Source organism: Meleagris gallopavo, chromosome 13, assembly GCF_905368555.1.
Source record: "Meleagris gallopavo chromosome 13, MGAL_WU_HG_1.1, whole genome shotgun sequence".
Classification (NCBI taxonomy): Eukaryota; Metazoa; Chordata; class Aves; order Galliformes; family Phasianidae; genus Meleagris; species Meleagris gallopavo.
In genome coordinates, this window is record NC_139416.1 from 1,381,046 (window position 1) to 2,461,294 (window position 1,080,249).

The 1,080,249-nt window shown below is 50.4% G+C and overlaps 77 protein-coding genes, 9 long non-coding RNA genes and 4 other non-coding genes across 238 annotated transcripts in view; 43 read left to right on the forward strand and 47 right to left on the reverse strand.

The window, feature by feature from the left end:
* Window positions 1-9,309, forward strand: part of SLC9A5 (solute carrier family 9 member A5) — a 10,711-nt gene extending 1,402 nt beyond the window's left edge. The window contains exons 2-16 of one of the 2 annotated variants that reach the window (XM_085234547.1): window positions 1,982-2,284; window positions 2,721-2,887; window positions 3,572-3,650; window positions 3,842-4,019; window positions 4,095-4,315; window positions 4,450-4,652; window positions 4,915-5,004; window positions 5,089-5,159; window positions 5,788-5,917; window positions 5,998-6,086; window positions 6,323-6,449; window positions 6,543-6,713; window positions 6,856-6,925; window positions 7,109-7,240; window positions 7,469-9,309. In XM_085234547.1, the coding sequence (XP_085090673.1) occupies window positions 1,982-2,284; window positions 2,721-2,887; window positions 3,572-3,650; window positions 3,842-4,019; window positions 4,095-4,315; window positions 4,450-4,652; window positions 4,915-5,004; window positions 5,089-5,159; window positions 5,788-5,917; window positions 5,998-6,086; window positions 6,323-6,449; window positions 6,543-6,713; window positions 6,856-6,925; window positions 7,109-7,240; window positions 7,469-7,935 (2,498 nt within the window). In that variant the 3' untranslated portion in view covers window positions 7,936-9,309. The remainder of the gene's footprint in view (window positions 1-1,981; window positions 2,285-2,720; window positions 2,888-3,571; window positions 3,651-3,841; window positions 4,020-4,094; window positions 4,316-4,449; window positions 4,653-4,914; window positions 5,005-5,088; window positions 5,160-5,787; window positions 5,918-5,997; window positions 6,087-6,322; window positions 6,450-6,542; window positions 6,714-6,855; window positions 6,926-7,108; window positions 7,241-7,468) is intronic. The other variant, XM_010718037.3, reaches the window with a different exon arrangement.
* A 2,291-nt stretch (window positions 9,310-11,600) lies between these two features.
* On the forward strand, window positions 11,601-96,019 carry PLEKHG4 (pleckstrin homology and RhoGEF domain containing G4). 12 transcript variants are annotated; one of them, XM_085234541.1, is made up of 24 exons: window positions 30,928-31,275; window positions 31,475-31,672; window positions 38,352-40,512; window positions 44,924-45,139; window positions 48,571-48,694; window positions 49,315-49,408; window positions 54,482-54,568; window positions 56,320-56,436; window positions 59,018-59,116; window positions 59,726-59,874; window positions 70,914-71,052; window positions 73,470-73,592; window positions 74,040-74,231; window positions 86,402-87,288; window positions 89,139-89,388; window positions 89,749-89,838; window positions 90,150-90,374; window positions 90,999-91,169; window positions 91,348-91,561; window positions 92,142-92,258; window positions 92,343-92,606; window positions 92,959-93,155; window positions 93,684-93,767; window positions 94,762-96,019. In XM_085234541.1, exons 1-23 carry the CDS (start codon window positions 30,943-30,945, stop codon window positions 93,723-93,725), a joined length of 6,489 nt encoding a protein of 2,162 aa, XP_085090667.1. In that variant the 5' UTR covers window positions 30,928-30,942; the 3' UTR covers window positions 93,726-93,767; window positions 94,762-96,019. The 12 variants fall into 12 exon arrangements, 10 of the variants coding, with proteins under 10 accessions (XP_085090670.1, XP_085090671.1, XP_085090672.1 ...); XM_085234542.1 differs by having other exon boundaries at window positions 93,684-93,764; XR_014886024.1 differs by having other exon boundaries at window positions 92,959-93,767.
* A 197-nt stretch (window positions 96,020-96,216) lies between these two features.
* KCTD19 (potassium channel tetramerization domain containing 19) lies at window positions 96,217-110,795 on the reverse strand. 2 transcript variants are annotated; one of them, XM_085235360.1, is made up of 17 exons: window positions 110,204-110,795; window positions 108,981-109,277; window positions 107,886-108,030; window positions 107,344-107,535; window positions 106,592-106,714; window positions 103,802-103,994; window positions 102,665-102,825; window positions 102,409-102,512; window positions 101,989-102,131; window positions 100,202-100,285; window positions 99,018-99,114; window positions 98,114-98,744; window positions 97,918-97,980; window positions 97,314-97,421; window positions 96,884-97,038; window positions 96,641-96,742; window positions 96,217-96,350 (listed from the first exon to the last, which is right to left on the reverse strand). In XM_085235360.1, exons 1-17 carry the CDS (start codon window positions 110,747-110,749, stop codon window positions 96,252-96,254), a joined length of 3,243 nt encoding a protein of 1,080 aa, XP_085091486.1. In that variant the 5' UTR covers window positions 110,750-110,795; the 3' UTR covers window positions 96,217-96,251. The 2 variants fall into 2 exon arrangements, with proteins under 2 accessions (XP_085091486.1, XP_085091485.1); XM_085235359.1 differs by having other exon boundaries at window positions 97,314-97,505.
* A 705-nt stretch (window positions 110,796-111,500) lies between these two features.
* Window positions 111,501-117,563, forward strand: LOC104912985 (uncharacterized). 2 transcript variants are annotated; one of them, XR_014886245.1, is made up of 4 exons: window positions 111,501-111,998; window positions 112,119-112,984; window positions 114,154-114,312; window positions 116,267-117,563. It is a non-coding gene; the product is annotated as an uncharacterized LOC104912985 (long non-coding RNA). The 2 variants fall into 2 exon arrangements; XR_014886244.1 differs by having other exon boundaries at window positions 111,501-112,984.
* A 1,799-nt stretch (window positions 117,564-119,362) lies between these two features.
* Window positions 119,363-121,721, reverse strand: TPPP3 (tubulin polymerization promoting protein family member 3). Its single transcript, XM_085235371.1, is given in 5 exon segments — window positions 119,363-119,965; window positions 119,968-120,022; window positions 120,165-120,318; window positions 121,017-121,289; window positions 121,586-121,721. Coding segments are annotated over 4 exon segments (528 nt in total). The 5' UTR covers window positions 121,205-121,289; window positions 121,586-121,721; the 3' UTR covers window positions 119,363-119,834.
* A 2,231-nt stretch (window positions 121,722-123,952) lies between these two features.
* On the reverse strand, window positions 123,953-142,006 carry ZDHHC1 (zDHHC palmitoyltransferase 1). 6 transcript variants are annotated; one of them, XM_010717881.4, is made up of 11 exons: window positions 141,778-142,006; window positions 139,794-140,006; window positions 137,754-137,929; window positions 137,035-137,136; window positions 136,165-136,289; window positions 135,695-135,853; window positions 132,669-132,781; window positions 129,062-129,147; window positions 127,702-127,795; window positions 126,975-127,083; window positions 123,953-126,332 (listed from the first exon to the last, which is right to left on the reverse strand). In XM_010717881.4, the coding sequence occupies exons 2-11, from the start codon at window positions 140,004-140,006 to the stop codon at window positions 125,818-125,820; spliced, it is 1,692 nt and encodes a 563-aa protein (XP_010716183.2). In that variant the 5' UTR covers window positions 141,778-142,006; the 3' UTR covers window positions 123,953-125,817. The 6 variants fall into 6 exon arrangements, with proteins under 6 accessions (XP_010716183.2, XP_085091490.1, XP_085091489.1 ...); XM_085235364.1 differs by lacking the exon at window positions 141,778-142,006 and adding an exon at window positions 141,647-141,665; XM_085235363.1 differs by lacking the exon at window positions 141,778-142,006 and adding an exon at window positions 141,620-141,637 and having other exon boundaries at window positions 132,684-132,781.
* Window positions 142,007-142,497: 491 nt separating this feature from the next.
* LOC100547860 (fibulin-7-like) lies at window positions 142,498-149,237 on the reverse strand. Of its 3 annotated transcripts, none has more exons than XM_085235368.1 (9): window positions 148,346-149,237; window positions 146,023-146,102; window positions 145,560-145,716; window positions 145,304-145,474; window positions 145,027-145,152; window positions 144,748-144,870; window positions 144,539-144,676; window positions 144,314-144,452; window positions 142,498-143,190 (listed from the first exon to the last, which is right to left on the reverse strand). In XM_085235368.1, exons 2-9 carry the CDS (start codon window positions 146,086-146,088, stop codon window positions 142,830-142,832), a joined length of 1,281 nt encoding a protein of 426 aa, XP_085091494.1. In that variant the 5' UTR covers window positions 146,089-146,102; window positions 148,346-149,237; the 3' UTR covers window positions 142,498-142,829. The 3 variants fall into 3 exon arrangements, with proteins under 3 accessions (XP_085091494.1, XP_085091493.1, XP_019475318.2); XM_085235367.1 differs by lacking the exon at window positions 148,346-149,237 and adding an exon at window positions 146,309-147,546; XM_019619773.3 differs by lacking the exon at window positions 148,346-149,237 and having other exon boundaries at window positions 146,023-147,546.
* Window positions 147,372-152,467, forward strand: LOC100547089 (C-type lectin domain family 18 member A-like). 2 transcript variants are annotated; one of them, XM_031555446.2, is made up of 12 exons: window positions 147,372-147,690; window positions 148,154-148,245; window positions 149,232-149,456; window positions 149,529-149,626; window positions 149,899-150,020; window positions 150,102-150,209; window positions 150,735-150,827; window positions 150,899-151,005; window positions 151,120-151,249; window positions 151,622-151,718; window positions 151,792-151,883; window positions 151,967-152,147. In XM_031555446.2, exons 1-12 carry the CDS (start codon window positions 147,582-147,584, stop codon window positions 152,002-152,004), a joined length of 1,311 nt encoding a protein of 436 aa, XP_031411306.2. In that variant the 5' UTR covers window positions 147,372-147,581; the 3' UTR covers window positions 152,005-152,147. The 2 variants fall into 2 exon arrangements, with proteins under 2 accessions (XP_031411306.2, XP_085091492.1); XM_085235366.1 differs by lacking the exon at window positions 147,372-147,690 and having other exon boundaries at window positions 148,060-148,245; window positions 151,792-152,467.
* Window positions 152,468-152,484: 17 nt separating this feature from the next.
* On the forward strand, window positions 152,485-156,303 carry LOC104912984 (RNA-binding Raly-like protein). Of its 2 annotated transcripts, none has more exons than XM_010717876.4 (7): window positions 152,485-152,620; window positions 153,714-153,792; window positions 154,733-154,783; window positions 154,890-155,038; window positions 155,121-155,234; window positions 155,347-155,492; window positions 155,578-156,303. In XM_010717876.4, exons 1-7 carry the CDS (start codon window positions 152,587-152,589, stop codon window positions 155,614-155,616), a joined length of 612 nt encoding a protein of 203 aa, XP_010716178.1. In that variant the 5' UTR covers window positions 152,485-152,586; the 3' UTR covers window positions 155,617-156,303. The 2 variants fall into 2 exon arrangements, with proteins under 2 accessions (XP_010716178.1, XP_085091496.1); XM_085235370.1 differs by lacking the exon at window positions 153,714-153,792 and adding an exon at window positions 153,589-153,663 and having other exon boundaries at window positions 152,572-152,618.
* A 136-nt stretch (window positions 156,304-156,439) lies between these two features.
* On the reverse strand, window positions 156,440-158,106 carry EXOSC6 (exosome component 6). Its single transcript, XM_085235369.1, has one exon. The coding sequence runs from the start codon at window positions 158,037-158,039 to the stop codon at window positions 157,206-157,208; it is 834 nt and encodes a 277-aa protein (XP_085091495.1). The 5' UTR covers window positions 158,040-158,106; the 3' UTR covers window positions 156,440-157,205.
* A 125-nt stretch (window positions 158,107-158,231) lies between these two features.
* On the reverse strand, window positions 158,232-170,863 carry AARS1 (alanyl-tRNA synthetase 1). The gene is made up of 21 exons (XM_085235361.1): window positions 170,733-170,863; window positions 170,301-170,489; window positions 169,137-169,325; window positions 168,316-168,461; window positions 167,340-167,531; window positions 166,986-167,130; window positions 166,149-166,294; window positions 165,418-165,526; window positions 165,180-165,330; window positions 164,706-164,830; window positions 164,310-164,454; window positions 163,790-163,968; window positions 163,230-163,343; window positions 162,360-162,566; window positions 161,384-161,568; window positions 160,937-161,045; window positions 160,595-160,708; window positions 160,137-160,256; window positions 159,625-159,711; window positions 158,728-158,841; window positions 158,232-158,501 (listed from the first exon to the last, which is right to left on the reverse strand). Exons 2-21 carry the CDS (start codon window positions 170,442-170,444, stop codon window positions 158,316-158,318), a joined length of 2,907 nt encoding a protein of 968 aa, XP_085091487.1. The 5' UTR covers window positions 170,445-170,489; window positions 170,733-170,863; the 3' UTR covers window positions 158,232-158,315.
* Window positions 170,864-176,822: 5,959 nt separating this feature from the next.
* LOC104912979 (uncharacterized) lies at window positions 176,823-180,041 on the reverse strand. 3 transcript variants are annotated; one of them, XM_085234607.1, is made up of 6 exons: window positions 179,153-180,041; window positions 178,422-178,473; window positions 178,075-178,262; window positions 177,600-177,758; window positions 177,359-177,478; window positions 176,823-177,035 (listed from the first exon to the last, which is right to left on the reverse strand). In XM_085234607.1, the coding sequence occupies exons 1-6, from the start codon at window positions 179,291-179,293 to the stop codon at window positions 176,922-176,924; spliced, it is 774 nt and encodes a 257-aa protein (XP_085090733.1). In that variant the 5' UTR covers window positions 179,294-180,041; the 3' UTR covers window positions 176,823-176,921. The 3 variants fall into 3 exon arrangements, with proteins under 3 accessions (XP_085090733.1, XP_085090734.1, XP_085090732.1); XM_085234608.1 differs by having other exon boundaries at window positions 179,335-180,040; XM_085234606.1 differs by having other exon boundaries at window positions 178,754-180,030.
* Window positions 180,042-180,045: 4 nt separating this feature from the next.
* ACD (ACD shelterin complex subunit and telomerase recruitment factor) lies at window positions 180,046-188,148 on the forward strand. Its single transcript, XM_085234593.1, has 14 exons — window positions 180,046-180,178; window positions 180,271-180,397; window positions 181,863-181,987; window positions 182,470-182,560; window positions 183,148-183,227; window positions 183,511-183,555; window positions 183,816-183,850; window positions 184,023-184,186; window positions 184,432-184,519; window positions 184,864-184,944; window positions 185,612-185,710; window positions 185,992-186,815; window positions 187,275-187,351; window positions 187,586-188,148. Exons 1-14 carry the CDS (start codon window positions 180,120-180,122, stop codon window positions 187,647-187,649), a joined length of 1,959 nt encoding a protein of 652 aa, XP_085090719.1. The 5' UTR covers window positions 180,046-180,119; the 3' UTR covers window positions 187,650-188,148.
* Window positions 188,115-207,140, reverse strand: CARMIL2 (capping protein regulator and myosin 1 linker 2). 2 transcript variants are annotated; one of them, XM_085234577.1, is made up of 41 exons: window positions 207,026-207,140; window positions 205,681-206,944; window positions 204,633-204,724; window positions 204,407-204,457; window positions 204,212-204,271; window positions 203,129-203,250; window positions 202,765-202,862; window positions 202,455-202,525; window positions 201,913-201,986; window positions 201,442-201,517; window positions 201,285-201,373; window positions 200,884-200,978; window positions 200,472-200,558; window positions 200,252-200,361; window positions 200,057-200,134; window positions 199,841-199,917; window positions 199,661-199,765; window positions 199,439-199,508; window positions 199,229-199,310; window positions 198,921-199,017; window positions 198,532-198,589; window positions 197,835-198,007; window positions 197,295-197,363; window positions 196,944-197,037; window positions 196,779-196,874; window positions 196,535-196,663; window positions 195,903-196,016; window positions 195,561-195,736; window positions 195,267-195,354; window positions 194,789-194,908; window positions 193,744-193,810; window positions 192,747-192,952; window positions 191,383-191,486; window positions 190,606-190,999; window positions 190,227-190,346; window positions 189,921-189,957; window positions 189,737-189,805; window positions 189,373-189,618; window positions 189,195-189,296; window positions 189,019-189,111; window positions 188,115-188,940 (listed from the first exon to the last, which is right to left on the reverse strand). In XM_085234577.1, the coding sequence occupies exons 2-41, from the start codon at window positions 205,718-205,720 to the stop codon at window positions 188,765-188,767; spliced, it is 4,305 nt and encodes a 1,434-aa protein (XP_085090703.1). In that variant the 5' UTR covers window positions 205,721-206,944; window positions 207,026-207,140; the 3' UTR covers window positions 188,115-188,764. The 2 variants fall into 2 exon arrangements, with proteins under 2 accessions (XP_085090703.1, XP_085090702.1); XM_085234576.1 differs by having other exon boundaries at window positions 190,606-191,002.
* A 498-nt stretch (window positions 207,141-207,638) lies between these two features.
* CTCF (CCCTC-binding factor) lies at window positions 207,639-237,831 on the reverse strand. Of its 3 annotated transcripts, none has more exons than XM_085234590.1 (11): window positions 237,690-237,831; window positions 220,009-220,801; window positions 219,181-219,351; window positions 218,216-218,349; window positions 216,959-217,079; window positions 216,007-216,156; window positions 214,272-214,432; window positions 213,672-213,854; window positions 213,100-213,235; window positions 210,411-210,578; window positions 207,639-209,216 (listed from the first exon to the last, which is right to left on the reverse strand). In XM_085234590.1, the coding sequence occupies exons 2-11, from the start codon at window positions 220,787-220,789 to the stop codon at window positions 209,035-209,037; spliced, it is 2,187 nt and encodes a 728-aa protein (XP_085090716.1). In that variant the 5' UTR covers window positions 220,790-220,801; window positions 237,690-237,831; the 3' UTR covers window positions 207,639-209,034. The 3 variants fall into 3 exon arrangements, with proteins under 3 accessions (XP_085090716.1, XP_085090717.1, XP_085090715.1); XM_085234591.1 differs by having other exon boundaries at window positions 220,009-220,798; window positions 237,690-237,830; XM_085234589.1 differs by lacking the exon at window positions 237,690-237,831 and adding an exon at window positions 233,090-233,223.
* LOC146543456 (uncharacterized) lies at window positions 236,964-243,188 on the forward strand. Its single transcript, XR_014886030.1, has 2 exons — window positions 236,964-237,243; window positions 238,840-243,188. It is a non-coding gene; the product is annotated as an uncharacterized LOC146543456 (long non-coding RNA).
* RIPOR1 (RHO family interacting cell polarization regulator 1) lies at window positions 243,017-261,380 on the reverse strand. Of its 11 annotated transcripts, XM_085234580.1 has the most exons (24): window positions 254,806-255,542; window positions 254,564-254,690; window positions 252,530-252,682; window positions 252,341-252,419; window positions 252,082-252,105; window positions 251,785-251,838; window positions 251,422-251,574; window positions 251,282-251,345; window positions 251,164-251,207; window positions 250,684-250,809; window positions 250,284-250,432; window positions 249,931-250,060; window positions 249,617-249,757; window positions 248,179-248,991; window positions 247,212-247,351; window positions 246,907-247,081; window positions 246,624-246,759; window positions 246,388-246,549; window positions 246,151-246,309; window positions 245,677-245,873; window positions 245,512-245,595; window positions 245,012-245,102; window positions 244,741-244,804; window positions 243,017-243,963 (listed from the first exon to the last, which is right to left on the reverse strand). In XM_085234580.1, the coding sequence occupies exons 1-23, from the start codon at window positions 255,338-255,340 to the stop codon at window positions 244,782-244,784; spliced, it is 3,759 nt and encodes a 1,252-aa protein (XP_085090706.1). In that variant the 5' UTR covers window positions 255,341-255,542; the 3' UTR covers window positions 243,017-243,963; window positions 244,741-244,781. The 11 variants fall into 11 exon arrangements, with proteins under 11 accessions (XP_085090706.1, XP_085090707.1, XP_085090710.1 ...); XM_085234581.1 differs by lacking the exons at window positions 244,741-244,804; window positions 254,806-255,542 and adding an exon at window positions 261,171-261,380; XM_085234584.1 differs by lacking the exons at window positions 244,741-244,804; window positions 254,806-255,542 and adding an exon at window positions 258,573-258,677 and having other exon boundaries at window positions 252,530-252,679.
* Window positions 261,381-267,794: 6,414 nt separating this feature from the next.
* Window positions 267,795-271,160, reverse strand: LOC104912983 (uncharacterized). Of its 2 annotated transcripts, none has more exons than XM_085234598.1 (6): window positions 270,958-271,160; window positions 270,123-270,174; window positions 269,362-269,549; window positions 268,997-269,155; window positions 268,602-268,712; window positions 267,795-268,069 (listed from the first exon to the last, which is right to left on the reverse strand). In XM_085234598.1, exons 1-6 carry the CDS (start codon window positions 271,102-271,104, stop codon window positions 267,956-267,958), a joined length of 771 nt encoding a protein of 256 aa, XP_085090724.1. In that variant the 5' UTR covers window positions 271,105-271,160; the 3' UTR covers window positions 267,795-267,955. The 2 variants fall into 2 exon arrangements, with proteins under 2 accessions (XP_085090724.1, XP_019475198.1); XM_019619653.3 differs by lacking the exon at window positions 270,958-271,160 and adding an exon at window positions 270,570-270,681.
* Window positions 271,161-276,989: 5,829 nt separating this feature from the next.
* Window positions 276,990-279,222, forward strand: LOC146543457 (uncharacterized). The gene is made up of 6 exons (XM_085234605.1): window positions 276,990-277,199; window positions 277,468-277,519; window positions 277,679-277,866; window positions 278,232-278,390; window positions 278,575-278,694; window positions 279,019-279,222. The coding sequence occupies exons 1-6, from the start codon at window positions 277,053-277,055 to the stop codon at window positions 279,130-279,132; spliced, it is 780 nt and encodes a 259-aa protein (XP_085090731.1). The 5' UTR covers window positions 276,990-277,052; the 3' UTR covers window positions 279,133-279,222.
* Window positions 279,223-283,908: 4,686 nt separating this feature from the next.
* LOC146543458 (uncharacterized) lies at window positions 283,909-286,425 on the forward strand. Its single transcript, XM_085234603.1, has 6 exons — window positions 283,909-284,107; window positions 284,387-284,438; window positions 284,598-284,785; window positions 285,435-285,593; window positions 285,776-285,895; window positions 286,217-286,425. Exons 1-6 carry the CDS (start codon window positions 283,961-283,963, stop codon window positions 286,328-286,330), a joined length of 780 nt encoding a protein of 259 aa, XP_085090729.1. The 5' UTR covers window positions 283,909-283,960; the 3' UTR covers window positions 286,331-286,425.
* Window positions 286,426-291,050: 4,625 nt separating this feature from the next.
* On the forward strand, window positions 291,051-293,567 carry LOC146543459 (uncharacterized). Its single transcript, XM_085234601.1, has 6 exons — window positions 291,051-291,259; window positions 291,540-291,591; window positions 291,751-291,938; window positions 292,579-292,737; window positions 292,919-293,038; window positions 293,360-293,567. The coding sequence occupies exons 1-6, from the start codon at window positions 291,113-291,115 to the stop codon at window positions 293,471-293,473; spliced, it is 780 nt and encodes a 259-aa protein (XP_085090727.1). The 5' UTR covers window positions 291,051-291,112; the 3' UTR covers window positions 293,474-293,567.
* Window positions 293,568-293,707: 140 nt separating this feature from the next.
* On the forward strand, window positions 293,708-296,613 carry LOC104916633 (uncharacterized). The gene is made up of 6 exons (XM_085234604.1): window positions 293,708-294,308; window positions 294,589-294,640; window positions 294,800-294,987; window positions 295,629-295,787; window positions 295,958-296,077; window positions 296,401-296,613. Exons 1-6 carry the CDS (start codon window positions 294,162-294,164, stop codon window positions 296,512-296,514), a joined length of 780 nt encoding a protein of 259 aa, XP_085090730.1. The 5' UTR covers window positions 293,708-294,161; the 3' UTR covers window positions 296,515-296,613.
* Window positions 296,614-299,244: 2,631 nt separating this feature from the next.
* Window positions 299,245-302,060, forward strand: LOC100540290 (uncharacterized). The gene is made up of 6 exons (XM_085234599.1): window positions 299,245-299,459; window positions 299,739-299,790; window positions 299,950-300,137; window positions 301,103-301,261; window positions 301,406-301,525; window positions 301,847-302,060. The coding sequence occupies exons 1-6, from the start codon at window positions 299,313-299,315 to the stop codon at window positions 301,958-301,960; spliced, it is 780 nt and encodes a 259-aa protein (XP_085090725.1). The 5' UTR covers window positions 299,245-299,312; the 3' UTR covers window positions 301,961-302,060.
* Window positions 302,061-303,380: 1,320 nt separating this feature from the next.
* On the forward strand, window positions 303,381-305,981 carry LOC109369696 (uncharacterized). Its single transcript, XM_085234600.1, has 6 exons — window positions 303,381-303,584; window positions 303,865-303,916; window positions 304,076-304,263; window positions 304,907-305,065; window positions 305,336-305,455; window positions 305,779-305,981. Exons 1-6 carry the CDS (start codon window positions 303,438-303,440, stop codon window positions 305,890-305,892), a joined length of 780 nt encoding a protein of 259 aa, XP_085090726.1. The 5' UTR covers window positions 303,381-303,437; the 3' UTR covers window positions 305,893-305,981.
* A 2,195-nt stretch (window positions 305,982-308,176) lies between these two features.
* LOC100538901 (uncharacterized) lies at window positions 308,177-311,190 on the forward strand. 2 transcript variants are annotated; one of them, XM_085234596.1, is made up of 7 exons: window positions 308,177-308,378; window positions 308,659-308,710; window positions 308,870-309,057; window positions 309,967-310,125; window positions 310,307-310,426; window positions 310,560-310,669; window positions 311,078-311,190. In XM_085234596.1, the coding sequence occupies exons 1-7, from the start codon at window positions 308,232-308,234 to the stop codon at window positions 311,157-311,159; spliced, it is 858 nt and encodes a 285-aa protein (XP_085090722.1). In that variant the 5' UTR covers window positions 308,177-308,231; the 3' UTR covers window positions 311,160-311,190. The 2 variants fall into 2 exon arrangements, with proteins under 2 accessions (XP_085090722.1, XP_085090723.1); XM_085234597.1 differs by lacking the exon at window positions 311,078-311,190 and having other exon boundaries at window positions 310,560-310,840.
* Window positions 311,191-313,464: 2,274 nt separating this feature from the next.
* On the reverse strand, window positions 313,465-313,537 carry TRNAK-UUU (transfer RNA lysine (anticodon UUU)). Its single transcript has one exon. It is a non-coding gene; the product is annotated as a tRNA-Lys (tRNA).
* A 515-nt stretch (window positions 313,538-314,052) lies between these two features.
* LCAT (lecithin-cholesterol acyltransferase) lies at window positions 314,053-320,019 on the forward strand. 2 transcript variants are annotated; one of them, XM_085234594.1, is made up of 6 exons: window positions 314,053-314,259; window positions 316,387-316,543; window positions 316,810-316,925; window positions 317,268-317,363; window positions 317,634-317,858; window positions 318,832-320,019. In XM_085234594.1, exons 1-6 carry the CDS (start codon window positions 314,109-314,111, stop codon window positions 319,464-319,466), a joined length of 1,380 nt encoding a protein of 459 aa, XP_085090720.1. In that variant the 5' UTR covers window positions 314,053-314,108; the 3' UTR covers window positions 319,467-320,019. The 2 variants fall into 2 exon arrangements, with proteins under 2 accessions (XP_085090720.1, XP_010716166.1); XM_010717864.4 differs by having other exon boundaries at window positions 314,148-314,259; window positions 316,365-316,543.
* Window positions 320,020-320,757: 738 nt separating this feature from the next.
* On the forward strand, window positions 320,758-337,755 carry MATCAP1 (microtubule associated tyrosine carboxypeptidase 1). Of its 2 annotated transcripts, XM_010718031.3 has the most exons (7): window positions 320,758-321,294; window positions 326,289-326,432; window positions 334,909-335,041; window positions 335,214-335,519; window positions 336,126-336,223; window positions 336,954-337,114; window positions 337,600-337,755. In XM_010718031.3, exons 1-7 carry the CDS (start codon window positions 320,857-320,859, stop codon window positions 337,700-337,702), a joined length of 1,383 nt encoding a protein of 460 aa, XP_010716333.2. In that variant the 5' UTR covers window positions 320,758-320,856; the 3' UTR covers window positions 337,703-337,755. The 2 variants fall into 2 exon arrangements, 1 of the variants encoding a protein (XP_010716333.2); XR_014886029.1 differs by lacking the exon at window positions 337,600-337,755 and having other exon boundaries at window positions 335,673-336,223; window positions 336,954-337,001.
* Window positions 321,910-332,726, reverse strand: LOC146543460 (uncharacterized). Its single transcript, XR_014886031.1, has 2 exons — window positions 331,502-332,726; window positions 321,910-330,692 (listed from the first exon to the last, which is right to left on the reverse strand). It is a non-coding gene; the product is annotated as an uncharacterized LOC146543460 (long non-coding RNA).
* On the forward strand, window positions 328,028-333,455 carry LOC109369698 (uncharacterized). The gene is made up of 3 exons (XR_002119115.3): window positions 328,028-329,666; window positions 329,767-329,862; window positions 332,642-333,455. It is a non-coding gene; the product is annotated as an uncharacterized LOC109369698 (long non-coding RNA).
* Window positions 337,756-338,405: 650 nt separating the features above from the next.
* On the reverse strand, window positions 338,406-343,809 carry TMEM208 (transmembrane protein 208). Its single transcript, XM_019619657.3, has 6 exons — window positions 343,735-343,809; window positions 343,542-343,637; window positions 343,399-343,458; window positions 343,189-343,325; window positions 339,930-340,014; window positions 338,406-338,857 (listed from the first exon to the last, which is right to left on the reverse strand). The coding sequence occupies exons 1-6, from the start codon at window positions 343,738-343,740 to the stop codon at window positions 338,720-338,722; spliced, it is 522 nt and encodes a 173-aa protein (XP_019475202.2). The 5' UTR covers window positions 343,741-343,809; the 3' UTR covers window positions 338,406-338,719.
* Window positions 343,810-345,203: 1,394 nt separating this feature from the next.
* ELMO3 (engulfment and cell motility 3) lies at window positions 345,204-354,280 on the reverse strand. Its single transcript, XM_085234592.1, has 20 exons — window positions 354,122-354,280; window positions 354,002-354,042; window positions 352,802-352,874; window positions 352,677-352,727; window positions 352,057-352,226; window positions 351,366-351,465; window positions 351,133-351,284; window positions 350,792-350,870; window positions 350,540-350,590; window positions 350,237-350,359; window positions 349,851-349,982; window positions 349,630-349,734; window positions 348,981-349,089; window positions 348,677-348,813; window positions 348,436-348,599; window positions 348,219-348,331; window positions 347,994-348,098; window positions 347,627-347,709; window positions 347,083-347,163; window positions 345,204-346,606 (listed from the first exon to the last, which is right to left on the reverse strand). Exons 1-20 carry the CDS (start codon window positions 354,197-354,199, stop codon window positions 346,394-346,396), a joined length of 2,160 nt encoding a protein of 719 aa, XP_085090718.1. The 5' UTR covers window positions 354,200-354,280; the 3' UTR covers window positions 345,204-346,393.
* Window positions 354,281-354,969: 689 nt separating this feature from the next.
* E2F4 (E2F transcription factor 4) lies at window positions 354,970-366,487 on the reverse strand. The gene is made up of 10 exons (XM_085234595.1): window positions 366,258-366,487; window positions 364,898-365,007; window positions 364,316-364,477; window positions 363,999-364,042; window positions 361,693-361,754; window positions 361,064-361,349; window positions 360,678-360,869; window positions 359,512-359,559; window positions 357,289-357,333; window positions 354,970-356,982 (listed from the first exon to the last, which is right to left on the reverse strand). Exons 1-10 carry the CDS (start codon window positions 366,432-366,434, stop codon window positions 356,867-356,869), a joined length of 1,242 nt encoding a protein of 413 aa, XP_085090721.1. The 5' UTR covers window positions 366,435-366,487; the 3' UTR covers window positions 354,970-356,866.
* A 61-nt stretch (window positions 366,488-366,548) lies between these two features.
* EXOC3L1 (exocyst complex component 3 like 1) lies at window positions 366,549-375,333 on the forward strand. 3 transcript variants are annotated; one of them, XM_085234587.1, is made up of 13 exons: window positions 366,549-367,227; window positions 368,066-368,226; window positions 369,095-369,314; window positions 369,585-370,245; window positions 370,332-370,449; window positions 370,642-370,767; window positions 370,993-371,093; window positions 371,428-371,538; window positions 371,696-371,786; window positions 372,794-372,916; window positions 373,186-373,341; window positions 373,581-373,705; window positions 374,177-375,333. In XM_085234587.1, the coding sequence occupies exons 1-13, from the start codon at window positions 367,185-367,187 to the stop codon at window positions 374,361-374,363; spliced, it is 2,223 nt and encodes a 740-aa protein (XP_085090713.1). In that variant the 5' UTR covers window positions 366,549-367,184; the 3' UTR covers window positions 374,364-375,333. The 3 variants fall into 3 exon arrangements, with proteins under 3 accessions (XP_085090713.1, XP_085090714.1, XP_003209755.3); XM_003209707.5 differs by having other exon boundaries at window positions 366,551-367,227; window positions 371,657-371,786; XM_085234588.1 differs by lacking the exon at window positions 371,428-371,538 and having other exon boundaries at window positions 371,657-371,786.
* Window positions 375,334-376,108: 775 nt separating this feature from the next.
* Window positions 376,109-377,648, forward strand: CTRL (chymotrypsin like). Its single transcript, XM_010717862.3, has 7 exons — window positions 376,109-376,160; window positions 376,278-376,381; window positions 376,468-376,547; window positions 376,693-376,774; window positions 376,855-377,035; window positions 377,171-377,304; window positions 377,484-377,648. Exons 1-7 carry the CDS (start codon window positions 376,109-376,111, stop codon window positions 377,643-377,645), a joined length of 795 nt encoding a protein of 264 aa, XP_010716164.2. The 3' UTR covers window positions 377,646-377,648.
* Window positions 377,649-378,525: 877 nt separating this feature from the next.
* Window positions 378,526-405,657, reverse strand: PSKH1 (protein serine kinase H1). 4 transcript variants are annotated; one of them, XM_085234856.1, is made up of 5 exons: window positions 405,582-405,631; window positions 404,191-404,303; window positions 403,937-404,045; window positions 401,893-402,924; window positions 378,526-383,768 (listed from the first exon to the last, which is right to left on the reverse strand). In XM_085234856.1, exons 4-5 carry the CDS (start codon window positions 402,835-402,837, stop codon window positions 383,451-383,453), a joined length of 1,263 nt encoding a protein of 420 aa, XP_085090982.1. In that variant the 5' UTR covers window positions 402,838-402,924; window positions 403,937-404,045; window positions 404,191-404,303; window positions 405,582-405,631; the 3' UTR covers window positions 378,526-383,450. The 4 variants fall into 4 exon arrangements, with proteins under 4 accessions (XP_085090982.1, XP_085090981.1, XP_085090980.1 ...); XM_085234855.1 differs by having other exon boundaries at window positions 403,937-404,086; XM_085234854.1 differs by lacking the exon at window positions 404,191-404,303 and having other exon boundaries at window positions 405,582-405,657.
* Window positions 405,658-408,838: 3,181 nt separating this feature from the next.
* Window positions 408,839-411,130, reverse strand: NRN1L (neuritin 1 like). Of its 3 annotated transcripts, none has more exons than XM_085234658.1 (3): window positions 410,500-411,130; window positions 409,356-409,527; window positions 408,839-409,285 (listed from the first exon to the last, which is right to left on the reverse strand). In XM_085234658.1, the coding sequence occupies exons 1-3, from the start codon at window positions 410,567-410,569 to the stop codon at window positions 409,012-409,014; spliced, it is 516 nt and encodes a 171-aa protein (XP_085090784.1). In that variant the 5' UTR covers window positions 410,570-411,130; the 3' UTR covers window positions 408,839-409,011. The 3 variants fall into 3 exon arrangements, with proteins under 3 accessions (XP_085090784.1, XP_085090783.1, XP_010716330.2); XM_085234657.1 differs by lacking the exon at window positions 410,500-411,130 and adding an exon at window positions 409,739-410,489; XM_010718028.4 differs by lacking the exon at window positions 410,500-411,130 and having other exon boundaries at window positions 409,356-410,490.
* Window positions 411,131-411,352: 222 nt separating this feature from the next.
* Window positions 411,353-441,736, reverse strand: EDC4 (enhancer of mRNA decapping 4). Its single transcript, XM_085234656.1, has 29 exons — window positions 441,579-441,736; window positions 438,247-438,403; window positions 437,049-437,160; window positions 436,131-436,230; window positions 434,503-434,692; window positions 433,663-433,810; window positions 433,078-433,182; window positions 432,124-432,233; window positions 431,468-431,551; window positions 430,837-430,932; window positions 429,892-429,994; window positions 429,251-429,431; window positions 427,417-427,489; window positions 426,904-426,995; window positions 426,090-426,286; window positions 424,478-424,566; window positions 423,535-423,688; window positions 422,585-423,048; window positions 421,460-421,561; window positions 420,347-420,499; window positions 419,086-419,122; window positions 418,100-418,280; window positions 416,927-417,082; window positions 416,421-416,536; window positions 415,589-415,754; window positions 414,859-415,045; window positions 413,526-413,745; window positions 412,654-412,817; window positions 411,353-411,643 (listed from the first exon to the last, which is right to left on the reverse strand). Exons 1-29 carry the CDS (start codon window positions 441,655-441,657, stop codon window positions 411,451-411,453), a joined length of 4,209 nt encoding a protein of 1,402 aa, XP_085090782.1. The 5' UTR covers window positions 441,658-441,736; the 3' UTR covers window positions 411,353-411,450.
* A 1,787-nt stretch (window positions 441,737-443,523) lies between these two features.
* Window positions 443,524-465,108, reverse strand: NUTF2 (nuclear transport factor 2). Of its 3 annotated transcripts, none has more exons than XM_085234659.1 (5): window positions 464,965-465,108; window positions 456,190-456,314; window positions 455,013-455,084; window positions 451,362-451,460; window positions 443,524-444,050 (listed from the first exon to the last, which is right to left on the reverse strand). In XM_085234659.1, exons 2-5 carry the CDS (start codon window positions 456,286-456,288, stop codon window positions 443,937-443,939), a joined length of 384 nt encoding a protein of 127 aa, XP_085090785.1. In that variant the 5' UTR covers window positions 456,289-456,314; window positions 464,965-465,108; the 3' UTR covers window positions 443,524-443,936. The 3 variants fall into 3 exon arrangements, with proteins under 3 accessions (XP_085090785.1, XP_085090786.1, XP_010716162.1); XM_085234660.1 differs by lacking the exon at window positions 464,965-465,108 and adding an exon at window positions 464,878-464,955; XM_010717860.4 differs by lacking the exon at window positions 464,965-465,108 and adding an exon at window positions 464,599-464,757.
* Window positions 465,109-468,521: 3,413 nt separating this feature from the next.
* Window positions 468,522-471,417, reverse strand: THAP11 (THAP domain containing 11). Its single transcript, XM_031555445.2, has one exon. It carries the CDS (start codon window positions 471,270-471,272, stop codon window positions 470,547-470,549), a length of 726 nt encoding a protein of 241 aa, XP_031411305.2. The 5' UTR covers window positions 471,273-471,417; the 3' UTR covers window positions 468,522-470,546.
* A 28-nt stretch (window positions 471,418-471,445) lies between these two features.
* On the forward strand, window positions 471,446-488,783 carry CENPT (centromere protein T). 2 transcript variants are annotated; one of them, XM_085235103.1, is made up of 13 exons: window positions 471,446-471,721; window positions 472,017-472,143; window positions 473,242-473,335; window positions 474,704-474,837; window positions 475,768-475,798; window positions 476,933-477,075; window positions 477,547-477,954; window positions 481,990-482,163; window positions 482,897-483,106; window positions 484,743-484,839; window positions 485,678-485,842; window positions 486,654-486,758; window positions 488,389-488,783. In XM_085235103.1, exons 1-13 carry the CDS (start codon window positions 471,599-471,601, stop codon window positions 488,510-488,512), a joined length of 1,935 nt encoding a protein of 644 aa, XP_085091229.1. In that variant the 5' UTR covers window positions 471,446-471,598; the 3' UTR covers window positions 488,513-488,783. The 2 variants fall into 2 exon arrangements, with proteins under 2 accessions (XP_085091229.1, XP_085091230.1); XM_085235104.1 differs by having other exon boundaries at window positions 471,446-471,688.
* TSNAXIP1 (translin associated factor X interacting protein 1) lies at window positions 487,982-507,540 on the reverse strand. The gene is made up of 16 exons (XM_085235102.1): window positions 507,348-507,540; window positions 505,351-505,441; window positions 504,786-504,895; window positions 504,454-504,577; window positions 503,028-503,121; window positions 500,900-501,096; window positions 499,652-499,787; window positions 499,245-499,414; window positions 497,893-498,052; window positions 497,612-497,742; window positions 496,893-497,021; window positions 495,673-495,834; window positions 494,953-495,062; window positions 494,080-494,203; window positions 493,680-493,786; window positions 487,982-492,139 (listed from the first exon to the last, which is right to left on the reverse strand). Exons 1-16 carry the CDS (start codon window positions 507,380-507,382, stop codon window positions 491,893-491,895), a joined length of 2,127 nt encoding a protein of 708 aa, XP_085091228.1. The 5' UTR covers window positions 507,383-507,540; the 3' UTR covers window positions 487,982-491,892.
* Window positions 496,032-501,466, forward strand: LOC146543461 (uncharacterized). The gene is made up of 2 exons (XR_014886165.1): window positions 496,032-497,170; window positions 501,008-501,466. It is a non-coding gene; the product is annotated as an uncharacterized LOC146543461 (long non-coding RNA).
* A 227-nt stretch (window positions 507,541-507,767) lies between the features above and the next one.
* RANBP10 (RAN binding protein 10) lies at window positions 507,768-561,326 on the forward strand. Of its 3 annotated transcripts, none has more exons than XM_085235106.1 (14): window positions 507,768-508,030; window positions 508,560-508,671; window positions 525,950-526,002; window positions 540,494-540,661; window positions 546,778-546,800; window positions 550,539-550,723; window positions 551,914-552,026; window positions 554,500-554,608; window positions 555,440-555,588; window positions 556,294-556,489; window positions 556,887-557,011; window positions 557,853-557,995; window positions 558,474-558,585; window positions 560,642-561,326. In XM_085235106.1, the coding sequence occupies exons 1-14, from the start codon at window positions 507,826-507,828 to the stop codon at window positions 560,770-560,772; spliced, it is 1,824 nt and encodes a 607-aa protein (XP_085091232.1). In that variant the 5' UTR covers window positions 507,768-507,825; the 3' UTR covers window positions 560,773-561,326. The 3 variants fall into 3 exon arrangements, with proteins under 3 accessions (XP_085091232.1, XP_085091231.1, XP_085091233.1); XM_085235105.1 differs by having other exon boundaries at window positions 507,770-508,030; window positions 557,850-557,995; XM_085235107.1 differs by lacking the exon at window positions 507,768-508,030 and adding an exon at window positions 508,444-508,483 and having other exon boundaries at window positions 557,850-557,995.
* A 4,511-nt stretch (window positions 561,327-565,837) lies between these two features.
* TRNAH-GUG (transfer RNA histidin (anticodon GUG)) lies at window positions 565,838-565,909 on the reverse strand. The gene has a single exon. It is a non-coding gene; the product is annotated as a tRNA-His (tRNA).
* A 6,982-nt stretch (window positions 565,910-572,891) lies between these two features.
* On the reverse strand, window positions 572,892-574,243 carry CCL17 (C-C motif chemokine ligand 17). Its single transcript, XM_010717858.4, has 3 exons — window positions 573,989-574,243; window positions 573,577-573,688; window positions 572,892-573,199 (listed from the first exon to the last, which is right to left on the reverse strand). The coding sequence occupies exons 1-3, from the start codon at window positions 574,053-574,055 to the stop codon at window positions 573,094-573,096; spliced, it is 285 nt and encodes a 94-aa protein (XP_010716160.2). The 5' UTR covers window positions 574,056-574,243; the 3' UTR covers window positions 572,892-573,093.
* Window positions 574,244-578,137: 3,894 nt separating this feature from the next.
* CX3CL1 (C-X3-C motif chemokine ligand 1) lies at window positions 578,138-584,441 on the reverse strand. 4 transcript variants are annotated; one of them, XM_003209683.5, is made up of 3 exons: window positions 583,860-584,441; window positions 581,439-581,559; window positions 578,138-581,087 (listed from the first exon to the last, which is right to left on the reverse strand). In XM_003209683.5, the coding sequence occupies exons 1-3, from the start codon at window positions 583,915-583,917 to the stop codon at window positions 579,953-579,955; spliced, it is 1,314 nt and encodes a 437-aa protein (XP_003209731.1). In that variant the 5' UTR covers window positions 583,918-584,441; the 3' UTR covers window positions 578,138-579,952. The 4 variants fall into 4 exon arrangements, with proteins under 4 accessions (XP_003209731.1, XP_085091508.1, XP_085091509.1 ...); XM_085235382.1 differs by lacking the exon at window positions 583,860-584,441 and adding an exon at window positions 583,229-583,833; XM_085235383.1 differs by lacking the exon at window positions 583,860-584,441 and adding an exon at window positions 582,996-583,195.
* A 5,021-nt stretch (window positions 584,442-589,462) lies between these two features.
* PLLP (plasmolipin) lies at window positions 589,463-593,017 on the forward strand. Of its 2 annotated transcripts, none has more exons than XM_085235385.1 (4): window positions 589,463-590,080; window positions 591,525-591,698; window positions 592,303-592,422; window positions 592,497-593,017. In XM_085235385.1, the coding sequence occupies exons 1-4, from the start codon at window positions 589,604-589,606 to the stop codon at window positions 592,608-592,610; spliced, it is 885 nt and encodes a 294-aa protein (XP_085091511.1). In that variant the 5' UTR covers window positions 589,463-589,603; the 3' UTR covers window positions 592,611-593,017. The 2 variants fall into 2 exon arrangements, with proteins under 2 accessions (XP_085091511.1, XP_003209732.2); XM_003209684.5 differs by lacking the exon at window positions 589,463-590,080 and adding an exon at window positions 590,411-590,712.
* Window positions 590,140-590,222, forward strand: TRNAL-CAG (transfer RNA leucine (anticodon CAG)). The gene has a single exon. It is a non-coding gene; the product is annotated as a tRNA-Leu (tRNA).
* TRNAL-CAG (transfer RNA leucine (anticodon CAG)) lies at window positions 590,349-590,431 on the reverse strand. Its single transcript has one exon. It is a non-coding gene; the product is annotated as a tRNA-Leu (tRNA).
* A 654-nt stretch (window positions 593,018-593,671) lies between the features above and the next one.
* On the reverse strand, window positions 593,672-601,082 carry ARL2BP (ARF like GTPase 2 binding protein). Of its 2 annotated transcripts, none has more exons than XM_003209685.5 (6): window positions 600,831-601,076; window positions 598,923-598,984; window positions 598,132-598,238; window positions 597,617-597,702; window positions 596,648-596,744; window positions 593,672-596,014 (listed from the first exon to the last, which is right to left on the reverse strand). In XM_003209685.5, exons 1-6 carry the CDS (start codon window positions 600,866-600,868, stop codon window positions 595,934-595,936), a joined length of 471 nt encoding a protein of 156 aa, XP_003209733.1. In that variant the 5' UTR covers window positions 600,869-601,076; the 3' UTR covers window positions 593,672-595,933. The 2 variants fall into 2 exon arrangements, with proteins under 2 accessions (XP_003209733.1, XP_085091512.1); XM_085235386.1 differs by lacking the exon at window positions 593,672-596,014 and adding an exon at window positions 596,033-596,532 and having other exon boundaries at window positions 600,831-601,082.
* Window positions 601,083-601,280: 198 nt separating this feature from the next.
* Window positions 601,281-633,777, reverse strand: RSPRY1 (ring finger and SPRY domain containing 1). 4 transcript variants are annotated; one of them, XM_085235377.1, is made up of 16 exons: window positions 633,630-633,777; window positions 626,915-627,108; window positions 624,323-624,817; window positions 621,035-621,087; window positions 619,579-619,691; window positions 617,132-617,258; window positions 615,827-615,885; window positions 614,886-614,952; window positions 614,005-614,136; window positions 613,132-613,247; window positions 612,432-612,575; window positions 609,344-609,455; window positions 608,650-608,752; window positions 607,211-607,363; window positions 604,811-604,915; window positions 601,281-603,804 (listed from the first exon to the last, which is right to left on the reverse strand). In XM_085235377.1, exons 3-16 carry the CDS (start codon window positions 624,667-624,669, stop codon window positions 603,708-603,710), a joined length of 1,728 nt encoding a protein of 575 aa, XP_085091503.1. In that variant the 5' UTR covers window positions 624,670-624,817; window positions 626,915-627,108; window positions 633,630-633,777; the 3' UTR covers window positions 601,281-603,707. The 4 variants fall into 4 exon arrangements, with proteins under 4 accessions (XP_085091503.1, XP_085091504.1, XP_085091505.1 ...); XM_085235378.1 differs by having other exon boundaries at window positions 633,667-633,770; XM_085235379.1 differs by lacking the exon at window positions 633,630-633,777 and adding an exon at window positions 628,177-628,397.
* A 167-nt stretch (window positions 633,778-633,944) lies between these two features.
* Window positions 633,945-643,947, forward strand: PSME3IP1 (proteasome activator subunit 3 interacting protein 1). Of its 2 annotated transcripts, none has more exons than XM_085234727.1 (7): window positions 633,945-634,069; window positions 635,991-636,132; window positions 636,313-636,411; window positions 637,791-637,917; window positions 640,154-640,282; window positions 642,024-642,088; window positions 643,188-643,947. In XM_085234727.1, the coding sequence occupies exons 2-7, from the start codon at window positions 636,003-636,005 to the stop codon at window positions 643,403-643,405; spliced, it is 768 nt and encodes a 255-aa protein (XP_085090853.1). In that variant the 5' UTR covers window positions 633,945-634,069; window positions 635,991-636,002; the 3' UTR covers window positions 643,406-643,947. The 2 variants fall into 2 exon arrangements, with proteins under 2 accessions (XP_085090853.1, XP_085090852.1); XM_085234726.1 differs by having other exon boundaries at window positions 633,952-634,280.
* A 1,436-nt stretch (window positions 643,948-645,383) lies between these two features.
* On the reverse strand, window positions 645,384-684,985 carry CPNE2 (copine 2). Of its 11 annotated transcripts, none has more exons than XM_085234719.1 (19): window positions 684,839-684,983; window positions 684,305-684,374; window positions 681,766-681,872; window positions 678,458-678,654; window positions 672,072-672,251; window positions 669,399-669,473; window positions 667,302-667,379; window positions 666,171-666,242; window positions 662,495-662,578; window positions 660,820-660,909; window positions 660,361-660,459; window positions 658,525-658,611; window positions 657,885-657,944; window positions 655,844-655,977; window positions 655,411-655,465; window positions 651,589-651,640; window positions 650,122-650,255; window positions 646,633-646,869; window positions 645,384-645,972 (listed from the first exon to the last, which is right to left on the reverse strand). In XM_085234719.1, exons 4-19 carry the CDS (start codon window positions 678,623-678,625, stop codon window positions 645,865-645,867), a joined length of 1,713 nt encoding a protein of 570 aa, XP_085090845.1. In that variant the 5' UTR covers window positions 678,626-678,654; window positions 681,766-681,872; window positions 684,305-684,374; window positions 684,839-684,983; the 3' UTR covers window positions 645,384-645,864. The 11 variants fall into 11 exon arrangements, with proteins under 11 accessions (XP_085090845.1, XP_085090841.1, XP_085090842.1 ...); XM_085234715.1 differs by lacking the exon at window positions 681,766-681,872 and adding an exon at window positions 682,562-682,715; XM_085234716.1 differs by lacking the exon at window positions 681,766-681,872 and adding an exon at window positions 682,981-683,064.
* Window positions 684,986-685,775: 790 nt separating this feature from the next.
* NLRC5 (NLR family CARD domain containing 5) lies at window positions 685,776-723,579 on the reverse strand. Of its 3 annotated transcripts, XM_085234849.1 has the most exons (49): window positions 723,063-723,148; window positions 721,575-721,694; window positions 719,211-719,401; window positions 718,426-718,726; window positions 715,973-716,035; window positions 713,338-713,403; window positions 710,953-712,708; window positions 709,868-709,951; window positions 709,476-709,559; window positions 709,312-709,395; window positions 708,386-708,475; window positions 707,590-707,640; window positions 707,087-707,152; window positions 706,780-706,863; window positions 706,125-706,208; window positions 705,623-705,712; window positions 704,925-704,990; window positions 704,325-704,405; window positions 703,854-703,937; window positions 703,370-703,453; window positions 702,684-702,773; window positions 702,512-702,559; window positions 702,016-702,090; window positions 700,873-700,956; window positions 700,267-700,350; window positions 699,687-699,776; window positions 699,516-699,578; window positions 699,247-699,330; window positions 698,703-698,786; window positions 698,204-698,293; window positions 697,373-697,438; window positions 697,195-697,278; window positions 697,028-697,111; window positions 696,397-696,483; window positions 695,925-696,005; window positions 695,565-695,648; window positions 694,977-695,057; window positions 694,292-694,375; window positions 693,878-693,961; window positions 693,713-693,796; window positions 692,964-693,047; window positions 691,965-692,048; window positions 691,290-691,373; window positions 690,203-690,286; window positions 689,921-690,004; window positions 689,708-689,791; window positions 689,501-689,584; window positions 688,472-688,555; window positions 685,776-688,017 (listed from the first exon to the last, which is right to left on the reverse strand). In XM_085234849.1, exons 3-49 carry the CDS (start codon window positions 719,214-719,216, stop codon window positions 687,936-687,938), a joined length of 5,589 nt encoding a protein of 1,862 aa, XP_085090975.1. In that variant the 5' UTR covers window positions 719,217-719,401; window positions 721,575-721,694; window positions 723,063-723,148; the 3' UTR covers window positions 685,776-687,935. The 3 variants fall into 3 exon arrangements, 2 of the variants coding, with proteins under 2 accessions (XP_085090975.1, XP_085090973.1); XM_085234847.1 differs by lacking the exon at window positions 721,575-721,694 and having other exon boundaries at window positions 723,063-723,346; XR_014886097.1 differs by lacking the exons at window positions 685,776-688,017; window positions 688,472-688,555; window positions 689,501-689,584; ... (2 more) ...; window positions 690,203-690,286; window positions 721,575-721,694 and having other exon boundaries at window positions 692,964-693,042; window positions 723,063-723,579.
* On the forward strand, window positions 721,462-723,123 carry LOC104912971 (uncharacterized). Its single transcript, XR_795057.3, has 3 exons — window positions 721,462-721,895; window positions 722,150-722,286; window positions 722,568-723,123. It is a non-coding gene; the product is annotated as an uncharacterized LOC104912971 (long non-coding RNA).
* Window positions 723,580-723,779: 200 nt separating the features above from the next.
* On the reverse strand, window positions 723,780-729,111 carry CETP (cholesteryl ester transfer protein). Its single transcript, XM_003209716.5, has 16 exons — window positions 728,952-729,111; window positions 728,048-728,162; window positions 727,639-727,773; window positions 727,477-727,547; window positions 727,233-727,320; window positions 727,071-727,140; window positions 726,910-726,970; window positions 726,514-726,605; window positions 726,167-726,346; window positions 725,827-725,877; window positions 725,394-725,561; window positions 725,155-725,222; window positions 724,995-725,037; window positions 724,840-724,909; window positions 724,397-724,482; window positions 723,780-724,289 (listed from the first exon to the last, which is right to left on the reverse strand). The coding sequence occupies exons 1-16, from the start codon at window positions 729,094-729,096 to the stop codon at window positions 724,215-724,217; spliced, it is 1,518 nt and encodes a 505-aa protein (XP_003209764.1). The 5' UTR covers window positions 729,097-729,111; the 3' UTR covers window positions 723,780-724,214.
* Window positions 729,112-731,308: 2,197 nt separating this feature from the next.
* Window positions 731,309-736,586, reverse strand: HERPUD1 (homocysteine inducible ER protein with ubiquitin like domain 1). 3 transcript variants are annotated; one of them, XM_085234743.1, is made up of 8 exons: window positions 736,415-736,586; window positions 736,167-736,244; window positions 736,015-736,086; window positions 734,931-735,052; window positions 734,498-734,620; window positions 733,669-734,007; window positions 732,748-732,853; window positions 731,309-732,254 (listed from the first exon to the last, which is right to left on the reverse strand). In XM_085234743.1, the coding sequence occupies exons 1-8, from the start codon at window positions 736,550-736,552 to the stop codon at window positions 732,084-732,086; spliced, it is 1,149 nt and encodes a 382-aa protein (XP_085090869.1). In that variant the 5' UTR covers window positions 736,553-736,586; the 3' UTR covers window positions 731,309-732,083. The 3 variants fall into 3 exon arrangements, with proteins under 3 accessions (XP_085090869.1, XP_085090868.1, XP_085090867.1); XM_085234742.1 differs by having other exon boundaries at window positions 731,309-732,251; window positions 736,015-736,089; window positions 736,415-736,585; XM_085234741.1 differs by having other exon boundaries at window positions 736,015-736,089; window positions 736,415-736,585.
* Window positions 736,587-736,696: 110 nt separating this feature from the next.
* PARD6A (partitioning defective 6 homolog beta) lies at window positions 736,697-742,103 on the forward strand. 4 transcript variants are annotated; one of them, XM_085234746.1, is made up of 3 exons: window positions 736,697-737,208; window positions 738,966-739,188; window positions 741,117-742,103. In XM_085234746.1, exons 2-3 carry the CDS (start codon window positions 738,993-738,995, stop codon window positions 741,902-741,904), a joined length of 984 nt encoding a protein of 327 aa, XP_085090872.1. In that variant the 5' UTR covers window positions 736,697-737,208; window positions 738,966-738,992; the 3' UTR covers window positions 741,905-742,103. The 4 variants fall into 4 exon arrangements, with proteins under 4 accessions (XP_085090872.1, XP_085090870.1, XP_085090871.1 ...); XM_085234744.1 differs by lacking the exon at window positions 736,697-737,208 and adding an exon at window positions 737,215-738,147; XM_085234745.1 differs by lacking the exon at window positions 736,697-737,208 and adding an exon at window positions 737,215-738,147 and having other exon boundaries at window positions 741,120-742,103.
* Window positions 742,104-743,112: 1,009 nt separating this feature from the next.
* Window positions 743,113-750,369, reverse strand: ENKD1 (enkurin domain containing 1). Of its 4 annotated transcripts, XM_085234736.1 has the most exons (10): window positions 749,949-750,223; window positions 749,753-749,785; window positions 749,089-749,158; window positions 748,072-748,172; window positions 747,685-747,909; window positions 747,166-747,338; window positions 745,437-745,598; window positions 744,943-745,112; window positions 744,404-744,540; window positions 743,113-743,898 (listed from the first exon to the last, which is right to left on the reverse strand). In XM_085234736.1, the coding sequence occupies exons 4-10, from the start codon at window positions 748,154-748,156 to the stop codon at window positions 743,738-743,740; spliced, it is 1,113 nt and encodes a 370-aa protein (XP_085090862.1). In that variant the 5' UTR covers window positions 748,157-748,172; window positions 749,089-749,158; window positions 749,753-749,785; window positions 749,949-750,223; the 3' UTR covers window positions 743,113-743,737. The 4 variants fall into 4 exon arrangements, with proteins under 4 accessions (XP_085090862.1, XP_003209767.1, XP_085090865.1 ...); XM_003209719.5 differs by lacking the exons at window positions 749,089-749,158; window positions 749,753-749,785 and adding an exon at window positions 750,267-750,369 and having other exon boundaries at window positions 749,949-750,043; XM_085234739.1 differs by lacking the exon at window positions 749,753-749,785 and having other exon boundaries at window positions 749,077-749,158.
* On the forward strand, window positions 750,364-755,308 carry LOC146543463 (uncharacterized). Its single transcript, XR_014886063.1, has 4 exons — window positions 750,364-750,554; window positions 750,668-750,822; window positions 751,226-751,324; window positions 751,913-755,308. It is a non-coding gene; the product is annotated as an uncharacterized LOC146543463 (long non-coding RNA).
* Window positions 752,445-757,939, reverse strand: GFOD2 (Gfo/Idh/MocA-like oxidoreductase domain containing 2). Its single transcript, XM_085234740.1, has 3 exons — window positions 757,753-757,939; window positions 757,230-757,567; window positions 752,445-754,625 (listed from the first exon to the last, which is right to left on the reverse strand). Exons 2-3 carry the CDS (start codon window positions 757,483-757,485, stop codon window positions 753,727-753,729), a joined length of 1,155 nt encoding a protein of 384 aa, XP_085090866.1. The 5' UTR covers window positions 757,486-757,567; window positions 757,753-757,939; the 3' UTR covers window positions 752,445-753,726.
* A 1,202-nt stretch (window positions 757,940-759,141) lies between these two features.
* Window positions 759,142-763,998, reverse strand: LOC104913023 (uncharacterized). 2 transcript variants are annotated; one of them, XM_085235208.1, is made up of 7 exons: window positions 761,865-763,998; window positions 761,147-761,437; window positions 760,717-760,968; window positions 760,597-760,644; window positions 760,392-760,505; window positions 760,178-760,224; window positions 759,142-759,969 (listed from the first exon to the last, which is right to left on the reverse strand). In XM_085235208.1, the coding sequence occupies exons 1-7, from the start codon at window positions 761,941-761,943 to the stop codon at window positions 759,847-759,849; spliced, it is 954 nt and encodes a 317-aa protein (XP_085091334.1). In that variant the 5' UTR covers window positions 761,944-763,998; the 3' UTR covers window positions 759,142-759,846. The 2 variants fall into 2 exon arrangements, with proteins under 2 accessions (XP_085091334.1, XP_085091335.1); XM_085235209.1 differs by lacking the exon at window positions 761,865-763,998 and adding an exon at window positions 761,488-761,839 and having other exon boundaries at window positions 761,147-761,395.
* A 1,668-nt stretch (window positions 763,999-765,666) lies between these two features.
* Window positions 765,667-771,156, reverse strand: CIAPIN1 (cytokine induced apoptosis inhibitor 1). Its single transcript, XM_085235210.1, has 8 exons — window positions 771,000-771,156; window positions 770,082-770,234; window positions 769,257-769,333; window positions 768,711-768,879; window positions 768,448-768,521; window positions 768,022-768,137; window positions 767,428-767,497; window positions 765,667-766,850 (listed from the first exon to the last, which is right to left on the reverse strand). Exons 1-8 carry the CDS (start codon window positions 771,154-771,156, stop codon window positions 766,740-766,742), a joined length of 927 nt encoding a protein of 308 aa, XP_085091336.1. The 3' UTR covers window positions 765,667-766,739.
* A 119-nt stretch (window positions 771,157-771,275) lies between these two features.
* On the forward strand, window positions 771,276-778,472 carry COQ9 (coenzyme Q9). Of its 2 annotated transcripts, XM_085235207.1 has the most exons (9): window positions 771,276-771,419; window positions 772,615-772,786; window positions 773,325-773,460; window positions 773,798-773,940; window positions 774,171-774,255; window positions 775,412-775,516; window positions 777,237-777,392; window positions 777,758-777,811; window positions 778,341-778,472. In XM_085235207.1, exons 1-9 carry the CDS (start codon window positions 771,356-771,358, stop codon window positions 778,374-778,376), a joined length of 951 nt encoding a protein of 316 aa, XP_085091333.1. In that variant the 5' UTR covers window positions 771,276-771,355; the 3' UTR covers window positions 778,377-778,472. The 2 variants fall into 2 exon arrangements, with proteins under 2 accessions (XP_085091333.1, XP_085091332.1); XM_085235206.1 differs by lacking the exon at window positions 778,341-778,472 and having other exon boundaries at window positions 777,758-778,314.
* A 48-nt stretch (window positions 778,473-778,520) lies between these two features.
* On the forward strand, window positions 778,521-786,075 carry POLR2C (RNA polymerase II subunit C). 2 transcript variants are annotated; one of them, XR_014886190.1, is made up of 10 exons: window positions 778,521-778,680; window positions 778,862-778,911; window positions 779,533-779,601; window positions 779,718-779,770; window positions 779,879-780,007; window positions 781,041-781,092; window positions 781,549-781,717; window positions 784,806-784,880; window positions 785,242-785,338; window positions 785,583-785,663. XR_014886190.1 is itself a non-coding variant. In XM_085235211.1 (9 exons), exons 1-9 carry the CDS (start codon window positions 778,595-778,597, stop codon window positions 785,725-785,727), a joined length of 828 nt encoding a protein of 275 aa, XP_085091337.1. In that variant the 5' UTR covers window positions 778,522-778,594; the 3' UTR covers window positions 785,728-786,075. The 2 variants fall into 2 exon arrangements, 1 of the variants encoding a protein (XP_085091337.1); XM_085235211.1 differs by lacking the exon at window positions 785,242-785,338 and having other exon boundaries at window positions 778,522-778,680; window positions 785,583-786,075.
* Window positions 786,076-786,830: 755 nt separating this feature from the next.
* Window positions 786,831-791,162, reverse strand: DOK4 (docking protein 4). 3 transcript variants are annotated; one of them, XM_085235205.1, is made up of 8 exons: window positions 790,479-791,162; window positions 789,590-789,697; window positions 789,392-789,506; window positions 789,199-789,318; window positions 788,889-789,078; window positions 788,335-788,473; window positions 788,123-788,246; window positions 786,831-788,052 (listed from the first exon to the last, which is right to left on the reverse strand). In XM_085235205.1, the coding sequence occupies exons 1-8, from the start codon at window positions 790,542-790,544 to the stop codon at window positions 787,928-787,930; spliced, it is 987 nt and encodes a 328-aa protein (XP_085091331.1). In that variant the 5' UTR covers window positions 790,545-791,162; the 3' UTR covers window positions 786,831-787,927. The 3 variants fall into 3 exon arrangements, with proteins under 3 accessions (XP_085091331.1, XP_019475194.2, XP_019475193.2); XM_019619649.3 differs by lacking the exon at window positions 790,479-791,162 and adding an exon at window positions 790,105-790,251 and having other exon boundaries at window positions 786,831-788,000; XM_019619648.3 differs by lacking the exon at window positions 790,479-791,162 and adding an exon at window positions 790,105-790,247.
* A 1,282-nt stretch (window positions 791,163-792,444) lies between these two features.
* Window positions 792,445-798,817, reverse strand: CCDC102A (coiled-coil domain containing 102A). Of its 4 annotated transcripts, none has more exons than XM_085235203.1 (9): window positions 798,800-798,817; window positions 796,523-797,155; window positions 795,628-795,845; window positions 795,404-795,512; window positions 795,061-795,177; window positions 794,759-794,968; window positions 794,139-794,309; window positions 793,954-794,057; window positions 792,445-793,213 (listed from the first exon to the last, which is right to left on the reverse strand). In XM_085235203.1, the coding sequence occupies exons 2-9, from the start codon at window positions 797,084-797,086 to the stop codon at window positions 793,087-793,089; spliced, it is 1,620 nt and encodes a 539-aa protein (XP_085091329.1). In that variant the 5' UTR covers window positions 797,087-797,155; window positions 798,800-798,817; the 3' UTR covers window positions 792,445-793,086. The 4 variants fall into 4 exon arrangements, with proteins under 4 accessions (XP_085091329.1, XP_085091327.1, XP_085091328.1 ...); XM_085235201.1 differs by lacking the exon at window positions 798,800-798,817 and adding an exon at window positions 798,270-798,406; XM_085235202.1 differs by lacking the exon at window positions 798,800-798,817 and adding an exon at window positions 798,033-798,163.
* Window positions 798,818-799,452: 635 nt separating this feature from the next.
* LOC104912970 (adhesion G-protein coupled receptor G5) lies at window positions 799,453-803,392 on the forward strand. 5 transcript variants are annotated; one of them, XM_010717849.4, is made up of 12 exons: window positions 799,453-799,587; window positions 799,954-800,027; window positions 800,155-800,233; window positions 800,299-800,440; window positions 800,740-800,877; window positions 800,996-801,112; window positions 801,209-801,355; window positions 801,433-801,551; window positions 801,770-802,035; window positions 802,109-802,208; window positions 802,783-803,045; window positions 803,144-803,392. In XM_010717849.4, the coding sequence occupies exons 2-12, from the start codon at window positions 799,964-799,966 to the stop codon at window positions 803,215-803,217; spliced, it is 1,509 nt and encodes a 502-aa protein (XP_010716151.2). In that variant the 5' UTR covers window positions 799,453-799,587; window positions 799,954-799,963; the 3' UTR covers window positions 803,218-803,392. The 5 variants fall into 5 exon arrangements, with proteins under 5 accessions (XP_010716151.2, XP_085091326.1, XP_019475185.2 ...); XM_085235200.1 differs by lacking the exon at window positions 800,155-800,233 and having other exon boundaries at window positions 799,528-799,587; window positions 800,302-800,440; XM_019619640.3 differs by lacking the exon at window positions 799,453-799,587 and having other exon boundaries at window positions 799,609-800,027.
* Window positions 803,393-805,851: 2,459 nt separating this feature from the next.
* On the forward strand, window positions 805,852-814,724 carry LOC100542287 (adhesion G-protein coupled receptor G1). 3 transcript variants are annotated; one of them, XM_085235199.1, is made up of 14 exons: window positions 805,852-806,001; window positions 809,307-809,394; window positions 809,659-810,066; window positions 810,465-810,582; window positions 810,673-810,820; window positions 810,937-811,068; window positions 811,230-811,346; window positions 811,730-811,775; window positions 811,981-812,081; window positions 812,159-812,274; window positions 812,558-812,832; window positions 813,298-813,409; window positions 813,629-813,897; window positions 814,089-814,724. In XM_085235199.1, exons 2-14 carry the CDS (start codon window positions 809,355-809,357, stop codon window positions 814,208-814,210), a joined length of 2,004 nt encoding a protein of 667 aa, XP_085091325.1. In that variant the 5' UTR covers window positions 805,852-806,001; window positions 809,307-809,354; the 3' UTR covers window positions 814,211-814,724. The 3 variants fall into 3 exon arrangements, with proteins under 3 accessions (XP_085091325.1, XP_085091324.1, XP_085091323.1); XM_085235198.1 differs by having other exon boundaries at window positions 805,876-806,015; XM_085235197.1 differs by having other exon boundaries at window positions 805,902-806,038.
* Window positions 814,725-814,750: 26 nt separating this feature from the next.
* Window positions 814,751-819,649, forward strand: ADGRG3 (adhesion G protein-coupled receptor G3). 2 transcript variants are annotated; one of them, XM_019619638.2, is made up of 13 exons: window positions 814,751-815,152; window positions 815,295-815,324; window positions 815,397-815,559; window positions 816,245-816,353; window positions 816,454-816,594; window positions 816,671-816,793; window positions 816,863-816,902; window positions 817,068-817,168; window positions 817,615-817,727; window positions 817,904-818,196; window positions 818,331-818,424; window positions 818,536-818,822; window positions 819,041-819,649. In XM_019619638.2, exons 1-13 carry the CDS (start codon window positions 815,104-815,106, stop codon window positions 819,154-819,156), a joined length of 1,659 nt encoding a protein of 552 aa, XP_019475183.2. In that variant the 5' UTR covers window positions 814,751-815,103; the 3' UTR covers window positions 819,157-819,649. The 2 variants fall into 2 exon arrangements, with proteins under 2 accessions (XP_019475183.2, XP_085091322.1); XM_085235196.1 differs by lacking the exons at window positions 814,751-815,152; window positions 815,295-815,324 and having other exon boundaries at window positions 815,425-816,353.
* Window positions 819,650-820,617: 968 nt separating this feature from the next.
* LOC100542440 (pancreatic secretory granule membrane major glycoprotein GP2-like) lies at window positions 820,618-824,773 on the reverse strand. The gene is made up of 9 exons (XM_010717847.4): window positions 824,570-824,773; window positions 823,560-823,626; window positions 823,226-823,393; window positions 822,581-822,786; window positions 822,048-822,208; window positions 821,441-821,686; window positions 821,194-821,353; window positions 820,833-820,977; window positions 820,618-820,753 (listed from the first exon to the last, which is right to left on the reverse strand). Exons 1-9 carry the CDS (start codon window positions 824,756-824,758, stop codon window positions 820,653-820,655), a joined length of 1,443 nt encoding a protein of 480 aa, XP_010716149.2. The 5' UTR covers window positions 824,759-824,773; the 3' UTR covers window positions 820,618-820,652.
* Window positions 824,774-825,691: 918 nt separating this feature from the next.
* On the forward strand, window positions 825,692-838,889 carry DRC7 (dynein regulatory complex subunit 7). The gene is made up of 18 exons (XM_010717848.4): window positions 825,692-825,805; window positions 826,319-826,462; window positions 826,903-827,077; window positions 827,552-827,677; window positions 828,498-828,692; window positions 828,991-829,137; window positions 829,480-829,698; window positions 830,375-830,503; window positions 831,180-831,264; window positions 831,558-831,686; window positions 831,936-832,064; window positions 832,686-832,912; window positions 833,763-833,975; window positions 834,899-835,009; window positions 835,984-836,094; window positions 837,095-837,289; window positions 837,774-837,913; window positions 838,066-838,889. The coding sequence occupies exons 2-18, from the start codon at window positions 826,329-826,331 to the stop codon at window positions 838,154-838,156; spliced, it is 2,556 nt and encodes an 851-aa protein (XP_010716150.2). The 5' UTR covers window positions 825,692-825,805; window positions 826,319-826,328; the 3' UTR covers window positions 838,157-838,889.
* Window positions 834,568-839,837, reverse strand: LOC146543464 (uncharacterized). Its single transcript, XR_014886062.1, has 2 exons — window positions 838,868-839,837; window positions 834,568-835,321 (listed from the first exon to the last, which is right to left on the reverse strand). It is a non-coding gene; the product is annotated as an uncharacterized LOC146543464 (long non-coding RNA).
* A 203-nt stretch (window positions 839,838-840,040) lies between these two features.
* On the forward strand, window positions 840,041-857,395 carry KATNB1 (katanin regulatory subunit B1). 3 transcript variants are annotated; one of them, XR_014886061.1, is made up of 19 exons: window positions 840,041-840,366; window positions 842,034-842,164; window positions 843,769-843,886; window positions 846,727-846,827; window positions 847,391-847,432; window positions 849,045-849,128; window positions 849,533-849,648; window positions 850,123-850,194; window positions 850,431-850,581; window positions 850,994-851,181; window positions 851,308-851,441; window positions 852,234-852,284; window positions 852,460-852,536; window positions 853,155-853,274; window positions 853,854-854,003; window positions 854,301-854,377; window positions 854,782-854,856; window positions 855,314-855,490; window positions 855,594-855,710. XR_014886061.1 is itself a non-coding variant. In XM_010717844.4 (19 exons), exons 1-19 carry the CDS (start codon window positions 840,327-840,329, stop codon window positions 856,433-856,435), a joined length of 1,974 nt encoding a protein of 657 aa, XP_010716146.2. In that variant the 5' UTR covers window positions 840,042-840,326; the 3' UTR covers window positions 856,436-857,395. The 3 variants fall into 3 exon arrangements, 2 of the variants coding, with proteins under 2 accessions (XP_010716146.2, XP_010716145.2); XM_010717844.4 differs by lacking the exon at window positions 855,314-855,490 and adding an exon at window positions 856,303-857,395 and having other exon boundaries at window positions 840,042-840,366; window positions 851,311-851,441; XM_010717843.4 differs by lacking the exon at window positions 855,314-855,490 and adding an exon at window positions 856,303-857,395 and having other exon boundaries at window positions 840,043-840,366.
* A 364-nt stretch (window positions 857,396-857,759) lies between these two features.
* Window positions 857,760-869,445, reverse strand: KIFC3 (kinesin family member C3). Of its 5 annotated transcripts, none has more exons than XM_085234731.1 (19): window positions 869,296-869,445; window positions 865,824-865,950; window positions 864,527-864,723; window positions 863,239-863,304; window positions 863,020-863,160; window positions 862,702-862,941; window positions 862,397-862,570; window positions 862,158-862,305; window positions 861,930-862,060; window positions 861,743-861,854; window positions 861,488-861,669; window positions 861,293-861,397; window positions 860,966-861,096; window positions 860,431-860,554; window positions 860,118-860,247; window positions 859,818-860,047; window positions 859,472-859,606; window positions 859,286-859,385; window positions 857,760-858,766 (listed from the first exon to the last, which is right to left on the reverse strand). In XM_085234731.1, the coding sequence occupies exons 1-19, from the start codon at window positions 869,428-869,430 to the stop codon at window positions 858,741-858,743; spliced, it is 2,634 nt and encodes an 877-aa protein (XP_085090857.1). In that variant the 5' UTR covers window positions 869,431-869,445; the 3' UTR covers window positions 857,760-858,740. The 5 variants fall into 5 exon arrangements, with proteins under 5 accessions (XP_085090857.1, XP_085090858.1, XP_085090859.1 ...); XM_085234732.1 differs by lacking the exon at window positions 869,296-869,445 and adding an exon at window positions 866,938-867,066; XM_085234733.1 differs by lacking the exon at window positions 869,296-869,445 and adding an exon at window positions 866,717-866,922.
* Window positions 869,446-872,973: 3,528 nt separating this feature from the next.
* CNGB1 (cyclic nucleotide gated channel subunit beta 1) lies at window positions 872,974-888,441 on the reverse strand. Of its 4 annotated transcripts, XM_085235136.1 has the most exons (34): window positions 888,318-888,441; window positions 888,121-888,233; window positions 887,213-887,372; window positions 887,060-887,108; window positions 886,910-886,991; window positions 886,712-886,841; window positions 886,502-886,544; window positions 886,339-886,420; window positions 885,723-885,804; window positions 885,478-885,517; window positions 885,255-885,390; window positions 885,104-885,179; window positions 884,857-884,893; window positions 883,779-883,953; window positions 883,404-883,508; window positions 882,486-882,615; window positions 882,328-882,376; window positions 881,456-881,591; window positions 880,580-880,645; window positions 880,323-880,480; window positions 879,705-879,881; window positions 879,252-879,460; window positions 878,702-878,752; window positions 878,504-878,590; window positions 878,127-878,191; window positions 877,788-877,910; window positions 876,952-877,093; window positions 876,546-876,705; window positions 876,129-876,226; window positions 875,962-876,045; window positions 875,773-875,891; window positions 875,143-875,289; window positions 874,849-875,044; window positions 872,974-874,252 (listed from the first exon to the last, which is right to left on the reverse strand). In XM_085235136.1, exons 3-34 carry the CDS (start codon window positions 887,297-887,299, stop codon window positions 874,016-874,018), a joined length of 3,558 nt encoding a protein of 1,185 aa, XP_085091262.1. In that variant the 5' UTR covers window positions 887,300-887,372; window positions 888,121-888,233; window positions 888,318-888,441; the 3' UTR covers window positions 872,974-874,015. The 4 variants fall into 4 exon arrangements, with proteins under 4 accessions (XP_085091262.1, XP_085091263.1, XP_019475204.2 ...); XM_085235137.1 differs by lacking the exon at window positions 888,318-888,441 and having other exon boundaries at window positions 872,974-874,107; window positions 888,121-888,263; XM_019619659.3 differs by lacking the exon at window positions 888,318-888,441 and having other exon boundaries at window positions 888,121-888,263.
* ZNF319 (zinc finger protein 319) lies at window positions 888,421-894,236 on the reverse strand. Of its 2 annotated transcripts, none has more exons than XM_085235141.1 (2): window positions 894,098-894,236; window positions 888,421-892,443 (listed from the first exon to the last, which is right to left on the reverse strand). In XM_085235141.1, the coding sequence occupies exon 2, from the start codon at window positions 892,034-892,036 to the stop codon at window positions 890,372-890,374; it is 1,665 nt and encodes a 554-aa protein (XP_085091267.1). In that variant the 5' UTR covers window positions 892,037-892,443; window positions 894,098-894,236; the 3' UTR covers window positions 888,421-890,371. The 2 variants fall into 2 exon arrangements, with proteins under 2 accessions (XP_085091267.1, XP_085091268.1); XM_085235142.1 differs by having other exon boundaries at window positions 888,421-892,297; window positions 894,098-894,235.
* Window positions 894,237-894,406: 170 nt separating this feature from the next.
* USB1 (U6 snRNA biogenesis phosphodiesterase 1) lies at window positions 894,407-898,968 on the forward strand. 5 transcript variants are annotated; one of them, XM_085235150.1, is made up of 7 exons: window positions 894,407-894,584; window positions 894,717-894,865; window positions 895,108-895,291; window positions 895,943-895,996; window positions 896,954-897,059; window positions 897,543-897,626; window positions 897,880-898,968. In XM_085235150.1, exons 1-7 carry the CDS (start codon window positions 894,565-894,567, stop codon window positions 897,982-897,984), a joined length of 702 nt encoding a protein of 233 aa, XP_085091276.1. In that variant the 5' UTR covers window positions 894,407-894,564; the 3' UTR covers window positions 897,985-898,968. The 5 variants fall into 5 exon arrangements, with proteins under 5 accessions (XP_085091276.1, XP_085091274.1, XP_085091275.1 ...); XM_085235148.1 differs by having other exon boundaries at window positions 894,502-894,635; XM_085235149.1 differs by having other exon boundaries at window positions 894,565-894,865; window positions 897,880-897,893; window positions 897,985-898,968.
* A 422-nt stretch (window positions 898,969-899,390) lies between these two features.
* MMP15 (matrix metallopeptidase 15) lies at window positions 899,391-903,903 on the forward strand. Its single transcript, XM_085235138.1, has 10 exons — window positions 899,391-899,746; window positions 899,864-900,012; window positions 900,253-900,375; window positions 900,464-900,771; window positions 901,017-901,178; window positions 901,330-901,553; window positions 901,704-901,842; window positions 901,966-902,116; window positions 902,291-902,406; window positions 902,628-903,903. The coding sequence occupies exons 1-10, from the start codon at window positions 899,633-899,635 to the stop codon at window positions 903,077-903,079; spliced, it is 1,938 nt and encodes a 645-aa protein (XP_085091264.1). The 5' UTR covers window positions 899,391-899,632; the 3' UTR covers window positions 903,080-903,903.
* A 6,088-nt stretch (window positions 903,904-909,991) lies between these two features.
* CFAP20 (cilia and flagella associated protein 20) lies at window positions 909,992-916,496 on the reverse strand. 2 transcript variants are annotated; one of them, XM_085235153.1, is made up of 6 exons: window positions 916,282-916,496; window positions 913,387-913,466; window positions 912,455-912,566; window positions 912,174-912,362; window positions 911,119-911,229; window positions 909,992-910,456 (listed from the first exon to the last, which is right to left on the reverse strand). In XM_085235153.1, exons 1-6 carry the CDS (start codon window positions 916,363-916,365, stop codon window positions 910,451-910,453), a joined length of 582 nt encoding a protein of 193 aa, XP_085091279.1. In that variant the 5' UTR covers window positions 916,366-916,496; the 3' UTR covers window positions 909,992-910,450. The 2 variants fall into 2 exon arrangements, with proteins under 2 accessions (XP_085091279.1, XP_085091278.1); XM_085235152.1 differs by lacking the exon at window positions 916,282-916,496 and adding an exon at window positions 915,143-915,169.
* Window positions 916,497-919,796: 3,300 nt separating this feature from the next.
* On the reverse strand, window positions 919,797-940,371 carry CSNK2A2 (casein kinase 2 alpha 2). Of its 2 annotated transcripts, XM_085235139.1 has the most exons (11): window positions 940,039-940,371; window positions 939,725-939,836; window positions 930,289-930,390; window positions 929,676-929,726; window positions 925,718-925,777; window positions 924,363-924,446; window positions 923,123-923,233; window positions 922,806-922,907; window positions 922,297-922,397; window positions 921,510-921,658; window positions 919,797-921,320 (listed from the first exon to the last, which is right to left on the reverse strand). In XM_085235139.1, exons 1-11 carry the CDS (start codon window positions 940,140-940,142, stop codon window positions 921,244-921,246), a joined length of 1,053 nt encoding a protein of 350 aa, XP_085091265.1. In that variant the 5' UTR covers window positions 940,143-940,371; the 3' UTR covers window positions 919,797-921,243. The 2 variants fall into 2 exon arrangements, with proteins under 2 accessions (XP_085091265.1, XP_085091266.1); XM_085235140.1 differs by lacking the exon at window positions 923,123-923,233.
* Window positions 939,534-947,346, forward strand: CFAP263 (cilia and flagella associated protein 263). Of its 9 annotated transcripts, none has more exons than XR_014886173.1 (11): window positions 941,052-941,116; window positions 941,667-941,787; window positions 942,143-942,307; window positions 942,392-942,547; window positions 942,801-942,881; window positions 943,075-943,227; window positions 943,403-943,510; window positions 943,898-944,053; window positions 944,154-944,394; window positions 944,496-944,567; window positions 944,671-944,879. XR_014886173.1 is itself a non-coding variant. In XM_085235146.1 (10 exons), the coding sequence occupies exons 2-10, from the start codon at window positions 941,725-941,727 to the stop codon at window positions 947,243-947,245; spliced, it is 1,074 nt and encodes a 357-aa protein (XP_085091272.1). In that variant the 5' UTR covers window positions 939,534-939,673; window positions 941,667-941,724; the 3' UTR covers window positions 947,246-947,346. The 9 variants fall into 9 exon arrangements, 3 of the variants coding, with proteins under 3 accessions (XP_085091272.1, XP_085091271.1, XP_085091269.1); XR_014886172.1 differs by having other exon boundaries at window positions 944,154-944,253; window positions 944,400-944,567; XM_085235146.1 differs by lacking the exons at window positions 941,052-941,116; window positions 944,154-944,394; window positions 944,496-944,567 and adding exons at window positions 939,534-939,673; window positions 947,194-947,346 and having other exon boundaries at window positions 944,671-944,810.
* A 15,426-nt stretch (window positions 947,347-962,772) lies between these two features.
* On the forward strand, window positions 962,773-967,355 carry GINS3 (GINS complex subunit 3). Its single transcript, XM_085235050.1, has 3 exons — window positions 962,773-963,041; window positions 963,660-963,893; window positions 965,760-967,355. Exons 1-3 carry the CDS (start codon window positions 962,802-962,804, stop codon window positions 965,988-965,990), a joined length of 705 nt encoding a protein of 234 aa, XP_085091176.1. The 5' UTR covers window positions 962,773-962,801; the 3' UTR covers window positions 965,991-967,355.
* A 10,396-nt stretch (window positions 967,356-977,751) lies between these two features.
* On the forward strand, window positions 977,752-993,385 carry NDRG4 (NDRG family member 4). 6 transcript variants are annotated; one of them, XM_085235046.1, is made up of 17 exons: window positions 977,756-977,920; window positions 980,966-981,057; window positions 981,166-981,207; window positions 987,177-987,282; window positions 987,669-987,789; window positions 987,960-988,022; window positions 988,189-988,249; window positions 988,510-988,596; window positions 988,716-988,772; window positions 989,037-989,140; window positions 989,357-989,413; window positions 989,492-989,543; window positions 989,690-989,737; window positions 989,958-989,993; window positions 990,153-990,204; window positions 990,592-990,630; window positions 991,209-993,385. In XM_085235046.1, the coding sequence occupies exons 1-17, from the start codon at window positions 977,884-977,886 to the stop codon at window positions 991,361-991,363; spliced, it is 1,209 nt and encodes a 402-aa protein (XP_085091172.1). In that variant the 5' UTR covers window positions 977,756-977,883; the 3' UTR covers window positions 991,364-993,385. The 6 variants fall into 6 exon arrangements, with proteins under 6 accessions (XP_085091173.1, XP_085091174.1, XP_085091172.1 ...); XM_085235045.1 differs by having other exon boundaries at window positions 977,757-977,920; window positions 981,163-981,207; XM_085235047.1 differs by lacking the exon at window positions 990,592-990,630 and having other exon boundaries at window positions 977,752-977,920; window positions 981,163-981,207.
* A 118-nt stretch (window positions 993,386-993,503) lies between these two features.
* LOC100550045 (uncharacterized) lies at window positions 993,504-1,007,281 on the reverse strand. The gene is given in 4 exon segments (XM_085235036.1): window positions 993,504-997,377; window positions 997,380-998,815; window positions 999,224-999,272; window positions 1,007,160-1,007,281. Coding segments are annotated over 3 exon segments (2,919 nt in total). The 5' UTR covers window positions 999,253-999,272; window positions 1,007,160-1,007,281; the 3' UTR covers window positions 993,504-995,923.
* LOC104912968 (uncharacterized) lies at window positions 1,001,058-1,018,978 on the forward strand. 16 transcript variants are annotated; one of them, XR_014886153.1, is made up of 11 exons: window positions 1,001,067-1,001,228; window positions 1,002,179-1,002,335; window positions 1,002,465-1,002,584; window positions 1,003,985-1,004,034; window positions 1,004,940-1,005,305; window positions 1,006,486-1,006,652; window positions 1,007,195-1,007,340; window positions 1,008,003-1,008,526; window positions 1,008,858-1,008,943; window positions 1,011,698-1,012,545; window positions 1,017,358-1,018,978. It is a non-coding gene; the product is annotated as an uncharacterized LOC104912968 (long non-coding RNA). The 16 variants fall into 16 exon arrangements; XR_795050.4 differs by adding an exon at window positions 1,002,913-1,002,985 and having other exon boundaries at window positions 1,001,059-1,001,228; window positions 1,008,003-1,012,545; XR_014886146.1 differs by adding an exon at window positions 1,002,913-1,002,985 and having other exon boundaries at window positions 1,001,059-1,001,228; window positions 1,002,179-1,002,331; window positions 1,008,003-1,012,545.
* Window positions 1,018,979-1,020,159: 1,181 nt separating this feature from the next.
* On the forward strand, window positions 1,020,160-1,048,987 carry SLC7A6 (solute carrier family 7 member 6). 6 transcript variants are annotated; one of them, XM_085235042.1, is made up of 12 exons: window positions 1,020,388-1,020,528; window positions 1,021,285-1,021,338; window positions 1,023,707-1,023,830; window positions 1,025,346-1,025,918; window positions 1,030,317-1,030,442; window positions 1,032,079-1,032,223; window positions 1,034,490-1,034,613; window positions 1,043,874-1,043,977; window positions 1,045,010-1,045,106; window positions 1,046,144-1,046,293; window positions 1,046,910-1,047,093; window positions 1,048,125-1,048,987. In XM_085235042.1, exons 4-12 carry the CDS (start codon window positions 1,025,387-1,025,389, stop codon window positions 1,048,217-1,048,219), a joined length of 1,557 nt encoding a protein of 518 aa, XP_085091168.1. In that variant the 5' UTR covers window positions 1,020,388-1,020,528; window positions 1,021,285-1,021,338; window positions 1,023,707-1,023,830; window positions 1,025,346-1,025,386; the 3' UTR covers window positions 1,048,220-1,048,987. The 6 variants fall into 6 exon arrangements, with proteins under 6 accessions (XP_085091167.1, XP_085091168.1, XP_085091169.1 ...); XM_085235041.1 differs by lacking the exons at window positions 1,020,388-1,020,528; window positions 1,023,707-1,023,830 and adding an exon at window positions 1,020,160-1,020,179; XM_085235043.1 differs by lacking the exon at window positions 1,023,707-1,023,830 and having other exon boundaries at window positions 1,025,328-1,025,918.
* A 146-nt stretch (window positions 1,048,988-1,049,133) lies between these two features.
* Window positions 1,049,134-1,072,713, forward strand: PRMT7 (protein arginine methyltransferase 7). Of its 2 annotated transcripts, none has more exons than XM_085235038.1 (18): window positions 1,049,134-1,049,540; window positions 1,056,748-1,056,883; window positions 1,057,783-1,057,819; window positions 1,058,596-1,058,745; window positions 1,059,977-1,060,085; window positions 1,060,413-1,060,525; window positions 1,061,216-1,061,457; window positions 1,061,573-1,061,750; window positions 1,062,805-1,062,932; window positions 1,063,181-1,063,322; window positions 1,063,896-1,063,979; window positions 1,065,370-1,065,417; window positions 1,065,729-1,065,818; window positions 1,066,428-1,066,589; window positions 1,069,967-1,070,041; window positions 1,070,589-1,070,749; window positions 1,071,809-1,071,905; window positions 1,072,502-1,072,713. In XM_085235038.1, the coding sequence occupies exons 2-18, from the start codon at window positions 1,056,789-1,056,791 to the stop codon at window positions 1,072,658-1,072,660; spliced, it is 2,070 nt and encodes a 689-aa protein (XP_085091164.1). In that variant the 5' UTR covers window positions 1,049,134-1,049,540; window positions 1,056,748-1,056,788; the 3' UTR covers window positions 1,072,661-1,072,713. The 2 variants fall into 2 exon arrangements, with proteins under 2 accessions (XP_085091164.1, XP_085091163.1); XM_085235037.1 differs by lacking the exon at window positions 1,049,134-1,049,540 and adding an exon at window positions 1,056,352-1,056,501.
* On the reverse strand, window positions 1,051,009-1,056,375 carry SLC7A6OS (solute carrier family 7 member 6 opposite strand). The gene is made up of 5 exons (XM_010718010.4): window positions 1,056,217-1,056,375; window positions 1,055,067-1,055,444; window positions 1,053,246-1,053,446; window positions 1,052,683-1,052,809; window positions 1,051,009-1,051,898 (listed from the first exon to the last, which is right to left on the reverse strand). The coding sequence occupies exons 1-5, from the start codon at window positions 1,056,373-1,056,375 to the stop codon at window positions 1,051,777-1,051,779; spliced, it is 987 nt and encodes a 328-aa protein (XP_010716312.2). The 3' UTR covers window positions 1,051,009-1,051,776.
* Window positions 1,072,714-1,080,249: the final 7,536 nt, after the last annotated feature.

Genomic DNA, 1,080,249 nt, shown 5'->3' on the forward strand with positions numbered 1-1,080,249 from the left:
CCTGCTCTGTTTGCTGTGGGGAAGAGGGAAAGGAGAAGTGATAAGCATTGCCCCACAGCCGTCCCTCACCACACAAAGGGCTGCAGGGAGGGGACTGTGGGTCCCAACCTTCTCCCTTTGCATCCAACCCCGCTGCTCCCAGCACCAATTGGTTTTGGTGTCTCTGATCCTGCTGGGGCACAATTAGTGGGCATGGTGCTGATGGGTCAGTGGTTGGACTTGGTGATCTTAGCTTTCTTTTCCAACCTTAATGATTCCATGATTGACCCTGAGCCCCGTGGGGGGGGGGGAGCAGGGTTTGTCCTCAAGTCCTCCCGATGGCGCATCCCGTGCTGGGGATGTCTGGAGCGGGGATGATGCCTCTGAAGTTAATTCACATGTGGCTGAGTTACTGTTGCTGTGGGAACGTTAATGCTGAAATTCTTGCCTAGCGGGTGTAAAATTAGAGCTCTTGCCACCCGTCCCTGCTGCAGAGCAGCTCGTGTGCTGGGATTTGCTGTGAGGGCGGCAATGTGCAGAGCAACAAAGCCAGCAGCGTTCCCATGCCCTGGCTGTGCTTGCAGGGCTTCTCCCATCGATGCTGTGAACTTCTTTGATCAGTGCAGCCATCCTTCTGGTGGGGTGGGTGGACAAGCAACAGGCTCCTCTCACCCAGAACATTCAGGACTGAAATGTGGGGTGGTGGCAGGGCCACCTCCTGATGTGATGGTCTGGAGGCTGTGATGTCCCTTTACTTGAGGATGAGGTGCCTGCTGGTTCCTGGTAATGGCTTTAAGTTGCACCAGGAGAGGTTCAGGTTGGATGTTAAGAATAATTTATTCTCCCAAAGAGCAGTGATGTGGTGGCACAGCTCCCAGGGAGGTGAGGAAGTCACCATCCCTGGAGGTGTCCCAGAGCTGTGAGGATGTGGCACTGAGGGATGTGGGCAGTGGGCACGGTGGGGTTGGGGATCTGAGAGCTCTTTTCCAACCTTAATGATCCTACAGTGCCTTCAGCTGATGGCCAAGTTGTGTCACAGCCCTGGGATGTCACCAGTGATGACTGCAAGACCTCCGTGGTGGGAGGCAGGAGAAATACAAAGGAATCTGTGGGTTGCCCTGCTGATTTTGCCAAGAGGCTGCAATGATTTGGGTTTACACGGGGACAAGGCTGCCACAGAGAGCATGTCCCCACTGCTGGCTGGCATGATGTGGCCTTGTGCCATCAGGCTGCTTGCCACAGGGCTAATATATGAATATGAGGGTGTGATCAGCTTGCTCCATTAAATACATCCTCTTTCATGGCTTGCTGGAATAAGCTGATTATTGCAAGCATCCCTTCATCTGCAGCTCTCGCATACTTTCTGTTTGCATGCAGGTAGGTCAGCCAGCACTCTGGCCGACGCGCTCGTGCTGCAGTGTTTGCATGCTGCTCCACCTGCATGCTCAGACAGCTGCAAACAAGGTCACCCATCACCAGGGCTGTGTGGGGTATATTGTGTTCCTGTGACCAGGATGCCTCACTTGAACAGCAGCCAGCACTGCTTGCAGCGCTAAAAAAGCAAAATGCCCAACTGCTTGGCTTATATGGCAGCGATCTGGGAGGTGGAGGACCTGAAATCCTGATCTGGGACAGGCTCAGAGCAGACAGACACGTGCAGTAGAAACATGGAAGCCAGTTCCTGAGCTTCTCTCAAGGTTTACACCATTGGTGAAAAGACCCTGGGCTGGGTAGAGCTGCAGTCCATCCATGGAGTTCCCGGGGAGGGAAGGAGCCCGATGTCCTCAGGCTGATGTCAGACCGCAGCACAGCCTTCCTCCTGGGGGGGTGATTGGCACAAGCACCTCATTTAGAGCTTTAGGGACTGGGCTTTGTGATGGTAGCAGGGCAGCCAAGTGAGCCAACTAGCCGGGAGGTCTTCTGCTCACATGCGGTCGGCGGACCCAGGGTGCTCTGTCCCTGTGCCAAGCCGGCTGATGCTCACATTCTTCCTTCCCTTCAGTGTTCCACCTGTCCAGAAAGGTGACATCCGTCGTGCCGGAGAGCTGCCTCCTCATCCTGCTGGGGCTGGGCCTGGGCGGCATCGTGTTGGCCGTGGCCAAGAAACCCAAATACCAGCTGGAGCCCAACATGTTCTTCCTCTTCCTCCTGCCCCCCATCGTCCTGGACTCGGGCTACTTCATGCCCAGCCGCTTGTTCTTCGACAACATCGGCGCCATCCTCACCTACGCAGTTGTGGGCACGCTCTGGAACTCCTTCACCACCGGCACCGCGCTGTGGGGCCTGCACCAGGCAGGGCTGATGGGTGGGTGCTGGGGGAGCCCACATCACCAAAAGGGGCGGGAAGATGCAAAACACTCCCAAATTTAGAGCCCTGGCGTGGATCCCATAGCTTTCAGGAGCTGGGAATGATGTTCTGGCAGGACCAGCAAGTGTGGAGGACAGAGGGGACCTTCTCGGCATCGGGCTGACTCATGTCTTTGCTATTTTTGTCGCCGACCTTGGCTAGCTCTGCTGGCTCGCTGCCGTGTTCCCTGTCCTCGGCTGGAGCTGCTGGCCCTGCTTGGCCTGGGCCTTCTTCTGAGCTCCTCTGAGCCCGGAGGAACCTCTTGGTGCCTGGTCCAAGCTCTTCTCATGTGCCAAACCCCATGCCACCCCACCGTAGGGAGACCTCAGATGGACAGGCTTGTTTCACCTTCACGGGGAGAATGACTCGCCTCACCTCTATCCTTCTGTCCCAGCAGATCCAGGTGTGGAAGCTGGGCTGATGGATTTCCTGCTCTTCGGCAGCCTCATCTCGGCTGTGGACCCTGTGGCGGTGTTGGCAGTTTTTGAAGAGGTCCACGTAAACGAGACCCTCTTCATCATTGTGTTTGGCGAGTCCCTCCTGAATGATGCTGTCACAGTGGTGAGTTGGAGCCAGGGGGGCCCTGCAGTCCTAATGACAATGAGGGTGGTAAGGCACTGCAGCAGGTTGTCTGGAGAAACTTTGGGTGCCCCATCCCTGGAGGTGTTCAGCATCAGGTTGACAAAGTTTGGGCAACTTTATGTAGTGAAAGATAGATGAGAGGTAATGGCCTTAAGTTGCACTAGGGAAGGTTCAGAGTGGATGTTAGGAAAAATTTGCTCTCAGAAGGAGTGGTGAGGCATTGGAACAGGCTGCCCTGGGAGGTGGGGGAGTCCCCATCCCTGGAGGTGGTCAAAAACAGTGGAGATGGGCAGTGGGCATGGTGAGGGTGAGCTGGAGTTGGACTTTGTTATCTTAGTAATCTTTTCCAACCTGAATAACTCTATTGATTCTGTGTCCTGCCATGCTATGGGATTGGGCTGGATGACCCATAAGAGTCCCTTCCAACCCAAATCAGTCTGCGCTCCTATGAAAGTGAGCCCAATATGGGCCAGGCACTGGAATCCCCCAGAATGGGCAGAGGGTGCAGGTGACATCCCCAGACTGGGGGCAACCCCGTGCCATTGGGTCCTTCCACTGTGCTGGCCTCAGGGGAATGCTTGGGTCCATCCTGCCCACCTGTGCTAACCCTCCCATGATAGGGAGTTTCTCTGCCATTCCCAAAGGACTTTGCATTGCCTGCAGGTGCTGTACAAGGTCTTCAACTCTTTTGTGGAGCTTGGCCCAGCACACATCCATGCCACGGACTATGTGAAGGGGGTAGGTGAGTATGTGCCCCACCAGCTCTTCCTATAGCATAGAGAACAAGGGAGGAGCATGGGTGCTGTCGTGCTGTGGGCAATCACTAAGCCCATCTCAGCCATCACCACTGGATGCTTTGGTGGGGAGTCAGGTGGGAGCACGGGGCTTGGCAAGGGGTCTCACCAAAGATGCAACCCAACCTCTTCCCCTCAGCCTCCTTCTTTCTGGTGAGTCTGGGGGGCACGGCCGTGGGGCTGCTCTTCGCCTTCCTTCTGGCCCTCATCACACGGTTCACCAAACGTGTGCGCATCATCGAGCCGCTCTTCGTCTTCCTCCTGGCCTATGTTGCCTACCTGGCTGCCGAGATGGTCTCGCTCTCCGCCATCCTGGCGTGAGTACCGGGGAGCCCCAGGAAATCAGGGGTGCTCACCACAGGGTCACGCCAGCTCCTTCTGCCCCTCTGCAGAGTCACCTTCTGTGGGATCTGCTGCAAGAAGTACGTGGAAGCCAACATCTCCCAGAAATCCCGCACCACGGTCAAGTACACCATGAAGACGCTGGCCAGCAGCTCAGAGACCATCATCTTCATGTTTCTGGGCATGTCAGCTGTGGACACTTCCAAGTGGACATGGGACACCGCGCTGGTGCTGGGCACCCTGTTCTTTATCCTGCTCTTCAGAGCTGTGGGTCAGTCTGTCCTGCTGTCCCAGCTATTTTCTTGCCAAAAAGCAGCAGTCTCCAAGAGCGGCTCCTGACTTTGGCTTTGCCTCATCTATGGGGCTCCGGTGGCATCCCAGACTCTCGTCCTCGTTCTTCTCCAGGTGTTGTCCTCCAGACTTATGTCCTCAACCGCTTCCGCCTCATCCCCCTGGACAGGATTGACCAGGTGGTCATGTCATACGGTGGCCTCCGTGGAGCCGTCGCCTTCGCCCTGGTCATCCTGCTGGACAAGGCAAAGGTGAAAGCCAAGGACTACTTTGTGGCAACGACCATCGTGGTGGTGTTCTTCACTGTCATCGTGCAGGTGAGAATGGGCACTTTGCCCTTGGGGAGCAGCACCATGGGCAGATGCCAGCCTTGGGGTCTGGAGGAGCACGACCTGGTCATAGGTACCAGGTGTCAGATCCCCATAATGCCATCACACGGATCCAAAGCACAGTGGGAGCATTGTACGTGGCTGTCACTATCAATGCCCCTGGTCACTTTGTGCTCCTTTTGCTCTTAAGCCCTATCCACGCACCCTCTTGCCCTCCCAATCTTTCCCATGCCCTCTCCTGCCACTCCAGGGCCTCACCATCAAACCACTGGTGACGTGGCTGAAGGTGAAACGCAGCGACCACCACAAACCCACACTGAACGAGGAGCTACACGAGCATGTAGGTGTTCCCTGCAGCGCCAGGATGAGGTATGCTTAGCCTGAGTCACTCTCCACCACTCTCACCCTTTTCTCCTCACTCCAGGCCTTTGACCACATCCTGGCAGCAGTGGAGGACATCGTGGGACACCACGGCTACCACTACTGGCGGGACAAGTGAGTGTCTTGTCTGCTGGCATTCAGCTGGACGGGGTGGTATGGCAGGCATGGGGACATCCCAAGGTGGATAGTCCTGCTGTGGGCAAGGCAGCAGGACCAGGAAGGGGTATGTCTGTCCATCTGCATGGTACAATGCAAACCACTGCTCCAGAAGTGTCCTAACGAGAGGTTGGGCAGAGGTGACTTAGGGCACAAGGTGGCATTGTCCATGCTGGAGCTGCTGCAGGACTGTGGTGGCCGTGATGTCATTGTGCCTCCCCAGATAGAGATGCACTGGATATTGAGGAAGGAACTGTTAAAATTTTGAGAGTGTTTGTCTGCAGAATCACAACAGGAAAAGTGTGCAGAGAGCCTGCTTCCTGGAGGGAAGCTCTGTCTGGGCAGCTCCACCAGCTCCAGCCCTGCATCCGTCACTGGGTCTCCAGTTTCCCCTTGGCTGGGGGACAACGTGGCAGCATGTCCTGTCCCCTCCTATTGTCCTGTGCCAGGGTGTTCCCAGGCACAGCCTTCTCTCTCCATGCTTTGGGCACTTTGGGCTTTGCATGGGAAAACGTCCAATGACCACTGTATCCATCCATCCATCCCCTGTAGGACTTCAGCCACCCACATGTCCATCTTGCTACAGGTGGGAGCAGTTTGACAAAAAGTACCTGAGCCAGCTCCTGATGAGGAAATCTGCCTACAAGCTGCGGGATGAGATCTGGGATGTCTACTACAAGCTGAACATCCGTGATGCCATCAGCTTTGTGGACCAGGTAGGGGTGTGTGGTGGGAGCTGGGTCCCACTGGATGAGGTGGTGGGAACCCCTCCAGACCATCTCTGTCACTCCCCCAGGGTGGCCACGTGCTGTCAGCTGCCAAGCTGGCACTGCCCTCCATGCCCAGCCGCACATCCATGTCAGAGTCGTCGGTTACAAACCTGCTGTGAGTGCAAGCATCCCTCTACATCCCAGCCTCTGGGCAGCACTCCCTGGCTGCATCATTCCTGGGATGGGCTGGGCCCATTGGGATTGGGTGGATCCATTGGGATGGGTCGGATCCATTGGGTTGGGCACGATCCGTTGTATTGGTTGGGTCCATTGGGATGGATTGGATGTGCACCAGGATGTGCACGATCCATTGGGATGAGCCAGATCCATTGGGATGCTCCAATTCCCCAGGAGGGAGAGCGGGAGTGGTGCATGCCTGGACCTGCAGGTGATCGACACGGTGCGGAGCCGGCGGGACAAGGAGGATGCAGCCATGCACCACGTGCTGCGTGGGAGCCTCTACAAGCCCCGGCGGCGGGTGAGCGCTGCCGCCTGCAGCAGGAGCAGGGATGGAGGGTGCTGCGCGGAGCTGGCTGCTCACCCTGTGTCTCTTTGCCTCTCCCTCGGCCAGTACAAGGCCAGCTACAGCCGTCACTTCATCTCTCCAGATAAACAAGAACGCCAAGATAAAGAAATCTTCCGGCAGAACATGAAGAGGCGCCTGGAGACCTTCAAGTCCACCAAGCACAATGTCTGCTCCTCCAAGACCAAAGCCAGGCTGAAGGAAAAGGGCAGGAAGAAGGCAAGCAATTCCCAAATTCCTGCTCCCCTACTAGATATGGGGTAGTGAGGTCCTGCGGGGTCCATGGTGTGCTGCAGGCCTTTGGCATCTGCAGAGCCTGGGGACGGGGTTGGGTCCCATTCAGATCCCTCTCCCTCTACAGAAAAACATCTCTCTGCCCAGCGATGCACCCAATGGGAGGACGCACAGAAACGTCCCCTGGCAGGAGGCGGGTAAGGAGGTGGCAGGATTGGTCCTCAGAACCTGCAAGGGGACTCACTGGGGGGGCATGGCAGCAGCATGCTGTCCATGCTTGGTGGCACTGGGGTTATGCTGGCACCAGATCGTTCTCCCATGGGTGCAGGGGGGCAGCTCTTAGGGTAACCATCCTCCATACACCCCCTGTGTGGCTGCAGCTCCTGTGCTGGTGACGGTCAGCTCTGATGAGGAGGAGAGCGATAGCTCAGAGACAGAGAGAGAGGATGATGAAGGGATTGTGTTCATCGCTCGTGCCACCGATGAGGTCCTGCAGGGAAAGGCAACCCCAGGTAGGCATGTTAGTCCTTCCACTGCCTATGGAGCAAGGTTGGCTTGGGCTGGGCAAGAACAAAGTGAATGGAGCGCGAATGGGAGAGCTGCTCTTCTCTGTGGCCATGGAGGCACAGCAGAGCCTCCAAAATGGGCCAGATCAGAAGGATCTCCATCGGTAGTGGGGTCTGAAAGAGCAGGAGCCACGCATTATTCCCCTCTGTCCTTCCTTCCTTCTGCACCCCCAGGCAGCTTGGATGTCTGTCCCAGCCCCTGCATCATCCCACCATCACCCACCTTGGCAGAGAAGGAGCTGCCATGGAAAGGAGACCAGGCTGACCTGGCTGTTTACGTCTCCTCGGAGACCACCAAAATCGTGCCGGTGGATATGCAGAAAGCATGGAACCAAAGCATCTCCTCCCTGGAGAGCATCGCCTCTCCTCCAGGCATCGAGACAGGAGCACAGCACAGGAGGTTCACCCGCCCCATGCTGGAGAAGCAGCCACAGTCAGCAAGCCAGGCGACGCCGGAGCAGGTCTCACGTTTCCAGTTCCCCAGCCATATATCCAAGAGCAGCAGGTCGAAGAGCGACAGCAGCCCCGAGGGTGTGGAGCAGCAGGAGCTGCAGCCCCTGATGGGCACAGAGGAGCAGGGCAGGGGGCTGCCCCCCGCTGAGCACCGGCGGCTTGCATTCAGCAGAGCCAGCCACATCTGAAACACAGCGTGTGGGGCAGACTGCCACCCACCAGCTGCTCCATCGTTGTGCTTCGTGAAGCTTCTGCGTGTCTCCTCCAACTCCAGGAGCAGCCGGAGAGCTTTGGGGCTTTGCTCATGCTGGTGCAAGGCTGGTAGATCGATAGACGTGATGCTGCGAGAGCAGGCACCAGTCCCATCCAACCAGGGGGCACAGACCCCACATCTGGCTCTCTTGTTCTTTGGTCTTTGTCTCCTGTATCACAGCACTGGGAGGCCAGAGGTGTTCCTCCCAGAGGTGGTCTTGATGCCACTGTGGCTGTGCCAGCATGAGGTTTGGGGTTCTGGCTGATGGGCTCCTCCAGCTGACCCTCCAGCCTCTGCAGGAGGCTGCTGAACAACAGCCATCCCCACCCAGCCTCTGGCTTCCAGGACCTGGGTTGCTCAGAGCGCGCTGGGAGAGCAGAGATCGGCCCCTTTCCATGGCAGCTTCGTCCCCTGGGTTCTGGAGGCACTGCAGAAGCAAAGCCATGACCTTCTCAGGACTGAGGTTTGGCTCCACCAGGAGCCAGGCTGCATACGCACAGGGACACTTCTGGCACTCGTTTGGCTGTGCCAGCCCCACACTGCTCATCCAGGTATGCTCCCCATGGCTGAAGCATTCTGTTTTCTGGCTTTACTAGGAGACAGCAGCCCTGCATGGCACCCTTCATTCTGCCTGCATCCCAGTCCCTCTAGTTGCCTGGGGCTCGTCAGCTGGGAGGGCACCAAGGGGAGCAGCGGGGCTGAATGTAAAGCAGGAGCAGAGGAGGTGGGTGAGAGCAGATGGGTCTGGTGGGAGCTGAGTGCATCTGCAAAGCTCTGCCCCTGGCGCCTGTCCCCCAGCCACCCCAGGGCCCACCCAAGAGGGACCCCAGGATCTTGTTCCCCAAGATCTGCTCAGAGCTCAGTGTAGTTGGAGTGGGGATGCTCCAATTTGGGCTGCTAACACCTAACAGCAAGCACATGGCTGCCCATTGCAGCTCCCTGGGGTGCTGGGTCTGCAGGTGTCGGGGTGTTTCAATGCACTGGGTGAACGAGCCCAGCATGGGTCAGGCAAAGCAGCGGCACCTGGTACTGCTAGCAAGGCCGTTCTGCTCTGTACCTGCCCTGCCAACTGGAGCATGAGGTTTTTAAAAGGTTTTTATATAGTTTTGCATTTCTTGTATGCCTTATTCCAGTTTTGATTTCTGAGATTGGGCCATATTAAATCTCTAGCTGGGTCAGTGTTTTCTGTAGCCATGGGCACCACGAACAACTCCAGACTTAGTATCTTATTTGCAAGAATATTGTTTTAATGTGAAACTATATGCAGAGTATTTTGTAATGTTCAATAAATCAGAGTTGGAGCAGGTGGCACGGTCTGGACTCGGGGCTTGCTGGGGACCTCTGCGTGCTTTGCTTCCTCCGGGTTGGGTTTGCGGCCCCTCCTGCACCCGTGGCGTTTTGTCAGTGCTTATTCTCCTCCTCCAATCTCTGTCTTTCCCTTTCCTGCCTGCACAGAGCTGTTCCTTCCAGCACAGCACAGTTCCATCTCTTTCAGCCTAAAAATACCAAAGAGCCTCAGTGGAAAAACACAAAAACCGGGCCAAACCACGAGCACATGTGCCCAAACCTCTGCTTCTCCAGGACGGAGCAGGGCTCAACAAATTAGCTGCTTGTCAGGCTGTAACCCAGAACATACAGCCCTCCGACTGTTATTATAAGCAATCCCATCCTGGAGCTGTCTGACTGCTGCAGACCATTCTGCACACAGGCTTCTCCCAGCACTGCCATTAGATCTGCACATTTTTTCCACAATGATTTACTTTCTCCGATGCTTGGCTTCTCCAGTTTCCCCTTTTTCCCAGAACTTGTGAAGTCAGCAGAGGGTGCGAGGCAGTGCCAGCAATGGGGCATCAGCAGGATGCAAGAGCCAAGCTGCGGGTGAGGGTTGGTGTTGGCCATCTCCCAGGTCAGCACTGCACAGCATCTCAAAATCATAGCCTTCCCATTGCACGATGAGTACTGGGCTCTTAGGTAAGCTTCAGAAATAGAACAAATCTGTATCTTGTTCTGAGGAGCCCCAAACTGGAGCTGGAATGCAGCTAGGCATCAAACCAAGGGGAATAATCCTTTTCTTGAACTGCCAGCTTCATGTTTTCTGTTGTAGCAAGGGTGTTGTTGACTCAAGGACACCTCGCACTCTTCTTCATTCTGCTCCATCTCTGGAGCACTTCTGATTCTCTCACGTGATGTTTGCAGAATGACCTACACAGACATAAGTGGTGGGAAGCTGCTGAATGGGCATCCAGCTTCTCACCTCCCACTCCTCCCCAGGTTTTTCAGCAAGCACAAATCACAGCAGAGCCTTTGGCCATACACGTGAGAACAGTGGGAAGGCAAACATGAATTCAGGCAGGGTGTTCAGGCTGACCATGTGTGGGTGGACACATTTTCGGGACCTCAGTCCATTCACTGTTACATTCTGCTCCTGACTGCTCATGTGGGCACTCAGCTCCCACCCTCCTGTAACTCATTTCCTGGGGCCAAGAGAAGCCATGGGGAGCCATGATCAGCTGCTTCTGGTCAGCATTATGGGATGCTGATGGAGAGGATGGGAAGGGTTTTTACTAGGTGGTGGGACATGCAATTTGCAACACAGGATCCTCCACTGGATTGCTAATGTCACCAGGTGGTATCCTGAATGCTCTTGCAGATGGGAAGGAGCTGGCTTCCCCTCTGGCCTGTTTGGATGAGGTATCTGCATGTTCCATTCTGTATCCACCTTCTGTCCATGGAGTTGCACAGCCACAACTTCACATCACCTATTTTCAGGCTAAGCAGCAGGTCTGTTGCAACCCAACCAAACCCCACTTCTTGGAGGCAGCTTCGGGAGGCTCAAAGGGTGTGAAGGAGAAGCTCCGTGAAGACCCCATCCCAATCCACCCAGTCCACACAGGGACCTACCTACCCCAGCCATGTTTCAGTGCTAGATCTATCACTGCGTAGCTCTACCAAGCTCTTGGTGCCCAAACCTGCCAATGATCTGACAGAGGATGGCACAGTGGTAACTCACCATCACTCTGTGGCCACCAGCCACCACCTGGGATAAGACCCAGGGTACCCCCTGCCCCAGTGCCCACCGCATCCCTTCTCTCCTGCAGCCACCCTGCCCCATGCCTTCACCAAAAGCCTATCGCGGAGGTGACGACTCACTGTCACTCCTGAATTACCTTGGAGGGATGGACGCCAGCCCCAATCTGCCCCCAAAAAGTTGCCTGTCTGATGGATGTGAGCCATCCTAGGCCACAAAGCACGTCGTCGGTGACTGAGCCGGCATCAATCAGCAGCCGGGGAGGATAATGAGGAACAGATTTGCACTGGGCAGTGGTTCCCATGCTGCGTTCCAGGGCAGAGCAGCCAGGACGGCAGAGCTGCTGCCTTTATGCTTCGTGCTGCACCCCTCTGCCGCGTGTCAAGCCAGTTCCTTGGCTCACCCGTGCCTTCTCACAGTGAGCTTCCCTCTCCTTGCATCCCAGTGTGCAGGGGAGTGAGCTGCAGCGTGGATGGGCTGAGGACAGAAGGATTGGAGGGATCTGCAGGCCAGTAGGAGCTGGGTGGGGTGATCCACACCCCTCTGCGTGGTTCGGATTTCTCTGCTTTTGCCTGGAGGAGCAGACACAGCAGTAGGACTCCCTGCTCTGGAGGACTGCGTGGCCAGGCTGCTGCCACTGGGGACTCTTAAAAAGCAGCCAGGATGGATGCTGACGTGTGGAGGCTTTGATTTCATGAATGTCCCGGATCCTAAAGTCGTGATCTTCTCTACGGCCACAAGGAAGGCGAAGATCCCTGAAGAAGCCATCGAAGTTCCTCTCACCTCACCTTCTGGCATTCCATGCCACACATCCCAGATGCAGGTGAACAGGACCTGACACAGGTGAGCTGGAGTGGGTGGGAGCTGAGGATGCTGTGGGGAGGTGGTACCCATGGAGGTGGTGGGACCGGTAGTCCCAAGATCATGAGCATGTCCTAGGGCCATGGAGAAGGGCCAAAAAAGGGCAAGGTGCCTCTTCTTCTTGCCATGGGGTCCCACTGGAGCTCTGCTGTGTTCGGATGGTCAATGCACATGCATGGGCCTCCTCCTCCTGCAGCCCCACTAAGCCCTACTGTTGATGGAGAGCCTGATAGAGCTTTGCTTTTCCAGAGACCCCCAGCTCCTAAGCCAGGATATTCTGTCTCATCTACCACATACACGCACACATATAGAAATATTTTCTGTGGCTTTCTTTACCTTCTCCTGCTAGCAAAAGCTTTGGGAAGGTAATCCAAAAAGAAAACAATGAAAGCAAATACCTAGGCCCAGAACGTGCTGTGTTTCTTCATGCTGAGATGTGGGGGCTGACTCCTGGGAGCTGACCACTCTAGGAACACGAGCTTTTATTTTCCTGGGCTGAAAGCACCGGCTGAGTAAGCAGATTAGCTGGCCTGCTGCAGGAGGGCTGCATTGTCTGGGGAAAGCGCGTTGGCTAAATAGCAGAATTAGCTGGTGACCTCTGAGAGGCTCGCTCTGATCTTTGTTTTCTCCTGCTAAGGAACAGGCAGAATTGTTATAAATGTTTGATTTCTTTTCTCTCCTTTGCAAGAATAGCTTTTGAAGCAAACAGGAAATTACAATGTGCAATAAAGAGCAAAGAAAGTCAACCAGCTACCTCACTGTGCTTGGATTTGTCTACAAATCCACCTCCACGCGGGGCTTCACTTACCCAAACGCGACTAAGCCGCCCCAAACCTTTACAAGGGCTGAAAGCCTCCACACACGTGCTGCCCCCTGAGGTGCTGCTGTGCTTGGCCAGAAATGGGGCAGCTGTGGGGTGCCAAGTATTGACTGGGAGGCAGGATGGGAGTGGGCTAGCTGCCCACAGACCTGATTATTTGCACTTTGTGGTAGGAAGAGGCAGAAAGTTCATGTGCAAAGTGGCAACCTGTAGCTTGGACAGGTGTGTTCTTCATTGGGTAAAAATTTGGCTGGAGGGTTGGGACCAGAGAGTGGTGGGAATGGAATTACATCCAGCCAGCGGCCAGTCATGAGTGGTGTTCCCCAGAGATCAGGACTGGGGCCTTTCCTGTTTGATATCTTTATTGATGATCTGGACAAGGAGACTAAGTGCACCCTCAGTATGTTTGTAGATGACACCACGTTAGGAGAAAGCGATCATCTGCCCGAGGGTATGAAAGCCCTGCAGAGGAATACAGATGTGCTGGATCAGTGGGCTGAGGCCAACTGCATAAGCTCCAACAGGACCGAGTGGGGGGTCCTGCACTTCTGTCACAATACCCTCATGCATCACTATAGGGTTGGGACGCAGAGGGGGGAGTGGGTCAGTCTCTGCTTCCAGGTGACAGTGATGAGAGTGATGGCCTTGATTTGCACCAGGGGAGGGTCAGGTTGGGTACTGGGAGCAATTCCTTCTCTGACAGAGAGAGTGCTGGCACAGCTGCTCAGGGAGGTGGGGAAGTCCCCATCCCTGCAGGTGTCCCAGAGTTGCAGGGATGTGGCATTGAAGGAAATGGTTTTAAGTTGAGGGAAGGAAGATTTAGGTTGGATGTCGGGGGAAGTTCTATACAGAGAGAGTGGTGAGGTGCTGGAACAGCTGCCCAGAGAGGTTGTGGATGCCCCGTCCATCCCTGGAGGTGTTCAAGGCCAGGCTGGATGGGGCCCTGGGCAGCCTGGGCTGGTATTAAATGGGGAAGTTGGTGGCCCTGCCTGTGGCAGGAGGGTTGAAGATTCATGATCCTTGAGGTCCCTTCCAATCCTGGCCATTCTGTGATTCTGTGATGTGGGCAGTGGGCATAGTGGGGGTGGGCTGGGGTTGCGCTTCAGGATCGTATTGGTCTTTTCCACCCTTAATGATTCTATGATTCCAGTCTATGAGGTGCAGGCAGGAGGGACCATGCACAAGGTCAGCGGCTAATAAACTAATTACCATTCCTCATTTAATTATAGACAGCCCCCCCGCTGCGCTGCTTGACAAGAGACTGCCCTGCACACAGCCCTAGGTCAGCCTGGCTGCCTCCGTCTGTGCTGCTGACCTGTGATTCTAATTAACACCCACCAGCCTAATTGCATGGGGCCTCTGTGTTGAGGCGGGTGGGTGGGCGGCCAGAATCAATGCGGCCCTGCAGGGCAGAGGGGTGGGAGAAGAGAGGCTGGTTCCCTTCGGGGGGCTGTGTGGGAAGGAGGGGCCGGTTTAGGGCACAGCCCTCAGCCCCGAGCAGGCCCCGGCCGAAGCCCCGGCACGGCCGGCAGGTGTCGCCCCGGACCGCGGCCTCGTCCCGGGCTGCTGCCTCCACGCGAGGTCGGGGATGCGGCCTGCCCGAAACGGGGCAAGATGGCGGCTGGGCCTCTACTGATGGGGGGATGTGTGGATATCTACATGTAGTCTTATGTGGGTTGTGAGCAGAGGGTTGGGAAATGGTGCCCCGGGGGCATCACGGGCTCCTGTGTGATTGCAGAAGGTATGGGGGCCAGCCATCCTGCCAGTGCTGTGCGTTGGGCTGATGCTTGCTCTGCTCCTTGGACTTGGCATGGAGGAGGTGCGTAGGACAGACCAGGGATAGATGGAGCATCAGTCTCACAGCCACCTGTAACCCGGCTTTCCTGGAGGCCCCCAGTATAATGTGACTGATCTCTGCCACATCTGAGCCTCCTGGTCCTTTCCCGTGCTGGCTGTACTGTGCTCCCATCAGAGAATCATCACAGAATCCTTGGCATTGGACCTTAAACGCCCTCTGCTCCCACTCCCTGCACTGAGCAGGAACACCCATAGCTCTGTCAGTGCGCAGAGCCCCATTCCCTGTCTGCAGGGATGGGGCAGCACCAGCTCTCCGTGCAGCCTGTGCCACTGCCTAAAGTAAAGAACTTCTTCCTTAGTTCCAATCTAAAATGATGTGGGAGCAGAGATCCACAAGCAGAGCGGGTCTGATGGAGAAGAGACGAGAGGAAAGGGGGAGAGACCAGTGACAAGGCAGGGAGGGGCACGAGTCCCCTTCCTTCACCTATCTCGAGCTGTATTTACTAACTTGGTAGTGCTCTTTAGCTCTGGTGCCAAGGAAGTGCTTTCGTGGAGAGCAAAGGTCTTCTGGTGTAGCACCCACAACCTCTTCCAGGAGCCCACCATGCCCCATGTCCCTCTGCTGTGGCTCCCTGCCATGTGTCCTGCTGCAGGCATTCCCCAGGGTTCTCTCCTCTAATTGCCAGCTATCTACAACCCAGAGCAGACGGGTGCCCAGGGAGCCTTCCCATCCCCTTCTGGGCTCTGGAGATGTAGTCAGCACAGGGGGCTACAGACTCCCTTGGGGAGAAGACCCTGACACCCCAGCAACTGCTGTACGCCTGCTGCTAAGTTGTTTCAACCTCAGCCTGGAGCCTCGTGGAGCTCCTCAGTTGAGGCTGAGATGGAGGAACTAGATCTCTGACTTCAGCATAAGCTGGTAAGCCTGGAGGAAGGCAAAGCCCACACCTGCACTGGGGAGGTCAGCTCTGGGCAGGTTGTTGTTCCCCTGTTAGGAATAACAGCAGGATTAAGAGTGCTGTAGGAAGCACCTGGAGGACCAGTGGCGGGGCTGGCATGTGTTAAGCAGGCAGTGCTGAGCCCAGGCAAAGTTAGAGCTGGTCTCAGGGAACGCCCATGCAGCTCTGTAAAGCACTGATTACATGCCCACAGCTGGAGCTGCACCTTGGGGCGATTGCTTTGCCTCAGTGAGTGCAGATCTAACCCAGCTGCTTCTCCCTCTGCTCTGGAGGAGCAGACTGCAGGGAGGTGAAAGCTTTCCTTCTCTGCCATGGGAGAATGGTTTGCAGGATCTGCTGGGATCTGCTGGGTGCAGGCTGCTCTACAAGTGCTGGATGTAAGTGAGGGGTTTGTGAGGGGGGCTGGGGCAGGATGCTCATCCTTTAGGGATGGTAATCTGCGGGGTCAGAGTTCCTGGAGCAGGTTGATGGAAGTGTTGTGGTCTGGTGCTCTTTGGGTACTGGGGAGCCGCTGGTGCTGACCCCAATGAGTGCCCAAGCTGTGGTGGGCACAAGCAGTGGTTGTTGGTGGATCCCTCCTTCTCAGAAGCAAGGTGTTACAGCTGGAACCCTTCCCTCCTAGCTGGGTATAACTCATTTTGAATCACTTTTGGGATGCCCAGATGTGTGTGTCTCAGTGCTTGCCTACTTCTCTTGTTGCTCAGCGCCCACTGGGTGCCTTGGTAAGGGCTCTGTCTGCTTCTTGTGTTGAAGCTGGACACAGGGCAGTGACATAAGAGCCGGTGGTTCAGAAGCATGGGGTGGAGGGCATCCATTCTTCCAACCTGTGCTCTGTCACACAAACCTGGAAAGAGGAGTGGGCCCTGGCAGCAGTGACCAAGGACCCTGTTTGAAGAAGCTGAGAACCCCTGTGCTCCATGTGTGGGGGACACAGCCCTGCCAGGCTGGGCCAGGAAAGGTGAGGTGCCCATGGGCACGTCTAGGTTTGAGCTGAGCAGTCTGAGAGTAGAGTAAACATGCACTGCTGGGATTGAATATCACACAGCACCGCTGCCAGCAGGGCTGGTTAGCGTGGGTAGGTAAACAGATGACTGTTCCATGCTACTAAGCTTGTGAGATCTGGAGAGAGATGGGTCACTTTCAGACTGCTCTTCAGAGAAAGCCAGTCTGCCCTTATCTAACCAGAGATAGTGGTGGGGTCTGAAGCAGCCAAGAAATAGAAATCATCTCCTGTAAAGCTTCCTGGTGGTTGCCTGCATGCCAGGTTTGTGTGTGGCACTGAATGGCTTCTTGAAGTGTAAACTGGAGACCTGGTAATTGAGTGGCTCTTGTGTCTTGAGGTTGTGAGTGTGACCAGCTGTTGTTATGTTGTCTCTTATCCACTCCTTCTGGGAAATCACACAGTGATTATATTTCTGGCTTAAGACACTTTTTTCCTGATCAGGCTGGGCCTCACAAAGAGGTTGCCACTTAGAGGTAATTACTTGCTTTCAAGGCTGAATGTCTCTTGAGGATTCCAAATAGAGGATTATCAAATTAATTAGTTAAACCAAGAGGTACTCTTGTGAAACCAAGGCCTTCTTGTGATCTGAAATAAAGGTTTAAATATTATTAAGCCGCATTTCACTCTCTCGTGTTCCTAACGGGGAGAGGACTCGCTCAGTCCTGCAGTGTTGTTGGTGCTGAGGGCTGCTTGCAGCACTTGTTGTTTCCTTTGACTAAACCTATTTCAAGTAAACATCCATCACCGGACTTAAGGCACCTGCTTGTACTGAGCAGGATCTGATGCTGCTTCTTGGTGGCTTCCCATGTCCCTGCATGCTGATGGGGTTCACAGTGGGTGGCTTGCTGTGATCGTAACATGATGAAGCTGTATTTTGAGAGCACAGCTTAATCCATGGGACATCTGCACAGCCATGTGTGTGGACGTGGGAGGTGGCGGAGAGCCTCGGTGCAGCAGATGCATGGAAGTGGATTTGGAGTCATCTGGTTTGCCACCACCTGCTCCTGGGCTCTCCTTGCCCCTGGAGGTGCCCATCAACACGGGAGACTCCTTGTGCTGAGCATAACACTGCTGTTCATGCTGAGTTAATGTGGAGTGCATGGGGTGTTTTGCTGCGAGCTGCTGGCTGCTGTAGGGAGACTGTCTAGCTTTCATTGCACAACTTCCCCTAGGTCAGAAGATGTCCTTATCTGGCATCCAAAACGTCTGTGTCTCCTCCAGAACAGCTGAGTCCTGTTGGTAACAGTACTGAGCTCTCCCTGCTTTGCACAGCTGAGAAGTAGACCTCTAATAGCAGGGGCTCAAAGCAGAGCGACTGCCTGTGCTCTCTTCCTGTCTGCCTGGGGCCTCAGCGGGCACTTTGATAGCAGTGCAGCTCCAGAACCCAGCTCCAGAAAAGGGGAAGCGTCCAGCAGGACCCCACCACCGCATGCCAGAGTGGTTCCCTCGATGTAAAACTGCCTGTGGGTCTGTGCAAAGGACCTGGATCTGTGTGCTTGGCCCAGCCAACGCTTTGGGCAGGCTGTTTGGTGCCAGGGGCTCCTGGCCACTTCCTTGCCCCTTCCTGGCTTACAGCAGACTTCTGCACTGGCATCAGCAATTAATATTCAACATGAGAAAACCACAGGGCTCGTGTAAGAGTGAGGAGCTGCTCTGCAAGGAGACAGTACGAGCCTGTGTTGGGGAACAAGCGTGGCATTGTTGTGCACCACACTCGAGGGGCTGTTCAACACCCACTGGAGTGCTGGCTGCAGCTGGCTGCCATGTGCTGGTGGAAGAAACAGATCTCTGATGCAGCAGACGAGGGAGAGGCCGCTTTGCAGTAAAAAAAAAAAAAAAAAAAAAAAAAATTATCTATATTAGGATCCAGCCAAGAGTAAACAGCACCATGATGTTCCCTGCTGCTCTGCAGCAGGGCACAGGAAATCATATCACTGCCATTGGCTGCGATGGGCGAGCGGAGCCTGGGATGGGGGAAGATGCTGAGCTGCTCTCCTGTTAGACAGCCCCTTCCCTCACTGCTTTTGCACATACAACCATTGAATTTCATGTGGTGTTGGCCTGGGAACTTGCAGAGAGCTCTCTGTTGTTATATCTGTGGCTAAGACATCTGCTGCATTTCAAAAATCATGTGCTAATGACTGCATAGTATGAGTAGCACTGGGGTAGCAAGTGCTGGCTGATGGTCTGGATAGCACCTGGCTCTGTACCTGATCATAGAGGTGGAAAATGTGATGGAAACTGGATTTGAGGGGTGTGTGTGTGTGTGCACTTACATTGTGCCCTCCTTGTCTGTGCTTAAGGGGATGCTGCAGACTCCTACACAGCCCTCAGAGCTGCCCCCCTTCTCTGCCTGGCTCTCAAAGAGCTGCAGTTAGGTGTTTGATAATCCTTAATCCTGCTGCTGACTGGGGCTGCAGGAGAAGCCAACTTTGTGCTCCCAGGGTTGAGAAGAGCTGATAGCTGCTCTCCTGGAGCTGTTAGTAGAACAGCTCAGCATCTCTGCTAGCACTTGTCACAGCCAGCTGGATGCCACGTGTCTTGCACAGACATCACTCTCTGCTGCCTTTCTCAGTGTGGGGACGGCCCATGGGACGCTTCCAGCACCTGCTGGAGCTATGGTCGTGAGCTGAGAGATGTTCTTTGGGGAATAAATGAAGGGCAAAGCTGGCTCGCAAACGTAGCCTTGTGCGGGCACTGAAGTCTGCACTCAGAGGCTCTGCTAGGGAAGTTTCCTCATCCTTCTGCTGTGAATTTGACAAGGAGGGAAAGGCTTTCTGCACACAGAGGCAGGATTATAGATTCCTTTTAAGGATGCTGGGGATGGTAACAACTGGGTGGTTGGTTGTGATCCTCTCTGCATCTTGGGGATGCTGTCCTTCACCCAGCCTGACCACGCTTGGTGTGGGCAGGAGCTCCATGGGGAACTTGCAGTGGGGAACTGCAAGGAGGAGGCGAGCAGCCGCTGATGGCTGTGGGAAAGGCTGTGCCAGCAAGGACTTCAGAAGATAAGTGCTAAACAGTGATGCAGCTGCTCCGCTGTTGCATCCCATCTAGGAGGGCCTCTCTTTCTGCTTAAGGAAAGCAAGCTGAACTCCTGCAGGGACAGTCATCCATCCCTGCTGCCCTTGGCTGGAGCAGCAGAGGGCTTTGGCAGCAGCTGCCGCCACCCAGCTTGCTGAGCCTGTCCCTGCAGGGACCGCGGTCCCTCTTGCTGTAGGTCTCTGAATCTCCCTTCCCCTTGGCATGCACCGCTTTGTCTCGCCGTCACCAGCAGCAGGGTGCCAGCACCCTGGCCTCCAGACTTGGAGGTCCATCCCTAACGAGGTCCACGCCACCCCAAATCCTGCAGCCCAGCCCCACGCCCCATCCCCAGAGCTTCTCCTGGGGGTCGCTTCCCGCTGTGCCCCAACAGGCCTGGGGTGCCGGCACCTGCCTCCCCCTCCCCGCCGGCTCTGCCCTTTCCCGTTATTGCTTCTGGAGGCTGTTGTCTGCCTGCTCGGTGACCTTCCCCGCTCTCAGGGGCAGTATTTTGGCCCCCGGCCATCTTAAACAATTAATGGAGGGGTGGAGAAACTTGCCATGTTAAATTACTTCCTCCTTTGGGAGGGGGCGAGGTCTCTGCTTCTCGCCTGATCCCAGTGCAGTTTGTTGCCGCTGCCTGAAGCGGTCACTGCCTCTCTCGTTTGCCTTCCAGAAGTTAGAAAAAACAGCTTTTTCTCAGTGCTCTTTGCTTATTTCTCGGTGTTTTTGCCCAACCCTCAGCATTTCCTCGGCATCTTGCAGAGCGGAGAATCCTCCCTGAACTTACAAAGCCAAGAGGAGTGCGGGGGAGAAAACTTTTGCTGGAAAGCTCCCTGAGAAGCTGGCCACCTCCGTGGGATGTCTGCGGTGGACTTGCTTTCCTCCAGCAGCTCTTCGGATCTTCCCAGGCGATAGCAGCTCTGTGGCACGGAGCATCGCTGCTGAGCAGGCAAACGACGCGCGGGGAGCAGCGATGCCATAGGGACTGGTCGGTGGGGCTGGGGGAGGCAGCACCCCGCGCCATGTCCCTCCACCGCCGAGCACTGGGGTTGGCTGTCAGAGAAACCTTGGAGGTCCCCTGCTCCGTAGTGTCATGAGTTAGATTAGTTGGAGCTGTGCTGGGGGCGGCGAGGGCTTGGATTACAGTCCGGGACTCAAAGTGCTTCAGCGGTTCACGTCGGAGGGGAGAGGAGACGCCCCGTCGCACACATGGAGGAAAAAGAGAAAAAAAGCCACTTTTGGAAGTGAGGGGGGGGAGAAGGAGGCCGGGAACATGGTAAGGAAATCGCCGCGGAGGGCTTTGGAGCAGGGCTGTGCGGGATGGAGCTGTGATGGGGTGATGCTGGAGGTGGGAAGCGGTGCTCCTGTGCTTCCCGTTATTTGGGTGCCAGCCCTGGGGTGGCTGCGGGGACTCGGAGCTCTTGTTGGCACCGATCCCCCGTGGGGTGCTGCTCAGGGCCCTGCAGCAACGGGCTGGGATGGAGCAGAGCAGGCACACCGCTTGGATGCGGGGCTGGAGTCGGTGTCCTGCTGTGGGCACTGCCCCTTTGCAGAGCCTGGGGAAGGGCAGGGCTCCTTTTCCCCTGCCCAAAGCTGGCACTGGACGTTTAGAGAGTGTGCTGAGAAACCAGCCGGGCAGCAGAGCACCCCACCTCCCTGGGAGTGGCTGTGGGACAGCCTTGTGCCTGGCCATGGCATGCACCTATAGGGGTCAGGGATCACGGACCAGGCTGCCTCCTGGTGCTTTGTTTGCTTGAGTTGCTGCTTGGCCACTTCAGTCCAGCTTCTGGGCTTGGAGCACGTTGGCTCTCATCAAAAAATGAGTTGCCCAACTCCTGGTTTCTGCAGCCAGCTAAACTGACAGGCCTGCATCTCTTCCCTTGGCCTGCATCTTTGCTTCCTGCATCTTCTCTGCCAAGGACCCCACGGCTCCTGTCCTTTCCTGCAGCCACAAGCTGTTCCACTGGACTTGAGCTTCTGGTGTACTGGTGAACCAACCAAACCCTGTAGGCAAAAGATTTGGATCTCAGTGGATGTGAGTTGGCCTGTGGGACTCTTGGAGGCTCGGCTCCTGCTGGGGGCTGCCCAGCTGTGTGAGGCAGGTGACTCTTTGTATCAATGTGAAGGATGCTCCACTCTCCATACGTGGTAGGTAGTGTTGCTATAGCTGATGAGTGCCTAAAGCATCAAATGGGCAAGATACCTTTAGGCAGAGGTGCCCGCTTCCCCCAGAACTGGCTTTTACAACTGTGAAACCTCATCACATCGTGGCTTTCACAGCTGGAGATCTGCTCACGCTCTCCAGTAACAATCACTCTTCCATGGGAGAGGGACTGGACTTCACCCTGCCCGCTGGCTGGGGCACAGGAGCTGGTCAGAGCCCATGGCTGAGCCACAGTGCCCCAGCTTTGCTTCTCCTGAGGAGCAGCTGCCACCCAAGCAAGTGCAAAACTCCACTCCTGAGGAGGTTGGCTAAAGGCAAAGTGAGCAATAGCCCGTGGTGGGCACAGCCCTGCTCTCCAGGCTGAGGGACAGCTTCATCCCTGGGAAGCTGCTCGGGCTGCTTCTTCTGCCCTCGATAGGATGATTGCTGCTTTCCAGTGGTTGCTGGGTATATCCCAACTTATGCAAATGTTGGTGTCTTCCTGCAGATGAGTTCAGGCGGCACCTCTGTGCTGACAAGAGAGGAGATTTCAGTAGAAAGGATGGTCTTTGTGTCATCCTGCCTTTATGTCTTCTGGAGTGGGAAGGAAATGAGTCTGGGAATCGCAAAGAACTTTAAGTGTTTGGGATTTTCTTTCTTTATTTCTGTGCCAAAGCAATGAGCTAGATTTTCTGGAACACAGACAGAGCCCAGAGGCGTAATCCTGAGCACTGGAAGTGGTCTGAAGGCCGTCCTCTCTGGGTGACTATCTGTGCTGGGAAGGTGACCGTGCTCCCTTGCTGCAGTGCAAAAAGATTCCTTGCAGCAATGAAAATAATGAATCTGCAGGTGCCAGCCAGCTGCACCCACACATCTCTGCCCAGCAATCACATAACCTGCTCTTCTAACGGGGGGATGCAAGCATCGAGCGTTTCTGGTGAGATGCTGCAGGTTTCCACAGGGAGACGTACCCTGAGTGTCAGCACTTATTTTCTGAGAATTGTCTGTGGCCCTGTTGGGAACAGGGTCCAGCTTCAGGCAGGAGGTTAATCTGGCTCCATGTGGGCATTGAGGAGGGAAAGCTCTCCTGGCTGCTCTTTGAGCTGTCGCTGGCAGTCTGTGAGCTGTCAGGAGGGCAGGGCTGCCTTGTGGTCGCAGGCTCTGCATGCTGAAGGTGCTGGCTTTCCAAATACGCCATGGGAGAGGCACGCTGAGAGCCACGTGCGAGTGAATAGCACTGCCTTTGTGGCTGCTACACCGGCTGAGGTTCTATAAGGAAAGGCCGTTGCTAGAGCAGACCTCCTCCTGGTGCTCAGAAGACATGGTGGCATAAAAGGGGATGCCCTGCTTGTACGATGGGATGCTCAGGGCTGTGCATTTCACCATGCGTGACACCTGCCTAGCAGCTCTGGGTCACGAATGTGCCCATATCCCTGTTGGCTGGTTTGGTCTTTCAGTAAAACACAAAAAGAACAAAAGATTGAGCATTTCCTAGGCTAAGTGCTCCTGCTGGGTTTCGTGCACATCCTGTTTTCTTGCACCACTGGATGCCAAGCTGAAATATCAAGTCAAAGTAGCACGGAAAAATCCTGAAAATCCTCCTGTCTGCTCAGATTGAACATCTTGCTGTCGGTCTGGGATGTCCAGGGTGATGCCTTGGCTCAGGCCACAGCCATTGGTTGTGGTGGAACCAGAGGGCTCAGGTGGAGAGGAATGGGACCAGCTGAGGACAGACATGTGCTCTTGGATGCGGGGAGATGTGATGGAAAGGGACCTCCGTGGGGCCTTGGTAGGACAAGATGCTGTGGCCAGGTAGTGGCTTGCCTGGCATGGAAAGGAGAAGCTGGAGAAGCCTGAGCCTCAGATATGGTGAAAGGATGTGGGTTATTTGCTGCCTGTTGTCATCTTTCAGAATACATTTACCTTTTGAACAAGGTCCTTCTCATCCGCTCGGCAGGCTGGTATGCAGACCCGTTAATGGATCAAGGGGAAAAATGCCTGTGGATGTATTCCCCTTTGTGTTTGGGCTTATAACCACCCACATTTTGGCATACATCCCTTCTGTGCACAAAGATGTCTTTTAGAAATCGCTAGTTAAATCTCCACCCTTCTTTGATATGTATGGAAATAATGGGACACGTGAGACTTTTCTATTTAAAAAAAAAAAAAAAAAAGCCATAAAGGGAGTAGCTTTAAAAGCCCTGTGTTTACCCCTGTCTGACTCGGGCGTTTAGCAAAAGCAATGCACTGCATTTATGACTGATGTACTTAGCTCTCCAGGAGGCACTCGTTTAGGGCTTTATCTGAATACAGGGGAAATGTTTCCATCCAGCTCTAAGCCCCAGGCTTGGCTGCTCAGGGGCGGGAGGGCTTCAATGTACAACATGCATTGCCTCTATTTCCCAGCCAGCTCTGAGAGCCTTGGAGCAAATGTAGCTCGCTGGAGCAGGTACATTTATCCAGGCAGGGTTTGTGGTGTCCCTGGGCTGCCTGCCCTGACCTTCTGTCCCTCCTTGGAGGTAAGGTGCACGCTGGCACCTGATCTGCCACTGCTTCTCACGTCGAGGGCGTGCAGGGATTTGCTCCTCCAAGGGAGAGCCCCTGCACACTTGGTTTTCTCCTAGGAACAGCCAACCCTGCTGGAATTGCTGCTCTGGCTTCAGAATGCTTTTTTTCCCCCCTCCTTGATGTAGCAGGACTTGTGTCTCACAAGAATGTGGTGAGACGGGGTGTTTGAGACCAGAAGGAGCCGTGGCTCATCTGTTCCGGGATGCTGAGACCATGGAGTGTTATCTGGCTCCTGCATTAAGTCTGGGAACTCATTTAACTCATGTTCTTTTCTTAGAGGCATCCACCCTCACTTATGCAGGTTGAAAAATCTGCCCTTGGGAGCCTGTCCCAGCAGCTCGTGCACCTTGCAGGGGAAGGGTGGGAACTGGATAACGGGATCTGGCTGCAGCCTTACACCTGGTGCTGAAGCAATAACCTAAATGGTGACCCTGAGAAGATCATTCCTGGTACTCGTCAGCTGTCCTCCTGTAGGATTATCATTTTCTCTTGGAGCACAGGAGGCTGCCCATCTGTTGGGAGGTGCTCACAGATGGGGGTCTGAGCATGATATGTGGGTTAGGGTCTGATGCTCCTGGCTGAAGGATGATGGAGGCAGCTGACGTGTGGCTGAGAACTGCCTCCGTGTGCTTTGCAGCTGGCAGGTGTAAATGAAACCTTGACTTCAGGTTGGATATTAGGAATGATTTCTTCTCAAAAAGAGCAGTGGTGCAGTGGCACAGCTGCCCAGGGAGGTGAGGGAGTCCCTGTCCCTGGAGGTGTCCCAGGGCCGTGGGGATGTGGCACTGAGGGACGTGGGCACGGTGGGGTGGGGTTGGGGATCTGAGAGCTCTTTTCCAACCTTAACAGTTCTGTGATTTTTGTTGAGAGCACCCCAGTATATGGCAGAGGTAAAGAAGATGGGGTGTTGCTGTTAGGTCGGTTGGGTCAAACCAATGCTGGTGCCTGAAGTTGGGAGAGGAGCAAGTGCTGTAACTAATAAGACAAACAAGCTCAAGCAATTGCTTCCAATTGGTAGTGAACAGAGTGATTTTTTTTTATTTTTATTTTTTTAAGTCACTTACTGGAAGAGACTGGTAAGAAAGGGCACTTTCTTACACTGTAAGGTGCCAGTGTTTGGCCTGTAGAAGTGGAAGTTCCTGGCTCGGGTGGCACTTTAAATGCTGTGAGCCCTGGCTGGAGCACAAGCACGTGGTGCTGGCTGCTCAACAAGCCTGGGGAGCTTGTGCAGCTCTGTCCTGGGGCCTCAGGGAGGTGACAGGCAAATGCAGGCGCAGCCAGCACCAGTCCATTGCTGGGAAGGGTGTTACCAAAGTGCCCAGGGCTTTGTATCGCGCTGATTACAGCTCTTTACTGATTTTACTCTGATTACAGGTAATTAATTGCACGGTTAGAGCTATGCCAATGATATTTAAAAAAAAAAATAAAATCTGTGCTTAGACAGTTATTTCAGATTAAGGACCTAATCCCTTGATTGAACTAAACCAAGGTAAGCTGGTTCCCAGCTGTATGGTGGTGGTGCTCACACAGCTCTTCTCACCCGCAGGCCCCTGTGTCAGCTGGAGCACCTCTGCTCCAGGCCAGGGCTCGGGTCTGCTTTCTCAGATGCTCTTTAAACACCTGTCTGACCCCCTGAGCTGTAGCTAATAGAGGGCAGCCTGCGAGGAGGAGTTTATCTCCAGTTGGCTAGGAGAGGTCTCGCTCGGGCTGTGGGTCTGTGTGACCACCCTCATCTGCTGTGCAGTTGTCAGCAGCTCTTCTGATGCGCTGGGTGTTGCACGGACAGGTGGGAGCTGCAGGCAGTGTTGCGTAGTGCTGGGGAAACCTAAAGGAAAGGGTAGAGAAGAGGGAATGCGGGGCTCTGAGGAAGAGGTGCTGAGTGCTGTGTCTCTGGGAGGCTTGCGCTGCTCCAGAGCTGCCCAGGATGTCCCCACAGTGCAAACCAATGCAGGCTGCGGGGCTGCCCTGCCTTTCACTCCCAGCCCTCCCGCATGCGCAGAAGCGGGACCTCGGAGCTGAAAAGCAAATACATCATTTTTTCCCCTTTGTTTAATTAAACAAGAGATCATGAGTTAATCGCTTCCAAGCGCTTGTTTTCCTGCAGCGCCTGGAATGCTAATCCTGCGCGGCTGCCCAGTAGGAGCTGCTTTGGCGGCCCAGGGAAGGGCTGGGGAGCAGGGAGGCATCTGGAAATGATTCCCAGAGCACCACTCCCTGCGAGGCCGGAGGGGCCGGTGGAGGCACAGCCTGTGCACGAAGCCGGCTTGTGAGAGCCTTCTGCTGGAGCACGGCTCGCTGCTGGGCTGCTTCTCCCTGAAAAACCCTCAGCCACAGAGCAGGTGGAGCCATTCGTGGGCATCTCGCAGGACAGCGGTGTGAATGCCAGCCTCGCAGCTGCAGCGCTCAGTGAGCAGAGTGCTCTACAGCCCAACCACCCCAAAGCAGCGGTGCTCTGCTCCCAGCCTCCCCCAGAGCCTCACAGCCGGGGGAGCTGGCACTTGTGCTGGGAAGATTTTCCTCTCTTGAACTCGTTGCTGCTGCGATTAGAGCTGCTCAGGAAATGGGGATGGGAGGGTTCTCCTCCCTGCAGAAAAGGAGTGGGAAATCTCAGATTTTGTCAGAAAAACAAGCCTTGCTTTTAGCTGGAGACCTTTTTGAACACAGAAATATCTCTTTTCTTTTTTTTTTTTCCCCCCCAAAGGAAAAGCTTGCTGTCAGAAAGTGGAAAGGGTTCGTGGAAAGCCCAGAGGTCTGTTTTTACTGGAAATGAGGTTTCTCACGTCAACTGAGAGCCCAGCAGCCCCAGCCAAGCGGCGCAGCACGGCAGCCTGTATTGGCAGAGTGACCCGGCCCTGCACAGCCTGCCTGGGGCTCCCTTCCCCCAGTCCCCAAACCTGGCCGGGGGCCACACGCAGGCGACGTTTGGAGGCTGGGTGCTCACCCTGCCAAAGCTGCAGATCCTCAGTTCCTGCTGCCAGATGTATGCCTCAGCATGTGGCATGGGCCGGTCCAGCCTGCCAGAAAGGAGTGTTGTCTGCCATGAGTCCTGGGCTTGCTGGGAACTTTTAGGAGCCTTCAGACAGCATCTGGGCTGTCAGCAGGGAAGATTTGTGCCTCTTCTTCGTGTTGTCCTTGTTCAGGACTTTTTGTAGGCGAGTGTTCTTGAGCACAATGCTGGCTTCCATCCAAGGTGGTCAAGTGAATTATAGGGAATGGTGGCTCCGGGTGGCTAGAGCAGTGCAGGTCCGTGCAGGGAAGGGATGCAGCACTGTCCTGCACCACCTGAGCTTCCATCCTAGGCACTTTCCTGATGTGTACCTTTGGGATTCATCTCTCTTATCCCTGGTGGGCTGACTTCTTTTCCAAACCTGAAGGAGGTCTTGTACTCAGCCCTGACTGGTGAGCAGCAGGTCCCAAAGAGGAAGAACTTGAGTCAGAAGGAAATCATAGAGTCATTAAGGTTGGAAAAGACTTCTCACATCCCCAACCCCACCCCACCATGCCCACTGTCCACGTCCCTCAGTGCCACATCCCCACAGCTCTGGGGACAGGGACTCCCCCACCTCCCTGGGCAGCTGTGCCACTGCATCACTGCTCTTCCAGAGAGGAGATCTTTCCTGATGTCCAACTTGAATTGCAGCATGGCAGGAGCTCCCAGTAGCTATAGTCCTCTTCCTGACCACAAAGGCACCCAGAAAGGGCTGAGGAGCTCCTGCTCGCTCCAGATGCCTCCTTGCAGGCTCCTCACATGCTGCAGCAGCTGCTTGCATGAGGAGAGGTAGATGGGTCCCTGGAGCAGGGCTGTGACATCAACCAGCTCCCAGCTGCGGTGTGGTGAAAGCTGCCGTGGCCGGACGTGACCTTAACCTGGGCTTTATTTAGAGCCTTGATTTATGGAGCAGTTATTTTTAAAGCCTGGTTCTCTTTTGGGAGGTGTGGCGGCAGCGTGCAGGAGTTCATGGGCCTCCTGTGCTATTTACAAAGAAACATTTGAGTCCCAAGACTTGTTTTTTTTTATTTTGCTCAGGGAGATGCTCTCTGGCTTGGTTGGAAAGCAGTCCTGTTTGTGTTTGGAAAGAAGCATGTGTTCAGGCCTTTTCCATTAGCAGGATGTGGCAATGCTGCTGGAGACCGGCTGGCCTGAGATCTGCAGTGCACAGAGGGGGCTGCTTTCTCCAGGAGAGCCCTGCGTGGGGCTTTGCCAGCTTTCTGGGGCTGCTGTGCAAGCAGGTGTGGGCAGGAGCGCATCCTTTCCTTGGATCCTTACTGGGTTTGGCTCGCGCTCCTTCTCCTGGGACACTGATCCTTATCCTGGCTCCCTGTGCCTCCTGGTGGGGGTTGCATCCCTGAGTGGCACAGGGAATGTGGCTTGTGGATAGGATGGGTTGCGGGCTTCTGTTGGCATCTGGAGTGGAGGATGCTGCCCCCTTCTCTTGGTGTTCTGTTTGAGTTCCCTGTGCTTCCAAACCGTGGTTCCTTCAGGGCCACTGCTCTTGCCAAGGCAGTTCCTTCTCTCTCCTGAGAAGCTTATTTGTCCCAGAACCAGACAAATAAGCAGCCCCATCCCATCTCCAGGACTGTGAATTGATTTCCCAAGTCTATGCTCAGAGTTCAGTCTGCTCCAAGCTCTGCCACGCTGTGTTCTGAGGAGGTTCTGCCATCAGGTGGATCCCAATGGGATGCATGCGTTTGCAACCACATTTGGGGCTTTTCCAGTGGAGTTAGCAGAGAACCTAATGAAATGATCCAAAGGTGGGGCTTGAAAGCAGCTCTCCGTCCTTCAAGCCTGAACAGGTATCATGGCTTTATGGTACAGTGAACCAGAGAGAGGGGAAGCATCTGTTAGCACTGAACTTTACAATGGCTACAGGCTATGGTTATCCTGTATTTTACTAAAGGTAGAATAATATACAGCTTGGTTTATTTTAACCATATAAAGGCTTTTTGATTCGGTGCCAGTGTTAATAATTATCTTGTGAAGCCTTTGCTCAGGCAGCAGGAATGGTGTGAGAACCTGAGAGCAATGCACCGGCTCATGTGCAAATATTTTTACTTCTTTGTTTTATTTGCAACAGTAAACGAAATTCACTGTGGAAGGGGGATTAATATCTGCAAGAATTGTGCAAGAGGTATGGGGGCAGAGGGCAGAACAGAACCCCACAGCTGCCACGGGCCAAGGTTTTGAATCTGGGGGCTGTAGAGGATCAGGTTGAAATCATTTCCAGATGCTGCCAGCTGTAATACCAGTGGGAGCCCACAGCTGGGCTCTTTGGTGCTAGGGGGAAGAGCAGCAGGTGAAGGCCTCCTGTTCCCCTGGAGGCACGGGGCAGCCCTGAAGCTGGTGGCACAGCCTTACCAGAGCTGTGCTTGCCTTCAGCTGGCTGTGTTTGGACTCAAAAGCACAGTTCTGTATGTTATGTCAGGTCCAGCTGAAAGAGGTTTTTCATTTTGGTTAATAGAATCAAAGCTGGGGGTTGATACTGCTTTTACGTTCTGGGTGGATAGAAACTTGTTTAAACTTAAAAGGGAGGGGATTTAGACCTAAACACTGAGTCTAGCATCCAGCATTTGTCAGTGTGCACAAATTACTCCTGCTTTTTGAGTCCTTGGGTTAAGAATATGAAAAATAGTTCCTAAACCTCTGTTTAGCTGGTTACAATGACCTTGAGGGCTATGGCAGGAGGCAGCTGGGTAGGTGCTTACTTGCTGCCATTCAGCCTTGCTTGTTGCTGACATCAGGAGAAACAGCATCAAAAAAGCTGAAGCAGTGCCACAGACAGATCGTGGCTTGCTGTCATCCACACTGGTGCAGGGAGGGATTGTGCAGGCACTGCCTGGCTGTGCCCATCTCTCCTGTGCAATCCTGTATGCTTTCCTACAGGAAGGCTTGCACCACTGAGCAATACATTGTGCCTACATGCTTTCAAAAATGAGGAATGGAAGGATGGTGGAGCTGGGCAGCTGCAAAGGATGGAGGGTTTGAGTGAGGAGCATTACGGCTGCTGGTCACTTTAGGCTTGCTCTGTGGCTGAGGCACTTCCTCAAGTTGATGTCTGGAGCAAAGGACCCTTTCCTACAATGGAAGAAGTGAACATTTCCTTCCTCCCGATCCCTCCTCCTGCTGGTCCTGGCTGGCAACGTGAGCTTTGTTTAACTTTCTCTCCAGATTCGTGCTGTGGAACTGAGGTGTGTTTTCAGGCATGTCCATGCAGCTGTTCCTGTTCTGCAGGAGGCTGAAGGCTTCTGAGCCAGAGGCTCAAATGCTTTCGCTGTCTCTAGTGAAAGGAGGTGGATGTATATCAGAGGAGGATCTGGCCAGACACCTGAGTAAACTTTCACTTGGTTCTGTCGCAAAGCTCACTCCCATTGGCTTTGGGTTAGCCAGAAGGGTCCCCCGTAAAACAAAAAGACAGGGAAGGCTCTCGATCCTCTCTGCAGATGTCTGCAGATTGCTTTATTTTGTTTTAGTTTTTGGCAAGCTCTCGCGACTTGCACCCATGCAGCAGATCAGAATTTGGCCTCCAGCGTTGGAATGGGTTCTGACAATGCGGGCAGGCCGTGGCTGGCTCTGAGCAGCAGCAGCAGGGGAAGTTGCGAGCCATCGCCTGAGCAGGAAACGGGCACTGAGGCGCGTGCTCGAGCACAGGGGCAGTCCTGTCGGTGCAGGCTGTGATCCTGTGCGAGGCATCTCTCACTGCAGAAGACTCCTGGCTCCCCAAAAGAGCTTGCCGTGAGAACAATGAAGAATTACACCAGTGAGCGGCTTCCTCTGCTACCAACCAGCTCCGGCAGCACTGTGGGTTGCAGCGTGCTGAGGAACATCGGCACGAGCGTTCCCCCGCATCTCCCCTTGGCCTGCAAAGGATCCCGGCAGTGGTGCCCAGGCGGCAGGGCTGTGCTCCATCCACCCCATGACACTCTCGCTCACTCGCACGCACTCACGTGCTGCGGTAATGGTTTAATAGCAGCCCCACCCAGCTCAGCAAGACGGACTTGCAGCGTAAGCAAAAGCTGGGGAATCTCGCCGCTGTGCGCAGTGCTCTGTGAGCGCTTCGCTCGCCTTTTGAGAGAGGTGGTTTTTTAATTTTTTTTTAATTTTTTTTTTTTTTTTATTCCACCTGAAGTCACTGGTGCCAAAAGAAAGGAGGAAGGACGGCAGTTTGCTGCTTTGATCCTCTCCCCTCCTGCACTGGGAGGTGGCTGCACTCCCAGCACAGAGCTGGCTGGGGCGTCCCACGCTGCCGCACCGCTCACGCTTTCTCTCTTGGCAGGACTCGGAGTCGCTGGACGGCTGCATTCAGAGCACGTTATCAGCTCTCTACCCTCCGTTCGAGGCTACGGCCGCCACCGTGCTGTGCCAAGTTTTTGATGTGGTGGAGAAGACGTACCGTGGGGATGGACTGCGCTACCTCATAGACTTCCTGATTCCAGCCAAGCACATCCTGCAGTGCATTCAGCAGGATGCCTGTGTAAGTATATCACGCTCTCTGTGGCCTGTTAGGGCTTTGCTGGTGAACCTTCTTTCTGCTGGGGGATGTAAAGTGCCTGGCAGAAAGCGTGCGCTCGTCAGCCTAGGTGGGAGGGCAAGGCGGACAACTAGGAAACAGTTGAGGAATTGTTACTGAAAGCAAACCTTGCTGAGATCAGATGTGGAGCAGTGCCCTCACCTTCCAGAATTGGAATACTGAGTGAAAGGCTTTGGGGCTTGGTGGGGAGGGTTAGCATGGCCTTTGCGAGCTGATCGTAGAATCATAGAATGGCCTGGGTTGAAAAGGACCACAATGACCATCTAATTTCAATCCCTTTGCTACGTGCAGGGTCGCCAACCACCAGACCAGGCTGCCCAGAGTCACATCCAGCCAATGATGGCTGAGTTGAGGGGCTCTCCAGCCGTGGGGGTGAAGCTGTTGGGTTGGGGTGAAGCGTTGCCCCCCGCTGTGTGTCCCAGCAGCCTGGCTCCCTTTGGTGGTTGCTGGAACCATTGCAAGGCTCCGTAGCCTCAAGGAGTCACATTACTGCCAGAGCGAGACCAAGATTAATGGGCTTTACTGTTGGGAGGCTGAAATGTTAGAAACGATGAGTCAAATGCCTCCATTGCAAACTTGGCTCCAAAAGAAACCACCACCCTATAAGTAGGGTTTGCCCTGGCTGCTTTGGCTTTGGCCATAGAGGCTGTACACAGCCGGGTTTTCAGTACGCTTCCTCATGGTCAAGGAGGGAAAATCACACAAGTGGAACTGCTCAGATATGGCTGAGGTGAAGCTGAGCCCCACAAGGTGTGGGGATTTCCACAGCGTTCTGTGTGCGCCATGATGCTGAGGCGGCTCATGGCTTCCCCCCTTAGCAGGAGGGGGGCAGAAATCCCTCCTCAGGCTTTCAGCGCCCACCGCGGGAAGCCGCCTGGCTTTCCAGCAGATCTCGCTGCGGCACCGAGCCCACGACAGAGGGTCCCATAGCCCCGTGTGAGTGTTTGTGGGCGGCAATATGGCGCCGTGCCTCTCCTGCTGCGGGCGATGCGGACGGAGCCACGAAGCCTCGCTCGCCGCAACCGATGGCCGCGCTCAGAGTAGGGCGTGAGGGGGCGGGCCTCGCGCAGCCTAACGGCCAATAGGAGGGCGGTTGAAGCTGCGGGAGCCAATAGGAGGGCGAGCGCGGCTTGATGGGCATGAAGAGAGCTGAGAGAGGCGGGAGCGCCGCCCTGAGGCGTTGGTGGCGCTCTGAGGGCCCGTGAGGCGGAGAGGTGAGGGCGGCGGGGTGTGTGGGGGATGAGAGACGCCGAAATGGGAAAAGTGGGGGTTGAGGAACGCTGAGGTGGGAGAGGTGAGGGCGCTGGGCTCTGATGTGTGGGCAGCGGGGCCCTGCCAGGGCTCGGGGTGCAGCCAGCCCCCCCAGGCTGCAGGCCGTAGCGGTGGCTGTAAGCGCAACACGGTGCTGCCCCTCCGCACCTCCAGCCGTGCCACAGCAGGGCAGAGCGCCTTCCCGCCTTCCCGCCTGGCTCACGAGCCCTTCTGGCCCTGAATCGTGAGCTTGTTGGCCTCGCACTGCCAGCTCCGGGCGTACAAGGGAACCTCGAGCCTTGTACTTTCTTTATGGGAAGCCCAGGCTGTGCCGTATTTCGCTTAGAAGTCTGCTTGTTTGAATTCTTATTGCTCAAAATTGCTTCTTGTTTATTGTTGGCTCCATCTCTTCACCGTTGTCCCTCCTCGCTGTCTAAAATTACAGGACTAATTCTCATTACTTGTTCCCTAAAAACTTTGCCTGCCTTCTTGAGAGCGTAAACAAAAGCAGTGTTTCCTCCTGTGTTTTCATTAAGCTTTTCCTAAGAGCTCTGAAGTGCAAAAAACTGACTGCTCTCTGGATGGCAACCATGGGAACTTTTGAGAGAGCAAGATCTCAGCTTCTGCGGTGGTTTCGTGAAGTCATAGAATCACAGAATGGCCTGGGTTGGAAAAGACCACAATGCTCATCTGCTTCCAGCCCCCTGCTGTGTGCAGGTCGCCAACCAGCAGCCCAGGCTGCCCAGAGCCACATCCAGCCTGGCCTTGAATGCCTCCAGGGATGGGGCATCCACAGCCTCCTTGGGCAAGCTGTTCCACTGCCTCATCAACCTCTGTGTGAAAAACTTCCTCGTAATATCTAACCTAAGCCTCCCCTGTCTCAGTTTAAAACCATTCTTCCTTCTCCTCTCACTGTCCACCCTTGTAAACAGCTGTTCCCCCTCCTGTTCATATGCTCCCTTCAAGTACTGGAAGGCCACAATGAAGTGTTAGGTGAGTTCATGGGCCTCAGCTGGATGTAACAGAACCAACAGTCTGTGATCTCCAGGTGTGCGTGGAGGGTCTCTGTCTGCTTAGAAACCAGGTTTTGTTACAAGTCTTCAAATCCTGGGCTAACTGGACTGCTTGGTTTGTTCCAGCCTAGCAGTCCTCAGGGCCCTGGGACCTTTGTGATACCTTTCTCATTGGTCATCAGCTCTTTCCTGTAAGGCAGCGTTCTTGGCTGCAGCTGCTGGGCACAGAGCCCGGCGCTCCCCAACCAGCCTGGGTTGGTTCTGGCAGTGACTGAACATGAGAAGAGCAGAAATGCTTGAGCCTCAGATTGAAATGTTAAAACAACTGAAATAAGCCTCTTCACGTAATCTCTTTGAAGGTGCTTTTTGGAGCAGCACAGGGGTGCTCTGCTTCTAAAGTTCTAAGCCTCTGAAACATTTGGGCTCTGGAAGGACTTGCGTTCCTGCTTGCTGGATGTTCATCTAGCTCTTGCTGCAGTTCAGATGGCAGCTTTGCAGGTTCATCAGGAAGTTCTGAGAGCTCTGTCTTTTGGGTTTGGTGATTTTATTGCTGAGGCTTCTTCCACTTGTTGTGTGTCTGTAGGCACACAGGTCATCTCAGCAGTGAGGTTGGATGTCGGACTTCTTAATGCACAAAAGCCCCCAAACCTGCATCCAGGTTTTAACAGAAATTCTTTAGGTCAGGTAGGTGCAGATGGAGCTTTGTGTTCGTGCTGCTACTAGCGGTGTTTTTCACTTCTCTCTTACATAAACTGTTTGTAGTCCTTGAGAACTGATCCTTTTTGTCAGCCCACCCTCCCCCGATGGCCTCAACATACTTATTAAGAAATACTCTGGTGACAGAAGAAATCTATGAGTTATGCGGGGCCTGAGAATGGCTGAAGCAACTTCTGCAAACTGCGTGTTGTAGGAGGAGGTCTTGATCTGCTAAGTTTAGCCATGCTGTGCAGGAAAAGACTATAGAAGACACTTTGGTCTTGGAGATCAGAAAGCATGAGGGTTGAGGGCTGCAAAGCTCTGATCCACTGACATTTGAGGGAAGTACAAGCCGCGTGTCGGGTTATATAGGGTTTGTTTTTAAAGTCAGTTTAATGGAAGGAGAAAAGAAAGGGAGGCAGATTTCTAAGCTCAAAGTTAGGATATAAAGATAATAAGATCCTCTGAGTCTTATCTTAGCTTTTTCTTCCTGGTAGTAATGCAGCATGTGGGTATGGCAGTGGATGGTTGGTTGTGCAGAGAACAGGATTGAAGTGGGAGCAGAAATGACTGGGTTGGAACAGAAAGGACCAGCTGATCTCCTCCTGGAATATGGAAGAAGTTACCACATAATGCTGATAACAGGGATTTGTATTGAATCTATTAAGTCAGGGCTAGCAACAAAACACAGAGAACAAGCTGAGCGTACAACAACAGCAGTCACTGAGTGTGGAAGGAATTAAATGAGCCTTAAAGCATTTGTGAATGTTTTGTCACGTGGTTTGCTCCATGGCAGGTAGTGTTAAGAACAGCCTTTCCCATAGAACAGGTGGTTTAATCTCTTCCTTGCAGGATTTATTATGGGTCAGATGGAAAGTTAACGACTGTGTCAAAGGGATGGAGGTTTATGCAAGCATGACAAGATGGGCAAAAAAACTGGTGAAAGGAAGGCTGTGTGTACTGCAGTGAAAGCTGGGTTGGGAACGGGAGTCACGGGACACATTGCTTCTCATCTGCGAGCTTGGCATAAAAAGTAAGAGTGTGCTGATGACCAGTTTGTGATGAAACGAGGCTGGGAGACATAAGCAATAGCAGGAAGAGGTGGGTAAATGTGTTACACACGATGAACTGTGAAACTTTGTGCTGAAGCTTGTGTGATGGAAGAGTCAGAGTGTGAGCACGTGCCGTGATAAAGTGGTGGGCAGAGTTTGTGTTTTGGGTTCAGCAGTTTGGGGAGCAGAGCTAGCTGGTGGCTGTGTTACTGTAGGAGTGTGGCTGGAAGGGTGAGGGTGATCGTAGCTCTAAGGAGCAAAATGCTTCTAGCCCACTTGGGAAATGTTGGTGCTGTTACATCTGGTGTTCTGCAAGGCTTCACACAGTAACAAGTGGAGCTGTGTTAAAAAGGCATCACTGAGGAGGTGCTTCAGGCAGGCCTAGGAGATGGTGGGGGAGGTGCATTAAGGGGATGTGACATACATGGGGGGAATTACCAACCTGGAGAGTGAGCAGTGCAGCGAGGGGAAAAACCCAGCTGGCTTAAGGTACAGATTTGGGAACATGGAGACTACATAGCTTGATACCAGCACCTGTCGTTTCAGTGTGTGTGAGGGTACAGGAGGTTGCTTCCAGTCTCGTGGCCTCTCTGCTGTATGACAAGTTCTTTGAATTGAAATATTTTTCTTCCATCTGTCTGGCCTGCAGAATACAGCACTTTTATAAATAGCAATCTTTGTCAGGACTTCCATGTGACCACGCGAGAGGAACGAGATAAAAAGCCTGAAGTCACTGCTGCCAATCCTAACACGCCTGGGTTTCTAGATGACAGCTTTCCAATTTAAGTATTGTATCCAGTACGGGGGAATCCCTTCTGAGACCTTGTCTTGACAGAGAAAGTGAAGTTAATCATCAAACTGAGAATGAATTATTACTTGTGGCTTGATTTAGACCTCATTTTACCCCAACAAAATCGAGTTCAAAGCAGCGATTTTTACTTTTTGATGTTGTGATAAAGCTGTAAATAATTGAGTCAAGTCGATTCAGCCATGAACTTTTACTTAATTGGGAGCTATCTTCAGACTTGTCTTGTTTGATGCCTGGGGTCACTGCTTTTTTGTTTTTTTTTCTTTTTAAATATAGGAGAAAGGCACATGGGGAGGTACGGGGGGAGTCCTGAGTGCTGCTGTGTTTGGAGACGAGGGTGGATTTCTAGGGAGCTGGAAGGCTCACGCACTGAGCCCATGTTGCAGGTGTAGGGAATTCCTGTTATGTCTGTAACAGGACTTCTAAATGCAAACGTGGAGGAAATGCTAAAATGAAACATTCAGAACATGACCGTAAGTTGGAAAACTGGGCAGATCTGTGCCTAGCGGGCATCTCCAGGAGCTGCTTCTCAGCACTTCAGTATGTTTTGCTATCAACCCGAACCAAAAGAGTGGTTAATTCCGGATATCTGAAGATGACTCAGACTCTGGTGGGAATTCTTAAAAGTGAAAAATGTGGCTGACATGAACCAACATCTGGCTGACTACGAAGTCTGAGTGCAAAACATTTTAAGTGGGCTTGTATGAAGAAGACATGGTGTAGCTGAGAGTCTCAGGGCTCAGCAGGTCAGGGGCTGCACAGCTTGGTTGTGCAGGTCCCGCTCTGCTGCCTCCTTTCTCCTGCTTTGTTTCACCAATCTCTTTCCACTCACTGGTGGATTTACAGTGATCCCTTGCTGCTGACTCCTCCTAACTTGTCTCCACCTGTTTTTGCATAGGCTCTCAGTTGCTCCAACTGTGTGATGCCTTTTACCTGGCTTCCTGCTCTTCTATTAGACTCAACCAAAGTCAGGTGAAACACACTGTGCACCTCAACAGCGCGTGTTCAGGAGAACTGAGTACCTTCATTCTGCTTTCCCTCCCCCACAGCACATCTTAGCCTAAGGGCCCTTCACCAGACAGGCAGTGTCTTGCAGCACTAGGCTGGGTAGAGGCATTCTGTGCAGTAATGTTTCTACATCTGTAGTCTCCTCCTGGTTAGTTTCAAGTAAACTTGGTACAACCTAGAGTGTGCTGTATAAGCTCTGGATATCATAGAATGGCCTGAGTTGCAAAGGCCCACAATGCTCATCCAGTTCCAACCCCCTGCTGTATGCAGGGTCACCAACCAGCAGACCAGGCTGCCAGAGCCACATCCAGCCTGGCCTTGAATGCTTCCAAGGATGGTGCATATTGATGATGTCTGGTTAGGCTGTGGGTGATGTTTAGTTGAGGACAGAGGTTTTTGTGCATTTGCAGCACTAAGGTAAAGAAGAGCTCTTCTGCTTGACCACTGGGAAGTGGGAACTCTGACATCAGCACCCCAGGGTTCTGGGCTCAGCCCTCTGCCTGTCTGTGCTGACCCAGCTTTAAGTAGGGCTGATGCTTGTGGCAGATGGCTGGTATGTATTCAGCTCTTGAGACGCTGATGATTTGTGTTGGTAACTTGTCCTTTTTGTGTTGGTTTCCTTTTAAAGAGACTATCTCAGTATGGGAAACTCCCCTACGCTGACTGCCAAAGACCCCAAATTCAGCTACGCTATCGCTGCAGCTGCTCTGTAAAAGACGTGGGGTCTCTCCCATCCAGAAGCTTGAGCTGAGCTGTGTTCCTGCTGCTGAACATGCTTTCTGTTTTCTCTCTAGGTTCAGTACTGTGGCTTGCTGTTTCGCCACGAGGGCTGGCCCCTGTGCATTCACGAGAAGATTGTAGTCCAGCTGGCTTCCATTGACTGGCGAATCTTGAAGCCTGGTGACTTCTACCTGCAGGTGGTTCCCTATCTGAAGAAGTCTCCACGGATCGTATTGAAGTGTTTAGCAAAAGACAAGCATAATGTAGAAGAAGTTGTGATTCCAGAAGTTTCCTATACCTCTATTTTTACTCTGGAATGGTTGAGTACTATCAATGGAGAGCGGATGGGTATAGCACTGGAAAATTGTTTACTGACCACTGATGATAAAATATTTCGTGTTCCCTGGGATAACGTGGTTAATCCGGAATTTATAAATAAACCAAAAATAATTGAAAATAATATTACTACTCCAGAGACAACAGGGAAACCTTCACTCTTGTGTCTCCCCATGGACCATGCTGAGCGCAGTTTGCCAGACCTAGAATCACAGTGTGTACAGGAACAAAATCCAAATTGCAACAACCTGGTTGTTAACAGCCCAGCTCCACAGTTAGGTGAAACCCTTGTCAATGGTGTGTGTTCCAGTCCTGTTCCTGAAGAGGATTTGCAAAGTGACCTTGAAGGAGAGTACGTTGAGCTTGCCCAAGTTTCACTGCCCCGGTTTGGATCACAGACAGGCTCGTTAACCCAGTCACTGGCTTTAAGTTATCTGACTCAGCCTAGGACAAGAGTGGATGCATCTAAAGGCAAGCACAGATTTATTGTCATTCAAGATAGCACCTACTCCAAGAACTTAGTTCACTCAGCACTTATGCAAAAGGAGCACTGTCAGATGGACACTCTGAGCACTTCTCCAGGAGTTCTCAACAATGTAATTCCTTTGGAAAGCAACAAAACGACGGCATGTGAAGAGCTGTCTCCAGAAGGTCAGCTGCTGTCAGGTGCTCCTGGGAGCATGGGAAACAGTTTTCCTGCAACTGCAGCTCCTTCTTGCAGTGCAGAAGATGCCTGTGCTGCAGAGCAGGAGGCCTGCAGTGAGTGCTCTGTGGATTGGCAGTGTGCGCTGTGCGGCAACGGTGACGTGTGTGCTGGAGATGGTGTCAGCTGCAAAGCACAAATGACTGGTTCTACTGGAAACATGGAATTAGAAAGCGATGGTTCTAGCATAAATCCTGGTGTTGAAATGCTGGAGCAGAGCCCAGAAACAAATCCAGATGCTTCTGCTGAAGAGGAGGTTATGGAAGAACGTGGAGAACTGCTGACAGAGCATCAACGTGAGGTGACACAGGTGGATCCTTCTCTCGGGTCTGTCCTGGGGCCTTTGGGACCATGCTGCACACTGAAGGAAGGTCCCAATGCTTCTTGCCAGAGTGCTGGTGAAAGTACTGCGCCAGCCCAGGCCACTGCATTGCCTGCCACACCTGAGAGTTCAGCTGTGGGTGTGGAGAGAGGCTCTCCTTCAGGGAACTTGGCAGATGCAGCAGCAGTCCAAGCTTGTTGCGCTGATCTGGAAACAAATTGTAGCTCTCCAGTAAATCCTCCAGAACAGCTGAACCGAGGAGAAGTAGATGAAATAGAGGTGGGAAGAAGAGAGAGCCCCGAGGATGTCAAAGAGATTGAACAAGTGCAGGCTGTGAAGGAGCATCAGAGTTGCTGTAGTTGCTGTAATACCAACGCTCCTGTGGATGGAGTGCTTTCAGATGGTGAAGAGCAAGAGGTCCCTGCTTGTCAGCACAAGGGAGCTGAAGATGCCATGCTGCCCCAAACTGCACTGCCAGCAGAGAGCGAGCAGGTGGCAGAACAGTCAGGTAGCAGTGGATCTTTGCTGGGTCTTGACCCTCAAGCAGAAGACTCGAGTCAGTTTGGAAGCCTCAAATCTGGAGAGAGGTGTGGGGATCCACGAGGGTGGACAGAAAATCATGGCCATGGAAGTGGAGTGAACTCTATGCTGAACTCAGAGTGTGTTTCAGCCCAGAACTTGCAGGGAGGGGAGGAGAACAAAGACAGTTTTTCTGATGTGGACAGGTCAAAGGCAGTAGCCTTAAAAACACTGGAATCCATAAAAGAGGAGCTGGAGGTTGGACCACTGTCCTCAGGACCTGCTGAGGGGAACATAGAGCCCACTGCTCTGCACTCCCACCCAGAGGCAGTTCCAGAAGCATCATCTCCTAAAGGTACAGGATCTGGGTGTCTGTGTGTTTATCTGACTGATAACATAGGCAGAAAGCAAAGTGCTTGGAGAGCTACTGCTGGCAAGTATCAGGAGGCTTTGGGGTAATAGCACAAACCACAGGAAAGCGATTAGGTTTTCTTTTTTTGTGGCTTGAAGTTAACTTTCTTTTCAAAGCTGGATTTATTGCAGTATTTTGTTCCACAGCCTTTGCAAATTTATGTTGTTACGGGGCAAAGTTGGGGTGATGGCTGGTAACCACCATCTTTGCACTCACTGTATGTGCATTATGGGTGCACGCAGTAGGTGTGCATGAGAGCAGAGTGGCTGACTTTTTGGAGTAGAGTGGCTGTGGGAGGATGACTGACAAGAAGCAGCAGCGGATGGCACAGTCAGATACTGGCTATGGAACATGGCTGAAGATCACCAAATGTGTGTGTGTGTGTGTGTGTGTGTGCTGCCAGCTGCTGCAAGAGGCAAGCTGCAGAGTTGAGGGATTCCCCTCAGTCTCACTCCCTCTCTCTCTTTAACAACATGTCTAAGCAGGTGTTGCCCAGGGTTCTTAATGCCTCGTTGCTGTGCTGGAACTGTTCCCTTTGAGAAGAATCAACGCTGGCAGTCCAGGTCTTTGCCTCTTGTAGCAGACAGTGTGTAGTCCCACAGACACGATTTTGGCTTTGCTTAGCTTTGCTGAGTCTGGAAAGCTGGAGTTAGATCTGTGCATCACAGTGAGATGTGGCGGGGGCGGGGGAAGCATGCCATTCCAGTTCAGCAGCTCGCATTCCCTGAGACCCCTGGCTAGGAAAATTATCTGGCTTGAAATGTGAGGATGCTTGAAAGGGTTGGAGGTGCAGATGCACGTTGTTGGAGCATGTCTGGGGAGCAGAGCTGGCAGAGATGCGTGGCCGGTATCTGCTTGGATGCAGCACTTTGGCTGCAGGCACAGTTGTTACTTTCTGGAGTGTCCAGAAGTCACGTTTCGCCTCAGACCTCAGTGTGACCTCTCCTAATGGAGAATCTCCATTCATGAATGGGAAATTTCTGCTTCCAACTGCACTAAAGAGTTTAATTCAGTAATTGGGCAGGCCCACTGTTGCTGGGCATCTCTGATACTTTTGAACGAGAGATGGGCATCTATCTTCTGAGAAATGAAGAGGTCAGCTCTGATGTTTCTGAAAAGCATCCAAAACCACAAGCAGCAGAAAGAGGTCACGCTGCCCATCCATGGCTGCTTGGGAGATGTGTGCCCAGTCATCAGAAAAGGGGTGGCTGGGGGGTTAAGGCAGAGGGAGCTCACTATTCCTTAACACTGGGGTATTTCTTAAATTCTGCAGCGATAAGAAGTTTAGTCTGTTACATTTGACTGCTTGGAGATCTAAACAAGTTATTCGCTCCCTTTAACTCTCAGAAATGTTGTAATAGGGAAATTATTCAGTGAGAAATCAGACAGTGAAGCAAAGGTCCCAGGCTCAGTCCTACAGTGCTTTCCTCCCCAGCTGCTCAGTCTGTAGGTGAGCTGAGCTCTTGGTGCCTGGCTCTTGTTGGGGCCGTTTTGCTGCTGGGCTGCTCGCTGGGGTTATCCTGCCCAAACTACACCTAGCCACACCCCCGAGCTTCCCGTGTCTGGTTCAGATCTGCAGTGCCCACCTGGGGAGCAATGAGCAGGCACACGTTCTGCTCTCTGTGAGGCATTTGTGGGCTCCTATTAAAGCAGGTGCTGCAGGTCGGATCAAAACTCCCTTTCAATCTGCTGCATCTGAGTTTGCTGTATCCACAGATTTTTCCTCATCTTTCAATTCTCTCCCCTCGCTCCCACTCCCATTCACAAACTGAGCTTATTTTATGTGTAAATATGACCTAGCTTGGAAAGATGTTGAATAAAATGTGACCTCTTTCGGGTTGGTTGTCTTAAAATTTACATTGGTTCCATTTACAGAAAACCTACTTTATGTCTTTTTCCTTCCCTAGTGGCTGACTTTAAGTGAATTTTGAAACTTTGCAGCTCTTCCTGGAGGAGAATTCCTGTATTTTGGGAGTGGAAAATAACCTGATAGTCAGGAAGTTTGCTGAGGAGCCACCCAGGGGTGGATTCAGCAGCACCTGCTGGGGCGTTCAGCTGCCGCTCAGTGTTCCTGCGGGGTGTAAGCATGGATGATGCTAATGCCGGGCAGTTTGCAGGAGAAATGCTAATGTCTCTTTGAAATGCACACAAGCAAATCCTCCTCTCCCTCTTCCTTAACCTCGGGGAAAGGTGGAACCTGCAAACATGGCAGATTCAGCTGTCCCGGTTCTCAATTTGCTTTTTGATGTAATCCTCTGCATTCTACAGTTTCCGCTTCGGTGAGTGCCTCCACCTCAGACTGCAAATAGCAAACAGTGTGCTTGGGCCTGCTGGGGAGAGCTGGGGTCTGCACGCCTCCACGGGGCCTCTGTTAGGGCAGGGTGGCTTTGGTCAGGGCCTGTGTGCTCCAGAGGCTGCACGGCTTTTCTGAGGTGTCCTTGGCACCACAGCCATGCCTGGTGGGCTGAATGAAACCCTTCTCTCTCCCGGGGTTGAGAAGCTGTTGCCTGTTCCTAAGAAAGCTCCAGTGCAGGGCTGCCTTTATTTGCTCAGTGTGGTTCCTTCAATGTAGCCATGCTCCCTTTCTCATCCTCTTTGAATGCCACCTTTAGGTCTTCTTCAGAGGCTTCCTTCATGTGATGCAAATTCCCGTACTACAAATAGCATCTGTGCTTGTTGCCAGCCTTACAGCCTCCTGAGAACGTGTTTTCCCACGGAATCTACCAGCCTTTAATGTAAAACATTTGGGCTGTGATTTCTTTGGCCCAGTGGTTCCTGATCCACGGGAGGTCTGTGCCCCTCTGAGAATCCCACCTCAGGAAGATATGGTAGCACTGCCCAAAGTCGTGACCTCTTTTAATGGAAGACAGGCTGAACTGTAGTGCTGGGAACAGAACTGAGCCCTGCTGTGTCCCAGAGTGGTGCAGAGGCCTCAAACCATCACCTCAACAAATGCCATGTGAGGTCCCAGGTCCCTGAGAGGGGATGTTAGCAGGGTGCTGGGCTGCACTCAGTCGCTGCTTTGGGGCACAGCCCTGCAGCCCCTCCTGGACTCTCCCCTGTTGGGTATTTCTGCATGCTGAGCCCTGCTCCTTAGGGCACTTCTCTTACCCACCTGAGCAATTCTGAAAGCAGTTTGGGCTGAGCCTCAACCTGCAAATCTCCTTCGCTGCTAAAACTTGTATTGAAAGCCACTTCAAGGACTGCTTTGTTCCCATCCTGCTCTTTAATGAAGTATTGGAATCTGTTGGTAAATAAACTGAGTCAAGTGTCAGCATTGTTGATGCAGCAGGAAGGTAGGATGATTTAAGTCAATTTTAAATAGCAATTAAAGTATGTGACTTCACAGCAAGCAAATAATGCTGCCCTCTTTTATTTTCTCTGAAGGGAGGTTGATTTCTATTGGTAGATACTGAAGTTCCATGATTTGCAGAGAAGTACAGCCTTTTTTCTGCAGCATGTGCCTCTGCCCAGCAGTGAGATCGCCTGGCTGTGTGCTTGGGATCCTGAAGACACACGCCTGCCTTTTAATTCTCACCATGCTGGGAAATGGGGAGTAACATTTCTCCCATAGCGGGGAGAATTCTTCTTCTCTCCAGCTACCTTTACATGAAAATTGAAACTCTAAGTGGGGAGAAAACTGGCGTTAATTTGTGTGCAGTAACAGCTAATTAATTTTGGAATCAGATGAGTCCAATCACTTGTTCTTTAGAGCTGAAGCGTCGGGGATATGAAGTGTTTTTTCCAGTTCCCAAAGTGGAGCTGATTGGTCTCGTCCTTCTGTTCTTCAGGGTTTTAAAATAGATTTCTGCCATTCAGGCTAACTGTTAATTAAAAAAGTCTGGACGAGCAGAACGAGGTCTCTTTGCTGGCTAATTCCCAGCTGATTTGTCAGCCTCCGGTCGGCTTTGCATTTTCAAGAAGCAATCTGCAAGTGGTGTCGGGGGAGTAATTCTGCTCGGCTGGAGCAGCTCTCCCTGTCAGAAGCTGCTTTATCACTTTGCAGTGCTCGTGTTGCTGGAGCTCTGCCAAGGATTTGTGCTGCTCCGGACTTGGGGCTGCCAGCAGACACGTCCTGCTCCATGCATTACCTTCAGCAGTGTCCTGGAGTGCAGTAATCCTGCTCTGAAGTGAGCTGTTAGAGTTTGAAAACTTCATGATCGACTGTTGTTTTTTCAATTGCTGCAGCATTCGTGTTATGACAGGTTTATAGCATGTGTGATTCGTGCTGCTGGCACAAGGACTGGGAGCTGCAGGGTGCTGGGGGCACGTTGTCCCTCCCCGATGTGGGATTTCCTTGGGACCTTCCTGGGTGGAGCTGGGCTCCAGCTTCTGACTGCTGCTTGTCTTACAGGCATGGTATCGGACGGGGCAGAGGTGGTAAAGGAAGCAACTGGAACAGATGTGTTGAAGCCAGCAGATAAAGCCTGTGCCCTGGAGGAAACCTCAACACCTGTTAGTCCCCCCAGATCCCCAGCTCCTGGGGCTGCTTGGGGCGGCCGGTCTGCACCTTCCATAGTCAAGGATGTCAACCCTGAAGTGCTCAGGAGTGGAGTTGCCTGCCTGCCTGGTGAGTAGCTGAGCCTGAACATATCTGGGGAGTGGGGCTGCTGGGGGGGCAGAGGAGATACGCCAGGTTTTCAGTGCTGCTGTCTCTGCCAGTCTCATTCCTTTCATTCCAAACCTCTCCTGAAGTAACAGTTTAGAATTGTCTTACAGTTTCTGAATGGGAAGGGCAGGAAGTAGAATTTCCCTCCCATGAAAGTCATGTTTGCTTGCTCCCTAGAGTCTTAAAACGTTAACAAAGCACGTATGAGTCAGAAATGCCAAATCTGTAGGCTCATACCATTAGTTCAAAAAGAAGAGCGAGTATCCAGCTAATGATATGGTGGGCCTGACATTAGACCTGGTCAAAACAATAGGAACTTGATTCACTTGGTAGATAATTAAAGGATGAGAGCATGGAAGAGGCCATTTGACAGCGCTCTTGTAAAACCAGTTTTCTTCTTGGTAATTAGAAGTTTGGTTGATTAAATGTAGCTCCTTGGGTAGAAAAGATTTCTCTGACGAGTTTGATTTCATTACTCAGAGAGTTGAAAGGAACATCCCAATGCAGTGTGGATGAGCAACGTGCGGGATGAACGATAGCGTGGCTGAATAGCATCTGACAAAAGTAGCTGTGATGGGAGGACTTCCCAGAATTGTTCTGCCGGGATCGGCTGTAGGTCAAACCTTATTCAGTGTTTGTATCTGATACAGCAGCAAGTATTGAGTTGCCGCAGTTAGAACTTCTGGATGGGACGAGTTTTGGCAGTTGGTAAACAAAGCTGAGGCTGTTGGACAGAGCAGCCAGGATCATTTGGAGTGCAGGGCCCAGACAAGAAGTCTTTGTGTTTAACCAGATATTTACTTAAACAGAGGAAGTGAGGACTACCTCTCCGGTGCTGCTCCAGTGAGAAACAGCAGCTGCTCACCCCAAGGGTCTGCTTCCCTGCTGTCCAGTGTGGGTGAGGAAGGTGCAGCATTCAGTGAGCTCAGGAGCTTCTTTCATTTTGGGAATTGCCTGAAGAGCAGAGAGGAGTGGTTTGGATGTTCTGATACCTGCAGGAGGGGCAGAAGAGGGAGACAGCCTATCTGGTACTTGCAGGGTTGTCTTGTGGTGGGAGGCTGGCAGCGTTGTTAACCTCCTAAGGTGACTGAGATTTAAAAAACAGCCTTGTATGGGGAAGGAGAAAAGGGAAACAGGACTACTTCAGTCTTCTGGAAAAAGGTGAGATGAAAAACCAGGTGCAGGGCAGACTTACGGTACCTGCAAGTACATAAATTAGCATTGGTAGGTAAATGGGTCTGCTAACCAGCATGGGCAGTTTTATGATGTGTGTCAGCCAGAAAATGAAGCGTTTTACAGAGAAACCTGCAGGCCTTGCTGTAGAAGAAGCCTAACTATGGGAATTGCTGCTCATATTTGTCACAGATTTCTACCACACAGTACAAAGAAAAAGTCAAAAGTATTCAAATACGGGTTGGAGGGGTGTGTGTTGGGAGTGAGTTTTGAAGGAGTTTTGGGCTTGATGTGTCCAGGGGAGCTTTGGTCTGAAAAGGCAGTGATGTGGGATTGATTGTTGTTTCTTCTCTCCTGTGAGGATTGCCCACTGACATCCAAAAGGAGATGCCTGAGGAAACATGTGCACCACTCAGTTAAATGCCAAATGTTAGATATTGGTAATGAAACACTGATTGCATTAGAGAGGATGACAAGTGGAGAATAAAAAGTAGTTAATAGACTAGTGGGTGATGGAATTAGAAACTTTCCTTTCAGGAGTGTTCCATTCCTGTGTTCTGTTCTTGAATCAGCTGGTTGTGTCACTGTTGCAGACCTAGACCTGGTGGCTGTTGCTGCTTTTTTGACCTAGTCAGGTAATTTCTTAGGCTCACATGTGCTAATTGAAGGTTTAATCAAGTTCTGGTGGTGCCTAGCCTCCCTAATGGACAAAAGATGATGCTTCAGAGCAAGGAGGGTTTTAATGAGACTAGTTATCATACCCTTATGCTGAGAGTAACTGAGAACTTTCCTTTTTAAATCTTCTGATGAGCCCCTTAGCTTATGAAATGGGATAGAGCTCTCCAGCTCCTTGATAATACGGCGTCCAGAATTCAGTATTCCTCCTGAAGCGTGGAGGCAATCAAAGCCTCTGACCCTGGGAGGCAAAAAGCCCTGATTTTAAATGGTGCCCATCTGTGTGTGTGGCTCTGATTCAAGTCACATCCTTATAACAGGTTGAGATCACACCAGGGCAGTTTTCTGTGCTCGGGGCTGTCCATCTGTACCTGGTTTACCTCCCAGCTCGCTCACTCCTCCCTTAGATGGGGAGAGAGGTGGTCCAGGGCTGTTATCTCTTGGGGTAGAGGAAGGCTTTCCCTACACCTCTGCTTTTGTATTGTGCTTGGGACTCTTCCCCTCTCTCACACAATTTGTATGGCAGGAAATGCCTTCTGTTTTTGTGAATTACTTTTCACACAATAGAGGTGCAGTCCCTGCAGTTCTGTGGATCATTTACCTTCCTGACTCACAGCGGCGGTCGCTCAGCCAGGCTCCCTGCACGGGCCTTGCCTGGTTTGAATGACACAGGCAGCTCTGGGCCTCCATAGCGGTGTGTTCTCCTCTTGTTACCTCTCTTTACATCTGGAGAGGAGACTGGATGTAATTCCAGTCCTTTTCTTTGTGGCTCTCAAGGCGTGCCATGGCTGAAGTTCAAAGCTGGAATCACTTAGTCACTTAGTTTTGGGAGCTCCTAGAGCAGGCTGCGTCCTGTGATAAGCTGTCTTTGGACTTCTGAGAGGCAAGACTCAGGTAGCAGTTGTGGCTAGTTGAAGCGGAGGGGCTTCTCCTTCCTCAGCATATCCCGGTTCAGCTGTGTTGCCCATAATGTGCCTTAACTGTTCCTTAGGCAGAACTGATAGCAGCATCGTGGTGGCTGGGCCTCATTTGTTCCTGAGGAGCCTGCAGAGGTTTTATGGCTCTTTCCCAGGGAGGGAGGGCAGGGCAGAAATGGGCAGTGGGCAGAGTAGGTGGCCATGATGAGCAGTCTGGGACTATATGTGATATTGTAACACAAGTGGGTGTCAGGTTATTTATCTTGAGATTCTTGCATTTCTCAAAAGGTTGTGTTATCGTTAGCCAACTTCTGCCAAATTTGGTGAGGATTTTGTGTTTGGGTGGAAGAGAACAGTCCAAGCTGAACGCTGCCCTGGGAGAAGGACAAGCAGAGCTCAGCTACTCGAGCAGTGCTCAGCTATTTCATTCTTGGGCAGCATTTACATACTTTGGAAGTGTGTTTGTAGCCCTTGCTGGTGTGTAACACAGACTGTGTCTGGTTCTGCAGAGCATTTCTAAGGAGGTGATGAGGATGACAGCAGGGAAATCTGAAACATACACACCTGGAAGCAGGCTCTGTTAGTCTGATGTCCTTGCATGACTTCTTGTTTCTCCCTCTTTTACAGGTACCAGAGATAAATCAGGACGTGCAGTGGCAATCATAACAACAAGGAACACAGCCTGGTTAAACCCTCACTGCAACACCACCGAGCTGGTTCGCCTCCTCCTGTACCTGCACAGCATCCCGAGGTTTGTGATACTCCTGGGCTGTCAGGGGAAAGAAAATGTGCTCTACAAATGTGGGCTCTACCAAGACTTTTTCACTTTGAGATAGCTTTAATTCTTATTAGTTTATCTGACTTTGTCAGTGACTTGGTAGGCTTTCAGCCGTTGATGAACGGAGCAGGCTTAACACCTGAGAATGCTTCTGCCTCTCATGCTTTTTCTTATGCTCTTCTCTTCGTTCCTGATTCTGGGAAAGATGGATTTTTGGGTCTGATCCAGAAGGGATGTTCCTGTGAAGCAATGTGAGTAAGGCCGAGCTTGGCTCAGAACACCTTGAGGAAGGACAGTTTTTCCTGTGTGGGTCCCTCAGAGGGGGGATCAGCACCTCTGCCATTGGTGAGAGGTGTCCTAGGAATTGGAGAAATTGAAAGTTCACATGAAAACAGCGGTAAAACCTGAGCTGTCTGGGTGGTGGTTTCCACTGTATGTGTTGGTTAAGGGAAGGAAGAGTGGCTAGATAATTAGCTTTCCTTACACAGAGCCATAACATGCCTTCTTTACCCCGTTATATCTGAGGGTTTGACTTTCATGGACTTGCTGATTGTCACTGCTGGCTAACATTACCTCTTTCTCTGTCCTTGCAGACCCGAGTGTCAGGCTTTGGGTCTGACTGTTCTTGTGGATGCTCGTCGCTGTTCGCCGGTTCCTGCTCTCTTCAAGGCATTCAGCATTTTGCAGGTGATCCTTGAGCTCAGACAAAGGAACGCTTCTTGGCTCGCTGTCTTGGTTGAAGGTTATATCTCCATCTGCTGCTTATGTCTCCATCTGCCTCCTGGCTTTGGGAGATGGAGTTATGCACCTGACCCTGTTTGAAGAACTTGCCAGACTGCAGACAAAGCAAAAAAACCTAAGCAAGTCTGAGTTAGGGAACACTCCTCCCCACCCCTTCAGATTTCTTTGTCTCTGCACTGAGAACAGCCCCGTATCTGAGTGTAAATGCTGTCACAAATTACAGTGTGGTGATGCTGCCTGTTGCACTGGGACTAGGTGAAACACAGGGAAACACACAGCCCACCACAGAGAAGGGAGGAGGAGAGGCCTCTGCCTGCTGCAGCAGGAGGGAAGGGCACTGTGTGCTGTACCAGGTGGAAGAGCACATGCAGCTGTTCGTGTGGCTGGTGGTGAAGGATGGGAAACGGACATGCTGTAACTCTATATTGCTTCAGGTCAAAGGCTTTTGTATCAATCACTTGGAAAGCAAGTGGGCTGTGCTGCCCCTGGTCCCAGATTGCTTCTGTCTGTTGTTATTAGAAAGCCAGAGGAGATTCTGGGTTGTAACTATGACTAATCTTGTTTAAGCAGGTGTTCCTTTTAAATCAGAGCGTAGGTCTCGCAGGGCTCAAGCTCTGCAGACTGGAATGGGGCAGTGTTTTAATGAGGCTGGTGTCCCTGCGGTTTATGTGCTTCAGTGCCACATCTGAGTGTGGGGGCTGAGTCAGAGTCCTCCTGCTTCCTGGGCTGGGTGGAGGTGTGAGCACTACCAGTGCTCATTCTGTGCTGAAGGAGTAATCTGGTGCCCCGCTCAGTTCTGCAGAGGTAACAGGCAAATACCTTCTCTTTTTGTTATGTTCACGTGGCAGTGGGCTTGCTAAAACTTTTCAGTGCTTCCATGTAGGTTGCGTGGCTGTATTTTAGTGGGGTAATTTGGAAAACAGCAGCATGTTGAGAGACAGTGTGCTTTTGGGCCACTAGTAGGTCATTGCTCTCACAGAACACAGCGGGAATGAAGCCCTCCTCACTCTATGCTTCATATCCTTTGAAATGGGGAGGGAAAAAAAAAACAAACTACCTGTGTAATATCCTGCTGTGATGTCAGTCTAGCTCTAAGTAGAGGGTAGAACAACATTAGCTAGCAGGGATTAGTGTGCTGCAAGAGAGGTTGCTGGAGCTGAGTGTGTGCTCCAGGTAACTGTAACTGACAGGCTCTGCCTGTGGTCTGTTGGTCCTTACCTTGCCTCCTGTGCAGACTCTGTAAACAAGACCTGCTCAGCTGGCTCACTGTCTGGTCTTGGCACAAGAATAATCCCCTGGCTCTACTGAGCCTCTTGGGGATGCCAAGCATTTACTTCTGGTTTACCTCTGTGATCCCACAACATTGTTCCCATCTACTCCAAAATAAGGACAACAAAGTTTTGAAAACTAACTACAGTGAGGCAAGTCAAGCATTCTAGAGCATGGCAGGGTTTGCTGGACAGTGGATGCAGGAGCAATCAGTAAGTTGGGCTTGTAAGGTCACGTAACAGGTGATCTCCTTGCAGTCCTCTCTGAAATCCCTGCTACACATCCCAGTTTCTCTTATATCTGGCACACTGTGTCTAGAGAGCTCATCTCTCTGTTCTGTTCTCTGCTCAGCAGGACTTTATTTACACTGCTTTTGTGAAGCCCGCTATGAAAAGGTGGGTGGGATCTGTGAAGTTCTGAGGTCCAGTGTTGCTTGTTCAGTTTGGAAGGGACATCTTCCTCTTGGCTCAGAGGTGAGAAGCACTGCTTCACAGCGGATGAGCACAGCAAAGATGACCTCATGCAAAGTCTCTTCCTGTTGCAGTGCTCAAATCTGTTAACCCTATAGAACCTCCCTGGGGAGAGAAGAAGAATTTCATCCCAGATATTTCTGGGTCAAGATTTGTCAAGCTGAGGAATTAGCTCTTCCATTTTCCATCTTTCCACAGTGAATGTGTGAACAGAATTACTAAGTGCTAACAGACAGGTAGCTTTCCCTGACTCATTTGCTGTCCAGAGCTACCTTGTGAGCCCTTCTCACACTCTTTGCCTTCAGCTGTGTTCTGCAAGACTTTATTCTCCATCCTCTGAAGGATGAGGGTGCATGAAGACTACTGGAAGTCTTTCTGTCCCAGACAGCACTGGGAGCAGAGGCAGTATAAAGTGCTGCAGCAGAGCTAACTTGAGAAGGAGAGGGACAAACTCTGTATAGAGGAGGAGAGGGGAAGCGTGCAGTGTTGATGTGCTGCAAAATGGATCGTGCTTTGTTCCCAGGGGAAGCTGTATAATAATGCTTTGGAGCAGGCTTTGTGCAGAGCTGCTCTGATGCTTGGTCACAGCTTGGCACCAGCTAGCTCTGGCTGTGGGAGCTTGTTGCTTTGAGCTTTGCTGTGCCTCAGTGAGCAAGGCAGTGTGTGCTGGACTTCAGAGAACAAACAGCTGTGGGATTTTCCTCTGCCTGAGTTCTTAGAATGAGATACTTCTGAGTACTGCATGTCAGTGCAAATGTTTAATCCCTAATCTGCTGGATCTGCATTAGACTGGGAGGGGAGAAGTCTGTTTATGAAGACAGACACAGAGTAGTAGTTTAAATTTGTGTAATCCTTTTGCTGTCCAAGGGTTGTATTTACATGCCCTGTTAGTGCAGTAGTGTGGAGGACCTCGTCTGATGTTACAGACCAGGAATCTCATACAGCTCTACGAGTAGTGCTCACTTAAAGACTGAGCATGGGGGTGTCCCATAAGCACAGGCTGCCCAAACTGCCACTGCTTCAAGTTGCTACCAGCACAAAGGTTGGCCGTGGGCTTGAGTCAGGAAGCCAGAAGCTGATTTGAAGCTTTTGCCTGAAGAAAATATATAGTGCTTTCATTTAAAAAGCAACAAGGGTCGGTGTTTGCCCTGCTGCTTTCTGAGCTGCTGTTAATACTGCCCTGTTCCTTTAACGTCCACATTGTACCTGTGATGGGGAATGTGGTGGTCCCTTGGAAGTGTGGGCTGTGGTTTTGCTTCCACACAGCTGGACCTGTTAGCAAAGGTAGGAGATGATATGAAAACCTGTAAGGAAGCTTCTGCAGGCAGCACCCCACTGCTTCCAGCTCTGCTTGCCTCCCAGAGCTCTCCTGTGAACTGCTGTAGTCCACTTGGATGGATACCTCAGGGCTGGATGAGACTGACTTTTCTTCAGCTGTTTGGAAAAAAAATATGGCAAAACATACTTAATTTCTTTTGGAAGTATTTCTTTCTCTTGAAACTTTTCCCCTGCCAGCTTAACCTGCAAATGGTTTTTCAGCTGCTGTTTTCAGCACAACGCACAAGCAAACGAGAGTTTGGCTCTTATAACCCTATGTTACACCACCCCTACCTTTATCCTGTCAGAATCACAGAACGGCCAGGGTTGGAAGGGACCCCAAGGATCATGAATCTCCAACCCCCTGCCACATGCAGGGCCACCAACCTCCACATTTCATAGCAGCCCAGGCTGCCCAGGGCCCCATCCAATCTGCCCTTGAACACCTCTAGGGATGGACGGGGATCCACAGCCTCTCTGGGCAGCTGTTCCAGCACCTCACCACTCTCATAGTACAGAACTTCCCCCTGACATCCAACCTCAAGCTTCCCTCCCTCAACTTCAAACCATTTCCAGATTGTACGTCTTATGACTGCTGGAGTAAAGGAGGGATTGTGAAATAATACATTTATCTAATTCATAGCTCTGTGACCTATCTTAGCACTGTGGATGTTCTCATCCTTTATTACCTCCTAGCAGACAAACTCAGAGCTACTGGTGCAGCTTCAGTGTCTTCTCTTCAGATGAGCTTTAGTATTTACCCATTTCAGCCTAATTCTACTGTAAGTTCTTTTTGGCCTTTTGATCAGTGTTGAGATAACAGTGAAAGTATGAATAATTTGCTTTGAAGAAAGGGATTTGAGAAGACAGGAACCTCTTGCTGCCCTGGGAGGTATTTCAGCTGGGCTATTTTCCTGACTGTTGCAAAGGATCCTCTTTTAGCATCACAGAGAAATGTCTTTTCCTTTGTTCTGTGATCCCTGCTGCTGCCTGCACTTGCAGAGTTGGGTTGTGCTGGCATTCTGTCTAAACTGCAGCGCTGGGCACAGCGTCAGGTTGGGCAGCACAGTCTCTGGTGGGAGCCTCTGTCTGCCTCTGTGTGCTGGCCCTGCTGCTCCTGTTGGATATTTTACTTTAAGCAGTGCTGGGACATTTTCTTAAGCAGGATTGCTGTGACCTCCTGTATGGCAGGCTCCTTGCAGCCTGAGCACTACCGAAAAGGATTTGTTGCTTGACAGTTTTCAAGGTCTTTGCAGATGCAGTGGACACGTACACGACACTTAGATGGAATGGCTTCTATCTAACCATGAGGAATGACAGCTTTTCCTTTCCCAGTATCATTTAATTGGTCCCGTCTCTGTGATCTGAATATTTCTGCTACGTTTCCCTGTCCTTGCTGTCATTCTGTCTGTTTCTCAGTTTCCTGTAGAGTGCTTCTGTAGTTGGAAAGCTGATCCTGGGTCACAGATTGAGCTGCATCTGCCAGGCATCCCTCAGTATGTCCAAATAGGAATTTCTCTTGGTTTAACTCTAGCAACAGGATGCAAGTCCTTGATTGTGAGTTGGCAGTAACTGAAGAGAAGATGATATTTTTGGCACTGTGGGGAAAAAACCTTCCTTTCAGTGAGGAAAAATGACCTTGACATGGACATTGAATGTAGTTCTTAATTTTTTCCTTCGCTGATTCTTTTCCATATGTATAAGGCAGCTTTTTTTTTTTTTTAGATTAGCCAAGACCTGACCTCTTTCACTGCTTCCTTAAATACTGCAAGATTAGTTGATGTGAAGTGAGCTACCTTAAGGCCTTGGTGCTCTGCAGAACAGCCTTCCCTGTTCCTAGTGTCTGCCTGCCAGGCTTCCAAGTACCTTTGAAATTGCAATCTCTTGTGCAAAGCTGGTACAGTAATTCTCCATAGCATCCTGGGTGGACAGGTGATGGGATTTCCCCTCTATTCTTTTGCAGGACATGGATCCTCATTGCATTCATGGAGTACTGCTTCTGGTTGAAAGAGATCTGACTTTTCGGATGGAGAAGCCAGCAGCAGGACAGGTAATAAAACCATTTGTGCAGGGGTTGCTGGGGTGCTCTTGTTATCCTGTGTTTAACTCTCCAAGCAGAGGTTCTGAGCTCATTAATGTACGCTCATTCTCACGTGAAATCTCTTTAGTTCTCTATATTTTATGGTTGTAGTCTCTTACGGGTGTGGTATTTATGGGGTTGTAAAATTTCCTGTGAGCTGAGCCTATCTCTGTCTTGCTGTGTTTATTGTCAAGTCCATCGCTGACGTGTCTGCCATAATTATGTCAGTCTGCTGGGGCCCTTGAGATGCAGGGGGTTTGCTGGGGACGTGGAGAGATGTATGGAGGAGCCTGTTAATTAACAGTAACAAATAGGCTTTTCTTGCTCTCCTCTGAACAACGAAGGAAACCCTTGGTCAAGAAGAGCTCTCGTTTTTCTCAATTCTGGACTCCATCCCACTTGTTGCTTCACAGACTGTTGCATATCTCATGTTTCCTCCCCTTGTAGCCGCTGCTGTCAGCGGCTGAGAGTCTTCTGCAGGAGGAGAAGGAGGAGATGTGTAAGCATGCGAGGTTCTCCTGCAGCTGAGATATCTGGGAAGGGTAACAGAAGGTGCTAACAGAGGAGGGAAGATCATCACAGCATCACCATGCGCCCCCACTAGAAGTAAATGTGCCTTGGTATTCCACAGCTGTGTATGAAATACAGGCTTTTTAGCCTCTCTGATTGTCTGTGGTGAGTGAACAGAGCATCAGACTGCATCTTACTCATCTCCCTCTGCACCAAGGCTGTTACATGCTGCAGAGGTAGACTAATATCCTGTGCCCACCACAAAAATCCTCTCGGTTTCAAAGTAGACCCAGTCCTCCCTTTTGGCCCTGGAGGACAGCGCTGTGTTTGCTGTGTGTGTGGCAGGCTGCCCTGAAAGCCTAACAAACAGCAAATGCTGTTAGTCCATTTTTGTGTTTGCAGGTGTGTGCGTGCAGGGAGAGCTCCAGAAGGCATTACTTAAAAGCACTGAGCACATCCAAAGTGTGTAGGAGGGAACAGAACAAAGCTTAATAAAGACATGGGCATGCTGGAGGAATTGGAAACATCCTCACTGTTTCACATGGAAGTGAAAACTTTGCAGTGCATGTATTGGGTTGACTCTCTGCACCTGCACTCTTGGTGTCTGGGCTGGGTTCCACCTACCTTCAGGAGCACTTGTTTGTCCCTCCAGAGTTCTCTGCTGAGGTTCTGCAGACTCAGAGAAAGCAAATTATCAGTGCTGAAATCTAGGAAACACTTGGAGCAAATAGCTGCTGTGTTGAGTGGAGAGTTGAGGGGAGGGCAGGGACTGCTCTGAGAGAGGCTCAGATTTTCCAGGAAGTGAGCTGGGGAAGCTGGGGGCTGGATTTAGACTCTCAGGCTCCCCAAACAAATGCAAATTACAACCCGGTGTGAGAGCATATGAAGGAGCTGAGTTGCTCTGCTTGTACTTGGAAGTTTTGGATGTAGCTAGAAAAGGCTGGCTGCTGCCAGACTTCCATCACAGATGTTCTGCTTGGTGAAACGACGTGTTTTGGCCTGCATTCCCTCGGGGTTCACCCACTAAGCTGTACAGCAAACTGCTCCAAGATGGGAACTGATTTTTTTCTTCATACTGCAGATACACAGCGTGCCTTGTTTTTGTGCAAGATAAACGAAGAAATGCTGTCTCTTGTTACCTTCCCCTCCTCTTTGCCAGTACTCACTGTCCTGTAACGCAAACGTGCTTTTGTTTCTCTATTTCAATGCAGTTTGAAATTCTCACCTCCATGAAATCCCTCCATAAGCACATAGACAGCTCACAGCTGCCTCTGGAACTGGAAGGAACCTTCCCATACTGCCACCGGGACTGGTTAAGTTTCCGTATGGTAAGTGGGTGTCTGGTGTTCCTTGTACCTGGGACAAGGGAATGGCATGCTAGAGGAGTTGAAGCAAGAGAGCAGAGCCTGAGAGCAACTGAGCCTACAAGCAGAGAAAGGCAATGTGTCCTGTAACAGCTGTGCATGCAAATGACCATCTCTGTTGCCAAAGGAGTACTGACATTGTCTTTATGACATGGAGGTTATCCTGTGGCCTGTCAGCATAGCTGACAGGAGGAACTTTAGCTTTTAGCTCATCTGCTTGAACTGTATTAATTCAGGTTTGACCATATTTTGAAGGAAAAGAAGAAACAGAATTGTGATGTGCAGTGACACTTAAGGCTTAAGGACAGACACTTCTTGTGCTAATCTCAGGAGAGGATATTAGTGCCTGATTATCAAGGACTCAAAAATTGATCAAAAATTAGATGTTTTGGGGCTTGGGACAAACTCCCTGGACAAAGCCAGAGGTGCTGCTTAGTGAAAGCTGTGGTCCTGGAAGGAGTCAGGCTTGGGAGTTCCTGATAATTGTTTCAGATCCTTACAGGAACATGTATTTGCTGCTTTATTCACTTACTTAGCAAAGTTGTCATCTAATTTGAATGCTTTAGAAAACATTGAAACCAAAAATACAGGGAAGGGCTAAAAAAAAAAAAAATCAGTCTAGGGATGTTTTCTTCCTTTTTGAGAACTGTTTGCATGAGGTTAGGAGGCTGCCCTGTGTGGATTCTGTTCAGTGTGCCTTGGGAGCAATGTAACAGTAGGAGGCAGTACCAGCAACCTATTCCTTCTCCCTGCTTTGGATGTTCCTCAGTGCCATGATCTTGTTTGACCACTCTGAAAGTGTTTGAGCTGACTCATGTTAAGCCTCAGGGATGGAGGGGCTGCAACTGCAGCAACCGGGTGCAGTTCATATGGGAGGGAGCCCTGGCAAAGAGTGCTGCAGCCATATGCTGGTGATATCTGGCAGGACTGCAGGTCTTGCTGGCCATGCAGGACTGCCAGAAGTCTCTACAAGTAGCATTTGTGGCCCTAATAATTATCTCCTTGTATACCCTCGTTGTGGAGGGAGCATAAGTCCTGTGGATCAGGATCATGTGCTTGTTGAGCGTGTGAAAGCTGGATTGAGACATGATCTGGCACACTGAGATGAGACAGGATTAGATCTCTGTAAAGCTGCACACAAACTGGCTGTGTCTGCGTTGCAGTTGACTGGCTCACCCTGTCTCCTGCACTCCCAAAAGATTTGGTGGTCTCCCAGCTCTGATCTGTACCCAGAGTGCTGCATGGCACACTGGGATTTGAAGCAGGTTATGATATTATTGATAATATTATCATATTGCTGGTGGCAAGCTTCAGCAGTTTAGCTTAGCACTTGCCAGGTGTTAGCTTTCCCAGTTTACTTTTGGACCATTTTTGTTTTTAAGCTCTCATCTAAAAGTACACTGAACCCATGCTGATGCAGTAGAAATGCTGAAGCCCAGTCTTGGTGCCTAGGATAGAATCTGAGAACTTGAGATTGGTTTGGCAGCGGGGAAGCAGACAGGCTTTGCAAGAGGACGTGGATTAGTTTTCTGGACAGAGTTAAGAAAAGCTGAGGTGCAGAAGGATAATTCCTGCAGAAAGGAGCTTGGTATCAGAATACCTCTTGTCCCATGTCTCACAACATGCAGAATGTTACCAAAGGGAGTTGTGTCGGAATCGGTCTGTATAGACAGGGTTGCCTGTTTATGTAATGCACTGGATGTGCTAATGACCCTTTTAGGTCTGCAGCTGTGTGGCAAACAGTGTTTATTTCCTGCCTCGGTGATCTCACCTGCATCCTGCCTGCTAATCTGTCCCCTCTGGGGCTGTTCAGCACTCCAGAGAGGCAATTGAATTCAATTGAACTCAAACAGCAGCTTTCACCATTTGCCTTTTCCTTTTTTTTTTTTTTGTTTTTTTCTCTTCTTTCTGAATAACTTCTCCTCTCTTCCCTGACTTCAGTGGCTGGAGAGTGGCATCTGTGAGCCTTTATTTAGGCTTATAACAGTGACTTTCTAGAAAAGTACTGTCTCCTCTCACCTATGTGTGAAATGGTTCTTTTGGTCGTTCTTTTTTCCCAGAAGAGAGAATAGCCTTCAGATTTGCTGGTAGCTTAAGGTGCTTTAATTGTGGAAGCTTTCCAGTTTCCTAACCTTTAATTTACACTACTTTTAGCAAGAAGAGGGATAATTTAAAGTATAGAGATTCCAAGTACTGCTTCTAAGTTCTGTTCTTCCAAAAATGCATGTGCAGTGATTCATCTTAGTGGGAAGTTAGAAGAAATGCTAATTGTAGAAGAAGGTGGGACATAATTGCACTGATTTTCTTTTCTCTAAAGCGTGGTCCAGGCATGCCATGAGTTTGTAAGGTCCCTACAGAGTGATGCATCTGAAGCCTGTGGTGGCTCATGGGCCTCTTTCTACTCATCCAGCCTTTCCAAATGGTGTAATTGAACCCTTGGGTTCATGTATTTGATCCTTTTGTTTTTCTTTTCCTTTTAACCTTTTGCATACTGAAAAAATAGCTTTCTCATCAGCTGTGAGACATTAATCTCTGCCTCTTACAGAAACTGGAACACTTGCTACAAGGATGCCAGGGGGCTTGTGCCTTCCTCCAGGGAGCCATTCATAAAGTGGAATCTGGAAAATTACCAGAAAGAGCTGAGGTAAGCATGTCCCTCACCCCACACCAGAGGTGAGCTTGGGGCAGCAGAGAGCAGGAAGCTGAAGAGCTGCAGAAAGGCCCTGACTTGGAATGTGAAAGGTGTAGTGGCAGGTGATTCTGAGAGCTGTTGTTGTAAGCATTATCCCCTCTTCTTGAGAAGCTTCCTAGCCACTGGTATGGTGGGAGATTGCTGCCTGCTCTGCATTGCGTCCCAGCAGCACAATATTGGGAGATAATTGCAGGAGCCTCTCTAGGTCTCCCTGCACACCAGTGCATCTTTCAGCAGGCCCAGGCTGTGAGAACAGCAGGAGTTAGCTGTCAGAGGAAAATGAGGGTGAAAAAATGATTCTGTGCCCAGCAAGTGGAGCACAATAGGAACTGGTTTTGGTTTTAGTCAGGTGGGGTGGAGTATCAAGAGCATAAGGGAACGCTGTTTATCACTTTGGACTTGGCATACTTGAGAGAAACTGCCCTGGGAACCAAACTCCCTCCTTCCTAGGGTGGGACAAGGTGAGATGTGATTTAGTTTGGGTTGGCCTTTGGTTTTTGCTGGTTCCTTCATCACCTGTATGTTACTGCAACAGCTCATCTCACTCTTGCAATCCCTCAGGAGGCTGCTGTGCTGCTGAGGAACTACAGGCAGCTGATGAAGAATGTTCTGGAGGATGCACGGCTGGTCAGGCTGCAGCTGGAGGGTGGAGCACTGCTGGCCAGGCTGAGGAAGGAGGAGTCTTGTGTCACCCTCACCCAGGACTACAGGTGAGCCCCAGAGAGGGAGAAAAGAGGAGCTGGAGATGAGCACAAAGCGGGCGGTGGCATTCTTGGAGATGACCCTTTGGTGCAATCTAGTGAGCAGTCTTTTGGGTAGCAAGGGCTTCTGTTGAAAACAAAGGTGAAAAGCATAACAGCTGTACTCTTATCCTGGCTGCTTCTTCCCTAGTCCAAAAACTTAGTGAGCAGATTCATCTAGACGGTTATTTAAGTTCCTTTTCCAAGCCAAATCCCACACCTTGGGTAGTGAGGAAAGGGTAGGATATTTTTTGTGCCTCTAAAGCAAAAATTTTAATTGACGGTGCCTGCGACGGATGTTTGAGGCCAAAGTTGTGTGATTTGCCAAGGCACTCCTTATGCAAGGGGATTTCCAAGGACCTTAACTGAGAGGAATGCTTTCTGGCTATAGCAGGCTCTGATCTCTTCTCACATTGGTGTGGTTTGCACAGCAAATATTCACTGCCCACTTGCAGAATCGCTATGAGAAGCGGGGGAATGAGAGAGGCCAGCTGTTTGAAATCCCCGGGGCATTGCACAACTCCTGTTTGTACTGTCAAACACCTGAAGCCTATCAGCGTGTGAAGTCCTCTGTGCTATGTGCTGTGCAAACAGCAAGGCATTCCCTCACAGCCCAGAGCTCCCAGCCGGGGTGTGAGATAAGTTCTGGTGCGTGGGTACGGCCGGGGCACAGCGGGTAGTGGGGGTGAGGAACGGCCCTGCATCTGCAGCCTTCCCTAATTAAGCTCTCTGTTGCCATCACAGGCAAAGAGGTTTTAGAAGAGGGAACGGAGTGAAGATAAGAAAATAGCTTGCAGGGAGTCTCACCTAAGTGCAAGGGAAAGAATGTTTCTCACTGACGAGCTGGTGGCTGCGGGAGTTTCTGCCCAGCGCTGGAAAGGCAGGGTGGGCATTTTGGGGACAAGCACTGTAACCATTTCTGCTCCATGCTGTGATTCCTGCAGCAGCTCTGGCAAGCCACGAGGGCACTCTTCCCTTGCTGATCTGCTAAAATACACCTGGCGCAGTTTTGGGCTGAATTAGAGCCTGTTTGTTCTAACATAACGTGAGAAGCGAAAATAATGCGGGTGGCTGTGTTTTGTGTGGCTTTATTTTATTCTGTTTTTAAGCAACACACGGCTTAAGCAACTTCACAGGCTTAAGAGAATGAGGGAACATGTATGTTTTTTATGGTTTGTTTTGGTTTTGAGCTAAACATGTGTTCGTGTGCAGGGAAATTATCAACTTTGAAACTTGACCTGACAGAGCCTCAAAGGATAATTTACTGCTTTGATTACCTTAGTGAGGAGAGGGGTGGAACACACACACACAGTGCTTTGATTGCGTGGTGTTTGTGAGCACATGCCGAGGCTGTGTAGCGTGTTCTGTTTAATTCAGGTCATATTCTCTGCCTGCCAATATGTATGGGGAGTGTGTGCTGTGGGGCTCTCTCCAGCCTGAGGAGGATAAATGAAAGCAGATGGAAAAAGTTATTTTTTTTTCTTCTTTTTAGCTTGTGGATCAGTTGCAGAAACTAAAATCCGTGTGGTATTTTCAAATAAGGAAATGCCTGCTTGTCATGCAGCTCAGGGCAGAGGGCTCTTCGCTGTTCCAGGATCCTTTCAGATGAGGGTAAAACCTCCCATCACATGGCCACAGAGCCCTGTGTAGGGCACTGCTCCTTTTAGATCCTCTATGGCTCTGCACTTGCTCACATAGCTCCTTCTGTCCAAGCTGCTGTTCAGATAGGAGAGGTTCTGGGTTCTGTTAACCTTGCAAAGGCTCCTGTCATCATGGGTTTTTAAGGGCTGCCTTAACAAATTGGATCAAAGCAGAGTTGTACCAAAATACTGTGGCTGGCCTGCTAAAGTTGGCACGGAGTGGCTGTTGATGTATGTGAGTCCAATGCTGAACTTTTGAAACGTGAAAAATGAATGGTGCCGTTGTGTCTGGGCTCAGCAGAACCCGCTCTATTGCTTTTTTGATCCACTGAATTGTTAAATGTAGATCAGTGCTGAAGTCTTCGCTTTCCCCCATCCTAACATCCAAAATCAAATGGTTTCTGCCTTCTACGTCTTCTTTTGGCTCCTGTTAATCACTGTCACACTGTGTGGTGCAAAAGGCTGATCCTGTAGACTCATGACATCCCAGAATTCCTAATCTGAAGTTGTGAGGCCAGCTGTGAACAGAGAACTGTCAAAATGTGCAGGAATTTCATATGCATAGAGGCTGAAATTTCAAGAGCAGGAGTTTTCTGCACTCTTATCTCCAAACAGATAAAATATGCCAACCAGAAGTATTGGGCTGAAGATAAAAACTCATCTTTCTGAAGAGGTATGAAGGGGAAGGAGAGACCCAAGTGCACCATCACTGTGGGATTACAGAAGCAAGAGGCCTGCCCACTTCTGCAGGAGATGTATTCTGCTAGCTGTGAAGGCCTGTAGCTTCATGCAGCAAAAAGAAAATTATGTAACTAAAGCTTGATTGCAGTTTAGAGATAGTAACCTAAAATAGGCAAGGAAGAAGGCTTGTGCTCTGTGCAGTTGCATGCTATCTGCCAAATACCATCCAGAAACGCATAGCAAACAAGCCCTGCTCTACTCATTCAGTAGTAATGAAGCTTCCCTGGGGGCTGGTTTTGGCACCTTTCCCTGCTGTGTCCTTCCAGGGAGCCAAAATGCCCATCAGTGTTTGTTGACACAGAGCAGGGGGACCTCACTGCTGCTCAAATCTGACCTGGGCTCTGGGAGGAGCCCCTAAGTGTGGTCCTACCCTGACGGATGCTGTAGCACCACAGCTGTGGCTCCCACTGGTAACTCTTCCCTCTCTGGTCCCAGCACGAGCTGACCTGGAGAACTACATACCCACCAAGTAGTGCTGTAAAAGATAGCTGAACCCATCTAACTGCTCGTCTGAAGAGGGAAAGGAAGACCTGGAGGTGCAGGTGAGCTGCTGAAGCCAGCTTTGCTGCTTATTTATTGTTAGTGGAGTTGGCAGGGTTTAAACCCAGCACATCTGCATCACACCAACTCCTGCACTGAGCGCTCAGTGCTTCCCCAGCTCTGTTAGCACAGCAGTTGAAAGCTTTCCAGGTTTTGCTGTCCCAGCCTTTCTGGGCATTGAAATGCTGCCTGTTGGCCTATTTGAAGCTTTTGTCACTAAACGTGGACAAATGCCATGCAGACATCCACCACTTCAATGCTACTAAAAATACTTTTTGCACTTCTGGACAGGAGTTGTTTTATGAAAAAGGCTCGTTCATCAGTTACGTGGGGTTGGCTAGCAGGTGTGTCTGGCTTTGGGATATCTCCTGTATCAATCAACCAACCTGTGCCTTGGAGGCAGCTCGCTCAGCCAGGTGCAGGAGGTGTGCAAACAGGCTGCTCACCTTGTGGTGGGTTTTGAAGATCCCACTTCCATCGTAAGCCTTGGGAAGCTGCCAGAAGGCAGGCAGCAGCAGTGGGAGCTCTTACTAAATTGAGACGTGAGTGTGGAGACCGGGCAGCAAGGCACAGGGACTTTTAACCTCATCTTCCACCAGACATTTTCCACTGTTGTTCTCATTAGCACTGCTCTTCTGGCACGGCCAAGAGCTGGGATCGCTTGCCAACAGGAGGTGTCCAGTGATGCCTTTCGTCCTCTCTGCTATGAGTCAGAAGTGGAAGAAAGAAAACACAAATATTTTTTTATTAAAGGTGTTTTATACTAGTCAAACCAGAACACACCCCATGCGTGGTTCTAGCAGCAAAACTGTGTTCTCAGTGTGGTGCAGGAGTGGAATCTCATCGTGTTCTACGTGCTGGCAGGTATGGTAGCCACGAGATTAGATGAGAGAGCTGGAAGAAAGGGAGGAAAAGTTCAGATGGTGAAAGCATGATCAGATTGGATGCTGGGCTCTGTGCAACATGGAACCAGAAAAATCATTATCCCTTCCCCAAACTCCTCATCTGAAAAGAATTTGTGCTTGCAAGCTGTGAATAAACAGCTTAAAAATAGATGGAGGAGTGAAGTCTCCTTTTGTTTGCAAAGGCAGTGTAGCTAGCCTCTGTGCTTTGAGGGGGGAGTGGTGGCAGCCAAGAGCTGGTTTTGTGAGCTGGCTATTTTTAGTGTGATGTGGAGATCTGGATGGGAGCCCTGGGTAGGGACACACGCTAGCAGAGGGAATGGGCAGCGAGGAGCAGCCTTCCTGAGCATCAGCTGCCGGGTTCCTGATGCTAAAACCAACTCGATTCCAGCAATAGAGGGATCCTGGGCTGCCCTGTGCAGCTCCCCTGGGCCTGGCTGTCCCTCTGTGGTCCAGGCACCCGGCTGTCTCAACACCCTGCTTTACTCATCCGTTGGTCACAACAGGGAAGTTCCAGTTAAGTGGTGATAGAGCCAGATCTGCATTGCCTGGGCTGTGGAGAAGCCATGCAGTCATTCCTGTCACCCAACCTGATTTTGCAGAGGTTGGTGAATAGAAACTTTGAAACTTATGCAGATTCAGAGAAGATTTTTCTTTCAGGTTTGGCAAAACGTAAGTACCAGCTGGAACAGCTCACCAGTGATGTGATCAGGTCTTTGCTTCACTTGTGTCCCCTGAAATTAAGATTTAGATGTTATTACGCACTCTGTATCAGAGCACAACCACAATTTGTGCTGCAGATAAGATCATTCTGCTCCTCTGCGCTGGTCTTCCCATCCCAGATGTCTCAGTGCTGGCTCCAAGGTGAGGCAGAGTTTCCTAGGTAGCCCAGAGGCCACCTGCTTCATGTGTAGCACCGACACCTCTCTCCCTTTACTTTCACATGCAGCAGGAAGCACAAAGCCTGCTTGAAGCTGTGGTCGAAGCTGTGGTAGCTTAGAGCTGTGTGGTATTTTGCACGTTCCTCATCCTAAGACCTTCATCTTTAGGTTCAGATAAACCCTCCGTGTTCCTTGAAGCGAGATGAAAACCCGTGCTGAAATACCAGCCTCAAAGTTGAGCAGCTTTGCCATGAGACGCCTCTGCGCTGCTGCTGATGGCACAGAAGATGCTGACAGACACAGAACCCTTTGCCCCCAGCAGTGCACGGGTGGCAGTGCTCTTCCATGATCCTATTTGTTTGTGTCAGGTAGGGGGAGGAGCACGCAGGGACATTTCTATCCAAACACACCGTGCTGCTTGGTATTCATTTTCTTGACAGTCCAACCAGTTCCCTGTGTTGCTGTGGTGGTTTTAGGCTGGCCAAAAGCACTTAGGCTCACATTAAACAAACCCTGTTGCTCTGCACATAAAGAAGTGAGGAGTCTTTGTCGTTCCAAGCGAGTGAAACGTGGTGCGGAGCCGCTGGTGGCACTGGCAGGGAGGGAAGAGCTCACAGAGCTGCTCTTTGGTAAGTCTTCATTGCTCTCTGAGGGTTTTCAGGACACAGTCTCCTTCTGTTTGTTTTCTGCTGCTTACCCTGGATTCAGTGGGGCTTTACCCAGAAGGCTCCTGCTTTGCTTGTTCTTGTTTGCGGCCTTCGTCATGCCAACGGGGCATTAGGTAACGAGCGTCATGCTGAGTTGTTTTTATCTGTTCAAAAATATCCTGGAAAAAATGGCAAAAAATTTCCAATATAGGATGTTAGCTGGGCTGCCTGGAGTTCCTGGCTCAGCCCGCAGCATCCCACAGGCACCGTGTTTGGTCCTGCTGAGTTGGGGTGGATGTTTCTGCTGCTGGGGCAGTTCATATCACAATCGCTGCTGTTAGGCGTATTGTGAAGAATGGGATGGTGTAAAAGGAGGAAGTATTGGGGAAAGTCTGGTTTGCTGTGGTGGTGGGTATATATACGTACGAGCAGAATGTCTTGAAAGCCTTGTGCCCTAACTCCAGGGGCACAGCTGTCCCACTAGTGCGGCCAACCCAAAAATGTGTGTAAACATCAGTAGAGTAACATTTGGAGACGGGGGGGTTTGAAAGCTAGGAGGAAACCAGAAGTTGGTGGTCCTAAGTAAATAGGTGCTGTCTGGGGCTCTGCTGTGGGCTGAGCTGAACCCTGTGAGTGGGTGATTTGATGGGCTGGGGGTTTCTGATGGATCTGGGTGGGGTAACTGAGTGCAAGTGAGGCTGGGGAAAGAATGTAGGGTAGCAGTTTGTGACCACACCTGGATACCTGTATGCTTCAGTGCCATTGCTTTTAAAAGGACCGTGGAGCGTATTTCTGCTAAAAGCACATCGGAGTGAACTGTGCTGCAGAAGAGGCTTCTCTTGGCAGTTCTGGTCTGCGGTGTGTAGCGTTAATTGTCCTCTTCCCAGCACGTTTGCTGTGCTCAGGGCTCAGTTTGGGCTGTGGTCTCAGCCAGTCCCGCTGTTGGGTGTCCCACAGGCAGCCCCACGCTTGGTTTTGGACGCTGCACCTTTCTGAGGACACTTTGGGGTTCCGAGCACTGTGCCAGCTGCCCGAGTGCCATTGTTAGGGAACTAAAACCACTGTGGCCACGTAGGTGCTGCAGAGAATAATTACCGTTTATTTCGTGGTGCCTGCCTTAGCTTTACCTTAAGAAATTCAAATTGTAACCTTGGCAGCATGCAAACTTCGCAGCTTGATGAGCAGGCATGTGCCTTTGAGGCTGCCTCCTTCATGGGATCATTACAGCTCTGGCTGTCACTGCTACCAAAAGGCAGTATGGCTGGGGAAGTCTCTAATGCATTTCTGTTGCTGCAGAACAGCCCTTGGGCTCGTGACACTTTCTCTGTGAAGCCGGAAGGGTTTCCTCCTGAAGCATTAAGTGACTTGTCAACCAGGTATCAACACAGAGGATCTGGGAGATGTCAAAGCTGTCCCTAGTTGCCAGATTCGATTCCTGTTCTTCCAAAGCCCCTAGAGACTTGCACTCGGAAAGCTGCGCACCAGGAGTGGAAGAGCAGGTGATGCTAATGTTGGAACATTGGCTGTGTTTCTTCTGAATTGCACAAGAATCAGAGCAGTTGTCCTAGGAGCAGACAGAGGCAGAGATGATCTTGCTGCTTCCCTCCTAGGGCACTCGCAGGCATCGGGCAAGCATGGCTCTTGCAGCACCTGCAGACCTGCTGGATGCCTCTGTGGCCGTGTATTTCTGTAAAATCAGGTATTTTTGCTTAGAAAGCTGGAGTGTGACTCTCCCAGGCTACCTTTTTTTTTTTTTTTTTTGAAGGACAGATTCAGGCAGAAATGGCCTTTCTATAAATTACAGGTTTAAAATTACCCTGCTATTATCCGACCGTTTGGCACTTCTCCAGAAGAACTGGAGATGTTTGGAACCTTTTCCACTGAAACGATAATTGCCCAATGAAAACAGGATTTGGGGAAACATAAACTGACATCAAGCTACTCCTTTTTGCTATAAATTATATTGACTCTGCACTATTGCAAAATTACTTTGGATGATTTGAGCATGGAAGAATGCAGTGAAAGACTTTATTACCACACTCACATGTATGGGGAAATTGCAGTGCATCCAAACAAACCCAGGCTTAGACAAGACTTTCCACTGACTTCAAACAACTCTGTTTTTCTTCTTTGGATTCGCTCGGGCTGCTATTAAAAGATCTGTAAGGTGCTGAAGGTCTTTTTGTTTCCCTTTGTGTAGGAAGAACCAAACTTTCAGTATGTTTTGTTTCCTTTAGGCCGCCTTGGAAGGAGGGAAGGGCAGGGATGGAAAACTCTGAAGTCTCTCTCTGAAAAAGAAATAGCTGTGTGTGTGAGATGTAACTTTCATAGGAAACTCCTCGTTGCAGGTCGCTGTTGTGTTTATTTTATGCTAGAAATTATTTAGGAAGGAAGTTAACAAGTGTATAGGTGAGTGGAAATGAGTGTGTGGGTAAAGAGATGTGCAAAGGTTTGGGATAACGTGCCTAATGCCTACATGATACTTTGTGAGAGCTGGAATTGCTTAAGAGAATCCAAAACTTTGCTGTGAGCTGAGAGTGATTCCTTTGTTTGATTTGGTTTGCCTACCTGCTGCGGGGTGGGAAGGGCTGTGGTCCTCTGTGTAGGAGTGTACAAGATGGATGTTAGTTTCAGGGCCTGCCAGGCTGCTGAGATGAACTGTCAGGAGCTGACAGTGTATGAATGGAGTTACCTAGGAGATGCAGTGGAAGACCAACAACTGCATGTTGAGGTTTTAATGGACACTTGCCAAGCAAGACAATGCATGAAAACAGGGCAGCCGGACCTGGAAACATGGGCTGAAGGTGCTGGGATGCTGGGGGAGCCCAGCTGAGCGGGAGGAGGATCGTGTAGGGTTGAACCTGAAGCCCTCCCTGGGTCTGAGCCTGGATGTGGGTGTCTTTGGGAGTGTTTGTGGGATGGCTTGTGTGTGCTCAGAGGCAGCACCAAGGGAAGGGGCAGCTCGGGGCATTGCGTTGTGCTCTGATAACTTTATCAGTAACCTGCTGCAGGAATTCCCAGAAAACAAGATGATTTTAAATAACAAGAGTAAGAATTTTAGATAATGATACATACACCAAACAGCCCCATTTACTGTACAAAGGAAAACAAGAGTTCATTTAAGGCCCTCTTAACCTGAGATGAATTCTCTGTCGAGTTCCTTATTACGGTGCAAACCCCTAAATGCTGATCCTGATTCCTGGATCCTGACTCGATGCGAGTTTGAGACATCTGTGGGTCAGTAAAGCAAAAGTTCCATGTGTGGTAACAATGCCATTTCAGTCCTGTTGAATCTGCTGAGATGAAGGGAGGTTGGCTGAGTACCTGCAGCTGTGTAGCCATGTGGTCACACTGCCAGGGCGTGGGTTGCATTGGTGGCTCAGAGGGCTGAGTGCTTGTTTCTCATCTGGAAGCTTCAGCTTGGCTCTTTCCTACAGCTTTCTGCAAACACAGGGCAGGCTGGGCCTCAGTGAGGTCTATGCAGAGCCTGGCTCTATGTTTTCCACCAGGAGTGGGAAGGAGTGGTATTGGGGCTCCCTCTCCCTCTGTCAGGTAATGACCAGTGCTCGAGGCTGGGCAGTGCAAGAGCTGAAACTTGTTTGAAGTGCTGTATGATAAGATGGCCACTACTTTGTCATGGGATGATGCACCCCCTTACAGAAAAGCCCAGCAAACCAGTCTGGCTTGCTGATGAGTGTGATCAAAGGAGGAACATCAGGACCAAGGCATCCTCTCTGGAAGCTCAGAGCAGGTTGGAAAAACATTTGCCATCACAAGAGAACAGTCACGATACTTGCAGTTAGCAGCCTGTAGTGCCTGAAGTTACAGATGTCCGCTGGTCTGTGCCAGCAGGACGAGCATTTGGGATGTGAGTCTGCTTTCCTTCTGCCAGCAGGGGCTTCAGACCCATGGGAGTAAGATTGAAGGGTGTCTGCCTGTCTGTCAGTCAATATTGTGTTGTGCTGGAGCCTTATCCAGCAACCAGGCATTAAAGCAGTTGCCAAATACAACTTCATCGCTCTCCCAAACTGTTTCTCATTAGCTCTCCTCGCTGTCGCTGCTGCTGATGGCTGCCTTCAGAACCTGCTCTGTAAACAAACTTCCAAAAGCTCAGTTTGGACAGTGGTAACACACATCTCCTGGGTTGGATCTGGGTCTGTCCCAAGGAAAAGGTTGTGAAACAGAAGGCAAATATGGTCATTGTTTGTTGATGGGTGGGTTGGGGAAACACAGGAGCAGCCGTACAGCTCGGATCTTTCCGTGGAGGCTTGCAGACGCTCTGTAGAGAACCTGTCTCCTTTGCACTGCAGTAGCACTGATCTTAGTCCAGAAACAATTTGTTATTCTGGCTGCACTTTGGAGAAATTCATTCAGACTAACGGCATTTTGAAGAGGGGGGAAAAAAAAGAAGTGTCTAAGAGCCTGAGGTTTGCAGAGTTGGCCGTAGCACGTTGGGTGGAATTCTGAATGGAAAAATCCTGTGGGTTTCTGCTATGCAGGGAGAGTTGTCCAGACTCTTGCACCACCTCATGACAAGTAGTATCTAAAAGCTGTCGGGTTCTTGTGACTAAGTGCTTCCATTTGGTTGCATTTCATAGGTTCAAGGCTTATAACATGAGACAGAAGTAAACGTGAAGGCTGAATTGCATGTATTAATTTCCATTAGCATTTCCATTAGCAAAGCCTCCGATTTTATTAGCTGCCTGTCTGTTTCATGAGTCTTTCAAAAAATTTTAATAATATGATTTAAAAAAAAAAAGCCAATGCAACCATGCTGTCACACCCCAGGCAGCTGTAAACTGTTGTTAATGTAGAAGCTGCTTTGGGATAAGTGCAGGAGGCACTCAGGAGAGGCTTGCAGCACTTTCAGTCTGTGCTTGTAAAAAGAAGGGAGATGTAGAAGCAGAAGAAATAGGAGTTCAGGGATGCAAGTGATAACTCAAATGCCCACCTATCTCGTGCATCTCAGCTGTAATTCACCCAGACCTGTGCCACAGAGGAGCTCCTGGCCTTTGGAAGGAATGTGCTGACATGGATGGACTCCCCAGGATGCAGGGCTGTGTTCAATTCCTGAGTCTCTCCATCCCTGCCTGCACGCAGTGCTGCTGCCTGGCCTGGCTGCTGCCTTCTGGGCTGCACAGCTGCCTGGGGAGCTCAGTCCTTGAATCTTTGAACAAGGTTGTAAAATACGACTTCTCTTAGTGCTGGGGTGCTGCACGCTTGGCATTTTTGTCTGGCTGGTGGAAATTTTTGAGGGTGAGGGCATCAGGTGTTTGTGCATTACATTTAAATGACGGTTTTAGAAACTGAAACTGCCTGAGCTGGTGTTTTGTAAAAGCCATCGCTGCAAGAATCCGTGTTTGTGAAGATCTGAGTATCCTTTCTGAAAGCATGACAGGTATGGCGAGGTGTTTGATGGAGGCTGCCTGGGAGGGAGATGCCTTGAGCCTTCCTGCCAGGTCACCCGCAGTGGGATCTCAGAGTGGTGAATCACGGGCAGGGAGCAGTGCTGTTTTCCTTCTGCTCTCCATATGGATTTGGCCATTTCTTTTCCCACGAGGAAGATGTCTGTATTGCTGCTGTCAGCCGCGTTTGCATGAAGTGCTGGGGGAAAAGACCTCATGCAAAACCCCTGACCAGTTGTGTGTCCCCTTCCAGGGACGCGCTTGATGCTGCTGGTGTGCTTTATAATCGAGTTGATGAGGGCGTTCACCGGCTGGTGATGGCGTCAAATAAACGCATCCAGGAACTGGAGCTGGTGATGGAGTTTGAGAAAGTGGAAGAATGTTTTAAGGAGGTAAGTAATGCCTGTTAGTCCATTCTTGTGACTGCCTGCTGCCACCCTCTGACTGTGAGTACCGCAGCAGGTACGTGTTGGTCTGTCCTGTGGAGATAGGGAAGGATGTCTGCAGACCCTCCTGAAGAACAGCTCTACATAAGACTTTGGGGTAGATTTTTACGTGTGCTGAGAACCAAGTTGCTGTTCTCGTGGTGCCTTCTGATGGCAGGTGAAAGTTTCCTGGCTGCTGTCAAAGTGTGGATGCATGAAATCCCATAAACATCCGTGAGCTTTTGCTTGACTTGAAGACTACTGTAGTAGCTCTTTGGTAGACCCCACCTGGAGGTGGGGTATCTTGTCACACTGCTCACTAAAAGTACCCTCCCAGCATGACTGTTGAGGAGCCATTCCTCATATTCCACCTTGGCAAGCACCAGAGCAATGGCAGCAAGCTGGAGATGAGCTCACGTGTCCCTCAGGGCTGTAGATCCTGCAGAGTTTGCTTTCATCCCCCTGCTGAACGAGCCACACATCACATACTCTGTGCCAGCTGCCTTTCCCTGCTGTACTGGTGTTGACCCTGTGCAGTGCCCAGGTCCCTGCTGTTGGATAAGACCCAGGCACACTCCTTTTGCCTCTGGGTGCAGCCCCTATACACAGTCTTCAGGTGTATGAATGTACCTGTCCTTAGCCCAAGAGCTGTGCTTAACCCTGCCAGCCCCTGCAGGTCTGTGGGAGCTTCAGCTTTCCTTCTTGTGGTGTTCCCTAAAGCCCTTTAGCTGGGGGATAACTGAAGCAAACAGGCAGTGATTTTTCAGAAAGACCTTTGAAACATCAAACCATGTAGATAAAGAACCTTGAAAAGCTGTAAAAATAATAATAATAGCAATAATAATAATAATAATAATAAAGTATAAAATAATAAAAATAAAAATTCAGGCTTTCTGAGTGTCCTTCAGGATCTTATCAGATCATTCAGCCTTGCAGGTCTCGATGTGCTCCCCAAGGCTGAACTCTGCCTGTAGGTTATGGAGTCTCATAGTGTCCTTTGCTGTAACTCATCAACAGTGAGATGTTTCATGCATCTCTTCTTACAGCTTGTACGTGTGTGTATGAAGACTTGTGTACACACTCATGCACACATACATGCATGTGTTTGAAGGACGGTGTGCTGCTTGGAGCTCACCTTAGGAACTTAAAGATCAGGGCTAGGGCCAGTTTCTCCATTTCTCTTCCCGCATTTCCCCATCGTTCTTCTGGGCTCTTGTCTGGACAGAACTGGTTTGCAGAGGAATCTGTAGCCTGCCTGTCTTTTTCACAGGCCAAGGTGGATCCTTTAATGACTTTCCCATTTGGAGGTAGACGCTCGGGCGCCATGCCCTCTGCGTTCAGGACAAGAAGTGTGATGTAAGAACCTAGTAAAGTCTCCCTTAAAGTTAAATGCACAGGTTCTTAATCGAAACACAAAAAAAAAAAAAGGAGACAAAAGCAAGTTCCCAGCCTGTCTCTGCTTTCAAGTGTGCCCCTGAACAGGAGGCAGCAGCACGGTGTGCCCCTGTGTGGTGCATGTCATGACCTGGGAAGCCACTCCACCTCTTCCTCGTGCAGATGGCTTTGCCCCATGGGCATAGGTCCTTTCTCAATCCAGAATAGTAGGAGTTCACCTTTGAACGTGGGTTGAGTTAGATGGATGAGGAAAACAGAACTAGTCTGTCCTTCTAGGTGCAGCTGTTTCTGAAGCATCGCAGACAAACTTGCCAGCCGTCTTTAAAATGTTTGTTTAGTGGTGATGGTGTTATCCTGCCTGGCCTCCTGTGTCTGCTTTGCTTTTAGGATACAGTTGTTCATTGTTCACCTGTGTTTGAGGTTACGGTGGCGGTGGTGACAGAGTTCTGTCAAGGAACCTGTAGTGACTGCACAGCAGTAGCAAGCTGCCTTCAGAAAACCCATATCTGAGAGTCCCAGAGATCTCTGAAAGATTGCTGGTGAGAATTCATCAGTGTGTTTGCACTGACATCATTTATGTGCTGCCAGTCAGAAAAGGGAAGTGGTACAGGAAGCCTGACAGTGGGGAGATCTAATCCCACTTCGGGGTAACAGTAATAGCAGTATCAGGCTAGCCTGTAGGATGCAGAGCTTGCTCTGGACCATGGGTCACCTGAAACAGAACCCAGGCAGCCACATGCCCTGTTTATGCCTAAGGCTATGTGAGCAACAGCAGAACTTTGCAATTACTTGGTAACCTGAAGTGGAAAAACTCAATGCAGGAGGCTCACGCTGAAATGCCAGGATGGGGAAAAAGTGTACATGCGCATTTTTTCCAGTAATGAAATGACCAGTGTTACGAGAGCAATTCCCTGTTCTTTCCACATAAAGGCCTGCCTTGGTGAGTAGCACAGAGTGACTAATAGTGGAGCTTTTCCCTTTTCTCCTAGGTCAGCAGTTGGATTGAGAATGTTGGCAGAAAAAAGCTGAAGGAGATGATCAACCTGGACGATTCTTTGGAGATGCTGCTTCAAGCACAGAAGCAGTTCAGGGAGTTTGATCTTGTTGCCAGTGTAAGTCTTGTCTGATTGGAAAAACGTGTTCTCCTGAGTCTGAGTTGGCAGCATGCGTGCATGCTCAGCCAAAGCCATGATGCTGTGACAGCGTTGGTAGAGGGTTCATCACCAAGGTGTTGGTGTCACTCCTTTATGCTGCTTAGCTTCCCTGCTCTCCTCTTGTAGACAGAACCACCAGCTCTACCCCTCAGGAAAGAGGAAACATCATCTTTTTTGATTCTAGTTGACTTCTTGGTCTTCCTGGGTAGACCTTTACAAGCTGCCAGGTGGCTAATGTAAATCATAACAGATGTCAGGACTCTGCAAAATTCTGCTGTAAACAAGTACACCTCTGCTCATTTGAATCAAACCTAAACTCTGCCCTAATTAGTCCCAGCTTAATGACTTTGATCTACTATCGGCGTCAGGTCTCTGTCCTCATATGCAAATGCATTTTGCTTTCAGGAGTATTGCAGAAGGGGACAGGAAGCACTTAAGAAGATGGATCGTTGGGAAGACTTTTCCTCTGTGGATGTACATTCTTACAGAGTGAAGCTGCAGACCTACAGAGATCAACTGGAAGAATTCTGCACTCAACTGGATGAAAGCAGGCATCGAGTCTGTGAGACAGTCAGGCTGTATGAATTCTTTGACAAGGTGAGACAAGGCAACTGCTGCATGGAGGAGGGTGTAAAAACCTGCTCAGACTCAGTCCGAGCGTGGTGGTTTATGAAAGACACAAAATTTAGTGTGCACGCCAACAGGGAGCTGACAAATCATAATTTGCATTGATTTTTTTTCAAGTCTGTATGTGGAAGAAAGGATTGGTCTGTGTTTAAGACAGCATCTATGTCTATTAAGAATAGAGTTCTTCTGTCTGAGCTCTAACTTGTAGGCCCTCTTTGTGGCAGCAGGGGATAGAAGTGTGGCAGTGCTGGGTTAGGCCACCACGCCAAGGTAGGTTGCCCACATTTTGTTGGTGCTGTATCTTTACATGCTGGTAAACTGAGCCTGTTGGCACATCCTGAGTAGCACCCCACTATTCAATCCTTAATTTAGTCCAGTTCTTCTCTTTTGGAGACATGCAGAAGGATGTGGAGTGCCAGAGCAGGGTGCTGGGGAGTGTGGCCAAGGGACACGAACACTGACTGGGCCTTGGTATCTGCAAAGCCAGGAGGAGAGGGTGCTTGTGGTGGCTGCAGTGAGCGTGTGACCTTTTCACCTGTTTGGTTGAATGCAAATGTGCCTTTCAGGAGGAATGCAGTTGCATTTGGTGTGATTTAATTTCTAAAGTTGCATATGAATAAACAGTAGGATTTTGTATGTGCACTTGAAAGTACAGCTCTGGCAGGCACAGAGGACCAGGGAGTCCGTGCTCCACTTACTCCACACTTGTACAAACATTGGGTTTTAAGTTCTCAAATTCCAGAAAGAATAGACATTGAAAGTTAAGCTGTACCAGATGTAGGTGCCACTTAGTTGCTGTCTCTGAACTGCCTTGGCAGCCAGAAGTGCTCAGAGAAGGGGGTGGAAACTCAGCTAAACATGAAAAACATTCAGAAGCATCCTGTGTGAGGGAGGAAAGTGAAGAAGGCACTGCAGAGCCTTGCTGTCGTGCCATGTGAGGGCTGCTTGTTTGCTGATGCTCAGCAGGTCTGCTCTAGCTCATCTCTGCAGCTTGCTGTGCAGGTGGGAGATCCTTTTTCTGTGGCAGTGTGTCGTTCCTTTCTCAGTGAAGTCCTGGTAAAGAAGGCTGTTGCTGTATTGCTCACAAACTGAGGCACGCAGAGGTGCCACACCTTGTGCAAAACCTTGGCAAGTCTCTGGCCAAGTCAAACATCAGTCCTGTGCGACCCAACCCAGCTGAAGTTGGGGATCTCTGGAGCGCGGCCGTGAGCTGCAGCACCTGGTGGCCGCTGTCTCCTCTGTTCAGGTGTGGGTACTACAGCCCATGGTAGCTCCTGGGCTGCCAGGGTGGTCAGCCAAGGCTTTGAAGCTGTGTAGGAACACTCGTCAGAGCTAAGCCTTATTTGGACCATTCCTGGGGCACAGACGGTGCACGGCCCCCAGAGATGGGCCGTTTCTTTTCTTAGCACGCTGTTTATTCAACTTCTTTTTGATAGATGATGATTGAATGCAGTCCCTGGTGGCAGCAGCACCCCTTTAGTTCCATGCTGCACACTGTAGTGCAGGCTGATGGCAGTGGCACGGCATGTTTGCTTGCTGCTTTGGTGCAGAGGGGAGGTATCCTGTGTAGTGAGGGAGCAGGATTTTGGTCTTACCAGTTTCAACAGAACTATGAACAGTGTTAGTGTTGTAAATAAAGCATATGGGTATTGTGAACCAGTGGCCAACTGAAACCAGGGGTGTGGAGGGGATGCGTCCTGCAGCTGTAGGATGAGTGCAGAAACTGCTGTGCAGCGTTTATGTTCTTTGTGCCCGTTATTTTAATCTTGATCTCCAGCTTTCTGTCTTCCGAAAGCAAAGCCAGAGGTGCTGTCTGGGAGGTGGGGGAGAAGCAGAAGATCTTATCTAAACTGATTTCGCTCTTCTGTGATGCTGAGCTGCTTTGGCCTTACTGCTGTGATCTTGTAAGTGCCTGCCTAAGCCCCTTCTCTCTTCTCTAATATCTGAAGGGATCAACAGCAGGAGTCTAAACAGAGTAATGTCCTTTATTTCCTTCTTGTAAAGAGCTTGCAGCATGCCAGACCCCAGGATTCGGGGAAAAGCCTGGAGATGCGTAAGCAATGTACACTATGGTAATGAGCTGGCAGGCTCAGATGTCTCCAAACGTCTCAACGTGTGCCAAGGGAGCAGAGCACCCACCACAGGGATCGTGGTGTTTGTACCCTCATACCACGCAGTCTGCTAGGGGTGGGAGCGTTCTGCTGGCCTCCTGTCTGCACGTGGTGAACACACGGTGCGTAGGGTGCAGAATGTGGCTGCCAGACAGGCTGTGGAGGGGGTCAGGAGCACCTCATACGGCTCCTCACGCTGCTGTGCTGTGTTTTTTCACTGTTTGGCAGCCCCAGTGGCCCATCAGAGCTGAGCAAGCTGGGCAGGGCCAGACCACATGGAGCTCACACACGGGCTGGCAGGATTCCCTCCCCAAAGCCACAACCTGTGCCAGGCTGGATGTTTCCATTAGTCCCTGCTTCCTTTCTTGGTGCCTGGAAAGGGCTGTGGGTGGCTGGGCTGAGGCAGGAGTGGTGCAGGAAGCTGCTGTCCATCTCCGACTGCGGGCAGAGCATTGTTTTAGTACCACAGACTCAGCACAGGCATACAGTGGGACGTGCCATCTTCCTGTGGCTTTGAGCCTGGTTTGGCCTCTGTCCCTTGTTTACTCAGTTCCACAGCTGTGATGGGATCTGGCAGTGCCTTGGGGGAGAAGTGGGAAGCTGAGCAAGCAAGGGTGTGTGTGTTGTACCAAAAGCCCCACTGTTGGCTTCTTCTGAGGTTCCTGGAGGGGGGACCCTTAGCATCCCTCACTCACTGCCTATCCTGGCTTCACACTGGCACTGCAACAAGCACCCTGTCATTACCAGGAGCTAGAGCAAGTCTCCTTCTCTGTGCTTACCTTGTTAGCCTTCAGACTTCTCCCACTCTCAAGCTTTCTTTAGGCAAAGTTATTTCCCAGCTCATTCTTACTGTCTCTGCATGCTCATGACTTTGTGGTGAGCAAAGTGCCTTCTGCCTGTGATCCCAGCTTGAAGATCTCCCCCACCCACTAGGAGCCGTGTGCCTTTTCTGCAGCTAACTAATGTGGCATATCTGATGAGCCAGAGCCCACAGCTCAGCCTTTGCCAGCACTGAGATGTCAGGCAGTCCTGCAGGAGGTCAGTAGTGAAGACTTACAATGCTTTTGGCAAAACATCCCTGCTGGAAGAAAGCACTGACCCAACTGGATAGGGCAGAGCAGCATCTCACTGGCTCAGCACCTGCATACCCTGCAGCTGTGACGCAGCTGGTATCAGAGCCCTTAGAGCTGAACTGCCCACATCATTACAGGAGGGCCGGGAGCAGCCTCAGCCCCAGAGGCTCTATTCTGGCTTGTCAGGGTGTTGTGCAAGAGGTCTGTTTTGGTGGGAGCCTTGGAACCTTGCCTTGCGCCTGCTTTCTGAGGAAAGCCGTTCAGAGGCTCCGTGTTCGGGATTGTTGGTGTGAGGTTACTTAACAAATGATAGCATTTCCCTTGTTGGGATTTCTTTGGACTGTGTTCTGGAGCCTTTTCTTCAGCAGCATTTCTCTGAGCCTTGGATCCCATCAAAGGAGCCCAGCCCGTGCAGGTCCTAAGGGAGCAGGGAACTCCAGCCAGGACCTGCTGCTTCTGAGCCCTGCTCAGCACGTGCCAAGCGTGGCCCAGCCTCTCTCCATCTGCACTGGCATTTGTGAACAGACTGCGTGCGCTCACGTGCGGCTCTGCTTGCACGGTGGATGGCTCTTCTCTCACTCACCCCGGCACCACTTTGTTCTTTGTGGCTTAGAAAACAAAGCCTTTGGCAAGTGAAGGAGGTGCCTACCCTTCCTGGGGGAGGGCCAGCTGGCCTGCATTTGATTATGGCAGCGCCTCCTCATCCCTCCCCATTGTCCTTGCTGCTGCAGGCATGCCAGCGTTCTTGCGCTCCATCCTGTGAACAAGTGCTGCTGCCTATGGGGCCCAAAGAGGGGCTGGGGCCCTTCCTCCCCACAGCCCAGCCCTGCCCTGTGGATCTCTATGCACTCTCCCTTTGAGCTAAACTCACCCCGTCCGACTGCGGCCGCAGACAGACACAGCAAACGCTCCTGTAAGTACCAAGTGTCCAGCGGGACCGGCTGACGTGTTGGTTGCATTGAGATTTGTTTGGAAACAGTGTAAAGGAGGCTTGTGTGTGTCCAGCATGAATCAGAGTGCTCTGTGTGTGTCTTTTGTGTGCGCAGAGCTCTGTGTGTCTTTCCATGGTCCCTCTGAACTCCAGGGCTGCGCTCTCTGTAATGCAACAGCGTCTGTCCCTGTTCTTCTTTCTTAGAGGATGTTTCTTGTTCTTCCTAGCAGGTAGAGTTTAACTGCATCTAAAAGTCGCTGGTGGGACCGGACCGCATGCCCCAAGCCACCTGACTGCGCACACAGGGCAGATGTTTTGGTCCCCCCGGGCTGCTGTCGGGTTGTGGGCAGCACAGTGGAGTTGGTGCAGGCTTTGGGCTGCTGAGACTCACTGCTGCCGTGTTCCCAGGGACAGAGCCGACCTCTGTGTGACAGCTAAAATCAGAGCGTGAGAATTGGCTGCGTTCAGCAGACACCTGGCAGCTCTCCCCAAAAGTCACAGCAGCTACCTGCTGAGACTTCTGCTTTTCTGCCTGAATTCTGCTGCCGTACCAGATGTAGCATCCCAGGCCGTGATTTAAAGGGTCAGTCCCCTTCAAGCAGCAAGTTACTGATGTGCCTTTCTGCTCAGCCTTTGGTGAGGGAAGCAAGGTTGTGAATGTTGGTCTGCGGGAAGCTGGAGAGGAGCCGGGTAACTGCTGGGACCTTGAAGTGTGGTGGTTCTATCGCAGGCTGTTTGGCACAGGCAGAGAGTTAATTGTGCTTAGAGGGCATTGTGATTCCCTGCTCTGGGAATGGGCTTGGAAAGGAACTGTGGAGTGTAAGCTTACACCAAAGCATAAAAAGAGACGCCTGATGTGTCGCTGTTACAGATACTTATTCCAGGCAGGCACACAGGTCGTTGTGCCCCTGTGTTTGTCTGTTCATAGCAGACCTGTGCAGGTCAGAACACAATTCTGCCCCCAGCACTGCTGGGAGAGTGGGGCCTTCACCATGGCTTACAGCACAGTCTCTTTAATAACAGGTGCTGTTCTCCCTCTGCCTTGGCACAGAGATCGACTTGACTTTTCTGGGGAAAGGCTGCATGAAATTTCTAATTAACAGCTTTCATTTGCTTCCTGCTAGAAGTACTGAAGATGATGAAGGAAGGTCTGAGTAGCACAACACTGTGCCTTCCTGACGCTGTGAAGCTGCTCTAGGGGAAGCCCTTGGTGTCTGACAGCAGCTGGCTCATCTCTCCCTCTGTCTTCTCTCTCCTTCCTCAGCTACTCTGTCAAAATGGTGCCCTAGACAGACATCTCTCCTGATTTGCTCTCTCATTTCAGGGGTGTCCATTTTCATACGCACGTGGGGGATTGAGCCTAGAGGTTGGAAAGCCGATCCTCTTGTTGAGTTCACGCAAGGTTAATGCATGAAACCTTCTCCTTCCTGCCAGGTTTTTGCTGGAGAAGCCTTCCTGCAATGTTAGTAAGTCCACCAAAGGGTGTTCTTTTATCAGAAAGTTTCTGAACTTTGAAGTTTACCTCTTGCATAAACAAGAAGCCCTGACAACATAAATCCAGTCTGTGTTAGCTTTCCCAAATTACTGCCTTTCAAAATTAGTTGCTTGGAAAACATTTTATGGATTCTCCGGTAATTTGCTTGCTAGATCTACTGTCATCTAGGTTATTTTCTCTTTTTTTTTCATCAACATCTTCATTGCCGAGTTGGTGTCACAGCAGTGTTTGTAGCACCCAGCAAGCTCTGTGACTACAGAAGGCTGAGTGGTGGAAGCTCCAGCATTCAGTGCTCCTTTCTGGGTGCACGGCAGAGGTGTGTAAGGCAGAGGAACTCGTGTAAGAGTTGCCTCATCAGAGGCAACAGTGGATTAGTTGGGGTTTTTCCACGTGCCACATCCAAGCACAGTTCAAGGTTGAAGGTGTGAGTTCTTGGGGTGAGATGTTTTCCAGCACCTGCCACGGTTCTTCAGCCTCTGCTTGTGTGACCTGGCAGTTGGGGTCCTTGCTTCTTCTCCCTATTTCAGTGTTGGCAGGGGGGCTGGAGGGCCCCAGCACTTAGCTTCTGGGACGTTGGCTGCCTGCCCCTCAGCTGCCATGCTGATCCCAGGAATGCCAACGTATTTGGACCTCAGTGTGCTGCAGAAACTTTGGTCACTGTGCTCTTTAACAGTTTCTTGGTGGGCATAATCTGACAGTTATCCAAAAGCGTGGGGTTTGCTCCCCTTTGGTGCAGCAGTGAAAGCAGATCTCTTCCAGGATCAGGACCCTGGTAGGCAGTCCCTGTTGGCAGGGAAGCAATGTTTCCTATCAGCAGACGTAGGGATTTCCTAGCTTAGGTTCCAGCTGAACTGCAGCAGGAATGCATTGCACTTGAGGTGCAAGATGCGATGCTAGCAGAGGTCTTCCCTCAGCTGGCCCCCAGCCTTGGGCAGGCGAGCAGGATGTCGGGTTTGGATGCTTTTTTTTGCTTGGATCTTGGGACAGGAGCTGTGCAGGACGGCAGGCTTTGTGAATGCTCGTGTGCTGGCATCCATCTGGATACTTGGATCCTCCTGGAGTCTGGAATTCCCTTTAGTCACGGGAGTTAAATAGATCTGTTAGGGCAATCTGGCCATGGAGCTGCCCTCGGCTTACAGATGGAGCTGTGGCTCACAATGGCTCCGATCTGCATATCAAAGCCCTGCCATATGGACAGGGTTCTCCCAAGAGCCACTGGCTCTGCCCAGGCTCCTCTGGTTGCTCTAGGGGGGCTCAGAGCCTTTCAGAGCATCTCAGCGTGTTCCTTAAACCAGGGGCTGAGGAAGGGAGGCCTGACAGACGTGCTGGTGCTGGGTTTGGTTGCAGCCCCACATCTCCTGAAGCAGAGCCTTTCTCCTAGCTCAGCTGCAGTGGAAGGAGCTGTGCCGTGGGACAGCGATGCGCAGGTTGGTGTGCTCTCTCCTCTGGTCCCCACGGATTGTTTTTTGGGCTGGAAAAAGGCAGTTTGGGCAGACTGCCCTTCCCTTCAGCCAACCAAATGGCAGCACATCGTTTAGAACAAAGCAGTTTGACTCAGCGTGTCACAGGGGAAAGGATGGGAATTGAAGAGTATGGTGAAAGCACCAGTGCTTCCCAGCCAGGCCCCAGGGTATGCTGGAGGTTTCACGGTCCCCAGCTGAGTGTGGAGGGTATCATTAACCAGGAGCCAGCATAAGGCTATTACAGGGGGCATTTGCTCAGTGTGGGGATGAGGCTGTTGAGAGAAGTGTAGAGCAACACATGCAAAAAACCTCTTGAGATGACATCAGTCTCAGAGTGGAGATGGATTTGCTGCTGCTGTGCAAGACACCAGCTTCAGTGAGTCACCAGTTTTGCAGTGGTTTGGTCTTGAATTTGCTGGCAGCATGAGGCCTGCAGCTCTCACCAAAAAGATTGCTACCCTTTGCTAAAAAAAAGCATGAAATCTCTGCCCTTTTCCTCCTCCTTCTTCTCCAGGCAGTGGCTGCACATTCACAAACACATGCTTACTCCTTCATGCCTCTGTTTTTTCAGCCATCAGTAAAAATTCAACATGTGCAACTTCGTTCAGATCAGCCTGGAGGTATTTTCATGGCTGCAGTGCCCGGTTGGCCAGGTGCAGGACCTGTCCCTGGGTCCCAGCTGTTGGTGGCAGCAGATCTCAGCGTGCAGTTATGCTTCACAAGTTCTCTGTGCTCCTTTAGCACAGCACTGCTGTGCATTTTGCTGTGTGTCTTGCTGCGTGCCCCTAAGTGCAGCTGTGCTGCTGGCAGTGCCCAAGGGTGAGGCTGGGCTGGTACACACTGAGTAACTGGTGAGACATCAGGAAGGAGGGAGGATGATATGAAGGCAGTGAGGCTGCATCTGCTCTTTAGTAAGAAGGGATGGTAAGCAGAGTTTTACTGACAGAAAAGCTTTGCGGTGAGAGTTCATGAGGAGATGAGCAGTGCTTCAAACACAGAGGCTGGTTTGTAGCAAGCACAAATGTTAAAGTTTCTGATTGTGCTGGGAGCAATCTTCATTCCCAGTCCTCTGGGCTCCAGAGGTTTTTAGATGTTGAGTCAGCCCTGCTGGTGAGACAAAAATAAGCAGTGCAGAATCTACTCAAAGGCACGGAGCAAAAAGGGGAGAGTGGGGGGAAACTGCACCTAGTGTGCTGCTGGGAGGTTCTCTGCAGCTGCAGAGAGAGCAAACCTCAGATGTTCACTGCCCAGCTTCCTAGGGAGTCATTTAGTGCATGTAAATATATAAATACACTCATCCATGTGTGTCCAGCACAGGTTGCTCTGTGGAAGCTCTGAGTCGCAGCTAAGCGAGGGTTATTGTGACTTGTTGTGATTCATTAGTTGAGTCAGCCTGCTCCTAATGAGCCACGCTAGGTGTTGCTTGGCAGTTGCAGCAGTAAAAAGAAGCACAAGCACTTGCCAACTGCAGAGCAACCAGCCACAAGTGCCCTTCAGGTTGTCGTGTTGCTGTCAAGAGAGGAGAAATTGTGCACAATCCCATTTCATCCAATTATCTTCTCCTGTAATTTAGCCTCTCCTGGTCTTGTCAAGGCTTAGCTGCCCAAGGGCAAAGGAAGGGAGTTTCGAGCTCTGTTCACGTTCTCCCGGAGTGCTGCTGCAGTTTCTAACCATGTTGCCCTAATGAGTTTCCCCTGTCCTTGTTCTGCAGTTGAGGCTGTCTGTGGATCCATCCCTCTCTGATGCCCGCGTGGTCCGTTGTATTCCCTGCTGACTGCTGCCTCTTTCCCATGCCTTGTCCTTCCCTGCCCAGCTGTGGGCATCTGCCTGTTCTCTTATTCTTACACCCAGGGGATTTAGTCTGCGCCTGCCTGTCACCCTTTGTCCCCTCGTGGTGTTTGTACAGCACTGAGCTCTTGGTAACAGGCAGCAATGTAAATACTGGACTGAAAGTGTTCTTTGCTAGTGTAGGCAAACTGGTGATGTTAGTGGTCTCTCCTTTGGAGAGAGGGGGGAGACATCAGGGACACAGCAACTCTGGAGTCATTTAGCTTTGTATTTCAGGAGGATGCTTAAAGCTGAGCTGCAGCCCTGCAGGACGTGGTTCTGGTTAGTCTGCTTTCTGCTGCTAATGGATCCCAGGCAAGACTTCGCGTGCAGTGTGGAACAGACAAATGCAACAGGGTGGGGGACAGGGTAACAGCAAACCTCTGCACAGAGAGTGTGCTTGTGACTGGTGGCTTTGCTTAAAGGCTGCCATCTGAAATTGCCTGCTTTCTTACACCTCTAAGGGCAGCTGCTTGCTTATACAGCCCCAAATCCTGCTAGAAGTGAGCAGGGGCCTTAGTGTTGAGACATGGGAAAAGCATTGCAACACCCAGAAGAGACTGCCCTGTTTTCTCCACAGCTCTCCTGTGTTGGATGGCAACTTGCTTTGCATCTTGCTTGCATTTGGGGTTAGCGGGGCTGTTTTCTCTCCGTTTCTGCACTGTGAAAGAAAGGGGACCTGGCCTGCTCCCAGGCAGGCCGTCGTCCTCACACTTCAGTAGTTCTCATGTGAGCACAGACCCTTCCCCCCCGCCTGCTCTCTGGTTTCCAGGGCTCCTCGATCTGGTATTTAGGCTAGCAGCATTTGCTTGTGAATAACTGAGCCCAGCCGTGGGCTGCGGAGGTGGCCTTGCACCAGTCGGCTGCAGGAGGTGGTGATGCACAGTGAGACATGGACCCACTCCATCCCACTGGGCAGGTAGGAGAGAGTATTTTCCTAATTAACCACCCTGCCCTCTGCAGGTCCCGCAGCCTTGCTCTTTCACTGTCAGTGCTGAGGAGGGGAGGCTGAGCAAAGTGTGAGTGGAGCTGAGGACCTTCTCCAGGCTCACAGAGCAGCAGGCTTGTTGCTGCCTGCAGACTGATAGCTCTTTCAGGAAGGTTTCAGTCTGGATAACTTTGCTTTTATTCACTGTAAAACAGCTTTTTAACTGGGGTTGGTCTGAACTGCTGGCACACAGGGCAGTCGGCAGCCACGAGTCCCTGTTTACATTGTGCATAAGGGACCCCTTGGTGTCTGGGACCCTGAGGCTGGGAGGAACGTGGTGGCTTTGTGTTAGGTTCAGTCTGGAACCGATGATAGCAAACCTTGGCTCAGGTGGGATCTGGGACTGCTGGGCCTTGGCCTCTGTGTGCAGATGGCACTTGTGCAGTGCCAGCAGAGACGGGCATGGGGAGCTTCTGCCTTCGATGTGCTGCCAGCCTTGCTGTGGTGAACCAAGCAGGGACAAGTGTGGTCAGCGGTGCCTTCGGCTGTTCTGTGGCCCAGCAGGTCCCCAGGAGCCCAGCCCTCCCTCCACACCCAGCAGGACAGCCTGCTGCTGCTCCTTTTGCTGCCTCTGCATGGCCAGCCCTCTGCAGGCAGGAGGCACGCTTCTCTTCACCCTCTAATTGAGAGCTGCAGTAACGACTTGTCTATAGGGTGAAGATTGAAAGCCGAGGTACAGGCTTCCTCCTGCCTGCTTCCACACCTCAGTGGGAACATTGAGCCCCGCTGCACTTAGAGCTGGGTGGAAAAGCCATCATGGTCCTGCTTGCTCCCCCAGTCTCCATGTCTTCAGTGCCCATCGTGGTGTGGCTGGGTCAGCCACGTGGCTTGTAATGTTCTGGGACAGAGGTGTCAGCAATGCTCTTACCTGTGTGGTGATGCTTCCACCTGTGTGGTGATGCTTCCACCTGTGTGCTGGGGCACACTGTGCCCGTGGACAGGACTGCTGTTTCATGTGCTGAATGGAACAGTTGGAGCAGATGACGTGGCTGGAAAAAGCCTTGGTGGCCACTTAGCATGTTAGCAGGCAAGCTGTGGGGTGTGGAGGGCCACTGCCATTGTGCAGGGAACAAAGCTGAGCTATTCACTAGCCTGTGACAGGCACTGGGGAGGGTAGAAATGCTGTGAGATTGAGTTCTGTGCTGCCTCACAGTCCTTGCCAGGAGCAGACAGATAGCATATGAAGATGCGGGCTGGTAGGGCTGTATCTCTGTGTGGGTTGCAGCCCTGGTTCCTCCTTACCGAGGTTGTGGGCTGATCTGTAGATGAGAATAAAAGCAGTCTCTAAACTGCTCCTCTCTCCCGTTTGAGAATGGAAGTGAGGTTCCCAGTCTAGGGGAAGTCCTGCATGGGATGTCTGCCCTCCTGGTGGCAGCAAAAGCCAGGCTGTCTTCCAGGGAATACAGAAGTCTCCAGATCTTGGATAAATCAGACCCACTGGGGTCTGGCATTTCATCTGCCCACCGCAAGGCCCTCTGACCCCAGCAGCACAATGCCTGAACTGAGTGAGCGGCAGGTCCCAGGCCTGTGCTGATGATGGGGGATGAGGGGCTGCTGCTGTGTGGGGCTGCTTGAGAGGCGTTTTCCCTTTGCAGCTGCTGGCTTCTGAAGCAGCTCCTTGCTCTGTATGAGTAATGGAGCTGGCTGCACACACAGCATGCAGCTGCAGCTTCAAAGTGCCTGTCCTCGGAGCAAGGCAAGTCCCTGTGTTCAGCAGTCCTTCGTTCTGGGACTGAGCACAGTGTATGTGGCAGACAGGCACTCTTCTTTAGTTTTGTAACTAAGCTGGTAGTGTGGTGGCATTTCATCCCACTTCTGTTGGACTGACGGGGCAGAGCTGTACCTGCAAGGCCTGTGTCTGCTCCACAAGAGCTGAGCCTTGTGAAACTGCTCCCAGCATTCCTACAGCAATAGAAATAACCTGCAGAGCCACACACTGAGGTGTGCAAATTCCTGCCAGCAGCTTCCCTGGGATCCCCCCAGGGAAGGCACACATCCCCAGCAGTGTGGCTGCTGGTGTGGCAGTGAGGCTGTGGCTGAGCAGCCAGCACAGCTGAAACCCTCCACATAAGGAGCTGTTTGTTCTGCTGAATTGTTAAGCCCCATTGACAATAGCAGCCCCCCCTTCACTCACACTTGAGGAACTGCGTTGGCCACACACTGATCCTTTCTCTTGTCTGGCCCTTTGGGCACCGAGTTGGGGTTATTCTTCCCTGAGTGCCTCTGACTGGTTGCTGCCTTTTGTTCCGCAGGCGTACGAGTGGGCCTTGGAAGGGATGCGACACCTCGCCTGCATCAGCATGGAGGAGTGCAGCTCCGCCGAGCACTGCGCCGGGGTCATCAAGTGCCTGGAGAGCTACAAGGAGCAGCACCCAGACATCAGCGATGCCCGCTTCCAGGAGATGAAGGAGCTGGCCTGCGAGCTGAAGAGCGACAAGGGACTCAAGCAGTGGAAATTCGCGTGGTCCAAATGCCAGGAGACCAAGCTGGTTTTTGAAAAGAAGCTGGAAGCGGCTTTGAGAACCAGGAGGGCACTGCTGTTGGAGCAGCCACAGGTGGGCAGTGAGGCTGGCAGCGTGTCTCACCGCAGGCATTCGGAGGGGGCTGCCCCCGGTCCGCAGTGGGACAGAACTCCTGGCACGTCCCACGGCCGGCCCAGTCGCTCCACGGGCTGGACTAAAGAGAAAGCTCCCTTGCCCTCCCTGAGCTGTCCTGGTGATTTTGGTGCTGGGGAAGAATTTGCCTCCCAAGCTGCTCTCGTGGCCGGGCCTCATGTTGGCAGAGTTTCTTTTGGAAGCGGGGCCTGCAAGTCACCAAAACTGCCCGAGGAGAAGTCAAACCTGGAGAGCATCTTAGAAACGCTGGAGATGAAGCCATCCTGTGCCTCCACTCCCACTTCTGGGAAGCTGCCTCCCAAGAGGATGCTCCGTAAGGCCCAAAGCTTCGACCTGCCCTGCGGCGAGAGCCTGTGGTCGGGCTGCCAGAGGACGCTGAGCGAGCCGGCCAGGTACGGCAACACCGGTGTCTTCATCAAGGGGCTGGAGGTGAGCAGCACGGAGCTGGTGGACAGGACATTTGCACTGCGGCAGCTGGAGGGACAGCGGGGCTGTGGCTCTGCAGAGGCCAGGAGCTGGGGCAGGTGAGTGACTGTAGGGGAAAAGGGAAAGGTGGGCAGTTGTTCTCCCTTTGTGGCTTCTGTAGCATTGTTCCTCTAAAAGCAGGAAGAGAGCACTACTGGTATCAAGTGATGAGGGCCCACAGAAGTGTGGCACTCAGGGTCATACAAAGCCCGTGCCAATGTGCTGCAGCAGAGCAGAAGCAGCGTGCCATGCCATCACACTCCTTTGGGGCTGTACCTGGACTGACAGGGAGGCCCTTCAAGCACTCTGTGGCAGCTACTTCAGAGGTATGGTAGTGTTTGTAGTTACCCTTTAGGGCTGAAATCTCTGTTGCAGTGACCAACAGCTGGCTTTTGTTCTGTTCTTTCCCTTCTCTGTCTTTGAGGAACTTTTTTTTTTTTTTTTTTTTTTTTTAGTACTGCAATGCATGCAGGGTAAGGAGAGTCCAGGGATCTGAGGTGTTCTTGAAAGGGAGTCACCAGACAGGTCTTTGAACTGCTCTCATAGAAGAAAGAAAAAAAAAAAAAAATAATTAAGAGGTCACTTGCAGATCTCAGAGAATTTGGAATGGTTAAAGACATCCTGGTAGGGCAGTCAGGAAGGGTTTTTGTGCCTCCACCAAGGGGCTGAATCCAGGCAGGAGTGGTTGAAAGGTCTCCCTCCAGCAATGGGAGCTGCTGGGCTCCTGTCCTCCTTCCCTTCCTCTTCCTTCCCAAGTAGAAAAGCAGAGGGAGATCAGCAGGTGGGTGCAGCTCTGCAGGACCCAGTTTGCTGCTGGTGTGAGAGGTGAGAACCCAAGGCTGGATGCAGGGACCACGGAGCTCCTCTGCTGCTGCTGCTCTGCAGAAGCTCTGCTTCCTTCTCTGGATGGAGCCCAGCACGTGTCAATAAGGCTCACAGCAGGGGATGAGCATCAGAGACAGAAGGCTGACCCTGTGCTTCTCAAGGAAGCAGCAGAACGCAGCGGTTTGGACTTCTGAACAGCCTGAGGAGCTGGGGAAAGCTGAGATCAGGGAAGACAGGTCCGTGGTGCAGGTGGTTGTCTGGTGCTGCACTGCCTCACAGTGGAAACCTCCAGTACTGAGGAGCAATCCAGTCCCTTCAGAGGAGCACGGAGCGACCCGTGCTAGGAAGTGCTGTATTCTGATGCCTGATGGGAAGGCTGTTTCCCACTGATGGTTACTGGGACGAGCCCTGGGAAGGATGGCTGGACTGCCAGGCTGGGATTGATGCAAGAATGGGGCACCCACTTTAGAGGGGCCGAGGCTCTCTCCCTCTTGCTAAGCAGAGTGCATACATGCTCCAGTGGTAGCCAGCAAGCTCCTGGCTTGGAGGAGAATCAGAGCAGCTCCCTCCTTCCCAGCTGGAGCACTTACAGAACCTCCAGCTGGGTCACTCCTTCTGGTCCTACTGCTCCAGGCTGCAGCCTCCTTGTTTGGGCAGCCCTTCTTCTTCCAGCTCAACAGCATGTGCATCCAGAGTATCCCATTCCCCAGTGTTAACACTGCTTCTCACATTCACCAGGCTGACTCTTTTTTGCTGGCATTTCTGCTGTCTTTTTTTTTTTTTTTTTTTTTTTGAAACACACTGATTTATGGGAGCAGCCTGTTGTGTCCAGGAGCAGGACTGGACCCTGCTGAGGATGGTTTAGGACCGCAGCCAGCTCAGGGCCTCCCTTCATGATCTGAAAAGCTGTGGCGTCTCTTGGGTTATTTGCCAGCTTTTTGAGGGAGGGGCAGCTCTCACAGGAGGCTGTGGATCTGGGTTGAGGTGGTACTAAGGGATCATCCCCACATTGTGTCCTGGGGAGGGCTCTAGGGGGCAACTCTGTGCTTCAGGGTCCCTTCAGGCCAGCTGTTCCCTCCTGCAGCAAGCTGCGGCACATCATCGACGAGATGGTGACCACAGAGCGGGAGTACGTCAGGTCGCTGTGCTACATCATTGAAAGCTACTTCCCTGAGATGGAGCGCCTGGATCTGCCCCAGGACCTGCGGGGGAAGCGCAGCGTCATTTTTGGGAACCTAGAGAAGCTCTATGACTTCCACAGTCAGTACTTCCTGCGAGAGCTCGAGAGCTGCTGCAACCACCCGCTGCGCGTCAGCCACTGCTTCCTGCGGCACGTAAGGCGTCACACCTCCCGGGGTCGAGCTCCTCCACACTTGATTTCTGTGCACCTATTAGCCTAGCTGCTCAGCTGTGCCTTGATGGGCTGTGGCTCTTACTGGGATGGTATACATATGTTTATTGGGGTACATAATGAGTGAGGGGCAATGGGAAAATGGATGGAAAAACTCCTAGCTACTGTGAGAGTAGGAAGGTGAGAACATTCCCCCGCTCTTGCTGAACTTAAAGTCTGTCGTGATGGACAGGAGGCTCTGGCGTAGCCTGGGAGAGGCAGAAGTGCTGTAGTAACCAACCCAGGGCATGGCTGTTGCAGGTCCTGGGCCTGCCCAGGCCTCACACACAGACCTCTTTTGCAGAAAGACCAGTTTGGGATGTACGCCTTATACAGCAAGAACAAGCCAAAGTCAGACTCGCTGCTGGCCAGCCATGGGAACACCTTCTTCAAGGTAAATGCTACTGCTCACATTCATGGTTTCTCATGGCGTTTGAGTCACTGCCCTGTTTTGCTCAGCAGCCTCTGCCTTCTGGCATGGCTCTCTGCACAAGTGTACGTGGGGCCAGGAGTGTGCAGTGAGTGCTTTGGGAAGGTGCCCAGCACATAGCCGCATCGATCCCTTTCCCCTGTATTTCCCTGTAGAGTGAGCAGAGTAGCTTTGTTGGGAAGCTGAGGCCCTGGGCAGCTGGGGGTGCGTTGGTGCCTGCGTGGGGCCCTGGGGCTGCCCTTACTGAGCTGTTGCTGTCACTGCTGTGTTCTCAGTTCAAGCAGGTGCAGCTGGGGGATAAGATGGATCTAGCCTCCTACCTGCTGAAACCCATACAGCGCATGAGCAAATATGCCCTGCTCCTGAAGGACCTGATCAAGGAGTGCAGCGAGGCACAGGAGCAGGAGCTGGGCTACCTCCGGGCAGCAGAGGAGATGGTGAAGTTCCAGCTACGGCATGGGAATGACTTGCTGGCCATGGATGCCATCCGTGACTGCGATGTACGTGTCATTGTCCTCTCCTGCCTGGGAGCCAAGCTGCATTCCCCCCTGCACCCCTTGGGCTTAGGGTCTGGGTTGTGTGGCACACCCCTGTAGTGGTCAGGGTGCTGACTCCTGAAGCGCAGGGCAAGGGTGCAGTGGGACTTGGCAGTCTCCTGATCTGCTGCAGGCTCAGGTTGGAGGAAGATGGATTTGGAGCAGGCAGAACTGAGGTGCTTGCCTTGTGACCTGGGTGTGCCTGGGTGGCGGCTAGGTAGGCGTCCTTTCCTTGGCAGCTCACTTCATCCTCCAAGAGAAGGCCAGGCTGGTGCCTCCAGCTGCCAGCCCAGAGGTTTGTCACAGATCTGTGTGGGGTGAAGGTTGTCAGTGGCCTGTGCTTAGGGAGGAGCTGCAGCTCTCACCTTAGCTCTGAGCCAGTTGTTCTGGCCAGATGTGGCCACTAGCATTGCCATAGAGCCCAAGGGGACGTGGTCCTCTTACCTCTTCAAGAAAACAGGCAGTGGCCACTTCTTCCCCTGTGGGCCGTGTGTGGAACCTGTGCTCTGTGTCTGGGTCTGCCCAGCCATGGGCTCCCTGCTGCTGGGAGAAGTTCTGGGTCCTTACCAGGCTGTTCCCTGTGGCCAGGTGAACCTGAAGGAGCAGGGGCAGCTGGTGCGGCAGGACGAGTTTGCCATCTGGCTGGGCCGCAGGAAGTGCCAGCGCCACGTCTTCCTCTTTGAGGACCTGATCCTGTTCAGCAAGCCCAAGAGGATCGAGGGTGGCTTTGATGTGTATATCTACAAGCGCTCCTTCAAGGTAAGGGCAGATGTGCAGATTGCTCTCGTGCAGGAGGTGACTCTGGACTTCTCCCTGAAGGTTTTGTGTCCTCTTTCATTGGGTCATCTTTCTCCCCTGCTCTGCCTGCCACTAAGTTCCCCTTTCCTTTTCCTGGTGCAGCCCCAGCTGATGCTTTGCTCTTCCTTCTTTCTGGCAGACTGCAGACATCGGTCTGACGGAAAACTCTGGGGACAGTGGGCTGCGTTTTGAGATCTGGTTCCGAAGGCGGAAGTCCAGTGACACTTACATCCTCCAGGCCAGCTCAGCTGAGACCAAGCAGGCCTGGACCAGTGACATTGCCAAGATCCTGTGGCAACAGGCAGCCCGCAATAAAGGTGTGATTCCTTCCCAGGGCGTCTGTGCCGCAAAAGGTGCGGGAGCCCCGTTCAGCTCGTGCTGTTCTGAGTAGGTTTGGAGCCTATCACCAGACAGCTTTGTGCAGCAAGCAGCCGTGTCCCTGCATGCAGCCTCAAGAGCATGTGCTGGAGTTGGCTGAGTGCTGTCCCTTCCCTGCCCTTTGTCCCCAAAGACCCTGATGTCAGTCTACACTCCGTGTGGCTGTGTGACCTGAGAGAAATGGGAGATGTCAGTATGGGTTTCCTGTCCCATGAGAGTGGCACCGCTTGTGAAAAGCTCACTGTTTTCCCCACAGCCTTGCTATCGGAGTGGCAGCTGCCTGGCTCAGGCTGGCTGACTCCCTCTCCTCCACCTCAAGCTTCCTGCTTGGCAGGACACTCACAGCTGGCATGGCACTGGACCCTGAGACCAGAGCAAAGCATGACTGCTTGTTTGTGAAAACTCCTCAGGACTGGGGAACGGTGGGAGAACAGATGGAATGGGAGTATCTCAGGAGCAGTCTGCCCCTGGGCAGCAGGATGCCTGCAGAGGGGGCTGGGGCAGCCTGACAGGCAGCTGTGGGTTGCTGTTGAACACTTTGCTCTTCCCCTGCAGAAATCCGCATGCAGGAGATGGTCTCCATGGGTGTGGGCAACAAACCATTCCTGGATATCAAACCCAGTGAGGCTGCTATCAATGACCGTGCTATTGACTACATCATGAAAGGCAGAGGTGGGTGCCAGCCTTGCCTGTCTCCTGCTCCAGTTGAGCCCAGCAGGCTGACACTCATGGCTTTTTCACTGTGTTTTGTGGCAGCTGCCAGGACCAGAGCATCAATCGCAGTGTCTCTCTTCGACCATTCCAACCCCTACAAGAGGACGCAGGCGCAGCTCTCTGCTGGCAGCACCCCTGCTGCATATGGCCCGTCCTCCTCCTCACTGCTGGGGCCCCTCAACCTGCACATGTACCTGGACCAGGCGCTGCTGCCCAGTGTCCTGGCCCCCCGGCGCCCCTTTGATGTCAGCCCCTGCATTGAGGAAGATGAGCTGGAGCATGAGACGAGCAGCCAGCCGTCACTGAGTACGTATGGGCCTCCTGTGCTGCTGCACACCGGGGTCTGCCCTTGGTGTCCCTGTGCTGTGCACTCGTCCCCGCTGCACGGTCACACCAGGCTCAGTGAAGTCACAGCAGAGCCTGCCCTGCGTGCTGGCCCCGAGCTAAGCTGTCTCCTGCTCAATCTCCACCATTGTTTATTACAGTTCCTTAGAATGTTTTGTTTCCTGTGGCTTTAAAGTGGCCCAGATAGCTGTGAGACTACCTGTGGGCTTGTGTGACCGTGCCTCTGCAGGAGGGTTTGTTACTGAGTGCATGTGGCACAGATGGTGTAGGCCAAATTCACGGTCCTCAGAATGACTTTCCTGTTCTTCTCCAGCCACAGAGAGCTCCGAGTCATCGCACTGCATGTCAGGCAGCGGCTCCAGCGGCTCCGACAGCGGCTGTGTCTCCAGCATCCCTCAAGAAAGCTTCTGTGAAGACGTGGGTTCACCCCCTTACGTGCCCCTGGGCTCACAACACAGCTCTGCGATGGAGGGCAAACCTCGGTTCACGAACAGCCAGTACATTTCTGCAGTAAGTGCAAGCAGCCAAAGCTCTCTCTTCACTCTGCCCGTTCCCACCACTGCCTCCCCGGTTCAAGGCACTGCCTCTCACGTGGGGACTGAAGATGCTGCTTTTGGGCTGGGAGTCGCTGTGGGGAAGTGACGCTTCCTCCTGCAGAGACTCGCCTCTTCTGGGGCGGGCGAGAGCCCCCGTGTTGTGAGAGCCTCACCTTCGGTGACCGAGATCCCTGAGGAGGTGCACTGGAAAGGATCTGCAGTGCTGGAGGCTGCATCAGGAGGGGACACTGCACATCCTGGGGGTGAACAGATGGAGCTGTGTCGCAGATGCTGCTGAGCTCCTTACCTGGGAGGTGTGGGCCTTCGGTGGGGAGCGATGAGACGGAGCGGTGGGGAAGAACGGCAGCCTGTTGCTCTGTGATGTAACTGCTTCTCCTCTTAGTTCCTGAGGGTTTTCTCAGCCACCTCCATTCCCACTAGCTTGTGTCCTGACGCTGTTGTCCTCTAACTCCATACTAATGCTGGCTTCTCTCCTCTGCAGAAAGCAGGCCAGGCTACCATAAGTCCCTCGACAATAGTGTGATCCCCTCTGCACACGTATACGGCCTAAGGAAGTGGAGTTGTTGTAAGTAGCCCCTAAAGGGGATTTTCCAGCTGCTCCAAGTGCTGGTCAGATTTGTTAGGAGTTCTGAGACAGGAGAGCCTCACCCTCTACTTCACCTGAGAAGCTTTCCATGCACAGTCCTGACCAGTCTCTGAGGCTCTCATTGATCTGGTTAGAGTTGACCAACTCCCACAGCCAGAGCCATCACTTTAAATAACAGGTCTGATGCCTCTCTGGTTTGAAGGAGCAGAAACAAAACCAGCATAACCACGTTCAGGTGGCAGAGGTTGAGCACCACCTCGTTCATGCGTCGGTGCTCAAATGAGCTTCTCTGCTCTCGATGCTGTCCAGCTGTCTAACCACTAACCTGTTTCTTGTGGCTGTTTGCCAAGATCCTGCTCTTCCTTTTGTCCCACTGAGCTGCCTTGAGGGGGAGTCCATGGTGTTCTCCTCAAGCTGGATTTATCCCAGTTTCCTTTGAACCTCCCAAGGAAACCGTAGGCAGCACCAGTCACAGGATCCTGCTAGGTCATGGGCAGAAAGTCCTGAGGGAACCACCAGATGTTGTTCCCCAGGATCAGGGCTCGAATGGGCAAGGCACAGGGTGACGGATGGTGGAGCCCACGCCTTGTGTTTTGCAGGCTGGGGTGTTGTACTGCCCTAAACAGCGCCAGCTGCCGAGGTTAAAGCTGGGGATCCCAACCCCTTTTGGGGCAGGTGGCAGGCAGGACCTTCTGAAGCAGTCACAGCTGCAGTGGGGTTTGTTGGCCCGCTGCAGTGACAGCAGCACGTGGCCTTGAGTGAGTCCTGAGGCACAAGGGCAGCTCTCAGCCTAGGGAACAGAGCCTCCTCCAGCAAAACGCTTTTTCTGCACCAAAACGCAGCTCTGACAAACCGTGGCTTTAAAGTATTTTGCAAGCTCACAGCTGGCCAGACTGGGGAGCTGCAGGCTGCGGATCCTGCCGCCTCATAGGAGTGCAGCCAGTCTAACCCATTGCACGGTGCTGTGTTCCAGGTTTGATTGCCATTTCAAACTCACTGAAGACCCCAGGCCTCTGACCAGCAGAAGGAGACAGTCTTCATCTGTGAAGATGTTTTTACACTTAAGCGGGCTCTGTCAGACAGCACAAAAGCTGACCTCTGGCAGGGGGAAGCCCAGGAAGGTTTCTGCCAGCTACGCTTATAGCTCTGGTGTTGGATGGGACCTCGGGCATCTGAAACTTGTTAGCCCTATATTTATAAGTAATAAGTAACATAGCTGTTTGAAAAAAAATGTATTATTTTTAAAGCTATGTGCTGTACAGATTTTTGTTACAAGTGACCCTGTTACTATTTGTTCCGTAAGCTGCACATTTTATAAAGTTTTTGGAAGGGCAAGAAGAGAAACCAAGGTATTTAAGAAAAGTAGAGTAACTTTCCGTTTCAGGGTTATATTGACCTGGAGCTCGAGCTTAATGTCCTTCCTTATGTTCTAAATATGTCTATCATAGCAATAATTTATTTTCTTGGCTTAACACTCCTGTTTTAATAAAAGCGAGTTTCATTGTTACAGTGAATTGTTTTCTTCAGACCATTCTTCCAGTGCCTCGGTGCTGAGCTTCTCTGTCTTAACCCCCTGCTCTCCTGCACTAACCCACCAGCTCGCTGTGCCCAGTAGGAGTGCCTTCCCCCAGGTGAGGTGGGGGCAGGGGAGGGGGCTGCGTGCTGGGGGCTGAGCTGTGCCCCCAGCTCCTCTGTGCAGCTGCTGGGCCAGTTCTCAATGGGCAGCAGCAACCTCAGGCTGCTGCAGGGCCAGCTGCAGGGGCTGTGAGCAGCCAGACTCAGACCACGCGTTATCCTAAACTTGTTCCTCTGACTCTGGAAATTCCTGTACTGTACGTAAAACACCTGTTTATTTTTAATAAGGTGAATGTGTTTCGTTTTTTTTTTTTTAAAAAAAAACTTTTGTAGACAGCAACTAGAAAAGTTGACACCTTTGTATATGAAATTGTGTGGGGAACGGTTGCACTGGGACGCAGTTAGAAGTTACTGTTTTAAAATCTTTGCTAAGTTAATGCAAGGTTTGGGGCTGTCAAGACAGCAATAGCTCATGTCACCAGAGAGAAAGAGTTTACCAATGCAAAAATACTTCCTGAATGTCTCAGTTTCAAAGATTTCTGCAGTGCTGGAAAAAAAAAACAAAAACAACCCATAAACAAAAACCTTAATGTTTACCTGATGCTGTTTTTTTCAGGGTTGGATTTGTCTAATAAAGGTTATTTTCTTTATATGAATCTTGTTGGTGTGTGGTATGGTGATTTCAGTCTGCGAGGGAGCAGCCGCGCCGTGGGGAGAACAGCTGTCCCTTGGGCACCCAGGCGAGGGCTGAGGGAGACTGGAACACTGTTTTTCTTAGCAGGGTGGTGGATGGGGGGGGTGGAAATACAGCTCAGATGAGATGTGTGCCCTCTCACTTGCTGCAAAAGAAGCGCACGCTTCAAGAATTTTTATTAACGTTCTGTAAACTTACATTCCCAAGGTAAAGGAGGAGACGGAGCGAGCAAACCCCCTCTGTGTCAGCAACTGGAGGCAGCGGCTGTATTTCCATGCCAAGGGCAGCGTGAACTGGAAAAGCACAGACGGAAGTGGTGTTAGGTGCCTTGCTGGCTGCAGATCCACCTTTGCCCCACGTTACCCACCCCAGGAGCCATCCGCCTTCTCTTTTTGTGGACAGTCTCATGAATTAGCAGCACGCTCTTCAACTGTTATGAAGGCTCGGTGTGACAGGAGCCAATCTGTGCTGTAAAGCCCTTGCCTTATTTAATTAAATAGCAAACGGCTGGGAAGAGTCGATCAGTTCAAGCCAATAGTATTAAGAAGCCCTACAGCATCGCCTGGTGGCGAGTGCTACTTACTTCCACCCACTTCAGAAGCTGCTCACGAACGTTTCTGTCCCCTTTGAAGTGTTCTGTGCTCAGTAGATCGTCAACAAACACCTTGGGTGTGACCTGCTGGGTCTAAAATGGAACGCAGCATTATCACAACAATAGGCAAGTAGGGAAGAGCTCCGTCTCTCCTTGAAGTTTCTAAGCCCTGGCACCCCAGTGGTGCCTGGGGAGATCGGGAAGGCACTCTGCTCTCTGAGCACTCAGACCTACCCACAGCCTGTTCACAAGGGTCATGACTTTGGCCGTGATTTCCTTGGGATCCTTCTGCCTGATGGAGTCCAGGATGACATCGGTCAGGAAGAAGTGGCACCTCCTGGCATAGAACATCTCCTCGTGGGAGAGAGCGAAGCGAAGGAAAATGGTGTCTGCAAGAAACACGTCAACAAAACCATCAGGAAAAAAGGATGCGGTTGCAGCATTCCACATTTCAGTCATCAACTGTTGGCTTCTTTAATGCCTGTCCTTCCCAGGGAGTCCTGCAATCAGTTTTCAAATCTGAGCTCAGTGTCAGCATTTGCCTGAACACAGATGTCAGGTCATTGATCTTGGGCTTTGTTTCTGTCCTTTTGATTTTCCCCTGTTACGAAGGTAACGCTAGCAGCTCTGCAGCAGCACCCCACAGCTATTTGCATCTCCTTACCTTCGGGTAGCCCCTGAGGCTTTGACTTCTCCAGCTGGATGCCGCCCAGCAGAGTGCTATAAACGATGCTCTCTTCGTGCCACGTGTGACAGCCATCACTGCCTATAACTGGAGGATGTTCAACTTTCAGAATCACTCCCACGTTTCTGTGAGCTTCCTGGAGAGCTTTGGTACATTGGCTGTCCCTCGGTTCTGTGAATTGGTACAGTTTGGGTTCTGTAGCAAAGCCCATGCAGCAGTAGTGGATAAACACTTGTTCTCTTGTGTGACCACAAAATGGATCCTATTGAAGTTCTGCCCTTTTTTGGTCTTTGTGAGGAAAAGCGTAACAGTAATGGACAGAAAATGGCAAACTGAACATCAAATCATTGACAGCCTTTAGCACAACATTGCAGCTCTTCTCTACTTCCCTCTTCCACAGGGAAAAGGAGCCATTACACACAGCGTAACAAAACCCGAGCACCATTTAGGCCAGGATTCTTTCAAGGGTTGTGAAAGAGGATTTTGTATAGGAAAACGAATAATCTGCCTTGTACTGCTATGGAAACAAAACCAGATCATTATGAATACATCTCGCTTGGCCAGCAGTTCTGTGCAAACTTACCGCCTGCTCTAGGGATGGGCTCCATCTGCCAGCTCCTGTCTTTTCCTTCACCAGGAAAACTTCCTATGAGCAGAACAAGGAAAGCAGTGAGACCACTGGTCAAAGTCAGCAGCAGGATCTGAGTATCTCATGTATCGTGATTCAGTTAATTACTCTCCTTGTTTTTGCAAACAACAGTCAGAGAGCAATCATTTACCTTCTGCTGGTTCCCTGTTGACATTACTGATGCCTTTTCCTGTTGGGAGAGTTTTGATGGTGTTGAACTGATGCGTTCCAGCGCTTGGAGTAACTGGCAAACTCTCTTTGGACACGTCTTGCTCTAGCTGCTTTCCTTCAGCCCCACATTTGGGCTCATTTTCTTGAATTGCAGAACTCATTTTCCCAGCAGAACAAGCAATAGAAGCTTTGACACCTCTGTCCTGCTTAGGAGTGCCGTGTGGAGGCACAGTGCCTGCGACACAACCATCAGGTACTTTCATATGCTGAGAATCCCATCTCTTGGAGTTCAGCGTGCCCCATTCCTTTACCAGGGAAAGTAATTTCAGGATGTCAATGGCCGAGTCTTTATTTTCTGCTTGTTTCCTTAAGCTGCTTCTCATTCCTCTCTTTCTTGGAGGGCTTTCCAACTGTAAGCTGGATTTCGCCGTGCTGGGTGAGGATTCATCTTGTCCTCCAGCAGCGTTCTTTCGCTTCGTGCCCCCACTCTGTGGCACCATTTTGGGAGGCTTTGCCTTCCCCCCACTGCTGTCTCGCTTCCCCTTCAGATCTTTTATGTTGCTCCGTGTATCGATGTGTTTAGTGGAATCCACAGCTGCACATGAATACACCTGAAGCAGAGCAAAGCACCGTTTTGCACGGAAGGAAGAACAGATCTTGCCTTTCCTAACAAAAGTTATCTTTGATTCATCCTAATACGAGCCTTTAAGAACCGAGTTCTTTGTCTCTGGAAATGCTTCCTTGCTCCTATGCCTGCTGCTGTGCCTTAGTCCTGCCCTGGCAATCCAGCACTGGTGCTGCACTGTCTGGAATCACCTCTGTTTGCACCACTGAATGCTCATCAAAGGTTTCTATGGCAGTGCCTTCTGAAAGCCCAATCTTACCTCTCTGGGGTCTTTGCTGAACTCAGACTCCTTGTTCCAAGGCACTCTACATGGAAAAGAATCCTCATTCCTCAGTTCCTTGTTTTGGATCCATAACCTAAATAATAGATATCTATGATTATGATAGAATTCCTCCCCTGCAATAGGGGCTTCCACTCACGAGGGGTTCCGTGTGGATCCCTTTCATTTTTATCACAAATAACTTTTAAGCTACTGGGGAAGGAAAGGAACTCACAATCATCACTGGTGCATAATGTGAAGACAGCAAAGGCCCAAGAGCCTTCACTGCTCACCTGGGCTGAGAATTTCTGAACTATGATGCTGCAGATAAAAATGATCTTTATTTCTGTTCCAGCACCCACAGAACGCTGACCAGTGGATTTATGTGAGCCTTGCTGATAGATCAGACTTGGGGTTTGTTTTTCTCTCTCTTTGGTGAAGATGCACTACACTCTTCTGAGGAGAAAGCTATTCAGATCCAGGCCAATCATCTACATGGCATGGAATCAAAATTGAACTTTAAGCCTTCTTAAGAAAGCGAGCTCCTGGTGGTGACTGCCTGAGCTGCACGTGAGCTTTTGAAAAGGTGAAACAACTCTGGAAGCACAGAGTAGCTGCTGCTCTCAGCTTCCCAGTGAGCTGCCCATAGATTCAAATTGGAGAAGGTTGCCCATTGGGCTGGCCAGTGATCTAGCAAGGAGCTGCAGGAACTCACCTGGCTCCCTAGAGAACTCAGGAAATGAAGCATACACAAACGGGTTTTGCAGAGTCACGGATTTTATAAGGCCAGTACAAATCCTCCAGGGGGTCTCCAGAAACCAGCAGGGGTTTGGCAAAGCCAGGTCTGAGCCCAAGCTACTGAGTAAGAACATCTCCATTCAGTCCAGTGTCTTCATACAGTGGTTTCCTGAAGGAAATGCAATATTTTCCCTATCTGGAATCAGGGGAAGATCTCAGTTGCCTATTTTCTTAGTTCTTGGAGAGCTGAAGGCTCTTCTGCCTCTGTATCATGTAACTAATGGGGAAAAAGCATGGCCCAAAAGAGAATGGAACTGCTCATCCTGCAGGGGCTGTATCTCAGAAGGCAGTGACAAAGCTGTGCTCCTTTGAGAAAGACAACTACTGCTAGGTCAGATGAAAGCATGTTATACTAGAGAAAAGCAAAAGAAAAGTATTTTACCTACCTGTACGCATCGCAGTGATAAAGTGCCTCCGAAAGGGAAGGGATCCGGTACTCCTCTGCTTCTTGACAGAATAGAGGCCATTCTCTGTGGGGTGTAAATTAACAGTGAGATCACTGAATAAACAGTCTTAACAACCTTTTCCAATTATGCATCAATTCTGGAAGCTGAAGCAGCCAGTGCACAAAAGATGCGCTCACAGCAGTGATTTCCCTTACAATGTTGTGGACAAAAAGGCTATCATTTTGAGTACCTGAAAAGTGCCCAAACCAACCTTTTGGCATTGCGTGTTTCAGACCTAACATCTCAACAACGAGCAAAAAAAAATCTCATTCTATTGAAAGCAGTAGGAATCTTAGATTAACTACCACTGACTTCTGTGCTATCGCTCCTCTACTGGTTAGGTGAAAATGTCTGTTCTCATCTTTCCTCTTTTCATTAACCATGGTATGAAAGACAAAGACCTGATTTTGAGAAGTCCTGCTCTGTGATGTGCATGGCGCTCTCTTCGTGTTGAAAGTTCATCCAAGCATTTTCCATAGGGAATCCCATAATTCACAGATATGAAGAAATCCCTCACTCTCAGAAATACTCTTAGCCCTAGGATGTGATTCCCTCCACTACCAACCCATTGGCGTTGCAGTCGGTCCTGTCCCATGTGCTGCCCTTCCAACAATTCCCAGGCATGGTTTGGCCAACCAGGAGAGTTTGCAGAGGACAGAGGAGGGAAAACAGCCCCTCTGGGAGGTGAAGGTAGGTCACCAGCAGAAATTCCGTGACCAGAAATGTTCCCAGACATATTTAGTTTGCTGGCATAGATATGACAGTGGTGCCTGACATTCAGTTTCCTGTGTGCCTTTGATGTCAGCCATGAAAGTAAACAGGGATTAATGCACCAAAGCAGCCACCAGTGTAATGTTTCTGTTGACTCTGAGGAAAAGAATGAAAATATATACAACAGCTAACTGAGCTAAAATTGACCACGTCAGCTTGTGGCCTAAAAGGCCTTGATCTGAACTGAAGAGAGCCCGCCAACTGGAGCTGAATAGAGGCTTCAGAGACTGAAGAAAGCAGAAGATCTCCTGACGTCACGCAGACTTCCACTGCTGAAGGCAAGAATTCGTAATGGGCAGTGGCAGGAGAAGCACCAGTCCCCTGCAAGGAGCCAAGCACCAAGCGTGCTGTAGGAACATCCTTAGGAGATAGATGTTGAAGCCATCACAATTTCTGATGTTTCATAAACGTTTGAGAACTCACAGACTGGCATGCCTACAGAGGAAGAGCATTCCCTCCTGCTTAGGACCCCAGTATTCCTGCTTTCCTGTAGTACTGTGGTTTTGGAAGAGATTTTTCAGCATTAAAACAGAAATACCAGTAGGGGGTGCAGATGAAATATTTTTCAGTTGATCCGATTCAGACTTTGCTGTCCCTAACATCTCTACATAGATATATAAGAACCAACCAGCCAAAAAAACCCACGACTGAAGAATGATGCAATGGTTTCTGTCAATAAAAAAACATTTTTCTTTTTGCTAACAGTGCACAGCGCACACATCTGTGGTCTTCACCACAGGACAAGGGTCTGCTACACCTCTCATTAAAATAAATAAATAAAACGGATGCCACAATTATCTCTAAATTCCAACAATTTATTTTTGGACAGAACAGGGCCGAAAATAGATTTCTTCCTTTTTTTTGGATAGTATTTCTATGAAAATTAGAGACCAGATGCCCATGCTTGTTTCCCATCAACCATCTGATATAACAGAAACCCATGAATTCACTCTTACTTAAATTCCGCAGGCAAAAACAATTTCCCAAGTCTTAGAAAGTTGAGAACATGTCGGAACATCTGCCCGTCCCCATGGATTAGAAGACTTTGACCATATGTGATCCAACAGACTTTCTTGTCATTTGACAGCAGCTCTGGGTACTACAGAAACAAAAAAGATGTCAAGGTAGCAGGAAGAACACTGAACCAACTCCATCAAGTCTGCTGATCTAATTAGCCCAATGCCTTATGAGCTCAGAAAGTATTTTCTTAGTAAGTCCAAGATTTATTTGCCTCAGGTACCTGAACACACTCTATTTAATAGAGTACTCAGGGCAAAACAATTCTAGTAATTCCTGTTATTAGAAATTTAGCTTAGTTGCTGTAGAATTATAGATTCTGACTTAGGAGGAGTCACAGCTCAACCAGTTATCCATACCTTCAGTAAAGTCTGTAAGTAAGTTTCATACCAGTTACTTCCTACATAAACCTTCACAATCTGATGCAGTGTACATACTGACACTTCTGCTGACCAGTCTGCGTCTGGAAACGGAGTAAGAAATGGAAAGGGGGCAATTAGGATCCTACAAGCTGAAGCATGAGCCAGGAGAAAAAGATCGTTCATTAACTGCATTCAGGCAAAACTGCTCGTTATAAATTTAAAACAGAAGAGTTTTGGAAAAAATGTGACTTACTGCAATCTCCGCTCCCTGATGGCATCTGTTGCTTCAAATAGCATTTTAAAGCCTCTTTCATTGGCTCATAGGTGATGTCCCCTTTGTCCAAGTAAGCACAGAGCTCTTGGATTTCGGAAATATTCTCAGTCAGGGGAAGTCGGCAAGTTCCCAACCAATTCCTGTCCAAAAGGAGAAGTCATATTTTTTTTAATCTTTACGTTTCTGCTTTAGATATACTGCTTATTTTTTAATGGCAGTAAATATAAATTCACCCTTAAAAAAAAGCTTTTTTTTTTTTTTTTTTTTTTTTTGTGCCTACTGAGCTTTACTTGGAAATTTCCATACCTTTAGCCATTTATTATCACTTTTTACATCAGAAACCTTGAACAATTCTGCATCCACAAATACAGCTATTGCATTAGACCCATCAAATAATGGTTGGCAATTGAAACTTTTAGTATCTCTCCCACACTACATCATTCCCTGGTGACAACAGGTAGAGCAGACAAAATGCTGGGGGCAGAGAGGAGGTGGTTACGTGTTTCACCACGCTGCTGTCTATCCATAACCCTTTACAGATGGGGCAGTATGCGTTTGTGCTACATTTGATGTTGGTCAAAAGGTGCAAGGGGAGTAGAGAGGGAAGTGCTCATCTCTCTGGTGACTGGTGAGAGGGCATGAGAGAATGGCTTAAATCATCAGGAGAATTTCAGATTGAATATTGGGGAGAAGTTCTTCAATAGAGAGTGGTTGGGCTTCGGCACAGGCTCCCCAGAGTGTTGCTCGTGGCCCCACAGCCGCCAGCATTCAAGAAACTTTTGGACAGTGCTCTCAGATGTATAGTTTAACACTTAGGTTCCCCTTTGCAGAGGTGGGAGTTGGATTCAATGGCCCTCATGGGTCCCTTTCGACTCACGATACACGATTCTATTACTTAAGGTACTTCAGAGAGAATACATTCAGCACGAAAAATCCCTACGTGACATCAAGTTTATCCCACAAGGTGCCATTCGATGTCCACGGCGTTCCATTCGGATGAGGCAGACGAGCACAAAAAGCTATCCAGAAGCCATCCCGCGGGGGATCACCAATCCCAGAACCTTCCCGATGGGTTCCCGGCCCCGGGGACACCCACACATCCCAGTCCCCACGTACGTGGCGTGCCGGAATAGGACCCCGCTGCCGCACACGTGGAGGCGGCGCCGTGCCGGATCGCTGCCCACCAGGAGCTGTCCGAGTGCTGAATCGGGGTAGTGCTGCAGCAGCCCCAGCGCCATCGCGTACCGCGCCGCCCGCCGCCCCGCTCCGCTCCGCCGCCCGCGGGCCCCGCGCCGCGCCGCGCCGCCGCCTGCAAGCGACGGGACGAGGGGTTCGTTACCGAGAGTTGCTGCTAATTGCTAATTGCAGGCACCGGGGAGACCCGAGTGAGGCCTTTGAGTACTTAGAAATGGAAGAACTAGGCACTGGTGAGGCCTCACCTTGAGTACTGTGTTTTGGGCACCTCGGTACAGAAGGGACATGGAGGTGCTGGAGCAGGTGCAAAGAAGGGCAACAAGGCTGGGGAAGGGCTTGGAGAATATGGCCTATGAGGAGAGAATGAAGGAACTGGGGCTGTTCAGTCTGGGGACAAGGAGGCTGGGCGGACACCTTACTGCTTGCTTCCAATATCTGAAAGGTGATTGCAGCAGAGCGGGGCTGGTCTCTTCTCACTGATGACAGGATGAGGGGAAATGGCCTCAAGTTGCGCCAGGGTAAGTTCAGGTTGGATATCAGGAAAAACTTCTTTACAGAAAGGGCTGTTAAGCACTGGAATGGGCTGCCCAGGGAGGTGGTTGAGTCACCATCCCTGGATGTGCTTAAAAACCATCTGGATGTGGTACTCAGGGACACAATTTAGCAGAGGGATGTTAGAGTTAGGGTAATATGGTTAGGTTGTGGTTGGACTCGATGATCTTTAAGGTCTTTTCCAACCTGAGTGATTCTATGATCCTATGATTCTAAGAAGTGGATCAACTCTTCAGCAGGGGCTGTTGTGTTATGACAAGGGGAAACAGGTTCTAGCTAAGAGAGGGAAGATTCAGACTGGAGGTAAGGAAGATGGTTTTTTTATACTAAGGGTGGTGAGACACAGGCTCAGGTCCAGAGAGGTGGTGGTGTCCCGTCCCTGCAGATAGCCAAGGTCAGGGAATGGGGGCTCAGAGATTCTGGTGGAGCTGTGGATGTCCCTGCTCATTGCAAGGAGAGGGAGCAGGCAGCCTTTAAGGTCCCTTGCAACTCACAGAATCACACAGAATCACAGAACGGCCCGGGTTGGAAGGGACCTCAAGGGTCACGAAGCTCCAACCCCCCACCACACGCGGGCCACCAACCTCCACATTTCATAGCAGCCCAGGCTGCCCAGGGCCCCATCCAACCTGGCCTTGAACACCTCCAGGGATGGACGGGGCATCCACAGCCTCTCTGGGCAGCTGTTCCAGCACCTCACCACTCTCTGAGTACAGAACTTCCCCTGACATCCAACCTCAAGCTTCCCTCCCTCAACTTATAAACCATTTCCCCTTGTCCTGCTGTTATCTACCATTTCAAAGAGTTGATTCCCCTCCTCTTTGTAGGCTCCCTTTAGGTACTGAAAGGCTGCAATGAAGAAACCCCCAAATCTTTCCACAACCCTTCTTTTCTCCAGGCTGAACAAGCCCAGCTCCCTCAGCCTGTCTTTGTAGTGGAGGTGCTGCAGCCCCCTGATCATCTTTGTGGCTCCTCTGGACCCTCTCTGTCTTTCTTGTACTGGGGGCTCCAGACCTGGACACAGCACTGCAGATGGGGCCTCACAAGAGCAGAGCAGAGGAGGACAATCACCTCCCTGCCCTGCTGGCCACCCCTCTTCTGATTGGAGCCCAGGATCCCATTTGCTTTCCAAACTGCAGGAGCACACTGCTGGCTCATGTTAAGCTTTTCATTCATCAGGACCACCAGGTCCTTTTCTGCAGGGCTACTCAACCATTTCATGATTCTATGACTTCCCAGCAGATCAAATGTCCATGCAAATGAGTTGATCTGTGGGACTAGAGGGAATGGCCTCAAATTTGACCAGAAACTCAGTCTGGATATTAGCAAATGCTACTTCTCCAAAACAGTGTTCAGGCACTGGAATGGGCCATCCAGGGAGGTGGTGGAGTCACTGACCCTGGAGGTGTTCAAGGAACGTTTAGACATTGTGTTGAGGGACATGGTTTAGTGAGAACTATTGGTGATAGGCAGACAGTTGGACTGGATGATCTTGTGGGTCTTTTCCAACCTTGGTGATTCTATATCTGTGATAAGACTGTTTAGTTCACAGTTGACTGTATTAATACCATTCCTGTTTCAAATAGTTTATTTCACAAATGAATATTAAACGCAGTGCTCGTAAGAAAATATGTAGTGGTGACAGAATGACAGATTGAGCTTGGAGGGGAACCTCTGGAGGTCACCCAATCCAGCAGGGCCAACCCAAGCAGCGTGCCCAGGACCAAATCCAAACAACTTCTGAATATTTTCAAGAAGGGAGGCTCCATAGCCCCTCCGTGCTCTGCCAACGTACATGAAGTTCATAAAATCACAGAATGGTTTGGGTTGGAAGGAACCTTAAAGGCCATCTGCTCCCACTCACTGCAATGACCACCCACAGCTCCATCACTGCTCAGAGCCCCGTGCAGCCTGACCTTGGCTGTCTGCAGGGATGAATCACCACCACCTCTCTGGGCAGCCTGTTCCCATGCCTTGCTGCCCTTATCCTAGAACATTTCCTGTATATTCTGTCTAAATCTCCCCTCTTACAGTTTGAAAACATTTCCCCCTGTTCTACCACCACAGACCCTGCTAACGATTCTGTCCCCATCTTTCCTATAGCTCCCTTTTACATACTGAAAGGCCACCATCAAGTTCCCTCTATGTACACTGTATTACCTCTATAGATCCTCACAGCCTCTGTAAGTTCAGGGATTCCCAAAGTTAAAGCTTCCTCCTCCAAGGCATCAATGTTGGAGAAATCATCAGGCAACAGCATCTTCTTGGAGCGGAGAAAGTTAACTTGAAAATAAACACAAAACATAGAAAGTGTGCGTTGGCACCCTGCGCCCAGTGCTCAGGCCTAGCAAAAAGAGCTCCTTATGACCTCCTGCAGCACTACCATTCCTACATACACATACACAGCAGATAATATGCAGCATGCCGTGACACAATGCCTTTGAATGGGATAGCCTGCAAATGAGGCTTGTGCTGGAGGAGGCTAAACAGAGCGTGGGTAATCAGGTAAGCACAGAATTAGGTTAGTTCTGTTTATCATTGCATCCTAAGAAATTCAAGATAGAGGTTTGGCTGATTCTTTGTCCTGTACATACTTCCATCCCAATGTGCCCTTAAATGTGTATTTTCCCACATGCCAACAGTAGCTCCAGTTCCTGATGCCATAATGCATTTTAGTTTAGCAGGCTAATGACAGATAAATAAGTAGGACCGTAAGTGGGTAATTTTAGGTATGAGACTCCAGCAGGCACCTGGTGCACGTTTTGCTTCTTAACGCACTGAAACTGGCAGACAGCAAAACCACACCAGTAAATATTAAAAGATTCCAGCCTTTAAAGAAGTATTACTGGAGATAGGAAGGAATGGGTTAATTAAGGATGATTTAGACGTGTCATAATAATAAAAATAGTTACCTATGAAGCGGAATTCACTGTAATCACATTCTATCAGGGCAGCATTCTCAAGCAGCCACAGCAAGTTGTCATCATTGACTAGCACTGGATATTTTTGCACTAAATCTAATGGCAAAAAGCAGTAATTCACTTCCTCTTCTGTATCAAGTAAAGGTGTATCCACTAGTCCTAGGGGAGTCCTTTCACATAGCCCTAAGTGAAGAAAAGCAGAGAAGAAACAGTTAGATAAAGACAGAACTTCCTGGCTTGCAGTAATCCAAGTCAGCATTCCTAAGGATGCAAAAGAATTCTGGAGTCCCTTCCATAGAATTTCCTACATGCAGAGTGAAAAGCCGAAGACAGGAATACCCAACCAAGAGTTACATGTACGTCCTTCTATGTTCCCGTGATGAGACATCTGGGAAAAAGACGTGCAAAAACAGAGCAAACAACTCAAATCCTTTCAGCTTTGCAGTAACTCAGAGCTGTGAGCTGGGCTCAGTCCAGGTTACTCAGCAAAGGAACCTCACTGAGTGAACCTGGGAGGGGTCTGGGACGCCTACCTGCAAACACTGGGCTTTTAGGAGGGATCTCTGATGGCTTGTTGGCACATTTCTGTGTTTTCCAGTTATTCAGAGGCACTCTTTCAGCTACTGGTGTATCTGCAGGTTGGACACGTGAACTGTCCTCCTTCAAATTGCCTAAAAGCTGTTCAAATACATAAAGTTTTTCTACGTAGTACTTCAAAAAATAAAAAATAGCCACGGGAAGGAGTCCAACCCCCAACCCATGCCACGCTGCAGCTCACATCTGCTACAGCATGCCATGGAATATTGTGCGCAGACAAGAACAAACACATTTTACCTTCCTAACATTTTGATACCCAAAGTTAGCCGGAAAAAAAAACACCAAAATGAATGGAGAATATCTTAGGAATGTGGAATAAAATGAGAGCCATTTATATATTCCAGAAGAAGCCAACTGTTTTTACAGCACTTGAGTTCTGATGGCACTGGTTTCTATTCTAGCTCTGGAATTCAAAAGTCCTAGAGGTTGGAAGGGAGCTCTGGGGAACACGGCGTCCAACTGCCCTACAAGAGGTTCCCTACAAGAGGTTGGCACGTGTAGAAGTGTACAGCAACAGAGAAAGCCAAGGAAGGCAACAGGAAGCTCCTTCTAGTGATATTTTTACCCCATACATTGGAGGAATTCATTGATTAGAAACGGGAATTGACGTTTGGCTCAGTTATAGTCATTAATAATAGTCTCTATACTTCCTAATCTTTTATAGGATGATAAACAAATTCCTTTAAAGCTGGAACAAATGGTTGCACACCGTTGCAGGATATTAAGTACAAAGTAAATATAGGAGCCATGGTTATGACTTCCAGTGCACACACAATAAATACCTCTGTGAATTAATAGGGTGGCATTGACAGCCACTTAAAAGCCAGAATCAGCAAAGATTCTGCTTTGGAAGTGTGTTCTGGGGTGGCTGTTTCTCTTTATTTGCTTGGATATACATCACAAGCACTGATAAAGTCACACATGCATTCCTTGACGTCCTCGTACAGATGGTACTATCTAAGGAATAAATATATATCATCTTCTTAACAGTAGTTATGTATGTATAGGATACTCGGAACACCCCATTTTACCTGTACTAAAGGCGTCAGCTGCAAAACTAATGCTTGCTCGTACAATAAATTCAATTCAGTGCAGCTGAGAGAAGACAATTTTGAAGTCTGCATGTAATAATGAAGGTGCCTGAATACGAAACCATCTTGGTCAATAAATAACCTCAGATTTTCAGACCAGTCTTGTACAGAAGCCTCCTTCCACAACAGAGAGTCAGGAAACTGAGCGACTTTACTTCTGGGGAGTGAGAAATACCATCCGCCAACATTAAAGTTAATTGACTCTTCTTCTGCCGGTTCAATAGCGCTCTCCGGTTCCTTCAAAAAGAAGAGGAAAACGCATCAAAAGGAAAAATGAACCCGTAAGTTCTGAAGCTACGTGCCATTTTATTTTAAAATTCCATTGGGCTTTGCGTTTCCCATCGGTTTTTCCCACCGTAAAGATTCCATCAGCTGCCCCAGGTGGGATATTGGGAACAATTTATTCTCAGCAAGAGTGGTGAGGTGTTGGCACAGCTGCCCAGGGAAGGGAGTGGGGGTCTCTGTCCTGGGGGTGGTCAAGAGAAGAGTGGATGTGGCACTGGGGACGTGGCCTGGAGCCGGCACAGGTGGGCTGGTGGTTGGGCTGATGGCCTTGGTGGCCTTCCCGACTTCAAGGATCCTATGATTTCATTTTCTGTTCTGAGGTAGCATCCGTACGACAGGTTTTGAAGCAGCTTGTTAAAAAACAAAGCACGGGGCAAATGGCCTAGAGCATCACATCCCTGTTCCCGTTCCTTAGTACGTGCCTATGGTCACCAGCTGTGAAAAGTCAGGGTTTGATCCAACCCAGTGCTTTTGTTATGACAAGACTGGAACAAAATGCAAACAAACACCTGCATGCCCTCCCACTCAGCTCCGAGTAGCAGGGAAAGAATCGTAGCATCATTAAGGTGGGGAAGCCCACCAAGACCATCCAGTCCAACCATCAACCCATGCATGTGGCCACTCTAGGCCACGTCCCTCAGTGCCACGTCCCCACGGCTCTGGACACCTCCAGGTGACTCCACACCTCCCTGGGCAGCTGTGCCAGCACCTCGCTGCTCTCTGGGAGCACAGATGGTTCCCAATATCCCACCTGACCCTCCTCAGGCCATCACCCCTCTCCCTATCACCACCACCTGGGCGCAGAGGCCTGCCCCAGCCCTCCCATGGTGCTTTTAAGGCCCACAGGCAGTCGTCTCTTGTTGTTGCATGACACCCACGTGTGGGTTTGGCTGTGGTTTAGCACGGCATGCACAAGTGCTAAGGGAAGACTGGCTGCAGCCCCGGCCTCCTGTGCCACTGCCACCGAGGGGGTGGCTTTGTGTTGGAGATGGAGAACGCGGCTCCTGCGGCAGGAAGAAGAAAACATGAGAAACTGTGCTGCCTTTTCCCCTCCTGGAAAGGCTGCAGGAAGGGAGCGAGAAGGAAATCGAGAAGAGGAAGGGGAACAAATGGCAGTGAAGGAAAGCGAGAGCTGAGCCAGGCTGGATGGGGCCCCGGGCTGCTATGAAATGTGGAGGCTGGTGGCCCTGCGTGTGGCGGGGGGTTGGAGCTCCGTGATGCCTGAGGTCCCTTCCAACCCGGGCCGTTCTGCGATTCTGCGGCTCACACAGCTGCACAGCCGCAGCCCTCAGTGCTGCTCGGCCCCAGCACCGCCTGCAGCTGAGCGGCTGCTCCCCCACCAAAACACCGCGAAACGGGGCAGCCCGGCACGGCCCTGAGAAGGGAGGAGGGCTGGGACCCACAGTGCGGCTCTGCCCCTCCATGGCGGCCGGCCCAGCAACGGCAGCAACGGGCGGCGACGGAGAGGGAGGGGGGCGGGGGGTTGGGGGGCAAATCCGATGTTCTTAGCTGGGAAAACAGCTGGCACCTCGCTGCGAGGGGGGGAATGCGGCTGGAACGGACCCTGCTTAGCAAAGGGGGGGGGAAGAGGCTGTAAATGGAGGAAAAGCTGCAAGGGATAGGGGGGAAGGGGTTGTAAGGGGGGGAGGGGGGGAAGGGGTTGTAAGGGGGGGAGGGGGGGAAGGGGTTGCGAGGGGGGGAAGGGGTTGTAAGGGGGGGAGGGGGGGAAGGGGTTGCGAGGGGGGGAAGGGGTTGCGAGGGGGGGAAGGGGTTGCGAGGGGGGGAAGGGGTTGCGAGGGGGGGAAGGGGTTGCGAGGGGGGGGGAAGGGGTTGCGAGGGGGGGGGAAGGGGTTGCAAGGAGGGGGGGGAAGAGGCTGCAAGGAGGGGGGGGAAGAGGCTGCAAGGAGGGGGGGGAAGAGGCTGCAAGGAGGGGGGGGGAAGAGGCTGCAAGGGGGGGGGGAAGAGGCTGCAAGGGGGGGGGGAAGAGGCTGCAAGGGGGGGGGAGAAAGAGGCTGCAAGGGGGGGGGAGAAAGAGGCTGCAAGGGGGGGGGAGAAAGAGGCTGCAAGGGGGGGGGAGAAAGAGGCTGCAAGGGGGGGGGAGAAAGAGGCTGCAAGGGGGGGGGAGAAAGAGGCTGCAAGGGGGGGGGAGAAAGAGGCTGCAAGGGGGGGAGGGAAGAGGCTGCAAGGGGGGGGGAGGGGGGAGGGAGATGCTCGTGTTGCCCTTGCAGCAGTAGGTCGTAGCCATGTGGTGAGGAAGCAACAAATGGCTGTCGTTGTTTATTTTCCTGACACTGAAAGTGGGTTGTGCTTAAATTAATGGCAATTGCTACATCATTAATGCTGGTGTATAATTAGAAGTGGGGAGCAGCGTCTGTGTTGCTGTATGGCACCGATGGGCTTGTGCCTCTGACATCAGATGTGCACCTTATCACTGGGACGTGCATGGAGGCAGCCTGCTGCTTTCATGCCAAATTGGGGTTTATCCATTGCAGAACATGGGAGGGGTTCCAGCCCAGCCTGGCTCCCTTTGCTCCCTGCAGTTCTAACCAGCCATCCTCCATCTGAGAGGATAGAGTGAAAAGGAGAGGTTTTGTTTTGAGTAGCAGCAGCTCTTGTGATCTTTGGAGCTGTGTGAGCATCCTGCGTGCTGCATGCCTTCAGTTGTGCTCTCAGGTGCAGTGGTGCAGTGTGGAATTAAAGCATCCAGCTGTGCTATGCAGCTTCTGCTGCCCTCACTCTCCTCTGCACCTGCTCCACTCCCTCTAAACCAGCTTTATGCTGCTGATATTCCAGCCAAGGCCGCGCTGTGCTGGAGGAGGCTGGATGGTCACTGTTGTCCTCAGCAGTTTGGACAGCTTGGATCCACTCTTGGTCTAAAAGCTTTGCTGTCAAAGAGATTCGGTGCCTGGGGAATGCCTATGGACAGTGCTATGAAGCAGGCTGGTGGGATTCTGGTTTCTTGCTCCTATCTCAGGTTGGAAGGAGAGACTAATTTATACACAGCATTCTTTTAATCACCAAGTCAGGTGAAATAAATACATATACAGCGCCTGTGGGAGCCTTTAATTCCTAATGACAGACTGTTACAATGCTGCTGGCATACATTTTATTCCTAAAGTCTGTGGTCGCTCTTGTAAATGAAGCACACACCTCTATGGAGCAGATTGATGGAGGCACTGTGCTGTCCTGGCTGTTCTGAGCCTTCCTCACTCGCCTTAGGATACAGCTGAAGGCGTGAGCTGAGAAATGAAAGAGCTCCGCATGCTTCTCACGCCAGCAGAACAGTACCATGAAGGCTGGTTTAGTGGCATCGTAAGTTAATGACCAGCCAGAAATCTTAGATTTCAAGCCCTATAAAATGTAGTTTAAACTACCTGTGGAGGTCACTGGGAACTCCTCACCGGTTTTTGCTTCCAGGACATGCTGTTACTGATAGTAACTTCATAGGAAAAGCTCACATTAAATGATACCCGATAGGATTGTTGGGTTGGAATTTTCATTTTCTTTTTGTATCTCTGTAGTGCCAGCCCAGAACTTGCTTTTCCATCTGGTGGATGCTCACCTGACAGCTGCACAAAGCTCCCCATCCTCTGCCAGAAATGCCCCAAAGGACTCGGCCTCAATCCGCTGAACAACTTGATAGAATGGATGTTGCTCCGGTGGGTGCTTTTAGCTCTCTTTCTTTGAGAGCGTGCAAATGGAAATTCAATAAGAAAATAACCTTATTGTGAAGTTTTTAATCAGCACAGCTTCCTTGTAATAATGAAATTGAGAAGGGATTAATCACCTGATTTAATTACCGAGAGAAAAAATGTCTTCCAATGGGATTTCCATCTAATGTGTTCTGGACAGTCCTTGTGCATGGAATCAGCCTCACTTACACCAAGGCATTGGTTCCCTCAGGTTTTCTGCTCTCCTCCACCTTTGGAAGTTAGTTGAGAGTCTCCTGTTTGGTTTGCAAGTACCTCCAGTTTAGTGAGTGGTGTCTCCTGGCACGGCTCTTGTTTGGAAATCTCTGCAGCTGGGGCTTTGGGATTGCTCTTGTTTTTGTGAGGTGGTGGTGAAGCCCTGCCAAGTTTCTCGTAGAATCACAGAATGGCCTGCGTTGAAAAGGACCACAGCGCTCATCCAGTTCCAACCCCCTGCTGTGTGCAGGTCACCAACCAGCAGCCCAGGCTGCCCAGAGCCACATCCAGCCTGGCCTTGAATGCCTGCAGGGATGGGGCATCCACAGCCTCCAACCTTTTCTCCTTTGGGTCTGGGCAGAACAGGGCTCCAAGCACACATCAACCCTCCTGTCCTTAGCAGAGCATTTCAGAAGCCTTTTGTTTTTTTCCCCCCCTCAAAGATACTGGAGCCAACCAGCACCTCCTTGTTCATCCTGTTTGCCGTTACCTTGCCAGCAGCATCCCACAGGATCCTTTCCAGATCCTCACCTATTCCCAGCACTGTTTATTTATCAGTATCTGTGCTGGCCACGGAGAGGAGCTGTTTGGCTGCACTCTGCCTGCTTCTACTTCCCAGGAAAGCAGACAAACAAACACCCATCATTCTGCCTCTGCAGCCTTCTTCCTGCTGGCTTTTGTCTCACGTCCAGCCCTGAAATGCTGTATGTCTATCTGCTCCACAGCTGGCTTTCAAGCAGCAGTTCTCCCTGATCATCCTCCGTGCATGGCCAAGTTGCAGGAATTGCTGCATTTCCCAATGCTGCACATGCACCTCAGCTGTGGTTTTGTGTTTTATTTGATGTACTCTTCCTGCAGGCTCTCACAGACGGGGGCAGGACTGAGCCTCTGCTCTCTAACAGTGTTCTCACTCCCTTCCTCAGGCTGTGGGATGCACCAGCTCCAATGTACTGTTTCTACATGGTCCACCTGCAGAAGGAAGCCAGCTCGGCCAGCTGTGATGTTCACCCATGCAGAGCTCCTCAAAGCTCTGCCTCAAGAAAGCAAGTAAAGCTGGATTTACGAAGGATGGAGCTCAGCAGGTGGAACCTTCTCTTTAGTTTGTAGTTCACCTGGCTAAAAATCCCAGGGCAATCAGGGCTGCATGACCTTCCCAAGGCCACCAGCTGAATCTGCAGCAATAACATGGGGCAGGAGCACGGCTTCACCCCACATTGATCTGCAGCCTCGTGCTCCTGCTTCTTAAGTCTAAAATGCATAGTGCAGGTTGGGCAGCAGCGCAGATGCTGCGAAGAAATGTTTAAATCCAAAGCTCAAATTTGTTCCCAATTAGTCCAAAGAAGAAAAAAAAAAAAAAACCCAGCCACCACCACCACCCATAATAACAAATATCCATAGTAACATCTCTGTTTAGGTTTGTTTTCTGACATCACCTCGGCTCCCTGCCAGGGTGCCTGAATATCTCTTTGTGCCTCGTCTGCTATTGTTTGCTTAGGTTGGTTCTGCACACGTATGCATGAATGCTTGGGAAATGGCTTTGTTTTTTTTTCTTTAGGAATGTGTTCCAAACAAATCTCCAAAGCAGTGGCACAGAGGTTTGCTTACATCTGTGCTGCGTTACTCTCGGTGTCACATCACTCTTCAGATGGCTCACCCAGCATTGGAAAGGCTCCTAGGAGCCTGCCAGGCACTGACACAGCTATAGAGGAGTGTTTCATTCCTCTGTTTCTGCAGCTCTTGGTGATGCTGGTTGGTTTTGTCTCATCACAAGTATAAAGAGTGGCAAATTCATTCACTGAGGCTGCAGACTTGAAAGCCAAGATAGAAATGTGCCAGTTCAGTGGGTGGAGAGTCAGGAATATCCTGGCTACGAAGGATTTGCTTCTTTAGGAAAAGAATCTCAGGTCAAAATTGAGAGACTTTTGCAATGGAAGTCCTCTCTGGGCTCCCAGCTGTTTTAGCAGGCAGGTGAACACAGCTTGAATGGGTGCAGTTATTGATCGCTGTATGACAGCAATGCGTGCCATCTTAAAATGAGTCATCTTGTAGCTGTCTAGAAATACAGAGGTTGGGTACAGGCTTCCTCAGTATCTACATATTCTAACGTGAATTTGAATAGATGGAAGTCAGTGTGTCCCTTTTGAGCAGACTTTCTCATCATAGTGTGTTTACACTGCTGAATGCCTGTCTGCCCTGCGAGTCTTTTCTGTATCGATCTCACCCAGCTCTTTTAAACACAAACAGCTTTGTGCTGCAGCAGCCCCACAAAGGGAGCACTCACACTGCTCACAGAGCAGCTCCTCCTCCCCAGAAATGCACCGTTCTTCAGCCATCAGCCCACTGTGAAGAGCAGCATGGCTGTGATCAGCATGCAGCTCTGCTGGGCGCTTTGCTTTGCAGCAATTGAGCCATTGTCCTCTGTAAGGAGAGCAGAACAGACATGAAACGTGGGCTGCGTTTGTTTTTAGCTCCCACGTGGTGTCCTGCTGGAGAATCTGATCTTCGCCCTGGTCCGTTTCTCAGCATCCTCTGCCCCTATCCTCCATCTCCTGCCTCCTCCTGCCCGCTTATTGGGTTAACAAGACATGGGGATGGCTCCCATCTAATAACATTTCAGCTGAGATCGTGCTGTGCTGGGAAGAAAGTCATTAAGTTGATTCGATTTGCTCTACAATGGTACTGCATCAATATCAGTGCGTGCCTGGCAGTGAAGCGTTGCTTGTAAGATCTGTATTCAAACCAGATCTTTGGGCTGCCCAAAGCACACATCCCAGACTAAAATGACCCCTCAAAGAGCCCAGCCCATCATCCCAGGCACACGGGTTGCTGTCAAAGCACGAAGCCCTTCCTTTAATTCTTTTAGCCCTTCCTTTTAGATTTCAGATCAGCCTGGAAGCTCCCAAGGGGAGCAGAGAAATGGCTCATATAGTGGAAATTTAAGGTCATCTTTTGGTAGCATCCCACCTGGATAGCATCACTCCTTCCATCAGTGTGGGGCTGTAGCTTCAACTTTAACTCTTTTTCTTTCTGCACCAGCTCCATTCAAACGGGGTGGATTCGAAACGCACGGAGCTGTTTTCGTGCTGCAGAGCCTCACTACGTCTGCTTTGCAGTTCATCAGAGCAGCTCACAAAGTTTCCAGGATGGAGCTGGCGTTCCCACAGGGCTTCACCCATGCCAAGAGCCCGGAATTGTGCAGAGGGAGCAGTGCACTCTGTGCTGCCAGACACTGATTGCTTCTCTTGGCCTCGGTTTCTGATTTATTTATATGAACTTAATGACACCCGAGCAAGGAGCTCAGGAAGGCATCAGATCAAACACAGGCTGACTTCATTGGGCTAAAAACGTCTCAAGCTTCCCATCATCAGCCACGTTACCCATTGGATCTGTGCTTACCGAGGGGACCTGCTGAATCCTGCAGTAAAGGAGTTCACTCCCGTGCACCCATCAAGGCCAAAAATGTGTGTCTTTGTAAAAGATGCTCCGTTTCAGTGGCCACAAGGAAGAGGTTTTGTTGCTTCCCTTGGAAGCGGTCGAAGTTAGCATCCGATGATCGAAGTTAGCTGGTCTGTTTGCCTTCAGAGAGGACGACCTCATCTTTCCTGATCTTTCAGGGAGGTGCTGGAGAACCTGGAGGTGCTCGGGAACCGTGGGGATGTGGCACTGAGGGATGGATCAGTGGGCATGGCGGGGGTGGGTCAATGGTTGGACTGGATGATCTTAGAGGTCTTTCCAACCAGAACGGTTCTGTGTTTCAGGCTTTGAGTTATATCTGAGTTTGTCTGGAACCTCAGTTTTTCATGGTCTTTTTTTTAATCTCCATTGCGGGGGGGAAGGCTCTTGTCCCCACCCTACTGAGGCCCTTTTCCCTATGGAAGCTCATAGCCCAGGGACCTGCCTTCTGCTCAGGAGAGCCTTGGATCTGCTTGAGCACGGAAGGGAAGGTGCCAACAATGAGCTTGCAGAAAGAGAAGGTAAATGAATGAGGACCAAGATTGCTGGTGCCAGCAGGTACAGAACTGCTCGTACCAGTGAGCAAGAATTGGAGGACTCCATGATCCTGATGAGTCTCTTCCAACTCGGGATATTCTGTGGTTCTGTGTCTGCATGTATTCATCATGTTCCTGCTGCCCCGAAGACTTTGTTCTCTTTGTTTCCTTCCTCCACCACCAGCCAGTCCTCCTGGTTCCCTTGGGATGACAGTGACACATTGTGGATTTGCTCTTGCCATCCCATATTCTCTCCCAAGCCAAGGGAAAGGGACATGTGGAAAGGGAAAAAAAATGGGCTGCAAGCTTGGTGCTGGGACCTCAATAAATGCAAGTGACATAAATGCTGGCTGAGACACCTTCTGCCTGCTGGCTCCTCTGCTGCTAGGGAGTTATGCTGGCTGTGAAGTGGCTTTCTGGAACCAACCTTGGAGCAAATGCTTGGCCAGAGCCAATTCATTAGCAAAGGGAAGCGGCTGCAAGCCCCCCATTTAGGCTGTGTCGCTTCACATGCCTGAAGGCAGCCCTGCTGATGTTTCAAGCCCTCTGCTGCCCCAGCAGCCCATGGCACCACTTCAGGCTTCACTGGTCAGCCTGAACCTGGTGGCCTGACCGGATTTCCACCCACCCGGCCATCCTGTTCTTTGTGTCTCCTGGGGCAAACCATGCTAAAGCCACACTAGTGTCTAGATAGGGTAGAGTCATAGAATCATTGAGGTGGGAAAAGACCACTAAGATAATCATCTCATCCGACCATCGACCCTACCCCTGTTCTCCCCTCGGCTACCCACCACTTTGCAGTAGAAGGCCGTGGGGTTGCTCAGGTGTGCCGTGCCCTTGTAGGTCCTTGGTGGCCATTCCCTGTCATCTGTGTGTCCTCCACCTGCCCAGAATTACCTCCCAGGAGCATTTGCCCCACCACCTTCCCGGGGACTGAAAGGCTGCTCTCCAGATCCTCCTCCTTACCCTGTCTAAAGTGAGAAATGACGTTTGCCTCTTTATATCAGCTATCCTTGTGCTGACCAGGACCTTCCCCGACTTAAGGTGGGAGTATCAATGTTGGCCAGCCCCTCCTTGCCATGTTGAACACCCCACTGACAAAAAGTTGGCCCTGCTGAGTCTTTGCCAGCGCTGCTTGCCTTAGGGCTGGCTTGGTAGGAGTGGGTTGTTAGTGCTGCCCAGCCCAGCAGAGAGGTCCGGCCACGTGCCCATTGCATCCTCACCACTTGTAGGCCATGTGGTTGGGTCTTGATTCCCCAAAAACACATCAGATCCTTGGGCCAGTGACAGAGCTTTTAGGCTTTGGGGCAAACACAGCACTTTTGCCCTTTGGGGAGAGGTTGTGATCAGATCAACACATTAAAGAGCTTTTCAGTACCGCAGGGACACCTCCCCAGTATCCCCATTGTGCCCAGGGATCCCACAGCCCCTCACAGAGCTGCCCTGATGTGGGCATCCCCATTGCTCCTGTCCTTGGTCAGCCCCACAGGCCTGGCTGCTCACCTCATTGCAAAATGTCCTGCCTCATCACATCCTCCACTTGCAGAAGGACAGGGACGGGTAGCAGTAGTGCTGACCCTCAGGAACTGTGGTTCAGCCCAGACCTGGGCATTTCATGCCTCCTTTTGCAGTCAGACAATGGGAACCAGCGAAGGGGCAAGGACCCTGGACAAGGGGCACAGCCAGCCCCACAACCCTCGTATGACCTGCTCAAAGTGGGGCTGACACCCCCAGCCCATGGCCGTGCCAGGGAGCGATGCCAGCCCCAGCCCAGGGTCAACCCAACAGCCTCCTGCCTTTACAAAGGGAGGTGCAGAGGGATGTGAGCTGGCAGGCAGCCGAGCCATGAGCAGCTCCGGCAGCGCTGTGAGCACCAGCCCTGTGCTCGGGCAGTGCTGACACTGCGGGCGTTGGGGTGGCAGCGCCCAGCCCAAGCATCACCCAGCCCAAGCGCGGCTGCTTCCAGGGATGGTTACCAGGAGCCGGCGGTGTGTTTGGTTGCAAACAGAGCGGGGGCCGGAGCCAGGCGCTGTGTTTGTGCCTGCGGTTGCTCAGGCAACTCGGGGCCAGCCAGGAAGCGAGCCCTGGGGCTGGCCAAGACGGACAGAGGGATGGACAGACGGACAGAACCAGAGGCGGGGCGTCAGTGCGGAGGGGGCTTTATTGCGGGGTGACAGCGCGGGGCTGCGGCATCCTTTGGTTCAGGCTCCTTGGGGGCAGTGGGAGCCCACGTGGGTGCAGAGCTGGGGCTCAGGGACTTTTGGTGGTGGTCGGGACCCCATTCTGGGAGCTGTGCTGGGCGATGGGACCCATGGCAAGCGGCATCCCAATGGGGCGATGGGAAGGCTGCGACGCCAGGGGTGGGGAGGGTGGGCTGCGGTCCCGCAGGGCTTGAGGTAGGGAGGGCAGAGGTGCCGGCGGGGCACCCATGGAGCAGCGCTGCAGGCAGGGGGTGATGCACGAAGGACGGACGCGGCGCTGAGACGGAGCCCGGCCGCTCGCCCGTCGCATCCGACATCCCGCCAGCATGGGGCCGGCCCCATGCAGCCTCCCAGGCCCTGCGGCCGTGTCCCGAGGCCGACGTGACCGAAGGCGGTGGGCGCGTGGGGCAGTCCCTACTTTTTCACTTTGGCATCGTAGGTGCCCGCGTTCTTGTAGGCGCTGACGTAGCCGCTGTTGTCCACGATGTTCTCCCGCCCGCTCTTCCCCTTGCCTTTGCCCGTCTCATCGAAGCGCTCCTTGTGTGACCCGTGTACTTGGAGGTGTCTGTCAGCCGCTCCACGGCGCCCACATTCTTGGCTTTCTGCACGGGGATGTGGACACAGAGGGTCAGCCAGCATCCCGACCCCGTGCCGGTTTCTGATGCCCACCGGGAACCCAAACCCGTGGCCATAGGGCTCCCACAAAGCAGAGCCCCATCCTCACCCCGTGCCCCCGGCTCTCACCGTGACGCCCACATTAATGGGCTCCTTCCCAGCCACCAGCTGGCAGATGGCCTCGTATGCCTCCTCCTTGCCCTTGTCCTTAAAGCGTTTCGAGGCCAGCTCCTCCAGGGCCTTCTTGAACTCCTCATAGTTGATGACACGGGCTGTCTTCCCTCTGCAAGCAACAAACATGTGCTGTGAGCACCACCTTGTGCTGGTCAGAACCACATTGTGAGGACCCCAGAATGCTCTTCCCCCAACCTGGGGTTCCTCAGCCACCTCCAAAATGCAGTAGGGCTGCAATGGTCAGGCCAGATGGGCTCTAGGAGCTTTCAGCCCCGTGGTGTTACAGCCCTCTGTGCCTAAACCTCACTGGGGATTTGGGCGCTGGTGATGGGAGGGTATGTGCATCTGTCATCACTGCTCCTGACCTCCCCTCATTGCCCAGTTTGGCACAGAGCTGCTGTGCTTTGTTCTTCCCCATTGGCATCACCTCAGTGCCCAAAGTCACTTCGTTCCAGCTGGGAACGAGAGAACCCAGACAGCAGTGAAGAGGGAGCAACATCCCCGTCCATTGTCACTTTTGCACCCTGGTGCAACATTGGCTGTCACCACATTCACAGTGACCACAAAAGAATCCCCAGGTCCCGAGCTCAGAGCCCTCCCTGAGCTCAAAGCCGTGCCACACCCCGTTGTACAGCCCTGAGCATCCGCCTGTTGCAGGATGAGAAGTTGGTTCCCATCTCATCTGTGCACGACATCAAAATCTGAGCTTCAAAATCTGAGCTTCCCATTCTGCAGATTTGCAGTTATTTACAATCAACACCCATTGCACCACGGAGACGCACAGGAGACCCCAACCCAATCACTTACTTCACCTTGGAGAACACAATGTCCACGTCGGTGCCGGTGACGCTTTTGCCGTCAATGACTTTGCAGTCCTTGCACAGCTTGGCCCAGTTCTTCCCATTCATCTCCTGCCCCGTGGCCTTGGTGTCACCATAGATGGCGAACTTGCGGAAGCTCTCCTCCAGCGACGCCATCTCAGCGCTCCCCGCCATGGTGCCGCAGGACGGGGTCGGGGCGGAGCGGCCCCTCACCACCGGGATGCTGCCGACAGCTGAGAGATGCCTTCGGGGACCGCGGCTTCGGATGCGAGAGCATCAGCCCACCCCCATCCTGGCCACCACCCACCCTCATCCCTCAGTCGGCTCCCAGACCCGTGCCCGTCGCCGGCGCGGCATCCCCCGCTCTCCCCCTCCCGTTGCCTGGCGACCGTCGCTAAGGGCAGGGCTGCGTTGCCTAGCGACCGTCGCTAGGGCTGGAAGGCGCGGCCCCGGGGGATGAGGACCCCTAGGGAGGGTTCGGGTCCCTCGGAGCGGTCCCGACGCCGCGGCGCCCCCCCGCCCCCCGCTGGCTCCCGGTGCCGGTCCCGCTCTCACCTCCCGGTGCCGCTCTCTGGGCGCGGCCGCCGCCGCCGCCGCTGTTTAAGGCCCCGCGCTGGCGCCGCGCCGGCCCACGGCTGCGGGAGGGGCTGCGGGACGGAACGCGGGGCCGCCCCCTCCCGCCCTGCCCGGACCGACACACGGCCGGAGGTGTCCGCCCGCAGCGGTTGTGCGGGGGGAGCAGGGAGGGAATGGGAGCGGGGGACCCGGCTCTGCTGTCACACGCGGAGCCCCTCCTGGCTCTACGAGAAGGGATCGGCGGCTCCATCCCCGCGTCCTCCCTCTGCCGTCCCCGTCCTTCCTCCCTCATCCTCCTCGCTCCTCCATCATCAAAATACCACGAAGGTTGGAAAAAAGCTCTCAGATCCCCAACCCCACCGTGCCCACTGCCCGCGTCCCTTAGAGCCACATCCCCACGGTTCTGGGACACCTCCGTGGATGGTGAATCCCCCCCAACCTTGGGCAGCTGTGCCACTGCCTCATTGCTCTTTGGGAGCAGAACTGTCCCTAACACCCGAGCTCCTGGATGGGGGTCCATGGAGCCATGCAGAGAGGCAATAAGAAGCTCTCGCAGAGTGGCAGCCAGGAGGAAGTTGGATTTTTCTTGCTATTTTCTGGATATTTTTTTTATCTCCTTGGAGACTAAGAGAAAAGCAGAAATGCTGCTATTGCAAAGCACCCACCGAGCCCTCCTCCTCTGCCTGCCTCGTACTGCTTTCACAGGCTGGAGGTCATCGGCTCCAAAGGAGCTGCCCAGAGCAGGATGCTCTCGAGCACGTCTGCAAATGGACTGCTGAACGTCTGCTGGGATGGAGCTCGGAAGAGTCTGGGTGGCCAAAGGGTGGCACATCTTGGCAGCCGAGGGGTGACACATCCGGATCACCAACGGGCAGCACAGCTGGGTGAACAAGGGCTGGCACATCTGGGCAGCCAAGAGAGAAGGGCCCGGAGCCGAGCCGGGCGTGCTGCCCCACTGCCGTCCCACGGGTCGAGCAGGTCAGGTTTCGGTTTCTAAGGGCTGGGGTTTGTTGTGCATTTGTTGTCACCATGACAGCCCTGTTGGGACAGAGCGTGTCAAAACCAGGTCCTGGGTTGGCTCCTGCAGCTCCTCACGCAGCCTGGAAAAGGAAGGCCAGGAGGAGGCTGGGCTCAGGCTGGAGCCAAGCAGGAGGTCCCACGGGCCGAGCACGGCCGTGGCTCAGTGCCCAGACCCCGGGGACTTTCCCCTTCTGATGATTTCCAGAAAGGATCGGGGTGTTCCCAGCACCCGAGGAGCAGTGCTGGTCCGATGCTCATCCCGGTCTGTGCCGGGCGTGCATCCCACACTGGGGTCACCCGCAGGATGCCGAGCTCAGAGCGCACCCCCAGCAGGGACACGCACCCCCTGCACCCCATCCTCCTCTGTGGGCACTGCCAGTTATCTCGGCCCACCAGGGAGCAGCGGGGTGGGATGAGGTTACGTGGGAACGCCGCTCCTATAGAGCAAGTTGCTACAAAACAGAGGGAAGTGTTTCAGAGGTTGTGCAATATGTATATGGTAACCCTGGAGACAGCTCGTCCAGAAGGCATTAGCGGGGCTTAGCTGTGTCTGACAGCACATGGGGTGTGCAGGCGTGCCCAGCCCCACTGCTCTGCCCCACGGTGTGAGGTTTGGGGCAGAGGGGTCACAGCTCTGTCCTCCCCTCTCACTCGGGGTCCTCCCAGCACGGTCACATCAAAGGCATTTCCCAAAGGAAGGTCACCCTGACTTCAAAGAGAAGACAGCGCATGATGAAAGCAAAGGGGTGGACGGGGCCATGATTTACAACCCGGCGCTGGGAAGGGCTTCAGAAAGCTGTCAGCATCCTGAGAATGCGCCGCTCATTCCTTCTAAAAAGCTGCAGTGTCTCCTGCTGGAGCTGGGCAGCCTGGGGCACCGCGTCCTGCTGCTGGGACAGCCTGCTGTGGGAGGCAGCTCAGATGCTGAGCGGCGCTTCTGGAGGTTCTCCTGGGGCACAGCAGCTCTCCTGGGAGCTGGGGACATCCCAGCATCACCATTTCCACTCTTGGATGCAGTGTGCATCCTTAATGCCCAACACACCCAAATCAGACACCAGTCATGCACACAAAGTCCTGCTGTGTGCAGAGCAGAGCCCATACACAGCACTGGAAGCCCGTCCTGCTGGCACATGGCTATCCCCACAGATTGCAGCATTGGGCTCCCAAAAAACCCCACGGGCTTCCCAAAGGCAGCCCCTCTGAACATCCACAGAGCCATCCACACCCAAAGGGCAAAGCATGGTGGGGCACAGTGCTGGATGGCAGAGCTGGGCATCACCAACAGGGCGGCTAAAGGAATGGCTGCCAGAAGAAATAAAGAGGAAATTATTTAGCAAAGGGCATAGAAAACTTTATTGTGGACAGAGCTAATAAAGAGCTCCATACATAACTTTGGGGCTGGTTCTGCATGGGCAAAGGGTAAGAGAACACAGAGCTACTCAGGGGCACCTGCTGGAGATGAACGTCCGATGCTTTGTAAGGGGACAGCTAGCCTTGAAAGCCCGGCGACTGCAGGCTGCAGCTCTCTTGGATGGCAGCAAGCAGGGAGAAACAGCAGGGAGAGATGCCCATGCAAGCACACAGGACACTTCTCAGAGGCCATTCTCCATCCCACGGAGATGTTTAGCAGGACAGCTCAGCTCTCTGTCCCTTTAGTACAATAAACTCCTGGTCAGAGCGCCCAGAGATGGCCCTGGAACAAGACGTGCTCTACAGAAAGCAGCTGGATGCTCAGACATCGCCTGTGCCTTCCCTTCCTGAGGGAACTGGGCCAGCTGCTGGCACTCAGGGCATGCAGCCCTCCTCATCGTAGCCAGGCAGGGGCTGTTAGACATGGTGCAAGCAGCCAAGGTGGCAACCGCAGCTCCGGGTGGTGGCCACAGAGGCCGTGCAGCTGTCAGGTGAGGAATGATGCCAGGCACACAGTGCTGCTGGTGAGGTCCAGCAGACAGCTCCGCTGCTATCCTGGGCTCTGAGGGAGCTGGCTGCTAGGCAGATCTGGGCTTCCTGGCAGCCCAGGCCGCAGTGCTCAGTCAGGAATGCAAAGCAAGGCATGCTGCCCACAGAGCAGCACAGGCTTTGCAGCCCACATCACCCTCTACTCTCACCACCACCACAGACTGGCTCTCGAGCCTGGTGTCAGGTGTGGGATTTTTTTTGCAATACAGAACAACCGCGCTTGGGCTGTGGATTAATACTGAGTTGGCAAGCCCAGGAAATGAAAAGCTTTTGGGACCTGCTGCATCCTCAGAAGTTTCTGATGAGAAAGCTGCACTGCAGGGCACTCCAGGCTGCTGGAAAGATGCAGCTGAGCAGTCAAACCACACTGCTTTAGAGTACATGCTGGTGGACTTGGCTTGAAGGCGCACAGTGAAAAGTGGTACAGGGACAGAACAATCCTCAAGTCACTCCCTGACTACCAGCTGAGATGCCCTGGCATGATCCAAAGCCCGGGTGGGGGCAAGTGGAAAATTGAGTTTTCAGGGTATTAACAGAGAGTGGAGATGCAGCCTTGTTTTATCCTACAGCATTAAACTTTCTGCAGCGTTGGTCTGCAGAGCGTCAGGAGCGCACAGCCCTTTCTATGGAGAATGCTCTATTTTAGTTCCCTCTGGCAACAGGTCAAAGCACCCAACCTCAGACAGCCCTGGGCACTTCTCTAGCTGCAAAACCCGCTCGCCTTGACAAGGAGAGTGGAACTAGGCTTGGGGCAATCCTAGCTCAGAAGGCAGCAGCCATAATCATAGAAGTGCTCAGGTTGGAAAGACCTTAAAGATCATTGAATCCAACCACGACCAAACCAAACTGCCCTAACAACCCTCCTCTAAGTCGTGTCCCTGAGCACCACATCCAAATGGTTTTTAACCACCTCCCTGGGCAGCCTATTTCAGTGCTTAACAGCCCTTTTTGTAAAAAAGTTTTTCCTGATATCCAATCTAAACTTACCCTGGCACAACTTGAGGCCATTTCCCCTCGTCCTGAGAGACAAGGGAAACGCAGAAGAATATGATGCAGCTGGGCTTCTGCTGCCTCTCAGCTAAGAGTGCTGAAAGTTGGACAGCATCACACACAGGGATGCTGCTGTCGCCAGAGAATGAACTGCTGGAGCGAAAACCTTTGAACAGAAACACGCAAATAGGAAAAAAAAACATCTTGCTTCACCCCCAAAGGCTGTGGCTTTGGAAGGACAGTCACTCGGGCACTGTGGTGTTTGTCCTTATGTCCTTTAGGCATGGATCAGGCCTGTCCAGATGCTGTTTGCTGGTGCATTTTCTGTGCTGTGGTTCAGATGTGTTCCCACCAGGCCGGGGCTGAGAGACATGAAGTTCTCCACTGCTCTTACTTACAAACACAGCAGGAGTCTTAGAAAAAAGTTCCAGATCTCGTTCCATGCGTCTGTCTCGCTGGCAGCTTTTCCTTTTCACCTTGTGCCCAGAATACAGACTCTTCCCCTTGCAATGTTTGGGATCAGGTGTGGACACGGGACAGCGCCCAGCACTGCTTGAGCTGTTCTTACAAGGGCTGTGAAGGGCTGTGCTGCCGAGGTGAGTCTGAGCCACAGGAATCTCATCCATGGACTCAGCAGATTCGGAGTGATAGTCAGCTGGGGGTGCTGCTGCCTGCACTGCAGTAGGCAGGGGAACGGTGGGCACCAGGAGGAGAGGGCTGTGGGAGGAGGAGGTGGCAGCAGTTGTGGCTGGAAACTCTGGAGATGGAACGAGAGACACAAGGAAGGTCAAGGAGAGAGAGAGATCCGTCAGCCCTACAGATGTCAGCTCTGACATGGCCGATCCATCAGCTGGGAACCACTGCCCTCAGTGCTGCTGACACAGTTGCTTAAGCAGCCTAACCTTGTTTATGAAGATCTACGTTTCCCTCTTGCTCATCTGACCAATTTCTCCTTTAAAAACGAAAGCGGTCCATGGTACAGCTGCCACCACAATGGGTTTTGCTGTGCCTTCTTCCTCAGGAAAACAGAACTGAAATGAGCACTACTTCTGTTTAATTGTGCTGCTGCAATAACACCTTGAGTAGGATGACTGGGAGCAAGAAGAGCCCTTCTTTTCAGCTACCTTAGAACTAACAGTTCCAAGAAATAGCATGTTTAAAGCCGTAATCCTAATAGAGCAAGGAAAAGCTGGCATCACAACCCCATTAAATCTGCACAACACAGACGCTTCCAAATAAAGTTTATATCTCCTCTTCTCCAGGAAGTTTCCATTCTTTGCTTTTTTATTTTATTTTTTTTCTTGTCGCTACTTTCTAAAAGCAAGTTTGTATTAATTCCTTCACACTTCAGTGAACTGGTAGAGTTACAAAGCAAAGAAGCTGAGTGATGCACACTCACCTGACTGGGGACCTGGAAAAGAAGCCCAAGTTCCAGCATGCGGTTTAGATCTGCTCTCCATCACTGAGGAAGAAGACCTTAACATCTTCCTCCTCCTTTTTTTCTGTCTCTGTGAAAGCAAAGGCAGAAAGTCACACAGCACATGACATATCAAGAAAGAGATAGCCCTTGTCCAACATACAAGTATAGTAGAGAAGGATTTTTTCTTATCATCTGGATGACAAAATTGATTAATGAGCTTAGGGGAAAAGAGAGCACCACTATCAGTCACCAGAGGAAGTGGGGAAAGCATCTGGATGCAGGTAAATGAATTTTAAAAAGCAGAAAACATCCCTTTGGGCAGCTATTTCATGCACTAAAGCTTCACACCCACACACACCTTATTCCCCTGGGCAAATGCTTTATTTATTTATTCAAACATGGAGATATTTGAATGCTTAAGCTGTTGGAATTTGCTCTACAGAAGCACACGCAGGTGCGTGCAGTCACTGAACAGCACTAGAACAGAGAGAGATTGTGCAGGCTCCACGTGTTACAGCTCAGCTGCAAGTCTGCGAAGCAAGAGCAGAATGCACCTGCTCACACGTGGGAGCTGAGGCAGGAGAGCACTGTCTGCATGCAGCGACCACAGGCATCCCTGCACACACACCGAGGACACGACGAGGTAAGCACAGTTTGCATCAGAGCAAGTTTGTCCACCAGAGCACACAGCAGAACTCCTGCTTACCTGCAAAGGGGCCGCAAAGTGAAGAGATGGGAGGTCAGGAGAGGAGCTGCGTTCAGGATCAGCTTCATTGGCGTGGACATAGAGCTTTGAAAAGCTAAATACAGATATGTCAGATGCTTCCCTCAGACACTGCTTAACTGTGACCTCCACCTTTCTTGCACAGAGCCAGCTTCAATCAGGCTGAGGCAGCCCCTGCTTTGCACTGCACACCCTGCACGACTGCAGGGTCGCTGTTCTTGCAGCTTTGGTGCACAACACACCAAGAGTTTCCTCTCCCTTCCCTAAGGACATGAGTTAATAGGCAAGGCTTAATTAAGAGACAAGGACACTGTTTTCCAGTGACTGCTCACCTCATCTCATAAACTACACTGATTCATATTGTGATTCACATCTCCTGACAGCCTGAAGTCTTATAATGATAATGAGCTCAATACAGGAACTGTGGGACAAAACCAGAAGTTTAAGCTGGCAACAGAAGAAACCCTTTTTTGTGATATGGTGGCTCTTAGCAGTGGATATTATCAGTACTCTGCGCCATCACTTGGCTTCCACATAGAGCTGAAACTTGATTTTGAGAGAAAAACCTTATGGCTTGAGAAGAGAGATTCAAATGTGGGGGTACTAAATGAACACAAACACAACCTGAAGTGTTTTTTTCAGCCTGATTCCTTTTAATTTACTTGAGAAAAAAACCTCTAGGGAGTCTGGAAATGGGCTAAGGCTGGATTTTTTGACACAAAAGCAGGCTAGGACATAATGCTGAGCAGGTCACTCGACCAGCTGATGATCTGAGATGGCAGCAAAAATGCACGGGGTCAGAGTACATTTCAGTGGAATCCCTTTCTACCTTACAGACTTCATCCTTCAGTTAGCCCTCCTGCTAAGAGCCTCAGCCTTGTTAAGGATGTGAGCATACACAAGGTACAATGAGCTACTACGTACAATCAGCTCTCAAAGCCCCAGTAGCAGAGCATTCAGTTTAATTCCAAGACAACCTCAGATACTCACTCAGAATGACTTGCTACTCCAGAGCTCTCTAAGCCTAAATCACAAAGTTAGCAGGCTTTCTCATTTCAGTTGCTCACAAAGCAGACCACCTCCTTCAGTCATACTGTAGCAAGCTTAAGTGGAGCTCCCAGATCTATTTCAGGCAGCTTTAAAGTAATTTTTATTGTAAAACTCTAAAACTTTCCAGGAAAGTTATTGTCCCAGAGGAAGGGAGGTAAGTACTCCTGCACGTATTTGCCCTCCTGAAACTCAGTGAATTCAGCATATCTTGGTTGAAACACTGGTGCTCCTTCTGCTCTTTAGACTTTAGAGATGGTTTCCCATTCAGCACACACATCTCTGGGAGACTCACCATTTTTCTGAATTGGCTGCTGAGAAGTCCTCTACCCCAACACCAGGGTTTGTATGGCCAGGGTTAGCTGAAAGTAAGTCTGCTTCCTGAAACGACCAGACAGAAAGAATTCACATTTTCAGAACAAGAGGGACACACAGGGGAGAAGGATTTTCACTACAGAGGTGTTTTCTGCCTCCCATACGCCAAGCATTTTGTCATTAGAGCTACCACAGCTGAAACTCAGCAGAGGATGCGGCACTATTTTCAGCTTGCATACTCTTATAAGCATAAAGGAAGGCTTAACAAAGAAACCCCCTCAATTCAAGTATCCAAATTACAGAAAAGGGCTCCCGGTTCTCCCCCAGAAGCACTCAGTTGGGGTTGCTGGAAGACCAAGTGATGGATCTGTGATGATGCTGCCTCATGTAAGGCAGTAAATATGAAAGCCAACTGCAAAGAGCTGCAGAAGACTCCTATAATCTTGAGTTATAGGCTGATACAACAGCATGTGAAAACCCTCAATGCTACATGGATTCCAGAAGAAATTACAAGATATGAAGGGAGTACAAAGCCTCTGACAAACACATTGCCAATGCTGCCAGAGGGCACTGGGGACAACATCCCCAGCAACACAGCCAGCACACTGCACTGCTCATCCTTGGTCACTCTTCTTCCTGTGCCAGCAGAGAGACTGCCCAAATTACTAGTTGCTCTCAAAAACCTTGGCATGGAGATCTGGAGTCCCTGTACTCATGTAATTGTAGATAAGAGAGCTGCCAAGCTGGAAAGAGTTCAGGCTTGTTGCATTTTGTAAAGTGCTCTTACTTTAATTGGTTTTGCAAATGCAGAAAGAAATTTGCAATTGTTTTATAGGTGCTGGCATCAAATTGAAGGGAATTGGTTTAGCAACCTTAAACATTAGAATTTTGGGATCTGAGAATTATACTGTTGGAGGCTCACTAAGAAAAGCAGAGTTCATCTGCAGATATTTCACAATGAATTTATAACTCAGCTCATCAGTTGTCATTGCCTGAGCACCAGGTGTACATGAGTTGTTCCTCAGAGCTCCCTGGAGACCAAATTCCTAACGCTGACACACCAACCTCATGCACCTGAGTCACAAATGAAGGAGATCAGCCACAGCCTCGTGTCACTGTAAGCAGGGGGAGATGCAGGTATTCCCTGTACAGCGTGCTGAAATAGTAGCAGGAGATATTCTTGTGAGACTGTGCACAGCAAGGGGAAATCATCAGGATTTGATATCCACAGCGAGCAAGCAGGACTGCAGGCTTGGTATTTCAAAGGAGGTTAACAAAATGCACCTTGAGGATACCACAAGCAATGCTTTCCAAGTAGGCAAGAGAAGAGCCTTTTAAAAATCCATTTTGTACATTTTGGCCTTTTAAATTATGTATAACCAAAGCAGCTGCACAGAGAACACAGCCCATCAGAGCTGACAAGCAGGAACAAATGGAAGAAGACTCGATGAGTAGAAAATGCAGCATTCTCTCTGCATGATGAAAGCACAGCACAGAGCCCCAGCATCCCTCAGCTCCCACACAACTGGGCAGCTGCCAGCCTGATGGAGCTGCCTCTCCCCATCAGCTCACTCGGGTTCAGCTCTCAGTCCTGCTGCAAACAGACTGCTAGCCCCACTGAAATCCCAGCTCCCAAAGCTCACTGCCACCTCACGACTGCTGGCCACGCTCAGGTCTCCTGTAATCCTTTAGCCTGAACATAGCCAAAGGCTGAACCAGCACACAGGCTTAAAGAAGGCTTCAGTAGAGTGGGAAACGCATCTCTTCTTACTCTCTGTAGTTAATGAACAGTTAAGACAAAGGTGGGAAGAACACAATTTCTATTTGATGCTTGCAAGATCTTGGATCGGTTACAAAGGGCCTCTGTGTTCAAGCTGAAGGCTGTAGTCAATGCAGCTTACAAAAGGCGAGTCACTTGGTGTACTCCTACTCCGTGTATTTGTTTGTGTTTATCTCTGGTTGCTATGTGAGGAACAAGGAAAGTCTGGGGGGTTAACAGTGTTCTTAACAATGTTACTGGGCATCTTCCAGTCCCCACTGCTCCCCAAGGTACTGACTGCAGCAGGGAAACAGAGCTCCTTTTCACCCCACTGCTGCAAGCCTCAAATGAACCACACTCACACACTTCCAGACAAGCAGCCGTGCAGACAGGAGAACACAGCTGAACAGCTTCATCCCAAACTTAGGCACACACAGCTCACCTTTCTCAGGTATATTTTCAGTAGAGATTAAAATCTGGTAACCAGGAAATCATTAGTGCTGTTGTTTCATTATTGCTTTAATGGTCATGGTAGGCAAAGCTGTATGAGACAAAGTGCCAAACATCCTTGCTGTTATGGAAACCCTCCTTCAAACTGAAAGTTCAGATTTCCCAACAGAGAACAAAAAATGTATACGAAAAGCTGAGGTCTCCACATTGCACAGAAAGGGAATTAGCTCACTTTCCCTCTTCCTTTGATAGGGAAAAGCCATTAATGAGTCCAGGGAGACCCCAGGACCAATTCACAGAAGATGTGGACTAAGCTTGGATTTAATTAGCTTCTTATGAAATATAAAACTAGTTATATAGAAGGCAACTCACTCAACTCAAAGCTAGATAGAGTTACATGGGCTTGCAGAATCCCAGAATAATTTAGACTAGGAGGAACTGGAAGTTTCTAGTCAACTCCCCCATCCAAACCAATACAAACGTTGTTCAGTCAAATTTTGAGCAACCCAGGGGCAAAGCTGTCTTGCAGCAAAATAAGTTACACCAAACCTTTCTGTGAGAGTGTCAGTTTTGTGTATTCCCCTGCACAGTGCAGCAGGACTGAGGAGTCCTTTGCAGCAATACAGATCAGCATGATGGTAATCACAAGGACCTCAGCACTGTGTAGACTCATCTCAAAGGAGAACAAAGCTCACAGGGTCATTTCTGAACAGGATTGGTGCTCTTTTCCTTTTCCAGATAGTCAAGCTAGTCCATGCTGGCTGCCTGATGATTATCCTCAGTTTCTCCTGCCTTGGAATCTGTCTCATTTTCAGTCCTGACCTACAACACCATGCACACAGACCAGCAAAATGCACACTGCCACCAAAACAGATGGTCCTGTCCTTTCCAGAGACAGGACCTTCCCACTCTTCAGTCATCCTCTTTCATGCTGACACAAGCAGTTATGTGACTGCTTGGTGAACCAAATGGGAGGGAGCTGGCCCAGTTAAATGCTACCTCAACTATTTTTTTTTTTTAATAAAGTTTCTTCTTACCCAGATGAGTTCCCCCACCCTGTTCACTGCATGACTGTAACAAACAGCTGCGTTGGCAAAGGAGAACAGAAAGTCCAGGGCCCAGAACAAATGGTGGAAGAAGAGAGTGGGTGGGATTGATTTGTTTGAAAGCAGTACTTGCTAATGCCTGAAGTGCTCATCAAGTTACAGACCGTAGGCTCTCTCAATCCTACTCACATCTCTGCTCCTCAGAGGTGCCTCCAAAGTTCTATCTGGAGCAGCTGCCTCTAAAATTTGAAGCATACAAAACTGAAGCAAGCTCTATGCAGCCGATGAGTGAGGTTGTTCTATGGGAAATGGATTGCAAGTGCAGAGAGTACCTGACTGGGTACCACCTGGGAGGGACAAGGATCCGGCTGCTTGTCTGCTTCTTTGGCCTCTTGCTGGGCACGCTGCTGCAGGATGTACTCATATGTAGTCAGTCTGTTCCACACTGGGAGGAAAGAAAGAGAACAGCTGTCAGTGTGTGAAAGGCCACTCTTGACAGCACTGACAGCTCACAAACAGCCTGAAAAACTCCTCGTTTCAATGGCAACTATAAACAGGAGAAAACTGATACTCCAAGCCAAAAGCACCTTTGCACTGCTTATCTTACTGTACCCTTTGTTGTTATCATCACAGCACTTTCTCATCGTCACAGTGCTCAGTTAAGTGTCTCACATACACGTGGTGCTGCCTTTTGTGTGGCAGAAATTCATTCAGCTCATTTCAGAGCAGATCCATTATTCATATGTGATACTTGAAAGATCTGCGTTGCATAACGAGGAGACAAAAAATACGTCACACTAAATGAAGAAAAGAAAGCCAGCAGGTTGGTGCAGCCCAGAAGACTGAGATAATTAATGTCCAAAACATCCAGCATGGGATGCCCATTCATCTTGTGCCAAACAGACGTGCTCAAAGTTTATATGTGCCTGAGTTTATGTGCTCTTAACGTCCTGCAGACACAGACACATCTGCTTCCATGAATGAGCAAAAGCATCTGACATTTCTGAGCAGCTTGTTTTCCTCAAGAGACTCCAAACATTACAGGGATTCAAAACTAAGGCGTTCCTCTCCTCATGATGTCCTAGTATTTTTAGAACACAGAAGCCAGAAATGGATGCTGTAGTTTCTGACTGCGGTCTGGAAGCATTATTCCTGTTTACAGTAGCATGTAGTTAAATCAGACACTCAGGATGTGGGACATCTAGACTAAAATCTCTGTTGTGTCTGAATTAATTTGTTCCACTAGTATCTTATCCCTCAGAACCATGCTCTAGACGCACAGCTACACTGCAGGGAAGTGGGGGAGAGCAGAGGCAAGCAATGGCCTTAGGAAGAAAAAAGAATCCAAGATGCATTTGGCCAGGAAGTCAGACCATAAAAACAAATGCAAGTCTGCAGCCAGGTGATCAGAGAATGTATTTAATGAGGAAGGTGCAGAGTGCTGGCAAATGCTAGTAGAATTGTATCTGTGTGCATTACTTAAGAAACAGAACGTGGTTACAAACCATTCTTGGGTTAGAATTCATTGGTTTCTACATACTTAGCAGAGCAACTTTTGCAATATTTTTAAATGGTTATTTAGTCAAAAGCACTGCAGCACATAATTAAAAAGAAAACCAAACACCTCTCTCCAAACTTCCGATGTGCCATGCCTCACTGAGTGCCTCTGCAACTGCATCTCAATCAAGATGTAACTGTGATCACACGGATCAGCTGCTTTGAGAATAACCTACTGTGACAGCAGCAAGTAATTAAAGCCAGGACAGTCATTCTGAAAAGATCACATTAAATTGGGTCAAAACTAAAAGTTAATTTGCCTTCAAATTGGTTCTGAAGGAGGACGAATAATTCACATCTAGACAGCAATAAAAAACACCAGAGCAGAACTGGGTTCTACACACAGAACTGGGCTTTGGTCACACAGAACATTTCTGTTTGACAAAAGAAAGAGCATCGTTATCCCAAGGAAGGAGCACCCTCTTGTGGAAGCTGTATGGGTAGACAAGGTAACGTGCTGTTCAGTGCTGCACAGAGTAACGCTGTCTTTTTCAGCCAAAGGAAACGTTCCTGAAGTTTCACCAGCGCTCTGATGCTTTTTAATCTTTCTGTAGCGGTAGATCAACCTTTAAAATCTCCAGGCATCACCATTAACCAGATAAAAGTCAACTTGTAATTACAACAAGAAAGCAAACTCAAGGACTGCGACCCATCTGGAACTGCACTGGTTTGTGCTGACCTTGTTTGTGTTGGCTTCTGTCTCACTGTTACAGGCAACCTAACAATCCACCTCTCTTCCAGCACATCCCTCCTTCCCTAGTTTTGACCCCACTGACTACTGCAAGTGCAAAATCTTTTCTCATCACGACTTACAGAATGCAAATAGCACAGGCTCCACTCCAGACAGTGACTGGAAAAAAGGTATTTGATGACCATTTGCACTTCCAGACAAAAACTGTCCCTCTTGATACAGCACCAAGTAGGAGACCTAATGAGGAGCCTTTCTGAAAGCTTCTCCCTCTGAGTCCCACAAGTCATTCTGTGTCAACACAGTACAACTTCCATAATGGGATCTGATCTGGGAGTTGGGTTTCTCACCAGAAAATGAGACCAGAGAAACAGGATCTCTTGTATCACAGAGATCTACTTCATTATCTACTGGTTGTAGAGAATGGCACTGCACATGAGTGCACCTTGCTCACATCATGCTGTGTCTCAGCTGGTAAGTCCTACAGCACCAAACTGACATCACACAGAACCAGCTGGGATGTTCTATCAACCTATAACCACAGGAAACGGGACCCAGATATGCTTCCTATGGACTATATAAAATGATATGCACTTTTAGATAAAGCCTCTCACTATTATACTAGCTAAGAACAGTTTAGTTACAATTCCTCTTTTATTTCTTCCATTTAAGATGCCATTATTTAACCTTCAAGACTTGCAACTGTCCAAACACCACCCAAGCCATTCTGGAAATGGCTACTGATGTAGTTCAACAAGTGAACTCTGGATTCTAAACAAGTTTATCTGGATTCTAAAGTTTTGTATACTTTCTAAGATTCAGTTCTGAATGAAGGAAATCGTATTGATGGATGGTGGCCTTACTAGAAATTTCCAAGATAATGATTTAAAAATGCTTCTGAGGAGTCTGACTCAGGTTGGAAAAAGCTTTTCACTGGCTCCAATCCACCCTTTGCAAAGACACAAAACGTATAAGGTTAAACCCCCTACTTTCTATCTCTTCAGTGATAATCTTGTAAGTTTGTAACATGGATGAACACACAAGGAATGCAGAACAAGCAGTAGCTAAAGAAAAACGAAATAGAGATGCAGGTGACAGGAACATAATACTTACTAAGATAGATGTGAAAGGTCAAGAGGTGGCCTAGCAGGCTCACAGTCACCAGGCTCAAAAGAATGAAAGTCCCAGCTGAGAACAAAATGGCAGGTGCCCGAGTCTCAACAGGAACAGCAGGCAGAAACACAAACCAGACATCCGTGTGGTTCTTCAGACCTGTAAAACAAAAGCAGCTGGAGGTCTGTAAACTGTCCATGCAGTGTTTCTAACTCAGCTTTACAACTGGAAATATTTGTAACTCAAAATGGGCTGCAGGCCCATTATGCACGTGAGGCTTAAGAAACTTTGTGCCCGCAAAGCTTTTAGGAAGAGCAGTTTAGTGGGTGCAAGAAAGAAACGTTCCATCAGCTGAGCAGACACTTGTAGAACTGAAGGAATAAGGAATGAGAGAAGAATGTGGAAGAATCCAATCTCACACACTGGTCCTCGAGACGTGCTGGCTGACTCCCAGGATGCACTGCCCTTACCTTCATAGTGATGGTCAGAACGAAGCATCGTGGGGTTAAGGAAGAACTCAACAAAGACGTAGAAAGCAACGAGCAGCAGAAGCCCAAGGCCCAGGATGGCAGACACCACGCTGTTCAAGAAGAACCTGCCAAAGAAGTGGGAACTCTGAGTGGCTTTGGTAACATCACAGACACAGTTCAAGGGACAGATATACGTAGCTATCCCACATTACTGTGGCACTTTCATAAATGCCAGACAAGAGCCTTGTTTCATAGCCTAACAGTAACTGTGACCCTTGAAACAATTGCAGTTAGAAAGCAGTCAAAAATGTGCGTGACAGAAAAAGAGCTCTCTGCACAAAATCAAGGCAGCATATCGTGGCACTGAGCAGTGACAACTCTTTGCTCCACACATGGCCCCAGTGCAGAGAAGCAATAATCAGCGTGAGCCTCTTTATTCCTTACCTTAAACCTGGCACAGATTAGATCTGCATGTGTGCTGCTGCCAATTGACAAATCTTGGAGGGAAAGCAGGCAGTTTGGATTCAGAGAAGGGAACAACAGCATGATCATGGACCTATTCCCACTCCAGTTATCACAAGCATTACAGACACCCACTTACCATCCCATCATGTTTTCCTAATACCAAGTAGAACAATCAAGTTTTCTGTTCTCATCTGTAGACATTTGACTACTAAGCATAGTGATTTTATCCCTGGTTATGTGGATGTCATAGCAGGGCTTGCATTTTACACCTAGTTTTCTCATGATTGATTTTACTCAGCTAAGATCTAAAAGAAAAGTGGCTTTGTGTAGCTGAGAGCAGATCAGACTTCTCTGGGGATATTATTTAGGCAGCGATGTGTTCCTGCCACAGTACCAAGCTCTTACCAGTAATTCCTCTCTCCCACACAGTTGTTGAGCCATTTGCAGTGGTGATCAAAGCCACGCACACACTTGTTGCAAGATCCACAGTGCTTTGATTTGGCACTCCTGCCAAAGAAAAGGTGGTGTTAGAGTGGCATGCCTTTACCAGGGACACAAGTACAGGGGGGTAGAGCAGCAGAGAGCCTGGGAACCAACCATATCTACAACAAGAACAATTAAATTCCCCAACATATTGGCTGTATTCACTATTGCTGGGCCACGGTCCCAAAGCAAAGCTTGCTTTTTTAATGCACTGTGTGATTTCTAATTTGGAGGTCATTGCTTTCTTGTTTTAAAACCTTAAGCAATTCTACAAACCTTCACCTTACAACCTTCCCTCCAGGCATTTCTCCTACCACATTAGGATCCAGCCAAACACAAGCACACACATCCAAGTTACACGCTGTTCTCAGATCAAACACCAACATCCAGATAACGAATAACAGCAGAATCCTCTCCACAAGACATGAGAGCAATAAAGTAACACACAGGACCATGCTCACATTTGACAGTAGACGCCTACCCAGCTCACTGAGCTGGGAATGAGGATTCACAGGCACTGCAGAGATAAAAGCTTCAAGAACTCGACTTCAATCTTACAGTCTAACAGTAAAGAAGCGTCCAGTGGCAAAGTGCAATGGTGAAGAAGAAAGATTAGTAGAAAGAGAAGAGAAGATACTTACACATTTACATCACAGACATGGCAATGATGGTTTTCAATGACATGTGCATGCTGATTACGATTGAAGGTGGCCAGAGGCCCTAGATAGTTTTTTTCTCGCACTTTTGCATCCGCAGGATCAATGGAGACTGCAGTAAGATGAACAACTAAATGGTAGATAAAACACACTCCTGGACACTGAAGCACACAGTTAAGGATTGTAGGAGTGATTTATACTTGGGTATATATATTATTCTTAATACACAAAGCCCACAGAGACAAGGAATATACAGATTATAAATTACCATAAAACTGATTACAGCACATTAATCTGAGCTTTATTAACAGAGAAGTTCACCTGCCTCACTGTAACTAACATCAATGATAATTAAACACACTCCTCATAAAGTACTATTCTGCCTCATGGAAATATCCTCCCTTGCACAAGAGTCTTTAAAGTTTACCTTTACTTACCAGAATCTGACCCTATGTGCAGGCTGATGGCGTAGGTTCATGCTTCTTAGTCCATACAGAATCTTTGGAAAGTAACAGGCAGTTAAGGCCGTGCACATGCCCCTTCAATAGACCAAACTTCCAAAAAAGAGAGAAAAAAAGTCACATCAAGGAACTAGCACTGAACACCTTGCTTTCCTCTTCCTTCAGAATCCCAAGGAACAGGATCACCCCTATCAACTACAGTCCTACAGGATTTACTGACAGGACATGTCATTTATATCTCAAAACATCACCTGCTTGAATTCTTATTTACAAAACACAGTCACAAGGCAGAGCAAATAAGCTTTAGAAGTATTTTTGATCAAACCTCAAGTGACTGCCAATATTTGGAAAGAAAGCAGAAATGTTATGTGGATGCCTCATCCCTGGAGGCACTCAAGGCCAGGCTGGATGTGGCTCTGGGCAGCCTGGGCTGCTGGTTGGTGACCTGCACACAGCAGGGGGGTTAAAACCAGATGATCATTGTGGTCCTTTTCAACCCAGGCCATTCTGTGATTCTATGATTATCTGTCTAGTAAACCACTGCACACTAGAGCTTGCTTCTCAATACACTGAAATACATGGGCATGCATGCAACAATTAATCTTCCTGCTTATTTGCTACACAACCAGATATGCACATCATTGATCCTATTAAAGTCTATGGAAAACACAGTAGCGTGGTAAGGAAAGAAAAAAAAAAAAAGGCATTAGTACTAACAGTACTAGCAGTAAAGCTTTGAGTTATGTTGATCAATTAGAATGACTTTAGATTGAGTTATGATGATATGTGGCAGACAAATTTACAAAGTTCGAGGCATGATGGTACCAAAGATTTCAGTAAGAATTCAGGTAGATGAAAAATAACTGCAAGCTGATAATGTTATGGATGACTGAATCATGCAAGTTTAATTAAAACTATCAGCAAAAGCATCAGAATCCCAATAATATCAAAGGCTCTATGGACATATGAATTCCAGATGTACAAATGCTGATAATGGCATTCCTAGGAAGATCTCTTCAGAACTCTTCCCAACATTCTGTCTATATAACATTTCTTGATTACCTGGTTCTGCTAAGGAAGCTTTAAATATGAATGGCAAAACAGGCTTCTGCTGAAGGATTTCCTTCTTTCCAGTTACAGAACTGTGTTAAATTTTCTCCTTGGTTTGCACTACAGTAAGACTGACAGTAATCCTGGAGACACACAACCCCACACTCTGCAAGCAGCAGTTCCCAAGTTTTCCTATGCCCTCCCTCAAACCCTGCAGCACACTTGTAGAACAACATACAGAGACACACAAGCAGATGTAGATAGAAGAGCTTGGGAGGCAAAGCCTTAAAAGGGAGTAATGACAGAGACAAGTAGAATGTTAATGATCTTCCTTGGTGGAGGAATGGAGATAGTTCCAAAATAAGTGTTTCTTAGAGACAGGAGAAAATCAACTTCATGGCTATAGTTCAGAAAGATTCTGGCTAAGCTGTTTTCTCCTATGCTCACTACTTGTTTAAAAATGTTCCACTGGTAATTCATTACAGCTCCTGTTCTGCTCTTGACCAAAGGATACGATATAGCCAGCGGGCAGCCAGTGGAGGGGCAGAAGAGGAACCAGAATTCCAAAGCCAACCAGTGCAAAGAAGAGGTACAGCAGCCAGGTAATGATCTGGAAAGGGTGCAGAGGCCAGCTCCAGCCATTTCTTCGAGCACGTTGGACCTTAGGACCAGCTTCACCCAAGTTCTCTGGAGCTGTCTTATTAGGAGGTTTGTTGCAGATGTTCATCTGTAGAAATAAAAAGAAAAAAGAAAATATGAGAAAATAAAAGAATTCTGACTGAGCCCTGGTCCTGGATATATGCTCCAGAAAAATTAGAGACCAGGACAAGCATTTGAGGGAAGACTTCTCCCTGCAAAGAGGATCTATAGAAACAAAAGGGCAAAAACAATTACATATTCTAAAAGCAAGTGTTGATATCTGCATGAAACAACAACAAGCCAAACTTTCAGCTAAGTTGAACTTAACTGACTTAGTTAACTTGTGAAGGTTTTGACAGTGTTTGAATGGATCAAGGCCAAAATCAAGTAAAAAGAGTATTCCCCCAACTCAGAGACAGAGCATGATATGCTCTGTTTTGGGAACACGTTCATTTCAGAAAGCTGTTCCAGGTGATGGCAGAACAAATCACAGACTGGCCTGGGTTGAGAAGGACACAATGCTCATCCAGTTCCAACCCCCTGCTATGTGCAGGTCGCCAACCAGCAGTCCAGGCTGCCCAGAGCCACATCCAGCCTGGCCTTGAATGCCTCCAGGGATGGAGCATCCACAGCCTCCTTGGGTGATCTGTTCCAGTGCCTCACCACCCTCTGTGTGAAAAGCTTCCTCCTAATATCTAACTTAATCCTCCTCTGTCTCAGTTTAAAAACATTTCCCCTTGTCCTATCACTACCCACTATCCCCTCCCTCCTGTTTATATGCTCCCTCCTAAATGCTGCCACCTGACTCAGCTATGCCATGTTTCCTTCCAGCTGGTGAGGAGAAGTGAAGTGAAAGCAGGTTGCCCTCCTGGAGTATGTGGGATGGAATCACAGCTTCAGCGCTACACAGAAACAGAGGCGCCTTTGTCAGCAACAAAGTGGAAAGACTAGAAGCTGAACAAAAAGTGAGCAAAAAGAGGAAAAAGGAATTGCACACAACACCACTGTATGGCCAACTGTTGCTAGAAGAACAAAACAGAGTGACATATGCAGGGCACCCACACAGCAAGCTGCCAGATTACTGAGCTGTCCTACAACACCAGGGCTGCCAGCATGAGAAAGCAAGATTTAATTGCAAAGACAAGTCGTGAACCATAACCTGGGAAGTTCTTGATGTCTGAGTGTTTGCACAACAGCTATGACAAACAGATGCTATTTCAGTTTGTGTTGAACTGTTAGCTGCAGCTCTCTGCTTGCCACTGAGCCGGGCTGTGCTTCAAACAGAACCTGCCTTGTTAAAGAAATGCATCTGTTCTGCATTCTGTGGGGCTACAGGGCTGGACTTCTCCAGGTCCCTGGGCACAGGAGCATGCTGAGAGGCAAGGAGCAGAGGTCTCTGGCTCGTTATTGTCTCATTTTGACATTGTCTCGTGTCATTGCTGTCATTTTGATAACGGTTCAAGTGCCAGAAAAACCCAAAGGGCACTGACTGCAACCATCAGAGCAAGCAGGGCGGTTCAGATACAAGATCTGCTTGCATCAGTGCAAGCAAAGGGCTGGAAATTACTGCTACCGAACCAGAGAACATCCCGAATGGAAAGGACCCCGGTGGCCACCTAGCCCATCTCCTGCCCACACAGCAGCCAGGCGCTGCCCCACGGCCTCAGCCCTGCCGTGCACAGCCATTAACCCCTCGTTAACCTTCGGCAGCGCTCCCGTTAAACGCACTGATCTGCCCGTATCTCTCTGCATGGCCTCTCAGCGCTCTGCTCCCAGCTGAGTCCCGTCAGCAAACCCGGCACGTTTCTCGCTCAGGAAAGCACGGCGCGCACCGCGCTGCCGAACGGCTCCGGGCTTACTCAGTCAGCGCTGCTCGGAGGCCGCAGGTCTCCCCGTGCAGTCCGCACGCAGCGAGGCCCGAGACCGGGGGAGGCGGCGGGATGGAGCCGGGCGCCCCGCGTGCCCCGTGCGGCCGGGACGGGGACGGGCCCGGCTCCGCAGCTTCTCGCACGGAGAAGCGAGAGCGGCGGGTCAGGCCGCTGGGCCCGTCGCCATGGCAACGGGCGGGCTACGGCGCGCCGCGAGGGACAAAAAGCATCGGGCGCGTTTCGCCGCAGCGCTCCGTTTCCCGCCTTTCTCCACCGCTTCGCTTCCCGCCTCAGCGCGGCTCGCCGCTGCCGTGCGCCATGGGAAGTTGCTGGGCGGCCGTCCGCACAGCCGCTGTGTGAGGCGGTTTCCCCCCACTGCCGGGCCCTCAGGTGCTGGCGAGCAGTGCCCGCAGCACAAGGAGGGCTTTATGGGCCACGCACAGCAGCCGCTTTGTGCAGGGGCAGCCTCAGGAGCCTGTCCACAGCGGCTCTCCTCGCTCTTTGCCCTGCGTGGGTCTCAGGGCCTTTCCCTTCCCCGTGGCCTGCCCTGTGTTGGTGGGTTGAGGGGATAGAAAGCCACTGGCACCGGTCCAGGTGGAGCCCCACTGCTCTCACCATGCCTCTGGTGTTCCTGCAGCCTGTCCATGGGGCTGAGTGTGAGCCAGGCCCTGCAAAAGGTCTTTGTCACGGAGCAAGGACACCCTCCTTACGGGCAGTTTTCTTTTATTGGATGGGTACGAGGCATGAGGAGGCACAGCAGGCTAGCACAGATGGGTCCCCTCCTGCTGTAACCCTCAGCACAGCTTCTTGATTCCTCCTGGCAGCATCAGCAATGAGTGGGGGTTCTTCTGTTATGCTCTAACAGCCATAAGCAAGCAGGAGGAATCCTAGGATATCATAGCATCTCCCGAGTTGGAAGGACCCACTGAGGCCAACTCCAAGAACGGGAGTCCTCTAATGATACGAGGGCTGAGGTCACCACACTGATCCCACTCCATCACTCCCCAGGACAAAGCCACATCTGCCTCCAGCAGAGCCGCATCTCAGAACTCATACTGGGACACGAAGGCCGTGACCTTGAAGATGTGTTTGCCCAGCAGCACCTTGCGGGAGAACTCGCTCATCTCCAGCTCCACCTCCAGTGTGGCTGGCCCCACCACCGGGCTGCTGAGCACCAGCTCTCCCGTCTGCCGGTCGGAGCGCCGCACGGCAAAGACGTCCTGGCCCCGGCCACCTATGATGGTGAAGCGCAGGCTGTCGCCCACGAAGCGGGTGGTGGACATCTTGAAGAGGACGCGGGGCACGGTGCGGTTGGCCTGGAGTGGTAGGTAGTGGAAGGAGATGGAGGTGGCGGCCATGCGGCAGGCTCGGCTGTCTGTGGGGCAGGGGTTCCTCTCACACTGGCTGCCAGGAGACAAGGGAAACCAGCACTCATAGAATCATAGAATTTTTTGAGTTGGAAAGGACCTTAAAGGCCATCTGGTCCCACTCCCTGCAATGAGCAGGGACACCCACAGCTCCATCAGTGCTCGGAGCCCCATCCAGCCTGACCTTGGCAGTCTGCAGAGATGGGGCACCACTGCCTCTCTGGGCAGCCTAGCACAGAGCAGAGGGGTAGATCCCCTCCCTGACCTGCTGGCTGTGCTGCTTTGGATGCAGTTCAGGGCTGTGAGGGTACATTGCTGCCTCATGTACAACTGCCACCCACCAGTATCCCTATGGTCTATCCTCTTGACCTCTAGCTTGTACCGATAGTGAAGGTTACCACAACCCAAGTACAAGACCTTGCACATAGCTTTGTTGAATCTCATGAGGTTCTCCTGGGCCCACTATGTTACTTGACTCTTGGGGAACAGACTGCCTGCTTGCAAACAAGCTTATGGAGACCACCAACCACGCTCAGCATCTCCAGGCTCACGTTCTGTGATGGAGCAGCCCAAGGAGCTACATCCAAGCATGCCCAGGCTTGGAGAGCTGTCCCTGGGCTGGGTGCAGGATATGGATGCAGATCTGCAGCTCAGAGCTGGGATGCTGCTCTGCTTGAGTTGCTGCAAGAGCTGTGTGAGGACAGGGGGAACGAGCCAGCGGTGCACAAAGCAGTTCAGTCTCACAAGCAGCACTGGGGGGCGGGTTGCATGTTGAATTGTAGCCAAAGGCACCACATATATGTACAGAGGAGGGGAAATGGCGCCGTTCCCCCCCAGGTCCTGGGCATCAGCACTGTTGACATTTGATTAAAGCTCTAGCAAAGCCAGCCTGGAGCATGGCTCCCGGATAGAGGTGCTTTGCTCTGGCTGCAGCCCTGAGCACTATGCAGCGCCTGCATAAAGCCCCCTTGTATTTGGGTGCTCCCGCCCGCTCCCGTAGCCACCAGCGTCCCAAAGCCTTTGGCAAGGGGCATCCTGCAGCACGCCAAGCACGCTACGTGTGACAATTTGCTGCCAACAGTCTCCTTGCTGCCCTCGGATGCTGTGATATAGCACATGTAGGGCCCGTCTCCTCCCTGAGGTGATGGCATGATACTCACAAGCTGGAGGTCTTGACATAGCTGGTGTTGTGGCGTGGTGGGGGGCACTTGGGGCGCACGCAGCGGTGGCCCCCGAAGGTGTTGATGCAGAGCTCACCATGGGTGCAGTTGTGCTGGCTCCCAGTGCACTCATCCACATCTGCAGTGGCAAAAAGGGGGTGAGTGGGGCTGTCCGTCCTCTCAGCCATGTAGCATACGTGGGGTGCTCGGCATCCCTCCTCTTACCCTCACAGGTGTTGCGGTCGGCATGAAGCACGTACCCCGGTGGGCAGAGGCAGCGGTAGGAGCCGGGGAGGTTGAGGCAGTCGTGGAGGCAGATCCGGGTCTGGGGGTTAGGCTGGAAAAGCTGGCACTCGTCCACATCTGTGGGTGGGGATGAATGGAGGCTGAGGTGCTCCATCCTATCATGCCTCATCCCTCCTCACACCTCGTACCTTGGCAAACACCTCCTGCTCGCAACTGGAAGCCGGCATCACAGCTGCAGTGCCGCGAGCCCAGGCGGCCCTCAGCGCAGCGGGGCTGACGGCTAAAGGACGAGTTGCTCAGTGTCACCCAGTCTGCAGGAAGGATGTGGTGTCACCAGTGGGGAAGGATGAGATGGTCGCAGCGTGGCCCTGCAAGCACTCCATCCTCCTCCACTCCAGGGATGCATAAGGCACCCCAGCCCAAATCTGAGCCTCTGCTGAGCTGGGGGTGGCTTTGAGGGCACCTACAGGCATAGACAGGGCTCTGGCAGCTGGCTCCTGACCAGCCCCGTGGGCACAGGCATGTATAGCTCTGGTTGCCATCCACGCAGATCCCACTGTTGGCGCACGGGTTGCTGGAACATTCATCGATATCTGGGGAGAAAGAGCTCATAAATACCATGAGACCAGGGGCAGGGAAAGCCAATTCCTGCCTCTCCCAGCCCTGCTGTGATGCACTCCTGCTGCAGGGGATGCAAGATTGCTCCCTGTGCAATCCCACGACCCCGAGCCCATGGCACTTCACTTCTGCAGAAGGGCTGGGTGCCGCTCCAGGTGCGGTCCCTCCGGCAGGTGCGCGACTCCGAGCCCACCAGCTGAAATCCAGCATTGCAGATGAAGTGAACGTCGTGGCCCACCCGTGTGCTCCGGCCCAGCTTCCGCCCGTTCAAGGGCACCGCCAGCTGCGGACAGGTGTCTGTGGATGGACAGATGGACACGGCTGAGGATGGGGTTTGAGCCCAGGAGAGCCGAGCTGGTGCGATGGGGATGCCGAGCGTTACCGTTACGTTTGCCAGCGAGCCTCTGGATGCGGCTGTGCAGCACTGAGAGCTGCTTCTTGAGGCTGCGCATACCCTGGAGGTGGGCAGCCTCCTGTGCCGACAGCAGCTTCTGCATCTGCCGCACGGTGCTGAGCACCTGCTGGTGGCTCAGGCACTCCTGGGGGAACACAGGGCCCTCCCCATCACCCGCTGGGCTGGGCTGTGTCCCCTCCCATGCCAGCTGGGGACAGCTGGGCTGCTCTGGGCTCATCCTCTGTATCCCACTGCAGGGTTTGCCTTTGCTTCTGCATCTGCGCCAACTTCAGCCCCTCTGCCTGCTCCTATATCAGCAATTGTGGTGCCTGAACCCCTCCAGGTGGCTCTAGCACCCTCCCTGATAACGAAAAGCCCCCAGACCACCTTTTGTCTATGGGCAGCCCTACAGGTGACCCACCCATGCCCACCTTGGGTGCAGGGTCCTTACCTGGGTTCTGCCGAGGGCTAGCTGCAGGATGCACAGGGCCACCCAGCCTGGCAGCGGGATGAGCATCGTGGCACGGCTGGCTGCAAGGACGAGACACCAATATTCCATCCTGCCCCACACCACAGCTCCATCAGGGCACAATCAAGGTGGTGTTCCCTTCCTCACCTCGAACTCTTGCAGCCACATCACCCAGAGACCCCCACCACTGTCCCACAGCCCTCCATGCGGTGACATAGCACTGTGACCACCATGTGGCATCACCCTACAGCCACCCTTACCCACAGACCTGCTGGATTTCAGGGGCTCCGGGATGTTCCCCAAACTCCCAGCTGAGCTCAGCCTCCTTCAGCCACTCGCTTGCAGCCTGCTCCTCCGCTCACCGGATTTAATCTCTGTGTGTGCCTGCATGCCTGAGTGTTTGTTGTTTTTTCCCCTGCCCAAGCCATAGGAAAGTTTCCCCTTGGCACCAGCAGCGGCCTCTCCCTTCCCTCTCCACAGATCAGAAGGTTTGGGGCCTTTTATGTCACACGGGCAGCAGATGCTGGCTTTCCCTGCGGCTGTGGTGTGCTGCTGCTCACATGGGATGGCTGGGACCAGGCGGTGGCTGTCACCATGCTCATAGCCTCACCGGTGCTCAGTGCACGTGGCACAATGAGTGTGTGGTATGGGGCTGATCCGGAGCATCCACCAAGCATGGGGAGGGCTCCTGGGACCAGAGGTGGCTTTGGGGTCTGCACTGGGTGGGGGGTAGCTGGGCTGCATTGCAGCCTGGGGTTGGGTTAGACTCAGGATCAGCATCAATGTTAGGGTGAGGGATAACATTAGGGTTAGGGATAGTATTAAGGTTAGTGTTAGGGTGAGGGAGGCTCCCGGATTGCCTTGCATGGGAGGCTCCAGCGTTGCCCCTCATTGCAGGAAGGCATACAGAAGGGACATGGGCTGCTCTCTGGGCTGGGCTGCTGGGGGGGCTTGGATCCCTCCCCATCCCAAATGGCACAGCTGGTGGGGATGCCGGAGGCTCTGCAGGAAACCCATGGGCTACACTAACCTTTCGTTTTGGGGACACGCACGTTGCCCTGTGCCAAGGGACCCCTGAGCTGGGACAGAGCACTCAATCAGAGGGGGTTCTGGCCCCCCTGCCCAACCCGGAGCATCCCTCCCACCATCGCCCACCCGTTGCCCAGCTCACTGGAGCGGGAATTTGGCCTTGTGCCCACAGCTCCCTCCCCAGCAGTGTGCATTACCTCCCCAGCATGTTTAATTCATGGAGCAGGAGGAAAGCAGGCGGTGGGGCTGGGGGGCGATGCCCAGTGCCTGCGATCCCGACCCCGTTGCAGTAGCGGGGCTGGGACCGAGGGGCCCCCCGAGCTGTCTCCGCTGCCTGGGACTGTTTTGACAGAGCTATTACTCACCCGTCAACCTTTTGTTCAAGCTGACCAGCAGCGCCTGTCTGAAGTCCTGAATAGGATCAAATCTTGGAAGCAGACACGCAGGCACGCAGGACTGGCTCGTCCCTCCCCAAATCCTCCCTTCCCTCCCCAGTCCTCCCTTTGGTGAGCATGGAGGACAGCAGGGGTCTGGCTGGCCTGCTGCTGGTGCTGCTGGCCTGCCTGGCCTGGAGGGTGGGTGAGTCGGAGAAGCTGTCCCCACTGGCTCCGGGACCCCGAGGTAATGGAAAGAGGGGGTGGGGGGGCTTTCTGCTCACATCGGGGCAAAGAGCAGCTCGGGAGCCCCAAGCATTGTTCCCAAAGGGATGGGGTGGATGTTCCCCTGCCCCGTACCTAAACAGGCAGGGGGCTGGGGTGGGAATGAGGTTGTGGGGCTGGAGATAGGGATGTGGGGCTGGTGATGGGGATGTGGGGCTGGGGATGGGCTCTGGGCTGGTGACAAGTGCAGCATGATGAAGGCAGCGCTGTGCCGGATCTCCCCCCCCCACCCCGAGGATCGGGTGCATTCCTGGCAGTCTCTGCTACCCCCCAGCCCCTGTCCCCTTTGTGCTCCTGTCCCAAAGTGCTTCCTTCACTTCCCTCTGGTCTCCATGGAGATCCGGGTGCCTTCCCATAACCCAGGCTGCCGCATGGGACCGGCAACCCTTTCGGCCCCATCCCCAGCTGCCCCTTGCCCTCTGCAGCTCTCAGTGAGAAGGAGACATTCCTGGTACTCTCGCTGCACAACAAGCTGAGGAGCAAAGTGCATCCGCCTGCAGCCAACATGCAGAAGTTGGTGAGTGCCCCAGCCCTGCCTCTGCCAGACCCAGCATGCACCAAGGACTGATTCTCTGAGATCCCCAACATCTCGTGGTGGCCGATACCCCGATGCTTACCCTATATCTGTTGATGGTCCCCAGTCATCTCCTAGTAGTCCCCAACCATCTCCTCATGGTCCCCAACCATTCGCTGTTGGTCCCCAGTCATGTCCCAGTTCTTTCCAGTCATCTCCTGATGGTTTTCCAACATCCTCCCTGGTGGTCCTCAGTCTTCTCTTGGTGGTTCCCCTTAATTCTCTGGTGGTTAATCATACAACCATAGAATCATAGAATGGCCTGTGTTGAACAGGACCTCAAAGATCACCTAGTTTCAACCCCCTTCCACGGGCAGGGTCACCAGCCACTAGACCAGGATGTCCTAGTCATGTCCTTGTGGTCCCCTGTCAACTTTCAATTGTCCCCAGTCATCTTCTTGTGGTCCCCATTTGTCCCCTGATGGTCAGACGTCCTTGTGGCCCACAGTTATCTCCTGATGACTGCCCAACGTCCTTCCTGGTGGTCCCCAATCATCTCCTTGTGGTCCCCAGTCATTCCCTGGTAGTTCCCACTCATCCTCTAGTGGTCAGTCATGTCACAGTGGTCCTCAGTCAACTCTCAGTTGTCCCAAATCATCTTCTTGTGGTCTCCTGGTGGTCAACCGTGTCCTGACAGTCCCCAAACATCTCCTGATGGTTCTCAATCATCTCCTTGTGATCCCCAGTCATCCCCTGGTCTCCAGATACATCCGAGTGTACCCCAGCCATCTGCTAATGACTCTGGTGGTCACCCAACATTCCCTGCTTGTCTATTACATCCAAGTAGTCCCTGGTGGTTCCCAAACATCTCCTAGTCGCCCAACATCCCCTGGTGGCCCCCACTCAATTCCTGGAATCTCCAGGCTTCCCTTGGGTGCCTCCACGATCTCCCATTGCCCACCAGTGCCCCCAGCCTGGTGTCCCAGCAGGAGTGGAGTGAGGAGCTGGCACAGCTGGCGGTAGAGCGGGTGGCAGGCTGCCTGGAGGGCCCCGCTCCTCCACCAGCCCCACAGCTGGGCTGGAACGAGGCCTTGCTGCCGGTGGGTGCCGGGGGCTTCGTCGAGCTGCTGGAGCGCTGGTTCGCCGAGGGCCAACGCTATGACTATGGAGCGGCACGCTGTGCTGGTAATGCCACCTGCCGCCATTACACCCAGGTGGGATGGGGACCGAGGGGAGCAGGTGGGGGGCAGGAGGTGGCGGAGGGTGACAGTGTGCCTGTCCCGTAGCTGGTGTGGGCCACAGCAGGGCGGCTGGGCTGCGGCAGGCAGCTGTGTGCCGGGAGCCGGGGCCGCAGCCAGGCTTTTGCCTGCGCCTACTCACCTGGGTAAGGGGGTGTGGCCGACTGGAGGGGGCGGGGCTTCGTGCTATGAGTGGGCGGGGCTCAGCCAATGGACGTGGCTTTGTGCGATGAGCGCATGGGTTCAACCAATGGGCGTGGCTTTGTGCCATGAGTGGGCGGGGCTCTGCTGGGTGGGCGGGGCTCAGCAGAAAGGGCGGGGTCTCTTCCCCAGAAGGGGCGGGGCTTATGCTGAGCAGGTGTGCCCTCCCACTATGGGCACTGAGCTGGGACTGCCTCCCATCTCCATCCCTGGGCAGGGGGAACTGGGAACTGGCCGGAGCCCCCATCGTTCCCTACCAGCGTGGGCCCTGGTGCTCGCTGTGCACTGCCGGCCTCTCAGGCTGCTTCAAGTCCTGGGACCATGGTGGTGGGCTCTGCGGTGAGTCCCTGAAACCCTCAACCCCTTGGCCCAGCCCAACAGTCCCCTGATTGCCGCGTGCCCCCCCATGTGTTTGCCCAGAAGTCCCCAGGAACCCGTGCCGCATGAGCTGCAGGAACGGTGCACACCTCAACGTCAGCAGCTGCCAGTGCTCCTGTGCCCCGGGCTATACTGGGCGCTTCTGCCAAGGTGAGCGGTGCCCATGGTGCCCATGGAGGACAAAGAACAACCTGGATGCAGGCAGCACAGGGCCTGAGTGGCCACACAAGCCAGATCACTGTGTGTGTGGGGTGAGTGCAGTCCATAGGAGTGAGTGCTGCATGTCTGTGCATGATCGATGCTGTCCATCCATGCACGGTGTGGAGCATCCATGTGCAGGCTCAATGCAGAGCATGCATGCTTGGTGCAGCCCATGCATGTGCAAAGTCAGTGCAGTGCATGCCCATGAGTGGTTGCTGCTGTGCATGCATGAGCAGAGTTGGTGCTGTGTGAGATTGGTTACTGTAGTGCATGCATGTGTGTGGCTGGTGCTATGCATTTGTGAGCAATATTGGTCAGTGTGTGCATGGTCAGTGCAGCGCATGCATTTGCCTGGTTCGTGCAGTGCCTACCGCCTGCTCTGTGCATGGTGCATGATGCATGTGGTGTTGTGGGAAGGAGCACATATTCAGGACTGGCTGCCCTGCACAGCCTAATTCCCTGCTTCTTTGGCAGTGCGGTGCAGCATGCGGTGCCTCCACGGGAAGTTCCGGCAGGAGGAGTGCTCCTGCCTCTGTGATGCTGGCTACGGCGGTGCTGAGTGTGGCAGTGAGTGGGGGCTGTGCCTGCTGGGGGGTCCCTTTGCCCCAGCACCCACCTGTGCCCACCTGTGCCCGCAGACAAGGTCCCATTCCCTTTCCATGCCTGCGATGTGAGGATCGACGGCGACTGCTTCACCGTTTCCCCCGAGGCTGACACGTACTATGGGGCCAAAGCCAAGTGCCAGGTGAGCTGGGCCCTCCCAGAACACCTGAAACCCCATAGCTCAGTCCAGGGGCTTCAGCACTGTAGAGCAGAGGACAGATTTGAGCTGCTTGCTGGCTCCTTGGCTTCCCTCCAGGAGAAAGGGGCTATGCTAGCCCAGATCAGGAACCAGAAGGTGCAGGATATCCTGGCCTTCTACCTCAGCCGCCTGGAGAGCAGCAACAGGGTGATGGACAACGACTTTGACACCTGTAACTTCTGGATTGGTGAGTCCTGTGTGCTGCTGAGGGGTGGTGCAGTGTCAGGGTGCTGGTGGACATCCCACACCTTGAATGGAAATTACACTGCCCTAGAGGACATCCCATCTCTCTAATGAACATTTCACTCTTCTCTTGGTCATCTCAACCTCCTGGTGGACATCCCACCCCCCATGATGAATATCCAACCCTTCTGATCCCCACACATCACTAATGGATATCCAAACTTCCTGATGGATATCTCATCCCCTGATACACATCCCACCCCACTAATGGCCATCCCACCCCACTAATGGCCATCCCACCCCACTAATGGCCATCCCACCTCACTAATGGCCATCCCACCTCACTAATGGACACCTCACCCCTCTGGCTCTCCAGGTCTCACTTACAAGACATCCAAGGCTTCGTTCCGCTGGGACACAGGAGAGCCTTCTGCCTTCACCAGCTTTGCTTTTGGGCAGCCAGACAACCAGGGGTAGGTGCCCAGCTCCCATGGGAGACGTGATGACGTCTGTGGCACCGCCCTGTCCCCCTCCTCTCCCACACAGATTTGGGAACTGCGTGGAGATGCAGGCAGCAGCTGCTTTCAACTGGAACGACCAACGCTGCAAGACCCGAAACCGCTACATCTGCCAGTTCGGTGAGCACGTGGCCACAGCCCTCGGGTCCCCCATGTGCACAGCATGCAGGCCCAGGAGTACCCTGTCTCCACTTGCCGTGCAGCCCAGGAGCACATCTCCCGATGGCAGCGGGAGCCCTGAGCAGGTATCTGCAGGCTGTGGGACAGATGTGGCACTGGGACCAGCAGAGAAGGGCGTGCGCTGTGCGTCAGCATCCCAAAGCTGCTCCTCGCCTTCCTCTGTCACCACCTGTGACAGCTGTCGGGGCAGGGAGATGCCCAGACAGGGGTTTCCAGGTGAGCTGCCAAGGGGACTTCTGGGTGACACAGACCTCGGCATGGCTCGAGGTGAGGGCTTGGCACTGAACTTCCTCGTCGCCGGGATAATAAAGCCTTCTCTCCGTTTGGAAGAGCCACTCGTCCTCTTTTCTCCCACCTGGGTCCTTCACCACCTGGATCCTGAGACCTGCAGCTCCAGTAGATGAATTCAGGAGGATTTTTCCCCCCCAGATCCGGACACTGACCTTTCCCTGCTTGGGAAACCGAGGCACGGGGCTGTTCCTGCGCACCCCGAACGCACGCATCGCTGGGGCCGCTCGCTCCCCCCGGCGGCGCGGTGGTTCGGGCCGTTCCCCCTGTCGGATCGGCGGCCGCGTGGTACGGCCCGGGGAGGTGCGCTCGGGTCGGGGCCGCTCGGGCCGGGACCGGGGCTGAGGACGGAGCCATGAGCGCTCTGAGCGGTCGGGACGGGTGGAGGTGTGAGTACGGGGATGGGGGTGTGGGTACCGGGATGGGGATGTGGGAAGTGGGCATCCACAGCTGGGCTGTCCTCCGGTACCGGGATGCTCCTGTGTTGTCCTCCGCAGGGCAGGGCACCGGGATGTCCCCACCAACCCCCAAACCAGAGATGTCCTCCCCTATGGAGGTGCTTCCCTGCTATCTGTTCCTCCCCGGCAGACAGATTTCCTCCAGGGTCGGGATGTCCATTCATCCCAGTGCCCAGATGCTTTCTATGTCCTGCTCCCCACCTCCCGTCCCTCCCCTGGATGGGGATGCTCTCCAGCACTGGGATGTCCCCACACCATCAACCCCAGGACAGGGATGTCCTCCAGCTCTGCGATGCTCCCCTGTATCCATTGCTCTCCAAAACAGGGAAATCCTCTGCTACCGGGACATCACCACTGTCACCCAGTGCAGGGACACCCTCCCAGTAGCAAGATGCTCCCAGGACATGGATGTCCCCTCCAGTACTGAGATACCTGGTTCAGGGCAGGAGCCCCAGCACAGGACTGGTGTCCTAGGGGTGGTGGAGCCCAGCTGACCCTGGTCTTCTGCCCCCAACGATGGTCCCACTGCTGTGTCACATAGAGCAAGTGTCTACTAGCTCTCTTTGTGATGCTCTCGTGTGGCTTCATGACAGGCATTGAACTGCTGGGGGATCTGGGGACATGGGGCAGGTGGGGGCACACTTGAAAGCAAGCAGTGCAGCAAGCCCTATGGGAGCCATCTGCAATCAGAAGGAATCATCTATGGGACATCCAGGCATGGTGATGATGGTTGGGACACCTGTGGAAAACTGGACATGGTGATGATAGTTGGGACACCCATAGGACAGGCAGGCATGGTAAGGTTGGTTGGGATGAGCCATGGGACCCATGGGCACGGTGATGATGATGGGAAGAAAGCAGTGGGCAATTTGTAGAAATAACCCCATTTCTGGGAGCAGCGAAGCACATCTGGAGCATCTCTGGGCTGGAGCTCCTTCAGCAAAGACAGGAGCCATCCGCTGGGGTTCCTGGTGGTGAGTTTGGGTTTTTCCATCACTCATGGCCCTGCTCTTTCTCCCTGCAGATCTGGACATGGCCAGGGAGGCAAAGCCGAGCCGGGTCAGGTTGGGCCAAAAGAGGCCACACAGCAGCAGCCTGTACCCGTGAGTGCCAGTGCATGGGCTCCTTGTGCATCTGTGGGTCCCCATGAGCAGCTCCTGGGGGGTCCCGACTGAGCCCCAAACCCATCTCACTGAAGGGTTTGGAGGCTTATTCTATGATTCCATGATTCTTCTACCTGTAAGAAGAGCTCCATGGTTTTTACAATGAGATACCTTAGTGGACAGCCTGAGGGCACAGCACCCCTACCCACAAAGGGATGGGGCCACCGCCAGCAGCAGGATGGGTCCCCATCCCTGGAGCAGGTCCCACCCCTGGGGCAGCTCCCCATCCCTGGCTCTTGGGGGTCCCCTGTTCATGCTGGGTGCTGCACATATGGCTCATGACCAAGAGGTGATGACCTCAAGTTGTGCCAGGGGAGAAGTGGGGTATTGGGAACAATTCCTTCTTGGAATGAACACTGGCAGAGCTGCCCAGGGAGGTGGGGGAGTCCCCATTCCTGGGGGTATCCCAGAGCTGTGGGGATGTGGCAGTGAGGGACGTGGACAGTGGGCATGGTGGGAGCGGGCTGGGGTCGACCCTGGGGATTTTGGTGGTCTTCTCCAACCTTCATGATTGTGTGATTCTATGACCCAGAGTCAGCACCGGGCTCCGTCTCGTTAGAGAGCTTCTAGATGGAATTAATTGCTCTGCCCGTTGCCATGGCACTGGGGCCGCGCAGGGATGCGGTGCTGGCAGGGCAGGGACCGTGGTCCCAGTGGCCCCCAGAGTGCAGCAGCCATTGCCCATCCCATGGGATGCTCTGTGGAGCAGCTCTGGGTCATGCTGCCAAGCAGCACCAACACATGGCGAGGCAGTGACCGTGCTCCAAACACAAACCCTCATCTCAGAGCCTTCTGCAGGGATGGGGACTTGCAGCAGGAAGGTGTCTCTGCCCTGCAGTGCTGCAAGTGCTGACTAGTTGTCCTCCATCCCCTCCTGCAGCAGTACCTGCGACCTGGACTACAACCTCTACAGGGATGACTTCCCATACCGGTGAGTGCAAGGCCATGACACGGGGGTCCTGGTATCCCCGTCCCCCACTTCTGCCCCAGGGGAGCACCCTTAGAGGGAGTTTTTGTGCCGTTTTGTGCCCCCTCAGGGTGTATGAGTACCAGAAGATCCCACCCCTCATTAACCGCATCCCCGTCAAGGCCAGGAGAACGCATGCAAGAGCAGGAGGCACAAGCAGCCCCAGCCCCCAGCACGGGGCGCGGAGCAGCGCCAGCTCCACGGGGACACGGATGAAACGTGAGTGGGACATGGTGGCCTCGGGTACCCGCAGGGTGCTGGGTGCTGATCCCATGGGATGCTGAGGGCTCCGCTCCCACAGTGAGAGCCGAGGAGCTGCATTCCATTAAGGGGGAGCTGAGCCAGATCAAGGAGCGGGTGGACAGCCTGCTGGAGAGCCTGGAGCGCATGGACCAGCGCAGGGAGCGGCTCTCGGGTGAGGGATGCTGCCATGCACATCACGTCCAGACCCCATGGAGACATTTCCCATTCCCTCATCCACTTTGGGTGTTCTGCATGGGCACCCTGAGCTCCCACTGTCCCTGCAGTGTGCAAGGAGAGTGAGAAGAAGAAGGCAGAGGTGGGCTCAGCATCACCAGCCCCACTGGGAGCGGGCTCACGAGGCAAGCAGGGGAGCGGAGGGGATGGGCGCAACATGGACAGCACCGAGGAGAGCACAGACACGGAGGAGATGGTAAGGTGATGGCCAGCTGCTGCCAATACTTTGCATCCAGGCTCTGGGTGCAGCCCAGGAACCCGCTCTGCATTTCCCTTTGCAGATGAAGGCCCACACCTCGGACCAGGAGGGGAGCCAGTAGTGGGGATGCTGGAGCCCCGCAGCTCCTGCCCCGTCTCTGCATCCCTTTGGAGGCTCCCGGCAGATGCCAGGCCCAGTTCTTCCTGCACTCATATTCCCACCACCAGTGCCAGCAGCCCGGTGCCCTGCATTGGCCAGCCGTGGTGAGAGAAGTCTTTGTGTTTGAGTGCGCATTGTTTTTTCTATCCCTCTTGTCTTGCTATGTGAGTACGTGGGGAGGGTGGGAGGGCAGAAGCTCCACACCCCGAGGATCATTAGCCCAGAGCTGAGATCTGTGGTGTCCCTGATCCTCTCCTCCCCAGTGGACACCCAAGCCCTCCATCCCATGAGCACAACACAGGCCGGATGCGTTCCCCATGCAGAACAAAGCCACAGCACTGTCCCTCCTGGGCAGTGGACACAGATGGCCACACCTGATACCACCAGCACGGGGCACCCAGTGGTGTAGCATGGAGCCCAGCCCCCCCTCACCAGTGGGTTTCTCTTAATGGTGTCCCTAAGGACTCCATTCTTTGCCACCATAGCGGGGATCCCCTTGGCCACCTCTGCCCAGGGAAGTTGTGCCTCCATCCCTTTCCCTACATGTCTGTGTCGTCCTCCTCTTGCTGGTAGGAAATTGTTCTGTATTTCTAATTTGCTCCGGCAAAAGAGTGTATTGTGCTGGAAAGGTAAAAAACAATCATTTGTATTTCTTTACTCTGGTTATTTGGCTTCAAGTACCCCCACTGCTGATGTTTGAATGGGGGCACAGCAGGGTCAGCCCCCAGCTCCACCCCGGAGCTCTGTGGGGATCTCAGCAGCCCCAAGCAGGCAGAAGTCACCAGGAAAAACAAAACAAAACATTTTATTGTACAAATCCAAAACAACACAAGACAACCTGTCCTTCTGCCGCCCTGGAGTGCCATAGGCAGCAGTCAGTGAGGCACGAGGTGCCGGGATGTGGTGGTGGGGGGGATGTTGTGGTGTCTCTGGCAGCACCAGGCTGGGTCTGGGCTCTCTGCTGGTACTGGGGCTGGTTTGAGGAGGCCCCGAGGGTCTCTGCTGGCACCAGGGGCAGCTCTGGGGGTCTCTGGTGCATTGGAAGCAGTCCAGGGGGGTCTCTGTCGGTCTCAGGTAAGCCTTGGGGGTCTCAGATGGCAACGGGGGCAGCTTGGTGGGTCTCGACGTCAGTCGTGGGGGGCTCCGATGGTGTGAGGGGTGGCTCAGGAAAGGCCTTGGGGGTCTCCGGCAACACCAAGAGCAGCTCCAGAGATCACTGATGGCGGCTCCATGGGCCCACCAGCGATGGCACCAGCAGCTCTGGGGGACTCTGGCTGCATCAGGGGGGGCTCGAGGTCATTGACGGCACCAAGAGCAGCTCCGGGGGTCCCTGCTGGCGCTCCCGGGGTCCGTCAGCGTGAGGGGCGGCTCAGACATCCCGCCGGGCTCAGAGGCAGCGCCGGGAGCTGTTCCAGGGGTCTCCGGCGGCACCAAGGGCGGCTCCTGCGGGACTCCGGCACCACCGCGTGCGGCTCCGGCCGCCCCCGGCCGCGTTTCGGAGCTCCCCGAGGCCGAAGCCGAGGCCGAGCCCGGCCCCGCCCGCCCCGCAGCTCAGGCCCCGTCTCGGCGCCGCGCGGCGCGCAGCAGGCAGTGCCGCAGCACGGGGTAAAGGCGCTGGCAGCCCTCCACGCCCAGCCGCAGCGCCGCCGCCCAGCCCTCGGGCTCCCCCCCGCGGCCGCCGCCCAGCACCGCCGACACCTGGTTGAGGGCGGGCAACAGCGCCACCGTCAGGCGGGCGGCGGAACCGCGCTCCTCGGCCTCCCCGGGCTGCAGCAGCCACGGCCCCGCGGCGGAACCGTCGCGGTCGCCGGGCGGCGGGCGGCACAGCGCGCAGCCCACGGCCAAATCGTACATCTCCACCCCCGCGTCGGCCAACGCGAGGGACGCGGCGCTGACGGCGGCGGCCAGGGCCGAGCCGCCGTCCTGCAGCAGCAGCGCGCTGACGACCAACCTCGCCCTGGGGTACCGGGACAGCCGCACCGCCGGCTCCAACGCCTCCCGCAGCGCCGCCGCCGCCTCCCGCTCCGCCTCCCGCTCCGCCGCTCCCCCGGGTCTGGGCCGGGCCCCGCGGGCGCAGAAAGGAGCCCGGCGGAAATCGCACAGCAGCCTTCCCGCTCCCACCGCCCCCCCCGGCTCGGCCGCCTCCCGCGGTCCCCAGGCGGCGCACAGCACCTTCGTGCCGCCGCTCAGTTCCACGTACGCGGAGCCTTCGGCCTGGCTCAGCAGCCCCGCGCGGGCGAACAGCGGCCGCAGCGCGTAGGGATCCCGCGGCGCCGCTCCGCTCTCCTCGTCCTCCTCTCCTCCTCCGTCGCGGGGCTGCGCCGCCCAAAGGTCCGGCGGCCGCGAGTCCTCCGGGCCGCGCAGGCGGCGGTGATCCAGCGGCATGGCGGGGGAAGCGGATGCGGAGGGAGGAGGAGCCCCGGCCGCTCCGCTCCGCCCTCGGCCGGCCCCGCCGGGCAGCTCCGCAGCGCCTGCGTTCGTAGAGCGGCTGAGGGGGGGGAAGAGCGGCCGGGGGGGCACAGCTGCCCCGGGGAGATAACGCAGTGCTGACGGTCAGACCGGAGGAGCTTAGCGCCCTTTCGGACCTGACTGATTCTATGATTTATTGGATGCGGGGCTCATACAGCAAAGCAGGGGAAAGGGAGAGCGCGTGGGGTTCCCTCAGTTTTTCAGCTCCCCCAGGTGCAGCCTGGCAAAGTCCGTAGCCAGGCGGAGAGCCTCCTGCAGGCAGCCCACGTTCTTTCCTGTGGCTTGTGCTGAGATGTCCTTCCCTCCCCCTTTGCCATCCATCAGGGCAGAGACCTCCTGCACCCACTGGTTGGCCTTCAGGCCCTTCTGCGCTGTCTCCTGGGCAGGAAAAGAAGGGAAAAAAGGAGCTCGACCTCCAGCCCGATGGCAGTGAGGGATGCTTTCATCCACAGCTCCCAAGCCCCAGTTCTCCCCTCCTGCTCCATCCCCCTGGCGGCACCACGGTGACACAAAGCTGTGGCTCTCATCCACCACAGCGACTTGGTCGCATCGTATGAGATTAGTTTTCTGCCACTGACAGAGGCACAGCAGCACACAGACTGACCTGGGGCACCTGGCACAGGCAGGTGATCCTGCCCGCTTCGTTATCCACAGCAAAGAGCATGGTGGCAGTCTGGGGGGAATGAGTCTTGAAGAGCTTCAGCGATTCATTCAGGGCCTGCAGGAGGAACAAGGCACAGTGGCTCACCTTCCCCTGGGCTTGTCACCCAGCCCAGCCCAGCCGAGAGCATCACAGAGATGGGGACAGCCATGGAGGAGTATGAAACAGCACCAGATCAGGCTCTCAAAGTGGAAATTTAAATAGAGCATTATAGCTTGGCTGTTCCAACATTTAAGCCTGCACTTTATTGTCATGACTCCTTTGAGATGAGTCTCATCTGGAATCCAACACGATTTCCAGAGGAAATTCTCACTACACAGAATGGCCAGGGTTGGAAGGATCACGAAGCTCCAACCCCCTGCCGCATGCAGGGCCACCAACCTCCCCATCTCACAGCAGCCCAGGCTGCCCAGGGCCCCATCCAACCTGGCCTTGAACACCTCCAGGGATGGACGGGGCATCCACAGCCTCTCTGGGCAGCTGTTCCAGCACCTCACCGCTCTCACAGTACAGAACTTCCCCTGACATCCAACCTCAAGCTTCCCTCCCTCAACTTCAAACCATTTCCCCTTGCCCTGCTGTTATCTGCCCTTTCCAAGAGTTGACCAGGTTTGGAAGCTCAGGGAATGGTTCACAGCCACCCATCCCTGCAAAGCCATTTGTTACTCCAGGAGCTGGGACACAAGGCACACTACAGACATGTTCTCTCTCTTCCTCAGCCCCTCCTCAGAGCTGGCAGCTGGCCTAATGCCTCTGTAACACAGCACTGTCTCCAAGAGCAAACAGAGCCCACCCAACTGCCCCTCAGGCACAAAGAGGAGCAATCAGACCTTCCCATACCTTTGCTGAGGCCCCATTTTCCATTTCCATGATGACTAGTGGCTGGTTAGGGTGACTCTCAATGACTTGCTTTGTCTTTTCCAGTACCTGAGGACAAACAGCACTGTTCAGGTGTCTGCACAATGCACACAGACACAAGAACCACCCAGACCAGAGTTCCCTGCAGACAGAGGCCCCTGAGGTGTCCCAGTACACCCACAGCCCAGCCTCAGGCAGTCCCACACTGCAGTGCTAGGAAAAAAAACCCACACACTCGGAGGAGGTTATGCATTCTGCAAGGCAGCAGCAGTGATGTGCGTGGTTCCTCTTCCAGAAAAATCCAATGGGATCCAAAGGAAGACCCAGGCTCCAGCCTTACCCTGCACCCAGCTTCAGAAGCATCCCATCTTGCAAGGAACAAGCACAGAAGGAGGCACAGCTCAGCTCCCTTCTGCAGTGTGCACAAGTGGAGCTCCCAGGACGGCCCCCAGCAGCCCCTCCCATGCTGTCTTTTACCCCCAGCCAGAGCTCACTCGTTTCTGGATGTCAGCTTTGCTTGCACGGTCCAGGTCATCCATAACCTTCTTCAGTGCTTTAACAGCTTCTCTCAGCTCATCTTTCTGCCACTGTGGGATAACAGCAGTGGCCAGCATCTGCAAAACAGGACAAGGGAGGGTTAAAGGTACATGTGGCCATGGCAGAAGGCACTGCATTCGTGAACTTCAAAGTGGCCTGAGCTCCCCTGTCCCACCATCCAACAAGCTCAGGTGTGAGCTGCAGCACCCAAAGAACACAGGGCTGAGACCTCTGTTGAGCTTGTGTCCTACAAGAGCGTTGGCACAAGACTTAAATTCACCAGTAATTAACCCCACGAGGGTAATCAAGACAAAGAGGCCCCAGAGGAGGATACAGAGATGCAGGAAACAGCTTGGGCTTCATTAATAACACCCAGTGCCAGCAAATAAGGTCCCAGCACTGCTGCCACCCTCACCTCACTGAGGTCTGTGATCTCCTTCTGCACATCCTTGTTGGGAGCCGTCTGGACCTTCACCTTGGCATCCAGGGCTGACAGCAATTTCTTGAGGCTCTCTACCTTCCTGAGGGCCTGGCAGAACACAATTTGAGTCACGTCACGCAGGGGGAGCTACCAGGCCATCCCCAAAAGAAGTGTCAGGAAGGCAGCAGCACGAGGCATAGAGTTCAGTAACCCCCAGGAAAGCAGCAGAGCCAATGCAGGCAGCGCGTGCCCAGAGCCAGACTCTGGCTGGAGCCCCCCTTGCCAGAAGGGCTGCCAAGATCCACCCAGAAGAGAACAACTCCTTCCTCCCCTTACCTTCCGAGCTTCAGCCCCGGTGACTGCCACTATCCTCCGGATGCCTTTAGCAATGGCTTCTTCTGAAACAATCACAAAGGGCCCAGCATGGCCAGAGTTCTGCAAGTGCCTTAGGAAAGAACCCAGAAAGAGACCCACGACAAGAGAGAGTTAACAGACCAGTTCACTTCTCATCTCAGCAGGATTCAGCATGGAAACCAGGAAACCACCCTGCCAGAGAGAAGTAGCAAGGGATAGACAGAAAACCCAACCTAGCCACGAAAAGCCTAAGAGTGAGGGAAGGGTGGCAAGCACCAGTGCTGTCAGACGCCGTGTGGGGGCAGGGACAGCACACAGGAGGTTTCCTCGCCCAGCACACAACCACATTACAGCCCTCAGCAGCTCAGGCTTCACAGGGACTGCTTTTCCCCCACCCTGCCGCCTTCCCCGGTCTCTCCAGATACTCACGTCCCTCCGCAGAACTCGATGGAAGTGATGGAGCCTGCAGGGCCGGAGGGGTCAGCCAGCAGCTCCTCCACAGGGATGCCAATAGAGACCACACGGACAGGATCGGGGTAGGTCTCGTCAAAAACTGCCCGCAGCCCTTGGATAGCTTTGGCTGCTGCAAGAGGGCAGTCCCTGGCATACACAGTCTGCAGAGCAAAGGAAAAGGATGCAGGTGAGAGCTGGTCCTGTTAGATGCGACCGAGGGCTTGCATTTCCAAGGTATCCTGACTTCCTCTGAAAGATCCTAAAAGGGATCTAAAAGCTCCACCTGACCTGGGGTTGGTTGAGCTGCAGGGATCCCAGTGTAACTGACAGATTTTCTGAACTGCTCTGCTAAACTTCTTGGCATTTGCAGACAGTGTGACACTGGAGCAGGCAAGGAACCATTCCAAGCTGGAGAGGGCTTGGAACAAAGGAACAGATCAATGTACATGGAATTTTCCCCACTCAAAACCCCCTGAAGCAATGCAAACCTGCACAGTGCAGCACCAGCAGCTCAGAAGTACTGGGCCACACTTCCAGCATCCCAGGCCATCCAAAAACTTCACTTACGGTATCTTTTTCATAAGCATACATATACCAGCCAAACCCAAGGATTAAAGAGACAGGGAGATGGTCCCTACATGAAAGGTTGGTCATCACCTTTTCCCACCAAGGCATGAGTTTTCCTCTCTGTTCTCACACAGTGGGGAAATGGCAACATAACAAGCTCTTATCCACATTACACCTCGCACACAGCTCAACTCCAAGGAGGGGTGTGCAGTTTAAGAATGGGATTCAAGCCAGACTCCTTCTGAAAGCTGGTGCCTGAGCTGTCCACCAAGGCCAGTTCAGACACTGCAGCAAGCCAGTGCACAGATCCAGCAGGAAAAGGGCAGGATTCTTCCTGGAGGATGGGGGCGGAAAACTGGCTAACCCCTCAAGCTGACCAACCCACCTTTGCCTCCTCGATCATCTGGTTGGCGATGCCTTCAACCTTCTTGATTTCCTGTGTGGACAAGGCTCCCTTGGCTGTGAAGTCAAACCTCAGCCTGTCTGGTGCCACCAGCGACCCTCTCTGGTCTGCTTCTCCCAGCACTGAGCGCAGGGCAAAGTTGAGGATGTGGGTGGCTGTGTGGTTGCTCATGACCGGTCTCCTCCTGGTCTGATGGAGAAAGGCCTCGTTAGATGTGGTCCCACACTGCACAGCCAGGATCACCTCCAGCTGTGGAGGTAGAGGCTAATGTGCTGCTTCACCAGAAACAACTTGCTGCCTTGGAGCCTCAGCTATAGGAGCAGGACATTCCCCTCTACGTTTGTACACAGCTTTTCCCTGCCTGTCCCCTTGCTGGGCTTTTCTGGAGAGAAGCCAAGGATAGAGCAGTATGCCTGTCCCTGCATCGTGCCTTCTCTCTTGCTCCAGAGGTGCCTCTAAAGGGAAGGGAAACACATTTTGCAGACTGGGCTCCATTCAGCAGGCTCAGCCTGCTGAAGCAACGTCTGGAGAAGGGCAGACAGCCCAGGCTCTCCACTGTCATCAGCAACACAGTGGTGCTGCACATGCATTCCACCCCCCTGCTCAGGGCTGAAGATGTGGTCCTGCTCAGGTCAGCAAAGCCCAGAGTGTGGCTGAGCCAGCAGTGTTATCTGCCTCATGGAAGAGGGAAGCCAGATCCCAGAAGGAGAGACCCTGACTCAGCTTGCCTGAACCATGTGCTGCAGGGAGAGCAGGACCCAATCTCCTTGCCTCCAAAGCAGCAGCCATGCTGCTCCAAAGGAAGGAGACAGGGCCAAGAGACAAACCACGTTACACCATGCCTTAACTCACCTCATCGATTGACAGGTGGACCTGGTCTCCCACTTTCAAGCTTCCATACAGAGTCCCTATGTGAAGCACATAACCCCCTCGGACCTGCACATTCTTCACAGTGAACTCAGTTTTCTGTACAAAGAGGGAAACATATCCAGTAAGGGGAGTGACAGGTCAAGGGAGATGCCCTGTCCTGCCAGAGCCACGAGCTGCAGCTGGAAAGGTGTAAGTGAGAGCTGGATCGGTGTGTGGGATATGGGAAAGCAAGATGTCCCCATGCAGAGCAGAGCTGAAAGAGGTCCCCACCTCAGCTTAAAAGCACTGTCCTTCAGCACAGCCACCCCAGCACCACGGCACAGCACCAGCCTGATGCTGCAGCAGAGTTCAGCGTGACCTCCCAAGCAAGGAGAACCAACTCCAGCACATCTGTGCCATCCTGCACCCCCCAAAAAAGGAAACCTGTGCAGGTCCTGACCCAAGACAGGAAATCACTGGAGCTTACTTGGCCCCTCCTCCTCTGCACCCAGCTGCCTAGGCTGCAGGAGAGGTTGAGACTAAAGGCTCTCAGGCAGACTCACATCCTCCCTGCTGTCGTCGTCCTTGACCATGTAGCCCTGGTCATAGATCTGCCCACCCTGCTCAGCGTAGAAGCAGGTCCGGTCAAGCACTATCCCACATTCCTGGCCAGTGGACACCTCCTCCACAAACTTCTTCTCCCTGCGGATGGCTTTCACTGTGGCCACAAGGCTCCCAAAATCTGTCACCAAAGACAATAGGCAACGTCAGTGAAACAAGACACTATATGGGAACAGAACTTCATTCATAGCAACAGCTCCCAGCCAATGCAGGAGCTGTAATTCCAGGGGGTAAGGAGGAAGAACTATAGCAGTAGCTGGATAAGAAGATTTTCTTCAGTGTTCTGTCCCTTCCTTGCACAACTATTCCCCTGCACACATTTCCACTCCCACCCAGGAAAGATGAACCCAGAGGGGACCTCGTTAAGTCAGATGCCCCAGGAAGACAAAGCAGTCCTCCCAGGGAGATGTGGTAGGAAAGGACTGGGCAGCAGAGGGTGATTCCGAGAGGGCTTTGTCATACCGTAGGTACCGCTGGGATCTGAGGTATAACCATATTTTGGTGAGTCATCTGTCACCTCCAGCCCTCGTGCCCTTAGTTCTTCGATGGCATAGATGTCCAGCATGAGCAGGTCCTCCCCTCCGGCACCCTTGCCCTGGGATTTGAGCTGCCAACGACAAGAAGCAAAGCTTAAGAAAACCCACCCTGGCACTGCTGGATGACAGCTCCGCTCTTGTGCCCTGGTCTTTCCCAAAGGGCTCTTAGGAAAGCTTCCCAAAGGGCTCCAGGGCCCCTGGAGTCTCCCAAGGGTGGAGAGCATGCTGTAAGAAAGGAGCAGGAACTCACAGCCACAGATTAAAACAAAGGGAACCCTCCCTGCCCACTCTCAGATCAGCCACCCCTGGTGCTGTTATCCACCTGCGCGTTCTTCCGCTCCTCCTCAAAGCCCTCCATGTCCACAACAAGGCCTTTCTCCTCTGCTATCAGTCCAGTGAGATCCACAGGGAAACCGTAAGTGTCATACAGCAGCCAGGCAGTATCACCTGCATGGCAAAAGCACAGAGTTCAGCACTCCTGCTCCATAGACGCTGCTCCTCAACGAGCTTTGCATTATAGCAGGACAATGAACAGGCCTGGCTGACACAAGCACCTAGGAGTCTCCTCACTAACAGTCTCCTGGGCACAGAGATCACACTGCCACGTCATGTCTGTGCAGCTCACAGACCTGAGCAAGCGAGCACAGGACAGAGAAGAGAGCAGTGGTCTGCTGACTCCAGCTCTGCCCTCTACACTTTCCACCAACACCCAATTCCCAGCCCAACTCGGCCGTCGGTCCCATTTATTCCACGATAAATGACTTTTGGTGCCTCCAAACTGAAGCCACGGCCTCACCAGGAATGGTTTTACTGTCGCCCATGCTCTGGATCTTCCTGTCCAGGATGCGACGTCCTCTGCTGAGCGTTTTCAGGAACTGATCCTCTTCTTCATTGATAATGTCCTTCACCATATCTGGGTCCTTTTTCAGCTCAGGAAAGGCATCTCCCTGCACACCCAAGAGGATTCAGCACGGAGATCTGCACACCTCAGCAGACGACACCATCAGATACAGTGGAGCGGGGAAAGAACTTACCAGTGACTGCACCACAACGTCCACCAGCGTAGCAAAGAAGCCCTTGGGGGCATTGAGCTTCTCATGGGAGTAACGCACAGCTCGGCGGAGAATCCGCCTCAGCACATACCTAGGAAATACAACCACAGAACAGTTCGGGTTGGAACGGACCTTAAAGATCATCTAGTTTCAATCCCTCTGCCATAAGCAGGGTTGCCAACCCCTGTATCAGGCTGTGCAGGGCCCCATCTAACCTGGCCTTGAGGTTAGGGATGGGGCATCCACACCATCCGTGGGCAGCCTGTGTCAGGGTCTCACTGCCCTCTGAGTGAAAAAACAGCAGAGCTCCTCAATGCAAGTGTGACACCTCTGATTTGTTCTCAGAGGGTGCACCAGGGATCCCGCCCAGTCCTCAGCCCCACGGCTCAGGTTTGCTGTGTGCTTAAGAGTCAGTCCTGAGTCCAGCAGCACCTGCAGCACATCCCCTCAGCCCAAATTCCATTGCTTTTCTGACAGCAGCACTGCACCAAACAAGCTTTTATGCCTATCAGTCCACAGCAGTCCTCTCTGTAGCAGTGACAAGAATGCTCAGACCTGCGTGTCCTGGTTTTTCAGGTGTCCACCTTGCCATAAGGACTCAAATACACTGAACTAATGCTTTGCTACCCACTGAATTCAGACCTCCCAGAGACGCACCAGATCCTGCACTGAGCAGAACGGACACGGCAGCCCTGCAGCAGCTCCCTCCTTACCCTCTGCCAGTGTTGTCAGGTCTGCCACCATCAGAGAGGGCCAGTGTGATGGTCCGTGCGTGGTCTGCCAGCACACGGTACGCCATGTCTATGCCATCAGCATCCTCAGCACCAACCTGCCCCATGTATGGCCTGGCACCCGTGCCCTGCGTGGGGAGCAGAACGCAGGGATCAGCAGCAGGGCAGAACAACAGGGAAGCACCTCAGAAGCCAAAATCATCCCACAGAGATGGCACACTCCTCTGGGAAGGAGCTGAGAGGGGGAAGACAGAGAGCTCTGCACAGTGCCTGCGTTCTCAGGGCTGAAGGACACCAAGGAGCAGAGGGAGGTAAAGGCAGCTTAATCCACCACTGAGCCCAGGACAGAAGAGGGAGGGAGAGAGACACATCGTAATGGGAATCGAGAGGGAAAACATCTGTTTTGCACACTGGCTCATAGACTCTGGCCTGACATAACTTGCCCAGCCAAGAAACCTTCAAAATTCTGCCAGGTGGGAAGGGGGTCCCAGCTTCCCTGCTTCAAGGTGTTTCTATCTGTACCCCAGAGAAGAGCACTACTGTAACAAAGCAGTGCCTGCACGCGGTTTGCTAGAAACACCTGGGAAAGCTGCACTGCTCCTGTCCCCTGTTTTCCTTGGGAAATATCCCCCAAGGCAGTAATTATTGGGCCAGCCAGAGCTCCTACCCTCAGAGAAGTACAAATCCACGGGGCTGGCAGTAACTGGGAAAACAGAGACCTTCAGATACAACCATTCCAACCTGACCTGCCCCACACATCTCCCCAGGGGTCCAGGCAATGGATGCAGTGAGATCAGGCCCAGACTCCCCAATTTGTACCTTCTGTATGGCTTCAAAGTAAGGAAGGAAAAGGTCGGTGTCATAGTTGGACATCTTGTTCTGCAGCACAGAAACCAGTCGTTCCAAACCCATCCCAGTGTCAATACTTTTCTTGGGAAGAGGTTTCAGACTCCCATCAGCTTCCCTGCCCAGACACAAAGAAAGACAAGCTGTCACAGATGAAGGCAGGGGAGCAATACCAGAATTCAGCTTGCTACAGCATCCAAATTGCTGAAGATCTTTGCAGGTATGGGAAGAAGGCCCCAGCAAACAGCAAAGCAGTACAGAGGCACCTGTTAGAGCACTCGGAATGCAGCCAAGCAGCTGCTGCATTGGGGAGCAGCTCTCACTCACCTGTTGAACTGTATGAACACCAGATTCCAGATCTCCAGGACGTTGGGGTCATCCTGATTGACCAGGTGCGAAGCATCTCTGTCCCCAATTCGGTCATAGTGGATCTCGCTGCAAGGGCCACAGGGCCCCGTGTCACCCATCTCCCAGAAGTTATCCTTCATATTGCCAGGCAGAATCCTGCCCTCATCTAGCCTGTAACAAGAAGCTCCTACTGAACAAGAGACTTACAGCGAGGCAGGAGGCCCCCCAACTGTGAGGGAGTCTCAACAGAGAACTCTCAGCCCACTCGTTCTCCGGATCAGTCTGCCTCTGACAATTCAAGAATCTAACTTTTAAGATTTTACCACCCCTCTGAGGAGTGCCAGCTGGAAGGCAGAGATGGACACAACACCCCACCAAAGCTGCCACTGAGAACACAGGCATCTCTGACATCAGTACAAGCAAGAGTAGGACTGGAGAGGACAAGACTGAGTGGGAAACTGAGGGTTAGAGAAATCTAATAGGCTCAAAACAGAATCAGATTGAGGCTGAAGGAGCACATCCCCAAGCAGAGACTAAGGGGAAGGGATGAATGACCTGCTAACATACCCGATCCGCTGACTGCGAATACTGGGAGGAGAAGAAGAGTGTACAGATCACAGCCAGGTTTGCCTGCTTTCCCTGAACAGCATCTTAAATGCTGTCAGACAGACAGATCATCCATCCGACACAGCAGGGCACTTCTTATGCTCTTAAGCTTAGAAAGGAGACTTTGCAAAGAAAACTCTAAGGCTTGACCTGATCTCAGCCTCTTCTATCTAGTGCTTCCTTGTGGTTTTGCAGCTCCACCTCCCTGCAAACATTATTGGTGATGCTTCCATTTTTTAAAACCTCCTGCTGTAAGTGCTCTGCCTCAGCACATGGCATCTTTCTCTGAAGAAAGGCAGACGGCAGCTGTTCATCAAAACACGAAGCTTTCTCAGTTAAAGGCCCTCACCCCAAATCCAGCCAGATCTGCTTGCACTCCAGGTCTGGCTGCAGTCCTGCAGCCTCATTTCCACCAAAGTAAGTGACGTAGAGTCTTTCTGCAGGGATGCCAAACTCCTTGGTGAGAAGGTCCAGTGCCAGTTTACAAGCAAGTTCCTGCAGAAGGAAAGAGGAGCTGAGTATGTGAGTGCAAACAAACCTTCTCTTCAACATGCAGTACCTGCTCAGTTAGAGTACTGGCTGATTAGGATCTACTCAGAGTATCATTCAAACATGCAGAAACCTTCCACACAAAGTCTCTCCTGAGGTCCTCCTGTACTACCAGCCCTAACTGGACCAGGACAGCTATCTAAGAAGCAATCCAGAGCTTTCAGACCTTTGGCATAAGAGATAAGAAAACTAGTATATGTAGCAAACAGGGCACACAACACACCTTACGTAGCTTTGCAGGTGAAATCGAGTTAAAGCCTATAATCCTCAGCAAAAAATAAAAAAGCCTTTCAAATCTGCTGATAATGCTGTATTCTTCATAATCCCTGCGTAATATGAATCTCACACAAGCAAGAAGCTTGGGAATATTGTTATTTTATGACCACAGCTCCAGGACAGCCACTAAAACTCCTACCTGAAGACTTCAAACTGCCAGTGTTAATGCAATATAATCAGTTTTGTAAATCTTCAGTAATTTATCACAAAATATTCTGCAGAGCTGGGGGAGCCAAGCGTACCTTAAGGAGCCCCTCTGTGCCAAAACAGTCTCCTTCTTGGCAAACACTGCTGAGCTCACAGAGATGTGATTTTGTGCTAGAGTTTCAGATCAGCCTATTTTACCTTGAAATAATCCCCAAAGGACCAGGAGCCCAACATCTCGAAGAAAGTGTGGTGGTAGACATCCTTTCCCACATCGTCCAGGTCGTTGTGCTTGCCCCCAGCTCGGATGCACTTCTGAGTGTTGGTGGCTCTGCTCAGCTTAGCAAGCGGGTGCGAGGGGTCGATAGTGTTGAGGAAGATGGGTTTGAACTGAGGGGAAAGAAAAAAGAGGAATTAAGGAAAGCACTAAGAGCCTGGTTTTAGATGTTAAAAGCAACAGCAAGGCATTGAGTATCTTCTATATCATGGCACTGCTGGCCTGGATGTCCCAGAGACAGCCTTCAGTCTGCTGCATGCGAGGAGGATGCAGGACCCAGCACACATGGCTGGAGCACAGCGAAGCCCAGAACTTCCAAAGGGGCTGAAAACAGCCAGATTTCCAATTGCCAAAAAGACAAGGAAAACTCCAGAAAAACCATTCCAGCAGCCTAGCACCAACTGCTCCCCAGAGATGCTGGTGGTCATTTGTGCCAGCACTCTCCCTGCAACTATTTGCAGTGCTAGCTGTGGTCCAAAGGGTCAAGGAGGGCAGACTGGCAGCGCTCCCATCTCTGCACTGTCAGCCCTGGAAGCACAGAAACCTCTCTTGCCAACTCTGCAATTGCACTCCTGCAGATGCAACAGCCACCTCTTTGTGACCAGAGATGGAGAACAAAACGCTAATTTTCCACACAATCAGCAGAAGATTCTGGTAGTTACTTGGTGTTTGGGAACACTTCAGGATGCAAGCAGCCAAATACAAACCTCATTTCAGTGAAACCAGAGCAATGGGAAACCAGCTGTGCTCGGGGAGCAGGCACTGATGGGTGAAGGGAGAACTGAACCTCCTGCAAGGTGAACTCAAGCACAGCTGGAAAGAAGTCAGCTAAGAAAAGATGGGTAAATGCACCGAGGTTTTAAACTCTGCTTCACAGTGCCACAGTTTGAATTGGAAGAGGCCACTAAAGGCCATCTAGTCCAACCCCACTGCAACGAATGGGGACACCTGCAGCTCACCACGTTGCTCATCTGTTGTTTTACAAACAATTGGTGAGCTCTGTTGTTTATTAGGAAGGAACGGGCAACTCCAAAGGCTCTGCAAACAGCCTCCTGGTGCAGCTGCAAGGACCAGAGCTGGGATCCTACCTGGTTCATGCCAGCATTAGCAAACAGCAGCGTGGGGTCATCCAGAGGGATGGTGGAAGAGGAGTGCACGTAGGTGTGCCGGTTCTCCTTGAAGAAGTCAATGAATCGCTGCCGGATCTGGCTCGCCGTCAGCGCGGACTCCATCCCGAGGCTGCGGCTCCGAAGCAGGCAGGACGGAACGGGGCAGGGCTGCAGCAGTGCGAGGGGACGGGGGCAGAGCGAGACTCTCAGACCGCACCGCCTTCATCACCCCCACGATACCGGCCCAACCCCAGCATCCTCGAGCCGCCTTCAGGCACCTTTTCCCCTGGCTCAGCCCCAGCAGGCCGCCAGAGCCAGGCTCCGGGCTCTGGTGCTTCCCTCGGCCCCCGCGGCGCTGCCCTGCCCGGCCCCGCGCCCGCGCCCGCCGCCCCCCGCCCGATCCCGGCCTACCTCGCCGGGCACCGCCGCCCCACGCTGCGCACACCCGGCCCGGCCGCCGCAGCACCCGCAAAGCAGGGCGCCGGCCGCCGATTGGCTGCGTGAGCCGTCGCTCAGCGGGAGCCCCGCCCACCAGAGGTCTCCCGCCCGAGGGGAGGGACGCGCTCTGGCTGATGCAATGGTGGGACGCGACGGTCACGTGACGCAGGCTGGGTGAAGCCGGGTGGGGAGCCGCCATTTTAAGGGTGCCGCGCTGGGCTGAATGGAGGGGTTGGGTTTTGGCAGCGCTTGGCCGCCCAGGTCCACCCAGGCGGGGCGCTCAAACTGTTGAGCTTCCCAATAAGCAGCACAGCAGCGACCTGACCTGAGACGACCTTGGCACCCAATAACTCCACACCACACAGCACGTTTCCCATCCTGAGTCACCATCACAGCATGAGCCCAAGTCATTGATCAGACGAGCTCAGTGCGCGTGTCACGGACATTCAGCGGATGTTTCACATGGGTGGCCATAGCATAGCAGTGAACTAGAATCTGGGAGGGAACAAGTGGCCCCAGCTGAGCAGAGGGCTGTTCTATATCGTATGGCATCACGGTCAGCAATAAAATGTGGGGGAAAGAAGGGGGACAACGTTCGGATTTTTTGGACTTATCTGGATTAGTTTCATCTCTTCCCCTCAACATCTCCTCTGGGCACATTAGAGATCGTCTGGCCCCAGGCTTTGTATTTCCAAGCCATGAGCATGCCTGCACTGCCATCAGCCACTTCCAAAGCTTGCTCGCTGCTTGCCTTCCCCAGCTGGCCTGCAGCCATTCCCGGTCCTTTGGCCTTTTGCTGGTGTCAGCTGTCCTCCAGGAATCTGGAAGGAAAAGAGGAAACTCCAGTCTTGTTGGTTTGTAATGACAGCTCTACTCCAGCTGCTGCTTTGCAAAACAGCAGCAGGAGCAGACAAGTTCTGTGCAGTGCAATTGCTTGCATGGGTGATGACACCCTCCATAATGCCTTTTATAGCTGCTCTGAGTCTAACGCCAACCAAACCCACACCCAGAATGTTTATTTCTCTCTTAGTGGCCACAGTCTTCCCACCAAAAGAAGGAGCCATCACTGCTTATCCCTCTCTGTGCTCTCTGTCACCTGAAAGCAAACCTTCCAAGCTTACAGGCACTCCACCATCTCCCAGCCGCTGACCCAAGTATTTCTTTAATAAATGCCAGACTTAGAGCTGTCCACATATGGATGAAATAGCCAGTTCTGTCCCCTCTGGTTGAGGCTGAGCATTGTGTGCATTTGGCCACATCCAGATGCATCAGACTCACCCCAGAGTACATTCCTGTCCAAAATTTCCTCTCCCACTTTAATTCACTTTGCCCTTGTTCTTCAGCTCATCACTTTTTACATGGCGGTTCTTTGTTTCTTTTAGCACATTACTCACTTCTGCCTCCTAAAAATTCGTGTCCTCAGGCTGACTTGGGCTGCAGGAGCTTTTGCTTTGTTGCACCGGCATCCAGCACTGTCCTCCCCTGGATGATGGGTGGTAGAGTGAGGATGGGGAGAAGGGTGAAGGCTGTGGGCTTGGTGCCCAGTGGATGAGGCTGTGGGCAGCTGGGGGTCTTCTCTGCTGGCTCCTGGGGGAAAGCAGGCATAAAGAGTGAGCTTGCTGCAACCCCACTGTTACAAGCAGGACCTGCTTGTGTCCCTTCCATTTCTTGGTTGTGTTTCCAAGCACGCTTCCAAGCTCTGAATGGATGTGATCCTTCTCCTGTGGTTGCATGGACTTGGGATCTGGGCCTTTGGAAAAGAAGTCAAGTCTTGGAGAGTGGGCAATGCAAGGAGAACCATCACCCCATGACATGTGCCCACCCTGATCCCAGGGCAGCCAAGGCACCAGGGCTGCTGCTGGCACCATCACTGTCCCCATGGGTGCCCAAAGCCACTCCCTGGGCTGTGCCTTTTCTCCCGTTCACGCCAAGCAGGCGGCAGTTCCACTGGGAGCAGCCTGTTTGTCACCAGTGTGACTGTCTCACCCCCTTGGAGATGGCCACGCTGGCTCGGAGCGTTCTGGTGACGGGGTCCAACCGGGGCATTGGGCTGGAGCTGGTGAGACAGCTCGCCGCCAGCCCCCAGCCCCCACAGCACATCTTTGCCACCTGCCGTGATGCCACTGGTCCGAGAGGGAAGGTCAGTGCGTGGGGATGTCTACCAGCCAGGGGAGTGAGGGGCATCGTGGCCCCTCCTGGGTGTCTGCCGGGAGCAGGCTTGGTTGGGTGCTCTGAGGATGAGGGGGAGGTGGGCTGTGCCCATGTGGTGCCCATGACCTTGGTGCTCACTCTGAGCCAACCATCCCCGTCTCCCTGCTGGGGACAGCACCGAGCCCAGCAGCACCCCTTCACCTGACAGCTTCCCCAGCAAGAGCAAAGCCACGCAGTCTGCTCCTTGGGGACAAGGATGGGATGGGTGGGAAGACCAGCAGTGCTTCTGATGGCTTCTAACCCCCTGCTCCATGCCCTTGTCTCCAGACCCTGCAAGAATTAGCCGCCCGGCACCCCAACATCAAGCTGATCCAGCTAGGTATGGTGCAACCTCCCTCCTTCATAAGGCACTGCTCCTGGCTCTCCTCTCTCCTGTGCCCTCCACTCGCCTGGGGGCACAACTACGGATGGCTTTGCTAGACCTTGGTGGTGGCAGCCATGTGGCCTCAGCTTGGTGAGCTGGGTTGTCTGCAAGGTGGAGTGACAGGCAGGAGAGGAGAGGACAAGGGTATGGGGGATAAAAGGGAGAGCAGCAGAGAATGGCACTTTGCATTGCCAAAGTTGGGGTGTTCATCTACAGGGAGTTCTGCTCCAGGCTGTCTTCCTCCATGCAAGGGAATGGTTTACTTCAAACCAATAATAGGAACACACGTTTCAGAAATGAAAGAAATTAACTCTAAAATGCCCACTGTATCCTTTCATTCTCCATTTCTTTCTTTCCCTTTCTAACCCCGTTTTCTTCCATCTGAAAGCTGAGGATCTGGGCGTGCATTTTGCTTTGTAGGCACCATTTCAGACATTGTGGAGAGGAGAGAAGAAATTGCCTTCAGCTAATTAGGCTGGTGTAGCAATAGAGACGTGCTTGTCACACATGCCTGGCCCCATTCTCCCTTGGAGCAATGACTCAGCCAGTCCAAACACAGACATTAATCATTCACCCAAGCCAGTGAATGACACCTGGAGTAATGGAGCTTGGAGCTCTGCTTGTTCATCATCCAAAAAGAAGTCATCAGAAAGCTTGTTGTGAAATATCCTTCATGAGACCAAAGAATCATGAAATCACTTGAGTTGGAAGAGACCCTAAAAGGTCATCTAGTCCAACTCCCCTGCAATGGAAGCAATGAGATGTCCCAAATATCCTCTTGAATCCCACGGCTGCATCCCCATCAGCTCCCCAATGCAATGGGGAAAGGCTTTCAGTACCACCAGCAACAGCCCCAAGCTGAGCAGCATCTGAACAAACTTAGGCTCTTGCTCCAAGGGATTCACAAGCCTCAGCACAGAGATCAAAACCCAAAATCAGAAATAACTCCAAATTCAAGCTGGGCGTCAGAAAAAAAGATGCTGCTTTCGTAAGGTAACACTCATCTTTCAAAAATCTATGCTGCCCCATGGATACTTAACTCCCAGGTCACTCAAATGTTTTACAAGATGACTTGAGGCTTGCTTGCCACCACCATAAACTCACCAGACTACTTCAAAATGCCCCAGAAAAGGGTCGTTCTGGAGCTCATCAGTTTTGAGGGAAGAACGAGTTGTCTTCAGCTCTTTGCTAATTCAGTCTTGTGCAAGCTTGAGAACACAAGTCAAGTGGGGGCAGAATGTTGCAATAAGAGCCTGGCTCCCAGATTCTCCCTGCAGCAGGCTCTGCAGAGCGTGTGTGCACTGGGACTTATCCTCAGCAGCACCCACAAATGTGAATATTCATAGACCTTGAGGACTTGTGTAATTGTGACATAAAAATGTATTGCCAATGTTAACGGTTGGTCTAACCAGGCTTGTTTCAGATCGAGGTGTTCAGATGTCTCCTTTTAAACAAATGAGGGACATTTCTTCGGGGCAAGCATCCATCATGTGATACAGATCTTGACAAGCAAACCTTAAACAAGAAAACACAGACTTCAAACATACCACTCCTATGTAGTGTAGGGGGACTGGAGCATCTGTAGATAAGAGGATGGGAATCAAAGTCTGCAAGCAAAGGTTTCATGTTGTATCCTGGAAAGTGGTGGAAGATGAATTTTAGCATGTTGAGAAATGAAAAGGTCACTCTAAATGACCCATCAGACTGGGTATCAACCAGGAAAGATCAGAATGTAAGTCAATAATATAATGAGTATTTCCCCAATACACCAGCAAGCCCTATAGCTCTTGGAGAAAGTCTCCATGAATGTAGCTATAGCATTTCTCCAGGCAGCACTTACAAAATAACCCCTGAAATGCAGACACGTTCTTCTTTTTGCCCTGCAGACACGGTGGACTTGTCCAGCATCCGTGGAGCCGTGCAGGCTGTGGAGACTCATCTAGAGGGCCAGGGCTTGAACCTGCTCATCAACAACGCTGGCGTCGGCTCGCAGGCCACGCTGCAGTCTGTGGATGCACAGGAGATGCTCGCCACGTTTGCAGTCAACGTGGTGGGGCCCCTGCAGGTTGCCAAGGTGTGTGTGGGCTAGGGCTGCTCCTCCGCGGCCTGTAATCATGGTGTGAGGACTTCCAGGGCAGGGCTGAAACCCAGGGTCTGTACTAACAGAGCTCTAATGCATGTCTTCCTGCCAGGAATTCCTACCACTCTTGGAGAAGGCGGCGAAGGATGCAGGGACAGAGGGGCTGAGCTGCAGCAGGGCTGCCATCATCAATGTGTCTTCCAAAGTGGGCTCCATCGGGCTGTGTCTTGGGGTGCTGGAGGCCCCCATGTACCCATACCGTGCCAGCAAGGTGAGGAGGCTGGGGGGGATTTGGGGATAGTCCCTCATGGAGCCCATGGACCTGCTCCAGGCAACCCTTGCCTGGTCCTACAAGCATGAGCACTCAGAGCACCAGCCTGAGCCGTGCCCATGCTATCTGACTCTTCCAGGCTGCCCAGAACATGGTGACCAGGTGCCTGGCTGCAGAGCTCAGGGACAAGGGGATCTTGTGTGCAGCGATCCATCCTGGATGGGTGAAGACCGACATGGGGACGGAGCAGGTATGCTGCTGTGCAGGAAACACAAGGAATGGGTGCTATGTCCCTGCTGCTCGGTGAAGCTGGAGCCTTGGGAATGCTCTGAGGTCTGCAGCTCTGTGTGTGGAGGTGGAGGCTCTGCAGCCACTTGGGGCAGGCAGGGGACACTGGCTGCCAACCCTGTCCCTCACACAGAGAGCCGAGGGCTGGCAAGAAGGAAGAATATGTCTATGGCAGCCAGCCCCATTCAAGTTGGGACAAAAGGGCACAGCAGCTTCCGTGCACCCTCCAGCCTGGTCAGACCCTGCAGCTCTTCCTGCCCATCACAGGCTGTGGCAGTGATCCTTTCCTTGTCCTCTTCCACAGGCACCTATGACAGTGGAGCGCAGCATGCAGGGCATTCTGGAGGTGCTGGGCATTCTTTCACAGGAGACCTGTGGGGCCTTCCTGGACTGGGAAGGGAACCACCTGCCCTGGTGATGCCAGCTCAGCACAACTATGTTACTCTTCCCCACTCATGGACACGGGCAGAAGCTTCTCCCCATTCCCCACCTCACGTGCAGCCATTCGGTGCCCTGCATCCTAAATTTGAATCACCCTATGCCCCCTCCTCCCCCCACCTCAGCCCTCATAGGGAACCCTTTCTAGACAGATCCTATGCCCTCACCTTGCCTGTGCTGCTCCCAGCCCCAGGCAGCCCACCTCCTCAAAGGCAGGTATTGGCCCAATCCTGTCCTTTCTGGAGGGGATGTTTCCAGCAGTGACATCTGTCACTTGAGGGGACACCTGGCAGTGGTAGGGAGCAGTGGGTGCTGATGCACACAGATGAGGGGTGAGGCCCCCTGGGAAGGAGCCTCCCTCCATGGTGTTCCACAGAGCCTGTTGTGCTCACAGAAATGGAGCCAAGAGCATTGCTGTTCTCAGACATGGGTTTATTGTGTATGTAGCAGAGGTCGGGCAGCAGCAGAGGGGCCAGTGCCAGGATCCAGGCAGGAGGCCGGGCCAGCACCTCACCAGGCCACCACGTTCCCTTCCCAGTCCAGGAAGGTCCCGCTGTCCTTCTCGGAGAGCTTGGAGAGCACCTTCAGCATCCCTCCTACGCTCGCGTCCACCGTCAGCGGGGGCTGCAGGGCAGAGGGAGAAACACGGGCGTGTGTGCCCAAGGGCTGCCCAGGCTGTGCCCTGGAGCCCGGCTGCGGGAAGGCAGCGGCTGGGCCGAGGGGGAAGCAGAGCCCTGGCAGGAGGGTGAGAGCTGGGAAGGCGGGCGGTGGGGCTGCCGGGAGCCAGGGCTGGCGCTGCGCAGGGGTCCCAGGGCAGGGAGAGCTGCCATGGTGCTGAGGGAGCGGCCCCCTGAGGGGGTCTTGGGGCAGGGCTCCGGGAGACAGCAGCCTCCCATGGGAAACCAGCACAGGCTGTGGATGCACCCAGCGGTAGGGGAAGCTCCTACCGGGAGTCCGGCTGCGCTCCCCATGTCCGTTTGCACCCATCCAGGATGGAAAGTGACGCAGAGGATGCCGTGTTCCCGGTACCCCATGGACTGGCACCTGGTGAGCATGTTCAGAGCAGCCTGTGGGAGAGAGCACAGGGATCAGGTGGGGATGAAAAGGTGCAGCATGGGGACACATGCAGATCCCATGGCTTGGCATGGGAGAGGAAGGATATTTTCCCTCCACAGTGTTTGGCCATACCTTGCTGCAGCGGTATGAGACAATTTCCATTATATCCCAACCAGTGAGAGAAGAAATGGATCCCCCAATGCTGGAAATGTTGATGATGGCTGCCTTGCTGCAGCTCATCCCTGAGCCCAGGCTCCCCTGGGCTGCCTTCTTCAGCAGGGGCAGGAACGCCTGTGGGGAGGGGAGAATCAGAGTTCCACAAACAGGGGACAGGACCAACTCCTTCCACGGCAGCAGTGCTGGCACCAGCACCATTGGCAGCCATCTTCCTCTTTCCTCATCCCCATACCCCCTCCCCTGCCCCAGATTCCAGCTCCTCAGCACCAACCCCTGTCCCACAGCTTCTCAGAGCAGCTCAGGCGCACCAGGCCTGACATCAGCACAAGAGCATAGCAGGGCTCTGTCCCACCGGCCCCATCCTTCTGCCATAGAGGATCCCAGGGCCTCAGGACAGGGACGTTCCTGGAGCTGTGGGTGAGCACGTTACCTGGCTGAGCAGCAGGGGTGCAATGGTGTTGGTGGTGTACAACTCGGCCATGTCCTTCAGTGTCTCGGTGTCAAGTGAGTTCATCTTCAGAACAGCAGCATTGTTGATGAGGAGGTTCAGCCCCGAGCCCTTGAGGCGCTCCCCGACGCTGGCTGCGGCCGCCTTGATGCTGGCGGGATCGGTGACTTCTGCAGAGGCGAGGTGGGGAGGTGAGAGCCCGCTGCCCTTGGTGTCTGCCAGCAGGCACGGTGCTGGGACAGAGCCCTGCACCAGGGATGTGGGAGGACGCAGTGCTGGCAGAGCGGGGAGCCCAGGGAGGCACCTTGTGCTACAGCTGTGTCACCTACCGAGCGGGACGATGACCAGGTTGGGGTGCTTGGAGGCCAATTTCTGCAGCTCCTGTAGAAGACAGCGGGTGTGAGCTCCACTTATCCACTCTGATCTGCTCAGCCAACAGCAGCCCTTTGCCTCCAGCCCTGGGGCACACGGTGCCAGGCAGTGGCAGCAGCTCCCTTCTGGACCCCAGGGAGCCCTGGGCACCCCATTGCTTGCATCCCGCCCCAGTTCTCCTGTGCCCGAGGTCCAGGGCTGCAGCTCCCTGGCGGAGCCCTTCACACATCCCCACTCCTGCAGCAGCCCTGCTGTCCCCCACCTCAGCTCCAGCCCAGCCCAGCCTCACCTGTGCTCGCTGTCCCTTGGGGTCCCGACAAGTTGCAAAGACCCACTCAGGTGGGTTTGGCAATGCCAGCAGGTGCCGGACAAACCCCAGGCCGATTCCCCGGTTGGCCCCAGTCACCAGAGTGGAGTGGAAGCAAACTCCAGCCATACTGCTCCGTCTGCCTCTGTGCTGACACCGCACTGCCTGCAGGTGCCTTTTAGTGCTCAGTTATCTCACATTTTCCCGTGAGGGCTTGCATCTGCTCTTTGCTCCACAAAACCCTCTGCAGTATGCCAGCCTCTTGGCTTTACTCCATACCCTGGATCCACCTTTCCTGGTGGCTGAGTGACAGAAGGGGATCCCAGCATCCTGCTTGGGCAGGGAATGCCCTGGCTGGGAGGTCTGACAGCCGATGCTCACCTGGTGGTGATGCACGCTGTCCTGAGCCCCATGAAAAGCCACCTCTGCTCCCAAAGCTGACACAGTGCAAGCACCAGCTTGCCCGTGCAGGCGCTTGGCTACAGTTTGGTTGCCGCTCTTCATACCTCCCTCTTCTCTCATCTACCAAAACGTGAGCCTCGTGGTTTCGGCACCACAACTACCTCTGTTCCTGCACGGAGGTGCCTCCTCCCACCTTCCTTCTTGGGCCTCTGTCCCTCGGGGCTGGATTGGCAAAGCCGGATCGTGTGCAGCACCATTTATGTGCACAACAGCCAGGAGAGGCGAGAGCCCTTCTGTCACCGTAACAGGCTGGAAAACCTGGGAACCTTCCAGAACTTCTTGGAAAGCCACCAGAGGGGACCTCTTCCCAAAGCTCAGCCCTCATAGAAGTCATGAGCTTCGGCTGGAAGCGCAGTGGAAGGCCAGCATCCCCACCCAGCACACCACAGCCGCCCCAGCTCAAGGTGATCCCAGCGATCCTCGCTTCGTTTCTGTGCTGGTGCGGCCACGAGGCCGACTGGGATGGACCCAAATCCCAGCCGTCCTCCAGAGAAAACAGCACGACAGAACGGGGGCAGGCGCGACCTCCCCAGGAGCTCCCATCGGAGGTCCCGTTCGCGTCTGCCTGAGCGCGTCCCCGTGGGCTGCCAGCAGCTGGCAGGGAGCAACGTGACGGAACGGAGCACGGAGCCACCCGAGCTCGGGCACGAAGGAACGGTTCGTTTCAGCGGTGCGAGCCGGAGGAGCTCCGGGGATCTGCTGCTAACGGAGACTCGGAGAGCATCGAGTGCGCTGCTTCCAATAAACTCGGCTGCGTTCCAACACCGCCGTCCTCTCCCCATCCCCAGCCCTGCAAACCGCCAGGCGGTTCCAGACTCACGGAACCCCGCCCCGCCCCGGATGCTGCCGCCCGGCTGCGCTTCCTCTTCCCGGGCCGCGGGCGGCCATGGCGGCGGTCTGCAGTGCCGGCGGGGCGGGAACGGCGGAGCGGGCGGCCGAGGGCGGGTGAGGCGGCGGCGGCGGCGGCGGCGGGGGGAGCCGGGCTGCCCTGCCGGGCTTCGGCTGTCGAAACGCGGCCCTTCCTCTCGCCCCGCCAGGTTGCTGTACGGCAATAGGAATCTCTCCGCTCCAGGCCTCTACGTCCTGCAGCCGTGGATCGTCGGCTTGCTGGTGAACCACGAGCAGCCCGACGGGAAGAAGTGGCTGACGGGGCAGGTGCTGCGGGTGGGTATCTGTGTGGGGGAGCGGCCCTGCCGTGAGGGCGGGGGGTTCTGGTGGCCGGCAGTGTGCCTTCACAGCGCTGAGAGCCTGCTGTGCCATGGGCTGCATCCAGAAGCGGCCTTCAGTACCCAAAGGGGCTGGAAGAGGAGAGGGGACAGGTTTTTTAGTAGGGTGAACAAGGAGAAATGGGTTCAAGCTGAAGGAGAGGAGGTTTAGAGTGGGTGTAATGAGGCATGGGCTGCCCAGAAGGGTGGTGGATGCCCATTGCCTGCAGGCACCCAGAGTCAGGCTGCGTGGGGCTCTGGGCTCGTGATCCAGTGTAGCTGTCTGTTCACAGAATCACAGAACGGCCCGGGTTGGAAGGGACCTCAAGGATCACGAAGCTCCAACCCCCTGCCGCATGCAGGGCCACCAACCTCCACATTTCATAGCAGTCCAGGCTGCCCAGGGCCCCGTCCAACCTGGCCTTGAACACCTCCAGGGATGGACGGGGCATCCACAGCCTCTCTGGGCAGCTGTTCCAGCACCTCCCCACTCTCTGAGTACAGAACTTCCCCTGACATCCAACCTCAAGCTTCCCTCCCTCAACTTCAAACCATTTCCCCTTGCCTTGCTGTTATCTGCCCTTTCCAAGAGTTCTTCATTGCAGTGGAGCCAGAAGGGATCTTTAAATGTCATCCAGTCCAGCTCAAACAATTTTATGATGGGCAGCCTGAAGGGAGAAAGAGGAAATCAGCTGGGCTGAGTCCATACTCCTGGCTCCTTTCATGCTCTCTGCTAGCCCTGGTGTCCCCTTACTACCCAGCAGCAGCTTGGTTTGGCTGGGAAGGAAGGGTGAGAGCTGGCTGTGAGTGCTGCTTATGGATGGTTCCTCCTCTCTGCTTCAGAGCCAGCATTGTGGAGAACTGTGGGCTAAACTGTCGTTAGCTGTGCGCTAAGGGCTCAGATTGTCACATAACTATGAGTTATACAAGTGAATAATTCAGTTATGTTAAAACATAGCTGGGTTTCTACTTGGTACCCTCCGGTGCATCACAGACCCTCATGTGGTGTGGCTGGTGTGATTTGGAGACAGAGAATAAAGAAGGTATGAGATGCTCACTGAGTGTGAGATCTGCAGGCAGGGCACTCGGTCATGATAATCACAGAATGGCCTGGATTGAAAAGGACCACAACGATCATCTCGTTTCAACCCCCCTGTTGTGTGCAGGGTCGCCAACCACCAGACCAGGCTGCCCAGAGCCACATTATGCACATTATGTTGGAGGGATGCCTCCTTACAGGAGCAGGGTGCCAAAAGGTGGCTGCTGGGCCACTTTTTGGCCCCACTCCATGCTGGGAGATCTCTTCAGGCTGAGATGGTGACTGAGCGGATCCTGAGGGCTCCCCAGGTGTGCTCTGCTGCCTTTGATCACTGTCTGTTCTCTGAGTGATGTTCATTCTGCTTTTTTCATTCCCTGCTCTGTAGGTTTTGAGTGGCTCAAGTACTCCTGGCCAAGGTGAAGTGCAGCAAGATGCTGTCTTGCAAGTCTCAGACGGCTCCCACTACATCCGAGTGGTCATTACAGCAGAAGCTCTGCAGACAGAAGAAAAGTGGGTTCCATCGTGGCTCGGCCGTGGCTGGGACTGCAGCTCTGCAAAGCTGCTAGTGGGGCTCCCGCCTGGCCTTGTTTCAGGTTGTGTTAAGCTAAATCAATAACAGGGTGGGAAGTCGGTGTGAAGGAGGTGCTGCTGCTAGGCTGGAACACGGGCACTGGTGCTGCAGTTGTGGCTGGCTGGGATGTGCAGGGGCTGATGGAAACACCTTAACTGTGGTTCCTTGGGCTCAGTGCTAGCAGCCTGTCTTGGTTTCCCAATTTGGATATGAGCCCTCTGTTTTCCAGCAGGAGAAATTGCTGGTATCAGAGGGAGGATATAAAGCAGCTCTCAGCAGCTCAGTCCCTGATGCTCATGCTGAGAAGTGTTCCGTTGTGCCCTTGTGTTGTGTAGCTGTAAGGGGAGCCCCATGGTTGGTGTGGGCGGTCTGACTTCATTCTTCATCTCTCCCAGATGGTCCTGCTCTGTTCTTTTTCTAGTGCCCACATGCAGTTCATGCTTTCCAGCCTGATCTGTAGACTGATCACCTTGCAGAAGTACACACTGTGTTTCCGGGAGGAGGCCAAGCTGGTAATACTTAGATGCATGGAAGTAACTTGTTCCCTAACCTTGCCTTGCTCCCTGCGTGCTTTGAGCTGCTCCCAGAGCTGCATGATGGAGCTGGGGGTGGGTGGAGGCTGGCCTTTCTTTTCCATGGCCCTTCAGTGCTCAGGTCCTGGCAAGCTGTGTGGTGACAGTGAAGAAGACTTGATGGCCTGAGCCCTCCCTGGGGACGTGGTGCATCTCCCCTAGGATCTGCAGCAGCCTCAGCCGCCCGACTGCTTCCTCTTGCTGTTCTGGAGCTGCCAGCTCTGTGCCTGCAGGAGGCCTGCATGGACCTCAGCCCGTGGCAGGGAGCTCCCTGCCCTCCCCTTGCTCAGATTCAGGCACTTCCCCATGGCCTCAGGTTGGCTCAGCCTTGCTTATAGCACATAAAGAGGCTGCTGCAAAAACTAACAGCTGATGCAGAAGGTGCAAAACCCGCTGCAGGGGAGTTCAGGCTGCCCTTTGTTGAGGTTGTTAGCTATGCTGGGGGGTGTGCTCACCAGTCCTGAAGTGGGAGGGAGCAGAGCTGTGACTGCTTGCCCATCCCACATGGACTCTGTTTGCTTCAACAGGAGGACTGCGAGTTTTATCTCACTGCCCAGCGCTTCGTTGTGCTGCCCATGGAGAGGCAGAGGATGGATTCATCAAATGTGTATGTGCCAGGGTGCAGGCTGGGGTTGGGGGTGCTGGTCTGTGGGGCTTGAGCATTGCCCTGGAGCTGAGAAGACAGTGTTTGCCACGTAGCATTGAAGCCAGGAGCCCTTGGCACAGCAGCGTGCACTGCCAGTAATGAGCTAAGAGATGTGTTGCTGTGACCTGGTTGTGTTAGAGATCATTGTACTCACTGAATGAGAGATATTTGTGTTACAAACTCTGAAGGAATGTGTGCATGGGAGGGAACGCCCCATCAGTAACTGGCTTCTCTGTTGTTCTAGGAACCAGGAGCCCTCTGTGCTACAGAAGATAAAGGAGCTCTGGATGTAAGTATGGGGCTGGTGATTGCCAGGGAATACATGCAGACACCACGGTGCGAGGGTGCAGGCACTGAATGTTTTTCACATGAGCTGGCAGGGGCTGGTATGTGTTTGATAGTAGTTCCTTGTGAATCTGTGGGACTCTCTGCCCTGGGATGTGACAGAGCTGGGCAGAGAGTGCACAGCAGGTCACTTCCATGGGTGTGATCCCGCTGACACAGGAGCCCACCCAGCTCTGACACTGGCTTTCTCCTTGGACATTGCAGGAGGAATCTCTCTGTGGGGACCACTCCTAGCTCAGGTAAGGGTCATGAAGACCTGTGTGCTGGGGAAAGAAAGGAAAAAGAGTTTCTGGTTGCAGAGGAAATGCAGCTTTGCATCTTTCTACAAGTTTCTGTCATGCAACAGAAAGTAAAAGCATTTGCCTGAGCTGAGGTATCTTCTCCACTAACATAGATGTGTTCTTGCTCCAGAGCCGTCCCTCTCTCAGCTGTTAGAAGTGATAGCACAGGACCAGCTTGAGGTCTTGAAGGAAAACGCTGAGGAGTGCTTGGATTTGCAGGTGCCCAAAGAGGCACCCTCAGCAGAGGCAGACAAGCTTCCTGTGACCCGATGGGAGGCAGAGCTCCAGAAAGAGGTCAGTCCAAATGTTGAGCAGTGCCTGGTGCAGAGCCATCCCTGTGTGACCATCTGGGGCAGGGCTGTGACAGCTTGTGGTGGGGGCCCTTCTTGGAGGCCTTGGAGGAGGAAAGGGAAGAGCAGGGGGCAGAAGCAGAGGTTTGTTGGGAAGTGAAGCTGTGCTCACCTATGAGTGAGCTCTTGCAGCTTGAGAGGGACCACACAGCGAAAAAAAAAAAAAACAAGTAATGTTTCTCATTTCAGCCACATGAAGACATCTTCATAGTCCCAGCCAACATCCTGGTGATCCCTGCTGAGGAAGCAGTGGTTGACCGCGATGCTTCCCAGGCAGGTCAGTGCTGGGGCATCGTTTGGTGGGTATGCAGGTCAGCAGTTCAGTGCCCAAGCATGTTGAAATAAGAGACTTTTTCCTGGTTATGGTCTGAGCACAGCCCACAAACACCTAGAAGGTGAAATTTTGAAAGCTGCAGTCCCTAGACTACAGAGCATCCTAAGAGCTTTGTAGGTCACACAGCCTGGTTGGCACATTCCTTCTCTTGATGTCTCAATCCCCACACTGCTGAGATGCCAGAAGTCCTGTCAGCTGCCTGGGATCTCTCTAGAAAGTGGAGAAGGCTTCCTTTGAAGACTGAGCAGTGTGCTGGGGTGTGACCAGCAGTGCCCTTTTTGTTTCAGCTACGTATGGAGCATCTCCTGAGAAGAGTGGCTACGAAATGACAATGCTGGGCGATCAGAGTGTCATAGCCCAGGCCAGGTGTAAGTAGTGAGACATACACATCCCATGCAACCTCTTAGTATTTTCATCTGAAGTCTACTCAACCTGTCTTCTCTTTGCATTAAGTCAAGGACAAACCAGCACAGCCAGGTCTCTAGGAGTGAGTACTTCTGGCATTGAGTGAGCAGGGGGCAATTTCACACTTTCAGCTTGTCCTGGGCAGTGCAGGTTGTGCTCCAGACACCAGGAGACAGCACACACCTGCGAGTCCCTCATGGGGACCACATTATCAGGTCACAGTCTGTGAAGAGCTTCTGTGAGGTTTCTCACTCTCAGCACGTAGGGTGCAGGAGGTGGCAGCTGCTGTTTACGTGCCCCAGTGTGTCTGACTGTGTCTGCTTCAGCAGTAAGAGGCCAGGCCCTCTGCTAGCCTTGCATGAGAAAGGAAAAGGGTGCAGAGGAAGGCCTTCCTCCTGCCTGCCTGCTCTCTGGGTGCTCAAGATATCTCCACTGCCCGAATGAGGTCTTAGAAAGAATCTGGCTGAGCCATCACTCCAGATTTTTCTCCTAAAAAGGTTTCAGAGCTCCCCCCCGAGTGCTGTCTGTGCAGTTCACCACCCTTCTTAGCTGTTGCAGGGCTGGGAATAGACAGCAGCATTCTTGGTCCTGCAGTTCAACCCAATCACATCCTGCTCATGGTTGTTGCAGCTGCAGAGTCAACAGTATTGTCAGAGGACTCAGAGGCATCGCTGGACAACCCTTGGAACAGGCTGCCCCCTGTGTCCTTGACCCTGTCCTCTTCAGAAGGTGAGTCTCCATGCTGTGTGGAACACACATGTTTTGCTGGGAGCAGACAGCTCCACTCCTCTCTGCGTGGACATGCAGCTCCTCCTTGATGCTGACTGACTTGCCCTGGTCAAAAAGTAGTGCTGTGCTAATCTGATGTCCCCAGGGTGCCATTTCCCCGTGCCTGCTCTGATGCTCAGCTGCCTTGTCTCACATACCAGCACAGCTCCTGCTCCCACGTGTTACCACCTGCAGAGTGCCCCTTGCTCAATGTGACTCTGCTTTTTTTCCTCTTTCACCAGAGAAGTCCCATCTGTGTAGCTCTCCACGCGTTCAAGAGGCCCAGCAGGAGGTGGCTGCCGACAGCAACACCCCTGACTTGTTGGAACCTTGTAGCCAGGATTCTCCCCAGGCCTTGCTGCAGGATGACTCAGTGCAGACTTCATCTCCCTCGCTGCTCACCTCATATTGCAGTATCAGCCCTGTGAAGGCTGACATGACCCAGGCAACGTCAACTGCAGAGGCAGCCTGCTCTGCCCCTTGTGCTGCTCGAGTCCCCCTCGGGCCAGAGGATTCTCAGGCCAACGTGTCATCAGTCTCTCCAGTTTTACCTGTCCTGCCCAGCAGTCACTTGGCATCCCGTGCTGAAAGGGCATCTCACCAGGAGCAGGCGGACTCCAGCGGCACAGCTTTCCCTCTGTATGTGCAGAAGCATCACCTGGGTGATGCCAGAGCCAAGGGAGGAAAATCCCCAAGGAAGACCAAAAGGGCTGCGGGTGCCAAGAGGAAGCTATTGGTGGGAGATGGTCAGGCTCTGCCTCACCCATGTCGGTCCCTCAGTGGACTGCAGCGCAGAAAGCCTCCCCAGCACCTCTCTACGGGGAAAGAAGTGGGCAGGAAGCTGGAGTTCATGAGCCCACAGAGAGCAAAGAAGAGCAGAAGGGAGATAGGGCCACAGTGTGAAGAAGAATCCCTTGAGGAGGAGCTGGACAAAGAGGAGGAGTTGGAACTGGATGAAGAGGAGCTGGAGCTAGATGAGGAGGAGGAGCTGGATGAGGAAGAGAAGCAGGCATCCTCAGTGAAAAGTCCCAGCTACCACCTGGAGCAGCACAGAGATCTGCAGCCGGTAAAGATGAAGCAACTGGTGGGATCCTGTGGGACTCATGTGGCACCCATTGAGGGTTTCTGTGTCCCCACACCCCTCGTGTGCCTCCTGCAGGCCTTTCTGCATGTCTGTAAGGCTCTGCTGGGGACGGGCGGTGGAAAGCAGGCATGCTGAGCCAGGCCTTCCTGGCTCCTAGGGAGGCAGAGCAGAGCTGCTGTATGCGGGGTACAGGGAGGACTTGTGACTCTGGGTGAAGGTGCAGCTGTGCCCAGCAGGGAGCTGGGTGGGAAGCAGCCCTTGCTGAAGGCTTTTCCGGGTCTCCAGGAGAAATGAAATGGGGAGGGCAGGAAAGGAGGGAGGGAGGTAAGAGGTGCTGCAGATGTATTGAGGTCTTGGGATATGTCATGGGATTGTGGTCTTGTTTTGTGGCCGGCCAGCTGTGCTCCAGCACCACACTCACTGTCTCCTTCACTTCCACAGTATGTGAATGAGAATCCACCCCGCTACAAATACGAGCCCCCCAGCCCAGAGCTCTGCAAGCAAATACAATCCATCAGGTCAGTGCAGTGATGGACTCGATGTGCCCTGCCCTCTCCCTCTGTTCTCTGGGTATAGCCATCTGCTCTGGCACCCTTTGCAGCCCAGCTGCAGTGGGTCCCTCTGTCCCTGCCAGGTCCTGAGCTCTGCTTCCTCCCTCTTGGAGGAGCAGTCCCACTGTGGGCCTACCTGGGCACCTTTGCATCCTTCCTTTGGGTTCATGTCTCATTGCAGCTCGCATTTTGGTTTTGCAGGCTCTCCAAGGCGATGATGATGTGGGCGAGCTGGATTGTCACGGAAAGGGATATGGACTTTTGAGATGAGACCACGTGGAGCTTGAGCGTGCTCATCTCTTTTCTTCAACCTGTTCAGCAACCTTCCTTTAGAACTGCATGTCCCTCAGGGGCTGCTGGGTGGTGGCTGGCCAGGCATCGGGGACCCTGGCAGCAACAGTGTTGGGGCCATGACCTGGTGGAGACCAGATCCTCGGTTTTAAGAGGGAAAACACCACCTGTTTGGGGATGCTGCAGTGCATGAGCTGGGCTTGTTCTCACCTCAGTGCTATGCTGCACCCGTGGTCTTTCCATGGCAGCCTGGAGCAAACAGCCTGCAAGAAGAGGGAACCTGTTCCCCCTGTAGCATGGGCAGCAGCGATGGCAGATGCAGGCACCAGGCCCTGGAACCTGATCTCTTTCCTGAAGCCAGTGCAGCATTTGGACATTTATTGACTCAGTTTCGTTGAGTTCCACACTCTTTCTTACAAAATATCCAGCAAGGTATGTGTTGTTAAAATTAAAAGTCATATATTTTTTAAATACCCAGCTCTCGTATTAAAAAAAAAAAAGGCGGGGGACGGGGGAGGGGAACAAACAAAAAAAAAACCAACCAAGCATCTTGCTTCTGTGTCGTAAACATCGGTGCAGGGAATGCATTTGATCCAGAGGTGGAAGGGAGATGATCTGCTTGCGGTTGCCACGGGAGAAAGCCAAAGTGGGCTTTGGGGTAATGCTGGTGGTGGCTGGGAGCGGCAGGGCAGTGGTTGGAAAGGTGATGGTTGGAGATCATGCTGCGAGATCCATGGGCCTCGGGGTGCTGGAGGGGCAGGTGTCCTAACCGTGCCAGCATTCCCTGCCAACATCTGCAGCACAGCAGCCTGCGCCCATGCTCCAGAGATGGGGATGGTGCTCTGTGCTCCTCCGCCCTTCGTGGAGGCTCTGGGGCTGCAGCTCTGTGCCCCGCTGGAGTCCAGCCCGACAGCCCCAGTCCTTCTGCGCCAATGCCCTTGGGCTGCTTCCTTCTGGAGGAGATGGTGAGGCTGCCCAGATGCGGGGAGCAGGGCGCGGAGCGGCCCTACATCCCCATTGCTAATCACCCCATCACCGTGCGCTCGCTTGCAGGGTTTTATTGGGAACAGTGCGGCGGCATGCAGGGGCTCACTGTCCCAGGGCCGGCTCCCCGAGGCCCTGCACGGGGCTTCTTTGGTCTACGGCTGAGTCGTGTGCACACACAACAGTCTGTGCTGCGGCTGGCGGCCGCTCCCCGTGCAACACACTGGTTGCCATCCGTGTCTCATCCGGCGCAGCCTGCAGCCGGTCCTGCGCTGCGGTGCCTGCAAAACCACAAAGGCTGGGCTGAGCGCAGCCTTGGCTCAGCACGGGGAGCTCTCAGTGCCTGCCCCGTTCCTCACCTCCTGCCTCCGCCGCCGGCCTCGGCTCACCACTCGCCTCTGGTCTCCGTTTCAGCACAGGCGACCGCCGCAGACGGAGGGGAATTGTGGCAGCTGGGGGGAACACAAGTGGGCGGCACGTTAAAGCGCGGGGACAACGGGAGGTGCGAGGCACGAAGGCCGTGTTTCCCACTCACTTCCCAGCTCCGCCAGGCACTCTGGCTCCCTGAGCTGCTCCTCGTGGACCGAGACAGCCCGGCGGGCCCCGAGCACAGCCAGCCGCGGCGTCAGGCGGTTGTCTGCAACGAGAGACGGCGTCAGAGGGCAAAGCAGGGGCCGATGGTGGTCACCGAGGCTCGGTGGTGCTTTGGGTACCTTCAGCAGCAGAGCAGGGCGACGTGGGCAGCGCGGTGCCGGCGGCTGGCTCCCCAACGGGGCTCCTGCCCGGCCGTGGCAGGCTGCTGCTCCAGGCCTCGCGGCACGCCGGCTGCCCGCTCTGCTCGGGGCCAGCTGAGCAACGCCGGAGCTGCTCACGGCCCAGACCTGTCAGCTCGGCGTTCAGCTGCCGCCCCAACGCCTTCCAGGCCGGGCTGGGCTCCGACGGACCCCGCAGGGATGCATCTGTGGGGCAGAGCGTGGGTGCGCAGCCCTGTGACCTCGATGGATGGATCCACCGCGGGGTGACGGCTCTTGGGTTGGCCATCCTCAGCTTGCCCTTTCCCACTGCTGCCCCACGTACCTGTGGACACGGAGTGCGTGCGAGCCTTCAGGGACGGTGGGGAGTCCGCAGAGCTGTCCACGATGTCCCCTGCAAATACAGGCCAGTGGCTTCAGGGTGTGGAGGTCATCACCCTGTAGTCAACCCAGGGCACACGTGTGAGGATTCTCAGGGTGGCTCCCGGGGATGGAAGAAGGCCCCTCACCATCAGAACCAGCCTTCTTGATCTCGCTGTCTTTGCTCTGCAATGAAAAAGAAAGACGGTGATAGAGGGTAAGGAAGGGATGCACAGACAGACACAGTGCATAGGAACCCAAGAGGTGGTCCTCGTTTTAAGGGTCAAGTGACAGGACAGTGGCTGCAAGCAGTGACAGCACTGCTCTGTGCCATCTGCCCCAGGACAGTGGCTGCAAGCAGTGACAGCACTGCTCTGTGCCATCTGCCCCATGGGGCCACCACCTCCACCACCCGTGTGGGTGCAGGCTCTGCCCACAAGAAGCTCCAGCCTCACCTGCTGCTTCTTGCTCTCGGTGACCAGGCCCTTGGTGACACCCATGCGGTGCAGCATGATGTGGACACGCTGCTCGAAGGAGTTGGGCAGCTCCCCATCGCTCTTCTCCAGGTGTCTCTTCTGTAGGGCAGCAGGATGTTGGCAGGACAAGGGGTGCACGGGTCTATTGGGGGTGCCAGGGGCACCAGGTACTGCTCAAGGGTCCTCAAGCCCCCACCCTATCCCACCACCACCATCACCACCACCCTTGGTGGGAACAGCACCAGGTGCAATGAAAGGGTCATTCAATGTCCCACCACCACCACTCATGATGAGCACCTGGCCCAGTGACATCCAAGAGGACATTTTGGGACCGGCTGGAGTGATGCTTAATGCTTACCTTGTCCTGCCTGGATCCCAGTGCCTCCTCATCCTCCCCAGGCAGTAGGATGAGGGACTGGGATTTGCCCTCCCTTGAGTACTTGGGCCTGATCCTGCGGGCAGCCTCAGGGGTCTGGCTGTGCTCGGGCTCGGTGCTGAGTGCCCCCTCCTCAGATTTGCTCAGAGCCTTGCCCGGCTCTCCTGCCTTGCTGGGAGCCCGTAAAATGTCACTGAGCATCGACCGCCTGCTCCTGGGGGCCGCCGCACCGCCCTCGGGCTCCTTCTCACACCGTGAGCTCCGGCTGGATTTGGGCTTCTTGAAAGCAAAAAAATTCCCAATTTTCTTCTTGAGGGTGCGAGAGCTGGAGGACGCCAGAGGGGCTGAGCCTGGGCCGCTCTCCAGCACTGTGGGGCTGCTGGAAGAAGCATAAGGAAGGTCAGCACAGGACTGTGTTTTCCCTAATGCCCCCCAGATCATGGATCCTTGCTCTGGCCGTTCTCACCAGGTGCCACCACCACCACCAGGAGCCACGGCCACCAAGTGCCACCACCATCACAGATGCCACCACCACAGCCCTTTCCCAACCCCTCTGCCCATGGAAACACCCCCATGGGGACACGAGCTCTGCCCCACTGGGTGCCAGGAGCACGATGTGCCATTTCCCCAGCACCTCTTCAGCACTCAGCCAGCACAGCAGGTGAAGACGGCCCAGAGCATGGCCTGCAGGGGCACCATGCGCAGGGATGGATGTGTGCTGGGACCCAGCTGAGGGCTGCAGCCACCCCCACGGCTTACGGCAGCTCCTCGGTGATGAGCCTCTTGGTGAAGAAGTCCTCCAGGCCCTCATCCACGCGGGTGATGCTCCTGTCCTCACTGTTCTCATGGGCCACAGGCTGCACCTGTAGGCAAGCGCTGCCTTCAGCCACATGTGGGGTCTTTGAGCCCTGACATCAGCCAAAAACCCCAATGCACCAAGATCATAGAACCACTAAGGCTAAGACTATCAAGTCCAACCTCAACCCATCCCTCTACAACCCTCAGTGCCACATCTACCCCCTGTGGAGCCACCAGCTCCCAAGGAGGCTCACTGGGCGCTGGAGCAGGATAGGTGCTGGCACCCACTATCAGAAAGCCCCAACATGCTGTGACCAGGCTGCATCCCAGTTCCAAGCTCTCCCAAAGCCTGGCCAGGCCTCTGACCCCAGTCCCACAGAGAGGAAGCAGGGGTGTATGTCCCAAGAAAGGGACATCCCTGTCCCCAGCAGGCAATGGAGCTGGTGCTGGGGGAGACCCTGGAGATGAGGTCACCATCTCCATGCCAGGGCAACAAATTGGTCCGTGGAGGAAGGTCTGCCCCCAGCACGTGGCACAGCACTGGTGGCATTTCTTGACCAAAGAAGGCACTTCTCCATCAGTGTCCTCAATCCCCAGCACCTTCTCGTTGTGGCTGGATTCGTGCCTCCCCTTCCTCCTCTGACACCAGTGGCTGTGGCCAGGCTGTTTCTGGTGGGTGGCCAGACACTGCCGCATCTCAGTGCTGAGGGCACAAGCTGGTGCCATTGGAGTCCAGTCCTGCTTCCACCCACTGCCTTGTCGTTTTGGGTGCCCCCAAAATCCCTTCCCTGTTCCTCTTGGGTGACGAAACACCCACCAGAGGGTGACAGAGCTGCTGGGGCAGCACCCGGCTGGCTGACAGCCTCCCCCCCAGAGCACCCGAAAGTTGCGTTTTGCTTCAAGCCCAGCTGGAGCAGAAGGGGACTGCTGCAGGCAGCATCTCCCCAGCACATCCCAGCCTTTTGGGGTTGGCAGAGCCGAGCCCCAGCACCAGCCCCGCATAGGGCTGCATTTTGCTGCTCATTCCTGAGACACAAGAGAACGTTCAGAGGAGAAGGATGGAGGGAGACGCAGCCCCTGGCTTTTTCCCTGCCTCTCCCCCACCTCCCGCAGTTCTGCATCGCTGATTCATAAACAAGGGGTGAGTGCCCGAGCCCCCGACCCGTCCTCTGAGCTCCAGCACACGACGCACAGAATAATCAAGCAGATGCATCCCACCTCCCTTCATCAGCACGATGAGAGAAAATAATCACAATAAAACAACCCGGCACGCATCCACCTCCCCCCCCCAGCGCTCAGGAATAAGACACGGCGGCGACGCTTACGGTGGGCTTGCTGGGCGGCTGCTTGTGCCGGCGGTTGGGCCTGGGCCTGGCTTTGGTGCAGTGCTCCAGCCTCTCCCCGGCGGTCGGCAGGTCCATGAGGGCTTGGGCGGGCGGCGTGCCGGGATGCGCGCCGGCGGAGGGCTCAGCATCCTTTGTGGGAGCGGGACGAGCCTTCCCGGCTGCCGGCAGCTCCAGCTCCGAGAGACCTGGCGAAGGGCGAGAAGCCCACCGGTGGGGAGGGGGGAACGCGCGGCCGCGGCGCTGCTGACGGCGGGGAGAGATTGCGCGTCAGCTGTGCAGCGCAGCTGGGATGGATCCTGCTGCCACGCCGACGGCGCTGCGCGGTCCCCCAGGGATGCAGGGGGAGGGAGGGATGCTCGGGGGCCCTTGCAGCGATGCCCACAGAGCAGGCGGCGGCGGCTGCCAGATCCCGATGTTCTCCCCTAATGCCTGGTTAGGGTTTGGGGGAGACGGCTGGGTTGCAGCCGGTAGGCTTGCTTTGGGTCTGCCTCCCTTCCATGTGCCGTCCCAGTGCTCTCTGGTTATGCTCAATATGGGTTATTTGGAATGCTGGGGGTCCACATGCGTGCAAGGCTTTGAGGAGCTCCAGCAGGCAACACGGCCCCCAGCACCCAACGTCACCCAAAGGCCGTGTGCCTTCTCCAGCACCCCTCATCCAAGGTCCCACCCTGCTCCAGCTGCCCCCAGCCAGCCCACACGTGGCAGCTGGTTGTACCCCACAAAATATGCCAGCACAGCTCAGCACCCTGCAGCACCCACCCGTGGGCGTTCTCCCCTTCCAAGCAAAGCCCCCTGGATGCAATCGCTGTGACCCAAATGGAGACATGGACACCTCCTAAGATGTCCTCAAACCTCCCACCCCTGCCAGCATCCCTGAAAGGGAGCTCGGGGCATCCTCCCACACTGAGTCAGCCAGGCATTGCAGCACCATGGCACCCCAAATTAATGGTGTGAGCCCTCTGCACTGTGCCCTTACTTCTCACAGTCAGCGTGGGCCGAATGCTCCTGAAGTGTTTGTTTTTCCTCCGCAGAGCCATCTTGTACTGCAAGGAGACAAGGGAGGAGGGAGCCTGTAGTGGTTTGCAGTCACCAGTGGTGTGGGGACAGCCAGGAGGCCATGGGGGACATGTGGTTTGGGGAGATGGCTGTGTTCCATCGCTACTGTGTTCATCATAGAATCAGTCATCAAATGTCTGAGGTTGGAAGGAACCTTTAAAGCCCATTGAGCTCCAACTCCCTGCTGGGGAGGGCTGGCTGCCCCCTGCCCCCCAGCTCGGGCTGCCCAGAGCCCGTCCATGTCCTGGGGCACCTCCAAGGATAGGCACACACAGCTCTGGGCAGCAGTGCCAGTGCTTCACTGCCCTCTGAGTGAAGGATTTCCTCCTGACGTGTAACCTGCATCTCCCCTCTGTTAGTTTAAAGCCATCTTCCCTTGTTCTATCACTATCAGGCCCTGTAGAAGATTGGATCCCTTCCTGCTTGTAAGCTCCCCTCAAGTACAGGAGGGCTGCAGTGAGGTCTCCCCAGAGCCTTCTCTACTCCAAGCTAAACAAGCCCAACCCCTCACACTTTCTTCATAGGAGAGGTGCTCCAGCCCTCTGAGCATCATCACAGATCATCCATCGCTCATGGATCATCCATCACCACCACGGCCCATCATTCATGGGTCATCCATCATCACGGATCATCCAGCACCCTGCTGGGATGACGGGTCTCGACCACCTCTGCCCCATAATCACCCCTCTACCCCCAAGGCTGCACCCTTCGCACTGGCCCAGCTCATCCCTGGAACCCAAATAACCCACCCACGTGGTCAAGGTGCCAGACCCCACGTCACCTACGTGCTATGGGTGCCAGGAGGGATGGGAGCAGCACGGGGCACGGCTGGGATGTGCCCCAGGTATCACAGGCTGCCCGAGCCTGCAGAGGCAGCGACTCTAAGCCTAGCATCATCCCATAAGGCGGATAAAAGCCCGTGGGCACTGTCATGCAGCAGCGGGGTCACTGGGACGGAGCCCTACCTCCTCTGTTGTGAAGCCTCTCTCGGTGAGCTCCGAGGAGTTCCTGCCCCGTGCCGGCACAGCAGCATCGTCCTCAGCAGGCTCCAGGAGATCTGGCCCATGCGTGGGGAGGCTCTCTGCCTAAAACCATTAGGAAGCGCTTAAATTATCCCTCTGGCTGAAGTGCTGCTCTGCTCCCTGCCTGCGGCTGGGATTTGCGGGGGATTTAGGGCTGATTAGCTGGCTGCAGAGCTCGGGTGCTCCTGGCCCAGGTGCCGGGTCCATGCTAGCACCCAGCACGCTTCTCCATGGGGTGTGGAGGAGCCATGAAACCTTAACTCTGCTGCAGTCATGCTGGGAGAAGATGACCCTGGAGGATCGGCAGCCTGGTGGGGATCATCTTGCTTTGCGGATAGCAAATCAATGCTCATCGTGCCGGGTGGTGCCTGCTCAGAGCCCCCCGTGCCACATCTCCCCATGGGGACACATGGACACTCACCAGCTTGCACTGGGCAGCCATCAGATCTCCCAGTACGGCATCCACGATGCAGTCGGCCACGGCAGCGGTGACAGACAGCTTGATCTCACTGGGAGCAGGGAGAGATGTGTCAGGGATGCCACGGGGCGCCGTGCAGCAAGGTGAGATGGAGCCCACAGCCCTCCCACCGTGATGCTCCAGCAGGAACATCACCCGTGGCCAAACTCCCAAACTGGATCCAAGAATGGAGCATCACGTTGTTGGAGTTTCTCCAATCCCCATCCCCAGTGTGCCAACCAAAGGCACAGCACCCACTTCAGCTTGCTGAAGACATCGGTGACCATCTGGTCCAGGATGGCGCTGAGGTTGAGGTGCTCCTGGAGGTGGATGCGCTCCGACATGGCGTTGACCAGCTGGTCCCTCGCCCCGCTCTTCTGCACTATGGGTGGGCACAGGTTATGCGCCGCGTCCAGCACCGCCTGCATGATGGCCTGGGGAGGAAAGGGGCGTTTGGGGCATCTCAACAGGAGCTGTGTTCTCCTGCTTATTTCAGGAGATGCTGTGGATGTGGTGGAGGTGGTAAAAAGGGACATATCCTTGGACCTTTGCACTGGGTGGATGAGCATCCCAGCCCAGCAGCTCCCCACGTGTTCCTACCTGGATTTCCCGGCCACAGGTCTGCGATGCTTCCTCCACCAGGCACTCCAGCTTGTGCTGCAGCTTGCCGCTCTGGTGTGGGGCATTCCCTGCTTCATACAACATGGGCAAGATCTGTGGTGAGGAGAGAGAACCCATGAGTCATCCATCCCATGGCATCCTTGCTCTGCTTGGCCTTGGGAAGCGTACACCCAAGGAAAAGTGTTGGCTGGGGACACCCAGAGACCTGTTGGGGTTTCCATTGGTGCTGTCCTGCTTTGTCTCCCTACAGCCCCAGAAGCAAGGACAGGAGATGCATTGGATGGATCTCTTGGTAGCTCAATCTAGTGGCTGGCAACTCTGCCTAAGGCAGCAGGTTGGAACTGGATGATCTTCAAGGTCCCTTCCAACCTAAAGCATCTTATCATTCTACGCAGGTGAGGGTTGGGGACTTGTTACAGAGGGAAGTTCCAAATTTTGTAGCTCTTCCTGAACATTTTGCAAGCACTCGCTCACACACAGCTGTCATGCTGACGATAGCAATATGCACTGGCTGCCAGTTAATTATGCCATCAATAAATCAATAAACCACTTTGATATGAATGTAAATCCCACAGGCCAAGCATTTTGTCATTGTCCCCATGCAGACTCACACTGACGGCCAGGTTGGCATTCCTGATGGCTTCCTCAGCATGGAGGATGTCTGCCTCCATCTCCCTGCCCGGGCAGGAGCTCAGGATGTCAACGTGTTTCTGCACACTCAAGCAGATCTCATTCACCATCTGCAGCGCAGAGGAGCCGTATCACCAGCCAGTCCCCATTGCCTCCCAGAGGAGTATGTGGTGGAGACGTTGAGGGTTATTGGTGATGGAGGATGATGGATGGGGCAACGCTCACCTGTTCAGAGGAGGAGGTCAGGATGCCCTGCTGCAGCCGGAAGGTCTGTGTGGGCAGGGCGCGCCGTGTCTGGTTCCTCGCCAAGCAGGACTGGAGCTGTGGAGTGTAGGTGGTCATGAGCAGCCAAATCCAAGCCCTGGTCCCCACCCCAACCCTCTGTCCCACCTTGTGCACCGCCTCCTCTGTCCTCTCAGGGTTGCTCCGGTATGCCTGTGCCACGTCGCTCATTGGCAAGGGCATGGATTTGAGGGTGTAGTTCCTGCCAGACAGTGGTGGGGTGAGCGGAGGGCACTGCCCCGGGGGCACGGACCCCAGCAGGGCAGCCCTCTGGGACACATCCCCTGCAGGTCCTAGAAAGCTGGATCCCAACCAGCCCCAGAGCCCTGGATGCTACCATCTCTGCACACAACCCACTGTTACTTCATGTGATGCTTTTGGGGACAAGAGCCCCCGGGGACAGTGACATCCTGGTGCATGTGGCAGCTGGCTGGGAGGACCACGCTGCTCCATCCTTACCTTTCCAAAGCCTGAGCCACCTCCAAGAGTCCAAGGGCAGTGGTGTTGTTCCTGTCCCACACCACAGTCCTGAGAAGAGAACAGGAATGAGCCACGTATGCCTAGCAAGCAAGACATCAGCCTTGCATGTGACCTCTCACTTGCAGCTGCTGTCCCTCTGCATGCAGAATTTAGTCCAGAAGTGGCATTTTAGGAACTGGATGACAGAGCAGAGTGGGACAGTAACTGCATGAGTCCAGCTGCAGCCTGCTGGTCTGTGCAGAAGCAAACAACTGGCACACGACAGTGCAGGGTCACTATGTAGGGACTGCTATTCAGCTGCTCTTTTGCCCTTTGTGTGTCACCATATTTGTCACCAGCACCACCAGCTGGCTGGTACAAAACAAAGATCTGGCTACAGCTCTTGATCACCGGCCAGGAACTGTGCAGGGCCAGGTCTGTGGTCACAAGGAGCATCCTCCGGTGGCTTTGGCATCCCAACCACAGCCACCACCGTGCAAAGCAGTCCAAGGGAGGAGGTATGCAAAGCCCTGCTGCTACCTGAGCTTCGTATTGATCTGCAGAGCCTTGGCCAACATCTTGGCACCGGTGTCCCCCATGGCGTTGCCGCTGATGTCCAGTGTGGTCAGGCTGGTGTTGCTGCCCAGGGCGCTCAGCAGGACGTTGGTGCCCAGCTTGAGGCGTGACTCGGCCACAGACAGGGACTGGAGGGGCTGAGTGGGGGAACAGGAAGGGAAATGTGGCTGTCACAGTCACGGCACACCTGGGTGATCGTCCCTGCCGTGTGGTGGGGACGTGCAGGCTGGTGGCTGCCATAGCAGCCCACGTTACACCAGCATCCAAAAAGCACACGCCAACACCCAAAGGCAATGAGTGCTCAGGAAGCACTGAGGATTGAGCTCAAGTGCCTGGCAGGGAGGAGGAAAGAGGTGGTTGTGGGAAGCTGGATGACAGCCAGGTCACCATGCATTTCCTCCGCGCCTTCAGACAGGCACGGGCTCTCCTGCTTCCAAACTCTCCCACTTTCCAAACAGAAGCTTTCACTTCCCCATCTGAGCATCTGCTTTGGATGGAGGAAGAGAAAAGCTACGTGCTCAGACGGTGGTGGAGGAGAGGGATCAACGCTCCCACCCCATGCTGGATGGAGCCCGGCCGACATGCTGGGTGCACCTGGGATGGATGTTGCTTGGAAGCTGAGGACAGGACACGAGGGGTGCTTGGGACACGTTGTACTCACACAGTCATCCTCCTGGGTTAGCTGGACGATGCGGTGCAGGACGTCAACCAGCCCATCCCTGTGGGGGAGGCAGGAGGTAATGCATGCACCCATGGGTGCTGGGTCGGTCAGCAGAGCCAGCCCTTCTCCTCCTGCCCACACTGGTTGAAGATGTGGTCCTACAGGGATCGGGCTTCCCGTTGTGTTTCCAAGGGATGGGTAGGGGATGACTGACATTCCCCACTAAGGGATGGGTAGGGGATGACTGACATTCCCCACTAAGGGATGGGTAGGGGATGACTGACATTCCCCACCAACCCAGGGCTCGGATGGGGATGGAGACCTGAGATGGGCGCGTGATGACAGAGGGGATCTCAGCCTGGGGACAAAGCGCTGCAGGTTGCACTCACTTGGATTTGATGTTAAAGTTTTTTCCCAAAGCGACGTGCCGGATGGACTTGCTTCTGCCAATGGACAGCACCAGTGTCACCATATCAGAGTCAAAGCCTGTGGGCACAGACAGCCAGAGGGATACATGGCTTCAGAGCCCATAAATACATTTTGGCAAAGGTTAGCTGGAGAGTTTGTGAGGGCAACAAGCCTTTGGAAATACGAGTGCAGCTATGGGGGTGAGGTGCCTGCTGGGACCCTACCCATCTTCTACAAGCTGAGGAGCAGCCCAAGGCAGGACAACTTGGGTGAGGAAAGGGCAACCCACCGTTGTCTGACAGATCCAGGTCGCTGATGGCAGTGGCATCGGGAATGAGGTCCTGGATGACCTGAGCTCCTGCCGACCTCAGCTTGGAACAAACAGCAAGACATCAGTACAAGGGGAGCCCTGCGAATGAGAGGCTGCCGTCGGGACGGTCACTTGGCCACACAGTGGGCAGGGCATGGACCTGTGGCACCCGTGGGTGCTTGCCCTCACCTCGCAGCTGCTAAGATCCAGGTGCAGGTCACTGATGTGGCTGTTGTACGCCAGTCCTTGCAGCATAGCCCTGGAAAAGTCACCAACGCCACCCATCGATATGAGCAACACAGGCTCTGCCCCTCACAGCCTCATCCAACATCCCTGAAGAACTCCAAGTGTGACCACCAGGACCAACATCCACCCCCCGCAACAAATCCCAATTCCAATCCCATCCCATACCTGACAGCATCTGGAGGCAGCTTGGTCCCCGCCATGGAGATGTGCCTGAGTGCAAAGGCCTGACTGAAGAACTGCTTGACACTGGGAGAGATGGTTTTCACCCTTCTGGAAAGGAAGGGCACAGAATGGCATCATCTGCCATCACTGGCTGCCCATTCTGCCCCACAGCCTGGGGCTCACCGGTGTGAGTACACGTTTTTGGAGAGATCCAGATGGACCAGGCTGGCACAGCATCCATGGCCCAGTGCCCCAAAGAGCTGCAGAATGGCATCAAGGAGAAGTCAGCCAGAGTGCAACACCAAAATGGACCAGAAAGGGAAGAGTAGTGATGAACCCCCGTGGAGACAACCAGCTCCAAGCTTCTCCATGAAGCCACAGCATGGGATTTGGACTCACGGTGTCCAGAGAGCAGTCAGTGGCAGCCAGGCTGAGATGTGTGAGCGAGCTGCACCGGCCAAGGAGGCTCTGCAAGCTCTGGAAGAGAGAGGGTCAGCATCCCACCCAGGACCACGCTTCCCACCCCAACAACACCAGCACTGATGGTCCCACGTGCTTCCTTGCTCCTGGTGGCATCTCCCATCCCATGCTCACACTGGTGTCCTCCATGGCCAGGCTGCCAGGGTTTCCTGAGAGGTCCAGGTGCCTGAGAGAGGAGCTGGTGGCTTCGTTGGCTGCGAGTGCCTGGCACAGCGCGCTCATCCCTGCTTGGGTGGAGGGAGAGATGGATTTGGGCAGGAGGACATCGCATCCCACATCATCACATCCTCACAAGGGTCCCCACAGCCTCTCCAGGAGTTCTGCTTGGCTGTACCTTTAGCAGTAAGCATTGTCCTGGCCAAGTTGAGGCTCTGCAGGCCCCTGGGTCTCTCCTCAAAGAGCCGGCTGAAGGCAATTATCCCTGGGGAGAACAGAACGAGCCCTCAGTGTCTGCCAGCACAAGCAAGCATCCGCATCATGTGGAAGTTGGGCAGTGTGGGCACCACCATGGGCAAAGGGACCATAGGGTGCCCAGAGAGGCGGTGCCGCCCCATCCCTGCAGACAGCCAAGGTCAGGCTGCACGGCTCTGGGCACTGATAGAGCTGTGGGTGACCCCACTCAGTGCAGGGAGTTGGACCAGCTGGCTTTTAAGGTCCCTTCCAACTCAAACCACTCTGTGACGGGTGAAGGACTGGGAGGTGGGATCAAACCACAGCTGGGTGGGCTTGGATTCACCCCATGGTACCTCTGTCTTCCAGCTGGTTGCCAGCGAGGTTGATGGTATGCAGGACAGACTCAGGATGTCTGCTGAGTGCCTGGGCCATCCTTTGAGCAAAGTCACTGTGGAGAGGAGGACACCCACCCCATAGAATTACCAATCAATAACGGAGCCTTCTGAGGGCAGCTGCAGGGGATGGGGCATCCAATCTGTGTATACAATCCTGTGCAGGGCTGTAGGTCACCAAGAGACCTCCCCTCATCTTCCTCTGCTCTGTGCCAAACAGACCCAGAGCCCTCAGCTCTCCTCACACACAGTGCCCTCAGACCCCTCCCCATCTCACAGCCCTCCTTTAGATGCTCTCTAACAACTATATTTCTTTGTACCGAGCTGCCCAGGCTGCACTGCAGAGGTGAGGATTTCCTTACCCCCTCAGCCCACTGTTCTCCAGCACCAGCTCCTCCAGCATCACCGACTTGCTCAGCATGTAGAGCAGCTGCTCGGCGATCTCCTGGTTCTGCAGGGGCACAAAGCTGCTCAGCTCCCAGCCCTGAGGGCAGATCAGCCCCCCGTGTGGACACTCACCAGCCTGAAGTCCTTGCAGGAGAGCTTCGTGAACCACAGGTTGAAGGACAAGGCGGCCACGCTGAGCGCCACGTCCCTGTGGGGTGACAGAGTGCTGCAGCCCCCACGTTCATCCCCAAGCACGTGGCTCCAACCCACGTGAGAGCAGAAACAGGGGCAGGTGGCAGGGCTCATGCAGAGCTTCACATCTGTGAGCAGAGCTGGCTGCTTTGCATAGGGAAACGCTTGACTGGTGCGAGCCTTCAGCTCACACCTCAGCACAGGGCTGCCAGGCTCGTGTAAGGGCTCGAAGTGAAGGCTGCCCAGCCTCGTGCCCCATGGGACAGGGCTGCTGGCTGCGTGGGCTCAGAGGAAGCAAGCAGAGGTTGCAGATGCGTTCTTTTTGAAGCACAAAGCTTTGAGGTGTGACACCAGCAAGCCCTGCCATGGGTGCTGGGGATGGGGACGAGGCGGTGCTGCAGAGGGACTCACCGGCTCTCCAGGTGGCTGAAGTCCAGCAGGTTGAACTCCCTGCAGTCTTGGCCGTGGTAGATGTTGTCCACATCCTGCCCAGGGGACAGATGTACAAACAGGGCTCAGTGCCACCTCCTGCACCTTCAGTGCCCCAGAGACACAGATATCCCCTGAGCCTCAAGGCACGTGTCCCAAATGGATGGGAACCTTCACCACTGCTTGGTGGCTCCCTGGTCCTGGATACTGGCCAGAAGCCAGAGGGAAATAGGAACTACTGTGATAGAAATGGGGACTTGGAGTGGTCACTGTGCACCAGGATGAGGGGACAGCCTGACCATGGGTCAGACCTCAGCTGTCTCCAAGGATGGGGCATCCATCTTGTGGTGTATGGGCATTCTATTGACCTGCATGGGTCCCTGCACAGCTGTCCCATGGATTGCCCTCCATGGGGATGCTGGGATGTCCCCAGCCCCACAAGGAACCCAGGAGCATCCCATCTCATCCCATTCCCCGCCCTCCCAGCGACACGTTGGGATGCTCTGTGGTGTGAGGAGGCTCACCCACTGGATCTCCTCACGGAAGGCAAAGCCATTGTAATCACATAACGCAGCGTAGGTCTCCGAAAAGCCACCTGCAAAGAGAAGGCAGCATTGCAAGCAGTGCTTCCCAAGGAAACATACAGAGGACCCCTGAGATGGGCAGAAAGCAGGAGAAGGAAGGCAGGGCTCTCCTGTCCCTCTTCAATGGGATCAGAGCATCCTGCCTGGTCCATAGCTGTGTTGATGGGGAAGGTGGCACCCTGGCTGTCCATCCTTGCGTGTCCTGTCCCTTTTTTGGAGAGCTGCCCCATGGGATGGGCTGTGTGCTTACCACAGGGCCCCTGGTTGCTCTGCAGCATCTCTTCCAGCGAGTCCGTGACCATCCGGATCCTCTCGTACAGGTTGGGGGGTGAGTTCTTGAGCAGCGTCCTGGGGAAGGGCAGGAGGGCATGCTGAGGGGCTGGCAGGGCATCCCCACCAGCTATGAGCCCTGTGCCAAGCTCAGATGGTGACCAGAAACGTTCATCCCAATGTGACTGAGTGATAGGATGGAACAGGACACTCGTTTGGCCTCCATCGGTGTGGCTTTCTCCTAGTGCAAGGACCCAGCCTACATTTTGGGTCTTTCTGAGCAAATAGGCGACACGACCCCCCGGATGCCTACATGACAACCCTGAGGAGCAGAGGAGCCTTACCCAGGGGATGAGTCTGGAAAGACCTTCTTAAGTGACATGGTGACATGGACAACGACTTGCTCCAAGTCATCGAAGGACATGAGCCGGAAGGCGTACGAGGATGCATCTGTTTCTATGACAACCTGCAGAGTGTCCAAAGGATGGGAGATGCCTGGGAATGCTGGCAGTGTCCCTGAGCCCGCAGGCAGAGCAGTGACAGCAGCCAGGCACTCGCCTTTGCTCATCATCCCCTCCGCCTGCACCGGGTAGGGCTGAGAGCACTGGGTAGATGGGATGAACTGTGTTAACGATGATGTGATGTGCCAGAATAAGGCATCAGTCCCCCCAGGTTCAGTGTAAAAGCAGCCCCAAAAGGGAGGGAAGAGTGCTTAACCTGCAGCAGCTGCAGGATGATGCTGGGTTAGTGCCCACGGTCCCACAGCCATTCATCTGCAAGAAAACCCCCTGCCCTCTTGCTACACCAAGCAGCCCCCGATGAAGGTTTCCTCCCTGAATTTCTCTAATTGGGTTTCGAGGCCTTTTTTTAGCTTTCGGCTCCTCCCAGATCCCATGGCAACGCTCTCCCTGATTTAATTACAGGCTGGCTGAGCCGCAGGAGGAAGACACAGCGATCTGCTGGGACCGCCTGCGGGCTGCTCGGTGCTCCCGAGCCAAGCACAGGTGCTGGGGTTTCTGCTCCCCCCCCCAGCTCAGATCTGCAGCCCGCTGCTAGGGCCCAGGCAGGAGCCCCACTTAGAGCTGGAACAACGCTTTAATGAGCAACGCTTCTTTCTGAAAACATTTTAAAGAGCAAAATGAAGATTAGATGCCAACGGGGACCACAGCCTCGCGTTTGGCTGAGATGTCCATGGAGGGCATCCCACTCCTCTCCATGCTCCATCCCCGCTGCTCTGCCGCCCGGCCCTAAGAGGATTAGTGGGGTTTAACACACTCTCTGGCTAAATTTGGCCTCGCCTGGGTTAAGCCAGCCACACTTTATCACCTTGTCCCCACCGAGCAGGAGCAGCCACCAGGGCCGGGGCTGCAGCCATGCTTGTCCCCAGCCCTGTGTGCCCCATGGGGTCCCCCTGCGGTGCCACTCACCACGCTGGGCTCTCGCACGGTGATGTCCCTCACCTCCAGGAAGCTGAAGCTGCTGTGCACCTGCGGGAGGGGAGCGCTGGAGCAGCACAGCGTGGATGGATGGGACCCATCCTCTGCCCCATGCCAGCCCCCCAATTCCCCCATCCCACCCCACACTGCAGCCCGGGGGCTCTCCTGAGTGAGCCCAGAACTCACCCTGACCGGCAGCACGGCCAGCAGCACGTAGGCTCTCCAGGGCGTCAGCACCTGGATAGGGGGAAACCAGTGTGATGGGAGTGGGCTGAACACTGAATGCAAACGATGCAGACTGCAGTAGGGCCAGGGCAGAGAGTGGGGTGCTGTGCTGGGGTCCCCCCACATAGATTTTGGGCCCTGTTTCAGGCTAAGGGCAAAGGGACACCGCACAGGACTCTGCACCTACCAAAATGAAGTCGTCATACTTGGATTTCACCTGCAGCTGCACACTCTTGAGCAGGAGGATCTGCTTTGCCCCCAGGGAGGCGGCGATGCCCTCTGTAAGGATCGTTGTTGGGGTTACTCTTGTATGGCTGCCCTGCATGCCCACAGCAATCCTCTCCCCCCATGCCAGGAGGCAGCATCATGGGCACACGTACCATTGGCATCCAGATCCCCTGACCCACAGCAGCAGCACCATTGCATCCTTCCAGATGGGCCATAACCCCACCAAACCATCCCTGATCACCAGTGGGATGCAGAACCACACTGTCCTACACTGATCCTGTCTGGCTGAGCCCTGCCCTCCCTGTGGGACATGCAGGATTGAGTTCTGCCCACACAGTTTCCTTGGGAAACCCCCCCTTGGTCACAACGTGCATCAGTCACCACATGTGCTGACCCTGTTGTGTTTGCAATCTTTGTCTCCGTTGCTCAGAGAACGGCAGCACCGCAAGCACAGTTGCTCATCCCCATGCAAAACAGCCAGAGCTGCGGTGGTGACACTGAGCCCTGCTGCTGGCAGAGCTCCTGCACCCAGAGCTCCTCTGTCAAAGCTCTCGCTTGGATTTCCGCATCCCTGCACTGCATGGTTTCACCCAGCCCCATCTCTGCACACCCATCCCATCGGGGTGCGTTTCTATTTGTGCCCACGGGGACTCTGCTGTCTTGGTTAGCACCCAAGGAGGGCAAAAGCAGAGCATACAGGTCCCCATTGCATCATCCCTTCTGCAGCCCTCCCTGCCCGCCTGGGAACCCCACCACCAGCAAACCCCGACGGCCAGTGGGAGCTGCACAGAAGCACATCCTTGAGATTCCAGCCTGGCTTTTTGGGGACGCTTTTGGCCTCAGCAGCATCCTTGACAAGCAGCGTTGGCAAGCAGGAGCGAACCTGCTCAGAACTCCCTAAGACGTGGCTGTGGGCCACGAGGAGCTCAAAGCAGCTCCGCCAGCCCCAGTGCAGCCACGGGCTCGACCTACACCAACAGTCACCCACACAGCACAGCATCGCTTACCTTGCAGCTCGGCGGGGACCCCCCCGGGGGACACGGCCATGGCGGGGCGAGCAGCGGGGTCAGGGCAGCATCCTCCAGCACAGCCCTTGCTCGGTGCCGGGAGGAAGCACTGAGGTTACCAACTGGCAGCACCTCCTCCCCCTCGCTGCACTCGGTGCCTCTTCCTGCCCCGTCAGGCAAGATTTACCCAGCCAGCAAGAGATGAGAGATGAGAGCGACGGAGCCTGCAGCCCACGCAGCACCCGCGAGACCCTGAGAGCATCTTTGAGCTTACAGGGGGGCCACGAACAGCGTCTTCAAGCTCGGAGGCTCGCTGGCGTCCTCTTGCCCTACAGAGGGACTGGTTTTGGGAACGTATCTCTGCTTCGGTGGATGGAGGTGAGTGGTGAGTGAGAGAAGAGCTGCTTCCAACATGGGGAAGTCATCCTGCTCGTGTTGAGCACCTGGAGGGACTGCTGATGTAGACGGGCGCTGGTGTTCATCGCACTACGGTGCCCCCTGGCCAGCCACGGCTGGTGCCCCAAAAAGCAGGATTGCCTGTTTGGAGCAATGCAGCAGGCACTCTGCTTTCCCAGGGAAGGCTCCAGACAGACTCCACCACAGAAGCACTCCTGGATGGAGCGAAGCTGCAGAACTTCAGACCCAGTGTTTGCCAGCGTTGGCTCAGCAGCCACCACGAGTGGTGCTGTGGACACCTGAGGTTACAGGGTTTTTGAAACAAATCTTCAGCATAAAAGTGGAGGCAGGAAGCAATGCCCCCGCAGGGATGGCTGTCTCCAGAGCCCAACCACAACACATTTTACCAGAAGCCTTCTTGGGGGCCTCGTCAGCTCAGGAAAAGGAAGAGCAGCAGCCATGCCCAGCCCAGGGTGGCCCTGTCTGGATCTATGGCTTTTCCAGGAACACAGGACAGCAGGCTTACTGGCCCTCAGGAACAAAACTGAGTGTGATCTGACTATAGTTCCCTAAATCTTCCTTCTTACCCTTCCTGAAGGCAGGCAGGATCTTCTTCCAGGTATCACAGACCTCCTCAGGTCAACCAGAGTATTTCAAAGCTGATGGACCATGGCCTCACAATGGTTTCCTCAGCACCCTCAGATGCGTCCTTCAGGCTGCCATTAGGTTTGGGCTCCAGGAGATCACCAAGCAGCAAGATAAGAGCATCACTGAATACCCTGATCTCTCTTCCATGTTTTCCATGTCCTGCTCTGTTAAATAGCAGCCCGGCCTTCTCCTTAGCTGCAGCTCTTCCTGTTCCAGAAGCCTTGTGAGGACAAGAGTAGAAGAGGTCGTTAGTTTTTCCCCCACAGAAGCAAAAGAGAAAGCCATGGTTGATACTTCTTACACCTCAGTCTGACACCCTCAGCTGTAGCACGGGAGGAATCAGTCCCTCTGAGCGTGGAAGCTCCCAGCAGTTTGGGATCAGGTGCCCAAGCCAGAAGACCCAGCTCAAACTGAATGCAAAACCAAGGCACGGTTAGTGAGCACACACACAGAAACCAAGGCACGGTTAGTGAGCACACACACAGAAACCGGGTCAGCCAGCTTGGCACGAGGTGACAGATGGGTGAAGGAGGATGCTCACAGGTACTGCTCCCATCCACACCCTCAGCTGGGCTGCTGTAAGGTCACCCCAGAGCCACTGGATCAGTGAGCAGCCAGTCCAGCACCTTTCAAGTTTCCTGGCTGCCCTCTCTCCTGGAGCACAGCAGGGCTGTAAGGTACGCGAGCACACTGCCCACACAGCCACCACTTATCTGCACGCTACCACTTACAGCTGGCAGCACATCATGATTTAATTCCACCACCCTGCACTCAGGGCTCGGTGGGGGGAGGAACACCCACAATGAGAGCAGAACCAGCAGCACAGCAACAGCTGCTCCCTGCTCCCTCTGTCCTGCAGCACCCTTCCAGGAGGGGCTGTGCAGCCCAAAGAAAGCAGCCAGCGAGCACACGCCTTAATCCATTATTATTTATTAGCTGTACAGCAGTATATTCTCCTTCCCAGCTTTCAAACCCCATTACATATTTTATAACAGTATTTTTTTTTTTTCCATGTTGGCTTCCTAAAATAATGAAAAATATCACACAGTACAGCTAAGTACAAAAATGCATCAACCTAGAGTCTGATAGCTAAACTGATAGCTCTCTTAAAAGCGATACATAGAAGAAAAATTTGTTTGAAATCAGCAAGACTGAGGCTCTATAAAAAGCTTACATATTTTAACATGTGACAGTTTCATATACAGGCATCATTTGTATTTCACATTATTCCTTTTGTCTTTATTAGAGATCCAAAATTGTGTAATTACTGACCTATTAAAATTTCCTGGCCCAGGTTTTTGAGGGCTGCAGTGACCCACTTAAAACTCACCACTTCTGTCTTAACAAAGGATTCATAAACACAAAATACAACTACAAGATAGAGCAAAGAAAACGTAGTCGTGAGGTTATAACTCAAAAAGGAGGTTCCTTACATGTTTCCAACGCTGGTTTTGTGTGCTTTAAAACCAGCTTTCACCTGTGGGTTTCTGCTGTTCCACAAGCAATAGCATTGGGTACACATCTCCTCTATGTGATCAGTTATCAACAGCTTTTCCAACATTTACACTATTGATCCTCTTATCACTTAGTTCAAAAGGAATTAAAATACCAGGGGTTTATTTCAACTGTATTTTTGCATACCTCTTAATTAATGGAAAAAGATTAAAATGTAAAAAAAAAAAAAAAAAGTTATTTACAAGCTTGACCATTACAGAAATGCTTTGCAGAAAGCAAAGCATATTAAGGACAGAAACCAGTTGGAGCATGCCAAAACTACCGTGTGCAGCCGACTTGGAGAACCAGAGCTAGTCAGTTGGGGGTAAGCAAAAAACATTTAAAAAGTCTAGAACCCTCCCAAGTCTGCATTTACAGTTAAAAACACTACTGAGAGAAGGAGGCTCAAGGACTCTGGGAACTGGAAGGGCAAAGTCCGGAGTGGTTTACCACATACTCTAGTCAAGGCTTCCACTTCTGTATCATAAAACTCGTTGCACGTAAAGCTGGCCGTCCGAGGACCCTGTTTACAATGCAGTTCAGAACAAAACTAATCAAGCACCTCACGGGAAACCCTCATGGACTCCGAAGCATTTCCTAATGTTCCATGATCCTGTAATGCTAACATAAAACAGCAAGTTCTAGTTAAATCACATTCTAACATCATTTTGAAGTTTTATTTCCCAGTATGTTTGGTAAAATGGTCTAAAATGATGCATTTCCCAAAGCCAAGAAAAAAAGGTAAAAGGAAAAATAGATTTGAGCCGCTTAAACACAGCCCAGGCCAGTTCAGTCATCCGGCGTGGTCCTCCTCCATCACCGGTCCATCATGCTGAGAATCATCTCAGGAGTGAGGTCTCCATTTGGAGCTTCCACTACAGCAGGCTGAGCTTCCTCCTCTTCCTCTACTGTTTCTGCATCAGGTTCTTTCTTTACTTCAACTATAATGTTTTCGATTTCACCAGTGTTCTGGTCTTCAACCTGAATGATTGCTGCAGCTGGAGGGGCAGAAAACAAAGGGGGGAGAGAAGAAAACAACAGCTTTTTAGCCAGTTCCAGAGCTGTTCTCATCAGATGACTTCTCAGTACGTACTTAGGACTTTTGTATGGAAAAAGAAGGTGAGACCCACAACGAAGGCATTCCCACTTCAGGGGAGAGTGACTCGAGCCTCTTCACTCATCTACAAACCCTCCATTTCACACAATCACAGAATGGTTTGGGTTGGAAGGGACCTCAAGGATCACGAAGCTCCAACCCTCCACCACACGCAGGGCCACCAACCTCCACATTTCATAGCAGCCCAGGCTGCCCAGGGCCCCATCCAACCTGGCCTTGAACACCTGGATGGACGGGGATCCACAGCCTCTCTGGGCAGCTGTTCCAGCACCTCCCCACTCTCACAGTACAGAACCTCCTCACTCCTGCACGAAGATGTGCTAACAGTACAAACGTAGGAACGCTGCAACTTTAAGACCATATTCAAACAATGCATCTTGCACAGCAGCCAACCAATGAGACAAGAGATGTGCATGGGAGCAGATCAGACCAGCTCCTCTTCACTCATGGTGAAGAGCAAAGCTTCAAAGTGAGGGAAGTCCAGTCACACCTGTGACTACGTCGGCATGAGAAGTTTCTGCAGGCTGTCATGCAGGAAGGCCACCTGTAGCACTGAGCAGACAGCCCGGCCCCAGGGAGCTATCACCCTCTGCAGGAAAGGATTTGCCCTTTCTGCTTTGTTCCAGTATTTTTAACTCCGGCTTTGCACAGTTATTGATTTCTCTTCTTAAGAAGAGAACTCCAGAGAGCTGAGGCTACATCTGCACGCTCAGAAATGCAACCCTGAAGGACGCTCATCTGTGCTAAGAATGCCACAGTGATTGTACAAAGTTACGTAAACAGTAACTGCACAATAACACAAAGAAATGTGCAGTTTGCACATCTGGGAGTTGGATTAATACTGAAGAAAAAACATCCTCTCCTTTTTTGCATAGTCTGAAGCAACCCTGCTTCCTCATGACCAGAAAACACTCGCAATTCATTTCAAGCCAATGGTGCAGCCTTTGCAAAGCACAGACAAGTGCAATTTTTTCAATTTTTTTTTTTTAAATAAGCTTCATTGAGAGAAGTTCTCTTATAAGAATGGTCCAATCAAAGAACAAAAGCAGTTCAAGCAGCTTAACAAGTGACTTACGCTGGGATTGTTTTGTTTGGGTGGCAGCTTTGCCTGGTGGCCTCCCTCTCCTCTTCTTACTGGGAGGTGGTGCAGGAGCCTCTGGCTCAACTTCTGGTTCAGCCTCAATTTCTACTGCTGTCTCCTCCTCATCTTCATTATCATCCAAATCTGGCTCAGCATTTTCCTCTAGAAGAAGCATTGGATCAAGTCAGACTTCAGTTCAAACAAGACTGAAATACCCACTTACAGAGGAGAACCACCAAATCCTCAGCCATAAGGAGTCAAGTCAGAACAAAATGCAAATTTTCTCTGCCAAGAAGCTGGTGGCGTGGATGTCAGTCTGTCACCTCACCTTAGAGGCAAGGAATTGCCATTCAGTCAAGTTTTTTTTTATTTCTATGTTAGGCTATGCAATAAAAGCTCCTCTGAATGAGCTGAGAGAGACAGTGGCAGGATGGGAAGACCATATAACGGGCTGCAGGGCAATTCCATGCTCATTAGGAACAATTAGATCCCAGAAGTCCCACCTGGATATATTTTTCAACAGACTTCACCTGGCAGCAGGTACCTCAGTGTCTCTATGACACATTCTAGAACTCGAGAGTGATCAAAAGCAAGTCCCAGCCCTCAAGAAACAACAGTGCCGTATCTGTCTTTTTTTGTTGTTGTTGCTAAATGAGTAGGAAACCAGCACTGCAGCTCCCTAAATGGAACTTATGTCCAGGAACTGAAAATCTTAAGTTGAATGTGACAGGACCACACAGAACTGGGGGCTTCTTAAGCACTAGAGGTGAACACAGTTCTGTAGATGACACATTGTGCTTTCCAATGCCACTGACAAACAGCAACGTACCAACCAGTGAACAAAAGGATCTTCCCCAGAACCTCTTCCCCAAGGCACTGCAGTATATTTTAAAGCCATGCAGCTCCCATCCAGCACTGCATCTTATTGCATTTTGGGACTGATTCCACTCCAACAGCCTCACAGCAAGCTGTATCTTCTTGCAGCTTTTATACTGTTAACTGAGCTAATCACTCCAAACCTTACACCTCCAAGCACTCCGTAAAGTTACCATGGTTAGCACCATCAACGTGCTCAGGACGCCCTGCATGTGAGCAAGGTGACTCATCACAAGGGCCTGTTTTGTCACAGCTTTGCTCACCATTTTCTAGAAAATGTGGAAGTTGTAGAAACTCATGAAGCTGCAGATCAAGAGATAAGAACACCAAATGCTAAAGCTGAACGTAGTTAGAACTGCTTTCTTACTGCTATTCAGCTCATTCTGGTGAATTGCTTTGCCATCAGGTGACTCCTGAGGAAGTCAGCCCAAATTTGGCAGCTCATCTAAGGCTGCAGGAGCTGTGTCAGCCAGGGAGTCTGAGCCACAAGATCCATCAGCTCACCTACCAAGCATGACTTGTGACCAGCCTCCCCACAAACTGCTTTGCAGCCCACACCCACCGTATCAACTAAAGTTCACTAGAAGCCTACAAACCAAACGTTAAAAGCAGACACTCCCAGAATCACTTGGTTTTAATTAGTTTCTATCAAGATGGTTATTTTACTTTGTCCCCTAAATACTGCCATGTTTTACATGAACTCTTAGTTACCCACGCTTGATGCAGTGGACTACACCACGCTGCTCCCAAATATCTGTACAAACATGACTTTAAGAAATGACTTCTTGTTAGAGTTTTGCTGTCAGGGTTTGCACAACCACCAGTTTGACCACATTTGTCCAAGTTCCTGTAAAACCTGTCTGTCACTTAAGATTTTCAGATACGTTCCCTACCTACATCCCTTCATTAATTACAAAATGAACTTCAGATGAAAGACTGCTTCGCAATACTACTTTAGGAGAATCATCTTTGATCTGGTTGGTCTTTACACCCCATCTGGATTTTCTTGCTGAAGATATGATGGTTTTTCTTCCAGCAGGAAGAACGACTATGAGCTTTTCCTTCATCAAGAATACCTCAGTGAAGGCAAGGAGTCTATCTGCAGAAACAGTTTGCCTCCCTGCTCTGGAGAAGCCTGTAGACAGCAGTCACTCTATTTTGAATTGCACTTAATTCACCTTTTGGCACTTGACTTGGCAAGCCAGGTGCCCCTCAACAGCCATCTTCCCAACATCAGTGCACGTGCAAAGACATGTCAGGTGGAAGGCACCAACAGCCCCCTGAACCCTGTAATTGCTCAGGACTTTCACAACAGCCCATGAATTTACCAGCACTCTCTCTATCATTCTCTTGGATGCCCCCATCCTTTCCTAACAGAAGCAGCCAAGCCTTTCAACACTGGGGCTGGTTGTTCAGACATGCCACATGCTTTCCTGCAGCAGAGAAGAGGAGCACATGACATTTCACAGCAGAGAAACACACTGCTTCTTTCGGGATGCTGAAAACACACACAAAAGCAGGAAGAACAGGGACTGTGCAGGCAAGGCAAGGGGCTACAGAAGTGTTTGTGTTTCCCCCCTCCCAACTACTTAGCCTTTAGAAGAGGACAGGATGGCAGAAACTGTGCTGTCCCCTACAGGCAGTCATCTCTGTACTTGATCATATACTGTTATTTTGTTGTTGTTGTTGTTGTTTTTTAAAGCTTACCAACCATATAAACACCTTTCAGTTACCAGTTACCTACAAAACGGACAAACAAACAGCTAACAGAGTGAATCCCAGGTGTATGTACTGCTCTGTTCCTTACCACTATCAGAGGAATCCTCTTTCTTAGAGCGCATCTTCCTCTTTCGGCCACGTTTGCCCTTCTTTGTCTCTCCTCCATTCTCTCCTTCTCCACCATCTAGGCCAGAACAGTTATCAGCATGTCTGGCCATTGTGTTCTACTCCATGGAAGAAAGGGAACAACAACAACAAAAAAAAAACACAAAAAAAAAACAAAGCATGCATTGAAATTGAGATCAAGCACTCTGGCCCTATATTTATAAACATATTTTTGATAACCTACTTGTTGTGTTTTTTGTTTTGTGTGCGTTTGTGGGTTTTTTCTTAATAAAGGAAGAATAATTAGCGAAAATGGCTCATTTCAATAACTTTTATGAATGAAGTTGAATTTTCACACTGCTTTTGATCTCAATACGTAACAGTATTAGTTCTGAATTATCTCAGGTGTCCTCCCAGAAAGAAGCAAGTGCTGCATTTAAAATGTCAGTACAGTCCCTGTACCTCAACCACCCTTCCCTCTGTTCCCCCTCCCCACCAGCCTTCATTCCACTCCAAAACAAAACAATGTTAATTCAGAACAGTGTATTCCCTTACCCTGCGAGTGAATGTTTTACCACACTTGGAACAGACAAAGGCAGCAGGGACAAAGTTGGGATCGTGGTATCGTTTGAAGTGCATATCAAGGAGCTGTTTCTGACGGAAGGTTTTATCACAATGGCTACAGGCATAAGGCTTTTCTCCAGTATGGGTCCGTTTATGCATGACCATGTGCCGCTCCTGAGGGACAAGCAAGACGAGAAAAGTAACCTGGGAACTCAGACACAGAAGAGCTGATTTTTGGCCAGGAAGAGCCCAAAACTTTGGGTTAAGAGTAGCAGCAGAAAAAGGTGATTCTGCAGGAATGGGTGTACATCCTGACTGACAGGACATTCAATCCTAGCTATTCCCATTCCGTAGACTCCTACCAACTCTTTATCAACAGATACATCAGCACTGTGCCTTACCCCCTTTCCAGGGGCTCCCTATAGGCGAGCACCACACCAAGAGGCAAGGCCCCCGAACCCTCCTTCACCCACTCCCTTCAGAAAGGGAGAGCTGATTTCATCTTGACAGCCAGACCGACTTCACAGCTGCGACTCCTCCCTGACGTTTTGTGAGTTGCAGCTCCCGAGGGGAGCCAGCAGCACATCTTACCTGTCTGCACGCATAATCACACTGGTCACACTTGAAGCGCTTCTCGTTCTTGTGAGACTTTTGATGCTGTATGAGGGCGTAGCGCTCGTGGAACACGGCGTCGCAGTAGCGACACTTCTTGCCCTGTTCGATGTAGGAATGCTGCTTTCGCAAATGAACACCTAGGAGCAAAGAATCAGAGGCTTTCATCACCGTGGCTTTCCGTGGAAAATCCAGCCCACGGTCCCTTGGCACTACTCTCCTCCACGCACTCTTGGGTTCAAGTCGGGAGAGTGAACCATTAATTCAGAATTCTGCCAAAGAAATAAGACTCACAAATAAAAGCAACCAGAACGATTTATAGGCAGAAATCTCTCTGCCAAGCTTTGCCACAAGATTCTAGATTTAGTAGTTGGTAGCAATCTGTTGGCACAGTGCATTTCCAAGTGATAAAGGGTTTGATGTTATGCTACGTAATTTAAGTTAACAAATTATATGCAAACGAAGCAGCACTTTAAATGGATTTTTCAAACAATGTACGTTAGCCTCAAAACAGAGCAGACAACAGGGACACCAGGTCTGCTTCTGTCAGCATACATCCACAAGGACTCTCCTGGAGGACAGCAGAACACGAATTTTTGCCAGCAATGCTTATGCAACACACAAAGATTATAGAAGTGAAACAGTCCACAAGCCACTTAAGACCACTCTACTGTGAATTGCCTGAATTCAGTCAGAAGCCAGGTAATAACATTCAGAAACAGGATTTTCTGCAGGATTAGAAGTCAGAGTGACAGGGCTAGAAGGCAATAGGGATACCAGCAGATAATCCCCAACAGAGGTTTTAGTCATTTCTTCAAAACACTCCAACTGAGAGCACACCACAGCTGCACAAAGCAGCCCTTTGTAGACTGAAGCGCTATTAGAAGAGAAATTCTTCACTGCTAACATCAGGTTTTTTTTTTCTGTTGTAAATCAGTTCCGATTGCTCTGGTAGACACCTGACAGCAGTTGGCTGCCACCCCTCATTGTAGCACTCCTCATTCGTTTTAATTGGAAGGCAGCCTGCCTTTCCATTACGTGGTTGGTATTTTGCTTACAGACTGAAAGTTCTGCCAAATGGTGGCTTCTTCCTTCTCAGCTGCTCTGGGCTGACATTATTTTTCACCTTCTTGTACATCAGAGAGCTTGCCTGCTGGAATCACTGGGTACTGCTCACTAGATAACACTCTCTACTGCAAGGACTCAGGGCTTTTGTGGCAATTGTGTCTCTCCTATTCTGTCTGTAGCACACAGCTCCACTTCCTGGAAAATGAAAGTATTTGTTCACATTCAAGCCCATTAGCTGGGTGAAGATGCATGTGGATAAATGTAACGGCCTCCAATATGCAGGAGGTCAAGCCAACTGACCTTTGGTTTCTCAGACCTAATCCACATGCTAGCCTGAATAAATGCCTCATGTCTAAGAGGTGTTTTCAGTCCACACCTATGGGCCTGCAAATAACTTGCCTTGTATGCTTGGAATGCATCCTACACTTTCAAATGGTTAAAAGAAACAGAAAAACCTCAGTCTGCAGCAATTATGGGAAGCTAAGCATGTATTACAAACCCCACATCTAAGCCTGCGCTTCGTTTGGTACAGCTACCAGAACTGTTAGGTTAAAAAGCAGACAGCAGTTGGGTCAAATGAACTCTAATTCAGGGAAAAGGTTTCTGCAGCACTTCCAACAGAGGAGCACATTTCTGAGGTACGTACCCAAGTCACTCTTTCTCGCTATAACAGTATCACAGTGAGGACAGTGAAATTTGGCCACGTTCTCCGTGTGCTTCTGCAGAATGTGCATCTTCATGGTACCACTTTGAGTGAAGCGAGCATGGCAGATGTAACATTCATATGGCTTCTCTCCTACAGTAGCAGAAGGAAAAGAAATAGCACAAGTGCTTTTACTGAAATAAAATCTAACCAAGCAGCCTCAAGCTCTCAGAAAGTTGCAATAGACAGAAGGCAGAAATAGTAACTCTGTCTCTTTCTCTAGAATTTTTTGTTCTTGTACGCATCTTTCTACAAAGAAACTCAAGTCTACTCTTTAAGCACAGCAGTTAAATTAATATCCTTACTTGGAGGAAGTGCAGAGAGGACCTACCTGCAGGCTGCCAGAAAACAGCAAGCAGAAGCAGATTTTCTGAGGGATAGAGCTTCTGAAAAACTCAAATCACAAGTGCAGTTCTCCCCCCCGCTTCAATTTTAGCCATATAATCAACCTGGCATTCCAGCCAACACTCCGTGCTAAACACAACTGCTATTTCCATCAAAGAAAAAATTGAGGATCTTTATGCCCTACACGCATGAGATGCTTTTGCAAACATGCTGAGCATGAAACTGAAAATGGCTCATCTTCAACTGGAGCACTAATAAGGGAAGAAATTTCTTCTCTGCTTACTACAAGTGGCTGTATTTTATTACCTCACAATGAAATTAGAATCCTCCAAGCTCACTTCTCAGAGTAGTAATTCCTGCTGGCTTATGTATTTACTGGTGCTTATAAATTAGTGTGTATTTTTCAGCTACAAACCATGATAAAGATTTTACGTGAAATAAAATAAACGTTTACTTTGCCAATTAAGAGTGTCAGCATATATCACCCAGTTTCAGCACTCTGACACCAAAACACAGAAGCCACCAAAATTAAAAAACATGTCAACAATACCAGAGTGGGTCCTCATGTGCCTCTTCAGTTTGTAGGTATCCCTGCTGGCATAGCTGCACAAGCTGCACTGGAACGGACGCTCCCCAGTGTGAGAACGGATGTGGCGTTTCAATTTGCTAACCTGAAGGAACAAAAGGCATTTGAGCAGGTCTGATTTCTGAAAGCACAACAAGGCAGTTGAGAATTTAAGGTGACTGATTTTCGTTTTATCTTGCCAATAAAGCAAACACAGGCAAGCACATTTCAATTCTATTCTCATGCTGCACATAACCTCCCCCTCCCGCTGTACTTCCCAATGATGCTCCTAGCCTTGCTTGATGCTTGTTCCCACATTCAATGCACACTCATACACAGCCTCATTCTCACCTCACTGATGTAAATTTGAGGAGATGCTAAAATGTGAAGTTATCTCGGAGAGACACAGGAAAGTGTTCTGGGAGAGCAAGCACCTAAGGAATTCTGGAGGTGGGGACAAAGGGTAGCATAGTGTCCTCCTCACCATTTATTTCTCCCCAGAGGGTGCTTTCTCCTAAGTTACTTTGAGTGAGATGATCAACTTGGTAAAAACAATCCTAGATCTACAATCAACAAGGTGAAAACTTCTCTCCTGCTTTTATCCAGAAGACATGAACCAAGTCATTTTCTACTCAAGTATGAGCATGCTGCATACATCGAGAACTGCTGTCTGCACAAGGGAGCACAAGCTCACGTTAAAACAAATTTGGTCTGAATTCATACCAGGAGTATCACTGCAAGTTTGACATTCAAACCACAGCACTGAACTCACAGCACGGAGATAAAGACTGACCTCCCTACTCAACATTACCCACTGACCTTCCATTGCACACATTGCATTTTTTAAATCACATCTCTCACCTAGCTCAGATTTCTTTTCCCTACCATGCTCTGTAATTTCTGTTACAATATAAAGGCTGTCCTGAAGCACAAGTAACAGTCCTGCACAGGATAGAGCGAACAAGCAGAACTGCATGTTCTGGAGTAAATTAGGCAATTGTCTGATATAAGCAAAGCTGTTTTTGCTTCAGGACTGAAGCAAAGGCTTGTAATTTCGGCTGCAGACACCCCAACATGTCAAATGCACAGCCCTAGAACTGCAGGACACCTGTGCTCTAAATGCATGGCCTACATAGGAGAGGGCTGCCTCCTTCAACACGGAGCATGCTACAATTCCTTTCATCTTCTTCAAGACCGATTTATTTAGTGAAACACCACCTCAGCACCAGTTAGCTGACATACCTCCACACTGGCATAGTCACACATGGAGCACTTGAAGGGCTTCTCGTGGGTGTGTTTGTAACGGCGGTGCCGAACCAACTCCCCGCTGGTCACAAAGGCCATGTCACAGTCTGGGCACTTGTGAGGGCGAGTACCTGAGCACGGGCAGCAAAAAAGGAAGGAGGCATTCAGGTGGAGTAACAGAAGAAAATACGGCACCGTCTTTTGCATGGTACAAAAGATTAGAGAGCTGAATGGAACATAAATATGACCTTCGTATAAATACTGAACTGAAGATCTTCTTAGGGACTGAATATCCCTTCCACAAGGAACCAAACTCCCTTATTCTCACATCACTCAGTAACTCACAAACCTCAGACTGCTCAGCTAGACACAATGTGGGCACAGCAGGCAGAGCAAACGAGGGATATGAACTATTGCTTTTTCTACTCTCCTGCAGAAGTGTCACAAGAGGATCATTTAAATTTCATCACTGCTTAATTGCCTTTGTACACTAGAACTGAAGTAAGAGCAATAGAAGTATTCTACAGATCATACCAGTAAGTTATACTGATGTACTTTATAACCCTTTTATTCCTCTCTCTCCCTCCCTTCTGCTTTCAATTCTCTCATTCTTAGCTCCAGCTTCTTTCTTCATCTTACTTTTCTGCAGGAAGCAATGGCCACACAATGCTTAGGATACAACTACCAACATCCAACACAACTGGATTTTATTATTATTTTTTTTTCTAAGTTTAAGCTCATTGCAGGATCCAGGGCTGGCTTTTTAAAATCTGTGTATAGAACAGATGAGGTTTGCACGTGACCTGGCCAGGCAGAGAACACCTGCATTCATGAGAAAGGAACAGCAGCACTGCACAGATTCTTCCTTAGCTTGTTTTGTAACTGGAACCAGAAAGATCACTTTGTTTTTGTTCTAAAGGCAGAGCAAATCCCACAAACAAAGCAGGCAAAAGCAGGAGTACCTGTGTGAGTGTTGAGGTGGTTCCTCAGTAACGTGACTGTCCGAAATGCCCTGCCACAGAGATGGCACTTGTGTGGTCTTTCATCAGTGTGGCTTTTCATGTGGCGGTCCAAGTTGGAACGGCGTGGACAAGTGTAACTGCACAGTTCACACTGGAATGTCTTCTTTACACCTAGCCATGAAGGAAATCATCTTTACTTAGGAGTACTGTGGTCTACTGCATAACATAATAATAGGTCAGCAGGGAAAAGGAAACACTGTGGAGGTTTAGCTAATGTGAGAAACAATCTTGTACCATTACATCCAGTTGTACATCCTTAGGAACACAGGCAGTGACTAGTTTGGCTTGAATTTTCCATTCGTATGCCAGCACTCAATGTTCCTGCTCCACACTGAAAAGGGTTCCTTAATTTACAGGTTTAAATTTCCCAAAAGGAAAGTACATACTGCTGTATTTTACATCATTTACCCTATCCAGCACTTTGTTTAGGGAAAAAAAAAAAAAAAAAAAAAAAAAATCACAAAGCTAATTGCACTGTTGGTTCCTAATGTAAAACATGTACGCAAAGTCTTAAATATGTATTAGAGCAGAAAACAGAATCTTTTCAACTGTAGTTATATGGGGATACTAATATCACAGCATCACACTGAAGCAAATGAACTCCTTTGCAGCCTACGTGCCTGAGAAATAGCAGAACTGAGTGCTATTAAATGAGGCAGCAAGGGACACTGGCATGTCTGCTTTATTCCTGCATCTACTGAGTCACTGCGACCATACTGCAAGGTTCCCCCCCAACAAACGCATTTTCAAAATGGACTCGCAGCTTACCTTTCTTTTTAATTTTTGTTGGTTTAGGTGGCTTCATGTTGCCCACCACCTTCTCTGCATTGACCTCAGACAATAAACCCTCCTGCTGCTCCTCCTCAAAGTCGTACACAGAGACATCCACATCCTTGCCTTCCTCGGTGTAGCGAAGCTTACTCTTTTTGTTTTTCTTTGTTTTTTTGGCTGGTGGCTGATAGTCTGGATCTTTTTGCCAATTGGGATCTTCTTGTGGCTGAAGTTCCCCTTGTTCCAGTGTCTCCACCTCACCGTTAGCACCCACCTTCACGACCTGGAAGCCTTCTGGTAAAGGCAGGGTGTGACAGATCATGGGCTCTCCCTCCTGCAGGCCTCCTTTGGAAACCTCATTTTCATAAGCTCCCTGAAGTTCTTCCACAGATGTGGTGGCAACGGGTACAGTCACTGGAACGGGTACTTGGACCAGCTGAAGCTCTCCAAGGTTTATAGGCTGCTCTTCCATATTAACAACCTGAAGCGTTATGATCTGCGTGTCATCCACCGTAGCCTCCGTTTCCTGAGGCACGGCACCTTCCATTACTTCAGTCTTCATTTGAAGAAGAGTTGGATCCAGCTGCTCCATCATCACCATCTGCACACCGCTGTTGACATCCTGCACCACCTCCCCTCCGTCTGCCTGGTTGGGTGCTATATGGCAAGCCTCGTCCTCCTGCCCTCCCTCGCGGCGTCTCTGATAGGTTTTTCGCTCTTTCCCCTTAATAAAAGTTTCAGATTCCTCCACAATGGCTTCGACTGCTTCACCTTCCATTTCACCTCCCTGCTGGAAAAAACAAAAGAATGAGTGCTGGGAATCATCCCGTGTCTTTTAGCAGCTGCACAAACCCTCCTGAAAGGCAAACGGCCTAACCGAGGCGCTGCAGTGCCCTTACATCCAGCAGACCAACTGAGAACCGAAAGGATTTCTCCTTACCAGCCTCCTGCCACCATAAACCAAGGCAACCACAGGATGCTGTCTGCAGTGAGACACCCCCACCAGTTATTTGGAAAGCAAGGAGAAGTATTAAGTGAGATGCAGTCTCAATTCTTAAGAACTGCAAATCCCACAGGCAAGATCTACTGTAATTTCACTCTCTACTGAGCCTCCTTAGGATTTCACTTCATTTAGATTAGTAGAATCAGAATCTGTCTTTGGCTATACATGTTAAAGACACAAAAGTAACACACTGTCCCAGGCAAAGAGCTGACATGAAGCATTAAGCTTGAGAACTGCAAAGCTTTTTCAGGAGGAAAAAGGACTAAGAATGAAGACTTCAGTTCTTACGTTTAGAAATTTCTCCAATTATATTCTTACTTGTTTTCTATATGCTTAAGTTTCTCCTACCACGCCTGCAAAGGAAGTAAAAAGGATCCAGGCAGCGAGGCCTGTTTCCTGAGAGCAATGCAGGGCTCCCATCCTTGAATGAGAGCACAGTGCCCTCATCAGGCAGGACGAGCACAGCATGCCCAGCTCTAACTTCAGTGTGAGGGATGGTGGTTCGGTTCAGAGGTGCCAGAACAATGCTGTTCCCACTGGGGACACCCACATCCTCGTGGTCTCACTGTTTATACTGCTTCCCAGGAGGCATCAGCCACCCACAGATGCTGCCGTATGGCCCCAATGTGCCTCCCTGTAGGGATGCTGCCCTCTTCCTTCACCACCCATCAGCATTCGGCCCATCCAGACACACGGCTGAAGCACACAAGATGATGTGAGAGCTGAACGCCAGGCAGCAGCCACAGGAACAGAGCTTTGCTCCCTGCCCTCTGGTAAGGGTGAAACCATCCGAGCAAATGGTCTTTCAGTGATCTCAAGTGTGAGGAGAAACCTTTTCAGGCTTCACCTTTTCCATCCTCCCAAAGGAAGGGAGGACAGAGCTAAAGAAAAGAATGTGATAAATTGGGTGGGAGGTAACAAGACTGCAGATGAGGGAAAAATGGCACAAGCCCATCTGCAGAACCAGCAGTTCCACTTGATGGAACAAAGCAGAGGTCAGCAGCTCTGACACCAGCACAGCCAGTTCCCAGCAGTCCAGGTGGGGCTCTCCTAAGGCTCTCTTTAATAACTGCATCATTCAAGTTGGAAATAAACCTGTAAAGGCACCTAGGAGTGAGCTCCCAGATGCTGCACAGCAGGAGCTCCACGGGTGGGAGGGAGCAGCACCCCTTGGTCACACACCAGGATGTCCCTGTGTCCCCAGGAAGCGGGTTATCAGCATCCAAAGATTTCAGCATGCTGCTTACGGTGTCAGGAAGGTTACCAGGAAGGCAGGCTGCTGCTTTGGTGAGCAAGACTTCAGCCAAAGGACACAGGAGTGTGCTGTCATTCACCTGAGCCATCCCTGCTCTGTCTCCCACCCTACAGATGGGCATCTCTCACCACAGAGCTCTTGACACACGTGCCCTCAACAGACTCTAAATGAGACACAGCACCACAAACCGGTGAGCTGTGCTGCCATAACCCAACTCACTGGATGAAAAACTGGGATGCCTGCAGAACAGACCCTGTTTTAATAACTAAATGAGTTGCCTACCTAAAAAAATTGAAACAAGCAGAAATAAGTCAAGGTGTGCATTTGATAAAAGTTGGCAGCTTATTCCAAAGAAAGAAATCAAAAGGTTGCTCGAGAGAAATGTACTCCCACCCAGCCCAAGTGCATTAAACACAGGCTATCCCAGCACTGCTTCTATTAAGATGCTACAGCTGGCCAGCATTTACTGCTTCTTCACTACTGCTTATCTTTAGTTTGCACCATGGTGCCATAGTCACTAAGATTCCTAAGTTTGTCAACAGAAAGACACAGGCAGCAAATCCAGAATACGAACTGGGTGCAGGTGCTACCTCCTCCCAAAGCCTCACGCTCTCAGTTTCTGTGTATGCCAATCCCTGTTCTCCACAGTGTGGCACTAGAACCCAAGAAATCCTCTCACAACAAGGAAAGCGGTACAAAGAGCTGAGAGTTCAACCAGAGCTCAGATTATATGCACAAAGACTGAAATCTCATAGGAGGCTCTCATCCATTTGTTGCTAACTGCTCAGAGAAATATAAAAGATGAATAGGGGCAGATTTGCTTAAGCATTCAATCATAAATAAAACCCACGCAAAGGCTTAAAGCTGTGTTGGATTAAGAATCGGTGAATCTTCTCCTCCTGAAGACAGGCCTATCAAACTTCATGCTACTTGATGAGAACAGCTCGAGGCAGGCTGTTTTCACAGTGCTGTCACACCTGCTGATGGTAGCAAATCTGGCATGCCTGAGAAACTGGGAATTTTGGTTTATCAAGGAATTCTCTCATGCTGGAAACAGAGCTTTTGTTTGCCTGCTGCATTAAATCCCGTATCCACTGGTTATGAGTGCTACAACCATTTTCAGCTGCTCTCATTTCCTTCCTGCCATCCAGAACACTGGCACTGAAAACATTAAAAGAAAATAAAATCAAACCTACTACTTGATAAACATCTATTACAGCTTTAATTATCTTTTTCAAAGGCACTCCCATTGATTCACTATTAAGCAACTACTTTGAGAAATATTTGTATCATTTCATAGAGAATAAGCACGAATCTTTATAGAATCATAGAATGGCTTGGGTTGGAAGGGACCTCAAGGATCATGAAGCTCCAACCTCCCTGCCACCACATTTCATAGCAGACCAGGCTGCCCAGGGCCCCATCCAACCTGGCCAAACTATGCTTATGGCTTTTCTCTGTATAAAAAACAGCCTTTCAACATGAGAAAGCCACGAAATGCATAAGGAGCCACAGCTGAAGTAAAGAGCCATCAGTGTAAAGGTATGGAAGGATGGTTTCCTTAAGTACTGACCCACAAAGGGACTGGGTGTGGGCAGACAGCTCTGATGGTGCCTGCAGTCCTATGGGCTGCTACCCAGCCAAGCTGTCTGTGCTGAAGGCTGGCCTCCCTAACAGGGCAGGGAGAAGAGCACATTCTTCCAGGGAACGACTCAAAGCATGTAAGTGGGTGCCTATGCCAAATTACCATCCAGAGGAAACCACCCTTTCTGCCATTAACCAGACAGGAGACAAGATTCTAAACTTGCACAATTGTTTCACAATCACTTCAAGAAGGAAAACACCGTACTGCTGCTGAATAAGCTGCTCTCACCTCTTCCTCTGCCATTCCCTTCCTTTGCATTGACAGAGTAATTCACCCACCTGCACAATGAACACGATCAATAACTCACTCCAGCTGAAAACCAAGAGAGGAAGAAATGGTTAATTAGGATAGAACACACAATTCCTGATGTGATCCCCCACAGGAATGCTTGGGCAGACACAGAGGTAGGTTAACAGTGCCAGCCCCACGTCAAGCAGCAGGAGCTCTGTGTCCCTGAAGCCAGGTGGCTGCACTGAGCTGTGGCCCTGCATTTGTGCCATCCTGCCATCCACTGAGCGAGCCTAAGAGTGAAACTGCTTCCTCTCAGCCATCATGCAATCCCACAGGTCGCAGCCAGTTTGTGGGCACCTTCCTCTCTGAGATCAACAGCATTCAGCTGTGATCAAAACCACACACTATTTCACACAGCTAGTTGCCAACTGTGAACCAAAGTTATCTGCTTATGTGAAGGCAGCATGTTTTCATCCAGATGTTACCCAGATTTTTACCTTTTTGCCCTATTAAATCCTCCATAGCAAAGTCAGTCCATCTCCCTGGATGCAGCGCTGTGGGCAATGACTTAGGCTTACAGTGCATCCCAAGCACCATCCTACAGCTAACTCAAACCCTCTACAGACAACATCTCCAAACGTCCTGAACACATGAAAGTAATCTTCCCAGCTGCTGTTCCTGCCCAGGGATTTTACCAGAGCTCTTCTGAACACTCACTGTGCCCCAGGAGATGATGATGCAAAGCGAGGAGAACTTCTGGCCACCACCACCACTTGTTGAGTAGCACACACCACTGATTCACAGACCTTCCAGAACCCACTCTGATGACTATGCCTTAATAAACATGGCCTATCAGACAGAGGAAAGTGTAAGAGAATGAAGTGAATTGTTGAAATCGTGGAAACTGCTGAAGTTATGACAATAACTCCCACGTGCAGTCAAGTCTCCTGGGCTGCAACTAACTTCCTTCAGCTTCACACGGTGAGCCTTCATGAAGAAAGTAGGCTGCATCGAGAAGAAGGTAGCTGGGACAACTTTATTATATTTTCTTGTTCTCAGTCAGGCCTTGTTCCATTCTTCCTTAATTTCTCCTTCCATTGTTGGCTAACAACTGGTTTTATTTTTTCTTATTTCTTCTAATAACTGCTACTATAGCCTCGCAAGTTGACATCAGGTCTTCTGCCATACAGACAACTCTAGTGAGAGAAGGAAAACATGATTTTTTTTTTTTTTTTTTTGAGATGTTTCCCTTTTTGATACATTAAGAAAGGTATTCTGTTCTACTAATCTGACAGCTCAAGTCATAAAGGCAAACATGCAATTTTATCCAATGTAAATTATGGAAAGATTTACAATTTAAAAGTAACAGCCACAGAAGAACTCATTGTTTGGCTCATTTATGGTTCTTCATAACGTAAAAGCAATGAAGGGGTTCACAAAAAGATCACTGGGACAACTAAAATACTCTGCCATTGCTCTCAATGTATTATTATATTACCTTCAGATCCAAACAGCCTGTGGAGTCCAGTGGCACAAAAGGGAAAGCCTAACTCTGCAGCAGACTTTGAAAGAGGTTAATGATTTTAATCAGCAAGCACTTGTGGTCATTTTGCCCTTCACACACTGACTGAGGCTTTCATTCAGGATACTAACAAACTGCAAAAAGCAAATAAAGGTGTTTTTTTAAAAAGCAATGACCAGAACAGTGTGCTTCAGCCACGTGATGCTGTGTTGCATGACATCAGAACAGCAACTCCAGGTACTGCTCCACCAGGAAGAGAGCAGTGCAACAAGTTTCAGGGCAGCCTGGAGCCTTCATAACCAGGTACAGTGTTTGGATTTTGTTTTCCTCCAGGGCTTTATCTTGATGAAGTACCACCCACGAACAAGCTTTTGGGCATCAGCTCTTGCTTGCTTTCATCTCTGCACAAACACTAAGTAGTGATGCCTTGCCCAATTTGGGTTTCAAACCACAGCAGGCAGTGCTCATCCCTGGGATGGTACCATGCTTCCTGCCCCATCAACAGCTCTGCATGCTCTAACTGTTAATCACCTCACAAATTACACCCCGATGCATTAAGGAAAAGCAAGGTCAGTGCCAGCTGGTTTAATGTTAGGCTGTCCGCTGGAAAAGTGTAGTTTACCATCCTTCCAGCAGAGACAGGAAATTCCAGGAGTTCTGGGAACACCTATGGCACAAGGGCGGTGGACGAGACAAATGCCTGTAGCCCAAATTAAGTCATCCTTACTCCTGAATCACAGATCTCAGGAAAGTTACTCTGCATTAGTAAGTGTTGGAACAGACACAAACAGAACCAAACCAATATCAACCCTAGGCAATGGCCCTCATGATGGAGTTTTAAGCTGTTTAATCCACCTGGACTCAAGCTCAAAGCATTCTGAAAGACCAAGCCCTAGGAGTATCATTACAATCGGATTTCGAAGCAGATGAAAATTCCATCAAGGCACTCAACTTTGGAGGGGAAAATAAAAGCAAAACAAAACACCAACAAACTTTTCCACCAGGATAAAGCCTCATTTTCCAAGCACTTGGGCTCATGCTGCCAAAGCCTTTAACTGCCCACTCATTCCCACCCACATCACCTCAACTACTCCTTGTGCTAGCACAAGGATTTCCAAGACTGCAGCTTGGTCAGGAAATGAGGCCAGAGCTCATGTAGCCAAAAAAAAAACAACACAAACCAACAAGCAACTTATTTCCATGCAGACCAGGTCTCCGGTGTGACCAAACACCAGCAAACCAAAAGAGAAGCACAGCTAGAGGGATTCTTCCTAACAGTGCTACCTTGGAGTGCTCAGGAAGCCAGTGCCTCAGCATGGAACGCAGAGCACACACCGAGACCCCTTAATTCACATTTATGCTCTTGATGCTTCTGCACTTCTGCCTGGATTGATTTGTTCTCTTCATACTGGCTATTCTTCATGCAGCCTGATGTCAGAATACTTTCTGGAACAGAATAAATGAGTAGGAACAGCACAACCACACAGAAGAGAAAGGGAGGAGAGTGGGGAAAAAAAGCACTATTTGAATGTTTAATGCTTTTTAAATGGGAAACATGTAGTTCCCTACCACTAAGAACAGCATTGTGACTGCTTGAGGACTCCTTCACTTTTCCAACAAGCCTTAAACAAAACCCACAGAGCACTTCCATCAGTTTTTGTGTTCTTACCAGGAAGAATGACCTCCTTTTACACACTCCTTTCTCTTCCTCTTCTCAAACTCTTCAACATTTTAAGTCCTTACAACCGAAAACTGCAGACCTAGCATCAAGCTAAGAGTGCTGTAAGACATTTTGGAGCTGGTCATGTCTACTTCAGGTGTCTGTGTCATCCTGCACTGCACAATACCAAATCACACCACAAAAATAATTGTTATTGTCACTGGGATGTAAATTCCACCAAGTATAACCCGTTACACAGTCAACGTAGCAAGTAACACTGTTAATAAAGCAACAGAGCCAGCTTTAACACACTTCTAACCTCATTATTCTGCAGAACAGCCTCAGCTAGTTGGAGAGCTGTGAGCTCCAGCACCCTCATCAATTAAGAGCTTAAGTACTCACTTTTACAGAACTGAAACACCTACAGGCCAGCACATCACTCTTTATCAGTAATCCTGTTCAGTCCTTAGTGTGCATCCATGCTAACATCCCTGGAAACAGTAAGCAGCCCCCAGAAAGCATTCTAAATCCAGGCATGTGCTATTAGCCCGTGCCCAAGCAGTGCTAAGTTTCATAGTGGTTCTCTGCCCTTCCAATTTCAGTATTTTTTCTTCCCCTGGCTCTCCTGTTTATTATTTAGTACAAAGCTCTGGCTTCTGGCTGCAGTTTTTCCTTGACGAGTCTATTTTTAATTATCAGTTTCAAAGCCCACTGCTGATAAAGCTTGGGAGAGCTGTGAATGTTTGGTGACAGCGAAGTATTCAAAATTGATCTCCTTTTAGTCAACACTCAATAAAAATCTCCTAAACTGGAGACACTGACCAGAAAAAGGGATGCTCAGAGGGGCCATGGGGAAAGATGGATATCTCCTGAAGCTGAACAACTTGTAAGTTAATACAAAATAAACTGAAGAGTGAAGCATTGGACGACAGATGGTGCACAGCAACCATCTCCTGCATGGAACTGCATCACCTCACCCATCCTGGGACTGGGCACAACACAGTGGGCAGCAGAGCCCACTGAACTGAACAGAAGCACCCCTTTTATTTACCTCTAACCTTTTATTTCAAATCTCACAGAAAGCAAAGCTGAATTGAGAAATAACAATGGTTGGTAAAAGGAAGGACGATCATGGCCCTTCTCCTTCCAAAAGGCACAGGCTCTTCTTAAGGAAAGAGGCTATAGGAGTTTTCAAAGAGGTTTTATGATAGGCAGCTCAGACACCACTTCCTAACACACAGCCCAAGGAGCGAGGTGTTCCAGCAACACAAGTGCACACGTTATAAAAAGGAAGGCATACTTGTTCAGATCCACTCCACGGTGATGTCAGAGGGCAGAAAAGCCACTCCTGCACTTGTTTACTGGAAAAGGAATCAGCATGCTTTCTGACATAAAACACCTTGCATGCATTTACCTTCCAATCAGATATCTGGCATGTAGGTAAGGCACGGTAAGCTTGAAGGAAAACAGGATAAGCTGGAAACATTGCTGCTTCACAGGCCCATTTTTGAGCTCCCTTAGCCCTGCAGAGGAGCACTGGAACAGTCTGGAGGCAGGATGCTGTGTGCAAGCCAATGCAGCTGTGGGAAGGCAAAGGAGAGTTGTACTGCTGCCTCCTTAACAGAGGGCAGGGAGACAAAACCACACGCTTGGAGGCCAAACACTGGAACAGGCTGCTCAGAGATACAGAAGACTTATCTTCTGGAAACTGAAAATATTTGTTAGATACAACCTTAAACATCCTCATTTAATTTGATAGTTTGCCCTGTTTTGAACCAGGCGTTGTACCTCAAGAGATCTCTTCCAACATAAACTGTTTTGTCACTTTCCAGCACGAGAATATGTAAGATTAAGTCAAATCTAATGAGTTCCTCTTCATGCACGCCGTTACAACTATACTGCACTGCTCTGAGGACGGATTTGTTGGCCTCAGCACTGCTTTCCATGCACATCCTAGGGGGGCAGGAATACATGTGCAAGATCTCAAACATCAACCAGTTTTTAGTGTACTTTTAACGTGGAGAAGCACTGCCACTCTGAGCAATTTGCTAGCGACCTGCACCTTCTGAGGGAAGAATATGTGAAACCTCTCAGTTTTAATTTAAGAAAACAGCACTGCCGGAGCACAGATTCACTGTATCGACATTTAGGAGATAAAAAGAACCATGTGTGATACCAAGTCAAAGAAGGGCTGCACAAACACCAACATCAGACAGAAAAGGCGGAAACAGCACTGCCGATTTGCCAGAGAAAACCCAAGGCTGTGATGAGTAAATCCAAACGAATAAAGAAAAAAGAAGAGACTCGGAAGAAACGAGGGCTGCCACATGCACTCCTCTGCAGAACCGTAACAAGTTTCTATCTCCAGCGGTGGGGGAGGTCGTGAGAGCCCATCTGAAGAGGCAGCTCTGGGACACGAACATTAATGGGCACCACCACTCCATGCTGACCAACTGGGACAGACGAGCCAGTGGGAGCAGACTGTGAACAGAGCAGGACAAACACCCACCTCCTTGCTTAGAGCTGCTTCAGGAGGACAAAACTATTTCCATACACACAACTAAGCATCAACTACTGTGGGCTCACACAGCATCCAGCAGCCACAAGGGCTGGTAGGAGCCAACAACAGCCACCGCTGAGCAGGAAGGAGTACATTAACATGGAAGCCAGGCAAGGATCAAGTAACCAGCGTGTACCTTCTGTGCATTCAACAGAAGCACAAGAATCAATAAATCTCTCCTTAAAGGTGAGAAATTGCACTAAGTTATATACTCAGCAGGCATCCCCAATGCAAACAGCCCAACACATAAAAGAAAGCCGCCATTTTAAAATACATCATTTCTAAGACAAGTAGGTACAACCCAATTTAGGGGCAATTTTACCATTTCCTTTTTTCTTTTCCATTTTAAATCCCTGATTGGAATTGGTTAGGTGACAGCTTTGCAAACCAAACACAAGTAGATGGAGAAGCTATACAAGAAGATGAAGAAACTTGCCAAAAATTGCTGTTGGTGGCAGTGGAAAGCTCCCCTAGGATCCAGTCCAGAGCAGTGATGTTTGTTTCTTTATAAACAGGAGAATTTGATTCCTTTCACAGTGATATTAAACATACAGTAACATTTACTGCTCTATTTCAGCAGAGTAAAAAATGCTTATAAATATCCAAATGCTCTGATCAGTACTTGCCATCTAAATGACCTTTTCAGAAAGCCACTGTTTTTTCCCCCCAAGATTTATTGAGGCACTTCAGTTCCACAAAAGCTGTTCTACTTCCACCTACCTGCTCCCCACCTGCTTTTGGGATGTGTGTAAGTAGCAGCGTGCAAACCAACTGATTGTCTGGCAATGCACACAAGCAGAGGGTCGTAGTGGAAAAGAATTTGCCAGGAAAACCAGTGTTCCTACTTCCCCAAATTCTTTGGTGTTATTCCCACCACAGCAAGAGCTGTAAGCTCACTTGCAGGGAATTTTTCAACCTTCTGATGAAAGTTTTCTGCAAGAGGAGCAGTGCTCTACAGGGTAGGATCAATGCCCATCTAATCCACTAGTCTGTTCTCCCAAAGCTCAAGCAGGAAACAGCACACAGAGAGAGCAATCAGAGCTAGTGCTGCCTGCAGCTGTACCGTCAGCCTTGTCTGGAAGCAGGGATCTCAGCCTCTGGACCTGCAGATGCCTTTATGACCCACTTTCTCCACAGCACCCTGCAAAATCTGCATCAGCTGGGGTATATTTTCTCTGTTTCTTTCTCCTCCCAGCTGCAGGCTCACCACAGGACTCACTGTGTCCACCTAAAAAGCTGGCCAGGAGCTAGAAGCCACACAGCAGAACAGCTATCACTGCACACAGACTGGATTCTGAAAAAACAAAACAAAACAAAACAACACAAAACAACCACACCAACAAACCACAAAACTGAAAACCACTTGTTTTCTTGAATTACCCTACTTGGCCTCCTACAAACAGCCAGGAGAAACTCGGACTGCCAAACTCAAGCTTCAGAAGCATTGAAACTACCAGCCAGAAGACCACAGGGGTTATTTTCAACTTTGCTCTGCAGCTGATTGAAGCTAACTTTTGCCCATTCCCATCTTCTTAACGTAAGATAGGGAAAGCACTTTGAGATGAGAGCCATCTCCATGTGGAGATGCTCAGCCTGCTGTCAGGTGCTAACCATAACACAGGAGAGCTCAGAAAGTCAAATACTCAAACCTCTAGACATGCCCCATCATCATAACATGAAATTATTACCTGTTGTTTACTCTTCCTTTCTGTACTGAAATGATTTCCAGTATTTTTTTTCCATGATCCTGATGCAAAGACATTAAGAAATGGAGAAATGCACCACTGTTCTTCCTACCACGTGACCCAAAGGTTCATCACCTCCTCTGTGAAAACAACTTACATCTTTTGCACTGAATTTATCTGCCTACAAATTCTTGTCGAGTGTGTCAGCAAGATCAAAGCAGCTCGCTGATCTCCCTGGCAAGACAATAGCAGGGATATCAGAGGACCGATCAAGCCACCTCTGGGCTTTGCTCAGAAGCAGCACAGTGAAGCACCATTTCACTGCACAGTGCTATTTCCTACCTCCTGGGAGTTTATTTCCCCTTGCAATTCAGTACTTTTTTCCTTATTTTTGCTTTAAGTGCTGACAGCAGAGCTATACTCTGTGCCTTGGTAATGACTTCACCTCACAGGTAAGAACGCTAGCTCTGCTCGCTCCATTAAGGCATCTGACAACTCCATTAGCTTCTCTGCCACAGCATCACCCTGGAAATTCACATTTAAGCTGTTTATCCACTGAACTCCCAAAACACAGCTGTGTTCTAGGATCCCATTTGTCTCCATCCAAACTGACCGCACCGCCGTGCTCCCAGGCATGCACTTTTACACGCTGCAGCCCTGACACACACTTGGAATGTTTCTGCTCTGCCTCGCAGCCACGACCGCCGCCTTATCGCTCTCTGCCACGCCATCAATCACCATTTTATCACACGTAAGTTTCAAACTGGACATTTTGTACTAACAAGAATCAGTAATGGAAAACTGTGACAAGGATTAGCTTTTGCTGAACCTCCCTGGAAACTCTTCCATCCCACCAGCCCTGGGCTATTCCTCAACTATCCCAAATTGGACAGCTGATTTTTTTTCCACTGATTCTATGCACCAGTTTTCCTTTTGTAAGGTTCTCAAGACATGTTTACTAAAGTCAAACTGTAAACTTACCAAGCTTTGGTTTCCTTGAAGTCTTGTTTACAGGGATGGATTGCATGTTTCTCTTATTAACACAAGGGAGAGTTGGCATTCATCTGAACTATTATGTGCACGTAATCACCGAGCAAAGCTGGTCAAAAAGGAAGGTGGTTCCTGTGCCTCCACTCTGCACTGCACCACTGGGCACCACGCTCACCCACTCCACCTCCTTTCATACCAACACATCAGCATTTCTCCAGTTTCCTGCCATTTCTCTGCTAACCCAAAGCGCTTCACCTATCCAGCACTCCTCCCATTGCTACAGCCAGGGATGCTCCAGTGATCCAAGTGGGAAGAAACGTGCTGGCCAAGACAAGCACCTCTTCCCCATCCCAACATACTTCTGAAATCCCTCTGCTTTTTAAAATAGAAGCTTTCAGAACAGCAACCTATTTCCAAATACCTCTAGAGGGAATAAGCATAGCTATGACTTCCCAATTAAGGTAAAGTAACTTGGTCCAATTACATAACATGTTATTTCTCCTCCAGCTCACAGAGAGCTGCTTTACCTGCTGATGTTTCAGAGACATACAAGCTTCTAATCTTCATGCATATTAATACAGACAAAGGTATATTTCATGCTGTGCTTTGGCTTCCATTTTGTTAGAATTTGACGCATTCAACGAAGTCAACATAAATTTTTAGATTCTGGGAAGAAAGGAAGAGAGGTAAAATAAGACTTTAAGTATTAACTGAACTCTTTATGCAGCCTTTACACTTGAGTGGCTTTAGAAACTTCAGGGGTTTGTTTATGCAGCAGGGAATGAAGGGGATGGGGACAGCTCAGTGACAGAACAGCACGTATGTGGGCAGCCCAGCAGGGTGCAAGGACAGCACCCAGCAGCACAGCAGTCCCTGCCTGCGCTCCCAAGGCAGCAGACATACCCTAAAGGAGCAAAACCTGGGAGGGGCCATGAAATCAGACCTGTATGTAAGGAGTGCAGCTAAACATAGCCAAGATGCTGCGTTATCTGCACGCTCATTGGGAGGGACAGCTGAATAACAGATCTTCAAGATCCTGTTCTATCACACGTCTCCTGAGTGATGGATGCATGCTAATGGCACACTTCTTGAGAACAGCCTCTGTGCTATTTCTGTATTTTCACCCGTTAACAACCACATTGGAAAGACAAAGATTTGATCTCTCCCAAGATTTATAGTAGAGTAAGACTTCTGTTTGTATCAGACATCAAGACTGGGTTGTTCAGTGCACCTGAACATTCACACGAGGTGAAAAATACTCCCCACCCACCTTGTGTGTACTCTACTCTCCTTTTCAAGGTTATTTTTGTTAACGAAAAAAATACTGAGATCACTGAGCCCAGCAGCTATTTGGTTTACTTATTAAGCATACCTAGAATAAGCACACGCCATACAATTGCTGAAGAGTGACAGATTATTGGAGAGGAGTGGGAGGAGCAGCAGAACAGTGCTTTACCTGAAACCAAAGCATCCTTCGGTACAAAAAGAAAGCAACATCTTGAATTACAGTCCACACAGGAAGGGTTCTAAGTTTCAGCAAAAAAAAAAAAATCCCACAAGAACTGTGTTCTGAACATGTATATGAGCAGTAAATATAATTTGAGCAATAAAAAAAGGGAAATTCATAAATCTATGTTCAGAGGTCATGCAGCATTGCAGAGCAGTGGAGGTGGAAGCTGTACTCAAGTGCCAAGGGTTGGTCCAACAGGCTGTGCAAGGCATCCAAACCTGCCAAAGCAACCAACAGGACTTGTGGCTGAGCACAGGTCAGTACATTAACACAACTACAACAGGCACCAAGCCCAAGCTGTGCTTTCTTCCAGCTCCACAGCAGAAGCAGAAGCTCAGCAGCTGAGACACCATGTGCATAAGTAGCAGTCGTGGCTGCTCCTCATGGTTAAGGATTTACAGAGCACACAGTGATCCCAATGCTCTGCTGCTCTCTCAAGCATTCAATCTCTGCTAAGACTGGGTAAGAGAAGCAAAAGTAGCCAGAAGGTAGAATCAGTCACTGCGCAAAGCTTTGAGGAATATAATCGAAGGACAGGAGAAAGCAGCCCTGAACCTCACTGCATGGCTTGCTGGTGGGCTCTTGGCTGCACCACAGCCAGATCCAAGGCCAGGAAACAGCTCTCCCTGCAGTCACAGACAGGAGAAAACGGCAGCATGGAAGGAATTTGCTATTTGGTTTTCCTTCCTCTGTGCAATGGGACAGGGCTGACATCTCCAGTATTTGTGATGCCCCACGTTCATTTGCACAGTAACAGTAACTTTGGCCTTGTTCTCTCCATGCCTAAATTACAGGTTATGGCTTTTGGCTTTTTCCTCAGAAATAACCAACATACCAAAAACTGGCAGGAAGAGCTGACCGCAGCTCGCTGCCATGAGGAATGATGAATCTGCCCAGGTACAGAGCATAAGGGCAAGGATATAAAAGCATAAGGGCATGCTGGCTCTTCTCAGAGAGCAATCAGCCCAGCAATGCTCCACACCCCCCTGCCAAAAACATTAGTAGAAAAGCAGGATATTAAGCACTATGGGCAAGAGAAGAAATTCTTAAGTGACTAATCGTACACAAATTAATTAGATAAATATTAAATAAGCCCCAAAACAACACAGGTCAGCATCTGGCCTTTTCAGACAGAAGTATCAGGCAGCTACTGACCTGCAGTCACAAAGCCTGGTAGCAACACACACATTAGTTCACAGCCAAGACACAGCCTGCCAGCACCAGGAGCAGTGCCTGGATTAGCTCTTTCCCTTGCTGACGGCGTGGGCAGGAGCTGCAGCAGGCTCAGCACTGTAGTGACAGCTCAGCGAACTCCCTGAGCCATGTTAGTTCAGCTGTAGGGCCACTAGGGAGTACAGCAAGTGCAATTCTGCACCTTTTAACTCTGACGTTGTGCCTCAAAAATATCCTGCAAGGAGTTTCATGAGTGTTAAGGAAATCATTCTGGGCATCTTCCTTATAAATACAGAAGATATTAATACCTTATTAGAATCATAGAATCATTAAGGTTGGAAAAAACGTCCAAGATCACCACGTCCAACCTCAATCCACCCACACTGACCACGTCACATCCCTTGGTGCCACGTCCCCATGGTTCTGGAACACCTTCAGAGTCGGGGACTCCCCAAGGGGAAATGGCTTTAAGTTGAAGGAGGGAAGATTTAGGCAGGATGTCAGGGGAAGTTCTTTACTATGAGAGTGGTGAGGTGCTGGAACAGCTGCCCAGAGAGGCTGTGGATGCCCCATCCACCCCTGGAGGTGTTCAAGGCCAGGTTGGATGGGGCCCTGGGCAGCCTGGGCTGCTATGAAATGTGGAGGTTGGTGGCCCTGCGTGTGACAGAGGCTTGGAGCTTCGTGATCCTTGAGGTCCCTTCCAACCCGGGCTGTTCTGTGATTCTGTGTGATTCTGTGGACAGCTGTGCCACTGCCTCATTGCTCTGAGAATAATTTTATCCAAATATCCAACCTGTGCTGATGCCACTGCACCTGCCTAGGACAGCAAGGGCATGTAGAGACTGTGTCCTCATTACAGTCTGCAGTTTGATAGTTTGGAGATGTTACCATACCTGCCACTGGGGTGACAGCCCCTGTCCAAAGCCACTTTTGGATGCAAAAAGAGCTCCCCAAAACAGGACTGCAGCCCTCAAAGGACTTGCAAAATGCAGTCCAAACAGAAAAGCAAAATGGAAGGAAGAAAATCAATCATCCTATGGAAAAAAAGAAAGCATTACTTGGTTCATATGCTCAAGACCTTCTTCGGTCTTGACTTCTGCACTAACATAGAAGGTGAGATGGGGCTGAAGGAGGAACTGGAGCTCAGAGCCACTCCTTATGACCAAAAGACAGCCACCAGTTCAACAGGCTCAGCACGAGCAAACTGTGGGACCCGAGAAAACACTGACACACTTCCTGCACTGAAACAAATCTCAAAGCCGTACACACAGAGCAGCTCAACAACACCTCTGGGGTTCGTTACCAACTGGCAGCAGGCAGGGAGCTGGGTTGGGGGGGGGGGGGGGAGCAGAAGACCGGGTAAAAAATAGGAAGTCAGCAACAGGAAAGCGGGTGTGATCACAGCAGCAGCATTGAGTGCTGGGGACGGGTACAAGGAACAAAACGCTGCGTCGAAGCCGCCCGATAAAGGCAGAGCAGCGTGACTGACGGCACCTACAGCTCTGAGCATCTCAGTTGAGATCAAGTTGATGCAGGGCACAAAACCGTGTGCGATCTCCCCTTCCGCACGATTAAAAGCAGCAATACCCACGGGAAGATGGGGGGGTGGTGCATTTTGCAGCGCGTTTTCTAGCTCGGAGCTGAGCCCAGGATGGAGGCCTGGGATCGAAGGGAAGGGAAGGAAGGTGTGTGTGTGTGGGGGGGGGGGGGGTGTGCGGGAGGGCAACGCGGCGAGAGCGGGCGCCCCCCAGCCGTGCCAGGGCCGGCGCTGCATGGCGCTGCTCAGCCTGCCTTGCAGAGGGAGCTCGAGTCCCGCTCTGCGCCTCGCAGCGCCTATCCCTCCGCAGCGCACACGGCGGCAGCGCAGCGAGGCGGCGGCGAGGCAGGGCTGCGGGACGGAGCGGGCCGAGAAAAAAAAAAAACGCCCAAACCGCTTCCGTCGAATTCCGAAACCACCCCGAGGAGGTGGAGGAGAGAGAACGGAGAGAGCTGAAGGAGGTGGGAGATGATAAATGGGGGGGGGGGGGGGGGGAAACGGAGAGCGGCCGAACGGGGGGGAGCGGGCCGGGCGCGGAGCGGGGAGGGAGGGGAGGAGGAAGGGGAAGGGAAGGAGAAAGGAGGGGGGCGGGGGGGGGGGGGGGGGAGGGCGGCGGTTCGCGTGGCGGGGAGGGGGCGGCAGCCGGGCCCCGGCGGGGCGGCGGGGAGACAAAGGGAGGAAAATGGAGGCGGCCGCGAGGGCCGGGCGGGCCGCGGCCCAGCGCCGCGCTGTGGGGAACGGCGGCGGTGGCAGCGGGCAGGCGCGGGCCGCGCTGGGGACGATAGAGGGAGACAAAGCCCCCTGCTTCCCCGGCGGCGGCCGCTGCGGGGCCCCAGCCGGCGCGGAGCCCCATCGTGACACCTAGAGGCCGGAGAAAGCGACTGCAAACCCCCCGCTCACCGCTTACCTGCGCCCGCGCCCCGCCGGGCTCGCTCCCGGCGCCGAGGCCCCGCCGCACGCCGCCCCGCAGCCGCCCCGGGCCCCGCGGAGCCGCCGCTCCCCTCGCGCCCCGCCGCGGCCGCCGCTAGCGCCCAGCACCAGCTCGCGGTTTAATCGCTCCACAGTCGCTTCGGACACAAAATGGCGGCGGGCGGGGCGGAGTGCGCCTGCGCGAGCGCGGCTGCCGCGGACCGCCGGCCGGAGCGGGGAGGGGAGGGAGGGGGGGAGGGGACGGCGCGCGCGGGGAAGCGGCCGCGCGCAGGGCATGCTGGGAGGGCGGGGCGGGGGAGGGGGGGCGCGGGGCGCGCGCCAACTTCAAACACCGGGCTGGGGCGGCGGCGTCACTTCGTGTGCGTGCGTGCGTCACGTGGTAGGGAGGGCGGGGCGGCGGCGCGTTGAGGGGAGGCTGTGCCACGCCCCGCCCGGCCCTGAGGGGAGCGGGGCGTTGTACTCGGTGCCCCGAGTTTTGTGTCCGTTCCGCATCCGCCTTGGGGCGGGAAGCCGCCTCAGCTATAGGAACGGGGAAGGCGTGGCACGAGTCCAGCGTGGAGACGGTGCCGAGGGGGCTGAGGGATCGATGGGTGCTGTGAGTTGGGTGAGGAGCTGACAGGCTGCCTTGAATTCGAGGGAAACCTCCGGGTGATTTTATAAATACCGACGAGTTGGCGCTTGAGTGGAACGTGCTGAGATTTACCTCAGCGCCCAGATTTACCTCAGCGCTGGCAGAGGCGAGCTGAGGGCGCTTCCTCTGAGCTCGTGCTGTGTCCTGTTTTTATTTTCCTACCATTAAAGCATGCAAAGTGAAGCTGGGTTAAAATTTGAATGGTTGAAGGTGCGTTGGAAAGAAGTTATTTCTTCCTACTTTGACACACCCAACAGACAGGGAGCTCAGAGAGAAAGCAAAGAGACCGAAACACCGCCAGGCTGGGCAGTTCTGGGGTTGCTGCAGTTGAGGCTGATAATAAATTCCTGCTCAGATTTTTCCCTTGTGAGGTGTCATAGAGGAGCAAAAGCTGTTTGGCAGCCCAGCCTTCACTCCAACCTGCTTGGCAAGTGACAAAACTATCAGACAGACACAGCATACATTAACATGTGTAAATTGTGCCCTTAAATCCCAGCCTGAACATCACTCGTGCTGTGGAGCTGTCATAGGGATGGGAAGAGCTTGCCAGGATGCTGTGGAGGAGGTGAGCTCTGTGCCTCTGCTTTCAGGGTTTATTTCACCTTATGCCCTCCTAGCCTTTATGTTGGTAGGAGGGGTGTGACTCCAATGGCTCTTTTAGGGCTGTTGGTTCATTTTGGAGGGTGATGGCACGAGCCCGAGTCCATTTCTTCATTCCAGGAGGGAAAACATAGCATGGCAGGCAGCTGCAGGGGGTGTGCTGTGACTGGGGTGTGGCTCTGATTGTTTAACCTCATCCGTAGGAGGAAAAAACTAGTGACAAAGTGATGTCACAGATTGACAGTTACAGGAGGTGAGAGGGTGTAGCCCCCTGCCATAACATCCGGGGATCTTAATTGCTTCTGTGGAGTGAATTTGATTACATTTGTTTTATTGTAAGCCATCAAACAATCAGTTCTTACTTTGAGGAGAGTAACATACGTTTCATGTGTGGCCACAAATCCTGCTTTAAGCTCAAAAACTTAGGTCAGCGTTACTTAATGTGAAGAGGAACACTATCTGTACGTAAGATGATGTTTTACTTTCCTTTAAATACTCACACCAGGCCAGCAGTAACTGGCTTCTAATGTTCCGTCTGCCTTTTCTTGGTAGCTGTCCAGTGGCAAATGTTGCACGTCCTTTGTGTGAGAAGCAGAAAGTATTCTCAGATACTTTCTCTTGGCCTTTTTCTTGGCAAAGATGCCTGAAATCATCTACCAGTGCGTGCTGGGGGTACAGCCGATCTCTTGGCCTTGGATCCCTCCATCAGAGGTGCTTTTGAGCTGATTTGCAGAGGATTCAAGCCTTTGCAGTGCATCCCACTGCCCTACTTTCAGCCTCCTGAAAATCACCCTCCTAGCATCTCCAGATTAGACACCCAGAGGCAGATGTTGCTTGGAAATTATCTGAAGTATCTGAAGTTATTTGTTCTGGAGCCACCTTGCCCATGAGCAGAAATGGGCAAGGAATGGAAAAGAAGTGGGAGCTAGAGCCAGTGAGTCCCTGGCTGCCTTGATGAGCTCCCAGCTCAGCTTTAACCCCTCATTTCCTGCTGTTTCTAAGTCTGTTCTCTGATCACCCTCAGACTGTACGAGGCTGCGGGAATCGCCCTCTTCTTTAAGAAGGAGAGCAAACGTTAATGTTAGTTTTGGACACTGCCTGGAGCACACTTTGGTCTCTGTATGAAGTGAAGCCCTAGCTGGTCACCTCAGAGGCGGTCCCTGGAGAACAAGCCCGTGCTGTGTGTATCAGTCCTGTGCTGAACAGTCAGTGACCCTGAGGACGCTGTTGTTTTGCTACAGCTAAATGCAGACCACTTTGCCTTCTGAATCTTCTATAAGTGCCCTAAAACGTGTGTGTAGTGAATGCTTTGGAAACACAGTTTCATACAAGCCTTGGCTAAGGTGAGAGGTCCAAATCTGAGCCTGCTCAAGCAAGAGAATCTCCAACTACTGTGACCTCCTAGATGTGACTGGGCATCAAAATTTGGGTTATTTCTTAGACAGGAAGGACGATCAGAGCTTGTGATGCCCCAAAGAGGCAGTGTCTCCTTGGGGTTGTTCTGCTCGGTGCTCTTGGGGTCACTGAATCTGATGTGCTGAGCAGCTGCACCAGCTCCGATTCTCTCCAAGGGGAGGATGCGTTGGCTGGTTGTTTATTGCTGGTCTAGAAAAAGGCTGTGTGCTCCTTTATTTACAAGGAAAACAGCAGTAAATGGGGTAAAGGAAAATCTTCCCAGAGCACGTGGGTAATGTAACCATGACATAGACATCTTCCCACGGACTGCAGCTCCTGCAAAAAAGCAAGTGGCTGCAACAGTCATTGGTGCTGCTGAGCACACGCACATCCGTGAGAGGGAGAGATGTTTGAAGTGCTGACACAGATTGGGCTGACAAACGCGGTGCTGGAGCACTGTCTCCTTTGAAACAGCAAACATGCTGCTGCACAGTGCGCTCTGTGGTGCAGCATCCATCCCTGTGTGCAAAGAGTGGCACCCAGCAAGCTGATCCATGCAGCTGCACAATTCCTGCACGAGGGCTGGAGCACACGTGAAGTCCTGGAGGGAAAAGTTCAGTCCTCTCTTTCCCATCACCAATGGATCCTTGGTGATGCTATTGCAAACTCATTCAGAACGAGGGGCTAGGCAATACATTCCTAAATTGACTCATATATATATATATATATTTTTTTTTTTTCTAGATGATGTTAAAGCCGCACAAATGAGATTATTCCTAGGATTTACAGGAGCAGAGTCATTTTGTACTGACTTGCAGCACCCTGCCTGCCCTGACAGAAGGCTGTTTTCCTGCTCCAATCTCTGCAGCCAAGGTACAGCTTATCCTGGAAGATGGTATTCTGCTGCAGGGATGGGGCCAGGCTTTGGCAGAGCAAGGAGAACACCCACATAGGCTGCTGGAGCACTGAACTATTCGTATTTCTAGGGGTTAGTTGGGGGAAAAAGAAACGACACCGAACATAGAAGTCTGGGCCACTTAATACCTTCAGGGTGTTTCTGTCCACAGGCTATTACCCAACTGCAGCATGTGCCAGCCAAGACCCCTATCCTCACTCCTGCTGCCTGCAGCTGAGCATGATTCAGAGCTTTGGGAGGAATACTGTGCTTTTGGTCTGAGGCTTGTCCAACCCCCAAGTAGGTGGAATAATGCTAAGCTAGCACTGATGGAGCAAAGCATCTCCTGCTTGTACCTTTCCTGCAATCCTGTCTGCAGATAAAGCCACATCCAAAGTGGTTGCTCTGAAGGCAGCACCCTGACAGATGTCAGGCTCGTTGACGTGGTGCTGTGTCTGCTTGATGCTACTGTGTCCCAGATACCCAGCACAGACCTGGGTGGCAGAGAGCTGACCAGAGCTGCCCTGAGCCTCCTCCTGGCCTTGCAGGCTTATGGCACTAAAGCACACCCCAGTATGAGAGATGCCTGGTTTCCCTTGCTGCTGACATGGTGCTTCCCAACCACTTACAGGAAGCACGTGTCTCATTTGGGACACACTGTGCAATGCACCATGGCGTGCTGTCATCCCTTTTGCAGGCTCTTACAAAGCACTTCCACTAGCAGCTCACTACCAAAACAGAACAACCCAAGAGCCTGAGCTCCCTGGGACATCTGGGTCCCCTGCAAGAGCAGAGCGGGCAGGCAGAGCCAGCAGGATAAGAACACGGAGTCTGAGGCAGCCTGACAAAGGACTGTTATTAAGGATAGAGGTCCTGCAGGTTGCGAGCTGCTGGGCTTTGTTGAGAAACCCAGCGAGATGCTGCTGGAGCTGACCCCGGGGGTCTTTGCCACTGCTGGCTGTTGCGTTTTGCTGCTTTAACCTACTCCCCCCTCAGAACTGTGGGGGCTGCTAAGATGATTAAGAGATCGGAGCATCTGCCATATAAAAAAAGAGCCTGGAAGAATGAAGGCTTGGAGTGGTTCTTATCCATGTCTCTCAACACTTAGTGGTAGGTAAAGAAGACAGGCAGATTCTCCTCAGTGTTGCCCAGTGACAGAATGAAAGCCATACTGATCACAAAACACAGGAATTCCATTTAAACTAAAGAAATGCTTTTTGTGCGAGGGTGGCTGAATACTGGAACAGGTGGCACAGAAGTGTTCTGGCATCTCCATCCTCAGAAACGGTCCAAACCTGGCATGGTCCTGAGCAGCCTGCTCAAACTAACTCCACGTTGAGTAGGGAGGAATGGAAGGCCACGTTCACATGTCCCTTCCCAACTCAGTTCCATAATTCCTTGATCTGTTGTGGCTTGTTATCACTGTGATGAGATGTACGTGGTTCCACCATTCTGACTTCCAGCTCTTGCCTCCCTTCTCTGGGGCAGGTCAGGGCTTCCCTGTTCTGAGCACAGCTCAGCTGTGACCCTGCTCTGCCCACTGCGGAGTGGCACCCTGGTGAGGCTTCCCATGCTCTGCAGCGTCTTGGTAACTCACACATAGCTCAGAGAAAGCAAAAACTCCTTGCTCTGCTAAAAGAGATGCCTGCTATACTGTTGGTAAAACCAGAAGGTTGGTAAAACCTGAGAAACACCCAGCTTTGTCTGTCCAGAGAGCCATCCACAGGCCATAGATCCCTGCCCCTTGGCACAGGGGCCAAACACCCACACAGCAACACCAACGCTCATTAAAGGTTTGCTTTTATTTCTGGTTTAAAATCAAAATTAGTCATTCTCTGTAATTACATTATATATAGATTTATAGAGACATTATAGAAAAGAATTTGTTGCTTTTTTTTTTCCTGCAAAAAAAAAATTGTAAATAAAAAATAAAACGAACAATAACAAAAGGAAAAGGTGGCAGTGTCCGTCTGTCCGTCCCTCTGTCGCTCCTCCTGCCCTGCCCTCCACAGCACTCCCCAGCAGAGGGGAAGGGCTCTGGGCTGGGGCTGTGCCTCACTGTGTTCCACCACCGGAGAGGGACAGGAGCATGCAGAGCTGGAAAGAAGAAACGCCAGCAGAATATATTAATATATCTCATATCTCATTTTATTTAAGTCCTCTGGACTTCCAGGTGGCAAAAGGGCAGCGGTTCCCTCCCAGCCCAGGCGACTTCTGGAAAGAAACAGCATCGTTTCCAAAGTGTGAGTCCTTCCAGGAAAGGGCACGTGGCCCCGAGCAACAGGAAGGCAAGAGGCAGAGAATCCGGTGCGTCTCCCTGCCGCTCCCATCCCAGCAGCTGTAGCACGAAGGGTGGGTTCCCTGTGTGTTTTCAATAGCAGTCGATGGTGGGGTGTGCAGCGAGCCCCTCCTCTCCCAGGGGTGGGTGCGTAGCCCCCCACATGGCTGGTGTTTGGGGCAGGGGAAGCGGTGCTCCGTAAGGCAGTGTGCGGCCGTGGCGAGCTGCCGGCGGGGGTGATGCTGCAGTGCTGCTGTGAGCAGGGCCGGCGGCTGGGCCCGGTCTTTGCGAGCCCAAGTGCAGCCCAGCAGTGCCTTTGTCCTCAAGGGATGGCGGGTGGCTCTGTGTGGCATCTCAGAAAGCTGTGCTGGCCATGCTGGCTGGTGCGAAGATCCGTGGGAGGCTGTCCAGGGTCTCCTCCAGTCGCCGGTGCGCTGATTTGCCATCTTCCCCTGCAAGCGCGTGCCACGGTCAGTGAAGCAAAAGGCAGAAGTTCTGCTCCCTGCCCATCCCTAGCCAGCTTCCCTAGCCTCACAACAAAAATGATGCTAATGCCTGACAGCTGAACCAGCGTGGTACAGCCACAGAGCTCCTGGTGATGCGTTGGCACAGCTACCTGGGGAGGTGTGGGAGTGCCCAGCTGCAGAGGAGTTGGAGAAGCATGGAGATGTGGCACTGGGAGGCACAGTCAGTGGACAGGGACTTGGGGATCTGAGAGTTTGGTTTTTTTTTTTTTCTAGTAGTTCTACTACAGAACCTTAGTAGTTCTGTGATTCTTGCATTCTCTTTAGCACACCCTTGGACAAATCCCATCTCTAAAAGCCCACAGAGTTCCCAGGCCAGGAGCTAGGGCAAGGGGGCCAGGCTCAGGGCTGTGCCAGGTGCAGCATCCCAACCTGCTGTGCACTTCTGCATGCACCCACACAGGGACCCCAAGAGCTTCCCAACACCCCCGCATACACACAGGGATGCACACTCCATGCTGAGAGATCTCTGCCCAGCAGCCCTGCACACAGATCTGCACACAGCAGCCATCCCCAGCAGAGCTGGTGACATGGGACACAGGACACGTGGCACCTATGTGCGCAGGCATTGCCGTGGGGCTACGAACAACCAAGACACACAGACTCCAAGAAGTGACGTGGCTGACAGGCTCTAAGACAGAGACATTTGTGAGCAAAGCAGCAGGAGTGGGGGCTGAGGGACAAGGACAGCTCACATGTCCCAACCTGTGCAGCAGCTGCCGCGATCTGGAGGCCTAGAAACCCACTCAGATGGTTCTCTCAGTGCCATCTAGCAAATAACAAATAACACCCACACTTAAGGCTGTGCACACAGGAATCCTGCCCACCGCCACTCTCACCCCACAGAGTTTGGGCACCATGAGCCGAAGTACGGGGCAGGCAGGGATCAGCCCAGGTCCTTCTCTCCCTTGGGCAGTGTGACATGGGGGTGATGCCCCTCCAGCAGCCGTGAGCAGGGGTGACGCAGGACACTCACCACACAGCATCAGGCTCTGCTTGGCTGCCTCCCGCACAGGCTCCTTGTCTGTTTGGCACAGGTAGACCAGCTGTTCAATGCTCTCCTTGGCCTGTAGGAGAGGGGAGAGGGCAGAGGGCTGAGTATGGTTGGTGTCAGCCACGTGGATGTGACCCACAGGGGAAGGCAGCAAGGTTCCTGCAGCCCTATGGTAGGTAGCAGGCAGGGCAGACCCCTACTAGAGTTCAACCTCCAGACCAGCCCTGGGTAGAAAAAGTCACAGAACCATAGAATGGCTTAGGTTGGAAGGGACCTTCAAGATCATCCAGTTACAACTCCAAGAGTCCCTTGACTGTGCCCCCTTTCCCTTTCTACTGTATCCCAGCACAGTTGGGGCACCTCTAGGAGCTGGAGGCTGCACAGAGACAGTAGCGGGCAGCATCAGTTCTTCTCCATCCACCCCACAGCCAGCTCGGCCTCGAAGCAAATACCCCATGGGCTCCTTTGTGCACCCATCTCACCTTGAGGCAGCCCAGCGCCACGCAGCCAGCCACGCGTGTCTGCACCTCCTCATCCTCCAGCTGTCCCAGGAAGCACACGAGGGCCTGGGGCAGAGCGAAGGCTCAGTGCCACCACTCCAAGCAGCGACCCAGAGCCCACCTCCTCCCCTCCTGCCCATGGCATACCCGTTGGCGGAAGCGGGGGTTTTCTGCCAGGCTGCGGAGCTGCGCCGACACGGCGCTCACCACCTTGCTGTTTCCTTCCACGAGCAGCAAGCTGAGCGCCTTCAGCCCTTCCTTCTTCAGGCGGCCCTCGGGCACACGCTTCAGCGCCCGCAGCACTACATCCTGGTCATCTGAGTTGAGGTTCTGTGCCAGCAGCACTGCGGGAACAGCCCGGTGAGCTGAGCATCCGTGCGGAGCTCAGCCTCCACCCACAGCAGGCGGGGACCCCACAAAGGATGCTGGGGGCACTGCCCTGCTGCTGGGGCACCTGAGTTGGAGACCTGCGGAAAGCGAGGTCCAAAGGGTGCCCAGGATGGGAGTGTAGGAGGGGGCTGAGCACCAGCAATGGTCAGGGTGTGCGAACCCTTGTGTGATACCCCATAGTGCTGTACACCCTACTGCCTCCAGCTCAGGGCCAGGCAGAGGGGCACCCACCTTCCTCTGCCAGCTCCATCACGTAGGTATCAAGCACCAGGGCACCGAGGGACTCAAAGTGGCTCCAGTACTGGAAGATGGTGACCTGCTCACCCTGGGTGCCACCAGGTCGTCGTGGCAGCCGCCGGTTCAGCACATCTTCCACCAGCTTCACACATACTGTGGGAAAATAACAAGGTAGGATGTGCAGTACCTCGTAGGGTTGGAGATTCTCTTCCTGCACACCCACAGGCTCACCTGCATCAGCCAGTCCCGGGTGCCGCTCACTGATGGGTGCTGCATACTGCGCACTGAGCACCTGCAGGAACCGCTCCACGGGGCAGGTGTAGATGTTGGGCAGCTCCACGCAGTGGTCCCAAAGGGGCAGCACCCCTTCTTTCCGTGTTGAGAACTGCACCACTGCAGGGACAGGTGGTGTCAAGCCTCACATCCAGCTGGCAGATCCCTCCTGCGCAGCCCCTTGCAGCCCTTACCTCCGGCAGCAGAGCCCGCTGCTTCCGACCGCTCCTCCATCAGTTGGCACACGATCTCCAGCACCTGTGCCTCCCGCAGCAGCCTGTCCAGGGCAAACATCTCCCGGCACCTCAGAGGCCCAAAGGTGCCCAGGTTCTGTAAGGCACAGGTATGTCAGTGACCTTAAGGACAGCACGGCCGCAGCAAGGCATCTCAGAGGGGCTTATTGGGGCTAGAAACTGTGAGGAGCCATGGCCAACCCCAGGATGTGTCCCACCATCGTGTCCCAGTCCCCAGTCTCACCAGCAGCAGGCGGTTGCAGTTGTGGAGGTGGAGCACCAAGGCCTTATCCAGGAACTCATTGCTGGTGCTCATGGGGTCTGTGCTGCCCTCAGAGCCACTGCACGTTCCAGTATCATCTGCTCCCACCTCACCAGCACTGGGAGCCCTGCTTCCACGCCGCGCTCTGCTGGCCCTCCTGCAAACCAGCGAGAGACTGAGCCAGATCAGCACAGGGCACCTGAATCCAGCCCTTCCTTCCCCACTAGAGCTCAGGACCCCAACCCCAGCTGCTCTGTGCCTCTTCCACGAGACACTGCTCCGCACACCTCTCATCCTGCAAAGCCTCTTCCTCTGAGCCCTCCGAGTCCTCCATGTCAGAGGTGTTGAGGAAGCTGAAGCTCTCCAGAGCGTGCTCCACTGTGAGGCTGATGCTGGAGGCACGGCTGAGGAACACACCCTGCTTGTGCTGCAGAGGAAAGAACTGTCAGATCTTAGCAAGCCACTCTAAGGGGCCTCACTACCCTCATCCCTGAGCAAGGTCATCAAGGATGGCCCCACCACTACAGTCATTGTCATGAGGGATGTCCCCAACAATGTTGTAACAATTAGACAGATGGATATGATTGAAAAAGGTGTTTCACCAGAGATGTAGTAACAAAGGATCAGCACCATAGAAAGGTGCTATAAAGGAAGGGAAGAAGATTGCTTACCCTTATCAGAAGATTCCAGGTTCACAGAGGAAAGCTTCACCAAGGAGGGATCTCCAACCAGAGATCCTTCCCCAGTGACAGCCAGCCCTTAAATGAGGTCTGAGAGAGGTGCAGCCAGGCACCACCCCTTCTTATCACACAGCTGAATTGCCTTCACCTGTGCTCCCAGGGCTGACCCAGTCCTTTCCTCAGGTGCTCAATCAGCGGTTCAGGCTGTGACTCAACAGTTCCCATACAACTGTTGTCACTGGACGGTGCCAACCTGGATGGGCCCACCAACTTTGTACTCTGGGCAGTACCATCCAGATGGCCCCACCACCCTCATCCCTGGTCACTGCCATCTGGGATGGTCCCACCAACCTTGTCCCTTGAGCAGTGCCATCAGAGATGGCCCCAGCACCCTCATCACTGCCATAAGGGATGACCTCACCACTATTGTCACTGGTCACTGCCATCAGGGATGCCCCAACCACCCCCATAGCTGAGCAGGGCCATCAGGGATGGCCCCACACCCTTGTGCCCTGGGCAGTGCCATGGCTCTTGTCATTGTTCTCTGCTGTGGACTCCCTCCGGGCCCCCTCACCAGCAGGATCTCCTCCAGATGTTTGAGCTCCCGTTCCAGGGGCTGCAGCTCTGGAAACTGTCCCCGATAGTCATCCAGGGCCGAGGCCAGGAGGCTGATGGCCTCTTCCAGCCCTGAGTCCACGGCCTTCACCCGTGGGACCGCTGGGGGGCTGGTGGCCAGGTGTGGGGCTGGGACGGGCCCCTCCTCTGCGGGGGCCTGTGCCAACACCACAGCCGGCGTGGGGGCTTCACTTCCACAAACGTCCTGTGCCGGTGCTGGGCTTGCTACTGGCTCAGCCTCCACCTCACAGTATTCAGCCCATGCCACCATGGCACGTGGCTTGGCCTCAGGGCCACTGTCCTTCCCTGCCCAGGTCTCTGGCACCGAATTCGAGGCACCAGGGAGGGAGTCATCGTCCAGCTTGCCCGCATCGTGTTCCTCCAGGCTGGGAGAGTGCTCCCATTGGCTCTCCGTAGCCTTGGCCTCCATGCTCGCATCCACGCTGGCTTCACTGATGTGGCTGAGAGTCCGGGTGTAGGGCACATGCCCGTTGGCCACAGCATCCTTCTTGCAGCCATCCTGCTCTTCTGGGGGCTCAGGCAGATCTGTCCCAATGGGGATGCCGCCGCCAGCCCCAGTCTCCTCCTGCTGCTGTGAGAAGGAGATCTCGATGGCGGGGGCCGAGGCCTGCACCTCGGGCTGCACGATGGGCTTGTGGGCGGCGTGGCGAGTGCTGCTGGACAACTGGGGGCTGGAGGAGTCATCTGACGACTCAGAGGAGATGGACCAAGCTGTGCCGTTCTCCAGCTCCTCCTGACGCCGCAACATGTTCTAGGGAAGGGACAATGACATGTCAGGAGGCACTGCTGTGATCTTTGGGGCAGGAATGGGCTCCGCTTGTTGTGCTGCTGCCCTTTCCAGCTGGGGGGACCCCGCCATGGTGCCAATGGGTCTACCAGCATGGGGTGATGGGGTCCACAGCAGCAAGACAGCAACAGCCCCACCACCAGCCTGCAGAGGGCAGCACCAGTGTCACATCAATGTCACACTGATGTCACACCAACGTCACACCAACACCGCCTTGACACTGCACCCCTGTCACCAACGCTGGGCACCACACCACTGCACCGACATCATGCCAGTGCCACACTGGTGTGACGTCAGTGTCACCCCGGCACCACACCGTTGTCATCCCGATGTCACACCAGTGTCACCCCATCATGCTACCAATGCCACACCAGCACCACGCCGATTTCAAGCTAGAGTCACGCCAGCACCCCGCCACGTTAGCACCGTGTTGGCCATCACACCAATGCCACAGCATGGCATGGCCACCAGTGCAAGGACAAGGCCGGGTCTTCTACTCGCTGGTGAGCAGGAGTCGAGCAGCTACACTACAGCAGGATGGCCACGCTGCTGGGCTACACTACAGGCCGGCTCCAGCCATCGCACTTACGCGGCCTGGCTGCGGCCATCTCCCAAGCTCGACCGAGGAGACGTCGCCGCAAGAGCAGCTCCGAGACAGCTTCTCGAAGAGTGTCTCCCGAAAGATGTCCAACAAGGACCAGCCGTGCTTGTCGGCTGCCCGCAACGGGCTCTTGGGCAGAGAGAAGAGGAGCTGTGAGGGCAGGAGGGCCGGCGCCGGAAGCCGTGGCCGGATGGATGGAGCTGTGCCACCCATTGGGACTTCCCCTGGCACACTCAACTCAATAAAGCAAACCCCATCATGGGCGCTTCAACCCAACCGCGTTTGCCCAGCTCCATGCTTACATAGAAAGCCTGCTCCCGCAGGGACGGCGTATCAGGTGGGCTCTGGTTATAGGTGGAGAAGCGCTTGTTCACCGTGGAGGCCTTGTTGACGGTGCTGGCTGCCGAGGGCTGGTCATCCTTGTCGAAGGGGCTGCAGGGGAGAGAGGGGAGGTGAGGGAAGCACCCTAAGCCAGAAGGTCCCAACACTGCAGCGAGCTGGGGGGTGTCAGACAGCACTTCAAGGTGCTCTTCAGTCCACCTCTGGCCTTCCAGAACAGAAGGCCGATTTTGGGATGGGTGAAAGCTCAGGATAGGCCAGTTGTTGGTCCCCATTCCTGCTAGACTCAACTGGCAAATCCTGCTGAGATACTCACTTCCAGGTCACCTCCAGGCTGAGTTTGAGGGTACCCAAGTCGTTGATATCCACCGCCACTACCTGGGGGAGAGCTGCAAAGAGGTCCTTGGTCTCACAGGACACGTTGCCCACCACCACGTGGTTGGCCAGGCTCTTTAACTCCGTCACCTGGGGAAGGAGGAGGAGAGGATGAGACAAAGCCATCATCAGTCAGGCTGCTGCCAGGATGCCATCACCATGGAATAATATCCTCTTTCCCAGCAAAGGGTGGGTTTGAGTGAGGTCCAGTTCCCTCACTGTCTTGTGTGTGCCCAGCACAACCACTGCAGGTGTTGCCCTAACGCAGCTCCTGCCAGGAAAGAGCCCACTGGCCCACAGCGTCTCTGTCCCAATCGTGCTCTGACTGCAGGGCTCCCTACCTTGATGGAGAGGAACTCGGTGATGAGAGGCAAGAAAACCATCTCCTCGCTGTCCCACACCTGCTTGCTGTTCACCTCGATGCGTCCCCGCAGCTTCCACCGCTGCCGCCCGTACTTCATGAAGATCTGGGGGAAGAGCAGAGGCATGGAATGGGATGCCCAGAGAGGTGGTGGTCAGACAGCCAAGGTCAGGCTGCACAGGGCTCTGAGCACTGATGACGGGTGTCCCCGTTTATTGCAGGACGTGGGAGCAGATGGCCTTTAAAGGTCCCTTCCAACTCAAATCATTCTATGATCCCATCATTCATAGGGCTGGGAGTTTTCTCTGCAACCCCAGGCCACCCACCACAGGTCCCCAACATACATTCCTGCTTGACACCAACACCCAAGGACAAGGCCCACCCGTGCCCCTCATGCTCGGCATGGACCGCAGAAGGGAGGAGGACAGATCCCCATCCATACACCCAAGGCTCCACCAACCTCATACTGATCACCAGCGCAGAGCCGGGCGAAACCTGCCAGCCCTGCAAGAGAAGGCAGAGGGACGATAGGACACAGCAGGCTAGTGCTGCTCCAGGGCTGGGATGGGATGTGTTACCTTTCATCCGAACATGGAACTCTCCCAGCTGGCTCTCCAGCTCACTCTCCAGCAGGCACATGTTCTGTGGAACAGAGCACCCATCACTCAGCACCCATAGGGTCAACACCTCCCAGCCCACCTAGCATCGGGTGCCTCACCTCCGTGTACTCCTTGTAGCCCTTGCTGGCCTCAGCCAGGCTCTCACGTGCCTCTCGGCTGCCCGGTGAGCCCGTGCTGTAGGCTTTGACCATGTTGTGGGCCCCATCGCGGAGCCGCCGCTGGATGCAGTAGGCTTCATACAGCTCGTCGATCTGCAAGGACAGGCCAGGGGTGCAGTGAGGGGCAGGGGGACAAGTGGCAACAGGGATAGTGGCTTCTTGAGGTGGTCTCCCAGTGCTCAGGGCACTGCAGGTTTGGCTTGGCATCACCGGAGCCTGGGAGCCAGGTGGGGAAGAGCACCGTGGTCCCAGTGCTGAATAGAGGCCAGAAACCCACAGAAGTACCCGGTCCCCAGCTCCTACCTTGCTAGCATGAAACTCCAGGCGACGCAGGAAGCGCTCGATTGACTTCACTTGCTGGAAAAGCAGAGATGGTGTGTGAGGCTCCCTGAGAGGGGCTGCGGGCCAGGATATGGCCCTGCCTCACACTCCTGCTGTGCGATAGGACGTGTCCCAAGAAGCAGGCTACAAGCCACCACCAGTATCTGCTTTGTCCTCTGCTACCCCGAGTGCAGAGTCCCAACCCTGGCTGCACAGGGGAAGGTGGGTGCGGAGGAGATGTGGGGAGGCAAGGTGATGGGGCACACTGCTCCTGCTTACCTTATCCAGATCGTAGAGAAAGCCCTGGAGGAGAGAGGAGAGAGATAAGACGCAGCACAAAGCCAGCTCTGCTCACCCAGGGAGCACCCAGCACCCATAGCATGGCAGGAGGACAGGACCCCATGCAGCCCTACACCATGGACTGTCCCCCGATGTCTCCGCAGGACATAGCTGGACCATGAGCTGCCCCAACCATACCAGAACCCCGAGCATCTGCACAAAGCACCTCTCCCTACAGACTCTTCCCAGCACCACTCACCAGGCGCGAATTCCTCTTGGATTCACGGATCTGGGTGCTGAGCTTCTCCAGTTCCAACTGGTGGACCTCCAGGTAGGCCCTGTGGACAGCAGCACCGCAGGCTCAGACAGGGACCTCAGCCCACACCACCCAGCCCCACAGACACCTTGGGGCACCCCGATTCCAACCCCTAGCAGCCCCAGCACTTACGTCAGACCTTTCTTGAGCGCTTCGTACACCTCATCTAGGCGATTGGGCTGAGGCACCTTGGGTGGTGGGGATTTGTGGGACATTGAGAACATCCTACTGACCCTGGAGCCAGTCTTGCGGGAGACGGTGGGTGTGAAGGGCGAGAGGTTCCTGCTGAGAGAAGCAAGTGAAGCCAACACGGCCATGGTGAGCCCACGGCACTGGGGTCCTCCCAGGTGCCTGTCTCACAAGGAGTTCCAGAAAAGAGGCCAAGTCCCAAGAGCTCCGTCCCGACCTGCCTGCCTCTCCCACATCTCCCCGGCACCCAGTCAAACCGGCCAGCAGGGCCGGGCGGGATGAGGCCATGTGCGATTGCAGGGCTGGGAAATGCTGCCTGCCCCATGTGCCTGTGTCCCTGGGTGCATGTAGCTGCCCCAAAGTGGGCATGGAAGAAAGGTTGTCCAGAGAAGTTGTGAGTGTGCCGTCCCCGGAGATGCCCACGGCCATGGATGGGGCACCCATCCCACAGCAGGGGGTTGGAACCGAATGGGCTTTGAGGTCCCCTCCAACCTCAGGCATTCTAGGATTTATGATTCTATGACAAGGCAAACCCACTAAGCTTATGGTGGAGAAGAGCAGGGAATGAACCCCATCTCAGAGGACCCCAAGATGCTGGCTGTGGGCATGCCTCCATGGGATCCTCAGCTCCTTTTAGGAGGAGCAAAGGCAAACTTGCATCTGCCAGAGCCAAGTGCTCTCCTTGAGTGACCATGGGAGCATCTCCAGCCCCAAACATTCTCTAGAGAGTAACCACGCTCTGCTCCACCCTCAGTGCTTTGGATGGCCATCGTGCATCCCTGAGGACAGAGAGGGACCTCTCAGGTGTCAGCACAGGAGCAGCATGGGGACACGTGCCTGTCACCCCCCCATCAGCACAGCAACACAGAGCACAGATATCACAGAGATATCACTCCATGACCCAGAAGCGCCGCGCATCCTAACACTACCCCTCCTGCCTTGTGCAGTGTGAGCACGGCCCAGCCCCACCAGCAATGCCCCAGGCAGAACAGCCCTTCCCTTCAGCCCTCTAACGTAGCCACGTCACTAGTCCTGGCCTGGACCTCCCATCCTACGTGACTCCTTGGAGAGCAGCCAGAAGACTTCCCCGAAGCATCGATACGGGAAAGTGAATATTTTGGCCTCAACCCAAGCCAACATGATGGGCGAGTGCTTGTTTTGCACATCCATCCCTTCCTCCTCCTCATCTGCCAAGGCTCTGGGCACCACAAGCAAGAGCTGAGTGCGGCTGGGGAGCTGCTCCCAGGCATGTGCTCGTGCCACAGAGGTGCCTGCTTGGAGGTGCTGCTGGAGCACGACTCGCTTGTGCCACCACTTCCCAACTACTCCTTGCTAGGACTGGGAGGCAAGGAGAACCGAAAAGGGCTCCAAAGCATTGAAATGGTACAGTCCAAACCCACAGCACGTCTGTGTCTAAAGAACCACACAAGGAACTGGGAAAGAAGCAGAGGAAGGTGCAGGGTGGTTCTCCTCGATGTAAGTTTGGCACAGAAGAAGGGAGGATGTGATGGGTGCCACCAAGTCGCCAGCAGCGGAGAGGATGAGCAAGGACCGGCTGCTTGCTGATCCTCACAGCAGAGCTCATGGGCAGCCAAAAAAACCTTCCAGCACCAAGTTTAGGATGGCCCAGAGGAAGCCCTGACTCACACCAGCTCTGAAGGAGAAACTTGCAGCGATGGGACACTGAGGGGCTGACACACAAAGCTTCAAGACCACATTTGTTCCTCCACCACAGCCATTAAATGCGCTGGGGTGGTCACAAGGCAGCCCTAAGGGACTTCCTAAGGACCACCCTGCCATGCCTGCCCTGGGACAGGGACAACCAAGTGTTGGGGTGACACAGGATGGGCTCAGCAGCCCCAGTGCCACATCTCTGCGTACCACCAATGTTCCCCTGGAGAGAAGGGACAGCACCTTGGGTAATACCACCGTGCCCAGCCCCCAGCGTGCCGCGCAGCACCAGCACCCATCTCCTACCTGAAGGGCCGCTCTGCTGTCGAGTTCACCCCGGCGAATGACTGGCTCCTATTGATCTTGGCGACGAGGACTCGGCGCTGCGGCCGCGCAGACAGCGACATCGTTGAGTGTGACCTGGAGGGCCTCCCTGCGGGGACACGAGACAGCGGGGTCACCGCCAGCAAGGCATGGGGCTGCCACTGAGCAGCCCCCGGGTTCATCACCACATGGCCCATGGGAAGAGGCTGAAGCCCGATGCCCACCGCGGTTCCTCCAGGACGTGGCCATGGCAAAGCCCCCGGAGCCCTGCTTGTCCCCACACGTGTCCCGCTGTCCCCCTGCCACCCGCAGCAAGCACAGGAACGGTGTGGGGCAGGACCCTGCTGCCCAGCCCTGTGAGCAGGACGGAAACCCGCAGACAACAAAGCACTTTGGAAAGTCCCCAGCCTTTGCCAGGAGCTCTGTTGTCAGGAAGGGAAAGGCAGAGCTATTCCTGGTCCTCCAAGAAGTCCCCGTAGCCACTGCAGGAGCCCCGAAAATGCTGCCTGTCCTCATGGCAACGGCATCCACATGTCCCGTGCAAGGTAGAACCAATCCCCGAGTGCCAAAGCCCTGACCCAGCTGCCAGCTGGAGAGCGTCGCCACATCTCCAGCCACCACTGGATGCAGAAGCAGAGAGTTTGTGGCTCCTCCTGCTGTAACCAGCTCCAGAGTGGGGTCCCCAAGGTGTGACAGAGCTCTGAGCCCATCCCAACCGTCCCCACGCAGCACGCACCTGCCCAGCCAACACAAAGCCATGCCCCAGCCTCCTCAGCACCGTGCTGTGCCCCGTGTCCTCAGCACCTAGGGACACTGCACCAAGGCCACCAGGAGCCAGCAGCTGCCACCGCTGATGGCTCCCTGCAAATGGGGCCAGGATGCAGCAGGTCCACGTCCCACACTTGTGCTCGGTCCGAGCCAAGCAGCTCTGCAGGTCTTGGTGTTGCCTTGGTCCCTTCAGTCACCAGGACAACGCTGCCCCAATTAAGCTCATTAGGAGGAGCTGTAATCCCTGCAGGGCCTGGGCAGATTACCCTCTGCAGGGCGGTTTAATCTGCTCCCCACTGAGCGAGCGGGGCCTGTGGCACGGGTGGGCTGTTCTATGGAGAAAGCACCCAGCATCCCCACAGCAGTGCTTGGCACACATGGAGTCCATCCTTTCCAATCCCAAGGGCATAAGGGGTATTCCAAGAGGGGCCTTCAGCAGCAGGAAGCACATAGGTGAAAGATGCTGAGGTTGTCACCAGGGAGCAGTGGCAAGATGGAGTGATGCTCAGAGTATTCCCAAATCCCTCAGGGTGTCCCTCACACTGGGACCTCGAGCATCAGGACCATGAAAAGCACTGCCAGGAGTGATGACATGGCATGGCCAGCTCCGTATCCTCATGCTCCATCCTCGGGACTGTGACTTCATCCCAATCCAAAGCACCGTGACACTGCAGTTGTCAGCTCCAGCCTCATGTTGCCATGTCCCCAGCCCCAGGGCCAGGAGCTCACTGAGGAGGGGAATGCCCCATGAACCCCATCCTGCTCACGGTCTGCAGGACTGCTTGGGATGCTCGAGCCTGGCACACATGGGCACTGAGTGGCAGCAGGGTCTGTTCCTGGCATGCTCTGCTGGCGGAAGAGAAGCCCCAACATGGTGCATTCCTGACATTACCGAGATAAGGAGTACCTGGTACGCCACAGCACCGAGCCTGGGGCACGCTTGGAAGGGATAGTGGCCACAGCTCCTCGCCCGTGGGGCTCTGGAGCCCCTCGCCACGGGGCAGCCAGCACTGGGTGGGTCACCCACACGTCTGTGTCCCTGCCACCCGCCGAGCCCACGGCACATCCCTCCTGCTCCTTGTGGGTGGCAGTCCCACAGGTCCCCACGCAGCCTCGTGTCCCTGCCCAAAGGTCCAGTCCCACAGCCCCACAGAGCCACAGCCCCTGTCCCTAATTACAGTGCTACCGAAGCCGTCTTCTGACAAAGCTATGTGCCTCACCGCCCTTGGATCGTGGAGCACCCGCAGTTCTCCCAGTCCTACAGCCTGTCCGTCTGTCCGTCCATCCCCATCGCTCCGTCCGGCTGCTGCAGGCAGCGCAGTGGGGACACCACGGCCCTCCCCTGGGCTCTCCGACCCGGCTGCTGCTCGTGTCCCCGTGCCCGGTGCTCCGCAGATGATTCCAATCCCAGGAATGCTGCTAGCAGCTTCCTTCGGCGCATGGAGGGGGCAGTCCGACCGGCTGGGTTGGTCCCGGCTGGTTTCTGTTCCTGACACTCAGACAGCAGCCTCAGGTCGCTCTTTCGGGTTTATCAACACGGCGGGAGGCTGAGACGCCCCAAGAATCCAAACCCAAACCGGCTCCTTGTGAGCCCCTAGCCCGGCTGCTGCATCCGGATGCATCGCACCCAACGTCAACCAAGCAACGCCCTCTAGGTATCCCCTGGCACGATGGGGTGCACCCAGCTCCCCCCAGTACCACGAGGCACCGTTTGGAGAACTCGCCCTTGTTAGGAGGGTAAACCACGAGGGAGAACCTTTGGAGCCTGCAAACGCAGGCGCTTGGCACCATTCCCTCCACCCGAGCCGCTGCGTCCTTGTTTGCACAGCTGCGTCCCCGCTGCACGCCCCGGCCCCCCGCCAGCCTCTTTCCGGCCCAGGACAGCGCTTGGCCGTGTTCAGTCCTCCTTCCTGCCCCGGTTCAGAGATGGGGGCATCCGGGGATCAATGGAGGGCCTGGGAGCCGCCTCTCCCCTGACCTCCTCCGCATTATGGCCCCTTCCCCACCACCCCCCACCCACCACGCACGGGGGATTGGGGTTCAGAGTGAGATGAGTCAGGAACTGTGAAATTAGCAGCTCTCTAGCTGGGGAGAAGCCAAAGCCATTCGTGCTTGGGGTCATGGAGCTGTGGACCCTATGCTGAGTGCTGGGACCCCACGCTGGGCGATGGCACCCGTGGTGCCGGTGCCTGCCCTCCTGGCTATGGAACCGGCTCCTTGCACCAAAGTGGGAGGGCGGCAGGAAAGGGAAGGAGCTGCTAATGGGAAGAATTGGAGGAAGTGCTTATTTACCCCTCGGAGCGTCCCCAAGGAAGGGCAGGGCTGGGCTGGACACATAGGGGGATGGGGACGGAGCGCCTCGCAGCACGTCCTGGGGCACCCGGTGGATCCCGGAGGGAGGGATGCCAGCCCCGAGGTGGCACCCAGGGAGGAGGCTGCCTTAAAGGGTGGTTCGAGCACGACCTGTTTTCTAGGGCATCTCCTGGGATGTGGCCGTGGAGGTGCCGCACCCAGCGGGATGGGTCCTCCCCTGGAGGAGGACAGGGCCGCAGTGTGGGGGCACTCACTGGGATCCCTGTCCATTTGGGTGGATCCTCTCTGTATCCCCTAGGTAAGGATGTGGCACCCTCTTCCCCAATGCCTCTGGGTCCTGGTGGAGGTGGCAGAACTTCACAAAGGTCCCAAATGCCATCTTCTCCCCCAGGATGCTCATTCTCAGGCAGCTCAGCCCCAAACCCCGCAGACAGGAAGAGCCCCAGGATTCCCCTGTTCTGTGCAGGGTGGGCAGCTGGCCAACACTAGACCCGCAAATACCCAGCACAACCCCACACCTCTGCCACAGTGCCACAGGGCCACATAACAGCCAGACCCTCTCCCCAGTGCCCCTGGCTCACCTCCCCTAGGGCAAGGAGGGTGAAACCCCTCACCCCGAAAACACCCCCCAAAAGACCAACTACAGTGCCCCGCAATCCTCAGGGTTCCCTTTTCCCCACCTCACCACTCGGGGTTCCCCAGATTAAGAACATCTGCCAAGCAGTGGGGGCACATGTGCCTCCAGCACCGCATTGCTGAGCTCATCAAGGGAATTCTGCTACGGGGAACACAGCACCCCGCAACCCAAGCCCCAAACCACTCCCCCTCGCCTTGCTCTGGCCGTGTTTTAGTGTCAGGGAGCCTTCCTACAGTGACTGTATGGCTCCGGGATCCCTGCCGGGCTCAGTACCTCTCTGCTTGTCGTTCATGGTGGAGTGCAGCAGGGAGCGGAGGGGCCCAGCAGGCTCTCATGCTGCAGGACTGCCGGGACTGAGGGCTTGGTGCTGGCTGTCCCCTCCCATGGGCTGACGGCACTGCCCCACTGCGTGCCTCAAGGGCCGGGGAAGGGAGGACGTCCATCCATCTATCCGTCCCCTGTGCAGGGAAGGGGCCCTTTTGATAAGCGTGGCACAACCGACCAGAACTCACGTCGCTGCTGCTCTCTTCTGGGCGGCTTTATTTTAATTTAGTTTAGTTTTGAACCCCACTGGCAGAGGATTTGCCGGCCCTGAGTTTCCTAGCCTGTGCTGTGCGGAAGCTGCCTTCAGTTGTGGCTCTGTGTAGGGTGCTGGAAGGCTGGGTGCCTTCCCCACGTGGGAACCCAAGGGCACAACGGTGGCACCTGGAACGGCACCGTGTTCCTCATGCCCCGTAGGAATTCGGCATTAAAACCAGCGGGGCGTGAGGGTAGCCCACGTGTTTCCACATCCTGAGGGGCTGGATGAGGTACAAGGACAGGGAAAAGCCCTTTGCAGAGCAATAAGGGCAGTGTGAACCCATGTCCCAGTCCCTGCAGAGCCATGGGACCCCGTGGCCCATCTGCAGCACAGATGTGAACTTCAGGTCCTGCCCTTTGTCTGACCATAACCATGGCTCCCAAGGAGGAGGCTGGAGCAGCACAGCCCCATCCCAGCTGGGAAGGGCTGCCGTCAGTGCCGCAGGAAGAGACGCCTCCCTCTCGGCTCCCTTCCTGTTTGCTGCTGCTTTTAGAGGGAGGTCAGGCAAGGTTCAGGAAGAAAAGCACCAGGGCAGAGCCTTGGAGGGGTGTTACAACCCCGAGATGTCACTGGTGCACCCTGCCACCCCATTGTGCCGCAAGGAGGTGGCACTGGGCAGCATTCCCCCATCACCAACCTGGGGACAACATCCTGGTGCTCACTGCACCACGGCAGGGAGCTGGCAGCAGGAGTGCAGTGTCACCCCCCACCCCGGTGACACCAGCAGGGAGCAGAGCCAGCTGCCCAGCACGGTGACATCGCCCTTCTCCTTCATCCCAATGGAACTGCAGAGCTCCCAGTGCTGGCACTGCGATGCTGACATCCTGCTGGCTGCCGCCCCAAGCTGGTGCCCGGCACACGCCTAGGCAGCGCGCCTGCAGCCGTGGCCCATGCCAGCTCATTTGTCCTCATTAAAGCTTAATGAGGGCTGCCTGGTGGTGGGCAGCGAGGGCACTGCGCAATGGGAGGCCGCCAAAAGGCTCTGAGGGATGTGGGTGTGGCATCCCATCCAGGTGATGTCCCATCCAGGTGATGTCCCCATCATCTGCTTCTCTGCTGGGTCTGAGCCTCCCGCAGCCCAACCAGTGCATCCCAGTGGGGATGGACTGGCAGAAGCTGGAGGCAGGACAAACGCCCTGGAGATCCCACGTCCCAGAGGCACTGAGCACTGGAGATGTCCCTGCACTGCTGTCCCCAGCACCGCTATGATGTGCCATAGAGGCCACCTCCGAGGTGTCCCCTCGTCCCCTCCAGTGACAGCGGCACCAATGAGACAAAGGTGATCAAGGAGCTATTTCAGGCCCTCCTCCTCACGCAGCCCCGTGCAAGGGGCTGGGGCAGGACCCCTTGGCACCCAAGTAAGCGTGCGTGGGGAGGGGACGGAGGTGACAGCGGGGGTGACAAAGTCGTCCCCGTTGGGTTGGGCTGGAGGCCTCTCGTCACTTCCTTGCGCCATCCCCACGCAGGGCAGAAATAGCACAGATATAAGCAGTGGCCCTATAAATAGCCCTAAGCGCAGGGCCTGGGGCCGGGCGGTGGGAGCGGCCCTACAGCCCCGCAAAGCAGAGGCCCCGCAGCCCCACAGCAGTGACGCAGCCCCAAACGCCGGCCCCAACCCAAAGCCACTGGGGTCACAGCCTCCACCCTACGTGAGGGTCTCTGGGGGGCTCCCAGCCCCCTCCGGACACCCCAGAAGGAGCACAGAGCCACGCGTCACCCCCCGGCCCTGCTCGGCCCCGCTGTCCCCAGCTCCCGGCCCCACGGGGGGACACAGCAGAGCCCTGCTCCGGTCACCACGGCCAGGACGAGGGGTGAAGCCGCCCGCTCCTCTTGGAGGTGCCACAAATGGATCCAGATCAGGGCCAGGGCGCAGCAAAGCCCCACGGCGCAGCGGGGAAGGGGTTAACGGCACTCCGCTTCCCAAAGGATTTCTTGGCAGGGCCGGGAGATAGGAGGATGGGGCCGGCAACAAAGCCAGATCTGTCTCATTAATTCCTCCGAGCATTCCTCCCTCCGCAGCGAGGAGGAGGAGGAGGACGAGGCGGCAGCCCCCAGACATGGCCGTCACCCCCCGTCCCCACGGGGCAGGACGGGATCTCAGCCCCTCTGCCCCAGCTCCGGTGTCACCGCGTCCCCGAGGCGGCAGCGGGGTCCCCCACCCGCCCTCGCTCCGCTCTCCCGTCCGGATAAGGGGATGGAGGGACCCGACGTCACCCCCAACCGCACCCCAAAAGGTGACCCCAGCAGAGCCCCCCACCGCGGTGACAGCGCCCGAGGACGGCGGCACTCACATGTCCCAGGAGAGGCGTGCGATGGGAGCGGGCCTGGCTGGGCGCATCGCCTTTGTTCCTCTCCCATGGACGGGGAGCAGGCAGGGACGGCTCAGAGGCGCTTGGCAGCGCCCACCCCGGCCACTCTCCATGGAAACGCAAGAGCCATGTGATTTCGGCAGGAAACCGCGGCAAGGCCGGCGCCAATGGCGGATCCAGCGAGCACCTCCCCTCCGGCCCTCCCTCGGGAGCCGCCGCCGCCACCGATGGACACCGCCATCGCCGCCGCCATCGCCACCGCCACCGCCTCTGCCAGCCCCGGGGGGAGGGCGAGCGTCCCCCAGGGTCCCCTCCGGGCTGTCCCCAGCAGGGCGCAGCGTTGGATGGGGCCCCACCACGGCCAGGTCACCACCCGGCCCCGACCCCGTGCTGGGCGAGAGAAGGGAGGCGAAGGGAGCTGGCTGAGGTTGGTCCGGTGGTGGAGACCCAGAGAGCCCAGCAGCCAGCACTGTGGGCGTCCCAATGGGTGACACCCCGTGCCCTACATGCTGTCCCCTCTGCAGAGCTCTGAGGGAAGGGATTGCCCATGTCCAATGCCAGGAACAGCAAGTGGGAGACCTTAACCCCAACCAACCCTAATCCTAGCCCCAATCCCAACCCTAACATTAACCCTAACCAACCCTAAATAACCATAACCCTAACCCCAACCCCAACTTTTTCACCCAAATCCCATCGCTCTCCTCCCTGTCCTAGATCACACTGAACTGACCCAGTTTTAAGTGGGACTGATGGCTTTCTGGTCCCAGAGAGACACCCGTGCGCAAGGACAAGACGGCACAGAGCTTCAGCGATGCAAAAAAACCCTAATTAGCTGATGGCCACACCTCACAGCTAAGCAGAGCAGGGCAATATGAGTGACAAGGAAACTGCTGCGCCAAGGACACCCTGCGAGGAACCAGGTGTCCCAGTGCTATGACTGGCCCTGTTATCTGGAAGGTGTGGTGGAGTGAAAGTGGCGGAGAGGACAGCAGGTCCCTCGGGTAGCAGGGAGAAGGCAAACCAACGGGCAGATGTGGAAAGAACTGGACAGAAGCATGGGAATCAATTAGCCCGAGCTAATTGGTGGCCTCCTGTGGAAATCTACTTGGATGGCCACCATGCCAGATGCTGTCATCAGATCACAGGTGTGACAGCATCCATAATGGGTCATGTAGGGGCTGCGTCCCACCCACACCTTGTGTGTCACCAGCCTGCCCACCTCTGACAGCTCTCAAATGGCAGTCAGGTGCTCAGTGGAGCGAGGCTACCTGGGAGAAGGCAGGAACTGTCCTCTTCTGACCTGCTCAGTGTGTTATCACGGATGCTCAGTAGGTTGTATGGATGCTCAGTGGGTTGTATGGATGCTCAGTGGGATGGATGGATGGCCAGTGGGATGGTTGGATGGCCAGTGAGGTGTATCGATGGTCAATGGGACGGATGGATGATGAGTAGGGTGGATGGATGGTCTGTGCGGGTGCAACCATCTGTCTCCATGTCCCTAGGTTGTGGAGCAGCAACTGGCCCAAGGCTGGCCAACAAACAGCACAGCTCACCCAGTACAGTAGATTCCCAAGTCCAATCCCACCATGCCCACTGATCACATCCCTTGGTGCCACATCTCCACGGTTCCTGGACAACTCCAGGGATGGTGACTCCCTCACTTCCCTGGGCAGCTGTGCCATTGCCTCACTGCTCTTCTGAAGAAGAAATTGTTTCCAGTACTCAACCTGAGCCTCCTCTGGGGCAACTCAAAGCCATCACTCTTGCCCTATTGCTGTTACCTGGGAGCGGAGGCCAACCTCCCCTCCCCACAGCCTCCTGTCAGGGCTGCAGAGCCATGAGCTCTCCCCTGAGCTCCTCTTCTCCAAACTGACCCATCCCATTCCCTCAGCTGCTCCCACAGCGCTGTGCTCAGACCCCTCACAGCTCCATTCCCTTCTCTGGACACCCTGGATGTCAGGTCTTGAGCCACGTCCTCTCCCCTCTCAGCAGAGGGCATGAGGCCAGGGCTTGGCTCCATGCCTCCCTCCATGTACACCCTGCAGCACTGCATGCTCGGCATTCCTGCTCCGTGCTGGAGCAGTGCGGGATGGAGCCTCTGGCCCCCAAAACCTCACAGCCACGATTTCACCCTCTGTGCTCCACAGCACTGCTGCAGCTTTCCCGGGTCCCCCAGTTGCAAAGCAGAGGAGAAGGACCTGGGAAGGAGTTAACAGAGGACGGAGGTTGACTCACAGCTCTGAGCTTGCTGGAAACCTGGCCAGCTCATCCAGACTGCAAGCTGGCACCCAGGGCACGGCTCTGCAGCAGAGCTGCCCTCCCCTCTCCCAGTCCTCTTCTCTGCCCCATGAGGATGGCAAGAAGCATCCCCGACCCTTGCCTGGATTAAGAGTATGGATGCAATGCTGGAAATGCACCGGGTCTGTGTTGTCAACCCCGCGCCGTAGGAAACATCTCACGCCCTAGAGTAATCACTCCAAAAGTATTTGTGATTCACAGGATTCCTGCAGCCCCTGCGGGCCTGTCCCACGCGGCAGGAAGGCTGAGGTCACAGCCGAGCTGCACGTGGCTCAGCGCAGAGTTGGCACCAATGGGTTCAACTCATGGCATCGAGCAGACCTCGGGCACGGCCCCAGGGATGGGTCAAAGCTCCCCCCTTCAGCAAATAATCGCTGTCCTCCGGATGGAACAACAACAAAAGCACTGGGACATGGGTCAAGGAAATGAGAAGGGGTGAGCGGGGCAATAGGAAGCGGCTGTAACCATCTCCTGTCCCTGCTGCACCGGCACTCCAACCGCAGCAAGGCAATAAAAATGCTGTTTTGCATGGTTTTGATGTGCATGAGAGCATGCCATGGAGCAAGGAGGTTTCTTAGGGACCCAAGCATGAAGTGGGGACAGACATCGGGTGGGGTGATGGTGGGGAGGACACTGGCTCCTTCTGCTGGGGTCAGGGCAGAGCTGGCCACCTCACCTTGGCACACCAGGGTGGAATGGCTCCTGCACGTGCGAGACATCCCCAACTTGGTGGCTTCGCTTCCCCAGTGCCATGAGCAGGGGGACAGCGTGACTTGTGGCTTGGGGACCCAGCATGTCAATGGAGTTGCATGGGGTCCCTGCCCTGCGCCCGGCCTGGGGACACAGAAGGTGCGGGAGCTCTCCAGGAAGCCCCTCCAGCTCCGCTTCCTTCCCCTCCACCCACACTCACGTCACCACTGAGTGCTGAGAGCAGCGCTGTGGGCACTGCTCAGTCCTTCCAGGTCCCAGCAAAGGACACCTCTGGGTTTGGCAGCGGTGGAGACGGAGATTGGAGCTTGTAGGCATGTTCTGCCCTCCCGCTGCCCCCAGCTTTTGCTCTAGTATCTTCTCCCCCATGTACCCCCCTCCTGTTTGGAAGAAGCCTTTGTCCCCTCGCTCTCCACCTCTCCAAGCAGGAGGAGAAGACTCCAAGCACCTTCTTGGGTCCCCTCCATCTGAGCCCTTCTCACCGTGCCTGGGGCTGGGACACAACACCAGCCAGCTGGGACACAACACCAGCCAGCACGTCGGAGCCGTTGGGAACAAACGATGTTCCTGTATGGCATGCGGCCCCGACAGCGCTGGCTCTGCTTTAAAGAGTAACTTTATCCTGTAATAACAAACAGGAGGAGCCAAGCTCCTCCCCAGCACCGCTTCCTTGGCTCCAAGGAGGGGGACAGTGAAGAGAAAGCCGATCTGAGCTGCCAAAGTGTGCTGCTGGTGGGGCCAAGGATGCGGCAGGGGATGCTCAGCGGGAATGACCCCTCCAGCATGGCCCCTCCTGCTGCATGGCTGAGCACAGCATGCCCCAGCTCTGGGTGACTGGATCTCCTCCGCCATCTCCATGGCCCCCAGTGCATGGATGGGACACCTCCAGTTGGAAGATCTAACCTGCCATGTGCCCAAGCCCAAGTGTGTCCCCCATAAAGCCAATGGGACCTGCCCAAGTTTCTCCTGCAGGCACCAAAGGGTCCCACCCTGCCCAGCACCCCGGGGAGACTGCTTCCCAGGGAAACAGGGGAGTCCCCATCCCTGCAGGTGTCTGAGGACCATGGAGATGTGGCACTGATGGATGCGGTCAGTGGGCATGGTAGGGTGGGTTGAGAGGAAGCACTGGGCAGGATAGTTTAGCTTACAGTGAGCAGAGACAGCAAGGAGGGAACCACGGATACCTCCAAAGCACAACCACCCCAGCATCCTCTGTCACTACGGGAAAGTGCCAGGAAGGAGCCCTTGGGACACAGCATGGCTGGGGAAGATGCCGGTCTTCGGGAGGGCAAAGGCAGCACTGAGCTCCCAGCACACAGCAGCCATCGAGCCACCTGCCCAGGCTGCCACAGCAGGCAGCAGTGGGGCTTGGGAGCTAACAGTAACACAAAGGAGGGGATGCTGGTGGGGCTGGGGGGCCAGATAGCAACCAGTAGCCCCAGTCCCACGGCTGCGGTGTGCAGGAGGAAGCCTTGGTGCGTTATCTGCTGGCCCCAGCGCTGCCTGGGCCAGGGTGTGCTTCCTGCCCAGCTGTGTTTCTCCCACAGCCAGCACCCTCCTCTGCGGCAGATCCCCTGGTGACAGGGCTGGAAGCAGTCACTGGGATTGCAGTGTCATGGATGTCCCCAAAGTGACCACCCTGCTGCCCCAGCTCTCTGTCCCATGGGTAATGTGGGAGATGGAGGAGATGCAGACTCACTCAGGTCCCGGCTGAGGTCCTCGTACTTCTTGCTTATTCTGTTCCAGTGATGCTCTGGAGCTCCAACGCCGGCCGTGCTGGCTGTCCGTGTCCTTGTCAGCTGGTTTCTGACCTGCCTCCTGCTGCTGCTCCACCTCCCAGCACTGAGGCCAGCAGGTCATACAGTGGAGCAGCCCCATGCCATCCTCACTCCCCTCTTTCGCTCCTCTCCTCCTGGAGCAGCGTTGCCATCCATGGACCTCTTGACCCACGTGGTGCAGAACCTGCTCCTGGGTCCCCATCCCACCAGGCTCCCCGTGTCCTTCTCACCCTGTCCTGACACCCAGAGGTGTCCCACCGCAGCTCCTGGTGCAACATGCCTCTGTCAGACCAGGTGGGAGACCCTGGGAAGTGACCACCTTGGAGGGCAAATTCCTTAATTTCTCTGGGGCCAGATCATCTTGCAGATGTGCATCTTGCAAAATGGGCAATGCTCAGCCCAGTCAAGTTTGCACCTGTCCTGTGGCTAAAGATGGAACTGGGAGATCCCATTTAAGTTGCTGAATGCAGTTGGATCCTAAATCCTCCATGCTCTGTTCCAGCTTGCCGCACTCCCACAGAGCCAGGTGGGGTTGGCATCCCCTGCTGAGCCCTGGGGAAAGTGCTCTCCCTGGTGCCTACCCATCTCCCACAGCCTCTATGGCAGTGTCCTAACAGACAGCAGCAGCAGGAAAGGACAGGCATGGAAGGAGGAGAATGCTGGAAGAATGAAGAAATCAAAGAGAGCCAGCAATCTGTTCCCTGGTGAGCAGGGAGGCAATGGGTGCGACCCGGCTCTGTCACGGCGAGCAGGGGGAGCGCGGGGCTCTGACACTGCCCAGAGCTGGGAGATAAGGCTGACACAAAGGGCAAAGCCAGCGAAAGGGAGTGAGCAAGGCAGGAAACATCGGGCTGGAGAGGAAGTGTGGAGATAATCAGCTGCATGAGCACAAACACCCGGAACTTGTGCAAAGGAAGAGCCCACACCGCTTAGCAAAAGCACTGGAGCGGGGAGACCTCACCCCTCACCCAGCCTTCCTGAGCACAGGGGACAGATGGAGCCCACCTCCACCCAGGGATACTCCCAGCGCCCCTCAGCTTTGTAGGGGCAGCTTGCTTCTCTTCTCAGCCTGCCTGGGAACCCCAGGAAGGAGGGATAAGCTCACAAGCTCTGGCAGCTCTCCCACCCACGGCCATGGGAACTGGCCCAGGCTGGGACACAGCTGCAGGTGCTCCCCGCTGTCCCTTTTCCTGTTCTCTCCAAAGTCTGGGCTGCTAAATGGCTTGGGAGCACCCAGAGCTGAAAATACTCACTGCTGTGACTCAGTGGGCTGCTGGGCAGGGCAGGCTGGGGCCAGGGCTTGTTGGAGATCTCTAAGGCACAGCAGGGCCAAGCCACGGTCCCAGCAAGGCCATCTGTCCCAGTGCTCAGCCAGATTGCAGAAGGGAGCCTGGGCAAGGGAGATTGGTTGGAAATCTCAGGGGCTCAGGGGAAAGCTCTGGGATTTCATCTCCTACAAGACGGGTTGCTCTGCTCTCCTGGTTTTGAAGGAGCCTCTGGCTGCTTTTCCCTATAGTCCCCCAAGGGGAAGATCCATTCAGAAGGGGAAGGTATGGGTGGAAAACTTTTTAAAACTGGGAAAACCCGCCACTGCATCCAGCACAAAGTCCCACCTAGAGATTTGTAGCAGAGACTCCACTGCCAGGCGTTGGGCAGAAGAATGGCAGAGAGCAGGCACACTGAGCAGGGCTTTGAGCTGCTGAGTCACCCAGTGGGATGAGCCTTCCGCTCAGACAGACTGCTCTAATGGCAGGTTATTTTGTACAGAGAGCAGCTTTGGACCAGGGCAGGAACAGTCTCAATGAGAGCACTGGGAAAAACATTAATTGACCATTGTGTTTATTAGCCATTCAGATGCAGGGATCTCAGCCTGCCCTGCACAGCCAGTGGCAGAGTCCTGGGTAGGTTACTTGCATGCCACGCCGTGATGAGGATCCTGGGGACTCAGGGCACCCCTGGCACTCTGTGGTCCCTCAAAGGGACTCACCATGGAATTGCTTTGCCTTCCCAGTTGAGCAGCATCCCGCTGTGCTTCTCAGACAGGATGGGCAGCACTGACAGCAGCCCCCGCACACTCGTGTCCACCGTCAGGTCAGCCTGCAAAGGGCATCAGTGAGGAGCAGGGCTGAGCATCCATCTCAGCTCACATCCATCCCAGCAAAGCTCCCTGCCCCCAGGCTGGGGAGAGCCACAGGAGATGGGATGGATCGCTCATGTGGGAGAACATTTGGGTATCTGCGTGGTTTGGATGGAGGTGGCTTGGGCTAAGAAGCCATCTGCAAGTTTGGGGGCAGCTCCAGGAACCAGGCACACAGAGCTGAGCCATATAGAAGGTCCTGCTGCAAGTGGGATGCTACGTGCAGGTTTATCAACGCCCCATGGTTACAGGGACCCCACTCCCTCTCCCAAAACAGGGATCCTGCAGTGTGAACAATCCCTTACAGGATGAGTCTTACAAGATGGAGGTCTCATCACGGCACATCTCTGGGACAGCCCAAAGCCTTGTCCCCCTGAAACAGCTTCCTACAGCCTCAGATGGAGGCTCTGGCACAGGACATGTACCGATGCCACTTCCCTGGTGCACCATGCAGAGAGGCCCATGTCCTGCAGAAGCTCAGCCTGCACCCACCTCCTGGGTGCCCATGTCAGTTTTCACCCAGCCGGGGTGAAGTGCCACGCACAGGATCCCAGCCTCACTGTAGGTCAGAGCCTGGCACCTGGTGAGCATGTTGAGGGCAGCCTGGAGGAGGAAGAAAGCATTAGAATGTGCCATGAACCAACCTCCAACCCCATCTGTGCCTCAAGGTGAGGGAGAAAAAACATTGCCAGATCTCCAGGAGATGGTGAACAGTGCAAGTATCCCCTAGGTGAGCAGGGAACGGCCATGCAGGTGTCCAGAGAACTTAGATGGTGACCAACACATTTACATTCCTCCATCTCATAAGCTCAGCTGCTGCCCTAAGAACAGGCCTGGCAAGGGCCAGCTCTGACTCCCAGCCAGCTCCTGAGCCCCCATCTCCTTACCTTGCTGCAGCGGTAGGAGATGACCGGCTTGAAGTAGGACTCAGGAGTTCTCTCTATGGACCCCAAGAGGGTGGAGATGTTGATGATGGCTGCCTTGTTGCAACTCAGTCTTTTATCCTTGCTGTCCTGGGCAGCCTTCTTCAAGAGGGGCAGGAACGCCTGGGGACGAGCAGCCTGGTGGGTGCCCATGCTCCAAGCTGCTGCTGCCCGGCGGGGGCAGGAAGCCAAGAGAGAGGGTGTGAGCACCAGCTAGCACCATCCTCTTCTTCCCACAGCCTCAGGAAACTTCAGAAAGCCTTATGGGACCTTCACAGTGAGCAGAGAGGCACACGGCTGAAGCCAAAAGGAACAGAAGGCAGAGTTACCTGGGCCATCAGCAGCGGTCCCACCGCATTGGTCTTGTAAGCCCGTATCATCTCTTCAGAGTCCACCGTCTCCAGTGACACCGGGGTAAAGATGCCAGCATTGTTTATCAGCAGGTTCAGCCCTGCGCCGTTCAGCTTCCCCTCCACAATCTTTGCCGCATTGACAATCTCTGAGGGATTTGCAACATCTGCAAGAGGCAAAGAATGGGCTTCGGTCCCATTTCCCCCAGCGCAGAAGGGTGCTTAGATTTGTTTCTGAACGCTGAACACCCTCGTAATCCCTGGGGCTGGAGTCCACCCGAGGGGCTTGGGGAGAAGGTATGGGTTAAGCTCCCGAGAGCAGTCGGGCATCTCAAACTGCGCTGTCTCTTCCCCTTGTGGGCAGCAGAGGGTGCTGTGCAACCAGCCCAGAGCACCCGGGCACCCAAAATCTCTGCAACGCGCGGGGTGCCCTGCAGACAACCCCAGGGTGGGAAAGTGCTGCTGCAACGTTCCTGGGGGGGACGGTCCCCAGAGAAACAGCCCGTGGTTGGTCTCCAGAAGCTCCCCGTCCTGTGGCCGCAGGGAGTGGGATGCTGCAGCTGTGGGAGGTGTGGGATGAGGCAGGGATGGAGGAATTGGGCTTTGGGTGGTAGCAGCACTTGAAGGCAGATGTTGGGATGTGGAGCCAAACGCAGAGCCTGCGGCCAGAGATGGGAGGAGAATGGGGCCAGCGTGGTTGGTGGCACAAAGGTATCAGCCAACAGCCAGGGCACACCTACCCAGCTTCACCAGCACCAGGTTTGGGTGTTTAGATGCCAGATCTCTCAGCTCCTGTGGAAAGAAACGCAGAAACAATCAGCAGGAGGTGGCTGTGATGCCAAGAGCAATGCCAAGGCGCCCACGGTCATCCACTCTGAAGGCTGGGGAAGACTTATCTGGATGCAAACAGCACAGTCACAAGTCCTGGATGCTCTGGGCGCTACATCTCACCTGCCCAGCTGAAATGGATCCCTCTGCTCTGAGCTTTCCTTACCTCTAATGGGTTGTAGACAACAAGACCACATTCAATGTGCCCAAATTGATTACAACGTCTCACAAAGATGCCCACAGAGAATGCTACAAGGGGAAGAAACTGTTCCCAGTACCCAACCTGAACCTCTTCTGGTGCAATTTAAGGCCATTACCACCAACACATCCCGCCACCGTGGCGCGGGGTAAACACTGACCCTGGCTGTCAGCATCAGGCTGCGTGTCCCCACGCCACCCCTGGGCCCAGGCAATGCTGGCAAACACTTCTCAGCAGCTTGTGATGGCCAGCGAGCGTTTCCCCCCCTGCCGCCCAGCCACCTCTCACCCCAACATCCAAAGGGCGAGAGGAGTGACAGCATTAAGGTGGCTCCTCCCCAAAACACGACACGTGTCTGCCCCACGTTTCAGCCCAACGAGGGTGGTACAAGGGCTGTATTCAGACACCGGTGGCCTCCATCCTTGCCCGCAGCGCTGCTCAGCAGCCCCACGCCCTCATCGCCACCCTGCCGCCCTCACCTCCGCCGCCCCGCAGCTCCGGGCCCGCAGCCCAGCCGCCGCAGCCCAGTCCCCCACCCGCACGCTGACCTTCCCCCGCGGTCCCTCTGGGTCCCGGCAGGTCGCAAAGACGTGGGCGGGCGGGTGAGGCCCCCCAAGCAGCTGCCTGACCAACTCCAGCCCGATGCCGCGGTTGGAGCCGGTGAGCAGCACGCAGCGGGCCCGCAGAGCCGCCATGCCCCCCGCCTGCCCGCTGCCCGGGGAGGGCCCAGCCTGGCGCCTCCCTCCTGGGGCCCAACGCAACGCTTTGGCCCTGCGTGCGGAGGGGGTGTTGTTGTGGTGCTGGTTTATGTTCCTTTTTTACACAAACACTGAACTAAAACACCGCCGGCACAAGTAAATAGACCAGCAAATCGATGGTGAGTAGTAAAAAGAGCCCTGAGGAAAGCGTCACCCCAAGCAGCTCTTGTTGGGTGCTCTGCAGGGTGCCTGTGGCTTGCTCCATTCTGGGCTTTGGAACAGGAATTCTGTTAGCTAAATGTTGTGAGCATTCCGTGAGACTGCAAAGAGAGAAGGGAAAAAAGAGAAAAGGAAGGAGAGGAAGAATAAAGGAAGAAAAGGGAGAAAGGAAAAACAGGAAGAAAAAAATGAAGAAGGAAGAAAGAGGGGAAGAAAGAGAGAGGGGAAGGGGAAGGGAAGGAGAGGGAAGGGAAGGGGAAGGAAAGGGAAGGGAAGGGATGGGAAGGGAAGGGGAGAGGAGGGGATGGAAAGGAAGGGATGGGAAGGGAGGGGATGGAAGGGAAGGGATGGGAAGGGAGGGGATGGAAGGGAAGGGAGGGGAAGGAAAGGAGAGGGAAGGGGAGGGGAGGGGATGGAAAGGAAAGGAAGGGAGGGGAGGGAAGGGAAGGGAAGGGAAGGGAAGGGAAGGGAAGGGAAGGGAAGGGAAGGGAAGGGAAGGGAAGGGAAGGGAAGAAGAAAAAGCTTTGGTAATGTCCTGCAGTCTGTTAAAGCATTGTTCTACTACCAAACTTCAGGGTACTTGAGTGTAGAATTATGAGTACATGTTCAAATGCTTTTATCTGTAACTTTTACCCTCTATGAGGTCACTGTTGTGAGTATGCACGTGGTGATAGCAGATATGATTATAGCTCCTGGCATACTCAAGGTGTGGGAAAGCTTGCAAAGCAATCAAAGAGATGATTGCTGCAAATAAAGCAATGGGAGTTGTATTAGGAGCTTCAGAGCCCACAGACTTTTTCTGATTTGAAATGGCAGTGAGCATGGCGCAGCAGTTACAACATCTGCACCATCGTTGCGTTATATTTTTACTTTACTGATGTAAAAGCACATCTCCTTGGGATTTTATTCAATAAAGACAACAGGGCTGCCTTTCCCCTTGCCCCAGCCTCCCAGTGTCCAAGCAAGAATTTTACTTTGTGTCTTTCCATGGGCCTCCCTGCACGGAGGAGTCTTGCAGATCTACCACAAAGTGTTCCAGTGTTGTCAGATAATTAAACATGGATTCCTTCCAACTAAGGATGTCCTGTGATTCTGTGTCCTAAGGTCTGTCTTGAGTACACAACCACATCTTCCATGTTGTATTCCAGGAGCCCAAGCACTTCTCTTCTCCCAGCCATCTACTCAAGCTTCAATCCACCAGAAGGTAGTTGTGCCCCTTTGCTATACTAAAATTCAGCAGCATTGAAAGAAGATTGGCTCTTCTGTGCTCCTTCCCGTAGAAGCCAAAAGAGTTACCTGATGCTGCTCCACCTCCATTTCCTCAGCCTTGCTTGGGTGCAAGGAAGTGAAAGTGCTTTCTGCATTTTGGACCTTGCTTGGCCTTGTGGTCAGCTTCCATCAGCATCCAGTGTGGCTCCATCGAAGCCTCCGTGTCTGCTTTTTGCAATGAGACAGTTTGAGACCTTCAGAAATGCTTTGCTTATAAGAAGCTCTTGGCTCAGGAACTCTGGTGTGAACCAGAAAATTCACCATGAGGTTCAGAAAGAGACACGTCCTTAGTCTCACTCTGGATCCCAGCACAAACCCTTCACAATGTGGTGTCAGTAGTACTTTTCAGCCAAACAAGGAAATGAGTCAAGAGGGCTGATAGGACTTGCCCAGCTTCAGCATTCAGGCAGTGGCAGGAGTAAGCCCAAGCCATCCCTTGATAAGCTGTTCATTCATCACTGTCCTTTTATTCTTTAGTAAATGATTAACAGGTGAAGACATGAGCCTGGTTAGCCTTGAACACATTGTAAAGTCATGAATCTTGATAAAAGGCAGCACTTTTACCGCTGCTTACACGGTGGATTAATCATAGTAAATACAACGGCCATGCCCTCGTTTCTCAGCCTAACAAACAACATCGTATTTCCCAAGATAGGTATAGTGCCTCTGTAATTGCCCTTTGTGCAAACATCTGGGTGGGTGTGAATAGAAGGGAGCTTTCAGCCACCGATAGCGTGGAAGGTAAAGTCAAGTCCTGAATCCATGCAGCATGGTTAGGCAGAAATTGCCCGTGTGAGACTTGGGGAGGGCAGCGCTTGTGACAAGGCTCCATAGCCAACTCAGCAAGGAGGGTCGTTGTCTTCTACAAACGGCATTTATCAGCTAATAGAATGGTGGTCTGTGGCCATGAGAAGTGTGAAAATACAGAAAAAGGCCATGGGAAAGAATTATCTGGGTGTAGAAAGCCAGTCCTGCAGTTTGGGAGGTGTGCTGAGGCAGAGAGAATGAACAGCACTCAATGAGCCTCAGACAGAACTCATGGGGAGAGACAGCTAGAAGACTCAGAGGTTCAAAGTGGTGATGAGCACAGAGCAGTGTTGCCCCAAGAAGCTGAAAGCATGGCCTTAGTTGGCTAGCACAGCAGGAACAGATCATAGCATGATAGTGCAGAAAATTGTGTGGGCCACAGGGAGGACATGTCATGAAATAAAAGAACAGACAGCAGAAAGGGTAAATGTGTCATCTTGGTAAGAATGTCTTCATAAGTGAATGAAATGGGAGTGCTCTTGTGCAGTGAACAATTGAGAGGCACAATAATGTGAGCAAGGTGAGAAGGCTGAGAGTGAAAGCATTCTTCAGCAAGCAGGCCACGTGAGATCTGCTCTATAAAGCTTCAATGGGACAATCAATGATGGGGCATTTGCTTGGAAGAAAGGAGAGCAGAGAACACCAGCTTGTGGCCATCTGAGCAACAGTCTGAATGAGACAGACAGGGAAAGGGGAATGAGATCACCCTGACTTCTTTATGCATGGCTACGATCTGCAAAGCCCATCTGGCTTGTGATGCTGGTGGAGCAGCTCAGTGGAAGTCCTGCAGTCCCAGGGGCATCGTGTCTCCTTCCCACTTGCTGCTTCCACTCTCCTCACAAACCAAAGCTTCTCCTGGCCAGGGCTGCTGCTGGCTATCGATTTAGGGGGTCAGGCATCACCAGATAAACAATTTGCTATAAAAACAGTAAATTGATTTTTGCCTTTTAAAAAAGGTGGTTCTCAGCCAAAAGCTGTGTCCCAGACAGTTCAGAGAATTTGAAAGATTGCAAACAGAGACAACGGTTTGTGCAAGCCCTGAGGCGGTGAGCAGGAAGCTCGCTATGAGACAGGAAGCATTTGGGAACTGAACAAACATGGGCTGGAGCAGAGGCAGGAGAATCAATATGGGAAAGCTGAGTGTTAGCTCTGTTCTGGTAACTGGGGCCAACTGGGGAACTGGGGCTGAACCTCCTCATCAACAACGCTGGAATTGCAAAGATAAATTCACTTGACAACAAGACACTGAAGGACATGTCCCGGAACGATCCCTTCCTCTGGTGATGGACGCTAAGTAATTAACACTCCAGAAGTAACCAAACATTTAAATTAGTGAATACAGCCGATAGTATTTCCCCGCATTCGTTTTGTATTTTCAACTACCCAGGGAGGTGGTTGAGTCACTGTCCCTGTATGTGTTTAAGAGCCGTTTGGATGTAGTGCTCGGAGATATGATTTAGCAGAGGGTTGTTAGAGTTAGGGTACTGTGGTTAGGCTGCGGTTGGACTTGATGATCCTTGAGGTCCCTTCCAATCTGAGTAATTCTATGATTCTATGATTCTATGTCTGAGGTGTACACTACCAACACCATTGCACGTCTGCTGCTCAGCCAGGGAATGCGCTCACCTACAGCTCCAGAAACATCCCTGTCCTGAGGCACTGAGATCCTCTATAGAGAAATGGAAGGAGATGGTGGGACAGGGCTCAGGGATGGGTGGCTGAGTGCTGGCAAGGACTGAGTACAGCCGTTGTCCAGTGCCCCTCCTTGGAAATCCTCCAAAGCCACCTGCATGCAGTCCTGGCAGTGGGCTCTTGGTGGCTCAGCTTGAGTAGGGGAGGTTGCACCAGATGATCTCCAGTGGTATCTATCAATCACAACTGTCCTCTGATTCTGTGGTTCTGATGTAACCCTCTATGGAAGAAAATGTGCCCTCCCAATGGGCATCCTCTGTCCATGTTTCTCCCACAGGCTGCTCTGAACATGCTCACCAGGTGCCAGTCCATGGGGTACCGGGAACATGGAATCTTCACTGTTGCTTTCCATCCCGGCTGGGTGCAAACGGACTTGGGATGCGAAGGAGGAGCCAAGGTAGGAGCTTCCCCACGCTGGGTGCATCCACAGCCTGTGCTGGTTTCCCATGGGAGGCTGCTGTCTCCCGAAGCCCTGCCCCAAGACCCCCTCAGGGGGCCGCTCCCTCAGCACCATGGCAGCTCTCCCTGCCCTGGGACCCCTGCGCAGCGCCAGCCCTGGCTCCTGGCAGCCCCACCGCCCGCCTTCCCAGCTCTCACCCTCCTGCCAGGGCTCTGCTTCCCCCTCGGCCCAGCCGCTGCCTTCCCGCAGCCGGGCTCCAGGGCACAGCCTGGGCAGCCCTTGGGCACACACGCCCGTGTTTCTCCCTCTGCCCTGCAGCCCCCGCTGACGGTGGACGCGAGCGTAGGAGGGATGCTGAAGGTGCTCTCCAAGCTCTCCGAGAAGGACAGCGGGACCTTCCTGGACTGGGAAGGGAACGTGGTGGCCTGGTGAGGTGCTGGCCCGGCCTCCTGCCTGGATCCTGGCACTGGCCCCTCTGCTGCTGCCCAACCTCTGCTACATCCCCAATAAACCCATGTCTGACAACAGCAAAGCTGCCGACTCTGTGTTTGAGCATAGCAGTCTCTGTCACAGCTGTGAGACTACAGAGTTGCAACAGAGAGAGACACATGAGAGAGAGTATAAATATACAGAGAGTAAATAAAAGATTTAACCAGAGAAATTAGAAGATTAGACAGAGTTCGGTGGAAATAGAACAGAGCCCTAGAAACGTTTGACTTGGAAGGAACACTTAAATGTCATCCTGTTCAACTGTCCTGTGATAATCAGGGCTCCATCATGTGCTCAGACCCCGTCCAGCCTGACCTTGGATGTCTGCAGGGACATGGCAGCCATCATCTCTCTGGGCAGCTTGTGCCAGTGCTTCGCAGCCCAGTCTAAACATCCCCTCTTTTTGTTTGAAACCATTTCCCTGCTGTCCCATCACAACAGACCCTGCTAAATTGTCTGCAGAAAGTGGCACCTCTGCTTTCTCACTGCCCCATCAAGCAGTGTCACAGGGAGATCCATCTCATGTCTTGGACTCCATGGTTGCTTTCTCCAATCTGTGTCTTGACACATTTGGGTTTCTGGCTTCTTAATTTGGCCTCAATTTCCCATTATTGAGCTGGTGTATGAGGTACACTTGACAGAACAAGCTATCTCATTCGCGAATACCCTCACTCAGGAGCATAAGACCAGGTTGGGTTCACACGAACGCTTCTCCATTTTAGGTCCAGTTTGTGTCCCTGCACATTCTTTATGGCTACTTCAATTTCTTCATAATTATGTGGCATTGAAAAAAAGCCTTGACCAGAAACCCCTGAAGGAGCTCACAATCACCTTCCACACAACTTAAAGCAGAATTTGCCTTAAAAAATCGAATTGATTTTTGCCCTTTGCAATGTTAGCTCTCAGTCAGGAGCTGTGTCCCAGACAGTTCAAAGAATTTGAGAGATTGCAAACAGAGACAAGGGTTTGTGCAAGCCCTTAGGGGGTGGGCTGTCTGCTCAGCATGCTATAAGAAGCATTGGAGCACTGAACAAGCAATGTGAGCTGGAGCAGAAGCAGGAGAAGCAATATGGGAGAGCTGCGTGTCCGCTCCGCTCTGGTGACTGGGGCCAACCGGGGAATCGGCCTGGGGTTTGTCCGGCACCTGCTGGCATTGCCAAACCCACCTGAGTGGGTCTTTGCAGGCTGCCGGGACCCCAAGGGACAGCGAGCACAGGTGAGGCTGGGCTGGGCTGGAGCTGAGGTGGGGGACAGCAGGGCTGCTGCAGGAGTGGGGATGTGTGAAGGGAGCTGCAGCCCTGGACCTCGGGCACAGGAGAACTGGGGCGGGATGCAAGCAATGGGGTGCCCAGGGCTCCCTGGGGTCCAGAAGGGAGCTGCTGCCACTGCCTGGCACCGTGTGCCCCAGGGCTGGAGGCAAAGGGCTGCTGTTGGCTGAGCAGAACAGAGTGTGACAGCGGGCTCACACCCGCTGTCTTCTACAGGAGCTGCAGAAATTGGCCTCCAAGCACCCCAACCTGGTCATCGTCCCGCTCGGTAGGTGACACAGCTGTAGCACAAGGTGCCTCCCTGGGCTCCCCGCTCTGCCAGCACTGCGTCCTCCCACATCCCTGGTGCAGGGCTCTGTCCCAGCACCGTGCCTGCTGGCAGACACCGAGGGCAGCGGGCTCTCACCTCCCCACCTCGCCTCTGCAGAAGTCACCGATCCCGCCAGCATCAAGGCGGCCGCAGCCAGCGTCGGGGAGCGCCTCAAGGGCTCGGGGCTGAACCTCCTCATCAACAATGCTGCTGTTCTGAAGGTGAACTCACTTGACACCGAGACACTGAAGGACATGTCTGAGGTGTACACCACCAACACCGTTGCACCTCTACTGCTCAGCCAGGTAACGTGCTCACCCACAGCTCCAGGAACGTCCCTGTACTGAGGCACTGAGATCCTCTATAGAGAAATGGAAGGAGATGGTGGGACAGAGCTCAGGGATGGGTGGCTGAGTGCTGGCAAGGACTGAGTACAGCTGTTGTCCAGTGCCCCTCCTTGGAAATCCTCCAAAGCCACCTGCATGCAGTCCTGGCAGTGGGCTTTTGGTGGCTCAGCTTGAGTAGGGGAGGTTGCACCAGATGATCTCCAGTGGTATCTATCAATCACAACTGTCCTCTGATTCTGTGGTTCTGATGTGAACTGCTGTGAAGGGAAAAGTGCCCTTGCAATGAACCACCTCTGTGCATGCTTCTCCTTCCCCTCCCACAGGCGTTCCTGCCGCTGCTGAAAAAGGCAGCCCAGGGGAGCCCAGGCTCAGGGATGAGCTGCAGCAAGGCAGCCATTGTCAACATTTCCAGCACTGCTGGTTCAATCAAAGAAGTCTATTTATGGGAATCTGAACAGTGTCTCTCTTATCGCTGCAGCAAGGTTTGTGACATCTTGGACATTACCCAAACATTCCTTACTCTTCAAAAGAATGTATGAGCCCTCTATTGTCATCTCTGACAGTCTCTCAATCTCTTATCACTGTAACTGAGATCCTGTCACACACCTTGCCTTTTCAATGCATGATCTCTTGATCCCCACCTAATCCCTGTGCTCTCTCCTACAGGCTGCTCAGAACATGCTCACCAGGTGCCAGTCCATGGGGTACCGGGAACACGGCATCCTTTGCATTGCTTTCCATCCCGGCTGGGTGCAAACAGACATGGGGAACTCAGTTGGAGAAAAGGTAGGAGCTTCCCCTACCGCTGGGTGCATCCACAGTCTGTGTTGGTTTCCCAATGGGAGGCTGCTGTCTCCCGGAGCCCTGCCCCAAGACCCCCTCAGGGGGCCGCTCCCTCAGCACCATGGCAGCTCTCCCTGCCCTGGGACCCCTGCGCAGCGCCAGCCCTGGCTCCTGGCAGCCCCACCGCCCGCCTTCCCAGCTCTCACCCTCCTGCCAGGGCTCTGCTTCCCCCTCGGCCCAGCCGCTGCCTTCCCGCAGCCGGGCTCCAGGGCACAGCCTGGGCAGCCCTTGGGCACACACGCCCGTGTTTCTCCCTCTGCCCTGCAGCCCCCGCTGACGGTGGACGCGAGCGTAGGAGGGATGCTGAAGGTGCTCTCCAAGCTCTCCGAGAAGGACAGCGGGACCTTCCTGGACTGGGAAGGGAACGTGGTGGCCTGGTGAGGTGCTGGCCCGGCCTCCTGCCTGGATCCTGGCACTGACCCTCTGCTGCTGCCAAACCTGTGTTTCACCCTCAATAAACCCATATCTGACAACAGCAATGCTCTTGGCTCTGACTCTGAGCACAGCAGGCTCTGATGCACACTGAGATCTCATGGAGAGAAGCCACTTCCCAGGGGTGTTCCTCATCCGTGTGCATCAGCACCCTCTGCTCCTAGTCACAGTCAATTTCTGGAATCTCAGTTAGAGACAACTGTCACTTCTGGATGTGCCCCTTTATGGAGTGAAGGGAGTTGAGATCAGACTCTGTCTCCAAGGATGTGGGCTGCCCGGGGCAGGAATGGCCAGGATCTGCCCAACACGGCTGCCTCAACTGCGCCCAGGCAGTCCGGGACACAAAGCTGAGAGCAGTCACTGCAGGCACAGTTGGGGTGCAGGGTGCTGCATGCTGGGGTTGGGAATGGAGAGTGCTGCCTATGTCCCTGGGTGGCTGCTGGCGACATGGGGGCTCAGCTGGTGTCACCTGGGCAAGCAGTTGCCTTCCCAGTCGAGGAGCGTGCCAGAGGTCTCTTATGCATGTGTCCTTCAAGAGGCTGCCCAGAGCCACAGGGACTCCTGCACACTGTGCTCCACCATCACTGCGTCTGCTGAAGGGCACAAGGACCTGTATGACCACTGTGGCCCAGGGTGGGCAGAGAGAGCTGAGGGGTCCAACCAGGCTGGAGTTTTGACTCAAGGTATGCAAGGTTTTGACCTTCAAGTTCACGAGTCCAACCTCATCTACAAAATCCCATCACTAAACTGTGTCCCCAGGTGTCACATCCACACATCTCTTCAATGTCTCGGTGATGGGGAATCCACCACTTTCCTGGTCAGGCCGTTCCAAAGTTTGACAAAACTTTTCCATGAAGAAATTCTTCTTAATGTCCAACAGAAACCTCTTGAACACAACTGGCAGCTGTCCTATTACTCGACACCTGACAAAAGAGGCCAACATCTCATTCCTGAAGTCATCTTTCAGGAAATTGTAGGGACCTACGAGGTTTCATCTCTGTCTCCACTTCTCCAAACCAAACAAGCCTCATACCCTCTGTGTCTCCTCATAACTCCTGTTTTCCAGTCCCTGCATCTGCTTCATTGCCCTTCTCTGCACTCACTCCGGCAACTCAAGATCCTTCTGGCAGTGAGGGGCCCAAAACTGAACCCAGCATTTGAGGTGCAGTCTCACCAGTGCCACGTACACTGGACAGTCACTTCCACACTCCTCTTGGCCATACTATTTCCAGTGGAGGTCAGGAAGCCGTTGGCCTTCTTGCCCATCTGGGCACACCTCTGCCTCGTGTTCAGCCAGCTGTCAATCAGCACATCCAGGTTCTTCTCTACCAGGCACCTTCCAGCTGCACTTCCCCAACCATGTAACACTGCACGGGGTTGTTGTGATCCAAGGGCAAGACGTGGTGCCCGCCCTCGTGGAATGTCATGCACCTGGACTCGGTGTATTGATCCAGACTATCCAGATCCCTCTGCAGAGCCTTCCTGCCCTCAAGTATTTTGACACTGCCACCTCACTTGGTGTTGTCTTTTCAGCTTCCTCAGGGATCTCTCCATTCCCTCATTCAGATCACTGGCACAACTGTGAAACAAAACTGGCTCCAATACTGAGCCATGGGGAACACCACCAGTGCCTGGCAGCCAGCTGGGTCAAACCCCATTCATTAGGCCCTATTCAGTCTAGCCAGCCTGGCTGCTTTTTCATCACCTGTTGGTCCCCTCTGTGCCATATGTTGGCACTCAGGACGATCTTTTCCATAACATTCCCTGCTTCCAAGATCAGGATGACAACTCGTAACTGTCTGGGCCATCTTTCCCTCCCTTCTCATGCTCTGCAGTCACAGGTGCTAACCTGCACTCAGCTGGCACTCCCCAGTTATGCAGCACTGCTGGCAAATTGCTGACTGCCTTGGCGAGCACTTGCACCACCTCTGTTGGCTGTACCTCATAGGCCACACAGACTTACGAATGTTCAAAACAAGTCTGAGGTCACTTCCAGTTTCCCACTGAATCCAAGGGCTGCGTCTCACTCCCTCTCACCACCTTACAGCTCAGGGGTCTGGGTACCCTCAGAACAACTGGTCTTTCAAACAAAGGTTGAAGCAGAAAAGGCGTGAAGCACGTCAGCATCATCCCTGTCTGGGCCCCGGGCCAGAAGAGCTGGAGTTGGACAGAGATTGGCATTGTAAAGACAGTAGCCTTGATGAAAAGCAGCACCTTTACTATTGCTTTCACAGCGGAGTAAACATAATAGAGATAATAGTGCCATGCCCCTGCTCCTCAGCCTGACAAACTAAAGGACATTTCCCAAGATTTCTGTAGCGACTTTGCAATTGCCCTTTGTGCACGTATCCAGATGAGGGTGAACACTGAGCTTTCAGCCACTGAGAGTTTGGAAGGTGCAATCATGCCCCAACTCCTTGCAGCGCGCTAAGACAGAAAGCATCTCTCTGTGACATATGGCTGTCAGGGGGCCTGTGGGACAGGATACACCAACGGCCTGAAAAATACTGAAAAATACTGCTTTTGTTCACCCTAAAGCTCAGCCCGTGCAAGAACGTCTCACCCTGCTGCAGCCGAGCCTCGGGGACAGCAGCACTTGTGACAAGACTGGTGATTGGCACCCCAGCAAGGCTGACTGTTCTCTTCTGGGTGTGTTCACGCCAGGCTGGACTGTGACCCCTGCTAAAGGAATGCTTGTTTAGGATTTTATGGTCCAGTGTGAGGCCCCAGAGCAAAGTCAACAGTGTACCATTACAGCTCTAAAACAATGGAGAGGTTCAAAACCAACATGACACAGCAGAAACAGGAGAGATGAAAGAGCTGGTCTTGGTTTTATCTGGTTCTGAGGTAACCTGAACTTTTCCATCACACTGTGGGTGATGATGCAGAAAAGGAAAACCCTGGAAGACTATTCTGTGAAAGAGCCGAGCATTCGTCTGCAAATGGCATTTATCTGCTAAGGATTGTCTCTGGCCATGAAAATATAGTGTAAATACAGAAAAAGGCCATGGGAAAGAATTATCTGGGTGTAGAAAGCCAGTCCTGCAGTTTGGGAGGTGTGCTGAGGCAGAGAGAATGAACAGCACTCAATGAGAAATCAGCCTCAGACAGAACTCATGGGGAGAGACAGCTGGAAGACTCAGAGGTTCAAAGTGGTGATGAGCACAGAGCAGTGTTGCCCCAAGAAGCTGAAAGCATGGCCTTAGTTGGCTAGCACAGCAGGAACAGATCACAGCATGATGGTGCAGAAAGCTGTGTGGGCCACAGGGAGGACATGTCATGAAATAAAAGAACAGACAGCAGAAAGGAAAGGGTAAATGTGTCATCTTGGTAAGAATGTCTTCATAAGTGAATGAAATAGGAGTGCTTAACACGATGACATTGTACCTGTACGCAAAGTCTGGTGAAGAGCAGCAGCAGTACTTAACAAATAAGTTAGCAGGGAAATTTTCCCCCCCAGGTCCAAAAGCGGAACCATTGAGTATGGCCTGATGGCAAACATTGCATGCCAATCCAGTGCCAGACAGGAGGCAGATCTGTGTGCGGTTCTGACATCTGAGCTGGGCTGTGTGTTCTGCTGAGATGTGGGGGTAGGGTGTGCAAAATTCAGCTCTCTCACAGCCGTGTGCATGGAAATGTTGTGTCAAGGCTACGACAGCAGAAGCTTTAAAAAGTTTTATGTAAAATTGTTTCTGACAGTCCTGGCAACAAACTGATCAGCACCGGTGACGTATTTATTAGCAGTGGGTCCACATCTAGATGAAGAGCATGTTGATATGACAAAACCCACTGATCTGTCCTCTTCCGGATTAAGAAATACTGTGATAGCCCAAGGCAGGCATGGGGAGAGCCTGGTGACAGCACACATGGAGCAGAAGACACAAATTTTCATGGAGCTGGGCCATCATGCCTCAGGTCAGTGCCCAAATGTGGGCACTGGCAGACGGTAGGTGGGAGAGGAGTGAGGCAGGCAGCACTACCTGCTCTGGTGGCTCCACACTGATTTTAAGACTGGCCTGACATGGAGAGGGGCCACCAGGATGCACGCCTGGGCACAGCAGGGCTTTGGAGAAGTTCTGGCAGCCTGGCTGGGGAGAAGATGCTCTGCTTAACTGAACCGCCAAGACAATCCGATGGGAGAAGCCAACACGCCTGCACTGTACGGTGACTTCACCCCTCAGTGATTGCTCATCAGCCCATCAGCCTGTGCCCGTGGCTTTGGAATCTGTGCTCCAAAGAACAACTGCCAAGGAAACACTGGAGATGGGGCATTTGCTGGGAAGAAAGGAGAGCAGAGAACACCAGCTTGTGGCCATCAGAGCAACAATCTGACTGAGACAGGGAAAGGGGATTGACACCACCTCAGACTGGATTATGCATGGCTACGATCTGCAAAGCCCATCTGGCTTGTGATGCTGGTGGAGCAGCTCAGTGGAAGCCCTGCAGACCCACGGGGCATCGTGTCTCCTTCCCACTTGCTGCTTCCACTCTCCTCACACACCAACACTTCTCCTGGCCAGGGCTGCTGCTGGCTATCGATTTAGGGGGTCAGGCATCACCAGACAGCCAGATTGTAATTAAAAAAGCAAAGTGACTTTTGCCCTTCAGTAAAGCTGGCTCCCAGCCAGGAGCTTTTACCTGGACAGTTCAGAGCAGGTGAGGCTGTATCCAAAACCAAGGGTTTGCACAAGCCCTGTGTGGGTGGGGTGGAATGCTATAAGAAGCATTGGAGCACTGAACAAGCAATGTGAGCTGGAGCAGAAGCAGGAGAAGCAATATGGGAGAGCTGCGTGTCCGCTCCGCTCTGGTGACTGGGGCCAACCGGGGAATCGGCCTGGGGTTTGTCCGGCACCTGCTGGCATTGCCAAACCCACCTGAGTGGGTCTTTGCAGGCTGCCGGGACCCCAAGGGACAGCGAGCACAGGTGAGGCTGGGCTGGGCTGGAGCTGAGGTGGGGGACAGCAGGGCTGCTGCAGGAGTGGGGATGTGTGAAGGGCTCCGCCAGGGAGCTGCAGCCCTGGACCTCGGGCACAGGAGAACTGGGGCGGGATGCAAGCAATGGGGTGCCCAGGGCTCCCTGGGGTCCAGAAGGGAGCTGCTGCCACTGCCTGGCACCGTGTGCCCCAGGGCTGGAGGCAAAGGGCTTCTGTTGGCTGAGCAGAACAGAGTGTGACAGCGGGCTCACACCCGCTGTCTTCTACAGGAGCTGCAGAAATTGGCCTCCAAGCACCCCAACCTGGTCATCGTCCCGCTCGGTAGGTGACACAGCTGTAGCACAAGGTGCCTCCCTGGGCTCCCCGCTCTGCCAGCACTGCGTCCTCCCACATCCCTGGTGCAGGGCTCTGTCCCAGCACCGTGCCTGCTGGCAGACACCGAGGGCAGCGGGCTCTCACCTCCCCACCTCGCCTCTGCAGAAGTCACCGATCCCGCCAGCATCAAGGCGGCCGCAGCCAGCGTCGGGGAGCGCCTCAAGGGCTCGGGGCTGAACCTCCTCATCAACAATGCTGGGATTGTAAGGGCAAACACGCTTGACAACGAGACACTGAAGGACATGTCTGAGGTGTACACCACCAATACCATTGCACCTCTGCTGCTCAGCCAGGTAACGTGCTCACCACAGCTCCAGGAACGTCCCTGTCCTGAGGCCCTGAGGTACTCGATGGATGGAGGTAGGGGTGGGTAGGACGGGGCCCTCATCTACTCTGCCTGCTGTCTTCTTGCCCTGCTGTCAGGTCCTTCACACTTCAAGGTCTCTTCTTGTCAGAAGTAGGTGCTCAAATCAGCTCTGAAAAGGCTGAGCACAAGATGCCCATTCCAGGTTGAGACTTGTCAGTAGACTGAAGAATATGGCATGCTGGAGTCTGAGTCCATTCACTGTGACATGGTAACAGTGCAGAGGTACAGGCCCATGCCAGAGAGCAGAGTATCGTGATCTGAGCCAGGGGAACAAGAATTTGCACTCTGCCTTTCTTCTGAGCACAGATGGGTGGCTGAGTGCTTTCAGTAGCTGATTGCTGGTACTGTCCAGTGTCCCTCCTTGGAGATGCTCAGAAGTCACCTGGACATGGTCTTGGGTAATGGGCTCTTGGTGACTCTGCTTGGGTAGGAAAGGTTGCACTAGATGATCTACAGAGATACCTGCAAACAACAACTGTCCTCTGATTCTGTTGCTCTGCTATGACCTACTATGGAAGAAAACATGCCCTCCCAATGAGTCTCCTCTGTGCATGCTTCTCCTTCCCCTCCCACAGGCGTTCCTGCCGCTGCTGAAGAAGGCAGCCCAGGGGAGCCCAGGCTCGGGGATGAGCTGCAGCAAGGCAGCCATTGTCAACATTTCCAGTAATGGGGGTTCAATCAAAGAAGTCTATTTATGGGAAGGCATACAAGCTGCCTGTTACCGCTGCAGCAAGGTATGTGCCACGTTGAGCCTGACTCAACCTTCTCCTATCTGCCAGGGATTTCATGTGCTCTCTAGTACAATCTTCAATAGTCTCTGTATCTCTCTGCTGTTGCTGAGCTCCTGACAGTCCCTAGACCTCACTCGCAGCACATTGCCCCAGTTCTCACTTGATCTCTGTGCTCTCTCCCACAGGCGGCTCTGAACATGCTCACCAGGTGCCAGTCCATGGGGTACCGGGAACATGGAATCTTCACTGTTGCTTTCCATCCCGGCTGGGTGCAAACGGACTTGGGATGCGAAGGAGGAGCCAAGGTAGGAGCTTCCCCACGCTGGGTGCATCCACAGCCTGTGCTGGTTTCCCATGGGAGGCTGCTGTCTCCCGAAGCCCTGCCCCAAGACCCCCTCAGGGGGCCGCTCCCTCAGCACCATGGCAGCTCTCCCTGCCCTGGGACCCCTGCGCAGCGCCAGCCCTGGCTCCTGGCAGCCCCACCGCCCGCCTTCCCAGCTCTCACCCTCCTGCCAGGGCTCTGCTTCCCCCTCGGCCCAGCCGCTGCCTTCCCGCAGCCGGGCTCCAGGGCACAGCCTGGGCAGCCCTTGGGCACACACGCCCGTGTTTCTCCCTCTGCCCTGCAGCCCCCGCTGACGGTGGACGCGAGCGTAGGAGGGATGCTGAAGGTGCTCTCCAAGCTCTCCGAGAAGGACAGCGGGACCTTCCTGGACTGGGAAGGGAACGTGGTGGCCTGGTGAGGTGCTGGCCCGGCCTCCTGCCTGGATCCTGGCACTGGCCCCTCTGCTGCTGCCCGACCTCTGCTACATCCCCAATAAACCCATGTCTGACAACAGCAATGCTCTTGGCTCTGACTCTGAGCACAGCAGGCTCTTTCGCTCAGGGCAAGCCTGCAGAGAGGAGCCCCTTTCCCAGGCATGTTCCATTCCGCATCTGTGTGCATTGGCATCCTCTGCTCCCAACCACAGCTACTGGGAATTGGGATCAGACTCTGTCTCCAAGGATGTGGGCTGCCCGGGGCAGGAATGGCCAGGATCTGCCCAACACGGCTGCCTCAACTGCGCCCAGGCAGTCCGGGACACAAAGCTGAGAGCAGTCACTGCAGGCACAGTTGGGGTGCAGGGTGCTGCATGCTGGGGTTGGGAATGGAGAGTGCTGCCTATGTCCCTGGGTGGCTGCTGGCGACATGGGGGCTCAGCTGGTGTCACCTGGGCAAGCAGTTGCCTTCCCAGTCGAGGAGCGTGCCAGAGGTCTCTTATGCATGTGTCCTTCAAGAGGCTGCCCAGAGCCACAGGGACTCCTGCACACTGTGCTCCACCATCACTGCGTCTGCTGAAGGGCACAAGGACCTGTATGACCACTGTGGCCCAGGGTGGGCAGAGAGAGCTGAGGGGTCCAACCAGGCTGGAGTTTTGACTCAAGGTATGCAAGGTTTTGACCTTCAAGTTCACGAGTCCAACCTCATCTACAAAATCCCATCACTAAACTGTGTCCCCAGGTGTCACATCCACACATCTCTTCAATGTCTCGGTGATGGGGAATCCACCACTTTCCTGGTCAGGCCGTTCCAAAGTTTGACAAAACTTTTCCATGAAGAAATTCTTCTTAATGTCCAACAGAAACCTCTTGAACACAACTGGCAGCTGTCCTATTACTCGACACCTGACAAAAGAGGCCAACATCTCATTCCTGAAGTCATCTTTCAGGAAATTGTAGGGACCTACGAGGTTTCATCTCTGTCTCCACTTCTCCAAACCAAACAAGCCTCATACCCTCTGTGTCTCCTCATAACTCCTGTTTTCCAGTCCCTGCATCTGCTTCATTGCCCTTCTCTGCACTCACTCCGGCAACTCAAGATCCTTCTGGCAGTGAGGGGCCCAAAACTGAACCCAGCATTTGAGGTGCAGTCTCACCAGTGCCACGTACACTGGACAGTCACTTCCACACTCCTCTTGGCCATACTATTTCCAGTGGAGGTCAGGAAGCCGTTGGCCTTCTTGCCCATCTGGGCACACCTCTGCCTCGTGTTCAGCCAGCTGTCAATCAGCACATCCAGGTTCTTCTCTACCAGGCACCTTCCAGCTGCACTTCCCCAACCATGTAACACTGCACGGGGTTGTTGTGATCCAAGGGCAAGACGTGGTGCCCGCCCTCGTGGAATGTCATGCACCTGGACTCGGTGTATTGATCCAGACTATCCAGATCCCTCTGCAGAGCCTTCCTGCCCTCAAGTATTTTGACACTGCCACCTCACTTGGTTGTCTTTTCAGCTTCCTCAGGGATCTCTCCATTCCCTCATTCAGATCACTGGCACAACTGTGAAACAAAACTGGCTCCAATACTGAGCCATGGGGAACACCACCAGTGCCTGGCAGCCAGCTGGGTCAAACCCCATTCATTAGGCCCTATTCAGTCTAGCCAGCCTGGCTGCTTTTTCATCACCTGTTGGTCCCCTCTGTGCCATATGTTGGCACTCAGGACGATCTTTTCCATAACATTCCCTGCTTCCAAGATCAGGATGACAACTCGTAACTGTCTGGGCCATCTTTCCCTCCCTTCTCATGCTCTGCAGTCACAGGTGCTAACCTGCACTCAGCTGGCACTCCCCAGTTATGCAGCACTGCTGGCAAATTGCTGACTGCCTTGGCGAGCACTTGCACCACCTCTGTTGGCTGTACCTCATAGGCCACACAGACTTACGAATGTTCAAAACAAGTCTGAGGTCACTTCCAGTTTCCCACTGAGTCCAAGGGCTGCGTCTCACTCCCTCTCACCACCTTACAGCTCAGGGGTCTGGGTACCCTCAGAACAACTGGTCTTTCAAACAAAGGTTGAAGCAGAAAAGGCGTGAAGCACGTCAGCATCATCCCCGTCTGGGCCCCGGGCCAGAAGAGCTGGAGTTGGACAGAGATTGGCATTGTAAAGACAGTAGCCTTGATGAAAAGCAGCACCTTTACTATTGCTTTCACAGCGGAGTAAACATAATAGAGATAATAGTGCCATGCCCCTGCTCCTCAGCCTGACAAACTAAAGGACATTTCCCAAGATTTCTGTAGCGACTTTGCAATTGCCCTTTGTGCACGTATCCAGATGAGGGTGAACACTGAGCTTTCAGCCACTGAGAGTTTGGAAGGTGCAATCATGCCCCAACTCCTTGCAGCGCGCTAAGACAGAAAGCATCTCTCTGTGACATATGGCTGTCAGGGGGCCTGTGGGACAGGATACACCAACGGCCTGAAAAATACTGAAAAATACTGCTTTTGTTCACCCTAAAGCTCAGCCCGTGCAAGAACGTCTCACCCTGCTGCAGCCGAGCCTCGGGGACAGCAGCACTTGTGACAAGACTGGTGATTGGCACCCCAGCAAGGCTGACTGTTCTCTTCTGGGTGTGTTCACGCCAGGCTGGACTGTGACCCCTGCTAAAGGAATGCTTGTTTAGGATTTTATGGTCCAGTGTGAGGCCCCAGAGCAAAGTCAACAGTGTACCATTACAGCTCTAAAACAATGGAGAGGTTCAAAACCAACATGACACAGCAGAAACAGGAGAGATGAAAGAGCTGGTCTTGGTTTTATCTGGTTCTGAGGCACCCTGAACTTTTCCATCACACTGTGGGTGATGATGCAGAAAAGGAAAACCGTGGAAGACTATTCTGTGAAAGAGCCGAGCATTCGTCTGCAAATGGCATTTATCTGCTAAGGATTGTCTCTGGCCATGAAAATATAGTGTAAATACAGAAAAAGGCCATGGGAAAGAATTATCTGGGTGTAGAAAGCCAGTCCTGCAGTTTGGGAGGTGTGCTGAGGCAGAGAGAATGAACAGCACTCAATGAGAAATCAGCCTCAGACAGAACTCATGGGGAGAGACAGCTGGAAGACTCAGAGGTTCAAAGTGGTGATGAGCACAGAGCAGTGTTGCCCCAAGAAGCTGAAAGCATGGCCTTAGTTGGCTAGCACAGCAGGAACAGATCACAGCATGATGGTGCAGAAAGCTGTGTGGGCCACAGGGAGGACATGTCATGAAATAAAAGAACAGACAGCAGAAAGGAAAGGGTAAATGTGTCATCTTGGTAAGAATGTCTTCATAAGTGAATGAAATAGGAGTGCTTAACACGATGACATTGTACCTGTACGCAAAGTCTGGTGAAGAGCAGCAGCAGTACTTAACAAATAAGTTAGCAGGGAAATTTCCCCCCCCAGGTCCAAAAGCGGAACCATTGAGTATGGCCTGATGGCAAACATTGCATGCCAATCCAGTGCCAGACAGGAGGCAGATCTGTGTGCAGTTCTGACATCTGAGCTGGGCTGTGTGTCCTGCTGAGATGTGGGGGTAGGGTGTGCAAAATTCAGCTCTCTCACAGCCGTGTGCATGGAAATGTTGTGTCAAGGCTACGACAGCAGAAGCTTTAAAAAGTTTTATGTAAAATTGTTTCTGACAGTCCTGGCAACAAACTGATCAGCACCGGTGACGTATTTATTAGCAGTGGGTCCACATCTAGATGAGGAGCATGTTGATATGACAAAACCCACTGATCTGTCCTCTTCCGGATTAAGAAATACTGTGATAGCCCAAGGCAGGCATGGGGAGAGCCTGGTGACAGCACACATGGAGCAGAAGACACAAATTTTCATGGAGCTGGGCCATCATGCCTCAGGTCAGTGCCCAAATGTGGGCACTGGCAGACGGTAGGTGGGAGAGGAGTGAGGCAGGCAGCACTACCTGCTCTGGTGGCTCCACACTGATTTTAAGACTGGCCTGACATGGAGAGGGGCCACCAGGATGCACGCCTGGGCACAGCAGGGCTTTGGAGAAGTTCTGGCAGCCTGGCTGGGGAGAAGATGCTCTGCTTAACTGAACCGCCAAGACAATCCGATGGGAGAAGCCAACACGCCTGCACTGTACAGTGACTTCACCCCTCAGTGATTGCTCATCAGCCCATCAGCCTGTGCCCGTGGCTTTGGAATCTGTGCTCCAAAGAACAACTGCCAAGGAAACACTGGAGATGGGGCATTTGCTGGGAAGAAAGGAGAGCAGAGAACACCAGCTTGTGGCCATCAGAGCAACAATCTGACTGAGACAGGGAAAGGGGATTGACACCACCTCAGACTGGATTATGCATGGCTACGATCTGCAAAGCCCATCTGGCTTGTGATGCTGGTGGAGCAGCTCAGTGGAAGCCCTGCAGACCCACGGGGCATCGTGTCTCCTTCCCACTTGCTGCTTCCACTCTCCTCACACACCAACGCTTCTCCTGGCCAGGGCTGCTGCTGGATATCGATTTAGGGGGTCAGGCATCACCAGACAGCCAGATTGTAATTAAAAAAGCAAAGTGACTTTTGCCCTTCAGTAAAGCTGGCTCCCAGCCAGGAGCTTTTACCTGGACAGTTCAGAGCAGGTGAGGCTGTATCCAGAACCAAGGGTTTGCACAAGCCCTGTGTGGGTGGGGTGGAAGTCCAGCATGCTATAAGAAGCATTTGAGCACTGAACAAACAACGTGAGCTGGAGCAGAAGCAGGAGAAGCAATATGGGAGAGCTGCGTGTCCGCTCCGCTCTGGTGACTGGGGCCAACCGGGGAATCGGCCTGGGGTTTGTCCGGCACCTGCTGGCATTGCCAAACCCACCTGAGTGGGTCTTTGCAGGCTGCCGGGACCCCAAGGGACAGCGAGCACAGGTGAGGCTGGGCTGGGCTGGAGCTGAGGTGGGGGACAGCAGGGCTGCTGCAGGAGTGGGGATGTGTGAAGGGCTCCGCCAGGGAGCTGCAGCCCTGGACCTCGGGCACAGGAGAACTGGGGCGGGATGCAAGCAATGGGGTGCCCAGGGCTCCCTGGGGTCCAGAAGGGAGCTGCTGCCACTGCCTGGCACCGTGTGCCCCAGGGCTGGAGGCAAAGGGCTGCTGTTGGCTGAGCAGATCAGAGTGGATAAGTGGAGCTCACACCCGCTGTCTTCTACAGGAGCTGCAGAAATTGGCCTCCAAGCACCCCAACCTGGTCATCGTCCCGCTCGGTAGGTGACACAGCTGTAGCACAAGGTGCCTCCCTGGGCTCCCCGCTCTGCCAGCACTGCGTCCTCCCACATCCCTGGTGCAGGGCTCTGTCCCAGCACCGTGCCTGCTGGCAGACACCGAGGGCAGCGGGCTCTCACCTCCCCACCTCGCCTCTGCAGAAGTCACCGATCCCGCCAGCATCAAGGCGGCCGCAGCCAGCGTCGGGGAGCGCCTCAAGGGCTCGGGGCTGAACCTCCTCATCAACAATGCTGGGATTTTAAAGGCAAACACGCTTGACACCGAGACACTGAAGGACATGTCTGAGGTGTACACTACCAACACCATTGCACCTCTGCTGCTCAGCCAGGTAACGTGCTCACCACAGCTCCAGGAACGTCCCTGTCCTGAGGCCCTGAGGTACTCGATGGATGGAGGTAGGGGTGGGTAGGACGGGGCCCTCATCTACTCTGCCTGCTGTCTTCTTGCCCTGCTGTCAGGTCCTTCACACTTCAAGGTCTCTTCTTGTCAGAAGTAGGTGCTCAAATCAGCTCTGAAAAGGCTGAGCACAAGATGCCCATTCCAGGTTGAGACTTGTCAGTAGACTGAAGAATATGGCATGCTGGAGTCTGAGTCCATTCACTGTGACATGGTAACAGTGCAGAGGTACAGGCCCATGCCAGAGAGCAGAGTATCGTGATCTGAGCCAGGGGAACAAGAATTTGCACTCAGCCATTGGTTTGAACACAGATGGGTGGTTGAGTGTTGACACGGGCTGATTGCTGTACTGTCCAGTGTTCTCCTTGGAGATGTCCAAAAGGCACCTGGACATGGTCTAGGCAATAGGGTCTTGTTGGCTCTGCTTGGGTAGAGGAAGTTGCTCATCTACAGAGATACCTGCAAACAACAACTGTCCTCTGATTCTGTTGCTCTGCTATGACCTACTATGGAAGAAAACATGCCCTCCCAATGAGTCTCCTCTGTGCATGCTTCTCCTTCCCCTCCCACAGGCGTTCCTGCCGCTGCTGAAGAAGGCAGCCCAGGGGAGCCCAGGCTCGGGGATGAGCTGCAGCAAGGCAGCCATTGTCAACATTTCCAGTAATGGGGGTTCAATCAAAGAAGTCAATTTATGGGAAGCCATACAAGCTGTCTGTTACCGCTGCAGCAAGGTATGTGCCACGTTGAGCCTGACTCAACCTTCTCCTATCTGCCAGTGACATCACAACACTTCTACTATAATCTATGACAGACTGTGAATTGCCCAGCTGCGGCTGAATTCCTGACAGTCCCTAGACCTCACTCGCATCACATTGCCCCAGTTCTCACCTGATCCCTGTGCTGTCTCCACAGGCTGCTCTGAACATGCTCACCAGGTGCCAGTCCATGGGGTACCGGGAACACGGCATCCTCTGTGTCACTTTCAATCCCGGCTGGGTGCAAACAGACATGGGGAGTGAAGGAGGAGACAAGGTAGGAGCTTCCCCATGCTGGGTGCATCTACAGCCTGTGCTGGTTTCCCATGGGAGGCTGCTGTCTCCCGGAGCCCTGCCCCAAGACCCCCTCAGGGGGCCGCTCCCTCAGCACCATGGCAGCTCTCCCTGCCCTGGGACCCCTGAGCAGCGCCAGCCCTGGCTCCCGGCAGCCCCACCGCCCGCCTTCCCAGCTCTCACCCTCCTGCCAGGGCTCTGCTTCCCCCTCGGCCCAGCCGCTGCCTTCCCGCAGCCGGGCTCCAGGGCACAGCCTGGGCAGCCCTTGGGCACACACGCCCGTGTTTCTCCCTCTGCCCTGCAGCCCCCGCTGACGGTGGACGCGAGCGTAGGAGGGATGCTGAAGGTGCTCTCCAAGCTCTCCGAGAAGGACAGCGGGACCTTCCTGGACTGGGAAGGGAACGTGGTGGCCTGGTGAGGTGCTGGCCCGGCCTCCTGCCTGGATCCTGGCACTGGTCCTCTGCTGCTGCCCGACCTCTGCTACATACACAATAAACCCATGTCTGAGAACAGCAATGCTCTTGGCTCCATTTCTGTGAGCACAACAGGCTCTGTGGAACACCATGGAGGGCAGTCACTTCCCAGGGGTATTCCACTGCTCATCTGTGTACATCAGTATCCTCGCGGCTCCCAACCACAGCTACTGCCAGGTGTCCCCTCAAGTGACAGATGTCACTGCTGGAAATTCCTGGTTTATGCATGGCTACGATCTGCAAAGCCCATCTGGCTTGTGATGCTGGTGGAGCAGCTCAGTGGAAGCCCTGCAGACCCAGGGGCATCGTGTCTCCTTCCCACTTGCTGCTTCCACTCTCCTCACACACCAACGCTTCTCCTGGCCAGGGCTGCTGCTGGCTATCGATTTAGGGGTTCAGGCATCGCCAGACAGCCAGATTGTAATTAAAAAAGCAAAGTGACTTTTGTCCCATAGAAAGGCTGCCTCCCAGCTGCCAGCTTCATCCTGGACTGTCCAAAGAGCAAGAGAAATTGTACCCACAGCAAGGGTTTGCGCAAGCCTTGTGTGGGTGGGCTGTCTGCTCAGCATGCTATAAGAAGCATTTGAGCACTGAACAAGCAACGTGAGCTGGAGCAGAAGCAGGAGAAGCAATATGGGAGAGCTGCGTGTCCGCTCCGCTCTGGTGACTGGGGCCAACCGGGGAATCGGCCTGGGGTTTGTCCGGCACCTGCTGGCATTGCCAAACCCACCTGAGTGGGTCTTTGCAGGCTGCCGGGACCCCAAGGGACAGCGAGCACAGGTGAGGCTGGGCTGGGCTGGAGCTGAGGTGGGGGACAGCAGGGCTGCTGCAGGAGTGGGGATGTGTGAAGGGCTCCGCCAGGGAGCTGCAGCCCTGGACCTCGGGCACAGGAGAACTGGGGCGGGATGCAAGCAATGGGGTGCCCAGGGCTCCCTGGGGTCCAGAAGGGAGCTGCTGCCACTGCCTGGCACCGTGTGCCCCAGGGCTGGAGGCAAAGGGCTGCTGTTGGCTGAGCAGATCAGAGTGGATAAGTGGAGCTCACACCCGCTGTCTTCTACAGGAGCTGCAGAAATTGGCCTCCAAGCACCCCAACCTGGTCATCGTCCCGCTCGGTAGGTGACACAGCTGTAGCACAAGGTGCCTCCCTGGGCTCCCCGCTCTGCCAGCACTGCATCCTCCCACATCCCTGGTGCAGGGCTCTGTCCCAGCACCGTGCCTGCTGGCAGACACCGAGGGCAGCGGGCTCTCACCTCCCCACCTCGCCTCTGCAGAAGTCACCGATCCCACCAGCATCAAGGCGGCCGCAGCCAGCGTCGGGGAGCGCCTCAAGGGCTCGGGGCTGAACCTCCTCATCAACAATGCTGGGATTGTAAGGGCAAACACGCTTGACAACGAGACACTGAAGGACATGTCTGAGGTGTACACCACCAACACCATTGCACCCCTGCTGCTCAGCCAGGTAACGTGCTCACCACAGCTCCAGGAACGTCCCTGTCCTGAGGCCCTCTCAGATCCTCTATGGATGGAGGTAGGGGTGGGTAGGACGGGGCCCTCATCTACTCTGCCTGCTGTCTTCTTGCCCTGCTGTCAGGTCCTTCACACTTCAAGGTCTCTTCTTGTCAGAAGTAGGTGCTCAAATCAGCTCTGAAAAGGCTGAGCACAAGATGCCCATTCCAGGTTGAGACTTGTCAGTAGACTGAAGAATATGGCATGCTGGAGTCTGAGTCCATTCACTGTGACATGGTAACAGTGCAGAGGTACAGGCCCATGCCAGAGAGCAGAGTATCGTGATCTGAGCCAGGGGAACAAGAATTTGCACTCAGCCATTGGTTTGAACACAGATGGTGGTTGAGTGTTGACACGGGCTGATTGCTGTACTGTCCAGTGTTCTCCTTGGAGATGTCCAAAAGGCACCTGGACATGGTCTAGGCAATAGGGTCTTGTTGGCTCTGCTTGGGTAGAGGAAGTTGCTCATCTACAGAGATACCTGCAAACAACAACTGTCCTCTGATTCTGTTGCTCTGCTATGACCTACTATGGAAGAAAACATGCCCTCCCAATGAGTCTCCTCTGTGCATGCTTCTCCTTCCCCTCCCACAGGCGTTCCTGCCGCTGCTGAAGAAGGCAGCCCAGGGGAGCCCAGGCTCGGGGATGAGCTGCAGCAAGGCAGCCATTGTCAACATTTCCAGCATTGGGGGTTCAATCAAAGAAGTCTATTTATGGGAAGGCATACAAGCTGTCTGTTACCGCTGCAGTAAGGTATGTGCTGTGATCATTCTCCTCTCTGTAAACGACTTCAGGACCCCTCGAGGATATCATCTCTGACAGTGTCAGCATCTCTCGTCTGTGGCTGAGCTCCTGATTGTTCCTATATCTCTCTCACAGCACGTTGCCCCAGTTCTCACCTGATCCCTGTGCTGTCTCCACAGGCTGCTCTGAACATGCTCACCAGGTGCCAGTCCATGGGGTACCGGGAACACGGCATCCTCTGTGTCACTTTCCATCCTGGATGGGTGCAAACAGACATGGGGAGCGCAGCCGGACTCCCGGTAGGAGCTTCCCCTACCGCTGGGTGCATCCACAGCCTGTGCTGGTTTCCCATGGGAGGCTGCTGTCTCCCGGAGCCCTGCCCCAAGACCCCCTCAGGGGGCCGCTCCCTCAGCACCATGGCAGCTCTCCCTGCCCTGGGACCCCTGCGCAGCGCCAGCCCTGGCTCCCGGCAGCCCCACCGCCCGCCTTCCCAGCTCTCACCCTCCTGCCAGGGCTCTGCTTCCCCCTCGGCCCAGCCGCTGCCTTCCCGCAGCCGGGCTCCAGGGCACAGCCTGGGCAGCCCTTGGGCACACACGCCCGTGTTTCTCCCTCTGCCCTGCAGCCCCCGCTGACGGTGGACGCGAGCGTAGGAGGGATGCTGAAGGTGCTCTCCAAGCTCTCCGAGAAGGACAGCGGGACCTTCCTGGACTGGGAAGGGAACGTGGTGGCCTGGTGAGGTGCTGGCCCGGCCTCCTGCCTGGATCCTGGCACTGGCCCCTCTGCTGCTGCCCGACCTCTGCTTCCCCTTCAATAAATCCATATCTGAGAACGGCAATGTCCTTGGCTCTATCTCTATCTCTATCCATGGGCTCTGTCCCATGCTTGGTGCCCATGGAGGACAGCCACTTCCCAAGGGTGTTCCACTCCTCATCTTTGTGCATCTGCATCCTCTGCTCCCTTCCACTGTCACTTTCAAGAGTCTCAATAAGAGTCAGCTATCATTGCTGGAAATGTTCCCTGCAGGAGGGAAAGTGATTGGAGCCACCGCCCATCTCCGAGGTGTTGTGATACCTGGGGCTGGGAACATCAAGGGTGAATTGGGTGTGCAGAATCTCTCCATGAAGTGTTCCCCACAGGGGCCCATGTAGTTGGGGCACAGATTGAGACAGAGTTGTAGTACGGGACACTGCAGAGCCACAAATGGAGCAGAGAATGTGGAGACGCTGCTGCTCGTGTCCATTGGCAGTCAGAGGTGACAAGGCACAACTGAGCTGGCATCACCTGGGCACTCAGTTCCTTTCCCAGTCAAAGGTGGCATCTGAGGTCTCCTGTGACAGGCTGCCCAATGCCACCAAAAAGCCCTGCGCACTGCTGGGTGCATGTGGGCCGAAGGGGAATGTTTTTCAGCCAGAAAGGCTGTGGAGGTGGGCAATGGGGTTTTGCCCTGACGAATACATGGGTATGGCCCTCACTTGTATTTTGAGCGCTCAACACTGCGTGTCCAGACAGCATCCCGGTATTTTTCTCAGGCGACACGTCCCGTTTCCGTGGTCCATACATGTCCTTCTTTTCTCTCAAGTCTGATCAGCAGGTCCTTGTCCAGTCATGCTGGTTTCCTGCCTCCTCTGCTTGTTTTCCTGCACTGTGGGATAGAGAGCTCTTCTGCTCACTGGAAGCTGGTCCTGAAGATTTGCCAGTTTTCCTCCACTCCTTTGCCTGTAAGGTCATCATCCCAGGGGATCTCATCCAGTAATTCTTTAAATAGCCCAAACTTTGCTCTCATGACGTTCAGGGTCCTGAGTTTGCTTTCTGCGAGGCCCATCCTCCTCTAGATCACAAACCCTCCCAGGAAGCATGGCCACTACAGCCCAGAGCACCTCCCATCTTAACCTCCTTAATGAGCTCCTCTCTGTTGGTGGCAAACATGTCTCTGAAATGCTTGGTTTGCCTAATACCCAGGCCAGGAAGGTACCCTCAACACACTCCAGGAGTCTTTGGGATCCTGCCCTGTTGCTTTCCCAGCAGATGTCTGGGTGGTTGAAATCCTCCACCAGGTTGCCCCAATCAGTCAATTTGTAGTAGACCCTGACCGCTACGTGTCCTTTATTGCCCGGTCCCTGTTTTTCACCCACAAGCTCACAACCTGATGGTGGCTGTTCCTCAGAGGCAGCTCTTCACACGCTACCAACCCACTAACACAGAGGGCAATTCCCCCACCCTTCTCTCCCTGCCTATCTCTTCTGGAAAAACTTGTAGCCCTGAGTCGTTGTGCTCCAGCCATGTGAATTACAGCACATCTGTGACCACAGCTGGGTTATACTTTTCTAATTGCACCATGGCTTCCAACTTCTCCTGCTTGTCACCAAGGCTGCATGCTTTAGGGGTGTAAAGGCACTTCAGACAGGCTATTGGCAACATTACCTTCTAGGAAGAGTGCTCTCAAGATCCTGTGAGACGAATCAGAGGATTTTTCCCTGCTTTTCCTATAATGACAGCATTTCCTGGGCCTTCTTTGTTGCATACAACTCCATCCTCTAGCCCCATCAAGTGCAGATTAAATACTGGGCAAACAATCCAGACAGCTTGCTTCCCAGAACACCTCAACTCCACCTGCTCAATTCTGTACCACCTGCTGCACACATACCATGACTCTCAAAGGCCTCTCCAGGATCATACAATCCTGATCATGACACCATCCATGCAGCCAGTCACTTACCTGACCCATTCCGCTCCTTCTTTCCAGGCCCCAGCTGCCAAATGAGAGTAGAGAGGTGAACACTACTGGCATTCTTGAATACCTCAATGTCTTTCTAAGAGATGTAGAGTCTCTTTCAACATTTGGTGGTGTCATTGCCACAGCTCCTGAGAACCACAAGGATCCTTGCACCACAGACCCTGCTATAGAGTCTGCTGAAAATGGCACCCTGCTTTCTCACTGGCCCACCAAGCAGTGCCACAGGAAGGCACGTCGCATGTCGTGGTCTCCATGGTGGCTTTCTCCATTCTGTGCCATGGTGTATTTGTGTTCCTGGCTTCCCCATTTGCCTTAGTTTTGAATTATCAAGGAGCTCCATGAAGCACACTGGGTGGACTAACTTCTCTCACTCCCTCACATTCCTTCACCCATCTGCATAATTAAATAAGTTGAGTTCACATGAACACATCCCTGCACATCTTAAGGCCACATTTCATGTTTGTGTTTCTGCACATTCTTTATGCCTGCCCCTCTTTCTCCATACCCTGTGTGGGACAGGAAAAAGGGTCTGGACCAGGTGTTATTTGACCAGATACACACTCACCTTCCAAACACCTAACCAGCAGTTTGCCTTAAAAAGCCAAGTTGTTTTTGCCCTTTGTAAGGCTGGCTCCCAGCCAGGAGCTGTGTCCCTGTCATTTCAAAGAGCTGGAGGGATTATACAGAGAAGCACAAGTTTGTACAAGCCCTGTGTGGGTGGGGTGGAAGTTCAGCAAGCTATAAGAAGCATTAGGGTGCTGAACAAAACCACATGGTAGAGGAGAAGCAGGAGAAGCAATATGGGAGAGCTGCGTGTCCGCTCGGCTCTGGTGACTGGGGCCAACCGGGGAATCGGCCTGGGGTTTGTCCGGCACCTGCTGGCATTGCCAAACCCACCTGAGTGGGTCTTTGCAACTTGTCGGGACCCCAAGGGACAGCGAGCACAGGTGAGGCTGGGCTGGGCTGGAGCTGAGGTGGGGGACAGCAGGGCTGCTGCAGGAGTGGGGATGTGTGAAGGGCTCCGCCAGGGAGCTGCAGCCCTGGACCTCGGGCACAGGAGAACTGGGGCGGGATGCAAGCAATGGGGTGCCCAGGGCTCCCTGGGGTCCAGAAGGGAGCTGCTGCCACTGCCTGGCACCGTGTGCCCCAGGGCTGGAGGCAAAGGGCTGCTGTTGGCTGAGCAGAACAGAGTGTGACAGCGGGCTCACACCCGCTGTCTTCTACAGGAGCTGCAGAAATTGGCCTCCAAGCACCCCAACCTGGTCATCGTCCCGCTCGGTAGGTGACACAGCTGTAGCACAAGGTGCCTCCCTGGGCTCCCCGCTCTGCCAGCACTGCGTCCTCCCACATCCCTGGTGCAGGGCTCTGTCCCAGCACCGTGCCTGCTGGCAGACACCAAGGGCAGCGGGCTCTCACCTCCCCACCTCGCCTCTGCAGAAGTCACCGATCCCACCAGCATCAAGGCGGCCGCAGCCAGCGTCGGGGAGCGCCTCAAGGGCTCGGGGCTGAACCTCCTCATCAACAATGCTGGGATTGTAAGGGCAAACACGCTTGACAACGAGACACTGAAGGACATGTCTGAGGTGTACACCACCAACACCATTGCACCCCTGCTGCTCAGCCAGGTAACGTGCTCACCACAGCTCCAGGAACGTCCCTGTCCTGAGGCCCTCTCAGATCCTCTATGGATGGAGGTAGTGGTGGGTAGGACGGGGCCCTCATCTACTCTCTGCCTGCTGTCTTCTTGCCCTGTTGTCAGGTCCCTCACACTTCAGGTCCCACTCAGGTCTCTCTTGATGTCAGAAGTAGGTATTCAAATGAGTGCAGAAAGGGATGAGCACACAGTGCCCATTCCAGGTTGGGACCAGGAGGCAGGCTGAAGAATTTGGCACTTTGGAGCCTGGGGCCACAAGATAAGAATGCATAGGTACGGGCCCATGCCAGAGAGCAGAGTATCACGATCTGAGCCAGAGGAATAAGAATTTGCACTCTGCCTTTTTTTTTAGCACTGGTGGGTGGTTGAGTGTTGGCAGGGGCTCATTGCTGGTACTGTCCAGTGTCCCTTCTTGGAGATGCTCAGAAGTCACCTGGACATGGTCTTGGGTAATGGGCTCTTGGTGACTCTGCTTGGGTAAGTATATAATCAACGGATATACAGATGTTATAATTATGAAATATACCAGGGAGTTTGGCTAAGCAGGCCATTATACAAAAAGAGAGTAGATAGATAGAGTGCATACCCTAGTCCAGGGCTTACTGTAAAACACCAAAGGAGGGATCTTCAAAAAGAGATCCATTCCCACTGGTAGTCAGCTCTTAAATGGGTCTAGGAGAAGTGCAGCCAGGAGAATTGCCTTCACCTGTGCTCCCAGGGCTGACTCGGTGCTCACCTCAGGTGATCAATCAGAGGTTCAGGCTGTGATTCAGCAGTTCCCATACAATAGGGGAGGTTGCACCAGATGATCTACAGAGATATCTGCCAATAACAACTGTTTTCTGATTCTGTTGCTCTGATATGACCCACTACAGAAAGAAACATGCCCTCCCAATGAGTCTCCTCTGTGCATGCTTCTCATTTTCCTCCCCACAGGCGTTCCTGCCAATGCTGAAGAAGGCAGCCCAGGGGAGCCCAGGTTCGGGGATGAGTTGCAGCAAGGCAGCCATCATCAACATTTCCAGTATAGGAGGATCTATCAGAGAAATGTATTTATGGGAAGCCATACAAGCTGTCTGTTACCGCTGTAGCAAGGTATGTGCCACGTTGAGCCTGAGCCAACCTTCTCCACTTGGCCAATGACTTAATGAGCCTTCCAGTATCAGCTCTGACAGTCCCTACACCTCACTCACAGCACGTTGCCCCAGTTCTCACCTGATCCCTGTGCTGTCTCCACAGGCTGCTCTGAACATGCTCACCAGGTGCCAGTCCATGGGGTACCAGGAACATGGCATCCTCTGCGTCACTTTCCATCCCGGCTGGGTGCAAACGGACATGGGGAGTGAAGGAGGAGACAAGGTAGGAGCTTCCCCACGCTGGGTGCATCCACAGCCTGTGCTGGTTTCCCATGGGAGGCTGCTGTCTCCCGGAGCCCTGCCCCAAGACCCCCTCAGGGGGCCGCTCCCTCAGCACCATGGCAGCTCTCCCTGCCCTGGGACCCCTGCGCAGCGCCAGCCCTGGCTCCCGGCAGCCCCACCGCCCGCCTTCCCAGCTCTCACCCTCCTGCCAGGGCTCTGCTTCCCCCTCGGCCCAGCCGCTGCCTTCCCGCAGCCGGGCTCCAGGGCACAGCCTGGGCAGCCCTTGGGCACACACGCCCGTGTTTCTCCCTCTGCCCTGCAGCCCCCGCTGACGGTGGACGCGAGCGTAGGAGGGATGCTGAAGGTGCTCTCCAAGCTCTCCGAGAAGGACAGCGGGACCTTCCTGGACTGGGAAGGGAACGTGGTGGCCTGGTGAGGTGCTGGCCCGGCCTCGTGCTTGGATCCTGGCACTGGCCCCTCTGCTGCTGCCAAACCTGTGTTTCAATCTCAATAAAGCCATGTCTGAGAACAAAGAAGCTGTCAATTCTGGAAACCTACACTGCTGGAGGGAAAGTGATTGGAGCCACCACCCATCTCTGATGAGGTGGGATGCCTAGGGTTGGAACATCAAGGGTGAATTGGGTGTGCAGAATCTCTCCATGAAGTGTTCCCCACAGGGGCCCATGTAGTTGGGGCACAGATTGAGACAGAGTTGTAGTACGGGACACTGCAGAGCCACAAATGGAGCAGAGAATGTGGAGACGCTGCTGCTCGTGTCCATTGGCAGTTAGAGGTGACAAGGCACAACTGAGCTGGCATCACCTGGGCACTCAGTTCCTTTCCCAGTCAAAGGTGGCATCTGAGGTCTCCTGTGACAGGCTGCCCAACGCCACCAGAAAGCCCTGCGCACTGCTGGGTGCATGTGGGCCGAAGGGGAATGTTTTTCAGCCAGAAAGGCTGTGGAGAAGGGTGGTGGGTGTAAAAAAAGTGTAAAGAAAACATGGGCAGGGCCCTCACTTGCATTCTGAGTGCTCAACACTGCATGTCCAGACAGCATCCCAGTACTTTTCTCAGGCAACACGTCCCATTTCCGTGGTCCATACATGTCCTTCTTTTCTCTCAAGTCTGATCTGCAGGTCCTTGCCCCGTCCTGCTGCTTTCCTGCCTCCACTGCTCTCAATGTCTTTCTCAGAGATGTAAAGACTCTTTCCACATTTGGCGGTGTCATTGCCACAGCTCCTGAGAACCACGAAGATCCTTGCACCACAGACCCTGCTATAGAGTTTGCTGAAAATGGCACCCCTGCTTTCTCACTGGCCCGCCAAGCAGTGCCACAGGAAGGCACGTCGCATGTCGTGGTCTCCACGGTGGCTTTCTCCATTCTGTGCCATGGTGTATTTGTGTTCCTGGCTTCCCCATTTGCCTTAGTTTTGAATTATCAAGGAGCTCCATGAAGCACACTGGGTGGACTAACTTCTCTCACTCCCTCACATTCCTTCACCCATCTGCATAATTAAATAAGTTGAGTTCACATGAACACATCCCTGCACATCTTAAGGCCACATTTCATGTTTGTGTTTCTGCACATTCTTTATGCCTGCCCCTCTTTCTCCATACCCTGTGTGGGACAGGAAAAAGGGTCTGGACCAGGTGTTATTTGACCAGATACACACTCACCTTCCAAACACCTAACCAGCAGTTTGCCTTAAAAAGCCAAGTTGTTTTTGCCCTTTGTAAGGCTGGCTCCCAGCCAGGAGCTGTGTCCCTGTCATTTCAAAGAGCTGGAGAGATAATGCAGTGATCCAAGGGTTTGCGCAAGCCCTGTGTGGGTGGGCTGTCTGCTCAGCATGCTATAAGAAGCATTTGAGCACTGAACAAGCAATGTGAGCTGGAGCAGAAGCAGGAGAAGCAATATGGGAGAGCTGCGTGTCCGCTCGGCTCTGGTGACTGGGGCCAACCGGGGAATCGGCCTGGGGTTTGTCCGGCACCTGCTGGCATTGCCAAACCCACCTGAGTGGGTCTTTGCAGGCTGCCGGGACCCCAAGGGACAGCGAGCACAGGTGAGGCTGGGCTGGGCTGGAGCTGAGGTGGGAGACAGCAGGGCTGCTGCAGGAGTGGGGATGTGTGAAGGGCTCCGCCAGGGAGCTGCAGCCCTGGACCTCGGGCACAGGAGAACTGGGGCGGGATGCAAGCAATGGGGTGCCCAGGGCTCCCTGGGGTCCAGAAGGGAGCTGCTGCCACTGCCTGGCACCGTGTGCCCCAGGGCTGGAGGCAAAGGGCTGCTGTTGGCTGAGCAGATCAGAGTGGATAAGTGGAGCTCACACCCGCTGTCTTCTACAGGAGCTACAGAAATTGGCCTCCAAGCACCCCAACCTGGTCATCGTCCCGCTCGGTAGGTGACACAGCTGTAGCACAAGGTGCCTCCCTGGGCTCCCCGCTCTGCCAGCACTGCGTCCTCCCACATCCCTGGTGCAGGGCTCTGTCCCAGCACCGTGCCTGCTGGCAGACACCGAGGGCAGCGGGCTCTCACCTCCCCACCTCGCCTCTGCAGAAGTCACCGATCCCGCCAGCATCAAGGCGGCCGCAGCCAGCGTCGGGGAGCGCCTCAAGGGCTCGGGGCTGAACCTCCTCATCAACAATGCTGGGATTGCAAAGATAAATTCACTTGACACCGAGACACTGAAGGACATGTCTGAGGTGTACACTACCAACACTGTTGCTCCTCTATTGCTGAGCCAGGTGAGTTTTCACCCACCGCTCCAGAAATATCCCTGCAGTGCATCCCTGAGATCTTTGATGGAGGAAAGAAGGGGCCAGTGGGATAGGGCCCTCCTCTACTTTCTGCCTTCTGAGTCCTTGCCCTTGTGTCAAGACCAGTGTTCTTTAAGACCCAATCTGGTCCCTTGCTTTCTGAAGGGTACGCTTGGAGCTTACACGTTTCTTCAGGCTTGACTGAGATCAGGCAGCAAGCTGAAGACCTTGGCACTTTGAAGCATGGGGCCTCTTATTGCGAAATAGTAACAGCACAGGTGTGTGAGCTCGTGCCAGGGAGCAGAGTATCATGATTTGAGCCAGAAGAACAAGAATTTGCTCTCTGACTTTGTTCACCACTGGTGGTTGGCTGGGCATTGCCATGGACTTTTCACAGAGGTTGTCCCATGTCCCCCTTTGAGATCCTCAAAAGTCCCCTGAACAAGGTCTTGGGCAATAGGGTCTTGTTGGCTCTGCTTGAGTAGAGGTAGCTGCACCAGATGATCTGCAGAGATATCTGCCAATTACATCTGTTCTCTGATTCTCTGGTTCTGATGCACCAACTACTATGGAAGGATATATGCCCTTCCAACGAGCCTCCTCTGTGCATGCTCTCCATCCCCTCCCACAGGCGTTCCTGCCCCTGTTGAAGAAGGCAGCCCAGGGGAGCCCAGGCTCAGGGATGAGCTGCAGCAAGGCAGCCATCATCAACATTTCCAGCATTGCGGGTTCGATCAAAGAAATGTATTTATGGGACGCTGCACACTGCGTCTCTTACCGTTGCAGTAAGGTATGTGTTGGATATGAGCCCAAATTTCTCAGCAAATGACTGCATAATCCCTCCAGTATCACCTCTGTTAGTCTCTTGCACCTCTATCCACTGTGACAGAGCTTCAATCAGTCACTGCCTTCCTCTCACATCACATTCCTGTTACTGGTCCCAGGCCCCACTGCAGAGGACCATGCTGGGACAGATCTGCAAACCCCGGCCATGGGATCTGCACGTGTCCCCATGCTGCACCTTTTCATCCCCACCTGATCCCTGTGCTCTCTCCCACAGGCTGCTCTGAACATGCTCACCAGGTGCCAGTCCATGGGGTACCAGGAACACGGCATCCTCTGCGTCACTTTCCATCCTGGATGGGTGCAAACGGACATGGGGAGCGCAGCTGGACACACAGTAGGAGCTTCCCCTACCGCTGGGTGCATCCACAGCCTGTGCTGGTTTCCCATGGGAGGCTGCTGTCTCCCGGAGCCCTGCCCCAAGACCCCCTCAGGGGGCCGCTCCCTCAGCACCATGGCAGCTCTCCCTGCCCTGGGACCCCTGCGCAGCGCCAGCCCTGGCTCCCGGCAGCCCCACCGCCCGCCTTCCCAGCTCTCACCCTCCTGCCAGGGCTCTGCTTCCCCCTCGGCCCAGCCGCTGCCTTCCCGCAGCCGGGCTCCAGGGCACAGCCTGGGCAGCCCTTGGGCACACACGCCCGTGTTTCTCCCTCTGCCCTGCAGCCCCCGCTGACGGTGGACGCGAGCGTAGGAGGGATGCTGAAGGTGCTCTCCAAGCTCTCCGAGAAGGACAGCGGGACCTTCCTGGACTGGGAAGGGAACGTGGTGGCCTGGTGAGGTGCTAGCCCGGCCTCCTGCCTGGATCCTGGCACTGGCCCCTCTAGTGCAGCCTTCCCCCTCAATAAATCCATATCTGAGAACAGCAAGACTGCTAACTCAGTGACCACAACAGGTTCGGATGCACACTGACAGCCCATGGGGGGCAGCCCCTTCCCGGGTTCCCACTTCTCATCCATGAGCATCAGAACAGACTGCTCCCAACCATAGCCACTGACAGATGTCTCCTCAAGTGACAGCTGTCAATGCTGGAAATGTCCCTCTCTGGAGTTAAGGGCTTTGGGCCACTGTCCATCTTCAAGGAGGTGGGCTGTCCAGGGCTGGGGGAAGCATGAGTGTAGTGGGAGCACAGGATGTGTCCATGAAGGGCTTCCCATGTGGGAACAGGTGGTTGGGGACACGGAGTAAGGCAGAGATGGAGTGAACGGCTCTGCATCACCACACATAGGGTGGGAAACAGGAAGAAGATGCTGCCCGTATCCATGGGTGGGCAGGGGCTGCTGTGTGCATCTGGGCAAGAGGGAGATATTTTCCAGTAAGAAGGGCTGTGGAGGTGGTAATGGGGCTTTGCTCTGCAGAAAGCAAGGGCCTGTGCTGGCCATCTGAGTGCTTGCACTTCAAATACCATGTACGAGATGTGTGTCCTAGGGCAGGTTAGGGTCCCGTGATCCACCCTCCATGGGCAAACATCACCAAATCATCCCCTGCCCCCTCACCTTGCTGCTGCAGTATGGGAATATGGGGGCTTCCAGCACCTCGTGGCACCACCCAATGGAGACCGCTTTGGCAGTCACACTGATTTCTACAGCACAGCCCCTGCGTCCCTTTGTCCTTCACTGCCTAAGAATCAGAGATAAGGAGGAAGTTTGACTCAGGATAAGGGATATGGGAATCACTGTTTTTGGAGAAGACCTTCAAGTTCACAAATCCAATCTGATTTACCGCATCCCATCACTAAACTGTGTCCCAAGAGCCACATCCACACATCTCCTTAATATCTCAGTGATGGGGAATCCACCACTTTCCTGGTCAGCCCGTTCCAATGTTTGACAACACTCTCCATGAAGAAATTCTTCCTAATGTCCAACAGAAACCTCTTGAACACAACTGGAGGCTGTTCCCACTCATGTCCTATTACTCAACACCTGACAAAAGAGACCGACACCTCCTTCTTCTAGTCACTTTCAGGGAGTTGTAGGGTGTGATGAGGTCTCACTTCTGTCTCCACTTCTCCAAACCAAACAAGCCCCATGCCATCTGTGTCTCCTCATAACTCCTGTTTTCCAGTCCCTGCATCTGCTTCATTGCCCTTCTCTGCACTCACTCCGGAAACTCAAGATCCTTCTGGCAGTGAGGAGCCCAAAACTGAACCCAGCATTTGAGATGCAGTCTCACCAGTGCCACGTACAATGGACAGTCACTTCCACACTCCTCTTGGCCATACTATTTCCAGTGGAGGTCAGGAAGCCGTTGGCCTTCTTGCCCATCTGGGCACACCTCTGCCTCGTGTTCAGCCAGCTGTCAATCAGCACATCCAGGTTCTTCTCTACCAGGCACCTTCCAGCTGCACTTCCCCAACCATGTAACACTGCACGGGGTTGTTGTGATCCAAGGGCAAGACGTGGTGCCCGCCCTCGTGGAATGTCATGCAATTGGAGAGGGTGTAAAATTACTAAAATCCAGTCTACCATCATCCACAGCCTTTCCTTTGTCTACTAAGCGAGTTGTCATAGAACAAGATTGGGTTCAGTCAGGCAGGACTCACCCTTCATAAGACCACACTGGCTTATTTTTGATCATTTGATGGTCCCCTATGTGCCATATGTTGGCACTCAGGATGATCTGCTCAATAACGTTCCCTGCTTCCAAGATCGGGACGATGCCCTATGAGGTACACTTGATGGAACAAGCTATCTCACTCTTGCATTTCCTCCCTCAGGAGTATAATTGTCCAGGTTGGGTTTGCACAAACACATCCCTTTTCCTTTTTAGGTCCGATGTGACCCTGCACATTCCTTATGGCTTTCTCTCTTTCTTCGTATATCCCACGAGGCACTGTAAAAAGGCCTTGACCAGATACCCTTGAAGGAGCACACACTCACCTTCCAATACCTTATAAGTACAGTTTACCATAAAAAGCAAGAACATTTTTGCCCTTTGTAAGGCTGGCTCCCAGCCAGGAGCTTTTACCTGGACAGTTCAAAGAGCTCGAGAGATTGAATACAGAACTGAGGGTTTGCGCAAGCCCTGTGTGGGTGGGGTGGAAGTCCAGCATGCTATAAGAAGCATTTGAGCACTGAACAAGCAATGTGAGCTGGAGCAGAAGCAGGAGAAGCAATATGGGAGAGCTGCGTGTCCGCTCCGCTCTGGTGACTGGGGCCAACCGGGGAATCGGCCTGGGGTTTGTCCGGCACCTGCTGGCATTGCCAAACCCACCTGAGTGGGTCTTTGCAGGCTGCCGGGACCCCAAGGGACAGCGAGCACAGGTGAGGCTGGGCTGGGCTGGAGCTGAGGTGGGGGACAGCAGGGCTGCTGCAGGAGTGGGGATGTGTGAAGGGCTCCGCCAGGGAGCTGCAGCCCTGGACCTCGGGCACAGGAGAACTGGGGCGGGATGCAAGCAATGGGGTGCCCAGGGCTCCCTGGGGTCCAGAAGGGAGCTGCTGCCACTGCCTGGCACCGTGTGCCCCAGGGCTGGAGGCAAAGGGCTGCTGTTGGCTGAGCAGATCAGAGTGGATAAGTGGAGCTCACACCCGCTGTCTTCTACAGGAGCTGCAGAAATTGGCCTCCAAGCACCCCAACCTGGTCATCGTCCCGCTCGGTAGGTGACACAGCTGTAGCACAAGGTGCCTCCCTGGGCTCCCCGCTCTGCCAGCACTGCGTCCTCCCACATCCCTGGTGCAGGGCTCTGTCCCAGCACCGTGCCTGCTGGCAGACACCGAGGGCAGCGGGCTCTCACCTCCCCACCTCGCCTCTGCAGAAGTCACCGATCCCGCCAGCATCAAGGCGGCCGCAGCCAGCGTCGGGGAGCGCCTCAAGGGCTCGGGGCTGAACCTCCTCATCAACAATGCTGGTGTAGGAAATAACAACTCGCTTGACACCGAGACACTAGACGACATGCTCCATGTGTTCACTACCAACACCGTTGCACCTCTGCTGCTCAGCCAGGTAATGTGCTCACCCACAGTTCTGGGAACATTCTGCCCTGTGTCTCTGCATTTCCCCAGTGGAAAAAGAAAGGGGCTGGTGGGACAGAGCCCTGCTCTGCTCTTGTGCTGATGTCAGGCCTGGTGCTCCTGAGCTGCTCTGAGAAGTTGTGGATCAGGGACTGGTGCTGAGGAGCTAGAATGCGGAGCAGGAGGAAGAGGAAGGCAGCTGCCAGTGGGGCTGGTGCCAACACTGCTGCTGTGGAAGGAATTATAGAATTATAGGAATCCCATATTTGAAGAGACCTGTGGGAATCATCAGCTCAAACTCCTGGCTCCACACAGCCCCACCTGAAAATCAAACCCTATGGCCGATAGCTGTGCCCCAACACTCCCAGAGCTCCAGCAGCTCAGGGCCATGCCCACTGCCCTGGAGAGCTGAGCCGTGCCCACCATCCTCTGGTGCAGAACCTTTCCCTATCCCTACCTGACCTTCCCCTGGCACAGCTCCATGCTGTTTCCTTCGGCCCTGTTGCTGTCCCAAGAGCTCTGCCCCTCTGCTCCCAGTGAGGAGTTGTATGCCATAGGTCATGAGGGGCTGTAGGCCATGAGGGGCTGCAGCTGCCATGAGACCTCCCCTCGGCCTCCTCTGCTCTGTGCTGAGCAGACCCAGTTCCCTCAGCTCTCCTCGCACAGTGCCCTCAGACCCCTCCCCATCCCACAGCCCTCCTTTGGATGCTCAGTTGTAGTTTTATGACCTTCTTACATTGTGGCACCCAACCCAGTGCTCGAGGTGAGTTCTTCCCTCGCCCATCAGCAGGGCTGTGCCTGAGGCATCCCAGGACAGGGTCAGCCCTTTTGGCCCCAGGCCATCTGCTGGCTCATGCTCACCTTGCCATCATCCAGAACTTCACTTCTCCCCTCTCCACAGGCGTTCCTGCCCCTTCTGAAGAAGGCAGCCCAGGGGAACCCAGGCTCAGGGTTGAGCTGCAGCAAGGCAGCCATCATCAACATGTCCAGCACTGCTGGATCCATTCAGGACCTCTATCTGTGGCAGTACGGACAAGCGCTCTCATATCGTTGCAGCAAGGTACTGTCAGTCACTGGTTCCCCCTCATAACACACTCCCATGCCTGGTCCCAGGCTCAGCCACAAGGGGCCATGTCAATACAGATCCTTTTCGGGACTGGGCATCTGCATGGGAAGACCACTGTGGGGTCCCTGTGCTGCACCTTTTCATCCCCACCTGATCCCTGTGCTCTCTCCCACAGGCTGCTCTGAACATGCTCACCAGGTGCCAGTCCATGGGGTACCGGGAACACGGCATCCTCTGCGTTGCTCTCCATCCCGGCTGGGTCAAAACAGACATGGGAGGCACATTAGAAGATAAGGTAAGAGAGTTTCTGGCCAAGGTTTGGAAGAATCCCTTATAGTGGGAATGTGGAGCTCCCTGTGTATTGAAGGCTCCCGGATAGGCTGGGCCCTTGGGCACACACAGCCATTTTTCTCCTTCTGCCCCTGCAGTCCCGAGTGACAGTGGATGAGAGCGTAGGAGGGATGCTGAAGGTGCTCTCCAACCTCTCCGAGAAGGACAGCGGGACCTTCCTGAACTGGGAAGGGAAAGTTATGGCCTGGTGAGGTGCTGGCCAAGCCTTGGATTTTAACAGTGATCTCTTTGTTGCTACATTGAGTTGTGGCAGTGTCCTAGTGAACTTGTGACTGTAAACAATGATTGCAGTGTATGTGCAGTATGTGAGCCGCCTTCTTGCTCTTGTTTTAAGTACAATTTTCACAGTCTTCACCAATGCTTTGAGAGAATATCTCAGTTATTTTGCACGTTGGATGGAATGGTCAATCTTTGAGTAGGGGCTTGGCTGCCATCCTGGTACAGTTTTGTGCACAGAGGGCAAAATGCCTCAGTTATACGTAGTCCCTATTTTCCCACCTGCCCTGAAGGGTTGTCAGCAGGGATACGAGTGCCATATCAGGTGAGCCATGAAAAGAGAGGCTGTGTTATATGTAACATCAGTTTACCTCCCCAGGGTTGAGAAACATCACTCACTTCCAACTTTCTCCTATGATGACAGCAGAACAGCCCTCCTTTTGGAAAATGAGGAAAGTTAAACAACAAATCCTACTTGCAAATACAGCCGAATTTGAATCATTTTTGATTCATCATAATATTACCCAGATTTGTCATGTTCACACACAGACCTTCAAGGACTCTCTTCCGTTTTCCATTGGATTTCTTGAATGCTGGATAAAGTCCCACACCAAGGGTGACCCACATCACAGGATCCAGAGTCAGGCTGCCTCTTACCCAATGAGGGATTCATATCCTGTCAGAAGATCTTGTAGAAACATTTGTGCATAGGGATTCCTTGGAGAGAGGGGCTGCATTTTGGGAAGAAAGCAAGTTGTTTTTGTATTGCAGACATCAGTGGTGTATGACACCACCACTGGGAGCAGACAATAGCTGTTACTAATTTCTCTTTTTCCCTTGGGACAGCCAGTGGACATTTTCTATTCTCTCTGACCATTTTTCATTTTTCCTGTTCATTTTTCTGTTCCTTTAATTGGAACAGCAAATAGCAGCTACCAGTTCCTGCTTTCTAAAGCTGTCTTTCCCTTTTCCAGTCCGTTTCTTCACCTCTCCAGATGACCAGTAGTGCTTTGTTCTTCCCTTTATTGAGGCTACCTCAGGATGTCTCTGGCTATTTAGTGCCCCTTTGCACTTCAAAGAATCTGGTCGTGCTTTACAAGGATGTTTCTTGCTCACAGGTCTAATTGTCAGATAGGATCTCATGCTAGCACAGACATCTTCTGCCAATGCCTTTGCAGACCCCTTCCATCAGCCTTTTTCCCACATCCCAGAAGGCACATGGAGAGCTCTGCGCTGCACCAGAGGGTCTCCACTTCGGGGAAGTGCTTTTTACTCTTTACAAGCCTTCAGCCCATTGAAACACAGAGTTTCCTTTGTCTTAGTGCCCTCTTCTGACAGCTGTGCAGAGCTCACTGTGGGCAGCAGCTTTCAGAAAAGAAGTTAAAGGTGTCTCACAAGTCCCTCGGGGGATTCACTCAGGGCTCAGCTGGTGAAGGAGCCACAAGTGCATGGGAAGGGAAGAGGGAGGCTTTTTGCTGCGGGCTGATATTTTTCTTCATCCCTTATCCACTTTAGAAAGAAAACAGAATGAGGAGTAGAACGTGGACAAGTGGTTCTGCCCTGGGCCCAAGAGCTGTGCCATGGCTGTGGGAGGGGATGGATTACCATGGTGGGTTGCTGCCCAGGTTCTTCCTTCTGGTCTGAGATCATACTGTCGGAAGGGAAGCAGCTGGATATAGAAATTGAGAGCAAAATGGGTCATTTGCCTTAGGAATATCCAACCTGAACCTCCCCTGGTGCAAGTGAAGGCCATTACTTCTTGTCCTATCCCTGTTACCTGGGAAAAGAGGCTGACCTATCCCACTTGTGCACAGCTGAGACACAGAAAGGGAAAAAGACAATTTCATCATCCCTCTTTTCTCCCCCTCTCCAGAAAGTCAGTTTTGGGAACAAGTCTATTAAGCTCATCTGAAGAACAATGAAGAATAATAACTAATGTATGTTCAGGTTGAAAACCAAACCTTCCTGAGGGGTGAAGGAGAAGGACTGAGAAGGGTGGAGAATGAGGAAGGAAGAGGTGAAGACAATGCTTTGTCTCAAATTCAGGACTTGTCCATGCCAACCCATGGGACAATCTGATGGATAGGGTCACTGCTGGATGGACAGCCCTCAGGTGGTTCCCAGAGACAAAGTCACCCCAGGAGGGGACAGTGAGGAACAAGGACATCCCAGAAGGAAGATCAAATAAGATAATAATGAGGGAAAGTCCCAGTGGCTGAGGTCAATGCAAACAGATAAGATTGCCCCAGGGGAGAATGAGACCCGCACAGGCAGGGACACAGCCTAAGTTACCAGATGTCCAACTCCCTGCTCTCACCTTGGGCTGCCCCAATAGGTTCAGGACCTCAGCTCCATCAGTTCCCTCAGTTGTTCTCCAGCCTTTAACTCTGTCATGGTGCGGGAGTCCCCCCAGTTCCGACCCACGGACACGTGTACAAGGAGCCAAACCTTTTCCAGTCAGACTCTTGGGGTGTTTATGGTATGCTGAGCTCCATTCTGGCTAAGGATGGGAAGTGAACAGGTCCTGCAGAGAAGTGCTGTTTCGGGACAATTTTGAAGCGAAGACAACTAATTTGTGAGCAGCTGTAGAGATGCAGATAGGGGGCAGCAGGAGGCTTGTCAGTCTCTGCCCATGAGCTCTTCCTCTTCGAGAGTGCACGAGAGGGAAAATAGTCAGGAGCCAGAGCCTGGGACAGGCTACACGCTGCATTCTGCAGGGTAGCGTTGCTCAAGCTCCCCTCGCTCACACTTAAAGGATAAAAGCTTCGCCTGAACAGGGGCTTGAACCCTGGACCCTCAGATTAAAAGTCTGATGCTCTCCCAACTGAGCTATCCAGGCTCACATTTGGGCTTTGGGGAGATGCTCAAGATGGCCCATTGAGGACCCCACATTGCCACCACCAGAGGGGCAACATGGGGTGTGCTGTGCTCACCCGGACTGAACTCAGAGCTGCAGCCCTGCCCTGAGGTGTTGGGAACACGGGGAGAACACAACCCAAGGAGAGGGCCGGCAGTGAGCGTACCAGGGTCAGTTCTCTGCGCTGTGGATGCAGCAACCTCAGTTCCAACCCAAGGCACAGTCTTGTCTTGTAGTGAGCCTGGTGTGTCCCCCACCGGTGTCACCTGCTAGAGGCATGCTGTGGTCACTGACCACGCGCAGCTCAGGGACATCGATGGCTTTAGCCACCCGTGGGCAGATCTCTGAGGGTACAAAGTGTCTCCAGCCACCGCAGCGTTCACAGGGGATGGCACATTTGCAAGGCCGGGCCTTTGTCCCTCCCAGTCCCTCCTCCCCATCCCGGCCAGCCCCTTGCAGCTCTCCCCTCCCCTGCAGCCCGGGCTCCTGGACCTGCCTAAGATATAAAAGCCCGTTTGCTCCGTTTGCTGGAGGGAGCCCAGCCACACTGGCCATGGGGAGGACGGACGCTGGGCTCACGCTGCTGACGCTGCTGCTGCTGATCCTGCAGCCCACGTCCCAGTTCTGGCTCTTCAACGTCCTCTTCCCACCCACCACCACCCCAGAGGCACCCCCGACCAACAGGACGCCACCCGTGGTGCTCGGTAAGGTGACAGCTGCCCTTGGAGGCCGGGGCACTTTGCAGTCTCTAGGTGTCTCACCGCGTAGGAGCACTGAGGGTGCATGGGCTGCCACGCTCAGTCCAGAAGAAACCAAAAGGGGTTCTGAAATCCCCCCATCACAGCTGAGGTGAGGTTCAGGTTTTGCCCTGCTTAGGGGCTCTGCTGATGGAGGGGGTAGGGGTTGCAACAGCCTCTGGATTGCAGCTCCATACTGCTGCTGTTCTGTTCCAGTGGGATGGAAACTACCAACTCTTGCTCCCCTGCAGCTTGCCCTGTGTTTTTTGCAGTTAATTCATCCTCTGCTGTTGCAGGGCGTCTGACCCACAGCAGACAACCTTGCCTGGGCTATAATGAGCTGGTGGGCAGCTTCTCCTTGCATCAGAGGTGCACAGAGAGTTGCACAGGGGCATCACCTAGGGAGGTGGGGATGGCACCATCCGCCTGGCTGGGGTTGTTTGCAAGCAGTTGGCTGGCAGTGTGTGGCTGCAATCTGCCTCCTTGTGCCAACACTGGCATGGGATTTTGCCACGAGAACTGCGCTGAGCAGGGGGGTTATTTTTCACCCTTTTCTTGACTCAGAAGGATTTTCCTTTTTAAAAAGAGAAGAGAAAAAGCAGAACATCCAAAGAATGACCCTATGAACTCCCTTCCCCGTGGAGTTCTCAATGCACAGGGCAGCCTGGCACACAGTTTGGCAGGCACACAGCCTCTGGCACTATGTGGTTGGAGAGGCAGTGGCTGCAGCCTTGGTGGCCAGGAGGCTGTCACCATTCCAGGCAGGGGATGGCACAGCACGAGTGACCTTGTGCCACTTCTCAAGATGGCATGCAGCAGCAGGAGCATCTCCACTGCCCTTCTGTGAGCCTGCAGTTTGTTCAGACCCCCAGGCAGCCTCATTCCAAGCACCCCCCTTGGACCTCCCTTTCTCCCCATTCCTGCCCCGTGCCCCCATACCAGCCTCAGCCCTGCCCCGTGCCCTGTGCCCTGTGCCCAGGCTGGGGTGGTGGTGGGGTGGTCGAGACAGCATTCATGTGCAGCCCATCCCCCTGGGTCTGGTATCCCAGAAACCCCCAGTGCCCTTAGGACCAATGATAACCCCTCTGCCCCCACAGGAACTCCCTTAATAATTACCTAGTGTCCTCTCTGAGGTGAGGCAGAGATCAGAGCTAAGCACTGAGGTGCTGGCTGTACCAGGGGGAATGGTGAGGCAGGAGGAGGGCACTCAGCCACCCCCAGCACCCTTGGGATGCAGCCCCCCACGGGGCTGCCCCATGGGACACGGGCTGACCTCCTGTCCCAGGAACTTCCACCTGCTCTGCTTGCTCCCAGGGTAGGTCCAGCTCCCCAGCTGAAGCCCAGGCTCTCCTGTGCCAGCATCCTCTCGTGGATGTGCTGATCCTCACCCTGTGTTGAAAGCAGGATTAGAACTTCCCCATATGCACAGGTTTGAGGGAGCTGTGGAGCAGGTTGTGCAAGGCAGCGAGCATACCCCACTCCCCTCTCATGTGGTACAATGCACCTGCACCCCTGGGAATGCTCTGCCATGCCATGGAGCTGTGGCTGTGGCAGTTGGGATGCACTAGGGCATCTCCAGACCAGGCTGCCCCCAGTGTGGGCCTTGGGCATCAGCACATGGACAAACTGATGGGTGTGATGAGTAGAGCACTGGATAGAGTGGGGCTGCGCAGCTCCGAGGAGCACCAACCCTGTGGCTGCAGACAGGAGGAGGGAAACCCAGACAAACTTGAGGAGAAACATTGGGATGCTCCGTGCTGGTTATCTGGTTCTCTTGGGCTGGCACTGGGTGAGGGTGGCAGTTTGGTGGTCCCATAGGATGCACTTTTAGCACTATTCCAATGCTTCTGTGCCCAACTTGTGTCTCCAAGTGCCCTAAGATGTGCTGTGCTTGGTGAGAACCAAGGCATGGGCAGGCTGCTCTCCATGAGTGCTGCTCCAGCGACATCCAACAGCAGACAAGGTTCAGCAGGTTCCTAGGGTGTCCCTAGCCAGGCAGCTCCAGAGGAGGCTGTGGGTCAAGGAAGCATGAGGCCAGGCAGCTCCACAAACTGAGATCTACCTGGCTGTAGTTTCCTTCTGTGATGCCCCCAGTGCCTGGGTGCCTTGGGAACCAGCTGGAAGCCAAATTGGACAAGCCAGATGTAGTGAACTGGATGTGCTACCGCAAAACCGAGGACTATTTCACCATCTGGCTCAACCTCAACACGTTCCTGCCAGTGGGAGTTGACTGTTGGATTGATAACACCAGGTACCGCTCACCCCCATCCCAGGAGCTCCCCAGGTTAATGACCTACCAGGGATCTCCCTCCCCTCTCCTCCCTCTGTGGCCCTGACTCTGCACACAAACCGTCCTTCCCGGAATGCGTTGTGAACACAGCTCTCATCAACACTTTCTGAACATCTTCCCTTTTTCCCTGTCCCGCCATGTGCTCATGACAGCCTGTCCTCGGCACCTCCTGCCGATGCTGTCAGGATGTGACCCCACTGCTGCCTTCTGTCCTGTTCCCTCCACAGGGTAGTGTACAACCGAACGGCTCGGAAAATGACCAACGCTCCCGGGGTGCACATCCGTGTGCCTGGCTTTGGCAAAACCTATTCTGTGGAGTACCTGGATCAGAGTAAACTGGCAGGTAAGAGGAGCCAGCTTCGTGGAGAGGCACAGGGTATCCAGGGCTGTCATGCATCACCCAGCAGAGAGGAGCCCCTGTATCTGTGCGGTTCATCCCAGCTCAGTCCTGCAGAGCTGATGGAGCCCAGGTCACTTGGGCATGAAGGATGCTGGCCCAAGGACAATTCCTTTCCAGCCCCAATTGCTGTGTTATGCTTCCAGGATACATAGAATTGCAATCTCTGACCAGAGCATTCAAGCTACAGAGCTTAGCAGATGAAATTCCAGCCCGTGATCAGGATAAGAACAGAAAAAAGATAACAGAAGACCAAAGACATAAATCCCACCTGTTCTCTCTCTGCAGGTTACCTGCACACCCTGGTTCAGAACCTGGTGAACAACGGCTACGTGAGGGACCAGACAGTTCGGGCAGCCCCCTATGACTGGAGGGTTGGTCCCCGTAAGTCTGGGGTTGTGGCCACATCACATGTGCAGGGAGGGAGGCAGGATGGTTCCCAGTGAGCAGGCTGACGAGTGGTGTGGTGTTTCAGCATGATTCGTCATCCCTTGGAGAGGGATGGCTGTCCGTGACTGTGAATAGCACTCTCATGTGAATGTATGCGGTGGCACTTCTGGCATCTGTGCCCACACACCTCTCAGGCTGAGGCTTTTAGTGTCAGCCTGGGGCTATGTGAAGCTGACCAAGCGCTGGTGTCTTTCTTGTCCACAGAGGAGCAGCCTGAATACTTCCAGAACCTGAAGGCACTGATAGAGGAGATGCACGATGAGTACCAGCAGCGTGTCTTCCTCATTGGGCACAGCATGGGCAACCTCAACGTCCTCTATTTCCTGCTCCAGCAGAAGCAAGCCTGGAAAGATCGGTACATCGGGGGCTTCATCTCGCTGGGTGCCCCTTGGGGAGGATCTGTCAAGCCACTGCGTGTCCTTGCATCAGGTGAGCGATTCCTTGTGGGCAGAGGCTTCTTCATTTTCTTTCTCTCCTGCAGAAATGGAAGAGTGGCAATGAGCAGAGACCAGACATTGTGGTAGAAGAGCTGGGGGCCAGGCAGCTGAGGGCTAAGGGTGCTCCTTGAAATCAGAACTGCCCATCCTGGGCAAAAGTAATGTACCAGCCACACATCCTGGGGCTAGGAAAGCAGTTTGGGCCATGCTCGCTCTCTTCTCACTGCCTCCCCAGAAATTGGCTCTTCCCCTGCCTCCAACAGTGCAGGGCTGTGAGCTAGATGGACTTTTGCTCCAAGCAGTACAGCCCTTATGCAGCTGAGGACATGGAGGCCCCTGAAGGGACACGCACACTGACCTACATCACTTGCTTGCATCTCCCTGTATCTCAGAGCCCATCCTCCATAAGCTTTTATTTTTTCAGGCTTCTAACTTCTTTCACCTAGCCTCTCTTTAGCCTCTTTTCAGTCCAGAAAGCCACAATCAATTGCCTAATGCTGACAGCCCAAGTATCCACAAGTCACAAGCTGAGCCTCCAAAATGCATGGAATTCATTTAAAAACACATGCTTGCAAATTTTAACATCTGACCCCTTGCATCACTCTTGGTCATCACATTTCTCTGTGTTATCACATGGTCCAGAGACATTTTTTTGAGGTAATTATATTGTTGCATGGTCTTAAAACTAAAAACACCCAGGCTTGCAGGATGAGTGCAGGTTGACAACACATCATCAGCCCCCTTGGGCTCATCTCACTCATATGTGGAGGTGTAGGACTTGCAGGACTCAGCAGTTAGGGACGTTATCTGTCCAGCTTTGTCGACACTCGGCCTCTTCCTCCAGCTGGAGGACTGAAGTCAGAGAGGAGGGTTTTGATAGGTGCATGCTGACAGTCAGGAGTGGCCAAGAGGTGTCCGATCTCAGCTGCCCAAGTGTGTTTTGGTGCGGTCTGTCTGTCCTGCAGGTGATAATCAGGGCATCCCACTTATGTCCAACATCAAGCTGCGTGAAGAGCAGCGTATGACCACCACCAGCCCCTGGATGTTCCCTACGAGCTTGGCCTGGCCAGAGGACCATATTTTCATCTCCACACCCTCCTACAATTACACCTACCGGGACTACCAGCGGTTCTTCACTGATGTCAACTTGGAGGATGGTTGGTACATGTGGGAGGACATGAAGGACTTGCTGAAGGGATTACCCCCTCCCGGTGTGGACACATACTGCCTTTATGGCACAGGCTATCCCACAGTGGAGACTTACATATACGATGAGCATTTTCCTTATGAGGACCCTGTGGACATGATTTATGGTGATGGGGATGACACTGTCAACAAACGCAGTTCAGAGCTGTGCAAGCGATGGCGCAACCAGCAAAAGCAGAAAGTGCATGTCCAGGAGCTGCGGGGCATCGACCACCTCAACATGGTCTTCAGCAACCTGACACTGACCTCCATCAATGAAATACTGCTGGGGAGCACCAAGGTTGGGGCTGGCACCAAAGAGCAGAGAGAGCCAGAGCAGATGGGTGCTCTTAGATCCAGCCCAGAGGTAGGGAGGAGGGGCCACAAAGTCCTTAAGGAGCCCAGAAAGAACTGAAGGAGGTGATGGCCAGCTTCCCTCCATGCTTGTATCCACCAGAAGCTGGCATGAAGGGGAGTAAAGGACTCAGAGCTGGGTATCTATGAGAAGGAGCAAGAACAACAGCTCAGGTGGATGGGTTGGCACCCTCTTCCATTCTAATTCCATTCCATTCTGTTGTTTGTTTTTTTTGTTGTTGTTTTGGGAGCAGTGATTAATTACACTTCAGAGTCTTGTCACTTCCCACTAGTGGATGGATAATTAACCACGCTGCCAGCTCATTAACATCACAGTCGTGGATTACGGCGTGTGAGCAAGCCCTCGATGCTAGCAAGCTACCTTTAGACACTTCAGGCCATGATGCCATAGCCTCTTTTTTATACAGGACTCCATGTAAGCAAGATAGCACTCATGGTGCCGGGGCAGCCACCAGGGTGGGTAAGGACAGGATAGGCACAGCTTGCAGAAGGGCCCCCGCCAGCTCCCATCACACAGGCAACAAGCTGAGCCCCTGCTGCAAGACTGGCTTAGAATCAGCAGATATACCTAATAAACATACTTGGCTTCTACACCTCCAGCCTCCTTTGTGCAGCGTCTTCCAGCTCGCCTACACGAGCGTGGCTGGGTGATAACCACTGTGCAATGGAAATCTAAAGGGAGATTTAGTTTAGGTATCAGGGGAAAATGTTCCACTCAGAGGGTGGTGAGGTGATGCTCAGAGCTATAGGTGCCCATCTCGGGGGGTACCCAAGGCTATGGATGGGCGACGGGCAGCCTGAGCTGGGGGGTCAGCCAGGTTGGAGCTTGATGGGCTTTGAGGTGGCTTCCAACCCAGCCGTTCTGTGAGTGTGTGAGTGGTGAGCGGAGATGGGGCGTGAGGCTCAAGGCTGCATCCGTGGAGGGTCAGGTTGGATGCTGGGGATGTGTTCTTCACCACCAGGTTCCCCAGGGACGCAGCCACAGCCCCAAGCCTGTCAGTGTCGAAGAAGTGTTCGCACGGTGCTCTCAGATGTATGATCTGATTTTGGGGTGATCCCGTGAGCTCGGGGTCAGTCTCAATGTCCTCCTTTGGAAATCCCGTGGGATTCTCCTTTCCAGACAGCACCTCAGGAGTGGTGGCACACGCCACCAGAGCCTTATGGCACAACCACAGACGTGCCAAAATCTGGGATACGGGGCTGAGTCCACCGCACAAAGAAGCTCAAAACCATCCAGATTCCCAGAGCCGGCATCCGCCATCTTCCCGCCGCCTCACACAGGGTGGGCTGGGCCTGGCGGGGCGGTGGGCGGGGCCTCCAGCCACGCGCCTCTCCCATTGGCTGCGAGACAGCGGGCGCGGCGCGGATTGGCTGCGCGCATCGGCGCGAGGGGGCGGCGGGGCAGCGGGGCCGCCGTCGCGCTGGAGGCGATGGTGCTGGACCCGGGGGCGGCGGGCGGGCAGGGCCGCGCAGGGCTGGACGCGCTGCCGGACCGCGATGGCTCCCGGCTGTGCTCGTGCCCCTCTCCACCGCCTCGCCCGGCGGCGTCCGGTTCACCCCGTTGCCCGCGGGGGAGCCGGCGTTTGTCGGAAACCGGCGCCGGGATGCGGCGGAGCGGCGGTCGCGGGAGGATGCGGGCCGCCGCGTCGCTGCCTCACATCGCGCGGGCGCGGGGCGAGGAGGGCGGCGGGGCCGGGAGGCGCAGCCCGTGTCTGCTCGTAGCGCTGCGGCCGCGCAACGTGGAGACCGAGCGGGAGCGGTTCTTCAGGGAGCGCTTCGCCTACGATCCGCAGTTCGAATACGCCGAGCCCGTGCCCGAGGCCGTGCTGGAGAAATACCGCGACGCCTCCGATCGCTTCGTGGCGCAGGTGAGGGCGGCCGGAGGAGGACGGCAGGATGCTCGGGGCGCGGAGCGGCTCCGCTGTGCGGTGTTGGCAGCTCGGCTGGGCACGGAGGAATCGCGGTTTGTGTCAGCAGCGGTGCAGCCTGCGGGAGCGGAGGGGATCGGCCCTTTGTATGGGGCCGCGTCTCAATGCGGGACAGACCCGGACAGGAACTCTGGAGCGTGTCCAGAAAAGGGAGCGGAGCTAAAGGGAGTTAAACTGTGAGGGATCTGAGCGCAGTCCGATGGGAGCGGCTGAGGGAATGGGGTGGGGCGGGGGGGGAGCTGCAGCCCTGGCAGGAGAACGTGGGGAGGGGTTCAGCCTCTGCTCCTGGGTGACAGCAGTAGGGTGAGAGTGATGGCCTCACACTGCACCAGGGGAGGTTCAGGTTGGGTGCTGGGAGAACCTTTTTCTCAAACAGGCAGTGAGGCTTTGGAGCAGGCTGCCCGGGGGGGGTTCAGGAAGCATGTTAATGTGGCAGTGGGGGACGTGGCTGTCGATTGGGTGATCTTAGAGGTCTTTGCCAACATAAAGGCCTACAGGAACGCGGGGGAAGGGCTCACTATTATGGAGTGTAGTGATATTACAAGGGGTTACAGCTGTAAAGTAAAAGAGATTTAATTAGATGTTAGGAAGAACTTGTTTACTCGGGCCTTGGCACAGGCTGCCTATAGAGACTGTGGATGCCCCATCCATGAAGGTGTTCAGGGCCAGGCTGGATGGAGCCCTAGGAAGCCTGATGTGTGGGAATTGTCACCCCTGTGGTAGGAGTTGGGACTGAGTGGGCTTTAATGTCTCTTCTCACTCAACTGGTCTATGATGAAGTTTGATCCATGATTCATTATCTTGGCTCTGAGATCAGCAGCTACCACTAAGGCCGGCCAGGCTGAAGCTGCAGCACATGCCGTGCATACAGGCACCCCTCTCGCCTGCTCCTTGTCCTGGCTGCTGCTGTGTGACCTTGCTTATCATCTTCTGGGTTGTTTGTTGCTTTGTTTTGTTTTGTTTTGCTTGTCTTAGCTGTCCTTTAATTACATGTTCAACATACACCTTCTGTAGCTGATAAGAGAGTGACTCCTGGGGCTGGATCATACTCCATGCCTCATACTGCCTACAGACCTGCAGCCGTGGTCGGGAGCTGGCAGGGAACCTTTGCACTGTTGCTTTAGAACTGACAGACCAAGAACTGAAACATCTGGCTGGTTTCATGCAAAGCAGCCCTCAGCCTGCATCCTGCTGGCTGAGCCTGGTTTGTTTTCTGGAAGGTGTAAAGGTTGTCCTGCATGGCAGCACCCTTAACCCATAATTATCAGCAAGCACTGTGGATGGCAGCTAGGTTGTAGGCTCTTCTTACAGCAGTCTGTGTCTTTTTCATTATCACTTCAGTTGCTTTATAAGCTACTGAAATATTCCTGGCTGTTCTCTGCCACAGGTAGCAATCACAAACGAATGGCAGCAGACAAAGAGCACTGGGTCATCAGAGCAGGAGGCAAAAAGAGTGGGCTCCTCGATGCTCTGCCTGCACACAGCAGCCACGTCACCTCTTGCTTCCTACTTCTCTAGAGGACTGTTACCCACATTGTTCGGTCTCTGTAAACAACTTTCCAGGCATCTAGGCATTTCCAGCGCTACACCTCTGCCCCAGTTAAACTGGTGCCAGCAATGCTGTTTCAGGGGAGATGGTTGGATTCCTCTAATGACCTCGGTGTGGCTTTTCTTTCACACCTTCCTGTGTTTTAGTGTGTTTGAGTCTCTGACTAATGCAGTAAATTGAATTGCCCAGAGCTACTTCTCCACTTCTCTTCTGGTACAGCTGGCTTACGGTGTTCTCAAATGGGAATAATTGAAATTGTCTCTGTGCATTACTTGGAATGAAATTACCTGTTCATAAACAGCATGAGTGTTCTCATCTTGTTCTCACACCCACTGCAAGAGATATTAGTATTAAATATTTCTACCTATCTTTACAAGTTCTCTGTCTTTGTAATGCATCTTGGGAGAACAGAGGTTCTTCTGCCTTCTCAGTGAAGCACAGCATGTAGCAGTCAGGAGTGAGAGCTGTGGAAGGTGAGTGCTCAGGTGAAGGGAAAATGGACAGGAACCTGGCAGCGGTGGTGGCAGCAGTCCTTTGCTGGCAGCCTGCACTCAGCACCTTGTACTCATTTAACATCTTGGTGCAAGAGCAGGCAAACCAGTTCCCTGTCCTTATTTTTTGTGTTTTGAGATTGATGTCCCCTTCAGTTCTGTTGAATCAACTGTTCTGCGTTGTGGAGTATTTGGGGGTTTGTCTTCTGGTGGTTTGTTGTTGTTTTTTTGTTGTTGTTGTTGGGGTTGTAAGTTATCTTGGTTTGGTTTTGGATTCTTGGTTTGTTATTTTAGTTGGGGGCTGTTTTTGTTTGCTGGGTTGTTTTGGGGATTTTGATGTTTTTTTGGAGGGCTCTTTGTTTTTCTTTGCTTTTGGTTTTGTTTTTAGAGGTGTTTGGAGTTTGTTAGTTTGTTTTGTTTCCTTTTCTTATAGAAACAGAAAAATCAGAAGGCTCCTTCTAGCCCCTCTATGCTATTAGAGATCAAGCAGACTGTTGGCAGCCCAGTTCCTTGGAAGCATAAGAACAGCATCAACACAGGGCTTGGAGCACAGCTTGAGTGTTTGTTGTCCCTTGACACGTGGCCTGTGGCTGAGCTGGTGACAGCCTCCTGCTCCCAGCCCAGCCAGGCCACTGACCGGGCAGGAAGGGCTGACGTGAGCTCAGCAGCTTCTCATAGAGCAAATGTGCTATCTTAGGAATGTTGCTGTCTGTGACTTGTCTGAGAGTTGCTGCAGTACATGCCTATTTTGTCAGCTTTGTGCACCATCTGTACTCAGTTCCTCTTTGCCTGCTGCTTGCCATCTTAAGGAGTGGGGGACAAAGTTTCACAGTGGGTAAACAAAGGTGATAAGAAGGAATGGTCCTTTTCTTCTGCAAGCCAGCAGGAGGGGCCTTGGTGGTTCTCCCAGCTCAGTTCAGTGCCTGTCCTGTGGCTGTTGCAGGACTGAGCTGCTGCAAGAGCACGTGCTGAGGTGATGCTGGTCATTAGCTCCTGCGAGAGGCAAAAGGAGAGCAAACCTCCCCAGGGGGAGAGCAGCTGTCAGATGTTAGCAGCAAGAAAGCTTCAGTAGGGAGGATGAAGGAATGTAACCTCTGCAGGGCTCCAGCTGGTAGCTTCAGCAGTTAGCAAGGTTTTACTGTGACAGGAGAAAGGGCAATCTGCTCCTGGGCTCAGAGGGCTTCCTTGCAGCCTCCAGTGCTCCCTGACAGGTGTGCATATGGAGGGGGCCTCAGATAATACAGACCAAGTCTGATCCACAAAATCAGCTCCTACACTCGGTGTGAACTTGGCCTCTTGTTTGTGCGTGGCGTGAGGTTCAGTGCAAGCTGGTGATGTGGAACTAATGCAGTAAAGAGGCAAGTCCTGACACTTGGAGTAAGAGTTTTAGCAAGTACACTGCCAGAGAGCATGAGTGCCAGCCGGCCTGTTGTTAACTGTGTAACTATGTGCTTTTAGTTCCCTGCTGAAGCCGTGTCTGGTGGTTCATAGCCTGGCTTGTGTGTGCAGTCAGCCCAGGTGTGCTGAACTCTGGCACCACAATCTTTTCCAGACTGTGAAATACCTGAGTTCAGCGTATGTTGTCCCTCTTGCAGTAGGCAGGGGTCCCCTCAGGGATTGAACTTGCTGAAACAACATCAGTTGGATGACAAAGAGGACGACAGAACTCGGGAGGAACAGGTAAAATGCACACAGCTCAGCAGTAGCATTTTGTCCTGCAGCAGCAGGTGAGCAGGCGTCTTGCAGGCAGGTTTACAGATGCAGTAAAGCTGCTGAAAGACTCCAAAACAACTGCAAAGGAGTGGTTGCAGTCACCCAGATTGGAATGTGTATTAATAAACAGACTAGTCATTGCTTGCAAATGACTTCGGTGCATACTGACTTTAGGGAAAGAAAATGCTAATAAGTGCTCGTATAGAGGGTAACATTACTAAAATAGCACGTGCTGCTTTTATTCACGTGCTGTTATTGCAGTAGCGTGGTTGTGCTGAGAGCCTGGAAGAAGCAGCACTGCTGCCCGAGGAGATGCTCTCTGTGGGAGCTTTACTGCAGGGCATGCTCATGCGCTCAGAGGGAGCATGTCTGCACTCCTGACTCTTTTGTGTCCTGAGTACTCTGTTGAAATCATTATTTCTATAGAAATTCTCCAAAGCAGATGTGGTGGCCAGTGAAGAACAAACATCTTGAGCCACACGGTGGTTTTAACAACTTCCTCACTTCTTTTTAAAATTCTCTGCAGCTGATTCATACTAATTCTCTTGTCCTGAGCTATCAGAGCACAACAAAGATCTCTTCTGTAGCTCCAGAGTGACCAGTCGTGAACCCGTTCTGTTTTCATACTTGCTACTTTCGTGCCAGGCCAGCAGATGTCCTGTGCCAGGAGCTGTGCTGTATCAAGTGCCTTCTGGGCTGTGAGTTCCTGAAACCAATCCAGTGTTGCAATAAGAAACTAATAAGCAAGTTGATAAGATTTGCAAACACTGGAGTTTGAAAGAAGAAGTGGAAGCAGAAAAGATGAAAACAATCATGGCTTTAGCATCTAGAGGCAGTGTGCTACGTACAGTGAGGCTGTTTCACTTCTGGTTTGCCCAGTTCTGCAAATGAACACTCGTGAGGATTAGAGGGACAATAAGATGAAGACAGTGTGTGCCACGGGCCATGCTGACTGTGTTATGTATTGATCTATGCTGGTACTCAGCTGCCAACAAGACGTTCCATTTCTCCCCCACAGAAACATCTCACAAGCACTTGATGCTAAATAGTTTCTTGAACCCTTTATCAGGGATTTCCTCAGCTGGGTTCTGTTACACCTGGGGGTTTTGGTACTGTAGAAGATGGCACTTGAGAGCGGAGAAGGTATTCTGACTGACACTTCATTTCTACATGTGCTACAGGCCATTAGGATCATTCACGCTGTCTTGGAGAAGTATGGGACCTATGAGAGCTTCGAAGTTGCCACTGGTGGGAGACTGCTGAGCAAGTGCCAGATCTGGTCTGTTATCCGAAAGTACATGCAGAAGGAAGGCTGCACAGGGGAGGTAATCATTGTCCTTGTGTTTTTTTTTTTAATCTTTCATGAAATAAATGTGCAAAATATTTTTCTGCTTTGCTCTTGTTCAGCGAAGCATCAGTTCTGATAAGAGTTGAATTAAGAAGTGTTTTGGATACAAAGAAGAAACATACTTGCTGGGGGAAAGAAGCTTGAGAGATTCATGTCTCAGGACAGGAGTTAAAGCAGTAGCTGAGACCTGAGTTTGTAATTGAGGATTCTGTAAACAAACTTGGTGGCAATTTTGTTTGCAAAAGTATTTCACAAAGGAATTCAGCAATCTTCTGCATTGCTGTGTTGCTTTTACAGACACTGAGCTCATTCTGAGCAGCTTCTTCAGGCCATTTGTGGCTCCCAGAAGAGGCCAGCGCAGAGTAAGAGCCTGGATATGGGTTGGGCAAACATGGTGCAGCTATAGGATTTCTTTTTGACCTGGCCATTGCCTGATGCACACTCAAGGCCAGTGTGTTCTGTGCAGGTTTTGGAAAGCTGAGAGCAGAGCAGCACCTCTTTGCACAGAGCCACATGCAAAGAGTGGAGCAGCAGAGAGGGCTGCACCAGCAGCTGCCCTGCCTGTTCCTGAAGCTGGCTTGTACAGAATAGCAGGGCTTGGAGCAGAAAAGGACGAAGGGAAGAAGAAGGTCTGCCTTTCTCTTTTGCCTTGCAGTAAATTGCTCTGCTTTTCTGCTCTGAACTGTGGCTTCCTTCTATCTCTGGCACGGCTCCTGGCTTGCAGTCCTGAAGTTAGGAAGCAGGTGCTAGTGCCCCACCGATTTGCCTGCATTTCTCATTCCAGAAATATCTCCCTTCTAAGCTAAGGGAGCTGAGCTTAAGGAGAAGAGCTACTGCTTGTCTACGTGGACAGGCAAGCAGGGCTGAGGCTATTTTGCTGTGTCCAGGAGGTATCAATTACCATTGGGATGAATAACCTATTTCTGCTAGCAGTGGTATGGCAGAAATCTGTAGCAGCTGGGTTCATTCATGTGTTCAGAGGCAGAGTTGGGGGAGAGATTTCCGGCTTTTCTTTGGCATATGCTGGGTTATGGTGCTTTCAAACTCTTTTAAGACTAGAAAATACCTTGTTAAGATGTTACTAGTGGTAAATCAGCTGTGTGGGATGGAGGGTGGAAGGCTCGTAGCATCTCTTACCACTTATTGCTGCACGTCCTGAGCTGCTTTCTGGGGGTGCCCGTTGGGTGCAAGCCTGGGTCTGGTGAAGCAGGAGGGATTTTCAGCTGGCTTCCTGAATTTAACCAAATAACCCTCCCTTCCAGACAGCTCAGAACTCCTGCTGCTCTGTAACAGTGGAATTGCAAGGAACTGAGCCAAAAATCTGGAAGATTCAAATAAGCAGTATAAATACATTCCTTCCTTCCTTGTTGTTCACCTCTTGGTTCCTGCCTGTCGGGAGCACTCCGCCTTTCTCTCTCATCTCAAAGTCACGGTGAAAAAGTGGAAACAAAACATATCTGTGGTCTCTGCCTGCTGCGTTGTACTGCTGATGCCACTGTCAAAGCTGCTTGGTTGGAAAGCTGCTCTCCTTCTGCACAACAGAGCTCACTGGGATTATAAAGCAGGGTGAGGAGTCTGAGGATTTATCTGTGTTACAAGAATGATTCCTGGCAGCTGGATGTTCACAGGGAAGAGGGATGCCCCATGGCTTTGTATAAGGAGTTTGCTCCTATTCCTGCCTGCAGTGTGTCTGCCAAACACTTCCATGGCCCCAGATCCAAGTGGTGAGGAGTATTTCTGGACCAATTGTGTTCTGTCTCTTAATTTGATTAATTGATTGAATTCAGCTGTTGTATTCTTCTTTGTTAATCTAAAACATATTGAGCTCTATTTGGGCAGAAAGATTTATTTTCTTAGCTGTTAGTCTAGCCCTGTATGATTTTTCCTTTGTTCAAGGGATCTAAGGGTTCAATTATTATGTTTGTACATTGGAGTGCAAGGTACGTGGCTTGTGTGTTGTTTTTTTTTTTGAAACTTTTGATAAGTGCTTCTAAAACCATTCGAGCATCAGTTTATGAACCAGCCACTACAGGCTGCGTTGAGTTTCTTTGGGGAAGGAAAAAGGGAAATGTTTCACCTGTGCTTTGAATAGCAAACGTTGTCAAACTTTGCTTCTGGTGCTGGACAAAAACTTGCTGCCATTTCTGCACCCTGCTGAGGAACAGAGCAGCTTCACAGAGCCGCCTCCCCCCCTCCCCTCCCCGCTGCCTGTTTATCTGTTTGCTGTCTTCTCTCTGCTGTACCCTGTCTGTTCCTCACTGCTGTTTGCTTTTCTGTTGCTGCTTTTGTGTGCTCACTAATCACGATGGGTTTCTTACAAAAAGAAGCTCTATCTCACAGGGCCCCACAGGTTTCTGAGCTGCCAGGCATTGCGTCGCTGCCAGCACCCTCTGGTTCTCCCATCACCTTTGCTGCAGTGTTGCTTTGACAGGGTGCAGGAGGCACCGTGATCCAGAGGGATCAGCATGGATTTTCCTGACACAGTTCTCAGCCCTGCAGTAGTTTCTCCATCAATCCTGGAAGAGCACAGAGCTGGGCTGTGCCACACTGCTGCAACTCCAGACAGCTCCCACGCCTGTTTGACCTATGCTACAGACTTCTAGGCACTGGGAGCAGCCCAGAAACCTCATGGTGTTGCTTATTTGTGGGCTGGGGTTGCAGTGTGGGCTATTGGTCTGCAGCTGAGGAAAATGTAGTCAAAAGTTTGTCTCTGATGTGGCAGAAATGTTTGCAAGGGGCTGGGGGTGTACAAGCATGGCTGCTGCTTTCCCTGCCTGGCTGAGCTGCAAGGTGACTGCAGACCTTCAGCTACAACCCCTGCAGCAACCAGAAACACAAAATCAAAACTTGTGCTGCTTCTTTCCAGCTAATCAACAAGTAAACAGCACCTTAGGGAATACAAAAACAGAGTTGCCTGACCCAAGTGAAGTCCCAGGACAAATACTTGTGCAGCATCTAGATGAGTCTTTCCAAAACTTGCCAAGAAGATGGTTATTTGGGAGTGTGGTAGGAAAGGAAAGTCACTTCAGTGCATCAGCGATCTGAACTGCCCGCAAATGGGCAGGGCTGGTGCCACTGGCTGCCAAGGAGATGTCAGTGCAGAGTGCTCCTTTTGTGCCCCCATCCCTGGCACTTGTGGTGTGGAGGGATGGTCTGAGCTGTGATGAAGGCAGGATGCCAGTTTCCAGCACCCCAGGGAGCGTGTTTATGGGTAAGTATTTGCACTGCAGTGAACTTTGCATATTCAAGAGTTTCTTTGTTGTAATCCAAGCTGCAGGTTCTGAGTCTTTTCTTGTTCTGTTTTGGCTCAGGGCTGAGGTGATGCTGCTGGAGCTCAGATGCCTGCTTTCCATTATTCATGGATTTCCCAGCTGCTCAGTTTGCACTAAAGAAACCTCTGACCGTTGGTAAGTACTGTGTAGTAATCCAGGCATTGTGAAATGTTCTTAAATAATGCTGGCTAGTGTGTCCTCAGGTTCTGGCAGTAGTGCTGGCCCGGCCCACCCCACCCCACCCTGCCCATACAGAGCAGATGCACACACCGCTGTCAGTGCTGCTGCGAGGCTTTGGCCCCACCAGCATGCTCTGCTTCTTCCTGCAGTTCTTAGGGAGCTCTTTTCTCTGTCATTTCACCCGCAAATTGGACAGACTGCTTAATGGACCACAAGGATGTGCTGGAGCTTGTGCTTAAAATTTGGGCCCAACCTGTGAGTACTGATGACAAGAGAAGCTGTAGATCTGGAGAGCTGGCCTTGCTGCTCCAGGAATAAGGCTTTGGTTACAGTTTTAGTCCTCTGCTCTCACAGCATCTGTATCTGGGCAAAACTGGGGAGTCCTGAAATAAGGCAATTGATGCTGTCTGTCAGGCTGCAATTGCTGTGCAGAGTTTACTTGATTACTCAGCAAAAGGCCAGCCTTAGAACAATCTCTTTTCTTCTCCCTTGGGTTCTACAATACGTTGTTCTGCTTTGGAACTGGGTCTCAGAAAGTGCACAGGGTTCTGAAGATGCTGAAGCTGAGCTCAGCACTCTGTGAAACAACGGTGATAAGAATTGCACTGACCTTGCAAGGATCTGTGCTTTCCAGTGGAAGCATCAGGTTTCAGTGCCAGCTGCTGAATCCAGAAATGTGCTGTGGGCAGCGCAACACGAGCAGTCAAGATGCAGTCTTCCCTGGAGGTATGCAGATTTGCACCCAGAGGGTTGTCTTTGCGTGGAGCAGTTCTTGGAGCTTCTGTCTGATGAGACAAAACAACACCATCACTGCACTGTCAAACAAACACATTTCCTGTCCAACCTGCTCAGAAGACCTTCACCTTTTTCCCCTCTCAGTGTCACATGGCCTTCTGCCTCTGCAGAGTAGTGTCTTCTACTCCAGAGAAAGTGTTCCTGTGTGCAGAATCCACTCATTTGTCTAACAGATTTGAGCCATTGTAAACCTCCCACAACAGGTTGCACAGCTCACTGATGCCTCTTTGTCCTGAATCTGCTTCCCAATCACTTCACTTGATGTTGTCTACCTCTTGTATAGAAACAAAAAGAGATTCCATTTCATGTAGTTGGGTTCAGTGTTGTCTTTACCTTTTCCTTACCACAAGAGAGGAAAAAATAAGTGCCTTCTATGCCTGATGGTTACCTTGTGCCTACACGTGAAGGATTTCCCCAGGACCCCTTGTACAGTGATCTGATAGGGTTACCAAGCCAGCAATGATTAGATAAATCCAGAGAAAGTGATTCAGCTTTCAACCTTTTAAACAGAGTGCTGTCACAGGTGTTTTTTACAGCTCATTAAAGCTGAGGCACCTCATTCTGTGAGTCTCTCGAAGAGGGACTTTGTGCAAAAAGGGACCTCCCTGGCCAAGATTGACGCTAGCAGCAGGGGCAAGGCCTTGTTAGGCATCCCTGGGGGTGCCACCCCCATCCAGCAAAGTCCTGCTTGAGCAGGGTATACGATCAATAGATGTACAGAGATGTAAAATCAATTGGCTTGCAGAGTTTTAGGCTAAGTAAGATTGTCACAATAGAAAGATAAGTGGAAAATGCTTACCGATGTTGTAGGCTCACAATGTTCTCCACAAGGAGTGATCTCCAGGAAGGGATCCTTCCTCAGTGGCAGTCAGCTCTTAAATGGGTCTAGGAGAGGTGCAGCCAGGCTCCACCCCTTCTGGTAGCACAGGTGAATTGCCTTCACCTGTGCTCCTGTGGTTGACTCATTGCTTGCTTCAGGTGGCCAATCAGAGGTTCAGGCTGTGATTCAGCAGTTCCCATACAGCAGGGAATACTCACTTCTTTGGCTACTTCTTCACCACTGAGCAGAACCCTGGTGTTCAGAATGCTTTCTTCCCACTGTTAGAGCGCATCAGAATGAACGTAGGTTTAGAAACCAGGGCTGTATGAAGAAGCAATTTGATCTGCAGCTGGTCTGAGGGATGCTTTTTGCCTTTGGGTGAAATACAAGAGGAGAAAATCCATAGGCCCTGTGTCACTCCTGTGGTCAGCAGTGGGAGAAAAATGTCTGAACTTCCAGCAGATCCATTCCTATCAAATAAAGAGCAACCTGTGCTGCAGATGAAAGAGTTGCTTTCTTCTGCAAGGCATTCTCCTTACAGCAGAGGAAGGAGCCACAGACAGATCAGGTTATCATAAGGCTGGCTAGTTTTCTTTAGTGGTGGGGATGAAGGTACAGGCAGGAGGGGAGAGCTGGATGTCATCAGAACAGCAGAGTTGGTCTACGTGGAGCACTGACCTCAGTAATTTGATTTGTGTAGTTAAACTCTTGGGTTTATGCAATCTCTCTCTCACTTGCGTGGGTGCACTTACAGTGTTGTTTTCACAGTTGGCTTTTCAAATACTGAAACTTGAGCTGTTCAGGGGATGCCAAGTGAGCAACACCCTCCCAAAAGCTGCCAGCTGGGATAACCCCAATGAGGCAGTTCCCAGTGGAACAGACATTAGAGGGGACATAGAAAACCACTGAATACAAGTCATTGTCCTTGAGGAATTTGCCATAGCATGGACAATTGGGCAGTCTATTTTTCTGATTATTTACTTTTTAGACAGGCTGATGGAAAGCAGGTATAAGTGAGAACGTTTATGCTAGGGAAGAGGTTATCTTTTCTGCAACTACCCTGTATCTCATATCCTAAATTCCGACCTCCTTGTGGTTTGTTTTTCTTTTTTCCTGTAGGGACAACTAAGAGTGACAAGGCAGCAAGATGTCCCAGCCAGCCAAGCACTGTGTGTTAGATGGTGTCCTTGAAGTTGAGCCCCAGAAGCTGACACAGCACATCAAGTCCTGTGTTCCCTGGAGCAGCTCTAGGTCAAACAGCAGAGGACTGTCACAGGAGTTCAGGCACTAGTTCTGTGCTGAAGAACACAGCAATGGCTTCAAAGGAGCAGAAGTAGTGCTATGACAATGAAATGCATTTTTGTCTTTAAGTTCTCTCTTGTCTTCCCTTCCCCTCCCAGGTTCCAGGATTTCAGCCTCAGCTGTTTTCATTTGGGATTGCAATGCTTGTTGTGTTCACATCACACCGAGTTGATATAATGGATAGGAATTAGTTAAAATAATACCAGAGTTTGGCTCCTATGTGCCTCCTCCTTTCTGCTTATGTGCAAATGTCTCCAGTTTTCAGCCACCTCTCCTAAAATCTGCAGGACTGAGCTCACTGGGGTCCCGGGTCAGGACTTGTGCCTTAGGCTGAGGTTGGAGCAGTGACCTCTGAGTGCTGGCCGGATGTGGGGAGGGGCAGTGGAAGGACAACTTTTATTTATTTTGAATTGCTTTCTGGAACAGAAGTAAAGTTGAAGGGATGTGCACATTAAAAGTAAAGCAGCAAGTCTTTTCTCTGTGTCTTTCAGATATGTGATCCAGTTAAACCATTGCCATGTAAGTCTTTTTATGCTGTTAATTTGCCCAGTAGTCGGTGTTGCTCTGTTACATTGCGCTTCTGGCTTTAGTGAACAGCTTTGTACAATAATAAATCTGGGTTTAAAACCAACTGATTGAGTCTCCTCTCCTTTTTTAAAAGAAAAAGAGACAAAAGCTATAACGTAGCAGTAAATCTGTGCTTCAGTTTGGGCTGTGCTAGCAATTTTGCAGTGAAACCTGAGAAATTTAAAGGCGATGTCTTGCTCAGGATTACAACATTGTCAGGTTTCTGTTTTTCAACCTGGACAGCTATGAAACAGATGGTTTTTAGAGTTCACACATACGTGGCAGAGGGATTTTTGAGGTATGTGCCAATGCAAACACCTCCTGTGTGCTTGGCTATATGGAGTTTGGTTCTTCATGTCACAGGAGAGGCACAAGATCCACCTCCAGGATGGGTTAGAGAGCAATCATGCTGATGTGAGCTATTTTTTTCTACGTAAAGGCGTTCACCAGTTGTGCTGTTAATCACAGCAGACAAATGTCCAGGTGGGAAGCGTGGCTGTATGTGTGCGGCTGGCAGCTCTTGCTGCAAGTGTGTTGGATGGATCTGTTGTTGTTGCTCTTTTCTTGAAGAGTTAAAAGCGATAATAAAAAGGAGATGAAGATGTGAAAATGGAGCTAGGTTCCCTTGTGAGATATTTTTGGCAGGTGCTCTAGAAGTAGGACACATTGCAAAGCAGATAAAGCCCATGAGAAACATTCCCATTGCTGTGCATGCGGTGCTCAAGGAATGGGTGAGAAGGCTCTGTTGGAACAAAGTGATTGTTATCTTTGTGCTTCATTTCCTATAGTGTCGCATTTCCTAAAGTGTAGACTTCAGCTACAGAAGTAGGAACATGTGGTGGCACACTGATGCTGCTTGTGCAAATCTGCTGCGCTCTGCCCTCAGCTGTGCGCACAGCACCTTCCCAGGTTTGGGTTTTAGGGAGGTTATCCATCTGCCTTGGTCCTGCAGCACACTGGGAGCCGTCTGCAGCTGGAGAGAAGCTGGGGATGGGCTGTGCAGGGCAGCCAGCTTCCCCACAGCCTGCTCAGATTTTGTGGTTGCGATTAGCTGAAAGGAGGTACTTCGTGTTGGGCTCCAGGCCCATCCTGCTACATCTCAGGGGCAGTGCCCGCTGAGCCGTGTGACCATCACCACGTGTGTCCCCTCTGCAAGCCCACAGAGTGGATGTGGTTTGGCTTTCCCAGGGTGCAGGAATATTACCAAATGTGTTAGGGCAAGCATTTCACAGAATCTCTGAAAAACAGGATGCTCGAGGTTGAGAGGTATCTTGGAGGCCATCGGGTCCAACCTTCTACTCAAGCACCCACCTAGAGCAGGCAGGTCATCATTTCCTCATCAGTTCAAGGAAGCCTCCTGGTATCTCTAGTTTTGACATATTTCCTCTCTGGATTGGAATAGTTGTAGCGTGTTTCCCTTAGACATTTTTGAAGAGTTGCCCAAAGAACCATCTGCTGGTCCTGAGCCGGTGAAAGATCGCTAATTGGCTGCTTGCCTCCTCCTCTCTCCTCTGCAGGTAGTGGTGCAGCTCACCGATGATCTCCTGTCGCAGGCTGTGATGATGGTGGAGGACAGCCGGCCGACGCTGGCCATCAACCTGTCTGGAGCCCGGCAGTTCTGGCTGGAGGGCATGCTGCGCCATGAGATAGGTCAGTGGGGCAATGGGGGGACCGTGGGCAGAGTAGGGAGGATGCTGAGCATCCTCAGTGGCCGTCGTCATGGAGATGTGGGGATAGCAGGCAGGATGGACGCAGTAGGGTTGAGATTTTTCAGGCTCATCAAGTTGTCTCCAGCTGACAGTGCTTGCTGTTGTCTCCTCAGGCACCCACTACATCCGTGGGGTGAACAACACCCGCCAGCCCTGGCACAGCTCGGAGGGCCGCAAGCAGTACAGCCTGAAGCCTGCCAACCCCACAGAGGAAGGTTTGGCCAGCCTGCACAGTGTCCTCTTCCGCAAGCAGCCCTTCCTCTGGCGTGCAGCCTTGCTCTACTACACCATTGAGAGGGCCAGCCGCCTCTCCTTCTCCGCGCTCTTCCAGGACCTGGAGCAGTACGTCCAGGATGCTGGCATCCGGTGGGAGTACTGCGTGCGGGCCAAGCGGGGCCAGACTGACACCTCACAGCCAGGTACAAAGCCTTCAATGTTTTGGAGGGATTTCTGTATTTCAGTGGATGCGTTCTGGTGCTGGGTGGCTTTGCCATCACCAGCCAGACAGTCCTTCCATGCAATGGCTCTGCTGCCCTCTCATCCTCCTCATCCCCAGCTCTGCTTTCTTATAGATTTATACTTTCCTTTGTGGTATATTTTTCAACACCCGGCTGTCCCATCATCTCTCTGGCTGCTGTCCATCAGGCAGGGATGGATGAGGCATCCTGGGGAGCCCCGTGGCTCCCAGTCTGATGGATCTTAGCCCTTCCTTGCGCAGCCTCTCAAAGAGCCAAAGGAGAAAAAAGATAAGCATTTTGAGGATGCATTTAGATTCTAGCATTTTAAAAAAAAGCAATCACAAAGCATGTTGAAAATGGTGAGACTCCAGTGCCTGTTTCCTAAGGGCTGGGGAATGGAGCCTCGCTGCTCTCTGCTGCCCAGGCTTCTCCCTGGTGTGGGACCCCAGTGCTGGCTCTGCTCATCCTCTGAGTCTTTTCCTTCCTGCCAGCCCCAACACATTTGGGAAGATAAGGTTTATCTTGGAGTCATCTCCTGGTGTTTCCCAGGCCCTCTATCTTTTCCAGGCTGCTTCAGTAAGGACCAGGTGTACCTGGATGGGATTCTCCGCATCCTGCGACATCGGCAGACAATCGACTTCCCATTACTGGCTGCTCTTGGAAAGGTAACAGCCTGGGGTCACAGCTCAAGCTCCACACTGGCAAGGGGCTTTCTGGTTTTGGGCAGCCAGATGTGCTGTCCTGGTGAGAGCAAATAGGATTTTTCCTAGGGCACTGAGACACTACATCAGACACTGTCTCACCTTCTGTCCAGACAGCAGCATCAAGCATCAGCGTACATGCAGCCCATGTGCAGGCAGCTCTGCATGCAGCACCAGCAGGGACACAGCACTATCAGGAGCCCTTTCTGCTTTGCCTTCCTTCTGCCCATAAATGGTCAGGTTTTATGGTCAGCCTGCAGTATACGAACGCAGCCTTGGCTCCAGCTCTGTGAGACCATCTCACTTCCTTCCACATCTCTCCTCACCAGCCCCTGTACGTAGGGGCACAGCTCTTCATGTTTGGTCTTTGGCTCCTCTTTTGCTGTACCCATCCTGCCCTGACCCAAAGCTCAGGTGCAGGGATCACCAGCTTTTCCTGTCTACCTATTTACCCAAAGCTGAGACCTCGCTCAGCCAAATACTTGCCCTGCATTTTTGCCTCCACAGATGTTTTTTTTCTCCCATGTCTTTCTTTCAAAACTTACCTGAAGCCTTCATTTCCATCCCGTGGCAGTCCATGGTCCCATTTGGCCAGTGTGAGTGTAGAAAACCCAGCCAGGCAGGCAAAGAAGGTCGCAGGGGGATAGAACCCTTTCATTTGCACATGCTGATCCATCCCCTTGCTTCCCACCAGGTCTCCTACGAAGATGTGAACCGCCTGAAGGAATTTGGTGTCCTGGAGAAGGCTCGCATCCCCCATTTCATGCAGGACCTGGAGCGGTACATGAAGCAGCTCGACCACATTGTCACCACCAACCAGCTGGATGAGCAGGAGCTGGAGGAGCTGCTGCCCGAGTGAGCAGCACCGTGCACCCCACGGCCGCCCCGCGTGCCTCAGTGCATCCTGCCAGCACTCAGCTGACGCTGGCTCTATTTATTCAGTATTTATTGGGGCTGTCAGGCCAGTTTTTGCCTGAAGAAGATGGCACAGCTCAGGCTTCTGCCCAGGAGGCTGTGCATGTACTGCTGTGCAGAGTAGCACAGCTGAGATGGTCGGTGTGGTTGTTGTTGATTTCCCCCCTGCCCAGGTCCGTGCATTTTGGGGAACACTGTGCTACTCCGCGTGGTTTTGGGGAAACGAGGGGTGGAGGGAGCAAGGGCAGAGCCTAGGAGCTGTACCAGTCCTGCAGCAGTGCAGGAGGTTGGGCTGGGCTGGTTGCAATGGGGAAAGCATGTCAGGGTCCTCAAGGTTCCAAGTGGTGCTCTCCTCATGTCCTCCCTGAGGGGCAGGAAGGACTTCAGTCCCCCCAGATAATGACCTCTGCTCTCCCTGCTTCTAGATACCTGCCCTGTCATTGCAGACCGTGCAGACCTACAAGTAAACACGACTGCACCCCAAATACGTGTTCTGCCAGGCATCAAGGCACAAAGGACTCAGGGTAGGGATCTGGCTTGATGTTACGAAAAAAGGTGTAATAAAACCCATGTAATGGAAACTTCGTGTGGACCAAACCTTATGGACAGCGTCAAGTGCAAAAGCCAGGCTGGTGCCACTGGCACTAAGCACACAGCTCACTCACATGGGCAAAGCTGCATGCTGCTGAGCTGGTGCGTCAGGAGCAGGAAGGGGTCACCGGTGTGCAAAACTACCTAATGAGCAGGAACAGCAAGAATAAATCAAAGTAGGCAATAGCAGATGTTGCCTTGAGCTGTGTGTGGTTTCTAACGTGGAATCTCTGCCACAGCCACAGCACCTCACCTATGCTATCTGCGGGGCAGCTTTTACAAAACAAAAAGATTTGCTTTTCAATTCCGCTAGTTGGAACCTTTCATCTGACTGAGCTCCCCTAAAGGTAGCACAGGCCAATTTGAGCCCAGGCTAAATCCCAAATGCTCCACGTTGGGCTGCACATGCAGTTTGTAGCTCCTCCAGCTGCTGCAGGCCCGACCAGAACTCACGGGGCAGATGAAGCCCCTGCAGACTGGGTGCTGCAACAGGCAGCACAGCACAGAGCAACCTAGGGAAGGGATGAGATGACTCAGCCTGGGGATTTGGCTTCCACGTAGCCCAGGCTTCCACAAACATGCTGATGTTTTTCACCACTGCCCTCCGTGAGCACCCCTCTATGGACACACTGCCAGCATGGCCAATTGGACTCTGCTCTTTAATATATTTCCTCCAGCATTGCAATCCTCACCTTTGAATGCAATACAGCACTACTTTAGAAAGGTATTTACACACATCCCAGCATAACCCCCTCCTTGTCATCACGAGGAGCAAGGCCTCGACTGGCACTAAGAACCAACCAAGGGAAGTCTCTTGCAGCCTTCATCTTGGAATGGCAGCAGTGGCAGAGGGCAACATAGATACTGCGATGCTTTCTGATTGGCTTCAGTCGCATCCCTGATGAGATAACAGCATGGAAATGAGACAGCATTAACCTATCTCCTCAGCCAGGGCTAAAAGCGCTTCATCTGGCGGCGCTCCTGGCGGCGCTGCTTCTTCTCGTTTGGCTCCTGACTGGGGGCTGAAGATTCAGCTGTAAACCAGGGCCCCAGGATGTTCACCCACAGGAGGTAGAGAGCACGGCCCGGAGCCTGCAAAACACATGTGGGAGCAAAGTCAGTCGTTCTGGATGTGATTTTGGCAGGTGAGGGTGGGCTGGTCCTACACAGGAAACCAAAGGAGCTGGAAAACATCTACGGGCTGGGTCAGGGACGTCACAAGATCCACTGAAATCAAAGGCAGTGGCAGACACCCAAAATAAATGGCCTGATTTCACAGAACTCAGGAGCCTGCATACATTTCTGGGAACACAGCACTTAGATTTCATACGTGGAAATCGTAGCATCAGTTCTGAATTACCCAGAAAGCTCTGACTTCCTGGCTGTTCTGCCTGTCCCTTCTTCAGAAACAAAAATCACATTTCTCTGAAGGAAAAAAACACCATCCATCTGGTGTGCAGGGGAGCCAGAGCCAAGGCTGCCCCCTGCCAGATCTGGAGAGGAACTAACTTGTGGGTAAGGATGAAAACAAGATACCTTTTGCTGTTCCAAAACTACCTACATGGGATATACTCCAGACAACTCTGGTGTAACATTATTTTAATTGCCTGGAGATTTGGGTTTTTCATCCTTTTGTAAAAGCAGCTCTAGCTGGAGGAGCATGAGAAATGCTTCAGGAGTAGAAAGCACCTGGTGTTAAGGGTAATGAAAGCCTGCAGTTTGTTCTACTCAGTGGCATGGGGTCCTGCAGTTCCCAGCCTCAGTCAGTGCTGGTGAATGACTGAGGAATCCAAACAAGAAGAAACAGTCTGTTTGTCACAGTCACAAAAAGGCAAAGAAAATAGCTGTTATGCACAAAGGCAGCTTTCATCTGCTCCATGGTTCCTGTTGCTGTCTCACAGGACCAGAGGGAAAGGTCAAGGCCAACCTATTTTTTTGCATGGTTTACCACGAGACTGACCCAGAAGGATCAGGCCTTTTTATTTATGTATTTATTCATTTATTTATTTTTACAAGGTTTTATGAGATAATTTTTTCTTTATCAGGAAAAAGTTTCAGCCTGAAACAGGACACCTTGAGATGAAATGGATAAATGGATATCCTCCATTCTGAAGATGGGGAAAGACAGACAACTCAGAGAAACAAGAACAACTGCAGGGCTTACCAAGAGCCAGAAGTACCAGACGTAGAGTGAGAAGCAGCTCAGAACCTGGACCATTGCTGTCAGCAGGATCACATCCTTGAGGTGCCTGAGGGAAGGAAAGCAGTACATGAACCTCCCCACTCCAGCCCCCACCAAAGCCACCAGCTCCTCGGCCAGCCTGAGGCAGCACTGAGATTGAGGGGACAGGAACAATCTCAGAACAAACACACAAGCAGGTATTTGGTTTTCCAACACAAGCCACACAAAGGAGTGCTGGGATGGGTTAGAAAAATGCCAACTCTTTCATTCCCACCAAACCATTATTGGAGCAGCAATCCCTACCAGGGTGGACAGAGTGTTGGATAGGAGGTGCAGTCCTCTAGGTGCCAGGCTGCAGGGAGTGCCTGGAGCCTGCCTCTGAAGTCAGGAGAGAGGATGGTTCCTGCCCTGAAGGAGCTGTGCCACGAAGTGGAAGATTTAGGAGAAGTGAGCAGGCTGTGCACCATCAGAGACAAAAGGGAGACGGACAGGATCTTCCCTGGGTCACAGCTGGAAGAGCCTCAGCCCACCACCACAGAAGAGAAGCAGGCACTGCTCACCTCCACGGTGGAGGTAAGTGCAGCCTCAGGAGAAGAATGGAAGCTGATGACTTCTGGCACCAGGAGGAAAGCCCCTGCCCAATCTAAGGGCTTACACCCAAAATAAATTCACCACGGTCAACGCTGAAGAGGAGTCAATGTTCCTATAAGCAAAGAAATGGGTACAGCTAACCCTCATCAAAGCAAGAGCACCAGGAAGAAGTGGTGAGCTATGGCAGTGAGTGACACCCTGCTGCAGAGGACAGGAGGCTGTATAGTAACACACAGAGGGTAGGAAATTAAAAAGATGAGCTGGAGATGTGCGTGCAGCTGCAAGGCCGTGAGATGGCTCGCATGACTGCAGCGCTGCAATGGAGGGATGCAGGCTGTTTAAGGACTGTGTGGGAAGAGGAGGGGGAGCTGCCCTTTATGGGAGCAGAGCTGGAGCACACAGAGCTAGATAGATGAAGAGCTAACCAAGAGTTTATGGGTTAAGATTAAAGAGAAGTCAGGTGCAGGTGATGTTGTAGTGGGTGCCTGCTACAGGCTATCTGACCAGCAAGAACAACCACGTTAAAGACAAGGCAGTCATGGGTCCTTGGGGCAAAGGTGAATGGTGTCATGGATTTCATTAGGATTGTTGCCAGTGGGTGAAGGGAGGTGATCCTTCCTCTCTGCTCAGCACTGGTGAGGCACACCTGGGTACTGGGCCCAGTTCTGGGCTCCCAAGTGCAGGAAAAACATGGAGAGACTGGGGAGAGTCCAGCAAGGGACCACAAAGATGATGAAAGGACTAGAGCATCTCTCCTGTAAGTAAAGGCTGAGAGAGCTGGGACTGTTCAGCCTGGGTTAGGGGGGGTCCCATCAATGTCCATAAATACCTGAAGGAAGAGCGCAAAGGGGACAGAGCCAGGATCTGTCCAGAACACAAGAGATTCCCTCTGAACATCAGGGAGCTATCAGAGTGACCAAGCAATGGGACAGGCTGCCCAGGCAGGCTGTGGACTGAGGCTCCTTGGAGATCTTCCAAGCCACCTGGACGTGGTGCTGGGCACAGCTCTGGGTGGCCCTGCTGGAGCAGGGGTGGCACTAGGTGACCTCCAGAGGTCCCTTCAACAACCTCAACCACTCTGTGATTCTGCAATTCATCACCAGAAACAATTTTACACTGGGACACTGTCACCATACCAAGAACTCAAGAAACTGCAGAACTCAAGAAACTGCAGAACCTGCCATTAACAGTGCCATGATGAGACACGGGTTCCAAAATTTAGTGTATCACCAGCACAAATCACACAAGGGAGCTCCCACACTGCACCCAGCTCTCCAAGACACCAGCAAGCCCCTACATCAGCCTTCCAAAAGCCTAGTAGGTGAAGTCCAGCAGTGCCATCACACACATGCATGAATCAGTTATCAAAGCAGCCAGCATGATTTGTTGCCTGTTATATCCCAAGAGCATCTCCCACAACTAGCATGCTCAAGGTGACACAAAACTTCCTTATTTTCATTAATCAACTGTCTTGTATTGTGTTTCCACAAAAAAAAAGTACCCAAAATATTTTATACTTCTGGAGTTGTTCATGAGAGCCAAAAGGTGAGTGTAAAAACACTCTGCTGCCAAGCAGGAACAAGAAGTCATAGAGGATGAACAGGGTGTAACACAACTGGCTCAGAAGTCGTACTAGAAATCATTCCCTCTTTTTCAGCCTGCCTTCCCCCTGTGACTGAGTCTCCTACATCACACGTTTCAGTTATTGTGCGAAACGTAGCAAATGTACTTCTTGAGAAGCAAAACCACAGCAGATGGGAGCTCATGGTGTGCAGAGAGAACAGGTTCTGAGCTGCACAAGTCAGTTTGCCTGATGTCTCCATTCACCTGCTGGCTGCAGAAATGAAGCCTCTGTTAAAAACAAAGAAACAAGCAATAGCAAATCAATTCAAATTGCCTGGAGAAGGCTGCGGGGTGACCTCAGTGCAGCCTTCAGTACCTAAAGGGAGCCTACAGACAGGAGGGGAATCAATTCTTGGAAAGGGCAGATAACTGCAGGACAAGGGGAAATGGTTTAGAAGTTGAGGGAGGGAAGCTTGAGGTTGGATGTCAGGGGAAGTTCTGTACTGTGAGAGCCGTGAGGTGCTGGAACAGCTGCCCAGAGAGGCTATGGATGCCCCGTCCATCCCTGGAGGTGTTCAAGGCCAGGTTGGATGGGGCCCTGGGCAGCCTGGGCTGCTATGAAATGTGGAGGTTGGTGGCCCTGCATGCGGCAGGGGGTTGGAGATTCATGATCCTTGAGCTCCCTTCCAACCCAAACCATTCTACGATTCTATGAATTTGTGCTCCTTCCAGAAAGATGTGAAACCAAGCTGCTCCCTTGGGCAGACAATGCCTTGACTGTGAGATAAGAAGCTGCAGCAGCACGCCTCTATTATTATCTCTATTTTTTTCTTAACATCACCAAGCAGGAATTACTGCCGTCTGCTCCTCAAGCAAGGAAAAGACAGCGGTCCAGCACCAGGAAGGTCAAACGGGCACCGTGCACAACTACAGGAGGGCAGAAAGGGCCGAAGCAAGGAGGTTTACAGCCTGGAAACGACCGGATTAGCACTGAGGCAGCCCGGCTCAGACAGGGAGAAGTGGGGCACGCTCCGGGCTGGGGCTGCAGGCCCCGCTCACCTGGGCTCGTGCGGGTGAGGACACTCACTCTGCCATCCCCTGCTCCATGTTCAGGTCGATCCCGCCGTCCGCGAGGCTGCCGTCATCCGCGAACGCCGGCCGTGCCATGGAGCTCATGGAGCGGTAGCTGGCGCCGTACACCGCCGAGCTGAACGCGAACGCCAGCTGCCACGAGAACGGGGACCGTGAGACGCCGAGCGGCCGGCCCGGGAGCCGGGTCAGGGCTGCGGACACTCACCCACGTCCACGCAGAGGCGGTCGAGTAGAACAGCAGCAGGTTGATCGCGGCGTACACGGCCTGCGGGACACGAGGGCACCGTCAGCCAGGCTCCGTCAGCCCGGCCCCGCCGGCCCGGCCCCCGCCCGCCCCCCGCCACTCACGGAAGCCCCGAGGATGATGCGGAGGTAAAAGCGCAGCGTCTCGCGGTTCTCCTCGAAGATCTGCTTCTTGCCCTTCGTGCCCGCCTTCCCTTTGGGCTGCGGGGCCGAGACAGGCGGTCAGCGGCCCGCACCGCTCTCCTCCTTCTCCTCCTCCCCCCCCTTCTCCCCTTTCCCTCCCTGCCCCGCCGCTCACCGCCATGGCCGCTCCGCTCCGCGCTGCCCCTTCCGGCTCCGCCCGCGGGGCGGGGATGGCGGCCTTCAGCTTCAGTCGGGGACTGGGGCTATTGGTGCCTTCGGAGAGCGGGGAGGGGCCGCCCGTGATGGGGGTCACGGCGCCTCGGGGCGTCCCGGAGCCGCGGGGTCGGGTGCTGAGGCTCAGTGCGGTTGGCAGCGTCCTCGGGCACCGCAGCTCTCAGGGCGGCCATCCGCTCTCAGGAGCATCTCAGGCGCTCCCGAGGCTGTTTCCAGTCTCTTTCCCAGCTCCCCCGCCGTGCAGCGGGAACCACAGAACCGTAGAATCGGTCCGGTTGGACCTTGAAGATCATCGAGTCTAACCGCAACCTGACCGTATTACCCCAACTCTGACATCCCCCCGCTAAGTCATGTCCCTGAGCACCACATCCAAACGGTTTTTAAACACATCCAAGGATGCTGTCTCATCCACCTCCCCAGGCAGCCCATTCCAGTGCTTAACAGCCCTTTCTGTAAAGAAGTTTTTCCTGATATCCTACCTAAACCTCCCCTGCTGCAACTTGAGGCCATTTCCCCTCGTCCTGTCACCTGTCAGCAGTGAGAAGAGACCAGCCCTGCTCTGCTGCAATCACCTTTCAGGTATTCGAAGAGAGCAATAAGGTCTCCTCATTGCCCTCCTCACAGGGCACACTCTCCAAGCTCTCCCCCAGCCTTGCTGCCCTTCTTTGGACCTGCTCCAGCACCTCCATGAATGAACTCTTCCTGCCAGCCGTCCTTAGTAAAGCACACGTTGCTCTTCCAGGATGCCATTCCCCACTCCCAGCTTGTTTCCATAACACAACAAGGAGTGTTTCCACCTCAGGGGCCCTGGGGGCTCCCCAGCACACTGCAAGAAGTGATTTGTTGGAGATGGTCCAGAGGAGCCACAAAGATGATCAGGGGGCTGCAGCACCTCCCTACAAAGACAGGCTGAGGGAGCTGGGCTTGTTCAGCCTGGAGAAGAGAAGCTGCAGGGTGACCTCAGTGCAGCCTTCAGTACCTAAAGGGAGCCTACAGACAGGAGGGGAATCAACTCTTGGAAAGGGCAGATAACTGCAGGACGAGGGGAAATGGTTTGAAGTTGAGGGAGGGAAGCTTGAGGTTGGATGTCAGGGGAAGTTCTGTACTGTGAGAGCCGTGAGGTGCTGGAACAGCTGCCCAGAGAGGCTGTGGATGCCCCGTCCATCCCTGGAGGTGTTCAAGGCCAGGTTGGATGGGGCCCTGGGCAGCTATGAAATGTGGAGGTTGGTGGCCCTGCCTGCAGCAGAGGGTTGGAGCTTCGTGATCCTTGAGGTCCCTTCCAAGCCTGGCCATTCTGTGATTCTTTTCCTGGCACACATCAGCAGAAGGGCAGCGCATGCCCAGCTCTGCCTTGCCCCCTTTCATGCTCTTTAGCCCTCATCTCCCAAACCTTTGCAAAGGACACAGCGCTGAGTTCTCCACAAGTGTTTATTGCCCAAATCTGCAGGAGGTGGGGGGCACAGGCAGGGCCCTGCCCACCCTGCAGCATGCAGTTCCAGTGCTCAGACAGCCGCAGGCTCGCAGGCTGCACCCTGGTTACTACAACACCCCCTGGAGAAGCCGTAGGCACGAGGAGGTGCAGGGCACCGGGGTTGGGGGACGTTTGGGCCACGGAGGAGGTAGCTTGTCGTAATGCAGTAGTGCAGCAGCATGGCTGAGTGTGCAATATCCGCCGGGGCGGGGAAGGCACCAAGGTTAACATGAGCAGCTCTGTGCTGCGCTGGGGTTGGGCTCTGAGCATCGAGTCTGTGCCCGTCTCATATTGTGCAAGGGAAGAGGATTCATACCCTGAACAACCTCTGGGAGCATCCCGCTGCCCTGCCCGGGGCTGGGAGCACTCACAGCAGGGAGAGGGAGGAGAGCAGGAAAAAATCAGTGCGTTAAGTGCCTGTCTGTCCCTCTGCAATGCTGACCCCGCTGGAAAGTGCTGTCTGCTCGGCAAACCAAGCAGTGGGAGGACTTCAGCCTTTCCTAACTCCTTTTTCACCCAGAGGGGATTCTCCACCCTGAGCAGCTGTGCTGCGGAGGGTCAGGGTGTGTGGTTGTACCGTTGTAATGCTGACCCCCCCCAGCTGTTACAGCAGTGTCTGTACAATCCCTCCTCCTGCTGTCCTTGCCCTCTGCCCTCAGTGCGACTGCAGCAAAGGGGGTATGGGGACAGTATCAGCATGAAGGGGTTCAGCTGTCCAGAAGTGTTTTGTCTCTCATGTCTGTGGCTCAGGAGCAGAGCAGAGAGCTCCCTTCCCTCTAAAAGAGCATGAGCCCATAGCTCAGTGGCTCAGCCCTGATGCAGGCAGTGAAGGGAAGGTGGTTTGCCCCGGGATGCTGGTGAGTTCTGTCTGGGCAAATAGCAGAGGTGTGGAAAAGGGGACAGGATGACCTGCTCACAGCCACCAGCATGGGAAGGGGACAGGCAGCGCATACCCAAGCCCCATCCAAGCACCTAGGCTCGTCCCTTTGGGGACAGAGCCTGGAGGAAGGGTTTTGCTGTTAGCAGGCAACAGAATGTTTCTAGCTCCAAACATCTCAGAGCTGAATGGAGCAGCCTGCAGAGAGAAGGAGGGGGCACAGAGATTGGGCACGGGGGGGGATGCAGGAACTCACTGTTCTGCATGGCTGAAGTCATAGCAGAAGTTGAGGTTGCTGGGGGGCTTTGGGACAGGAGGGGGGTTGTCAGGGATGCTGATGTTCTCCAGGTCCAGGAGCCGCAGTTTGAGTTCCATCGAGAGCAGGACGTCGAGGTCTGTCTGCGTTCTCTCACTCGTCATCTCCTTGCCCAGAAGCACATTCAGCCCATCTGTCCACAGGCAAAACTGGAGAAGCAAAGCAGCTCAGGGGAGCTCTGGGCAGCCAGAGAACTGGCTCTCTGGCTCTCAACACTAGGGCGAAGCAGCTGTACCCAATGCACCTCCGTCCGTGCCACGCTCATCCCACACCTTCACCCAGCACAGGGCAGCTTGGCCCCCAGCTCCACATCAGACCTTCCCAGACAGACTGGGTCCTTGTTCATCCCCAAATCTTGCAGCCAACTAGAGAGCTGCAGTCCTCACATTCCTCCAGGCCCTCAGCCATGGCTGCACAAAGGCATTTTTGTCCTTTCAGTACTAGCCCAGCACGCTGGCTGCAAGCCAGGGAAACCCAGCTCCTCCAGGCTACGTAGGGGAGGTGGGAGCAGTGTCACAAATCACTCTTTAGTGTCCAATTCCAGGTCTGGGAGAGCAGAGAGGGGTCCTCCCTTGCTCAGCCCCCCTTGGCAAGGACGTGCCCTCCTGTAGCCCCTGGAGCTCACCTCATAGCGTGTGGGGGCAACGAAGTTCAGGCAGTATTCCTCCACATCGTACACTATGGAGAAGGCGAGCTCCAGGACATCCTATGGGGATTCATAGAACCACTAAGGTTAGAAAGATCCTCCCAGATCCCCAAGTCCAACCCCAGCCCACCCCCACCATGCCCACTGCCCACATCCCTCAGTGCCACATCCCCACGACTCTGGGACATCTCCAGGAACAGTGACTCCCCCACCTCCCTGGGCAGCTGTGCCACTGCATCACTGCTCTTTGGGAGCACAGATTGTTCCCAACACCCAACCCAATAGTTGGCCTCTCCAGCCCGCTGGGATTTGCAGCGTGAAAGACCCAGCAGGTCTCCAGCCTCAAGGCACACCAAAAGCCTGTCCCATGCTCATTTAATCTTCTTCAGAGCCTCCAGCTTTGGAGCTCCAGGTTGTGGCCAGCACCCTGCGCTGGCTGTGCCCTGGAACACATCTGGGGATGCGCAGAGTGACAGAGCAGAAGGAAGGAGGGGAGCATACAAGGTGGGGTGGAGGTGCTGACCTTGTTCTGCTTCCCAGAGCTCTTCTCCTTCGTGTGTGGACACTCCTTCCCAACGAGCAGTGCCTTCATGTCTGCCACAGGAACTGGGGAGCAGAAAAGCTGTGGGTTCCCTCTTTCCCGGTCCTCACCCCCAGAACCAGTGCCCACCATTCGGGCAGCAATGTGAGCAGCCGGGATTTCGGTCACAGCCTCACATGAGGAAAGGAGCCCTGGAAAGTGCCAGATCTCCCCCAGCCCACTGCACCTCCAGGCCCAGGGCCAGGCATGTGGCACCCCGATGGCGGGGCAACTCCCATCTGGAGCACATAGTAACCGAGGTGGGCAGAGTGCTCCCTTCCCCCTCCCTTTCTTTCTCCCCATAACCTACTTTTCTCTGGCAGGCTCTCGATGGGGGGCGAGTGCACCCCTTCCTCCACATCCCCGTAGTGCAGCACTTTGTGATTGGGTGACAAGCGGCAGTACCAGAGCTTATCTGCAGCAGAAAGGCCCCAGCTGAGACCCCGTTAGCACTTCTGCTAATGAGCTGTGGTTAATTGCGCCCACCCTGGCCCTCTCCAGGGGCAGCCATGGGGCTGGCACTCCTGGCACTCACCCTGGCGCCGGCGGCTGCTGATCTTACGGAACAGGGTGCCCTCGCAGAGGCGCAGCAGGCGCTGCTGGCGGATCAGCTCCAGGAGCTCCGGCTTCAGCCTCTCACGCAGCTCCCTGGGATGCCAGCCAGGGATAAGGAGCACAGACCCTTCAGCGTTCACCTGCTAGCCTTTACGGGGTCACCCCCCAGCACAGCCCCCTGCCCACAGCCCACTCACAGCACGGGCACGGCCAGCGTCTCCTCCTGGTGCAGCCGCTCTGTTTGCCGCAGCTTCAGGATCTCGCTGTAGTTCAGCGCGTTCACTCTGGTCTTGAACAGCTCCAGGGAGGTGGGTTTGAGGGAAAGGGTCCTGGTGATCTGCTCCCGCACCACCTGCAGCACCTGGGGGGGCCCAGACAGCATCCCCAGTCTGGTGATGCTCCAGGGACATACGCACAGCCACAGGGTCCTGTTATCACCTTATCAAAGTCCTCCTGGGTGGCTCGCATCTCCTTCCACGTCTTGTTCACCAGCTGGATGCAGATGCAGAAGAGCTCTTCAAAGAAATGATCCTGCCCGAAGAACATAGGGTAAAAGGCCTGAGCTGTCTCCGAGCCTGCGATGAGAAGGACAGACGATGCCACACTCCCATTTTTCTGTACAACTGCAGTATCCAGGAGAACCTGGACATCGCACAGCCCTTCCCCAATTGTCAGCCGTGGCACAGCCCCTCTGCCACACATCCCCACCGCTGGGATGGTGCAGGGCTGGGCACACACATACACGGCTCTCCAACATGCAGGATCTCACAGAGGATCAGGGTGAGCTGGATGCTGCTTCGAGCAAACGGGCACTCATGTTTGTCCTCACGGCTGCTGTTCTCGAGGACGAACTGGAGGAGAGGAACATGGCCTTGTGTTACACACACCAGCATCAGTGCTCTCCATGCTCCTCCTGATTATCCTGCTCAGCTGTCCCCCAAAGAGCTGAGCCATTCCAAACAGCAGCTCTCCCCAGATCCTGACACAGCATCCTCAGCACTGGAGCTATCACAGGCAGAGCAGCTCAGAGCACAGCTAACACTGTGCACCCACCAACTGCTTATGTCCAGAAACCCAGTGGTAACCAAGCACTGAAACTCAGTGGAGTGCCAACAGGCCCCAGTCACCACTTCTACCCACAGGAAGGGCTGCCCAGGGGGGTGGGGATGTCCCTGGAGGTGTCCCAGAACTATGGGGATGTGGTACTGAGGGATGTGGTCAGTGGGCATGGTGAGGGTGAGCTCAGCGGTCTCTGAGGTCTTTTTCAACCTTAATGGGGCATCCTGCCCTAGGTGAGGCCAACAAGGATGGGTCCCAAGAAAGAAAGGATGAGAAGCTGGAGATCCACCAGCACCTTTCTGCTGGGAGATTCCCCAGGCAGGGGCACGCACCCGGCTGTAGGCACTGGGGGTATGCCTGGAGAAATACACCATGTTGTCGAGGGCGAGGAGCCCCGGTGGTGCACGGCGCAGGTCCTCTGCTGGGTTGCTGTTGTTCTGGCAAGACACAAAAGAACACAGTTGAGCACTTCTCCAAGCAGCAGCAGGACAGCAGGTCTGTGGGAGATGCCAAGGTCCCACTGAGGCCGGGACATGGATGGTTGGGGCCGCACCATGAAGCCAAGCTTGCGGAACTCCTTGGCACACAGCGACCGCCGGCGCTCGGTGCTGAAGGTGCCAGCAGGAGCATCGCTCTCCGACTCGAAGGCAGATTGGCGCAGCGACTGGAGGAGCTCCCTCTGCTCCTGGAGGGAGAGCAGAGAGGAAGGGCATCAGTGAGCCCTGCGCACCGTGGTCTAAAACAATGGTGAAAGCCACTATGCTGGGAAAGGAACACATCCCAAGCCTTCACCCGCCCAGACTTCCAAAGGAAGCACAGCAAGGAGAGAGCTCCCAGATCTGTGAGAGAGCTCCCAGACCTGTGAGAGAGCTCCCAGACCCGTGAGAGAGCTCCCAGACCCGTGAGAGAGCTCCCAGACCCGTGAGAGAGCTCCCAGACCTGTGAGTAGGGGTCCACGGAGGTCCTCATGCGGCGCTCGTGCAGGTTGAGGCTGACGGACTGCAGCACATAGAGGTAATGGGCCATCTCATCCCCCAGCGGCTCAGAGCTGTGGATGATGTTCTACAGGAGACTCCGAGTGAGAAGGGACCCATGGGTGCTCCAGACCCAGGGACCAATAGCCAAAGCCCCGCAGCCCAAAGGGAAGAGAACAGCACCCCAGGGCTGGGCTCTGCAGGTGGCACACACGAGGAGGGAAGGACAGGAAGAAGCACAGAGCCTTGTAAGAACCCTGCTCCCCACCTTGTGGATGAACTGTCTGATGTTCTTCTCTCTCAGGTACTCCATCATATCCTAGAGGGGAAAGGCTGTGAGACAACCCCCTACCCAGCACTGCTCTTTCCAGAAAAGCTAAGCATTCCCTTGCAGTCCCCACCCCCACCGTCCCTAACTCTGGGCTCTTGGCAGAGGGCCCCAGCGATGGGTGCACCCTTGTGTTGGGATCTCCAGTGCCCACCACCCCGCTGTCCCCCAGTGCTGCCCACCGCCCCATACCCGCCGTTCAGCATCGGTGGCAGCCAGCAGCAGTGCAATCAGCAGGGCCATGGCCTTCAGCTGCAGCTGGGCGTTTGTCCTGGGGAAGGAGGAAGGAACGTAGTGTCACCAGCTGCAAGGACAGCCCTAAGGCACAGTCCTCTTCCCCGTTCACTCTCAGACCCCGATGCAAACTCTGTTCAGTACACCCTAATCCAAACCTCCCCCAGCAAAGGGGCAACTGATGCTGAGTGCTCTCCAGTTGCTTAGGGAGGGACAACACAACGTGGTGCCAAGGATCGCCAGCAAGACCCCCCCAAAAATCCCCTCCAGGGCCACGTTCCCACTGGCTCCCCACTTACACCTGTAGGTGGGTGAGAAGACGGTCCACTGTCACTTCTTTTTTGACGAGCTCAAAGAGGACGCGGCTGCTGGGTACCATGTTCTCCAGGATTGACATGGAGAGCTGCTGGACAGAGGCATCCATGGCGTTCATGTTGACATAACTCACGATCTACAATAACAGAAACCATCAGTACAAGGCAGGTCGAGCCTGGGTGACAACGGGGCAGCCCACGGCACAGGAGTTGTGTACTTTTTTGATGAAGGCTGCACTAAGAGTCTCCCAGGAGACGAAATCGTGCTCCATCAGCTCCATGAAGGCCTTCAGGGTGTGAGCAAGGATCTCCCCTGTACTGGAGAAATGGGAGAGCAAACTGAGCAAGCCATTCTTGCTCCGGACACTCTGCAGTGAGCACAGTAAGGCAGGATCCATCAGCGTGCACCCATCTCTTGTGCCCACTGGGGGGTACAACAGAAATAACCAGAAAAGCAAATGGAAAAGAATGAAAAGAATGACAGAGAATGTTGCTGGGTAGGAAACCAGACTCTGGCTTAGTCATCCTAGGAAGCCATGGTAGGGGAAGTGCAAGTTTCTGGAAAGCTGCGTTATCGCAGTACAAAGACCACATGCACGAGCTCTGAGGAAACCAAAACCACCTCAGATCCCACCCACTGCTTCCAAGAAACATGCACTTCGCTGCGTGATTTTTGGGTTTAGCATCCAGACATTCCCCATTGTATATTGAGAGGAAGGCATTGAGGCGGCACTGGTGTGGCACTCAGGGGTTTCTCAAGCTGCCTGTAGATCTCTCACAGCCAAAAACTTCAGACAGAGGGATTATCAAAGCCAAAAGAGGCCACCAGTGAAGCCCAGCTTAGAGCTCGTATAGCATTAGCAAGGGAGAAGGCAAAATCTGCAAGGAAATTCCCCTTCTGATACTCACTCGTTCCCTTCTTCCACAATATAGAAAATTTGTTTCAAGCCATTTCTGTTGATAAACTCCTGAGCAAAGGTAACATCCTGGGAGAGGCTTGCAAGCTTCTTCAGTGAGTCAGTCTTCACGTCCACGTTGTTGCTCTGGATCCCGCCGTACAACCTCTCTGCTTCTTGGTCCTACCAGGAGGGAAAGAATGAAGCCACAGGGGCTCATCGAAAGGCAGCAACAGACCTGGAGGCAGAGGCTGGAGGAGATGAAGTGTAGGAAGGAGGCGAGGAGGGGTCTGAAAGAGAGCAATCAGAGCAGAAACCAGCAGAACCGAGGAAGGAAGTCAGACCAGCACTGCACTAAGTGCACTTGATGTGTCCAAAGTGTGTCCCAAAGACTATGAGTTAGTTTCTCCTCATGCTCCCCCAAGACTACTGAGGGAGAACAAAGGTTCAGACAGGTCTCTCTGTTATTTCTGCTTTGTCTGAGGCACCGAGAGGAGCTGCCATGAGCCAGATGTCACCAAGCAAGGCAGAGCTGGGGCCTTGGAGAGCCGCATCGCCCTTGGAGGGCCCCATGGCAGGGAGCAGCAGGCTGACCCCAGCGCCCGCCTTCAGAGAAGGAGACAGGGGATGTACCGGAGAAGTGGTCAATCGCAAGATGCTCCCATTCTTTATCTCCCCGCGGTTCTATGAAGAGAAAAGGAAGGGGTGAGGGGCACGCAGAGCCACCGGGGCCGGGGTCTGGGTGGGTGACTGCTCACCAACTCGGTGATGTACGTCTGACGCCCGTCGGTGTACTGCAGGGCATAGCGCTCCGCGTTGGGCAGGCTCCACCTGCAGCGACACGCAGCACGTCATGGAGGAGGGCTGGTCCTGGCCACCGCAGCCCGATGTCCCAGCCGTGCCCCATGGCTGTGGGCTCTGACAACCCGGCGGAATGCCACGCACTGGCCGTCGTGACCTGATGGGCCCCCACAAGACTGATCTCTCCCAATGGGCCACCACAGGCTGGTGACCATCTGTGACAATCTGATGGTTCACCATAGACTTATCATCATCTGCTACGACCTGATGGGCCACCACAGGCTGGTCAACACTTGTCATGATCCAAGGAACCATGACAGGCTGGTCACTGCTCATCGTGACCCAGTGGGTCACCAAAGGATGGCCACTGCTCATCGTGACCCAAGGGGCCACCAAAGGATGGCCACTACTTATTGTGAGCTGATAGGCCACCAAAGGATGGCCACTGTCATCGTGACCCAACAGCTACCAAAGGATGGCCACTGCTTATCATGACCCAATGGCCACCAAAGGATGGCCACTGCTCATTGTGACCCGATGGCCACCAAAGGATGGCCACTGCTCATTGTGACCCAATGGCCACCAAAGGATGGCCACTGCTTATCATGTCCCAATGGCCACCAAAGGATGGCCACTGCTTATCATGACCCAATGGCCACCAAAGGATGGCCACTGCTCATTGTGACCCAATGGCCACCAAAGGATGGCCACTGCTCATCGTGACCCGATGGCCACCAAAGGATGGCCACTGCTCATTGTGACCCAATGGCCACCAAAGGATGGCCACTGCTTATCATGTCCCAATGGCCACCAAAGGATGGCCACTGCTTATCATGACCCAATAGCCACCAAAGGATGGCCACTGCTCATCGTGACCCAATGGCCACCAAAGGATGGCCACTGCTTATCATGTCCCAATGGCCACCAAAGGATGGCCACTGCTTATCATGTCCCAATGGCCACCAAAGGATGGCCACTGCTCATCGTGACCCAATGGCCACCAAAGGATGATCACCATCTGTCACAACCCAACGAGTCAGCACCCACCATGACTCGATGGACCACCACAAGCTGGTCACCACATGCCACGACCCAACGTGCAACCACAGACCGGTCACTACATCGCCGCAGCCCACACCCGATCCCCAGGTACTCACGCATCGCAGACGTCCTTGAGCACGGCGGCCAGCGGTTTGCTCTGCGGGCGAGAGGGGAGGGGAGAGCCGTGAGCGGAGGGCGGCAGCGGGGCGGGGGGCTGCGGGGGGGCCGGGCGGTACCTGCTGCAGCTCGATCAGCTGCGGGATGGCGCCCACCATCTGGATGGCGATCTTCACCACGTCCTTGGGAGGCGGCATGGCTCCCCGCCGCGCCGCGCCGCAGTTCCGGGTCTCCGCCGCCACCTCCCCGCCCCTGGGAGGGCCGGGCCGAGAGGCCGCCGGGGAAGGAGTCCCGAGTGGGGCCGGAGAGGGGCGGGCACGGCCGTCCTCCTCACCTGAGCTGACGCAGGTGGGGCGGCTCCATCCCGTCCCGTCCCATCCCGCCCCATCTCTTCCTGTTCCATCCATCCGCTCCACCCTGTCCCACCCATCCCATCTATTCCCATTCCATCCTTCCTGCCCTGTCCCATCCCATCAATTCCCATCCCATCCATCTCGCTCTGTCCCATCCTATCTATTCCCATCCCATCCATCCCGCCCTGTCCCATCCCATCTAGTTCCATCCCATCCATCCCGCCCTGTCCCATCTCGCCCTGTCCATCCCATCTAGTCCCATCCCATCCATCCCGCCCTGTCCCATCCCGCCCTGTCCCATCCCATCCATCCCGCCCTGTCCCATCTCGCCCTGTCCATCCCATCTAGTCCCATCCCATCTAGTCCCATCCCATCCATCCCGCCCTGTCCATCCCATCTAGTCCCATCCCATCCTGCCCTGTCCCATCCCATCCATCTCTATCTCACCTCATCCTATTCATTCCCATCCATCCTATCCCACCTTGCCCCATCTTGTCCAGTCCAGTGCCACTCTGTCCCATCCGTCTCCATCTCATCCCATTCCATCCATCCCAATCTTGTCCCATTCCCATCCATTCTGCCCCAGCCCATCCCGTCCCTGGGAGCAGCACAGCCTCTGGAAAGGGTTCGTTTATTCACTCAACAACTGTACAAATATTACAAGCAATTTTCCTTTGCAAAAAAAACACCAAAAGTATAAAAATAATCTTTATATAGGAATCAAAGTTCATCTGTTAATCTTCTCTACATCTTTTTTTTTTTTCCTTTTTTTTTTTTTTTCTCCAAAGCAGTGGCAAACGTTAACACGTGGAGGGAGCAAAGGTTGGGAGCGACAAAGGGAAGGAAGGCTGCTGGACAGCACGTGGGCTCCAAGCTCAGCACCCACACGCCCCCATCTCACCCACTGTGCTGCCCACTGCCATCAGCTAGAAAGGGTTCCAGGTTGTCCATTCCTATTGAATTCATTGCGCTTTTCCTACGGGGTGCTGCTGCATCCCACGGCGCAGAAAGGAGCAGGTCTGCTGGAGGAGTTCCACAAAGAATAAAACAACACCAGGAGATGCTTTGGAAAGAAAGGACTCAAGCATACAGCCTCACCTCTGCAGGTGCCAAGCATTGAGTGTGTCCCGTTCGTATCCCATCACTGCTGGTGCTGGCTGTGAGAAGCTGGCCGTCCCCCTATGGCAGTTTGCAGAGCAGGAAAGGCTCTTTGGGACGGCTGCGACTGCTGGGTTGGCAGGAAGATGTGCAAAACAGTCGAATCTGACCCAAAAGCAACGTTGGGGTTTGCAAAGTACAAGGAATCCAGGAGGGCTTTTTACTCCAACAACAGAAAAAAGAAAGAAAGAAAGAAATGCACGGGGCTCCATGGCTGCTCGTCAAAAAGAAAGAAAGAAAAATAAAACACTCCAAAGCCACCTCAACAGACCTTCCATTGAAGAGCAATCTCATGACAAAAAAAGATACAGAAAGGCATTGTGCTGTGCAGCAACCTGCCTACAGGCTCAAGGAGCACAGTATGAACACCAGAGCAAATTCATATCCATAGGAAGGCCGACCCTGAGCACATGCTAAGGAGGAAAAAAACAGGGGGGGGACAAAACACTATTTTGACAACACCTGTGAAACTCGTCGTGGCAAAGTACTACTGAATCATTCCTGCTTGGTCGCCTTTACAACAGTTGAAGGCTCAAGTGCAATGCTGGAGAATAGCTAGATGCTAATATGAGCGGCGTCTGATGTACTTGGAATACCTTAAAGGCACCAGCTGGATCAGTCTTAACCTTTCAAACAACTCATAAGAAGAAAACATTAATACTGGCACCCTTCTTCAGCCCTGTAGGAACAGCACAGCTGTTGGGCTGTGCATCAGGTGAGCAAACACCATGGGAGAACTGGCATTCCTGCTGAGAAACTCTCAGCTCAGCTCCCGGGTCCTACTGGGAGGGGCAGCCAACAGAGAAAAGTGCTTTGTCTTGTAAAACATACTAGCTTGGATTGGAGTCACTGGAACAAATGGACCTTTTGGTGCCATTGGTTTGCTTTTTGTTGATGTCATTCTAGGATATAACCACCCACACTGAAACTAACTACCTCCGGGCTTGTGAACCGATCGTGCTATCAGGGCTCCGTGTAGCAGCTGGTACCTAGGAGGTGCAAAGTGCCTCTAGGAGTGCAGGAAAACCAAGGCATGCAGATTTGAGGAAGCTTGGAGAGGCACCTGGGCAAACTCAACAAATCACAGACCCTCTGAAGCGATGCCCAGAATCCAGTGAAGAGAGAGATGCAGCGAGGCGAGGTCAGTCCTTGCACGTGCAAGACAGGAGGAGAAAGAAGTGACGGGGAGGCTCCCGGCCTCCGAGTCCACATCTCTTGGTTCTGAGTTCATATGAGAGTATCTCTGATTCGCTCACTCGTCGAGCTCTAGCACAAAAGGAATCCAAAAATAGACACTTTCCAAAGAGTTACAAAAGGGTCTGTGTGTGCGAGGCTCACAGCCACGCTGAGAAGTCAGAGGTTAAGGACAGGCACATCGAAGAGGTCACAGACGCCTTCGCTCTCATCCAGGTTGTAGATGTAGTCATGATCTCCAGGAGGGGGGGAGAGGCGGAGCAAGGGAGCAAACACTAGAAGAGAAAAGCCAGCAGTTGGTTACAATGTTCAGCACTCCCACAGCTAGCCCCGAGCTGAGCCGTGGGGTCTCGCGGCCTGGGATCCTTGAGATTGCTTCTCATCAGCCTTGCAGCACTGAGAGGCTCCTCTGCTCCTCACGCATCACTCACAGCCTTGCACAACAGTGAGAACCATGCCCTGAGCCCAGAACGATGAGGGCAAGGCTGTGAACACAAGGTTATCACCTGTATGAAGGCACACAGGACTGGTTTTCTGCCCCAGAAAGGCCACGCCACGAGGGGAAAACTCTTGAGACTCACCTTCAGATGACATCAGCTCCTCCAGCAGCTCAGAGTTCATACATTCTAGGGAAGAGACAAACACAGTAAGCAATGCGCTCTGACTTCTGCTCTGTGTGTGTGTGTTTCCCCACCCTTCCCAGTTCTTCTGGTCCTCTCCATGCCAGCCCTTTTTGGACTAAGGCAAGGTGAGTGCAGGCAGTGTCAGCAGGAAGCTCAGCCTCCTGCCCTGGGCAGAGGGAACCACATGTGTTGGACCATTCGGGCAGCACCAAAACATTCTGCAGAAGGTTCCTTCCTGCTTAGCTCAGCCACAAGCCCAGTGCTTTCACACGAAGGGTGATGCCTTATCCCTGCAGTGGTGTGCTACTGGAGTCCCAAGGGAAAGTCCCCGACATGTATCTGAAATTGAGGTGGTAAAGCCTGATCCACTCCTCAATTACCCATACTGGCTTTGCTAGAGTGGGGAGGAAAAAGAGAGACAAGCTGTTCCAGGAGCAGCAAAGCTAATCAATGCCTCCAGTTTCCTCCAGATTTGTCCCTCCTAATTGGAACCCTTCACTCCACAGCTGTGATATGCCATGGTAGGTTGGCTGGTTGCCCACCAGCAAACATCTGAGCTCTGCATATCCTTCCCTAATGGGCCATTAACTGCTCTCTACTCTACTGCCCACACAACGCTATAAACAAAAATTATCTCCAAAATGTCATTCTTTCCTCCAGTGATGTTGATCTTGGCTAGCAGAACCACGAAACACTTGAAAGGTTGGCAGGCAAGCAGCCAGGCCAAGCATGTGCAAACGGATCTTTTCCCTTTCAGAAGCTAAGTGTTTGGAAACAACATTCTGAATCCCTCTCTCACTCCACCAAGTTAAATATGACAATCTCAATCAGCCTGGCCAGGGTGAAGTGATCTTTCACAAAAGAAACTCTGATGAGCCCATTTTCAAGATGCTGATTCACTGCAGGTCATTTCCTAGAGGACAGGAACCTACCTGCCTAGTTCCATGCTGTGAGATGAGAGGATTTCAACTAGAAGTAACCAGAGAGGAATAATACTAGCTAAAATAAACAGCAGTAAAATACAGAATCTGTATTTTCAGGCCTTCTTCAGTAGATGAGGGTAAAACAAGCAAGGTCCTTTACACGTTCACTCCTGGATCTGAACTTCGCTCCTCCAAACCAGGAGGAATATCCATAAAACAGCATGCATTACTGCAGATAGCAAACTTCTCCTTCACAATAGTGTCCATAGAGTCCCATAGTAGTTAGTTTGGGTTTAGCTGTACCTTCTCCACAGGTTTGCACCCTGCAGCACCTTATGTTCCACCCTGCAAAGAATGAACTTTACTCTTCAGACGTGTTCAGTCATTACCAAGACCTCACGGTCTACAGCAGTGGGTTCTCCAGTGCTGGGCTGAGCATGGAGGAATGGTGTCCTCCAGGTTGACTGTGGCATTTAGGGCTGTGGGGTTTTTAAAGCAAAAAAGAGTCCCTTCACAAAGAACCAGGGACTCCGAGAAAAAAGTGTGACATGTTCTGTCACCACCACAAAGTGCTTGTGTACTCAGCTCTGCCATGCTCTGAGGCCAGGAAGAATTACAACAGCACTGAAAGGAAAGACTGGAATCCAAGTGTGCACATGTAGATAAATGCTTCCCAGTTTAGGTTTATGTTAGATCAAATTCTGCCACCTTGCACCTCTTCTGCCCTTAGTCCGAAGTCCATCATTAGGTAGCAACAGTCAAACTTACCTTGGACAGAGGCAGAACTGACACAAGTAACAGCATCCCCTCCCCAGCTGCACCCCTAAAACCACGAGGGCTATTTCAAGGACTGCAGATGATCTCCCCAGATTATTTGCTTGGATTAGCCTGGGCAGGCTACAGTTGAAACAAGACTAACAGGGATTTTGCTGGTAGCTCTAGATGGTGCAGGCAAGTTGGAAGAGGAGTGTGAGAAGGCAAAACACAGATCAGTGCTGGCACGGGGCCTGAAAAGCTCTCATCTGTATGCTGTATGGGAAACTTGAACAGAGACATTGCTGGTAATACGAAGACAGAAAAAAAAAGAGTGCCCAGCTACCAGGAGAGAGCTAGCAGCTACCATAAGCACCTTAAAAAAACACACCTGCAAAATAATCCAATAGGGAGTGAATAAAATAGACATTAAAGAACACGAGTAAACTTCACACAAACTGTGGGTGGATTGCAGAATGAGGCTGTGACCAGGGTGTGAACGTACCTCTCGTTGGATCAAACATCTCTGACAGCTCTTTGGGAAGCTCCAGCACTGTGAATATAACAAACCAAATGATTTACATTGTTAAATGAAGCATCTTTACTGCTTTATCACCCACTGCCCTGCTATCCTCACAGTCCTCATGCACCCAAATCATGCCACACTGCCCAGAAATTCCTCTCCCATGCCCCATGTCAAATACATCAGCTGCAATGATCAGCAGTAAAATACTCAAGGCTCAGCTACTTTGAAGAGATCTGTAGGAACACCAGTACATGCACATGTTATCACAGTTGACAGCTATACAGTAATTGAGAGTATGAGACTTCACACAGCATCAGGCCCTGCACAACACCTTGATTTGTCACACGCAGGATAAGGGCGTGCTTTCAGATGGTTAGCACAGCTCTGTGAGCTCCGTGCAGATCAGTGCTTGATGCCACAGTCAAGACCAGTCCAAGATGGAAAAGAACTGCATGAGCTACATTTCAGTAAGGTTTCCTTTTCTAACACTTTAACCTGAAGTACTTCTGCAGAGAAAGTAAGTTTGGAAGTATTAAAGCACAGTTTCTTATTCAGAGGATGCTTTTTCTGTCTGTGGACCAGTCTGCCATTTCCTGGCCCAAAGCTAAAATTTCTGTGTTTAAAGCCCATTGCACCTCAGCAAGCACACCAGGAAGCTCCCCAGACACACACTGGAAGACCAATAAGACCACAAGATTGCTAGAAATATATAAAGTACTTCTGAGTAAAGGAGAAAAACAAAGACTAGAACTCTCCTAATAATCTAACAAGTAAGAAGAGTGCTGCTAGTGAAGACTTCGCAATCTCAAAACTCAGACCTAGCACTACAAAAGGGGCTGAAAGGGAATAATCCTACCTAGCACAGCACAGACACACCACGTGAGCATCTCTTGTGGCTTTTCCAGTACTAGCGTCACAGGCAGTGGCATGGCACTAAACGTGACAGGTCACCTCCACACCAGGTCCCCCAGCACCCACACACAGCTGTGGCTCCCTCCCCCAAGGAAATGCCTATTCACTCCTCATGGCATCTGGCTGACAGCAAAGGCAGAACAGCATTCAGCTCATTTCCCTGAGGCCAGCAGCCACTCCCTCGCTCCCAGTGGCACAATCTGGAGAGGCAGACAAACCAGGTGCATACTCACTTCCTGCAGGATCAGGTTTGATTGGCTCAAAGGAGGCAGAGGGGCTGGGTAGGACAGAGCTGCTGTCCAGCGAGGCAGAGGACTGCAGCAGCTGTGTGTCCAGCCTGGCTGTCTGGCCGCTGGGTACAGATACATTGCTGAGGGGGTCAAGGTCACTGCTGCTCTTGGACTCCACCACTGAGATGCTGCATTCTGGAAGGAGCCGCAGACACACACAGTATTTCCATTAGCACACCCAGTCCCACTAAGGTGAAAGCAAAGGGTTCAGTGCAGCAAACACACAGGTGTTCCCTTTGCCAGGTGCTGACAGTGCTGTGTGACCAGGTGCACATTGCCCTGTTGATCAGCAACCATCCCGTTTCTGCTCTCTGCAACGTCCCTCTCACCTGTGCTCGTGTCTTTCTGCTCAGGAGGGCTGTGATCCTGAGTGCTGGAAGGTGTTGGCGTTGAGGGCTGGGTGCTGCTGGGAACAGATGCCTCTTGGAAGTGGGCGAGCGGCGGGATCTGTGGTTTTGAGGGTGCTACTGCCTGGCACTGGATGAGGTCTTCAGGGGGTGGGACGGGTAGCACTACTGGAGGAGAGCTCCAAGCATCCTTGTTTACTAAGAGAACATCAATTGGACCACTGGTGCTCTTCAGATGGATCTGGTATTTCTTCTGCCTACTCGGGCCCTGAGGAAAGTCAGAAGCAAAACACAGACATACATTAAGGGCCCTTTCCAAACAGAAGAGGAGTTTCCCAGTGGCAAGACGTGCTGTCCAGGCAGGTCAGGACAGTTCACCTCTCAACAGCTCTCTCTGGAGCTCCTGCACTTACCCAAGCACTTCCAAATGACAGAGCTTCTTGGCAACTATTTAATAGTTGGAGCCATCTTTGAGTTGACAGTTCCTCCAGCTCCATCAAAACCACGACCACCAACTCCTTTCTAACTCTCAGCCTGCTCAATCCAGCAGCACTCCCCCAGAACACACACATACCACGCAGCTGCTCTCTATCCACGCAATTATCACTCACCTCAGGGATGGGAACCTCTAGGCGTGTGCCTGATGGGGCTCGAATTGCAAGGAGGGTGTCTCCTGTGAAAACAGACTGGTCAGCACTCAGAGGGCACAGGCTGACAAAGAGCCCCTCATCTCCTGCACTTCCCAAAGTCCAGACAGCTTTCCCTCCCTTGGAGAACTGCCACTTACACCCACTCAAGCTGCTAAGCATGTTGTAGAGTCTGAATGTACCAACCCTGAGGGCATAAAGAACCAGGAAAACTTCTTTCCAAACAACCCTTCAGAGAAAATCAAGGTTTTTTTTCCAGTAGATTCCTTCAATTCCTTCACAGGACTCACTCATCTTCCCCAGTCTGAATTGTGAACAGAGCAGCACACAGCTGGAAGAGCTGCCCTGCCAGCAGAGACAGCACAGGAGCCAGGCAGCTAACAGCACAGCAGCCTCACGTGTGCCAACACCTGAAAGCAATGCTTCCTTGCCTCTATCAGCAAGAGCTGCCTGCTGCTGCCTGTGTTGGCCCCTGCATAGAGACACAAAGAGCCAGGCTGACAGCATCATGTCCTTTCCAAGTCCTGCAGCTCTTTCAGAACACAACAATGCCAGATGAGCAGCTTCCATTCTGCATCCAGGTTTATATTTAACATGAGAAATGTGAATGGGGAAATACCAATGCTGTGAACATCAGGCACATTAAGACCAAGCAGATAGGAGCTTTCAGTTTGAATGTTTGGTGTGGTTTGTGCACACGCTTCACCAATACCCTGCATGAAGCTCCATTCATAATCTTCTCTAAGATCCACAGAGCAGACAGCAGAAGAGCACATCCTTCTATTTCAGACAGGCAACCAAAGGTCAGATCAGCAAAAGTGCGGGGATTAGAAGTACCACAAGATTTGTGAATAAGATGGGAGTTCTTTAACAAATCTGTACTTAAGGAAAATATTGTTAAAAAGACGTTAAAAAGGCATAATAAAGCCCAAAGAAAGCTCAAGCTTTGAGACCCGAAAGCCTCTACAGCACAGGCACTGCCTTTCTATCTCTCTTGATAACTGAGTCCCAAATATTTTCACAAAACAATCAGTGCACAGTGTGTTTCCACTTCCTTTTTGATTCTGCAAGCACAAAGCGTATCACAATAGAAGACAAAATTATGTTTCCGAGTCACTAAGAACTAACATATTCTCATTTATTTTAAATTCAAATAAAGAATTCATACTCGACAAGAGTACAAGCATGCAAAGCTTCAAGTCCTAACTCACTTGGAGGAAATGACTTTAATCGCAGGCAGTAAGAATAAAGAAGGGGCTAAAATTCAGCTTTCCAACACAAGAGCTCTGACACAGAACCTCTGCAAGGCTCAGACACTTGGCAGGAGGGGGAGTCAGACACCCTGTGCAAAGAATATTCATGCAGCAAAACTGGGCACACACCAAACAAAGGGAAAACACGGCTCAGGCTTCGGTTCCAAAGGATTTCACGCTTGTCCTCGCTAAGATCTCATCTTCTCTGTGCTTTTTGGTGTGGTCTGAATTCAGATGCAAACTCTTTCAGAAAAAACAGGTGCAATAAAATGCAAAATGCTCAGTCAACCAAGCAATAATCTGTCTGCTGGTCTCCAGGAAGCTCCTGCAGGCTGTTATGAACTATCTGGCCCCAAGCACTGTCAAACTGAAAACAACCCCTGCCCCCAAGAAGCACGACCTTAAACTAGAAGAAACAGTAAAGCAAGGGGTGGGGCACACAAATTAGCAGCAGGAACTCGAGCAGGATAAAGTCTGGCGAATAAGGAGGAAAGATGAGAAATGGAAGAACTGATGCAGTGCAGGATAAGGAGACAGCTTGGAAGAGGTGAGCAGTCAGACAAGGGTCTGCACAGCTGGGGTGGGCAGGATAAGCAGCTTCCACCTTGAGCTGTCTGAGGCAAGCAAGCAGATGTAGGTTGCAGAGGGTCAGGAGAGGACAGGCATTCACTGAAGCAGAAAGCAGCTCTGAATCCACACTGCTACAGCTGAGAAGGCTGCCATGCTGCACACAGGATATTTCTGGCCCTCCAGCCAGCACTGTAACTGCCAACAGGACAAGGACACCTCCTGCTCCCTCACCTCTTATGGTGACAACAAAGCTACAATTCAGTGGTTCCCAAACCAAAGGATGGCAGCAAAGCTTGAACCACAGTTTCCACGATGCTTACTGGGCAGCCCATGCTCAGGCCTAAGCCAAGATGTGCTGCCTCCTCTTTCTTGGAGAAAGAAAAGCAGCTGGGATAGGCTGACAGGACTGCAGTATTATATCTTTATGATGCAGCACCATTTCCTCACCTGTGAAGCACTTGCAGATATCTTCATGTGTCACATAAGCTAGCGTTGGGAAGGTTAAGGAGAAAGGCTGCAGTCCTGTGAAGACAGAACTCAAAGGGCACCTGGAGCTTCCTTCCTTTCTGAACACAAGAAATGCTGCAAAGGAAGCTATTTCCTATACTGGGCAGTGTTCCTCTGCTTCCAAAGGGGAGCACGACCTCTTCACCCTTTCAGAGCAAATCCTCCAGCAACATGAGGTGCCCCCAGCAGAGCACTGCCAGCCCAGCCCCAGCTCCTGCCTCCCAGCCCTGAGGAATGGCCAGCTGACAAAAGGATATCAGTTGTTCTGCACGTCTTCTGTGACATTTTTGATGCTCTGCTGAACCCACATCTTCTGCTTCTCCAGCTCCTGTTCCTGCTGCTCCAGGTCCTCTATGTCTGCCTTCAGCTCAATGAGTTTGTGAGCAATCTCACGTGTGTTGCAGCCAGGACCCACCCCTCTGTGCAGAGCAAACAGCAGTGACATGCATCAGCTAACAGAGCAACCAAAAAGGCCCAGTCTCTGAGAGCTGCCACCTCCCCTCCTGCCCCCTCTATCACACATCAAGGCCAGAGAATCTCACCTGCATCCGCTCTGCAGCCCCAGCACCACTCAGTGCATCCCACAGCCCAGCAGGGCTCTTCCCCCACCTCCAGCACCAAGAAAGGTATCTTTTCTAACTCAAGACATGGAAATAGTTTGCACCAAAATACCAGCACTGCCGTAGAAGTGATGTGCCATACATATTTCAGCATTCCTCATCACTACCATCAGCACAGCTCAGCACAGGCCACTGTGAATTCAGCAGAAAGGCACCCAGAAGACAGGACCCGGGACTAGAAGGGACCCATGAATGACTTAAACTTTCTCTGTCACTCACTTCCACTGGATACTGTTCTTCGATTTCTTCTCAATCAGCCCAATCCCTTCTAGGACATTTGTGATATCATAGATTCGTCGTTTCTGTCGCACAGCCAAGGTGTCTGCAGCCTGCAAGAGAAGTCAGAACTTAACTCCAAACTCTCAGTCATGTTTCTCTCTTTCCTGCCTGCCAGATTAACTCCTGACCAACCTGCTCACCACCCCACACTGCTCCTCAGCAGCAAGGCAGGGCTACAAGTCTGGCAGCCTAAATGTTCAGTGCTCCTCCAGCATAAGGAGAGATGGGAATCTGGATGTAAAGGGCTGACTGACAACAGTTTAGCAAAGCTGACATTCAAAAGGCCTTTTATATCTAGACCTGATGCCAGCTCATAGAGAACAGACACAATGTCAGGAGGCAGAGTCCTCTGGAAATGGCCACAAGGAGGACAATAAGCGTAGGTGCAAAGGCAGAGCACTGGAACAGGCTGCCCAAAAGGCTGGGGTGTTTCCTTCTCTGGAGGTATTCAGAACCCACCCAGATGCTTTCCTGTGCATTCTAATCCAGGGACTTGCTTCAGCAGGGGGGTTGGACTACACGAACTCCAGAAGCCCCCTACAATCCTGTGATTCTGACCCTTTGAAGGACCCTCCCTTCACATTCAGGAGACACCAGGTGGTGCTGATATTGTTTCCAGATGGCAGTGTAGCACTAGCAAGAGTTTAACTGAAGCCAGCTCATATAGTGGTGTCACACAGAGGACAGTGCAGAAATGACTTTCCCCTTTCACACTCCAGGACTACGGTGGCCCTTCACTAACAAACATGACCCCCACTGAACTGACAGTTTAGGGAATGCTGCTCTTCTGCCCAAATCCAAGGAGACAGCCGTTTGGCACAGGAGAGGACAGCATTCAGCAGCCAGGGGACTGCCCCAAGCTTTCCACTTTCAGCACGCTCTCTGTATGTTCACACACACATCCAGCTTAGAGTGGTTTCTATAAACCACAGTGGAGTTTCACATATAGAAAAGGCTTAGCTTTAAGTGCTGCACATACCATACAGGCAGAACTCCTCTGTCACGGAGATCTTAAAAAAGAGCAAGGCAAATTCACCCAACGCTCCCCCACAGCCTAAACAGACAACCTGTACCAGAGGTGGAGCGGCCCACGGCAGCCTTCCTTCTGCTCGGAGGGCACGGTGCAGAAGGCTGCGCTGTCTGACGGGAAAAGAACCCAAGGGCCACACGAGCAGACGGACACAGAGCAGCAGGGCGGTGGCAGAAGAGCAGCCCCAGCGTGCGGCCCGCCATCCCCACGTTCCCCCCTCACACAGCAATGCCCCCGGCCGGGCCTCCCCAGCCTCCAATAGCCCCGCACCAGCTTCAGGTCCAGCACGCCGTCCTTGGCCTCCTGCAACAGCGACACGAACTTGGTGGTGAGCAGCCCCAGGCTCTTCTCGTGCCGGCTGGGCGCCCCGGCACCTCCGCTCCCACCGCCGCCGCCTCCTCCTCCGCCGCCTCCAGCCCCAGGGGGTTGCGGCCCGCACTCCGCCATCTGCCCGCCGCCGGCTCCGGGCCCGCCGCGCTTCCGCTTCCGGTTCGAGGGGCATGACGGGAACTTCCGGGGCGGGGCGTGCGCGGAAGCCACGTGGGGGGGCTCGGGGGGCGAAGCGGGGCGGGACGGCTTTTGCTCTGAGATTCCCAGTCCTTTTGGGGGCTGCTGCGAGCCTCTGGGCTGTGCCCTCGTTTCCCTCCGAGGGCTGCAGGACGGAACTGGGGCGGTGTGCGATGTTTCAGCCCACCGCTTCTCGGGGCGGGGGATGCTCGAGCGCCCCACGCAGTGCCTCACCGTAACCCTGGGGAGGTGGTCGGTGGCCCCGGGACGTCCCGTTCCTCGTTAACCAAAGCAGCCGTGGCCAACCCGTGTCCCCAAGCCTTGCAAGCCATCACCCAGCCACCTTCCCATACCTCGTGAACGCACCAAACCCCCGCTGCGCCTCGTGGTGGGCTCACACCTCAGACAAAGCGTCAGGGATGCTCAGCTCCAGCACAAAGCAGAACCCGTGGGCACGCAGGAGCCACGGGGGGCACCCAGGGGCCCTCCCTGCACCATAGGGGCCGCGTGCCGTATGGCGGTTCTTTACGTCCGTCCTCCTTCCCCTGCTCCCCCTCCGGCCCCGACATCCTGAGCGCGTCCTCGGGAACACAATGAGCCCCTGAGGATCGCCGTGTGCCGGAGGAAACGGCCGTCGGCTTCCTCCGCTCGGCCCAGCCCCGCTCGTGTGCGCACAGCGGCGGTGAGACCATGGGCATGTCGGCGAAGGACGAGCGCTGCGCGAGCCCTACAGGTAACGGGGACGATGCAGCAGCCCCCGCGGTGCTGGGCAGGGGAGGAGGGCTGCCGCTCCGTGCTCCTTACGCTCCCCCAGTCCCTGCTTTGCCACCTTCTCCCTACGCTGCAGCCTTTCCCTCTGAGCTCCCCACCCTCCAGGGATGCACTGTTCTTCCTTAGAAGCCCCCAGTCCCAGCGGTGTCCTTGTGGGGAAACTCGGTTGGGGACAGGGTGGCATCCTCGGGGGGGTGCAGGGACCCCCAGTTCTGGAAAGGGGGGAAACGATGAAACAAACAGTGAAACCGAGCCCTGGAGATGGGCTGGGTCACAGCCCTCAGCCCTTGACATGGTTTTGGACACTTTTGTTTGGACTCTTTGTGAAGACAGCCCCACGCAGCCCATCGGGTGCCTTTGGAACACCGAGGAGGCCAGGAGCCTGGGTCTGCTTCTGTCAGCACGGCAGAGCCACCACCGCCTCCAGGAGTGCCACATGGACACGCAGTGCCAGCTCTTTGTGCCACCTGCTGACTCACTGCCTGCCCAGGTGGCACGAGACCCCCTTGGGCAACCTGTCCTTGTCATGCTGGGTCACCTCAGGGTGGCACCCCGAGCTGGTGGGTTGGATGACAGCTCCTCAGGGCAGCCTGCTGTCCACTGCGTGGCCCCGTCCATGGCTGTGGGATGTCAGGGAGCCCTCCCAGGATGTCTCCTTGCTGCCCTGCTGTCCAGTTTCCCATATCTGGGTGTGCTTGAACATCCGCTCACAATGGTTTCCTGTTTCTGGCCTCAGGGGCCTTTCCTGCCCTGCAAGGAGAGGCTTCGTTTTGCTCATTAACCCCTGGCTTCATCCCCAGATGAGGAGTGGCCAGAGGTGGAAAAGGCTGAGAAGTTAGCGAGAGGAGCTGCTCTGAAATGGGCTTCAGGGGTGTTCTATCGGCCTGAGAAACTGGAGGGGCTCGGGCACTACCGAAACAGAGAGACACAGAGGAACAGCTCCATCCAGTCCCGGCTGAAGGTGGGTGTTTGTCATGTCCCACCCAATGGGTGCTCACACCTCTCCAAGCACGGATCCCACCAGGGTCTTCTGCATGGAATCATCATTTTTTCCACTTCTGGGAAAAATCTCGTCCTCGGTGGGAGCCTTGACTGGCACTTAGTGGGAGAAATGCAGTTGTTTAGGTTTAGTTCTTTAGGATTTGGTACCACCCCTGCCCTACTCAAGATGAGCCTCCTCTGCCTCTATCTGTCCTTTAAAACAATGCACTGAGGGAGTTCAACACATCCCACTGTGGGACACAGTGCTCCCCATCGTGATCCCATCCCCTTCCCCATGGCTGGGAGGAGGCAGCCCCATCCCTGCCTGCAGAGCCCGTGCATGAGAAGCAGTATTTCTGCACACATAGATAAGGGATGCACACACCTCCTTGATCAGGGTGACGCTGTGAACCCTTTCTGCATAACCTGAAGAACAATCAACCTGAGCAGTCCGATTGTTCTGATTTTGGAAATGGTTTTTAAAACTGAAAGGAGACATCTAGTTACTGCTCACCCTGCTGCCTTGGTAATCCCAAAGGGATGCCCTTCCTTCTCTCACCTCATGCATAGTAGCCATTGGACACCCCAAACCTCGCAAACAGTCACGTTAAACTGTGACACAGCGCACTCTGAAGGGGTGAAACGGGCCATTCCTGCTGCTAGAGCAGCCTTCTTGATGCTGTGTGTACTTGGGATCATGGTGAGTGGCGACAGCATAGTGGCAGAGGCAGATCTGAGCTTCTGGGGCTGGGGAAGGGCATGCAGGAGTGGCCTGACAGGGCTGGGGGCAAACAGTGCAAGCCTTCAAGAGCTTCTCTGCTGCCCCTCTGTCCTCTTCTGCTCCTCAGTCAACTGTGCAGTCTTACCTGGAGGGGGTGAGCACTGGGCTGGAGCAGCTGCGGTCGGCAGTCCAGGAGGTGCAGAGCGTGTGCCAGGACATGGGGGCAGCGAGGTGGGCCCTGCTCGACTGCGCAGACCGCTTCCAGGACCTCCAGCAGATGCGGGCACTGAAGGCAGAGCACGTGCAGCTGGCCTCGGTGGTCCAGGTGCTGCCCCAGCTCTTCTCAGGTACGGCACTGGCCCAGTCCATATGGACTTAGGCTGGCAGTTCGCTTGGAGTTATTCCAGTCCAATCCTGGGCTCTGCTCGAGGCTGGTGGCAAAGTCAGAGCAGGTTGTGCAGGCTTTGCCAATTGGGTTTGGCAAGTCTGTGGATGGAGATGCCCCTGCCTGCCAGCACTGTCCCCCCAGGAGCATCTTCCACTCGTGATCTCCCTCTAACCTGTGCCCATACCTCCTTCACACTCTGTGCTCAATCCTGCCATCTCTCCTCCCACAGTCCACGAGGTTTTTTCCCATACCCTGCAGCTGCTCCGTGGGCAGCACCTGCTGGAGGCCCACGCAGAGCTCATGATGATGGAGCACCTCCGAGATGACATCCTTTCCCAGCTGCACCTTCGTGGGCTCTCCAGTGCCCAGGCAACTGTGCTGTCCTACTTCAGCTGTCTGCAAGAGCTCAATGAGAGCCTGGCCAAGCAGCTGTGGGGCATCGTGAGCAGCAGCCTGCAGCTGGTGCGGGAAGACCCAGTTCTCTTTGTCACCGCCATCAGGATCATTGAGCGGGAGGAGAAAATAGATGACACTCTACTCCTGGATGCCACCTTCCTGCCTCCTGGCCGCCCGAAGGGCTGGAGGCAGAAGTTTTACCACGTTCTCCAGGAGACCATCACAGCAGCTCACTTTAATGCCATCCGTATGGATGCTGAAGGTCCGGGGCTGGCCAGGCACCTCGCTGCACTGCAGAGGGACATCGTGTCCGAGCTGCGTGTGGTGAAGGACCTGATGGTCCAGTGTGTCCCAGCACACTACAACATCCTCAGTGTCTGCACTGCCACGTACCACCGGGCCCTCAGTAGCCACCTCCAGGACATCCTCCGAGAGGACCTGGACAAGCAGGCACTCTTCCTCCTCCTTGAGTGGGTGCTTCGCGCGTACCCCAGGTCAGCACCCAGCCTCTGGGGACCACGGGGAGGGCAGATATAGAAACTGCAGGCAAACACAACCCTTTCCCACCTTTGCCATCCAGCCCGGAGGTGATGGGTCACCCTGACCTCCTCCCAGAAGTGGATGTTTCTTCTCTGGGCCCCCTGATCTCCCCTGAGCTTGTGGATCAGACAGAGAGGAAATACGTGGAGAAAGTCAAGGTGAGCAAGCAGGGCAGCATGTGTGCAGTGGCTGTAGGGTCCCAGGCATGGCCGTCATGCAGGCACCTGCTCTGACACTGGCAGCAGGAGCTCGTGGCATGAGGCCTGGGGCTCACTGCTGGGCGGTGTGTTGGGTCTGGGGGTGCTGGTAGCTGACTTTGGGACTGGCTGTGGTGGGTATCCATCCCACAGGCGAGCGTGCTCGAGTGGATGCAGAGGACCCTGGAGGTGGAGTTCAAGGAGTGGTTCAGAGAAGAGGAACCCGAGATGGACCATCAGGGCTTCTTCCAGTCTGCCCTGCCTGTCATTGTCGTGCAGGTGTGTGCCCAGCACTGTGGTTGACCCCAGGCACTTTTGTCCCTGCTGCTTTGGTTGCTTGTCCAGGGCCACATTGTTCTCATTATGGTTCCGAGATGTGGTCGGGCTCTTCTCTTCCCCTGTGTTCCGTGCTCTCTGGGGTGCAGCTTGGGGCAGGCTGTGCTGAGAGCACCCCAAAAGGGGCCATGGCCCCTGACTTACCTCCAGTTTCCTCTCCTTGCACAGATGCTGAGTGAGAATATCCAGGTAGCCTCCTTGATCACAGACTCTCTGCAGCAGAAGGTCTACAACATGGCCCTGGAGGAGCTCGAGGCTTTTCTGGGACGGTCAGTGGAGCCCCTCCCACCCCTGCCCATCTTTGCAGACCCTGGGCCCCCACAGCACAGCCTTTCTACCATGGGGCTGTGTCCCAGCTCCTGGGGGCCACCGGATTCCAGGGCCTGTTGCCCCAAGCACCTCTCTGGTGGTGCTGAGCCCTGCTCTGGTCCTGGTCCCTGAGGGGTCCAGAGCGGATCCAGCTGTCCTATGCTGCCCAAGAACAGGCCACTGCCAGTTTGGCAGCAGTGAGCTGGGAGGTTATGGGATGTGGCAGCATCCCAGTTCTGGGCATTTGTGGCAGGAGCTCTGCCTGCCCGTCACGGATCACTGGCTGTGTTGCAGCCTGAGGGAAGTCCTTGTGCAGTGTGGGAAGGAGCACCAGAAGGATCGGACCGTACCCAAGCACTATGTTTCCTATCTCCTGGCCATGCTCAACAACAACCTGGCTCTCAGGTAATGCATGGCTCATGGCTGCCTCTCAGAATAACCCCACTATCATAAGGAAGCCACAAGTTCTCCATCCTCTTGCACTTCCTGGGAGGGTCCCCTCCCTTCTCTCTCTGTCTCCTAGCTCCTCTATCCCTTCTCTGCACCCCAATGCTGCCTGCAGAGAAGTCCCTGCATCTCTCCGGGCTGCTCTGGACAAGATGCAGAAGAAAGCCTGCCAGCTGCTGCTGGAGGAGCTGCTCCTTGACTTACAGGTATGTTTATCCACAGCCCAAGGCTGCTGGGGATGCAAAGACCCCTCCCCAGCAAGAACAGCACTATTGCTACTCTGTCTATTCCTGCCTAGCTTTAGGCCATGTGCTCCATGCTAGCGAGCAGCATTCAGCCAGCTATCATCCTTCAAACACAGCTCCCAGACCTTGATAATCTATCACCAGCCTGCCAGCACCACCCGGTATCACCATGGCATATGGCCCCAAACCCACCGACTGACAGGGCTGGGGAGGCACAGCCCACCTGGGCTCCTTTGCACTCCTTTTCTGTGGCTCTTTCGTGGCACAGAACCAAGGGGAGAGCATATCCGTGCAGAGGATATAAACCCATGTGTGACTGCCCGAGTCGTTTCCTGCCAGCATAGTCAAATTTAGCTTTCCTGGAGCAAATCTGGAAAAACTAATGGCATTGCTATTTAGGGCTGGAAGGTGAATGCCATGGAAACAAAGGAGCAGCTAAAGGGTGAAACACTCACAGGCTGCCTGGAGACTGCCACGCTACAGAGAGACTGTGCCTTTAGGCAGGAAGGTGCTGCCTACAAGGACAGCAGGGGAGGAAGAGCCCCCAGCCAAAAACATGTTGTGTCTACACAGGAAAAGGAGCAGAAATTAAAACTGCATCAGGGCAGGCCAAAAGCAAGTGTGTGAGGAGCAGCTTGCTGCTCCAGACCTCAGGTGCTGGCTGTGGTGCAGTGCCCAGCAGTGGCAGTGAAGCTCCGTGGCCCAGGTAAAGCCCCAAAACACTGACCTGTAGGCACCAGGAAGACCCAGGAATGTCAGTCCTCGTGTTTCCCATCCATTTCCTGATGTAGACCACTGTTTTATGTTGGCTTTTGCCAAGCAGGGCCCTCTGGTAGCAATAGGCTTCAGTGAGCTGCCAGGCTGCAGGAGGGCAGGTGCTATGGGATGCCGTGCCCCTCTTCAGCTGGGAACTGCTACAAGAGCAGTGCAGTGCAAGGCACCTTATGCTCCTCCTGTGCTCCTTTCAGCCCTTCTACGTGCAGCTGCCTTCCCGCAAGTGGCTCTCTGGGTCCCAGCTGGTCAACAGCATGTGTGAAGTGATCGACAAATACACAAAGGACTTCTCCCACGTCAGGAAGCCCGCCTTCACGGTACAACTGCTGCAGGGCTTCCCTCTGACGGGCTGCTGGTTTGCAGGATGATGGTGTTGGGCAGTTGGTTGCTGTGCTCAGGATACAGCCCAAAGGGTGCCGGGAGGGGAATAGAGATCTGCTGGAGGGCCCATATCCTCCACAGCATCCCGCGGGGCACCATCGCACAGATCTGCCCCAAATTCAGATGCCTTTCTGCCTGCTTTCCCTTCTGGGCAATTCACGGCCAACCCCCAGAGCTAACAGCTTTCTTCTGCCCTGGTGCTCAGCTCCTGCTGATGGAGAGCGAGCTCCTGGTGGCGAGCCAATACCTGAGGGCGCTCATGCAGAAGAAGATGGTGTGCAAGAGCAAGGAGGAGAGGGGCCAGTTCTGTGACCGCCTGCTGCAGGACGCCACGCAGCTCCGGGAGCTCTTCTGCAGCCTGGTGAGGGATGCCTGAATGTGGTGGGGAGTTGGGGTTGGGCTGTGAGAGAGGAGCACTGCACAAGCCCTGGGGTAGCCCCATAGCGAGGTGAGCGCAAGGAGCTATGAGCTGTTCCTGCAGCCCGCAGCAGATGGAGAATTGCATCAGCCCGTGAACAGCTGTTACACTTAGGGTAGTTATGAGGCCAAGATGGGAGGGAACTGGCTGGGAGCTCACCCACATCACAATCTCCTTCTCAGGGCCTGGACAGGAGCCAGCAGAGCCTGGAGGCCGTGTTTGCTCTGCGGGAGCTGATCTGCCTCAAAGATCCAGCGCTACTCAGCCTGGAGGTGCTGGGCTTCATCACCAAGTACCCCGATGCCAGGTAGGAAGCCCAGCTCAGCTCACCTGTGACTGGGTATGACTGCTCTGAGGAGCCAGGCTTGGGCTGGAGAGCACGCAGAAACCTGGGCTCCCTCCTTTGTGAGGTTTCTTTTTGCCATGACCCAGATTTGAGGGATTCCGGCAAAAACTCAATGACAAAGATGTGAAGGGAAAAGCAGTCCTGCTATGGTGCTCACTCGTCCATATTTAGTCATCAAAAGGGTGAGAAGTCATGAATCACCTAATTGGAAATGTCAGAATTGACCAAAACCCATGAAATGCCAAGATGAAAACTTTAAAAGTTTTATGGGGTTACTTTCAAGCCGATTAAAAAAATCAGCTGGCTTGAAGTTCCAGCTCTCCCCAGCCTCAGCTTGTCTGGATCATGGGAGGTTTGAGGGACATGAGCAGGGCTGCAGGGGATGATGCTGTGAGTCAGCTGCTCCCAGCTCACCTCCTGCTCTCTGCCCAGCGATGAGCACATCTCCACTTTGCTGGACCTCCGGGGTGACATCTCCAAGGATGTGAGACACGTGGTGCTGGAAATGATGGCACAGAACCCCCAGCCTCTGCCCGAGGGCTACCGGCCCATCTTCAGCACCATCCTGGTCCCTGCACCTGAGCTGCCCTTCTGCCTGCGCAAGGCCAAGTGTGCCTGAGACATCCCACTGCCTGCAACAGCCCTGCTTCCCACTGCCCCACCGATGTATGGACCGAACAGGACGGCTCCAAGGCTGTGTGTGGGGAAAATGGAGATGATGCACGGCATCCCCACACCTTGCCCTGTGTTGGGACAGTCTGGATACGTGCCATCCTGCTCTGAGCTTGCCTTGCTGAGCTGTTACCCCTCCAAGCAGACCTAGGAGACCTGGCTCAGGAATAAATCAGGGCTGTTTACGTCTAGCTTACTGCCTGGAGGAGAAAGAGGATCAACAGAGCGAAGGAGAGGGGGCTACAGCTGGGGTGAGGCCAAATCTTTGTGGGGCTGCAGCAATTCCTGGTGCATCCATACAGCCAGAGCGACCTGTACATTGGTTCTTTTCTCACCACAGCTCCAAAACTGGAGCACTACTAGACCCAGGCTTACATGGTCTTACAGGACCAGCTGGATCCTGCATGGATCTCAGCCAGCTCACTATGGCTAAGGACCAGCGAGGAGAAGGAACACACGGAGCTCTTGCCACCAACTCTCTCCCTGCTCGCATGAAGGGACAGATCGGAGTTCTAGTGACCTGCCCAAGCTCTCTGGTCAACGTTTACAACAGCATCAAAGTCCAAGACTTCACTACTTGGGAGAATGTGAACAGAGTCTCAGCTTTCTCCATGATGGGCAGACCTCCCTGGGCACAGTCATCCTCTGCTGCTCTCCATCCCTTGGTCCTTTTCTCCTCACATGCCAGGGGAAGCTGAGGAGCAAAGCATGCTGTGTGCTCTGCTTCCTTGGAGCCACACACCTCTCTTTTGCCACCTCCTCCTGCCTGGCCTGCACTGTTGTGCCAGCCCTGCAGGCACCTTGGGCAGTGGAAGGGCTGAATTCTATGCTCTGCCACTCTTTCTGCCTTATGATGGGCCTGATCCCACTGCTGTTGTATGGCACCAATGCCAAAAATAAAGACCTGAGCTCTGCAATCGCTTACCTGTGTCCAGCCAATGTGCCTCAGGGGAGCAGGGCATGGGGAGCACAGAACAGAGAACACATCCCTATGCTCAGCATTATTCCAGGGATGGCTCCTGGCACTCAAGTGAGCCCAGGATGGTGATGGGGGATTTGGGGGACACCAGACTACTCCCTAGCACTCAGGTCTGGGGGGCAGAGGGATCAGGCACCTGCAGGAGGGGCTCAGAGGTGATGAGCTCAGGGAGAAGTCCATTGTCCTCCCTGGGGCTTGCTGCCTGCTCTCTATGGCTCCTGACTGCCTGGGAAAGCTTCTGCCTGCCCCACCTGGCCTTGGGATGTGCTCACCTGCACAGGGGTGTACCTAGGGTGGCCTTGGGCTCTGGGAACATCCAGCTGGGACAACGCCTTGCCAGGCCACCGTATCACTGCTGCATGGGGGAAGAACAGCTCTCACACAGGCCTGGAGGGACATGGCCATCTCTCACAGCCCAGGCACCAACTCCCACCCCAGCCCTGCCTGTGTCCCCACCAGAGCTCAGCTATGGAAGATGCAGTGGAAAACCCACACAACTCCTTTCAGCAGCAGCCCAAGCATCACGGGTGCTTTCTGCATCACTATCCCACAGCTGCTGTCACCACTCAGGGTAGGGTGAGGTGCTAGGCTTGGCATGGCACCACTGCCCACAGCTGGGACAGGACAGGACCTTGCCCTGCCTGGCCACGAGCCACACAGCTCCCAGCTGCTATAAAGCCAGCAGCCCCGGGGCACTGCCATGTCTTCCCAGGATGGCGTTCCTGTGGGCAGTCACCTGTCTGGCCCTGGCCAGCACCGTTTCAGGTAAGCCCAACGCTGGGCAGGTGTCCTCCGTGTCCTCCTGCAAAGTGCTGGCAGGTCCTCAGGGTGCAGGAGATGCCTGTGGGCACGAGCCTTGAGCCCTCCCGTGCTCCTCCATAGGCTGCGGGGTGCCCCTGATCAGCCCCTCGGTGCAGTACAGCGAGAGGATCATCAATGGGCAGAACGCGGTGTCCGGCTCCTGGCCCTGGCAGGTGTCCCTGCAGGTACATCCCTGTCCCACTCCCATGCGTGGGCTGCTGTGCGGGTACCCCCTGCCCACCCCCAGCTCCTCCTCTTCCTTTCCTCCCAGACCCGCTCAGGATCCCACTTCTGCGGCGGTTCTCTGATCAACGCGAACTGGGTGGTCACAGCTGCCCACTGCGAGTTCAAGTAAGGAGCGATGCCCTCCGCACCCCACCGGGGACACCGGATGGGCACGGGCTCAAGGCTCACTGGGCACAGCCCCGAGGGCATCGAGCAGCCCACCACTCCCTCTCGGTGGTGCTGCAGGACTCCCAACCCCTCTGTCTTGCAGCCCATTATCCCACGTCGTCGTCCTTGGGGAATACAACCTTGGCTCCCAGACTGAGTCTGTCCAGGTGAAGACCGTGTCGAAGGTGAGTGGGGTGGCTGTAGCTCTGGGAGGGCACTGCAGCTCTGCCCCATGGCCAGGACGAAGTGCTTGTGCCCTCGGCAGGCCGTCACCCACCCCAACTGGAACGCCTACACCCTCAACAACGACATCACGCTGCTGAAGCTCTCCTCGTCCGCCCAGCTGGGCACCCGTGTGTCCCCCGTCTGCCTGGCTGCTGCCAACCTGGCTCTGTCCGACTCCCAGCAGTGTGTCACCACCGGCTGGGGACGCATCAGCACCACCTGTAGGTACCCTGCAGCTCTTGGGGGGCTCTTACTGTGCTGGGAGGGTGGCAGCGCGTGGCTGCATCCATTGGTGTGCACATGGGGAGACATATGTGAGTTACAGTGAGTAACACAGCTTTTTTCTCCTTCAAAAGCCAACGCTCTGGCGTCACGCCTGCAGCAGGTCTCCCTGCCCCTGGTCTCGCAGAGCCGGTGCCAGCAGTACTGGGGCACCCGCATCACCAGCGCCATGCTGTGTGCCGGAGGGGCCGGAGCCTCTTCCTGCCAGGTGAGGAGCTGAGTTCCCCCCACCCCAAGTGCCTGGAAAGGAGGTTGCGTGGGGTGTTGCACTCGGAGACTCTGAGCTCAAGCATCTTAGGGACTGGGGTGGCAGGGACCCGTTTGGAGTAAGGTCCCGGGGCTGGTAGGGATGGGGGCATGCCTAAACTGCAGCTCTCGTCCCCTCAGGGCGACTCCGGGGGTCCCCTCGTGTATCAGAGTGGGAACGCCTGGACCCTGATTGGCATCGTCTCCTGGGGAAACAGCAACTGCAACGTCCACACGCCTGCTGTCTACACCCGCGTCAGCCACTTCCGAAACTGGATCGACCAAACTGTGGCCCAGGGGTAGAGCTGTGGGGAATTGCTTCGCTCCAGCAGTGCCAGCTCAGGGCTGAGCACAAAGCGAGGCTCACTTTGTTGCAGAGTAATAAAGCATGTGCTTGTGGCCAGCCCTGCTGCTTTCTTCTTGTGGTGCAGCGCAGCGCAGGAGGTGCGTAGGGTTTGAAAATGGTCTCAGCCCAGACTTTAAAGCAGTCTGGGAACGCAAACAATCAGAAGCATCCCAATTTAAGTATGAGTCCTGTACGGTGTGGGAGCAAAGGGCTGCGTTCTGGGAATGAGGGGCTGGCTCCTGGCAGCTGGAAATAGAGCTGGGCATGGGGATATGGCAGAGAGAAGGAAGACCAGGGTGTCCCAAAGCCCCAGGGCAGGTGGCAGCAAGGCCATAGGAATGGCTGGATTGTGCCTTCACTCGGCAGTACTGAAGCACAACACGCCACGTGGAACAAGCATGCACTTTTTGGCTTCAGCCAGCTTCCACGTGGCTCTTAAGGTAGTCAGGGATGTGGGGATGGGGGATGTGAACAGGAGAAACCACTTTCAGTGGTTGTCTGCTGAGCACTCTGCTCACCTTCACCCCTGCTGCTGCCCTCGCCCCTCCAGCAGGATGTGGTTCACAAGGAGCTTCACTCTATTATGGGTTTTCCTATTGGTCCTAAAAAGTGAGAAACCCATCTGTGAGCAAAGCAGGGCATTTCTCCAGCCCTCGTAGCCAGGTAACAATGAAGAAGTGGCCCGAGGCACACAGAGCTGTGATTTCCAAAAGGCAGTGCCCAAATCACCCAGCCCACAGTCCCTCCAGAGGGATGAGCAGCTCCCAGCACCCATCCAGCCTCCATCCACAACCCCAGAGCAGCAGCCACGAGCCGGAAGGAAGCACACTGCAGCAATGGGGTACACAGGATACATTGCTGTGTTTAACAGACCGAGTACACAAAATAAATAGCTCTGTACACTCTAACCAGAACCTTACAGACTAATTACAACGCTTCAGACCTCATTCGATGAGACAGTCTGTAAAGACAGGGCCCAAAGGCAAGGCACAGAACCGGGCGCTTCATTAGGAGCGAACAGGACATGAGTGCTGTGCTTCCAGCCCAGCACAGGAAATTCAGTGACCGAAAATAACAGCGAGCACTGGAAGGTCCCAGAGCTTCCCCAGGAGGTGTCTTTCAACAGGAAGGCTCCCAGCATCTGTTAAGTGCTCGTTTCTGGTTTGGGCCAGGATTTGTTCCACATTCAATAGACGCAGTGCAACATCTGGGCAACAGCAGTGAGTGGCTCAGCGGTCACACGCATGGGATGTACAGTGTTAGCATGGGGGGGACAGCAGGAGGAGGACACGGTGTCACCGAGGGGGGGAACAGCTCTCTGCACCATGGGGACATCGAGGGGGGGAAGGTACCACGCTCCGTGATGCTGCTACCACAAAGCATCCCTGCTGCTTCACATTTTCTGGCAAATTCGCCGCTCGCTGATGCTCACCAAGCACCCGAGGGCTGTGTTTTTGAATCCAGGCTGGAAGAGGAGACCAAGTGGTCAGGAGAAGCACCAAAAAGCTCCCAAGAGCAGTGCAGGCAGCTTGGGGCTGGGTGTCTGAGAGGAACAGGCACGGCACGCTGCTTTCTGGGATGAAGAAGGCTGGGAAATAGCTGCCCAAACCCACGGGCCGACCTTTTTCTCCAGATAGGGGACACTTTGGGAATCCCCCAGTGCCATCTCCAAAGAGCCAGCCTCTGCTTTACTCTTCCCTCTCTACTCTGCTCTTGTGAGGCCCCATCTGGAATACTGCGTCCAGGTCTGGAGCCCCAGTACAAGAAAGACAGAGAGCTGTTGGAGAGGGTCCAGAGGAGCCACAAAGATGATCAGGGGGCTGCAGCACCTCCACTACAAAGACAGGCTGAGGGAGCTGGGCTTGTTCAGCCTGGAGAAGAGAAGCTGCGGGGTGACCTCAGTGCAGCCTTCAGTACCTAAAGGGAGCCTACAGACAGGAGGGGAATCAACTCTTTGAAAGGGCAGATAACTGCAGGATGAAGGGAAACAGTTTTAAGTTGAGGGAGGGAAGCTTGAGGTTGGATGTCAGGGGAAGTTCTGTACTGTGAGAGTGGTGAGGTGCTGGAACAGCTGCCCAGAGAGGCTGTGGATGCCCCGTCCATCCCTGGAGGTGTTCAAGGCCAGGTTGGATGGGGCCCTGGGCAGCCTGGTGTAGCATTAAATGTGGAGGTTGGTGGCCCTGCGTGTGGCAGGGGGTTGGAGCTTCGTGACCCTTGAGGTCCCTTCCAACCCAAACCATTCTGTGATACTCTGCCCACAGAGAACTGGCATAAGCAAGGTGAAAGCCAATGTTGGCTCCACACACCAGGGATCTCAGTGGGAGTGCTCCCACCTGCAAAGCACCACATGTTGGCTTCCACATCACTCCACGACTCACCACAGCTCGCAGGGAGCTCAATCCAGAGATGCTGCCCCATAGCACAGCTGACCACAACTCGTGCTCCCTAGGCTAGCGCTATGGCTCTGCTAGAAAACAGGATTGAAAAACAGAGCAGAGCATGAGAAAATTTAAATCACCAGAGCAGAAAATATCTGAACTAAAGGAAGGACTAAATATCAGGTTGGATATTAGGAACAAATTCTGCTCGGAAGGAGTGGTGAGGCACAGCTGCACAGGGAGGTGGGGCAGTCACTGTCCCTGTGGGTGTCCCAGAGCCATGGGGATGTGGCACTGAGGGATGTGGGCACCGTGGGGTTGGACTTGGGGATCTGAGAGGTCTTTTCCATTTTCATAATGCTTCTGTGATTCTGTGAAAATATCCACATTCCAAAGGAGCTGAGTTTGAGGCTCTCTGATTTCCTAAACAAACAGGTAATGCAGGCTCCGTGCCACCAGTTTCATGCCAGCAAGGCAGAGCCCTTCAAACAGGCAGGAGCAACTGGGTGCTGCTGCAATCTCAGTGCTAAGCAGCACAGGCTGTTCCCGGACTGAAGGAGCGAGGGGATCTGCTATCTCTGGGCTGATGTTTGTAAAGGCCTGAAAGAGTAAGAAGTGAATCACAGCTGGACAAGCAATTGCTTTTTAGCAAAATACGTAGGAAAATACATCACACACACAGAAATCTGGATGCAAAGCTGAACAGTCTGCAGACTATTAAATTTAGTCTGGAAGACCTTTTCACATTCATTTTCCTTCACAATACAAAGGAATCAGCTGGCGGCTCTCTGAGGCTGTATCCATCTCCCCAGCAGAGCAGGGAAACTTCCAGGGCAGAACAATAGGATTGCTTTACACAGTAGTGCTAAGTTCCAAAAGACAAATGTACAATGCTTCCTTCACCCCTACAACTCCATCTGGATGAGGACACGGTGCAGTTTGCCACTAGGTGTCCTTCCAGTTTCATTTTCACCCTATTAACCGAGTACAGGCAACAACAGCTCTCCTCCACTGAGGTTTGCACCCCAAGGACACAGCAATGAATCTGTCACCCAAATTAAGAGCCAAAGAAGGAAATGGGAAAAAACATGAAATAAAACAATAAAGCATCATAGATTTTAACTTCTAACATCCTCAAGCAAAGGCACTTCAGAAAAGGGGAAAGTCCTGAGATATCAGATTAATGGAGAGCTGAGATGCCCCTGCAGAATGCAGATGAAGATAAGCAAGATCATTCACAGTGAAAGCTCCTCAAAGGACAGGCTGAAGTGAAGGCACCTGAACTGGTGGCACGTTGCCTGTCCCCTAGCTGAAAACGTGCCACAGCTGCAAGGCTGAAAGCACCAAGGAATTGTTTTAAGCCACAGATTAGAAGATTGTTGCTCTGCTGTGTGAAGGAGACGCAAGCTCGGTCAGACCAGAGCTCAACCTCCTGCACTCCTACTGCATCCACGTGAAGCACACAGGGACAAGGTAGGTACAAACAAATCTGGGCATGTCAGTGGCCCAGTGCTTAAAGGAAAGGCTCTCAGATTCTAGGGGTCTTGGCTCAGTCCATCAGTTTGACTTCCTTGCATGGGTAAAAGACCTGCTTTAAGGGTAAGCATGCAAGATAATCTGAGGAGGGCTATAAAAGCACCAAAGTGGACATAAAGATCACAGTGCCTGGCTGTGATGCTCCAAACATGCAGAAGACTCCTTCAAGTAATGGCTCATAACCAGAAGCCCTCTGAGAAAGCATCCGACCAGCTCCTCATGTAAAGAGAAGAGCACTTTTCCAGTTAATACCTGCCTTGAAGTACTTGCTGCTTTTGAAGAGCTGTTTGCAGGAATACAAGGAGCACTGAGCTGCTAATGAAGCAGAAAGTAGCAAGCTGCCTGTTTTCTCAGAAACTGTGTCTAGTTGATCATTCCTGGTAATGAACCAGGAAAGACTACAATAAAAAGGAAAAGAAGCTGAAGGAACCATTTTTTTCCCCCCGTAGCCCACAGAGCTAAAGTAAAAACAGCTAGTAATTCTGCAAGAGCAGTTAATGCTGATGGAAGGATGGGCACTCAGGACAGAGCAGCCTGCAAGGGATGTAACGTGCAAACCCATAGAAAGGGTTTGGAATTCACCCCTGCAAGTGTCTGAGACCATCATCCTTAAGTATCCTCTGTCGTATTCCTCACCTTGAGCTTGGGAACAAAGGTTACATGAAGTAGTTAGGTTCCTAGCACTGGGGTGGAAAGCACATCCCTAGAAATTTCATTTTTTCAGCTCAATAGAACTGACAGCCCACTTTTTGCCGGTGGATTTAAGCTGTATTAACAGCTCGGTGGTTTCTGCTCATCTCTCACTGCTGTCATTTCAGGACTGGGCTTCTGCTAGCCAAGCTCCTCCTCTACCCCTATGGAGCCCCTTGTGGTCACCCCACCAGCTCCCACCACCACTTCCCTGCCCCAGGGAACTGATGGCAATAGCAGGGGAAAGGAAACACCCCAGAGCGACCAAAGCATTGGAAACACAGTTGGTAACAGTAAGCCACGTCACGTTAACAAAACCAAATCCTGCATGTTAGGCACTGCTCCTACTACAAACAGGGGAACCCCTAAAAACTGCCTTCATCTCCTTGGAGCACAAAGTTCCTGCAGGATGATTCCTCTCTCGCTGCCCCTCTCTGAGGAGCACCCCTGCAGTCGGGATGAAAGGGATGGGACTCCAGCTCTGAGGTGGCAGCGTTTCGGTCTGGTTGCCAATCTGCATCATGTGAGCCAACCCTTGATGTCAGCACACTGATGGCAGGCAGCCCTTTGGGGATCCTCACAGCTTCACGGCCGTCGCATTCACAACTGCTGTCTGGCATCTCCATGACACTGCACCGGGACGAGGAGCTGATGGGCAGCATGCTGTGAGTCAGTGCTATCTTGGTTCTAACTGCATGTGACTCACACCAGCTTCACTGCAAAGGCACCACAGAGTGTGACTAAACCAGTTGAGAATGCGTGTATGTATAAATTTGTTAAATACATACACACACCCACACGTGCGTATGTGCTACGTGCACACATACAAAGTGATTTTGTTTCCATATGCGAGTGGAATTAATAAATAACTATGGACAACCAGGCTCCTGGGCAACAGAAAGAGCTCTTCTCCTCGTTCGCAGCTCCTTAATTTGTGTGTTACTCGAGGCTCTGAGCCAAAAAGAGCTGCTCCGTTCTCTGCACGGGCACAGCTGGCCCACAAGTGCCACCACAAGGTTCCTTTTCCTCCGCACGGCAGGGCAGGGGGGGAGGAAACACCTGAAAGAAGGGAGGGAGGAACCTGCAGCAAAGGGTGCTGCACACCTACACTGCAGAGATGGTGTCTGGAAGGACTTCGGGCAGGTCCCAGCCTGGTGCTCAGCCAGTGTATTGCTGCTGGTAGCGCAGGTTGAGCTCTCGCAGCTCCCGTTCCCGAACCCTCCGTGACTTGTTGGATTTGGTGGAGCGGCTGGAACGTGTGGACTGCGCTGACTTGGTGCTCTGGCAGCGGGAGGAGGCTCTCTTGAGAAGGTTTTGGGAGATGGAACGGTGCAGGTTCTTCATGGAGGAGGAGGCTGCCATGCTGACCACCCAGGGGTGCTTCAGGGCCTGGAGGGCTGTCATCCTGTCGCTGGGGTCCACCGTGAGCAGGCGGTCGATGAAATCCTTGGCCAGGTTGGATACACTGGGCCAGGGCTGAAAGACAAAAGAGGGAATTAGAACGACCCTGCTGATAACATTCATCCATTCCTCCTGTCCCTAAAAAGGTGTGGCAGGGCATTCTGCCCCTTCCTCTTGCTCTTTCATCCTTAAATCTTCCAACAGTAGAAGAAAAAGGCACTTCAAGAGTTACTTGAAGAGCCTGCAAGGGGGAAGAGGGAATTTAGCAGTGTTTCATCACAATCCACATGTGTTTTCCCAGCTGGCAGACACAAACACACAGCTACACACTGGGATTGGCACACACATTCACCAACACAACGATCTGTCACCCAATTATAAGCAACCAGCCCTTCTTGTTCCTTTTATTCCTCCATTTTCCTACATCAGTTCTTCCTCCAAGTCACCTGCACTCCCACAGCCCTGGGCAGATCCACTGTGCTCCTAAAGGTGCTCATGAAAACCACTGCCACAGACTCATCCCCACAGCTTCACATTGGGACCATGAGGATGGGGTCACCCCTAATGCCACATCCCAGTCTTTGCTGGTGGGAAGTCATCTTCCCCTCTTCAAAGCACCAAACTCTGGGCTAGGCAGAGCAGAGAGTGAGGAGCTCACTGTTTCAGTGTTGTAATGAGATTACACAGGAGGCAGCTGGGGTAGATCAGTTGATGGAGGTTGGTTTCAATGCAGTGCCACCCTCCAAATGAATCACATGAAACATACGAAAACAGGAGAACTGAAGACACACACACACATCTCTTTCTTCAGTCTCTTTCCTTTTCTAAGCACGTCCCAGGCATCTGCTCATTGATTCTTTCCTCTCCTGTTGATGGAACTTGCCAAACCCTCTCCAAAGGCTCTGCATAGTCCCCAGTTTACCGGGATCTGAGGAGCCCAGGGAAGTCAATGTGGATGCTCTAAGGGTTTCACTGGATTTTCTATAAATAAAATATCTTGTATGTACCTCCCTTAATAAAGATTCCAAGAGAAAGCTGTTATGTCTTTACTGGGAGATTTCATCTCGAGATTTGCCCTTTCATTCCAGCCCTTCTTTGGAAAGAGGATCCCTCTCATGTTGGAACCAGTCCCTTCTAACCTAAACCACTCTGTGACTCTAATTTGGGTTCCCACCTGCTTTGTCCTGATGAAGTCCTTTCTGTTAGAACGTGAGCCATCCTGCTCACAGGATGGACTGTGACACACTGCCAGGGTGCTGGTTCTTTTGTCCCTTTGTCTTCACAGCCACATGAATCTCACAAGCAAGTGCTGACCTCTGCATTCATTCCAAAACCAAGGGCAGGGAGATCTTTCTGCAACAGTTCTTGGCCTCACTGGTCAACACTAAAACAGCCTCAATGGGAGGAAGTCCACAAAACATTCGAAACGCAGCAGGTGATGTTAGATAAGGAATTTTTGTGAACACATCACAACAGAACAGGAAGGAGTTCTGGTTTTAAAGAAACAAAGCCAGGCCAGAAAATAACTGATTACTCCTACAACCCCTTAATACACAAAGTACAGCCACAAAACCTTACAAACACCAACAACACAGTGCATGGAGACCCCTTCTAAGTGGCTTTAACAACAGCTGAACAGCTTAAGGCAATGAAGTAAAGATTCTGGCACAGGAGCTGAGGTCATACACCACCTCACACGTGTAACCAAGTGAGAACAGCACGTGTATTAAAAAAGCAGGCTGCTGCTGCACGTCTTTCATTCTTCTTTTGGTGTGGAAGAAAAGAACGTGGCTATTCTATGACAGGATTCTATCTTTTAAAACTCAGCACCTACCAATGGGAAAGTCAGATACAATGCCCTTCTCTTCTTACAAAAGGTCCAAAGAAGAGGCATGTCGTGATTTTTCTGAGGTTTGCCATTCACCACAAGCAATCTTCCCTTTTCAAGAAGCTGAAAGCCACTTGCAAGAGAGCTAATCCACGGGAGAACTTGACACTGAAAGGGCAGGATGCTCTCAGAGCTGCTCTGCTCTGCCTGCCTACAGCCAATGCTGCCCTGTCCGTCGGGTCGACACTCAGGATGTGCTGCTCAGATGTCAGGGTACAGAAAGTCCATGATCCACATTCATACAGCACTTTATACACTGTATTTTGCAAGAGACGACTGAAACACCCTGCTTACTTACCTTAGCTCATGTGTTCCAAAGGGATACACAAGCACTGCTGCTAACTATTACAAGAAAAGAGAGAAAATGGAACAAAATATGGGACAGAAAGGAAATACTGGTGCATGAACAAAACTCAGCATCTGAGCACAGTGAGAATAGAAAGTGAAAATCCTTCTGATCATTATAGCCCTCGTGTTCTGGAGGATCAGACAGCACTTTTGCATTTTGGAGCCACAGAGAAATCACACTCCTGCCAATGTTTCAAGAACTAAGTTAATAAAAATGGCTTGAAGTTCAGGCTGTCTGCTGTTTACAACTATCATTAGTTTGTCATTGCCTACCGCTGAATAACTTCTTTCTTGCCATTTATTACCAAAATACATTTCATCAGCTGAGTAAAACAAGCCACTTCTTGCATAAAAGAATATGGACAATCTTTGATCAGAAACTCATTAAGGTGTTCAGTGATAAAGAGGATATCTAAAACAGCAAAAAGCCTACTCAAATGTGGGGGAAAAAAGCACGCTGAAGGTTGCAGCTGAACACACCAGTCCATTTTACAGAGCCATGTATGTTTTGAAGCACACGGTCCTTATGCTACTTGCAACAAGAGAACCAGAGAGCTCCATCTGACTCTGACACAGATAACAATCACACACCAAGCCCGTAGACTTCCTACCATACTTCTGCATCTGGTGCTTCTTCTGTTCAATAAATAGCAAAGGGAATCATCTTTCTCAGTCTTCATTACCATCTGCACTATGGCTAGCAGCAAGTGAGATGACCTGGATAGCTTGAAACAGCTCCTGTCCCACTCCAATGGAAAAAAACAGGATTTGCATGACTCCAACCTTGTTGTTTTTCCTGGGGAACTTCTTTATGTCTGCCTACAATCTCTTATCCTTCTGAATATCACCTGTATCGCAGAGATGCAGTCATTCCAGGATCTCCATCCTTTCTTTTCTACTTTGATCCAAAGAGACACAAAAGATGAATTAAAATCAATAAATACCTGAGGACTGACACACAAGAACACTTTTCTCAGAGCTACATTTTCAGGAAAAGGACGTAGGAAAGTGTTGTTATGGCTGTGGGTGCCCCAGCCCTGCAAGTGCCCAAGGCCAGACGGCAAACTTGGTGAGTTAGAATTTGAAGAACTCCATAAAGAACGTATCAGCCTGCAATAACCAGCCTATGCACACACCAGTCCAGCTAAATGAAGCCTAAGGAAGAACAAGCTCCAAGCAAAAGCAAATTGGATTTCTCATTATTCCAATTACTCTACTTTCGCTGCAGATGTTGAATACGGAGTACTTGCAATTAGCTTTTTCTTTTGGTCAGCAAACACAAATCAGTTTATCGATCTGTTTATGCAAGCAGAGGTTTCATTTGCTGCACCATACACGTCCTTGCTTTTATTTCACCAAAGCTTTCTGTTTAAAAATAGGGAAGGCTGCATTCTACTGAGTGGAATGAACCGTGCAGTTCTCAAGCCCATTCCCTGGGGAAACGTACCCACTTTCCAGAAACCTCGTGCTGCTCTACGGTGCTCTCCCTTCTGTTCACCAGGCAGGACCCAGACTGCAGGGCTTCTGGGATCAGAAGAGATCAGATGCCTCCATAAGCTGTAAAGGAGCCTTAAATTAAACGAGAATCCCACACCCTGCCTACTAACTAGTGCAGGCCTGCAGGCATGTGGAGATTCCTCTGAAGGTGGGAAAGACTGCTGGCTTTCTCATGTGAGCGTATCTGAAGCAGAAAAGCAACTGCTAAGAAGTAACTCTCTGTCTCTGAGGCAAGTTGTGCAGCCACCCATTGCTCACTTCTATCTTCTGCACTGGATTTTCCTTTTTGACAACCAAGACCAAGAGGAAAGAAGCTTCTCAGGAAGATGGGGAGAAATCACAGCATCGTTTGAGCTGGAAGGGACCCTTGAAGGCCATCTCCCCGACTCCTCTACAGTCAGTGAGGACACCTACAGATCTGCAGGGACAGGGCACCCACCACCCCTCTGGACAACTTGTGTCAGTGCTTCACTACCCTTGTTGTAAAAAACTTTATAACCAATCTAAACCTCCCCTAGTTTGAAGCCATTTCCCCTCATCCCATCACAGCAGACCTTGCTGAAGAGTCTCTGCCCCCTTCTTTCTTACAACCCCTTTAGATACTGAAAGGAGAAAGATGGGCTGCAAACACATGTATGGACACTATATCAAAGAACTGGAGTTCCAGGTAACCTGCCTGACCAGCTGAGCTGATGCCTATCCCTCTTTGGCAGGCCGAGATCTTTCCTCAGCTCTGTCAGCACACCACTCAGCACACACACACAAGAGCTCCTTGACATTTTCCCTAGAGACACAAAGCAGGAAAGGAACCTTCTGCTCAGTCCTGTGCAAGCACAAAATAAGCTGTCTCTCTTCCAAGCTTTGCTATTAGACTTGGAAGCATATGCTGGAGGAAGAGATGCACATTCATTTTCCTGATTCCAAAATGAGTTGTGAGTTGTTGTCAGCAAAAATGATGTGAGCTCTCCAGATGACGTTTCACGGAAGGCGAGGGACACAGAACTGCGAGAGCCTCGGATCTCCTTTGCCAGCTGGTTCCTACAAAAAGCTGAAGCACAAAGCACGTTATCACAGCTTCAAAAGGTTGCTCTAGTTCAGCCAGAAATGCTGCCGCCAGCCTCACTGATTCATAGGAAGAGTTTGATCAAGAGCTGGAGGAGCCTCAAAGCACCAGGGAGACAGAGGAGCCCTGCAGCTCCACCTAAAGAAAACAGATGGCTATTTAAAGTTTTACAAGATGCAGAAGATTTTATCAGGAACGGGGCTGCCCCAACAGATAGAATCAGATAAATGTTTGGGTTGGAAGGGACCTGCAAGGCCATCTGGTCCCACTCCCTGCAATGAAAAGGGACACCCACAGCTCCATCAGTGCTCAGAGCCCCCCCAGCCTCATCTTGGGTGTCTGCAAGGGCAAAATGAGACCACTGTGCTAAGAGAGAACCTCAGCAGGACAACAGAGAAGGGAGAAAAAGCCCACTCAGCCAAACAGAACAATTAATTCTGTAGAAGAGGTAGAGGCTGTTGACCAACCAAGCAGCTGGCAGCGTGCTTCACCACCAAGCATTTCCACGGCTCATTCCTGTTTTGATGCTGCACCCTCCTCTGTGCCAGCATGGATGTTTGTGCAAACAAAGTGAGCCAGATCTGGGAGCTTCCACCGCTGTTTTGTTGGGGTTTTCTGCCACTTTTCCTTACAGTGACTCACAGGTGGGCTACAGAGGCATCGACATCAGCCCGAGCAGGGAGGTGGCACAACGAGCAGCACTTCAAACACACACGAAGCCACCAGCAGCCTTGCTTACAGCTCTGATGAGAGAGGGGAAAAAACTCCTGCTGTGGAGATTTGCAACTCTTGCCCCTCAGGGATGACAGCTGCTGCTTTCAAGATGCAGTGACATTTATGACAAAAGCATCTTTTAAAGCTCCTAAGCTGCATAAAACATAGGGTGCAGCTCTGATCCGCAGCTTCCACGCTGCTCAATAACCAACCCAGGGGAAAAGCAGCCTCATATACAATGCCTTAAAGAGCTCTCAAGTGTGCTCGATTTTATTCAACTCGGGCTCTGAGGCTGTATATGAGGAGGAGGAAAAGCAGGAGTGTCACTTAGGCTGGGTGAATGCACGCAGAGCTGGGCCTCCATGATTGGATCCCATCTATGCTGCTGTTTGTTATTCTCCCTGGCACAAAAGCTATTGAAGCACAGTCCTGCACTGGAACACAGAGAACAAATGTGCAAAGCTCAGGGGTCGAGCAGTCAACCCCCCTCTTCCTCTTCCAAACAAAGCAAGTGTGAATGCAGAGCATGATGAGCAGAGCTCCCAGCACTGCACTTGGAATGGGATGCTGACCTCTATCAGCACTACTCATACAGGTGCTGGTTCTCACCCTGCTCTGCACTGCAGCCCAAGGTGCCCAGGTATTCTTTGGATGATGACTTCCATACAAATGAAGTTCAGGCAGCTGAATCATGCGTGAATATCAGCAGAACAGGCACAGGCAAGAAACCAGTTCAGGTGTCACCATCCAGACATGGACGGCAGTATTACCTGGTGGGTTTTGAAGAGCTCATGTTTTGGAGCTGTTTTGTGTCATTTAGGAGGTAACCAGGAAAAGAGAGACATGGAGCTCTTGGAGCAGGTCCAGGGAAGGCCACAAGGATACTCAGAGGGCTGGAGCACCTCTCCTATGAAAAAAGGCTGAGGGATTTGGGCATGGTCAGCCTGGAGAAGAGAATGCTCCAGGGAGACCTCACTGCAGCCTTCCTGTACGTGAAGGGGACTTATAAAAGAGATGCAGAGCAACTTCTCACAGAGTCTGATAGTGACAGGACAAGGAATGATGGCTTTAAACTAAGAGTGTCAATAGAGTTTAGATACTGGGAAGGAATTCTTCACAATGAAGGTGGTGAGGCCCTGGCACAGCTGCCCAGAGAGCTGTGGGTGCCCCATCCCTGGAGGTGCTTAAGGCCATAGATGGGGCTCTGGGCAGGCTGAGCTGGTAGGGGGGGCAACCGTGCCATGGTCAGCATTGAGGCTCCAGCACTGAAAAGACTGCCCAGCTCAAGGCAATGCCCAGCCTACAAACAGTTGCAAGGATGTGCTCAAAACCAAGCAGTTCCAGAGGGTTAGAACAAGTTTCTCATTAAAAGATGCAAGCACATCATATCTCTGCACTAACGTCTGCACACACACAAGGTTCCCAAGTATTCTGCATTAATTTGTTGATATGGGGAAGAGGAATAAAGGGAGGATGAAAGAGGAAAAAACGACGACTCTTTAATAATCCAGAGCATTATAAGTATGCGTGGCCATCTGGTGCTGTGAACTTCTGTAACCCAGCTTTCCAGATGGAAGCAGCCAGCTGCTTCCTCTCCCTGCAAGCTACAATCACACAGCACAATTGCTGCAGCTACAAAACCAACGCACACAGTTTTTGTCTACAACCAGGGATGGCTCCTCCAACTGCAACATGGTTACGTGGCCTAGGGAAATACCTGGCATGCTAAAAGTGGGCTGACAGCCATTGGTTTGGGTGATAATGAGTACCACAAACTAATCACTCACTCTGGTTGATGTGGATTGCAGGCTGTGGGAGGTTAAAGGGATGCCCAGCATACAAAGGATATATAAAGGGATGCTCTAGCAGCAGATTACAGCTACTTGCAAGCAGTTGCATCATTTGGATGAGCTGCGTGGCCGTTATCCTTGTAACAAGTGGCACAGGAAGAAGCTGTACCTTGGAAAGCCCCTATGGGGAAAGAGCAGGGAAAAATGGAAGGTGGTGCAGCCCTGGAAAGGTGAGCAGGGAAGTGGGGATCTCCTGCCCTGAAGCTTTATAAGACTCAAAAGAAGGCAGTCACAGCCAACCCACCTCAGGCTGAATAGCATCACACACCTCCAGATGTCTCTCATGTTCCTGTGTACAGCCAGGAGCTGGGCTCCAATATCCTTATAGATCCCTTCCAATTTGGGATATGCTATGATTATGAGATTTGTGTGATTCTTTGTGCACCCATACGTGCTTCTCCTCCCTGTACCAGCGCTCTTCCACAGGCACACCTCACACATTGCTGCAAGCTTCATGGGATCAGGCTGAAAATCACCTTAAAACTTCAGTAATTAGTTATGGGAAAGTGAAAGTTGCACAAAAACAATGCTGCAGTGGATGCCCATGGACCATCCACTCCCTCCAACCATTCCCAAAGGACCCACAGCTGATGCATCACTCCTGACAGATGACAGAAACAAGACTAACTTGTTCTACAAGACAGCTTCAGCAATCCCCCTTGTAATGCTTCAGGGCTTTTCTTGTGCATATGTATATTCTCTTATGAGCAGGAGATGCTACTGAAGTGTTAAGATGTCCAGCATAAATCTTTCTAGAAGCAGTTTAAGGCTCTTTTTTCGTATAGCCTGGAAAATAGGTGATTCCTTCTCTTCTCTGAAGCACCCTTGGTGTATTTGCATCTTTACACTAAGCAGCCAAGTACTTTTCAATTTTCCAATGACTTTTTTTGTGACACTCAACTGTGTTTGTGGATCTCCTGTCAACTCCCTCCACTTGCCTCGAAGGCTTTTGTTTTACTCTGTTTTTTTTGTTTTTGAGGTGAGTATTGCTGATCTTAGTAGTAGTTTTTTGTACATTGTGTTGGGCTTTTGGGGATGTACAATGCCCAGAAGTGTCAGAGCTTCAGCTTGACAGTTGCAAAGGGATTATGCCCCTTTCTGTTCATCCATCCCAGTGCATTTGTTTTATTCCCCACCAGTGTAACACCACTGTCTCACACAGCAGCTTATAATGTATTTGCACATCCCCTCCTGAGAAGCCAACCCCTCCAATCTTCCATCCTCACCTATTTCTGCACATTAACTTACCCCTATTTCTAAAAATGTGTGTCTGCTACTGAGCTGCTCAAATCCTTTAAGGCCATCAGGAACCCAAACACGCTGTGTAGCTCCTCCAATACAATGGCACCTGCAATATAATGAACTCCTTCCTCATTCAGGGTAGCTGATAAAGCCCAAAGCACCACAGGACTTCTGGGATTAGCCAGGGAAGAGCATGTATACCCAGAGAAAGACAAGGAGATGACTCCATGCTCCCCACCCTACCTCCCTTACCTCCAGACATGCTCAATTCATCACCCCATTGCACTTGCTCACATGCTTTATCCATATAACCAATATACACCAAGCACAACGTGCAGTGCAGAGTATTGGTCGTCTTGCTTTAAAAACCCAGCAAGTGTTACAGTGCATTTCCAAACTGCGATTTATTTCTTCCATCCTCCCCTGGAGACTACAAAATGCTTTTATGAAACAGATTTCAAAAACCCTAATGTCAGATTGATCCTTGTCAAGCCCCTTGGCCAACTACTGGAGATATGGGAACTCCTACCAAGTCTGGAAGATATTCCGCCAAGTGACTTCAGGTTCTCATCCAGGAGCCTTAGATTGTCAAAATCAGTCCTCCAAGCAAAAAGGCAGCTTAAGAGTGGCATTAAGAAATCCCCAAGCTTGTAAAGCTTAAAACAAATTGGAAAAAAAAAAGAGAAAAATGCAGAAAAAGGTAAGAAATCATAATTCCAAGACCTTCCTATCAGCATCTGATGTAATGATATGGATGAAAACCTCTGAGCCATCCTGGCCATAACAAGAAACCCGTGTGTCAGAGCTCCATACAAAGCGATCAGACCGCAGGAATCCCTTAGAAATCATTCTTTAGATAGAAAGGGATGACCCAGGAAACAAGTCTATGGTTGGGCTAGATGATCTTGGTGGTCTTTTCCAACTGGAGTGATCCTATGATAGGAACAACTTTCTCCTCAGCAGAATTCCACCTTGTACTGGGTAGGAAATCACCCTTGTTGGCTGATGGCTCCAACCACTGGGTGGATGTGATGCTGATGGGAGCTCACAGCTGACAGGCACACAGCCAAGCACATGTCTGCACACCAGCTAGGTGAACATGGCACTGACAGAGGCTGTCTCCTCCGAGACTTGCCTGCATGGTTCCCATCTCTCCAAGCAACACTAATCGGGTGCATTAGCAAAAGCTCAGTTCTCAGGAAAATCCATAAAAGCAGCTACTTCAGTAACAAATGAAACAGAAAACGTGCCTGGGATTTCTGTCTTAGCAGTCTCTGTGCGGCAGGAGGGTGAAACAGGAGCTGACAAGAGCAAAGAAGCGAGAAGCAGAGGAGCCATCCATGAAGCTCATGCACCAAAACACCACAATCTGCCCCAGCTTCCAGACGCAGTGCTGTTGGTGTGAGCCAGCCCTTCCCAACCAAAGCTCAGCTCTCTTGCTACTCCGGGTTTGAAAGCTTCAGCTGCAATCTCATCAGATTTGGGCATTTCAGGTGAAGAGGTGGCCAAGAACAACCAGGAAGCATCCTGCCAGCCCTCTAACTGAGCACCAAAGTAAGCTCCCTCAAACATTTTTTTACAGCTGAAAAATATCTGCAATCAGGACCTTGATTTCAGATGGCTGCCCTCCTACCTATGCTGGTTCAGTCCTCCTTTGCCTTATCCCAGGGTAGGAGCACACTGCACCCCTGTACAACTCCAGCCTGGTGGCAGATGGAGCCAGGACGCCATGCAGCCCTTTAGCAGCACTCACCTGAAAAATCTGAGCCACGGTTAATAAGCAAAGGAATAAAATCAAAGGAAGAAGGGCACAATGACAACAGAGACAAAGAGAATGCTTGGTCCGGTTTCAGGGCACTGGAAAGGAGTCAAACGGTTGATAGCTTAAATCCTTTTTGCTGATAGTTTATATTCTACACAGAGGCAGCTTAACAGTCTTCTCTCCTACCAATGTTCCTTTATCCCTACATCTCAAACTCTCCACAAACACTGCTTTGCCAGTAACAGGATTTTATTGGGCCCAGAGATGCAGAAATGAAGCCAACTCCCAGAAGTGCTGTACGATTGCAAGTCCTTCTTCCTGCCATGCAGCTCCTGCCTTCCTCCATCCTCAGCTACACACCATGCCGTGGCCCCACATGCAGTCTTCCACCTAAAAACCAAAGCCTTCTACCCCCACCAACCTGTAGATGCTATGCTATGGGACGAGGGGCTCACTCTTCCCCCTGCTTACCCTTAAGCATGTCATATAAAGATGGCAGGAATGATTCTGATAAGGTCCTTGTGACACACCAGCTGCAGAGGAAACAATCTTCAGAACCTCAATAAGCAGCCAAAGCAGGAAGGGAATCAGTTTTTAAATGCACACACTGGTTTTAAGCCTGCATAATGCCCTTTTATAGGAGGAGGTGTTCCCTCACCTGCAAATAAAGCATTTTCCAATATAGCACGCCATGGTTTTGCAGGAGCGCAGTCACCAACACATGCTGGGCTGAGGGATTTTCCAGGTTTTAACTGAACTGGTAGCATTTCAGAGAGCCTAAAATACCTGCTGTGCAGCTGAGGAGAGCTGAACAAACACTTCAGCTGCACAACATACACAGCAACACAAACCCACCTCTACTCCCACCCATGGAGCATTAGAAAAAAGAGACAGGAATGCTCCAAGGAACACAACCCTGTGCCCAGCCACAGTGCTTTGTGCCTGCTGGGAGAGGCTCACTTTCATCCTGCTTGAGTGCCTCAGCTCTTCAAAGCAGAGCACGGTGTTCTTTTCAGCAGAGCCACCCCACTGCATCTCACCACCACTCTTTGCCCTACGTTGCTGTCTCACAGCTCTATCAAATGCAATAACACATTCCTCTGGAAATTGATTTTTCTCCCCCCCCTTCCTTTTTCTAGGCAAAAAAAAAAAACCCAAAACCAACCCAACAACAAACCCTCAGATTTATACAAAGAGCAGTTCTTCCTTATGAGGAGGAATATCAGAGAAAAACAGACCATGACTGTGCCTTACAAAAGTTTTCCATGGGTCTGGCATGGCTCAGGAGGGCACTACCACATATTACCATAGCAGTACAAAGGATTCTTTCTTAATTGCACAGAACTGGGTTATTTACAAACACCTGAGTGATCAGAAGTGGAAAAATGCATGTGCCATTCCAGGACTGGTGGCCAGGCAGCCGTGCTTTCTGCAGCATCCATACAGAACTCAGCACTCTGGCACGGGTTGCCCAGGGAGGTGGTGGTGCCCCATCCCTGCAGGCCCCCAAGATCAGGCTGCACAGGGCTCTGAGCACTGATGGAGCTGTGGGTGTCCCTGTTCAGCACAGGGGAGTTGGAACAGATAGTCTTTGAAGGTCCCTTTCAATTCAACCCAATCCATGGTTCTCTTTAAAAAGCCACAACTAAGATCTGAGAATGTTTGTCTCTATCCCCATGCTCTCTTAGAAAGCTCAACACAGGAAATGAACATTAAAAGTTGACAAGACTGTGAACCGACTCCATCACGTGCCATTAGGGACCAACCTCCACAGTGAAGACAATTACAAGAATATTTTGGAAGCATCCACAGGTTTACAGACATACTCAGTTTGAGGATTCATCAGGTGAGCACCCAAAGTCATTAGCTGCTCTGGAATTGCTTTTCATCTTTTTCCCTTGCCATCTGTCAGGTAGCAGCTAAAAACACAGGCACTCCATTTGCTAACACACTGTTCCATTCTTGCTGCTTTTGCAGGCACAGAAAGCTGTTTGGGGACAACGTGTGTCTTACGTATGCCTTACTTACAGTGACTTAGCTATTGGGACACCACATAATCTACTCACCTTTTTAAGGTAACCTGGTAATCAGCTGCATTCTTCAAGCCTGAATCTATCCATAGACATACCTGGAGAGTTTACTCAATGTCTGCATTTAACCTGGCACTTCCAACTCACTCATTACAATGCTTACTTTCCTAGGAAACAGCTATCCGTGCCAGGGACAGAGCAACAGGCAGACCACAGCACACCCTTTCAGCATTGGGGGGCTTTGCTACCAAACAAGCAGCCACAGACCAGGTGAATGTAGGGTGCAAAGAAGCCCAGGTGGAAAGTGAAGGGCACAAATTGCCAAAGACACATTTCATCCTAAGTTTGGATCAAAGGCAGAGCCTGGAAAAACGGGCAGAAATGCCATTTGGACATGAAGGTGAATACCGTGCTTTGTAAAGCTGTGAGTGATGCACAGGTTGCTGCCATTCAAAGACAGCAGGAGGGGGAAAAGAATGGAGAAAGCTAAAGGCAAGGAAAAAGGCATGAAGGATGTAAAAGACAAGGGTAGGACAGAAGGAAGTGGCAGGAAGGACAGGTGATGATAGATCAGGTGAACTATGAACAGATGTGGACAACTGCAGTTCATTCCAGGCCACATTCTCCCAAGCTGATGTTTTTTCAAACCAGAATCCTCTACACAGCAGAGATCCCAGGGCAAACTACTGCTCATCGACCACACTGAGCTGACGTGAGCTGCTGCTCTTCCCATCCAGCAAGAGATTGCTAAGCACACTGCTCCACACCGGAATAAATCACCCACTGGTACAACACAACCAGCAGTCCTGGGGGCTGGCTCCTGATACTGCAGGGGAAAGGAGGGCCGTGCTGATAGGGATGAGAGGTGGATCCACCTGAGAGAACGCTGGCAGGCAGCAAGCCTTGCCTTGCTATTACTGAAGTCAATACCAAACGTGTTTTCATCGTTCAGGCCAGCATCAATATGCAGTACTTTGTATTTTGAACCTCCACAATCCCATCTCACGCTGCCAAGCTCTGTGAAATGTCTGATAAACCTTCCCAAATCTAACACAGTGTGATGGCAAGCACCGTGGTTTTCTTGAAGAGCTTTCTCCTCCTGTGTGCCTTTGAGTATACCTCTTTCAAGACTGCCCTCCAGCAGCCAGAGACCAAGAAAAGCAAGCTGTAATTTACCACCTGCAGAGCACGGTGATGAAGCTAAACATAGCTGGCACTATGACTCATGAGCCATCAGCAGCAGATGGACAGGGAAGACATCAGAAGGCTGCATTCAGACCTTTTGAAGGAGAAATATTGCTGTGGACTCGTAGCTCCCATTCATCAGGAGTGCCTAGTAAAGGCCACCAGCTGACGCAATAATGACAGTTTAGGGAATGTAGAGTTTCCTTCAGGTTGTTTTTAGCTGCAGAGTACAAGAAGTCTCAGAAGCAACGCAATGGTAGACAACTGTCTTGCTCCCTTTGGAGAATGAGGGGGCTTGAGAATGTGAGCCACTAAAAACCCATTTCTGCAGCTGGAAGAGAAGGTTCTAGAGACTTAGGAAGAAAAGGTTAGGGACAAATGAACAGAAATAGCGTCTGTAAGAACACGCATTCAAGTGATTTGAGGGCAAAAAGCAGAGAGAGTCAGGTGGACCTTCACCAAGATAAACTCAAATTCTTCACGTGATATGGGCATCATCTTCCACTTGTGATCCCACTGTCCTGTTCCTCCTCTCTCCTTCTCCCACTGTCATTTCAGGTTGGGTATTAGGAAGAATTTCATCTAAGAGGCAGTGGCACATCTGCCCACGCAGGTGGACGTGTCACCATGCATGGAGATCCATGGAGATGTGGCACTGAGGGATGTGGTGGTGATGTGTTGACAGCTGGGATTTGATGGGCTGAATGACTGCACGAATGCACCCCCAGCCCTTCCTCCAGCACAAACAGTGGTGGCACCTCCATTTACACCACCAGGTGGTATCAGATAGAGAAGGAAACGATAGGGGTAGTTTTAGAAAATGGTGTCTCAGAGCTGCCCCAGCTCCTCGAGGGTGCAATGAAACGAGCAAAATCCTGAACAGCAAAGCCAAGTGGCAAGGGGAGCTGTCAAACAACAGAACCATTGCACAATCCACAGTGAGGTGGGATGACAAGATGGGCTCTGTGCTCACACCTCAACCATGAGTGAGTCACCCAACACAGAAGGGCAGTTACATGCAGAATACAACTCAGGCATTTTCCTTTATAGATGCATAACGTCAAGGCAGACTCACTTCTCCTAGGGAAAAAAATGCTCTGTAGGAGAAAGGAAAGTTAAAGTAATTCTATCATCTGCAAAATGCACTTCTTATTGGCAGTAAGTCTGCTTTTTCACCCATGTATGGAGCAGCACGTAATTAAAGAGTTTAAGAACATTAATAGGGAAAGCTTACCCTCCTTACTTTCTACATTTCCAAGCCTTACCAAAGGAGTATCACGCTGTGAGCTCAATCAGCCCGTGGGAGTTGGTAAGCCTCGGGACTGATTTCTGATTTCAAGCTCAGCTGGCACAGTGCTGCCTCCAAGCCATAAGCCAGGACCACGTCAGACATCAGTACCTGCTCCTCTGACGTCAGGCAGGATGGACAAATGCTCCTGGCACACCAGTGGGCACATCTGACACAGCACACAATCACACCGAGCTGCCTGCAGGCTGCCCCATGCTCTGCAGCTCTTGGGGCAGGACAAAGCTCTGAGGGACAAAAAGAGAGGAGGAAGAAGCAGCACCATTAACAAACCCCGAAGTGAAGGATGTAAGAGGGTGGAGCAAACCTTGAGCCAGTCCACTCTGGTGCCTCCAGCATCAATCAGGCAGCTGTAGATATAAAGGGGGACTGAAGGAAGCAGTCAGCATTAACAACCACCCAAAATTCCCAAGCCTTACACATTTGTGGTGCAGAGGCCTCTTTATCCACAGCTGAGCTTCTTATTGTTATTCCCTCCATTGATTTGTTTTCCATGCAGATGCACAGAACTCAGGGGAACTTTTGGGGCCCCCAGAAGCCAGGAGGTTCCCCACCCCCTGTCTGCAGCACGAGGAACTCAGCACCACTGCTGCTTACAGCCATTTCTCCTACCCCTTTTGGGAAGAAGGACACAGCTCCTCCTCCCCTCACTGCCTGTGCCCTCACCATGGAACCAGCTGCTTCTCTTTAGCAAATCATTGATCCACACCAAGGCCACCATCGCATTACAGCTGCGAGAGCCATAGGTAAGAAACTTCATTAACCACAACTGGAAAATCTGAGCAAGCTGGCCAAACAGATCACCTCTCTGCATGGCTGCTGAGTCCTGTACAGAGGATAAATAGATCTGCAATGCTCAACTTCATTCAAAAAAGCCACAAAATTTGTCACCACATTTACCCAGGTATCTACAACTACCACGAGTTAAAACAAGCATGTTGCTCTTCAGCTAATTTCCCCTAGGGATGGCCTCAAGTTGACTAGACTAATTCTTTAGACAACCCCCAGAGCCCTGTTTGAAACCCCACGTACTGCAGGTCTCAAACTTGAGTGATTTGGAATGGAAATGCACACCACTGCATGGCAGCCCCTTCACCTTGGAAGGAGCCCATTTCACGTCTTCAAAGTTGACACCACAGAAAGGAAAATGAGCTGCACCTCTGAAATCTCTGTTCCTGCACCTACCCAAGACATGCAGTTCTGCAACACGGTACAGTGTTCTGCCCAAACTTGTTCCAAATGGATCAGGGCTTATGGCTCCTGCATTAGCCTTACAGACATATCAGTGGGTTTGTTTCTGACATCTTCCAGACTTCTTCCAGTGTAACACACATAAAAACACGAATTTCTGTGCTGATCAGGCATTTGCAAGCATTTAAAAGCCCAGACTATGAGCAAGAAAGCTGGCGAGGCACAGGAAACATGCAAAAACACCTCTACCTCTCTGTCTCTCCTTATTTCCACCTAGAATTTATGCACAAACCAAGCAGCCTGTTACCACAGCTCCTGCCAACGCACAGCTCCAGTCAGGCATAGGATTGATTACACCAGTAAATTAATGCATTCATTTTCCTTGACTCTCTCTGGAAGAACAGAAAGCATCTGAGCAAATGATAAGACGCTGTTGGCTGATGCACACAGAATCACAGGACGGCCCGGGTTGGAAGGGACCTCAAGGGTCACGAAGCTCCAACCCCCTGCCGCATGCAGGGCCACCAACCTCCACATTTCATAGCAGCCCAGGCTGCCCAGGGCCCCATCCAACCTGGCCTTGAACACCTCCAGGGATGGACGGGGATCCACAGCCTCTCTGGGCAGCTGTTCCAGCACCTCACCGCTCTCACAGTACAGAACTTCCCCTGACATCCAACCTCAAGCTTCCCTCCCTCAACTTCTAAACCATTTCCCCTTGTCCTGCAGTTATCTGCCCTTTCCAAGAGTTGATACCTTACACACAAGGGCACCTTACTCCAAAAGCAGAAAAACTCTACAGCTTTCCAAAACCACTCATGACACAGTACCTGTAACACACAGTACCCATAACAGCCTCACAGGTTTGTCATTTACTATGGGATAACAAGTAGAAGGCTTCAGGGTCTCATGCTGGCACATCCAAAGCACGCACAGCCTTGTGCTTGCTCTGCAGCACACGTGCCACCATTGTTCCTACAGCCTACAAGAATCCAGTGGCTCGAACCCAAGACAACACTTTGTATTGCAGTCTAAGAAGCCAAATGATTCAGCTGTGCCACAAGAAGCAGAAGATAAACTAAATTACCCTCAAGGAATGCTCAGAATAGTTGAATGCCCATGCAGTGAGGGTGGAGCACACGTTAGATATGAGCACACCAAGTTATCCATACACTGAGACAGCCCCAATTCAGCTACTAACACCAGTGAAATCTCCTGGAGCCACACTGGACCACACTACATCACGAGCTCAGAGGTGCCAAAGAAACAAACGCAGTATCAGGAACCCTATGGGAAGAAGAGAACAACCAGAGATCTTCCTACGCCGTGACACACAGGAGTTATTTTACTGTCATTTTGGAATCATAACCACACTCACACATTCCCACTTTCCCAGTGGGCTTCATTTCACAAAGTTCAGGAAACTAAACGCTTTTTTCTTTGACAAAACAAGGGCAGAAGTTATAAAAGCTCGTTTTTAGATTGTCTTCAGGGAGGAATACACCCAGAAATCCAAATTGCTCACTGTGGGGCAGCCTGGCACCCAGTTGTGTGCTCAACCAGCTCTGGACTGATGGGACTCCGTGAGAGTGGGAGCAGGCATCTTCTGCCTAAAAACTATCCCTTATGGGTCCTTTTTCCAGAGTTACTTAAGAAAGCCATCCTTCCATCCTCAGTTTTGTTAGGTACTCAGCTCAGGAGGCAGCACAGACTCATTTCAGAAATGGTCTTTAGGCCTTCGTCTGCCACAGCCTTATGTTTCAGCAAAAGGTGTTTTTCAGACTACACTTGGATTTGTATCTGCACATCCCTAGTTTGATTTCCTCCTACATTTCAAACACCCTGGCACGAGTTTCAGTAGCTCCCCAGCTATTTGTCTACAAGTAGCACAGCTCTGTCAGCTCCTCCAATTCTGTTCTGGAGGAAGTGAGATCTTTCCATAGACACACTTTTTCAAGAAGCTCATTGTCCTGCAATGGAAGCAGTTTGGCAGAGGAAAGAGAAAGGATTTTCAGGGCCAGAATCACTTACTGTTAACACAGCCCTACATGAGACAGCCTGACCACACAGCTCCAGAGAGCTTCCTGCTGGGCTCCCCCTCATCCTAACCCCACCACACTCACCTCGCCCGAGTAACTGTACTTTCCCTTCAGGATCTGCCTGTACAATCGGGTGCGGTTGTCGTCCTCAAAGGGCATCGTGCCACTCAGGAGGATGTAGGAGATGACACCCAGAGCCCACATGTCCACAGAGTTGGTGTAGGGCTTCCTGACCAGGATCTCAGGAGCGATGTACTCCGGCGTCCCGCAGGTGGTTTTCATCAGGCAGTCATCTCCTTTCTTTCGAGCACTGGCCAATCCAAAGTCTGTAATCATGATTTTGGAATCCGTTCCAGGATGGTAGTAGAGCAGGTTTTCTGGTTTTAAGTCCCTGTGTGTGATACCCAACGTGTGCAGGTACCTCACGCCGTCAAGTACCATCTGCAGCACGCGCGTGGCGTCCCTCTCCGTGAAGGAACCTTTGGCAATGATTCTGTCAAACAGTTCTCCCCCAGTGGCCAGCTCCATCACCATGTACACCCGGTCCTGGGTCTCAAACACCTCTATGAGCTGGATGATGTTGGTGTGGCGAACCCTCCGCAGCACGCTAAGCTCCGACTCGCACACCTCCCTCCCTTCCCTGTATTTGGTCTCTATCATCTTGATGGCGTAGGGCTGCTTGGTGGCTTTGTGCTCCACTCTCACAACTCGGCTAAAGCTGCCCCTTCCAATCAGGGCTTTGATGTCATACTTGGCTGTCACTCGGGGGTCAAATTTGGCACGGTATTTGGCCACTTTGTTCTTGCGGGGCTCGGGCTGGGCTGGGTGGGCAGGCAGGGGGTTACCAGGAAACGGGTTTGTGTGACGTGGGGGTGAGGGAGAGCCAGCTTTGATGACAGTCCCACCATCATCTTTGATGAAATGCTTGTAGATGTCACTGTGGCCCGTGTAAGGTTCTACTTTTTTAACCAGATCCAGCTGCACATCTTTGGGGGGCTCGGGAAGCACTTTGCTTGTCCCACAGCCCATCACTGACAGGTGTTAATTCCCTATCAAGGCATCTTCCCAGGGCAGTGCCAGCAGCAACCACATCTGCAGCAGCTCCCACGTTTGAACCTTCCAAAAAGAATGAGGAGAAACAGATAAATGGCAGTCAAAGCCAGGAAAAGCATGCAGGTGGTTCACGTCTCAATGATGCAATGCTACCACAAACTGAGAGCTGAGGATTTTGCACTGTAGCACCCCTTTTTATTAAGCATAATTTGCCTAACCTTCCTAGCTGAATGCTGAAGCACAGAATGGCTGAGGCTGGAAGGGATCTCTGCAGCTCATCCTGTCCAGCTCCAACAGCTTAATAAAAAAAAAAAAAAATCAAGGAAAGCGTTAAGCATCCTCCTTAGTTTTGTTTCACCTGCTAAACTTCACAAAGCACTCACCATCCTGAAGCTTATTTTCTCATTAGAAACTACACAAACTACCTCAGCAACTTGTTCACTCAACAAATCTTAATGCTTTCTTTACATTTAACTTGTACTCGTGCTTTAAACCTCTAATTACTTTGCTCTCAGGGATCAATGAAGCTGTACAGAAGGCAAGGAACACGCAGACAGAGGCGGGCTATTTCTTGCATTGTGCGTTATCAACTTAATCACTGCATGTCCTGCAGAATGCCAGGCCTTATTTAACAAGGGCAGCTTTTAGCTGACAACTCCCTTGTCCTCCAAGCCCTAAGAAACCAAGGTGGGCTTTGATGTTTTCTAATGCCTAACTCAGTTTTGCCTTCTTTTGTGTTTTCAGATACCAAGCAGAGCTTCTGTTTTCCCATACGGAGCTGCATTTTGCTGCAGTAAGGAGAATTTCAGCCAGTTGTTCCCCTTTGGAGCAAACAGAGCTCTCGCTCACCACACTCTACTCCAGCAGAGCCAAGTCAGCTGTGCTTCAGCAACTCTTTACTTTAGGTCCTGATTAAAACAATCTGGAGGTAAAGAAACTGCCTGCATGCATTCTGGCAATTAGCTGAGCAGTTTTAAGTTTCTGCTTTGGCTCAAAGCCCATCATTACAGTGCCACAGCATTTGTAGAAGACTACAGAAAAGCTGTTAGCCTTGAGATGTAATCATCCACCTTACCATCACCGAGCGTATCTTCACTCATTCACCACCTCTCCAAGCAGCTATTCAGCACTGCAGGAACCCCAGCTGATCTTCCATCAGAATTACGTGGGAAAAAAAAGCTGTCCTAGAGGGACAACAGGAAGAAGTTTATGCTCTACATTCACTCTGGAAAGAAAGCAAGGCTTTAGTTAAGATCCCACATTAAAATCAGACATCAGCTATTTTCTCACATAAGACCTCCTGGTAGGACCACCATGTCAGACACCTACCGTGCACCAACAGGTCTGCAGCAGAAATGAAAAGCAACGTCACAGATGGCTTAACTGAGATTTGAATTCATGGAGGGCTGTCCTACAGCTGGCTGCTCGCTCAGATTACAGCACTGTGACAAGGAATACATGAAATATTACAGCTACTTCTGAATCATAACTCACACAAGCAGCTTTTTCCCCCAGCATCACTGCACCTTAAAATATATTAAGTTAGCAGAGAAATAGAATGAGAGCATCTGCAAACAAAACTGTCACAGAGCAACTCCACGCCTCAAGAAGCACTTGTGTAAGGAATCCCAACAGCAAACAAAAGTGATGAGAAGACCCCAGCACGGAGCTTGGAGTGGCTGTGTATGAATCCTGCTGCAATAGCAGAGATCAGCCAGCAGCATGGTAATGACTTTGCCTTGTGGGCACAGCCAGCACCATGCCAGCACGAAGGATGGGGGTAAATACATGAAATCACTGAGAAGTTGGGAGGTGAATGTGTTACAGAAATGAGCCCCCGCTCTGAATAGGAAGCCACGCACTCAGAAGGCTCTAAAGAGATGCCAGCATGCCTTTGTGACAGGTGAGAGAAAGAGCTGGCTGAATGCTTTGGTACCACAGAGATCCCTTCCTCAGACAAGTGGCAGGGCAGTGCCACAGCTCCTGCTGGCAGACAGGCATCCTCCAACCCCCAGGGCAAAGTCAGAGCCTTATGGCTCAGTAATGCACCCGGGAACAATCCTGTGGGTGGGGTGGCAGCTGCCTGACCCGCACACCTGAGGCCTGACTGCCTCACCACCACCAAATAGAGCAGCATCGTGGGACTGCACAGCGCCTTGAGCTGGAAGGGGCCTTAAAGCCCAGCGCCCTTGGGCAGGGGCAATGCACCCACAGCCCCATCCAGCCCAGCTCTCAGCACCTCCACGAACAAGGCATTCCCAGCTGCTCAGGACAGCTATGCCAGGGCCTCGTCGCATTCACAGGGAAACATTTCTCCCTTACTTCTAATCAAAACCGGCCCTTTTTCAGTTTCAAGCCATCACCCCTCGCCCTGTCGCTACACTCCCTGATAAAGAGCCTTTCTCCGACCTACTCGTAGGCCCCTACAGGCACCACCAAGCCCCTCACAGCTCTGCAGCTGCACTTCTCCGCTGAGGCCCACCAAGGAAGGCACGGCGCCGCGGGGCGAGCAGCTCCAGCCCACAGCCGCGCCACGACCGCCCTCCGAGCGCACCCAGGGGCCCACAGGCGGCCGCACGGCGCGGGGCTACGCGGTCCCGTCAGCTCCAACGCCCTGCCCGGGGCCTCCGCCCGCCCCTGAGGACTTCGAGGCCCGGAGGAGCAGAAGGGACGCGAGGGGACAACGAGGGGTCCGCGCTACGGCCGAGCCCCGCACTCACCTCGACCCGCTCCGACCCGCGGCCCGGCACCGCCTCCTGACGTCATCACCGTGCGCCGGAAGCAAAGCTGATTGGTGGAGAGCCGGCGGCGGGCGGGGCAACGTGTGCACTGTGCCACCGCCCCGCGCTCTAGCGCCCCCTGCCGGCGGCCTCCGGAGCGGTGGGCGCACGGGTCAGCGTTGGGATTTGGAGAACTTCCATCGCTTTCTCGGATCATTTGTGCTGTGGAGACTCACCAGAGCCAAGAGGACGTCTGGGCAGCTGTGTCACTGTTCCCAATACCCAACTTGAACGTCGGTGTGATGCCGTCAGTGTGATGCCATCACTCCCCCTATCGCTGTTACCCAGGAGCAGAGGCTGAATCCCTCCCCACATCCTCCCGTCAGGGCTGCAGCTCCACGCACACCTCTTCTCCACACTGAGACCCACCCCGTTCCCTCAGCCTCTCCCACAGGACCGCACTCAGACCCCTCACAGCTCCGCTCCCTTCTCTGGACACGCTCCGGAGCCTCATCCCACTCCTGAGGCTATGGAGGGACAAGGAGGAGGGTGCAGGGGCTCAGCCTCAAAGGACACAAACCGAGGGACAGGTTATCCCCGGATCCATTTGGCAACAAGCTCAAGGTTGTCCCAGCAAGGCCGAGCAGAGGTCGGAGCAGGAGGATGTTCAATTAAATCTGCTTAGGAAAAGAAATCCAAAAAAAAAGCCCCAAAGCTAAGCACAGAGGGGCTGCCAGGCTGGGGGCTGAGCACAGAGGTGACTCCAGCTCAGCTGTTCAGCTGCAGTCGATCCGTGGGGATTGAGGTTGTTCTGTGCCCCGATGGAAAGTCTGACATTTGGCTGAAGGACAGCCCTACAGCATCGTGCCCTCCAGTCTCCATCAGCCCCGAGACCAGTTGGAGTGTGCAGGAGAGCAGCTAGAAAGCATCAACACAAAGGAGAAGGTGTCACAGAGTCCCCTTGTACCTCTGCCAGTAGGGATTTCCTTTGGCAAAGGACAGGAGGAGCAGAACATGGCGTGGTGGAGGCAGCAGGCAGCATGACCAGCATGTTGGCCCTCAAGTTGCCATCCCACGTGCACTGTCACTGTCACACAGCTGCCCGGAACACTGTCAGCATCTGATTCTGGCTGCCCAGGGATGCAGGAGCCTCTCCATCCCATTCTGCGACTGCGAAAAAGTGAATTTGTGCTCTGCTTTCTCTTGTCCCCTTCTCTTAAAAATAATAATAATTCAGGTTCATCTCTCAGAAAAGAGAGAGGGAGATAATGTCTGCCGAGCATTTAATCTTCTGCCCGAAGAATAGCAGAGAGCAAATTAGGATCGACTCCAATTAATTTGCCTTGATGGGCAAAATCTGGAGTGCGGCCATATCTGGGAATTAAGAACAAAAGCGGGGAGTGCAAAGTAGGTCAATGGAGTTTCATAACCAGAGCGATGGGTTTTTACGACGCGCGGAGGCGCCCAGAGAGCACGGATGGCACTGCTGCAGGAACCCACCTGCTGGGCTGTGTTTGGGTTTAAAGGCAAAAGGGAAGGGTGGGATGGAGAGGATGGGGACATGGCGCTGGGGATGAGCCAGCCATGCTGTGTGTTCTCTATTTTAGGGGGAAAATTTGTCTTGTGCCCAAGCAGAGCTCTCCCAAGTTAAGCAGCTTGGGACAAAGCCTAACTGTGTGGTCTCAGCTTCATGCAGTCACTTGAAGGACAACAAGTGAGCGGCTGTGAAGTGCAGGGGGGTAGGAATGAGGATGGTGACACAGTGGAACGGGTTGTCCAAGGAGGTTGTGGATGCTCCATCCCTGCAGGCATTCAAGGCCAGGCTGGATGTGGCTCTGGGCAGCCTGGGCTGCTGGTTGGCGACCTGCACACAGCAGGGGGTTGGAATTAGATGAGCATTGTGGTCCTTCTTAACCCGGGCGATTCTGCGATTCTATATGCCCCTCCTGCCATAGGACACAGCTGCAGAACTGCCTTCTGCCTTCACCAGGAAGCCCTGAGCCCCTCCTGAATGCAGACCTGTGCCACAGCCCTCCTCCAAGGCCAGAGAAAGGCAAAAGCCAGCAGGCAGATGGAGCTCTGTCTGTTCCCCAGGATGAAGCCCACTGTGGCCAGCAAAGCCCCATTCCTAAAGCCACCCCTAGCCCTGCTGTGCCACAAATCCACGTGTGAGCCGGCCGAGGATGTGTGTGCAACCTCACCAACTGGCAGCAGTTGAGCACCACAGCACGAGAAGGACATAAAGCTATTAGAGGGTGTCCAAAGGAGGGATCAAGCATCACCTCAGTGTTCCTCCAACCCCCAGCCACCTCCAGCTGCCCCCCGGAGGTGGCAGCCGCCCGCCCAATGCTGATCCTCTTAGCCATCCCGGCACTAATTCAGCCTTAAACACAGGATTGTCAGAAATTGGAAATGGAAGAATAGGCAGATTATCCCCCGGCAGCAGAGTTAAACACAGAGAGCGGCAGCTGCCGTGCAAGGAGTGTCGGGGCAGCACTCTGCCCTGGGCTGTGTCCTTCCCGTACAATGCCTCGTTTTAATGAATTAATAGCAGGTCGTGCCAGGCTTGTGTGAACCAGCAGTGCTTGAAACACCACCTCTGTCCTCAAAGAGCTTTAAGCACAACAGATGTTCGACTGACAGCTGCCAGCACTGACGGAGGTTGTGTTCATCACTGCTGTGATAAAGTTCTGCCAAAGCAGAGAGCCCTGCAGGAAGAGTTTTTCAGCTCCTGCGGGAAATAGACAAATAGTTTTCCCTGGTTTGATATGGACATTGATAGCTGAACGCCTCGCTGTGAGGGGGAGACATTCAGATAAAGTTATTTCATCTATATCAGATGATCAAAAGACAAAAACCCACACCCAGCCATCCTCTCCTCCCTATGTACCCCGATTTCCTTCATGACCACTAACAGGACCAAACATAGCAGGACTGGAATCAGAGGCAGAAAATGGGAATCTCTGCAGAGAATTGCACGGTGCTCTGGATGGCAATGGGACACCGTGGTGAACCAAAGCTGTGCTGAGCATTTGGGCTCCCCCAGGTGAGATGGCAGATTGATTGCATGGGTCTGGCCCTGCAAAGGGGAAGGCGAAATCCCTGCAAAGCTCTTAACACCCTCAGGGATGCCTGGGTGTGCCACACAACGAGGATACTGGGGTTCCCTGGGTGCCAGGAGGGGACAACACGAGGCCACCCTGAGCCACAGGGGGTTGGGAAGGGCGCGAGGGCACCGTACAGCAGAGAGACTGGAGAAATGTAAAAGCATCTTTTAATATAAATATAAATCCATCTGAAAGGTTCCAGGAGAGGGTGAGGGCTGCGGGGCCGGGCTGGGGCTCAATCTGTGCCCATACTGAGGTCAGCAGGGACCCCAGGCTGAACCCCTGCACTGCAGTGCACGGCGGGTCCTTGGCTGAGGGCAGCCCTATGCCCAAGCCCCCAGCAGCAGCAGGGCCAGCAGGGGCAGGATGCCGGGGTGACCGTGGTGGGCTGAGCCCCGCAGTGTGGCCTGGTTGGTCTCGGCAGGAGGTGAGCCTTGGGAGCTGGCCAGGCGACCCCGAGCACTGCACAGCTCCTGCAGGTTTCCCTGGAACTGGATCTTGCGGGATTCCTGGCGTAGAGACTCCCAGATGGCTGCAGCCTCTTCGGGGCAGCGGGACAGAACCCCGCTGGCACAGGCGTGGAACTCATCCCAGGACCTGGAAATAGGGATGGGCATCAGGGTGGTGGCAGCACCCGGGATCGGGGGACGGGGATGGGATGGCTCACCTGCAGATGGTGTCCAACTCTCGCGCCTCCTGGCCGCCCTCCTCCTCCTCCTCGTCCCGCTGCTGCCGCACGCTCTGGGCCATGCTGTCCCCCAGGCTGATGAGGCAGCCAGCAAAACCTTTGTAGATGGTGTTGCACTTCCCTGCTGTGCTGATGGGCTCCTGAGCGACGGCTGCGGGGGGGGGGGACGATGGAGGAATGGAGCTGAGCCCCACCACCAGGTTGCACCCGCTGGGCTCACAGTGTGGCACAACCCAGCAGCGTGTCCGTGGGTCCAGCATGCAAGCAGCAAAGCAATGGAAATGTTGGGTTTGTAAGGGAGGGGATGAGGGTCAGCGGGTGCAGCAAGGGTGGGCTGGGTGATATTAGAGGTCTCTTCCAACCTTCATGACTCTGAGGTTCTCCAGAACAAAGCAGCCCTTGCTGGGGACTCCGTGCAGAGGGGCTCACGTCCATGCATGGGCTGGGACTGAGCTCCTTCACAGCCCTGGGAATTACAGTGCCTGCTGCATGGACCCTCGCTCCCAGCCTGCTAGGATTGCTCCAGAGCCATCTGTGCATCCCTCTTATCCCCAAACAGCACAGATTAATTTGTGACTACAGCACGGCAAACAAAAGCAAAGGCTTTGAGTGGTTGAGTGAGGTGGGGGGATGCTCTAAGAGAGAGAAAAGGGCAGGAGGAGAGAAAGGGGGAGGAAAGGGAAAGGGGAGAGAAGCACAAGTGTAGCTCCGGCTTTAAGTGGCTGAGGGAGATGGGGGGATGCTCTAAGTGAGATAGAAGAGGATAAAAGAGGAAAGAAAGGAAAGAGGAGGAGAGAAAGGAGCAAAAAGAGAGGAGGAAGAGATGGGGAAGAGGCAAAAGTGCGGCTCCGGCTTTGAGTGGCTGGGGGAGATGGGGGGATGCTCTGAGAGATAGGAAGGAGAAAGGAGCAGAGAAAGGAGCAAGAAGAGACGGGGAAGAGAGAAAGAAGAGATGGAGAAGAGGCACAAGTGCGGCTCCGGCTGCCCCGCCTCAGGGATCCCCCCGTTCCCACACCTCCACATCCATCCCCGCAGCGGGGTTAGGCTCAGGAAGGAGAAACGAGAGGACAAGATTCAAAGCAGCATCCCGGCTCCGGCATCCCACCCTCCCCTCGGCACTCACCGATGTGCAGCAGCAGCAGCAGCAGCAGCGGGCACACGACGCCCAGCAGCCGCCCGCAGCCGCAGCCCATGGTGCGGAGCGTCCCGCACCGCCGCCGCTCCGTGTGCGCAGCGCTCCGCTCCCCGCGCAGTCCCGGTCCCGGCGCACCGCCCCCAGCCCCGCCTCCCCCTGCGATGCTGCGGGAGGGGATGGAGCTCCTCCCGATAAAAGCACTTCGTTCTCAGACAGTTGGATCGTGAGTTTTTTGTGTTTTTTTTTTTTGTTTGTTTTTTGTTTTTTGTTTTTTTCTCCAAAAAAAGTTATTTATTGAATTGTTCTGAACGTTACGTCCGGAAAAAAAAAAAAAAATCGAAATTTAGATAAAAAGAAACCTCCGCCCTCCCACCCCTCCCCTCCCCACCCCGTGCGCCCTGGGTGTAAAATCCAAAGTAACAGCCGAACCAGGAACGTGCTCCCACCCCCACCAGAACAGCCCCCACTGGAGCACCCACAGCCCCACAGGCGATACTGGGGGTCAATAACTGCCCCCAGCCCCCCTCATCTCGCCGCTACCTTCTCCCCCCCATCATCACACCTGGAGCAGTTCCACAGGGGTGGCTCTGAGCCCCTGACTCAACACAGGGACCCGTTCCTTGTGAACAACCCTCGCCCACCTCCTCCCTCCTCTGCTGACGGCAGCGGGCTCCAAAGCAAAGGGGTGAGAAACCCTCTGGCATCAGCTGGAGGGGGCGGAAAAGAGACTTCCATCTCTCCAAAGAGGCTATTGAGGACTACAAAGCCAAGTGAGCGTTCAGTGACTATTTGGGACTACACGCAGGTGGCGTTTGCCTTAGAGATATTACACACGAGTTGATAGATTTCCTGGCAAGAGCTTTTTAACACAAGCCATAGGTGATTAGGAACTACGGGAGCCAGGGGAGGGGGCTCCCCGAAGCACCCAGTAGCCCCCCCTTAGGTCATGCCAGGAGTGACCAGGCCCTGCAGCATGATCATCAGGCGGCGTGCAGGCTTGCTCAGCGTGTTGTGAGGTTCCACCTGGAGGAACTGGAAAAGCTTCTGCCGCACCTGGCTCATGACTGACCCCATATGGTCCCGGGTGATGGGGTCACTGTGGTCCAGGTGCATCACGGCCTCCTCCAGGTAACTGCAGGGGAGAAAGATGGGTTAGAACCAAACAAAGCGCCCGAGCCCACGCCAATTCCATCCCTCTCAGCACTGCAGAGGCACAGCTCTGCTCTTGTATGGAGCAGTGCCTTAAGTTCAGCCATCAGAAAAACTCAACGGGAGCAGAGTGCAGCTCTCTTGTGCTGCAGCCCCATTGCAAGGCTGCAGGTCATGCAACAAAGCTGGCTACAAGTCGGGCCTCACTGCAGTGCTGCAGGCAGCACGTGGCCACACCTGGTCAGAGCTCTGTGTGTTTCTTCTGATGGCATTTTAGCAGAAGGCACTTGGCATACAGTAAAATTCACAGCACTGAGGCTTATTCAGAGGGATATATTTAAGGTCTTCTCTTCCTATCCAGGGAGGTATGGGAGAAGAGCCTACACTTCAGCTTCCTCTCGACTGCAGCCACTGTAACCACTCACCAGCTCTCCTGTAACTTACAGCTCTCCTTTCTTTCTAGCATGAACTACCTTTATCCTTCTAACTCAATGCTGAGATGTTTTCCAAACATGCCATTATCAAACCTTGCAGGTAACATAAAAAGTTTGTTTTCCAGGGCAGCTAACAGGGTTCTGACTCTCAGTCTTAAAATGCTCGTGGCATGTGTCAGCACAGGCACGTGTGTTTTGCTCAGAACACCCAACAGACAGTGCCTCCTGTGGCTCTGCTGACAGCTCCCACTGAACATCTCTGGCAGTCATGCCTGGAAACAGACAACAGTGAATACAGTGACGGGTTCGTTCAGAATTGCAGGCAAGGTTTCCAGCTCTGAGCATTGAGCTACCCAGGGAACACAGCACTACCCCCTCCTGTTACCTCCACGTGGCAACGTTTCCTTGGTTAAAGGCATCACTACACAGATTTCACTTACTATTAGCAGCCCCAAGAAGCTGCAGCCTTTCTAGAAGGAAGCTTCTGCTTACACAGAGCGAGTTTAGAGCCAGGCATACACCTGCAGGGACTCAAATCCATGTGTCCAACCATACTCACTTCAGCTTCAGTTCCGTACGAGTACCCAAATCCGAGGAGAGCTGCTGAATGAGTGAGAGCAGCACAGGCTGGGACAGCGGGCACGGCTGCTGGCCAAACACTTGCTGCGTGTCCACAGTCTCACAGACATACAGAACCAGGTTGAGATCAGCTGCTGTTAGAGCCTGCAAGGAAAACACAGCTATAAATTCAGAGGAAGCAGCAGGCAGGTGAAGGAGGTGGGGCAGAGCATGGGACAGCTCAATGGCTTGCTAGCCTCCTCTGCCAACAGAACGCTCAGCAAATCACATTGGTGCAGACAGGACTGTGTGTAGGCTCTGTCTAAATTAAGACGACACCTGTGTCTGTTCTAAGCCGAGCAGACAGGTAGCAGCTCACAGCCAGGCACAGGGGACCAGGTTCATTGGCAGCACGAAGTGGGGCCATGCTTGTAGCTCAGTGGAACAGCACTGTTTCTATTCTCAGTGGAGTTTGTCTGCAGCAGCTCAAACGAATCTGTCTACATATTCAAAGGCAAAGCCAAGGTCAGGTCCCAGCTGGCAGATCTGCCTGGAGAGGCTTACAAAGCTGTTGCACTTCAGGGGTGCACCATGTGCTGCTGCTGATGGCAAAGTCACTGGCTTACTGCAGCACTGATGCTGTCCTGACAGGATAAGGAAGAAGGAACTTCAGTGCTGTCAGTCATGGAACATGCATGGCTCTGGCCTCACCTGTGTGAGTGCAAATGAACCCCCTGAGCTGTTTGCTGCTACAGGTCTTTTCAGCCAGCTCCTCTGAGCTGTGGACTTACGTCCCCCACCTTAAGGAGCTACTTTCCCCTCACTCTGTCCTCTAAAAGAGAAAGCTCCCCCAGTGCAAGGAAGGCCACGTACCTGCTGGAAAGCTTGGTTGAGATGGCCCTGCTGGAGCAGCTGAAGGATGTGAGTTTGCTGAGACTGGAAGTCCAGGTGAGTGGAGGGGATGGGAGTCCCTGCAGCCGAACGCATTGCCTGAACGATGCTCGAGGTGACAGCTGCTTGCTGCTCCTTCATTGCCAGGCTCACTTCTCCTTTAATGACTCTCTGCACCTGGGTCAAAATAGACTCCTGCAGGCTAAAAAACAAAACAAAAGAAAAAAACAATCCAAAAGATATCTCTGAAAACAAAGTGCTGAGGGAATACGTTGTACAATGCTTGTAACAGGAAGGAAGCAAGGCTTGCTTATTTTAGTGTGGCTTCCAAAGGGTCAATATAAGTTGTTCTGAGGCACAGGTATTGGAAACAGGCAGCCCAAGGAAGCTCTGTGGCAGCAATGCAACATCCCAGGCTGAGACATTAGAATTCTGCGTGGGAAAGTGATGTTCCAGGAAATAAATCCTCGTTACATAGTGTTTTAATTCTTTAATATACCTGGCAAGGTGATGATGCTGTAGGTACATCTCTGAAAGGCCAACTTCCTACAACAATCTCTTGCAAGCAGGGTTAACCCAGGGGTGGAATCCTTTCCTCTACAATGGGCAAAGAGCATCACAGCTACTCTTCTGTGGTTCAACAGCAGGGCTTTTCTGGGAGCCAGCAGTGCCCATGCAATGGGACTGGAATTTGGTCTGGTGCCCTCTCTGCCAAGTCTGAAGACACTGATATATGCTCTAATGGCTTAAAATGGACAGGTGTCTATGTTAAGGGACTTTGCCCTGCAGTGACTCTAGTCAGTCTTTGCAGCTGGCAACCCACCACCAGCTTCAGCACAAGCTGAAGGCACTGCCAGGATCACATCCTGAATCTGGGATGGCCAAGCAGGAATTGCTGCACAACAGCTGAGAGGACAAAAGGAACCTGCAAAACTGTTGGCATGCCTGAGGACATAAAGAGGAAAAGCCTTGCAAAGACTCAAAGATCATTTCAGAACAGAGAGGAGGGAGTGACTTCAGAGCACTTAGGTCCACAAACATGCACATGGCACACTGTGACAAGCTTCTCTCAAGCTCCCCCACACAGCAGAGATACAGCTGGTTGTTCAAAGTGTTCTGTGGTCTTTGTTCTGTGCCTTACAGGGCAACAGTTACACCAGCCCACATGTTTTGTCATGCCACACAGAGCTAACAGGCAGCTCTGTGATAGGGATGGCAAAGGGCTCATTTCCACAACAAAGTAGGGAGAAATTTCGTTTTAAACATCCGTGCTTCTCACTGTCATCTCTTTTAGCAAGCCTAGTTGCCAACTCACTTGCCCACAATAATGTGCAGCTGGTGCTGCACCTCAGCATGGATATTGGCTGCGATGGTGGAAGCCAGCTGCTCGGTGGTGCTCTGGAAGGTGCTGATGAGCTGTCGAAGCTGATTCAGCAGTGGGTCCCGGGCCTCCTGTTCTCGTGCCTTCTTGTTCTTCATGTGAGTCTCGAGCTGCTGAACGTCTGCAACAGCCAAAGAGGAAGACATTTCAGTTGTAAGCACTGCGGTCAGGGTAGAAATCCACCTCCAGGCTCTACACATCCTGCAGCAGAAGCCAGTGTACAAATACAGAAGAGGGGAGAATGTATAAGCTTGCTGTGGGCTGTGTTAAGCTAACACAGAAATCCTGCTTCTGGCCTCCCCACCACGAAGAATGACATGAGACACAGTAACAGAAGTAGGATGCGGTAATGCCACTGTAGTAAAGCCCAGCTGCACTGGCAGTAAAGCCAGCAAGTCACTGATTCACTGAATGACATCAAGCATTTTGCAGCGTGGGTTACAGAGCCTGGAGCTGGTGCTGCAAGAGCAGAGATTTGCCTACAAAATCCCCTCACGTCCATTTTTCAAGTGGGAAAGAGAGTAGCACGCTTTCAGACTACACCAGTGGGCTAAGAGCTCAAAAATTACAGAGAAACTCTGAGAGGAAATGACATTAGCCAAGGGCCAACTTGTCAGCCACTAACACAAAAGTGCTGTGGAGAGAAAACTCAGAGATGACTCACATTCCTGCGTGCCCTGCTTGAAGGTGTCATTGATTTGCTGGAACATGGACTGGCAGCTCTTCTCAAAGGCTGGCAACACGACGCTCTGGAAGGCTTCCCTGTAGGCCGACTGGATTGGGCCCTGCAGGGTGTCGGCCGTTGCCCTCACAATGCTGTCTGTAAGGTTCTTACAAGAACACACAGAAGAGACTCCAGAAAATTAACAACAGCCTGCTGCAGGATAGAAATGTGAACAAACACTCTACGTCCCAACAACACACCCACACCAAGTAAGGACAGCCCTGTTGGGCAGGAGCGTGCATTCCCTGAGCAGCTGAACTCCTTCCTCTAAGCTGCATCATGACTACAGCAGGCAGAGCATCTGATTACTGAGGGGCTGCCCGAGAAAAATCACAATTTCATGCAGTTCAGCTTGAGAGCAAGGGAAGGCGGTGCAGCCAGGCACGATTCCTTTCCTCCTCCCCAGCTTCCCTCCCACAACCCATCGCTGCCTGCTAATGCAAGCAACAAGCTTCTGCTCCTAAAAACATTCATCACTTGGCTGAGTAAGGTGACCCTAAAAACCACTGCTCCAGTGAGAGCCTCTAGTACAGAGCACGAACAACTTGGTGAATGGAAGAAAGGGCTAATAAGGCAAAGCAGGCAGGGGAGCACACAGTGAGCTTGTTCTTCTGATGAAACCAGAAGAAAGCGTTGACTGCTGTCAGCTAAACTGACCTCTGACCCACCTGGAGATTCAGGTGAGAGGAAGAGCTAGAGCTATGAGGAATCACTACCCACACAGGTGACAACTCTGTGTCCCCAGGAATAGCTACGGTCTGGTTCTCCTTACCTTTGATTTCACTAGCTTGGTAATGTTCTCCTTCAGTGTCCCCTCAACAGCAGTGAGCTTGGTGGCAATAGTGTTACTTAGCTGGCCAGCAACTGGGTCCACACTCTTGGAAATGCCTAGGCAAAACACAAACACATCAAAGTTGCAGCTTTAAAAGCCCAGTACCACACTTCAGAACCCGACAAAGAAAAAGAAGTCGTTCTCACCCCAAGGGGTGCCAAATGACACAGGTAGGGACAGAGGTCACAAGCTTTGGCTTAGGAAATTAAGGCTGGACACGAGGAGAAAATTTTTTCTCGCACCAGAAGTCACCAGAAAGGCTGTGGAATTTCAGCCTTGAAGGTTTTAAGGACTCATCCAGATAAAGTAACAACTGACCTGACCACAGTGCAATGACAAGTCTTCCTGCAACCTAACTCCTAGTTCACGCAGTGCCAGCTCTTTCACAGAGCATGCCTCCCACCCCTGCCAGAGCCCACCTTCCAAACCCAGGCAGCAGCACTCACACTGGGGTACTGTCTTCTTCATCTCCTCACGAACAGTCCTCTCCAGACGGTTGCACACAGCATTGGAAAGGGTCTGAGAGAGCTGCTGAGAGAGATGCTCCTGGAGCTGCCCGTTGCGCTGCTGTCCTTCCGTCAGTGCTCGATCCAGTCTTCTCTCTAACAAGCATGCAGGTTAAGGAGCACAAACAGCTTACAATAAAGTAATCTGTCAAACAACTAAGAGGCAAGATCTTCCAGTGAATTAAGAGAGTAGTGGCAAAAAACAAGGTCTGGAAAGACACAGTCATTTCCCAAAGCAGAAGGAAAGTGAGACCCACTGTGAAGGCACAGGTCTGTCAGAAACAGAGATTTCTGGCAAATCTTTTCATATAAAATTATTCACCATCACTGAAACTACATCTGACTGCAAAGCACACTGGTGGATTTCTCAGCGCTCACTGAAGAGTTCAACTGCTGAAAATTCAGTGCCAATGGGGAAAATCTGTTGTAACACTGCAATGAAATTCCAGACTCTGAACTTCAGTGGAAGGTCTCTGAGTTATCTATGGGAATATCAGCCTGATTATCAAAAAGGAAAATCCAAGATTAAGAGAGAAAACAAACTGTTGTTGCATCGTCACAGGAGTGTATGGTACGCCAGCATCTTGCATAGGGCAACAGTTCCACCAGCTCTTACACTGAACTAGAAACTATTATGGAATAGTACTACTATGGAATAAATGGTTTGATTATGTGATGAATATGTGGCTACAGGCAAGAAAAGTCTATCTGCATGCATGGGGTATGGCAGTCAGATGCCACTTCTGGTGCAATTTCTCCAAGTACTGCAACAGTTTTAGGAGGAAAAGAAGGATCAGTCTGTAAACACTCCTGTACAACTGGCCCTTACCTGAGGAAGGGGAACACATGAGGTGTACCTTGGTCTGCTCCAGCACAGCAGCACTTACAGCCTTCATAGGTTAGCTAAAGATTTAGGGGTATGGACAAAGTAGCAATGCTCTGTTCTACTTCTGAGCTTCTTGCCCTCAGGAAGGGACTGAGACGAAGTGAAATAGTTGCACTGCAGCCAGGCCTTCCTTTACACCATCTATAGCCCATGCTGTTAAGACTGCTGAGCTTTCTTAGCTTTCCTCATGCCTCGCAGCCTTCCACTCTAATTTCAACCAAGGATACGCTCCTGCTCCTGCTGGGAGTCGATCACCCTCTCCATGTGGCCCATCAGCGAGCTCTGAATGGCATCAAGGTGATCTGTGAGCCTCTGCAACAGCTCCATCTGGTTCTGACGCAGCTCAGAGAGCTCACGCTGTTGGCTCCTCAACACACACATCAGCTCTTCCTGGAACTCCGGTGTCACCTGTGTGCGGAGAGGATGGCACTCATTCCTGATAGGAGCAGCCAAGCTTTCTGCTAGGTGTTAAAGTCAAGCAGCATGCCAGAGACAGAAGCACAACATACAAAGCAGAAAATTGGGCCAGCTTAACGCCGATTTCTAAGATTTCTGTCATGATAAATAAACTGATAAAGCCAAGTACATGAAGGATCTGAAAGAACTCATAAATGGTTGCTGAGAATACGCTGAACTGTGTAGATTCAAAACCCTCTTCTAAACTCTGGTGTTTCAAAAAAAAAAAAAAAAAAGAAAAGAAAAAAAAAGGAACAAGCAGAACCGATTCACTTTTGGCCAGGTTCAGAGAGGTCCTTATATAAAGGAAGCACACAGATCTAAGGGCAGCTTAAGAAGTGCACAACTCTGCTCAGCACGTTTTCTACCAGATAAAGAAGTGCTATCAACGGAAGTAACATACCCCAACAGGCCAGTCCCACTGTGATCATTAGTTTGCTGGGAACAGCATACCCTGCTGCCAGTGCATGCAAGCCATCTCAGCAGGGAAGAGGAAATGAGGGGTAGAGTTTTGAGATGATACAGAGCTTGTGAGAACATGGAAAGGCAAATCAACATGCAAAAGTGAGAAGGAAGCCCTCAGTCTGGGCAGCAGCTTCTCTGGTGTGCAAGACACAGAACAGAGCAATGCCATGCCTGAGAGCAAAGGGCCCACGATACTTAATCGGGATGATCCTTCTCTCAGGTCTTTAGTATGACAGCAAACAGCTGAGGCATCGGACCCTTGGAAGGGAAGGCAGGAGCAGCTCTGACTCACCTGGTTGTTAGATGATCTTGGCGACTGGTTCACATCCCTGGAGATAAAGAGAGAGAAATGGGAACTGAATTATGTCAGTTAACTGCTCTGATTATCACAAGCGCCCAAACAGATCACGAACTTCACAGGTTACTTTAGATTTCATACCCTGCTCAAACTCCTGTTTTGCCTAGTATAATGTGAGTGCAACAGGGAGGCAAGGAAGTCCCAGTCTCCACTGCTCTGTGCCTCCATCATTTGCAGTATTCACAGGCCCTTAAGCCCCTCACAGACTGGTCCCTTCACAGGGCTGCTTTCAACACCCAGCAGATTTGAGCCAAGTCTGAATGGGGGCTGTTAAAAAAGAACAATACAGTCTTGTCCAAGTTCAAAGGCAGGGAAGGCTTTGCCAAAGAGCTTTTGAAGGTCTCCCAATATTTCAGAAAGAAAAACCCCAGTACTCATTTGTGAAACAGAGGATTAATGAATTTCAAAACATAGTTCTAACGATTCCAGTTCTGAAAGTGAAGAAATCTTCAGAAAAAAACTACCAGAAGGGAAGTACACATTTGCATCCATTCAGCACCTTTAAAAAGGCCGAGGCAGGAGAAATGAAAAGCATTTCTGGGTGTCACAGTGAAGGACCACAGCCAGAAACTTAATGTCACGAGCTATCTTTTTTTGCAATCTGCACAGCAAGGGCTCCAAACCGGGGAGCCAAGAGAGCACAAGAGGAGAAAAGCCCCTTGCAGAAGCTGTGCTACTTTCCCCTCATTAACACAGACAGGTTGCTCTAATTTCTTATGGGCAACTCTTTCCAGTCATCAATTTTCACTTGCAAGACATTCATACGGGCATGTTCAAAAACACACAAAAGCAGCAAGCAGGTAACAAAGGATAGATGTTGTTGAACAGGGGCACTGTGCCAGCGTTCAAAAGCCAACCAGAAATCAAGGCCATATTAAGCTACAGTCAGTGTCTCAGTTCCAGTGAAGCTGGCAAACACATCCCCACCAACATACAATTCTATGATTTACCTACCATAAATTTCTCTGCTACATTTTGGACTCTGAGTAGTGCAGAACCTCCTCCCACATCCCTATGTGAACCCAGCGTCTGTGCAGCCAGCAATGCTTTCTGTGGGGTTGCTCCTATTTGCAAAACAGGGCCGGGAGCTCCTGGCCACGGCCCAGTCTCAGAGCCTAGCCTTGCTGCTAATAGCTCTGTCAGGCCCTGCACAGCTGGTCCCACAGCCATCTGTACCCTGGCAAGCCCAGCATACCCGTCATCTTTCTTGCCCTTCCGCTTTAGCTTTGGGGAAGCCCGAGGGGATGCCTTGGCTTTCCAGTCCTTCACAGGCAGCCTCTGCGTAGATGTTTTGGCACCAAATCCACCTGATGTAGAAGCCAAACTTGCAACTTCATCATCGTGGTCACTATGAAGGAATAGCAAGGGAGAGGACATCACTTGCAGTACCGTACGCGGTCAGCCTGCACTAAAAGGAGGGGAGTTCACACTGCTCTGCATCCACACACATCCAGGGTCACTCAGCTAAGGATGCCTGTCACCTTCATCTCTAACACACAGACCTCTGCAGAGGCCACTCCATTTTCATCCAGGCCTGCTCAGGCAGAGCTCCAGTGACAGGACTTGAAGGGTCTCTGCATTACTGAGAGCTGCTGTTCAGGCAGAGTGGCTGCTGGTGCTTCTTCTTGCTGCATGCACACAGTAGCATAGAAGCCCTGGGATGCAACCACGGACCCAGCAGGGAACCCAAGCATAGCACACCCTTAGAGCTTAACAAAGAGAGCACTTGATGCAGTAAGTATTGCAGGAACACAGGAGAATCGGGTTGAGCCTAGGAACTGGGAGATGCTCAGTGCTTGGAGTCTTTCAGCTGCTGACAAGCCACACAACATATACTCTGAACTGAAGAGTGGATTGTGAATGAACTCACAGCTGTCGAATGGCTCTGAGCTCACCAGGCACACTGAACATGCCCACAGAGCTCCAGGGTGGCTCATGAGGGAGTAAAGATGGCAAAAACGAGAAACTAACTCCTAAGATACCTTCCCTACCTTATCTAAAGCAAAGGATTTGGGAACAGGTCCCTTAATGGAGTTGCACTGGTAATTAAACCAAGCTTGGTCCCTGCTCTTAGGAGCAGTAAAGCCAAACCCTGCCCTCCAGAATGTCAGCTGGACAATGTCCAGAGGTCAGTCACGATCAGCTGAAGGCACCAGAACATTATGGAAGTTGGAAGGCACACACACTGAATCAGGAGACAAAGCGAAGACATTCACCCCACACGTGAAGGCTTGCTGGGGACAGAAGCACGAATGCAGCCTGAACAGAGTCCATGCAGGGCGAGAGAGGGGGCTGAGCACTCTTGTACCTTTGTTCTGCACTAGCATCCTGGCTGTCATGCTGCAGAAGGTGGTAGCTGTGTCGATGATAGGAAGAGCTCTTGTGTTTTTCTTCAACCTCATCCCTTGGGCTAGAGGAAAAAAATATATATATATACCATCATGAAAGTGTCTTTCAGCTTGGTTATTTGCTTACTCCACTTCCCATGGGAGATGCTGACAGAAGATCTAAAATTAAATAAAAAAACCCAACACAAAACAAACTGATCTGCACAAATGCAGAGAGCAGCAAGTGCTATGTGCAGGTACTAATTTCTCCAAGTCTTTCAGTTCTTGCAACACTGAACTCGGTCTGGAGTTTTGAAAGCAAATTGCATCTCCACCTAAGCCATAAAGTAGGTCTATTTGAATTCAGCATGGATCTTCAAACAGAAGTGAGTGCTTATCACTTGAACATAGGCTGATGGTTTGACTGAGCAGGTGCCAACCTTGGTGCTCAGTTTCTCATGCTGCAGGCAGCAGCAGTCTAGAGATACTCTGGAGTCACCTCACTGTCCCAGTCCCACTAGAAGATGAGGACACTAATTCTGCAATGAATCCTAGCACTGCTGCTAGCATAATGGTTTGCTCCCTGTGAGCAGGTCTATGTGATGCTGCCCCATTCTGCCTGCTCAGCAGAGATGACATCATGCATTTCCTCACTTCTGAAGTACTTTATTTATAATGCTAGCTGCAGAAAGCCAATCATAGAAGAGAGATAAAGTAACCTATAATCAATCTGCCAATTATGTGCTAATTGACTTGAGATGAATTTAGCTTGAACTGGCTTTCTTTCCAGAAGCAGAGTACTAAAAAAGTAAAAATTCCAGCTGAAGTCTCTATTCAAGGTGAACACGAAGGCCAGTAAAACAGACCTCACCTTCTTAGCAGATACTCTTTGTGCTTAAAAGGGTCAAAGAGCACAAACTGATAGATTTGGTCTAGGAAATGCAGGATTTGGCCTATACAGACCAGGCACAAAGAATAGTTGAATCATCAGATTTTTTAAAGAAAAGAAGGGATGGAAAACTCTTTAACGTGAGACTTTTTCATCAAGTTAGCAGCTTGCAAAGCACAAAGAAACCATCCTAAGCAAGACACATCTGAGTGATTACCTGTCTGCCATGCTGTTCCTGGTTTCTCTGGTTATGTCAGGAGCTGCTGGCCATGGCTGACTCACAACACTGTCCGAAGATGCATTTTCCTGAGTTAAAGCAGTCTCCAGTAACGATGGAGCATTCAGTCTGTCCACCTCCACTGGAGGCATGTCCAAAGAGTGGTGGCTGTGCTCTGAATTGTGCCGGTTCCTCGGAGACAGCAAATGCAAGGCTGAGGCTGCAGAGGCCATACTGTCTGCGTGATGACTGGGCTCCAGCACTTCTGCAGACAGTGCGGACGGAGCAGCTGCAAAGCTCCGCTGCAAGGTCTCAGAAGCAATCTCAGGGATATCCTGGGACATGGCTGTGGAAGCAGAGGAAATGACATCCGGCGAACGCTCACGGGTGGGAGAAGCCTGAGGCACCACCAAGGGCTCCACTTCCTGCAGCTCCAGCGCTAGAGAGGAGTTCCCTGGTGTGACCTGAATTCAGAAATTAAACAAGAGACTTCAGGGTAACGCAGAGACACCCCAAGAAATGCCCGTGTCTTACACTGGCATCCGCCTCTGGAAAACGCCAGCTGTATCCCTTCTGCATGTGATCCCTGTGCTTCCACTGTTGAGCAGATGGAGAAGGGCCCCAGCACTTGTAATGAGACTGCATGCTACCACCTCCATTTGTTCCCCCCTCTGACTTTCCAGTGCAAAAGCAGCATGTTTTTTCTCTAATAACTACAAGCATAAAAACATTTACCGACCCTTCAGCATCAAACTCTCCTCCAAACATCACTCTCCTTGACTTGCATGCAAGGCAGCACAGAACCAGACCCGCGATGTCAATTGTCTCTCAGCTATGCTCACAACACACTTAAGCCACTGCTAGTTTGAATATATAGAAAAGGTAATGCTGGAGAACAATTTCAGGTTGTACAGCCCACAGAGAAGGAAGAAACAACATTTTCAGCTTACTGGAACAGGTGCCTTTGGTGTCAGCTTGTCAGGAAGGCCTGGGATAAGAACGGAATGGCTCCTAGGACTGGTTTGGAGGCTGCTGCTACTGCTGCTGAGTGTGAGGCTGGTGTCCAGCTGCATCTTGGGGCTCACAGTCAAGTCTTCTGATGGCCTGAAAAGAACAGAGACACAAACAAATCAAGCAGGCCAATATTACAATACATCTCATCAAATGCTCGTGGTGAGGAGATTGGTCCACAGGACAACAGAGGAGCACATTTTCAATTTTCCCCACCACAAATTTCACTGGTGTCCTGCAAGCCTTCCTCCCTTCCACTGAGATCAGCTACTCCCTGTCCACTAACAGCTGCATCTCCCAGTCACCATACAGCCCTCAAAATCAAGTGGAAACGAGAAATAGAAAGGCTTCGTAATCTCCTAGAATTCGAGGGATTCTGTGAGAAAAGGGGTTTGTTACATCTTTGGTTCATGCTGTACAGTGTTTAGAAAGAAACAGGACACACGATAGCTTCTTGTCCTTTTTCAGCCCCCAGAATTAAAATCTTCCCCTGTTATGCAGCCCAACACACCTCAACAGTAGGAACATTTTCCTAGCAGTCCCAATTATCAGCCTGCTCCTCAGTGGCTGCAGTGTTCTCTTACCCGTAAACAACGACAGCCCTTTGGGAGAAGCATGTAAAGCAACAAAACTGAGAAGCAAGAAAAGAATCCCTGTGAGCACAAGTTAATCACTGTTGTAAGCCCCTTGGAAGACAACAGGCATGCTCCAAGCTGCACCAGAGATACAAGCAGTTGCTCATACAGGGACTTTGAGACTCGGGCCAGTTTCCAACTCTGGTTACAACCAGCTCTCCAATAGGACACACCACAGCTCTGCTCCATGCTGAAGAACAATATTGGTTCAGCTGCAAATATATTATTTAATACATGCTCTATTTACCTGGACATAGAGGCATCTGTGACAGAAGTGCTGCTCATGGCTGTGACTGCAGTCAGGGAACTGACACTGCTGCCCGGAGATACAGTGATCTGTAAGAGAATATACAGAAGTGAAACACAACAGAAGAATCCAACAGCAGTGCTTAAGCTGAGAACGCTGGCTTCAGAAGAACTTGTAAAGACACTCTGGCAAAGATGCAAAAGAAAATAATAATCATGACTTATAGAGCTGGGGAGCTTAGGGGCAGGTCAGAAGCCAGCCCCAATACATCCTTATCACATGAACCATGACTGCTTTTAGAGGTATTGCTCCCCCTAATCAGAATTGGCATTCTGCAGGGCTCAGCACTAGATCACCATTCTGTTTTCCACCAGAAGTAGAACTCTCAAATTCATCTTGTGAGCTGGTCAGCAGCACAGACCACAGTGGGATATGCAGGCCTTGAGAAATACCTACAGAGAAACCAACATAAGCACACAACTCAGCTGTGAGAATCTGTTTGGCCAGGCTTCTTACTCTTCACACTGCTTGTGGCAGAGCACAGAGATGAAGCTGAACTCAAGGTTGTGCCTGCACTACGAGGCTCCCTGGCACCATCACTTCAGCAATCTTTCCACACTCTCAGGACATGTTTGCTTTGGGAAGGCACATACATAACTTCTGCACACAACAACTTTGCTAGTATCAACAAAATCTTCATGAGGATTTGATTTTATTCTTCATTCCCTAGGTTGTCAGTAGGGGTGGCTCAATCTCACTGGTCAGCTCAACACTAATTTCGTTTCTGCACATCTCCATGGGCTGCTCCAGTACACGTACACAGTGACAACCACACACTCCTCCCCTGCAAGTGGAAACCCTGCCCTCAGATGTGCATGCAGCTCACAAGCACCTTCCCCCTTGTCTGTAAGAACCATACCAGCATGGCAAAAAACAGCTGCCAGTCCATTTCTCATGGGAAGACAAAGAAGGCACAAACAGTGCAGATTCTCACCAATGGAATCCCTGCCTTATCATTACATTGCAGATCAATATACTTAAAGATGTGCTTTTAAACACACTAAACACTACTGATGCTTGCTTATGGCTCTTCACCCAGACACTTCACTACCCTTCCCAAAGATCAGCAAATCCCAGCTAATGCCTCACATGCTTCCCAAAACCACAGTCCCTGAACAAGTACAGAAGCACTGCCTCCCACACAAGTTAAGGCCTGCTGTGCCAGATTCAAAACACTCCCTGAGCTACCAGATCACTGATTTGCAGATCTTAGGCAGAAGATGTTCCAGTCCCACTTACCTACCTGATCACATTAGACATGCATTCCCACAGGACCCTGTCAGACAGGATGTATCAGCACAAGCTGATAGGGCTTTTCTGCCATTAGACCTACATCACAACCCCAAACAATGTGTGTAAACCAGCAAGAGTAGTTTCTCAGAATAGATAGTTATTTAGCACACACATTTCTACACAACACAGTTACACCAGCTGTTATACAGCTAAAGGTTCCTGTGTTTAATCTGCCTGAGTCATTACTGCCTAGAAAACATTCCCAAAAGTACCAAAATCCACACTTTCACTACCCCTATGAGTGCTAAAGTCTGGTTACCTGTTGGAGAGATGTACTTGGTGTCATGAATGCATCTGGAGTCATCAGTTTAGGCTTGGCATCATTTGAGAGTGACAGGAAGTCTGCTGGTACAGGCAGATCAGCGATACGGCGCAAGTCTGGTTGAGAGCCGTGCACAGATCCTTTTTCAGATCCCAGCCCTTCTGTGCCTAGATCAGCTATGTGATCTGGAAAGGCTTCCAAGAGATAAACAAACATCAGCTTGCAGGAACTTCCCTCAATAGCTAAAGTTTTAACTCCACAAAGTAAGAACTTATGCCATTGCCAGCCATACTGGATTCCAAAAAACTAAACAGAAACCCTGCAACGTGCTGATCAAAGCTAACAGCAAGGTGAACTTTCTGTTCTGATTATTTCTTATGTGCTAGAGTGGACGTTATCAGGCTTTGATAATACAAGGTACTACCCTCCTTTCTCCTCTGAATGCAGCAGCATTCGTTTTAACAGACCCAGCAGGAAATGAAGAACACTACACAGCCCAGCCCCTTCCACCCCCAAAGCTCTGCTGTCACTGTGATTCCCTCCCTCTGACACAAAACAAATGTCATGTTTCTGGCACCAGCACCTGATCACCTAGGAAAGCAAAACCAAGTGTGCAAAAAGCTTTAGCACTCCTACCCTAACATATCTTGTGCTCCACACTCTCACTAGGCTCCAATCAAGTGGTCTGCTAAGCTACACTGAGAATCTTTCATGCAGTGACACCACTACTACGAAGAGGCACCCAAAGCTGCCAGTAGCCTACCAACACCCTCTTGCTGTTTCCCACTAGCCCCCTCTCAAAAACACTCACCAAATTCTTCGTGAGAGCCATGGGAAGGCACAGATGCACCCATGTCAGGACTATGGAGAGGCTGGAATCTAATCTGCACATCTTGTAGTGCTCTGGAGAAAAAAAAAAAAAAAAAAAAAAAAAAAAAAAAAAAAAAAAGGCATCCCTGATTAGTTTACGAGTCATCAAAAAAAGTTCAAGCCTTAGAAAAAACTTCTGTTAATGAAACTGACACCCTTGGAACACACACTGGTATTTTCTGCCTGTGATGAAAGCAGAAGCTGACCCCCATTCAGCTGTATCATCCAGTTCTGGCACCCAGAGCACACAGAGGTGTTTCCCAGCCACAGCACCACGCTGGGCTGTTTCCTGTGGGGACATACTAAATGCACCACAGCTAGAAGCTTCAAGAGGTTCAAGCAGTCTTTTCTCACGAGCAAAAGAAACTGGCAAGCAAACAGCAGTTCCTATAAGTCACTGTGGGATTAGGACCACTGTGGACAGCTGTCCATGACAGTTGCTCTACATACTCACTTGGTGTGCACACAGAAGAGTTTTATCAGCACGCCAGCTGCTGACTCAACAGCCCCTGCTCCCTGAGCACCTTCTGCAAAATAAGACAAAAGTAAAACGTGAAGTTGGATGGAAAATGCAAACTGCTACAAATCCCATCAGAGCAAAGAACCAAAAGAGCTTCATCAGTCCTCCACTTCAGAGGAAGATTCGTTTCTGTTAAGGGAAAACGTAGCCTACATCACTTTTACTTTTGTTCCTTTTACTTTCTAAAGTGAGAAGAATCAAATTTGCTCTGATCGAGTCAAATAAGCCTAAGGGAAGTAAGAAGTATATACCAGGTGGAGTTGGGGAAGATGAGGTCTGGAGCTACCAAGAATTTGCGCTGGCTGTTGACACGACTGCTTGGATGTATTTTAAGAGAGACACGCTATCCCACAGAAGTTCAGACTAGGTCATGACCCATCCTTCTGACTTTGAGTAACTGCAGCTATGAGAAGCCCTGCAAAAACCTCCCACCAGCTAGTACCAGTAATAATCAGCCAAGACATGAATCATTCTACTTGCTAAGAATGAACGCCAAGTAAAGGGATAACTCCCCATAATAAAAGCTAAATTAGGCATTCCTAGACAATTTGTCCTAATTATCTAACAGGGGGACCTGAAGCTTCATCCCTTCTACTCCTGACTTGCTAAAAGTATCAGTCATTTTTTCTCCTGTGTTTTAGAGTAACATGCTGCTAACACTGACAACATTAATTAACTAAAATTATGTAGAATAGGCATAGAGAAGTGTGTTGTACTGATAGCTCAGAAATCCCTCTAATATGAAATATGATGATGTTATTCAAAGCATCTTTTTGGGTTTTACTGATAAAAAGTAGAAGGTCAGGAACAAACTAAGAGCCAAAGAGAGGCAGCAATCAGGGAATGTTTGCAAGGAACAATCCTCCAAAGGACTCACTATCATAGGCATTGTATTCTTCTGGCTGTTACTACATCTTGTATCTCTCTCAGAAGCTTCTCCTCAAAAACAGACTTTCTTGTTCATTTCTGTTGTGAGAAGCTTTGTAGCTTGGGAAAACGCTTTCCATACACAATGGAAAAGAATCTCACCATCAACTCAGAGTGTATATTGTCCTCATATCCCCAAACAGCTCAGGCAGTACAATCCAGAAGCAACCAATTGGTTCTCAGACCACGTGCTCACACCTCTGATGTTTAGTTACACAGAGTTTACCAAGACAGGCAGTCACAGAAATATATCCTGATGGCTCTTTCAGAAATTCTTTTGCTGCTGTGAGCCTGTATGGAATTGTGCTGGAGAGACCCTACAACGACAGAGGTGGTTTCCCCTGTGTTCTGCTGGGACAAGGAAACCATACAACTGCAAAAGCAACACTGCCCTGATACTGAGCAGCTCATGTGGTATCTTAATGAAAGCATCACCTTGCACTCAAACCTGCACAGCCCTGTAATGATTTGATAGAACAGAAACATCTCTAGTGGCATTGTTGTGCAATAAGAGGCAATGGCTACGATCTGTAGGTTGGTTTTCCCAGGTTGAGTTTCTTTTGAAGAGGTGCAGCCCTAGGGCACCAGAGCACGGACAGAAATGTCATGTTTCAAGGCCTTCCACAAAGAACTGGGTAAAGCCAGAGCTGACTCAGCCTCAAGCAGCAGGTTGGACTGCAGACCTCCAGAGGTCTGCTGCAACCATCTGTATGGTGCTTCTCAGAAATTCTCTAGCTGTACAACACACCTCTCATACAGAGTAAAAGAAGACAGCAAGCCAGAATCAATCAGGACAGACAACCTGATCTCAGAGCAGCCAAACTCTCTCTTTGTCACCTACCTAAACTCAAGTTGTCATTTTCCTCTTCTGCTGGAAGCACTTCAGTGTGCCTTAACCGGCAGCGGCTCACTGCCTGAATGCCAAAGCTTAGGACTGGATGGGTTAGGAGAAACTCTGAGATAGAACTGAAATAAGCTTTGCCTTCATCTTGGTTCTGCATCAGCTCCATCACATACAAGACCTAGTAAAAGCAAAAACAGTATGTCACTGGGCTTTCAGAGCACAGCGTGTGTATGCTCATGTGGACATAAAGCCTAGAGCCTACATTTGGAAGCATGGGAGTAACACAAGGAATAAGGCCTGGGATGTTTAAATCTGTAAGAGCACACCCATGCTAGGCAACCACAATAAGCACGCTCTTATCTGAGTTAAGAGTTGATCAGGAACTCAATTCTGTTGTGCCAGACAAGTTCCTCCAAATAAGAACTTTACTTTGTAGTAAGAAATAATCCTTAAGGCTCCTCTGGATTAATCAGCCGAATTGCCACCATCTGTTATCTTATACTGAAATAGCTGAGGCCAACCTCTGTGCATTTTCAGTTATTAACATGCAAAGCCTTGACCTGGGCAGCAGAAAGTCACACAGAACATTTCTACTGCCACCATTACCCACACGGCCAGCAAGAAAATGAAATACCTACTTTTCTCTGCACATCGCTCAGTATCAGATACTCAGCAGAGAGATCCAAGCAGACTTTCAGGCTGGGAAGAATACTCATGGAGCTGAAGATGTCAGGAGAAAATCTGGATCCACAAACAAGACAGGAGAAGGCACAGAAAACAAGGTGTATTGGTACAACCACAACTACCATGCATTGGTCAAAATGAATCTTACGGTGTTTACAGTCACATTATTGTGCAACCACCCCCTAAAACAGAAGCATCACTGCTGAAAGTCAGTGCTGACATCAACTAAAGGGACAGCAAGAAGATCATAGAATAGCATCAAGTTATGAATTCCAAACATTTAAGTGGAAGACGATACTATGTCCTTAGGTAACTTATGCTACATTCATGGGAGGACAACAGACACAGATTTAAGAACATCCACAAATGCACAGGCATTGGATCTCCTGCAATATGAGATGGGAAAAAGTAGCACTCAGCTGTAAATCACATTCTCCTCATTCGAAGAGAATTCAGAAGTGGCCTTACATGTGCCTGTGATCACAGAAGCCACAATCTACTAGCAAAAAAGTCAAATCAAGGAATAGCACAAGCTGAGCAAAGGGAAGGCCTGCAGCAGCATTTGAACTTCTGGACCTATATGGCTCAGCAAATCAAATCAAAACTACACTTTACAGACCAAAGCAAGGATAACAGACCTCACTAATATGAATGTCTGTAAAAGGATCGACCTCCTCTGCTGCCACACCAAAGCCTGACAGCCTACCACAGCCCTGATGGCTTTCAACAGATATGTCACATCAGACAAAAAAAGGTTCTAACTGAGGCTAGAGCAGACCCCACTAAAATTAAAGGTCATCTCTGCAAAGTAAGGAGAGCTGGAAGTTGAGAGCTCTGGTAGGATGTAATGGCTCAAAGTAAAGCCAACCCTCCAGGGGAGGCAGCATACGAACGCCTACCGGACGGTCTGCAGGCAGGTCCAAGACACAGTGCACCACATCTTCAGTTCTCTGTTCTGATCTGCTCCTGTGATGAGAAACCTCCAGAAGGGAACCCTGCAGGCACAATACAGTTAAGTTCTCTTAAAGAAGACCTGGTCCTTGCAGCAGGCTATTTAACTGAAATATGTTTACAAGCAGCACATAGGTGGCTTTGCCCAACAGGAAAGCTCCCAGAAAATCTGTTTCTAATCTACCTTGGAAATCAGTATAGCTCTTGTAGCTCAAGAGCTGTGTATCTGTAAGTGTCTGAAGAAAGACAAAAAATAGCTTTTTTTTTTTTTTTTTTTTATATAACTGCAATAGGAATTTGAAAGACAACAGGCCAGGCAAAACCACAAACCAGAAAAGACTCACTGATTTAGATCTGTCCTTGCTTTCATGGAAGGCATTAGAATTAAGGTAACTTTAGGCTGTGCTTTGTCCACTCTACTTCTCCATCACTAGAAAACATAGTATGAAGAAGAGAGGACTTGCTCCAGTCACAAAGCTAAAGTCTACAAGTAGATGACAACTACAAGGAACAGCCCAACGTCAGCATTAGAAGATGTTACTGAACTTTGACACGCAAAGTAAAGGACTGGGGCCTTACTCTGGATCTTGTTTTTTGTGGTTGTCACAGAAGAGCAGGCAGGAAAGAGGCCTCCCATCATGTGGTTTCCACTCATGAAGACATCTAGGAAAGAATCAGAGAAAACATCAAGCATGCATGGAAAGGTAAATGAAGATGGTAAAATGTAGGCCCTGAACATGTTAACCTCTGACCAAAGGGAGCATCGAGTCAGCAGGCACTAAGTGTTACCAGCTTGTAGCTGTCTAGATGCTTAAATAAGAGACTGCAGCCATTGTTGGTGACCAGAACAACCAGAGAACACATGTGTTGCCCTTTGGCTTATCTTTACAAGGACACAATATATAAAAAGTCAACACTGAGCAACTTTCTGCACTGCAAAAAAGAGAGTAAGAGGTTGACTACAAGCACAGCCTGTGCAAAGCACAGAATTCAGCATTTCACAGACAGCTTTTTACTTCTTCCTAAGGTCACCAAACCAGATACGTGGTGATATCCCACACGTGATATCCAGTGACACAACACCACTACTCACTAACATACCACTTTACAAACATTCATGCTGTATTTTATTGTGTCCTGAGAATGATCACCCCATATAATCCTGCAACAAGAAAATTCTCAGAGAAAAAGCCAGCTCTGCTCTAAGTCCCTGTATTTTCTAGTTCTCCAGTTACCTCGGCTCATCTTGCCCCTCAATATAGATCTGCCAGAATTTGACAAAACCATCATGACTTGCTGTGGCCAATACAGTTCCATCTGGAGAAAGTGCTCCTTCACTCAGGTACTAAACCAAAAAGAGAAAAAAAAAAAAAAAGATTAAGGAAAGCAATTTTATAGCATTTCAGGGAGAAAGAATGCTCTTTTCAAACAGGAATGTGATTAACATGCTGACAGAACCAGAGATCAGACTGATTTCTAACACATACTTCACTACACAACACTTCAGAGAAAAACTGACTTTTCTTTTCAGTAATAATAATAATTAATAATCTACTTTTCCAAACAGCAAGTTAAACACCATGGATTATACGGATTATTCTGCTACTGTTTCCATCATTACTCATATTATGAGCAGAGCTCGCTTTGTTTTGGGATTTTCTGGCTTTTCACAAGCATGAATTACTTTCTTTTATCTGGGTGATATAATTAATTAGTCATTTTCCCTTTCAGGAAGTGAAATGGGATTCTTTCCAGTTGTACCTTTCACATTCAACATTATCACCTCCTGGATGCTCAGCTGTTGGGCTTAGTTTTCCCCTTCTCATCCAGCAACAAATAGCACTGTTAGGTTTTCCATTTACTGTGATATCCAAGAAAATAGTTGAAATACAGCCCAGGATGTCAAACAGGCCTTTGGAAGTACAAGTGAGTTTTTCAAAAGCCACTTGCAAAGCAAATGACTATAAATGCACCTTGGCTCATGAAACAGAGGTCACTTAGCAATGACGTGTGCACTTAATCACATAACCAGAAGGTTGTGGGTGACTGGGTGGATGGACAAGGAACTTTTCCCACAGCAAACTGCCTTAAGGACTCCAGCTCCAGACACAGCAAAACTCAAAGAGAGCCTAAATGATCTGTAGCAATCAGAATGTGACAGTAGTGAAGAAAATGAAGCAGAGCCATACCGTGCTGTGGCCTTTCACTACAATGAAGCCTTCTTTGATGTTAGGCACTTCCACTGGCCAGGATCTGTTGTTTGAGCGGATAATGTCCAAATCCCAGACCTCTGCCTGGAAATAACATACAGGTTTACTTCTACAAGTATTGGTCTCACACAGCCCAGGATTTCTTACATCTTTACCCAACATATCAGCCCCATGGAACTATGTGACACAACCCTTCCCCTCTCCCCCTTGGCCATTAGATGCTTTCCTGGCACTGCTCATGGCAGTTGCTGCTCATCCCTCTCCTGCCTACTGGCCAAGCCTGAACGAGGGAATGATGCCCCTGCCCCTCCACATTGTTTCTAGTGGTGTTCACTATTTGATGCTGAGCAAAACTTGCACTTTCCTTCCTTCCGAGCCCCTCAAAGATCAGCACAACCTCTCTTCAGAAGAGAGGAATCGTGCATCTCATTATGGGAGGATCCCCAGCACAGATGACTACGGAAGCCTTGACATCTCTAACCATTTACATGGGCTCCTTCCTCCATTAGATTCTTTCCCTCTCATAATAACACGAGATAATCTTCAAAAGCAACGTTTCCTTACCCTGTCCTCGTGCAGCAATGCCAGCGTTTGACTTCCCTCTTCACTGTTCTCTTCATTATCATCTGGGATGAAGGGGCACCAGATGATTCTTCGAGAGGTGTTCAGAGGGGTACCGTCAGGTCGTTTGATGTTCACCAAGATCTCCTCTCTGATCACCACAGTTAAGAAACATAGCTTTTTGGCTTTTCAGATTTGGGCCTCTGGTAAATACTACTAAACCTCACGTTTTTTGGATCATCGCTATTTAAATTAATCAATTAAAAGGACTGTGGTTTAAAAAAGAAATAGCAAGGCAAACCAGCTTTTCTTCACTGTAGAAGCAGTTAAGCTTACAAAAGCTAATAGATTCTGTTAATTTTCTCTCGCAGGCTGCAGATAGGAGCAGGATAAGCAAAAAAGCACATACTCCCATCTGAATGTGTTATCCACACAACTGCTGATGGACAGATTAAGTTATTTCAGCTGCCACTGCAGCAACAACGATACCACAGAGAGCCAGAAAAGCTACCACGTGGCCCCAGGCTGAGTGCTCTCGTCCATCCACACATCGGATCCATTTGGAACGAGTGGATACAATTAAAATGAAGAAGCTGCAACCTAACACACCATATCCTGGTGGATACTGGCACAGGTTGCCCAGAGAGATGGTGGATGCCCCATCCCTGAAGACATTCAAGGCCAGGCTGGACCTGGCTCTGGGCAACCTGATAGAGCTGTGGTGTCCCTGTTCATTGCAGGGTTGTTGGACTAGATGGCCACAGTAGGTGCTGCAACTCTGAGCTTGCATTCACATCTAATCATTACCCTACCACCGAGATGAAGCTTGTTTTGACAAGATACTGGATTTTGTCTTTCTCCATGGCCAGGCGCCAGACAAAGAGGTTGCCAGCCTCATCCAGGCACGCCAGCTGGTTGGAGTTGAGATGAGCAAAAGCCAGGTCTGCCACACCACCTGTGAATCCCTTCAGCAAGGTCCGCTCCGCAGTGCTGACGCTCAACACTCGCACCATAGCAGAGCCATTGCTGGCAGCTGCAGAAAAAACAGAGGGAAAAAGTCACTGTGTATCCGTGCAGTTCCCCTGCCTCTCTGTTTGTCATTCCCAGCACCCATCCTGCCATCAACTGCTCTCAATCTGCAGTACACTGAAAACCCATGGACATCACATTATCAAACGCCCTGAAGACCCAGGATGCATGCGAAAATATTCCCTGCATTTCTCAGCTTTGGTGCAGAAGGAGGAAATGGAAGCATCAAGAAGCACTTCCCCTGCCTTGCAAGGGGAATTCCCTATATCTTCTGCAGTGTTTCTTGAGCACAAAGTTTCTCGAGTCCTAAGTTGCTCTACCTAAGAAATAATCAACAGAAGTTCATTTCTCACAACTCTCAACACATTTTTTCCTCTAGAAAGATGTTTTCATTTAATGCAGTGCCTGAATTATTTTATTAATTTAGGTGATTACAAAGCCACCACATCTTCCAGATGGACCCCCAGAGAAAGCAAATTAACTTTAATTGCAACTTCATTTTTAGTAACTGGACAAAAGGAGTCACTGACAGACAGGTAGCTCAAATCATCTTCCATAAGGAGAACGCAAAAAGCATAATCATTCACCTGGAAAAGGCACTGAAAGGAGCATGCTTGAATGCATGCATATTCTAGCCAAAATTTTCAGCTTCCCCATTTCAGGTAAATGTTGTTATTATGCAGGCAGTCTTATGGGGACCACGTTGTTTCCAATTCCACCTAGCTGCCCAACACACTACTGCACACAAGTTTTAACACTTCAAAAAAGGGTAAGGCATTCTAAAAACCTAAAGTTGCTGCAGGATAACCTCAGCTGGGAAAAAAAACCACAAAAGTGGAGTAGTAGGTTTTGTAAAAGGCCAGACAAATGGATGGGGGCTACAACTAAGAAGAAAGAGACCAAAGAGCCCCAAACACTGTGTGGTTCTATGAGAGCAAAAAGAGCCTTGTAGATGTAAGTGCTCATTTGTTCCAGAAAGACTGTTTCACAAACTGTACCTGCATTGTTCTGCTTTTCTCTCCTACAAAACATGCTGCCTTTGCGTTGCTCTTTGCCTCCTCTAAATTTAGCCTTAAGCACAACTCTAAATTTATGGAAGCAAATCCATTACAAGCATCTACTCAAATTACCACGGGGCTGTTTCTGTGCAGAGAAGCTTGTTTGCTACAGAAACAGTTCATTAGATGAATATTGTGAACATCTACATACTGTCCAGTGAAACCTATTTCTACCCTCAGAAAGCTTCTCCTTCTCATTGCAAACTCTCCCACACCACCATCTCTTTCCTCCCCTGTACCTCCAAGTTTTACTCTTACTCCTGTTGCACCACACTGGTCAGGCACTGAAGAAGCATTTCACTTATAGTTACTTTCTTCTGATGCAAACTTTGCCTACTGTAAATATACACAGAGCAAAACAGCAAAAACAAGAAGGTACCTCACCTCTAATGGCATAAGCCAGGTAAGAGTTTGAAACAGCTATCAGATTGCCATTATAGTACTTCTGCTCCCAGTCATATCTAGCAACAGGCTGTATTTTCACCTGCTCAAGAAAAAAAAATATATGAGAAGAGTCTAGAATAAATTTTTCCTGGAACAAATTTGCCAAATACAATTTCCTCTTGGAAAGACCTCTAATGCTTAACAAGAAACTTTGAAGTAGCAGTTGCTAAGAAAAATTGCATATTGAATGCCAAGTACTAAAGTCCTGAACATTCAAAGTAATGAAGGCTGATGAATATTTACTTCCATTGCAAGAAGGAATGCGACTCACCAAATCTGTCATACTCAGAACAAGTGCTTACCCTTCAGCTACAACCAAGAGGCCTTTAGCTCCCTGTTGGCACTACATCTGGCTTCTCAGTTCTTGGAGACACTTTTGAAATACAAATCTATTTGCTGCATTGGCACTTGCTTTTTCCAAGAAACAGAATTCTGGTTTTATTTGAGCAATATCTCAGTGTTGTGGTTCCTCTGCAGCCCTGACCTGCTGGATGGAGCCTTCTGTAAGACTGGGGCTAGGGAGCTGCCAAGAGCAACCCTCCCTCTGTAGAAAAGAACTTCCAGCACAGAAACAATCATCAAAATAAATCTGTTCAGGGAAGAAGGGCACTTTCCCAGGAAAGCCCAGCTTAGATCGTGGAATCCCTCCTGAGAATGAGAATGCAACTTGGCCAGACTTTAGACTAACAGTAGCAATCAATCACAAGACACTGCTCCAGTTCTTTTCCCCTTGCTAAGCTCCCTGACAAACTCCTACAACACAGGAAAGAAGATAGGCATTTCTGTTTAAAATATCAAAACACTGAGCTGATGTGGCTGAAAAGAATAGACAGAATCATGCTCCCTCATGCTCCTTACCTTGTTACTCCCTCTGGCCTTACTGGTGATGCTGGAATCGCTGCTGGCCACTATTTCCACATCCTTTGCTGATATAACTATGCAAGTGGAGCTGTCGTCACCAGAAAGGCAGCTTTCGAGAAAAGCAAAGGGCAAAAAAAATTAGACTGGACTCCACAGGAAAAGCACAGAGGTCACATATTTGTTGTTCACAATGTTAACAGCAACACAGAAGGAGAATCAGTGCATCTAAGAGGTTTGACCTGAACGACTGAAAAGAGAAACTGCTTTCACTTAAGTCTCCCTGCTCTGTATGTCAGTTTGAGAAGAGCCAAACACTTGGCTTGTTCAGCTTCTCACAGACAATTAGCCTATTTGACTTGTGCACAGACCTATATTTGGTTAGAGCAGCCTTGACTACTGTCCAACATGAGGTGCAAATAAAGCAAAGCCAACGAGCTGAACTGCATCAGCAAAGCATGCTGCTCACGCATCTCATAAAACCTTTCCTCACAACTACAAAGAGAAAACCCAAATAAAAGATATTTACATGAGTTCTGATGTAAGGAAGAGACACTGCATGAAGCCAAGCTTTACACTAGACTGACATATGACAGCAGTTCTGGATTTGCATTTACTCTGATTACTCTTTACAAAGAGCAAATCTGCACTGCTCTACACACATGTTCTTTACATGTAAGCAGTAAAAGCATTAATGCTGTCCAAAATACACCAATGCACGTGCAGAGCTCAGCAGAGCTGGGCAGACATCTAGCTCAAGGAGTAGCTTTTCTATTTTAAATAATGGGGAGAGAAGAACACTTTGACAAGTGCACAGTCTTTACTGCAAACTGGCTTAAGTTACCTCTCAGGTAACGCAGATGCCTGCAAGAATCCAGCTGGAGTTCTACATGCAAATGCAGATGCTGGCTTTCCCTGCAGCCTTGCTAATTTACCTCCATCCTGACTCAAGTGTCAGTATGCAACCAGTTTTGCTCTCCTCTCTAAACAGCCCTGCTGAGTTCTTCAGTTCCTGCACAGCACAGCAGTCAGGCTCAGTGCATCAGCACCCCCAGAGCTCTGACCAGCAGCACTGACTCACAGCTGTCAGCTGAGCTCAATGTAAAACTCGCTCAGATTCCCAGCACGCTCACCCAGGCCCACCACCAGTAATTTTTCACTGCTTCTTACCCACTCTCAGCCTTTCTTCAACACTTACATGACTTGCTTCTCCTGCACAGCTCCCAGAGAAATGCTGCGGTGCACTGGTTTTCCCAGTGAAGGTCCATCTCCAGCCACGAGGGGATCAGGCACCAGCAGCCCATTCAGGTCTCCATTATAGGAACTTGACGGTCTCTGGTTCTCATTCACTGAACCTAGGAAAAAGCACAACCAACCATGCACAGGAGCCATCTAAAAGAAATAGTGCTGCATGAAATACACTCCCTCCACATGTTTTCAGTCAGATTCTACTGATCTATCAGGTAGAACGTACTGAGTTGGCTGGGAAAAGGAAGGTCTCCCATCTAAGGAACTTATATAAAAAGCTGAAGTCACAATGCTTGTCTTACATGAGGAATCCCAGCAGACCAGAGAGACCAATAAATGGGAATGAGGAGTTTATGAGGTTCAAGGAGGTAACGTTCTTGTATCAGAAAGGCAGGGACAACAGTTCAGATTTACTGAATCTCATATTTACATTCCATGCCAAAGGGTTCTTGATATGTTATTTCCAGTGTGTTCTCACTCTTCAGAGATCTCTGCAGTCCAGAAGTACATACAGCAGCACATACAGCACTTGGGGTTGGCTGGAAATAATGCTTTCCAAAACCATTCTCTAAGATGTGACCTTAAAGGCCAGAGCTGTTCAAGCAACTGAGCTACAAAACCATGCAGCTGTGCCTATGGGATTCCCACAGCTTTCCCTTGGTTTACTCAGCACATGGAAACTCACAGCACTCAAGTTTAGGACAAAGCAACCGCTTATTCAGAGCTTCACCTCTGCTTTGAGGGGTGCATGTGTCCTGCCTTCATACCTTTGGCCAAGGGCAAGTTGCCTGGTGGCCTCCACGTCCCCTGAATAGCTGACCATCCTCACAGGAGAGCAAGCTCACTCCACCAGTGCCTACATGCGATTGCACAGAAGTCAAAGCCACCTGTCTTGGAAACATTCATGCTGAAAAACTGAAATCCCACGTCCTGTTGCCAGGTAACGAGTGCTGCAAAGCTCCTGTGAGATGGCAGCTGAGCCCCACTGCTGCTGCCACACATAACACACCTAAACCAGGGGCAGGAGGTGGCTCCCTGGAAAGCAAGGCAAGCTTCCTATTACCAAACAGCCTGAATGGCATTAATGCATCAGCACGAGCACTGATGCCTACAGACATAACTGCAGCTATTACTCACTTGCTAGAAGAATATTTAAAACTTGCCTGCTGATGAAGAACAAGGTCAATAAATCAACAACTATGCTATGGACACAGCAAGCCCATGCAGCTCTGGGGCAGCCCAGCACTGAGATGCCTGGGCACAACATCTCAGTTTACCTGTCCTGTGAATAGGGCAGCAGCACAGCCATGCAGCATGAGGTCACAAATACAGCCCTGTAACCAGCCAGCACACCCATGCTGCACTTCCTGTTGCAGATGAGGACTGTTAAAGCACATTGGTAGGTGCAATAAGCTTTCATCAGCTGCAGTTTATCCTTTGCAGCCAAAAGCAAGAAAGTAATCACTACAGAAAAGCATCCAGGCCAACAGAGAAAGATGATACATGTTTTGCTCTATTTGCAGCAACAGGAATGGCTCACGTCAGTGTTTATGGACAGCAGAGTGGTGACATCAGCTCCGGAGAAAGGGAAGAAGAAAACGCTCCCCAGAGGCTGGTGGGCACCACAGTGGGACACTGAAGCTGGGGAATTAGCTGGTGTTTAGCCCCTTGCCCTGCCCTAGTGGGAGCCAGGCCAGCACAACCCTGAAGGCACAAGAAAAGGGAAGAGACTCGGTGTTCAGTAGGTACGTGAACAAAAACAAACGCCAACGCCAAAACTTAGAGAAGTCTGTGTCACAAGAGACTGCTCAGAGCTGCCTGCAGCTAGCATGGCAAAACATCATTGCGGTAATAGCCTTGGAAAGCAGCCACACTCCATGCGACATCAAAATGTGTAAGTGAAACTTAAACAGAACCAGAAAGTGGAAGTAGATTAAGTGGTAGCGATTTTTGAATCGCTCGTGAAATAAAGAGTTCCCCATCACCACACTGAGTTCTCCTTTTGGAGCAGAGAGCCCTTGGGAAGGAAAAATGTATTTTTTTATAGTAAAAGAAATACAATTTTGGGTCACCTACGTGTTCCAGAAACAAGAGAAACTTCAAACAATTAGCTTTCTATGGCTAATAATGAAACTGGATGAGGGGGAATATTGTCCCCCTCTGCTCTGCACTCATGAGGTCCCATGTGGATTACGGTGTCCAAGCCTGGGGCCCCCAGCACAGCTCAAGAAGGATGTGGAGCTGCTGGAGCAGGAGCAGAGACCACGAAGACTCTCATAGGACTGCAGCAGTTCTCCTATGAAGAAAGGCAAAGGAAGCTGGGCTTGTTTATACTGGAGAAGGCTCTGGGGAGACTTCAATGCATCCTTCATATACTTAAAAGGAATTCAGAAAAAAAGATAGAAGTGACTTCTTACATAGTCTGATAGTTGCAGGACAAGGGAGAATGCATGGCTTCAAACTAAAAGAAGGAAGATGTAGGCTAGATGTTAGGAAGAAATTATTTACTCAGAGAGAGATGGGACCCTGGCACTGCTGCTGCTGTGGGTGCTCCATTGCTGGTGGTGTTCAGGGCCATGGATGGGGCTTTGGACACTTGGGCTATGGGAAACTTTCAGGTCCCTTCCAACCCAGCCGTTCTATGAAGCTGCCTTTCTGTAGATTTGCTCTATCACTGTCCCACCTCACCCCACACCAACCTCCAGGCCTTGTGGCTGCACAAAGGCAGCATGAGCAGTGGCTGCTCTGGAGCTCAGTCACAGGATCATCGAGGTTGAAAAAGAGCTCTCAGATCCCCAACCCCACCGTGCCCACGTTTCTCAGTGCCACATCCCCACAGCTCTGGGACACCTCCAGAGACGGGGACTCCCACACCTAACTCGAGGCCATCACTCTCCCCCTATCGCTGTTACCGAAGAGCAGAGGCTGAACCCCTCCCCACATCCTCCCGTCAAGGCTGCAGCTCCACGCGCACCTCTTCTCCACACTGAGACCCACCCCGTTCCCTCAGCCGCTCCCACAGGACCGCACTCAGACCCCTCACAGCTCCGCTCCCTTTATCTGGACACGCTCCAGAGCCTCCTCGTCTTTCTCTCAGCTTTGGGCCCAGCTCTCAGCACAGCACTGAGGCGCAGCCCCGGCACCGCCTGCTTCAGCTCCGTACCCCCAACCCAGCCCCGGGCTACGAGAATACGGGCCGAGCGGAGCCCCACCCGTGGGGCCTCGGGCCGCGCTCACCCCGCTCGGGCCGAGCCCACAGCCGGACCCCGCGCCGCCGCTCACCTCCCGGCCGGTCCAGCTTGAGGATGTCCCGCAGGTGCTGCGTGGCGTCCTCGATGTCGATGCTGTTGGAGGAGGCCATAGGGCCCGGCCCGCTTCCCGCCCCGCCGCACCGTCCCGACCCGCCGCCCACGCTTCCGCCTCCGGTCCGCTGCCGGAGACGCTCCGAAGGGAAACAGCCGCCAGGTCAACGAGTTCCGGGCGCGGTGAGGGCGGGGCGAATATCGGCACCGCCCCGGCAGGGCGGCTTCTGTGGGGGTAGAACCGCTCCACGGGCGGATCTATGCGGTGTCCTCCGCTCCAGCCTCACGCCGAGCTCAGGGTGGGCGTTAGGAGCGATTGCTTCTCCCACAAGCGATGAGGCAGTGGCACAACTGGCCATGGAGGTGGAGAGTCCCCAGCCATGGAGGTGTCCCAGCGCCGTGGGGATGCGGCACTGAGGGACGTGGGCAGTGGGCACGGTGGGGGTGGGGATCTGAGAGGTGTTTTCCAGCCCTTAATGAAGCCCTCGGAAATGTTGGTCGGATGGTTTCTTGAGGTTTGCACGTAAAGGAGCTGTGATTCTGCTCACGTGCCAACTCGGATGCAGGAAGGATCAATTTATTCAGTTCCTCCAGTAGGGAAACGCCGCCACCTCCAGGGGGACAGAGACGACAGCCAACCACACGCAATACTGTCAGCCAGCCGCATACAAACTGAAGGGCGCTATGGGATGGACCTGAGTCACAGAATGGCCCGGGTTGGAAGGGACCTCAAGGGTCACGAAGCTCCAACCCCCCACCACACGCAGGGCCACCAACCTCCACATTTCATAGCAGCCCAGGCTGCCCAGGGCCCCATCCAACCTGGCCTTGAACACCTCCAGGGATGGACGGGGCATCCACAGCCTCTCTGGGCAGCTGTTCCAGCACCTCACCACTCTCACAGTACAGAACTTCCCCTGACATCCAACCTCAAGCTTCCCTCCCTCAATTTCAAACCATTTCCCCTCGTCCTGCTGTTATCTGCCCTTTCCAAGAGTTGATTCCCCTCCTGTCTGTAGGCTCCCTTTAGGTACTGAAGGCTGCAATGAGGTCACCCCGCAGCCTTCTCTTCTCCAGGCTGAACAAGCCCAGCTCCCTCAGCCTGTCTTCGTAGGGAGGTGCTGCAGCCCCTTGATCATCTTTGTGGCCCTTCTCTGGACCCTCTCCAACAGCTCCCTGTCTTTCTTGTACTGGGGCTCCAGACCTGGACACAGCACTGCAGGTGGGGCCTCACAAGAGCAGAGAGGGACGATCACCTCCCTGTCCCTGCTGGCCACCCCTCTGCTGATGGAGCCCAGGATCCCATTTGTTTTCTGAGCTGCAAGAGCACACTGCTGGCTCGTGGTCAGCTTTTCATTCACCAGGTTCCCCAGGTCCTTCTCCACAGGGCTGCTCTCAATGACCGCTCCTTCCAGTCTTCCAGTCTGCATAGATGCCTGGGATTCCTCCGGCCCAAGTGCAAAACCTCGCACTTTGCCGTGTTGAACCTCATTAGGTTCACCCAGGCTCACTTTTCAAGCCTGTCCCTCTGAATGGCAGCCCTTCTTTCCAGGAACCTCCGAGCTGGAGGTGGGTATCATCCCATATGAAGAAAACACAGCCAGCTTCTTTAGCTTTGAGAGTTAACACAAGAAGCAGCACGAAGATTAACTGCAGGCTACACAATTGTCAGCCTTGTGAATTATTTCAGGGTTTTGCATTGGAAAATAAAATGGCTGAGATCTAACTTATCAAGCAATGTTAAAAGCTGAGCTGGAAGCTTCTAAGAGCTGCTTCCTTTCTAAGAGAAGGAAGATGCTGCTTTACTAGGCTTTGCTGGGAAAACCATCAAGCACTTTCAGTTTGAGTTCTAGGTTCACAAACATTTCCCTACCAGGCAGGCAAGCGGTACCCAAACCAAACTCATATCCAACTCATTAAAGCTATTTAGACTGTTAAGAAAAATCTTATGTTTTTATTGTGTAATGTAGCATTGAAACATCTGAACAAATCGGTATCTGGGCTGTACAGGCTGCTGTTCTTTCAATTCTTTGGGTTATAGAGCATCTTGTCAGTACATAAACAACAACCTTTTGCATTTTAAATTCTTTCCGAGGCATGCTGGTACAACACAAATTTCTCTTGTCAAATGCAGCTAACTAACTTCCAAACATCATGCACAAGGAACTCATCTAGTGACAATGTAAACTCAGCAGAAGGGCAGGTCACAGCTCTTGCTTGCTCACGCTCTGCAGTGCTGCAGGTTTGTGTATGATATTTGGAATGTTCTGTGAGTGTGAATAATATCAGTAAGAGGAGAGAAGAAGAAAAAAAGAACAGGTGCCTCGGGGTCGCCAGCTCAGCCAAAGTTGTGCAATGCTAGCCTGAACATGTCATTGGTGCAAACCCAGGCATCGTTGATGTTCTTTAATAGAAATATCTGGTGGAATCCCATGATAGGATCTTCATCAGCCTGTGGAAAGAAAGGAAAAATGTTCAAAAAGCTCTGTCTTGAGAAATGTATTCCAACACACAGTAAGAAAACTTAAAAAGCTAATGCTAACAGTGAGACTGCATGCTGTAAGATAACTAATACCTCGAGACACTCACACAACCAGGGGTCTCTTTCCAAGTTGCTTGCAAACACAAACCTAGGGCCCAAGGACAGAAATCCCGTGATGCTTTGTTAGAGTTTTCTGGAATAATTACACACACCTCATTCCAGAAACCTCACAACACCGCCTGCCTCACCGTGTGGAACCACAGACCTTCTTTGGGCCTCGCCCAAGGAACCAAGTGTAAGATGACACATTTTCAAAATAGGTTATAACTGCTGTAGTTTGGATTGGACCTCAGAAGAGATTTTCTCTAGAAGCCAACAGCAACAGTGCTGCCTGAATTCTCTCTGTAACAATCTCAGCTTTTGAAATGTTTCCCAGAGCAGGTACAGCTGGCCAGCAATACAATGCTTCCTGCTGCCATTTCCAGGACCAACTCTGAAATGGTAGCTGTAGCTGCAAGGAGGTGTTGAAAAGCACAGAGAATCTTTCCAGCGGTGCCTTATCTTCTGTCTTTGCCAATTCAGCTCTGTGCTTACAGGAATGAGGGACTACAGAAGTAGGAATATCAATAGAACTGAATTGAATAGGACTGCGGGGAGGCTAGTTCTCCAATCAAATGCTTACCAGTCTCATCAGAGACATTATACAGCCTCAATACAAAGTGGAAATCACTACAGGATTTAGTCTGAACAATCCATAGGATCTAGTAACAAAAAAATCCCCCTACACTGACCATACTGCATTCAAGTTAGCCTTTTTGGAGGATTTTAAGCTTTCAGAATGAGAAGGGGAAAAAAGCATAAAAAGGAAGTATTGAAAAAACAGCAGCCAGAAGAACACGAAACTGTCAAAATGCTGAATGTTTACTCTCAGTGGTCTAGCTGTCTAGCAAGAAAAGCAAATGAAAAGATTGAAGAAAGAGAACTGGTATCTATAAACATCTTTTTAAAAATATAAAACATATGTAGATGAAAAACTGACTGAGGAATAAAGACAACTTTGAGGAGCAGCTTGCTAAGAACAGCAACCACATCACAGAGCAGGAAGCCTGCCACAGCACTCACAGGATCAGTGTGGATAGGATAGGAGTGTGTGACTGAAGCACAGCAAGAAAATTCAAATCTAAAACCAACGGCAGGGATTTCATAGCAACAACTAGCAAAAAAAATGGTATGTGATATGCAGTGTCAAGAAATATATCCATGTAGGATGTATTTTCAAGTACATCCACGGAAGAACACCAAAAAGGGTGCTAGATTAGCTGCTGTCCCTCAGGAAAGTGATACTGAAATTGGTTTTCGGGTGGTCCTATGTTGAGCCAGGAGTCATATTTGATCCTTCAGTGTCTCTTCCAACTCAGAATATGCTATGATTCTGTGAGTAACTTCTTGGAAACAGCAGCTCAGAGCTCAACAGCTATCACGACGAAAGCGTCAGCAGTTATTAGGAAAGGAACAGAGACCAAAGCCCACAATTATGCAAACACAAATGCACAGAGCACCCACATACCAAATCCTGCATGCATTTCTTACATTAAAAAAAAAGAGAAAAGTAGAAAAGGTAGAATAAGGAAAGGCAAGAGAAGGGTAAGAGATGATCCAGCTACCAAGCTTGCTACTGAAGAAAGTAAACTGAGATTGACTCTAGCTTGAAAAAAAAAAAAAAAAAAAAACACACAAAACATGATCAAGTGGGAGAATGAGGAAGACTATCAAAAAAATCACAGAGGACAAAGTGAGTGAGCAATCTGGTGTCCTACAGGCAGCAGAAGTATCAGTGAGTCCAAGCTGAAATACTGAAAAAAAAATCATCAAGACAAGCGCTAATAAAGTCACAGTTCAACAGCATGATGAACTGAGCAGCTTTGTGTCGTGCTGATACAAGCCTTCTTTCACACTGGGCAGAGGCTCCACAGTAATTAACACAATGCAAACACTGCAATTGTGCTGAATTAGACTGGCTGTCCATCTTGTTCATTAGCACATATGACAGCAGTCACAGCAATTATTTCAGGGGAATTACCATCATTATGTCTATCTAGAAAGATGCTTGCATGTCCATCCAGAGGAGGCGCCCTGTGTGCTGAAGTCTGGGAGTGAAATGTCATCTCTAGCTTTTCCCAGGTACCAGACATAATGCTTAAATCCCAGTAAGGTCTTGCTACTCCTTGATATTCATTTTATACTGCACACACTGGGATCTTTAAGAAAGTGGAGTACTTCAAAGTTTGAAATACAACCTTGTATTTGATAGCACCTTATTAATGTAGTCTTTTTGGTCTAAGCCAGAATTGACTTCAGGTTCATTTCAGCTCCCCTCTAATGGCTTCGTTTAAACCACCAGGCAGAATCTTACCAGCTTGACTAAATATTAATTACAGCTATTAGTAAGCATTTTGCATACTCACAGTTGCCCTCTGGTCTCCTCTGAAGTCACCAAGGCACCTACCAGAAGATGCTGACGTAGTTCTCACCAAATTTGAGCTTACTCATTACTGAGATGAGTATACCTCTACAAAAACAGATCACTAACAGCCTGGTGTAGAGCAGGTTTTCTCCACATGTGGTAAGCACAGCTACACCCCAGCTGGTAGCACTTGGCTTGAGGGGAAGTTCTTCTTGCCCTATGTAATTCAGGACTGGACATGTGAAAAAAGAGTTCTACACAGTTGCTCTTCTGCATGTTGCTACAATAAGGTCACATACTGTTGTTTTCTTTATTCATTTAATGTTATGTCTTCATAGAATAGGGGAGCAATATTCTCTAAGAACAAGGAAAACCTTCAACTACATCTACATCAAATGAAGTGATTTATAGTCAGTCTGGTCTCAAGATTCTGAATACGTGCTGTTAACAAATAGCCGAGACCCACAGCCAAGATTCTTGAGATGCTCCACAAGGCACACACTAATCCAAGCCCAATTTATGTGAGATCTGAATCACAGCTCAAATAACCTCACTGAAACATTTTATCCTTACTTTCCTCTCCAAATTTAGCTGTGTCCAACTCAAAATTTGCATTTCAGATGCGAGCACACACTTTAAGTATGTTTTTCCTATTTTATTCCCTATAGTTTCAACACTTTCATGACATCTTTGAGCAGGTCAGAGAATCAGACTGGAAGGATCCTCTGATTTCCAGTCCAGCCTCAGATCTGCAGCAGGACTACCAGCAGCACTGCACCAGACACAGCTTTGTCCAGCAGAGCCCTCCATGCATGAAACATTTCACAATGTGTCCAGGCAATATCTCTCAGGGTTCCAACCCTTCTGCCAAGTCGTCCCTTGTATTGAGTCTGAACCTCTCAAGCTGTGGTTTGCAACCACTATCCTTTGTTACATTGCCTGGCACCACCAAGAGTTTGCTTCAGGTCAGTGGAGATACTGAACTCCCAGTCATTAGCAGAAGTACCACACTACCTTACGTCTACACTGCAGGTACACAGCCCTCAGTCACCTCCTCTCCAGGCTCAAACTCTCAAACACTGGTGATCTTGGCAGCTTTTTGACCTCTTCCAGTTCTTCCTACATCCCTGCTGATCTCGAGGCTTGCAACTGTAGGAAAACCTGAGTCACATCACAGGTGTTAGATGCTACACTACCTTGTAATCCAAGTGTAGCTGCCAAAGAATATTTTCACTAGTCCAAAAATAAAATAAAATAAAATAAAATTCTCCTCTTGTCTGGAAAGAAAGAATTTTAGTCTCTTTTCATCAGCTCCCCACAGAAAGTGTTAATTGAAGTGCATACTTGCAGCTATCTCTGTCTCAAAGGAGAGGCTAGTAACTAGAGAACAGTTTTTTTCCAGATGTTAGGCCTCATTTAACAGGCTTTAAGCAATGCTTTCAAATAGCCAACATGCACTGCAAAACCATCCAGTGATTTGGGTTACCGATTTCCTTTCCCTTTCGAGAAAAAGGGACACTGCATAGTAGTTATTCACATTAATCCCATAACACTTCAAAATTCACACTCAGAGCTGCAGATTTTCCACACTGCTCTGAGAATGTGCAAGCCACAGCCATGCTTCTCAGCCACCACGAGCTCAGCTGACAGAAGAGCCAGAAGAAGGCACTCCTTACTCAACCAGGACAGTGAGGACTGCAGGGAGCAGAGGTAAGGCAGAAGTTACACGTTGTGGAGGGCTAGCCTGAAGACTTCATTGGTGCACACCCAGGCACCTTGAATATTTTTCAACAAAAACGTTTGTTGGAAGCCTAGAACCTGGTCATCATCTGCCTAAGCATGACAGGAGAAATATATTACTGGGTGAAGCACACTGGAAATACTGGGTAACATGCTGGAGCATCACAACAAAAGAAACTTACTCCTGAAGGCTTAAACTGATGCTCAATCGTAATAGTTAAAGCAAGCAAGCACGCATAATGAACAGCAATAAAAAGCTGTGAGAGCAGAACTGAAGTAGGTGGAGGCACATTTATTATCCATCCACAGGTTTGAAAGCATTATTGCCCATCTCAACATCAATTACAGAGAATCTTGCACATTCACTTGATAATATGCTTTTTGATAAAAGCTCTGTGTTTTTTCTGCCAGGGAGCCTGCCCCTCACTAGAGGCATCATTCACCTCACTCAGATGCGCTCTGTTACACTCTAATGCCTTCTTCTAGAAGCTGTTGTGTCCAATCCCCTTAAGTTCAGATTGCTCCAAAAGATATTCTATGTTTACAGGTCATACTGATATGAGCACACAAGGCTGCAGACCGGAGCAGCACAGAGGCAGACTCAAGACACAGGGCAGTTGTGGTTACAACTGACGACAGTTAAATCCCACTCCAAAGTGAAAGGCCAAAAGATTTAAAGCATAATAATGCATGTTTTTCCAAGGCATAGTGCTGTGGTAAAGGAAGTAGAGTTTGACAACAGTAGACTTTGGCCCGATTAATTCTTCAGAACCATTCTTGCACAGCTAAGAGAGCCAAGGCTTTATAACAATTTGATAACAGCTCACTCCACAATGTATGAAGGAAGAATAAGGTTTTACTTTTCATGCATTTTGAAGCTTTTCTCCCTAAAACCAAACAAGATGAAAATACAGTGGCTTATGAAGAAATGCCAAGGTGCGTCCAGCTCCCTTGCAGTGAGTCTTCACTGAACTTTTCAGATTAGCCATTCAATCTGCCGGGGCCTCTGAAAACCCACTGAAGCATCACACCAAGAGTGACCACTCAGAAAAAGCATGCTGCAGGTCCTTCAGCCTAGTTACTTTCCTGCAAGATCCTTCACTACATAAAACAACGCAGGTTTTGCAAAGAGAATTCAAAACCATACGCATCAGTTGTACTGAGCTTTCAAGAATTTGGTTGAGTTGTGAACAGGAAAAGTGAAGAGATGTTTTTTTTCCTTCAAATCTAGGTACTAATGGTCCTTAATGTCTTTGCTCTTGTGCAGAACAGCCACACCATTAAGGTAACTCTTCAATAAAGGTAAGCATGCAGCTCTGTGTTTTTGTGCTACAGCATTTCCTGTTCAATACAAACTAGAGATGGGTTGAGTTCCTCACCAGCTCTACTAAGTTACTTACCGAGCCCTGCTGTTCAGTCACCTTATCTACAACAGCACCAAGGTGTACTAAAGTGATTGCTAGCATGCATGCACAAGAAAAAGCATTTGCTAAGTATGACAAACAGCTTCGTGTACTGACAAGAGTGGTTGCTATATACATCACGTTAGAGACTTGCTGAGTATTTGCCCATCTGTAGTGAGTATCACAGTGGTCTTTCTGAACACTTTCTCAATGAGGAACAGCATCTCTGAGCATTAAACCACACATTTTCATATCAGCTCTGATCCACTTGGTGATTACGCAGTAAGCTTAAAAACATGACTGTGCAGAACCAGAGGCAGCTGTGAGTGGCCCAAGACATTGACTTAAAAGGAGTCTCGGTTACATCACTGAGTTTCGTGCACACCCAGGCATCAGACATCAGATGAGATCAGCATGTCTGACCTCACACCTGCCCTGCAATGCAGTGCTTTCTGGGAGCACATGTGGTTCTTTCCTCAATCAAGTATAGGCAAGCAAAAGGGAGCACCAAGAAAGCTGGAATCCAATTCGCAGCTAGGATGCAAGAGCACCTTTAAGGAGAGCCAAAGCCATCTGTGTTAGGCTTATAAGTGGATGTTCAAAAAAAATGTTTGCTAGGCAAACAGATTTAAGCTTTCAGTCCTAGGTTTGCTTAACAGTACACTCTGTTGAAGTCTGAAGGTTAACAGAAGTGCCATTTAAAGTTAATAGGACAAGGAAGCCTAAATAGCTATTGTAAGAGAAACAGGGCCCAAAGCAACTCTAAAGGCTGCATGGTTGCATGGCTTTGGAGTCCTGTCTTGACAGCTTGGCTGGACCAAACTCCAACAAATCTTGTTCTGATAATTATAACTATGGTGATTTCCCACTTTTAAAATAAAACATTGCCCACTGAGTGCAAGTTCTTAAATACATGGTATTTTTGCAGATTCTAAGACAACTCCTTTCATTAAGTAGTATCATTAACTTGCATCATTACATACCAGGGCTGCAGACATTTCTTCAAAAGAAGATGAGATTGAGCAAGCTCATGCAGTTCAGTACTGCAACTTAAACAGCAGTGTAACCATAGTATAGCCTGGAAACTATTCTGGCTTTTCTTCACAAGAAATTCTTCAAGCAAGAAGTGTGTGAACTCGGAGGGAATATTCCCACTGCTTCTGCCTACCAAGGTTAACACCAGGATTATGGATTTGTACTTTAAGAGAGCAAAAAAGTGTAGTCTTACTGAATAGTTGTCAAATAACAAAAGATGTATACTACCACAGCTCAATGTAAATATAATAAATATTCTATTAGAGCTGCTTTTGTTGTCCAGGAACAGCGTAGTGATGCTTCTGAGTGCAACTGACACTAAAATCTTACAGCAGAATAAGGAAAATATTGATGCTTCTTGAGCCCCTATGATACCTGTGTACATAATGTAGTAGAACCACAGCATCTTGCTGCATGTGAGCCAATGACTGCCAAATTACAGGTGATTTTACCTAGTGCAAGCTATCTGAAGTACTTTCTTGATAAATTTGAACAGCAGAAGAATGAGATCCCAGTGCAACCTTACCAGAATTCCTTCCCCATTGGTATTGGTATTTTGTTTTCAGAACTTGGATGATTTAGTATCCTGCAAAAACCCAAGATATAAGCATTTGTTACTGCTTAATGGAAAGAGTTTACCTTAAGCTGTCCCACTACCATACTGAGTATACAGCTGTCAGGTGTAGGTTGGTGGTCTTGTGCTGTGATGCTGTGTTGTATTTTTTGGAAAGGAAGGCTCTGTAATGAAAAGTGAAAAACAAACAGTCATTGCATTACTGAACTCACAAAACACAAATCCAACAGTATGAAGTATTAGATTTTAGCAGTACTGGATAGAGAGCTTTTGCAACTCAACACTACTCAGCTGGGTGGATCATAACAGTTACTTCGTGTCATGGTGCTTTAAAAGTAGGTATGTCACTATAGTCATTAATTAGTATTTTTTCCTTGTCTAATTGCATGGCCTCAAGAGCTTTACTCATCTGAAAGCTGGAAGTTCACATGAGGAAAGCAGAAACTCTGCTCTGCATAATAATAAAAGAGCATATGATCTAACACACAGGGCTTACCATACAAATCCAAATATGCTTCTTCCTTAAAGTGGCTATTAATAGGAACAGAGATTGACCAAGAACTTGCATTCAAGACCTAAATTTCTCATCTCTACCTTTTCTGTTTGATTTTTTTTTTACTTGATGTTAGCAACTGAAGAGAATCAGAACAGCAACTGGCAACATCTTTGCCATGAGCGAGGCAGGACAGCAAAAGCACATATACTGAGAAGAAAAAAAGCTGGAGTTAGAAGTGCAAGATACATACACCAGACAGAGAGGAGTGATCCCTTTTTTTCAGTTTAGACCACATTCACACGCTAACCACTGATGACTCCAAGTAGCAAACTTGCAAACAGTTTGAGTTTCTAAGAGTTCTGATGAAGCTCTAGGCAAGAATGTGGCTGATATCTAAACTCAACACAGGAAAGCAGATGCAGTCACTTGAACAAGTAGGATGTACTGACTTCACTCAATCCTTCTGATTTTTAAGAGGCTTAAGACAGACCCAAAGGTGCCCTTTGACAAGTTCTGCATTACCCTTGAGCGGAAAGAGCTTGAAAGACTTCCTAGAAGGCAGACATAAGAAGAGAAGACAGGAGCGCTACTAGCAATAACATCAACTACCAACTTGGCTCTACAAGTATAAGGTTTCAGGAAGCATACCAGGAAACTAAACTCTTGGCTAAGAAAGAACACAACTGTGGAAGGATCAGGATTGAAGGGAACAAAGTAAGCGTACAGAGCAGCCCTCCAATTGCAGAGATACACTATTCAAGAAAAGCCTTGAATAAAGCCTCCAGTATTTCCTCTTGGCTGGGTTAATAATGCCAAACTACCATGAATTGGAAAAATGAGTCTGCTGGTTTGCAGAACGTTTTCCAAGGTCACCATCCTGAACTTGAATGTGTGATGTGCATGCCCAGCCTGCACAAGCATAGGCTGGGACATCATCACACCCATCCTTCAACAAATGAGAGCGTTACAAAACTCAGCCTGACCTCAGCACAACAGCTATGTGTTAAGCAGGTACTGCAACAGTCCTGTTGGGCACAATGGTGCCTGTTTAAAGACGGCTGACTGACCCTGTCAGAGAAAAAGGGCCCTAATGGTTGGCAGCCAAACAAGCTATTCCTCCTTGAATACAGTGACTGGACTGAGTAAGGTCAGCCAGGATCACCAATATTTAAGATTAAGGAAGACTACCTCAAAAGATGGTTGCACACGGATACCCACCTGTACCAGAGAGCAGCATTTCTTTACATGCAGAGTACAGATAAAGTGGCTGATGAGTGAAAAGCCATACGCAAAGCTTTTAGAGTCCTCTGAGAAAGATTCTGGACCTTTCATTATTAGAACTGCAGAATTCTCCTTTTATGTCATGAGAAATTCTGCAAGAATAAAGTTTTTTGGGTAGCTTAAACTCAGCCCTGGTTGCAGACTAAGCAGGAAGTATGAGAAGCAAGCTACCTGCCACACAGGATCCATCCTTGACTTCCTCTGATAGACCTCACAGTGCAGAGACTATTTCCTACCACAAATGCAAGCACTACTCCTACTTTACGAGATGCCCAGCCTGAGAAGCCTACTACATGCAATAAGCTAAATCCAAGGCCTTACTGGTAGAGCTTTTGGATAGGCTTGGTTAATGTAGGAAAACCAAACTGCAGCAGGATTCTTCAAGAGACATGAAGAGACCTCACCAAACACTAAAGCTGGTCTGCAAATGTTCCATCATTAGAGCTACCCACTCCAGCTTCTTCCCTGCTCCATGAAGCTCCTGGAACTATGGCATTACCCCAAATGCTCAAAGCAAATAGGCACTCTAAGATGATTCTTTCATCCAGCACCAGTTAAGACAGAAGGCATGTGTATCAGCTCCCACTCTTTAACAAGGGTGCAAGCGCACAAGTGCTTGCAAAGCAGTGTCTTTGTGACTTTGCCCAATTCTATCAGCACCACCTGACAGAGCAGGCTGAAAGGTGCTGTAGTGTTGCTATAATACAGCAGAGATCTTGCTGTTAAGAGGAACCTGCCTCTTTGTGCTCAGGGCCTAAAGAACACAGGATCACAGAAGTGCAAAAGAACTCCAGCGACGTACCCAGCAATACTCAGACAGTCCAGAAGCACAAAGAGAGCAGGTGTACAAATTAGGTTAAAAGAGCAAACAAAACCCACATAGCTCAGTGCTGACAGCTACAGAGCAAGAGTCAGAGTAAGATGCCACAGTCCCATAACAAGCCACGGCAGGGGAGGGCACAGAATAATCTTACTGCATTTCTTCCTTCCTTTAAGCAGATGGATGTAATCAAAATACTTCCTTGGGGAAAAGAAATATGCCTCTGTTTACCAAGCAAGACTGTGCAGCAAGCACGTGAATGCACGAAGTCCAACTTCCACCACAAAAAGGTAAGGTGAAAAGATGATACAACACTGATGGGAAAGAGGCTGATCTGCACTGGACCAGATCCAAGGCAGCAGCCTGAGATGCTAGGGCCAGGCAAATTTTAGCTGGTTGGGTGTCTAATTGGCTGCTGAACACTGAGTAAACAAGCAACTCCAGAACATGATTATCTCCTCATGCCTCATCTAGAAGTGAGTTGCAAGCTGTACTATTTCTGAGGTGTGTGGCCTTCTCAAAAGCAAAACAGGCACCTAAAACTCAAATCTAAGAGTAAATCTCAACTTTTACACTGCAGTTAAAGATACCTTGGATGAAAGCACTGATCCCAAAACACAGGAGGAAGAGCTGTGTAACAACACACGTAGACAAACAAAAGATTTTCTTCTTAAAGTGTAAGACAGAAAGCCTGAAACTGTCACGTTGTTTGAGGTACTGTGCCCTGAGCAGAACATCAGAGCTATAAAGCACATGTTCCACATATCTTGCAAGAGCAAAAGTTTCAGGTCCCACAGCAGCTTACAAGCACGCTCATTTATACAGAAGAGGCATATCTCAAAAAGATAAAACTTCTCCAAGTTTAACTAAAAACATGGATGGAGAGTTTCAGTTTGCATACGTTACAAAATACTTTCCTCTGACTTGATGCAAGAAGAAACACTGACTTCACAGCACTGAAACATAACTGTAACTACCCATACCAGAAAGTCAAGGTATGCTGTACTGAGGGTAACCAGGTTCCTCACTGTAGAACTTAAATCACATTTTTAACAGACAGCTAATTTGCAGTCTACAGCATTGTTTCCCCAAAACATTCAGGAAGGACTAAAGGCTTACAGAGAGTTTTTCAACGATAGCTGCTTTGCCCTGGAACTGCTGTCCTTCCCACGTAAGGCATGATGCATCAATCTGAGGGAAAAGGGAAAACAAAAATCATCAGCCTGCTTAGGTAATGCTTCACAGATCTTATTAAGAGGTTTTGCTTACTTGGCATGTATCCTTAGAATTCAGCTATTTGTAAACTACCTCAAAGGGAGATGGAAAGAAACCACAAAGAGCAATTGAAATAGTTTAGAACTGTCAGGTGAAAATCAAGTAGATTAAGTTTCACTATCGTGATTCTACCAGCAAAAAAGTTCCTGGCTCTGGATTTAAGTTAGCTTTCATGAGAAGGTCTAAAAGTATGGACATAAGTCAAGCACACAGAGAATAAATGAAACCTGATAAAATATCTTGTACTGTCACACTTTATTCAACTAAGGCACTGACCTGCATTTCCTATTCACGCCCAGAAAAGTGGAATGTGCCTCTAAAGGCTTTCTAACAGATCACCACCCCTGTGTGGCACAAAACGATTGAGATGCTTCAGTCTAAAAGCTCTTCCCATGTACAAGAGGGAGAGAGCATGCAGAGCACACTACATCAGGTGCAACAGCAACAGGCAAAGAGCTTCATATCCATGGAACTCCACCAAACACTACATCAGTGAGCTGCACAACACAGTCTGCTGCTGCATAGGTACCTCCACTGAATGCTGATGAAAGGTAAAAATTTAGAGCTGTGATTAAACATTGGCTACTTGTTTTTCCCTGCTTTATGGGCTCTCTGTTCACAGCTCCTTTGTCAAAACAAGGCAACAGCTAGCAAACACGTAAGAATCCAAAGAGCAAATGTTATCAGTATTGGTAGACACTGCTGAGGTAGGGAGGGGCATCAGACAGTGCTCCTACAACTTAAATCCTCCAGAACTTGGTGAATCTTCATATGACTCATTCAGCAAGGGTCAGAAAAACAGGACATGCTGCTGGAAGACTCGTCAGACTTGAGTGCCTTGCTGAAACAGCCCAGCCACCCAGCAGCATTCCTCACCACCAGTAATCACACAGAGCACTCTGAATCTTCTAGAGGCAAAAACTGTTAAGTTCAGCAAGTGCAGTTGCACTGACTGATATTCCAAGTCAGGTTAAAACCCACTATCCCACGTGTGATGTGACAGGGTATCTTTACTACTTACATATATTGCTCCTAACTGAGTCCTGTCTGCATCAAAAAGCTGGTAGTAATGTTGTACGAAGCTGGACCCAATCTGCTCCCAGATAGGCTTGTCTCCCATTCTGAATCCTCACCTACAGCTGGTGACTGTAAAACAAAACAAGGAATTATCAGAAAGAGCAAAATACATAAACAAGAGAAACACATGGCTGAAGCACCAGTGGACACAGACTCCCTCAGCTGGCCAAAATTCTTCTTTAGGAAAAGGACAAACAACACCTCAGCATCCCACACTTCTGTGAAATAAGTCCTGGACACCAAATGGTTTTATTCTGTATGAGAGCAGTCAGAGATTTCTAGTGCTGTTTCAGTGGAAAGTCAACTCACGAAGCAGAGAACAAGAACCAAAGTGAGTAAATGTTACTGCCTCACATTCATAGATTTCAAAAATGTCACCATCTGAAAAAGTTGGCTAGCTGCTGCTATTCTGACTCGATCTCATTTACTGTTAACAACACAAGTGTTACGAGTGATTGTCTGCAAGGCTTAAAGCACTTATTTACCCATTCAGCCCCTGAACAGGGCATTCTACCCCACACGTGTCCCTCTATGAAGAGCATCCTATTAATGGTACACAATCAGAGTTCATTCACTTCCATTAGCTAGCTGCTTAGCACAGCCTAGCTTTAGGACCTGCTTTTCTCTAGTATCCCATCACTAAGGCTGAGGTTCACTCAGCATTTATAATTGAACCTGGAGTCATTTCAGGATGTGTGGTAAAATTAAGATTTCTCCTAACTAAAAGAACATTCCTTTCAACTAAAGCAGTCTGTGTTTCCAGCTCTCCACATCTGACCTACACAGGGTGTGCTGCTCCTACAGGCTCCACGAAGAAAAGGCCATCTCTCCATATTGTGCATGATTCTCAGACTGATTCTTTCTTTCAATCATGGCAGTCAGAAAGCTAATTTGAAGTTCAGCCCTCCCAGGGATGGATACCCTTCTCTGTAAGCATTGAAATGTTCTTTTTTTTTTTTTCCTGGAACAGTACACAAAACTCACCTATTCCATTTCTGAAATATTCTTAATTCATCAGCAACCACGCAGCCAGTGAGGTCAGCACTGAACTCAGGATCCCCTTACCGCGAAGTAGACAACCTCAGCTTGTACTGAAGGATTTTGTATTGAAAGAAAATCTTCCTAAAGTCACTTCCTTTCTTTCAAAGACCCTCTGTCCCACACTTCAGAAGAGTTATCAGCAGCTCCACAGCTATACAACAATTCCAGACTGTGCCTGAGCAGCACAAGCAGGATTTGCCAGTGAATCTCCCCACATGTAGCAAAGGTCTCCCACACAACACTGTTGGGGGGCTGCCTCAATCCTGAATTTGCACAAGCATGCAGAGTTTTAGGAATGCACCAAACAATCCCATGGGAAGTAATCTGCATAAGCTCACTGTGCAAGGCCTTCAGTTTTCCCAAGAAGCAATAATCAACCAAAAACACAGCATGGGATTCTCCTCTTTCACTATGTTTGTCAGGATAGACCTTGCACACACCCACACACCTTTGAGAAGAAACATCCGGATCTAGAATGAATGGCAAGACTGCTATGGGCTCGAGCATACTGCCTTTGTGTCACTATCTTGTCCTTCCTTGTTGAATTCTTAACGTAGCACAGGCTACAATTTTTGTCTCTCACAATTAAAAAAAGCCTTCTTACCACCCTGTGCCCCCTAACACCACTCCTTCTACACTGGCTCAACTAAGCAAACTTCATGTGATTGGTTTTGACTTGCTGAGCCCTGGCTGTGCAGTTCTGTTGTTATTTCACAGGTGGAAGAGACACGTTCATGCCCAAAGGATGAGTAACACAACCCAAACCAGCAGAGACCTCCTTAGCTACCAGCATCAGAGGCAGATGGGCCTTGTGTTGCCCTCCTAGCATTTGAGACATTGGCCATAAGCCTCCCAGTGTGCTGCTGAAGATGAGGTCTACCTCAAAGCTCTCTGTCCCATCTCAAAAGTCCTGGGGAAAGCAGCTATCCACTCCAGCTTCAGGAAGTCTTCCAGACGATTTATCCTCCCATCGTAGTCTTCTCTGTGCACGCTGCAGCCCAACTAAGTGACACGGAGCACGTCTCTCAGAACACCTCTGTACTTCTGCTCCCACTTCCTCACCTTTGTACCAAGGCCAGGCACAAGGATTCAATGCTTCCTACAAGCAGAAGATGAACCCTGGAAGGGCAGCACAGCTCACAGGTCTTCCAAAACATGTCCTTACTGGAGAAAAGAGAGCCTGGATCACACACAAGTGTGCCAGCCTCCCTCTCAGCTTCTGCAGAAGCTTTCCGATGTCCTCAGTGCACTTCTCCCTGTACTTTCTGCTGGTGAGGACGCCCATGCCTTGTTTGGAAAACCAGAAGTACCAGTATTTGTTTTCTTAAAGCCTGTTTGCATTCCAGACCTGAGGGTACCTACAGGTGATAGTCTGGGATGGCAGGCTGGTGGTTGCTGTGCAGCAAACAGCCCAAATGAAAAAATCACTTCTGTTCAGTTTCAGTGGCCCATCACAGCTTCAGCTCCAGTCCATGAACATAGATAAGCATCAGACATCCTCCCTAAACGTTCAAGTGTGAATCTCATTAAACAGTATCTAACTAGTAAATGGCAGCCACCAGCTTATTCTTCTGCATGTAAAAGTTGGCCAAGTGAAATCTGTTAATCCACGTGTATTCCCCCTTAAGAGCTCACAGCACCATCACACAAAGCTGTGTGGCGCAGCTGTGCACCAGCTCTGCAGCTCCTTGAGCCCCAGCCACTCTGAGCTCCTCGAGGCACTCAGCCTCACACAAACACCAGACACCTTCTGTTCAAGCATGAAACCAAGAAAGACTGTAAGATTGTCAGAAATTAAGGGACTGGAATTTTAAATTTAGAAAGTGGTATCATGGTTTTTAAAATTAGCGTGCAAGTTTGCTACCTCCTCCTTAAAAATGTATTTGTATTCTGTTAGGTAAAATACTGCTAAATAAATCTGTATAAATCCAACAGTGTTGATTTTGTTAGAGAAGTGAGAGCTGAACTCAAAAAAAAAAAAAAAAAACCTGCTGGAATTAATGACTCCTGGTTAATTTTGACTCCTTTTTTTCCCTGTGCCACTCATACATGGTTCTGTTTAATACACTCTTCCCCAAAAGACTTGTCTTCCTTTTCTGATGCGTCACCCTTTCCTCCATGGTGTCTCATGTTTCCTGCTGTGACGTTTAGAGCACAGGTTCTTTCCAGAAGCTCAGCAGCAAGGCTGAGCTATCAGTGTGCCTCAGTGGAGTCTAACACTTGGACTCACAGTACTTGTTACATTGCTTGGAATCTGCTCATACTATAGAGCTCATCCCCAGCTCAGACATCAGCCAGCAGTCAGTGTTCAAGCAGAAACCCAATGCAGTCCACAGAGGTTACAGCTGCCAGCAACTCTCCCTCTGCCAGGTACACTGTGACAGCACAGCGCTCTGCCGCTGCTCTGCAGGGGATCTCTTGGCGACATCCACCCAGGTTTTCCTTCCCCACCACATGCTGACATCCCCTAATGTAAACTCCTATCCCCCGTGTGCCTCCCCCACTTCCTACACCTCTTAACCAACACAGCAGTGGCTGAATCCCCACCACCCTCATCCTCCTGCAGCTCAACACTGCCACATCCCTGACCCCAAAGCAAAGGTCCTCAGCACAGATGGAATTCATATCTACACCCTGCAAGACTTCCCAGTTCACCTTGGTAGCCTTTCCTCAATGCAAACAAAGCCACCACAAACAAAACTCCTGCACGGCCCCACCCACTGCAGCATCACTGCCCCATGCTTCTGTTGCTGCTCAATCTTGCCAAACCAACCAAGGCAGCCTAATAACCCAAAGCCTCCCTCCTCATCCTGTGATGTCTTGTGCCACCAGCCATACAGGTCTGCCACAGAGATGACAGCCTGAATAAACCTTGACCAGATGGCAACAGCAGCAAGGGGGAAGGAAAGAAGGTAAGGAATGGGACAGAGGAGGCAGGAAGAGATGGGACTTCACATGGGCCCCTGAACAACCTGCAGTGACATTAAGGTTACAGTGGCCTCGGGCAAAAGACTTTCTGTCCAAAAAACACAGAAACGGAGGATCTTTTAACAGCTTGGGTATTCATACCTACATTCATCCCTCCTTCTGTGTTGCTCTGACCCAGGGTATGAGAGGTTGGGATGAACACAGGGTCTGGTTGAAAACTCTTCCTATTGCTTCCTTCAACAAATGAGGAATTGTGAGAACAACCTGGAGGTGATTCTGTCAGCACCTTGTAATGCTACTCAGATATGTAAGTGAAGGAAAAGCCACTTTCTTTATTTTGCCATTCACTGACAGATGAAAACAATTTGCTTTCCCTGAAGCCTATGAGCGATGGCAACCTTGGGAGGAGGTGGGCTGTCAGCACATCTCTGCAGGACAGAGAAAGGCCACAAAGCATTGTTCCAGCCAGCAGCTGTGCTTACTGACCTGGACACACGCAAGCTGACTGCTATCAGACAAATTTAAGTCTGAGTTCAAGAAGGGCATGCCAGCACTTCTAAAAGAACCCTACTCTTCTTGATGTCAACACAAACTAGTACTTAGTATGAGCAGTAGTGAGTAACGTAGCATTCTTTAGCTATGTGCATTACCTATTGGCCTCCCTTTGCAAGGGATGCTCCATCCAAGAAGCTGCAAGGAATCACACAACAAACACAAGCAAATAAGCTCAGTACAGACTTTCTGACCTGCAGAAATGAAGAAAAGAAAAAAGAGAAGCCTAAAAGAATAACCCACCACAATGACAGAAGGAAAAAAAAAACCAAAACATCTATTCTGCAGTTTCTGAGTATGACTACACTACTTCCTTGAGAAATCTGAGCACAAACAAACCACACCCCCTGAATATTAAAGCTGGCTCTGCACACCACTGCACCAAAGTTAAGCTCTCTTAAGATCAGTGAAGCTTAAAAACACACTGAGCTGGCGGGGTGCTCTCTGGAAGACAGAAGAGCCATGTAACAAGAGCAGCAATGCTCCCCTCAAACCAGTGCTATGGGCTCAGGGCTACCTGAGGATCCACACAAACACAGTTGCTGCACCCTTTGCTACTGATTAACAGAGAGAGACAATGAAGAACTGCCAGCTGTGTCAGCTCCTGTTGCACACACTTCTAGCACACGTGCATTTTGCTCACTCTGAATGAGAAACAGTGAGCAGTCTTTAGAATGGCACAAAGAAAAACATAAAGCAGTAAACAACTTTTCAACTATTTCTCTTTCATCCTCTTCCCCATTGCTACTAAAACACCAAGGCAGGAGCTCCTCCTGCATGTGCTTTCTAAGAACACAATGGAACCACAGTCAGAGGATTAGTTACTTTTCAACAGATCACCCAATGCCTACACCAAGAATCACTCGATAGCAGCTCAGCTGCCTTTAGCAAAGGCATACGCTACCAAGAGAAGAAGCAAAGCAAACGATGGTGGCACCCCTGAATAATTCAGGTGGGAAGGAACTTCGGGAGCTCCATCTCCACACAGGGTCAGTCAGAGCATCAGATCAGACCTGACCAGGCTGCCCGCTTTGCCTTTGCCCACTTTGATCCCAAGAGCCTCTGACAACAGAGATAACACAACCCCCACACTCAAGTTGTTTCAATGCCCCACTGTACACACAGAGAAAAAGCCCCCCTCCCAGGTCTAAGCAGAATCCCTTCCGAGTTTTGGAGGCCTCTCACCTCCCCCAGCCCTCCCATCTCTGTGGAAAGCCATCCTGCAGGTGGTGGAAGGCCAGGGCTGAGCCCTGCTCATGCTCCCCCAGAGAAAGCAAGCTCGGGACAGAGATAGAATGCACCTCAATGTGAGGGTAAGAATGCTAGAAATTATTCTAAACATGCTTTCAGACCTGGAAATAATTAAGTCTGGGTATGTGCACAGCTGGAAAATGGAAAGTGAGAAAGGCGTGACAAGGAGCAGACAGTTTCCTCCTGAAATATACAGAAAATAATTGACTTTTCTCAGTTTTGTTTTTTTCTCTCTCCTCCAACTTCATTAAAACAAATTAATGCAGGAATTATGCCAACCCGAAGTGTATTTTGGTGGTTACAGACGTTAGCAAGTAGAGGGACACTAGTAAATAAATGGATGGGGGAGGCAGTTCTGCAAAAGCTTTCCCTGTGCTCAGTTTGATGCTCATCCTGTCTGCAGTCTGACAACCCACGAGTCACCCTAGATGATTATCAAATAGATGGGCATATATTATTATTTTATACATAGCTGGGTAAGACAACAACGTTTTGCTGTTAAGCGACGCTGCTACACACGTGGCTGTTTATTTCATGGCTCCCTCAATGAAACCCAAAAACAGAAGAGAAATGCACAAGGCTGAATCCTTGCTGTGTTTCCCAGGAGAAACTCCAGAATGGCCACCTTCAGAAAGGCAGGTGGCACAGGGCAAAACAACACAGCTGCTCCACATCTTTCCTCACCTTCTAGGCAGAGCAACACAACGTTTCATGTCCAAGAAACAGCAAACTGTCAGATGTTTCCATCTGTCCATCCCTGTGACTATTGCGACAGCTGTTTCAGGCTAAGAGAAAACCAAAAGCTATTTTTCAAGCTACAGAAGAAAAATATTACATTACAATTACTCAAAATTTAATCAGGTTTATTCGTGGGCTGAAAGGCCCAAAGTAATATTCAGTTTTATCCCCACAAGATCATCTACCAATTACTGCCATTTGATCCCTTTGTTCACAATTCAGTTTGGCCCATCCAAGAGCAATTCCAGTTGCATGTTTGTCCAAGTGGCTGTATAAATAACAGCCCTGAAGGAGGCAGCACAAAGTGCCCCTAAAAACAGTTCTGTGGACTTACTGAGGTGCTAAATGCAAGAGGACTGAGATAAAAGCTGCATTATATTACCCTGCTGTATATGTTTAGTCACAGCATCCCCTCATTACTGACTGACACCATTCAAACATGGAAGATTTTCTGCAGCATGCTTTATGATCAACAAGCTTTGCAGGCATGTAAGCACGACTCGTTAAACCTCATCTCTGCACCAATGGTCTCAGATCTTTGTTAAGCTCCAGATTTGCAACATATGCCTGGAAAAAGAAGGAAAAAAACCACAACACCCACACTCATAGAACTTTTCCCATGGCACCTACCTACCTCACACTTCCACAACCATGCATTTTCTCTCCTCGTTTGCTTCCTGCAAGCACACAGTATCATAGAACCATAGAATGGCTTGGGTCGGAAGGGACCTCAAGGATCATGAAGCTCCAACCCCCTGCCACATGCAGGGCCACCAACCTCCCCATTTCATAGCAGCCCAGGCTGCCCAGGGCCCCATCCAACCTGGCCTTGAACACCTCCAGGGATGGACGGGGATCCACAGCCTCTCCAGGCAGCTGTTCCAGCACCTCACCACTCTCATAGTACAGAACTTCCCCCTGACATCCAGCCTAAATCTTCCCTCCTTGAGCTTCAAACCATTTCCCCTTATCCTATCACTACCTACCCAAGTAAAAAGTTGATTCCCCTTTTTATAATCCCCTTTTTGAAAGCTGAAAGGCTGCAATGAGGTCTCCTTGCAGTCCCTACTTCCAGAGAACAGGGTATGCAAAGGTGCACTCGTGCACAAATACAGATATCAAAGCCACCTGTGACACCCCAACAGGGAGTTTAAAAGCAACCAGGAGAAATCGCCTCTTAGTTATGAGCTGTTGGTGTAGGCTGCAATCCTTACACAGAACATATCACACACCACTACTAATGACATGATCCTACTATCAACAGCAGGGACAACAGAAACCCCACCAGAGAGAACTGCTGAAAGCTGCTGGAATTTTCAGAACGGAAGGAAAAATGAATGGTAAAGCAAATATATTTCAAGCTACCCGCTGAACAATTTGCAGTCTTTTAGGGAGGCACGTGAAACAAACAGAAACTAGGGTGGAAAAGAGCTGAGCAGCCCCAAAGCAGGCCACAGTATCACTGTATTTCTGCAGAATGGCTTAGGTTGGAAAGGACCTTAAAGATTATCTAGTTTTAATCTCCTGCTGTGGAGAGGGCTGCCCAGAGCCCATCCACGTCCCGGTGCACCTCCACGATGGGGCACCCACAGCTCTGGGCAGCAGCACCGGCGCCTCACCGCCCTCTGAGGGAAGGATTTCCTCCTCACGACTAACCTAAATCCTAAATGAGGTGATGTGTTTCGTCGCTGACACCGTAACTTCTGCACTTCTGACCTGCCAGCGCCTCTTCTATCCCCATCGCTGCTACAGCCTGAAGTCGCTCCCAGAAGGAGACCGGGGTCGGCGTGTGCTGTGGGAAGGCGAGCAGCCCGAAGCCCCCAGCCCTACAGCCAGCACCCACCTGTCCTTTGTTCCACAGCCCTAAAGCCTCGGGCGGGAACTTCAGCCCGAATCCGGTCAACTCGAATCCTCCGGTTATCTCATTTCAGCACAGCCCGGCGGCCACCGCAGCCCCGCATCCCCCTCACAAGCCGCCTCCCGACACCCAAACGGCGGCGCCGCCCCTCCGCCCGCGGGGCCTCGCCCGGCCCGCCGCTCCGCTCCGCTCCCCCAACCCCCGGCCGCCGCCCCCCGCCTCAAAGACGGGGAAGGTCAGGGCCGGGCCCGGCCAGGCGCCTACCGGCAACGCCCCGCAGCGCGGAGCCGCCGAGCGGTGCCGTGTGCCGACAGCCGGGCCCCGCTGAGCCGCCCCGCCCCCCGCACTCACCCCGCAGCTCCCACTATGGCGGCGGCCCCGTGCGCGGCGCGAACCCCCTCAGCCTTTCTCGCCCGCGTTCCCCGCCCCGCCCCACACGGCTCGGCCCCGTCCCGATGCACGCCGGGAAAACGAGTCCGGCAGGAGGCGGCGCCCCGCGTTGAGTGGGGCGTGCAGGACTACAAATCCCGACGTGCCCCGCGGCGCCGCCCGCGGTGGCTCATTTGAATGAGGGGAAGGAGAGCGCGCAGCGCTGCGCCCGCGGGCCGTGCCCCGGAGCACTGTGGGATTGCGGTGGAGCGCCGAGGGGCTCGTTCCCATCCCCCGCCTCGAGGCGTGCCTCGCAGTCCGTTGGCTGGGCTCTGTAACCAGACCGGGACAAATAGCGCGGGTTTGGGCCGTGGCTGCCTAAGGCTTGTAGACCTGACAGGATTTCCCTACAGAGGGGTCCCGGGGACGTTCCCTGTGTGAGGAAACGGCTGCTTGTCCCAAAATTCACCTCAGCATTCCTGAGAGGAGCTGCACAGTGAAATGTGTGGATAAGAAACACAATACGCTTCTCAGATCCCCTCTAGGGAAATCAATTTGGGTAGAAGTTGAGGCGTGGTAGAAAAACGGCTTTAAATAGATGCTTCCCCACATAAATGTTGTAAGAGATTGAATCCCAGCACGGCTCAGGCTGAGCACACAAAGCAGTGGCTGGGCAGGCTGGCAGAGGGCTGAAGGCTTTGCTCTGCTCTGGGGGCATTGCATAGGCTGGAGGAGATGTGGCCATGATATGAGGCCTTCCTGTGGCTGTGGGGGTGATGAGGGCTGAGGGAACACCAGGAAAGCAGACCGAAAGTGGCTGACTGGAGCCCCTTCCCCTGCCCCACCCAACACACCACTGAGGGCCAGTGCCTCCCAAAAGGTTTCTCGCTGCCAGCACCGACCTTCTCTCAGTTCTTTGGGGCCTCAAGGATTTGTGCCATGAAAAAAAACCTGTTCTTTCAAATCACAGAGCGTGCGACACTTTTGTACAGGTAAACGTTTTGCACGCAGCAATCCTGACTCATCAATTGTGTCATTTTTTATTCAAAGGGCTGTGAAGGAAAGCTGAGGGAGCTGGACTAGTTCAGCTTGGAGAAGGCTCTGGGAGGACCTCACTTCTGGCTGATGTGCTGCAGACAGTTGCAAACACAAGGCCAGAGTCTAGAACTTGCAGGCCATGTAACATGGCACTCGTTTTCTGTCTACTGTTCCTCTTGTAGCCAGGATAGCACAAGAAATGTCTTTCGGGATGCGGGTGCACAGCTGTAGTGGCCCCTTTTTGCTCTGTGTAGCAAAGGTTCTAACATATGAGGGAGAGACACGGAAAGAATTTGAGGGAGAATTGCTATGAGAAAAGTAGAAAAAAGATGAAGGCAGAATGGAGCATATTAAGGAGGTAACTGGGCTTTAGGGATGTTTTGCTTGTGTGAGAGCTGTTCCTAAATTGTTTTTTTCATCAGAATGAACGTGCTGAAGGAAAAGAGCAAAGTGATGAAGATCCACCAGCAGGTGGTAAAGTTGTCATCCAGAAGAACACACAGTTTGTATTTCACCTGAATAATCAGACTAGCTGTGGCCTTTTGCTCTGCCACTGCCAGCTTGCTTTCTGAGCCCATCCCAGCACACCTTTCTGAACTGCAGTATTTCTGTTGGGAAGCCACTGCTGCTTTCTGTATCTGGGAGCAATGCAGGGAGCCTGACTGGGTGAGAAGAGCAAAGGGGGCTGCCTGCACAGGACTGAGGTGCCCCAGGAATGGACCTCAAATCCTCTGTGTGAGAGAAAAGAAGGATGGCAAGAAGGAAAATAATTGTAAGGAGCAGAAGGCTAGGCATTGTTCATACTGGCTCATTTTAACCCTGATCTAGCCGAGAATTTCATCTGTTCTGGTCTCTGTGCAAAGAGCAGGGAAGTGTGAGGTTGTATCAGTAACATTCAGCATCCAGCCTGTAAGCCCATGCTTTCTAGAACACCAGTTCCCAGGGGAGCTTCCAGCCTCTGCACAGTGACAGTTAATGGCACAGTAACTTCTGCTCTGTTCTGTCCTTGTCACATCGGAGCTCATGTCACAAGGAAGAGGTAGGAAAGGGGCAGGACTGCGAGTGTGGGCAGAAAAAACTGCAGATAAATAGTTTGAGCAGAGCTCTGGAGAACAGTCTTGTGAATGAACACACCAAGATGCTGTGTCAGAAGCCATGAAGAGAACCATACGTCCTCCAATCGTTTAATGGGAGCAGTAATGATCTCTAAAACACAAGTGGATTGAGCAAGCCTTGTGCAAGCACATGGAAGATGTTCAGGGTTTTATTTACATGAAAGAGGGCTTCGCATTGGAAAGAATTTTCCTTGTGTCTTTCTCCTGTTTGATTCTGAATATGGAACTAAGGTTTTTCCCTTAGAGCAATAATAGCCACTCTAAGGAGACATTCTTCAAGTCCCCTCCTGGGGCTAACGTTTCTTATCATATACACACAAACACACAGGAACATGGCAACCAAAGACACTTGATGCTGGTAGAAGAATACTGAGAGGGTGTATGTGAGCTCAGAATGCAGGATGCAGAAAGGTGAGAAGTTAAAATGGAAGAAAAAGCATTTGCATTGAGCATAATACAGTTCATGTCTGAGGTACCTTCCTAATATTAGCCTCTTAATTCATTGCCAGTATGGTTGCTCACTTAATTTAGCAACAAATGGGGGAAATTGTGCAAGAGGAAAAATTTTCACTGCTTCATTTAATGTTTGTAGTTCACCCCATTAAATGTCTGATGCACCAGCTGTAATTTTTTTGCCTTTTACAATTATTAATTGCAATAGTTGCAAGCAATCTCAGATGACGAACTTTGCAAATTACACAAAAAAGCAGCACACTGGCTTTTCCCTGCACACTGCAGTGGGCACACTCACTCCCTGCACACTCACAAGAGGCCAGGCTTCCTCCTTCCTCAGCCACACGTGGTGTGTGAGCCTCACGCTGTCCCTTCAGTGTAAGCACTGTGTGGGAAGTCCAGCTCTTGCTGCTCAAATTGCTCCTATTTAGAGCCTGTTTATTGTCCCAGTAGCTGTCTGCTCGTCAGACAGCTCCAGCTCCCTGAGTAGGCAGGCACATAATTACACAGATCAGACCTCAAACTCCTCTTCCTTACCCTAAATTAATTGAAGGACGTTCAGGCTCTGAAATAAAAAGTCATTTCCAAAGAGAAGCAAGCTACAGCCACCAACCTTTCAGCAATCCAGTCAGTCTAACTGCAGACATCCCATTTTCATTTGCAGTAGTAAATGTTTAGCAAGTGAAACCTATAATGATAAAACTACTCTCACTGGGAGAGGGAAGCAGTGAGTCAGCATTAAAAATGAAACTTCAGGTCCCCAGATAGGAATGCTATAGAACTACACGGCCAACAGAATTGCAGTGTTAATTTTCCAGATGTATCGGTATTCACAGTAATTAGGAAGTTCCTTTGGTCAAAGCAGGGCAGTTTGCAAAGTTCCACCTTGGACAGAACGCATCTGGAGCTCCTCACTATTACACAACACGGAAGCAGGAAACAAAACAAAATATACTTTATTAAAATTAAGCATGTTAGCACCTCAGTGTAACCTGGAGAATTCGAACAGTCCAGCAGTTAACCAGTCCAGCGGGCTAAGTGGCTGAACATCCTGAAGTGCATTCCAATGGTAAAAAAGTACCATGACTGTTAAAACGCGTGTGTTCTCAAGAAGCTAGGATGCACAAATGGTCTCGTTTGTAAGGAGAGACGTTGTGCTGCCTATTGTCTTGATGGGAGCATAGATCTGCTGGACCAATTACATATGCTAAATCAGATAGGGTAGCAGGTACCTGCTTTCCCTACCGCCCCATCCCCCCCAAAAAAACAAAACAAAACAAACTTGCTGCTTACTTGACTTGCAGGAAAATCAGTACACCGCAGAGCTGAAGTTAGAGCTACATATCAGAGAAAATAAATTAAAATGAAAATAACAGGAAATACTTAGTACATGAATAGACCTGTAGTATCCTCACAGTCAACCATCCAACTCAGTACACACAGCAATAAAGAAATGACCCATGCATCACATAGCAGGCTCCGACAACCAATGCCTTCAGCTGAACTGGCTACATGATCAAGAGATAAACCTCCAGCTAACAGATGCCAATGTGCCCTTTTGTTCCCTCCTACAGAGGGCATTGAAACCCACGGTTGGAAAGCTATGTTAGCCAGCATTACAAAGATTACAATATTTTCAAACCAAAGATACTTTTTACATTTAGAAAATACTTATATAAAATGTAGTAAAATCGACATCTCGACCTACTAAGTGTAACACATTCCAAGTACAGGAAGATGATCTTACAGACCCAGAAGCCACCTGGGCACTCCCTCAAAAGTAATTATGGGCACACTGTGGTGAACTGCCTTTTGTTTCCCAACACACATAATAGTCAACCTGTGTCCCCCCCTCCAGCCCAAGTACGCACGGAGATGGAGTCAGAGCGGCACGCCAAATGCCCTCCTCCTGGAAAGCACCAAGGGCTCCGTTCCATCGCTCAGTCCAAGCTCATCACCTCACTCCCCTCATTCCACAGCCTTCTGGCCAACTTCCATTTGGTTTCCTGTTGCTGAATGCGAGGGGACTAATGCTGGCTAGAAACAGAAACTACACGATCATTCCACGTAAATTTGTTACAATACTTTTAAATCTTGGTTTAAAACACGCAAGCACATTTCATTAAGGTCTTACCTAAGGTACAGATTATTAGTCATGCCAACTAGGTTAGGATTAGACAGCAAGGGTTTGCAACCACTGCAGATATGTTTGCTTCACTTTGGCTTCACCCCAGTTCGCTGAATGAAAGCCAAGGATTTAAATTCCGACGTGTTACAAAGCCTGTGTTTCACGAGAGGGAGTTCTTAAGCCACTGGGATAAACTACAGACATCAAATGCCACCAGGTTCTTTGTACCAGGTCACAATCCTTGCTAGTGTTGAGAGCAGAGACAACTGTAACAAATACGTATGTACTGCTGAGAAAGCCAAGCCTATATGAGCACTCTTAAATTTTGGGATTCTTTCACACTAGAAATGGCAGTCTTTTATGGCATCAGTAATTTACTGAAGAAACACATCACCCTGAGAGGGTTTTCTAAAGCTTTCCTCATGCCTTTGCTAAGCAAGGCCAAGCAAAACATGGTTGTTCGTTCCTATGATGGGTACAGTGGCAACCATGCTTTCAGACGTGCCTTCTCCAGGGGGTAGCGTTCCTGCCACCTCAACTGAGCGCAGTTTATTTGCTGAAAACCAACACCCTACATCCACTTAGTGGTGACACGGGGTCCCAATGCCCTAAATGAGAACAATTTCAAACTACACAGAGGATGCCAGCGGACTTGGCGTAGGTCTCTAAGAGGACGCTGTGTTTGTAACAGCGTTCCTCGGCATCTCCTGAATCCGGTGGGTTCGCATGTGGGTGAGCGAGGCCACGGCCCGTGGCGGCCCTGTCCCGGGGTGATGGAGGCTCAGCGTTCAAGCAGGGCCCGGCCATGCCCCGGGAGGCGTCGGCCGCCCTCAGAGCCCGTGGCGCTTTCGGGCCCCGACGCTGGCGGCGTGGAGCAGCCGGTCCTTCTCTCGGATCTCCTCGCGGAGCTGGGCCTCGGCCAGACGCAGGCGGCGGATGCTGCCCTTCATCTCCTTCATCTTTACCTCCAGCAGAGCGATGATGTCACGTTGCTCGTTCAGCTTCCTCAGCAGCTCCTCCGACGTGGTGCCGGACGACAAGGAGTACGAATGGTCCGGCGGGCCGCCTTCCACGGGGCCTTCCTGACCTACCGGCAACCAGCAGGGGCTGGGCCCGGCAGCGGCGGCCCCGAGCTCCACCTGCACCGTCAGGTCGATGGGCTTCACGTCCTCGGCCGCGCCCCCTACCGGGGCCTCGGCGGCGGGGCCGGGGCCCTGCGGGGCGACGACGACGGCGGCGGCGGCGGCGGAGGCGGCGGCGGGGCGGGGGCGGCGGGCGGCCCGCGCTGCTTTGCGCTCGTTGACGCCGCGCAGCGGGAAGATGGTGGGCACCCGCACCAGGTAGGACTTGCGGCCGCCCTGGAAGTGCTCGCTGCAGACCCGGTGGCCGGTGGTGGGCTGGAAGGTGCTGAAGCAGCCGCTGACGCCCGCCCGGGAGACGTTCTTCAGCCAGAGGCGCCTCAGCTCCTCGTCCTTGGGGAAGGTGTAGAAATGCAGCGCCTTGTCGCGGTGCGAGTTGTTGTAGCAGCCCGGCACGCAGCAGGTGAAGCCCGGCATGGCGGGGGTCCCTCGGGGCGCGGACGCGGGCCCCCCGCCGGACTACAGCTCCCACAAGGCCAACCGCGGCCTCTCGCCGCTCGCCGACGCCGCCCGCCCGGGCCGCACCGGAACTACGCGGCCCACAATGCAGCGCGGGGAGCGGGAGGCCGAGCGCCGCTTCAGCGCCGCGCCGGAACTACGCGCCCCACACTGCGCTGCGCTTCAAAACTACCGGTCCCGGCGTGCCCCGCGGCGCGGCATTTCCCGTCGAGCTCCGCGAGATCTCGCGAGACCGCGCTGTGCGCGCGCGGCTTTCGACGCGACGGTTATCCGAGGGTTCCGCCATGGCTGGCAGGGCCGGGCTCCGAGCCGGTCGCGGGGCGTCTCGCACCCCGAGCGTCGCCGTCAGGGCGTCTCCGAGACACCGTGCTCGGGTAAGGGAGCGGGAGCCTATCGTGTACGCTGCGGTACGGGAGAGCTCTTTGTTTATCCCTGTCTGGGCGGTTGTGGCGGGGCTGAGAGGAGGTGAGCCTGGCGTTGCTGTCTGTGAGGAGTTACGCCGAGCCGAGCCTCGAGGGCGGGATTGTTTTCAGCTGAAAGCATTGCTAAGCAAAATTGTACATTTTCCTCATAGGAATCTGGGAAAGGTGTGCTATGAGCCACGTTTGGCTACTATTTGAAGGTAGATATGGATGATTTTAATGCTGAAGTTCATCCCTGCTGCGGGTCGTTGATCTGCGTGTCTTTGGTGTCTGTTCTCAGAGCGGATCCGGCTCGGGGAAGGAGAACAAGGCTGGCAGCAGCACCCCGCTGAGGCACAGACCGAATGTCTTGTCTGAGCTGGACAATGCCACGCCGCGCCTCATGCTGAGGAGGATCATCCAGAACCGTAAGTACAGCCCTGTTCTTAGCAAAGCATCGAGTAGAAGTGCAGCAAATGACAGCCGTGCAAGGCTATCAAGGTTATCAACAGGGAATCAACTCTTTGAAAGGGTTGATAACTGCAGGACAAGGGGAAATGGTTTATAAGTTGAGGGAGGGAAGATTGAGGTTGGATATCAGGGGAAGTTCTTTACTATGAGAGCGGTGAGGTGCTGGAACAGCTGCCCAGAGAGGCTGTGGATCCCCGTCCATCCCTGGAGGTGTTCAAGGCCAGGTTGGATGGGGCCCTGGGCAGCCTGGGCTGCTATGAAATGGGGAAGTGGTGGCCCTGCATGTGGTAGGGGGTTGGAGCTTCGTGATCCTCGAGGTCCTGAATGGCCTGGCCATTCTGTGATTCTGTTATGCTATGCAGCTTCAAACACCAGGTCTTCCGTTGATGAAAACTGTTGAAGATTATCTTTGTTGTTTTCTTTCCCCTGGCAGCCCCGGTGCTGCCTGCTGCTGTGAGATGGTGTGCAAGGTACAGAGGTACTTGCTGCTCATTGTGGCAAACCAAAGCTCTGCTGATGGTGGAATGCTGATGCTGCCATTTGGCAGCGTTGGTTTGTCAGCCTATGTGCCAGCTCTCCTAGGAAGGGAATCCAAATGCTTTGCCGTTGGTCTTAGTTTTAACCTGTTCATAAATGTAATTTTAAGAGCACAGTGTGTTTTTGACACTTTCACGGAATCACAGAATTGTAGGGGTTGGAGGGGACCTCCAGATCTCACAGGAAAGCATCCAGGCAGGTCTTGAATAGAGAAGGAGACTTCTCCACTTCTCTAGGCAGCCTCTTCCAGCACTCTGTTGCCCTCAGAGTAAGAAAGTTCTTCCTTGTGTTGGTTTAGAACTTCCTGTGTTCCAGATTCTGCCCACTGCCCCTTGTTCTCCCCTTGCTGCACACCACTGAGAAAGTCAGCCCCCACAGATTTGACACCTGCATTTTAAATATTTGTAGCTATGAGACTCCTCAGCCTTCTCTTCTCTAGACTGAAAAGTCCCAGGCTGCATTTTGACACTGTTGCCAGTTTGAGATGTGGAAACCAGCATGTTTGGTTTTGTTGGCAGAACCACAAGTGTCACCTGTAGCACTTCAGACAGTTCAGCTGGAAGAAAGAGAAGATGCTCAACCAGAGCCTCCATCTCAGAGGACTTCCAGCACGTGAGTACTTCTTTTTTTTTCTTTTTCTTTTTTTTTTTTTTTTTACACTACCTAATATAGCTGCAGTTTCTTTTCTGCTGGAATTGAGGAGCAGGATTTCTTCTGTTTCAACAGTCAGGTTTGTGTTGTCACGCAGGATTTTCAGAAGTAATCTTTTCAGCTTTGAAAGTACCAAAAGTACAGTGGGACTGAGGGAGTGAGCAGTAGATACCTTGGGTTTGTACTAGTCCTCCTTTTTAAATGCAGACTTTTAATAGCGTTTTACAGTGGAAGTGCTTGCTGGATACAGAAAGTCTTCTGATGGAAGTCTGCTTAATTTTCTATCATAGATGCTACAGTAGAAGTTCTTGGATCTTTGCAAGTCTACAGGCTGTTGCTGAAGACACTGGGATGTAAAGGGTGGGAATGACTGACTGCTCCCTCTTATATTCAGAAAACAGGTTGCTGTTGCTGTTCTTATAGTGTTACTGCTTCTTCATTGTCCCTTACTGGGCTGCTGTGTGTTACCTGCTCTCCTGTAAGGTGGTTTGCAGGTGGGGTTTGCACAAAGTTCATGTGCTTTTGTTCGTGTTCAGCTTCCGTTCTACTATGTTAATGGGCCTGAGCTTCCCATTGTGAAATTGAGCAAAGCTGCTAGTGGTGGCAGGTATTCATTTGCTCTGATCACCTTATCCAACCATCTGCATTTTTCTTACTGCAAAATAAAGTAACCTGTTATAAATAGTGTGATTTTTATAATTAAACTTTTGCATTGCCAGTAAACAACTTAAAAAGGGTCCTGTAAAATACTAAGCAAACTTCTGTCTGCTCTTTTGATAGAGGAAGTCTGGGTTTGCTGTGAGTGTTGTAACTTAATTCCTTTCTAAAAATCAAACCAGATGAGCAGTGTCATCTCAGGACCTTCTTGGTTTTGCCTACTGGAGTTCCTGCACGTCTTCAAATGTATGTCTCATCAGTCTGTGTTAAAATATCAGGTGGTTGGATATCTGCAGACTTACATTCAGCTAGTTGCTGAAGTTAAACAAGTGCAGACCTTTTTTCCTTCTTCCTCCTGGCCTTTCTGTGTGCCATTAGGTGAAGAGAGCTTTGGAATATTTTGGAGCCCAGACTTCTACCATAGCCTGAAGTTTCTCATCCCTGTCCTTCTGAATATGCACTTAAGTTTTGTTTCTCTTACCTTGTGAAATTTGTTTTAGTATGCAAGAACAACATTTTCCCATATTTGCTGAGCTAATCATTGATTAATTAGTTCATTATTTCTGCTACAGAAGGGACAAATAATTTCCATTTAATTTCGAGCAACGTTATAGGGCATAAAGCTGAATAATAATGTCCTGTATTAAAGGCCAGATTTTTTTTTTTTGATAGGGTGGAACTGCAACTGCCAGACCTTGCTGCTGAGGACACATCTGTCGCTGCATTCCACGTGAGCAGGAAGAGAAAGAAACTCAGCGTGTCTGAATTTGAGAGAGCAGCAGACAAGCGGCTTCCTCAGAACCAGGGTGAGGATCTGCATTTACTGTCAAGTGATCTTCTGCAATTTAGCACCTAATAACCTCTCAGCTGGGAAGCAAGACTGCAGCATCTTGTACAACGAGGACAGCAAAGAAAGGGATGTGAAGCAACTTTTTTTTTTTTTTAATCCAAGTCACAGGCTCTGTCCTAATTGTATGTGGCTTCTTGATTTCTTTCAGCTTGGTTCTCTTTTGCATTTTGAAACATCTGCAAAGGAAGCAATCCTTGTCTCCTCCAAATTCCAGAAACCTGAAAATAGGAAAAAAAAAAAAAAGTGTAGATTTTGTTGTAGTTACGTCATGTAAGTTATGCAGCCCGTGGCTGGGGAAAAAGTGTCTTGGAATTTTATGAAGGAAATATTTTACATTAGAATATTTTTTCCTTAACGTAAAGCTTGTGAATACACTTTTATTTTAGTTGCGTTTAGCAGAGACAGAAGGTTAAAACACCTCACCTTAGTTTGTGTATTCTGTTGGCAGTACCAAGTAGAATAGAATTTAAAGGTGGGATTCAGCTCCAACTTACAGTTCTCTGAATCCGTGTGCCTGCATGTACGCTAGGTGGCTAAATTGCTCTTAAAGTTTAAATGAGATCTACTCACTGGAGCCTAGGGAGTGATTCAGCTCAGCCCACAGTAGTAGATGCGTGTAGTTGGTGAATTGTGTTTGACTGTAATGGGAACACGGATACCTGTGCTTGGCTGTCTTAATCTGGAGCTGAATCCCGCACTCACCTGTGATCAGGAAATTGACTCATTTTTCTTTTGCCCAACACGTGCTATGAATGTGTTCATGTTTATAAGACAGGCAATCCTGTGAAAGTAGAGAGGACGTGCTCTAGTATTTACTAATGTGGGCAAGATCAGTGCTCTTGAACTAATGGGTTACCAACTTCTTTTTTTTTTCTTTTTTTTTAAGCTCATTCAACACTGGACAGCACTTTGGTTCGGTGAGTTTGAAAGAAAAAATCCTTTATCTTCTGATTGCCTTGATTCATAACCTCTCTAACTGTGAGCAATGTTGTAGATAACTGGATATATGGCAAAGAACTGTTAGTCATAACAATCATCTCTCATGTTTCGTTACTGGAGTGGAAATGTTATACCACATGCTTTGTATTTTTCCACAGTTGTGGCCCTGTGCTGCATGTCCCAGCAAGTCTGGCATGTATTGCTGTCATTGCTTCTGCCTTTTTGTGCAGAGGTCATGTCTCCTCCTTTTGCTTCCTTGGGCCATTCCTTTTTTCCTTTTCTTCCTCATAGTAAATCAGTGCATAATATACCTTAGAGTATTATCTCTACCTGTTAATTGACTCATCACATCAGTTGCAGCAATGCAGACTTCAATCCAGCTTTTCTGGACTTTAAAAGGCTTTTTGGCAAGTCAAGAAATTTTCTTCTTTCACACTTGTACTTTGCTGTAGTTAGCAATTGTTTGTGTTTCTCACTGCAGTCCTTGCTTGTTGTCTCGTGCAAAGTGACTCAGATACAGGCTGAGTACCACTCGTCCTATCTTTTAAATCCTCCTTTATCCTGAGTCCTGTTTTTGATTGGGCTGCCTTGGAATAAGAACAAGACATAGCTGAGCTGGCCAGTCTCATTAAGATACAAAATACGTACATTCAGATAACATATTTTCCCCCCATATTTGTTTTATTGCTATCTTTGCTCTTACCTCAAAAAGTTTTTGGTCTTGGCAGCTGTAGTTTGTTGTCAGTACTGACAGCATTTGATCACCATCCTTCTAACTCCTCACCGTGATCTAGAGGACACCTTTACTCTCAGACTAAATTCTATTCTACTTTTTAAAGATTTCTCAGCCTTTTGCCAGTTATGTTGTTGCAGCCCTCTCTAGGTAGGAGGCTGTAAAACATCTGTTTCCCGTGGTACATATTCTGATGTCAGATAAGCAAAGGGTCTGATTTCATTTTGTTCAAGTAGACTGGCGTGTAATCTTTGGAGCTTTGTTGTTCTTAGCTGAGAGTTTTGGGAAGTATTGTCTTAATAGCCTCCTGTCTGTAATCTGAGAGCAAGTGGGGAGTGTGTAGGTTTGGAAAAGGGTTTCTGCCTTTCTCTTTACACAGATCTCTTCGCATGTCAGTTGGCTCTGTGATGGCACCAGACACTGTTGAAAAAAGAGGCTTACACCGGAGACCACAGAATCGCAAAGCTATTGACATCGCTGCTTTTGAAGGGGGAGTGGAACAGAACATGCTGCAAATAAAAGGTGTCTTTTATGTTGATACCTCTGTTTTGGGACAGGGGGACTTGTATACGGTGACTTTTAGAAGCAGTTGCTGAAACATGGACTGTGTTTTAGGATTTAAAGGCTACTAAATTGTTCGCAGAAATCTGGTGTAAATTGGGAGGCCAGATTTGGAACAAGGCTCTGCACCTGTAGTTGCCTTGATTCTTTGCATTTTCAGTGTCCTCTTCCTAGCTTGGTCATACACACCACACAAACTGTATGCTGTATGGGATTATGTTCGTAACTGCAGCTACTGGGGAGATGGTTTTGCTTGGACCACTGAAGAGTGGTGACAGAGTTTCACAGTTTGATTTGCTGTGGATGAATTCAATTTGGTTGTATGACTTAGATTTTGTGTTATTTAGGTCCTGGTCATAAACACATGTTCCTATAACTTTCAGTGGGCTTTTTTTTTTCCACGTAAAATTTATTTTAAAACTTTTTAAACAGCACAAGACTATCTTGTGGATTTGCAAACATCATCTATGACTGGAACAACTACAATAAGAACTGATGCAGAAGTCATGCTGAATAATACAGAGCTCTTTGTTGAGCCTCAGTTTGGTGAACAGAACCTTCTTGCTGTTGAACCACAGCTATCAGATTCAAAAACTTCAGCACAGAGAAGCAATTCTTCACATCCTCGTGGGGAAGCAAGGTTGGAGGGCCTGGTATCTGGTGTGAGCACAGATGAGAGAAGGACCCGGAGATTTTCTGAAAAGGACTTAATAACTGATCATGAACATGTTGATGGGATAACTCAGAAAACACCTGCAAAGCAGGGAGAAGAGGAGCAAGATCATTCCCAGCAGAATGACCCAATGGAACAGTTCTCTGAGCCAGAAGAAATGGTTGGCAGTGAGTACAATGGGTTGGGAATTGGGGGTTACAGGTATTATATGAAATCACAGGGACTGGGTTGGTAGGGGTAGCATAAATGGTAAGTCATGGCTTGAAGCAGTGATGGAGCACCTGGTGCTCCATCCCAGGGGAGCTCAGGTGCAAGCAGTGTACCTGAGTGACTGGAAGGGGCAGAGCCAGGATCCACCCCTTCCCAGACCTCATTTGAGGGTTGGCAGTGGAAGGAGAGGTATCTTAGTGGAGATCTGTGCCCACCTGAGGCCTTCCAAAGGTAAGCAGATGTTTTCCTTTGCTTCTGTGGCTGCTGCACTTGGTTTCATCCTTGCTGCAGCCTAGGACTTTGCTGGCCTGCTGTCATTGCTGTGCTTTCCATTGCACTGCAGCGTTAAAGCTGGGAACTGGAGCTCATCTGGTGCTCCCCCTGCTCCAGCAGGGACACCCTGAGCTGTTAAAGATCTCCAATGATGGAGATCACGCAGCCTCTCTGGGCAGCCTATGTCAGTGCTCTGTCACTGCACAGTACAGCAGCACTTCCTGATGTGCAGAGGGAACCTTGTGTGTTCCAGTTTGTGCACGCTGCCTCTGATCCTGGCATGAGGCACTGACAAACAGCACTTGGCTCTGGCCTCTCTGCACTCTTCCTTCATTTATAGACATCCCTGAACCTTCTCTGGGCTGAGCAGTCTCAGCTCTCTCAGCCTTTCCTCACAGAAAGGATGCTCCAGTCCCCTTAATTGTCTTAACGACCTTTTGTTGAACTGTCTCCTGGCTGTGTAAATGGGAGCATATCTTCTTCATTCTGCATAGAGAAGGTTCTAAGGCATGGTTGTAACCATTACATTTTGTGTTTAATGACAGCCAGTCAGGTCAGGGTCTGCTATATTGAATAACTTAGTGCAGTTCTTCATGGAAAGCAGAAGTTTACGCCTAAATACAGACAGCTAATGTTTGTTTTTTCATGTAGGAGTTAGTTATTTATGGTCCCGTGTTAAAAAGGCCACATAAATAGCACACAAACCCTTCTTTAAATGTTCTGGACTGCTCAAACCAGGGATGGAATTAATGCCATTAGAAGCTTAGAAATGAATGCCTGGTGTCTTGGTGCACAGTAATCTGCTGCTGGAGATTTGCAGGTGGCAAGTTTGGGAAAAGTTGTTCTGAATGGACAGCAGAGAAGATGAACAAAAAAGGTTGATTGCTTTGAAGAAACCAGTATTATGGACTGTTAGGACAAATGGATTGATAACGTGGAAAAAAGTGGGGAGGGCATGAAATAGAGGTCTGAATCAAATGACAAGAAAAGGAAGGAGAATGAGAACGTCTCAGATGCTGGAATTTGTAAGCCATTAACATCAGAAGTTAGTAATGATGTAGTTCTGTTTTACCAAAGGTAGCTAGTGAATGCTTCCCAGTACAAACTGAAAAAAATAGATGCAAAGACTTTTCCAGCTGATTTCTAAGATACTGTGCACACTCTTAAAATGCTTCAAGTAAAGCAGGAGCACTTTCTTGTGTGTGTTCTTCCCTCTGCTTTCTTATTTATCCTGTCAGGAAAAAACAGAAGTGTAAGAAGATACTGGGGCAGCATTAATGTTCTTCATTTCTAGCTGTTAATATAGAGCTCTTCATTGCCATCCAGAAGATCAGGTAGCTGCCTGGGGTCCTCAGTAATTCTAAAACATAATGGATCTTTGAGAGAAATTGTACCCCATGTTACTGAAGAACTAAATGTAAGTGGTGAAGAAAGAAGAGATGGCTGATACAGTGGATGAAGTAGAATGGGGAGAAATTTCCAGACAGGGCAAGAAGTGCTTTCTCTGCTGTGAGGGGTTGGGGTACTGACTAGAGGAAAGTAGTGATGTACGGGAGCTGTTAGGTCATGGCCTGAAGCAGTGATGATGGAGCACTTGGTAAAGGGGTGTAGCCAGCCCTGGGAGCACAGGTGGAAGCAATTCACCTAGCCACTGGAGGGGCTGGGCTCCACCCCTCCCTAACCTCCTGTAAGGGCTGGGAGCCACAAGGGGGGCATCTCTGCTTGGAGATCCACTCCTTTGGAGTGTTTGATGGGCCCTGATGCTCAGAAAGGGGTAAGAATTCCTTCTTTGTTACTGGATTGTGACTGCTACCTTTCTTAGGTTTAAAGCAACTATATTGGCTGCTGCCTATCCTTGCAGGTGGCTTGTAGAGTGAAGTTAAATTTTATTAATGCAATGCATTAAGTTTTTGGAGACAACTTAATTTGAGTCATATCAGAAGCACTGTGAACGTTTCCTTTCTAAAAGCATGCTGTGACTCATCTGCTCCCTTGTCCCTATTTGCTTTGTTCACAACAACTGCAAATGGAATAAACTTTTCTATTCTTCTGTAGGTCTGTAGTATTGCTCATCTTCCTGGAGGAAAGATGAACAGCTCCTTCTTGGTAAAGAATCTGTCCAACTAATCACTTCTTGCTAGTCTACATGTTAACGTTTGCTATATTTATTGAAGCCAGCTTAGCCTTTAGTTTTCTTCAGTACCTGTCAGCATCTTTTCTCCCCTCAGGGGCTTCAAGGCTGCCCTGTCTGAAGTAACAGTACTTGTCATTAGTAGTTTGGGGCTCAATACAACCTCCGTGTTCCTGGAAGAAGACTTCATACACAGTGTGTTTTTACAAGCACGTTCTCTGCTTTCTCTGAATTCTTTTGCCATAGAAAAAAGCCAGTAAACACTGTGTGTGTGCTGAGGTTGGCAGGCAGTACCCATTCATTGCCTGAACCTTGGGTGAGTGTGGGCACAAATTCCTATGTTCTGTGGAATTTCATTTTCTAAACTCTAGCTTAGGAGTATCAGCAAAATTAGGAGTATTAGGAGTATCAGCAAAATCTTTTAATCATGGTAACACAGTATTTTGTTTTAAGCAGTTCTTTTGGGTTAGTTTGTTTAGGTAGCAGCTATTCTCCATCTCTAAACTTATAATTGCATGAGATTAGTATTCTGTAGTCTTTCTTGATTGATTTGGTTTCGGTCCTGTTACTGCTTTGCTTGGGTGCACCACTAAAATGTGAGCTTCAACTGGATGTGACACTGGAGGATGATGAAAGTCACCTCAGAATTACTGCAGTTCTGTGAACAGCAGAAACTTGGAAAATGGTCAGAAAAGCAAATTATCTGTTAAAAAATTACTATGAGAGGAAAAGATAAAGTGGTGAACACTGCTGTGCTGCTAAGTAATTGATTGTCATGTTCACCTTGACTACTGTGTGTGGCTCTGAGCTCTGCATTCGAAACAGGTTTAACAGAGTGCAGAGAAAAGTGATTACTATTAATGATAATCAAATGTATGGAGCAGTTTCTGTATAGTCAGTGACTAAATGTAAGGACTCCTCAGCTGGGGCAAGACAGCTGCTCTCTGAGTGAGACTCAGAATTTTAAAAGGAAAACCCTTGAGCAGAATGAAGGGGATGATAATTGCCCTCTGAGTAAAGGATTTCCTTCTAACATCTAATCTAAATCTTTCCTCTTCTAGTTTGAAACCATTCCCCCTTGTCCTAATGCTACCATGTATAAGTCAGTCTCTGTCTTTTTATAAGCTTCCTTGAAGTACTGAAAGGCTGAGAATCACTGGATGCCTTAGGCAGTTTTGATGGTCCCTCATTCAGTTTCAGGATAACTGGGCATGTGCTTTGCCATCTATACCCATGAGCTGGAAATGGGGAGGAGGTCTGGGCATAAACTGCTAGATTTAAAGAAAAAAAACAAAACAACTGATCTTTCAGACCATCTCCAAAAGTGAAACTAGCTCTATGAGGTCTACTCTCTTTGTCTTTGCTTACTGAAAAGTAAATTTCCTTTGTTGGGATCTGACATACCCTGAATAGGTGGTAGACTCGGGAAATGTTTTTCATTGTAAATTTCTGGAAGGGAACTGCATTGGCAGCTTATGGCTATCGATGTGTTTACCTATCGAGTGAATTTTAGCAATTGTTAAACCGGACACTGGTAGTTGATTGTATTTTTGGTTGGTGAAACTGATGATAAAATTTCCTACTTTAGCTACAGAGCACCATGCAGATGCTGAATATTCTGCACACTCAGAGAAGAAACTGTCAAGAAAAGCAGAATCACAGCTAACAGCAGCCCAGGATGCTGGAGTCGAAATGGAAATGACCCCTTCAGAAGGAGGAGGAGTAGCAGAAGGCACTGAGCACCAAGACTCGCCCAAAGCTGGTGAGATCAATAGCACTAGGACCTCTCAAGCTGCATCACTGGCATCGGTGCTTGGAGAGATGCTTGTTAATTCTCTCCGTGTTCTGCAGTCTGGGCTAAATGCTGGGGGGAAAAGAATATAGCCAGCTAACCTTGACATTTCAGCTGGAAGACTGCAGTACAGCTCAGGTAGAAACCAAAATTTTCTTGGCAATAATGGCTGGAAATAAATAATTGCTGAAAGCTTCTTTAATTGACAAAAACTCCCATTGGTAAATTACAATCTTTGCCTGACTCAACTTTGATACTCTCTAAATGCTTTGGCAAATCTAGATCTAAATTAGTTTTCTTAAATTACAAGGGTCTTCTATCTTTAACGTACTGTCCAAAGACTCTGGTAATACTTATTTTGAAGGGCAATCCACCTTCCCTTATACCACCTTATGGTACCTTATACCAGAAGTTATGTACTTCTTTTCATTAAAAGAAGTTGATCTAAAAGGAACTCAGATAACAACTTTGCTCTAAGTTACCACGTGCCATTTTCACCTGACTTTGGCACACGTAGGTGCGGCAAAGGGAAAAAGATGAAGATTCATCTACTCAGCTTAATGGATTGATGTTCTAATCCTTGAAAGCAGGAATATAACAGGCGGCAACTTTTTCAGGAATGGCAGATTGGGTTTTTAATTTTCTGCAGCTTTGGTTGTGATGATTGCAACAGTAATGTATTCTTCCTGTTTTGGAAATCTAGAGCTGGAGATGGCTGGAAGTGTTGGAGCTGGAAGTCTTGGCAGGCATTCTCCTGCTTCATATTCCCTTGAAAAATCTGGGGCGAAGCCATTAAAAGAAGCTGTTGAGCAAACAGGTGAAATAGAACGTAGGACCATCACAGGAGAGCTGGATGCTGCTCAAGAAGAGTCTACTGATAATGAAAGTGAAATAGAAGACCGTGAGAGTGAAGGTAAGGAAAAGTCTGTGATGGTAGCAGAAGGCAATTGAAGAATCCCCTGGTATCTGTCAACAGGTTGAAAAACAGCAAAGACTAATAATGTGATCAACTGCTTAGTCCATAAGATAGTCTAGGTGAAGCTAGTGGCTGATATTCCTAGGGCCAGGCTGCTGTATCAGTCTGCTCCATTGCTCCAGGAGGTTTTCACAACATTTGGAAGAACGTAGTTCAGTCAAGGCCGCATCTGAGAATGCCTGTAGTGAATCTCAGTGCTCTCTTGGCACTGGTCTGAAAGTCATTCAGTGTGTAATGAATGGATCCTGAACTGAAAAACTTAAGGACATCCTGAAAGAATCCTGTTGCCAGAGTTTTAGGCATGGTGGGGAAATTCAGCTGTGATAAGAAGATGGCAATCGATCTGATACGCTTTTGCCATAAGAAAAGCTGTGAAGTGTTTATAGGGTGTCTGCTATAATGTGTGAATGCTTATCTGGAACCTTCAACATCTTGTTGAAGAGATCTATGCAGTGCTGATAGGGTGGAAGAGTGGAAGTAGTGTCTTCCAGATCTTGTTGGACAAAGAGAGGAAGAAAAATGAGGAATTATGCACTACTGTAAATTTTACCTCAGAGACCTTAGCACAAGTAGTCTCTTCCTCTGCATCTCACTTCCGGTTCCTCCAGCACGTGTCAGGATTTCTTCAGAGGAAACTAACGTGAGGAACCATAGTGGCTCACCCAGCCCTGCTTTCTGTGAGGGACTCCTGACTTTTGAGTTGCAGAGTTTAACTCCCACTGTACCTTAAGACCTCTGGTAGATGGACTTGTCTGCTGTCACAGGACAGATGCCTTAGCCTCCTGGGGAGGGTGGTGAGATACAAACAGTTGTCAGATATGCTGAATTCTTGGGCTCTGCTCAGCTTGTGAAGGAAACTGGCAGGCATGAGGTCTTCTCTCACCACTCCTAGACAGGAAGGTACTCAGTATTTCAGTTTAGTTAAGGTTTTCTTTCCTGCTCTCATTGTTACAAACCGAAGGGGTTTAAGACTGAAGTTAGAGGATGCAGATTAGACTTAGATGAAACTGCTATAGATGGTGCACAGGCAAAGAAAAGGCAAGGTACTGTCTGCATCCTGAGCCTTAGCTGGGGGGAATTTCTGAAACTGTGAATGTGGGAGATGCTCATAGATTCACCTTCATCTTGTGGCTTTCTTGCCCTACACATCCCTCTGCTCAGGAAAATTTGATGCTGATTTAACAGGGTGACAGTGAAGTAGTTTTTGTGCTTTGAAGTTCTCTGGAAGAAGGCTGCAACTTCTTGGCAGTTTAAATCGATGGAACCATCAGCCCCAGTGTGCATTCTAGGCCCTGCCCAGCCTGCAGGTCCCACACAGCCTACTGGGTGGGAGCTGGCAATGGGGAAACCACCAGCGTGTGAGGCAGGAGATGGGGCAGATAGAACTGCAGCAGTCAGTGGCCAGGCTGGTTCCACAGAGCCACAGCCTGAGTGCAGGCAGTGTGGCACCAGACCAGATTTGTGGAAAGCTGGCTAGACTTCTGTCTGCTGCTACAGTGGTGCTTGCTGCAGGGACTTGGAAAATAGATTTCAGTTCCTCAGGTGGCTGATACCTTTTTTTTTTTTTCCTTAGACGTTTCTATGATGACACCCATGTTTGTTCGTGCTGCAGACCACAGACCACTTCCTGTGCTGTCACCTCCACGTCCTGTAAAATCTGCTGCTCCTGAGTAAGTATAAACAGTCTTCAGCAGTGATTTGATGGAAGTGTGCCTGGGAAACACAAGTGGCAAGAGCAGAGAGCTCAGAGTGCTGCATTCTTGTTAGCTATCTAATGTGTGTTGTTTGGGTTTTGTGTGTGTTGGTATGAGATACGAGTCTTCTCTGTTTTTTACTTGTCTACTGAGTGAATTTGGGGACTTGCTTCCCCTTTCTGTGTTGCAGATTTTCATTTTAGATAGGAAAACAACAGTAGTTTCATTTGACACTTAAAAAAAAAAAAAAAAAAAAAAAAAAATTGCCTGAGGGAGAAGGAATGCAAAAGGCTAACCAAAACATTTCTAACGATGTAAAGTTTTTCTGAGAGTGCTTTTCATGGAAGGTGACTGTGTCAAAGGAGGAACTGCTGGTAAGCATTGTCAGGTGCCAGGAACGGTGGATTGTATCTTAAAGACCAGATTCTCTTGTCTGTAGATATGGAGGTGGCCTAGGGATACTTCAAACTTTGTCCACTTCTGGGAAGTGAAGACTGCAGAAAGCTGTAGCACAGATGCATTTATTTATTAGAGTGAACTATAGCTTGCTGGCTTTCGCTGTGTTAGCACCGTTCCCTCAGAAAATTTGAGCCTGAATTACTTCTCCCAAGGCTGGAATGTCACATGGATGGTTTGCAAAATCTGTACTTCTTGGGCATGAGAGATTTCAGCAGTTAAGAGGGAGAAAGAATTAAGAGCTTGTGGTAGTTCTTAACATCTTCAAATTCAGCATAAGGCTTGCCTGAACTTGGTTCTCTGTACCAACTGCCTGTGTTCGTTCACTTGATGTGTGAATTCTCAATTTCTCTCTAAGGTTGCCCCCGCAGCCAGTGCGGGCCAAGCCGGTTCCAAAGAGCTCAGGAGCAGCACAGAGGAAAACACGTGAGCCTGAAATAGCAAGCAGGCTGATAAAGCAGATATTTAGCCACTATGCGAAAATGCCAGTGACCAGAGATGCCTATAAAATTGTTGAAAAATGGTAAGCAGCAGCAAACTGCTCCTCCTCCTCTTTTCCCACTTTTTTTTTTTTCTCCTGTAACTGCAAATTCTTCCAGAGACCTGCTGACAAGTTGATGGCTCTCCCTCAGCCCCTTCACTACTCAGCTGGTGGGAAATCTGCAGGAGGTGTGATGAAAATGAGAACAGAAATGTGCTAGGTGCTTTTGGCTGCTGTGTGGCTATCAATGAATGATGTTGCCTCGCAGCAACTTCTGACATTTATCTCAGCTGGGACCAAGTGCACCGTGCAGTGCTTTAGCTAACAGCACACTGATATCACTGGCACTCTGAGCTGGATGGCTCTGGAGAATGGGCACTGTGTCAGGCTGAGCAAGCTGAAGCTGTTCCTGCTGCACACTCCAGGGTTTCTCAGCTATTGAATCTATAAATTAGCTTCCTGAATAAAATCTGGGGATTGTTCCAACACTGTACCCTGTAAGAGCCTAATAAATCCATGTTAAAGATGAGACTATCATTTAACTCCTGTTCTTGCATGTGTGGGAGTTCTGGGAAGGATTCTGCTTGTCAAATGTGCAGCTGTTTCACAGCTATCTTGGCACATCCAAATTACTGGTGATGGTCCAGAAGGCCCAGGCTGAGATGCAGTGCTTCATTCCCAGGGCTGTTGTGTTTCTTCTCCCACATATTCTCTGGCAGGCTGTGACCTGCACAGAGAGCAGCTGCAGTACAACTTACCCTACAGAACTGGGCGAGTATTGGTGTTAGTATACCCCACAGTCTGATTTTTTTATTTCCTTCTTTAATTATTTCCTTCTTTAATTCTTCTACAGCTCTGAGAGATACTTCAAGCAGATTAGCAGTGACCTGGAAGCTTACAGCCAGCATGCAGGGAGGAAGACGGTGGAGATGGTTGATGTGGAACTCCTCATGAGAAGGTAAAGGAAAGGTGTTATTAACCACCTGTTTTGGTGGTCTGTGTTGCACTGATAGCCCCATAAGACTGTCATTGCCTAGGTATGCACACAAGCAGTGTTTTCACTGTGAGTGTCATAACTTGTGACTTGTTCTGTGTGATACAGCTTGGCTTTTTGTCCCAAAAACATTTATGGGCTTGAATTTCTATAGTCTAAGGCCAGTGTGGTAGAGGGCAGGAAGAAGTATTGAGGGTTGGGAATGAATGAGTCTGAGAAACAGGTAGCAAGAGGAGGGGAATGTGTGCAGGGCTGAAGCAGATAGGGCTGGGACATGAAAGGTGTGGGTAGAAAACACAGGTGAGTAACAGTAAGTGCAAGGCTAGGCTGTTTGCATCCCTGAGAGCACTTGCAACTGAAATAGGGACTGCAAACACTCACATTACTGTCCTCCAAACAAAATCCCACTCTAACTGTTCCTTGCCAAAGCAGGAAAAAGACTCTCTGGCCTGGCTTCTCCTGGTAACACTGTTCCTCCTCTTGCTGCTGCAAGACCCCACAGAGAGCCTGCATCCTGCATGGGATGTTCTCAGATCCTCTTTAGTACAACTCTTCTCGTTGGTCTCCCTCAACTCCCCCATCTTATGACTGGACTTACGTTGTCCTGCGACCAAAATACAGGGTCTTGTTCTTGGGTTGGAAACCCTCTGTAAAACTGAGGCCTGAAGCATTTCCCACTCCTCATCTGAAGTCATGGAAGTTGTTATTCTAGTTTGCCCTGGAAGAGTTTCTTTCAGATGCTATGTTAAAGTAAATGGTTTTGTGTGGGCTTGAGTACCAGGAGCTGGTGCTGCTGCTTAGAAAGAATTAATCTCTTGCTGTCTAGAGAATTCGTTTTCCCACCTGACAGCTGTGTTAAAATAATAAAACAGGTCAAGAAGCATGATGGCTTAGTTGACCAGGTTTGAGGATTCTGTATACTTGTTCTACCTTTTTTCCGATGTCTTTATGCCTTTCCACTGCCTCCTAAAGAGATCAGGAGTTGTTACCAGTTGAAGAATAAGAACAGTATTTCTAGTCTTCCTGCAGAGAAAGCATGCATAAAGGCTGCTGTTTCTCTCTGTGAGACTGGGAGATAATGATCTTTTTTTTTTTTTCAGGCCAGTCAGCTAAATGGTGTTACTAGAAAACAGCACTGTCTACACAGCTCTAAAATGCCAACCACCTCTGAGTTGTGAATGGCATGTAAAAAAAAAAAAAAAAAAAAAAAAAAAGTCTGGACAATGGGATGTTTGCTTCCATTGCATCATTCTGTCATGTCCTTAAATGGTAAAACTTATCCCATGTCACATGGGCTGTGAATTTAAAAAGGAATGAACTACTTTGGCATGGCTCAATGTGCTGACTTTCACTGTGGAAAACATGTACCTCTGCAGGGGGCTGCACCATAGATGGCACTGAACTCATCATGGGGAAGTTGTGTGCAAATAAAGGGAGAGACTTTCCAATTGCAAACAACCACAGCCTGTGCGTTTCAGGTGTTAAAAGCAAAAATGCCACTGCAAGAAAACTTCAGAAACTTTGATATTAAGTTTATTGGAAACTCTTTCCACTAACTATTCTGTTTCTTTTCTGCTCTCTTTTCTGAACAAAGGCAAGGGGTGGTGACAGACAAGATGCCATTGCACGTGCTGGTGGAGCGTCACCTCCCTCTGGAGTACAGGAAGCTGCTGATTCCCATTGCTGTGAGTGGGAATAAAGTGATTCCCTACAAGTGAAAGTGCCCCTCTGGCAGTGGGCACGTCCTAGGGGTGGAAGCATAGCTAACTTCTGCAAGCAGGCCGTAGGTGGTTCCATGTGATGGTTTTCCACTTGCAATACTGTGGCAATATGCAGTCAGCACAGGCTTGAATTGATTCAGGTTGTGCTGTGGCTATCGTGCCAGCCTGCTGGATCTCATCAATTATTATATATTATTCTTGTATCTTAACTTTGAATACTTTTACAGCTCGTAAAATAAAATATGATGTGTATTCTGCACGATACAAATGCTGCTTATTCTGGTGAGCTAAAAGGTTACCATACATCTGCTGCATTCTCAGAATGTTCCTAATAAGCACTCGTGCTGGTGCTTTTCATGCTAACCATTTGCTTGCTCAAATGAGCAGTTATGGACTGCCTTCTGAGAAGATGATGATCCTTGTTAGAGCTGTGTATTTTTTCTACATGAGGGACTTTGAAGCTTGGGATCTTGTCCTACTTTGCAAATCTGGTGCAAATGTTCAAGAGTAGCTCAGAGTTTATCTGTGGCAACAGCTGATGGGGAGTTAACAAGAAGTAATTGAAGACCATCTGAGAGGTTAAATTTTCTAGTCAGATGTGGTAAATGGACTTAATTGTGTAAATTTGGTTTATGTGGCAAAGGTTTGGTGACTGTAGGGGTACCCTTGTGTCAGACAGCCTGTTCTGGCCAGTTATGAAATAGAGCCACCACTGGCTAAATTGGAGCCCTTCTGCAATGCACATCAGTGCTAACATAAGAAATGGTAAGAAATGCTGCACAGCAGGTGTGTGAGGGAGTAATGAGGAAAATGTGAGAGAAACAATCCTGCAGACCCCAAGGCCAGTGCAGAAGGAGGGCAAGAGGTGCTCCAGGAGCAGAGTAGAAGTTCCCTCAGCCTGGGAGAGGCCCATGGTGGAGCAGGCTGTCCCCCTGCAGCCCGAGGGCACCGCATGGAGCACAATGTCACTGGGCAGAGTGGGGAGGAAGGAGCAGCAGAGATGAAGTATTAGGGGCTGATGGCAGCCTGTGTTCCCCACCTTCCTATGCTGTATGGAGTGGGAAGGGAGTAGAAGAGTTTGGGGATGAAGGAGTGACTTGAGCTTTGGAAGAAGAGGAGAATGGGAGAAAGGTGTCTTTTAGTTTTGTCAATTTCTTACTTCTCAAGTAACTGTCAATAATTTAATCTTCCCCAAGTCTAGGCTGTTTTGCCCCTGATGGTAAGTTGTATGTGATCTTCCTGTTATCTTTACCCTGGTCTTGTCCTTTCAAAGAAAGGGAGTAAGGTGGTGGCTGGCTGAGATACAGCTAATAAGACACTCTAATAATAAGATGCTTTGTGTTTGGGCCCTCCTTTTATTTCTAAAACACATGCTCAGAGCTGAGGGCTGCACTTCTGCAGGTGTTTCCTGAGGCCAGCCATGGTGCCAAATAAACCCTTGTGTCCTTCAGGTAAGGGAGAGAACGAGTGAAATGCTTGTATGTGGTTTTACTACTTAGAGTGAGCCTAAGCTGCACCAGGAGGAAGGTCAGCCACATCAGGATCTGTAAGGTGCAAAGAATGATGGCTTTCTGAAACAATTCACAAGCTGGGAAAGCTTCTTTCAGAAGAACAGACATAAAACTTTTCTTTGGATATCATTCATCTGTAATGCTGTTCTGTTTCCCAGTCTGACGTGCTAGCATGCTTCCTTTTCACTTAGCTAGTTTGCAGCTCCCAAGGTAAGGCAATTAAACTGCTTGCTTATTTTCAGGGGAAGAAAAAAATCTGTTTTCCATCCTCCTCCACTACCTCTGATTTTTAGCAGCTGTCTTAAATTTGAAAAACTGGGGCTTTTAAATAGATTAATTTGACTTTTTTTAAAAGTCTTTAAACTGATTAATTAGTCTGTGGAGAAGGGATGGCTCAGGGCTGCTGCTTTGCAGTCCCCTTGAGCCTTGAGGGGCTGAACAGGGCTGGTGCTTCCAGCTGGGGTCAGCCACAGCTCAGTCAAACTAAAAAAAAAAAAAATCCTGCAGACTAAAGGAGTGGAGTAACTGCTTTTTCTTTTTTCTTCTTTGCAGTTTAGGAATGTTCTAAAGTCACAAAATACAGATTTCTGTATTCTTGGATCTGTGAGGAAGAGTTCCTTACTGAAAAGTACGGTGTAGCTTCCCAAATGGAATGGATCTCTCTGAAATGGAGATCCAAATAGTGCAGTTAATGAGGACTCCTGGAAATCATACCTGGCTTTTGGCAGCACTGCTTACAAGTTAAACCAATTTTGCACAACACTAGGAAATGAAGGCCAATGAGTTAGTTATTCTGGCAGGCAGTTGCCAATACAAAGGTCAGTCATTTTCAAGTTTAAAAAAAGTAATTCCATTATTATGGTTTTTTTTTTCTTCTCCAGTATTTGAAAGGAAACAGCTTTGTTTCCTTAACTGACGTATTACAGTATTCTTTTTTAAAATGTTTTATGCTCCCATGCAGTTGTTTTAATGCACCCTCACGTCTTCGCGTGCCAGGGTTTGAAAACTTTGGTCTGAAGTAATAACAAAGCTTCCAGCTTCTTTCCTCTCTGCTGAAGTCCTGTGAAAACCCTCTTTTTCTAAGAGCATTTGAAGAGAGACTAGAGAGAGCCTCCTAGTTCCTGCTGTAGGAGGGCAGGTAAGATTCCTTATCCATTCTCTCTTCTGTTGAGAGGTGTTCTAGTTGCTCTACTTAACTAAACCGAAGGCTTGGATGGATAGATTGCCAAGAGATTTCAAGTCCTAGCAACGAAACTGGAAGGGTGAAAGAAAGAACTGCTGCTTACAGGGCAATGTATTTAACTTTTTGGAATCTATATTGCTCAGGATGGAGCATAACAAGTGAATCCTACTTTTGGTAGTGCGGTGCTTTCCCTGCCTCTCCATTAGGTGCTCTCTTGGAGAGCTTTGCAAATCTGATGTTCATCTACCAAACATATCTTCTTTGTTTTAATGCCCTCTTCTTTCCAGCTACTCTGAATTTTGCTGTGTTAAAACTGCTATTTTTCAGAATTCTCCTTCCAGAGATACGTGCAGTTAGGACAGCTGATTCCTAGCTAGATGATGCATCTCCTTTTTCAATGCTTTTGTAGTTCCTCTCCTGACACTTAGCGACTTATGCTGGAGGTAGGGAGCACCAATTTCAGTAATCAAGGCAGAAATTGCAGGGGCTTCATACACCTGATGGTACTTACTCTGTCATGTGGGCTATGATGTCTCTCCAGTTCAAGAATGAAATCAGTTTTTTTAGGATAGTTCAAAGTAGCCTATCCTCTCCACAGTTAGTGAGTAGGTGTGTGTCTGCATGCATGAAAAGTGGTATTTAGTGCAGTAGCTCTGACTCAGCTCTGTATCCAAAACTGCAGATCAAACAGGCTTTTTATTCTTAATATGGGAAGCCTCCTTTCTCTCCTTCAGAGAGGGTGAGGGCCCTACTCGTCTCACATCTCCAATACGGAGTCTCTCCAGCACGGTGTCCACAGGCACAACTTCTTGGTCGGGCTGTTCTCTTTTGACCTGGTAAGCCAGGCTGATGTAGGCATCTAGCATCTGATCATTGATCTCAGGATCAATCCTGCAGAAGGCTGCCTTCAGATCATCTGCATTCACCTCTCTGCTTGAAAAACAATTTGGTCACTTGCACTGCTATGGTATATGATAGGAATGCCCAAGCATTTGTACCACAATGAAAATCTGTGTGGCTCAAAATGCGCGTTTGTTCAATGGTATCAATGGTAGGATTTTTTTAACGTGCATGTAATAAACTACTAAGTTAAACTGAAAAGAAGTTAGGAAAAGTTCGTTTGTGATTACCTGGGAAGACTTTAATTTTCCTCTGTTAAGCATTTTTATATCCTTTGTTATATAACTCTGCTTTTCCTTGCTAATTCAGTGCCCGTGAAAGACAGCATCAAACTTCCTGTGCATCCAGCCCACCTTTACTGTTTCCCTCATTGCTTGGTGCCTGGCACAAGGCTTCTTTTCTCTGCAATTGCTCCATCCTGATTGTCTTGATTTGAGGTGGGATTATTTCTCAGATTTTTGCCTTAGAGTCTGCAGCTGTCAGTCCTGTTTGCTTCTCTCAGTCCTCAGAACTAATCTGAGTATATACAGGACTTCATTACTGTTTTTAGAGAGCTGAGGGATGTCGAGACTAACTTCAAGTACTGAAGGGGATTATTACTAGTGCAGCCAACTTTCTCCACTCACTGCTTGCCATAGCCCTTACAGTTTGTCTGTCCTGCCTCTTCACCTTGTGCCCATTAGTTGCTGTTCCAGCTGAGCCTGTTCACTAGTTAGGAGGTTTCTCAACCTGACCCTGGCTTCCTCAGCAAGTCCTAGATGCCCTTTGCATCTCCAGTTCCCACACTGACTTCTCTATGCTTCATCTCATGCTGTTTTTCCTTGGTAAAAGCTAGTAGTCTGTGACTTGTTACCTCCCCTTCTCTGTAGCCACTCACTGCTGCTTCTTGCCAGCACCTCCAGTCCGTGTCCCCAAATGCTCCTCCTTGTCTAAATGCTCCCAGCACAGCCTTCTCTTTCTCCCTGTTCTCTCTACTATTTTGGCTCCCAGTGCACCTGCAACTCTCTTCTTGACCCCTGCAGAGGGCTTGGGCAATGGTCATTCCAGAAGCTTTCTGCCTGTCCTGTGAGTGTTGATCTCACTTATCCTCTATTTTCCCTGGCTGTCAGGCAAGACTCCTGTTTGACCAGTTTCCCTTCTCAGCTCAGACTTGAGCAGCATGCCTAGTGTAGCATAGGTGCTCAGCCTAAGCCCAGTGCCCTGGTGGCTGCCAGGCTCCTTCTTCTTTCTCACCTCTCTCCACACTAATGTTGTTGTTAGGGAGCTCATGTTCAGCTCTGCTCGAGCATTTTTGTCAGGTCCCTGCAAGCCCAGGAGCAATTCAAATCCAGCCCCAGCACATGGGCACAGTGAGGTTGGAGGGGTGACAAGGAGAAAGGCACAGCTCACCGCAGAGTGGGGAAGTGGGTCTTTTCATTGCCCAAATGTATGATGCAGCAGATATTCAAATCTGAGTCCTCGCACAGCCCCTGCACAGGCCATGCCCTCCTGTGTCCATGGGGGGATTCTCTGCATGCACTGTCCTGATCCACTGCCCCCACCCCCATCAGCCCGCTCCCTTTGTACATACGTTACATCTCCCAGGCTGTTCTTTAGCTCTTGCAGGTACTCTTGCTTCTCACTGACATACTGGCTCCTGAGCTTTGCAACAAAAGGTTCGGGGTTCCCCTCTTCATCCTGAAAGAATTTACAGCATGGATCACACGTTCCTCCATCCCGGTAAGAGTCATTCCCCAGTGTATGTTAAAATAGCTCTCCTAAAAATGGAATTTCTATTTGAAAAGTGAAAATAAAATCTGGAAAAACTCTTTCACAGAAAAAAGCACAAGCTTGCACTGCAGAGATCTGCAGATGGTTTTCAGAGCCCATGGTGTGCAGTGCAGCTATAGTAGTTGGATAAACAGTCTGACCAGCCTAATTTAAGCATTTTGCTTAAACCCAAGTCAAAAAGAAAACTTATGTGAGCTTACTTCTTTGAATAAGGATGTATAGTCAATGAGGTCTTCATCACTGTCCAGATTGAACCTGCTTGCATCAACCAGTTCTTGGATTGCATCTCTTCTTTTCAGAGGAAAAGCCTCCCTCAGAGCCATTCTGTTTGGAGACAGGCAACAGCGTGTGAGCAGTTAATGAGTGCTGGTATGGACAGCAGCATCTTAGGCTAGCAGAGTGTGCATGTACACCATGAGCTAGATCTTCAAAACTTCATTGCCCTCAAAGAGGATACACGTGTCAAGGAAGTGCGTTCACCTTCAGGTAACAAAGCAAGGGTGATGATTTCAGGTGGATGTTGATGCTGAACCATCTGGGAAGTTCTGAATGCAGCATGGTGTTGGTTAGCTGGGAGCTGGCACGTCTGCACCAGAGCCGTGTTCCCAGCTACGTGTTGGAGGTGGCTCTTGCCTTTGTTCTGTGCCACAGCCCCAAGAAATGCTGTCTCTATGAAGGCACAGGTGATTGACAATTGACAAATCCTGCACCTGTAGCAACACTCACAGAAATGCTTTGTGACCCGTCCTAGGAGCAGATGGGAGCACTGCAGCGGATCCTCTGTCTCTTCCCTGGGGAATGGGGCTGGGTGCAAATGCTGCTTCATCCTGCTACATGTGTGGTGCGCCGTATCTCTTCTCAGGTTTCCCAGTTTTGCTAATCAAAACCTGCAGTTCTCACATAATTCTAAAACCTTACGCTGAGTTTTACAAGTAGACACTTGCTATAGCTGTCCTCACAAGAATTTAAGAGAGAAAAGCTGTTCCCTGGGCTGTGCTGACAGATATAAGCAAAGCAGACAGACTTGGCATATCCCAGCATGCAGAGCTCAGTGTGTGGTGCTTGGCTCTTGCCTGAACTGCTTGCTGGGCAGGGACCCATCGCTGGAGCTGTCACAGGCAGCCAGCTCCTTCTGCAGGTCAGAAATCAGCTGATTCTGGTTGTGATATTGCTCTTCAGCTACCTGTGGAACAGGGAGGGTTCATAGGTCAGGAACTGATTTATCTGTTGGCCCTTGGGTTGCATTCAAGAGGGAAGCAAAACTGCAAAAGGATTGTGCTCACTTCTAAATCAACTTTCACCTGAGCTGCTTTTAGTGATTTATAAATTGTCAAGAAACACCATGGCTTGCAGGGTGGCTGTTCACAACAGTTCCTTCTTAAGCAAGCTGCTTTGGAGAAAGTTATTTACTGTCATGTGTCTTGGGGGTTGGCCTTTTTCTCCCAGAAAATAGTGATAAGACGAGAGAGAATGGCCTCAAGTTGTGCCAGGGAGGTTTAGGTTGGATATTAATAAAAATAGTGGTAGTATATTGATTGGAACAGGCTGCCCAGGGAGGTGGTGGAGTCACTGTCCTTGGAGGCGGTCAAGAACCGTGGAGATGTGGTGCTGAGGAATGTGGTCAGTATGCATGGTGGGGGTGGGCTTGATTTTAGAGGTCTTTTCCAACCTTAATGTTTCTTTGTGAACAGGCAGTGAAGTGAAGCTGCATTGCAGAACGCTTCCCTGCCTTCCTGTTTGTACTACCAGCAATGTCTGGGCAGAGGTGCAGCACAGGGGCACGGGCTGCCTACCTTTCCAGTGAGTATCTCATAGAACGAGCTCATGATGTGGTTTGATGGGCAGAGTCGCATGTACTCATACAGACTGTAAGACCATTCCACAGCAGAGGCATCTCCATACTTCTTCTGGAGATAGCTGAGAAAGAACTCGGGAAGACTGGATCGCTTTCCTGTCTGCAAATAACAAGTAAGCATCGTACATGAGCAGCAGAACTAAAACAAATCTGCCAGTCTGACTGCAGCTGTTTGCATACAGATGTGTCTTCTGGCAACTTCTGCTGGCAGAACAAGTGCTGGCTGGAGCCTTCCCTGCTATTTGGCCATTCGAAACCTTTCTTCCAGGTTTAGTCTGTACAATCTAAAGGGTAGGTATATGAGGAAGCTCTCCTGTTGCTGAGTCCACAGATAATTTCTTTTCTCCTAGCCCTTTTTGTGAAATATTTAGGAACTTACTACCTGTGAGGTGCTACCCCTCTGTCTGATTTAGCTAAGCTTTGTTCATGGATTCAGATAATGTGGAGTAGTTACTGCAGAGACCTGAAGCCAGACAATGATTGCAGCAACCCTGCTTCCCCAGGAATCTAATCTGAAAGTAAAAAGCAGCCATAGGAAACACTAAACTGTATAGGGCTGACCTAAGGGGGATGTATTTAGGCTTCTAGCTCGAGTGAAGAAATCTGTGAAGTGATTCTGCCTCTGTAAAGGTTGCTCTTGTGTCTGAGGCATGATAATAGGGCGTTATACATGTCCCTAACATGAGAAGGTTTAAACACAGGCTCTTTAGCCTTCACCCACGACTCCCAGCCCACCCTGGACAAAGAAAGGGAAATTGTCGGTTTTTTTTTTTTTTTTTTGTGAAACAAAACCAAAGCACTTTTATGCTAACTTGCTTAATAAGTGATTTTTTTTTTTTTTTTTTTTTTCTGTTCCTCCTTTTCTGTTCCTCATCTTCTTTTCTTGTGGAGCCACTTGTTCCTCTGTGGACTTTCATAGTGGATTGGCATGGGTTAAAATCAGTCCAGGAAAAAAAAAAAAGAACTACAGAAAAACCCAAACAATTGACCCTGCTTTGGTGGCACAGATGTTGCCAGGGCTTCCACATAGTTGCGATGGCATCGTGGTGTACAGTGCACCAGAACAACCCAGAATAACAGCAGTCATTCTAGCTAAGGTCCCAGGTTCATGAGTGTGGCTGATTTAGCTCAGGGCTTTAGAGAAAGAAAATGACAAACCTGCTGATCTAGTGCAATTTTCTCTTTCCAGATGTCCTTCAGGACGTTCACCACATCCTTCTTAGTCAGCTTTTTGTTCTTGACTTCACCTTCATACCTCAGGTACACAGGAACCTTGTCACCTTTGCCCTAGGAAATAGAAGAGAAACAGATGAGGCCTTCCTCTCACTGGCATCAGTGCAGCACTGGAGCAGTGTTTTGGTGAATTTCTTAGGGAGAGATGTGGAAGAACCAAGGAAGTGTTACTCTGTCCCTGAGATGTTTGGATACATTATGAGGTGAAGAATTCTTGTAACGCTGCCTTGTCCCTGTATCATTTCCTGCCTTCCCTGCTTGACGGGGTGCAGTGCAATGGGGCAGTGTGGTTTGAATTACCTCCTGATGTCATGGGAAGGAGTCATTCCCCACAGTGCGCTCCTGCTATGCACTCTTAGTCATTCTGGTGCTTGGCTAAGCTCATCTCAGCAGTAGTCTTTTCCAATCTTAATGATTCTATGCTTCTATACTTCAGCTGTCCTCAGTATGCTTACCCTCAGCTTCAGCTTTTCTCTTGCATCCGAGTTTCCCCAGCTCTAAAATGTTCAGTGGTTATGCTGATGGGAAGGTGGGCACTGAATACACCAAGTCCAACCATGAACGCAACTTTCCCACCTTCTGAGTGGATATTTACTACCTATGAATCTCAGTGGAAACAAGCAGAGGAGAAAGCACACACGTACCCATCCGTGGAAGACATTCATCTCTTTTAGCACTCCTGTTCCTATTTCCTCCAGAAGCACATCCATCAGCTGATTGCTGCTCTTCCCCTCGGCCAGACGGCCCCAGCGCTCCACTCCACCAGGAATCACTTCTGCAACAGCAAAAAGATGCTGAGCTGCTAACAGAGGTGCATTTTTCCCGTGAGTGCTGGTTTTGTGTGAGCCCAGTAGGAGCCTTACAATGAATACAGCTCTATAGACATCTAGTCTGTAAGCAAATGAGTGCTGAGTACAGGCAGCACCTGAACACTTTGCCCAGTTGGGCCGGGGCGTGTGACTGCGTTCAGCTTCTTGGAGTTGGGTGTAGAAGCTGTCTCGCTCTTCTGCAGTCTCTCTGTGGATTTCCAGCAGTGTTCCATACTCCTCGTGAAGCTGCTCAAAATCCTTCCTCAGAGTCTTCATCTAAAGCATACAGAAAGGAAGGCTGTAACCAACCACAGCAACGGAGATTTTCTGTTGTCTGACAGTTCAGGTGAGCATTCAGTGCAGCCCATAGATATACAGAGAGCAATTCTTGGTTAACTGCCTTTAGACTGGATGAAAAATAAACTTCATTAATTTTTCTTATCGTTTCCAGAAACTTCAAATAGAATATATCAGTGATGCACATTAATGCACTAGGAGAGAATGGGAGAGGTGTTTTGTTTTTTGTTCTATAAATGTTATGTGCATTTCTTTCAAGTCCATTGATCTTTATTTAGAACGTTTCCTATTCATATAATTTATTCTTGCTCGGCTGCAAGAACATCTGCAAAGATGTGGAGTCCTCAGTACAGGAGAGACATAGACCTGTTGGAGTGCATCCAGAGGAGGGCCACAAAAATGATCCAAGGGATGGAACACCTCCCTGCGAGGACAGCTGAGAGCTGGGGCTGTGCAGCCTGGAGCAGAGAAGGCTCCAGGCAGACCTAAGAGTGGCATTTCAGTATCTAAAGGGGAGCTACAGGAAAGAAATGGACAGACTCTTTAGCAAGGTCTGTGATGACGAGACAAGGGGAAATGGTTTCAAACTCAAAGACAGTAGATTTAGGTTGGATATAAGGAAAAAGTCTTTTACAGTGAGGGTGGTGAGGAGCAGAGAGAGAAGAATTACAGAGTCTTGTCCTGGTTCAGTGCATTTCTCTGGTGGAATGCTAAGATACTGTTGAGGAGGCTTTGCACAACTGAAAGCCATCCTTATCATCAGACACAACAGGTTCTCCTTGGGAGAACTTGGAGCTGGAGGGACAGCTTCTATCATGGATGGGTTTCCCTGGCTTGAGGAACCTCCTCTGGTTATATCACAGCTGGAAAATAGATTGATCTCCCTGGTGGTGGAGTCAATGGCCTGGAGTTGCAGCAAGGTAAAGAAGCCATGAAATGCTATTGGAAGAAGCAAAGTCCAGCTAGGAAGGTAGCTGTTAGTAGCCTGGTTCAGCAGCAGTTTCAGTTTGCTGTGCTTTGGACAAAACTGCAACGAATGTCAGACAAACATAGTTCAAAAGCCTGTATGTGAGTTGTGTGTACAGAGTCCCTATCCTAACCTGAATGGCTATGCATCCCATTATGTTTGCATTCATGTGATACAGCTCAAAAATTTGGAGCTTCTGCTGACCTCCTGAAGTAAGTCAGAGTATTTCTTCTCCAGTGATTCAAAATCTTTCCTAGGCACAACGTCTCCGTATTCTGCTATCATTGCATTCAGCTTCATTTGGGCTTTTGTGAGGTCCTGCCGAGCCATCTTCAATGCCAGAGTGAGCTTCACCACATCTTCACCCTTTTCAGCTTTAAATAACAGGTGTTATGGTTGGAAAGACCACTAAGATCATCTAGCCCAACCATCCACCCACATCCCCTCCTAATCCCTTCCTCATGTGCTCATGGATATTTTGTTCACTAATTTAGTTTATTTTAAGAATCGGATCATATCTGATGATATTTTGGAGATGCTTAATGCTGCACTGTGGGTGTGCATTGGGCCTCTGGGCAAGACAGATTCCTACAGAGTTCTACTTTCCCCACCTTGGACCTGGTGCTGTTTCACGTTCAGCTGCTCGTTGTGCATCTCATTCAGTTTTGCTAGAAGCAGTTTGCGGGCGCCGTGCTCCTGGAGGTAGCGTGTGTACTCCTCAGCTACACTCATCTGCAGGTGCTCCACCTGCAGGAATTGATCAGCATCAGTGGGAAGCCTTGGGCTGGTGTGGTGAGCCTAGAGCAGGACTATGGGGCAGATGTGGGGTAGGGGATGTGAAGTAGGAAAAAAAAAAACTGGAGCAGGAGAGTGGGCAAGAAATAACACTGTAGGAAAGGATGGTTAGGTAGAAACATGCCAGAAAGGTTTGGGCTCTGGAGAAGGTTGCTGAAGAGTGCTCTATCTGTGTTTTGCCTTTCAGAGAGTGAATTAGATACAGTTCATGCTGAGTTGCGCGGTTTCTCTTGTAATTCCATTCCTAAAAAAACCAGCAGGCACATTGGAGAGCTGCTGTGATTCTGGTGAGAACTCTGAAGATGCAAACTATGCTAGTCCCACAAAAATGTGAGCCCTTTGTAGCAATGCTGTTTGCCTATGGCCCTATACCATCACAGCCACCACCAAACCAGTCAGCAGCTTTGAACAATCATAAAATCATTAATGTTGAAATCTCTCCAAAAGAACTTTGTGTATCTAACCCAGTTAGAGTATTTGAATGTTGTCTCAAAAGCAGACTTCTGGTTTTAGCAGAATTATCTTTCCAACATCCTTCATGCAAATTGCAAAACTTGAATAGCCCAAGCTAGAAGTTAGATTATGGGCTCTATTCCTAGGAAAAGCAAACGTATGCTTCCCCCCCCAAAAGCAAACTAAATGTAAATTCTCAGTTGCCTCAGAGATGGTTCAGTTTATCTCTATATGAGGCTTGTAAATAGCAAGAAGTGGAGGAACCAAAGGAAAGTCTAGGACTGCAAAGGGAAGAAATATTTTTGAGTGTTTCAATCTACGTGGTGAAACCCAAGTCTCCAAAGTTCAACAAATGCCATCTCCATGACTATGGAGTCTACAGTCTGTGCAGAAGCTGGTTGTCTGGGACAGCAGCTACAAGTCAAGGCTTCTGATAGCAGCACAGCCAGCCCTAAAGGAACGTGAATGTTCTTGAGATCCAGCATTTCTACAATGCCAGCTGCTCACCACCAGCTCCAGTACTTCTGGCACTAAAGGATGAGCGCCTGGGAGGAAGAGATTGGATGGATCCAGGTGAAGCTGGGAGATGTTTGACCTGTAGCCTTATTTACCTGAGTCTGAAGAGAACTCTTCTCTTCCTTCATGTTGTCAATAAACTTTAACAAATGATGTTTCTCTTGCTTTAAAGCATTTATTTCCACTTTCTCCTTTTCCTGCAGTGCTAATATCTGCTGGGTGCACTCCTCAGACACAGTGGAGACCATGGCCTTCAGGGGCTCTAGGGCACGGATTGTCTCCTCCTGATGAGCTAGAGAGAGCAGAGGTAGGTTCTTACAATGAGCAACAAAACCTGAATTTTACTTGAATTTTATCTCCTTGAGTATTTCAGGCTTTGTGGTAACGAACACTGATGAAACAAGATGGCATCACTGGGTTGTCATCGTTTAAGCACAGACAGCATACGGAGCTGAAGATAGCTGCTAATTAGTGGTTTACCTGGTTTTGCAAAGGCATGTTCTTCACAAACTTAGATTTGCTTCCTTGTCTCCAAATGCAAGGCCTTGTGCCACCTGTGTACAAACTTGTCTACACACCCTCCTCTCTTTTCAGGGATGTGTTGCCCTCTCTTCATTTCCCTTTTTCGTCAGTACAAGTAATAAAGAACTCGTTGTATTGGCTTTGCTGCCATCTGTGCTTTTCACACTCAACTATTTCCCCTTTGAATTGATTTTTTTTTTTTCTTTCTTTCTTCCCTAAAGGCACTTATCTGAGGGGATTGGTGTGAGTACTTGACTTGGGTGCCAGATCCCAGTTACGTGGTAAAACTCCACCTGTCACCATCTCCTTGGTGTAGAGGTCTGCTTTTATGACTAAAATAAATTCCACCACAGGAAGATGTAATTCAAATGAGGCTGTGGCAAAGGTTTTCCTTGCTGAATAATGCATACACTCTCCTGAACAGGATAGAATACTGAGCAATGTCATTTGCAGATATTTTCCTCTTTGCCACAAGTTTAATATAAGTATTCATGTACAAATACCACGCAGCAGACTCTATTTTAAAACTTAAAATGGATGCATAAATCTAAAAACAGGAATTACTTTTCTTATTATAGTTGGGTGTGAGTTTCCTTCCTGTGCTGTAACTGTACCAAAGGTTTTTCTGAGCTCTCTCACTATGACACTGGTACCAGAAGATGGCAAAAATCAGAGCAGTAGCATAACTCCCTTGGTGTGAGCAAAGAACACTATGTTCTGAGGTGTCAGTGGAGTGTTTCACAACTGGCTGCTGACCGCTTGGCAAGGATAAGTCAATAAAACATCTCGAGTAGAAAATATGCTTAAACAAAGATGATAATAATTAAAAAGTAAGCTTCAGCACAATACAGGATATGGAACTGACACTAGGAATCCTCTGGGGGCTGAAGGAATGTCTTCTGAGGAGTTCTAGAAGGAAACTGTTAGTAAAATGTTTTGATGTAATGATTAACATTGATTCATTGATCTTGCACTGTGCAAAGATTTCTGCCTACAGTGAAGGACTATCATTAGGCAGTCAGGTAAAAGCTACTGGGATAAATGATACATTTTATTGAAGAAATTGTGCCATTAGGAAAATGTTGACATCTGTAGGCTGCTCAGTGTGACAGGAGTTCCCAGTGACAAGCTATTTCTAGCACACTGACTGTTTACAAAGCACTGCTATCACTGTGGCATCTGAGAGCCAAGAGGGGTTTAAAGCACTCCACAAATGGACAGAGAACAGCCAGTTCAGCTCTCTGCCCTGCTTTGCTTCAGGAGTAATGCAAGCTTCAAGTTACCACTGCAAGTGCATCCAAATATATCAGTATGCTACACTCTGCTATCAACATGGTGGTTTCAGAAAAGCTGAGGTATGGATGTTGCCTGAACTATGTGTGTGGTGAAGCTCTGAAGGGTAAATAAATACAGAAAAACCTTCAATCTAAATAATAAAAGTCTGATAAATATATATATATAAAAACACCTGTTATGTACGAGGGAAGTACACTCCCACGTGGGAAGACTTCATTAATAGACCAAGAAGATAGTTTTACCATTTGACTTATTTGTATGTCCCTCAAAGAGAACTATTCTATGTAAATATTTAGAATCTTCATTCTATATATATATATATATATACACCCAATATGTAATTAGCTGCGTAAGACTACATCTCCATCAGTGTTTCCCCTCAGAGATCAAAGTCCAAGAGCTTACCCAACATGGCTTCATACTCATTCTTTATAGCTGACAGCAAGGGCTTGTAGGTCTTGAAGTTATCTATGAAGAATTCAAAGATCTCTCTGTAGGGCTGAGAGAGGAAAGAGAGCTTGAGAAAACATTATTGTTCGCTTCTCAGAATTCTAATAGTTGGGCCCTGGTGGGGCAGCCCATGTGCTGTCCTCAGCAGAATAAAACTTGTTTGGGGGGACAGTCAGAGCCCCATGTTGTATGTGAGGCTGGGAAGAGTTTGCTAGCAATAGGTAACGTTCTCACTCAGCGTACCTTGCTATTAACTACAACTAAACATGTCATGTCATGCAGTAAAAAAAGTACTTTCCAAGAATAACACATTCATGAAACCTCTGTTTTCTCTTGCTGTTAATCATCCATCAGTAATCAATTGATTAATTGACAGTTGGACTAGATGATCCTAGTGGTCTTTTCCAGTCTTAATGATTCTGTGGTTCTTTCCCTACCACATTCCTTTCTTATCACTACGGGATTCCTCTGGGAATTAGCATTCATGCAGAGAAACTCTAATCCAAATGTGTCACTCAGCATAAACACTCTGTGTTCTGAATTAAAGTGGTGGTTTTCAGTGTCTTCAGTAACTGTGTTCTCAAACGTTCACAACAAACCCCCAGGGTCAGGCCTGATAAAAACTGAATTTTTGGGATCCTGGTTAAGCAAAAGCTTGACAAGGAGCCCCCTTCTTGTCATGTGCAGACACATAACATAATTATAGAGTCATAGAATGACTTAGGTTGGAAGGGACCGCAAGGATCACGAAGCTCCAACCCTCTGCCACATGCAGGGCCACCAACCTCCAGATTTCATACCTGCCCAGGGCCCCATCCAACCTGGCCTTGAACACCTCCAGGGATGGATGGGGCATCCACAGCCTCTCTGGCAGCTGTTCCAGCACCTCACCACTCTCATAGTAAAGAACTTCACAAATGAAAGCTTTTGAAATGAAAATTTTGGAGCCTACACTTTGCTTTATGGTTTAGGCAAGTCTTAGGGAGCTCAGTGAGTAAGTACTTTCACACCCCCTTCATTTTACCATGTCTTTTTGAAGACTTGGGCTTTGATTTGAAAATGCAAAGTTACACAAGCTGTGGAGTATATTACTCAACAACATATAAACCCAACATACAAACAAATGACATTCTGAGTAAGTTCTCTATTGTGAGCTGTGAACCAAGCTATCTAATACTAACTATATTTGCCTACTTTTCCCACCTACTTTTTCCTTTCGATGACCAGTTTGAATAACAGAATCACAGAATCACAGAATTGTAGGGCTTGGAAGGGACCTCTAGAGATCATTGAGACCAACCCCCCTGCCAAAGCAGGTTCCCTACACCAGGTAAACCCATCTCAGTATGTTGTTCCAAGTCAACAGAAACTTGGATCTGACCTGCAGCTTCAGTTCTTGGGAGATCTCTTTAGTCAGGTCAAGAGCCTGCAGCTCTTTCCTTAAGTATGACTCCAGTTGTTCCAAGTGATGTGGCTTTGGAATGGTAAGAAGGGCCTGTTCATTGCTGCAGAGACACAGGAGAATGGACATCAGCTCAAGGACTTGGGTTTTCTTCCTACTGCCCATTGCTACCAGTCAGAACCAATAATATTTATTATGCTCAAGTTTTGTGGGATAAGCCAACCTTGTTGTTCTCAATGCTGGGAGAGATCCTGCTCTGTAAATTCCTGGTTTCCAAATCCTGCTTCTATCTATCCTGTGGCTTAGCTTACCTAGATGTTCTCTCTGGGGCACTGCAGGGTTTGTGATTCCTTAGGACTGTCTGGCCGGCTGCAAATGCAGGCCACGTGGACCATTGGCCTCTAGCAGAAAGCTGGAAAGACTGGAGAGAGAACGAATTATGTTTGAAGAGCACTGCAAACACAAAAGAGCCAAAATGAGGCTGAAATATTCCCAACAATGCCTCACATCTAACTGCCCAAGAGTACAGTGGGATAGAAATACAACCTTAATGCAAACAGAAATAAAATGTGACTTCTGTGGACCTCAACCACTCATTAGTTTGTTGGTATGTGCCTTCCTGATATTTATTTATGCAGAATTTGGATATAGTTTTCACCACCCTACTTTATCTACTGACACACAATGGTGCGGGCGTTCCTGAAGGCTGTAAGATGCTCTAAGCCTATGATTAAACAATTTTTTTTCTTTATTTTGGACTATATGTGGCAAAATCTGGCTTTAGCATCTGGCATCTATATCCACAGAAGTCGTTGCAGCCAAGAACAGTGTTTATATTCCACTCTTCTTTCCTCCACTCTTAAAACCTGAACTCACCAGAGCCTTCTGTTTCTTGGACAGGGTAGGTTTCACACTGCAGATGTGTGTTTGGCAACTTGTAATCTTCGAGGAAGATTCAGGAGAGGTCCTGTGCAACAGCAGGGAAGAGACTTTTCAGAAGAATTAACTGAATATTCTGTAGGAAGTTGTGAATCTGGCTGATGCATACCTAAAGTGAGCAGCTATTTGTGATGTGCCTGATGGATGAAAAAAACCAACAGGATGATGTAGACAGAGCAATGGGGAGATTTGTGGTACAGCTCAACACCAGGACTGGCACAACAGAATCACAGAACGGCCCGGGTTGGAAGGGACCTCAAGGATCATGAAGCTCCAACACCCTGCTGCAGGCAGGATCACCAACCTCCACATTTCATACCATCCCAGGCTGCCCAGGGCCCCATCCAACCTGGCCTGGAACACCTCCAGGGATGATATTAACATCTTTATCAATGACATCGATGATGGAATCGAGTCCATCCTCAGCAAGTTTGCTGATGAAACCAAGCTGAGTGGTGTGGTTGAAACGGTAGAAGGGCTGCTATTCAGAGGTACCTCAACAGGCTTGAAAGGTGGGCCTGAGTGAACCTAATGAGGTTCAGCACAGCAAAGTGCGAGGTTTTGCACTTGGGCCGGAGGAATCCCAGGCATCTATGCAGACTGGAAGGAGCGGTCATTGAGAGCAGCTCTGTGGAGAAGGACCTGGGGATCCTGGTGAATGAAAAGCTGACCATGAGCCAGCAGTGTGCTCTTGCAGCTCAGAAAGCAAATGGGATCCTGGGCTCCATCAGCAGAGGAGAGGCCAGCAGGGACAGGGAGGTGATCGTCCCTCTCTACTCTGCTCTTGTGAGGCCCCATCTGCAGTGCTGTGTCCAGGTCTGGAGCCCCCAGTACAAGGACAGAGAGCTGTTGGAGAGGGTCCAGAGGAGCCACAAAGATGATCAGGGGGCTGCAGCACCTCCACTACAAAGACAGGCTGAGGGAGCTGGGCTTGTTCAGCCTGGAGAAGAGAAGCTGCGGGGTGACCTCAGTGCAGCCTTCAGTACCTAAAGGGAGCCTACAGACAGGAGGGGAATCAACTCTTGGAAAGGGCAGATAACAGCAGGATGAGGGGAAACGGTTTGAAGTTGAGGGAGGGAAGCTTGAGGTTGGATGTCAGGGGAAGTTCTGTACTGTGAGAGCGGTGAGGTGCTGGAACAGCTGCCCAGAGGCTGTGGATGCCCCGTCCATCCCTGGAGGTGTTCAAGGCCAGGTTGGATGGGGCCCTGGGCAGCCTGGGCTGCTATGAATTGTGGAGGTTGGTGGCCCTGCCTGCAGCAGGGGGTTGGAGCTTCGTGATCCTTGAGGTCCCTTCCAACCCTGGCCATTCTGTGGGTGATTCTGTGACATTGGGTGCTTTGCTCCTTGTTGCAGTGAGAGCAGCCAACTGAGTCCTTTGCTGGGCAAACCTGAGCGAGCTGATCTTCTGAGGAGGTGAGGTTAGGAACAGAGCTGGAAAAGTGCTGCCTGAGTCAGGAGCTGGGACTTGGGATCCCAAAAATGCCTGCAAAGCTGCTTCTCTGGGGTGGCCGTAGTGCTGGCCAGCAGAACTGGCAAACCATGTTAAGAATCCAGCCAGGACCAGGCTTTCCCAGAAGGAGGTGGGTGTCGGAGAAAGGCCTTTCGATAAGCGCACGTACACTCACGTCGGTGCCAAAAGGAGCCCGGCCGCCCCCCGCCGATTCCCCCCCTTGCGATACGTATAAGGCTGATAAAATCCGCGCCCCGCTGCTCCCCGGGCAGCACAGCGCGGGGCTCTCAGCTCCCCACGTACGGGAGATGCCCCGCAGGTCGGGTCGCCGCGCTCTGCCGCTCACCGCCTCTCAGCCCGCCTCGCCGCCATGCCCCGCAGTGCCGCCTGTTTACGCCCGTCGCCGTGGAGACGGCCGCCTCAGGACCCCCCGCCCGCCGCCATGGCTGCCCGCGCCGCGCCTGACGCCGTTCGCCGCTCTCACCGCGGCCCGGCCCCGATCCGGCGAGGGGTGAGCATTGCGAGGCGGCCCCGATCGGAGCGAGGCCGCCCGAATAGCTCCGTTCGTCCCTCCCACTGGACGGCCGAAACCGGGCCCTGCGCGGAGGCGGCGCGGCGGACACCGGCAGCGGCGCGGCGGCCTCTCGGCTGCCCCTCTGCGTCGCGTTGCCCCGAGGCATTTTGGGAGCGGGAGTCCTGAGCGCGGCCTGGCGCCGCTCAGCCCCGCGCAGAGGGGACACGTTTCCCACGGCACGGCGCGCCGCGGGAGGGGGCGGGGCTTCGCGCGCGGGACCCGTCGGGACGTGTAGTCCCAGCGACTGCATGCGTCGGGCAGGAGGCGGCGGGTCGGACTCCGCTTCCCGTCGGGCGGCGCGGCCCCATTGTGGGCACGCTCGCAGGCCATTGGCCGGCGGCCGGAGCCGGGCTTCGCTCCCCGCCCGGTGACACAAAGCGAATCCAAGATGGCGGAGGCGGGCGCGGGGAGCCCGCACGGGGGGGACGCGGCGGCTCCGGGGCCGCCCGAAGAGCAGGAGCTGAGCCGGCGCCTCCGCCGCCTTTACCCGGCCGTCAACCAGGAGGAGACGCCGCTGCCGCGCTCCTGGAGCCCCAAGGACAAGTACAACTACATCGGCCTCTCGCAGGGCAACCTGCGCGTCCACTACAAAGGTGCCGGGTCGCGGCGGCTCTGCTCGTGTTCCCTCGGCCGGGACGGGACCGGCCGGCTCCGCTGCCCCCGGGGGAAAGGCTGCGGGGTGCCGGGCTGCGGGAGCGGGGCTCGGGGAGGGGGGGGGGAGCTGAGGGCTGCGGGACGAGGAGCCGTCCCGGCGCTGCGGGGTCGGGGATCGCGGCGATGAGGCCCTTCCAGGCGCTGCCTGCCCTGCACGGCACGGCGATGCCCCTTTCCTGCCCGCTCGGTAAACACTGATGTCATTCCCCTCTTGCGTAATGGAGCTGCGTGCCGCTGCTGTGCGGCGCTGGGATGGCAGCTCTGCGATGGCAGCACCGTGTGTCCCGCCGGGCCCCTTCCAACGGCGACAGCGACGGGGGTTCCTCGGGAAGGAGGGTGGCAGAGCAGCTCTGCTGCTTTCAGTGCGATGAAAACGCTCCAGTCGTTCTCAGGTGGATGGAGAAGCCGCCCCCCGATCCGCGTGGCGGAGCCCGGTGTCCCAGCACTGACCCTTCTCTTCTTTCCCAGGTCATGGTAAGAATCACAAAGACGCTGCCTCGGTCAGGGCCACGCATCCCATCCCTGCAGCTTGTGGCATTTATTACTTCGAAGTGAAGATTGTCAGTAAAGGGAGAGATGGGTGAGTGCCTCGAGTACCTTCCTGCAGTTCCGACTGTCGTTGGCCGTCCCGCTGCTTTCCTGCCCTCCCAGGGCCATGCCTTCAGTTCAGCATTGCACTGGTTGTCTCGTGGGGAGTTACGTGTTGTGGTATATGTAATGCAGAGGCATTCAGACATTTCTGTTATCTGCAATTTGCTAAGAGCAGTTACACCAATGTTAGAAATTCAGGGTGTCACTTGCAATGTGAATTATGGTATTTTTTTTCCCCTTGCTGGCTGGGTCTGGACGCTTCAAATCCTGGAATTACAAAGAATTGTGACACGATAGAGATTGCCTGGGAACCTAGCCCTCAGTCCTAGAATCGTTTCCATTGGAAGGGCCCCTTAGAGGCCATCTGGTCCCAGTGAGCAGAGACACCCGCAGCCCCGAGTTCCCTGACCTTGGCTGTCTGCAGGAATGGGGCAGCACCACCTCTCCGTGCAGCCACTGCCTCACCAACCTTCGTGTAAAGAACTTCTTATCTCCAATCTAAACTGGAGAGCTCTTTCAGTTTGAACCCATCTCCTCTTGTCCTATGCCAGCACCGGAGAGGCTGTACCTTTCAAGACAGGTGGAATTAACAATATAAGGATTTCACTTTTGTTAGTTTTCTACTGCAATATGGGGGCGAACAAGTTTTCATAGAGTCATTTCTGCTGAAATGTGGGCAGGCTTCAAAGCAAGCAATTCTGAAGACAGGTGAGAATGAGAGCCACCAATCACCGAGTTCCTCTGCCTGAACCCTTGGTCAGGTGATGACACATGGCTGTTTTCATTAATCTATCTCATGAGAAAAAAATGTAGGACTCAGGATCTAACCAGTGAGTGCTGTGTTCTAAGTCATCATGAGCTGTGATCCAAACAAGATGTGCAATGAAGAGGAAGGGAGGGACCTGGAAATTAATTTAGGATTGTTGGGTGTTTGCATGGGGAAGAGTAGTCATAGTGTTACTTGAGCACTGGAAGGAGAACTGAGACTGTTTTTTAGAAGCTTCATATGCATGATGAAGGAAAAGATTCTTTTATAGAGGGGAAACTGTAGTGTTTGTGAATAGAGGCTGGAATCTGTGAAACTCAGACTGTTTCTAGTATAGGACCTGAATGTGGACTTGTCTTTCAGGATAGATTATACTGCAGAGCATCGTGACACACCTGTGCAAGCTTGGGAGACAAAGCTAGAACTGGAATGCAAAATATGCATTCTGGTCATTTTTCCCCACCAAAACATGATATTTTTGTGGCACTCAGTATTGTAGGCTGTCCTGTTGGTCTGTACTGCTTTGAGGGGAAGAATTGTGAGAGCAGCAAACCCTGCTGGTGGCATTAGGAGCAGCCATACTTCACCAAGAGGTGCCTCACTCACCTGACCTGGTGGTGAATGTTGGATCCCCTCTGCTCCTGTGGTCGCCCTGTTGGGTATTACTTTGATCCAAACTGTAGCTGGCCCAGGATGTCCTTGGTGGAGTTCCTTTAAAACCATATTTGGGATGATGGGAAAGCAATAAATAAAGCATTTCTAACGAGGTTTGGGCTTCTGCTGCTGGTGTAGATTAATTTTTAATCACTGTAAAGATATTAACCTACTGTGTGAGCCCATGTGTAGTTTTTTTCTTGCTAAAGGATGAATATCACAGCTGCAGCCATCCAGAAGGTAAAGCAGCACTGAGAAAGGTCTTGAGTGCAATTAATTAATCCAGTCCTATAAGAATCACATTTGAACTGTGGCCATTGCAGGGGTCTTAAGGAAGGGCAGCAAGCATTCCTGTTGGGAACCAAATTTCAGCCATCATTTTTTACTGTTGAAATCCTTTTCTGCCGTTATTAACTTCAGAATGGGTCTATTTGAAAAGAGTTTTGGAAAAGATCTTCACTTGTGTTGCATTTATTACAATAATTGCAATAAAGTATACAGGATTATCTGTACATAGATGAATGCTGGGCTGAGTGGCCCTTTTTTTTTCTTTCTTTCTTTTTCCTTCTTTCTCCACATTTACTTTCCAGGAATTCTTTGGGCTGTAAGGAATGGTTTGTGTTAGCACTGTGGCAATACAAACGTGGTCTGAAGTCAGTGCAGCAGTGAGCTGTGGAGAGCTTGACTGATGTCTCGGCCACTCCTGTGCCTTGTTTTGCTTCTCCTGGTAGAGAGAGCTCTTTATCTTGGGCATTGTGGTAATGGGGATTTGTAATTGTGACTTCGAGTGACAGGCAGTGGCTGTAAATATAAAGCTCACTCTTGTATGTCTCATATTTAGTAGTTTAAAGTCAGCCCATTGGGGCCCAGCGTGTCACAGGCATTTCTGTTCTTAGCAAGTTCTCTGCTATCTATTACACTGTGGTGGCTTCAGTTAAAGGAATAAAAGGCCAGAGAGCTAGAGAAGGCACTGGAAAGGAAGTTTTAAAGTGTCATAAGTCGTAAGGTCTGTCCCTGGGAGCTCAGCTGGAGGCCCTCTAGCAAGGAGAAGGGGAGTGTCGCTGAGCTCATTTTCAGGATAGGTTCTTTGGGCATAAAGTCTGCTTTGTAGCTTGTCACACATTGATGCTGCTTGGAACAAAGAGGTGTGGATTCGCAGTGTCTCTGATGCTGGAGTTTGGGATGGCTTTTCACATTTAGATTTAAAATGTGCTCTTCGGCTGCTGAAAAGACTTCCTCAAGTAGCCTAGGTGCTGGCAGTGCTGATGTACAACAGAAAGAAGGGTAGAAGCTCCCGGTGACTTTGAGTAGAGACGTAACCTCAACCTGATGAGTTGTTTGCAGCCTGAGATGTTGCTTTTATGGGGTCTGTCCTCATATCGGGGTACAACGTGCAAAGAGTCCATTTGGTGCACTTAAGAAACTTGGAAGAGTTACCAGCTTGGGATCTTCCACTGCTCAGGCAGTGAGATATGGACTCCCTTCACTGAGCTAAAGAAAGATGACTGGGTCTTGCTTTCAGCTGAGCAGTGGTCGATTCTCATACTGATGGTTTTAGTTTTTACTGTTGAGACAACACATTTGTCTGTTCATTTTGTTTTCCTTTCTGCTAAAGGAGAGGCTGCCAGACTAGTGCTGAAGAGTTGTCTGGGAGAGGAGGTGGATTCTTCACGTAACAAATCAGATCCATCTGTGTGTGGGGCTGTTTGTGATACCGTGTTTGGGGAGGTGGTTCTTATCCTCAGGGAGCAGAATGGAATGCAGTTTGCAGTCCCTTGATTAGCTGCAGCCCTATTCTCACCTCCCTGTTTGCCATGAACACAAGGGAAGCAGTTCCATGTCATCTTCCCTTTGCCTTACGTGTCTGTGCCTTCTCTCATGCCCACAGCCTGTTACTCAGTCTCGTGGCAAGGTGGGTCAAGAAGATAATTGGTTGAAAACTGGCCACATCACAACAGCTGCAATGATTTAATCTGTTGACATCAGTGTCAGAAATTGCTGGGTTTTTTTCCCTCTCCAGTAAGGGAGCAGGGTTCTACTTTCAGATGGAGGGTCAGCGTCAGCCCTCACGGAGATCAAGTCAGAGAGTTGAAGAGTTTTCATAGAATCACAGAATCATGAAGAGTGGAAAAGACCTTCATGATCATCAAACCCAATCCATCCCACCGTGCCCACTGCCCACATCCCTCAGTGCCACATCCCCACGGCTCTGGGACGCCTCCAGGGATGGTGACTCCCCCACCTCCCTGGGCAGCCCATTCCAATGCATCACCTCTCTTTGAGAGAAGAAATTGCTCCTCATACCCAAACCGACCCCCCCTCCTTCCCCCTCGGCTCAATTTGAGGCCATCACTTCTCTTAAGGTTTACTGGGGGCTTAATTTCCTGAGCCATTACGTGTTTGTTGTTGTCCATGAGCCCAACAGGACGAAGGGCAACGGCCAGAAGTTGTGGCAAGGAAAACACCAGCTGGATGTGAGCAAATCATTTTCCATGGGAAAATTCTAAGCCCTGGCATGGTTTGCCTGGGGAGGCTGTGGCGTTTGCATGGCAGACTCCAGACTGTGGGATATTTGGTGTTATTTACGCTTTGGGCAGGAGGATGAAGGAGGTCCCAAGGTCCCTCTCCATGGTTCTGTTACTGCCTTGCTCCCGGCATTGCTCAGCTGAGCAGACTGGCAGGACCTACGTGACTCTCGTGTTCCTGAGCTGCCACAAATAACTCGTGCTTTCATCACGGTGATGTCCGTCACAGTTCAACCTTAACTATATTGGAAGCGCTGAACTTTTATCCTCCCTCCCTCCCTCCCTCTCTATAAAATAGGTGTTTCTGTTTGCTGTTGGCTTGTCAGCACATCTCGCAGCCTCTGCTTTCCTACTGGTGATCTCCGCTTGGTAAACAGGAGCAGTGTCTGTAAGACTCATCAGGGTAGGGCCATCAACCCACAACTTAGAGGCCCTTGTGACTCAGGAGGACAACTGAGCTTTGTTATCCTCATTATTTTGGGGCAAGGTGAATTGTCTTGTGGCTGAGGGAGCTGGGCTTGCTTAGTTTGGAGAGGAGAAGGCTCTGGGGAGCCCTTGCTGCAGCCTTCCAGTAATTGAAGGCAGCTTATAAGCAAGAAGGGGTCCGATTTTTTTACCTTTTTTGAATATATGCTGTTCCTCAGACATTCAATTAAACAAAACAATCCATAAATACCCCCAACGAGTCAGTAAGCAGTTCTCACCTCGTTCCCATTTGCAAACAGCCTTGCCCAAGCAAGTCTTGCTTGCTCAGCCACTGCCTGGCTGCTGTTCTGCTCAACCTCTGGTGCTCTGCAGTGCAGAGACCCTTTCATTTTCTTTGGAGGCTTCGCACTGATTGATGACAGCTCACATCACCTGTTAGTTTATGTTGCTCTCCTAAGCTCTCATAGAAGGAAGTAATGCTGAGGGCAACTTTGTGGATGTAAAGCAAGTCGCTATACTGGAATATCTGATTTGCAGTTGATAACTCCATTTAAAAAAAGAGATAGGAGCCAAAACGTGGTGATTTATGGAAGTATTGTAGTAGTGGTAGAGTATAAATGTCTGCAAAACAATCTGTGAAATAATTTTGCACAGCAAAGAAGAAAAATTTGAAGGAAATATCTGTTTCCTTCCCATCAGCCCTGCTGTTCCCAAATATCTACTACAGAAAGGTGGAAATACAGCAAAAGTGAATTCTAACTGGATAAACTGGATATGTGTTATTTTTCAGTTCTTCAGAATATGTTTACAACTAATAAATCAGGTTAGAGAACGATGGGAACTGGTTGTTTAAATGTTCTGGGGTTATGCATCCAGGCAATTCTCTGTTTAATTATTAAATCAAACAAGTTGCATAACTGTCATTGAGGGGAATTCTTTCTTCCTTCGTTGATGGAGGTGGAGCACGATGAACTGGTGAAGAATTTATCATCTTCTGTGAAGCCTGCATTAATGGCATTACACTGACTACTGCCAGGTTAATTTTCCTGACTGCTTTTCTAGCAGTGGGGTTTACAGTGTGTCCGGGCTGTGAAGCCAGGTCTCTGTTTGCACACTACAAATCAAATCTTCCTTCTTGTTTGCAGGTTTAGTATGGATGGTTTTCACTTTGAGTCTTTTCTTCCTTGTTGTGGGCATGTTGTGGACATACGAAGGTCTGTGAATTGGTAGGACCACAAGATGGCTTGGCTTGGAAGGGAGGGAGCTGGGCTTGTTCAGCCTGGAGAAAAGAAGGCTGCGGGGTGACCTCAGTGCAGCCTTTCAGTGCCTAAAGGGAGCCTACAGACAGAGGGGAGTCAACTCTTGGAAAGGGCAGATAACAGCAGGACGAGGGGAAACGGTTTGAAGTTGAGGGAGGGAAGCTTGAGGTTGGATGTCAGGGGAAGTTCTGTACTCAGAGAGCGGTGAGGTGCTGGAACAGCTGCCCAGAGAGGCTGTGGATCCCCGTCCATCCCTGGAGGTGTTCAAGGCCAGGTTGGATGGGGCCCTGGGCAGCCTGGGCTGCTATGAATTGTGGAGGTTGGTGGCCCTGCCTGCAGCAGGGGGTTGGAGCTTCGTGACCCTTGAGGTCCCTTCCAACCCGGGCCATTCTGTGATTCTGTGGGTGTTGCTCTACTGGTGCTCTCCCCAGCCCTCTGTTGTATTTATTTTTCCCACAATTTCAAAGAACAAGTGGTCTTATTTCATGAAGTACATCTATCACAGCTTCATGCAACACTTCCACATAACTAAAATAAAAACAGTTCTTATATGAATGTTGTAGTATATATACCTCTGAAGAGAAAAACTACCTGGCAACAGAAAGTATTTTTCTGATTTGTGTGTCGCTTCTACTTTCCCCCTGTCTTTTCGTGGAGAAAACAGGAGCTCAAGCTGCTGCTTGAAGTTGACTTGCTGTTACAATGGACTGAAATGTAGTGTTAGACTCTGGTGTGGGAGGTGCAGCCTCCCTATGGCTTGCCCTCTGTTTGATGCCCTTCTCTCGGGTATTGGTGGTATCTCCAGTCCTGTCCTGGTCGTAGAAACCAATTCAACTGCCCTAATAAACTGGATAAAAATTTTCAATGACACTGAACGGTGTGGAAGGGAACTTTGTTAATTTGCATGGCAAGCTGAACAAAAATCTTTCTTATTCAGTTGGATGTAACCAGAATAAATAATGGGTGAATTGTTATCAGCAGGGCTCTGTTCTGCTCCCGGAGTGAGTGCTGTATGTGCCACTGATGTGGTTTGTGTGAACTTCGCTGAGCAGCAGCTGATCTGAGGAGTCAGCAGGCAAGAGTGGAAGTCTGAAGTTGGAAAACTGCCTCGGTAGGACACGTTGGCTTCAGAGGCTGTTGGTTTTGACCTCTGTGTAGTGCAGTTTGAGGTCCTCTTGGATGTGGCCCTGCTTTGGTGCATGTGGAGATGTTATTCTGAGATCCTAACAGTGATCTCAGCTTGTGTTGTGCCTTCCTTCTGGAATGATGCTCTAGTCAAATCTTCATTTCTCATCTTTATTTTGTCTTTCAGTATTCCTACACGTATGTGATAATGTACACCATTTCCTTCCTGAAGGTAACTCGCACAGAAGAGGACAGGTTTACCTTCTTGGGGCTGGCCGACCAGTTCAACATGACCCTAAATTGGGAGGGAGCTGGCCATCCCATTCCTTGGGGTAGCAAAGAAAGTTTTCCTCCTCCCTGTTGCTATGTCAGTATTTACTCATTAAAGGATGAGCAGATGTTATGTTAGCAGCCTACTGACTCTAATTTTGTTCTGCTCACTCATCTCTTTGATGCACGTTGTCTTTTAGAGCTTCTTTCCCTTAGAGGGCTTGACGTGTGCCGGGCTCCTCCAGCCTCAGGATATTGTGGCTGCTTGTAACCAGCTCTTAAGAATTCTATTTTCTTGCTTCTATATGCTTCTTTTCAGCCTTGCATTATTTGTCTTTCCTGACCTCAGCTTGGGGAATTGGGATTCTTTCTGGAGCCAGTCAGTGCTATTTCTGAAGCACCGCCACAGAGCATTACATTATCCACAGATAAAACCAGAACCACTTCCACTTTAGAGATCCATTATGGTGTGGTTCCAAAACGTTCACTGTCGAACTGAGGAGCTGGAATCCATGCACCACAGGTAACTTCATTAACCAGGCCTAACTTGTTTGTCACTGCCTTGGAGCAGCGTGTCCCTTCCCCCCCATCAATGGGACAATGTCAAGTTGCAGGTGGTGAACTGATAGGGGTTATCATTTCTCTCCACTCTCTAAACCTGGCATGAATTCAGGACCCACCTCAAACAACGAGGCAGTTCAAGGCTTGGCACAAGACACTGCGAAAGCCTCTGAAATGCCATCAGTGTGACGGGGTGCGTTATTAATCTCTGATTGTGTAATCTTGGTTCAGTGTTTCAGATGCAGCTGTGTGTGTACTGAAAGCGTGGGGATAATTGGGAGGGCAGAGTCCCGCCAGCTGGTGGTGGTGGTTTGGGAAAGAGCAGAAGAGGCTGCAGGGTGCAGTAAGCTCTGAATCACAGACTTGTCTGTGGGTGAGAGAAACACCCCGTGTTTGGCTCCTGGCTAAGCTGGGCTGCTTGCTCTGAGCTGGTCTGTGCAATAAAACACCAATCCAAGGAATTTCTGCCGTGTGACAGTGATATTGTTAGTTCACTACCACTCTGCTACGAGTCGTGGCCTACAGAATGAGTTAATTTACATCTGTGTGTTTCCAGTTCTTCAGTTTGAGCCTCGGTGTGTCTCAGCATACAGACAAGGCACTCTGTAAGGAGTGACTACTGTGTCAGCTTTTGGTGGTCTGGTGGTTTTGGCACCAGAAATGGGTTCCAAGTTTGTGACCCAAGCAATGCTAAACTGGCATGTTTTCCTGCCTTCGTGTCCCCAGCTTTCAAGTGGGGTAAGTCTTGTCTTCTTACCAGCTGAGCTTCACAGGCCTTCAGAAGAGGGGAGGCTGGGATTGTTCAACCATCCCAACGTGGTACCTTGCAGTGGATTAAGAAGTACACTAAGGAGAGCTGTAGTAGTCTTCTTTTCAGGGAAGAATCAGAAGTAGCACTGGGGTTGAGCACTGCTGTCAGGTCTCTTGCAGAAATTCTTGCAGCTTTGTGGGTGAAGAAATGACCTCTTTTCATCCAAAGTATACTGCCCTGGTCCAGTTACAGCCACGGACTAATTGCTTTCTTCCTCCTTCTGACTCACCCTTATTTATTTTGTGCATAGGAGTGCCTCCTAAGCGCTGGTGCTCTTCAGGCACTCAGAGATGTTCTTGGCTCTTGGCATTCTTAAGGCTGACAGACAAGGACAAGTGAATTGTATTGTTGCTGTGTTCTTCCCCATCCTCAAACTACCTGTGTGTGCTTCCTTCCTGCACTTGAGAAGCCAAACAGATCCAGGTGCTGGAACTTCAATGTTAGTTACTTGCTGTCAGAGAACAGATCTGTTCTTAGCTCTCCTGCCGGATCATGAGCATTTTTGTGGGTTGTTTGCACACAGCAGCTTTAGACTAGCTGCAGAACTCTCACACTGGCTGTTTGGCAGGCTGTCTGTGTGTCATGCTTCTGCTGGAGGAACATCCTTTAGCTGGAAGAATTGCTTGTCACGTGGGTGGATGCTGCTGCTGGGGGCTGTTGGCCTCTGACTCCTTGAGAAGCTGTGTGTATGGGACTGTGAGGCCTTCAGGGCAGCCTTAGAGATGGTGTTAAGGGTTGAGATTCTGCTCCTTGTGTTGGATGATCTTCCTTGGATGGTCATTTCAAAAGGCAGTGGGCAGAGACAACGATGTTCTTAATGATGTACACAAATCTTAAAGGCAATTTAAAAAATCTAGTGCTTGCTAGATCCAAACTGGTTACAGAGACCATATCATTCAGGGACCTCTGGCAGAGAACACTGTACTGTGTTAATTCCTTGCATCTAAGCCACATTCCAAGGGTATGGCAATATCTGATTCTCTTCTTGTGCTGATTGCCTTTTATCTGACGTGTCAGATGGGTGAAGGTGGGTGCTGTGATGGAAGGAGAAGTGATGCTGTATGCAGCCTGGGTCTGTGCTTCCCTGGGGGTGCAAAGCCATGGGAGAGGTTGTCACCCCACTGCCATGTTGAGGCCCACGTGTCAGGCACCACAGCTCACTTGGCTGTGCAGCATGGATAGTGAGGAAGAACAGTCCTTCTGCAGGTAAGTAAAGGAGAAGCAGCAGATCCTGAGTCTACGTAACCCTTCCCCTTCTCTGCCCGTTAACTGATGTGAACGTCAGGAGAAGTGGAAGTGAACAGGTAGGAAATGGTGAGTGCAGCAGGTGTGAACGCTGCAAGTTCTGTAAGTGGGATGCAAAGCAGGGCTGTGCAGTAATTGTGCAGTGATGCCTGGCCTCTGCTGCTTGTGTGTCAGATAAAGACTTGCCACTGTGAGCCACGGGTGGCCAGTCTGCAAGCAAAGAGTTGGCTAAAAAGGGACTTCACAACATAAAGCAAAGCTCAAGGGTTAGGGAAATACGCAAGTTACTCATTATTATGATGTATCAGCCTATGGATACCCAAACTGTATGTATCAAAAAGTCAAAGCCATTTAAGAAAATGAATGGAAATTATATGGTATGATTACTGCTAAAATTCTTTATTGAATCAGTCTGCTAAGAGTTTCTGTGCTAATGAAGACAAATGAAATGTTCTGACCACAGACGTGGGTTGTCTGATAGACTCCTACCGAGGTGGGAGAGTGATTACCAAGCTGTGATGCAGGGATTAGCATTACTTCTAGAATTAGTGGATGAATATGCCAAAGCGTACCCTGCGTAACAGCAAGAGCAGCCTCCTCAGGACATCATTTTGTTTAAATTTTTATTTTGATTAGTTAAATGTTGTCACTGCCATGGAACATCTTTTGTTGCTGCCCGTGACAATACGCAATGCTTCTTGGCCAACTCAGCAGATCAAAGTGAGGTCTTTTGTATCAGGAAGAGTTACTGGTTGATGTTGAAGTACAGTCGTTGCTTTGGCTTTTTCTCTCTCTCTCTCTTCCAGGGAGGGTTTTTTTTTTTTAATGATTTTTTTAATTACTTGTTGCTGAACCTGGCTGGTTGAGCCTATTTAAGTTCTAAAAAGCCATTGGTTTCCACAGGGCAGGGCTGAGGTGCAATAGAAGTTGGAAGGAGTTTGGTGCTATGGTAACTGCCTAGGTTGCTGATGAGGGGAAACAAAACTGTTCTCCTGGTTGAATCACTGGCATGTGTCTGCATTTATTTTTGTCTGCCTTTCTGCTCTGCTTGGAATTGATCTGCTGAATAAGTGTTGGAGCAGTTTTGAAGCTTCTGACTGGTGTGGGGGCAGGTGGAAGTATCCTCTAACAGCTACTGAGAAGGTGATTTCAGGAGATCTTTTTTTGAAGGTGGACGCTGTTGCTGCTTGCGTTTATTCTCCACAGCTGTATCAGTGCTTCACCAGCTGTGCATCCTCTAAGAGGCTCTTTGGATCCCTTAGAAAGTGACTGCAGTGAATTAATGGTCACAGAATAGTAGATTCATTTGAGTTGGAAGGGACCTTGAAGACCATCTGGTCCCACTCCGTGCACTGAGCAGGGACACCCACAGATCCATCAATGCTCAGAGCCCCATCCATATTGAGTTTGTCCACAAGTAGTTCAGGAGGCAGCTGATGCTTTTAGTGCTGGAGATGAATTTTTCTCTCTTAATTTTCAAGAATAGAGCGGATTTTATAATGTGAGGCTTTGGAGGTCTCAAAGCTCATTTCATCCATCACTTCTGATGTGTTAATCGATACGAGATGGGAAAAGCAAATTAGCTAGCATCTTCTGATATAATAACTAGCAATCAAGTGTGTGACAATGTGAAGTTCTGGATATAATCTGTGGGCTGTGGAGTGATAACCAGCAAGCTGAGCAAGACATTTTATATTGTCTGTAAATTGTCTGTACAGTTCTACAGTCATTACAATCTTATTTTAATGATTGTTCTCAGCTGTAAGGAGAAGCATTTTATGAACCAGGAAGGCTTGTGGTCATCTTCATGTTTTGTTGTGGATTCCCCATCGCTGGAGGCATTGAAGACCAGGCTTGATGGGTTCCTGGCACTCTGATCTGTTGGCTGCCAACCCTGCCCACGGCTGGGTGGTGGAACTGGATGATCTTTCAGGTCCCTTCTGACCCAACCCTTCTATGATTCCATGATGTTGTGTGTCTAGATTGAAATGTAATCTTAAATTTAGAACTTCTGGGTTTGTCGTGCTTACTACTTATAAAAATACAAGCGTCCAGCCCTAATTTAAAGCTGTTTTGTCCTGGAAAGACACTGTTGTACACATTTTGCCCTTGATTATGTGTGTGGGATTTGCTGTAATGCTGAAAAGAGGGAGGATGGATCTGCATAGAAAATAAAAGTTAACAAGGATAAGTGAAGTGGGAAATGACCTATTTTATCTGAGTTTGATGGTTATTTCTTAGCTTCCAACACTTGGCTCAGTATTGCAGCCATAATGGTGATGGTGCAGTGCTACAACTGCTTTGTGGTCATTGTCCAGCAGGAGTTGGGGACAGAAGAGACACTATGAGAGTGCTGCAGCTGTGATACCAGTGAAGCTGGGTCATTCTGCTGGAGCAACCAAGCAGCCTGCTCCTCAACAGGTTCTTGCTGAGTGTTTTCAGGCCTGCCAGAGGCAGGGCCAAGTACTCTGCTATTAATGGTTCAGTCTTAATGGTGCTTTTACTGCGTATCCAAACAATTTGGGACCTTGAACGCTGAATCACAACTCATCGAGGCCTGGGCAATGGCAGAGGTGGCACTTCTCACTGCTCTCTGAAGCAATGTACAGCTGGGGAGTAACTTCAGCTGTGGACTCTGGTCCTCGCTACATGTGTGCACAGTTGGAAAGAGATTGAAAGAGCAAAGCCTGCTATGTAGCAAGGAAAATTGCAGCAGCAGGGGGTTCCAGACTCAGGAGGAATAAGAAAATGGAACTGCTAATGAACATGCTGTATGAACTGTCAATGCTTTAAGAAGGTGGGCGAGGAAAAGCAAGAGATCACCTTGCAGCTCTAGGGAGAAACCTTCCATATTGTGCCTGGCAGGCTGTAAACACAGCTTTGGAATAGTTTGTTCTTTATAGATCATGTGTGTGTCACATAGGAGTGTGAGACGAAATTTTTAGATGCTGTAAGTGACTGATTCAAAGAGGTTAGTCAGGGAACTCATGAGAGGATGTAACTTCTGACTCATGCTCTGAGCAGTGCAGAAAATGATTTTTTTAAACATTATATAAATATTTGTGTTTAATGTCCTTTGAGGGGCTCTTTAAAAAGGCCCCCAAACCCAAATTCTTTCGTGTTCCTCCAAAAAAAACCAACCGCACCCAACAAATGCTGTATAAATTGAGGAAGCTTCTTTAAGACAAGTTACTAAAAAGATGGAATCATAAAGGTAAAATGTTTTCAGGTGGTATGGAGGCTCTTCAAGCAGGCTTCATCTTGGAGGAGCAGAGTAAATAGGTATGAACTAATTGGAGGGACTCAAAATGAACAGTGAATACAGTTGACACAATTAGACACGAGGGAGAGAGAGGATAGGGGATACACCCTGCAAAGCTTGAAGTTTTATTAGATGAGAAAAATGCAAAGAAGAAACTTGAAGTGTAAAAGCACCGTAGAGTTGACCAGAAGGACTTGATGGGTGTTTGGCTCAAAGTCAAATGTTAGAGAATGTTTTTCCTTCCCAAAACATCAGGTACAGGAGGAGAGCCAGAGAGTCTTTAAGACCAGGAGATGATTCAGGAGAATTTCCTATAAAGGGCTATGAGAAGGTAGGGCCACGACAGAGAAATAAATTGCTTTGCAGATGTGTCTGTTGTGGAGGAATGTTTAGAGGCTTCCAAACGCCAGTCTGCTTCAGTCTGCATTTAAAGGATGATTTGGCTCTTCTGTTGATGAGTTAATACCACAATCATGGTATTTGTCAATAAAACACAGGAAGAAGTCATTAGAGGTTATCTGGTCTTCATTCAAGAGTTCTAAAGAACGAAGTAGCTAAGCCATTAACTGCAGAACTTAAAAAGACTTGGATTTCAGAGGAAAAAGAAATCTCTCTCTCTATATATTTTTAATGGAGATCCCAATGAATGAGATAACACAGCACTTTCTCTTCTCTTTCTCAAGAGCTTTCAAGTCTCTTTTATCCTCAAGCTCTCTACATCAGAGCAGAACCTTCCTTGTGGCTTTTCTTCAAGTCAGCTCTAGGTTCAGGGCACCATCAGCCCAAGTCCTTGTGGCAGTATGCCTGGCAGGAGTCATCATGGCATTCTTTGTTTGAGAGTTCAGGATTGTTCTGTAGAAACTACAAGAACAAGTTTTTTTCCTGGGTAACTCATTCTCTTTGATGACCAGGGAGGAAGCTGTGGTCAGTTAGTTGATGGGATCAGATCAGCTCATGATGTACGTGTGTGCATCAAAGTCCTGTCTTCTCCCAGCTTGCTTGATATTGTGCATTATGTTCTGTAGCCAAGAGTTGGCTGCCTGTCAGCAAAATTGTCTTGAAGTTAAAGTGTCAGTGAATAATTTAGGCTGGATAGGGTCTTGGTAGGTCGTCTAGTTCATCCCCACTGAAAGCAGACTGAACTTTGGTTAGATCTGTTTCTCCAGAACAGTATGCAGTCAAGTTTTTGAACCTCTCTAGGGTGGAGATTCAGTATTTTTCTGGGCCCTTTGCCTCTGTAGACAGCAGTAATCTCCCATTGGAGTCATAGAACATCCAGAATAGGAAGGAGCCCACAGGGATCGGTTAGTCCAACCTCTGGCCCTACACAGGTCGACCCAAACTCAGTCTGAGAGCAGCATCCAAATGCTCTGAGCTCCGGCAGGACTCACAGTAATACAGCTCAGGACGTGGTTGGTTGGAATACTTCTTTATTGTGCAGTTTAATCATGTCCTATTAGCACCCCCACCCTACTCTCCCCCATACTTCTCTTTCTTGGCTTTGCTGAGTCTCGAGGCCATAGGTTTGGAGCCTGTAATCTGCTGTCTTTACCTGATGGCTGTGTTTCTGCAAGTGTTTTTCTTAATCCTGGTCTTTTATCAGTGAGGTTAGTAGTCTATGTGGTGATTTGCTCTTTATACCAAGATAATTTCTTTAAGATCTTCTGGTGAAGGACCTTAACCAACGCATCTCTGGGTTCCAGCAGTGGTGCTTTGCCTGTGGTGCCATTTAGTTTTTTTCCATGTTCAGTGGTAGTTGTTGGTGCTGGAAAGTCCTACTGACACCTTGAGTAGAAGGGTTCTCAAAACAGGGAAATGGACACCAACAATTGATCTCAATTAATAAAAAATGTAATCATTTGCTGATGCTTTTCATCAGGACAACGACTAGCTGCTGTTGTCTGAGATGATAATCGCCACTGTGCTGTCCTTCATCTCATTGTTCAGTTGCATTTTTAAAGGAACTGTGTGGACTTCATAGACCAAAAAGCAAGCAGTGTCTTCCCATTTGGACTCTGTGACACAAAGGTGCTAGCAGTTACGGTATCCCTCCTCAGATTAACAGTTTTCTCTGTTTACACTGAGTTGCTGAGGAGCAGCTAGTCTGGAGAGGAGGTTCTTTCATCTTTGCAGTTCTGTGGAAATTTAGGCTTTGAAATGAACTCCCAGAGGTCTTGGCTTGTCACTGTCTGGTTCATGTAGATCTTGAAGCAATACTGGTCTTTACCATTGAGCTTTCTACTTCAAGACATATTACAGGCTATTGAGAGTTTAGTTTTGTAACTAAACTTTCACCTGTCCTAAGAGCAGTGCAAACCCTACTATACTCAGAGTGTTTGTTTGATCCCCCATGCTGTGTCCAAGCTCCACTGTGAGCATCCAATGTTCTGTTGAACAAGCAGAGTGCTCTGAGCTCTTCTTTTTGTAGACAGGCTGTGGGCTTTTAGCACTTCTGCAGAGAATATCAGATTTGCTATGTGATTATGGATAACCAAGGTATTTTGGAAACCCTCACAAATCTCTTTTTATCCTTCCTAATGAGAAATGGGAGATTCAGCCAAATGTCCTGGATTCTGTCCTCTGTAACTGGAGAGTTTCCAAGATAAATTTGTTTGACCTAAATGTTGTCAGGAAGTTCAAACCTTTTGCTCCTGAACTGGCTGCTGCCAAAGCCCATGGGGAATTTTTCTAGATTCAGCGGCCCTCTCATTATTTCCTTTATCAAAAGCTAACACTTTCCTGGTGCTTGTGTAATTACATAGTTTTCTGCATGCTTAGAGCTAGAGGACTTGGGTTGGTGTTTCTCGGATGCAGTTGGGTATTGCCGTGGCCCTGTTTGTCAAAGTTCAGTCCAGATATGCACTGCCAGCAATGGATTCTCCGTATCGAAAGATGACCATGTATCAGTCTGCTCTGAAGGCAACCCGGGTTGCACAGGGGATCAGCTAAAAGAAAAGGTGAACCATAGGGTAATTAGCAACTCGGTGATCAGGGTTTGTAACCAAGGGTACCATGAGATGCAAGGCACCACGTTCACAAAGCGTCTGAATGATGTATGGGGTGGTGGTTGTGGTCCCTGTGATAGAGAATGGTGGTGAAGAGCAACAAAACCTGAACTAAATCTTCCTCAAGTGGAATTTGTTCCGTCTGTGGTGGTGACTGGTGAGTGATCTCCTTGTTGTTATTTTGATCCATGAGCTTTTAATCTTATCTTTTCCCTGTGTCTTATTGAGGAGGGAGTGGCTGGGTGGGTGTTTTGGGGCCATTCAGGGCAATAGTGGAGACAGTGAAGGCAAGAATGGAAAGTGGTTGCTGCATGGGACTTAACCCACAGGCCTTGAAGAAATCATAGAACCATTAAGGTTGGAAAGACGAATAAAATCACGTAGTCCAACCATCAACCTGTGCCTGTGACCGCTGAGGGGGCACAAATCAGGAATAGTATTTTTAGACACGGTTAATATTTTATGGAGCAAGTAAACCACAGGAAGAAGGAAAGCTGGTGCTATGAAAGAAGAGTAGGACACTGGCTGTAACCTATTTAGATTTATAACTTTATGTGAACAAGAGCCACACAGTCAGCTGTTAATTTCAGACTCAGTAACCTAAAAACGTGGAAGCTCGTTAAAAATAAGCTGAGCAGGGCAGCTGTTTTCTGTGGCTTCAGGGCGTATTAAGAAAATTACAGACCGTGCAAATTAACAGAAATAGAAGAAACAAAATGGGTACATGCATAAATATTACCTACTGGGGAAGGAGCCTTGGAGAATGGCTGTGCCTCACAATCCTGTTGAATGCATATGTAGGTTAAGATTAATCTGATTGCATTTGCAAATGCTGTTTGACCAGGTTCAGCCCCGAGAATCTGTAAGGAAGGTAATGGAAATAGGGGGTAATGCTGCGTGTCTGGATGGTTAGATTAGTTAACAGGTAGGAAATGGGGGAGAGGAGTGAATGGCCTCTGCTCCCTCTCATCCCCATGGCTGAGGATGCTCTGCAGGGATGTGCACTACTAAGCCTGTGGTGTTTACTACCTTAATGAATAACCTGGAAGTGAAATTAATAATGAGATAATGATTTGTGCTGATGGGATGAAACTAGCAATAGTTGTAAAAACAAAGGCTCATTCAGAAGAGCTGTGGACTGATCTGACAGTACCGGGTAACTGGGCAATAAAATGAAAGACGTGGTTTGGGTTGGGTGGGTAGAAAATGGCTTTCCTGGGGGTGAATAACAATCAACAGTCGACAGTCTTACCTTAGATTATTTGCTTATGTTGTTTCTCCCCCAGGCTGTGGGGAATCTTGTGTCTTGGCCCTTCTGAGCTTGACTGATGCTGTACTTTTTATTCTCTTTTTGGAAGGTATATGGGAATAGGACTTTCTGCTCAAGGCGTCAACATGAACAGGCTTCCTGGTAAGTCACTATAAAAATGGTTTTTTAGCTTACAGTCTGTGTTAAGTGTTCATTTAAAATAATTCATATGTATGAATTGATGAATGTGTGTTTCTATTAATAAAATGTCATGATTGAGTGTCTTATATCTGGGAGTTTCTTGTCATAGTCGCTCCTATCTTCTTTCCATCCTCCAACCAAAAAGCTAGAAATACATGACAGAGTGCTATGACCAGATAATAGTGTTGCTTCCTTTTTTTTCCTTAATATTTTTAGTTTAGCCTCTAGGTTAGTTAAATTTAAAAAAAAAAAAAAAAAAATTACAGTCTTTCTTTATCATTTTCAAGTAATAAATTGCATACTGTTTATTTCTACATTTGGATCAATGTAGTAACTTCCATGGTAGGAATTCTTTCAGTTGGGTTTGAAACGGAGAGCTTTCTATGTTTGTTAGAAAGTGAATGTTCTCCAGGTGCCAGAATGAATGGCAGATGGTTCCCAGTGTTATGTTATAGCATTGGAGCAAAAGGCCTGACTGTTCTGTTAGCAAAATAGGTGATTTTGCAGCTCTGTTACAAATCTCTGAAATCTCTGTTTCTATAAGCTGAGTTTCTAAAATTCTACCGAGACTGCAGATGAGGAAAAGGACACAAAGCTGATGGGATCCTTGGGTGATTTCAGAGAGTAGCCAGTTTTCTGGTGCATGCTGTTTTAATTGTAAATCTGTTGCTGTATTGGGTAATGAAATGACTGCATTGTCTACCTTGAGAGTCTGCTTTTGGCCACTGCCAGAGACGAGCCTAAAGAGCTGCTGGTCTGCGATGGCCACAACCATCCTTTGTTTCTTCTCTGGTAATTTCTGACCTGCACACAGAGGTTGTTTAGCCTCTAGCCTTGGAGATATTCAGGCCTCAGATGGACATGGTCTCATCCAACCTGATTGAGTTAGACCTGCTTTGAGCAGGAATTGAACCAGGTGACTTCTGAGGGTCCCTTCCCTTAAGTTATCCCATGCTTTTATGATAACTCAGTTTTTGGGAGGACGGTTTCAGTGACACCCATGCTTTGAAGAATGTCTGTCTTACTGCAAACTGTATTTGCTAATAGTTTGTATCAGATCCTGAGCATATGCCATTGGAGGGAGAATAGAGTCACAGCTCTAAGGAGGGCGGCCCAATTCTGTCTCCTCCACACCCCCAGCTGCACAGTCCCAGTTCCCCTTGGACAAGCCCTCTGGCACTTAGCACGTCCTTTGCCCAATCAGTGCTGCTGCCAGGCATGGCAGGACCCTGTTTGCTTTTCTGCTAGGTTGGGCTTCTTGCAGGCTGGCTCCTTCAGAATTCATAGAATTACAGAATCGTTATGGCTGGAAAAGACCCCTCAAATCCTAAAACCCAACCCATCCCACCATGTCTACCACCTGCATCCCTCAGAGCCACGTCCCCAGAGCTCTGGGAACCTCCAGGGATGGGGACTTTTCCTGGGCAGCTGCTTCACAGCTCTGGTCAGTAACTGATTTGCCTTGCTGTGCACTATTGCTCTTGTAGATTGCAGTGTTGCTCACTGCATTTTCTTAAGAAATCTTTTGATTATTTTTTACCATACTTGTGTAATTGAAAGATGCTGCTTGGCTTATTCACTGCTTGTTTGATTCAGACTCCCTGTTAGAAGAACATGCTTTCAAATTCGAGAGTGTTTAATAGACTTGAGTTAGTGTGCAGTCAAAACAGCATAATTTGGAGTGCAGAGGCTTGCTACGTACTAGATTTGGTTTCTGGGATTGTAATGCCTTAAGCCAGATCAGCAACAACCGAAGCAGTTTGTCCAGCTGTCCTGTGCCTTTGTTCAGCAAAATAAATGCCCTCTTTCTGTAGACGTAATTAAAATAAAAATTAAATCTTCCCCCATGCCTCCTTTCTCTGCAAAAGCCATCACTGCACGTCCATAAGCCACCAACCTGATGGGTGGGCTGTGCATTTGGGTTTCATTTGCAGATCATTTCCTTTGTGTTCCTCCCTCGCCAATAGATGTTCGTAGGCAGGACTTTTGTTTCTTCTCAGATTGTCTTGTGTGTTATCAGAGAAGATGAAGCAGGGGAACGAAGCATTGGAGGAGTCTGTCGTCTTTCTGTTCCTTCCTATGAGATGAAAGAAGTGTTGGCTTCTTCCCCAGGGCTGTTGGCAAAGGTTTTTCATGCGGGTGTGCTCTCTTCAGAGGGGAGAGGCTGGGCAGAAGTTGTGCTGTAGGAACTGGTGAGAAGCTGGAAGTGGGTTTTTTGAGCTTGAGAAGGGATCCAGCAGCAGCCTTTCACTCTCTGAAAGGACCCTGAAGATAACCCTAGGCTGTTTTTGGGAAAGAAGGCAGGCAATGGGCACCAGCTGCAGGAAAGGAAACTCTCGTGGAAATAAAGAAGGTACTGTTCCTTGTCAGAGTTGGGTGTAGATTGCCATAGAGGCTCCATCTTGGAGATTTTCAGACCTCATCAGGACAGTGCTCTAAGAAACACGGTCTAACTTGACAATTGTGCCTGCTATGAGCAGGAAGTTTGGCTAGAGACCTCCAGAGGTTCCTTCTTGGCATTTTTTTCCTTGGGGTTGTCATCCCATCTGAGCTTTTCAGATGTGTCTACAGAACTTGTGGGGTTTTTTTAACCAGCTTTTGCTTCGGGTGTCCTTGCTTTCCGTGACAAATGAAGGATGTGTGCAAAAGGGCACAGTCCCAGTGGTAAGTGGAGCAATTATAGAAGATGGGACCTCACCACGTCTTTTGATATGAAGCTAATTCAGTTAGACATCAGTCCTGCCTGACAGGTGCATGTCTAAACCAGTCTTTCAGTACCTTCCTGGCAACCTCCTCCAATGCCATCCTTGTGCTGGGAAGCCTTTCCTGATGACTGCATTAAATATCCTGTGTCGTTAAAAATCCATTGCTCTTAGCTCATGTGGAGAACAGTTAATTTCTTACATCTTTGTAGGTGTATGCCTGAAGACCTCTGCCACTGCTTTGTGGGTTTTTCTCTAGATGAAGCAGCTGTGGCTCTTTGCCTTGTCCCTATTTGTCATGTTCTCTTGATTTGTGGCAGCTGTTTTTATCTTTTATTAACTCTATCCACTGGATACACCAAGCACCACAGTCCTTGTCCTCACAGTAAAGGAAAATATTGAAATTCAGAGCAAGTCTAGGAAGCATCTCTTAACCTATGCTGCAAACAAGACAATGGAAAATGCTTGCTGAGCTTTCACAATGTCTAAGGCTTAAGCAGAAAATGAGGAGGGGGGCAGGAGAGGCCTGGTGGTTAAATGGGGTGAGAAGGACCCTGACTCTTGGCTTCTAGAGCAACCAGCCAAAGCCTGAAAGTGTGGGGTTAAGTATATGAATGTTTTGTTGCAAACAAATAGTGATTCAGTGTGCTTTCAAAATCTCTTGGCTAAACCAGCATTTTGGATACCCAGCTTGATTTTTCTAAGTAATTTCTGTTAAGTTTATTTAAGGATTTATGCAGCTGATCAAGCAATGTCTTAAAATACCTTATGGTATAAGTTCTGCTGCAAAGCTTTTCTAGAACTATCCTTAAAAATAGTTGACCAAAGTGGTACGTAGGATTTTCATATGATGTCTTAATAAAGTCTTATATAAAAATAAATTTATTGTCTCTGTGTAACTTCTGGAGCACATCCTGGATTGCAGCACTCTTCCCAACTCCGTTGGCTCCAGTCCATAGATTTGCCTCTTCCTCCCCATTTCCACTACAGGAAGAGCTGTTGTTCTCTAACATAAGTTACTCATACCTGGTATCTGTTCCTCCCCTCAGTTATTACCCATTAGGAAGGTTTAATCCTGTAAAGAATCCTGGAGAAGTTCAGTTTACCTCACGTTGTGGTTCTTCATGGAGAGCTTACACCAAACTGCTCAGATGATTGCAGAATGGCTGAAGGAAGCCTCCTGATTGCCTAGAAGGGTTCTGAGTACTTGCTTTTACATAATCACTGCTTACAGTTCCCTTTTTCTTACCTCTTTATTTTTTTCTACTTTGTCGAGTCCTCTTCTTCGCTAAGCACCATAGAAACCTTTGAGTATTTTGATAGAGCTTTAAGATAAAACTCCAGTGGTTACTGGAGAAATTTAACCAAGGCTGTAACAAAATCAGTGCTTTGTTCAGTGTCATGCATATTATGGCAGTGAGAATCTCTCAGATTACTGTGTTGGGCTGATAATTGCCGTGCTGTCTTTACAGTGTCCTGCTGGAGTTGCTCAGTGCAGGCTGTATGGCCCAGCTGGGCTTGCTGCTCTGTATTTAAACCTTTTCTCTTGCTGGTTGTGAACAGATTGGACTTCAGGAACTTTATTTGCTCGGTATAATTATCTGAGACCCAGGCTGAGCACCCCCAGGACGTGTTCCTTAGGCTGGCTGTGTCAGTCCCTCTCCAGCACCCTCTCATTTATGCTAGCGGACCAGTTTGTGGGGCTGCAGGAGAACTGGACCGTGTAATTGGGTTAATAATACAGCGTGGGGGGCACTGCTTCATTTTAAGGTTATTATTAGCTTGGATCTGTTCTGTGACCCAGTTGAAGACGCAGGTAGTGCATGTTGAAACAACTCCTCTGTGAAGCTTTATTCTGGAGAAGTGCGTGGGTAACAGCAGTCTGAGATTATTTTTGATAGCAACAAATACTACTCTCACCTAAGATGATGTGTGCTGAAAGCTTTAATTTGAGGTGCACAGCTGCCCAGCTCATAGCAGATGGGTTTTCAGAAGGCACATCCCAGTGACTGCAGGCTGCCTGCCTGCAGCTCTTCACTTTCTATCTGCCTCTGCCTTTCCTCAAGTTCTTTGGTGGCTGTAGGAGCTGAGAAGGCAAAGCAGCTTGAGAACTGCTCCAAAAACATCACTTTTTGCTGCTGCTAACTTAACTAGGTTTTGACCTGAAAAAATAATTTACCTTCAACATCTTAAGGGGTTGGTAGCAAGTTTTAGTGCTGCGTAATGGAAGAAATGAAAGCAAAGTGGGTCAGTGTGTCAGTTCCACTCTGGAGCTAGCAATGCTTTTGTACATGGGGACTTTTTGGAAGGATCTCATCCAGACCAGTGAAAACTATTGTATGGCTTAAGACAGTGCTGGATATTAAGCAAACGCTGTCAAGAAAAAGGTGTGCATTGCACGGAGGTTTGGTCTTTGTAAGTTACAGCCTTCTTCAGTTTGCCTGAGTGAGACCTGTGCTGGAACTGGGGTGTATTTGGGAAGTGAATTTCCTGGTTGTCACCACGTGCTGTGCTTTGATTTACAGCTGTGCTACCGTTCTTTCTTCTAACCTGAACTGAAAGATGTCTCTAGAATCACAGTTAATGCACACCACCCAGGGCTAAGTAATGGAAGGTAGGCATAAAGTCATAGAATGGCTTGGCTTGCAAGGGACCCTCACAGATCATCTAGATCCAATATAGACAGCATTGCCAAACACTAAATCAGACACCAGATCAGGCTTCTCAGAGCCTCATCCAACCTGGCCCTGAGCATCTCCAGGGATGGGGCAATGTCTCCAATATTGCCATCCCCATTATAAAAAAGGGGAGATATGGTGTCTGGAGACTGGCTGAAGCCTGTTGGCTTTCTCCAAATTACTCCTCCTGTGCTGCACCATGTGCTACTTAGAAAATAGCTTTGAGGGCTTTTTTCTTTAAGTCCACTAAAGAAATGGATGAGAAAGTTGTACTTCTTACAATAAAACAAAAGGAACTTGAGCTTTTGAGTATTTTTGGTGTAAGGATATTTCTCATTTGGAATCAATTTTGTGCGTTCAGCCTGTGTACAATTTCATCATAGGAAAGTCATCTGAGAAATGCTCATTTTCTGTTTCTTTCTATTTATGGTGCTGCTTTTGTAGTCTCCTCTCACAATTCCATGTGTATGTGATGCCTGACCAAATTTTAAATGAACCACAGCTGCATCTGCAGTCGAGGATTACGATATGACCTAGCACTGCTTAACTCATAGAATCATGGAAAGGCCTGGGTTGAAAAGGACCACAATGATCATCTCGTTTCAACCCCCTGCTATGTGCAGGTCATCAACCACCAGACCAGCTGCCCACATCCAGCCTCACCCAGCCTTTCTGTGCAGTAGGTGTGCCCCATGACCAGGTTATCTTGCACACAGCTTGTCTAGGTGGGACGTGTCTTAAACACGAGGCTTCTGCAGAGAGCTGATAGTGGGCACCAGTGTCTGCAGGGTGATGCTGTGTCTTCCCTATCAGCTGTGTTCAGAGCAGAAGAGTAACAAAAACAGCTCCTGAGCTGCAGAGTGAGGGTAAATAACCTTCTGAATTTAGGTTAGATTTAATCTCGTGGTTCATTTTATAGCTATTTACATGAAAATTAGTTTTGTAGGAAGTTACTCCCTTTTCCCCCTTCAGACTTGCCTTTGTTCATGTTTACTTGCATTGGTCGCCCTCTGTTCAGCCAGGAAAATCGCTGCCAGCCATTGGGTCAGCATTATACAGTGGTGCTGTTCCACTTTTTTCCTTTCCTGCCCTTCCGTTTTTGATCTGATCTTTGTATTTAGGTTGATTTTGGGGCACAGAGGTCTTCGGTTTGGGGGTGGGGAGGCAGACCAAAAGCTGAGCTCATAGAATGATAGCATGGCTATGGGTTGGAAGAGACCTCCAAGACCACCTCATTCCAACACCCAGATACTCTTAGCAGCAGAGAGTTGGCTAGCAGTGCAGACACCACATACATTATAATTGCAACCTATAATGTTAATGACTGCTCTTTCATTTGCTATAGTTATTTTAAAGCCATTATCAGCCCTTTGTAACCAGTACTGATGGTTTTACTGATAAAAAGGTCTTTGTAGTGGCTGTACTTATTATATGAGCCTCTCAGATAAAAGATAATATCAGCACAAAGCTAGATTTCCCTGCAACCTCAGATGGATGAATAAATACAATCTTCCTCTGAAAACCAGGTACTTAAGGAACCTCAGTTTCTGATCTAGAAGGGCTTATTTCAGCCCTTGCCATCATGAAATGCTGCTCTTCTGGAAGAAGTCCCTCTCGATAAAGTTATGTGTTTGTATAAATATTTCTTTTGTTACTTTCTTATCTCACTAAATACCTTTTTAGGGAATTATTTAATAGTAACAGAGTGCTACCTGTCTGCATTCCCCACTGAGCTCTAATATTGTTTCTGACTGAATCATTTACCTGCTCTGCCTCAGTGTCTCTGTAAGATGGCTTTTCGTTGTGGACTCACAGAAGGGTTTGAATTGGAAGATGATCCTTGAAGGCCATCTGGTCCAACCCCCTGCATTGAACAGGGACATCCTCAGCTCCACCCATCCAGCCTGGTTTAGCCTATCACTGTGCATTAACCATGCCCATTACTTTTTCTGAAGGTGTCTTAGTATTTTATGAAGGTGCTCCTTCATAGGTCAGCATATAAATACAAGTATGAATAATGTAGTGTGATGAGAATTGAAGTCTACGTATGTGATAAAAGCTGTTATATCCAGCTTATTCTTTGCCCCTGCCACCTCATAAATCAATGGCAAAACTCCTGACATTTTTTTCATCTTTCCTGTGTTGTTTTGGACAACCTGACCCACGTGACCTCTGCCTCCCAGTGCAGTGTCAGGGAACACAGTGGGTGCAGTACACAGTGATTGTACCAGAGAGCTTTTTGAGCCCTGCCTTTGTAGATAGACCAACCTGTTTAGTAATCATGCTTTAATTATACTGTAAGTGGCTTGTGGTATGTCTTAGCCCTCTCTGGCCTAGGGAAGACTAGATCATGTTTTGATGCTGGCGGAAGGCATTCAATCTATTGCAGTTCTCTGATCCATCAAACTTGTTAGTCAGGAAGGCTTGCCATCTTTATTCACTTAAGGAAGTAGGATTTTATCTTGGTTATTGTGTTCTGTTGTAAGCTGCATGCTCAGTCATAGTGCAGTGGATTCATTAACAAGTCTTTGGGGCAGGTGGAACAGAACATTCTTGTTGACTAGGTATGGCCCGTGTTGCAGCCATCCGGAGGCTTATGGTTTTGTTTTTTTCTCTCTATGAGTCAGTGGGTAGTGTCAATTTATATAATTAAGCATCAGCTGTGGTTTGATGTTGTTTTGAAGCTTAGTTAATATCTAGTGGCTGCCAAGTGGTAGGAGTCGAGGATCTGGTCTACAAATTGTCATGCAAGGTCAATTACGTTAAAAAGGAAAATTTAGTGTTACTTTGTGCTTGTGCACATTGTGATGGATGGAACAGTTTGTTAGCATTCACATTTTGTTGTAAGTCCCAGACTCCCATGCAGAGCTTTTGCCTGTCTGTCTTAGAGTCTGTTTGATCTTTGGGTCGCTTTGTCCTTTTCTTGCTGCTCCCTGTTGATGTGGGGTAGGCGTTCTGTTTTCTCTTTTTTTCTTTTTTTTCCTTTGGATTCTGGCTTTCTGCCATTAAGATTTGGTCCAATCTTTGCCTCTCAATTTCAAGTGAAAATACTTGATTCAAAACCACAAAATGGTCCCTGAGCCAAGCCTCCATCCAGCCCTGCCAAAAGCCATGCAGTCTCTGATAAGCATCATCCAGTGTTGCTCTGTAAGAACCATACACTGGGGACCTGACCACGTACAGTCACTGCCTTGAGAAGTTTGTCCTCAATGAGGCAAAGTGTTTTTAGTGTCTGCATAAGCACTGATCCTGTGGTGCTGCATTTGAAGTCATTTGGCTGCCTTGCCTTGAAGCTGTTATGGGAAAGGAGGTGCATGGATAAAAAGCTGGGGTGCTTCATCATTTCTTTTTGCCCCAAGGTAAGTGGGTTTGGGGGTTATGTTTTTCCCCCTGATTTTTTTCTGGGCAGATGGAAGTTCTGCCAGGAGGATGTTTGGATGCTGACCATCTGCTCCCTGCTCCTGTCCTGGTGTTGTGACTGCACCTTCCCAAACATGAGGCCAGGACCACGCATGCTATGTCCCCACCACCCTAAATCTATAGCACAAGTTGCTGTGGCTACTGAGCAAATATTTCAGCTGTCAGGATTTTGAAGCATAAGGATGTGTTGCAACAGTACCAGTTGCTTTGATTCTTAAGCACGGTTGAATGAAGAAAAACAAAGCTATACTATTGGTCTCACCCAAGCATCTGTGTTTATGCAACTTTATAAGGCATGGCGTGAAGGTTGTAAAATTGAACTACAGCTGAGATGCCGCAGCACCACAGATGTTTCTTGAGGCAAGAGGCTCTTCTTGAAACATTTGACTTCCAACACTGCAAGAGCACAAGCTTCCCTTTGCTAGTGGCAAAATTATGCTTTTGCTGACGTGGGCTAACAGACACCAAAGCACATCCACTGGCACAGTGAACTACACTGCAAGACGGTACAGCAGTCAGGCTCTGTAGCTGGATCCACTCCCCAAGCAAGGTTTGTGCATCTCCTGCTGCTGTACTTTGTATTCACTAAGTCTTGTTGATGTTATTTTTTGGTTTATTTCAGTGTGTTGGCATAAATTCTTGTCTGCCCCAGCTACAAAGAAAGAAAATAGGTGCAGGTAACATTTGGAAGATGCTGCAGGGGTTCTGTGCAGAACAGTCGCCCAAGTCTGTCCTGAGGAACCAGCTTCCAAGTTTACAGAGGGCACTTGGGACACAACCCCTCTGTTCACACGTCTCATTTCAGCTTCTCTAAGGAACTCCTGTCTTTTCTTCATGTGGTCAAGTGTGTATTTCTCCAGCATCTCTTACCTGTTAAGATGTCTCAGGTTTCTTGATGACAGGTCAGATTGCTGGGGAATCTCTTTAAGGCCTTGCCCTCTGTAGCAGCTCTGCACCAGCTACAGGTTACCACGAATGTGTGGTATAAACCTCGTGGAACACATTTCTCCTCTGGAATGAAGTCCACGTGTCAGTGGTGAAGTCAGCCTGTCTGTCTACAGTCCTTTTAATGATGACAAATGGCAGAGTAGGGGGAGGCAGAGGTCAAGATGTGTCTTATTGAAACAACCATTTTTCCATGACTATTAGGCCTTGCAGACCTGCCCTTTGGCACGGCATCAGAGGAGAGCTCAGCACAGATGCCCATGAATGTTGCCTTCCCAGTTATTTTGTGCCCACTGGCCAGTCTGATGCACAGGGGATTGTCATCAGTTTGCATTCCTCTCTGCGTTCTGCATGCAAGGAGGATCTGGACAGCAAAGGGATGATTAAAATATTGCTCTTGGTCATTTACATTAAAGCATTAATCACCATTTTCCTCTGTGACATATATATGGCCTGTTGCTGTGCGCTTCAGTCCCTAGCTGTGAGTGTGGGATCATTAAGGTTGGAGAAGACCAGCAAGTCCAACTGTTGACTCATCACCACCATGTCCCTCACTGCCACGTCCCCACAGCTCTGGGACACCTCCAGGGGTGGTGACTCCCTTCCCTGGCCAGCTGTGCACCACCTCACCACTCTTTTCAAGAAGAAATTGTTCCCGATAGCTAACCTTAACAGCTGTGCTAACTGAACCTGCCAGCCACACCAGCTCACTAGATTTTGGAGTTAGGATTTTTTGGTGTAATGACCTCTGGGGGTCCCTGATCTACTTCATGGAAGAATAAGATGTAGCTGTACCACAGTGCATTAGTTCCCTCAGCATTGCCTTTGCATGAGATGACTGTCCCGTCTGTCTTCCCTGTCTCTGTGCAAGGCACGTGGCTCTGGGGCAGCAAATGGTGATTTTGATCAAGATAAGCCAGTGCTGATAGAGAGCCCTCTGCTTTGAATCCCGAAGTAAAGGGCAGTGCACGAGTTGTGCAGGTTAAAGCATCTGCTAGCCTGCCAGAGCTGGGCTTTTGCCCAGGCTTCCTGTCATGTAAGAAGGCTGCCTCGCTTTGGTTTCTTTTCACTATGTGAAACCTGAGGTGATTTCTTAGAGGGAAAAGCTGTTCCATCTGTTTTATTCAGGAGGAGCTTCGTGAAACAGCAGCTAGCATGACTATTCAATGACTTCTGCGTGAGGAAGTGTTGCATCTCTTGTTCAGGGCTTCAGAAGGGCCAGGGAACACAGGGTGTGAGAACCTCAGTGTCTGGTGTGGACAAGTGCGTTAGAGTTCTACTGAAGGGCAGGTGTAATGAGTGCACAAAGAAACAGGACATGGTTTTTGTGAAGGGGAGCCAGCAGGCACGTGGATGTGGCCCTTGGGTTGCTGTCTTTGTCTAGGAAGTCTAAAAGGCCTCTGGGAAGTTCCCTTAGTGGGGTGGGGAGGCTGAGGGGAGATGTGCCAGTGGGGATTCTGAATTGTTTGAAAGTGAGGAAAGGGATGGGGTGAATGGTTTTTGGTGGTGGAGCTGCCAAGAGCGTTCAGAAATGACTTGGAAGAAGTGATGGAGCAGAGAGGAGGCACTTTGTGAAGGACACCAAGTTGCTATGGGCAGCAAGGTGTTGGAGAGGAGCCACGAGAGATGGCCCTGCAGGGGTGGGCACAGTGACAGGTGAGGGTCAGCACAGAGCAGCATCGTCCCTTCCCAGGCAGGAGAGATGATGCAGTGAGACTCAACGTGAGCCTTTAGGTTACAGAATAAAAAGGCTACACAAAAAAAAAAAGCTTCATGGAAACATCAGTGGTAGAAAGGATAATAAAGGGGAAAATGCTAAGATTAACTCACAGGGGACAGTGCAGAAAACAACTGCAACCCACTTCCCTTGTGTGTGGTGCACCTGCATCTCCGTTCTGGAAAGCAACACTGTAAATCTGGGAAAGATCCAAATGATGATGGTTAGAAATGCAGGGAATAGCTATAAAGACAAGGACTCACTAGCCTGGAAATGGGTATTTATGAAGGATTTTGTATAGCCTATACAATGATGTGTATTCTGGAGATGAATACATGGTTTGCCATCTTCTCCAGTGCAAGAACTGCAGGGTACCAAATCCAAATAGGAGGAGGCTGGATTCACACAGCTTGCAGTCATGCTGTGAAACTCCTCCCTGTGTGCTTCTGTGGATATTGTGTGAGTATTTATGTGTGCTTATAGGAAGACTGGAGAATTCCATAGAAAGAAAATCCTTTGAGGAGCACCAGCTGAACAGAATCTCTATCTGGCTCCGTGTGTCTGTGCTGCACGCAGCTGGGAAGCGTTCAATAAGAGCACGATACTTCATGTCCTGTGTTGTGCTGTCTCACAGGCAACCACACGTTGAACAGGATCCCAGTTGAACAGGATCTAGGCTGACCCAATATCCTGTATGGCCGTTCTTTTGAAGAACGTGCAGATAAAATCTCATCTCTGCCTGCTGGGTCACAAAAGTAACTTCTGGAATGCTTCAGTAAGGGTAGTACAAAGGTTAGACTGCCAAGAGGATCTGCAGAGTTAAGTGTGGTGAAGTCATCTGGGAAGCCTCATTCAGCCCTTTTGAAGTGTTAGGATTGTAAAGGAAGATGCTCTCGAGTAAGAGGAACTCAAGAATTGATTGTAATGCCATGGACCTATTACTAGGTGGCAGCAGTAAATTGTTAATGATGCAGAAAAATCTGAGTTTTCAGCAAATATTGCTGGAGAGAAGGCAGAGGATGCATTGAAAATGTGCATTTGGTGAGTTATTCCTCGCTCTACAGGTAACCAGAGAGAATGCCAAACATCTGAAGGTGCTGTTTAGATCAATGGGGCCCAAATAGCTTTGACCTAGAAGTATTGGAAGTGCTGATAGTTATTTTAATTTAGAATGGCAGGGAGTTCCAGAAGAATGGCTGAAGTTTGCCAGTGCTGGAATGACCTGCATTACCCTGATGGTGAGTCTGGAGAGTATTTTAGAAATGCTGATATGTTATTTGATTAATAAATAACTTGGGGTCAGGCACATAATTAGTGCCACACATCTGTGTTTATAATAAGTAGAATCATAGAATCACAGAATTTCTTTGGTTGGGAAAGACCTTAAAAATCATCGAATCCAACCACGACCTAAGCAAACTGCCTTAACTCTAACAACCCTCAGAGAAAACTGACTTGTTTTTTTAGGATGACTATGGTGATTTGCTAAGGCTGACAGATTTAATGCATGAATTGTTGTGTTAGGTCCAAATTCAGCACTAGATAACATCTGAGTCAAAGAAATTAACCCTGTATATCATTAGCAGCATGCTGAATGGACAAGATTTCCTTAGTTGGTGGTAGTATTGGTGGTGATGGGTGGATGGTTGGACTAGATGATCTTGAAGGTCTTTTCCAACCTTAATGAGTCTGTGGTTCTATTAGTAATTATCAAACCAGGATGTTTCATATCAAGCTTTTTTTCCAGGTGCTGATGCAATACATACCAAAAAACTTAGCCTTACCCAGTGCCTAGCATGGATATGTGAGCATCTGACTGCTTTGTTGCTGCAAAGTCATGTGCAGAAGAATTAGAAGTTTGTGTTTGGATCGTGTGATTAAGTGGCTTAGGAGATAAACTGAGCAGTTACCAGTTGATATTCACAAACCATTTCATTGAGAGATCATGAATTTACACACAATTAACAGCTCTGTGTTCAAGGAGAATCAACAACAGAGAAAATGTAAGAGAGAGTGGAAAGGAGCTGTGTTAATATTTGAATGAGATTTTTACTGGAAGGAGTCAGCAGAGGGATTTTGGCAGTTAACTCTAGAGCCTGTATCGTTCCCTGCTTTGTTTTTGGCAGCCTTGTTTGGCTGGTTTTGAGCTTGCTGAGGGTGCTGCTGTCCTTGTCCTTTAGGAGGACGTTACACAGCACTGGTGCTGGTGTCACAGCTTGTTTGGAGCCGCTCCTGGGGAGGGCAGAGCTGGCAGCTGGGATGTCTGTCTATCCCTGTGTGTGTTTGGGACTTAATGGGGAATCATTCACCATTTCTAGGCTGTGGTTTGCTAGGGCTTCTGTCAGAGTTTTACTCCCAGACTTTGCCCTGAGGTCCGTGTTTCAGTCTTGCTCCATTCCATGACTTTTCTCTTGGCATTACTGAACTGTAGTTCAATGAACTGGAAGCTCTGGACATCCATGAATAGTTCACATTTTTCCTGAGAAGCCATGAGTGTGTGGAGTCCTCTCATGATGCCTTATCCCAGGAGGTGCCCAAGGCCATGGATGAAGCCCTGGGCAACCTGGTCTGGTGGGGAACAACCAGCTCATGGCAGGGGTTGGAACTGGATGGACTTTGAGATCCCTTCCGACCCAACCACTCTGTGACTCAGTTACTCTTTGATTCTGTGTTTCCAGCCCAGAGTTGTTTCCTTTCTTCTGTAGTCCATTTACCAAATGCTGCTCCACATTTAACAGGTGCTGTGGTCCCTTGTTGCCTTCTCGCTTGTAGGTGTGTAAGGTCAGGAGATGGTCAGAGCCTCTTCTTGTGCTTCTGCTTCAGTTTGGCACAGTCTGTGTCAATCCATATCAATTTAAAACACGGTAGTCATCAGTTATACCGGGCATTTCTAAATGTGAACAAATTGTGTCCTGGAAGCTGTAGTTGCCATGTTGTTCTTCACTGTTGACATGCCTTCATTGTTGACCTGTTCTTTTGTCTTTCTTCAGGATGGGATAAACATTCTTATGGGTACCACGGTGATGATGGGCACTCCTTCTGTTCCTCGGGGACAGGACAACCCTATGGCCCTACGTTCACAACTGGAGATGTCATCGGTTGCTGTGTCAACCTCATCAACAATACCTGCTTCTACACAAAAAATGGCCACAGTTTAGGTGAGTAAAGAAAGTTGTTCTCAAGAGGAAGGTACTCAGCTGCTGTTTACTCTTAATAAGTTTCATGGGTCCTATCTCCTGTTCCACATTGGTGGGTAACTTTCAAGAAACAAGAGAGATAAGGAGCACTCAGCTGCAGTCAGGATTGTAAGTTGGCTTCAAGACAGGTAAAATGGTTTCTGTGCTGCTCAGTTTAAGTAGGTTAGGATTGTGTCTCCAGAGCGTGCTCCTTTCTTCTGCTTCTGCATGGGAGATTGGATTAGACAGCTAATGGCAGGGTAACAGGGAAGTAAAGAAGTGGGAAGCTTAGTATATTATTCAACTAGCTATAAAGCCATAGTTACCAGCATCATCACTTTTTAAAGGGACTTGTCCATTCGTAAGCATTGGTCCAAGTATTCCCAAACATAGATGTTAATTCAGCATAAGAAGCAAACACTGCTTTATTTCACAGTCATTCTAGTAGTTCTCCTAAAGCTATGGACTTAAGGGTTTTGTCCAAAGGAATATCTCACAGGTGTTTTCCAGGCATCTATTGTATCTGATTTGTCTAAAATAAAAAGTTGTGTCCATTTTCACCTAAAATATCTTTCCCTTGGAGGACATATTCTCCAACATGGATAAGTTCTGGTCAACTTTTCTATAAGCCATACAGTAAATAGGGGGCAAGCACTCCTTTCCTTTGCTTCTCCTTGCTGTGTCAGTTGTACTTTGTTGAATCACAGTGAAGAAGCTGGTAGAAAAATACCCAGTTAAAAGAGTTATCAGAGCAGTTATCAGACTGGCTGGGCTGAAGGAAGGAGCAGGTCCAGAGTGCCTGTACTGTGTACAATTTCTGGTGAGTTCTTGGTAAGAAAAATACATGGCTCACCGATACATGAGATGGAGCTACAGCAGAGAGCCCAGTGAAGGGCCATGAAGATGCTCGAGGGATCGGGGCAGCTCTGCTATGAGGAAAGGCTGAGAGAGCTGGGAGTAGAAAGGATGATGCCAAGAGGACGAAGCCAGACTCTTGTCAGCGGTGCCTAGGTACAAGACAAGAAGCAGTGGGCACAAACTGGAATAAGGAGGTTCCCTCTGAACATCAGGAAGCACATCTGTGCTGCACAGGTGTTGGAGCACTGGCACAGGCTGCCCAAAATTGAGTCCCTGTCTTTGGAGATCTTCAAAAGTCACCTGGCTGTGGTCCTGGACGCAGCTCTGGGTGGCCCTGCTGGAGCAGAGGATTGGACCAGATGGCCTCCAGGAGTCCCTGCCAGCCTCCACCAGTCTGTGATGCTGCAAAGGTAGCAGGCTATGTTGTAGCAGCAGAGAGATGGATCTGCAGTATGGAGCTGCTTTCCTCTGTCTCAAGAAGAATCTGTTCCATAAGGCAGATTCAGAAGGCCCTAGTGCTCACGCAGACAGAACTTCTTTGGGAAAATGGTTTTCAGTTTTCCTCTGGTTTCATTCCCACTGTCTGTTGATTTTTAGGGGATGGTTGCTAGAAATGAGGCATGTTGCTTCCCAGAATCTAGACAACATGTTTTGCAACACCCTGAAGTCTGCAGTCCTAAGTGGAAATAAGGACTTCTCTGAGAACCCTCCTGAAGAGTTGCTTGGATTTGAGGATGTTTCTTTAGGAATATGATTTTACTTCTTTTTTGAAGTAACTATTTACTGGCCAAGCTGTGTGTGATGCTCTGCCACTTCTGGTGAAGACTTCTGGTTTACTACCTAGTGAGACCAATCACTAGCTGTATTATTCTAAATTTAACTCAATCCATGAGCAGTTCTGTACTGTGAAGACAAGCAGAGGTGTGAAAGCAGCAGCTAACGGCGTCAAACAGAAGCTGTGGCATTCTCTCATGGTTGCACTCAGCGAGGAGTGCTGATGTGGTCAGCAGTGATTGAAGCAGTGGGGAGTAGCAGGCCATCAGTTGTTGTCCTGACCCCCACAAAAGCTACTGGAACATTTTGCTGTGTGTTTTGCAAAGGTTTATCAGAAAGGGGATGAATGTGCTTTTTGTTGGCATTCCCTGACACGAAGTCTTCAGCTGCTGAGGCTGAATCTCTCTCCTTGTAGGGAATGAGGTCACTGCGTAATGCTGCAGCAGATAGAAGAATATTCATGAGACTAATGAGCCCCTTTTTGATGACAGTTAGCTTGGCAGCAGGTTTCACAGCTCTGCCTTTGGGCATTTTAATTTGTCTCACTTTCAATAAGCACACCGTTGCTTTGCCTTTCCTTACATGTAATATTCTCTCTTCATCATATTCTGTCTCCATCACGACTCCTTTTTGCCTTTTTGCCTGTTGTTTGGATACATGCCCCCTCCCCCTCTTTGTTTTCCTTGCAGTTTTTTTCCTGTTGCTTAACTGTGATCTTCTGTGGGAACGTAAGAAAAAACTGTCCAGGGCAGCAGCTGGGGAGCAGGAGGAGCTGCTGCCACCCTGAACAGTTTTTTCTTACGTTCCCACAATCTTCCATTGTCTCCATACTTATTCATTTAATCAGATCCATCAGGACCACTGTGTAGGAACTATTTTCTTGGCCATCACAATTTCTGGACGTTTGGTTGGAGCTAAGTCTTGAACTTTGTTTGGAGTCATCACATGAGAACTGTTTGACGTTGTATGTGATCTTTATGATCAGTTCTGGAAAATATCTTCAGTGTCTTCTGGCTGCTATCATGAAGTTCTGCTTTTGACAAGTTCTGAGCAGAGTCTTGGCAGTAAAAAAAAGATGACGTGATAGGGCTAGGAGTGTGGTGAGAGTGAACTGGGAGAAAAAGAGTGAGAAACCTGGGGCTCTAGCCATTAAGCAGATGGTCTTGGATGTAGGATGTGATTAGGGAATGTGACTGCTGTAGGATTCTGTGATTAAGTGGACAAGTTTGCTCAGGGACTAATGTATGAGTGTTTCAAATCCAGGACTTAGACAGCAACCCAAGGTAAATGGACCAGCAAGGCTATGGGAAGAGCATGGAACCCTCTGAAGCACTGGCATAGAAAATGTCCTGTGTCTGTCTGAATTTGAGTGCAGGTTCTTGGAAGACCAAGTTACCCATTTTGCCACCAGTTTAGAGATGAACAGGAACACTGGTGCAAATGAAGAAAGCTGTCACAGAGACCCACAGATATCCTTCCAACTTTCCCAGTTTAACAGGTTTGTTCTCAAACCAGATTTACAGAGAGCAAGAGCACTGAGAAGCTTAAAACAGGACTTGATAGATGAACCAAGCTTAAAATGAAAGAAAATACCAAATGCAGCTGCAGCCTGGTTTCTCTGTAAGAACAGTTTTACCTAAGTAGCTCAACTGGGTGATGACTGTTTCCAGGTCTGTGTTGAGCTACATGGCCATAATAATGCTTCTCCTCAAGAACTTACAGCAGTATTTCACAGGCTGATATTTCATTATCTAGTCTTTAAGGCACCCATCTTGCTGAATATGTTGTCACTTATTACAGCAGGTGAGGGTGTTGATCGCACTGCTCCCCAGCACTGACCCTTCATTTAAAGTGAATGCCTTTTTATCACTGCTTTTGATGATCAGATTGACACCATGGACCCATAGAAGAGGCTTTTCACACACTGACTATTGCTTCCTGACTTGTTGAGCTCTCCAGTTCTTATGTCTTTAAATTTCTAATGTTTGTTATTTCACATTGGATCCAGGCTTTGGAAGTGCTGCAGAGAGAGAGTGCAGTTTCAAATTCAGCTGCCTAGTTAGAGCTGTGGTTCTTTTGCTTTCTGCTGTTGACTTTGTTGGATGCAGATATGTAGCAGTACAGGTTCAGATATGTTTGTGCAACAGATCTAGATGTGCACATTTAAAACATTTTGTTGGTCTTAGTTTCATAATAGAAGGCACTAAACATATAAATGCCTTAATTTAAAGACAGCGTAATAAATTTATTTACAGAGCTGTTGAGCAGTTTACACTGGGAGGGATCTCTGGAGGTCATGCATTTGCAGCCCTGCTGAAAGCTAGGTCAGGTTACTGAGACACGTGTCAAACTTTACTGTCTCCAAGAATGGAGATCCCCGGGGGGCTTTTCTGTTCCCCTGCTTTATTGTTTAGTTATTCCATTCTGACTTTTCCCCTGCCTAACATCTAACCAGAATTTCCCTTGTTGCAGCCTCTCTTTTATTTCCTCCCATCTCCTGTTAATCAAGCAGCTTCAAGAAGAGTCTGGCTCTGTCTTTTCTGTACCCTCCTGCTAGGTAGTTGGAGGCAGCAATAAGTGTCTCCCCTGATGTTTTAGTCCAAACAACCCCTTTTCCCTTTGCCTCCCTTCTTGTTGGCCTCTGCTGGACTCAAAGCCAGCAGAAGAGCTCTTCAGGTGCTTTTGTTGAGCTCCATGAGGTTTGTGCTGGATCCTTTCTGCAGCCTGAAGAGCAGTATGTCCTCCAGCATGTTGTCCAGGATGGTTGGTTGGTTGGTACCTGTGAGACTTCTGAGAGCGTGTACCCTCCCACCATCCAGGTCATTAATGAAGATGTTAAACTGTGTTGACCCTAACGTTGATCCCTGAGGGACGGCACTTGGACTTTGTGCTACTGACCTTTCATTGCTGACAATCCAGCCATATTCCCACCCACACTGCAGTCCACTCACAAGTTATATGTTTGCCCATGTGCTGGATGAGATGCTGGAGGGCAAGGGAGCACTTCCAAAGAGGAGATAAGCCTGGTTCTTGTCTAAGGATTGAAGCAAAGTGTGAAGCCTGTGGTGGGGAGTGTGTGGAAAATGGATTTAGGGCAGAACATGCACAATGGGCAAAGAATAAGTAGACAATGTGAGAGATGGGACAAATTGCCATGATGTTAATTAAACATTATTAGCTATTTAATCAAAATCCAGTTTGTTTGTTTTTCTGAGCATCTACTATGAGAGCGGTGAGGTGCTGGAACAGCTGCCCAGAGAGGCTGTGGATGCCCCGTCCATCCCTGGAGGTGTTCAAGGCCAGGTTGGATGGGGCCCTGGGCAGCCTGGGCTGCTATGAAATGTGGAGGTCCTGCGTGTGGTGGAGGGGTTGGAGATTCATGATCCTCGAGGTCCTTCCAACCTGGGCCATTCTGTGATTCATTTGATTTTGGATCTGTGCTGTTTCAGGTGATAATTGTTTCCTATGTTGCCTCCCAGACTTGGTTATATGTCCATTTCAGGCTCATCTGCTAATATTGCCCAGAGAGCTGTGGGTGCCCCATCTCTGGAGGTCCCCAGGCCCTGGATGGGGCTGTGGGCAGCCTGAGCTGGTGGGGAGCAGCCAGCCCATGGCAGGGTTTGGATCTGGGTGGGTGTTGAGGTCTCTTCCAACCAGCCATTCTATGATTCTTTGATTCATTGCAGCTGTTCTTTTACTGGTTGACCACCTGAAATCTCCCTGTAAAACAGCCATAACATTAACATCAGAGAACGGTGCCCTCTTGCTTTGACACATGCTATAGTGCTTTTCAGTGCAGCAAAGAAGGGATGGCTGAAGTGGGACGTGGGTTAGAGCAGAAATGGATCCTGCTATGACTAGCTGTGATATTTAGCAGGTTTTGCTCTGCTTCTCTTTCCATACGCCAAAGTGAAGAAAAAAGGAAACCATGCACTTTTTTTCCATTGCTTGTATTTGGAACTGTAACAACATCGTGGAGGATGAAGCTGTTCTTTGCACAGTATTTCTCAGGTGTTCCAGGCTGCAGCTTGGTCCAGTGGCAAAAACATTCCCCAGCTGTAATGCAAAGCGTTGGGATGCTCATTCCTGTCTCTGACTGACTGGTAAGGAGAAGCAGCTACAGACCCAAAGCAACGTGATAGTAAAGCTCTGTTTCTAAACCCAAAGTGTGCCTGGAAAAGTATCTCCTTCAGAGTAACAGAGGGAGAAACAAAGAAAAGAGGAGCTACTTTTTGGAAAATTAAATCTTAAGGAGAGATTTCCAAAAGGTTTAGGCTTTTCCATGGACCTTCTCCTAAGGAGAGGGTTGGGGAGGGAAGATTCTTCTCAATGTGACAGGTGGTGAAAGTCAGGGTCAGAGGTGGGACTGATTGAGCTGTAGTAACTTTCTGTAGCATGATATGGATGTTGTCAAGCTGGGAAAATATCTTTTGTCTTGTTAATTGTAATATTTTTTCCCCCCACAGGTATAGCCTTTACAGACCTCCCTGTAAGTACACCTCTTTTTAGTATTATTTTAACTAAGATTGCAAACAGAAGGGAGGGGGAAAGAGTGTGGGGATGTGATTTTTTAATTTTTTACTTGCTCTTCTCATGGTCTGTTTAAAAAAAAAAAAAAGTAGTAAAACACAGCACTGAATGGTGTGGCTGCTTTCTTTTCTGAAACTTCATAATCCCATGGCTGGGATGTGGGCTGCTCACGTACCTCCTCTGAGCCCTCGCCACCTCGAAGAATATGTCACTCCTTCTCCTGGAATTAAAGCCTGGATTCAGGCTGTGCTACAGGTCACTGTCTTCCAAAGGCAGCATCCAATGTGGGGACTGTATGTGTAAAGTCACTGAGTGGCCTTGTGTTCTGCCTTCAGAGAGCACAGAAATGCTCAGTGATGTTATTCCCAGCTTCTCCCTCTCTTGCCCAGGACATCCCTCTGTTCCTGCTGTTCCTCAGTCTTCCTTTGATCTCCTGCAGTGTCAGGAAAGTTCTACCTCAGTGTGGATTTCAGACATTTCTCTCCGTCTTCTAAATAGCTCAGGTGCTCTGCTGCCAGATTCATCCTAAGGATGTCTGCTTCCACCTGACTTCCATTGTCCCACTCTCCTCTCCTTGAATTATTTCCTTCTTCCTTCTCTTTTGCACACACCTGTGTATTCCATAGTAGGATGTAATTCTGGCCCTTTTTGCTCCCTTGGTCCGTTGCTTCTTGGTTGCTATTCTAGAGAGTTAAAGCTGCTGCCCCTCCTGTGGAAGGAGATCCTAAAGCCACGTTAGGCTTTTGATTTACATAGTGCAACTATTGCTAGAGAAGTCTTGAAGTAGTAGAAAAAGGACGTTGATACAGCTTGCAAGTGATGCCTTTCATTTATTACAACATTGTGATCCAGGCAGGAGCATGAGGTTGGCTGGTTAAGCCCCATTGCTTTTCCACCAGCTTCAGTGACCTGTAGGGTGATTGTGTTGACGTAGCAGTGAGACTACACAAGAAATGGACGTAAGCCTTCAGAACATTACCAGTTTGGTAATTGTATCTTTGAAGTGTGTGTTGCAAAGTTCCCCTTTCAGGGACAAGTGAGGAAGACAGCATTTTGCAATATTTGCCATAGCAGGAAGTTGAAATGGGGACTTGTAATTGAAACTCATGTTTTCTTGGGATAATTCTGACACACACTGAAGCATTTATTATTCATTGTTTCAGCTTGTTCCGTATTTCAGTTCCCTTTGAAGAGTGTTTACATTTGTTCAAGTGTACACTGGTGGAAAAAAACGCACAGGCTGAAGTTAATAAAAGAGTAACTGCTTACAAATGGAAGTGGAGATCCCACAGAGAGAGTTTCCCCTTTATAAATCAGTGTTTACACCTAGCTCTGTTTTTTTACACAAGCCCATATCAGGTTAATCCTGCTCGGTCAAAGCAGCTGTGTGCTGAGAGTGCAGAAGTGCAAAAAGAAGAATGTGGAATGGCCCAGAGTGGGACTGCAGGGGCAGCAAGGGAGAAAAAGGTTGGAAAATCAAATCGAGATGAACTGTGGGGATATGAACAGCTGGCAGTCTGAGGGAGAGGTGGTCAAAAGTCTGTGGGAAAGAGGAGGAATTGACTTCAAAAGTACCTTTTCCTCTGGCACCCTTTATCATGCTGCCTTTTCCTTGCACATCCTTCCAGTGCAGCGACTTCCGTGGTGTGAGAATGTGAAAGCAAGAGATGTGCTGAGTCAGCAGTGATGCAATCATCCTGATTTCTGATGCTGGTTCTCAGCCTGTGTTTATAGATTCATTTTTTCATTTGATATTTGAGATTGCAGAAGGGCACAGTATCAGCCACATGCCCCTGACACTGAGGAACCAAGTGTGAAACTCCACACAGAAGAGAGAACTGGGGTGAGCTGGTGTCTGGCTGTGTGTAGTCCCACAGGAGGGGCTGGGAGGATCACCTTGTGTCTTTCCCAAAATGAGAAGGGTTTCTTCCAGGTCTTGACAGCCTGTTTGTTATCAGGGAGTTGCACTCCTGCTATAGATCCTTGTTATTATTGGGGCTGCTGTTATTCCTTTGTTCCTTCATGACATAATATTGAGAGTTCAACTGGGCTCACTTGTATGGCCGCCTCTTCACCATCTTGACATCACACCCCACAAAATAATGGAGTCTTAGAAGAATTTAGGCTTGAAGGAGCTTCCAGAGATCATTGAATCACAGAATATCCCAAGTTGGAAGGGACATGTAAGGATCTTCAAGTCCAACTCCTAATCATCATGCCTAACCCCTGCTCTCTGCAGAGCTGATGTCACAGCTAGTGCAGTACTGCACCCAGCTAAGTTTTGAAGATCTCCAAGAACAGAGATGATGTTGTCTCTCTGGAAACCTATTCCAGTCCTTATTCATCCTCAAAAGGAAGAGTGTATTCTGTATGTCCCCTCAGAACTTCCCAGGTTGCCACTTGTGCCCATTGCCTCTGGACATTTCACTTCTGTTTTCATCTTTTTATCACCTCCCTTTTGGGAGTGGAAAACTTTGCAGTTAGGTTTACATTTTTACCTTCCTGACACCTGACATAGGCTCAACCATGAGCAAGACACCACAACCAGGCACCTTCCAGGCTTGAATTCCACTTTGTGCCATGCTGCATCTCTGTGCCCTGCCCAGTGTCTTGTTTCTAGCCATAACAGTCCTGAATGTGTTAGAGCAAAGTGGAAAATAATGACACCAAGTAGTCCGTGAGTGCCATGAGATTTCTTCCTAAGCCTTGCAGGCTGTCAGTAGTCGCTCTGAAGTCAAGGATTAATGCAGCTTTCTTGTGTTGCCAACAGAAAAGCAGAAAAGTAATGTAACTGTGAATGGAGCATGTGCTTAAAGGATGTGATGCAGAGTGAGAACCAGGCAAGCCTGTACCTTTTCCAGTGGTGTTTCTTTTCATGTTAAAGTGGGCTCAGAGATGCAATTTGTATCCATATAGAAGTCATGGAATCAGTCATTAAGTTTGGAAAAGTCCTCCAAGGTCCCCAAGTCCAACCCCAACCCATCCCACCGTGCCCACTGCCAACATCCCTCAGTGCCACATCCCTACAGCTCTGGCACACCTCCAGGGATGGTGACCTCCACCTCCCCAGGCAACTGTGCCACTGCATCACTGCTCCTTCTGAGAAGGAATTGTTCCTAATATCCAGCCTGGTTATTGTTAAAATAATCTGAATTCAGAGAACCTCTACAGAGCCTTTCACTGCCTCTTTTACTTTGATCATCTTCTATGGAATCTGGATTATTAGCTCACTTTTAGAGTTATTTTCACAATGGTAGCTTTTATATTTTCACCTGTGTGTAATCAGCTTCACTGCCCTTCTTTGGTCACCCTCCAAGGCCTTATCAGTGTCTTAATAAAACTCATCTGATGATAATTTCTTGTGTGGGTGCCTCCACTACAGTCCATTTCCTTATCATCAGAGATGTAAAGTACCTTGGTAGCTGCTCTTGTTAAGGAATAAGTGAGTTCATTTGAAACAGTGCAAAACACTTAGATTTGCTGCTTGAAATTGAACTTGTTGCTCTGGTTTTATGCAATAAATTCTAATAACTGCACAGTAAGTCTTGAGGTTCCTTGAGATTTACCTGTAAAGGGTCTGTTGCCCCTTCTTCTTCTCTTACGTGTTTCATTTTAAAGAGCAGTTCTTTGGGTGTAACCCATGTAACCAGAACCAGTAAGAAAAAGCTGAGTTTAATGCATGTTTCTTCTTTCCCAGTCAAATCTGTACCCTACAGTGGGCCTCCAGACTCCAGGAGAGATAGTGGATGCCAACTTCGGGCAGCAGCCATTTGTGTTTGACATCGAGGACTACATGAGGGAGTGGCGAGCAAAGATTCAGAGCACCATTAAGCGGTTTCCCATAGGAGACAGGCTAGGCGAGTGGCAAGCCATGCTGCAGAAGTAAGTCACTATTCTGCTGTTCAGCTTCTTGTGTTCTCTTACACGTCCATTTCTGTTTTCTTATGGCAGAAGTTGCACTTTGCTCAAATCTAACATGTCTTTTGCTTTCTCTTTTGTTGTTTAATAACTTTTCCTGCGTAAATCGTTGCTGCTTAAAACTTTAAAGATATTGGAGAAATTTTCAGCCAGTGTCTGCATGAAAGCTTGTAATAATGGAAGGACATATACATGGAGGTGAAGCACGGGGTGAAGGGCAGTGGAGAGGAAACCATAAATATTCTATCATAGGAAAAAAGTCAGGACATAAGTCAGCTGGATTCAGAATCAAAAGAGCAAGAAATAGCCCTAAGCCAAAGGCTTGCAAACTCAACCAAACAGAAAATATAATTATGGCCATTTTCAGGTACATGAAGAACAAGTAAATCATCAGGAGCACAGTCAGCATGGCTTCAAAAGGGGAAGTCATGCTTGACCGACTTCAGAAACTTCTGTGATGAAATGACAGCCCTGGTAGATGAGAGACGAGCAGTGGATATTATCTGCTTGGACTTGAGTAGAGTCTTTGACACCATCTCTCATCAGATTCTCACAGACAAGCTGCTGATGTCTTCATGCATGATGATGGGCAGGCAGGGATGTGGGCTGAAAACTGGCTGAGCCCAGAGGGTGGTGATCACTGGTGCTGAATCTGGTTGGGGTCCAAAGGCCAATACTGGCTCCAGTCCTGTTTAACATCTTCCTTCCTTAATGTCTAGAATTCACAAGTGGATTCAACTACCCTTTACCAATAATTGCTGGCTGAATAAGTGATAACAAAAATTCAGGGCCAGAGTGGAAAGAAAGAAAGAATCAGAGTGTTGGGGTTCTTTAAGGTCTGCTTGAAAGCCATGAACTTCTTTGAGGTTGGGATTTTCTGTCTGTATAGGAAGAGGGAGCTGTGTCTTGTGTGGCCAGGAGACATGAATGGCATTATATGGTAGTGAGCTCTTACAAATGACCTTTAGGCAGCAGTAATTACATAAATAAATACTGTGTACACACTGGAAGTTTTGTGTTTTTGTTAGGACTTTGGTTATGAGCTGAGCTGAGTTTGTTGACTGAAATTACGACTTCCATTGATTCTTTTCTGCAGTGGGATTACTTCATAGTACCAATGCCTCTTCATCCATTTGTGTTTCCTTGTTTTCTAGTATGGTTTCTTCATATTTGGTTCATCATGGGTACTGTTCAACAGCAACTGCCTTCGCCAGAGTCACAGACACTGCAATCCAGGAAGAACAGACCTCAATAAGGAACAGACAAAGTAAGTCTCTTGGGTGGTCACTCCCAGCACGTGGCATCCTGGCTGTGTTACACTTTTGACTGCAGCATTGCTATCCAGGACAGAGGTAGTGCCAGACTGGTGGAGAATAAGTCTCATCACCTAGGACTTGCGCTGAACTGAAGTCACTGTGCTTTTGAGATTCCTTTGGATTTGGGTTCTTCAGTACAAACTTTTGCAGCAAGGCAGTTTTATTAGCATGGTTACAGGGACCCAGGCATATCAACCTATTTGAACTACAACTCCTAGAATTAACAAGTCTTTCAGTCCCTTTGTATTCATTTGGGTAAATTCAGTGATCAGACACAGGAACAGACTTCCTAGAGAGCTGCCTTCTGCCTGCCAGTGTTTGAGAGGCATTTGGACAATGGCCTTAATGCTTTAACTTGTGGTTAGCCCTGAAGTGGTCATGCAGTTGGACTTGGTGATCATTGCAGATCCCTTACAATGGACCTATTCTAAATTTTTTGCAAGCTGTAGATGTCCCAGATGGAGCTGTAGGTATCCCTGTTCATTGCAGGGCAGTTAGATTAGATGACCTTTAAAGGTCCCTTCCAGCTCAAATGATTCTGTGATTCTCCAATTCTAAGAATAATATTCTGTGTCTGCCTTGAATACTTCTCTTTCCTCTGCAGTGGTTCATCTCTCAGTGTTTAAGCCCTCCTGGCTCCTGTAGAATAAGACATGCAGCTTTCTCCTGCTGCACTTTTGCTTTTTTAGCCATTCTATTCATGGACTCAGAGCACAGGGTCACAGAACACTGGTGTGTTTTCTGCATTCTCCCACTGAATGCAATCTGCCCTGCCCTATGCATTTCCCTTTCCTTTGTGAACCATTTCTCACGTGGCCATCACACATCAGGTGCACCATGCCCCTTTGTAGTCGTCCCTCCATACATCACATGTGCTGAGCCAGCATTCGGTTGGTTTGGATACTTTGCTCATTACCCAGAATAACAGGAGCTGCTGCCCATTGCTTCCTTTGTATGGTGAGTGCTGATGGGTTTTGCTTCCCAGGCCATGCAGCCCTCACCCAGCTGGTGCTCTTGCTGGTTTGGGTCTCCCAGCGTGTGAGACAGCACGGTCTGGTCTTTGTAAGCACAGGTGACAAGGCAACTTGGAGGGAAGGAATACAGAGCTCTGCAGCTGGGGCTTAAATAAAGGTGTGAAGAGAGCACAGATGGGAAAACAAAAAGAGAGGAAGGTAGAAAAAACAGAGACATCTGTGAGAGTTGCCAAACAAGGCAAAGAGGAGAGCTGACAAAAGTAGCAAGACGTGGAAAGTTGTGTGCAAGGAAGTGGAAGGAGCAGAACAGAATGAAGGAGACTGCTGCACAGATTGGTGTGAGAACCATATCTTTGGTTTCAGCTGTCAGTTATGACAACAAGCAAATAGTCACTGAGAAGTGGGAGCCAGGCTGAGTTGTTTCAGATTGTTATTGGGGATTGGTAACGAGGATTGCTGGGCTGTGCTTTCAGCTGCTCTGCATGAGTCCAGAGGAGGGCACTGAGATGATCAGAGGGCTGGAGCACCTCTCCTGTGAGGAAAGGTTGAGGGAACTGGGCTTGTTTAGCTTGGAGAAGAGAAGGCTCTGGGGAGACCTCATTGTGGCCTTCCAGTACTTGAAGGGAGCGTATAAACAGGAGGGGGAACGGCTGTTTGCGAGGGTGGATGATGATAGGAAAGGGGGAATGGATTTAAACTGAGACAGGGGAGGTTTAGGTTGGATTTTAGGAGGCAGTTTTTCACACAGAGGGTGGTGAGGCACTGGAACAGGTTGCCCAAGGAGGCTGTGGATGCCCCATCCCTGCAGGCATTCAAGGCCAGGCTGGATGTGGCTCTGGGCAGCCTGGGCTGCTGGTTGGCGACCTGCACACAGCAGGGGGTTGGAACTCAATGATCACTGTGGTCCTTTGCAACTCAGCCTATTGTATGATTCTATGATTTACAAAAATCAGCCTATTGGTGTTGCTGTGGTTTAAGCCTCCAGCCCCTTCAGTCATTCATTGCTTGTCTGGTGGTCTGCCATATGGTAATGTTCCAAGCATGAACCAGCAAGAGGATGTAGCATGGAGTGACCCAGGGGTTTCCCCTCTGAAATCCTAGCTTCCCCAGCATCCTCCTCACTCCCATCCAGCTGTTGTGTCCTCGGTCTTTTCCACTGCTGCCCAGCTCTTCTGACTAAAAGAGTAAAGGCACAGAACACCCCAACCCAGTGCACCCACTTCATCTTTCAGATATTCCAGGTGTTTCTGAGCTCCTAACAGATTCTCCCACATTTACACAGACTTCATCCTGATCTATAATAAATACAGCGTGCTCCCCAGTTCTCCCTAGCCCTTGTGTGAGGTGCTACTGGGGAGCTGTGTGACATACCTGAGACTTTTCTCTGAAACTCTTCCAGCCATTCTTGTTGGCCTGCGCTGTGTGTCAACAGGTTTCCTTTTACTTTCAGGAATACAGAAGCTAGTATTAGCAGGCCGAGTTGGAGAGGCTATAGAAGCCACCCAGCAGCTCTACCCTGGCCTCCTAGAACATAACCCCAACCTGCTCTTCATGTTAAAGTAAGTATGAATAGCTTTCTGCTCCCTAATGAAGCTGAAGGAGATAAGGGACTGCCCAGTCATCCAGAGAGGCTGCACACCTTGGTCTGAATTCTGCCTGAGGTCCCATTGGTCACCAGCAGTTCTAAGTTATGGAGTAGAGGGGGGATCTCTCATTGGCAGTTTTAGTACCTGCCCTGAAAAACCCATCTAATTTTGTAGTACCTGCAGAGGTGTGGAGATGAAAGCATGTTAACAGTGCAAAACTTGCTTTTTGGGACCAAGAAAACTCTCTCTTTATCTCACCATGTGTCCTCACAGCAGGCTTAGCATCACAGTAATTCTCTCGGGTCCAGAGCAGTGCAGATTTGGGAACATTTGGTTAACTGGAGGAGTGTTTCTAAGCCCTGCCACGTGAGAAATGTGCTGTGTTTTGAATTTGTGAAGTTTCATCTCTGATCTTATGGCACCATTGATGCTGAAATGCTTTTTCTCATCGTCTCTCTGCTTTCACTGATGTTAGCCAAGGTGGAACATCGTGTTGATAATACTGGTGCTCCCCTAGGCATGGGGCTGAAAAGAAGGGTGACTGCTGTTATACTGCACGTCTGTCTCAGTATGGTTCTCAGCATTCATTAGCATCCATGTGGCACTATATGAACTCCCTCCTGCTGTAACATCATCAAGGCACTCACAATACAAATATATCAGGAGTCTAAAACGGCTCTTTCGAAGCCAAGAAATAACTTCCATCCAATTCCTAAGACTTCTGCAGGCAGTGACTGAGGAAACATCAGTGCAGAACATGCTGGCTGTCACGCACCCTTTTCTTCTTTCTTCCCATGAAATCAGGTGTCGGCAGTTTGTGGAGATGGTGAATGGGACAGACAGCGAAGTCCGTTGTTTCAGTGCACACAGCCCCAGATCCCAGGACAGTTACCCTGGTTCCCCCAGCTTAAGTCCCAGACACGGATCCAGCAACTCACATGTTCATAGTACTGGTAAGTGCTTTTTTTTCCCCCCTATGTCTGAAAAGAGCAAAAATGAAAGGTAGACTGCTGCACTGTGCATCACCTGCTACTTTCTGTGCATTTTGCTATGAAGTGCTCCTTTCCCTTATGTTACTTGCTTTCCATTAGTGCCCCTCCAGTCTGTAGAATTCAGAGCCTCAGTGAAGTTGCACTGATCTGGCCAGTTTAGCACAAAGTTAGGGGGATGCACTGCATGTGTGCTGCTTCTCCCATGGACTTACCTTGCAATGAAACTTTAGGATTTTAAGTAGAAAGAACAAGGTAAACCAGGACATCTCAAGATACTTCTGTAGGTAATTTCTGACTGTGGCGTTGAAGGTCAGAGCAGAGCCCCTGAAAACACCTTGAGCTGTTTCACTGAGTCTTGAGCTGCTCACAGCTGAAAGTGTGTTTTGTTTTGGTGATTTCTGTGCACGTGTGAGCTGGTTCTGCCAATCCTTTATTTACAGCCCATTTCTGGCACTTCCTTAAGCTTGGATGTTGATGGTGAACAGTGCAGTTCTTTCCATATTCATTTGTGCTTTCTCTAAACCCCATGAGTTTAATATTGCTGAATAATTAAGATCTTCGGTCTTTTGCTTTCTTCTTTTGGGGCCTACTTGACAAACTGTTGATATCAGAGTAGAGTGTCAGTGTCAGTCTGCTCTCATTTTTCCCATCCTTCTTAACCTTCAGGAGCAGATAGTCCTACCTGTAGCAATGGAGTCATGTCCACAAAAAGCAAACAGAGCCACAGTAAATACCCAACACTGAGTTCATCTTCGTCATCTTCCTCCTCCTCCTCCCCCTCATCTGTGAACTACTCAGAGTCCAATTCTACAGATTCTACCAAATCTCAGCAGCACAGTAGTACGAGTAACCAAGAAACCAGGTATAGTTTTTTTCGTTGTAGGACCCTGAGGAGGGTGAGGTGGTGGGAGAGGGCTCGGTGTTCTTTCTGAAGAGCATCTGTTCTGCTCTTTTTAAACAACAGAGTAACTCTTCCTATCTACAAGGTCACTGCTGTTCCCAGCAGAGATAGACCTGTTCCAGTTCCCTGTCCTGGCTCAGGCTTGCAGGTTCATTTCGTAACAGAAACCTGTTTCATCAGTTGTCTTCAGAAGCCAGCAATGATTTTTACTGCACTGAATTAAACCATCTCACTTCCTGTAGTTTAACTGGCACCTAATTGTGGTTTACTGGCCATTGCTGGGCATCATTTGTCATGTGAGCTTTTCATTTCTTCCCTGATGTAAACATCTGACTTTTCTTTCTTCCTTTAACCGCAGCGACAGCGAGATGGAAATGGAGGCTGAGCACTACCCCAATGGAGTCCTGGAAAATTCATCCACCAGGATAATGAATGGCACCTACAAACACGAAGAGATCCTGCAGACAGATGAATCCAGCATGGGTAGGGCCTCAGGCAGGAGAGGCAATGGGAGATAGAGCAGGGATCAAGAGTTAAAGTAGTGGTTGGATCGTGTGGTTTCTTTCCCAGCCCTGGTGAATGAAGTTCTCGAGATACCAGTTTCACCAGGGAAATAAATCTGTCTCAGAACTGAGACTAGGATTGACTTTTCATCGTTGTGCAGCAGTGCTGGTGATATTGTGGGCCAGGAAAGGCAATAAGAATCAAAGGTTTGTTCAGCACTGGTTGTGAATTATAGCACAGAGCAGTCCAGGCACTTCTAACACCTGGAGAAATGAACTGAGCTGAAAGACTGACTGATGCCCAGCTGCAAAGGGGCTTTGGCACAGTATGGTCAGCTAGGACTATCTTGCCTATGGGTGCTTCAGCCTGGGGGGAGACATGAATCAACTTCATTACCTCTGAAACTTGGAATTCCTCCAATTACTGGTGTCTTATATTTACCAAATATTGGAAAGTTGGTGGTGTTTTGGTATCTCTGACTGAGACCAGAGTTTGTTAGACCAGGTTTTCTGTGGTGTGTGGAGTACCTTACACACATGAAAGGGTAACACAACCAGAGTTGCAGGTTCCCATGATTTTACCAGAGGACTTGATCTGTAGGTAGTCCACAAGCATTAAACAGAGTTCAGGGTTGCCCTATGAAAAATCCACAGCCCGCTGTTGTAGTTCAGGACTCAGAGAAAGCCTCTGCTTGGATAAACAGCATGTAACTGCTCCTGAAGGGGAAGGACTTACGGCTAAGGAAGGGCAGCATGCCTTACAGTGAGCAGTGGTGGGGAATGAGGCAATTCTTTCTTCTCCCCTGCCTTTCTTCTAGAAGACAGCTGTCCCCAGAGGCAGCTCTGTGGAGGGAACCACGCTGCCACCGAGCGAATGATCCAGTTTGGACGGGAGCTGCAGATGCTGAGTGAACAGCTGTGCAGAGAATACGGGAAGAATACAGTGCACAAAAAGATGCTTCAGGTAAGCCTGGGCCTTATGCTGCCTCACAGCAGTTCTCTGGCCAGGACTGGTATTGTGGGTTTCCTTGTAGAGCTCTGGGTGTTCCCCATTTCTGCAGCTGGTGAGGATGAGGGGGCCTACATGGGGGCTGGAGGATGAAAGTCAGTGAACCCAGAGTGTCTAGACCCAGTTCTCAGCACAGGAGAGAAGGAATAAAGTTCCTGCTGCCTTCCAGGGGTAACTGCATGGTCTTCTTCCCTCCAGGTAGCACTCTGCCTGCCTTCCTGTGCAGAGTGGAGAGAGCACTCTCTGTAATCTATTGTCTTGATGGCCCAGTGCAGTCCCTTGCTGCCAAGAAGAAAAAGGCCATTTATTTCTAAGAGGCAGGAGCTGTCACGCTGGTGATGGCAGGAGGTGCCCCAGCAGACAGATTTGGCAGTTTTCCTGTGTGTTCACAGCCGTGCATGACCTTATTGTACCTTTCTGTTCTCTCACACAGGATGCATTTAGCTTGTTAGCTTACTCAGACCCTTGGAACTGCCCTGTTGGTCAACAGCTGGACCCAATCCAGAGGGAACCTGTGTGTGCTGCTCTTAATAGTGCTATTTTGGGTAAGACCTGGTTCTTACATGAGCTGGACATACCTATTCACAGGTCCTAATTTCTCCTAACTCTCAGAGGCTTGCCTGCCACAGGACATGGCAGGCAAGCCTATGAGAGTTAGGAGAAATTAGGAAGTACTTGTCTTTAGCTTTTGCCTGTCTTTCTTATGCAGGGGACTGAAAGGGCAGGGCTGCAGGGAGGTGGGAGTGAAGCTGCAGAGGATGGGTGCTTCCAACCTGGTCTTGTTTTGGCTCCCTTCCTTGGGTCTTCCTCAGTGCTGCTTCCATGAAATCTCCATAGGAGAATTCAGCTTACCAAGGAGCCAAGATCTTTTGGATGCATTTTCCTGCCCCTCTTCTTTCTTGTTCTGAACACACCTTAATCAGTTTGTTGGCACTAGCGAGGCTGTTTTCCATGCTGTTTGGGTTGGCAGAGTTTTGACTGGCGCAATCCTGCTTTCTGGTGGGGAATGCAGCTCACAAATGCAGCAGGTTCCCATAGTGTTAGCTCTAAGTTAGAGGGGACCATAAATTCCTCTGACCTTTGAGACCACACTGAATGCAGGCAGGCTTTGTATTCCCTTTGAACATATGTATCTGCATGTTCCCATGGTGTGGTGTGCTTGGTGGAGCTCAGATACCTGGCTGCCTAGGACCTGTGGCTGGAATCAGGACTGGGTTACTGGTGAAGACCCACTTGGTGCAGAGGTCTGGCTATATGTTGGTTATCTTCAGCTAGCAAGCCAGCTCCTTTTTTTCTGGTGTCTTTGTATCAGCACATACCTGTGGATCCATGTGTGAGCAGTCTCCATGTTCTCAGAGCTGAGTGTTTATGGCTGCTCTTCCAGACACAAGCAATCTTCTTAGACAGGCATGTTCTTTGGCCTAAGAGCTTGTCCTTTATTCTCCTGTCTTGAACCTGATGTAGGAAACATGATAGCTTGCCCCGATGGAAGTCGTGCACTTGCAGTCAGTGAGTTGCCCTTCCATTGCTGACCATCCTGCCATCTCCAGCTACAGAAGAACCCATGATGGAGTAGAGTGAAGTGATACTAAACTTATAACCTGCCACCAATCCGCAGGAAAGGAGTTATTTCACACCAGACAGATCCTTTGATCCTGTCACTGGGCCCTATGCACACTGTGTCATTGCTCAGATAACTTCACAGGACATTCCCCAGGCTCGGGTAGATCAGTCCATCCACAGCTGGCCAAATACAGTCCACTGGAAAGCTCCTCAGTCTCAGAAACACTTATTTCACTGCTGTACACACAGCAGCTCACGGTGCCCAGACCTTTTTCCTTGTGGATCTGCTCACCTGAGAATTGAGTGTGCCAGAAGGAGATTTATCTTTTTGGGGAAGGAACTGCTTGATGGGCAAACCTGTGAGTTCCTGTTCTGTCTGAGTAAAGGAACAGATATATTAGGATTTGGGAAAGAGTCCCTTTCCTTGACAGCATGGCAAGGTGTGCATCGGGGGCTCAGTTCCAGCCACTGTTTGACCAGTGCCCAGATAAGGCTCTTAGGGATATCTCCAGAGAGAAATGAAAAGCAGTGTCTGGACATCCTCCGATGCACATCTTAACTACAGCAGCTGAGGATTCCCTCTTGCTAACCTAGCAAAAGTGACACTGAACAAAAGTGGTGACCAATGAGTGAGTTTGTGTAGATCGTGGACTACTGCATAGATTCACATAAGGACGAGCGGGAGCAGCTACCTCTCCCTTAGAGCTAATTTCTTCCACCTTTCCTTATTCTCCCATGCTCTGATCTCTCACACTTTGAGGGTTTTCTGGCAGACGCAGAGGCGATGCTGCCATTTTCTTGCCATGGACAACTTTGAGAAAGCAGCACTTTCTAAAAGGCCCCGTTGAGTCGTGTCCCTGTGGGTGGGCAGCTCTGGTGGGATATGCTCAGGAGCAGCAGTGCAGAGCCAGCATAACTCAGGAGTTCCTTCCTTCTAGAGCCAGGGATGCTCGGCCTGGTGCCCAGGAGGAGCCTGCAGGTGAGCCAGCATGTGGCCAAGGCACCTCTTCTAAACAGATTTCTCTTTTTGCCCCACAGAATCTCAGAACCTGCCAAAGCAGCCCCCACTGATGCTTGCCCTGGGCCAGGCCTCGGAGTGTTTGCGACTCATGGCTCGTGTGGGCTTGGGCTCCTGTTCCTTTGCCAGAGTAGATGACTATTTGCACTAGCCACCAGAGCAGGATGGAGCTGACATCGTCGAGTGCTGCCCTTCACCCTCCGTTGCTGCCACTACAACGCCACCTCGTCTGTAGCCTGAGCTCCCACCAACACCCCCTCTAGCACACACACACTGCCTGTGAAAGGATCTGTTCCCTCACCACGTGGCCATTCCTGACCCAGGAGTGACTGGCAGACCTGACCTGTCTCCCCGCCACCGCTGCGGCTCCGGCGGCACTCAGTATTTCGCTGGTTATTCTAATGTAGCGCCTTCCAATGTAGGGATTTCTCTTTGTTTTGATTTGAGTTGTTTCTCATGGATCCACCAGTATTTTATCTGGAGAGTTTTGCTGAGCTGGTTTCTGCTGATTTACGGAGGAAGCTCGTGAAGTTGGTGACGCCTTGTTCTCTTCTTCCCTCCCTCCTCCATCCGTGCACATGCAACATCATCTTCTGTGCTAGTTACCTGAACTCTTCTCGCAGTGGCAGTTCAGAGGGATTATTATTTTTTTTTTAATTTTATTTGAATCCTGTTTATTAAAAAGGTCTCTTCCACCTCCACAAAGTCATTGATGTATTTATTGCCCAGAGACTTGGGCCCAGCCACGCACTTCCTACATCCCCGCAGTGAGGTGCATCCTGTCCTATGCTAACCATGGGAATTGGATTTGGAGGAACTCAGTCTTTACTGTCTCTGTGAGTAGGAAACGTAGAAGATTTGGCATTGCCTTTGTCTGAGAAATGGGTAAATCTGGCAGCTAGAGAGACAGGGCTAACCAGTGTGAAGTCACCTGCTATACTGATGGAAGCAGATGATGGTAAGGAAGAGCTGTGGATGCTGCCAAGTTGGGCTGTTTGTTTTTGTGCTGCATCACAAAATCCCTGTTTTTCTCCATATAGAAGGGCTCTGCTACTAGGACTCTATACAGTAGTATTTACTGAATGATCACTGCTACATTCCATTGTTTTGAGGTTACTGAAGTGTGCTCGTCCTTGCAGGGTGCAAATGCTCAGATCAGGTTGCAGGTTAGGATCAGTGCTTTTTACCCATTTAGGAAGGAATGGCAATGTTTCTTTGAGGATTAGGAATGCAATTTTTAGTTCCAGGTCCGAAAGTGACCATCAAGGATCTGTGGGTGAGTAACCTCCAGGTAAGATGGACGTGGTAATGTGTCACTGCTGCGGTCCAGGGACTTTGAGTGTTGCTAAGGCTTTGGTATTCAAACCATCTGCCAGCAAGTGTTTCTAAGTGTATTTTGTACTGGTGTACCATGGGAGAAAGTAAGTCGGTGTCAGAACTCTGCTACTGAGCTGAGAGCTCTGAGAGTTCGCTGCATTTACAGATGTGATTTGGAGTCATCCCCATCCCTGGAGGTGCCCAAGGCCATGGGTGGGCTCTGAGCAGCCTATGCTGGTGAGGCACCCAGCCCAGGGCAGGGATTGGTGGGGATAGGCTTTAAGGTCCATTTCAACCCAACCATGCATGCTGTGTTTTGCTGCTGGAGCATAAAGTTTGAAATAAAGGCAGAGCAGGGGACCAGTGTGGCTTTCCCATTTGGGTGATTCCTGTGCTGTTGGCCATCATTTAGGTCATGGCTGTCTCTTCCATCTGTGCAGCAGCACCATCTTTGTCTCCTTCTGAGTTTTGTGTTACTTCTTTTTGGGGTAGTTTTTGGTTCCTTTTAGTCAAACCTCTGTCATGGCTCACGCTTGGTCTCCCAGTGAAGCTGTGCTGAGTGTCCGTGGTGGTGGCAGGGCTGGATCACCTCCTGCCACTACTGTTGTGCATCGTGCAGCCTATCGCCGTGGTTTTATGTATAAAAGCTTCCTGGGCATTGAGTTGTGGTTGCTCCTTCATGGTTTGCATTTTGGAACCTTGTTATGATATCAGTGAGAGTTGATGATTGGGTTGTTGCAGTCATTTAAAAAAAAAAAAAGAAGAAATAATGGAGGTCTTTAATTTTGAGTATGGCTACAACATAAGTAGAGCCTTCACACAAGCTCAGAAATGATTTTTAAAAGTGTTTTGGGATTTCTCATTTCAAGTGCCTCATGCTTTGCTGAGAAACAGATGAATGAGTGAGGGAGGCCTTAAGAACAGCCGGGCTAAGACTCAGCTTTGTCTGGGCTGCCCCTCAGTATCACTTCTCCTGGGAGCGCATTGGTAGAGCCATATGGGTGACTGTGTAGCCACTAGCAGGACCTGCTGGCATCTCTTCTCCTGGGGAGGGTGGCCAGGTCTCAGCCCTGCCCCCATATGGTTATACTGGACACAGGACCTCCATCCCATGAGGCTGGCTGGCATGGAGCTTCTTCTGCTCACCGGTCAGGATAAGTGGACACGGTGAAAATCTCCTGAGCTGCAGCCCTGCATACATCATGAGCTTTGTTTTGAGACCGGCGAAGTGGCCGTTTTTCTGAGAACTTCTGAGAAATGGGGACCTGCAGGCTCTGGTGAGCACTCAGCTGCACTGACCTGAGCACCAGGGGATGGAGGTCTGACTGATGGAGATGGTGACCAACACAAGAATGGCCCCTTCCACAAGCATTGCTTCTTGTGGTTGTGCACACCCAGATTATCCCTACCTGTTTTGTTGTTTCGTCATATTTTGATTATTTCTTTCTCACTGTGACGTTTTGCCTGTCCTCCAGCTGTGCCCTGATCTTTCTCACAGTCTCATGAAGACATCATTACCATTCTTGAGCTTTGTTCCCGAGACTCCCTCGAACAACTGCCAACAACCAGAGCTGGTTTAAGCAGGCCTGGGGGAATCAAATTCACCATTTCTCCCCCTGGGCATGAGGCACAGGGAACAGTCTCCTTGTCAAAGCACACCTTGTTGGGTTGCTGTGGTGCTGCTGTGCTTTGTTACCAGTCTTAACACTCAGGTAACACCACATTGCAGAGGCTGACAGAGGGTGTGTTGGGGCATTGAGGGGTCATGGCAGGTCTGGGGAGGAGAAGGGAGCAGCTGAGAGCCTCCTCTGAAGTAAGCCCCACCTGCTCCCCATTGCCCTTCCTTGGATTTGGAGAACAGGAGCTCCTTTATCTCCAGGAGGAAGGGAGGCTTTACTCCTGCACACAAAGCAGTGGGATGTGCACTCACAGAAACATTCCTGGAGTCCATGCAAAGCTCTGTTTGCATGCTGAGTTCCCCTATGGGCATCCTGGGACTGCTGTAACACACAGACCCCTCGGTGCGGGTCTTTGGCCATTTCCTTCCTCCATCAGCACCAACGTGGAGAAAAGGAGAAGCCAGGGCAGATTTGAGGATAATAAGGATGTGCAAGAAAACGTTCAGCACAGAAGTGCAATCACTCTTTCAGACAAAGGACATCACATAGGTGAACACTTCATTGGGATGCTCCCATGCCGTGGCTCTCCAGCCAGGACCCAGCAATGCCAGGCACGGAGCTGCCTGCAGCACAGTGAACTCAAAACTCAGGTATGAACTGCTTGGCTGGAGATGGGGAACGAGGGGCTGCAGTGGGGCTGCAGCAGAGCAGATTGCCACGCTTGTCAGCACCATTGGAGGGTTTCCTCCTCTCTGGCACAACGTCAGCTACGTGGACGTTCCACACATTGTGCACATTGGTTCAGTCTAAGCGTAGTAGTTGTGAATTAAGTTATCTGATGCTTCGCATGAAAACTTAAAAAAAAAACAACAACCAACCAACAACAAAACGGGGGGAGGGGATTTTAACTGAAAAAAGCCTATGAAAATATACTGGAAATATGGCAAAGAAATCAACATTCTGCTGTATATTGACAGAATTATTTTTATTAAAATACACATCCATGTGCAAGTGCTTGTGTGAAGCCGTGTGCTTTGTGAGTTCTGCAGAAGAATGGGCCCAGTGCACAGGGAGCTCCGTGTCTGCAGGAGCTTCTGGTTGGCCCCAGGGTCACAGAACAAAGGCACTCAACAGCCCGAGGTGGAGGGACCAACTCTGAATGCTGACACAGATGGAGGGGGGAATGGTGCCGGATCCTGCAACCACATCACAGAATGGCCAAGGTCTGAAGGGACCTCAAGGATCACGAAGCTCAACCCCCCCCACCACAGGCAGGGCCACCAACCTCCACATTTCATAGCAGCCCAGGCTGCCCAGGGCCCCATCCAACCTGGCCTTGAACACCTCCAGGGATGGACGGGGATCCACAGCCTCTCTGGGCAGCACCTCACCGCTCTCACAGTACAGAACTTCCCCTGACATCCAACCTCAAGCTTCCCTCCCTCAACTTCAAACCATTTTCCCTTATCCTGCTGTTATCTACCCTTTTAAATAGTTGATTCCCCTCCTGTTTATAGGCTCCCTTTAGGTACTGGAAGGCTGCAATAAGATCACTCCCCAGTTTTCATATCACAGGGTATGCTGCAGCTTCCAGGTGGTACGGGGACATTGGGGCCATGGCAGCAGGGGAGCTGAGTCTGGATCTGATCCCCTGTCAGGAGGGGCATGGACTGAAGGCAGCACCCAGCTTCTACACCAAGATCTACACCCGGGGGTGGCTGGGGAACCCACACAGGGTGGCAATGAGAGGGAGTGTGGGATGGAATGAGGAAGGGCAGGGCTTCTTAGAGAAGCAGAGAACAAGAGTTCGTTGAACTTATGTCTGTACAGCTTCCCTGGAAGAAGAAAGGAGAAGAAAAATCAAATGTGCTGATGACACTATTATGGAAGAGGTGGTCAGCAGCCCAGACTGGCAGCCCAGCACAGGGCTCGCCATGGCACTACCCAGAGCCATCGAAGCTATCAGCTCCCAGCACAGCCTTAAGGTCATTTCTAGCTCTTCTTCACCTTTCCACAGATTCCAGTGCCACTTTTTTTTTGGAAAAGGATTCTGCAGACAGTCTCTGCTCCCAGGTAACAGCAATAGTATGAGAGGTGGCAGCTTCATGTGATGCCAGGGGAGGTTCAGGCTGGGTATGAAGAACAATTTCATCTCAGAAATAGCATACGTGGCCACTTGGTGACAGCATCTTTCCAAACACACCTCACAGAGCTCCCCTGCAGCTCCCTCCTGTGCATCTGCAAAGCACACTCAGTGCACAGCCCTCTCTGCAAAATCACTGCTGTGACTCGGATTCGAACCGAGGTTGCTGCGGCCACAACGCAGAGTACTGACCACTATACGATCACAGCTGCACATGGGAGGCATTGCACAGGATTGAGTAGAGGGAGGAGAGAGCCAATGGGCTGGCTCTGGGGCAGGAGCATTGCAGAATATTGTAGCTACTTCCATTGAATCTGACATTGCTCTGTTAGAATCACAAAAGCAGAAACAAATATTTCACTAGTTTTCTGGTTTTGTTGTTGTTACTTTGTTTGAAAATTAAGCCCTGCTACAGATAAATACTAACTGTACAATAAATTCTATATCTGTCCCAAGACAATTCCTGTTCATTCAGTGCATCCCAAGCAAGTCAAAAGGTTGGACTTTATGCCTTATTGGGGTTGTAGGAGCCATTTGCTTGGACTCTGCGCTTGTCCCTCCCAGAATCACTCTGGGATCTCCTCATCCTTGCAGATGTGATGGGCGTCCATGGTCCCTCTGCTTGCCTTCTGCTTCCCTGGGGGTGATGCAGGGGAAGGAGGTGCTGAGAGATGGGGACTGCAGTCACATCCGTGGACTTGGACTGTGGGCCATGGCCTGCAAGCCAGCCTTCATCACCTGGAAGATCTGCCTCCTTATCCATTCAGGCATCCTGATGGAGGCCGTTGGGGCAAAGCCCCGTCCATAGCAATGGCACCAAGCACACACTGCTGCGCAGGCCATGTTGGTCTGGGTGCTGGACTTCTGGGCCTGTCGGTTGCCCTCCAGGGCAGCCCTGCTGCTCTTCTGCCCCAACACAGCTCGCCAGGATGGCCGCTCCCTGCCAAGGTGCTCCCCTCGGCACTGCAGCTTCATGGCACAGATGTGGAACTCCAACATCTCACGCTGCTCCATGGGCATGAAGGTGCTCTCCTGGCTGGGGAAGCACACAGGCACGTGTCAGCCGTGCGCTCTTGAGGAGTGTTCTGGGCACGCACTGCCTGCCCAGCATCACTATGGGGCCTCCCATCCTTGTTGATACAACATGTGTCCATGGTCCCTCCGCTGCCTTGCCCTTCTGCTTCCCAGAGGCTGATGCAGGGGAAGGAGATGGGGAGCAGATGGGGATCACCATCATGTCCTTGATTTTTGACTGCAGGATGTGCCTGCAGGCCAGATGCCAGCATCTGGTTGATCTGCCTCCTTTTACAGTCAGGCATTCTGATGAAGGTTGTCAGGGTAAAGCCCTGTCCATAGTGCATGCTCAGTGCCAGCGCTGTTCTTCAGGCTGTGTTGATCCAGGTGCAGGAGTTTGTGGCTTCTCACTTGGTCTTCAAGGCTGCCCTGCTCCTGTCCTGCCCCAACACAGCTCACTGGGATGGCTGCTCCTTGCCAAGGCACTCCCCCACAGAGCTGCAGCTTCTGGGCCTGGATGTGGAGCTCCAGCATCTCACTCTGCTCCTCAGGCACGAAGGTGCTCTTCAATCTGGGGAAATACACAGGCACAGGCCAGCAGTGGGCTGTTGGGGAATCCACTGGGCAGGCAGTGCATGCCCCAGGCTGCTTTCACGAGGCTGCAGCCGTCCTTTGGAGTTCACACGGCCACTGGTAGAGCTTTTTCACGAAGCACTGCACTACCCCACGGAGGCATTTTCTGGTGGTGTGAAGCATACTTCCTTCCTTTCCTGCACACCTCCTTCTTGAGCTGCAGCTTGGAGCGAGGGACAGGCACTACAGCATGGACACATCATCTCTCCCTGACTCTGTACCCACATGAGCCCACTGGCACAGTCAAAGCCAACCACCCTGCCCATCCTGCAGACACACTGCCTGTGCTGGGAAGGGCTGGAGGCCACAGGAAAGAGGAGAGGCCAGAAGGGTCCTTCTGCCCTGAAGGTCAGCCTGCTCTCTCTTGGAGAAGACAGCTCCAAGGGACGAAGTTCCCTGGTGCTTGTGGTCCAGGTGCTGGTTCAGGTGTGTGTGCGACTCCTGCCATTCCCGCCCTGGGTGCTCTGCTGCCCTGCCCTGACCCAGGCCTCATGGCTTCCACGAGCTGTGCTCACCAGGGAGTCTCAAGTCCCAGAGAGCAATGGAGGACATGGCACCACCAGGGCCAGGGACTGCTTGTTGGGGTTGGGGTCCCATCACTGCCTTTGGGCTTCCATGTCCACCAGGTTGGTGTCCACCTTCCCCTGCAGTACTGCCTGTGCTTTTGCAAGGGCTGCCTCTGTCCTGGGCAAACCAGCTTCAGCACAACAGGGTGGCAGTGCAGCAGCACCTCCTCTTCTGGGACTCCTGCACAGCTGCAGGCAGAGCCTGCAGGGGAATTCCCAGAGCTTTCTGAGCCACGTGCTTCTTTATAGCCAAACTGGCTTCCAAGCCCCACAGAAGTCTGGAGTGACAAGAGGGACTCCTCAGGGACTCTTCCATCAGAAGTCAGGGAGACACCGATGGGAACCTTGGTGGGTTTTGGACTGCCCATACACCTGCCTCTCTTCACCTGCAAAAGGACCACAGGGCCTAAGCCTGGGGCTCAGGGGCTCTCAGCTCTGCTGAGCCTTGGGCAGGGCCACTGACACCCACAGGGTCGTGAGGTGCACCTGTGCTGCACTGGTTTGCCTCAGGCACAGGTACTCATCTCCACCATCACCATCTACAACGCAGCCCTGTGGGCACAGATGATGGCAGAGCTCATCCCTGCCACCCTCCTGCCCCTCAGAGCACTCCTGCTTTTCACTGCTGCTCTGCATGCATGCAATCCAGCCCTTATCAAGGGAACAGGCTCCTCAGGAAATACCCCGACGAACTGAAGAACTGGAACATCTCTCAGAAGAAATGAGGAGAGTGAAGCTGCTCATTTCCAACGTTACCCTCTGGCGATCGATGGAAGGGCTGATGCTACAGATATGGCTCTGCTGCCATTCAGTGCTGAGAACAAATGTAACAGCGTTGAAGAATTGCCTGCTTGGGTGCCACTGAAAGACACAGTTTAATCCCCTGCTCTGTATGAAGCAATGACAGAACACACTACAGACATTTTCTTTAACCTTTGTCAGGATATGTGGCACAGCTACTGGAGGTGCCCCAGCAATGGTTGGTTAAATAGGGGGGAATTCCTATAAAGCTAATGGAAGATGATGCAGTTACCACCAGCAGCTCCTGTATGATGAAACTCCACTGCATCAGGCAGCAAGAAAACCTAGGTGTGAGAGCCTAACAAATAGAGGACATCATGGTTCTCTATCAGAGCTGTGAGTTTCAGGAAGTCTGAGGGTCTGAATATCACCACTTCCAGGAGTCCCTTCGAAGTCTGCATGCTGGTGATGGGATTTGCTTTCCCAGAAGAAGGTGGCTGAGACCAGGCAAAATGCTGAAGACTTTAAGATCTGCCAGATGACATTGAGTCACTGAAGGAATCAAGAAGAAAACTTAGGCCAGAACACGAGGATGAGTGACACCACACAGAGAGGGCATTTGTGGTGGATCTGACAACTCATTGAAGTGAGCTACATGTATGCCTCCAAGGTCACAATCACATCATCTGTGCTATGGTTCACACAGTAACAGCACTAGAAACAGAACTTAAGTTATGGCAAGCTCAAGATATGGCAAATAATTTCATGCCTTTTGGTACGGTGGCTAAACACAGTCCTGTTAACAGGAAGGTACACACAGCCATACTTTTAAGAAGGTGAAAAATAGAATTATTATTATTATTTTTCTAAATCTTGTAAGCTATTTTGTATAGATGCAAATCCATTGTCATTCAGCATCAATACATTACTTGCAAATTTTCACATAGGTGCACAACCAGACATTACACTCAAAGGAAAATCTGGTAATGTCTCATTACCAGGCTTTCAGAAGCCCTATTGTAATGCTATGATGTGATGAAAACAATCTAGCAATAAAAGCAGGCAAAGTCTTTGACTGCACCAAATGAGGACAAGACCATACGCAGCAGCTGTGGACACAGAAACAAAAAAAGCTTCTTACACTGGGAAGGCCACAGGCAGGCAGGGATCTCCAGCAAGATACTCCTCCTTCCACTGCCAACCCTTAAGTGAGGTCTGGGAAGGGGTGGATCCTTCCAGTGACTCTGCTCACTCAGGTGCATTGCTTGCACCTGAGCTCTTTTGGGTTGGTCCTGCCTTCCCACCAGGTGTTCCATCATTGCTTCAAGCTATGATTCAGCATTTCTGCTGTACCTGCCCTACCAGAGAAAAATATCCCTCACTTCACAATCGTGGCTTCTTCATGCCATCACTTTTGGGCAGTACGTTCATTTGTAAACAATTGTTGTCAAGAGTGAAGCACAGGAAGAGCAATATTTCATCAAATCGCTCTGACAAACACCTTGAGAGCTCACTAAGAACCACAGATACTTCCATTGAACCTGACACTGATCCATTAGGATCACAAAAGCAGGGTCAAATATCCCACTAGTTTTCTGTTTGTTCTCTCTGTGTTTTTTATTTTATTTATTTTCAAACAAAATACATAACAAGTCTTGCTACTCATAAATATTAACAATGCTATACATTCTGTACATGGCCCAGGGCAATTCCTGTTCATTCAGTGCATCCCAGGCAAGACAAAAGCTTGGGCAGCCATGCCTTACTGGGGTTCTAGGAGCCATCTGTCTGCACTCCTGTGATCCCTTTTGTCACCCCACGCTTGTCCCTCCCAGAATCACTTTGGGGCCAAACCACGAGCACATGTGCCCAAACCTCTGCTTCTCCAGGACGGAGCAGGGCTCAACAAATTAGCTGCTTGTCAGGCTGTAACCCAGAACATACAGCCCTCCGACTGTTATTATAAGCAACCCCATCCTGGAGCTGTCTGACTGCTGCAGACCATTCTGCACACAGGCTTCTCCCAGCACTGCCATTAGATCTGCACATTTTTTCCACAATGACTTACTTTCTCCGATGCTTGGCTCCTCCAGTTTCCCCTTTTTCCCAGAACTTGTGAAGTCAGCAGAGGGTGCAAGGCAGTGCCAGCAATGGGGCATCAGCAGGATGCAAGAGCCAAGCTGCGGGTGAGGGTTGGGGCCTCCTCATCCTTGCTGATGCGGTGGGCATCTGTGGTCCCTCTGCTGCCTTGCTCTTCTGCTTCCCCAGGGGCGATGAGGGGAAGGAGGTGGGGAGCGGGTGGGGATCTCTGTCACATCCCTGGTTTCTGATTGCAGGCCAGGGCCTGCAGGCCAGATTCTTTTCCAGTTGGGAATCACGATGGAGGCTGGGGGGGCAAAGCACAGTGCTGGGATTGCTGTGCAGGCACAGCTGTGATGAGCTGGCTGCTGTCCTCCTGGGTCTGTTGGTCTCAAGGACTGCTCACCCCCTGTCCTGTCCCAACACGGCTTGCTCCCTGCCAACGTACTCCTTGAGGCTTCTTGGCACAAATGTGGAGCTCCAGCATCTCACGCTGCTCCTCAGGCAGGAACTTGGGTTCCCAGCTGGGAAAGAACATGGGCACAGGTTGGGAGCGCACTGTCAGCAAGGCCACCAGGCTGGCAGTATGTGCCCCAGGCTGCTTCCACGAGGCTGCAGCAGCCCTGGTCCTCTACAGCTCACATGGTGACTGGTGCAGCTTTTTCATGGAACACTGCACTACGTCGTGAAGGCATTTCAGCTTTATCTGGAGGCATTTTCTGTGGTGTGGAACATGAGTTTTCTGCACACCTCCTTCAGCTGCAGCTTGGAGCGAGGGACAGGCACTGCAGCATGGACACATCTGCTCTACCTGACTCTGCACCCACATGAGCCCACTGGCACAGTCAAAGCCAACCGCCCTGTCCATCCTGCAGACACACTGCCTGTGCAATGTGTAAGGGCTGGAGGCACCACAGGAAAGGGGAGAGGCCAGAAGGGTCCTTCTGCCCTGAAGGTCAGCCTGCTCTCTCTTGGAGAAGACAGCTCCAAGGGACGAAGTTCCCTGGTGCTTGTGTTCACCCAGCACTGCTCATTGAAATGAGCTAGATGTGCACCTTCAAGGTCACAATCACATCATCTGTGCTGTGGTTCACACAGTAGCAGTGCTGGAAATGGAACTGAAATTATGGCAAGCTTGAGTTATGGCAAATAATTTCATGCCTTTTAGTACACTGGCCAAACACAGTCCTGTGAATAGCGAGGTGCACGCAGTCATACTTTTGATGAAGAAGTTGAAGAATAGATTATAAGCTCAGGGGATACACGGGGTGATGACGATCACTTTCCCCTGCAGCCAGCAGCATTGCCTGCACCACAGCAAGGGCTGCCTCTGTCCTGGGCAGATCAGCCTTGGCTGCAAAGGGTGGCAGTGCAGCAGCACCTCCTCTTCCTGGGACTGCTGCACAATTGCGGGCAGAGCCCACAGGGCAATTGCCAGAGTTTTCTGAGCCACGTGCTTCTTTGGAGTCAGACTGGCTTCCAAGCCCCGCTTGAATCTGGAACAACAAGAGGGACTCCTCAGGGACTCCTCTATCAGATGTCAGGGGGACATTGATGAGAATCTTCAGCTCAGATGCTGCTGCACCTCTCCACCATCTCCACCATCATCTCCCCCATCTCCACCACTGCCATCTCCAATGACCACCCTGCGGGTACAGAAGCCTCCGTTCCCTGCAGCTCCCTCCTCTGCATTTGCAAAGCGCTGTCTGTGCACAGCCTGATCGCTGCAAAAGCACTGCTGTGACTCGGATTCAGACCGAGGTTGCTGTGGCCACAACACAGACTGCTCACCAGTACAGAATCACGGCTGCACACTGGGAGGCCTCGCACAGACTTGAATAGAAATAGGAGAGCGTGCCGGTTGCTCTGCAGAAGTTGGGATGGCAGCCAAGGACTGAGGCTGCTGCAAAGAACAATGTGCTAGGGATGTGATGCCAGGAAACAGGACGGCATATGGGGATGAGACTGTCATACAGCAAGTGTACATTCAGAGTAGTTCCAGCCAGGGCTGCATTACGCAGTGGGTGTGCTCAGAGCCTCTCGGTCCACTGTACTCCCTCCCTGCCCAGCCCACATGAGACCTACAAGGCTTCAGGAAGCAGTGGACAAAGCTCCTGAAGAAGAGCACAGACAGAGAGAGAAAAGGACACCATCCCTCTTTAGTGTGTGAAATAAACCTTTATTTTGGAGCTGTGTTCTGCAGGTGGGAGTTGGCAGGGCTGCAGCACCACGGGATGTGGTGCCCTGCAGGGATCTGGGGAGTCACTGCCATCTGTCAGCATCGGGGACCTCCGCAGGAGGCTGAGTGTAAATCTTCCCATCAGGAAGCTGTGATCCTCGACTTGGGTGTCCGCACTGCATCACACAGCTTGAGGTTCCTTCTTTTTCTGAAGACTACTAATTGCTTTCTTCACCCAAGGTGTGTTTGGTTTTGCACAGACCTTGACCCCGCTCTTTGTCTCAAACCTGCCAAAATGAAAGGTGAAGGTTGGTGGGAAACAGCCATCAGCACTGTCTTGTACTCTTCTTCTCTCCTCCCTTCTCTGCACACCTTTTCTCTTTTCTCTTTGCAGGCACATGGTGCCCTATGAGCAGGCTGTCTGCAGCCGCTAGATCCTGTGCAAATCCTTTGGGAGCCCCTCTAGACTCATGGCCTTATAGCCTTGCCCCATAGAAGTGACCAGAGGGTCGTGTCCTCCTCTGTCTGTGCTGCAGACAGCCACTCTGCCACAAGCCATCCTTTAGATGGAGGCCATGCAGATCTGTCACCAGACGGAGTGGAGGGAAGGCACATACAGTGTCCTAGCAGACAGCACGGTGGTAGGGAAATTGCCAGGACTTACACAATTGCTTTCAGAAGACAGTCACTGGGAGTCTCATAGAAATTCTTCAGTGCTTCCAGCCGGAGTGCAGCTTTTGCGAGTTTGAAACAGCATTCTGAAGGTGCATATGGGGCTGGAGAAGAGAGAGAGAGAGACTGAGAACGCAGGCTTCGGAAAGCAGTCTTTCAGACCTGTCCCCATAAGAATGCTGATGCACACGACGTCCCCCAAATCCTGCAGCTGCCACCTTAAGGAGTGCTGGGTGAGCTCCTCCTGCAGCAGGATGGTGCCCCACCAGCCCCATGCTGAAGCCAGCCAGCCCAGGGTATCCCATCCCAACCAGGAGCCCTCGGGGCTGCCCTGTCCCCGCTGGGCTTCCCCATCCTCCCCAACGGGACATCCCCAACCCTGAGCAGGGCTCTGGCAGCCTCACCTGCGGAGCTGTGCTGGGAGATGCTGAGGAGCAGCAGGAGCAGCAGGAGAGGCTTTGTGCTGAGCATTGCAGCTGTACGTGGGCTCTTCCTTAATGCAGTGCTGCTGTGCCTCTCCTGAGGAGCTCTGTTATCTCGGCAGGGAGCTGTTGCAATTTATCCTCTCTGGCACCTCCCCATTTTTGCTATTTTTCCGATGAATTTCTAGTGAAAGCCCTGTGTGTCTTCTTAGAGCTAGGGGATTTACGTGTCACGTGGCAGCTCTCAGGCTGCAGACAGAGATGATCCCTAGAAAGAAAGGACAAACAGGCCACTTCTCTGTAAGTTGAGTCTGGCCTGTGGGAAAGCCACAAAGCTGGAAGTGAAATTCTCCTCTACGGAAGAGCTTCAAAATTCACTCTCAGTGAATTTTGTGTTGACAAGAAAGGCAATGCTGTGTTTTATGCACAAAGTCTTGGCCTGAGAGCCAGAAAAATGTTAAGGAGAAAGCGTGGATCGACCGGAGTCTTGCTTTTGAACATAAAAAATCCCCCTTCCATAATGCAAGGGTGCAAGAACACCTGGGGGCAGATAAACTCTCCCTTGTAGAGTGGTCTCCGCTGCTCAGTCTGCATCCCATAGCCACAAGCAGAGATCAGAGCGATGCAGGAGCAGCCTCCCCACGTCGGGGTTTCCTGTGCCATGCTCCTTCCAGCTGCCCCACCTCCTCAAAGGAAGCTCATGGCAAGAGATGCTTCTTGTGCCATTGGGACCTAAAGGATGAACTTGCCACTCTTTCAGTGCAGGGATCTGGGCTCGAAGTTTGCCTTTCTGGTGTCCTTTAGGGCCAGAACCTAACAGCAGATTGGAGGTGGACAGCAGATGCAGAGCAGGACACACTCCCACTCTGAGCCCTGGAGCAAGAACCTTTGAGCCCTGAGCATGCAGCCACCAACATGAGGATGCACCCACTTCACCAATCCTCATCCTTCAATATGGAAACAGAGCCACAGGGCACAGGGCACCACATCACTGCCTGTACTCGTATCCTGCTGTGAGCATGCATGTGAGGATGGAGCTTGATGATCTTGGTCCCTTCCAACCCAAGCCGTTCCATGATTCCACCTGTCTGTGCACATCTCCCTGTGCAGAAATCACTTGGAAGGAGAAGATGCTGGATAAAATCTGAACAGCTGTCAGGGGTCTCCAGTTGGCCAGAGCACTGGGGAAACTCTGTCTGCTCCCTTCTTCATTAACAACTCTGCAAAATCACTCAAAGAGCTGAAAACACCCAAACAGCAACATTTTGTCAGGCCATATGTGAAGGACCCTAATAGGGAATCTTGAAAAACCCAGCAACCCTAGGAGCACAAGGTAGGCTGGACTAAAAATAGTGTGTTTCTAAATAGGTCATATAACCCCAAATACAACAGTGCTGTTCCTCCTGGCTTGTGTTCAACCCAGCGACTCAACATCTCCATGGGCTGCAATGAGTTCCCCATGCTACTGATCCCCAGAAGCATCTTTTCATCCTCCCACAGACTTTGTGAGTCCTCCCTTCCCTTCTCAGCCATTTCCCCATCTCTGATGTGCCCCAAGCAAGAAGGAAGCCATTTTGGGGACTGGTAGGTATGACTTTGCTGCAAGCCCATGGCATTTGCCTCAAGCTGGGCTGGAGCTTTCTCAGCCAAATGTGCAAGGGAGGACTGCAGGCACAGGGACACCCACACACGGCTCTGGATGGAGCAAACCTGAGGAAGTAAGCAAAATGAAGCAGGATCTGTGCTTGCTTTTCCGGCACTGCTTCCTCTTCCTCAGGTTTTCAAGTCACCCCTATCATAGTTGAACAATGCACAACTCCCTGGAGATCCCTGATGTTTATTCTTTAGGGGTTTTTTTGGAAGGAAAAGGCTGGTGTTTAATCGTGAACTGAGGGATGCTGGAAAGTCCCGCAGCTGGCTAACATTCCCTTTGAACAGGCAAAAGAGAATTTGCTTGTTTACATGAAAAATAAACAGCATTATCCTAATTAGGTACTACGGAACATGGTTAAGTGGGCAATATTGGTGTTAAGTGTGCAGTTGGACTAGATCTTGGAAGTCTTTTCCAGCTGTGGTGATTCTATGATTCTGCAAAAGGAGGAGGGGAGCTTGGGGACATCTCAGGTGCAAGGTTTGCCAGCACCTGTATCACTGTGGGGAAGGAGTTGGGCATAACAAGCCCAAATGGGGACTCAGCAGATTATTGAGCTGTGCTGGAAAAACACAGTTGGGAGCAGCCATGCAGTTGTCACATTCTCTGTCGCCCCAGCTCTGTTTTGAATCATGACAGCTCCTAGAGACTGGAAAGTTTTAAAGGAGGAAAGCAAAAGTCCCTCCCAAAGCCTGCTTCCTATGGCTGGACACTGGGGACCACCAAGTGCTGAAAGCTGGGGATCCACCAAAGCACATCCTGTGCAGAAAGGCCTGTGTGGTGCCATAAGACACAGAGGCTGCAGGAAGGACGTGTCCAGGAGCCCTTCCCCAGAGGATCATCTGAGCAACTTGCCGGCACCAGCTCTTCCATGTGCCCCAGAAGCCAGGAAGTCACCGCAGCTAGGCAGGAAAATAATCAGGTGATGACAGTTCTCTCAAACTGGGGCAGAAGAGTGACAGAGCTGGAGGGAGGATATGCCTCCAGGATCCCTTCCACAGCCCCTATGATTCTATGACTCTGTGAGCACGCTCCAGGTTAACAAAGAAGAGTGGACGTGGGGTGTGAGGAGGAGCTGCTGCTCCCGATGGACAGAATCTCTGTTTCTGTGTATGACGGAAACAGCGTTTGGTGAGGACTTCAGCCTCCTTTCCAACCCTGACCTTTCTTGAGTTCCTGGAACTGGAACAGCAGTGGAGAACTGTCGTGCCCTTGGTGCCTTCTTGACACCACAGCTGTCCCTAACCAACAGCATCACTGGGTTCTCAGCATCTGGAACATTCAGGAGAAAGAAGAAGTGACTGCACTTGAAGGGTGGTGGGGCTGCAGAGACACAGCTCGGTAGGAGCAGCTCGGCCAACAGCTCCAAGAGAGAATCAAGGATTCCTGACAGAGACTAAAACACAGAGAGAGGTGAGAGACCTCAGAAGGGGTCATGCTCCATTCCGCTAACCCAGCATTAGTGAAGGGGCGGTACATTAGTTTGAGCTGCCCTATGTAAGTGCAGGCTGATGTAATATTTCACAGAAAAACCACAACACCAAGCAGGGACAGGGCTGACATTTCATAAGTCATAGTCCACATCCCAGCACGCACAGTAACTTCGCAGGTAAGGTGATGTCCCACCAGATCTGAGCACAGCAGAGAGCCAGGTGCCAGCAACGGGGGCCACCAACAGCCCCAAATACAGCAAAGTGAGGAATTAGTCCATGTTTCATTTTAGGAGGTATGGAGCAGCAGATCATGGGTCCAGTGACACAGCCACAACACCAAGAGCTCCATCCATCCATCCATCCATCCATCCATCCATCCATCCATCCATCCATCCATCCACCCATCCATCCATCCATCCATTCAGAAGATAAGCTATCTACAGCAAACAGGGTCAGACTAACAATATCAGATCAGTGCTCCTACAAAATACCCAAATCAGGGACTGAAGACCCAACCCTGGGCTTAAATGGGCCTTCTGGCCTTGGTCAGAGAGTGTGGGGTGGGAGACCATCTACTGATCAGACTGGTCAGGGTGAGTATGGCCAACGTGTACCTTCAAGGGCTGCCACCGTACCACCTGATGGATCCTGTTGGGGAGATGAAGGAATGGAACCATTCAGATGCTGCCCTGTGGCTCCATGCCCTTAGTCCCCAGACTGCCCTATCCCAGTGCCAGCCACATCCACTCAGTGCATGGGAAGTGATTTATCACTGGGCAGTGATTTATCACTGTCTGCCTACGAACTCATTCATTTATGCAGCCTCTCTCTTGTCTAATAACAGAAGAGGAAAAAAAACATTCTTTCTACAGAGCTTTTTACCCTTAAAATGACCTTCCTGGCCTGGTGATTCATCAGAGGAAGTTCTGGAGGATGTTCCCCACGCGCCGCTGCTGGCGGTGCAGCAGTGTGGGGCAGGATGCAGGAGCAGCCCTGGCCTAGGGGACATCCTAGCCAGCCCTGGTGTGAACCTCCTGAGGACAGTGGTTTTTAACATAAGAACTTTATTATCGTTACTACTACAAAAATACAATATAAATCCCATTTGCATACATTCATATAGACTCAATACACAAACGAATCAAAGCTGACAGTAGTCACTGCACTGCAGAACAGAAGGACCCTCCTGGAGCCTGTCCCCCACAATCAGGGCTCCTGTCTGCCATGGGTTGGGATCTGCCCCAGTCACAGCCTCAGAAAACCTGCCCAAAGACAGCGTGCCAGCACTGTGCCCTGGGAAAGGAGCAGGGATGGGATGAGCAGAGCTAGTCTGGATGGAGGAAGGCTATGGTAAAGCATTTGGCAGCTCCATTTGCTGTAGTGCCTGGACCTGCATGGGGCCCTGCTCCCACGGACATGAGCAAGCCAGCCAATCCCAGCAAGACAACAGACACAGTGCAGTGTTTTCCAGTGTTCCCAGCATTGCACACGCTCTGTGATGCTCCACTAGCAAGGTGACGTGCATTCACATTGCTGCAAAACTTTACTGCAAAAATAGTTGTTTCTGATATTTCATACAAAAGAGCTTTAGTGCACCACAAACTGCAAGGCTGTGAACCCCAAGGGTGGGTGGGAGGTGCTGCTGGCAGCGCCTGCAGGTGGATCAGCTCCAGGTGGTGTTACAGGGCTGGAGTTGCACAACTGCTAAACACGGGTGGGTTTCACCCCAGATTCCTGGCTGCAATCCATCCTCTCTCCCTCCCATACCTGCAAAGCCCTGGATGGATCTGTCTCAAGCCAAGAAATAAGAGGCTGAGTGATAACAGAAAACAGCACTGCAGTCATCCTCCCACCTCCAGGGCTGGGTGGATGCCCTGTGGATCCGACAGACCAGCTTTCTTCTAGCTGGCCTTTACACCTGGCTCATGCTTCTGGCTTTGATTGTCTTGCTTATTACATTTTTGCTTTCTTTTTCTATTTATAGTTTGGGGTCTGATCCACTGAGAGTGGTTGGAGGGGAATCTTTGATATGTAACCTCACTATGAACCTTGTATGTAGCTCTACCTGCAAGGCATGCTGTCGAGGAGACCTTTACATACTCAGGCCAAAAGTCATATTGGATTAAGAGTTAAATGAGGGCTTTCAGGAGCTGGCCATGGATAAAAGATATAGCTTACATACAGCAGTATCTAGATGTGTGAAAATGAGAATCAACTTAGGTTAAAAAAACCCTCCTTTGGTACTGCAACAGTGCCTGCATAGCCTGCTGGTATATACAGGTGCATTATATCTAATATCTGAAAGCTGGACGACCTCTGCTGGCTCTAGCCATTAAATACCCAATTAACTGGGGTGTTTAATCAGCCCAAGGAGAGCCAGCACCCAGCTTACTGCCAGCATCAGTTTAGGTCTGACAGAGCAGCGAACTGAAGTGCAAAGAAAGAAGCAACTGAAAGTCTGTAAGTGCAGACTCAGTGCTTTGGTGTTGGGATTGCTCACAGTGGCAGAGCCCAATTCCAGCAGGGTGAGAGGGTGGGTACAAAACTGCTCAGATGGATGATGATGAAATGTGGGAAAATCCCCAACATTCGCTTCTGCCCACCACTTGGCAAGCAGCCCCCACTAGAGCAACATCCTTTCTACTGAACGGTGCCAGAGAAAGGAACCATCCCATCTGGTCCTAAAATGTTGCCATTGGCCAATGGGAACCTAGGGTATCTTTTTTTTTTTAACACTCTGCTCTGAGAAAATTCTCAGCTTTCTTAGGAACTGCTTTGTACTGGTCACCAGTCCAGCAGATGCTTAGCTTTCCTGCAGCAGCACTCTGGTTCTAGGCCAAAAATGTCCATGCCATACAGCATTCAGATCACTTCCATTGGATAGACACTGTCGTGGTGTCCCTCCTTCAGGTAGAGCAAGCCTTCGACAATTTCTCTTGATGCTGTTTCTGATCTCATTCTAAATTTTATATATAGCAATACAGCTGCAATACAAGCAATCAGGCCACTTGCCACGGCGACAATGATTACGAAGTACATTTGGGACTCTGACAAAGAGCTGAGTGTAGGTGGGTCACTTGGGCTTCTGGTAGCCTGTGCTCTGGCTTGGCCTGAGAACATCTGAGTGGTGAAAACTAAGATATCTGGAGGACCTTGCTTTCCTAAGGGCAATAAATGATCAAATGTCCCAGTATCAAATGCAGAGGAACTGAAATTTTTGTTGGCATGAACATGAAGACTTTTGTCTATGGCGGTTGTGGGCTTTAGGGTAGGAACTGGAGCAGCCTCTGGTGTGGATGGGACCATGCCGACCTCTGTGCGCTTCAGGGTGGAAGGGAGAGCTGAAGTAAAACTCCTCGAAGTAGTGTCTGATGTGCTGCCTCTTGCGCTGACTGGGTCCAGGGGGTCGTTTGTAGGAAGACCAGGGTGGTGCAGTCCTTTGGAAATGGATGCAGGGTCTGAGTTGGAGGTAGAAGTCGTGCCTTGGGCATCACCCGCAGCATTTGCAGCATATCCTACAGGTTCTTCTGTGCTGTCAGAGCCATGCGCAGGAGCTGTGGGGTATGGGGTGGGTTGGCCAAGGGCTACTGTGTCAGCTGTTGAATGCACAGATGTGAAGGATTCTCTGTTTGCTTCTGAAATGACTTCAGGGTGCGTAGCAACTCCCGATGTCACAGGGGATGGCCCTGCAGAGAAATGCGTGGCGTTCTGCATGCCTGGGGTGGATTTGCTGGTCACCTCTGTGCTGGCAGCAGGGATGGGTGCTCTCTCTGAAGTTGCAGAGGCAGCAGTAGCTGGAGGTGGAGCTGGGACTTGGAGACTGGTGTGCTTGTGGAAGGTGCCAGGCTCTTCGGGCACTGCTGCTGCGGGGGAGGTGGCAGCCCGTGGAAGTGGGGATGCTGCCAGGGCCTTTTCCTGGTCCAGTTTCCACATGATCTTCTTCACCCACTCTTCATGTGGATTTGCACAAATTTCTCTGAGCTTCTTAGTAGTAAATCTGAAATGAACATAAAAGGAGATCACTCATTAGGTAAGGATAACAGTGCCTTATGTTATCAGGATGGTACAGAAAGCACTGGGGCAGGAATGCTGAGCAATGCTGACTCTAATGAGCCCCTTCCATCAAGCTGGATGGATTGTTTATTTCTGGGAAAGGCAGGTGCCTCAGATCCCATGTGGATCAGCAAAAGCTGAACATGACTCAGATGTGAAAGGCTTTAAATCACAGTCACCACTGGCTCTGCTTCCAGCAGCTCCTTGCTCTCAAGCAAGGATATCTGATGGCAGTGTTTATATTTACTCAGTTGGGGACGGAACACATCGAGGCACACAGACAGAGGCTGCTTACATGACGGCATCCTTGGTGCACTGGGGTTCGGTCTTGCGGTAGCTCTTTATCAGCCTCTCATCTATGGCACGGTGGAAAGAGCTACACCATTTTGAACACTTCAGAGGTGCTTTGGGTTGCCCTGAAATACAACATTCGACATATTAAACACTGGCTTTTTATTAGGCACAATAAACACTGGATTTGATTATTCTTTATCCTTCTCTAGGGAAAAGGAGTCTGAAGCTTGCCATGGAAGCTTCCAATCCCCGATAAAATGAGACATATTGATCCCATAAAAGCCATGATTGGTCATATGACAGCTGGGAAAAAAAAAAGGAAAAAAGCAAACTGTGAGGCTCTTGGAACGCCATTGCAGCTTGCCCAGAGTTGGGAGCTAATGGGACCTTTCCCTTTTGGTGAAGTGACAGGAGCACATTTGGAGCCCAGAAGGTTCATTTCTCCACCCCGCAGCAACCTGCTCTATCACTCAGAGGCTCTCAGTGCAGGTCAGAGGGCAGAACGATTGTCCTATTCTTATCTGGATTACTCACATCTCTTTCCGCTGTGGGGCGTCCCCTCCTAGCAAGCATCCTGCAGCTCTGAGTGCTGCTGTAAAGAAAAGCTGCAGAGAAAGAGTGCTTTGACAAAGCTACGTTGCTCCCACAGCCTTTATCCGTGTGGGGAAACCACCCCAGCAGCCCAGCTTCAAAGCCACAGCACTTTCACCAAACATCTGCTTTCTATTTCCACAGGAAAATACAGTTTTCATTTGGCCAAGCGTAAAAACATCCTCCCCTTGTCTGACATAGGGGTGAAGGCAGTCACACCACTGGGGAGAACGCAGCCATGCCAAGAACAGGCGCCTGCCAAGTGAGTGGACATTGCACAATGCAGCGAGATGTTTCTGCTCTCATGGGGGAACCAGGCTTAGAAACAAACACAGAACCTCGTTTATCCTGCAAAGAGAAAAACTGGAGTTTGGTTCAGCTCTCATGGTCTCTATAAAACGTCGTCCGTTGATTTCTAATGGATTTGGTGAATTTAGTGAAGTTCAGTTGGGAATGACCTGGTGTGAGAAGCAGCACTGCCCCAGGAACGGCCCTAGTTCTTCTGGATGTAAAGAAATCACGAGCAAACGCTCCTGTTGCCCATTTCAACCTCTACACCTCTGCAGTGCTAAAGCAAAGCCCTCTGTTCAGCCTGTAACATTTTCCGTGGCACCTTAAGGTCAAGAATGCCTGCTCCCTGAGCCCGCAGGAATGACCAAATTCCCAGATAAGTCTCATTACCCATGGCACACACTGCTGCTGGCTTCTGCTTTCAGAGCTCCATTTAATGAATCACAAAGGTTGGAAAAGACCTCTCAGTTCCCTAAGTCCGACCCCACCCCGCCGTGCCCACTGCCCACCGTCCCTCAGTGCCACATCCCCACGGCTCTGGGACACCTCCATGGATGGGGACTCCTCCACCTCCCAGGGCAGCTGTGCCACAGCCTGACCAATGATGCACGAGGGCCTGATCCATCCTCACTTGTTTAGATCCACTTCTGACCTGGATCAGCCCTGGAGAACCTGCCTGAAGGGCTGAGGAGAGGATGGAGCTCCATGGCCAGCTGCTCTCCTGGCTGTCCTTGTTCCTCCCATCTGGTGGCACTGGGGCACACACCTCAATAAGGGCTTTGCCTCTTTCTGTGTACATCCCTTTGACCTGGGCAAAGTCTAGTTTTGCTGGCACTGCCAAGAAGCCTCCCGGCAATCCGCCTTGCTCTGTTTGTACAGCAATCACTGCTCTGCACGTAGACAACTTACACTGAGACCAAGCAGGAAAAACCGTGCCCATCTCCTCTCAGTCCTCCAACACCCCTCTGCACGCCAGGATCTTCACACGGCCAACAGGAGAGCTCCCAACCTGTGCAAGCACGGCCACACATACGTGAGCATCCTCAAGGCCAGTGCAGACAGACGGACGGACTGACAGACTACCATCCTCAGGCAGGATGCTGCCCCAATGGCACGTCCCTGGGGCTCTGCACTACTGCAGACCATCAGAAATGACAAAAGCCATCAGCAGGGCCACACAGGCTTCCTTGCAGCAAGGCCGTGTGCTCCCCAACAGCTTCCTACCCAGCCTGTTCCTGCCGCAGGATTTCCCAAGCCAAGGAAGGCGTGAGGTTCCTTCATGCCTGTAACCTGATCTTCCCTGCTGTGTACAATCCTCTGGCCCCTTGCACTAACATCCAACTCCCCGGTCCCCTAAATAAAGTCAGAATCCCTCACACGGAGCCGCAGATCCCCCCGTGAAACCACAGATCCCTGCATGAAACCACAGATCCCTTTCTGAAGCCACAGACCCTTCCATGAAACCACAGAACCCTGAGTGAAGCCGCAGACCCCTCCCTCCTCTCGTGGGGAGCCCAAGACTTGGACTCAGAGCTCTCACCTCCAGCCATAGCTGCCAGGAACAAGACCCTCAGGATCTGGAGAGAAGCAACCCTCATGTTCCCTGTCAGCAGCAGGAGGGCTACACGGAGAAGGACGATGGGTGCTAAGTTTCACTCCTGGATGCCTATAGCATCCTCCGGAGCAATGCAGCTGCAGCAGCTCATTCCAGGAGTGCGAAGACCTGACGGGACTCCAGCTGCTATTTACGGACTCCAGCTCCTCCACACACGTGACGACAGGCAGGAGGCGGAGGAAGAAGCCAGGCAGGGAAGGAATACTGCTTGTGCTGTGGAATGGGACAGCTGCTGGAATTCCCCGCTGAGATGACGCCTTCTCGCAGTTTTTCAGCTCCTTGGCAAGGGCTGCTTCCATGGCTCTCACCCACTGCCCATAGGCTTGCAGAGCCAAGGCCAACCTGCAGCTCCCCAGTGCTTGTAAAGCTCACGTTATTCACTCTGAAGACAAAAACAGACCTTCCTTTTCAGCAGCAGCATCAGTTGTTGGGTCAAAAAGTGCCGTGTTTGCTAACTGCTTTCACAATTCATCAGCTAATCTGATGAGCCAGACTGCCTCCTGGGAGACAGGAGTGGCCAAAGCTGCAACAGAAAGGCTCTGCCTCCCCAGGGTCTATTTAATCCAAAGCACACTGCCTGCCGTGTGCTCGTCCATACAGCCCTAAGCTTTGGTAGAGTGCAAGCTATCAGCCATCGGGGTCTTGCTGAGAGTCTGCAAGCACCAAGAGTGGCCAGGGGCTTCCCAGCACCAGGTCCGGTGTAGACATGCCAGCACTGCGCTCACATCCTGCACCTTTGCTTTCTCTTTCATATCAAATCCCAGATGAATGTGAAATGTTTTTTTTTCTCCTGCCAGCTTGCACAGCTGAAAAATGAAGATAAGATTACGATTCAGACTTCTTAAAAAGCCCTTCACAGAGATTTCTCAGGGCTGACGATAGTCTGGCTCTCCTGCTATGGGAAATTCCAATCATTTCAGTTAAGGATTTTATTCCAGAACAGAGTAAAACCCCCCAAAGTTTCCATAAAAAGAATTGTTAAAACTTTTGGTGAGAAATTCCAGCCTCCAAAATTAGCCTTGTTTATACTGTAATGGACAAGCATATTCCAAGCGTATGTGCATTCAATTAATCCTGGAGTTAATCTGTTTGATGCTGGCAGAGCAGAACATGCCCTGTTTGCCAGGTTACTGCCCTAGCTGTGTTTCTCAGCCTTATGGGAAACTTTTATTCTGGGAAATGGCATTGCCTGAGGCTGCTTCTGCTGCACAGGTATTACCCTCAGCAGTGGGTAAAACCAAGGAGAGGCTCCAGGAGCTGCTGGAGCCCAGGAGGTATTTCTATGGGAAGCAGTGACAAACGACAGGCTTTGCCCTGATCTGATGGCTAAGGGTCTCAGGATGATTTTAGTTATGATGGAAATTGCCTGTCCAAGTTTGATTACCATTACTTGTTTTAGTTTTGCTTTACTTTATGGCAACAGCAAGTGGATATCCAGTGTGGGCAGTGTCCAGTTGTGAGCACGGAATGCAGTGCTCAAGCAATAGAGCACAATCCTGCAAGCCACATAAAGGCAGCTTCCAGAAATCAGGCAGCTTCCAGGAAAACCAAGGATACAAGACCTGAGCAGCTGCACTATAAAAATGTATGGAAATGAAACCAAATAGACGAGGACTGAGGAGAAAGAAAGCCCACTGGGAACAGCATGTCTTTCCACTGCCAGCTGCAGCTCATCACAGCCATTTCTTCCTTCGGGTGATTGGAAGGAGACTTGCTTGGGTCACCCCTAGCAGGCAGGGGCACATGGAAAAGGTTGCAGAACACCCTCAGCACATTTGCTGGTGATCCAAAATGGCTGACTCACCACAAGGCTGTGCAGCCATTCAACACGAGCAGGACAGGTTCCTCTCTGCCTGGTCTGATGGGGTTCAGTGTGAGCAAGCAGAAGGTCCTGCACCTGGGGAGAATCACAGAGTCATCAAGGCTGGAAAAGACCTCTAAGATCATCCAGTCCAACCATCCACCTACCACCAATACTGCCACTAAACCACATCACTCAGTGCCAGGTCTGCACAGTTCTTGACCACCCCAAGGCACAGCGACTCCTTCACCTCCCTGGGCAGCTGTGCCAGTGCCTGACTGCTCTTCTGAGAAGTTCTTCCTACTATCCAGCCTGAACCAGAGGAATACCCACATGCATCAATATGGGTTAGGGGGTGATCTGTTCAAAAGGAGCTCTGCAGAGAAGAATCTGGGTGTCCCGGTGGCCAGCAGTGTGCCTTTGTGGCCAAGAAAGCCAATGGCATCCTAGGGTGCATCAAGAAAAGAGTGACCAGCAGGGCAAGGGAAGGCCTTGTTCTTTTGTTCTTTGTTTATGACTACGAAGGCAGATGAAAAAAGGAGAACCAGATCCCAACCTCATGTGGGACAAAGGCTATCAAGACTGACATGATTGCCCCCAGAACAGCTGGTATCAGCCTTCTGCAAACAGCATCTGCCCTCAGCATACAGCACAAGCTGGGACTGGCACCACAGGTCTGTGCTGCACAAGGCTACAAGCCAGCAACCTGGAGCACCCAAAGGTGCTGTCAGCTCGGGTGGCTGCCAGGGCCATTCATCTTGGAGAAGAGGAGGAAGGTCCTTAATCTGATCTGAAACACAGCCAAGGAGAAGCCACAAACACACATGCACTGCTGAGTACAGACAAAGGGATCGTGCACGGTGCCCCAGCACTCACCATCCACTGCAGCTTTGCCTCAGTTGTTCACAAACAAATGCTGGAGCTGAGCGTAGGCCCGAGGATCTCAGCAGCCCATGGAAGGGATGAGTCATGCAGGGGATTTACCACAAACACACAAAGCACCGCGACCCTACAAAAGCGACAGGCAAAAGAACATCCAAAGAGAACAAGAACTGCGTCCAAAACAAACAGGAAATGATTGAAGAATACCATCTTTCTCCTTTAGGCTGTTCCATGGTGGAAATTCAGGCTCCTTAGCTACTCTTGGTACTGCCTGTTTCTGTCACAGGTTTGTGTTCTTGGAAATCAGGAGGAATGGGACAAGAGTGAAGACAGGTAACCCGAAAGGCTGTACGTAATCTGGGAAAGAGCCCAGTGCTGATGATTTGATGATTCCCAGTGCACCATCCATCCAGGAGCTCCCAACACCTCCAGGACGACTCTTCTAAGTTGAACCAGAGCAGGGAGGCCCAGCACCTCTGGTAGCAGGTATCAACAGCATCCTTTGCAGTTCATGGTGCCACATTCCCCATCTATGTCCTAGAAACTTGCTGGAGAGCTGAACACAGCTTCTGGGAAGATTCTTAATGCTGCAGAGGAGACAGCCCACAAAAAGACACTGATCCAGAGGTGAGGTGACTCCCCAGTCCTCCATCAGAAACTGATATAGATGTTTTTCCATAACACTCCTTAACAAAACAGATTCACTGTCACTGCAGCATTCTGTCATAGAATTATAGAACCATTAGGGTTGGAAAAGACGTCTAAGATCATCAAGTCTAACCATGAACCCATCACCACCATGCCTACTAATGATATCCCCCAGAGTTGGTTTGCACAGGGATAGTTTAGGTCCTCCTCCCTACATAAATAGCAGCCCTTTGCACTGCATTGCCCAGACACGTTCCACGAGCACTTTGTGCTTTAATGAGCCCATTGAAGTCCTCAATCTGGAGAGACCACAGTAGTTTTCTTGGTGCTGTCACAGCACTGGGTGTCCCCAGAACTGACCCCACAGCCTCCCAACTCTTGGCCAAGGCAACTCAGGGAATGGCTCCTTAGGGCCAAAGGCGCCTCTTGTTGTGGAGATACCCTCAGTCTATGCCTGACGTAGAGCTCTTGAGCCATTACTGTAATATTTGAGAGCTGAATCCAGAAAGTGCTTGGCACTGCACAGCTGACTTCTTTCACATTAAAGGAGGCAGCAGGAAATGAGGAACAGCTGCTGGGGCTGTCTGTGCTCAGCATCTTTGCAGAGCAGCTCCTCTTTGGGAAGTGTCTATTATTGCAGCGGCTGTGTTTTTAAGGAATTGCTTTCCTTAGAAAAAGGCCGTTTCAAAATTAGCAGAGAACACCACAGGAACCTTCATTTCTCCGAACACGACGACTTCCTCCTTCCTTGTGATGGAGAGTAATTCTGGATAGTGGCACACTTTGCAAAGTGCTGATGCTGTTTTATTCCTGTGCCCAACGCTTACGAGTGCTTCCCCAAGGGCACGTGGGAGCCCCCTCCTCACCTCAGCCCATTTCCCTGCAAAAGGTGCTGAGGTGCCCAGCAGGGACTGCCTGCACTGCCCGTGCAGAGCGATGCACTCATGTTCTTCCCAAACAGAAGAGCCTCTTGTCTCCAGCAGAGCGACGCAACAAGCTGTTCCCTGCTGTAGAAGATGAGAAAAGCTCTTCTGAGGTTATGTGGCTTGATGGCATAGGTTAAAACAAAAGGCTGTTTTTCCAGCGAGGGAAGCGATGCGTGGACTTAGCTGGGACTTGCCTGAGCAGATCAGGGTCTGCCTCCTGCTGGGCCCATTGAGAAGCCTTGAGATCCCCTGATGTCGCAATCCTTCTGTCTAGCTGCAGGGCACAAAGGCAGTGTTTCTGCAGAGCTGGCATTAAGGAAGTATCACGTTATCTCCAAAACAGTAGTCTTTCCCCACTGCCCTGCAGCCAAGAGAGGGGCAGCTGATGGTGGGCACCCCAGGAGCTTCTGCACATCTCAGCAGAGCACAGCTGCTGCAGGAGCCAGGATTGCCCCAGCCACAGGAGAATGGCTGTGAGACATCCCAGGATGGGACAGGGGGGTCTCCTCTCCTTGAAAAAGGGTCCTGTAAGGTGGAAACGGGTAGGTGGGGAGCAGGAGATCACCATGATGTGGTTGTTTCACCTCTATGGGAGAGGCGTGGGCCCTCCACGTGGTGACTTCCCTCTTCTCCAACCAACTTGTTGCTGCCAGCCCAAGAAAGGAGATTAGCAGAAACACTTTTCATTGCCTTCTCGGAAAGGCTCCCTCCCTCCCCTTTGTCTTCTTAGGGCAGCAGGCCAGGTGCCTTCAGCAGCAGCTGCGGGGACCGGTTGGACAGGAGCTCACCGTTAAACTGGTTAAACTGTCACGGCAGAGACATCCAGAAACCCTCTGTCCATTAGCAGCGCTGCTGGGGCTGACAGAATATTGCAAGGGTTTGGGGGCTGGCATTGTCTGCTCTCCCGAGCTCTGCCTCCACCAGCATCCCTACAGCTCATTCTCTTAACCCTTTTCCAGGCTTGCTGGCTCTCCCTGTCGCCCATCCCATCCTTTCTGCACCTCACTTGATTAAAACAGAGCAGCTCCCACTCTATTTTCACCAAGAGCCTCCATACTCCTTCCAGGCTTCCACTAATTGATGTACTCCCCCATCAGCTTATTTAGAGGACTGCTAGCTCCCTGGGAGCATGCTTGGCTATAGCCAAACTCTCTGTAACCATCAGACCCTTCTGTCACAAGAGCTCCTTAGGCCTCCAAGCAGCTGGAGTGGATGTTTGTCGTGTATTTAAGTGCAGTGCAATGGACTCACTGCCTAGGAGAGCAGCGGGTGCTGGCTGTTAACACCGTGGTGGTGGTTGGGGACAGTTAATAAGCGTTGCTGGGGCTGAAGGCAGGGGCCGTTCCGTTCCTGGGCTGTGCAACTCATGGTAACACTGAGGATGCAGCAGGTGAGAATCAAAGCAAGCAGTGATGAGGAATGTCTATGCTATTTGGGCAGTACATCCTGAAACAGAGCCGATTGCATTGCGCACTGAACTGGGCTCGCGACCAGCAGCATTCTTGCTTCTACCTGTGTACCAGAACAAACAGCCTGCTGCCAGAGCCGCCTTGTCTGTGCTGCTTCCTGCTGAGCTGGGCTGCAAGAGCTCTCCCTGCGCCGTGCTCCCCCCACGCTGCTGGATGCAGCACCCTGGGACAGATGGGACAGGCAATCGAGTGCACCAGCAGAGGCGAACAACCGCTACCAGCAGCAGCGAACCCCGCTTTGTGCAGGCAGCGGGGCCAGCAGTCCCCAGCCACCCCTTGGGAGCAAAGGCTGCTGACTACAAAGGATGCGAGGCGCCCCCTGGGCGCTCACACCGGGTTCTGACGCGAAACCCAACTTCGAGCTGCCCGCCTGGCCCCAGTGTGACGCGGAGACAAAGCGGAGACAGCTGGCATCTGCGCGTGCGTAGTGCGCGGGGCTTTGCGTTGTGTAGCGCCATGTAGGGGCCGCGTATAACGCTGTCAGGATGGCCGAGCGGTCTAAGGCGCTGCGTTCAGGTCGCAGTCTCCCCTGGAGGCGTGGGTTCGAATCCCACTTCTGACAAGTGATAATGTTTTGCGCTGGGCGCCTCGCGTTTTTATCGCGTTGTTTCTCTGCGCCTTTCCCGCGTTTCTCTCACAGCGGCGCTAAAAGAGCAGGCGGGAGCCGCCCGCCGCAAAAGGCGAACGCTGTCAGAAGTGGGATTCGAACCCACGCCTCCAGGGGAGACTGCGACCTGAACGCAGCGCCTTAGACCGCTCGGCCATCCTGACCCGCCGGCCAAGCCGCCGCCATTAGGTTTCTTGACGTATCCGTGCGACGCGGCGCCGCCCCGACGGGGCGGACCGGGCTGCGGGGGGAGCTTCCCCGTGGGCCGCCCCGCCGGCAGCGCTGAGGGCGGCCCGAGCCGAGCGCTCGCGGCATGGCAGGGCTGCCCGGAGCCGCGGGGACACGGAGCAGCTCCCCGGGAGTCGCTGCCGCCACTCTGCCCGCCCCGCGCCTCGACGAAGCGTTCTTGTGCTCGCCGCTCGGGGGGCTGATGGGTGCCCAGGCTGTGAGTAGCGGGGTGAAGGGGAGCGAGACGCTTGTGGGGGGAACCGACGGGGCTGTGACTTCCTTGCAGCAGCACCTGTGTGGCTCTCTGCTCCAGATTTAGGCTCCTATGCAAGGCTGGGACACGGGGAGGGCAGTGAGAGGGGTGGCAGAGGGAAACGGATGGAGCTGATAGCAGGATTGCTCCCCAGTGCTCCTCTTCAGGGGCTCCTGCTCTAATTCCTCCTGCTGCCACAGCACAGCGGGGCTTTCCCTATCCCCATTTCTCCCAAACGAGGGTTAAAAATAGATGCAAAAGAAAAGATGGCATTGTCCGGACTGAAACAACAGCAGCTGAGCAGCAGGAGCATGTGTGCAGCAGGACAAAGGCCACTATGTCCCCTGCACGACAATGAGGAATGCAGACATCACAGCTCCTCCACTCCTAGCTGAGCTCATGGGAGAGCCGTGGGTGCAGCCCCAGCGGTGCCGGGATGAGGATGGGGTGGTGAGACCTCCCCAGAGCACTGCGGCCAGCAGTGAGTCCTCAGTGAAGGAGAGACGTGGATCTGTTGGAGTACTTCCAGAGAAGGGGCACAAAAATGACCTGAGGGATGGAGATCCTACTCTATAAGGGCAGGCTGAGAGCTGGGGCTGTGCAGCATGGAGAGAAGGCTCTGGGGAGTCCTGAGCAGCCTTTCAGTATCTAAAAGGGTGGCCGTAAAAAAGAAGGGCACAGACTCTTTTAGCAGGGTCTGTTGCAATGGGAACAAGGGGAAGGGGTTTCAGGCTACAAGAGGGGAGATTTAGACCTCCCCCCTGCCCTTCCTGCAGGTGCTCGGCCTCCTGGTGTGGGCTCTCCTTGCTGACACCACCTACCACCTCCATGCAGCGTATGGCTGGGTGCTGTTTGTGTCCATCTTCCTCTGGGTAGCGACAGTCCTGCTCTTTGTGATGTACCTCCTGCAGCTCCCCATGAAGTTCTACATGGTCCCCTGGCCCCTCATGGTATGTACGCTGGGTTTGCTCCCAGGGTAAGGGGCTGGGCCCTTTTCCTGTGGTTCTCCTAGGAAAAGGGGAGGAATATGGTGTCAGTCCAGCTAGGTGACTGGAGAGCCAGAAGCCCATCTCCACCCCCATGCATCAGTAGCACCAGGTGGCACCATGCTGTGACACCAGGTGGGGAACCTCCATGTGGCCCAGCTATTGTACCAAAATGTGTTAGCATGTGCCCTTGGGGCTCCCTAGTAATAGAACCTTGAAAACGAGTACAACTGATGAGAAAAGAGCTCTCAGATCCCCCAGTCTGACCCCAAGCCACCCCCACTGTGCCCACTGACCATGTCCCTCAGTGCCACATCTCCACATTTCTTGAACACCTCCATAGATGGTGACTCCACCACTTCCCTGGTTTGTCAGCTTTCTGCTCATCCTTGTTTTTGCCTATGGTAGAGTGCACTCATACCTGGGGACAGCCTTGAGCGAACCTTTACACCAGGCTGGCACTCAAGTCTTTTGCTTTTAGAAGAGCCCTACACAACTGCCCCAAGAGGGGGGCTGCTGGGTGCAAAGCACAGCCCAGATCTCCTCACCTCCTCTTTGCCCTCTTCAGCTGATGATCTTCAACGCAGTGGCAACCGTTCTGTACATCGCTGCCTTTGTCACATGCTCAGCAGCCGTGCGTCCCACCTCGTGGCGCCAGTGGGATTACAACAGGAGAGCTGCCGCCTCCGTAAGTACGGGCGTATGGGCCGTGGCTGAGCTTCTAGGACTGCGTGCTCACGCTCCACTCTGCTCCTCTTCCAGTTCTTCGCCGGCCTCGTGATGCTCACCTATGGGGCGAGCACCTTCTTCAGCTTCCGTGCCTGGAAAGGACTGGGCAGCAACGCAGCCACCAGCCAGGCGGCCAGCCATGCTTGAGGCCGCCATCGTTGCCGCTGTCCATGGTGCTGCAGTCCCATCCGTCAGCGCTCTGCTCTCGGGTGACTGCGAGATGCTGAGGGCTCACCGAGGTTGAAGCTCCTGGTGGTCCTCACACGGTGCACAGGAGCCAGCTGCTCACTGGAACACTTGTAGCGAGGAGGCTCACCACGTTGGGTGCACTCCAGTACTAACATTCACTAAACCAAGCCCGCGTGGCTGCCTGTGGTCGTGCACAGATGCGGTGTAAATAATTGCAATTAACTTCTGTCAGTGGGGTCAGAGCTGGAGGATGAAGTCTAAACTGTAGGGCTCATAAGAAGTCTAAACTGTTATCACACTGATCTTCAAAATAAAAAAGTCAAAGCACGGTTTTATGCTTGAAATAAATATCTTCCTAAATCCAACATTCATCCAACCGTTTGTTCCACCACCACTGCTGTCAACAAATTCAGCTTTTGTTCTCTGGGGATGTGGGTGGGCATTTGCCAGACTGAGGCCCAGCCACTCACCGCAACATTTTCCTTCACGTCCTTCTTGTACAAGCTAGTAAGTCTATTTCATCTGGTTTTTATCTATTTACACACAGTCAGCTACTCCGTAAGTTCACCACATATGCTGTTTGCATGGGTAAAGTTGTGTACAGCACAACTTGTATCCAGAGGTGGGCTCAGGAAATTTAAATATGTTAATGAAAGGTGTGAATTTAAAAAGGACTGCACAAACTGCACTGGAATCACAGACCTCTCAGGTCCCCAAGTCCAACCTCACCATGCCCACTGCCCACATCCCTCAGTGCCACATCCCCATGGCTCTGGGACACCTCCAGGGATCTCCCCCACCTCCCTGGACAGCTGTGCCACAGCATCACTGCTCTCAGGGAGAAGAATCAGCCCCTGACAGATCTACTTGCACGTGCTGTGGAAGGAAAGCAGGCACAGTGAAGCATCAAGTCTCAACAAATACATACAAAAACCAAAATCCATAGGAAAATTGGCCTCTTCATTCATTTTGGTGGCAGTGTTAGAACTCTTAAGAAATGAAGTCAGACTTGCACACAGTCCAGCGCATATAGAAATTTAATCTTTTAAAAAAGACCTTTGCCTGGTGGAATTGGAGCCCAGTCCCAGCGTGTCACAGAGAAACAAATTATCCCAGGAACATCAAACCACAGAAAACAGTCAGGACGAAGTGAGCAGGGTTTGATCCGGGCAGCTCCACTCAAACCAGGGGAGCTTTGGTGCAAATTTTCACAGTCTAAAATTGAAATGAAAAAGGAGCAACAACAAAACTTCACTGTGAGTTGGTATCAGCACACCCAAGTGCTTACAAAGAGCATGAATGCTCACGTGGATGTTGTTCATAGCCAAATAACACAGAGGTCAACCACATCCCCACCTCACAGCCAAACTAATACATCTAGTCAACACACTGCTTGAATTATTTTACAAAATAAATTCAGCTGAAAACTCTCAACAGAGAATTTGTGAGTTAAGCAAGCAAAACAGCACAGACCTATCAACAGCAAGAAGTGAGGAACCATGCCTCTGTGAAACGGTGACTTTGGTATACAGGAAAGTGAGATATAAGCCCCATCCAAATATGAATTCACTCAACACTGTGTGCCCCATCTGGGCTCTGAAATTACAGTCGGCTGTGCTTAAAACACAACCACCTCTATCTGGGAAGTAACTGTCTGGGTATCCACTCACACTGCTGTTACTTCACATAATTATCCAGAGCAATTGCAACAGGAGAGTAAGGATTTTGTTCCACTTAAAATTAAAAAGGGAAATTTTGGTTTTAGTGAAGAATTAACTTAGCTCAACAATACACAATTAAAACATTTCAATAGGGTTTCTTTTAAAATACGATAAAACCTTAAAAAGTCAGAGGGAAGGAGTTAACCAAAGAGCTCCTGTCCATGTACGAATGGCAACCCGAGGTCTTCCATACCTCCAATTTTAACCTCAGGATTCAAAAGGGAACGTAGCTGCATCTTGTTTGGATTAGAGCTACTACCCAGGATCCTCATTTTTTCCTCTGGTAACAGCCACTCCAGAGCACTGCCCCGCTTGCTTCCCAGCCCTGCATGCTGACCATGCTTGAGGGAGAAGCCTGCAAGGGCCAGACTCCTCACTGCTGCTCAAATAAACTACTTCACTTCAGCAACCAAACCCTAGCACTGCTGAGATGACCGGCAGAAGCCAACGGCAGCAGGATTTCATCTTTGTCTTGGTAGGAGGCTTTCTCCCTGCAAAGCAGGCTGTACCTCTGCTCTGCCCAGGTCCTCACTGGGTGACAGCTACTGGCTGCACTGGCAGGGAACATTCAGTGCTCTGCATCATCAGCAGCCTGCTTCTGTCTGCTCTCATGCTTTTAGACGTGCATTGCCTGAATGTGCCATGAAGCAGGAGATTAACACGTCTGACAGCATAAGAGCAGAGGGTCTCTATGGCTCCAAATACATTTTAATTCCAACTATCAAGACAGAAGCAGCTGGGGTTTGGTGGCAGGCTTATGGCTACGGCCCCACTGCAAGCACTCGTGCTGCTTCACTAACAGCTAAAAAGCCAACACACATTTTAAACAGCATGCTATTTAGAGCAGCCAATGACACGATGGTGAACAGGTCTGTGCCCAATGTACCCTCGAGTTTACAGCTGTGCCACTGCCAAACAGAAAGAAACTGCATATATAGGCCAGCTTTGGATTTTTCACAGTTATTTTCTCAGTGTAAAACAGCTGGGGCCTGAACAAAGAACTCTGCACCTTAAGGATGAGGCTTACTTAAGCCAATGAGCAGACAGATTTGCACGCTAACACATCAATCCTCACTGAGCAGACAGGCAGCCTGGGGCTAAAACATCACATATGGAAACATACACTTCTGTAACAAAGCTGTAATATCAGATTAAAGATTAAAAAAGGCATGTATGTATTCACACCTGCCCAAGAGCTGGACAGACACTTTCTTTTTGCATTGCCTTCTTGATTTTTTCAAGTGCTGCCTCCTGGGATGATGGCTGAGATGCCAACCCCCCAAAAAACACAGAGCTCTATTTATTGTCCTCTCAGCAGGCTGAGTTTCTCTGTAACAGTTAGAGTGGTGTGCAAATACTGTGTATTTAAAATACAATTACTCCGGGAGGACTAAAGTTTTCTTCTTCTGTGGCCACTGAATACCAGCAAGTTTCAGGCATCTGAAGGCACAGTCTGAGAGAGAGTTTTCATCACATAAAAGCACCTTGATTCTTGTGACCTTTTGTGTTTTAATGTCCGAATGAAAGCTCTAGCAGAAGGAAAGCAGTGCACCAACTGTTCTAGGAGGAGGAGATCGATGATTTGTTTAGTGATGTCACCACTAATCCACCACTTAAATCCAGACTTCGACCTTCTTTTTCCTAGAAACATCAAAAAACAATAAATCCTTAACTCAATGCTGCTTTGAAATACACAAGCTTTTGAGTTCAAAAGATGAAACGTGCAATTCATTTTCTGTTTGTCAAACCAATATACAACTACACATTACCTGAGCATCTAAGCACACAGCTTGCTGTGAGACTTGAAAAAGCCTTAGCAGAGCATTTATTCTCTTTTTTCAATCTGTTTTCTCCTCTCCACAACCAAACCTCAGCAAGAGGTTGTGCAGAAGCTGGATTTAGTACCTGTGTGTTGCTGCCAGCTGCACACCCAGCTCACAGCAGCATCCTGCTTACCTCTGGTTGAGAACACCCAGAACTGGTGATATATGGCTCCTGTGGGTTCACCTTTTGTCTCCCAAGTGGAACCCCCAGCTGAAACTATTCCTGCTGCTGAGACACACACTGCCTCCTCAACCTGTCCCCAGGAAGTTGCAGGGGTGCAGTTTGAGTTTAAAGAGCCTCTCAATTAAGTTCTTTTCCTTTTGGACCTCTATAACCTGTGGATGAATGCTGTTACCCGCTGCAGTGACACTGCCTTTGGTGCTCTCAGGCAGAGCGATGCAGAAATGACAGCCATCATGCCAATGAAAATAAACAAAGTGACATACTTACAGCTCTGTAATCCAAGAACATTTCCTTGAAAGCCAGGAAGTCAGTAAATGTGAGGAGCATATCAAATATATCACCTGCCATTTCATCTTTGTGCTGCCTGAAGAGAGAAGTTGAGGAATGAGAAAAGCATGTGTTCAATTCTTATTTTAAAATATGAAGTCAAAAAATGGTACCAGGACACAACAGAACTACAACAAGGATATTACAGGCCTCTCATAAAGCACAATTTTAGACAAATATTACCTTGCAGCGTTTCTAATCGTTATAATATATACATTAAAATATTACCATTTATCTAAACACAAGCTTTAAGAGTATCAGTTTCTTTGTCTGATTTCCAAAGACTGATGTGTAAGTCAAAAGAATTCATACCCAACCAGCATTTGTTCCAGTTAAAGTAGAGAAATACTACAAGTTGTCCTTTCCAGAGCTATTAATGGAGCTATTCACTTTAATTAGCCTTCACCAGATGGCACATACCTGCACAGGTAACACAAAACCCTTATTGCTGTTAGTCTGGGAGATGCTACTGAGTGGGAATTCAAAGCTTTCTGGACCCAGACCTCTAGAGCTCGGTTTAGATCCTAGAGCAGCCCTGCTAAGATTAAAGGGTGCAGCCCCCACAGTCACCAAGCATAACAAAAACACATCAGGAAGGTGGAGAATGTGAAAGTCTGCTTTTAAACAGGTTCAAAGCAAAAGAAACTTGGAGTAGGAGTGGTTGTGGGTTTGCTTGTTTTGTTTGTGTTCACCAGCAATCTATGCAGCAAATGATTTTATAACATATTTCAGCATAATATTGCAGGAATTGAGAGTAGCAGAGCACTACTACTATTATTGTTATTACCATTAAGGAGGAACTTCTTTCTCAAGGGAGAGCTATGAACACCTAAATTCAAATCTAGATAGAAAGACCGAGACACACACAACCCTCCTCCCACCCCCCCAACAAAAGCAAAGCAGACTTACTGCAAAGACATTGTGAAAGCAGTCATATTAAAACCAGGAATCCGATCGAGCAATTTTTCTTCAATGTATTTCTCTATTAAAGAGATCTTAAAAGAAAACAAAGGCCAATCAATCAAAACCAACAAAAGAAAATGCAATCAGGAATCCTCTCCAACCCACAGCATCTTAATGATCTTCACATGCAAATTTGAAAACAGTCTTCCCCACTGTGCCATGCACACATTACACATTATTTACCAAAGCCACAGGCTAGATTTCTGTAGAGAAGTTAAACAGATGAACACTGCATAAGCTTTCAGGAGAAACAAACAGAAAGGAACCTGTGGCTCCAGATAATCCCCCTCTTGCTCACAGACCACAGCTGTGCTCCACAAAGAGTCAGCAGGCATTACACTGCCTTTGCTCTACGTGAACCCAGCATGCTACAAAAAGGGGAATGCAAGACCTGACGTTGGCCTTAGGAAAATAAAAAAAAAAAAAGCAATCCATGTGAGGAATAAGAAAAAGTATCTTACATATTCATTAAAAATAGAAGTGTAGATGAGCTTGTTTTCTTCTGAGTCATCGAACTCCTGGTAGTGCTTCTCCATAAAAGTCCTCTGTATGGACTGGAAGTCATCATCTGGACCACAACAAAAACGCATCATCTAGTTGGGAGTTGAGTCACTCTTTTCACAACAGAAACCCCACTGTCACCAGTCCTCTGCTTTCCTGTGGCAGCCACCAGCCTGGCACACGTGCAGGCAGTCACACCAGGAGCACAGCTGCTGCTGGGCCAGATCCTGGCCCATCTGTGAGAGTACAGAGGGAGCAGCTCCAGCTGAGGGAGCCCATCACCCCTGGCAGCAGCACATGGCTGCGTTTTGGCAGCAGCTCTGCCCTCAGAATGGAATTTAAAGTCAATTGTCTTCCTACAATTTCTCAAATTCAAAAGTACCAACAAGACTGTCAGACTGCCAGCTACTGAAGGCTTTTTTTCCAGTTGTGGAAATGAATAAGGCAAATTACCACCAACTCAACACAACAGGCATGCTGCACACCTCCTGGTTAAGCTGAGAGCTGATGATTGCTTCTGCTCACATAGTACAAGATTGGCTTCACTGAACATTCTTACCACCAACAGGTTCTGCCACGTTGCAGGCTGCTGTTGTACAAACAGTACACAAAATACTTCCCTGTACATTTTTTTGCTGCAGTGATGATGAGAAGAAAAGAAAGAGAGCTTCCATGAGCAGGCAGAGGGTAGACTGGCTGTGTGTGTGCAGCATTTTTAGCACCCATCCTGTTGTCTGCTTGCTGAGCTTACCCATGATGATATCCTCCAGGTACCCAACGATGGCATCAAACTCTGCATCAGATGGGGAGGAGCTGAAAGCAGAAAAGGTGGTATGGCATAAATACACATTGCAACTACGGGAAAAATAAACTTTGGAATTAAGAAATGTAAAGGAAAGGCCAAGTGCAGGGAAAGCCCAGGAAAGTGAAGCAAACACAATTTCCTAGTGCTAACCTAGGAAATACTCCACGAGACTGACAATGAGACTGCTGTGTGGGATGTTCATTTGGCATCTGTAATGCTTTCCTAATTAAAGAGTTGTTTTACTGGCATTACTGTTACATAATTCCAGTCCAGATACAAAAAGAATGAGAAGAGTACAACCATAACACCAAATTAAGTATTTTCCATGCCATAAATCCAGGCTTCTACCACATTTATTTCCTGCATAACTCAACGTGGTGACCGCAGAACTTCAGACGCTGTTTTGCAGTACTTGGTTTTCTTAAACTCAATAAATGCATGCATTATTTCACTGAAGAAACTTAAATGCTTTTTCTTATGCATGCTACACACAAAGGGCAGAGCCTCATAAGCAATAAGCAGATGTTAAGCATCATTATCAATCCAGAGAAGGAACTTTTGGCAGCAACATTTCAGGACTCTGCTAATTTTATTGTTCTTGTTCAAACACATCAGTTAGGAGCAGAGCAGAGCTCTCCTTCAGACTGTGCTGCTCTCAGACAGCAGTCCACCAGAATTAAACCAAGAGCAGTTGAACGGTTTGGCCATAGGGCTCATCCTGACCAGAAATAACGTAAAGATATTTGAATAAAGAATGCATCTGACCACCGGGCCATGTTCCAGCAACATCTGTGATGTGTTAAAGCTTAGAAGATGAGGTACAGGATGCCCAGCAGAGTGGAAAGCACGGATTTCCACCAGAGGGCACAGCTCAGCCAGAAGAGGAGCTCACACCGGGCAGCAGCAGCTCCGCGTTCCTCCACGCCTTTCTGACTTCAAGCAACAGAGCTTCTCATTTTGCATTTCTATGCAAGACGACCTCGCTATGGATAATTTGCTTTTCTTTTTTCTCTCTCTCCCAGTGAACACCACCACCATTTTTAGAGGCTTTTCCAGCTTACATTTCATAGTTTATTCTATTAATTTAAGCCAGTTTCAGCTTGTGAAGCACACCACCCGACTGTAGCTGTTCCAAACCAGCACCGATTGTATTTCTCTCTACACCACACCTCTACCTGCACATCTCAGCAAACACACGCTTGCAAACCCCATGGTTTAAGCACACCAAGGCCAGCACAACCTCTGCTGCTGTAGCAGCCCAAGGCCTGTGTGTCCTTGAGGCGTGACAAACAAACGATGGAGCGAGAGAGGCACAGCCACACATCCCCTTCGGCCACAAGCTTCAGGTGAAGAGCATGGCAGGAAGTATAAGGTGAGCCTTAACACCACCCGTGTAAAATTCGGTTAGGTCATAGAAACACAGAAGGGTTGGGCTGGGAAGGACCTTACAACAGCCCATCCAGCCCCAAGCCCTGCTGTCAGCAGGCACATCTCTTATGGATCAGGCTGCCCAGGGCTCCACGCAGCCCCGCCCTGAGCACCTCCAGTGGGGCACCCACGGCTCGCAGGGGCTCAGTGCCCTCACAGTGACGAGCCTCTAAACCCGCACTCTTTTAGTTCAAAGCCATTCCCCCTCACGCTGCCACTGCAGGGCTGCCGGGCTCCGCACGGAGTTCGGACTTCATCTCAACTCTGAACGGATGCTCCTCCCTCCCAGGGCTCTGCGCCGCTGTGTGCCCTCGTCCTCCCAAAGGGCAGCACGGCATACATTCGCTCTCGTCTTAAATTCCTACTAAGATACGTTAAGCAGGAAATAGCTGCCGTCGGACCCGACGCAGAACGCGGCACACTTACACGGCCACACCGAAGTTCTCCTCCTCGGAGCTCTCCATCCCTCCTGCACAGCGTGCCGTGCCGCAGCTAGCTGCGCTCTTCCTTCTCGTGGGACAAAGCACTGACGAACCACACACGGTGAGGCGCTAACAAAAAAGTAATTAAGCCAGACGGACGGCAGGCGCCACCCGACGCGCGCACACCGCCCCGCTCCCCCCAGGGCCCCGCACGCCGTCTCCCCCCGGCCCGGCCGTTACCTGGGAAACGCTTCCTTCCGGTCTGGCTGCAGCCAATCGCAGAGCGGAAGCGGCCGCAGAAGTCCCGCCCACACACCGGGAAGAGCCAATGGCAGAAGGCGCGTGCCGCCATGGCAGGCCGGGATGGGATTTCGTCCTCCATAAGCTTCCCCTGACAGCTCTAAGGCCATCAGCCCACGTCCCAACACAAGCAGAAGCACAACAGGACGGCAAACACTCTTCAAGACGTTTTATTTTCAAACAGACCGACTGTGCCACGCTCCATTTCTCCCCTTCTTGAGTTTCCCACCCCTCAGAGCCCCACAGCGAGCACCCGCTCCACACAGCCACCCCATAGCAGAGGGCAGCAGAATGCCAGCCCCCATCCACAGCCTTTCCTTACGGGAAATGAGTAGGACAGCCCTCTGCAACACAGCTCCTTCGGGTGCTGCTGGCTCTCTCTGCCCAGCAAAGCGCTCTAAAGCATTCGGGTCTCCTTGTGAAGCAGCATGCAGGCACCCAGACCCACGTCCACAAAGGCACCTGGGTTATTTGGACCCCTATGTTCCAATTAGACTCCTCTGTGGGCCTGGGCCTCGGAGCCCATCTCATACAGCGCTTGGTACTGACCAGGATTCCCAGGCACTTGGGGAAGTTTCACCTCGGTTAATCCTGGCCAGGGAACCCAAAGCCTAGAGCTGACGGCATCCATTAAGGCAGAGTTCGAAGTGGTTCTGTCCCACTTCTTCCTCTACAGCACGCTTCGTATCTTTGTGCCTATCGTTGCATTTGGAAGCATTTGGAATTTCATCTCTAAAGCAGAACGGCAAAGTGGAAAACACCTGAACTTTGCAAAGTAGAGTCCGTGAGGAAATGAAGCGCCCCAGGCACCCGTTTGCCATCCTGACCTTCATCAAAACAAACAGTTGGAAGAGAATTCACATTTCAGCAAGACGACCAGCCCTCGCTCCACTCCTGATTCAGTCTGTATTTGGAAAAAAGCTCAACAACAAAATGATGCACAGAACTTTCCTAGGGAACACTTTTTACGTGAGGCTCAGAGAGACTTCTCTCCCCCCTGCTCCTGTGGATTAAATTCAGCACCCTTGAGTTAGGGAAGGCAGAATGTGAGAGGAACTGCTAGACAGCCTGATTCTGGGACCCGTATGCAGTGCTATCAGCTCCTAGGTCAGTAGGAAGCAGAAGTACTCAGCATGAGGAATACATCTCAGCTTTCCTAACAAAGATGGTAAAAGATTTTGAGAATAAAATACCTCACAGCTTGAGAATTCACTACAACAGCCTCCACTACTGAATCGCTGCCAAGAAGTGGGATGGTTATGGTGCAAGTCACGTATGAATTAGTAGAGTTCTACTATATATCCCAATAATTTAAAAAAGCAACCTGTACAAGTCTTGGAAGAGAGAGTTACACAGCCTCGGTGCAAAATAAGCTCAACTCCACTGACTTTTGTGCTACTTCACCAACTGAACCCTGATTCCTTGTAGAAACCTAACTAAGTGGTCAAAAGCTGCTGCTGAAACACATCCTCAACATACAAATGTCACAAATGTGTAACTCAAGTGGAGCAGACATTTCCCCCCATAAGATCCCTACCAAAAATACAAAGTGTGGCCCCAAACCTGCTCAGAGCAGGACTGATACATGACAAGCAAGGTGCATTTTTAAAGAGTTACAGAATAAGACTGAACTTGTTATCCAAATAACATTTCCCCCCCCCCCTTCAAATACACTGGCCCAGAATTCTTCTCTACGCTTTTAAGTTAGCTCAATATTTTCCAAAGTGAACATAAGCTTCAAAAACAATACTAATTAAAAAAAGATGTTTGTAGATACCTTAAAAAATACCCAGAATATCAAATTAATTCCAGTCCAGCATTATAATTAGTTAAGAATACCTCCCGAAAATTATATCCTCACAAAAAAATGTGGATATTGAAGTTAAAAGCATCAGAAACGTTATGTACTTGAAAATACCACCGATCTTTGAGTAGTTAAAAACAAATCAGAATTTTCTTTGGAATCACCGAGTTATTAAAATGTGAATTTCTCTACAGTCTCCACACTGTCCTTTCAAATCAGTCTGTGTACAGATCAAGTCTTGGAGCAGTTTAACATCTACTGTTGGAAGATATAGTCTCTGACCAGCAGGAGGCTACATTGAACAAGAAACATTGGCATTCTTTTTTAGTACTGACTTCTGCCCAAAACAGAGACTTTGGAGCACGAGACAGAACGGCCCTGCTTTAGGAGATATTTCTTTTCTGAAATGCATTGTATGTGTACTTCCAGTGCAAATTTTTTCAGCACTTGCGACAGGCGAGAAGGAAAAGGGGAGGAAGAGAGACGCCCTCCTATGCTCTTGCTTGGAGGAACCAATAGCCATAACACACCAAACTACCAGCTTTCCTTACTGTTGAAACCAGTTCCCACTGCTGGCAACCTGAAATAGCTTATTAAAGATCGATTTTTTTTTTTTTCTTTTTTTCTTTTTTTCTTTTTTTTTTTAAAGATAATCAGCTTAGCATGAAATCTGGCCATGGCTACGGCTCTATGTGCGTAAAGATTGGTTAGAGATGCTTCCCCCTTTCTGTATTGGTTGGAGTTCATTAAAAACAAGTCTGTGGTACTTCACATGTGTCATGAAATGTGAGAAATCTGTCTGACTCGGGTCTGTATTTCCTGTCGACACAAAGGGCAGGTCTCCAGTTGCAAGGCACACTCCATGCACAGGTCACTGGAGGAGAAAGAAAAAGAAAGAAAAAGTCTGGATTTACAGCATTTACAAATATTTACAAAACTCGAAGAAAAATAATCAAATGTTTAACAGTTTATTTAGCCTGCTTAAGTTAAAAAAAAAAAAGCAATCAAGGGTAAGTCTTTCAGTGTGGAGATCAGGAACAGCAAGTCAGGTGTTGTGGATCCACACACTTTGAGAGATGCTCAGCATCTTACAGAGCTGTAACTGCTGGTGCAGACTGTCAGGATTACACCTGCACTCTTTATTTCATCTCAGCACTCACTCTGGTCTGGAGAAAAGACTGCCAAATTTGACACAGCTTCTTGCTGAGGCACACTGGATGTCTGCTCTTTTTCAACTTGGAAGCAGTCTTGCCATTTGTCTTCCTGCCACAGTGAGTGCTCTAAAAACACTACAGATTTCACCGCATTAACTTCCCAGTAGGCTACTGAGAATCACAGAATGATTAGGGTTGGAAAAGACTTCCAAGAGCATCACATCCAAGCGTTTTGGGCTGCTTCAACGTAGGAAAGTACCAGGTACCAGCAGTTATCATACTGCTGCCCCACTTTTATCTTCTATAGAAATTTGTGACTTCAGATTATCGACTTATTGAATGTTTAATGAATATCTGGGTGTACAATGAGTTTCCTACTCCCCTCACATGATTTGGAGTGTGCACACAACACCTGTACTAAGCCAGTATTCATCAGCAAAACCTTTGAAATCAGGTTAAACTGCTCTGTTCCTTGCCCAGAGCTAGCATACTCACATAGCCACTGTACCTCTGTAAACCCAACAAGATTGGTAGGAAAGGGAGGAAGTCTGTGCTTAATTACCATCAGTCACATCCTTAAAACGATGAGTTATTTCCTTTGTGCTCTGAAGCCAATCAAGATAAGCAGGGACTGTATCTGATTTCAACTAAGATATGTCAACTGTAGACACTGTTTCTTGGTTGTTTTTTTCCCATTTGCTTTAAAAAAAAAATAAGAGTTTTTACCTGTGTCCACATGGCCTGAGTTCTGTGTCTGCTACCTCATCACAGCAAAGTGTGCAGCAGTTCTCTCTGATGCTCACTTGCTTCAGCAAAGCCAGACGCCTGTGTCTGAAGAAAGAGATGTATCCCTCACATTAGTTGGGCTCTAAACTACTTGGAGTATTGCATCAAGACCAACACAGCACGTGCTCGTGCTACTCAACACTGATGCTGATAAACATTGATAAAATATACAGCACAAAAAATTAAAACTTTAAAACATCCAGAGTTATTCTGAGCAGCCTTTGTTCCCTTGTTCTGGTCTGTAAGAAAGGGATGAAGAGAGTTAGGTTACAGTTCCAGCCCTCACAGCTGAACGTTTCCATTAAAGTGTTGTGTTTGTGTATTTTCAAGAGGAAAACAGCATCTATCCATCAAGAAAGCTTGGAAGCCCTGTAATGCTGTAACACAGTTCAGAAGAACACAGATTGAAAAAGAAAACTGACAGCCCAGTATATGGCAAAAGCCACAAGGGAAGACAGGACACATTCCCTTCTCTTTGACATATATGTTATACGAATGAGTCCCTACATTTCAGGTGTAAAAACTGTACATACATATATCCAATTACGTGTGTATATAATCTATCACATCTATGTATATAATTATAAGCAATGTTTATAGAGAGAGGTGTGTGTACGTAGATAAGTGCACACATTAAAGAAAATCATGTTAATTATTATTATGACAAGCCATTTTTGATCAAGCTACTTTATGAAGAAAGTCCATGTGACACTTCAGACTAGCAGGTGACATCAGAGCAAGCTGGCAGAGCTCCCACCTTTGCTGAAATATGACATTTCAGATTTGGAATGCTTCTGCAAAACCAAGCCAGATGATGGCAGGGTGCAGCACCCAGCCCAGGCTAACACTGCATCCATTGCATCCACTGTAACCCCACAGGAGTTTATGTTAACCCCAGTGATGGATAATTGGGGTCCTACCTTGGGTCCCAGCCTTGTTTTTCAACTCCCTGTAAGGATCAAAGCCGTCTTGTAGATTATGATTGGCATACAGCTACTGAACAGTTCAGATGTTGTATACTAACATCATCCCCTCCACACAAAGAGCAGTAGTGTCCAATGCTGAATGGAGCCTTTCAGTGCTATGGCATACTGAGTAGGCATAGATACAGAGGTGAATGTCTCCAGGCAGATAGCAACAGGAAGCCAGTTCCTCCTCCTTCTGTACAGCTTTTGTGATAACCAAAGCCTCATTCTTGCAGCTATTGCTTAAACACTGTGAGGCCAGGGCCAGAGTGATACCAGTGTCATCACACCCAATCATCAGCTCCTTCCAGCACACAGCCACAAGCTGCCAAAGTCCTCATCCAGAGCATGAAACTGCTAAGACACCCGCTGTGAAAAAGGGCTGATCAGGAATGATAATTAACAGATCACCTTAATGAGCTAAATCAGACTCTCACTTAAAAGACTCCCAGTGTCAAGCAGGTGCCAATTACTCTGGCTACAAGGAAGTGCAAATTGTCTTGCAGGTTGGATTTCATTTCCTCTTTGCCTGAACTCAGTATCACACATCTCAGGCTTTGCCAGTATGTGGCTTGGGTCCAAGATCAAGGTAGGTTTTCTATTTTTAAATAACATGCTATTCCAGCACGTAACTCACTGTAACAATCAGCTAGGTAATCCAAAACCAATCTGCATTTCTTATGGCTGGGGGACCCACTTCCAACTTAATGAGAAGCAACAAAAGAGCCTCTGGACCATATGCATAACAGCCTAGGAAGCCATCATTAGGCAAAGTTGGAAAGCTGGGACACACACCATCATTCTTCTGTTACTGTGTGTGTTCCAGAAAACTGTTTTATTACCAGTGACCTAATCCAGAAAAGCTGTTAGGTTTCAAATCTGCCAAGAATACAGGAAGTTCAGGAAGGATTTACCCAAATTTTGCCCAGGTGGATGTAGGTGGCTGAGCACACGGAAATTTGAATAACACAAAAAGGGGTTAACTTTCATTGCAATCAGAAAAGCCCAACAAGACGTACAGTAATTCAGAACCTCCACACTACCAACATCAAATTAGGTCAATTTTAAATAAGACACACTTTTTAATTAAAACTATAGCTCCTCAATCAACCTAATCATTCTTACACAGCACGAGACACTTTTAGTCCAGTTTACTGTGCAATTTTAAATTAGCCTAATATCACAAAGAATTACTTTAATGGTATGTCTGTGTATTTCTGTGGGCTCTACTTGTTATACCTATGACATGATCCCTTTCCAAAAGAGACCTGCGCAAGTATGACCTCAGAAAAGATAACTCTTACAAGGATAGTGTAAGGCTACACAACTCAGAAGTGAAGTATTTCATTCCTCTGTACTCAGACAAAAGGATTACCTTGGCAAAATGATCTTCTCCTCTGCTGTCAGGAAGGCATAATCATTAAAGGTACTAAATTTCATTGGTGGTGGGTATTTGAAAGGTTTTGCCCCAAAGTTGAACTCGCATTGTTGGTAAGACATGAAACTCGCTGCAGCAAAAAAGCCAGATCTGCAAGAGGAAGAAATAACATTTTAGGATGACTTACAGCACTGAGAGCTTTCTAGAAGCCATGCTTTATTATAAACAAAAATACATCCTAAAACAAAGAACATTTTCTTAAATAGATCTGGTTAAGCTAGCTGGAAGAAAAACCTGTAACACACCCCATATCAGCTGCTTATGTTGTCCTTTCTTAGTTCTCAGCCTTGGAATTTACTGTCAGAATTTATCTGAATTTACTCCCCAGTCAACCAATAAAGGCTGCTTACTTACAACTGGGATTAGTCACACTTACAGTAAGAGCAAACACACACATCTCAACAGCCCACAGCATGATCCTCTTTACATCAATCAGCTCAGGTCTCTCCTTCAGTGGCAGGACTGGAAACAACATTTTCCTCCCAAACAACTGTTTGGTGCACCTGCAACACTGACAGCTATTGGGGAGAGCCACGTGCCCGCTGCTCCTGGCTGCTTTATTTGATCAGGCACAAGACAGGCAAACCTGCAAGGTCTACAAGTTCCACACGATGTGCACCATGAATTCAGGTTTGTCAGCTCCCTGAGCACCATGCCCATCTGTCTCTCCTTGCTCCTGCAGGATTACCCTGGGACAGCTGTCTGCTTCACAGCCACGCAGACACCTTGTAAAAACACCAGAGCCATCACCCCTTTCAGTTTTATTTACAGAAAGGCCCCAAGTTGAATACTGTAATTTCTAACTGCACAAAAGAATCTGCAAAGTATGCAAGTGCCATACTCCACATCAAAAGAGAAACAAGCTGAATAGACAAGATATTTTGTAAGACTTTACACTGTCTTCTCTCTCACTAGCATCTCGAGCTTCATTTTGATAAGGAAATACAAAGTGATTAGCACAGTAATGTCCATTTAGAAAGTACTGTAGTGTTTAATTAAGCTGCATAGGAAGCCTCTCTCAACTATCACTCCAGCTTCCCAGAGCTGAAATACTGAACTTCTCCGTGACAGTGAGAGGAATCAGTCAGATGTTAATTGCAACAGAGTTGGAAATAATAGCCTGACACCATTCTGTAATGTAGTCAGAGAGATCCTGCAGCATATATTCAATATACTACCCAGGTCCCAGCCCCATTGCAATGCAGCGAGTTAATACAGCCTTCAGAATGCACAAATCCACTTGATAACATTATCTGAGCTGTGACATTTCTAAGCAACTTTCAGCTGGGAATTAACTTTTCAAATGGAATGTTTTTCACATAATTAGAACTATTATCCATACAGGTCACTGTCATTCCCACTGAGCACATACTTACACAGCTGATGAAAAGACTTGCTTCTCAGCAGGCAGCTGGTTTCCATTTAAATAGAAGATCATTTGCTTTTCTTGCAAGTCTAGCAGAAATCCTATCGTGTCTCCTTAAGTGCAAAACAGAGATCATTTAAATCGTTCCATTACACTGCATGTCAACAGCTGAAACAGCTAAGTAGAAGCATCACATACCTTAGTGAGCTGTCTCACTAAGAATGAGCACAGCAAAAGAAGTAGTGTGCAGCAGGCTGTACTAGCAAAACACAAGGCAATGTGGTCAATACGTAAAGTATTTTAGTCTGCCAGTGCTGTGCAATGGTATGGAAGGAGAGCTGTTCTCTCCCCACCCGTCTCTCCCTGGCTATTTTACAATTACTGAAGATACCTTCAGAACACATACTTGCTAACTTCCTAATATGCTTGTGCCAACCTTGGGAAAAATTTCTAATAGAAAAGAAGGCACAGAGAGCAGTTATCCAACAAGAGCACGGTGCCCACTTTGCATCTTTCAAGCACTGCAAGTACTACTAGTAAAAGCACAGTAATTATTAAACACTTCACATCATCAGGATTAGGCAATAACTATTTCAGTCACACATCTGCTAACAAGCTATGATGCCTGCAGAAGGAAGAACCCTGGGCAGAAATCCAGCTAAGATAAACAGCAAATTCAGATAGGTTGAATACAGTCTGAATACCTTCTTTCCAGCAGGGATGGGAATGTGGTTTACTTCTGGCATTATACCAAATCAGCTGCCGGCAGCCATCATATGCACAGGAATACTCATCATCTCCAATGCCATAACCTTCCTTTAGGAAAAGGAAAAGCACTTCAGCCTGCAGCCATTCCTCACAGAAGTCAGCTAAAGCATTCAAACTAAACCACTCCTCCAAGAGCAAGATGGGATTTCTCCCCCTCTCCCCCACCATCTCTTATTTTTCAAGAGCCTTGGCTTCGTTTTCACATCCAAATGAGTTTGTTGGAGAGTAAAGAGGAATAAAAGAAAGGGATATCCTCTCTAAATTGTTTTTCAGTCTCTGTGAGCTATTTTCTCTGTCTCTGTTGTCTATTTAAAGATCTCAAGTCCAGTAGCTGAATAGCTATCTTCCCTTCTTGAAGCTTATAAAGTCAATACAGGCACAGAACATCTCTCTTATCTTCAAGAGAGTCTGGTAACAGATACCCACCCCATATCCAAGAGTGACCAGAACACACAGCACACAGACAGATAGCAGTCCCAGGACCTTCACTGAACGTGCTGCATGTTCTGTCCCTCTGCGTCAGCCTCCCTCTGTTTGAAAGGAGTCCCAAGCAAGCACAAGTTTCAGAGCAGCAGATGAATCCATTGTGAAGGAGAGTCCAAACGTGAAATCCAGAGGCATTTTGGAAGACAGCTTACTTACGTGGTTGGTCTGCAGTGCAAACACCAGCCAGGGTCTCATTACATAAGGTGTCCCAATTAAAGTTAGCCTCTGCTAATGAATGTTTCATGTCATATTCAAGATCAGTTTTTTGTTTTGTTATACATGCTGGAAATAAAGAGCATGTGGCTTTTCTGATGAGTGCTCACAAGATAATTTCTTTGTTTCAGATAGAAGCCTGATGAACTTATATGCCAGCAGCGTTCAGTCACCAGCAAAACAACCACAGCAACAGAAAACCCAGCTCAGATATGACAGCTTCTGTTTCCAACCCTTGTACAGGAAACAGACAAAAATGCATCCACACCAAGCTCCTTAAGAGTAAATGGGAAAAAGTCCTTTAAACCTCTTAAGATTCTGAAGGCAGACATGCTGTCTTTCACTTCCAACAGTTTCCATTACACTCAATAACAACAATGCCTGTGCTTAGGACAGGTCTGTAGGGTTTGGCTGTTTTTTTTCTTGTTGTTTGCTTAGCTAAATTTAAAACAGCACTCAATGCCATGCTAGAACTGTGGGACTGGACTTTGGATGTGATACAGACACACATGCATGTCATGTACCAGCAAAAGACAATGTCATTTACACTACTACATGGAATAAAGTGCAGAAAGACCATTGGAAGATTCAAGTTAGATGGTGAGAAAGGCCACACTCCCATTCCCGTGTGTTTCTTGCCACTGATGTTTCCATTCACCTCCTTGGCATGTCTCTCTCTCTGCCCCCAACTGATATTTACTCACATGTCTCTATTTGGCCTATCTTCCTTTTAGCTTCTGCATTTGACACAGCTGTAGAATAACTTTCTATAGTGATCAGAAATGAGCAGGTTTAACTTCTCATCTCTATATTCAAAGTAAGTAAACACCTCTCCTGAAGGAAATGCCAAGTAGGATCAGAAAACCATGTAATAACAACTAGAAAGTAGGATTACAGGTATATTTCTTGTCAAGCTCAGCCAGTAGGAATCTCAGCCCTGCATTTCCATTCCAGTCAGCAGCAGTAAGCTGCATCATCTAAGCCTTCTGCATTGAAATTTTAACTTGTGCTTCAGTGAACTTGACAGTGGCTAGCTTTAGAAGGCTGATAATGCGGGAAGTTCCTTCTAAGCTGAAGCAGACAAGTTTCTTGGGTAGCAGCCACTACACTTTCTCAGCATTGTGAAAATAGAGAAGCAAATACGCTACAGCATATTGAGTTGGACAGCCATCCAGTTTTACCATGAATATTTAAGGAGAAAGAGGCCCCAGGTCCATCTCTACTAACATTAGCAGAGATTTTTCTCTGACTGTAGGTCTGGACACCGTGTTTGCCAGCACTTAAGTATGATGTGCCATGTAAGAGCATAACTTTAAAAATTAAATACTGAAAAGAATATCTACAATAAGACACCAAGCTAGCTGGATGAGAGAACAGAAGAAACTGTAAATAAGCAAGTGTACTTATTCTATATAACAAAGGCAAAAATGCAGAGAATTCAGTCTTTCCGTAATGCTTATGTTTAATCAAAAAAGCTGCCACATTCCTGAACTGCATCACATTGCTTCTACCAGCAGCACCAATGATGCTGCATTATCCCAAAATCACCTAAAAAAAATATTTCCCTAGTGAAAATTGACATAACAGAAATATAAATATAAAGGGAGCCTACAAACAGGAGGGGAGCCAGCTCTTTAACAAGGGCAGATAACAGCAGGACAAGAGGAAATGGTTTTAAGTTGAGGGAGGGGAGATTGAGGTGGATGTCAGGGGAATTTCTGTACTCAGAGAGTGGTGAGGTGCTGGAACAGCTGCCCAGAGAGGCTGTGGATCCCCGTCCATCCCTGGAGGTGTTCAAGGCCAGGTTGGATGGGGCCCTGGGCAGCCTATATTAAATGTGAAGGTTGGTGGCCCTGCCATTCTGTGGTTCTATGACTCTGTGCTAAAGAGAGTAATCAAATGGCTGTTTGGTGACTTGCACTAAACTGAGTGCATGATAACCCACCAGATCTTAGTAAGCAATTGTTTACTTCACAAAAAACACTGACAGAAACCACTGCTGTTACCTGAGGACTGAAGAGTTCCCAAGAAGAGCATAAAGCACAAGACACAAACCATCTCCCTGTAACACACAGGCAATGGCAAGTAGATACACTGTCACTGCTAGCAATTATGCAATAATCATGTGACCAGTGTCAGTGTGTTGCAAGGACAATCCTGTCCTTCCTTGTACTACCTGCAGCAATAAAAAAAAAGCTCTGCAAAAGTACAGGAAAATTAAGGGAAAGGTGTAAGTGCCCATTTACAGAATAACCAGTGTTATTTTCTTATGCATTGAGAAGTACTGAAGTACACGATTGGCTGGATGACACTGCGTGTACTCACATGATTGAGAAATTTACTGTCTTTGGTAGCCCATCCTATCTGCATCACTCCCGAAGTGATGACTGTAACTTCATAGTACCAAACTCCAGAATCAACACAGAACGTACATCTGACGCTTTCAAAAGATGAGGCATCGCATCGAGCCTACCGAAACCAAACCAAAAGTTAATCTTCTGCAAAAGAAGCATTTAAACAAACTCCTTTTTTTCCCCCCTTGGATGAAGTTTCTTGCATGTAAGGATCCATAGGCACAATGTTAGAGGTAATAAAATTTCAAAGTGCCATCTCTTCACGCTGGTAACAGTCACACCCTAAACACTGAGTAGGCAAGACTGAAATGTGGTCAGTGATAAGAGAAGTGAGGAAGTAAAGCACTGATGGAATCAATTTTAAATACTTAGAGGTAGCCAAGACAGGAAGACCTAATGTCATTGGCTGTCAGCTAGCTCTTACTACAAAGAGCCAAGGTGGTCAACCTTACTTTTATTCTTTATAGGCAAATTTTCATGTAACAGAGGAAATAAAAGAAAACATACGGCTGAGATAAGAATCCTGCTTCTATGGGTGCCTCAAGATTAGGCAACACAAGCACAGAGAATCACACTAGTGAACAGTTTTAGTTGAAACTAAAACTTTAGTGGCTCTGGGCAGCCTGGTCTGTTGGTTGGCGACCATTTGAAACCATGAAATGACATCCTACCTCTAATCCATGTGGTGATATCTTCAGGTATTCACTGACATCGTTGCTGTTTAGCATAGCCCTGATGTTGGTCAAGTCAACCTTCTCATATGTAAACTGCCTGCCTTCTTTTAAAACTGCAAAATAAAATTAGTTCAAATGACTGCTACAGCAAAGCTTCGTTTTGAACATTTCATATAGCAAAAAAAAAAAAATCATTCTTGTTAGGATCCAGTTCACTTCTGGCATAAATGAATGAAGTATTGGCGTTCTGCCTGCAGGGAAACAGCATCACTTGCAGTAAACGTTCTCTAAACACCAGAACATAATAGATAACTCTGTCTAGAGCTTCTTCAGCCTAAGTATTACTTCCAAGAAATCCACAGGCAAACAAAAGGCATGCAAGTTCATACCAAGATGCCAATTGTTTCAGGGTTTACCAGTGTATTTGCATATTCAGTTGGACAGGGCTTTCTCGATTCATCACATGTGGCAAAGATTGTGGGGACAGAAAACATACAAAGAGTTTTCTACTCTCTCAGTTTCAAGTGGGTGAAGAACTTGAAGTGAGCCAAAGCAGCTCTTCCCCTTTTCACGTGGGAGGATCTGAAGCATTTATCTTACCAGGCAGCAAATTGCTGACACGTATACATTAACTTACAAATCAAGATCTTATCTTAGGGCTACTTCTTATTTCCCTAATTTGCTGCAACACTTGGACAGACGTTTACTAAACAACCACCACTGGCCCCACCATACACTGACCGGAGCCCCTTCAGCCCAACAAACCTATTTTCCCAAATTTAACCAAAGGACATTAGAAACCAGCAGGTCCTCAAACCTCTTTCCTTGGAGAATTGCCACTAAATGAATCCATCCCTTTGCTATACCTACACAGATTGTCTAAACTCCACTGGGCACAGAATCCAACCTGGCGTTTCAAATAGTCTGGGTGATCTGTCCATTTCTCTAGCAGGATCAGTTGGTCACTAATGCGGGATTCAGAAACTGTCATTTTATTTTCACCTGCAATTTGATAAGAGAAAAAAAGAAAAGAGAAACTCCTATAAACCAACACCACATTTAGTTAACTAAGTAGCATTGCACAAACACAGCAGGAACAGAAAACAACAGCAAAAAAAAAAAAAAACAAACCCCAACATACCAATTTTACATCCCAGCATTACAAACAGCATTAAGTTCTACTCCCAAACTAACCTTGCAATCAGATACAGCACTTCTCTGCATGGAGTCAGACCAGAGACAGTCAAACAGTGGCTGTTCTTCATCTTAATACAGATGTTTTTTTCCCTCCCAGTAACAAAGGTTTCATATTGTAACTCTTTATGATGCAGTTGCTTGTTGAGGAGTACTGAGTTCCAGCAAAACTCTCAGGTTTTGTGGGTGGGGGTGCCATTCAAGCAATAAATACTTCTCCTGCCTGCAAGCACCCAATCATTGCTGTTCTGAGTCTCTTTGATACAGCTTTATTTCAGTGACAACAGCCTCATGTTATAAGACCTATGCAGCAGTTTCCAAATGATGAGCTCTGCAGTGAGCTTCTGCAAATAGCTCGAGGGTGCTGAGGGGTTGCACTAACACAGTAAACATTTCCTCCTCCTTTTAAGTGCACCAATATTTCTCTTCTACATTTGCGTTCGTATCGTTTCAGTCTCTCTTACTTACAAGAAATGTGACCTGATGAAGCAAATGAGAACCACACGGCACAGAAGCTGTAACGTTACTGTTAAGAGCAGTACTGGGCTGATACTTACTTGTCTGTGCAAACTTCTCCAGTGCAATTAGTGCAAAAAGCATCACGGTCGGATGGGACTGGAAATTCTAAACACGAGCAGTAAGAACAGTCAGTAAGTACATGATACAGGTGGGCAGGAAGAGCTCTGTCACCAAATGCCTTAGGTTGAAAGTCACCTAGCCCCTCCTTCTGCCAACAGTTGGCTCGAGCAGATCAGGATGCTTTGGCCTGTGGACTTCTGAGAATCTCTAAGGGTGGAGCTCAATTTATTCTACCAGCTAGGAACACCAACAAACCACACACAGACAGGATGCATCAATTTTCTCCCTGCCCTCCAAGAGCTCATAGCAAATAGCTTGAAGACCAATCCTTCCAAATTGACCATCTTTTCATCTCACAACAGTCCCACAACTATGCAACTGAGCTAACAAGTGGAATCAGAATTGACTTTTAGGTCTTAGCATTGACTTGAGAGCACTGAATAGAAACTTGACCTTTCTAGAGCAAAGGACAGAACTGCTTCTCCAAAAGCAAACAAACAAAAAACCCTCTCAGCTTTCTGAAAGGCTTCCATGAAGCCTCATTCCTTTAACTTACAGTAAAAACAAAGAACACAAAGAGGAAGATGAGGACCTTAAGCGTAAAGAAAGTAATCCAAAATAATTATTGCAGAGAAAGAAAAAGAAGTTTGCACTTGACAACAGAACAGAGGAATACTGATGAGAAGCCCTCTGTATCACAACATGCAGCAAGGTCTGGTTACTTTAAATATCTTCTTAAAACTAGGAGATAGGAACAGCAGAGTCTCGTGTATTTTAGGGATATTTTCACTGGGACTTTCTGAACTTAAGTCTCAACTTTCTGTACATTATCAGTATTTACCAAACAACCCAGACTTCTCACACGAAGCTGTTCTAATCATAACATACGGATACATGCTAAAGGATTGAAGGCACTTACCAAACTGTGAAGTAAATATTCCAATATGCCTGGGCTGAGTAAGCCTATACTTGCAGGACCTGTAAAAATATTAGAAGTTAGATCCATCCATGGGAACTACCAGACATCCACCACTGCTTAGAAGTGTAATACAGAGCAGAAGAGTCTGGCTGCCCTTTAACTGCAGAGGGAAAGTATGAATCATAGAATGCCTTGCATTGGAAAGGACCCCGAGGATCATCAAGTTCCAACCTCCTGGCCACAGCCAGGGCCACAAACCTCCACAGAGGCTGAAGACTCACTAGCTCCATTTACCAGCAGCTCTAAATAAGCCAAACCAGGGGTCTAATACAGCCTGATTGTGAACTATACAGTTTGTAGCAGCATCACGACAAGTAGTCAATTAAAGAAACTGCCCTAAAATACTGCCTGTTCATTCAGGAGGGATGCAAGGGAACTCCAGCAACTTGAACTCTGAAAAGTTATAGTGGATTCACCACAGCATGAACAGATTTGCTGTCTGAGCTGCCGCAATTAGCAGGCATTGGGTCTCATTTCAACTTACTGTAACGAGAAGGTAGAAATATTACAGTGCAATATATTTCCTGCTCTCTCTACTTCAACAGATACAGTGAAATTATATTTTTAACAACAGTCAGGTGATTCTAGACAATCACTTTTTCTCCATTTCCCTTTCCTCAGAATGGGAGCTCAACACTAGATACAAAGATCATCAGCAGGAATTAAACTTAATCATCAGTTTCCAACAGAGCACTTAGGAAGCTAAGTAGTTTGGTATGAAAAGTCACCTTAAAATGAAAGTCCAACAGTGATCTTTTAAGTAACACAGCAGCAAAAAGTCTTTCCAGCTAGGTACAACAGAACAGCATGTGTTTAGCAGAAACAGCATCTCTCTTCTATCTTTCTACCCAGCCTCTAAGTTAATACTCCTGTCTATTGACTATGGAACCACATGTTCACAGTAACTCTGAGAGTAGGGCTAGGTCTAGAGATAAGACTAATTACCAATGCTAAGACCACACACTGTAAGAATGAACACAGATTCACAAACATGTGTCAAACTGCTAACCAACCGACCAACAGATTTAAGTATCCGGGATTTAAAGTGACTCATTCAGATCCAAACTGGTGCCTGATGACTGAATCTGTTCAATGTTTTAACCAGAGTGGAATGGGTCACACCTGTGAGACAAAGCATCCACTCCATGCAGAACATTATTCAGTTCTAAGAAAACTCAATCGTTTGGATTGGGGATGAAAGACAGAGGTACTCAGCAAGCTTCCAGAACAACCCCTTGGCTTTACCTGCTAATTTCTCAGCTAAACAGCCCAGCACTGCAGTTGTATTCCGATGTTTAGCAGGGTGGCAAGCATCGTGACAAGCAGCAGCTCCGCTTAAGTTTAATATTTCAGTTAACTTTTGTAATGCATCCTGCAAAAGAAAAATCAGAAATCTCTTCAGCGTGAGATAAACAGTTTTCCCCCAACTCAAAATGTTATTTGGTGGAGTCACTGTCCCTGGAGGCGTCCAAGGAATGTTAGATGTGGCACTGAGGAATAGGGTTTAGCAGGAAGCACTGGTGGTAGGCAGATGGTTGGACTAGGTGGTCTTAGAGGTCTTATCCAATCTTGGTGATACAATGTAAAAGTAATATGTCATAATCACAGAGTCACTAAAACCAGACAGCACAGGAATGGTTCTGTTTTATTAAAAAAATAACAAAGAACAGATGGAAGAGAAGTTCAACATATCCAAGGTCTGTAATTTTACAATTACCACCAGTCTCTTAGTTTTTGTTATGATCTACATCTAGGCACAGATAAGTGAGCCACCTACAGCAAGAGGAATTCAACGCTAGGAAAAGGCAAGACAACACCAGTGATATCTATGGCTGTATCAATTTAGGATGCTGCCAGCTTTACGAGATGTCCTGAATGGTATCCTTCAAAACATGTGATTTTCTGTAGTCATACTGATTTAAGAAATAGCAAGAAAGGTAGTAAATAGAAAATGCTGTGCTTTGACTTGCTCCATTCAAGCAGTACAGCGTGGACAAAATTCAAGATAGGTTTAGATGGTAACCCTCATTTTCAGGGTAGGCAGGGGTTAATCTAGAGCCAAGTGATCCAACAGAGAACTCTGCCCTCCAGGATTTCTAAATTCCCCTAACTTTCCAGACTTCATGAAAATTTCAGCTGATTCAAATATAAACTACATCATCTCAGGCTGGGATCTAATTAAAATAGAACTTCTCATACTGAAGTCATCAGCAGGCCTTTTGAAGAAAAAAATAGCACTGCTGAAGTTGGATGCTTATTTTGCTGTTCAAACAGCAGTCTGAGCCATGCTTACATCAATTTTCTGCACTAGAGTCTGAAATTTGTATAGAGATAAGACTGAAAAGCAGTTATTCTCCTAAAACAAATACCACAAAAGCAGAGCTGATGAACAGGACTGACATGAAGTGGAAAGAATGGTGAGGGCAGAAAGGATGACTGAGCCAGAGACTCAGGGTGGAAAAACCTAAAATTAGACTCCTGCCATACCCTGTTCTGCCTTTAGATATTATTAAAACCTTCAGAGACATCAACTACTTTGAGTTAAATGAAGACTTTATAGGCTGAACAGCTTACTGTGCTGCCATTTCGACTTTATGGACTTCACAGCCTACCATAACAAAAACCAGCCTACTGTTCTCCAGCTGCAGCAGGAGTTGGGCACTGACTTAAATCCCTGAAAGCCAAATACTTAAGCTTATTCTGAATATGGAAAAAAAAAAAAAAAAAAAAGAACGACAAAGACTTTAATAGGCTGCACATGACCTGTAGATCCTACAGCTGTAACTCCCTGCACTTTGCTGTGCTGTAAAGAGATTGCAATAGGGAAAAAGCCTCTGAGCAACCCCAGGAGGAAGTACCTTATTGCCTCTTACAGTCAACTATTTAGCAGCCAATTGTATTTCAAAAGTCACAATGCAAGTCACCTGATGATTCAGGAAGTTGTACAGCTGAAAAAAAACCACAACAAATTCTTCACGTGGAGCAGAGGTCTGCATTTCCCTCGTTAAAGTGTTGGTACCAGCACAGCATGAACACTGCAGACTGCATTTCCATCCCAGGCCAGTTTTATGGTCAGCAAAGAGTGTGCTCAGATTTGCCAAAGCTGCATATAGGTATTAAACAGTTAAAGTGCTGTTTCTTCAACTCAGGATGCCCAACTGCACTGCATTCCTTACGTGGAAGGAAGAAACAAACTAAGTAGTGAGTGGTGCATATGCAGCTTTCAGATATTAGAGGAAAAAAAAAAAGCAGAACACCCACAGATGTTCACTGCACAGCACGTGTACTGCATGGCAGAAGAATCACAGAATGGCCTGGGTTGAAAAGGACCACAAAGATCAACTGCTTCCAACCTTCTGCTACATGCAGGGTCACCAACCAGCAGCCCAGGCTGCCCAGAGCCACATCCAGCCTGGCCTTGGATGCCTCCAGGGAGAAGAGAGCAATGGAAGCAGCTAAGGCCCAAAGTCTTCTTGTTCTTCCCCAGAAAGCTGTGTTCTTTCATCTTCTACTACACTGCTTTTAGTGTTAAGTAGAGATTAGATGCCAGGTCACCAAAAATGACTCCAAGTTACACCCAATTTCTGAGCAGTTAACCGTCCTGCATAACCAATGAAACCCACCCAGCAACTATCGTGGCAACCGGGGCCAACTGAAATTCAGCTGCAGATAAACACACAGTTTCAACTTACTTTTGTTGGCAGTGGGCATTCATCAAGTAGCAGCGTTATAACGGCCGGCCCCAGCGGATCCTCTAGAGGAATAACTCTAATTAAAGACTGGACAACTTCCAGCCAACCTTCATCTGTCAACCACAAAAGAGAAGTCATGTTTAGAATTAGCACCACGATCCAAGAGTTCAAAATACACCAGCAATGGAAATTTAAGTTTTCAATCATTTAAATCACTCAGTGAGCTTCTAGGCACGAGGAAAAATAACCCGTATGTTTTAAATTTTATAGCAATGTCTTAAGTTTGTAACTTGGAAGTCTAATTTCAAGGAAAAATAGCAAACATTGGTATTGTTTGGAGAACAGTCCTGCCCAAGCCAGAGCATATTCCAGGAAGGAACCCTCCTAAGTGTGGACAAGCACTTGGTTCCAGCATCTCAACTCAAGAGCTGAGTGTTCAGTATTACAGCTGAATACACTGCACTCATAATGATACTGAAAAAATATGCCTGGCCAGAAAGAAAGCATCCTACCTGCTCTGCAAATAACGTGAACCTCAGAACAACTCTATCAGCTTCTCCCATTTAGCCTTCTAAACAAACCCTGATTAGATAAGGAAATAGTATAGGTAGGAGGCCTTGTCTGCTCATTAATGTGCATCAATTAGATGTTAACCAACTACTAAAAGACTAAGCAATTTGGATTTAAAGAAAAGTTGCCCAAGAAGTAAAAATAAAGGTAATTGCGTCTGCATACAAGTGAGGTTGGAAGCTTTGTGCTCCCACCCACAATGGCAAGTAAATCTAAATAATACTTCTGATCTTAGGATTTGTTAGTACATTACTCCAAAACACATTTTACTGAATTGCTGTCATATCTGATCAAGTTGATTAGCTCATTCTAATGCAGAAACACATTATCTGGGACCAGTACCAACTCCGTTAAGAGACTTCATTCAACTCTAGCAGAAATTTGGTACAGATCTCCAGTTGGATGAGTTCCTCCTCCCATAATAGAGGTAAGTAACCCTCGTACTGACACAGCTTGGCATGCAGGACAACTTCAGTACAGTACTGGAACAACTACATCAATAACCTGGAGGTCTAAGGACAGCAAAAACCTAAACAAAAGGCGAGCAGTATTTGCCAGTGGAGAAGTAGAGACTTTGAACCATGTTTACATATATGGGCTGATTCTGCCCTTGTGCAAACAGGCATTCTTTGTGGCTTATGGTTTAACGTGTTTGCATTGAACTGCTCACATAGGAAGTATAAGAGAGCTCAAAAAACTCAGAGAAACACCCAACAGCTCAGTGGATCTTCTGATGGGCAGAACAGTGTTTTGGAGTCCAAGTCCCTAGAGCTACAGCAGATCAATAAAACTCATACTAGCAGTGCAGTTATTTTGCAACTAAAAGTAGTGTTTGGTTTTTCCCCTCTGGGAATGAACTGAAATGCCCAACACGGTGCCTTGGTACCTGTTTCTGCCATTTCATGCAACGTGATCATTGAATAAGGAGGCTCCTGGTCGCTGAAAGAGATATCACACAGGTCAACATTTACGCACAGCCTTCAATGCAACACACTGAATACAATGATAACGACACAGAAAATGAATCCACTAAGCATTTAACAAAGAGAAAGTCACATTAGCTGCAATGCACTAATGCCATTTTCAGATCTGAAATACAGGTGGGATTTAGGCTGTTTTCTGGCTTAAAAAACACCTGCATATCTACAGGTGTAATAGCTGGTATGTAAAGTGTTACCCATATCTGCAGGTCCAGAATCTAAATACGTTGCTTAGGCTTATTGCTATCCATTAGCAAAGTTACTCAGAGTAAGGAACAGAGGTCACAAAGTGCACCAAGAGCAGTGCACAAGAGATGCACCATAAACATGGTTTGCTCAGAAACTGCTTCTCCCCTCCATCCCTCAATTGAAAGGCAAGCAATCTAGCAGCCCCATGCACTACTAATTCATTAACAAGAGCAGCAGGAAGACATTAAAGCAGTTCAACAAGAAATATTAACCCCAATTCCCTTTCCACCATGGAAAAAAAGTTAATAATAATGCAGGTTGGACTCGTTCCTCAGTTTGGTTTGATGGAGCAAGAGCAAGGACCTACGGCCAGGTACATCAGACAGTGCCACTGGAAGCACCCAAAGCAAAGTCTCCAAGTCCTGTTGAGTAAGCATCTCCAGGACCACAAAAGCTTACGTGGTGGCACATCCTCAATGCTGTACTCAGTGCTATTTCAGCATTATGAACCAATCCCAGACTCAGAACAATACATTCTGCAATCAATCTCTGCCTCACGGCTTCAAAATAAGACTGGAAATGCATAACGCAGAAGAATTCATCATGCAGATAATTAAGCTAGTTACTGCAGAATTATGTCCCCCCCAGCATTTGCCTATTTGGAAACAAAACAATTTGTGAAGCAGCACTCTGTATGAATGGCAAAAAATCAGAGGCTTAGAAATGGAACATTACTCCTTCTAGGAAAGAGAGATATTTGGACAAGAAAAAAATCAAATCTCAAACAGTGAGCAGGGAAAGGAAGTGTCCATCACAGATCACACTATAGCAACTCAATCTGCAGTACATCTCATGGCATCCTCAAGCATTAGATTTTATTACAGAGTTTAGAAGAGGAATGCCAGGAAGGCCTTGGCCTCCCACTGCCCAGACTCCACTCTTCGGCCCTTCATTGCTGTGCTATCACACCAAAACCTACATTTCCAACTGAGCATTACGTACGTCTCCATTTAAACTACCTGGACTTGCACATGGTTTTTGACATGAAAATATGGCTGTCCTCTTCCCTACCATTTCCTTCTTTTTCAGTTGTGGTGCTTCCAAGAAGATAAAGCTCCATGAAGAAACAGGTGATAATGAACATACTTAACCCTGCAGACTGGAAAACAAAACTTCCAGACGTGGATTTTCTTCTTCCTCCCCTCCACTGTTCATTCCTATTTACCTAAGAAGGGTCATCATTAGCTTAGTCTCACAGAAGGTTCCTTAAGCTTCTTTCAGGCACATTTGGATAATCTGCCTCATGAAGATGCTCCCCCACTATTCGCAGCCCTAGGTCTTTGTCCTACAGAACGGAGTCTTGTCGTATTTGGCTGTTATACAACCAGATGTGTCTCATCACCTGCTGCAATATTTAATCAACAGACCACAGTAACCACGTGGTGCTTGCAAGACAGAATCTGGAGCACTGTATGCACTTTTGGGATCCCCCGTGTAAAAAATAGGGAGCCCACAGGAAAAGGACCCAACTGCAATCTCCTGGAATTGGTCAACGCTTGCCAAGCCCTGAGCCACCTGCTCTGACTGGGGCTAAGCTGGAGGTTGGGGTGGATGAACTTCCACAGGTCCCTTCCAACCTACTGAGGGATGTGGTTTAGTGGGCGTGCTGGTAATGGGTTGACAGTTGGACTAGAGGATCTCAGAGGTCTTCTCCAACCTTAATGATCCCACAGGTACGTGAGTCTAGGGAAGCATTTCACTCAGCCAGTATAACAAGATACCACAGCTTCAGGAATTTGTCTGAAATAGGACTTCAGGATCAGTGACCGTGGTTGTTATAATTCAGCAGCAAAGGAAAGTACTTACGAGATTACAAAACTGACTGCAAGAGCAACAGGACCAACTACATACAGAAGCGTTGTGAAACAGCCTGAAGAGATGACCTCAGGGGACAGGGGAAGGCATGAGAGGTCAGGGAGAGGCTTTCAAGAATTTTGCACAATTTTCACATCATGTTTTGAAGATAGATCCTAAAGTAAGAGGCAAAAAACCAAAAGCAACAACAGCCACCAGCACCAATCCCCTCCCAGCCCCAACTGCACTCAGCTGATACCACACACGCCTCTTAAGCTTAAATTCTGCTATTTCCTCTTCAGCATTTTACAACAGGAAAGCTAACTGTTGTAAAATGTTGCCCTCCTCCACGGGCAAGGAGCAAGGATACAGGTAGAATCAAGCAAGGCTCGTGTATCCTGAGCCTCATCCATCCCACTGGTGAAGCTACAGTAACATTTTTCCTTCTGTTCTGGTCTTTCTCATTCCTAACCTGCACCTAACCCAGAAGAGATGAGCTACCTTCACCCTCCAGTCCCTGAGGACCTTTTATAGAGCTCCATAAAAAGTAAAACAAAACAAAACCGCCCAAATAAGTGTCTATCCATAAATATCCCACACGCCCTCGATGGATGCTTTGAGCATGCAAGGAATGCAACACTGCAATCATAAGCTGAAGAGACACAACATGCAGACTTTAAAAAGTACTCAGAAAGAAAACCTCAGTCTCTTTATGCAAACTGACAACGATCAAAGCCCTCAATTTTGTTGAGCCACTTCCAAAGAAGTAGATGCAGCCTGAGAACAGAAACCTTGCTTAGCAGTCAATGTTTAGACAGAAGCTGCCAAACTCTGTAAGGTTGCCGCTGCCTAAGCTGTGTATCTACACCAGATAAGCAATACTGAGCACACTCCTCATCCCATCTGGGTGTAGGCCCACACAGGAAGGTGAGAAAGCTCCTCAGCTCCTGCAAGAGTCTGTATCTGGGCGCTCAGGAGCTATGGCTATTACCTAGGAAAGGTGCTCCTCTCCTAAGCCTCCAGATGGAAACACGCTGCTGCTTCAGGGAGGGCCAGGTGTAGATCGGTGAGAGGATGGAGTCACAGTTTGAGAGAAGACAAGAACATTGTATTTTCATTCATGTTGAATTATTCCTTGAGGTGGTACTTACTTATCTACTAACGTCCGAATTACAGCCAGTGTGTCAAGTACTAGCCCATCCACATTCTGTTTTTTCCTTCTTGGTTCATGAGGCCCTCTCCCCCTCCTAGGTGGTCGGACAGGGTCCCTTGGGTGGCTTCTTCCATCAGGTGCACGTACCCTACTGCTCTCTGTTTGTCGATGCTGAGACTCCAAGCCGTCTTCTGCTCCGCTGTCATCGCGGCAAACGCAGGAGTTCCCCATGGTGCCAGCCCCCAAGGCTCCCAGCAAACGGGGAACGCGGTGCTCTAGAGTCAACAGTAAACCTTGGAAAAGGCTTCTGCTAGCATAGAACACAAGGAAAGCAACTACAATCATCTAGGAAGTTTTAAGAGCAATGTTTGTGTGATCCTGAATTGTGATTGTTTGCATTATATGCGTTGCTGCCAGCAGGAATGAATGGAAGTTGGAGGCTTAATTTCCGACAGAATCGGTTAAAAAGGACATTGGTCATCCAGACGGAGGGCTGAAAAAGCAAATCCAAAACAAGAGTCAGTCTTAAGTTTGAGTAGCAGAAGAATTCTTGTATTAGTAAACACAACTATCCATGGCATATCAAATAAACTAAGAAACAGGCAATTTGCACCTGCAATCCACAGGTGTAGGGGAAAAGGATGAACGAGGAAGAGCAAGAAGTTCACTGCTCGGGTAGCTTCTCCCCACACTTCATTTTTACACTGCCTGATGTTTTCCAGTTCTTGCACGTTTTTTGGCTACGGAGGAACAATTCTGTCCTTACGTCCAGTACATTGTCAACTTTTAAGTATTAATAAACCACCGTTTCATGTTCTCTTTACTGCCCATACAGACACACTGCTTGGGCAATCAAACTGAAGGCTGCACTGTTCACACTAGGAATACTCAAACTAATCTGGAGACAGATCCTACAAGTTAGCCCAATTTGCCAAGAACCAGTCCTACAGTTGTGGCCTATTGCAGCAACAAGTGGACCGAACCAAGCGTTCAGTCCATCTGTGTGCAAATACATCTTTTCAGAACATGTCTGCTTCAACTGGATTCTAACCCAAAGAAGCAGGAAGACACATTTTCACAAACCCCATTTTAAGGCCTGAAAATCAAATAGATTTTGAAAGGGGTGTTTTCTGTGGATGCCCCATCCCTGGAGGCATTCAAGGCCAGGCTGGATGTGGCTCTGGGCAGCCTGGTCTGGTGTTTGGCTACCCTGCACACAGCAGGAGGTTGGAAATGGATGATCACTGTGGCCCTTTTGAACCCAGGTCATTCTGTGATTGTTTCTAGCATCAACCAGCCCTTCCTTTCTGAAGAAGGGAGACCAGTCAGTCTCTCTTTTGTTCTTTATTCCAAGGCTCTGGATCAACTACAGGCCCCGTAGTAACTGGGGTTGTAGGACATGCACTACACAGCCCTGTATCAGGAATGTTAGCAGGAGCAATAGGACTCAAAACCCTGCCTGATCAGGAGTTATTTATGCAAGCCATGAGGTGTATGCCTGCATAGCCTTATATAAAGTCTCAGGTCAAATAAAGCCCTGCTAAAGACATCGTTTTGCTACTTACACACTTCAAGCATGCCAGGATAAATGAACGACTCAAAAGCACAACGTGCATTTGGTCTTCAAAGAATTTAAGTGAGAATGATGAATACCAGGTTATTACTGTTTTACAATTATTAAATAATCTCACATTAGAGGAAATGAGAGGGAAATGGAAGGCAGTTACCACCTTTTAAATACAAAAGGTTCCCTGACATTTCAGCCAACTGGCAGTCGTGCAATTGCTGACTTACTTGGGACAGAAATCACAGCAACGTGGTTTGGGAAGCCAGCCACCAGTCACAGGAGCAAGCACAGGATTTAACAATCCTTGATGATATAACATCAAGGTCGGCAACCCTGCACATAGCAGAGGGTTGGAATGAGATGATCACTGTGGTCCTTTTCAGCCCAGGCCATTCTATCATCCTGTGATTTGAATGGACAGCCATCACTAAGAAATCACTACAAACAAGCTCTCATGGACCATCCTCTTAGCCTTAAGTACGTTATCTTCCTTCAGTAGAGTGCTTGGCATTAAGGTAAGGGAAGGTGGATTAGGAAAACAAAGCCCATGGTGGCACGCTAAAGGCAATAAATACAAGTGCTTGAGCTTTGTTTTAAGAAATTCATGACCAGCAGATCATTACAATGGTTTCAGTACCACAGCATGCTTGCCCTGCTCTCCAAGCTGTTTGAGCACAGCAAGACGTGGGACTGCAGGCTCAGTAGTTCTCCATCTGAGCCAGAGTAGCTGCTGGCTGCTCAGTCAGCAAGGAGATAGCAGATGCAAGGGTGCCAGAGATGCAGGGACCTTCAGTGAAACTGTGCAAGACCACAGCCAGACTGCTTCAGACGACTTAAAAAGAACACCATGAAGACCTGATATAAGCAAAAAAATTGAAATAACATTTGAAGAGAGAACCAGTTACATCAAATGCAAAACATGTGTAATCCTAAGGGAAAAATAAGCATGTATCCAGATCATTTTAGGGTATTCTAGTAACACAGCACTGAGATATTGAAAACAAGTGATTATGACCAACTCACCCTTAGGCGTGTTTGGTTCAGGAAGAGCTGGGCTTGCTCACAGAGCTCTGCAGCAGAAGTGGACTGTATTTCTGCAGGTTGCAGCTGCATTTGTACTGGGAGAAGCAGCACTGTGCATGTCTTTGTCAGCACATGATAAAGTGGGCAGTGAATCAGCACGGCCAATCACTTTTAGAAGATATGCCACAGAGCCTCTGAAAGCAGAGAGAAAAAAAGAACAATTCATTTGGGAACTTCCCCCCAGAGCAAAGCTCCTCTCCTCCCCTCTGCAATGCCACCAAGTCACCCTCAAATTACTGCTTGCAAAAGGAACAGTCGTAGACATTTCTTAGGGATTGGACTCCATGATTCCTGTGCATCCCTTCCAATTCAGGGTATTCTGAGCAGCGACAGGATAAACTCCCCTTATTTAGTACACAGCTGAGTCTGACAGCATCTGCTTGTACTCCAGGCTAAGTAACACACAAAGAACTTGTTTCCAAGCCTCAAAAAATTGAAAGATTAAATACTTTGGCATAGAAGCTAGTGGAAGAGGTCGCTACAGATCTGCCTGGCAAACCAGCCTCATTTGAACAAGGTCCAAACGCAGGAAGAGAGGCTCTGAAGTGCAATTAGAAACAAACAAACCAACAAAACAACCTCCTTTGAAACAGCGATGCATTTGAGCCGGCAAGATTAAAGAAAGGTTTACAACATTATAAGGAACGTGAGCTTAGCATCTGGCTGCTGGCAGCCAACTCACCAGTGAAATAGAGGCCAAAACCCTGCACAACTGGGACACACGCACAGAGGAGATGGAAGTGTCACCAACACAAGGAAACAAAGGGATGCCAGGACAGGAGAAAACTCACAATACAGGATGCATCTTTGAGAGGACACGTCTTGAAGGATGAAACATATTGGGTTGTTTGGTTGTTGTTGTTTTTTTTTTTTTTTCCACTAAGAGGTAAAATCCTCTGCATATAAGCACAGGAACTTTGAGAGACTGGAAATTTAACTTCGAGCCTTAGGAAATATCTGCTGTCAGCACAAACTGGACGCATAGCCAGTGTTTTATTCCAGAAACACTTAGTGAAAATATTATGAGAATGAAAGATAACTGTTTTTCTTTTGAAAGAGTTTGTCTACAAGAAGGAAGTTTGCAAGGACCATCACACCAGCAGTACTGAGGCAGGATAAGCAGACCCTCTGATCTGGCCGTGGACACTCAAAGAGGGGTAAAAGCACACAATAGCAGATAAAGGGGCTCTTTTGTAGCATACCTGCCCCTGTGTCAGCAGCAAACCTCCTGAGACAGCTAAACAAACCTGCTGGCTCTAAGGGAATTAATCTCCCCCAAGCCATTTATATCCTTTTTTTCAGTAGCTACGCTGCTAAGAGTCTCTGCAGCTGCTGTTGAAGCCAAGCCATGTCCCACTGTAACGCCGTGACCAGCTGTTATCCAAGTAGCCAAGTCCTCTCACAACCCAACGAGGCCCAAATCACAGCATACGAGGAATATTCCTCGGAGGGGCAGGAAAGAAACAACAGAAAACAAACATCAGCCACTGAATTGTATGTTACTGGAGTGATTTCCACGTGCCCAGCCAACACGAGGAGCTCATCTGATGGAGCTCACCAATGGAGAAATGGCCAATGGAGGTGGCTTTGGTCTTGTTTGCTAAGAATTGGTGATTCAGCCTCTGAAATATTTTGATGCAGCCAACCGTAACGCTGCCTCATGATGGAAAAAAGCCTCTCCTTCCCATGAAATGGAGTAGGCTGCCAAGAAAACAAGAACCTTCTCATACACATAAATGACTCAAGATGGTTTCAGCTGCTACAATAGCTTCTCCAGCTTCTGCCACAAGACTGAAACCAGCATGTTCTCCTCTTAGAGGAGCATGACGTAGCAGTTTTGTCAGGAAATGATGCAACTTTTCAAGCGCAAAACTAAGTTCTAGGCAGCAATTTCCTATTAAGGAGGAGAGTGATTAGAAATTCTCCTGTAGCATCTCCCCTGCCCCAAAAAATGATGGTCCTAAAAATGAAGGCACTGAAATACTTGTGAGGCCAGCCAAAGGCAGAGTTCAAATTACAAAGGAAATGCTGCAAGTTCATCAGCTTAGACATAGGACATGCATCTTGTGTTTGCAAACAGAGGCCATTGTAACACAGAGAAGCTTTGGGATGAGTAGGGTAGGTGAAGAAGTAACAAGAACTCCCAGCAAATTAAGCGTCCCTGTAAGTATTTAAGAAAAGAGTAGATGTGGCAGTGAGGGATGTGGTTAAAGAGCTCTCAATCATGGGCTGATGGTTGGACTTGATGATCTTAGCGGTCTTTCCAACCTCCATGATGCTATGATTGCAGATCCACCGAGGTCAGAGGTAAACCCTGCAGCTGTAAAACTTGTGCAACTCAAGAGCAGGAGCTGCTTGGTGCCCACAGAGCAACCAACCAAATGCAGAAGTACATTGCAGACCTCAGTCAACTCCCTGCCTATGCTTCTGCACGTAGTAACTGAACATCATCTTGCAGAATCTGAAGCAAAACCCTCACGCAATTATTTTGTTTTCTTCTAAAAATATCCTGCAGGGTTAACACCATGGGAAACGGCATTTACTGGCACGCAGCGTATCGCTATTTGCAATAAAAGCCACTGCTGCAGTCATTTGGTCTCTTACTAGTCATAGCAAAAGCATCCTAAACCAAAAGCAGACTGACCTCGAGTTCTGCAGGAAAGTCTCAAACTCTCTAGCTCTTACCCAAGTGCTCCTCAGCGCTGGGCTTTAAGCCTCCAGTTCCAGTTTCGTTGGAAGCACATCACTCCTGAATGATCTGCTCTTCTGTTGTGGGAGCAACAAAGCAGGAAGAAGCAGCAAACCCTAACACCACACTGGTTTCCTTTTCTGCTGGCTCGTTGTAAGCCACATTTTATAGCCTGCTGTCTCCAAAGCAACCCTGTGGCAAGGAAGAGAAGCCTGCCTCACCCTGCTGGGGTCAGGGAGAGCAGCTCCAGCACCAGGCTGCTCCTCTGCAGCACTCTGAAACACACTAAAGTAATTACCTGCTGCGTCTCAGAGGTCATTTAGATGGAAATATCCTTCCTACCGTGGCTTTTAATGCTTTGAATGTCTAACCACCCCCTTCAGCACCAGCATCCATAACAGGGAATGGGACTTCCAGGTTTTCTCCCCAGGGTTTGAAACAGCAGGAAGATAAGGCCCTTAATAATAATAGTAGTAAGAAAAATAAGGCCCTTAATAATAATGCCAAGCAGTGCTAGCCCTACAGGCTGAGAACACCCAAAAGCCCACCCTTATAAGCTATAATACATACACTGGATTAGCTATACCAGAATATTGAGTTAGGGCATGGGCATTCGTTCAGAGGCTCCAGTTAATTCAGGTTAATCTTCCTTTAAAGCTTCACACCTCAACTACAAGGCATTTGCTAAACGTTTTGAGAGTGGTGGAGTGGAAAAGAAGTCACTGATAAATAAAAGCCAGCAAGAAATTCCAGGACAGACAGACAGTGCTAGAGGACAGCACGGACATTCAGGTACCAGCAGAGGGCACGGAGTTGTGGAGAAACAAAAATGCCAATGCATTTTTTAAGTTCTTTTTCTAGTAAATTTAGTAGTTCATGTCAGAAAGGTTCGTGCTGTGAGAGTGGTGAGGTGCTGGAACAGCTGCCCAGAGAGGCTGTGGATGCCCCGTCCATCCCTGGAGGTGTTCAAGGCCAGGTTGGATGGGGCCCTGGGCAGCCTGGGCTGCTATGAAATGTGGAGGTTGGTGGCCCTGCATGTGGTGGGGGGGTTGGAGCTTCGTGATCCTTGAGGTCCCTTCCGACCCAACCATTCTGTGATTCTATACCTGTATTATCATTCAGGGTCAGAAATGGGGAAAGCACTAAAGCAAAGCTGGGGCTTGTTTTCAAAGGAAGATTAGTGGCCATACTGCACAAGGCTGAGCAGTCACCCACTCAGACCACAGCCAGGAGCCCAACCAGACAGTGTGACTGAGCCATTACGAATGCATAAAACACACTGCAGTTTGGGACGTGTGAAAGATTCTGATAACATCACTGAAAAATTCAGCAATACCTCCATTGGGAACTTCCATTTGTCAGCTGACAACTGCCTCCAGGAGCAGAACGCAGAGCAGGCGGTGTCTGCAGCCTCCTAATCTCAGCCTCACCAAATCTGTCACCTGATGACACTGGTTATCATCACAAACAACATGTATTAGCAGCGTGGCAGCAGCAAGACAAAGAAACTTCTGCTTCTTAATTAATGCAGCATCAGAGAATGGGCCAATCTCTAAGTGACCCTGGTAAGCAGCCATTCCCCTCCTAACAAAACCTATGGAGATGTAGGATTTTAAGGCATCTGCTGGTACGAGGAAACCCAGAGGAAGCTGCTCATGGGTTTAAGAGCCAAGAGGAGGAAGGGGAAAAATTGCCTGGCAAAGAGAACCCTCAAAAAGCAGCGGGTTAGGAAGAGGACCAGCTACGCGTTGCATGAGGCAGCCTGAAAGGGGTTTGAGCAGAAACGTGAGTCTCCTCTATTTCATTAAGGCTGCACGTGGGGAGGGGGGGGGGGGGAAAAAGTCAGAAAGTTCAAGAGCAACTTAGGAAGCTTTCATAAACCTGCATGAGTAGTCAGACAGCTGCTGCTTCTCTTGAGCTAATTCTTGAGGAGTTCCAGGAGAGCTGAAGTTTCACTACCCAACCGCAATTAACCAATGCACTGTTTCATCAAATGGATCGGGGGGGCAATGCTCTAAGGAGAGCAAAAAAGGTCTGCAGGAACATGGCATACGTGCACACAAGTGGCACAGCCTTCTGATACACATCTAACCTATGATTCCAGCTATATTCCTACCAGTCTGTGGACACCACGGCCTGGTTGATGGTTGCACCAGGTGATCTTAGTGGTCTTTTCCAACCTGAACGACTCCCAGTGATTCTATAAAGCAAGCAGTCCAAAAAGCCACACAAATACTTCATCTCAAACATCCCCAGCCTTGTTTCTCCTTCTGTCTAGCAGAAGAGTAGTCACAAACCTAAAGCAAAAGCGCAGTGCTTTCTACACCAATGAAGACTTATGAAAGAGAGAATCTGCAGCTGCAAATGATCTGCACGCTTATAACTACAACTGCTAGAGGAAAGGTGTTTCAGGAGGAGGACAGATGCCCTGTTACTGATCCTGGTGGCATGCTGAATGCCCATTAACAAACATATATTAGTAAGCATGGAGCAGCACCTCACCCCAGAACATGAGAAAGCGACCTGAATGAACAAAATAACCCACTGAGTACACAGAGTTCCCATGGCAAAGCTGGGAAAACTTCTGAAGCACAATTTGGCCACCCCAGCGGCTGATGATGGCAGCAGATAACCGCACCGGTCAGTCACACCATGAGTCATATGGGACTGCAATTTGTACCAGACCTCAAGGACATAACGAGGAATAGAAGAGGAAATAAAGATCGTGCTGGCACGGCTGTTGCTGCAACATACCGACTTAAGTCAGTGCACACAGAGCAGGAAGGGAAAACTAAACATATCGTCAGGACCCAGAGAAATGCAAGGCTAAGAGAAATGCAACACAACAGAATCCTAATGACATACTTGGAAGACAGTGGGGCTCCGGCACCGTATCTGCCTTTGCTGGCCTGAAACAAGGCATGAATTCAAAGCCTATTGAGCAAGCACGCATTCAGGAGACAAAGCAAAACCCAAACAGTTCAAAATGCTGAACGCAACACACTGCCAATGGAGCAGAATAAGACAAATGTCAACACATTAGCCTGCCTTCAATTTACAGCACGGTGATGGCATTTTAACTTGCTCCTCCATGCAAGGAGAAAAGCTAGCAGCACAAAGACCTGGCACAAAGCATGAGCAAACACCAACAAAACTTGAAAAGATTTGGGGATGTTTTGTAACACAAGGCATTATCGGCCATAGGAGATATTGGTGTGAGAGTAAACTTGAAGTGTAAAGAGTAACAGGCCAGTAGATGTCCCAGGACAACTCACCATGCTCATCACTAATGGGTTGCTTAGATCACTGAGTTACATTACACTCATTGTAAAAGCAGAAGCAAACTTCCAGAGGAGCACAGAACATAGTAACGCTGAGATAAAGAACCACTGAATTAGGAAGGCACAGGAAAGGACATCAGAGTGCTGAATGGCCCAGGTTGGAAGGGACCTCAAGGACCACGAAGCTCCAACCCCCCCCACCACACGCAGGGCCACCAATCTCCACATTTCATAGCAGCCCAGGACCCCATCCAACCTGGCCTTGAACACCTCCAGAGATGGACGGGGCATCCACAGCCTCTCTGGGCAGCTGTTCCAGCACCTCACCACTCTCACAGTACAGAACTTCCCCTGACATCCAACCTCAAGCTTCCCTCCCTCAACTTCAAACCATTTCCCCTCATCCTGCTGTTATCTGCCCTTTCCAAGAGTTGATTCCCCTCCTGTCTGCAGGCTCCCTTTAGGTACTGAGGGCTGCAATGAGGTCACCCCGCAGCCTTCTTTTCTCCAGGCCGAACGAGCCCAGCTCCATCCCCTGTCAATGGAACCGCAGCACAGCGCTTCGCACCGCTCCTCAGCCGCCCCCCGAGCTCCGGCCCCGCGCCTCAGCCCGCAGCACCGCCCCGCCGGCAGCGTGGCACCGAGCACCGCACCCTCCCGCCGGGCCCCGCGCAACCCAGCTCACCTCCATCCCCGCGGACCCGCCCGGACCCCGCACGCACCGAACGCACGGCACGACCGCCGCCGAGGCGCCGCCGCTCCTTTGTGCGCTAAGATGGAGGCCCGCGCACCGCCCGGCCCCGCCCCGCCTTCTCGGGCCCCGCCCCCCGCCGTCTCCCTAGCGACTCGCCCCGCCTCCGCCCCGCCGTCTCGTCCAATCGCAACGCGGCGCTCGTCCCTCGCTCCCTGACGTCGCCTCTCCCCGCTCCGCGCTTCCTCCCGATAGAGAGGCGGTGATTGGCCGAGGGCCGGGCGGAAGCGCGGCCGCAGGAAGAGCCCACGCGGTTGGCTGGCGCGGGCGGAAGGGGCGGGGCGAAACGCGGCGACGAGCGGGCCGGCGGGAGGGGCTGGATGGCGGCGCTCGGTGCCGGGCCGCGTCTCTCTGTGTGAGCGGCCCGCCGCGCGGTACGTCCGGAGGAGGCGGCCGGGGCTTCGTCGAGCGAGGGCGGGCCGGGCCCAGCGAGCGAGCCGAGCCGCCGCGATCCCGTTAGCGGTGAACTCGGGGCTCCGTGGCGCGGGCCGGGAGCGGGCCCGGGCCTCTGCGGGACCGGCTGCTCCAGAGGCCGCTGCTCACAACAGCGAGGCGAGGTCTGCGCTCGCATCTGGCCCAGCCCAGGTGAGGCCCTGGGCCGTGAGGTTCGGGGTTTTAGTCCTGGTTTTGTGACCGTGCAGTAGCACGGAAGAGAGCGCGGTTTGCAGCTGGGGTTGTTACGGTGCTAAGTGTCACCGGCCGGCCGGAGCGCCGTCAGCGGGCGAAATGAACGCAGGGCGGTGTAAAAACATCTGTTGTGTCTGGGCTGTGTGTGTGTTGGAGGTCAGGGAAGGCAAAGGCAAGATGAGCCAAATTCCGAGGTTTTAAGGTACCGTAGTGCTGGGCTGCAATATAATCCCCCCGTGGCTTTGTGCCCCAGGATGTCTTTGGTGCTGCCGTTTGAGGAAACGTTCCATCAGCTTCCCTGGGTCGTATTGAAAAGACGACAGAATCCGTAAGGCTGGGATGATCACTTAGATCATCCAGTCCAACCATCAGCTCTCATCTGCATCTGCTCTAGACCCACGCAGTGCCACATTCTCTTTTCTTGCACGCCTCCGGGGGCAGTGAGTGACTCCACCACCTCTCTGGGCAGCTGTTTCAGTGCCTCACTTCTCTTTTGGAGAAGAAATAGATGTGAATCCAGTCATAGTTACACCCTAATCTCTTCCAAGTGGTTTAAAGCGTTGACTGAACCAGCAGGCAGATGGTTGGCGACTTTAGTCTTAAGACACTGCTGTGCTCGTGCCTCATCAGCCTCTTCAGCTTGTTTTTCTGACATTGTCATCATTGTATCAGAACGTTTTGTTTCCTTCCTAAACAGATTGAGCTGGCACCAGTGGGGAAACAGCTCATCTCGGTAATGCAGCGCTTGGTTAAGAAGGGTGGCCTCGTTGTTCAGACCTGTGTCCAGGAGGAAGATGCAATTTTTATTTTCCCTATAAGTTTTCAGCTCAAACCACCATGGGAAATGACACATAAGAGCAGATATTCTGTGATTTCTGGGAGTCAAACTCATTTTAAAAACACATCGTACTTTTAACAAATACTTGTATGGTGGTGCTTAACCTGGATTTCTACTGAGGTCTTAATTAGTCATTTTGCCCTACAGACAATAGCCCACGAAAGCTGTATTCTATGAGAACACCAGGGCTCTGCTTTCTGCAGCAGTGGTTCATTGTGTGGAGGAAGAATGACAGACTGGTTCATTCTGTTATTAGTTACTGCATCCCTCCCTCACTGCAAGAATAACAGGCTTCTCTTCCAGTGCTGAAATGCAGGCTGGGGGGGTGGTGGTCCTACATGGACCAACAGTTGGCATTAACCCCCCTCATTCTGCAGTGTGGAACTGGCAGGAGCCATCTGGCTCACGCAGGAAACTTATCAGTGCTGTGCTTTGGGGTGACAGCTGTCCAAATCGAGTTTCCTTCTTAGGCTGACTCCTCAGAGCATCTCAACCCCAAGCCTAGGATTGAGGCAGAAATGTGGGCACTCCTTGGGAATCCCCAGCTGGAAGCAGAGGGTGTGCTATGTGAAGGGGCTGCCCTCGGTCAGTAGGGCTGCTCCAGATCTCGAACCACAGCCCCTTTTCATCCTGAAGGGGAATCCCCTCTCTCCAGTGACTGTTGAACACCATAAACCTCTACACGACTTCACCTTGCACTCCGGCCTCTGCTTGCTCCCCTGGTGCAGCCTAAGCAGGCCTGGCTCTGTCTTTCTCAGAGCATGTGGTAATATCTCATGCACTGACAAGTGAAAGTGGGTGCCCAGTGTCTGTCATGTTGTGTTTTTTAGGTCAGTTCCACCATGGAGGGGGGAGATGGCTCTGCTGACCTCGTGATAAACAAGAGGTTTGTGTCTGAAGCTGAGCTAGAGGAGCGGCGAAAGAGAAGGCAAGAAGAATGGGAAAAGGTCCGAAAACCTGAAGATCCAGAAGGTATGGGATAGGTTTAGATAGGAAAGAGATCCAGGGATATTTCAAGGAAAACAAAAACAAGTAGTAGCAGCTTGTATTCTGCAAGCTCCAAAAGGTTTTCCCTTAAAGAAAGTAAGAACTGTTGGTGACTTAATATTTCTAGCATTAAGTCTCATTTCCTTAACTCTTCCTTCCTTTCAGAGTGCCCAGAGGAGGCATATGACCCACGCTCACTGTATGAAAGGCTTCAGGAACAGAGAGAAAAGAAGCAGCAGGAGTTCGAGGAGCAGTTTAAATTCAGTAAGCACCAACCTCTGTTACTTCCAACAGCAGCTCCATGGTACACCTGCAGGTCTGACCTGTCTGTCAGAGAGAGAAGCCGAGAGCTGAGGAGGATATTCAAAGGAGTAGATAATCCTGCAGATGACAAACAATTATCTGCATCAAGGCAGTGCTGCACATGCATTGCAATTCCCTAATTGCATAATTAGGTGACTCAAACTTCACAGAGCAGTTTGAGGCTCAAGATCAGCACTTGGGTGAAGTGAACGCGGAGGAGCTGAGCCTTAAAAAATAGATATTAATGAAATGAAAACTTGATTTCTACCGATGTTGCAATTTTTGGTTTTATAGAAGAATCCTTTGCTTTGAATCACTTGTAGAAATTAACAGTCAAAATGGGACCTATTGGCTCAATTTAAAGAGAAGTGAGGGTGATACTGTGGGACTCGTTTTAAGGCAGCTTCTTGCTGATTTTGGTTCTTTAGCTGGAAGTCCTACCCTCAAACTCTTGCATTCTTTAAGCTCCACTTGCATAGCAGGATTCTGTCTAGAATTTCTCACGTTAGCCATGGAACAGAGCTGTGTCTAACCTTTAACAGTGTTTGAATTTTGCAGACCTTTCCTGTTGGGGACGGCAGGTTGCCAATTATCAGCATAAATGGATTGCTGAGCTTGCCATTAGACTGAATGGGACTTGACTATGAGGTGAAGATTAAAAAAAAAAAAAACGTAAATACTCATGTAAAGGCCTAAAAATCCTCCTATGGAATTAAACTAATGACTAAAGGTGGTGTTTGGGTTCAGATTTTTCAGGCTAACACTGCAAACTTGGTTTCTCTAACAAGTACTTTTGAAGATCTTTTTAAAATCAATAACTTGGATGGGGAGATGTTGACCAGTTGTAGAACAGAAAGGAGAAGACCTTCCCACTGAACTCACACACAAACCTTGCTCATCTCTGTGGTAATAGTATGCTTGAACTGTGTCTGGTGTAGGTTTTATGCTCAAGCATTTAAGAGTTTGGGCTTGCTTAGCATCCAGTATCATTAACCAGAAAATATTTCTACTCCTTAATTACAGAACAAAGCAGATAGTTTGTCCTCTGTGGGGTTTGCTTTGTACCTATTACTTGACAAGATGGTGTAACTCCTAGGAGACATGAGCTGGTCACCCAGGACTCTACTCACTGCATTCCCAGTGACACTGTGCAAAATATTCTACCTCAGCAGCGTTCAGGGTCATCATCTGCAAGATGTGGATGGCTCCCTGCATTTCACAAGGCAGCTGGAAATCAGCAGTTGAAAGTCATCCAAAGAGAAGGGCGAGGTGATGGAAGCTCACAGCTGCTCCCCAAAGCCTGAGCTTATCTATATGCATTTTTTTTTTTTTTTTTCCAGAAAATATGGTAAGAGGTTTAGATGAAGACGAGACAAACTTCCTTGATGAGGTTTCTCGGCAGCAAGAGCTACTAGAAAAGCAGCGAAGAGAAGAAGAGATGAAAGAACTCAATGAATACAGAATATCCTTTGCTTATAGGGCTGGCATTCTTATACTGGAGGTTTGGAGTCTGGACTGTACTTTTAGTCTGTTATCAACATCCTTGTTATAATACTGCTTTAGAGAACACATGTGAGATTCTCTTTTACTGTTACTGTAGCTTGGATCTCCTATTAGAATACTTGATTCCAGGCCACCAGCCCTTCACAAAGATGTACTGCAAGGCAGCATAGGATGCTTTTTGTCCTTAATCTGCATCAGAAAGGGGAGATCTGGAATGATTTTAGGATTGCTGTCTGTTCTGAACTGAATGTCTTTTGAGGGTTACCTCACTTGTGCAGAAAGCAATTGTTGCTTTGCCTCCTAATGAAAACCACTGCTTAAAGTAAGAAGTAACAGAGTGCAAGTTCTCAAGGATACTTTGGTATAAATGAAAGAGTCTGAAAGCAGAAAAAGGGAGTGAGCATATTTATGAGGTGACCAAAAATATTCAGCAAATGCTACAAAGAGCTGCATTACCTTGTGTTAGTTAAGGATTTATAACTCAGAGCCTCTAAATCTCTTGTGAAGAGCATCCAAGTTCTCTCACTAATTCATTTATGAAGAGGCAGTACTGATGTATTTTTTAATAACTTTATGTCAGAACTAAGCTGAAGTTGGCTGATGGATCTGGAATATTTCCTTGATTTGTTGGATCTAATTATGGGATATTCACAGGATATATTTAGGTTCTGTGCTGGTTGCTTGCAGGTCTGGCTGATGCAGGGATGTGTAGAATCAGATCATGCTGTTCAAGCAGCTGACAACCCTACTTAGGTCACATACATCCGAAGTGAACCATACCAGCTTCTGTTGTCGTGGATTAGCTACATAATGCACAGATCCCTCAATTTACCGAGCAGGATCTCTTCCAGATGTCCACATCGAGTCTTGGTCTTAGGATCAGCCAGTTTTGTATCTGAAGTCGTGATGTAAATTAACTGTAGAACTTGGTGCTGACACGCTGGGTAATGTCGCAAGGACCCTTGGAGCAACTTGCTAAATGGCTCGCAGATTTCACGATTCTTGGTGGCATTCTTTCAAAGCAGTCTTGGGTAGATGAGCTGGGTGGTCTGTAGGCACCGTGTAGGAGTTCCTCTAGGCTAGAAAGAGGATTGGCAACCCAGTAGTTGTGATGACTTAGTCGTGGTAAAACATCCAGTTTAAGAGATGTTGTTCCGTGGTAAAAGCCTACATCAATATTGAAGTACAGAGCTTGTTTCTTTCTTTGTTTTCCTTCTTTTTCCTGAGGTTAAAAGAAATCAGGAAACTTACATCCTAAAGATAAATGTGCTGGAATATTTGAATGCACTCAGAGTGAGAAATTCATATGCGTGGATGCATAGGAGCTTTATTTCCTCTTACACAAATAGCTGGGTGTTTTGGCTTCTTACCCTGCCTCTTCAGCATTGGACTGACTAGATTTAAAGATTTTTCTTAAGCCAGTTTCAAGAAATGCTTGAAAGCAGCATCCTTGTGTCTTCCGTGCTGTGTGAATGCAGAAATCCCCTTCCAAGGAGAAGGCGTTACTGTTGTAGGATGGTGCAACATCAAACCGTTGTTGGCAGGGTGAGCTTCGGGATTGCTCCCGTTAGCCACAGGATGGCACTCCTGTGCCATCATAAAAGCATTGCAACGGTGGTTGGTGGAGTTTTAGTTGAGGCAGGGAGCAGTCAGAGCTGTTGCTGTATCCTTGGGAAAAATCCAGTTAGCAAAGGCGTCTGAACATCCTGACATGAAGGGAATCGGAGGCTTTGGGTCACACCACAAGGTGCTGGTTTATAGCTGGCAGGCGTTCAGTGGTGGGATGGAAACTGTGACCTTAAATAGGAAGGTGAAATTCACTGCTGGATATCTGTATGCAGTAGCTGAGAAACTCGGGGCTCGTGGTTACACTGAGCGGTCATTGGAAATGGCAGTCAGGAGGAATTTGTAGAAAGGCAGATTTAAGGTTATAAGCTAATCTCCTTTTAATTAGGAGAACTCTCCTTTGCCATGTGCAACGTTAAGGTTTGCAGAAGATTTTATACCTTTACTGGTGCCTCACAAAGAGGTCTCTTCTGCCTTTGCTGAAGGTGCCAGATAGGTGTCATCACAAATAAGTTTCCTTTAGTAGAACATGTGAATGAGCTTCAGTTGCTGCTGTCAGCTAAGTATGTCAGGGAGGAAGAGCCTGTCCTCTCCTTTCCTGCCTCGTTGATCCTTAACCCTTAATTCACAGCACTCTCACTAAAGTGGGAGTGGGTATGGACCCAAAGAAGGAAACTGAGAAGAAACTGCCCATGAAGTCAGTGGAAAACAAGAACAAATTCTCTCAGGCAAAGCTGTTGGCAGGAGCTGTGAAACACAGAAGGTTAGTTTCACACTTCTATAAATGCATGAGGAACGGAACCTGGTTAACAGTATAAAGGGAAGGAGGCCAAAACTGCCTCCAGAGAGTGAGGTGCAAACCTTAGCCCTAAAGAAAAAAGGGGGGAGGTACAGGAAAAGACCAGCCTTGTTTCTATGGGCTCTCACCAACTGTTGGAGAAACATGAGGCAATTCAAATAGATAAGTATGTGTAAAGCAAGTGGGTAGGCTCTTCATTCTAGGCTGCCAGGCTTGGGCAACCCTGCTGTGGGTTCCAGAGCTTCTCTCTTTTTCAGCTCTGAAAATATCAGCATTCACCTTCAGTTCTGTAATTCGATTTAGATTTTCCTAACAACCTATTAGATCTGTGTTTAAAATGGATCATTTTAAGTAGATGTTGAAGGCAGCGTGGGGAGGGTATTAAGAGAGAAGAATTTTGTGCACCAACGTGATCCTGAGGGCATCAGGAAGCCTCCCGTGTTCCTCACCAATTGGCACTGGTACATCAGCATCCTTCCTGTTCTACTGAGATGACAGTTGAGTTTGTGATCTGCTGCCTGTTTTGATCTCAGCTTGCAAACACAGCTGCTGGTGTGCTCCAGGTTACAGATAAACCAAGCACCTGGGCCCAGGCTGATTCCCTACAGACAAATGCTTAAGGCAATTCCTAACATCTAGAAATTCAGGCAGTAGTTTTAAATGCATCCCAGAGAACGAGTGCATGAGCAGAAGGACCAGCACAACAGAGGATGTTACAAAAGAAACGCTCACCTGCATCTGAAGATCCAGGCTTACAGGAAAAACTCCACAGAGGAAGAATCTGCAGCAACAGATCCTTCCCTAGTGGTAGTCAGCCCTTAAATGAGGTCTAAGAGAGGTGCAGCCAGGCTCCATCCCTTCCTATTACACAGCTGAATTGCTTTCACCTGTGCTCCCAGGGCTGACCGGGTTCTTTCCCCAGGTGCTCAATCAGTGGTTCAGGCCGTGACTCAACAGTTCCCATATAATGAGAGATTATTATTTTAGAAGCTTATCTTGTAGGGTGAAGTTCAGCTCCCAGTACAGTAGTAATTGCTGTCTGTGCAAACTGGAGTGAGCTCTTCCAACACCTTATATCTGGGATACTGAGTTTTTTTAAGAGGAGAGAAGAAAAAACCCTAACCAGCAGCAAGCAGCCAGCAATGTTTTCTGTTGGAACCACTGGTACATAACCCAGTGGGATGCAGGGAAGGAGCTGGTGTGTGCTTAGTGGCACATCTGAAGTCTGCAGATGGCATCTGTTTGAAGAGAGCTTATCTGACATGTTGGTGCCATCACCAGCAGTCCTCTGCTCCTGCTGTCTTATTTTCTGTTGCACACTGTCCAGAACCAAACATAGCATGAGTTCAACATCTGCTTTCGGAGCAGATGTCCTGCAAAGGACTTCCACTATTAAAACCTCCTTGCTCCGAATAACCTTTCATCTGTCCCTCATGTTCTGCCGTGGGAGGGGAAAAAGACCCTGGAAGGGGAAGAACACTGATGTTGGACGTGCAGGGTGGTGACTGCTCAAGTTGGTCAGGCAGGGAAACCAAAGCTCACACGCTCATTGCTGGTCTCGGGGGTATCCCGGCTGAGCTCTGGATCACTCCCTGCTGGAACAGCTGCAGCATTTGAGGCAAAAAAGTTACTCTGAACTTCACAGTAATGAAGTGGTGGTTTATGAGGAACAAGACAATTTCTTTTTGTTTTTTTTTTTCCACAGTTCAGATGGTGGTAACAGTGTGAAGAGGTTGAAGCTCGATACTGACCATGAAGAAAAGAACCAAGGTATGTCCTCATTTCTGCTGCCTGGAAGCTGTCTGCCTCTCACCTGAACAGCAACTGACTTAGTGAGCGTAGGATCTGATGGAGGATTTGCTTTTCTGCTCCTTCATCGTGCTAGGCAGCACAGGTCGGCGTGTTATCTCATGCTATGGTGACTGTGGGCATTGACAGCTGTTGCAGAAGGAACCTCCTCTGGTCATCAGTCTGTCCCTCGCCTATACCATTCCTGGCAGATGACTGTCTAAGCTGCCCTTAAATCTCTGCAGATAGAGACTGTGCTCCTTCCTGAGGCAGTTGATTCTAATGCTTAGCTGTTTTTACCCTTAAGGTGCTTTCCCTGATAAATAACGGGAGTCTCCTTAGCTGCATTTCATGCCCAGTGCTGCTCCTGTCAGCCAGAGGCACGGAGAACAGCTCATTCCCTCCCACCAGGTGTATTTGCGCTCGCTTCTCATGCTACAAAGTGATCTTGTCCATCCTGAAACCAACTTATTTCAGAAAATTATAAGCAGCTAGAAGAAAAACTAAGCTGCATTTCAGTCGTAGCTGTCAGGATTGCAATTGACTCGTTGTCAAGATCTTCTGACACAAATAGGGTGAGCTGTGATTGTGTAATGACAACCCAAGGCGCTTCCTGCATCTCCTTCTGTTCAGTAAACTATCAGAACGCTGGAAAAAAATTAATTAGCTGTGGAAGATGGGAGATGTTGACTTAGCAGAGCACTGGAATGAAACTTTTCCCCAACTATGCTGTTGTATTGTTAAAAAAAAATAATAAACTAATTGCATAAAACAGAGCTATTTATTCTTATTTAGTGGGTTTGCTATTTGACACCCATCAAACTGACAACCTTAAGAATAAAAATCTGTAATGCCAGCATAGAGCTGGGCTTAACTACGATGAGAAAAATCCCGAGGTAGCAAGTCCTTCCTGTCAGAATAGCTTTTGTGCCACGTAAAGCCGCCTCACGCTGTAATTAAATCCTGCAGTCACCCACTACTGGCGTGCTGGTAGCAGGTGAACGGCACACAGCAGCTCCTGGGCGGATGAAAGAAACCCTTTCCTGCGCTCTGGGTTCTGACTGAAGTCCTTCTCTTGCAGAAAAACCGTCCTGTGTTCCCCTGGGGAGCAGCTCTGTGGGAGGATCTGCGGTCCACTGTCCGTCGGCTGCGGTCTGCATTGGGATCCTGCCCGGCCTCGGTGCCTACTCTGGCAGCAGTGACTCGGAGTCCAGCTCGGATGGAGAAGGCACCATCAATTCCACTGGGAAGATCGTCTCTTCTGTTTTTCGTAGCAACAGTTTCTTTGATGGTCCATAACAAAATCCCTCCGTGTGTAATGTAGTGCAGAGTTCACTTCCAAAGCCCTGGTGGATGTTTGATGCATCCTTCTGTCCCAAATATAATATTTCTAGCTAACCTCTCAACTTTAATACATTCAGATGCTTCTCAAATAATTCATTTTTATTTTTTTTCCCCTATTTTTTTTTTCCATTTCTGGGATTCTTACTGAGCTTGAGGTGGAAGGCTGCCACCCCAAAGCAGAGGGCACACCTCGTCCTGTAGATGAGGGCTGGGGTAGGGAGGAGAGCGCCTTTTTATGATTCTCGTGGAAAGAAAGAATTCTGGTGATCTGTGGAGTTTATACAAGACCAACAGGCAAAAAAAAAAAAAACACCAAAAATGCACTTGAAGCACGGAAGTCTTGTAGGAGCAGCCATGTGTTCTGTTTTAAAATGTCATTTTTATTCTGTGTTTGAGAAATGGGGGCAGAACAAAAATCGAGCAGATGGTGAAGTGTGGATTGCCATGACACTGTAAAGAAGTTTTAGTGTTACGCGATTAAAGACATTCTGAATGCATTTTTTTTTCCATCTTGGCTTGTGCCATTCATAATTGTTCCTGTTCCATTAAGCAATTCGGGTTCTGCTCATCCAGCCCTGTCCTCAACCCACCATCGAGACGGGGCTGAGGCAGTGCCCTCCTTCTGAATGAGTGCAGAGGAACTGTTGGTGGTGATTCTGCTCACAGCTCAGCTCTCGTGGTGTAGTGTGAGTACCGAGGGGGTGGGATATCCTGGCTCACTCAAACCAAGCTGTGCACAGACTGGAGAACTCCACCGCCTTTTGCAGTAGGAGAGCAAATGGCTGTTGAAGTTCTGTTGAATTTAAGAGACCTTACACTGCCCCGAGTGCTACCTGGCACTCTGGTTTTTGCTCCCGAGCTGCTCCTGCCTTTCCTAGCTTCTCTAATGATGGAAGATCTTAGATCTCCCAGTGCCTTGATTTAAACCTGCTTTACTTCAGAGTTGGAGGAGCCTTGCGTAGCTGCAGTGGAGAGGTGTCTGTGCGTGGCGTGAAGCTCAATCCATGATGTCTCTGAAAAGCCAGAGCAGCACACCCCAGCCATGAGTGCTTTCCTGAATGGTATTTTGCATAGCTGCCCTCCAAGCATCTGTTAGATTCAAACAGAAATGCAGAGTGGGGTTTGGAAGCTGTGGGCAGACACGGTGGTGCACAGGAGCTGCAGGTGGTTGTGCTGGACCCTACATGGTCAAGAGGAAAACAATTCTGCTGTGGGAAAGCCCCACTTCCCTTGTTTCTTGAAGAGCAGGATCAGAGCAGCTGGGAGCTCTGTTAGCTCACAGCAGCCCTTGAGCCTGAGACTCTTCCAGCAAGCTGCTCTTGCAGCTACTCTATGTAAGTGAGCTGCTGTGCAGCCTGGCTACCAGTCCCATTTACTGTCTTACAAAGTGATTTGATGTTAAAGGTATTAACTGCGCTCTGAGATGCTGTATGAAGGGCCAGAGGGCAAATCAGCCCAACTGGAAGCAGCTGGGGCAGGAACACCACCTTGGGGTTAGGAAAGGACTCCAGCTGCACCATCGTTTCATAGTGGAATTGAAATATTTCAGATTTTCTTCTCTCTGTGCAAGGTTTCCTGATGGAAAGAAAACATTTTTCCAGAGCCCCAGACTTTGATCTGAAAGCTGAGCAGCACAGTGCCTGCCTGGCTGGCAGTGGAGCTGCGTACAGCATTAGTTCTAAACAAGCCACCATTCAGAGACTGCTTCCCTATTTGGAAAAGGGGGGGGTCAGATATTTTTCCCTTCCAGAGGGCTTTGCAAAGCAAACATTTCCCCAAGCTGGCCCCACCTTCCAGGGTTGAGGCTGGCATAGGCCTCGCACCGTGCCCATGCGCTCCAGGCGTGGTACAGGTGGAGTGGTGAGGGGTGCTGGGCTGCCCCGAGCACCCAGCCGTCACACAGTGCTCCCAGCCCGGACCAGACAGCAGCCCCTTGTTTTAAATGTCCGAGTTTCTTTATTAACCTGAGTATAACAAATATAACATGTACACAGTATAAAAATGAACATAGAGCATGACAGCGGTACGGGTACGGCACGGATACATGACCAGTTCAACAAATGATAATAATAATAATATATTAAGCATTTCATTGCTTGGAAAAAGCAAGTTTTGTTTGTAAAAATCGTATCCTGTTCCACTAAAATTATACAAAGTACATTCAATACTGAAAAGTGACTCAACGGAGTGGGACTGGGGCACGGCCTGGCCTCTGGGTGTTACCTCGGGCTGCGGCTGTACAAAGTGGATCCAGGCGCTTCTCCAGGATGAGCTTTAAGAACTTAACAATTAAATTAAAAAGTACAAACCTGTGTGTTTCAGGGAGGGTATTCTTCATTGAACAGCATGTGGAACATGCGCTTTCAGTGGGACCAACAGACTTCGGCAACATGCAGATGGGGCCGGGCATGGCGCTACGCGGGCTCCGAGTTGATGGGGGGCAGGTTTTGGTGCTTGAAGTACTGCACGACTTGCTGGGGCAGCTCTGCCAGCACAGCTTTGGCCAGTGTCTCCTTGGGGGCCTGCAGGCAAAAAGAAAAAGCAGCAGTGGCACAGGACTGGATACACCTGTGGTTATACTGTATGTCGCTGTCTTGGGGACAGTTCTCCGCAGGGCAGAGCGAGGCAGGTGGTGTGGGAGAGGGTAGAGCTGATGGGAGCACGATGAGTGCTCTCTCTTTTAAGTGGCTCTCAAACGTTTTGGCATTTGCTGGGGTTGCCCCTCTTCCAAGATGAGAACCACAAATAGAATGATGTGGGTCGGATCACAGAAACACAGAATCAGAACGGTTTGAGACCTCAAAGATCACCTCCTTCCAATGAGATGTCATGTCCAGGCCACAGGCAGGGACATCTCCCATTCTCCAGGTTTCCCCAAAATCCCACCCATGGCCTGGGGTACATCCAGCAATGGGGCACCCACAGCTCTGGGCAGCTGTGCCAAGGCCTCACAGCCCTCACAGCAAATAATTTCTTCCTAACATCTAACCTAAACGTCCCATTAGTTTAAAGCCATTCCCCCTTGTCCTATCACTGCATCCCCTGACAAAGAGTCCATCCCCATCCATCCTGGGATCCCTTTAGGTACTGGGAGGCCACAGCGAGGTCTCCTTGGAGCCACCTCTTCTCCATGGGATGGCACCACAACCCCCAGGCCCCACTGCTGGGGGTCCCGGACTCACGTTGCGGAAATCCCGGAAGGGCACAAACTGGACGATGTCACGCACGGCCTCCTCGCCAGTGTGGGAGCGCAGCACCCGGCTGTCCCCATCCAGGAACTCCATGGCAGCAAAGTCAGCGTTGCCCACCCCCACGATGATGATGGACATGGGCAGCTTGGACGCCTGCACCACGGCGTGGCGCGTCTCATCCATGTCGCTGATGACTCCATCCGTGATGATGAGGAGGATGAAGTATTGCTGCAGAGAGGGGAAGAGAGGGTCAGAGGGACACGTCAACTCTAGGCTCACTGCTAGCAGATGCACACAGAGCTGAAGGAGAGGGCCCGGGGACAGACGGACGGACACAACGCAGCAAGGCTGCGGCACGCGCACCCCAGCAAGACCAGCGCCTTCATCTCCTCTCCCTCAGGGGAAAGTAATGGTTCCATTTCGGTGCATTACACATCTTGCGCGTGGTGGAGAAATGATGAAAAACAAGCACTTAAGAGCATTAAAGCCTTTTGTTCCTCTCCTCATTCTTTCCATTTCCTCTGAAAACCACCAGTGCCGACGTCCTAGAAAAGCAGGAGGAGACACGCAGCCCGAAGCCCATTTTCTTGTTTTTCCTCCAGCCCACATCTCGTCTCTTGAAATCTCCCCTAAGTGCTTTCTTCCCTCAGATACATTCCGAGTGCAAATGAGGGTGGGTTTCTGGCACCGCTGTGCTGCAGCAGCAGGACCTGCTCCTGCCCTGAGCACTGCAGGACCCCGGGCACATCCCAGGAAGCACGGCACTGAAACGGGGCAAACACATGGAGCTGGGGGAAAAAAGTGTTCCAGGGGAAGACTTATACAAGAAGGCAGTATCTGGAATCCAGAATTGGCACCAACAATCTTTTTTTGATATTTAAGAGAGGAGCTGCATGCTCACACGCTGCTGGCCAGGACTGACCGTGCACCTGTAAGGGAGGAGGAGTAGAGTCTCAAAGCAGCTGATAACAGGCAAAAATCCAGCTCATTCCACCCTTCCTGCCAACCTTCTTCATCTGTGAGTAAACTGGTGCAGAACTGGCCTCTGAGCATGGTCAAAAAGAATGAAATAAGAAAGGCCTCTCTATTTTTGTTCCTGTTCTCTGAAATCGGTGACAGAGAAAAGCGCTAAAAGCACGCAGGAGACAAGGAGGGAGCAGAGCTCATCCACTGCTTCTCACTGCATATTTCAGAAGCGAAGTGAAATGGGAGATGATGCTGGGGATCATCTGAAAAGCCCGAGGGCTCTGCAGCAGAGCAGCTGCAAGCATCCTTACCTGGCAGCATCGGCTGGATGCGCTCCAAACAAACGATGACAATTTTAGAACCACCTCCTTGGGGACTGAACATCAGCCTGGCTGGGAAGGTTGAGCCTGGACTCTGCAGGCATCCATCGCCACCATGGGTATATAGACCCCATCCCAGGATGGGGACAGGGACCTGGGGCAGGGCCGCCTGCTCCCATCAGGCTGATCCAAGCCTCAGCCCCTGATCCATCACATTCTGTGCTTTCAAAAAAGGCAGAGCCGTCTCCAGCCTGTTCCTTTGGTGCGTATTATTTAAATCTCCCTTGATTAAACTATTAGTGCCAACAGAGGGGTGCAATTTGCATATGATTAGTGCCTCTGCTTGGCGCGCAGCATGGGGGATTCTCCCTCCCCCTCCAATACAAGGAGAGAAAATGAAAGCTGAGGAGGCACCTGGGTTTGTGGCAAATCAAACCTGATTCAGGCTTTCCCCCAGCAAGCAGTGTGCGTTGGACATGAGGACTGGAATGAGCTCCACAGCCTTCTTGGGGTAGATGGAAGTGCCAAGAAGGGTGAGGGAAGGATGGACAGGAAGCAGTGGGATCCCCTTGAAATGGCAGTTGCTGGAAGTGGCTTATTTTAATGAAGAAAACAAAGAAAAGAGGCAAACATGGGACAGTATCGCTTCATGCCTGGAGCTGGGGAGAGCAGCAGTGCACAAGCATCCCCCTCCTACCACCGTGCTGGCACCATCTCCTGCACATGAGGATGGGCAGCCCGGTGCAATGGGCTTCCATGCTAACGAGCAGCTTTCTGACATATGGATGTAAGCAGAGTGCTGAACTAATTATCTGCAACTTGAAGGAGGACTGATGAACGGCTGGAGCAGCCATGTGGGAACCCCAGTCCTGGCTCTGAGCCCACTGTTTGTCCAACCAGTGTGAAAAGGAGCAATAAAAACAAGATACTCAACATCATCCAAGGGAGAGAAGCAGAAAGGTCTTCTTCCAGGAGAAAGTTCGCATTTGGCCACATGAGCAACAGGTTGCTTTAACCAAGAGGATCTTCCTTCAGATATCTGCTTTGTACTGAAGTAACATAAACCAAAGGTCTGAAGCCACCCTCTGAGCCTCAGTGCAGCTGCTCGTGTTTCCCATTCACACTATGGTGCCACTGTCACCATCCTAGTTCACTTATGGTCCCCACGACAATCTCGTCAGTCCCACACCACTCAGGAGCCCAAAGCTATCTGGAAATCAACAGGGCTGCATTTCTCAGACTGTCATTCCCTTCTTGGCCAGAATCCACACGAACAGAAGTTGCCCTGGCAGACCAAAACCCTGTGGAACTCAGTAGAAGCCAATGATAGATGCTTCGGAAGAAAAAGTAGAAGAGATCAAAGTTTTCCTGTATCCTGCAATGCATGTTGTGGACTCCTGAGCTCACACATTGATGTTTTCCAGGCCAGAATGTTGTAGCCTTATCACTTCTTGCCTGGGAGCTGCTCCACATCTGATCAACTCTTGTTATTTTCTAGGGCTGCTGGATCCTCTTTGAGATATGGGGGGCAATGTTTCACACTCCGCTCATTCGTATAAATCCAAGGGTCACTCAAATCATGGCACTTCCCACCCCCATCTCATTTCTCTCCCCAGTAATTTCTGATTTTCCACAGCTGCCGTTCTGTTGACTGTTGAGTTTCTGCATTGTTTTTTTGACATTCTCTCTGTGAAGTGACGACAGCCAGATGAGAGCCCACGGCTGGGCTTCACAGGCAGGGTTAGTTCTAACTCTCCTCCAAGCCCTTTCCATTCACCAGCATGGGGCAATGGAACAGCAGATGCAAGTCAGCCACAAGGGATGGGGAGATCTTCCCACAATTGTTTGCAGGCAGCTTTCATCCCCAGCTCCCCTAAATAGTCTGGTCTCGCCAGCCAGCTTTGTCTGCTGAGCATGCCATGTCCTCAGGGAAGGAAGGAAGCCCAGCAGTGATGCCATAGCAGCCATGAAATGCTCAGCATCCATCGGTGATGCAACCCACCACCTGCCTGGCAAAGTGACAAAGCGTTGGAATAGTTGTCAAACCCAAACATGAAACTTTCTCCTATATATAGCACATATTGAGCCTGGCTCCGCACCGCCTCTCCCACAGCCTCATCTCTCCTGACATGGAAGCAAGGCCCCAGGTCACACCAGCCACACCACATGGCAGTCAGAGGAAAGCAGGACTTACAGATGCTGTCTCCTGCTGGGTTGCCTGAGCCGCAAAGCGGGCCACGTGGTTGACAATGGGGGAGAAGTTGGTGGGTCCGTAGAAGCGGATGTGAGGCAGGCAGGCTGAGTACGCTTGGACAATGCCCTCCACACCTGTGGGGAAACCAGAGAAGCCCAAAATCACAACATGCAACAGCCCAAGCCAGCCACCACATACTCCAAGCACGATCACAGGATCATAATGGACTGAGGTTGAGAGGGACATTAAAAATCATCTCGTTCCAACAAGATGTCACACCTATGCCATGGGCAGGGACACCTCCTGCTGGATCAGGTTTCCTCAATGCCCCGTTGAGCCAGGCCTTGAACATCTCCTGGGATGGGGCATCCACACCTTCTCTGGGCAGCCAGCTCCACTGCCTCAGTGTCCTCTTAGTGAAAGAATTCCCCATCTGATCTAAATCACCCACTTTTAATTTAAAACTGTTCTCCCCTCTGTCCTATCACTATCTGATCAAGTAGAGGATGATGAGCTAGTAATGCCAAGGAAGCTCAAGTTCAAAATATCTTTCTCCTCCAAACTCATCCAGACCATGAAGTTTCATCCATTTCTATGCAAATGTTCTAAAATCAGGGCTTTGCTCCTCAGCCACTTTGCAGCAGATCCTCACACCTTCTCTGGTGAGAGGCTTCACAGCACCCACAACCAAAGGCTTTCCTCGTGTTTCTGCAAAAATCTCAAAATCTGGCAAAGAGGAGGAGCAAAAAGAAAAGCAGCTCCTGGTCTCTGAGCTTAACAAAACACCAGGCAGACATGTGGCAGAGGAGGTAGTGCAGAAGCTGAAACACCCCAGAAACACTCTGAATGCTCCCAGGCTGTTTGGGAAGCAATACCCTGTCTTGCAGGTCACCAGAGACTCTTCTGCTTCTACTGTCCCACAGAGCTGCCCAGGAAGATCTTTCTGTCCTTCCCCACTCACGTAAACCAGCAGAGCAAAGACAACCCAAAAAGGCTTTCTTTATCACGGAGCTCCTGTTCTGCTGGGGTAAAGCAGAGGTCAACACAGATGGCCTTGGCAGCTCAAGGTTGCTCTCGCAGTCAATGGTTAGAATAGCTCTTCCCACATACTCCCAATGACTGCTATTGGCTCTCAGTCGCTAAATGAGCTACAGAAGCATTAAGCCTGAATTCCCCATCTGCTAAGCAGTCCTTGTGCTTCTCACCAGCAGACGGCTGGTAGGACACCCAGAACGAAGGCGTTATTTTTATGCTGTCTGAATCCAGTTGCATTTTGCCCTGGGACCTCCTACACACCCCCAGATCTTCTCTGCTTTCCACTGAGTGAACTCGTAGTAGCTGCTCTGCTTCGATGTTAGAGGCTGTCTCTGAACTGACCTTGAAAAACTCCTGTGATAAGTTACTGGAGAAAGCCAGGAGGAAAGACAGAAGACACTGAAGGCATGTGAAAGCCTGGCAGGCACTCACCTGAACAGAAAGGGTTTGTGGGGTTGAAGTTAATGGCAAACTCATGGGATACCTGTGGAGAAGAGATGTGAATTAGAACAGAGGCAGAGCACAGTGCTCTCTATCAGTTCAGCTGATGCAGTATCACACGAGTTCGTCCCGTTGGGCCAGCTCTGCTATTCTACAGCGAGAAGCAAAAATAAATGTGGTCAAGGCTGGGGATGGACTGGACTGGTTCCTCTGGCCTCCCACTCCCATCATGGATCCACCTGACATTCTCACACCATCAGTGGTGACAGCAGGTGTCCCCATGGCTTCCTGCTGGCTGCCCAGAAGGGGAACACACATCACACCAGAAGAAATGACTTCATCCTATTGCACACGATTAGCTTCATGATCTGGGCCACGATGAGGGTGAAAAGCAGTACAGGAGAGGTGACAACCACAGAACCATCCCTACAAAGCAGGTGCAAAGCCCACGAGGTTTCCTGCCACCTCCTCCCAAGCTGAGGGACATGCCCTCAAAAGGAGGTTCCCTGTGACACGGGTAGACAGCCCAGCATCAGCCATGCCAGGGAAAACAACAGCAGAAACCCTCCAATCTACTCCTCTAGGAAGTGCCTTCAGACAGAAACCATTAAAAAAATTAAAATAAAAACTGGAGAACGGCTGCTTTGAAAGTGTAATTCAATGGCTTGGGTGCGAGAGGTTCAGGGTTCCCGTGCTCCAGTGTGAACCTTGCCAATGTTGGCATGGGTTGACCACTTGCTTGGGGAAGAACCACCAGATCTGGAGGCTGAGCCATTCCTCGCTCTGTGATTCAGACACAGCGAGGAGCAAACGGGCTCTGAGCAGCAGTAAGGACACACAGCTCCCTCTTTCAGACTTCTGGGAGCCAAAGGCATGATATGGGATCTCAGCCCGCTGGTTGCAAGGGCTCCCAAACAAAAAACTCCGTGCTGTAGTTACAAAACAAGTCTATTTTCTTCCTCTCACGAGGCTGGTGGTTCGCTGTGGTTCTCAGCCCAGGGATGGCTTCAGGACATGCGTACTCACAACGCTGGCAGAATGAATGTCCTCTACACTGCCGTGTGAAGCCCAAGTCCTCCCGAGACTGCGAAAGCAGCACGCATCTGGTTCAGACTTTCCAATTAGAATGGGCATTGTGTCGAAAGCAGCAGAAACTATTTTTGCAAGGCACCGTGGGGTGAGAAACGACACAAACAAACAAAAGTAGGTCAGGCTAAAACTCTGGTGTGCTGCAAAGCCGATGAGCTGCCGTACAGGAGGACGGTAGCGACCCGCTCGGGTGTCTCCACGCCCATAAGCACAGCCAGCAACGATCCCACTCACACCATAGGCAACTGGAGGCACATTCTGAAATGCACGACTTGTTTTTCCACACACCATCTCTGGTGGAAGCCTTAATTTTGGGCAACATGTCCTACTTCAGATTTCTGGATTTTCAGTCGTTAAAGGGCTCACTGTTTCGGGGCTTTTTTTTTTTTTTTTTTTTTTTGAAGAAGACACTCCAAATTTTGCCATGCAAGTATTTATAGAGAAGGTAAACAGAAACGTTTCCATGTTTTGCAATCGAAAAAGAGGGGGTTCTCTTTCTCTTAAGCAGCAGTGAAGCAGTTTGGAGCTGTTTTCCTCACTTTTTGCAGCACTACATGGAGCACACCCCCTCTGTGGCTGAAATGTTTCAAAACCTCCTCTTGAGTTTTTACAGTATATATACATACACACACACACACACACACACACACACACAGACACCTGCTAGAAAATCCAACAGGAATTCAACAGGGCTTCAAAATAACAAAGCTTAAAAAAAAAAAAGGGCAGGGGAAGGCAGGGAACTCATTCCCTGTTGGGTGTACTCAGAGGTGCACAGAATCATCGAGGTTGGACAAGACCTCTAGGATCATCCAGTCCAACCCCAACCCATCACCACCATTCCCACTGAACCACGTCCAAGCGCAGGGCCTTTCCCAACTGGGAGCAGCCCCGTCCAGCAGCCCCACAGGGTGGGATGTCCACATGTGCAGCCTGGCTGTGCCCTTTGGATGGGGTGGCTGTGGATGGAAGCTTCATCTTCTCCCACCAGGAATCACAGACGTGCCCAAGCCCCAGCCCAGGAGATGGGGTAGTTGGTGGGGCTTCGATTTCAAGCATCACCCTCTGCGGGGCCACCTCATCCCCCTGCAACCAAAACCCACCTGCTTCCTACCAGGAAACCGCTCGAGGCTCTTTACAGAGCTGTTACATTGCAAGATGTTCTTTGACATTTCCAACGAGACTTTTGTGTGCAAAATATCTCACTCCGACTGGTTCTTTGAAAGCGTTTGGCGATGCCATGGCAACAGGAGAGCGACGAGAACAAAGCACAACATACACGACTGAGATCTCTAACCATCTTCCCCATTTTCAGCCTAGTCTGCCATGCACAACGGCCATCGGTTCACTGTCTGCCAGGACACAGGGCACTGGGCACACAGCTCCCCACCGGTCTGCCCCAACACCAGCCTTGGGTTTCAGCACTTGGGTTCTGAAGCCGCTCATCTCTGCACGCCGTGCTCCTTCCAGTCCTGCTGCATTTTCCATTCCCATTTCTCTCCACAAACAATAAATCCCCTGGTGGTTGCTGGCAACTGTTATTCCTCGGAAGCTGCTCACCAAGATTTTCCCACAGAATCTAGGGAAGCGACAGACCTGAAACATTTGGTGGCCAATTGGGATGAATCAGCTCCAGCGCGTGCAGGGGAGGGATGGACTCCAGACAGTGGTAACAGCAGCAACTCCCATGTGAATCACAGCGATTCTGGCTGCCACAGAGAGCAGTCTGCCTCAGCATGGTGGAACCATGAGAGCCCCTGGGCTCTGTCCTGTAGTTGTGGGCAGCTGAAAGATGCGAGGCCACGTAGAAGTGGAAGCTGGATGAGAAGTGTCACCTGCAGCCGGTGCTGGCTCCTGTGGCTGTGACAAGCAGTGCAGGACCAGTCCTGTAGGGGTTCTGTACATGGTTAAAATGCCCCCAGTTGTCCTTGATCTCTGGGAAGAAGTGGGATGCAGAATCAGGAGATGCTAAGGCACAGGCTGCAAGCAATCCCAAGGAATCCTGGAGTGTGTTGAGGATAATTTCCTGGTCCAGACACCAGACAAACTGACCAGAGGAGATGTATTTCTGCATCTGACTCGATGCTCGCCAACACAGAGGAGTTCATTAGAGAGGTAAAGACTGGAGGCACTCTGGGGCTGTAGTGACCATCAGGGACTAAATAAGTTTTGTTGTGAAAAAAAAACTTTCCCTGCTGGAGGAAGGGAGGTCTGGCAATGGCTCCAGGTGCAAGGAGCAATTCCTCAGCCCCACTTCCTGGAGCCTCCAGCCAGGAGCAGTGCCCATGGTGAGAACACTGGCTCCAGCAGGCTCCCTGTGCTGCTGTGTGCCGCTGACACTCCAGCACAGCCTGACAAGGACCGTGGTGGCTTCAACCCCCTGAATGCTCAATTCCCTGCCCTAATGTGCTGCCACAACCTGTAGGCACTGCCCATACAGCATCATCTGGAGGCTGCCCAGCTCCCATCCTCTGGCCAGATCTCACTGCAACCTAATTACACTCATCCACGGCCCCATGATTGCTCCTGCCCCCCACCAGCAAGATTAATCAGCAATAATGGTATTAGTGCCAGGGAGCCTTGGGGCCAGCCTGGCTGCCTGCACTCCATCCCCACCTCACATCTCCCTACAAACCTAGCATGCCCCATGCCCCAGCTCTGCTCCTGCACAGAAGCTCTCAGGACAGAAACGTTTCAAGCACACAGATCACTGCTACACGTTACCTTCCAGTCTGGTGGGAGCTGGGCACCGAATCCCAGAGCAGGAAACATTTTATCTCTGCAAGAGAAGAAAACATGAGTGAATTTCCACGCACACAAGGGATGCCTGCATGCTCTTCAGCACACCAAAGTGTCCCCATCCCACCAGCTCCAGGAAAGCAGCTCCCTGTGTGCTTGAGCACCATCACACTCCACAGTGCTGATGGGGAAAGAGGAGAAACTCTGTCCCTCACATGCTCTCGTCATTGCAGTGCCCCCATCTCAATGTACACCACAATTTTCTTCCAAGGAGTTTCCCAAAAGCAGGGCATCATTTCCCCCTGCTCCATGGGTGGAAAGTCAAGCCACAGAAAGGGGTGACATGCATCCCAGCTTGTTGGGAAGCCAGGGGAATGTCTGCAAAGCAATGGGAGAGGCAGAAAGGCACAGCACTTACGAGTCATAGTCCTGGATGATCTGTCCAACAGCCCAGATTGCCGACAGATATTCATTTGTTCCCATGGGGTTGATGTAGTGCAAAGAAGAGGGGTCCCGAGGGTTCCCGTTGGAGGCAGTGAAGTCGATCCCAACCTGAGGGAAGCACAGACTGCCTTCCGTTAGCAGTCACCACTACAAACCTATCCTCCCATTCTCCACTGCAGATGGACCCTGGTGAGGCCCAGGCACAGCCCTATCACGACCCAAACCTCCAATTTTGGGAAGTTTAACAAATTTACCCTCCCTCAAATAAAACTAAAAAAAGCAAGGTTCAACAAAGTAATTCGCTATGATACCCAACTTTTTTACCATCAAGAATCACAGACATGGCGTCCTAAAGAAGTCACCACCACCAGGGTTCGTGCTGAAGTCTGCTGCCCATCTGCCAGGTAAGGAGCTCCATGGACACCAAAGCCAGGGTTGCCTGGGCTTTTGTTGGGTTCAAGGTCTTTTCTGTCCCAAGAGACACAACCCTGAGCTGAGCTTTCCCTACAGCTACCCTACGCAGTGCTTCTCCTGAGTCCAATGCAAGCCGAGTTCCTGCTTTGTCAGCAAGGCACTCGTGCTTCTCCCTCCTCCACGCTATTTAAAGACATTTGTAGGAATGCATATCCGAGATCTCGGATCCAGTTAAATGTGGTCAGAAGCAGTGAGGCGATGAGCCACCAGATTTGAAATGACTGGGAGGGAAGAGCGAGGAAGAGACGAGCAGACGGCGTGCCTGCATTCGCCTTGTTTGCAGAGCAAATAGGAAAAACCCAAAATAACTTTGGTGGCTAAATTGAGCTCGGAGGATTTGCAGGGGATTTTGCTCTGTATCTGTAATGAGAGAGGAAAAACTCAGTTCCTGGGCCGGGTCAAAGCCAGGGGTGGGGATGACAAGACATCCCCTGCAGCATGGGGCAGCTGGGGATGGGAAGAGTCCCAGGGGCCACTGCCTTCCCTGGGCTCATCCCTGCAGGATGGCAGCAGAGGATCATGCGAGAAGCCCAGTAAAACCTGACCTCTTCAGCATGAGATTGATGGTCTTATAGCTCACTGCTCCAATGAAACAGAAGCAGCCAAGCCACACTTGGTCAGAGCACAATAAGGAAACTGAGGCGCCATGCAAGACATGCCAAGAGCCACGTAGGAGAGCAGAAACTGAACCAGGTGCCTTGGGAGGGGAAAATTCCAGCACTTCCCATTACCAGCAGACCTCAACGAGTGAGCTTTCAGCATTCCAACTAATTCACACAACAGCTCTGTGCTACCAATAAACGTGATGATTTTCCCTTCCTATTCATTCCCCAGCACCGAGACCTTCACGCACAGCAGCAGAATGGCACATAAAGAGCTCTTGCACTTGTTCCTGTTTCTATGGTAACTCTTCCTCCTCCTCTCCCCCCCATGTTTTCAGACAAGACAACAAAATAAAAACTGAAATGACTGCCTGTGCCCAGCGCTCGCTGGGTGCCGCAGCAGAAAAGTTTTCAGAAATGAGAAAGCTAATGGGGGGAAAAAAACAACACTTCTGTTTTGTGGTGGGTTCACTCAGGGCTGTAACGTCTCCCCGTAATTCCTCTTGACAAACCACTGGTGTTCCAGCTCGAGTGAGGGTGGAAATGCCAATAAAAATGCAGAAACACTGCATCATTAACAGCCCAGAGCCTCTGAGATGGGTTGAAAACACCCAGGCCTCACTCAGCAATCTGGATGCCAGTTAACACAGCGACAGGGAGAGATGTTGGTAGAAATTTGTGAAGGATTCCATGGGACTCTCATCTTCTGCAGCAGCAGGTTGTATGCCTGAGCATTGCAGTACTGATCCCAGTACCAATACCACATGGTTTAACAGCAAAATGGAGCAGCTCCTCACTGCTGTGAAATCCCACCCTGCTAAGCCAGCAGGACTCAGCTCAGCTGGCCCAAGGGCAGCCTCCTACAGCACCTCCCTTCAGCAACTTTGATCATGACATTTTTATTACCACTACAGGACAAACAGCAGCCAAAGTCCTTACAGTGAACATCAGCTGGCAGCCTCCCAGGATGTAGTCCAGGAATGAGAAATCTCTGGTTATCTGAAATAAAATCGAAAGCAAAGTGTATCAGCAATCTTCACTACACCACTGAAACCACCCAGGCCTCCCATCACAGTTTTTGGACCTTCAGGGAGCTCCATCCACGTGGCAAAGCATGTAGTAAGGATCATGGGAGGTGGGGGAGTCACTGTCCCTGGGGGTGTTCAAGAACTGTGGAGAAGTGGCACTGAAGGACATGGTCAGTGGGTACGGTGGAGGGTGGCGGTGGAGTTGGACTTGGTGATCTTAGTGGTTTCTTCCAACCTTAATGATTCTATGACCACTGGGGCCTTCCAGGACAGCATTCTGGCACTTCCTAAGCTACATGTGATGTGGCCAACCACACCGATCCATGCACGTGGCACCAGGCACACAGCCCTGGCACAACAGAGAGCAAAGAGCTGCAAATCCTATTCCAAGGGGAGGAGAACCAAAAAAAAAGAAAACTGCCTTTAGTCATGCCCCATTGTATGTGTACTTGAAAACCCAAGAGCACTGGAGACAGAAGAGATGGAAACTCAGTGCAGTATAAAGTCCCAAACCTACAGAGTAGAATGAAACATCCCAGCATTGTGCTCACCTTGCAGGACTTGACGATGATGATCCCAGAGTTCTTGTAATTCTTTTTCTTTTTTTGCTTTTTGGGGTTAATGCACTCTAGTTCTAGCTGTAAGAGAGAAGCTGTTACCCGAAGCTAACTGCAAAACAGAACTGCTGCTGTGCCCTCCCCACTGCTGGAATAGCAAGGACAAGCTCACTGATAGCTAGGGCAGGCCACAGCTGTTTCTCTAAAGCTCTGGGGAAATAAATGCCTTTTCTATATTCAGAAAATAATGGCTGCATTTTTTTTTTTTAATATAAAACCATTTGAATAAAAACTCTTATCAAAGAACAAAGTCTAAATGTGGGCTCTGGACTCATCATTCCTGCAGTCTTTGGACACCATACAATTCCCTCCAGCTCAGACCCCCAGATGAGGTGAATCTGGGATCAGTCTGAGATCAGCTGGGCACACCTGGGCTGGAAGAATCAGCTCTGACAAACGGGTTCCCAAATCCTACAGTGCCCCTATTTTGCCTCCAAGCAGCTCTGACAGGACCACCGTGGCCGAGGAATGCAGAGCACTGCTGAGCTGCTTCCAGCCAGCCAGCAAAAGCAGACGGAGCTGCTTGCAAACAGGCTCAAGACTGCAGCTCTGTTAGCATGTACAAAAAAAAAAAAAAAAAAAAGGCATATTTGGCTGAGTATTTCAGCCATCTCGTGTCCCAGCATAGGTCAAATACCAGCATGCCCAAGAAAAAAGCAAAAACAAAAATAAAAATCCTCTAGGGCAGAAATCAAGCAACTGGATTATGCTGAAGGACCCACGGTGGGAGCAGCTCCAGCTAATAGGGAACGTGGCCAGGCCCTGGGCGATTCAGCAGAGCAGGAGACCTCAGCCTGGAGAGTGTTCATGGGAGAAACCAACAACACAAGGATTGCAAGCAGTGCTTTTTCCCTTTGGATCTCAGAGGTGAGAATTCACGGCTAACTCCTTGCTCTAAGCACAGGAAATTTTGCTGTGGTTTACTGCTGGCCACCTGACCCCAAAACCACGCTGGTGCCAGAGGTCCTCACCAACCCTCCTGTCCAATAGGCTGGAGGCCATGAAAACAGCGAAGTCTTGAGGCAAGAGAAGTGATGCTGCAGCAGCAGAGGGGACTCAAGTTCTCATCTTCTCATTCCCATCTGCAAACGTGCAGTGCCTGCTCTGAGGCAAGAGCATCTCTGCTCCTGTTTCTGTATTTATCCACATCAGCGTGGCCAGATGAAAGGAAGAGACAGGTCACGAGGAGCTGCCTCGGGGAGAAGGGATGCTGGCATGTGGTACCCAGCACTGAGACTGCCTTCTTCGGAGCCAGAGCCCCCAGCAGCTGGGGCGCAGATGTGTGGGGCACGGAGAGTGCCTGACCTTTCTGGGTGCAGCCCTGGTCTCTGCCCAAATGCTGCTCCCCGAGGCACTGGGGCTTACACAAGCAAGGCAGCAGCCAAGCCACGCGAGGGGAGGAAGCAAAGGGATGTCCCCAGCTGCACCCACGTCATGTGCTCTGGCATGTCATGCACAGCAGCACAGGCATGCAGGGAACGCCCCCTCCATTGCCCCCTCCCCCCCCCTCCCCCGGACAACAAGGCATCTTCAAATGCTGCTTCAGACAAATATTAGGTTTTCAGACAAGACTGCCTTCATACTTTCTAACTCAGACATCTATTTCAGCTAAAGCAGTGACCTGAGTCATTTGCAGTGTAGATGGGAGGAAAAAGCAGCTCTTCCTCATCTCAGAGCCTCCTCAGCACAGGCTGAAGGTCTCAGTCCAAGGAAGAAAGTGGCCACCACTGCCTTTGCCCCGTTCTGCACAGAAAACGTGTCGGCACTTACTGGAAAGGCATCTTGGGCTTCACACATCCTGGCCACTGAGGTCTGAAACTCCCCAATGAAGTCGTGTCCCCCGTCACTGTCGTAGTCATAACACATGACCTAGAATCACAGAACATCCCAAGTTGGAAAGGACCCACAAGGATCACTGAGCCCAACCCCTGGCTCCACACAGCACTACCCAAATCCTACAGCTGAGAGCAGCGTCTCAAAGCTCCCTGAGCTCCAGCAGCTCAGGGCCATGCCTGCTGCCCTAGGGAACCGTTCTGTGCTCCCACCATTCTCTGGTGCAGAACCTTTCCCTATAACCCTCACCTGATCCTCCCCAGACACAGCTCCATGCCATTCCCTCAGACCCTGTCGCTGTCACCAGAGAGCAGAGATCCGCTTCTCTGCAAGAAAGCTGTAGGCTGCCACAAGGTCTTCCCTCATCCCAAGAGAAAGCCGAAGGGCTGTCGTTACCTTAATCAGCTTCTCCACATCTCCATCACACAGTGACACTAAAGGCACAGTGAATGGCTTCCAGATGGGGTCCAATGTGTACTTGATCACCTGTGGGGTGGAAATGGAAGGATGCAGTTACAAAGGGTGAAACAGGACACGGGCACAAAGGAGGGGATGTTCCCCCTATATAAAGGTGTCCTCTGCATCCCTCACCCCACCTATCACTTACTGCCCCACTACTTCCACCTAGATGGAGAGGTGGGACACCACAACCATCACGGAGAGCTGAGCAGCCCTGGATATACCCAGATCTTGCCTTATCTGTGTAACAGCTGCTGCATGAGGTGGAGAAATGTAATTGATGCTTTTTAACATGCACCGAGAAAAGGCAAGCTGTACGTGCTGCAGACCTTAGAGGTGCTTACAAGGCACGTGAAGATGCTTTCACAAAGGTGTCCTGCTCAAAGAGAGAGACTGATGTGAATCTCAGCCCAGGACACAAAGCTCAGAGGTGTCAAGCAGCTCAGGCAGAGTCTTTGCAGGACAGCATTCTCTATGAAGCACCAGCAGCAAGCCTGATGAAACAGCCACCTGAAGAGGTGTAAAGGCCAGTGCTATGATGGGATGTTCCCTACAGCCCCTTCCTTTGCACAGTCTGCACCCTTCAACATCACCTCCCTGCCCCAAGGGGCTGCACCTGCTGCACATATCACAGGAGCAGACTGACTCAAAGGTTTAAAGGAAAAGGAAAACATATGGAAAGTCAGCAAGGGATGACCACTGAGCAACGTCATTCTGTGTCAAGGCAAACACAGGGATCCCTGGAGCAGAGGACCCATTGCGTAGGGCCCTAGAGCTTAGCAGCCAGAGCTACAGGAACGCACGGGGCAGAGCTAACCCTACGCCAGTCTTCTCACTGGTGTTTGTTTGCGCTGCAGAGCAAACTCACAGCCCCAAAACACAAGACACACAGGAAGTTTTGCCTCTCCTCTCTCCAAAGCCATCAGCTCCTTCTGCTGAGACCAGGAACAGCCCAGCCAGGCGAGGAGCATGTCTGTCCCCATCGCTGCAGGTCAGAGCTGACAAATAACCACGTGGGGCTCGCAATGGGCTTTTATACTACAGACTGACAGACTGGGAAAAACCCTGACACCGCGAGCACAGTTTAGCAGAGAATTTGTAAACACCTCCTCCAAGAGGCTGGGAGAGCAGGGAGCCCACGCAGGGAGGCACGTGTGTGGAGTGGAGCCCATATGCTGCCAGCCACCGGGTCCCACGGGTGGGCGGTGCAAGGATCCTGCTCCTGCACTGCACGCAGCCAGCTGGGCTCAGCTCCTCCTAAATAACAGGCTGGAAGGAGAGCACTAACCCTTCCCTGCAGCCACCTCCCTCCTGACATGACAAATGCCAGCCTCAGGCTAACACCTGATTATATTCATGTACTCAAAGCTGCAGGAATGGAAAATTTACTTTCTTTGTATCCGATCTCAAAACATGAAGCTGCTTGTCTGGCACGAGGGCAGTACCTTAGGGAGGCTGCTGCAACATTTTCTCCCATGCCCCACTGCTTAAAAGAAAACCCAGCAAGATCCTTAGTCACCTCCCAGGATCCCACCCCCCTTTACCAGGGATTTATGAGATAATGTCATTATGTTTAAAAGGAGCTAAGGATCGTGGTGTTGCAGTAGCTCACCTCCGTTCTGTGGACCAGCATCCATTTCCCATCGTCACCGGGTTTATAGAACTCCAAGAAGGGGTCTGACTTTCCAAACAGGTCCTGGGGAAGAACAACAGCACACAGTTTACACAAGGATTTGCAAGTTGCTCAAGCAGCCACTGGTCCAAGACTCCTCCTTCCTCCTGTTTTTCCTGTATATCAGTGCATGAGTTGTCCATGGGGAAGCTGATTCCCATGGTGTCTGAGTGGGTCCTGCAGGTCCTGTCAGTGCTCACACCATGTCACTGCCTTTCCACACCCAGGCATGTGTCTGTGAGCCTTTGCTCGTGGATCCCACCCCCGTGCACAATCTCTGGACACCAATGCCACGACAAACAGCCCCAGCTGGGAGGCAGCTGTGTTTGGGTTAGAAAAACAACCAGAGCTTCAAAGCACAAACAGAATTATGAAATGTATGAGAGTCTGGGGGGAAAAAAAAGCCCTCCTACACACAGCAGGAAAGCATGAGCAGAGCAAATCTTGAAGGAGCAAGCTGCACGGGTGTTGACAGAGATCATGCAACACCCTCTGAGACACACAGACTTCAGCCAGCATGTGTTTGCTTTCCTTAGATATCCTCCTGATAAAAGGACACTGCCGTATGGCAAACACAGCACACATCCCTGCTGGGCATCTGCACGGGGTGACTGAGGTCTTGGAGCAGCATGGGAAGGCTGATGAGAGGATCCCCAGCGCTTGCAAGTGATCGTTGCTCCCATTCAGAAAAACTGTGATAAAAACCAACCCAACTCAAAACACTCCAAATGATTTCCTGAGAACTCCAGAGGGAGGTGGCTGCCTAAATTCTGTTGGCTGGAGGATCTTTCTGGTTTCCAGGGGACATAGTGGGGATGCTCAGGGCTGGGGGATGCTGGGGGCCCCAATCCAGGAGGCAGCAGCTGGCATGGTGGTAGGCTCCAGCAGAAAACCCTTTACGGCTTCTATCCAAACCCTGTTTCCAAAGCCAGCTGGAAATATAAATCACTGCAAGTATTTTGGCTTGGAGAAACTGGAACCTGTTCTAGTCAAAACTCAGTCACCTCTGATGACTGCTTTCATTTTATTTTACATAATTTGCCACAAGTTAATTGCCACAATGAAGAACAGTCCACTACAGCTTGCAGGGAGACTCTCTGATGCTGTTTTCCTCCTATGTTTTCGCTATGTTTGCAGAGGAGCAGGATAAGCCATTCTTTCTGCAAGAGACTTGGCTGCAGTACAGCACTGTGCCTGCTTACACAGAGCCTGGGCTCAGTGCTCCAAAGCTTCACTGCTGCAATTCAAGAACCAGCAGTGCACACCCAGCCCCATGGACCCCGGCCCTGCCTACTCCAGCTTAACCTGCAACCTGAAGTGGTTTCATTGCCCTGATCCCACAGGAAGTGACAGAGGTGTGGGCTCAGGTGGGAGCAGGGAGCAGGGCAGGATCCCAAGCAAAGCACATAGAGCAGCTGCTCTGTGAGCCAGGTCAGCCCTGCTCCATTCAAAGCAGGGTGGGAGATGCTTCCAAGCCACAGGATTGTGCGCTGTTAGTTTAAAATGTCAAAACCACCACCATCTCACCATGCAAGCCTAGCAGAAGGTGGAAACTGAGCTGCTGGGACTGGGATCACTGGGGCTGAGCCTTCTCTTCTGCAAGATTCTTCTTCTTCTAACAACTCTACCAAGAGCTGATCTGACATAAGGTACAAAAGCCTCAGGCTGGTTCTGCTGCTGACATTCCCCCGCTGTGAAGCCTTGCTGTTTGAAGCCATGCAGTGAGCAGTGCACAGACAAGCCACGGGTTCATGATGGGGAGGAGAACCTGCTCTTGGTCTGAGAGAGGTCCCAGCGTTGGGTTGGACACTGTGGAGAGGGCTGGTCAGCAGTATGGATGCCAGTAAGAGATTCTCAGCTTGGGTGCAGTGTATCAGAGAATGGCTGGGTTGGAAGTGACTTTAAAGCCCATCCAGTTCCCACCCTGTCACGGACAGGGATGCCACCCACTAGATCAGGCTGCCCAGGGCCTCATCCAACCTGCCTTGAATGTCTGCAGTTTCCTTCCACATGTGCAGAGATCACTTTCATTTGTGTTCTGCTCTGAAGTGACATGACCATTCCCTGAGCACCAGCAGGACTCTGAGCACTGCCGTGGTGTTCTGTCTAGAGGAATCAGCAAGGAAACCCCATCAGCTCCTGGTAACTGCAGAAGCACAGCAAGGAGCTTTCTGCTGACATCTACTGATAAACTGGAAGGAAACCCAGACAGATTATTCACAGTCCTCAGCCCAGCACAACATCACAAACTGCCTGCCTATAGCATTGCAGGCAGATGCTGAATTTTTGTGTTTTGACTGTGGATCTGAAGGACAGGAAACCAACCTATGATGACTTGGAAGAATATCACCAGACTTCAGCTTTGCATAACCTAGGAGAAGGATCTGGTTGAAAATCAGGTTAGAAAGGAAACTCCTGTCTATGGAGCCAGTGATGACAATTAAGTTGCCAGTATAACAACTGCATATATGCCTGAGGTACCAGCATCACAGTGAGGCTTGGTGAGGAACCAGGATCTGGTCTTCACAACAGCCATGGCTACAAAGCCATGTAGGAACCACAAAGCATAAAGCTTGAAGGAACCACATCTATAATGAAATCTCATCCCTTGCCTTTTCATGGGAAGAAAGCTGCTGCATCAGAGACATGCATGGGGCTGACTCAGCTCCATCTCAGAAGAAGTCACCATCTCAAAGATGTTTTCCAGCTCGTTTAGGAAATGAAATTACCTGGGGATTCCTCAATAGGAGCATCCAGCTCTATGCACTGTGGAGTAGTAGATAGGATAAGTGGAAGAGTAAGGTAACAGTCATTCCCAACAGCTGTGGAAAACACTTGGATAAACTGTCTGGTTTGGACAATGGGACTGAACAGAGCAAGTGTGCCTGGCTGCATGCTTTACTGTGGTTTGAAAACCAAGGGCCATCCTACCAACAGTACAAGCTCTGGAGACATTAGGAAGGAAGAAAAGAAAGAAAAAAAAAAGAAAAAAAAAACCAACATTGATTGCTTAGCAACAGAACTGGTTTAAGAGGAATCGTTCTGGCTGCCTGGTAAATAAGGTCAGACTGCTTTGTTCAGAAAGGCTTACGGTTACCATGCATGTTGCACCCAAAGCAAAAATCAGCATTATCTATCTCCATGAGGTTGGTGCTTCTTCCTCTGGAAAGATGGGCCCCCCTGTTTGATATATAAACAAACACTCACTCAATTTGAAGGAGGGCTAGAGGCAACAAGCCAGGAGCACTCAGCACTTCTGAAATGCTGAATTGAGGGGTATCAAAACTGTCAGCCTAGTCAGGAGACATTTCCAGACAGCAGCCACTGAAATAATAAATCTGGCTCAGAACATTGTTTTTAAGACATGACAGTACACAGGTCCTGAGTCAAACAGAATCCTTCCTTCTAAAAGTGCATTATGAAGAATTCCACATCCTGACAGCAGGGAGTGACACAGCCAGGACGTGATTCTGGACCTCCAGCCCCGCCTGCTGCTTTCTACATAGAGACAGCTTTATGACGCTACTGTACTCACAAGCAGAGATCTCCTTAGATCCCCTAGCCTGTGAGAGACAGAAGTTTAACATTTGCATCCTCCTGACACATCACGACTCACCTTTTTATCCAGTTTCCTGCCAGCCATACTCAGAGTAATCACCCTGTTGTCTGACAGCTCTTGGGCAGCTATCTGAAAGACAAGGGGAAGCTGTGTTCATTTTAACATGAAAAGTCAGTGAACAGAGAACCAAAACCCAGAGGACAATCCTGCAATGTGAGGATGCACATCCTGAGATGTGCAGCTCCAACAGAAGTCATTCTCAAGTTTCTGAAGATCTAATGTACACAGTATCCCACTATTGAAGAGTTAAACTAGTTTTGCCTTTGCTAATCAACAAATGCTTTGGACAAGATCTGTGTTGCTTCATTCTCTGGGCTCCTGGCACTCTGGTAGCTGGCATTTCCTCTCTTTCCTCCCTCCTTCCTCACTGAGTGGTAGGAAAAGCCTGATAAGGGAAAGGAATTTGGATACCTTATTGCTCTCGACAACTCCCCAAAAGGAGGTTGTGGTGAGCTGGGGGTTGGTGGCCTCTTCTCCCAGCTGACAATTTTAGGATGAGAGATAATGGCCTCAAATTGAGCCAAGGCAAGTTCAGGTTGGATATTAGGAAAAACTCAAAGAGCAGTGATGCGGTAGCACAGCTGCCCAGGGATGGGGGGGCGTCACCATGGACTAGATGATCTCAGAGGTCTTTTCCAACCTTAATGATTCTATGAATTCCCTGAGAAGGTCAGCAGTAAGATGGAAGCTATGAAAACAGTCAAAATCAGATCCAACACCACACCTTTACCCCAGCCTTGGAACAACTGATGCCTCTCAGGCCTGACTACCCAAAGTCACACAGCTGCCAGAAAAGCATCTGGTGGATGCAGGTCTCATGCAGCCATTTCTGTGCATGGGCACGTCCAGGTGTCCTCCTGTGGTTTGAGACGTAGTGACACTACCAAGGACCAAGTCAAGGGCAAGCAGGAGCTACAGAAAACATTGTCACCACAGTGTGCCACCTCATCATCCACGTCCCAGACCTTAGGGCGATCCCAGCAGCACTGCTGCCTGGAGTAGAGCCATGTTCACCCACCATCACCCATCAAGATGGCCCAAGGATGAGGACCACTGCAGTTCCTGATGGCTGTAGCAGGCACAAGTGCAGCCCACGTTACTTCAGTTTCAAAGATTTTTCTCACACACCCTCCAAAATGGCTTTGACTGCCAAAGACCAGTGGGCTGGTTTTGTCTGGAACACCGTCTAATGAGTCTCCTGGTATTCTAAGAAAGAGAATGTTTATAACAAAAACAAAAACAAAAAAAACACCCCACATTTATTAATTTATGTTAGCAGTCACTTTCTGAATCACTTGCATTTCTTCTCCAGGCTGTGTCCTACCCAAGCATCTGCTCTCCACCTCCCGTCTTCCCTTTCTCCTCACCGACAAACTGCCTTTCACTGGATAGCAGGGGCTTGGGTTGTTCTTCTCTGGACTGGCAGCCTAATTACTGGGCCTTTCTACAACTCCATGAAATCAAGGGGACAATATCCTGCAGAATGAGCAATCAGGGGGGTTATTCACACTGATGGACGCAGGGGAGCATGCAGAGATGGTGAGGCAGTCACAGCCTCTCCCGTAAGGACACCACTCCTCACAGGGCTCTCTTCCCTGCCTACCCCAGAAGTTTAGATTTATTTAAGGACATCGCCTTCAAATAAATGGATTGCTTCCTATGTACTTTAACAAAACCATAGCATCACTCTTCTTCTCCACACAGCCCCTGGTGGACATGCAGGGTGGTCAAAGTGGCAAGAGGAACAGGAGCTGCATGGAAACAAATTACCTTTGCAGACCACAGCAGAACCCACCTGGAATCCCTGCAATTTTTGGCTCTTCAGAGGCCAAGGTAGAGCTGGGCCACGCATAGAAACCACAGTGACATCTCCCATGGAAACATCCCCACTGCTTTGTAAAGACCTCAAGATTCACTCCTACAGTGAATGTGATGTGCTTTGGGATTTTCCACATCTTTCAAACCTCAGGACTCTCACTCAATCCCAGTACTCCAGCCAAGGCACTTCTGTTGCATTCAGCCCTATGGCATTTGCGTGCTGCATTTAAGAAAACGGAGTCTTGGATAAAGCTGAAGGGACTGTGGGTGAGGAAGGCAGGGTTTGGCTCCCAACCCCACGTTCTGGGAGCACAAAGAAGACAGTCTCGCTTGGTGCTGGCAGCACAAACCCTGGGGCACAAGCTCCAGCAATGTGTCAGGCTGTGAGGACTCAACGCTGCCAGCACACAAAGCAAAGCAGCAGATATCCCAGCCCCCTTGGTTCTGATGATGCATTAGTGACAGACCAAAAGCTTCCTCCTTTAAAGCTGGAAACCTTTGAACTTGACTGGAAACTTTTCAGCTCCTTCAGTTCTTCCCACTCCAGTGGCAGGTATGGGGCAGCAAGAGCCCACTTCTGGGGAGGCACATGGCAGCAGGTGCCATGCAGGCTTCAATGCAGCTTCTCCTTTTGCCTTTAAAGATCAACTGCAGCAATTAAGAGAGAAAAGCTAACAGCATCTTCCCAGTCTCTAGAGCAAACAGCGATGGGAGATGCCCTTGCAGCAGGCAGATCTTGGTCTTTTAAAATGTTTTTAGACCCATCTGGTGCTTTTAGACCTGCCTGCAGTTTAACTCCTTGTTGGCTTTTTCTTCTCCACCTTTGCTTCTCTTCTGCAAGTTTAACATAAACTGGAATGCAGAAGTGAACGAAAAGGATGGGAGATGCGGCATGGGGGAAATAAGCCTAAATTTAGTCTCTTCTTTAAAAAAAATAAATAAAAATCACTAAATAGATCCACAGCAGGAACACCACTGCCCGAAGGGGTCCGCAGCAGGAGCAGAGGCTGTTGCTATGAGACCTGTTGCTACGGCAGAATTCTCATCCTCTTCCTACAACAAAACCACTGACTGTCAGCAAAGGAATCGGCCCTTGTACCTTTGGCTGCTCCGGGGAGGTCTGAACAGGCATCATGTACAAGCTAACAAACAGCAGCACGTATTTACTTTGTTCTTCTCCAGATTTAGCATTTCTTATTTTAGCACTCTGAGACAAAAGCACAGGCTGAAGTCACCAGACAGGGACTGGGCAATACAATGTCCTCCAAAGAGACCAAAGGTGGGCAGGAAAATGGGAGGCAAGGGAAAAAAGGGACATCAACCCCAGCCCTGCTGGTGTTCTGCATCACCTCCAGTTTATTATCTGCATTCACACACTCCGTGGGTAAGGTAAATGAGTTACTGTACCGTTATCATCCCCTTCCCAGCTGGCTTGCCATTCCCCAGAAGGAGAGTTCTCGTTATTTTCTTGCTGGAGACAATCTAGGGGAAGAAAAAAAAAACCCAACAAAAAAAATAAAGTCGTGATCAAATGCAGACTCATAAGCAACTGATCATTGCTCACGTTAGTCAAATCATATTCAATATTCACAGTGGTAAAAGAAAGATGCTACATTGAGAGCTGGCCACTATGCTGTGAGTGCCACCATCACCACCCAAGAACCCTGTGAGCTTTCCCCACAGATTGCAGAGCCCCACACAAGGACCTGCTGGTACCAGCTGTGCTCTTCTCCCATTCCTACCAGCAAGCCCTTCCAAATCTACAGGCTATATTTTAAAAGCGCAGCCCCATCCATCCTTCTATCTCCACCCTTGGTCCTATGTCACACAGCCAGAAAATAATAATAATAATTAGAAGAAAACCATAATGAAATGGCTTAGCTTCTAGCTCTTGCTATCCAGCTGCACCTGAATTCCTCCTATTGCTCTCCAGAAATGCTTCTCTCTCTCTTTTTGCAGTTTTGAGGCAAAACCCCTTCCCACCGAGACTCCCACAGTAGTGCTGGGATCTTCAATCCAGCCATGCCCTGCAGCTCTGGCTCCAAAACACCCCGGAATCCCCAAATAACAGGGCTAGATGTCTGTGCTTTGCTGTGGCATGAGATTTCTTCATAACCTGACAAGCAGCAACCACGGACATCCTGCAATCCGCAATTTGATCCCTTTTAAGGTTTCACTTGGCCACAGGGGTCATTGCAGGCTTCCGAGTGACCCAACCATCCTTTTAAATCTCACCACAGACCTAATTAGCTGCAATAAAACAATCCAGCTAATCTGACAGGGCTCTGATGGCAACACAGAACTGGAAAGTCAGGTGCTGGGCGTGCGGTTCAGCAAAGGTAGGTTCCTGCTGCCCCAGCCTGCTCTCCTTCCCTTCCAACAGCTGCTCGTGCCTCAAAACAACCAAATGGGCTGATGGAAACATCTCACCAAACAAAAAGCAGACCTTGGAAAACCCACAGCAATATGGCTCTGTCCACAAGTCCTCTCCGTCCCACCCCTCTCTTCCACAGGTCCAGCAATAGCTGGGCTCCTCCAGGACCTTACACAGAATCTTTAAGGTCAGAAAAGACCTCTCAGACTCCCAAATCCAACCCCAACCCATCCCACCATGCCCACATCCCTCAGTGCCACATCCCCACGGCTCTGGGACTCCTCCCTGGGCAACTGTGCCTCAGCATCACTGTCCTAAGAACTTTTTCCCAATATCCAGCCATGCATGAGGTGACTCTTCCACCCTCCTCCCTAGTGCATATAAAGGATGCTTCTCTCCAATATGAGGCTGCAAGCCCAAGACTTCTGCAGAGCCATGCTGAGGCTTCAGCCCTGTTTCCTCATGTCCACAAACTCCCTTTTCGCAGTGTTCATCAGGACTGTGCCCTCCATAATGAGCACTGCTGAACTGTGCCAGAGGTGGCTGCAGCCAACAACAGAACAAATACTGAATGGCTTGGACTAAAGCACTGAGCAACAGCTTGGGTTGTTTCCTGGGCTGTCTCTTAATTTCTGCAGGATCAAAATTAGGTCATTACAGAGCTCTTCTGAAAACACAGACATTAAACCTCAGTCAGTAAATGTCAGTGCTCTTCTGACAAGTTCTCAACTTGGCAACAGCAAAGTTACTCAGCTCCCTTTGACATATGCAGTACCAGATAGTGTGTAATAAGGTGACCACATTCACCAGGCTTTTTGGACACCCTGGGCCAGCTGTCCACACCAACCCACCTACTACAGTGCCTGCTTTCCCCAGCCCATTTGCTCATGCCAGGTACCACAGCAGTCCTGGGCAGCTGGAGGCTGAAAAAGAATGGAAAAATCTCCCTCATTTCTTGCCTCTGAGTCAGAGCATGCTCAGAAGACAAAGAAGTTGGGAGAATTTAGCTGCCAAATTCTAACAGGGTCTGGGCTCATGAATGCAAAGACCTTCCAAAGGCTTATAAATCACATCTGTCTCAAAAGCTTTTCCATAGGAAGAGCAGAAGACACATTCCTGCACCAGCATGCTACAGTAGGAGGCATGATTTACTACTCAACAGCAAGGTTAGTGTGCATGTGTTTTTCAAATGCTTCATTCTCAAACAGAAGACAGACATCACTCTTACTACAACAGTTTTGCAAAAAAATAAAAAAAAAAAGAGAGAAGTAGATCTGCAATGCAGCCTAATTGTAAACACCTGAAGTTTCTCAAGTCCAAATCCAAACCGGTCATCATGGCTATTACTATAAGCCTTACTGACAAACAGGTACCTCCAGCACCTTCCAGTGCAAGTGTCCAAGACAAATGGGTGCAATGCCCTCTTGCACTTCGCTAGGGTTTGGTCTGTCTGCAAGCAGCAGCAGATGCCCACCCTACAACCAGTTCAGATTTGGGCAAGTAACCAACAGCCCTAGCATGAAACACTTCAACCTGAAGAGATAAAGTGTGACAAGCACTCAAAGTACTTTTTGCCAGGAATGACCCAGCAAACTTTACAGCAGGTAAGAGAAGTAGCTCTGTTCCCTTCAACTTCCTTGAGGATGGTGTGATTTGGGTCTCTTAGCTGGAGGATGAGATGCAGGAGTAGGACATCAGAGACTCACCGTGCCCAGCGTGCAGGAGAACTCGCCAAGGAAGTCATGCTCATACAGCTGCGTGCTCGACTTGTCCTGGTCAAACAGGGCAAACCTGAGCTTCTGCACTTCTTCAAAGTGGTAGTCAACAACAAACTTCTTGGAGAAGGCTGGGTTAAGGTTGTTTATAGCTGTTTCTGTCCTGTCGAGCTGCAAAGACAAAAAAAATGGACAATGAGACATCTATGCTTTGCGTCTTCGTCATCGCAACGTCTCTCCTCTGACTGCAGCTGGAGCCCTGACATCTAGAAGCCCTGTGGTGGCCAGCAGAGCATGAGAGAAACAGGCATGCAGCAGACACAACCCTAAATGCATGCAAGGTGGGTTGCATCTAACACAGAGCTGCGTCTCTGAGGACAGGGTGCCAGGGATTGGAGTGGGCTCAAAGCTTACTGAAGCCACAGCCTTTGCATTTGTTTCTGACACTTGCTCTCCAGGACACAGAAGCTCTCCAGCCCCTTGAGCTCATACTTTCACACCTTCCACCTGCTGCTCTGGTCCTCTGCCAATCACACTCACACCTGTAATGCTTTCAAAGTCAACCAAAACTATTTCTTTCAGGCCACACAGCTAACAGCAAAAACAAGTGGAAAAACAAAGTCTCACAACTCAGAAGAGCAATCCTCCTTCTTAGACCTCATAACAAAACATTCATGTGGTTTCTTCCTTCTTGGCCTTCCATGGAAGAAAAACTTAAATCACCAAATCACCATGGTCCATTTTTCATGGCTTTCACCCAGCACTAGCAGAAGCAAGAGGCTGGAAGGATGCACAAGGCAGGACTTCAGTGGACTCTGATATCCAAAATAGGTCTGGAATTCCCTCAGCCAGGTAGAGCATCTTTATAAGTTCCTTTGTACAGAGTGGGGATTACATTGAGCCCAGCACAGGAGGGATGTGAGGTGGGTCCAAATGGGAATCTCCCACCTCTGATGTGGGTCTTCCTGCAGCCTAGAGCTTGGCCAGCTGGAGACACAACTCATCCCAGCTCTGGCTGTTGCCTAAAAACAACGTGCTGAGCACATCCAGCTTTGCCCCAGCCTCATTTTGTCGATGAGGCGGCCTCGACACGCACAGACTCGAAGCTCCAAACTGCAAAGACAGCACAAAAAACCCTCACCCTTCTGTTGCTGCTGCTGCTATAAACCTGGAGTTTGGATACTCCCATGTGAAGGAAAGAGAGCTCCCCTCAGCTCGTGTTTTTTTGAAGAGCTGGAGCTGGCAGGACCTCTTACTGCTATGTTCTGCTCTTCTCTGATGTTTCAACAGCGGCAAAGGTTTCAGTAGCAGCCCTGGCTTGGACACAGTGCAAGCCTGAGATATGTAATTAATCATCAGACACATGGGCTTCATGTCCTCATGCACCTGCTGCCATGGGAAACACTTGGCACAGCTCTTCAAGAGGACTTTCTAGAGGGAGATAACCAGGACTCAGCACCCTGCAGAGAAGGCAGCGGGTGAAGGCTGACGAATGGTCACAATGCACTCCTCCAAAGCCTTCAAAACCCTCCTGCACCAGTATGGTGGTGGCCGCAGCTATCCCATGACCAGACTGCTGGCTCTCTAAGCCCTGGGAGCAGCAAAGGGCCACCAGCCTGCCCTGAAATAAGGGGAGCCAGCACTCAGATCTTTGCAAGACACAACCCAGATCCCACGGCAGCTCGTCTGCAGCAAGCAGCTCCTGTGCTGGCACCACGGACTGCAGGACAGATGGATGCCTGCCAGAGCAGCAGAGCCAGAAATAAACACATCACAGCAGGAAGGAAAAAAAAAAAAGAAAAAAAGCACACAGTCTCATAGTCCCAGTGAAACTCATTCAGCATACAAGAGAGAACCTGGAGGGACTAAGTGGAAACGTGGTAAGTTTGTTATATATACTCCATTGTAGTGTTTTTAAAGTTGGTCACTTAGTCTGTTTTAATTGCCAGGAGAAGACTGAAGTAAATGCTGTACTCTTAAAATAACCACCTGCAGCGCCCTCTGAGGAGATGGGAATCAATTAAACCAACACGAGTGGGCTGTGCACCAACTGGGGCAACACAGCTTCACACAGATCCTTCCCACTCGGCCACCACCAAATGCCTGCTCAGAGAGATGCTCCTGGCAGACCAGGAGCAGCAGCCATCAATGAGCTCCACCTTATCTGAACAGCACAACACACACAAATCCCCTTTCAAGCCTGGCTGATGAGACTATGCAGGCAACAGGAATGGATTTGAGCTCCTTTCATGTACCCTGAGCTAATGGGAAGCCTGGGAACAAGTCAAAGCAGGATGAAAAGTGAGCTCACATTCAGGCAGCCCCACCTGCCCTTTGGGGTAGCAGCCCATGCTTCCTCCTGTCCCACTGTTATCCAGAATGCCTCTGCAGCAAGGCTAGAGACAAGTCTGGGATGCTACAGGGCAAATACAGCACTGCAGGTGGGGCCTCACAACAGCAGAGTAGAAGAGGAGAATCCCCTCCCTCGACCTGCTGCTCATGCTTCTTCTGATGAAGCCCAGGATACAGTTAACTTTCTGGGTTGCACACACACACTGATGGCTCGCATCCTGATCTTCACCTACCAGCATCCCCAAGGTGTTCTCTGCAGGGCTATTCTTGCCCCTCTCAGCACTCAGTCTGCATTGATACTGGGGATGGCCTGCACCCAGGTGCAGGACCTTGCACTTGGCCTTGTCACCATGTCCCAAGTTCATCCCCACAGAGCGAGGGGGCTTCCTTCAACACTCTGATGGCTGAGTGTTCCATCACCTGTACACTGTGAAGCAAACTAAATCACAAGCCTCAGCTGCTTGCTACACGTGTATTTCAATCTTCATCTTGGTGCAGCTCTTTACCTTCCACCTTGCTGGTGACCGTTCTGTATGAGGGCTTTTCACACCAGGAAATAAATATGCCATTGGCTCCTGCCTCCCCTGAGCACTCAACACAACCACGTGCCCTGCAAAACGCAAAGCTGGCTCTGCATCCCAGCAGCAGAAAAGCACGAGGGTTTTGAAAAGGCAACCAGGGTAACTAAAGACTTGTCTTCAGAGCCTCGATCCTACAAAGCAAGCACAAACCCAGGGAATTTTCTCCATTGGCAACTCGTTGTGGTAAGCAAATGCAGCCAGAGTCCTCCAGTTTCCGCTGGGAGGTTTGCTGGAGATATTCAGTATTGTCTGTCACCTCGGAGATGCTCTTCCAAGGGGCAGGGAACATAGGATAGACGCCATTTGGGAGCACCTAGGAACCCCAGGTCAGCAGCTGGTGGCCTCCATATCCTTCTGAGATGAGCAGCGTGGGAGATGAGGACTGTCCAGGCTCAGGAAGGGTGACTCAGAGCAGCACAAAAGTGAGGGCACAGCTGAGTCACAGGCCAGGTCCATCCTGGCTCCTACAACGTGATGTCATCAGGCAGAACAATGACATATTACCCATCCTTATGTCACTTCTGGGCCTGTGCTTTTTGTTTCTCCCTCTACCACCCCCTCCAAGGCTGATTCATGACCATTTTGGTTGTTGCTTTTTTTTTTTTTTTTTTTAATTCCTCTTAAGCTCAGTGAGACAAAATAATTGTATTTGGGAACAAATATGACAGGTGGAAGAAGCAGCCCCACCACCCAGGCACAGATGCTGGCACCACCATGCTACCACAACACAGGGACACAGGAAGGTTTGGGTGCTGGCTATGCCCACAGCATGCTCCTCATGTCTGCAGCTGGGGTCACGCACTGACCTCTGCTGAAAGCACGGCAGCAGAGCATGGAGCAATCTGCTGCTGGAGCACCTATTTTGCCAATTAGACAGCTATAAAAATAGCAGAATGGGGAAAAAAGCAAAACTTGCATTGCAAAAAAAAAAAAAAAAAAGCTCTGTAATCAAAACTACTGGACTGAGACATTACTGACAGCAGAAGAGGAATTCCTGAAAAGCACAATCAGGTCAAAAAGATGACACCTATCAAGACTGGAAAGCTCATCAGTTTCATCCAGGCTGCTATTGAGCAGAGTTAATTGCAGAATGTGGCAAAAATGAGGTCTGCCCCTACACCCTGCCCGCGACATGGAGATCAGCTGCAGGAAGCCTGAGCTGATGCCCATTGATTCACCATTTCCTGGCCAAGTGCTCAGGCTGCCCCCTAAATCCAAGTATCAGAATAACGAGACCACGTAATTCCCTGGGAACTGGGGTGATTTAATGTCCCTCAGCTGCTCATTTTGTGCTGAGCTGACCAGCTCTGCATCCATCTATCACATCCCAAGGCACTACATATCTGTTCCCTCCTCAACAGACCAAAGAACCCTTGTGCTACCTAACTCCAACTGCACTTACAAGATGAAATCCACATGTTTTTCCACAGGCACTTTAGCTCAGTCTTTTCTTCTGCAGCCAAAAGGTATTTTCTAGGCACAGAGCAGTATGTTCTCACACAGACAAGTTTGAATTCAAGACATTCATTCAATCACAGACAACACTCTGCCCTACAAGGACTGCTGCAGAAGGAAATGACAACTACAGTTTCTGCAAGTGATGTGCTGAACACTCAATAAAGCACCACGAAAACTACCCTTGGGAGTTCCTGCTCTGCTTCACACACACCTCATTCCAAACCAGTCTAAGAGTAGAGGAGGACCCAGGCACTCCTAACAAGCAACCCTGGACTGATTTCCCAGACCTTCACCCAATACAGTCCTGTCCTTTAGAAAGCAACTTTTCAAGTGAAACCCAAGGAACAGCTCTACAAGAGACATGGGCTCCAAGGAACAGCTTCTCTCTGCTCACCTCAAAACACATCTTGTTCCAAGCAGGACATCACGATGGCTCACTGTTCCATGGGATCAGTGCTGCAGACACCCAGACCTAAAGCACTCGCAGATAACTGCACGTTGAGAAGCAACTTTTGGACCAGTTCACACATGGTAAGATGATTTCAGGCCCACCACACGCCTTGCCTGGATTATTTTGAGCTTAGCCTGCTGTCATTAAACCAGCCTGCACAAAACAGCAAGGAATGACTGAAGAACCAGGTGCTTGTGCACAGCCCTGGGATGGCGGAGAGGTTTCCACCTCGTCCAAAGGAGGTCAGTTCAATGGAGGAACGAGGATGAGCCTTGCAGAGGAGACTCCTCCAGAAGTACACCTTTATTACTGCCTCCTCCTGGAGCATATCTCTGCAAGCTTCACGTGGAAGTGATGAAGTGCCTTTTGTAGATCATAAAGGTTGGGAAAGACTTGTAAGATCATCTATCCGACCCCAGCCCAGCCCCACTGACCACGTCTCTCAGTGCCACATTTCCATGGTTCTTGACCACCTCCAGGCACGGTGACTCCCCCACCTCCCTGGGCAGCTGTGCCAGTGCCTCACCACTCTTTCCAAGAAGTTTTTCCTAATATCCAACCCAAACCTCTCCTGGTACAACCTGAGGCCATCCCTCTCATCCTATTGCCATTACCTGGGAGCAGAGGCCAACCCCCACCTCACCACAACCTCCCTTTCAGGGGCTGCAGAGAGTGATGAGGTCTCCCTGAGCTGCTCTTCCTCTGAAACATCCCAGGTCCCTCATAAGACAGTGCTCCAGCCCTAGGGCTGCCAAGAAGCTCCTGCTTCAGTGTAGAAAAACCCAAACCCAACACTTTGCTCTGCTGTACCTTAAAGAAGCTGCTGTGATGCTGCAGGGAGAAGCAGGCCCTGATCAAGAGACAGAGCAGTGACAAGAAGACCTGCAGAACTTCAGGGGGCTTGAGAGCTCCCACGGATCCCAGTGTAAGTTCATTTGGGAATTTACGGCTTGCTGTTAAAAGCACCTTATGAAAGCCCTTATCACAGGACTCCTGTGCCAGAGTCTGGCTGAGAACTGAGCACAGAGGGAAGGAAAAGATAAAGGCACTTGAAGAAACATTAATACAGCTTGATCCAACCATGAGTAACACAGAGGCTCTTCTCTGTTAGGAATTAGGGTCTATCCTCTCTTTTTGTCTACCTTGAGGACCTGTTAACAAAGCATGGCACAGAATCGCTCCTTTTTAAGGAATTCTGATCACACAACACTTCCTGCAACATCCATGGGAAGGGATGTGACACCTCCTGCCTTGACTTGGTTGGCTCCTGGGCTCTCAGGCCCACACAGAGCCCAGCCCTGTCAGGACGAGCCAAGGCCATGGGCTACTCTGTTCCCAGCCTGTCTGCACTGGTGAGGTGCCCAGACAGGAGGCCAGGTGGTTTCCAAGTGCTCTGAAAAATGAAGGAATCCACTCAAGCTTCCTTCACAGGTGTACAAGCCATGTTCAACACCCTGATCAAAACACAAGTGTTACTAAGGACATCCACAGAACCAAACCACAGGAAGCAGAAATAACGCAGCTTCAAGACTTACCTCCACCCATTTTCCATTGATTTCCATGAAGAGGACGCAGAAGGGGTCAGACTTGGAAGTGACATCCCTGTCCAGCAGGTTTTGGCCACAGATGGACAGCTCAACTTTGCAGACGCAGTACTGGGAGCCAATGGGCCCCGCTGGCGGAGGGGTCCCGGTGTACGCCATGGACTCCAGCAGCAGCAGCTCCAGGCAGTCTGTGGGACAGAGAGAGAGCAGAAAAACCTCAGGAGAAGCAGAAAGGTACAACAGCAAACGACACACAGCCAAAAGCTCTCATGACAGCCACATGGGGTTCCCAAGGAGGAGCTCAGCACTGCAACTACAGCGTGCCCCGGCTTTGCTCCACAAACAGCAGGTTTGAAAGGAAAGGTGATGTCCTCTGTACGTCCCCTAAGAGAGCGGGAAGAAATGAGAGCTGGCAAAGAGCAGCAGGTCCAGCTATCACAGCCTCTGCCTATGGACAAGTTTGTTCATGGGACATCTCACTACTGCTGATCTCCCTCCTCACCCTCACTGTCTCGCCTTGCTTCTGCTGCGGCACGGCGAGGCAAGGCAAAAGGCAAGGGATCCTGAATGAACAGCGGAGCAGAGGGAATACGGAAAGAGAAGGGAAGCAGAGAACTAGCCAGTATTAGGGTGAGAGAAGGCTGAGCTCGTCTAACGAGCGTGTGCTGGAGCAAGTTCACTGCACCGCAGCAGGGAAGGAGTCCCCTCCTGTATGCCCTACCTCTGTGTCATCCAGGCACTGAGCAGCCTCGGGTTCGTCCCCACGCCTTGGGTACACAAACCCCGCAGCTGTGGGCTGGTGAGAAAGGCCTCCCAGCTGAGCTGTGAGCTGGATTCACAGGGAAAGGGATCCCTGAGAGAAGTGCGAGGTTGATGTGACAACCGCCCTATGACCGGGTGCACGGGGTGAGTTACAGGGCCTGATAAGATCTCATCTGGTCTGAGAGCTTACCAGAAGCTTGCAATCAAAGCTGTGCTATAGAGATAAACGTGAACTTTATACCATTATTATGCGACAACCCCATCCATCTCCCACAGGGCAGTTTTGCTTCCTGATGTGCAGCCCACTTGCAACAAACATAAAATGTCTCTAACAGAAAAGAGGGAAGAGAGGAAAGGGATGAGGGAAAGAGAGGAAGAGGCATTTTCAGACTGAGTTAAACTAATAAACTTTTATGGCTGGGGTTGCTATTGGAGAGACAGCTCTGCCCATCAGCTAGTTCAGTACCTTTCTCCAATAGCCCTCCTTGGCTCCTGGCTCATCCACATTATCTCAGAACCTCAAACATCATCTTCTACCTCCTGATAAACCATCTGTTTGGCATGGAAATCCCAATTAATTAGCATCAGTTGTTTGTTCTGCCTGGGCATAAGTGTCAGCAGGCATCCATGCTCTGCTGCTGGAGATGGAGCAGGGATGGAGCAGGGATGCCACTGCTGCAGGGTGGAGGGAAGGAAGGGAACAGGCTCAGCTGCCCCTATCCGCCCAGGGCTCTGACTTTAACCCCTCTGTATCACAACCCAATGCTCGTCCAACTGAATGCTGCTGCTCCCAATTTCCAGCAAGGAGAAATGAAGCACAGGTGAGGAATCCTGCTGCTGCATCCGTGAGGAGAAATACCCACTGGTTCTTCAAACAGATCAAGAAGGGCAAAAGAAGACCTCCCAGCCCAGCTGCCCACAGGCACTACCTACCTGCTCCTCTCCCAAGCCCGTGCTGCCAGTTGCAGCTAAAATAAAGATTTTTCTTTATTTTAACACCCAGATCATGCAATCTATGTCTTAAAATAGGCAGGCCTGTTCTATTTATGCTGCTGTCTGATGCTGGTGCTGCCTTCAACAAGCACACGCAGGGCAGCTGTGCTGGCACGGACGTGGTCCTGCTGGAGCAGGGAGATCTGGGTTGCGTTTTTCCATCTCTCCCCTTCCCCCAAATGTAGTCAGTGCCTCACACAAAGCAGAGGCAGCAAATGACTCACTGGAAAAAGCTTTTTCCCAGGGCTGGCTGGCACCAGAACATCTGAGTGTGTTGCACATTGCCTGCGCTCCAGCCCTGCCACTCCTCCAAGAGCTCGCGGCCTAAGCACCCATGGGGAAGGGAAGCAGTGCCTGAAATCAGGGAGTGGGACAGTGACCTCTCCATCCTGCCCATTGTGTCACAGGGGTGCCCAGTAAAAAACTCCCCAGGAAGGCAAAAAGCAGCAGGGAGATGCCACCAGCCCTTTGCCTACGATCCCAAAGATGATTTTTCCATCAAGGAGTTGCTGATGCAGGCCAGCTCTGCACTGAGGAGGGAGATGCCTGAAAGAGGTCTTGGCCACCTGTGTCCCTGGGCCAGGTTATGGCACACATTCACTGCCTTCCCCCAGGACGTTGGGATGCTTGGAGCTCGAAGCTGGCTCTCCACATCTATATTCCAGTCTCTCCTCTTTTTTTGTTCTCATTTCTCTGCATTCACCGCCCTAAATGAAGTCCTCCGACTCACTTGGCACCCGCAGCCAAATATTCTCCCAACATATAATCACAGCTGCCAGCTTCGTGCTCATTGTGCTGCCACGTGGTTCCCTAACGCACGCCCAGCTCCCCGCAGAGTGGCTCTGGGCAGCAGGGCGTACGTCTGTCCGGTCCCCTCAGCCCCACATCACACCTAGGAACACACCGGGGCGTCTTTCTGACATCCAACACTGCCCACAGCAGATGCCTGATGACCAGTCCTAAGCATAGGGCAGAGAGATGTGTTCTGCAGATCCTTTGTGGGTTCATACAACTCCAGCAATCCAGCAATTCCTTCTCCTCCTCCCCCTCCTCCTCTCTTCTTTCCTTCCCCCCACTCCCCCTCCCTTCTCCTCCTCCTTTTTTCCTTCATCCTCTCTTTCCTTCTCCTCTCTCCCTTCCTCCCTTTCCCTTCCTTCCCCTTCTCCATCCTCCTCCCTCCCTCTCTTCCTATTCCTTCCTTCCTATCTCCTTCCTCCTCTTTCTTCTCCCCCTCTCTTCTCTTCTTCCTCCCTCCTCCTCCTTTTTCTCCATCCCTCAGAGAAGCCCAGCAAGCAGCACATCTCACTGGCCACGTTTTCAGCACTAACAGGAAAAAAGAAAAGCGAAAGAGAAAACAAACCACCCAAACTTGGACACAGGGTCAGAGTTTACATTATGAAAGGAAACAGATGCACAGTTTTTAGGGAAACAGAACAATAACAGCTCCTCATTGGGATGGAGGGTGAGCACAGAGCTTAGAGTGGTACAGAGGGTTCTGACGTGATGCAAAGAAAACATGGGAGCTCTTTTACTATGAGCAGTACCCTCAAATTTCAGTGATTTCCTCTCCGTGGGAAAGAAGAAATGAACATTCTTCTTTTCACAGAGAACAGAAGCCTCCTCCTCCTTTCCTGGGGAAGAGCACCGATTCCTGCAAGACAGCACAGAAGCCATGACTCAATTTACCCACTACAGCTTCCTACAAGGAGAGAAGCAGAGAACAGGAGAGATGGCAGCCAAGCAGGTAGTTCTGGGTTCACACAGAGGACATCTCTAAGCTCCCTTCTGTAAACAAACGTGATCATGGCCAGGATTATTTTGCAAAGCAAAGCGTTTGCCTCGCCCAGGCATCACGGAGGACTCACCAGCCTGCACCTGGTGTCTGTAACTGCTCAATACACGAATGTGTAATCTCCTGAACGAACCCATCCTGATGGAAATTGTCCCTACAACCCCTTGGCAGGGTCATAGTTTGACTATTTCCATCACTTTTTTCCCCAAAACCCCTACAGAGAAAGGATCTTCTCTCACTTGTTCCCTGCTCCTGGAACAGTCCAGGTGAGTCTGCATGCACCACAGAGCAAAGAGAGGGCTGGGCTGACCCTTCAAGATATCTATATATCTATATATCTATATATCTATATCTATCTATCTATCTATCTATATATAGATAGATATAGATATAGATATATATATAGATATATATAGATATATATATATAAGGAACAATTTCTGCTCAGAAAGAGTGGTGAGGCACTGGGATGGGCTGCCCAGGGTACTGGGAGAACTTAACCCAGCAGAAGCTGCCTCCAGAGAGATATCAGGGAATAACTCACTAACCTGCACCCAAGCTTTGACAAGCAGAAGCGGGGGTTTGAGCTCTGGGCCCTGAGGAGCTTCTCCAGCCCTGAGGAGCTTCTCCAGCCCTGAGGAGAAGTGCTGCTGAGCTGCACTTCCCTGCTGAGGATGGGTGATGGCGATGGGATGGCAGCAGCTGGAGACAGGAGAAATGCTTTGAAGGTAGGCAGATGGGAGCAGCAGTGCCCTCGAGCACAGCCAGTCTCAGCTTTATCCACAGTCACCCCAGAACTGACCCAGGAGCCCAGCCAGGAGCCGTGGCAGATGTCAAGCACAGAGCCAACACCTCCAGCTGCCTCTCTGCCACCACCACACACGGACAGCAGGGAAGGAATCGGCTCACGACGAAGGATCACATCACAACCCAAGTGCACCCTCCAACCAGGCCCACTGCCACTCACAAGCACGTTTGGCTGGTACACGCCACAACCACCATACGTTTTCACGTGAATACATGCTTCCTCTCAGGCTCAATCTAGGGAAATCTGTGGTGTAGGGCAGAAAATATTGTGATGTCACTGTGAATGCTGGCAATGGCACCGAACCCTCAGCAGGCTGCATTTATCAAGAAGTGAACCAGGGCCGGGGCTCTCAGGTGCAAGGAGCCAGGAGATGCCAGCAGGAAGGACAGCAGCTGCACTGATGCCTTCCCACCCTAATAGATGTCTGAGGTGGAAACTATTTATCCTTTCCATCCCCAGCACACTTAGTGTACACCAGCTTATTGAGAGGCTTATCTAATATATTAAACTCTGAATTCTCTTTTTCTGAATTGTAATTGAATTCCTATTTCCGGCCAACACAAGGCAGAAGGGAAAAAAACATCACTTCAGCAATGAGAAATATCCTTAAGCATTTTCCAACGTTGCTACACACTTGCAGCCCCCGGGGCCCCTCCACCCCATGCAGGGGCAGGACTTGGCAGAGAGGGGTTTCCCAGTAAGCCTCCAGCAGCAGCAGGAAGCAGGGCTGGTTCTGGGGCAGGAACCAGGTCTTCCACAACCCTATAACCAATGCGTCCCATCATGATCCCCAGCCCACATCCATTAGGGTCACCATAAGCCAGCCGGGGCATGCACTGGGCTTGCTGAGCAACCAGAACTTCAAAGGCTGGTGCTATAAATAAGCACTAATTAAGTTTTGTGCAATGCTCGTTCACACCAGCACGCTGACACCAAGCCACAATGATGCTGGGGACAGAAATCCAGCAGGAGGGCAGTGATGGAGGAGGCGCTGCTGACACTCCTGCAGTTGGTGCTCAGCCTCATGCCGCCCACAGGCAGAACAACATCTCTCAGTGCCCACCTTTTCCTAAATGATTCCCTCTCCTCAGCCCGGCTGGCACAAAGCTCCACCCTGATGGGGTTTTGTACAGCGGGGACACAAAACCCCAAACACTGCTTATAATGGGAATTAAGCCTGGTGGATTCACAGCTCCTTTCCAACAGCTTTAGAAGCCACCGGAGGGAATGTAAAACTTGCTTTAAATGGTTGTGCAGAGCTGGACATGTCGTTTAGCAGCAAAACTTGTGTTCCCAGCCCTGATTTGTTCCCATTTATAACACAAGCCCCACGATGCCTGATGCTTCCTCGTAAACCCTCAGCTTCTGGAATCGTGTGCTCAATGGAAAACCCAGGAAATCTGCCCGGTCCCAAAGGCCCAGGAAAAGCAGCAGGCAAACAAGCAGCTCAGCATGGAGCAGCAGAAGGCAGCCCAAAACTCACCTGAGCTCCTGGGAACCGCTCTGCACAACACAGCGAGCAGCCAAGCCGTGGAGAAGGATGAGTCAGGAACCTCCACAAAGGTTTAAAACAAACCATAAGGACTTCTTTGCAGAGCAGGGGGAGGCATTCCGTTCCTGCTTTCAGCTGTCCAGTCGCTCGGCTCCTTTCCAACAGCCAAATTCACCTCTCCCGCTCGCCTCCCCAAGACCGAAAGCCAAGGCTCCCAAACAACGAGCAGCAGGGCACAGCAGCACAACCCAGGTGCTGGCTCCCATCACAGAACCACCGATGTAGGCAAACACCCCTGACATCACCCGGCCGGCCGTAGCACCGCCCGCTAAGCCCCGTCCCTCATCTCAGCACTCCCCGAGTTCCCCCAGCGCTACGCTCTCACTGTGAGACCCCCCCAAAAGCGGGAACGGGGACGAAAGGAGCCCGGGGCGAGAGAGCTGCCCGCGCTGTGCCACCCTCCGTCCCGTCCCGTCCCGTCCCGTCCCGTCCCGTCCCGTCCCGTCCCGTCCCGTCAGCACTCACCGCACGGCGCGGGCCGAGCAGCTCCCGCGGGGCGCGGGCTCAGCTCCTCGCCATGGCCGCTGCCCGCCGCCTCTGGGGGGCGCGGCCCTCAGCGCCGCCCCCTCCCCCGCCTCCTCGGGCGCCTCCGGGCCGGCCCGCGCGCGGGGCGCTGAGGGGAGCGGCGCGAGGCGCTGCCTTGGGCGGGAATCGTTCCCGATGCCCAGCCTGAGGCCGCCGCCTCCGGTCCACTTCAGCCCCTTGCGGCTCTCGGGATCCCGACGGGTTTCCACTGTCGGGCGGTGATAAAGATGAAACCTCGTAGTAAAGGCTGTAAAAATGCTCCAGGCTAACGGTGTGGGTGGGAAGGGCTGCAGGGAGCCCGCAGCTTCCCTGTGGAAACTTTCCAGACGCAGCGCCGGGAATGGGGGACTGACAACACAACGGGGCAGCCCAACACTGACAGGATCAAACCGGGACCGGTGGCGTTATGGAATCATTACGGTTAGAAAAGACCTCGTCTAAGCAGCCGTCCCCCTGCCAGCAGTGCTGTCCGCACACGAACACCTCCATGCCGGTTGCAGCATCCCACCGGGCAGCCCGTCCCAGTGCCCGACCGCCCTTCCAGAGCAGCTTTTCCTGACGCCCGACCCGATCTCATCCCACATCTCAGTTCCTTGAAACGCAAAGTGGTTTCCACACAGCAACGTGTCAGGCCCGAAGCAGCCAAAACAGCAGCAGGGCTCTGCTGACACCTGGCGTTCTGTGCTCCCGTTAAGCAGACACAATCGGGGCTGACGGATGCCAGCATCGGGAATTTGGGGGTGAACCCGAAGCTGTAGGGGGTGGAGGAGCCCTCCCAGGCACTATTTAATGTCTGAAGCCCAGGGCAGTGCTGCATTGATAGCACATCTCACCTCACAGCAAACTGCGGCGTTCCCAACATCAGGAGTCAGGGGACTGCAGAACACAGCAGTTCGTTTATTTTCTCATCTCTTGCATTTTAACACATCCACCACTACATCTGATCTCAGGGCAAAGGCAGCCTTCCCCCCAGAGCCAAAGAACAACACTGACTCGAAAAGTAAAGCACTCATCCAAGTGGCATTCCCAACTACCCAATGTCAAGTTTTTGCCATTGAAATAAGGAGGAAAAACAGTACACGCCAGTAAGTGAGGAAAATAAATCATCACAACACCTATACAAAGTGAAATCTTGGAGTGCATCAGGGAGGTGGCCCAGAATAGTACAGCTCTTATGGTGGCTGCTGCAAAACTGCTGTGCTGGGGTGTGCTAAGGAGTGCCAGCACACTGCTTCCCTTCTTCACACCCAGCAAACATTGTTATTTATGAGACACAGCACTAAAACAATGATGAAAATGCAGGAAATACAGCTTTTCAGCTCACAGTCTGGACTGGAATGAGTTCTTACTGAGCACACTGCCCACCCTCTGTGTTTCCCCAAGTTCTGGGAGCCCAGGGGCAGGAGGAGCCCACTTAACAAACCTGTTTGCTGGGAAGCTGTAGGGAAGCAATAGCACCACAGCACTCGTGTGCCACGCTGTTCCTCCAGCAGACACTAGAAAGATTTGCATCTGCAACCTAGACCTGAAAACCCAAAATGAAGAGAAATGCCATATTTGGTGAAGCTTCTCCTTAAAATCCAGTGTTTAAATCTCGGAGACTCGATTACTTTAACGAGTTACTGTCTACTAAGAAATTTCACTATCATTTTTCATTGTTGTGGCTTCGTCAGAGTATAGCCTCTGCCAAACAGGCCCCACTCCCAAGCAGCAGATCAGTGTTTCACAGACCTGATGCTGACCCTAAAACAAGGCTGGCAGCTCCTCCAGGAGGAAGAGACGCCAGCTGGTCCCCCACCCAGGGCCCAGAGCTTCCGCCTCGCTCCCACTCCTGCCCTGCTCAAATCACAGCACTTTGCTCTTTCCAGGCAAACGCTGCTGTAAACAAAATTCCATGAGCTCACCACAAGGATTAAATATTTACAGCACAAACACATAAGGAAAACATTATAATACAAGTTAATAAATAATGAGGATGACATAGCTGCAACGCATGCTGTCATTCCACGCAGACAAGCAGTCATGGTTGGTCTCAGCAGTACATCAAACTCAGTGCTTGGGATCTTCTCCCTTTGGTCTTCACGGGTCCAGCAGCAGCACAGCCAGGCTTTGGGATTCAGTAGTAGATGCCTGAAGGATCCTTTCTGCAGTCCACACTGCAGCATGTCAAGCTCATGTCATCCCTCACTTCACCTCAAAGACACAGTGCAATTGGGTCATCCAAAACCCCACCAAAATTCTGGAAAGCCACACAGGAAAGCAGGCATGTCCTCTCACACTTAACAGTCACAGTTCCCTTACAAATTGTTCTTCAGCCTCAGTATTGAGTTTTCTCACTGAAATACATGGCAGTATCAGCCTTTCCATGTAATCGCCATGCAAATACAGATCACTGTACTGTCCAACAATCATTGCTGGACAACCATTGATCTGTCATTTGTACTGAGGTAACATGAAAGCTTTACCAGGAAACAGAAGCAATTCTGCAGGAGGAAGAGCCTGCTATGAAGCAAGCAACAACCTATATTACAGTCCTTAGAGGTATCTCACAAAGAGCTATATACAATTTTCAAACAGCTTGTTCCAGTGCATTTGTAACTGTGTCAACAGTTTACAGTTCTGTTAAAAAAAAAATAATTACATCCTCTCCTGGAGGATGTTCATCCTTTGATTGGAACATCCTGTAGGTGTTGCAATCTTGATTAAAGATAATGAAGTATTCTGCTGGTTTTCTGAAAGTGTGATCAGATGTATCTCATCATCCCAAAGCTAGCTGAAGAGTTGGTACACCGAGAATGCTGCCTGCTCAGCAGCAGTTCTTCAGTCTTTTGGTTCACAATAAAAGCTCACCATAAACAAAACACACGTAAGTGCTCACATTTCGTCCAGTGCAGTAAAGGAAGACATAATTACAAGTTTACATAATTACAACTGGAGGAACTTGGGTTTCCTGGGTTCTTCAGGATCCCTTTTAGTGCAATTCTTGAAGTCAGTGGGAAACGGAGAGCAATTTCAAACAGGTGAGGGCTGTCCTCTGCTAACAGAAGGAGAAGCACAGTCTTGGGTCTTGGCTTGTCAAACTTTCAGCGAGGCCCTTGGGCACTGGATTGTCCCACAGCCTGCAACAACAGCAAACACATACATGCAGGACTTGGCATGGTGGACCAGGAGGTGGCACACCCAACACAGCAGTTAACTGGAAGAAGCAGCTTTGGATTTTTATAAAAGCTGGTCCAAAAGTGAGACAGGAGGAAAGCAGAGTCATGTCTCAGCAACACAGCAGCAATTCAGCAGCTGCCTGCCTGCTAAGATGGACTCATTGATGTAGGCTGGGAGACGTTAAGGTTTTGAAATGTCCTCAGGCCAGGGCTTCCTTTTGTTCCAGGACTTTCTCTGGCCTGGCAAACCCTCAGTTTCCTTGGCTTGTGTCTGGATGCCCTGCAGCATTCGAATCCATGCAAGCCAGCCTGGGGCAGCAGGCCAGCACAAGACACATCTCTCCCAGGACTGGTCACCCCAGCTTTCCCTAAGTGGGCCAACACTCAGCCTCAGCCCTCAGTGACACCCACTCACCTTACAAACTGAATTTCTGGGCACCTGACAAGTTCCTCTGCCAGCTTTGTAGCACCACAGGCACCAATGCGATTTTTCTCCAGGCTGTTTTTAAAAACAAAAAGAGTTTTAAAAAGCAAAAACAAATCAAGAGCAGAAAACAGCAGAACCATCGCTGCCTCTTTTCTCTTGACTAAGAGCTATGCTTTTCCACAAGCACAGCAATGTTCCACAATGGACACCAGCCTCGTCCTGATGACCGCAGCCCTATTTATACATGAAACATGCACTGTTGCCCACAACCTCCTTCTAGCAATAGGACTTGTAAGCTCTACTGCGTATTTTCCCTGCTCAAGACAAACAAAACTCAGTTCCCGATCCCATGAACCACAAACTATTATTTTTGTACAGCTGAGGGATGGAAGGCACATACTATATGTTCCGAAGGGCCAGGGGGAGGGAAGCAGATGACGGTCCATACAATGGAATAGCGCTGCACTGTGATGCCACTGGATCAGAGCTGAGTGGGTAACATCAAACCCAGATCCAGCACAGGAGCAGCATCAGTGCTTCCCGTGTTCTCCTGTGGCCCAAGACCCCCTGTTTGCCCACTACAGCCTGGGTTGTGCATTTCTTGCCCTGCCAAAGGCTGTCTGAGAAGGGTACTCATCTAGACCACCCCAGACACCAAAGAGAAGTAACAGACTGCAAGCAGCAGCTCACCTGAGGCTGTTAGATGATATGACTCACACTCAAGGAATATCATTTTGTCTTTCCTGACTCAAACAGGAAGCATAGGCAGGATAGTTTTTGCTTAACAAAAACACCTCCACAGCAAACACCTCCAATTAAGTAAGTCTGCCTCAGCACCTCTGTGCTCTATGCATCACCCAAGCAAGGCTGGCCTTTAGCAGCAGGGTAAGCAAGCATTTGGATGGCAGAAGCCTGTCTGTCTGCTGCTCCTAGCATTCATCCCACAGGAGTACTGCAGCTGTAGGCTCAGTGCCACAAATACAAGTCTTCTGATGCTACCCTCAGGGCTGTACTCACTCTAACATCTTCAGCTTTTCCATCCCTGGGAGGATTCTGGCCAACGCTTGGGCTCCTCCGTCACCAAGGGCATTCCAAGACAATCTAAGACAGACAAGAAATCCCAGCCGGTGAGTCAGCCAAGCCCTACCAAGGGCAATAAGTTCTGGCTTTTACTTAATGCCTGAGATACCTGTGATCTCCATTCCCACCCATTCCCACACTCACATTATCTCCTCCATGGCAGGGCACTGTTGGAAGCCACGAGAGAGTAATTTTGAAGCATCATCAGTGATTCCACAGAGTTTCAACCTGGAGCAGAAGAGAGAGGGCGCAGTGTGCTGGCATCAGAACTGGTGGGAATCTGGCACCAGCACCATTTGTAGCTGCAATGCTACAAAGCCATGCTCTGCCCAAGCAGTTCAGTGCCCTGCTACTCACTCAATCTTCCGGAGGTGCTCAAAATGCAGCAGTCCCTCAGACAGGGCATGGATACTTCCTTCCCCAAGGTCGTTTTCAGATAAACTGTAAGAACAGTGGGAAACTGGAGTTAAGACATTATACTAGAGTTAGCAACTGGTGGAAGGATTGCCTTCCATGAGGCCACCCTGAGCAGGAACAGAGCCTAGATGCAGCCCCATGGGTTGTGGGCTGAAATGCCTCCCGCCTGCAGAGCAATACCAGATGTTTGGCACCATCCCCAGTGCTCCTGCCACAACCCACCTTATCTCTTCTAACAGTCCACATGCCACCAGGGCTCTGGCCAGCTCCGTTCCTCCTGCTGGCCCGATGTCATTGTGCTGCAAACTAGCCAAAGAAACACAAGTATTGGAGGATTATTTTAGAATAAAGCTGTAATAAAAGCTTACATATAACTTGCCAAGAAGAAAGCTGCAGCATCTTTTGAATCAATGTCTCATGCTGATCGGTGTTCCTGCTGCTGCCAGGGATACCTGGCCCTAAGGACAAGCAGCTCACTGATTTTGCCCGTGTTCAGAACAAAGGAGCACAATTAGCCAGCTGATGCAAAAGCAAATGCTGCATGGCACCACTGGGAGCCTGCCTCCAGCTCTGTGCCCACGGGATCAGTTTGAGATGGTGAGGAACAGCATTAGGAACAAAAGTGGATGGGCCTCTGCAGATTTCCCAACACCTTCCCAGTGAAAACAAGAACCTACCCAGAGGATTGAAGCCTCTCATCACTGGGATTGCTTCTCTAAGTTGTGTTTTGATGATACTTTAGACAGGATGGAAAACATGACTCTGCTAACTGAGCCCAGTGACCTCTTTTAGCTCATGGATTTCTTGCTTCGCTACTGCAGTGTAGTCTGAGAAAGTCCAACATGTTGGAGCTCTAGAAAGACTCCCATATATGGTTTAAAAATGTAACACCACTGAATTCAGCATGAAAAATGACTGAAAGGTACCTGTACAGAATAGTGAAGGGCCACAAAAGCTGTTCATATTTATGTTTACATTACATCAGAATAGGAAGATAGACATGGTCTGTCATTTTATGTCAGTAGGTCAAAAACAATTAAAAGGGTTGCTTTACTGAAAATACAATGTGTGGTTCATCTCTAAGATTAATGCTGCAAGAGATTACACAAGAACAGTCGATGTGACAACCAACGGTGGAACGACTTCAGATAAGAAATAATATCGTTAGTGTTTGATGCAGCAGGGTAACTAAAGAGGGTTTCTCAATCCTGAGCCCCATAAGAGCTCGGTGCACCACTTCAGTCTATGCCTTGTCTCATTTTCAGTGCCTTCTTTCGGCCGTCCAGCTAATTCCCAGGCTGACACTTACTGCAGGATCTTCAGCCTGTTCATGCGAGGCAGACAGAGGGCAAGTTTCACCACTGTCCCATCTCCAAAAGCATTCCTTGATAGTCTGGAGGGGGCAGAAATGAAATGTTACTTAAACAGAGCCTCATTCCTCAACTGTGTGTCATCCACACAACTCTGTGACCTCCATTCCTCACCCACATGTGCATGGGACTGGGCTGTAAGGAGCTGGGGATGGGCAGAAATAACAAGGAGGTCTGAAATCCTGCAGCAGAAGTAGAAGAGTGACGTAAAACCCACTACATTCACACAGTGGTGATGCCTCTGGCCATCACCTTAATGCTATGAGAGTCAGCCAGAAAACAGAGCAAGTGACTCAGATTTGCTGTTCCTAATTTCTTAAGCACCACATGTGCTGCACAGCCCATGTGTCTGTGACACTGGCTGTTCAACTGCAGATCCATCCCTACTGATGCAGTCTGTACAGTTCTTGGGAACCTCCAAGCCCCCAAACCTCCCACACCCAGCACCATGCATTCCTACCCTACACAACTGTGATTTTTTACCTTGCTCTCGTAAGAATCGGTGCTAAAACTGATCTTGGCCTTACTGGAGTCAGAATAGACTTGGTTTCTATGCCTTGATTTTTGCCCTGCTTCTTGAAGGGACATTGGAAATGACCAAATGACCAACTTACATTAGCTCCTCGAGGTGCTTGCAATTGGCAAGAGCTTCCATCAGCTTTTCTCCTCCAGCAGGACTAGGACAGTTCCCTGAGAGGCTAAAATAAGAACAAAAGACTCTCAGTGACTGAACAAGAAGCAGAACCTACCAGCTTAAGATACCTCTCTGTGGTCTGGGATAATGGGAGCTTTGGATCTCTGCAGCAACAGGCTACATGGGGCTGCAGCAGTTTGACCTGAGAAACAGATCTCTGGAAAATGACCCGGGGATTTGTCCTGCATTTTCCTCAAGCACTGAACCACAGGTGCCCCAGCAGATACCAGGGTGAAGGAGCAGTTTTTCTGCTACCAGACAGAGCCTTTTTCCTCATTTAAGTAATTTCAGGTTTTCAACTCCAGAGCTGAACTTAACAGATAGTCTGGGTGTTCTCAATCTCATTCCCCCAGAGGAGGAACTGCATGGATCCACATCTCAGAGCAAGAACCTCGTCTGAAGACAGTATCCTTGCTCTGATGAATTCCCAATTCCACCTCTACTTCCACCAGGAAAAGAAGAGCAGTGCAGCAACTCCGGGACTATCACTGTAGGAGCCCTGTGCAGGGTTTCCAAAGAAATGCACTGCACAGATATGAGACTTGTATGATTCCTCACAAGCTTGTGGGTTCACTTTCCAGGACACAACCAAACCGTGGATCTCCCTTTTCAAGCAACTAGCAAAGTATGGCAAGTGTCTCTGCCTCTGGGGATGGCTGCGTGAGGACAGGGCTGGGACCTTCACTCTCAGCCTCTGCACTGGCAGAAAAATTTGATGCCAGACCCAGATGTACACAGGCAGGAGAAGGAAACACCTTCCATTAGTTTTGTACATTTTGTTTGGTGTCTTCAACTACATGGAAAAGACTGGAAGGAGGCGGAACGCTGTAGGCAGGAAGGCAGCAGAGGGCTCCCTGCCAGGCTTCCCCACCAACTGGCAACAACACCAAATCATTGCAAACAAAACAAAGTGACTCACTCGATTCTCTTCAAGTTTTGCATTTCCAGCAGGACAGCAGCTATATTTATCAGGCCTAGATCTCCAATCTTGTTGTGGCCTAAACTTCAGGAAAGAGAAAAAAAGGCTGTGTTGTAAAGGAAAATGCTAGGCATCACAGTATGACATCTTGTTTAACGTCTCACATCTGCTGGATGATCGCTTTGACCTTGACAGCAGAATCAAAGAGCTGCTTGTCTTAACATTCTTGTGAAAGACTCATAGCTGTTAATGAGGCATTAAAAAAATTACAAACAGCAATCAAAATCACTGGGTCTTGTTAAAGGGTGGGAAATTACTTCAGCCAGAATTCCAAGGCGCAGCTGGTCTTCCAAACTGCTGTGGTAGAGAAGGGACAGGACCTGGCTACAGGGAGATGGGGCGGGGAGGGGGGCAAAAAGTCAGAGCAAGCTCTAACTAATGACCTTCTCAGAGCAGGGAAGTGATGGATTTGAGGTTCTCCCAGGAGAAAAGGGGGGTCTGTGCCCCACAGATTTCAGAGAAGATTTAATTACAGAGGCTCCATTTAACCCACCTGCAATGGAGTGGCATTAGACTAAACTCTCCCCTTTTCAAAATCAGGCTCTGATTTCCTTTAACCCAAGGCACCTTATACACAGCATTTTGTAACCACCCTGTTTTTGTGTATAAGCACATTGGGATCTTAGCAAATGTCAGCGCTAAGGGTCACCTCTCTGCCAAGGAGAGACTGCAAGCAAGGAAAAACTTACTTGATTTCTTCCATGCAGCGCATAGTCCTCAGGGCTTCTACGAGTCTGGAGCAGCCATCGTCACCAATGCTGTTATGGTTCAAGCTGGAAAGGACATCCACAGTAAAACATTTTAGTTACCAGTTGAGAGGATGGACTAGCAGTGAGCTGAGGTCACATACTCACATCAGCCTTTTCAGAGATGGCATTTCACAGAGTCCAAGCACAAGTTTCGGAATGGCAGCATCACCGAGCTTCATGTGGCCCAGGCTACAAGATGAAAGAACACAGGAACAACTAACTGCTCATGGCAGCCATGTGAGCACTCAGAGCAGAGGAGAGCAGTACAAGGGCAGAAGAGAAATGGAAGTGTGTCCTAGTCCCAGTGAATAGGTTTCAATAATACTGGATGCTTTTGGATGCTGATAAAATACCAAGAATTCCAAACCTTGTCTCCCCACCCATCCTTCATTACAAGTAAAAAGGAACTGCTGCTTTTTCCCTGTCTGAAGCCTGTTTGTAGTTCAGGAAGAAGAAAGGGTGTAGTTTGATTAAAGCTTCAAGAAAGGTACAGCAGACACCAGCATCCGATATACTCACTTGAGCTCTTCAATAGCCTGGCACCTCTGCAAGCCTGTGATCAAGCAGTCAATTCCAGCTGGTGTAAAACTGCAAGAGGTCAGCCTGCAAAACAGCAAGGATCAAATAAGCACAGTTCTTAGCACAATGTAGAAGAGGAGCTTACTTCTTCGCTGCCCTATCTCATATCTACTGTACACAGGGCTGTGAGGACTGGGTAGGTCAGATCTTCAAAACACAGAATGTGCAAGTGCCAAATAGCACACAGTGCCTCTGGCCACTAACCCCCAGCATTTCACTGGGTAGAGATACCCTCTGCAAGTCTCCCTCCCATTTACATGCAGCTAAAGGGGCTGTGAAAAGGATTCAATGCTGTTTATACCAGACAACCTATTATACACAGCAGGGCAGAACAGAACGATATACAGTACATACAAGAGCCAAGGTCTCGATCTCAAATTGCTTCCATTTCAAAAAAAAATAAAAATAAAAAGGAAAAGCAAAAACCTCAAGACATGACACCTCTACAACCATCTCCAATGCACACTGCAGAGTGCTGCTCAGTGCTCAACTCAACATGGCTCAGCAGAGATCACAAAGCTCATGGCCGTACTCCAGACAAAGAGCATTTCAGAGAGGATCGGGGTGAGGCATGGGGTTGAACAAACTGTAAAGCATAAGGAAGAAATCCCAGCTGGAGACATACTCAAACTTCTTCAGATCTGGAAGAGGTAGCAAAATACTGACTAGCATTTCTGTGTCATCGTGGAATTCAACATGAGACCATCTGCAAGAACAGAACAATGGATGTGAGAAGATGATCCACTGGTGACAAAAGGTCAGCATTAAGCCCACAGCTAAAGCACCTTTATTGTTGGGACACTCATGTAATGTCAAGATATTGACGCATGATGAGGCCCCACAGTAGCTCCCAGCCACGATAGGGCTGCGCAGATTAGCTGGTCAGAGGGGGGAGTTAAATGCTTTCAGAAGATCCCCAGGAAGCCTCTATGGGGTCTTTTCTATTACCCATCCAAACACTGTATTTAGGAGACCTAGAGGACAAGCACGGACCTTGCACTGGCCTCTCCCCTGCCCTCCTTGATTTCCTCCATGTAGTGCATGTTCTCAGGGCTTCTGCAAGTCTGGAGCAGCCAGCACTACCAATATTACTATGCTTCAAGTTGGAAAATGCGTTACTCAATATGAGAGTAATACATCCCCATCCTGGCCATAAAAAGAAAATCTACTCCTTTTCTCCCCAGAAAGTCTTCTGAGATGCCTAATGACTCACCTCAGCTCCTGAAGCTGGGTGCATTTCTCACGAACTCTTTGGTAGAAGCAAGCCTGTTTGATTTCTGGCTCATTCAAATTCAATCTGTGAGACAAAAAAACACCATCAGCATCAGTGTCTATCAGCAGTTCCCACTGTTGTACACGGTGTTCCCTCTGCAGCAGCTGGAGCCCCTGGAGATAGGCTTAGGAATGGGTCAGGGCTTTGGAAGTGCCCTCTCTGAGCAAGCTTCCCTTTGCCTGTGCCATACAGAGGTGTCCCAAAACTGAACACGTGGAGCTGAGAGCCTCAGATACTTTGAAGTATTTGTCATCACAAGGTGAGCAGCAGAATAAGCTGAACAAAGAGATGCCTTCTCACCTGCTAACGACTGATCCCACCTTCTCCAGGCAGTGTGGGAGCCTTACCCCTAGCTGGAAGAGGCTTTTCTCTTTACATATCCTGGAAGGCAGAGATCAGAGAACATCATGCATTTACTTTGCTGTCCAGAACAAAAATCAGGAGCACAAAAATCTCAGGGGTAGAGATTATCATTCATGCTAACCACCCATCTCTGAATGGATCTGCAATGTTTAAATTAATTCCTGGGCACCCTTTCTCTCATGGAAGATCAAGAACAGCATTTCCTTTCCACTTATCCTCCTAAATTAGGTGACCACAAACTTTCCAAGAACTTCTATCCGCCAGACATTTGGGTCTGTTCAAGTTGGCTGATGGCTTAAAAATGCAATACAAACAGAGAACAGAGAAGAAAAGAACAAGTGAAGGTGCTGGCTTCAATACTATTCTCTTAAGACATCCAGAAGATACTAGAAGTTGAGCTGCTACTTACGTGATCGCAGTGATGTTTCCATGGGCCTGGACAGCCAGCTCAAGAAGGCTTGTGACACTCAACTTACATACCCAGGGCTCTTCTATGCTGCAAAGCACAATACAACAGAACTGCTTTATTCACATGCACAGATTCATCTCTGCCTCTGGCAGCTGAGTGCTCAGCACCCCACATAGACGCAGAGGCTGCTTTGCTGATCAAAGTAATGTCTGCAGAGGAAGCAGGATGCAAATGAAGAACAAATAGAAGAGGATGTAAACTTCAGCTTCTGTCTGCATATCACTGACAGCAACAAGAAGAATCCTGGCTCTCCTGGCTCTAATGTTAACCAGCAGAACTGTGGGATGCTCTGGTGAGGACACAGTGCAAAGGGTGTTCACACAGAATTAAACCCTTCTTTGTAAGGCAGGTAGAAGCCTACCAAATCGGAACAGTTTTACAGTTTCACATGATGCTTCGTAATGAATGAAGCAGATAAAGCTGTAATACAACTTAGAATCCTGCATGGAAATTTCTCAGGCCATCACTACCTGACTTATGAAGCACAGTTCACTGTTGCTGTTGATGAAAGACCTTAAGATTATCAGAGCAACTCCACATCAATATCTAAAGCAGCACAGTGTCATCATACCTGATTTTTAGAGGACCTGAGGTTTTGCTCAGTGAACGTAAAAGCCCCTCTGCAGCATCGACTGTCACGTTGTTGTTGGAGGATCTAGAAGTAAAGATGATTGTAATGAATGGCTTACAAACAAGCCCAATGGGTCCAAGCAGACCTTCCATCAGCCCTTCACCCACATGCATTCTGTCAGACTGGTGCAATTCTCCAAGACCAACCACAGCTTTTCCAAGTGCTCTGGCTGAAAGCTGCATTCTGTGAGCCTGAAAGGATGCAAAAGAAGAAAAGTGTTAGTTCTTTACGATCAGTTCAGGCTTTCTGACTCAGAAATCTCAGGCACAAATCTGTATTGTTTACCTCAAAATCTTTCTTGGGTCATCTCTGCTTGTCAGCTTGATGATTAAAGTTGCCTTGGAGCACAGACTGCACAGAGAAGAGATACAGGTGTAGGATTTGGAGAGAAAATAACTATTTACCCAATGGTCAGAATTCAATAATACATCAGGCTGCACACAGCAATGCAGCATAGCAGTGACAGAGTGACCTGGCCCAGCTCAGGATGAGAAACCAACTCAATGCTTCAGTAAGGTCTCACTAATGCTAACACAGCACTGATAGTTAGAGAAGCAGTCCTGATCTGCCCTGATTTCATCTGCCTCCTCCAGCCCCTGCACTCTCTGCTCCTCTGCAAAGCTTTGGGGAGAGCTCAAACAGAAAACTGAGCTGCTTAAGTATAACCCTGCCAAGAGATTTGGCACCTACATTCAAAAGCAGGAATGAATGAAAGTGCCCTTAGTTCAGTTTGGTTGACAGAGACTAACTCTGAAATCTCAACTTACTAAAGTGAATTAGGAACCACATTCTTTAGGAAGCAGATGCTGCCCTTGCTCTGAGGAGGGTTTATTTACAGATCTAAGCATAACAAGAATTATGACATATGTAACCTGACTATGTGTGTCTTTATACACAAAACTACCTGGCCCTGTGGAATAACGTTCTGCTATCTTCCTCTTTGGCAGCCATGTTTGGCCAGTAGAAATGGACACAAGCAAAAGCTCTGCACGCACGTATATGTAGAGTTAGCTCAAAATGTGGCCCTTGTTTTCTAAACCTGAAGATCACAAACTTTAGGATAATTAAGTGGAAAAAATGTAGGGAAGAGTCAGGAATGAGTGAGGAGACACATACCTGACCTGAACTTCAGTGGTATTTCCAGAAGTAGAAAAGGCATTTATGAGATGCAAAACTCCACGCTGAGAAATCCTATTATGGCTGAGACTGCAAAGAAGAGAACAGAAAGGTGTTAAGATTCAGGGCTGTCCCCAAGCTCCTTAGCCAGAGAGGTGAAATTCCAGTTCAAAATTCAAGCTGGCACTGAAAGCAGAGCAGGAAGAAACCCCTCTGAGACACAGCCAACTTCAAGAAGTCAGTGTGCTCAGAGAGGTGAGTAACTGAAGACCTGGGGGATCGAGTCAGTTTCTATCACAGTACATGTGAAGGGCTCTTGAGCTGTACTCTGGCTCACCCAGACCTTATCTCCCAAGGTAGGACTGGGTAAAAAGCATGACAATCAGCTTCAGGATGCACTGTGTTTGAGAACCTTTCTGCTCGTGCACCTCCTGATGCATTTGAAGTGAAAAGGGCTCAGGAACTTCCCTGAGCCTGCAGATTCACAGCTGTTTCTTACTTGAGAGAACAGGTAATGGGCACTCGATGCAAGTGGTCCAAGAGGAACCTCAGGCCTTCATCTCCCAGCTGATTCCTGGAGAGACTGAAAGGCAAAAGGACAAAGCTATGAACCCAAACTCGAGTGGTAATGCTACTCTGAGAAGCTTCAAAGGAAAGGGGATACTTTCTGGATTTAGATCCCCTCTCACCTTTTAAATTTTCTCCTTTGTGAACTACTCTCCTACAAAACTACCACCTGCATGAACTCCGGGGCAAGCTCAGATAAAGAGCTCTGAGTGCTGTCTCAAAGAAGAGCTCAAAGAAAGCAACAAATACCTCATAATGGCCACAGAGTAAAAGCCCCAAGGTTGCTGTCCTACACAAGCTCAGGCCCTCTTAGAACATACATAAAGGAGCCATGTGATTACTAATCAATTTCTAAATCTAAAGTCTGAAGGAGGACACACACACAGGGAAACCAGGGTGATGTTGAGCCATGCTGACCCAGCATCTCTTGGATGACTCCTGCTCAAGGTGATGGTGACAACCCAACTGCCACTTACTCCAGTTCTGCCAGCCACCCATGCTGCTCCAGGACTCTGCAGAGCTTCTGTATCTGTCTTTGGCCAATGGCACAGTCAGTCAGCCTGCATAAGGCACAGCAAGAATTAAAGCCCATCCAGCCACTGAGGCTGCTGAATTGAGATCCAAAGCCTTGTTGACAAGACAAAGCTCCCCGACTACCAGCCCCCCAGTCTTTATATAGTAGGATATTTGAGTACTTGCACAAGCCTAATCAGAACAAATGACAGCCACTGTTGTATGTCAGTACCTGCAGGATGTCTTCTGGCTTTGCGTGCTTGTTCTTAAGTGTAAAAAAGCATTTTGACTTGACCTAAAGCAAACAGAAAGGATAGTCCTTCAGCAGTGCTCTTCAACGATGGCAGCTTTGTGATCCCTTTCAAGCTGAGCTGCTGGGCTCCAAGCAGCCCAAGAGTCTTACCGCACTTCCACCCTTCTGATGCGCTCACAGAGGTTGATTGAGTTGGCAAATAAGACAGCACAACATGGGGAAAACGTGTTGTTCCTAATACTGAAAAGGAGAGAGGAAGCAAAAAGAATAAAATCAGCTTCCAGGAAGAATGGTTCTTATACACATGGCTCCATTTTCCCACTGTCTCCTCTGAGATGCAAAAGCCTGGATCCACCCTATTTAATTCAACAACGGAAGGAAAGATTTAATGGCCCTGACCACGGACACCTGTTATGGATGCTGGAAATCATGCTCCAAGGGACTGTTTAAGCGAGGGTCATCAGGGACATGGGGCCTAGAGCAGGTATTTGTCCTCTGGTCTTTTCTATCTGCATTAATGCATGCATTAATTAAAAAAAACATTCAGTGCTGCTTTGGCTCTCAAATAAGACAGGTACAGATGTGAAGTGTTCTGAGCGAGCCTGCATTTTCTTTACCTATCTTGTTAACTTACTATTTCTGTCTAATGCTCCTAAGAGGTGCAGCACAATTGGCACTTTCTAAATGAATCCTTCATGGCAACACTCAAAGCAGAGACCCCAAACGTTACCTCAGTAGTGTCAGCTGGCATAGGTATGGCAGGAAGCTCAGTAATCTCTCAATGCTTTGGTCACTCAGTGCATTTCCAGACAGACTGTAAAACATGAAAGGAACCAAGCTACAGGGGAACCTGTGTAGGGATATCTGTGATACCAACATGCATGTAAAACCATTACATCCCAAAAACCTTATTTTTCCATGACTACAAGAGCATAAAAAGTTGCTACTGATGCACCTCCTGCAGGTAGTGCTGGTATTATGCTGGGTGTTTTAAATTATTCCTTATTACTCAATGTTGATTTTGAGCAATATTAATCTAATTTTCCTAGTGCCCATCTCCTGCCTGCAGTGACCAGCTTTTCAGGAGTTCATGGCTTACTGGCCAGGTGCTCTTTGGATATACTGTAAGTCTGAGCCTTCAGGAGCAGAGGCCAACACTTCTGAGTCTGAGGAATACTATGAGGATGCATCATGTTCTGCAACATTTACATACAGACATACTAGGCTTAGGAGAGCCACAGGCACGGCTCCATGAAGGAGAGCTGCTGACCTCATCTCTGAATCCATATCTGTGGGCTGGAGAGACAGACAGAGTTGCTGAGTGCACAACACTTACTTGATTTCCGTCAGCTGGGGACACTGTGTCAGTATCCGGCACAGCCTGGTCACATCCTCAGGACCCACCGTGCAATCCCTGAGACTGAAGCAAACAAAGCACTCAGAAGCTCAGCATTTCCCATGACTAGAGTGTGAGGACATCCCGTTCATATCCCTGAGCCACATTCCTTAGGACAAGCCCCTTAGCAACCCTCTTACTTCCACTACATCTATTTTGCTATCTGCAATCTAGGGCTGTGAAGTCAAAATCTGTAACAACCAGAGGATTGTTATTGACTCTGAGTTGATTCAAGAGAGCCAGGCCACCAAAATACTATATTACTGCAGGTGTGGCCCCACTACAGATACATCATAGCTACTTGAATTGTCTGGACAGCACCTTAAGCTGCTCAGCACTGTTGAGTGCATTTCTCACAGAGCAATGTTGAGATGGGAGCCTCCTGTCTCATTCTCCAAGAAGGAAATCATAAACATCTCACTGGCAAGCCTCCATGGGATGAATGCAGTAGTCAGCCAGGCTGCACGTCATTATCTATGGGTACAATCTTTCCCTGTAGAGCATGGCCAAGCAAAAGATGCACTATTTATTTTCACATACACACTTGCAGCCAAGGTCACCCCAAGTCTATCCCAAGAAGGTGTATTATTCACCCATCTACCTCTAAGATATGACTGCATCCCTCCAGTCGCCCCACAGCACAAAGGCTGTTGGCCTAGGCTGATGCCAGCTGCCCTGATTTGTGTGAGGCTTTGTTGAATTATGCCAACCAAGACCTCGTGACCAAGTGTTATTTTGGTGTATGGACTCCCTGACCAGCTTTAACAGGGAGGAAGACTGAAGAGAGAGAAAGAGGCTAAAGACAAACATATTCCAGCAGTGGCTCCATGTGGAAGAGATGCCATCTTTCCTTCCCAGACCCATTTCTTCACAATCAGTGGGATGCAAATGGGGGAAAGAAATCTCTTCCCAAGAGAGCAGAGTCTGCCTCTGAAGGCAGGCTGAACACAGGAGAGTTCCCTGTGCCCAGGGAAGGAGAAACAGCTGGAGGCACAGGTCTGGTCCACACATTACACTACAGACATGTCCCATAGCCAACTCTCCCTACATTCTGTGTGACAAAAGGAAGCTGGGCTGCCATACCGAAAGCACTGTCCATTTGTTACGTGCTTTGGATGCACCAGGAAACAACTTCTCCATCTGCTGGTCCTTCTGAGCCTGGGGAAAGAACAGTTTCTCCCATCAGCTGTGCTGATGTCATTGCCCCTGTGTAACTGCAGAAGGGCAGTGGCCTCATGTTCCAGTCTGCCTCCAAGCTCCACCCGCTCCGTGGTCTGCTGTTCCCAGAACAAAGAAGGGTCTTAGAATCCCTCTTCCCAGCCTTCAGAGCACTGCATTGACGTGCCACTGTGGGCCTTTGCTCTGACCTGGCATATCCCTCATCACTGGGATACTGCTGTCTGCTCCACAGCCTCAATCAGGCCTAAAGGATCACCCTGCTCCCACCACCACCACTGGAGCTTGCAGCCAAACAACTCTTTAATTAACACAACCTGGGGACACACACATCTACATTTATATGAGATCTTGTAAGGAGGAGTTTGAAAGGCTTTGAATGGATCAGTGGATGTGATTTTACCTGATTCTGTCCCCAAAGGTTAGATGAACCACCTGCATGTGTCCTAAGCTGTAACCAGAGCAGAACAGAATTAGGATGGAGTTTGAAGTCAAGAGCTTCTGTATTACTCCTGAAAACACACAGCTTGAGGTCTTATAGCAGAAAATGACAGGAAAAGTACTCTTGGTCATACCTGAGGTCCACTGTTTCAATGTGTTCCAGTGTACATAAGGACTGAGCTAAGCAGAACACAGAGCTCAGGGAGATCTGATTGTTATTTAGCCTACAGGAAGAAGAGAAAAATCAGCTGTGGCAAGCAAAACTATCAATTTATACTGTGTCACCCAATAATAGACATCCTTGTCCAACACCCTCAGGTGCTTCTCTCTCACCTTCCTGCGTGTGCTTTCAAGCTTCTGAGTTCTGCAGACCCAACTCCTGCAGAGCTGAGCTGTGGCTCCACAGAAGTCCCCAACAAGCACTAGAGCCAGCTCAGTGAAGGATGTGGGTCAGAGAAGGACCTAGTCCAACCCTACTGCTCAGAGCAGACTGCTCAGGACATCGTTTTGAACATCTCCAAAGATGGAGAATCCAGTCTCTCTGGGCAATTGCATTCAGTGCTTGACTGTGCTCAACAGAAAAGTTTTTTTCTTAGGCTTAAATGAAATTCCTTGTGTTTTAAAATAGTGATGCAAGGCAAGAATCTGTACTAGAATAGAGATGAGGAAAGACCAGAGGGCGCAGCAGATCCACACTTGCAAAACATAAACTGTCACTTCACTTGATCCTCACAGCCCTTCCTAAATATAGACTGTGCTTCCAGTAACAACACTCCCACAAAAACCCATCCACGAGTAAAGAGAAATGTGAGCTACTCACTTGAGTGACCTTAACATTTTCAGATTCGGGAGGAACTGCAACAGCTGTGCAAGTCCTTCATCTCCCAGATAATTATTTGAGAGGCTAGGATTTAAAGAAAGGCATTTAATTTTCACAGGCAAAAACAACAAACACCATTAACTCTTAGCAGCAAGAGCTCTGAAAGCAGAAGGCCTGCATTCTTCATCCTCTGCAGGTTTGGTCCCAAATGGCCCCAGGGCCAAAAACACAAGGCAAGATTTTACAGCTTCTGTGCCACCTGAAGGCAGGCCAAGTGATCAAACAGCCCCTTTCTGGATGTGTAAGCTGTGACCTTTGCCTTCAGAGAGCACTACAACTTCATGCCTCCCTGACTAAGGATACCAGCCCACATAAAGCTGTGTCTATGCCACATTCTCTGTACAACACAGTGGCACAGATAAATGGCATTTTCCCAATACCCCCACAAACTGCAGATAAAGTGTAGGAATTATGAAGGACTCACTCCAGCTCAGAGATGCTGCCACATTCCTTCAGGACTGCACACAGCTTCTCCAGGTCGCTGGCTTGAAAATGACAGTCTGTCAACCTAGGGGAAAAAGAGAAATCAATAGTCCAGCTTCCATTGCATTTCCCCTACTAAGAGCAGCAAATCCCTGCAGTGCCACAAGCTCTGTCACCACCAGTCTTCTCCACCTGCCACGTGGAAGCGGACGCAGTACCACACAATCACCACGCTGATGCTGTCAATGAGAAAGCACAGCCCACAAGCTACTTTGACTGCTATAGAAGCCCACAAACACTAACCACAGAGCTTCTAGAGCTGCAAGCTAGGACTGTGAGCACAGTGATGACTGAATGGGTCTTTACCAGTTCTCTTGCAATTCGCCATTCGAACTCGGAGCTGCGGGTTTCATCAGCTATAGGATACAGACATGGGGAACGAAGGAAATAGGATGGAAATTACCAACAGTACCTTATTTTTTTGGAGGGAATAGGTGTCTGGTTTTCTTTGTCATCTCGTTGGTCATCAGTAGGGTACAAAGGCTCTTCCCTACTAAGTGAGCACAAAACCAGACAAGGATAAAACACTCAGGCTTCAGCAATTTAGCAGATCCCCAAAGCTCATCCCCAGGTAAAGATACCCACACCCATATCCTTTCCATAGCAGGCTTTTCTTTCTTTGAGTGAGTATCCCAACACTCTGAGAGTGCAGGAGGCTGGGGACAAGAGGAACATGACAGACTTCCCATCTAAGCTACAATTTTAAGGAGCATTCAGCTTTTCCCTGAACATACTGTGCACAAAGACTGTCTTAGCAAAAGGAACCTGGTCATAAATAAACAAAGCATCCAAATACCAAAATATCTGAGTTTGAATTTCACCTGGTGCCTTACAGAAGCTAGTGGAAAACATTCAAAATAGCTAAGAAAACCAGGGGGGAGTAGTAAGTTCAGATTCAGAGGAAAGGAAGAAAGAACCCTCTGGTGCCAAAAGTGGATGTAAGAACTAAACAAGATGCTGGGAAATAAAAGAAAAAAGAAAAAAAAAACACGTATGTCCACGCACATCTTACCCAGGAGGAGGGGAAGCAAATTCTCCATCTTCTGTAAACCTCAGAACTGTAGTGTTATGATAAAGGCTGAGTAAAGAAGAAAATAAATCAATCAATGGCACATTTTGGTTACTGAAATTAATTCTTTTTTCTGAATGTTTGGTGTTGGTAGAGATCTGTTCCTAACGCCTCAGTGCTATTGATCATTTAAACTATTTCCCAAAGCAAGCAAAAGATCATCTCCATTAGCTTTAAATCCTGGCTGGATAAAACTACGCGATATCTGATAACTCAGTTTCTCCAAACAGTTAGAAAAAATGCAGACAAAATTGTTGCACAGGAATGCTAGGGTGTCTCCAAGGGAAAATAGTAAGAGGAAAACTTTCAGCTCGGCTCCAGGAGATGTCACCATTTCTCATACTCCACAGAGACTGTCTCTCCAAAACTTCCCAAGGCAGAGCACAGAAATGAGTCTAAAACTCAATCCATGCATGCCCCAAAGCACTGCAGGGCACACAGTCCTGCACCTTCTCAAATTCTGGATGGTGGCCCAGATAGAATCACCTTGCAATGATGTGTCATCACAGGTAAATGGTAGTAACCATCTTTGCACACATTCTTTACCTGCCCCTATCCTAAGGTGAGTTAACACAGCTCTCAGAACCCAACTCTCAGACCTTGGGATTAACTTCAGACAGGATTCCCCAAGACTTACATACCTGACTTCCACCTCCACCACCTTCTGACAGGTATTCACTGCCTTCAACAGACTGTAAATGCCGTTAACAGAGAGCAGGTTGTGACTCAGACTAAGAAAGAGAAAAAGGCAAATGTGGTTACTGAAATGACACATGCAATGAACACACAGAAGGACTGTCTTGATGAAAGCAGTTATGACTGCTGCATGCTTGGACCCACTGCACTACAAAGTGACATGGAGCAAAACACACAGGACCACTACTCCTGAGAAAGGGATTGTAATAAAATGGCACTTTGGATGCACTCAGACCTATTTCTGAGTGATACTCTTACTACGTGACCAGCTTCAGCCTGAGCAGCCTCTCAGGATGAATCCCATCCTTCCCCAGCAGTGCTCACAGCTGCTTCTGCAATGCTGGTCTGGGTGAGGTCTTTGCCTCCTGACCTCTTATTCAGCACCCTTCTGTAACCCAAGCTCAAGAAAAAAAAGGGCAATTTGGTTTTGTATAAGGCAATACTTACTTCAGCTGCTTTGAAATTGAAATCCAGGAAAGGCTTTCCAGCAGGAAACTGCAGCCTTCATCCCCAAGCTTGTTTTCTGATAAGCTGAAGCATTTTTCAGTTAGTGAAGACAGTATAAACAACAAAGCCCTCAAAATCTACTTGCTTTCCCTAAGTTTTTTTTTAATTATTTTTTTTTGCCTGGGCAGTTCTTTTTTTTTCAGAGCAATCTCCCCTATATATCTCTGCACAGAACAACTCCAGACTAAGAGTTTTATCCCTAGAGGAGCAAGATTCATGTCTTAGTACCAGAAATATCTAACATTATAAAGAACTTAATTGGAAGGGCAAATCAAGAAACCAACTGAGCAAGTGTTTACTGCCCCTTGGAAGGAAGGATTGAAGGAAGGATGGCAGGAAACACTGGATAAGAAAGTTCTCCATCTCAATTTCAAGTTAGAGAGCTGGAAAATTGGAGTTTAGTTGTCACAGGAATCAAAAGCTGCTCAGCATTCAGCTCCCACTGAACCTCACCAAAAATCCCTACTGAGATCTCACCAGACACAACACAGTGTGCTGGGTTCCTCCCTTGGGGTCTCACTGCCTTCTGTTTCTAACACACCCTGCTTCCTGCCCACACTCATAGCAATGGCACAGGGAGGAAAGGTGCACTTACTCCACTTCAGAGAGGTGTGGGTAGCTCTGGAGAATGGACACAATCTCCTTTGCATGTTGTGAGGACAAGCTGCGAGCCTGCAAGCTGGGAACAGAGAAGGTTAACGAGCAGTGAGGGGACAGTGGGAGCTGGCATTTCTGGAGCCTCTCTCCAGATGAAGGCACGCAGAGCCAGGGCTGAGAGGGATGTTTTCCAGCCTCAGCATGTGCAGACAGCACTCTTGAGTTTTCCTGTTCTCAGAAAGCCAATACTCTCTGCTGGAGGCATCAACCCATCAACCAGGAGGAATTTCAGAGCCTTCTCTTACCACAACCTCAGATGTCTAGTTGGAGTCGCACATTCCTTGTTTTGTTCCCACTTCAAATCCAAAGACCTGCAACAAGCAAAGTATTTGGCCTTCAACATGCCTTCACAAAGCATTTGAGGAATCAGGAGCTGGTTAACATTTTCTCTGAGCTTTCTGGAAGAAAAAATGATTTATGGGCTCTGCCCAACCCTTCCAAGCCAGGCTAAATGATCTTCAAGGCCAGAAAACCCCCATCAGGAGATGGGAGCCATCAGCACAGGGAATGCCCACTTGGGATTTCTTTATATCTGAATCAACTCAGTTTCTGAGTTCCAAATCAAAGGCACTAGTAAGACACAGGATGCTTTGCCTACAAGTGAGGCTGTGCCACTACAGGAAGCTTTGCCAGATGCAAGGCAATCAGTTCTCCTGAAGTGGTTTAGAGTGACACTGAGCTGATGGTTTAAACCAGCATAACTGAATAAAGCACAACAAGCTGAACACAACCAAGTGTAGCTTCTCACCTTGGAACTTTCCCAGATGTGCCCGAGAAATATATTATCACAGTGTCCTTCCTGAAAATGAGACCAAAGCCCGTGTTAGGACACAGGTAGAAGGATGTCATTTCTTCAGCAGTGGAGCTCAGTAAGGACCAAAGCTGCTCCCTGCATGCTAAAGAGTCAAAATCTGCCATGTGAGCACGTTGCCACAGACAAGCTAAAAAGCAGCACCATACCTCTATGTTGGCACACACAAAAGAGAAACGTGGTTAAGAAGAAATGGGTTGTTTTGTTTTTTTTTTTGCAAAGCCAGCCATGTGTTGGACAGAGGTTCTGTGGAAACTCCATTCCAGCAAGAAAAATGAGAAAAAGCTGGATGCAGTGTGACTTCCCCTGAGTTACACCAAGGATTAACTTGGCCTATTAGACTTACGGCAAAAGCACATGAGCTAAGGTTTAAACATTTCTCTTTCATCCTAGACCTAAAAAAAAATTAAATCTGTTATTATGCTAGCTGGTGAAGAATTTCCTCACTGATACATTACAGAGCTTAAAAGCAAGTTTAGATTTTGTTACAGATGAAGAAATACCACATCTGCAAATCAATTTATAGACAAAAAGATCTATTAAAAAAATGCAAGCAGGAAATCCATAAGATGATTGATTCACATTTTGTGTTTCAAACAGAAACCAAAAAGGAGCAAAAGTCATCTTTCATTGATTTTGATTAATCCACAAATAACTGCAAAGCAGTTCCCACTGATAGAGCCATCACCTAAAGAGACAACGTGCTTTGGTAAGAGCCCTCATGCACTGATACCTGACATGTAGCTCAGTAGCATTCTGACACACAGTGACTTCTTTGGCCAAAAGGAGAACAGCATTCAAGGAAAGATTGTTCTTGCTCAGACTGTGGATGTGAGGAAGACAGTTTCAGATGCTGGGCATGGTCCTTTGTTACCCAAATGCCCTCTGTGCACGCTCCCAACACCCTGAAGGTTCTCCAAAACTCTCAGGAACACCCCTGAACCCACAATACCTGCATGCTTTGAGGATCTGCTCTTTAACCACACATTTATGCTGTTTCACTGCTTGTCGGACCTCACTAAACCTTTTAACATCTTGCTTCTACAGAACCTCAGGATCTCAGACCACCTCTGAACCTCAATGTAATCATTACAATAATGCTGTCTACATGTATCAGAAACATGTGAGGGAACATGACTTACAACTGCATTGCCCTTCAAACTTCTCTGTAAGATAAGATGCTCCACTGGGCACGCAGTGACACTTCCCAGAAGCATTATCCAGCACTTCAGGAAAGCAGAGGAGCAGGTGCATTCACCATTTTTCCCCTCCTCAGCAGGAACTGCAGGTGTATTGGATTCACCTGCTCGCAACCCAAGGATATGGGATGCCCTTTAACCAAGGTAGGTGGGCAGTGGTTTTGCCTTCCCAGAGGGACAGGACAGGACAAGATGGTTATAGGAAAGCTTAGAAGAGATGGAGAGAGCCATCTGCTCTTACAGAGCTCAGGAATCTTCACCTGAGCCTGACCAAGGGGAAAAGAGGTGAGGAGGGAGAAGAGGAAAACTGTCCCACATGTCCTCTAGTGGCACCTCAACTAATACCAACCCTTACTATCCATCAGCCCTACTCTGGTGCTCTCTCTTAAGCTCTCTCTGATGCTGTGCTTGGCTTCATAACTGCTAACATTTTTTATGCATTCGAGTCTTTTTTACTCACTCTATTTTCTTTAGCTTTTCCATTCTGGAAAACAGCTCCATCACTGTCTTTACGTCTGGATTCTGTATCCGATTGTCCTGCAAGCTGCACACAGATTGGATCTCATCAGCACCCCAAACCTAAACGTACAGCTGATTTGAGTGGCATTGCCACACCACACTCACTTTATTTCCTCGAGCTGCAGGCAGTGTGACAAAGCTTGGACCACATCAGTCAGCCCCACAGCTGTGATGCTCCCACCTGTCACCCTGGAAAAAGAAAGCATCAAATCAAGCAGAGGGAGGACTAGCATCTGTGCAGCACATGGCAAATCCATGCCAGACGTGCCTGCACCATACACAGAGGATGCTGCCTGACTCTGTGACCTGCAATCAACTTTTTGCTGCTCTTTAACCAGGGCAGAGCAAAACTCCTCCTGATAGGAGGCGGTGGTAGAAAACAAGAGCCACAGATGTTTGTGCTGCTCTGCGTGGCTCTGGATAATCAGCCCTGAGTGAGTGAGGGATTAACCTGCAAGACACAGCAGAGGAGGCTCAGACCTTACAAGCAGACTTACTCCAGTTTCTTCAGACTCCCCATTTCTCCTAAGCACTTTGAAAGTGCAGCAGCAAAGTCATCACCAAATCTCCTACTCCGAAAGCTAAAACATAAAGGAAAGGGAAAAAAATTAAATACAACAAAGAAAGTAGCCCACAGAGCAGGTTAAAATGTAACAAAAAACATATGTGTTGAATTGATTTTATAACAGATGCTGTGTCATGTTCTTTTTTGGTGGAATCTGGTTTTTAAAAAACCATTAAACTTGCTCTTTATTAATTAACTGCGAGCACTAAAAGGACAGAAAGCTTTTGCCTTTTGGTACAGTGGCACCTACTTACTAAGTCGTAAGCAGGTTGACTCCAGTCCAGGTGCTGTAAGTTTGAGTGGCAAAGTAACCAGCATTTTCCAGAATATAAAAGACACAAAATCTGAAGGCAAAGTACCTCTTTTATGGGGGGATTATATAGAATAGACTTCTGTAGAAAAATCCCAAGAGATCCTGCTTGGAAAGTCCCTCCAGCATTACGGCAAAGACTGATAGGGAGGGCACTTTGGATTGCAGTTGTTATTTCCTGTTCACCTGGTTTATGGTGACTTCATCATAATTTTCTCATTTGCTCGCCAAGATTCATCTTGCCTTTTATTGCCAAGAAACACTTATCATTCTCCCCCTCATCTCTTAGGCTAACTACCTTGTTGCTTTCACTGCTTTAGTCCAAACAAAAAAATAAAAAAACAGTCAGAATGGATTTATCACCTTAATATCTTCCAGCCACTCATAAATACAGAGGTGGTGAGGCACTGGAACAGGTTGCCCAAGGAGGCTGTGGATGCCCCATCCCTGCAGGCATTCAAGGCCAGGCTGGATGTGGCTCTGGGCAGCCTTGACTGCTGGTTGGTGACCTGCACACAGCAGGGGGTTGGAACTGGATGAGCACTGTGGGCCTTTGCAACCCAGGCCATTCTATGATTCTATGAAATACATTATTTACTAAATTTCTCTGGTGTCAAAGTTGTTGTTTTCTCACATCCTCTTTCTATCCCCTTTAAAACAGAAATGCTAGGTTTGCCCTGCCAGCCCCCAGCACACCGCACATTTACCTCAGATGCTCCACATTCCTACAGCTGGCCAGTATCTCCAAACAGTCTGTGTCTAAGGGGCACCCTGCAAAATCCAACCGAGTCACATCCTGGCCCGAGTTGATGACAAAAACCAAAGCCGACATGTCCAGAGGTGTCAGTCTGAAGTTTTTAAACTCATACTTGAAATTCAGCAGGCTCCCAATGTGCTGGGCTACTTCAAGGCCTTGCGTTTCAAACGTGCAATGGCAGAGCTCAATGACTTTGGGCCCAGTCAGCTGAGTGGCTGCCAATTTCTTGAGGGACTGAAGGATTGCATCTTGCTTATCCTGCACCCACGCTTCACTTTGTTCAGCTAGCAACATGAGAAACGTTCTACACTCTTTGGATGACAAGCCTGAGAGGAAGATGTGAAAGCTCTCCATGAACTCGGTCTTTGCCTCATTCCTTAACATCCACTTTGACTTCAGAGATAACTTCCTCTTCAGGTGGCTCTTGTCCACGCTCTTGCTTATCATGAGACACAGGGCTGCAAAAAACTCCTGCAGGCTCAAGTGCACAAAGGCATAGCCGGTCTCGGGGCGAGCGCTGTTCGTCTTCACCTCAAAGACAGTCAGCAGACCGTGCAAGGAAGCAAACTCTTTCACGTGCTCTGGAATATCTCCAACGTAAAACACGAGCTTCTTAGCTTCCAGGCCTTTCAGTGCAAGATCACACAGACCCAAAATGGCCTTCTTGTTACTGTTCAGCTGAGCCTCTTCATCACCCGCATGCCCTCCCTGCTGTTTGTTTATGAAGATGAGAAGCATTTTGATATAAAACTGTGTCATGGTCTGAGGAAGTTCCACGCTCGTCTGATGTTTAAGCAGCCAATACTCCAAACAGATGCAGACAACGTAACACAGAGCAGGGATCTGGCACATGCTGAGGAGCTTGGTGTTGTTCCTCAGGTGAGCGATGGCCTGCTCTTTGAATGAATGATGACGAAAATAGTGGCTGACATATTCCTCAACCTTCTCGTGATCAAACCCCCAGACTTCTGCCAACAGATCTACTGTTTTTATCAAGAAGTCGGGGAGTCTCTTAGGGCGACTGGTGACCAACACCGTGCAACCAGGCAGGAGGTTCCCATGACAAAGCTCTGCAAAGAGTTCAGATATGGACATACTGGAGCTACGATTCAAGCTTCCTTTAGAAGATGATGACACGTCCATGTTACCCGCAAACTCATCCAGCCCATCAAAGATGATCAGTATACGCTGGGCGTTTTCCAGGAGGTGCTGGAACACTGCATCGGGGCTGTCTTCTGGCTGAAGAAACAGGTCAAACAAAAGCTCCTTCAGAGTCAGTTTTCTTTTTAGTAAATTCAACTGCCGGAACTCAAACAGGAAAGTGAAGAGAAACTGATGTAAGACACCTTCCGCCCACTTCTGACAAATCCTGTGCATTAGCACGGTCTTGCCTGTACCTGGTTTACCAAACAAAAAGATCACCTTCGTTGTACCCGATCGGACCACGCTACCAAACAGATCTGACACTCTCACTGCTGTATCCACACATTCTTCTGGCTCGGGGGCACTGGGCACGTCCTCTCGGGGTTTGTCTGCCCTCTCTTTCAGTCGGGAGGCTTTGCTCTGCCGAAGCACGAGGTTGACAAAGGCTTGGCTGAAAGCCAGCGGTTGCGTTGGCTCTTGTGCTGCTGCTCCTGCTGCTCTCCTGCTTCCGTATCTCTTGCAGATGGAGTCAACGAGAAGACGTCGATACTTTTCAGCTGAATCTGAGAAAGCAGAGGGAGTCGAGGGTGAAAAGCTAGTTCTGAGCTGTAACAGATCAAAGACACTGCCGCTCCCAGAGAAACACGGCCCTGATCAGAGGCTGCTTCACACAGCTAGAGATGACACATTAGAACACATAAAAATAACACCTTTTTTCCCATTTTGCACCAGTGTTATACAGCCCTCAGGCCTGCTCGGACAACTGAGTCTTTCTTGGATTTACTGTGACTTGATTTTGTCATCGCTCATCCATTCAGTTACCATTTTATTTCAGAGTGAGCTGAAACCATACAAGTTTTTAATGTGTGGAGCCTTTAGAAGGTTTTAAATCATCACCATATCTCCCAATTTGGTTTAAAAAGAAAAAAAAAATAAAAATAAAAATAAATAAATATAGAGAAGATTAACAGCTGAATGCTTTACGAGTTCTTATATGCCATCTGCATCCCTAGCCAGGTCCCACTGTTGATACATGTCAGAACCTGTTGCATAAGAATTCCTGCAGCCACAAAGCAGAAGTTTCCCTCAATGCAAGAAGTTGGTTTGCTGAGTACTTATGCAAAGAAGTTTTAAACAGGTCCTTTCCTCAGAGGGAAGCCCATCACTGCTCTGCTTCTGCATATCAACATACCTAGGCGTTGCTGTTTGGCATCCTTATCACTGATGGGGCTGCTGCTACAGCGGCGGCGCGTCAACCCTGAAAAGGAAAGCCAGACACACATCAGAACAGCACTTGGAATGTCAGCTTACACAGAGCTGGGCAAGGCTCTTCAGCAAATCACCCAGGGAACTGAAAAAAGGAGCAAAATCAGGGAGAGAAAACTATTTGGAAATTCAAGTTGAGCTTACACAACCGTTTTTGCAGTTGCTGAAGTAAACGCAGCCATGCTTCCAACTAGTGAAAGTTAAACTGACAAGAACAGATTCTATACTTGGTCTTCACCAAAAGGCCAAGGAAGAGAAGTCTCCTTCTCTGGACACTTTCTTGTGTAACCTGCTCTAGGGAACCTGCCTTGGCAGGGAGGTTGGAATTGACGATCCCCAGAGGTCCCTTCCCACCCCTATGATCTGTCATTCAGAAAGTCAGCTTGGGCTGGTCCTTAAGGCCCAAACATTCTGCAGCTCCCAGGATTGCCCCTGGGGTCCGGGCTGCTTAATGAGGAATGGAGCCCCTGAGCTCCACTGCTTTCCAGGCAATTGCTTTCCAGGCTTCCACTTTGGTTTATTCAGTTCATATAGGTTTTCCTAGAGGATAACATCAGCTGTGCCTACAGCAGCGTAATGTACTACTTTCTTATTCAATCTACTTAGGTGTCTTTAAAGAAAAATTGAGCAGGTCCTTCTATCTCTCTGAGGAACATATAACCAGACACAAGAAATCAACATCTATCTGATACTGGAACATGACTTTGACTTCACTTCAGCAGTGACCAAATGCTGATCATTTTCAGCCTCCGACAGCTGGAAGATCAAAAATAGATGTAATGGTACAACCTGCTTTGAAACTCTTTGCAGGAAACAACTTGAACTTTAAAAGGCACATCTTTGAAGGATGATGCTTAATGTGTTAAGTTTAGTGAATGATTAATGCATTAAGTTTAGTAAATGATTCTTTTGCTCTGTCCCTTGTTTGCTGAGCAATGCCAAAACGTCAGCCAAAAAGCATCACTAAAAAGCATTCTAGAAAGTGAGCCCATTGGCACCACAGCTGCTGGAATGTCAAAAAAAAAAAAAAAAAAAAGAAAGAAAAAGAAAGAGAAAAAGAAAGAGAAAAAGAAAAAGAGAGATGTTTTCAATGTATAGTTCAAGGTAAGGGTCTGCACACAGTGTAGTTGAACAAGCACTGGAGAGTTAAGTAGGGCATGGAGGAGGTGGTTCTGAGTGTATGGAAGAAGAGTGCCAAACTTGAGACAAGAGATTATACCACATAGAGAGACCACACATCCCAGCTACCCACTGTAGCAAAGCCCACAGCCCAGTTTCTTTGAATTATTCTCCGCTCCTCCTCAGGATTCAAGTCCACCCAAAGCAGGATAAGCCCGCGTGATGGACCTGAAAGAGAGCAGGAACAGAAAACACCAGTGACTAAGATGTGTTTGCTGCTCAGGGAGCACAGTGCTAAAAGCCTGCTTGCAAACATAAAAGTTATAAGACACCGAGCAAACCTCAGCAAGGAACACAGGCAGCTCTGCAAGAAGATCCTGCTGCTGCCAGTGTTTTACCAATGGGCAATCCAGCACCCTGCCAGCAATATTAAGCACCTCTAGAGGACCCAAGGTTTCCACTTTGCTCTCTGCACTGCCAGGCTGATGGCTCAGGAACTCCTCTATGCTGCAGCCTGCAGAATGCAAGGCCTCATTTCCTACTGCTTTGTTTTCCTCCCTCACACATCTCAGAATGACACAGCAAACTGATGGCTGCTTTCAGCCTGAACATGAATCAGCAGATGACCTGGATTGATTCCTTTTGCTGCAAACACTCAGCAAGCTGGATGTCAGAATCACATCCTCTGTGTATCCTTCTGCTGTGGGACTCCTCACACTGGGAGGGCCTGGGCTGCTCTTTCATTTCTGGAGGCTGAAAACCTGGAGACTGAGGAAGCAATTCAGATTTTAGCAGCCTCTAGCAGCTGTAACATGAGGACCCAGAGACAGTGCTGAGTGGTGCCCCAAACCAACAGCATTTTCACACTGCACCAAAGGCAATGAGGTCAAATGATGCCACTGCAGAGCTCTAGGGGAAGAGGAGGGATCCCTCATTTCACAGTCTGTATAGCTGGAAGTCCACAGTCCAAAGTTCATCCCTGAAAATAGCCCTAGACTTATTACCACGCATTATTTTAAGCTCAGACTCCCGCATTCCTAGAATGTTTTCTGCTGGATCCACTCCTGGTTAGTCTGTCTGCTAATTCTTTAAAAGCCAAACCAACTTCCTCCACTTCTCAGTGAGCCAACCAAAGCATAGCTGCAAAAAGTGGGGGTTTCGCATGGTGGATGGGAGATTCCCTGGAAAGAGAAACTGAGTGGGTTCCTCATCAGAGCCAGGGCCAAAAAGGCTATTCTGAAACGCAGGGAAAGAAAACGAAACAGGAGATGTTTTTCTGGAAAGCACCAAGAGAAAAAACAAACCTGAAGTTACAATGTGTGAAGATCACCTTGCCAGTGCTGTAGCCAGTATGTGGGACATTTGTAGTCTTGTCCAGCCCACAGGCAGAACAAATACATTCCAAGACCATTGATAGCATCATGGGTCTGTTTCAGCCTTACCTCTTGGCACAGAGGACTGGTCACTTGCATCTGTGTGCACTTCTTGCTTCTGAGACGAGTTACCTAAAGGAGTTGAGGAAATTAGAAAGTTATTGCCGTCACTCTGCTCTTGAAAACTATCAGGTAAAATGAAAGAGCAAGTAGCTCACAACACAGACAGCAACATACTAACAAGGCTCTGTATAAGGGCCGATGCAACACAGCCAGTTTCTGATACCCCATCTGATCTCCTCTCAGCTCACTCGAAAATACGATTAACTTCTGCTTTCAAGGTGTGAAACAGTTTTTCAGTATGACATATGCAAAGTCAGAGCACGAGCAGCTTTGGCTAATCTAAAACCACACCGCAGCCAAAAAGAGAAGCTCCGTTCTTCCCTGCTTCTGCACAGGAGCTGTTTCTGGGATGAAACTCAGCAGTCAGTTGGCAGCCCAAGCAAGGACCTCCTCTGACTCACAGCACGGCAGCACAATGCTGTGCAGTGGAGGAGGCAGCTGGAGATGCAGGACTGGCAGCCCCACAGACTACAGTGACTAAACTTCAGAGGGAGATCGTGCTATGCAGGAGTTTGCATACCACCAGTTCACAGATAAACTCATGTCCCAAAGGATGGTTCCCCAAAACCAGATGGGAAGCCTTCACACACAAGTTCCCTTTGTTGCCATCTCCAGCTGGAAATGCAGGCCAGTGCTCTGGTATTTCTACCTTTAGCATCAGCAAAAGGAATGAAGAACAAGGCTGCAAACGCGGCCATGCCACAGCCTCCCATAAAATCCATTCAAGACCTTTAATGTGCTGACTCTTGCCCTGTGTGCCACATAAAGCAAAGCACCATGAGCTCTGGTCCCAGTCTGGTTCACCATGCAGTCAGAAACACATTTTCCCAAGAGTCACTTCAGCTGAGGCAATCTAACAGTTCACCTTCCCTAGCTAAAGACCACTTTGCTACTCTGAAGAGTGTTCCAGTGTCCTCCTCAGTGCCATCTTCTGCCCTGAAAGGGACAGCCCCTGCCATCACACAGCCATGCACAGGGTCAGGCTGCCCTCAAGACCACACTAGAGCAAAACCAAACCAAGTCATCTTCAAGCAGGAACAGTGGTGCTAAAATGGTAACACTACAGTTTAACCGGCATAAGCCAACCCTGAAACCTGAAAAAACCATTTCTTTCATGATACTCCACGTCATTAAAAGGCAAAAATCTGTTTCAGTTTTAGTCCCGAGGTGAAGGCCACATCAGTCCTTGTTCCCTGCTGCTTGACTGATCTCTCCCTTCTGCAAAAGTGACAGCTGCTGAAGTTGGTCACTAACGGCTGCATCCGTTGACTGATGCAAGTAATGGCAAGTTATTGCAAGCAGGGTGTTAGACACAGACTGCTGAGATCTCATCACTTCCTGCTATGCAGGATGCAAGCAGAGGGGAAGTTCGGTCCTAATTAAGTAATACAATAAGGTATAAGCACAGCTGGGGTGGTATTGTAGGTTTTCATAGTGTGCACACCCCGTGTGTGCCTACACCCTCATACACAGCGCAGTGGTTACGCTCTAGAGGGGACTGTGTCAGCTACAAAGACATTGCTTCCAAGTAAAAATGAGGGATGTGGGGAAGTGCTTTCCTTTTTCTGCAAGTACTTTAAGACTTTTCTAGTTCTTTTCCTTCTGGATTGGGAAAACCAAAACCAAGCAGTTAAAAATCCATGGGAAAAAAAGGGTTGTTCTTTATTTTTTCTACACATATATCAAAAGATTTCATCTCGGCTTTACTGGAGAGGGAGCATGCATTTTTAATCAGTTTGAGCTTTTATAACTATTTTTTTTCATTCTCAACTTAGATTTCTAAGCCAAATATCCAAATATTCTCCATCTCACATCAGGCCAATTGTTGTTGAAAGGGCAACCACAGCCAGCTGGTCACCAGCACCCAGCAGAAGGACACAGAAGAGGAATACATTACGTGAACTGCATTCTAACGGACTTCTCCCCTGCTCAAACATCCCATTTGCAAAAGCCCAGTCCACTGTTAGCCTGCAGAGGGGCATTCAAAACGAGGTGATGCCAGCAATGCTGTAAGCAACCCACTTGAACCCACTTGTTTTCAGATTCAGATGAGAAAGTGCCCACCACCACCAGCCGTGGTGAAAAAGCACTTCTCAAAAACATGAATTGCTGTTGTTTGCTGGCCATAAATATTTTTGAGATGACTGCTCTTCTTCCAGATTATGGTGCAAGAGGTGAACCAGAAGGAAAGTTAGCTCATTTACCAGGTGGCTTGGGCTTGCTTGCAGCTGCCTGAGCAGCATGAAGTGGACTGTCACTTCTCACTGACAAGGCACTGAGTGCATAATTAAGGGTTTTGGCAGCTCAGTGCCTAGCCTGCTCCGGTGTCTTCAGAGGGCCAAGACACTGGTTGTGTTAGGAGGGCAGTCAGAGGAAGCTGGTCCACCCCCGTTACCTACCTTCTCCTGCAGAACTCATGAGCAGTATCTCCATTTCCAGGGGCAGGTCACACTCCATGCAGAGGCACTGTGCAAACTGATTCCAGGTGGCATGGCCAGCCTTCTCCAGCAGGTCGAGGAGCACAGAGACTTTTTCTCTGTGGTCAGTGACACCTGCCAAGCTGCTGAGGACAGTCATAGGGAGGAAGTGCTGGGAGGCAGCGAGCAGCCAGTCGGGACGGTGGCTGAGGAACTCCACTAGCTGGGGGCGGATGCTTGCTATAGCTGCTTCCAGGTTCAGATCGTCGTTCTGGAGTGTGGGCTGGTGGGATGAAAGCAGGAAGGCTAGCGACGGGCACGGAAGCGAGAGATGCTCACCCACGCAGTCCTGCTGTTGAGCAGGATTTGTTCTACCCCCTTGGTCCACCCAGCACTTCTTATCTGCCTTGGGGCAAATCCTAGCCCAGGCACAAGATGGTGCAAGGACTGCCGTGTTTGCCTGCTGTGTTGTGCTGCAATGGATGAGAGCAAACAACACGAGTCAGGCTCTCCAGATGCAGCCAGGCTCCTCTGCTGTATTGAGGCAGTGGCCATCTGCCAAATGGAATACCAAAAGCATCTTTTGCATGCAGCAGCTCCTCTAGGGAAGCCTGGGATTCTAAGAGTAAGATATTTCCCACCTCCAAGGGCTCACAGTGCTATTCCTGCTACTCATTCTGTGGGGATGATCAATACATTTCTGCTTTGGTACAATGTCACCAATCTCTTCCCTCCAACAACAAAGCCATGCACCCATGTTCTCCTACCTGCATTGCTGTGTAGTCAGCCTTCTTTCAGTTGTTCTAGGTGCAATCCAGCAGCATACACAAATACAAAGTTGCTTTTTCCTCCATATCCTGCCAAGGAAGTAGTCTACCCGAGGCAGAGTTTCAGCACACAGCAACACCCCAACACATGGTGCATGCCAATATGTAGCACCCCCACTGGGTGTGGATCCCTAGGAGAAACAAGAACAGAGCAGACATGAAGAGCAGAGTAGATGTGAAAAGGTACAGGCTGCTACACGGGTGACAGATCTAGAAGCTCTGTCCTTGACCCTGGGGTCAGCTGTGGAGCTCTCCTTCTGCAGAAAAGATTCTGTTGTACAGTATATGGTGGTACTGCACAATAGACAACCCGTGCCATAGTTTTCACTTGAAGAGTCAAAGATGAGTGACTTCTTGACGGATTCAGCAGCTCCTCCCAACTCTGTGGAATCATCCCTATCTGGATGATCTCCAGCTCAAACCAGATGTGACCACAGAATCTGGACATCTGACGATCTGTCACCGATGTGATGAAAACACAGGACTCAGCCTAGTGTGAGATACAGATGAAGAAAACAAGCTTTACAGGAATACTTCAAGAGACTCATAGCTTCCCTGGTGTCACTGCCTGACCTGAGCTGCTCATCTCACTCAACTTGACTGGTTCCAGCCACTCTGACTGCAAGGAATGGACAAAGAAAGAGATTAATTACCATTCACATACCTCCAAACACAGCAAAACCCTAGCACAACTAAGGCAGCATTAGGAGCATGCCACTGGGCTGTCCCTGGCACCTTGCTGCCCTCCTCTAATGTCTAAAGCCAGTACTAACTACCATTACCATTACCAACCTTGCAAAAAGTCTGAGAAACACAACCCCCCACAGATTCTCTGTCTTGTATCTGGAGTGGATGATACCTCCAGGTCCAAGACTACTGCATGTTAATGTGTTTGGTGTGGGAAAACAGAACAAGTGAAAGAGCTCCAGCTTCAAAGCTGCCAACATGGTTTAGCATTGGACTTTGGTTACCTACAGCTGTTCAACTGCAGTGTTTCACCACAACAAATACTCTCCTACCTTCTGCCTTCTGCATGCAAAAAGCTGGGTTTGAGGGAATGGCCCTAAAACCCAGCAGCAGTGTGTCCTAGGAGGTCTGAATTATGCAGGTGAGAGCAGGACTTGGGGTAGGACAGAGGCCAGTATAGCTCAGCATAAGGACAAAAAGCTGGTTACACTGTTGTATGGAAGCATCCTCTTAGGTGAAATAATTTGGATGGAATCCTGTTGGGCTGAATAGATTTCTCATTTGCTCCTTAGACTGTTTCTCACACTATTCTTCTGGATAAAATGTCTACCATACAGCTAGGCAAAACGCAACGCAGTGGGTGAGCAACAGGCTGACAGGTCAGGCTCTAAGGGTTACAGTAAGTGGGGTTCCAGTAGCTGACACTGAGTTGGGAGGAGCTGCTGAATCCGTCAAGAAGTCACTCATCTTTGACTCTTCAAGTGAAAACTATGGCACCAGTTGTCCATTGTGCAGTACCACCGTATACTGTACAACAGAATCTTTCCTGCAGAGTTACCATACCCGGGTTCCCACCCCAGACCAGACTTTCAGGAAGCATTACACACTAAGTGAGGCAGCTCTGGGGTCCATCAAAAAGGAAATAAAATCCCATTGTACATATCCCCCCACAGTGCCTGGCGCTCACTATACTAACAAGAACAAAAAAGTTCCTGGTGGAAATGGCAAGAAAACTGCGCATAACCAGTGTTCAAATATAAGCTGCCACTCAAACCAAACTGCAGACTAACAGGGTTTCCTGCACAGCCAACTTCAATTCCAGCAGCCTGAGCAGTGAGTGCTACTGAATGTCATCATCTGTGTTTTCTTTTCCCCGCACATCAGACAGCAATGCTCTGACTTCACTCCTCAGCTGGCTGAGAACTAAATTCTTAGTAAGACCATACTAAAAATAATAACACTAACCAGACCTCAGCATCAGTGATTACTGAAGGCCATTCAGGCAAAAAGCAGACACGTGAATTAACATAAGATTCATTTCAGGGACAAAACAACACTGAAAGCGAAAGCACAGCGCCTGCCCAACCACCAGAAACAATGGGAAGCAGCGAAATGCCTCTGGGCTCTACATAAAGTGCAAGAAGGGGAACTTTAGAAGGGGAATTAAAGCTTGAAGCCTTGTTCTTCGAATGCAGAAACGCAGCGCAAAAACACACACCCCCACCTCAGCACACACACCTTTCCTTGCTACCACAAATACGACAGAAGGATGAAGCTCCCTTGTAAATCTGTTGTAAATCTACCTCCTTGTGTGCTCCTGGGGCGTGTGCAACTTACCCAGAAGTAAAGCAGCAGCAGCAAAAGCCACACGAGAAGCTACAGCACAAGGGAGCAGGGAGACAACGTCCTCTGTCATGAATTTACGACTTACTGCTTTCTGTTTGGTGCCCTCTGCGACTTTTAGAGAGCAAAAGACAATGCAAAATGAAAGTTAGAATAGCCAGGAATTCCCCCAGCGTCAACGCATCTATGATTAAGCAAGTCAGATGTGCCACTGCACCCAACAAAAACAAGAGTTCCGGGAGTTATCCTTTCCCGGAATCCAGAGCCAGGCAATGGAGGAAAAGCATTCGGGGGCTGCTCCAAAGGAATGGGTTTGTGAGTAACTGGGTGGTAGGTGGATGGCTGGACTAGATGACCACAGAGGTCGTTTCCAACCTTAACAATTCTATGGTTCTGAGGGCAAATTTTGACCAGAATAACCTTTTTCCTTGGTTTGGTTCAGGCTCTTGCAATATAAATATGTTATTTAGACGCAAAAAGCCTGATTATGCTGGGAGAAAGGGAAACATTGATTTATTATTTCTGTTGTATCTATGAGAAAAAAGTGACCTTTATTTCCTTTGGAACAGAATCCAGATTTAAGTGAGAACAGAGAGGGAATGGACGGGCTGAGGAAAGATTGCACTGCGTGTGCAGAGAGGATCTAGATCCGGCAATGCAGCACACCTGGCTGCTTCAAAGTTCATGCATTGGAAAAAAAAGAAAGGTAAAACCAAAACCCAGAGCCAGCAACACCCACAAAGGGTGGATGGGGGTACGGCAGCCTGGAGTGCAGGTGGGGGAGCTGGGAAAGCAGACGGGCAGCTGACCTCCATGGGCTGCTCTCCATCCCCACACTAAATGCTGTTGGTGTGTCAGTGGGGCCAGAAGGGCAGCCTGGCGGCTCAAAGGAACCAAATGCTCCTCCTGCAAAGCGGTGCCCGAAAGCCCCTCGGCTCACAACTCGCGTGGTCACAGAAAGGCACAGCACTTGCTTTCTCTCTTCAGGTTGAAGCAACCGATGTGGGTAATTTCAGAATGAGCCACCGCGATGTGGCTTCCCTCACGGGGAAAGAAGTTCAGCCTCAAGAGCAAAGCTGCGCCCAGCAGCACTTCAAACCTCCATTTGGGACAGCAGGAAGCGATGGAAGGCAGCACGTTGGTCACCAAACCTCCATAAGGCCGTGCTGGGCCCTCACAGCCACCTGCCCCACAGCTTTCTGGCCACACACAACACCTCAGTGAGACAAGGGATGCAAGTCATGGGGGGACACGCATACCCCACACAGCCCTAAATGGGGTCTCAGCCATACGCTGTGAGGGGATGCGATGGCCACCAGCCCCCAGTCACCACCAGCCCGAAGCCTTCTACAGGTGCCAAGCGCAGCTCCTCTGCCCTCACGGCACAGAGCGCGCAGCCCCGCGCAGGAGGGACGGACGGACCGACGAGGACGGTGACCCCGCAGCCTCCCGAGGCACGGGACGCCCACCCGCAGCACTCACCCCAGTATCGGCCCGGCCCGGCTCTCCCCCATCACGGTGCTCACGGCCGCCCCGCCGCGGCTGTCCCAAAAGTGAAACCGCGGCTCTGCGAACCGCTGTGCCGGGAAAGCACGTGGTGTGTGCGCTGCGTGCTGCGCTGCCCGGCTCCGCGCCAGGAGCCGCCCGAGCTCGCGAGGCGCTGCCCTGCGGCTTTCCCGCGCACCGGAGCCCCCTCAGCGCCCGCCGCCATGTTACGAGGGGTTGCACTGCGCGCCCCGGCGCCCCCAGATTCAGCAGACGGTGCCGTGCAGACGGGAAGTTTCCCCTCTGGGCTTCAGAGTGGAGGTGGAATGTTGTACCAGGGCTGCTCCAAGGCTGCCAAATCACACCCCTCAGCTCCCACTGTGCTGTCAGGCAGCTGGTCGAGCCCAGTGCTCCTTCGGCCATGGAGCAAACTGCAGTTGGCAAAGGGAGGAGGTTCCTTTTCCACACCAGTATGGGGCAGCCCGCTTCGTGGAGGAGAATGTCACCCTTCTGCCTTTGGTAATGTGATCATCACTACATCCTTATATTTGGCACTTTGAGCTCCTTTCTGAGGAAAGTACAGAATTTTGAAAAGGGAAGCATGAACCAATGTACCAAAAGAGCTGAGCCCCTTCAGATAAACAAGGAGGAAGGAATAGGATCCTGCTGCCTGAACAGATACTTACTCTTACATCCTCTCGTAATCTCCTTGGCTTCCTTATCATTTTTATTACTTCTGTCAAGTTTGCTCTACAGCATGAGCATGGTTTGCCCGCAGCTCTACACAGCGCTTTGTGTACCCAGGACACAAGGTCTGTGTGTTCATAGACTGCTCTCCAAACTCACGTCTTCAGCCATACAAGAGAGATGCCAAAAGATGGGCCAAGCCTCTTTACGTTAGCTCCCAGTGTTAACCCAGCGTCCACAGCCTTCAAGAATTCAACCGTTACTTGCAAGCTCCTTGGCATCCCCTTTAAAGATCTTGGTATAAAAGTATCAAGGTCTTTGCAAAGAAAAGTCTCAGTGGAGATACAATTGCACAAAAACTGCAGCACTTCTCAGGAAAATAAAACAGAACTCAGCAGAAGCTGATTCAAACCAACTTGTATTTTGTTTCACACCCAATCTGCTTCTACAAAGAGACCGGTTCTAAAACGTTTTCTTGAGGAAGTTAAGCAGCAAATGATTGGGGAAGCTAAAGTCAAGTTGTACAATTAGGTATCTCTAAAAAATGCAGGGGGGGAAAAATATATTAGTGTCATGTGCTATGTGGGGATTAGCATACTTCCATTAAAGGCTTTAAGAGCCGGGTATTTCTGAACTCTGCTTACCTTTCTTGTGATGATCTCAGGGTTTTTAATCTCAAATAAATGAAGCCTTTTGCTGTTCATCAGTGAGGTTAAAGCTGATTCGATCTCTACAGAATCAGTAAAACCACCCAATTATGGTTATGGCCATCCTGGCTTGCTGCTCTCGTGTACTGTGACCTTATCTTGCCCAAAGCTAATTGTGCCTCAGTGCCCCACAGCCTTCAGCCTGGCAGAAATTCCCTTTCCCTTATCCCAGCCATTCACAAAGCTGGTTCTTTCTCCATTGCCCAGAACCTAGCAGAAATTCACATCAGCAACGTGAAAAGTGTAATTCCATCCCCTCTTTCCTTGCCACTACCAAGATGTGGGAGATATCAGCATACTTCTTCAGCAAATTGGTATAGGAGAACTGATGATAAGTGCTTTACAGAGTACTTTGGCACTTCCCTGAAGGGAAAACTCACTTGAAATCACTTCTGGGATCCCAACAGCTGAGATCATCTTCTGCAGGAAGTTTCTTATGGACTGGTCATTCTGAAAGCCATACAATTCATACAGAAAGGTTTTGAAGTTGTAGTTTAGCAGCAGATGGTCTAGAGAATACTTGCTTAGGACTTACTCCATTTGGATCAGCTGTGCAGTTAAAGACTTTAAACTCAATCCTGAAGGGAAGGAAAAAGGGAGAAAACAGCAATAGGGGACAAAGAAATCTTCACTGTACTGCTTTCAGATGGGGGCTAAATGAAGCAGTGGAATACCTAAGGAACTCCAGCACTCACCTGGAATCCAGAGGGCGCAAAACGAGTTTCTTTTCCACATAGGCAGCTTGGATAGTGACGGTGATTTCCTGCACAGAGATGTACAGAGGTAACTCTGCTTGCCTTACAGCAGGGAGCTCTTATCTGGATATTCTAGTTTGCTTTCTATAATACAGAGTTTAATGCTTTCTGGCTTCACCTCCAGATATTACTATCGACCTGGCCAAAGGTCTTGGCAGTCAGGATATGCAAGAACTGACCTTCTCCATGTATAGAACTGCCAGCGGCTCTTCTCCCGGGGGAAAGATGCTGATCTCCACTGCTACCAATGACTTCACAACTGTCCCTTCAGGCTGGAGAGAGATCTCAGGAAGGGCGAGACTCCACACCTTGGCCTCAGAATCATTGTAGGAGTTGCCTTGGAAAATCTGGTCAGATAAGGAACAGAAGTCAGGCTTTTGTCATACCACTTCCCAATTTCGTACCCACTTCCCATACAGTTTCATTCCCCAGATCACAAGAGGCCAACAGTTCTGCTGGTTTCAAGGAATCTATGTCAACCTGGAGGATGAAGAATCCTTGAAAAGCACAACAATCTCTCCTTCAGCCTCTGGTTTCTCCACCAGCCTGACCCAAAACTCTCAAGTTGTCCAGGGAAGGACACAAAATGCTTTGAGTAGGACCAAAGTTTACCAAATGCACTGCCTTCTGTTGTGCTTCTGTGTCTTCAAAGTCAAACAGCGCCTTCAGAAACAAAGCAGAAGCAGGTTGTTAAGAAAATAAAGAAGAGATGCTGGATGTGGCAGAACATGCACATGTGGCCTGCAGCCAGAGGCAAGGTTCCTCCAGAACCCACCACCCTTCTGAGAACCACAGAAAAATCACACACCGCTTTACAACTCAGAAGTCAAGTTTTCTATCAGCTGATGTCCCTCTAAGGGATAGCACCACCTGCTAGTGTGGACTGTTATGAATGTACCCATTTCTGACCAGGTACACATGTAAATACTGAGGAACCAGCCCTGCAAGTCACCTGCAGCTTTTCCCCTCTGATGGTCAGCACCAGGCGCCCATCTAGGAAAGCCACCGAAGCCAGGGAGTTGAGGATGTGTTCGGACAACCAGAAGTACAGCATTCGGGATTCAGACAGCAGCGATGGGGAGAAAACAGAGTCGCTGAGGACGTCAGAGTAGTTCTTGTACAGGACAAGGCCCTTGAAAGGAAAGCGACTGTGTTGACAAGGACATGCAGCAGGGAGACAGGACAAAATGTCAACAGCTGCATCTGCCAGCAGTGATGGCAAGGGGAAGGGCTGCTGGACTCAGAGCAAACACCGTGGGCAGGAAACCTTTGGTTTCCAATGAACCCAAATTACTTTACCTTGTGGTGTGATTCTAGGTAATTTGCTTTAATTAAAGGATCTGATGCAAGGGAGATATCGAGTCCAATGGCCTCATCTTGGACAAAATTTTCTGCCAGGAGAAAGCACAGAGGTCTTACATTGAAAATACCACTACCAGCAGAGCTTGCAGCCTGCAGCACTAGGACTTGCTGCAGAAGGTGACCTGGAAGCTGTAAAAGGAACACGCATTGGGATGGGACAAGGGACTCACTCCTTTGAGTGCTAGTGCTGACCCCACCACTGCTGCTGGCTCTTGGTGGGATCCCATGCACGTTTTTGAGGGACTATTTTAATGGATGTGGTTGCTGTCCTGCTGGGACTCAAATATTAAAGCTGCACATAAAGGAAACAAGGAGAAAACCAAGGGTACTTACCTGCGATGTCGTGGACAAAATTTGCCATCACCTGGGCAAGGAGATTTATTTCTTTGCACACCTGCAAGAGGAAGGGAGCGCCTCAGTGTCAGCACCCACCTTGCTTTGTGGATTCCTTTTACTTGCCACTGAAACGCATGGCTATCATCTTGCAGGCATACCTCTCTCTTGAGCACAAACTTCAAGGTGAAGGAGATGAAGTTGGTGAAGAACTGCTTCAGCCAGCCCGGCCTGCAGGGATGGGAGCAGTCAGGGGCAGCCAGCGGCCCCAAAACAGGAGCAGTGGCTGAGCAGGCGGGCCCTGGTTGCAGGGGAACACTTACTCCTTGTCTCCTTGGAGATGCAGCACCAGCTTGTGGAAGGACAGGTAGCAGTCCGAGGCGTCAGCAGCCACCTGCTCCTCCTGGCATACTGCACAGAAGAAAGAGACAAGTTGACAGCTGGGGACAGCTGTGCCCAGTCTGTGTGTGCAGGGCAGTGGGGAGCACCTCCAGCCCCGATTGCCATCCGATGCCTACAGCCCAGCTCACAGTTCCCCATGGTTTGTGGCCAACAGCTGATACTTACACAGTTTTATGTTTATCTGGAGGTCAATGGAAGACTCAATTTCAAAATCAACCGAGTGAAAGAGCTGCAGGCTGTAGGGGCAGAAGAGAAGACATTCCACACCAGCACATGCAGCTTGTCCCCAGCCACAAGGCTGCGGCTGCTTGGCCCTCAGGTACTTACAACCAGGCCCCCGCGTAGCCATAAGTCAGGGTCCCTCTGAAGAAGGCTGTCACGTTTTTGATGGCTATATCAATGGCATCGTTCTCCTTGAGCTCCACCTCACTCTGCGCTATGGACAAGTCGCTGACCTGGATGCTAAAAGCAATAGAACCCGGTTCGTGGCCAGCCCTCAAAGCTGGGAACACAGAGCAACGTGCTTCGGAAGAAGCCCAGCTTCATTTCAGTGTTCCTCTTCAGCAACAGCCACAGCAGGAAATCCACCCTATGCTTGCACCATTGCCTTTGCCATCCCCAGGTAGCTGTCCCATGAGTAACACCATGAGACCTGCTTTCTCCAGTAATCACTGGGTCAAAGCTCCCTTCCCAGTGTCGTGCTGTTCCCGTGGCGTGGAATTGCAGCGGAACTCACTTGGTCAGCGTGTAAGCCACCGTGCCCAGGAGCCGCATGGACCTTTCCCCTGTGATGTTTGGGAATTTGGCATTCTTGAACGCAGCTTGAATGAGCCGTGCTGTCTCCTGGTTCACTGTCAGTAGAAGAACAAAGATACCAAAGTGCCATCTCCTGGCTGCGGGGTCAGCCTGCACCTGGGATTGTAGCCCTGCAGAGGCAGTTCACCCCAGGCATTCCCATTAGGCTTAGGAAGCAGCTTCTGAGTAAACACCGAAAAATACCACACAGCTCAACTGCACCATACCATCGGGACAGATTTCGGCAAGGCTGTGCTTGTCCTCACGCTGCACAAGCTGTTGGGGTGCCTTGCTCTGAGGCTGCTTACACATACCACTGTCAGCTACCGAGTTTCCAAAGAAAACCTTCAGAGTCTGAATTTTCTGTGCGTGTTTTCCTAAAGCCATCCAACCCCTATCAGCCTCAGCTGCGCTTCTTCCCTTGTACTTCTTTTCCTCCAGAAATCCCTTCTCTTACTTCAGCCCAGGATCCTTCTCTGCATGTACCACCATCGGTGAGGCTGGGATGGGGCTGCGATCACCCTTTGCAGAAGCATTAATTCTTCCCCTATGCACAGAGCCCCCCTAACTCTCACAATAAAACCCCAAACCATGCTAGCAGAGACACCCTGTCTCTCCCCTTGTGCAGACCAGCCCCAGGAGGTGATGTTGCAGAAAGGAAGAAAAGCCAGCACTCATTTTCTCCAGTTCTTCCACCCCAGCACGTAACACTGGTAAAACTTTGTAGTGAGGAGAAAGACTGCATACCATTTTCTAGCTCCTTTGGGAAGCTGCTCCTGTTCAGCTCAGGCAGTATAAGTGCCCATGCTTCAACCTGCAACCCCAAATAAGCCAGCAGCACTTACACAGCAACGCCGCGGGCTTGGTCATCCTGCAGACGATCCCAGTGACACTGTATGGCATTGGCCCGAACTCGCAGGCTGCTGCTGCATGGATGAACACCAGCAAGATCCTGGCCGTCCCCAGCCTCATCCCTCCAGCCCACAGCATCCCTGGCTGGAGCAGTTCGTGCCAACAGGAGCAGCTGATTCTTGAGCATGGAGAAGGCTGCTTTCATACCTCCAAGCAGGACGTGACCTGCTTCCTCCACTTATCAAAACTCATCACACATTTCCTAATCTTCCTATAGTTTCCTTGAGCCCTGTCTGGTCGCATGTTGTCTTCCTCCCACAGCTGCCAAGGCCATGGTAACTCGGGGTGCACTGCATTGCAGGGGGAGGAGAATGAGGGATGCGGAATGGGAGTAGGAGAAAGTGCAAGGAGCAGCCTGGGTTGTGCACTGCCTCCAGCCAGTCCATCATTTGCTTTTTGCACACACATTCCAAGCTTTGTATTCCTACTTCTCTGCAAATCTCTGCTTAGGAAAGGTTAGAAACCCAAATCCAGACCCACTCTTTGTGCACACTTACCCTGCACGCCACCAACCCCTGCACCTTGGAACCCATCACAAATCAAGCTGCAGGACAAAGGAGGGCTGAGTTACGCCAGCAGCAAGACCCACAAACCACCTCCCTTAGCCATCAATCTCACGGATGAAGGTGAGAACTTAGGGTGCTGCAAGAGCACTGAGCAAGGCACTGCTGTCCCTGACGGAGGGCTGAGCACGTCTCCTCCAGCAGCCCACGTCCGGCAGCCCCCGCCCTGAGCTTTGTTTTCTTCCTGAGTTGAGAAAGTGAATGGCCTCCAGTACCCGCAGGAGCACTGCCGGTCAGCGACCTGCATATTAAGACTATTTGATAGAGCAAACTCTCAGCTACCAAACACTGTTTTTCAATGGTCACCACCATTAGCTGCACATTTTCAGCAGTGATGAACAAGAGCCCACGTGCCATGCTTATAATAATCTGCATCAGCAGACCCACTGTTCCATAGTGTGTGATCACTCACTGCCTCATTGTGCTCACATCCACTGCTTTGTCTCCATAAACGTTCAGCAAGCACTGATGAATGCCAGTGGGTGTCATTTCTTCCACATGGAGTATACCTGATGTCACCAGGAGGATGATGGCCCCACTCCCTGCTGGCTTGTCAGGTCCGGTCCAGCACTGGGGCTGATGTCACCCAGCTGTACCCAAGGGGACAGAATCCATGGCATTCTTTAAGATGCCACCCAGGATCCATCACTGGCTGCTTGGGCTTTGGCGAGGACTCATCTTGCAATGGAAACTTATGCTATGCCTCTCAAAAAGGCCTTTTTTTGAGTGGAGGAGGGATTCTAGGATGGTTTCTCTGCAGGAAAACAAACATTTCTTCTCTCATTTTTAGGGCAGGGAAGCAACAGTCCTGGTGAGGAAGCCTTGCTGGGAGCAGGAATGGTAGGAAGGGGTTGATTGTTGGTCTTTATGACCTTTGAGCTCTTTTCCACCCTTAAAAATTCTGTGACACCTTTGCTCATATGCACTTCCACATCAGATGCTATTTGGTCAGACTGCCCCTCTGCTGCCATTCGTTGCACAACATGTAATAAGATCAGTGGGAAAGTTCAACTTCTATTGCCATGTCACCAACATCCACCTCTGACATCATGGGCCAATATAAAACAGGGGGCTTTACTTTCAGAGCAGTCCTCAGAATGGCTGAGGTTGGAAGGGACCTTACAGCCCACCCAGTTCCAACCCCTGCCATGGGTTGGGTGGCCCCCAACAGCTCAGAGCCCATCCATGGCCTGGAGCCAATCCAGGTATGGGGCATCCATAGCTCTGAGTAGCAGTGCCAAGGCCTCACCAACTTCTGACATCTTCCTGACATCTAACCTACAACTCCCCTCTGTCCTATCACTATCAGACCCTTTGAAAAGTTGCCCTCAATAAGGGGCTAAAGACAAAATAGCAGAGCATCAGAGCCATGTTCTGCCCCAATGCTCCTCATCCATTCCCAGCCAGCAGGAGGGCAGGGAAGGACAGGGCACTGCCGGGCATTGACCTCCTGCAGGAAGGAAAGGGCCAGACAGTTTCCACCTACAACAGTGCCACAAACACCAAACATCACTGCCCTGGAGTAACCAGCCCTGAGGGCAGCACAGGGACATCAGCCTGTCCCCTGCACAAGGCCAGGCTGTCCACTGGAGCTCCTTATCCCCCCTCATACTGAGAAGTTGGTGGTGGTGCTTTACCCTGAATTGACCCAAAACCTCGTGGCCTTTCAATTTCAAGAAGTTCAGAGCACATAATGCGCTCTGCTGTAGAGCACATACAAGTACAGATAAGTGACTGCAAATTTTATTGAATCAAAGCCCTTAACCACATTAGAGGAAACAAATACAACAGAGTTGCTCTAGAGTGAAAATGCATCTACATTAAATACAGGTCTCAGTCTGCTTTGATTTTATAACTGAAAGCAGTAAATTTAAGTCTTGCATAAATTCTTGATTAAAGCTGAATGCACTTAACTCTTCTCCCATTATTTGAAAGCAGAGAAGAAATCAGGTTTGAGTATGAAGGACTTGTTGGGCAGTTTGAAACCTGCAGCTCCACTGCCCCCCAGCTGCCCCTTTTGCCAAGGAAATGGCACAATGCATCTTTCATAGGAAAATATTTACAGAGCAAAATTTAAAATCTTGTTGAAGCAATTTAACAATAGATCTTTCCTAAAAACCTGCTAATGCTTATCTAGCAATTTAAGATATTACACTCAGTGTAATTTAAATAGCATTTGAAACATTCCAACAGGAATCACATTACACAGAAGAAGCAATTTGCTTCTCTAACATCTTTGCACATATGCTCAGAGCCTGTGCATTTAGTGCACAAGTTCACAATGCCAAGCCTCTACATAGCTACCCAATAAATGCTACGGAAGAAAGTTCTTTGGAATGAGGGCAATCATCTTGTGCCTGTATTGCAACAACTTAAGGCCTCTTGCAGCTTCATCAGTGAAGGCCAGAGAAATGCCACCACACATTTTCACTCCTGTTCTGGGATCAGCATCTGATCTGCTCACCGATGTTCCACAATTCCACAAAAGCAAACGGTGCTGCATCAGTTGCGGGTCAGCCTGGGCCCTTCTGGAAGGAGGGATGCAAAGAAAGTCTTGAAAAACAGCCAGGCTGTGCTCATAAGGGATGGGTTGGTCTGTGGCAGCTCTGGCAGAACTTGTCCCGCATCAGGAAGAGCGCCAGGTTCCTCTGCTCTGCCTGCATTCCCTCCCTGCTGAAAAGAAGAACATTCAGTGAGAATCACTGCAGAAATGCCTTATGAGAATCAGGTGCTAAGCTGTATTGCTACTCCATTTTCACTGTCAATATAAAACCTACACAGTGCTTCTCTACTGAAGTAACCCCCAACAACCAAAGAAAGAATATACTGCTTAGGACAGACGTACACATGGCTTATCTTGTCAGGTGTTTCCTTTACAGCTAAGGAACTCAAACTCTGACAACAACCCCAGGTGTCACTGGAAATGCAGGACTCAGCTTGCTCACATACTCAGACCTGAGTTCAGATACAGAACTGCAACAGACCACTCTCCATCACCTAACAAGTAGAAGATAACATGCAGCACTTAAGTACTCCCAAGAGGAAGCAGGCTGGCAATTATTCCACACAGAAGATGCTTCTCTATGAAAATTCAGAATTTTCACTACCTGTATAAACAGTAAAAACTTCATTGCATTTCATGTTCATGTTTTAGAAAACACAATACCTGCAAGTTATTGTTCTGGTCCTGGTTTTCAGCAGCTTGAGGAGGAATGTTATCTGGGAAAGGCTGAGCTCGTCGTTGTCTAAAGGGGAACCAGCCAACGTGGTGCCTGAGGGAAGGCAACGTATTTGTGTTAATGCTGCTTACACAGCTCCTCCCTGACACACCAGGGTAATTCAACAACATTCTATTTGGGGATTATCAACAGTGTGTTTAAGGACTTGATGAAGCCATTAGCCTTCCTTCTACAAGTCTGAATATATAGAAGTGCATTTTTAAGCTGCTGCAGTTTCAGCTCTGAGACTACTGACAGGAACTCACAGGCCTGCACCCGTTATCTCACTGGTGATCAAACAGTATATGAGGGGACATTGTCAGACACCCCAAAAACATCACTCAAGGGCTGGCTATTTGTACTGTACTTGTAAGAGATTTATCCCTAGTGTTTCCCTTCTAGAGCAGCTTAAAAGCAACTCACGACTTCACTTTTTTTTTTTTAAGCTTTGTCTTCTCTCCTGAGAAGGTAACAAAAACCCATGTGGCTACATGACTCACAGAGAAGGTGCAAGGTTCTCTCTCAAGATTTCAAGCACTTGTCCATTGTTTCACTGAACTTTCACAGAGCTGCAGGGGCTTTACACTAGGAATTACTTTGTCTTCCAATGGTTTTCCAAAAAGGAAAGTCAGCTACACCAGAAGAGGGGGCAAGATGATTCCCCATCACCTATCCATTCTACACTGAACCCAGAGGCCGTAACTGTATTTCTGCTAACACTGAGGTATAACCAGGGTGAGATGAGAGGTTCACCTTCTCCAGGTATACAAATCCCATGAAGCTCTAACATGAGAAAGCTCGCCTCCCTCCCAAGTGCAGCACTTCACTGCAACATTTGACAGCACTCAATATCCAAACGGTGCACTTACAGATACATCAGAACAGTGCCACCCATAACCAGGAGGAATCTGCTGATGCTGGAGTAGAAATAGATGATGTTGACAAAAACATAGAACAGCGTTGCAGAGTAGAGCCAGTCCAGCCAGTCTCGATTGCCACCCTCCTCCTCTTCCCCCATGAGAGGACCCCCCTGGGCGTTCATCCTTAAGTTCTGGTTGGCCACCTCGTTAGCTTGCGGAGCAGCATTCCGGTCCCCAGGTTGGTTGTGTGCAGGAAATGGGTCCGGGAGAGGAGCTGGGGGGGTCACTGGGATCTCCTGAGAACGCCGTGTGGAGGATGGGTCAGCAGGTGCAGCAGTAGAAGCCAAGCTGAAAACCAGAGAAATTTGGTTTAAATCTTTTTATGGTGAACAGACACTCAGAATTTGTCCACCTCAGAAGTTCAGAACCACTGAAGTCAGAGCACATACAATTTAGGAAAAGGTTGTGCTTCACAAGGGCTCAAAACAAGTTTTGGCTCTGCCTGTGACAATGCTTTCGTGACTGCCAAGTCAAACCACACACCTTCATGTTAGCAATAACTTCAGAGTTATTCTGATCAACCTGAAGGTGTTCTGTAAGGCTGCTTACACTTCTTGGTTTTATCTCTGAGACAATTTCCCATCTGTGGGCTACTTTCAGCAGTCACAAAATATGGTAAGGAGCTAACATAACAGCAGAAGTAAATTTCCTGCAGAAAAGCAAGGTACAGCAGTAGAGCACTAAGTCTTCTGACTACACCATAAGAAAACTAGCAGTCCTTTTCTGTATTTCCTTCTATTAGCTTCTACTTTCCACTAGCAGCTTCAAGAGAACTTACTATTGCATGTAGTATTGCCTTGCATAGATCTGTTGAAGCCAGGACATCTGAAGCATGCTGTAGGTTGTGTACACAGAAAACCCCAGAGGCACAGCTTGGAAAGCATGCTGAGGTGTTTCAGGCCTGTGCAAAATTTAAACAACATTTGTTAAACACCAGAAAAGCCACAAGAGCCATTTATTGCAGGACATTAGATGGCTTCTGCTATTTCCCACACCGACACAAAAAAAATCTTCCCTTCAGAGTATTAAAAACATCTCTTCCCAGTGAATAAAAGCAAGATTTGCTATTATAGCAAATAACTGGAGTTTATACATCCTTAACACCTCTGGCCTATTCTCCACTGCACACACCTTAATGCACATATCAGGGCTGGCATCCAACAGTCAGCCCAAGCAGGCCTACCCCATGAGGGGCTCATGAATGGACTTACCTGGCACCAGCTTCTGCTGCTGCCTGACCACCAGGAGAGCATCTCAGCCTTCCACCATCTGAGGAAGCAGCAGCTGGTTCTTCTCTAGCTTCTGTCATCAGCTTTGGCTGTGCAGCTTTAACCTAGAGGCAACCAAAGCTACCTGAGGGACTGTTCAGAACACCATGCAAATCTCACACAAACAATTACACCACAACGCACACATTTCTTATTTTAGAGAAACTGTTTCACATCTCATGGTCTTTATTCTGCACTAGGTTCCTCCAGGTGCCACAATACTGACACTGCACTTAATCCTATGCTACAAAGCACCTCCATCTCTATTTTAGAGCCCTTTAGTTGTACATAAAACATCATATGTTACAGGCATTTCATGTTTTCACTCCCATTCAGGTCCTGTTACCGAAGTACAACTTGATATGTGCTCAAGACAAACCAACTTATCAGCTACTATGAGTCTGTGCTTTCACACCCATTTGTGGTACACAGATGTAATTCAAGAGCTGCTCTGGGGTGATACAGCTGCACAGTATTCAGAGGGTGACTCACATCTGGCAACATGGGTAGGGAAAGTTCAAATTGCTCAGTCCAGGCAGCATAAACACTTCTATGTACTTCAGCACATACACTCAGAAGTAAGAAAGTTTGGTCAGTGGCATTTAGGACCAATAACTCATGACACCAGCCACTTAACTTTCCCTCTGCCATCTGAGTCATTAAAGGGCAGGTAACACATCTTCACCTCCATCTGTTCTTCCCCACGCAGCCACCAGAGCAAGGAGAGCTGCCCCAATGACCACATCAGCCTCCATCTGGGTATGACAGGCCTTATATTATTAAGCAGAACAGACCAGAAAGCAGCACTCCTCAAGGAAGCACATTACAACCACCTTACACCTTGGATATTTCCTGTCAGTGCAGATTTGGATGGCACCTGTTAAGCCAGCAGTTTCTGACCTTAATTTAACTAGATTCTCACAAAGTAAGCACCAATAGCATCACAGCATTACCAGGAAACACCTGCAGCACTGGTGAGCACTTACAGCCCCAGCACTGAAAGTATAAATAAAGTCAGTGTAAATACCTCCGTGCTGCTCTCTGGCACATCTGTGGGAGTCCTCAGGTTGTAGACCAGGTGCAGAGCGTGCAGCTCCTCCTGCTGAGAGACACACGGACACATTAGAGAAGTTCCCCCGTGCCGAGGTGCTTCAGCACAGGACGGAGCAGCGATCCTACCGCGGGCAGGAGCTCGTGCAGGAGCTGATGGTCCAGCAGCAGCTTCCCACAGTAGATCAGCTTCTGGTCCTCCTCAGCCTTGAAGAGACGGAAAGAAAGAACTCACCACCTCCTCCGAGCACACGGAGCCGCCAAGTGACCCACGCGGAATCCCGGCCCCGCGCAGCCCCGGCTCCCAAGGTCTCGCGGCGCCGCAACCGCACCCGGGCCTTGCGTCAGCCCGCACCCCCCCGCTCCGCAGCCCTTACCGGCGCCCCGGGCGCACGGCGGCGCAGCTCGGCCTTCAGGCGCCGCACGCTCCAGGCGGGCGCGGCGCGGAGCCGCAGGTCGGGGTGACGCCGAGCGGGGCTGCGCACCAACAGGGACAGCGACGGCTCCTCCGCCATGGCGCGCGTATGGCGGGGCCCCCCGCCGCCGCCCCTTATATAGCCGCCCTCCACGCCCCGCCCACTTCCGCCCCGCCCGACCGCAGCGCCGCGGTGGCTGCAAGCGATTGGCTGCGTGGGTAGAGGGAGCGGACACGTGGGCCAATAGGAAGCAGCCTCGCGTGCCGCGCGGCGGGGGGCGGAGCGAGGAAGGGTCTCTCGGCGCCGCGTCACCATGGTAACCCGGTAACCCCGGGCCGGGCCGGTCGCGGTGACGTCGCGCTGCGGTGGTGTCTTCAGCCCCACATCCCGGTGCCTGGCTCCCTCGGGTCGCAGCTTCCCCACAGCGGCCCTCAGGCCCGGGCACACGGCCCCCTCCCTTGGCACCGCTCTGGCTGCGGGCCGCCTGCTGTGGATCGGGCACGGAGCTGCTGTACAGGGATTGCGGGCTGAGGGACGGGCCCCACCGCGGCACGGGACATGGCCATGGGCTGAGGCCCCTCCCCGCCCTTTGCCCGCAGCTGGGCTGTACCCGCGGCCTGAGCTGACCCCACCTGGCCAGCGAGAACCACGGCCCTCAGAAAAGAGAAAGCCGGCACCGTGCCCGAGGCCGCCCTTGTGAACGTCCCCAGCTGAAGCTGTTTGCCTGCTGCTGGCTGGCTGTGGCCTGTGCTCAGGTGGGCATGGGGTGAGGCTGTGGGGGTGAGTGCTGGAGGGGCCCGGGGCTGCTGAGCCTTTGGGTAGCCTTCACTGCCGTCCCCAAAGTGGTGACCCTGGGCAGGGATGTGGCTGCGGCCTTGGGGCTCCCCAGCTCAAGGCCCTGACTCTGTGGGCACAGCTCAAAGCAGGAGCCAAGCCTCACACGTGTCCTGCGAGCAATGAACCCCGGTTCACCAGACGCTGAGTTGAAGGGCTCTGAAAGCCCTCTGTCAATATTGCCTGCGTCAGTGCTGACCCCGCTGACAGCAGGATTATCTGTCTGACCTCAACGCAATTACCCTGTGAGCAAACCCGCCGAGTTAAACCCGGCGCAGCCAGGGTGCTTCCCTCTGCTCCCTGTCCTTCTGCAGCAGCTCCTGGCCACGCTCTCCTGGGCAAAGCACTGAGGGCCGGAGCTGCATCGGGGAGGGTCAGACAGGGGTCAGGGAATGGTTCTGCCCCAGAGGGCGGTGGGCACAGAACAGCTCCCCAGGGCTGCCGGAGCTCAGGGAGCGCAGGGACGCCGCTCTCAGCCGTAGGGTCTGATTTACGGGTGGCCCCACGAGGGTCCCTCCCAGCTCGGGGCATTCCGCGATCGACGTCTCTGCGACCCCACGCTGCCCGCCGCCCGCGGGGGTCCCCCCTCCCGGCCCCGCCCCGCCCCCGTTGCTATGGCGACGTTGTCAGCGCGCTCCCTTTCGCTTCACGGCCGCGCGCCGCGCCGCGCCGACCCCGCCCCCGAGCCCCGCCTCGACCAATGGCGCGGCGCCGCCCGGCCGGCCCGCCGGTGACGTCATGGCCCGTGAAAATCCCCCGTGGCCGCGGGAGCGGCGGCGCGGGGCGGTGCGGGCAGCATGGCCAAACACCACCGCACGCCGGCGCGATCCGCCGAGCCCGTCATCGAGGTCAAGAGCAAGGTAAGCGCTGATGCCGGTGCTGATGCCTGCCCGGTGCTGATGCCGGTGCTGATGCCGGTGCTGATGCCGGTGCTGATGCCGGTGCTGATGCCGGTGCTGATGCCGGTGCTGATGCCGGTGCTGATGCCGGTGCTGATGCCGGTGCTGATGGTGCCCGCCCGCCCCGGCAGCACACGTGGGGGCGGCAGCGCGCAGAGGCAGACCGGCCGTGAGGGGCCCTGCTCCGCTCCCGGTGCTGCAGCGGCACGGCTCCGAGCGCCGCGCGGTGCCGGTACCGGGAGGACGGGGCCGCCGGGCCGTCAGCCCTCCCGCTCGATGCGGTGGAGGGCGCAGCGCCGGGAGCGCTCGGCAGGTGCGCGGCGGCGGCGGGGGCGGCGCGGCCCCAGCGGTGCGGGCGGGCCGGGGGCAGCCCTCGGTTAGATGCGCACAGCTGGGTTAGATGTGTGCCGCCGGTACGCGGTCACACCGGGGACGCCTCGGGCCAGGTGTGCATCCCGACACCTCCCTTCTCTCCGGCGTGAGGGGGCATCCAGATGTGCACACGCATCCAGATGTGTGGGTGCATCCAGATGTGCCCTCGCTCAGCCCCCCCAGCACACCCTCGCCCAGCTGTGCTCTGCCGGCCCCCAGCCCTGCACTCACCCAGATGTGCCTCCTCCAGATGTGCCTCTGCCAGCCCCCGAGGATGCACCCTGTGTCCCTGTGTGCCCCTTCCCCATCTCTGCCTGCATGCCCCGTGAATAACAGCTGGGGTCCTGCTAACCCTTCTCCAGCTCTAACCACCTTTCCCTCCTCTGCCTTCTCCTCCTCCTCTGCAGTTTGATGCTGAGTTCCGTCGCTTTGCCATGAAGCGCTCCAGCGCCGGCACCTTCCAGGACTTTTACAGCCTACTGCAGAGCGTGCATCAAATCCCCCGTGTGGATGTGCTGCTGGGCTACACGGACGTGCATGGCGACCTGCTGCCCATCAACAACGACGACAACTACCACAAGGCCCTGTCCTCCGCCAACCCCCTGCTCAGGATCATCATCCAGAAAAAGGGTCAGTGGCAACCGGAGAAGGGCTGGGATCCATTCCTTGGGATGCGTGGGGCGAGCGACTGTCCCCATGCTGGCTGTGTTCCTCTTGTTGTGCTGGGGGATGGCTTGGGAGGAGGTGACACCACGGCTACCTAGCCCGTGCATTTCACCTCTTGGAAGTCGTCTTTGCAGCTGGCTGGCATGGGCTCCATGCAGAGCAGCTTCCTTGTGCTGGTCTGTGAAATAGTTGTGATAGTTGTGATAGCAGCATCCCAAGTGCAGCTGCATGGGATGGACCCTGAGCACTGCGGTGGTTTCTAGCTCATGTTGTCTGCCCAAAGTCCCCAGATGAGGGGTGATGTTGTGCTGCTGAGTCAGGTTTCCTGTGCTCCTTCATGGGTTTCCTCGAGGGCCATTCAAGCAGCTTCAAACCATCACCTCCTGCACCAGGGCTGCAATATCAGGCAGGAACCTGGCAGAGGGTCTGTAAGAGGGGCACATGGAGAGGCCAGGAGTGAGCCCTGGGTGAGTCACGGCTGATTTAGAATGGATCCAGGTCATTCCAGGGCTGGGCTGTAGTCAAACCAGTCCCCAGGTTGGTGAGGAACACAGGCAGCTGCAGAGCTTCCTTCACACACTGGGTGCAGGGGGAGCACGCACGCAGTGTGTCCGGATGTGTGGGTTTTGGAGTCCTGTGCCATGGGGTTGAAAAGCAAAACCCACAACACGTTGGCTCCCCGTGCCACCACTCACACGTAGAGGCAGTGGAGATGTCCCATTGGTGCCCAGCTGGGGACAGGTGCTCAGGGCTGGGCTCACAGGAAGGGCAGGAGGATGCCTGGTGCATTCCCAAGGCACCAAGCGGCACAGCCTGGCTGCCTCTCGCCCCCCAGAGAGCAGCCATGTGCTGAAATAGCTGTGGGAAAGCCTCCACCGCCCTTCCCCAAGCTAAAAATAAGGCTGGCGGTGAGTACAGGGAGATATTTATAACCCAGGAGCCCTGGCAGACCAGCTCGTCCTGGGAGGAACCCCATGTCCCCGTGGTGCCAAGGACTCCCCCGTGCCCAGAGCAGGATCTGGTGCTGGTGGGGAGCTCTTGCACTTGGCAGCCCCTCCCTTGGGTGCTGCACTGCGTGGAATGCTGCCTTCCCCTTGCTGTGCCACTGGGGCCAGGCTTTCTCAGCATCCTCCTGAGGTCACTTTGGGACTGGGTGCTTTCTGTATTGGCGGCAGAACACCCACTGGTTCTGCAGGCTGGGCACTGAGGATGCTGATAAGCCCTGTGCAGCATTGAAAGGATGCAGCGGCAACACAGCATCCAGATCTGAGCTCCCCCATGGAGAGGGTTGGAGTGAAACCAGAGAGAGCCCAGGGAATGCTCCCTGGCCCTCAGGGGATGCATTCAAGGGAAGGATGTGGGGTAGATGGCACCCACTGAACAGCCCCAGAGCGGTTGGCTGGGGTGAATGGAGCCAGACCCTGCTGGGGGGTCTGCAGTGCCCGGAGGTGGAATAAGAAGTGCTGACAGGATGCATGGGTTGGGAGGTCCAGGGCTGTGGGGACACTGGATGGGGCACTGGGAGATGGGTGTCCTGCTTGTGGTTGTGGCAGGGCTCTGCGGCCCTGATCTGGTCATTCTGCTCCAACAGGGACGAAGTGGGGAGCTGGTGTGTGTGTGTGCCCCAAACCAAGGCACAGCAGCGGCCCTCAGGCTGGCAGAGCCGGCAGCTCAAGCGTTAAGACGCAGAGCTTGGCTTAAAGTGTGATTAAGGCTGAATCACCGCCTGGATCCCACTAATCCCAGCCGCGTGTACACTGGGTAATCCCAGGAGATGGGCCCAGAGGAGACAGGAAGAGCCGGGCCGATGTTTGGTGGGGAAAGCTGGTGAGATCGCAGCCGCTGTGCGGTGCTGAGCGCCGTCTGACCGCATCCCCCTTTGCTCCTCACAGCAGAATCGGACGCCGGCGTCTTCGCCTCCAACTCATTGCAGAGGAAGAAGAAGGGACTGCTGCGCCCAGCGCACTACCGGGCCAAACCTCACCTCCTCATCGGCATGCCCCAGGACTTCCGCCAGATCTCCTCCATCATTGACGTGGACATCCTGCCCGAGACGCACCGCCGCGTGCGGCTGCACAAGCACGGCTCCGACAAGCCGCTGGGCTTCTACATCCGCGACGGCGTCAGCGTGCGCGTGGCCCCGCAGGGCGTCGAGAAAGTGCCCGGCATCTTCATCTCCCGCCTGGTGAAGGGCGGCCTGGCGGAGAGCACGGGGCTGCTGGCGGTGAGCGACGAGATCCTGGAGGTCAACGGCATCGACGTGGCCGGCAAGTCTCTGGACCAGGTGACGGACATGATGGTGGCCAACAGCCACAACCTCATCATCACCGTCAAGCCGGCCAACCAGCGCAACAACGTCATCCGTAGCAGCAAAGCCTCGGGCAGCTCGGGGGTGTCCACGGACAGCACCCCAAGCCAGCAGACCCCCAGCCCGGCCTCACAGTACCTCAGCAACTACAGCACAGCCGAGAGCGACGAGGAGGGCGACCTGGTCATCGAGAGCGACGGCGCGCCCCACTACGGCCCCGTGGGCTGCCCCAATGGGGGCCCTGCTGACGGACCCCTCCCGCCCAGCCTGTCCCCGCACAGCTCGCAGGGCTCCCTGCAGTCCCTGGGCAGCCACGACGGCAGCCCCGGCCGGGGCAGCGTGCGGGAGGACGGCACCCTGCTCACCCTATAGCCGGACTGCTTGTGGGCACCGGGGCAATGGGGCCGAGCGGGGCTGCCTCTGCCCTGTCCTCGCCCTGGGGTCTGCTCCTGCCAGGCATCTGAGCCCCTCACCTCCCTTCTTCCACCCACGTGGGTTTTTTAATTATTTTATCAAAACGTGCATCATCAAGTAATATATTGCAATGGACAGTAAAACCTTTTCTAGAAAACGCCCCGTTTTTGTCCATCGTTCGCGTCGCTGCAGGGGCCAGCAGTCTGTCTCCATTCAGGACAGCAAATGGGTTTGGTGCTGTGGGATGGGACAAGTGTGTCCCTAACAGTTCTGCACACTTGGCTTTGCTGCTTCCCAGGTGGACCCAGCAAGGCTAATTGCAGAGTTATCCTCCAATACGTGCTCAGGCTGCTTTGGGCACAGCAAGCGCCTGTGCCCAGGGCAAACGTGGGGTCCTGATGTGGGTGCTGCTGTGTGGTGACATCTGTCTTACAGGAGTAGGAGGACCCACAGCTCTCCAGAACTGCAGGGCTGAGCCGGGCCCCAGACAGGCAGGAGAGAGATGCAGACAGCAGAGCTGGTTAGTCCAGGCTGGTTTATGGCAGGGAGTGCAACTGCAGCAGGGCCGGGGCTGCTCGCAGCGCAGTGGCAACGCCCTGAGGACAGCCCCAAGGAGGTGAGGGGCCATTTTCTGGTTGGTACCTCGCCTCCTCCAGCCCCAAGCAATGGGAGCTTCCTTGGGGCTTGGCAGCAGTGCTTTCCCCCCGCAGCCTGGGGCACAGGATGAGGCTGCAACGTCTCACCACCCTGAGAAGCCCCAGATCCTGCCTTGGGATGAGGGAAAGCCTGCAGCAGTGCAGCATTTGTCCCATGGTGGAGATTTTCCCAAGCAAGCTGGACAGGGCCCTGAGCTGTGGATGTGGCCCTGCTCTGGGCAGCAGATGGACCAGAACCCTCCAGTGATGCCCTCTGGGCTGAATCTTCCTTTGCTCCACAAAGCAAAGAGCTTTTCAGAGCTGCTGAAACTCCTATGGCGAATTTGATGGTATGGAGGCAGAGTTCACCTGCACAATGGCACCTGCCCTGTCCTCTGGCCACTTCAGGCCATCCCCTGTGAGGGTCTCACACCCCTCCTCCTGGCTGCATCACATCAGCACTGCCCCTTTCTGCTGCCCATCACCCATCACCACTCCTGAGGCCCTGCTGAGTCCACCAAGACACACCAATGGAGGAAAACTACAACTTTATTGGAGCGCATCCCACTCCACGGACAACAACAGTTCTCCAGACACCTCACCAGGTTCCCCTGCTTCCACCCCAGCCCTTCTCTGAGCAGGAAGCACTGGAGCTCTGTGCCTTTTTGCTGTCCTTGAGCTACCGAGTGCATGCAGCAGTATGGAGGGGACAAAGGCACCGGCTGCGTGCTTAGGATGGGTCAGCACAGAGCCCAGAGCAAAGGCCCTGTGTGCAGCAAAGCCTGCAGTGCCCTGGGGGAAAGAGAAGGACAACCAACAGCAGAGCAGCAGCACGGGGGACCTCCTGCCACTTTCTAGAAATGGAAAAATAAGAAGCCACAAAATCTGTGCCATCAATTCCAAGCAGACAGCTGATCTCTGTGAGAAGTCAACCAGCATGGGGACAACTGTTGTCCACACTGCACAGTAGAGTCAATTAGCTCCTCTCCCTCCCATTTCCCTGGATGTGCCCTGGGAGCAAGAGCAAGAGGCGCCAACTGCGTGTTGGACACAGTACTGACACCACTACGGGTGCAGGGTCCTCGATTTGTCTTCCTCTCCTTCCCTTCCCTGGGATGCTCACGCAGAGCAGCACACTGCTTGCAGCCCCATGGGCTCAGGAGTCCAGCTTGATGAAGACTTTGGGCCTGGAGAAAATTTTGAGTGCCTCTTCTATCTGGGAGAGCTTCCTCTCGAGCTCTACTCGCCTCTTCTGAATGCTGAGGGTGTCTGCACGCATCGGCAGCATCACCAGCTCCTTTATCAGCTGCTCCTGGCCTGGAAAAGACAAAAAGCTGTGCGAGTGGAAGATAAATTCCCTTTTTTCCCCTAACACTATAACCTCACTGTTCAGCTCTTAAAATGGTAGCAGCATGGGAGCAGGGACCTGGAGAGAATACACATCCTTGGATTGAAACCGCAGCTGGAGGAGGACCAAAGTTCCAGCTCTAAGGTGCTCCTACTTTGAGCAAGGGTTGGACTAGAGACCCCCAAAGATCTCTTCCAACTAAAATATTCATTTTAAGTACAATAGTAACCCTAATGTCAGGTCCCCTGGGCCAAGCCTGTTCCAGGAAGCCAGCCCTGTAACCTCCAGGTCCCACCATGCCAAAGGATTGCTCTTTCTGCACACGCGGCTCTAGTGCAGGGATTACTGGAACACCCCAGCATCTCTCATCTCTCCAAAAGGCAGGAAATCAGGAAGCAAGCCCGTGCTCCTAAACTTCACTCTCCATAATCCTGGCTATTTTTGAGCTGGAATCCATGTTTCTTTTCCTCTTACTCTGCTTCAGGCTGCCGAGCATCTCCAGCCTCTGGCCCTCAGGCATCATGGTGTGGCCGGGCGGCGTGTCAGGATCCGGCCGGCTTCGCAGCTGCTCCTCCATCTGCCTGCGCCACTGCTCCTTCCTCTCCAGCAGGCTGCAAGGCAGACAAAAGCTGGTGTCGGCACACCTGGCAGGAAGGGCTGCCCAGGAATGGAGCCCTGCTGGTCTCCACGTCACTGCCTGAAGACCACAGAGCCCCAGGCTGGCAGCACCCACACCTCCCCCGCTCCCAGTGCCCTTGCTGCCTTGAGAAGCACTTGGATTTAGCCTGCGTGCACGGACTGCCCACCACACTGCGTGTGTGCTCAAAGGCACTGAGCACACAGCATCACTGCAGCAAGCAAGGGAGGAGGAGACAAAACTCTTTACCAGCCCAGTTGCAACAGCCGTGGGATTCTTGTTAAGCCAAGAAACCGGCGAGCTTTGCATTTATTCCCCAGGCCCCAGTAAATTGCTCTGCTGGCACATGGAGCCCTGGCCCCTGTGGCATACGCACTACTGGGGGACGTGGCCCTTCTGCTTGGCGTTGTACTCCTCCTGCTCCCGCTGCTTCTGTCCCAGCAGCTCAGCCAGGGCCTGCAGGGACTGGGAGCGCCGCAGCGGGGCCCGCTTGGCATTGCGAGCGTTGTGCTTGATGAAGTCAATGCTATTGCCCTCCACCTGCAACTGAAATAGAGAACGGGAGGCAGTGGGAGCTGGGGTGGCGCACACAGGCAGCTGCTCTTATCCTCATAAGGGACAGAGTGAGCGGCTACACGCGTGAGATGCTGAGCAGGTGCACAAAGACAGGGCAGACCCTCAGCCCGTCCCACCTCAGGAGCCATAGGCAGACAGCACCTACAGCAACAGCTTGAGACAGCAGGCACCAACAGCCACGAAAACCTACAGCCTGCCTTGTTAAGCTGAGGCCGCACAAAGCATGCAAAGCAAGAGCAACGAGGGGCAGGGAGACAGAAACCCCTAGGAGCATGCAGGCAGTGTGCAACTCACCTTGGTTTCAGCACCCAGCGTCTGCAGAGCCTCAGTGCCTGTCCCTGCTTTCGTGCTGGCAGGACTTGGGGACAGAGATCTGCCTGGCCTGATCCCGGGGCCGCAGCGAGAGTACGCCCGCAGGAAATTCACAGCCTCTGGGTTTGGAGGTGGGGAGCTCTCCTGGGAAAGGTGGGAAAGTGAAACAGAAAAATGACTCAGTGAGGGGATGATGGGGCAAAGAGAAACTCACCAGCATAGTCTGGGGGTCAGCCACGAGCTCAACCACAGGTTTACAACAGACAACAACGTGCTCCTCTGCTGCAATGTGGCTGAAGTTCTGCACACAAACCACAGGCAGCAAAGACCAAACCTGACAGCTGGTAACTGAACTTGGTGAAGAAGCATTAAAAGGAAGAAAAAAGATCTGCAGGTACATCCATACAGCCCACAAGTGTGCGAAGCACTGACCAGGGAGTCCCTCTTTACTGAATAACGCTGCAGGCACAGAAGCAGAGCACCATCAGATAACCTACAGAGATACCCACCAGGGGTGGGAGGCATCTGCAGTGGTCAGCTGCAGAGCAAGGTGATGCTGGCTGCTGCTGTCAAGCAAGCAGCTGCAATTTACATCATAAAAGATAGAGGAGAAAAACTCCATGGCAGACTGTCAAGACCTAACAGAACCAACTCCACCCGTGAGCAGGAGCTCCATAGAAGATGGAGGTGCTTTGAAGGGAACGTATCATCTCTAGGAGAGCCTCAGCAATGGTTAAAGCAGTGTGAGTCAGCTCCGGGGCCTCCGAATCCAAAGAGCACAGAAACACCACGCAGAAACTGTGCAGAGAGAACACCCCCTTTCCACAAAACAAAGGATGATCTCAATCATCCTCTGATCCTGATGATTTGTCAAACAAGAGCGTAGGCTTGTATTCATTCCTAAGGCACAGGTGGGCTTGCTCCTGCGTGTGGAAGGTCACAGATACCAGCAAGCAAGTTGGTGGTGCACCAGAAAGAAGGGACAAGGCTTCTGGAACCGCTCGGAAATCACCTTGCCAATCTTTGTAGCACCACTCGTTGGCTCGGGGGCCACAGAATGGAGGGAAGTGATGCAGAGATGAGGAGGAATCTGAAGCTTCAGCTCAGCTATGAAGCAGCAAGGAGGGTGTTGCTTAAATGATGATGCTCAAGACGTCACCCAGCTTCTTCAGTGCATTCCTCACTGTAACCACTTGGCTGCATTTTGGAAAGCCCCCACAGAGACATCACTTAAAACACCAGGAAAGAAAAAAATATCCAGAAGAAGGAAAAGAAAGAAGCCAAAAGCAAAGCAAAACCTGCAGGAGACCAGACACCACTCGGAACAGAAACCGTACACGTTTCAGCTCAGTCCACAGTTGGTGAAACCCACTGTGTGTCACAGGGTCCTGAGAGCTGGCACAAAGCCTGCAGCAGCCTGAAGGCTCATCTCTCCTTCTCTGCCTCAGTGCCATGCAGAAAGGGTGAGGACAGAGATCTGCGGGGCAGAATACCACCGCCTTTTGGCATGAACCCCAGACACGGAAAGCTGAGAAGCCAGCTGGATGCACCTCAGGACTGGGATATTCTGAGGGCTGCTCTGCACCATGCCAAGAATTGCCCTCAGATTCCCACAACAGAAGGGTCAGGCAGGAGGCAGCAGGCAGAAGGTGTGAGGAGATTTTCTTCTTCTGACCTGCCAGGAGAGTTGAAGAGCCCCCTGGGGACCCACCTGCAGCCTGGCCTTCACCTTTGACTCCACGTTTTCGTATTTCTGGGATTTCCACAGAGCTTTCACAGGTTTGGGCTGGCTGCGCTCCTGGGCTCGCTCCCTTTCTTTGCATTTCTTCTGAATCTCCTTTATTCGCCTCACGTTTTCCTTCTCGTGGTCCTTGGACTCTTTCCCTGCACAGCAAGGGGAGACGCAGCTCTCAGCCCTCAAACACTGCCAGCAGGCGTAGGCTCCTGCATCACAACACCAGAGCTGACAGCTCCATCTCCAAAGCCACCCGTGGAAACAGCAAGTCCTCCCCCCTCCCGCAGACCACGCAATCTGTGCATTTCCCCCCACTTTGGGAGGACTGACCCTGTTCTGGAAGATCTCAGCTGGTTCCCCTCCCGTTTTGGCACAGCGCTTGTGGCAACCACCATGCTGGCACCAGCTTGGGGCAAAGCCAGGACACAAAGCCAATAGGCGACAGGCAGCGCTCAGCTTCACCTCCCTTCTGGACCTCAGCACAGCTGTGCTTACTCTTTGCTGGCAGACCCCCACCAAGAGAGAGCCCATCGAGCTGCAGCAGGAGGCCGAGCGTCCCCTTCTGCCCCTTCTCCAAGAAGTCCCTTCCGCTGGGGCGGATGCGAGGGGCTGGCTGGGGCTGGTGGGCACTGCTCAAAGCACGGGGCGAGCTGGGAGCTGAGTCCGTGGGGCGAGAGGTAAAATCCAACTGCTGAGCATTGCCTTCCAGCCTCCCTCGAGCTACGAAGAAAGAAGGAAAGAAAAAGCAGCTTAGCACGATCTCGCCTCGCTGTTTCTTTCGAGCACAGTCTGCAAGTCATGCTGAATGTCCCCCTCCACCCCTACCTCACGTTTTCCCTTCTTTTTAACCTTCGGGATCACCATCAGCACCTGAGGACTCACCTGAGAAAGGGCGTCTGTAATAGTTTGGGAAGAGTGTAGGGTCTGGAGGAATGGGTCCAGAAATCTTGGATGGCCCTTCACACATTCTGCTGTCTCTGTCTCTGCAATGGAAACCAAGCACCAGTGAGAAGCGAACTAAACACACCTGCAGAGCGACAGCTAACGTGTGTGTGAATGGCTGGCCTTCCTATTGGAGAGCTCATACCCAGCTGTAGGGCCAACCTGCAAGTAGGAAACAACCCCAATGGACTCCATGGCTGCCCAAGAGCTGTGGGTGCCCATCCCTGGAGGTGCCCCAGGCCACGGATGGGCACTGGGCAGCCTGAGCTGGGGGGCAGCCAGCCTACAGCAGGGCTTGGGGAGAGCTGTGAGGTCCCTTCCAACCCAACCGTGCTGTGCTTTCATGCAGATGAGGCAAGGGAGCCAGCAGCACCGTCCCTATTGCAGGACTAACTCTGCACTTTGTAATACCTGAACCTTCAGCACAGAAAATCTGACTCCTGGGTCTGCAATTCCAACACTTCAGAGACTGCCCTACGGGAAGAGCCCCTTTTAGGACCCTCAGAATGCCAGCACTGATGGGACACAGCATCTTCCATTTAATTTATAAACCAATAAACAATCAGCACAAGGCTGAGTGAGCCTGACTCATAGCAACTAATGCACTGCTGTCTTCCCTGTTAAATTACCCTTGTTGACATGAGACCCATTAGCAAAAAGCTATTATTCATCTTCCAGACACAACTGCAGAGGCAATGTAAGCAGTGCTGAGCACTGCACACCGGCAGGCATGTCCAGAGGCTTGTTTGTACCCAGCCACCCTGCAAAAGCTATTTCTGAAAAGCTTCAGACTCAGATTCTCAGGCTGCAGTAAAAGAGCACTGTTCTCTTATTATTTAATCTCCTTTAAAATGGATAGAGCTAAGCCAGCATGGGCCCTCTTATCCTAAAAAAAAAAAAAAAAAAAAGCATCCACCAAGAGATTACTCCAGGAAAGTTACTGGCCTTGAAACTCACATCTGATCTCGATCTGAACTCTCCTCCAAAGCCAGTAATTTAGGTGCAAAATGACAGAGTGAAAGGAGACCTGTAACAGAGCAGGCAATTAGCGTGGGGGACTGAAGGAGGAAAGGCGAGCTGATGGGAGCTGGGGGATGGAAGGCTCCTTCTGTACCTGAACACAGGGCCCATCTCACGTCCCAGCAGCACCCTGCCCTGCTGCAGGGAATTTGCAGATGACACCCACACCCTCATTTGCAAGTCACATTGCCTCTGGGTTTGGATCTCGCAAGATCACACAGCCTTGTTACAACAGCACTCAGCCTATCTGGGTGCTCACAGAAAACCCTCCCATGCAGGACGCAGCCCCAGCACCTGCATCATCATCATCATCATCATCATCATCATCATCATCTGGCCTTAGGATGAAGCAGCCAAACCTTCAGCTCCCAATAGCAGGCTTTCCAGGCAGCTGCTCTGCTCCTGCACAGTGGGACAGCAGGGCTGGAGGATGGGGCTGTTTGAGAACCTGAGGGCTCCAGGGATGAGCAGACTGCATCCCACCCGGGTGGAGCTCCATGCAGGGAGCAGAGAGGCACCGGGCAAGCACAAGGGGAGCAACAGGAGCATGTGCCTGCAGGGGGAGCAGGGCCAGCCCTTCCAGCTGGGACTTAATACGCACCCAGGAAAGCATCACCAGCACTGCGTTAGAGACCTAAGCATCAAAAGCATCTGTTGTCAGCAGCAAGAGGCCACGGCCTCGCAGCTCAAGCAAACAGATGTACGTGTGCAGCTCCTGATCAGCCCAGGGCCGGGCTGCAGAGGGGGGCGGGGAAGCAGAGATGCGCGGAGCTGCAGGACACACCTCCCGTCCGTACCTCTGCCAGCAGAGCTCGGTGCCGCCCACCGGAGCTGCAGCCTCATGCGGAGCTGGAGCTTCGTTGTTCGGCTTTGCGCTGCTACGAGCCCGATTCTGTAAAAAGCGTAGGAAAAAATCTCTCTCTCTCTCTCTCTGGATAAGCTGCGATAAGCAGAGCGAGTCATCCGGGGCCGAGCAAAGGGCTCGTGGCAATCGGGCCGTTCGCTCGCTCGCTCCCGTTGCGGGCGGAAACATCGGGTCAGAAGCGCTGCGGGGGGGTGGGGTGGGATGGGGAAGAAGGGGGACGGCCTGCGGGTTCCGGCCCCACCGCACGCACCCCGCGGAGCCGCCGCGCTCCGGGCAACCGCCGCTTCCGCCGGGGGTAGGGAGGGAGGGCCGGGCTGAGCCCCGCCCGGAGGGAGGTGTGGGCAGATGATGGGCGGCTGGGCTCGGCACGGCCCCGCTCTGCTCGCCCTCTCGCTATGGGACGGCCGGACTGAAGGCCGCGCTGTTGATGCGTTCCCCCGGTAACGGCCCTCCCCGCCGCCTCCCGCAGCCTCCTCCCGGCCGCTGCTGCTGTTGAAGCCCGGTGCTGCTCCATGTCCGACCCCGTGCAGGACGCAAAGTAAGCCGGCACGTCTCCTTCGGGAGCCGGCTCGGTGCCGCAGGGATCGCTGTGAGTCGGTTCGGCCGCACGGTGCAGAACCGCCCTGCCCTCAGCCCGTCCCTGTCCCGCAGGACCCACCTGCACGCGTTGCGGCAGCCCGATTTGCAGCAGTCCGCTGCCGAGGGCGATGCCGGCCCCGCTGCCGAGCTGCAGGGAAAGAGCAAGAAGAGGAAAAGCACAAGCAACACGCAGCCGTGCAAAAAGGTCCCGCCTCGGGATGCGCTGGGTGAGGATCCATAGGGGAACGGCCCTCGTGCTGCTCCCGGAGATGGCAGCGTGCCCGAGGCTGGGGTGATGGGTGATGGGGTGGTGGGGCTGCGCACGGCTGGATACTCAGCTGGGCGCTGTGATGCTTGAGCAGACTTGTCCTCCCCCCAGCTGCTCTCGTGTCTCTGGGATGCGGCTGCAGATCCCCAGCTAAGGGGCATCCTACCGCAGTTCCTGGCTCCTGTGCTGGTTGGGGAAATGCCCTTCCCTCTCCTCACAGGACTAGCGCTGGGACTGAAGCTTTGGCACAAGGGGTTTGTCAGCTCTGCCCTTTATTTCCACCCCCAGCTCGGGGCAGGAGGTTGGATCTCAATGGTCTTTAAGGTCCCTTCCAACCTAAGCCATTCTGAATTCCCCTCCAGGGCGGCTGCCGCGGCTGCGCCCCTTGTATCAGTACATCAACCTCAGCACGGAGCTGACGGGCCCAGCAGAAGAGGAAGGTGGAGGCTCAGCACCAGCAGGTAGGGCAGCTGCTCCAGAGCTGGAGAGAGAGCTCCAACAAGGTTCAGTGAGCAGGCTGGACGGGTGAGAGCCCCTCTGAGGAGGTGCAGGGCCAGGCACAGGGCACGCTGTGCCAACCAGGCCACCTAAGGAGGGCAATAGCTTACCAGCAGGTCATGGCAATAGGGAGGGACCAGAGATGTGCGGGATTCCGTAGCTCAGCGCCCCAGAGATGGAGGCTTTGCCCTTGTTTGTGTCACTCTGGGTTTTTCCAGAGGCCCAACCTGCCCACTGCAGGTCTGTGACAGCGGCACAAAGGAGATTTCCCAATTCAGGGAGAACAGCTTCAAAACAGATCCAGAACCGGGTAGGAATGAAGTCAGACTGAGTCAGAGTGAATGAAGGCAGGGACTCTTCCAGGTGAGCTCAGGAGACATTATTTCACCTGCTTTACATAGCACATAGACAGCACAGACAGGAGATGCTCAGAGCTAGAGCAGGAACAGCAATCCTCTACCTGGAAAGCATTGCAGGAAGATGCAGAACTTCCACTGGTGCACCTGCTGGGAACAGTGTGTAATTTACACCCCTCTGCTTTCTTCCTTCAGCCCACAGCTGATGAGTGCTCAGAGCCAAGGACCAGCTGAGCTCCCACCCTTTAAAAACGTCAATACATTTCTTTCTGACAGTTTGAAACTATGTTGAAAGGAAATAAATACCTGAAGGTAAATGCTTCAATTAGAAACTGAGCAAAGAATGGTCCCAGCAAACCCAGGAAGATTTTGCTCCTTAGCTTGCACCTTCCAGCAACTTCTATAACCAGACAGGCAGAAAATAAAGATCTCATTAATCACAAGTCAGTGTGGGAGGCCCACGATAGACAGGCTATCTCTAGAACCAGTGACTCCAGAACAGCTTTAGAATGAGAGAAAAAGCAAAGAGGTGGGCATAGCTCTGTGCTGTCCAAGCAAAGGCAGCTGCCATGCTTTTCTCACCGAGGGGAAAAGCAAGTCCTGTCAGAAGATCCACCTCCTACTTTGTCACAGCAGGTGATCAGCCCCAGCTGGAAGCCACGTTCAGCTCTGTGATGAAGGTTTCAGCTCAGCCAAATCACACACAAGCACCCAGCTACACGAAGAATGCCCTTAACAAACAAATTTTTTCATTTATTTCTGTAGAAAACAAGTCAGATACTTTTCAGGAAGGACCAGCTTATGAAACAGTGGTTTGCGTGTTAAAGTACATAAATATACAGGGTTACCATTTTAGTGGGAAACACATTAAAAAAAAGCTTTCAAGTACACAAAATAAATGTAGTAAAATTGTACTGTCCCTATCACATACCTGCCTCAGAGAGAAACTCTCCTCCCAATGAACAGACTGCCACCCACCAGCTGCCAACAGCCACGAGCTGCAGGAGGGCAGGCAGGACCAGAGGGCTGATATCCAGTGTTTGAGGTTCAGGGCAGACTCCTCAGCTATCAGCATGTGTAGTGTGACAGCTTCCCAGCCGGCACACAGGAGAGCTGCAAGAGGTAGGCAAGACCACCTTACCTCCACCATCAGATACGTGGAAGGTTAAGGTTTTACAGCTTCATCGGCAGCGATTTCCTGAGCCTCATCTGCGAGCCTGGGAGGACTCCAGGAAGTCACAGAAGTGAGGAGGTGGTCCTGCAGTCACAGCTCTGCTGCTGCCAGGCTGTAAACACAACTGGTGGACATGGAGCTTATGCAGAAAGGCTGCTGGATGCAGTCGGAGTCGCGAGTCGAAGGAATAATGTCTGCAGATATGGAAGGAAAGCACAAAGCGTCACAGCTTTCCCCAACACCATCAGTTGGGATCTCACAGCATCCTTTAAATAACATACTGGTTTAAATTAGTTTGAAAGACATTTGCTGCAGGCAGAAAGCCAACGGGCAATTCGTATTCTACAAACTTTACTCTGTTCCTTCTGGTCTTTGTCCTATGGCAGTTCAGAGATGTGTTACGTCCCTAAACTCTTTAATAAAGTATTACTGAGGAGTAAAACTAGATCAGATTCCAAGAGAGAAAGCGAAGGCATCTGAGCAACAGATGCTCCCAGATCCTGCTCTTCTCACTCTCACTTCAGGAGTGATAAAACAAGAGGGGCCGCATCCCCTCTCCGAGCCATGCAGTGGCACAGATCCCATGCTTCACTTCACTGCTGCGAGTGCAAAGGGCAATTCAAGTTTTCCTAGGTCTCCAAGACAAGAATTAAACATTTGCAAAAACGGAACGTCTTAAACCAGAACTGTTTCCTTCAGAACATGACATTATTTTACACGCTTAAAAAAACAACAAGAAACTCAAATTATTAAATAGGAATCTTAAAAACCAGAGAGGATTTTTACAGCTGCAGCCGGAAGCATTCACCGTCCTATCTTCCCACAGCAGGAATGCTCACAAGTTATTCCTTTGCAGCGCCTCACACAGGTTTTGGTTGGCATCTGGTTCCTCTGTCATGACCTCCACAGCCTCCCACTCCCCCGACCTGCTGGATTTCTTAATGGCCTCCACTACGCTCTGCATGTACAAGCCATCCTCAAAAGATGCTGCCATGGAGACGGGCTGGTGATCCCACGTCCGCCGATCTTCCTGCTCTTGGAAAGACCGCCGCAGCGCTTGCACCATGTACACCATTCCCTTCAGGTAGAGCAGAGGGATGTCTTTCAAGCCCTTGTCCAAAAGGCCTTTGTTGAGAGTCAGAGAGTCAGTAAACAGCAGTTCTTCTTGCAGCGCTGTGTTCTTCTGCCCATACAGGTCCGTGCCGCGCGCTACGAGGCGCCCGCTGGACCCCACCACCATGACCTCGTGAACGAACGAGCCGGGCATGTTGAAGTTGAGAGTCACAGTGCAGCAGACGCCTTCGCTCATCAGCATCTGGAAAAAGCAGAAGTCATCGCTGGTGACGTGGCGGATCCCGCTGATGGCCGTGTTCTGCTTCACAAAAGTCTTGAGCAGGCCGTGGACCTTCTGCGCCCTCCTGCCGACGAGGTGGCTCAGCAGGTCGATGATGTACGTGCCCATGGTGTGCAAGCCGCCTCCCCCCATCAGCTCGTCGCAGATCCAGCTGTACTTGTGGCTGAGCAGGCTCCCCCCGTAAACCCGCACGTCGCAGATCATCACGTTGCCCACGTAGCGCTCTTCTATCAGCTGCTTCATCTTCACAAAGGCGGGCAAGAAACGGAGGACGTTGCCGACGATGCTCATCAGCTTGGGGTAATACCTGGCAGCTGTGACCATCCTGAAGGCGTCCACGGAGGTAGCAGCTTTCTCGCAGATCACGTTCTTCCCTATTCCTGCAACACAAACACCAAAAACCGGCATAGCGCACGTGAGCAAGAAATGCTGACGAGCCCCCAAGGTTGCCAGCAAGCTGCAGTTTTTAGGCTTTCAGAAGCAAAGATCTGGGAACTAAAATAGGAACGCTAAGTGCGGCAAGACTCCAAGTGCTTCCAAGATGCTCGGAGCTGACAAACACCCACAGAGCTCCAAGCAAAGAGAGGATTTTTACATCACGGCAGATGAACTCTGACAGGTTTTTATGCCACCGAAGTGCTGCAGCTATAAAGTCATTTGAATGGCTGCGCAGCCAGGGGAAAAAAATATCATCACGGAGATAAATGCACTCGAGATGAGCGGAGGCTTGATTTTGTATTTTACCATCACTATGAATTTATTAACAGATTAATAGAAATTGAAGGTACTTGGTGGCCTGTGCACAGAATACAATGCTATAACAGAAGGGAGATTAGGGTTATACGTCAGGAAAGAAGTTTTAACTCAGGAGGTGGTGAGGCACTGGAACAGGCTGCCCAGAGAGCTGTGGGATCCCCATTGCTGGAGACATTCAAGGCCAGGTTGGACAGGGCTCTGGGCAGCCTGAGCTGGTGGCTGGCAACTCTGCCACAGACTGGCTGGCCTTTACAGTCCCCTCCAGCCTAAACTATGCTGTGATTTTTCCATAAAGTGTCTGGTATGATGCTGTGTTTTGGTTTTAGGAGAAAAAGAACACCTGGTATCTTCCAACAGGCATACTGGGAAGGAGTGGGGAGATGGAGGCACACACAAGGTGCCCCATGCAGCCGACATTGTAGCCGTCCTATCACAGCCCTCAGCATCTTCTCCACACACAGCTCAGAGCAAACTTCTCTCTGCAGACCACAGTGGTCTGGTCCTAGGACACCAGAGCATCAGTCTTACTCCCCAAGACCTATGTTTGTCCTTATCCAGAATCAGACTGGTCTAGTGAAACCCACTCCTCAGCTTTGTCTCTCTTAGCACAAGTTATAATGTTGACTCCAACCACTAAAGCCATCTACCTTCTGTAAATACATCCATGCCGTCAGATGGAAGCCCCAGCTCTTGATTCCCCTTAGTAATGCACCCTAGGCTGCACCCAATGCCCAACTAAACCACTGCTGAAGCAGCAGAGCATTGCTGCGTCCACTGTACGACACTGGGAGCATCCAAGGAGCCTTCACAAACAAGCAGCTGCTGGTTAGCAGCCTCTCAACAAATGGAAGCTCATTCCAAAACACATTCCTTCATGTCACGTCTTGTTTGCATGTGGTTTGGAAAGGCTGCTGTGCTACTGGTCACAGAGATGGGAAGCACAACATGCAAAGAGCAGAGCACGCTTGTTTACCCTGTTTCAAGAACAGGAAATGTGTTTGTCCCAGGACAGAGCAATGATAAGAGCCCTTTCTGACTCCTTCCTCCACAATTAACATATCCACGCTATAATCTGCAGGGACTCCACGAAACCAGAGAGCCAAATAATCTCCTTTGGAAAGATTCCCTAAGCATTGTAAATCAAGAGAGAGAAGTGGAAAGTTCCTCTGCACATTGGGCTCCCAGTGTGAAGCATTACCCACCCTGGAGAGATGGCTTCTGATGCTCTGCCTGCTGAGCCTTGCAGCACACATCACACACCACGTCCCCTCAGCCTGAACCCAGCCCCAGGCTCACCTCACATTGAGGTGCATGCATTTCAGCTGGGGGACATCCACCACAAAGCTGGCGTTTTAGTTCCTCTGAGATCAAAAGAAGCACAAATTTTAGAAGAGCTTCTTGCTTTGCCTGTTATGGAGATAAACCATAGGATTACACTCATCTTCATTGGAATTACGTTCTGGGCTTTGATCTGGTTCACGAACTCAGTTCAGGCTTACTCCTTTGCCCCTGCCACGCCAGGGCTGTACCCAGGCTTATGTACAAATGTCTGTCAGTAATTAACTTAAGCAAACAGCACAGCCTGGAAGCTACTAAAACACCAACCTATTATCATGAATCATTCACAGCCAAGACTTTCCCGATGACAAACATCACTGTGTTGATCTGAACACTCAGAGAAAACACACTTGCCATCTGCCCACCCTCATTCTGTGTTCCCCCAGTGCACTGAATCACAGCAAGCTAAACAAAACTGGCTCAGGATGTGCAAAGTGAAGAGCAAATCACCCTTTCCTACCTTATCCACAGATTGGGTGGGTAGTGAGAGGAGAAGGGGGAATGGTTTTAAACTGAGACAGGGCAGGTTTAGGTTTGATATTAGGAGGAAGTTTTTCACACAGAGGGTGGTGAGGCACTGGAACAGGTTGCCCAAGGAGGCTGTGGATGCCCCACCCCTGCAGGCATTCAAGGCCAGGCTGGATGTGGCTCTGGGCAGCCTGGGCTGCTGGTTGGTGACCTGCACACAGCAGGGGGTTGGAACTGGATGAGCACCGTGGGCCTTTTCGACCCAGGTTGTTCTATGGTATGACTCAAAGAGTAGCATCAACAACCCAAAACTTAATGCCTCTCCGCATACTGAAGCAGGCTTCGAGAAATCACCCAACATAAAATTATCTTAATAAAGAAAACCCAGATTTTTTGGTCCAAGCCTAAAGACGGAAAGGTACCTAAAGCCTTGACAGCAATCTGCCGGGTGAGCGGCGGGGGGATGTTGATGCAAACCAGGTCCACGTCCTGGTGCAGCAGGACGTCGTCGGTGCGGCTGGTGTAGAAGGAGACGCTCATTTCCTGGGCCAGCTGCCTGGCTTCTTCTTCCGTCGTCCCCCACACAGCCTCGACGGAGAAGCCTTCGGCTCGCAGCATTGGGATGAGGAGGCGGGCGGTGCTGCCGGCCCCAAACACACCCACGCCGGGCAGCTTCATCCTGCGGGGCTCAGGGACGGGGCTCGGCGCGGGCCTGCGAGGGAACGCCGCGCTGCTCCGCGTTCCGCTTCATCCTCGGCCCCTACGGGACGCAAAGCGAGGCGGTCAGCGCCGCGCACAGCTCGCACCGAGACGCGCTCATTCCGCGCGGCGCTCGCTGGTTTCTATTGACGCCTTTATCCTCGGCGCCCACCGAAAGGACCTTCGGAGGCTCCGCGCCGCCAGCAAGGACAGCGCCCGCCAATCCCCCCCCCGAGCTGCCCTTACCCGCCGCGGGGGCGCGGAGGACCCCGCCCGCTCCGCCTCCGCCCCGCGCATCTCCGGGCCGGGCGCGCTCCCGCGGCGGCGGCCGCTCGCTCCCGGCGCGGCCGGGCCCGCGCAGGCGCGGATGCGGAAGGCCGCGCCGCTGCGTGGACCGCGCGTGCCCGAGGCCGCCCAAGGGGCGATGCGCGGCCACAGAAAATGGCGGCGCCCTACACGGCTTCTGAGTAAGGGGAAAGTGTGGCCAATCACGAGGCGGATCAAAGAAGAAAGGCGGGCCTTCCGCAGACGGGCGGCGCCGGCAACCAATCGAAAGGCAGCTCGGCGGCCGGACGGGCGGCTGCAGGTGAGGCAGCGCCTGTTGTTCTTAAGGGCCACGTGTGGCTGCCAGCCCTGCTCTCCGTGGTGGCCTGGAGGGAACGCGCCGGAGCTTCATTTTCCCTCCTTGCCCTATTTTCATAGAATCACAGAATGGCCTGGGTTGAAAAGGACCACAATGCTCATCCAGTTCCAACCCCCTGCTGTGTGCAGGGTCACCAACCAGCAGCCCAGGCTGCCCAGAGCCACATCCAGCCTGGCCTTGAGTGCCTACAGGGATGGGGCATCCACAGCCTCCTTGGGCAACCTGTTCCAGTGCCTCATCATCCTCTGTGTGAAAAACTTCCTTCTAATATCCAACCTAAACCTCCCCTGTCTCAGTTTAAAACCATTCCCCATTGTCCTATCACTATCCACCCTCATAAACAGCCGCCTCCTGTTTATACACTTCAACACCCACAGCTGCAGGACTTCTCCAGCAAGGAAGATCTGCTGCCCCTCCTTCACACAGCTCGGAAGCATTTCCCAGTGTTCAGGAGGAACCTCCTCATAGCGCTGCTGCCAGGGCAGACACACAGCAGCGCCATTTGCCAGCCACCACCACCAATGCTGGTGCAGTCCGTGCAGCTCTCTGTCACGCAGCTCACAGGGAACCTCACCCCATCTGGATTTGGGATAACACCACCTCCAGCACCAATTCCCTCAGTGTCGGATACCTTTCTCCATGGTGGTCCGCTTCCCTGGGTAACATAGCAGATCTTCCAAGGATGATCAATATTCCTGAGAGCTATTGTAACTGGTTTAGAGAAGAAGGAAAAGTGAAAGAGAGGCTGAGGAAACAACAGAAAGTATCCCGCATTGCTTCCCCAATAACCCGGCTCCCAAGGAGATAAACAAATTACTCCAGAATATGGCTCCCAAAGCACAAGGATGGCTGCAGAGCAGAGCACAAACACCTGATTGCTATCCCAGCCAGCAATTTCATCGTGTTGTAAGCCAAGGCCGCACAGCACAGCAAAATGACAACCTTCATCCAACACCCAGAGGTGATAAAAAACACAGCAAACAAAGCAGAGCTTGTGGATTAAGATGTAAACTATTTACTAAGAAAAAAAGAAGAGAGAAAAGATATTTTTATATATATATATGTATATATATACACACACACACACACACACACACACATATATATATATTACATAGGTCCTGTTGGATTAACTTGATTTCCTTATACAAGGAAATCAATATAACAAGGCCATCTATCTGGTTGACCAAGTGAAGCCAGTCAGTGTTAACTTTTAGGACTTCAGTAAGGCTTTTGACACTGTTTCCTTTCAGACAAAACATCCAGCATAGAGCTAGCAAAAAATACAACGTTATAGGTGAGCAGCTGGCTGACTTGCCAGGCTCAGAGGGTGAACGGGGTTTCATCAGGCTAGCAGCCGGTCACTGGTAGGCTTTGAATGTATCCATGCTGGACCTCTCCACAGCAAATGATGCCTTTGTATCTTTGCTTGTCATGTTTCAGGTGCGTGAATCAGAGCAGAGCAGAGCCAAATCCATCACAGCGGGTGCTGGATCTGGACACAGTGAGGAAATGAAGAACACTGCTCCAGGGCTCTACCGGCATATCCATCACCCGATGCACTTGATAAGAGCTAATGCCTGGTTTTCAAGGATCACAGCTGTGGCAGCCATGTCACCAGCTGCTTGTCTCTCCTTTTTCACTCTTCCTGCTGACAGACCTTCCCTTTGCAGAGCAGCGTGGCCATCCTCAGCTCTCTACTTCTTTTGCAGCGGTTTTATTTCTGCGTACACCACTTCTGAGGCTGCAGGTATTGCCCCTGTCCTTTCAAAGATCAGCTTTGCATACGTCACGTCCTCGGTCTGAGGTGATGGGGGAGGCTGTAGAGGAAGACAGCAGTGAGCAGAGCCTTTGGCTCTCTGTTCTGCAGTGCCCAGGGACTGGCATAAGTTATTTCCCATTGTCCAGGAGAGCCTGGCTTGTCACAGATGTTTCTGAAGCCCCAGAGCTCTTTCAGTTGGCATTCACCTGCCAGTGCTTTTTGTCGGAGGGGAGGACATGGCAGATGAAAATCTCTTACTGCCTTACCGTGCTGAGCTGATTCATCTCTGCTGCATGCTTGCTTTCAGGAGTTCCTAAAAAAAAAAAAAAAAAAAAAAAAAAAGATAACATTGAGTGCTGTTATTTTTAACGCAGAAAACAGCTGCATGGCTGGTTTCACCCACAGCTTGTTTCACCCAAGAAGCCCATGGAGAAGATGCTCCCCAGCACCCACAGCAGCACAGCCCAGGCTCAGCCTTACCTTTAGCATGCCTTTGATTTCTTCTGCACAGGCACACCAAAATACAAAGCAGGAAGAAAAGAGTCACAACCACTAACCCGGGGATGGCGTACAGGTAGATGATTGCTACGAGACCTGAGGAGCACAGGAATGTGTGTGAGCTGCTGTCCCCACAGCAGGCTCCAGATTTGAGCTCCAGCTCCGTGCTGGAGCTGTGGTTGCTCACCTTCCCGGGTCTGAGGCTCACGGGTCGGAGAAATCTTGGGGTCAGAGCCTGGAAGCAGGGACATGTGTGAGCACCCGTGCAGAGGCAGTGGCACCCACTGGGGGAAGCAGTGTCACTTACTGGGAACCATCCCTTGGGTGGCATTTTCAGTGCCTGTGAAGCTTCTGCTTGACACGGTACACACAATGGGCTCTGCGCTGGCTGCATCCATGCTGCCGTGGCTGTCACTGTGATGTGCCTTGCTGTGCTCCAAGGGGTCATCAGGAGGCTCTGGACATGTCCACCACCTCACATGCATGGTCTTATTCTCTTGCCAGACCATGAACCTGCACAGCATGATGATGGTTGAAGTTTTTTGTTGGACAGATAAGTCTGCAGGAAACAAAACAGCAAGTGGCCGTACCTTGCAGCAGATATATCCCACCAGCACGTGCTGCTTGCAAAACATACATTTAATATCTGTGCCCTCCTCCAGCAGCTGCTGCTCCTGAGCCTCTGAGCTGCAGTCACATCCCACCCACCGCACACAGCCCACTCGTGCCATAAGTACCTGACTCCTTGTGGCTCTTGCATGGGCAGTTCTTGTTTTTAGCACTCACACAGCGTGAGGCTTTCATCTTGCATGTGTAATTTCCAGCATGCTTTTCATTCACGCTTGTAAAGGTGAGGTTGTAAGAACCATTTTCCTGGTGTAGGTCAGTCCCTGTGTCTTCCTGTACTATCCTCTTGTTTAAGTTGTTACACCACACCACCTCCCTGTCAGGGCTGTTTGGTAGACAGTGAAAGGTGAGATTTGACCCTAAGGACACGGAAATCTTGTGTGAGCACTGGTGAGCGAGTCCTGCAGAAAAAAGAAGCAGGGAGGTTGGGTTTGTGCTGTGAAATACCCACATCCTTCTTGTGAGGCCCTGAGGATGCCAGCCCCAGGCAGCAGGCTTGCTTCTGCCCCAACCATCTGGTGTTCCTGTGGCTGGGCACAGGCGGTGGTGAAGGCAGTGGTGCCTAAGGAGACTTAAAAGCTTCAGGAGGAGCATAGGGCAGGCAGAAAAGCAGCTCTGTCTCAAACCTCCTGCAGGTTATTGCTGCACAGATAGAAAAGCTCAAAGAGACAGCAACTTCCCTGCAGGCAGTCTTGGAGGGGCTGGTGCTGCAGAGATCCTCTCACACCCCCAACAGAGCTGAGAACAGATGCACACAGATCCCCTGGCAGCACCACTCACCACTCACCCCTCCCAGGCAGGATGAGGGCACAGCATCTGCACACTCACCAGCGGACGGCCAGGCAAGGAGCAGCAGGGGCAGGATGGTCTTCACCACCAGGATGTTCATGGCTCCTTCCTCCAGCATCCAAATCACGTGCGGTGGAGGGGTGGAGGCTGCATCCTCCCAGCACCAGTGCAGGCGGTTCCTTTTTCACGCTGAGGCTCACCCTCTGCTAGGGTTCCTAAAGTGAGCTTCAGCCCAGTTTTATCCCCTCGCTCTGCTGCTTGATTCCATCTATGGTCTTGTCTCAGGCACGTGCCCTGGGCTCCGACACAGACACACCCAGCCTGCCACATGTGCTGCTGGTTCCACCCCACCGCTCCCAGTCCCCAGCACGGATGGGTGAAATGCACACCCCATGGGCACAGGAGGAAGGACTTCCCCATTCCCCTCACCCCTGAGCCCCTTCCGAGCAGGGGACGGATCCAGCAGAGGAAGTGATGCTCCTGCTGGCCATGGTCTGTGTTAATTTTTTGCCAGCAGACGTGGCCCTGTGGGAGCAGCGCTCGCTGTGCTCCCTCCTACCCTCCTCCCAAGTGCCATTTTCTCCCATTTAGTTTCACATCAGCATCTTACATCAGGTAGTCTTGCCAGAACTACCTGTCCCTTCCCATCTTTCTTCTGTAAGTCACAGAATATTGTCCCGAGACCGTGTCCATCAAGCTGATGTGAACAACAGACTGTCCTGATGAGCACCAAGTTGGCCATGGGCAAGCAGTGTGCCCCGACTACCAAGAACCCTGCCTTAGGAGCATTGCCAGTAGGCTGCCTTAGTGTCAGAGAACTGACCCTAAAATGGAGCCCTGAGGAACTGGCCACCAGCCTGATGGAACCCCAGATGCTATAACCCTTCAGATCTGACCCATCAGCTTACCCTTCTCATTGCAAAATAACTGAGAGAGGTCCTGCAATGACATCTTAGTACCCTGGGATGAATGCTGGCCTTCTGCTCACCTGTTTGGCCTCCTACATTTTGGAACCTCCTGTTCATGTGCTCTCAGGAGGCGGTACTTAAAAAGTGACCAGGTCTGATGGATGCTAAATTGTAAAGGCACAAAATGAGTTAAAACCGAGGAAGACTGCAAAAGGTTCTCTGCTTGTGTAACTGCATCAAAAACAAGAGGAAGGCAAAGAGAAGGCTTGGCCTGTTGCTTAACCAGGAGGAAGAACCACAAAGATGTGACCTGGAGGAAGTGGAGGCATTCAGAACGCTGCCTCCATCTCACACCTGAGCTTGGAGGGGTCGGACAGAGAAGGAGCACACAGGAGCAAGCCAGAACCAGGGAAGACCCCAATAAAGAAGCAAGCAAGACATGGAGTCACTTATCATGAGAACATGAGGAAGTGGCTGAGATAATCTCTTGAAATCTCAAGGGCTTTGGCAAGAGCAAGCAGGAAACATGGGGAACTGCCTTTGCAGATTGAGTATTTTAAAATCCGGAACCAAGTCTCAGAATTACAGTTCTCAGAAAGATGCCCTTGCACAGGATACATCACATGCATGAGTGCCTAGATGAGCGTGGAGTGATAATAAACACAATGTCCTGCTTCCTGCATGCTGAGAAAGGGACCTCTCCATGCCTAAGAGTGGGAATGGCAATGGGAAAGCATATGGGATGGAGCAGGGATCGGATCACAGTAGGGGAACCCAGCCAGAGCAAAGGGAAAAAATGAAAAGCAAATCAAAACAAAAAGCAGGAGAATTGTTTCTGAGGTATGTGTGGTTGGAATGCAAAGAGGAGAGAAAACAGAAGAGAATTTGAGGAATAAGAACAGAAAGAGAAAGATGGAGGGAAGCAGAGTGATGAAATGATAAGAGGAGGCAGTAAAAGGGTCAGAAGGGGAAGAGGCTGGGGGAGGAAAATGGCTCAGGCCAAGGAAGCCATTGATTCATAAGATCAAACTCATTTGAATTGGAAAAGACCTTCAGGATCGATGACTCCAACCATCAGCCCGACTCACTGGGTCCCAACACTGCACCACATCCCTCAGTGCATTGTCACCTTGTACCTTAAACACCTCCAGTGGGAACTTCACCACTTCTGTGGGCAGCACATTCCAATGCCTGACTGCACTCTGTGAAGAAAGTGTTTCTTGAAAACCTGTGCACCTGGAAATGGGGCACAAAACCCTCAGATGCCTCCAGCTTCTGCACAGAGGGCAGCTACGGCAAAGCCAGACCGTTTCCATGTCCCCAGCACAGCAGTGCCCACCAACAGCCCCAGTGATGCTGGCAGGAGCAGCTGACAGCACTGGGCTTTGCTGTGCACCAGGACCTGGAGCAGGAGAGCCAGAGCACAGCCACTGGAGGGAGGCAGCAGAGCAGAGAAGCCAGCAAAAAAGTCCTCAGGCATGGCTGGAGACTGAAAACCACGCAACCACAGCAAGCCATGCAGGAGAGAGGCATCCATGCACCCACACTGGGGCCTCTCCCTGCAGATCCAGATGCTTGCTGCAGCTCCAAGTCCATAACTGGAATGACTGAAGACAGTCAGTGAATTCCCAGGTCTCACTTCGTACAACTTGGCAGCTGTCTTCTGTCCATCAGATCGATGGGGTTTTTAATCTGTGGGCAAAGCATCCCACCCACCTGCACAGAATCATAGAATCAAGGCTGGAAAAAACCACTGAGATCATCCAAGCAGCAGCCCATCCCCACCGTGCCCACTAACCGCTTCCCTCAGCGCAACATCCACCTCTTTCTCAAAAACCTTCAGGTTTTCAAGGGAAGGGGACAAAAGGATAAATACTCGTCAGAACCAGCTTGATGGCAGTAGAGTCCCACCCAGCAGATATCCCACTGCCAAAGTCTGCCCCATTTGAGGGCCTCTCAGACAGCAAAGACAAGCAATGCTGTCTGAGGAGAACAAGATTATACAGTCTTAACCATCATTAACTGAACTCTGCAGTATCTGAAAGTGTTTCCAGATTGTTTAAATTCCAGTCTTGGGAATCATCGTGAAACAAAAACCTCTGCCACCTCCTCCCTCTCTTATCTTATTTGCCCCTGGAAGGAAAGCAGAGCTCACTTCAAGGTCTGCCTTTATCTGGGACCTTTCCCATTGAAAAACTCAGCTCCTGGCTTGGAAGGCATGCTCTACTCCCACTGCTGCAGGAGACACAGCATTTCAGGGGGCCCATCTCTTACAACAATCTTGCCCATGAAAGGATTTATACCAGCTTTGTCAGTCATATTTCTCCTGATCACAGCAAGATCTTATCTTCCACTGCCAGTGAGGCTGGAAAAAAGCAATGAAATCCTTAAAGTCATTGGCACGTAAAGGCTTTTACCTATTTCTCTTGCTTGCAAGATGGGAGCGCTCGCAGATTTGCCGGACAGGTTTATCACAGGATTTGAAGCTCCCTGGGAGTTGTTCAGCAAGAACCAGAGATTTGGGACGAGGGCAAGGAAGGGATGTTGGAGGTCACTCCACCAACCTGGCTCCCAACAGAGTACTTCTGCCCCTTGATCCAAACAGGCTTTGCCCACCTCGAGAACTCCCTCATGCTCATGTCTGCCTGCAAGCCTTCTCCTTACTCAACCAGAAGTAAGGCTCTTTCTGAAATCCATTTAAAATTTTAAAAAAGTGAATCTCAACATCTTGATTCTGTTCTTCCTAACGGGAACCATGTATTTGTGTCAAGCTTTCAGTGGAACAGTTCTTCTAGAATTTTGAGATGCACCCTGCAAGCCAACGTTGAAATGGTTCCAGATGTCCCTACTGGCCCTGAGCTCAGGGGAGCGAGCAGAAACCATGCAAAAGAAGGTGTTTAAAATGCCACTAATACCAGGTCTAACACAAATGCTTGACTATTGGTCACATTTATTTTAAGAACAGAACAGCTTTTCATCCCAGATCCCTACATGAGTTTATTGTGCAACTGAGGAAGGACAGTGACAAGAATTTGCATCCTGTAGAGCAAGTTGTGTTTTCCTCCTCTCCTTCCCGAGGTGGGAAGCAAGCCTGGCACAGAGCACCACGAGCTCCCTCATCCTGCACCTGTGAGGATGCTTCATTAGCAGTAAGAATGCAAATAAATAAAAAGTAGTCAGTATCAACCAGAAATTAAGTTATTGCTACGTTCTTACTTATTGGACACTGCGGGTAACTCACTCGATAACCACCAAGAGAGGCGATGGTCTCAGACTGCCCTTGTGTTTTTGTTGGTCAGAGATGGGGGAGGACAAGGTTAATTTTCTCCCTGCCTTGAGGGCAGCAGTTATCTCAGTGGTAGCGAATCTTTGTCATTGTGATGAAAACAGGTGATGGAGGGGGATGACACCCCAAAACTTGGAAATTCATCATGCCTGCCAGAGTTTACCAAGGAGTACACAGCAGAATACTTGCTGCTCCTGACTTGCAACAGGAGCTGCTGAGTAACCTTCACCTTGTAAAGAATTTCAGGTTCAGATTTCAAAAATATAAGGAGCCCAATGTCACCCTGAGAGCTGAGCCACAGCTGCTGATGCACAATGTAAACTAAGGGTAAGGAGCAATGTGGGCTTGGGGAAGTACTGGTGAGGCTCTTACCATGGCACACAAGGTCAGTCTGACACATTTTCACCTCCCTCTGCTGGTGGGACATGCTGGGACGGCCAGCGTCTCAGTATTGAGTCAAGGCAGCTACAATAAGGCTTAACATTAAGTAGTCTAACACATACAAGACCACTGGCCACCACAGATTATCTCTTAGCCCAAAGTTGATTACGTGTGATGAGCTCACAGCAGTGCCAATTCCTACAGCATCCCTCCCCACGAGGAGCATTGGCCGGAGAGCATGAGTTTGAGAGGATGAGGAGAGCTGTGAGAAGAGCCTCTATATCTCAGGCTGATGGAAAAGCAGAGAAGTCCTTTCCAGCACGTTCAGAGATGACTTTTTTAGGCATCGTGCAGCTGGTTCTCTTTCAGCAGGATCTTCTCTCCAGGCTTGAAGGCAGGCATCCCCAGGTAAGGGCAACTGGCACAGCGGAATGCATCCCCCAGGTAGCACTGCCAAGAGACAGAAAAACACTTGTCATCGTGGCAACTCTCAGTTCTCTCCTCCCATTATATGCTTTTTCCACCTAGAGAAATGACCTGCTCCTCAGCATATGCCAGCACAGAAATCACTTCCCTTCCACCTCCTCTGGACACGTGCTTGTTTAGCAGGTAACAGAGCTGGTGCAGGACACTGCACTCACACAGAGGAACCAAGTTTCCAGCTCAGCCCTACAGGAGGGCAGCTCTGCCTAGGCACTGCTGTGTGCTGGGCTTTAGCAGCTCCCTAACTGTACTCCCATAAGGTGATCTTCCCTAAGGAGACCACTGGTAAGCAAGTGAAGCACAGGGTCACTGTCTGCTCTGCCTCCTGCGAAGGTGGCACTCGCACTGTAGGCACACAACAAACTGGTGCAGAGCACATGGGCTGTTCTAAGAGGTGAGATGGTAAAGGCAGAAGCTCTGCAGAAGCAGGCAGTATTTTAAAAGCAGTAGGCAGCTGCTTTAGAGAGCAGTCATCAGAGAAAACTGTTCTCAGACACAAACTGCACCCTGCAAACCACAATATACAAACAAAATGACTATTTACATTTCCACAGGCAGATTTGGGCTGCGAGCTCTTCTTCTCCTGTTCCAGCTCTTCAGCCAGGCCACACGTGCTGCAGAAAATAAAGAAGTCACTTGCATCGTTCTGATTTAAAAGCTATGAGTTACAATCCTTGTTCCAAAACTGTTCTCATGCAACAGCCCTCACTTTGTCACACAACACAGCTGGCTCTGGGACTCTCAAGCTCTGCACTTTGTTCTCCAATACCAATTTGCAAAACAAGCGTTGAAGCACGCTCCTCCAGCTGAAGCAAGGAGGAAATGACTCTAAAGCAATTTGCCACATAAACTATTCCTCCTTAAAATCAGTGGGAATAGGATTTTAGTGAAGGCTGCACAAACTGTGTAGCTACCTCCGAGAAGACTGCTGATCATACCAGTATGGCAGCTTGTAGCAGTTCTGGCACAACTAGCCAATACTCACTGTGTTTGGATTTACATTCAGATAGCCAAGACAAGGAAAGGACACGAACCAAGTGAATTATGCTTTCCCACAATCTTTTTTAAAAACATCCAACTCTAAGGTTTCATTGCCGTGAGTTAAGAGGTACGCTGACGTGCTAATCCCAACACTGACCAGTTCTTGCAGGCTTTCTTTTTGCCCTTTTCTTTGCAGGACGGAGCTCTGAGAGAGGCTGGATCTGGCTTTTTCAAATCCTCTGAATCCAACAGCTCATCAGAGTCCAAAAGATCCTGGAATATACCATGGAAGAAAACACACAACAAATCGACTTGTTAGTAGGGAATGACATTGCTGTTACATTCATAGAAACACCACTCATTGTAGCACTAGCACTGCAAACATTCCCTCTCAACAATGCCTTTCCCTCAATTCTCACCACACCTGAGGGCACCCAACACCTCAAACAGCAGCTGAGAAATTTGGGGATGCTTTTCTACCTCTTAAGTTGTAAAGCTTCCCAAGAGGAATGACCAAAATTAGCTAGAGTAGAAAAGAAGAGAGAAGGAATGACAGCAAGGTCTCACAAATAAAAATGGATACCATCTCTTCGTCATTCATATCACTGGCAGACAGCGTCCACAGCTTAGCAGTAGCTGGGTCCACAGAGGGTTTTCCTGGATCCAAAACAAAATAAGAAGCAGTAGGTACACCAGCCACTGCCCCATCTATTTCCAGCAACTAGAGAGTTCAGACAACTTTGGAAAGCCCCACTCCACAGATATTTATGTAGCACTCCCTTCCACAGGGATGTTTGTCACTTCAGAGAAGGGCAATTCCCACGTTCAGCACACATCATGCCTTACCTGAAGGACTTGTTTTCTTGGCAAAGGATAGTTTGAGTTGACTTGAAGATCCCACTTCAAAATTGGGTTTCCTGCCTTCCATCTGAACAATGAGAAGGTCATTGCCTTGGTAGCCCAAATGCTCTCGGACTGACTGGGCCTCCTCTGCGGTCAGAGGTTCCTTTTGCAGCTGTAATGCAAGATCTTTGGTTACTGAGCCACTTTATTTCAATGCCCCAGCCACTACTCCTGTGAACACAGATAATCAGTTGTGTCTGGCTCCAGTTGCTTATCCCTCAGAACAGAGGAGTCAGTCCCAGCTGCAGTGCAACACAAAGGGCTGATCAGCGTGGCGTGAGCCAGCAGGCACGACAGAAGACAGGTTTCCTCCTATCTTCAACCCTAAAGAATAACACCACCTTTGCAGTAAGAAAAGACTGTGGCAGATAGCATCCATGAACATCCACAATGAACCAGGACAGCTAAACACCTTGCTACCCATCAAGTCCTCGTCTACTTTTGGCTAACAGCAGGAGAGAATTCTGAAAGCAATAAGTACAAACATACCTCCTTCACTTCCACCAGCCCAGAGAGAGTCAGAGCTGCAGGGAGTTTGGCTGCTGTCTTGATTCCGCTGTTGTTATCTGGAAGACACAAAAGCAGGAAATAGCACGAGGAACAAGAATAGTGGTCACTGAAAAACAGATGTGGTACTTGGAACCTGAAAGACCAACAGACCTTTACAAAGAAGTACTCAAACCATACTCTAAAGCAGGCCCTCTCCAGTAAAAGCAGGAACAAAACAGAGCAGCTTGTTCATTGGATTAGTGGCTTGAGAACATAAAGTTGGTTCTAGCTCCAGATCTGTTCTACATACACCAAAACCTTCCTCAATCCAATTAACATCAATTTTAAAAGAAAAAAACAACCACACACCAAAAACACAAAGCAACAAAATCCCCCAAACCCTTTCACATATTGCAGTGAACAACTTGTGAATTTTTCAAAGCATAAACTGCTAAATGATTGCTATATTCAAAACTATAATACTCCAGAGCCTTGCTCTAGTAGGCAAAGCTATTAGTCACTGTTTAACCCAAAATTCATCATGGGCTTCTTCTCTTTGACACCTCTTAATAGTCCCAATTGCACTTTACTCCAAGTCCACCAAAATTCCAGCCTGACAGATGTGTTTTCTGAAATAAGACACTCCACCTACTCCAGACTTTACCTATCTTAAACAAGACAAACCCTTTACTATTCACGTTAGCATTTCAGGATAACGAAAATCTCTGAATGTCAGCCAGTGTTCCTGCTGCCTTTCATTTCAGCCTAATTCTCTCAGGAATTCCTTTGCTGCCATGAAAGCGAGGCTAATGCAGATTCTCTTACCTGATTCTGTAACCACGGGTTCTTTCAGGAGGACACGACCCCCAGGCTTAAGTATTCGAGCTATTTCTGCCAGTACCTCTGCACTGTGCTGCGCTGTGCTGCCTGGTACCACGCCTGAGAGAATCACATCGAAACTGGACTCCCTGTGAGCCGCTGCAGAGGGAGAGATGAAGACAGTACAATTTTATGCACAGACACGCTCATAAATAGTTGCTTAATTATCAGTTCTGCCCTTTCCCTCATCTCTTATACTTACGTACAACAGCAGTAACTGCATCACAGAATCATTAAGGTTGGAAAGGGCCTCTAAGATGAACTAGTCCAGCTGTCTGCCTACCACCAATACTGCCCACTAACCACGTCCTGAAGTATTGCACACCCACGTTTCTCGAACACCTCCAGGGATGGTGACTCAGCCACCGCCACGGGAACCCATGTCAGTGAATCACTGCTCTGAGAAGACGCTTTTTTCCTTATAACCAACCTGAACCTCCCCTCAACAACTCAAAGAAATTACCTTTCATCCTATTGCTGTTACCTGGGAGAAAGGCTGGCTCCTCCCCACATCCTCCTGCCAGGGCTGCAGATCCACGAGCTCCTCTTCTCCAAATGACCACCCCGTTCCCTCAGCCACTCCCACGGCTGTGCTCAGACCCCTCACAACTCCGCTCTGTTCTCTGGACACACTGCAGGGCCTTCATGTTTTTCTTGTAGTGAGATGTCCCAAACTGAACAGCAAGGAATACACCTGTATTGCTGTACTGCTGCACTTACTGCTCTACTGCTGTATCTATTGCTGCACTGCCAGCTGTTAGCTACGGCTGCTGCCTGCCTTACAAACCAGGGAACACACAGCTCAGAAAGCAGAACTCCCTTCTCCTTTTAAGGCAGACAGTGAAAAACTGAGGTGGTTCTTACACTGAGACAGCTGGTTAACGTTCTCCACGGCCACGCGACCGTCAGCTCCCACCGAGGCCCGGACGGAATCCACCAAGCCCTTCAGCGCTTCCACCGGCGAGGACCCGTCCCAGATGACGGCCACGCGCTGCCCTGCGGCGATGCCGAGCTCCTCCATCTCCACCTGGCAGAGGAACGAAGCGTGACGGTCAGGCGGGGCGGCCAGAGCCTCCCCAGCCCAGCGCCGAGGCGAAGCTGAGGCGAAGCTCCGGCTCGCCGCCGTCCCGCTCACCTCTACCCGCTCGCCCGGCGCCCTCGTCCCGCTCTGACGTCATCACGCACCGCCGCTTGCGTCACCGCCGCTGCCCGCTTCCAAGATGGCGGCGGCGGCGGCAGGCGGCCTGCGGCGTGCGGGCTGGCGGCTGTGGCGGGGCCGCGCGGGTGAGGGAGCGCGCGGAGCGCGACGGGTGAAGGGGGCGCGTGTCCGCGTGGGGCCGCGAGCGTGGCCGTGCGCGGGGCGGGGCCGGGGCCGGGGCGGGGCAAGGTGAGGTGAAGGGCAGCGGAGCCGTGCCGCGAGGGGGCGCTGTGGAGCTGCGGGGTCTCCCGGTGTTCGTCGCAGGGGCTGCGCGTCACTGCCTGGGTATGAGGGGATGCGGCAGGGAGAGCCGCCTTCGTGTGCGTGAGGGGGAGCTATGGGCGGGACACGGAGTGACTCCGTCAGAGGAGAGGCCAGCAGGGACAGGGAGGTGATCGTCCCTCTCTACTCTGCTCTTGTGAGGCCCCATCTGCAGTGCTGTGTCCAGGTCTGGAGCCCCCAGTACAAGGACAGAGAGCTGTTGGAGAGGGTCCAGAGGAGCCACAAAGATGATCAGGGGGCTGCAGCACCTCCTTTACAAAGAAGGCTGAGGGAGCTGGGCTTGTTCAGCCTGGAGAAAAGAAGGCTGCGGGATGACCTCATTGCAGCCTTCAGTACCTAAAGGGAGCCTACAGACAGGAGGGGAATCAACTCTTGGAAAGGGCAGATAACTGCAGGACGAGGGGAAATGGTTGTAAGTTGAGGGAGGGAAGCTTGAGGTTGGATGTCTGTACTGTGAGAGCGGTGAGGTGCTGGAACAGCTGCCCAGAGAGGCTGTGGATCCCCGTCCATCCCTGGAGGTGTTCAAGGCCAGGTTGGATGGGGCCCTAGGCAGCCTGGTGTAGCATTAAATGTGGAGGTTGGTGGCCCTGCCTGTGGCAGGGGGTTGGAGCTTCATGGTCCTTGAGGTCCCTTCCAACCCAAACCATTCTGTGATTCTGTGACTTTTTACGTGGTATGATAGTGATAGAACAAGGGGGAATGGCTTTCAATTAACAGAGGGGAGGTTTAGGTCAGATGTTAGGAGGCAATTCTTTACTCAGAGGGTGGTGAGGTGTGGAACAGCTGCCCAGAGCTGTGGGTGCCCCATCCATCCCTGGAGGTGTTCAAGGCCAGACTGGATCAGGCCCTGGGCAGCCCGAGCTGGAGGGGGGCAACCAGCTTACAGTAGGTGTTGGAACTGGATGATCTTTAAGGTCCATTCCTATCTAAGCCATTCTGTGATTTTATGATTCTACCTTGTGTTGGAGGAACACGTCCCAGACCCAATTTCCCTTTCAGGACTCAGGTGCCAGCTGTATGCACCCCAGCAGGGCCTCCATGCCTCGGCTGCACTGAGAAGAGCCTCAGAGGAGCAGAGGAAGGACCCACCATCATCCTCCTCACAGCAGCAATTTGAGCCACAGCAAGCAGACCCCCACCCGGAGCAGGAGGCGTGGAGCCCACAGCCCAGGTATCTCAGCTGCTCTCCGTAATGCTGCTCAGGCTCTGCGTGTCTCTCTCTGGTGCTGCCTATAGGGTTAACGTGGCCTTGGCCTCATGCAGCTGTGGCGGTGCCAGTGCCACCATCCATCAAGGACCTGGGATGGGACTTGCATTCATGGGGAAGCACCAGCCCTCACTGCTGGATTTCTGTGTAAATCTGCAGTTGCTGTGTCTGTATGTGCGTAACTGAAGGCCCCGCTGGAAAAACCTAGAGTTAGTTTAGTAGTTTTTTGTTTTGTTTTTTTTTAAGAATTGGGTTATCTGAGGCCAGTTGGTCTCAGGTCACCATCTGGATTGAGCTTTCCCTTACTTCCCTCTCCTCTCACGGTGAAGGGTCATTAGGAATCCCTTTTCTGGGAAGGAGAGGGAAGGATTTTACAGGAGAAGGTGAGATGTCTGCTGTGAGCAGACCTTGGGACGTGTCCACACACAGCGAGCAGCTGGCAGAGCCCAGGTTGCTGTGCGTGGTGGTGATGTTCCCTCACTGTACCAATGCCTTCTCATAGTTACACTGGCCAGGGCGGCCAGGAGTCAGAGGACTATGAGAGCGAGGAGCAGCTGCAGCATCGAATCCTCACAGCAGCGCTGGAGTTTGTGCCTGAACATGGCTGGACAGCTGAAGCCATTGCAGAGGGAGCCAAGGTATGTGGGAGAGAAGCAAAGAACCAGATGGAACTGAAGTTCAAATACAGCCAGGCCTGCATGCTTCCCCCACATACGCTTGGGCCGTGTACCCCGGTCAGCAGATGGTACTGGGAAGGAATGAATCCCAACTAATGCAGGGTAACACTGTCAGAATTACACTCAGGCACAACATAGTGATCCTAAAGAGAGGAAAATACATACAGAAAGAGTTTTTTTAATGCAGTATTGTTTTGTTTTAAATCATATAGCATCACGTGCAGAATAAATACGACATACTTCCTGGCTGGATCTTGCTTAGCATGACCTGGTCTGTCATCTCCCCTTTTCCCTGCAGACTCTCGGTCTCTCTGCTGCTGCTGCAGGGATGTTTCACAGCGACGGCAGTGAGCTGATCCTGCACTTTGTGTCTCAGTGCAACTCCAAGCTGTCTGACCTGCTGGAGGAGGAACAAAAACTAGTGCAGCTGGGCAAGGCAGAGTGAGTATTGGGTATAAAGAGACATCTTCCTTGGCAGGCACTAGCCATCCCAGACACACTGGATACTTTTAAGTAAAGAATGTCATTTACCCAAACGATACCACCTTCCCAGATGGAGAGTTGAACTACAGGCATGGAGGATACATAATACTTTGCATCTCTGTCACCGAGGTGGGAAAATGATTGATCTCTCGAGTTGATAATTGAGTTATCTTGGATGTGCTTTGTAGGAAGAAGCCTACAGATCAATTCCTGAGAGATGCTGTGGAAGCCAGGCTGAGGATGGTGATTCCATATATTGAGAAATGGCCACAGGTACAAAATGAATATAAGGATTGCGTGTGTGCGCGTTCAAAACACCCTGTGGCTTTCAACATGGTCTCCACCAGAATAGGTCAAGGTTGTAAGTGAAACCATCGCTGGTTTCAAATGATTCACAGCCCTCAAGAGGACAGCACCCCTGGAGGAAGGCAGTCTCTTTAGAACAACTATTTCTTGCCTTTCCAGAAAGGCAAACCTCTCTGTTTTTCACTCCACCCATTTGGGATCCCCAGGGAATAACACTTGTGTGTCCGCTCAGCTGTATTTAAATTGTCACTGCAGTGTCAGGCTCCCTGCAGCATTGTTCTAGCAGCACTGGGAGCATCTGATGATTGTAAATGCAGAATTACTGCTTTATTGCAAGAAACTGCCTGCTTACTATTGCAGGTGACAAACCCTTGACAACCTGAGGATAGCTCTGTGGACTGGGAAGCCTCTATGCTTCAAAATTCGTATGGAAGTTTTCAAGTTATTCTTTGCAAGGTCAGAAAGGAATTGCAGTCACAGTAACAAAGTTCCCAATCTTGGGCTGCAAAGGGCACTGCAAAGTTAGCCATTCTTGTCCAGAGTCACTGCTGGCCTCTGGGTGGCTGAACCCAGCTCTCCTTGCAGAGAGAGAAGATAGGATTTGTGTTTTTTGTTGCAGATTAGCATAGCTTGTCTGGTGAAGGATGTGGGTGGTTCAAGACTCTCCGGGCGTTGTTAGCATTTTCAAAGGCTGCAGGAGCTCAGGAGGGCCATTATGGCTGTCTGTTCTGCCCTTCATAGCTGGTTTGAGTTCAAAGTCAAATTCAGAGAAACAAGAGGTTTGACTCCCTTCCCACAGGGACACAGCACAGGGGTGAGTCATCTTGGCTGTGCTGTGTTTCTGTGCCTGGAGAGGCAGCTCAGGGAGCCAACACAGGAGCATTGGTGTTGAGCAGGGAGCATGGGCTCTCATGGAGGCTGAGTCATGAGCTGAGCTGCTCTGTGCAAGTCTTGCTGCTTGGAAAGACCAGTGCCAGTGAATAGAGCATAGAGGTCTCACTGGGAGCTGGAGGCAAGTCAGCAGCAACAAGAAAAGATAACACAGCAAAGAAACATTGATCTGTTTTCACGCAGCACCCTCCTCTCTTTGACTCTTCCATTTATCTGTGTATTTCTTTCTCAGGCTGTCAGCATCCTATTGCTCCCACATAACATCCCTTCGAGCCTCAACCTCCTCACCAGCATGATTGATGATATATGGCACCATGCTGGAGACCAGTCCACAGATGTAAGTCCTTGCACCTTGCAGAGAGGCTGCTTCTGCCCAGGAAAATGACAAGTAGAAACAGGCACTGAGCTGTGTCTCTCTTGATACAATCCATTTTTTTGAATGAAGGAGATGCTTTCAGAAGTCCCCAAAGGTCTTCAGAAGCTATACTATAGTTTTCAACAAGACACAGAAGCCAGTAGGGCAAATTATTTCCAATGGAAGTTGTGCAAATTAACAGGACCTGCTTTCAATTAATCAGCTTTTTTTTTGGAGGGGAGACAGACAAAATTGTTGAGATTTTGAGACTAAGAAGTTGATCCAATTCAGTTAGCAAGCACTTGCCTCTTCCAGCAACAGCAGCATTGACAGATTTAACTTGAAAACTTTGAAGAATCCACCTAAAAATACCAGTAGCTTATTAAAGCTTTCATCTTTCTGGCAGGGAATAAAAGGAAATTATAACCGTAGTTAAAGCAATTAATAAATTATTTTAATTCATATAGATGTAGGGAAAAGCTGCATGAACCATTTAACAAACTGCTTTAATAAACTTCTTTTATCTGAGTATGAAAGAGAAGTTACTGCAGTGGAAAATAAATAGAGGACAGAAAAAAATTAAAGGAATAATCTAGAAGTAGAAAACCTGGAAGACCGTGATTGCATCAGGAACTGCAAGTCCCTTATGGCTTATGAAGGTGAAACAGACTCAGAGTTTCCTCACTTTTGTGAGTGAAGCGCTTTTGTGGGATGCTATACAAGGAGCAGGAGTTTGGTCTCAGATGCATTAGAGATCCATCTGCAAATGGTGACAACTCACATCACCTTGGCACAGTTTGTGAGTTGTGAGGCAGATAGCAGAGCTTTCAATTTGACTGTTTTCAAAATTAAATTAGTGTTTTCATTCTCCTGTTGCATTATAATCATGAATGGAACAGCCAGCATTTTTTCTTAGGTACTTGCATATTTTAATCACTGTAACGAAGGAAGCAGCAAATGAAGTTGAAGACTTGTTTTTAAGAGTGCATATACATTTTGTCTGTCAGTGAATCCAGAGCAACTGGAAAATCTGAGGAGTTTGAGTTAGCTGTGAATTTTTGCATTGTGTAACCTGTTGTTGTAAAACACCCTACAGCACTGCTGCCAGCAGTGTTCTGACACATTTAGTGATACAGCAGGCAATACTGGTATTCCAGTGATAGGATTTGGGAAAGGTGCATCTCTGTGATGCCTTGCATAGTTCTGTCATCACTTTGTCCCCTTTCTACACTTCTGTACCTTGTGCAAACTGCACTTGGAGTTCAGTTCTAAATACAGCCATCAGATCTAGAATCTGAGTGTTGCATCTCCTGCTAGCAGTCTTTAAGCAAAGATAAACCCTTACACAACACAACCTACAGCCTACTTGCTGTAGGTGCACGCTTGCAACCAGAAGCAGGTGGTTGCAATTGTGTTCTGTGCTTTTATACCCAGTACTCACAGTCCCTGCCTGGTGCCACAGGAGCAGCTGTGCTGTCAGATGTCCGTGCTGGCTGGCAGCCCATTGCATCACAGAGGCGAGCTGCAGTTTGTCAGGAAGGAATGCATTGTCTTAGGGCTGTTTGCTGAGCAGTTTCTCTGACCAGAGACAGCCCAGTTGCTAACAACGAGGAGATGGCCTGTTGTTTTCCCTTGTGGTTCTGCAGGGCCGCTTTTGTGATCTGTACTCAGCTCATCTCTCTCTCAATCCGTGCCCTTGCAGATTAACTGGTACACTCGGCGGGCTGTGCTCACTGGCATCTACAACACCACAGAACTGGTGATGATGCAGGATACGTCCCCTGACTTTGAAGACACGTGGCGCTTCCTGGAAAACAGAGTAGCTGATGCCATGAACATGAGCAGTGCAGCTCAGCAGGTAACAGTGTGGGCCAGGTACACACAGCATCCCCCGTGTACCAGTGTTGTGCAGACAAGGCTGGCTGTTCCATCTCACGCTTGCTGAAAGACCCCTGGTGTACTGGGGGCTGGCAGTTCTGCATCAGTCAGTGCTTATCTATGCTGTAGTAAAAGAAGATGTCGGTGCCCCTCTTTGACTGGTCTGATGACTAGGAGCTGCGTGCTCCCAGGAAATCCCTTGCTTCTTATCTTTGGGTAGCCTTCAGCTGCAGTGCTTGGCTTATATCAGCACCTTCCTATAGCAAATACATATTTGTTGGCATCTTTGTGTTTGGGTAACCACAAGTGTAACTGCAGAGGAAAGCTAATTCTCCTGTCTCCTAGGTACAGTCAACTGGCAAAGCGCTTGCCCAGGGCCTGATGGGAGCTGCAGTTACTGTAAGTAATGCTGAAGTCAGCAAGGCCGTGAGGGCAGAATCCTTATGCTCCCTTCCACACTTAACACTGGCGTGTCTTCCCTCCTGAATCTAAATTATAGCATAAAGAAAGTTGTTCTTTGTAGCTTAAATACTTGTAAAGATGATTTTCTTGGTAGTTTGGGCCCAGATGTGCTGAAAAAAGTTGTAACACAGCATAAAACAAAGTCCAAAGCTGCAGGATGAGCTCGTGATTAACAACACAAGAAAGCCAAGCTGCCTGTTGCATAACCTAGACCTCATTTCCACTATCTGAAGCAGCTCTCAAGCATTTCTACCTCCACCTGCAGTTACGGTTGGAGCGTGGGAGCATTTCCCAGCACAGACGTAGGGTTTGGACGGTGCCATGGAGCCTGTGACTCCACGGGCAGTACGAATCCCTTCTAACCAGGATTCTACACCGCTCTGGGGTCCGTTGCGCATTACCCACAGCCTGCTGCGCTCCCCCCACTGCCTGGGTCTGACAGCGCCCCATCTCCGTGTGCCCACAGATCACCAACCTGACGGGGCTGAACCAGCGCCGCTGAGGACGGAGCCCCGCGCTCCGGAGCCACACCGGAGCGAGGATGGAGCGATGGAGCGCCCTTTCCCCGCAGCACAATAAAGCCCCGCACTCTCACCTCCGCACGCCTCTCTTCTGCTTCTCTCGCGGCTGGCTGGGCGGGTCCTCCGAGCCGGCAGGGGGCGCGCGCGGGCGGCGGGAGGGGTGCGGCGGCGGCGTAGCAGAGCGCCATCGGGGGCGGCCATGCCGTACGCCAACCAGCCCACGGTGCGCATCACCGAGCTGACGGACGAGAACGTGAAATTCATCATCGAGAACACCGACCTGGCGTGAGCGGCGCCCCGGGGGGGGGCCGGTCCCGAAGCCGGCTGAGGGGAGGGGGCGCAGCGAGAGGGCTCCGCTGGGCGGCGGGGAGGGCCTAGGGCTGGGCAGGCCGCAGGCGGGGCGGGCGGGCAGCGGGAGCCGGGATGGCCCGCGGTTCTGGGCGCTGAACGGAGGTGTTTCTTGCAGCGTGGCCAACTCCATCCGGAGGGTGTTCATAGCGGAGGTGCCCATTATAGGTACTGGTTTCTTTGCTGTTTTGTCTGGCGGTGGTCACGGTCCTTCTGCTTTCCCCTCCACGCTGCCTTCACCCTGCAATCAGCGAGTGCTCTGCTGTTCTCTGTGCCCGCATCAACCACTCGGTTGTCAGAGAACGGCTTAGGTTGGAGGGAGCCATAAAGATCATCCAGCTCCAATCCCTGCCGTATGCTGGGTGCCCCCTATCCCACCAGAATCACAGAAACAGGTTGGAAAAGACCTACAAGATCATCCAGTCCAACCATCCACCTGTCACCAGCAGTACTCACTAAACCACATCCCTCAACACAAAATCCAACACCTTGAACATCTCCAGGGTCGGTGACTCCACCACCTCCCTGGGCAGCTCATTCCAGTGCCTGACCACTCTTTCAGAAAACTAGTATTTCCTAATGTAAGGCTGCCTAGGATCCCCTTCAGCCTGGCCTTGAGTGCCTTCTCCAGGGATGGAGTATCCACAACCTCTCTGGGCAGCTATACCAGGGCCTCATTACACTCTAAGTAAAGGATTTTTTACATCTCATCTAAATCTCCCCTCTGTTAGGTTAGAGCCATTCCCCTTTGTCTAGCTTGTTCTCAGCTCATTTTGTTCTTCTTTGCAGCTATTGACTGGGTCCAGATAGATGCCAACTCCTCAGTGCTCCATGATGAATTCATTGCCCACAGACTGGGTGAGTGCCGGGCACAACTTGTCTCCAGACTGTTGCAATACCTTTATCACAAGGCTGCTGTTCCTCTGCATTCCCCTCATCTCACCCAGCCGTGTCTCATTACCCTCTTTCCACAGGTCTCATCCCACTCACCAGCGATGACATTGTGGATAAGATGCAATATTCCAGAGTGAGTAAAGTAAAATGTCTCGGGTGCTTGTTTTGGTGATGGGTGCTTGATCTGATGGGAAATCCCATAAATTCTTGCTGAGAGCACTTTGACCTGTGTCTGTTCCAGGACTGCACGTGTGATGAATTCTGTCCAGAGTGCTCTGTGGAGTTCACCCTTGATGTCCGCTGCAATGAGGACCAGACTCGGCACGTCACATCCCGTGACCTCATCTCCAACAACCCCCGTGTCATTCCGGTCTGTGCAATCTCTGCCTGTCAGCATGTCCCCTCTCTGCATTCCCATTGAGGCTGGGGTGGCTAATGCATGGGGTACAGACAAAAGGAAGCTTTCAGGAACATCTCATACTGCCATAAATGCTCACTTAGAATATAACAGGAGCACAAAGCAGGAATATTTGCAGAAATGGAGTTGTGTGCCATTGTGCTTCTTTTTGTTGTCTCATTCTTCACTTGCTGTCTGATGACATCTAAGTCAGTGTGGTCTTGTTAAAGCCTTACCCTGCATCCTCATCTCATGGGTGAGGCAGCCTATTCGTCTTGCCTTGAACACCAGGAGCAGGTGCACTTGTGTCCTCCTGTTGTGCTGCTGCATCCATCTGCACGTTTGCTGCCAGGGCTCTGGCAAGGTCAGCCCCTTCAAATGCTTGGCAGGAGCCCAGAGGCCCCCAGCTTTCCGATTCTTGGCTCTCAGCGTGGCAGGGTGTGAGGAGCCTGGGCCAGGGCACTGCTGCCAAATGGCTCTTGCCCAGTCACCTTGGGAAGGGTTGGCAAAGCCAAAGCAGAGCAGATGCAAAGGGACTTCATGGAGAATATTTGAAAAAGCTGTCAGCTGGAAGGGTCCTGCTCTAATCCTGCATCCAGAGGTCACCACAACCTGGGGGCTGCTTCTGGTGGTGAAGTTTGTTCCAGAGTGCCTAATTAAAGCAATAGATACAGCTTGCTGTCTCTTGCTTCAGCTGTGGTGCTGTGAGTGCTATGCATCATCTTACAGCAGTGTCATGGGTGACTCTGAATTGTTGCAGAACCAAGCAGCTGCACTGGGCACAGGCTGTGACCCTCTTTATCCTATGGGAGGGAGCAGTCTGGTGGAGCAGGATGTCACAAACTGAGTTGCAGCTGTCTAAATTGCCCTGATTTCCATTAAATAGGGTGGGCTGCGTTTGTTGCTGTAAGTCACTCTGCAGTGGCTCTCTGCAGGCATTTTAGTAGGTAATGCTGTCCGTGAGGTTGGCATTCTCATTAGTTTCCTTGCTTTTGTTCTCCTGCAGGTAACATCTAGGAGCAGAGACAATGACCCCAATGACTACGTGGAGCAGGATGGTAAGTGGCATTCAGCAGGCTGTAAGAGCTGCTGAAGGAAATGAGTTTTTCTCAGTCTCTCTGAACCCCGTCCTTTGTTTACTAGTTGTGTAAACCTGGAGCTGACATCTAAAACTGACAGTTGAGAGTCACCAGCATCAGTGGGGTTAGCATTTTGTGTTAGTAAACAAGTGTCCAGGGTCAGAGAGCACTGCTCTCTTCAGTTTTGAGAACTTAGAAAACAAAAATGCTAAGTGCTGCAGCATGTACATGGGCATGCCTGCAACTTTCCTGTACTTAGCAGGATGTTCCTTAGCTACTCTGGGGACATAGAGAGCCCCTCTAAGAATCCAAGCAAGGCCTGGCTTCTGGTGGCATGGTCCTGGGCACTAATAATTCCTGCCTTTTCCCTTGTGCAATCCTGCACGCTCATTTCTTCTGATCAGCCTTCTCACACTGGCATGTGCTTTTCTGTAGACATCCTGATTGTGAAGCTGCGGAAGGGCCAGGAGCTGAAGCTGAGAGCCTATGCCAAGAAGGGCTTCGGCAAGGAGCACGCCAAGTGGAACCCCACGGCAGGGGTAGCCTTTGAGTACGACCCAGACAACGCGCTGAGGCACACGGTGTATCCCAAGCCAGAGGAGTGGTATGTCATGATTGACTAAAGCATATGGCCAGGCTGGCCCTCTTAGGGGTGAGAGATGTAGCCTGAAGGCCAACCTGCAATATCCAGCACGATGGCAGCTGTAGAACTTCAGTCTGACACTCAAGGGCTGCTGAACCTAATTGCTGGGGTGTCTCTGTATTCTTTGTTTCACTGCTGTTGGCCCCCTGGGATAAACTAAGGCTGCATCAGTCAGGGAGGACTTGAAAAGATTTCCCAGGTGACACTTAGTTTCCCCCACCCCCTGAAGAGCTCTTACACAACAGTCAGGTGCTTTGTGTAGGGAGAATGAAGAGCACCTGGGTAACGGATAAACCAGCCACATAAAGCTGATCCAACCACCCACTTGCATTAGAACCTGTGCCACAAGAAAAGCACGTGAAGTATTAGTAATTGGCAGTTACTGGGCTGTTACTTGCCAACACAGATGAACTAATTGGAGAGACCAAGAACAGTGACAACCTGGGCTGCTCTAATTATGGCCTTGTGGAATTTGTGATCTCAAACAAAGAGAACAGTCGGGATCCTGAGTTTTAGGAGAGCAAATTCTCAGTTTTGTAAAAAATTAATGGGTGGGACCCCCTGAGAAATTGTCCTTTGGGATAAAGGGACAGAAGAGAGCTGGCAGCTCTTCAGAGATGTTTTTGTTTGGACAAAAGAACTCTTAATTACCATTTATAAGAAATCAGGCAAGGAAGGCAGGAGACCAGTGTGGCTGACCTCCTGGTCAAAGGAAGGAGCTACATAGGCAGTGGAACCAGGGCTACGTATCCTGGGAAGAAAATAGAGATGCTGCACAGGTGTCTAGGGATGGGTGTAACAGCAAAGAGACCAACACAATAGGAAGACATTACAAAAGAAAGAAGGGAAGTGCTCACCTGTCTCTGAAGAGCTAGACTCACAGTAGAAACTCCACAAGAGACAAATCTCTAACCAGAGATCCTTCCCCAGTGGCAGTCAGCCCTTAAATGAGGTCTAAGAGAGGTGCAGCCAGGCTCCACCCCTTCCAGTCACACAGCTGAATTGCCTTCACCTGTGCTCCCAGGGCTGACTGGGTCCTTTCCCCAGATGCTCCATCAGTGATTCAGGCCACTCAACAGTTACTGTACAGTTGGGAAAGCTAAGGAAGACAGGGACATGGCTGGATAGCCACATTCAAAGAGTTACAGTCAACAGAAAACAGTACAGCTTCAAAGCAAAGGGATGGGACTGGGTGGTCTTTAAGGGTTCTTTTGAAGCCAAACCATTTTATGATTCCGTCATTTTAGCCAAGGGCATAATTTGGGTCACTAAATGTCACTTTTTCTTGTACAAACTCACATCTTAATGACCACCCAGCAGACATGCTGCCATTGAGCATGCTGGAACTGGCATCAGAGAGACACCGGGTGCTTCAGCCAAGGCAGCAGCGAGCAGGAGCTAGAAGGGACAGCAGATGAACTGCCGTGACTGCAGGGCAGCAGGCAGAGCTGCGCAAGGTCAGGAAGACCTCAATGCAGAAGCAGGATTTGGTGCAGGGACTGCAGAAACTGGGGGGAACAGAAGCCTGAGCAGAGCTGCAGCTGGACAGGAGGCTGTGCAGCAGAAGGGGCTCAGCAGGCTTTCCTCCTGCCCAGGCCCCGCGTTGCCAGGCTTGACTCCAAAAATGCCTGTCGTTCTTCCTCGCTGTCCGCTTTGAGCCTACACTCAAACCCATTGCCTTGCTTATGTTGCCCCTTGCTAAGGCAGCTCTCAGTAAAGGAGCTGCTGAGAGCAGCAGTTAGCCTGTATCCCACACCTCCAGCTGTCTGCCAGGTGTTTTCTGTCAAAGGGACTCTGCCCAGATTCTGAGATCTGCCCGCAGCAATCCCAGGCCATTCTTAGGGATGGAAGGAACAAACCCCAAAGCTTGGCTTTGATGGGCTCTGTAGGACGCCTCTGTGGTCTGGTTCAGTCAGTCTGGGTGGGGGTGGGCCAAGCAGGCTGCTGCTCTGCAGTATCTCTGTCATGAGCACATCAGAAGTGTTGGTGTGCAGGGCTGGCCTCTGTCACCGTCACTCCGGGGGCAGAACTGGAGAGTTTTGTAATTGCCAAATGATTCATGGCGGGTAAACTGCACCGAAATTTGTTTGATTGTCCGGGTTGGAGGCTGGATGGTTGCGAAGCAGGAACGTCTCTGTGATGTGGAATTTCAAATCAGGGTTTGAAATAATTTTAGGCTTCGTTGCGGTGCCGCAAAAATTCTCTGGTTTAATTTCTGTAGTGCTGGATGTTAAGAAGTGACAGGTTGAGCCCGCGTCCCTTTGCAGCGAGGCGTTACCTGTCTGGGTGGCCCAAGGCAGTTCTGATGCAGATTCCTTTGTATGGTGGCAGACTGGGCTGTGTCCTCATGAGCCTGGTGTTTGGTGCAGTAAGCTGGGTCCCTGGAAACAGCTCTTGAGAGGTTCTTGACAAAATCTGTGTCAAAGTTTGAAGGACCTAAAGAAATGCTGATTGCTCTTGGAGCTCTGTGTTCTCTGATGATAACGGATTTCTTTCCAAGTTCATCTTGCTCCTAGTGAAGACAATACAGAGACAAATGCCTCTGCTATCCAAGGATAGTTATTGTTTTGGTTTTGGTTTTACATACTCCTTCTGCACGCTTGCTGCCAGGGCTGTGGCAAGGTCAGCCCCTTCAAATGCTTGGCATTTGTGTTCTGAGCTGTTGGCAGAGCACTGGAATGCAGCTGGACTCTCAAAGCAGACGTGGTGGAAAGAGATTCAATCTCTGCCCCGATTTCAGTAATGAATGTTGTGGCAAGTAACGTGAAGGTCCATAAATGCTTTATCTTTCCCAGCAGTTTGTTGCAGGTGGAGGGTTTGGTTGGGAAGTGCAGTTTTATTGAGGACCACTGATGACAGGACATGAGGATCAGCTTTTCTTGGCCCCACTGGGTCTGAGGGAGGCCAGCAGGAGATCGTGGTGGGCATGGAATTTCCTATGCTGGCTTCTCAGACCACTCAAGGCAGAGGAAATAGAAAGGGCTGCATTAATTTGAACTTTTTTCCATGACTTGATCCAATGCTGACCTTCCCTGCTCTCTGATTCCAGGCCCAAGAGTGAATACTCGGAGATTGATGAGGAGGATGCTCAGGCTCCATACGACCCCAATGGGAAACCTGAGAGGTAAGGAAGCTGGATGTGCTCCTTCTGCTGGGAGGTGGGGGATCAGGCTGGGTGCACTGCATTTGCTTTTGGTGTGAGTCAGATACGCTGCACCAGAGTTTGCCAGCACAGAGAGCTGCTGCTCCCTGAAAAGCAAAGCAGGAGTTGCAGTTAACTGGTGATGTGCCCAGGCCTGGCAGGTTTTGCCCTCTGGGAGATACTAGGTGACTCTTCTGAGTTCCTGTTACCAGGTAGAGCATTGCAGACAGGAGGCTTGGAGAGATGGCTTAGGGTGATGTTGGAGACACTGATGTCATCAGCAGTATTATTCACCCGTGTGAGTCTCTCATGCTCTGATTGCTGTTGCTGCCCTCTCTTCCAGGTGATATGTGCTGCAGGAGTGCTTGCAGGCAGACAGCCGGTCTTAGCTTCCTCACGCAGATTTCACATCACATAGCTGAGAGGAGAAAATCTCACAAGTACTTTTGCATCTTAGAGGGTCGTGAGGGCTGCTCTGAGCTCTGTGGGGGTCTGTGGCTGCTATGGTAGCAGGGCAGTGCTGGCTTGTGCCCAGCTGGGAGCTCAGCAGTGCTGGTGGCTGGGGCTCCCAGCAGATCTCCCTGTTTTGGGTCCTGGTGGGCTAGAACTGCTGTGTGGATGCTCTCTGGTTTTGCACCTCTGCACAGAGCACTTGATAACTTCCTCCCCAACTTGTAATCTCAGGTTTTATTACAACGTGGAGTCTTGCGGCTCTCTGCGCCCCGAAACCATTGTTCTCTCTGCGCTGTCTGGCCTGAAGAAGAAGTTGAGTGACCTCCAGACCCAGCTGAGCCATGAGATCCAGAGTGACGTGCTGACTATAAACTGAGGTGGCCCTTTGCAGATTGTCCAGGCTGCAGTGATGCAGAAGGTTCTTGCCTCTGCCTGGCAGCACTCTGGGCTGAGGGATTGTTTCCTCATCTCCCTGTCTCTCCTGGTGCAGATCTGCTTGTCAGCAACGCTTCTCAGAGAAAGCCACGGTGACACATAGGGTAAAAGCAGGAACAAAGTCTTTGCTGGGGTAGGGATGGGCTTTGTCTCTGAGCCCAGAGTTTTGGACTGTAGTCATATGGCGTTTGGGATTGGGAAGCATGTACCTCAGTTACACAGCCCTGTTCTTTTTGTATGTCTATTCCTTAACTGTACTGAATAAAGCCTTAACCCCTGTGTTCAGTCATCCCCGAAAGCTCATCCATGGCTGCAAGAGGAGATAACACATCATTTAGTTCTCTCCAATAGACATTAACTTAATGAGACTTGCTTTGGAGTGAGCACTGCCAATTGCTGCTCTTGACCTACTAAGGTCTGTGATCTACTAAGGATGCCAGAACCCCTGCAGCAGGTAGTCCTGTCCCTTAGAGTTCCAGCATTATGTTTAAAGCAGATGTTCAAAGCTGGGCTGTTAAGAGCCACATCACATGAGGCAGCGTGGCAGGGAAGGGGGGCCAGGGAGCCTTAGCCGTGTTTAAAGACCCCTTTGGAGCAGATTCTACCCCTGTGCTGTGTAATCTGTATGTCATGGGGTTTGGGAGAGGCTGTCACTAGTAACCCCCAGCTGGCAGCTCTGGCTGTACCTGCAGCATGCAGGGGCTGAGCTGGCTATATGCTGAGCCACAGCAGCGGCTGGAGGGCTCCAAGAATTGCCCAATTCCTTCTCCCCTTCCTCAGCACCCAGGATGTGCAACGAGCTCCTCGGTGACACTGCTGAGAGAGTGTGAGCAGGACTTGCTATGCCCCTCTCCCCTCCTCAGCTCTTTCAGGGCTTCGTTTGGAATGTCCTTGCAGGCGCTGGAGGCAGAACAAAGCTTTGAGCCAAACACGCTGCCTGTAGCATGAGGAAATCTCCCCTGCTCAGCATTTTTGGCTCTCTGGCATGCGATACTCCAGCATGTACTTCCCAAGCGCCTTTGGATGGAACAGACAAACAGGAAGGGTGGATAAGGACTGTTTATTCATTGAGCAATTCCTTAAAAAAAAAAAAAAAAAAAAAAAAAAGGAAAAAGAAGAAAAAAGAAAAAAAAGGAAAACCCTAATATTTTTGGTAATAAATGTGAAATCTTTTCCAGATGAGGCGTGCAGCCAGGAAAAGAGCAGGTTACACCCCTGACCAGAGAGTGGCCAGTTCCCAGGGACCCATATGCACCCGCAGCTCCCCAGCCCCATCCACAAGCTACACAGACCCAACACACAGTATTTACAGGCCACAGACCACAGGTTCCCACATCACAACGCTCCCTGCTCCCAAAGCACAGACCTGGAGCTTTCAGGGAGGAAATAAAACCACCAACCAACCAAACCAGACCGAAAGAAGAAAGAAACACCGAGGGTTGTACTGCAATAAAAAGATAGCCCTTCTAAAGGAGTTCAATAAATAGGAGAACTAGAAAATCAATTGCTTTTCAGTTCAGTCCATTAAGCCCAGCTCCCCTGTGCGAGGTCTTTCACCTGCTCCCCGCCGGCTGCTACTGGCCACAATCAGTGCCTGGGTTGCCCCTGGCAAGTGGGCACGGTGGTGGCACATGTGTGGGTTGGGGTACAAAGCTCAGCCCCCATCCCAGCCCAAGGCCTCGGTGCGGAAGGACAACCAGTTTCTCCTGAGACATCCCAATCCTGCAGCGCTCAGAGCTTTTTGCAAAGTGCAACGTGAGCTGGGCGCAGTCCCACGGCCGCGCAGTGCCGTCCTTCCTTCCTACCTGCAGAAAACTGGCCGAACCTCTTCGCCCCCACCTCTTTTCCATCTCCCAGCCCAAGAGCCAAAGATCTCTGTGAGCATCTCCTCTTCCTGAGGTCTCCTCGGGGGCGATGAACTTTGCGTCCGCGTGAGAAGGAAATATCTGACTGTATAATATGGATAGGCAATATATATTTGAAGTCACTGAGCGCAGCGAGCCGTCACCTCCTGGAGCTTCAGGCCGTGCTGCCGGGCCTGGAGGATGCCCTGATGCCGTCTCCCTGCAAACAAGGGCTTGCGGCTTCCCAGGGCCTGGACACCCCCGGAAAGGAAGGAAGGGGCTGCAGAGCACCCCCCATCACGGGGACGAGGTGGGCTCCCTGATCTCAGGTTGGTCACCGCCGGGGGGCTTTGGCTTCAGCAGGATGAACCTGTCAAGGAGGTCGGTGTCCGAGCCGGCCTGGGCGCCCGTATAGGGCTCACCTGGGGACAAAGCACAGCGTGGGGATGGCTGAGGGGCTGCGGGATCCCTGGGGGCCCTGAGGACACTCACCGGCATAGCTGGAGGACTCGGCCATGTTCTGCGAGCCGGTGATGTGGTGCCAGTAGGCGCTGCGGGGCAGCATGGTGGTGGGCGTGCAGGGGTAGGAGAAGGGCTCGCTGCCCTTGTTCAGCAGCTGAGGGTGAGCACGGCACACACGTGAGCCCACCCCACAGGGCACGAGCTGCCCCAGGCGACCCACCATCCCACGGACTGTGCCTCACCCTGACGTTCCTCTCCATCTCCAGCAGGACCCGTTTGTGCTGCTCGGCGATGGCCAGCGTTGCGCTGTGCACACGCTGGTAGATCTGCTCGCCTTCCTGTGTCTGGAAGGTGTAGAGGCCCTCTCCTGCATCGCACATCCTACGGGGTCACAGCAGAGGGGCATTACAATGGCACCCACAGTGGGGTGGGCCAGGCCGCAGCGCAGCCCCCCAGCACCCACGGGTGCTCTTCCCAGCCAGCATCATCCCGCGGCCAGCCCCGCTGCCCCCTCCCCTCGTGCCGGGCATGGTGAGTCAGCGGAAGCCATAGGGCCGGGATGAAAGGAAAGATCATGTTTCTTCCCCTCTGGAGCTGGTAATTAGCAGGAAAGTTCCTAATATAGCCAAGCCCGGCGGAGCCTAAGCGGCTCCCCCCATGGCTCCTGCAGGGCTGGGTGCGTGGGTGGCCCCGGGAAGGGCCTGGAGCGGCCCTACAGCTATGGAGCACCCTATGGCAGCCCTCAGCCCGGCGTCAGGCCTGGGGGGGACGCTGGGTGTGCCCGTCTCCATCTCACCGTCCCGCCTCGAAGGTGAAGCGCGTGGCGTCGCGGCCGTAGCGGCGCAGGGAGCAGAGGGGCCAGGAGAGCAGCTTGAGGCGCGGGTTGTGCGTGTCCCAGAGGTAGATGTTTTCGTGGGTGATCTGCAGCTTGCACTCGCCGTACACGTCCAGGTTGGGGCAGGGGAGGAGGAACACGTTGAACCGGTCTGGAAAAAAAAGTAATAATAATAATAATCCACTGGAAAAAAAAAAAAAACACCCAGAAAAACCCAAAATCTCAGCACGGCCGCAGCAGGGCTGAGCCCAGTGCCCCACGCCATGCTCACCCGTCTGCTCGCACTGCACGCCGGCCGCCAGCAGGTCGGGCTCCCCCAGGCTGATATCATTGAGACGAGCACCCAAGCACTCCACCGACAGCGCCTTGTACCACTCCTCAGCCTCCAGCTCTGCAAGGCACACAGCGTGGCAAAGCGAGGCCTCATAGCCTGGCATCGCCCAGCCCGCAGCATCACCCCGTACCCGAATCGCAGGTGAAGGTACGTGCGGAGTCGTCGGCGAAGACGATGGCCACCGCCTGCCTCTTGGTCTCCTTGGGCAGCCGTGTGATGCACTTGACGTTGCTGATCTCGGTCACCTGGAGGGGTGGCACGGTGTCACCGAGTGGTGCTGGGGGGGGGGGAGGTTGATGCATGGCACCCCCCGGCCGTGGCCGCTCACCTTGGGGCAGCCCCGCAGGCACGCTGCCTTCTCATCTGGGTACTTCTCCAGGCGCTGGGGCCCTTTGCTGGAGGATTTGCGGAAGACGAGCCAGCATCGCCGGTAGATCTGCGGGTAGAGATGAACCATGCGTCCCCCTCCCCTGCAGAATAGCTCTTTCCCCACCAACCCTATGGGATTTCCACGCCTGGGAGCAGAGGAACCTCAGGTGCAGGTGGTGCTTGTCATCTCTGGTTTCCCCATCCCCAGGTCAGGGATGCCCATGGGGTCCATCGGTCCCCTGCTACCATCCTGGGGACAGGAGAGGACACTGGGGTCCGGGCAGCCCCGGTGTCCCTGCATACAGCCCCCTGAAGCCCTACCTCGCAGACCTCACACAGCTCCATCCCGCTGTCTGCCCCCATCCCATCCCCATCTCCTAACCCTGCGGGGGTGATGAGACCACTAATGTCCCCCTCCGATCCTTCCCCCACCCCACACTCGTTCTTTGTTCTCCCTAATTAGCGTGAAATTACCCAGCATGCTCCGAGCAATGGAGGTGGGTGGGGGGCTGGCCCCGCTCCCCCTTCCATGAGAGCCGTACCCCCCATTTTGCAGCTGGTATGGGGCATCCCCCCAAGCGCTGCTGGGAGCAAAGGGAAACCGAGGCACGGCACTCAGCGGGATGGCTCTGCAAGCAACAAGTGCCCCCTTCCCACCCTCCCCCCCATCTACATGCAGACCCAAAATAATGCTTTATTATTATTTTTTTTTTTTCCCAAAACGCCAGGGACGCCGAATGCCGTGAGAGGCAACGTGGATGGATCCCTGGCCACGTCGCCTCTCACGGCATTTGGAGCCCATGGAGCATCCCGCCCCCTCCCCTCCCCCCCTCACGGCTCCCACTCACCCCCAGCTTTCTGCTCTTCATCCTCACATAGCCTTGCTTGATGATGTCGTTAAAATTCGTAGCCATGGCGGAGCCCGGCCCCCCCTTCTCCTCCTTCCTCTTCCTCCCTCCTTCACCTGCGCTCCCGTTTCACCGCCGCCTCCGCCCCGGCTTTGTCTCAGTGGCGTTCCCCATCGTCTCCCCACTGCCACGGGTTCTCTTCTTGGGAAAGAGAAACGACAGATAGACGGGAGACGGTGACATCTTCCTCCGTCTCTCCTCCTCCTCCTCCTCCTCCTCCCTTCCCTCCGCTGCTGCCTGAACCATCGCAGTGGAACAGTCCGGCGTTAACCCCTGCACTTCCTCTCCTTCCTCCCGGGCAGCAGAGTAGCTGTGACCAACCACAGTACCATCGGTAGGGTTCAGAGTTATTACCCCAACCCCTCCGAGGGGGGCACGGGGCCAAAGCAGAGCCATTCACTGCCACACAGCCCCATTCACTGCCACACAGCCCCATTCACAATCTGTACTGATCAGCTCAGCTCCACCTTTGGTGGCAGTGCTGTGCCAGCCTTCATCTCTCCTCCTACTGCTTCACCCAGGCAGGGCAGCAGCCCCGATGTCCCCGGTTCACAGCATCCATAGGGCTGTCATACTCATATCTGTCAAAAGGGACACATGATCCCATACCTGGCCCCCTGCCCCAGCCCTGCACCCCATACCCGAGCCCCATATTTGAGTCCCAGACCTAAGCCTCAGCCCTGAGCTTCATACCTGAGCCCCAGTCCTATGGGGCTATCCCCAAGCCCCATACCTGAGCCCCATACCCGAGTCCCAGCCCTCAGCCTCACCCCGAGCCCCAGCCATAGCCCTGAGCCCCATCCCCAAGCCCCCATCTCCAGCCACATCCCCACATCCCTGCAACACCCCGAGCTCTGCTCTCTGTCAGAGCCTCTCACATCACATCCCGGAGCCTCGGTGGTAAATAATGAGTGCAATTCAAAGGAAGATGAAAAACCAATAGCATTACTCAGAAGCCAAACACCGTTGGCAAAGGCAGATAAGGTGCCAGGTTGCACCCAGCTCTCCCATAGCCACAGCCTACGGAGCAGGGACACTTTCAGCAATGGGACCAATGTCCCCAGGCCATGTCCCCAATGCCACCACCATCACCTGTACCGTGGGATAGGATGGGGATGGGATGGGACAGAACGGGCTCAGTTCTGCCTCTGTTCTAGCAATGGGAAGGGGATGGCAATGCCCTGACCCCACACTGTGGTCACCCATAGGGTCCCCATTGCTCTGCTCTCATGAGTCCTGAGCGAGCCCAGGGCTGGGGCAGGAAGAGAGAGATGAGGGAGGCTAGAGGGCACCTGGGGAAGGGGTGCACGTGGTGAACGCAAGGCCGAGGGGATGCTGGCCACCACCCCCATCCAGGCATGGAAAAACCCCCGAGGGCAACAGTCACCTAGGTAACAGGCAAGGGCTCTCGGGCTCCACACTGCATCCTCAGAGCCCCCCCCTCCCCAGTTCCGGTCACCCCCGTAGCCCCCCAACACGTGTCAGCCCCGCAAACCCAGCCTTACCCGACTCCACCGCTGCAGGCGGCGGCCCCGGCGTCGGGCGCTGCGAGCACGGCAGCCGCGAGGCCACGCCCCCAACCAGAGACCACGCCCCAACCAGAGGCCGCGCCCACCGGACGGCGCTTGGCCACGCCCACCGCGCGGACATCATTAGGGTTCAGAGTGAACGCCCCAAAACGGGATCGCTGCATCCCGGCCACGTCTGCCTGGAGGAAAGCGATAGCGGCCGTCCCCTCTCCGCGTGCTCAGGGTCTCACGTCACCCCTTGGGCACAGGCCGTGTGCCTCCCCCTGCCCGCAGAAAGAATTAATGCTTGCTGCAAACGAAGGTCATTAAAAAAGGAAGCGAGCGCCAAGCAGCCGTGCCTTCAGCAGATCCATTAAAAGCAGGGCAAAGCCATGAGCTCATTGCTGTGTTAATTTTTAATGAGATTCTGTCTGACCTCCTCGGCGGCTTCAAGCTGGACTGCAGGGCACAGTCAGAGCCCGGGGTCAGCACTGGAGCTCCCCCGGAGCCACACACACCCCCCAGCCCCAGGGACACCTCATTGAGCCCCACTGCCCCCCCAAGTGCTGCCCCTTGCCGTCCCCTCCATCATTGCCTTTCCAGCCCAAGACATCAACAGAGCCTGAGCCCTGCTGCATTTGGTGTTTATAATAAAAAAAGTCATATACAAATACATACATACAAATTATATATATATATATATATATAATAGCGGGCAGGACAGGCTGGCAGGCTGCAGGCCCTGGTTCAGCCTGCTTAGCTCAGCCCCACTCTCTGCTGCAGGCTTCCTCCTCCCGGTCCCCTTGGTTGATGCTCAGAGCCACTCAGGTGGCCAAGGGGTATCAGTTCAAGAGGTGCAGGCAGCGAGCTCGGGACACCCCCCCAGCAAGTTGCTCCCTGCTGCCCCGTGCCTCAGTTTCCCCATCCACAGTGAGGTGACGGCACAGGGGACACAGTGCAAAGCAGTTCGGGATGAGCCCGGTGACGACAGGCACTTGTTGGCAGGGGACCACCATGGGACGTCCCCACGGCCCCGGACTTTAGGGCACCTGGATCTGCAAGTCCTCATCCTCATCGGGGTCGCTGGTGCCATCCCCGGGGTCGTCAGGGCCAAAGCGGGCGCTGCGCATCTTGCCAAAGAGCGGGGTGCTCTGCTGCCTCCTCAGCCTGCAAAAGAGAGCTGCTGGAAGAGGGCGGCCCTGATCCCCCCCGGCTCATGAGACCCCACCTTAGGGGCTGTGCCTGTTTCTCCATCTGCACTGTCCCCACGGAACGCCCCAAAAAAACCTTTCTGAGCACGGCGGGGGGATCGGCGCCAGTGCTTTTAGCTCTTCACTCGCTCCCACATTAAAATTCATCAGCAAAGATTGATGGGGAAAATTTGAAATGGAGGGCCCGGGATGGCAGGGATGCAGCTCTCCCATCGCTCCCCGCTCGTTCAGTGTGTTTTACTGGAACGCATGAATTATTTAGGGCAAGCGTGCAGGGAGGCTGCAGGGGCAGGGAGGGGGAAGACGAAGCCTCCATTATTTCTCTATGATTTAATGAAGATGTCCCAATAAAACAAAGGAAGATTATAAAAACAAACTCCCCGAGCGCCTCCCGGAGACGCTCCAGAGCAGAATCAATCTCTCTTGCGGCCATTTCATCTCTTTATTGCTAGAGAAGCAAAGGGAGGCCAGAGAAAAGTTTTGAGGAGCAATAAAACGGAGACCCAAGACCCACAGGCATTCCTGCCTCCCTGCAGGCTCAGGAAGCGCCACCCAGGGACAGGGACAGGGGTAGAAGAACCCCAGCAGTGCTGAGCTGCTCCATGGATATGCTGGGGGCACGCAGGCCCTGTGGACTGGGGGAGACAGGTGCAGGGAGCCCATAAGCCCACCCGTGGGTCCCCACCGCTCACTCACCGAGACTGCAGGTGCTCCAGCTGCACCTGGAAGCTCTCACTCTGCTCCGTCTGCTCGTCCAGCGACCGCTGCAGCTTCCGTGTCTGGTTGTGTGCCTCGTCCAGCTGCAGGAGGTGATGGAAACAGAGCGGTTGGCACCGAGCGGAGCCACTCTGCTCCCAAAGCACCCACCCGCAGGGATCCACCTCGTCCTCAGCCTGGGCCAGCTCCTTCTTCAGCTCCTCCACCCTCAGGCGTAGCTTCTTCACCTCACCCTCGTGCTGCTCCACGCGGCGGTTGGCATGGGCCAGCTCGGCTGTCTTCTCCTGGTACTGCTTCTTCAGCTTGGAGTGGACGTGCTTCAGGTCTGCCAGCTCCTGCAGGGACACGGGGCTGAGCATGGCTTCCTACAGCTCTTTCTGCTCCCGAGGATCTCTCCCACAGCCCCTGTAATGGAGGAGCCTCCAACTCCATGGGCTGCCACCCCCTACAGAGTATCACAGAATCATGAAGGTTGGAAGAGATCTCTCAGATCATCAAAGTCCAACCATCAACCCATCACCACTGTCTCTAAACAGAACTGTAGAATCATTAAGGTCGGAAGGGACCTCTAAGATCCTCAAGTCCAACCCCAACCCATCCTCACTAATTCTTGTCCCTAGGTGCCACCTTTCCACGTTTCTTGAACGCAAGGTGAGGGCAGAGTTTGGGATGGAGGAGTCCTGGAGGACACTGTTATAGCAACATGGGGCACGCAGGGACCCAAACCTCCCTGGAGGAGGTGGCACTGCGCTGAGATGGCCTGGGATGGGATCACCCCTCACACCTTGTTCTTCTCAAACAGCTCAGCCTGGATGGTTTTGAGGTCGGTGTCCAGGGCGCTGGCCGTCTGACGCCGTTTACGAGCCAGCACCTCTTCCAGATCCTCGATCTGCGCCCGCAGCTTCTTGTTCTCCCGCTCCAGGTTGAGCTTCTCCGTCTCCAGCCGCTCCCGTCGGCCCCACTCGGCTGCATTTTCCGCCTGCAGCCGCTCCATCTGGGCAGGGGATGCAGGGTAACAGCAGGCTCCTCCTGCTCCTCTGCGCCCTCCCTTTCCCTATGGGGATGCTCCCCACTGCCCGGCCTCACCTCCATGCGCAGCTCTGCCAGTTTCTTGTCCATGCTGGAGCGAGCACCCAGCTCGTCCTCCAGGTCCTCTGAGATGCGTCCCAGCTCATCCTGGTGGATCTCCTTGAGGATGTTCAGCTGCAGGGGGATAGAGGAGAGCAGTGAGCTCCAACCTAGCACCACTGGAGCTGTCCCCATGGTCCCCCTCAGGCTGGAGGGACGCAGCCCTATGACCACACCACATCCACCACCTCTACCAGTGCCTGGAGTCTCCATGCTTCCAGGTAAGGACAAGTTGTGGCTGATCAACGGCACTAACCCAGGAACATGTCACCCCCTGGAGGTTCCTGGACGCCTTGCTCACCTGCTTCATCACCTCCTGCTTGTTCTTGTTGAGCTCCTCATACTTGATCTTCCACTGGCTCAGCTCACCCTCCAGCTTCTCGATGCTCTTGCTGAGTGCCAGCTTGTCCCTGCAGAGAGGCAGCCCTGGTGAGAGCTGGCAGAGCCTCGTGTCCCCTCCTGGGGTGGCACAGCCACCAGCCAGGCCGGGTGGGACCTAACCGGTCTGCAACCCGAAGCACTCACTCCCTCTCTTTGAGCAACACTTTCTGAGACTCATCCAGCCTCAGCTTCAGGGCGGTGATTTTGGAGGCCTCCTCCTCGACGACGCTGACATCCTCCCAGAGCAGTCGGCTCCGCTCCTGGCGCGAGAAGGAGCTCCGGGTGCCCGCAGTGCTGCGCTGCTCCCAGCTGTCAGTGCCCTCCTGTTTGCCCTTCAGGATGTTCTCCATCAGCTCCAGCTCCTGCAGTTGCAGCGTGGAGAGGAAGGGGTCACAAGGGGGAAGCACAGCTGCCCCCAGGGAGGGTGCTGTTGTGGTGGGTGATAACCAGCAGCATCCCCTGTTCAAGCCCCACAGTGTTCCCAGACATCCCTGATTCCATCCTCACTGCACACAAGACAAATAAGATTCCTCTGGAGCCTTCTCCAGGCTGACCAGTCCCAGCTCTCTCAGCCTTTCCCTGTAGGAGTGGTGCTCCAGACCAAAGGCTACCATGAGGATTAGAAACTGAGAATGTGATGCTGCTCCTGCTGGTAGCTGTCACCCACCGCAAGGTCACCCATACCTCCCATGGCTGACTTCTCCTATTGGCACAGCCTCCCAGGGAGGTGGGGGTGTCACCGATTCCATAGCCATGGGGATGTGGCACTGAGGGATGCAAGTCAGCGGGCACGGTGGAGTAGGTGGGCTTGGGGATCTGAGAGGTCTCTCCCAACCTTCACAATGTCTTTAAGTCCAGAAATTCCCAAACAGAGCTCCATGTGCTGCAGCTGCTCTGTCCCATAGAGGGCAACACTCCCTCCTCGTCTTCCCAGCCAGCCCTTCCTGAGCAGCCTCATCCCCCCCACTGCCACTCCATTGTGTCTCCATCCTCCCAACAAGCACACAAACCCCCCCAGCCCCGCTCCCATTCCCCTCACCTTGGCTTTAGGAGGTGCCTCAGCCCCCACATCCCGCACAGGCTCACTCTCAAGGGCGGCCTCGCCATCTCCATCCCCATCACCCTCAGCGCCGCCATCATGGCCGCGGAGCCGTGCCAGCTGCCGGCCCAGCTGCTGCCTCTCCTGCAGCCCCTCCTGGCGCTCTCTCCGCAGCCCTGCCAGCTCCTTGGTGAGCGCCTCCAGGCGATGCCGCAGCTGCCGCACCTCCTCGCGGGCCCGGTTGCGCTCAGCCCTCACTTTGCTCCATTTCTCCCTCCAGTTGGCCGTGCAGTCCGACCACCAGCGCATCGTCTTCTCCATCTGGGCCGCCCGCGCCCGCGCCTCCTCCAGCTCCCGCAGCCGCAGCTCCTCGCGGCCCTCCCAGTCGGCCTCCAGCAGGGCCGGGGGGGGTCCCGGTGACGGCGTCCCGCTGGGGGGGGATGGAGGGGACGGAGTGGGGCCTGGCTCGCTCCCACCGCCCCGCTCGGGGCCCAGCAGGGCCAACAGCGAGCCGCCATGCAGCTGTGGGGAGCCGGCCAGGCGTGGGGCACCGCTCTGGCTCATGGCGGCTTTCCTAGGGCTGCAGCATCGCCTTCGGTGTCAGCATCGGGGTGTGCAACAAGCCTGGGAGGCCTGTGGGAGAGAGGAGGTGTCAGAGGGGGTACGGCCCATGGGGCGAAGCTGTGAAGGGTCCAGAGCACAGCCCTATGGGGAGAAGAGGAGCTCGGAGAGACTGCGTGCAGCTCTGCGTTGCTCTAAGGGAGCTCACAAGCAGCAGGGAGAGACTTGCTGCCTGAGATGATAGCGATGGGACAAGAGGGTGGCTTTAAACTAACAGAGGGAAGATAGGAGGAGGAAATTGTTCCCTTTGAGGGTGGTGAGATGCTGGCACCGCTGCCCAGGGCTGTGGGTGCCCATCCCTGGAGGTGCTCCAGGACACGGATGGGCTGGAGGGCAGGCAGCCTACAGCAGGGCTTGGAGCTCAACAGGCTGTAAGGTACCCTCCAATACAGCCGCTCTGTGGTTCAGAGTGGGAACAGCCACCTGCACGTCGACCCCCAGCCGTCCCCTTCCCACCCCCTCCTCCTCCCCCCACACGCGGGGCACAGGGCGGCCCCGACGAGCCGCTGCAGCTGACCCGGCCGCGGCCGGGCAGAGCTCTGCCAAAACGGGAAACCGCGCCAGGAAACCTCAATGGGAGGCTGCAGCGCTCCCTAATGGGATAAGTACAGGGCCGGGGCCGCCCGCCCGCAGCCCGCGGCCCCACAGCGCGCTGCCCACGCGGGGCGGGGGACCCCGCGCAGCCCCCGCTGCGGGACGGGGCGCCGCGGACGGGAGGACGCGTGCGCGAGCGGAGCGCCATGGCGGTGCCACGTCCCGCGCCCCGCACGCACAGCCCACCCGCGGCCGGAACGCGCGCGGCCCACGCGGGACCCCCTCCGAGAGCCGCCCGCCCCCCGCGCGGCCCCATTGGCTGCGCCCGCTGCCACTCCGCCGTGACGCGCCGCACCCGCGGGACGGCCGCATTCCTCCGCTCCCCCCGCGGCGGTGCGGTGCGGCTCTGCCCGCTGCGGTGCGGTGCGGTGCGGTCCGGTCCTTCTCGGTGCGGCGCCGCCCGGCCCGGCCCGGCCCGGCTCATCCCGTTCTGCCCCGTCCCGTCCCGCCCCCGTCCCGCCGAAGTTCCCCGCAAGTTGCCCGCCCCGCCCGGTGCCGCCCCGCCCGCCGCCTCCCGCCGCCTTCCGCTCACCGGATCCGGTGCGGTGCGGTGCGGTGCGGGCCGGGGCGCTGCCGGCGGAACGCGCTCCTCCTCCCGCCGCCTCCTCCTCCTCCTCCCGCCGCTCCCCGCCCCCCGGCCCGGGGCGGGCGCTGCCCGAAGCGCCGTGGGCTGCCCCCGGGGGTCCCGCGCGCGTTCCTCCCTCTCCCCCCCGCCCGTGGCCCCGCTCGGTTCGCTCCCGGGTCTGAGCGCTGCCGGGACTCAGGGATGAAGGAGCAGCTCCCGCCGAGCCCTGCCTGCAGCCCCACATCCATCACTGCGGGCTTTGGGGTGATGGATCCTCATCCCCCTGCTCTGCCGTGGGGTTTCTCACCTCCCCGGTGGATTCCTGCCCTCCCCTTGGAACAACAGTGCTGCATTTTGGGGTCCCACCATCCACGGGATGTGGGCCGCCAAAACTCCATTCTCCTGCACATTTTCCCGGGGATGTTTTCCCCGGGTATTCCCCGCTTAGCTGGAAGGTTTCCAGCCAACAGCTCCGAACCCCAAGCATCCCCGCTCACCCATTTCCCACGGGCGATGCTGGCACCCTGCGTGGGGCGAGCGGTGAGCTTCAATTCCCAGCAGCACCGCTCTGCCTGCGCACGTCCCGGCCCCTTCCCTCCAACCCCGGTGTTTTTCCATTGGAAAGAACCACCCGGCGCCAGGGAAGGGGCTCTCCCCCTCTCCTTCCCTCGGAGCAGAACGATTTTGCAGGCAGCACGGAGGAGCAGCCCTGCTGGCACCGAAACGAGCCTAGGAATGCTGCTGTTGCTGGGGTTGTCAATGTGTTTTTGCGGCGTTGGATGTGAGCATCTGGGTTTTAGTAGGGAGCAGAAGTTCAGTGAAGAACCTGACGCTGAAAGGGCTGTTTGAGGAAAAGGCTGCTGGGAGTGAAAACTTTCGGTGGTTCTTTTCTGCTGGATCTGGGTGTTTCTTTGCCGGTCACTTTGCCGGGAACAGCTCAGGGGTGCCAAGGGCCCACGGTGGTGTTGTGGAGTCTGCAGTCACAGCCCGTCACAAAATGGGTAATGCCTGGAAGCCCCCTGCTAAACCCAGGCCGAAAGGGCTCTGGGGTGGGTCAGAGAGAGGCTGGAGTGGCAGCGGTGTGGCTGAGCCCCAACCAACTCATCCTGTGAGGGCTGCGTGAAAGAGGCTGAATCCAAAAGTTCCATTGCTTTCATTTGCTTATCTGCGTACGAACACTTCCCCTTCTGCTGCACGGACCCACAGTGCACTCAGAGCCACCCCTACAGCATCACGGCAGCTCCTGACACAACACAGCACTGCCTGGCTCCTGCTGGCCCGGCAGGTAGGGGCTTCCCGGATGGCCATGGGGTTCTGTGGGGCAGGAGGGGGCTCAGGGGTGACCTCTCAGCGGGGGCCGCGCAGCGATGCTGAGAGCTGGGAGGGCTGGTGCCTCTGCTGGTGGGTGTGATGGGTGAGCTGCTGCTTTTGGGGTCGGGGTGGCACTGCAAAGGATGCAAATCTGTTGGGTGCCCTCCACCCCTGCGCTGGGACCGCTTCCTTCTGGGCAGTTCGGGGCCGGGTTGGTGCCAGCACCCGGATGCCACAGGATTTGCATGGCAGGCAGCTGTGGTGGCTGTAGCCCCATCGTGCCCCAAGCGTGGCCCCGGGGCTGTGACTGGGTGTGTGTGGGGCTGGGTGCCTTTTGCAGGATCGCGGAGATGCCCACCCTGCTGCTCACTGCTCTCATCCTCTGCCTCGCTGAGCCTGTCCTGCCCAGCCAAGGTGGGAATAAGTCCCTGTGCCCCCGTGCTGCTGGTGGGGGTGGGACGGGGCTGGGCTGGGAGGAGGTGGGGATGGAAGCTGGGCAGGTGCTGCGGTCGGGGCTCATCTCTCAGAACCCCCCTTGCAGACACTGAGTACATCCAGAGCTGCATGCATAAGCTGTCAGAGGGGCTGAAACAGGGCAGCTCCCGGCACAACTGGGCCAGGTGAGTGCAGCCCCATCCCTGCTGTTCCCCCACTCCCCCACATCCCACCAACCCCATTCCCCTAGCAGGTTAACAGAGCTGGAGCGGGCGCTGGCCCACAGCACGTTTGGCAAGGAGGAATACAGCTTCAAAACCAACATCCTGGAGGCCTTTGTGTTCAACATCACAGCCGGCCGCTTCCGAGGGCTCAACATTAGCAGCAACATGGTGGGTACCGCTGTGCCCTTCCCATGGAGTGCTCCTGCATCAGCCTCTACCCATAACCTACTGGTGCAGGATGTGTCGGGGCCACTTCCCCTCACAGCACGGAGGGTCCCAAGGCAGCTCCACAGCACTTCCTGCACTGCTGAGACCACACTTCCCTGCCCTGAGCTCCTCTCTCCCCAGCCCAGTTCTCCTCTTTGCAAAATGCAGCTAGTGCTGGAGCCAGGACCCTGCTCGGCACCTGGGGCTGGGGATGCACAGGGGGTGCCCACAAAAGCGTGACCCCTCCTCTGCCCCCATAGCCAGTGCAGAACAAAGAGCAGGCGCCAGCATGGCTCAAGGGCAGCATCAACTTCCCTGTGGAGCTGATGGAGGGCATGGAAGCACAGGAGGAGCAGAAGCTCATCTGTATTCACATCCACAGTGCCAGCCTGTTCCTGGTGAGCGCCGGCAATGAGGGTGCCTGGGAAGAGCCGAGCCTTCCTTGAGCAGCCCCATGTAGATACGCTATGGGGCTGCGGTGGGGCCCCATAAGGCGTCTTGCTCTGTCTCTCACAGGATGAGCACAACAGCTCTGTGCTGAACAACCACATCCTGGGGGCCTTCCTGCACAACAGGCGGGTAGAGCAGCTGCGGCGCCCCGTGGAGATCCACTTCATGCACAACGAGGAGTTGGTGAGCTGAGCTCCACCGTGGCACCATTGGTGAGACGCGGGGTTTCCAGGGAGCAGACTGTCCCCATCTCACTTCCTCCATCCTCCATTCCACCAGGACAGCTCCAATGCTACCTGTGTCTTCTGGCAGCCCGCAGGCACGGGCAGTGCTGGCACATGGAGCAGGAAGGGCTGCGAGACGCAGCACCAGAAGGGCACCGTGCGCTGCCTCTGCAACCACCTCACCTACTTTGCTGTGCTGCTGGTGCGTGGCTCCTGCCCTTCCTCCTCCCACCACATAGGACACCCCATGGCTTACCCCATGTGCACCTCTCCGGACAGATCCAGGCACACAACCTGAGCGAGTCTGAGCTGCAATCTCTCACCTACATCAGCACCGTGGGCTGCTCCATCTCGGCCGCTGCTGCCTTCTGCACCCTGCTGCTCTGCTGTATCTTCAGGTAGAGCTGTGCCATGCCATGTGCCATGCTGTGCCATACTATGCCATGCCATTTGTTGTGTGCTATGCCATGTGCAGTGCTGCATGACACCACGCCACGCTGCCCACTGTGCCACACCATTCCTTGTGTTGTGCCATGCCGTGCCATGCCATGCACAACGCCATTTTTTGCTGCCTGGTGAGCATCCTCTGCACCCCGTGCCCTCTCCCCTCCTGCAGATGCCGGCCGCGGGACGACACGACCAGGATCCACATGAACCTGCTGGCTGCACTGCTCCTGCTCAATACCAGCTTCTTGCTGAGCGAGCCACTGGCTGAGGGCACCATGGGAGGCTGCCAGGCTGCGGCCGCCCTGCTGCATGGCAGCCTCCTCTGTGCCCTGGGGTGGATGTGGGCTGAGGGCTTCCACCTCTACCTCCTCCTCATCAAGGTCTACAACATCTATGTGCGGCACTACCTCCTCAAACTCTGTCTCTGCACCTGGGGTGAGTGCCCCCATGGCCTCCCACTGCCCCGCTGCCCTTGCCCGGCCTTACCTGGCCTCTCCCTGGCCCCCAGGTCTGCCCACGCTGGCCGTGGTGGCTGTTCTCATCTTCAGAAGAGAAATCTACGGGCACCACGTCATCAGCACTGCTGACGGTTACAAGAACGTGACCATGTGAGTGTGGGGGCTGTTGGCTCCCCAAGCACACTATGCATTCTGGGCTCCCCATGGAGCACCCCATGCACTTTGGGTTACCCAGGCACTCCCATGTACCCCATGAACCTTGAGTTTCCCCATACATCTTAAATCCTCCACGCACCCTGGGCTCCCCATGCACCCCCAAGGGCCTCATGCATCCCATGAACTCGAGATTAGCCATCCATCCCATGCACTTTGGCTTGCCCATGCGCTCCCATGGATTCCGGAAACCTCAGGGTTCCCATGTACCCCATGCACCCAGGGTTCTCCATGCACTTTGGGTTAGCCACAAACCCCCAGGGATTCCAGAAATCCCATGCACCCTGAGTTTCCCATGTGCTCCCAGGAACCTCAGGCTTCCCAAGTACCTCATGCGCCTTTAGTTCCCCATCCACCTCAGGGATTTTAGAAACCCCTTGCTCCCTATTCACCCTGGGTTCTCCATGCACCTATGCACTTTGGGTTAGCCATGCACCCCCAAAGACTCCATGTACCCCGTGCACCCCAGGCTGACCAGGGTTAGGACACAGCTGTCCCCCATCCCCACCAGGTGCTGGCTCACCAGCCCGCCCGCCCACTACATGACCCTGTGCTATGCTGGCCTCATCCTGCTGTTCAACGTGCTGGTGCTGGTGGCCGTGGTGGTGGTGCTGCGGAAGACACGGCAGCAGCAGCGGAGGGCGAGGAGGGACTGGGTGACGGTGCTGGGGCTCACCTGCCTGCTGGGCACCACCTGGGGCACGGCCTTCTGTGCCTTTGGCGTGCTCCTCGTGTCCCAGCTCTACCTCTTCACCATCCTCAACTCCCTGCAAGGTCAGCACCCGGGTGGGATTTTGGGGGAGGAGGGGGTTCCCTCGTCCTCCCGGCGTGGCACTGAGGGTGCCCACCGCACTAACTGTGTCACCCCCCAGGTGTGTTCCTCTGCCTTTGGTACCTCAGCACGCATCGCAGCAAGCGCAGCACATCCGACTGCAGCGCCTCCTGATAGCGGGGCTGCGGGATCGGCCTCGGTATTTAGCGTTAATTAAAGTGGCGTCCGGTGATGGAGGCGGCGAGGAGCCGCCAGAGGGCACCAGGGCAATGGGCTGGAGCGTGGTCGATGGGAAACGGGTTTTCCTCCCATATAAAAGCAAACGCGGAGCAGAGCTCTCCGGTACGAACGAGCTTTTTGATGGAATCATAGCCGCTAAGGTTGGAAGAGAACCTATAGGATCGCCGAATCCAACCGCTGACCCATCCCCTAACCCTGTCCCTAAATAGAATCGCAGAATCATTAAGGGTGGAAGCGACCTCTAAGTCCGGCCCCACCCCATCACCCTTAGTGGGGTTCCGGCAGCCCAACCTGCAGCAGACACACAGCGAGGAGAAACTGTGGGGGCAGGAAACGTGGCTGCAGATGGTGATGGCGAAGTGGCAGCCCAAACCGGCCCCAGTTTGCGTCTCTGCACCCAGGACTTTGGAGCCGGTCTGTGGGGACAGGTCTCACATTGCGGGGTCCTCCCGTCACCATGCAGGGCACGGTGGCACAGCTCCAGCTCTTCCCATACCACTCCGCTGAGTGTTTTTCCCTTTCTGGCTGTTTTGTGGGACCTATTTCTGGGAACAGAGCAAAGGAAGCCATTCGCCCTTGTGCTTTGTTCTGTGCACAAAGGAAATTTGCCGCTGAGTTTCCACCCGTCCCGCTCACACATCGAGGACAAAAGCCGCCCTGCTGCGGCTCCGCTGCGATGAGCTGGGCATGGCTCAGCACTTTGTCATCATTTGGGACTTGACAAAGCTTGGTGGGATGCCAAGAGCCGGCAGGCAGCAAGCAAAGCCCATGGTGAGCATCACCTTCCTGGCCCCGCACCCCAGGCATGAATCATGACCGTGCCAGTGGCTGCGTCTGCACCGACACCGGTGCGTTCCTACGCCTGTTCCTGTAGCCATCAGTGCCTGGAAAACCTTCACCATACCCTCACCATACTCCCCCGCATGGCTGTCCTGGGGCTGCAGGGCCACGGTGCAGTGTGGCACACTCTGAAGTGCCTGGAGTCCAGAGGGCACCCAGCCGTCCCCATGTTGTGCTGGATGACGATGGGAACCGAAGCCCAGCCCATCTCACCTCCTCAAGGAGAGCCAGCCCTATTTATCTTTCCCACAGCCTTATCGGGTGCATTTTCTCAGCACGCAAGCATTCAACTCCCAGGTTGTGTTGGGATCACCGGGCTGGGCAGTGGCTGGGATGAGGATGCAGGTTTGCAGCCCGGGGTGCACATAGGGGTTCTGCAGGGCTGGAGGCTCCAACCCGCGCAGAGCTCAGCCCCATGCAGTGCCTCTGGGCATAGGGTGGAATCCATGGGGTCTCCATCCGCAGAGGTTCCCAAGACTCAAACTGCCCAGTTCGAGCTGTAAATTCTTATCAGGCCCAAGGAGTGCTGCTGGCTGGAGCCCAAGGGCAAATTTTCCCCACAGGGACGTGAGGATTTCCTCCCCCAGTGCTCCACGAGGATCTTTGAAGGCAGCAGCAAGCCCCGCTGACTTCCACATCATCCAGTAACATCAACAAGTGCAGACATCAGCCCAAAAATAACTCTACTGACCTCCTGATAATGCCCTAGTGTGGACAGAAGCCTTTTTGTTCTCTGGACAGCAGCAAGGGGACGACCCAAGGTGTCATTTCCCTATAGAAGATGTGGCCCCAGGGCAGGGGGTCAGCACAGGGGGCTGCATCCTGCACCAAGGGATGGGAGCAGGGAGAGAGGAGTGAGGCTGGGGAGATGCAGGTGCAAGGGGATGGCTGCCCTGAGAGGAGCCGTGCTGGTTGCGGTGCGGCCACATGATGCAGCATGTGCCAGCCTTGGGAGAGCTGAACAAAGGGGCCACAGCTCATGGGTGATGTGAGCAGAGCACGAGGTGCTGGGCTGGGACCCTCCAAGGCACAGCGAGCACCATTCTCATCCCATTCCCATCCCTGTTCCCATCCCATTCCCATCCCTGTTCCCTGTGTAGCCATGGCACCTCGTGTTTGTTGGCTGCCTTTTGTCCCCGTGCCGCCGCGTCCGCCCTTCCCCCAGCAGCATGAAAAAGAAGAAAAGTCCCTTTCAATCCTTTGGGAATATCCGTGAGAGGCTGCGTATTTACGCTTCCTGGCCACCTCCCCGCCATCTCCTTGGAGCCCGGCTCTCCCTTTTCAGCGCACACAAAGGGCTGCCTGGGCTGGAACCCGGCCACGCTCCCTTAGCTCTGCACGCACCGCGCTGCCGTCGGGGCTCGGGGCTCCGTCCCGGACCCCACATCTCAGGGGGTGCAGGGCACAGGGAGCACCGCGCTCAGGACCCACTGCCCGCACCCTCATTTCCTGCCCCAGAGCAGGACACGCTTCTTAGGACGCCGCGTCCCGGCCGCTCTCGCATCGGCTGTTATTCTTTAATCCCTTTCCCAGCCGGGCGTGCAGCCTGGCAGCCGTACAATTCCTTTCCTCCCTGGCCGCCCGCCAGCCCCAGCTCCGGGGGCGTTCCCCCCGCCCCACCGCCGTCCCTCTGCCGATCCCCGGCCCGAAGGGGCGATACCGCCCGCCCTCCCCTCCAAGCCCGGCTCTATCGCACGAGCAGGTGCCGCAACGGAGGGGTCTCGGCAGGCTCCCACCCCCGCTGAGTCACCGCCTGCCCCGGGGGTGGGGTGGGAGCGGAGGCGGGGCGGGGGAGCGCCGAGCCGAGCGCACAGCTCCGTCGAACCGAGCAGCGCCGAGCGGCGTCGGGACGGCGCGCCCCGCCCGACCCCGGCACAGGTAGCCGGGTACAGGTAGCGGCGGTGGGGGTGCGGAGGTGAGGCCGGGGCGGCGCGATGCCTGGGGAGCGGGGGGATGCTGCGGGCTCTGCCCCGGGATTCGGCCCCCGGCGGCGGGCGCGGTGCGGCAGTTCCGTGCCTATTGCTTTGTGGCTCAGCGCAAGGTGTAACGCTCTGTCCGTGCAGGGAATGGGGCTTCCCGAGGTCTTCCTGCGTGCAGCCTCCGTCCCTACGGGCTCTTCTCCCTTTTCCTCTCTAAATCGGGCTCCGTACCCGCAGCCGGGCTGGATTCCAGGGCCGTGGAGCCGCCCCGCGGGGCAGCTGCTTGCGGCTGCTGCCTCGGCACAGCTGAGCCCTGCCAAAGCCTCACCACTCTGCCGTGCCGTGCCGTGCCGTGCCATTCTATGCTGTTCCACGCCATGCCATGCCATGCCGTTCTATGCCATGCCGTGATGTTCCATTGTACACCATTCCACTCCATGCCACTCCATTCTGTGCCACACCGTTCCATTCCATGCCGTGGCACCCAACGTGTGTGGCTCCCCAACCCGGGAGCCCAGGAGCACACCCCGCTCTGTGCAGGCTCGGAGCAGCCGGCGTGTCTCAACAGAGTGCTCTCCCACCCCGATGCCCGCCGGGGGATTCCTCCTGCAGCCGTGCGCCTGCTGCTGCCGGTCCCGGCACGCTGCTCCCGGTGCTCCACAAGGGATGGGGCACAGAGCAGCAGTGGGAAAGCAAAATGAAATCTCCTGGAATAACCCCCTGGCAGCATGGCTGCGGGCAGGGCTGCCAGCCAACGTAGATTTCACAGTCTGGTGGGCACAGAAGCCTGCTACCACCAGCAGGGAGCCAGGGGGGCTTTTTGATGCTCAGATTTGGGGCACAAACCAGGCTTTGGGCAATCCCATCTGCACGGTGCCACCCTGCGATGGGTTTGCCGCTCCCATGGGAATGAAGCCCCGACCCTATAAACGCCACATAGTTGGTCACCATCCAGCTCTTAATCCTGCAGCCCTCCCCTGATGCTATTCGTAGAGCAACAGGTTCACAAACAACTGCATGCTGCTGGGACACGGCACCCCGGGGCTGAGCGCTGCGCACCTTTCTGGGGTCACCCACGGGTGTTGCAGGGACGTGGTGGAGCTGCTGTGTGCCAGCTGGCCGGTGTCGAGCCGCCAACTCCTTTCCCATCAGCTCACAGACAGCTGGGCCTTGGCAGGGAGCAGGGCTCTGCTATGCAGCACTGGTACCTGACTCTGCAGCAGGGAGCTGAGAGGCTTTGGCGAGGCAGGGAGCAGTCCTCATCACACATTGGGGTGTATTTTGCATTGCATTTACCCCTTTTTTTTTTGTGGTTGAGAAACTGCAAGTCCCACCCTTCACACCAGCACTGCCCCTGCTGCATTGGTCGATTTGGGTTCCGAAGATGCTCGCTGCGTTTTGGGGCTGTGGTGACCCATGGCCCCATGTGTTCCCATGGGCTCTGCAGCCGTCCTGGTGGCCGAGGGCACGTGCCTGACGCCCGCTGGTGACGGGAAGGGGCTGACGTGCCGATGCCGTGAGCAATGTGTGGGCTGCCCACGGGCTGCAGGCCAAGGACAAGGGCGCATTGTGAAGGCAGACCCGCTCCCCGTGCACGGGTCCACTCCAGGCCATGTCTCCGTGCCTGAGTTTCACCCCCCACCCCCCAAACCGTACCTCCTGCCCCATGGGTGACGGGCTGTGGGCAAAGAGCTGTGCCCCCCATTAGCATCTCTGTAGTGCTAAGGAGCCTGGAAGCAAAGCCAACAAAAGTCTCCTCATCAACACGTTTCCAGTGTTTGTTGGAGACACGAGCGCATCTTTCCTTCTTGGGGAAAACATGCAAATCCCCATCTCGATCGAATTCCTGGTGCCCAGTCACCCAGAGAGCAGGAAGGTTTCTCACCGGGCTCTTGTTTTTTCCAGCTTTAGAGGTCACAGTGTTATTCCTCGGCTTCCCTTTCCGATGAGCGCATTCATTTAATGGTGCTGAGAGAACACAGTGTAATGTCCCCACGCCAGGGGCTGAGCCTTTGGGGAAAAGTGTGCCCTGGGCCAACTGAGGCTGCTCCAACCCCCCCCCCACCTCCAATGTGGGACAGAACAGCAGCTTTTCTATATGTTCCTGAGGAGCTTTTGGGCTTAGGGTTGGGGAAAGCCATCCTGTCCCCATGCTGTGGCTGTCAAAGAGGGATTCCTGGGAATGGGGGCATTCGCCACCCCCGGGTACCTGGGTACCCCCATGCTCCTCCTCCCTGCTGCCCCCAGGTACGTGGGGTGGCAGTGCTCTGCATCCCCACTGCCCCCCGGATGCGGAGGAGAACAGGCAGTGCCTTTTGTGGGTTGTGTCAGTTTTCTCCCCTCTGTGTCGGGAAATTTTCTCTCGCCATTGTTCAGCTCAGGAAGCGGCAATCAGGCGGGTCGGGCGAGCGGGGGAAACATCACTGCTCACCTCCACTGTGTCCTGGTTGGGCTTTCGGTTTCTGGTTCTGGTTGGGCTCAGGAATAGCTCAAAGGGATGATCCCTCCCAAACCGTGCCTGTGCCATACCCACACCGGGGACCTCAGTGGGACCATTGTGCCCATGGCAGCGTGCTGAGCTACAGCAGGACTTAAAGCCACAGAAGAGCCTTTCTTTTTAATTTTATCATTCTCACGCACCCAGGACGCCGTCAGCATACTACTCGTGTCCAGCATCACGGCAGTGGTCAGAGCCTCAGCTGTGCAGCATAGATTTGTGGCCAGCACTGCCTGTGGGAACTCTTCTGCACAAATGTAGCCGCAGCTCCGCTTTGCATAGCAGCAGCTATCTGCATACCTGGCCGGCTTCGTGTCCCAGTGCAGCCTTCACTGGTGCAGTCCTGGCTGCTGCTGGGGGCTGGGGGAGCTCTTACAAAAAGTGGTCCCAGGAGCGTGGGAAACGCACACAGCCGAGGCACAGCGGGGATGGGGGGAGGTGGCAGCGGGGGGACAGAGTCCCGCTGCGGTGTGTGACATGATCAGCTCCTCGCTGTAAGCACCAGTGAAAATAATTCTAGGCTCGGGGAGTTAGGAAACTGCTGTTTCCTTCTGTTCTTATCACCTGCCGAAAGAAGCCAAGGCAGGAACCAAGATATGAGGCAGTGGGCAGGCGGGAGCCCCCTGGCTCCTGCATCCCTCCCCACCATCAGGGTGCCTACTCCTCTTGGTGGCGGTGGCACCCAGAGCTGACTGTGCCCCCAGCTGCTGTCCCACCTTGGCTCCCCATCCCCTGACACCGTGCCTCTTTTCTATGTGACCCTGCAGGCTCCATTTGCTCCTGGGAGGCAGAACCCAGGCTGAGAGCCAATCACGATGAAAGTCCTCCTCCTGCTGCTTCTCCCCCCGCTCCAAGGTAGGCAGCACCCTGCCACGTCCTGGCAGCCCCAAAACACAATGGTTGAGGGCACCAATGGGTGAAACACCTCCTGGGTTTGGGTCTCCGAGGTGGGAACCTGGAGAAAGGAGCGGGTCTCCATCCATCTGCAGAGTCTGCCTGTCAATGGGGAGGAAGGGAGCCCAGCACACTGCTGAACCCTCCGCTGTGACTGTGGGCAGGGTGGGCTTGGGGTGGCTGTCCCCGTGCTGAGCAGTGTCTCTCTGTCCTTATGCAATGCAGGGGTGGGGGCGAGCGGCCGCCAGGAGGATTTCCGCTTCTGCGGGGACAGGAACCAGACCAAGAACAGCTCCGTCATCTACGAGCACAGCTCTGCCAACATCTCCATTGAGAACATGGCCCAGGCACTGGTGATAAGAAGTCCTTTTTTGACAAACAGGATAAACTCTTCCTACCAGTACAGCCTGCCAACCACCTTGGGCAGGTATCGCTTCTGCGTCTACTGGTTCAAGGCCAACAGGACCCTCTGGTTGGCATATGGGAAGCAGAGCTTCTTCCTGGGCCATGAGCCAACTGATGGCGTCACACGGGGCTTGGAGAAGACCAGGGCCTCCATCTTCAATGTGTCCTATGTCTTCAAGGGCCAGAAGAACACCTCCCTTGAGAATGCATCTGAATATATTTTCCCTGGTAAAGGCAATTCAGTATTATTTCAATGAGATATGAGTTGATTCCATCCCCAGTGCTGGGACCACAGGTGTGGTCCCGGTGCTGTGCTGTAGTGTGATGGTATCAGGACCATGCTAAGGGGCGATAGGAAGGACAACTGGCTCAAGCAGCCCGTGGCATCCAAGGGCAAGGAGCTCCCCAAAGATGAAGAAAGAGATTTCCAAAAGTGCTTCAGCCCAATAAAACCCCAGGAGGCTCTGCAAGGAGCACCAAGCTGCAGGCACCTGGAGGAGCCCCGTGGGTTGGGATCTTTGTAGGGTCACACCAGAGCCCTTTGCTTCGGGTCACGCCAGGGCTGCAGGCAAGGAGAAGCTGGTGCTGCCAGTGGTCCTGATGTCATCCTCTGTTTGTGCCACCAGTCCCTCCAGAGATGATGCCTGTCTGGAAGCAGGATGTGGAGGATGAGCTTGCTGCCCTGGATGGCCTCCTTGCACGGGTGCCATCTGCGGGCTCCAAGGCGCAGCGCTCTCTTCGGCAGTGAGTGTGGGGCTGGGTGATCATGGGGCATCCACTGAGCCATGCCTAACTGTTTTACTGGCCCCACTCACCGTGCCCTATTTTCTACAGCAAACTGGGGGCCTTGGAGAGGACGCTGGCACAAGTGGAGCTTGGAGGACAGAACCAGACCTTTGGGAAGGCTGCCCTGCGTGCAACAGTGCTGAGCATCAGCCCCACACAGGCTCCTCGCCACCTGGCCTTCGCTTCCCCAAAAGAGGTGGGTCCGTGTTACCCTGGGGCTAGGCACCCCTCTCATCCCCATTGCCCCTGAAGGGCTCTAAGCAACACGCCAGCATCCAACCAAGCTCCATCCCAGTGGGTCTGTCCTCGCAGGAGAGCAGAGAGGTGCAGGGGTTTGCTGTGGACCTGCCAAGCAGCCTATTTGTGATGGCAAAGAAGAAGGAGGAGGAGGTGGTGGAGCACAGGGTGCTCCTGGTGGACATCAACAGCCAAGCTATGTTCCAGGTAATGCCCGCACCATGTGGCGTGATGGGTGTCCCTGCATCCGTCCCTGCTTCAGAGATGTTAGGTGCTCCAAAGATTAACTACAGCACAAAGGAGAGGCACAGGACCTCCTCTCTGGGATCTCTCCCTTCCTGTGATGTTACCACTTCCTTTTCCTGCAGGATGAGAACAGCAGCCACATCCTGGGTGACAAGGTAGTTGGCATCTCTTTGGTGGACACGGTGGTGGCCAACCTCTCCGAACCAGTGGTTCTCACTTTCTTCCACAACCGGCTGCCGGTAGGTGGGGAAAGAGCCTCATTACACCCAATCCCTCCAGGAATGGAGAGTGAGGGCAAGGAGACTGTTAGATTGAGGAGTGATCGCCACCCAGTGGGTCCATGTCCTTGGTCTTTCTGTGGCATCTTCTGGGGCTTCACCACATGCACAATCTCCAGGACTGGGGACACTATCTAGCAGTTTCTCTGCTCATTCATTCAGCTGATCAACGCTGAACCCCTTGTTTAAAGATGGGGCCTGGGGAGCCTCTACCTTAAGCCCACACAGGCCCGTCTGTCCCCTGCAACCATCTCACCCCCAGCCCGATGTTGTCCCTACCAAACCTGGGCTGTGAGCCCAGAGCCCTGCACAGCACCTGAGCATCTGTGGTTTTGTCATTTCAGAGGAATGTGACCCCGCGGTGTGTCTTCTGGAGGGAGGATGGCACCGGTGAGTGTATCTCTGTTTGGGTGAGAAGTTCCTTCAGCTAGGTACCAAAGATGTGCTGTTCTGCACCTCCCTGCCTTGTTTCAGCTCCATAAACCTTCCCCATGATGGGAGGATCCCAACCTCTGTCCTCCCCACTGCTACGGATGCTTTGGAAGCTCCAAAATCCCAAAGCTGCTGTTCCTGCTGCTCTCTCTTTCTCTTGCAGCCAGCTCTGGGAACTGGGACAGCTACGGTTGCACGACAGTGGAGGGGGACACACGGACAGACTGCAGATGCAACCACCTCACCTACTTTGCCGTGCTGATGGTGGGTACCACCTTCCCACAGTTCCCTCCATCCTTCCCACTGTTCCCTCACTGTTTCTCATTCCTATTTCTCCCCAGGTATCCTCTCCAGAGATTTCCTACCTACACAGGGACTCCCTGAGCATCATCACGTACATAGGCTGCCTCATCTCAGCTTTGGCATCTATCTCCACCATCTTTTTCCTCTACTTCAGGTATGGGTTGGGTGCTTTCTTCCCACTGGGTAGCGCATCTAGAAGCACAGTGAAGGAGCCAGGTTGGAAGAAAGTAGAGTGCTCCTCTCCAGAAACTATTGCCTCGGCCAGGTTTCCTGCAGGGTGCTCAAAAACACCTGCACTTTTCAATGACTGGGAAAATCAGCTTGGTGGTTGTCACGGATCTGGCAAACAGGAGCCAGTGTGACACCGCAGGGTGTTTTGGGGCACTGAGGATGCTGGCCGGGTGTGGTGCTGAGTTCTCTTCCCCTCGGTTCTCCAGGAGCAAGCAGCGAGACCAGATCACAAGCATGCACATCCACATGAACCTGCTGGGTGCCATCTTCCTCCTGGACTTCACCTTCCTCATCTCGGAGCACTTGGCTTCCAGCAGCAGTCAGGCGGCCTGCAGAGCCGGGGGGCTTTTCCTGCACTTCTCCCTGCTCAGCTGCCTCACCTGGATGGGAATCGAGGGCTACAACCTCTACCGGCTTGTGATCGAAGTCTTCAACGCCTACCATGACCACTTCCTCCTCAAGCTCTGCCTGGTGGGCTGGGGTGAGGACTGGGGAGGCAGAGACCCCTGAGGGGCAGGGCAGTGGGGTGATCGGGCACATGGATTCTGCTCCTGAGTCTTTCCCACCGTATGTGGTGCCTGGATAGGGATGGAGACGTGTTGGAACAGGTGTCTGAGAGCAGAGACACCCAGGGCTGTCCATACAGATGGGCTTGGGGCAGGAGATGTTCACACATCCTTGCTTTGGAAAGGAGGGTGTGGTAGGGCAATATTATGATCTTCCAATGATCTTCCAATGCCCTGTGAGACCCCCATGGGGGTCTGTGCACAGAGATCACAAGCCTGCTCCTCAGCCAGGGCTTACACCAGGTGTCCTCATTGCACGCTGCATCCTCGGTTCACCCCAAGGAGAGGAGGTTCTTCATACACCATACAAGGGAAAAGGGGAAGGAGTTCTTCCAGAAGGTCTGTGAGGGTGGCTGCTTCATTCTGTTCTTGACACGCAGGACTTCCCTTCTTTTGTGTGATGTTGATCTTCCTGGCTAATTGGACCAACTACGGCCCCTTCTACATTCCTGTCTATGAATCTGTTGGTGGAAGGTCCACCAATGCAACCATGTAAGTCAAAGGAAACTGGTCTTAAAGTTATCTGGTTGAGCCTCCACCACATCCTATAGATTTTCCTTAGCCCACAGGCTGTGCCTTACCCAGGGTTTTGTGTTGGGCGGGACAGGGGATCCCCACTCCGTGTTTTACTGCGTGCTCCCCCCCAAACGCTCTGTCTTGTGCCCCCACGGGACGACACAGCATAACCCTCTGCCTTTCTCCTCCCTCTAGATGCTGGCTCACGAGCCCCCTGATCCATAATGTGGTGAACCTGGGATTCTTCAGCGTGGTGTTCCTCTTCAACTTGGTCATGCTTGGGGCCATGGTCCGGGAGATCCTCCGCCAGAACAAGAAAGGTCACAAGCTCAAGCACGTCCTAGCCCTCTTTGGGCTGAGCATTCTTCTGGGCATTCCGTGGGCACTGGTGTTCTTCTCCTTCACCTCTGGTGTTTTCCGCCTCGTCTCCCTCTACATCTTCACCATCGTCAACTCACTCCAAGGTGATCCTGGGGCGCTGGGCTCCCCCAAAGGCCATGAGCTGCCCTGGGGCTGCCCTGGGGCTTTGGGTGGGATAGGTCAGGCAATGGTTGGATATCAGAGGATACCTGACCCTGGCAGACCAGTGCCTCACTCTCAGCTGCTGATGGTCCCCTCAGAGGGGTTCAGCCACCTTTTCTCCCTCCTCTCCCAGGTTTTCTCATCTTTCTCTGGTACTGGACCATGGTGCTGCAGGCGAAAAAGTCTTCTGACTTCCAGTGCAGCTCTGACAGCGTGAAGCTACAGCCCAACAGCAGCCAGAGCCACCCTGGCTGAGCCCCGTGCTGGCTGTGCCGTGGGGCTGCCTGGCAGAGGGTGGTCACTTCGCTACTGCACCCGCTGGGAAATCAAGGACCCACGGCGGGGACCCTCAGCCCCTCGCCTCTGCTGGCCCCATGTTCCCCATCACTGCATCCCCCCGAGTATCTGGGTGTCCCCATCCCTGCCTGCCTGCTCCTGAAGAGACGGGGCTGGCTCCCGGGGCAGGGCAGAGGGATGCATAGGGCTGCGGCATGGGGCAGGGACAGGGCCCTCTGTGCCTCCCAACGTCCCTTCCATTGCCCCAAGGCCACCAGGTGGGAAAGACCCCATCTCCAGCCCTTGCTTGTGGCCACTGATAGGGCCCTTCCCAGATGAAGACAGAATAACAGCCACGGGGACACCCTCTAGCAGCTGAAATAATCTATTTTTGTTATTTTGTTGAATGTTTCTCTATTTTTGTATGGTGTAAACATTGAATGATTGCGCTCGCACGTCAGACCTGTGCCCATTAAAGTCATACCCACTCTGAGTGTGTCTCCTTGGGGTCTGCTGCTGGTGAGCTGTCCTCTGGGGTCCCTCTTTTGGTCATGCCCATGGGTAGCACAGGCTTAGCTGGCAGCGGGACACTCCAACGTATGTCTTGTGTTCGTTGGTACAGTAGGGTTGGGCAGGATGGGGTGAGATGGGAAGGAAAAACAAGAGCCCGGAGCTCGTTAGGGAGGCAAAGCAGCTCCGACCGCTAATCGTGGTTGGTATCAAGCTGAAGGCAGGAGGTTATTTCACAGCAACCCACAGGAAGGGGGTTGCAGAAAGGAAATGAGGACATTGCAGTTGCCTCAGGAGAAGCTGCGAGCCCCTGGGGAGCCTGCAGAAGAGTAGGGCCGTGGACGGGAGACCCTGGTCGGAGCATGGAGCTCTTACACCTGAGCACGGTTCTGCTGCTCCCGTTGCTCCCTGGTGAGTGCCGGCTGGGTGCGACGGGGCTGGGCGGCACTGGGACAGCCAGGAGGGGCTGGGGGATCTCCACGTGCTTGCTTAGAGCTGGCACCCATTTCCCCCATCAGAGTGAGGGCTGACGCTGGGTTTTCCCCCCTGCAAGGCACCGTGCCAGGCCAGGACAGCTGTGATGGTGAGACCCCAGCCCACCCACACCCCATCGGCCTCCATGCCACCGCTGGGCCCTGACTGCTGCCTCCCACAGCGCTGTCTCGTGGGGACAAGACCAAGCAGTGCTGCAGCATGGCGGTGGAGCCGGAGGAACGTGGTGAGGGCCGTGGCCTGGCCCTGGAGCTGCCCCATCAATGCATGGAGCTGCGCCACTCAGGCCAGCCTGCCTGCCGCTGCCTGCGGGCACGCTGGCTCAGGTAGCGGGGCAGTGCTGTGGGGTGCTATGGGGCCATGGCAGTGCCTTGGGCTGTGCCCCACGGAGCTGCAGGTGCTATGGGGCCATGGCAATGCCTTGGGCTGTGCCCCACGGAGCTGCAGGTGCTATGGGGCCATGGCAGTGCCTTGGGCTGTGCCCCACGGAGCTGCAGGTGCTATGGGGCCATGGCAGTGCCTTGGGCTGTGCCCCATGGAGCTGCAGGTGCTATGGGGCCATGGCAATGCCTTGGGCTGTGCCCCACGGAGCTGCAGGTGCTATGGGACCATGGCAATGCCTTGGGCTGTGCCCCACGGAGCTGCAGGGTGCAATGGGGCCATGGCAATGCCTTGGGCTGTGCCCCATGGAGCTGCAGGGTGCTATGGGGCCATGGCAATGCCTTGGGCTGTGCCCCACGGAGCTGCAGGGTGCAATGGGGCCATGGCAATGCCTTGGGCTGTGCCCCACGGAGCTGCAGGGTGCAATGGGGCCATGGCAATGCCTTGGGCTGTGCCCCACGGAGCTGCAGGGTGCTATGGGGCCATGGCAATGCCTTGGGCTGTGCCCCATGGAGTTGCAGGTGCTATGGGGCCATGGCAATGCCTTGGGCTGTGCCCCATGGAGTTGCAGGTGCTATGGGGCCATGGCTATGCCTTGGGCTGTGCCCCACAAAGCTGCCCGCCCTGCAGAACGGTGCAGTTTGCAGAACAGAACAGCACAGCCGGCCTGCGGGCGCTGCACCTGAACGTCAGCAGGGCCATGGCCCAAGGCCTGCTCCTCGCATTCTCCCCTGCTGAGGTGAGGGCCCCACATGTGCTTTCATGTCCTCCACAATGGGCTTGCGGCAGCCCTGCTTGGCAGAACCCATACGGGCAGGGCTGAGCTTGTGCCTGCTCAGGGCCCCGCAGTGATCAGCTCAGCAGAGGAGGGGACAGTAGGCACAATCCGGCTCCCCAGCGGGGTGTTCCCATCCTCGAGCGGCCAGGCAGTGCGCGTGGTGGTGACTGTGCTCAACATCCAGCAGCTCGCCATGTTCCAGGTACGAGCTCCCGCTTCAGCCATTGGGATGTGGGAGACGCTTGCCGGCTCAGCTCAGCCAGCACTGATCCAAACAGGAGGACAACCAGATGGGAAAGGTCCTGGATGACACCGTGGTGGGCATCGTGGTGGGGGATGGGGACGTCTCAGAGCTGCAGGACCCCGTGCAGCTCACCTTTGCCTACCAGCAGCTGCCAAACGTAAGGCATGCCCTCCCCTCCCTGCGCCTCCTGGTGAGGTGCAGGCTCACACCATGTCCCTGTTTGCAGAATGTCACCCCGCTATGCGTCTTCTGGGAGCCCAGCAAAGGTATGAGGCTCAGCAGGGCTTGGTGGGACTGTGGGCAGGCTGTCTGCCATGCTCCTGGCTGCCATCCTGCTACCAATAAGCATCGCAGCCCCCCAGCCTGTGCTCTGTGAGGCAGGATGCGGGTTTGGGCCGGCACCCACCACTGTGGCCCTGTGCTGGTTGTAGGGCAGGCAGGAGGCTGGAGCAGCCATGGATGTGTCACACAGCCCAGGGACAAGGAGACAGTCTGCGCCTGTGACCACCTCTCCTTCTTCACCCTCCTCCTGGTGACAACCCCTCTCCCTACAGCTCCCACTCTTATCCCTGCTTGGCTGCTTGGTCCCTCATGCGTTACTGCTGGGTGCACAGGGACAGTTGTATTTGCTCCCAGGCGAGCCCAAGCCTTCCCTAACATCAACCCCAGCCCCATCTTTGTGTCCCGGAGGGCAGGGGCAGATCAGTGGAGGATGGGTAGGGTGGAAAGAGCTCTATTCTGGCAGCAGTGAAACTTGAGGTCTGTTCTCTCCCCACCCCAAGAGCAAGCATATCCCCCTGGAGCCACCACCACTTCTGCTCTCCCTGGGGAACTTGGGGACAGACCTGAGGGTTCTGGGCTAGTAGAGCTCCCTGCAGCACCCTGCTGGCGGTATCCCCCCTTGGCTCCTTGGCTTCGGCAGCAACAGCCAGCTTTTCCAGGCTGGTTTGGACCCATCTGACCACTCACGTTTGGCAGAACCCATCTCTGGACAGGTCCATGGCACAGACGTTGGTGGCAGTGGCCAATGCTGGCTGTGGTGTGGCTGTGGCTTTCTCCATCTTCACCTTCGCCTTCTACATCTTCTTAAGGTGGAGTGTGCAAGCAACTCTATAGACCCTGAATGGGTTTGGGGAGGAATGTGGAGCAACCCCAGCCCTCGGGGGAGGGGTGCCCCTCTCCTCTTCCACTTGTCAGTGCCTGCTATGACCCTCCCCAGTAGGTGGCCCCCCCTGCCCCATGCCCCTGTCCTTTCTGCTACCTCCAGGTGCAGTCACAAGCAGTTCAGGTCTGAGGACACCCTCCGCATCAACCTGGGGCTGCACATGAACCTGGTCAGCAGCCTGCTCCTGCTCAACCTGGCTTTCCTGCTCAACAGTGGGCTCTCCAGCAGAGCCCCTCAGGGGCTGTGCAGTGCCCTGGGGGGGCTCACCCACTACTGCCTGCTCTGCTGCTTCACCTGGACGGCACTGGAGGGCTGTCACCTCTACCTCCTCTTTGTCAAGGTCCTTGGCACCTACATACACCACTACCTGCTGAAGCTGTGCATTGTCGGATGGGGTGAGCACAGGCTGCTGGGGAGTGAGGGAGCCTGTGGGTTACAGCCAGAGGGAACTGGGCTTTGCAGTGTTATGGGTGCCTGCAGAGACAGAGAACTGTGACCTACCCCACGCTGCTCTCTCTTGTTCTTCCAGGCCTCCCTGCTCTGGTGGTGGGGGTAGCAGGAGCCATTGGCAGCTATGGAAAATACAGCATTGGGACAGTGGACAACCAGACCGTAATCCACCTGTGCGTGGCACACACCTGCAGGATTTGGGTGGCCCTTTAGCCATGGGGAAGGGTTCCCATAGATGTGTGGGGAGCAGAGCTGCTGGAAGCGTTGCAGTTGTTTCTTTTCAGGTGCTGGATCAATTCTGAACAGTTCCTTGTCCACTACATCACAAACTGCGGCTACTTCGGCCTCATCTTCCTCTTCAACACCATCATCTTCGGGGTGGTGGCCTGGAAGAACTGCCACCTGTGGAGGAATGGGGTGATGCAAGGGCACTGTAAGGCCTGGAAGGTGGCCCTAGCAGCGATGGGTCTCTTCTGCCTGCTTGGAGCCACCTGGGCACTGTCCTTCCTCAGCTATGGCAGCTCTTCCATGCCCATGCTCTTCCTTGCTGCTATCCTCAACTCCCTCCAAGGTCAGGGCCGGCTCCCAGGGTCTGGCTGGGAAGGGGTGGGGGGCAGGAGGAAGCCTGGCACTGGTGGACCAGGAGTCCCAAGGCACACTCATGCCCTTCCCTTCAGCAGGGAGCAGGGGAACCTGCCACGGAGCTCAGCCACTGATGCTGAGCCCTGGAGAGGCACTTGGAGGAGCCTCTCTGCTGCTGCTGCCATGATCTTCTTCCTTCCCCTGCAGGTGTTTTCATCTTCATCTGGCTGGTTGTCCTCTACTACCCAAGGGCAGAGGAGACCAGCAGCTCCCTCTCCCACATCGTGAGGAATGACAAAACCATGGCTGCGTCACAGGGATAGCTGCTGGGCCTTCCCTCTCTGCCTGCCAGCTTCCAGCCCGAGGGACGTGGCTTCCCGTGAGAGCAAGGGCTGCACGGACAGCTGGGCACCCTGGCTGACCAGCGTGGCCCCTGCTCTCACCCACGCCTCATTTTACTCTTTGATGGGTGCGATCTGCCCTAGCTGCCCTTTGGCTCCTGGGGCCAGCTTGGTCCGAGGAGCTCCAGACACCTCCCTCCCTTCTGCATGCCCTCGGAAGTCTCATTCCCCAGTATCTCCTGCTGGAGCCTGCAGGCCATCTGCATTCAGCCTACCTGGAGACATCCCCTTACCCCAGCAGAAGAGAGGGAATTGGGTACTAGATCAGCCTGGAGACCAGGTGCCAGCTGCACCTGAGTTACACCATCCCCTCTACACTGTATGTGCATGTATGCACATCAGCTCAGCCTCTCACAGAGAACTGTTGTATTGGCCAATCCACGTCTGTGTTTTAGCATTAAAACTCTGCTAGCTAGCTAAGCATTATGGATTTTGCTTTTGATGTTTACAAGTGAACAATGTTTATGATTTTCTTCACTTAGATGTATTGGCGAGCCAAAATCTTTCTAGCAATTTGCTGTCATGCAGGGGGAAAGATATCTGTGTGAACACACGAATGTACACACACTTGTACATGTACAGAGCAGCCCTTTCTCTGCTAATGCTACATCATCTGGTGGCACTAAGAACCATGCTTTGTAGTCAATGAATATACGGATGTTGTAATTAAGAAATATACAAGAAAGTTAGGCTAAACAGGTTATCACACTAAAGAAGAATGGATGGAAAGCTTACCCTTGTCCTTGGGCTTGCTAAGAAGACTCCAAGAGGAGCAATCTCCAGAAGAGACCCTTCCCCAGTGGAGTCAGCTCTTAAATGGGGTCTAGGAGAGGTGCAGCCAGGCTCCACCCCTTCCAGTAGCACTGAATTGTCTTCACCTGTGCTCCCAGGGCTGACTCATTGCTCACCTCAGGTGGTCAATCAGAGGTTCAGGCTGTGATTCAGCAGTTCCCATACACATGCAGAGCCCACACCTGGTGGGCAAAGAGCTCCATCTCCCCACCACCTTCCAAAACCAACCACCTGCCCAGCGTAAGTACTTCAGGAAAAAAAATGTAACTGCTCTGTTTGCTCTCTAGAAGCTCTATGTCACGCCTGCAGGCAGGCCCTGCTACAGCTGGGTCACTGGGTCTTGCAGAGCCCAGCAGCTGAGCCCTGTCCCATGGGAGGGTACTGGAGCCCATGAGGCACCCCACTTCACCACCCCAGAGCAGCCCTTTCTGCTCAGCTTTCCTGGGTACTTGTTTCACCATGGGCCAGGAGGGCATGGGAACGTTCAAATGATGCCCAGTGAACAGAAACACACTGATGTGACTCATCCTTTGAGCAACATTTGAATTTCCTTCCTCCAAACCTCTGTAAAGACACAGAAAAAAGCCTCTCTGCCACTACCACATTTATTTGAAACTTGTTATTTTCTACACCATACATCTTCTCATGCTGACAGCTGCAGCAGCCACAGTGAGCGCACCAAGAACACACAGCAGGATGAGGATCCCAGGGAGCCACAGGCTGGGTCCTACCAAAGAGAAGAAAGGTTGGTTACTGGTTTGGGTCCCCCAGACTGGCCCTGATCCTCCCCGGAGTGGCAGACGTACCCTTCGGCTCCTTTTGGTCAGCCCTGGGATGCTGGCTGTCTGCTCTTGGGGAAGGAGCAGCCAGCAGGTGGATGGGTCCATAGGAGACAATTTTATTGTAGTCATCTGCCAGCGCCCGTTTGCTCCTCCAGAGAGTGGGACATTGCTGTTAACAGAATAAAAGGAAGGGAAAAGGGCAGGGAAGAAGCCCTCCTGTGGGGTCAGTGCCTGCCAAGGGGATAGGCTACCCTGGTGCTCTGCCCCAGCAGAGGCACAGCTGTGGTGCAGCCTAGGAGAATGGCTAGCCCCAGAACATGGGAAAGTAGCTGGTTAACAAAGGAACCTTAACCTGCTTCTCCCCAAGTCACTCCTAAGAACTGACCTTGGCACAGGGCTCAGGGCCGTCAGGGAGACACAGCCGGACACGGCAGTGCAGGAATACCTTGGGGTACCCTACAAACTGAAACATCTGGAAGCTGAACTTGGCTGTGGTGCTCTCTCCAATGGCATTCAGGTATGTCACTGTCTCATCATGGGGACACCTGGGGCGAAATAGCACAGTCAGCAGGCAAAAAAAGAAGAACAGTCCAGTCAGGGACACCCACAGCAAGGAGACCAGGAATGCTCACCCCTGCTCAATGAGCTCATGTCGCACATCCTGGTAGGGATCTGCACCTGGCGTGGCCCAGCAGTCCTCCACACTCAGCAGGAAGTACCGGAGCTGGTGCTGCCCTTCAATCTTCAGCATGGCATACAGCGTGTCAGTGATGGGCACGGCCGCAGCTGGCAGCTGGTAGGGCTCAAGGTAGGATGCGGTCTTGTACAGCCTCATGCTGACGTTGAAGTGCCCTTCTCTGACCATGAACTGTACCAGCCTGTGAGGAGAGAAGAGAGCTCATGAACAGCCACGTCAGGTCAGCAGTGCTGGCACAGGCTCTTCATGTTTGCTGACCCCAGATCCCATATGGAGTTCACCCAACCAGTCATGGAGGTAGGAGAAAGGCAGATTGCACGTGCCCCTACCCAGATTACCCCCTACCCTACCCAAACCTTATTCTGAAAGACTACCACGGGGCCCTCTTGGGGAAGAGAAAGAGAGGCACTCCGATGTGATACTGCTCTCAGAGCTCTTTGGTGGCTCCCCAGGGCCTTTGCAGATCATCTCATCAAAGGCATCTATTTTTCCACAAGCTTGAATACACCATCTCAGCAGCAAGATGAAGAGGGACCACTCACTTGTCAACAGGGATGAGAGCAAATGGCACCTTCACCACCTGCTCATAGGCATAGACGCAGGAAAAATGCACCTCCAGCTGAAAGCTCCTGGAGATCACACCCCTGTGTGCTTCCCTCGCTGTCTCAATGATGTTGGAGTATGACACATGGGAGCTGTTTTGCTGGAACGGCAAAAGAAACCATACCTAAGCTCATGTATGGAGTACAGCACATTCTAATGAATTAAGTGATGTATTGAACTATAGGCAGGTCTGCAGAGCTCAGAGGATCCTGCCAGAAAGCTGAAGGCTCTTATCCTAAAGAGCACACTGAGACTTCCATGCTCTGCTGCACAAGATAAGATGTGCTGCCAGCAGTGGTTTGGTGGAGGCAGAAGAGCTTTCTATCAGCCCCCAGGGAAGCCTCCCAAGGGGAAAGAGAGCTTCACAGTGCCAGATAAAAAAGGAAAAGCCTCCAGGGCTGTCCCCATTCAGCATATCTGTTCCTCTCTTGGCTTCAGAGCTATTCAGAGAGGCTCTGTGTTGGATCCTCACCTGAATTATTGATCCACAGGCAGTGTGGTTTTCACCTGTGAGAGTGGCTGCAAAAAACAGCTCACCCTCCTCTTCCCTTTCTGAAACCTTGCATGCCTGGTTCTTCAAGTGGACAAGTTCCCGGGGGATTTTCAACAGTTCAAACACCTCCTTCCTCACCATCATCTTCATGTGCTCTTCCTCACAGGCCAACTTCAGTACCACATCTGGGGGAAAAAGCCATCTGCAATAGCAATAAGGAAGATGCCTGAAGGAGCCCTAAGTCAGCTATGGGATGACACAGTCCTATCGAGCTCAACAGACCCTCATCCCAACCTCATGGGAGGCTGCTGGTAGGAGTCTTCAGAGACATGGGGGAAAGCAAAAGACAAACCTTTGGAAATGAGCTGAATTTAATGAGGATCTGACATTTATTGCTAATCGCCTAAGCCTGACCAAGTCTGCAACTGCTGCTACTTGGAATGGACACAGTCGTCAAGCTAAGACACCACAGGCAGATGTCACAGGTCTGGCCCCCTCTGGGAGAGGACTGTCTATAGAACTCTGTAGTCTGCCAAGGGAACCAGGCAGGAACACCACCCTGCCCATCACCTTTCCCTTTGGTGCCTGTGGGCAAACTGACCTTGCCAGCACCCCAGGTCGTACCTTGGCAGAACACCCCTGTGAAGCCAGGTTTGCAGCTGCAGATGGGTCTGTCCTCTATCACCTGGCAGCCCCCATGGTGCTGGCATGGGTTGGGCATGCAGGCATCTGAGCTCCTCTTGGCACGCAGGGCAAATCTTCCTCTCGAACTGTGTGGGCTTGCCAGCTCACCTGCAGGGAAGGCAGTGCAAGCAAGCTGAAATGCAGCAGGAACATCTAACCTTTGAGAGAATGAGAGCAAGCTCACCCCACTGCTCACAGGGGCTGAAGAGGCTCTAACCTCTCCTTTCCATATCCCCGTCTATAACTGCACAGGGCAGCATACAAGGACACTTACTCTTGTTGCTTTCACAGCCAGCCAGGCACAGGGCAGAGAACAGCAGCAAATATGTCACAGTCCCTTCCTGTAAGAACAATCAGGCTCTGGGTAATGCAGGTTTTCAGCAGGTCCTCATTGCAGAGGTGTTGGCAATCACTCAGAGCCAGCCCTCCAACATGGGTACAATAATTTCTATACTGTATTTCCTCCACAAACTTTAGGTTCAATGGTATGAAGTAATTTCCTATCCCAAAGGGCCAAAGCAGCAATCCTCTCAGCCCTGGCTCCCAAAAGAGAAAAGTAATTTCCCTCTAACCTTTCCAATCATAGTTCTAATGTGAAGATTTAGATCTTAAGAGGCCGTCCTTGCCTTTCCAGTAACTCATATCCACAACAGGAGAGACAATGGGATTAAAAGAAAAGAATCAAACCTTGAACATAACTAAAATTTATGTCATGAAGACATAGATAAAGTCAACCTTTGAGGCTGGGTCAGATAACATTAATTTCTTTTAAGAAAGAAATTTGACGTGGTGCAGGATAAGCCCAGGACTCTTATCAGAACTGTGATATGAGTCACTTGAGGCTGCTGGCTACACCTGTCCCCACAGCAGGGCAATGTCAAAGACAAAAGCTTTGGACTGCCAGACTCTGGTCTAGCAGCAAATCATTTATTCCCTCAGCTACCCTGAGCATCTGCAACCACCAGAAATCTGGGCAAGGAGGATGCAAAGCCCTGGGGATGTAGAGCTCCATCTGCAGTGTGGGGCACGGCCCCAAGGCATGGTCCTCAGGTTTCAGTGGAAACCTGGCTCCTGCTGCTGCCAGAACCATGCTGCCAGCAAGTGCAGGGCTGTTCCCAGTTTGGCACAACCACCTTGGGCAGCTCTGCAAACCTTCTCTCAGATGTGCCACCCATGGCTGCAGGAGCTTCAACAAAGAGCTCCCAGCTGCTCTCATCCTGCCCACCAGCCCAAGGACTGCATACATCCTCAACACAAAGCTCCCACTTCTCTTATCCTACTCACCATTGCCAGACCAATCCACACTTGCCCACCCGCAGCCAGCTGGGTCCTTGTTGTGCTCCCAGCTGCCTGCCTTATATCACCTCCCAGCAGCTCATCGCTCCCCCACCCAGACACGCTGCCTCTGTGATTGCACAAGAGCCAGCAGCAGACGGGGAGGAAACGGCTCTCCAAAAATGTGTCCTCCAGCATGGCCCTTCTGATTAGCTCAGGGCTGGTGAACGCTGACCCAAATCACAGCCCTGATGGGACTCCAACCAGGAGCAGAGCCTGCAATATCCTTATGTCTGCACCATCCCCTGCTTCCCGGAGTTTTATGCATCCACCTGCTGTTGTGGCACCTGCTTTGCCTCAGCGGGAACAGCAGATACCATAGTGGTACATGCAGAGGCCAACAACTGTGCACTCAGTACATGTGGTTTCCCTTCCACACATGAACACACATGATTTCCCATCCACACACGTGCTCTGTTTTTTAGTGACTTCTGAAATCTCAGATCTGGTGAGGGATGCTATGACAGATACAGGAATAAGGGCTTGGTCCTACCACACTTTGTGAAACGGTTATGACAGTGATCACTCAGAGTGATGCTACTTGATATGCTGTGTAAACTGCTGGTTACACAAAGCGCTCAGCTAAGAATGATTTAAAACATCTGACTGTGGTTTGCCTGCATGCCCAGCACTGTTCATGGCAGACCTGACAGCCCCTGTGTGCCTTCTGTGAGTAGGACAGCTTGTCCTAACACAGACAAAACACAAAAATGAAGCAGTGCTTAGCAGCTGTTTGTCTGAAGAACCACCACTTAAAAAACCAAGCCTTCTGTCACACTCAAAAGCAGTTGGAAGCCATGAGTTTAGGGGCAGTCCTGCAGCCTGGAGTGGGCAGAGTAGGCCCAGACCCAGGCCCAGGCCCAGACCCAGGCCCAAAACCAGGCCCAGGCCTAGGCCCAGACCCAGACCCAGGCCCACAGCTCCTAGCCCATTTGCTCTGGTGCTGCTGAGGCACCTGCTGCGGTAAGGCTGTGTATGGAGGTGCTGAAGTGAGTGGTGAGCAAAACTGGGGCAGCCGAGGGGGCTGTGGAGCCCCGGGGTGCAGCTTGGGGCCTACTGCCTCCATAGGGCGGGGGAGGCCCAGGGCTGGGCCGCGGGGAGGCCGCAGGCTGCGTCAAGGCTGCTGGGTGCGTGGATGTTGCCATGGTGACAGGCCTGGCGGCGAGGCTTTGGCGGAGGATAGAGGTGCGGGGCTGGGGGGGGCTGTGGGGCTGAAGGGACTGACGGGATCCCTGCGGGATGGCAGAGGCTGGGTGCGGTGCTGGGCCCTGGGACTCCCCCACTTCATGCCCCCAGCCACAAGGTCCATCGTGCCCCATGTGCTCCGCAGAGGGTCAGCCTGACCGCAGGGAGGGAAACGGATGGCCCCCAGCCTCCCTGAAATGTAAATAGGCGATAGGAGTAGTGCTGCGGCCTTGGAGGCTGCTCTGCTGCTGAGGCAGCTACAAACAATGCCCCCCTGCCCAAGCAGCCCTGGCTGGGTCCCCTGGAGGGCCACAACAGGGCCTGAGGCTGTGCCATGTCACCCACCGAACAAATCCCCATCCCACCGGCTGCCCCATCCCCTGTGTTCCATCTGCCCAGCCTGAACTCAAGTTCAGTGCTTGCATATGACAGTCACAGAAATGGGAGCCATTGCACCCAGAGTTTTGGTGTTCCTATACACCTGGTCCCATCTGGTTGCATGTATTTCTGTAGAGCAAGCGAAATGGAGGTCCTAGAGGAGAAAGAAGAAGAGGAGCAAAAGGAAGAAGAGCTGAAGGCTTTGGAGGTCAGCAGTGAGCTTCACGACACAGACACAAAACTGTCTGTGGAACAAGTCTGCTTTTCAAGTGATGTACCGTAAGTTGCACGTGTGTGTCAGTCACTGGGATGAGCAGAGACAGTCCTGCGGGGGGTCCATGGGGAAGCTGCATGCTTGTAGCTGGTGCTGAGGCTTGTTTGTGCAAGGCAGGATGGGGGGAGCAAATTTAGGCGAGCCTGGTGAGCTGTCCATGTCTGTGAGTAAGACAAGATAAATCACTTCATTTTCCATCCATTCAAGACTGTATCAAAACACTGTATAAAGATCCCCCAGTCCTCTCGGTCTACATTAGCTTGCCATCACTCCAGAGAAGCTTGGCTATGTCAAAATCATGCCCACTTTAAACGATCTCTTCTTGGATATGAGCCCCATTTTTTTCCAGCAGGGAGCCCTTCCTGTGTTTTCATAGCAGATCATCCTGTCTAAATTGCTCCCCACTTTATTACCTGTGTTTCTCTGCCTCCTTCTGCCTCTCAAGTGATTTTGACTGGAACAGCATCGACACATCCCAGTTACCAGACTCATACAAGGTGAATTCCCCAAGGGAAAAGAAGCTGCTGCGCATTGCTCACCATTACCACCAGCAGTTTGCTCACCTCTGCCCTGAACGCAAGCCGCTCTTTCTGCACCCTGTCAACGAATGTGGCGTGGAGGTAAAGGGTGGTGTGGAGATGGGCCCAAGCTGCATAGTTTTGTCTAGTTATGGACCTGTTGCTCCCCTGAGTGTGTGGAATTGCTTCTTTAGATCAGCTTCCTCCAACATTTATTATATAAATGGCATACAAGGCAAATAAATAAATAAATGCCAGAGGATATAGAAGCCAGAAAGTGCAGTAGCTATTTGTCTCACATGAAAACTAAGAGATCTGGCTCACATCTGCAGTGTGGCTGAGATTAGCTTGAATTTTTAGGCACTAACAAACACAAGTGTCTACTGGCACAAAGCATCTTAACTCCATGCATTTCCAATTCTGAATGGTGATGAGGTGTACCATCAGTATGTTGGTATGCTCCAGGGAAGTCCTGAGTGTAAGCTGCAACAACCAGGGGTTGTCTGAGGATGGCTTTGGACAAGAAACTGCACCGGTAATCTGTTGGCTAATCAAAGTCCTCTTGTTGCCTTACAGAAGTTTGTGAGCACAACAGTGAGGCCAACCTTGCTGCCTTACACAGAGCTGTACCACTGGGATGGCTGTGCCAGCTTTGTCTCTGATTATCTCACTATGGAGCCCCTCAAGTGCCCTCTCACACCGGTAAGAAAGGGGCTGCAGTCCCTTCAGAAACATCCCCATGATGGAGGTGAAAGAAGGACGCAATGTGGAAACCCGAGGGGCTGGGATTACAAAGTCCTTTTGTCCCTCCAGCACCTCACAATTACTTGGCAATCCCCCTAGAGTCATGGGGGTGGTATGAACCAGCAAAAGCAAAGGGACCAACCAGTCTTTGTTAGCAAGGACTGCTGATATCCTTCATTGTGCTCCAAACAATCTACATGAGCTCCATGCTGGCCAGGTGTGTCCCAAGAGTCCCAGGGGCTCAAGAGACACTTTGGTGTCAAGAATGTGTCTTGATTTAGTGGACAAAGACTGATCAGACCTAAGCTCCAGTCTGATATATGGGCATAGATGGTGTAAGTAGAACACTTCTATGTTCACTTTGTGTATTGTTCCCGTTGCCTGGGGAGTGAGGACCAAAAGGAAGTATGTTCCCTTTGTGCTATAATTTAGGTTATGAGTCTTTTGCTTTGAAATGCTGCAGGCAGACCAGCTGGAAATGGAGATAAGCCCCATTCTGGTGTTGTGGTGGTTAGCATTAGATTCTCAGTAGCCTGGCAAATTTGTCCTGCACATCTCTCCCTATGGTTAAATTTGCACAAGATTTAGGGTCAGAATTTCTCCACATTACTTCGTAAGGAACTTTTAGCATCTGTAGTTTATGTATGAGTTTCATCTCAACAGACTCCCTATGGATGCAGTGCCCAGGGATACGAACAATGCCCTCTCTCTCTCATTCCCGGGGCTTGTTTCAGCTTCAGAAGACAAATGCTGTGAACAGATATCCCTTTCTTTCAAGCCCACTTCACTCTATTCCCCAACTACCATCCTGAAGTACCAGCGAGGGAACTGCTTTGACTTCAGTGTGCTGCTGTGCTCCATGCTGATTGGAGCTGGGTACGATGCCTACTGCGTGAATGGCTATGCCACCCACGACATATGCAGCTTGGATGAGACTCTGGAGGAATGCCCACTGCTCAGGAAGCCACAGGAGGTGAGGAGTCCTGCAGCGAGCAGGCAGGCGGGAGCCTGGGTGTCTGGTTCTGATAAGAAAACCATGACATTGGTGAGAAAGACAAAGCATACTGGAGGCCAGTGAAGCTGGCATCTCTGGTGTGTCCGCTGTGTGATAAGAATGAGTGTGATGGCAGGCTGTGGGGCACCCAGCCCCATTGCCTGTTTGCTTTCTAATCATGTTATTCATTTAAAGAGGGCAACAGTCTGCCCACGCTTTCTCCCTTTTCTTGATTCCTGCTGGGTTTAACAGCAATTTCTTGCTTTTGTGGAGGCAGGTACCAAAAGAAGAAGTGAAGAAGTCTAACAAGTATAGAGTTAAGTCCCCCCCAGACATGCGCAGCAAGTTTGAGCTTCAGCAGGAGGCCAAGAAGAAAGCAGAAACTGAAGCTACTGAGAAAAAGGAAAGAGAAGAGAAGGGCATGGTGAGTCAGCAAGGTCTACCCTACTCTCAAACTCCATTAGCAAGAGTTGAGACAATGGGTAAGAGTTGAGACATGGGTAATAGCTGACCAAAGAAAGGAGCTCACGACCCTCCATGCAGTACCGTACAACTCAGATTCTGGCCATGAGCACATGGTTTCTGGAAACACGGTGTGTGCTAGCAGAGGAATATACCCTGAGCATGTACTACATCACTGTTCTGAAGAGAATTAAGGGTTTGGAGGTCTTCAAAATTGGGCAGGGGAAAGAATAAGGTTGCTGGTGGATTGGACTAAAGTGGCAATAAAGTAGCAATAATTACTGCTCTGTCTTCTGGACTACAGGAAGCAGAAGAGCCCAAACGTGACCATTTGTGTGGCTTACGGGTGCATGCATGGGTTTTGGTTCTGTCTGGCAAGAGAGAGGTTCCCGAAACTTTCTTCATTGATCCCTTCACGGGGAACAGCCATAGCACCATGGATGAGCAGTTCCTTGGGATTGAGAGTGTCTGGAACCACAAGAACTACTGGGTGAACATGCAGGACTGCCGGAACGGCTGCAAGGTAGAGAACTCTTAAACACCCCTGCACCTGAAAAGGACAGTCAGGCTGAACCCTGAGGGAGTCCAAAATCAGTGGTGATCCAGGTTTCTAGTTACTATTCCCCTGCACTGGCTCTAGGCACGTAATTCTGATTACTTAGACATCAGACCTGGTACCTGGAGCTAGTTCCTGGCATCCCACTCTCTGAGCTAGCAAATATGGATCATACCTATTAACCCTACACAATGCTGGAATATCAGCTTTGAAGGCTGGCTGGACAACCATTCTCCCAACAAGAACTTTTAGGGTAAAATCTGTTAAGTACAGCTCAGGGTAGGAAAGATCTTGATTTGGCTCTTCTCACACCTTAGCTACTGCCAAGCTGATAGAAAGGCTGGAAGGAGAGGGGCTGAATCAGAGTTACTTTAGGCCCACCTGGGACCATACATGCCTCAAGGAAGGAAGCAGAAGCACTTCCCTCAGCCATGGCAGAGATACCATGAGGAAAAGGACCAGTAGCCTTCCAGGCAAAGAGCCAGTCTTTGGCAATCCACCAGTGAGCCAGAGATCTGATGAGCTCAACCTCACTGAGATCCAGGGTGTCCAGAGTCTGCAGGTGTGCAGAAGCAGTGTTAAGTTTAGTGTCAGGCCCTTGAGGCTGCTCTGTATTTTTGTGGATTTCTTCTGTTTGGCCTAGGATCTTGTCTTTGATTTGAGTGATGCTGTCCACTGGGAAATCATGCTTTCAGAGACTGACAAGCCTCTTCAGCTGCTCCTGGGTGCTGCAAAGGAAAATGAGCTGTTTGATAGGAATGTGGATGACATGGTGAGTGACCTGAATGGTTAGCACTCAGCCTTCCAGTGCACTGACCTTTGGGACACAGGAATTTCAGAAAAATAAAATTAAAACAAAAGTTTTCTGAACATCCTCTCTCTGCTAGTCAGCAGACAGCTCTTACAAGTTGCCAACCAAATCTAGAAATAAAGTATGTATAAATGTTATGTTGTCTTGCTGGAAGAACAAAATATGATAAAGCAGGCATTACACCAGCACAGCACTACGGAGAAACACTGATAACAGTACATTCCCTCCTCCTCATATCTAATCTTCTCAGCTTTTGTTCATCACCAGGGATCAAAACTTCTTCTGTGGTCTGTATAAAATAAGCTGGTCATTAGTTTGAATGGCAAAAGTCACATTCATAACCTGCCCAGCATAAGCGTTAGCCACATTTCGTTAGGCTTGGAATAAGATGTGCCTAGCAAGAATGCAGGGATGCAGTAAACTTTACCTTCCCTGAAAACTGCGGCATGCTGCTTGCTCCTGCCCTCTGGCTGTGTGTGATTGATACAGCACATAACTGTGCCACTGTGTTGCGTTGCACAGGATAAAATGTGGCCTCGTGTGAGTTGCTCGCTGATTGCTGCAGTGCATTCTCCAGAACCAGAAGGCCTGGCACTGTGAGAGAAATTACCAAAAATGAAAATTTTTGTTTCAACAGGAGGAGGAAGAAGAGGAGGAGGAGGAGGAGATAAGTTTTGCCATGCCACCGTCATGGGTAGCTCCAATTCAGATATCTCCCAAAGGTGCGCACTCTTTGCCTTTTGCTTGCCTTCCAGCTAATCTTTTAGTAGATCTGGAAGAATTCTGCCTTCAGGATGTTTGAGGTACAGCAGCAAAGTGCAGTAGATCAAGGCATGCACTTGCTATTGGTTTGAATGCACCTTCTATGCACTGTCTCATTGTGGATGGGTAGTCCCCATAGGCACACACACCTTTCCTGCTAACTGAATGATTTTGCCTGGGATGGACTTTCTGTTACCACTATGCATATGGGACTGCCTGCCAATCTTTCTGACACCTCCCTTGCCTACTGCAGAGTTTGAGACCCGCTGTTCCCAGGGGAGGAAGGTGATCCTCTACAAGAAGGCAAAACTGGAGAAATGGGCACCATACTCCAATGGAAATGGGCTGGTAAAACGCCTCACCGTCTACGCAGACTCAAACTGTAAGAGGATGGAATTTATTTCACCTTCTCTCCCTGACCTTAGTTTCTGTTGACAAAGAGGAATAAGTCTTTTTATGGTAGAAGTCATCAAACTAGATTAGAATTCATCTATTAGGATTCATCTATAAAGTGCCCCAGTGCACAGAGCCAATTCTAGTAACTATGTGGGCTGCTTGCACAAATATCAGATGAATCCTACCATTTCCAACTGGGTGATGTAAGGCTGTGAAATTGCATGTCTCCTGCCAGATACCAAAGCAGTAGAAGTGAAAGAGTGGTTCAAAAACCGTGAAGACATGTTGGATATGAGAGAAGTGAATAAACAAACACAGCTGATCACAGAGTACTTCAGCCCAGGACACCTCTTCGGTCTCAAAGGTATTCTAGTTCATCTGGGCAACCAAGACATCATGGGAATCTGTTCTAGTAGTTGCAAAAGCCCGAAGCAGGGGGGTTGCAAACATGTAGGATGAATTGCATAGATTAATCATATAGTCTCTGAGAGTAGAGAATTGGGTTGGTTGTGCTTCCAGTCCTGGGCAACACTTTCCCAGCATAACAGAAGGTGACATCTGTATCATATATAGTGATATATACTTTTACCAGTAAGGTTGAAAACTGTCTCCTTGGGATGATATTCAGTCTCTCAGTGTTACGCAGCTGTAGAAGACAAAGTCCTGCATCAGAAGTGCTACTGAAGCAGTGTTTCTCCCCAAGAGGTTGCCCAGTTTCTGGTGTGGAAAGAGCAGAGTCCAGACTCTACTCACTACTACCTTGCTGTGTGAGGAAGGCAGTGACCCTGAAAAGCTGTTCTGCCATCCTCAGGCCATGGTATATTGTTTAACAGCAGTGAGGATATAACATTCCCTTCCCACACTCTTTGGTGCATTTGATTTGTTGGCTGCTCAAGAAAATGAGACTTCCTCTGGATGTGCCTGTGTTCACAAGTATTGTGATGACTAGTTGTGAAAACATATGCAATCTCTTTTGTGTCCTTAGTACACACCTATAAGTCAATGAACCCACAGACTGAACGTGTGATGGAGTTCTACACTGAGACACGAGTCGATGGCCTCCAGAAACTTGCTGAAAATGAAAACGAGATGAAAGAGTACTTCGTGGGGCGAGATGACTTCAAGTACTTCCAGCACACAGAGTTTCGTGCTAAAAGAAAGAAAGTAACTTTGGTTGACACCAGAACGGATGTTAACTCCCGGCCTATAGTGGTACGGCCAAGACAGGAACAGAAAAATATCTGTCACAGTGATATTTATACATTGCAGAACATGCTGCCTGAGGCCTTAGGTTCATTCTTAGTGAACACAACCAAGGCAAAACTCCAGATGAAGCATCCAAGTCTTGTTCAGCTGCTGTCTTTCAATTGCTTGCTTGACGCAGCCACAGTGTACGCATTTGTCCCAAAACACACTGAGAACTCAAATGAAACTAGGAGATTATGACCTGGAAAATGTGTGTCAGAGGAAAGAAAAATAGCTTAACGATGATTTTGGAAGGAAATTTTCACGAGATTCCAAACAGTTTTGTTCTGACCCCAAACTAATGTTCTGTGATGCTGACAAAGTGTCCCGTAGTGCTGTTACAAGCAGGTACCTCTGTCCAGTCAGATCTGATTGGGAGAACAGATGAGAGAGGAAACCTGACATCTGGTGGTATGGCTCAGACATTTCATCTGCCAAGGCAGAGCCATGCAATGGCCTTTGGGTCAACACCAAACGTTTTTTTTCCCCCTTCTTTTTGTTGGGGAATCTGGGATATTTTGTTGTGCTCAGAATACCTTGCTTCCCACAGCTCCATCAGACTGAGATGCATCCCAAGCTAACTTTGAGCTTGAAGAGCACGCTCAGCTCCACAAACAGGAGTCTGTATTGCTTTAAGCAGCTTTGTGTTTGTTTTTTTTTCAGGGACCAACCATGGGCCAAGGCTTTAGGAGTAGCTGCCACATCCAAATTGGGCAAAAAGGCCCAGTTCTTGTCTCGAGCTTTGATTTAACTCTCCACAAATGTTGCCATTTTACTCTGTGGTCTAACTTGCTTCCATCTCTTTCTCTTCACTTAGCAAATCAAGGAGTGTTTCCACAGAAACCTACAAAAGCCTGCTGATGAAGATGTAGCAGAACGTGTCTTTCTGATCGAAGAGGAGATGATCCAACTGACATACCACCTCAAGGATAAATACATTACAGCCTCAAAGAAGGACTTCTTCAAACCAGCTGAGAGCTATAGGAAGCAAAGTGAAATCATGACCCCAGAAATGTGCATCACATACCAGGTATGGAGAAAATCTACCTAGATTGAGGAGCACTTCTGGGTCATGGGGACACAAAGGGTAGGTGCAGTGTCAGTGGAAGCGTGGCATGGCATGGCATATTCATGCTCAGCTTCTCCTCCATCTGCTCATCAGGTAGTGTATATGGCCACTGAGATCTTGCAAGATGCTGACTCAGCAGCTGTTTGTCTCAATCCTGCAGATTCACGACAGGGAAGTTGAAATTTCCTTTGCTGTTCTCTCTTAGAGAGACTACAGCAGAAAAGCAGGAGCAGATTTTAACTCAATTTCTACCATAGATCACAAAGCTCGGGTCAAGCTGTTGTTTAAATCATCCCCAGCTTACTCTGCAAATTCAGACAAGATACTGAGGCTTTATTTATTGCTGATAGATAGACAGACAGATAGCTTTAAATAAAAGAGATCCCCAAAAAAGGAGAGTGCTGTCATTACGCCAAATTCTCTCATTCGTGGAGGGGTCACTCTATTAACATCTCTGATGTGAGTCTGTAGTCAGAGGAAGAAATCTGCCTGCATCATCTGCAGTGATACTGCACAATTACGCATAAGAAATCAGATTACCAAAATACATATGCTATGAATATATGTTTTTTAATTTATATTTCTGGGGAGATGCAAATGCTGGAGTGCTGTCTTTTCATCTCTAACCCTGTAAAAACAGTCTCAGCCAAATAATAGGAACATTATCAAAGAGGTGGAGGACATGCAATCTGGCTGACATTACTGATGGACTCAAAGTCTAGGTGAACTCTAGTCAACTATTGACAACGGGTTGGATGTTTTTGTGGTGTAAAGCAGTGTCCTTATATTGACTTAGCAGAATGGTGTCAGTTTATGTTTGCAAAGTACTTGGTCCCATGTACCCAGACAACAATGCTGCCTTTCACTAGCTTATCTGCTTCCAGGCGGGGTCCTCTGAGCAGCACACAAAGCTGGTTCACCTGTACAAATTGTTGCGAGAGCTAACAGAGGAGGAGAAGCAGCTGAAGCAACAAGCCTGGAGAACTCAAGCAGAGGTAATAGGGAGCTGTCCTCACTGCTGTCAGCATGGTCAGGAGTGGAAACTGGTTTCATTTGACAGGTTGCCAAAGCCTCATTCAGCTTAGGCTGTGATAAAAATAAAACTCTGGTGTTGTGAAGCTGGTCTGCATGCTGAATGACCAAGTTTGCAACCCATCCCTTGTTCAGTACAGATCTTGTATAATATATGGAGAGTCACACACTTTCCAAGTCTTGCTCTGTTTGTTCTCAGGGATGGAAATGGTTTCAGAGAGAAATAACAGCGTGTGAATTGGGGCATCCAGGAGTAGATCTGTTTGTTTTCTTGCCTGGGAATGAAACCAAAAAGAAAGGATGTTGTATGTAATGTAACCTAATTGCAAGGCATTTCCAGGAAACCGTAACAGTAATATCAAAGTGATTTATTTTGTAGGAACAACTGTAGGGAAATACTTCACAAAATACACTGCTTGTACTGCTAATCATACTGTGACTGGTGTAACAAATTCATGTGCTTAGAAGTTTTTGTGGTGACTTCACGATAAATTCAGTCATTCTAGCAAGTGGAGACAGAGCAATTGGATTTGATTGGTTTTTTAATTCTTTTTCTGTGAAAGAAAAACCCCTGGAGAGGAATGCACAACAGCAGCATGCAGAATATTAATAATAGCTAAGGAAAACCTTGCAACATTTTTCAGAATTGTGAAGAGTGTAAACTGTGACCTCATGAATTACCTCCCCAAATTTCTTAGTCTTGATGTATTCACAGACAAAATATTCCTGTTGCTTGTGCTGTGTATCCTGTGTACTGCTGTGACAAAGCAAAAAGCCAAAGCTGTTACTGCAGTTTCAAATGAACTTTTTCATAAAGGTCTGGGATATATTTAACCTTGTGCCACACTTGTGGCATGCAGCATCTGCTCTGTTAGCATGTGAAAATGCTGTCACTCGGTGGGAAAGTTGAGATGTCTTTCTTCTGATTGCTTGGAAGGTGCTAAAAATTCTGGAGATCCGTGAGAATGAAGAAGCAGACATTAAATTGTCAGCTTCAATATATGATACAGAGAGAAATGAGAAGAAAAGACAAGAGTACGAAGCCATGGTAGGTGGACTTTACTAATCCCAGTATTAATTACATGCACGCAAATTAAACCCAGAGTAAGCATTTTCTGTCTGACATATTAGCTCTGAAGATCTTTTAGTATTATTAGGAGATACAGGGCCAAATCCCTAGCAAGTTGAAAATATGACATGGCCTTGTTAAGACCTTCTGGCTCTCTGGCCACATCAGAGAGAAAAAAATAAATAAATGTTGTTTTATTTTATTTAGATAACAATTTAATAACTAATCCTTGTTAATTATTTTAATGATAATAGGGATTAGGAGGGGAGTGTGATAACGGAGTCCAAGCTGCATCCTTACAGCCATTTCTCACTTCATTAGGTGTATGTGCACATGTTTGCACATTTCGTTCCTCTATGAATCAGTTGGTTTTTTTGTTTTCATTATTACTTGCAAAGGCAATTTTGTTTCAGGGTCTCTCTCAGGGAATTATTACCTTATGAATGTAGTGAGCAAATTAAAAAAAACTTGAAGAATAATTACTTCCAGCTTTTTAAAATCTCTGGTATGTTTCTTGTGAATGATTTTTAGACTGAACCTTCCTGATTGGAGAGGTTATAAGAGGTGATACTGGGTTTTATATGCCAGACATCTGGCGTGAAGCACAAACAGAGGCAAAGGTCCAGGAATCAGCTATTTGGCAGGCTACAAATTAATGGCACTCAAAATATCCTATCCAAATACAAATGCCTTTTTTGGAGCCCTACTTGCACATTTTATGTAAGATAAATCTCTGCAGTCAAGGAAATTAGGAAAGATATTAAAAAGGGTGATAAAAAATAAATGACAGAATGAAAAACACATTAGTATTGTACAGCTAATGAAAAGCTACAGATTTGGTCAAACTATAGCAAAAGGAAACATCATTTCCACCACTAGGTTGCAGGAGTTTAGGCTTTTGCTTTTATTTTGCCTTATTATAGGGTGTTTGGGGAACAAGCAGATGGGATTGTGACTCTTTCTGTCCTTCCCCCTTCAGATGAACGCAAAGAAGGATGAGTTCCCGGGACAAAAGGAACAGGATCTGGATTACCTGGCACCTTTTCTTATTCAAATTGGCAGTCCAGAGAAAATGACCAAAAGGCAGGCCCTCCGCCTCAGAGACGACTGCCTGAGTGATTTTAAGAATCGTCTGGTTTCTAAGGCCAACATCATCCAAGCTCATTTTGAAAAGGTATTCCCAGCCTTGCTCCATGTCGTGCATGTCACTGGAGTAGTTTTTGCACTGGCAGGGGGGTAATACACATCTCATCGTGACACCAGGCAGGAAACAAAACTCCTTTACCTTTAAGGGAACCCTAGACACACCTGTGTCACTTTGTCATTAACATGTGAGATCAAAGAATGGAATAGCTCCAGAGTCAAATTTAGTCCTTGTTTCAAGCAGTGCTGATTTGGTTCTCCAGTGCTTCTTAACTATGGTGAAGCAACACATTCTGGTCTTGCAGCCTCTCACTGGTCCGTGTGTATTGATTCCCTTGTTTTCTTCTTCTGTGAGACCTCATCTCAGACTCGCTGCCTCTCATGAAAATAAAGCAGCCCTTATTTGTGGTTTCCTTCATCTCGGCTACCTGAACTCTAAGTTGCACTTCTGTGCATCTCCACTCCTCACTTTCCTTTCTATTAGCCTGACTTCTTGCCACTCTCTCTCTCAACAGGAGGTAAAAGAGCTCCAGAAGAAGAACCAGCATTTTCAGGAAAATCAGAATCAGCTCAGCGAGAAGGAGGAGGCTGACTTCCTTGCTGATTACTCTGAAACCATGTTCCGTATCCACATTCTAGCACTAAGACTCGACAGGTACAGGGAACGATGTCTTGAAAAACATTCAGGGGAACAGGGAGGTCTACCAGTCAGCGTTCCTAGTTACTGAGCAGTGAAGCTGTTCTGTGAAACATTCTACTCCATGTCCTGCTGCAGCTTTCCTCTGATAATTCTACTTCTTGTCCTAGGGAAAAGCAGACAGCACCACAGAAGTACCTTGCTCTTGAAGAGAAGCTGCGCAAAGACCCTCGCCTAGCAGAGCACCTCGGTCATGCCTGATTGCTTCTTTTTTCCTTCAGATCAGACACTGGAAATTAGTGCTGAAGTCTGTTAAAAGCAGCCTTAAGAACAGTGAAAAGGTTTTCCTATTTGCCTGCAAGAAATCTTGCATTCTCATCAGGTTCTGCTAAAAGTCTTTGTGCACCTGTCTCTGGAGTTCCAGGGGATTTTAATGAACCTGTACCATCTACTATCTTAGGCAATCCACTGTCTTGCTAATAATCATTCCCTGATACCAAAAAATAGAAGCCAGTTAGTTGTGTTGCCACACAAGTCCCCGAACCTGCTAGGAATCGATTCCTGATGTCCTGGACTAGGCACAGCAGACACATCTGGTGGTTCTGCCCACAGCTCCCAACAACTGCTGTCTTCAAGGAATAATCTGTAATGATCATCTTCAACAAAAGCTACACTGACCGCAGACAGAGGAAGGTAGAAATGTTTGGGTTTTTTTTTTCTGGTGATAGAATAAGGTGCATTACACATGAGATACAGCATGAGTCAGAGCAGATGAGACTTTGTTTACGCTAGCTGCCTATTTTAAGTGATAGATACTTTAATCAGCTTTTATAGAGAACCCCTATGACTGCCTTTTTTATTGCAACAGAATCATTTTCTCTTGCGCTGTTCTCATTGTAGAAAGACACCTAGCAGAAGAAACTCATTATACTTAATCCAAATATAACAGGTCATTAAAATCTACCACCTTACCCTTGCAAAGGGTGGCATCCAATTAGGTGTTGATGGAAGGATGATGCACTCCTTTTGTGTGCAGCGTCTGCGTCTCCCGGGGAGGTGGCTGACACCACAGCAATTCTCTGGGTGTGACTGGGCCTCCCAGCCCCTGAGTTTTGCAGCTCTGAGGGCTTTTGTGATAGCACCTGGCACCTTCAGGTGTCTGACAGCAGCAGCTCAGGGCTGCGTCCTTCCGTCAGTGCTTTGCTGGCGTGGTGACCTAACGCAGCTAGGTCACATAGAGAGAAAGCTCTTACCACAGAATCACAGAATGGCCTGGGTTGAAAAGGCCCACAGTGCTCATCCAGTTCCAACCCCCTGCTATGTGCAGGTCACCAACCAGCAGCCCAGGCTGCCCAGAGCCACATCCAGCCTGGCCTTGAATGCCTCCAGGGATGGGGCATCCACAGCCTCCTTGGGCAACCCATTCCAGTGCCTCACCACCCTGTGTGTGAAAAACTTCCTCCTCCTCTGTGACAGATAAATACGGGTACCTGGGTAAGAACCCAGCACTGAAAGAATTAAAGGAATATAAGGAGTGAGACAAAGCAATTCCCGAACCACAGAGAGTGAACTCCTGCAGAATGACGGACCGCAGAGAAGCAGGGAGGAAAGAAATGCTGAGGGCTCAGGAAGCAGGAGAGGAGCAAGCCAGCCTGCGAGTATTAAATCAGCATTAACTCAATAACAGATGCCAGAACAAATTAACTTAGAAATCCTGTTACAGGCAGCCATCGGGGACACAGCTGCCTGCCAAGAACCAGCCAACGCACACTGCAGAGAGCAGCACTGCACCACCCAGCTCCCTTCTGGTGGAGCTGCCGGCTGTGGGTCCATTCCCGCCTGACGGGAACCCGAGCGAGGCCATGTCACCACCCACAAACCCGAAACCCCGCAGCGACCCTATCTATCTCCGCCCCTCTTTATTGGCTGGGCCGGAAAAGCTCCTCCAAGAAGCCGCGCTGCGAATGGTCAACCGCTCTGTGGTTCCCATGGCAACCTCCCATCCTTCGTCTCCCATTGGTCGAGCGTCTGACAGAACCCCGGCAACCGCACGGCGCGGCGGCTCCGCGGGACAGAGCGGCACCGCGGATTGGCTGGGACGCCGGAGAGCAAGGGCGGCTCTGATTGGTGGAAGCCGGGCGGGGGCGGGGCGGGGCCGAGGTTGGCGGTGGGGGGCCGGTTGCCAGGGCCCGGTTGCCAGGCGCCGGGCAAGAAGGGGCAAGCGGGGGCAGGTCGGGGCATCCGCGCCTTCCGAGGGGACGGCTGCGGGTCCGTCGGCCTCCACGGGCCGCCCCGCGGGGATCGGCGGCGAAGAGAAGCCCGGAGGGAGGCGGCGGCGGCGGAGCTGCGGATGGTGGCGGGGGAGCGGCCGTGCTAGGACGCGGCGGGGGTCGAGCCCCGAGCCGGGCGCGGAGCCTGGCGGCGGCGGGAGATGGCAGCGGCCGTCGTCACCAAGACGGCCTGGAAGCTGCGTGAGTGGCGGCGGGAGGCGGGGGGGAACCGGCCGTTGGGAGCGGGCCTGGGCCGGGAGGTGGCACTGCACCGAGGTGAGCCGCCCGCCCCCTGTCTGAGGGGCGGAAAAGCGGATTTCTGTGCCGTCCTGCTGAAATTGCAGCTGTGGGAACCGCCGCAGCAGATGGACGCCTCGTGGTGCTGAGCGCTGCCCTCCCTCGGCGTCCTCTTGTTCGTGTGCTGCTGGGGGGCTCGGTGTCGTTGTGACCCCCAGAAAAGGCCCTGGGGCTGAGGGGAAGGCCCACGTGTGGGCTGGGGTTGGTGCTTCAGCAGTGACACTTAAACACCCAGCCTATTATGGAGAACGAAACCAGAAGGAGGAAAAGCACGGGGTGCTGATGCCCTCCTATTGGTAGCAGCAGTGCTCAGCATCTGTACTTTCCTTTTTTACAAGTGAGTCGGTCACTCAGTACTTATTGTATTGCTTGTTGCCTTTGGTTCTTTGTACACGTACCTCCTTCAGCGTTGTCCTAAGGAGGATTGGTCTTTCATCACAGAGCACACGTACTTTCAGCTTGGCTCATCTCGTTTACAGTCCATTTACCTGTGTAATTTGAAAGGTGTTTCTCCAGCTGAAGTGAAAGTTGCGCAGTTTTGCTTTCAGAAAAACACTCAGAGCCTGAGATCAAAGCAGATGTAATAATTGCTGCAGCTGTCTGATGGCCCTTTGGATTAGTGGTGTGCTTTACATGTTCACATTGCCCTTCCCACTAGAATAACCCCAAGCAGAGCTGAATTGATTACTGCCTGCCCCTTTTACAACAAATTTCATACCTATTAGGCCAGCAAATGCAGTAAACTCTCAAAGAAGAGAGCAGTCAGGAAGAAATTGGTAAATACATCTGCCAAAAGCTCCTGCCAAAAATTCGGGTGGATTTTAAAATCCATTATAAAAATTGATGTCTGTGCAAAAGTGCTCTTTTGGCTTATCTTTTGCCACACGCTTGTAAGGCTTTCTTTCCTAGAACTCTAGCATTTCCATCGGCCCTCCAGTTCTTAACAGTCTTTCCATATCAGCCACGTTTGCTTCTTTGTGCCCCTTCAGATAAATGCCCATCCTTCCTCTGTGTGTGGCATTGCTAAGTTTCACTTTGGCACAGGGGAGGCAACTCCACCTCTCCCTCTGCTGAGTCTGGCTTTTTGCTCTTTCAGGTTACAAACTGTATGGGTCCCTCTGGGGTTGGATGCAGCTCTCCAGGTTGGAGTCCTTTCTCTAGGAGTTCTGTTGCTTATCATTGCAGCTTCTGAAGCAGCTCTGCTGACTGCAACCCACCTCGGTGTGGAAGGAAAAGCAGCCTCTGTGAGCAGGGTGCTGCAGTCTTTAAAAACTACTGCATTGCTGCTGGGGAGAGAAGATGCTTTTAGGAAGCCACGTGAGCACTGGAGTCTTGAAGCTTGGCCAGCAAACATCTTAAGTGCAGCAGACAGAGCCCAGAAGGACTGTTTGAAGCCAGATAATAGTGTGACTTCTTATCTGAATTGCATGCTGCTGCAGCTTGTCTGGTGGAAACTGGAAATGCTTTCCAGAGCAAGAAGATTTTTATTTATTTTTTTTTCCTCTTTAGGAGGGTTGGGGTGGAAAATCTTTAATGTGGACCATCCTAACTGCTTGCTTCATTTTGTGCAGAAGAGATCGTGGCTCACAGCAGCAACGTGTCCTCATTAGTCCTGGGGAAGAAATCGGGCCGGCTGCTGGCGACTGGAGGAGATGACTGTCGGGTCAACGTGTGGTCAGTTAACAAGCCCAACTGTGTCATGGTGAGAGTGGGCCTGCTTCAGCTTCCTGGAGAGGGGAGCATTAATTCTGAGATAGGAAAGGTGGGGAATGAGGGAAGAGATTGTTGGATTGTAGCCTGTGGGACTTGTGAATAGAATTTATCAATGCAAAGCCAGTTGGCCAGATGCTAGCAAAAGTTTGGGACAGAATTTGATGATCAGTGAGGCTGCTGTTCCAAGGATGATCAGGGATGGCTCTCTGCTCCAGCAGAACTAGTATTCTCTCAGATAATAAATATTGAGTCTTCTGTTACCGTGCTGCAGGTAATTACAGTTTTGTATGAGGACAGCTCATCTTGTAGTGTGAGCTACAGGGGCCAAATTTGCATCTTGGAGTTTGTCCTCCTAGCAGGAAGCATCCCAAGCAGGATGCATTTCCACCTGTCCCACAGTCACTTATTGTCAGCACAAAGTTAGAATACTGACTTGAGCATAGGCTGGGAAGGAGTAATTCTGGGCACAGCACGTTAGGAAGAGTAGGGTTACCAGTACAGCACATTTAACAGCTGTCTGTACTGTCTCACTTTTCCTTTAAGTGGGTGTTGTGGAAAAGTATCTAGAGCAAGTTTCTCTCATCACTTGTTTAATTAACAACATAATGTTGCATTATGGAAGGATTTCTCTAGGCAGAGTGAGATAGTGTTGGGATTCAAGATGATTGCACTTTGAGGAGAAGTGAGAGAAGACACTTAGCAAGTAGCACTGCAGCTTGATTCCTGTTTGTCCCTCCCTGCACAGTGACAGTCGTAGCCCTGGAACGCTGCAGATCTGCTTAAAATCCAGAGAAATCCCCATTAAAACAGGTGGCTTTCTGCTGCCATCCCCAACTTCTGTACCTGTGTGGAGGCACAGAACTAGCTTAACTGTTTCAAAAGACTTGTGTGAGGATGAGGTAAAGCAGGGGATAATCATATTGCTTAATTGATGAGCAAAAGGCCTATAATAATAGTGTGTACACTGATATTAAATACTAGCCTTCTCAAAATGCTTAGATAATTGGTGAGCTTTCAGATGCTCAAGGATGAAAGAAAACGCATACATGTGAATTATAAGCTCTTGCTTCCAATTAATATTTCAATGATAGCACCATGTTATCATTGTGACATCCAGTGCTGGCAGCAACGTGTGGCTCCTTGCTTTTGGGAAGGTTTTGAGCGGCCCTGCTTTTGTGCTTGCTTTGATTTTGTAACCTGTTTGTGAGACCTATGTGACCCACTTAGAATAAGCACAGTGCCATTGTGCTTGCATAGCATAATTCCTTTAATATAAGCATGTGTCAGCCTCGTCTGGGCATCTGCACTTAATGTTTAGCTGCACATGTTTCTGTTGATGCAGCCTTGAAAAAATCAGTCAGCTTTCCAGCAAGGGGGATAAGATGGAAGATACGTGCACAGTGCTAGCTGCAGGGATGGTCTTTGGGATGCTCTACCACACTGGTAGCTGCTGAGGAAAAAGGAGCAGTGGCACAACCAGCTGGTCCCAGCTAAATAGTTTCCAGTTGAGCGTGAGCTGTGCCACTGTGGACTTAAACAGTGCCCAGATCCGTGTCAGTGACCATTGCTTGTGACTTGTGGTTTTTATTGCAGAGCTTGTCTGGCCACACAACACCCATTGAGAGCCTGCAGATCAGTGCCAAGGAGGAACTTATTGTTGCAGGGTCCCAGTCAGGGTCCATTCGAGTCTGGGACCTGGAAGCTGCCAAAAGTATGTTTCTATGAGTTGTCTCTTCTATTAATATATAGATTTTTGCAGCGTCTTTATGCTCAATGTTTATGCCAACTCACAACATTCCTAATGTAAGAAGAAATGCCCAGCATTGCTTTTGTCTAAGTTTTCAGTACTGTTAGAGGGCATTTGTGGAATTCCAACTTGAAATAGTAGAGCTCTGTGTGCGTACTGAAGCAGAAATTTGTGCATTTATTGTGGAGATGGAGCTGAGGAAGTAGTTTCCAGGATTTTGACCTCATCTGAGATTGAGATCTGTATTCCAGATAAATTTTTCTACACATCAGGAGTAACAGGGCATATATAAATGATACTCATAGCCTCGGCTTAAGAGTTTCAGCCTTAATAAAAAGGATACACTTAACAAATTTCCATTCTGATTTTAGTGTTAGGTTCTACACAAGTCCAGGCACCTCCTGTTTGCTGACCTCTTGCTCTCACTGTTAGGTTTTATCTTTCCTTTTTCTTCAATGTATTTTTGAGGATTTTTTTTGTTCAGTTCTGCTTCTTCTGCTCTTCCCTTCTGCTCTTGCAAGGCATAGAAGTGGACAAAGACCTAACTCTTATTAAATTGTAAAAGCTGAACTCATCAGGCTCTGATTCTTTAGAGGACAACTGGAACAGATTTGCTGAAGTGCTGTTAATCCCTTGAGTGGAGTCCAGCAGAAATAGTGTATGGAATCACTCAGGTTGGAAAAGACCTTAAAGATCATCAAGTCTAACTGCAACCTGACCATACTACCCTACCTCTAACAACCCTCTGCTAAGTCGTGTCCCTGAGCACCACATCCAGACAGTTCTTAAACACATCCAGGGATGGTGACTCAACCACCTCCTTGGGGAGCCCATTCCAGTGCTTAACAACCATTTCTGTAAAGAAGTTTTTCCTGATATCCAACCTAAACTTACCCTGGTGCTACTTGAAGCCATTTCCCCTCCTCCTGTCACCAGTGAAGAGAGACCAGCCCCGCTCTGCTGTAAGCACCTTTCAGGTATTGGAAGAGAACAATAAGGTTCCCCTTCCAGCCTCCTTTTCCCCCCCCAAACCAACAGCCCCAGTTCCTTCAGTCTCTCTTCACAGGCCATACTCTCCAAGCCTTCACAAGTCTTGTTGCCCTTCTTTGGACCTGCTCCAGCACCTCCATGTCCTTTCTGTTCTGAGGTGCCCAAAACTGAACACAGAACTTGGTGAGGCCTCACCCATGCCAAGTATAGGGGCAGGATGACTTCCCTAGTCCTGCTCACCTCACCATTCCTGATTCAAGCCAGGATGCCTTTATCCTTCTTGGCCACCTGGGCACACTGCTGGTCCCTTTCTGTCAGGCAGCTTTCCAGCCACTGCTCCCCAAGCCAGTAGGGTTGCTGTGACCAAAATGCAGGACCCAACACTTCGCCCTCTTGAAACTTATACAGTTAACCTCGGCCCATCAATCCAGACTATCCAGATCCCCCTAGAGTGCCTTTCTTCCCTCAGGTAGATTAATGCTCCCTCCCAACTTGGAGTCATCTGCAAACTTACTGAAGGTGCACTCAATCCCCTCATCAAGATCGTTAATAAAGATGTTAAATAGAAGCAGCCCCAGTACCAAGCCCTGGAAGACACCCGTCATGACTGGCTGCCAACTGGATTGAACTCTATTGACAGCAACTCTTTGGGCCCAGCCATCCAGCCAGTTTCACCCAGCTCATCCAAACCATAGGCAGCCAGTTTTTTCCATGAGGATGTTGTAGTTTGATTCTTATTCATCATGAAAACAGACCTATATCTTCTTTCTTTGGTTGAGCAAATAAGGCAAACAGCTGGTGTCACAGATAATAAAGAGCACTTTTGTCATTCAGTTAGAATCAGTTCAGTTATAACTGAGTTTGACTCTACCAGTGCAGGGTAACTGATCCAGCTGAAATTAGTAGTAGGCCTATGGGCCAGCATCTGTGCAAATGAGCATTCCAAATCTGGCTCAAGCTGATCGGTACCAAGGGGACCATGACGTTGTCCCAGATGACTGGTGGTAGAGAGAGATTGTCCCTGTCATTATATGAGCAACTTTTGCTTCTCAACATTGAGTTCTGCTCTCAGAGATAGATGTACCTGTTCAACGGGTCCCTCCTGGTTTCCAGAATTACAAGAGCATTACTTCATTGATGGCTTGCTCAAATAGTGGGTCATTTTCTTCACCTCCTGCTTTCTGAGTGCCCATTCCCAGTCTGTGGGATGCTTCCTGTAAGCAGGAAGGAGCAGTTGAAGGAGCCTGATGCAAATACTGCAACATAAGAGGTAGAAGTCAGGCTTGTGCAGAGCAGTCGAAAAGGGCCCATCTAATAGCCACGGGGTGAGTGGTGTCCCTTCCAGTTCCTGGCTGGAACTGCCCCACCTACTGTCTTGCCCTTTACAATGAGTGGAAAGATAACACTGTCAGACAGCTGCCTCTAAGCATACCTTTTTAGTTTTATTTTCAGATTGGACACAGCTGAGTTCTATTCATGGTTTCCACACCTGAGAACAGAGATTTCATTAGGATTATTGAATATTCCCTGTTCATTGCAGAGGAGTTGAATTAAACGATCTTTAAAGATCCCCCTGAAACTCAACAGGTTTTAAGATTGTATGAACATGGGCCCCCATTGCTGTTTCTGTGCATTGTGAGGGTAAAGTTGGAGGCATTTTGGTAGAATAACATATAGAGATGAATAAACCATATGTAGCATTTGTTTAGCAGTGAGGACAGTCTCACTAAACTCCTGCATGTTGTTGAGGTGAAATGAGGTACTAAATGCTTGCTCCTAATTCTTCCTCCCTGCTTTGCTTCTCCTTTTCCCAGTTCTTCGTACACTACTCGGTCACAAAGCAAACATCTGCAGCCTTGATTTCCATCCTTATGGAAGTTTCGTGGCATCTGGCTCTTTGGATACAGACATTAAGGTAAAGCTTGCCTTCCTCTAGAGATTACTCTCTTTACTTGCAGCCTTTTTGTTATTAAGAGACACAGTCTGGCTCTTGTGCTAAGCTGCTGGTAGATGTTGTACATCTTCATTAGTGTGTGTGTGTGGGCAGATGCATTTGTGAGTGCTTGAGAAATTCATGCATGTGTCTTCACAGTGGTAACTCATGAGGGTGACTCCTCAGTTGTGGAATGTGCTTGTTCCACGGGGCTCAGGTTAGGTGCCTGCTGTGAGCTGGGTGTCAGCAAGCACAGAACAGAAGTACTCATCACTGTGGAGTGCTTAAGCAGGCTGGTATTTGTCTGCAGCAACAGAGCTTCTGTGGTAGGAAATACCTTGCAGAAGTGATTCTCACTTGGGAAATTAGGCTAGGAAATGTAGCTGGAGCGAGCAGGGCTTTAGCAGGCCCTCCAGCAATTTCTGGATATTCTACTATCAGCTGTCTACTATCAATAGTAGATTGATAGCATGTTTTGACAAGACTCTTGCACCCTCAACCATGTACCTTTCTAAGCATATTTTGTCTGCTTTTTCCCCCTGTAGCTGTGGGATGTACGAAGAAAAGGCTGCATCTTCAAGTATAAGGTAAAACATTATCAGGAGAAAAATTTCTCCTTGGGGAGGAGAAGGATTTCTTCTTTCTCTAGGGCTCGTGGGCAAACCTTAGAGTGATGGCATGCAATTAGCTTTCTAGTCTCCTGATATAAAAATAAGGTCTGTATGTGAAGTGGTCTAATAAAGCTCTGTAGACCTCTGTGAACTGTACACGAACACAAAATGGATATCATAGGAGTTAACGTTCTTCAGTCTGGTTGGCTTCAATTAGGGATGGAAAGCATCCCTAAGTAAGTGTTTCTTCATGCTCTGACTGCTGTTACCATGAAGTCCCAACTGCACTGATGTAACAATAGCAGAGTGGCAAAGTCTTTGGCTACAGCAAATAAGAACAAACCCAAATGCAACAGATACAGAAACAAGGGGAAAAGAACTGCTTACCTTTGGAAGCCTTCAAGTAGGAAGGGATCTCCAGCAAGAGATACCCTCACCTCCACTGCCAACCCTTAAATGAGGTCTGGGAAGGGATGGATCCTGGCTCCACCCTTTCCAGTCACTCAGGTACATTGCTTGCACCTGAGCTCCCTGAGTTGGCCCTGCCTTCCCACCAGGTGCTCAATCACTGTTTCAGGGTTTGACTTGACATTTCCACTACAACTGACATGATTCTATTCACGGAGCTTTCTTCTACCCAAAGAACTATATGTTAATTATATATTATTATATATAAATCCCATTTAGAAGCCAATGCATTGACATCACATCTGCCTTAACAAAGAAATCTGATTTAGCTTAAATTTGATTCTCATTGGCCACAATAACCCCATGCAGCACTATAGGCTTGGGGCTGAGTGGCTGGATGACTGTGAAGAGGAAAGGGACCTGGGGGTGTTGGTTGATGCTCGGCTGAACGTGAGCCAGCAGTGTGCCCAGGTGCACACAACAGCATCCTTGCCTGCATTAGAAATAGTGTGGCCAGCAGAAGCAGGGAGGTGATCATGCTCCTGTACTCAGCTCTAGTGAGGCTGCACCTCGAGTACTGTGTTCAGTTTTGGACCCCTCACTACAAGAAAGACATCGAGGCCCTGGAACGTGTCCAGAGAAGGGCAACGAAACTGATGAGGGGTCTGGAGCACAAATTTTATGAGGAATGGCTGAGGGAGCTGGGATTGTTCAGTCTGAGAAGAGGAGGCTCAAGGAGACCTCATAGTGCGCTACAACTTCCTGAAGGGAGGTTGTGATGAGGAGGGTTTGACCTCTTCTCCCAGACAACAAACAGGACCCAAGGAAATGGCCACAAGTTGCACCAGAGAAAATTTAGATTACGTATAAGGAAAAGCTTTTTCTCTCAGAGTGGTCAGGTGCTGGAATGGTTGCCCAGGGAGGTGGTGGAGTCTCCATCCCTGGCAGTGTTCAAGAGGTGTCTGGATGAGGTGCTGCAAGATATGGTTTAGTAGCTTAGTGGTAGTAATGGTGAGAGAAGGACAGTTGGACTACATGATCTTGTAGGTCCTTCCTAACCTTGTGGTTCTATGATTCTATCAAAAGACAAAAGACAAAAGCCTTCCTCCAAAGGAAGGAAAAAGAGGGAAAAAAAAGAAAAAAAAACACAGGAAAATTCTTTTTGTTTTTCTGGTGGCAGAGTCACACACAGGCAGTGAGATGCCTTCGATTCAGTCCTGATGGCAAGTGGTTAGCCTCTGCTGCTGATGATCACACTGTCAAGGTAATCTATTATGACATCTCCCTTACATTATGTGAATACTGGACTTGCTGGTTGGTTGGTTGGTTTAACCAGGCATTACCAACAGTCCCTCATAGCCCCCTTTTGTTCTTTAGGCAGCTGGCTGGGCTCTGTGGTTTTGCCAGGAAAAAGTTTATTAGGGATCATGTCCAGTGGTCCACAGCATCCCAAAATGAGTTACATGTGATGAAGTGTCCTTGTCCAGCAGATATGTTGGCACTATGCTCATGAAAATTCAGGTTTTTATGATGGTAGAATTGTGATACCTAAACGTGGCAAGAGTCATCTTAGTAAAAGTTGCTAAATAAATGTTCTTATTCATTAGTAATGTTTACCAAGTTGGATATACCATATCAATTTCTGGCTCTGGCCTTACTTTCTTCCAGCTGTGGGATCTGACTGCTGGAAAGGTAATGTTCGAGTTCACAGGACATTCTGGCCCAGTCAATGTTGTTGAATTCCATCCCAGTGAATACCTTTTGGCTTCTGGCAGCTCTGACAGGTAAAGACAGAGGAAAGAGAAAAAAGGGAATTAAAATGCTTCCCTTTCCTGATGCCCTTCCTTTTGGGAACACGGCAAGCAGGAATGTCACACGACTCAAACCATTGCAAGAGCGTGTCACCTAGCCAACAGCGTGACAGACTTGTGATGTACAGAATATAGAGCTCTTACCTTCTCATCCAAAACTGCTGATGCTCCCTGCCGTGCTAGAAAACAATGCAGTGGGCTCGAGTGGCCACTAATCCTGTGTGTATAGCAGGTGGTCCTCTGCTTCTGCTCTAAAAACCTTTCCAGAGCCTCTAAGCATCTTGGGCTGGACTTACAGATCTTAGCTGCACTAGTCCTCTGTGCAAGTTCATCATGCATGCACAACAGTGAAAGTTGTCGTGGTTTTGGGTGGGTTACTTTAATACTTGATCCTAAGGCAGATTTCCAGACAGATGAGCAATGATTTTTATTCTGTCCTGTGCACAGGACCATCCGTTTCTGGGACTTGGAGAAGTTTCATGTTGTGAGCTGTATCGAAGAGGAGGCTACTCCTGTCAGGTACATTAAATTCCTACCACAGTGTACCAGGCAGAGACCAAAACTGGGGCTGGACTGGAGATTTTATGAGAGGGAAAGCTGTGGAGAGAAACTTGAACCAGTTCACCAGATCAGTGGGATAATTACTAGAGAATAGTGCTGGAGGTGTTCAGTGAAGTCAGGGATACAGCCCTGGGGAGTGTGCAGCATTGGAAAGTTGAAAGTTGTGTCTAAATTCTCCATCTGCCTTCTCCCAGGTGTGTTCTTTTCAACCCAGATGGCTGCTGTTTGTATGGTGGCTACCAGGATTCTCTGCGTGTGTACGGCTGGGAGCCAGAGCGCTGTTTTGATGTGGTCTTGGTGAACTGGGGAAAAGTAGCTGACTTAGCTATCTGCAACAACCAGCTGGTAAGACACCTTTGTGAGGAGCTGGGGAGGGGGTGGTTGCAAAACACGAGATAAATCCTCCTGCCTGCTTGCAGGCCTCCTGACCCGTAAGGCTGTGTCAGACTGCAAGTGGCCATGCAGTGCGTCCTGCACTTAGACAAAGCTTCTGGGCTTTTTTTTTTTTTTTCAGGAGCTTTGTGCTCCACTTCATCTTTGGTTTCTGGAGGAAAGAAGGGGGACTTAGCTTGACCAGATAAAACTGTATCTTTTGTCACAGCGTTTTATGAAACACTGGCTGTTTCCAACTGAAGAAGCCAAAGTACTGACTTGGCACGTTCTCAAGCACTGTGACTCAGGGTCACTCCGTTATCATGCCTGATCTCAGAAAGGTCCGTGCTGTTTAGTGAACTACCTTGATCTTTTGCCTCTGCAGATAGGAGTTTCCTTTGCACAAAGCACAGTCTCTTCCTTTGTTGTGGATCTCAGCAGAGTCACAAAATCAGGTTCAGTTCCTCATGGGCTGCTCAGGAGCGACGAGCCTCTGGCTCAGCCCAACCCCACAGGGTCCTCCCTTCGTCGCAGCTATGACAGACCCTCAACTAGCTGCAGCAAGCCTCAGAGGTAAGGGAAATCTGCTTTGTTGTAACTTCAAGATTGTAAGGAAATGTAGAAGGAGCTTAGTGCTTTTGTTCTGTCTCACAGGGTCCGTGTGGGGCCTGGCCCTAATAGCATCTCTTTCTTCCGCAGCAGAGTGAAGCACAGTTCAGAGAGTGAGAGACGCAGTCCCAGCAGTGAAGAGGAGCGGGATGAGAAGGAATCCAAGGCTGAGATCCAGAACCCAGAGGATTACAAAGAGATCTTCCAGCCCAAGAATGCCATCTGTTAGTACCGTGGCTTATTGTGCTTTTGAGTGATGTGGCTAGTTCAGAGCAGTAGGCACTAAAATGATTTGGCAGCAGTGAACCTTGGTGTGCTGTAATAACGGCTTCATCTGTGACCTGAGAGAGTTTAGAAGGCTTCAGTGTTCTGTGCTCGGACTGTGAACCACAAAGCACATTGACAAACGTCTGAAAGGTTAGCCCTTTACTGGGGTGCAGTGATGTCTGATTGAAGGCTGGCCCAGAATCCAGAGCTCCATTGTAAGCATGGAGCCTTCCTGTCCTGGTTAGGTGGCATCACTGCATTACAGGATCTTCTGTTTGCTTAGAATTCTGACATGTGTAGAATCAGCAGCCTCTGTTAAAGAAGGAAAGGTAAAATGTTTTTTTAAAGTGATAATTGTTGTTTAGGAAGCACAGAGCAATGCCTGTATCTCATTTACTGTTAATGAGGAAAATGAGATACTCTTTATAAGGAAATCATTGCTTTGATTTACTTTTGTAAATGAGTTTATTTGGAGGTGAATGTTTTTTTCCAATGTGATTTGCTGTGACAGTGCCTTGTGCTTCATCATTCTTCAGCAGCGAGCTGCACAAGTCAGCTATGTCCCATCCATGAAGGCTAAAAGCCTTTGGCTAAATTCAACAATAACGTCAAGGTCTGGAGAAGATAACAGCTTGCTGTATCACTGATTGCCCTAATCAGTGGAGCTGCTGGAGATCTCCCAGCTCCAAAGCTGACCTATTACTAATCTGTAGCCTTGGATGACTCATTTATTTTCTCTCTCTCCGTAGCTCGAACTCCTCCTCGAATGAATGAGCCCTTTCCAGCCCCCCCTGAGGATGGTGAGTTTGAAAATAACAGCTTGGTGGGGTTAATAGTTAATAGTTCTTAAAGCGGGGAGAATTGCACGTCTGCAGTAATCACTAATTGTAGACTAGCTTTACAGTGCCTGCACTCTAAGCTTCTCCTGTGAGGAACAATCAATTTCTACTTTCCCACTTCTTTCTGTCTTGATAGAGCCTGTAACTGCAAAGGAAGCAGCAAAGCCTAACCAGCCTGTGGAACTCCAGACCCCGCTGCCAAAGCAAGAGCTTGTACGTACAGTATAATCTGTTATGGCTGTTCACACCCCTGCTGCAGAAGATTGGTGAATTCCAGAAACTTTGCTATTTTTAATCAAGCTCATTCCTCTTTTAAACAACAGTAAAAGTGTAGCTTCATTCTTAGTCCAACCACGTGTCTCATCTGAGCAGCAGACTTGAAGGCTAGACCTTCAGCAGATGATGGCTGTATTGCATTTGTTTGCTTCTCATATGATACTTCCTTCAACTCAAGTAGGGGCACTCTGAAGAGAACTCAGGTGCTGCATTTCTGCAGGCACTCAAACTGAGACCGTGATAGCCAAAATCTCAAGCAGCTATTGGGAGACAGACAGGATGTTCTGGCTTCTTTAGAATTCTCTCTGCCTTCAGGCTGGCCACGGCCCATTGCCCTAATTTTTTATGCCAGTAACAATGACAGCATTCAGCACTTCTGCCGGAGTGTCTGCGTGTTCTTTGCAAACCTTCTTTGAGTTGTGATGTGTGCTTGAGGGATACTTCATTGCCTTCTAATCCATACCAGCAAATGGGAGACTGTTTTGAGGGGAAAGAAGGCGTGAGACTGCGGCCATATTCCTGCTGCTAGAACTTCTGTCCCAATTTCTCCTGCAGCCTGAGCCAGTTCAGATGCCACCAATTGCTTCATCAACTCCTCTGCCCAGGGCAGAGCCATCAGTTATTCCTGCAGCCAGGAACGAGCCCATTGGCCTGAAAGCCTCTGACTTCCTGCCAGTAAGTATCTTTGGTCAGACGTTTCTGTTGGTGTTGGTGGCATCAGAAGGTGGCTATTCTTGGAAGTGCAGAGGGGTCTTCTAGTGCTTTCTGCAGCCTGCAGTCATTAGCACTGAACGCAGAAGCCAAAGAACATGTTCCCTTCTGCTCTCCTTCTGCTCACAAGGTGCTTCCCTTGCCAGCTTGCTCTCCTGCCTCCCAACTGCTTCAACTTGCAGTTCCTGTGGGGTTAGCACCTCAGGGCTGCTGGACCAGCCAGCCCCCAGTGTGAGTGATGGCAGGCTGATGCAAACACAGCAGTGTTGGTCCATGCTCCTGAGGAATGTGTTATTAAACCAGGGGACAAGGGATGGGACAAAGACACCGAATGAGTCCGCATACTAGACAGTGATTCATTTAGAAAATTGTTGTGTGCCATTACACATGCAGCATTATTTCATGACAGTCATTACCTCTTATATCTTGGAGGCCTCTTGGCCCTCTGTACACCAAAACCAACCCTCACTGAGGACAGAGAAAGCTCTTCCCCTTTCTGTACCTGTTCTGTTACTGCTCCTCTACTGGTGTCTGTACTTTCAGGCTCTGAAAAACCAAAGCCAGACTGAGCTCGTGGATGAAGAAATCATGTCCCAGATCAGGAAAGGCCACAAGACCGTGTGCATGGTGCTCACCAGCCGCCACAAGAATCTGGACACTGTGCGGGCTGTATGGAGCACCAGTGACATCAAGGCAAGGATGTGGAGAAGCCTGAGGTTCATGAGGGGAGCAGCTGAGCAGCTCCATGTGGGACTGCCCCATACAAAAGATGGGATCTTCCAGAGTCTGTGCCCGGGGATGTGTTGCAAAGTGCTGCCATGTCCCAGCTGGGCTTGAAAGTTCACAATGAAACATGGAGAGGGTTATCCTCTCTCACCTACAATCTCTCCATTTCTTCTATTGTGCTTTTTGAAAAGTGGCACTTGGTATTTATTACACTAGTCTAGCCAGTTCAGACTTTGCAATAGTTTTCTTCTCCTTCTCTCTCAGAACTCTGTGGACTCTGCTGTAGCAACCAACGACCTGTCTGTTGTTGTGGACCTCTTGAACATTGTCAACCAGACAGCGTGAGTGCTGGATTGCTGGGATACCCAAGAGCTGTCTGGCTGTGTCAGGAGTGCTGTGCTGCACCTGCCTCGTGTCCAGCTGGCCGTGGCAGCATGAAATGTGTGCGCTCGGGGTTGCATCTCCAGCTCTGCAGTGCCTGTGACTGCTGGTGTTGTGCAGAGCCTTTTCTGTTGGTAAATGATGTCTCATAAGGAAAATCATAGTCTTAAGGCTTCGTAAAGTGATTCTGCAGGGAGTAAATTAAATGTCAGAACCTGCTGCTTTCTATCACAAGGGGGAGTTAGTGAACTTGCTCAGTAAACGGGCTCAGCTACCTGGACATTTCTGCCAGAAAACTTCGTTTGTGTCAGCTCAACTTTGGAAAGCCTCATGCTCCGACCTTGCAACATGCTTTTCTTTTCAGGTCTCTCTGGAAATTGGACTTATGCACTGTCGTTCTGCCTCAGATAGAAAAACTTCTCCAAAGTAAATACGAAAGGTGAGGCCATGAGAACATGGCGTGTTCAGTGGGAAAGATGTGGGTGCTGGTAGGAGGGCTCCACTGGGCTTTTTGTGGCTGAAAGAAAATTGTGGAAAATCACAGCAGCTATACCATGATGCTGGTACAACTCCTGGAAGATAACAGTGGAGTGGCCAAGTGAGTGTTAGGAAATGATATGGGAAGAATGTGTGGGCAGGAAGTCCTCATTAGGAGCAGGATGTTTAGGTTTGGTGTGTGTTGGTGGAGGTGAAGGCAGCTGTGAGCCAGGAGGGGTCAGATAGGTGTAGACCCAGTGGACTCTGTGCACTGATGAGAATGAAACTGGCAACTTGGGACAAGGGAAATGAAGTCCAACTGCAGTCTTGGTTGCACTTAGAAGACTGCTTTGAATCTCATCTTTAGGTGGGAAGGCAGCACGTTGCTTAAGATGGGGTTTTCTATCCTTTCCTACTAGGAGAGAGGATCCTGCCAGGTACCCTCAGCAGGACATGTCTACTCTTGAGCAGGAAAGTCCCACTTAGCAGGGTGTATGCCTTGGGAAAAGGCTCACTTGTCGGTCTCAGCTCCAACTAAGACTATATTGGCACTTGTTCTCCTTTTCTGGTTGCAAGTGCTGGAGGGAAGGGGTTGAGTATGTTGTCGCCCCCCCCCCCCCCCCCCCCCCCCCCGAACTGGATGTGTGTGGGAAAGGAATGAAGTTCAGGTGGGGTCTGATTCTCTTGTTTGCTTTTCAGTTATGTGCAAACGGGCTGCACCTCCTTGAAACTCATTCTGCAGAGATTCCTGCCACTGATCACCGACATACTTGCTGCACCACCTTCTGTAGGAGTGGACATCACCAGAGAGGAGAGGTAAGCACTTACCACCTCCACTTGCTCCCTTTTAAAGCAGCCTTTCTCTAGTTGAGCTTTGCTCCTTTTCCTCGAGGTTTTGATACTAGACTGGGCATGCCTTTCCTTTTGTCTGCAAATACCAACCCCTCCTGCTCTGAGGAAAAGGCCAAAGACTGCTTTTCTCCTTTTCCCTGTAATGAGTCATACCTAAACAAAGCTCAGGTATGTCAGAAGTAAAACCAGCCAGTGGCTGCACCCTTCACCTCACAAAGCACAGGAGTTGTCAGCTAGGCCTTGGGCTTCCAGTTCATTCACGGGGTAACCCTGCTCTGAGAACCAGCTCTCCGGAAACGGCACCTCTTTCTTCCTCAGACTTCACTGCCAAAGGGGAAAATAGGCGTGAAAGAGCCCTTGTGAGAATGCCATTCTCCTGCTTCATCAGGATGCGGGCTGGAGACCTGCTGTTCCTGCAGAGTCATGCTCTCATTCCAGTCAGGCCATTTGCAGGGCTTGCATTTTCTCTCCTGCTTGAGATGAATCTCGAGCACTTTGGGAACAGGCACATCTCCCATGCAGCTAAGCATTCGTGCTGTGTCTGCTGTTTTCACAGGCTCCATAAATGCAAGCTGTGCTATAAGCAGCTGAAAAACATCAGCAACATCGTCAAGAACAAGTCCGGGCTCAGCGGCCGCCACGGTAGTGCCTTCAGAGAACTGCATCTCCTCATGGCTGTGCTGGAGTGACTGCTGCCACCTCCGCAGGTGCAAACACAGGTGGCCAAACTCCCCTCTGTGCTCAGTCTGGCTGGGTTGCACCTCTCTGCGTGTTCATCCTTCCCCACGGCACAGTAGGGAACACAGATCTGCCTGGCCGGCCGCCTGTCCAGAAGCAGTGCCTGGAGGGGCAGGTGGAAGACTGGAGTGGAGCAACGCGAGGGGACCTGGCTGCAAAAAGTCCCTGTTGTGGAGCAGCTTCGTTTCAGCTCTTCATCTCACCATCAAGCGCTGTGTCTGTGTGCTGACCTTGCCCTGAGTGGAGGGCTCCAGGCCTGCTGCCACTTCTCCTTCACCCACACGTGCTGTTGGTTCTTTGCCACTTGGCTCTGGCGGCCAGGCCTGCTCCCTGTGCAGCACACTGAAGACTGCAGCTTCTTCCCCACTGAAGCCTGCTGTGGGGTGAAGAGCCCTGTCCCTGCAGAAAGGGCTTATCCTCTTCTCCAGGCAGGTGGGACCAGACCCCTTTAGCTTGCTGCAAAAAACGTGAGCCAGCACACTGTGCCGCTGCATTTGGTGTGGTTACAAGGGCCAATAATACTGAGAGGAAGTTGTCTTCCAGCTTCTCTGCATCCCTGCAGGTAACCCTGCGCCACGGAAGATGGATTTGAGGTCCGCCTGGATCCGTTAACATACATGACTTTGTTAGGACTTGTCATACGTGTTTGCCTTTGGGGGTGAGGGTGGAGGAATGGAGGGACATGGACTGATGTCTTTCTGCATCCACTGGACCACTGGTAGGGACATTTTTTTCCCAATAAATGTCTGTCAGAACTTTCTGCCCCTCTTTCTTCTTTCCTGGGGGGAGAGAGGCTCCTGCTGGTGCTTCCCCTGCTCCTCCAGCTCTGTCTCCTCATTTTTATACACTGGAGCCTGTTCTCTAGGAAACTGTAACTTATAACGAATTTTATTAAAGTGTTTGTAACTTTTTTTTTTTTTTTTTTAAGTGGTGTTATATGCCTGAATCTCCTCCCCTACTCCCCGGTTTGTGTCTCACAGGGCAGCCAGCCACATTCTCACCCTTCCTGCCACCAGGCTGCTATGAGTAAGTAGCTGCCATGAGTAGGAGTGACCACGCTCCCTCAGCACCTTGCAGAAAGCCTGTGGGAGGTTTTGCTCTGCCAGGCAGATCCTGGCCCTGAGAGCAGCTTGTGGCTTGTCCTTCCTCCTGACAGATCTCTGCTCCACACCCGAGTTCTGGCAGCTCTCAAGGCAGGGGGCTCCAATCTTGAGACAAGGCACCACCAGGGCAGGGCACAGAGCCCTGGGGGAAGTAACAGCAGCACAGGAGGAGTGGCTTTAATGCTTTATTTAAAATAAGTTTTGTTATAAAACAGGATATATATATTAATAAAATACATAGAAACATCTAATCTTAACAAAAGACTAGATTATTTTTTTCCCTTTTTTTTTTTTTTTTTCCCCTTTTTTTTCTTTAATAGGGTATGGCGTGGAAGGGGCAGGAGCTGGAAGGTGCAGTGCATACCTTGCATGGTTGCAGCTGCCCAAGGAGCTGCACTGGGGCTTCCACTGCTCCTCCATGCCCCTGCCACCCCCCAGTACTACACATACTCCAACAGCACTGGGCTGGAGGGTTTTTTTTTTTTTTCTTTCCATTCCAAGACCATGTAAACAGGTTATAAATATTTCAAACACATTCATCTTGACCACACTGTGATCTCTCTTGAGAAGACAACTGTTGAATCACTTTACAATAGCTTCCTTCAAGACTGCAAAGGCCCTGCTGGTGCCAGGGGGGCAGCCCTGCGGCTGCTCTCCCTTTGGGCAGGGTGCATGCAGCAGCACCGGGGCGCCTTCGTGCAATTGGGCAGGAGAATCCAACGGCTGGGGTTATTCTGGCTTCAAACCTGGGCCGTGCTGCTCCAAAAGAGGCTGGAGTGGGTGGCAAGGGGTAGAACAGGACCTTGTGGCAGGGAGCTGGGCACAGTCACGCCAAACCAAACCTCGTCCTGCACTTCATCCAGGTGCTCTCTGCTCCATGCCAAGCTCCTGCAGCAGTGGTGTCCCCAACGCAGCGAGGTGGGGGTGCTCAGCCCCAATCCTTCCAGCCAGATACCCCAACCGTCCTAAAAACGAAGCTGAAGAGGTGGCGAGGCTCCTTGCTCTGGCTAAAGCCATCTGTCCAGCAAGAATTAGAAGTCACAGAGCTGCGTGTCTCACGGTGAGAGGTGCCATGGCAGGAGGGGATGCCGCCACAGCTCCGAACATGGCCGGGGCACCAAGGTGGGTGAGGGGCCAGGTCCTGCAGCATGTGTCACACGGGGACCGGCCTCAGCTTCCCTGCGGGGATACAGACACGTGCGTCAGGCTGGGCAGGGGGCACAGCCACCACAGCTCAAGGCCCCAAGCAATGCGATCCCAGCAGCACCCCTGCGAGCGGCACAGCCCTGCACACCTCCCTGCCTGGGAGGCGGGGCTGAAGCAGAGCCCATCACCGGCTCCCGGCTGCACACACTCACCTGGCAGCCGCAGCTGCCCCTAATTCAGGCTGAAATCGAAGAGAAGAGAGGTTCAGCTGCGGGCGCTGACCTGCAGCATCGCTCCCTGGCTGTCCCACGTGCAGCCCCAGCTGCTTTGCCCCACGTGGCCCCGCACTGCTCTGTGCTGGGACGGGGCACTTCAGGGGAAGCCCTAACTAGGCTCCTGACAGCCAATTAGCCAGTGGTTAATGAGCCGATTACAGCACAGCTCGCTCCACACGCAGCTTTGCCTGTCGGTGGGCTGGGAGCTTCCTCTGATGGAAGGCCATGGGTTGGGCATTCTGGGAGCACAGAGAGGGACCCGCATGCCCCCACCCACCTGAGGTCTGCAGCTTCCTACGGATGGAGGTGCTGCGGCCGCTGGGCAGCCCGGGGCTGGGGGATGCGTGGCCCCGGCTGGAGGATCCCGGAAAGTCACCCTGGGGAGAGATGGGGCACGGCCCCGGGTCAGCTCGTGCCTCTGGGAATGGCACACAATGAAAGATGCTGGCTGAGCTGTGGGTACCTCCAGCTGCTCCTGGCTGGGCCAGGACACCAGCTCGGCCTTGCGGGACACAGGGCCCAGCTCCACAGAGCGCACACGCTCGGCAAACTTCAGGGAGCACAGCGTCTCACTGCTGTTCTTCTCGGCGGGGGAGACCTGCGGGTGGGAGCAGCAGCACATCACCCAACCGTCACCCACACACCCCCCTCCCCGCTGCTCAACGGGGTCAGGGAGCTGCTATTATTAACCCACCGCCCCCAGGACAGCCCCCGGCTGCCATCCGCACCAGGCACAGCCCTGTCACCAGCAAAGAGAAGCCACAGCAGGTGGCACAGAGCGCAAGGGATGGGGGACAGGGAACCCAGACCTGCACCATCATGAGGGTCTTGCTGTCCCCGCTGAGCGAGTCCTGCAGCAGGTAGGTCAGCTTGGAGTTGCGGAAGGGCACGTGGCCCTGGCGGGAGCGCAGTGCATAGATGACGTCCCCCAGTGCCGACAGCGACCTGTTGATGTACTGAGCCTCACGCAGCCGGCTGCCCTCCGCGCCCGAGCGCCCGACGCGCTCCGAGCCCGCCAGATCCACCAGGTTCAGCTTCCCTGGGGGAACAGATAAAGGTCAGCACCGCCAGCACCACCCTGCAGCCCCGCCGGGGGGCACGGCCCCCACCTGTGGTGCGCAGCCCCGTGCTGCGGTCCAGGCCGCGGACGGTGACGATGAGCAGCGCGTGGGAGCGGGAGCTGTGCTCGTTCAGGTTGGTGCACTCTGTCACGCGGTTGACGTGGCCGAACTCGAAGACCTGAGGGTGAGGAGGGGGTGAGGCTGCGATCCGCTCACCCCCCATCCATCTGGGCCCCGTGCTTTTATTTCTAACCCCCTGCTGCACACCCAGGGCCTATTCTAGGCTCTGTTGCCCCCATCCTGGGACGGTGTTGCAGAGCCACCAATGCACCGCGGGCTGACCACCGGCTCTCTGCCTCACCTTATTGATGTCCTCCACGCTCTGCACACTGAACTCCGTCAACCCGGGCACGTAGAGCTGCCCGCTGCCATCAGGGCACAGTTTGATCTCCAGCTTCTCCTGGGGTTCCTTCCCCAGCAGGTCCCTGCGAGGGGGAAGCCATCAGCACTCAGCTCCCATCTGGTCAGAGCCCGCTGCTTCCAGAGGTGCAGCACGATGCAGATGTGCACTCAGGGCCTGTGCCGGTCCCTGCGGTGCCGGAGAGCCCTGCGGCTGCTGCCGTCACTCCCCCAGCCCCCAGCGTCCGGGCAGGGCAGGAAAATGTTTCTCATTCCCTTGGCTCCCAGAGTGCAGTTTCTAAATATAACGGCCGAGGCCGGGGAGCCGGGCCAAGGGGAAGGCGTTTGAGCCCAGTGGAGGAAGCGGGGAGAGTCCAAATAAGCAGAAACGGCTCAAAGGGAGACGGGGCCCAGCTTGGCGCTTCCTTACACGGCCAACGCTGAGCTCTGAGGGCTCCACGTGATGCCGTGCCTCAACCAAGGGCTCACATCCATACCTGAGTGCCTCGTTGTAGATCTCAGCCACGCTGACGCTGATGGCGTAGTCCCAGTCGGCTGCCTTGCTCCGCACCTCAGAGAACAGCAGCTGCAGGGCCCGCTGGTTGATGCCTGGGTTTGTGGAAGTTCCCTGGTGAATGGGGAGGAAAATGATCTGTTGTGCTTTTTTCTGATGCAGCTGAGCAGAAGCAAAGCTCAGGGATTGCAACAACAGCCTGGATTAGCGCCCAGCGTGGGTTAGCGATGGCACTGAGACACACGGCACAGAGGGCATCACAGATTTGGAAGGCAAGGAAGAAGAGGGAGGCAAAGCCAGGCAAATTCACCTCCATTGTGTACGTCTTCCCTGCCCCCGTCTGTCCGTAGGCAAAAATGCAGACATTGTACCCATCGATGCAGGAAGTGACCAGGGCCTGAACCTCCTGAAACACCTGCAGAGGACCAAAGGGCATCGGGGGACGGTGCAGCCCTCCCCTGGCTGTCATACCACCCCGCTGTGAGCGGTGTGAGGCAGCACCCACCTCCTCCTGGGATGCCTGTGGAGGAAACACCTTGTCCAGCTCAAAAGACACCTGTTTCCCCTTGTGCAGGAGGTGCAGGACGGCGTCGTCATCCGCGTCGAACGTCACCGCACTGACCGCCTCCGGACCCTCTCCATCCTCCTTAGTGATGGGGCGGACCCTCCCGAAGACACGGATGTTCCCTTGGTGGGGGAGCAGAGGCAGATCAGCCCCGCTGCGGCACCCAGCTGTCCCCACAGCCCGGCCCCGCCGCACCTTTCAGCCGCACCAGCTCATTGTGGCACTTCTTGCGGAGCTGCAGCTCCCGGCGGTATTTGCGCAGCAGCTCCCGGTTGGTGCTGTTCACCTCCTCGATGGCTTGCCCGATCTGGGTGAAGGATAGCATTCATCCACCCACCCACACCACGCAGGGAGAGGGGCTGTGGGCTGACCCCGGGCTCACCTCGGCCCTGGCGCTCCGCAGGGTCTCCTGGAGGAGCAGGGGAAAGTCCCGCACCTGCCGCTTCAGGCTGTTGTAGTCGTGGGTGAGGGTGCGCAGCGCCGGCTGCAGTGTCAGCAGGTTGGTCCGCACGCCTGCGGGCAGCACAGGGTGAGGATGAGTGGCTCCAGCACAGGGTGAGGACATGCAGCCCTGACCCTGTGAGCCCCACGAGCCCTGCGCCTTCCTCACCCGCCAGGTTCTCATGCACCGCCTTCATCTCCACTTGGGCGCGGGAAAACGCCTCTTCAATGGCACGGTTCTTCTCGTCCTCCATCACCTGCATCTCCTCCAGCATCTGCCCGTGGGCCCGCTCCAGCTCCGACTCGTACATGGCAATCTGGGGGTGAGGCAGCACCAACAATGCACGCACATCATCCCAGGTGCCGCCTGGTTCACACCGCTGCGCTGCTGCGCCTGCGGACCCGTACCTGTGCCCTGAGCTGAGCTGCTGTCTTCTGGGAGCTCTGCAGCTGCTGCTCCATCTCCTTCAGCACCTGCCTCTGCATCCCCACCTGCTCCTGCAGGTATTGGTTTCGGGACTGGCTCTCACACAGGGCCTGCTTCGCCTTGGCTGACTCCACCTCCACCGTCTTGATGATGTACTGCACAAAGCACCCACAGATGGTGGCGTATTACAGACCGAGGTCAGCCGGAGGGGGACGATTTACAGAGCAGCAGGGCGGCACCGCAGGACTGATGCAGGGCACTATTATACAGCCAGCAGGAGGCTCACCTTTATCTGCTGGGGCTGAGCCCTGAGGCTGGCAATGGTCTCCTGGCTGTCCCGCAGCCGCCGGCTCAGCCGCTCCTCCTCCTGTGCTCTCTCGGCCAGCGAATCCTTGAGCCGCAGCTCCACCTCGGCCAGGCGGTTTGTCTTCTGCTGCACCTCCAGCTCCAGCTCCGCCAGCTTGGCTCGGGCCTCCTCCGCCTCTCTCTGCAGCTGGCACAGCCGCTCCTGCAGCCCGGCGTTCTCCTGACCCCAAAGCAGGCTCAGCCGAGGTTCTGGCACCCTTCCAGCCCTTCCAGCAGCCACCGGTCACCCGCAGCTCACCTGGAGGTGGGTGCAGTCCCGGCACGCCGCCTGCTGCCGCCGCAGCTCCCGCAGCTCCCCTTCACGTGCCTTCATCTCCTGCCGCAGCCGCTCGTTCTCAGCCACCAGCAGGTCCCGGTGCTTCTCCACATCCGTGCCGCCCTGCGGAGGGTCAGCGTGTGATGGGAGCCCCACCAGCAGCCCCCTCGAGCCCGCTCATCCCCCTACCAGTGAGCTCACCAGCTCCGAGCGCAGCCTGCCGATCTCCTGCGCCTGCTCCCGGAGATTTGCCTTCAAGTTCTCAACCTGCACACGTGGGGAAGCTCCGCTGGAAGCACAAAGCTGTGCCTCCCAACGCTCTGCTCCCTAGGAAGGGTTTCCCCTCCGAACGCTCTGCCCGGTGACAAGGCACCGCGCCAACCCCCAACCCAGGGAGCGCGAGGCTGTCGCCCCATGCAAACAGCAGCAGCCTTTTCTGAACCTCCGCAGATCATCATTTAGGAGCTGCTGATTTATAACAAACACGAACGCGCTCACATTGTGCTGTAATTAATTATGATAAGTTATAAGCCACTCCCTTGCAGAGACAGCGGCGCGGCAAGCTGCCCGAGCGCACCTCCTGCGTGTGCCAGCGGCAGAGGCTGCTCCCAGAGCCAGGACCTCAGCTCAACCCTTCCTCCGCTGTCCCTCAGCCCTTTCTCAGCACAGCCCATCGGTGCTCCAGATGGGAGGAAAGGGACACAGAGCCGTGGCTAAGCCACCACTCTCCTGCTCAGACAAACAGCACACCGCAGGGCTGCGCTCCCCCCATGTGTTTCCAGCCCCAACCACGTCCCCGCACCTTTCAGAACCTCAAGGAAAACCTCACGGGAAAGCACACAGCCCCAGTCTCAGAGCTGAAAGGCCCCAGCCGCACGTCCAGCAGAAGCTTAATGGAGAAAGGACCTGCTTCCTCTGCTCCCAGTGCAGTGCCCTGCTACGCCATCACAGCCCCATGCCCTACCTCCTCAGGCAGCTCCGGCTGCAGCCTGCTCTCCAGGCTGTTCAGGGATTCCTTGGCAGTGGGCTGGGGGCTGAGGCACGGCCCGGCCATTGCTGAGCTCCCGGAGCCCAGGTTTACCCCGTGTCATACAGCCCCAGCACGCCAGCTGCCTGTCCTGCTTGTGTCATGCAGACTATGCCAACCAGATCCAGGACAATTACATCCACCTTTTTGACACCAGTGGAACAAGCCAAACCTGACTGTAATAGCTTCCACAACATCCACATGCAAATCCCTTTATTAGCAGCCTGGGTTTCAATCTCTCTGTAATGAGGAAGGTCCTCACATCCACAGCTGTGTGTCTGCACCGGCACGAGAAACATAAGGGGGTCAGCGCCGAGGCCAGCCCCTGCCCACAGCAGCACTGCAAGCACCAACACAGACCCGCATTGCTCCTCACTCGAGACGGCTCGAGCACCCCGAGCCCTCGTGCTACAGATCACAACCCACAGCTGGAAGCCCGGAGCGTGCCCAAAGCCCCCCTACCTGCCCTCGCAGCTGGATGGAGACGGCGATCTCCTCGCTCTCGCGGGCGGCCAGTTTGTCCTGCAGAGCCAGCAGCTCCTCCTGCAGCCGCAGCTTCTCCTCCTGCAGGTGCGCCATGGATGCCACCACCTTCTGGATGACGGGGAAGGGCCGCTGGGCCGGCAGACTGGTGCGCTTCCCGCTGCAAAACCGACCCCCTGTGGCAAGAGAGAGCACAACGGGGTCGGGGTCAGCCAGCCCCGGGGGGACGCGGGCACCCAGTAGGGACAGGAACCTGAGGGAGATAGCAACGGGAGCTCGGCAGTGCCGGGGGTCCCGGTGGGACGGCAGCGACACCAATGCCTGCCTGTGCCACAGACAGAGGGATGCCGGCATCCCACGGCACACCCCGGGGTGCCCTGTGTGGACGTGCCACCACCCAGCCCCGCTGCTGCCTCTGATTCACCCCCTCAGCACCACAGCCTTTTTTTTCCCCGAATGAGCAGGTGCTGGTGGAAAAACAGCATGGGATGGTGTTATTAAAGGCTGCGTCATTGAACACGGCAGCGTAATGGAAGCCAAATTCAAATTACACGGGCGACCCAAATGGTGGCACTGCTTGTTGAGTGCGACTTTCTGACCTTCACGGCATGAGTTTAAACACAGCTTTCTGCAAACGAAGCCCTAAATTGCTCCGTGGTTCCAGCAGGAGACAAGCTGGCCTGACTCACCGCCATGCAGTGCCGGTGGAACCAGCAGCATGGATCCGGGCTGCTCCCTGCCTTGCCCAGAAAGCGAAGATTGGAAGGCAAAAGGTGATGCTGGGAGCTGCTTGGCTGCCTGCAGGCAGGCTGATGCCGTGTGCCAGTTGTGTTTCACACACATGCTGCAAGGCTTCAGCTGTCCTGAGTACTGACAGCTGTGGGGACTCGTGCTTTCTTTGAGCAAAGAGGCAGCAAAGAGGGACAGCCAGGAATCTGTGCTCCTGGCACTACCTCCAGAAGGACTGCTGCTTTTTGTTCTCCTGCCCGGGGCTGCATGCACAGCCTCGCTCAGCACCCGCTCCCTCCCCATACCAAAGGGACAGGAAACCCAAACCTGAAGGCAGCAGACCCTCCTGCCATCCCCTCGCTGAGCACTGCCTCCTCCCAGCTGGGCTAGGCACGACTCAGGGAGGCACTGATGCTCCGGTTGGAGACACCGCCTGCCTCGCCTGCATGGACACCAGGCCCCTTTTGGAGGATGTGAGGGTGTGTGTCCCCCCAGCTGCTCCCCAGCCTCCACCCCTCAGTCCTGGCCATGTCCACGCTCCCCTCACCGGCTTTGTCCAGGCTCATGATGCAGGCTGCCTGCCCTGGCACGGCGGGCTCACGTGGGGATGCTGGTGGTTCCTCCGTGGTGCGTGGCAGGGCCGGCTGCTGGCCGTCCTCCAGCAAGACCTGTGCCTGCAGGGTGAAATGTGCTGCTGGGCTCCCGGCCTCTCTGTGCCATCCCACTGGGTGTGCTCCTCCAGCCCCACATCCCCGGGGTCACCCACATCGTGCCTGGACAGTCCCACATCCCCACCCTCTATTGTCAAGAGGAACTCAGCTGGCAGCTTTCTGGTCTGCCCGTTACACGTTGGTGTCTGTGCTGGGTGGGCTTCAGCAAGGCCCCGGTGTCTCAAGATTGAATGCAAAGTGCTGGAGCTTTTCCAGCTGCTACACCAAAGGAAAACCCAGGAGGGAGGAGAGGAATACAGCAAAGGTCAAAAAGTCCGGGCAGTTGTGTAATTCCACATTTGCCGGCTTACAGGGAAAAAAAAAATATCTATTTTTAATGCCACCAGTAAAAAAAAAAAAGTGCTGGCGAAGTGATTCTGCAAGGGAACGGCACGGATCAGCTGCCCGCCCCGGTCAGAAGTTCCCCTCCTTCCGCAGCGCTGAGCGGGGACGGCCGGCCCCCGCAGAGCGACGGCGGCGGCAGCGCGGAGCCCGCAGCCAGCCCGAGCCCAGGACCGGACGGACCCTTCCTGCGCTGCCCCAAACGTCGCTTTGCGGAGCGGCTGAGACCCGAAGCAGACCGGCAGGAGGGCGGGCAGGAGGACGCGCAGCCCGCAGGGCACCCCACGCCCCTGCAGCTCGCTCCAGCTCCCCGGCCGCGCAGCAATGCGAAGAATGCGGGCTTGCCGGTTCCTCCCCCCGCCCCTCCGCGGAGCCGCGCGGTACTCACGCTGCGGGGGCAGCTCCCGGCCCGGGCGGGCTGCCGGCATGGCACGGGGGTCCCCGGCTCCGCGACCCCTCGGCGTCCGCGGGGAGAGCGGCTCGGCGCCTCGCAAAGCTCCGCCGTCCCCGCCGCGCACCCCGGTCCCGCCCACCGCCGTCCCGCAGACAAAGAGAAGCCCGGCCCGGCCCGGCCCCGCCCGCTCCCGGTGCCCTCCCGGTGCCGCTCACCGGCCGCCCGCAGCCGCTCCGCTCCCCGCCCCGGTCCCGCCCATCCGGGCGTCGGCACCGGCTGCTCCGCCCCGGTTCGTTGCCCTGGCAACGCCCGGGACCCCCGACGGACGGCGGTGCCGGGGGGATGCACGGCCCCACACTGCCCCTCGTAGCCCCACACAGCCCAACTCTGCCTCTCTCAGCCCCTTACAGCCCCTCATAGCCCACACAGCCCCTACACAGCCCCGCATAACCTCTTTCAGCCCCACACAGCCCCTAATAGCCCTGCACAGCCCCTCTCAGTCCCGCACAGCCCCCCATAGCTGTACTTAGCCCCACACAGCCCAACTCTGCCCTTCTCAGCCCCTCACAGCCCCACACAGCCCCTACACAGCCCCGCATAACCTCTTTCAGCCCCACACAGCCCCTCTCAGCCCCACTGTGGGTGCTGTAGGGGTTCACCCCACAGGGCTCCCCATGTCCGTGCAGCTGCTGCTGTTGGTTCAGCGATGATGAGGACGGACATGAGGTGACTGTAAGCATTCCAGCAGCGACTCTAATATCGTATTGTCACTGACTTACTTAATTTACGAGCTGTGAGGGCAAAATAATGTTTATGCAAATGGCTCTGGGCGTTAAGTCATTTCCTGTCCTTTGAATGCTTCAGGTTTTTGATGGCATTGCAATTATGCAGCGGGCATAATTGCATTAAAAGGGACTGAATGGACCAGGGGAGAGGGAGATGGATGGCTCCGAAAGCATAACCCCAATGCACCAGGGGATCTGGGTGCCCACCGTGCCGGTGGGGCTCAGTCCGAGAATGGTATTTGGGGATGAGCACGGAAATCCCCACCCTCAGGGCTCTTCCCCATTGAAACAAGCCCCTCTGTCACCCCGCGGCGGGTGCTGTGAGCAATAGGGCTCCCTCCCCCTCCATCCCCAGCTCACGGAGTGCTGCCTTTGCTTTCTCTCCACGTTCCAACGCGGCGCCGCGGGCTCTGCCCTTCCTTTTAGAGCAGCTTTTCCCCTGTCTGCAAAGCCTCCCTCCTCGCTGCCAGCCTGAGAGCAGACATCCGAGTGCCGGCCCGGGATCAATGAGTGCTGGGAGAGCAGCAGGAGGGCGGCCAGCCCCGCTGCCACCTCCTGTGTGTGTTGTGCAATGAGGGATCTGCTCAGCCAGGCGGCTTCATTCCCATTTCCCCCCATTTGCCCATGAGTGTGGATGGAGGGAAGCCCCATTGATTGCACCGCTGTGCTGATGGGGGCCCTTTGCATTCGCCTTCTGCTCTGCCCCAAGCAAATATTTAACCTACATCTGTAACACCTCCGGGGAGATGGAGGAAAATACGATATCCTAGCAAAAGTTTAACCCCCCCTCCATTCCTTTCCAGCGAGCTGATGGCAGGAATGCAGGTGGGGGCATACCTGGGTGCTCTCTGCAGGGAATTGCCAACAGGAGGATCAGATGGAGAATGCATCCCCAAAGAGCAATTAATGATAACACAGCTCGATGGTATCACAACTCTGCTCCTCCCCGAGAGCCCCAGCGCAGGGATCTCCATGCTGAGCCCACAGGAGCAACTAAAGAAACCCCGCACTCCCTTGTCGCCATTTAAGCTCTTTAGCGAGTTTTAATTAAGTTTTAGTGCGAAATTTGTACTCATTTCCAAGCTCACAGTGGGAATTAACCCAACCCGCAGGCAGCGATGCTGAGATAGAGCAGTGCTCAGGTGGCCCGGAGCCGCCCTCACTCACCCACCCAGCATCAGCAGCCGTGTCTTTTTCTCCTGCTGTGCAGTTCGAGGGTCCCTGCCGGGCCTGGCCCCATCCCTGCCCTTCTTATCCCCAAGAGCTGAGCCTGCAGCTGCCTGGCCAGGAGGTGCGAGCACCAGCAGAAGGGATGGCAGCAGTCTCCTTTAAAAAATGCATCCCGTCCTCAGCGAAGCCATCTATTTTTAGTGCCCTCAGAAGCACGCTTGGTTTTGGAGGAGATGCTCAAGCAGTAATTGTGAATAATTTAGGGAACGGAGTTTGGAGGCTGATGTCAGCGGCCGTGCCACTAAGGGACACTGAGTGCATGGCTTGGCTGCTCAGCGCTGAATCCCACAGGGACACGCAGCCATAGGAGCCTCTGTGGGAAGAGCAATGCTGTCGTGGTCACCCTGTGCCCACTGGAGGGGGATCCTGGGAGAGCTACGGCACAGCTCCACCACCCCCCCGACTGCTCGGACTGCAAACTTACCCTGCCATGCATTATTCACACCTCTCATACATAATGCACAGCCCTACACCCACACCTGACGCTCGCCTCAGAGCCACATGGCAACAGATGGGCATTGCAGCTCACCTCCATCGCTCCCACCCCACACCTCTCACCTGGAGGCCGGGCTCTGCCGCCCATCGCCTCTCTCCTGGCGATCCCCCGGTGCTCTGCAGAGCCACACTCCGCCGTTTGCTGCCCTTGGTCCAGCCCAGCAGTGAGAGCGCAGCCAGAGCGCCCAGCGCATGCATGGCACCGCCTGCTCCCCAGAGGGTCCCCAGGGCAGCTGCTGCAGACCGCTGGGTGTCTGCAAGGGAGGAGAAAGCAACGTCCCCTCTGCTCCTGTCTGCTGCTGCCTTAAGAGCAGATTAAAGCCCAGCCCTGCAAATTGCTGACATAACTTATTTCTTAGATGGGTGGACAGGTGGACTTTTCTCCCTCTGCAGATAACTGCACTCAGATGGAACGGGTTTGCTCCCTGAGTGCCACCCCACTGGAATGCACAGCAATGGGGACAACGGCGGTCCCAGCACCCACCAACCCGTCGCCCTGACCCCAGGGCCTCAGGAACACCCAAACCTTTCCTGTTCCTGCAGGAGGAATAACACAGAGCCCCATTTTCCTCCCATCTACCCGCACGTGCGGGCTGTCTGAAGGCAGCCAGGAACGGTGAGAGCAGGGAGATTTGCAAAGCAAACAGCGATCAAACAAAAAGGCTTTGGTTACTGTTCTCGAGGCTGTTTGCCAAGACACACAGATCATATCGGGCTCATTTACAGAAGGAAAACCAACGTAATTAGCGCTCAGGAAAACTCTTTAATGAAAAAAGCGTTCGTGTGAAAAGTGATGGGACACTGCCCAGTGCTGCAGGAGGACGCAGAGCCGTGCTGCTGCTGCACATCCCAGCTCAACATGGTCACACCGCTGTGCTGCATGCACTGCAGCAGGCAGTAACCATGGCAGCAGAGAGATCTGCACGTGATATCAGCGTTTCTGCAGTACAAAGGAACCTCTTATCTGGGCTGAGCCAATCGTCAGGCTGCTCCTCATTCCTCCACCTTGTGCTAGGACAGAGCCGTGCCATCCCATGCCATCCAATGCCATCCCATGTTGTGCTCTGCCATGCTGTGCCACATTGTGCCATGCTGTGCCTTGCCATCCTGTGCCATTCCATGTCATGCCATCCTGTGCCATGCTATGCCATTGTATGTCATCCCATGCCATGCCATCTTATGCTATGCCATCCTATGTCATTCCATTCCACACCATGCTATCCCACCCCATGCTATGCCATATTATCTTATGCCATCCTGTGCCATGCCATTCCACGCCATGCCATCCCATCCCATGCTATGCCATGCCATCTTATGCCATCCTGTGTCATGCCATGTCATGGCATCCTATGTCGTGCCAATTCTATTCCATGCCATCTTATGCCATCCTGTGTCATGCCATGTCATGGCATCCTATGTCGTGCCAATTCTATTCCATGCCATCTTATGCCATCCTATGTCCTGCCATTCCATGTCATGCCATCATATGTCATGCCATGCCATGCCATCCCATCCCATGCCAAGCCATGCCATGTCATGCCGTGCTGTGCCATGTGATCCCAGCAGGTCCCAGCCAGGGCTGGCAATACATGCCTGTGCAACAGCCCCTCTACTTCATCTATCACACTTTTCTGGTTGTTTCTGCCCTACCTGACATTGAATCACAGTGGTTGGAAAAGACCTTCAAGCTCCCCAAGTCTCTCTCCCCCCATGCCCACTGACCACATCCCTTTGACTTCCAGCTCTTCACATGTATCCAACAGTCTCCACAAGGGGGGAAATGGAATGAAATAATAACATGGATATGTAATTCTTCCAATGACTCAAAGCCAACTTGCTGGATGTTGCTCAGATCTCCCCGAGGCATTGGAAATGAACTACACTTGGAAAGTTTCATCCCAGAACGAGAACAAGTAGATGAGGGAAGGGTGAGGAAAGGGATGTGGTTTAGCAGGCAATATTGCTAGGTCAGCTAGATGATCTTAGAGGTCTTTTCCAACCTTAACGATTCTCTGATCCTATCAAGGGAAGAACGTCACTCCTTATTTCGGGGTGTTAATTCCAAATGACTGCGGATGCAATCTGAGATGCTCCCCTTTCCAGCAGAGCAAAGCAGGCATCGTTCAGCTCTGCTTCGCATCAGGCTGGATTCAGGGGCAAGACTGCAGCCTTGACTCTAAGCAGATCCGTGCAACAGAAAAAATATACAGACAGAAACAGGATTCATTTTAGAAGCGTGTTGTGCTGGCTGAGATCTCCAGGTTTCGAGATTGAAACGCTTCATTTTATTTCAAGCTTTGTAATTAAATGCCACTTAAAGGGACTTTCCATTTATCTTGCAATTTCTTTTAGGCCCAGATCTAATCCCCAAACCTGCTTATTTGTTTTTACTTTCGTTATAACCTTATCGGCGATTAACCTGCAATTGCACTTAATCTATTTAAAAGATTGCTCTGACTATAAATAGAGAAGATACCTGCCCAGGCTCTGGCTGTAGGAAAAGGGAAGCAAACAAGTGTTTGCACTGGGTTATAAACCTCAGATAAATGGGTGAAATGAGGGAAATAGAAGTGAGGGAGGAGACTGCAATGCAGAATTTCCAGCACAGCTATCAGTGCTGGGCTGGCAATGGTGGCTGCATGGACAGATCTCCATATACTGCATTAATATTATTAGAGCATCTCATTGTGGATCGATAAAATGCTCAGCCAACATCAAAACGGAGCGAGCAAAAGCTGAGAGGAAATTCAGTGAAGATATGCTCAGTGGGAGCCAACACAAAGGGTGCCCATTGCACGAGTAGCAAAAGAGCTGTGGATTGCAGCAGAGGGATGACTGACGGCCAGCCCCCAGCCAGCAGGACGAACGTGGAGCTGCTCTGTCCCAACAGCCCTGCATGGCAAAGGGAGATGGGCTGGAAGCCCAACCCCACCTCGACCTTAATTATTACCTGGGAATAATCTCCAAAGCACTAAAGCTGTAAACAGGTCCAGTGGGGGATGGCTTTAAGCCTTCATGTGCTTCCAGAATTACCAGTTATGTTTCCATTATCTTCTAATGCCATGTGTTGAAAACTCAAATCCTCATGCAAGCGTTTGTCACTTCAGAAAGCTTTTTTTTTTTCCTTTCCTCCTTCTGGGAACTGAAGAAGGTTGGGTATCAAGAAACAGGATGGATATCAGGAAAAGGGATGGACACTAGGAAAAATGAAATGAGAGAGTGGTCCAGCACTGGAAGGGGCTGCCCAGGAAAGTGGTTGAACCACCGCCCCTGGAGGTGCTCTAGAAAGGTTGAGATGTTGTTCTGAGGAACATGGATTAGTGGGGAAATACTGGCAGTAGGTGGATGGTTGGACTGGATGACCTTGGAGGTCTTTTCCAACCGTGGGGATTCTGTGATTCTATGACAAAAAGGTATGAACATTTTACCTGCAGTATTACATAGCCTCTGAAACGCACTGGGTATCGTGTGAGTCAGTGTGGGTTGGCTTTTTCCCCTCTCCATGGAATCATAGGATGGCTTGAGTTGGAGGGGCCTTAAAGATCATCTCTTTCCACCCCTCTGCCATCTACCTATGTGAGTCCTGCAGGAAGCTGGGAGGCTGTTTTCTCATTCCAACAGAGCATAAACCTTTCCTGAAGCATTTTTGTGTCGCTTTTAACAGAGCGTTGCATTGCCTTCCCATGCTGCTCTGCTTCCAGGCACAGGAAACCTGGAATTCTGAAATAAATCCACAGAAAATGAACGGTAAGCTAAGTGGTGTTTATTGTAGGTAGGGTGGATTATGAAAGCTGTTACAGAGCACTTCCAATGTAAACTGTTCCACTAAACCGTATCAAATCACAGCAGCACATCAGCCTGACTTTGCCACATTTCCTGCTTTGTTTATGGAGGTATTTCTGTACCGCCAAGCACTTTGCTTCTACCCAGCAGGGAGCCACGTGCAAATAGCTGAGGACACGAAATACAAAGGAAGGCGGGCAGGAGGTTGGGGTTTCCCATGCGATGTTAAGGGCAGCGGGTGCCCATGGGACGTGCTGGAGTTCCTTGAAGTTTGGGTTTCTCCCCCCTCCCCAGGAGCTGTTGGCTGGCAGCGTGAGGCTGGGGGGGTCCCCCTGTGCACTCACCATGGTGATTTGAGTCTGTGCTTGGCTCCGGATCGCAGCCCAGATCCTTTCCAGATGAGTCACTCTCCCGCTGCTTGTAACGACCTTGGGTCCAACAGAGAAGTCTTGTTGTTCTCCCTCGAGTGACTCAGCTTCGGAGGTGAAAAACTTGCTTTATCTGAGCAGCCACTCATTAACCATTCAGAGACATAAAAAGCTGATTCTTCTGGGCTGTCCCTCCGTAAGATCTCAGGCCTGATACTTAGAGGGAACGTGCATACAGATGCTCTATAGAACAGGTTTCCAGAGCACAGAATTTGAAATCATAGCATCACAAAAGCTGGAAAGACCACTGATACCATCTCGTCTGACCATCACCAACACATGTGGCCAATCTAAACCGTGTCCCTCAGTGCCACATCCCCACGACCCTGGGACACCTCCCAGGGATGGCGACCCCCACCCCCCGTGCAGCTGTGCCCACCCCTCACCACCTCATACAGCTCTGTTGGCAGTGGATGAAGGTCTAAGCAGAGAAGAAAGGCAGAGCCCACCTGCAGCACCTATTTAGCAATGCCTACTTCCAATCTGTAGTAATAGTTAATGACTGAAAGCTTCTACCCAAGGCATGTGCCCAATTCCTACTCGTGCCACCAGCCCCCACAGCAGCTTGGTTCTCATTTCTCTTCTTTCTTGTCTTCTTTCTCGTCTTCTTTCTCATCTTCTTTCTCCGAGATCTCAGCAGCAAGTATCTCTTCATCCTCTTGGGCTGTTGGAATCACACGGATAGCGACTAAATTATCAGCGGATTTTGAGGATATCTCTTCTCCTGGAGGGGGCCTTGCTTTGGGGGAGGCAGTGGGTGACCTCCGGTGCACCGGTGACTTTGGTGGTATTGGACTGAAATTGGGATCCTGAAGTACAAAGATTAAAAAGGGCAAAATCAGCCTTGGGAGACCCCTGTTCACAGCAGGACCCCAGCCACATCCCCAGACTTCGGCATCTGTGCTGCACAAAGACAGCAGGGGAGTTTTGGGTGCTTTATTGGAGTGTTTTGGGGAGCTTTATTGCTCACCGTGCTCCCTGAGGTGAGCCATGTGAGACTGATCGAATGGCTCAGGTTGGAAGGGACCTCAAAGATCACCCAGGGCAGCTGGATTGCAACCTCCATGCTTTGAGGTGAGGGGAGGTAGACAGGCACAACAAAGCTTCCTTGCACCCAAAGCACCAACTCTTGCTTTGCCCCCCTGAGGGCTCTATCCTGGCAAAAGCTTTGCAGAGGTGCCCAGATGGGCCCATCCTCATGCCCTGGCTCCACCAGAGAAGGAGGTAGTATAGCATCAGTATAGCAATGTGCTCCAGAGAGGGACCTGCACGAAGCCTCACCGTGCTTTCAGGAAGCACTGCAGGAATGCAGATGTGCTCAGCACCTCTCCGGGTATTTACCAGCCTCGAGGCTGCAGTGCATTCCTTCCCAACTGTTTGCCCATCTCACTCTCCTCATTCTGACCTGTGCCTCCTGCATCGCCTTCAGCTGCCTCAGCTTCCAGCGCAGCTGTGCCAGGTGCCCTCTGCCTCCTGCCTTCCCCACAGCAGCCAGAGCAGCCTGGAAGAGCTTGGGGGTGTCAGCTTTGGGGGGAATGATCAGCGGGTCTCCAGGCCCTCCTTTCTCATCTTTGGGTTTATTATTGTTTTTCAGCATTTTCCTGCAGCAAAGACAACAAGAGACGATGTCAGCACAGGGTTAGATCAGCTGTGATTGAGAAACCTCAGACCAGCACTCCATCCTGCAGTCCACACTCACTTGGCCTTTTTACGCAGCAGCTTCTGAGACTCAGGGTAGTGCACCAGGATCTCATTCAAATCCTTCTTGTCCAAAATGAAAAGATTGGCAAATCCATGAGCCACAACGTTAGCAGTTCGGCGATTCCCTCCTCCAGCTGCCAGCAAGCTGAGTGGAACACCAAGAGACTTAAGCACTGCTCCTGTGTCACCTTCAGCTGCTGCAGCCAAAGCCCAGACAGCTGTGGGTGCCCATCCCTGGAGGTGCCCCATGGATGCCCATGGATGGGCCCTGGGCAGTGTGAGCTGGGAGGCACCCAACCCATAGCAGGGGTTGGGGCTGGGTGGGCTCCTCCAACCTAAGCCATTCTAACAGGCTCAGCACAGCACCCTTACTATAAAACCTCCCCCTTCCCATCATATGCCTCCAGTTCTCTCTTTTAGTGGACTCAGGGTCTAATTATTATTACCCACAATGAAATTTTCCAAGCCTCGTTTTTAAAGAAAGAAACACTACATAAAATCCCACCTGCCCTCTGAAGTTTTAATATTGCAGTTTGAACCAGCCTTGAGTATGATGGGTAGGCAAGCAGGATGCTGCACACCCATGGCCCCTCAGGGGGCTGTGTCCTCCCAGCAGTGCTTTGCTGACCTTATTTCTCCAAACACCGATCCGGCTTTCAGTGTCACCAGCACAGTTTTGCCATCAGGTCCCCCCAGCACCTGCACTTGTCCTGCCTGGATAATGTACATCTCCCGGCCGATTTCCCCCTGTAACAGAGATGGACACAGTGCGGGGTGCCCAGAAATGGGTCACCCATCCCACACAGCAGCTCAGTACCTTCTTGCAGACAAAGTCATTGGGCAGGTAGACCACCGACCGGAGCCTCTTCAGCATGTCGAAGATCATCTGTCTGTCACAGCCCTGAGCCCAAACGGAGCCAACAGCAGTCAGCCTGCGCCAATGAAGCCGGGCACCGTGGGACAGAGCCCACCCTGCAGGCATACCTGAAAGAGGGCCACTTTGCTGACGATGCTGTAGTTCACATCGATGGCGATGTCCAATCGCATCTTGTCCGGCAGCTGCACCAGCAGCTCAGACTCATCTGCGAGATGCAGAATAGAAAACTGTGTTTCCAGCACTTTCCCAATGAGCTCAGCACCCAGCACTGCAGTGGGGATGGGTGACACCTCAGCTCTGCGTCCCATTAGCAGCCCATGTGCAAGCCCACATCCAATACCATACACACCATATATATGCATAGGGAAAAACAGTTAAATAAACCTCTCCTGCCCCAAACCCATAGTGCTGTTTGTTTGGCTGCTCTTTGACAACTAGATTTCAGCAAAGCAACTGCAGTGAAATGCACATGGAGCATGACGATGGCCCTCTGAGCACGACATGGCCCTCCAAGAGGCTCTCACCTAGCATGCCTTGTGAATGCCACGTGTACTCGTACCACGTTTTGACCCGGTTCTGGACTGTTCTGGGGATTTTGTAGAAGTTCATGTACTTGATGGTGCTGTCCATGCAGCTCCGGTAGTACGTCTGCCCGGCAGTGGCAGCACCCACCACATCCCTCATCTGCAAGGCAGGAAGAGTTGGAAGAGATGGTTTTAGTTGCTGTTATCACCTCTCATATGGGTTAAGCAGCTCAGGGAGTGTGGACATCAGCTGTGTGCTAACAGGGGGCTCCCAGCATCCACCACATCCCTTTTGCTGAGCAGTAAGGAGCCCCTGCACGGGGAACACAAACATGGAAGTAACACTGTGGACCGACCCCACCTCAGAGCCTATCTCCCATCCGAGATGGGGCCCCCCTCCACTCACCTGCCCAATCATGACAGAGAAAGCAAAGACGCCCGTGAAGTAGTTGAGCAGCTGGAAGACGATCTCAAACAGCGTCTTGGGATCTGGCAGGCCCCCAATGGTGATGAGGGTTTTGACTGCCCAATAATAGCAGCGGATGTAGCTGGGAAGGGCAGAGGAGGCAGTTGTGGTTGCGTTTCAGGCATGAAACCCCCCCAGACTGAGCTCACCATCCGTGCACCATGCTCATAATACAGCCCATAGTACAGCAGGAAACACTGACAGTCACTGTCCCACCTACACTGCACGGTAAGCCCTTAACACACTTGCACAAGCCTTTGTTTTTTCAGCCAGCTCTCATTTACTGCACAGGAGAATGATGCTGAATTAATTAAACATTATTTGGTATCTCCTTTTGCCCATGTTGTACAACACACAGCTGTAGGCATTACTCACCAGGCAGCATTCAGCTCATGAGCCAATTGCTGCATGTGCTGTGCTCTCTTCTCCTATGGCATCCTTGTCCCCAGCACTGGGCTCCCAGTTTGCAGCCCCTTTGACTCATCATTGCTGTAGGTCTCAGCTCAGCCACAGCCCCTTCACCTGCTTTGCCCACACCACCCCTTTCACCCTCAGCATCCCCCACATCTTCTCCTGGGTCCCCCCATAGTGAGCACAGGTGATGGGTTGATGGCTGGGCTGGATGATCTCCATGGTCTTTTCCAGTCTTAATGGTTCTATGATTCTACGACCCTTGCCTCAGAGGTCTGTATGGACCCAGCCACAAACAAACACATTTCTTGCTCCCATCCATCAGACATGCTGTGCTACATGAGGACCCAAGCCCTGGCTCATACCTGTTTCCTTCTCCATCGTAGACCCAGGTGGTGGAGCCCAGTCCTTCGTAGGCTGATGCCCAGTAGTAGAGGCAGGAGTTCACGTGCAAGCTGTACAGCAAGTAGGCAGTGGTCCGAATCACTCTGCACAACAAAAAGTACAAGGAGTGAAAGGGAGGGAAGAAGACACGGTGTCTGCTGGGACAAACACATGGCATTGGATCTGGCGTCACAAGGGACAGCAAGCAGTAGCCTTAGGGCAAGACAGAAGGACAGAACTGGTGTGAGCCAAAATGAACCACTTTCCCCAGTAACAAACAGTGATAGATATCACCACCCTCCACAAATTATCCCCCTCACCTGTAGATGTACGCCTTGCTCAGAATGGCCTCCAGGCGGTTGTTGAACTCGAAGAAGGCCAGGTACTGGGAGGAGAAGGAGAGCAGTGCTCTGGCATGCTGTGGCTTCCTGAGAAGCCTCCAACCAGGGGACACATCCCCACAATAACATCTTGTGAGCCCAACTGCCCAGGATCCCTTCATAGTATGAACAGCCACAGGCAAAATTGGCTCCGTCTGTCCCCACCCTTCTTTGGAAATGTGAGAGTAAATAGATGGAAATATTGACCAACAGCCCCTGAAGGCCTTTGAAACAAGACTTCCCATCCATTGCACAGCATCCTCTCATTGAGTAGGTGGCTGTAGCCATCCAAGTCAGCGTGGGACTTTTCCACTCACCTTCAGGCAGCGGGGAAAACGCAGGAGAGGGTTGACGCCGACTTTGAAGTAGAAGAAATCCAAGGGAAGGAGGCACACCACGTCCATCTGAAACCCGCACATAGAGAAGGACACTGATGGGGACCTGCAGGCCCAGTGGGGTGGAACTACAGGCCATGTCACAGACTGGAGGCACAAAGTAATAAAGTCACACCAAACCTTAAAGCGTTGCGATCGCAGGTAGTTCTCTTTCATGGCCTTTTTGTCACTCTGGTTGGGAATAGCAGGGAAGAGAGGGAAAGAGAGGTTGGACTAGCTTATCTTAGATGTCTTTTCCAACCTTAAGGATTCTACAACTGTATGATCGAATGCTGTTTGCAGAGAGCAAGGTCACCACCAATGTGGTCGTGCTCGGCTTTCCCCTTCTTTACCACAATGGGGAACCTGCTCCTGTTGTGCATGGAAGGGGAGCAGAGAAGGAGCAGAAGACCTGGCTGCAGGCCTTCATCTCACCCTTTTTCAGGACAAGTCTTGTTCATTTTTCACCCCAGAGGAACTGCACTGCAGTCCAAGCACCACAGAAATCAGAGCTTACAGGAGAAACCTCAACATCTTCCCTGAGCAGACCCAGCCCCAATGGGAAGGTGAAGATCAACTCCACCATGGTGGGAGACACCAACAGCCAGACCTTTGGTGCTACTGGGGGTGATGGGTAGGATTTCCCCATGGCCACGTCCCTCTGTGGGATGCAGTGCATGCTGCCACTCACTATGATGTCTCCTCCTCGGACAAACTGCAGGCGAGTCTGAAAGACAACGATGTCCAGCAGGTAGATGAGGTCACACAGGTAGTCCATGAGCAGCCAGTAGTGGATGTTGGCCGGCGTCTGGTAGGGGAAGGCCCAGCGGACAGGGATCAGCCAGCAGTTCCAGTTCCAGGCCAGGACAACAAAGAACAGCCATAGCACGTACACCAGGTCTGAACACAGGGAAACATGTTGGCTGCACATCCCTCTGCCACACAAGCCCACACCTCCCATAGACCAGGCTGTCCAGTGCCCCATCCGGCCTGGCCCTGAGCACCTCCAAGGATGGGGCACCCACAGCTCTGGGCAGCTGAGCCAGGGCATCTCTGCCCTCTGAGTAAAGAAATTCTACTGCCCCCTCTGCCCCTCCATGTCCCACCCAGCCTCCTCCCAGCCCGGCCATGCTCCATCTCTCACTGGTGAGCGGGTCGATGCTGCTGGGGAACTGGTAGCTTTTCAGGCGGTCCATCCAGGGCTGGCACTTGAAGGTGCAGCACAGCATCTCACAGTAGTGCTCATCCTCCGCTGGCTTTTCCCCCACCTGTGCATCCCCTGGGGGTGGGGGCGGTGCTGTGGGTGCTGGCTTGGAAGGTGCTGGGAGAAAATCACAGGATAGCTTATGTTGGAGGGGACCTTACAGATCACCTAGTTCCAAACCCCTCCTGCCACCAGCTCAGGCTGCCCAGAGCCCCATCCGTGGCCGCGGGCACCACCAGGGATGGGGCACCCGCAGCTCTTGGGCAGCAGTGTCAGTGCTTTGCCACCCTCTGAGTAGAGCTGTAGAACCACAGGACATCCTGAACTGGAGGGAACCCACAAGGAGCACCGAGGCCCCTGGCTCCACGCAAACACAAACCCGATGTGTGAGTGTGGTACCCCAACGCTCCCTGGGCTCCAGCAGCTCAGGACCATGCCCACTGCTCTATGGAGCTGCTCCATGCCTCTCGTCCCCTACCCTGCAGATAGAGACAGGGCTGCCCCATTTCCAGGTGCCAAATCTGGCATTCCCAGCCTCCCAATCCAACCTGAACTCACATGCTGTAGGGCTCTCCTCATCAGAGGTGACATCGGGGTCAGTCAGCTTCTCCTTCACCTTCTCTGTTCGCTCCTTGAAGAGCCTCACCAGCTCCTGCAGGCGGTCGTGGATGACAGCACTGCCCTGGCTGGTGGCCGAGCCGATGCGCTCAGGCAGGCTGTGGGGTGGGAAAGCACAGGGACACATCCAGCACTGCTCCCTCTCTCTCTGATGTCCCAGTGTGTCCAAGACCTGCACTATTTCTGCCACCATGTACCTGTCCTGCTGCTCCTCGTCCCAGTTCCCTTCTCCCAGGCCATCTGCAGGGGCCGGCACCTTCCTCCTGCAGACACAAAGCAGAGCTGTGCTGAGCTGCATCCCACACACCCCCAGCCTGCATCTCCTGTGATGGGAAGCAAAGCCAATGTCACACAGTGTGAGTGGTGCAAGGGCAGCACAGAGCTCTGCCCCATAACTCTCCCATTTTGGGACAGTGAGTTTGTTTCCTTGCCGTGAAAGATGCTCGGGGCTGAATAACCCAAAGCCATGCAAGTGGGTTGCTGGGACCCTGGCTCTGAGCGTGTCTGAGACGTGGGGCGTGCTTGAGGTGGGATCAGCTTGAGTTGCTATCTCCTACTTCTGATGACGGTCTGAAAGGAAGCCCGGCTCCTGGATGCTCGTTCAAAGGCGGTTAAACGGCGCTTCTCAACCCTCTGCTGGCAGCAGCTGGCAGCGCCACCGAGAATCGCAGTCATCACAGAACGGTTGGGTTGGAAGGGACCTCACAGCCCACCCAGCCCCAAGCCCTGCCGGGACTGCCTGCCCCACACCTCAGGCTGCCCAGTGCCCATCCGCGGCCGGGCGCAGCTCCACGATGGGGCACACACAGCTCTGGGCAGCAGTGCCAGCGCCTCACCGCCCTCTGAGGGAAGGGTTTCCTCCTGACATCTACCTTACATCTCCATCTTTCTCCAATTTGGAGATAAGGATATGCTGTAGGACCATGTTGAAAGCTTTGCACAAGTCCAGGGAGATAACATCAGCTGCCTTTCTTTTTTCCATCATGCCGTGCAAACACAACCACGCAGCCATCCTTCACTCCCCACTCCAGCACTGAGGCAGCACAGCACACACTGGGGTCGGGGGTCCCTACCTGGGGGAGGCTCCAGGCACCACCAGCATGTGTGGGGAGCCGGGGGTGGGCAGTGGCAAGCGGGTGCCATCGTCCTCCACGGGGTCACCTCCACCATCCACGTCCTCGATGCCCAGAGCGGGGCAGCACCTCAGCCCTGGGGGGGACAAGGACAGAGTGAGGGGTGTCCCATAGCTCAGTGCCCTGCCAGACACCCATCTTCCTGTTTGCTCAGCACGAGTGGTTTTGTGGGAATGCTGGGGAGAAAAGGTGTGCGTGCACTGGGCTCAGCAGGACGTCTGGGGGCAGCCAAGTGGGAGCTGTCATTCGTGGCTGTTTGTTAGGGGCTGAGCCAGCAAGGCACATCACGGTGAAGCAGAAAAAGAGGAATATCATTCCCCAGCCTCTGTGCTGCAACATGAAGCGTGCTTTTATTTTGTGTTTCTATACAAGAAGCAGCTAGGAACAGCGCCCACCCCCAAGCCACGCAAGCCCATCGCCTAATACCTAAGGGGCGGGCAGGGGATTGCTCCTCATTGCAAAAATTGGGGTTGACCACTCCAGCCTTCCACCTGCCGGCAGCAAGGGCGGGGATGCGGTAGCTGGGGACATTGGGGAGCTGCTCTAGCATGGGGTGGGACGCGTCCCCGTGGTCGGGCGGCGTGTCGTGCACCAGCCGGTCTAGCTCAACGTCTCGGGAGCGCTTGGCCATGCTGCTAGGTGCCTAGGTGCTTCAAGCAGGGGCAGGGCTGCAATGAGAGACAGAAGGGTCGGAGACAGGATGGTTATGTCAGCACAGAGACGCGGGGCTGGTGGTGGTTCCTCGGCATTGGCAGCACGGTGAGCTGTGCTCAGCCCATCCCGACCCAATGCCGCGCCGCTCTGCGCTGTACCTGCAGTGTCTGCTCCTGCAGTTTCTTCCTGCACCGCCTGCTCTTGCACCTTCAGAATGGAAAAGGAAACAGAAAGCCATGTGAGGGAGAAAAACAGCCTTTGTGGTGTGGTGCTGCGGAACCAAAGCTGAGCCCCGGGTGCACGTGGAGCTCCGTACCTGTATGAAAGCGCCTTCCAGATCGCTTATCTCAGCTTCTTCCCGTCGTGCAAAGCTGAGGGCCTCTTCTGCATAGAAGGTGTCCTCTGGCCCCTCATCTGTGGAGGGGCACAGGGAACGGGGTAGGGCCCTGCGGGACAGACAGAGCACAGCTGGGGCTGTGCTGGGCATGGTGAGGCAGCCCCCGGGGTCCGGCCACAGGGCACCAAGCCGTCCATTGCTCCAACAGCAGCGCACACATCTTGGTGTAGCACACCTTTCAGGCTGGGAGGTGTTTCAGGATCTCGCCACCCTGACCTAGGAACCTGTTGACATCCGTGCTTTCCCATAAGCAAGCAGAGAGGAGGATGGAGAGTGCCTCCTTCACCCAACCACTGTAGCACAGGGAACCGACAGCAGAGTGCAAAGCACACCCACAGTGCGGGGTTGGGTATCTCACCAAGTGAAACCACAAACAGAGCAGGAAAGTCCCTTTAAATACCCCCTGCCCTGAAGTCGCTGCCTGCAGTGGCTGTTTTCTGCAGCAGGAAAAGAAGCAAAAACGCACCTACTGTTCCTCGGCAGCACTTGCTGTCTTTGCATCCAGCTCCGACCTGCTCCCAGCGATCCCAAATGGATGCGGTAAAGGAGCTGGCGGCAGCGCCGTGCCCCGGGATCAGGCACAGCCCAAGGCTGCGGCCGCTGTTGCTACGGTGGCTGCGGAGCCGGAGCTGCCGTCTCCAGGAGACGCGTGCAGCACCGGGAGAGCGTCAGCAGCAAACCCAGCAACCAGACGGATTGCGAAAGCATCCCCATGGCCGCCTGCCCTGAAAGCATCCTCCCAAAGCATCCCCAAATCACCCTCCCCCAAAGCATCATACACACATCTGAGCCAAACGCTGCTTGCACGCTGGTCTCCTTCCCCTGTGCAGCACTCACCCTGCGCTCTCCTCCACCTCCTCCTGCTCTTCCTCCTTCTTCTCCTCCTCTTCTCCCTCCTCCTCCTCCTGCTCTTCAGCTGCACTCGGGGCGCAGGACCACAGCCTGAAAAGGAGCAGCTCATCGGGAGAAATGCATAAAATGGAGCTGAGCTGTGCCCCCCTGCTCAGGCTGCCCACGGCCCCATGCACGGCCTTGGGCATCTCCAGGGATGGAGCACCCACAGCTTTGGGCTGCAGTGCCACAACCTCCCCAGAACCCCATGACAAATGGATGGCAGTGAGGTCTAAACCCTTCAGCCATACTGGGAAGAGCCATTCTTGGCCATCCCATAGATCCTGAGAGTGCCAGGAGGAAAGCAGCCCCCCGTCCTACCTGGTCTCCTCCTCTTGCAGCTCCTCCTCGATGGGGGGAAGGGGACAGCCCAGTGTCCCCAGCTCAGCCATGTCATCCCAGCCCGTTGTTTCATGCATGCCTTCAGCACTCCAGCCATCATCAAGCTCCTCCAGCACAAGGTCCATCTCTTGGGGCTCCACAGGGACAATATGAACTGAAAAGGAATTGGGGAAAGCTCTGCAGTGCTCAGCCCCAGGCTTGGCCCTAGTGGGCAGTGCCACGGGTACTGCTGGAGCTCCCCTGGCACCCCACCATGCCCCAGCATTGCCTGTATGGGGCTGCAAAGTGCACAGCCCCGCACACGTGTACCCAACCAACAATCAGGACAGATCGGTGTGGTGTAAAACCAATTTATTGTGGGGCACTGGGGGGAATTCATACATCCACCGTGAAACCAAGAGGAAACATACAAATTGCAATACAGAAGGGCAGAGAACCCAGTTGTGCCATCCGCTCTGCATTATATGTACCACGGCCCCACCAGGAACCCACCCTCCCCCTCCCCCCCAATCTACTGGTTCCAGCGGGGTGTGTTATGTATAAACACAGTAGCTGGGGCTCGGTTGGGTCACTTCATCATTGTCCTAAAGGGATATGGGGATGGGGTGTGTGCCTAATGCTTGGCACTTGGGGCTCCTGCCCACCCCAAATCATGAGCCCCAAGCCCTGTTCCTGCTGTGCCCAGTGCTGCTGTCTTTCCTCCCCAGCTGCTCTCTCTCCATGGGTCGATCCCATGTGCTGGGAGCCCTCCACTGTCTTCGTTTTCCATTTGTTTCAGAGGCGCTAAGCCCCTTTGCCCCCTGAAACAAAAGGAGAAGGAAAACATTAGGGAGCTGTGGGTTTGTGCTGCAGCTCGCTCCCTGCGCTCATGGCTGGCACAGAGCATCTCGGGGTGCCCTACAGGAGCAGCAGCACAAACCCCACTGCTCTTCCCTAAGAGAGCACACACTCACATGCCAGATATCTAAACCCCCCAGCAGCAGGAGCTTGCTTTCCTCAGGTACCCTCTCCCAAAATCTGACAACAGAAGGGCAGGGTGTGAGAGGTGAGTACTTACTTTCCTCCACAGGGCTGAAGGCTGTGGTGGCTGCTCCCTGCCAGGAGGAAAGGGCAGTGTCAAGCACGGTCCCTGCCCTCCCTGCCCACCCCAGGGCCCGCTTTGCCCTCCCACCTGCAGCAACACTGCAGACCCAGCAGCAGGATCGCACTGGGAGAGGCCCCACTGATTCCCCAGCTCACCCACCTGCAGCCCTGCACCCAGCACACCTCCCTTGCTTCCCAGCATCTCCCTGCAGACCCCATACCTGCACATCCTGCTTCTCCCTGGGCACGGGCTGCGGCATCACCTTCTCCAGCCCCTGGACAAACCAGCCAAACATGCTGCCAAGCAGAAACCCCCCATCAGACCCCACATTGCTCCCACCACATCCCCACCAGAATTGTCACAGCCCATACCTGCCACTGTCCCCAGCCAGGGACCGAGGGAGTAGGGTGGTGGTCCCCGGCTCTGGCTGCCCTTCTCCCACCTCCGGCTCCACCACTCCTGGGATGTTGTCTTTGGGCTTCACCCGAGTTTTAGTCCCCTTCGTGCCTGCTCAGGTTTGGTCCCAAAGAGCAAGGGGTCAGGCGGTGCAGACATCACCTTAGGGGGCATTACATGTCCCTGCGAAGCGCTCACCTCCTGCTGTGGCACTGCACTGCTCCTTCTTCAGCTCGGGCTGCAGACAGAGGGACGGACATGGCCATGTGCTGCTGCTGTCCCTGTGAGCTCTGCCCTCCCCCCCTCCTCTCTCAAGACCATGTCTGGCTCCAGGGGGTTGCTTAAGTGTTGGAGTGGGCAGGGAATGCCCAGGGAAACTCCCCATTGCTTGGGAGAGGGCTGCAGCACCACAATGCCACAGCAGCACCCAAAGCTGTGCTCACCTCGGGCCTTTTTGGCACCTCTGGCTGCGGCACCATCCTCTCAAAGCCCTGCACCAGCCAGCTCAGCACGCGTGCTCCTGCCCTGAGGGGAGAGCAGCTGTGGTCAGAGCTCACCTTGTATCCTGCATCCCTCCGTCCCACATCTCACATCCTGCATCCCTCCAATCCTACATCTGTCCATCCCACATCGTGTCAGACAATCCCAAATCCTGCATCTCACATCCCATGCCGACCTCAAATCCTGCGTCCTGCAACTCGCATGCCTCATCCCACAATTCCTTCTCCCAAATCCCTCCTCCTACAATCCCTTATCCCACATCCTTCATCTCCTATCTCACATCACTCCATCCTAAATCCAATATCCCACATTCCACATCCCTCCGTCCTGTATCCTACATCACAAGTAATGCATCCTACATCCTGTATCTCTACTCCCCATATCTCACAACTCTCCGTGCCGTGTCTGTCCATCCTAAATCCCACACCTCACATCCCTCCATCCCATATCCTGCATCCTGCATCCCACATCCCATGTCTGCCCATCCCATATTCCACATCCCTCTACCCTATGCCATCCCTCTGCCTGCTGATGGGGTGCTGTGCACAGGGAACCCACCAGCTCTCCATGCCCGTGCCCAAGCCATCCTCCAGCTCACAGCCATCCAGCTCATCCTCCTCGGGGTCAAAGGGTGTTATCTCTGCAGGGAGAGCAGGATCAGGTGTGCAGGAGCTGGCAACCAGGAGGGAACCTCAAACCATGGGCTCACTGCTTCCCTTACCTAGAGCATCCTCATCCTCATCCTTGAGGACCTGCACCTCTGTCTGAAAAGGCAGAAAGTATTACCTGATGGGGCAAGGGGGGAAATCTGCTCTTTGCCCAGAGTTGGGTGAAGGCAGGAAGCCACGTGGGACAGAGGGATCTCCCCCTGGTTTGTGGATCTTCTAAAAGAACACAGAAGCCAGGATGTGGGGACAGGCCCACGGCCCACCTGGTCGGGGACATCAACACTGGTCTCGAAGCTCTTCCCGAGCGCTTGCAGTGACCCCGGGACCGGTGCTGGCTGTGGGACCACCTTCTCCAACCCCTGGGAGATCCAGGACAGCACACTGCTCCCCACGCTGCAGGACAGGGCTGCGTCAGGCAGGCGCAGGACAGCAGTGTCCCCATCCCCACTGTACCCCAATACCTCTCAAACACCGATGCTGATGCAGGGGCCGGGTCCTCAGCGACTGCGAATTCCACCTTCTTCTCTGTTTCTTTGATAACAGCTGGAAAAAGGCAGCTCCTGTCACTGCTCCACATGCAGGTTGGGGGTGGGGGACTTAGCAGAGCTTACCCTGCGCGCGGTCCACAGCATCCCCTGTGCTGGCCTTCCCTGCTGGCACCTGGGGTGAGAGACGGCCTCAGACCAGAGGTGTTGGGTGGTGGAGTCCCCAAAGCCTCCACCGGAGGGATGCCATGGGCTCTGGCTCTCCGCCTCCCTGCTCACCTTGGCAGGCTGTGGGGCTGCAGGGCTCTCCTCAGACAGGTTCTGTGCTGGGGGCTGTGGGACCACCCGCTCGATCCAGCCCAGCATTGCCGCGCAGTGGGGACGGCTGTCCCCAGTACAGTCCTCTTGCACAGGTCCTGGGCTTCCTTCCTCCTTGTTCCTGCTTGGCACAGCCAGACCGAGGCCGGCTCAGCCCCACACCTCACTCCTGCCACGAGCCACCCTCCCTGCTTTATTTAAGCTCATGTGCTCAGCACACACTGTACTTCTCCGTCCCTTTCTCCCCCCGCTTGCTGTGGCACAGTGACCTGGTGGCAGCTGAGTGAGGAATCTGAGGGCTCATGCTGAGGGTATCTCCTGATGTTCCCTCTCCAAAAAGCCTCACTCTGCCCCAAATTCCCATCCCATTCGGGCCTCTATCTTCTTGCCTGAGTGTTGGTAAAGCCCACACCAGGGGCCTGATGACCAGAAACCAACTAAGAAATTGCCTTTCACCCCCCATGGATATAAGGGATTAAGGAGCTGCGAATAGAGACATTATCCAGGGGACAACAGGGACAGCAAGGAACACCGTGCAGCACACTGCCATTCCCACCACGCTTTGGAGCGCTTGCAGCTCCTGCAAGCAGCCCAGGGGCAACGCCTGCAGCTCACTCACCCCATGACCCCGTGCCCCCGGACACCCCAGGACACCCCGTGACATAGAGGCTCCTGCTGACCCCAAGCCCACCCCAGCTCCCCAAGGATTAGCACCGCGCTGCCTGCAAATGAGATTATCAACACCAGCTGTCCCCTTCTGCCCACCTCCTGGCTGCCACCCCAACTTCAGAGCTAGGAGACCCCAAAACAGAGCAGCTGAGAGCATCCTGGAAAGCCCAGCAGCCAGCAGGTCAGCCCCAGGCACTTACCGTGGGGGCACGAGCAGCACTGCTGGGTCCTGGCTGCCCTCCGGATGCGGTGTAAGGAGGAACCCCAAGTGTGAGGCACCCGTCCTGCTGCGCTCAGTGCTGGCCTGAAGGATCTGGGGCAGAAGGCAACAAATCTGCGCTGGGCTGGGTTAAGCCTTCCCTTGCTGAGCCTGCCAATTGCTGCTTGATCCGTTTACCTCCTGCCCTGCGGCACCAGCGGCATTTCCCAGCACCCCTAATCCCTGTGTGAGCACAGGGACACGGCGTGTTTTTGTTTAAAAGATCTGCTATGACATCAAGTTAAACTATACAGTACTTCTTTAATGAATATTAACAAACTGCTTTAAAAAAAAAAAAAGGAAACAAAACAAAAACAAAAGAAACGCGGACAGAAAACTCGGTAGGAAGTTCTACATCTCTGATGCAGCATGAAGTTAGGATGAGCATCGGTCCCTCTTCCCTGGGCAGCAGAGAGGAAGGTCTGTTTGCAGCTCTGGGAAGCTGTGCGTGGAGACAGCCCCAAGGCCACTGAGTGCCCCAGCCCCACGGCTGTGCACTCTGCTCCTCCTCTGCGCTGGAGATGGAACTGGAAGCTTCTCTCCACCTTTTAGTGTCCACCATCTGCAAAGCAGGCACGGCCCAGCTCTGTGCAAGGTCCATCTGCCTAGACTTTAAACTCGTCCTAATCACCAGCTCGGCATGCAGGCAATCTGCGGGCTGCTGTTTGCTAACTAGAGCTGGTTGGAACACCTCTGGCTCACCCAGTGGACAACCCAGGGCACAAGAGGGCTGAGACTGAACCTGCACTGAAGCTGGAGCAATATGGCAGGTAGTCCAGGACCACATCCAGCTGGGCTAGAGCACAGAGGGTTGTAACATTCTGATATCTCCAAACGCGGAGAGGGGAAGGCTGGTAGCAAGGCAGCAGGCACACCTTCAACCCTGAGGGCATCCAGCTGGCACCTCATGGGGCTCTTGGCCATAGGAAGCCAGCAAAATCCTGCAGAGGAAAACACCTGAGGCTGCACCAACCTTGCTAGGGGAGATTTATTTTTAAGTGACGTTTACAAGAACTGTGCAAAACCTGAAAAACGGAAGAGGTAAAGAAAGAGTAAAGGGGTAAATCAGGACTCCCGCAAGAGGGGAAAAATAACCCCTCCTTTATCCACTGCTAACCTTCCCCTTTCCCTGGAGCCGACCCGACGGGGCAGGAAGGGTCCTCCCAACTTCTTCTGGACAAAACTGGTTTCCCCCCAGCAAATCAGACACCCCAGAGCACCACATGGGCCACCACCGGAGATGGCCGAGACCATTCCTGAGGCTGCAGGCTCTTTGTAGTGTTCACCTCACCCCTTAGTGTTCAAGCTGCGGGGACGTCCCTGTGCCCGACCCTGGAGGTGTGCTCATGGCCCAAGCAGAGCAGGGAGGGAAGGAGCCTGGGAATGGAGGTAAGTCTTCACGGGAGAGCAAGGTCCCTCCAGAGGCAGCTGGTCAATGCCATGCTCACAACCAGGAGCGTGAGCATGGTTGTGAGCATGGTGAGGTGCTCGGTACCCTTCCCTCACTGCCAGCAGGGATGGGGATGGGCAGGCTTGCTCAAAACTATTCCCAAGTGTGACAGCCACCAACTGCAGGAGCAGCAATGCCGAAGTGTATTTTGGAGGTGCTTTTCCCTTTCTATGCTCTAGAAAGGAGAGCAGGAGAGGTCGGGGCAGTCGATAAATGCTAATGGTCTGAAACGGTCCCCTCGAGTCACTCGTTTGAGTTTGGATTAGCAACACTGGGAGAGCCCAGCATGGAAACCTGCCACATCCCCAGCGAGCTGCACACCCGGAGGGAGCGCTCCGCTTTGCTCCCAAGCACTCTCTGCAAGAGGAATCACCGGGTGGGACGGGGAAAAGAGGCTGCATGCAGAGGGCGGCCGAGCAGAGCCCTGCCAGCTCCCGGCACTGCAACATGGGTACAGCGGGAAGCACAGTCCAGGGGACACCAGGCAGCTCCAGGCATCGCTTCCTCTCATCACCTCCCTCCTCTCCTCTCCACTCTCTCTGAGCCTTTCACACCGTCCTTCAACCCCTGTGCTACAGTGGGTACAGACCACAGAGGCCAGAGGAAAGCTTCCCCGCCCGCCCGCCAGACCTCCCCTTTCCCCCAGCGCTCTCTGGAGGCCGCCTCCAGCTGAGGAGAGGGAAGGGGAGGCCGAGGCTCGGGAGCGTCACATGCAAGCTGAAAGCCACCAGGGGCAGGAGGCTCACGGCAAGCAGGCGGCCACCTGGTAGGCGCCCTCGGCCGTGTGCTGGACGCTGTGCTCCTGCAGCAGGCCCAAGTCCAGGAAGCGCTCCCCGCACCACATGCACTTGTACTGCTGCTCGCGGGCGTGCACGCTGTGGTGCTTGTTGAGGTGCTCGCGCTGCTTGAAGGCCTTCTCGCAGGAGGGGCACTTGTAGGGCTTCTCGCCCGTGTGCACGCGCCGATGGCGCTGCAGGTCCGAGGCATACTTGAAGCGCTTTTCACAGTCGGGGCACTTGAGGGGCTTCTCGCGGGCTGGGTCGCAGCGGTGCTGCACAAACTCGGAGGAGGAGAAGAAACGTCTCTCGCAGAGCGTGCACTTGAGGGGCTTCTCGGCGCAGTGGGCCAGCTGGTGCTTCTGCAGCGCCGAGGCCCGCTTGTAGGACTTGTTGCACACCGTGCACTTGAAGGGCCGCTCGGCGTTCTGCACGCACTTGTGCCGCAGCAGCTCCGAGGACTGGTTGAAGCCCTTCTGGCACACGTTGCACTTGAAGAGGTTCTCTATGCCGTGCACGTGCTGGTGGTACACCAGGTGCGAGGGCTGCACGAAGCCCTTCTCGCACAGGTTGCACTTGAAGGGCTCCTCGGCCTTGTGCGTGCGGCGATGGCGCATGAGCGCGTACTGCTGCTTGAAGCTCATCTGGCACAGGTCGCACTTGAAGGGCCGCTCCTCGCTGTGCGTGCGCTCGTGCTGCCGCAGGTCCGAGGGCCGCTTGAAGGCCTTCTGGCACTCCCCGCAGCGGAAGGGCCGCTCGCCGCTGGGCGTGCAGGGGTGCTGCAGCAGCTCGGACGACTCCTTGAAGTGCAGCTCGCAGACGTTGCACTTGAAGAGGTGCTCCCCCGAGTGCGCGTACATGTGGCGCACCAGGTGCGAGCGGTGCTTGAAGGTCTTCTCGCACACCGTGCACTTGTAGGGCCGCTCCGAGCTGTGCGTCCGTTTGTGGTGCACCAGGTGGGACGACTGGCTGAAGCTCTTGTCGCACAGCGTGCACTTGTACGGCTTCTCGCCCGTGTGGATGCGCTCGTGCCGGGACAGCTCCGAGAGGTGCTTGAAGGTTTTCTGACAGATGGAGCAGCTGTAGGGCTTCTCCGAGGGATCGAGGGGCTGCGGGTGCTCGGCCTCGGGCGGCTTGTAGGTCTTCTCGCAGATGGAGCACTTCATGGCGTTGCCGTTGTGGACGTTGTGGTGTTGCGCCAGCGAGGTTAGGAGGGAGAAGCCCATCTTGCACACACCGCACACGAAGGGCTTCTGCTCCACCTGGATGCACTGGTGTTCCAGCAGGTCGGTGGCCTGGTGGAAGATCTTCAGACACTGAGTACACTGGAAAGAGCGGTCATGGCCCGGCAAGCACTGGTGCTCATGGGGGTTGGAGAGGTGAGTGAGGTCGTGGCCGCACACCCCGCATTTGTGGGACGGCTCCCCAGCCTGCAGCGGGGCGTGCTGGTGGTGCTGCAGGCCCGGGTCCGGCTGCAGCAGGATGCCGTAGACGGCACAGCCCAGGGGGTTTTCGGCGGTGCTGGGTGGGATGGAGTGTTCCGGGAGGGCGGTGGTCCCAGCGTGGTGCTGCTGCGGAGGTGGCGGCGGCTGCTGCGGTTGCTGCTGTTGCTGCTGCCAGCTTTCTGACATGCTTGGGAAAAAAAAACAGGGTTTTAGGAGTGACAGCTTCAGCTTCTCGGTCAGAAAGGTTCAAGTAAAAATAAAAATCAAAAGCATCCAAGACTCTGATTCCCTGTACCGATCCTGAAATTGAGGACAGGAAACCCAGCCCACAGCCAGGATCCTGGGGAGCGAGGAGGCCGAGATGCCACGGGCTCCTCCTTGGATCTGCAGAAGTTCTTTGTGGACTGCGTGTTCCGGTTTTCTGTTTGGCTTTTTCTCCTTCCTTTTCTTGGACAAAAAAAAAAAAAAAAAAAGTCAGGCAGGTAGAAGCAAGTGCCTTGAAGACAAGAGGAGGCCCTTCTCTGTGTCAGTGCTGGCTGTGATGTGCTCACACACAGGCAGGGCGAGCGATGCAGCACAGGGAGCAGCTCTGCCTGCAAGAAGAAAACAGTTCATGTCAGATCTCAGATGACAGACAGGCAGCTCTCCAGTCAGGTTAGCTCATGGCTCACTTTGCAAACTCTCCTGCACCCCTGCAAAGCACCTGGGAGTCCATGGAGGGGAGCCGACCAGAGCTGGAGCACTGCATGCTGCTGGCAGCAGCCAGGAACTCAGTGTAGAAAGAGACAGACCCTGCCTGGCCAACACAGCCACGGGTTTGCCTGGCGAGCTCTCCCACAAAGCAGCAGAGGCTGCCTCAGTCCCCATTGGGCCCGGGATGCAATGTGGGGTCAGAGCAAAACGCTCCCCTGGAAGCTCACCCATTTCCACCAGAGCAGCTCTAGCAGGGTGAGCACATCCATCTGTTTCTCTGTGCGGGCTGGGGTGTGCTAAATGCTGTGCAAAAAAGCTACCGAGTGAAATGTCACAAATACCAGGGCAGATTCCCACCCTAGAAAGGCAGTTCAGCCAGCCCCAACCTCCTCCTGAAGCCCCAGCATCGAGCACATCAACCTCTGACAGTACCAAGAGAGGGAGGTACTCATGAAGTTTCCCCTCTGCCTGTAGGAAGAGCCAAAGAAGATAGAGAAGGGTTTGCCCTCGGTGTTACCTTGCCTACAGACAAAACAGAACCTGCAGGCATCGTCAAAGCACAGTCAGAGGCACTGCAGCAATGGCTTGGCAGAGCATTCCTCCTAAGTTCAGGATAACGGTATGCTAGGGCCCAGCACCTTGCCCCAGAGGTACTGATTGGCCTTGCTGTATGGTTCTTCTCACAGATAAAATCCAGCATTGACCAAGAGAAGAGTTAACTCCACCGGTGAGCAGCGGTGATGAGACACTTTAACAGCACAGAAGCATCCATGCTTGGGCAAGAGGCAGCAGCAGGCACTGCTGGGCCACAACCCACATCCCCTCAGTGCCTCTGTGCTACAGGGCAGGGCATCGCTTCGTCCTGCAGCACCAATCCGAGCAATACAGCACCCAGAGGCCCATGTCCCAGGCTGGTTTCCTCCAGGACCTCAGTCCTTTTGTGCTGACACCTGGAGCAGCTGCTGCAGGCAGGATACAGCCCCTGCCCCCTCGATGCCCTGCAGGAACACGGCATCACTTTGTCCCCTAGCACAAATCTGGGCAGCACAACACCCAGAGGCCCCCGGTAGGCCGGGCCGGGGTCCTGCCAAGACCTGGGAGCTCAGCTCTTTCGCTCTGACACCCGGAGGAGGACCTGAGGGCAGGATACGGCCCCAATGCCCCCCCTCGGAGCGGCGGCGGCACGGCTTTGCCCTGCAGGCCGGGCCGGCTCCCAGCGGGACCTCCATCCGCAGCCCGGGGCTCACCGTGCGCTGAGCCTGCAGCACGGGCCGGGGTCGTGGAGCTGGGGAGCCAGCCGTCCCATCGCACGGCGTGCAGTGCCATCCCCGCGGGCTGCGGCAGCACCTCATCCCGGCATCATCACCCCATCCCGGCATCATCACCCCTTCCCGGCATCACCACCCCATCCCGGCATCACCACCCCATCCCGGCATCACCACCCCATCCCGGCATCACTCCATCCCCTCCCAGCATCATCACCCCGTCCCAGCATCATCACCCCATCCCATCCCAGCATCACCCCATCCCGTCCCGGCAGCAGCCCGTACCGACCTGCTTCACCGGGACCAGCTCCGGGTCCCGCTCATCCCTCGGAAGGAGCGCCCAGACGGAACGGAAGCACTTCCAGGCCGGGCTCAGCGGGCGGCGAACGGCTCCTCGCCCGGGGCTCCCCGCAGCCCGAGCCCACCGCCGGGCCCGCCCCGCCCGCGGCCCGCCGCCCCCATGGGCCGCCCCGAGGCCCCGCGGACGCGCGGGGGGCAACTTCCCGCCGGCTCGAGGCCCGCACAAAGGGCCCTCACCTGCGGCGGGAGGCCCCGCTCAGCCCGCTCGCTGCCTGCGGGCGGGGCCGCGGCCTGCTCGCTCCGCCCGATCCCCGCGCTCGCTTGGCGGCGGCAGCGGGCGGCGGGGCGGGGAGGGCCGGGCCGGGCGGCGGAGCGGAGCGGAGCGGAGCGCAGGAGGCGGAGCGCGGCCGGCGCACGGCGCCCCCTGTCGGGGAGAGCGCGCAGCGCAGCGCCGCCATGAGCGCCGCGCTCGTGGGGTACAGCAGCTCCGAGGATGAGGAGGAAGGAGGGGGGGGGACGCGGGGCAGGTGGGTGCCGTGCGGCCGTGCGGCCGTGCGGCGCCGGGCCCGGCGCGTAGGGAAACTGACGCGCTTCTTTCTGTCTTGCAGCCGCCGCCTGCCCGTCCCCGAGTGCGTGCTGGCCATGTTCAGCGAGGAGGAGCGGGAGGAGAAGCGGGACGACAGCTCTCGGCACGGCGGCCGCGTGCGGTGCTTCCCTCACGAGCGGGGCAGCTGGGCCACGCACGTGTACCTGCCCTGTGCGTGAGCCGGGGCGCGGGGCCGGGCCTGGGGCTGCGGGGCGGCGTGCGTGGCATCGCTGACGCCTCGCCGTGGGAGGGCGGTGCGGCCACGGCACCGCTGCCCGGAGCTGGGGCTGCCCGGAGCTGGGGGTGCCCCAGGACGCGGGCGGGCTCTGGGGGGCCGGCAGCCTACGGCAGGGCTTGGAGCTCAACAGGCTGTACGGTCATCTCCAACCACAGCCGTTCTTTGCGCCCCACAGACCAGGCCCAGGAGGAATTCCTGGAGCTGCTGGAGCTGCTGGCGGCCCACGCTCGCACCTACGTCCCGTCTCTCACCGCCATGGAGGAGTTCCATGTCAGCCTGTCGCAGAGCGTGGTGCTGCGCTACCACTGGATCAACCCCTTCATGCAGAGCCTCAAGGAGCGCCTGGCCTCCTTCCACAGGTGGGGACAGCTGAGCCCCAGGGCAGCTGCTGTGGGCCTCTCATCCCACTCTTATCAGGGCCTGTTGTGGTAGAATCATAGAATCATAGAACGGCCTGGGTTGAAAAGGACCACAATGATTATCTGGTTCCAACCCCCTGCTATGTGCAGGTCGCCAACCAGCAGCCCAGGCTGCCCAGAGCCACATCCAGCCTGGCCTTGAATGCCTCCAGGGATGGGCAACCGCCACCTCCTTGGGCAACCCGTTCCAGTGCCTCACCACCCTCTGTGTGAAAAACTGCCTCCTAAAATCCAACCTAAACCTCCCCTGTCTCAGTTTAGGACGAGAGGAAATGGTTTCAAACTAAAACAGGGGAGATGTAGACTGGATATAAGGAAGGAGTTCTTTACACTAAGATTGGTGAGGCAGTGACACAGTGGTGCCCCATCCCTGCAGACAGCCAGGGTCAGGCTGGAGGGACTTTGAGCGCTGATGGAGCTGTGGTGTCCCTGCTCATTGCAGGGAGTGGGACCAGATGGCCTGTAGGTGTCCCTTCAACCCAAACAGTTCTATGATTCTATTAAATTCCATCCCTTCTCCATCTTCTGTTTGTGTTTGGTTTTGTTTTTGCTTTTTTTTCCCTAGCTGAAACTGTTTCTTTCTCACTTTAGGTTCTTCTGTGTGGCTGACCGAGTGAAGGTGTACACCAACCAGAACAAAACCAGGTGAGTGAGCAGAGGGGCACAGTGCCAGGCAGGTGGGAGCGGAGAGCTGCCCGTGCCATCCCACACCATGGCAGGGAACTCCATGGAGGGGCAGATCCTGAAGTTTCAGATCGTTGTCCAAGCCCCTTCCAGCAGCGCTCTGAGGTGCGTAGGTTTTTAGCTTCTTCATCAGTTCTCTGCAAGCTGTTATTTTCTCGTGGGGACTGAACCTCAGGCTGCAGAATTTCAGCCTTCTGAAGTTAGGAGGAGGGACGTGTTCCCAACGTGGCCCGAGGCAGCCTTTCTGCTGGGGTTGGGTGATGCTGCAGCTTCACATCCGCACTGCCAGAGAGACAGCCCTGCACACTGCTGTGCTGATCTCGTTGGTTCTGTGGTTGCACAGATCCCCGTGCCAGCTGGGAGAGTGGGTGGGGGAATGAGCAGCCTGGGGCCAGCAGAGTGGAGGCCACCTCTTTGGCAGCAGTGCCAGCTTATGCTGATGGTGAAATTGCATTGTGAGTCTTCAAAGGGCTGGAGACAAACAGCTCTGACAGCGCTAACTCACCTGGGTGCCAGCTCAGAAGCCTGATGGTGCTGCATCCAGTTTAACAAAATTAAGCAATTTAAATGCCAAAGCACATTAAAGAGAAAGGTGATTAAAATTATGAAAAGCTGCTGAATCTAATGGGAATGGAAAACCACATCAGCCGTGGGCAGGAGGAAGCAGGTCTTTGAGGAAGACTTGTCCACCCTCCCGTCTTGCGGTCAGACGCAGGCATATGAGAAGTGTCACCACTACGGTCCCCATGAGGAACCTCTGTCACAGCACTTCCCCATCCACACTGTTCTCAGCTGGTGCTTTGCAGCCACTTCCTCTCCATTGTACAACTCCTGTAGCAACCTCCATCCTCTCAAAGCCATACTGCTCTTGCACAGGGCTCTGCTGAGATACTCACATGTGTTCTGGTCTTTGTTTAGGACCTTTGTAGGTTTGGAAGTTTCTACTGGACATTTCCAGCTGCTGGAATTGGTCTCAGAGGTGGACAAGGTTATGGAGGAATATGACCTCCCCCTATTCTACAAGGTGAGGCCTTTTCCTGCTGGTCTGGAGGTGCTGTCTGGTTCCCTGGGAGGGGTTGGGGCCTGTCTGGTCTGTGCAATGTTCAACCTCAAAGAAACAGGAAAGGAGAAATTGGGCTCTGAAATGGTTTCCCATGGGCCCATCAGTGACATTCACAGCTAACACCCTGAACAGGATCTTGCTGAGAATGGGACTTGCACAAGTATGACTTCTGTTTTGTGCCCTGTATGGGAGAGCAAGGATGTTAACTAACTGGTGCCCTCCGGGAGTGGGGCTGAGTCAGGGAGGACCCTCATTTCCAGCGCTGTCACATTTCAGCTCTGCAACCACTGATCTGGCTTTGGGGGCTCCCTGCTTTGCAATCCTCCTGCCCATGAATGCAGAGCACTCCAAGATCCCGGACAGGGCAGCACCGCACCGAATCTCCCACTGCACTCAGCAGAGCCTCCTCTCATCCTTGTGATCCAATCCCTGCTTTATCTTCAGGACCCATCGTTCCACATCAGCATGGCCTGGTGCGTCGGGGACCTGAGTGGCAGCCTGGAGGGGCAGTGTCTGCAGGAGCTCCAGGTGTGTCCCCACATGGGCACGGGGGAGGGCCAAGCAGAGGGAGTTTGCTTCTGTGAGGCAAACTCAGCTTGACTGAAAGAACAGAGGCTTTGGGGGGGGACAAAGGGAGGCAGTGAGTTGAGTCACCTTCCTGAAGAACAGCCACAAACCTGTCTCTGACTCGGTTCTGGGATGGAGCAGCCGACTTCCCCCTCCAGCAGCCAGCCCACCCACCATCCTTGTGCTCACTCCTACCCCTGCTTGTGTTTTTCAGGACATTGTGGACAGGTTTGAGGACTCGGCGCGCATTCTGCGTGTCCAATGGGAGCAAATCCGCTGCAAGTCAGGCAACAAGTTCTTCTCCTTCCCCTTGAGGTAGGACCTGATGGGGCTGTGCACCTCAGAGCCCAAAGAAAGACCTGCTGTTCAACAAAGAGCCGTTCTCCAGCACAGCTCCAAACACTGGGGGCTGCCACACGCCTCCCACGCTCTTCTTGTCTGCTCAGCAGCTGTGGGAAGTTTGTGGTCTCAAGCCACGCAACTTCCAAGTCTGAGTTGTTGGCTAAAGAAATGTGTGTTTGCAGATTTCTTACAGCGGCATGCTGTCAGCAGCCAGGATGTGCTGCAGTCAGCATTGGTGGCTCCAGTCAGAGCTGCTAATTTTGCTGATTTTTAAAAAGAAAAAAAAAAACAACAAAAAAACCCCTCTCTAAAAGCTGTAGATGCCTTATGTTTAGGAGAAGGGAGGTCGCGTGGGAAGCGCTTGCTGAAGGCAGCTTGTCTGGCACAGTTGGAAGAGGCACTGTCATTGTCTGGGAGGCTCAGAGCTGACTGCTGAGCTCAGTTGTAGCTCTGAAAAACAAGAGGCAGGGATGCAGCAGGGCATCTCCCTCCCGTAACCCAGCCCACAGAAACTCCTGGGTCACATCTGCGGCCCTCTCACGCTGCTGCTGCCTCTGTACACTGCAGTATGAGATCCCGTCGCCAAGACTGAATCGTGGCGACTGAATCTTGGCGGAGAGGCTTTTGCAACGACGACTTTAAGGTTATTTGTGTCAAAAGGCCGTGTTCGCAGGGCTGCTCCCTGCCGTCGTGTTACGGCGAGCCCAAGAGAGGGCGCTGTCGGCTCTCGCACCGCGGCCCGGTGGGCGTTCTCGCTCGGCCGGGGGGTGGCACGGGGGCTTCTCCATAAAGCGGCACCCACCGCGCAGGGCTGTCCCTGCGCTGCCCGTGGGCGGACTTTTGTCCTCGGGAAAAGGCCCCTTCTGTCCTTTGTTCCTGCTGCGCTGCCCTCCATCTTTCGTCCCGCGTTTGTTGATGAAAGGCTGCGAGCAGTCTTCCGAGCAGTAAAACGTGTCTCACAGCGTTGTTTCTGTGCTGTGTCTGAGCCGCTCCGCCTCTGATGCGCCGTCGGCTCCGAACGAGGCGATGCCTGCGGCGCTCCTGGGAGCGGAGTGCGCGAAGAGCATCGCAGCGCGGCACGGCCCGCATCCCTCACGGCCACGGGGCGCGTCTCCCAGGCCCGTGCCTGCCAGCCGCCCTGCAACAGCGGGTTTTACATTAACCAAACTCCCGGGGGGAGCGGGAGGGAGAAGCGGCAAAAGCGGCGCGTCCGTTGGTTACGAACAACGCCGTCCTCGCCGCTGTTTGCTGGGAGCGCTGACCCTGACGGCCCCGTCCTCCCCCGCAGGGACGCAGCGCGGCCGTTTCCCCGCCCGTCCCCACCCTCGGTCCGGAGGAGGCGGCGCTCGCAGCGCGGGCACCTGCCGGGAACGCGGCCTGCCCTCCCCCGCCCCGCCCCGCCGACCGCCCCGCCCCGCGCCGCCACAGCCCCGCGTCTCTCCGCCGGGGCAGCGCCGAGCCGAGCCTCGCCGAGCGGCCCTCGGAGCACATGGGCCGCGCCCCGCCGGCCTGAGCCGCACACAAAGGCGGGCGGGCGGGCGCCGAGGGGCAGCGCCGCCCATGCTCCGCTCGCAGCCCCCGCGGCGGCGGCCCGGGCCCGGGCCATGAGGGCGGCGTAGCTCGGGATGGCGGGCGGCGGGGCGCGACGTGAGGGCGCCCCCTGCCGGGCGGGCGGAACCCTCTTGGCGGCCGTGCTGCTGGCGCTGCTGGGGGCGGTGGGCGGAGAGCTGAACGCCGAGGTGAGAGCGGGGAGCGGGGCTCGGGCCGGGCCGGGCCGCCGTGCCCCAGGGAGAGGCTGCGGGGCCGCGCGGAACCGTCGGTCCGGTCCCCGCCCGCTGACCGCCGCGTGCCCTTAGGCATGGCTGCGGCTGTACGGGTACCTGCCGCCGGGCAGCCGGCAGATGTCCACCATGCGCTCCGCCCAGATCCTCTCCTCGGCCCTCTCCGAGATGCAGAAGTTCTACGGGATCCCCGTCACCGGCGTGCTGGACGAGGAGACCAAAATGTGAGCTCGCCCCCGTGCCTCCCCTCGCTCTGCCCCCCGGCCCTCCTCTCCCCGAAGCGGGCTCTGCCCCTGACCCACGCGCGGGCCCCTTTCTTTCCCGGCGCGGTGGACGCGCTCCGTCGCTGCCCCGCGGGGTGCGCGATCCCTGCCCGCCCCCACGAGCGCGGCCGCTCCCCCCCCCCCCCCCGGCGCCGTGAGCCCTCGGGGTGCCGCACCCTGAGCCCCGCCACCCCCCGCCAGGTGGATGAAGCGGCCCCGCTGCGGGGTCCCGGACCAGTTTGGGGTGCGGATGAAGTCCAACATGCGGCGGAAGCGGTACGCGCTGACCGGGCGGCGCTGGAGCCAGAGCCACCTCACCTTCAGGTACGCGGCCACCCGGTTGCCTGCCCTCGGGTGCAGACCCTGCGGGCCACGGGCGCAGCCCTGAGCCGGCACCGCTCTGTGCCCGCAGCATCCAGAACTACACAGAGAAGCTGGGCCGCTACCACTCGTATGAGGCCATCCGCCAGGCGTTCCGTGTGTGGGAGCAGGCCACGCCGCTGGCTTTCCAGGAGGTGCCCTACGAAGACATCCGCCAGAAGCGGAAGAAGGAGGCTGACATCATGGTGCTCTTCGCCTCGGGCTTCCACGGGGACAGCTCCCCTTTCGATGGCGTCGGGGGGTTCTTGGCTCACGCTTATTTCCCCGGCCCGGGGATGGGGGGGGACACTCACTTTGACTCGGATGAGCCCTGGACGCTGGAAAACACGGATGTGTCGGGTGAGCTGGGGTTGAGGGCCGAGCCGGGTGGTGCTGGGGACAGCTTGAGGGCCGGATGGTGTCCCTGGCACATGGAGAGCATGGCCCGAGGCAGTGAGAGTGTGTTTGGGCAGGAGTGCTGGGAGAAGAGATCCTCTGAGGACATGTGGAGGCTCTGGCTCCCTGCAGAACATCACAGCGTGCAGGGTGTTGGAGCAGGGAACTCTCTGTGCTAGGTGCTGTGCTGATGATGCCTTTCCCCGCAGGGAACAACCTCTTCCTGGTGGCTGTGCACGAGCTGGGGCACTCGCTGGGCCTGGAGCACTCTAGCAACCCCAGTGCTATCATGGCCCCCTTCTACCAGTGGATGGACACGGAGAACTTCCAGCTCCCTGAGGACGACCTGAAGGGCATACAGCAGCTGTACGGTGAGGAGCTGCGCAGGAACGTGGGCTGGCAGGGGGACGTGGGTGCTCCACCAGCCTTGGGGCTGGGTGCTGGGTCTCTGAGCCTCTGAATGGGGAGGAGAGGCGCTGTGGGTTGGCAAGTGCTCCATCCACCCTCTCCTGTTCTGTGCAGGTACTGCGGATGGGCACCCTCAGCCCACCAAGCCCTTGCCCACTGTGACACCTCGGAGACCTGGCAGGCCGGACCACAGACCCCCCAAACCGCCTCCGCCAGGGAAACCAGAGCGGCCCCCAAAACCTGGCAGCCCAGACCGACCCGACCAGTACGGCCCTGACATCTGCGATGGGAACTTTGACACAGTGGCGGTGCTGCGGGGAGAGATGTTTGTGTTCAAGGTACGTACCAGCCAGGATACCTCTCCTCCCCTTTGAGCCTACATCCACCCCAGAGTCTCTGGGTGGAAGGGGTACCCCAGTACTTTGCCCATCCCCACGGCTCTGTCCCTGTATATGCCTGTGCAGCGCTGATGCTTTGCTTCCCACCAGGGCAAGTGGTTCTGGCGGGTCCGGCACAATCGGGTGCTGGACAACTACCCCATGCCCATCGGGCACTTCTGGCGGGGACTGCCTGGGGACATCGATGCTGCCTACGAGAGGCACGATGGGAGATTTGTCTTCTTTAAAGGTGAGCAGGGCAGCTGGAGCTGGGGGGGTCGGGATGGGGCAAGGGATGCCCCCACATCGTGGCCAGACCGTGCACAGCTAGGCAACACAGCCTCATCTGCTTTCTCCATTTCCTTCCATTCAGGCAACCGGTACTGGCTCTTCCGTGAAGCCAACCTGGAAGCTGGGTACCCGCAGCCCCTGTCCACCTACGGGCAGGGCATCCCCTACGACAGCATCGACACTGCAGTCTGGTGGGAGCCAACAGGGCACACCTTCTTCTTCCGTGGAGACAGGTGGGTGCTTCTGTTCCACCATCTGGAGTGGGGGCAGTGTGGGGTGCATGGAGGTGGGATGATGAGTTGTTGGCAAATGGCTTCCTGGGCCAAGGGCTGATGGAAAAGCTGGGGCTGTCAGGGGGCAGCGTGTCTGTGCCCCCCCTGCTCACTGTGTCCCACTGCCTCCCACAGATACTGGCGCTTCAATGAGGACACGCGCTCAGTGGACCCCGGCTACCCCAAGCCCATCTCAGTCTGGGTGGGCATCCCCCCCTCGCCCAAGGGTGCCTTCCTCAGCTCAGATGCCTGTAAGTAGAGAAAGGTGGGCAGGAGGGGTGGGCAAAGGAAATGCAGTCACCCTGCCAGCAGCTGCCTGTGACCATTGTGGGCCCCAATGGGATGCTGCAGGATGCGATGGAGGCAGAGCCTGCCGTTCTTGGCACTTTCTGCTCTCCATCGTGTGGGAGCTGTGCCTAGATGCAGCCACTCACCCCTCTCCCCCATCTCTCCCTCCCGTCCTTCTCCCCAGCCTCCACTTACTTCTACAGAGGCACAAAGTACTGGAAGTTTGACAACGAGCGGCTCAGAACGGAGCCGGGTTATCCCAAATCCATCCTGCGGGACTTCATGGGCTGCAATGTGGAGCTGGTCCCGGAGCCCAGCCCGCCGCGCTGGCCCGACATGGACCGACCGCCCTTCAACCCCGACGGTGATGAAACGCCACGGGATGATGGCGACGAGGAGGAAGAGCAGGAGGACGAGGAGGATTATGGCGAAGGCGGCCGCGAGAAGGGCGGTGATGTGGACGTGGTGGTGCAGATCGATGAGTACACGCGCACCATGAGTGTGGTGATGGTGCTGGTGCTGCTGGTGCTGCTGCTCTGCATCCTCGGCCTCATCTATGTCATCGTGCAGATGCAGAGGAAGGGCACACCCCGAATGCTCTTGTACTGCAAGCGCTCCTTGCAGGAGTGGGTCTGACCCCCGCCTTCCTCCCCCCCCTCCCCACCACCATGGTGCTAACAATGAGCCCGCCCCACCCTGCCCTCCCCAGCGGCATATTTATATGCAGAGGTTGGTCCCGTTCCCCTCGCTCCCTGCACACTCTGCCACCCTCTGGTTTGGCTCCAGAAAGGAGGGACGCTGCCTGCCCCAGCCCTGGGATGAGGGCTTCCCAGAGCCCCTGGCCTGAGTGCAGCCGGGTGCCACAGCACCAGGGCTGGGGTGTGGGCGAGGAGCTGGGGAGAGTTGAAGTCCCCCAGGCTGGAGGTGCCCCTCTGTCTTGGCATCCCCAATCACCTTGTCTTGCGTGCCCCAGCCCAGCTGCATTCTTTGGTCTGATCTGTGGACGCTGCTTGTGCGTGCAGGGCAGAGGGGTTCTGTGCTGCCCACCCATGACCCCAGCCGGCAGCAGGTGGACATATGGAGCTGTGGGCACCTGAAGCACGAGGCAAGTGGGGGCTGAGCGTGGCTGGTGATAGGAGACAGTGCAGGCGGGAGATAAAGCGCCTAGCAATGGCGCCGAGCTTGCAAACCCCATCAGAAAGGCAGGCGAGGGGCCGAGCCCCCCCCCACACCCTCACAGGGCCTTTGGTTGGCATTGGGTGTGAAGTGAAGCTGCGTCCGTACCCCCTGCCCAGCTCAGCCCCTCTTCCCGCTTTGTCTGCAGCACAGGCACCTGCTGCAGCTGCCGAAGCCCTCCAGGAGCGCGTTTCCCTTCGCAGAGCGTTGCCTCCCCCGGCCCCGCAGGCAGGGCAGTGGGCACGGGCGCCTTGTGCTTGTATTAAACGGGTCGGGTGCGTGGAGCTGTGGTGCCATCCTTTGTGCAGAGGTGGGCTGGCTGCCGTTGTACGGGTGGACGCGTACTCAGTGGGTGTCGGTGGGGCGGGGGGATGCAGCGGGAGCTGTGCACAAGGCCGGGAGGGGGGCTGTGGGGATCGGGGCTGCTGCTGGGGCCGCTGCCCCCGGGCTGCCGTTCTGGGGGGTGAGCGGAGGCAGCCCGGCGGCAGCAGCAGACAGAGCTGCCTTTCAGGGGCTCCCGCGGGAACACAGCGTGCCTTGTTCTGTGCACGGCTGAGCAGTGTGGCACGCTGGGGGCTGCGTGGTTCCCCAGCAGGGCTGGGGCTGGGTTTGGCTCCCTGCGTGCTTTGCCCCCTGCCCCGTGCAGCGCGGTGGCTGTCCTGGGGGAACAGGGCCACAGCTTGTGAGGGAAGGTGAAAGCTGGAGGAGCTGTAACTGCTACAGATGGGAGAAAATCTTGGGACTGGGAGAGATTAGATCCAAGGGCAGGAAATTGGCTTTATCCAGGGAAAAACGCTGCTCAGCCCACAATGGGAAGGAAAGCTGGCAAGGCAGCAGACACGGCTCTGCCAGCAAAGTCTGGGCACGAGTGGGGCGGCTCCAGTGGGGCTCGGCATCCCCACGCTTCCCTGGCCCAGGTCACCCCTCTGCGGGGGCACGGACCCCTCCGGTGGTGCTGCCAGCTCCTGGGAGCTGTGCTGCTGGGAAGGGCCCCGCCTCCCTTGCAGGCTGCCGCGGCCTGAGCGGATGCAGAGGCCATCAGCATGACGTGCAGTGAGCGCTCGAGGGGGGGGATGGCTGGCGCAGGGCCGAGTTCCCGCAGGGACCAAGGCGGAAGCAGCCTGGCCTGACCCTATGGAGCATGGGGGTCTGGGCTCCCGCATGGGGAGCAGACCCCAATCCTTATCCTCTTTTCACCTTGTGCTCGCAGGAGCCCTCCGTCTTGCCCAGTCCCCCAGCAGGATGCGACCAGGACCAGCGGAGCAGGCACTGTCCCTGACCTGCCCCCCCCCCGCTGCCCCCAGCCCTGCCAACCCCAGATGGAGGGGACTGCCCCAGTTCAGAGGGGACGGTGCCATGGTGCCTGTGGCCAAGCAGGAGGGATGAGGCCCCCCCCCCCCACCCTCTTGGACTCAGGGCTGCTGGCACAGTGCCGAAGACAGAGCTGCAGCCAATTCCCAGCAGTTACCCCTCGCTTCCATATCTCTAATTACATTAAAAGGGGAGGGGTGCCAGCACTCACCTCTCTTCCCTGGGCTGCCACCCACAGCACTAGTGGAGGACACCCTACCCCGACCCCATCCCTGCCTGCTGGAGCTGGGCAGCGCCACCCGAGCACGCGCTCCATTCCCTAGAACTCAGTGCAGCACTGCAGCCGCTGGAGACAACAGTACTGGGGGCAAAGAAACGTTGGGAAAAGTGCCCCAGGTGAATCCACTGCCTTGATTTCCACCTGCCTGGCTCTGCTGGGTCACTGCTTGTGGGGTTTGCTCTCTATTTCCCCCGTATTCGAGGGGGGCTGTGCTGGGAGGCAGTGATGGCAGCCTTCCGAGGTCAGGCCTCCTGATTTAGCTGTTATGGCTCCGGCCCAGGAAACTGAAACAAACAAATGAAATAAACCCCACAGCAGTTCCCTTGCAACCAAACGTGTTTCTCCCACCACTCTGGGGCCCGGTGCCAGAGCCAAGGACACCCCCAGGCAGACCCTGCAGGCAGCTCATGTCCCCCAGCACGGTGGGATCCCAAGGGATGACCCCAGCCAAAAGGCGGAGGCGGCGGCAGGACGTGGCTGGGAGTTGCTGTTTCCCATGGTGGATGCCTTTCCCACAGCAGCTGTGTTTCTCCTCTCTCCTGCTGGGGCTCGGTGGGGTGCAGGGCAGACACCAAAGCCCGGTGCCCAGTGTCGCTGTGGGTCTGCCCAAGGATGCGTAGCATTCCTTCCTGGGGCAACATCTCACCACTGCTTTGGGGCTGAGAGTGGCCTGGGGGAAACAGGGCCCTGGCCGCCCCGCTCGCTCTGCAGGGATGTCACTGCCCACCCCCAGCTTTTCCCCGGATGCTGCAGCGGAGCTGGTGCCAGGAGCCCGGGGCCATCTGGAAACACTCACTGACGGCAGCCAGGGACCCTGCCAGAGACAAAGGCTCTTCGCTGCTGGCTCTGCACGGCCTCTGGGCACCACGCATGAGACCCCGGGGAGCGCAGGGATGGACCCCAGCAGGAGCCCTGCTCCTCGCTCCTCCTAGCACCTCTCCGTGCCTGGGGAGCACGCGTCCTGCTCAGCTGCACCCTGCCAGGATCCACCTCCCAGGCAGCCCCAGATTCCCAAAATAGGCTGGAGAATGCCCAGAGCTCAGTGTTTTGCTGGGATGGGGCCACTGCCACCCCCCGCTCTGCCCTGCAGACCCAGGGCTGGCACAAAGCGCAGCCCCAGCCATCCTGCATCCACATCCCCCTGCCACAGTGGGGGCAGAACCAGAACCCGTGGCTTCTAGACACGTGGCAAGGCCGCACTGCCCCTTCCCACGTGCTGGCAGCCAGTTCGGCAGACCGTAGTGCTGAGCCCAGGGGCAGCACCCAGGGAAGGGCAAGGTATAAATAGCTGCAGCCGATAAGCAGAGCCTGCAGGGAGCTGAGAGTTACAAGGCAGAGAGGCAGCAGCAGCACACACAAGGAAATGAGTGCCTGTGCCCCTTTTCTCTGCTTCAGTTTCCCATCCTGTTGTAAGGGCACTGAGGGAGAACCCCATCCGCAGGGAGAACCCCAGCCATAGAACAGAGCATCCCACAGCCTGCGAGTGACCTTCTCCTGGGGGTGATGCTAGCGGAGATTCACTGCTGCCTGCTCAGCACTGTGACCCTGCTCTGCTACAGGCAGAAGGGAAGGAATACGGCCACGTGCCCCACAGCAGGACCAGGAGGAGCCTCCGCCCTCTTCTTCCTCTGCAGGACACAGACCAGGGCACAGACCCCTGCGTGCTGCAGGAGAGGACCCGGAAAGCAGAGAGGAAGCCAGAGAGGAAGAGCTGGGGCCAAGCCCCGCTGACTGCCGCCTCAAGGCCAGAGGAAACACTGCTGGGGGAGGACAGAAGGAAGAGCCACGAGGCTCCTGAAAAGCATCTTGCTGCAGCCACGGGAGGCAATGAACTCATTGCCTGTTGTCACATCCATGGCTTCCCCCATCCTGTGCCAGGGGCAGCAGTCAGGGCGCACAGCTGTTCCCTCATCCAACTAAAACCTTGCTTGGGTGGTCCTGCAGCACAGAGTGCCAAAGGGAAGCCCTCACCCCTGGCACCATTCTCCCACTGCGCGGAAGTGGCCAAAGGCCTCACCACGGTCCTTCACTTTTCCTGGGCAGTGGCCAATAGCAAAACTCAAAATAAATATTTCCCTCGCCTCCAGAACCACCCTCCCCACGCTGGAAAACAGCTGCAGAGGATTAGCATCGCCCCAGAGGCGTAATCCCCCCCATCGAGAGGGCAATGTTTAGCCTGTGACATCCAGGGAGATGAAGAAACAGAGGCAGAAAGGGCAGGAAGCTGAGCCTGGCTCAGATGTTAATTCCTCGATATAGCATCCATGGTTGGATCAGAGACGCTTCTCTGCAAGGCAAGGTTTTGGGATGGCACAACACGGCCCAGTGCTGCTCAGCTCTGCTCCCTCACTCAGCTCCCCAGATTTGCTCTCAGTTGCAGCAACACACGCATTCGGCATCCTTCAGCAGTCAAGATTACAAGGGAAAGAAGGCTTGGGGTGCTCACATCATGCTCAAAGCGCTCGCTCACATGACCTTGCCCCAACCAGTAGAGGAAGAAGAAAAGCTTGCAGAGACGAGGGAAGCTCTTCTCTGGACCTCATCAACACCCGCTCCACCCCAGGTTGAAACTTTCCAAGGGCTCCCTGTGAAGAGAGATTCCTTTCTCTCCCACCGTAAAAAACAGCATGGGTTCAGGCAGGAAGGAAGGAGCAGGCCACCCACAGAAAGGTGAAGGAGCAGGAGATAGTTCAGAGCTGCTCTCCGCAGGATCCCCCACCCCCTGCCCACTCCCTGCATTGAGCTGGGGCTGCCTCGCAGTACACACAGTGGCCATCCTGGGGTTAGCTCCTGGCTGAGGCTCTGCACTCCTCCTGCTTCCAGTCCTCCCACGTTGGGGCACGCTGCATCCAGGTTGGCCAAAGCCATATGCAAAGCAGCAAAAAGCTGGGCCTTCATCACGGGAGTTTTGCTAATGCATGTTCACTCTAGAAAGTGACTGCTGACACAGTTCTTGGGATATTCCTGCCCATCTGCCAGCAGCATCCTCATCTCCTGTGGGCAGAGCATCCCAATTTCACCTGCTTTCATGTCAGTGACATAGTTAAAGTTTTGATGGGAGAGCAGGATTAAAATAGAATAGCTTTGAACTGCACTCTGTAAACTCATCACCATCAGCCTGTACAGGAAAGAGCCAGTATCTGATGATGCTCCACTTTGTGCAGTGTGTAAACAGGAAGATTCCCTATTTGGCTTCATCTTAAAAACTACGCAGAGAGCCCACGGAGCTGTAAAGGTCTGGCAGGGAGCTGGCACAGCTCCTGGAGCCGGGCAGGAATTGGCAGCAGGGCTCTGCACAGAGGCAGCCAGCTCAGGGATGCCTGCGTTCACACACCAAGGTCACTCACCCAGCGCCATCCCGAATCCCTGGTAGATGAGGGACGATGACCAGCAGGGCTGGGAATGGCAACTCCTGGAACTGTGCTCGTGAGCAAGGGCTGGTGGGAAGGGATGCTTCACTTGCCAGGGTTTGATGGATTCCCTCGGCAGCTGAGGCTGGCCTGCTCCCCCACGCCTGGCAAGTGCTGAAATCCTGTCAGGGGAGCCTGGCCATAGACTTCATTAAGGCCAATCCTTGGCACATGATACAGCATGACTCCACTTAACGAATCTTAAGCCCAGCCAAGCCTTGACAGACATCTGAGCAAGACGGATGGTGCCTTCCCATGTGGGCTTCCTTGGAACCACCAAGCCGGTTAGCTGCCACAGAAATCAAAAAGATTTTCACCAGAAAGCTTTCTGCAAGTGCCCTTTAGCACCAAGCAGCAGCACAGGGTCAGCACCTCCCTTTCCAGTCACACCACCTTCAAGGTGCACGCAAGGCAGGTGCATGGGAGGTGACACAAGCAGCAGCTGGAGAAGTGGGGCCCTTATGCAGGACTGGAGGTAAGTGGTCATTCCAAGTCCTGAAACCAGGACTAAACACAGAATGTGGGGCAGCCCCAGGGCAGTGTCCCACAGCATGCTCTCCTCCAGGGGACACAAGCTTTGTTTCACAGGACAATAACATAACTAAATCCCAGTTCACACAGAGCCCAACACAGGGAGGGATTGAGCCCTGCGGTGGGTACACACCCACCTGCACAGCTTCCAGGGAGGAAAGGCATCAGCTTCTCCGAGACTTTCTCCATTACTGGTGGAGGTTTGCAGCCTCCTCTCTGCACGCCATTCCACAACAAAGGCGAATTGGTTCGAGGCAGGGAAGGGCAGGCTCAGAACAGGAAAAGACTTCCGCTTCGCTGCTTCGCTTCTATTATGCTTCTTTGCTAAACCTCCTCTTTGATCCCCGGGGAAGGGGACAATTTGGCAGTTGGAAGGCTATTGTGAGCTTTCTGCTATAAGTAGCTGCTAAAGGCTTGGCTGAGAGCAGGAGTTGTTTAAATACACAGCTATCAGAACTGTGCCAGTTTAACAGGCAGGTAAGACCAATTTGTCACTGCTGGGAAAATGGCTTCAAGTAGGCAGGGAATGAAAAATCCATTTCCGTGTACCAGAAGAGAACAGCATGGGTTTTGTCACAGGTCAATTAACACCAGCTCATGAGTTGGAATAAGCCAGGGCACACAGATCTCATCTCCTCTACTGAAACCTTCCTGCTTTTCCTCTCTCCACATCACTGCTGTCCACAACCGTGCAGACCCTTAAAAAGCAAGGCTGCCAAAGTCAAATTCAGAGGCAAATCTTAACATCTGGGTTCCTATGGAAACTCCTCAGCACTCTCTGAAGTGCAAACTCGTACGAGTTGAAGGGCCCATCAAAGGAGGAAAATGACAGGAGCAGACTTACAAACAGTCAAATGTTTAATAACTTTCCAAGAATGAGTATTACATCCATATTTAGAGTGTATATAAAATAAGAGATGGAAAACAAGGAAAGGAAGATAAAATTGGTATCTTCAAGAGGGCACGCTTAACTGCAATTCCTGCCGAATCCTCTATTCAGAGGGGCAGTGGCCACTTTGAGCAACACGAGATCAGGAACCATGCCACTTGCAGTGTTTAGGCTCAGCACTTTAGGAACAGTTAGTAGGAAAACTTTGATTCTGTAGGATTCGCACACCAACAACATAGTCCCAGACCTGCTACGTGGTTAACTGTGTCCTGTCCAGAAGAGGGATACTGGATGAATCAAAGTTACCCTCGGCAAGGTGAGCTGACAGCATACTTGGTCTCAGCATGACTTTCTCTTTCACCTGCTTTTGTTGACTCGAAACATTTCTTGTGTCTCCTCTCAACATATTGTTATTGCTGGACAGAGCAGGGAGAAGAAAGGAGACACTTAGTACACACACAGCATTCAGATGGCACCAAGAAGTCTGTACTGGGAAGGCATTGAGAGTTCCCTGAACACCTCTGCGAGGCCACTTCATCCCAGAAGGCTGTGACGGATTCCTCAGGGGTGTGACCTTCTGTGAACACCGCCTTCCACTTCCCACTAAGATCAGGACCTCCCACCTCAGATCCTTGAAATTGTACCCAGGAATATTTCCTGCTAAAACAGGTATTTGCACTGGGAAAGCCTGGCCCTGACAAAGAAGGTGTGGCTGCTACGAACAGCAAAGTCACGGTGCTGAGTCATGGGCAAGAGCTCCCAGAAGATGCCAGTAAGCTGCTGCTCTGCCCAGCACCCTCCAGCACAAATGGGAAGGGTGCGGGGAACAGCTGCACAGCTCTCCCTGCTCCTTAGTGGGAATGGCAACTTCCGTGTGCTTTGGCAGGAAAGCCACTCAGCAAGCCACCAGACAAACTGCTCATCCTGGAAATAGAGGGGGTGCTCCCTGGCTGCAGGCCAAAGCTGGAGAGAACTCTGCTCCCAAAAGAAATTCTGGATTGTAAAGACAGCAGGGGAAGAAGAAATACTTGCCTGGCCCCAGTGCTGCTGCCACCCTCCTTCCCCACAGCTGGCTCACCTTGGCCTTGTTCTGGACAGGCAGGTACAGCTTGAACTCAGCTGGGAGCTCATCCTCAGAGTACAGCCGGTCAGAGAAGTACACCCGTCGGATGCGACAGTTGGCGTGGATCTATGAGTCACAACAGAGAGTCAGCTCCTTTTTCCACTTGCTGTCCCCACATCAGCTTTGTCATCATGCAGCAGTTTGGATTCCCCAGCTCAGCAGCCTGCACGAGTCCTTCCAGCCTGATCACTGCTGCTGAGTGGTCTCCTCCTGCCCCAGCACCATCTATTGCGGGTTTGGAGGCAAGGTGCCACAGCACACCACCTATTCTCCATCATCATAGAAACAAAGAACTAACCAGTCAGCAAACACTCTTGTTTGTTTTGCAAGGAAGGAGACATTCTGGCTGCCCCATTAGAAGAGTTTTGGCCTGAGTCTTTTCAGACGACCTCATGAACTCTCTGAATCTAATGGGACGTCAGAGAAAAAACACCAGTCCTCTCTTTCTTAGCTGCTCTCTCCATTGATACAGGCTGTCTCAGGAAGCATGGCCAAACTCTGCCATCTCCACAAAACAGAGTGCTTGGTAGCAGAGTGTTCTTGGCTGTGAACCCGTTTCTACTTCTCCACTGGTATCAGCATTAGCCTGGAGGACACTCAGCATGCTGCACTTGAAGCACTCCCTCTCTAGGGCTTCCTGAAGTTGGGAATCAGACTGTCCAGGCTGCACTGCCTCTGCTACCAGCTGAAGGAGTCGCTCCAGTCCCCTTGTGGGTACATGAGAAGCCTGACACTTCCCAGGTCAGCAGTTTGCTGATCCGAGGGCAACCCCACGAGGCACTGCAGCAGTCGTACTAAGGAACAGGCACACTCAAAATAACACATGCCACTCAACACAGAAAATGCGAATTGCCAGTGTAAGAACCAAGCTAAGCATCCTCAGCAAGAACAGGCACTGCAGAGGAACCAAAGGGGGCTCAGCTTGGATTCCTGCTTCCCAGCAAGGCTGTCCCAACCAGCAGGAAGCCTGCCACGTTGGTTTCTGCGTGCAGGACGTGACTGCTTCTTACCTGAACTCTCAGAGTCTCAATGTAATTTGTCCCGTAAGCCCTGCGCGTGAAGTCTGAGAGGTTGAACTGGATTTGGTTCCAGCCGTCGTCCAGCCGCATGGGCATGGTGCAGATGAAGGGCTTCACTCGTGTTGTGCTCTGGTAGTTACTCGCCCGGAAGCGCCGGCGTACGTTCTTGTCATCGAGCACCTGGGGCAAGGAAGGCAGGCTGCTGACCCCCAGGTCGGGGTGTCGGCCTCCTCACGCCCACCTCACTGGTCTCTGGACCCTGCCCTCCTCACCTGCACTTCAAAAGTGAAATACTTCTTCAGGTTCTTGATGATCATCACTAGGAAAGGCAGTTTGATGCCCAGGGTCTTCTTTGGGTCAGCAGGGCACGTGATGTACGTGGTACTGAGAAAGACAGAAAGATGCTTTAGGATCTCGCGTGGCACAAAGCACACAGTCCAAGTCCCAAGCCTTTCACTTGATCTAATGCAATCCTGGAGGACAGGTAGGAAGAGATGGCTGTGATCATAAGATCTCAACAACCAGCAGGGCTTCCTGCATCAAGAAGGAGAGTTTCAGACAAAGCTTCAGGGAGAACAAGCTGAAAGGCCCAAAGAAGACATTTCAAATCCCACTTTTCCCACCTAGAGCACAAAACACCTTCCTGAATGCTGTTTCAAGGCTATGTCAGCACTGTCTCTTAACACAAGCTCTTTAAATGAACAGGTAGAGTCCTCCAGAGCATGACAGAAGGCCTGCGTGCTGTATATGGCTGGAAAGACAAAGGTCATGAGCCCTAAAAGCACACGTCATGTCTGGCAAGTTCTATATCAACACATCTTGGGAGGAAGAGCAGTGCTGGCACAGCCTGTCTGCAGGAGAGGAGACTCCACTGCCCTTATAAGGAGCACCCTGCTCCAAACCACACCGCAGCAGCGGGGCTGTGGGGATGCCGAGCCTGCAGCCACAGGAGCCCACATCTCCTCCTCCAGCTTACAGGGAAAACATGATTAAGTGAAGCACCATAAGCAATTCCCCTCATAAATCTCTCTCTCTCGCCCTCCTATCTGCTGTCAGAATAGCTGTCACGTGGGCAGAGCAGGCCTAAGACATGAAAGATGCAGAAGGCAGAGGGTTGCTTCCTCAATAGCCGGCAGTTACATCTACACTCAGCTCCAGGACAAGCTCTCAGGACATGCCAAGGGCCGAAGCAGCCTTCCCCTACCTGACGTTTGTTCCTTCAATCTCCAGCACCAGTGACTGGATGTCATTATCGGTGATCCGCTTGATGTGGCCATTGCGCACCTGGAAGAGAAGCGGGCAGACAGCACAGCTGTTAGTGGAGAGGGAAACAAGAGACACCCACAGCTCCATGAGCAAGGGGAAAAAGACCCCGAGAGGATCATCTACATTTACTTGGCTGCTATTGCTCCGGACATCTCTGCTTCCAAGACTTTAATCCTCACCCCAGAGTGCCAAGGCTCTAAGCAAGCGTCTGTGGCCAAGCATGCTGCACAGACTTTGATTTATCCAAACACTCTCCAGAGAACAGGGGTGACTCAAGCTTCGTGTAAGGCGCCCAAATAAACAAACAGAAAAACGTCAGAGCAAGAGCAATCCAGAGAGCGATAAGAGGTACAACCAAGTATGAGCAACAGAGATGTAGGCAAAGGAAGCCACCAGCTACCAAAGGTGTAGGGCTCTACTGCTGGGCACAGCTGGCCGCCTCTGTGGCAGAGCAGGACCAGGTGGGAGCTTGGTTCAGACTCTCCCATCACAGAGCACACAAGCTCAAAGCCCAGGTCTGCTCTGCTAAGGGGCACGGCCTCTCAGAGCTCGGGGAGGTCACGCAGAAACCAGCAGCCAACACAAACTCAGTTCTCTCCATAAGCAACATGGCTGAATCCCAGGGTCTGAGGATTTATGTCTTTAATGAAGCAGCTCACATCCCATCAAATTTATCTCAATTTAAAAGGCACTTTTGCTAATTAAGCCTTCCGCTCTTCTCCAACGCTAAATCAGCAAATTGCAATGCTCCTTCCGATTTCATAAATTAATTTCCTTAGCACCTATCACTGCTGCTAATATCCAGGATACATTCGGCTCCTAAAGGGATGGTTCTGATCAGGAACTACAAAATAATTGACAAATTTAGCAGTTCATCTTCAAGGTTCATATCTCCACAGGGACCTACCCTAGGCAGCGCTGCAGGGGTTTGCAGGAAAGAAGAGGAGCTCTGCCAGCAGCCCACCACTCTGCCCCATCTCTGCATGAAACCCCCATCTGCATCACCCAACCACTGTTGGGAAGTGCTGGATGGCAGCCTGCCCTGCCAGACTGCTCCTAGCTCTGCTAATTCCAGAAAGCATTAAGATCAAAGAGGGGATCCTTACAAGATAACCATCTCTCTCCTTTGTATTAAATGCAGCTCTCATGGCCTTACAGGTCACTTGGGAAAAACCAATCACATAAAGACTGCATCACTTGGTTTTTGGTTTTTCCCCAGTGACATTTTTTTTCCCTCTAAATCATCAGCCCAGCAGAAGCCCCACGTGCCTCTATTAAAGCAGCAGCTGGCATAAAGGAAATTAAAGCCAGGAGCCCACAAGGGCAGAGCATGCTGACTTAACACAGGGAAATCACCCTGCAGCAGGTGACAGCAGGGGTAACCAAACCTCCATAGCAACACTCACCACCAGTGGTTTACAGCTCTATACAGAAAAGCCCAGGTGTGGCCCCTCCAGAGAGGTCAGTAACAGAGCAGGCAGCTAAGCATGCTTAGAACTGATCACTCAGCATTTTTCTATCTGCAATCAGGTCACCTTCCACCTGACCTGGAAGGCTTTCCTTCTCCAGATTACAGCTACAACAAAAAGAAGCAACTTGTCTTCCTCAGCACTACCAGAAAGAGGATGAAAGACACCAGAAAGAGGCTGGTCGGTAGAAATGCAGGCAGGCAGACGCCCTCCTCCCAGCCCTACCCAGCACAGCATAAACTCTGTGAGCTGCACCCAGTTGCAGATAACACAGGCGGGCCCATGCTCGTCACCAGCTCCTGCAGGACAGACAGAAAGACACTGCAAGTGTGACAGCAGCTTGAGGCTTGAGCCTGAGCAGGCAGATTTCTGGAGCTGTAAGACAGGGTAGCAGCCTTCTCAGAAAACAGAATTCCTTCTAATGCCCTCTGGATCAGGCAGGAAACTATCTGCTGTCTAAGGATGAATTGAAAAAAGCTCATTTTGCAGTCGCGTACCCCGAAGCCCCGAGGGGGAGGCAGCTTCACAGAGAATTATTTCTGAACAGACGTTGTTCCTTAAGGCTGCGGTTGCTGCTGGCAACGCTCTGACATAACAAAGCCCAGAGGAAAGCGAGCCAGGACGGCGCGAGGCCGACCTCTGGAGGATCGCTGCTGAATAGGTGCTGGCACCAAGGGCCAAAGAAACCCGGCTGCTACCAACGCTCACAGCAGGCCTGGGGATGCACGGGGCGTCAGGATGCGCGGTGCTACGGAACCCAGCGCTTGTCACACTGTGGTGGCGAGGCGCAGCCAAGCACGAGCTCCTTGTGCCACCTTCCTCGGCCAGAGGCGAGTTTGGGAGAAAACGAGAGGGAACCGCAGGAGCTGCTGAGCTCCCGCAGACACAAGTAAGCGCATCCCCACCTTGTGCCAAGGGGATGCTGCTGGGGCAGGCCGAGAGCTCCGAGCAAGCACACGCAAACAGAAGCGGTCCCAGCCCGGGGCACGCACCTCCTTCCCGGCTGCAGGGGCCGGGCTGTGCGGGCGGCCGTCGGCGCTGCAGCAGCTGCGGATGCCCTGCGGCCGTTACCGGGCGCCAATAAGGAGCGCGTTCAGCCGGCCCGAGGCAGCCCCGAACAAACCCACCGCAAACACAGCTGCGCAGCCCTGGGACGGCTTAGCAGGGCGTCGCTACGGGGATGCCGGAAGGGACCCGCGGGATCACCGAGTCCGAGCCGCGGCTCCACGCGGGGCCACCCGGAATTCGGACCCGCGTTGCGGTGCCCGCCCCCAGCGGCCCGCGCACACGGCGCTGCTCTCGGCACCGCCCCGCTCCTCGCGGCCCTCCCGGCGATGTTCTGCCCGCCCCGCTCCGCCGCGCACCTTCTTGTCCCAGATCTGCAGCGGCTTGCTGCCGATGCTGTAGAGCACCGAGAGGAACCCGCTCTGGAACGTGTTCTTGAACATGGCGGCTGCGGGAGCAGCGCGCCGCCACCACGGCCGGTGGCGGAAGGACACAGCGGTACCCACGAATCCCGCCGCCCCGCCGTCGTCTGGAACTTCCGGGAACCGCGGCTCCGTCACCAGGGAACTACTTTCCACGCGGCGCAGCTACTTCCGGGGGCGCTGCCGATCTACTTCCGGGGTCGCTGCCATGGCAACGGCGCCGCGGGCCGGGCCTGCTGCTGCTACTCACACTGCCTCCACTCGCTTTAATATCGCGTTTTGCTGCAAGCGGCACGTGTGGAAATGTGTTGTAATTTCAAACTGTCTTCGTATCTCAGTGTGTTTTAAGGAAGTCTAATACCCACTGTAGGATCATCTCCTCCCAGCGAGGCAGCGGCACAGCTGAGAAGTGTGGGAGGCACCGTCCCTGCAGAGCCGCGGGGATGTGGCACTGAGGGACGTGGGCAGCGGGCACAGGGAGGACCCCAACCCTCATCCCCGAGGTGCAGAGGAGCTGGATTTTGGGGAGCACACAGAGGAGAAGGCCCGTTACAAGAGGATTATCCAGTCCTAGACGTGAGCAGAGGTGCCTGCTCCAAAAATAGCCATCCGCTGAAGCATTTCCTGCCTTCCGAGTTCCCAGCAATCCGATGCCTTCAGAGGAATGAGATCTTCAGGAAACTCCTGAAATGTTGCTCCTCTGAAGTTTCGCACGGCTGGGTGCAGTTACCGGAGCCAAACATAGCAGCTCTCTTTAGCATCAGCAAGTCTGTGCTTGCCTTGGAGCACATGCTGTGTGTTCACAGCCTGGGAAACCATAACACGGACCGTCATCCTCTCAGCACAGTTGATCACTGTGGAGCACAGAATCTCATTCGTGCTGCACGTCCCAGCGGAAGGGACAGCGCTTGGACTGGGAAACCAGAATCAAGTTCGGTCGGTATCTCTGTGAGACAAAAACATTGAAATGCACAGCAAAATGAGAGCAAAGCAATGACTGCTGTGAGGAGTGTGGGACTCTGGCCCTTGTCCAGATGGCTCCACGCATCTCCCGCAGCCTGGATTTTCCCACGGAAGCACAGCTGGGTGAAGGGCTGCTGTAAAGAGGAAACTAAAAAGGGAATTAGGAAGGAAATGTGTAGCCAGAACACACGGGAAGGCAACGTGCGAACATGGCTTTGGGTGTTGAGGAAAACTGGATGAAAACTATCAGAGAAGACAGGCAGAGAAAGCTGGGCAGCTGATAAGCAGAAATGAGGAAGTGTGCAGGAGGCAGTGCCAGCATGTGCTAGAGATTTTTGGCAGAGAAGAGTCAGGTCAGAGCAGCAGGCCCATGCCGCCCTGACCCAAACTCACATTCAGCAGTGCAGACCAGTCTGTCTTTCAGAGAGCCTGGTCTCTGAGGTGCCCTCTGCAGCTTCTGTAACTGGGGCATGGAGGAAAAACCACATGGGCTGTGAAGGAGATGAGCAAATGAAGATAAATGACCACGTGCAGTTGTACAGCCCAGTCAGAAGGCTTGAGACAAGAGCTTCAATACTGCAGAGTTCAAGTTAACATCCTCCCCTCAACACTGGCTTGGAAATGAAGGCTGCCTGCAGTGACAGCACTGAGGGGAGGAGGGGAGTCTCAGCTCCGGGCAGAGAAAGAGAAGGGAGTTCCTGGAGTGCTGAAAGAGCCATGAGCAAGGCCCATGGGTTGGAAGAATCAGGTGCCAGCATTAGCACCCAGCCTGCCACCTTCAGAAGAGCATGTGGGTCTAAGGAGAGGTGTCTCTAAAGATGGCAAATGGCTCCTTTTCCTTTGCTCATGGTGACTCCTTGCTCTCCTCATTAAGCCCTGGATGGCAGGCCACAGGGAAAGGCTTTCACTGCTAGCATCCTGCAGCATGGCCAGTCCTGCCCACAGCTCCCTCCTCACTAAATATTCTCCCTCAAATGTTTCTTTCCAAACTTTTATTTAACAATATAGAATTATTTCAATTATAACATAGAACTGTCCATTGTGATGCTACATCCCCTGCTGCTCCCAGGCTCTGGCAGGGGCAAGCTGGCTAACCATGGTCTGTCAAAGGCTGGAAGAGTCAGAAGAGCAGAGGAAGGAACAACTAACCAACAACTGTTAGCACAGCCTTCACATTTCCACATTTTCTGAGTCAGGAAGATATCAGTGGGGAACCAAAGGCAGAACTTTTTACAGAAGAGCTGTTCATTATAAGGTGAGTGCCATCCAGCCAGGCACTCAGCCCTGCCCGTGCTGCACAGTCTGCCCGCTGTCATTCTACACGCGCTGATAATGATTCTCATTCTGCTTATGGAAAATTGGGAGCAACAACTTCAGGACCTGGGGAGAGACGGGAGGAGGGAAGTGAGTGTTTTAGGATGCTGCCTGCACAATGCATTGCTTTCCTCCAGTTCTGGTGGCAAGGAGACACCCAGCCCTATACCACGCTGCCCATTCCCACCAGGCTCAGCCATCCCCAAAGCACAGCATAATCACTGTAGCCAAATCCAGGAGAAAGCCTACAAAGATGTTTGCTCCCCAGCCTCCTCCCTTCCTAAGGCTGGCTTCTTCAGCTCCTGACTGCCCTCACAGTCAGGATGACACTTGTCCATATCCAGAACACTGGGCTGCTGAATGCAGATAGGAATCAGTCCGAGCAGCAACCAAGTGTATGCACCACAGCCTCACTGTCCTCTGGGATGAACCTGTCACAGCTTATCCTGCCCCAGGAATGGTGTAGGGACGCACAGAGATGTAGAGCAGGTCATCAGAACCAGGGAAAGCCATTCCCCATTTCAGAGCACCTGCTAGGAAAAGCGTATTTTTTTCTCTGCTTCAATGTACCCAGAAAGCATTTCTGTTCATAGTTCAGACTGATAGAATTGTCACTTCCTTAATCAGGTTTGGACACTGTCAAGCTCTGTATTAATGTCTTTCACCTACAGAACTTCCTCCAGCAAACTGTCTTCTCCTCACGCATATTCTGCACTGGTAAACATGAGAGCTAGAAAACAGGCAAGTTTTCCCCACTGCAAGTTGGACAAACAAGAAATATCCTTTTCTGACTTCAAGAGATCAATTCAACAGTTTTTCTTTTAAAACAGTTCTGAAATCAACGTCAAAATCCCCAAACCAACCCTACTGTTGTTAGCAGAGCATGACAGCCCCACACCCCTCAGGCCAGGCAGCCTGGAGCAGGGCAGGTGGACAGAGAGCTGGAAACACAACAGCCAACTCCCACGTTGCACCAACAGCTCACACGTCCTCTGCAGCCCCAGGAGTGCAGTGTGAGCCTCAGGGCTGATGGCACGAAAACCTGAAACTGATGACTAAGGGATCCCAAAACACTCAGAAAAGGGGGTGGAAAAGCCAGCTTGACCTCCACGAGGAAGCAGTCCCTTCAACTCTTTGCTCTCTTTGGCTATCCCACAGATTAGAGACAGCAGACGTTCAGACGTATAGATATTTATTGGTTTCAGTGAATTATACAAATGGATTGACCTGCTATCGATGCCAATAGAACTTTATTGGAATATGGAATGTAAACAGATGTTTCAAATAGAAACATTGCAACCTTATAAAAAATTAACTATTTCGACAATGCCGCAGAAGGAAATTCTGTGTTTAGGTGCTGGTGGGAAAATACTATCTCCAGCTTGTAGGTTTGAGCATCACCAGAACCACTTGATGAAATCACACACAGAACAAGTAGAGGAGGCAACTGTGAATTGTGGGGCTATAAAGCCATCAAGGGATCTGATGAAAGAACCCACGAGACAAACCCCCCACCCCCCACAACAGGATCGGCACCCCAGAATTCAACAAGTGGCTGACTTTGTTAAAACACTACATGGGATCCCAAGTCCCGGATCAGTAGTTGCACAGCCCCCTCCCCGACAGACCACACCGCTGTTTGCTGATCCTTCCCCACCCCATGCTCTCCTCCCAGGCCCCTGTTCCACTCCTCTATCCTGCGGCGCTGGATTGAACCGCTCCAGAGCTGCGCTCCGGCACAAGTCTGCATCTGGCACGAATTCTCATGGGAGCCACGTCATGAGGTACGTGGTTGCACACCTATCACAAGAAGTCTTGCAGTTCTGACTTTCCTGAGCTCGGTGGGAAAGTCTGGATAGTCCCTCCCCTCTCCTGCCACAAAAGCAGCCCTCACATTCACAAGTTTCCAAAGCAGGTCTATTGAGTTTCTCCTCAGAGTGAGCCTTTGTCAAACACACTAGAGGGGGGAATCTCACCTCTCCCCAGCAACTCAAATCAGTGCCTTATTTTTAATGCTCCAGCCCAATCCTGAGGTGCTGCTGGGTTTGTGAGCTATGTTTTGTTGAACCTCCCCCCTCCCCCCCCCCAACGCCCTGGCATTTGCAATTAAAACTGGGATTCAAGGGCCAAATTCAAGCCCAGAGTGAGCAGTAGGACTTGGAGCTCAAAGCAGAATTGCACCTGCTGACCCCCAGCCTGAATTTGGTTCACCCAGATTCTACAAGTCAGAAAGGCATGTTAAGAAAGAGGCATGCTAAGGACTGATGGTGGAACGGCCAATTTGTCCCCACCAGCACAGTGGGGAAGGCTGGACAGAGAAGGAAGAGAAGGATCCATAGAGATGTGAACCAGAATCAGTCGTGTTGAGCCCTGGGGATATCACTACATGTTTAACTCTTGCAAGACCATTTGCCCAGGGCTTTGGTACCACAGGGTTAGAGTTACATTAACCACAACCACCAGAGAGGAACTGAGGTTTATGACCCCCCCCAAAGGTTAGATTTCTGCCGAGTATAAAGGGGAGGGGAAGGGGGGGGTCCTTGGTTCATTTCCCTTCACTGTGTGACCGAAGGTTTTGCTTTTATTTGTAAACATCTTGAATTACCCGTCGTTTTCCAGTCTTCATCGTGCTGTTGTCAGGCCACTGGAGAGCACAGCATTTTCCGAGCTGGGCTGGGACTGCTCCTTCACCACTGGATCTGCAGGAGACAGACCAGGGAGGAAGAGGAAACAGCATTTAATGAAGAGGAAGCTCCACCCCAGCAAACCCTTTCAGAGAAATCGCCTCTAAAACTCACAGACCTGCTAAGTCTTTTGCAGGATGGGGAGCCAAAACCTCCCCCAAGACTCCCTCTCCATCCCAGCTGGCCCCACTGTTCCAGACTCACAGAAATAGGGATGCTCCATTGCCTCCTTGGCTGTCAGCCTCTGTTGATGGTCATATCGCAGGAGCTTGTCCAGGAGGTCTAGGACTTCAGGGCTGACGAGGTGTCTGTTCTCACTGTGGATGAAGTTCTCCCAGCGCTTCCGAGAATGCCTGCAAAGGGACCTGTTGTCACTACCCAGCTCTGATCAGCACAGCAGAACCAAGAGGTCCCAGGGAAATCGCTCTCCTCTTCTGGGAAGAAACTGCTATGGCAGAGACAGCTTCCATCTCTTTCTTGCAGAAGCTACTGCTCAGCAAACATTTGCCAAAGGGATAAAAGCCCTCTTATTTAGGCACATGACTGCGTGGATGTCCAGAGTCTGAGAAAGGCACTGTACTGTACTGTTCTGTCTACAGGAACTAGACACTTACACAGACCCTTGGGCCCAGAAGGGCTCTGGCTTGCCAGCCAGCTTCATGCAGGCTGTCCTCACTATGCCGTCTGCCTCTGGTCCTTTTAGGAAATATCATCAGAGATTTTGAGCCCCTCAACCCACACTCAACTCCAGCGTTCACATTTCCTAGGATGTCAACAAGCTAGAAAAGGAAGAAGCAGGGGAAGGCTCGTGGGTCACAGAAGAGGCAAAAGGAAAGAGCCTGCCTTTCAGTGACCTGCTAGGAAGCCAGCAAGCAGCACTGTGATCCAGAAGATCAAAGCAGGCCTTGGGTAAGAGTCCTTCAGATGGAAATTTAGTTAATCTCTCTCTGTTACAAGGAAAGAAAAGGCTGCATTTCATTTCTCCACTTACTGGCCCAGGATATCATTGAAGTGCGGGTCCAGTTCTATGTGGTACTTCTTGAGATACCCATACAGCTCATCTGTGCCCAGGACCTTTGCGATGCGAACCAGCTGGAACAAAAGGTAGGTTGAGAAGAACAAATGAGTAAGCCATCACAGCTTGAAAAAGGAACAAATTCTGCTGAAGCAATTGCTATTAAACTTGTGTCTCCTTTCTGGTTTGAAGTGTACAAATAGGACTAGGTACTGTCTTGCAGAGACAGAGCTGCCCAAATTGTAACAGCTCTTCTTTGGGAAACCTCCCAGAAAGAGTGTCTTCCTTGAACACTGCTTTTGCAACATGCACAGAAAACTATGTCCTACATAAGGCAGTGCTGCACAAGCCCAGATGGCTCAAGTAGGCATGCAGCAACATCTTCCCAGTCTGGTGGTCCCATTCCCAGAATCTCCCCACTATACTCATGCAGATGAGCTGGTGACAGATGTCTCATTAGATAAACCAGGTACCAAAGTCCCTACCTGATCGTAATTGTCCTGTCCATGGAAGAAAGGCTCCTTTCGGAAGATCATGCTTGCCAGCATACAGCCTAAACTCCACATGTCTAAGCTGTAGTCATACATCTGAGGGGAAAAAGGAGAAGCCATCACAAGAGAAAGGCATGCTCACCGTGGCCTGGCTCCCCAACAACAGCAGACAACCTCAGGCTTTTCACTTCACAGCAAGCCTCTTTCCAACCCAGGCAATGCCCTGACAGGCAAAACCAGACAACCCAACAGTGGCCGAAGTGCAAGCACAAGCAGTATCACTGGCTTGCAAGGAGGAGGCAGACTCTTACTTGGTAGTCCACAAGGAGCTCCGGTCCTTTGAAGTACCTAGAGGCCACACGGACATTGTATTCCTGAGCTGGATGGTAGAATTCTGCCAGACCCCAGTCTATGAGCCGCAGCTGAACATGTGATAAAGAGACACAGAGTCAGGAGCCTCAGTATGAGCAAGTTAGGCAAAGCTGTGTCTGCCAAAGCCTCTCAATCCCATGCTGCAAGCATGGAGGCCGGGGCGGTGGCAGGGAGGCACTCTGAGGACAGGAGATGCTCTCAGCAGTGCTCTTCCCTTCTCCTTGTCACCACGCGGTGCTGGCAGGGCAGACCCCAGCTTAGAGAGCTCCTCTGCCTCCCAAATCCAAACACCACCACCACTGCTGGGTGACTGGCTCTGTCCCAATGCCACAAGCCACAGCAGGCAGGACGCTGCATACTAGGGAACAGGCAAAGCCCAGCTGTTTTGTCCCACTGTTAAGAGGGGCCAGGCCAAAGGCAGTGTTGATTTTAACTGGGGGCTGGCAGCAGGAAAGGAGACGGGAGATGGCACACCACATCTTGCAAGGCAGACCGTCTCCTCCGTGGCCACAGAGATACAGGACCAGTTGCATTACTGAAGGACAACAGATCTAGTAAGAGATTCCCCCTCCTTATAAACCCTCAGCTGGTAACCACTGCTGATTCACACAGAGAGATCCTGTGAACCAGCAACTCATTTGCTGCTGGAAATCCCAAGTCCCTCCAGAGGTACACACAACGCCCAGACAGGCACCACAGCAGGGAGGGGAGCTCCCTGTGCTGCCCACTCCCATGGCAGTAAGCCTGGTGCAAACATTTCCTTTTATCTAACAAGCAGGTCCCAGAGGTAAGGGGGTGCAGGCTGCACTACAAAAGGAGCTCATATTTCCTAGGTAAAGTTATTCACATGTGCTTCATACAAGGCCACTATTCTCCCATCTACAGTCTCTGCACCACGCCACCACACCTCCCCAGGCAGATTAACAGCCCAGATCTGTTCCCCTCAGCAAAGACACGCAGCATGGCTGACTGGGGAGGAGAGCAACCTTCAAGCCATGGCCTCCAACTGTAGTGCTCCCCAGTGCGACTCTGGCCACCTCCTGACGTGGATGCAAATGGAGGGGAGCAGATAAAAAAGGCTGAGGGGTAAGCACAGCTGGTCTGGCTACAGGTACAGAGGCAGCAGAGTGCTGAGCTCCACTGGAAAAGCCCTGCTTGTAAGCCCTGGTGCCATCATACCTTTTTCTGCTGGTGGTCTATCATGACGTTGTGGGGTTTGACATCCCTGTGCATGATCCCCATGCTGTGACAATAATCCAGGGCCTGGTAGACATACATAGAGATTAGATATGGCCATACAGCCACAGCACAGCATTAACAATTTAAAAGACAGTTCTTGTCAAGGAGCAAAACTGACCAGTCCATGAGGAAGGAGGAACTGGCATTTTCAGTTCTTACGCTGCACATGGCAAGCTGGCAATGAGACAGTATTGATCTCCTGTCCTACAGCATTCCTGGACCCATATTGCCTGCATGGTCTCGGGAGAACACAATCCTGAGTGGTGTCCCACCTGGAAGCAGGCCCAGATCTCCAACCTGGGCAGCCCTGTGCTTCCTAGGGCACAAGAGAAGAACTCTTCTTCCCAGAAACGGACAATTCTTATGTGCATACAGTTTTGTAGCCTTTCAGTGAAGCTTTTCATTGGTGGCCCAAAAAACACTGAAGCTAGATAATCACATCTACCCTGCTCATTTAAGCCAGAACTCACAAAAAGGCAGGTGATGGCACACAAGGAAAACTGACACTGCTCTTAAAGTCTGAAGGCAGGAAAGCACAAAAGCTCTTCAGTTCCATGACCTTGCACCACACACTCCTCCCATGCAGCTGTTCCCTCAAGCAAGGAGTTTAGAATGCTTTGTTGACCACAAGGGGAAGGGAGACCCATCCATCAATGTCTATCAGGTGCACTGAAACCTCCAGTGCCACGGGAAGAGGGCACACCCTGCAGTCATTCAATATGCAAGACATACCGCCAGGGAGTAACGCTGTCATTGTGTCCCCGCCACAGCAGGAAGCGACAGCTTCAATCTCAGCAAGGCCACAAGGAATATCCTTGCAATGTGTCGTGGCCTCACAACCAACAGGGCAGTTACAGCCCTGGAACCTGCAGCACTGGAGATCCTCTACGGGTTGGACAAAGTACTTTCCTCTCAGTGCTTGTACTGGCTCTGTCTGGGAGGGAGCAGGCTGTCCTCACTGCAGCCTGCCCAGTGCTAGAGACACAGAGACAAGAGAAAGCCCAGCCCCACCTGGCCACCAGCAGACACAAACGCTTCACAGGCAAAGAACAATCCCCAGGGAATCAGACACGTCAGAGGTGGCTCGCGATCCCCAGTTTGGCTCTAATGCCTGATAGCAATAAGCCAGGCAATCAGCTCACTTCCAAAACCTTCTCTGGATATAAAATATGGATTCTGTGATTCTGCACTGGATACAAGAGAGGTAAGTGCTTAATAGTAGTGTCCCAGTAACTTGGCTACTGCCTTTCTCATTTCTGGCTTCTGCATCAGCTGTCATATGCAATGCCACTCACCTTCAGCAGCTCATACATATAAAACCGAATATCGAAGTCTGTCAGGATCTGGTACAGTTGCTGAAATAGATTTTGAGAGAGAGAGAAAAAAAAAAAAGAGAAATAAAATTAAATACTCCAGATTTGTATTAGCATCATTTCCTACACCCCACCTGCTTCCAATCAGCAACCCTTTCCATGTCCCAGTCAACACTGCCATTCCCAAGGGCCATCCTGGGCTCAGATCTGCCAGGGTTACGTGGTAGGAAATCCAGAAAGGAGGCAAGAGCTCCCATGAAAAGCCACTGAGATCATTCAGACTTGTCACAATTTCTTTCCAGCAAGAGACTGCCAAGCTGTCTGAGGAGGAGACAATGAGACAGAAATAACAAAGATCCAGGGTGCACTTCAACCTCCACTGGGCCACCAACACAGTCACTAACAGCTACATCTTCCTGCTGCTCCCACACCAGGTCACAACCGATCCCTGGATTTGCCTTTTGCTCTGTATCCAACCTTGGCAGCTGTGTCAATCTAGCCCTGTCAGGCTGTGCTCTTGTCTGGTGAAAGCAAGGAGACACCGGGGCACTGAGAGGGGAGCTGGGCCAGGAAGGACATCATGGGACAGCAGTAGGATCAGGCCCCTCTGTCCTTTCTAACAAACAAGGATCATCTCACAGTTCAGTGAAATCACCACCTGAATCAGCATCAGAGCTCACTGCTGATCAAGGGCACCACCTGGCAGCTCCGGGAGAAATCCCACAGCAAGGGATTGAAATTCACATTCCAAGACAGCTGTTCTGGCCCTGGATCCTCTCCAGGCACAAGGCGAGATCCTCATGATCCTGTCATGCTTAGGGTCAAATGCAAACAAACCCAGCATCCTCAGTACAGCTCTTGGCAGCATACAAGTGTCACTTACACACACTGAGCTTAAATGGCCTCCAGGGTGCAAGCTGTGTTTTATTCTCATGAGCTGGGATGATCCCAGCACCTGTGAGCAACCCAATGAAGCAGACAAGCAAGGAGCAGAACCAACATCACCACAAACTACAGCAGGGCACCATGCCCTGTGAGGCATGACCCAGGGCCAAGCTCTGCCAGTAGGGTTCCGCTTCACCTGGCAGCATCAGTGCACCTGGGGAAGGCTGCTGCAGGTAGCATCCCTCTTTACAAGTTACAGCTTATGGTGGCTGAAGGACAGATGTCTCATTTCAGGTTTGAAACCAATTAGGAAAAGACCTCTCATTTCACTGATGCTTACTGACTTGGTTGCATGGCTCTGCAGCACAGCTGTGTTTTAAGGCAAATGAATGTGGGTAGCTGGAGCACTCCCAGATGACAAGTAACACAACAGGTCTGCAGAGAAGCTGCATGCAACTAGCTGCCTTTCTCACACAGCACAATATACATTTATCCTAGCTCCAAATATTACTCCCATGATTGCAGAACAAGCAGGTTTAGGATGGACCCCACCAGGTAATTTCAGACAACACAGTCAGGTCTACAGAAGTATCATGTAAGCATCCTGTCTATACCAGCATGTCAAAATAGCCAAACCTGCTGGGATACAGCTTGCACTGATGGCTTGGAATTGTCTGTAGCCATGGCTCAGACTGGCAGTGATTGCTGAGTACGGCTCTCACCAGTACTGCTGACTCTAGAAGTCAGCACAGAGACAGGTAGATCAGAAGCAGCCCAAAATGAGAAGAGGTCCCTCCCTCCAGGATCAGCTTGTGGGGCTCCCAGCTCCAGGGAGACCGGGATGCTGGGGCAGAAGGGACAACAGAAGGATGATGACTCCGTGTGCTCTCCATCTGCTTCATGTACAGACACCTAATACAAGTGTTCTCATCTACTCTGTGCTTCCTGCTTGGCACTTTAGAGCAAAGGAAGACAGCCTTGGAATCGCCGTGCAGCTGCAGCTTTGCAGTCTGTCAGCCAGCTGCAGCCTGAAGAGCCCATCCAAATAGAGCAGCTCACACAAGTATGGCTAGAACAATCCACATGCACCACATGAAGCTGGTGAAGTTTGGGTTACAAATAAGCCCTGAACATAAGCAGCCATCCTGCATGCCCTGGGGGACACGCCTGCATTCCCAAGACAAGTTATTCCTGCTCTACACCGATCATGTAAGACAAAAGCATCAATACTTCCAGTCTTGGACTTGCACAGCTACAAACGCAGACATCCTTAAACAGTCAGGATCTTTCTTAGAAGCCTAGAAATGATCTGCAGCAAAATCATCCACTTGTTTGTAATGCAACAGTCAGAGCTGAGTACTGATACTTCTGCCATGGCCAGACCAATGTTGCCTTGGCAGCTGCAGAAGAACTTTCAGCACAGCTCTCAGCACATGCTCTAAGCCTGGCATTTCTCAGTCAGTCCCTGATGGCCACAATCTCAAGTCATTATTTAGTGCTCTATCTCACGAACATATTTCAGTTATTGAACGGTATCTCTGACAACAAAGTTTTCCTCTAAGGACACCACAGAATGGTGTAATGCTATTTAGATTGGGATACAAAAAGCGACCTCCAGCAAGATGTGCTGCTGCCTTTATGATCTGTTTAATCTCAAGTCATATATTAAAAAAGTTTAAGAACAAACAACATATCAAGTTAAAAACTTCCTCAATCCACCTTATTAAGAGTCCCTGGGTCACCAGGAGAAGGAAAGGGGCACATTCCCAGCATACACGGTGCTGCAGCAGACCAGCTGATGCCAACAAAGCCCAGACAGACCAAGCCTGCTTTAATTAGCCCTGAAGGTCAGCACAAAGAACTCCTCTCCTGGCTGCTAACTTGGAGGTAACGCTCATCTCCCTGCCCATTGCTGTCAAGGCAGATGCTCCTGCTAGTGACTGCTATTCTAGCCTATCTATAAGTCTCTTCATGAGATTAAGGAGCACTAAGAACACCACCGGAATGGCTGCGGCTCTCACTGCGCACGGTGAGATTCGCCTTGTCTGACAAACTCCAGGGAAATGAAAACAGCACGTGCTGCCTCACAGCATGCAGGCCTGCAGTGCAGACAGCCTCTAGGCAAAGTCACAAGGTCTGTCCTTCCCACCAGCACCAACCCAGAGTCCCTTTCCAGGTATTCGCTGCATCTGGTGAAGCTGCACTCTTCAATATGCAAGTCTTCATAACGCTCCAGCACAGACAAGAGCAAAAAAGCACTGTCCTATAATATGAAACAGAGGAGATCTCTTAGCACTGGAGGAAGAGCTGATGCCTAGCTTTCTAATGGTAACTGCTCAATTAATTTTCCACCACTGACAATAATTTAAAAATTCACAAGATTCAAAGATATCATTAAAATAGGTGTGCTTGCTAATGATATATTCCTTTTGTGTATCACACCTTGACTCTGCCAGCCAGAAGCATTTCAGCAGCCATGCAGTTGTAGCTGCACTCAGACAGAAGGACTCCCAGCTTTGGAAAGGAATGATTTCACTTGGAGCTTCCTAGAAACCAGGATGTGCTGCAGCCTTGGGCAAGAAGAGAGCTGCCAGGACTGCTCAGCCCCTTGCTACCAGCTTCACTGCAGCAGGAGACCTGCTCCAGCCTCAGCCACCTCGTGGTCCTCAGGCCTGAAAGATTCTAGCACAAATTGCTGTAATCTGCTCCACCAAGGGCACTGCTGAAAACAGAGCATGACAGTATGGGCACTCGTCTAGGCTGAATATATAGCACAGCAGTGATTAGTGAATTGAGAGGGGAGTTATAAGTTCTAACCTGTTGAACTTACCCCTCAAAGCCAGCAGGAGATTCAGCACACAAGCCCTCTACTGTTTCTCATATGCAGCCTATTTAGGAACTTCATGAGTTTCTCATGAAGGAAAGAAGGTGAAGCTGACACAGGGAACAGACCCAAACTCCCCTCACAGCTCTTGAGGAATATATGACAACCCAAGAACTGAGCAACTTCAACAGAAATGGGAGGCCTCCCCCCTCCACACCCAGGCAGACTCACCTTAAAATCCGTGTTATTGATGTACTCAAACACCAGAGCAGGGGTCTTTGACTGCAAGATTGAGAGAGAGAGAGTGTCATGGTTTAAAACACAGCCTTGCCCCAACACCCCCAGTCAGATAATGCACCAGACAAGACAAAAGGTGTCAGTGGGGGCTAAAGTCTCACAGCCAGCAGCAGGAAGATGGTCAGCCAGGACCGCCAACAAACACTACAGCAGCATCATTTCCTCTCCATGGCTGCTAGCAAGCTGGGAATCACAGCCTTCCGCCAGCTGCTGCTCAAAGAAAACTTCCTGCAAGTGGGGTCATTGTGGCAGTGCAGACAGAGGATGTGACCTCTGGTCACTAGACAGGACAGCAAGCAGGATGAGAAATGCTTAATTTCTAATTGCCCAGCAAAACATTTATGTTCCAGGTGCCAGACAGAAGCTGGAAGGCTGTGGTTTCTGCTTTCTTATAGCAAATTTGGAGGGTACAAAATTTCCCTCTGGTCAGCCAAGGGAAACTCCCAGGTATGTAGAACAGCCTGGGGACCATGGAGAGATACAAGAACCTTGCACACAACCAAAAGGAAGGCAAGCCCACCACCCACACCGCACCACAAGCACCTACCACTGGATCCTTGACAGTGTCAATGAGATTAATGATGTTGGTGCCACCACGCAGATTCTCCAGAATCTTAACCTCACGTTTTATCTTCTTTTTCTTCACTGGCTTAAATAGACAAAAGCAATTAGAAGTGAGAGTCCTTTCAGACATTAACACTGACTTGTTCTGCCAATGTTCTGACTGTACCCCATAACTTCCCCTCCTCCTGTTCTCCCTATGGAACATTTTTAACTTCAAAAGGAAGACAGACACCTTGAACGAGTGAGGATTTCCCTTTTTTAAGTAAAAGTTTCCCACCCATCAGGGGAAGTCAAACCACTCAAGACAAACATCGCTGTGACTCCAGTAACTGTGGCTCAGAGCACGGTGGACTGCACACGGCAGTTGTGTGTCATGCATTCAGAGACAGAGGACAAACAAGGGCAGACTTCATACCTCAGCTTTAACACAAAACACTTATGTTTTTAATTCTTACTGCCAAGTGCATTTCTCTGAGTACTTTAATGCACTGAAGCAACAACACGAGGCTTCCCAACACCACGCTCTTCAGTAAGCTCAGACGCTGCTGGGCCTCACTCTGTGAAAGTGTTTCACAGCCACCCCAAGAGCAGGGACTCAGCTGCAAGGCATGCCATCGCATCTGTGTACTGTGATTATTCTCAAAGCATACAGACATTTTAAACAGTTTTTGACTCCTACTCAAGCCCAAGCAGCCCCAGGAATTCCCTTTGCAAAGTAAGCGTTTCTCTGGACATCACGGTGCACAGAGTGACAAAGAACAGCTGCTCCCAAGGCTGGGAGAGCTTTCACACTCTGCTGATCCAGCGGTTCGTTTCAACGCAAAGGAACGACCATTTCTGTAACTCATCCACTCCCAAAAACTCGAGCTCTGTGCCTGCTTGAAAGGAAAGGCAGCTTGCAGCAGCTCCGAAGTGAGACTTTATTTAAGCCCTGGCCGGAGACCAGGACGGGCATCGCTGGCTGCACACTGCTGCTGGCTCCAGCAGTCCTCGTTCCCTGCAAAGCTCCTCCTGCACTCTGCTGCCCTAACAGAAATCTACAGAGACATCTTAGAAGGATGACTAAACTTCTTGCACTGGGAAACTCTCTATTAGTCACTCAGCTTTCTGAAGCGTTCACCATCCAGCATGGTGGCCACTCAGCAAAGAGGGCGGTAAGGAGAGGTCAGAGGCACCTTACCCAAGTGACAAGATGTCAGCACCTTCACGGTGACCTTCTGTCCAAGGCACGAGGAGCCCTGAAAACTCAGCAACCTCCCCCCTGCTGCAGCCTCCCACACTCCGGTGATGGCTGCAGAGTGACGTGGCAGCTCACGCCCACTTTAGACAACCCTTGGTTTCAGACCACTCAAAGGAACGTACATGGGAGAAGGAACCAAAGCTTTTTATACAGTCTGAAAATATGGCATTTATGTAAGTGGCAAAATATGCTGTCTGTCGAGGCTCTCCAGGTAGCTGCAGCCTTCAGATTCAAATCCTCCTCTCCTCCTCCAAGTTGAAAGGCAGGAGCTGGGCCTTCCAGCCAAAAGATGAGAATCTCAGTCCAAAGCAAAGTGCCAAAAATAACACCTATGCTATGTACAGGGAGCGTCAGCACCTCATAAAGCCACTGTGGAAAATGGCAGCAAGGCCGCGCAGCTGCCAGTGCTGGAGCAATGCACAGCAGGTTCTGCTGGGGAGGGGGCAAGGAAACAACGCAGGGCAATCCTGAGACACAGCCAGCCTAAGGCCAGACAGACATGGAAAGGCAGCCTGAGCAGGGCTGGAAGGCAGCAGGAATGAGGGCTTTGCCTCTGAACCTGAGCTGGAGATGCTTCATTACAGACTAATTTCATCGACGTCAGTGTGGCGACAGACACCACCCTTACATCGCCCACATCCACTGATCTTACCAGAAGGCCAAGGTGGAATTAGAGGACATAATTCAGTTATTTGCTCGTCCAGCAAAGACAGATGCGCACACAAGCTGTTTTCCAAGGACCTTCAAAGAGGGAGCAGCCTGGCTGCCAGCACACTCCTGCACGCATCCCTCAGAGTCGCTCTGCTGTGCCATCAGCCAAGGGAACCCACTGCCTGCTTTGAAAGACCTCCACTGCACTGCAGTTATTTCAAGGGCCTTCTGCATCAGTTACACAGGGACAGCATCCCTCAGAGATTTCCATTCCTCCTTCCATAGCAACCACCACCCCCCTCGGGAAAGAAGATGTCTTCTCCCCAGCCTACCCCTTCTGTGTGCTTCCACCTTTTTCAGGGCTGGAGGACTGCAGCAGCAGCACAGGGATGGTCTGGGCTCCTGCACATGGCTGAACTGCTTTACCCAGCTGTGAGCTCCACTGCCTGCAGGGCCGTCAGCTTTCAACCACTACAGAAATAGGGATGTGGGAGGGACAGATGCCATGGGGTAAAGAAGTGTTGCCTCAGAGAAACAGTTACTGCCTCGAAGCTTCCCTTGGAGACAATGCAAGGGAGCAGAGGATTCCCCATTTTGTATTTGCAGGAGAAAGCAATGGTGATTGCTGCCTCCCCAGCACAGCTTTCTCCCCACAAACCTACCCAGCAACATGCCATCCTCTACCCACATCACTGCAGCCATAACCACAAACACCATCTGCCACCCAGGCACTCTACTAGAGCTCCATTTTCCCACAATAACCAATTCCAAGCCTGGGCTCTTGCACTATCTGACCTGGCAACACAAAGACCTTGGTGCAAACCACTCCAGCACACTGCTGCTGCCGTCCCATCCCCATCCTGCAGCGCTGCCAAAAACCCAGGCCCTCAGCAACATATCCTCCAAGCACCAGGATTAAGCCTGGGTTGCTACAACTGTTTCTCGGAGTCACTCGATCCGTCTCTCCAAGGGTGTTGACTCCAAACACACACAGATTAAATGTGAAGCTCTTATGGCCTCCAACCATCTGCTTCTCCCAGCAGGAAAAACTCCTAAAACAGCAGCCCTTGCAGTCAGAGTATTTGAACGGCACTGATTTAAGGCTGTTTTACGATATGAACAGCAGTGTTTCATGCAGCTTATGCCCTGCATGGTTCAATCACATCCTGGGAGAGGTATATCCCACGCAGCCACCCAGGTACTATTTCCTGAGTTTGAGCAGCCTGTATTTGGGAGACAGCACTATAGAAAGGTGCAGACTCCAACTCCATCTGCTCTCCCATGGCAGAGGCATGTCAAAGCTTCCCTAAGAGCTGGGATTCTCTAGTGACCAATATGAGTCAAACCTTGAGAGACAGGCTCTAAGCAAACCTCTGTGCTCTGTGCTAGCACCTATGCCCATGAAATTCATAGGAACCCAACAGTTGCATTCAGTTGGGATTGGCCAGCCAGGAGGAGGGGGAGAAGGCTGACAGACAGCAGGATTGCATAAGGCTCGTTTCCATAGGAAACCAGGCTAAAAGACATGTCTCACTTTAACCATGTCTACACTGGGTGGGGTTTAACTGCTTCAACTGCAGCAGCACTCTCAGAACAACCTGACTGCCTATCACAATTTCCCAGTTTCCCAGGAAATTGCTTTCTTTCTCAGCCACGCTGGAAGTCAGATGGCTGCAGACAGTGGGGAGACCAGAGGGACATGGTGACCTGCAGCCAGCAGGATGGTCCTGCTGGACCCCACACCTGCCCTGCCCCCAGCCAGGCACCTTTTGTAGCAGGATTCCCACTCTCCCAACCATGTGGTTGCTTCAACCCACTGAAGGTTAGCTAGGCAGTGATGGGGGTGGGCTCAGGGTGCAGGAGGGAAATGGCACGGGGTAAGCTGTGCTCTGCAGACAGGTACGTGCAGAAGAAAAACCCACTCTGTAACAGAGATCAGATCCTGGGTCACATTCTGGGAGTATAAGCAAGGAAGGAGTTTAGCTGCAGCAAACATCAGCTGGGAGAACTAGTGTTGCTTGCTAAAATAAACCTTTAGATTCAATATTGCAACCATCACTTCCTGTGTTGAACAAATAGATGTGTGCCTGGCTAATCAACTGTTGGTTTGTTTCTGCAGCAAGTGGAGCACACATCTATCATTCTTCAGCTGCAGCCATCTCCACCAAGCTGGGGACCTGGCACTTGAATTCAAGCAAAATGAGGACGTTTTTTAAACCAAGTTAGCAAGAAAAGCAGTAATCAGGAAGACATGTGAGATCCAAGTTAAATTCAAAGCATTCATTTCCCCTTAGTGAAAAGCAGACAGTGCATGTGCCCTGCAAGCTGAGAAGCATCCATGCTGCTCTGCAGGAGTCACAGAAGGTGCTCTGAAAAGAAGTAGCCTTAGCACAGCAGGGAAGGAGGATTAGCAGACAAAAGATACGGATCCATGAAAAACAAGAGTCATTTATCCCACCACTCAATAACAAAAAAAGATCTACACATTGCCCACCAAACCTGAATAGCCCAGAATCACCACAGCACTGCAGTGAAGCAGCAGGCAGGTCTCTGCACACAGAGCCCAGGACCAGCAGTATCCTTAGACAGGCTTTAAACGTTTGAATAGAGGCTCCAGAAGCTCATTTGTTCCTAGCAAGTATTGAAAGGATCATAATAATCAGCCTATAAAGCCCCATGCCAATTGCTCAATAGGAAAATTGCCTTTGGAGCAGGACTGCTTATTTTGTCAGACATTAGCTGGGAAACCAAATAATCATTTTCAAAAGAGTGATGAAAATGAAGGAGCCCACTTGTGTTAATATTCTGTGAGTTGCTTGCTCGCATTTTACAACTTCAGTACCAGAATTTAAACTTTCCTCTCCCAAGCTGCTCGTCAATTTTACAAGAGGCAAAAACAAACAATAAATAAACCCACCCAGAAACTACTATAGCACTTTTGCTTTTCGATTCAAGTTTAGGTAGAATACATCAGCAAGGATTTTGAGGATGCCTTTCCTCCCACAAAGTGCATCCCTGGAACAGCCCTCGAGGGCTCACCCTCCTCCTCACAGGAGCTGCTGTTTTGCTGCTCACCAGTTCCTTGTGTCCAAACACAGCTGTGGGAGTTACCAGTACTGCTCCAGGGGGTCCCAGCTCCAGACAGGGTTCATGGGCTCATGCTACTGACTGTGCCAAGCTCGGTGTGGGCAGTGGACATTGGGAACAGCAGAGCTGAGTGCAGCTCTCTTCCAAAAGGGCTCATTTCAGTCCTGCCAGAGGAGGAAGTGGGCCGGGAAGAGTTGATTCAGTGAGTACAAATGCAGAAGAAGTGAGAGGCACAGAGAGCTCCCAGGAGCAGGAATGGAAGGGCAGTGATGCACGCAAAAGCTCCAGCCCTGAGGGTCAATCATTGCCCTATGCAATCCTTTCTGCACGCAGCACAGCAGGCCTTTCAGCCTCCACTCAGAGCACACCAATATACAAGGGCTCTGAAGCTTCCAGAGATAACAGAAAAGTCAGCAGAGCCAAAGGGCTATCTCCTCCAAATGGCTCTCCAGCTGCCAGAGCAGCAATTTGAGCTCAGCACCAAAAGGATGCTGCTGCAGCCCCAGGTGCGAGTGGTGGCTCTGGAGGCTCACAGAGCACAGAACAGGGAAGAAAAACAAACAAACCAGAATGCACTTGTGAAACTGCAGACATGGTTGAAAGTTCCAGTTTGTGGACACAGCACAGGGGGACAAAAGCCACCAAAGGGAAAGGGGCTTTTCCAACACCGCCTCCAATCCCTCTCCTTGTAACTATGCCCTTCCCCTCACCTGTTTTACCTTTTCTGATAGCAGCCAACCATGGAGACAAACTAGCCTTTCCTTGATGGGCTTAATGGGTCTCAGGCAAATGAGCTGTACGTAGACACATACATGTGTGCAGCAAGTGGGACAACCCCACCCCTGTACAGAGCTGGCAGTATGGATGCCATGATCCCCACCCTGGGCACACTCTCAGTGCAGGGGAATGGCTGTGAAGGGCTGGAGCTCCCAGCAGCCACAGCTGCAGGTTACTTAACAACAGCATTCCTACCACAGTCACCCACAGTACAGAGCTCACAGAAAACAAAGATGTCTTAAGCTTCCTTCATACATGCAGAGGAATGCCAGGTGCCAACAACCCAGAAGCCAAATAAGAGCATCAAACCAATACGAGCAAGACACAAAAGCACACACACCCTCTTCCTGGCTCGGCGCTCCCCTAAGCACCCAGAAGCGTGCCCACAGCTGCACCATGGTCAGCCAGATCAAAAAGCCCACAGGAGCCCACCGCACCAGCTGCAGAGCACAGGGGCACAGCTGCAGGCTGCCTCCATGCCCTATGGGCTGTGAGGGGCACACAGCTGTGTATGGCACTGAGCGCTCTGCACCGTGCCAAGATGACTATTTTTGCAGAATCTTTACTCTCTGAACGGGCCGAAAAGCTGAGCAGTTGCCCTCTGCCTTGCTTTTGGAGGATGCTGTCAGGGCATCTGTGGGGTACATCAGGGCTCCTGTCCGCCGCTTAGCGAGCACTGTCACACACAGCACAACCTGACATCCAGCAGCAGCAGGAGAAGGAATCTGTTGGCTCTGTTTGCTTTTTTCTTAAAGAGCTACACTTATTTCCTGGAAATAAGTGGCACTAAGAACATCCCATTCTCAGAGCGAGGCACTTGACCCAAGAAACGGTAACATTACAGTCATCTGTACGATCTTAATGGTGCTCCTTTGCTGATGTATGCTGTTACCACAACTGGAGGCACGATCACAACCCATTTTCCTACAGGATTCCGCCTGGACCTGCACTTCGGGTAGCAGCACAGGAAGGCAATGCCAGGGAAACGGGGCACCGTGCTTGATGCAAGATCAAGAGGCCTGGGGCACTGTGATACCTATCAAAGCCATCAGCTCCCCAGGCTTGTCCAAGGCTGAAGACGTCACAGGGCACTTGAATAAACAAAGCAATTAGCCTCCAGAAGAAGAGCAGTTCATCTTGTTCGCGCAGCACCAGGCTGGGACCCATGCTTTAGTCTCAGCTTTGTTGAGGCTAAGGGACTTGCCCAAAGTCACACAGGAAATCTGTGGCTCACTTCTGCATCTGAGAAAGGGTGGTAAAATTTCCTGACCTCTCGGGAGGAAGGTACAAGATGTTCAGGTACAACAACTGAAGAAGGGGAGCAAAAAGGCCTCGTGTTAGCTGGTGCTCATTAAGAACCAGTCGCTTCACAAAGCAAGGCTGGGAAGATAGCAGTCACTTCAGATGAGGCACAGATGCTAAGAGCACCCTTAACACATAACAGAAATTGTTCTCTCCGTGAGCCTTAAATAGCAAAGAGCAACTATGCTGAACAGCCATGTCCACCAGCAACACTTTCTCCTCTTGTCTCACCCCTCCTGGAGCCCAGAACCGTGTAACTTGGTTGCATTTCCCACCTCAGAGAACCCAGCCGGAATTACAAGCAGCAGACACGCCCAGCCTATTTGCTAAGACCGAAGATACATGTAATTACATTTGCAATTAAGTTTGAGTCTCACTACAGGAAACCAGAGGCACTTTCTACAGATCACAGTGATGTTATTGCCACACTTTGCAAGTTTTCATAACGTATACAACACAGTGCTCTGAAACTCACTTCTCACTGACCCACTTTCCACTAAGAAAGTTCATCTATTTATCTGGACTTTCTGCTTTCCCTTGCTCACTCGCAGGAATGCTGCCTGCATGCTAATAGAAGTGGGGGGAGCCAGGGAACTAGTGGCAACACCATCAACTCCAGATCAGGGCCAAGCTCGTCCCCTGCTTACGGAGCAGGAGCATCATGGCAACGCATTCAGGCCGCAGGGAGAAGGAGCACCCAGCCACCCTCAGATGACTCTCGCTGGCTGACTCACAGCTCTGTGCTGATGGGCTCCCTGGGGATGACAGAGTTTGGCAGCATTGCTCCAGGGGGGGCTCTTTAGGCTGTTAAGAAGGAACGAGGAATATTTCTGATGACTTTCCCTGCAGCCTCTCTGCCTCATGGTCCCTCTTTTCATTGCAGAGCAAGGCCTGGACACTCAACGAACCACAGTAATCCCAAAGAGACAACCAGGGGCTCCAGAGCAGCATGCAGAAGTGCAGTTTCCCCAGTATAACTATGAGCCATCTTGCCATCAAGTCCAGCTCAGCACTGGTTACTCTCTCTCTCAGAACAGAAACCTCATGAAAACCAAAAATCACATAAAGCCCCAAAGCAGAGGAGGCCCCTGCAGCACACCAGAAAGTTCAGCAAGAACACGAGCCTTGCCATTAGGCTCAGCTGCGGGGCTGTTCCTGTGGGCTCAACTGGAAACTACCTCAGCTGCTAGCAAGGCAGGACTGCCATTCAGTCCTTCCAGAAGCAGCCAGGATGGGAGATCACTCCTTGCCTAGGAGCTGCATACAGCAGGGCAAGCTCCCTTGGAAGCTGAGAAAGATCCCAAGGAAGCAGGAACTGCAAGCGAGTGTGGAAGCAGGGAAGCCATCACAAAGCCGACCAGCGAGCCATGCTATCAGAGTACAGCCAGCAAACACCTCAGGGCTTCAGCCCTGCAGATCCTTGTCCCAGGAATCTGCCAGCCTCACTGGCTGCAGAGGCAGGTTAAGATCAGACCCCCCTGCAATCTGCAGATCAGCACGTGCCTGAATCCTTCATACATCCTGACCAGAAACTGGTTCCACGTGCTCTTGGCAAAAAAGTGACACGTGTTGCTGGTCCAACAAATGACAGTCACAAGTGTCAGCCAAGCCAAAACCAAAAGCACCTCAACTGGAACCTTTAGGGTTTTTTTTTGTTGTTTCTTTTTTAAACACCTCCCATCCCAGATCATTGATACAGGCTGCTGCTAGGATGGCTACCACAGTTCTCTGTGACTCCACTATTCCACAGTAAGGTTTGGCTTACAGCAGATAACTCCACACCATCCTAACCCAAAACCTGATACAGCTGCAGAAAGGTTCCCACAGCCCAACCCACGGGGAGGAACACACCAAAACACATCCCACTGATCCTACTGAGCAACAAATGGTCTGTGTTCATCCCCTCAGATTTTCATGGTATTTCTGGCCTCTCCAAGGTGACATTCCCCCCCATGTAACAGATCCTCTGCAGCACCGAATACAAACTTTTATGTGCTTCATGAGCACCTCAGGGTCAGTCTGTGAGGAGCGTGCGGCCGGGCTGTGAGGCGGCTGCGTGCCAGCTGTCTGCAGGCTGACAGAAGGATTCCCCTGCAGGCTCCGCATTCCTGTTGGCATGGCCTTCTTGGGCTGTTTGCAACAGGCACGGCCAGCCACCAGTTGCCCAACGCAGGCAGCACACAGCTCTGTAACAACACCAGAACTCTGCGTGCTCCTCCTCCAGGGGAGCCCTCAGCCGGGAGCAAACAGAGCGGGTGGGAGCTCCAAAACCCAAACCACCGTCCAGCACCCGAACATCCATCACGGGAAGGTGAGACAGAGCCAAAAGGCCTCGGTGCTCCGGCCCTGCCCGGACACTCACCTTGAGGATCTTGACGACGACCCTCTCGTTGTTGGTGATGTTGATTGCCTCGAAGACCTCGCTGTACTTGCCGCGCCCCAGCTTGCGCACCAGCTGGTAGTCGTCCTGATTGCTGCGGGCACGGAGAACACAGAGAGGAGGGCGGCTGAGGGCCTCCAGCCCTGCCCGGGGCCGCCCCTCCCGGCCCGTCCCGCCGCCTCCCCCGCCCCCCCCGCTCCCCACAGAGGGACCCCGGGGCGCGGCCCCTTCCCGGGGCTTCACGTGGGCCGCGGAGGGCCGGCGGCCGGGGCAGGGGTCCCCGCGGGGCGCTTTACCCCCAGCTCGGGACGTGCGCCTCGTAGTCCCAGTACTCGCGGCTCCTCAGGCTGTTCACCTCGGCGTACACCCGCGCCCGGCTGCCGGCGGCCGGGCCGGGCATGGCGGCGCCGGGCGGCGGCTGCAGGAGGAGGAGGAGGGCGCGGGGCCGGCGCGGGAGGCCGGCGAGGCGGGGCGCGGCGCGCAGGAGGGCGGCGGCGGACGGCGGCAGGGCCAGGCCGGGCGGGGCGGGGCCGGCCCGGGGCGGCGGGCGCGGAGCTGAGCCGAGGCCGGGGCCCGGTGCCGGCGGCTGCAGCCTGGGCCGGCCCCGAGCGCCGCGCAGCCGACCCGGAAACGGCGCCGCGCGTCCGCGCCGCCGCCGCCGCGAGAGGCGTCCGCCGCGGCGCCCCCCGGCGGAGCGGAGGTCCGCCTGCCGCGCCCCCGCCGCCGGGCTGCTGACGTCACGCCCGTCCCGGCCCGTCACCCGCACGCGGCGCGACGCGGGGATCGCGGCGGAGCCGTTTGTGAGCGCCGAGGGCGGCCGAGACGGCCGTCTGCCGAGGGAATCCCGCACGGCGCCGCGCTCAGACCGGCCCTGAGCCAAACCGCAGCCCCGAGCACCCCTGGGCCGCGGAGCCGCTCGCGGAGTTGGAGCGGTGACTAACGATGGAAATCTGCCTGTGCGCTCCTGCGTGCGCGTCGGCGCGTACGCGCTGGGGAGCGAAGCTAACGCGGTGTCAGTGCCGCGAGCGCACGCCTGGCCGAGGGCAGGAGCGGAGCCCCGGGGGTTTGCACGCTGCCGTTGGGGCGTGCTGCCGTGGTGCGGGCTCGCGCAGCACCGGGCGCGGTGCATTTCTCCTGCTTGGGTCTGTAAAACCTCCACTCTGCAAAATGAATGGGAACGAGAGAAACCCGTGGGCGCCAGCAAGCAGAGAAACAAACGAAACCGATCAATGGCCGTTGGAAGCTCCGCGAGCCGTCCTGCCCTCCCCTCCCTCCGTTCCCCCTCGTGCGGCCGTTACCAGGACGCGCCATGGCGGAGCAGGAGCTGGCCGCGCTGCCCCTGCCGCAGCTCCGGGACCGCCTGGAGCAGAAGCGGTATCGGCTGGGGCCGGGCCGGGGGCGGCGGGGCGAGGGATGAACGGGGCAAGAACCTGGGCGGTAACTGGAGCCGGGCAGGGGCTGGGGCTAGGACAGGACAAGATCAGGGACAGGGGCAGAGGCAGGGAAAGGGCAGAGAAGGACCGGGACAGAGATAAGACAGGGGTAAGGACAAGGATGGGACAAGGGGAGGGACAGGGTCATGGGCAGGACGAGGATGGGGGCAGAACAGGAGGACAGGGGCAGGACAGAGACAGGAATTGGACAGGAGCAGGAATAGGACAGAGGCAGGAGCGGGGATGGGGGCAGGACACAGAGGCCAAGGCACCCCCCGGCCACCTGAGGATCCCTCCTGCAGGCCTCTGTCCCAGGATCTGGCAGCCCCTGGGGTCCAGGTTGGAACAGGAGCAGCTCTGTGGGTCTTTTCTTTGTCCTGGCTCGTGGAAGGGAGACCTGCAGCCCCCCTCATTTTGGGGGGTCTGCTTTGCATTGAGCTGTTCTCCTTTGCTCACTGCTCCTGTCACAGTGCACATCCATCACTTTGCAGCCATGCCAATGACTTGCTGAAAGCCAAGGTGGAGTTGTTTCAGAACCAGTACCACAAGATGCAGCTGAGCAGCGGAGACCTCCCACAGCACGGCTCCCCACCAGAGCTGGTACCCGTACTGGTACGGAGTGGGGCAGATTGGGAAGAGTGACTTAACCCCAACCCCAGCTTGAAAACAGGTGTGCTGGGCCTCTAGGTGTAGGTGTGGGCTCACTCACCCTTCTGCATGCCAGGCTGCCACTGAGTGATTTAAAGGAGAAGCTAAACACATAGAGGGGATGATGCCAGGGTGCTCTGATTCTCCTCATCCCAGCTCATCCAGACCTGTGTGCATCCACAACCAGATCCCTCTTATCAAGTGCACGTTGTTCCTCTGCTATCTGAACACTAACTTACTTTCTTTGGGAATACATGAAAATGCAGCAGCAGTTGGCCAGTGCTGGTTTGGCATCTGCATTGTTGCTCAATTGTTGCAGACACGTGGCAGGTCCAGATCCAGGCTGCGCAGCAGTTCATCGGCCTACTTTGGAGCCCTGACAGTGGAGCAGAAATGTGAGCTGGCTGAGCGGGAGCTGCTGGATGTGAAAAGTGACATTCAGAAGATGGAGGAGGATTCGGAGAAGACCTTGCATGACCTCGAGGTACAGCTCTTAGGACAGCGAGGCATCCTGCAGCACTGTGGATTTTCACACCTCTTTGACTGTGATGTGATTTCATTACTACAGGCAGTCATACAAGAAGCAGATGCTTGGTGGGCTGATGTTAAGAAAGTTGGCAATGACTTTGAGGAAGACATTGTCAGAACCATCTCCAACGACAAAGGGAGCATCACAGCTTCTGAGAAGCTGCTGAGATACCTGGAGGAGAAGAACCACCAGAGGGTCAGTGCAGCGTAGCAGAAGTTGAGCCTGGTCCGTCATCTGAAAATTCAGGTTCCCATCCCCCTACATGAGCTGCCTCATATTCTCAGACTATCTTAGGAACTAATCCTGTGAGCACAGGTGAGGCAGAGCAGCAGTGTGAGGGCTGCAGTGCAGGTGGAACAAAGGGAAAGCGCACAGTAAAGCATGGGGCCTGGTGCTCTGCCTCCTCCCAGGCCCTGCTGTCACTCTCTAATCTGTTTTCTTTCTTCAGGATCTGATGAGACAGAAGCTACGCTTAGAAAGCAATTTTCTCAGGAGCTACAAGAAGAAGCTGCAGCAGCAGCTCAGGCAGGTGCGTGCTGCCTGGACACCCAGTATGGGACGTGGGCAGCAGCACGCTGTCCGACATTTCTCTTTAAGGCTCAGGTTTGCAGCCAGGCAGATAACCCTGTGCTTTAAGACTGCTTTCCCCATCAAGCAAAGCTCTTTTATTTGAGTCTGAGCTTTGGTCAGCACTCTGCAGCTCTGTTTCCCTGGGCTTGCAGAAGGAGCAGGTGGGAGACGTGCTTCATGAGGTCCACGCAGAGCTGCTGCAGGTTAAGAAAGCACAGTATGAGGAGGAGATTGATGAGAAGAACAAGGAGCTGCAGCAGCTAAAGCTGGCCTTAGAGAAGACCCAGATCCTCGACTTTTGGAAGGTGAGTGAAGATCCCAGGCCCCTGCTTGTCCTTCCTGCTATTCCCCATGGTCACACATGAGCTGACCAGCAGCTCTTGCAGCCTTCCCTTCCTCAGTCCAAGTACTCCAGTGGCTTTGCAGGGACTGGAGATTTGCCAATGCACCTGCTGCCAGTGTCCTGCTCTTGTGTTCCAGAAAAAGCTGCACAATGCCATGGAAACATCTACAGTTCTGATGAAAGACATCTCCCAGAGGAAAGAGATGCTGGAGAAGATCGAAAGAAATACTACTCTTGTGAAGGAGGTAAGAGAACAATTTGGGAATCACTGAGACTTCACTTGAGAGGACTTTTTTTTAGGCCATAGCTATCTGCATGCCTTGGTGGGACTGAGAGTAAGTCCTGGAGCTCCTATTGCTGTGGGTGGGGATGGACAGCTTTGCCCCTTTGTGGATTTTACCCCTCCAGGATCCATCCATTGCCTTCTTGAAGTTCTCTTTCCTTGAGGTTTTCACCAGCAGTGTCCTTCCTAGTGAGAAGTAGCACAGATGTCACAGTCTGGGGACATGGAGGCTGGGCCACCACAGCTCTGGGCAGCCCCCCTATGGGATGGAAGCAAGGGTGGGTACATCGCATCGTGTCCCTCCTTTATCCTGCCCTGTCCTTGCCCTCTGTCACTTTTCCTCCTGCAGCAACAAGCCAAAGAGGAGAGACTCATTGGGTGGCTGCAGAAGCAGCTGTCAGACTACAGCACCCCTCCCGTGATGAATTACGTGCAGACAATGATTGCTGTTGCTGACCTGAAACAGAGTATCAAGGCTTGGGAGAGGAAGGTGGCAATTGCTGAGGTGAGGGAGATGGGGCCAGGAGAGGGCTGGGTGCTGTCTCCTGCTGTGCTGCTGCAGGTAGCACTGGAGGCTCTTCCTGTTGCCTGCTCCCCACCCCCAGAACAGAGACTGAATTTTAACAACTGAGCTTGGAGGTGAGGATGCAGCACGTAACTTGACAGGCTGCTCCATCAGGCTGGGCTCATGTCGGAACCCAAAGGGTGTGTAAGAAGAAGGGGACACACAGTGCCAGGGACGTGTCTGGTTGCAGCACCCCAGCCAGCCGATGGCTCCCCAGTGCTGGTGGTTCTCTTTGATGATCTCAAACATTTCTTCCTCGTCTGTATCTTGACTGTTCCCTGGTAAGGAATGGCTGTATCTGACAAAGAGCCAGCAAACATGAGTTCATGGCAAAGTTGCAAGAACAGTGTCTTTGTCTCTGGCCCTGGCACAACTCCTGCAGCCTGGGAGGAGATATGGAGATAAGAGAAGAGCATTGTCAAAGCCCAAGGGCTACAGTGAGCACTGAGTGCAGGTGGGAGCAGGGTGGGTGCAGGGGAATGCCGTACAGCAGCTTTCTCCACAACATATCACTGCTGACTGAACTCATGAAGATCTTCTCCTTTCCCCCCTTGCAGATGACCTTGCAAAGCCACCAGAAAGCATGGAATCAAGTCAAGATGTCTGGTAACCTGCACCTGCCTTGTGTGATGCTTCAGGGCAAGCAGCGGAAGCTGCAGGGGGAGCCAGCCTTGTGGGGAAATGTGCTATCAAATGGGTAACTGTAGCACCCTGAGAGGTGCAGGGGGCTGAAACCACTTGTGCATGAAATGATAAATTAACCACAGCTCTGTTGTGAGTCTATCTCTTCAGTCAGTCCCAGTGCAGCTTCCAAGTGCAAGTTGCTCTCGGAGACAGGAAGCATCTCCTCACTGCAGGAGATGTAAATCCCAAGTGGCCCATCCTTAGATGAGTTTGGGGATTCGCTTTTCATGCGTGGGGTTGAAATCACCTTCCTGAAATATCACTGCTGCCTGTGTAGAGGTTGTCATTCTGTGAGTGGAGGCTGCAGCTCAGCTTGTACCCTTACAAAGTGAGGAAGACATCTACTGCTGCCCTCTCAGTTGTGGCCAAGATCCCTGCTGCAGTGGGACACCAGGGCATACAGGAATGGCCTGTAGCACCTCATGCCACTGTCATTGAGAATGGCTTTCAGGAGCCATATCTCAGTTCCTTTAGTCTGGCACATCACAGAGTTTCCAGGGTTACCTTTTAGGAGAAAAAGCAAGGTTGTGTTACAGCAGTCCCACTGCTCTCACATCCCATGGAATTCAGTGGAAGCCACAATTCCTTATTTTTTGCTCTGTATCCAGATGGAGTTTTTCATCCTTGGTAGATTCTTCCATACAAAAGACAAGGTTGTTTCAAACTTGGGTTGTATTGCACACTGTGTGTTGTGTAGAAGGAAGGTAGGTGGCAGCTGGGTTCTGAGCAGGGCAGAGAAGTAGTGTCCACACAGAGTCCTTCAAGCAGGAGATGATGTATGAGCCATGGAAGTATGACAGCAGTGTCAGAGGGGCACCCAGGGCCAGGCTGATCCACGGCAGCGTGTTACGGTAGCAGCCATCAAAAAGCAGTTTTGGCAGGCAGGAGAGTGAGATCTGTCTGGAAAAGCAAACAGCAGTCACTAACAAGGGTCTGCTCGTGTGGTTGTACCATTCTCTAAGGGGCGAGCCTGCCCTTGGCTAATGGACAGATCCATAATGCATTTGTTTTTCTATTATAAGGATGAGAACTCAATTTATTTCTGATGTGTGCCCTTGCCAAAGGGCTCTGTGTTTGTGTGCTTCATAACAGAACAATTAAAAGCCCCATTAATACTAAAATCTTAGTGGGCTTGCATAGAAAGGAGAAAGAAAGGGTCATCCACATAGAGCCAAAAGTGGCTAAATTTAGAGGCGCATCCTAGGAATGGAAAGACTTTGAAATTATTTTTAAAAACCTGAAAGAGATGAGATAGGAAGGATTATAGAATGCCACAGGTTTTGTGTTCAGAAGCCATCGCAGTTGGAGAGATCATTACATGAAGGCAGTCTGCTCTCGGACAATACTCAAAAGCTTTCAGACCAGCAGCAGGCTCAGTGCAGCTCGGTGACAGAGCCTGACCTCACTGGACTGGTTATGAAACCTTCTGGGCTCTGGTCTCATTTGCTGAGAAAGATTTGATGGGAAGGACAAGTATAAATGGCTCAAGGATCTAGTTGCTGTTTTCTCACCTCCAGAGAATTGAGGAGATGTTTTCCTGACGGACTTATATACAAGGGGTGCTTGCAGGGCTGATGGACTTACATACAAGCATGCAGGGCTTTTTTTTCTAATTTTTTGGTGACAGAAATGAAGGATGCTCTTCACTATACATTAAGAATTCCATTGCCAAACAGCACTTAATTCTGAAACCAGCATTTGCAGTCCTGCCTCTCTTACTTAAGCCAGAAGGTCAAAATAGATGGTTTTAACTATTATCCTTAAGCTACAGTCCGAGGGCACTGAAAACAAGCAACTCATTTGTTTTCTCCTTTTTGGATGCCATGAAAATAATTAAGCCATTTAGAATCTTTAAATTTATTTGGCTTCCTATTTAGGTAGCCTTGGGAGCCTAATTTTATGTATTGCTTTTCCAAGCTTGGCAGATGAGGCAGACAGCAGGTCTACATTTGTGGCTTTGCAGTCACTGGCAGAGTGTTACAGATGTTTTCTCTCCTGAGCACATAAAAGGCTCAGCACTGACTGTGGTCGGGCAGTAAAACAGCAGCAGTAATGACTTGTGTCCCACGTAGTGGCTTCCAATGGTGACAGGTGATTGTCTCTCTCCTGGAGGCTTTTGGACTATAGAACATGATCCTTCCATACCTTGCTGAATTGCACATGAGACACTGTAAGTACAGCCTTGCAGAGGCACTGGTGAAAGGAAAGATATTCTGCCTATTTATAGATGCCAATAAGATCCAGCTTCCAGGGGATCTCAGCATGTTTTGGAACCTTCCTCCTTCCCAGACAGGGCCTGGGGATGCTAACAGCCTGGGCTTCCTGGGCCTTGCCCACATTCTGGGTGAAGGAGAAGCACTAGTGATGTAGTGACTCATGCCCTCTATTTCCTGCAGTGAAACATTCCAACTCCATCCCTCCCTCGAGAAGAGCCAAGGTTCAGCTTAGCAGGACCAGAGTGCTATTTCTGAAGAGACCATTCCCAGCAGCACAAACTACATGCCTACAGAAAGTTTGAAGCTTTTAATTTAATAAAGTCATTTCATGTCTGTCCGCATCCCGATATTCTTTTGAGACTAAGCTAAAATACAAAGCTTGCTCATTCATGACTTCAAATGTCAAGGTTTAATTACATACAACGCCTCAGAATTAAACTTCAAACCAGAGCAATTTTTTGAACCATTCAGAAGACAGATATATCCAAACCAGGGGCTGGAAGTGCTGCAGAGCCCAGCTGCTGCTCATGGGTGCTGCATTCCCCATGGTGACAGGAGGGGAGGGCTGGCTGCAGGCTCCAGGTGAGCCTCACCTGTGCATGGCACCAAAATTCCCTTTTAAATCTGTGCTGGTTAGAAAGAACCAGAGCAATTGGCCCATCAGGGTGACAAATGTCTGCCAGGTGACAGGTACCAGTGCACGTCGCTTTGTCATCGACTTTCATTTCATCTTCCTGACAATGCTTTCAGCAGTGAAGAAGGATGAAGCACCCCAACAACACATCTCCTAATGGCACTCCAGGGACAGTAATCTTGTAGTTCTCTTAGGTGCTATATCTGTATTGAAAATTTGCATTTAATTTAAGCTGTCTTACTAATTAATGATTGGGATTTAGAAGACGATGGCATCTTGCAATATTTACTGGCCCCAGCTCTGGAGCAATGACTCAGCAGGGAGAAAATTAGCAAGTTTTGAAAACTTGAAAATTATGAAGAATCAGACATCAGGAGAAGACTAAAGAAAATCTCAGGTCCGCTGAGAAAAAAATGGATACTTCTGAGCCAGCTTCGTGACTTGTAGGGTCCAATTCATTATTTTCTAAGACATATTGTTGTCAAAGCTGTAATTTAGCTCATAAAATGTTTGTTGTTCTAGGGATAATAACATGTCCTGGGGTTAATGGGTTCTGTAACCTCCCATGTTTTGGTTATTTTTAAAAAGCAGTGGTTGGCAGCCAGCTGGAGAGTGCTTTATTAGTAACATCCCCAGAGAGCAGACAGCCTAACACTTGATATCTTTTGGTTAGAGGGTACAGAAAGGACACAAAGCTCCTCACTGAGCCCTGGAATATGAGAAGATAACGACACAGCCCCAGACGCGCAGTGCAGCATCCCCACTGAGCACTGCACTGCCACAGAGCGATACTCCCATCTCAACATGAAATATTAGCAAGTTTGAATGTCTGGTGATTGTTACATTTGAAAGCAAAGGTCTGTGTTTTTGACTAATGTAATGCTATCTCATCTTTTCTGAGCCGCTCCAGAGAGGTGCACCAGCATATGGTCCTGTGTGGAGCCAAGACCTGGACTTGATCCTTGGTTCTGTGGTTCTATGTCAGATCACCTTTACCAGTATCACATCTCACTTAAATATCCGTACATATACACCAGGGCAAAACACACTCCTTTGGAGCATTGCACACCCAATTTCCCTTTTAGGTAAACACATGCATCTTCTGTTCTCTGTGGAAATACACATCCTAATCTATCTGAGTTTAACTTTTCAATATGTTCTTTTTCAACAGAAGAATTTAATTATATATATGGTAAGCATGCATCTAAGGAATGCATAAATATACAATACACGTCTTTATATATGCAAATAGTATGAACATGGAGAAGCTTTAGTGGCTAACAAGCATTGAAGTATAATGAATTCATTCACCCCTAAAGAAGTTACTTTCCTTAGTCAATTGCACTGGAAAAAGGAGTTTGCATTACAGAAATCCAGCAGAGGTTAAAGTTGTAAGCTTCACAGAGAGCCTCCTCGTATCTTTTTTTCACAGATCCATCTCCTTGTATGGGGACGAGAATGGAAACAAGGAAGAGAGGCTAATAGAGGCTAAAATAGTATTGGTGCAGGATTATGCATCTGTCTAAAATAGGTAAGGATTTGATTTCTGGATCATGTCCATACTTTATTTGAGTAATTCAAGTGTCTGTTTCTGAAGAAACAGTAGTGAAAACAAAACTTATGTTTACTCCTAATATGAGCACTGTATATTAGTTACAGTAATATATACTATTGCCACCCTGTTAGTAATGTTTAGTGTCTTTTCAACAAGGATGTAAATGGTAATCCTAAATGTGAGGTACTCAAGGTGTGTGGTCATTTCCTGAAAGCCTTACCTTGTTTTTATCAAAGTGTTTTATCAAGTATTGCCCAGTGAACTTGACTGGCTCAGTTCAGAACCCACATTCAGCCATGCTGCAGGTGTACCAAATTATACCCGCACAGCCAGCAGGGGTTCTTGTATATTCTTCATGAAGCTAAAGCACATCACCTAGCAGCCTTAATGGGAGCTAAGCAGCAGCACACACTTTCTGTAAGAAGCAAAAGGCACCTTAACACCAGTCCAGGTGAAACTGCTGTCTCCAAGTTGCAGAAATTTTGTAAGGCAACTGAGGCAAGAGTGCATGTACTGATAACAAAAGACAAGCCAGATGAAATGATTTGCCACCTACAGCAATAGACAATAAAAATAATCTTTCTCTCTTGGTTCAATTCCATTCCTTCTGGGCAGTTTGAATATAATCCAGTATAAATGTGGCAACTGTATTTATAGAGGCATTTACCTTGGCTTGATTTGAAGTATCCTTTTGCAGGCCAAGCACCACAAAGTTTTAAATATAACATTAATATAAAAGGTAACAAATAAAATGGTTTGTATATAAGTAAGTTCACAGACCAGTAAAGGACAAGGAACTAAGAGTAAACTGCAAACCTATGTGGGTCTATGGTGTGCAACGAGATAATTTTGGAACTGAGAACATCAGAAACAGTGCCATTACAGGAACATGGCTGACAAACCCAACTGCTGCTCATGCTCCCCAGCCCCTTCTCCAGGCATGAATGAAATCTGTTGCTCTGTGGCTGTGACAAACGTGTGTGCAAATTGCTGTTTTAAGTAGTAAAACCCTAGCTGAGTAGACTAGGCAAACACATCTACCTCAAACATGCAGTGCAGACATGGTGCTGAATGAAATGCAGCGTTACCTGCAGTGAGTATAACCAACCTGATCCTCCTCTGCATACAAAGGCTGCAGCACTTTAATTATCTCCTTAGAATTCACTGAAGGGCTTTGCAATCTGCTGCTCCTGGGCTAAACAGAAAGATCTTATCGGGAAAAAAACAAAAAGCAGAGGGACAGAAAGAGTGCTTGTGCTCCACAGAGCATGCTCTAAAGTGTAGGGTGCTGATGACATGGCAAACTACCAGGTTGGCAAAAGGCCTTAACAGCCATCATTAGATAGGTGCTGTGATGTTGTGGCACAAACAACAAGGTGAAAGATGCAATTAGAAGGTTAAACACTCTGAAATTGCAAGGTAGAAAACAATGAGCGATAGGGAAATCTTGCCATGATCAGACGACTGGTAGACAGCACACCGGTTTTCAGCAGAGGCGTGGAAGCAGTGAAGTGTTCCAGAGAAGGGGAAAAAATCATTAAAATCAAAATGCAACAACAGGAAGGCTGTTACTCTTTGGTGGCCTGGGTAAGGTACTCTGCTGTGTGAAGAGGAAGAAACTGATCTAGAGCTAAGGCAGTGGAGCTGCTGGGGGGTACCATTAGTGGTGGGGCCCTCAGCAGATTCCTAGCTGGTGCTTTTCAAATATAACAGTCTGAAAGATATGCAGAAACTCAGCAATAAGCAGGAATGGCAGAGCTGTGTTCAACTGTTGTACAGATTGGGTACCACTGAAAAGCTTTAGGTGCAGAAGAAAGCAATGAATAAATCATGGGAGATAAAGCTCACTGAAGTCAATAAGAATCTTGCAGCCCATTAATTTCAGCAGGAAGTTCAGGGATTGAATTGATTGTTGAGATTGGGCCCTAGTCCACCTAGAACCATCCTAAAGATTGGAGGGCAATCGGCTGCCATATAAGTCAATGCTCAGAGGTGCCATGCAGATCCTTTATTCCTCCTGAACAGCCATTTTGTACATAAATTGCAGTGTGGTGGTTGCAGGCCCAAGAGAATGGTGCAGCAGCTGGTGGGTGCTGTGTGGCATTGCAGGGGGGAGAGGAATGGGCAGACAGGGAGGAGGGGAGGAAGATGGAAGTTTTCTCTTGGGGATGGGATGGTTCTTCCTGCACTGGTTTCTGGGGAAGCAACATGGCTGCTAAATACTGCTGGAATTTTCTCTCCAGCTGTAAGAAATGCTGTTTTTTTCTGCTCAGCCCAAATTAAAGTTCTGATACACAAAAGAAATACTAAGCACAACCTCCATGAAATCCACTAGGTTTGATATTGGTATTTTGTTTGATAGCATTTCAGTAATGCTATCATGAAAGACAATAAATAATACGAAACAGATTTTGAAGGGAACAGAACAGGTTTGCATTTCCAAACCTCCTTTGTTTTGTACTGCAGGATGAACTATCCAACAAACATTTATTAGACTCAGCAAAAAGATACTGTCAATTTTAAGATATATTCTGTAAGTAACTCAGGCTGTATTTTCTGCAGAAATAAATAAAACAGACCTGAATGTTATCTCTAGCAATGATATCAAGCGGAATATTCCTAAAGAAAATAAGCTATATTTACTCACATTTGTGAACATAGTTGATTCATGAATATTTAGCAAAATCCACTGAAAGAAGAATAGAGAGCAATTAAGGTAAACCCAGCTTTGCTTGGAAGGTCCTGAAAAGCGACACATTATTTTGTGTCTGCTCTCACTGTCAAAACTCCCTCTTACAAGCAGGACAAAACAATGGCAGCAGGACCATGTCCTAAGTCTTCTCCAACTGTGAGACAAAGGCACAGAAAAGATGAGCTTGTACATATCAACAGAGAAGAGCATCTAAAGCACATCCAATTGCATGAAAAAACTGCCCACCAAGGTGAGCAGCTTGCAGAGAAAACTGCTGCTTTACTACAGTGAGGGCTTTATGAAAATGATGCCATATTTTACTGGAAAGGAAAGCTTACTTCTTAGTCCTCAGAATCTTTGAACAAAACTTTTTGTTGTTCTCAGCTTCCACTGATGCTAGCATGAAGAATTCTGTAGATATTCTGGAGATTCTGGACAAGCCTGATGACATCTACCAGGAGACACAGCATAGAACTATTTGCAATAACAGAGCTACAAAGTTTTTCTTCTGCAGGTCTCCCAAAGTACTCTAAAAAGGTACAGCTTTTCACAGAGGATAGGAAAATTAGACCCAGAGATGCAAAGGGACACCTAGCAGCACATAAAGTGAGACAGGCAGCACTCTGATCCCAGTGCCTCCCCCTTCCTTCCTTTACACTAAGTAGGCACTGCAGTCCTCATCTTTGGAGTAACCATGCTTAAGAAGAGGTTAAGTACAAACGTGACAAAGTGTGCCATTTCGTAATGCAGTACGTAAGCATTAAGGTAGATGCAGAAGTGGCTAAGTTACAAACTGCTGCATAACCACTCTATATGTTAGAAGCTGAGAACTGCATCCCAGCAGTCCTATGACAGCCGAATCCCTGGATTTTAGTATTAAAAAACAACGACAGAAACCAATATCTGTTGAATTCGTGCCAGCATGAGATAGAAGAGAAATATCTTCAAAGAAAACAAGAGTAGACTTCAAATCCTTCACTGATTCCTTCACACTAAAGTCACCGTGTCCTGAGGCATTACTGCGCATCTCCGCCTATTTTGTGTTTAGATACCACAACCACCACAGTGTTTTCAAGTGCAATTAACTGGCACTGAAATTGCTTACTCTGCAGCCATAACATGAAGGTCTAGGAGGCTGGCGTGCATCCCAGCACATTACTCACTCTAATACAAGTTGTCAACATCTTAGTGCAAGGACTTTTCTCGTTGTCTGGGCTTCAGAGCATCCACCGTGCACACTGCACTGCCCACAGACTGTGCTCAGCCTTGCCTGGCAGGGCCAACAGCTCTGTGATGAGCTGCTGGGGTGGAATTTAACGGGTCCAGAACACTGCAGGAGATGAGAAAATTCCATTCACATCATCCCAGATCCTTCAAGAGCCCCTTTAAAGGTTAATGATCAAATCCTAACTTCTTTTCAAATAAAAAATGGGAGAGGAATTACAAAGGACTGTAAGAAATCTCCACGCTTAGCAAAATATCACTGCATTATTTGACAGCATATTTCACAACATGCCTGTGTGTTAAGGCAGTGTTTGACATGCAATTGGAATGTCAGCATCCAAAGAAAGACATGACAAGCTTGGTGTGAATCTCATGGTTCAACACAACCATTGTTACTATTCAAGGCGAGTCTCAGAAGTTGACAGATTTAAGTGCAGTGCCATTTTCTTACCACTTCAAGAAGCCTCTTAATGATACAGCTGTGTCTGCAGTGTGAATTTCTTGGGAAATTGTGGGGGCCAGGAGAAAGTAGTACAAGTCTTAGAGAAAAGAAGTATCACACAATTTTCCCATGCAATCTAGTGAAAAAAGAATCTGCTCTAACATTTGGATCCCATGGGAGCTGTGTCAGTGTGCATCTTGTCACGATTTCACGAGCTGTAGGTTTGAAAGAGATGGCAGTCACCATGTTTTTGAAACTCACTTAGATATATCAGATGTAAGCAGAGCCTTATGCAGAGCCTTGTGCTTTGTGAGGACCATTCCTGGCCTACATGCCATGCACATCCACCTGTGGCTGCACAGAACCATGACCAGCACTGAAACTCTACCGTAAGCTAACATCCTGTAAAAGAGCAAAGGTTTTAAGCTTCTATCACAGCTACAAACATGGTAGTAAACAGATGACAATGCAGATGATGCCAAGTGCAGGATGGCAATATTGATGGAGTAGCACTGAACAACACTGAGACAAAAGACAGTGTGACTACACTGTATTGATGAAAGATGCCTGTTGGCTTCTTCAAGATAGAAAGAACATTTTTGATGTTAAAAGGTGGGGCTGTGAAGTTTGTTCTGTATCTTTGCATATCCTAGGTGTCCATGTGCTCATCAGATTAATAACCTTGATCTAAGGACAAAGCTGGAAAAGCCTCAAAAACTCCAATTGCATGGCGTAGAAGATCGGGTTCTCTGCGTTTGTACATCAGACTGACTGACTGCAGCCTTGTCATACCTAGCACAAAATGTTTTGCAATGAGTAAGGGTACAGCGCCTCAAAGTCTCATGCTAAAAAGCTGACATGCTCTTTTTTTTAGTGGAATTCAGAAGATAACCTTGACTCTTACAATAAGAAGGGAACTGGCAACCCAGCAAAGACAGATTCTAATCCAGATGCCTTTTTATCAGGGTCTTCATCTCTGCAGCTGTAGATCAAAGAGGTGTACTTCATGCAGACACCATTGCTAGTCTTCTATAAAGCAGCCTGGCTTGCTCGTTGACCTGTAGGTCTGTGAGATGTGCATTACACATTCAACCCATGATGAAGAATTTGGGATTTTTTATTAAATGGCCACCTACAGTTAGATTGTTGTTTAGGAATCCAATCAAACGCCAGGGCTTTCAGAACACAAAAAGCTCCACTATTCTTGGGGAGCCCAGCTGAAGGGATTTTTCAAAAATGCAAATTAATTTTGTCAGTGACCAAAATGGAATGATAAAACAATGTGTCTGAAAATGTTTCCAGGAACTTCATGTGCAACTCCACATGTTGCAGCATTTGTTAAGGAATCCTACTCTGTTGACAGAGAGGAGGTAAGTGCTGCAAAAGGACAAATATGCTTTCAGGTTCAGTGGGTGCGTGCTCTGCTCTGACTGCCCTCCTTCACTCTCTCTGGAGAGATGGCTGGAATGTTCTGCTGCTGCTGACAAAAAAAGAAACGACATAAGAAGCATCATATGGTTTCAGGAGAACTTGAGGCCACACACCTGTTCTGTGTGGCTGAGGCCACACCAGGTGATTTCACATGATGGCAAGGTGATGGTATCAGCATGAGTTTAGTATCCCCTTCAGATTTTGCTTTGATCCTTGGTCGCTGTCTTCTGGGTCAGTTTAGAGAGCCTGGATCTGATGCTGACACTGCTGGGCTGATACAAAATGAGATCCTATCATGAAAACTTCTAATCCCCTTTGAAATTATGGGCCCCCCAAAATACTAATAGAATAACCAGAGAGCAGGACTTTGTTGCAACATCATGTGCTGCATTAAGAAAGAGAAGTTACAAACCAGAATAAATAAGACCTGATTAAATAGCAGCATGCAGTATGGTATTCAAATAAAGCTCAGTACCATCTTAACACTGCTTTCAACTTTGTCTAAGGTGGAGAGGAACTGAAATCGTTTTTCTCCATTAACACTGTGACTTCGGGGCAAAAAAGGTATCTTCTCACACTCAGTTTGTTATCCATCTTGATTTAGTCACATTGTGCACACCCAGTTTTTAATTACAGGAGCTAACATCTATTTTCTGCAGAATTTCTGCTTCATTCAGTCCGTAGAACAGAGATGCAGAGGAACTCACCAGACTGAGTGAATTCTACTAGATTCAAGTCAGGGGCAATAGACCTAATCAAAATGCATTTTTCAAGAATAGCTCTGTGAGAAAGAATGGCAGAATCAAACAATGCTCAAGAGAAAACAGAGCTTGCAGACTGAGCAGACTATTATTAAGCTAATAAGAAAAGTAAACAGAGAGGTCTGGAGGAGAGAAGGGGAGGAATTTAGGCATTTACTTGCCCTGTCACTGTGAGGTATCTCTGTAGGCACCAGGACTGCAGTCCTCCTTCCCTTAGAGTGAACTATAAAAGTGATAAGATAACACAGACGCTATAATTGGGATTGCAAACCATATTTCCAATAACCAAAATGAAAATAGAAGCAGATCTAAAGTTTACAATGCTTTCTTTTTTCCACCAGATGTCATTTCTTGCATGAATTCCTGTTATCACATGAGATTGGATTCAGCAATTTGAAAGAAATTCTTCAAAGTCACAATTAGACATGTAGCGAGTGTTTCATGAGTGTTTCTTGTTTTAAGGAATAGTGCCACGTTGCTAAAACTTGTTGTGGTTTAGATGGGAATTCTGTTAAAATTGTTGAATTTCTTGCATTTGGAATTCCCTAGATGGCAATTTACTGCTGTTTTATCAACCATAAAATCTCCCTTTGGTGCAGTGAGCAGGGTCTGGCCCTGCATAGCAATTCAAGCCTTGAAATGTGCAAGTTAATGAGTCCTTCCAGTCTTGACAAGGCAAGAGATATCTACACAGCCCGAAGGCTCTCTCTGCTGATAAGAAAACTGAAAAAACAGAGGGCTGATTTCCTCCAAGTCACAAACTGCATCCATAGCAGAACTCGGAGCAGTTCTGAGCTCAGCCCACACTTACATACATCATCCTTTCAATGCCTGCTGCCACGCATGCCCGGAGGAGGATGCTGGGGGCTAATGACCTTGTCCTGCAGCAACTCTGAGTGACCTGGGGCTCCCCTCCCTGTGGCTTTGATTCACGCGGCAGCAGAGTGGTGAGACGCATCAACATGGTCAGCAGCTCTTCAACTCAGAGAAAGGGGGGAAAGAAAAAAAAAAAAAGGTGAAGCAAGAGGCTTTAGCTTTCCAGGGCAGGTGGTGCAAGAAACTCTTTTGCTTATAGAGCCTGTCAGATACAACCAAAACAGACATCTACAAATTAGTCTCTTGTCAAAAATGAGATGCAGTGACACACACCTGTGCAGGTATCTTTTGAATTGATACATGCTTGCAACTAATCTGAGCCCAGTTGCATGTCAACACAAATATACACTGTCTGCTATGAAAAGTGCTCCTAGAAGTGTAAGAATAGAAGGAGAGTCAGCCTCACCTTAGCCTGAATTCTTTCACCAGTGAGAAGCAGGGTCCTTAACAAGAAACACACTCTGCACTGGGTAGGAGAATCAGCTCGTAAATGGGAGATGTTGTCAGCTGGGGCATCAGTAATACCATTGAAAAGCAACTTAAGAGCCCACAGGTGCCAGAATTGCTATCACCTGCCCTGGTATTTAAACAGGACATGTGTCAGTTGTTTGTTGGTGGTTTTTTTTGTTTGTTTGTTTTGTTTTAAATGGTAGTTAGTATAGATAGTTAAAAGTATAGGATACAGGAGAAAAAAAACTACAAACAACACTCGAGTAAGTTTCTCCATTCTCAGATATCACTGCACAACTTGGATGGTGCTATTACATTCATCTTTGCTTGCACACAAGAAGTCCCGTACAGCAGCCTACCTAAAACAGGCTCAGTTCAATCAAGTGATTTCATTCACTATAATTTATTTCACTTTACTGAATGTCAGCTGTGTCTGTTGCTCTCTCTCTTTCTCTTGTGCCAGTGCATACACACAAAGGAACTGCAGTATGGTCTGCTTCGTCTGTTCTTACCTAGCCTGCCCTAGACACAGAAACCCAGAGGGCCACTAATAGCACAGCTGATAGGAGGAATATCATTGGCTGTTACTTTTTGAGTCCCAGTGATTTATGAGTTGTTTCGGCAGATGGAGCTGTTGCAGTATAGACCATCAGCTGCCAACTAGGCCAACTCAGAGTGTTCAAAGGAAGCAAGCATCTGCCTGAGGATATTTCCAAATGAATCCTCAGCTGTATCCAGGCAGACATATGTCATCCAGGCAACTACATGCACTTTTAGCAAATTGACTGGCTTGCTCTGAATCTTCTAGGGATGATTTTTAGGTCGGTGGGATCATTAGTATTCATACATTAGTACCACAACCTAAGGTTTTAGTTTTAATGTGCAGTTGAAATCCAGCAAGCCCCCAAGCCATGCCTGCTCCATTGTTAGGGTGCATAAAGACCAGCCTCTGCCACGACAGTCAGCTTCCTTTGGCTGTCACTGGTGCAGAAATCCATGTTTTTTAAAGGTCAGATGTCACGATGGGAAATGGCATATAGCTGCAAGTGTGGAATTGTTATGTTGCAGGATATACTCTTGGCTAATAGAGTGAGGATTTCAGAATATTTACATACACGTACACTGAGAAACGGAATAAAAATAAGAATACAATAATTCAACTTTCAAGAAATATTCATTTATGAGTGTGATTCTTTATAGGTTCTAGGAAGACAAATATGATCATAAACTTAGGCATAAACCAGCAAGCAATTCACAGTACAATTAGAATTTGAGATAAATGGATTAATAATCTCCTACCCAAGCATCTAATTAAGAAGAGTCTGCATTTATCAAAGACTTTTGTTGACACTATACATTACTGAAGGGGAATCAGGATTTATTTTCTCCTTAGTATGCAAATTCATTACCATTTTCCCTGATGGGAGGTACACAGATATGCAAGGACCAGGGAACATTACATCTAGTACAGGAGATTAGAATGCCTTCAAGAATTGACTTCTTACCTCTGTATGCTGCATAATCTACACAAGAATAGCTCAGCAAGTCTGCCCTGTGTACTTAAAAATGCTTTCTCATTTTCAGTATTAAAGATAGTATGTTCTGATTCTGCAGCTCTTGGTCTACATTCCATTTACATCAGCTTCAGGACATCATGTCATTGCTCTGCTGGGCTGATGGTAAGGCAATGCAACACTTACAGTCCAAACCAATCTCTGACCTAGAGTTACAGCTTTCATTTTACAAACCTTCACAGCAGGTGATGCTATCAGTGGAATCAAGCTCAGGGATTGCAGATCAAGCCTATGCTGTCAGAGCCATGAACCTGCAGAGGAAACAGACAATGTTAGCACATTATCTAAGGGGAACTCAGCCTTATGACTAACATGCTATAAATCCATGTGAATCTGCAGTTTTGAACTGTTCATGTAGAGTTGTCTCTGTAGTCCAGGAGTGACTCTTCAGCCTTTTTTTTTTTTTTTTTTTTTCCCTGAATTTGGAATCTTCAAACCCATTTACTGAAATAGGGAAGGGAATCAATACCATCTCTCTCACATCTCAGGAAGATGGTTTTGCACTATACACTGACTCTAAAACTTAATTTGACAATTTAAATGCAATGTTTTTAAGTATGTCATTCCTAGTTAGCTTTGCAGAAACAGCTATTTTGGTCTGGGCAGTCAGAGCAAACTGTGATCATGACCTTATTTCCTCCATTCATTGTTAGTAAGGAAATTGAATGCGGGGGAGAATTTAAAAGTGGAGGGACATTTTAGGTCATTGTGTTAGATCTTTATCATCAGGTTTTGACTCACACATCACTAACATTTCAGATACGCTAACCATCTCCACTTTAGCATCCCTTGTTGAAAAGGGGCAAAGAATTGCACAGAGAAGCAAGAATCACAGAATGAGCTGGGTTGGAAGGGATCTTAAAGCTCACCAAGTTCAAACCCCTGCCACAGACAGAGATACCTCCCACTACATCAGGCTACTCCGTGGCCTTGAGCACGTCAAGGGATGGGGCACCCACAGCTGCTCTGGGCAGCTATGCCAGGGCCTCACTGCCCTCAAAGAAAAGAACTTCCACGAATCCCCAAGAAGTGTGGGCATTGAAAAATGAAGCAGAGAAACACCTTGGAACTGCACATGAGTGTTAAAGAGAATCCATGAGTAAAGCTAAAGTGCACGCAACACATTACTTAAAGCACTCATATGAGGCATTTGGAGGCTCCAGGATGGAAACCAACAATCAAAAGATAAGAAAAGCATTTGCAGAGGAGCATTAATCAGAAAAGATTTCATTCTTTTTAAGGATTGTTAACTGTAATATTGCAATATTGTAATATTACAATACACTGTCAACAACAAAAAATACCAGATAGGACTGCACATCCCCTAGCAGATTTATATTTATGCCGTGGAGGTATTTGGCCCTGAAACTCCACTGTGAGGATAAGATAGATTTTTTAAACCCCATATTATGAAAATAAATTCTAAAACCATCATTCATCTCAATGAGATTACTCCAGGTTTGCCAAACTTTCCCCACTGAAAGTGCTCTCCTGTTACGTTACTGGCTCTGCTGGCAAATACAGGATTATAAGAAAATGAGAAAATCAATAGATATGCAGACTCTCCTGGAGGAGATTAAAACTCTGCCAAAAATCCGTATCTGGGTTTGTGTGATAAAACCTAGTACTGAGTACAGCCCACCAAAATGTATTCACTTCTAGAATACCACGCAGGATTTATTGCTTTGATTACAACATCCTTGGATATTTAGCTGATGAAGCTTGCACACTGTTAACTTACTGGCAATGAGCAGTATCACTGGCCAGCTACAGGGGTGTTTCATGAAAACTAAAATAGACTTCATGGCATCAAAGAGTAGTTCATGCTTAAGAAAAAAGCTGTCAGATTCGAGGACACACCATGACAGGATATTCTTAGACAGCACAAGCTGCTTGTCTTGGCTCTTCTCATTCCTTCACACCTTGAGTCACAGGACTTCTTCCAACTGTTCAGAATGAACAGCATCGTCTCCTTAATCCTCAGACTGCAAGGGTTAACACTGCTAACTGCCCAAACTCTTGGCAGGCTCCCACACCTCCCACCCTGGTAAGCTGTGGACCCACAGGCATCCTCTCAGCACTCAGGAATGCTGCTGTCAGCTCACCTGCTGGTTTCCCCTCACTCACAGAAACTAATTCTCTGTCTCTCAAACATCAGGCAGTGAAACAAAAAAAGGATATGATTTGTGTTTGGATAACTTACTGCTTACACACAGAATGACTTGACACAAATGTACTCTCCCTGCAATTCAGGATTCAAGCTCTTATTCCAGATCTCAAGACATAAGTAATACTGCATTTTTTCTTTTTTCCAGTAACTCACTTAAGCAAACTCTCCAGATCAATAAAATTTCTACCACCTTCATCTGGTATAGAGGTATAGAGATATATAGATATATAGAGTGAGGCTCATATATAGCAACTCCCTTCCTTTCCTCCTGTCTTCCTTTCAAACAAGTCACCATTTTCCAGTTTTCATGTAATTTCTGCAAAACAATTGGTTTTTTGTTTTTTGTTTTTTTTTTTTCTGTGCACAAAGATCAATTGATTATATCATATATTTTTTGTCTCTGGGCACTGAGTATCCCCTTTTGTTGAACGGCACTGGAGGGCATGCAACTTAACTGGAAGAGCAGCATTCCCATTGTTTCCCTATGGCATTTACTGGGAACTTTGAGACATAACAAAAAGGAAACCTGCTGACGTTTAATGTTTCAGACTGTGGGAAGGGCTCATTGCTTTGTTCAGTCACTTGAGTATATTTCAGGTAGGAAAGGGTCTCCCTATGAAGAACAAACACAGCATTTCTCTTTCATCCACACCATGTGAGTGTTCTACTTACATCATCACTGCCACCCCGAGACATCAAAAGTGTCAGAGATCTCATCGCTTTGGAACTGACTGCAGATCAACAATCTTGTGCTGTAATTAGCAACTTCCTTCATTTCTTACCTGCTGAAGGCAGGTATCACAATTACTGTTTTTCCACATCTCTACCCAAACCAACAGTAAACTGCCACCCATGGGACTCCAAATGCAAGATTCCATCTAAATTATAAAAAGTTTGAGCAAGATGGCATTGTCTAAAGCAATGAATGTTCATGAAATGCCTGCTACTTGCTTAATTGTGGCTTTTCACCTACCAGCAAAACTATACAATAGGTAAGAATTCCTTGCAAATTGCTGAATCCAATTCCACGTGATAACAGGAATTCATGCAGTGGATGACATCGGGGAAGAAAGCACTGGAAAGTTCTAGAACTGCTTATATGCTCCCTTTGATTGTTAAAAATGCAATACCAATTATAGTATGCAGTTTATCTTCCTTCTTCAGTGTTCCATTTCAGAGATTTTTGAAATTATTTTTACAGGCTGGCCAGAGACCCTGCTGACATTGCTGCCTTCCTTCCTCCTGAGAGACACTGGTTAGAAGCTGGAAGCCAGAAGTGCTCTTTTTGCTTTCCCATAGGATGGATGCTCGGTTACCCTAAATACCTTCCTCCTTGCAGCTGCTCTCCTACCTGCAACATGTGACACAATCCTCCTCCAGGTTAGGAATGAGACTTTGAGATGTAAATTTGAGCGTGCTGTATTGCTAATACTGTTGCTGAATCTCTCTCATTTGAACTGAATGGGAAAATGGTTTTGTTCTTCGTTTATTTAGTGACTTGTGCTTCTTCCTTAAAAATTAAAGATAGCAGAACCTGCTCCTGAGAGTGATATTTATTCATGTGACACAGCACTTCGCTCTCTTATGGGTAACCCTGCTGAAGCCAATTGGCTTACTTCAGTTATTTGCCTGTATTTGCATAACAAAGGGATTGCAAAAGCTTGTGTCACAAATCCAGCACGACATTACTGACAAATAAGAATTCTCTGCCACAGGCAAGCCAACCAATTAGGAAATGCAAATCAGTTCCTGAAAGTGCCAGGAGGAAAAAGAGTGACTGACGTTGCACTGACGTCCTGGCCTGCATCCTTGTGCTTCATTTCTTACAGTGAAAATTCAACAGTGCAGGATTTAATACACCAGCACCGATCTGACTGCTCTTGCACGGCTGTGATTTTGACGGACTGCTGAGCACCCACAGCACCGCCTGCCCTCAGCCCCGTTCCCGCCTCCGCGGCGGGCGGGAGTTCTCTCCGCGCATGCGCAGCGCTGCCCGCTGGCGGCTGAGCGGGAGTCGCTGCGCGCCCGCCCGCCGGAGCATGGCGGAGGCGTATTTCCCGGTGGGCCCCGGGTTGGGCCCCGAGGAGAACTTCTTATCGCTGGACGACATCCTCATGTCGCAAGAGAAGCTGCCTGGCCGCGCCGAGAGCAACCTGCCCCGCTTGGCCTTCGCGCTGGGCCAAGGGACCGGCGCCGGCTCGGGGGACTCCATCCCTGAGGTGACGGACGGCGGGAACTACAACTCCCGGCAGGCACCGCGCGGGGCGGTGCAGGGCGGGCGGCTGGGCGGCAGCGCGGGGCATGCTGGGAGCGCGAGGCGCTGCCCGGGGCTGCGAGAAGCGGAGCGCGGCTGTTTCCACCAGCGGTATTGTGAGGGATTACGCGTGAGCAGCGCCATTGTTTTGGGGTCGACGGAAAGACTCGGAGTCTTGCAGTAATACTTAGTGAATAGCGTTTTGTTTATATCTCAGTTATAGAATCCTTAGTGTTGGACGGGACCTTTAAAAGCCATCTCGTTCAGCTCCCCAGCAGGGCACAGGGACACCGCAGCTCCATCAGGCTGCCCAGGGCCTGATCCGGCCTGGCCTTGGCAGTCTGCAGGGACGGGGCAGCCACCACCTCTCTGGGCAACCTGTTCCTCATTGCCCTCACTGTAAAAGACTTCTTCCTTACGTCCAACCTAAATCTACCTCTTTAAGCATGAGGTTGTCCTGAGCACAAAACTGGCCCTTTGTAATACTGGATCTTCACTATTGAAGTTCCCTGTTATCTTCTGTGGTTGGTCCATGTGTTGGTCCACTTCTGGGGACAGGCTTTGCCTCTCTCTCTTTGTGCAGGGCTCAAAGCTGGAGATCCCGATGTGGCTGGCCAAGGGGCTGCACGACAGCAAGAGGAGGCTGATCTCTGTGGAGCTGCCGAAGATCTACAAGGAGGCCTGGAGGACAGTGTTCAGTGCTGATGCCAATGTGGTCGATTTGCATAAAATGGGGCCATACTACTATGGATTTGGCTCCCAGCTCCTGAACTTCGACAACCCAGAGAATCCCGAGATAGCTCAGACTATCCTGCAGGCAAGTATTAGAGCTGAGGTCTGAAGTTTGTGTTTGCATATCTTCTTGTTCCCAGCTGCCCAGCAGACTCCAGGAAGAACAGCTTGTTCCAATTCAGATGACTTCTGAATGGGCTAAGGATTTTTAGATCAAGTGGTATGACCCTTTTGGGGAATGGTGCAGCCTGTTAATGTCAGTGCAAGCCTCAAGTGCACATCCAAGAGTTGGATTTTAGCTTGGAGCTTCCATGCTGTAAATATGATATTTCAGAAAATCCTGTAAAACAGGACTAAAGGGGATGCAACTTTAATCTGTTCCACTGCTGCAAGGCAGAATTGATTTGCCCTATTTTTTGTTTTTTAACCTGTTTTTAAAGCTCTCTTCATATTGTCCTGTGCAGCTGTTCCATTGCTTCACCATCCTATCTTAGGCTTAAACAAAATCTGTTTCACAGCAATACAAGCTCTGTTCTGTTTGTCTCACACAAAGTAAATGCTGAAAACAGATTATTCTCTTCCTTCCTGTAGCAGGCTATTATGTATTTGAACACTGGTTTTCTTCACTCTGGGATCAATGGTCCCAATTCATTTGGTACCTCACTGTGTGTCATGCTTCCTAACCTCTGATTGCTGCTGGTATTTTTCCAGTTCAGCTCCAGCTGCTTGGATCAGCAGCATCTCGAACAGCGCACATCTTCTTGGCTTGTGCCCTTGGAAAGATTCCTTTGTGAGTTTTCCAGGCCATGATGCTGTTTGCTCATCATGTCACAGCTTTTCTATTTTTCTTGATAGTGTGACATTGCCACATTTGGTTTGCAGTGCACAGTGAGGTGGTAAAGCCTGCATATGCAGACCATCATTCTTTGTCCTGCATTTTTGTAGTTAATTATTTCTGCCTTAATGTAGAACCTTGCAGTAGTCCAGCTAAATTACATCCAATGATTTTCAGACCATATTTCTAGTTTCTCAGGATTACTTGTGAATTATTATTCTGTCCCCTGATGCATCCACAGTCATCCCTCCTTCTATTCCTGCATGTTGTTTACTAATCTAATAAATATAATTTCTATTCCGTTAATTCACTTCATTCATGAAATTATCAAATATTACTCCTTTCTTAGAGGGGTCTACTGAAGGCTTGCTTTTATATTGAGGAGGTGACCACGCCTTTCCTCATCTTTTCCTTCTGCTGATGTACATCTTAGCAAGAGAACCACTTCAGCATATGTCACTAGTTGACCAAAATATCAAAGCATGCAAGGTACAACTTGCTGAAAGCAAATGAGAGGAGCTGTGCTGTTTTATTAAAAAAAAGAAAAAACAAACACAAAAAACAACAACAACAAAACAAAACCATAAATAAGGTTTTGACTCCCTCCTTTTTTTTGCTTGGGTTTAAAACCTTTCAGTATATCCTTTGCTTTTTAAAATGTTACGTGTTAGTTGTAGATTTGAGGGGGAGCTAAGTGTTATTTCAGCATGCTGAATCTTCCTCACGATGACGTATCTTATGGTCCATTCACAAGCTGCAGCTTGTCTGTTCCTACAGCAGCTGCTGTGGCACAAGATTCATTCCACTGGTTAAGTGAGATGGAGTAGATGCTAATTGTGTTACACCCTCTGGTCTGCTCAAGCCTGTCGTTAGAGAGCAGCCAAATCTAATTCCATGCATGCTTCCTCTCCACTGTATCAGATATTCACTCTCCAAGCTCAGGCAGGAAGTGGTTTGTCTTCGTACCCAGGATTAATAGGTGCTGTGTACACAGCCCTGCCAGCAGCTGGCAGACCCTGCACCAGCTGTGAGCATCTCCTGTCTTGAAAGGTCTCTAGCATTCAGGCTGAAGCAGCCTCTGCTGTACGTGTCAATAATTTTGCTTATCTTCTTTAGACATTTATTAGCCGCTTCCGTCGTATCATGGACTCCTCTCAGAATGCCTACAATGAAGACACCTCAGGTCTGGTGGCTCGGCTGGATGAGTTAGAGCGAGCCTTATTTCAAGCTGGCCAGAAGGGGCTGAATGACTTCCAGTGCTGGGAAAAGGGACAGGCTTCACAAATCACAGTTTCCAGTCTGGTCCAGAATTATGGGAAAAGAAAATTTACAGAAATGGATGGATAAAGCCTGAAGAACAGGTGGTTGCAACAGAGGACACAGAGAATGATAATCACGGAAAAGAAAGATGAATCAGCTTTGGGAAAGGACAGATTCCCTGTCCATTAGTGGCAGTTCTTCTCTCTGACATCTTCAGATTAGCCTGTGCAAATTTTGAAGGCAGATGGGAAGTGTATTAAAAATAGATCACGTTGCTGGATAGCCTTATGGCTTACTCATACCACTCCTGAAGATGTGTGGTTATAGTGCTTGCTAAGTGGCTGAAAGGATATGAGAGGATTTTCTGAAAGGGTAATTGATATTTATCACTCTTTATCTTCCAAATTGATATTTGCAGTGCCAGATCTGTTTGGAAAAGAAGTGTAATTGTTTGTATTCCATCCTTCCCATACCAGCCTCATGGGAACATCTGTTTCCAGCTTCTCTGTTCTTTTGGAGAGCCCCAGTTATATGAGAAAAGTGCCACAAACCACACTGAACTTTTCCCATTTCTTAAGAGATGCTGTCCATGAGGCAGGGATCCTTTTCCTCGATGATTTTTGTACACATGTTAGTACCTCAGAGAATGCTTCTCCACCTGTGTAGGTCTGAGGAGCTGCCTGGTCTTCTCTTCCCCCTCCAGCCTTTGTGGGATCAGTGCTGTGAGTGATGTTCCCATCTGCTATGAGTGCCTTTTGTGATGGATGCATTTTTGCAGCAGATGTTGAGCTCTTCCACTCATTTTACAGGAGCAACAAAAGTTAGTCTGGACTGAGTCAAAAGCAGGTGCTTTAATGGAAATCATCCTCCATTATCAACCTCTGTCGTCTGTTTTCCTATGAGAAGTCTTCTGCATACTAAGTTCAGTTACTAGTGGAGGGACAGAGCAAACGAACTGAGTTTCCTTCCTTCTGATCCATCTGCAAAATGATTCTAGTAAGTGTCATCACTGCCAGTAGGAGAGATTGAAGCTGGTACTCATTGAACAGCCCAGTGGTTATCATCCTACATGCATGTCCTTCCTGCTCCAGGAGTCACTGGGAGACAACAGCAGTTCTGATGCAAGACCCTCAAGATTTGATGCACCAATTCTTGTAGGAGTTGTCTTTGCGTGTGTATCTGGACACCAGATTCTTCAGACTAAAGACCTGCAGTACAAATAGTGCACAATTGCTCCTCTGAAGCTTTGCCCTGGAGGTTGTGAGAGGGGGCAGGGTGTTGGCCTCAGCACCTGCTGGGGAGACAAACTGGAAATTGTGCCTCACAAAGTACTTTGAGTATGTACAGAGTCAAATGCTGCTGTACAACATAGCCTAGCCATTTTCTTGTAACATTTGTATGTTTTCTATTTCTGGATTTTTATGCTGAATAAAGATTTTTAAGGGGAAGTTACTTGATCTAAAGGGACCATTCTTAGCTGTCCAGCGACAGAGAAATTAGTCCTAGATAGTGCAGATCTCTGCAAAGTCATGGCTGCAGAGGACAATGCAGTCCTGGTCATCCCATTCCTGTTCTCTTTTAGGTGACGTGGTCAGGAACTGCTTTCCTGCAGTCAGCTGTCTAACTTATCCCACATGAGTAGCAGCAGTTTGCTGAAGCCATGGCAGAAACACTTCCAACCTGATAAGAGCTATTGATTTTGTAAGTCCACATTTATTTTTTTTTTTATTATTTTTTTATTATTATTATTATTATTTTTTTTTAAGAAGGGAGGTGATTCCATGTTACCTTTTCAGCAGTGTGACAGCCAACAGGTGGAAGCTGGCTGTTTATGTTCATACCCTGCTGTTCCAAGTGCTAAGGCACAGACTGCAAATCGTGTCAAAACTACATTCAGTGTTCCAGCTGCAAGGGAAGCAAGTTTAACTCCACCTGTGATAAAAACATTTTAGGTTTGGAAGGTTATTTTAAGATGGTTGCTTTGAGAGCTGGTTTATAACCAGAAGTCATTCTCTCCTCAGTTTCTAGATTAGATTTGATGACTCTCCAAACTCATTTTCCTTGTTTGTAAGAACATTTCTCATCGTTACTGCTGGGTGCAAATTCCAAGCAGATGGTGTACACTCACCAGTGTTTTGTGCAGCCAGTTTCAGAGTAGGGAGATTGAAATAATCCTTAATGTCAGATGTCACTTTTAGTAACCCTGAGTGCTTTGTAAAAAAAAAAAAAACAAAACAAACATACACACACAAAACACCACCATAATAGCCTTAAAAAATCCAATCCTGCAATTTTTAATTGCTGTTTTTGTTCATAGATCTGATGTTCTGTGGGTTTTCTTTTTTCATTTCTGGCTGGAATGCTTTATTCTGTTTGGAAGCACTTTGTTGCTACTGCAGACACCCACTGCTGCTGTTAAGCCTTTAGGATAGCTGACAAAAGAATGCTCTGTAATTTTTGTGAACACAGACTGTCCTTTATGATTGCACAGCAGCAAGCTGTGCCAGAGGAATTTGAACTCCTATATTGCCAGAATGGCACAATAGATTACAGAACTGTACAAAAGAGGTACAAAAAAGAACTTTTAAGTGTCACTACTCCCCACGTCCCTCATCTTCACACTACAGGACTACTGACATCTATGAGAAATCTGTATAATATGTCTATGCAATGTTTTCCGTTACAAACAAAAATAACGGAAATTTGGGATGCTGGTTAGTTACTCATTCACATTAAAACCCAAAGGAACATTCTTAAGACATGTTTTCTAAGAACCCCACAGGCTGGCTTGGTACAGTCCTTCCCCAAAGGTGAGAGTTGGTCCTGTTAGGCCCATCTCAAGGCAATATTTGTCTGAGTAGCTCCTGAAAAGCTGCTTCTGCTGGGCAGCCTCCCTGGGTGCTCTATTCCAGCGCCAGGCTGTGGTGTGTGACAAACAGGGAGCTGTGCGTGCACCAATGCAGCAGAAGATAGAGTCACTTCAGCTTCTTAGCAGTGAGCTGTTACAACAGTCAGTGAAACTGAAAAGCTTTCCTCACCTGAGTTTCACGTGAGCTGTTAGCACTCCAGGCTTCTTGTTTTGCTCCATGTACTCTTTCAAGTATGTGAGACAGCTGCGGCTGTTTGAGGCCCAGTTAAACACAAAAGAGCTTTGCAGTCATCCAAACACAAACCCTCAGCTTTCCAAACTACTTCCACAAAAGTTGTGCTCCCTTGATTTTCTTTGCTGTAAATTAGGTCTCATTTTGTCCTCTGGCCTTGGTTTATTTTCGGTCAGCAGAAAAAAAGCTGTTGATTGTTTCTGCTAGCCAGGAAACTATAGGCATAGTCATACAGACCAGAAGCATTCAGGAGAGGTGGCAGTAAGGAATATTTTGAGAACTAATATACATTAAATGCCATGTTCTCCTTGTACCAAGAAACAATAGCACCTAGTTGAGTTAAAGAGCATAAGCATTTCCAGTTTTGATCACTGTAACATGAGGGAAAGCATAGCTATGACAGTAGCAGTGAAGTCCAAGGCTACAGCAGGTGAGGATATGCTCAAATGTGGTAACCAGAGATACAGGGAGGGGGGAGGGGAAAGGAATCCCCAAAAAAAAAAAAAACACAACAACTACTTACCTTTAGAAGACCTCCAGTAGATAGGAATCTCTAGAGAGATATCTTTGCCTCTACTGCCAGTCCTTAAATGAGGTTTGGGAAGGGGTGGAGCCAGGATCCAATCACTCAGGTACATTGCATACACCTGAGCTCCCCTGGGTTGGCCCTGCCTTCCCACCAGGTGCTCAATCACTGCTTCAAGCTGTGATTTGGTATTTCTGCTGCAATCAGTGATCTTCTAGCCATTTTTTTTGGTGACTAGCTGTTAGAAGAACTTCATTCAGAATGTTAATTGACCCAACTGCTGAATAGAGATGTGATGTAATCCAACAGTGGGACAGTGGTGTCTGCTTTCTTTACATAGAGCTGCTTCTGTACCCAGATGTGCTGTTTACAAAAACACATGGTCTGGTAGCACATCATACGGCTCGGGAGATTGTGGTTTTATTTAAGAATCCAGCTCTCTGTTTAGCACTGCCTCTGCCTGGCAGTGGGCAGCTCAGAGCTGTTCTGTACCTCAGTTTCTTTTTCTGCTGATTGAATGATTTTGTACTCTGGATTGGAAGCAACGACATAATTTCGTATAGCAGATATGTTGCCAGGCTTTCACAGCTCTGCTGCATCTACCAGAGCTCAGCTAGTTATTTGGTGAGTGCTTGACAGAGCTAAAACATTCCCCTTTTCAGAAATCATGCTGGCTTCCTCGATCCATCCCATTAAATCCTTGCTGCTAAGCTTCCTCAGGACTGCCAGGTATCTGATTAAATACAGAGAAGCGCTCTTCTTACTCTCCATCCTTCTCCCTCACCCAAACAGGAGATTGGCCCAACAGGAGAGTGGCCAAGCGTGGATAGCTGAGCCAACAGTTCTGCTCCATTTGCCTGGTATTGCCAACTCAGAAGTACTTTTACTAGAGCTGACAGCAGCCTGAGCAGTAAATGCTGAGCTGAATCGTCAGTGGGACTTCACACAAAAACTGATGGAAGGATAACAGCTACTGTGGTTTCATCGTGTCACATTGAATGGGGAATGAAGGGAGACCACACACATTTGAAACTTACTTCTGATGGTTTTGCTTTTAAGTCTGGCTTTGGGAGCTGATCTCGAGTTGATATAACATGCTTTGCTTTGTTTCATGCTGACCGGGCAGAGGGATTCAAATCTGGGCAGACAGATCCTGTTTGTGAAAGAAGCTGAGCAGTTAAAAGTGTCTCTGACTTCAGACCACCTGTGTGCTTGCTGTGTGCTGCATCTCCTGCTGCCATGACTACATGGCCATGGCCTGGGAGGGTCGCTGTGTGCACTGCTGGTCAGCAACCCGGAGAGGGGGAGTTGAGCTGAAGATGTTATTTTTTGTGAGCCCTACCAAAACTGCTTGTTTCAGTTGAGGGTAGTGAGAACTCTATTGATGTTCTTGTGCCTTTGAGACCCAAGTAGATGGCTAAGTGACTTCTTGTTGCACATGCAGGGTGAAAACTCTAGTTGAGTGAGACTCAAGATGGGTTTAAGTTGCACTGCCTTGTTTTGGATTTGAGCATGCAAGAAGAGCAGATGTCATAGTTGGCATAGACACTGAAAATGAAGTATTGCTGATTGCTGCATAAGGACGGGACTGAGAGAAAGCTGCCAAGAATTGCATGCAGAAGAGGTGGACAGGCACTTGGCTGTACCAGCTGAGTTGCATTCAGATGTACTGAGTTGTGCCTGAGCAGGTGCAGGACTGGCCTCGTGCTGGAGCAGTCAGTGCCTGAGGGTCACAATGGAGAGCCAGGGAGAGCAGGTAGCAGAAGAAAGAGCCCTGGCGTTCTGCCTTCTCTTTCACAAAGTGCTTCATGTGTCATCCTCAGTCTGAGGCAGCCTGAGAAGGAGGGTTAGGATGAGCGTGGGCATATTTGAAGGCTGTGGTTCACAGAGATCAAGAAGGAAAAAGACCAGACAGTCAGTTGTGTGTTTTCTACCCGCCCTGTCCTTCCCTGCCAGCCTGAGCCCTGTGCCCAGCACATGCCATTCAGACTCCAAAGCCCATCTGTTGGGACTGGGCTCTGCTGTCCTGGGATCTCTTGCCGTGCTGGAAGGAGCTGGGCTCTGTGGCTGTTTCCATTTCTATAGTATGTCCCCTGAATCTGGGACAACCAGGGATGGGGGAACAAGTGAAGCTGTGTCCACCTTCTCCCTGCAGCTTGTTGCAGGGAGCTCTGTTGGCTGCCAGGGAGCAAGAAAAGCTGCTGTAAAGAAGTTGCCAGGCACAGTAGCCCTGGAAGCACCTGGCCATGGGAGAAGGAGGCATGGGAAGGCAACCAGACTCACAGGAAGCCAGTGGAGGAACTTCAGCAATCCTTCAGGTGTGTTTGGGCAGGAGACAGCAGGTGGGACAGGCAGTACCCAGAGGCAGTTTGAAGGGGACCTCTCATTACTGTTGTATCTGAGTGTAATAGATGGTGTAGCTAGTTTCTGTCAGTGCATTGTGGCACGCTTATTCTGTGACCAAAGTCTGATGTCAAGAGACTTGGAGATGTGTGAGGAGGTAAAAGAGACGAGGAGTCAGGGAGTGAAAAACAGCCTGGAGAGAGCTTGGAAGAAGGCCTGAAGATGAGGAGAAAGAGGAAGACCATGTACTCCTACCTTCCCCAGGCACTCTCCATTGTCTGGTTTTGCTTTGTAGAGGAAATCAATCCTGGGATCCCCTTCCCCAACGCTGAGGGCTGTCAGCTTCCCAGCACAGGTGCCAAGCTTCCTGGGAGCCAGGCTGACCCCACTGCTGCCCCACGGCACTGCAGGAGAGCAGGGTGCTGCAGCAGCCAGACCACTCCGCGGCTGCGTGGAAAATTACAGGGGGTTGCACAGCCCCAAAAAGCTGAGGCATTTGTTCTGGTTTTCGAAACACTTCATTAATGTGATTGACAATACTAGAAGGTTCCTGAGATTAGCATGCTTCTATTTTCGAAGAGTTATTTCTGATGGCAGGCTGCCAAGCAGTGCCACTGGCCTCCGTAATCTTTCTATCTGATTGGCAGGACACACTGTGGTCTTTTGCCTTTTGTTAGCCTCTCTGAACATATGGTTCCAGCTCTTCACAGGGTTCTCCTACAGTCAGAGGAAACATGCTTTATCCAGGTTTTCCTGTCCTATGGCGAGTCAGAAATCCTTTGTGTTGCAAGGTAGAAATAATTTGTCCTTTAGATGCTGGTATGCTGCTGAGCAGGGTTTGGTGAAGGAGATACCTCCTGAGAGTCATGGTAATGCTGTCCCGTCTCTGTTGTGGTGCTGTGATTAAAACAACAGCAGCAAAAGTGGTAAAAGGATGTGTAGGGTGCTCCCTAGGTAAAGCAGGAGAATAACTGTTACAAAAATTGCTTGCAGACATGCACAAACAGGAGGTCTGCCCTGATATAGGCAGGGCTTTCCCTGACTGCAAACCAAGAGGTTGCAGATGCTTAAGATGCAGCATGGCTTTTCTTCTCATGCATTAGAGCAAAATGGGAGTGGGGAGATAACCATCCAGTAGCATAGCCCTCTAGCTGGGGGGGTTGGCAACAATGGAGATGGGAAAAAACAGTGAAGGAGATAGAGAAATAAAAGCACCATCAAAACAACCCTCAGACATTTGTCTTCAAAGCCCACAGCTGGACTGTACACACTCTGGGGAAGGCATTAATACCTGTTTGAATGGCAGAGGCTCCAGGATTGCTCCAGGCTGTCTAGGTTTATTACCATCATTTTACCAAGCACTGCCTGGAGCCTGAGCTGTGGTTTTTGCCATTCAGTTTGGGCTCAGGTGCACAAACACAGCTTTAGCTGCCTGACTGGCACAGGCAGAGATGGGTACTGCTCTGCATTTGCACCAGCAGCATCAGAGGGAAGCTCTCTGCACCCAGAGCTTTGAGTCAGCAGGACAGGATGACACAGAAAAAAGGAAATCACTGCATTGTCCTCCTGCTTACTTCTGTGCACAGCTCTGCCCTCCCACAGCCCTGGCTCTTGGCCGGGTTCCTTTGGCCAATGGAGCCAGCAAGGAGTGGCTGCCACCTGGCAGACCCCTCACCCGGCCCCTCTGCCTGGAGTCTGCCCCTGCCTCCCCACTGAAAAACTCACAAGCCGATTAAGCCCAGCGTGTTAATTGGCTGTGACAGCTCATTTTGTTATCTTGCAGTTCATTATTGATGGGGTGCGTGTGACTGGATTCCCAGCAAAGGTCAGTGCCAGGCCTCCCTTTCTGTCTGGCCAGAACGTGGGCGCAGTAGGGCAGCAGCTCTGAGAATGGCACTGGTCATGCCGTGCAGCACCCTGCAGGCTTCACCTCGGCTTCTCTAAGAAACAGGGCTGAAAGGGGCAGGAGTGGGGAAGGAGGTGTGCACTGGAGGATCAGGAGGGTGCAGTGGTGTGCTTTGGCTAAAAGCTCCAAAACTAACTTTCTCTGTCTCCCTTCTCAGCATCTGTCGGGTCCGTGGCCCAAATGCAGCACGACATGAGAGTTCATTAGTGAGGAGCAGGACAAAATCGTTAGGGCCGATGGATCCCTCTGAGCGAGAGGCATCGATCAGCTGCAGGTCAAGGAGAAGGTCAGGGACAGAGCTGGCGGGGTGCAGGCGTGGGGAGTTGGGTGTGCAGCTGCTCTCTGAAAGCTCTCAGGCCAAGTACAGAGCAGGGGGTACAGAGACTGGCCAAACCCCTGTGGGTGCCTTCTGCCCAGACAAGGGCTAGCTTGGCTGGCAGCCTTTCTGCATGCTGCCCTGCCCCACTTTATCCCCCTGGGAAAGCAGTGTGTGTTTCCAGACCTGGTGCCCTCAGCACCTCAGAACTGTGGTACCCCCAGGCAGCCAGCAGAGAGGGTGCTACCTGCCATACCCACCTGTGTGTCCCCAAACACCACCAGTGGCTATAAGGCAACTATGGAATCGTGGGGAACCATCAAGCCTTCCCACCGCATCGCCACCTCCTTAAGCCACCCCAGCACCCTGGAGCCTTGGGGATGGCATCACCCCACTCTCCTGGGGAAGGTTAAAGTGGGCATTGTTGCTTGCTGTGCAATTGGAAATGCTTATTAATGCTGCCTATGAGAGCATGCTGGTCTCTAGGCTCCAAGGAGACACCTTGCAGTCTGCTCTGTCTCACGCCTATCAGCTTGTTAAGCACATCTGTATGCACACAGTTGCTTTCTGCACAGCTCTGCTCTGCTCTGCTGACAGGTATTTATTTAAAGCCTGGCTTGTCTGTGAGCAGGGGCTGCTTCCTCCCTGCCAGGAAGGTGGCACCTGCCCCTGTGCACACCAAACCCAGGCAAGACAGGCAAATGTTGTGGTTTCCATGCATCCTGAACAAGGTTCTGGTGTTTCTAGAGGCATTCCAAGGCCTTGAGATGGAGGCTGTTGGACACAGCTCTTGCTATGGACACGGAGGTAACACCTGGCCCTACTGAGCCCCTGAAGACGCAACCTCGGAACTGAGCTGACAGCAAAGTCCTTGGGGCTGCCATGCTCCTTGCTTTGCCCTGAGTTCCATCACTGCTGGGTGCAGCTGACCTGTGGGAGTTCTGCCTGGCAGCTCGCTGGGCAGGTTGTTGGTCTGGTTTTTGATCAAAATCCTCCTGTTCTGCCACAGTGGAGGGGCTGCGAGTGAATGAAAAGAGAAACTTGAATGGAGCCCAGCCTCGTTTGAGAGATGTGTGAGAACAATTTGTTGGGGCCCTTGGGCTGAGGCAGAGCTTACAGCCAGGATGGAAAATTACTGTGAGCCCTATGCTGCAAGGGCAGGAGGCAGCCACAGCTGGAGGCCTGCCAGCACTGCCACGAGAATGGTGCTGCTGTCAGAAAGTGTGGCCAAGTGTGACCGTGGGCCAAGTGTGTGCCCACAGCTTTCTAAGGGTTCCAGAGATTTGGGTGCCCTGTGCATTGCCCGTTTCCAAGAGTTTTAGGAAACAGACCCTTCTCATGCATCTTGCCATTCGCTGATTCTCCTTGTTTCTCCCCTTTCTGAACGCCTTGACCAAAATAGCCTGTCAGAGATGCAGGACCAGCAGCCACGCACTTCGGACAACATTGTGATTTAAGAGTGACAATAAAAACATCACACTCATGCGCAACTGGGGCTAAATTTAGTTCTGATCCTTAGCACATCATCACCGGACTGCGTGTGCCTGGGGGCAGCACCTAATTCCTGCTCGATAAAGCCTCATCGAGCGCACCCATCCCCTGCCTGGAATGTATGCAGCCATCACGTCTGCCCCACATCAGTCTGGACTCTGCCACCCCAGCCCCCTGCTCCCCATCCACCTGCCCCATGCTCTGCCATGTGGCACAACCATTTTGAGGATGGGATGCTTCTCAAACAGCTGCAGCCCAGCTTCAGCATCATCACCTGCAGCGGCATCTCTGGGCAAAGGGCTCCCCAGCTCTTTGGTGCCACCAGGAAAAGAGCAAACAGCAGAAAACAGCACAAGTCTGCACGCTGCATCCCTGACCCTCTAAGAGTCCTTGTCCACGGCTGTGACCTCCCTGATGCCATCTCCACAGCCAGACCTTGGTTTGACTGCCTTGCTGTCACATGGCTGAGATGAAAGTGCATGGAAAGCCATGTGGAAAATGCCACATTGACCTGCAGAGAGAAATGTGGAAAAATCCATGCTGTAAAACTCCCTTTAAACATGCAATTAATGGTGCAGACTGTACCACGTGCATGCAGATTCCAAAACCCCTGCACAGTGTCTCCAGCTCAGTGCATGGAAATCCTATGCTCACTCCATACCTGATTAATTGTGCAGTTATTCCAGCCATATGGCCACACTCCTTTGGCAAGGTAGCATCTAAAAGCTCCTATTTGGTCAAGTTGAACTTTGTGCAGAGAGGATAAATTCCTGGTGTGAAAATCATTTCTTCCTGTAGGAATCCCTGGCAATTAGAGGAGGTTTACATTTGCACATTTGTATCAAGAAGATGTGACCCCTTCATGTCCCTGCCCAGTTCCAAGGAGAACCATTTGCTGTGGTGTAAGAGGCAGCCCTGAAGGCAGAGAAGAGCCCAGGGGGCGATGAGCCAGCTCCTGGCTGAACACCCCCCGTGCTCCCCAACATCCCATTGAGGTGAGAAGGTGAACACAGCCTGGCACGCAGGGCTACTGGTGACTCAACAGGAGAGGCTGAAGTCAGCTGGAAGCTGGTTGCCATCCAACAAGCCTGGGACAAGCTGTCAGAACAGATGTACCGGGGATGGAACAGACGTGTGCCCCAGCCCTGCTGTGGGACGAGCTGCACTTGTGCCTGGGCTGTACAGGAGGAGTACTGTGAGTGCACCCACTGCAGTCCTGGAGTTTAGGGTTGGGAGAAAACTCGGGTTATTGTGTGAGAGTGTGCTAACAAGGCTCTCTATCTACCCTCTCAAGCTGATGGGTTTTTGAACCCCAAAAAGTTCCCAGTCTGGGGCAGCTGAGGCCAGCATCCTGCTGGTCCCCAGGACCTCCAGGGTAGGGGTTGTCTCCCAGATCCCAGCACCAAAATCCCAACCCTGGTGCAGCGTCTTGTGTGGTTTAGGAGATCCTTAGCCTCAGCTAAGCTGAAGAAGTCAATAAGGGAGGAGTGAGTGATGGAGTCCTGGCCCCAAGGAGCAGCCTGCAGGATGCTCTGCTCTTCTCACCTGAGCCTCTCCAACTGAAGGAAAATGAATTAAAACAGTACCAAAGAAATACATGGGAAGGAGCAGTGGCAGGACTGGCCAGAGCAAATATAGCATTGCTGCCTTGGGAGCCCTTGGGCTCCTCCACAGACCTGAGCACTGTCATGAGGTTGATGGGTGATCCTCCTTTCCCAAACACCGCTATCCCACAGCTCCTTGTAGGTGTCTGGGGACCATCTCCATCCCAGCCATGGCGTCATCTCCTGGGTGACCCCTCAGACCCCACATCTATCGCCATCCCCACTCCCTGCCCCCCGACTCCTTGGCCATGCTGTGGGGACACCCACTGCCCAGGTCTCCCTTATCGCAGGACCTCCCGGGCCTTTTGACCATCGTGGGGACCCCCACCGTGCTCAGCTGTCACGGCCCCTTTCCTGGAGCACAGCTCTGTCCCCGGAGATCTCCCACATCTTCCATCGCTGCACCCCGCTCCGTTTCTCGCGCAGCCCCCCCGCGCTCCCCGCAGCTCCACAATTGCCCTTTCGTTCCCCCTCCCTCGTTCCCATTATCCGTCCGTTCCCGGCCCCGCTCCCGGCCCCATCCCCGGCCCCGTCCCTCCTCTCCGGCCCCGCCGAGGGGAGGATCCGCTCCCCGGGGCCGTGCCGCCTCGCCCCTGCGCCGCCCTGCGCTCTCCTCTCCGCTCCTCTCCGCTCCTCTCCGCTCCTCTCCGCTCCGGCTCCGCTCGCTCCCCGCGCCGGGGCCGCCGGCCCGGCATGAAGGTTCTCCGGCACAAGATCGAGCTGCTCACAGGTATCCGAGCCCCGGAGGCACGGCGGGGCCGCGGGTCGCGCTGCCGCATCCCTCGGGCTGGGGCTGAGCTTCGCGGTGGCTCCGTTCCCTGCTGCCGCAGCCCCCGGCCGTGCCCTCGGGCTCGGGGCTCTCCTGGCCCCGGGTGGGCTGGGGAGTAGAAGGGCTGCGGGGTCCTGCTGCGGGGCTGCCGGAGCATCCCTACGGCTCACCCTCGGGGCCAGCAGCCCTGCTGCCAGATTCCCCGGTGAGCCTCGTCCCGGCTTTGGGGGGTTTGTCCTGCGCCGGCGGGGTGGGAGGGGGCCCACGCTGTGCTCTGTGAGGTTTTCCAGCAGCCCCGTTCCTTTGGTTTCTCCCCCCACCCCCGTCTGCTGCACGCTGCTCCTTTCACCCCGAGGAGCCGTGCCAGCACCCCGGGATGCCACGGCCACACTGAGCAGCACGCGGAGGGCAGCGGGGAGGCCCCTGTGGGTCCCCTGCCTTCTGGACACCGCTGTTAAACTCTTGCTGCGGCCTCAGTGGGATGAGAAGTATAACAGTTAGCAGTAATGCATTTCCTTGCCGTATGCTGGTTCTCCTTCAATAAGTGAACACTGGGCTGCAGGTTCCCAGGGAAAGCAAAGCCACCGGGGCTGCCTCCATCTGCGTCTCCGCACACGGTGCCAGGGCCCCACAGGGCAGAGCCGCAGCGGCTGTCTGCATCTCTCTCCCCTGGTTCACCCCTGGAAGATGCAGGGGAAAGGCTGTTTGCAAGGGTTCATGCTGGCATGCTGAGAGAGCCCAGGGTGGGCGGTTGCTGGGCACGTGTCTGATCCATAGAAAAGAGTGAAATGGAAAGGGGTCGCTTAAATTGCTCCTGGCAGCACACACGGAGTGTGTTCTACACAGCAGTGCCTTCAGGAGAGCAGCAGTGGCTGCTCCTGGCCCTCAGCTGCTGCTTGGCTGTGCTGGCAGGTGATGCCGTGCTCTGTTTGGGACTGGTTTGGCATTAGGGAGGAGATGTGTCCCAGCTCTGCCCAAGACATGTTGGCAGCACGTGGGGAAGGCAGAGTGGGAACACCTGGGGATGGATGCTGCTGGGGAGTATTGGGATGAGCTGGAGGGAAAAGTGCTCACTGCCAGCCCTGGTGGCATCTCCCTGGCCATCACATCCTGGGCAGCTTGGAGTTGGGCAGGACTTGGAGGGTCCCCGTGCTACCACTGGCTGGGACCACAGCCTGGGACTGCCCACTGGCACTGCTAGGGCACCCCCAGGAAGACATGGTGTGGCTGTGATCCTGCTGTGGGACTGTGGCATCCCTGGGGCTCCTTGTTACAGAGATCCTAAGGCTGACCCTTAGCTCCTCTCCAGCTCCCGAGCCCAGAACTGCTCCCAGTGGCCGTCGTTCTGCACTGAGGATGCTGGTTCGCGTGGGGTTCTGCCATGTCCCTCACAGGCAGCGTTCCCCCCACCACACACCAAGATCACGGGGCTGTTCCTCATCACTCAGCCTCCCTCCCTCTGATTATCAGCTAGAGGCTTTAATTAACAAAGGCACCGATCGTGTGCTAAGTGCTGTCCCCGGCCACCCTAGGACAGTGGCCACGCAGCGGTTGGTGCGGTCAGTGCACAGCTCTCCTGCTCTCTTCTAGATCTGGCTCCCGGTGAGGCTGATTTCCCCCCACTTTTTAACCTTCCCTCCCTTGAGATGGGGCACAGGGCTGGTGCCAGTGTGCAGGAGCTCCGGGAGGCTCTGCGCTGGTGCTTCTGCTTCAAAACCTCTCTGGTTTGTTGGACTGCTCCCAAAGAGCAGAGCGGAGTGTGGTTTCTGCAGAGAGCAGCCAGGTGGCAGAGCCTGCTTGGTTTTTCAGCTGAAAACTCGGTTGGATTAGCAGAACACAGCTCTGGAGAAAAGCTTACAATCAGTTCTGTGTTCTGGGTGGCTGGGGCAGGGGTGAGCACACCCTGCGATGTTCCTGTAGTTCTGCATTTCTGCACCTCCAGCTTAGGCTGCCTCAGGAGTGGTGCTGAGCAAAGCATGCATCAGGGCTGGCTGAGGCTGCTGATGGAGCGGGGTCTGCTTCTGCTTGGTGCTGGCACAGCCCCCGTCCTCTCTGGGCTCCATGGAGAGATTGGGTGGGAAGCAGCAGGAATATGGCTGGAGGCTTGGTGCTGGGGAATGGGTGGCAGTCGGCAGTGGGACCTGCTGGGGACCCAACCTGCACATACACAGTGCAGCCTGCACCGTCTCTGTCCCCATTCCCCTGTCTGTCACTGTCTGAGTGTGGCCAGCTACTGTGCAGCCCCTCACTCCCCTTTGCTTTCTGAGCTGGGCTGACATTTGGGGGTATGTTGGCAGTGCTGGTGTTGGGGTGTACAAAGCCTTGGTGCCCTGCTCAGCAGCTCACAGCCCCACACTTGCAGTGAGGACCATCCCTGCAAGCCCTGGAGCTGAGCTGCCAGCCAGCCAGCACTTGCTCTGCAGGTGAGGGGAGGGCTGTGTGGGTAAAGGCTCTGTGTTTGGTTTCCTCCCATCATTGCCATCCCACCTTTGGGTGGTCTCTCTGCTCCCTGACAGAGCTGTTCCTGCTGCTCAGAATATCCCTCTGTGTGGCTGAGAAATGTTACACCTCGGTCTGGCTCAGCAGGGAGGTCTCCCTTGCTCCCACCCTTTCTGCCCACAGCCTGCACGCAGCTGAAACATTGACCTGTCTCTCTGGCCAATGCTGGAAGCTGCCGTGGAAATCAGTCCATTGTCGCCCCGGGCTGCGTACTTGCAGGGTGACCAGCACTGACAGATAAGCTGCCCTCCCAGACTGCCTGAGTCCTTAACTGGGAGAGCTGGAGCTGGGTAGGAGCTGAGCTCCTCCAGCTGCTGCCAACCCTCACTTCCATTCCTGGCCCCAAAGCTGGGTTTCCTGCAGCCCCTGGCCAAACCAGCACACTCGGCCCCTTGGCCAAGTAGATGGGAGCTGATTTGGCTTTCTGGGCAAAAAGGCTGAGGGAGAGCTGAGGGACAGCAGAAGCGGGACCCAGCAGGGTGCTGATGTCTCCCTCCCTTCGGACAGGGCTGCTGCTGCAGGAGATGACCATGGCGGGGCTGCACGAACTGCGCTTCACTGAGGAGAAGCCACTGCTGCGTGGCCAGGATGCTGAGCTGGTGAGTTGGGAACAGCTCTGGCTCCAACTCCGCGTGTTGGCTGCCAGGATGTGGACACTGGTGTGTTCCAGCCCTCAGCATCTAACGGCTCTCCTTCTCCCACAGGAGAACTCGGACGTGTTCCTCTCTGCTGCTGACACAGACTGGAAGGTAGGACTGGCTGTAGTGGAAGAGGAGTTGTCTCTTGCCCCAGAGCGTGGGGCAGGCAGTGGCTGCTTGGTACCTGTGCTGTGGGAAGGGGCCATGGCTGTGGGTCTGCCTGCAGAGCCCCTGGGGACGCTGGCCTGGTGCCTACTGCAGCACTTGGTGCTGGCGGTTGGATGTGGCTGGTGGGCACTTGGCAACGAGCCGGGGACAAAACCTTTTTAGGACTGGTGTTTTCTTCTAAAAACCAAGCTGCTTTTCCAGCCCCTCTGCCATTGCCATGGCAATGGTTCCCTGGGTGATGCCAGCTCCCCAGTTACATAAGGGTGGGTGAAAGTGTCTTTCTCTTTCTGGGAGGCAGGGCATTGTCCCTGTCCTGCCTGGCTCTCCTGAAGCAGCCTGGCCCTGGGGCTGCCAGGCAGCAGGAGGCTGTGGCCATGAGTCTCTGCAGGCTCTGCTTGCGCCTGGTCCCAGCTTGTGTTTCAGTCCCCACTTCTGTCTTGGGCTCAGCCTGTGCCGTGCTCCCCTGATGTCAACTGGGGTGTCAGTACACAGGATTGGATGCGGGCTGCTGGTCCCTGGCTTGTTGCCTGTCCCTCTGCCAGCAGCAGGGAGGCTGGAGCACCGCGTGTCCTCTGCCAGGTCCCTGTAAGGGTATTTCACAGCATACATTGGTGATCTGAGGCTTGGCAGTGCTGGCTGCACCTTCTCAGCTCCTATGCTGAACCCCCAGTGCCTGTGAGGAGCAACTAAAGGGGCAGGAGAGCCTCAGTTCCTGTTTCGGCAGACACAGTGCCCAGGCTTTTAGGACTGGCCCCTTCAGCCTCCATCGCCCATGTGTGTGGTGTGGCACAGCAGAGTTTTGTCAGGATGCAGGGAGGTGTGGTTTGCAGAGCTAATGGGAACAGTCTGTTATCACCAAGTCAAGGGTGAGGAGGGAGAAGAAGGTGGTGTTGCTGATGCTGTGCTGCTGGAGTCCCATGTGGGTGTCCACAGCCCCTGAAGTCCCTGTGAATCGGTGTCCTTGGGCCAGTGCTCTCCATACAGGCCTCACCACAGCCCCAGCGTGCTTCTTGCAGTGCTGGCTGGGTGCAAGCCTGCTGTGCTGCTGCTTGTGGCTGCAGATGCACCAGTCTGGGGGAATCCCACTTACCACAGCTCTTGGAGCCTGACCTAGCAGGCAGCTGTTCACCCTTCATAGTGCGTATTTGTCTGGCACACAGCTAGACACCGTGCCCAGAAGGGTACTGTGAGAGACAGTTTCAAAAGCTTTGCAGAAATCCAGAACATGTCCTGTCCTTCCTTTGTCAGCTAGGTGGGTAACCTTGTCGTAAAAGGAAATTAAATTAGTTAAGCAGGACTTTATGCTTGAGAACCCCTGGCCAATGTCACCGATGACTGCTGTGTCTTTCACGTGTTTTTCAATAACTCCTGGAATTATCTTCTCCATAAATTTGCCAGATACTGAAATGCTACTGCCAGGCCTGGAAATAATGATTTTTCTTACCATTCCTGAAAACTAAGACAACATTTTCCAGCTTCCAGTTTCCTGGGACCTTTCTATATTCTTAAGACCACTGGAGAGTAATTGAGGGAGGAGTCTCTCCATAACATCATCCACAACATCTCTCCATAACTTTCAGTATCCTGGGATGATTCCCACTGGGCCCATGGACTTACATGCCTTCAGCTGGCACAATGGCATGTAGACCTGTGGAGAGCTTTGTTCCTGTGTCAGAAGTCATCTGAGACTCGGGCTTCCCCCTCCCACATGGTTGTTCACTAGCACAGGTGTGTCTCCAGGGGTTCGGGGTGGAGTTCCCCACAGGATAAAACAGTGCAGAGCAAAGTTTCCGAGCTAGCCTGGCTTGTTCAAGGCAAGGTGAAGGCTTTCCCATTGCCTGTCTGTCTGCCCTTTCTCCCACCGTTCCTCCCCTAACTGGTGGTGAATTTGAGGATACATAAGGAAGCCATGTGCACACTGGTGATGGCAGGAGTGCTCAAGGCCCTGGCCTGGGAAGTTGCTCAGAGACACTGAGCCACTGCTGTGATGTGTGCTGGGGCATGGAGGAAGACGTGGCAAGGGATGCTAATGGGCACCAGATGCCTCTCTGAGGCGGGGCAACAAGGCCATGCTGGGCCGGGGAGGCAGGAGAGTCCTTGCTGGATGCTACCTTGGTCCAGCAATGGAATGTGGTTATCCAGCCTGTCCAGGCAGGCGCTGAGGGCTGCAGGACTGCTTCTATCTGATTATCAGCCAGTAGGGTTGGACTGAAGGTGCAGGGAATGACATGGGGCCGTGATGGTGAGAAACTGTTACTGGATGGGACCATTGGGCAGGTGGAGAGACAAGCATGCTCTTCCTGTGTGGCCCAGGGACGTGGTCTGACCCACTGGGGATGCTGGGCTGTTCCTCCTGGCTTACTCACCTGCCACTGGCGATGTCCAGGTTTGGGCTGAATTAGGGTTGTGCTATCATCCCGCACCAGGCAGGGGTGGGGGGGATTTGTGTCCAGGCCAGCATGTCTTCTAACCTCTCTGTGGCCACACAACCACACTGTATTTCTTGTTTCATATCTGCACCTTCCCACCCTGGCCACAGACCTTCTTATGCTTCTGGGTGAGGTGATGGCGTATTGGGGCAATATTTGTATGTGTCCATACATGTGCACAGGGCTCTGTGTGCATGGTGATATGCATACACAGGTCACCTGCTGTGTGTGTTTGTGAGTGCACGGGTGCTTCACTGTGCATGTGCATTGCTGCAGGCTCCGGCCTGGATGGCTGCAGGCTCAAGCATGACTCTGCGTGTTTGCACTGAGCCATGTGTGCACACGTCTGGGTGCAGGTGAGAGGTGCTGAGCTCTGCCTTGAGGATGCTCTGCATCACAGACGGTGTCAGCGTAGCCCCATCTGGGTGCCCGTGCCTGTTTGGTCTGCTGAAGGAGGGAAGATGGAGCGGGTACCGCACGGCGCCAGGCGTTTTTCTTCATAAACAAGGGTATTTGGGGCCAATTGGAGCATGAATAATTCGCGTGGCAGCCAATGGCTGAGTGCCGGCTGCATCGCGGCGCTCGCCTGCGATGGAGGCCAAACCTGCCGGGGCTGCACGTCGGCTGAGGGGGAAGGGAGGGGGAGGGCTTAGCGCAGGGCTGGGGCTCCGTTATAAATCGAGGCGAGGGGCTGAGCCAGCGCAGAGCTCTGCTTCACCCCAGCCCGCTGCAGCGCCGTGCCCTGTGCTGGGACCCCGTGCCCGGCCCTCCCTGACCGCGCATCCTCGCCCACACGCTCCTCACCATGCCCGAGTGCTGGGATGGGGTAGGTACCACCGTCGCCGTGCCGCCCTCCCTTCCCCCTGGGTTTTGCCCCACTTCCTACCCCCCTGGCTCTGGATGGACCACAGCACCGAGCGGGGCTTGCTGAGTGCCGGGCAGGTGATGGGGTGGGCGCAGCACCCGCCGGGGAGCCCTTCCTTCACGCGGCCACGCCACCACCGCATCTCTGATGCAGCGCGGGTTTCGGGGCCGCATTGTCCTTGAGCACGTCCTCCTCGGGCCTGGCGGAGCTCCGCGCCGGGACAAGCTGAGCTGTGGCTGCAGCTGTGCTGGGATGACTGCGGGCAGGGGGGGCCCTGCTGCACCCCACCCGCCGTCTGGGGGGAGCAGAGGGGATGGAGGACCAGGGAATGGCCATTTGGGAGCGACCCCTCGGATGTTTTGCAGCCTCTGCAGTGATGGCAACAGGCTGGTGTGGAGGGTGGGCAGGTGGGAGTGCTGTGACGGGCAAGTGGGAACCCTGCGGATGCTGAACCCTGCACGGAGCTGGCCTCTGCCAGACACGTATGGGTGCTGCAGCCCCCACACCACACCTCGCTGCAGCCACGGGTCGTCAGTGACCCCCTTCTTCTTCTTAGCTTCATTCTCTCCATCACGAGCCTCTCCTCTGAATGAGCACAGACGCGTCTGCGGCAGAGGGCAGGGCTGTGGCAGCCAGCAGTGCCGCAGCAGGCAGGGATGTGCCTGGCCTGCTGGGAGGGGGTCACAGCACTAGGGAAGGAGACGCCTGCTCAGGCTTGTGATTTGGAGCTGGGAGCGCAGAGGGGCTGTCAGGGCTGTGAGGGGAGCCGTGTTGGAAGGAAGGAGAGAGCCCTGTGCCCAGGATTGGGCTGTGTGGACACCTCCTGTTCGGTGACCTTGGGCCAAGCCGTTCTGCTGCCTCAGTTTCCCCATCTGTCACGGTGTCCCTGCTCAGCACCTGCAGAGGTGAGTGAGAGGGAAGGGATAGGTGCCATGAGCCGTGGGAAAGGAGTGATGGCTGTGACTGAGAGCTGGGTCAGGGTGTCCTTGGGGAGCTCAGCATCAGCTCTGAGGAGCCCTTGAGCCGTCCTCCAGTGCTGTGAGCCCCTGGGGGCAGCAGCTCATGGTGTTCAGACTGCTCCTCCTGCCTGAAGCCTGCGTCCTTCACAGTCCTTGGTGGCGCGTGGCCTGCGGGAGCCCACGTGGCTGTGGAGGGGCCGTTCCCCCTGCATCATCCCATCCATGGGGCTTGTCTGTAGCTGTCAGGGCTTGGGCAGGAGGATGAAGCTACACCAGTGTGACCTTGTGGGCCTGGGACAGCGGACCTGGAACCCCCTAGCTGGGAGAAACTCTGATGGCAGCAAGTGGGGGCTGGAGGGCATCTGTGCCCTGAAATGGTGCCCTGGCAATGAGATCTCTTCTGCTCCCTCCTCCTTAGCAAGGCTGAAGTGAGGGTCAGAGGTTGCTCAGGAAGGAGCTGCCCTTTACTCCCCTTCTCTCTCTGGCAATTGCTACCCTCCCAAGCCAAGGAAATGGAGGCACAAGGCATTCCTGGTCTCTGTGTGGGGCATGGCTATTTTTGAGCATGGGGTTTTGTGCTTATTTTAGCTCTCATTTTGAGCTCAGGATGTGGCATTTTCCAGGGCGGTGTTTGGGATCTGACCGCTGCCTATTTGCCGCAGGTGTAGTGAATCCAGGCCAAGTGGGTCACACCGTTCTCTCATCTTGTTGCCAAAACTGTCGTGGTCTCCTGCCCTCTGAGACCTCCTGTCCCTGTTTCCCACCTTCCCAATCCCATGATCATTGCCATCCCAAGCCCTCTTCGATCATCCCAAATTCTCTCAATTTAAACCATCCTATCCCATCACATCTCCTTCCATCTGAAACCCCTATCCCTTCATCCTGTCCTGTGGTCCCATACCATGATGCACCCATTCCATCCTAGATCCCATTCCATCCCATCCTGTACACCTTTCCAATCCTAAATCTTCCCACCCTATCCCAAACTCTCCATCCCTTCCTGGGGTCTTCCTGTCCCATCTCAGCTGTTCTGTACCATCCCAGATGTTCTTTATTTATTTATTGTACTCTCTTTCTGGGGCATGGCTGCACCTTTCCTGCACTGGCTCCTGGGCAGCCTCCTGTGTCTCTGGAAGAGGTTGGGCTGCATTTGGACAGACTTTGCTCATTGCTGCTGCCAAGCCTGGGGATCCCGAGCCTTCCACATGGGTGAAATCTGCTCGTGTCAAAGGTGAAGGCAAATGTGGAGTTGGCGTGTGGATCCCTTGAGGAGTCACAGAGAGTCTGCAGAGGAACCATTCACAGGCTGCTATTAAATACGCAGTAGCTGCATCCAGCTTGGGAAAACTCCGCCCTGTGGGGAGTTGATGGAGGCCGGGAGTATTTATATGCAATGACTTGCCCTCTGCTGCTGGCCTAGACACAGGGCCCCCTGGAGCTTGGGTCTCATCCCTGCCCAGGGCTGTGGGGCCGCATGCCCTGAACCCCAGGAGACATCTCCATGGTGCTGTCTGTCAGGTGCTTGCTTACCCACAGATGGTTCCCATGGGGAAGGCATTTCTGGGATGCTGGCCACACTGAAGCCTGTGGCCACTGCTGGGGCAGTGTGAGGGGTGTATGGGACAGGACAAATGTCACCCATCTTTCCTCTTCCTCCAGGAACACGACATTGAGACGCCTTATGGGCTGCTGCACGTGGTCATCCGGGGCTCACCCAAGGGGAACCGCCCTGCCATCCTGACGTACCACGATGTGGGCCTCAACCGTGAGTGCCTGGGATGAAGGAGCTACCTTGCCCATTTTAGCCACCCTGCTCCTTTCTGGAGCCAGCATGGGGTGGATGGGAATGATCTCAGCCATGCTGGATGGGAGCACTGTGGCTGTTTTGAGACCCTGCAGCCTTGTCCTGCAGTCCTTGGTGTCCATCCTCATGCATTCCATTCCTGCTAGGGACACACAGCCCTTGCTAACAGTGGCCATGGTCTCTATTGTGGAGGCCAGAAGCCCAGAGGGAGGGGGTGGAGGGCTTTGGTGGCACATCAGCTCCTGGCCAAGACAGTAGGACATTGGATGACCTGTCTCCCATGCTCCCCTCACCCACCAGGCCTTGTGCTGGGTGCTTGGTCTCTGATCGCTGCCTCCCTTTGACAGACAAGCTTTGCTTCAACACCTTCTTCAACTATGAAGACATGCAGGAGATCACAAAACACTTTGTGGTGTGTCACGTGGATGCGCCAGGCCAGCAGGCAGGAGCCTCGCAGTTCCCGCAGGGGTAGGTGCCTTTGCTGGGGACTTGGCATGCCCGCTGGTTGTCCTTGCCAAGGCAACCACCTGCTTGCTGTGCCAGAGCCCAGGGTGGGCAATGTGGTGCTTGGTGGGTGAGCAGGGTTGTGAGCTCTGCGCAGGCCCCACAACCACCCCCCTGTGCCCTCCTTGCTGCAGGTACCAGTACCCATCCATGGACCAGCTGGCTGCCATGTTACCCAGCGTGGTGCAGCACTTTGGGTGAGTCAACCTCTCCTCACAGGGAGCAGCGTGGCAGGAGGGCTTGGGGCTGGGGCAGTTGTCCTGGTCAGCCAGTACCCTGTGTGTCATTTTGTGCCCCATCCTCGTGCAGGGGATGCCCTGGGGTTTCCCACCATTTCCTTATGCATACGTCTCTGCTTTCCAGATTCAAGTATGTGATCGGGATCGGTGTTGGGGCAGGAGCCTACGTGCTGGCCAAGTTTGCGGTGAGCATGGGGTGGCCCTGAGTTGACTGTGCCTCCTGCCAGCTCAGCATGTGGGCAGGATCCTGAGCTGTCACCCCAGGCACAGCGTTGGGTTGGCAGTGCTGTGCCAAGACAGGGCCATGTTGGCCCCCAGGGCTCTGGGACAACTTGGGATGCCCCTGGCCTGGCTGTGGGACTGTGTAGTGCCTGCACAGTGGGCAGTGTTGCTGGTGGGCACATTGCCTCTTCGTGCTGAACATCCCTCCTCTTGCTTGGTGCAGCTCATCTTCCCCGACCTGGTTGAAGGTCTGGTCCTCATGAATATCGACCCCAATGGCAAAGGCTGGATTGACTGGGCAGCTGCCAAGGTGAGCAGAACCCCAAACTCCTCCAAGCTCTGGTGACATCCTGGGGCTTGGGCCCCCATCCCATGCCAGGGCAGGAGCCAGTCAGGAGAGGATGGTAACTGCCTGTGCTCCCTCCACAGCTCTCGGGCCTCACCAGCACACTGCCAGACATGGTCCTGTCCCACCTGTTCAGCCAGGTAAGGGCTATCTGCCCTGCATTCTGCCTTCATCTGTCCCCACAGCATCCCAGCCTGGCTGTGCCCTACCCCCATGTGCTGGGTGCTGTGGTGCTGGGGATAGGCTTGGCAAAGCTCTGCCTGCAACCCTTCCGCCTGATCTGGGGCTCAGCCCTACCCAGTGCTGGGTGAGACTCATGCCTGCATCCTGCTGTTCTGCTGTCAATGGGCAAGGCATGGGCACCTGGCAGCCCTGGCCCTGATTTCTGTCCCCTGCTGGTGCAGGAGGAGCTGGTGAACAACACGGAGCTGGTGCAGAGTTACAGGCAGCAGATTGGCAGCGTGGTGAACCAGTTCAACCTCCAGCTCTTCCTCAACATGTACAACAGGTAAGCAGCATCCGGCAACACCACCATCTTTGCCAGGTGGTGGGAACCTCCAGCCCACTGAGTGCTGCTGTCACCCTCTAGTGCAGGCCAGCAGGGAGCAGTGTATTGGGGGATCACAGTGTGCTGGGACAGCAGGGCTCCACAGAGCCATTCTCTGGGCATATCCTAGCTCTGTACCCACCTACATGCTCACACTGACTCTCTCTCCTCTTCCAGCCGCAGGGATCTGGACATCAACCGGCCTGGCACTGTGCCCAATGCCAAGACACTGCGGTAAGATCTGCACAGGCACTGCCCAGGGCAAGGAGCCCAGCCTGAGCCCTGACTGCCATTTCCTCCTCTCATTTCCAGTTGCCCTGTGATGTTGGTGGTGGGAGACAACGCTCCTGCTGAAGAGGGCGTGGTGAGTGATTGTAGGCATCCATGCATACGTGGGCACACGTGGCTGCCTGGCCAGCACGGTGCTGGGACCAAAGGTGGTACCTGTGGGCAGCTTCTGCCAGGTGCGAGGCACCCCAGGGTGCTAGTTCTTGTCCCTCTTACCCACAGGTGGAGTGTAATTCCAAGCTGGATCCCACAAACACCACTTTTCTGAAGGTAAGTGGGTGATGAAGGTGTCAGGGTGGCCCCCACTGCTTGTGCAGTGCCCTGTTGCCCTGTGCTCCACCATTACAGGTTGTCCCTGTCTACCTGCCCCAGGTTCACGTGGGACTGGAGTGAGCAGGGTGGCCTGGCAGTAGAATCCTGCCAGTGGGCACCAGGGGTTGGGGTGGGAGAAAAGGCGTCCCCCAAACTAACCAGAACCTTCTCTGTGCAGATGGCAGATTCTGGTGGGCTGCCCCAGGTCACACAGGTGAGTGCTCTCCATCAGCTGAGTTATACTGGCCCCTGAGACACGGACTGGCGTGGCCCCTATCTGGAAAGGGGTGGGCTGATGTGGGCATAGGACTCCCAGGCGGTACTGGTGGTGGTGTGGGGCTGTGCCTCAGCTCCTTCTGCTCTCTCCCTGCAGCCCGGCAAGCTGACCGAAGCCTTCAAGTACTTCCTGCAAGGCATGGGCTACAGTGAGTGCCAGGGCTGGGCAAGGGGCTGCCTGGGTGTGCGTGTGTGTGTGTGTGTGTGGCACAGAGGAGGCTGGCACATGCGTGTGTCCATCCTGACAGAGAGCTGCAAACGTGTCTGTAGTGCTGTATGTGTACAAGGTGCCCATCCATGTGTTTGGGGTGTGGGATGTACAGGCTCTGTGTGTAAGAGAACTGTGTATGTGTGGGTCTCTGCGTATGCGTGTGTGTGTGTGTGTGTGTGTGTGTGTGTGTGTGTGCAGGTCTGTGTGCACCCACGCAAATCTGTGCACGCACATGGGTTAGGAGACCTCTGGCCCCGTGCAGCCCCCAGTGTAGCTGACGTTCTCTCTCTGCCCTCCTGCCCTCCTCCTGCTCCCGCCCTGCCAGTCGCCCACCTGAAGGATCGGAGGCTGAGTGGAGGTGCAGGTACCGCTCGGTGCTGCCCGCCCTGCATGGTGCCCTCCTGGCGCTGAGCCCTGAGGCTGCTGGGCCGCCTTTGGGAGCAGCCTGGGCATGGGGCTGGCCCTTCCCAGACAGTGCCTTCTGTCCTGCTCCGCTTTGCCCAAAGTGTTGGGCTGCCTCCACCCTGAGCCAGGGCTGAGGGCTGAGCAATGGCATTCAGACGAGCCTCCCATGCAGGCAGCATGCCCACCGTGTGCTCTTTCACAGGACAGGAGCTATGCCCTCTGTGCATCCTGGCTGGAGGAAGGTGCCACCTTTACCCCAGGGAGCCAGGAGAGCTCCCGTCCCCATTCACACCCCCCTGGAGCTTGGTGGCTGGGGCTTCCCACTGCCTCACTGCCCAGGGGATTGGCTGGGGCACCACATCCTCTGCCAGCACGGAGCTGCTCATGTTGTGGCACTGCATGCTGCAAGCTTGTGCCTGGGGCCATCTGCCTTGGGGAGTGGGACCTGCTCCAGGCCAGCAGCTTTGCTTGCATTAGGCAGTGTCAGCCCAGCCTCTCCTGGCCGAGTACCCAGACCCCCTCTCTGTGCCCATGCAGTGCCGTCCGCCAGCATGACCCGCCTGGCACGCTCCCGCACAGCCTCGCTCACCAGCGCCAGTTCTGTGGAAGGTGCCCGACCACGTGCCTGTACCCATTCGGAGAGCAGCGAGGCCATGGGGCAGATCAACCACACCATGGAGGTATCGTGCTGAGGCCCGTGGCCGCCACCACCGTTTCCTCCAGAGCCATTTCCCATCCGTCAGCATCCCGCCAGCACCCACCCGCCCCGCGGACGACCTCTGCCAGTGCTCTCGCTCCCCTGGGGTTGATTCATCTTCTTTGCTGTTGGCCTCCCTCCCTCGCTGGGCACCAGAGGAGCTTCTCCTTGTCATCTGCAGGCTCAGAGTCCCAGCTCAGCCCAGCAGTCACACATGGCTCTGCCTCAGTCTTCACCCTTCCCAGCACTGCCTTGGCCCCGGTGTGGAAGGGAGGATGGCAGGGGGACGTGGCCGGGATGGGTGAGCAGGGGTGGGATGAGGGGATGGAGCAGGACAGTGGGACATGGGCAGGACAGCAGGATGTGAGCAGAACAGCAGGATGCAGAGAAGTAGGTTGGTCTCTCAAGGGTGGCCAAGCCAGAAGGAAGCCAGGGTTGGGGTGCTGCGTGTGGTCATTTTGGGGAGATCACAGTGCCCATCCTGGGGCAGCAGCTCCCATTCTCCCCAGTGGCCGTTCTCTGGGCACTGCGTGGGATCTCTGGCACGGGCAGGACCTGCACCCGGGTGCACGCTGGGCATCGTGAGCAATTGCATCCTGCCTGTGCCCCTCCCTGCCATGCACCTCGGGGGTTGCCCAAGGCAGGGGCAGAGGTCTCAGCCTGAGCTGTCAGGGCAGAAGGGGATCACGGGCATCGCCCCAGCCCACATCCCACGCACAGTGCTGCCTTGGCCCTGTTTTTGTTGCAAAAAGAACAGTTGCTGCCTACCACCAAAAATGCATATGGGGGCAGTGTCTGCCCCTTGCCTCACCCGGTCCCTGATGTTCTGGCCCTGGTCTGAGGCCACCAGAGTTCAGAGGCTGCTGGGTCTGGGGTCACCATGAGGATCCGCCCCCTCAGCCTTTGGCTGTCACTTTTGCAGAGCCATTAGCAATAAGATGAGACCACCCCACTCCAGGAAGCCCCCTGCACCCCCAGCCCCTCGGGGCACCCCAATTCAGCGTGCCAGTTCTGCAGGGTAACCCCATAGCACAAGGGGAACGTTCCACACCTGGCTTTGTCCATGGGAGATGGTTCCCCCATGTCTCACCTCTGCAGGGAGCGGGCCATCAAGGGCTTGGCTCTAAGCAGTCTGCAAGGCCCCATCCAGCCCCAGGTGGCATGGACAGCCACATCATTGTGTAACCCTGCAATTGGCCACCCAGCCCAGCTCCTCCCGTGCCTGGGCCAAAGGAGAGCCCAGCTCTGGTGATGGGTGCCGGGGGTCTCATGGTGGCCCTGGGACAGGGCAGCTGCAGAACCCCTTTGAGGATCCACCTGCTGCAGCCATCTGGGCTGGAGTAGGTCCCGTGCAGCCCCCTTGAAGCACTTTCCCCACAGGCCCTCGCCCCCATCAAGGGGCCACAGGGCTCCCAGCAGGTGCTTGAGGCTCTTGGCCCCAAGGCCGGCACTTTGGTCTGTACCCCGTAACGCTGACAATGCCGGTGTCCCTGTTTTCCCCATTCACTCTGCTATGTGCTTCCTTCTCGGTGTGACTCTAAATGCTAAGCAGACTTTTTTTTCTGTAGATACCACTGCGATCACCCATTTTCTCAGCGTGTCCTTCAGATGATATATATATAAATACCTATACATATTATATATATGGGGTTGTCCGGTCCCTGGCCTTTGGGTTTGCTCCCCCTGTTCTCTCGTACAAGTGGTGCCGTGTGGTTCCATTTGAGGTGGTCTGGCCGTGCTTGCCTTCGGTTTCCCACCTGGGTTGTGTTGGTTCGTTCTGTTCCCTCTGTGGTTTGTTCTTTTGATTTTACTGGTTCTCCTCTTTTCCCAGTCACATCAGAATTGAACGCATTTCCCCCTTTCCCTGTCTGAGCGCAACTGGTTTTGTCACAGTGGTGTCGAGGCCACAGTTCTCACACAAGAAGGCAATATGTAAACCAGATCTAACTAACCTGTCGCTGTAGAGAGGATTTACTGTATTGGAAAAAAAATATTAATAAATATGATAAGAATCTGCTGTGCTTTTCTCATGTGCTGAATTGAGGCTGGATCTGAGGTCTGGGCAGGCAGCCTGGGAGCCCTTCTCAGCTGGCTGAGGTGGAGGTGTCAGCTCGTGCCCCTGCTTCTGGCTCTGCCTCTGCCCTCCCTCCTGCTCCTTCTTCCAGCACGAGGCCATGGGTACCCTGGAAATGTTCCTCTCAGTGTCCCACTGCTTTGGGGAGTCCCACAAGTTCATCTGGCCGTGCTGAGGTCCTGCTGCTGTGCTGGGGTTTCCTGGAAAGCAGCCCCAAAGCCCTCAGAAACCGTTGCAATGCAATGGTTTCTGATGCAGAGCAAATGGTTCTGCATACAGCTCATGTTTACATATTTATAGCATAGCTGTAAACCACCTCAGGCCATCATCACCTGGCCACTCTTGCCTTCCAAAACCAGGGTCAGCTGGAGGAGGTGGCTCAGGACCGCTTCCCATATTTGGATATCCAGAGAGATGGTGCTTTTCTAACCTCTTTAGGCAACCTGTCTCATTGAGTGACCATGTGAATGGAAGTTCCTGTATTTCAGTGTGTCCTCTCTTCTTGCCCCTTGCCTTGGCACAGCTGCAGAGTCTGGCTTTGTCTTCTTTCTTCCTCCCATTCATTTTCCCTTTGTTTCTCCCAAGTGTCCTGGTTGACTCCCAGTTAATCCTTCCCCGTCTTTCTTCTAAATCATTTCCTCATCACTCGGCAGTTACAAAGTGAGTAATGGTAACAGAGTGTGACCTGCTGTCAGCCATGTCCTGTGTTCAGTTGGGTATTAGGAACAATTTCTGCTCCCAGAGAGCAGTGATGCAGTGGCACTGAGGGACGTGGGCAGTGGGCACGGTGAGAGTGTGCTGGGGTTGGGGATCTGAGAGGTCTTTTCCAGCCTTAACAATTCTGTGTTTTGATGTTTGGTACTTGGCCACACATCAGCCCCTCCTGTATACATACTTGGTGTGCTGGAAGGTTTCCTCACAGCTGCACTGTGGCTGGGGGAATGGCTGCTGCTGCTGGTGGTCTCAGCTGTTGCATCCCGGCTGCAGTTCTGTGGTCCCAAGGCAACTGACCACTTTTTCAGTGTTCCTCCCCCAGCACCTGCAGTGATACCGCAGAGGTATGAGTGGGGTGTCTGAGTGGGAAGCTGGAGTCCTGTGTGGGAACTGGGGATACTGGAGAGAGGGGGTGGCAATAGGAGACAATGGAGGGGAAATGGAAATCCTGGGATGATCTGGTGGGGTCTGGGGATCCTCGGGGGGCTCTGAGAGGGGAAATACGTGTTCTGGTTGGGGAGAAGGCATGTCAATAGCGGGCTCTGAGGGTAGTGGTGGGTAAATGGGGGACTCTGGAGTGGTTCTGGAGGAACTCCAGGTGTCTCTGGGGATATTAAAGCTGTTTGAAGGGAAAACAGGACTTCGAGAGGGGGATAATGGAGTACTAGTATGTTCTGGAGGAGAACACAGGGCCTGGAGGAACTTTGGAGGCAGGAGAGGCTGAGCACACTAGAGCTTTCCAAGGGGAAAATGGGAGCTCCAGGGGGTTCTGGTGATACTGAGAGGGTTTGCGGGAGTTTGAGACCTCCTGGGCTCTCCCACCTCAGCCTATTCTTTGCTCAGAATCTCTGTTTTTCCCCCATTTTGCAGCCAGAATCCCAAACAATGGCCAAAAAGAACTCAGGGACAGTGCTCCCCTCATCTGACTGTGCCATTGTCTGGCCCCGTAAAATGCCATCCCAATCCCACCTCATCCCACATATGACCATAGCAAGGGACAAGTGAAGCGGGGGGAGCCTTGCTTTATTGGGGACCCCTCTCTGTACACAACAGAGCCTGCTGCACCCCAGGGTAACAATGCCTTGTGGGATCCCAGAAAATGCTCTGAGGGAGAAAAGCACTTTTGGAGTCCTTTGGGATGGGTACAAGCATTTTGAGGCAAGAAAAGCCAGTTTGAGGAGGGGAACAGCCTAGAGTAAGAAGGTTGTTCTCGGGCCTGTTTGGAGGGGAATCTCAGAATCTAATTCTACAGTACATAAGAATTTCGACTGAGTCATCTGAATTGGCAGATCTGGGTATGTGGAGTGAGAAAGGCTATTCTGGTGTCCTTTGGGATGGAAACCTGGCATTTTGGGATGAGAAAAGCCCTGCTGTGGTTCTCCCTGTGGTTGCTTCTCCTCCTCTGCACAGCCAGTTGCCTTCCTCTCTATGGCCCTGCGGTTGGATATCCTCCATCTTACAGACAGCTTTTCTCCCATCTACAGCTAGTTGTCTTCCACCCTATGACCAGTTGTCCTCCATCTGATGGCTGGTTCTCCTCAACCCTACGGTCAACTGTAGTCTTCTGTATGGGCAGCTGTTGCACTCCATCTTACAGCTGATTGTCTATACGGATAGTTGCTGTCCATCTTATCACTGGTTCTCCTCCACCCTTTGGCCAGTTGTTGTCCTCCACTCTATGGATGGTCCTCTTTCACATTTTGGCCAGCTATTGTCCTTCACCCTACGGCTGATTTTCCTCCATCCTACAGCCAGCTGACACCTGCACTACACCTGTTTGTCTCCCTCCCTGGGCCTTCCTGCCCCTCCACCCGAACTTTCTTCTTCCTCCTCTTCTCCTCCCTCTCCCCACCTTAGTGCCCTCTTCAGCCTTGCCCAAAAGAGTGGCTGGGCTGTGGGGTCGAGAGGCCAGCGCAGGTAGGTGCGCCGCAGCAGCACCCGTCGCATGCGGTGGTAGGCAGACAGCTCAGCATCACCCACGTCCTCCAGCAGCACCAGTACCAGGATGTCACGTCGCTCATCCAACAGCCGGTAGCTGGCCAACTGCACCTCCAGAGAGCACCACTCGCTGCGCAGGTAGCTGCGGCTCATCACACACACCGTTTTCCGGCTGTTGTAGACAGCATCCACGATGTTGTCAATGATGCTGCGGCCCGGCTGGAAGTCACGGTGGTGCAAGCAGAGTCGGAAGGCACCACGCTCCAGCTCAGGCACCAGCTTCTGCAACACCCAACTTTCATCAGCTGAATTGTAGGACACAAAGCTGTCGTATAGGTAGTGCTTTTCCTCCCGCCGCCACCGCTGGTTGACCCAGCACCGCAGGAGGTACCAGTGGTACTTCAGCCTCCAATAGGTGCGGTGGTACACCAACGGCACCACCAGCAGCAGCAGCACTGCCGGTGCAGTCCCAGCAAAGAGATAGAGCCCCAGGTCCAGGAAGCAGACACGTATGTCAAAGCTGTGGATGTAGGCATTGCGCTGTGAGCCGCAAGTGTAGTTGTAGGGGTAGACAACCTGCACACGGCTGTTGTTCAGCCAGCCCCGCAGCCACGTGTTGTCGCAGGTGCAGCTCAGCGGACACTTGCGCAGGTCCACGTAGCGCAAGGAGGACAGCCGGCTGGCAACACTGGCATTGAAGGTCTTCAGCTCATTTCTGGCCAAGTGCAGCACCTGCAGCTGGCTAAGGTTGCCGAAGACCTCCAGAGTGAGTGAGTGCAGACCTACATTCTCCAGGTCCAGGAACTGCAGGTTGCTCAGGTTTCTGAAGATGCCGTCAGGCAGGTCATGTATCCCATTGCTGCTGTCAGCCAATGTCAGGGAGCGCAGCTTGCCCAGGTCCTCGAAGACATCTGGTGGGATGGCCCGCAGCATGTTCTGTGACAGCGACAGCCACTGCAGCTCCACCAAGCCCTGGAAGAAGTGGTGAGGCAGCATCTTCAGCCCATAGGGCTGCTGCGCCTGCAGCTTAAGGTCATACAGGCTGCTCAGGTAGCGGAAGGGTGGTGGCTGATGCAGCCACTGTGAGATGTACTGCAGGTTGTTGGCCCGCAGGTCCAGCACCCCCAGGGTAGCCTGCACCGGGGCGAACACTCTGCTGTTCACCTCCAACAGTCTGTTGCGGTCCAGATACAGCCTGCGCAGTTTGGACAGTCCCTGCAGTGACTGTGCTGCCAGGTGGCGTAAGTTGTTGCCCCCTAAATCCAGCGTCTGTAGCTCGGACAGCCCTGGAAGACACCGGGGAAGAGGACGGAGACACGGTTGTTGCGCAGGTTGAGGGTGTGCAGGCTGTGGAGCTCAGTGAAGGAGTTGTTGTAAAGGTCGGTCAGCAGGTTGTTGTCCAGACGCAGCTCTGTCAGGTTGTGCAGCCCCCACAGTGCCTGCCTGTCCAGCAACACCAGACTGTTAATATTGAGCTGCAACACCTGCAGGGCCGGGGCGTAAGCGAAGGCATGGGACCCAACAGTCAGGATGCGGTTAAAGCGGAAGGAAATGTTGTGCAGCTGTGGCAGCACCTGGGCCCCCTGGCAAGATGGCAGTTTCTTCAGCAGGTTGTGCTCCACTGTCAGCACTTCCAGCTCCTCCTGCTGCTTCTTGTCCAGCAGCTGGCCAGCACAGCCCACCTGCTGCAGCCGGTTCCAGGACAGGTCCAGCTCTTGCAGCACAGGACACGATGCCAGCGCATTACGCTGCAGCACCTTCAGCCCGTTGCGTTGTAGCTGCAGCCGCTGCAAGGCCCGGGGACCCTGCAGCCTCAGGCACACCTTTTTCAGTCCGTGAGTCCCCAACTCCAGCCCAGAGAAATCCAGGCTGCGAGGCTGGATGTCAGAGATGTCCAGCAGGTGGAAAACATCCAAGGGGTTGCCCATCAGGTGGAGCAGGCTGATGTTGCGCAGGTGGAGCTGGGTGAAGGCCTCTGCCTGCGAGATATTGTTGTAGGAGAGGTCGAGTATCTTCACGTGCCATAGCATCTCTGGGCTACCCCCTACTAGCCCCCCCAGCGAGTTGTTGCACAGCTGCAGGGTGTGCAGCGAGGCGGGTAGTGGTGGGCCTGGCCCCAGCGTTGTCAGGTTGTTTTCACATAGGTCCAAATGCTCCAGCTGTGCCAAGCCCTGCACCGCCACTGCCACCGCCCCCAACCCGTTCAGCTGCCCGCCCCGCAGAGACAGACGGCGCAGGTTGAGCAGGGGGAGCAGAGCACCAGGTGACACCGTGCTCAGGGGGTTATGTTGTAACCACAGCAAGGACAGGTTGCCCAAACTGTTGAACACCCCTTCGGCGAGTGTGGTCAGCCGATTGTGAGACAGGTCCAGCACCACCAGCGCACCCAATCCATGGAAGGCACCAGGGGAAAGCGTCTCCAGCTGGTTGTAGGCCAGGTCCAGGGTGTGCAGCCGTGGCAGGCGGGCAAAGGCAGAGGGCTGCAGGCAGCGCATTAAGTTGTATGACAGATTGAGTGAAATGGCATTTGGTGGCAGGTCAGACACTGCCAGGGCCGGTGACTCCAGGAAGCGCTGGATGCAGCGGAAGCACAAAGATGTCCTGACATCCTCAATGCAGTTGCGAAAGCCATATGGGTGCACCATCGGCATCAGTGTCACTGTCACCAGCAGCAGCAGCTGGGGTGGGCAGCAGTGGGAGGGACACATCCTGGTGCTGGGCCTGGGGGAGATAGAGAGGGTCAGGGGCTGGGGCACAGGGACCAGAACGGCCCAGTGCTGCCAAGGATGACTCAGTGACCCCAAACACTATAACCAAGTACTGCCCACCATGACCAGTGCTGCCCACCATAACCCAGTTCCATTTACAATAACCCAGTGACTCAGTGCCCCCATACCAGTATAACCCAGTGCACTACTGATGCCCTCCTCCCTGCAAAACCCAGTGCAGTACTGGCTTGGCATATGGAGTTGAGGATTTGGGGACAAGAACTCTGTGTAAGATGAGGAGTGCTGGTGAAAGGGATGCAGGGATTTGCCGACAGGAGGGGTGCAGGGGATAGGACCAGTGCAGGACTGTGGACAAAGACAGGGACAGAGCCATATAGGATCCCTCTTTTCCCCCTCTTACCTCGCCTTCTTCTCTGCTGTCTCCATCATTCTCAGCCACTGTCTCCTTTCTGGGGTGAAAAAGGGAAGTTGTGGTATCACTTCATGTCACCACTGACGTAGGTGGTGGGAACTGCTGTCACATTCTGGAGGAGCAGCAGTGGCACCTGTCCCCAATGCTTATGCCACCTCCCTGATGCTCTGTGTTGTGACTCCATGCCCCTCATGTTCTCATATCTCTCATGTCACTCATGTCTCCACAATCTCCAGTGTTCCCTGTGTCCCTCAGGTTCCCATGTTCCCCCGTGTTCCCATAGTCTTCTATGCCCCCATGCCCCTGCAGATCCCATGTCCTCCTAGCCCTCAATAATCCGCATGTCTCTCTGTCATCATGTCTCCTCTTTTCCCCTGTTCTGCCATGTCCCCCCTCCCTCTGTCACAAGGCACCGCTATCACTTCCCTACCCCCAGCCCCCACAGAGCTTCCTACTGGTTTTGGTTCCTCCACTGGGTTATATAATGAAGGACTGGGCAGAACTGAATTGTACTGGGAGGGGGGAAAGGACAAAACTAAGGGAAGCCAATAGACTGTGAGAGATCTAGAGGCATCTAACGAGCTCTAGGGGCTTCTAACAATCATGGTTTGACCCAGGGTCTAAGGGGCTCCAGCACGGCACAGGATGAGCAGCTCCAGGAGGTTGGTGGGAGAGTACAAAGTGATCATCCAGCACACAGAGCCACCACATGGAAGCAAGCTGCTGCTACATCAATCCTGCTTCTCTCTCCCTCTTTCATGCACCTGCTGTGGGGACAGTCAGTAAGGCACAAGCAAGCCAGCTGCCAGCAGTGTGATTCAGCCCTTCTGTTGTGTGCTGGATCACCAAAGGTAGGGACACTGGAAATCTAGAAGTGGAATTGGCTCCACCCAACCTGGCCTAGAGCAGCTCCAGATGTGGGGAACCCACAGCCCTTCTGGACAGGTGTGCCAGGGCCTCACAGCCCCTTGAGTGAAGAATTTCATCCCACTAGCTGACCTAAATTTCCCCTCTTTTAGTCTAAAGCCATTCCCCCTTGTGCTATCAGTACTAGACCGTGTAAAAGGTTGGTCTCCCTCCTGCTTGTAAGCTACCTTTGAGTACTGGCAGGCTGCAGTGAGGTCTTCCTTGTAGGTAACAGTAAGCTATGCTGCTTGCTTGTTCATGTAATTCTAAAACTCTAAGTGTACCCACAGCCCTGTGGTCTGATTTCCTTCTGCTAGGGATTCTAAAGTACCTGCCTGTCCCCATAGCATCAGTTGACAGAACTTGCCATAGTTGGTAGGATCCTAGGGTTAGAATAGTGTCTGGTTCCTCTCATCAATGGGATGCACTGCAAAAGAGTTTCATGGAATATGGATGGCAAGATCCAAGTGGGATAAGGAATGGCTAATGGCAGTAAGCTGCAATCCAAGAGTCACATGGGGCAAACTTAACAAATGAAAACGTACGTGGGAAGAAAAGAAAGACAAGAGGTGAGAAGATTGTTGTGTACACAGTAAGCCTACTACTGTACAAAAACTGCACGTGACATGGACTGGAACAGCTGTTCTGAACTGTGATCAACAGCATAAATCCCCTGTCGTTTTGGCTTTGAATAGCCAACCTATTTTAAACCTAGTTTGTCCCACAAGCCACGAAGCTCTCTGGGTCTCCTCTCCTGACAGCGAGTCCGAACTCTACCCCAGGAGGCGCTGCTTCTCGCGGGTGCGGTGTCCCCATCATCAGATCCCTCCCTCAGAGCTCTCACTGTGAGGAAAAAAGCATCCATCTCATTGGTTACAGGCAGCTAATAAATCAGCCCGTGAAAACAGTCTGCAGGCACTAAGGAGTTACAGTGTCCTACCAGGAAATGTCTGCTGGCAGCCAATGGAAGGAGTGACAAACAATGCAGATGACTCATGGGTTCCAGCAGCAGATCAAAGCAGAGCTGGCTGGGCATCTGCAGCAGCTTCGCTGTGTCACTTGTCCATTTAAGCCTGCGTTTTCAAATGTAAGTTGATATTTGCTTCCAATTTCTTTTACTTGAGCGTTTGAATGTTAGCTTAACCTAGAAGAGCTTCTCCCATCCTAAGAAAAACATCTTCACTATAAATTAATTTTTAAAAATGGAAACCTGAAATAAATGGGTTTCTAGTAATCTCCCTGCTGTCCACCCCAACCTGGAGAAGATGGAAAAGTTGTCTGACACTTTTGGTGTTGTATTAAAAGGAAGACGTTCGAGAAAATCATCTAAGAAATACTGGTTTTGTGATTACTTCCAGTATTTAGCTCCCTGGCTTGTGAATCAGCAACACATGTATGAGAAACAGAACCAGAAGTCTCAACTTAGAACAGTAAGCTCCAGGTCTGTCGAAATCAACTGAATTTTGATAGAATTCCAATGAATTTGCAACTCAGCACTACCACAAAAATAATCAGATTTTTAAAAACAAATACAAAACAACAAAAAAGTTGAAGCTGCAGCTGGGTTTATTTCCTGTAGAAATGCCCAAGTGAATCTGCAATTCAGTGCTACCTGTACACAAGGAAGTCACTGTCTGAAGTTAGACAGCAAAATCTTATTCTCGTGACCAAAATAAGGCTTTGCTTTCTCTGTAAATACAGCCCATTTGAATTCAGATATGTAATCCAAGTGCAGCTGACCTTCAGTATGACATTCACTGCAGTAGTGCTGCTTATATCGTCTGAATCCAGCCTGACTGCTTTATGTCATGTTTTGACAATGTCCCATCAGACATGCAAGGAAGATCTTAATTTCCTTTTATGTGTGGATCTCATGAAAAGCAGAAGGATACAAGCTTCTGGGGACATGACATACTACTGGTCTTATTAGTGGAATTGTATCAGCCTGTGTCCAACTTCGTGGTTCTCTCCTATTTCCACTGCTTGCGTTCCCATTCCCTTTTCTAAACTGCCTCTCGCCTTTGCTGCTTTTTACAGGGACTGGAAGTTGCTGCTTCAGGAAATAGCAGATGTCAGATGCTGTAAGCCTGAATGCTTCCTTCCTGCCTTCTCTTGGGATTTTCCAGCATCATGGACTCATGGGGATAGCAACTGATGAGCTACACGTTCCTCTGCTCACTCATCCATGAGGCAAGTAAGAAAAGTTATCTTTCATGACAAAACTAAGGACAGGCTAAGCCGAAAAAGAACCCCACATAAATTATGGGCAGTAGTCACAGCCTGCTATTCAGCTTCAGCACTGTAATTTTTGTTTACTGTCCAGATTATGGTCTAACCAACTAGAGGCAACAGCAGCTGAGGTCAGACCTGTAGAACTGCAATGCAGAAGTGCCAGGATGCAGTGTACCTCCCTCCTGAAAGACATGTTCATGTAAGGAGACAGGTGAGTGGGATTTCTAATCTTTGATACACTCTATGATGTTGCTGAAATACTTATGCTCAAAGACACTACAGTAAAAATCCCAGTTCTACCTAAAACAGCTGGATAGTATTCTGCATAAAGTCAGTTACAGCAGTGAGATAAATGGGAAATTCCTCATATTTGGTGAGCAATAGATTACTGTTCCCAAAGGTCAGATATAAATATTTATATAATTTTAGTTAAAAAAAAAATAAAATAGTTTACAGAGCAGCTGCCAAAGCACTTTTATACAAGTTCAGGAAACTAATTACTACAATTCACGTAGTTTCTAAGTATGAACTGTTGTTAGACTTTGTTTCAGGAAGAAATGTCCATGATCAGATGAGAATGAGACTTCATCTCAACAGTATTCTTCTCAGGAGGTCAGTGTGGAATCTGCTGGCACAATTTACTGAGCCACTCAAATGCTCATACTTTTAACTTTAGGATTTATACAAAGGTGGAAGATTACCTGTCTCTTTTGGAACTACCATATACTTCTAGTTGCCTGAGTGAATGAGACAACCCCAGACTGAACTGTCTGTAAGGACATGGATCCTAGTGGGCATGGTGGAGATGTGCCGATGGCTGCATGAATATCCATCTTGCATTAATGTTTTAGTAGGGGGTATTTAAGTAAAAGCAATGTCAGATTTTATGTGCAAATACAGCAGAAGAGGGGGTTCTTCTACACGGCAGAATTCAGCAGTACAGCAGGATGTGGGTATGTGGTCAGGTTTATCCTAGAATTGCTTCTTCCCCTACAGGTTTCTTTGTTCTCAACTTGCCCGCAGCCTGCTTTCTCTCTTCCAGCACACTCTTTACTTCTGCCTTTAATTTTGCAGGTTGAAGGTTTTTAATCAAATAACTGTATTTTAGACCATCTGACCTGTGGATTATACGTATAGATATATGGTATCATTGGGATGCTTCCTAGGGTGTTAGAAAAGGAAGAATATATTTGGAGTGCCAGCAAAACTTGCTGAATGTGAATCAGAATCAAATTTTTGGAAGTTTTTTAACTGACTGATCTGCCTGTCATTGCCTAATGTAAATGTCCTGCTCATTCAGCTGCTATTTAAGTTACCTTGCAAACAAAAATGATGGAGAAAGGAAAAAAGAAGGCTCCCAAGAGCAAATGTAGTTTATAATCTGAAATGTAATTCTTACTGATCTTAATCAAGTTTGATTTTTTTTTTTTAAATTTTAATGGAAAATTGAAGCTTAATAATGCAGAAAAAAAAAAAAGAATCTCCTCAGATGAGACGTTTGGACAGGCTTTGACATAGAAAAATCCTTTCTCAAACCAATGAACTTGCTCTTTGAAATGAGAACATAAATATGGATCCCCAACTAACAAACATTTGTTTGTTGTTTTCCAGTTTTGGAGTACTATCTTGGGAGAACCTAAGCAGACAGAAACTTTGTAAAGGTATTTCCTTATTGCTTGTCTGATTTTACTGTGCCAATCATTTCTCTTACTGTAGGGAAATGCTAACATAAACAGCACAGTCTATTCAAATGTCCCTTTGCCTTTTATTACGGTTAGAACACAGTTTGTAAAGCGTTATGTAATAATTACTGTACTCTAAGAACAATCCCCATTCTATAGAGGCAGACACTGAGAAAGGCTCCTCTGCAGTGGGCTGAGTTCTGCACGGCACAGCTGACTGTAAGGCTCCTACATTTTGCAGGCTGAGAAGGACCTTCTAAAAGCATTACACAGAGCAAACTGTGTTGGTATTCGCACAGCTTTCACTTCCAGCTGCCATCTTGTGGCTGCCCAACGTAACTTCTCCTATCCACAACAGGACCGATATTCTTACAAGGTGTAAGGCTTTGTGCAAAACTGTGTGCTTAGGTTACATCCACAATAATTACACATATACCCGAGGTATCTGCATGTACTTTATGGTGCTTATGTAGCTATTCATTTGTGACTTATTGTTTGGAGCAAGTTACTTGTCTTGAAATGGACACCTCTTGCAGTAAGTAGTCATGGTCATTGTTAAAGGCTAGCACATCTACTAACAAGAGTGTTAACACTTCTAGTTTTGCCTTGAAAAGCAGTCTTCTTTTTTAATATACATGAAATAACTTATGCTGAATGTCATATAAGAGTTCTGAAGTCTCAGAATTGATTCAAAAAGAAAATCAAAGGATGGTCTGAGGTAGAAGCTACTTAAACTGATTTAATCTAGTTCACCCAGCTGTTCAACACAATAGCACAGTTAATGCCCAATAACATATTTAGTATAGTTGCAATACATTGATGCCTAAACATATATACAATTTGATTTGCAATGTGGTATTTAAAATGCTTTATTCCTCCTGCAGGATGTGTAGACCTTCTAAATGGAACTTTTACTAGTATAAATAAGGAAGCAAACTCTACCGCAAACTGCAATCTGATGTGCACAAAGGTTTGTGCAATCTTAAGTTTGCTCCCATACAAGGACATCACTTGATTTTTTGATCTTTGTGGTACGAAAGCAGGAAAGCTTTTGTCTTTATTGCGTTTCTGGATATGCTAAAGAGCTGGAGAGTACCCTTTGGCACTTCAAGTTCATTTAAGAATTGAAGAAAATAGACACTGTGAAGTTTTCTGGCTGGTCTTCTCTAGAAACCATCTCAACTGCTACCCAAGGTTATAGAAATCAGCGTCTTTCCAGTCGCCAGCTGCAATCAGACTGGGAAATACAAGTGAGTGAGAGCAACTATCAGCCTCAAGTAGAACAAGCTAGGTCTAGAACCAAGGCCAGTGTTCTTGTATGTACTGGTTAGAAAGTATTCATTCCAAAACCTAGACAGTGTTTGGATGGATATTATGTCCAAAATGACTGTGGCAAAGGTACTGGAGATACTTGAGAATTGATTCCTTCGTAAGTGTTGAAGTGTAAAGAGTAAATCCACTGCAGATGTACCTTAGTTTTCCCTACCTTGTACAAGTACCAACACATCCTTATTGCAGACATAGTTTGGTACACTAAGCTCCTGCCACTTGGATGCTTGAAGGACAACACGTTATAGCAAGCCCAGCATACATATCTCAGTGCAGGGCTTTGCTCACCTTCTCCTGCATAATCAAAAACTGGATTTAAAACTGGAAGCTGGAGAAAGAGTAGCAGGGTAGGCTTGAGTCAGATTCTACACCCATTAACGTGTTAAAATGCAAAGGTGTTCTATGCAGATCATTATCACTACATATCAGCATACTCAAGTATTACATATACTGTCACCATAAAATGTCAGTGTCAGTATTCTAGCTCCTGACAAATGTGAATTGAGCAAACATTCTGTATTCTATTCTTCTGTATTGCTGTTGCAAAAACATCCTCTGCCTAGAAGTCACTCTGAACCTCTCCTTGAGAAGGCCTTAATGCAATGGCAAAATCTAGACTTTCTTGTTTGTTCTTCTTTTTTCCCTAAAATGTCAGCTGGGGAAAAAGCATCTAAAACTTTTAAACAGCAAGGACAACTGTTTTGTGATTAATCAACAACACTGTTAACTCTCATTTTCAAAGTGATGTTGGAACCTGTTACAGGCTTGCCCATGTCAAAAGAACTGAAAATTGTGTACCTAGATAAGAGCTAACTTTACACTGAACAACTTATCTTTTACTGAGACCATGGCTGCTGGCAGCACAGGCTGCAGAAACAATGTAGGACAGAGTAAAGATTAGGACAGGTAGCCTACAGGTCTGTGCTGCCACAGCAACAGAGGCAAGTAGGTGAAGCTGAATTAAGTGAGTCTAAAGGCTCAACAGCTGCACACTCACCCCCTTACCTGCACTGATCCAGCCTTAGATTCCAAGACAAAGCTGCTTAGAAACGGGTTTGGAAGAAAGTTTTTAAGATAATTCTTCTCTGGTTTTTTTTTCAGGTCATCTGTTCACAAAAAACTCAACCATGTAATGACAGAGAAAATCCCTCTTGTAGTACCAACCTTGTCAACTACTCTACTTGATAGCAGTATGAATAATGCAGGAAGAGAAAATATTCTTGAGATGGATCTGGCAAATTCTATCCCATGGAACACAAGAAAGAAAGGTCTCTACCTTGAAACATATTCAGCTCCAGCTATTCCAAGAAAAGGATAAATATTACTATTAATGCTACATGTACATGTTTTCCAAGTACAAGCATCTGTTCTCAGATCTTTGCCCTCTACTGGTGTCATCCAAAGCATGAGCTGACTGTAGAAATGCTTTTTCTGTATTCCTCATACCTTTGGAAATAAATATCGAGCCACAGGGAATTAAATAACTTATAATAACATCTGCATTTCCAAGCACTTAGTTCTGACCAACAGCTGCCAGATTTAGAATAGAATTTTCTGTAACTTAAGAAACAAATACCTACAGAATTCCTGAAAAACATGAAAGCACACAGAAGTATGTGCTAAAATCTTCCTAGGAGTAGTGACCTATTAACAAGTGCCCAAAGAACAGCTAGTAATTAAAAAGGAGTTCTCCCATCAGTTTTAACTTTATTATCAACTGCAGAGTACTGGAATGAAACATTATATTCTGGTGCTGTTCCATTTACAGGTCTCACCTTACTCCTTTTATACTTTCTGTTTTTCTTCCTAGATCACCCAGGCTCTGGCAGTAGAAGACCATTTTGTACTCTTCCTTTATCTGGTCCATCTTCAGGCAAAGAAAACAGTTAGCATTAGGACTCACCCCTGGCACGTCAGCACAGATCACAAACTATGCACCTCGAAGACCAGCGACAGGTAAGACTCAATTTCCAGTTCCAAAGGGCAATGTTCTCCCAGATCCCAGATTGTAGTTTTAAGATACAAAAGTAGCTACTCACTGTTGAAAATGGTGACTAGAAGGGAGAACCATTTATTTCCTTATGTGGTCTCAGATTTCCTACTGACATTGAAACTGCTTCTGACTTGTGAAGCCTGCCTCTATCTGTAGGTGAAAAGCTCAGTTTCCTATTTGTTTTTTTTTTTTTCTTATTATTTTTGCTGGTTAGTTTCAAACTGGCATATGATAACTCCTTCATCTAGCTGGCCATCCTTTTCAATTTACTACTGAGTGATGGCACGATTTAAGCATTAAACAGTTGACCCATCCATGCAGGAAAAGTCATCTCAGATCTCTGCTGTCAACACTCAGAAATCAGAATGACAGAGGCACAATCTCCAAAGTAACAATGGTCTTTGGCTTTTAATTTTCTCTTGGCGCACAGTACTTATTGAACAGTAAAATCCCTAATGGCAGTGCTAAGTATTCAAATAGGCACAAGCCTAATTTGTCTTGTGAAGAGGCAGAACCCAGTGCTCTTGTTCATTTTTATCAGTAGTGTTCGTGGGTTTTTTTTTTTTTTGCTTGTTTGTTTTGTTGGCCTTTGATATATAATATATTGAAGTTCCTGTTTCCACAGCACATTTCAAATAGTTCCACAATCTGGAGTTCCCTGTTAGCTGCCCTGCTACTAGCTACAGGACAACATTTTCTATTTGTGTAGAGTCAAAAAGTTTTGGACAAGGTTTGATCCAGTTGGTAAGATGAATGAATTGGGCCAGACCGGAAAATTTCTTCCTCTTAAGCAATCCAAAGACTTTTGAAACACTTTTTTTTCTTTACTATCATGGAATCATCATGGAATCATTTGAGTTGGAAGGGACAAAGCAGGCGTTGCATAGGTTTCCCTCCTGAGATATCCTGCTGCTGTGACTTTTTTCGAGGTTTGTTAACTGAACTTGAAATGACAATGATTCACTTTCCTCTGTCATAACCTGTTGACTGAAGTCAGTCGCTCCTGCAGACCACGGTTTTATTCCTCTCATGGAAAAAGCCAGCTGGATTAAAAGATCGCATCAACCCACTGCTTGCAGGAATCACCAAGATTGGTACAACAAATTCTAGTTTTGGACCTCAGAGGGGAGGAGTGCAACGTGCAACATGGTAAATATTATTCAAGTCAGATGACACCTTAAGTCCTTGACTTTAGAAGATAGGGAAACAGATTATGAGTTTTTGGGATCACACAAAGGAAAAGCAGCTGTTATTAATCTTTCCAGCTAAGAGAATTAAGAAATATTTCTTATACAGGACCTCAAGTCTTAGAAATTTTACATTATGCATATAAATTATTCTATTTTTACTTGCAAACAGTCATATGGCCTTAAAAGAAAGGCAGTGATAGCAGCACTTTGGAGAGGTAGGCTTAAAGTATTTGGTAAATGGAAAAACATTAATACCTTATATCCATGTTGTTCTCCGTGTATGTCTGCAGCTCAGTGTGAGGTTAAACCAGAAAGAAGAGATCTCAAGCTGATTGTTTTTTGAAATCATGGTTCTGCTGACCTGCAAAGGAAAACAGTAAGATCACCTTTGCTATAATGAAAATGAGGTTATAGAAATGCTGGGTTTACAAGTCACTGTGGGATTCCTCCAAGCTGCAAAGCACTAAAATAACATGAGAAAGTTCACTAAACAATGTACAAGGATTTCAGACACAACACCTACATTCTTCTGCTTCCCTGCATTGCATTTGTTCTCTGCAGTTTCAAACTGCTTACCTAATTCAGTCATTTGGCATGCTGTAATATTAGATTTAGCAGTGATGTGTTTTCTGGGCACAGGTGAAATAAGAAATTTGTTAATTCACATACTACAATACTGCTAGAATTATGAACTTCAGTGAGAAATTGCTTTTATATACATTCATTAAGCTTTTAGACTGCCTTGAGATGAAACAGTGTTATAATCAAAATCAGTATAAGAACGTGTTGAAAATGGTTTTGCCAATTAAAGGCTGACCCTGCTGTTGGTTGTTTTTTTGTAGTTTTGTTTTCTGGTGTTTTGTTTTCTATTTGCATTTTAAGTGGGATCCTTCAACAGACCAGAATAGCTGATGGAGAACCACTGACATGGTGTTGAGCTTGTATGGAAGGATCAGATAACCAGAGTAAAACAGATCATCATTCATTTGTGGGAATTATTTATAGAAATTTATGAAGGAATCTTTCAATATTATTGAAACTTAATTATCAGCTTTCAGAAATGATTCTGTTCCATTCTGCTACTGAACATTTTTATAACTCTGACAGATGTACCAGCTGGTGGACCATGTTAATCTGTCATTAATATTATTATTATATTATTTTTGACATAAAAACAGTTTTGGCTCTCACTTTTCTTGAAACAGCTTCTTAGATGAGAATTTCATTTGAAGCCGGACTTAATCCTAGTCTTAACCGTTAATTAGGGAACTGGCATGGAACAAGTGGGAGCAGAAGTTATCTGTTTTTGGACAGATTTTGTTCTTGTATTTGGCTTTCCAACTTAAGTATCTGTAATAGGATGTGAGTTGCTGATCCATTATAGTTGTGTTTACCCAGATTTTTGTCAAGACAATCCAAGAAGACAGTTAGTAACCAATTACAAACACAGGCAAATCTGCTATTCCATGTTCAAATGAGCCTGAATTTAATTTTTTAAGTATGTTATTTAATAATTAACTCTAAGCCATAATCAGATTTTTTTGACACCTACTCAACTGAAATCAGTGCATGAGTTTGAGATTTTGTATGGATGCCTTGGCTAAAAGCATTGTCATAAACTAACTGTGCCACTGCCAAAACCTTGGTATTAACAAACTTAAACTAATGCAGGCTTATGCCTCAATGCCTCAATGCAGGCAAATGCAAAGACTTCCTCATAAACCTCTTGTGCGATACAAGCATTTAAACTTTGGGTTTGTTCACAATTGCAGCTCTTGGGAATCTTTCTGTGATGTGATCTTTTAGAGAGATGCTTTTAGTTGATTGAAATGAAGCTGCTGTTGATATAAAAAGCTTTGATGCAGAACAGGGATGTGGTGACTTGAAATAAGCATTCATTTTGTCGTACCAGAAATATACACTCTTAAGAGGCCATAATAAGTTGGCGATGTAATAAAAGACATTGATGTAGATATGTTGATCACTGATGTGAAATAGCAAACTGCTTAAAGCTTATGATATTTTGTTACACTTGTATGCCAAGCACGTTCATTAAAAAAGAGTTCTATTTCCCTATCCCTCTTTTCCATAGTTCTCACAAAATGTAGAATAAGCGACCCTGAGCAAGAGCTGTACAGATCTATTAAAGGGAAATACTAGAAGTAGGCAGGGTGTTTTTTTTTATTTCTTTTTGTATTTCTTTTTCCTTGATTTTATCAGCATGTATTCTTCTTCTTGGAGCTGCTCACAGCATCTTTTGCTGACTCGTACAAAGAGGACCATTCCTTGCCCCTTGCTCCTTTCTGCTATCTATACAGCACCCTTATCTCAGCTGGGATACTTCCTGTAACGAAAGAACTCCTGCACTAGAATTTTTTGAAGTTAATTTGTAGACAATTAATCTGAGGAGCTGGAATGGAGCTTCTGAGAGATTACTCTTCCCAGTAGAGAACAAAATAAAGCTATAAATACCACTCAATAGTTGTCGCCAACATGTTCAAAATAGAGTCCCAGGCAACAGAGTAAGACGAGTGCATGCTCACAGAATACTCATTTCCAAAACTTTAAAAATAATGCATTAATGGATTAATAGTGTACACAAAAGAATTTTTACACTGATTAGTCTAAAATGTAGAGCTGGAGAGTTGGATTTGATGACCTTTAAGAGTCCCTTCCAAATGATTATTTGATTCTGTATTTATACAAGTTGAAGTGCTAACCAAACCTTAAGTATTTACATGATATCATTTCAATTCTGCATGATCTTGCAAACACTTTTATGCTACCGCAGCTTCAGTCACTTGTGCTATCCACGTGAGGTTATGTACATATATAAATACTTGTGGGACTGGTTTGTTAGGAAAAGACCTAACCATCATCAGGGTTGGCATAGAGAATTCAGGTTTCTTCACTGCCAATTATTTGATAATGATGATATATATCTATTAGTATGCTTTCCCCTAGCAAGTGTTTTCCCCTTTTTCTAAGACTGCTGCATTTTTTTTTTTTGTCATGCATGAAAAACGCTTTTCTCATTCTTTTTCTCCTACCCTCTCTGCCTCCTTTGTAAAATATTATTCTGGAGCTCAAAAGGACTTAGTGAAGTTTCTGTTTTTTTCCTCATCAAAAGAAATAAACCCCTGCTTGCCTCACTTGGAACACCCTTTAGTGAGGACATGGTTGACTTGACAGCTGGTATGTCAGCAAAATTAAACAAAACTCATGGATTTTGAAGGTAAGTCCACCATAAATTAAGCTGCCTGATGAGGTCTGCAGAGAACATATTTAATGAGTTGTGTTATATTAGAGGTGTAGTGTAGCTGCAAGAGTATGTTAACTGTAAATTTGGAGTGTGTTTAAAAAATGGGCTGCTGATAACTGAAGAACTGCATTTTTCTTAATCCCAGTGTGAGAAAAATGGTGGATAAGAAGTTCAGACATAACACTTTTAGTTCTTGCGTTGATAGGAAATAATTTGTAATGGGTATTTTGCTGTTTCCTACCTTTGTTTCTCTTCTTCCAAAGATACATGCCAGGTAATATTTAGAGATCTTTATCCCCAAACTGCAATCTGCACAGGCCTTTACAGTTGGCCTTTTTTGTTCCACAGAAGTAAGAGATGCAGAGGACAAGAGGTAATGGCCTTAAGTTGTGCCATAGGAGGTTCAGGTTGATATTAGGAAAAGGAATGTGGGCATGGGGGCTGGGCTGTGTTCAGTGGTCTTAGAGGTCTTTCCCAACCTTAATGATTCTATGATCAGTTGAAGGAACTGTGTACTCTTCCAACCAGGCTGAATTAAATGGCAGTTATTGATTTAGAATATAAACTTCACCCTTTGAAATATGATAACCTTCCACAGTATTTCAACACATTTCCAACTGTTGGTCTTGAACTTTCCACATAGCAACAATACCCACATGAGCAGAAAACACAGCTGAGTTTTCCTGTCAGAAGTAATCTGGCAGCACTCCAGAAAGGTCTGTACAGTTTGTTCGTTCTTTAGGTTTCAGAGAAAAGTGCTTGTATGAGCTAACAGAATGACTACCAGAATTATATCTCCTTTTCCTTTATTGACTAAAAAAGGCTTTATATATATATTTCTTTTTCCAATTAGAAAATTCAGTAAAATGTTACCTGGGGTGGGAGAGGGGGTAAGGGTGGGCACTGAACTAGCTATTGTTTTCTATTCTATGCTGGCAACATTTTAGCTGCAAAGCAGTATTCAGCCCTAAGCATGGACCGAGCAGAACCCAGAAAAGAAAGGCTGATAAGCAGTGAGGAAACTTGACAAGTAAGGACAAGTTGATAAAATGGTGTTTGTTTGGTCTAGCAAAGCTGAGGCGAAGGAAGATAGGACAGTCTGGAACAGAGGTAGTGAACATCCAGTGATGAAACAGGATCTGGCACCAACCAGTTGTCTGCCCTTTATGACAAAGGAGCAGCTCTCAGGCAGGTGTTCAGAAGACATAAAAGACAGTCTTCCTCCCCTCCCATAGCCAGAGCAGAGCATATTCATGGACCATTTTCTACCCAAACAGGAGAGCTTCAGCAGACAAAATTAACTTAAACAGCAGTGATCTGCTAAGCATTTTCCCTCCATGTGCCCATGAGCTATCTAGGGATCTGTTCATGCAAACTACAAATCACATGCTTAACTTTTTGCTGAATGAATATAAATAACTACACTGTAACTTAAGCAGTATTTACTTCACTACAGTCTACCTATGAAATCATGTCTGTTTGCAAATCAGCTATCTGGAAGACAGAATACAGAACACCCTCAGTTTTCTCTTTATTGGCTATTGGGTAGGATGGGGGGAGAATTCTCAACATCAAAATATTTTCCTCTCTCTTTTTTGTGTTTAATCATAGAAGAATCAAGAAAAAGTGACTATGTACAAGGTTAAAATGCAAATGAAATCATAGGAAAAAAAAATGAATACACGATTTGTGTTGAACTGGTAAGACCTGACACAGAAATATGATTGTTTTCCGAGGGACTGCATGTCTTAGACAAGTTGCACTGTACCCTGAATGACACAATCTACAGCCAAAGTACTTCAGCTCAGGGAAGCTTCCACAAAGAGAGTAAATACTTCTGTCTTCTTCCTTCTGGTCTGACTTGTGGAGCTGGTTCAAATGCAGTCCTCATAGCTCCAGCTAAGACCTGTTCTTTCAGCTAAAATCAAATGTATCCTGGAATTCAAGGCTGTAGGTAAATTTATTTTACAGAAACCTCTCACTTAGGTATAGAATTAACTAAATAGAATTAATATATAAGAGAAGAAAAATAGCAATGCTGGTTTAAATTATCATGTATTTCAAACCCAAAATTTGACAGTCTGTGGTTTTGTTTTTCTGTATGAAAAAAGTAATGGGGCAAAAGTTTGAAAAGCTCAGCTGCTATACTTTGTGTGAGTGTGTTTAATAAGGATGTTGGGGCTATTCCATTATTTGGAATATATATATACATATATATTCATATATATACATATATATGTATGTCAATACAGAGATTCACTTTTTGCTCCTCTAAGGCTTAATGCTTTTTTTTTCATTTAATCCAGTAGCAACTCTTGTTCTCTCTGCCCTAACTGGCCACCTGGAAGTGAGAGCTGTCATTTTTTGCCCGGTGCTCCATATGGTTGTCATCAGTAGCAAGAAAAGATGCATGCAGAGCCAGTGGGCCTATTTTGTTGGCCAAAGGAAGGCTTTTTAAAGAAAAAAACAAAACAACAATTACCTGTATCTCACAGCTGCAATTTTACTGTACAGGATATGGTGGATTCAGCTGCAAGAGCATACATAGCAGCTGGCTTCTGCCTGTTTCAGTGCAACCACTGAATGTCAATCTGTCTCTCATTTTTATTATAGTGAAGAGATAAAGGGTAAGTGTAACGTGCATTATTCCAGCATCCAATAACCCAAGAATGATTGTTCATCCAAGAGGAACAATCTCTCCAGTAATAAAACTGCAGTAATAAACTGCTATAAGGACAAACATAGAGTTGTTCTTGTAGCATGGCACTGAACAACCCTCGCAATCGATCTCCTGAAGTGTGAGGTGAGGACACGTACAGGGCTCTAGCCATGAAGTCTGTTGCATGCAATGACACTGATGACCCATTTTAACAATTAACCTGGCTGCCTCCTATAGTTTCAGTGTAAGCTGATGTCTTCCAAGTTTCTCCCAGTAGTGACACTGAGGTAAAAATATCTGCCTGACCTCCACAGGCAGTAATGTGACACCCAGAAGCGGAGGTTTGGTCTCCTTTATCGTGCAGCCTCAGCTCTGCCACAGAAGCCCAAGCGATCGCTCTCACTTCACTTACTCTTACACAGCCACGTGAAAATAAAGACATCAGTGTCACCATTGGTGCATTATCAGCAATCTATCTCTCATTAAATCAACATTATTGGTATTCAAGATGCTCAAAGTTTGTGGGATTTAAGCTATGGAAAATAATACTGAAAAAAAAAGGAGCAGTAAAGTGTAAAAAGTAACCATTTTCTCCTGGAACTAGAATATAAGGACATGCAGCACGGCTCTGATTCTTTTCAAAAGTTTGATTTACAGCAATTCACAGTATGTGATTGGGAGGCTGAAAAGGCTTTTCATAGTTGTGGGGATCTTGCATAACTTGGGAAACTCTGGGTAGTTCTTAATTAGTCCACTATGATTTGCTCTGTGGGACGCTATGCATCAAATAATCAAGAGCCAAGTGTGGAACAAAGGAGCAAAGTGCAAAATACACACAAATAGACTGCTGAGAAATCATTTCTGTTAGCAAAGCCAATCATAATTTTAACTTTAGAGCTGAATACCTTCTAATTCTGGAAAAGAACAAATCAGAAATTGGAACAACTGTGCTGGCAGACAAAAGACTAAACCCATTAATAGGGCTCTCCTATTGATTGCAAAGGCAAATGGACTGGCAGTAAATCCTCCTGTGCTACAACAAAATGCAATTCCCCTAATCTTCAAGACTCTTTAAATGTTAAAATGGTTTGCATCTCAATTTTTAAGGCTTGTTTTTAAATATCTAGGCATATTCTGAAAATCTTGCTCATGGGGCATGCAGTTTTGGACAAGAGACCTGATCTCATCTTTGTGAAGCAACTTTGTTTTGATTACTTTACAAAGAATGCCTCTGCTATGTAAACTCATGAATTAGAACTTGTATAATGGTCCCAATTTCTAAATATTCAAACGAGTGCTTACTACTCCGTTCGCTTCTGCTTACACATAAAATGTATTAATTCAGGCCAGTATCATAGGCATAACATCTGATTTGCCCACATTGCGTGGGAATCTATAGAGAAAGGTCTCTGGGTTTACATTTGGGAAAACTTCACTTCTAAACACAGCCTAAATTTGGAGCAAATCTAACTAGCTGATCCTGAAGGATTCTGAAAAGCCTTGGCAATAAAGGCTTTCCTTATGATCAGTTCAGTCAAAAATTGTTACTGCTGCCCAGAAGTATGCTACATATGTGCTAGAAGTGTGCTGTTTTAAGTTCTTTACATAACATGAAAGGGAATTCTTTGAATTCTTTTATAAATGTATAAAATTATTTCATTTCACAAACCTTACAGAATAATTCAGTAATTAGGAGAAAAGTAACACTGAAAGCAAAGATGCATCAGTGGAGTCAGAACTGATGGAGCCGTACTGTAGAACATGGAATTAATGCAAAGTAGCTCTGCTAAGGAACATCTGGTGGAATTTTAGTTGCAAATTCTGTGCTCAGCACGGTAACACAAAGAAAGTGATGCCATTGGCTTCAGCCTCTGGTAGCAAGCTGCCTGCTGACAGCCTATCAGTGCATACTGACTACTGAGCATAAGGAGACTCCTCTAAGCTTCCAGACTCCTTTTAACAAGAGAGATAGGCAGGTATTGCAAGGGAAGAAGGTACATCTGAAAAGGATTGATGGTAACACAATGGAATTTGTAACATCAAGGAATTTTGTTATTTGAAGAAAGACTGAGCACATAAATTAGAAGAGTGAGAGTTGTGTAATATTAAAACAACAACAAAACATGCAACAGATGTCTTCAAACTCACATCCAAAAGCAATGTATCTAAATACCATGAAACTGGGCTATAAATACTACTACTCTTGGGCCCTAAATCAAGAAAAAAAAATATTTATTTGTCAGAAACATTTTTTACTGCTAGAAATCCTCCTTACCTTGTTTTTTTTTATATATATATATATATAATCTTTTTTACTGGCCTTCAAAACAAACAAGGACAAATAGCTTTATCTTTAAAAATCCTTGCAGCTTTTCAATTCCTGGCGAGACAGTGATTGCAACTCCCGTGCTGTTTTGCAAGAAAGTGAAGCCAGTGATTCATCCCCTCACATCAACACACAGCCAGAGCCGTATGAAGGTAGTTCAGTACAGCTAAGACAACCTGCAACAAAGGACAGGCTCTCTGAGCTGAATGTTTTACTTGTCTTAATGTCAATCTGTTTCTTCAAAAATAAGTGTAACTACAAAACGTCACTTTTTTTCCAAATAATAAACCCCCAAATTTGACGAGGGAAGACAGGAAATGTTGCACATTCCACTTATAACAGAGAAGATTAGAGTAGGAAACAGTAAAATGAAAATAGCTTGGGGCATTAATCAAAAGAATGCTGAATGAACACTGGAATCCTTTTGTCTGATTATTTGTATATTTTTTTTTACTGTTTCCTTTTTTCCTAGCAAGGTCTATTGGTAGCATTTAAAAAATTATCCATACTCAGAAGATATCCATCTCTACTTTTATCTTGCAGCATGGACAGCACAGAACAAAAAGAGCTTGTAACCACATGCAACAATGTACGTGAGACAGCTGTCAGGTAACAGAAGCAAGCAGATGATAAAATGAAAAGATGAAGTGCTGATGCTTACATTACAATATATTTTAAAAACTTGCAGTGGAGAGAAACTAAGTTTTCCATAAAAGAAGGCCTAATCTTAAAAATATGTAAATAAAAGTACAGTTGTACAAGACCAAGCCATCTCTCTGCTTCTGGTGCTTAGAGGAACATTTTCCATTCACTTCTGCCACTTCCTTTTCTCTCCGCTTCTAGCATGCTCCATATTTGCATTTTGTGATTATGATAGCAAAAAAAACCTAACCCAATTAAGTATTTTTTGCCAAATTAGAGAGCAGAATTGCCTCACCAAGGGGGCCAGATAAGCACTGGAGCCAGTCAAATGCTGAGAGCCAATGAAACAGCGTAGGAGGAGGCATGCTGCCGGGAGCAGTGAGATATATTTAGAAGCCTAAATTTAGACATTTTGTTTAATTGGCTAGCATTTTGGTGCTTGTAGTCACTCTCATTTGTAAGTAATATAATCACTGTTTCAAACAGCTACAGCAAAAGTTTGTATGACAGAAGAGACTGAAGTGGCAAAGGGTCTAATTTGTTTTTGTAAACAAAGTCACTCAACTTTAACCAAATAAAAGAAACAAAGGGACTTAAACTCATTTTTCGAACTGTTTCTGCAGAGTATGTGATTGACTCTGTGCTATTTCAGTTGGTGAAGTTTGAAAAAAGAATGCCTACATTTAGGGCTCACAAACACTGTCATTTCCTGGGTTTAGGTCAAAGCCACAGAATGACTGTCACACAAATCATTGTATGAGCCCTAAAGATAGCTCATTTCAAAAGAAGCACAGATGTGGTCCCACGTTCTCATTTTGTACAGCAAATGTTCAAAAGGAACCAACATAAACCCTCAAATGTACAGTTGGAAGTGCCATCTTCATGACAGTTAATGGCCTTATGCCTAGCAATGAGCACTTCCTACAGATACACATTGTTCAGTGCTGACCTTTAAGGAGCTCAGTATGTGCTCTTTTTTACCCTGAGTGAAGTGCATGAGCAATAAACTTTGGGTGGACTTACATGGCAAGTGCTTAAACTCGTCCTACACTCCAGGATTAACTTGCTAACAAGCACAAAGCTGATAAGCAGGCTCCAGATTCATTGAGATTAAACAGCAGTTTTTACCTCAGCTCTGTTACGTTCTAAAACCATTTCCTGTGTATTTGGCTTTCTTTAGTATGATGTAAGTTCAGTTCTGGTTTGTTTAGGAGTATTTAACTTGTTTATTCTTCTTCCTTTTTTTTTTTTTTTTAGTTGAATTACATTTCCTAAGTTGAATTTATGCGGAAATATTTCCTAAGTTGTATTAAAGTGGAAATACTATACAAAAAAAGCAGATTTGCTAAAACCACAGGAGTACTTGCACGAGTCTACCCTTAGGATGATGCCCTAAATGGGTCCCTCACAGAAACATCTACAGTTCTACAAGTTTTCAGAATTCAGAGGGTGAACTTCTATTTTGAAATCCTCAAATGGACATTCTTTCCAATAAATATTTTTTCAAAACCATAAAATAAAATATCTTCCTCTGTACTGCCACCATATGTGTAAAGGTTTGATATTGACGCCTCTTCAGCTCTCATCTATTACATGTTCCTAAAGGCAATGTTCTAATTTCCTGACATTTTATGAGTGCATTTCTTGGAAGAGTGAGTCTTGTCTCCAGTAAATTCAATTTATGAGGGAGCTTCCAAGGCAGTCTAGCACCGACTGAAATCAGCAGCATCTGCATCACACAGTCCATTTTTTTTATTAATGTGTGAGACTGACTTCAAGTATGTTTACCTGAAAATGCTGTTAGGGTTATAAATAGAGCACTGTGGATATTTGTAATTAGTGACTAAACACTATTTCTATCTACCAGCCAGTCTCTGGGTCATATTATCTTTCTAAGTGCAATTACAACTTCACACTGTACAAAATAGAGCTAAATTCCAGGAATGCCTTCTATGTCTTTTTCTATCTGTATAAATTTATTGAAAACAACTAATTCATTTGCCAGGCAGAGCTGCTGAGATCCAAAAGACGACAGTCAGGCATTGCTTGCTCCTTTACAACACTGTCGAAGCTTTAGGAGGCAATGGATTCGGTGTGGCTGTACTTGCATAAGACCTAAAACCAACAAAAGCCAAACAAAGAGCTGAAACAAAGGTGGTGATTGCAGAGCTGACATTATCGAACTGCTTCAGATTACAGCTGTTTGTTTGGCCATAGCACTATGCAGTCTGGAAATGAGCCCCAATGGAGCAACCAGGAAGCTTCTGCCAGTTTGTGTACATAAGCAGCCAACAGAAAAAAGACTCCGATCATTGTTGCCCAGACACAATGTAAGGAGTATTTGGAGAGATGTATGAGGGCAACAGTGGCTTTGTGTGTGAATCATGGAAAAACAGCACCAAGATTTGAGACCAAGGGAAATTGGGAACATGCACCTCATGGTGACAGAATCATTGGGTATTTTGAGTTGAAAGAACTCATAAGGGTCACCGAGCCCAACTGATCGTGGGAATTACAACACTCATTTTGCCTTTCCCAATCCTTCTATAGCCCCATAATTTTTATTTGCCTGTAAAGCTTTTATCCCAGTGTATCCTATCGAAAAGTCCTCCCTCTGGCTCACCTGCTGGGGCTGCAGATAACAGCCGCAGAGACCAAGCCTATCACCCTGCTGTCTGGGGCCCTGACGTCTGTGAGGGAGCGGCTGGAAGCAGAACGGGGAGGTGAGGAAGGGGCCGAAGCAGCCGCCCGTGCCGAGGCGCCATGTCCCCACAGGGGCTGCGGGCGGGAACGGCCCTCCGCCGTCACAGCGCTGAGGCGGGAACGGCGCCGGCAGCGCCCAGCTCGATCTTGCTCCTGAGGGAAGGATGGGTCCCGGCCTCATTTGGAGCCGGGGCGTGGCGGGCTGGGGTTACCCGGCGGGGCCGGGCGAGAGCTCGGGGCCCGCGGCGGTTTCCTGCTGAGGGAGGGGCGGATCGTGACGGGCGCGGGGCTGCGAGGCGTAGCGGCCGCCATCGTGCGTGTGCGTTAAGGACCGAGCATCCCCGGAGCGCGGAGCCGGCGGGAGCGGAGGTAACGCGGGCAGCTGCGCCGGTGCAGCCGCCCGGAGCCGCGATGCGGGACCGGCCGGGCGGCGGGCAGCGGGCAGCGGGGTCCTTTCCGCAGCACCCGGGGCCGCCGCAGGTGCGGGAGCCGCGCGAGTTTGTCGCCGGGGCGCTGAGGGGCCGCGCTCGGCCCGCCCGGCTCCCGCCTCCGCCCTGAGGCGCCTCAGCGCTGAGGCGCGCGGCGGCCGCCGCGATTGCAGCCGGCGCTGCCCGGCGGGCTCGGAACGGCGCTCGGTTTGGCTCCTCAGGGAGAGAACAGCGGGGCCCCAGCAGCGCTATCCTCGTGCTTCCCGTGTTTGCTGGGGCGCGGGGTGTTGTGACGGCACACGGAGCCGTTGCCGCGCTGCGACGGCCGCAGCGGGAGCTGAGCTGTGTTAGCGTTACACACCGGCGTTACTGGGACTGCCGCGGCCTCTGTGCTGGGCGCTGCAGCTGTGTTTGTTCAGACATCCCCTCCCAGCAGCTGCCCCGCACCCTCCCTGGCTGAGGACGGTCTGCCGGGAACTCTGGAGTCGCTTTGAATTTCCATGGGAAGCGTGAGCAATGCGGAGCCGTAGTGCTACAGTGACGCGTTGTTTTCCACTCGTAGCTGGCTCCGTGCCACAGCTTTAAGGCTGGGTTTGAAATCTGCTCCTGAGATAGATCTGTATGGGATGGGTACTGTAGCAAAATTTGCCAAGTTGCTTGTGAGTGGGCTGATTTTTCCTTCGTCTGATGTTCACAGCCAGCCTCGGGGTTTCAGAGCACGTGGGTGGCTTTGCTGAACAGCTTCGCACAGGTGCGTATTTACTGATACACCATCAAGTGAATAATTGACCTAGAAATGACTCAATTTACTTGATAAACACACCTTGCCCTTTCTTGAAAACGGATATTAGAAGCTCATTTATTTGTTCTAAGGATCTGTGTTGGCTTATAGGATGTGAAGAGTGAGGCTGAGATGTGACACTGAGGGAGTGCAGTCAGTGGAAATGGTGGGGGTGGGTTGGGGTTGGGGGTCTCAGTGGACTTTTCCAACCTTAGTGACTGTGATTCTGTGTTCATGTATGGGAACTTGCAAGACTTGGCTGAACAGGTTAAATCTTTATGTTGAGGATTACTTTTGTCACAAGGCCTTCCTGTCTGCTGGCTGTGTGTGGCCTGGAAGGATTTTCCTCTCCCAGAAGCAATAAGAACCATCCTAGACAGACTAAGCCTTTCCCACATAAATGCTCAGACTGTGAAGCGCCTAAATACATACACTGCAAGGAATAGGCATTTCTGAGACTTACAACCTTTGCACTGTTGGTACTTAACTCCCTGAAGGCGTTTGTGCTGTTTGCTGGTGTAGAGCAGGCTTGACTCTTACCCGCAGGACCAACTGTTTAATTTCTTGACGGGAGTTTTACAGCTGGGATATGCAGATAGTCAGAGTATCTCTGTAAAGTTATGTTACAGTGAGGGTTAGTTCACATAGACAAGACAGCTGCAGAAGACAGAGGCAAGGATACTGGTCATCTCTCCTAGTGAGCAAGTATTGTACATGAGTGTTTGGTACTGGACATGGGCTCAAAGGTTTTCCCCACTATCTGGACAGCCACTGTTGTGCTGAGTGGGACAAAGGGGTCTTCGTCTATCCCTGTTCTTGAAGGAAGGTCATACTGTAATTCAGTGCTAGTGTTTGGTTAAAGGTACGTTAACCTTCATTAGTTCCTTTGGAATGTGACCAGTATGTGATAGGCCTTATCAGAATATGCACTTCTGAAGTGATCTTAATTTCAGATCATTACGTCCTGGTTTCCTGTTGAAGCTTTCTGTGTCAATGACACTGTTACTCCAGTAAAAATCCTGAGCAAATCAGCAAAAAGATTCCTCACAGCTGCAACCATCAGCAAAAACAAGAGGTTAAGACTTTGTATTGCACAAGGGTGAGTGGTGAAGAAATACACGTGTTAGCTTATGTGATGCCATAAGCCTGCATTAGCCTTAGCAGTCCTATGGCAGGGTTTTGGCAGTGTTAGACTTCTGTTTTTAGCTGGAATATTACAGAATTGCTGTGTGTTTGAAGACAGATATATATGCTTTCAGTTGGTTGAAGCTACTGGGTTTAGTTCCGGCTAAGTGAAGTTTGTAAACCAAAGAAACATCCCAAACCTGCTGGTAGTTTTGGTTCTGACCTAGGAGTAGTGTAATAAGACACCAGGCTCAGGGGAACAAGCAACTCCTGCCCTGAAGGCTTTAAGGGTATAAAACAAACAAGGTTAGAGAAGAGAACCAAATGCCAGATCTGGAGTGAGCTGATGAATGGACCTTCACGCAAACGTTAGATGTTGGCAGATACCCAAAGCTGTGAATAACAAAAGCAGACTTGAAGAGGAAGAAAAGTGTTAAGGGGAAAGTAAGTGAGCTTGGGAGGATATTGTGGTTGTTCTTTCTCAGGTAGGGGCAAGAAACAGTCAAGGTCATCAGTAACAAAGTTGTGTAGAACAGCAGTCACGTGCTGCTAATTGAGATGGAGGCATTTAAACAGTGATAGGGTCTGTACTTACAGGTAACTAAGTTTACTTCTGGACTTTGGACCGTGAAGTAAATGACAATATCTCTGTGTAGCACTTGCCTATGTGTGAAATAATCAAATTTGATTTAATTAGAATGATTCAATTGATTTGAATTAAATCATCAGAGTGCCTGATTATTCAAAGTCTTGCTCCCAAACGAGCAGTGCTTTGAAGGGTGTTCCAGGAAGAAATGGGAGTAGTGACTGGGGCACGTGGTGTAGCAAATCACAAATCTGTGTACTTACATATGGCACGTTTTCCAAATGGCAGTTGGATGCCATAGAAATATCAATAGTACTCTTATTTTCCCTGCTGGGATTTCTCCAGAGTGATTCCTTCAGGAATATGTTTGCAGCCAGTGTCCTGTCTGAGACAAAGTAGACACTTCAAGGTAAATTCCAATTTCAAATTCAGTGCTGTTTTTCTTGGTGACAGGTGTTCACAAATTAGTTATGAAGACACCCGCGTTGCTTACTTGTCCTGCTGTTTTACACATTTACGCTTCCTGATGGCTGAATCATATTTGTATTTGGTTATTATGTTTTGTACTACGCAATTATAACTGAACCTTCCCTTTCAAAGCAAACAGAATAATCTTACGACTTACAGGCTGTGCTGTTTTCTGAAGACTTAGCTCTACTACACCAATAACAGAAGATCAATCAGTCTGTGGTTGCAAACGCATTTGGCAGAAGCAGTGGAAGACAGGTGCATATTTAGGAAGAGTGGCCAGGTACAGACTAAATAACAAGGAGGACTGGTAACGACTGGTGAGCTGAACTTGCTTGAAATTTTCTTTGCAGTGTGACATATGAGCACACTCAAATGTGGAAATGAGGTGAATCCCTCTTCTCTAATTAGTTTAATTCTACTAGGGATGCACTGTTACAGCAGTCTAGCTTTTAAGTTCTGAAAGAGCAGAGTTTCTTGACAGATGGGAAGTTTTGGTCTAATTAAAAGTGTGAAATTGGATGGCATGTATTGACACTAGACAAGATGTTGACTTGTATAAACTGATAAAATGTGTGTTTAGCAATGAAGCATATTTAGAGTGTTTCTTTACTGAGGGAAGAAAATAAATGGGAAGGCGTTCAACCACACAGATTGAGGATCTCATTCTTCATTACTTAGAAGGACATGGTCTCTATTTTGATATGAAGGAACATTCATGTGAGTTGAAGAAAAATCGTTTTTCAGTTACTTTTTTATTAATTGATAATAGTCTTTATCCTTTTCATATCTTTAAAACTATTGAAGTTAAGTGCCATCAAGCCAAATTTCCTTTACTGCAGTATACAGTTGTTGGCTGGGTAATTAAGGAAAAGTTTGATTACTAAGTTTTCCCTCCAGGAAACTTCCTCTAACTGGATGAGCAAAACTTTGTATGTTTGTTTGCTACTAGATGCAGAGGTACCTGTGTGGTTTGAGTAGTTGCATGTTGTTCTATAGTAAAGGGCAGAAGGTTTAATGAGGAGCAGGTAGTGCATTCCAGTAGTTATGTAGGGTCTATACTTCATGCAGTCGATATCCTAGTAATCAAAGGTACACTTGCCATTTTGGTTAGTTTACATTCAGTGCTTTGAATTGGATGTACTGTGTTTTTTTCATGGGCAGGCTGCACTCCCAGATAATGCCAAAAAAATGAGGCAGTGGGAGCTGGGAACAGTGTTTCTTGGAGAAGGTTTAGGGTGGAAAAGCAAACTATTATGGGATACAAATCAGCAGTTAGATGAGGGGAATTCTGGACTGAGTGTCTCTTCCTGTTGCCCCTGGTAATAGCCTACGTTACGTTGGTAAAGCGTGCAGTCCTGCTCTTAGATTACTGACAACTTACCTGTGTAAGTATAGTCATTTGATGAATTTGTAAGTACTGCAGTAAATCTGTGTTCATGCTTCAGACTTCCAGTTTGGTCTTAAAATGCTTTCATTTATTTATGTTTCCTCATTTTGACTCTGCTCTTTTTCATCTGGGTAGTTCCTCAATTCTGTCCTTCCTACTTTTTTTTTTTCCCCCCAGAGGTAGAAATTTCTTTCTCTACTTAAATTATGCTGGCACTTGTATCATGCTGTGTGTATGTTGGTTTTTTTTTTTGTTTGCTTTAGCTACACATGGATTTCCCTTTGTGCAATGACACGTGAAGTAATAGAAGGGGATTTCACATAGGGTGGAAAGTTAGAAAGAAGGCTTGGCAAGGATGTTGCAGGATAACAATTTTTATCATGATTTCAGCTGTCTCTCTTGTTCTAGATCGCATTTTGGAGCCGTGGAGAATTCACAGCCCTTCCATAATGGGAGAAAGGACAGACTGTGCTAAGTCTCATAGTTCACTGGCTGAATACAGCCCTGTCAGTAAATCAGACAAGACAGATCCAAATGACCACTCTGAAGTACAGGATGGAAACCAAAACACGATGCAACTGAAGAAAGAAATATCTTTGCTAAACGGGATAAGCCTAATAGTAGGCAACATGATTGGTTCAGGTATTTTTGTCTCACCCAAAGGAGTTCTCATCTACAGCAAATCTTATGGATTGTCTCTAGTAATTTGGGCAATTGGAGGGATTTTTTCAGTCTTTGGAGCTCTCTGCTATGCCGAACTTGGAACCACTATTACAAAATCAGGAGCCAGTTATGCGTACATCTTGGAGTCATTTGGGAGCTTCATTGCTTTTATTCGTTTGTGGACCTCACTTCTAATTGTTGAGCCAACTAGTCAGGCAGTTATTGCAATCACCTTTGCTAACTACATAGTCCAACCTTTCTTCCCATCTTGTGATCCTCCGTATATTGCTTGTCGTCTCATAGCAGCTGCTTGTGAGTGTAAGTATTTCTACCATGGTAATTTTTTTTTTTTTATCTGCAGTTAAGTTTCATTTAATCAAATCCTACCAAATCCCAGTGTTGTGTACAGAAATGATTTGGGTTACACTAGGAAAAACAACTATTTCCAGCGTATGAACAACTTTGAAGTATTATTCTGTCAGTTGATGTGTTCTAATGCAGAGGCAGAACAGTGTTTAACTCTTCCAAGCTGACTTGGATGAGAAAAATGAAAAACAGGTTGGTTTTCCGTCAGAAAAATTAAATCAAACCCTAAGATATTCTTGGTGTGGTCTACGAGTTGTTCTTATGCTGTGAATTCTGCTGTAACTTATTTTTCAATAACTTCTCAATGTAGACATGATTAAGTAATTTCTCTGGTCGATTTTCAGAAGATCAGAGAATCACAGAATGGCTTGGGTTGGGAGGGGCATTAAAGGTGATCTAGTTCCAAACCCTGGTGGTCATCGTTCATTCAGGATTCTTTATACTTGTGATTAACACTAGCATCAAAAAAGTTGTACCTGGGCAGTAAGAAACCGGATGAGGTTCAACAAAAGCAAGTGTAGGGTCTTACACCTAGGGAGGAATAATTGCATGCACCAATACAGGCTGGGGGATGAGCTGCTGGAGAGGAGCTCTGCAGAGAGGGACCTGGGCATCCTGGTGGACGACAGATTGGCCATGAGCCAGCAATGTGCCCTCGTGGCCAAAAAGGCCAATGGCATTCTGGGGTGTATTAAGAAGAGCGTGTCCAGCAGGTCGAAGGAGGTGATCCTCCCCCTCTACTCTGCCCTGGTAAGGCCTCATCTGGAGTACTGTGTCCAGTTCTGGGCTCCCCAGTTCAAAAAAGACAGGGATCTCTTGGAAAGAGTCCAGCGGAGGGCCACAAAGATGGTGAAGGGCCTGGAGCATCTCCCCTATGAAGATAAGGCTGAGTGAACTGGGTCTGTTTAGCCTTGAGAAAAGACGACGGAGAGGGGACCTGATCCAGGTTTATAAATATCTGAGGTGTGGCGGCCATAGCGGTGAGGCCAGTCTCTTTTCAGTGGTACGTGGAGACAGGACGAGGGGAAACGGACATAAGCTGCAGCATAGGAAGTTTCGCATGAATGTGCGTAAGAACTTCTTCACGGTGAGGTGACGGAGCACTGGAACAGGCTGCCCAGGGAGGTTGTGGAGTCTCCTTCTCTGGAGATATTCAAGTCTCGCCTGGACGCCTACCTGTGCGACCTGGTGTAGGGAATCTGCTTTGGCAGGGGGGTTGGTCTCGATGATCTCTAGAGGTCCCTTCCAACCCCTACAATTCTGTGATTCTGTTGTAAAGCTGTTTTGAAATCAGGAAATCTTGTATGCAGATAGAACACTGAAATGTTTGTAATCAGATAGCTGGCTTGGTTAGTCAGTGTAGAGGAAAAACATCATGTACTTGAAGTCAGGATTGTTTTGCTGCGTGGAAAGAATGGAACTGATTGTACGAGGTGTGTTTTGATTTTAGGTATTTCATATTAAGTTTTTATTCTTCATACATGTTCTTCATTTCCAGTACAGAGTGAAAAATATCTTTCAGAAAGTCTGCATGGCAACCCTTGGTTACGTACTGTGCAGTCTCACTGCATGCTATGGAGCCTGCCCTCCCTGTCATCCTGATGTTCGTGTCATACAGCTGATAGGGAACTCAAGCTTTTTACTGCTGCAGGAAGGAGATGTGCTGTTCCTAGTTGGTTCCCTTCTGAAGCAACAGGGAGCCTGTTGAAATAGCTGTTGCGATGTGATGTTCCTTGTGTGGTTGTCTGTGTAGAACTGAGGGGAGGGAACAGGCACAGTAGCAGTGAGTGCTTCCAATAGCTGAGCTCTCTAATTGGTTGTAAACACTCCCTTCTCCATTTCTGGGGGGTTGATTTGTTATTGCTCGGAAAGCACTCACGTGGGCCAAGGGGCACAGCTAATGGGAAGAATAATGACATACTTACAAAAATATCTGTCAGCTTACTCAACTGTGTTCCCTCCCCACCCTCAGATGTATGAGCACATTTTGTTGTGACAGCTTCAGGCAGGAATGAAGGACCTGTAACATCATGTCCAGTTCCTTGAACAGGTACTGTCCCAAGGTATCCTGGCACAGATTTTTGCTAAGAGAGGAAATCTAGCACCTTTTGTTTTTTTCTTCCTCCCTCCCCTCCCCCCTTTCTTCTGAAGACATGACAGCAAGGTCACAGTCGTGGAGATGAAAGACTTATTCTAACTATCCATGCTGTGGTTTAAATGATTCTCTTGCCTTGTGTCAGTCTGAGGCCTGGAACTCATCCCTGCTCTCCAGCTTCATGTGGCTGTTGCTGCTGAAGCCTATGCTGCTCCCTGGCAGGGCTGAAGTTGTGTCATTCCGTACCTGTGGATAAGGTCAATTCTGTATTAATGAAGCTGCTGGCAGCCAAAGTCTGAACACTGGCTATGTATAGATTGAATGCGAGAATAGGTGGGCTCGTGGTGGTGTTTTGTTCTAACTGTAGCAACAGCAGTACTCTGGTGAGGTCTGTCTTAGACTTACACAGCTCTGCTTTGTCATTTGTTTTGGAAATTGGGTTGGCATCTGGTGCTGCAGAATTAAACATGGCAGTTCACAGCAACCTTAGGTAGCTAAATGATGTTAAGTTGAAGAAAACATGAGAGGATAATGTTATTAAAAGAAAGGACATGATTTGTTCCGATTCTTCATTGTTTTCTTTCATTTATCTTTTTTAAAGAGTCCAGAGACAGAATAACATTTTACCTGGAGAGCAAACCTTGACTCAGCATAAGAAAGCTAGTATGAGTTGCTCCTAATTGAAAATTCCTTAAAAAAATATTTGAGAAATACACCCTGAAATACAACCTGTGAGCAAACACTCTATAATACCAGTCATTTACTCTGAAGAGCAGAGACCAAGCAGAGGTTTTTTTTTTTTTCCTGAGGGTTCTTTGCTAGCTGGCAGTGCTGCCTTTTGAAATTTGATACAACTATTTTTCCCCTCTTGCCAAGCTCTGTGGAGTCTGGTTCAGCTGTTCTGCTGTACCCACACCAGCAATGAGATCATTACCTTTCTTTTGTTATCTTTTACATGATTACCCTTCTGTTTGGTAACTGTGCTTATTACATTTATATCTTAATAGGATCATATTATTTTTGGATTATGGGAAAGGAAATAATTTATCACATCTCTAATTTTGATTTGCTGCCACCTTACTTCTTGATTATCAAGTTGAATTTTTATGTATGCACATGTTTAAAAGACATAGCACAAGAAAATTCTACAGAGATAAAAACTGCAGTGGAACATAACCATGTTTTTGCTAGCTAGTGGAAGCACTGAGAACTGGAGGAAGATGCATAAGGGTTGGAATAAAAAATATAATGGTAATCTGGATAAGCAAAATGTTCACTGGCAGTATTTTATTGAGTAAAGGACACTGAAGCTACTGAACCTATGAAGTATTCAGCATTGGAGTTCAGGTTGGCTGTCTGCCTGAGGAAAAAGCAAAGTGTTGAGAGCTACAAAAACAATGTATTTCAACATTTTTGTGGGAAGTTGATCATATGAGTAAGTTTAGTCAGCTGCTGTTAGTAAAATGCTTGTGAAATCTGGAACTTAAGCTCCATTTCAATCATGTGAAATAGGTCTGACACTGATTTATTGTGGGGTAGAGGGAAGAATGTACTTTGAATATGCATTATTTGCCACTAGTTCCTAAAAATACAGAAACAGAATAGTTGGAAAAGTGTTGGAAAAGACCTTGAATATCATCTTGTTTCAATCCCCTGATGTAATATTGCATTAGTTACCATGTCATTTGGCCAGATCTATTCTAGTCTCAGTTGCTAATTCAGTATAACACAACTGGAAAAGAGCAATGAATTGCCTGTGACCGAGTTCTGTATTTTAAATACTTTGTGGTTGTTGAACTCATCCTCAGACTTAATAAAGAAGTGGGGAAAACCTTTTAAAGCACTATTTTAAATATTTACTTAAAGGATTTTTTGGATGATCTTTCATTTATCGGAATAATGGTAAATTTAAGTTAGTAATTTCATGCCTTGGTTTCTCTAGCTTCAAAATTGTTGCAGAATGTATCTGATGAGGGGTAGCCAGGAAATGGATCCTGTTTTTGGAGGACCACCAACGTGGGGAAAGTCTTTCCTTCCCTCTTTTGAAACTGTTTTCTGAGCCTTTAAAACATGTGTTTCCTCTGTTATTTGGTTTGTTTTCAACCAGTGTGTTTTCAGTACCTAAATACTGGTACTCTGCTTGGTTTAATCTAAGTAGTAGTATAACAGGTGAGTGCTTATTATATTTGAAAAATGAATTAAATTGAATAATGTTCACATTTCTTTTTAATATTTTTTCTTCTCCCCACTTCTAGGTCTTCTAACATTTGTAAATTGTGCCTATGTAAAATGGGGAACACGGGTGCAGGATATATTCACTTATGCTAAAGTTGCTGCTCTTATTGCTATCATCGTAACTGGAATTGTTAAAATATGCCAGGGTAAGCATATAATCATAGAGTAATATTACACTGTGATAAGCTATCCTATCTCAGTTGACTTTGAGCTAGGAGAAGGAAAGTAACTGATTGCTCAGCCATTTCATGCCATTTACTGCCTGTTGTAGGGAATAATAAAGGAAAACAGAAAAATACAGAGCTAGCAAAATACAGTAGGAGTGAAGAAAGCTGTGAATTCCTGTGCAAGAACATCTTACTTTGCACTGAGGTCAACTGAGTGTTGTTTTTACAAAATTAACTTAGTGCGGGTCAGAAGGTGACTGAACCTGAAGGTAGATAGACGTGTAAGAACATGTGACCAGATCTATGTGACAAAAGCTCATTGTTGTTTTTATGCTCAAATCCTGAGTGCTATTACGGCTGTTGGAAGTTAGAAATTTGGGGATTTTGTGTGTGTCTTGTCTGTGCTGGGCTTATGCCTTCAAGTTCAAGGAGGAAATTCTCAACCAAGTTTTATTCTTTGCTTTTCCCTTGAGGAGGATTTATTGCTGTGCTAACTTAGGCATGCTTAGAATAACTAGACATAACTTAAAATGAATAAAATTACCCTGCTTCAAATCTGCCACAAATGCCCTTTCCTGGGAGTCTGGCAGTTTATATCCCTTGCTCTAAGTGGTTACTGTTGAAAGAAACTACTGCGAATGGAGCAAGAATAGCATAGCTGAGCACCGTGCCAGAGTGCTCTGTCCTTAGCATGTCTGTTTCACTGATACTAAGCTTGTTCCATACGAACTTCTCCTTGGCTCATTTCTCTATTTCTAACTCAGCAGTTCCTCTGCCTCTGCTTATGCCAAGGGAATAGCAATCTGTGATGAGGATAAAAAGCAGGAAATAGATGTGAAGGTAGATAAGAGGTCTCGAATACTTCCCTGTCCAGTTCTGATGAAGTCTAAAGACTTTGGGATGCATAGTGCAGGGCACATTTTGGAGTGGCATAACAAGTTACCATTCTGTATTTGGTCTGTATGTGTAAAGTAGTCTGAATGTATACAGCTGCCAAGACGAGGAGTGTATTTTGATTTGTTGAAGGTCAAAAGCTAACATGCATTCTCACAAATGCTAGTACAAAAAACACACGTTTCCCTTTTAGCTTGAAAAATGTTTATCTCAGCAATACTTTATATTCTCTTTATTGTTCTGTTTTCTGTTATTAATAGATAAAACTTTTTTTTTTTTAAATCTGCTTTTATGTATTGTCATTGTTATCTGAAAACAACCCTAGTCTTTGTTTTATGCATAGGCTAAATGACTGGAAGTTTAAAAGGTTATAGCAGAAGAGAGTGAATTATTTTATAGTGTTATTAAAAGTCTGAGTATGATCACTGCTCCCTGTTTGTAGTTCAGCCTGAATCCAGTGTTCCTCAAGCTTTTGTGCCATTGTAGGCACGAAGGTGTGTTGTTATAGTAGTAGTGTCATCCACAGAGCATGGCTTGTAGTACCTTACGTGCTCTGCTTAGTCTCATGGCTGAAGCACAGAGTGGAAATGAAAAGAAGTGTTCAGTAAACAGCTTTGAAGAAGTTACGATTTCTGAGTTTTTGTGTCTGTGTGCCGAACTGAAAGAAATTACTTGGTATATTTGATTATCCTGCAGCTCATTCTGTCTTCTCTGTATGCAGGATATTCATCGCACTTTCAGAACTCTTTTGAGGGATCTTCTGTTGATATTGGAGACATTTCCCTCGCACTCTACTCTGCCTTGTTCTCTTATTCTGGTTGGGACACGCTCAATTTTGTGACTGAGGAGATCAAAAACCCAGAAAGGTGAGAGATCTGAGCTTCCTAAAACCTGGCTATTCCCAGCTGCTCATTTTGTATTTGTCTTTTGCTAATGAGTTCTAAACTTACACAGAAATGAATGAAAACTACTCCATGCTCTGATGGCAAGGCCATGGATAATCACCAGCTAAGAATTATTAGCTTTAATCAAAGTTGTGAGATCTAATGGGTCTAGATGATTGCAGAATGCTCTATTCAATGCTCGATAAGCTTTTAGTTCAAGCCAGCACATGCTGTTGGAGCGGGTCCAGAGGAGGGCCACTGAGATGAAGAGAGGGCTGGAGCACCTCTCCTATGTGAGGGAACTGGGCTTGGTTAGCTTGGAGAAGAGAAGGCTCCAGGAAAGCCTCATTGTGGCCTTCCAGTACTTGAAGGGAGCATGTGAACGGGAGGGGGAACGGCTGTTTATGAGGGTGGATGGTGATAGGACAAGGGGGAATGGTTCTAAACTGAGACAGGGGAGGTTTAGGTTGGATATTAGAAGGAAGGGTGGTGAGGCACTGGAACAGGTTGCCCAAGGAGGCTGTGGATGCCCCATCCCTGGAGGCATTCAAGGCCAGGCTGGATGTGGCTCTGGGCAGCCTGGGCTGCTGGTTGGTGACCCTGCACACAGCAGGAGGGTGGAACTGATGAGCATTGTGGTCCTTTGCAACCCAGGCCATTCTGTGATTCTGATACTTTTAGTTGCAACAGATGTTAATGCTGCACTGTAGTGGCTATGTAAGTCTGGGCTATGTTTATCTGTGCAATAATTCTAATTTAATATTGAAGAATGTTATCTTTTACATGAATGTCTGGTGTAAAAGTGTGACTGACTACACTAGTCCTGTTTGGTCATGAGTCTGTAAGCAGACACCTTTATGTTAAAAATAGAATGCCATTTGATTTTTTTTGCTTCCTATTATAAGCAACAGCTCAGATTGCTGTAGCTGGAAGATAAAGAACATGAGTTTTTGTTGTTTTCTTTCAATTCTCCCAGCACCGCACTTGTACAATTCCTTCTGTTTCCCTAGGGTTCTGTGCTGTGCATTTATTTAACAGTAGAGTTGTGTGTTAAAAATATAAAATAGTGGGTAATTATTTTTAATTCCAAAAATAACCACTTTTAGTCAAACTGAATTTCAGGTTGATGATAGTATTTCTTTAAATTGTCTTGCAAAGATTTATTATAGGTGTTTAGAACAGATGTCTATGTTATGTTTGCAATTAAAATGTTTGTTGTTTTTGCTCCTGCTGAAAGGCATCCCCTTCTGAGGGCTGTCCTTTCCCATCTCAGAATTAGTGTATTGTTCTGTGTTGACAATTGGGTAACACTTGTGTTAGGTGTATTGTTTGTGGGGAAAAAATGTCCCACAGGATACATGGCTGATGAAAACTTCTTTTGGTACGTTTGTTATTTACGGGCAGTAGTGCCTCACACAACTTTCATTGACAAATGAAGCTGATAAAATTCAAATTCCAGCTTTCTGCATTACCCTGACATTGAAAAATCTTCTGGAGTGTGCTTCATTTTTGTTTTGTGGGTTCTTTTGTTTATTTGCTTTTGTGTGTTTGTGTTGTTGTGTTCATGTCAGATGCTCATCTGTGTCACCATTCTGTTTTTTTGACTTTGAACTGAGTGACTGGGAGAGGAAGGCTGAAAGAAGTGCTGCGTATATCTGGTTTCAAGTCCAACCATGCACCTCACACTGCGAGTCCACCACTAAACCATGTCCATAATCACCAATATTAAGCAGCCTGCTTAGTTTGTTCTGTGCTGTGATGAGTGCAGATGAGATAAAAGCTTTTGCTTTGATGTAGTGGATCTCCATGCTCTCATTCTAGAGCTACAGCATTCTCCAGGCAGAATGAGTGCAATGGCTCAGTGCTCTGCCCCTCTGGATTCTATCTGTGGTGCTTAACATGGCCAGTAGGAAATAATGTAAGGCAGGTGGATTTGAAGGCTGTTGTCACTGATCTGGAAACCCTAAAGTTAGGGTGTTGAAGAACAGCATAGAATCTCTCTTTATACATAATTTATGTGAAGATGTACTACATTACATTTCTAATTCTGCTAGTATTCTGTATTAGAATTTCCAGTTTTGAAAGAAACCAAAGTCTTCCAGAGCTACCTAACTCTTCTACCTCTTTCTAACTCTTTATTTTATCTTCCTACCTTTCATCTCTAAGGTGAAGGATGCAAATCAGTGAGATAATTCTGTTACTGATTTTTTCCTTAGGCTGTGGGTTTTATTATTTCCTTGTCTTACAGGAACTTGCCCCTGGCTATTGCTGTGTCTATGCCAATTGTGACTGTCATCTACATTATGACCAATGTAGCTTACTATACAGTGCTGGATGTTCAAGCTGTTCTCTCAAGTGATGCTGTGGCAGTGGTAAGTTGACCGTGTAGCACTTTGCTGTGTTGCTCACCCTTCACTTCTTAGGGATGTGTTTCATGTGTTTCTCAAGCGGAACAAAACAGAAAAAAAAGTCCTTACTCTCCTGTAGTGCTTCAGTGAGTACAGAGAGAAGAAAAGACTCGCTGTGAAAAATCTTAACATGAAAAATAGTTAATGAAATCATGTGCAATAGTAATATATGAGCAGACTGAATAAAATAAGCTCGGATACAACTTGTTAATGTGTTTTGCACGGAAGCCAACAAGACTTGTGTGTTTTGAGCTGATTGTAAATTAGACTCATTAGTACATAATGGTCTTTTCTGTTCCTTCATGCTGTAGTATTTAAAAAGCTCAACATTCTGTTTGGGTATTCATTGGTGTGATGCATATCTGGAGAGGAATGTGTTGCATTAGCTGTGACAAAGTTTAGCTTTGTATCTCCTTTTCAATAACTTAAATCCCTGTCTTCCCAAGGTTGTATTAATTACAACAACAGCTTTTAATATTTAAATTTTTTTTTTTTTTGTATATGGATAGAAGTTCAAGTCCAGTTAAAGTATAAAGCTTCTTAAAATGAAGGCTGGACAAAACATGTTTTATACTCAAAGCTGGTCATTATACAAAAGTGAAGGGGTTTTATTTTGTTTTGCTTCCTTTTCCTGTAGCTGTAATTCTGATTACTGTATCCTTTAGATTTTAGGGGCAAAATCTCACCACCTGTCTGGATATTTACATCGGAGGAAAAGAAATAGCCTTCCTCCCCTTTATATTCCCATGTAGCTTCTAAAATTTAAGTAGCTAGACAATGGGCAGAGAGAGTTAAATTAATCAAAATAAAGGAAATACACACTTGGTTCCCAGAAAGGATTACTGTGATAAAACCTGGTTTAGCCAATCAGCAAACGCTTGTATAAATGCATTTGGACAGAAAGTTAGGCAAGAGCACTTATCTGACATATTTAAAACTTGAAGTATTGGGGTAAGCTTGCAAAATAGTTTATGGTAAATGTGAGTTGTAAGCTGTTGTCTCAAAAGTAGTTATGCAGACATTTATTTCAAAACATAGTGAAAGTAGATAAATTCTAATTCTTGGCCTCCTCCTAATTTGAATGTAGAAATGGCAAGTTGTCATAAAATGCATCATTATAGACCTGATGAAACACTTCAGAATGAAACAAGAGAAGACAAGGATGGAAAATATTTAATTTTGAGTCAGCATGTAGGAAGGGTAATAATGTCTCCGGGAATGTTTCTGTTGTAGGCTATGGTATCCCGTACATAGTATCTTCCAGTGACTCTCAATAGTATTTTAAATTATTCTCTATAATGAATTAATCCAGACAAAACTAAAAGCACTATGAAGTCCTCTGTCTGTCATGACTTCAGGAAAGCAATACACTATTGTTTTTTGTAGAAAATCTGGAAAATATTTTGTTTTGACAGCAATGAAACTCTCCAGAGCAGGCTGCCCACCAAGAGCACGCTGTGTTTACTGCTCAGCTCCTGGCCATTGCCAGCACAGAGGGTTTACACAGCTGTTTGGTGAACGGCACCAGGAAGACTGATCCACCTTGGGAACTTTGAGGGAATGGTTCAGTCTGTGGCCCGTCCAGTCTCTGTGGCTGTGTAGAGCACGTGGTTGCACTGCAGGAGGAATGAGTGACTAGATAAAGAAGGGATCAGGGATGCCTGGACATTAACATGCAGGTGAAACCCAAGGCTAATTCTTTGTGATTTTACCTTCATATAGTTATTTGACATGGTTTTAGATAAGTGAGTGTATATTTATTTGTGTATATATACCTTTGTGTGTATATACATATATACACAGTGTAATCTTAATGAAATTGCAGTGCTCCTGATCTTCTATTATGGGATGCATGTGAAAATGGAAGATTAAAAAGAGAAGGAAGGTGACTTAATCCTCAGTAATCTAGTTGCTTGCTGACATATTAGGTGACTAGAATATGAATGAAAATGGGCTTGAGATTCTTGTGGTAGTTTTAATGGAACTTAATTAGATGATTGACTTTAGACATTTAAGGCTGTGCTTTTTCATTAGATCTCAGGATTGCCAAATACTTGCACTTAAAAGTTTAACTACACTAAAGGCATAACTGTCTAAAGGCATTTTTGCTGAGACGCTATCGGCTGGCAAACAGTGTTTTGTTGAGTGCCAGTTCTTTCATCCCTTTTAGAATGAAAAGGTGGAAGTTCAGCTGAACTTAACAAGTGACTCATTAATGATTCCTTTTTGTTGCTGATACAAATTCAATTGCCCAGTTCTAGAAACCAATTTTAAGCTTGGTCTGCTAATATATTAACAATTAATGTGGACCTCAGCAAGGAATGGGGTAGAGTAGAACTGATGATCTGACACACACACACTGTGTAATACTGCTGATATTTCAGATTGCAGTAAATGAATGCAGAAGGTGTGCTCTTGGAATATATCTTCTGGTTTAGCTTGTCCTAAAAGGGAAGCTGCCCTTAGCTCTGAGACTGCTGAGCAGTGCAAACCATTAAGCAGCAAGTGGCAATACCTGGGAGAGTTTCTTCATGAGTGCATTTGTAGCCTATGTGAGCAGACCACACGTGATGTGTGACACAGACAGCTGTAGTTTCCTTTTTATCTTGTAGGTAGTGGTTGCATGAAAATTACTATAAGGAATTTTTAAAGAAAAATTTCAATAATGTTGCTGCATTTCAGAATCTTCTGTGTAGTAAAGCAGCTGCTAAACTTAGCCTGTCTGCATCTATCTGGGAAGGAGTATATTCAGTTCAGTTAGACAGCTGTGAGCTAGGAGCATGCCACCAGTTTCTAAATGAGGAGAGGAAAGGTTCCAAGTAAAAGAAATGTAGCAGTAGTGCGTCTTTGCACATCACCTTGCATTCTATTTTTCTTAATGGCTGAGAGGTGAAAGAGATCTTACCAAGGACTGATAGGAAACTAAATGATACAATGTCCTTCCTTTTAGTTCAGTAAGAGCTTTGCTTCTGGTTTAATTCGACTGTCAGAGCTAAGAAACTCAGTTTCTTAAAGCTCTTTTTTGTTGAAGTGAGTGAAGTAAAGTGGCAACAGCTAGCTTAGGAGTCTGCAAATGCTTTTCAGCCATTTGCTGATCATGAGAAAACCACTTCCTTTCTCAATGATTCCTGTCTGTGTTTCAGTTCTCTCTTCTGTTTCACTTCTGTATGCAAACCATCGCAACCGTTGCTGTTGAGTTTTATGCACATGAAGCAGTTCAGTTCCTCTGTAGCAAAAACACATATAGAAAAAAGTGTAGAAATTTTATTTCAGTTTCCCATGTCCTTGAACAGCTATTTTTTGCAATTAAGAGTGCCATTGTGATTTTTGTTCATGAAGAGGGCAGCTGGCTCCTCAGTCACTTGATCTTTTTTGGACTACCTCATATTCTAACAGGGAAGAGTGTACTAGCTGGCCTACCTTGTGAACATAGCTTGTTATCTGCTTCTTCTGTGTGGTCGTGTCTTTTTTTCTTTTTTCTGTCTGGTTGATTGAATTCATACAATGGGTAATATTTGGCAGCTTACTTCTAGTCAGAAAAACTAAAAATGCTTTGTGATAGAAGCAGCTGATTGCTCTGCATAGCTGGCTGTCATCTTTCACGAGGCTGTACAGCTCAGTCATCTTTATTCCAAATCTACAGCCAATTTCAACCATGTCTTTGAATTCTATCTTGTGAATCCAGCACTGATCAGTCCAACTTAACCTGATGTGCTCATATTCTAAAACAGACTTGCTTTGCTTTGGCATACCTCCTTCTCCAGTGAAATAGAAACGTGGAGTCTGTGTGACTTAATGGTTTAAATTTTCCATGGTGGACAGTTGAACAACTTTTGAAATGTTCTTTTTTCTGAGTTTAGCCAGAAACTGCCAAATTACTATTAGACCTTGTGTGTTACTTCCCTTACTTTATTTGGCCAGTCAGTGGCTTCTTTCCTGAAAAGGGAAACCTGCTTGTCTTTAGCTGCCTGTGTCACATCCACCATCCTTGGTTATGCTCTCACCTCCCAGTAAGGTTCCTTTGGATGAAATGCATATTCTGTACCTTATAATGGAAGAACTGTTTATTAGAATTATCAATAATACAAGGAGATAATTATGCCTCTTTAAATAATTCAACCAACAGAATGGCAGATGAAACAAGAATGACAGGAGATCTGAACAGTTTTTTCTTTAATGCCTTTCTATGTCACCTTTATGATTTTCTGGCTGTGCTTCCAGTTGATGTTCTTCCTCTCTCCTGTCTTTATAATATGCAACAATAAATCTAGCTTGGTCAAACTGAGCAGATATCATACAGTATCTTGACAAATGTGATCTATGACAGCAAGAAACCTGATGTGCTCAGTGGCTTTTTTATTTGGGCAGCTTCCTGATCACCATAGATCCTGGTCTGTGTTTCCACAGAGTCACAGAATGGTCAGGGTTGGAAGGGACCTCAAGGATCATGAATCTCCAACCCCTCTGCTACTTGTTTCCCTTAGGAATTAGCCCTTGAAGAGAGAAGCTGAAAACTGAGAAATCAGTTCAGCCTGCCAAATCTTGTAATGCGTGGATGCGTTTATACTCTGCCTCAAGAGAAAAGTCATAACAGAATTAACTGACCTTCCTAGATACCAGCCAGACTGCTCATTATCTCTTTCACGTTATATATGAGGTAAATATGGGTAAGAATGTTGTAGAACTGAGCCTGGAAAAGCTTGCATGTACAATAAGGTCTTGAAATGAGCTATTTAAAGAGGCTCTGTAGATACCTTTCAAGCCTTCCTAATCAAAATACCTCCCAATCTTTCAGTGTAGCTTTGTATAAATTTCTGGTTCCTGCTAGATTACATTCTCTTTGCATTTATCCATCTGATCAGTACTGTTTTTCTGACTTGCCAGCATTGCTCCCTGTGCTCTCAGAGCAGTCTGAGATTTTTCATGTGCACTTTTATGTGCAGCCAAGTATGATGAAGCAGTTCTCATCTTCTGGTTCCTGAAATAAATGTGGATCTTTCTAATTGTCTTGCGTGCCTGAATTACTGGGTGTGAGGTGGTATCCTGTGTGTTTTGTTGTGGCAGCTCTTTATGTGGAATAACTCCTGCTGCATTTAGTTCAGGGCATTCATATAGAACTATTGTTTGGGCACTTAAAAGGATAAAATGTTCTTGCAACCATTCACTGAGTACCAGCTGATGATCATGAGATCAAACTAAGCCAGATCAAAAATGTAGTTAGATTAGTCATTCATGTCTTTAAACGAAGCTGTAATTCAATAGTTCTTCTGGGAGTAAAAAATAACATTTCAGTAGTGAGGAAATGAGGGCAGTTCAGCTGAGAAGTGCATGGCTGGGAGCACCTGACTTCTTTCTTCATTATTTTTCCTTGTTGATGGTCTGGGAAGAAAGTCAGAATGAAGGAAGTGATTCTAGGTGCATGTCTTTCTACACTGTGTGTGTATGTATGTGTATCTTACATGTCCAATGTATGGGAGGGCATGAAAAGACATTATCTGTAATTGCAAGCGCTGCGTGAGCCACTGAATTCTTTTATGTTTCCTAGCTATTAGGAACAGTTGTAGTTGAAGTCTGGGCTACAGGGCTTGACAGACTATAGCAGAGATGACAATTTAATCTCTTAATCCTTCTTGCTCTTTAGACTTTCTCAGAAGAAACCTGAGAAGAAATCCATCCCCATAGTGGTGGCTTTCTCCTGTTATGGTGGACTAAATGCTTCTGCTATAGCTGCCTCCAGGTAGGCTCCTCTGTCATCCTCCACATACCCCTCCAAATGCTCTATTCTTTCCCCTGTTGCCAGCTCATTTGTTTTTATAAATGCACTTCACTGCTCCCAGAAGTAGTGGTAGTTGAAGTGGAATTGGTCAGATGCTCAGCTCAGAGCCCAGCCCCAGCTCGTTTATGGAGGATTCATGGTTGTAAAATTACAATGTTAGCAGAAAGCAGCCACTAACTCTTCTCCCTCCCCTTTTGTTTTCTCTTGGCATACTGCACGTGGTGTATGTGCTTGATAACTTGACTGGTTTTTGTATTTTTCTCTGTCCTTCTTATGCAGAATAACCATCTGTTGTGCACGCAGTTGAATGCTTATCATGGCCACTTTTACCTTTCAGTAACATCCCCTGCTAAAGAAACACTATAGCATAGCCTTGGTGAAGACATTTCTTAGCATCTGTCAAAATAAAGTGTTGGAGGATTTACTAGTATGTAAGTGAAGGATAAAAGTGTGATTTATGTATTAGTAGTAATGTAAGAACTTGGCTGATTTTTTTAGTTATATTTTTAATGTTGAAAGCAAGATGAGAAGACATCTGCACAAAACTTTTGGGACTATACCTGCCATATTAAACTAGGCACTATCTCTACTATCTCTAGAAAGTTCACTTCAGATACCATTCAACTGAGACAGGTCTACTTGGCAGACCAAGCTGAATTTTATAGATCATTCTGAATTAAAATACTCTTTTGCCTTTCCTTACCTAGTAAAGTTAAGCTCTTACTGCTAATGCTCCACCCTCTGTTCTCTCAAGAATCTCATTCAGAGCATTAGAAAATAAATCAGAAATGACAGTGTGGATAAAGGCCCTGGCTTGGTTACTCTCTCTTTCAAAGGGGCTGACTGGTACAGATCCAGGAAAATTGATGATTTAGCCTTTGAGATGGATCAATAGTTCTTACATATCTCGCTGTGACAAGTCTGCTTCTGGAATACACTGACTGTGCAACATCTTCATCTGTGTATAATCTGTGGAAGTGATACCATAGCTTTGCCTTAATGCTCTCTGGGTTTTATGCTCATATGACTGACTTCTGTTTTTCAAGATGTGTAAAATAACATTAGCATATCTTAAAAAAATAGGATATGCATGATAGGATGGAAATGGACTTTGAGTTACTTTTACATTTGGCATTCTGCAATGGCTCTGTATTAAATGTTACAAAAGGAATTGGAAAACACAAAGAACTAACAAAAAACCTACCTTTTGAGGAAGGAGATTCTTCAGCTAATTTGCATCCTGTAGCGTAAAACTACATCTTTATGTTTTCCTTCTCTTTTTTAACTGCAGCTGTTAACGTTACTTACCCAAATGCTTATCATTTAAGCAACTTTACTAAACAACTTAATCATGTTGAGTGATTTCTGTATTGTAGCTTTGCATATTGAAAAAAATCCTCTGACAGTTACAAGGTTGGTATCTAACTTCACTTGCTGTTTGGCTTTGGAAATGAGGCACTCCTGGCTTAAGCCATCCTTTAAAATGATTGAACATCCTTGTAACAGTTGTCTGTTAGAATTTTCACCTAATCCTCACTCTTAACCTGTTCTGGAGAAGTTGTAATAACTCAGTGAAAGCATTACAAGATACGTTCTGCTTTGTGAGATAAGATTTATGAGAGATAAAGATCTGAGAAAAACACTGAATTCTTGTAGTTAATTTTCAGCAGCAAAAATCTTTGATATATATTAATGTAAATTATTACTTGCTTTTTTTGTTTCGGTGGACTGAAAATGGGCAACCCATGGTAGCCAATTTTTATAACTTCTGTGGGAGTTTGTGTGTGTGAATTTTTCTTCTCCCCTGTGTTGATGGAGAGGGAACATATGCTATTGTGTCCAAAAAATGAGAGGTCAGGAGAAGCAGTGCTTAGTAAGAATTAGGTTGAGTTTCACAGTTAACTTTGAACCTTTTGGCAACGCTCTCACTGAAGTGACCATGTGCTTTTGTGCTGTTCCTTAGCAGCAGGAAATCCTATTGTCTTTGAGGTTGAACTAGATTTCACAAAAGGATGGAATATGTTTTCCTTTTTAATGTGGATGGTAGTGTACAGCTAAGCAGAATGGGATTCTGAACCTTCACCAGGATGATGTGCTGAACAAAGAACTTTTGTCAGCCCAGCCAAAAAAAAACCAAAAAACAAAAAAAAAAACAGGAAACCTTTAATGACATAAAACCAAAACCTGGCCAGTTAATTATTCTGCATTAGATTGAAGCTATATGCAGAGTTTTGTTTAAAAAAAAAATAAATAAATCACCCATTGCATTAAAAAAAAAAACCAATTGAATTTAATGTAGGTTTTAATCAAACCGTTCCAAAATCATATCATAATGCATTGCTTTTGTTAATCTTGTTCCTGGAACAGCTAAATCAAAAATTGACCACTGTTAAAGCCAGCTTTATGTTCTACCAACAAAGGCCATTTCTGAGTAGTAGTTCAAAGGGGAGGCCAACAGGGAGGTGGTTCAAAGTATCAGGATATTAAAAACTGATCCAAAGGAAAAGTTTGTAGTAGAAAAGAGAGATCTATAGAAAGCTGAGCTAGATTATAGGCTTCTTCTGATGGTCTTAAGCAGTAAAGAGAGCTGAAGGAGTGGTATAGAGAGAGGTGTGTAAGATATGTAAGTGACTGCTACCTGCTGAGATGTAAGATATTTACTGTGTATGTCCTAATACCCACAAAATCTTGGTGGTGGTGTTTTTGAACACACTTGTGTAATTCATATATTGCTGTTCCATAGTGATGGGATAAGGCTAATGCAGGCCTTATCCCATCACTACTTTGACTGTTAGTTTGCATCAGGAAAAGGAATAATGGAAGTAATGAGTTACCATAATATGATGCAAATTAGCATCTATGTGCACTTTGCTTCTCTGATCACTGGTGGTCAGTGCCTCTTACTGCTTGCTGTGAAACTGTGGGGCTTCAGGCTCCTTAGCTTTGGTACTGTACTATGGAAGATCACATCACAGCTGGCCTGCAGTATTGCCTAGCACCACTAACAAATGACTGCCTGAAAAACTACTTCCTCTATTAGCTGCCTCGTTGTGAGACTAGAGCCCAGGGGTCCTGATGACAGAGCTGAAGAGCAAAAACAAATTGCATAGGAAATTAGAAAAGCAAGAGAAGAAAGTAGTCAGTATGCTATACCCGAGTTTATTAATGATGTTAGACATAATCAGATGTACAAGATTAGTGAGAAAATTGTAAGAACACTGCTGTCTTCTGTGAGAATTATTTTGCAAACAGAAAATGTGAGTCCACGTGCTTGGTAAAGAGTTCTGTTCTTGTTTAGAATGAAGAAATAATGAGAAATGCTGTGTGCTGCATTATGTATTGTCCCTACTATGTTATTATTTTTCCATATAAACTTACAATAAAAGCTTTGATTACATTGTTTTAGTTTTGTTACAGATATTTTCATGTTTGTTTTTTCTTTTATCAGACATTTGCTGACGAGGTGTTTGGGATCTTCAGTTGGACAATTCCAATTGCTGTAGCCTTTTCTTGTTTTGGTGGACTTAATGCTTCCATTCTAGCATCATCAAGGTATCTCTTTTTGTTTAAGGAAGAAAATGTTCTTCAGTATTCTTGTGTGTTACTATTGCAGTCATCTGTTATGAGTGGCAAAAGCGGTGTCATACTGGAACCTGTAACACATAGCTGCAATAAAATAACAGATGATGTAAACTGCAGTGTGGGTAGATGTAGCACTGCCTTACTTCCCCAAAGCTTCTGTATCTGTGATGTAGACTACAACTAAAGGTCAAATGAATGTTGTCTACAAGGCAAGTTCTCATGTCTTCTAATTATGTGAATTGAATTATCATCCACTTTACTTGATAAGAGTTCTTACAGCAAATTCTTGTTTTTAAATGTATTCACTTTGAACTTACTTTCTAATCATAGTATCTTTTTCTCCAAGTAAAAGTTTTGAAAGTTGTTACTATTAAGCTTTAGCCCAAAACCATAGAATGTAATATAGAATCTTTTTTCCTGAGCACTGATTATAGGCGTAGCTACTGGTTTTAAATAATTTGTTCAAGCATTTTAACATCCTTCTCCGTCACTGAATATATGCACAGTGTCTCTACGTAGAACAAACATGATCTGGTGAATCACAGAGTAGTTTACGGTTGACAGTAAAGTCAGACATGATTGGTTTATGACCAGATCTCTAGAAAGATCTCACTTAACTATACACCCATCTCTTCTGGTTGTCACTGAAAACTGTTCTGCTGTGAACTGCAATGTTTTCACAGTAGATTTTAGATTTATTTTTTTTTTTAAACAGTGATAGAGCTTTATTTCACTTTCTATAGACATTATTTTGTATGGAGGATGGTTTTCTAAAAAGTGGTTGTTAATGACATGTTCCTAAAAGCTTATATATCTTTTTAATGGTTGTTGTAAAGTGCACTTTACAAGAGAGGCTGAGTCCATTTCCTAGTTTAAAGTATGAAAATTTAGTAGTATAAACACATACTTACAATGCTAAGTATGGTTAATTTTTTTTTTCTTGTAATTTGTTCTTTCTGGTCTTATGGCCTCAATATCTACTTTGTGATTTTTTTTTTTAAGGCTGTTTTTTGTAGGATCTCGAGAAGGTCACCTTCCTGATCTGTTGTCTATGATCCATATAGAGAGGTTCACACCTGTGCCAGCACTGCTCTTCAATGTAAGTTACTTTTATTTTCAACAGTCTAGATCCACATGAATTATATAGAAGAAAACCTTGTTTCTACATAGGCTGGAATGAGACAATAGAGGAAATTAGTACAGAACTGAGTAACAGTCTCAAAAGAATTTCTTAACTTAAAAAAGAAAAAAACCCACAACCTGCTGTACTCCTGTTACAGTCAAAAAGATCAGCATGGTGGATGGGTAATATGGGAGTGCAGTAGCAAAGGGACTAACACAAATGGAATGGTGTTACAAAAGAGAAGTACTCACCCATCTCTGAAGATCTAGGCTCACATGAAAACTCCACAAGGGAGGAGTCTCCAACCAGAGATCCTTTCTCAGTGGCAGTCAGCCCTTAAATGAGGTCTAAGAGAGGTGCAGCTGGGCTCCACCCCTTGCAGTCACACAGCTGAATTTCCTTTACCTCTGCTCCCAGGGCTGACCGGGTCCTTTCCCCAGGTGCTCCATCAGTGGTTCAGGCTGGGACTCAACAGTTCCCATACAACTAACAACAAAGAAAGTTGAAAGTGACTGAATGTGATTGATTATTTTGTTGGGTGACTGTTGTGTAAGATCTGTTAGCAGACTTGTTTCCTCTAAGCTAACTACAGATAAAACAGTTCATAAAATTAGTATGTGGCTTCTGTATGCAAATTAAACTGAGGATGAAGATATTATCAACTGTAAAAATTCAGTTACTGTATAACCTAGCATACTGATAAAAACCTCTAATGCATACTAAAGAGTTATTACAAACTGATATGGAGTAAGAAATTCTTCTAATCATGGCCAAATTGTAAGAAGCATGGTACTTGTACTCCTGTCTCCATGGGAAACATCAGTAAATCAGCAGTGGGAATATTCAGAAATAATTGTTTAGTTGATAGCACAAGAGAGAACTTCAGATTGACTGTTATCAAGGTGATTTCTGAGACTGCAGATTTTGAGGGAGGCATAAAATCATACTGAAGCAGCATAAACAGTGTGTTTCAAACTTCTCTTGTTCATCTCAGTCCTATTCTTTTCTGACAGTGTGCTATGACCCTAATTTATCTGGCTGTGCAAGATGTCTTCAAGCTTATTAATTACTTCAGTTTCAGTTACTGGTTTTTTGTTGGTCTGTCTATTGCTGGTCAATTATATCTACGTTGGAAGGAACCAAATCGAGCCAGGCCACTTAAGGTAAAATTTACTTATACAGAATTGTTTTAAATCTCTCTGTTTTCTGTAACTTTAGTGCACTAAGATCTGTACCACGCTCGTTATGCCCAAAGCTTACAAGTTGATCAGGACATGAAACGTCTTCCATATTCTCCAGTGGAACATAGCTTGCTAGTTAGGTGAGAATAAGTAGGTACTGTAATAGTGTGCTCTTTTTTTGTATGTTAGCTCAGGCAGTATCCCATCTCTCTGTCAACTGAAAAATGTCCCAGTAGGCTAACGTAGTAGGGAACCTTTTTTTCCTTAAAATAGTTTTCATTAGGTTAGAATGCTTAAGTTAATTCTGTCACTGTAGACCACATTTAACTCTGTTGGTGTTTCAGTTTAATATCTGATCCTCATATCATCATCTCCTGCCTAGAGTTTATATGCCTCGTGACAAAGTCCTTGTTTCCTCTGATTGAATAGATTTGTTTAAAAACATACCATTCTGCTACACTTTCTTTGGACTTACCATACCTCATTTTGCCTTGCAATTTTTAGCAGCAGTTGTCTTGAACTGTAACTGTCACCAAAACACATGCAATTGTAGGTAATAGTTATCTCAATAATGTTGTGTTATTTTTTCCGTCTCCAGCTCAGCGTGGTTTTCCCAATAATATTCTGCATATGCTCAGTATTTCTCGTGGTTGTGCCACTCTATAGTGACACCATAAATTCACTGATTGGAATTGCCATTGCTTTATCTGGGATTCCAGTCTTTTTTCTGGGAGTCTATTTACCTGCATCAAGGAGACCTCAGTTTATCAACAAGATTTTAGGTAAGTCTCTTCATAGATTAGATGTTATTAGGAAAGAGAAAAATGTAGTGAGTAAATCTGAGTTCCTTGCTGAAAAGAGTTGTAGTGGATTGACTCCAATTGGTTGCTCAGCACCCACAGAGCTCCCCACCCTCTGCAGCAGGAAGGGGAAAGGGTAGGAAGAAGAAAAGCAAGAAAACAGTGTTACTGACACTGTTTTAGCCACAAATCTAAAGCACAGCACCATATGGTCTGCTATGAAGAATGTTATCTGCATCCCAGCTAGACCTAGTGAAAAGGGATGCTGAGTTTGTTTGCTTATACATTCAATTTTTATTCACTATATATTTAAAATACCATCCTCTTTCTACAGATTTTGTCCTCAGTTTTTAAACACCCTGGTCTAATCTAGCACATTAAAAGTTTTTTGTTTTTTTTTTGTTTTAAATTAAGGCTGATTATAGTAAAAGGGCTGGATGTTCTTGGCTATGCAAATAAACTGTCTTGCTGTACTGTATCAGTCATTTAAAGATGCTGTTTATGTCAGATACAGATTGAATTTTCCTTCAGTTGAATCACTGCAGTTAAATGATACATTTCTTTCAGCACTGCACTGTTATCATTACTGAGAAAACCAGAATGAGGGATGTGGGAAGGAAGATTTATAGCATAATCTTGGAACGTAACAGGATGTGGTGCTGCAGCAGTTAGTGAATATGTAAATACTCAATAATATTGTCACTGTGTGTTTTGTTTTGCTTTGCTTTTTTTCTACCGATTTTACACTCTTAGTTATAGGGAAAAAAGATTTTACTTCAGTAACTTGGCAGAGTGCTTGAGAGGAAAAACACCCTAGGCAAGAGATAATGAAATCAACAGGACAACTTTAAATATTGTTTGAAAATACTGAGTGCTTTCTTTTCTGGTTAGTACTTCCCTTAACAGAAGCGAGCCAGCTTTCTTGACAATTAACTGTCATTATTTGGGTACGTGTTGTATAATTACAGTGGAGATGGGCATGAGTTCTGATCTATCTTTTATTTCCCCTGCAGATGTAGTCACACGAAACATGCAGCTGCTCTGTTGCTGTGTTTTAACGGAGATGGACACAAATGAAGAAAAGAAATTAGAAAACAAATCTAACTAAAATTCGAAAGCCATTATAAGAACAGGAAGGAGAGTAAAATGATTACAGCAGTGAAAGGGAATAAATGGAACTGGAAAAAGTGGGAAAACTGTTTCTGCTCATCTCTCAGAGTACTTGCAGTTAGAATCCTGCATAGACCATGCCCTCATGTCATCCCCTTACAGAGATGTATTTTCAGGGCATGTTATCATTGGATAATTATTACCTATTCATTTCAGGTACACAAGCTACACGTAAATACTCTTCATTCTGAATTTTCTTCAGAATTGCTAGTAAAATGGTAAGAGCTAATGGATCAAATCAGATTTCTGCAGAACCTGCAAGTGAAGTAACGCATTTTTAACTGAACTGAAAATCACTTTGAGTCAGAGGACTGGAAGCCATTTCCAACTTAATTATAATGGATGTTTGCATGAAATGATTTGCTGTGCCATCTCAGTTCTTATCCCAGAAGACAAGTGGCCACATCACGCCATGTAATTTGTCATTACTAGCAGAAAAATGAATCAAGTTGTGCTACTATGTTTAAAGACTTCTGTCCCTTCAAGAGAAACTTACCATTTCCATATGTACATGGAAATGTGGTATCTATCTGTGGCAAGAATTTAATCAACAAAGCACCTTTCAAATAATACAAATTCCCTGATGCTGAAGATTTGATTTAGGATTCAGTGATTATGTTTTCTTTCTTTCCTGTCAGGTTGTTAGTACGTGGTCATCTACTACACGGTTATATGGAACTTTAATAATTAAAATGTTCAGTCTGAAGCTTGTAAGCATTTTTTTCTGAACTGTTTCTGCAAACACACATTCGCAATGTTACTTCAGTCAGAAAAGTCCCCATCTGAATTTCATTGTTGTTCACTAGGAAATGACTGTCCATAAACTCACAGAACAGACCACTTTTCTTTTATAGCAAATACAATGGTCCATGGCAGCAACTATATTTTGAAAACTAAGTGGCAGGAAAAAAAGTAAGAATGAAACCAGGAAACCAGGAATAAGTAGTAGTGTCTTATGGACTGATGCCAATCAGCAGTATTTGTAACTTCACAGCCCTAAGCCTAACATTAGGACACTGCTACTGAACTTTGATGTACCAAAGGGTAACATGAAGCCACTGTTCGGCCAGCAAAACAAGATACCCTTCAAAAAACACTCCTATGATTTTTATCTTAATTTAAAACGTTGCTCTCAGCTGAGTTTGTCCATGTGTATGGTTATTGTGCATTTAAGGTGAACTTAATCTTGTGACCACAAGATTATGGCTGAAGCCATGTCTCCTTCAACTGCTGCACATCTCCATCATCTGCTTGAATAAGTGAGTATATCTGGATTCTTGTACTGATTTCTTGTTCAAGGTTATCTTAAACAAAAAGCTATAGATAACTGCAAGATGCAGAGGATGCAAAAATAGTCTGGGCTATTTTCATGAAGCAGCATTGGTATATAAGAAGGTTAAAATTCCAAGTGAGGAAATTTGAACGCAGTTGGAAGGTAAACATGCAGGGTGTTCTTGATATTTAATTTTAAAAATAACATTTAGCTTTCTTACTGTAGCTCTTTGGTCTTGTGTATGATTAGTATACGTTAACAGTATCTAACTTAAGGCACCTGTCCCATGGGCAGCATAGCTTTAACAGGCTTGGGTTGTGACATAATAGTCACAGTATTCTTCCTGAAAAGAAACATTTTGTTACCTTGGTATCACCATTCAGAACTAATAGACCACAGAATCCCTGCTGCACCTACAGCTCCTGACTGACTTTGATCTAACATTCCATTAGCTACTTATTACAGACTTAAGTAGGAGAGTGTTTAAATACTTTTAAGTAAGTGTCTAAACAAGCAACTATCAGTTTAGGGGATACTTACAAAAGTGATTGCTATACTGAAGACATATTCAGTACTGCAAGATTTATTAACTGTTAGGGATCAGCCAGATGGATTAATCCCATTTTTACACAGTTTGCATGTAAAATTACACAGGTGATGATGCTAGGTTATCAGCTGACAGCTGCAGTACAGCAAAAGCTAAGTATATAATGAAGGAAATAACCTATGTTTGGAGACTTAAGCCAGACAAAAAGACTAGCGTTTGGGATGCTGCCCTCTTCTGGACCTAAGAGGGAAATTTAACTAAGAGTAGCATAGGGTACTAAGAACTCTTGCAGAATTTGAAATTCTTCACAGGTTTCAACAAGGGCTGATAATACCTGCATTTTTAGTAATTATTAACAACAGAACATGTTACTCAGTATGGAGTTTCAGTAAGCTTTGGTGGTGTTGTGGCTTAGCTTTCACTTGCTCTGTACATTAAAGCTGGAGGCCAGACAATTCATCTGTGTCCAAAGATGTAACAGCACTTATGCAATCTAATGGTGGAAAAAAAGTGCAAAGGTATCACTGCAACTCCTAAACTTTTTGGTAGAAGCAAATATAATGGATGTTTTGGTAATCAAGGTTAAGTATGTGTATGATTAAATGGTCTCAGATTTACTACAGACTGGAACAGGTACACAAAGAAGCCAACACTGTATTTTTATATATACTTTATATATATAAAAAAATGTGTGTATATATGTACATATTTACTAACCAGACTGCAAGAACTCTGCAGCCTGTTTTCCTGGCAAAACCAAAACCTTTTAAGTGTTGGTGCTGCTAGGCAACATTACAACATAGGTCAGTGCCAGCAATCAAGTACCTGCTTACACTAGGCTGCGCAAAAGTTACAGTAATTAAAATGCTAAAGTAACTTCAGCTAACCAACTTCCGTGATCGTTGAGTAAAGAAAACTTAACCAAAGATTCTTTATTTACAATTCAAATTCATATACATTGTTCCACTAGAATTATTGGACAAAGAGGCAAAGAATGGGTGATTCAAGGCAGTTCGTATGCTCAAACACTTGTAAAGAAGGTAACTTGAAACTTGGGAACAAATCCAGTAGAAAGCACCAGGAGACAGTGCCTTTTTTCTGAGAATCCATCAGGGCAGCTATGTTCATCCTGTGAAACTTGGTACATTAGTCACGACAAGAATCTTTCTTCCGGTCCTAGCCTCAGTATCATGGAACTAGTGGAATATTCTCTTTTAAGTCATACAGCATCTTCTGTGTGGAAAGAAAATTTGTATCATCAAATGTTCGTACTCAGCTGATACTAAACAAGTGTGTCTGAAGTTGACTGAGCTTTTGTGACAGCTTGGATGGTAAGAAAAGCTTTTAGTGTTTGTTGGAATTTCAGTGCAGTACTTGACCTAGACAGTATGCATCAAGGTGAACCATGCCAGCCACAAAGTTCTAAAATGTTATTTAAAAGCCAGCCAGGCAAGAATTTAGCTTACAGCTCATTCACGTAGAGACTGGTTTTCTACTGTCCCAATTAGTACAACTTCCAGCAGAAAGTTTTTTTCCAGGTTTTTTTTTTTTCTTCCCCCCTGTAACACCTTTATGAAGAACCAGCAGCAGCTGTCTGGATTTGCAGTCTTACTGCAGTAGTTGTATGTATTTCATTTTCCAAAAAAAGAAAAAAAAAACAAAAACAAAAGGGCAATTAGTCGGAATCCAAGTCCTGGATCTCATCATAGCCAAATTCCTGTAGAACCTCCTGACGGTATTTGTTCCATGTTCTTCTCCTGTAACACTGGTCCTCATCACTGGAGCTCTCTTCAGAGTCTAAAGAAAAGTGCATTAACATTTTTGCATTATACCTTTGTTTAGTTAAACAAGTTCAGACTATTTTAACGTCTTGAGTAGCACATGTTAACAAATAGAAAGTTTGAACAACCACATTAAGTGAGATTCGACTTGTGCTTAATTATACTTGAGAGTACACGGATGGGGAATTAAGAAAGAAGACTGTTTCATGAGCATGCAGAACCAAGTCATCTATTCCTTCTCAAATCAAATCATCATTTGCGACTGCAGCACCCTGAAAAGGAGTTCTTAATTCTGACTTTGCAAAAACATCAAGTTCTGCTGTAGGTCCACAAAAGATAAACCTCTGTCTAAAGATGGCAATCTGTAAGAGCATCTGATCTTAACTACAGCAGAGCTGGAAAAGTGAAACGGATGTGTTTTAAAGCCAGTACTTCAACCTTACATGTTAGTTTTACAAGACACAATGAAACCATTTATCTGTTCACTTCCTCTATCAGAAGTTCATACTCCCCACTCTGTATGCCTTCATTCAGTGTCAACCTCCTTTGCTGTGATGCTAAAAATCACAGAATCACACAATATCCTAGAAGGGACACAAAAGGATCATTGCATCCAATTCCTGCCTTAACAAAGGACCATCCAAAATTATCCTTCTTTGTGCAGATTTAACCCAGTGTAAGAGCAGAACAGTAACCTAGCAGTGCTGTCAGTTTGTTGTTGTTAGAAAGAAAACATAGGAAAATGGATGAGATTTATATGTGCACAGCATGAAAGCAAATAATACTTAGGACAGACATACCTTTTTCTTCTTCATCTTCCTCAGCTAAGAATTCATCTTCATCAGGATAATCATTACGCCAGTTACCTTCATCATTTTCATCATCTTCATCTTCATATATTTCAGCTGGAACTTGATCATCATCTACCTGTATGTCGAAACAGAAAATTCAATATTAATACACCCACTTTGCAATAAGCAGTTTTTTGGCTACCTGTACAACAATCATAAAGAGCCAGGAGAAACTGATCTGCAAGCGCAGTAACTCAGCAGTCACACAAAGCACACTGTAGAAAAATTCATGTTGCCAGTATGTTCACAGTAACGTGGCAATCTGCTTTAGGGAAAGTGGGATGTGAATTACTTAACATTTGTCATTTTGAGGCCAGCTGAATTCTTAGTACACGAACATCATGTTAGCATTCTCTGTCATATCAGAACTGGATAGAATTAACAGTAACTTGAACGAGCACAGAACTGGCACTGAGCATAAATGGATCTTCCTTGGCCATTCTTCGTAGGACTCTAAGCATATTTATTCTTGACCTTCCTGCTTAAGGCCAATCTGTTTTTCACACCCTTACCAGTTCATATTCTTCTTTATAAGGCTGTACAGAGAGGATATTTTGGATCCAACCAGGAGCCGATGTTTCCATGCAGTAGATGTCATAAACATACTCATCTTTCTCACGGTGTTCTAATTTTTTGTGATCTTCAGAAACATTTAAACGCTCACGGATCATCTCTACTGCATTGCAAAGAATCACATCTGGATCACCAGTTTTCTGTTAAAAAAAATAAACAAACATGCAGGTCTTCATTGGAACCAGACAGACAAAGTCTCGGTAAAAGTTCCCTTTGTGACAGCAGCCAACCAGCGAAAAGTGACATTTCTGAAACACTTTCCCACTGCAACACAGATATTTGTAATATTAGCAATTTAAAACTGCAAAGAATTTTCCAATTAATGTAGTATTGTGCAGCCATGCCTTGTTTCATATAATAAGAAACAGCTGCTGGTACAGGTTCATTACAAACTACTCAGGGATATGACTAATCCTGTACACCTGCTCTTCTGATGACAGTGGTTGAAAAGGCATGTTTTAAGATAGCCTATGCTTTGGAGAGGGAGCATTACACTCACAGAAGTGCAGTAAAGATGTGCATACAGTAGCACTGATACAATGCAAATGTTTTACAGCATACGAAGTCTATGGGAGAAACAACTAAAATGTGAGAAATCAACGAGAAATTACTGACATGCCCTGCAGATAGGCTTTTTATTTTATTTTCTCACTCACCGGTAAATCAGAAGAAATTTCTTCATGCTTCCTAGTAAATCATTTGCAATAACTTTGCTTTAGTGGCCTGTATCTGAAAGTCTACATTTTTCCTCTGCTACAGCTTCTCAGAATATTTTTTCCTGATCTGATCCTACTCAGTTTTATTCCCGTTTAGCAGATTGATAGATAACAGATCTCAAATGTCTGTTTGAACTACTTAGTCTGGCTTTAGAAGAAGCAGGAGTTCATACTAAATCCTGATGGCAGAACTCTAGTGTGGCCGTTAAGAAATGCTGAAGGATGACAGCTGGTTGGGCTCTGCCTTACCAGAGAATTTTCTTTAAAACAAAGCATTCAGATTTTCCTCATAGTTATGATAGGCTGCATAAGTAAAGCATCCATCCTTCACTTACATGCAATGAAAGAACTACTAAAGGATGCAAACACAGCCCTTCTACCTTCTTTCATATGTGGTTTGGAGTCTTAAATACAAAACGTTTTTAATATCCTGTGTCCATGGGCTACCATATATAGAAGGCAGCGCTTCTTCATTTTTAAAAGTATTCTATTGAGCAGATATTCCTTCAACCAAAAAGGTACTTAACTCACACCAATGAAAACAGGAGCTAAGAACCCTGTCAAACACCTGGAGTGCTGCTATAAACAAAGCATACAAAAAAAGAAACCAACCTAAAGAATCCTGCAGATACTGCAATTACAAGGAGATGCTCAAAAGTATTTAGGGGAGTCTTGCCTACAGGTGGCATTCCTAAGTGGATGAGAAGACACTGAATTAGACTTCTTTTCTTTAGCGGGGAGAAAACGACTCAACAACCCATCTAGCAGATAAATAGGAGCATTAATATACATGAGTAGCACACAGAAAAAAAAGAGTGGTACGAGCCCACTCTGTGTGGCTGTCTAACGTTACTGCACTCCAAGATACTCACAGAAGATGCTTCTCGCACCATGTGTTAACAACTGCAAGTTACAGATCTCTGGTTGAAGCTCCTGCTGAACGCGGGAATACTCAGGATGCAGAAACCTTTAGCGGCCAGTCTGCCCACACATACCAGCCCGTGACAGAAAAGTACTGCAAGTGTGCTAGGTTTATCTGCTGACCTGTGGGTTTGTTGTAGTAAAACTGGAATCCTCCACCACCTCCTCCTCTTGCACGATATCAAACAGCTGGAAGTTCCCTCCGCAGTCTGAGCTCTTATCCACAGCACCGCTCTCCTCCCGTGACGCATCTCCTGCTGCTGCAGGGGCCGATCTGCTGCCATCGCTCCCTGCCTCACTGTCTGTGAGGGTCACAGCCGTCCCGCTGGAGCCCGGCCGATGGCTGGTGACTACACGGTAGCGGTTCTCCTTCCTCCTCACCTGCTTGGAGGAGCGGAGCTCCTGTGCTATCCGCTGTGTGCTTCCCAAGGAGGGCCGCAGGCTCTGTGCTGCTTTGTCTTTACTGATCCCTTCTTGAACGTATTTCTGAATGGGCTCGTTCTGGCAGAGGAAAAAAAGGAGAAGAAGCGTGGACCTGTTAGAGTGCATCTGGAGAAGGGATCCGCTCATCCGAGGGATGGAACACCTCCCTACAAGGACAGGCTGAGAGCTGGGGCTGTGCAGCACGGAGAAGGGAAGGCTCTGGGAGATCTGAGAGCAGCCTGTGAATATCTACAGGGGCTGTAAGAAAGAAGGGACAGACCCTTTAACAGAGTGTGCTGTGACTGGACAAGGGGAAATGGTTTCAAACTAAGGGAGAGGATACATTGGATATAAGAAAAGGTTTTTTAATGATAAAGGCAGCGAGGCAGTGGCACAGAGAGGTGGTGCTGCCCGTCCCCACAGACAGCCGGCATCAGGGGATGGGCTGTGAGCACTGATGGAGCTGTGAGCACTGATGGAGCTGTGAGCACTGATGGAGCTGTGAGCACTGATGGAGCTGTGAGCGTCTCTGCTCAGCGCAGGGAATGCGAGCAGCCGGCCTTTAAGGCCCCTCCCAACTCAAACGAATGGAAACGGTGACACCACCAGCGGTAATCTCGCTCCTTTCTAGAAGCGCTCAGAAGTTAACTCACAATATCCTTTACAACTAATTACAGCGGAACAGAAAAAACAGTTCTTTCCAATACCAAAGGCCGTGCATCAGCTGGAAGCCGCTACCCCTGCGTAACCAAACTCAGCACCGCCGTCGGCTTCCTCAGCCCCAGCCCGCAGGCCGCCCAACGCGCACCCACCCCCGCGAGCGGCGACAGCGCGAGGATCCCGGCGGTACCTTGGAGGACACGGTGGCCACCAGCTTGAAGACGCCCCTCTCCACCGGCGCTCCCTGCCCGGGCTCCGCCCGCAGCCGCTTGCAGGCGAGCAGCAGCGCCTCGGCCGGCTCCGCGCCGCCCCGCTTCCGCTGGACGCGCAGCACGGCCGCCCGCTCCATGGCGCCGCGCGGCACGCCGGGACGGGGCGGGCACTGCCGGCGGCGCCGCGCGGTGCAGGACGGGCGGGCGGTGCGCCGCTTCCGCGGGAGGAGGCGGCGCGTGGTTTGCTGGGATCCGCGCGGCAGGTAGAGGAGCGGCTGGGGGTGGGCTTTTGGGTTTGTTTCTTTTATTCCCGGGTAGGGCTGCGGGATGAATGGGGGTTGAAAACGTTCTGATAGCGCAGCGGGAAGGCGGCGAGCTGTGCTGCTGGCCGAGGTGGCTGTAGCAGGGGTGTGTGTGTGTTTGTGCGTGCACCCCGAGCTATGCAATGTCAGTTGTGTTCACTGAAGGTGTTTTGTTTGCTCCACAACCGATGTTTTGCGTCCCGACAGCAAAATTGCCCGTACATAAATAACGTACATCGAGATCGATCATGAAGACGTTTTGTGGAAGAGCCAACCCGACCACGGGCTCGTTAGAGTGGGTAGAAGAGGATGAGGATTATGACTACCACCAAGAAATTGCGAGGTATGCTGGGAAAAGTCAGCCTTCTGCTTCGAGTTTGCTTCCATCTCCGTAGAAATCCCAACGCTGATGGGACAGGCTGAATGTTATGGCATGTATGGGGCTGAACAGTATGTGTACAGTTTCGTAGAGAACTTCCCAAGAAGTTCCACTGAGGTTTTTTGAACATTTCCTGAAGATGCTGATTTTAATACCAGTGTTCATCCAATTGTGGCAAAGACTGTTGGCTGAATTTCTTTCAGATCCATTCTGCCACACAGAATTGATGCTTGTCTGTTCCTGACTCAAGTTGTTACTAATATGGGGGAGTTGAGGTTGGATATTAGGAACAATTCCAGTTCTGACAGAGCAGTGATGCAGTGGCACAGCTGCCCAGGGAGGTGGAGGTCACCATCCCTGGAGGTGTCCCAGAGCTATGGGGTTGTGGCACTGAGGGATGTTGGCAGTGGGCATGGTGGGATGGAGTTGAACTTGGGGATCTGAGAGGTCTTTTCTGTCCTTAATAATTCTGTGATTTTATGATTAATTTAGCTTTTGGTGTGTAGATTCTGGTAATTAATGTCATTAGACAACCTTTAATTGCTTTGTATGAACCTCCCTCTGTTCCAGCTGTTATTTCACAGCTGTCTGTCTGTAGGTCCATACTTTTGGTTCCATTGTTGGAGAGAGGATATATGCCAGCAATTAATTAGATCATGGGAATTCATGACCACACGGCTGAAATTACTTAATTCCTTACGTCTGGGAAAACACTTGGGTCTTCAAAGAGCATGTCATAGTTATCTGCACATTCATGGGATGTGGGACTGGTTGCATTAGTAGGGGAAAACAAAGGCTGTCCAGTGAGACCTAGCAACCTGCAGTGTTTCACAGTATGTTGACTGGAGTTTTGTTTATTGTAGATCACGCTATGCAGACATGCTTCACGATAAAGACAGGGTAAGTGTAGAAGCAATGAACTTTTAAATGGTGAGGAAACAGTCACTTTCTTTCTCTTGAGCAGCTGTCACTGCATGATGGTACAGATTTCTCCAAAGGATGAAGTGTTCAGATTTGTACTCCACGTGTGACCTGCTCTTAGATCAGGAGATGCCTTCTTACATCTGTCTCTAGTGTAGTGTTTTTTTTTTTCCTGCAGAATGTGATATTTACACTCAGTAGCTGCTTTTGTTGCTCTGTATTTTACATTTTTGTTGGGATGTTGACAAAGCTCACAGTAAAATTTCACAAGCTGTAAATGTGAAGCTAGACTTCAGAGTTCTGACAGGAATGCAAATAAAGTCTGTCTTTATTCTCCCATTGTGATTGGGTGTATTTACAGATCAAGATTGCGAAGAAAATTAAGATCAATAGCATATCTACAGGTGTGATGAAGCCTGGAGGAATGGTTTAAATGTTCTTTACACTCTAGCTGTTTGGTCACAAACCTTAAAAAATTTCTGTGTGTCTACACTGTGACACCTTGAAGCAAAAACATGGTTATTATTGTCAGCTTCACAAAATGTCTTGCCTTTGTAAACGCTTTCACTAACAATGGCTTTGGTGTGACTGTACAGCATAAGGAATGACTGTAGGCCTTTTTTCTAATGATGAGTACACATAGTCTGAGAAGGCAAAATTTCTGCACAAAAATTAAAAGTAGGTAGAAGGTTGTTGATCTCGTTTTATTAAAAAAGAAATCCCTATGCATTTACTTACTTATTTCATTTTCACAGAACATGAAATATTACCAAGGTATTCGTGCTGCCGTAAGCCGCGTAAAGGGAAGAGGTGAGAAAGCAATTGTTCTAGACATAGGGACTGGCACCGGACTCCTGTCTATGATGGCAGCTTCAGCAGGTGCAGATTTCTGCTACGCAGTTGAGGTAAGCATTTGTTACAGATTGCATCCATGTTTGCTTTCTGAAGTGCAGATTTGATATCTTTATGTGCATGAAAAGAGATAGATCTTAAAAGAGTATAGCTGAAAATGCATAAAACATTTTTTTAGGACCAGGTTCTGCAAATAAGCAGATCATCTAACAGTCCAGTTTTATACTGCTCTGTCTTCCCTACTTAACTGAACTCCAGTGTAATATGGAAAACTTGAAGAATATTTTTGAACACAGTGAATATTCTCAAGCCATGTTGCTGATCTTCCTGAGTTTCATTTTGTTGATGGGCTCTTAAACCAGTAAATCTAAACATGGACCACATTTTAATAGACTGCCTCATAAACTGATTTTTCCATCTCTGTGTTTAGATAGAGCATCTCCTGCTGTATTGACAGTTTTGAATCCTGATGGTTGTTAACAGCAGTTACTTACGTTAAGGGTAATACCAGGGATATTTTGGCCAATTTAACATATTTTTTCAATGCATTTGTAGAAACAAAGAGAATATTCACTTGTCCCTAGGTTGTGTCTGGAAGCCATAGGTATATAAGTTCTAATAGCAGTGTATTATTCCAGTTATGGAATTGGGGCTAGGTTCCAACGTGGCCACAACTCTCTTATCCTGAGTAGTCAGATTTCATGGCTGGGTAGAATATTCAAAATCAGTATGCTTACAGTCTGGTCATTAAGCCCTTTTACTACACTCTTCATTATTCTGTTATTTTCAAGCTGTCTCTTTATTTTTCTCTTTGTTCTGAATGTTATACTGTTAATTAGAGCAGAATGATGGTATATTCTGGTGACTGTTTCTGTACTGGTTCTTTTTTCCCCTTTTAATTACTATTTTATTTACTTATTTTTACATCTTGAGCACATAGAGGTTTCTTGGAGCCTCTTCTAGAGCGTATGTCCCTTTACGTTTAAGGACAAGTTTGTTTACTGTAAATGTTAAACAATTCATAAGGTATGTTCTTGTCTTTCAAAAGTTAAAGTGGAGTAACTTTTGGAGACAGCTGAGAGCCAGGCTTGAACTATGCCATTTGAGGCCTATGAACTTTGGAAGGGAGGCTTAAGGTCTCTTGTTTTGTGGTCATGAACTTCAAGCACAAGAAAAAATACAGATGTAAAATTTTAGCAACACTAAACGTGCTGCATTTTGTGTTGTTGTATTTTTGAAAGCTAATAGTAGCTAACCAGTTTGTTGCAATCTTGCTATTTACAGGTTTTCAAACCCATGGCTAATGCTGCTGTGAAGATAGTGGAGAAAAATGGTTTCCATGACAAGATTAAGGTAATCAACAAGCACTCCACTGAAGTCACAGTTGGGCCAGGTGAGAAATATAAAGCTAGGTTTATATATGCATTGCACTACTACTTCAAAACTTTAAGGAAATATGTATTTTTATGCTTCTCCAAATGATTTTAATTAAACAAAGGAAATCCTTTTCTTTCCAGAAAGTAATATTGGTGAATTATTTCATGAGGAAATATTTCTGGTAATATTTCAATAGTTATGTAGTCAGTAAACTTCTACAGGAAAATATTTTGCTTCAACAGATTCTCTGTCAGGAGAATGTTTTTGAATGGCTTGTCTTTTCAGCATACCAGCTTCTTGAAAGATATGTCTTAGTACAGTAATAGTAAATTATGTCTTTCAGATGGAGATATGCAGTGTCGTGCAAATATCTTGGTAACAGAATTATTTGACACAGAGCTGATAGGAGAAGGTGCTTTACCAACCTATGAGCATGCCCACAAATACCTCGTACAGGTAAGAAAATGTGGTGCGTCAGATTTCTCCCTAGGGATCTTTTTTGGAGTAGGATACAGGTAGATGACAGAATGTCAGCTTTCTAGGCTTCCTTTCACCTGTTTTCACCTATAAAGATAATAACACTGCTTAACTTTTTACAGCTTTCCATTGTAATTGGTCTGTTTGCAAAAGCATAACTCCTGAGCTTCACAGTTAGATTTTAGTTCTGTGTTTATTTAGAACAACTTTTATGTGCTTTAAACGTGGCTATGAAGTTGTCATTGAATAAATATTTGAGCCAGTATTCTATATCTATATGTAAGCATATACTCATTGCAATAACAAATTCTATGTTAATGTTGATAACTTAATAGTTAAGTGCTCAAAATAGATCTGTCACCTCAGGATGAGAATGCAGATGTAAGTTTAACTGAGCAAGTGATATTGTTGTATCGTTAATAAAACAAAGTGATCTTTCAAAGTCATTCTTCTAAAGGATGCCCAGTGGGGTGGACAGGCCTGTCATATTTCACAGAGAGAGAGTGTTCTCTGTCAGATGTCTGAGAAATAATCAGAGCTTAAGATTTCGAAGTTTCCAGTCTAATTACTTTTTCTTTAAATTGGTTGGCATTTCAATTGATTTGATTTTCGTGTATGTTAATAAGTCAGCTTTGTTGAATTCTTTTACCCTTTGTTTTGCACATTCAGGAAGGATGTGAGGCAGTGCCTCACAGGGCAACAGTGTATGTCCAGTTAGTGGAATCCAAAAGGATGTGGTCCTGGAACAAACTGTTTCCTATTCATGTTGAAGCAGAGGATGGTGAAAAAATTATTGTCTCCCCTTCAGAAATGGAGAACTGTCCAGGTGTTCCTTCTGTTTGTGATATCCAACTGAACCAGATGCCTTCAAGTGACTTCACTGTCCTCAGTGATGTGGTGACTATGTTCAGGTAGAGTAGGCCCTGCTTTGTTCAAAACAAACTATGCATTCTGCTTAGCAAGCAGGTGAGAATTTCTGAAGAATACTGAACTGTTTCTTTTCACAATTTTGGTGCTTCTCTACAGTGTGGATTTCAGTAAGCCAGTAAGGAGTGCATCTACCTGCTATAAAGTGCAACTGGAGCCTGTGAAATCTGGCAAGGCACAAATTGTGCTTTCCTGGTGGGATATTGACATGGACCCTTCTGGAACAATAAATTGCACAATGGCTCCATACTGGGTAAAACCCACATCTGCTGTCCAGGTAAAATACCGAGCCCTCAGATACTATCATCAGATGAATTGCAGTAATTATTTTAAGGTCCTACTGGGTATTTTAAACAGCTGTCTTGTAAACTGTATAGGAACATTGCTAATATTTTATGTATTGGAAGGTGATAAATCATAGAAATGCTAATTTTATGCACAAATTTTAGGTTTGCTTTAATGTAAAGGTGGGGCTGCCTTGTAGATCTACAGTTCTTGATTTTTTTTATTTTACTTTCAAGAAAAAACAATTTCCGCTTTTTTTTTTTTTTTAAAACTAGTCTCTGTCCTTGGTCAGAATATCAGGCTGTGTTTTGCTTCCATGTAGTTTTTGTATTAAATTTCCAAATCTTTTAACTTAAATATATTTATATTCCCATAAAGAAGACAACTATTAGGGAAAACTGCTTGATAGGGGATATTGAGAGGAATGGGAGATCGCTGTTAAACTAGTCTCCTGAGTTTTTGTATTTACTTGTAGGATAAAGTTAGTCAAAAGGAAACTGCAGAGCACTTGTTTGCACTTATGTGTTTGAGAATAAAAAGGAAAACTAACAAGCTTCAGGGCATTTAGTTGACTTAACACATTTGCATTACTGAAAGCAACTTTTTGAAACATGTAGATAGCTGTGTTGTCATGTCACAGTGACACTAATTGGGCTCGTTTGATTCATGAGACTCCAACCACCGGTCACTGTCAGCAATTCAATACGTTTCTAATGTAAGTGAACTACAAAGGTAAAACAGCATTAATAAATATAAAATGTGTTTTTGTTCTGGTTTTCATTTCAGAAAACACAAGCTCACATACACAGCAAGCCATTGGTCTCAAGCTTATCCTATTTCAAGACAAGTATACAGAGTACCTTTATTCAATGCACAGTATTATTCCTTACTCAGCCTTGCTAAGATGAACAGGAATCTTTCAACTAGTCGTATATCAGTGCTTCAAAGTCATGCCCGTTCTTACTAATTGATTCTTTGTATTTCTTTACATGTGTGTTTACTGTTTGAGTTAATCCCTAAGGTTTTGTTTATCAACTCCTTTTCAGTGGAGAGATCACTGGATGCAGTGTGTTTATTTCCTTCCAAAAGAGGAGCAGGTTCTCCAGGGTCAGAAGGTGCACCTGACTGCCTGTCGTGATGAGTACTCCGTCTGGTATACGCTACAGAAAGCCAGGTAATGAGATATGCGTGTAAAAAAGGGGTGGTACCTTCCTCCAAGCTGGACTAATTGCTGTGCTTACAGCTGAACTGTTTTGTGGAAGAACAAGATTGAAAACAAGAGACTAGAAAATTACTGAAAGCCTAAACAAATTAAAACACACTGCAATGAGCAGGTGAAAAAAAAAAAAGTGATGCATAGAAACACAACTGAGCTTTGGACTGCTGGAACCTGTACTTACTCTACCATTTTTGTTGTTCCAGAGAAGAAGATGAGAACAAGGCAGATGCTCGTGTTGAGAGCCCTGTTTGTAGATGCCAGGCTCACCTTCTTTGGAACAGACCACGCTTTGGGGAATTGAATGATCAGAACCGAACACGCCAGTACATCAAGTCTTTGATGCATGTGAGTGCACATTCCCTTTAGGTTCCTGGCTTCTCTGATAGGTGTATTGTTTTAGTTGTAATAATCATTTTTGGAATTTTTTCTCCTTTGCAAATGAGTTTGTTCATAGAGTGTATTTTGTTTACATCAGTAAATTGGATTTTGTTATGCTATAACAAATACCTCTTTGGTGTGTCTTTTGTTTTTTTCTAATAGCAAGCAAGCATTTTTTTAATAGGAATTTTAGGAGCTCTGTGTATTTGTGAAAAGGTATATTGGTGATTGGATAAAGACAGGCTTTTTATGGTCATGTGTGTATGGCAATAAAAACATACTCTTCTACACACCCATGTGTGTTGATGAAACCATTTTCTTACCTAAAACGAGGGATTACATGAACATTTCTTACACTATTCTGTTCTGCTTGAAGTCCTTATATTAGTAATGTATATCTCTGTCCTTATTTGCTATGCAGCTGTAAAAAGTGAGGCAAAACATCTCCAAAATGTCCAGGACATGAGAATTCTTTCATTTGGAATAGGAATAATAGTGACAATTTATTTTCAATAACAGTGACAATTTATTTTCCCATAGGTTCTGAAAACAGATAGCGTTTGCCTTTGCATCAGTGATGGCAGCCTGCTGCCTGTATTGGCTCATTATCTCGGAGCAGAGCAGGTACAGTACTTCCTCCTGGGTTGTTTTTTTTTTTTTGACCTCTGTGTTTTTGTTTGGTGTTTTCAGATTTGTTGTACTCCAGTCCATTATTTAATTATTTCCAGTGCCTCTTCAGTGCCAAGCAAGAAAGAGGCTCCCATTGTGTTGAAAAGTAGGTTAAATTCATCAAGCTGAACTCTAGGGAGATAACAGTAACCAATTTTGATGTTTGCCAATGCAAAGCCTTGAATGGAGGTGCTGTTTTTCATGCCTTGCTGATTGCTGTTTACCTTCACATATACTGGGGCTTTTGAAAATTCCCCCAGCCAAAATGTCTGGCAGGCTTTTCTTCTTCTTTTCTATTCACAGTTCTATAATTACATTTATTATCCACTTGAAAGTGGAAAGTCTGTAACAGCCAGATAAGAGGCTTTAAGAATACTGAACCTGTGTGTAGATGAAAGACTGAGAGTTGCCTGGCTGTCACATTTACATACATACCTTACTTGATGCATTCCTGCTTGAGGCCCTTCAAACCAAAATCTGTCATAGTAGGACTGAATATCCAGAAATGTGTAATGTAGTATAGCTCCAAAGGAGATGCTGGGCAGCCCATAGAAATGAACAAACGTGCTGAGGTAAACTAGTGACCAATGGCTCCCTTATTTTTGCCTTTAGTCTTACAAGGGGCCAGTCTGTTTTCCTATGAACTCGTAGCAGCATATTGCTTAATGATTCACTAACACTGAATGAAACCTAAATGTTTTCTTATGTTTTTTTCTTTTTCCCTTACTTTGAAATGTCTTTGCAGATTTATTTATTTTTAATAAGCCTAACATCTGGATATCTTGAGTGAACATTCTGATGAACAGGAAAATTAGGGGAAGTTTTGTAGGTTGACTGGCAATATAGTAAAAACTGCTTATCACACCATAACCATGTTCAGAACATAAACTATACACAATGCCATTCATGTCAAGTCCCCCTGAAGCTTCCATCCTGATAAACCTAAATCCCCAAACTCTTGTCAGAGTGGGAATTTGAATATCTGGCTGATTGCAGTATGGATTTTATGGTTTTGTTGTAAGAGTTTCCTTTTTAGGAATATCTTTGCATTAATTCAGAGGTAAATATATGCCTAGAGCAAACATTAATGTTATGTGCATCTTTAAAAAGGAAAATGGTTGCATTCAGTACTGTTTTTTTTTCACTCTTGCACAGCTATGAAAACAGCATCATATAGCCAGTAGTTTTATTGACAAAAGACTGTAGCATAGATGTGTTTTTTTATTAGGCATGTGCAGGTTCAGTTCATTAGAGTATCAAAATATCTCCAGCATCATTCAATCTGTAATCATTTTAACTAAGAACTACAAAGCTAGTTTGACTATCTGTGGTGTATTTTCTGTAGGTGTTCACATTAGAAAACTCTACTGTGTCCTGCTCTGTCATGAAAAAAGTAAGTATTTGGTTTTCTGTTAAAGCAGTAAATATTTGTTGTGAGGATGAGGGGAATGTGAGAGCATCATGTAGTTGCACCAGCCTCACCTAGAAGGTGAGTTCTTTTCTCCTGCTGAAGGATGTTCTAAGTGCATGCACCTTTCAGGAACAGACTTGTCCCATCCTGAGGGCTGAGTTGTGGAAGGCAGTTTTTAAAAATTTCTTTTGGGTGTTTGTTTCTTGTTTATTTTTTATGAAAATATTATTTTGGTGTGGATGTGAGTCTCAATTGTAGCTTTTGATAAAGACAGAATGTTACTTTTTTTCTAGTTTTTTAAAGCCAATCATCTTGAAGATAAAATTAAAATAGTAGAAGCCCGTCCTGAGTTGCTGACGTCATCTCACTTGGAAGATAAAAAGGTACGGAATAGTCGTCCAGCACTGAATATCAGTGGTGTGACAGGAAGAGGAATATGGAAGTGATTTTTGCTTTCCAATTTTGCTGCTGTAACCACAGTGAACCACAGTTCATACAAAGTAGCAATCATTTGAGACTTCCACCTGCTGAAACTGAGTGAAGCACAGTTTAAAGACTTGGAGGTTTTTTGTTGTTTTTTTGTTTTGCTTTGCCTTTGAAAGGTATGATTTTCCCTTCCAGCATAATGTACACCTGCTGTAATAGCAGTTAAGCAGTTTAACTGCACAGATACTTTGGGGCTGCAGCTCTTCTTCCTCAAGACAATCTGAAGATCGCAGACTATCAGGATGTCCTAAAATCCTTAAATTTGCAGAGTTCTGTGACACTTCTTATTAAGCTTTCCATTTGAATACTGCATTTTTTCATGGAATTTTAAAATTCAGCAACTTGAGAAGATGTCTGTTACACAGTATTAAATCCATATGGAGAAGTTTTTATCTAGATAACTTTGCTTGTTATATTGCATTGTCAGCTATTGAAGATGTAACTAGCCTATGTTATTCCTTGAACTGTTGTTCTCTATTGTAACGCTGTCTCTTTTCTTTGCCAAGATTTCTGTTCTTGTTGGAGAGCCATTTTTCACTACAAGCTTGTTGCCATGGCATAACCTGTATTTCTGGTATGCTAGAACGGCTGTGACCGAGCATCTTGCCAGCAATGTCACTGTCTTACCTCAGTCTGCTGCCTTGCACATGATGATTGTGGAGTTTCAGGTGAGACTGTTGAAAACCATCCATTTTGCACTGATATGAAAGTGTACTCAGTTTTAGGTGAATTCATAAGTTTTTAACACCCAAGTTTGTGTAGTTATAATGCTTTTCACTTTGATTTGTGTTGTGTTTGCCATCTGAGAATATTTGACATCTTGGAGATGAGTTTTGACATTTCAGCCATCCCTTGTCAGAAAATTACCTTGAAAATTTTTGCAATCTTAAATGAAAAGATTGAATGCTTTAAAATATTTCTTTAGGTTAGACAGATAGCATGTCAGAGTTGTGGTTATTTATAAAATGTAATACTATGTAAAATAACAAATTTTTAAATGATATTTGAGTGTAAGACCACAAGTAGATTCCATAATTGAATGTTTATTTTCTTTGAAACCTTGGAGAATGCACACAGTTCTGAGCTTGGGGTCATATTAGGTTGAAAAGTAATCTTTGAGAAATTTTACAAAGGTGTAAACTTTTTTTTTTTTTTCTTTTATTAAGAACTGTAAGATGGTTCGTAAATGTTATTAAGAGTTTGTCTACAGTGACAATGGAAATTGCAGAAGTACTTCATACACTGAGTTTCTGTCCAGTAGCTGAAGTGAGGGAACTCTCTATTCTGAAATTGTGCAAATAAAATATACGTGTCTATAAAACAAAAAATGGAATATTATCTAACATGTTCACCTAATCATAACCTTCAGTTTCTTTTCAAAATACCAGTTCTTCTATTTCCTCTAATTGACCAACTGTGCAGTTTTGCCTGACCTTTCTTTCCCTTCAGAGAGAAATAAATACAGTATCATTCTGATACTCTTTAACCTTGTTCCCAAATATCTACCCTCGATTTATACACATGAAAACATACATGTTCTTTTTTCCTGTGTGATTATTCATCCACACTGCATGTTTTTGCATAGATTTCATGTTTTTTCTGCAGAAGTGTAGAGAATTTGAAATGTATTTTAAGAAAATAATGTAAATCTGAGTCATGTAATAGGAAGCAGATGTTTAATCAACAGTAATCAGATTGAAATAAGCAGTTAATTTTAATCTTATGCTCTTTTATCCTGAGGATTTACATCCCCAGAATTCAAAGGGTTTCATAAGAAAGTAAATACTATTCTCTTCATGTTTTGGATGACAAAACTGAAGCCTGCAGAGTGATTAAGTTTATTCTGTAATCTTGTAGCTGAACCTAGAATGACATTCATATGACCTGAACCTCAGTTTTATGCCTTTGTGTTCAGTGTTGTGTTCAGAGATGATCCTACGTGGCTATCGAGTTAGAACATTGAATTTGCTCTGTTCCATTAAGCTACTCCGAAAGCTATAACTTAAATTTGACACTTCCCTCTTTGTTCAGTGGTGAATCTAGTCTGAAACACTAGAATGTGTTGAGTTTCGTTTTGGTTTTAGATAAGTTCTGCATTTGTCAGTTCTGGATTAGACAGAAGAAACAGACAAACTCTTGTAAGGTATTCTGCAGAAGTTCTATAGTCTGTTTTGTGCTGTCAGAATAGCAGTATCTCATTACACTTAGGCAGTTAGCTAAAGCTGGATTCAGAAGAAGAAATTTGATGAATGTTTTCCAGTTATAAACGTGTTAGTCCATAATTTCATTCAGGGAGCAGGATGCTACGTGCCTAATTTCATAGTTCTAACAACATAATATTGTAGAAGTCTGTAGCTACCAATGATTGGTTATGGGATGTTATCTTTAGAGGTGAATGCAGAGAGATTCCTTACACAAAATGTCTCATAATCCTATTTAAAGTTCTAGTGCATCTTGTTCACCATGAGGTGAATATGACCTGGAAAACAGGCGTAGTAGAAAATCTATTTTATTCAAGTCTTCTGTGGGCTGCAGAGGGGAAAACTATATTGTAAATCTTTCATGCCTTATTCTTTCTTTCACTGTCAGTCAATCTTTCCAGCAAACTGAGGGGGAAAATGTTAGGTTTACAGGTTCACTGTGAGTATTCAGTGTAAGGTCTTTTTTTCTCCCAAGAAAGGCCTTGCCTTGAATATTGCATGCAGTTTTGGCTTTCATACTGTAAAAAGGATATTAAAATACTTGAATGTGTCTGTAGGAGGCAACAAAATTGATAAAAGGGCTATGAGGATGGTCAAACAGCAGAACAGGCTTCCTATCGAGGCACTTGATATGGCCCACGCCTGTCAGTGTTCAAGAGACATTTGGATAATGCCCTTTATAATATGCTTTAACCTTTGGTAACCCTGAAGTGGTAAGGCAGTTGGACTTGACCATCTCTGAAGGTCCTTTCAAGCTGAACTATCCCGTTCCATCCCATATATTTGGTTGTGAAACATAGTAATGAACAGGTAATAAAAATGAGTATGTCTCCAGTTAGTGAGTGTTCTTATTCTATTAGAGACCATTAATGCGGTCTATGAAAAGGCAGAAGTTGAACTGAATCACTTGTCTGTCAGTTGGATTGTAAACTCAGTAAGTATGTATGTGTATGAAGTGCCTAAAATGAGTATACTCATCTTTGGAGTGCTAAAGGGGGAAGTAGGATCGTCCAGTGAGCTGTAAGATGTCTGGTTGATGTCTGCGAAATGTAAACCAACTGCTTGAGTAATTGGTTCAAACCAGTACACTGACTGACTGGAGAACATTTGTGAGGCCCTGAACAACAATTTTATTTGAGAGTAAATTTTGTCATCTGTGTATGTTTGTATTTTTAAGACAATACAATGCACATTGAATTTTTGAGAATATATTGCCTTCAGCTCATCCAGTAATTTAATTTTTATCTGGCTATCATGAATTTGTTGTATTACTACTTAACTTTGTTTTCCATCTAAATAGATGAGGAAATACTCCCTAAAATATTCATTCAACTGAGTGGTTTCTCTTTATGTTTTTTTCTTATGATTACACAGAAATTGCTCTTGTAGTAAGAATTCAGATCTTCTGAAGGAAAATTATTCTGAAGGAACATTTTTGTCTTAGTTTAATATGTAATATTTAGGTATCTCTTGCCTCTCTTTACCAGCTATACATTCTACAAGGAAGAATGATGGTTTGTTATCTTACTTGTCTTCAGACGAAAGTGCTCAGCACTGATATAGCCCTAGTTAGGAAGGAACTGATTCAGACCAATTCACTTAGTGAAGATCAACTAAAATACAAATCCTCAAAGTATTGACTACCTTAAATTCTACTAAAGGTCTGAATTCCATCCTGTGATTTACAGGTGTAATGTCTTATGTCCTGTAGTGTGGCAACCTAGGTTTGGCTGGCCTGATATGAACAGGCTGGAGGGAGGTGCATGCACTTGACTAACAGTTGACTTTACAGCTAAAACTCTTTCCATTAACAGAGTCAAACAAAATCCTGTTTTCCTTTTTAGGACTTATGGAGAATCCGGAGTCCATGTGGCACCTGTGAAGGTTTTGATGTGCAGACTATGGATGACATGATTAAAGTAAGGCTGTTTAACAATGAGTGTGTTAGTCAACACCACTGTTCCAGTTTTTCATAAATATTGTGACTTTTGAATAAACTCATCTAGGAGTTGTTGATAAATGAATCCTGCAGTCCTCACTTGCCCTAGCAGGTACTTTTAATAGTGAGCAGGGCTCTGTGAGAAAGTGATGAGACTGATGAAAGGTGAGATTTATCTATCAGTTTCTAGAGTTGCATTGTGTATCTCCGTATTTGTGGTAGCCATTTAGATTGACTTTATAGTCACTGTGTGGGAGTACAGTACTCTACACTGTAGAGTAGAATTCATCTCAGGAGAGAGTTTGAATGCATTCTATCTTGAAAATACCCATTTTTATCTGCCTGTTGAGGACTAGCAATCAGTACATGCATGCAGTACAAGGTTTTCCTTTACCTAGGAAGTACAGAACTTCAAAGTTGGAACTTTATTGCCTAAATATTCTGAAGTCACAATGCATAATTTGAATAGAGGGACTATTTGCCTTTGGATTGTTTTCAGATAATTTTATTACTTTTTCTTTCTTCAGAATTCTCTGAATTTTAGAGAATCAAAGGAAGCAGAACCTCACCCTTTGTGGGAGTACCCTTGCAAGTCACTCTCCAATCCCCAGGAGGTTTTGTTATTTGACTTCAGAAAGACTGTACCACAACACTGTCTCAGCGCAGAGGGGTCTGTAAATCTTTTACGGTGAGTTTTCTCAGTGCTATAAATGGTTTTCAAACTGTGTGTGTTAACTAGTGGGATCATAGTCAACAATTTTAAAAAATGTAACCTAAACTTGTGGAATTTACTCCAACAGAAATTTCCCATGGCTACTCCCAATAGGCTTCAACAGTGAGAGGGTAATTATTTAGATAATATGCCTGTATGTCAAGAATAACATTTTAATAGATGTCACTATGATTTAAAATGTAAACAGGTTCATTTATCGTTTACATAAAACAAATTGTTGTTTGTTTATTTGCAGTCTTTGAATTTGTTCCCTGTTGCTGTGATCCTGCAGATGAAGCTCCTATTTAGCTTTTCAAATTATTCTGTTTAGTAGCTTTGAAGTGTACACGATCTTTCCCTTTAGCTGTAATTCTGACAGTCTTGGTATTTTTCATGTCATCTGAGATACTTTTCACCATAACTGCAGATTGTAATTACTGCTGCTCAGATATGAAATGCTGTTAAGAATTAAAAAACAGGGGAAGTTACTTGTAACTATGCAGGGTTTATGTAAGTAGATGTTTCCATTGTGAAGCCCAATTAATGGTTACACAAAACCCAGAACCATCTGTGTAGGGTCTCTGTTGCCTTTGCACCACTTGTATTTACAGGCAATACGCCAGTGTGACCTCTGCCCTTGTGAAGCACAGACTTGAAGTGAGATGGGTTGCGTGATTAATAAAAATGATCCATGAAGGTCTATAAAGGAGATACTCTCCAAATACGCTGTATCATTTCTGCCATGCTTTATTAAGTGCCTGTTAAATGACTGTGTTTATTAGCAGATGTACTTATGACTTAAGTTCCTCTTCATTGTCTTTTTTAGATTTAATGTCTGCAAATGTTTAAGAAGTTGTAAAGCATTTATCAAATTATTCGTCTGCTCAGTTTGTTTTCAGAGAAACAAGTTATTCATGCTCTCACAGCTCTCACTCTCTCCCAGCTAGATGAGGAATGGGTGCAGTGTTTAAAGACATCAGTGTTATATAAAGATAATGCTATGGTGATGGATTTTAATACCCTACTTCTCTCCAGAAAGGGAAAGAGCCATGGAGCAGTTCTGTGGATGGAATATCATCTTACTGCTGATATCTCAGTTAGTACAGGACTGATGCAGATTTCAAATGAAAAGGTACTTCTTCAATCTAATTTCATTATCTCTCCAAGTCTGTTAGGATTACTGTGCTGAAAGATGAGTCTCAGCTGGCCATGCTTGATTTACATAGTGCTTTTTATTAAACTCTTTGAATATTATGGAAGCTGAGCTAGTAGAGCTATCTGTTTATATGTTTGTGGGAAGACTCTTAAGATGAGAGTCAGAATTGGCTCCAAATGCTTCTGTAGATTGGAGCCAGAATGCAGATAGGATGCCAGTTCTAAGTAGTATTTATACAACTTAAATGCAACTTGCTTATTAACAACATACAACTTCCTTTTCTCAGTTAAACAAAAAGAAAAAATTAGAGAAGGAGGAGGTGGTTTTGGTAGTCTTTGTAAATATGTTTGACCAAATCTGTTTGTTGTCTGTAACTTCAATGTGCAGCAGATCATGTTAGATTTCAAATTATGCGTTCCTCTAATGAGTGACTGGCAATGATTGTGAGAAATTGTATCTGATCTTTCTGTACTGAACTGAAAATAAGAACTCTTGTGTTTTTATTGCATTATTACTGTCCAGGTAATCCATCTAGGATTGTAACTACTCTCACTTTTAACTCTTTCTTGTAGGGAAACTGTGAATGGAATCCCCACTGCAAGCAAGCTGTCTATTTTTTCAGTTCTGTAATTGAATCAGAAACTCTGGCAGACCTTCCTAGTGCTGTCACATATGCAATAAATTTTGACACAAAGACAGGAGAGATTGCCATGAATTTTAAGCTATTATAAAATACTTTCACTTGTGATGTAAATTATAATAAACTTATACAATATTCCTTGTATGGCAGAGATTTGGGTTTTTTTATTGTGCTTAGAGAGAAAACATTCTGAAAAATACTTTTAAATCTTTTTGGTTTCATTTTAAAAATACTTACCCAGGGAGGGAGAGAGAAATCTTTCCTTAAAGACAGGTATTCCTTGCAGGATTCATATTACAACTATACACATACTTGCTAGCATCTCTTTTGGTGTGAAACTGTATTTTGGGGTGCTGAATAGCCTTATGGAAAAACAAAATAGTTGGTATACTGGGCATTATCTGGCATTTTGGCAGATGAAGACTCTAAACCTTATGCTGACATTAGATAAATGTGAGTTAAACTCATGTATTTCTAGGCTTTGCACTTGTTGCTGTCTAATGGAAATTAATCATCAGAGCGCACAAAAAGAAATCCCAAGTCAAACTACATGTGTGTATTAGTATGCTCATTAGGGAAAAGGAAATATATGAACTACTTGCAGACTCCTGTACATTGTAGTTAGTATTAAATTGAAATAGTCTATAAATTGAAGTATGTTGCAGTGACATTCTTCTGGAGTCAGATATGCTGCATTTCTGAAGAGACATTTACTCAACAGTGGGCAAAGAATTACATAACTGAAAATTAGAAAACGTGAAGATTTGGGTTAATTGTAAGTGACCAGATGATGATAGTCTGACCAGAAATAAAAGAAAATGAGCCATAGCCTACAGACATTCAGATATCTATAGGACATAGGTAACGTGTATACGTGCAAACTTCTGGCTTATATCCATTCCATAATGGTCTGAGTAATACCTGCAAGTTCAGGTAAGGTGTATTGTCCATAACAATGAGGTTTTTTAGCTGCATTACAAATTCTATTGGCAGAAACTGCAGTGTGTGACCGTGCGCGCAATTAATTCTGCTTCAGATGAACAATCAATTGCTCTGCCTTGTCTGTGTGTTCTGTGAAGTCAAATAGAAAATCAGTGTACTGCCTGCCCTAAATCATGTCACCCAGCTGCAGGGATAACTCCATCCAAAGCTACTCCCATTTCCTCTGAGCAGCAACTTCTATCAATTGACAAGAATACTGTAAAGAAGCCGTGAGGGAGCAGGAGCCTACTCTGCTTTGCCTGGTCACCACGGTGAGTAGGATTTTTTCCTCTTCCTAAGTGTGTGGTCATATTTATGGACCTGAAAGCCATCTGAAATACTGCTAAATATTTTCCTGACCAAGATCTTAGCACTTAATAAATGCAAGGACTTGGGAAGAGAAGGATTGCATAACTAACAATTTTCTCTAGAGGGTAAAGCTCCTGACGATGTCTGTGGATTTCACTTTTGGAAACTGTACTTTTAGGATATTTGACCTCAGACTCACATTTCTCACAAAATTGATTGGAATATATAAGTTACTCTAAACAGTTGTTTCTAATTTTGATACACTGCTCGTAGCCCACAGACAGTTTAGTATCACAGATCTATTTGTTGTATGCTGAGACTACAATTGCAAGGGGAAAAATAAATGGGCTAAAAAGCTTGACCCTGTTACTGTTCCTTTTGTTCCAGTATTTATTACTCTGTTTTCAAGAAGACTGCATTTTTATATTTGTATTACAATTATATATAAAATAAATTAATTTGTGCAACTCTGAGTGCGTGAGGTTTGCACTTTATAGCTTCTCTTCAAGAAGGTAACTGGAGAACACAGCTAGGTGCTGCCTCCTGTGGCCTGATACAGAGTTTGAGCTGCTTTGCAATACAAAAAGCTGAAGGTGCTTCGCTTACTGCACAACTAAAGCAGAATCTAACAGAAGCATGCAGTGTTCTGATAGGAACACAGAATTAAAAGACAGCAATATAACAGATATAACAGAATTTATGTTTAAGAAATAAAAATAAAACCAGTGCAGCCGAGGTTACAGTGGTTTAATGTCTAGTGTTTACTTTCTCAAAGATAACTGTATATGTGTGTGCCTGAATCAGACTTCTTAAGAAAAGTCATACGTTTGCTATGATGTCTAATAAAAGAAATATATTTTTATGGGAATTTGTATTTTGTTATTAGTGGTGTATGTTGGAGATATGTAGGCACTATGATAGGTGTTGGGCACCATGACTTAGAGGGATCCTTCTCAAACCATTTTGATTTTGTGAGACCTGACTTTGTTCAGACTTGCAAAGGTGAGTGTAGCAAAAGTGAAGGCCATAAGGAAAACGTAGTAGCATTTCTGCAGAATTGTGCTTCTAGAGCTGGATAGTGGCAATTAATATAAGTCATTGTTAGCATGTGAGGAAAAACATCTCAAGTTTCAGTATTCCTAGAGCAGTAATTATATTGCTGATGTGAGAAAGAAGGAAATATGGAACACTGTGTATTTTAGCACCTGCGTGTTCTTTAGAGGAATAGAATCTGATGAATGTACTCAGGAAACCTGGTTTGCCATGAGTGCTGTTAACATTGTTAATGCTTTCTGGTTATGCTTGTGTACTTAGGCATTGAACCTGCTTTGGGCTTTGGTTAGAACACGTGGAAGTTGTTAGGTTGAAACAATGATTTGCATCAGCCACACCATTCATTAAATTCTGTTAGCTAGAAAACATAAAAATATTGTTAAGAATCTGGGTGAATCAGGAGAAGCTTTGTTCACCTGTTATAAGGAGCATATCATCGTAGAATCATCAGAGAATGGATGGGGTTGGAAGAGACCCTCATCTCGTTCCAAGCCCTGCTGTGAGCTAGTTGGCACCACCAGGTCAGGCTGCCCAAAGCCCCATCCAGGAGTGGGGCATCTGCAGATCTGTTCATCTGCAGCCAACCCTGTGGCGTAGCAGTATTCCTTGGCTTCTGTAAATTCCTCAGGGTAGACTTAAAAACATAGTATGATCTGTAAATTGTGTGGAAAACAGCTTCATGTAGGAGGAAACTCTCCATTCCTTGCATATGTGTATTTTTAAAACAAAGCGCTTATCTCTGTCCTTTTCCACAGGGCATTTTACTGCAAGCACACTGGGGGGAAAAAAAGCCACATCATCAGAAAAACACATCTACCCAGTAGCAACATTTCAACTCCTATTTGTTCCCAGACTTGACAGAAGCATTGCTGTGATGTGATGAGTTGGAAGAGCTCCTGGCTATTGGCATCTCAATAAGTTGATCATCCTGTTTTCTCCAGGAAAGAAACTTATTCATGCTGCCTCCAGAGGCATTTCCCCCCCTAAATGACGACAGGTTTGATTCTGACTAAGGCATAGATGCATGTTTTAAAAGAAACAAAATCTCCTGCCACCACTGAACTGATATTACAGCTCATATGTTGCATGAGAGCCAGTATGTAGTGGACTGATTTTTGTATGTGGCACAAGAAGAAATACTTCCAGTAAGGACAGGTTTTATTAAAATACTAAGAATGATCATACATTAAAAATTGTTGCCATCCACATTCCCTACCATAGTTCTGCTGCTTTTCTGTAGCTCTGAAGTTTTACCAACATTTGGTGGATGTTAGTACATGGTTATCCCAGCGCCAGTCCACGAGAGGGTGCTGAGAATCTACTCCTAATATTTCAGTGCATTTTCAGTTCATACATGTTTATTTCTGCTAGGGGAAGGTGCACAGACTTACAGTGCAGCTCTCATCTGTGCAAATAAAATGTTTGTGATGCTATAAGATACACCATGTATACACACACTGAAATAGAATACGAGTACTAAAATTACAACTGCTGGTAAGACTGATATGGACTTGTACCTACAATGAGCAGGCAGGTGAAGTGTCCCATTTTAAATACGTCAAATGAATAATATTCTTAGAACAGTGAAGTTGTCAGTCCTGATGAAGCAAAGTCTTGCATTTTATTTAAAAGGTATTTTCTAAGTCATGGCAGCTGCAAGTTCTGTTTCCGTGTTGCAGAACTACTGCCTTTTGTCTGAAGGCCGGGTGACCCAAGGGCTGGGATCCAGGAGCTTGCTTTTCTCCTTCATTAGCCCTTCAAAACTGCTCTGTGAAGGCTTCCTGCATTTAACAAGATAGAGGATGCAGTTCAAGACTAATTCATTTAGGCACTCATCTTTTGTATTCTATTTGTAGTTACAGCTGGTTGTTAGGAGAGAAGGAGACTCGTAGCTTCTTCACGGTAGATTTTTCTAGTGACAATGGTGAGCTGAATACAAGAGGTGCTTGCGTTGTCATTTTACCTTATTGACCCTGCTGGCGTTGCAGACTATTAATGTGGTTTGGTACTTAATGGCCTTCAAACTGCATGTTTCCAGGCATTTAATGTGGATTAATGATTCAGATGCTTCTTCTCAGAGAGAGGTAGCATTATCAGCCCTGTTTTTCAGATGAGGAAAAACCAAGAGTGGTTTTGTGTGGGCGTTAAAATGTTTCATCTGCCCCAAGATCACTGTAAGATTAGGGCCTCGGAGCTAAAAATGACTTGCTCAGGGCTGTGCAACATCTACTAATCCCCTGGCTCCCTTGCTCTGCTTTAATCATTTGTTTGCTTAGTGCAGTGTGATTTCAAGTGCAGCCTTAGGAGGTTTGACCGAGATACGGCAGATAAAGGCTCAGAGGCAGCAAATCCTTGGATACTTCAGTAATTAAAGCCATGGTTTAAAAATATATATAGAAGGCCATAGGGCTTTGTTGTTGTTTTGAAGGCTGTCACAAAGTTGACCCACTTTTTTTTTTCCCCAGCAGGGTTCTTATCTAGGATTTGAAAGCCCTGAAGATGCCTCTTCTGCGGACACAGGCATTGATCAAAGAACGAGAGCTGCTCTGTCTGACTGGAAAGCCCTTCAATTGAGGGCTGATGGCTCTCTGGAGGCACAGTCCCAGCCTGTGTTAGCTCTGCCACTGCTCGCAGGGCCTTCTCCTCTTCCTCAGGGCTGTGCTGAAGGGCAGCTGCATAATACAAATAGCGAGCACTGGTTTATTGCAGTCTGCTCAGCAAGGCTGACGGATCCTGCTCCAATAAACTGACTGCATGCCTCATGTTAAGAGTATCTAAGAAACCAATTATTCACAACCCTGAGAATCAGCAAATAAATCAGGCTGCTGAGATGAATGGTATTGAAAGGGAGGGAGGCAAACAGCCATCGTTGCAGCACTTGAAGATGACAGCTGAGAGGAAACATGACATATTTCTAGGAACCGTCGAGGTGACTGTGCTGCAGGTCTGCATGCATAATCTCACACTCCCTCCCAGGCAACAGCAAGGGCACGTATTACAAGGGATCGGTGCCCAAATCGCTGTCCCTGAATGGCTGTGGGTGTCTGTGCTGGGGAAGGTGAGGGGAGCTTCTGTGAGGAGGGCTGTACAGCAGCCCCTCGGCCGCTCCCGCCTTTTTTCCCCTCCGCGCGGCGGCGCCCGCTCCTGATTGGCCGAGCCCTCTTCTCGGAGCGGTGGGCGCCATTTTGGCCGCCTGCAGCCTCGGCACTAAGCGCACGTGTTCTCCTCGCTCCGCCCACTTTCCCCGACGAGGAGGCGGCAGCGCTTCGCCTGAGCGCCGTGGGACGAAGCCGTGAGGTGTTACGGTGAGGAAGGGTTGGGCCAGCCGAACTGGAGCGGGTGGCCCCGGGTTGTGAAGGCTGGGCGGGGCCACCGCCGTGGGCCCTGGGCAGTGTTCATCTCTTCGCGGTGGCTCTGCCTGGCAGGCTGCGGCCTTACCCTGCTGCCCAACCTGGACACCGGTGGTGTTTTCTGTGTGAAATAAGCAGTGCCAGCTGCTTTCAGGCCACAGGTTTTGCACGAGGGAGCAAACTTTGGCTGGGTTGGAGGTATGCTCTGTGCTGGGAGTCATAGTGGAACTTCTAAAACAAAACTTGTGGTGTTGAGTCTGTCTGCGTGACTGTCAAACCAAAGAAACCATGCAGAACTGTGGATGTGGAAAAATGCTGTGCAGTTTTGCTTGCTCCTTTGTGTGTAGCTTGGCATGCCAGTCTTGTTCTGATCAAGCAAAAGCCAGTACAGCCACTTTAGTACATGGCATGTGCACACCTCTGGTGTGCTCAAAGGTGTCACTTTTGTATTCTATCGCTGAAGTTTTGTTGCTTTCAGATCTAATTTGCAGGATAACTTTCATTTTCCTTCCAGAGCTGACTTTACAAATAAGAAAATAACTCATGCTGTCAGACAGAAAAGCAGAACGTGGTGTGGGGGGTCTGTTTGTTTTGTGGTTTCTGAGTGGCATTTATATCCTACTTTTCCTTCATCAAAAGAAAAGAGGAGGGAGGGTAACGAATGAATGTATATTTATTGTACCTCCTGTGTGATGTGAGCCTGCTAAAGCAGACTGACCTCAGCTGTATGCCTACAGCAGTCTGTCATTCTGCCTTTCAGGTAGAGTGCTTCCGTCCAAGTGATTAAAATGGCTTCCGGACTTCAGTCTGGTGGTTTTATTCTGCACACAGAATTAATGTGGTGGTCCCTGAAATGAACTTGGTGTCACATCTCCTTGAGCTACGGCCTTGCCCAAATCAATGGCCATCTCTTCCGTTCCTCCTACCTCTATGTTGTGGTGAGGACTGGGCTGTCCAGCCGTGCAGACTTTCAAGAAGCTCACAGAAAAGCAAGCCAGAGGCCTCCCAGAATTAACATTATCAGAATTAGTAGAGTTTCTCTTAAACAAAAGGTGTTTCTGCCTTTCAGCTAAAGTTTATGTTCTGGAACTGTGCTGTGGAAAGAAAGCCACAAAACTTTTATGTGAAGGAACCGACAAGGCATGTGGAAAATGTGGTAAGATGACAATGAAGACAGTCTCATTTGGCCTCTGTGGCATTAGAGAGCACTGTTACTAGGCATAGCGTGCAGAAGGATGGAGGTCTTGTGGAGGCATGTTAATGTTTTATGGTCTTGTGTAGATAACTGGGCTAATGTATTACGTTGTGATGGGTCTTAGCAGCTCTTTCCTCAAGAGGACATCAGAAGTTTGTGGTTTTGGGTTTAACTGTATGTGTCTGCATGTTCATATTTAGTAGGTTGTCTTCTGTTAAGTTTTCCCATTTTATTATTTATGTCCTTGACTCAATTTTAGCTTCGCACAGCACAGGAATGATAGTTAGACAGTTCAGGGCTGTGATTCTAACTGTAGTATGATGGTTTGTAGTCTTTGCCACTTCTTTTACAGGTCATTTCTTGTTATGTTTCTGTTTTGTATGAATCTGGCAGGGAAGATGCAACTCTTCTACTTACCTACCCCCACCTTTCTGTGTGCATAATACACAACAACCGGCATTCAGCAAAAACTAGCAGTACCCTCTATGTCAAGCAGCAGAATAAATAGTATAGTATATAGTATAGTATGTATAAGTAAGGTCAACTTTGATGTTAAATGTCTGTTTTCACCCTCTGGTATTATCTTGCTGCATACCTTGCAAGGTATGTCAAAGAAGTCTCCAAAAGAGAAGGCAGGGAAAAATCTAGGACGGACTACATCCTTGTCTTTCAATACAAAACAGTACTTCTATTTTAGCAGGGTACTCGCTTCCACAGGTTTCACAGGTATATATTGACAATACGTTCCATTTCCTTGTGATTTCCTTTCTGTTTGTTACATAGAGGAATCTC

Bases quoted from the DNA above. Each gene is read 5' to 3' on its own strand.
- GINS3 (XM_085235050.1), top strand. From the start codon at position 962,802: ATGCGCAGCGCTGCCCGCTGGCGGCTGAGCGGGAGTCGCTGCGCGCCC. The intron at 963,042-963,659 runs GTGACGGACGGC...CTCTTTGTGCAG, and splicing joins CGGGGGACTCCATCCCTGAG to GGCTCAAAGCTGGAGATCCC. The intron at 963,894-965,759 runs GCAAGTATTAGA...TATCTTCTTTAG, and splicing joins TAGCTCAGACTATCCTGCAG to ACATTTATTAGCCGCTTCCG.
- CPNE2 (XM_085234716.1), bottom strand. From the start codon at position 683,035: ATGTATTCACGTGAAAACGTATGGTGGTTGTGGCGTGTACCAGCCAAA. The intron at 672,252-678,457 runs GTAAGTCTTGAA...TTGTCTTTGCAG, and splicing joins TCAATGGAAAATGGGTGGAG to CTCGACAGGACAGAAACAGC. The intron at 669,474-672,071 runs GTGAGTCTCTGA...TTCTTCCCCTAG, and splicing joins TCTCCTGCACGCTGGGCACG to ATTGTCTCCAGCAAGAAAAT.
- LOC100542440 (XM_010717847.4), bottom strand. From the start codon at position 824,758: ATGCTGGAGGACACATTTTTGGAGAGCCGTTTCCTCCCCGTCTGCTGC. The intron at 820,978-821,193 runs GTCAGTTCTTAG...TTCTGTTAACAG, and splicing joins GCCCTGAGCCCTGTGCCAAG to CAATGTCCCACTCTCTGGAG. The intron at 820,754-820,832 runs GTACGTCTGCCA...TCTCTTTGGTAG, and splicing joins TGACCAAAAGGAGCCGAAGG to GACCCAGCCTGTGGCTCCCT.
- LOC100538901 (XM_085234596.1), top strand. From the start codon at position 308,232: ATGGGAGAGCTGCGTGTCCGCTCCGCTCTGGTGACTGGGGCCAACCGG. The intron at 308,379-308,658 runs GTGAGGCTGGGC...TGTCTTCTACAG, and splicing joins CCAAGGGACAGCGAGCACAG to GAGCTGCAGAAATTGGCCTC. The intron at 310,126-310,306 runs GTACTGTCAGTC...TCTCTCCCACAG, and splicing joins TCTCATATCGTTGCAGCAAG to GCTGCTCTGAACATGCTCAC.
- HERPUD1 (XM_085234741.1), bottom strand. From the start codon at position 736,552: ATGGCGGAGGAGCCGTCGCTGTCCCTGTTGGTGCGCAGCCCCGCTCGG. The intron at 736,090-736,166 runs GTAGGATCGCTG...TGTGTCTCTCAG, and splicing joins TGCACGAGCTCCTGCCCGCG to CAGGAGGAGCTGCACGCTCT. The intron at 734,621-734,930 runs GTAAGTCCATTC...AATTTTGCACAG, and splicing joins GCAGCAGAAGCTGGTGCCAG to GCCTGAAACACCTCAGCATG.
- COQ9 (XM_085235206.1), top strand. From the start codon at position 771,356: ATGGCGGCGGCGGCGGCAGGCGGCCTGCGGCGTGCGGGCTGGCGGCTG. The intron at 773,461-773,797 runs GTATGTGGGAGA...TTTTCCCTGCAG, and splicing joins CCATTGCAGAGGGAGCCAAG to ACTCTCGGTCTCTCTGCTGC. The intron at 775,517-777,236 runs GTAAGTCCTTGC...GTGCCCTTGCAG, and splicing joins CTGGAGACCAGTCCACAGAT to ATTAACTGGTACACTCGGCG.
- PSME3IP1 (XM_085234727.1), top strand. From the start codon at position 636,003: ATGGAGGGGGGAGATGGCTCTGCTGACCTCGTGATAAACAAGAGGTTT. The intron at 637,918-640,153 runs CTTTGCTTATAG...AATTCACAGCAC, and splicing joins CTCAATGAATACAGAATATC to TCTCACTAAAGTGGGAGTGG. The intron at 640,283-642,023 runs GTTAGTTTCACA...TTTTTTCCACAG, and splicing joins GGAGCTGTGAAACACAGAAG to TTCAGATGGTGGTAACAGTG.
- NUTF2 (XM_085234659.1), bottom strand. From the start codon at position 456,288: ATGGGAGACAAGCCTATCTGGGAGCAGATTGGGTCCAGCTTCGTACAA. The intron at 455,085-456,189 runs GTAAGTAGTAAA...CTTTTCCCTCAG, and splicing joins CTCAGTTAGGAGCAATATAT to ATTGATGCATCATGCCTTAC. The intron at 444,051-451,361 runs GTAAACTCTTTC...TTCTTTCCACAG, and splicing joins TGGTAGTGGGACAGCTTAAG to GCTGATGAAGATCCTATCAT.
- CARMIL2 (XM_085234576.1), bottom strand. From the start codon at position 205,720: ATGGCCGTGTCCCCCGGGGGGGTCCCCGCCGAGCTGCAAG. The intron at 196,664-196,778 runs GTGAGCGTTGCC...TCTGCGCTGCAG, and splicing joins TGACCTCCTCCTCTGAACAG to ATGGTGAATGAGATCTGCTT. The intron at 189,112-189,194 runs GTGAGTGGGAAA...TGTTCCCCCCAG, and splicing joins GTGCCTGGCGGAGCTGGGAA to CTGCCACAATTCCCCTCCGT.
- ARL2BP (XM_085235386.1), bottom strand. From the start codon at position 600,868: ATGGAGAGCTCCGAGGAGGAGAACTTCGGTGTGGCCGT. The intron at 596,745-597,616 runs GTAAGTCTGCTT...TTCTCTCTTCAG, and splicing joins GCTTTCACAATGTCTTTGCA to GCAGCACAAAGATGAAATGG. The intron at 596,533-596,647 runs GTAAGTATGTCA...ATTCATCCACAG, and splicing joins TGTTCTTGGATTACAGAGCT to GTTATAGAGGTCCAAAAGGA.
- EXOSC6 (XM_085235369.1), bottom strand. From the start codon at position 158,039: ATGCCGCTGGATCACCGCCGCCTGCGCGGCCCGGAGGACTCGCGGCCG.
- USB1 (XM_085235147.1), top strand. From the start codon at position 894,565: ATGAGCGCCGCGCTCGTGGGGTACAGCAGCTCCGAGGATGAGGAGGAA. The intron at 895,997-896,953 runs GTGAGTGAGCAG...GTCTTTGTTTAG, and splicing joins ACCAACCAGAACAAAACCAG to GACCTTTGTAGGTTTGGAAG. The intron at 897,627-897,879 runs GTGTGTCCCCAC...TGTGTTTTTCAG, and splicing joins AGTGTCTGCAGGAGCTCCAG to GACATTGTGGACAGGTTTGA.
- DRC7 (XM_010717848.4), top strand. From the start codon at position 826,329: ATGGAGGTCCTAGAGGAGAAAGAAGAAGAGGAGCAAAAGGAAGAAGAG. The intron at 827,678-828,497 runs GTAAGAAAGGGG...CTTTCTTTCAAG, and splicing joins TCAAGTGCCCTCTCACACCG to CCCACTTCACTCTATTCCCC. The intron at 828,693-828,990 runs GTGAGGAGTCCT...TTGTGGAGGCAG, and splicing joins TGCTCAGGAAGCCACAGGAG to GTACCAAAAGAAGAAGTGAA.
- EXOC3L1 (XM_003209707.5), top strand. From the start codon at position 367,185: ATGGGCATGTCGGCGAAGGACGAGCGCTGCGCGAGCCCTACAG. The intron at 370,768-370,992 runs GTGTGTGCCCAG...CTCCTTGCACAG, and splicing joins TGCCTGTCATTGTCGTGCAG to ATGCTGAGTGAGAATATCCA. The intron at 371,094-371,427 runs GTCAGTGGAGCC...GCTGTGTTGCAG, and splicing joins CTCGAGGCTTTTCTGGGACG to CCTGAGGGAAGTCCTTGTGC.
- KATNB1 (XM_010717843.4), top strand. From the start codon at position 840,327: ATGGCAGCGGCCGTCGTCACCAAGACGGCCTGGAAGCTGC. The intron at 851,182-851,307 runs GTAAGGGAAATC...TTTCTTCCGCAG, and splicing joins AGCTGCAGCAAGCCTCAGAG to CAGAGTGAAGCACAGTTCAG. The intron at 851,442-852,233 runs GTTAGTACCGTG...CTCTCTCCGTAG, and splicing joins CCAGCCCAAGAATGCCATCT to CTCGAACTCCTCCTCGAATG.
- CIAPIN1 (XM_085235210.1), bottom strand. From the start codon at position 771,156: ATGGAGGAGCTCGGCATCGCCGCAGGGCAGCGCGTGGCCGTCATCTGG. The intron at 770,235-770,999 runs GTAAGAACCACC...CTCCCTCTGCAG, and splicing joins CGTTAACCAGCTGTCTCAGT to CGGCTCACAGGGAGTCCAGT. The intron at 766,851-767,427 runs GTAAATAGTCAT...GTCTCTTGGCAG, and splicing joins CCAAATCTGCCTGTGGAAAT to TGCTACCTGGGGGATGCATT.
- MMP15 (XM_085235138.1), top strand. From the start codon at position 899,633: ATGGCGGGCGGCGGGGCGCGACGTGAGGGCGCCCCCTGCCGGGCGGGC. The intron at 901,179-901,329 runs GTGAGGAGCTGC...TGTTCTGTGCAG, and splicing joins GGGCATACAGCAGCTGTACG to GTACTGCGGATGGGCACCCT. The intron at 902,407-902,627 runs GTAAGTAGAGAA...CCTTCTCCCCAG, and splicing joins CTTCCTCAGCTCAGATGCCT to CCTCCACTTACTTCTACAGA.
- PSKH1 (XM_085234854.1), bottom strand. From the start codon at position 402,837: ATGGGCTGTGGGACAAGCAAAGTGCTTCCCGAGCCCCCCAAAGATGTG. The intron at 383,769-401,892 runs GTGAGTGTGGTG...TTTGTCTTTCAG, and splicing joins AGTACAGTTACTCGGGCGAG to CCCTGGCCCAGTGTATCCAA.
- CX3CL1 (XM_003209683.5), bottom strand. From the start codon at position 583,917: ATGAGGGTTGCTTCTCTCCAGATCCTGAGGGTCTTGTTCCTGGCAGCT. The intron at 581,560-583,859 runs GTGAGAGCTCTG...GTTGTATTTCAG, and splicing joins CCTGGCAGCTATGGCTGGAG to GGCAACCCAAAGCACCTCTG. The intron at 581,088-581,438 runs GTAAGCAGCCTC...TGTTCATTTCAG, and splicing joins TGCACCAAGGATGCCGTCAT to ATTTACTACTAAGAAGCTCA.
- LOC100540290 (XM_085234599.1), top strand. From the start codon at position 299,313: ATGGGAGAGCTGCGTGTCCGCTCGGCTCTGGTGACTGGGGCCAACCGG. The intron at 299,791-299,949 runs GTAGGTGACACA...TCGCCTCTGCAG, and splicing joins CCTGGTCATCGTCCCGCTCG to AAGTCACCGATCCCACCAGC. The intron at 300,138-301,102 runs GTAACGTGCTCA...TCCTCCCCACAG, and splicing joins CACCCCTGCTGCTCAGCCAG to GCGTTCCTGCCAATGCTGAA.
- ADGRG3 (XM_085235196.1), top strand. From the start codon at position 815,586: ATGGGGCCATGGCAGTGCCTTGGGCTGTGCCCCACGGAGCTGCAGGTG. The intron at 818,197-818,330 runs GTGAGCACAGGC...TTGTTCTTCCAG, and splicing joins GCTGTGCATTGTCGGATGGG to GCCTCCCTGCTCTGGTGGTG. The intron at 818,823-819,040 runs GTCAGGGCCGGC...CTTCCCCTGCAG, and splicing joins TATCCTCAACTCCCTCCAAG to GTGTTTTCATCTTCATCTGG.
- LOC146543459 (XM_085234601.1), top strand. From the start codon at position 291,113: ATGGGAGAGCTGCGTGTCCGCTCCGCTCTGGTGACTGGGGCCAACCGG. The intron at 291,260-291,539 runs GTGAGGCTGGGC...TGTCTTCTACAG, and splicing joins CCAAGGGACAGCGAGCACAG to GAGCTGCAGAAATTGGCCTC. The intron at 293,039-293,359 runs GTAGGAGCTTCC...TCTGCCCTGCAG, and splicing joins GGAGTGAAGGAGGAGACAAG to CCCCCGCTGACGGTGGACGC.
- LOC104912970 (XM_019619640.3), top strand. From the start codon at position 799,757: ATGCAAATCTGTTGGGTGCCCTCCACCCCTGCGCTGGGACCGCTTCCT. The intron at 800,878-800,995 runs GTGAGCGCCGGC...TGTCTCTCACAG, and splicing joins ACAGTGCCAGCCTGTTCCTG to GATGAGCACAACAGCTCTGT. The intron at 803,046-803,143 runs GTCAGCACCCGG...GTCACCCCCCAG, and splicing joins CATCCTCAACTCCCTGCAAG to GTGTGTTCCTCTGCCTTTGG.
- ACD (XM_085234593.1), top strand. From the start codon at position 180,120: ATGGCGGCGGTCTGCAGTGCCGGCGGGGCGGGAACGGCGGAGCGGGCG. The intron at 184,945-185,611 runs GTAAGTAGTGAG...TGGTTGTTGCAG, and splicing joins TGTCATAGCCCAGGCCAGGT to CTGCAGAGTCAACAGTATTG. The intron at 187,352-187,585 runs GTCAGTGCAGTG...TTGGTTTTGCAG, and splicing joins AAGCAAATACAATCCATCAG to GCTCTCCAAGGCGATGATGA.
- LOC100547089 (XM_085235366.1), top strand. The intron at 150,828-150,898 runs GTGAGTGGGGGC...CTGTGCCCGCAG, and splicing joins CGGCGGTGCTGAGTGTGGCA to ACAAGGTCCCATTCCCTTTC. The intron at 151,250-151,621 runs GTGAGTCCTGTG...CTGGCTCTCCAG, and splicing joins CACCTGTAACTTCTGGATTG to GTCTCACTTACAAGACATCC.
- RANBP10 (XM_085235105.1), top strand. From the start codon at position 507,826: ATGGCGGAGGCGGGCGCGGGGAGCCCGCACGGGGGGGACGCGGCGGCT. The intron at 508,672-525,949 runs GTGAGTGCCTCG...TCTTTTTGGAAG, and splicing joins GTCAGTAAAGGGAGAGATGG to GTATATGGGAATAGGACTTT. The intron at 556,490-556,886 runs GTATAGTTTTTT...CTTTAACCGCAG, and splicing joins ACGAGTAACCAAGAAACCAG to CGACAGCGAGATGGAAATGG.
- ZDHHC1 (XM_010717881.4), bottom strand. From the start codon at position 140,006: ATGAACATCTGCAACAAACCTCCTAATAAGACAGCTCCAGAGAACTTG. The intron at 136,290-137,034 runs GTAAGAGCTTGG...CTTCTTTGGCAG, and splicing joins GTGGGAGAGAGGAATTACTG to GTTCTTCTTGAACAGCGTGG. The intron at 129,148-132,668 runs GTACTCTCTGCA...TGGTCGTTTCAG, and splicing joins CCCAGGTGGTACCCAGTCAG to GAAGCAGACTTACTTTCAGC.
- PARD6A (XM_085234744.1), top strand. From the start codon at position 738,085: ATGGCCAAACACCACCGCACGCCGGCGCGATCCGCCGAGCCCGTCATC. The intron at 738,148-738,965 runs GTAAGCGCTGAT...CCTCCTCTGCAG, and splicing joins TCATCGAGGTCAAGAGCAAG to TTTGATGCTGAGTTCCGTCG. The intron at 739,189-741,116 runs GTCAGTGGCAAC...TGCTCCTCACAG, and splicing joins GATCATCATCCAGAAAAAGG to CAGAATCGGACGCCGGCGTC.
- LOC109369696 (XM_085234600.1), top strand. From the start codon at position 303,438: ATGGGAGAGCTGCGTGTCCGCTCGGCTCTGGTGACTGGGGCCAACCGG. The intron at 303,585-303,864 runs GTGAGGCTGGGC...TGTCTTCTACAG, and splicing joins CCAAGGGACAGCGAGCACAG to GAGCTACAGAAATTGGCCTC. The intron at 303,917-304,075 runs GTAGGTGACACA...TCGCCTCTGCAG, and splicing joins CCTGGTCATCGTCCCGCTCG to AAGTCACCGATCCCGCCAGC.
- AARS1 (XM_085235361.1), bottom strand. From the start codon at position 170,444: ATGGAGTCCGCGCTGACGGCGAGCCAGATCCGGCAGCGATTCATTGAC. The intron at 165,527-166,148 runs GTAAGGAGGGAG...TGTATTTCCTAG, and splicing joins CCTGACAACACTGGCAGAGG to GTATGTGCTGAGGCGGATTC. The intron at 161,046-161,383 runs GTGAGTATCTGG...TTCTTTCCTAAG, and splicing joins ATCGAGTTCTGCGGAGGGAC to GCACTTGCAGAACTCTGGCC.
- DOK4 (XM_019619648.3), bottom strand. From the start codon at position 790,200: ATGCCCCATACCAGCTGCAAAATGGGGGGTACGGCTCTCATGGAAGGG. The intron at 789,507-789,589 runs GTGAGCGGCCAC...CCACCCCTCCAG, and splicing joins GCCTGCGGGGCTGCCCCAAG to GTGACCGAGATCAGCAACGT. The intron at 788,247-788,334 runs GTGAGGCACAGT...GCTCACCCTCAG, and splicing joins AGATGGAGAGGAACGTCAGG to CTGCTGAACAAGGGCAGCGA.
- KIFC3 (XM_085234730.1), bottom strand. From the start codon at position 868,125: ATGGGGGGAAATGGGAATGAAGCCGCCTGGCTGAGCAGATCCCTCATT. The intron at 862,571-862,701 runs GTGAGCCTCCTG...TGCTTTGTGCAG, and splicing joins CTCAGCCCCAGCAGATAAAG to TACATCATCAAGACGGTGGA. The intron at 861,855-861,929 runs GTGAGCCCGGGG...TCCTTCACCCAG, and splicing joins TGCGGAGCGCCAGGGCCGAG to ATCGGGCAAGCCATCGAGGA.
- TSNAXIP1 (XM_085235102.1), bottom strand. From the start codon at position 507,382: ATGCTCACCCCTCGCCGGATCGGGGCCGGGCCGCG. The intron at 499,415-499,651 runs GTGGGGAAAGTA...TGTTATTTAAAG, and splicing joins GAAACAGCACCAGGTCCAAG to CTGAAAAGGGTGAAGATGTG. The intron at 495,835-496,892 runs GTTTGTCATTTT...TGTTATTTGCAG, and splicing joins AAATTGCACTAGATCAGCAG to ACAGGAAAGCGATCCAGTCT.
- LOC100542287 (XM_085235199.1), top strand. From the start codon at position 809,355: ATGAAAGTCCTCCTCCTGCTGCTTCTCCCCCCGCTCCAAG. The intron at 811,069-811,229 runs GTAATGCCCGCA...CTTTTCCTGCAG, and splicing joins ACAGCCAAGCTATGTTCCAG to GATGAGAACAGCAGCCACAT. The intron at 813,410-813,628 runs GTAAGTCAAAGG...TCCTCCCTCTAG, and splicing joins AGGTCCACCAATGCAACCAT to ATGCTGGCTCACGAGCCCCC.
- KCTD19 (XM_085235359.1), bottom strand. From the start codon at position 110,749: ATGGAGGGGCAGAGCCGCACTGTGGGTCCCAGCCCTCCTCCCTTCTCA. The intron at 103,995-106,591 runs GTAATACAGTGT...CGTCGCTTGCAG, and splicing joins GGCTGTGAGGATCTATAGAG to GCGGCGGCGCGGCGCGGCGC. The intron at 97,506-97,917 runs GTAAGTTTGCAC...ACCAATTCACAG, and splicing joins GCCCATCCCTAGAGCAGGCG to AACCGAGGGACAGCCAATGT.
- LOC104913023 (XM_085235208.1), bottom strand. From the start codon at position 761,943: ATGCTGGAGGAAGGAGCCATGAACATCCTGGTGGTGAAGACCATCCTG. The intron at 760,506-760,596 runs GTGAGCAACCAC...TGTGCTCCTCAG, and splicing joins TGAGCCTCAGACCCGGGAAG to GTCTCGTAGCAATCATCTAC. The intron at 759,970-760,177 runs GTAAGGCAGTAA...CTTCCTCTACAG, and splicing joins AGATGAATCAGCTCAGCACG to CCTCCCCCATCACCTCAGAC.
- NRN1L (XM_085234657.1), bottom strand. From the start codon at position 409,916: ATGCACAGATGGCTCTGGAGCAATCCTAGCAGGCTGGGAGCGAGGGTC. The intron at 409,528-409,738 runs GTTGGAAGAGAC...CCCCCCCCGCAG, and splicing joins AGAACCTCAGAGTCATGAAG to CCGTCGCTCAGGAGCCCATC. The intron at 409,286-409,355 runs GTGAGCCATCCC...CCCTATTTCCAG, and splicing joins GAGTTGGACACCATCTGCAG to GTCCTGGGATGAGTTCCACG.
- ZNF319 (XM_085235141.1), bottom strand. From the start codon at position 892,036: ATGTCAGAAAGCTGGCAGCAGCAACAGCAGCAACCGCAGCAGCCGCCG.
- SLC7A6 (XM_085235041.1), top strand. From the start codon at position 1,025,387: ATGGGAGAAAGGACAGACTGTGCTAAGTCTCATAGTTCACTGGCTGAA. The intron at 1,046,294-1,046,909 runs GTAAAATTTACT...TTCCGTCTCCAG, and splicing joins ATCGAGCCAGGCCACTTAAG to CTCAGCGTGGTTTTCCCAAT. The intron at 1,047,094-1,048,124 runs GTAAGTCTCTTC...TTTCCCCTGCAG, and splicing joins GTTTATCAACAAGATTTTAG to ATGTAGTCACACGAAACATG.
- CCL17 (XM_010717858.4), bottom strand. From the start codon at position 574,055: ATGCTCAGCACAAAGCCTCTCCTGCTGCTCCTGCTGCTCCTCAGCATC. The intron at 573,689-573,988 runs GTGAGGCTGCCA...TCTCTTCTCCAG, and splicing joins CTCCCAGCACAGCTCCGCAG to CCCCATATGCACCTTCAGAA. The intron at 573,200-573,576 runs GTAAGTCCTGGC...TCATTTTGGCAG, and splicing joins TGTCTTCTGAAAGCAATTGT to GTTTGAGACAAAGAGCGGGG.
- CTRL (XM_010717862.3), top strand. From the start codon at position 376,109: ATGGCGTTCCTGTGGGCAGTCACCTGTCTGGCCCTGGCCAGCACCGTT. The intron at 376,161-376,277 runs GTAAGCCCAACG...GCTCCTCCATAG, and splicing joins CCTGGCCAGCACCGTTTCAG to GCTGCGGGGTGCCCCTGATC. The intron at 376,775-376,854 runs GTGAGTGGGGTG...TGCCCTCGGCAG, and splicing joins AGGTGAAGACCGTGTCGAAG to GCCGTCACCCACCCCAACTG.
- CENPT (XM_085235103.1), top strand. From the start codon at position 471,599: ATGGCTGGCAGGGCCGGGCTCCGAGCCGGTCGCGGGGCGTCTCGCACC. The intron at 484,840-485,677 runs GTAAGTATAAAC...TTTCTCTCTAAG, and splicing joins GTAAAATCTGCTGCTCCTGA to GTTGCCCCCGCAGCCAGTGC. The intron at 486,759-488,388 runs GTAAAGGAAAGG...TTCTGAACAAAG, and splicing joins GTGGAACTCCTCATGAGAAG to GCAAGGGGTGGTGACAGACA.
- LOC104912983 (XM_085234598.1), bottom strand. From the start codon at position 271,104: ATGGCGGCTCTGCGGGCCCGCTGCGTGCTGCTCACCGGCTCCAACCGC. The intron at 269,550-270,122 runs GTAGGTGTGCCC...TGCCTCTTGCAG, and splicing joins CCTGGTGCTGGTGAAGCTGG to ATGTTGCAAATCCCTCAGAG. The intron at 269,156-269,361 runs GTAACTCTGCCT...GCTCGTCCCCAG, and splicing joins GACCGCTGCTGATGGCCCAG to GCGTTCCTGCCCCTCTTGAA.
- ENKD1 (XM_003209719.5), bottom strand. From the start codon at position 748,156: ATGTGTGAAGGGCCATCCAAGATTTCTGGACCCATTCCTCCAGACCCT. The intron at 747,339-747,684 runs GTAAGCACAGCT...CTTGCTGTGCAG, and splicing joins TGGGGGTCTGCCAGCAAAGA to GGAAAGAGTCCAAGGACCAC. The intron at 745,113-745,436 runs GTGAGTTGCACA...TCTCTATTTCAG, and splicing joins CGCTGGGTGCTGAAACCAAG to TTGCAGGTGGAGGGCAATAG.
- MATCAP1 (XM_010718031.3), top strand. From the start codon at position 320,857: ATGGTGCTGGACCCGGGGGCGGCGGGCGGGCAGGGCCGCGCAGGGCTG. The intron at 321,295-326,288 runs GTGAGGGCGGCC...CATGTGCTACAG, and splicing joins CCGATCGCTTCGTGGCGCAG to GCCATTAGGATCATTCACGC. The intron at 337,115-337,599 runs GTGAGCAGCACC...CCCTGCTTCTAG, and splicing joins CTGGAGGAGCTGCTGCCCGA to ATACCTGCCCTGTCATTGCA.
- LOC100547860 (XM_019619773.3), bottom strand. From the start codon at position 146,130: ATGGAATATTGGTGTCTCGTCCTTGCAGCCAGCCGTGCCACGATGCTC. The intron at 145,475-145,559 runs GTAACGCTCGGC...GTCCATCCACAG, and splicing joins GCTCGCTGGCAAACGTAACG to ACACCTGTCCGCAGCTGGCG. The intron at 144,453-144,538 runs GTAAGAGGAGGG...TTGCCACTGCAG, and splicing joins CGACCGCAACACCTGTGAGG to ATGTGGATGAGTGCACTGGG.
- LOC146543458 (XM_085234603.1), top strand. From the start codon at position 283,961: ATGGGAGAGCTGCGTGTCCGCTCCGCTCTGGTGACTGGGGCCAACCGG. The intron at 284,786-285,434 runs GTAACGTGCTCA...CCCCTCCCACAG, and splicing joins CACCTCTGCTGCTCAGCCAG to GCGTTCCTGCCGCTGCTGAA. The intron at 285,594-285,775 runs GTATGTGCCACG...TCTCTCCCACAG, and splicing joins CCTGTTACCGCTGCAGCAAG to GCGGCTCTGAACATGCTCAC.
- GFOD2 (XM_085234740.1), bottom strand. From the start codon at position 757,485: ATGAAGCTGCCCGGCGTGGGTGTGTTTGGGGCCGGCAGCACCGCCCGC. The intron at 754,626-757,229 runs GTACCTTTCCGT...TTTGTGTTGCAG, and splicing joins GATTGCTGTCAAGGCTTTAG to GAATAGGGAAGAACGTGATC.
- CETP (XM_003209716.5), bottom strand. From the start codon at position 729,096: ATGCTGTGGGCTGGAGGGATGAGGCTGGGGACGGCCAGGATCTTGCTG. The intron at 727,774-728,047 runs GTGAGTTCCGCT...TATTGCTTTTAG, and splicing joins GTGGCTTACACGCTGACCAA to CATCCAGGTCAGCGACTTGT. The intron at 727,141-727,232 runs GTAAGTGTTCCC...CCATCCCTGCAG, and splicing joins CATCTCCAAGGAGACAAGGA to GCCGGGCTGGCTGAAGCAGT.
- SLC7A6OS (XM_010718010.4), bottom strand. From the start codon at position 1,056,375: ATGGAGCGGGCGGCCGTGCTGCGCGTCCAGCGGAAGCGGGGCGGCGCG. The intron at 1,055,445-1,056,216 runs GTACCGCCGGGA...TTCCTCTGCCAG, and splicing joins TGGCCACCGTGTCCTCCAAG to AACGAGCCCATTCAGAAATA. The intron at 1,053,447-1,055,066 runs GTCAGCAGATAA...TTTTTTTAACAG, and splicing joins TTACTACAACAAACCCACAG to AAAACTGGTGATCCAGATGT.
- NDRG4 (XM_085235048.1), top strand. From the start codon at position 977,884: ATGAAGGTTCTCCGGCACAAGATCGAGCTGCTCACAG. The intron at 988,023-988,188 runs GTGAGTCAACCT...TCTGCTTTCCAG, and splicing joins AGCGTGGTGCAGCACTTTGG to ATTCAAGTATGTGATCGGGA. The intron at 989,141-989,356 runs GTAAGCAGCATC...CTCCTCTTCCAG, and splicing joins TTCCTCAACATGTACAACAG to CCGCAGGGATCTGGACATCA.
- CNGB1 (XM_085235136.1), bottom strand. From the start codon at position 887,299: ATGCTGGGCTGGATCGAGCGGGTGGTCCCACAGCCCCCAGCACAGAAC. The intron at 883,509-883,778 runs GTAGGACGGGGG...GCTCCTTTTCAG, and splicing joins CTGCAAGAGGAGGAGACCAG to GCTGTGGTCCTGCGCCCCGA. The intron at 881,592-882,327 runs GTACAGCGCAGA...TGTCCCCCCCAG, and splicing joins TGCAGGAGCAGACACTGCAG to GGCTGAGGTGCTGCCCCGCT.
- EDC4 (XM_085234656.1), bottom strand. From the start codon at position 441,657: ATGGCCTCCTCCAACAGCATCGACATCGAGGACGCCACGCAGCACCTG. The intron at 423,689-424,477 runs GTAAATAGAGCA...TGTTCTTTTCAG, and splicing joins ACAGATGCCTCTATGTCCAG to GCCATCAGAAGACTTGACTG. The intron at 416,537-416,926 runs GTGAGTGCTGCT...TGTTTTGCCTAG, and splicing joins GAAGAAGACAGTACCCCAGT to GCATTTCCAAGAGTGTGGAC.
- CFAP20 (XM_085235153.1), bottom strand. From the start codon at position 916,365: ATGTTCAAGAACACGTTCCAGAGCGGGTTCCTCTCGGTGCTCTACAGC. The intron at 912,567-913,386 runs GTAGGGGAAGGC...TGTCTTTCTCAG, and splicing joins ATTGAAGGAACAAACGTCAG to TACCACGTACATCACGTGCC. The intron at 911,230-912,173 runs GTAAGAAGCAGT...TGTGACTCATAG, and splicing joins TTGAGACTCTGAGAGTTCAG to ATCCACGCCAACTGTCGCAT.
- POLR2C (XM_085235211.1), top strand. From the start codon at position 778,595: ATGCCGTACGCCAACCAGCCCACGGTGCGCATCACCGAGCTGACGGAC. The intron at 780,008-781,040 runs GTCTGTGCAATC...GTTCTCCTGCAG, and splicing joins ACAACCCCCGTGTCATTCCG to GTAACATCTAGGAGCAGAGA. The intron at 784,881-785,582 runs GTAAGGAAGCTG...TTGTAATCTCAG, and splicing joins CCCAATGGGAAACCTGAGAG to GTTTTATTACAACGTGGAGT.
- RIPOR1 (XM_085234578.1), bottom strand. From the start codon at position 255,340: ATGGCTTTGTGTTGGCTGGGCAGGTGCGTGCTGCGTGGGGACGGTTGG. The intron at 251,346-251,421 runs GTGAGGCACCCG...TCTGTTCCACAG, and splicing joins GCTACAAGGAGTACACGGAG to AACATGTGCCTGCTGGAGAG. The intron at 249,758-249,930 runs GTAAGCATGGAG...TCTCTGCCCAAG, and splicing joins TGCGGGAGCAGGCTTTCTAT to AGCCCGTTGCGGGCAGCCGA.
- LCAT (XM_085234594.1), top strand. From the start codon at position 314,109: ATGGGGAGGACGGACGCTGGGCTCACGCTGCTGACGCTGCTGCTGCTG. The intron at 316,926-317,267 runs GTAAGAGGAGCC...CTCTCTCTGCAG, and splicing joins GGATCAGAGTAAACTGGCAG to GTTACCTGCACACCCTGGTT. The intron at 317,859-318,831 runs GTGAGCGATTCC...TCTGTCCTGCAG, and splicing joins ACTGCGTGTCCTTGCATCAG to GTGATAATCAGGGCATCCCA.
- CCDC102A (XM_085235203.1), bottom strand. From the start codon at position 797,086: ATGAGCCAGAGCGGTGCCCCACGCCTGGCCGGCTCCCCACAGCTGCAT. The intron at 794,310-794,758 runs GTGTGAGGGGTG...GTGTCCCTGCAG, and splicing joins AGCTGTTTGAGAAGAACAAG to GAGCTGGCAGACCTGAAGCA. The intron at 794,058-794,138 runs GTGGATCCCTGC...CACCTCCTGCAG, and splicing joins TGGCCCAGGCTGAGGACGAG to CTGGACGAGGCACACAACCA.
- THAP11 (XM_031555445.2), bottom strand. From the start codon at position 471,272: ATGCCGGGCTTCACCTGCTGCGTGCCGGGCTGCTACAACAACTCGCAC.
- LOC104912984 (XM_010717876.4), top strand. From the start codon at position 152,587: ATGAGCGCTCTGAGCGGTCGGGACGGGTGGAGGT. The intron at 153,793-154,732 runs GTGAGTGCCAGT...CCCCTCCTGCAG, and splicing joins CACAGCAGCAGCCTGTACCC to CAGTACCTGCGACCTGGACT. The intron at 155,235-155,346 runs GTGAGGGATGCT...CTGTCCCTGCAG, and splicing joins GCGCAGGGAGCGGCTCTCGG to TGTGCAAGGAGAGTGAGAAG.
- PLEKHG4 (XM_085234538.1), top strand. From the start codon at position 30,943: ATGAAGAATTACACCAGTGAGCGGCTTCCTCTGCTACCAACCAGCTCC. The intron at 31,673-38,351 runs GTAAGTATATCA...TTTTCTCTCTAG, and splicing joins GCATTCAGCAGGATGCCTGT to GTTCAGTACTGTGGCTTGCT. The intron at 40,513-44,923 runs GTACAGGATCTG...CTTGTCTTACAG, and splicing joins AGAAGCATCATCTCCTAAAG to GCATGGTATCGGACGGGGCA.
- LOC104912979 (XM_085234606.1), bottom strand. From the start codon at position 178,900: ATGGCTGGAGTTTGCTTCCACTCCACTCTGGTGACTGGGGCCAACCGG. The intron at 177,759-178,074 runs GTAACGTGCTCA...CCCTCCCCACAG, and splicing joins CACCCCTGCTGCTCAGCCAG to GCGTTCCTGCCCCTGCTGAA. The intron at 177,036-177,358 runs GTAGGAGCTTCC...TCTGCCCTGCAG, and splicing joins GGAGCGCAGCCGGACTCCCG to CCCCCGCTGACGGTGGACGC.
- PRMT7 (XM_085235038.1), top strand. From the start codon at position 1,056,789: ATGAAGACGTTTTGTGGAAGAGCCAACCCGACCACGGGCTCGTTAGAG. The intron at 1,061,751-1,062,804 runs GTAAAATACCGA...ACTCCTTTTCAG, and splicing joins AACCCACATCTGCTGTCCAG to TGGAGAGATCACTGGATGCA. The intron at 1,066,590-1,069,966 runs GTGAGACTGTTG...TTTCCTTTTTAG, and splicing joins TGATGATTGTGGAGTTTCAG to GACTTATGGAGAATCCGGAG.
- RSPRY1 (XM_085235377.1), bottom strand. From the start codon at position 624,669: ATGATTGTAGTTGCTTTCCTTGTGTTCTATGCTAGCAGAAGCCTTTTC. The intron at 614,137-614,885 runs GTAAGTATCAGC...ATCAAATTGCAG, and splicing joins GGAGAAGTTTGCACAGACAA to GTGAAAATAAAATGACAGTT. The intron at 604,916-607,210 runs GTAATCCTTTTG...CTCTTTCTTCAG, and splicing joins GAGAAGATCATTTTGCCAAG to ACACAGGCGTCTGGCTTTGC.
- CSNK2A2 (XM_085235139.1), bottom strand. From the start codon at position 940,142: ATGCCCGGCCCGGCCGCCGGCAGCCGGGCGCGGGTGTACGCCGAGGTG. The intron at 923,234-924,362 runs GTATGATGGCAC...TCACATGTTCAG, and splicing joins TAGACCACCAGCAGAAAAAG to CTGCGGCTCATAGACTGGGG. The intron at 922,908-923,122 runs GTAAGAGTCTGC...TTTTCCCCTCAG, and splicing joins AGCTCCTTGTGGACTACCAA to ATGTATGACTACAGCTTAGA.
- LOC104916633 (XM_085234604.1), top strand. From the start codon at position 294,162: ATGGGAGAGCTGCGTGTCCGCTCCGCTCTGGTGACTGGGGCCAACCGG. The intron at 294,641-294,799 runs GTAGGTGACACA...TCGCCTCTGCAG, and splicing joins CCTGGTCATCGTCCCGCTCG to AAGTCACCGATCCCACCAGC. The intron at 296,078-296,400 runs GTAGGAGCTTCC...TCTGCCCTGCAG, and splicing joins GGAGCGCAGCCGGACTCCCG to CCCCCGCTGACGGTGGACGC.
- TMEM208 (XM_019619657.3), bottom strand. The intron at 343,459-343,541 runs GTGAGTGGCGGG...CGTGTCCCGCAG, and splicing joins GCATCATCCTCGGGGCTTCC to GCCGTGTACGCCGCGATCAA. The intron at 340,015-343,188 runs GTGAGTGTCCTC...TCCTTCCCTCAG, and splicing joins ATGGAGCAGGGGATGGCAGA to GCACCTCAAGGATGTGATCC.
- LOC146543457 (XM_085234605.1), top strand. From the start codon at position 277,053: ATGGGAGAGCTGCGTGTCCGCTCCGCTCTGGTGACTGGGGCCAACCGG. The intron at 277,867-278,231 runs GTAACGTGCTCA...CCCCTCCCACAG, and splicing joins CACCTCTACTGCTCAGCCAG to GCGTTCCTGCCGCTGCTGAA. The intron at 278,391-278,574 runs GTTTGTGACATC...TCTCTCCTACAG, and splicing joins TCTCTTATCGCTGCAGCAAG to GCTGCTCAGAACATGCTCAC.
- E2F4 (XM_085234595.1), bottom strand. From the start codon at position 366,434: ATGGCGGAGTGCGGGCCGCAACCCCCTGGGGCTGGAGGCGGCGGAGGA. The intron at 365,008-366,257 runs GTGCGGGGCTAT...CTTCTCTTGCAG, and splicing joins GCGTGCTGGACCTGAAGCTG to GCTGCAGACACCTTGGCTGT. The intron at 361,755-363,998 runs GTGAGGAAATGG...CTGTTTTCACAG, and splicing joins TATCTGCAAGTGCTTCACAG to GAGACACCCTCCTTGCAATT.
- PLLP (XM_085235385.1), top strand. From the start codon at position 589,604: ATGAGGAATGTCTATGCTATTTGGGCAGTACATCCTGAAACAGAGCCG. The intron at 590,081-591,524 runs GTGCGTAGTGCG...CCCTTCCTGCAG, and splicing joins GAGACAGCTGGCATCTGCGC to GTGCTCGGCCTCCTGGTGTG. The intron at 592,423-592,496 runs GTAAGTACGGGC...CTCCTCTTCCAG, and splicing joins ACAGGAGAGCTGCCGCCTCC to TTCTTCGCCGGCCTCGTGAT.
- ELMO3 (XM_085234592.1), bottom strand. From the start codon at position 354,199: ATGCCGCCTCCCAAGGACGTGGTGAAGATCGCCATCCAGATGGTGGGC. The intron at 351,285-351,365 runs GTACACAACTCC...CTGTTATTGTAG, and splicing joins GTGCAGCCTTCATCAAAAAA to ATCGTGAGTTATGTCAACAT. The intron at 349,735-349,850 runs GTGCGGCCCCAA...GTGTCTTGCCAG, and splicing joins TCCGCAAGCTTGGCTTCATG to AACAACAGCAACCCAGCAGA.
- CFAP263 (XM_085235143.1), top strand. From the start codon at position 941,052: ATGGCGGAGCAGGAGCTGGCCGCGCTGCCCCTGCCGCAGCTCCGGGAC. The intron at 943,511-943,897 runs GTAAGAGAACAA...TTCCTCCTGCAG, and splicing joins ATACTACTCTTGTGAAGGAG to CAACAAGCCAAAGAGGAGAG. The intron at 944,811-947,193 runs GTAACTGTAGCA...TATTTCCTGCAG, and splicing joins GGAAATGTGCTATCAAATGG to TGAAACATTCCAACTCCATC.
- NLRC5 (XM_085234847.1), bottom strand. The intron at 703,454-703,853 runs GTGAGTCCTTCA...TTTAAATCCTAG, and splicing joins GGCAGCATCTCTGAGCTGGA to CCTCTCAAATAATTATCTGG. The intron at 699,777-700,266 runs GTAACGTTTGGG...TCTCCTTTTCAG, and splicing joins TGCCAGCTGACACTACTGAG to TATTAGGAACAACACGTTTT.
- CTCF (XM_085234589.1), bottom strand. From the start codon at position 233,110: ATGTCTCTGAAACATCAGCAG. The intron at 214,433-216,006 runs GTACGTACCTCA...CTTTGCTCCTAG, and splicing joins AGCGAGAAAGAGTGACTTGG to GTGTTCATTTGCGAAAGCAG. The intron at 210,579-213,099 runs GTAAGGAACAGA...TGCTTCTTCTAG, and splicing joins AGAGGATTCCTCTGATAGTG to AGGAAAATGCTGAGCCAGAT.